Source organism: Gorilla gorilla, chromosome 19, assembly GCF_029281585.2.
Source record: "Gorilla gorilla gorilla isolate KB3781 chromosome 19, NHGRI_mGorGor1-v2.1_pri, whole genome shotgun sequence".
Classification (NCBI taxonomy): domain Eukaryota; kingdom Metazoa; phylum Chordata; class Mammalia; order Primates; family Hominidae; genus Gorilla; species Gorilla gorilla.
In genome coordinates this window covers 76,954,132-78,107,564 of record NC_073243.2, presented here as the reverse complement: position 1 = coordinate 78,107,564, position 1,153,433 = coordinate 76,954,132, and the positions used below count along the sequence as shown (strand labels likewise).

The window sequence follows — 1,153,433 nt, the reverse complement described above, 5'->3', positions numbered from 1 at the left end:
TCGGCCAATAAAAAGCTTATTAAGCTTCTTTTCTTCTCTTTATTCCTTGAAAAACTCATCAATCTAGTCCCTTCTTCCCCCAAAAGCACTAATTTTAAGGGTGTTCACCAAAATTAGGGATGTTCAGTGTATCAAACTGTGCAGGGAAAAACTCTCCTGAAACCATGTTTTTCCTCTACTCTCACACCACAACAATCATCAACACAGAAGATTTCTGTGACCAAATACATGGGGGTTTTTCCCCACACACCAGGCAACGGACACCAGGGAGGGTCTTCTAATTCAGTTCCAACCGTGTCAGCCCAGAGATGGTGTCAGATCCCACAAGCTGAGGACTCAGTCCCTAAGACTGCCTCCCGAACCCCCACTAACACACACCAGTTGCAAGGTCGGACCTCCAGAACCTCTTACTGACCAGCTTCAAGTTGGGGTTCCCATGACCCCCCTATATGGGTTCAATAAATTTGCTGGAGCGGCTTATAGAACTCAGGGAAGCACATTTACTGGTTTATTATTAAGGATATAGTAAAGGATACACGAGAAGAGATGCATAGGGTGAGGTGTTAGGGAAGCGGCGCAGAGTTTCCATGTCCTCCCTAAGCGCCACCCTCCAGGAACCTCCAGGAGCTCAGCTACCCGGAAGTTCACTGATCCATGTCCTCTTGGGTTTTTACAGAAGCTTCATGACATCAACATTCTTTCCCCCATGGTATAGGGTGGGAGCCCTCTCATGGGAGAGTCTTAAGATCCATCACCTGATCAGGCCGGGTGCAGTGGCTCATGCCTGTAATCCCAGCACTTTGTGAGGCAGAGGTGGGCAGGTCACTTGAGGTCAGGAGTTCGAGACCAGTGTGGCCAACATGGTGAAACCCCCGTCTCTACTAAAAGTAAAAAAATTAGCCTGGGCATGGTGGTGCATGCCTGTAATCCCAGCTACTTGGGAGGCTGAGGCAGGAGAATCACTTGAACCCGAGAAGCAGAGGTTGCAGTGAGCTGAGATCGCGCCACTGCACTCCAGAATGGGTGACAGTGAGACCTTGTCTCAAAAATAATAACAATAATGATGAAGGGGGAAGGGGTTAAATATCTGAAACAGTCTAACAGTGCCTGGTACATGGGGGAAATTCATTAAACATTGATCCAGCACATGAACAAGAGGAACAATGTTCTATTCAAGCTGGAAATCCTTGATACCCTTGTTTCTCTTATTCAATTCAACCTACTCCTATTGATTGTACATTTTCCCTCTCTCTTGAATCAGCCCTTTTCTATCTCCAAGGCTTCTTCCCCGTCCCAGTTGCCATTATTTCTCACTTGGACCATGCAGTAGCCCATGCCAGAATTTCTGTGGGCCTGACCTAAACAGCTTCCTCAACCCCTAGACTAAGGCGGAACAAAACTCAGAAGACAAAAAAAGGAGAGCCGGGGACCTATGGAGCAGCATATGAGTTCATTACAACTAACAAATTTAAAACAACAACAACAAAACCCTGTCTTCCACACTAACCATATTGCATGACTTCATCTAGCATGAAGTTAATCCAGGAAAGTGCCTGTTTCATGTCAAAAACAGGAAGACGGGCTCTGAGGCACGTTTGAGAGAGCTCTAATCTTGGATTTTCAGTGTCAGAAATCAGAGGGAGAATAAAATCTATGAAAGAAAGCCGACGGGAGAAACATAAGATCCAAGATGGAAACTTTGAGCTGGGACTAACAGATCCTCCAAAGAACCCTACAATTTACAAGGTATTGTCAATTCTCCAGAGCAGGAGTCCAGTAGGTTTCATGGGTGTGTGACCTGCACAGTTGCACATTTCTGTACAGAGAAGGGCCCTGCACTTAGTTAACATTTTACAGTCAATATCTTGAAATTCTTAATAATTTTTGAATAAGGACCCAAACCTTTTTATTTTGCACTGAGCCCTGAAAATTATGTAGCTAGTCCCGGCAAAGAACCTACTGTACGGAACCTGGAAAACAGAAGTTCTAGGTAGTTATTTTGTATTTTCACTTTATGTAAAGTGAATTTCTTTCTTGAAGGAGAGATTTTCTTCCCCTTCTCAAATCACATTGATTTTTTTTTTTTTTTTTTTTGAGACGGAGTCTCGCTCTGTAGCCCAGGCTGGATTGCAGAGGTGCCATCTTGACTCACTGCAACCTCAGCCTCCTGGTCCCCAGTTCAAGCAATTCTCTGGCCTCAGCCTCCCAAGTAGCTGGGATTACAGAACTGCACCACCATGCCCAGCTAATTTTTGTATTTTTAGTGGAGACGGGGTTTCACCATGTTGGCCAGGCTAGTCTTGAACTCCTGACCTCATGATCCACCCGCCTTGGCCTCCCAAAGTGCTGGGATTACAGGCGTGAGCCACCACGCCGGCCCTAATCACATTGATTTCACACTGGAGAATAAATTAGACGAGAACCGGCATGGATGAGTGCCCTGCCCAGATCCCCCTGACACTCGAGGCTACACTCTGAAGGCGGCTCACATGTGACACCCACAAATCCTCTTGAAGACTCTTTTCTGGCCACAGGAAGCTGCTTGGCCTGCAGCTGGGGCAATCCTGAAGTGCTGGAGGGTGAACGCCTGTAGAAGCAACCTTTGGCCAACAAAGTGTTGGTGGTTATGGATCTCAACGTCCTCGACCCTCAGGAAGGATGATGTTCGCGATCATTCCGACGCACGCCCTGCCCAATTCCCAGTGCTTTCCCCAGGAGTGAGCTCCAGCTGCCCATGGGAGAAAGGTGCTTGCTCACTCACCTGCACACTTTACTGGCTTCCCTTACCTCCCCATCTTATTCTCCATTCCCTATTGGGGTTTCCTGCAATTATCTCCTGAATCGGCGATTCATACTTGCACTCAAACCCTCATTTCAGGATACTTCAGCGGGAACCTAAATAAAGACAAGTCATTTCATCAAAGTCCAGGGCAGGGTCAAAGAGTGACATGAATGACAAGCTGTATACACCTCAGGACTACTTTCTCTTCAGTTGGCATCTGAGCCGGCAAACAGAGTGCCAAAGATATACACGAGGATTCAAGTCGGTGACGGGATGCATCCTTAGCTCCTCTCTGAGGTGTAGCCATAGAGGTGGGAACGTGCAGGGTGGTCGGGAGCTACAGATTCACTGCCTTTTATACCACTCAGTAAGGGAGTGGCCTCATCAGTGCTCAGGGATCTATCTCCTACCACGTGTGGAAATTCTTTTTTTTTTTTTTTTTTTTGAGACAGTCTCACTCTGTCGCCCTGGCTGGAGTGCAGCGGCACGATCTCAGCTCACTGCAACATCCACCTCCTGGGTTCAAGAGATTCTCGTGCCTCAGCCTCCTGAGTAGTTGGGATTACAGGTGCGCACCACCATGCCTGGCTAATTGTTTTTTTCTTTTTTTTTTTTTTTTGAGATGGAGTCTCGCTGTGTCACCCAGGCTGGAGTGCAGTGGCATGATCTCGGCTCACTGTAACCTCCACCTCCTGGATTCAAGACATTCTCCTGCCTCAGCCTCCCGAGTAGCTGGGACTACAGGTGTCCGCCACCACGCCCAGCTCATTTTTTTGTGTTTTTAGTAGAGACGGGGTTTCACCACATTGGCCAGGCTGGTCCTGAACTCCTTACTTTGTGATCCGCCCATCTCGGCCTCCCAAAGTGCTGGGATTACAGGCATGAGCCACGGCGCCCTGCCAACTTGTTGTATTTTTAGTAGAGACAGGGTTTCGACGTGTTGGCCAGGATGATCTCGAACTCCTGGCCTCAGGCAATCTACGCGCCTCCGCCTCCCAAAGTGCTAGGATTACAGGCATGAGCCACCGCGCTCAGCCAGGTACAGAAATTCTTGCTGTGCTATAATTACATTACATTCTGCAAGTGACAGAAAATCAAGCACGTGGCTTAAAAAAGTAGGAAGTAAATTTGCCTTTCACATGACAGATTGGTGATCGAGGGTTCCTATAGCACTCCTTCCAAGTTTTGCTTCACTATGTATGACCTCCATTCCCAAAGTCTCCTCATTCTCCAAAATGACTGCCCATAGTCCAGTCATCTCATCCATGCTCCAGACAGCAGGAAGAAGAAAATAAGGAAGAAAAGCCCACTCTCGGCCTTTAAGGCCCCATAATGGATGATTTTTATATATATATATTCTCCACCGCCTATATCCCAGTGACCAGACTCTAGACTCGTGACTCCACCAAGCTGCAAAGAAGTCTGGGAATTGTATTCATTATTCTGGATGTGTGCCCAGCTAAAAATTGAGTGTTCTGAGCCAGGCACAGTGGTGTATACCTGTAATCCAAGCTACTTGGAAGAATGAGGCAGGAGGATCCCTTGAGCCCAGGAGTTCGAGTCCAGCCTGGGCAACATAGCAAGATCCTGTCTCTAAAAAAGTAATAATAATATCTAGAGAAGAAGAGAACAGATATTGGGGGCAACTAGCAGTCTCCACCACCCCAACCTCGAATAATTTATTGTGTCCTAGGATGGCCCAGGAAGAACAGCATAATTCCTGCTTGTCCCAGAAAGGTGCTGATATACCCACAACAGCGGCTGGCTCTCATGGAGCCCTGTAAACTGAAATGGGGTAGGCAGACAACTGCAAACAGATGGATGTCTCAAGACATGCCAACCTGAATGGATAATGAACCAGGTCCAGGAATCATCTACTGCCATGGAATATGTGAGTCCTCCTACCACCTCCGTATATGGAACCCAGGGAAAGAAAGGGATGCCAAATTGACTCAGAATGTGCTTGCACTGCCTTAGTGAAATGAGGATTATGGTGGACATTAGGGCTGTTCACAAATGTTCTGACTCTTCTCCTTCTGGGTAGATGGTAGGATTTGCATTTCTCTGCCCCCTTGAAGTTAGATGTGGCCATGTGATATACTTTAGTCAATGACCCATGAGCAGAAGTCAGATGTGTCCTGTCCAGGTTGAAGATTAAGAGCCTGTGATAGTTAATTTTATGTGTCAACTTGGCAAGGCCATGGTACCTAGTTTTTGGTCAAACATCAGTCTAGATGTTGCTGTGAAGGTATTTTGTCCTTGTTCAATTTCTTTTGCTTTATTTCATATTTATTACCTTTGCCTCCCCAAATCAATGCTGTGAAGGCATTTGGATGCCTTCCTTAACATTTAAATCTGTAGACTTTGAGTAAAACAGATTACTCCCCATAATGTGGGTGAGCCTCATCCAGTCAGTTAAAAGCATTAAGAGAAAAAGACTGAGGTACCCTGCGGAAGAAATTCAGCCCCCAGACTGTCTTTGGACTATGGCTACATCAACTCTTCCCTGGGTTTCCAGCCTGTCATCCTGCCCTGCAGATTTCAGACTCGCCAGCCCTGACATTGGTGTGAGCCAATAAGGTCTCTGCCTCTGTCTCTGTCCCTCTCCCTTTGCGTCTCTGTTTCTCTCTGTATCTCTCTTCATGTCTCTCTCTGTTTCTGCAACTCTGTCTCTCTCTCATCATGTTCTTTTTTTTTTTTTTTTTTTTTTTGAGATAGGATTTTACTATATTCCCCAGGCTGGAGATATGTATGTGTAGGTAGGTAGATAGATAGTTAGATAGATAGATAGATAGATAGATAGATAGATAGATAGATAGATAGATAGATAGATGCAGAGACAGAGAGAGACATGAAGAGAGATACAGATAGAGACACAAAGTGAGCATGTGTACGATTCCAGTAAACACACTGTGCATGCAGCCCCTACCAAGTGCTGGCAGGCCACTGCACATGCGGACAGCCCACCCCAAAGGAAGAATCAGGGGAGAAGTAACGCAAGACCCCAGAAGTATGCCAACATATAAAACCCCAAGTCAAAAGGTCAAACCACGCATTTGATCCCTGAAGTCCCCTGCTTGACCCTCTTCCAAGTGTACTTTCCTTCCTTTCATTCCTGCTCTAAAGCTTTTTAATAAACTTTCACTCCTGCTCTAACACTTGCCTCAGTCTCTCCTTCTGCCTTATGCCCCTTGGTCAAATTTTTTCTTCTGGGGAGGCAAGAATTGAGGTTGCTGCAGACCCCCACCATTCGCCACTGTTAACAGGCTGAAGTGTTCCTCCTGTCTCGGCCTCCCAAAGTGCTGGGATTACAGGCATGAGCCACCACATCTGGCGTGGAATTAATATTCTATCCCCATTCTTCTACCCCTTAAGCTTCCCCGGGCTCTAAAATTACCTCTTTTTCTGAATTCAACAAAAATGTTTCATTTGCTTCTTAGGGTAAGAGATCACAACTATGTAATGAGAGGTAATAAGCAAATCTTCTCCAAGGTCTGAACAAGAGCTCCATTTTCCCAAGAGGATTTGCACTTAAAAAGATCTAAAAACAAAACAAAAATCCCACACGAATCAAGCTGTATTTGGTGAAACTCTAGGAAGTGCGACTAAGGAGTTTTCCCGCACTATGGAAAGTAATTTTTCAGAGGTGCTCTGCAGATAGAATCAACACTGTTGGGCATTGCACTTGGGGTTTCTGGGTGTTTCTAAGTGGCAGAGAGCAGGGAATCCTCAGATTCTCTTCCAGAGCTTCCATTTCTCCATCCAGATGGCTCCCAGCAGTGCTGAGTCCAGCTTCTGTAGCTCCCAGTGGGGCTGAGTCCAGCTTCTGTAGCTCCCAGTGGGGCTGAGTCCGGCTTCTGTAGCTCCCAGTGGGGCTGAGTCCGGCTTCTGTAGCTCCCAGTGGGACTGAGTCCGGCTTCCGTAGCTTCACAGCCTCTCCTGTCCATCCTCAGGCCCAGCTACTGGCTGCTTTGTTTTCCACAGGGCAGCTTCCTAGGCTATGTGACCTTTGTCTCAGGGTAAGGTCCTGAATCCTGGTGCAGAAATATTATCCCTGGGTGTCACATCTCCCCTCTTGCCTCGCCCCAGGAGGCTTACCTCTAATCTCAAATGTAATGTATAGCCATAAGAAATCAACTAGGGGGCCACGTGTGGTGGCTCATGTCTGTAATCCCAGCACTTTGGGAGGCCAAGGCAGGTGGTTCACTTGAGGCCAGGAGTTTGAGACCAGCCTGGGCAACAAGGTGAAACCCCGTCTCTACTAAAAATACAAAAATTAGCCGGGCATGGTGGTGCACACCTGTAATTTCAGCTACTGGGAGGCTGAGGTGGGAGGATCACTTGAGCCCAGGAGGCAGAGTTTAGCTGAGCTGGGATCATGCCACTGTACTCCAGCCTGGGCAACAGAGTGAGACCCTGCCTCAAAAAAGAAAAAAAAAAAAGAAGAAAGAAATCAGCTAGGGAACTTATTAAAAATGCAGATTCAGGATTCCAGATTCTGATTCCTTAGGTTGGGATGCAGGCCAGAAAGCTGCATTTTTACAAGCAGCTCAGATGCAGGCAGGAGGCAGTCTTTACTTGGAGAAATAGTGCAAAGGGAGATGGGGTGAGCTATTAGCATCACCCACTCTCTAAAATCTCCGCTCTTTTCTAGTAAGCTCTGACTCTGTTATTGATGCAGCTGGGCCATCTGCTCACAACCTCAAAACGAAACAAATGAAACCAACAAACAAAAGATGGAATGCTGCTTCTAGGAATTTCTGTGCCATTTTTCTCTTTTCTTTCTGTTTACAAAGGGATGGGCCTTTTTTGTGATGTAGTCTTTAGTGACAAAACTGAGGACAAATGATACCCCCCCTCCCACTCCGTTTTTGCCATATTTGCAGAAGGCTGATGATGTGGCCTGAAAGTAAACACATAAGAAAGAAGCGGCAGCCAGCTCAAAGAATTATCAAATGAAAGCTAGGACAATCAAGAGTTAAACGCAATTATTAACGCAGTGACTGTTATAAACTTGGGTTAGCCAGCAGCCGTAGGGCAGAATCAATAGTCAAAATGACATAATCCATTTGGCCAATTGAAGGGTTCATTTCTATGGCCTCTGGGAAGAGGCACAGAGCCCCCCACACCTGGAAGTAATTATCCCAGCCTGGCCTCCTGCCCAGGCCCAAGTCAGTTCTCTGACCGAAATCCATGCGCCCTCTCGTGGTGGAAGTAAAGGACGATAGAAAATTAAGAGTTTTTATATTCTTGTATTTCACCGCTCTTCCATTCGACACCCAGACAGAGCTTTTTTAAGGATCTGCAGGTGCAGAGTCATCCTCGAAGCTGCAGCAGGACCGTGTGAGGTAAAGAAGCTGCAGCAGGACTGTGTGACAGGTAATAGTGTCCTCGCTCTGGTGGCATCCCCAGATTTAGTCTATGCATGTCAAACATTAGTTGGGTACTTTGATACTTCACAAATGCAGACATTGAGCAGCTGTGCTTAAAAGCACAGTTCTTTCTGGCCCAATTCTATACATTAAACCCAGCCAACCCACCGGTGCATGTCACAGAAAGCAGTCAATAAAAATCAAGCCCCGGCCAGGCCCGGTGGCTCACGCCTGTAATCATAGCACTTTGGGAGGCCGAGGCAGGCGGATGGCCTGAGCTCAGGAGTTCAAGACCAGCCTCGGCAAAATGGTGAAACCCCGTCTCTACTAAAATACAAAAAAAAAAAAAAAAATCAAGTCCCAAATTCAGCGTGGGTCCTCTGGCTCCATCGGCACCCAAACTTCAATCCCAATCCTGCCTGCCCAGCTTCCCCAATCCTATGCGGGGTCTGCTTTTCTAGCCCAACACTCAGCCCTCATTATGGAGCCCAGAATCTGCTCCCAGGGGAGGAGCTTTCATTCACCCTGCAGCCCTGGGTTCCACGTGGCTGGCATATCCATCCCTCCTCTCCTACAATCCCAATCAGGGAAAATCTCACAACTCATAACCTGAAAATAACAGAAAAAGACCTCAGAACCTTCAAAAGCGGCTATCCATTAGTCAGACACTCTACTCACACACATGATTTTTTCATTTTTAACTGTAAATTACAGAGACATATCCTACTGTTTTAAAAATTCAAATCCAGCATACAGAAGCCATTGTTATTCCTGAACTTTCTATATGTTTTCACATACATAAATGTACTAGAGAAATATTGAGTTTTATTGTTTGTGGAGCTTTTTTTTTAGCATAAATAGGATGATATTATATCTGTCTTCTTTTTCTTTCACAGCTTGATTTTTTTCTTTATATATAAATATATATATATATTTTAAACAGGATCATGCTCTGTCATTCAGGCTAAAGTGCTGAGGCATGATCATGGTTCACTGCAGCCTTGACCTTCTGGGCTCAAGCAATCCTCCTGCCTCAGCCTCCTAAACTGCTGCAATTACAGGCAGGAGTCACCATGCCCAGCTTACAGCTTGACTTTTTAAATTAACAATAAGATATGTTTTATCAATAAACCTTTCCATGTACATTTCTCTGAAGCCATTTAGTTCTTTTTTTTTTTTTTTTTTTTTTTTCAGATGGAGTCTCACTCTGCTGCCAAGGCTGGAGTGCAATGGCATGATCTCGGCTCACTGAAACATCTGCCTCCCGGGTTCAAGCAATTCTCCTGCCTTAGCCTCCCGAGTAGCTGGGATCACAGGCACATGCCACCACGCTCTGCTAAATTTTTTGTATTTTTAGTAGAGATGAGGTTTCACCATGTTGGCCAGGCTGGTCTTGAACTCCTAACCTCAAGTGATCCACCCACCTCGGCCTACCAAAATGCTGGGATTATAGGAATGAGCCACAGCGCCTGGCCTACTTATTTCTCTTTAACTGCTGCATACTACTCCATAGTGCTTAGAAAGCCAAAATAATACTTTTTTCTGCCTTTCCTAAGTCTGGAATCAATGGAGGAATAAGAAAATGGAGGCAGACAGATATAAATCAAAAGCTGACAGTGTTGTTAACAAGCTGTCAGTGTTGTTAACAAGCTGATGGGAAAACATAGTTTAAGGGTGCATCTAGAAGGACTTGCCAATATTTTACCCCTGAACAAATACAGACTTACCTGTTGGGCCACAGGCATCCCTGGACATCCAACATGTGTGTGAAGCAGGCTTCAGAGCTTGCCATAGAGCAGGGCAAAGGCCAGAATGATCTCCAAGCAAACATCATGGAAGACGGCAGGGAAAGAACTGAGCAAAGGTGCCCAGGCCCTTGTACTTAAGTCACCAATCAAGCAAATTAGTCCTCTTCTCATAGAGATGGGTGAGAGGATAAGGAGTGGGAGAGAGAACAGGAGTGTTACTCTAGAATATAACTGAGGCCAGGGAAATAGAGATTCCCCTAAACATTTTCCAGATTTTCAGTCGTGCAACCCTTTCAGCTCAAAAATCTGCCAGAGCACAGCTAACTCCCCCTTCCTCCTGGGAGAAGAGATCAGGCATGTATCAGAACGTTCCTGGCTTCTACATTCACGAATCTATTCCCTCAATACCAGCCACTGCTCTTTTGTAGATCTGTCTCGCGGACAGTTTACATTTTGGCCTCAGCAGACTCTAATATGGGTTAGAGCAGCCCATTAACTTCCAGACCATGATATTACCTAAGCCAAAAATGTGCTCCATATTCTGTTTCCCATCAAAAACATGCCCGGTCATATTGTCCACTGTAACTCACTAAAGGTTATACAATTAAATAAAATGACCGCAAAAAGCCACTCCTTTCAAAAATGCAATACCTAACACAATATAGCCCATACATGAAAAACTCACACCTGGCATCATATTACATAGTGAAAGACTGAAAACTTTTCTTCTAAGATCAGGAACAAGACAAGGATGCATGTTTTCACCACTTCTGTTCAATAGAGTACTGGAAGTTCTACCGGACCAATTAGGCAGGAAAAAGAAATAAAAGCCATCCAAATTGGAAAGGATGAAGGCATCTGTTCACAGATGATATAATCTTACACTTAGAAAATGATAAACACTCCACAAAAAAACAGAACTAATAAAATCAGCAACATTGCAGGATACAAAATCGACATACAAAAATCAGTTGCATTCCTGTACATTAACAATAAACAATCCAAAAAAAATTAAAATAATTTCACTTACAATAGCATCACAAAGAATAAAATACTTAGGAAAAAACTTAACCAAAGAGATGAAGCACTCGTATATTGAAAACTACAGCTGGGCATGGTGGCTCATGCCTGTAAGCCACCAGTGAGCAAAGATGGTGTCACTGCACTCCAGCCAGACCTTGTCTCAAAAAAACAAAACAAGGCCCGTGCAGTGGCTCACTCCTGTAATCCCAGTACTATGGGAGGCTGAAGCGGGTGGATCACCTAAGGTCAGGAGTTCCAGACCAGCCTGACCAACATAGAGAAACCCCATCTCTACTAAAAAATACAAAATTAGCCAGGTATGGTGGCACATGCCTGTAATCCCAGCTACTCAGGAGGCTGAGGCACGAGAATTGCTGGAACATGGGAGGAGGAGGTTGCGGTAAGCTGAGATCACGCCATTGCACTCCAGCCTGGGCAATAAGAGCAAAAATCCATCCCAGAAAACAAAAACAAAAACAAACAAAAAAAACTACAAAATGTTGCTGAAAGATTTAGATTTAGACATAAATAAGTAGGAAGACATCTCGTGGATTGGAAGACTTAATATTGTTAAAATGTCAATATACCCAAAATGATCTACAGACTTGATGCAATCCTTATCAAAAGCCCAATACTGTTTGTTTCCTTGTTTGTTTATTTTTCAGGAAAAGAAAAATCCATCCTAAAATCCCTATGGACTCTCAGAAAACCCTGAATGGCCAAAACAACCTTAAAATAGAAGAATGAAGTTGGAGGTCTCAAACTTTCTGATTTTAAATGATAGTAATTGCTGCTACAGTAATCAAGACAGTGTGGTACTGGCACAAAGAGAGACGTATAGACCAACAGAATAGAATAGAGAGCACAGATATAAACTGTAAGCCCTGGCCGGGTGCGGTGGCTCACACCTGTAATCCCAGCACTTTGGGAGGCCAAGGTGGGCGGATCACTTGAGGTCAGGAGTTCAAGACCAGCCTGGCAAACATGATGAAACCTCATCTCTACTAAAAATACAAAAATTAGCTGGGTATGGCGGCGTGTGCTGGTAGTCTCAGCTATTCAGGAGGCTGAGATGGGAGAATCACTTGAACCTCGGAAACAGAGGTTGCAATGAGCTGAGATCATACAACTTTACTCCAGCCTGGGTGACAGAGTGAGACCCTGTCTCAAAAAAAAAAAAAAAAAAAAGAATTAAACTGTAAGCCCTTACATACATTAATATAATCAAATGGTTTACAACAAGGATGGGAAGACCATTCAATGGGAAAGGGACAGTCTTCTCAACAAATGGTGCTGGAAAACTGGATATCCATATGCAAAAGATTGAAGTTGGAGCCTTGCTAACACCATACACAAAAATTAACTCAAAATGGACCAAAGCTCTAAGTGTAACAGATAAAACTATACAGCTCTTAGTAGAAAACACAGGGGGAAAGCTTCATGACATTGAATTTGGCAATGATTTCTTGGATATGACATCAAAAGCACAGGGGCTGGGCGGGGTGGCTCATGCCTGTAATCCCAGCACTTTCCGGGGCTGAGACGGGTAGATCACCTAAAGTCAGGAGTTTGAGACCAGCCTGGCCAACATGGTGAAACCCCATCTCTACTAAAAATACAAAAATTAGCTGGGCATGGAGGCACGTGCCTGTAGTCCTAACTACTCAGGAGGCTGAGGTGGGAGGATCGCTTAAACCTGGGAGGTGGAGGTTGCAGTGAGCTGAGATCACACCATTGCACTCTAGCCTGGGCAACAAGAACAAAACTCTTTATCAAAAAAAAAAAAAAAAAAAAAGCACAGGTAATGAAAGGAAAAATCGACAAAAGGGAGTATATCAAACTTAAAAACTTCTGTACATCAAGGGTCTCAATTAACAAAGTGAAAAGGTAATATATGGGATGGGAGAAAATACTTGTAAATCATCTATCTGATAAGAGATTAATACCTACAATATATAAGGAACTCCTACAACTCAATGGCAAAAGAACAAACACCTGATTAAAAAATGGACCAAATCCCAGCACTTTGGGAGGCCGAGGCAGGAGGATCACAAGGTCAGGAGATCAAGACCATCCTGGTTAACACAGTGAAACCCTGCCTCTACTAAAAATACAAAACATTACCCAGGCGTGGTGGCGGGCACTTGTAGTCCCAGCTACTTGAGAGCCTGAGGCAGGAAAATGGCATGAACCTAGGAGGTGGAGCTTGCAGTGAGCCGAGATCATGCAAAAAATAAATAAATAAATGTAACACAGGAGGCCAGGTTCGGTGGCTCACACCTGTAATCCCAGCACTTTGGGAGGCCAAGGCAAGAGGATCACTTGAGCCCAGGAGTTTGAGATCATCCTGGGCAATGTGGTGAGACCCCGTTTCTACAAAAAAATAAAATATTAGCCAGGTGTGGTAACAGGCGCCTATAGGCCCAGCTACGTGGGAGGTTGAGGTAGGAGGATTTCTTGAGCCCAGGAGACCAGGAGATCGGGGCTGCAGTGAACCATGTTTGTGCCACTGCACTCCAGCTTGGGTAACAGAGCAAGACCCTGTCTCAAAAAAAAAAAAAAAAGACAAAGGACTTTAATAGACCTTTTTCTGAAGTGGATATACAGGGTTGGGCAAGGTGTCTCACAACTGTAATCCCAGCAATTTGGGAGGCCGAGCAGGTGGATCACTTGAGGCCAGGAGTTCAAGACCAGCCTGGCCAACCTAGCAAAACCTCATCTCTACTAACAATACAAAAATTAGCTGGGTGTGGTGACACACACCTATAATCCCAGCTACTCAGAAGGCTGAGGCATGATAATTGTTTGAACCCAGGAGGCAGAGGCTGCAGTAATCCTGCCACTGAACTCCAGCCTGGGAGATAGAGAGAGACTCGGTCTCCAACAAAAAAAAGAAGATATACAGAAGCCAACAAGGACATGAAAAAAATGCTTAACATCACTCACTAATCTTCAGGGAACTGCAAACCAAAATCTTGATGAGATAGCACCTCACACCCATTAGGATGGCTACTTAAAAAACAAACAACAATCAGAATATATATTGACAAGTATGTGGAGAAGTTGGAAACCTTGTGCATTTCCAACTTCTGGTAGGAATGTAAAATGGTGCAGCTAAAATGGAAAAGAGTCTGGGCTCCTCAAAAAATTAAAAATGGAATTACTGGCCAGGTGCGGTGGCTCGCACATGTAATCCTAGCACTTTGGGAGGCCGAGGCAGGTGGATTGCCTGAGCTCAGCAGTTCGAGACCAGCCTGGGCAACGTGGTGAAATCCTGTCTCTACTAAAATACAAAAAAAAAAAAAAATAGCTAGACGTGGCGGCTTGCGCCTGTAGTCCCAGCTACTCAGGAGGCTGAGGCAGGAGAATCACTTGAACTCAGGAGGTGGAGGTTGCAGTGAGCCGAGATTGCGCCACTGCACTCCAGCCTGATGACAGAGTGAGACTCTGTCTCAAAAAAAAAAAAAAATTAAAAATGGAATTACCACATGCTCTACCAATTTCACTTCCAGGTATATACTCAAAAGAATTAAAAGCATTGAGTCAAACAGATTTTTCTTTTTAGACAGAGTTTCATTCCTGTCGTGCAAACTAGAGTGCAGTGGCATGATCTTGGCTCACTCCAGTCTCAACTCTCTGAACTCAGGTGATCCTCCCACCTCAGCCTCGTGAGTAGCTGGGACTACAGGTGCATGCCACCACATTCAGCTAATTGTTTGTAGTTTTTGTACAGACATGTTTATGCCATGTTGCCCAAGCTGGTCTCTAACTCCTGAGCTCAAGTGATCCACCCACTGTGGCCTCTCAAAGCACTGGGATTACAGGCGTCAGTCACCATGTCTGGCCTTGTATGCACATGTTTATAGCAACATTATTTGCAATAGCCAAAAGGTGGAAACAATGCTAATGTTTATTGATAGATGAATGAATAAACAAAATGAAGTTTATGCATACAATGGAATATTATTCAGCCTTAAAAGGGATGGAAATTCTGACAAATTCTACTACATGGATGAGCTTTGAAGACATTATACTAAGTACTAATAAGCCAGATGCCAAAGGACAAATACTGTATGATTCCACTTACATGAGGCACCTAGGGTAGTCAAATTCATGGAGACAGTAAGTAGAGTGTTCACTGCCAAGGGCAGGCTGGGAAGAGGAGGAAGGAGAAGTTATCATTTAATGGTTATGGAATTTCAATTTGGAAAGAGGAAAAAAGTTCTGGAGATGGTTGTGATGGTTGCACGGTGTGATGGTTAATTTTACGTGTCAACTTGACTCTGCGCTAAAGGATGCCCAGATAACTGGGTAACATTATTTATGTCTGGGTCTGTGAGGGTGTTTCTGGAAGAGATTCCCAACTGGTGAGTTGGGAATGCAATTGGCTCTCCCAAGTGTGGGTGGGCATCATCCAATTTGTTGAGGGCCTGAAAAAAACAAAAAGCAAGAGGAAAGGTGAATTCATTTTTTCTGCTTAAGCTGAGACATTCATCTTCTGCCAACATCACTGCACCTGGTTCTCAGGCATTTGGACTCCCATGCATTCTCAGACCTTTGGACTTGGACTGAATTACACCACTCACTTTTCTCGTTCTCCAGCTTGCAGATAGCAGATCGTGGGACTTCTTGGCTCTATCTACCTATCTACCTATCTGTCTATCTAACTCTTTATCTATGATTGTGTTAGTCAGAGTTCTACAGGGAGACAGACCAATAGGAGATAAATATATACATGAGAGGGAACTTATTAGGGGGGTTGGCTTACATGCTTATGGAGGCTGGGAAGCACCACAACAGGCCATCTGCAAGCTGGGGACCCTGGGATGCTGGTAGAGTGGCCCAGAACCAGAGAAGCTAGTGGTGTAACTGGCAGAGGCCAAAGGCCTGAAAACAGTTGTTGTCCAAAGGCAGGAGAGGAAGGGTATATCCCAGCTCCAGGAGATAGTTCAACATATTTGTCTTTCTCTCTGTTTTTGTTCTCTCTGGGCCCCCAGCAGGTTGGATGGTGCCTGTTCACATTGAAGGCAGATCTTCCCCACCTTGTCCACTCAGACTCACATTGCTAATCTCCTCTTGAAACACCATCACAGACACACCCCAAAATATAATACTTTACCGGGCTTTTTTTTTTTTTTTTTTTTTTTTTTGAGATAGAGTGTTGCTGTGTCGCCAAGGCTGGAGTGCAAGGGAGTGATCTTGGCTCACTGAAACCTCTGCCTCTTGGGTTCAAGCAATTCTCATGCCTCAACCTTCCAAGTAGCTGGGATTACAGGCACACACCACCATGCCTGGCTAATTTTTGTGTTTTTAGTAGAAACAGGTTTCCCCATGTTGGCCAGGCTGGTCTCGAACTCCTGGCCTCAAGTGATCCAAACACCTCAGCCTCCCAAAGCGCTGGGATTACAGGCATGAGCCACCGCATCCAGTTCTTAGTATTCCTTAATCCAGTCAAGTTGACACCTCAAATTAAGCATCACAATGATACATGTCCTATTGGCTCTGTTTCTCTAGAGAATACTCACTAATACACACAGCAACATGAATGTACTTAATGCTGCTAAACTTGTATGCTTAAAATGATACATTTTATGTTACATATGTAACATATGTAACATATTTTACAATAAAAAATGCTAATATCTACAACATAAAGATCTGAGTATACTCCCCTTCCTATATGACTATCCCACAGAAAAATTATTAAGTCCAAAAATTGAATTCCCTTACCTTTATAAATTAAAATTTAAAGGGATTAAGTGTCAAAAATATTTAGATAAAATCCAAAACTCTTCCTCTCCAATTTCTTATTATGCTCAGCTTCCGCCTGAGGGTTCTCAGACTTGCATCTGATAGAGTCAACATATTTCAACAAAATGCTTTCTCGCTGATGTCCACTGGAATGAGTGTAGTTATTTTAAGACCTCAGACACTGAATTTGTTCAACAAGACTCTACGTTCCTCTCTTTTAAAGACTCCAAAGGGCCAGGCACAGCGGCTCACGCCTGTAATCCTAGCACTTTGGGAGGCCAAGGCAGGCAGATCACGAGGTCAGGAGATAGAGACCATCCTGGCTAACACGGTGAAATGCCGTCTCTACTAAAAATACAAAAAATTAGCTGGGCATGGTGGTGGGCACCTGTAGTCCCAGCTACTTGGGAGGCTGAGACAGGAGAATGGAATGAACCCGGGAGGCAGAGCTTGCAGTGAGCCAAGATCTCGCCACTGCACTCCAGCCTGGGCAACAGAGCGAGACTCTGTCTCAAATAAATAAATAAATAAATAAATAAATAAATAAATAAATAAACAAATAAATAAATAAATAAAAATTAAATTAAATTTTAAAAAAAGACTCCAAAATAAATAGGATTCACAAGATTGTCATAGCACCAGTCCCATACCTACCATATTTGGAAACTCAAGCAATCCCAAATCCTACCCCCACACACACACCATGATGTTTCTACATATATAAAACTTAATCTAGAAACGTATGATTACCAAAGATCAAGACCGTGGCATCTGAAAGAAGGAGACTAGGTAGAGAAATCCTTTTATTCCCAGCCCTACAAGAAAGTTGGTTATTCCTTGTCAGCTATCTGGAGATCATAACCTGAAAAACCACATTGGGAAGAACTCCCACCAACAGGTGAATTGGAGAACCAGACATGTAATATATCTAGAAGAAAAATGGCTTCTCCTTTGGAGGGTGGCATTTGAGACATTCCTGCCTTCTTGCAAAGTCACTATGTTTATTTAGGTCAGGCACAGTTGGTTCACACCTGTAATCTCAGCACTTTGGGAGGCCGAGGTGGGCAGATAGCTTGAGGTCAGGAGTTCAAGACCAACCTGGCCAACACGATGAAACCCTGTCACTATTAAAAATACAAAAAGTTAGCTTGGCATGGCGATATGTTCCTGTAGTCCCGGCTACTTGGGAAGCTGAGACAAGAGAATCGCTTGAACCTGGGAAGTGGAGGTTGCCATGAGCTAAAATTGCACCAGTGCACTTCAGCCCGGGTGACAGTGTGAGACACTGTCTCAAAAAAAAAAAAAAAAAGTCACTATGTTTATTTGATGTTACCTTCTTCGCCATCCAGTTGATTTCAAACTTTTTATTTTTTTCCTTTTTGAGACAGAGTCTCCCTCTGTTGCCCAGGCTGGAGAGCAGTGGTGCAATCTCGGCTTGCTGCAATCTCTGCCCCCCAAGTTGAAGTGACTCTCCTGCCTCAGCCTCCCGGGTAGCTGGGATTACAGGTGCCCACCACCACGCCAAGCTAATTTTTGTATTTTTAATAGAGACAGGGTTTCACCATGTTAGTCAGCCTGGTCTCAAACTCCTGACCTCAGGTGATCTGCCCGCCTTGGCCTCCCAAAGTGCTGGGATTACAGGTGTGAGCCACCACGCCTGGCCAAACTTCTTAATTTCAATTTCCCCTTGTGTTCCTGGTCACTCAGTTCTCTGTCTAGTGACATAGCCTCCACACGCTCTCCTAAGCAGACCCTTTTAGCCCTGAGCTCCTCTTGCAGTAGAATTGTTCAGGCCTGTGCAAGGCTGAGATTTCACAGAATGCCCCAGGAAAGCCATTCTCACCACCAATGTTCACTGGAAACCACCCTGGGCCTTTGAAATCTGCCTGTTTCCCCCACATTTGTTTCAGCTGGAATCACTCCCAGCCGACTGTGAACTGAAGCATCTCTCGTGATCCTAGAGCCCCACGGAAGGCCTGCATCTCTGCCATCTGTTCTTCCACAAATCCTAGGCTTTCTTCCCTTTTTCACATTTTTCAGTCCCCATATTTGAATTTCAGGTCTTGAATTACTTTCTTCTGCCATGTCTTCTTCTGCATAGTGGAATGATGTGCTTTTGGGGCTCCAAATCCTCCTGTGGCTCCCATGTCCCTCCGGGAAGATTTTAGGCAGTTTTGCCAGCTACTTATGTTGGTTCACTCTCTTCTCTAACTGGTTCACCGGGTCTGAGTGCTTTCACCTCCACCTACCTTTTGCTTTCTGGCCCAGATGTTTACTTTTCTAAAATAATCCTCTGCAATTTATTTTGGGGGGTCCCAGAGAGAGAGACACAAAATCAGTGAGTTCTGGTTTTCCGAAAGTGTTCATTTTCAAACAAACTACAAACAAATAAATTCTAATATGTTCCTGCATCAAGTAATTACATTCTAGGGGTAGGTATTCTCTATTCAAAATATTTAACAAAGCCTAACATGATTTATTATCGTTCTCTCTGGCTCACCTTTAACGTTTCATCTTCGCTAGGCCTCCTCTAAATTCTGTGTATATTTCAGGCATGTTCCCTCAGGGCCAGACCGTTTTCCACCTATAGCCAATAATATTCCCCCAGTAATGTTCTGGTTATGTGGAGGTTTATTTTTCTGATTTTTTTATTATGGTAAAATGCACATAAAAATTAATATTTTAACCATTTTTAAGTGTACAGTTCTGTGGCATTAAGTACATTCATATTGTTTTTGGTTTGTGCTTTTTGTTTTTGAGACAGGGTCTTGCTCTGTCCTCCAGGCTGGAGTGCAGTGCCACAATCATAGCTCATTGCAGCCTGGACCTCCTGGACCCAAGCAATCCTCCCACCAAAGCCCTCCTGAGTAGCTTGGGCTACAGTCACACCAGCAGGCTGGACTAAGTTTTGTATTTCTTTGTAGAAACAGGGTCTCACCATGTTGTCCAGGCTGGTCTCAAACTCCTGGGCTCAAGGAATCTTCCCTCTTGGTCTCCCAAAGTGCTGGGATTAGAGGTATGAGCCATCATGCCCGGCCCATTCATATTGCTGTGCAACCATCACCACCATCCATCTTCAAAACTTTTCAATCATCCCAAACAAACTCTGTGCACATTAAACAACAACTCCTCATCTCCCCTGCCCTCTGCTGCGGCATCTGTCAACCACCATGCTACTCTCTGTCTTTTTTTTTTTTTTTTTTTTTTTTTGAGATGGAGTTTTTGCTCTGTTGCCCAGGCTGGAGTGCAGTGGCATGATCTCGGCTCACTGTAACCTCTGCCTCCTGGGTTCAAGCGATTCTCCCACCTCAGCCTCCCAAGTAGCTGGGATTATAGGTACCCACCACCACACCGGCCTAGTTTTTGTATTTTTAATAGAGGCAGGGTTTCACCATGTTGGCTGGGCTGGTCTCGAACTCCTGACCTCAAGGGGTCTGCTCACCTCAGCCTCCCAAAATGCTGGGATTACTGTCGTGAGCCACTGCACCCGGCCTATTCTCTGTCTCTATGACTTTGACTACTCTAGGTACCACATATAGGTGGAATCATACAGTATCTGTCCTTTTGTGTCTGGCTTACTGTATTTAGCATAATGTCTTCAAAGCTCATCTATGTAGTAGCATGTGTCAGAATTTCCTTCCTTTTAAAGGCTTAATAATACTCCATCCTGGTTGTGGGTGGTGGCTTACGCCTGTAATCCCAGCATTTTGGGAGGCCAAGGCAGGAGGATTGCTTGAGCCCAGGAGTTCGAGACCAGCCTGAGCAACATAGTGAGACCCTGTTTCTAAAAAAAAAAACAAAAATCAGCTAGGTGTGGGGGCACATGCCTATAGTCTTAGCTACTGGGGAGGCTGAGGCAGGACGGTCACTTGAGCCCAGGAGTTTGAGGCTGCAGTGAGCTATGATTGTCCCACTGCACTCCACCCTGGGCAACAGAGACAGATCCTGTCTCTCTAAAAAAAAGAAAAAAAAAATACTCCATCCTGACCTTCTAAATCTATCCCAATGTTCATATGTGATTCCCCAGTTGTTCATTATGGATTCTCCATCTAAAGACTAAAGAGCACCATTCTCAATAGTTTCCTGGACCTGGCTCCTTCTGGGGAATCCCTTTAATCTGTTGAGATTGTATCTTTCTAAATCTGATTAGATTTCCCTGAGTCCAGGGTAATCTTCCTGATCTGGTAATAACAAGATAATTCCCTTTTCTAATCTCTTCCTTAAAGACTCTTTCTAAAGGACTGATAGCAAAGAGCACACATAAACAGGAAAGGAGAAACTATTGTGTTGCATAAGAGTAGACATAGACAAATATTCTGAGTCTTTTAGAAAAGATTAAATTACATCAAAGACCCTCTGAATTTTTTTTTTTTTTTTTTTTTTTTTTAGACAGACTCTCACTCTGTCACCCAGGCTGGAGCGCAGTGGCACAATCTCAGCTCACTGCAACCTCTGCCTCCGAGGTTCAAGTGATTCTCCAGCCTCAGCCTCCTGAGTAGCTGGGATTACAGGCACCTGCCACCATGCCCAGCTATTTATCTATTTTTAGTAGTGACCAGGTTTCACCATGTTGGCCAGGCTAGTCTGAACTCCTGACCTTAGGTGATCCTCCCGCCTTGGACTCCCAAAGTGCTGGGATTACAGGCGTGAGCCACCACACCCACTGACCCTTTGATTTTTAAGACGGGTGATAAATTATATATTTTAGAACAATTTTGTTTTTTTTTTTTGAGACAGAGCTTCGCTCTTGTTGCCCAGGCTGGAGTGGAATGGCGCGATCTCGGGTCAATGCAACCTCCGCCTCCTGGGTTCAAGTGATTCTCCTGCCTCAGCCTCCCAGGTACCTGGGATTACAGGCATATGCCACCCACTCGGCTAATTTTGTATTTTTTGTGGAGACCGGGTTTCACCATGTTGGTCAGGCTGGTCTCAAACTCCTGACCTCAAGTGATCCACCCACCTTGGCCTTCCAAAGTGCTGGGATTACAGGTGTGAGTCGCTGCACCCAGCCTAATTTTGATTTTTTTTTAAGTGCTTAAAATAAAAACACTGTGCTGTGCTACTTGAAGGGACAAATTTCCATTCAAAGGAAGTATCAGTTATGTGTAATCTTCATTCCCCACAATATTGGATAAACTAAGTGTTACCCAAATTCTTAGACATGAAAATAAGTCACCACAGAACCAAGCTCAAAAATGCAGAGCAAGGAAGATCTAATCTTATCTGTAATTTTTAAAAATAGAGACGGGGTCTCACCTGTTGCCCAGGCTGGTCTGGAACTCTTGGGTTCAAGTGATCCTCCTGCCTTGTACTCCCAAAGTTCTGGGATTACAGGCATGAACCACCATGCTAGGCCTCATCTTTAATTTTAAACAAACCTGAAAAAGACAGGTGCCTCCTATTCTCATGCCAGGCCCGGGTGCTGCATTTCACTGCACAGGTGTGTGGCCCTACAGGTTACAAGCTCTCTGCTCGAGTTCTCAGCCTTGTTGCTTCCTGCCAGGGAGAGATGTTCATGGTCCTGTAATTTGAGCTTCCAAAGGCTCAAATTTAGCCTGAAGGTAAAAATCAAGGAGGCTCAAAATTTTAGCCTGGAAGGTGCAAATCAAGGAATATGTATCAAAGTAATAGGAACAAAGGAACAATCTTCTGCTTCTTGCCCTTACCATTGAGTTTCTCCCTTCTCATTCAAGATGTCGCCATGGTAACTCATGTGTGCCTCCAAACAGCCGTGATGGGCCCCGTGGGAGACTGGATTACTACTCTCAATTTTTCACTCCCTCCCTGTAACAGAATTCAGCATCCACAGCCTTTGCCCCAGACTTTGCAGGGTCCCCCACTAGAGTCCACAGAGCACATTTTCATAACCCACTGATGCTAGTCTTAACTATGTGATATGTTTGCCAATGGAATTTTTTTTTTTTTTTTGGCAAAGTCTCATTTTGTCACCCAGGCTGTGGAATGATCTCAGCTCACTGCAACCTCTGACTCCTGGGTTCAAGCAATTATCCTGCCTCAGCATCCCAAGTAGCTGAGATTACAGGCACCCACCACCATGCCCAGCTAATTTTTGTATTTTTTAGTACAGATGAGTTTTCGCCATGTTGTCCAAGATGGTCTTGAACTCCTGACCTCAGGTGATCCGCCCTCCTCGGCCCCCCAAAGTGCTGGGATTACAGGTGTGAGCCACTGCGCTGGGTCTTGCCAATGAAATATTAAAGGATGTCACCCGAGCAGAGGTTTTCAATGAGTTTGCATGGTTTGGGCTGCCTTCTCAAACCTCTGCTAGCTGCCAAGAGAAGCTGCTGGTCCCAGTGTGAGAGCCATGTGGGGCAGCCGTGATCTGGATACACAGCCTGAAGCAAAACCACCACAGCTGACCTGAACACCTATAGGTGAGAGACATAAATGTGGTGTTGATGTTGTTGTAAGTCGCTGAAATTCAGTGTGTTTTTCAGGCAGAATCATTGCAGTAAAACCTGACTGACCCAGCCTCCTTCTTTGGCACGTCCCCAGTGCTTACCGTGCAGCTCCACGTCACTCCAATGGTCACTCCTCACCAGGCATTAACTGTGACTCTTGCTGCCCAAGTTTCCACCCTCCCTGCTGTGGCTGGTGCCCTGTTGGTCACCCCTGTGACATGTCCCGTTTCTCTGGAGTCAGAGGCAAGGTACAGCTCCCCTCTGTTGCTGCTGGAGTGAAATACCTTTTTCCAATCTGGGTTAAACTCTTTGAGGCCATAAAACACAGCTCCCTGTGCTGTTATCTACAGCTCTCAAGCTTGACTGATTCGTTTTTCACTTCAGTAAATGATCCTTCTCCCCAGGAGACTGACACAAGACAACTGGGCCAAAGATCATTTGAGACGCTCCTCAGGGCTACATTCAAACCATATCCCCTACCGACCCAGGAGAGAAAGCTCCCTTGCTGCAGTCAGTGAGGTATTCTAGAATACTGCCAGGAGGAGAAAGGTAAATGTGGGTTATATCCCTCCAGGCCAGCTGACCGGCCCATGCACCAGGCATCAGGCTCTTTTGAGAAAAGAATCCCAGATGGCCCAAGTGGAAATTCACATGAGCTCCATGGCATAAGCCTACACTCTGGGACTCTACCTAAGATAAGTGGCTGGTAAATGATACGTTTACCTTTCCATTCTCTAGAGAAGATAGTTCTGTATCAAGCGAGTCCTGGAATAGTCATTATCCATTCATTCAACAAATATTCAAATACGGAGCTAAGCACCAGAGACACAAAAGTGAAGGAGGCAAAGTCCTTGCCCTCATGAAGTTTATGTTCCTGGGAGGAGAGTAAGGAAACAGAACGTAAAGAGATAGACATATAAAGACATCATTTTCAGTAGTGGTAAGGGTTATTTTAAAATGTAAGGTAGCCAGATGCGGTGGCTCACACCTGTAATCCCAGCACTTTGAGAGGCCTAGGCGGGAGGATCACGAGGTCAGGAGGTTGAGACCATCCTGGCCAACATGGTGAAACCCTGTCTCTACTAAAAATACAAAAATCAGCCAGGCGTGGTGGCGGGCCCCTGTAGTCCCAGCTACTCGGGAGACTGAGGCAGGAGAATCATTGAAACTGGAAGGCGAAAGTTGCAGTGACCCCAGATTGTCCACTCCAGCCTGGACAAAAGAGCAAAACTCCACCTCAAATAAATAAATAAATAAATAACGTAAACCATGGAAAAAGGCCTCTTTTACATACAGCAGCAGGAGAATGTCTCTGAGAACCTACGTAGAAAACCCTAAGTAGACACCTGAATCCAAGGACCCCACCATCCCCCCGATTAAGGGACGGAACATACCTTAAGAAGTATGAAGAAAGAACAAACTACAATAGGAAGAACAAACACAAGGATCCTGAGACTGGAGTAAAAGTCACAGACCATCATGAATGCCAGTGACTGGAGGAGAAGGAGCCAAGAGGAGTCGGAAGCAGTGGGTGGCCAGGGGCCAGGTCACGTAGGGGCCTGTCCGCCACGTAAGGAATTTGAGTTTTGTTTTGTTTTTATTTTATTTTATGAGACAGAGTGTCACTCTGTTACCCAGGCTGGACTGCCGTGGTGTGATCTCGGCTCACTGCAACCTCTGCCTCCCAGGTTTAAACAATCCTCCTACCTCAGTCTCCTAGGTAGCTGGGATTACAGATGTGCGTCACCATGCCTGGCTAATTTTTGTATTTTTAATAGAGACAGGGTTTCGCCATGTTGGCCAGGCTGGTCTTGAATTCCTGGCCTCAAGCAATCCCCCAACCTTAACCTCCCAAAGTGCTGGGATTACAGATGTGAGCCACTGCTCCTGGCCTTGTTTTGTTTTTAATTTTTCTTTCTTTCTTTTTCTTTTTTTTTTAGAAATAGAGTCTTACTCTATCACACCCAGGCTAGAGTGCAGTGGTGCCATCATAACTCACTGCAGCCTCCAAATCCTGGGCTCAAGTAATTCTCTCACCCTGGCCTCCCAAGTAGCTGGGCTTACAGGTGTGTGCCACCACACCCAGATACTTTTTCTATCGAGACAAGGTCTCTCTTGTCACCCAGGCTGGAGTATAGTGGCATGATCAAGGATCAAGGCTCACTGCAGTCTCGACCTTCCAGGCTCAAGCAATCCTCCCATCTCAGCTTCCTCAGTAGCTGGGACTACAGGCACACACCACCACACCTGGATAATTTTTGTTTTTTTGTTTTCTGTTTTTAGAGACAGGGTTTCATTATGTTGCCTTGGCTGGTCTTGAACTCTTGGCTTCAAGCAATCCTCCTACCTCAGCCTCCCAAATAGCTAAGATTACAGGCAGGAGCCACTGTGCCTGGCAGGAATTTGAGTTTTCTTAGAAGCGGCTTGTGATCTGATGAATATATTTAAAATCTAATCTACACTGATACAGGGGATGAAGGAGGAGGCAGCAAGACCAGTTAGAAGGTTACTGCAATAGCTTAGATGGGAGATACCAGTGGTTTGGATGAAGTGGTGGTGGTAGAGGTGGTAAGACATAGTCAGATTTTGGGTATAGTTTGAAGGTAGAATCAACAGGACTTGCTGAGCAATTGGAGGTGATGGGTGAAGAAAAGAATCAAGAATAACCTCCTGGGATGGGCAGACTAAAGTGGGAGTGGCTCTGGCAATGATCCCCCCAGCCTGTTTCACATGGTAACACAGATTCCCCACTGTCATTTATGTAAGAATGTTGGGAGGACAGCTGGATATGCCAGTTGGTGGCAGTCAAGGGACAGTCCAGGCTGGCAGTATAAACCTGGGAATCATTAGCTTTTAGATAAATTTGAAACTGTGAGCCAGGATGAATTCTCAAGGAAGAAAGTGTAGCAAGAGAAGAGAAGGAGCTGAGAACAGATTCTGAGGCATTCCGGTGTGTTGAGAATCCTCCATCTAGAAGATGCCTTCAGACATTTGGGTGGTTCTCCCTTTGGATGTAACAGGGGACCCATGTTCTTGGGAGCAGAGGCCTCAAGGGTCTTGGTGACCCCCTCCAGTTTTTGCATGGGCCCTGGTGTCTGGCCCCTGTTTCTGTAGCAAGGAGTCTCAACTGAGGCTTCAGCTCTAAAGAAACACAGCCAAGTCAGGGCTGAGTTACAGGCAGAGACTCCAAGTAAACTGATAATTCGCTTTGTGTTGTACACGGTTTCACATAAGTTCTGTGGCCAGGATGTCACTTATGTTGTGTGGGAAGAGCAAAATTGGGATGAAGATTTGTTAGCATTTAAAATTTTCAACTTATCTTTTAAGCAAACTACTAAGTTTTTAAAATAATTCTTTCATGGTTGCTAGGGTAGATATGGTCACTTGCAATCAAACTGTGCTGCCATATCTTAGTTTTTAAAATCTTTCCAATTATGGAGAATGTATAACTTACACAAAAGTAGACCAAATGGTATGATAAGTGCCCCACCCCATATTCATTATCTAACCTCCAAAACTATCAATCCATCAATCCATGGGACAATCCTGCCCCAACCAAACCCTCACCCACTTCTTCTCCTCCCAAACTATTTCGAAGTAGATTTCAGACATGACATCATTTCATCCATGAATATGTGAGTATGTTTCTCTAAAAGACTAGGTATTTTTGGTTTTATTTGTTTGTTTTTAGAAGAAGATCTGGCTATATTGTCCTGGCAGGTCTTGAATTCCTGGGCTCAAACAATCCTCCTGCCTCAGCTCCCAAGTAGCTGGGACTACAGACATGTACCATCATGCCTGGCTAAGATTAGTTTTTAAAACGTAACCACATCCAGGCCTCCCCTGGCCTCAATTCCACCACTTTTAACCCTTGTTTTGAACAGTAAAGGGTACATACAGGCCGGGCACGGTGGCTCACGCCTGTAATCCCAGCATTTTGGGAGGCCGAGGTGGGTGGATCATTTGAGGTCAGGAGTTCGAGACCAGCCTGACCAACATGGCGAAAACCCGTCTCTACTAAAAATATAAAAATTAGCCTGGCATGGTGGCACACACCTGTAACCTCAGCTGCTTGGGAGGCTGAGGCGTGAGAATCACTTGAACCTGGGGGCAGAGGCTGCAGTGAGCAGCGAGCACGCCACTGCAGTCCAGCCTGGGCGACAGGGCAAGACTCTGTCTCAAAAAACAAGCAAACAAACAAACAAACATACAATGAATGATTATTTAGCCTTTAAAAAAAGGAGGAAATCCTGCAATATGTTACAACATGAATGAAACTTGAGGATATTATGCTAAGTGAAATTAAGTCAGTCACAGAAGGACAAATACTGCATGATTCCACTGCAGTGGTATTTTTAAATAGTCAAATTCATAGAATCAAAGAATGGAATGGTGGTTGCCAGGGGCTGGGAGAAGGGAAATAAGGAGTTGCTAATCAACAAACAGAAAGTTTCAGTTAAGCAAGGTGAGTAAGTTCTACAGAACCTGCCATACAATCTTTTCCTTATAGTTTACTGTATTGTACACTTAACAATTTGTTAAAGAGAGTAGATCTCATGTTGTGTTCTTACCACAATAAAATCAAATTTTTTTAAGAATGATTTGCTGGGCCGGGCGTGATGGCTCACACCTGTAATCCCAGCACTTTGGGAGGCTGAGACGGGTGGATCACCTGAGGTCAGGAGTTTGAGACCAGCCTGGCCAACATGGTGAAACCCCATCTCTACTAAAAATACAAAAATTAGCTGAGCACGGTGGCAGGTGCCTGTAATCCCAGCTACCTGGGAGGCTGAGGCAGGAGAATCACTTGAACCCAGGAGGCGGAGGTTGCAGTGTGCTGAGATCATGCCATTGCACTCCAGCCAGGGCAACAAGAGCAAGACTCTGTCTCAAAAAAGAAAAAAAAAAGAAGAAGAAGGATTTTCTGTGCAAGTTCATTGTGGGATTCTGAAGGAGTCTATGATTCTCACTATCAGCCTGATGTTAGAATTCCTACATGACACCTCCAAAAGGAAAGTTCAAGGTAAATGAAGGCTGTACAAAATCATGTCTCCACGTAATCATGTGCTCACACCCTGACTCTTTGACATGCCCTCCTGCTCTCCACCCATACAATGTGCCTGTATCTGTCTCTTTCACTTCTGTTGCCTTTTTGATTGTGAGCCCTTGCTCAAAGAGTCTGCTTCAGGGTCTGTGTTTATCTGTCTGGCTTATATGAGAGGTAATGCCAACATTTAAATCCCAGGTCTGTCTCTTTAAATAGCTGTGTTACCTTGGGCAAGTGCCTTAAACTTTCTGTGTGTTAGTTTCCTCATCTGTAAAATGGAGACAGTAATAGTAACTCCCATAATGGAGTTCTTACGAGGATTAAATAAGATGGCACGTGTACAGTGATTAGAACAGACTTGGCACAACAGTAGTTGTTGTTTTTTATTAAAATATATACAAAGCAAAAGTCTCTGTTTCCACTGCTCTATACCCTGTGGAGCTGTTGCGTCATCAGTGGCCCTGAATTGCAGCCTCTTGGTCTTGTGGCTGTGCATTGCACATTTTCAGGTAGCTTCCCTGGGAGCACTGGATTTCCACACTGCTAAGCCCCCAGGCTGGTTCCTTATCCATTACACCCAGTTAGTTGGGCACCTTCACTGGGAGAAGAGATGCATGAACCCTTGCCTGTTCCCTACTCAGCTGTGGGCCCTGAGGTCCTTCCTTGGCAGGCTGAACTGACCTTGAACAAGAAGGGAGGTGCAATAGGCACACCTGAGGCACCACAGTAGGGGTCTGGAATCAGTCAGGTTGCTGGGGGCGTAATGTCTGCTATGCTTGAGCTTCTCAAAACCCTAAGCCACAGGAACGTGCCACCCTCCAAACCTCTAGGTTCTACCTCTGTTTCCCATTCCTGGTCTCGGCCAGGAGTCCTCCGGTCCACAGGCCTGGCTTGTGTTTGACATCTTGCCCTGCTCTCTCTGGCCCAAATGGTCTCTGCTCAGTCTTCCTCTAAATGTTTTATTGATCTTCCTTTCACATTTAAATCTGCTGTCTACCTGAAATTGATCATGTCTCTAGTTTGAATATTCTGCAGAGAATTGAAGTGACAATGATTGGCATTCGTTCATTAGGCAATGGTGTCTGTCCAGACTGTTCCTCCAGGTCCTGCTTTCTCACCCTGAAGAGGTGGCTTTGTTCCTGACCAATTCCAAGCCTGATCTCCCAGCATTCCCACTGAGTCTAGGCTCTCTACGGTCTCCCCTAAAATCTCCTGTTTATCACATCAGCCAGAATTGGTTTCCATTCCTTGCAACCAAAGGTCCCTAATTTTTATACCCCCAGAAAAGTGGATGGCTCAGCTCTAGCTGTTTTGGGTGAAGGTGCTGGAAAGAAAGACCTATTGGGATATCAAAGGAGTAAGTACATAAATTACTATTGGTAAAACTTAATTCGTCATATTTACTTCCTTTGTGCAGAAGACTTGAAACACCCATCCTAAGGCTTTGCTTAGAAATTGGGCAACATGGGTAGCCATGAAGTCATTCATGCTGGAGACACTGGGCATAGGCAGACAAAGGTTGCATGCATGGGGTACTCAGGAGCCTGCCTATAGGCTCTAATATATCTTCACAGATTTTAGATTATTTGAAATAAACCAAGTCTTGTTATGACAGAAGCAATGCCCTACCCATACTCGGCCTGCCCCATAATGTCTGAGATGATCAAGGACACCTTTTGTGGACAGAGCCCATTAATCAGGAATCTCAAGCTCTGGAAATCTCTGAGGGAGAATGTGGGGGGAACTTCTGGCTGTCAGGTCTGGGTGACTAGTGACATGTGATTTCACCATTACTAAGATTATCGTAAGCATATCTTTTGCGTCCCTTGCAACCAACATAATTCCCAGGTTGCTACCCAAGCTGAGACTACCCAATCACCCCACAAATAAATGGCAGATGTTGTTTTATTGCCTATTTGGCAGCTGTTATGGACTGAATATTTGTGTCCACTACAAGTCATATGTTGAAGCCCTAATCCCAGATGTGATGATAATTGCAGATGGAGCCTTTTAGATGTAATTAGGGATCTAGAGCCTTAACCAAAAATTGAACCCCGTCAGGCCTTGATCTTGAACTTTTCAAGCTCTAGAACTGTGAGAAAATAAATGCCTGTTGTTTAAGCCACTCGGTCTATGGGGCTTTGTTATGGCAGCACAAGCTAAGACCATAGCCATCCCCTTTCTTTCCTAACAGCACCCTAATTTGGTAATGGTTGAAACCCCTGGCAACAGAACCCCAGGGATAAATAGTGATTTGTCTAAGGCAATCATCATATTACCTACCATTCCCGTTTTCCAACAACAGGTTTAGGAGTAGGCATGTCAATCAGTTATAGTCAATGAAACCCAAAAGAAAGTTGGCTAGGGATAAAAAGCCATTAAAAGTCCTTTTTCCTCTGCTCCTTGCTCCTTCCTTTCTCTTGTGCAATTGGAACTGCAGCAGCCATCTCATGGCAAAGAGGTAACACATGAGAAGAAGAAAAGCTAATATCCTGATGATTGTGAGGCTGAGAGTGCTTAACAATATTAGTGAGCCATTCAACCAACCTTGGGGCTTCACATTGAATAAGTAATAAATGTTCTTATTGTTCAGACTTACTAGTCAGCTTTCTATTACTATTTGAAGCTAAATGCAACTTCACTGATATAGGAATGCACCAGACTTCTCCTAGGCAGGCTGATTGCCAAAAGGTATTTATCCAACGTAAGGCTATACCATTTCTCTAGGCCCAAGATACAGCTTCTTGGCAAGTGTGTCCTCCTACACTGGAGGCAGAATGCCCTAAATGGTTAAAAACTCCAGTTTTAGAATCAGAGGCCTGGGTTCAAATCCTGGCTCTTTAGTTTATTAACTATGTGACCCTGAGAATGTTAGTTAACTGCTCTGTGCCTCAATTTCCTCATGAAAACCTCCCCCCCACGCCGCCATGAGACAGAGTTTGGCTCTTGTCGCCCAGGCTGGAATGCAGTGGTGCAATCTCGGCTCACTGCAACCTCCACATCCCGGGTTCAAGCGATTCTCCTGCCTCAGCCTCCCAAGTAGCTGGGATTACAGGAACCCACCACCATACCTAGCTAATTTTCTGTATTTTTAATAGAGATGGGGTTTCACCATGTTGACCAGGCTGGTCTCAAACTCCTGACCTCAGGTGATCCACCCACCTCGGCCTCCCAAAGTGCTGGGATTACAGGTGTAAGCCACAGCACCCAGCCAAAACCTTATAAACACCAAATGTGTGTTTATCATGGTCTGAGCCTAGAATCCAAGTCAGCATTGACAAACAAACACAAAGTCTATTTGCCACGTTTTAGGAATAATAATAGTACCTACCTTGTAAGGTTGTTCTGAGAATTAAATAACTCCTATAAAATGCATAGCACTGGGTTGGTATATAGCCTAGCATATAATAATCACTCAAATATTAGCTATATCCCATGACAGAAGATGAGGTACAAGGTCTCCAGTATTTAGTGGACAATAATGTCCAGGCATGGATTCCAACCCTTGATTGTACAAATTGAGAAATCAATGGAGCCCTCTGCTCTAGAACATCTTTTTTTCTTTATTTTTCTTTTTGAGACGGAGTTTCGCTCTTGTTGCCCAGGCTGGAGTGCAATGGCGCGATCTCAGCTCACCCCAATCTCCGCCTCCCAGGTTCAAGCGATTCTCCTGCCTTAGCCTCCCAAGTGCTGGGATTACAAGCGTGAGCCACCATGCCTGGCCCTTTTTTTTTTTTTTTTTTTTCAGATGGAATCTAACTCACCCAGGCTGGAGTGCAGTAGTGCAATCTCAGCTCACTGCAACCTCCACCTCCTGGGTTCATGTGATTCTCCTGCCTCAGCCTCCCCAGTCACTGAGATTACAGGCGCGCACCACCACGCCCAGCTAATTTTTGTATTTTTAGTAGAGATGGGGTTTCTCCAGGCTGGTCTTGAACTCCTGACCTCAGGAGATCCTCCCACCTTGGACTCCCAAAGTGCTGGGATTACAGGCATGAGCTACTGTGCCTGGCCCTGCTCTAGAACATCTGAGGAGTCTTATTTATAAAGGAAGTGAAATCTCAATGTAGAGATAGGAATATAGTTTGAAACATTCAGGCATAATTTCCACCTGTTTGTCCAGGAACATTACCCACATCTTCTGATAGACTCTTGAGGTCAGTCACCAACCACAGAACATCCAAATGTTCATTAAGCTGAGACTCCAGGGAGCCTAATTTGGAACAGATCTATAGTACAATGAGTAGAGAGGCCTTGAAGACGTGAGAGAGTTGGCTCAAATTATCAAGCCCATCAAATTACCTTGATGGCCATGGATCATCTAGGGTTTCATGAATGCAAACATAAATGGCTTACAGCCTGGAAGTTATCCTCTATATTGATGGTTCTTGATCAAAGTGACAGCACCTCCTAGAGGAATGTTGGAAATTTGTGGTGTTATTTTTGGTTGTCACAGAGAGACTACTAGCATTTGATGGTCAGGGGCCATGAGTGTTAGACATCCTACAATGCGCAGGACAGTCTTGTAAGACATTGGATTGTCCTACATCCACCACGACTTTATAATATCAAAATGGACATTCATGTATAAGTAAGATACATTTTTAACAATCTGAACCTAGAATCTAAGTCTGCTTTGACATATAAACACAAAATATTTTTACCTAGTTTTAACATACTCTAGATTTTAAAGGGATGTCATTATTGTATAAATGGAAGGGTGGTTGTACTGTGCTCTGTTTATCACTTTTAGCAGAGATTGTTTCACCACTTCAAAAAAATCGCATCATCACTAGGTAATTAAGAGCCTTCTTCAGCCGGGCGCAGTGGCTCACGCCTGTAATCCCAGCACTGTGGGAGGCCAAGGCAGGCAGATCACCTGAGGTTGGAAGTTTGAGACCAGCCTGACCAACATGCAGAAACCCCATGTGTTTTTTTTGAGATGGAGTCTCACTCTGTCTCTCTGTCTCCCAGGCTGGGGTGCAGTGGCGCAATCTCGGCTCACCATAACCTCCGCCTCCTGGGTTCAAGCAATTCTCTTGCCTCAGCCTCCCAAATAACTGGGATTACAGGTGCCTGCCATCATGCCTGGTTAATTTTTATATTTTTAGTAGAGATGGGGTTTCACCTTGTTGGCCAGGCTGGTCTTGAACTCCTGACCTCAGGTGATCCACCTGCCTCAGGCTCCCAAAGTGCTGGGATTACAGGCATAAGCCACCATGGCTGGCTGGGGCTATTTCTTTTTAAGTAAGCTTTAGGTTGAAGTAAACATACATACAGATAAATATACAAATCATGAGTAGCCATTTAATGAATTTCTATAAACTACCCATTTCTTACCCAATTTATACATTTATAAATTAAATGTTATACCGTCTCCTTGGTTGGACCCTAATACTATCATCCCCTTCCCAGCCACTTCCCACCCACTATCCTGACTTAAAACAATAGGGATTAATTTTGCTTAACTAGAACCTCATGTAAATAACCATACATAATCTTTCCTTATGTCTGGCTATTTTTTCTTTTTGGCCGAACATTATATTTGCAAGAATCATCCATGCTGTTGCATGTAACAGTAATTCATTCATTTTCGTTGCCAATAATATTCTACTTTATGAAGAGGATATAGCTTATTCATTTGACTATTGATAAATGTATTAAACTATTTTCACACTGCTATAAAGATACTACCTGAGGCCAGGCACAGTGGCTCACGCCTGTAATCTCAGGGAGACCAAGGCCAGCGGGTCACTTGAGGTCAGAAGTTCGAGACCAGCCTGGTCAACGTGGTGAAACCCTGTCTCTAACAAAAATACAAAAATTAGCTTGGTGTGGTGGTGCACGCCTGTAATCCCAGCTGCTCAGGAGGCTGAGACAGGAGAATTGCCTAAACCTGGGAGGCGGAGGTTGTAGTGAGCCGAGATCGCGCCACTGCACTCCAGCCTGGGCAAAGAGGCTCTGTCTTAAAAAAAAAAAAAAAAAAAAAGATGCTACCTGAGACTGGGTAATTTAAAAACAAAAGAGGTTTAATTGACTTACAATTCCACACGGTGGGGGAGGCCTCAGGAAACTTACAATTATGGCAGAAAGCAACAGGAAGCAAGCACCTTCTTTACAAGGTGGCAGGAGAGAGAGAGAGCTCAGAGGTAAACTGCCACTTTTAAAACCATCAGATCTGGTGAGAACTCCCTCACTATCACAAGAACAGCATGGGAGAAACCACCCCATGATCCAGTCACCTCCCACCAGGTCGCTCCCTCGATACATGGAGATTACAATTTGAGATGAGATTTGGTTGAGGACACAGAGCCAAACCATGTCAATGAACACTTTGGTAGTTTCCAATTTTGGACTAATAGGAATAGTTGCTCCCATGAATATTTGTGTACTCATCCTTTGGTAAACATATATACACATTTCTGAGATAGATCCAAGAATAGAATTGCTGGATTGTATAAGTATGCACTACGGAGCTTTAATAGACTCTGCCAAACAGTTTTCGAAAGTAGTTGAAACAATTGGCACTCCCACCCTAGTAATGACAGTTCCACTTGTTCCACACTTTTGTATTTAGATATTTAAATGTTTTTTTCTAACACCGTGTCATAAAGAAGCTTGTCTACATGACTTTGAGAAGTTGCTATGTGAAACTACAAAGGTGGGAGTATGGCCACCCCAGCACAGAATTCCTGTTCCACATCATGTCTGAATATACTCAAGGTTGGGTGCCACTTAGTGGAATTGGTGGCACCAAGGAGAAAGGCCTTGGCTGAGTCACAGCCTAGCCCAGCAGTCAGCTCTGGGGCTCTGTCTCATACAGAGGATGATTCACTTCATGCCCCTCCTGGTAGAAGAAGAGGTTCTTCAAGTGTTCCTTCCCTTCAGCCCAGTCAGGGCAGCTGGAGTAAAGCAGGACTGACTGTGCACAAGTGGAGGAGTCTGGAGTAGGCAGAGGAAAGGGAAATGAGGGGGCTGTCTGACAGCTAGAAAGCAGATTCAAGGTAGGTGGGAGTGGGGGAAGCTAGGGTACAATGACTATATTTCTAAGACGTATGCAAATCAGATGTACTCAGAACTAGGTTTTTATTGAAAAATTATTCATCATATGGGGAAAATGTTTCCCTAACCATCACAAAAGGGCATATAATGAAAAAATAAAGTCTTTTTTACCTCTTACATTCACAGTTCTCCAGGCTGTTTCCCCTAAGACAGGCACAGTCCCTCCAGAAGCAGTCTGTACTTACACAAGCGTAAACACAGGTATCTTCAATAAGTTATTCAACTTCTTTAGGTGTCTTAGTCTATTTTGTACTGTTATAATAGAATATCACAAACTGGCTAATTTATTATAATGAGCAGAAATTTATTGGCTCACAGTTCTGGATGCTGGGAAGTCCAAGATCAAGGTGCTGGCATCTGGTGAGGGGCTTCTTGCTGTGCCATCACATGGTGGAAGGCAGTGTACAAAGAGAAACTGTGTCCTCACAAGTGGCATTAATCTATTTATGAGGGTGGACCCCTCAGGGGGGCTTAAACACCTCCAATTAGGCCCTACATCCCTATACTGTTGCCTTGGGGATTAAGCTTCCAACACATGAGTTTTAGAGGGGACAAAAACTGGGCTTCAGCGTCCTCATCCTTAGAATTATGAGGCTGGGCAGAACGTTTCCCAAACTTACTTGCTGGTAAGACTCATTTGGGAGGACTTGTTTAACATATGATTTCTCCAACCAAAGGCCCTGGGATTCTGATTTAGTGAAAACGCAGTGGGATTTAGGAATTTGTGTAATTGGAGGAATCTCTAGGTGACTCTTATTATTAGGAATTTGGAGAATCACTGGATTTAGAGAGTCTCTAACAGTTAAAAATTTTCAAAAGCCTATAATATTCTGCCCTTTAGAAATCCTAATATGATCTTATGTTGTAGAAATCAGAACTAATGAAGAAAGAAGAAAGGTGCCTTTATGGGAGCATAGTAAAATGACTGAAAGCCACCATGTGGGCCCTTTTCCAGTAACAGTGGGGAATGTTGGCACCTCTCCTTGGTCTTGTTGCTTTTGCATGCATGGAAGCTTGTAATTGTGATTTAGTTTGCTCTGATGACATGGACTTAAGGAAAGGAGCATCTTTTCTGGGCAATTCAGTGAAGATTAGAGAGCCTGGATCAGTCGGGAGAGGAATGTATGCGACTTCTTCTGTAAAAGCTGGGAAGTAAATGGAGATGGCTACAGACAACAGAAGGCAGTTAAAGCCTTCCCCAGATGGGTATGACTGGGTTTTAATCCAGATCTCAGCTTGAATGGATAACATGACCCAAACACTTGGAACTTAGGACTAGAAATGTAGCCCCCTACAAAAGGACTTCTTACAGCTGAAGAATCTCTCAAGTAGTGCAAACAATCTCTCAAGAAGATGCGTTCGTTTCCCTACATGGACTGTACCTTTTGTAGGGCCTTCCCTGGCTTGAGTGTGTTTGTGAGCACAGGCACACACGTGTGCACGTGCACATGTGCGTGCCTGTGTATGCAGGCCATATTAGGCCATTCCTATGTTGCTATAAAGAAATACCTAAGCCTAGGTCATTTATAAAGAAAAGAGGTTTAATTGGCTGATGGTTCTGCAGGCTGCACAACAAGTGTGGTGCTGGCACTTGCTTCTGGTAAGGACATCAGGAAGCTTTCAATCATGGTGGAAGGCAAAGGGGGAGCAGGCACGTCACACAGCGAAAGCAGGAGCAAAAGAGAGAGCAGGGAGGTACCACACAGTTTTAAACAACCAGATTTTGTGATAACTCACCCTTGTGAGGACAGTACCAAGCCACTCATGAAGGATCTGTCCCCATGACCCAAACACCTCCCACCAGGCTCCACCTCTGATATGGTTTGGCTCGATGTCCCCACCCAAACCTCATCTTGAATTGTAATCCCAATGTGTCAGGGGGAACCTGGTGGGAGGTGATTACATCATGGGGCAGTTTCCCCTGCTCTTTCTCTCTGTCCTGCTACATGTAAGACGTGCCTTGCTTCCCCTTCACCTTCCGCCATGATTTTAAGTTTTCTGAGGCTTCTCTAGCCATGTGGAACTGTGAGTCAATTAAACCTCTTTCCTTTATAAATTACCCACTCTCAGACAGTTCTTTATAGCAGAACGAAAATGAACTAATACAGAAAATTGGTACCGGGATAGCAGGGTACTGCTATAAAGATAACCTGAAAATGTGGAAGCGACTTTGGAACTGGGTAAGAGGCAGAGGTTGGAACAGTTTGGAGGGCTTGGAAGAAGAGAAGAAGATGCGGGAAAGTTTGTAATGTCCTAGAGACTTGTTGAATGGTTTTGACCAAAATACTGATAGTGATATGGAAGTCCAGGCTGAGGTGGTCTCAGATGGAGACGAGAAACTTATTGGGAACTGGAGCAAAGGTCACTCTTCTTCTGCTTTAGCAAAGGGACTGGTGGCATTTTGCCCCTTCCCTAGAGATCTGTGGAACATTGTTTTGTTTTGTTTTGTTTCGAGACAGAGTCTTGCTCTGTCGCCCAGGCTGGAGCACAGTGGTGCAATCTCAGCTAACTACACACTCTGCTTCCCAGGTTCAAGCTATTCTCCTGCCTCAGCCTCCTGCGTAGCTGGGATTACAGGCGTGCACCACCACACTTGGCTAATTTTTTAAATTTTTAGTAGAGACAGTGTTTTGCCATGTATCAAACTCCTGGCCTCAAGTGATCCACCTGCCTCAGCCTCCCAAATTGCTGGGATTACAGGCATAAGCCACCATGCCCAGCCAAGATCTATGAAACTTTGAACTTAAGAGAGATGATTAGGGTATCTGGCAGAAGAAATTTCTTTTTTCTTTTTCTTTTTTTTTTTTTTTTGAGATGGGGTTTCACTCTTGCTGCCCAGGCTGCAGTGCAATGGTGTGATCTCAGCTCACTGCAACCTCTGACTCTCAGGTTCAAGCGATTCTCCTGTCTCAGCCTCCTGAGTAGCTGGAATTACAGGCACCCATCACTCCACCCTACTAATTTTTTGTATTTTTAGTAGAGATAGGGTTTCACCATGTTGGTCAGACTGGTCTTGAACTCCTGACCTCAAGTGATCCACCCACCTCAGCTTCCCAAAGTGCTGGGATTACAGGTGTGAGCCACCACTCCCTGCCAATTTAGGGTATCTGGCAGAAGAATTTCTAAGCATCAAAGCATTCAAGAGGTAACCTGGCTGATTCTGAAAGCATTCAGTCATGTGTGTTCACAAAGAGTTTATCTGAAACTGAAACTTATGTTTAAAAGGGAAGCAGAGTATAAATGTTTGGAAAATTTGCAGCATGACCATATGGTAGAAAAGAAAAACCCATTTTTCTGGGAAAAATTCAAGCCAGCTGCAGAAATTTGCATAAGCAAGGAGGAGCTGAATGTTAATAGCCAAGACAATGGGGAAAAAATGTCTCCAGGGCATGTCAGAGACCTTCATGACAGCCCCTCCCATCACATGCCTGGAAGCTTAGGAGGGAAAAATGGTTTCTTGGGCCAGAACTTGGCCCTGCTGCTCTGTGCAGACTCAGGACTTGGTGCCCTGTGTCCTAGCTGCTCCAGCTCTAGCTGTGGCTAAAAGGGATCAAGGTACAGCTTGGGCTATTGCTTCAGAGGGTACAAGCTCCAAGCCTTGGCAGCTTCCACATGGTATTGGGCCTGTGGGCCTGCAGAAATCAAGAGCTGAGGCTTGGTAGCCGCTGCCTAGATTTCAGAGGATTTATGGAAATGTCTGGATGTCCAGGCAGAAGTCTGCTGCAGGGGCAAAGCCTTCGTGGAGGACCTCTACTAGGGCAATGCAGAGGGAAAATGTGGGATTGGAGCCCCCACATAGAGTCCCCACTGGGGCACTGCCTACTGGAGCTGTGAGAAGAGAGCTACCATCCTGCAGACCCCAGAATGGTAGATCCACCAAAGCTTGCACTGTGCACCTGGAAAAGCTGCAGGCACACAATGCCAGCCCATGAAAGCAGCCGCATGGGCTATACCCTGCAGAGCTGCCCAAGGCTTTGGGAGCCTACCCCTTGCATCAGGGTGTCCTGGATGTGAGACATGAAGCCAAAGGAGATAATTTCAGAGCTTTAAGATTTTATGACTGCCCCATTGGGTTTTGGAATTGTATGGGGCCTGTGGCCCCTTTGTTTTGGCCAATTTCTCCCATTTGGAACAGGAACATTTACCCAATGCCTGTGCCCCCATTGTCTCTAGGAAGTAGCTAACTTGTTTTTTGTTTTACAGGCTCACAGGTGGAAAAGACTTGCCTTGTCTCAGATGAGACTTTGGACTTCGACTTTTGGGTTAATGCTGGAATGAGTTAAGACTTTGGGGGACTGTTGGGAAGGTATGACTGGTTTTGAAATGTGAAAAGGATATGAGATTTGAGAAGGACCAGAGGTGGAATGATATGGTTTGGCTCTGTGTCCCCAATCAAACCTCATCTTTAATTGTAATCCCCACATGTTGATGGAGGGACCTGGTGGGAGGTGATTGGATCATGGGGGTGGTTTCCCCCATGCCGTTCTCATGATAGTGAATGAGTTCTCAGAAAATCTGATGGTTTAAAAGTGGCAGTTTCTCCTGCTGTCTCTCTCCTGTCACCATGTAAGATGTGCCTTGCTTCCCCTTCGCCTCCCACCATGATTGTAAGTTTCCTGAAGCCTCCCCAGCCATGCAGAACTGTGAGTCAATTAAACCTCTTTCCTTTATAAATTACCCAATCTCAGGCAGTTCTTTATAGCAGTGTGAAAACAGACAAATACAACCTCCAACATTGGGGATTACATTTCCACATGAGATTTTGAGGGGACAAACATCCAAACTATTTCACAAGCTAATTTCCAAAGTCATTAATGAAAGGTCCTTATATTTTTACGTGGTTTTGGTGGTGTTGGGGGAAGGCAGGGTGCAGGCATTAAAGAACCAGCATCTATTTTTTCTGCTATTCCTGACATAAAGAGGAATAAGGGCACTCAATTTAAGTTTATTTTACCAATTTGGGAGTTGTTATTACTCACACTGATCATCAATAATAAACATATATGATGAAATGAAATGGCTTTGGACTGGAAATCAGGTATGTCTTGATGTGGCACTGCCACTAAGGAGCTATGTGACCTTAAGCAAGTTACTTACATCTCTAGACCTGATCCTTATGTAAATAACGAAAGTGTAGACTAGATGGTACCTGATTTTGCTTATTCTAAGGTGTGCTTTTTTCATATTTTAATATTTCTGAACTTGGGATGTATCTTATAATCAATGGGTGTCTCACGATTATTATTGGCAGAGTTTTCTTCATGGCTGCCTTTACAATCTACAGCATATTAGATTCAATTAAATACTGTACTTAGCTCTATGAGTAGCTACATAATAAAGCCTTATGTTTGCACATTAATATAATACTCCGCATCTTCCAATTATGTTCTAAATACTCATTCATGCATTTCTAGAGGACCCCAGGTTGGTGGTTTTCAACTTTGGCTTCCCAGAGAAGACGTGAGCTGACTCTTAAAAAGGAAGTGTCACTTACCTGCAGGCAGAAAGGAATGAACAGAAGAGACAAAAGGAGGAAATATGTGGGAAGTCACAAAGATGTAGAAAAACAAGACACATTTGGAAAATGTCAAGTGTCTTGTATGGCTGGACAACAGAGTACACATTGGTAATTTAGCAGATGAGGCTTTAGGAGGACATAGGAACCAGATTGCAAGGGTTCTGGGTAACATCCTAAGAAGCTTGGATTTTATCCTCAGGGTTAAGGGTGCTGAAGGTTTATCAGCAAAGAGGAGATCTATCCGGATTCACATCTGAAGTTCAGGAAAATCACTCTGGTGGTATGGGAGATTGTCATTTAAAAGGGTGAGGGAAGTAAGATGAGTTAAGAGGTTGTTGACATATTCAGACAAGAAACGATGACAGCTTTAACTGACAACTGGTAGGAAAATGAGGGAGAAGAAATGAAGCTGAAAGATATTTGTAGAATGTTGACCAAAGAGTTGCAGAATATGAGGGAGGGATCAAGGATGATTTCAAAGTCCAAGCATGGGGCTCACACCTGTAATCCCATCACTTTGGGAGGTCGAGGTAGGACGATCACTTGAGCCCAGGAGTTTGAGACCAGCCTGGACGACATAGGGAGACCCTGTCTCTACAAAAAAATTAAAAAATTAGCCGAGCATGGTGGTTGCACCTGTGGTCCCAGCTACTTGGGAGGCTGAGATGGGAGGATGGCTCGACTCTGGGAAGTCAAGGCTGAGGGGAGTCATGTTCACACCACTGCACTGCACTCCACTCCAGCCTGAGTGACAAAGACTGACCCTGTCTCCACAAAAAAAAAAAAAAAAGGGAAAAAAGAAGTATAATTCCCAGATTTTTGGACTAGCTGCCTAAATGAAAAATAGTGCCATATAAAGTTGGGGGCTTAAGAAGAGAAGAGGGTTTGAAAGGCCAGAGTAGTTATGTTTTGCTTATGTTGATTTTGGGGTGCCTGAGAGAAATATGCAATTGAAGATGTTCACAAAATAAGTGAAAAATGTCTAGTTCTCAAAACAAGTTTAACTCTTATGATATCTCTAGGTAAAAAAACTTCCATTTATTTGCTCCTCAAAATCCACTCTCCACCATTCTCCACCCTTCTCTGTGTCCTGGGAGGCTGAATTGTATGCATTACAGACGCTTCTTGTTAAGGTTGGCCAATTTGGAGCCCTGGCAGATCAGAGAGAGAGAGAGAGAGAGGATAGTCAGCTTGAGGTATTTGTTGTCTCCTATCTCCCTCCCTTCCAGGTCAACAGCTCCTGTCTGGTGGCCTTCTCCACACAGCTCTCTCAGAGTTCCTCAACTTATCCCTTCCCTTGATAGTTTAGGCCAAATTGCCCAATTTGAATATACCTCCTGTTACCTTTTGGGGTCCTGATTAGTACAGTATAATGTACCAGGAGTGGCTGAGGAAGAAGAAATGGAAAAATAAATTGGTTTGCACACATATTTAAGGAGTGCATGGCACTTCACCTTACCCAGGGGAACAGGAACATGAATAGTGCCAGGCATGCGATGGTATCACAGTTTCTCATATATGACTGGTGCGTGGCATGAGATGAAGCGAAGGGGTAGGACAAGGCATTGGGAAATCAACTGACTCCGACTGAGAAAATACGTGGTCATTCAGAAATCTTCAGTGGCAGTTTTGACGAAGTCCCCCATCTCCTATGAGGTCACAGGGAAAGAATGGCTGAAGACCAACTTTTTAGGGCCTAACGGTTAATGGTAAGAGCTGCAGAGTTTCAGCACTAATTAGAAGCTGAATGTTGATAGGTGTTTAAGTCTAGGACACCAGTGGGGAAAGGGTGGAACCTTGAGACATGGGATGGGATGGGATCTATGGGAAGAGATAATCAAGGCTAAGAACTCTGAACCCAAGTCCCCCACACCATTCTTGGTTGCAGAGCCAGCCTTCCCTGCACAAAAGCCCTTTAATGCTGCATTTTGGGACAGCTGCCTTATAAGCCAATGCCTCTTCTGAGGACCCACATCCGCACGCCTTATTGCCTCAAGGCACAGGGCTTGGTGGACATCTTTGGATTTTTAAAAAATCCTTCAGCTGGGCACAGTGGCTCATGCCTGTAATACCAGCAGTTTGGGAGGGTGAGGCTGGTGGATCACCTGAGGTCAGGAGTGCGAGACCAGCCTGTCAACATGGCGAAACTTCATCTCTACCAAAACTACAAAAATTAGCTGGGCATGGTGACGCATGCCTGTAATCCCAGCTACTTAGCTGGGCATGGTGACACATGCCTGTAATCCCAGCTACTTGGGAGGCTGAGGCTGAGGCAGGAGAATAGCTTGAACCTGGGAGATGGGGGCTGCAGTGAGCCGAAATTGCACCATCACACTCCAGCCTGGGCAACAAGAGCTAAACTCCATCTCAAAAAAAAAAAATTTCGTCTCTCCCCTCCCTCTGATCTTTGGATTTTTGAGGTAATATGGACCACATTTGGGCATGCTGCTCTAATCCACTTAGTGGGCAACTCATAAGGCTACTGATTTTGAGTGTAGTCAGTTAAGCAAAGACTCTGAAGCAAGTCCAGGCTGTTATCCCAGCTTCCCCGTCACTGGGCTTTATAACCCAAGGATACAGTGGTCCTGGAAATTTCTGTGTCAGCCGAAAATGCTATATGTAGCCCCAAGCAAGCCCCAACAGGAAAATCAAACACAAATCCCTAAGGTTTTGGAATCGGAGGACCATGTCTGCCAACGAGTATTCTTCTACTTGAAAAGTAGCTTTTAAGAGGCTCCTGAGCCCTTGTAGAGACTTAACACCTGAATCTGGGACCCCGTGTGCCTATGAAAACTGCCCATCATGAACTGAGTATTCATGAAGGGTAGTTAACTCATGATCCATCAAATCATAGAATTAAACATGCACAGTAGCATTCCAAACAGAAGCGATCATGTATGAGACCAGGCTGGAACAGCCCAGAAGGCACCATAAACTATCACAAGCAGGTGGCCCAGAAGCCCACAGTACCTGCTCCTGGTACCTTCCTCCAGCCATCCTTACACCCTCATAGGGAGTTCCCTGTGGCCAGTTCATGAAAGAGGCAGACAAGGAGGAATCAAGGACCTGCATCATTGACCAATCTGCATGGCATGTTGGTATGAGCTGAAATTAGAAAACTGCTGCCTTACTGCTCCACTCAAGGGGGCCCTGAAATATAGTGGTAAAGGACAAGGTTGGGGGAGGACACTTTATTATCTACTTCATGTGTAAATAAAGGTAGGCTGAGTATGGATCTGTACTTATAAATGGGGACTGGCTGGTGGGTTGTTAGCTGATCAGGACCTGGGAAAGAATTAGGCTAGAAAATTGTGACAATAAGATCTGGAGGGTGGAAAGTACATGAATGGACCTTTCAGAATGGTCACAGAATGCAGAGCTATCCCATTATCATATATCATAGGCCCTCAAACCTAAGAATATGTCATCTTACATGGCAGAAGGAACTTCGCAGATGTGATTAAGGATTTGAGACGGGAAGAGTATCCTAGATTATCCAGGTAGACCCAATGCAATCACAAGGATTCTTTCTTTTTCTTTTTTCTTTTTTTCCCAAGACACAGTCTCCCTCTGTCACCCAGGCAGGAGTGCAGTTGATGCAATCACAGCTCACTGCAGTCTCAAACTCCTAGGCTCAAGCAATCTTCCCACCTCAGTCTCCCACATAGCTGGGTCCACAGGCGCATGCCACCATGCCAGGCTAATTTTTTATTTTTTGTAGAGGCGAGATCTCGTTATGTTGCTCTGGCTGGTCTTGAACTCCTGGGTTTAAGTGATCCTCCCGCCTCAGCCTCCCAAAGTGCTAGGATTACAGGCATGAGCCACTGTGTCTGGCCATAAGGATCCTTATAAGAAGAAGACAGGAGTGTCAGAATCAGAGAGAGATTTGAAGATGCTATACTGCTAGCTTTAAAGAATAGCTCATGGCTGGGCACGGTGGCTCACACCTGTAATCCCAGCACTTTGGGAGGCCAAGGCGGGTGGATTACCTGAGGTCAGGAGTTCAAGACGAGCCTGACCAACATGGTGAAACCCTGTCTCTACCAAAAATACAAAAAATTAACCGGGCTTGGTGGCAGGCACCTGTAATCCCAGCTACTCAGGAGGCAGAGGTAGGAGAATCGCTTGAAGTTGCAGTGAGCAGAGATTGCGCCACTGCACTCCAGCCTGGGCAATAGAGCAATAGTCCATCTCAAAATAAAATAAAATAAAATAAAATATAAATAAATAAAAAAGAGTTCATGAGCCAAGGAATGTACGCAACCTCTATAAGCTGGAAAAAAACAGACAAACATGCATCCCTGGGGGCAATTTGTTTTGTTTGTTTGTTTTTTTGAGATGGAGTCACACTCTGTCGCCCAGGCTAGAATGCAGTGGCACAATCTCGGCTCACTGCAGCCTCACTTCTCGGCTCACTGCAGCCTCACTTCTCGGGTTCAAGCGATTCTCCTTGCCTCAGCCTCCTGAGTAGCTGGGATTACAGGCACCCACCACCATGCCTGGCTAATTTTTGTACTTTTAGTAGAGACGGGGTTTCTTCATGTTGGTCAGGGCTGGTCTTGAACTCCTGACCTCAAGTGATCCACCCCACCCACCTCAGCTTCCCAAAGTGCTGTGATTACAGTGAGTCACCATGCCTGGCCCCTGTTGCCAATTTGATTTTAACACAGTGAGGCTTCTAAACTACAGAATTGTAAGATAATAAACGTGTAGTTTTAAGCCAGGAATTCTGTGGTGATCTTTTGCAGCAGCGATAAGAAACTGATATACCATGTAAATGCCCATCAGAGAGTGTTCCCAGTGGAGGGGGCACTTCATCAATCAGGTGGGCCGATGACTTGTTTTATAGATGGCAGTCAGCCTTTATTTTTTTTCTCAATTAGCAATAATCGCACTTCAGATAAACCCCATTGTCTATGATATTGCCGCTGCATAAAGCTGGCCTTTTTTATTTTTTATTTTTATTTTTTTGAGACAGAGTCTCACTCTGTCGCCCAGGCTGGAGTGCAGTGGTGCAATCTCTGCTCACTGCAACCTCTGCCTTCTGGGTTCAAGCAATTCTCATGCCTCAGCCTCCCAAGTAGCTGGGATTACAGGCATGCGCCACCATGCCTGGCAAATTTTTAGTATTTTTTGTAGAGATGGGGTTTCACCATATTGGTCAGGCTGGTCTCCAACTCCTGGCCTCAAGTGATCTGCCCACCTTGGCCTCGCAAAGTCCTAGGAATACAGGCATGAGCCGCCATGCCTGGCCACGGTCAGCCTTTTAAAAACAATTTTATTTTAAATAGAGACAGGGTCTCACTCTGTTGCCCAGGCTGGTCTTGAACCCCTGGGCTCAAGTGATCCACCCTCCTCGGCCTCCCAAAGCGTTGGGATTACAGCTGACACGCCTAGCAACAGTCAGCCTTTTTCCCCAGCCACCTTAGTGCTAGCCTGATGGGTCATGTACAAAATATGTATTTAGTTTTTTAATCCTCATGTCAAATTATGAGGTTAGTACTATTATTATTTTTTCTGTTTTGTAGATGAGACCAGGGCATGAGAAGGTTAAGTAAATTCGCCAAAGTCATATTGTCAGTAAGTAGTAAAACCAGGATTTGAACATAGGTCATCTGACTCTGGTACTATACTATCCAATATAGTAGCCGCTAGCCACGTATGGGTTTTTAAAATTAAATTAAATTAAAATTTAGTTGCTGTCATACTAGCCCCATTTCAAGTGTTCAATAGCCACATGTGGCCAGTGGTTACCACATTGCACAGCGCAGAGAGAGAACATTTCTATCTTTGAAGAAAGTTCTATTGGACAGTGTTGATCTAGAGTGTGGGCTTTAAACCAATATGTCCTTCAGCATCTCCCATTGATAATCATATCAAGCTCTAAATCAGGTCACAGTGTGGCTGAGACTCTTCTCCAAGCTGCTAAACAGCTACTCCTATGGCTGCCTTGAGTCCTGTATGTTCTTCAGGTTCCTATGAATATGTTACTGACACAAAGAAACCCTTATAACATTGGTGTTGGGGGTTCAAGCTTGGCAGCAAATAGCATTTTCTAGAATGTCAAGGGAGCTGCAAGGACTAAAATAGGTTGGCATCTGCATTTGTGCCTGGTACCATGTCACATGGTACTTGGGGGAGGGGGAAGAAAGATATTAAAGACCTATATCATAAAACCATTACCCTCAAAAAATGGACACAAGACTAATTTCATTCATCCCCAAAATATTTATTAAGTGCATACTGTGTTCTTGGAATGGTTCTCTCTTTTTAATATTTTATTTTTTGAGACAGCATCTCACGCTGTCACTCAGGCTGGAGTGTAGTGGCATGATCTCGGCTCACTCCAACCTCCACCTCCCAGACTCAAGGGATCCTCTCACCTCAGCCTCCTGTAGCTGGGACTACAGGTGCATGCCACCATGACCAGCTAGTTTTTGTATTTTCTGTAGAGACAGGGTTTCACTATGTTGCCCAGGCTGGTCTCGAACTCCTGAGCTCAAGTGATCTGCCCGTCTCGGCTTCCCAAGGTGCTGGGATTACAGCATGAGCCACCATGCTCGGCCGGAATGGTTCTAGGCATTGGAAATTCATTGGCAGATAAAACAGACATGGTTCCTGACCCCGTGGAGTTCATGTTCTTTCCTGGGGGAAGAGACATATTGAGTAAGAAATGACCAGTCTGATGAGTGTTACAAAATGGGAACTATAGGATGCCTTGGAATGAAATAATTAAAGAGCCAATAATGTAAGTGCTCTAGGAGTTCATAAATGAAAAATAGCCATGGGCACTAAAACTGGAAACACAAAGGTGACTCTAGTGACCCACCAGTAATAGGACGTGTTCTTACTTTAGGCAAGTGTGAATCTTTACGAGATTTTTAGCAGGGTAATGACATGTTCAGATGTGTTTCAGGGAAGCAGTATGTCGCAGAGGTCAGGCATTCTGGAAACAGGTAGGTATAGTTTAAATCCTGCGTTTGCCACTTATTACCCTTATGAACTCACTTTTACTATCTCTAAATGGGATAATCATGATAGTACCTACCTTGTAGGTTTTTGTAAAGAATAAATGAGACAATGCATTATAATGTACACTGTTATTACTACTACTTTTTTTGTTGTTGTTGTTGTTACAGAGTCTCACTCTGTTGCCCAGGTTGGAGTGCAGTGGCGCAATCTTGGCTCACTGCAACCTCTGCCCCCTGGGTTGGAGCAATTCTCCTGCCTCAACCTCCCGAGTAGCTGGGATTACAGGTGTGTGCCACCATGCCAGGCTAATTTTAGTATTTTTAGTAGAGATGAGGTTTCACCATGTTGGCCATGCTGGTCTTGAACTCCTGACCTCAGGTGATCCACCCTCCTCAGCCTCCCAGAGCGCTGGGATTACAGGCATGAGCCACCACGCCCAGCCCTATTTATTTATTTTTTTAATCTTAGATCCTTGATCATTGTGTAGAGGACAGATTTGAGAGGATTAGATTATTGGGAAGAGAGACCAATTAGTGGGCTGTTGAAGTAGGCTTGGGCAAGAGATGAACTAGAGTAGTGGTTGTAGAGAGGAAAAGAATTTCAGATATTCAGAGACTTTGGGGGAAAAAAGGTATACCAGCAATTCCACTCCTAGGGATATACTCAGGAGAATTGAAAACATCTGTCCACACAAAAACTTGCATATCAGTGTTCATACTGACGTTATTCATAATAGCCCAATAATGGAAGCATCCCAAACATCCATCAACTTATGAATGAATAAATAAAATGTGGTATATCCAAACAATGGACGATGAAATTTGAAAACATGCTAAGTGAAAGAAGCCAGACACAAAAGGCCACATTATTGTATGATTCCATTTATATGTCCAGGATAGACAAATCCATAGAGACACAAAGTAATTTTGTGGTTGTTAGGCATTGGAAGGAGGTAGAAATGGGGAGTGACTGCTAATGGGTTCAGGATTTATTATGAGATGATGAAAATGTGCTTACAATGAGCCAGGCACTGATCTAAGAGCTTTACATCTAGGAAGTCTTTAACCCCTACCAACAATCCCCTGATGAAGATACTACTTTTACATCTCTATTTACAGAGGAGGAAGAAAAATGAAGGAGAGAGATTGTGGCTGAGGTCACAGAGCAGAAAGTGACAGAGCTGGGATTTGAAGCCAGGTGTGTCCAGCTTTAGAGTCCTTGCTCTTATTCACCTCACTATACTCCTCTTGGTATAGAGTAGCTAGTATGATATCCTTTCTGGCTAATTTATCCGTATTTTATCAAGGTCTTTCAGGATACCACACCTTGACTCAAAGGTGTGACGGAAGACAACTATTATAGATTTATTTTTGGTGAGTTTAGGGGCTGGCTTTCTCAGGCTAGCTCTACCTTGTGGCTAATTGACTGCCAATGACATTTCCTCGTTTACCTTCAGATCCTAATTGAGGTTCATAATTATGACCCTGAGGCACTACAGGTTTTTGAACTACCTTCTGAATCATGAAAGAAAGATTAAACTGTGCACAGCGTGGTTCATTCATTCCATAAGTACTTATTGGGTGCCTACCAACAGGCACCCAATACTGGCAACCTGCCCTCATGAAGCTTATAGTTTGATGAGAGAGAGAAATATATATTAATCATATAATCACACAATAAGTATAAGATTGCAACTGTGACAAGGGCAACTAAGAAGAGATGTCTGGTGCTCTGAGAGCATAGCAAGGGTTTGACCCATCAAGGTCACGAGGGGTTGAATGAGTTGCGATCCCCAAGCATGAGGGTAAACCAGGTAAAGGGAAGAAGGGAGAACATTCTAGGCAGGGAGAACATGCAAAGCCCCCTGGTGGGAGGGAGCATGGTGAACAGGAGGCCAAGATAGCTGGGATAGAGTGAATAAGGAGGAAGATGCTGAAAAGGCAGGTGGGCCAGGCCACAGAGTCTTGTGGGCCACATGGAAGAATTTGCTTTATCCTGAGAGATGAAAGCACAGAGGATTTGATCAGATTTGCATACCAAACCAGTTCTGGACATGAAGGATGACAATCCCTATTATAATTGGTTGCTTCTGGTCAAGTATTTCATCTTTAATTGTTGACCCAGAAGACTACGTACAGCCATGTTGCCTAGACCGGGTACTCTAGAACATAAACTCTTCCAGGGCAGAGCCACCTACTTTTGACTTGTAGGTGTGATTAGCACAATGCATTCACTTATTAGAAGGTTGATTTTAAAAGACTGACAGTCGGCCTGGCACAGCGGCACATGCCTGTAATCCCAGCACTTTGGGAGGCCAAGGTGGGTGGATCACTTGAGGTCAGGACTTTGAGAACAGCCTGGCCAACATGGTGAAACCCTTCTCTACTAAACATACAAAAATTAGCTGGGTGTGGTGGCGCATGCCTGTAGTCCCAGCTACTTGGGAGACTTAGGCAGGAGAATTCCTTGATCTTGAGAGGCAGAGTTTGTAGTGAGCTGAGATCGCGCCATTGCACTCCAGCCTGGGTGACAAAGTAAGACTTTGTCTCAAACAAATAAATAAAAATAAAGGACTGACGATCATCTAGCCTAGTATTTTTACATCAAAAAGCTAGGCGTTAGGCCAGGCATGGTGGCTCACTCTCACCAGTAATCCCAGCACTTTGGGAGGCCGAAGTGAGCAGATCGCCTGAGCTCAGGAATTGGAGACCAGCCTGGGCAATGTGGCAAAACTCCATCTCTACAAAAAAATACAAAAATTAGCTGGGCATGGTGGCATGTGCCTGTAGTCCCAGCTACTCAGGAGGCTGAGGTGGGAGGATTGCTTGAGCCCAGGAGGTTGAGGCTGCATTGAGCTGAGATCACAACACTGCACTTAGCCTGGGCGACAGAGTGAAACCCTATCTCAAAACAAAAAAAACTAGATGTCTTACATAAATGCTGCCTCATTTAAACCCCACCAGAGTCCCATCAGGAAGATGTTATTGTTATTCTTGCCGTATGGGTTCAGATAGGTTAAATAACATGTTCAGGTTACTCCACTACTAGATGCCCAGGAAAAATATTCAAGACCCTCCAAAACCCCTTCCTTAAAGAAGCCCAAGTCACGGGCAAGCAGGTGCAATACTGAAAGGCTGTTCCTACAGGCTGCATCTTTGAGAGTGCTGTTGTAAATAATTTTCACTAATGCCACACCTACTTTGACCCCTAAGAACCAGGGGAGAGGCCCCGTCTTCCTCTTTCTAGTTATGTGCTTGCTCATTGGGGTGTGCCAGCAGCACGCCGGCCTCCAAAGGCCTGCCAAGCAACCAAGCATAAAACTGGCCTACACAGACTCTTTTTAGGCAAGTAATTAACACCTGTCTTTTCTCCTCCAGTTTTATTCAAATAGCCTAGTAACTAATAGAGCCGGTTCATCAAAGCAGTTACAGTCAGTGTCTTGAAACTTGACTGCTCAATGAAGTTCAAGGCAAAGTACCTTTAAAATACAGTTCTAATGTCCTATGTGTAGGAGGTATTTCTTCCTAGCAACATCCTTGGGGCACAAATAACTTTTGCCTGGGAAAACATCAGTATTCTCAAAAATAATGACACTTAACTTTTCTCCAAGGTTCTACATTTTCTCTTTTTGAAATGAGTAACAGGACAAATCAGACAGGTTCTGAGAGCCTGTACTTTTGTAGGAGGCGTGGGGAGCAAGGTTGGCACAAAAAAGAATTGAGGCATTGTTTCTGCTCTGGCACAAGAAAGTAGGACAAAGCCCTGAATTTCATGGGTGGGTTCTGATTCACCCTTTGCATTTCTTTTTTTCCTTTTCTTTTTTTTTCTTTTTTTTTTTTTTAAGACGGAGTCTCGCTCTGTCGCTCAGGCTGGAGTCCAGTGGCGCGATCTCGGCTCACTGCAACCTCTGCTTCCAGGGTTCAAGCGATTCTCCTGCCTCAGCCTTCTGAGTAGCTGGGACTACAGGCGCCCGCCACCACGCCCGGCTTTTTTTTTTTTTTTTTTTTTGAGACGGGGTTTCACCATGTTGGCCACTGACCTCACCTCGTGATCCACCCGCCTCGGCCGCCCAAAGTGCTGGGATTACAGGCGTGAGCCACCACGCCCGGCCAGCATTACCTTTTAATGTTCATATCCAACAATGAGGAGACATGAGGAGCAGGGAGTCTGGGGGATGGGCATGGAGAAGGTAAGGAAGAGGTGAAATGCAGGCAGTACATATGCATTGATGGAAGACACGAAACATAAGGCCAGAGAAACTAGACCATCAGAAGAGGGACTGGAAGAGGAAAGAGAACGGTTGAAAACGAACTGAGAAACTAAAGGGAAAACAGCGAGGAAACAGAGGGAAAGAGGAAATGCTTACATGGGGGCAAGTACTGTTCTGTCCTTACCACTAAAGATCTGGCACGTGATCTGGTCTCCCTCTCACTTGACTCCAGCCAGACTGATCTGATCTTCTTGCTCTTGAACATTCCTTCATCTGGACCCTTCCACTGGCTGCTCTTCCTGCAGGCATCTCCCAGGCCTGTCCTTCTTTCCTTCAAGTGGTCTCCCTAACCACACTCTACATGAAATAGCACCTCCCTTACCCTTATTTTCCTTACTCTGCTTTATTTATGCTTGAAGCTCCAGTCACCATCAGACAGACTTTCTGTGTTTTGGCTACTGGCTGTTGTCTGACATATACCCGCTCCTAGAACGTAAACTCCACGGCAACAGGGACTTTGTTTTGTTCCCTGCTGTATCTCCAGCACCTACAACACTGCCTGACACCCTGCTGGGTGACCGATATACGCCGGATGGCTCAGGGAGTGGGTGCAGGTCGAGGAAAGGGTATAGCAAGAGCTATGTCCGGGAGGGATGTTTAGGGTGTGCTTTTAGTCCAACAGAAAAGCATTTTCCATCCTTTTTCTATTTCTCTCCTCTCCTTCTCCCTCCCTCCGCACTTCAGAGGTTGGGGAAAAGCTGCGGGAAAGCAGGAAATAAGGAAAAATCCTAAATTGCCCAGCTCGAATTCCAATGAAAAATTCATGAGCGAGGAAGACAGGGAGGCAGGGAATAAATGCACATGCAAAAGTGAAGGAAACCAGTGGAAAGCAAAGAAAAAGGCAAACAGACGTCACTCTCTCTGGTCACGCTCCCCGACTCCCCAGAGGACGGGCGAGGCGCTTCTGGCACGCGCCCCCGTCGCCCCGCGGCCGCGCGGCGTCACCACCACTTCGGAGAAGGCCAGGCCCGTCTTCCCCCGCGGGCTTCCCCGCGCCCGCACCGCCGAGGCCCCAGCACGCGCCCGGGGGAGCCGCGAAGACGGCGGGGACTACAGCTCCCAGGATGCCGAGCACAGGCGCGCCTGCGCAGTGCGGCCGGAGGCGGCGGTCTGTTCTCCGCTGAGGAGGAGCGGGGCAGAGGAGGGAGGCAGCGGGTGAGAGTTCAGAGTTCAGCAGCAGCAGCCCGAGCCCATGATTCCCATATGCCCTGTAGTTTCTTTCACCTATGGTGAGTCTAATGTGGCCCGCGAGGCCTCTGCCCGGCCCCCTCCCTGGCCCCGGGCAGCGGGGAGCCGCGGGGGTTGGGGCAGGCTCCGGGGAGGAGGCGGCGGCCGCCACCCGGGCGTGCGAGTGAGTGAGGGAGTGCGAGGCGGGAGGGGGAGGCGGCGCGGCCGCGGCCTGGGCCCCGCCAGGGCTGCTCTCACGGCGCCTCTCTCTTTCTCTCCCTGCCCTCCCTCGGCGTCTCGGCTCCTCTGTGTCTCTCGTCCCGCCATGGGACCCGACTCTTCGTGCCCGCCGCAGTGCCCAGCCGGCTGGGGGAAGATGCCAAAATGGCGACCGGCAACTACTTTGGATTCACCCACAGCGGGGCGGCGGCGGCGGCGGCTGCGGCCCAATATAGGTAACGGCATCATGCCTTCTCCCTGTTCGCCCCTTGCTCTCCCCTCGGCCCGGATCCTGTCGATGCGACGCCCCCGCGCCCGCCCCCAGCCATCCCAGAGCCCCGGCCCGCTGCTGGCCTGGCCCGGCCCAGCCCCGCGGCCTCTCCCGCCCCGCCCCGCCCCGCCTTGCCCGGCCCGGCCCGGCCCGGCCCGCGGCGGGGAGCGGCCCCCAGTAGGGGGGAGGTAGAGACGGCGGAGGTGTAGGGACGTGGAGGCCTCAGGGCCCTTCAGCGGCCCCTCAACTAAAATGGCCTCCTGCGGCCGCCGAGCGGAGCCGCCACCGCCGCCCGGCAGGCCCCCCAGTCCCCGCCTCCGCGCGTCCAGCCCCCACCTCCCATCTTCTTCCCACTTGGGGGATGGAGAGGGTGGCTGAAGGGACCTCACGGGGAGTGCCGTGTCGCAGGTCCACTGGCTTCTCCTGCGACGCCTCTCTGCGTCGTCGCCTGGTGCTTCAACCCCCGGAGCCCGGATAGCGTGTCGTTGTCTCGGGTACCTTTTCCTCCGCCTTGGGTCTTCTTCCCCAGACGCTCCATCGCTAGCGAGTCCTGCTGACAAACTGCGGGTGTCACTGTGTCCATCGGGTTCATTTAGTTTTTCCTGCAAGGAGAGAGGTTCACATACCAACCACCTGTAAATTGTGTAGTTCTTAGACTGGAAAAGATGTGCGAAGTTTCTAGTGCTGATAAATGAGTGCCCAGCCTTGTTTGAGCTATGGAGTTTAGGCCCCAGGTGGGCCTGTCATTCTCCTTGCGGGGGTCTTTCCCCTGCGGGGAATGGTGGGGAGGGAAGAAGATGCAAGTGAGATTGTACTGAGTCATTGTAATGCACCGGATGAAATCCCTACTTTAAGGGAAGCTCTTCATTTCTGAAGTCTGTAGTTCATTATACATCTTACCAAAGACAGACACAACAGTGGATTGTTAAATTGTTACTTTTGAGTCAATCTGAGACTTGATTCAGGCCATAAGCGCACACGGCTCCTGCGTGATATGCTTTTTATGTATGTTAGATGTTGGTTAAACCCAGGCAGTTTTTTTCATCTGATTTACTTCAGGAGGCACGGTGTTTAATGGAAAGGGCATCATTGGGAGCCAGAAGACCCGAGTTCAGTCTCTTTTGCTTTTGATTTTTTTTTTTAAATAAATAATTTTTCTTACAGAGAAAGGACCTATGTTGCCCAGGCTGATCTCGAACTCCTGGGCTCAAGTCCTGCCTCGGCCTCCCAAAGTGCTACGATTACGGGCATGAGCCACCACACCTGGCCTCTTTTGCTCTTGATATTATGACGTTGGGAACATCATATAGTTGGGTTTTCATGTTCATCATCTGTAAAATGAGATGCTGGGCAAACTATCTTTTTGGGCTGAAACTTGTGGTTTTGAGAAACCAAGTTACTGTATTCCATGGCATCCTAAGATGCCATTTGTTGTAAAAGGTACCATTATTGTATGTAGCACTAAAAAAAAATGCTGCCAGTTAAAATAAGACACTGCTTAAGACTCCATTAAGAGATGTCAAAATGTATAAATGTGCATCATATTGGTGAAACTAGATTTTACTAATTGTTGAATGCCATGTGGCATTTTACAAGTGTTTTTTCATGAGGCCTGCATTCCAGAAAAAGCACTGAAGATGACAAATTATTACAGCAAAATCTTGGGGCATTTCAAGTATTAGCAAATCGTTTGCTTATAATTTTTGATAATTAGACAACAAAAAAGTTTCAGCTACTTTGATAAAACTTTTTAGGACTTTTAAAAAATTCAACAGCTTTTTGGGGTACAAGTGGTTTTTGGTTACGTGGATTAATTATATAGTGAATTCTGAGATTTTAGTAGGGCTAATAATTTTCAAGGAGAGGAAAAAACCATCTTTTTCTCAGAAGAGATGGCTAATCAGCATCTGTGCCATAAATCTGCTGGCAGTTACTAGTATTCCGTCTAGAAAAGATTGTGTTTAACCATTAAAATTTTACTTGTTTTACTCAGGTTTTTTCTGTTTTCCTAATATGGGCTGAGTGATAAGATTTGCTGAATTACTAACTTTATTTACTGTAAAGTGGTGGGTTCTTTGTGGCACTTCTGAAATGTTTTTCCTAAATGCAGACCTACAGATAGAAATGAAGAAAGGAAATGCTGATTTAAAGATAATTAATAATTTTTTGATAAAATATTTATGTGATTGTTTTATCCCAGTGTAGGGAACTGTGACAGAATTTCTGTTTCTAATAATTTTTTTTTTTGGCCTTGAAACTCAAAAGTTTAAACTGTAACAGCAATCCAGGTTACTAAATTGATTAAGTGTACATCTGATGAGAAAACACTAGTCTTCTGACATTACTTATATTGCTAAAACTTAGGCACTCTTGTACGTAAGGCCTTGTATATAAACATAGTACATGAAAGTGTTTGCATTTAATGGCAAGAAATCAGGCCCAATAATACTGGGAATTTTGGCGAGGAAGATGAATGAATAACATTAATAACAAAAGCACATGCAAAAAGTGTGGTGGTGATGCTAATTTTTCTTCCTGGCTGGAAATAATTATAATGGAACTTTTAGAGATGGAAGACCAAGGTCTACTTTACTAATATTTTTTCAAATTTGAAGATCTCAGACTCAGGAAAATCTTAAGTACAGTTCACGCCTGAAAACATATGCAGTTTTTTTTTTCCCAATCAAATTTGGATAGAAAATAGAGTATTCATGGAGGGCCAACTTTTTGTATTCGCAAGTTCCACAGGGCCTACTGTGGGACTTTATGTATGGATTTTTGTATACGTAGTGGTCCTGGAACCAATCCCCTGTATATATGGAGGAATGACTGTATTTATGTGTGAATGATGTGATTGAATTGCTTCACCTATCATTGAATACAGATAAAGTAAACATCCTACACCTAAATGTAATTTCAGAGGCCAGGCGTGGTGGCTCACACCTGTAATCCCAGCACATTGGGAGGCTAAGGCGGGTGGATCACCTGAGGTCAGGGGTATGAGATCAGCCTGACCAACATGGCGAAACCCGGTCTCTACTACTAAAAATACAAAAGTTAGCTGGGCATGGTGGCGGGCACCTGTAATCCCAGCTACTCTGGAGGCTGAGGCAGGAGAATCGCTTGAACCGGGGAGGTGGAGGTTGCAGTGAGCCAAGATCGCGCCATTACACTCTGGCTGGGCGACAGAGACAGACTCCGTCTCAAAACAAAATACAGTAAAAGTAATTCCAGCTCTTAGTTTTCTTAATTACAGCTCTGTAAGATATTTGATTAAATTTATTTTAGATTTAGACTTTTTAGCTTGTTAATATTTGAGATTCATAATGGCACACTAAAGATCAGATTCTTTAAGATGTAAAGATTTGTAATGAATTTGTCAAGTATGGCTACTAGTAACTTGTAGATTAGTTACCATGTTTTTCATTTGTGTTCATGCATATTAGACAATTTTGTGGTAAGCGTTTCTCAGTCTTGTGTTCTAAGTCCCATAAACTATGGAATTTTTTTTTCCTGTTTTGTATTTTTTGTTTTTTTTTTTTTGTTTTTGAGACAGAGTCTCCTTCTGTCACCCAGGCTGGAGTGCAATGGCACGATCTTGGCTCACTGCAACCTCTGCCTCTCGGGTTGAAGTGATTCTCCTGCCTCAGCCTCCTGAGTAGCTGGGATTACAGGCGTGTGCCACCACGCCTGGCTAGTTTTTGTATTTTTAGTACAGACGAGTTTCACCATGTTGGCCAGGCTGGTCTCAAACTCCTGAACTCAGGTCCTCTGCCCGCCTCAGCCTCCAAAAGTGCTGGGATTACAGGCATGAGCCACCGCGCCCAACCTTGTTTTGCATTTTTTTAAGTCAAGTAAATAATGCCAGTTAAGTATTCGTTTGTATGTGTTTACATGTGTACGTTTCTGATAGCATGTTAATTTGAGGGTGCACAGGAGAAAGCAGATTTCAGACATGATGAAAATGTAAGGATGGCTTCATGGCCAAAAGGGAACTTGGTTAGGTAGATAACCTGTTAAGAGTAGAGTTCCTTTTTTGTTTGAGGAAATGCGCTTACATAAATCTAGTTTTATTTTTAAATAAATCTTGCGGAGAGAACTATTATGACAGTTCTAAGGACTTTAGGATAGCAAAGAATATGAGGAAAGGTAATTCTCAGTAGAAAAAACTTCCTAATAGTTTCATAGGATCAAGAATCATTTTTTTTAACTTCTTTATTGTCAAAGATAGAGAAGTTCTGATAGGAATTCTTCAGTTTTTGAGGAGAATTCGTGGCATATACATTTATAAAAGCATATGTAATAAACGTTATAAAATAATCCCATTATATCCCACAATTAATGAGACATAACCATTTCTTTGAGGCTTTTTTTTTTTTTTTTTTTTAAGACATGGTCTCGCTCTCTCACCCAGGCTGCAGTGTAGTGGTGATCATAGCTCACTGCAGCCTTGAACCCCTGAGCTCAAGTGATCCTCCTGCAATGGGCTTCCAAGGTGCTGGGATTACAGGTGTGAGCCACTATGCCCAGCCTCGTTGAGAGTTGTAAACAGCCACTTTTTCTTTATTTATACTTTAGAAAAACCTTGGACATAGCAGTAAGTGGATTTTGACTATTGCTGTACCTTAAGCATCGCCAGTCAAAAGAAGGCATCTAATGATTTTGAGATGTCTTAGGGACTTCCATTCCTAAAGGATGAGATAACTCGGGTAGGGTAACAGTAGCTTGGATAGGCTGATAAGCTAATGAGTTTTCCTTTTTTCCTTTCTCTTTTTTACTTTTTATTTGAATGTAGTGTTAAGAATATTGTGTCTTGAATTCAGGAAAGAATAAAAGTAACACTAGTAAGGTAGAAAAGGATTAAACACTGAGAAAGTAAAAAAACCAGGTGAACAGGTTTTTGAAACCAACCTTGGTGATGGAAATTTACTGGCTTTACAAAAAAAAGAAATATTGCAACGACTAATAACATCAATCCTTCCATTGTTGAATCAGAGACCTTAGGATGTACACTGCATGGATAAGCTTGAAATAAGATAATTTTCTTTCCAAAAGGATTGTTGCTATTACACTGATGATATAATGGCTATTAGTCTTAATAGAGTAGGGTGAGCCAGAATGTCCCTGTATAGAATAGGTATCTGCTTGAGTATGCTTTTGTAAACTGCCTTATAGTACACTATGAACAAAAGGACATAACTTTGGAACTACATAGAGTTTGAATCCCAGCTCCATCCCTTCAGGCACCCTGGCCAAGTATCAACTTCTCTAAGACTTGGTTTCCTCACCTGACTTGCCTTGAGGTGAAGTTTAAATATAAAATTTTCTAGCCTAGTGCCTGATTATCAATAGGCATTCTTATCAATGCTGTTTCCTGCAGAGATTTAAGTAATAATATTATAAGGGTTTTAGAAGGATTCCTTGGTTAATATCTATCATATATTTATATAGAGAGTTTCATAATCTCACAGTAAAATGTTTTAAAACATTTGGAGTCCTCATTACTAATAGAGAAAGAAGGAAAGTTTCTATTTACAGGTAACATGATTATTATGCTTGTCAGGCAAAAATATGAGAACTAATAAGAGTACAGCAAGTTTTCTGGATCTATGATCAGGCAAAGGCCGGGAGCGGTGGCTCACGCCTGTAATCGCTGCACTTTGGGAGGCCGAGGTGGGCAGATCACTTGAGGTTGGGAATTCGAGACCAGCCTGACCAACATGGAGAAACCCTGTCTCTACTAAAACTACAAAATTAGCCAGGCGTGGTGGTGCATGCCTGTAATCCCAGCTACTCGGGAGGCTGAGGCAGGAGAATAGCTTGAGTCCAGGAGGCGGAGGTTGTGGTGAGCCAAGATCGCGCCATTGCACTCCAGCCTGGGCGGCAAGAGTGAAACTCCGTCTAAAAAAAAATAAATAAATAAAAAATCAGATAAAATCAGTAGCATTCTTGTTTCATCAATATTGAATTAGATTATTAAATTTCAAATAAGTCCTGTTTATGTATAGCCACCAAATCTATTAAGTAAGCAGGAATAAAACAAATGAAGTATTCAAAACACTTTGAAGAGAAAATACAATAGGATAAAAAAGTCATAAAAGATGACAAAGATGGACTGTGTTCATGAGTGAAAAACCAGTGCCATCAAATTATTATCTCCTATATATATTTAGCATTACTCCAATAAAAATCTCATAGGATTTTTGGTATAACTTGATAAAGGGATTTTAATGTATATAGTGAGGAGAGTGTTCAGCTAAAAATATCGTGAAAGTCTTGCAGAAATGATAAGGACTTGTAATATCAGATACCAAAATATTATTAATAGAAAAATGTGGTATTGGTACAGGGATAGATAGATTATTGAGTTAAAATAGAGATCCCAGAGATAGACATGCTTATATAAGCAGTTGGATTAGAGTATATATCTAATATATGTCTGTTTAAATAGATGTATTTGTTAAAAAAAAAAAATCAGCTACATTTTTACTCAGAGACATAGATCATCAGGTTAATCAGAAGACCATTCAGGCTTATAAATGTTGTAATTGATGAAGTATGTTAGTATTATTTGGATGGATCTTTAGTCTACTTATTAAAGGTGCTTGACTATTAATTGTCCATGACACCACTCTGTCAGAATACAGGATTAGAGTGATTGTTCTGAGTATATCATTTCTTAGTATTTCATGAAAGCCATGTACAGTACAGCTTTTATTCATACAGAGATAAAATGAATGAAATAAACTTTGGGTTTTTTTGTTTTATTTGAATATTAGTCTTGTATACACTTTATATTAAAGTGCATTTGTAGGGAATAATTCACTTATTTAATATTTTATGAGCATCTACAATATGCATAGTCCCTGCTTTCAGGGAGTTTACACTTCTGGGGCATGAGGGTGGAGACAGATGAGTCTACAAATAACTATGCCATTATAATTAAGTTTTAATGAAATACTAAAATGGGAAATTGGAGGATTTTGACTATGGAGTTTGAGGTAGACTTCGTGTTCTTTCATTCTGAAAATCAAGGGGAGGTCATTTTAGACAAAGGAAAAGTATTGAGCCAAGACAAATATCTGGATTGCATGATAGAATAGAGACTGGGCTGGCTCTGAAGTCAGACTACCTGAGCTGAATCTGGCTCCTCCTATTACCTGCCATGTGACCTTGGGCAAACAGTCTCTTGTTAGTTTTTTAATCTATAAATTGAAGATAATATTTTCTTTGCCTCATAGGAAAACTGCACATGTAAGAGAATAGTTCAATGAAATGTCATAAACCGAGTGTACCTGTGTAACTTGCACTTAAATTAAAAACAAAAACAGAACGTTATCAGTATCCCAGGAGGTTTTTACATTCTCCATTGTGTTGTTTTGAGGATTCACTATTATTTGTAAAGTGGACCTGGCAGTGACTCACACCTGTAACCCTAGCACTTTGGTAGGCCTAGGCGGGAGGATTTTAATCCCAGGATTTTGAGACTAGCGTGAACAGCAAAGTGAGACTCTGTATTATTAATAAAATGAAGAACAGAAAACATTATTTGTGAAGTGTTCAGAACAGTATCTGGCATATATTATATCTCTATCAATGTTAGCCATTATTCAGTAGGTGGCTGGTGAATATGGATGAAACTAGAGAAAGTACAGTGCCTGGCATATATCAAGCATTCAGTAGACATGTTTTAAATTATTTATAGAAAAATAAAGAATACAACTATGGGGCCAGGCACGGTGGCTCACGCCTGTAATACCAGCACTTTGGGAGGCTGAGGCGGGCGGATCACAAGGTCAGGAGATCGAGACCATCCTGGCTAACACAGTGAAACCACGTCTCTACTAAAAATTAAAAAAAAAAATCAGCCGGGTGTGGTGGTGGGCGCCTGTAGTCCCAGCTACTCGGGAGGCCGAGGCAGGAGAATGGTGTGAACCCAGGAGGCGGAGCTTGCAGTGAGCCGAGATCATGCCACTGCACTCCAGCCTGGGCGACAGAGCGAGACTCCATCTCAAAAAAAAAAAAAAAAAAGAATACAACTGTGGTTACCAACTTTAAGGTAGGACCAGGGAAAGAAATAAATACTGTGTGAACAGAGAGCCAGGAGAATTTAGGGTCATGAAAACCAAAAGATGATAGCAAGGTCGTCAGCTTTAGAGTTGCTGGATTAGGGATTTAGTACAGTTATCAAATTACTGGTGTAATTTTAATGAGTAGCCTTTATAAGGAAACTAGAATCTGATCACTTGGAACTACAGAAAAAAATAGCATAAAATTTTGCTTAAAATAAGTTTGTAGTCTAGTGTTCACATAGATACTTAAGAGCTCCAGAGGTCACATGGGCTTAAAGTATTGGGAAGCACTGTGGTTGAAATCAATCAAATGAAAATAAATTTTTTGAATTCATATTTCTGGGAAAAGCTATAGTATAAAATACACTACTAGTATGGTAGTCAGCATTAAATGGACAAGGCATGTCTTTGAAAATAGGCTTGAAGAAATATGACCCTTTTTGATGGGAAAAACAATAAAACTGTTTAAACAATAACCATGTAGATGAGAGCAAAGAGTGCTGTGATTTATGAAAGTGGCTTTATAGCTTCTCTTACTTCCCCAATCCTGCCCATTCCCAAACCGTTTTATACTATAAGCATAATGGTCTCTATGAAATGTAAATTTAATCATAGCACTCTTCTGTTTAAGTTACTATCAGAATATCTGGTTATCCTAGTTTTATATTTAGAAGTCTGTAATGCTTCACCCACATTTACGAAATTCACACACTTCCAAAAATATTCGTAGTAAGCTTGTAAAAGCTTGACAGTAAAAACTGAATTGACAGAAGGTTAGCTTTTTTCCCATCTCACTCAGTGTGAATATTCATACCTTTCCTTGAAGAAGTGTTAATACATTTGAGAAATGATGAAGGATTTATTTTTCGTGAGTATAAAAAGTTACAGAGGTCGGGTGTGGTGGTTCATGCCTGTAATCCCAGCATTTTGGGAGGCTGATGTGGGTGGATTCCTTGAGCCCAGGAATTGAGGTCACCAGCCTGACCTCAAGCAATCCACTTGCCTCTACAAAAATTAACCCCCCATCATGGTATACACCTGTGGTCCCTGCTCCTCGAGAGGCTGAGTTGGGAGGATCACCGGAGCCTGGGGAGGTCAAGGCTGCAGTGAGCCTTGATCGAGCCACTGCACTCCAGCCTGGGTGACAGAGTGAAACCCTGTCTTTAAAAAAGAAAGAAAGAAAAAGTTACAGAGTACTTCATTTTAATTAATTTATGGTATCCTTCAGGGTTTATTGTACCCAACCAATAGTAAGTTTCTTTTTTGAGTAGTTCTAGTTCCAAGGATTGACATTCCATGACTTTTATTTCTTAGAGGCCTTCCAAAGAGCAAAGAAAACATTTCCCTTATTTTTCAAAATGGAATAAAATTCATCCTATCTAGCAAGATTTACATCATGGGATCTTAAACATTTTGTTGTTTTATCATTCTGTGAATTATTTCCTCTATCACGTATTCCCAACTATGTTAAAGACTAATATAATTGGAAAATGGAAGAATGTTGGAATCACCTACAAGGGTGGTACAGTAGTGAAATAACTGGATGATATTGCATTGCCCAAGTATCATATCTTCTTTCAAAAAGCTAGAAAAGAAAGTAGAGACACTAACTTCATAGTTGGCTTTTAGTTTTCCTTCAACACAGTTGAGAATGCAAAATTGTTCATTCTCTGCCCATACCAGCAAAGGAGAAGAAAGTTGACACAGGAAAATGTTTCCCAATTATCAGATATATCATAAGATGAATGCAAAAAGCACCACTCTGGACCAATGATAATGTTGAAATTTATAAGCAAAAAATCTCAGGCTACAAGTCTTCAGCTGATAATGTCCTACATGAATTTTTCAAACTCAAGAATCAATACGTAATACATTTCTAAGGATTAAAAAGGAAATATGCCATTCTCATTCAGTTAGTCATTCACTAGAAGGGACTTCGTTTTATAATATTCTGTGAGGAGAACCAGAACATCCTATTTTGCTAAGCAGATACTTGGCAGAATTCTTTCACCTTTTTGTTGTTGTTTTGAGGCAAGGGTCTCGAACTCTAGCCCACGCTGGAGTGCAGTGGCACAATCTTGGCTCACTGCAAACCTCTGCCTCCCAGGCACAGGTGATCCTCCCTCCTCAGCCTCCTGAGTAAGTGGGACTACAGGCATGTGCCACCATGCCCAGCTTATTTTTGTAGAGATGGGGTTTTTGCCATATTGCCCAGGTTGGTCTCAAGCTCCTGGATTCAAGCGATCCGCCTGCCTTGGCCTCCCAAAGTGCAGGGATTACAGGCCTGAGCCACCGTGCCTGGTGAATTCTTTCATCTTTTGTGAAGTTTGTGCGCTAAAATATACTTGATATGGTTCATTAGTGGACAAATGCTGAAAACAGATGCTTTATATAAAAGTGATTGGAAAAAGGTAGTTGGTGTAGAAATGAGTTATTAGATTAAACTTTCCAAATCTAAAATTGAAAATGTTTTGCAGGTAGGGAGTAAAGAAGATGGCCATCTCTTTAACAAAATAGGAGCCATCAGACATTTCAGAAAAAATTTTTATGGATTGTATTTTGACCCTGCAAGTGCAGGAAGAAGAACCAGAAGTAATGATGAACCAGATAGAACTTGTTAGAGATATATTTCAAATCTGGAGTCAGCATTTGTGAGGTGGGCATGTTCCAAGTTTGTGCATCAAAATTGAGCAGTTAGCTGTGTATAGAGAACATGGTCCATGTACCTTTGAAGTCAGGGCAATATGGAATAAAAATTCGGGTTTACTATAATTTTTTAAGTACTGTAATTCTTATTTATAGAAGTTTCTAATCGTTCTTTTTCATTATCCCTTATTTTAATGGAAATTATTTGTTAAATGACTAAAATTAAAATAATTTAAAAGATCCAGTGGACGCAGATGGGAAATGGTGATAGCTGTCTTTCCTGGTGAGTTAAAGATTACAAGAAAATTAACAATTTTCATACGACATTTAACCACCTCGCTCCCCTGTGGTCTACACCATTCTAGTGAGTTGGTAGGAATTATAGGATAAGCTGTCTTTTCTAGTGTTTAAGAAGAAATCAAGCGGCAGGGCACAGTGGTTCATGTCTATAATCCCAGCACTTTGGGAGGCTGAAGCGGGAGGATCACTTGAAGCTGAGTTTGAGACCAGCCTGGGTAGCATAGCAAGACCTCATCTCTGTTGAAAAAAAAAAAAAAAAAAAAAGAACGATTAGCCAGGCATGGTGGAGTACACCTGTGGTCCCAGCTACTTAGAAGACTGAGGTAGGAGGATCACGTGAGCTGGGGATGTTGAGGGTGCAGTGAGCTGTGATTGCACCACTGCACTCCTTCCTGGGTGACAGAGTGAAAAAAATAAAAAGAAATGGAACCTAAATTTAAATTTCTTCTAAAATCTATGGTAATAAAATTATTATTATAATAACATTGCAAAGATAATGGGAGCATGACATTACAACATCAAGAATAAGGAATAGCCAGGTGCTGTGGCTCACACCTGTAATCCCAACACTTTGGGAGGCTGAGGGGAGAGGATTACTTGACCTCAGGAGTTTGAGACCAGCTATATATAAAGAACTCTTAAAACTCAACAAAAGTCAAATAATCCAATTTAAAAATTGGCAAAAGACTTAAATAGAAACTTTACCAAAAATGACATACAAATGGCCAAAAAGCATATGAAAAGATGCTCGACATCACTGACTACCATAGAAATGCAAATCAAAACCACAATGGGCCATCACCTCACATTTAGTGAGCTATTACCTACATTATAGTAAACCCAATTTTTTATTCCGTATTGCCTTGAAAGGTATATGGACTGTGTTCTCTAAATAACAACTAACTGTTCAACTTTGATGCACAAACTTGCAGTGGCGCAATCAAAGTTCACTGTAACCTCAACATCCCCAGCTTAACATAGCGAGACCTCCATCTCTGCAAACAATTACCCGGGTTTGGTGGCAGGTTTCTGTGGTCCCAGCTACTCAGGAGGCTGAGGTGGGTGGATCGCTTGAACCTGGGAGGTTGAGGCTGCAGTGAGCCACGTTTATACCACTGCACTCCAGCCTGGGTGACAAAGTGAGACCCTGTGTCCAAAAAAAAAAAAAAAAATAGCTGGGCATGCTGGCACACATGCGTAGTCCCAGCTACTACTCAGGAGGCTGAGGTGGGAAGATCATCTGAGTCTAGTCTGCAGTGAGCCATGATCTTGCCACTGCACTTACTGGGAAACAGTAAACCCTCTTGGGTTAAAAAACAAAAACAAAACAAAAAGAATAAAGTTGCTTTGTCTTTGGGGTGATTCTGTGAGGAAGTTTGTCTTTTTTTTTTTTTTTCAATGTTATACCTAATTTAAAGACATTTAAATGTCAGTAGTTTCGTAGATACATAAAATGCCACAATTTGTCCTAGAAAAGTCCAACACTGTTGAGCATTAAACTTGGACTAAAGGGAAGGTCAGATTGTGTTTCGTGTGCTATGAAAGAGAAAGAAATGTTGTATCTATCAATTACTTTGCTGTTTTACCCAAAATTGAAACACACACAGTATGTTACCCAAAATGCACACACACAGTATGTTTTCTAAGGTACGAAAAGCACATTTAATGTGAATAACAGAAGCTGTCTATGTTTTCTTCAGATTTTTCCCACTTCATTCTTTATAACTGCAGAAATACAATATTCTGTTTCCACCTGGTAGTGGTTCCTCTAGAAATTTAACATGAATATTTCACTTAGTCTAAAGTTAGTCATTAGTTTTATTCCCCTAACCAATAGACTTAAAATATTTTAAACTTGATCAGTCCTCCTGATTTTGTGTTCTTGTTATATGATAGCTCAGATTTTTTTAACCCCGTGACCAATTACTGTTGGACACAATTACTTGTTTTATATTGTCAATGATTATTTAAGTTTACCTTCATATTTACCACTCTTTTTGCTCAACATTCATTCATTCTGAGATCATTTTTATTCTTTCTAAAGTAAATCTTTGAGAATTTCCATTAGCGTGGGTCTAAAAAAACAGGTTTTCCTCTTTCTTTCGTTTTTTGAGACAGGGTCTCACTGTGTTGCCCAGGCTGGAGTGCAATGGTGCAATTTCAGCTCACTGCAGCTTCAACCTCCCGGGCTCAAGCAGTCCTCCCACCTCAGCCCCCTGAGTAGCTAGGATTACAGGCACGCCACCATGCCTGGCTAATTTTTGTATTTTTTAGTAGAGACAGAGTTTCACTGTGATGCCCAGGCTGGTCTCAAACTGCTGGACTCAAGAGATCTGCCTGCAATAGCCTCCCAAAGTGCTGGGATTACAGGTGTGAGGCACCACAATCAGCCTGAGATTTTTGGGGTTTTTTTTTCTTCATCTTAAAATATCTTTGATTCTACCTCCTTGAGTAGTCATCACTTAATCTCTGTAGGCAGTTTTTCCCCTCTGGCTGCTCATAAGAGTTTTTCTTTATCTTTCATGTTTACAGTTTCACTTAGATATATCTTACTGTGAATTCTTGTTTACTAGGGTTTCTTGGGACTCCTGAATCTGAACATTGTTATCTTTCATTAATTTTAGGGAATCTCTTGACATTTTTTTTCTATATTCTTTCCTAGTCTTTCTCTCCATTTGTAATTCCAATTAGATGTAAGTTAACCACTTTTTATTTTATCTTCCAAGTATTTTAATCTCTTTAATGTTTTTCATCTCTTCCTCTCTCTCTGTGCATTCTGTGTAATTTTTACAGATAATTTTCTCATTCACCAGTTTATTGCCAGCCATGTTTAATTAGTTATGCAATAACCTTTCTGAGTTCCTGACTATAAATTTGTCAGATGATTTAGTTTTAAAAGTTCATTTGGTTGTTTTTGACCCATCTTGTTCCTTAGTCTTAGTTTTGACAATCTCTTTTACTTCAAGTGTGCTTAAACATTTTGTATCCAATAATTCTAATGCCTGTGGTCTCAAAAAATTTTTTTTCTTTTAATTCTGTTCACTTTTGCTTATAGTAGTGTATTTCCCTTGGGTTTTGTCGTGATTTTTTTTTTTTTTTTTTTTTTTTTGGAAATAGGGTCTCACTCTGTCACCCAGGCTACATCCCAGGCAACATCACCCAGGATTGCAGTGGTGCAGTTGTGGCTCACAGCAGCCTCAACCTCCTGGGTTCAAGCAGTCCTCCTGCCTCAGCCTTCAGGACCCCACCATACCTGGCTAATTAAAACAAAAAAAAAAAATTTTTTTTAAAGGCAGGGCCTCCCTTTATTACCCAGCCTAGTGTCAAACTCCTAGCCTCAAGTGATTCTCCCGCTTTGACCTCCCAAAATGCCAGGATTACAACAAGCATGAGCTACTGTGCCTGGCCTCTTAGGATTTTTTTGATTGAGGTTTCCTGTTTGTTGGAATGTTATTTGCAGCATTTACAGGAGAATATGTGTTTTGTGTGACCTGGAAGCACTGTCAGCCTAGAGTTACAGAGGTTAAGTATTTTCGGGTTAGGCTTGCTCAGCAGGTTAAGTGTAATGCAAATATTCCAAAATCGCAAACTTCTGGTCCCATGCATTTCAGATAATAGATAGTCAGTCTGAATTAAACTAACTTCTTGGTTGGGAATTTGCCTGGTCAGATAATGTGAATTCTAGAGTCCAAACCTAGGGGAAGACTGTCTTGTGCCTAAGAACTGTCAGGAAAGTATTTTCTCTTCTTTACCCACACCTGGCTAATTTTTGTATTTTTTAGTGGAGACAGGGTTTCACCATGTCTTGTGCCTAAGAACTGTCAGGAAAGTCTTTTCTCTTCTTTACCCAGAGCCAAGACTGATATAGGAAAAAGTTTCCTTACAGTTCTCCCTTAAAAGATGGAAGAAGAGGCCGGGCGCAGTGGCTCAAGCCTGTAATCCCAGCACTTTGGGAGGCCAAGCCGGGCGGATCACGAGGTCAGGAGATCGAGACCATCCTGGCTAACACGGTGAAACCCCGTCTCTACTAAAAATACAAAAAAATTAGCCGGGCGTGGTGGCGGGTGCCTGTAGTCCCAGCTACTCGGGAGGCTGAGGCAGGAGAATGGCGTGAACCCGGGAGGTGGAGCTTGCAGCGAGCCGAGATCACGCCACTGCACTCCAGCCTGGGCGACAGAGCAAGACTCCGTCTTAAAAAAAAAAAAAAAAAAAAAAAGATGTAAGAAGACTTTTTTCTAATTCACCTACTGTGGTGGTTCGTTTGGTAGCCCCAAAGTTGTAAGCTGTTGCTTTCCAATTCTTCCATGTCTCTGCTAACACGGAAAGTGATATTTGTGCAGTAGCTTGCTGTGTAAGCTGAGAGATTGGAGCCTTGAATAAGGGATATTGCAGCTGCAGGCAACAGAATCGGGGCCTCCCTCAGGCCACTCATGCACTGTGCATTCTCCCTGAGAACTAACACCAACATCTGGTGGGAAGCTCTGCTTTTATACTACTCAAAGTGTGGTAGGCAGACTGGTGCTGCTCTGTGACTTCTCTTGTTACTGCCTCATAAAAGGTATTTGTAGGATGATGTAAGTCAACCAACTGCTAAACGTACTATAATTGTTTGTTTTGAGACAGAGTCTTCCTCTTCACTCAGGTTGAAGTGTAGTGGTGCAGTCACAGCTCACTGAAGTCTCGAACTCCTCCTAGGCTCAAGTGATCCTCCTGTCTCAGCCTCTTGAGTAGCTGGGACTATAGGCATGTACCTACATGCTAGACTAATTTCTTTTTTTTTGAGACAGACTCTCTCTGTTGCCCAGGCTGGAGTGCGGTGGCATGATCTCGGCTCACTGCAACCTCCGCTTCCTTGGTTCAGGCGATTCTCCTGCCTCAGCCCCCTGAGTAGCTGGGACTACAGGCATGTGCCACCACGCCTGGCTAATTTTTGTATTTTTAGTAGAGACAGGGTTTCACCATGTTGGCCAGACTGGTCTCGAACTCCTGACTTCAGGTGATCTGCCCACCTCGGCCTCCCACAGTGCTGGGATTACAGGCATAAGTCGCTGCACTCAGCCACACAGAGGTTTTTAATTTTGGTGTAGTCTCATTTGTCTAATTTTTTGCCTGTGCTTTTGATGTCACATGCAATAAATCATTGCCAAATTTCATGTCATGAAGCTTTTTTCCTTTGTGTTTTCTACTAAGAGTTGTATAGTTTTAGCTGTTACATTTAGATCTTTCATCCATTTTGAGTTAATTTTTGTATATTTTGTAAGGTGAAGCTCCAGCTTTTTTTCTTTTCGTGTGGATATCCAGTTTTCCTAACACCATTTGTTGAGAAGACAACGCACTGAATGGTCTTGGCATCCTTGTCAAAAATTATTTGACTGTATATGCAAGGCTATATATCTGGGTCCTCTATTCTGTTTCATTGGTCTATATGTCTGTATGCCAGCACTATACTGTTTTGATTATCATAGTTTGAAATTAGCAAGTGTGAGACTTCCAACTTTGTTCTAATATTTTAAGGTTGTTTTGGCTATTAGGGGTCTCTTGAGATTCCACAGGAATTTTAGGATAGATTTCTTTTCTGGCAAAAAAAAAGCACTGGGATTTTTATAGGAATTTCACTGAATTTTTAGATCACTTTGGGTAGTATTAACATCTTAACAATAGTTTGCCTTCTAATCCGTGAACATGGGATGTCTTTCCATTTGTTTGTGTCTTTAAATCTTTCAGCAATGTTTTGTAGTTTTTAATACACACGTTTTTCACCTTCTTGGCTAGGTTTATTCGTAAGGTTGTTTCCTTTTCTTTTCCTTTTTTTTTTTTTATTTTGGAGACAGAGTCTTGCTGTGTTGCCCAGACTGGCACGATCACGGCCACCTGCAGCCCTGACCTCCTGGGCTCAGGTGATCCCAGCCACCCAAGTAGCTGGGACTACATGCACGTGTCATCATGCGCTACTAACTGTTTTTTGTATTTTTCGTACAGATGAGGTCTCACTATATTGTTCTCCCAGCTTAGCCTCTGAAAGTGCTAGGATTACAGGCGTGAGCCAGCCACAGTGCCTGGCCCGAGTTTTTTATTCTTTTTGACGCTATTGTAAGTGGAATTGTTTTCTTAATTGCCTGTTTATTGTTAACGTATAGGAATGCAGCTGATTTTTGTATCCTGTAACTTTGCTTATTTCCTTTATTAGTTCTAACAGTTTTTTGTGGAGTGTTTAGTGTTTTCCATGTATAAAATGATGTCATCTGTGAACAGATGGCTTGATCTTTTTCAATTAGGATGCTTTTTTTTTTTTTTAGAAAGAGTGTTTCTTTGTCATCCAGGCTGGAGTGCTGTGGCACAATCTCAGCTCACTGCAACCTCCGCCCCCTGGGTTTTCAAGCAATTCCCGTGCTTCAGCCTCCCAAGTAGCTGGGGCTACAGGCACGTGCAAGCATGTATGGCTAATTTATTGTATTTTTATTAGAGATGGGGTTTCACTGTGTTGGCCAGGCTGGTCTCCAACTCCTGGGCTGAAGTGATCCACCTGCCTTGGCCTCCCAAAGTGCTGTGATTACAGGTGTGAGCCACCAGCACCTGGCCTAATTTGGATGCCTTTTATTTTTCCTGCCATATTGCTTTGGCTGGAACTTAAGTACTATGTTGAATAGAAGCAGTAAAAGCATGCAGCTTTGTCTTCTTCCTGATCTTAGAGGAAAAGCTTTCAATGTGTCATCGAGTGTGAGGCTTTTCATAGTTTTTATTATATTGAGGTTATTTCCTTCAATTCCTAGTTGGTTGAGGTTTTTTTTTTTCTTTTTTTAATCATAAAAGGATGTTGACTCTTGTCAAATGCTATTGAGATGATCGCTTGGGTTTTGTCTTCCATTTTATTAATGTGTATTACATTGATTTATATGTGGAACTTGTCACCGTATTTTAAACTGTTAAAGAAAACACAAATGTTGTAGAGAGTAGATGTGATGGTTAGGAGCACATACACACTGGGGCCACACTGCTTAGGTTCTGGCTTTTACTCTGCCACTTACTAGTGATTTCATATCTTGGGTTTAGATTAAACAATTTTCTGCTAGGTTTCTATTAATTATAAACCTTATTTTACTGTAATTAGTAGTTTTTATTAATGAATTAAGCAATTTCATTTTCCTGTTTCATGATAGAAACTTTTTGCATAAAGGGATAATAAATAGAGACCAAGAAAATAAATGGTGAATAACCATTACAGACTCAAGTTAATGGTCTGCATCATGAAATGAAGATTCTCAAACTTTTGGGTTTCAGGATTCCTGTAGCGCTTCTAATTATTCAGAACCCCAGAGTTTTTGTTTATTTGGGTTATATTGGTATTTACTATATTAGAATTAGGCTGGGCATGGTGGCTCATGCCTGTAATCCCAGCACTTCGGGAGGCCAAGGCGGGTGGATCACCTGAGGTCAGGAGTTTGAGACCAGCCTGGCCAACATGGTGAAACCGTGTCTCTACTAAAAATACAAAAATTAGCCAGAAGGTGGCAGCTGCCTGTAATCCCAGCTGCTCGGGTGGCTGAGGCAGGGAAAACTGCTTGAACCTAGGAGGCGGAGGTTGCAGTGAGCCGAGATTGTGCCACTGCACTCCAGCCTGGGCAACAGAGTGAGACTCCAACTCAAAAAGAAAGAATAAAACTATTACACATTAACCAAAAATATGCTTATGAAAAATTAGTTTCAAAAACAGTGAGATGAGAGGCATTGTTTTACATTTTTACAAATCTTTTTAATGTCTTAAATTAAGAATATTCTAAAATTTGCTTTTGCATTCAGACTGTTGCAGTAAATTATTTGGATTAAAATATATGAAGGCAGCCTGGCCTCACACCAGTGTGTAATTAAAAAGAGAACAACCTTGTGTGGACCTCCTGAAAGGGTCTCAGGAACCCTTAGGGGAGTCCTTGGATCACATTGAGAACCACTGTTGTATACAAATTAAAAACTCCCCAGAGACCTTTAAAGCATTCTGGTTTTATTTCTTTTGGTGCTAACCTCCACATCACTGAATAGTATTCCTCTTTTGCTATTTTGTAACTTATCAACTTTATGCATATATTTTTATTTCCTACAATCACAGTTTAGGACTGCATTGCATATGCTCTCTTCTCATTTCTCCTCTTCCCAAATTCAGACTATTTCTGTTAATTTAGACAGTATACTCCATTTCTAGTTCCATCAAAGCTAGACAGTATATGAGTACTCTGTAGTTTTTAAAAATTCTTGAAGCTCTTGTGTTTCACTCCTTCTCTTTCCCTACTTCACTCCCCAAACTTAATGTATACTCTTATTTATGATAACGTTTACATTATATTCTGTAATCATAGTTTATCTTCTCTAATTTAGATTGATTCTAAAACTTTAAAGCAAAAACTGTTTTATCAATAGTATTTATTGTGGAGCCTAGTACCATTCTATGATTATGATTTCTAATGTGTTCCGTTTTACAATCCTGTACCGCTTATTAGAAAATCTTCCTAGGCTCAAGTTCAAATGGATTTTTTCCTCTTTTATACCATACTGATTGCTCACCTATAAAGTCTTTTATTGGGATCATGCCTTTCTTGAGCAGTTTACATTTCCTGAATTCATTCATTACCTTTTTTTCTTTTTTTTTTTTTTTTTTTTTTGAGACGGAGTCTCGCTCTTTCACCCAGGTGAGACTGCAGTGGCGCAATCTCGGCTCACTGCAAGCTCCGCCTTCTGGGCTCACGCCATTCTCCTGACTCAACCTCCTGAGTAGCTGGGACTACAGGTGCCCGCCACTGCGCCCAGCTAATGTTTTGTATTTTTAATAGAGACGGGCTTTCACCGTGGTCTCTATCTCCTGACCTCGTGATCCACCCACCTCGGCCTCCCAAAGTGCTGGGATTACAGGCGTGAGCCACCACGCCCAGCCTACCTTTTTTTCTTAATCATGTTGTCATTTCTTAAAATTTGTCTAGGTTCCCTGTCTACTGGCTCTGTGCCGAGTCCTCTGTTTTTCTGGATATCTTTCTCTGAGAGGCTTCTGTCCTTCCCCTAATTCCAATCTATACTCACTTCTCTCTGGGCCTGCTGCCACCACAGCTGCTGACCTAGGCTTTCTTCTGTTTGCAGGATCCCATGTTTTCTTGGTTTACTTTTTGTTTTAGCTGGAATATATCTTCATGTAGCTTCCTAAGAAAAGTTATAGTAGGTAAACTCCTTCCATCCTTGAATGGTTAAAAAATCTTTATTCTGCCTCCATAGTTTGGCTGGGTACAAAATTCTACATTAGTAATCATTTTCCCTTGAATTTTGAAGATAATACCTTATCTTCTTGCTTTAGTGTTACCAGTAAGAAGTCTAGTTTTCATTTAGTTGCAGGTGCCCAGTTTTTCCCTCTCTGGAGACAGGATCTTTTTATCTTGAAGAGTAAAATGCTATGTCTCTAGGTTTGTTTTGTTTTTTTCACTCTGTTTTGCTCTCTGTGAGCTTTTTGAATTTGAAAATGTGGTTCACGTCAGGAGTGGGAAATGTTATTTCTTAATTTTTTTGATCTTTTTTCTTTTTTGTCATTCCTTCAGGCAGGACATTGGGCCTTCTAGACTTATCCTTTCTTTTATATTTTTGATATATTTATCTTGTCTATTTCTCAACTTTATCTTCTCTTCTAGGTAGTATAAAGTTCTTGTTTTATAGATACAAATTAGAGTTTTTGAAAATTCTCATCTGTGGCCTTCATATGTTCATTTCACACATGGTCATTCTTACTTGTTTTGCAGTTTATAATAGGCTTTCTTCAGACATGTGGTGATTTGTGTTGTCTGTTCATTTTTTAAAACTTTTTTTAAATTTAAGAAAAATTTTTTTTGAGACAGGGGTCTCACTCTGTTGCCCAGGCTTGCAGTGGTATGATCTCAGCTCACTGCAACCTCTGCCTCCTGGGTTCAAGTGATCCTCCCGTCTCAGCCACCCAAATACCTGAGACTACAGATGCATGCCACGACACGCGGCTAATTTTTGTGTTTTTTGTAGTGATGGAGTCTCACTATGTTGCCAAGTCTGGTCTCAAACTCAAGATCCAGCCTTCTTGGCCTCCCAGAGTGCTGGGATTACAGGTATTCCATGCCCAGCTTGACTGTTATTTTTTTAAGCAGTAAGATTGCCTGGAAGTCTTGAAAGTCTTATTTTTTGTAGTGAGTCCCTGGCTCACTTTTTGTTGTTGTTGATAAGTAGGTAAGGAGCTGGCCATTTCTTGAGTAAGAATATAGTGTGTGTGTACTCTGTAATAATTGCTTACGTGCTTTCTTTTCCTGTTTCTCCTCAGGGAAAGTACTCTTCCATTTATGTCTGACGCTTGAAGTGTTTCTTGGCTTCCTTTTTTTTTTTTTTTTTTTTTTTTGAGACAGGTTTTACTCTGTCATCCAGGCTGGAGTGCAGTGGCACAATCATGGTTTATCGTAGCCTCAACCTCCTCTGCTCAAGCGATCCTCCCACCTCAGCCTCCTGACTAGCTGGGACTACAGGCACACACTACCATGTGTGGCTAATTTTTTAAAAATGTTCTGTAGAGATGTGGTCTTTCTACGTTGCCCAGGCTGGTCTCAAACTCCTGACTTCAAGCAGTCCTCCTGACTTGGCCTCCCAAAGTGCTGGGATTACTGGTGTGAGCCACCGTGCCCAGCCTTCCTCATGCTTTTGGTAGAAGATATGGTTCCAGTCCAGATGATGGGTAGAGACCTGGCTATACAGAGCAGAGTTAGACAGTGCCAGGGATGTGTAAATAGCAATTGCTAAATCTGCTGGCATCTTTTTCATATTTCATCTTTTCCTGGGACTGGTGACTGTATAGTTTATTGTTCAGACTGAGACATGTAGGAGAGTGAAAAGTACTAAAAGTAATAATTACACCAGCAGTAGGCATTAACCAGAACATATGATCATTCCTTCTTGAGTCTCATGGACATTTAGGGTGACGATCAGAGGCAGTATAAGTTAAATTGGCTTCCTGGTTGACTCAACATTCCCATCCTATTCCCGCCTGCTTTTTGTCTAATAGGACATGTTTTGGGGACAAATACTAGATAAGGAGCAGTGGGATGAATAGAAACAGTCTTTTATATAACCAAAATTACTCTTAGGTGGTACAGTCTGGATGTATTTAATCTTATCCTGTTAGTAAATGTTAAATACAAGTTTCACAGACCTGTTGTATTTGTATTTTAAATAGTATCTTTTTTTTCAGTTCTAGGAATTTTGGAAAAGTATGACATGTTACTGGCATTTTCTTACAGATATGGAGTTGTTCCTAGAAAATGTTATTCCCAAACAAGTTTTTCACTGTTTTAATGTAAACTTTTCCTGTCATATTGGCATATATGTAGAAAATGTTAGTTTTATATGAAAATATGGAAACCTCATCCAGATAGAAATTATATGAGTTTCTTTGGACTCTGTTCTAAGTTTTTTTTGTTTTTTGTTTTTTGTTTTCTTTTTCATATTGGACTGAAATCTGCCACCCTGTAACTTCCAACTATTGGTTCTAGTTCTGTTCTCTGGAGCAGCATGGAGTAAGTGTCTTCTATTAGAAGGCATCTGTCACCTTTTCTAGACTGAATTTCTCCAGGTGTCCTCCGCTTTTTATATGAAATTAAAACCCATGTCTCTGACCTTCACATTGATTCCCTTTGGAATCTTACAATCTAATATGAACTTCCTAGTTTATCAGTGTTTTCCCTAATACAGTTAAAATATGATAGCCCCAAATTTTAATTTAATTCTATACTATATTTCTATGTTACTATGCACACCAGTACAGAATACCTTGTACTATAGACCATTAATCAGAGACTGAGTTAATTAGTGCAGCTTCAACATTTTTTTTTTCTTTCTCTTAGCTATTCTTAGTTGTTGGCTCATACTAAAATGTGGTCAGCTAAAACCTATCAGCTAAATAACTGTTGGGGCTCTTATTTTTTTAGTAGGTGTTTCTGCCTTAGTAATGTAGCTTTACCTTGTGGAATTGAGTGTATTATTCAGAAAACCTAGAACAAGAAATACACTTTTATATGCTAACATCTGTAGGCCTTTGGTTTTAGTGATATAGGCTTTCAGTTTAAAAGTTAAAATAAACATATTGCTGTAAGAACTTTAGCTAGAAATTCATTTGATTGCTGTTTTGGAAAATGTTTTTGTCTCTTTGAGGTTTAAATGTTTTTAATTGCAAAGCATCTGATTTGTGTCTTCTTTTACAAAACATGCTATTATATATTTAAAAGTAACTTTGTATAATGAAATGCTCCCTGTAAGCTGGAAAATGTATCTAAAATAATAGATATTCCATTGTAGGTTTTGTACCCTGGAACAGAACTTCTCAACCCTCAGCACTATTGACATACTTTAAATAATTCTTTGTTACGCACGGCTGTCCTGTGCATTCTAGGATTTGTAACAGCATCCCTGGCCTCTATCCACTAGATGCCAGTAGCTCACATATCACCACCTCCTCTGCAGTTTGGTCATCAAAAATATATGCAGATATGGCCATATGTCCCCTGGGGGAAAAATTCCCCCAGTTGAATACCGACTGTCCTAAAGCAACAGAAGTATTTTTTAATCAGCTGGTCAGTAGTTTCTACCTTAAATTTCTTTCTGTAATTGGGCTAGAATAGAGTATTTTTCTTATGATTTCTTTGTAGAGATTTGTAAAACTGTACAACATAATAAAGAACTTTACATGTAACTAACACTAAAGTTCCTAATTTGGTCAGTTTTTTCTTTTCTTCCTAATACTGTTTTTTATCCTAGTTTTTAATTCCTGTTATGTGATACAATCTATGATCTGAAACGTGTGACTATATAATGTATTGAGATTAAAGAATGAAAATTACAGAACAGTAATAAATATGATATTGAATAGGAAGTTTATTGAGTTGAAGTACTTGACCTTTTGTGGTCCGTGATTAAATTACTTGAAAATGTGCTTTTTATTTCAGTTGAATAGCTTTTAATTGAAGTTGGTTAACTCCTGGATATTAAAATTGTATTATATTTATTCTTGTACTCCACAATGTAGCCAGCAGCCAGCTTCGGGTGTAGCCTATTCTCATCCAACTACAGTTGCTAGCTACACTGTCCATCAGGCTCCAGTAGCTGCTCACACAGTTACTGCTGCCTATGCACCAGCAGCCGCCACAGTTGCAGTTGCCAGGCCTGCTCCAGTAGCTGTTGCAGCTGCTGCAACAGCTGCTGCTTATGGAGGCTACCCCACTGCACACACAGCAACTGACTATGGTTATACTCAGAGGCAACAAGAAGCACCACCACCACCACCCCCAGCTACTACACAAAACTACCAGGTAAGAAAACTACTAGTTTTGGTAGCCTGAATGTACGGGTTTCTTTGTCCTCAGTGTATAATGTAATGCCCTAGCCATTGCTTCTCAAACTTGGGGCTTCCAAAATACACATGTACTGATAGAGAAAAGTAAATTAGTATTCCTTGGTAGTTTGGGGACATACCAACCATTAAGGTTCCTTGCCGGCTGGGCGCGGTGGCTCATGCCTGTAATCCCAGCACTTTGAGAGGCCGAGGTGGGTGGATCACCTGAGGTCAGGAGTTCAAGACCAGCGTGTCCAACATGGCAAAACCCCGTCTCTGCTAAAAATACAAAAATTAGCTGGGTGCAGTGGTGCGCACCTGTAGTCCCAGCTACTCAGGAGGCTGAGGCACGAGAATCACTTGAATCCAGGAGGCAGAGGCTGCAGTGAGCCAGGATTATGCCATTGCATTCCAGCCTGGGTGACAGAGCGAGACCCTGTCTCAAGAAAAAAAAATTCCTTGCAATGAGCTTTGTATTAATAATCCTTCCTCTCACCCCCCTGTCCATTTGACTCTATTATTTATAGCTGTCTGTTAAAAACTTTCACATTAATTGCTAGTTAAATATTTCATTGTTTACCCCAAGTTTGTTTGTTTGTTATTGTTTTAACTGAAGACATAGAAAAGACTTCCCTTGTTTGTACTAGAGCATTATTCATCTGGAACACAGGTATGTCTCCTATTTTGAGAATATTTTGAGAGCAGGACAAACATATTACATATTTTCTTCTTGAAACTTAGCAAAGGTGGAAATTCTGTCCCCTTTACATTTATCCTGTCAAGATGTTCTTTTTTAATACATATTATAACAAAAATTGATCATGCCCTTATTCATCCAGTTGCCTCTTACTCAGTCTTATAGGAATTCTACATTCTCTTTTTTATGTTTGAAAACAGTACTAGATTACTACTTGCTTATTTAAATTAAATTTGGTCCTAATTTCTTTAATCTGTTTTTTTGCTTATTTGCTTTTAGGATCTGTTTTTTAAACTTTGGTCCTTCTGAACTTTCCCTGGTTTTGCTATATTCTTTCTAAAGCATAGGAATTTATGCAGTAAAAAATTGAAATGTAAATCAACAATATTAGTATTTGCTATTAATTTTAGGCAGGTTACTAAATGAAATTCCTTTTGAGGTGTGATTATCTATGCCCAGAGACAGAATATAATAAATTTTGTTGTTTTTAATAGTGTCTGTGAAACCCAGTGTTTTCTGGGCCCTACCTGCTACTTCAGCCATTTCACCTACATACCTTTCTACCCCTCTTTACTTCATGGACTGCCAGAATTCACTCAGCTCACCTTGATCTTTCTTGAAAAAGAAATACTGAAAAGGAGCAATTACAAAGTTTAGTAACACAAGTGTTCTTTTGTAATATTGTAGGATCCATCTTTAAGGCAAAACTGCCGTGACTTTTTTAGTAAAATTAATTTTTACTTAAGTATTATTTAGAAATGTTTTGGTGATTGTTCTGATTGTAAAAGTTCAACATGCTGCTTGAAATGCTTTTGATTTTTTTTTTCTTTTTTTTTTTTGAGGCAGAATCTCTCTCTGTCGCCCAGGCTGGAGTGCAGTGGCGCAATCTTGGCTCACTGCAACCTCCGCCTCCCGGGTTCATGCCATTCTCCTGCCTCAGCCTCCCGAGTAGCTGGGACTACAGGTGCCCGCCACCATGCCCGGCTAATTTTTTGTATTTTTAATAGAGACGGGATCTCACCGTGTTAGCCAGGATGGTCTTTATCTGCTTACCTCGTGATCCGCCCGGCTTGGCCTCCCAAAGTGCTGGGATTACAGGCGTGAGCCACCACACCCAGACTTGATATTATTTTAATGAAGTACAAAATGAATCTTCTGTGTATTTAATTTGATTCTTTTATGTTTAGGTCTGTCATGAAACTATGTATTTAGTGTTTTGTTTTCCTTTATTGCACTTCTATACCGTAAGTATTTTTTTCCTTCCACTTGTCTCATAGCAAGATTTTCTTTCATTCCTTTTCTTTAGGATTCATACTCATATGTAAGGTCCACAGCTCCTGCTGTAGCTTATGATAGTAAGCAATACTACCAACAACCAACAGCAACTGCTGCTGCTGTAGCTGCCGCTGCCCAACCTCAGCCTTCTGTTGCTGAAACTTACTATCAGACAGGTGGGTTTTCTTAACCTACAGAGTTTCTTTGTAAACTATTGAAGTATATGACTTACTGTGTTTAATGAAGATAAGCTTTTGAGTCCATCTAAACTCATATCACATCATCTTAGGAGGCAGGTTCTAGACATGTACTACTAAATGCCTTGGAGTCACAATTCATAATCATGCCTTTCTCTCCTGGAAATGTACTCCATTTCTGGACTTTCAGCCCACAGTCCATTCCTGCTGAAATAAGCTGTGCAAAAGAACCTGTGATGATAACTTCTGAACACATTTTTATCTTTGCCAGAAATGCCCAGAACATATGATACTGCCAACAAACAGCCTTTGTAACCAGTGGAGACCCTTTAATGGGCCCATATTTTTAATTAATCTTTCTCTGATCGCTAATGACAGTTGGTTCTGTTATCAGCCACCAATCATGTTAAATACAGTATGTAGAATGGTTCAAATCTAGGAAGCGTTTCGTTTGCAAAGAAACCTGTATATTTACAGACTTTAAAAGATGGATTTTTTTTTTTTTAGTGAGAGACTTGATAATTTTTAAAACAAAGCTTTTGAAAAGTGGGCAGTTCTTGGGGTGGGGGGAGGGAAAGCACTAGGAGATATACTTAATGTAAATGACAAGTTAATGGGTGCAGCACACTAACATGGCACATGTATACATATGTAACAAACCTGCATGTTGTGCACATGTACCCTAGAACTTAAAGTATAATAAAAAAAAAAAAAAAGAAAAAAAATGGGCACTTCCTTTAATTATTTTTGAAGGGTGTGAGGGTGTGGGTAGAGCCTTGGATTGTAAGAGAGTAGAATTGGCTTCCAGTACTGGCTTTATTGCTAATGTGGGCAAGTGATTTTTTACCTCTCTTATCTCTGTTCTCTTACCTGTAAATGAGGTAGTTGACCCAAATTTCAGTAGGGCCCCTTCCAGTTCTAAGATTTTATGAGTCCCTTAAAAGTGGTTTTAACATGTTTTGAATTGTAGTGACTACCTGACTATTCCTGTGGTCTCTTCTCTTTTTTTTTTTTTTTTTTTTTGAGATGGAGTTTTACTCTTGTCGCCCAGGCTGGAGTGCAATGGTGCAATCTTGGCTCACCGCAACCTCCACCTCCTGGATTCAAGCGATTCTCCTGCCTCAGCCTCTCAAGTAGCTGGGATTACAGGCATGCGCCACCATGCCCAGCTAATTTTGTATTTTTAGTAGAGACAGGTTTCTCCATGTTGGTTGGGCTGGCCTTGAACTCCTAACCTCAAGTGATCTGCCCGCTTCGGCCTCCCAAAGTGCTGGGATTACAGGCGTGAGCCACCATGCACAGCCTTGTGGTCTCTTCTCTATTGATTTCTGTGTATAATAATTTATAGTAAACTTCCTGTTTAATTACCAAGCTTAGGTTGTGCTTGAGTGCTGAATTATCTAAGAGAAGATCTTGATTTAGTCTAACTCTGGTATTGCTGTGACTTGTGTAAGTTATTTAGCTCTTGGATATTAGTCTCATCTCTGTAAAGTATTATCTTTTTGTGTTACATGGATCAAATTTCATAGGCAGATAAGTTCTACTTGAGAGGCTGAGGTGGGAGGATCACTTGAGTCCAGGAGTTTGAGGTTGGCAGTGAGCCATGATCACACCATCATACTTCAGCCTGGGCAACAGAGTGGGACACTGTCTCAAAAAAAAAAAAAGATAAAAGTTCTAATGTACTTTTACTTAACTGAACATAAAATGAGCTTGGCCCCGTGATTTTGGGCCGTTTTCAGAAATAACATTTATGTGCTTTAGTGATCATTTACAAGTGATTATTAATTTAGTCATAAGGCTTCTAAGACTCTTTCAAAATATACATTGTTTTGAGTATGTCAGAGGCAGCAAAGAAATTGACAGGCATCAGTGGCAGCCATTTAAGAATAGCTGCATTCAAGTTATTGACATTTGAAAAATTATGTAGTACCTTGTTAGATTGTAGTTCACTATGGAAAAATCAGTTAAAATACAATGAATGGTATATGAACAAGTTTCATATGATTAAACATTGAAGTTTTTACTGTGAATTGAAATATGTACATTGTAACTCATTCTGTCCTGTTGCCAATATTAAGCCTAACTGAAGTAGACTGAGCAGTGTGTGCGCGCGCACACACACACACACACACACGCGCGCGCGCACACACACACACACTCCTTTTCAGAAAAGTTTGTTTACTGGTAGCACTGCTATTTCAGTTAGTTGTAAGTTTTGCCAAAATAATCATTTTGGAAATACATAGAAAGCATTTGGCAGAAGATAGTATATTTATTTGTATATTCTATTCATATTGGTAATAAGAGTTTCATGCCTTTTGCTAAGGAGAAATTGCTGGCATAAAATTTATAGTTAATGATGTTTGTACCTATTCTTTCCAGCTTTTAAGGATACTGGTACAGTAACTATAGTGGCTTACTCTTCTAATTTTCTGATGTCTCTTTCCTACTTCAGCCCCCAAAGCAGGTTACAGCCAAGGTGCAACTCAGTATACTCAAGCCCAGCAAACTCGACAGGTGACAGCCATAAAACCAGCCACACCAAGTCCAGCTACCACTACTTTCTCCATCTATCCTGTATCCTCCACCGTACAGCCAGTAGCAGCTGCGGCTACTGTGGTGCCATCCTATACTCAGAGTGCTACTTACAGTACCACAGCAGTTACATATTCTGGTAAGACTGATAAACTGTGTTTAAATGAGTAAACAAATTAGGAAGAGACTTAGTAGAAACTATCTTGATTGTCTTTGAAATTACCTTACTCCCAATAATAGGAAATAAATTAATTGATAGACATAAATATAGGTACATAATGTGACTGTTCTGTAAATTGTATGCTTTTTTGGGGGCGTGGGGAGGAGAAGATCTTAGAAGAATATAATATGTTCTTGGGGGTTTTAAAGCTCATTATGAGTCTTGGGCTTAGCATTGCAATTAAAGGAAGTAACACCCAGTTTTCTACAGGATTGTTTCCTTTCCTGCTTTTCCAAATGAAATTGAAAACTCAAGGTTAATACTCAGGGAATACCACAGACAAATTATTTCTGTTTATTTTGGCTCTCGAAGAGCTATTTATTATCAGAAATAGTTCATCATGGAAATGTTGTGTAGCCCTTTCTAAACATCCATAAGATGGTGGTTATGTAACACACCTTTTTTGGAAGAACAGAGTACCTTTATTTTCCTTAAATAATTATATATTTCTCCCAGAGAGGTACAATGGCTAAAACCTTTTTGTGTCCACTGCTGTTGCCAATTTCTAGCTGAGGAAGTTTGCATTTTCACAGTGATTAAGATCACACATTGCCTTTTTTGTAGAGACTCAGCTTTTGTATTCCTCCCAGAAGATATGCTGTGAATGACACTCTTTTATTTCTCAGAGATTTCTTATCTCTTACTCTAGGGTGCTAGGGATACAATGATGAATTAGGCATGCATGGAGTGTTTGAGAACTGCAGTTCATTGTGGCTGGAATACAGGATACATGGGGTAAATGTCAGTAGATGAGGCTAGAAGTGTCAGAGTATGTAAAGCCATGTGTGCTCTGCTATGGTGTGTGTCTTTATCTTGTGGGCAGAAAGGGAGCTGCAGAGGCTATATTAAGAAATGGAGTGGTGTGAGCAGATTTGTAAGTTAACCAGACAACCAGGGGGAAATGAATTGAATGAGGAGACATTATCGTCTGAGAACTCTGGCTGGAGTGGTGAATGGTGAGGACCTGCTCATCATTCACCAGTATGAATGATGGTAGAAAGACATTTTATAATCTATTAAAGGCATAGTACAGGAGATTCCTTATTTAGGAAAGAAATCTTTTGTTAAGATCTCAAGAAAATACTGAATTTATGATTCCTAGATCTGTCATTTAAGATAGATAGGACTTTACTGTCTCTCCGTATTTGGTTGACTAGCTATAATTGTAACTAGGATTATATTACAATGAAATCTGATTAGTCACATTTTTTTTAAATGTCCACATTAGCTTCAACAAAATAGGAAGTACCAGAGTAGCTTTTCCTGTTCATTGTTTCTCTCTTACATGTGCTTCCTTTCCTTTCTCTTTCTCTGGTTGTCTATACAGTTTGAAGATAATTTTTATTTACATGAGTAATATATTATCGTTTATAAATTAGAAACTATATTTTTTTAGAAAGAGAAAAAAAGTTAAACCACTAGATTTCTACTCCTAGACACTAATTGTCATTAACATTTTAGTGCGTGTCTCTGTCTACTTTTCTTCCATGGAATATACATGTGTAAATACGGTTTATAAAAATGCATTTGTCTTATACGTGCTATTCTGTAAACTGCTTTATTGTTACTGTGATTGCCTTTCGTGTCACTAAGTATAGATATATACCTCTGATTAATGTTTTTTCCCAACTTTTTATATCAGGTTTTTTTTGTTTTGTTTTGTTTTTTTGTTTTGTTTTGTTTTGTTTTGAGATTAAAAGAGCCTCACTCTGTCGCCTCGGCTGGAGTGCAATGGTACCAGCCTGGCTCACTGCAACCTCTGCCTCTTGGGTTTAAGCGATTCTCCTGCCTCAGCCTCCCAAGTAGCCGGGACTACAAGCGTGCACCACCACGCCTGGCTAATTTTTGTATTTTTAGTAGAGACAGGGTTTCGCCATGTTGGCCAGGCTGGTCTCGAACTCCTAACCTCAGGTGATCCACCCACCTTGGCCTCCCAGAGTGCTGGGATTACAGTACAGGCATGAGCCACCGTGCCCACCCCAGAAAATTTTAATTCTCCAGAAAAGTGGAAAAAAATAGTTCCAAGAACTATTTTTTATGCCATTCACCTAGGTTCACCAATTATTAATAATTTTTCAAATTTGCTTTATCTCTCCTTTCTCTTAAAGGCTATTTTCAAATGGCTCCGCAATATGTTTTATAAGCAATATGCTTTACAAGTTGTAGATGACATGGTACTTTGCCCTGAATTCTTCAGAAGGTATTTCCCAAGAATAAGGACATTCTTTTATGTAGCCACAATGGCAACATTATGACAAGGAATTGAACATGGATACTATACTATCTAATACATAAATTTGTCCAGTTGTCCAAAAATGTATTTAATGGCTGGGCTTTGTATGTATTTGGTGTATGTATGTTTGTGCTTGTGTTTGTTTTTGAAATTTAGAATCTAGTCAGGGATCATGGATTGTATTTGGTTGCCATTCTTTGTTAGTTTGCTTTAATGTAGAACAGTTCCTTATTTTTATCTTGTCTCTCATGATAGTGATATTTTTGAAGTGTTCAGGCCAGTTGTCTTGTAGAATGTCCCATATCTGGATTTATCTGATGATTTATGTTTAGATTCAGGTAACTTTTTAGACAAGAAAATTACTTGACCAGCCTTCCATTTCATCACATCAGAAGCATGTAATAAGTAATGTTTGTTTATTCCTATTGATGCTGGCTTTACTGGTTAAAGCTGTGCCTATCAGATCTCTCCATTATAAAGATACCTTTTTCCTTTATAATGAACAAGTACTCTGTGGGCCTGTTGCTCAACTGTCTTTGACCCTGTGGTGGTAGATCCTTTGAAAACTGAATGAATTTCTACAGTGGTAGTTGCAAAATCCTTTCACATTGATTCTTAGGCATTCTTCTCTAGAGTCCCCTCCTTCCACTTCTTTTTTTGTTATTACTATGAACTTACTCATTTTTATTCAATGTACAGTCATCCCTGCTATCCATGGGAGATTGGTTCCAGGGCCCCCATTGATACCAAAATTTGTGGATGCTCAAGTCCCATATATAAAATGACATAATATTTGCCTTTAACCTATGTACATCCTCTTAAATACGTTAAATTATCTCTAGATTACTTACAGTACCTAATACCATGTAAGTGCTATATATAAATGGTTGTTAAGCTGTGCTGAGTTTTGTATTATATTTTCTATTCCCCGCCCCCCCCCCCCCCCCATTTTTTTTTTTTTTTGAGACAGCATCTCACTCTGTTGACCAGGCTGGGGTGCAGTGGCGCAATCTCGACTCACTGCAACCTCTGCCTCCCAGGTTCAACCGATTCTTATACCTCAGCCTCCCAAGTAGCTGGGGTTACAGGCGTGTACCACCATACCTGGCTCATTTTTGTATTTTTAGTAGAGACGGGGTTTTACCATGGTGGCCAAGCTGGTCTGAGCCACCGCACCTGCCTCCGAATATTTTCAGTTCATGGTTGATTGAATCCATGGTTGCTGAACAGATGGATACAGAGAGCGACTATATTATAATCTGTTACTCTCGTTTCTCTCTTTGAGGCTCACACGGTTTTAAATTTGCCCAGTGAGATCCGCTCAAACCAGCTCCTGAGTCTTTTTGACATATTCTCATTCGTCTTTGAACACATCTTTCCTCTTTGCCACTGAAAGTTATTACAGATACACTTTGAGCTTTCCCTGCCCTAGGGTCACAGTCAGCCATGTCACACAGGAGCCATGATTTCTTATAAATGCCAGTGGTATTTAGAAACCATTCTAATGGCCACAAAGTATTTTATTGTATGGATGTACTATGTTTTAAAGTGTGTATTTGAGGACATTTAGTTGTATATGAGACAGAAACTGGAAACAGCACTAGGTAGAACATCCTTACATGTAAAGATTTGTACATTTGCCCACTTGTTTCCCTAGGATAAATTTCTAGTTCTGGAACAGTTATAAAGTATCTGTTTTTTAAAGACTATGTGATACACAGTCCAGAGTTGCCAAATCAGAGAAACCATTGTTAAGGCTTCTGAGTTCTTTATCTGCAATTTTTGGCAGCTACAATTTTGGTCAGCTATTCTCTTTATCTTAGTAAAATGAGTTCTAGAGTATTGCTACCTACCAAATGATGACTTGTAGCATGATGAATTTACTACTGAAATGTTAATTTTTTTGTTTCTGGTATCATACATTTAAAAGCTATATGCCAGCTCTTCTAATATCATAGCTTACTAATTGATTTTTTTTTTTTTTTTGAGACTAGGTCTCATTCCATCACCCAGGCTAGAGTGCAGTGGCACCATCTCAGCTCACTGCAACCTCCACCTCAAGAGATCCTCCCACCTCAGCCTCCCAGGTAGCTGGGACTACAGACGTGAGCCACCATGCCTGGCTAATTTTTTATTTTTGTATTTTTTGTATAGATGGGGTTTTGCCATGTTGCACAGGCTGGTCTCGAACTCCTGAGCTCAAGCAATCTGCCCACCTCCGCCTCTCAAAGTGTTGGGATTACAGGTGTGAGCCACCACGCCTGGCCTTGATAATGAAAGTACTTTTTTTTTTTTTTTTTTTTTTTTTGGAGACAGTGTCTTGCTATGTCACCCAGGCTTGAAGTAGAGTGGCACAATCCCAGCTCACTGCAACCTCCACCTCCTGCGCTCAAATGATCCGTCCTGCCTCGGTGCATGCCACCACACCGGGCTAATTTTTTGTATTTTTAGTTGAGATGGGGTTTCACCACACTGCCTAGGCTGGTCTTGAACTCCTGAGCTCAAGTGTTCCACGAACCTGACCTAGTAAAAGTACTTTTTAAGTGAAACTATTTTAGTTTTCAAAAACTGTGCTTTTACTTAATTTATACACACAGATTTCTTTTTTTCTTTTTCTTTGAAACAGGGTCTCATTCTGTCACCCAGGCTGGAGTGTAGTGGCACTATCATCATGGTTTACTGCAGCCTCAGCCTCCTGAGTAGCTGGGACTACAGGCGCGCCACCACGCTTGGCTAAGCTGGTTTGAGCGGATCCCATTGGGCAAATTGGGCAAATTTAAAACCATGTGAGCCACAGAGAGGAATGAGAGTAACAGATTATAATATAGTCGCTCTCTGTATCCATTGGTTCAGCAACCATGGATTCAATCACCCATGAACTGAAAATATTCGGAGGCAGGTGCGGTGGCTCATGCCTGTAATCCCAGCACTTGGAGAGGTCGAGGTAGGTGGGTAACCTGAAGTCAGGAGTTTCAGACCACCCTGGCCACGATGGTAAAACCCCGTCTCTACTAAAAATACAACAATGAGCCAGGTATGGTGGTACACGCCTGTAATCCCAGCTACTTGGGAGGCTGAGGTACAAGAATCGGTTGAACCTGGGAGGCAGAGGTTGCAGTGAGTCGAGATTGCGCCACTGCACCACAGCCTGGGCAAAAAAAAAAGGGGGGGGGCGGTGGGGAATAGAAAATATAATACAAAACTCAGTACAGTTTAACAACCATTTATATAGCACTTACATGGTATTAGGTATTGTAAGTAATCCAGAGATAATTTAATGTATTTAAGAGAACGTTTTAAATTTGAAAGCTGTGGATTTTACTTATAAGCCTACCTGAAAACTGGTAAACTGACCATTTCTAGACTAAGATCTCTGGAAATTTGGTAGACTGCCTGTTCACCATATTTCAGTTAAATTTCCTTATTCCTGTAAGTGGTAATGGATGGGCAAAGAGTGATATAAAGCTTGAGAGAGATTCCTAGTTGACAGAAAAGCACAGAAGAACTGCTTACAGAGAACTAAACTTTTTGGTCTCTCAAATGCAGACTGCAATACTGAAAGACTTAGGACCCCCTAACTCCAATATGTCTGTACACATAGGGAAGGAAAAATAAATTGGAATGGTGAGAGCTAAAATGCATGGAAAACCAGACATATCCAGGAGAAAAGTAGTCAGGCAACTTTTGAGAAAAGCCTTCTTAGACTTTTATGTCAGGCTACTATAGTATATAAAGTTTTAAGATAGAAAGTGTGATAATAGACAAGAAAACATCTGAAATGAAAACAGAAACAGGTAGCTGTGTATCAGTGATAAAGCATGTATATGATCAGATAAAATTGAGAAAACAGTTGACATAATTGCTTAAAACAAAATTTCTATCAACTAATAAACTCTACTGGGCAGTCCTACAAACGTCCTCTATTACTTACGAATGTGATAAAAGAACACAAGCTCACAGCCAAATGTTTTCAAGCTTACAGGCAAAAACATGTATAGTTTAAATTTTACTGTAGAGAAATACCATAAAATTGTCCAATTACAAATAATGAAGATGTTTTTAGATTTATTACCAAGTAGGATCATGATTTTTACATAAAATCTTTATAACAGATATTTTCCAAATGACTTCAGTTCTTCTATATAGAAACTATACAAATGCCACAGAAATGTAACTTTATGAATTATGTATTAAGAAAATATGAAGCAGAATAAGGACAACAGAGGCCAACAGTGCTGAAAGAATAGTTCTTCTAGTTTTGTTTTTTTTGTTTGTTTTTTTTTATCAAACGTTCACGATACAGGAAGCAGTATGCCAGACACAGTGTAGTTTTTAGAACAGATCTATAAGGCAAGTATCACTATCCTTAAATATGAGAAAAGTTAGGTTTAGAAATTGCAGTATCCTTTAAACACTGATCTAATTTAACCATAAAAATCACCAAGTTAAGCTTAATATTCATAAAATAATCTCTACTTGCACATAGGTAGTGTAAAACTAATAAAAGGCAAGTTTAGTTATAACTTACTACTTAGTTATAAAAATAAAGCATGCACTGAAAGGTGGGCTAAAGATTCTGGAACTCTGTTAAAGGGCATCTTAAATTCTCCTATAACTACTGGCAAACAAATGTACATTTCTTGTAAAAAGCATTGTAGGAAAACAGATACAAGGCTGTGTCTGTGTCTGGCCTAGGCAACATGGCGAAACTCCGTCTCCACGTTCACAGATTAAAAATCTGTAAATCACTGAACATAAGCAACATGTATATATTATATAAACAGCTTGCATAATGTACTTATTCAGTGGAGCCTCTGAACAATGGAAATGGGTGGAATTCATACATTTAACCAGAAAACACAGTGCTTTTTCATCTTTTGGAAGATGAGAACCAATGTATTGGTCCCTAATTCCTAAATCTTTAACAGTTGTTCTATATTTTCATCTGAACTTCAGTTCCACATCACAAACCTCTGCTAAACTTTATTTACCTTGCCTCCCCAGACTAGCGTCTGTCAGCTTCTTGATTCTAGCAGTTGCACAGCCCATCAGTTGATCACTGGGGCTCCAGATTTTAGTGTCACATTTGTATGTTTTCCTCTTCTTTTATCTCTTTTGTCCTCTTAGCTACCAAGCATGTCAAATCTTACTTTCATGAGTTTTTGTTTTTCCTATCTAGTATCCTACTTCAGATTCTTCCTCAAATCCAACACTTCCTAAATTTTGTTCACAGGATTTTATTTGGGGACATATTAGCAGATTCTATAAACAGACAAGTTTGTCAAACACACTATCACATCTCTCCAATTAAACTATAAGGCTCTTCAAGGCAGGGACCAAATTTTACACTGTCTTTATACCTCTATAACACCTGGCATATATTGAGTAAATACTAGTTGATGACTTTCTTAGAAGGAAAATAAGCTTTTTTCTGGTTCTGTGAGATATACGTTTGTAAATATGCACATGTAAATCTATCTTCATTGGCAGGATTAATTTAATTTAAATTTGTAAATTTTAACTTGTCCTTCTATAAGTATGTAACATAATTTTTGTTTGATTTTTATTTGTAAGGTACGTCTTATTCAGGTTATGAAGCAGCAGTGTATTCAGCTGCATCTTCCTACTATCAACAGCAGCAGCAGCAGCAGAAGCAGGCAGCAGCAGCAGCAGCTGCTGCTGCTGCAACAGCTGCCTGGACAGGGACCACCTTTACTAAAAAAGCACCATTCCAAAATAAACAACTGAAACCAAAACAGCCTCCCAAACCACCACAGATTCACTATTGTGATGTTTGTAAGATCAGCTGTGCTGGACCACAGGTACTTATGTTGTATGTTTTACCTTGAGTCTTCAGTGGTTATTAAGTGTAGTTGGTATTCTAACTCCTGAGCCTACTAAAAGAGGTTTACATTTTTTCCTGTTAGCTTTTAGCCAGTGCATTTTTTAAGTTACTTGTATTGTGGCATGAGAATTTTCAGGGAAAAAAAACTGTAAAGATGATTGTGAATGTAAATGATAAATAGGCAAATTGAGCTTTTTTTTCTGGAAAGAGACTTTGCTCTTTAAAACTTAAATTTAGTTTTAAAATTTTGTAGTCAAATTAATTGCGACTTGGGTAAGATTGAATTTTTATTTCGTTGTGTTTTTAGCATCTGTAACTTACTTGCCAAAGCCTTTATTCAAAATTCTTTAACTTAATATAGCAGGTTACTGATAATCTATAATTTTCAGGATTGCATTTCTAATGAGACTGACTTTGATATATACTTTATAGTATGTTACTTATTTTTGTAATCTCATAAGGGGAGTAGGAACTTCGGGAACAAGGAAGGTGTAAAGAAGTGTCTTTTTCAAAAATACCAATTAGTGAGGCATGTAAATGTAAAACCCTTATTCCTTTTTCGGTATTGTATTGTTTCTGGTTGCTAAACATTAAAACAGGTGATTATGGCATGATTCTATTTATTAAAATTAATGGATTCAACTCCCAGCCTTATTATTATGCTTAAGAGTGTCAACTTTTTATATTAAAATTTGATAAACAGCTTGGCAGATAAAGGGCATGTTATTTGGAAACAACCAATTTTGACTCTCTACTAGCTTCTCCAAGTTATATCCATCTCTCATTTGCCCTACTGTGTAACACGTTTACTTTACTGGATTAGTTTTCTCTACTTCTGAATTTTGGGGGGTATTTTCAGTTTCTAACATTCCCTGAGTTATACCAAATTACAGAACATTTTAATATATGTGGCTAGATATATAAAACCCTCTTTTCCCCTGTTTTGAGTATGGCAGGAAATAGTTTTGTTGTGGATTGCATGGTTGGCAGGAGGTGACGGGAGGCAGGTGTGGCACGGGTAGGAAATGTTTGCAGGGACCTGGAGTAAACATGAAAGGGAACAAGAATGATGGGCGGTCTTAGTATTTAAGGAGCATTTCCTACTCTATGTTGACTGTTCAAGGGGTTAGTGTCATGAGTGCCAGACTTGGACATAAGAAATTTATTGATTACCTGGCTTATATGAAAGTATACAGTGTGACGCTTGGGTGATAGGTTAACAGCAGCATGTGGAATGAGTGCATATAAGGCTGGCTATTTTTGCTGTGCTGGGTGGTTAACAAAAAGAACAGGCCACAGGTATTTCTGCAAGTCAGTGTCAGTGCCTTAAGGGGGTGGTTAATGAGCCTTAGCAAAAAATATCATTGAGATTGAGTTAGAGTTCTAGATGCGTACATAAGAAGGAAAAGAGTAAGTTGATTCAGCTTTTGGGGGCCAAGATTGCAGTCCTGGCTCTGCCACTAGCTATATAACCTTGGGCAATTTAGAGACCTTAACTTTGGGCTTTTATTTCCTCACTTTTCTATAACAGGACTTGCCCTAAATAATTGAGGCTCAGACTGCTTGGTGGAGCTATTTCAGGCCACTGCAGATAATGAAAGGAAAGTCCCATCCAGCTCTGAATTGTATGATGAACATATAATTGTATGCTAATTATTTGTCAGTTTACAACTGTCTTTTAAGAGGCAGTTTTTAAAAAGAGAGTTTGAGACCAGCCTGGGCAACATGGCCAAATCCCATCTTTACCAAAAATATGAAAAATGAGCTAGGCATGGTGGCAGGCACCTGTGGTCCCAGCTACTCAGGAGTCTAAGGTGGGAGGATCACATGAGCCTGGGAGGTGGAGATTGCGGTGACCCAAGATTGTGCCACCGCACTGAAGCCTGGGTAACAGAGTGAGACCCATCTCAAAAAAAAAGTAACAGAGGAACCATTTGGTCCTACTCACAAAACTGTCCAGTTGTTGTTACTAATATCCTCTTGTATTAATTAACAGCCTTCCTCAATCATGTGCATTCACAATGATTTTTAATATGTAATTTCACTATTTATTGGCTAATGTTACTATAATACTATTTTTGCTTGCAAATATATACCATATTGGCCCTCATGTATTTTAAATAAGCATTCATTTAAGGGCCATGGATTCTAATACAGATTCTATGTCAAAATGTATTCTGAATTAGAAAAGTCAGTTTTATAAACATAGCTGTTTGTAAAGAATCTTGTTCCACCATACAGTAACTTTTTCTTTCTTCTAATGGTATAGGCACATCTCCCCCGCCTCATCTTAACCGTGTAACTAAATATAATTTCTTTATGGAATGATCACTGTCTATTATTCTCTGTCCAACATTTATATAAGCAACAAAAGATAAAATTTTTAAAACTGAAAGCCATTGCCTTATATTATGGCTATATATGAAAGTACTTTGTAACTCAGCGTTAGATAATATTCTTGATAAACAAGATACAGAGAACCATAGATATGTCACATATGTAACGAATGCCACATGCCCTTTTTCAACTTAAAAAGTTTGTTTTGGTGTCATTTTTAAATGAGTATTAGAGATTTCTTGAGAATTGAATAATCTTAATGTGTAAAGAAAATTAGTGAAGCAAAATGTTTCCTTTTTATTTGAAACAGACTTATAAAGAACATTTAGAAGGACAGAAACATAAAAAAAAAGAAGCTGCATTGAAAGCCTCACAAAATACCAGCAGCAGCAACAGTTCTACTCGTGGGACTCAAAATCAGCTACGTTGTGAGCTCTGCGATGTGTCTTGTACAGGAGCAGATGCGTATGCTGCCCACATTCGTGGTGCTAAGCACCAGAAAGTAGGTGTTTTTTTCCCACACACCCTTATGCCTTGATTCTGTTATCTTTTACTTTTTCAAAGGGGGTTAGGTAAAGGTAACTTCAAATTTCGAAAACTTTTAAGTGCATTATAAGCCTTGCTTATGTGCTAATAATACATAAAGGTGACATCAAATAATCATTGCTAAAAGAGGGAAAGACTGGAGACCTGTCTTTAAATTGAACTAAACCATTTATTTCACTAAGTGGGAATTGTCAAGTGATTATTTTTAATGTAGCCAAGTCTGTTCATCTTTCTCTACCTCAGTTTCCTCACCTAATAGTAGATGGAATATGTATGCATATTTGCTTCACAGAGATTATCTTGAAAGTAATGAGTTTTGTGTATGTGTGTATATACAAAAACATATAGCAGAAAAAGTACAACAAAGAAAAGCATGGTTTAGATTTTCATGTTATAATGTTCCAGGCAGACTTTTCAAAATCTGTTTGAGTTTCCTGACAAATAAGTGTGCTTTTGTTTTATAGGTGGTTAAGTTACACACAAAACTTGGTAAACCCATTCCATCAACAGAACCAAACGTTGTTAGCCAAGCTACTTCTTCAACAGCTGTATCTGCTTCAAAGCCGACTGCCTCTCCTTCAAGCATTGCCGCAAACAATTGTACTGTGAATACGTCATCAATTGCAACGTCTTCAATGAAGGGTCTTACGACTACAGGAAACTCGTCTCTTAATAGCACATCTAACACTAAAGTATCAGCAGTGCCTACAAATATGGCTGCCAAGAAAACATCTACCCCCAAAATAAATTTTGTTGGCAAGTACTGATATTCTCTGTCCCTGCTGACTCTGTCAAAGTGTTGTTTCTTCTCCATTGCAGCACTAACCCTTCTCCCTGTGTTCTTGGACCTGTCTCCTCCCTTCTCTCTGGGACCGTGTTTCTTCACATATCTGCCTAGTATGTGTGTATTTTTAATTTTTATTCCATCGTCTACTGGTTTCTTCCCTTCAGCCATACAGATATATCTGTGTCTTCCTCTAGTCATTTAAAAAAAAAAGATCTGCACACACAAAGACCCTTTTCCCATTTCTCTAATCTTAAAGTAACCTGATTGGGTTTTTTTGTTTGTTTTTTTCATTTTTGAGACAGAGCCCCACTCTGTCACCGAGGCTGGAGTGCAGTAGCACGATCTTGGCTCACTGCAGCCTCAATCTCCAGGGCTCAAGCGATCCGCCCACCTCAGTCTCCTGAGTAGCTGGGACTATAGCTGTGCACCATCACACACAGCCAGTTTTTTTTTTTTTTTCTTTTTTTTGGTAGAGATGGGGTTTCACCACATTGCCCAGACCGATTCGAATTCTCCTGAGTTCAAGTGAGCTGCCTGCCTCAACTTCCAAAGTGCTTGGGTTATAAGCATGCACCACAACGCATGGCCCTGATTTTTTCTCTACGTCTGTACTTCCTACCCAATCCTCAGTCTGCTATAGTGTTTCTACTCTACCTTTTTCTGAAGCTGCTTTCAGTAGTCACCAAAGACCTAATTGCCAATCCAGCGGCCAGTTTTCAGTTTCATCCTATTGACTCTCCTAATACTTGACACAGTTGACTGCTATACCTTTAGGCTTAAGATACATCTCTGTCTCTCAATTATGTGTCCATCCACCCCTTTCTCAGTTTTCCTTATTGGTTCTCCTGCCTATGTGTTCATTAAATGGTAGTGTTACTAAGATTATAACCCTGGCCCTCGTCTCACTGTCCGCCACTATTAATGGGTGATCTCATTCATTCCCATGTGGGCAGTGACTTTTAAAATCTTTCTGGTAAATTCAAAACCCCCACCTGAGTTGGACAGCCACATTTTAAATATTCCCTGGACATCTTTTATATGGCTGTGTAGATGCCTCCCAATGTGTCTCATTCTAACCCATTAATTCATGAGAAGAGTACCATGAAATAATGTCATAAAATTGCAGATTTCTGAAGTGGAAAATCCACTAACATTATTTCTTTATTTTTATTGCCTCCTCCAGCTGTTTACCTAGTCTTCTTGTTTCTATCTCTATAATATTTCTACAAAAGTTTCTTCGTTGCCATTGCCCTTTTTTAGGCCTTAAAAGTCTCTTCCTTGGAGCTTTATTTCTTACTGTACCCAATCTCAACATATTCTCCACACTCTTATTTCATTAAAATACACATCTATTGTGTTAGTCTTCTGCTCAGCAGCCTTCCACTGCAATAGGATAAAATCTGTAGTCCTCATTTGTCATATAAGGCCCATCATTACCTGACCCATGCCTACCTTTCCAGCCTCATGACTCATCCATGCTACCTGTGTAGTAATTCATATTGAATTACTGGCTCTTCCTTGAGTTTACCATAGCCTTTTTCACACCATGTTGCTGTGCTTTTATGTACATGCTATTTTTTTCTTTTTAAACGTCATTCTTTTCTTTCTGACCAGTTCATATTCTTCTTTCAAATCCCAGTTCAAGTGTCACACCCTTTGTGAAACCTTTCCTTACTGGATCATGTTAAAGGGTGGTGGCTCCTTTCTTCTAAATTTCCGCAATATTCAGTCCATACTTCTTATAGTGCTTATCACATTGTATTATCGTTATTTGTATCTTCCCATAATTGGACACTTGAAAGGCAGCTACATTGTCTTCTCTTTACTGTATTACCAGAACTTAGCGCCGTATCCAGATTGTTGTAGATACTTAAGAATATTTTTGAAAGAAAAGTTTAAAAGTAGGAGATTCACAATTAACATGCTATTCTCTTGGACAGTTAGTTGAAGTGTTAAGTTTAATTGATGATAAAAATGAAAGCTATTATTTATAGTCACTTCTACATCAGTTTCTGAGGTTCTTCATACTTTCCAGTTTAGAACAATAATAGAAAATCTTTTGTAAATAAGTTAAAGGAAATAAACAGTGATAAAACGTAAATTGGTTCTGTTTCCTTCCCTGGTGGGAAACTTTGTTTGGACTAAGTTTGCAGAGAGACCTAATCATTGAACTTAACTTTTTTTAATTTTTCTAAATTGTAGGGCGTGACCTAGACGTTACCCCCAACTTTTTTTGGAGACAGGGTCTGACCAGGCCTGGAGTGCAGTGATGCGATCTCAGCTCACTGCAGCCTCTACAGAGCTGTTAGGCTCAAGCAGTCCTTCCACCTCAGCCCCACAAGTAGCTAAGACTACAGGCATGCACCATCACATCCAGCTAATTTTTGTAGTGACCAGATTTTGCCATGTTGCCCCGGCTGGTCTCAAACTTCTAGGCTCAAACTCCTGGGCTCAAGTGATCCTCCCACCTCTGCCTCCCACAGTGCTGGGATCATAGGGCATAAGCCACCACACCCAACTGGAAGTTAGCAGTTTTTAAGGAATAAATACTACTCATTTCAGTCACTTGCCAAGGAACTAGGGCTACAAACATCAATTAGGCTTAGTCCTTACCATTTCAGGTACTTTCTATTCACTTTGAGGGGGGATGAGGAGGGTGTTGGGTGTTCCAAGATGGAAAAGAGAAAAATTCAGAAACGTATTTCACTAATAGGGTAAAAAAGCCAAGTAGTTTATGTAGTTCTTCAAAATTCTCATCTGTTGTATGTCAGTTAGGAGTTTGACTATTAGCAGAAAAGAACTTTATCTGAAGTTTTCGTCTTATCAGGTATATATATTTATACAAAAATAAAATTTTTTTTAACTTTTTGATACTTTTCTAGGTGGTAATAAGCTGCAGTCAACAGGAAATAAAGCAGAAGACATAAAAGGAACCGAATGTGTTAAAAGTACTCCTGTCACTTCTGCTGTGCAGATTCCTGAAGTAAAGCAAGACACAGTGTCAGAACCAGTCACACCTGCATCTCTTGCTGCTTTACAGAGTGATGTGCAGCCAGTGGGCCATGATTATGTGGAAGAGGTAATTGATTTGAGAATACCATTGCTGTGAAATTGGATAAAGGGAAGAAGTGCGTTACAAGCATATGTTACATGTAAAATTAAATATACTTAATTGTATTTTAGATTTAGCTTACTTAAAGAATATTAAAGGAATCTTTGTTATAAGAAAGCATGTCCTTTAAGCCTGCCTAAGTGACATCACAATGATTTTTTTTTGCTAACTTTTATATTATTTTCCCTGTGTATTGCCACTGTGGTGTGCAAAGTAACTTTCTATTTACTAGCAAGCATTCTTGTAATACATCCTTCAACTATCATAAAAGTTTAAAAGTTCTGAGCAGCAAAAATGTTGATAAAGAGAACCAATATATTTATTTTTGAATAGTCAGTTTTGTGATAAAATTAAGTTTGCTGATTTAACAATATATTCATTTGGTTTCTCAAGTGTAGTAGAAGACTGTTGCTGTTTTACAGGTAAAGTAAACTCAGTAAAATAAAGGAGTGAAGGGATATCAGAGGGGACTGGATAAATACCTGCTGTTAGCAGAAAGACATACAGTGGCATATGACTCCATTTACTTTGACTTTAGAGCATATATGTTTTTGACCTTCAGTGTTGATATCTATGAAATTGGGATATTCCTTAACAAAGTTGTGAAGAGTAGATGAAATAAAGTACCTAGCATGGTGTCTAGCATCTAGGAGAGTTTTTGTTTTTGTTTTTGTTTCAGACAGAGTCTTATTCTGCCACCCAGGCTGGAGTGTAGTGACACAGTCTTGGCTCACTGCAACCTCTGCCTCCTGGGTTCAAGCAATTCTTCTGCCTCAGCCTCCCAAGTAGCTGGGATTACAGGTGCATGCCACCGCCCCCAGCTGATTTTTGTATTTTTTTTAGTAGGTGGGGTTTCACTATGTTGGCCAGGCTGGTCTCGAACTCCTGACCTCATGATCTGCCTGCCTCGGCCTTCCAAAGTGCTGTGATTACAGGCGTGAGACACTGCGCCCAGCCTAGTAGGTTTTAAATAAATATTTGTTGTTGCATCCTTTTTCCTGTCAAGAAAAATTATCTATTGATGGCCAGGCACAGTGGCTCACGCCTGTAATTGCAGCACTTTGGGAGGCCGAGGTGGGTGAATCACTTGAGGCCAGAAGTTCAAGGCCAGTAGTTGCGCACACTTGTAATCCCAGCTACTCGGGACACTGAGGCACAGTCACTTGAACCTGGGAGGTGGAGGTTGCAGTGAGCCGAGATCACACAACTGTACTCCAGCCTGGGCAACAGAGTGAGACTCTGTCTCACAAAAAAGAAAAGAAAACAAGAAAAAGAAAAATTGTGTATTGAATTCTTTGTTTACAAGGTGGATAGCTGGGTTATGGTTATAATTAGTTCAGAAATAATTCTGACTTTTAAGTTTCATCTCTTAAAGGAGTAAGATTTGATTATCTCAAAAAAAGCTCTCAACCAAAACACCCAATTTTTGATGATACTGTTTAATCCTAAACTTCAGAGAATTACATTCAGAACCGATCTTAAAGCTTGGACAATTTGAACTCAGTATTCATAATAGACTTCATAGTAAGACTCAAGTTTACTTGTCCTCCTATAACTCTTAAGTTAGAAAAAATTTCATCTTAATTTTCCATAAAGTTACATATTATAAAACCTTGAGCTTTGAGAAATTTTGTATACCAAAATAATGCTATTATTCTTCTTTATCTTCATTTTCAAGAACAATACTTGGCCAGCAGCAATTATTCAGTAACTATTAGAAAATTTAAGACATCTAGCTACATTTAAATCTAGATGCTTACATACAGACAGAAATATTAAATTGAAAGATAGTGGCCAGGCATGGTGGCTCACGCCTGTAATCCCAGCACTTTGGGAGGCCGAGGTGGGCGGATCACGAGGTCAGGAGATCAAGACCATCCTGGCTAACACGGTGAAACCCCCATCTCTATTAAAAATACAAAATTAGCCAGGCGTGGTGGCGGGCACCTGTAGTCCCAGCTACTCGGGAGGCTGAGGCAGGAGAATGGTGTGAACCCAGGAGGCGGAGCTGGCAGTGAGCCGAGATCGCACCACTGCACTCTAGCCTGGGCGACAGAGCAAGACTCCGTCTCAAAATAAAAAAAATAAAAAAAATAAAAAAAAAAAGATACAAGAGCAAACACATGCTATCACATCTTGCATGCTAAAATTCCAACTTTTCATTCCCATTTCTACAGTTTCTATCCTTTTAAAAAGTAATAGGCCAGGCGCAGTGGCTCATGCCTGTAATCCCAGCACTTTGGGAGGCCAAGGTGGGCGGATCACAAGGAGTTTGAGACCAGCCTGGCCAACATGGTGAAACCCTGTCTCTACTAAAAATACAAAAAACAAATTAGCCGGTCGTGGTGGTGCATACCTTTAATCCCAGCTACTTGGGTGGCTGAGGCGGGAGAATCGCTTGAACCCAGGAGGCTGAGGTTGCAGTGAGCTGAGTTCAAACCACTGCACTCCAGCATGGGTGACAGAGCAAGACTCTGTCCTGGGGAAAAAAAAAATGTAATAGACATTGCCACTTCTTTCTAACTGTGTACAACTTCATCACATAATATGTGGGGGTTTATGAATGATATAATCTTCAACTATGATGATTCTTGAATTTTTTTTCCACACCAAGGTACGAAATGATGAAGGAAAAGTAATTCGGTTCCATTGTAAATTATGCGAGTGCAGCTTTAATGATCCCAATGCTAAGGAGATGCACTTAAAAGGGCGAAGACACAGACTTCAATATAAAGTGAGTAAAATTTCAGCTATTACCTTCTTTAAAACAAAAAACAAAAACAAACAAACAAAAAAAACACCCAGAGCATTCTATATGTAAAACAAAGCATCTAAACACAGCTTGCCAAGTCCATGATGTCCCATTCTAAGATTAGCATGTCATGTTGGTAGACTCAGATGGATGTTTGGTTTTTATTTACCCATTTTTATACTTAAAGAAGAATAACATTCTCATCAGTTTTAGTAATTGTCGCAAAAACTGAAGCATTGCCTGGACCAAGCAATCATGTAAAGATAAGTAATTCACATAAAATGTTTGAAAAAAGTCTCAACTCTTTATCCACCTTCTTTATCTGGTAGAATTCCCACCAAAATGAACTTTGAGACGAGTTAATATGTTGGAAAATCCCTTCACTTATCTTAGCGTAGGAATTCTTCACTGAATACACTTCAAATGTTAAGATAAATCAGATATTGTATTTGAAGTTTTTTTTTTTAATGAGATGGAGTCTCGCTCTGTAGCCAAGGCTGGAGTGCAGTGGCATGATCTCGGCTCACTGCAGCCTGTGCTTCCTGGGTCCCTGTTCAGGCAATTCTCCTGTCTCTGCCTCCTGAGTAGCTGGGATTACAGGCATGCACCCCCATGCCCAGCTAATTTTTGTATTTTTAGTAGAGATGGGGTTTCACCATTTTGGCCAGGTTGCCCTGAACTCCTGACCTCATGATCCGCCCTCCTTGGCCTCCCAAAGTGCTGGGATTACATGCGTGAGCCACCGTGCCCGGCCTGTATTTGAAGTTTTTAACTAGGCTAGATTGATGTACTAGATCCATGTTTTCTGTTTTAAACACGGAGGAGGTGAAAATTAAAACAGTGTAAAAGGGTAGTACTTAAATATGGAAAGAAACTTTTTAACCCCAACACAGACATTTAGAGTCATCTGTTTATAAACAGTTACAGTTGACCCTTGAACAACATGGAGGTCAGGGGCCCCTCACGCAGTCAAAAATTTGCCTGCCTTTTTTTTTTTTTTTTTTTTTTTTTTTTTGAGATAGGGACTTGCTCTGTTGCCCAGGCTGGAGTACAATGACATGAACATGGCTCACTGCAACTTCCCAGGCTCCAGTGATCCTCCCACTGCAGCCTCCCAAGTAGCTGGGACTACAGGCATGTGCCACCATGCCTGGCTAGCTTTTGTATTTTTCTAGAGAACGTTTCACCATGTTGGCCGGGCTAGTCTGAAACTCCTGGCCTCAAGTGATCTGCCTGCTTTGGCCTCCCAAAGTGCTGGGACTCCAGGCTGCTTATAACTTTTGACTCCCTAAAAACTTCTAAAAGCCTACTGATGACCAGAAGCCTTACTGATGACATAAACAGTTATTTTTATGTTAACACATATTTGGTATGTCATGTGCATCTCATATATACTGTATTCTTAGAATAAAGTAAGCTAGAGAAGAGAAAATATTATTGAGAAAATATGAAAATCAGAAAATATTTACTATTCATTAAGTGGAAGTGGGTCATCATATAAAGGTCTTCATCCTCATCATCTTCAAGTTGAGTAGGCTGAGGAAGAAGAGGAGGGGTTGGTCTTACTCTCTCAGGGGTGGCAGAGGGAGAAGAAACTCAGCAGCATAGATGTAAGTGTATTCATACACTTCAAACCCCTGTTGTTCAAGGGTCAAATGTAAAGTAAAATTAAATATCCATTAGTTTTTCTAAGGATTTCATGACTTTTTGTTGGTCAGCACTAAGTTACATACTTTTTACATAATTTTTATTAATGTATTTTGAATCTTTTCTCTGATTTACCTTAATTATATTGATTTTACTCTCTAGTGGGAAACTTGCAACTAAAAGCTTCCATGATTAAAGAATACGTGTAATTGTATGATTAAAAATACATGTAGATTGTTTTGGGGCTGCTGTTTTTTAAATGTCTTATTTATATTAATAGAAAAAAGTAAATCCAGATTTGCAAGTAGAAGTAAAGCCTAGTATTCGAGCAAGAAAGATTCAAGAAGAGAAAATGAGGAAGCAAATGCAGAAGGAGGAGTACTGGCGAAGACGAGAAGAAGAGGAGCGTTGGAGAATGGAAATGAGGTAATATCTTTAACTTTTAATAGCCTGGTAAGTGGTTCAGCCTTTCTTAAAAACTTAGCCATTCTGAGCATGTGACTCCCATTCAAAGCAATCCAGATTTATTTACTTCCAATTTTCACTCTTGAGGAAGATCCTAGGTCTAGGAAAGACATGCATTAAAATTGTTACTGGCTATACTAATATTTTACTGTGGCCTTGGTATTAGAGTTATATGTTTAAGTGGCATCTTTTATAAATTAAACATATGAAGAAATAGTTTCATATTATAAATAAGTGCCTCGGTTTCAAACAAGCAAAATAGACATACATTACCTGATAGAAGTATAAGATTTGATAGATTCTACATGTTAATAATGTCCATAAAGAAACTTTAGTGGCTACAGGGAAGGAGAATTGAGAAAACATATTTCAAATATTTATTTATATATATATAAAGATATAAATGTTAAGTTTTATTGAAATATATCTTCTAAACTTTGACAGAGTTGTGTAACAATCACCACAATCAATTTAGAACAGTCATCACCCTCAAAAGAAATCACGTACCCATTAACAATAATTCCCCATGTGTCCCACATACCTAGTATCTCCCCCAGCCCCAGCCCTAGACAACCTCTAACCTTTCTGTCTCTATAGATTTGCCTATTCTAGAGATTTCATATAAATGGAGTCATATTAGGTTAATGCAAAAGTAATCGCGGTTTGTGCCAGATGACGATTTGAATTAATAAATTCATTTGGTATAAACCGCGATTATTTTTGCATCAACTTAATACAGTCTATGGTCTTTTGTGTCTGGCATCGTTCACTTAGCATAGTGTTTTCATGGTTCATCCAGATTGTAACATGTATCAGTATTCCATTGTCTTTCATGACTAAATAATACTGAATAATACATCCTTATGTACCACATTTTGTTTATTTGTTCATTAATTGATGGACATGCAACTTGTTTCCACATTTTGACTATTATGAATATTGCTGCTGTGAATATTTTTGTATAACTTTTAAAATACAGTTTTAGCAGAAACATACCATACACGTATTTTCATAATCCACTTTTTTCATTTACATATCTTCAACTTTAAAAACTAAATTTGGATTATTTTGTTTTTCATGAGGACATAGTAATTTTTGTGCATATGTAAAATTTTCTTCATAACCAATCCTTGTTGTTATTGTTTAGATATTTAGGTAGTTTCCAGTGTTTCCTTATTATAGTTATTAATATATTGACCCTCCTTGAGGCACTTTTTTGTTTCTTTCACCAAGTATGTGAACCTGTTGAGGTGATATTACCGCATACATTGCATACATTATTGTTAGTTGCTAATAATAGAATATGGGAAATGGAAATGTTTGAAGGATACTCACATGTCTGCCTATACTGGATAGCATAACTCAGTGGTTCTCAAACTTTTTGGTCTCAGGATCCTTTATCCTCAATTATCAAGGACTCCAAAGAGTCCTTATGTGGGTTATATCTGTCAAGACTTACTGTATTAAAAATTAAAACTGGCCAGGCGCAGTTGCTCATGCCTGTAATCCCAGCACTTTGGGAGGCTGAGGTGGGTGGATCACCTGAGGTCAGGAGTTCAAGACCAGCCTGACCAACATGGAGAAATTCCCATCTCTACTAAAAATACAAGGTTAGCCGGCGTGGTGGCGCATGCCTGTAATTCCGGCTACTCAGGAGGCTGAGGCAGGAGAATTGCTTGAACCCGGGAAGAGGAGGTTGCGGTGAGGCGAGATCACGCCATTATACTCCAGCCTGGGCAACAAGAGCAAAACTCCGTCTCAAAAAAAAAAAAAAATTTTAAACTAAGAAATTTAAATATTTGTTAATTCATTTTAAAATGACATTTTAATTATTTTTTGAAATATGGTTACATGTATATTTGTTAAAATATTACACGATATATTTAATAAAATACGGTAAAAAAAATTATTTCACAGAATAGTGGGAAAAGTTACGCTATTTTACATTTTTGTACATCTCTTTAATGTCTGGTTTTACAGAAGGCAGCAAGATTCTCATGTTTGCTTTTGTGTTCATATGTGGTGAATAACACATGTTGCCTCTGGATAATTTCACTGTACATTTAGAATGAAAGAGCAAATAAGTGTCTTTAGTATTTATTATGAAAATAATTTTTTTTTTTAAACAGAGTCTCACTGTGTTGCCCAGGCTGGAGTACAATGGCACGATCTTGACTCACTGCACTCTCCACCTCCTGGGTTTAAGTGATTCTCTTGCCTCAGCCTCCCAAGTAGTTGGGATTACAGGCACCTGCCATCACGCGTGGCTAATTTTTGCATTTTTAGTAGGGATGGGCTTTCACCGGGTTGACCAGGCTGGTCTCAAACTCCTGGCCTCAAGTGATCTGCCCGCCTTGGTCTCCCAAAGTGCTGGAATTACATGTATGAGCCACCACGACTGGCCTTATTGTGAAAATAATTTTGACCCCATGGATCTCCTGAAAGGGTCTCCGGGACCACTTGGAGTCCCTGAATTGCACCTGGAGAACCCCTGCTACAGCTTAATAAAATCTCTACCAATTAAATGTGATAGCCATTTTGTTTCAGTTTGAATTGTTTTCATGTTTGGCCATTTATACTTCTTTTGTGGTAAATTGCTTGTTTTTTCTTATGTGTTGATTTGTTACAGACGTTTCTTACGTTGTTATTATTAATAATTCTTTTTTATGGGTTACCTTTAGATAGTTTTTACTGTTATGTATGTGTTGGTTTTAATTTTTACACATTTATCAGTTATGTCCTTTATGAAGTTTCTGCCTTTGTAGCATATTGGGAATTCTCCTCTATAGCTAGATTATACAGTGCTTTCCTCTTTCACTGATAATACCAACTATTAAGCATCCACAGTGTGCCAGGAACTGTATTAGGTAGTGAGCACAAATTGGTAAACAATGGATAAAGGTCCCTGCCCTTATTTGACTTAAACGTTGTTAGCAACAACAGTAAACTATTAGAAACTGAAACGAACAGGATTTTCCAGAACGTTTAAGCTGTTTTTATTCATTTTTTCCTCAAAGCCTAAATAACATAGATAGAAGAATGGTTTCTATCAGTCCCTAGTTGGTTAATCCTAAAAAGCACTGCTGGCTGGGCATGGTGACACACTGCCTGTAATCCCAGCACTTTGGGAGGCCAAAGGCGGGCAATCAGTTGAGCCCAGGAGTTTGAGACCAGCCTAGGCAACATGACAAGACCCCGTCTCTACAAAAAATACGAAAATTAGCTGGGCGTGGTGGTGCACACCTGTATTCCCATCTGCTTGGGGTGCTGAGGTGGGAGGATCACCTGATCATGGGAGGTCAAGGCTGTAGAGACCGGTGATCACGCCACTGCAATGGGTGACAGAGTGGGACTCTGCCAATTTAAGGAAAAAAAAGCACTGCTTATTCCCAACCTGAGGAAATTGGTAGTTTCTATAATGGTAGTCAGGAAGCACACTTCTTTCTTATGTGTTAACAGATGACATTAGTAAAACCTTAACCTAATTGTTAACAGAATTTGCTGTAGACACATGGTTTCTCTTGGGAATTATTGGTATCCTAGTTTGAAGTTGAAAATGAGGAAAGAACTGGGAGGGCAGAGGGGAGGAGATGGTTAAAAAAAAAAAAAAAAGTAGATTTCGCAAATGTTGGTCAGTAAAGCAGAGGCTGTACACTAGCTGCCCACATTCTGAGTTCAGCTCAGAGGTGTTATATTTGGTATGCATAGTATTTTGTAATCTGAACCAGCAACCGTGAAGTTTCACAAAAATCCTGATGACCTCAGCAACACAGCCTGTGCAGTAGTCCCTCCTCATCCCAGGGGGTTACGTTACAAGACCACCAGTGGATACCTAAAATCGCAGGTTGTACCAAACCCTGTATATACTATATGTTTTCCATCTGATAACGGTGTTAGTTACTAAGCAACTAATAGGCTAGTAGGGTGTATACTGTGTGGACATGCTGGACAAAGGGATGATTCAAAGGTGGGATGGAGCTGGACAGCGTAAGATTCATCACACTACTCAAAATTGCACAAGATTTAAAACTTATGAATTGTTTCTTTCTGGAACGTTCTGTTCAATATTTGTATACTGTGGTTGACCATAGGTAACTGAAACCACAGCGATGAGAATGGTGGGGACTATTGTATTCCCTTATGGCAACAATTAATAGGAGCTGAGTTGCAGCAGCTGTTATCTCTAGCCAGGACAAGTTCTTTACCATAATTCCCAACACCCTTAATGTGTCCCCAACAGTAAGACTGACTATGACTTGCCATTTATCACTGCCTTGCACTGTTTTTCTTCATAGTAGAGACATAGGAAAGATCATGTTTCTTTGAGGACATGAAGAAAATTCCCAAATGTTGATCTGTGCACTTCAGGTCATTTACTCACAGTGTTGGCCTGCCTCCTTTAGGTGGCATTGGGTTTCTAATTCATACTTAAAGCAGGAGAGAGGTTGTAAGAAACTGAGGTTTCTGATGCCTGTTCTTTTTACTTTTTCCTCAGGCTGAAATTTTCTTCTGCTTTTCATGCTCTCTTTTCTCTTTCATTTACTTCTCAATGAAAGCAAACATGGAAAATCAGATACATTTGGGAAGAAATTTTAGCTAGGCTGATGTTGGTGGGGTTTTTTATTGCTTTTTATGTCACTATTGATGCAGGTTCTTGGGCTGTATTTTTCCTCATGTGCTTATAATGTCATTCTTTATGTTTCAGACGTTATGAAGAGGACATGTACTGGAGGAGAATGGAGGAAGAACAACATCATTGGGATGATCGCCGCCGAATGCCAGATGGAGGTTATCCTCATGGTCCTCCAGGCCCATTAGGCCTTCTGGGAGTCCGACCAGGCATGCCTCCTCAGCCTCAGGGGCCTGCAGTGAGTGTCCACGTTGGTGATACAAGGGGTGAAAGTTTGACTGGTTCAGCATTAGAAGAAAACAATTTTGGAGGGGCTAATGTTTAGACTTAATAATCTTGTAATCTTGGTAGTTTTTTTGAGACAGAGTCTTGCTCTGTCGCCCAGGCTGGAGTGCAGTGGCGTGATCTCGGCTCACTGCACGTAACGTGCGCTTCCCAGGTTCAAGCAATTCTCCTGCCTCGGCCTCCCAAGTAACTGGGATTACAGGCGCTCACCAACACACTTGGCTAATTTTTGTATTATTAGTAGAGATAGAGTTTCGCTACGTCGGCCAGGCTGGTCTTGAACTCCTGACCTCAGGAGATCCGTCCGCCTGGGCCTCCCAAAATGCTGGGATTATAGGCATGAGCCACGTCACCCAGCTTGATACAAGTTTTTAATCTGATTTAGAATCTTTCCTCCATTTTTTATAGGAAGGGAATATGTTTCCTGTGTCTTCTGTATAAGGACCTCATAGAATTTCTGGGAATCTTTCTTATTTTCGCTATATGCTAAACGGGAACAGAGCTTTTTATGCCAACTGTTCTTTCACATGAGACTCTTGCCTTTGGTTTTCCTTACATGAGCAGGAACAACTAATTTTTTTTCTTGTTTCTTTTCTTATTTTTCCTTTGGAGTGCAGTGGCATGATCATAGCTCACCGAAGCCTCAGCTTCCCGAGTAGCCGGTACACAGGCATGAGCCTCTATACCTGTCAGGAACAACTGATGTTGAAGGCAACTGCTTTGTATTTAGATTTGTTCTTACTGGTCTGGGTGCAGTGGCTCATGCCTATAATCCCAGTACTTTAGGAAGACCAAGGTGAAAGGATGGCTTGGTTGCTAGCCTGGGCAACATGGTGAGACCCAGTGTCTATAAAAATTTTTTTTTAATAAAAAGAAATTTATTCTTATTTTTCCATTACCAGTGGCTTAGAATCTTTTTTCCTTCTTCCAGTTTTGACCATCTAAAACCTACTACTTCTAAATTGAGTGAAAGATAAGGGGTAGATAAAATGGTTTTAAGATAAGCCCCAGAGTTGATGTGTTATTAAGACTATAGGAAAAATCTGCATCTTGAGAGATGCAGAAGCTGGGTAAAAGGGACATCTTGTGTAAGTTCAGTCTACCAAAAACAAGATTTGTTTCTCTGTAGAGCAGTTACAAGAAAAAAGTAGACTTCTCTTCTTTAACCTGTTCTCTCATGTATCTTTGCTCAGAGGGTTGGCAGTTGTAAGACTTGAATTACTGAAAGCAAAGAAAGTTTCAGAATCACTGGTTTTTAAGGTTGAGTAAAGAGCATTTTCATAGCTTTAGGTTTATATGTATTATAAATGTTACTTGTTTTGAGGCAAAGTGGGTGTACATGCATGCATGCATGCATACATACATATAGTCTTGATGGTATAACTTTCCATAGTTTGCATTTTCGTTTTTACTGAAATGGAAAAAAGAAGATAAAGCCTTTCTTATTGAAAAGATACAACAAATATGTATAGTTGAAAAATATAATTTGCTTTTGCTCAGGAAACTTTTTTTTTAATTGAGCAACTTTGTTTCTCCGTAGCCCTTACGTCGTCCTGACTCATCTGATGACCGTTATGTAATGACAAAACATGCCACCATTTATCCAACTGAAGAGGAGTTACAGGCAGTTCAGAAAATTGTTTCTATTACTGAACGTGCTTTAAAACTCGTTTCAGACAGTTTGTCTGAACATGAGAAGAACAAGAACAAAGAGGGAGATGATAAGAAAGAGGGAGGTAAAGACAGGTGTGTTTTGAAAGTTATTTAGCATGTGTAATTTTGGTTTTTCTTATGTGGACTTCTTACATTTGAAATATAGCTTATGACTGGTAACTCTGGTGTGAGTTCTGTGTGTTTTAACCATGCCTGTGTTAGATATTTCATGTATTCTGCAGCTGCTTGCAAAAATAGAAATACACAATTCCCACGGACACATGTAGTGTCTAACCTTGTAATTGTACTCATTTTAAGTTTATGTAAACTATTTTGAGTCTATTTCAAAGCAGCCATTATAGTTTTACAGTTGTACTCAGCTGCTGTTTTTCTGTTCTTATTTATTTGTTGCTTCTGCCGCACACTCAGTCTTTGTTTTAATAACTATTTCCTTAAAGCACTGACTGTAAAGCATGATTAAGCCTAAGCTTTAGCAATGTCTTTATGTCAAGTTTGCATATTAGCTGTAACTTTTTATTTTCCTTTTACCATTTGGAAATATTTTTGTATTACATTAAACATAACTCTTATTATTCTGACTTGTGAAATAAGAAACAGAAGTGTTAATGTCCATTGCTTTGCAGTTGTCTTTCTGTAAAGAACTTAGCTCTTTATTATTATTTTTTTTTAATCCACATTGCTTAAATGAAGTACAGTTCTAAAAATGCTGGATGTCTTTCTACTGTGGTTGATGGAAATTTTAATGGTACAAAAGTTATTTCACTTACTATTGTATGTTTACAGAATATCATGCTTCTGGTTAAGCAGAGAAATATCATAATATAATTTTATTTTACTGCAGAGCTTTGAAAGGAGTTTTGCGAGTGGGAGTATTGGCAAAAGGATTACTTCTCCGAGGAGATAGAAATGTCAACCTTGTTTTGCTGTGCTCAGAGAAACCTTCAAAGACATTATTAAGCCGTATTGCAGAAAACCTACCCAAACAGCTTGCTGTAAGTATTATGGAAATGTTCATTTTTACCCCTTGTCTGGTTCAGAAGTTTTTGGCGGGACTGACTGTGCTTCGGTTTAAACCTAAGCCAGCCTTTAAAATTTTGGCTTGGCTTTCTGTATTGAGTTTTTTTGTTTGATTGTGCGAACTGATGAAACTATTTTCTACTTCATCTTTTTTAGGTTTTATAGTGATTATATTTGGCATGAAGCCATCTTGCTGATTTATTTAAAAATGTAAAATTGCAGCATATGCCTTCCTTCTCTTGTTCTTTTTCCAAGGCTTGAATCATAAGAAGGCAGTTGTTAGGACAAAGTGATTTTTTTAAAAAAAATCCCATGTGTAGCAAGGTTAAATTTTTTTAATTCATGAATCTCTTGCCTATTTAGTTTAATGCTTTTAATAAAATATAGTAACTAAAGTAGTCTTTCTGATTTTAATTTCCCCAGTTTTATTGTGAATATTTTCAGTTTTCTACATGTTTATAATGGTAGGAAATACTTCTCGTCTCCATCCAGCAAAACACGGCAATGCAAAACTAATAGAGTATTTTATTTGGGTCCTACAAAAACAAACTTTTTTTAAGCTTAAATTTATAAAAATTTTATATATTAGCTTGTCAGAATGACTGAGATTTAAAATAGTGATTCCTTTAATAATTGAGGGTATAAAACTCGCAATTTAATAAAGCATTCTAAATTCAAGGAATCAGCTTTCATTGGTAACATGTATTCTACAGTAGTGAATTAGAACAGTACCTTACTGTAGCAGAGCAACTGATGACAAAAGGGACAATGAAGCACACTATTAAACTTAAAACTCTGACAACTCTGCACTTACTGTTGCTTGTTTTATATTACCATTATTCCAGATGGGAAATTTTTTATTGTAGATGAGTCTTTTTTTTTAATTATCAGAAGCCAGGAGAATTGGCTTTGTTGTGTGTTTACTTCTTACTCCTGTTGAGGCTGCTAGGGCAATGAAGGGGGAAAATAAAAGGTTTGGAAGCCTTGGAAGAATCATAGAATTTGCGAGAAACATCTTGATCCTAATTGTGGTGCTTAGTAAAACTGCAAACCAAGGAATATATCATAACTAACTAACTAACAACCAGTTAAGCTAAAAGTGGAATACTCTTCAAACCCACCTATATAAGTGGATAAGCAAGTGAAATAAAATTAATTTATAGTTAATTTATCCTATAGTAAGTGCTTTATATAGTTGATTCATTTAATCTTCCAGCCACCCTATAGGTTAGGTACAATTATTTTCTCCATCTTACAGAAATAGGTGCAGGATAGTTAAATAATTTGTCTATCATCGCATCACTGTAAAGTATCAGAGCTAGGATTTAAACCTAGATACTATACTGGAATACTGTATGTAGTTTCTGTAGAGTCTTCATTTGTTCTTATAAAGTGGAGCTTATTACGTGTCTACCAAATTACAGCAAATCCTGGTTTTTCTGGATATTGACTGAGACTTTCTGCTCCCTGATAAAATGTGGATTTCACAGAAAATGTACAATATGGGAATAAACTGTAGCTCCTATTAAGGTCAGGTAGCTATTTTAGCTTCATTCAAATTATACAAATATATGTTATAAATATGGCAGTGTTTCTTTTATCCAAGAATTTATTATCTAAGAGAGACATACCTATGTACAAATAACTCACAATACAAACAATGGTAAATATTAGTTCAACACAGAATTCTGAAAGTAGGGAGTAAGACTAATAATACTGGCATGTATGGCAGGGCTTCCTAGAAGGAGCAGTATATAATCTAGTCCTCATGTAGAATGGTTAGGGTAGTAAGAGAGTGAAAGAGCCATAATGAAAGTGCTTTTGTTTGTTAATACAACAGATCCAATCCAATTTGTTTCTTATCATCTTCGTTACACAGGTTATAAGCCCTGAGAAGTATGACATAAAATGTGCTGTATCTGAAGCGGCAATAATTTTGAATTCATGTGTGGAACCCAAAATGCAAGTCACTATCACACTGACATCTCCAATTATTCGAGAAGAGAACATGAGGGAAGGAGGTTGGAAAGCCATTAAACTTTCTACTTTCTATTAACTTTTTTTTTTCATTTATCTACTCTTTAAGATGGCATTAAGCCCTAGAAGGCAACATGCTGGCATTACACGTGAATTTGATAGATTTGACTTATTTAGCAACCGGTTTTGCCTAAGATAATTTCCCACAGAGTAAATGCTCTTTTTAGTGATGTATTTTTATATAAAACACTATGGTATGATTGATTTTCTTGATTTCTTTCTTTTCTTGCTAACCTCAGATTTCTGGAAAAAAACTTCAAAATTATTTTTACTGGCATAGTCAATGCATGAAAAAATGGTTTTAAAATGTTGCTAGTGACTAGGGGGACACAACTTTAAGTTGGATTAAGAAGTTTTTGCTCTTGCCTTGTCTTACAAAAAAGACAAGAGTTTTCACAAACAAAATTGGCTAAGTATTCGTAACACCTTTTTAAGAGGCATTTTTATATATGTAATAATGGATTTGGCTTGTCCTGTGGTAAATATTTCTAGTTCTCTGAGGTTGCTCTTTGGCTTGGAGCACTTTCATAAATGCAGAACATCCTAAAGCAGGAGGATTTGGACATTTGACCCTAATATCACACTTGAGATACTGAAAAATAAACTGTGTAAATGTAGATAGTGAGTCACAGCACAATTCAGGGTTTTTAAACTTAATTTACAACTATAGAATATGAAATCCTGCTGGTGCCAGCAATGTTGCTTTAGGGACTATTCTGTAACATTTTCAAAGCTTCAAAAGCTTTTAAGCTGAAAAGCATGATCAGTGTCTGCAGTATGTTGGTTCTGTTGTTTTATGGGTCAGATAAAATTTACTTTGTTTCCTTTCATGTTTTTATACATCTTGTTGAGTATGGAATAACAGTCTACACTAATATTTCTTTGTGATACAGGTTGAGGAGGAAGAGGGTACTACATACTTAATATTAAAATTCATTTGTATAAAATAGCATCAGTAGTCTCTCAATTACTGTTTCTTTAAATTCGTTTGCTTATAACAAAGCAATTTTTTAAGACGCTGGGCTTTTCACAACCCAGGGAAAGAACATTTTACCAAAAATGTCATTGGGAGCTATGTCTAATTTTACATACTTTGCATGTATACCATAATCAGATGATATTTATATCTTAAGCTTTGCATCTTAAATGAGTTTTGTGTAAAGGATTTTCTTACGTGAACGTGAGTTTCTACTCAAGGTCTGGCCATGGGTGTTGCTGGAGAAACAGTTCCTGAGTCAATCTGGTCAGGTCATATACAGCATATGGGATTTGATAAAACTAATATGATACATTATAAATGTTGCTATATTTAGTGTAAAATGATAACCATTTAACTTTATTTCAGAATACATTTTGTTCAGTTATATTTAGACTTAATTAAATTTGTACAGTATCAAGCCATTTTATTATGTTGTAAAAGTCTAAAGTGAATAGTATCATATTTGCAGTAAATTATTTGATAACCTATCCCTTCTAAAGGAAACAAAATTATATTTTTGTCTGACCCAGACTTGAGTTAGAATTATTGTTCTGAATTTCATAAATATTATGATGAGGAAAATGGTCAGTCCAAAATGGAAAGATTTTGCTTCAAGACACTGAGCTGAAAAGTTGGATGTGCCAAAGTGTAGAAACATTGATAGTGTTCCTTGCTGCAGATAACTGCAGTAAACCATGTCTTTAGCTTCATTATGAAGATTGCTTCTTTCTTGCTGCAGAATAACGGTATGTATTCTCTCTCACTGCAGCTCCCAGTGCTCTGTGTCTTAAAATCATTTAAAGCCTATAGCTTGCTTTGGGGAGTTAGTACAGGGGTTAAGGAAGGCTTTGCCGGAAGAACAATTGTAAATCATGAGAGTTACTACTTGCGCATTGTGTGGTAGTCTCTTTAATGCATAATGATCCTTTTTAATACCAAAAATTAATTAATAAAGGAAATGATTACATTGTCCAAATAACTGTTAAACGCATGACAGATCTGTTTTATGATACTGTGTTTGACAGTTAAACATTAAGTAAACATTTAATTGACTTTAAGCTTGAAATGTTCAGAATGCTCTAACCCTTGCTACAGAATCTTTTCTGCAGCAAGTTAAGTATTTTGTGTGTTTTTTCCCACCTGTAGCTTATCAGGCCCGGTCCAAAGCCTTCTAGCAGAGGGGATTGATCCTGTCAGGGGTTGCTGCCAAGACATCGGAAGGATTTTTGACCAAGGTTTTCAAAAGCTCAGTGTCACATCTGCCATTTGATAAAGGAGGGATTTTGGATGCAGAGCCTGGCATTTATTGTCCTTTGTGTGGCTGTTTTGTTTGTTTTGTCTTTGTCTCTTCTAGAATTGAGCAGTGTTCACACTAGTTTTTAAATGGTTGAGTGGGTTGTATATTTTACATGACCATGTTAATTTGAATTAATATATTCCCATTAACGTTTAATCTTAAAATAGTGTGGACACAGCATGTCTTCTAATTGGTGATTAACCCCTTAAAATCTATGAAATACATTCATGTAGAACAAGAATTAGCATTTTGTTTTTATAAATTAACTGATTTTTTTTTGCTTTGTTAACTGGGTGTTAGGCAACAAGTATGATTTTAGCAGAATATAAGGGGTTAATCTACTTGAAATAGAAAATGGGTACAAAAATCCACACTAAATTTAACAAAAATTTTCTACTTATAGCTGTAATTTGTTTTTAAATTGCGATAGGTATTAGCTGGGCGTGGTGGTGAGTGCCTATAATCCCAGCTACTTGGGAGGCTGAGGCAGGAGAATTGCTTGAACCCAGAAGGTGTAGGTTGCAGTGAGCCGAGATCATGCCATTGCACTCTGGCCTGGGCGACAAGAGTGAAACTCCATCTCAAAGAAAAAAAAAATTGCAATAGGTGTCTTGGCATCTTTGAATTTATATCATGAATTACAATTTCCAAAGTTATGAATGCTTATGTGCAAAACAAAATTTTCTTGCATATTGGAGGAAGTAAAATTGTGAATTAACATTAGAAATTTAGAAACATTTTAGAGATTGCACATTGTCACCTATTTGCATTCTAGCTTTAGCAAATGTAAGTAAGGGACATAGAAAGAAGTTCTTTAGCATGTTAGAATACTGCTTTGGGGAAGTCAGCTTTTTCTTTTTTGTGGGTGTGAGGGGTTTTGTTTTGTTTTGCTTTGTTTTTGAGACAGTCACTCTGTCACCCAGGCTGGAGTGCAGCAGCACAATCTCGGCTCACTGCAACCTCCACCTCCCAGGTTCAAGCAATTCTCATGCCTCAGCCTCCCAAGTAGCTGAGGAGCTGGGACCACAGGCATGTGCCACCACACCCAGCTAATTTTTGTATTTTTGAGTAGGAATGGAGTTTCACCATGTTGGCCGGGCTGGTCTCGAACTCCCTACCTCAGATGATCCACCTGCCTCAGCCTCCCAAAGTGCTAGGATTACAGGCATGAGCCACTGCACCTGGCCTTTTTTTCTTTTTTAAAACTTCATAGTTAGCTGTCTCTTGTGTCCCTTTTCTTTATCTATTCCTGACAGAATAGTTCATTTCTTATGTTCAGGTTATTTCTAGGTTCAGTAGTTGGTCTTATAAGTTTTGAGAGTACTAATATTTTTGTCTTGATAACTTCTTTTTAGCACCAAATTCCCCTTTCAGTATTTATTCTCAAAATGTCACACAGTTTTCCTTGATTATCTGTCTTTCCTCTAAATATGTCTTCTGAAGAATCTGTGTCCATCTGATTACTCGAGGAGTAAAAAACTAAGAAAAAGAAACCTTAGACAGAGAATAGAATTCTCTATTAGTTTCAAAATATGTTTTTTATATGTCATCTACTCAAAATAAGAACAAGTTATCCTTTAAGATATCTGAATGCTTATGAGATATGAGTAACTTGACCAGAAGTACAGCTAGTACTCTTAAGTAACTTTTTCATACTTTTATCATGTATTTTTTCTTTTGTCCATATTCATTTTATATACTCGATTATTAAACTGTATTCTAAATGCCCCATAATTTCCAAAGGACTATTATATTTAATAGATTATATAATTTTTCTATATTGAGAAAATATTCATACTATTTAAATCACTGAGAGCTGTGAATTAGATTGGAATAATTGCCATTTGCTTATTAATAGCTTGATTAGCAGATCTGCTGTTAATATACACATTTTACAGATGTTTAGATGGATATAAAGATAGCCCTTTGTCTACTTTTATGAATGATATATTAATGTAAAGTTAACTTCTTGTCCTGGTTTAGTTTCATATATTCTCAAGTTTTGTGTAGCTCATTTATGTTTTAATCAGCTTAAAGACCCTACACATCTATCATCACAGGATGCTGTTTGTTGCATCTTTTCCACTCTTAATTCTGTTTAACCATACTAGTTCCTATTCGCTGTTCTGCTTGCCTATTGTTTCTCTTTTATCATTTTTTGAAATACTTTATGGGAACTTTACATTTTAAAGGGCATTCATACTCTCTGATAACTAAAATTTTCATGCAGAAGGGAGAGCATTAAACTTTTAGAAATGCCTGTTTTGGGCCAGGCGCAGTGGCTCACGCCTGTAATCCTCACACTTTGGCAGGCCGAGGCGGGTGTATCACTTGAGGTCAGGCGTTAAAAACCAGCCTGGCCAACATGGTGAAACTTTGTCTCTACTAAAAATACAAAAAATTAGCCTGGTGTGGTGGTGCACACCTGTAATCCCAGCTACTTGGGAGGCTGAGACAGGAGAATCGCTTGAACCCAGGAGGCCGAGGTTGCAGTGATCTGAGATCGTGCACTCCAGCCTGGGGGACAGAGTGACACTCCGTCTCAAAAAAAAAAAAAAAACGAAATGCCTGTTTTGGGTTCTTCATTTTTGTTCTATAACTGTAACTATATTGAGCATTCTATATTTATCATCAGTTCTTTGTTATATTAGCTCCAGAATAACTTATGACCATTTAGAGTACTGAACAAACTCAGTAGTTTATTGTACATACTCATTTATTAAGGTGGATTTTTGTGTTCCCTCTTGTCTTGTTGTCTTTGTGCTAGTGCACTGTGTCCAGTAATCTTTCCTTCAGATTTCGTTTTGGTGGGTAGGGTTTATATTTCCAGAAATTGTTTATTATATTACTAAATTAATAAGTTAACCTTTTGTTCCTCATATTGGATTATGTAAATTTATTGAAAATAACTCCGTGGATATATTAAAGTGCCAACAAGCTCTCAAATGGCTCATGTGACACTGATGCTACCTTAAGGAAGTGTCTTGCTCACCTGGTCAAACACCCATTCCTCACTGCATTTTGCCAATTCAATCCATTTTAGATGTAACCTCGGGTATGGTGAAAGACCCACCGGACGTCTTGGACAGGCAAAAATGCCTTGACGCTCTGGCTGCTCTACGCCACGCTAAGTGGTTCCAGGTTCGGAACATCATTTTACTTTTTTCTTGTAGCCTTATGAGAGAGTAGTTCAGTACAACATGTTTAACTGTGCTTAAACATTTCAAAAGACTGCCCAAGCAATACTATTTTAAATTAAATATCAGAAAATATGTTAACATAGAAAGCTGGGTATGATGATCTGCATATTGCAGTTATTATTAATTTGACAATGAACTTAGGTTTGGGGAGTGTTTTGTAGTTGGGGTTTTTTTATTTTTTATTTTTAGTGGCTATATTTAAAGTTGACTTGTTTAGGAACATCACATGTTTGTGTATATATATTATATTCCATAAGGCTGCAGATTAACTTTGCTTTAAATAATGGAATATGTGTTTAAAGCTTTGTGTATAGTTTTAAGATTTTTTTCCCCCTCTTTCTCTAAGTTAATAAGTGTAGGGAGTGAAAGGTGAGGAAGCAGCTGTTTGGTTTAGTGACTTTGCAGTCATGCAAAGGCACAGAAGGGAAACCAAACAGATTTCCTTAACCTTTCAGTCCCTAGACAAACTTTTTAGCTCTTTACTTTTTCTTTTATTTCTAATGTAGGCAGACTTTTTTTTTTTAAGTTTACTGTTTTAAATGAACACAGGTCAAGGTTCACAGGGGATCAAGAAATATTATTCTTGTATAATCTGTTTACTTTGACCTAAATACCAGCTTTTAAATACTAACCCTGGCATAAAATACTGCTGTAAATGGCAGCTCATTGAATCCAATTTTAAGTGTGATTGTTTTTGTTTTTATCTGAGCTTCCATTGAACGGTGGTATTTTAACTTTTTTTCATCAAGGGATATATTCAGTATTTCTAAGATTAATTCAATTGGTTTTTGTGTTGCTCTCAAGGCTAGAGCTAATGGTCTGCAGTCCTGTGTGATTATCATACGCATTCTTCGAGACCTCTGTCAGCGAGTTCCAACTTGGTCTGATTTTCCAAGCTGGGTAAGTAGTAGGTAACTGTATGGTGTAAAAACATGTAGGAAATAATTCTGCAGTTTTTATCCTCTCAGTTTACATGTAATTATCAGCCTTATTTGCATTTACTAAATATAGTTTTTCTTTTCTGATGAAAAATCCTGGGGGAGTCTTAGAATGTTTAATTTTCTCAGATGTGACTAATTAAAGAATTTTCATTGATGTTTCTCTTTGTGTGTTTTTTTCTTTTTGCTGTTTTCACAGTGTTTTTTTTAATATTACAGCATTTATTAGTTGGCTTTTACATATAATATACAAATGTATAAAGAAGACTGAAGAATTGTTAATCTCCTTATGCAGGGACATTTTAAAAAATAATGTATGTGGTTGGGAACTGTAAAAATTCAGAAATATATATTATTCAAAAATAATACAAAAAAATAGGAGATTCAGTAACGCAGAAAGCTACAAAATAACCAAAAGCCTTCTTATTTAAAGGCAGATTATCTTAACAATCTGCTGTGATTTCTTCTAGGAGAAAAAAATTATACCTATATACAGTATATGTTTCTATCTTTATGTACATTACTGTTTGAAACTTTGATTCCTGAAGAGCAAGAATTCAGATAGACAGGGATTCATCAAAAAATAAAACAACCTATTGACTCCAGAGTTTAATTAATGAGAGTTAATAGGCAAGATTACCTTAGTTCTTTTTTTTAATCTTTTTTAACAAAAGCATGGCCTTGCTATCACAGTTTAAAACTGTACAATTTAAAACTTTCTTCACAAATCTCATCTTAGAGTTCTTTGAAAAGGCAGTCACATCTGCAGTCTTTGTGTGGACATGCCGTATTTTATTTAACTTACATTCATTTGATAGACATTTAGGTTTACAATCTTTTGCTATTAAATCCTTATTATACCTCATTGTATATATTGTCGTCAAGCTTTTGAGGGCGGAATAAATTGCTAGGGCTGAAATATCAAGGTTAAAGAACATGTACTAATTGTTCACCAGAAGGTTGGGTCATTGAAAACTTCAAAAAAACTATTAGACTAATTATATTCTTTACACTCTCATAGTTCTGGGATATTATCACACTTCTTAATAGTTAACAATATGATAGGCAAAATATAGTATTCGCCAAGCACAGTGGCTCATGCCTGTAATCCCAACACTTTGGGAGGCCGAGGCAGGCGGATCACTGAGGTCAGGAGTTCGAGACCAGCCTGGCCAACATAGTGAAACCTCGTCTCTACTAATAATACAACAATTAGCTGGGCATGGTGGCAGGCACCTGTAATCCAAGCTACTCGGGAGGCTGAGGCAGGAGAGGAGAATCACTTGAACTCAGGAGGCGGAGGTTGCAGTGAGCCGAGATTGTGCCACTATCTCTAGTCTGGGTGACAGAGTGAGACTTCATCTCAAAAATATATATATATGCTATCTAATTTTTTGTATTTCTTTAATTGCATAATGGTTGGCATTTGTAATTGTTTTTTTCTTAACTGCCAGTTTCTTATTCATCATTTTATTATAGTAATTCTTTTTACAATAATTAGCCTTTACCTGTGTTGAAAATTGTGTTCTCCAGTTTTTCATCTACTTTTCAGCTTTATGATGATTTTTACTATATGAAAGTTACCACATTTTGCTGGGCACAGTGGCTCACGCCTGTAATTCCAGCACTTTGGGAGGCCAAGGCGGGTGGATCACAAGGTCAGAAGATCAAGACCGCCCTGACCAACATGCACACCTGTAATCCCAGCTACTCAGGAGGCTGAGGCAGGAGAATCGCTTGAACCTGGGAGGCAGAGGTTGCAGTGAGCCGAGATCACGCCACTGCACTCCAGCCTGGCAACAGAGCAAGATTCTGTCTCGAAAGAAAGAGAGGAGAGGCGAGAGAGAGAGAAAGAAAGAGAAATAAAGAAAGAAAGAGAAGGAAAGTTACCACTTTTTTTTTTTTTTTTTTTTTTTTTCAGATGGAGTCTTGCTCTGTTGCCCAGGCTGGAGTGCAGTGGCATGATCTCGGCTCACTGCAAGCTCCACCTCCCAGGTTCTTGCCATTCTCCTTCCTCAGCCTCCCGAGTAGCTGGGACTACAGGCGCCTGCCACCACGCCCAGCTAAATTTTTTGTATTTTTAGTAGAGACGGGGTTTTACTGTGTTAGCCAGGATGGTCTCAGTCTCCTGACCTCGTGATCCGCCCGCCTCAGCCTCCCAAAGTGCTGGGATTACAGGCGTGAGCCACCGCACCTGGCCAAAAGTTGCCACATTTTTACATTTTTTTTTTTTTTTTCAGACAGCTTGTCGCCCAGGCTGGAGTGCAGTGGCATGATCTCAGCTCACTGCAGCCTTTGCCTCCCGGGTTCAAGTGATTCTCCTGCCTCCATTTTCCAAGTAGCTGGGATTACAGGCAGGGGCCACCACGCCTTGCTAATAATTTGTATTTTTAGTAGAGATGGGGTTTCATCATGTTGGTCTCAAACTGCTAACCTTGGGTGATCCGCCCTCCTTGGCCTCCCAAACTGCTGGGATTATAGGCCTGAGCCCCACTGTACCTGGCATTAAATTTTGATTCATTAATTTTTTTTATCATTTCTGGATTTTGTATTCTGACAAATTAGTTCACACCTGCTTTCTTTTTTTTTCTTTTTTTTTGACACAGAGTCTCGCTCTGTCGCCCAGGCTGGAGTGCAGTGGCAGCTGTAGTACAGTACGGCTATCTCAGCTCACTACACACTATAGGCATGTGCCACCACACCTGGCTAATTTTTGTGTATTTTAGTAGAAATGGGGTTTCACCATATTGGCCAAGCTGGTTTCAAACTCCTGACCTTGTGATCCACCCGCCTTGGCCTCCCAAAATGCTGGGATTATAGGCATGAGCCACTGTGCCTGGCACATCTCCTTTGTTTTAGAGCTTTTTTTCATCAAATTTTATTTTCTATAGATAGGTATATGTAAATTTAAATACATAGCAAAATTTTTGGTAGGATGTATTCTAATTTACAGTAGTGATTATTTCTGAGGAGTGGGAGGAAGAGATGACTAGTATAGAGACCTGTAATGTTTAATTTTTACCAGGATAAATTATACATGTGCATTACTTAAAAACTAATTTAAAACCGGGCATGGTGGCTCATGCCTGTAATCCCAGCACTTTAGTAGGCCGAGGTGGGTGGATCACAAGGTCAGGAGTTCAAGACCAGCCTGGCCAAGGTGGTGAAACCCCATCTCTACTAAAAACACAAAAAATTAGCCAGGCTCGGTGGCAGACGCCTGTAATCCCAGCTACTCGGGAGGCTGAGGCAGGAGAATCGCTTGAACTCAGAGGGCGGAGGTTGCAGTGAGCCGAGATGGTGCCACTGTACTCCAGCCTGGGCGACATAGTGAGACTCCGTCTCAAAAAAAAAAAAACTAATTTAAAAACTATAAATCTATAGATCAAAGATCAACCAGTCATGGTCTAGTGGCTCATGCCTGTAATCCCATTATTTGAGAGGCCCGAGGCAGGAGGATCGCTTGAGTCCCAGAGTTGGAGACCAGCTTGGGCAACATGGTGAAACCCTTTCTCTAGAAAAGATACAAAAATTAGCCTGGCATGGTGGCATGTGCTTGTGGTTTCAGCTACTGGAGAGACTGAAGTGGGAAGATCTATTGAGCCCAGGTCAAGTCTACAGTGAGCCATGATTGTGCCATGGCACTCCAGCCTGGGTGACAGAATGAGACCTTATCTCTTTTTTTTTCTTTGAGACATATCTACAAATGATATTTTGCCTTCTTTCCAATACTTTTTTTTCTATTTTAATTAAAAGATAATTCTAGAGTAACAAATACGGAATAAAAGAAATACTGCTTGACATGTATGATACGTTCCTGATTGTATTAAAAATGTTTCTGGTCTATAAACTGTATTAAGCATGACGGTATATAGCCTTTTATTTGAAATATTTACTTGTCATGTTGAATTATCAATCTTTTTCCAGTTTAAGTAATTTTTGAATCAGTAACGGAAGTTGAACTTTCATCAATTTTTTAAGTCTTATTAACATGAATGTATAGTTTTTCTCCTTCAACCTTTTAATACTGTGTAAATAGATTTCTTCATTTTGAGCTATCTTTGCATTCTGGGAATGATTCTTCATACATATGAGAACAGTGTTGTAATGAACTCTTAAGTTCTGCTTGCCAATAGTTTGTTTAAGAATTTCTCAGTGACATGAAACAAATTTTTTATGTTTTGTTTCTGTGCTCTTTGTCAAATTTAGAAGCAGTGATCACTAACTCTGTAAAAATAATTTGGAAGCTTTTCTTTCTTTAAACTCTGAAGCAGTTTTAGTAGCATCAAAACTTTGTTTCTTGTCAGTTTATAAAAATTTATGTGACATCACTTCCCAATTCCTTTTAAGGGAATAGTGTTTTCTCAATTTCTCCTATTGTAATTAGTCTCTCTCTGGTGGTTAATTTTGGCAATTTATATTTCCTTTAAAAAAATCAACCCATTCAATAGAGTTACGCTATTTTAGGATTTTTTTTTTTGCTTGTTTGTTTGTTTGTTTGCTTTTAATTCTTCCTTGTGTCATTGATTAGACTAGCCAGTAAAGTATTTGCCAGATGGGAGCAAAATAACAATGTGGGTGTTTCAGTATTTAGGTGTTTGGAATTTATTAGATTCTTAATAGATTTTAAATACAATAATTTGTAGGCATTGTATAGCTTCAAATTTTATTTATTTATTCATTTATTTATTTTTGAAATGGAGTCTCGCTCTGTACCCCAGCCTGGAGTGCAGCAGTGCTTTCTTGGCTCACTGCAACCTCCATCTCCCAGGTTCAAGCGATTCTCCTGCCTCAGCCTAGGAGTAGCTAGGATTACAGGCATGCACCACCACGCCTGGCTGATTGTATTTTTAGTAGAGACAGAGTTTCATCATGTTGGCCAGGGTAGTCTAGAACTCCTGACCTCAAGTGATCCGCCCACCTTGGCCTCCCAAGGTACTGGGATTACAGGCGTGAGCCACCGTGCCCGTCCCAAATTTTTAAAATGTATGGAAATACAAGCATTGTACATCATCATCCTGCTTCCTGCTTTCTTAAACTTTGGTCCCCTCTACCCACCCAGGGTGTCCTTGAAGCTATCTCTGTTGTAGTAAGTCCACGTTGTTACTTGTATGAATAGACTCTCAAGACCACTGCATCTGGGCCACTCTTGCAGTCTGGATTTTCAGCACTGCAGGTTGGTCCTACCCAGGCCTTCTTTGAGAGAGTCACCCATGCACTTCACAGGGTGTGTTCTTCTTTGAGGGTAGAGAGCCGTAAGAACTGAGAAGAAAACAGAATACACCGGTCAAAGGAATTGAAGGAGCATTGGCCATGGCAGGGAAAATGATTGTGAAGAAAGTCAAAAGTGAAAAAAGCTGCTGGCTGATCTTTGAAATCATTTACATGTAACAACAAATACATTAGTATTTTGGTACTTTAAAAAAAAACACCAAAATGTCAGTATTTTGACATTTAAAATTCGCTCCTAGTATTGTATTCTTTAGGCAGTGGTTTATGTTTTATTGCTTTTTTGTCTCTTCAAAATCAGCTCTATTGTAATCCTTATTAATAACTTATTACCTTATGATTTTACCTTTCTATATTTATTTTCCTTGGGGTTTTCTGTTACTATTTTACAAACTTCTTGAGTTAGATGCTTGATTCATTGATTTATTCTGTAGTTACAGAGATTTTAAAGCTGCAGTTTAAAGATGAACACAAGAGTTTTGGCTGCATAGGTAATGCTTTGTAATTTGTTTTCATACTATCTTTAAGCCAACAGTAGTTTTGAGGGAATTTTATTTCCCCACCCTTTCCCCAAGACAGAGTGTTGCTCTGTCACCCATGCTGGAGTGCAGTGGCTCAACCTGGGGTCATTGCAACCTCCACTTCCCAGGTTCAAGCAATTCTCCTGTGTTAGCGTCCTGAGTAGCTGGGATTACAGGCATGCACCACCACGCCTGACTAATTTTTGTATTTTTAGTAGAGATGGGTTTTCACCATGTTGGCCAGGCTGGTCTTGAACTCCTCATCTCATGATCCGCCTGCCTCAGCCTCCCAAAGTGCTGGGATTACAGGCGTGAGCCACGGCACCCAGGCAAGGGAATTTTTATATTCTGCACAGTTGAAGGAGGGTTACTTTTGTTTTGGTAAATAATAATTTAGTTTTTATGGCATCGTGATTCAAAAAATGTAGTCTGCTATTTGCAATTTTTGGAATTTAAAGGGTTTTTTTGTTGCCTAATATATGTTCAATTTTTATAAACTATGGTTACTTAAAAGAAGAGATCTGCTCTCAACAAGGTATAATGTATATATACCTCTTAATTTTTTAACTTCAGTCATTTTGTTCCTTTTTTTGTTTGTTTTGTTTGTTTGTTTTTTTGAGACCAAGTCTTGCTGTGTCGCCCAGACTAGAGTGCAGTGGTGTGATCTCAACTCACTGTAACCTCCACCTCCTGGGTTCAAGAGATATTCCTGCCTCAGCCTTTCAAGTAGTTGGGATTACAAGCACGCGCGCCACCATGTCTGGTTAATTTTTGTATTTTTAGTAGAGACGGAGTTTCACCATGTTGGCCAGGTTAGTCTCGAGCTCTTGGCCTCAAGTGATCTGCTTCCCTCGGCCTCCCAAAGTGCTTGGATTGTAGGTGTGAGCCACTGTGCCCAGCCCTCAACTTCTTATTGAATAGGCTAAGGGTGAGGAAGGAAGATTGATGTTGCTGTCTCTGGTAGCAGAGATGGAAGATAACTCCCATATAAGTGGATCTGTGCAGTTCAAACTCATGTTTTTCAAGGGTCAACCATATAGAGTTCCCACATATCCCCTGCCCTCACACATACACAGCCTCCCCGACACTAGAGTAGTATGTTTGTTACAATTAATGAACCTACATTGACCTGTGACTATCACCCAAAGTCCCTACAGAATATATTTTTATCACTAGTTTTCATACTATGTTCCACACAAGTATAAAGATGTCATGCAAATCTGTTCTCACCTTTTTTGATAACTCTTCTTTTCCTTCCCCTGTGAGATATGATTGGAGGATTGCTTATGAAAAGGAGTAGGATTTGGCTACCTGCAGCCTTGTTAGCATATGTAGGCTACACTCTCCTGTGTCTTCATCAAATATACTATGGCACTCCAAATGTGATGGATTTTATTGCCACCCCTTCAGTTTCAGGTTTCAATCCAAGAATGGACTCCTAGAGCTTTTGTCTTTGCAGGATTTGCTCCATTTGTTTCCTGAACCTATTTTACCATTTCCTTTCACTAACAATTTATATTCCCCTGAACCAAGAGAGCATTTGGGTATGTGAAGCTAATTTGGGGCTCTATGAAGTTTTTTTTTTTTTCCTACCTCTAATTCCTTTGGAAGATCTTACCTTTATTTTTTCTTTTATCTGCATTTTAGCCAAATGCATTTATTATTGGAAATAGTTAGATGTGAATGATTACCATTTTTCTGCTCTTTCCTGATTTCCTGATTGCTTCTGTTCTTTCCTGGTTTTCAAAGTCTTCAGGATAGCATATTCTAGTGTTTTTCTTTTCTCTGGTGAGATAGAAGATGGTCAGATGGAGTTTTTACGTTTAGGAAAATTTCTTCTGAAACTGCTTATAATGTGATTCATTTTACCTTTCTCCAAATTGAAAGTTATTGGTGAAGTTTTTGGGATTTGTTGAATCAGCTGTCATCCCCACCCTCATCTCTGGAGAGCCAAGCCTAAGCAGGGTAAACACTCTGTTCTTCAGGAATGTTCTCTGTCACTGGCCTTTTCCTCTGTTTGATTCAAGCTATTACATTTTTTCTTGAAAGGCAGTAGTGTGTATATTCTATCATTTGTTTTTGAGACAGGGTCCTGCTCTGTCATCTAAACTGGAGGGCGATGGAGCAGCCCTGGCTCACTGCAGCTTTGAACTCCTGGGCTCAAGCATTCCTTCTACCTGAACCTTCCTAGTGCCTGTGACGATAGGCACATGCCACCATACCTGACTAATGTCTTTATTTTTAGTAGAGATGAGATCTCACTATGTTGCCCCAGCTGGTCTCGAACTCCTGGGCTCAAGCGATCCTCTTGCCACGGTCTTCCAAAGTGCTGGGATTATAGGCATGAGCCAACATGCCTGGCCCTAATGTATTTCTTAATCATGTTTTGGAGGCAAGAGATCTTCAGTTTGTGTCTGTGCTATTGTCATAAACAGGAGTAACTTTTTCTTTTATCAAATAAATTTGAAATTCTTATGAACTGTATTATGTTTAATTTTATTTAGCATTCAGATTACTTTGAACAAATTCTTAAGTAACAATGCCTGCTTTTGTGGCCTTTCCTTTACCACTGCAATGAGGATTGAAAATGGTGTTCTGCCTTCAAATTAGTTGTTCTTTTGTCATGAATCCATGGTGATGAAATAAAATATAGGTAGAGTTCTGTTGTAATGTTGGTCTGATATCAGAATTGCTGTGTGCTATCTAAACCTTTAGAATAGTATAACTGCAGTAACTTACAAAAGGCATGTAATTTTTTTAATGTTTATTATAGACCTAGCACAATGGCTCCTACCTGTAATCCCAGCACTTCAGGAAGCCAAGGTGGGAAGGTCACTTGAGGCCAGGGGTTCAAAACCAGCCTTATTTGTATAGCAAGACCCTATGTCTACAAAAGACAAACTTAAAAATTAGCTGGATGAGATGGCGCACACCTGTAGTCCCAGCTACTCAGGAGGCTGAGGTCAGAGAATCACTTGAGCCCAGGAGGTTGAGGCTGCAGTGAGCTGTGATTGCACCACTGCACTTCACCCTGGGCGACAGGGCAAGACCATGTCTGTCTGTCTGTCTGTCTGTCTGTCTCTCTCTCTCTCTCCCCCCCCCACACACACACAATGTTATTATATATTTTATTTCTAGACAGTGTCCTATGATGAGTATTTCAGCAAAAAAATCTGTTATTGAGCTGGGCACAGTGGCCCATTCCTGTAGTCCCAGGTACTCAAGAGACTGAGGCAAGAGGATCTCTTGAGCCCAGGATTTTGAGGCCAGCCTGGGCACATCGTGAGACCCTATCTCAAAAAAAAAAAAAATCTGCCACTGTATTGATTAATGTTGAAAACAGTATGCTAAGTGCAAGAATCCAGGCTCAAAAGGTCACATGTTGTGTGATTCCGTTTATATGAAATATCAAGAATATATAAATCCATAGAGACAGAGTGCATGTCTCTATGGAAATAGGGATAAGTTGCTTAATGGGTAAGGGGGTTTACTTTGGGTAATGGAAATGTTTTGGAACTTGATATGGACAACATAGTATAATAATGCTGCTGAATCATTCGCTTTAAAATGTTTCATATTATCTTTTTTGAGACCGAGTTTCACTCTGTCACTAGGGCTGGAGTGCAGTGGCATGATCATGACTCACTGCAGCCTCAACTTCCCAGGCTTAAGCGATTCTCCTAACTCAGCCTCCCACATACATAGGAGTGTAGGTGCATGCTACCATGCCTGGTTACATTTTTTTTTTAATTTTTTGTAGAGATAAGGTCTCACTATCTTGCCCAGCCTGGTCTGAAACTCCTGGATCCAAGGGATCCTCCCAACTTGGCCTCCAGAAGTGCTGGGATTATAGGTGTGAGCCACCATTCCTCACCAGTTTTTTGTTTTGTTTTGTTTTGTTTTGTTTTGTTTTGTTTTAAAGAATGATATATCAAATGTAAAGGAATCATTCTCAAAGAAAGGTGAAGAAAACTGCTATAATTATTCTTCCTGCCCAAATAACAGTTGAAATACGTTAACATTTCTTTTCACGTGTTTTACTGGCTTTCAGAGGTATTTGTAAGTAATACAGATTTTAGTGGTGGTGGTTTGTACTAACAGTTCTCCCGGCTGTTGCTGATAGAACCAACAAAGAGTTCTAAAATGATAGGACACTGACATCTCAGGGCAAAGAACAAACAGTCTCAGCTTACAAAAAAATCAGCAAATGGTACATGAACTAACTCAACATTTAGATACCCCTTAACAAAAATCATACTGTATGCACACCCCTAAATCACTAAAAGCTGCAAGTAAATCTTTTCCCTGCAAGACATGACCATTTTTATTAAGACTTTCATACATTTCACCATATAAAATAAAGTGCTGTGAGTAAATATATTACAAAAATGCAACAACCTGCAAATGGGCTTACAAATCAAAGTCTGTTGTGCATGTATCAATAGTGATCCATGTCAACTGGACTATGTAAGTGGCTTTTGTATGTACAATTGCCCATTGTTGTGGTATTCATAAAATCCTATTTTAAGAGCATAAACATCTTAATTTGTAAAATGGGAATGATAGTGATATCTACTTTCAGAATGTGATTATAATGGTTAGAATTGGTTAATATATGTGAAGACTTAGAGCATCACTTTGCGAGGATAAGCACTCAGTAAGTGGTAGCTATAATGAAGAGGATAACTGCTACTACTATTATTTAGCCAGAACTCCTAGTGCTAGAGATCGTTTCCAGTCTGTTACAAATTAAGAGCTGGGCAGAATATTTTTTGTGCTTTTCTTATGTAGTAATAGCCCTGTTGTAAATCTTAGTACTGCCATTGCTGGGCTAATTAATGTGTGTCTTTTAAAAATTTGTGGCCAGGTGCAATGGCTCACACCTGTAATCTTAGCACTTTGGGAGGCTGAGGTGGGCAGATCACCTGAGGTCAAGAGTTCAAGACCAGCCTGACCGATATGGAGAAACTCCCATCTCTACTAAAAATACAAAATTAGCTGGGCGTGGTGGCTTATGCCCATAATCCCAGCTACTTGGGAGGCAAGAGAATCGCTTGAACCTGGGAGGTGGAGGTTGCGGTGAGCTGAGATCACGCCATTGCAGCCTGGACAACAAGAGTGAAACTCCATCTCGTTGGGGGGAAAAAAAAGGTTTTGATACAGTTTGCCATTTGTGCTTTAAAGGAAGATTTTACTGGTTTACATTCCCACCAGTGAAAGTGCCTGTGTTACTGAAATCTCATCAGGTGGCTTTGTTTTGTTTGTTTTACATAGGTCTTTATCTCTACCAGAGCTGGAAACGAATATTCACGGAAACTAGTTAATGTTTTCTCTCTGGATCACCCATTGATGAAAGATACTTATTGAAACATAGTAGGAAAGAAAACATAAGGGCAAGAAGAAAAAAAAAAGCATTATTTTGATTTCAGAAAGACCTGGGTTCAAATCTCAGCCTTATCACCTAGCTACATGACCTTGGACAAAACTATTTTTAGCTTCTTAAATTTATGGGATTTTTTTTTCCATCTTGAATTAAATTATGCATATAAGTGATCATTTAGCATGGTGCCTGCCACTTACTAAGAGTTACTCTTATTATAACTGGAGATGGGATGGGAAAAAATACACTTCATGAGTGTTTTTAAAAAGCAAATAAGGCTGGGTCCAGTGGCTCACGCCTGTAATCTCATCACTTTGGGACACGCCTGTAATCTCATCACTTTGGGACAGGAAGATGGAAAGATCGCTTGAGCCCAGGAGTTCAAGACCAGCTCAGGCAACATAGCAAGACCTCATCTCTACTAAAAATAAAAATTAGCCAAGCATGGTAGTGGGTTCTGTAGTGCCAGCTACTCAGGAGGCTGAGGTCAATCACTTGAGCCTGGGAGGTCAAGGCTACAGTGAGTTATTTATTTATTTATTTACTTTATTTATTTATTTATTTATTATTTTTGAGATGGAGTTTCACTCTTGTCGCCCAGGCTGGAGTGCAGTGGCGCGATCTCAGCTCACTGCAACCTCCACCTCCCAGGTTCAAGTGATTCTCCTGCCTCAGCCTCCTGAGTAGCTGAGATTACAGGCACCTGCCACCACACCCGGCTAATTTTTTGTGTTTTTGGTAGACACAGGATTTCGCCATGCTGGGCAGGCTGGTCTCAAACTCCTCATGTCGGGTGATCCACCCGCCTTGACCTCCCAAAGTGCTGGGATTACAGGCGTGAACCACCACACCCAGCCCGCTACAGTCAGTTATAATCACACCACTGCTTTCCAGTCTAGGAAACAGAGCAAGACCCTGTCTCTCAAAAAATAAATAAAAAGCAAATATTACAGTGGAGTGCAGTGGCATTCACTTGTAGTCTCAGCTACTGGGGAAACTGAGGTATGATTACTTGAGCCCAGGAGTTCAAGCTCGGCTGCAGTGTGCTATGATCGTGCCTGCGAATAACTACTGAACTCCATCCTGGCAACATAGCGAGAGCCTGTCTGTAAAAAAAAAAAAAAATTAAAAAATCTTTTAAAGCAAATATTACAATCCTTGATTTTTTTAATCATTTAATATGGGGAGCTTTTTCCATCTCCAGTTATAATAATTCTTAATAAGTTATTCTCTTATATAATTATAGCCTCCAAGACCCTTTACAACCTGAAGTGTTGTAATCCTTAATTTGATTCTATATATTTTTGATATTATCTTTTTACTTTTGAATTATATTCTTCTATTTTCATTGCTCTTTTAACTGTAGACATGTGCTTGGAGAATAGCTATGTTCTTTAGAAAATTAATATGTTTTAATTGCTTAGTTCACAGTAAATGGTGTCAGAGATAGGTAGTTGATTAGTTTTATTGTGTGTGTTTAAGTATATTGACTTTTTTGTGTTCCATAAATAATTTATTTCTTTCTTGACTTTTAATTAATTTCTGCTTTTACCTGCTGGTGTAAATCAGAAATGCCTGATTCTTAAAGCCAATCAATAAACAGATTTTGAAAAAGCTTTGAGTTACTTGAAACACATTTTTATGTCTTGACATACCTGAACTGTAGCTGATTACTTAATCCTCACTTTTCTCGTAACATTTGCTAAAAGTACTCAGTAAAAATTTGAGGCATTTATCGAAAGTTGCGTATTTTATGACTTCAATTTTGTGTTTTAATCACAACATCAATATTTTGCTAATTATTACTCTTGGTTTATTTTATCACTGAATTGTCAGGATTATTCTCACATTCTTTCCAAAATCATTCCATGTCATAATCATTTACTAAGTATTTACAAAATTCTGGCTACTTGTACTAGGCAAGTGGGTTCAAGATGAGTAACACTGACCTTATCCTCAAGGGTCTCAAGTCTTTTCGCATCTTAAAATATTCCATACACATGCATATTCCATACATATACATAGAGTTTTCTAGATGACTGAAGCTTGTCCCTTAACATATTAAAACTTAACTTTAAAATGAAAATCCATAAAAAATGAAAAATGTCTTGAGGGGCTGTTGCTGGGATGCCTGTAATCCCAAGGCTTTGGGAGGCCAAGGCCGTTGGTTTACGTGAGTCCAGGAGTTCAAAACCAGCCTGGACAGCATAGTGAGACCCCATCTCTACAAAAATTAGCCAGGCATGGTGGCTGCGCCTGTTGTCCTAGTCGTACAGTGGCACGACCACAGCTCACTGCAGCCTCAAGCTCTTGGGCTCAAGTGATCCTGAGCTGAGGTGGGAGGATCACTTGAGCCCAAGAGCTTGAGGCTGCAGTGAGCCATGGTCATGCCACTGCATTCTAGCCTGGGTGACAGAACAAGACCCTTTCTCAAAATAAAAAAGAACCGTGAACATCTTCCTGCATTCTTCAACGGAATAAATTGAGCTGTCTTAATTTTTTTAATTGTGACTTACATTTATCACTATTAATATTCATTATTTTCAGGTTTTTTCCAATCGTGCTGGAAGCTATCATTTATTTTTCATAGTTGTTAATGTGCACTATTTCTTTAAATTCTCATCTCTTAAAATGTAAAGAGATTCTGAGAAATGGCCTTGGAGTGAATAGGTTGACGTAGTTTTTACTTCTGATAAATAAGTCCATGAGCTTTTTTAGTGTATAGCCAAAAGTATGGATTCTCACTAATGTCTTTTCAGCTTTCATTATCATCTTAAGGATTGCATAGTGGTTCCAAACTAGTTTCTTTGAATTGCTGTTAGTAGTCTCATTTAAACTTTTAAGTAAAAGCTACAACATGGATAAGCCTTAAATATTATGCTAAGTGAGAGAAGTCAAACACAGAGCCACGTATTACGTGATTCCATTTGTGTAAAACGTCCATAGTAGGCAAATCTGTAGAAACTGGAAGTGATTTAGGGGTTGCCAAGGGCTAAAAGAAAGGGAGAATGGAGAATGACTACTAGTGGCTATGTGGTTTCTTTGGGAGATCATGAAAATGTTCTGGAATTAGGTAATGGTGATTATTGAACAACTTGTGAATATACTAAAAACTACTGAATTGTACAGTTTAAAAGGGTGAATCTTACATGTGAATTATATCTCAATTTTTAAAAATCTAAATACAAATTTTTATCATGAGACCCTTCAAAACACCACTCCCTGCATTGGGTTTTTGTTTTGTTTTTTTTGTTTTTTTGTTTGTGAAGAGAGATGGTCTCACTCCATCACTCAGGCTGCTAGAGTGCAATGGCGCGATCTCACCTTACTGCAGCCAGTAAAAGATCCCAGGCTCAAGCGATCCTCCGGCCTCAGTCCCCCAAGTAGCTGGGGCCACCAGCACATGCCACCACATCCAGCTAATTTTTGGTTTTTTGGGGTTTTTTTTGTAGAGACGGGGTTTTGCCATCTTGCCCGGGCTGGTCTTTAACTCCTGAACTCAGGCAATCTGCCTCCCAAAGTGTTGGGATTACAGACGTGAGCCACTGTGCCCGGCCTATTCCTTAATTTTGAATGTTTTTATATTATATGTAATATTTATTTTCTGTTTTTGTGACTTGTTCTATGTGGCTTTTTCAGTCTTTAAAATTTTAGTTTGTCATGCTAGCGTTTGAAAATGAGTAATTCCTTTGGTTAGCTGTTAAACACATTTTTATGTTGTATTTTTAGGCTATGGAGTTACTAGTAGAGAAAGCAATCAGCAGTGCTTCTAGCCCTCAGAGCCCTGGGGATGCACTGAGAAGAGTTTTTGAATGCATTTCTTCAGGGATTATTCTTAAAGGTAACTCTTACTTTGTTTTTAATGAAGTAAAATGAAGTTTACTCATTTGCTGGTTGAATAATTTTTTTTATAAGTGGACAATGCTAATGATTTCCTCTCCCTGTGGTGATTGCTGTAGGTAGTCCTGGACTTCTGGATCCTTGTGAAAAGGATCCCTTTGATACCTTGGCAACAATGACTGACCAGCAGCGTGAAGACATCACATCCAGTGCACAGGTACTGGTATTCCTAAATTCAGAGCCCTATTGGGTTACTCCATTAAGGTTTTATTTTTCTGTTATTGTCTTAAGGAATATTATAAGTGACTATATAATATTCATTCTTCTGCTTCTGTAGTAAGCAAGCCCCTAGAAAGGATATTAAAATAGCTTGCCCAAAACTAGATTTCACTAATAGAGTTTAAAATTTTATTATTTAATTATATGGGCATTTCTAAGTAAGTGTATTATATATTATAAAAATACAGCAATATTTTCAGTGTCTCATTAAATCTGGGTAATAGGTTATGTATCAAGATCAACAGAAATTCTTACGTCCTCTGGTTGTACAAAAGTAATTTGCTGTGGTGTTTATGGTCATTATTGTTATAATTTAACCTTTCCTGCCACTGTCTAATAAAGTAAATAAAAATGTGGGCTCTGGAGACAGACTCCCTGGATTTGACTACCAACTCTCCCATCTCATCTGTAATATGGATATAAATGCAGTATCTGTCTCAAACAGGATTGTTGAGAAGATTAAATGAGTTAATATGTGTAACCATCTTAACACCTGGTATATGGAAGGGTCTTAAATGTTAGCTAGTATTATCATCTTATTAACCCTATTGAATAATTATGAAAAAGAAAAAACATTGAACCTAATGAATGAATGGAAAAAAATCAACCTAAGATTGGTACAGCTTCCCTTTGTTGATTCCAGAAATGTGCTGAGTAGGGGAAAAAAGCATACTAGCTATGAACAGTAATCCACTCTAAGATGCTTGGGAGTTGTTGGATTTAAGATCTTGATTGGTTATCTTGAATAATTTGGAATTTGAAAGATGTCAGGATCAAAGTAAATTGTTAGGCCAGAAATGGTATTGGGGGAGAGAGAGTAGTAATAGAATATTATGGATATCTTACAGACTCAAAACATGACCAAATTCTTATGCATTCGCTGTTTTTATTTCTTTCATTTTATATTCTAGGGAAGAAGATAGTTGCCTTAAGTGTCTGTTCTTTCTCCCTTTAGTACTTAAAGGAATTAGTTATAAATTTAAGGGAAAAGAAATTCAAAAGGAAACACTTGAAAACTAACAAAATTCATCATTAAGAAGAATGCTTACTTTTCTAAAAATGTGACCTTAAAGAAAGTGGTCTGGTTTTAAGAGGACGTTTAGGAGAACATTTAGAAGTGTTCTTAATAAAAGTGAAGGAGTTACACAATATATAATGCATTTATGTAGCACTCATGACATAATACTTGGATGAGGAGGAAAACAGATTAGTGTTTCCTAGGAGTGTTTAAGGATAGGAAGAAGGAATGGCATGGCTCTAAAGGGGGTCTTGTGGCAACAGAACAGTAACCATCTTGATTGTGATGGTAGTTACATGACATAAGGCGGCATGTGTGATAAAATTGCATAGAGCTATACACACATGCACACATAAATTAGTGCATATATAACTGGTGAAATCTGAAGTACCAGTGTCAATTTCAGTTAGTTTTTCGGTGGCCTGTAGTGCCCATGTTAATGTCCCTCTTCCTTCGTCTCTGGAATGATTCCATATTTCCTTCCACAGTGTCTACCTTTATTCTTGTATGCCACTATATGTCTTTTCTCCAGTGATCCTTTTCAAGTTGCTTCTGCCAGATACAGCCTTTGTCATTTATTAAAATTCCTTCCTATAGGTAGGCGTACATAGTTTAACATACCTTTAAACAGGCAAAATTTATAGGGTTAATCATCCCTTCCCAAGAAGCAAATGGATTATGAAATAAACCTTTAATCCTCGATGATGATTAAAATTCCAAAATGTCTTTGGGAATGATTTGTATCAATCTTCAAATTTAGTTTGCTGCTAAATAATTGCCAGTAATATGGTAGAATTTTCTCTTCTTGTCAGACCTTAGAAGTACCTACAAACCACATGCAGAACAAGAGATTATAGGGTGCTCACTCAAACCTCAAATGCTATATTGGTTTTACTTACTGGAGTATTCCTTCATTTAGAAACTCATAAAATATTAGCATAGGCTGGGCCGGGTGCAGTGGCTTCCACCTGTAATCCCAGCACTTAAGGAGGTCAAGGCGGGCGGGCCACCTGAGGTCAGGAGTTTGAGACCAACGTGGCAAAACCCTGTGTCTACTAAAAATAAAAGAATTAGCCGGGCGTGGTGGCATGTTAGTGCCTGTAGTCCAAGCTACTTGGGAGACTTAAGGCACGAGAATCGCTTAAACCCAGGAGGCACAGGTTGCAGTGAGCCGAAATCGCACCATTGCACTCTAGCCTGGGCAACAGAGTGAGACTCCATCTCAAAAAAAAAAAAAAAAGAATAGGCTGATGCTTAGTAAGAATATCTCTGTGGTAAAAATGTATAAATATTCATTATTATATATGAGATATCTTTTGATATTTTCTGTTAATGTAGAAGAAAACACTATTATGTTATCTTTAGGAAGGACCTTTTATAAGTCTCTCTGAATAAAGAATTAGTATATTATGATGATAAATATTCCTAGTTCTCACCTGGGAAGTTAACAGTCTTATAACTTAAGTGAAGTAGAGAAACAGTACTGGCAAAAGTCCCTAATAACTGTAGACTAAGTAGAATGCTGTATCAAGTCCTGACTACAGATGACTTTGAGACTTTCAGGATTTTCAAAGCAGGTGTATGAGCCAAAATTCTTAGCAACTAGAATTATCTAACTTGGGGGAAAAGTTTTGGAGCAATAAATTCCCATGTGGATGACTAAACCAGTAACTGTCCTTTATCTCAAAATCAGAGCAGGGATTTAAAATAGTGTGAACAGCAGTCACTTTGAAAAACAGGTTAGGGCCAGGCACAGTGGCTCACGCCTGTAATCTCAAGACTTTGGGAGGCTGAGGCAAGAGGATTGGTTGAGCCCATGAGTTCAAGAACGACCTGGCAACATAGCATAACCTTATCTCTATAAAAAATTTTTTTAATTAGCTCTGGACATGGTGGCGTGCACCTGTAATCCCAGCTACTCAGGTGGCTTGAGGTGGGAGGATCACTTAAGCCCAGGAAGTTGAGGGTTCAGTGAGCAATGGCTCATGCCTGTAATCCGAACAGTTTGCGAGGCCAAGGTGGGAGGATCTCTTGAGCCCAGGAGTGCATTACCGGTCTGAGCAACATAGCAAGACCTCATCGCTTAAAAAAAGGAAAAGAGAAACAGGTTAGCAGCTCCTCAGTAAGTTAAACATGGATTGCTATATGCCTCAGCAACTCTTTGATATCTAGATATATACTCAAGAGAATTGAAAAAAATATGTCCCCACAAAAACTTGTACACAAATGTTCAAAACAGCATTATGTGTGATAGTCAAAAAGTAGCAACAACCTAAATGTCCATCAATTGATGAATGGGTGAATAAACAAATACAGTCATACGTTAGAATATTATTCAGCCAGACATTAAAAGAAATAAAGTACTGACACATGCTACGACGTGAATGAACCTTAAAAACTTTATCCTAATTATCTCGTTTATATGAAATATTCATAATAGGCAGTGGTAGTTCTCAGGGCCTAAGGATAGAGGGGTTGGGGAGTAACTGCTGTTGGGCTTGGGGTTTCCACTTAGGGTAATGAAAATGTTCTAGGATAAGATAATAGTGATAGTTGAGTAACTTTGTAAGTATTCTGAAAACTTCTGAATTTTACGTTTTAAAGGTGTACATTTTAAAGGTATGTGAATTTTACCAGAAAAAAAGAGTCCAGTTACATTGAAGGCTATAACTATGTAGAGAAAGTTGCTGTTTAATCAAGTGACTGTAAAATTTCCTTGAATTAGGTTAAGTGGGTATATCCCTAGAAATGGAGGGATAGATTAAATCATGTCTCTGAAATCCCCCTAGTTTGAAGATTTTAAGAAATCTTTTGAAATTGGTGCCAAAGATATTCTTACATAGACATGGTCATGTAGTGAAAGTTATTTTTATTCATGAAGTAACAAGGAATTTTTCTTTCTTTTTTTTTTTTTTTTTTTTTTCCTTAAGACGGAGTCTCGCTCTGTCACCCAGGCTGGAGTGCAAAGGCGCAATCTCAGCTCACCTCCGCCTCCTGAGTTCAAGCGATTTTCCTGCCTCAGCCTCCTGAGTAGCTGGGATTATAGGCATGCACCACCACCCCCCGGCTAATTTTTGTATTTTTAGTAGAGACGGGGTTTCACCATGTTGGCCAGGCTGGTGTCGAACTCCTGACCTCGTGGTCCACCCACCTTGGTCTCCCAAAGTGCTGGGATTACAGGCATGAGCCACCGCACCCGGTCAAGGATTTTCTTTCCTAATCATAGTGATTTCAGTCATAAACAATGTTTCTATACTGATGCACATTTTTTTGTGTTCTAAGGAAGGAATCTTTTGGCATTGGCTGCTGTTAGGGAGTAACTTAGACTCATTGAAAACCAGCTACAGTATCAGTACATTTTTAAGATTGCACAGTGAATGCCACATTCTTCTGGCTGAAAGTAAACAACCCATTAAATAGATATTAGCATATCTTTAAGCTTTAGGGCAGGGGTATCCAGTCTTTTGGCTTCCCTGGGCCACATTGAAAGAAGAATTGTGTTGGGCCATGCATAAAATACACTGAGACTAATGATAGCTGATGGGCTAAAAAGAAAAAAAATCGCAAAAAAATCTCATAATGTTTTAAGAAAGTTTATGAATTTGTATTGGGCCACATTCAACACTGAGGGCCACGGATTGGACAGACTTGCTTTAGGGATTTTTTGGTTTTGTTTTTGCTGTTTTTTTGAAGCGGTTTCACTCTGTCACACAGGCTGGAGTGCAGTGGCACCATCTGGGCCCACTGCAGCCTCAACCTTCCCGTCTCACACAATCCTCCCTTAGCCTTGCAAGTAGTTGGAACCACAGATGTGCGACACCATGCCCAGCTAATTTGTAGAGACAGGGGTCTCCCTATGTTTCCCAGGCTGGGCTCAAGTGATCTTCCCACCTCCACCTCCCAAAGTGCTTAGCCACCATGCCCGGCTAAGCTTTAGAATTTTAATAGATTTTAATAAATTTTAATAAAAGAAAAATGAAGTAAAAGCACAAGATAAGATGATATGATTCAGTGCCAAAGTTTGCCTTCCCTTCCCTTATCTTGGAAAACAGTAGGCTCTTTTTGGCTGTCAGTTCTGCTGATAGTTCAATATGCCCTTCAGCCAAGACGATTAATTAACATTTGGTCTGAGCTTCCCCCCTCCCCTTTTTTTTTAATTTAAAAAAAAAAGTTAATTAAAATTTCAGAGGGAGAAGAGGATAGAACTTTAAAAATTGATTTAAATTTTTTTTTTCCTTGAGACGGAGTCTCGCCGTGTCGCCCAGGCTGGAGTGCAGCCGCCTCCGGGGTTCATGCCATTCTGCTTCTGCCTCCCGAGTAGCTGGGACTATAGGCGCCCGCCACCAAGCCCGGCTAATTTTTTGTATTTTTAGTAGAGATGGGGTTTCACTGTGTTAGCCAGGATGGTCTGGATCTCCTGACCTCGTGATCCGCCGGTCTAGGCCTCCCAAAGTGCTAGGATTACAGGCTTGCGCCACCGTGCCCGGCCTTAAATTTTCTTTTTTTATTTTTTGAGACAGAGTCTCTCTCTGTCACCCAGGCTGGATTGCAATGGCACAATTTTGGCTCACTGCAACCTGTGCCTCCCGGGTTCAAGCGATACTCCTGCCTCAGCCTCCAAAGTAGCTGGGACTACAGGTGCATGCCACCACACCTGGCTAATTTTTCTATTTTTAGTAGAGATGGGGTTACACCATGTTGGCCAGGCTGGTCTCAAACTCCCGACTTAAGTGATCCTTCCACCTTGGCCTCCCAAAGTGCTGAGATTACAGGCATGAGCCACCACATTCAGCCGATTTTAATTTTCGTTTGGAATTGGAAATACAAGAGAATTGCTAAGAAAAGTTCAACTCGACCAGATATCAAAACATCCTATAAACCAACAGAAATTTAAACAGTGTAGTTATGGCACAGAAGTAGACAGATAAACTTTTGGAATGGAAGAACCTTGAAGTAGACCATTAGATATAAGGGAATTAATGTATGACAGACCTGATGCTTCAAATCAGTGGAAAAAGATGAATCATCAGCAAAGTGGTATTGAGATAACTGGCTAATCATCTAAGGAAAAAATTAAGCTATACATATATACAAGTAAATGCCAACTGACTTAAGGAGCCACACATAAATTATCAAAGTATTAAGAAAAATATAATTTTTACATAGGCAAGATCTTTTTAAGAAGGCTGTAAATACAGGAAGCCATGAAGGATATTATTGGAAATTTCATATGGTATCTTTAAACTTAAGGAAATGAGCCAGCAAAAATATGCTGCACCTCACTGATTGATTAAAAAATACAAGTTGGCTGGCCCCGGTGGCCCACACCTGTAATCCCAGCACTTTGGGAGGCCAAGGCAGGCAGATCTCCGGAGGTCAGGAGTTCAAGACCAGCCTGGCCAACATGGTGAAACCCCATCTCTACTAAAAATACAAAAGTTAGCCTGGCATGGTGGCACACACCTGTGATCCCAGCTGCTTTGGAGGCTGAGGCAGGAGAATCACTTGAACCCTAGAGGCGGAGGTTGCAGTAAGCCGAGATCGCGCCACTGCACTCCAACCTGGGCAACAGAGCAAGACTCTGTCTCAAAAAATAAATAAATAAATACAAGCTATAGCCAGTCATGATAGCTCAAGCCTGTAATCCTAGCAGGTGGGCAGAGTTCAAGACCAGCCTGGGCAACATGGCGAAAATACCCCGTCTCGACAGAAAATAGAAAAATGAGCCAGGTGTGTTGGTGTGAGCCTGTGTTCCTGGCTACTCGGGAGGCTGAGTGAGATCTGAGCCCAGGGAGGTCGAGGTTGCAGTGAGTTGTGATGGCACCACTGCACTCCAGCCTGGGCAACAGAGTAAGACCATGTCTCAAAAATGTTGTAAATAACAATTAGATACTGTTTTGCCCATCATACTTGTGAGAATATTTTTCTGTTTATAGTATCCAGAAGGGGGAAGCAGACTTGCATACATATTACTAGTGGATATATTAATCAGTATAAATTTTGGGGAGCTTCATTTGTTAGTACTCATCACTTTTATATGTTCAGCGGTCCCACTGATTAATAAAAGTTCTTTCTCCAGAACTTGTCACATAAGTGCACAGAAACATATTAAAACAAGCATTCATTGTAATACAGTAATAAAAATACTTGGAGGCTGGGCGCAGTGGCTCACGCCTGTAATCCCAGAACTTTGGGAGGCCGAGGCGGGCGGATCACGAGGTTAGGAGATCGAGACAATCCTGGCTAACACAGTGAAACCCCGTCTCTACTAAAAATACAAAAAAAAAAAAATTAGCCAGGCGTGGTGGTGGGCACCTGTAGTCCCAGCTACTTGGGAGGCTGAGGCAGGAGAATGGCGTGAACCCGGGAGGTGGAGCTTGCAGTGAGCCAAGCTCGCGCCACTGCACTCCAGCCTGGGCAACAGAGCAAGACTCTGTCTCAAAAAACAAAACAAAACAAAAATACTGAAACCAGCCTAGTGTTTACCAGTAAAAATTAGGTAAATAAGTTTGGTACATCCACATGAGTATAATTACGGTTCTTAAATTACATACTGTCTACCAAATGCCTAGGAAAGCCATCAGCAACCATTCTGTTAAAGCAGGTAGCTCCCATTTTTCTTTGTTTTCAACATCCTGCTTGTTTCTTTGATGTCACTTCTCATAATTTTTGTAATTTTGTGTGTGTGTTAAAGTTTTTTTTTTTTTTTTACTTAATGTTTAAGATAACAAAATGGCATGCACACAGAAAAGCTAGGAAATAAAAACATGAGAACATACAGATTATTTCAGTTGTGAAAGTAATTCCTTTAAATGTTTCTTTCATTACACATGCTTTTTTATGTTGCATTTGGAGGGAGGTAAATGTAGTTAAGTATTACTACTTGGGGTTTTTCAATTAACTCAAAATTCTGACTCTCTTTGTTGCAGTTTGCATTGAGACTCCTTGCATTCCGCCAGATACACAAAGTTCTAGGCATGGATCCATTACCGCAAATGAGCCAACGTTTTAACATCCACAACAACAGGAAACGAAGAAGAGATAGTGATGGAGTTGATGGATTTGAAGCTGAGGGGAAAAAAGACAAAAAAGATTATGATAACTTTTAAAAAGTGTCTGTAAATCTTCAGTGTTAAAAAACAGATGCCCATTTGTTGGCTGTTTTTCATTCATAATAATGTCTACATTGAAAAATTTATCAAGAATTTAAAGGATTTCATGGAAGAACCAAGTTTTTCTATGACATTAAAAAATGTACAGTGTTAGGTATTATTTGAATGGAAAGACACCCAAAAAAAAAAAAAATGTGCTCCGACTAGGGGGAAAACAGTAGTTCCCATTTTTTCCCATTATTTTTATTTTATTTTCTGGTTGCCCTAGCTTCCCCACCTATTTTTGTGTCTTTTATTAACTAGTGCATTGTCTTATTAAATCTTCACTGTATTTAATGCAGGATTTGTGCTTCAGTTGCTCTGTGTATTTTGATATTTTAATTTAGAGGTTTTGTTTGCTTTTTGACACTAGTTGTAAGTTGCTTTGTTATAGATGATATCCTTTACCCCTTCTTAATATTTTACAGCAGTACGTTTTTTTGTAACGTGAGACTGCAGAGTTTGTTTTTCTATATGTGAAGGATTACAACACAAAAAGTTATCCTGCCATTCGAGTGCTCAGAACTGAATGTTTCTGCAGATCTTGTGGCATTTGTCTCTAGTGTGATATATAAAGGTGTAATTAAGACAGAGTTCTGTTAATCTAATCAAGTTTGCTGTTAGTTGTGCATTAGCAGTATAAAAGCTAATATATACTATATGGTCTTGCAACAGTTTTAAAGCCTCTGCATAATTGATAATAAAAATGCATGACATTCTTGTTTTTAATAGACTTTTAAAATCATAATTTTAGGTTTAACACGTAGATCTTTGTACAGTTGACTTTTTGACATAGCAAGGCCAAAAATAACTTTCTGAATATTTTTTTCTTGTGTATAAGTGGAAAGGGCATTTTTCACATATAAGTGGGCTAACCAATATTTTCAAAAGAACTTCATCATTGTGCAACTAACAACAGTAACTAGCCCTTAATTATGGTGACAGTTCCTTATTGGTGTGTGTGAGATTACTCTAGCAACTATTACAGTATAACACAGATGATCTTCTCCACACACCCCATCACCCAGATAATTTACAGTTCTATTAACAGTGAGGTTGATAAAGTATTACTGATAAAAAATTAAGGAAAAAAACAGAAAATTATTTGGTGTGGCCATCTTACATGCTTATGTCTCCTACACAAAGCTAAATATTCTAGCAGTGATGTAATGAAAAATTACATCTTACTGTTGATATATGTATGCTCTGGTACACAGATGTCATTTTGTTGTCACAGCACTACAGTGAAATACACAAAAAATGAAATTCATATAATGACTTAAATGTATTATATGTTAGAATTGACAACATAAACTACTTTTGCTTTGAAATGATGTATGCTTCAGTAAAATCATATTCAAATTTATTGAGTACTGCATCTTGTTATTCCTGACAAATGTTTGTTGTCTAAGCACATAATTTTCAGAAAATTTTGTAATTCAATACTATATTGGCTTAATTTCTTTCTAGGGTCAGAATCTTCCCCCAAAGTCTTAGAGGGCCAGGAAACTATAGGAGACCACAGGGGGAATAGAACAGGAGACTCAGACTTTTCTCCCAGATTCATCACATACAGATTATCTATTCTAAAAATCTGAAAATTGTCAAAATCTGAAACTTCTTGAGGGCCTACATGACATTCAAAGGAAATGCTCATTGGACCATTTCAGATTTTCAGATTAGGGATACTCAACTGATAGAAATATTCCACAATCCAAAACACTTCTGGTCCCAAGCATTTCAGCTAAGATATACTCAACCTGTACTGTCTGTTTAACTTGGACAAGGCTTTTTTTCTGGGCCTCATTTTACTCTCCTTTAGAATTTCGTTCCTCACAATTCTCTTGGAAGAATGCTGGCCTGGCACAATGGCTCACGCCTGTAATCCTAACACTTTTGGAGCCCGAGGCAGGCAGATCTGCTTGAGCTTAGGAGTTTGAGACCAGCCTGGGCAACATGACAAAACCCCGTCTTTACTAAAAATACAAAAATATTGGCTGAGCATGGTAGAACGTGCCTGTAGTCTCAGCTACTCGGGAGGCTGAAGCAGGAGGATTGCTTGAGCCTGGGAGGTCAAGGCTGCAGTGAGATCACACCACTGCACTCCAGCCTGAGTGACAGAGTGAGAGCCTGTCTTAAAAAAAAAAAAGGGGGAACTGACCTTTACTACACGTTGATTCTGGGCACCATGCTAGGTCTTTTTATGTATTTTCCCATTTAAAACTATCGTAAGTGAATTGTAGGTAGTATACATCATATTTTTTCGATGAGGAAACGAGCCCAGAATGGCTAAATGAAGATTATACACCTTATGTCACTGTTTTTAAGTGACAGTTTCAAAGTTCATGGTCAGCACTTTGCCAGGCTGCTTCCTTCACCCTCCAATTATGTACTAAAGATGTTTTCAGCCCATCTGGGACCAAAATTTTGCATTTGGTTTGAGTGTCTTCATCCAAAAATGCAATTGGTACCATATAAGTGTTTACTAAAATAATTATTTCTGTATTTTCTACATAGCTTGTTTTCATAGCTGTGGCTAGACCCACATTAGTTATATGAAAGAGTAACTTGGATTGAATATTCCTTAGTATCCTCTGACAGTTCTTTGGTTTGGTTGTTTTGCTTTTTGAGACAGGGTCACGCTCTGTCCCCCAGGCTGGGGTGTAGTAGCACGATCATAGTCACAGCAGCCTCGAACACCTGAGCTCAAGCAATTCTCCCGCTTAAGCTTCTCAAGTAGCTAGGCCTAGAGGTGTGCGTCACTACACCCAGCTCTTTTTTTTGTAGAGATGGAGGCCTTGCTATATTGCCCAGGCTGGTCTCAAACTTGTGGTCTCAAGCAGTCCTTACCCACCTCGGCCTCCTAAAGCACTGGGTTTACAGGCATGAGCCACCACACCTGGCCTGATTTTTTTGTTGTTGTTTGAGACAGTCTCGCTCTTGTCACCCAGGCTGGAGTTCAGTGGCTCTATCTTGGCTCACTGCAACTTCTGCCTTTCAGGTTCAAGTAATTCTCGTGCTTCGGCCTCCCGAGTAGCTGGTATTACAGACGTGCACCACCACGCCCAGCTAATTTTTGTATTTTTAGTAGTGACAGGGTTTTGCCATGTTGGCCAGGCTGGCCTTGTGAACTCCTGGCCTCAAGTGATCCACCTGCCTTGTTCTTCCAAAGTGCTGGGATTACAGGCTGGCCTGATTTTTTTAAGTCAACAGTATTGTAAATAATTTTTCTGCTTACTGAAAAAAAGCAGAAGTCTTGTTTTTGCATGGTCATTACATTATTATGAATTTATAAGCAGTTCCTTTAGAGGAGCCACCATTTTTTGAATTTGACAGAGCCGTTTTATTTAAAAAAAAATTTCCCAGTAAAGGACAAATACTGGCCAGGCACAGTGGCTCACACCTGTAATCCCAGCACTCTAGGAGGCCGAGGCGGGCAGATCACCTGAGGTCAGAAGTTCAAGTCCAGCCTGGCCATGGTGCAACCCTGTCTCTACTGAAGATACAAAAAATTAGCCAGGCGTGGTGGTGCACACCTGTAATCCCAGCTACTCAGGAGGCTGAGGCAGGAGAATGGCTTAAACCCAAGAGGCGGAGGTTGCAGTGAGCTGAGATCATGCCATTGCACTCCAGCCTGGGCAACAAGAGCAAAACTCCGTCTCAAAAAAAACAAAAAACAAAAAAAAGGACAAATATAGGTCATACAAAGATGATAATGTTCATAGCAGTGGTCTGAAACTTGACTGTTCATGAGTCATCTGAGGAACATTCCAAAAGTTAAGATTTCCGGCCAGGCGTGGTGGCTCATGTCTGTAATCCTAACAGTTTGGGAGGCCAAGGCAGGCAGATTCCTTGAGCCCAGGAGTTCAAGACTAGCCTGGGCAACGTGGCAAAACCCTGTTCTAAAAAGTTAAGAGTTCTAAATCCTAACTGCAAAGATTCTTATTGAGATAGGCCAGAAAAGCCTGAGAATCTGCAATTTAAGATGACTTTATATTAGGTAATTTACTTGAATGGGTGGTTCATACACATAAAAAAAGTTGACAGGTATAAAGTGATACATAGCATAAAACAAGTATTCTCCTTTACCTTGCCTTCCAATTATGTTACTTCCCTTCCAAGAGGTAGTGTCAGCTCTTTGTATGTCCTTCCACAGATGATCACTGTATGTGTTAGCATGAATGGATGCATCGTGTTTGTTCTTTACAAAAATGATAGCATACCGTGTATGATCTACACCTTGCTGCTTTTTATTTCAGGTATCCTGGAGTCTTGGCGGTTATTATGTATCAGTACACATAGAGAAACTGCATTTTTAACAATCACTATAGGATCATTCCAAATTAGATTTTTTGTTTTTCTTGAATTTTATGTGGGAGACTATGCCATTGCACTCCAGCCTGGGTGACAAGCAAAAATCCATCTCAAAAAAAAAAAAAAAAAAAAAAGCTGGGCACGGTGGCTGATGCCTATAATCAGCACTTTGGGAAACTGAGGCAGGTGGGTCTCCTGAGGTCAGGAGTTTGAGACCAGTCTGGCCAACATGATGAGACCCCCTCTCTACTAAAAATACAAAAATTAGCCAGGCATGGTGGTGGGAGCCTATAATCCCAGCTACTCGGGAGGCTGAGGCAGGAGAACGGTGTGAACCCAGGAAGTGGAGTTTGCAGTAAGCCAAGATCGTGCCACTGCACTCCAGCCTGGGTGACAGAGCAAGACTCTGTCTCAAAAAAAAAAAAAAGCCAGGGAGCGGTGGCTCACGCTTGTAATCCCAACAGTTTGGGAGGCTGAGGCGGGCAGGTCATGAGGTCAGGAGTTCAAGACCAGCCTGACCAACATGGTGAAACCCCATCTCTACTAAAGATAGAAAAATTAGCCAGGCATGGTGGCGCACACCAGTAATGCCAGCTACTCGGAAAGCTGAGGCAGGAGAATCACTTGAACCCAGGAGGTGGAGGCTGCAGTGAGCCAAGATCGCACCACTGCACTCCAGCCTGGGCAACAGGGCGAGACTCCGTCTAAAACAAACAAAAAAAAAATGTACATGGTTCTGATACAAATTGTGGATCATGCTTTAATAAATGCTTTATAGCAGTGACCATAATGTACTATACAGTGCAAAACTAAACTATATTTTAAATTTAGTATTAAGTGTATTTTGTCATCAGCCAAATCATGTATATATAGTTATCAGTATGTTAATCGGAATATTAAGCAAATCGTAATATCCCCATTCCCTAAGGAATTTTTTTTTAATACTTCAAGTTTTAGGGTACATGTGCACAACATGCAGGCTTGTTACATATATATACATGTGCCATGTTGGTGTGCTGCACCCATTAACTCGTCATTTAACATTAGGTATATCTCCTAATGCTATCCCTCCTCCCTCCCCCCTCCCCCCTCCCCCCTCCCCCCACCCCACAACAGGCCCCTGTGAATTTTATTGATTACCTGTAGTCTCGGTAATTTTAGTCTTCCTTTATCTTGCTTAGTGTAATAATATTGGGTGTAAAATAAAATCTGGAAATATGAAACAGTTATATTACTAACTTAAAGCCTGAATTTTTTTTTTTTTTTTTTTTTTTTTGAGACAGAGTTTTGCTCTGTCCCCCAAGCTGGAGTGCAGTGGCACAATCATGGCTCACTGCAACCTCTACCTCCCAGGTTCAAGCCATTCTGCTTCAGCCTCCCGAGTAGCTGGAATTACAGGCAAGTGCCACCACACCTGGCTAATTTTTGTATTTTTAGTAGAGACAGAGTTTCACCATGTTGTCTAGGCTGCTCTCCATTTCCTGACCTCAAGTGATCTGCCGGCCTTGGCCTCCCAAAGTGCTGGGATTACAGGTGTGAACCACCGCGCCTGGCCTGAAAAATATTTTTTAACATTAATTAAGCTGATTCTATGTTAAATACAAAGCTAATATATTCACCTCATTCTAATATAATCCCAAGTGAGACATGCTATTTAATATTAAAGAAACTGGGTCTTTAGTTTGGAAAGGACTATTCAGTTTAGCAACAAACCTAATGTGAAAGCCTTTTTCTAAAAAAAGGAAGCAACCTATGGAATAAAAGTATGAAATTGATTAAATTTCATAAAATTTAATCAAATATGGAATAAAAGTATGAAAAGATTAAATTGATTGTAGGAACTGATTACTCTAAAAATACATGAAGATTAAGAGTTCAGGCTGAGTACAGTGGCTCACGCCTGTAATCCCAACACTTTGGGAGGCCCCAGTGGGCAGATCACCTGAGGTCAGGAGTTCGAGAACAGCCTGGCCAACATGGTGAAACCCTGTCTCTACTGAAAATACAAAAATTAGCCAGTGTGGTGGTGCACGCCTGTAGGCCCAGCTACTTGGGATGCTGAGGGAAGAGAATTTCTTGAACCTAGGAGGTGGAGGTTGCAGTGAGCCAAGATCATGCCACTGCACTCCAGCCTGGGCAACAGAGCAAGACTCCATCTCAAAAAAAGAAAAAGAAAAATGAGAAAACTTGATGACACAGGGCTTGTGTTTCTACATGGTAACAATTAGCTAAAGCTGAGAGTAGGGGCCACTCCCTTTAGAAGATAAATTTTAGACATAACCTGTTCTGAACAGTTTACCACAGCCTCCATCATTTCCTATTTGTCTACCAGGCTAGCCCTGTTGGCATTTGATTTTATTATATCTCAGACCCCAGACATTTTACCTAGGTATTCTTCCAACTTTAACATGGAACCGTATCTGTTAAGTTTGGGAACAATCTCTAGTTATTTTCCATTCTAAATTTTTAAATTCTGTAATCAGGTATTTCCTATACATTAGGATATTTAATGCTCCTCTACTTAATGTAACAGACAGCCACAGAGAAACACTTGCACTTTCTTCACTGATTTTTTTCAAAAGAAATATCAGGAAGAAGTCCTGAAATTTAAGCAAGCTACAGCCTTAAGAAAATCCATCCTTTCACTGGAGAGACCAAATCCATTTACCTTCTGAAAATCTCAGTCACATTGGAGTAGCCTGCCTGTCATCCTGTCTGCTCTCTGGACTAAGAGAAAGAGGTAGAAGAAAGGGCATTGGGAGTTGAAGAAGAAGAAAACATAGATGAGCTAAAAGGAAAATAATATATTTCTAGATGACAAAATTTCTAATTGTATTGTTACTGGAAAGGGGTCCCAATTTCTTGGATCTCACATGAGAAAGAATTCGGGGCAAGTCCATAGAGTAAGGTGAAAACAAGTTTATTAGGAAAGTAAAGGGATAAAGAATGGCTACTCCATAGGCAGAGCAGCAGCCTGGGCTGCTCAACTGCTTATACTTATTGTTACTTCTTGATTATATGCTAAACAAAGGGTGGATTATTCATGAGTTTTCTGGGAAAGGGGTGGGCGATTCCCGGAACTGAGGGTTTCTCCCATTTTTAGACCATGTAGGGCAACTTCCTGACATTGCCATGGCATTTGTAAACTGTCATGGTGCTGGTAGGAGTGTCTTTAAGCATGCTAATGCATTATAATTAATGTATAATGAGCAGTGAGGATGACCAAAGGTCACTTTCATTACCATCTTTGTTTTGGTAGGATTTGGCCAGCTTCTTTACTGCATGCTGTTTTATCAGCAAAGTCTTTGTTACCTGTATCTTGTGCCAACCTCCCATCTCTTCCTGTGACTACAAATACCTAACCTCCTGAAAATGCAGGCCCATAGGCCCATAGCCTTATTTTACCCAGCTTCTATTCAAGATGGAGTTGCTCTGGTTTGAATGCCTCTGACATATTTTCCCCCTGCCTTTTATAAGAAAACCCTTAATCCTGAGTTCTAGAGGGACAAAGATCCATATTCTGTAACTTCTTCAGGGTGAGTAAGGGCAATGATATTCCTGCCTAACAAATTAGGGTCTCTTGTATTTGTGGTAGAGAGGCACTCAGTAAGAAAGCATCAGTATGGTGAGGGCCATTCACAACTTTGAGTTCCAACAAAAGGTAATATCTAGAAGATTAATGTGTTCAATTTAAGAAAACATTCAGTAAGCTTATCCTGCATTCCTACACAAAGAGTACAACAGCAATATATTCCACAACAGTAAAGCAAAATAAGTAAAATTATCCCAAGTAAACTAAATAGAAGACTTTCCATGAACTGGGCAACTGTTGGAACCAAGCTGATACAGGGTTGCCAGCTGATTCCAATATGTGCCTAGAATTAGAATACTTATCCAGACTTTTTTCACAGTGCCCATCCATCTCTCTTGTTTCTTCTAAGCTGTAGCCAAAGATCACTGGTTGGTTCACAGGAATAAGCAGTCGGTCTAAATTGCAGAATAAAAAAAAACTTAAAAAATACTGATGAGACTAGAATCTAATCACAGGTGTACCATAGTTCTTGAAACCTGATTTTTTTCTCTTTCCAGTCTTCCATTTTTACTAAAGACAAATCATACTAAGACCGATTTGCTTGCAAAAATAAGCTTTTTTGAAAAGATAAATCAGGTAGAGAGAAAACAAATATACTCCAAATTTTGTTCACAGGAATATACTTTACTCAATTGTTAAAAGCTGTAAATAGCTCAAAAGAAAAGTTATCTTGACTCTGAAAAACAAAACAAAGGATTAGCAATATTTTAAGCAAAAGGTCAAAAAAGATTACTTCAGTCTTCCATTAGTTCAGTCCTTGCAGTTAACTCCTGTTGATATTCATGAACATTTCAACTCTCCATGAGAGTCCTGAAAGTTTTTTCCTCTATTCTAATGTCACAGTCTTCAAAGTTGTCAGAAACCTGCATTCAACAGCACTTGTCAAAGTCCTATAGCTAATTATACACCACCTTTTGAAGAGGATTAAAACAAAACAACAATAGTCTGTGGATGACAAAAACTCTTAGACCAGCCATTATTTAAGCCACAATGGATTAGGAATTTTGGTTACCTCTATGGTACACAATAATTTTACATAACAATTATAATTATTAATAACATACACTATGTCATATCAGAATTATAGGAGTTTCCCATAATTTTGGAACACATACCAATAATGTATTTATACAAATATAGTTCAAAGAAAGCCACCATTTCATATTTGGCAATGCTTCCTATATGATTTTTATACCAAATAAGCCAGTTTCACCTTTCCATTAATGTACTATTAATGTTAAACCCAATTCTTAATAAAGCCTTGGCTGGGTGCAGGGGCTCATGCCTGTAATCCCAGCACTTTGGGAGGCCGAGGCAGGCGGATCAACTGAAGTCAGGAGTTCGAGACTAGCTTGGCCAACATGGCAAAACCCCGTCTTTACTAAAAATAGAAAAAAATTAGCTGGGCGTGGCAGTGGGCACCTGTAATCCCAGCTACTCAGGAGGCTGAGACAGGAGAATCTCTTGAACCCGGGAGGCAGAGGTTGCGGTGAGCCAAGATCACGCCATTGTACTCCAGCCTGGGCAACAAGAGTGAAACTCTGTCTCAAAAAACAACAAAAAACAAAAAACAAAAAAAAACATTAATTTTTCACAAACCTTCAGATTTATCCTAACTTGAAACAATCATTTAACCCTTTAAGCAAAAAAAAAACCCCACATTCCCATGCCTTCTTAAAATATTTTACTTGGGGTGGGTGCAGTGGCTCATGCCTATAATCTCAGCACTTTGGGAGGCTGAAGCGGGCGGATCATGAGGTCAGGAGATCAAGATCATCCTGGCTAACACGGTGAAACCCCATCTCTACTAAAAATATAAAAAATTAGCCAGGCGTGGTACCTGTAGTCCCAGCTACTCGGGAGGCTGAGGCAGGAGAATGGCGTGAACCCGGGAGGCAGAGCTTGCAGTGAACAGAGATCACGCCACTGCACTCCAGCCTGGGCCTGGGTGACACAGCGAGACTCAGTCTCAAAAAATACATATATAGATAGATATAGATAGATGATTAGATAGATAGATAGATAGATAGATAGATGATAGATGATAGATAGATAGATAGATAGATATAGATAGATATTTTACCAAAAACACATTTCACTTTTCTTACACACCTTGCATGTAAAACTGTTTTTACTTCCCAAAAATTACTTAAGTCACATGAACTAAAAGAGATTGCACCTTTTACTTTTCTGATTGAATTAAGCTCTTCTTATTTTATAAGCCAATTAATCAGCTCTTTCATATATAAACATCACACACAGCACATATAAATAGGTAGAGAGAAGAAGATCCAGTAGTTGTAAGATTTTTTCATTTGCCAGTTTCTTTTTTTTCTTTTTTTTTTTTTGAGACGGAGTCTCGCTCTGTCACCAGGCTGGAGTGCAATGGCACGATCTTGGCTTACTGCAACCTCCACCTCCCAGGTTCAAGCGATTCTTCTGTCTCAGCCTCTTGAGTAGCTGGGATTACAGGCACGTGCCAACACGCCCAGCTAATTCTTGTATTTTTAGTAGAGACGGGTTTCACCATGTTGGCCAGGATGGTCTTGATCTTTTGACCTCACGATCTGCCCGCCTTGGCCACCCAAAGAGCTGGGATTACAGGTGTGAGCCACTGAGCTTGACTTTTTTTTTTTTTTTTTTTTTGAGACAGAGTCTTGCTCTGTCCCTAGGCTGGAGTGCAGTGGCACCATCTCAGCTCACTGCAACCTCCACCTCCCAACTTCAAGCAATTCTCATGCCTCAATCTCCCGAGCAGCCGGAATTACAGGCACTTGCCACCATGCCCGGCTAAATTTTTTTTTTTTTTTTTTTTGAGACAGAGTCCTGCTCTGTCGCCAGGCTGGAAAGCAGTAGTGCGATCTCAGCTCACTGCAACCTCCACCTCCTGGGTTCAAGCAATTCTCCTGCCTTAGCCTCCCAAGTAGCTGGGACTACAGGCATGCGCCACTACGCCCAGCTAATTTTTGTATTTTTAGTAGAGATGGGGTTTCACCATGTTGGCCAGGCTGGTCTCAATCTCCTGACCTCGTGACCTGCCCCCGCCTCAGCCTCCCAAAGTGCTAGGATTATAGGCATGAGCCACCGGGCCCAGCCAATTTTCTGTATTTTCAGTAGAGACAAGGTTTCACCACGTTGGCCAGGCTGGTCTCAAACTCCTGGCCTTAAATGATCCACCTGCCTTGGCCTCCCAAAGTGCTAGAATTACAGGTATAAACCACCTCACCCAGCCTCATTTGCCAGTTTCTTAATTGGATTATGGGCTTCAGGGTAGAGCCCTTGGAGGGAAAGGCCAGGAAAGCATACAGTTTCTATGACAGGCACGGCTGGAAGACAAAAACAGACCCCCAAAATGAAGGGTCCCATTTTTATACTGAATCCTGGATCCCCAAAAGAGAAATGCAACAGAACAAGACAATGCAAAGATTTTACCGTGCATTTCTTTGAGTCTCACTCTGTCGCCTAGGCTGGAGTGCAGTGGCACAACTTCGGCTCACTGCAACCTCCACCTCCCAGGTTCAAGCAATTCTCATGCCTTAGTAACTGAGATTACAGGAATGCACCACCATGCCTGGCTAATTTTTGTATTTTTAGTAGAGATGGCGTTTTACCATGTTGGCCAGGCTGGTCTCCAGCTCTTGACCTCAAGCAATCTGCCTGCCTTGGCTTCCCAAAGTGCTATAATTAACAGGCGTGAGCCACCATGCCTGGCAACTTACATTTCATTGCAAAACAATCTGAAGCCAGTTAGCCCATTCCCCATGGGAGTCTTATCTCTCAGTGTTGGGGTTGGGATATTGCCCTACCTTCCAGGTGGCCAACAGCATGCTTCTCTAATCCAAACGTACAAAGAGCTGAGTATCCTCCCACAACTGCCAATAGCCATCCCCAAAGTATATTTCCTACCTAGCTATTACACATCAAAGCACTCTCCTAATGTAAAATAATTTCTGATACCCCCCAAAATAAAAAACGACAGATAACGCAAAGCAAAACAGAACAGAACCTTAGATTTTGAAAAGGATCTATTCACTTCTAATTCCTGGGATTTCATGAGGAAAACAGATGTTTTTCCCAAAACAGGGTCTGTAGCACCTCCTCTGTTTTTCCCAAGGAGTCCCAGACTGTTACAGCTTGAATAAGCTGACTTTTATCCATAGAGCTCTTAAAAAAAAAAAAAATCCTCTTAAATCTCTTATTGCCTGACTTTAGCCAGGCTACACTGCCAATATTTCTGGCTTTTGAATTTTACCAAAAGTAACCTCACAGGTTACAGCATTGGGCAGTTGCCATTGCTCTTCCCAGAAGGGGCTTAGAGCAGCCAATTTTGAGCTTGCAATGACTTTTAACTGCTCAAGATAATCTTTAGAGCTTACTATGACATGAATTCCAAATTTGTGGTCCACTGAATGGCAGAGACCAAAAGAAAGTGCTGCCACATGGTTACAAATTCAAGCCACTCAGAGTGGGGTGGAATGATCTTCTGACCAGGAATTTCAGCATGTGGTCTCTGGGCAAGATCAAAGAGCAGACAATTGCCCTCAGTAATAGAAAAAATAGAGAAAGGGAAAAAAGCATTGCCTGCCGCTGGGTGGGGAAGGCAAGGTCAGAGAAACACCCACCCTCTGCAGCAACGCTGAATCAAAAGTCAGACAGCCACTTGTCACTAGCAAAGAGATCTTCTCCAGCATCCCATTAGCTCTCAAGTTTCCCCCTTTGGGAAGAAAAAGGTTCTCTATGTCCCATGAACCTGCACATGCCTAGTCCCATCACCCATAGGTGTCACTTCCCATTTTTGTCTATAAATCTTCTTCCACCACTTGGCTGTGCTGGAGTCTCTCTGAATCTGCTGTGATTCTGGGGGCTGCTCGATTCGTGAATCATTCATTGCTCAATTAAACTCCCTTAAATTTAATTTGGCTGAATTTTTTCTTTTAACAGATGGTACCAGAAGTGGATAATTACTTGGCTTGGATCCAGTGAGATGCCTCTTACAACTGACTGAATCAGAAAGAAACTGGTGGTAAATGGTAATATTACAGGGGGTGTAAGATTTGACTTTTAAAAATTCACGGGGATGTTTGTGTTCTACCCCTTTGTTTCATTTTTCTTATATGCTCAGGTATCAAAAAAAAAAAAAAAAAAAAATCATTGACTGAGTTAATCAAGGGCACCTGAGAGTAAAGCCAATATTTTAGGTAAAGGTGGGATCCTTAATTTCTGGAAAACTGAGCTCCTTCCAACTTACACATTAAACACAGAAAATAGCATAGTCTTACAGAAATGATGAAATCTTACTAAAGGGAACTTACAGTGGAACATTCTGAATGAACCACAACAGACTGAAGTACATTTGAAAATGAGGACTCCCAAAAATTAAAATCTGCTAACCTTTTAACTTAGTTACTATCCCCATCTAAAGGAAATAGACTACAGCACCAACTGACTGACTTTGAATAAGTAATGGGGTACATTTTACCTGAGTAAAGGATGGCACTGGGTTAGAGGCCCTCCCCTCAGTAAAGTCCCTCTTGGTTAAAAATGGGTTAAAGATGACAGAGCCTTGCCAGTTTAATATTTGGTGCCTCCATGCAGCCACTTGGGTGGCAACTTGCAAAATTGAGAGGCTTTTGCCTGTGGTTCCATGAGACAGAAAAATATTATTTTCCTTTGTGTTGCAGCTTGGCCCCCAGGGCTGTGGTGCAGCCAGCAGGTCACTGGGGCCACTTGGGGAAAGGGAACCCAGAAGCCTGACATGTCAGCAAAAGAGTAAAAATTTCTTACCAGTCAGACTTCTGCCTCTCTCTCCCTGTACAAACTGGTTGAATGAATGATAAAAATCATTATCTCCTGTGAAGTTTTGATTAATGAAAAAAGGATTTATGAGGCTACTCTTGAACTATAGCCAATCTGGTAAGCTTTATGTGTCTTCCTATATTGTTCTGTCATAAAAAGGAGTTCTTTTTTTTTTTTTCAAGATGGAGTCTCACTCTGTCACCCAGGCTGGAGTGCAGAGGCGCGATCTCAGCTCACTGCAACCTCCGCCCCCCAGGTTCAAGCGATTCTCCCGCCTCAGCCTCCCGAGTAGCTGGGATAACAGGTGCGCTGTAATTTTTGTATTTTTAGTAGAGACGGGGTTTCACCATCTTGGCCAGGCTGGTCTTGAACTCCTGACCTCATGATCCACCCACCTTGGCCTTCCAAAGTTCTGGGATTACAGGCATGAGCCACCCGCATCCAGCCAAGAGGAGTTGTTTAGGATAGAACATGGGCTTAAAACCCCATAAGCCCGCTGCTCAAGATGGCTCAACAAACTGGTTAATAACAAATTTTACTGAAATAAACAAACAAGAAAACTGGATGAGGTCTCCATCTTGTTTTATGTCCTTGGGAATTTGACTTTGTGAGAACATGGCGGTACTTTCTCTTGGTCTCCGCCTTCCAAGGAAGAAGAATTTTAAAGTTCATGTCATAGTTAACTCTAAAAATTACCTTAAGTAGTTAAAAGCCTTTACAAGCTCAAAATTAACTACTCTAGACTCCTTCCGGAAAGGGCAATATAAACCACCCAGTGCTGTAACTCAGTAACTAAGATTTTGTCCTTTCATAGTGACAGCCCAGGTTCAATTCCTGACTTAGAAAATAAGTCCTTTCTTGTTTAATATCTGCATAACCGTTACCATTTGTTGATTGTCTTCCCCTTCTGTAACCATCTTGAATTTTCCTTTCTCAGAACACCTGTAAGGTTACTTGGTAAAGTTTAAAAGCCAGAAATATTGGCCATTTGACCTGGCTAAAGTAGGGTAATTTAAAAGAAATTTAAAAGGATTTTTTAAAAAGAGCACTATTGTTAAAAGTCAGCTTAATTAAAAACAGATATTCAAGCCCTAACAGCCTGAGACCCTTTGGGAAAAACAGGAGATGCTAGAGATCCCGTTTTTGGAAAAACCTGTTTTCTTCATGAAATCCCCAAAATTGAAAGTGGATAGACTCCTTTCAAAATCTAAGTCTCTGGTCTGTTTTGTATTACATTATCTGACATTTTTTACTTTTGGGGTTATCAGAAATTACTTTACATTATAAAAGAGATTTGGTGTGTAATAACTAGGTAGCAAATATATTTTTAGGGGTGTCTAATGACAGTTATGGGGAAACACTCAGCTCTACACATTTGTATCATAGAAACATACTCTTGGCCACCTAAGAAGTATGGAGATGTCTCCACCCCCGTGAGAATGAGACTCTCATGGGAGATGGACTAATTACAAAATGGATTGATTGGCTTTAGGTTGCCATATAATGAAATACATAGTAGTAACATTACACTGTCTTCTCCAATAGCATTTCGCTTTGTAGGGGGGATCCAGGATACAATATGAAAATGAGACCCTTGGCTGGGCACAGTGGCTCACACCTGTAATACCAGCATGTTGGGAGGCTAAGGTGGGAGAATCATGAGGTCAGGAGTTCGAGACCAACTTGACCAACATGGTGAAACCCCATCTCTACTAAAAATACAAAACATTTATCTGGGTGTAGTCGTGGGCACCTGTAATCCCAGCTACTTGGGAGACTGAGGCAGGAGAAATGCTTGTACCCGGGAGGCAGAGGTTGCAGTGAGCTGAGATTGCGCCACTGCACGCTAGCCCAGGCGACAGAGTGAGACTCCATCTCAAAAAAAAAAAAGAGACCCTTAATTTTGGGGATTTGTTTTTGCCCTCCATCTGTGCCTACTTATTAGGCCATAGAAACTACATGCTTTCGTAGCTGTTTCTTCCAAGTACTCTACCCAAAAGCCAGTAATCCAATAAAGAAACTTAAAAATGTAAATGAAAAATATTACAGCTACTTAATCTTCTTCTGTCTGTGTAGTTATATATGTGTTGTGTGTATAATGTTTATATGAAAGAGCTCTAATTAATTGGCTTAAAGAAAAGTAAGTGCATAAATCAAATATTTTGAAAAAAATAAAAACTATAATGTCTTTTAGTTCACATAACTTTAGTGCTCTTTGGGAAATAAAAACAGCTTTAAAGATTATTGACAAAATAAAAACATTTGATCTAAATTATACAGATTGGATATTAGCTTTACTAAATTCTTTAAGGTCATAAACTGCTTCCTTGACTTTTAAAAATTGTTCAATTTATTTTGGAGTGTTAGATTCTACATAAGGCCTGCAAACATGTGGAATTAACAGTGCTCCCTAACTATACGAAGAAGGTTATAAAGAAAAGAGATTTTATATAAGAAAGACCTTGTATAATAAATTATTGTCCTAAAATAAAATAACTGGTCATTTAAAAACAGAGATGTTCAGGACAAGTCAAAGTCCAAACATGTCATAGATGGTCTGTGTAAGTCGTGAAAGTATTCATGAAAGGAAATTTATCCACCAAAAGTAAAAGTTGTTAAGAGTTACCAATAAAACATGTAATTGAGACTGGAGAAATAGGTTCATGTACAAGGTGTGAGAGGAAAGTAAAATATGTTTTTCATAAAAGATTATAAAAAGGCATGAGAATGTAAATTTTTGCCTGATTTAAAGGATGAAAAGATTTTTAAATTAGATAACATAAATCTAAAAGTTGAAGCAAATTGTGGAAAAATTAATCTTGTAAAAAAAAATTCTGTGTGCAGCCAGGCACGGTGGCTCACACCTGTAATCCCAGCAATTTGGGAGGCGGAGGTGGGTGGATCACAAGGTCAGGAGATTGAGATCATCCTGGCTAACATGGTGAAACCCCGTCTCTACTAAAAATACAAAAAATTAGCTGAGCATGGTGGCAGCTGCCAGTAGTCCCAGCTACTCAGGTGGCTGAGGCAGAAGAATGGCATGAATCCGGGAGGCAGAGCTTGCAGTGAGCTGTGATCACGCCACTGCACTCCAGCCTGGGCAACAGAGCAAGACTCCGTCTCAAAAAAAAAATGTGTGTGTGAACATACTGGCTAAATTTAAAGGGTTATTATTTGGTTTTCCATAAATTGAACATCGAAAAAAAAACACAACAGGGTTTTCTTAAAAACCTGATTTACTCAGCTGGGCGCGATGGCTCATTCCTGTAATCCCAGCACTTTGGGAGGCCAAGACAGGCAGATCACCTGAGGTTGGGAGTTCGAGACCAGCCTGACCAATGTGGAGAAACCCCATCTCTACTAAAAATACAAAATTAGCTGGGCGCAGTGGCACATGCCTGTAATCCCAGCTACTCGGGAGGCTGAGGCAGAAGAATCTCTTGAACCTGGGAGGCGGAGGTTGTTGTGAGCCCAGATTGCACCATTGCACTCCAGCCTGGGCAACAAAAGCAAAACTCCATCTCAAAAAAATCTTTCACAAACATTGTAAAGGGTTATAAAAGGTTTATAAAAATCTCACCTCATGGTCAAACTGGTTAAGCATAAAATAAAGTGTTTTAAACCTTTAACATCTTTAACAGACTCCCTCAAATCAAATTGCAGCTTCAAAATTGTCTTATCTAACCTCTAACTTTGGGATACTACAGAGGGCCCCAAGACATCCAAAAGAAAGGTAAACAGGATTATTTAACATACGAAGTTACATGGGAAACATTGTCAAAATAAAAATAATGTTTCACCTTCTTCAGGTTATGTTTTAATGAACGATATTAACATATGTTCCAAAATTGTATGTGATTTCTAAAATTCTAATGTGTCTGAGTATATGCTATCAATCATAATTAGTTATTATGTTAAGTCATCATAGACCACAGAAATAACCAAATTTCCTTGTCAATTGTGTCTTTTTTTTTTTTTTTTTTTTGAGACGGAGTCTCGCTCTGTCGCCCAGGCTGGAGTGCAGTGGCGCGATCTTGGCTCACTGCAAGCTCTGCCTCCTGGGTTCATGCCATTCTCCTGCCTCAGCCTCCTGAGTAGCTGGGACTACAGGTGCCTGCCACCACACCTGGCTAATTTTTTGTATTTTTTAGTAGAGATAGGGTTTCACCGTGTTAGCCAGGATGTTCTCGATCTCCTGACCTCATGATCTGCCCGCCTTGGCCTCCCAAAGTGCTGGGATTACAGGTTTGAGCCACCACACCCGGTCTCAATTGTGTCTTTAACTATGACTATCTAAAGTCATTTCCACAGTTAATTGCTTAATACTGATGCAGTTTCTGAAAACTTTACAAACACACAAAATCCCAGAATATGGTGTCTTTTAGGAGATTCAAGAAAAGGTAAAAAGGACCCTAAAAAACACTCTTAAGTACAGGTTTCTAATAACTTTAGAATCATATCATTTAAACTGGGTAAGAATTCCCGGTTTAATGAAAAGACTGACTGGTTTATAAAACTACTAACCTAAATAGACAAAAATTAATTGAATACCAAGAAAATACTTTACCAGATTTTCATGGTAAATCAACTGATACTGAAATCACTTAAATATGCAATTCAATAAACTCCATGGTCTAAGTCAAATTACCCATGATAATCCATCAGTTATCAGTACTATGCACCTAATTTAGAAAAACAACTGGTATTCAAGAAGACCTAAGTCTAATATTAATTAAACATGGACTTATAGAACCAAGAAGCCCACCTTGTCTTTCCTGAGTTCTTAAAACTTTTGTTACTAAAAGTTATGCATTCCATGACTCATCATGGAAAAGATGAAATAATCCAAATTAAATATATTGGTGTGGTAACTATAAATTGCTAAAATAGTTTCTAACCAATGTTTAGTTTGTCAAACTCATATTCCTGTGAAGACAATCAAAGCTTCAGGTACACTCAACTACCTGATGGGTCATTTAAACGTTTATAAAGAGATTTCATTAAATCATCATTTTCAATACATGTTTTCTGATTATATAAAACCTTTCCCATCCAAGAGGACTGATGTTATAACACTAAATTATTATGCCACAGTATATTTTCACCAGGTAAAGAAAACTTTTTATGATTCACTGAGGACAATCAACTCCTTCACAATCTAGAACCCAAAGATTGCAAGAAAGACCCTCCTTGCCATTGAAGACTAAGCTCTGATTTTTTTATCTTGCCCAAATTCTTATCCAAGGGGTCTGAGGAGTCATGCCCTACAAACCATAAATTCTCATCAGATGGGTTTTATTTAACCCTATATTCATGACTTACTTTCCAACCTGACTCTGGCATTACAAGACAAAGAAGAAAATCAAAATATTGTACCCCAAAACATGTTTCTTTGCCATATCTTGAAATGGCCCTGAAAAGCTGTCCTTTGTAGGGTAAAATTTGCATCTGTAAAGAATCTCTATTAATATAGCTAGATTTTTTTCTTCCAGGCTCTCCCAATCCTAAAGAGATTAACTGAAAGTCTAGCACCTTTTAAAGATCTGAATAGGCAACACTTGTCATCTATTGTCTCTAAGGGCAGCCACTATAAGACTTCAAAAGAACCTTGGTCTTCACAATCTTTTATCTTAACCTGAACTTTATTTTCTATTGATCCTAGGTCTTTAGACAAAGTCAACCAGTTGTTAACCAGAAAATGTTTAAATTTACCTATAGCCTGGAAGCCCCCCGCTTTGAGTTGTCCCACCTTTCTGGATCAAACCAATGTATTTCTTAAATGTATTTAACTGATGTCTCTATGCCTCCCTAAAATGTATGAAACCAAGCTGCTCCCCGACCACCTTGGGTACATGTTCTCAGGACCTCCTGAGGGCTGTGCACAGGCCATGGTCACTCATATTTGGCTCAGAATAAATCTTCTCAAATATTTTACAGAGTTAGACTCTTTTCATTGACACCATCCACACTGCAACAAAACTTCAAGACCCTGAACTTTGAGTTTATAATCTTACAACTGAGAAGAGTCCCTCCACACTCTTGGAACTGTACACCCATTAGAACCCTGAAGGTAAAACTAACCAGGGAAATTTATCCCCAGAAAAAGATGAAATCCTTGATGTGAACAACTTTTCCCAAGAACACAGATCAAGACTTCTACTATCATGAGACTCTTATCTTTGAATACTTTTTCCTTGTTTATGCCTCTATAAACAATAGAGATGAAAAGGGGATGTTATGCACACTTATGGGATATACATTTATTTGTAAATGATTTTACAGCCAGCCTTATACACAGATAACCTTATACCTTGATAGATAAAAGATAAAGACCCAAGGAAGGTGAAAAACTTTAATGGTACATATGTTGCCTCATAATCAGAAACAGAACATTGATTCACTCCTCTTAATCCACATCATGGGTTTGAGATAACATTGCCAAGAGGCCTTCACTCTCCTAAAAATACATCATTTGTTAGGTTCTTTTCCCATGGTTTGGAATAAAAGAAACAATGAATAGAAATCTATCCCTTATGATAGGCTCTATAACGAGTTCTACTGTAAAGACTATAGTTACCCAACAGACTTTAAACTCTCTTGTAAAAATTATGCTAAATTTTAGAATTGACTAAACAGAAAAGTATCTGTACGGCTACTGGCACTTGTGGCCTATAGAGAAATACATCAAATGTAAATTATCAAAATTCAGTTGTAGGGAATTAATGAAAAGACCACTTAGGCGAGTAGACTCTTCATGTAACTCATTCTTTGATCTATTTGATTTTAGCTGGTTTCATTTATAGAGACCCTGAATAAAGAACATACTCCAAACTCCTGGTATTATCCTCCCAATAGTCATAATAATAGTCTCCCTGGTACACTCTATTCTCTCAAAGGCTTTAAATGTTTACATACAGCCATCTCTAAAATGTCAAATGGTCTCTCTTCAACTGGAATGACAAAAACTGAAAGAAGTATATGGCCATGAGGACACTATAACCTATGAATGACATACTGAGATCAGAAATGCAAAATGGTAGTAACTGAGGCCCTAAATTGTGGTCACACGCTCACCGAAGTGAGAACCTGACCAAAAAGGGGGAATTTTTAAACAAAATTATGGGAGGCCATTGTTTTGGACTGAACTCATATACTAGACCCCAAACAGACCAAACTAAACAAAAGTGGAGTCACTCATGCTAAACGTGACATAATCAAACTAAAATTTTAAGGAAACACATAAACACTAAACCAGAACACACCAGGTTTTGTTTTTCTTCTAAAAATGGGACCTTCCAACATAGGTAGGTACCCTCTACTCAGTCCTTGCTCCTACCTTTGCAAAACTCACTGTTCTGTTTCCCAGTGGGTTTCAAAATCAAATAAATACATTTATGATGGTGACAGTGACATCAATGACTAAAGTTTTAGTCAATCTTTTAAAATTGAGAAAATGACCAAAAGGAGGGAATTGTTAAAGCAAACTAAATATGGCCCGAGAAGGACTCCATTCTTCTATATTTGAGTCCTTGCAGATGTACTGTAACCTAGCTTAATAGACAAGATTGGAAACCTAATTCAGGAGCATGAGCGCTTATAACAATAGCTGAGTCTTGGCCAATCCCAGTGGCCATACTTCAACCACTCATAGACTGCTGCATGTTCAGACTGTGTTCAAATAGGACAAACGCCAACCTGTAACCATTCCAGCTGTTTTTTTGTTTGTTTGTTTTTGGGTTTTTTTTTGTGTTTTTTTTTTTTTTTTGAGGCGGAGTCTCGCTCTGTCACCCAGGCTGGAGTGCAGTGGCGCGATCTCCGCTCACTGCAAGCTCCGTCTTCCGGGTTCACGCCATTCTCCTGCCTCAGCCTCCCAAGTAGCTGGGACTCCAGGTGCCCGCCACCACACCCCACTAATTTTTTGTATTTTTTAGTAGAGACGGGGTTTCACCGTGTTAGCCAGGATGGTCTCGATCTCCTGACCTTGTGATCCACCCGCCTCGGCCTCCCAAAGTGCTGGGATTACAGGCGTGAGCCACCGTGCCCGGCCCAGTCCAGCTGTTTCTATACTTCACTTCCCATTTCTGTGCGTCATTTCCCTTTTATTGTCTGTAAATCTTTTTCCACCATTTGGCTGTGCTGGAATCTCTCTGAATCCACTGTAATTCTGGGAGCTGTCCAATTCACAAATGGTTTTTTGCTCAATTAAACTCTTTTAAATTTAATTCTGCTGAAGTTTTTCTTTTAAAAGTGTACAGAATTATAAATTCATATGTGTGTGTGTATATATATATATACTGAAGCATTATTGGCAAGTGTGCAACATTAAAAACAATTGAAATTGTCCCATAAGGACTTTAATGAAATACAGCCCAATCATCTAAATTAATATATAGACCAGTAAGTCAAAAGGAGAGTGCTGGCTGGGTGTGGTGGCTCACACCTCTAATCCCAGCACTTTGGGAGACTAAGGCAGGAGGATTGCTTGAGCCCAGGAGTTCGAGACCAGCCTGGGGGCACAGTGAGATGTCATCTCTGCAAAAATTTTAAAAGTTATCTGAGCATGGGGTTATGAACATCTAGTCCTGGTTACTGGGGGACTGAGGTGTGAGGATCCCTTGAGCCCGAGAAGTCGGGGCTGCAGTGAGCCATGATTGTACCACTAAACTCCAGCCTGGATGACAGAGTGAGGCCCTGTATATATATTAATTCATTCATTCATTAAAGGGGAGTGCCTCATTTTAAAATATCATTGCTTTTTCAATCCCTGTTACTCATGAGAGGTGTCAACTCCTCAGGAATGTTAGGTCAGGAAAAGACGAAATAACTATGTAGGCGAATAACACATGAAGAAATCTACTTTATAATGTTTGATGAAAAAAAATCAGGTCATAAAACCAGGTGTAGGCTGGGCGCGGTGGCTCACGCCTGTAATCCCAACACTTTGGGAGGCCGAGGTGGGTGGATCGCTTGAGGTCAGGAGTTTAAGATCAGCCTGGCCAACATGGCGAAACCCCATCTCTATTAAAAATAAAAAAATTAGCCGGGCATGGTGGCACACACCCGTAATCCCAGCTACTCCGGAGGCTGAGGCAGGAGAATTGCTTGAACCTGGGAGGCAGAGGTTGCAGTGAGCCAAGCTCGCACCACTGCACTCCAGCCTGGATGACAGAGCCAGACTCCATCTCAAAACAAACAAACAAACAACCAAACAAAAAAACAGGTGTAAATCATTATTCTTTTTTGTTTGAATAGACATGAATATACGTATAGACCACTCTTCCCCAAAATGTTCTCGTGTTTACCCTGTGTAGTATGATTATGGCTTGTTTTCTTTGGGGTTTTGATTTCTATTTGATTAAAATTGCTAATATCTAGTTTCTAGTATTTCTGTAATTATTTTTCCTACTTAATAGTGAATTAATTAATAATTCTTAAATAATGATGACTTAATAATTCTCTTTTTTTTAAAGCTGTAAGCTGGGCACAGTAGTGCATGCCTGTAAGTCCCAGCCACTCGGAAGGTTGAGGCAGAAGGATGGCTTGAGGCCAGGAGTTCAAGACCAGCCTGGGCAACATAGTGAGACATTGTCTCAAAATAAAACATAACACAAAATTTAAATTTAAAAGGCGTAAAAATTATCCTAAGGATAAATTGCAACATGCTTAAGGATAAATTGCAAACTTTTTAGCATGGTATTCAAAGCCCCATCAACTGTGGCTCCAACCTGTCCTTCTCGTCTTGTCTTTGACTTCTCCCTGTGTTATAACCAACAGTAACCTCCAGAGCAAAGTCCTTGCTCTCACCTCCCCACATATATGCATGTCCTGCTTTCTTTCTGAGTTCAGCCTCACAGACCTTTGTGAGATGCTTCTTCACTGACCGAGTGTGACAGAGTCTTTCCTCTGGGATGGGGAAAGGTGTTGTCTTGGTGACATGAAGAGACCAGTAAAAAAGGAGAACAGAGCTTTCTAAAAATGAATGGATTACTTCTCTGCCCCTACGTGGTTCCAAACTGAGTTTCTCTTGTCATTTTCTTTTCAGTTGATGTCGTCTCACATGAAGTGAGAAAATAAATGGACTCCTCACGCTCCCCGCCCCCTTTCTGGCTCCCAGTTCAGCTAAGCCATAAAACTTCTTTTCAGACAGCTTAAACGTGTGTAAGATATTTGCAGCGTCTGAGGTTGCCTTGTTTGGTGCTGTACTTGGCTGCTCTCAGAACCCGTTCCAGAGGCCAGGTGAATGAATGGTGAATAGACTCCCGTGTTCTGGAGGGAGGTAGGGGGACAGGGAAATGGCTGATCATGAACAACGCCCAAGCAGAAAAGTTAGTCTGTAAAATACAGAGATGTTTCTTTGCAGCTTAACAATTTCTATTCCTTATGTTCTCTTTTTTACCTTTGGACAAAAAGGATTTTTAAAAAAATTGTTTGATTACATTTTAACCTTGAGACAGATGACCTTTACAAATGTTAAACAGTGGGCCTTTCACAACCTCCGGGTTCTTTTACAGCCAGCCACCTGACAATAAGCCCTTCAGCTCTTCAGTGAGTAGGAACGGTTAGCCAAGCCCAAAACAGGTCTAACTGCACTTTAAGCAAAGATCAAATATCCCAGCAGGGAGGCACGCCTGGCCTGTTTTTATTTGAGAAGGTTCTCCCAACCCCTAAGTCAGCAACAGCTTCCTTCTTTCTAAGATCATTAGGCTCCAAACACCAGCAGCCCTCCTCTGCGGAAAAGAGGTGTCTTCTCATTCTTCTTTCAGATTTTCAAACCCTATTCAGCCCTGAACAAAATTTGGAAGGAAGAGAAGATTGTCTCAGTGTCATCTTCCTTCAACTTGAAGAACAGACAGCCTGGTTGTTCTCACCCTACCCTGATCAGCTCAGCCCAGCCAGAAATTCTCAGATCTAAACTTCATGCTTTGATCTCAGATAAAATCCAGAAGAACATTATTTTTATTTGTGATGCGCAGCCTTTGTTTGATTGAATGACATGTAAAGCATTTAATTGTGTCAATCTTAATAATTTGAGACATCAACAAGCTTCTTCATTCCTCCCTCCTGGATGGAGATCATCCCTAAGTCAGATGCCTGAACTTGACCTCTATTATCCCGGAATGAGTCAAGAGAAATTTAAATGGGGAGCACAACAGGTTTTTCTAGCTGCTACTTCCCTCTCCTACACCCCAACTCTCCTTCCCTCCCAACATGACCACGCACACATACACATACACGCACCATGAGGGCTCTGAGCCAGGAGAGAGACAGGTCTGGAAAGAGCACAGGGAGAAGGAGGTAGTGTCATTCCACTTATCACCTCCCCACAGTTTGCCTGTCATTTGGGGGATATGAGAGAAGAATGGGCCTGAGTCCTGCACCTCTGTCTGCAAGTTTTGTAGCTGATGGACCTCCTGACCAACTCCCTCGACCCTGCCACACACGCACGCACACACATACTTGCATGCACACACACACACACATGCATACATGTGCACACATGCACACGCATGGTATGGAGCGGTTGAAATGGAGCCATGGTCTTTCCAGGTGCTGCAGAGCTTGTCTCTATGTCTCCCAAGTTTTCCACGGCCCTCAAGTGAGACACAGCAAGTAATTAGGAGAGAGAGCCAAGGTGCAACTGGGAGGCCGCCCAGCAGAGGAAATGAGCACACCGGTTCAAGGACATGGCATAAGCCAGCCAAAGGGTGAGAAAGGACTTAGCTGCATCTCTGAGGAAGCACCGAGCCAGCGAGCTGCACGGGAGCAGGAAGGAGTGACGGCAGGCCTGAGTTAGCACCCTCCAAGCCAAGCACCTTCCCTGCCAAGGAATGGACAAGCCCAGCCCTGGGACCCAAGTCAGGGAGATGGGCAACCCCACCCATCCCACCCCAGATAGAGGCTCTGCGCACTCCTAGAGCCTTCAATTCAGCCCAGAGGGGAGAGGGAGGAAAACAGAGAGAGGAGCTGGAAATGAACTGTGACTGGCTCATAAGGCCTGGATTGACAAAGAAAAAGCTCAGAAATAACCACATTCAGTTGCCTGCATCAGACCACTTGGCTTAGAATCAAGGTTCAGAAGTTACATGGTCGGAGTAAGTGTCAGGGTGGCACTGACCAGCACTGTGATCCTGGGCGAGTTGTTTTACTTCTCTGGGCCCTGTGACCCCACCTTCAAAATGAGTTTTCTCCCAGCCCTGGGAGTTACAGTTCTATAGCGCCCAGATGGCCTGTAGCTCAAGCCGAGCTTCTACTCCATGCCTGATGTGGTTGTGGGCCCAGTAAGTGTGCCCAGAGGAGGCCTGGTGACAGAGGGCAGGGAAGGACCAGGCCCAGCCTCCTTTGTCATTTTCCTTTATCCTGTGCAGCTACGTGGGAGAATTTCTCAGTCTGTGCTAATACCTTTCTTGTCACCACTTTTGAAATCGTCCTGTAGAGGGCACAGTGTCCTCGTCCCCGCAGCTCCCATGGTTCAGTCAAGTCCTGAAGGCTTTTCTGTCCATCTGCTGATCTACTCAAAGCACTGAGGACGGCACTTTGGGAACAGGGCATATTGGGGAGCGCAGGAGGGGCCTTTGACTGTGAGGAGCTCACAGTAGCTCTCAAGAAGAAAAGACACGGACCTACACCAGTCAATCCGAGACATATTCACGTGGACAGACTAAGATAGCAAACAGATTCTAGATGCTTAAGAATTCAGAAAGAGGCCGGGCATGGTGGCTCAGGCCTGTAATCCCAGCACTTTGGGAGGCCGAGCCAGGTGGATCACCTGAGGTCAGGAGTTCAAGATCAGCCTAGTCAAAATGGTAAAACCACATCTCTACAAAAATACAAAAATTAGTCAGGCATGATGGCAAGTGCCTGTAATCCCAGCTACTCGGGAGGCTGAGGCAGGAGAATCGCTTGAACCAGGGAGGCAGAGGTTGCAGTGAGCCGAGATCACGCCACTGCACTCCAGCCTGGGTGACAGAACAAGACTCCATCTCAAAAAAAAAAAAAAAAAAAAAGAAAGAATTCAGAAAGAGGGCAGGGCGCGGTGGCTCATGCCTGTAATCCCAGCACTTTGGGAGGCTGTGGCGGGTAGATAGCTTGAGGCCAGGAGTTCGAGACCAGCCTGGCCAACATGGCGAAACCCTGTGTCTACTAAAAATACAAAAATTAGCCAGGTATGGTGGTACACATCTGTAATCCCAGCTACCTGGGAGGCTGAGGTGGGAGGATCGCTTAAACCTGGGAGGCGGAGGTTGCAGTGAGCCGAGATCACGCCACTGCACTCTAACCTGGGCAACAGAGCAAGGCTCTGTCTCCAAAAAAAAAAGAATTCAGAAAGAGTCTAACTCTAGACCACTTCCAACAGTCTCTAAGGAAGATATTAAAAGAGCTGGTAGCACTGAGAGTAGACATTTGGATGGGATGACTTGGCGACCCACGCCAAGACAGGCAGAAACAGAAAATGGTAAAGTTCTTGGTAAAGGCTCATGTTTTAATGTTAAAATTTAGATTATTTTAATTCCTACTATAAAATGGCTAATATTATCTTATACAACTTTCACCTCAGTTAAAAAAAGCTACACTGAGACAGCAAAAAAAATTAATTTATTTATTGTTGGGGCTAGGAAATAATTCTCATGGCTCAAAATCCAAAAGTTTAAAAAGGGCATTTTTTTTTCCAATAATTTCTCCAAACACCCAGTTTCCTTTTGTTTGTTTGTTTGTTTATTTTGAGAGAGAGGCCTACTCCGTCACCCAGGCTGGAGTGCAGTAGTGTGATCTAAGCTCATTGCAACCTCCACCTCCTGGGCTCAAGCAATCCTCCTGCCCCAGCCTCCCAAGTAGCTAGGACTACAAGCAAGTGCCACCACGCCGGGCTAATTTTTGTATTTTTTGTAGAGATAGGGTTTCACAATGTTGCCCAGACTAGTCTTGAACTTCTGAGCTCAAGCGATCCACCCACCTCAGCCTCCCAAAGTGTTGGGACTACAGGCTTGAGCCGCCGTGGCTGGCCCAGTTTCCCGTTCTTTTTTTTTTTTTTTTTTTTGAGATGGAGTCTCACTCTGTCACCCAGACTGGAGTGCAGTGGCGCAATCTCGGCTCATTGCAAGCTCCGCCTCCTGGGTTCATACCATTCTCCTGCCTCAGCCTCCCGAGTAGCTGGGACTACAGGCGCCCGCCACCACGCCTGGCTAATTTTTTGTATTTGTAGTGAGACGGGGTTTCACTGTGTTAGCTGGGGTGGTCTCAATCTCCTGACCTCGTGATCTGCCCACCTCGGTCTCCCAAAGTGCTGGGATTACAGGTGTAAGCCACCACGCCCGGCCCCAATTTCCCTTTCTAAAAGCAATGAATGTTATAGTTCCCTTTGTATATATCCAAAGATGTTCTATGCAAATATAAAGAGATAGGTACCACTGTGGGAGGCCGAGGGGGGAGGATCACCTGAGGTCAGGAGTTCAAGACCAGCCTGGCCAACATGGTGAAACCCTGTCTCTACTGAAAAATACAAAAATTAGCTGGGCATGGTGGCATGTGCCTGTAATTCCAGCTACTCAGAAGCTGAAACAGGAGAATCATTTGAACCCGGGAGGTGGAGTTTGCAGTGAGCCAAGATCGTGCCATTGCACTCCAGCCTGGGCAACAGAGTTAGACTCTGTCTCAAAAAAAAAAAAAGAAAAAGAAGAAAAAGAAAAAAAGAGATACATGTAGTCTATAATCCACCCGTTTTTACAGACGCATACTACTTTGCACCTTGCTTTAATCACTCACTGTATCTTGGCTTTCATATAATATATGTCAACACTCTAAACACGTTATATTTATTAACTCATTCAATCCTGTGAGGTAGTTCCCATTATCATCCTCACAACCATCACTTTTATAGGTGAGAAAATTGAGGTCCAAGAAGATAAATGCATCATTAAGGGTCACATATTTAGTAACTGGCGGAGGCAGGACTTGAACCTAGGCAGTCTGAGTCCAGAATATCTGCCTCCAACCATGAAACTTTACAACCTTTACACATGTATATCTGTAGGCTAAACTTTTAGAAGTCAAAGCCCTGAGATGGTTTATTTATTTATTTATTTTGGAGACAGAGTCTTGCTCTGTCCCCCAAGCTGGAGTGCCGTGGCCCAATCTCAGCTCACTACAACCTCAGCCTCCTGGGTTCAAGCAATTCTCCTGCCTCAGCCTTCCAAGTACCTGGGATTACAGGCACACACCATCATACCTGGCTAATTTTTATGTTGTCCAGGCTGGTCTCAAACTCCTGACCTCAAGTGTTCCCCTCAACCTTGGCCTCCTGAATTGCTGGTATTACAGGCATGAGCCACCGCACCAGGCCGTGAGACAATTTTTGATGTACATTGCAAAATTACCTTTCCTCTTGTCCCATCAGTTGACACTCACACCCTAATGGATGAGAGTCCTCATTTCTGCAGTCCTCACTGAGGACTCACTTAATATTGTAGTGTCAGTGGTTGGTTAGGTGCTCGTGATAAAGGAGACCATCCCTGCTCTTGAGAACTTCCAGTCTTATTAGGAGAGGCTAAGAAGTGAGTCACAGTGACCACTGGTAACCCCTACTTGATGAATAAACCAACCAGGTCATTAACTTGTGCTTTGAAGAAGGCAGAATACAGATCACAAAGAGTAGGCTCCTCAAGTCTCCCACCATGCGACCAGCTTAGGTTGTGTATTTTGTGAAATAGCAAAACAATGAAAGCAAACAAACAAAAATCAATAAATCACCACAAAGTCTTCCCAGCAGGCCCTCACATTACGACACCACAAGATTAAGAACAATCCAAATGCTTTTTCATCCAGGTCTGCTCCTCACCATCTTCACAGGAGGGCTGAAAGACCCTTTGTTGCAGTAAGAGGCTAAGAAATTTTCTAGTTCCAGTGAAAGAAGAGAGAAGTCTGCAGACACCAGACCATTTGCTAAAGGTGAATTTTGGCAAGAGGCATTTTAGTCCTTGAATATATATACAAATTATATATACATAAAAACAGGTCCTAGTTTGTATCCACTTAAAAGTGCAGGCAGGAGGCCCGGTGCAGTGGCTCACGTCTGTGATCTCAACACTTTGGGAAGCCAAGGCCAACAGATTGCTTGAGCCTAGGAGTTTGAGACTAGCCTGGCCAACATGCTGAAACCCTCTCTCTATAAAAATTAAAAGAAAAGAAAACTGCAGGTCTAACCAGGGTGCTAGAGTTTTGGTTTCTGTTTTTTGTTTGTTTTTTTTTTTTTTTTTTTTTTTTTTTTTTTGAGATGGAGTTTCGCTCTTGTTGCCCAGGCTGGAGTGCAATGGCACAATCTCGGCTCACCACAACCTCCACCTCCCAAATCCAAGCGATTCTCCTGTCTCAGCCTCCCGACTAGCTGGGATTACAGGCATGAGCTATCACGCCCGGCTAATTTTTGTATTTTTAGTAGAGACAGGGTTTCTCCATATTGGTCAGGCTGGTCTTGAACTCCCGACCTCAGGTGATCCACCCGCCTCAGTCTCCCAAAGTGCTGGGATTACAGGTGTGAGCCACCACACCCACCTAGAGTTTTAATTCTTGCTTCTGTGCTGAGTCAGTCACTGGCCTCTCTGCTTTTCATCTAATGAATGCCATTACACTCACTCAGGTGAAAATATTTATTAAATTCCTGCTATGTGCTAAGCACCTGTTAGATACATATGAGTAAGACACACAAATAGGCTGCTTCAAGTGACTCCCAAGAGGAGGAAATGCAACTGGCTACGCTTCAACCATCTGCCACAGTAAAATGCTCCTCGCCACAGCTGGGAGTGTGCTGCTGCCTGTCAGTTTCAGTTGTCTGTGGGAAGAAATGGGGCTGCCTTTGGTCTGGCATACATTTCTACGTGAGCTAAGATTTGTTCCTATTTATAATTCTCCAAGAAAGCTTAGGGAAGCATTAAGAGAAAGAAATGTTCATGAAGTATTTTCTGTAAAGTAAAATATTTCAAAGTCCAGGGGCTTCCATCCGTGTTTATGAATAGATGGAAAATTATTTGACCTCAGCATACAGGAATTTGTCAATCAGTTGGGAGACTCTCCCAAGGAGATTTGACCTCACACCCTAAAGACCAAGTAAAAATATGCTGATAGCTGGAGAACCTTAAAAGCAAGATGGAAAATAAATAAATAAATAAATAAATAAATAAAAAGCAAGATGGAAGCAGATTTCAGTTTGTCCTCTGTACTCATTCCATTTCTGTTTTTCTTTCTCTCTTTTTTTTTTTTTTTTTTTTTTTTTTTTTTGTGAGACGGAGTCTTACTCTGTCGCCCAGGCTGGAGGGCAGTGGCACAATCTCGGCTCACTGCAAGCTCCGCTACGCGGGTTCACGCCATTCTCCTGCCTCAGCCTCCCGAGTAGCTGGGACTACGGGCACCCGCCACCACGCCCGGCTAATTTTTGGTATTTTTAGTAGAGACAGGGTTTCATCGTGTTAGCCAGGATGGTCTCGATCTCCTGACGTCGTGATCCGCCTGCGTCGGCCTCCCAAAGTGCTGGGATTACAGGCGTGAGCCACCGTGCCTGGCCCCCTTTCTGCTCTGTAAAGAAAGTGTGGGAGCCAGGCGCGGTGGTTCATGCCTGTAATTCCAGCACCTTGGAAGGCTGAAGCAGGTAGAACACTTGACGTCAGGAGTTCAAGACCAGCTTGGACAATGTAGTGAAACCTCGTCTCTACTAAAAATACAAAAATTAGGGGGGCGTGGTGGCGCCTGCCAGTAATCTCGGCTACTCAGGAGGCTGAGGCAGGGGAATGGCTTAAACCCGGGAAGCAGAGGTAGTAGTTAGCGGAGATTGAGATCGCGCTGCCACACTCCAGCCTGGGCGACAGAGCAAGACTCCCTCTCAAATAAAAAAGAAGAAGGAGAAAAAGAAAAAGAAAAAAGAAAGAAAAGCGTGGGTTTTCATCACTGCATCAAAATTGATTCTGGAAGTGAAATGGGAAAGTTCCCTTGTCTCCCTCGAAGGGCGTGCGATGGGGGTGTGGCTCGTCTCTTTGGTGCCCCACGGCTCAAACCCCTAGGGGGAGCATGCAGATGGGCAGGCTGTGGGGCTCCGACCCCACGACAGTGCCTAGGGCTGAATGCTTACAGCTCCTGAAGCCCTAGTGGGCATGTGTTACAGGGTGCTCCTTTAGTTTAGCCGTCCATAAGTGGCTTGTCTAGTCAGCTCAATTAGACCCCCTGCCTTACCGCGAAGACAGAGGGCTTTCTGTATCCTGGGGTTTCTTGCCTTGGTGTACCAGAAGAATCAGATCACACGTAGGCTTGGAGAATGAGCGCAAGGTTTTATTGAGTGGAAATAGCTCTCAGAAGATGGGGGACCCAGAAGGGGATGGAGTGGAAAGGTGGTTTTCCCTGGAGTCAGGCCACTCAGTGGCCTGGCCTCTCCTCTGACCGCCTCTGCCAAACTCCGCCTCATTCTGTTGGTTGATGGCTTGCTGGCTTGCCGGTGTCTGTCGGCGTGCTCTTGCGCCAATGCGTTCCTCTCAGCGTCCAGCCGCCTATGTCTTCTTCCGCTGGTGTGTTCCTCTCATATCCAGCACCTTTTTTTTTTTTTTTTTTTTTTCTTTTTTTGAGACAAGAGTCTCGCTCAGTGGCCCAGGCTGGAGTGCAGTGGCGTGATCTCGGCTCACTGCAACCTCCGCCTCCCGGGTTCAAGCTATTCTCCTGCCTCAGCCTCCCGAACAGCTGGGACTACAGGCGCCGGCCACCATGCCCGGCTAAATTTTTTTTGTATTTTTAGTAAAGTCGGGATTTCACCGCATTGGCCAGACTGGTCGGATCTCCTGACCTTGTGATCTGCCCGCCTGGGCCTCCGAGACCGCCACGCCCGGCCGATGTTCATCCACTTATGTGCATGCTCACTAGGGTCTTGGGGTTTTTATAGGCACAGGATGGGGGCGTGGTGGCCAGGGTGGTCTTGGGAAATGCAACATTTGGGCACAAAAACAGAAATGCCTCTCCTCACCTACGTCCATGGGCACAGGCCTGGAGTGGAGCCCTCACCAGCATGCCTTAGTTCATTCCTACTGCTCTACCAAAATGCCTTCGACTGGGAATTTATAAATATTAGATATATTAGAAATTTATTGGCCGGGCGCAGTGGCTCACGCCTGTAATCCCAACACTTTGGGAGGCTGAGGCGGGTGGATCACTTGAGGTCAGGAGTTTGAGACCATCCTGGCCAACATGGTGAAACCCTGTCTCTACTAAAAATACAAAAATTAGCCGGGCGTGGTGGCACGCGCCTGTAATCCCAGCTACTCCGAAGGCTGAGGCAGGAGAATCGCTTGAACCCTGGAGGTGGAGGTTGCAGTGAGCTGAGATGGTGCCACTGCACTCCAGCCTGGCGAGAGAGAGAGAGACTCCGTCTCAAAAAAAAAAAAAAAAACAAAAAGAAATGTATTTCCCATTGTTCTGGAAGCTGAAACTCCAAGATCAAGGCGCCAGCAGATTTGGTGTCTGGTAAGGGCTGCTCTGCTTCTGAAACTGGCCCAAATGTCCTATAAAACTGATGTTTACGGTTTCTTTGAATAAACATAGAAATTGATCTTCTCAGTCTGTTTTTTTTTTTTTTTTTTTTTGAGACATGGTATCTCTCTGTTGCCCAGGCTGAAGGCTGAAGTGCTGAAGTGCTGAAGTGCAGTGGCACGATCATGGCTCACTGCAGCCTTGATCTCTCAGGCTCAAGTGATCCTCCCACCTCAGCCTCCAGAGTAGCCAGGACTACAGGTGTGTGCCACCATGCCTGGCTATTTTTTGTATTTTTCTAGAGAAGGGGTTGTGCCACGTTGTTCGGGCTGGTCTCAAACTCCTGGGCTCAAGGGATCTGCCTGCCTCAGCCTCCCCAAGTGCTGGGATTACAGGCCTGAGCCACAGCATGGCCACATCCTCCCAGTCTCAAAACTTGAGAAAGTTATATTTGTCTTATCTGAGTTCCTTTCTCAGGAAACCAACCATCAGTCCTCCCAGAGAGTAACAAGGAACTGAAACTTACCAGATCACCATCTCTGGACAATGAGATGCCAAACTCCTCACCTGTCATGATTGCCTAACTGACCACTTGCTTCCTCTTAACCAACTTCTCTTTCTTACCCCTCCCTAATTCCTGTTTTCCCACACGTGGCCACATTTTCTTCCCCACTATATAAGCCCCTAATTTTAGTTGGTCGGGGACATGGATTTGGGACTGATCTCCCATCTCCTCGGCTGCAGCACCTGAAAAAGCCTTCTTCCCTGGCAATACTCACTGTCTTAGTGATTGACTTTCTGTGCTCCAAGCAACAGAACCTAGACCAAACCCCTGGCATTTTGGTAACACTTCAAGCTGGTGCCTTCTTGCTGTGTCCTCACATGACTGAAGGCAAGGCAACCCTCTGGGTCCTCTTCTATAATGGCATGAATCCCATCCCTGAGGGCTCTGCCATCATGATTTAATCACCTCCTAAAGGCCCAGCTCTTTTTTTTTTTTTTTTTTTTTTATTGAGACAGAGTTTCACTCTTGTCGCCCAGGCTGGAGTGCAGTGGTGCTATCTCAGCACACTGCAACCTCTGCCTCCCGGGTTCAAGCGATTCTCCTGCCTCAGCCTCCCTAGTAGCTGGGATTACAGGCGCCTGCCACCACGCCCAGCTAATTTTTGTATTTTTGGGTTGGCCAGGCTGGTCTCAAACTCCTGACCTCAGGTGATCCGCCTGCCTCGGCCTCCCAAAGTGCTGGGATTACAGGTGTGAGCCACTGTGCTGGGCCAGGCCCACCTCTTAATGCTATCATATTGGCAATTAAATTCCAACAAATCAATTTTGGGAAGGACACATTCAGACCATAGCAAAGCAGCTGGCCTTTCAGTCTTTAAAAACTTTCCTCACTTGTTAGCTATAGTTTTCTGGAAGTATATGGATCCAGTAGTAGTGTTGATGGCAGCAGCGGGCCATCTGGAGCAGCCACTGCCATCACACCGGCTGGGACTGGGGGCATTACAGGCAGTGGCGGCAGGAGTGGCTGTGAGAGTGGCAGGACCCCTGTGTCCCTGAGGCAGCCGACTGCACTCCCCCACCCTCAAACAGCCAGGCAGAACCCACTCCCAGGCTCGGAGCCTCCACTGCTCTGGCTCCTGGCCCCGTGTTGCCACTCTCACCTGCCACCACTGCGGCGACGGTGTGGGGAGGAGGCAGACGGTTCCCAGAGCCCACCCCTAGGAGCACCCACCTGTGCCACAGCCTGCTGCCCACTGGCTGGGGAGCAGCATGGTCAGGTACAGAGGGGCGGGCAGAGAGGGGCCCTAAGGCAGAGCTGGGCCTGGGGTGGTGCTGCACTTTAGGGAGCTAGCAGGAGCCAGAAGCAGGCAGGAGCCCCACCCTCCCAGGAGTGGCTGCAGCCGCCCAGGTTGCGGCTGCGGACCCAGGCATCTCTGCACTTTTGGCGGGCCCAAGAAGGCCCCCTTTTCCCGTGCAGGTGTCTGCTCCTGCTTCCTGGCCTCTTCCTGTTGTTGGCACACCCTCTGATCATGGGGTGGAGTTGAGGCTGAGCATGGGTGCTGTCACAGCCCCGTTGGGTGTGCACACTCTTGAAGCAGCACTGACACACCAGCCCTCTGCCACCTCGGCCCCCTCCAGACTTTGGGTACTGACAAGCATGGGAAAGAGGCCAAGGGAGTGCTGAGAACAGGCCTGGCACTGGCCTGCAGGTGCCCCTTGGCATGAATAGCCTGGGCGCCATGAACAGCAGCAGGAGGCAGGCAGGCTCCTGGGCAGAAGGGGGTGGTCCCTGGTGAAGTCCCACCTTCAAACCAGGGAGGGCCTGAAGTCTGGGGGCCAGGCCACCAGGCCCCTGGACCACAGGGGGAACTTGTGGTACTTTTTCCTGGGCCCGCCCATGGCCTACCATGGACCAGTCAGCATGCACTTCCTCTCCTTTGAGGCCCATAAAAACCCCCAGACTCAGCCAGACTCCAGCAGAGGATGGAGAAATGATGGAAAATGACAGGGTGACCAGCTGCAGAGAGAAGCTATTCTCTCTGCTGACAGCTGGACACTCATCAGGACGACCTGCACAGCAGAGAAGAGCTGCCCTGTCTGCTGAGAGCTAAACACTCATCGGGACGCCCTGACTATGGAGAGGAGCTGCCCACTGTGGATCTCCTCTGAGCTATTTTATTGCTCAATAAAGCTTCTCTTCGTCTTGCTCACCCTCCACTTGTCTGCATACCTCATTCTTCCCGGATGCAGGACAAGAACCTGGGACCTGCCAAATGGTGGCGCTAAAATAGCTGTAACACAAACAGGGCTGAACCATGCCCCTTACCATATTGTGGGCCACAAGGAGGAGAGAAGAGAGAAGGAGAGAAGAGCTGTGGCCCTGCAGGGAGCCTAGACCTGGGAGTTACCCGAGCCAGGGCTGTGACTCCTGCTTTGGGGCCAGTGGTTCCTGGAGCCTCCAAGCTTTCAGGCACTGCCGCATTCCCTGGTGCTAGCTATGGAAGCTGCTTGCAGTGCACCTGGTTCAGCTGCAGCCTCACAGTGAGCTGGCACCTGGAGCCACCTGCCCCACTGCAGCAGCCAGCATGCCTGACTGTGCACAGTGGCTGGATCCCGTGCTCACTCACTCACACACCCCTAGCCACTCCTCTCCAATCTTTTTGAAGGCAGGGGATCGAGGCTGGTAATGCAGGCCTTGAACAGCCTGCCAGGATGAGTGGGCCCAGGGGGCCTGAACCAAACTCAGGCAAAGGTGCTACCAGCCACAGAGGCTTCTGGCCAGAAAAGCAACACGCCCGAGGATCTCATAATAGTGTCAAGTTATCAGAATCATCACATTGCAAACTAACCTGACCACAAATAGATGTTGAAAGTCAGGATAAAGTAATTATATAACACAGGATGATTTGAAAGATGGGAAATTTGGTGTTGTGAACCAGAAATTTGAAATCTAGGGCTGGGCATGGTGGCTTACACCTGTAATCCCAGCACTTTGCAAGACAGAGGCAAGAGGATCACTTGAGTCCAGGAGTCTGAGACCAGCCTGGGCAACATAGTGAGACCTCATCTCTATAAAAAACAAAACAAAACAAAAAATTAGCTGGGCGTGGTGGCATATGCCTATAGTCCCAGCTACTTGAGAGACTGAGACGGGAGGATCTTTACCTGAGCCCAGGAGGCTGATGCTGCAGTGAGCCATGATCGTACCACTGCACTCTAGCTGGGGCAATAGAGTAAGACCTTGTCTCAAAAACAAAAACAGGCTGGGCATAGTGGCTCATGCCTGTAATTCCAGCACTTTGGGAGGCCGAGGCAGGTGGATCATGAGGTCAGGAGGTTGAGATCATCCTGGCTAACACGGTGAAACCGTCTCTACTAAAAATAGCAAAAATTAGCCGGTCATGGTGGTGGGCACCTGTAGTCCCAGCTACTCGGGAGGCTGAGGCAGGAGAATGGCGTGAAGCTGGGAGGCGGAGCTTGCAGTGAGCAGAGACTGTGCCACTGCACTCCAGCCTGGGCGACAGAGTGAGACTCCGTCTCAAAAAAAAAAAAAACCAAACAAACGAACAAAACTATGAAATTAGAAATCTAGTCCAAGGTTTGGGCCAGAAGTTAAAGACAAACAAACAATCAAACTTCTTTCTTTAACCAAGTCCCATAGTTAATTAGCAGGGAGGAGTCACTTTGCTTTTCCTTCTATAATCCCTGAAACTGAGTAAGTTACATTCTACTTGGTGAGATCATACAGAGGATAGCTATCACCTATTTAGTTCTTGCTGTGTACCAGACATCACCTGAATCAACTTGTTTAATCTTCCGAACAGTCCCTGTGATGGTTAACACTGAGTGTCAACTTGACTGGATTGAAGAATACAAAGTATTGATCCTGGGTGTGTCTTGGGGGTGTTACCAAAGGAGATAACATTTGAGTCAGTGGGCTGGGAAAGGCAGACCCACCCTTAATCTGGATGGGCGAAATCTAGTTAGCTGCCAGCGCAGCTAGCATATAAGCCGGCAGAAAAATGTGAAAAGAGAGACTGGCCTAACCTCCCAGCATACATCCTTCTCCCGTGCGGGATGCCTCCTGCCCTCAAACACCAGACTCCAAGTTCTTCAGTTTTGGAGCTCCGACTGGCTCTCCTTGCTCCTCAGCCTGCAAGACAGCCTATTGTGGGACCTTGTGATAGTGTGAATTAATACTTAATACATGCCCTTTATATATAATTATTAAGTATTAACTCACATGAGTTAATACTCGTGTATTGTATATATACACGTATATATATATATATATCAATCACATTAGTTCTGTCCCTCTAGAGAACCTAATACAGTCCCCTAACCACCGTGAAGTAGTTATTATTGTTGTTGTCACCCTCATTTTGAGGTGAGGAAATAGAGGCACAGAGAGAGGGAAGTACTTTGCCCAAAGACACAGAGATAAGACAGGGAATAGGCTGGGCTGGCTGCATCATTTGCAGGGCCAAGCACAAAATGAGAATGTGGGGCTCTGGCCAGGGGGTGGGGAAGTCAACTCCCCTTCTCATAGTGGATGGATGACCCCTAAGGGATGGCTGCCTCTGCCACCCAGGCCATATTTGGTACCTTGATGGCGGTGGGCGGAAGCCCCTGCCAGTCACTGAGGCACTGCCAACCTAGGGCAGAGATAGCTGCCGTCTTAACCCGGAGACACCAGAGAGGGTCAGGGAGCTGTGCCTCACCCTGATCCTCTGTGAGACAGTGCCCAGGCACCCACCGGGAGGATGGATGGTGACGGCAGCACAGGAAATTCCACCCGCCCACACCTCTGGGCAATGAGACCTGGTTGCTGCCCTGGGTAGAAGTGGGCAGCAGTGTGGAGTTGGCTAGGCAGAACCACAGCGCAATGGGGTAGCAGGCACCCAGGAGGATAGAGGAGGGGCTGGGAGGTGAGGCTGTGCATGAGCTGAGGCGCCAAGACCCCTTGTGTGTGCCCCATTGCTCATCAACCATTAGCCTTCACTTAAAACACAAACTCAAAGATAAAATTACTAAGAAGCTCAAGGCCGGCCAGGCGCAGTGGCTCACACCTGAAATCCCAGCACTTTGGGAGGCTGAGGTGGGTGGATCACGAGGTCAGAAGTTCAAGACCAGCCTGGCAGAGATGGTGCAATCCCGTCTCTACTAAAAATACAAAAATTAGCCAGGCACAGTGGCAGGCACCTGTAATCCCAGCTACTCAGGAGGCTGAGGCGGGAGAATCACTTGAACCCAGGTAGCAGAGGTTGCAGTGAGCTGAAATCAGGCCACTGCACTCCAGCCTGGGCAACCGAAACTACAAAGGATTAAACCCTAAGCCCCTCACCCCCTGTTCTTTTTTTTTTTTTTTTTTTTTTTTTTTTGAGACAGGGTCTTGCTCTGTCACCCAGGCTGGAGTGAGTGGCATAATCATGGGTCACTGCTGCCTCCAGGGCTCAACTGATCCTCCCACCTCAGCCATCCAAGTAGCTGAGATTGGGACTACAGGTGCACACCACCATGCCAGGCTAATTCTTTGTATATTTTGTAGAGACCGAGTCTCCCTATGTTGCCCAGTCTGGCTTCAAACTCTTGGACTCAAGTGATCTGCCTGCTTTGACCTCCCAAAGTGCTGAGATTACAGGTGTAATCCCACTGCACCCGGCCTCCAAGCCTTCTTAAGTATGAGATTCTGTGTGACTGCACTAGTTTCATGTCCAAAGAAGCCAGCCTTGGACATAGTCACATTTACTAACAACTATGGTGAAAGGTCATGGAAATTCAAAATACTTTGAAAAGTAAGAAAGGAAACATTTTCTCAGTGTCTAAAAATCTGCCCTGCCATTCTGCTTCGAAAAGTGAAGACTGCTGCAAAATATGATATTAGTCTTGACAAAGAAAAGTATTCTTTAACACTCCCATGAGGAACATCTTTTTTTATGAAGCCTTACTTTGTAACCATAATAGGTTTGTTGCCCAATGCACTGAACAAGTCAATACACCAAGGCACCAGGTTACAGCAGTGAAAGAGGTTTAATTGTAGGGCTGCTGGATGAGGAGACAGGAAGAAACCTCAAATTCATCTCCCTGAGGAGTCAAGGAGTTTGGGGCTAGGGTTTTTTTTGGGGGGGGATGGTTTTTGAGACAGGATTTTGCTTTGTCACCTAGGCTGGAGTGCAGTGACGTATCAGTTCACTGTAACCTCAAACTCCTGGGCTTAAGAAATCTTTCCACCTCAACCTCCTGAGTACCTTGTACTACAGGCTTGCACCACCATGCCTGACTAATTTTTTAATGTTTCGTAGAGACAGGGCCTCACTATGTTGTCTGGGCTGGTCTTGAACTCCTGAACTCAAGTGAGCCTCCTACTTTGGCCTTTGAAAGTGCTGGGATTACAGGTGTGAGCTACTGCACCCTGCCTGGGGCTAGGGTATTTAAGGGTGGACCTTAAATATTTAAGAGTATTTGAAGTGGACCAAAGTGTGGAGATCATCAATTGGTTGAAAAGTGCAGGGTAAAGTCATGAGACAGAGAGATGAAGAAATTGTATTCTCACACTGATTCGGTTCCTTTGTGTGTGTGTGTGTGTGTGTGTGTGTGTGTGTGTGTGTGTGTGTGTGTTGGGGCGGGGGCGGTCTTTAAACTGGTTGATGTCGGCTGTTCTGCTGGAACGTAGGATCTGCCTAAGCAATTCTTAAATAAAACCCTTATGATTCCAGAGCCAGAAATCCTACCTATTGAAACAACAGGGATGCAAATGGTCAGTACCTAGTGTTACCTGAAGTTATCAATACAAAGAAGCAGGCCGAACTGCAGCCTGATTAATGCTTAGTTATAACTCTATTTTTGTGCAGAATTCTTCTCAACCTTGTAAGGATGGCCTCAACTTGGACTCCCCAAATAGAATTGACCACACTTTCATTGTGCTCCTTTCTAATTTGTATAATTATAATGTTAAGAACTTGGGATTTCGAATGAGACAAACCTGGGTTGAAATCCCAGCTCTCTCAGTGACTAGTTGTGAGACCTGGGCAAATTACTTGCATCTCTGTTTTGTCACCTGGAAACAGGGATAAGGAAACTCAGAGGCGGCTGCAGCACAGCTATACCAAATATTGGCTTACAGGTGGCAAACTAGCTGGAAACGGAGCTGCAGGACTTCTGTTGAAACTGTTTGCAAAAGCAAGCACATTTGTTTTCACTAAGATTTTATATTTACTTGGAGTGTATTTGGGAAGGGGGAGCACATGGAGATTAAGAGCGTAAAAATCAAGGTCACCAATGAGAGTACTTAGCACAGTGCCTGACGCCTAAAAAATTAACTGCAAATATTTATCAGTTTTTTTCCACTAGATTGAATTTCTTAAGAGCTGGATTCTATCTTATTTATCTGCAACTAATAACGCTTGGCACCAAATGTAGAACTGAAATGAATTTTCTTTGCAATCTTGACTAAAAAATGAGGGTTTTATCAATAACTTCGGAGAGTAAATAGAAGTCTCTTAAGGGCTCTTGATATTCTTCCTGTTGGAAACACAAAGAAGGGAAAAGGTTTGGAAAAATGAAGACAAAGTCTTTTATTATCAAACACTCAAACTTATTCCTTACAGCCTTGTTAACACTTGATTTGACACTTTTTTTTTCTGTTTGAGACAGAGTCGTGCTCTGCCTGGGTGGCTGGAGTGCAGTGGCCCGATCCTGGCTCACTGCAACCTTGGTTCAAGCGATTCTCGTGCCTCAGCCTCCCGAGTAGCTGGGATTACAGGCGCCCGCCACCACACCAGGCTAATTTTTGTATTTTTAGTAGAGATAGGGTTTCTCCATGTTGGCCAGGCTGGTCTCGAACTCCTGGCCTCAAGAAATCCACCCGCCTCGGCCTCCCAAAGTGCTGGGATTAGAGGCGTGAGTCATCGTTTGTCTCATTTTTGTTTACATTTAAAATAATAAACCTTGAGGTCGGGCGCGGTGGCTCACGCCTGTAATCCCAGCACTTCGGGAGGCCGAAGCGGGTGGATCATCTGAAGTCAGGAGTTTGAGACCAGCCTGGCCAACATGGTGAAACCCCCGTCTCCATTAAAAATACAAAAATTAGCGGCATGGCGCGGTGGCTCATGCCTCTAATCCCAACACTCTGGGAGGCTGAGGCGGGAGGTTAGGGATTTTAGACTAGCTTGACCAACATGGTGAAACCCCGTCTCTACTAAAAACACAAAAATTAGCCGGGTGTGATGGCAGGCGCCTATAATCCCAGCTACTCGGGAGGCTGAAGGCAGGGAACCTGGGAGGCAGAGGTTGCAGTGAGCCTATACTACGCCATTGCACTGAAGCCTGGGCGACAGAACGACACACACACACACACACACACACACACACACACACATACAGCTGGATGTAGTGCCTGGGCGACAGAACGACACACACACACACACACACACACACACACACACACACACAGCTGGATGTAGTGCCTGGGCGACAGAACGACACACACACACACACACACACACACACAGCTCGATGTAGTGGCGGGCGCCTGTAATCCCAGCTACTCAGGAGGCTGAGGCAAGAGAATCGCTTGAACCTGGGAGACGGAGGTTGCAATGAGCAGAGATCGCGCCATTGCACTCCAGCCTGGGCGACAAGAGCAAAACTCCGTCTCAAAAGTAAATAATAATAAAATAAAAAACCTTGAACGTCATCGCTGTAAGTTGGGAACTCCTATAGCAAGATTCCATACATCCCATTTTTGGACGTTTTATTCCAAAGACACAAGCAAAGGGAAGAAAACGACTGCCGTGAACCACTGCTAACGACAACTTGATGACTGCAGGATCATTGGACGACGGTTTTATCCTTGCCATCCAATCGTTGGAAAGTCCGGAGAGAACGCTCTCTGGATTGGTTGGAGGAAACATCTCTCCAAGTGCACTAAAGAATGGGTTGGGAGCTGGTTTCGGCCGGCAGCGCCTCGGGCCAATCAGAGAAAGGATGAGGGCGGGCTCTGCCGCAGGAAAGTGGTGAATCTCGGCGGGTCAAACTCTCCTGACGTGATGGGGGGGCGTGGCCTCCAGTTGCGGTCTCCCGGCTCTCTGGGCCCGCGCGCGGGGTGGGCGGGGCCCACGGGCCTGGGCGGGGCGAGCGGTGTCAGCGGCGGAGCCGGATGCGGGCGGCATCGCGGCGGTCGCGGCCCTGGGGATGGGCGGAGCCCCAGCCGCTAGTGCTGGTGGCCGCCGCTGCTGCCCCAGCTGGAGCCCGAGCCGCCGCCTCTGCGTCCGCGCGTCGCTGCTTCCCAGGGCGGCGGTATGCTGGGGAAAGGAGTAGTCGGCGGTGGCGGCGGCACCAAGGCCCCCAAGCCCTCCTTCGTGTCGTACGTACGCCCTGAGGTGAGGGGGCGCCGCGCAGGCGGGGCGTCGGGCAGGGGCGGCCGGGGCGAGGGGCGCCGGGAGCCCCTTCCTTGCAGCGGGGAGCGCCGCGGAGCGCTTCCTGCCCTTGTGCCGGGCGACGGGGCAGCCAGGCGGGCTGAGGCCGCAGGAGCGCGCTGGGGCCTCCGCGCGGGCCGGAATGGGGACCCTGGCGCAGGCAGGCAGGTGCCTGAGCGCAGGGCCCGAGCCGAGAAGGGATTGCGGCCCGGAACGCCCCTGGGGATTCTGGAGAGGACCTGGGGTTGTGGGCACTGCTGGGAGGGGTAGGGCCGGGGGTCGGAGCCCCCAACGGGGCCTGCTCGGAGCCCGCGTGGGTCCGTCCTGCCTCTGGACTTTCTCAGTGAGCCCAGAAGCCCGCCGGCTTCCGCTGCCTGCGTCTGAGTGCCTCGGGTGCGGCTGGCGGGATGCCCTGCACCTACGTCCGCCTCCCGTCAGCGCTACGGGGAGAAAAGGGGATCGGCCTGGCCTCAGCCAGTCTCTGCTTGTCTCTCCCTTGGGAATTCTCCGCTGTCGCTTCTTTCTCCTCATCCCCTCGCCATCATCCTTTCCACCAACTTCTTACTCTTCTGAATCTTCAGGTCAAGAAATTTGTTCATTCATTCAGAAAATACTTCTCGAGCTCCTACTGTGTGTCAGGCACTAAGTGCTTGTGATAGACATCAGTGAACAGGACAGAGATCTCTTCATTCCTGGAGCTTATTTGAGGGGGAAAGGAGAAACGGGGTGAATTATAGATATTTAAGTAAATTATACGGTGTAGTAGGAGGTGATAAATATCATGGGAAAGAAAAGAAATCTTTTTCCTCCTCGCAAAGGTGGCATTTGAGCCGAGACTTGAAGATACGAGAGGTCTAAGAGAAGAGTCGTCCAGGTAGAGGGAACAGCCCCCGGGAAGGTCGTGAGGTGGGAGTGTGTCTGAAGGGTTGGCGGAGCGTCAAGGAAGCCAGCATGGCAGAGGCCCATGGACAAGGGGGACAGTCATAGGAGAGGAGGTTAGAGAGATCAGAACTTGTAGGCCTTGCTCAGGGCTTCTTGAGCAATAGTTCTGAATCCAAATGCCTAATGAGAAGCCTTCTCGTTTTGGATCTGTGAAGGTTTTTTTCTGCCCCTCTCTCCAGCAGAAGTGCAGAAGCACCGCCAAATTTGTTGCAGATGTCTTCCCACCTCTGTAATGCAGAAGCACGTGGGCTGTGGATGAGAGATCTGATCAGGGACTGCTTCTGTAAAGACTACCTGGGGCCTGAGGCATTTGCATATGTATCTTTAAATTCAAGATATGTGTGTTCTCTCCAGGGGAGAGTGTTCTTAAAATGGGTCTTATTTTTAGTCCTAGTTGTAAAATACAAACCATTTTCTCTGTTAGCACTTGATGTGGAGTCAGGGTCATCTTAAAGTTTCAGCAGGCTTCCCTTGTGGTATCACATTTAAGCAATATGGTCAATTTCTCTTTGTGTCTTTTTAAAACATTTAAAAATTTAAAAAATTTTTGTGGGTATAGTAGGTGTATATATTTAATGGGATACATGAAGTATTTGGGCTGGGCATGGTGGCTGACATCTGTAATCCCAGCACTTTGGGTGGGCTGAGGTGGGTGGATCACCTGAGGTCAGAAGTTGGAGACCAGCCTGGCCAACATGATGAAACCCTAAAATTAGCCAGGCATGGTGGTGCGCACCTGTAATCCCAGCTACTTGGGAGGCTGAGGCAGGAGAATCGCTTGAACTCAGGAGGCGGAGGCTGCAGTGAGCCGAGATCGCGCCACTGCACTACAGCTTGGGCGACGGAGCGAGACTCCATCTCAAAAAAAAAAAAAAAAGAAAGAAATCTTTGGATACAGGCATACAATGCATGAATGGGGTATCCATCACTGCAAGCATTTATCCTTCCTTTGTGTTACACACTATCCAATTATACTCTTTAAGTTATTATAAAATATACAATAAATTATTGTTGACTGTAGTCACCCTGTTGTGCTATCACTTACTAGATCTTATTCTAACTGTGTTTTTGTACCCATTAAACATCCCCACTTGCCTTTCCCCTGCTACCCTTCCCAGCTTTTGGTAACCATCATTCTGTCTCCATGAGTTCAAATGTTTTAATTTTTAGCTCCCACAAATAAGTGAGGACGTGCAAAGTTTGTCTTTCTACAACTGGCGTAGTTCACTTAACATAATGACCTCCAGTTCCGTTCATTGTTGCAAATGACAGGATCTTATTCTTTTTTATGGCTGAATAGTACTCGTGTGTATGTACCACATTTTCTTTATCTATTCAGTTGTTGATGATGGACACTTTGGTTGCTTCCAAATCTTGGCTATGGTGAATAGTGTTGTAATAAACATGGGAGTGCAGATTTCTCTTCCATGTACTGATTTCCTTTCTTTCTTCCTTTTTTAGAGACAGGATCTTGCTTTGTCGCTTAGGTTGAAGTACAGTGGCATGATCACAGCTCACTGTAGCCTCCACCTCCTGTACTCAAGCCATTTTCCCAAGTAGCTGGGACTACAGGTGCATGCCAGAGCACCTGGCTAATTTTAATTTTTAGTAGAGGCTAATTTTTAGTAGAGGTGATGTCTTGTTGTCTTGCCCAGGCTGCTCTCAAACTCCTGGGCTCAAGCAATCCTCCTGCCTCAGCCTCCCAAAGTGCTGGGATTGTAGGCGCAAGCCACCGTGCCTGGCCCTGATTTCCTTTCTTTTGGGTATATACCTAGCAGTGGGCTTGCCGGATCATATGGTGGCTCTATTTTTAGTTTTTGAGGAACCTCCGTACTGTTCTCCACAGTGGTTGTATTGATTTACGTTCCCACCAACAGCGTATGAAGGTTCCCTTCTGTCCACATCCTTACCAGCATTCGTTATTGCTTATCTTTTTTGGATATAAGCCATTTTAACTGGGATGAGATGATATCTCATACTTTTTTTTTTTGACATTTAAGGGTTTGTTAAAAATATGAAACCCTTCACGAATTTGCATGTCATCCTTGCGCAGGGGTCATGCTAATCTTCTCTGTGTCCTTCCAATTTTAGTATATGTGATGCTGAAGCGAGCACTCATTGTAGTTTTGATTTGTATTTCTCTGGTGATCAATGATGTTAAGCACGTTTTCATGTACCTTTTTTTGCCATTTGTATATCTTCTTTTGAGAAATGTCTTTCAGATCTTGTCTCCATTTTTAGGTGGATTATTAGATTTTTTCCTATTGAGTTGTTTGAGCTTCTTACATATTCTTGTTATCCCCTGTCAGATAGATGGTTTGTAAATATTTTCTCCCATTCAGTGGGTTATCTCTTCATTTTGTTGATAGTTTCCTTTGCTGTGAGGAAGCTTTTTAACTTGATGTGATCCCATTTGTCCATTTTTGCTTTGGTTGCCTATGCTTGTCGGGTATTCTTTATGTCTTTTTTTGATAGAGCCCTGGTTGAAGTGCAACTGATCTTTAAACTTTTCTCTTCAGTGAAATTAAATTACAAGTGGAAAGTCTTCTGAAATGTGGCCAGAGTTCAAGAATGTTCAAATTCTTCGTCCACCAAGTGCACATGTTGTAATTAGACATGTTTCCCTCTTTGCCCACAGTGCCTGATGTATTTCCTTTGAGGGATAATTAGGGAAGGGGAGTGGTTCAGTCTCAAAATAAGCCTGAAGTGGTCACATTTTTCAGATCCTTATAGTTGGCAGCTTTGTTTTCTTGCATTAAAATAATGCTGTGCAGACACTATGCCTCGTTGTTGTAGTCTGACTCTAAACATGTTTTGTAACAGAGGATAAGGCTCTGTCCTAAATTGTGGATGGTTTTTTAAAAGATAAGGATAAGGCCGGGCGTGGTGGCTCACGCCTGTAATCCCAGCACTTTGGGAGGCCAAGGTGGGTGGATCATGAGGCCAAGAGATCCAGACTATCCTGGCCAACATGGTGAAACCCCGTCTCTACTAAAAATACAAAAATTACCTGGGCGTGGTGGCGCGTGCCTGTAGTTAGTCCCAGTTACTCGGGAGGCTCAGGCAGGAGAATCCCTTGAACCCAGGAGGCAGAGGTTGCAGTGAGCCAAGATCGCGCCACTGCATTTCAGCCTGGCGACAGAGTGAGACTCCATCTCAAAAAAAAAAAAAGAAGATAAGGGTAGGAAGGGGTGAGAAGGCAATGTATTTTTAAGTATATAGGTTTTGCCAGGTAATCATATTACGGGAAATGCAGGTGAGCAACATCGAGGCATGGCTTATGTGCTTCTGAGAGCCCTGGGTCTGGTAACCTTCTCTTGGCTTACCCAGTGGGAGGAGTTCCTCAGGACACTCTTCTGAACTGTTCTCTCCTATTTCTACACTGCTTTCCCTCATGTTGCCTTTCTCTGAACTGCCTTGGTGTATGTCATGCTGTTGCTTCTTTCTTTTTTTTTTTGAGATGGAGCCTCGTTCTGTCATCCAGGCTAGAGTGCAGTGGCATGAACTTGGCTCACTGCAACCTCTGCCTCCCAGGTTCAGGTGATTCTCCTGCCTCAGCCTCCTGAGTAGCTGGGACTACAGGCGTGCACCAACACACCCAGCTAATGTTTGTATTTTTAGTAGAGATGGGGTTTCACCATATTGGCCAGGCTGGTCTCGAACTCCTGACCTTGTGACCCGCCCACCTTGGCCAACAAAGTGCTGGGATTACAGGCGTGAGCCACCCCACCCAGCCAACTGTTGCTTATTTCTTTGTATGGGTTTTGGTAGCTGGGCAATCTCAGTTTCTTAGACACCTGTTTGTTGGTAGATGACTGAGCTGCCAGAACAACCTTTATACCTTATGATGTAATGATACCTGTACCTGGTGATAAGCTTGTTCTTGGCTGATCAGATAGGTTCAGCAGTGGTGGCCTTCAGTATGCCAGAGAATCTGTCAAGAGTCAGCACTTTGTATTGGAAACAAGAGTGCTTAACTGGATAAAGTATTTTAAGATTATGCTTTTAAACATGGTGAGCTTATTTTTTTTTCCTCATGATCAGAAAGGACTGGCATCAGACAGCATAAAATGAGGACGAGTAGTTAACTCTGACTTTTAAAATTGGATTGCTGCCAGAGTAAAATGGATTCTTCTATCCTTGATTATTCTAAATCAGTGAATGTGACAGTTAAAACCATAATGTTGTATATAGGACCATAATTTAAGACCTTTGATTATGTTTTGAAAACTCTGCTCAGGGGATTTCATGTTGGTAAAGCTAGTTAAGTGGGCAGCTGATGGCTCTGAAAGTTGAGATGAATAGGAGGGAGGGATCTGGGGCCATCTTGATGGTACCTGATGGCTGGTACCTAAAAACATCGCAGCACCCCCACCCCAGCCCAGCCCCAGACACAGGGTGCAAAGGATGTCGGTGCCTCTGTGGGGGGACCTGCTGGGTGCTGAGCTCTGCTCTAGGGAGGGATATGGTTATAGTTTGGGTACCAAATCCATCTTTCTTGTTAAATAAAACACCTGTTTGAATTATTTCAGAAGCCATAAGCATTCTTTGTAGAAAAATAAGGTACAGATAAGCGAAAACATTTTTTAAAGAACGATTATAAACATAAGCAACTCAGAGTGTATTCTGTACACTTCAAGCAGATATATGTGTAGGTATATATATATATATATATATATATTAACCAAATTGGGATTAATATTGCTGATCATATTTTGTAATCTGCCTTTTTCACCAAAAATGTATATTGTAAACATCTTTCCATGTCAGTTGCTATGCAACAATGTCATTTAAAATTAGACCTTTGAAACTGGCCAGGAAAAATTTAGCTTTCAGAGGGTGGCTGTACTTGTACCCATTTTGTGGTTACAAGGGCTAAAATACACTTTCTAAGAGTTTAGGTCAGTGTTTGACCTGAATGAACTAATAATAGTTAACGGGCACTTATTTGTGGATTTTTGGCTTTGGAAGAGAATTTAAAGATAATATACTCTGCCTCCATTATACTCATCCTCCATCATACAGATGTGGAAACTGAGGCCCTGTAAAGTTTAATATCTTGCCCACGGACACAGTGTTATTGCAGAACAGAGATAAAAACTCTCTCCTACTAGCCAGCAGTGCCAGTGTTAAACCAGGGTCACATGAGCTCAGGAAAGGTTTTATTTAGATGTGGGAAGAAAAGTCAAGAGAGATGAAGATTGAGAAGAGTAAAAAAGATTGAGAAGAGTAAAAAAATATATATATGGTGTTAATAGCTATTTTTTTGTTTTTTCATTTATCCCTCAGGAAAAAATGCATTCTATTGCCTAGTTCTTATTTAAGGCCATTTCTTTTGGTCAGGAGAAGTGAATATATGGTCCTGTAGTCTTCCCAGAGATATGACTGTGGGTATATACAAAATGAAAATGAATAATTACTAGTATTTATTAGGCACTTCTGTGTTCCAGGAACTACGCATATCTCATTTTCCCCTTTCAACAAGTTTCATGAAGGGAATACTATTATTGCCCATCTTTTTTGTTTTTAGATATGGAAACTGAGACTCAGAAGTTGAGTACCTTGTTTAGGGTCATGGAGTTTGTGCCAGGGTTTAAACTAGAGCAGTCTGATCTCGGGGCCCATTCTCTTATTCTTACATTTATGAATATAAGGAATATTACTAGTGAAACATGCTTATATCATGATTAGCCTTTGTACACTAGAGTACTTCCTTAGTAGTGTTCTCTAGTAGCAGTTTCTTTTTTGGCTTTTGCTAGATTGTCAACCAGGTAACTGCTGAGCAGATACAGGGATCTCTTGGTTGTTTTCATCTCTAGAGCTGGTGTTTTCGAAAGATAGAATTAATTAGTTCAGCACATATTTACTCAGCACTTGCGGTATCCCAGATTTTTTTTTTTTTTTTGAGACGGAGTTTCACTCTTGTTGCCCAGGCTGGAGTGCAATGGCGCAATCTCGGCTCACCACAGCCTCCGCCTACCGGGTTCAAGCGATTCTCCTGCCTCAGCCTCCCGAGTAGCTGGGATTAGAGGCATGCGCCACCACACTCTGCTAATTTTGTATTTTTAGTAGAGACAGGATTTCTCCATGTTGGTCAGTCTGGTCTCGAACTCCCAACCTCAAGTGATCCACCTGCCTTGGCCTCCCAAAGTGCTGGGATTACAGGCGTGAGCCACCGCACCCGGCCGCGGTATCCCAGAATATTGTTCTAGGTATTGAGTGGGGATACATCAGTTTACAGAAAAGATGAAATTATTGGGATGATTTTTATTGGACCACTAACTTTGATGTCTTTGGCGGATAGATGATAACAAGAAGAGATTGGCTTGTCTTAAACAGACCTCCTGCCTTAGTCCTAGCGGTAAAAATAACTTTAAAAACAAAGTCTAGATCCTTTGCCTTCTTTTTTTAAGAATTCATAACCTGGCCAGGAGCGGTGGCTCACACGTAGTCTCATCACTTTGGGAGGCCGAGGTGGGTGGATCACAAGGTCAGGAGTTTGAGACCAGCCTGGCCAATATGGTGAAACCCCATCTCTACTAAAAATACAAAAATTAGCCGGGCGTGGTAGCGAACGCCGGTAATTCCAGCTACTCAGGAGACTGAGGCAGGAGAATCTCTTGAACCCAGGAGGCAGAGGTTGCAGTGAGCCGAGATCGCGCCACTGCATTCCAGCCTGGGCGACAGAGCAAGACCCCGTCTCAAAAAAAAAAAAGAAAGAATTCATAGCCTTTTCTCCATTCTCAACTAATTTTTTAAAATCTCCCAGAACTCACCCAGCTAATTTCTTAATTGCAGAATTTTCTCTTTGAGCGTGGAGGTCATTGGTAGGCCATCAGAAGACATTAAAGGTCTCTCCAGAGATGGTCACTTTCTTAGCTGTGGCTTTAGCCCGATGACCTGTCCAAAGCTTCCGCTTTTTCTCTCCTGCCTGTGCTTCCTGCAGCATCTCCCTGAGTCTTATCCAACACCACACAACTTCTGCAGATGGAGCCTCAGAAAGCATCATGAGGCTCTGTCAAGCAGCACTTCCTGCAGCCTGATCAAACAGCTGCCGCATGGACAGCCACTGTCTAAGAGCAGATACTTCTGCACCCTACTTCTAGCTCGAACGTTAAAATCAGGGCTACCATCAGAATTTTAGGCTGTGGGGACCCCACACTTAGAAGTTTAAAGTTCTGGATCTTTCTCTAAACATCTTAAACAGGATGTTGGGTGTTCTTCCACATTAAACCACCCTATGTGATGGTGTGCTTTGGAGAAAATTCCAGTATCATAAGGGCTAAAAAACTTCCTATTGCTACAAAAAAAATGTATACCTTATTATGATAAAGACAATATAGTAAAGTTGCAGAGTTTGGAAGTTAGAAAAATAAAAGTGCCAATGATGGTACCTTAACCAAAGCAATGATTCCATTTATAAGTATGTCTGTGTTTTGTTTGTGAGTGTGTATCTCATATGGCTGCATTTCTTTTCTTTTCTTTTTTTTTTTGGAGGCGGAGTCTCACTCTGTCTCCCAGGCTGAGGTGTAATGGCGCGATCTTGGCTCACTGCAACCTCTACCTCCTGGGTTCAAGCGATTCTCCTGCCTCAGCCTCCCGAGTAGCTGGGACTACAGGCACGTGCCACCACGCCTGGCTGATTTTTGCATTTTTAGTAGAGACTGGGTTTCACTGTGTTAGTCGGGATGGTCTTGATCTCCTGACCTTGTGATCTGCCCGCCTCGGCTCCCAAAGTGCTGGGATTACAGGCGTGAGCTACTGCGCCCGGCCTATGGTTGCATTTGTAATTGTGTAAAAATTTATAGCCTACATGTGGTTGTCATGTGTGAAGATATTATGCTTGATCCATATTGGTAGATTATATAGGTTAAGTTTTTCCAGTAAATACCCACTCTCAGTTTCTCATCAAGTTGTGCTTGTGACTTCTGACGTGTTGTGTTTTTTTTTTTTTTTTTTTTGAGATGACAAAGAGGGCAGTGAGTTTGTAGCCATTGACAAGAGAACATGCAGGTTCTGAAAAGGGCTCAAGCTGAGATCTTCGCTTTGTTAGGATGATGCCCACGGTAGCCACCTGTGGGAGCCTACATGAGGTTTATAAAAAAGCAGTGGTAGACATCCCTGGTAGATGGAGTTTTGATCAACTACAAATTCAGCAACATTGATAAGCCAAAGTTTTCTCAGCCTAGCACCATGAGTTTATTCTCACTGAATCAAGTTTATGATGGATGAGTGCTATGTAAAAATGTCTTCTAAGCTTTCAAAATGAATCATTTGAAATAAACCTCTTGAGATTGGGAGGCAGGATTGAACTGAAATAATTCTTTTAATCTCTAATCTCCTGTTGGCTTTGGGAGGAGGAATAGGGGAGGTAGAAATAGAGAGGGATTCTGGGAGGGAGTATAGTGCTGGGAGAGATGGAAAGGCCTCAGGGCCTCACCCTTCCTTTATTCCCCTTTGCTTACCTCCTGTATCACAACTCTAAGGAAAGCAAGAGCTTGTCGGTAGGTCTTCATACTAGCTGTAATGCCAGTTCCTTTAAGCTTCAGTTATATTTCCACCTCGAAAATGGGAATAATGATATGTCCATGTTATATAATAGACATGTATGAACATTTATTAATATCAAATGCCATTATGCATGTAAAGCCCTTAGCACAGGATACTTAGATGTAGTTAACCTTTAAGAGATGTGGGCCATTATTGCTGTTATTCAGAAGTTTCGTCAGAGCCACTTGGATGGTTTCAGAAAGTGCTTAATCATTAATCTTAAGAGTGCATAAATCTTTCCCAGCTAAGGTATTAATAAAAGGGGAGTATTTTGTTGCGATTGTTGCCATGTTGTCATGCCAGGAAAGTTCCCTGTGTGGTAACTCTTTCTTAGAAAATTTTTTGCTATCTCTAAAAGTTTCTTTTCCTTGTTCCTTTATACATTTGCGAATGATTTGGTTATATTTAAAATTCCAATGTAATGAGAACACTTAGTTATTGACTTTTTTCATTATTAACATTTGGCCTTTGACATTTTGCTAGTTTCATTGTGTGGACTTATTTTTCTTCCCTCTTCCCTAATTTTTTTTTTTTTTAATACGGAGTCTTGCTCTGTCGCCTGGGCTGGAGTGCATTGGCGTGATCTTGGCTCACTGCAACCTCCGCCTGCCGGGTTCAAGCGATTCTCCTGCCTCAGCCTCCCAAGTAGCTGGGATTACAGGCTCATGCCACCATGCCCGACTAATTTTTGTATTTTTAGTGGAGACGGGGTTTCACCATGTTGGTCAGGCTGATCTCAAACTCCTGACCTTGTGATCTACCCACGTCGGCTTCCCAAAGTGCTGGGATTACAGGCGTGAGCCACCGTACCCAGCCCCTCTTTCCTAATTTCTAATGGTCTCTCTTCAAAGGTTAAATTTTGTCCATTTATCACATCTCTTTAGTGGTTCATTTAAGATATGAGTAAATCAAATCAAGTAAAATCATAACTAGCATAAATAAAATCAAATTGTCTCTGAAACTAATACTCTATTTCAAAGGCAGTTGTAAAACCATGCTGTTTTGATTTCATATTTAAATGCTTTTCCTAAAATAATAGCCATCACTTTTCCCTCTCGTACCCTGTCCTTCATTTCCTATAGGCCTGGCTGGTGCACAGGCTTTCAGAGGTGGCATGCAAAACCTCAGTTGTTTTGGGAAGGGAGGGATTTCAGCCGTAAGATAGGGCTTATGTATAACTGGGGGCAAGGGAAGCCCTGGCCACAGTGATGAAATATGTTGAAGATGACCTTCCTCTTGTGACAGATTGCCAGCTCCTGTTTCAGACAATGTTTTTTGTTTTTTGTTTTTGTTTTTGTTTTTTTTGCTTTTGCTAAGTTTTTTTGTTGTTTTTTATTTTTTGTTTATTTTTATTTTTATTATTATTTTTTGAGATGGAGTACTCTCTGTCACCCAGGCTGGAGTGCTGTGGCACAATCTCTGCCTCCCAGTTTCAAGCGATTCTTGTGGTATCTCAGCCTCCTGAGTAGCTAGGGTTACAGGGGTGTGCCACCATGCCCGGCTAATTTTTGTGTTTTTAGTAGAGACAGGGTTTCGCCATGTTGGCCAGACTGGTCTCGAACTCCTACCCTCAGGTGATCTACCCACCTCGGCCCCCCAAAGTGCTGGGATTACAGGCATGAGCCACTGCGCCCAGCCTTTGCTAAGAGTATTGAAGTACTTGAGAATACTTGAAGTGAATGAGTCCTGTTTTTCAAATAAAAAAATCTGTGTTCCTCCAAACATAAAATCGAATCCCTTGAGATCAACTTCCCAATGTGTCCCTGTCCTTGGAAGAAGTAATGATTCTCTTTCACTCTTGGTCTCCCCGTGAATATTTGCCTCCTGTCTATGCAAACCACTGGGAATAGCACTTTCCCTAGGGGGTCAGTCAGTCTGTGGTATTGGGTATCTTGTTAGTTAAAGAAGGGAATCTGGGGCTCAGATCCCAGGGATGAGTTGTTTGGCATCAGCAAGTACCCCTGTTTTATCTCTGAGGGACTCCTGGGCTGGCCTCAGTGTTTATACTTTGTGCCTTCTCCTTTGATGCCCAAATGTATTCTCTTGGCCCCTCTTTTTTCACTCTTTACCTACCTACCTACCTGTCATCTGTCTGCAGCCCCCAGCCCCACCCCAGCTTGCCTAGTTTAGCTTCAAGTTAACTTGCCCTATAAATCTTTTTCTTTCTTTCTTTTTTTTTGAGATGGAGTCTTGCTCTGTTACCCAGCTGCAGTGCAGTGGCGAGATCTCGGCTCACTGCATCCTCCACCTCCCAGGCTCAAGCGATTCTCCTGCCTCAGCCTCCTGAGTAGTTGAGACTACAGGCGCATGCCGCCACACCCGGCTAATTTTTGTATTTTTAGTAGAGATGGGGTTTCACCATGTTGGCCAAGCTAATCTTGAACTTCTGACCTCAGGTGATTTACCCGTCTCGGCCTCCCAGAGTGCTGGGATTAGAGGTGTGAGCCACTGTGCCTGGCCCCTACGAATCTCTTTATGCAGCTTTACGTTCTGGAGAAGAGAAGTGGCTGTTTTTTCTCTTTTTGTTTTAATGATCACTTTCTGCTACCTGCTGAATAAAGGTGATCTATGCTAAAAGGGTGACAGGAAGAACCTGGTGTACCTATAAGTAGTACCTGAGGAGCGCAGTAAGTATGGCAGATGTAATCTGGGTGGCAGACAGAGAGGGGGTATGGGAGCTCTGGGGTGCATGAGAGAGGCCCTCAGTGTGGTGAGGGTGTGGCTGTCTCTGTGTCTGGTCCTGTTACAGAGGAGCAACTGAGGAATAAACCAACCACAGTAGGAGTTTGGGGATGGAAACAAGGTGCCGGCACATAGCATTGTGGAAGAGACTTTGATTTTGGAAAGTTCTGATCCAGGCTCAGCCACTTGGTGGTGACCTTAGACATGTAATTCACCTATCCGAGACTTCCTTTTCTTACCTGTAACGTGAATAGGTGTCTTCCCTGCAGGCTGATTTAGAGGATGAGAAGAAATAAACCATATAAACCCAGCTAAGGACTTGACACATGGCAGATACTCAACAACTGCTAGATGCTGTTATTATTAATAACTTGAACTGGAAGATTTGTTATTTAAGCAACATTTTTATGTATCTACCATTTGCTAAGCACTATTAAAATTAGGAATGCAAAGAAACAGTCTGTGCACTCAGGAGCTTCACATTCTCTTGGGGAGATGGCTGGTCACCAGAGTTCTCTGCACAGAGGTCGGAGCTGCCTACTTATGAGGGAGGCATGCCCAAGTGCTCTGGGGGCACAGAGCAAGACCCACTGCAGAACCCAAGGCAGCATCTGGTCTTATGCAAAAGCTGTGTAGGACTTGGAAAGGTCGACATTAAAGCGAGATTTGGTGTGGGGAGGAGGGGGATAATGTAGCAAGCAGGCAAGAGGGGTGTGAAAGGCTCATAGCTGTGTTAGGACTGGGTGACATCTTTCCCCATCTCTTATGTAAGGTGTGTGCACACGTGTGTGATGGTGAGAGAGAAGTCTTGAGGAATAGAATCCAAGGGTCGCTGCTAGGACCTGCAGGAGTATCTCCAAGATTCTATGAGGATTCCTTCTTTCTGTGACGTGCTGCTGTACCATAGATCAGTCTGGCCCTTAGTGAGCCTGTGGGCACCTCTCATCTGTCCCTGGTTCCTCTTGCCTTCTTCCTGCTCCAAGCCTTTTAACTTCTCCCAGCTCTTCCCCTAACTTAATGTTTATAGAGCAGTTTTGGAGGCAGTGGTAGAAGGGGAGGCACAGATGGCAATGCCATGTGTCTCTGCAGCTGCTGTCAGTCACATCCGTTAGCTTAAATCATAAAGCAGTGACAGCCCCATAACTGCCACCTGACACCTTTTTTCTGGCACTTGTACATATCCCAACACAACAATCTTTACTTTCAGTATAATGTGGTAGTTAAGAACATGGCTTTGGTGTCACACAGGGCTTCCTACTTGCTAATGGTGAATTTGGGCTGGGTGTTTAACTTCTCTGAGCCTCAGTTTTCTGATCTGTGAAATGGGAATAAAATAAAAGTAGCCTGTAAGGTTGCTGTTAGTCTTAAGTGATGCAATCTGTGGAAAGCTGTTTACACAGTACCTAGCATGTAGTGAACATTTATTAAATGTTATTTAGTTGCTATTATTCCTCACCACCCCAGAAGCTGCAGGTATGTGTGTGTGTGTGTGTATGTGTGTGTGTGAGTGCGTATTCATGTGTGTGTTCTTTGGGCCACCAGTGCAGGTCCTGATTGTGGCAAGACTTGACCTCATTTCCTTCCAGCATTGTTCTTTTTTTTTTTTTTTTTTTTGAGATGGAGTCACGCTCTGTCGCCTAGGCTGGAGTGCAGTGGCGCGATCTCGGCTCACTGCAAGCTCCGCCTCCCGGGTTCATGCCATTCTCCTGCCTCAGCCTCCAGAGTAGCTGGGACTACAGACGCCTGCCACCACGCCCAGCTAATTTTTTTTTTGTATTTTTAGTAGAGACGGGGTTTCACTGTGTTAGCCAGGATGATCTCGATCTCCTGACCTCATGATCCGCCCGCCTCTGCCTCCCAAAGTGCTGGGATTACAGGCGTGAGCCACTGCGCCTGGCCTCAGCATTGTTCTTCTCTGGCACTCTAAGTGTGTGTCTGGAGCCAGGCATGCTGTCCCTCTTATAGGACTGCCATACCCACCATGGGTACCTTTACAGTCTACCTGGAGGGCCTCCCTTCCTGCACAGTTTTCTTTTTCAGTGAGTCGTTTCATGGATTTCCTTTCTGTCCTGTAACAGTATCTTCATATGTCTCAAGGGCTTCTAGGAGGACTTGGGGTTTGGGCAGTATGTTAAGTCCAAAGCCTGATACCTGCAATTCAGCTTGGCTTCTCTCTCCTTTCAAGTGAGCCTTCCCAGCTTCTGCCAACAGCACCTTTCTTTCCCTAATCACTCATATGCCCAACCAATCACAACCCCCACTGTGCCCTTTGTGGGGCCCTCTGTGGTGATCCATCTGTGTTTCCATGGCCACCTTCTGTCTAGCATCTCCTGGTGCATGCAACCACCTACCACAAGAGCTTGACTGGCCTCTCCACTTCCCACTGCTCCCCGTCTGCACCACCCCCAGATGCCCACACACCACAGCCAGCCTTCTGCTGAACGCGGCCTTCATGTTGTCATCTTCCCATTTAAGAGCCCTCTACCCTTCTTGCCCCTTCCACTGATCCAAATCCTAACTAGCTTTCAAGGCACAGCCAAGATCCTGCCTGCTTCTGGTTCTGTTGAAGGAGCGTTAGCTTGGATTTGGGAGGGCTCTGGCTCTAGCCATTTCTTTTCTGTGTGACCTTTTGCTTCCTGAGGCAGGTCCTTATCCCATCAAGCTTGCCAACCGTCTTTGGGTGTGGTTCACCGATAATAAGAGAACCAAGCCAGTTAACTGTTTGGTGAGATCAGGTCTGTGGGATCTGAGGCTTATACTGGTATTTGGGTCCTAACATTTATTTTCTAATGTAAGTTTTATTTATTTCTTTCTTTATTAGGGACAGTTTAATGAGGTATTGGGATTGTTTAAAGGCCTAGTGAATGCCTGGTGAGAGTGATCCTTGCTAAGAATCATAAATGAGTAATGCTTTCGCTGCACTTCAAGAAATGATGAGCTGTGAAAACAGAGTGAGGAATTTAGTTTGCATCTTAATGAGCAGATACTCTCTTCCTTCAAAAAAAAAAAAAAAAACCTGAGGTCAGGAAAAAAGCAGGGTCTAAATGTGAAGAAAAGGATTTAGAATGGCCAAGTGAATAAGTATTGCTTAGCTGTTGGGGGTAATGAATTGTCCAAGGTCATTGCCTGTTCCCCTGCCCTGGAGACTTGTTACAACTGAAAGAACATTTGTAGGTATTACTTTGTAATAGGAAAAAAGTTGAAGATTTGTGGTTGCCTAGGGTTAGAGGTACAATGTAAACAGAGGGATTGAGTGGGGAATAACAGGTCAGCTTTGGTATGAGGTGCTTTGCCTTAGAATATTCCTTTTGGGATGATGAAAATGATCTAAAATTGATTGTGGTGATGATTGTACAACTATGAATATACTGAATACCATTTCAACACTTTATATTGTTAAACATTATATTAAATACTTTGGTGAATTACATGGTTGGTAAATTATATCTTTTTTTTTTTTTTTTTAGACGGAGTCTTGCTCTGTCACCCAGGCTGGAGTGCAGTGGCGCGATCTCGGCTCACTGCAAGCTCCGCCTCCCAGGTTCACACCATTCTCCTGCCTCAGCCTCCCAAGTAGCTGGGACTATAGGCGCCCGCCATCACGCCCAGCTAATTTTTTGTATTTTTTAGTAGAGACGGGGTTTCATCGAAGCCAGGATGGTTTCGATCTCCTGACCTTGTGATCCGCCCACCTTGGCCTCCCAAAGTGCTGGGATTACAGGCGTGAGCCACCGCGCCCGGCCACTTTTTTTTTTTTTTTTAAAGAGAATGTTTTCCTCTGTTACCCAGGCTGGAGTGCAGTAACGTGATCATAGCTCACTGCAACCTTCAGCTCCTGGGCTCAAGGGATCCTCCCACCTCAGCCTACTGAGTAGCTGAGACTACAGGCACGTGTTACTGTTCCTAAGTTTTTTTTTGGTAGGGACAGGTTTCACTGTGTTGCCCAGGCTAGTCTCAAACTCCTGGCCTCAAGCAATCCCCACTCCCCCACCACCTCACCCTTCCAAAGTACTGGGATTACAGGCAAAGTGTAAATCGCCATGCCCAGCCAATTATACCTTTTTTTTTCGTTTCTTTTTTTGGAGACAAGGTCTTGCTCTGTTGCCCAGACTGGAATGCATTGGTGTGATCTCAGCTCACTCCAGCCTCAACCTCCTGGGCTGAAGCAGTCTTCCTGCCTTAGCCTCCCAAGTAGCTGGGACTACAGGTACACACAACATGCCCAGGTAATTTTGTTCATTTTTTGTAAAAACAAGGTCTCACTATGTTACCCAGGCTGATCTCGAACTCCTGGGCTCAAGAGATCCTCCCGCCCTCGGCCTCCCAAAGTGTTGGGATTACAGACGTTAGCCACTGTGTCTGACCTCAATTATATCTTAATAAAGTGTTTTGTTTTTTTTTTTTTGAGACAGAGTCTTGCCTCATCGTTCAGGCTGGAATGCAATGGCGTGATCTCAGCTAACTGCAATCTCCACCTCCTGGGTTCAAGCAATTCTCCTGCCTCAGCCTCCCTAGTAGCTGGGATTTCAGGCGTGTGCCACCATGCCTGGCTAACTTTTTTTTTGTATTTTTAGTAGAGATGAGGTTTCACCATATTGGCCAGGCCGGTCTCGAACTCCTGACCTCAGGTGATCTGCCCGCTTTGGCCTCCCAAAATGCTGGGATTACAGGAATGAGCCACCATGCCCAGCCTTAATAAAGCTTTTACAAAGACAGAGTTTAAAGTTCAAAAGTATAAGCTTGGTGTCAGAATTGATACTGAGTTCTGGCTTTACCATCTATTTAGTTCTGTGAACCTGGGTTTATTATTTAAACCCTTAGTGCTTCATTGGCCTTATCTGTAAAGTGGGGATGAAAATACCATACAGATTGTTGTCAAGATAAGTGACATAGGACATTGAAAGTGGACATAGTAAACTCCTATGACATATTTTTATGTGTTTAATTTAGGCATATATCATTGTGGATAATAGATTCGTAGTCTGAAATGCTCTGTTGAGTTTCCAAGTAGCCCTCTGAAATGAATACAGGTTGAGTATTTCTAATCTGAAAATCCAAAATCCCTTGAGTGTCATGTTTGGATTAAGAATACTCAACTTGTCCATTTTAGGGCCGAGAACTGATTTGCATAACGCGTAAACAGCAGAATACTGAAAGACCAGGTACCAGGTTGGATTTGTGTATGTGGTTTGTTACCTTGAGACCAGACGTTGTCAGTTAGCCTCTTACTGCATGTCTGCCTCCCTGGCTTCAGATGCTGTTCTCTTGGTTTGTTGTCAGAGTAATTGTTGCTTGTAACTGCCGAAAGTATATAGCTAGTGGAATAGAGCTGTGGTCAGCAGCAAAGCTGCCTCCTGTCATGCTTTCAGAAGCATGGGGAATGAGCCTGCTAGTCAGGCCTGCTCGGAGGGAGCCAAGCCTTCTGGCCAGGAGTGGGGTACCAGCAGCCTTGGGAATCAGCTTCAGGAAACAAATCCTGTTTTGGTTTTTAGCTTCCTACAGCTGGATAGTAGATGGATTCATTCAGTCTTTAGTCTGTATTCTCAGTGAGAAAGCTCCAAATTAAAAGTCTGACCTTGGCTATGCCCCTACTCTGTTAGTGAGACCAGAATGTATTTCTGGAAGCCAGCTAAGGGAAGAATGTGACAATAGTTCGGTGATACTTGGCACTAATACACTTAGGTAGGAATTTTTAATAGAGCAATTTTTTTAATTTCACAAGAGCTATGCATAGGATTGAAGAATATTATCCGGATCAAGAATTATTGTCTCTATGTATGTTTTCATGTGTCCATTCTTTCAGCAGACTTACTGACAATTTACTGTCTTGTCAGGAATTATATGCTAGGAGTTGAGGCTAAAAATCCATAAAGGTACAGCCTCAGCCCTCAGTTTGTATCATTGGTTGGCAAGACAGACAAGGTAAGAGACTCTTGCAGTTCAGCGTGAAAAGTGCTATGCTTGGCCAGGTGTGGTGGCTCACACCTGTAATCCCAGCATTTTGGGAGGCCAAGGTGGGCAGATTACTGGAGGTAAGGAGTTCAAGACCAGCCTAGCCAACATGGTGAAACCCTGTCTCTACTAAAAAAAAAAATTAACCAGATGTGATGGTGGGCACCAGTAATCCCAGCTACTAAGGAGGCTGAGGAATGAGACTCTTTTGAACCTGGGAGGCAGAAGTTGCAGTGAGCCAAGATCGTGCCACCAAACTCCTGCATGGGGGACAGAGGGAGACTCTGTCTTTAAAAAAAAAAGGAAAAAAGGAAAAGTGCTGTTCTGGAGGCATATACAGAGTGTGGTTTGGGTATCTAGCAAAGGGGCATCTCAGTGTTCTGATGGAGAGAGTTTTGACCACAGAAAGCCTCACAGGACCTGAACTGTGTGGACAGTGGATTTGACAGTGAGTTGGATGGACAGGAGTGGAGACAGTGTGTTGGGTGGTCCCAGAGGATGCAGTAGGGGCCAGTTGGAGGCAGTGCGACTGGCAGTTGGGAACATGCAAGCTAGGAAATGATGGTGGCCCAAAGTCAGAGCGACAACAGGAATGGATAGACGTGGGCAATATGGAGCAGAGCACAGGGTGTGAGAGGCAGGGAGTAGGTAAGAGTGACTCTCAGGTTTCTGGTGTGGCCAGCTGGATGGCTGGTCCTGAACCAGAGCTCAGAGCAGCAGATTTGGCAAGGGGTGGTGATGAGCTGATTTTGAAATGTCAATTTGAAGGATATGAGGGACATTCTGGTGCAGGTGGCCAGGAGGCTGTTGAGGTGTCCAGGCCTGGAGCTCTGAAGGCAGATCTGGAGTGAAGTACCACTTGGGGATCATCAGCCTATACTGTTGAAACACCTTTGAGTGAGAGAGCTCATCCAGGGAACACAGGGTTTGTGAGGAAGTAAGAGGACCCTGCCCAGAAAGGAGACTTGACCAAGAAGAGCCCAAGAAAGTGAGTGTTAGTCTGTATTAGGATTCCCTAGAGGGATAGAACTAATAGGATATATATCTCCTATATATATCTGGAGTTTATTAAGTATTAACTTACATGATCACAAGGTCCCACGACAGGCTGTCTGCAAGTCTGAGGAGCAAGGAGAGCCAGTCAGAGTCTCAAAACTGAAGAACTTGGCGTCTGATGTTTCAGGGCACGAAGCATCCAGCATGGGAGAAAGATGTAGGCTGGGAGGATAGGTCAGCCTCACCTTTTCACCTTTTTTTTTGCCTGCTTTATATTCACTGGTAGCTGATTAGACTGTGCCCACCAGATTAAGAATGGGTCTGCCTTTCCCAGCCCACTGACTCAAATGTTAATTTCCTTTGGCAACACCCTCACAACCACACCCAGGATCAATACTTTGTATCCTTCAATTCAATCAAGTTGACAGTATTAACCATCACAAGTCCATCCCTTGTCAACTTGAACCCATACACATCTCCTGAGATCACACATAATCTTCAAATAAAGACAATAATAAGGTCATAATTACACCTAACATAATACACCTATCCTTCATACAACTGGAAACTCACCAATCCCCAACCCAAATACCATTACATAAAGTTAACAATACTTAAATGCTGATATGAAGTCAATAAATCTTATATGATAAAGGAAAAGGAAATAAAACATGTATATATGCACAAACATGTTTTTAACAAAAGGAGGAAATACTCATGACAATTACAGTTTTCATTTCTGCAGCTGGTCACGTGGTCGTAGCTGGTATTGATGGCTGCCTTCTTCTACTACTTATTCTGTATTCCCTTTGCCTTCAGCAAACACCTCAGCAGGTCGTGGTTTTTTCCCTAGTGGAGTGACCCAAACCTTTATTCCTGAGGGGTCTGGACCATTTGTAGTCCTGCCTGGATTGGGCTGTTGTCGTTTCCCATTGACCTTAATCACAGGGCATGGTAATACTAAGAGACGCCCTAATGGATCTCCTGTATTCCATGCATACTCTTCGTTACCTCCATTATGGAGAGTAGACTGTTCTCATTTTGATAGTCCGGGTCAGTCACCCCGGCCAACACTGTAACTCCCTTCTTAGCCTATTGACTTAAAGGTAGGAGGGGCCCAAAGTGTCCGGGTAGCAATCTTAACTTCCAGTTTAATGGAATTGTTGTGTCTCCTGGTGGCAGCGTTCCTCCCTCTGGAACTAAGACCTCTAGACCAGCAGAAGATAATGTTGCAGGAACAGGAAGCAAAAATTTTGCTAGTGGATCACTAGGGGTGATGGTGAGTGGTGCCACTTCCACTTCCACCCTTTAATTCCTGGACCTGTGAATCCTGGCTATGGGAGAAACAGTACCATGTATTGAACGCTGATTCAGAGCATACATGGCCTTCTAGAGAACTTTGCCCCAGCCCTGCAAATTATTGTCACCTAGCTGGCATTGTAATTGTGACTTCAAAAGGCTATTACACCATTCTGTCAATCCAGCTGCTTCAGGATGATAGGGAACATGGTAAGACCAGTGAATTCCATGAGTATGAACCCACTGCCGCACTTCTTTAGCCGCAAAGAGAGTGCCTTGGTCAGAGGCAATGCTGTGTGGAATACCATGATGGTGGATAAGGCATTCCGTGAGTCCATGGATGGTAGTCTTGGCAGAAGCATTGTGTGCAGGATAGGCAAACCCATATCCAGAGTGTGTATTGCAGTGAAGACAAACCTCTGCCCTTTCAATGATAGAAGAGGTCCAATATAATCAACCAGCCACCAGGTAGCTGGCTGATCGCCCTAAGGAATGGTGCTATATCGAGGGCTCAGTGTTGGTCACTGCTGCTGGCAAACTGGGCACTCAACAGTGGCCGTAGCCAGGTCAGCCTTGGTGAGTGGAAGTCCATGTTGCTGAGCTGATGCGTAACCTCCATCCCTGCCACCATGGCCATTTCATTTATGGGCCCATTGTGTGATGACAGAGGTGGCTGGGGAAAGAGTCTGAGTGGTGTCCACAGAACGGGTCACCCTATCTACTTGATTATTAAAATGCTCCTCTGCTGAGGTCACCCATTGCTGAGCACTCACATGAAGATACAAATATCTTCACAGTTTTTGACCACTCAGAGAGGACCATCCGTATAACTCTTCCCCAAATTTCTTTGTCACCAATTTTCCAATCATGCTTCTTTCAAGTCCCCGAACATCCAGCCAAACCATTGGCTACAGCCTATGAATCAGTGTATAATCGGACATCTGGCCATTTCTCTTTCCATGCAAAATGCACAACCAGGTGCACTGCTCAAAGTTCTGCCCACTGGGAAGGTTTCCCTTCACTGCTGTCCTTCAGGGATGTCCTAGAAAGGATCTGTAGTGCTACAGCTGTCCACTTTCGGTGGTGCCTGCATGTCTTGCAGAACCATCTGTGAACCAGGCCCTAGTTTTCTCTTCCTTTCATCTGATCATAGGGAACTCCCCATGAGGTCATCGGTGCAGGCTGGGGAACAGAAGGTACGGTGGCAGGTGTGGAGACCATGGGCATTTGAACCACTTCCTCATGTAACTTGTGCCTTCAAGACCTGCTGGAGCCCAATCGTGTGTATACCACTTCCATTTGATGATGGAATGCTGCTGTGCATGACCCACTTTATGGCTAGATGGTCAGAAAGTGCCCAATTCATGATGGGCAGTTCAGGTCGCATGGTGACTTGACCCATAGTCAAACATTCAGTTTCTACCAAAGCCCAGTAACGGGCCAAGAGCTGTCTTTCAAAAGGAGAGTCGTTATCTGCAGAAGATGGCAGGGCCTTGCTCCAAAATCCTGGAGGCCTCCACTGTGATTCACCTATGGGGGCCTGCCAAAGGCTCCAAACGGCATCCCTATCTGCCACTGACACCTCAAGCACGATTGGATCAGCTGGGTTTTGTGGCCCAAGTGGCAGAGCAGCTTGCAAAGCAGCCTGGACTTGTTACAGAGCCATCTCCTTTTCTGGACCCCACTCAATAAATGGGTCACTCAATAAATGGGCTGGAGTAACACACTCAAACGAAGAATATGTTGCCTCCAAAATCCAAATAGGCCCACTAGGCATTGTGCCTCTTTCTTGGTTGTAGGAGGGGCCAAATGTAGCAACTTATCCTTCATCTTAGAAGGAGTATCTCAACAGGCCGCACACCACTGAACCCCTAAAAATTTTACTGAGGTAGAAGTTCCCTAAATTTTAGTTGGATTTATTTCCCATCCTCTGGCATGAAAATGTCTCACCAATAAGTCCATTGTGTTTGTTACTTCTTGGATAATGTCATCAATGTAATGGACCAGTGTGATACCTTGTGGAAGCAAAAAGCGATCAAGGTCTCTTCGAATAAGATTATGACACAAAGCTAGAGAGTTGATATGTCCCTGAGGTAGGACAGTGAAGGTATATTGTTGGTCTTGCCAGCTGAAGGCAAATTGCTTCTGGTGGGCCTTATGGACAGGAATGGAGAAAAAGGCACTTGCCAAGTCAATGGCTGTATACCAGGTACCAGGAGATGTGTTAATTTGCTAAAGCAATGAAACCACATTTGGTACAGCAGCTGCAACTGGAGTCACCTCTTAGTTAGGCTTACGAGAATCCACTGTCATTCTGCAAGATCCATCTTCTGCACAGGCCAAATAGGAGAGTTGAACAGGGATGTGGGAATCACCACCCCTGCGTCTTTCAAGTCCTTGATGGTGGCATTAATCTCAGCAGTCCCTCCAGGGATGTGATATTGTTTTCGATTTACTATTTTTCTAGGTAGAGGCAGCTCTAATGGCTTCTGTTTAGCCTTTTCCACCATAATAGCCCTCACCCTACCAGTTAGGGAACCAATGTGGGGTTCTGCCAGTTGCTAAGTTTGTCTATGCCAATTATGCATTCTGCCACTGGGGAAATAACAGGATGAGTCTGGGGGCCCACTGGACCCACTGTAAGTCAGACCTGAGCTAAAACTGCATTAGTTACTTGACCTCCATAAGCCCCTACTTTAACTGGAGGACCACAGTGACACTTTGGGTACCCTGGAATCATCGTCAGCTCAGAACCAGTGTCCGTTTGTCCATATGTCTGATCATTTCCCTTTCCCTAGTGCACACTTACCCTGGTAGAATGTCAGAGGTCTCCTTGGGGAAGGATGAGAGAAAGATCCACTGTGTAAATTGTTGGTAATGTGGTGGGGTCCTTCCTCAAGGGGACCCGGCCTCCCCTTCCTTCAAGGGGTTCTGGGTCTGTAAACTGGCTCAAGTCTGGAAATTGATTGAGGGGCTGTGATTCTCTGTTTTTATAATTCAAACTAGTCTTTTGTGCATTCGACCTGGAAGTTTTCAGTTTATATAAATTAAGTAGGAATGCAGTAGGCTTCCTATCAGTTTCACTTCTAGGAACAGCATGATTAATTAGCCAATGCCAGAGCTCTACGTGAGTCAGACTATTCTGATTGCTGCTTTGTCTCTACCGTCCATTACAGTAGCTACGAACACCTTGTCTTTGACAGTTGAGTGCCGCCACTTGGCCCCTGCCACCTAGGGATCCAGTTATTCCCATTGTATTTAAATTTTGTAGTTGAGTGATTGCAGTTCCCACTGTTAGATCTGACATACAGAGACGAGCAATTACAGGGCTCTTCAAAGATGCAGATGCTGCCCTCACAAATCTGTTTTGCAAAGCATTGGTCAAGGATATATCTTCTGGACCCTCCCAGCTGGGATGAGTAGGTCTAAAGTGACTAATCCACTCCACCATCCCAATCTCCCTAAGCTTTTGGATCCCTTACTCTACATTAAACCAAGGGAGATCAGGCATTTCCAGCTCACTCATAGTGGGCCATCTTTTAATCCATATTTCAGCTAACCAAGCACATAAACTATTAGAACCTTTTTTAACTCCCCGAGCTGCAACATTAAAAGCAGAGTCCCTACTTAGTGGGCTCAAATCAATAAATTTAGCCTGATCCAACTCTGTGTTCCTTCTACCATTATCCCATACCCTTAATATCCATTCCCATGCCTATTCTCCAGATTTCTGTTTATATAAATTAGAGAACTCAAGCAGTTCTTTTCAAGTGTAGCGCACCTCATCACGTGTCACAGTCTCAACCTCACCTCACCTGCTGGGACTTTAGTCTAGTTATAGATCTAGAAGCAAACAGGGGTGTTGGGGGTGGCTCCTGAGGAGAATCAACATTATCTTGCCTGGCAGCTGCCTCAGGGGAGGCCATCAATGTTGCCTCAGGCAGTGCAGAGTTTATCTCAGACAAAGGGGAAAGGCTGATGGCAGTATGGGTCAGGGAGGGGATGTTGCCACTACTGGGGATGGGGAAGCTGTTCCTTCTGGCAAAAAAAGTTCGTCAGAGTTTACAAGCTCAGTGTCCCCAGCTTCATCAGGGTCCTCCCACACGTTCCCATTCCAAGTTGCGGGGTCCCATTCTTTTCCCATGAATGCCTTCACTTTAACAAAAGACACCTGGCGAGGCTGTGCATGCACCTTTCGTTGCAGGTCAGCCACTCACATGATAAGAGCTTGTATCTGTTTTTCCACAATTTCAGCTCTTTCTCTGCCAGAGATATGACTCTCACTCAGGACAGTCTTAGCAGATTTGAGGCTCGGTGTCTGCTTCTGAAGGGAGATTCTACCCAGGAGATAGAATCCCTGAGTTCGTCATTTTCATTCATCACTTTGTCCACTGAACTTAGGAGCAACCAACCAGCTTCATTATGTTCCTTGGTTCTCCACATATGGTCAAAAGTATTATGTATAGAGTCACTAAACTCCTTGCCTCTCATGAGCGATGAATCAGGAGTGTCAAATGTGTTTGTTTTGCATAACTTTCTAAACAGTTCATGCCAAGGACTATCAGTGTTCTCTACTTCCATTATCAGTGGAGGCCTTAGCATTTTTGGGTCTAATCATATTAAGCAGCCAACTCCAGAAACCCCACGACAAATGAAAGGATGCCATCCTTACTATTCTGTTCCTCTAGAACCACTCCTGGTACCAAAATCCGTATTAGAGTTCCTAGATGGACAGAACTAACAGGATATATGTATGTATGTGTATATATATATAGGGGAGTTTATTAAATATTAAATTACATGATCACAAGTTCCCACAATAGGCTGTCTGCAAGCTTGAGGAGCAAGGAGAGCCTGTCAAAGTCTCAAAACTGAAGAACTTGGAGTCTGATGTTTGAGGCCAGGAAACATCCAGCACAGGAGAAAGATGTAGGCTGCGAGGCTAGGCCAGTCTCACCTTTTCGTGTTTTTCTGCCTGCCTTATATTCACTGGTAGCTGATTAGATTGGTCCACCAGATTAAGGCCGGGTCTGCCTTTCCCAGCCCACTGACTCAAATGTTAATCTCCTTTGGCAACACTCACAGCCACACCCAAGATCAATATTTTGCATCCTTTAATCAAGTTTACACTCAGTATTAACCATCACGTGGCCATTCTGCCTGGAACTAATTTCTGCTCATTTTCAGGTCTCAGTATAAATAACACTTGCTGAGTGCAGCAGTCTTCTTTGACCCTTTCTGAATGTAGTTCAGTGTTTCTAAGTGTTCCCATTGTACCCTGTATTTCCTGTAACCATATAGCACATTTCTACCAAGGCTGTCAGACTCCTGTGTTCTCTGGGGACTTAGGTGCTGTGTGTTGTGTTCATTCCTGTGTTTGCTGTGTGTGGAAGAGAGCAGGTGCATAAGAGATGATCATTCAGTGAATAAAAGAGCATGTGAACTCAAGGAGAGGAGCAGTGCCCAGGAGGAGGAGGCATGGTCGGCCAGGGGAGGCAGGTTGGATTGTGGTTGAGAGTACAACCCTCGTCAGATAAACCCTTGTCAGGTAAAGCCTTTCAGGTAAAGGCTTGAGACCCATTTCTTTTAACCTGGCTTACTCTCATTTTCCTCATCTCTAAAATGAAACAATAATAGTAGTTAACTAAGCTCTGAATAATAAATGAGATGATGTGTAGAGACAGAATCTTTTATAGCCTTCTGGTACTTACAGCACTCATTACTTAGTATTCTAGTTATTTTTTGTCATCTGAATTTCGTGAGGGCAAAAGTCAATCCTTTTTTTTTGAGACAGGGTCTCACTTTGTCGCCCAGGCTGGAGTACAGTGGCACAGTCATGGCTCCCTGCAGCCTCAACTTTCAACCAATCCTCCCATGTCAGCCTCCTGAGTAGCTGGGATAAGTGCATGCCACCACGCCTGGCTAATAAAAGTCAATTCTTATTCATCATTTTATTATTTATTTTTTGGAGACAGAATCTTACTGTCACCCACACTGGAGTGCAGTGGCATAATCACAGCTCACTGCAGCCTCCACCTCCTCAGGTTCAAGGTGATCCACCTACCTCAGCCTCCTGAGTAGCTGGGACTACAGGTACATGCCACCATGCCCTGCTAATTTTTATATTTTTTATAGAAACAAGGCTTCGTCATGTTGCCCAAGCTGGTCTCGAACTTGGGCTCAAGTGAACCACTTGCCTCGGGCCTCCCAGAGTGCTGGGATTATAGACATGAGCCACTGTGCCTGGCCTTATTCATCATTTTATTCTTAGCGTTTGGTACTTAACATGTTCAGGAGCTATTTGTTGAAATGAATAGGTATATATTAGAGATGGGTCATTTTGCAACTCTGAGTAACCAGATACACAACTTAAATATTGACTCAGGCCCATTGGAGACCTGTGATTTTGGGCCACTCCTCAGAAACATAGTTCTGAGAAGCGATTAGGTTGGCAACTTTTTTGATGCTAGACCAGCTGTGTGATATGGGTTCCAGCAGGTGTGTCTCCTTTGGGCTATAAGCTTGCTAAAGAATGGGTGGCAGTTCTCAAATTCTCATCTCTTGTCTGGCCTAGACATTGCCAGAATGGGAGTGCTTCTGGCTCAGCATGGGTGAGGTTCTTAGATAATGCGGGGGTAGTTACAGCTGTGGGTTCTGGGAATTGCTGATACTCGCAGTGGGATCCAGAACAGATGTAGCCAGTTTCTTTTGATCTGTAGGGGAAAACTTGCGGAAACTGGAAGACTTATTTTTCATGTCTTCATCTTTTTTTAAAAAATAAAATAAACAAATAAAAAGTAGCCATAACATTGGAGTAAATGTTGAAGTAAGGAATTAACAGTTGGCGGGGCAGGGGGCTCACACCTATAATCCCAGCACTTTGGGAGGCCAAGGCAGAAGGATCACTTGAGGCTGTCATGCTTCTGTTCCCTCTTTTTTTTTTTTTTTTTGAAATGGAATCTCACTCTGTCACCCAGGCTGAAGTGCAGTGGCACATTCTTGGCTCACTGCAACCTCCATCTCCCAGGTTCAAGCAATTCTCCTGCCTCAGCCTCCCAAGCAGCTGGGATTACTGGCGTGTGCCACCACACCCGGCTAATTTTTGTATTTTTAGTAGAGACAGGGTTTCACCATGTTGGCCAGGCTGGTCTCAAACTCCTGACCTCAAGTGATCCACCTACCTCGGCCTCCCAAAGTGCTGGGATTACAGGCGTGAGCCACTGTGCCTGGCCCATGCTTCTGTTCTAATTGAATTTAAGCCCCACTGAGATATTCTAGTTTAGAAAACCTGGACATGCTGTGATCCTGGTGCCAGCAGTTTTTGCCTTTCCTTTGTGCCATAATGGCAAGCTTTGTTCAAATTCAAATGGAGCAGCAAGAGGTGGTATACAAAGCACAAAGACCATTTTTAACTGATGCATTTGTTGAAAGTTTCCATAATTTTCAGAGTTAGTTTTTTAAGAAAAGTCTGTCAGCCTAACCAGTAGAACCAGTTCTGCTTGAGTATTAAAGAACTATACCTTTTCTACCTTTTTGCTGCACATTGAACATGATAGTTAGTGGAATAAGTGAGGAATGTTACCTCATGTTTCACAGCTGCAGAAGTAAGGTTGTCAACATCTACTAACTAGGTAGTTGGTAGGGAGTGTCAGAGTTAAAGGCGCAGAGGCTTAAGGGCAACTCTAGACCCTTCTGTAAAACTAGTTTATGGTTTAAGAAGCTCCCGCCACCCCAAAGAATAGGGATAGTACACAGGCAGCTCTCACTGGATGCTGATTGAATTGGCTGTTAGATCCTGGGATGTGCTGGGCCTATCTACTGCTCTCTCTGAAAAGGCTTCACAAGTAATAGTCTTTCCATTAAGCTTTAGAGGAATCCTCCCTTTTCCAGTATATTGCAATATGAGTAGAGCATTTGGTGATGCCATCCATATTAGTGGCTAAGCCTAGCTATTGTTTCTTTTCTATTCTATTCTTTTTTTTTTTTTTTTTTTTTTTTTGAGACAGGGTCTTGTTCTGTCACCCAGGCTGGAGTACAGTGGTGCAATCATAGCTCACTGCAGCCTTGACCTCCCAGGCTGAGGTGATTCTCCCGCCCCAGCCTTCTGAGTAGCTGGGACTACAGGCACATGCCACCATGCCTGGCTAATTAAAAAAAAAAAAAAATTTTTTTTTTGTGGAAATGGGGTTTGGCCATGTTGCCCAGGCTAGTCTCGAATTCTTAAGCTCAAGTGATCCGGTCCATCCACCTTGGCCTCCAACAGTGCTGCGATTACAGGCATAAGCCACCGCGCCTGGCCAAGATTATATACTCTTGAAAGGAAGCAAGAATTGCTCAGGCATACATACCAGTGTTATTCATGGTTAGAGCCTTTCCTGGAGTCCCATTGAACTCTCGAGTCAGTTGGCTTGAAAATCAGAGACTCATGCCTCAGAGGACCCAGTGGAGTGAGTCATAAGAGGTAACACTTTCAGTAGGTGTTGAGGAGCCTCAAGGTTCTTCTCCATGCAGCTGGCCAGTGTCACTTAGGTTGAGTGTAGGTGTCTTTTGTTGTTGTTTTCCCTTTAGCTTCCTTTGGCCTCTCTATAACTCTCATTTGAGGCTTTCCCTGGTCACTTTGTGTTGCTCGCTTTTACCTGGTTTCAGGTGGATCTAGCAGGTACTTCACTGATCATTCTGCCTTGTTTTTCCTTTTTCCTTTCATTCCTTCTTTCCACATGACAGTGTGGCATTGAATAAGAATGCAGACTGGGCCAGGAACGCAGACTGTGCACAGGGTTTGACTTTCACCTGTGCCACATACTAGCAGGGTGTCTTCATCTGTAAAATGGAGACAATCATGGGTATAATAACTCTATTGCAAAGGTTTGCTGTGAGGATTAAATGAGTTAATAAATAAATACAAAGCTTTTTAGACAGTAGCTGGCACTTAGAGCCCAAGAAATGTTTGTTATTATTCACTTTTCAACCTCAGTAAGGGCTGGCCCTGTACCCACTTTGGAAAAAGGAACAGTAGACTTTGGCGTTCACAGATTGGACATCTGTGATGTCTACAGTCCACAAGTGACTCTTGGTCACAGTGTAGTAATTTGTAATGCCACTAAGAAAGAGATTATATTTACTCATTCAATTGTAAAGTTTGGACAGCCTTTAATCACTCACTCAACAAATTTGCTAATGAAAACAACAGCTTATACACATTCAGAATACAGCATGGTTAGGAGTAGGATGCACATAGGGGAATTTCAGGGGAACCCACTCCAAGATCCACATGTAGGACTCAGCACATCCAGATACGGGTGCTCTCGTACCTTGTTGGTATCCACCTCTGCTCTCCTTCATTCAGCTATGTTCATTCTCCTGTGATCAACAAGCAAAGAATGGTAAATCTGTTTTCTCTTAAGAATATTGAAATATATTAGCTCCATATTTGTCAGTTCTTTCTTTGTTTTTCTTGTGGAGTTCAAAAAGCGATTGTGAAATATAGGGATGAAGAGACTACAGACATTGCCAGTGAATGCTCTCCGTTCCGTCCTTCCTACCCACCCAAACAGGTAACTTGTGAAAATCAAATTCAAAGAAAAACTCCAATTAAACTTATTTTTGAGGCAAGGATTTCTTTATGATTCTTATTTGTATACCCTGATTTTTTGGAGTCCTATAGGTTATTTCTCTTCTTGGGACTGGTTTGGATTTTTGTTTGAAGGGGGAAGCAGTTGATAGTGGTGATGATGGTTATTTGTTTTTTACCTGAGTTGATTATCTGTAAGACTTGCATAGTGTATATTTATAGTTTTTTTGAAGTGTTAACCAGAAAGGATTGGATACTCATGATGATTTTTATTTTTTATTTTATTTATTTATTTATTTATTTATTTATTTTAGATGGAGTCTTGCTCTGTCGCCCAGTCTGGAGTGCAGTGGCACAATCTCCGCTCACTGTAAGCCCCGCCTCCCGGGTTCACGCCATTCTCCTGCCTCAGCCTCCAGAGTAGCTGGGCTACAGGCACCCGCCACCACACCTGGCTAATTTTTTGTATTGTTAGTAGAGACGGGGTTTCACCAGCTAATTTTTTGTATTTTTAGTAGAGACGGGGTTTCACCGTGTTAGCCAGGATGGTCTCGATCTTCTGACCTCATGATCCGTCCGCCTCGCCCCCCCAAAGTGCCGGGATTACAGGCATGAGCCACCGCACCTGGCCTGATACTCGTGATGATTGAGTACAGTGTGGCACCTTAAATTCCAGTGCTCCAGTGGTTATATAGGTTTCTATTCTCAATTTGTTACCACCTTTTAGCAACTTGATCTACTGTCAACAAAATTAGTAGCTGAGAAAGCTTTTTTGTGTGTGCATGCCCAAGCAGGTCCTTCCTCTCGGATGTGGTCTCTTTTTTTTTTTTTGAGACGGAGTCTCGCACTGTCTCCCAGGCTGGAGTGCAGTGGTATGATCTCAGCTCACTGCAGCCTCCACCTCCTGGGTTCAAGTGACTCTCCTGCCTCAGCCTCCTGAGTAGCTGGGATTATAGGCATGCATCACCATGCCTGGCTAATTTTTATATTTTCAGTAGAGACGGGGTTTCAGCATGTTGGTCAGGCTGGTCTCGAACTCCTGACCTTGTGATCCACCCGCCCCAGCCTCCCAGAGTGCTGGGATTACAGGCATGAGCCACCGCGCCCGGCCCAGATGTGGTTTCTTAAGAAAGCCATTGGTCTACTTTTTTGGTCTTGCAGAGGGTTCAAAGTGCTTTCTGTTGCAAAAGATAAGATGCATAATGACCAGACATAAATCATGGTGTGCTGCTAGAAGATAAATCCTATTAATAGAAAAATGCTATTTCGTTTACCCTGGCTTCAGATATTCCTAATGTAGTTAAAGTCTTACAGATTTAGGGCCAGCTTCAGTGTTGCTAATTTCAGGAATTCCTGATCTACAGAAAAAAGAATTGTGAGCCTGAGTAGAGTCAATTTAGTTTAATATGGGAAACAAGATTGGGAGAAAAGTAGAAGTTACTAGTCTCATGTAACAGATTTTTTTTTTTTTTTTTTTTTTTTTTTTTTTTTTAATGATAGAGTCTCCTTCTGTTGCCCAGGCTGGAGTGCAGTGGCACGATCTCAGCTCACTGCAACCTCCACCTCCCGGGTTCAAGCTATTTTCGTGCCTCAGCCTCCCGAGTAGCTGGGATTACAGGCACATGCTGCCACATCCTGCCAATTTTTGTATTTTCAGTAGAGACGTGGTTTTACCATGTTGGCCAGCCTGTTCTCAAACTCCTGGCCTCAAGTGATCCACCCACCTCAGCCTCCCAAAGTGCTGTGATTACTGGTGTGAGCCACCACACCCTGCCGAGAGATTCTTGAATAATTCCCCTGCTCTTTGTTTACTCATGAAAGGAAATCAAGCAGAAGCACCGATCCTGCTACCCCCAACAACTATAACAAATTACATGACCAAGTACCTGTGTCACCGAAGTTATGTATGTATCTCTTAAAGCTCTCATACTAGGTAGTATTGTTTCCATTTTAGTATATCGGAGGAAACTGAAACTGACACTCACTCAGTTTAAATGACATGACCAAAGTCATGTCTGTGGATGCCAGAGCCATATTTGGACTGTGGCCCCAGGTCGGTATTCTTTCTGTTTTTAGTACATGCACAGAGAAAATATTGGAGAAACATAGAGAAAGAGAAAAACTTAAATTATTAGTACTATGCTGTATAAAAAATACAACTTTCTACTTAAAAAAATTTTGTTTTAAGATATACATGGATACCTACCTAATATGTAGATGCAAATTCATTTTTCTCCCTCAGATTTTCTACTTAGCTGGAAAAAAATGAGTATTAAGTGTTCATTCTAGAAAAGTAGGGCAGCTTTTAGGAAATGAAATGTCTGTGTTATGTCCTTTTAGCACTTTGGTGTCAAATGCAATGGAAAGAAATTGTTTTGGAACCTTTAGAGATGTTGCTTCTTAGAGTTTGTCCCTCTGGCTGGATAAAATTAATCTGAGAACAACAATTTCAGTTTTTGATTTAAAGCTGATAGGAGCATTTATAAGCATTTTGACCTATGAGAGCTTCATTGTACCCCCACGCACCACACCCCAGTTCTTTTCAAGATCTTTCTGGCAGGGCCCTACAGGCCTTTTTCTACCTCTCCTAAGGTGCCCCAGGATCATCACACATTTGAGATGATGTGCACTCTGAATGTGAACTTGGTAAGAGTCCAAAGAATTGACTTTTCAAGAACCAGTGAAGTAAATACCACCAGGCTGCCTCTCAGCAAGTCCTCAAGAGTGGTAGTTGACTTTAACATCCATGTGCTTTTGTCCTGTATGTCCCCAACCCCTAGACTGCGGACTGGTACTAGTCTGTGCCAGCACTGCAGGAGTTGAATGTAGGAGTAGGGGGCAGCAAGGATTACCTCCTGAGTTCCGCCTCCTGTGAGATCAGTGGTGGCATTAGATTCTTATAGGAGCATGAACCCTATTGTGAACTGCACATGCAAGAGATCCAGGTTGCACGCTCCCTATGAGAATCTAAGTAATGTCTAATGACCTGAGGTAGAACAGTTTCATCCCCAAATCATCCCCTGCCTCCCTGCCAGGTCCGTGGAAAAATTGTCTTCCACGAAACCAACACCTAGCTCCAAAAGGTTGGGGAATGCTGCTGTGTGTGGCAGATCCTTGAATGTGAAGTAGTTCTCCTAATGGAATTTTTCTTATTTGTTCTGATCAGTTTCGTAGTAAGAGTTTCCTTTACAAGCAAGGGATGCTACATTGATTTTCTCTTTTGCAATGGGAAACTGGAGACCATGTTTGTTAGAATTGGTACTTAGCAGCGAAGAATGTAGGCTCTGAGTTCAATGGGGCTTGCAGATCCTTGGTTAGTAACTTTTTTTTTTGAGACACGGTTTTGCTCTGTTTCTCAGGCTGGAATGCAGTGGTGCAGTCATGGCTCACTGCAGCCTTGACCTCCTGGCCTCAAGTGATCTTTTCACCTCAGCCTCCCAGGTACCTGGGACTTCAGGTGTGTACTACCATACCTGGATGATTTTTTAATTTTTTTGTTTGTTTGTTTTGTAGAGATGAGTGTCACTCTGTTTCCTAAGCCCGTCTCAAATTCCTGGGCTCAAGCAGTCCTCCCACCTCGGCCTCCCAAAGTGTTGGGATTATAGGTGTGAGTTGCTGCGCCCAGCCATAACTTACTTTTCTTTTTTTTTGAGACAGAGTTTCGCTCTTGTTGCCCAGGCCGGAGTGCAAAGGCACAATCTCGGCTCACTGCAACCTCTGCCTCCCGGGTTCAAGCGATTCTCCTGCCTCAGCCTCCCGAGTAGCTGGGATTACAGGCATGCACCAACACCCCGACTAATTTTGTATTTTTAGTAGAGACGGGGTTTCTCCATGTTGGTCAGGCTGGTCTGGAACTCCCGACCTTAGGTGATCCGTCCACCTCGGCCTCCCAAAGTGCTGGGATTACAGGCGTGAGCCACCACACCTGGCCAAGAATTTTTAAATTACCAAAACACTCATAGCTTTTAACATGCAGGAATAGTTCCTCTTGCTTAAGCCCCAGACCAGTACATCAGAATCATCTGGGGAGCTTTTTACAAAATCAGAGAGCCAGCCTGCATCCCTGCACTATAAGTCCGCAGGCTTATGGGTGCCGGAGAGTGTTTAGATAACAAGCTTCCCACGTGATCTGACCACACTGCCTCAGAGAGACTTGGTTTATTGGCATCTTAGTCACCTCCAATTTATACCATGCTCAAAAATGGGTTCTCAGGAAAAGCCCTAACATTCTTCTTCAGCCTCAAGATAGGTTGTACCCAAGTTTCTTCTAATGCCATATTTCAGTCTGAATTAACAAATTCAGAAAATTTCCCACCCAGGGCCTTCTACCAAAAAAAAAAAAAATCTGATTTTATTTGTTGACAAAACTGGTTGTGTCTTGTAGAATTTTTCACAGTCAGAATTTGACTGATTATATCCCCACTGTATTATTTGACATGTTTCTCTGTCCCAGTGTTTCTGATACATTGGCTGATTGCTGTGGAAGTTCAAGGAGATTGAGGTTAGATATTTTGGCAAGAGCACTTCCTGGATGGTGTGGTACACTTTATTAGGAGGCCCATGGTGCCTCTCTTTGTTATGTTAACAGCCATATATGATCATTGCTTTGGTCTATTAATTCATTCATGTTTGTAATTAATTATCTTTGAATATCCCATAAATACTGAGCCCCAAGTAGAGGCATTTGAATATATTTTTACTGAGAAGCAGTGACCCAGAAACTGGCCTTGATTCTCTGTTAGAAATGACTGTATCCTTTGGCACTGTCTTGTGGTTTTAGGTAACTTTGAATGGACAAAGAATGTTCCAGCTCTCTTTACTGAGCCCTGGTGTGCTATAGATTAGCTGGATCAATACTGACTTGATACATTCATGTTTTCCTATTCTTACCTTTGGGCCTTATTTATGTGTCCATATTCTTTCAAGAACACATCATCTTTTGCTTTCAACCCTTGATCCTCACTGGAAGGAGAGGGGATCATGCTGTGGCGTGTTGTCTCTTTTCTTTCTTTCTTTTTCTTTTTCTTTTTTTTTTTTTTTTTGAGACGGAGTCCCACTGTTACCCAGGCCGGAGTGCAGTGGCATAATCTCGGCTCACTGCAACCTCTGCCTCCTGGATTAAAGTGTTTCTCCTGCCCTAGCCTCCCAAGTAGCTGGGATTACAGGCGCTTACTACCATGCCTGGCTAATTTTTGTATTTTTAGTAGAGACGGGGTTTTGCCATGTTGGCCAGGCTGGTTTCGAACTCCTGACCTCAAGTGATCTGCCCATCTCGGCCACCCAAAGTGCTGGAATTACAGGTGTGAGCCACCACGCCGGGCCATCTCTTTTATTTCAGATTCTGTGTTCGAGCAGCCTTGCTTTGCTGTGTGACACTTCAAGTTGTTCCTTAGATAAGGAGAGATAAGGAGTGCCCACCTCACCCCCTCTACTTGGGACAGCTACTAGTAATCAGTCCTAAATAGTTTAATACATTAAATATCCATAACTTGGAGTTTTCTGTCTTCCTTTAGTTAGAACACTTCCTGTTTTTAAAAAGTATCTAGCTTGAGCCAGGCACGGTGGCTCACGCCTGTAATTCCAGCACTTTGGGAGGCTGACGCGGGCGGATCACAAGGTCAAGAGATCAAGACTATCCTGACCAACAAGGTGAAACCCCATCTCTACTAAAAATACAAACAATTAGCTGGGCGTGGTGGCACACGCCTGTAGTCCCAGCTACTCGGGAGGCTCAGACAGGAGAATCACTTGAACCTGGGAGGCAGAGGTTGCAGTGAGCTGAGATCGTGCCACTGCACTCCACCCTGGCGACAGAGTGAGACTCCGTCTCAAAAAAAAAAAAAAAAAGTAGCTTGTAACATAAACGAAAAGCTCCTGAGGGTATGTGATATTTTAGTGTGTATTCTGAAAGCATGGCTTAATGTTATTCATTTTAAACCCTTAAACAAAGAAAAATATCCTTTGCTCTTCTCTTTTAGGAAATTCACACAAACGAAAAGGAAGTAACAGAGAAGGAAGTAACTCTTCACTTGTTGCCAGGTAACTGTCATGTTAGCATAGTAACTCCTATGCAAGGCAAAGCCAATGATAAATTACATCATCCCTAGCCTTGCTATATTTAAACTCCTTTGTTTTCATCCTCTCACATATAACAGTAATGAATTGAAAAAACATATCAAGGTTTTTAGTTCAATAACTACACACCTGGGTCTGAGTATTACAACATCTGCAAAGAATTTTTCTTGTTTCCTCTTCCCCCAAACTGATGAAAATAAACCTGGAATATTCTCACTGCTTTCACAAGCAAATGAGGACTTTTTCAGGCCATTCTAATGGCCTCTTCAAGTATGCTGATCCCCAATCTGTAGGGAATTGAGGAAAACAATTCAACTGCTATGGCCTCCCAAGGCAACCATTGGTGGGTGGCTTTACCTCTTGGTCCATACCCACTTGTGCATGTGAGCACGTGTACTGGGGATGCTGGGGTTTACCAGCCCTGGGGCTGCCAGCACTTCGCCCTGCAGTCATTGCGAAGGAGCCTGGATTGGTTAAATATTTTTAAGATAGAGGACAGTGACTTTAGCTTAAGTTAAGTTTTAATCATTTCCATGTTCAGGAATAGAAACTACTTGGTGGTGTATCCTCTCCATATATGGGATATTCTGTGATCCATGTATTTAATTCTTTTTCTACTTTCTTTTTCTTAATTCAAAATAGCTTTTTAAAAATAAGTTCTTTAAGGTACATTCCCCCAAAACAATACAGGCTTTATTCTGCTGCTTTTTATTTTATTCCAGTTTATTGAGGGGATATAAATCTGTGCAAGTTTCTGACTGATCCACGTTATTTGGTAAAAGAATTCTATAACTTTTTTTGATGTTTTTAAATGTCAAAGGCTTTTTTTCTATAGTGATGACTTAAATCTTATCTCCTCTTGTTTTTCTCTTCTTGGTGTTATAGATTCAGAAATTTTATTTTTAGCTTAGCATTATGCATATTCTCACCCCTCCTGAATTACTTCACAGTCTCATCTAGGTGTAGGTGTGCAGCGGTGAGTTCACAGTTAACTTCTCTGAGCCTAGTTTCACAAACTAGACAAAGATCATTTCTAGCTCCCAACTCTTGTGCTTCTAGACTCTGTGATCTGGTATAAACCAGCTGATTATGGCACAGCATGCCATGTTTGCAGAGGGCCTCACCAGGAATGTTGTATTAGCTAGTGCATGCTAGTTTCTGGTCGCTAGTACATGAGCATGGGACGGGGCTGGCCTGGTCTTGGGGAGAGCCTCACCATTAAAAGTATTTCACCATTAAAAGTATTGGGATGTGAAAGCACAGGAAGCCTTGCTTACATGTCTTCCCCCATGGACTTGGCAGAGACACTTTTTCTGGGACTATTTTAAACCCTAATGAGGCCCTGTCTTCATTATTTCCTTCAAACTGTGATCTCTCGAGAGGCTGACCTACTGACTGAGCCATCTTCCGGTATTTCCTTAGTGTTTCAGCCAGAGGTAATTAACCCCTTGAAAGATGAGAGAACAGCACCATAATATTTGTCCCTTCTGAGTGTCTGAAACTGTTCGTTTTCATATTGAAGGTAGACTAAATAAATTTTGAGCCAAAAAGTAAATTTAAAGACCTTGAAGGAGCTATCAAGTGGGAGGTTCCAAGGAGAAGATGGTTATCTGTTGCATGAGAAGAAAAATCCTTTGGGTTTTTTTTGTTGTTGCTGTAAAACATTTATACTTAGTTTTTCATTTCCCCCATAGTCTTCTCTTTTGCCTGCCCCCGTGAGCTCCTCTGCTTCCAGGTGGCAGAGAATACTGACCTATTCCCTAATCCTCATCTTTTTGACTGCAAGGAGGGATACTTTCTGTCTCCAGGGGCTGCAGCTTCTCACGTCGGCTGGGTGCTGCAGATGGAGGAGGAGAGGTGATGCATTGAAAGGAAATACGCTTAACTAAGAAAGAGAGGAAACACGTTTTTTCCCCACAAACCTCTGACCTCTGTTTTCCTCCCAGCGTGGAGCCAGAACGAGGGTGGTCATGCTGTGGAAGGCGGCAGCACCTCCTGGATCTATGGAAGCTGCCTGGAAGTCCCATGGCCAGGGAGGCACTGTCACTCTCTCTCAGCACTTCCAGTATTAGAAGCTGCCCCCTCTCACAGGAAAGTGGGCTTGGGATCTGCGGTTTTTTAGGGCAGACTGGGGCAAGCCCATCTGTGTTCACTTAGGGTATTGCTTCTGTGGAACATCTGCTTGGGTCAAAGTAATGAAAACACTAAGATTTCTGCGTGAAAGTGCAGCTCAGGTCATTAGTACCTATTTGGAAATTTCCATTATTCCCAGTGAGAAGATAGAGAAATGTCCTGCACAGAGGTGTATCTGAGCCATTTCAATTTCACTTCTTGGTGGTTTCCACTCTGCCTCATCTTCTCTCTTATGTTTTTGCAGCTCCTGCCATGCTGAAAAGTGTAAAGTTCTAAAGCCCCGTGTTGTATTGTACGTTTGTCCTTATGTAAATAGGGCTGGAAAGCCTTTAGTGTTTTCATATCGTATGTTCCCTGAGAACTCTAAGGAGGACCTGTTTTGGTTTCTACCAGGTGAACAGCTGCTTTGTGAAGCCAGCACAGTACTGAAGTATGTCCAGGAAGATTCCTGTCAGCATGGGGTCTATGGGAGGCTTGTCTGCACAGACTTCAAGATTGCCTTCTTGGGTGATGATGAATCTGCATTGGATAATGATGTATGTATGGGCTGCATTTGGCAGAGTTTGTGGGCAACAGTGTAGTTGTGGTTCCGTTGTCTTTTTTTCCCAGCTTCTCACTCACTCTACCCCCTAACACACCTAAACACAAAGGACAGAAATCCTGCATGTATGAACTGCATTTGGTGAAGTTTGGGGGGAATAGCACAGTTGTAGCTCTGTTGTCTTTTTTCCCCCAGCTACTCAGTTACTCCACTTCCCATCATCCCCACCCTCCCCACCACCCCACATAAATACACACAAAGGACGGAGTCCTTCTCATCACTGGCCTGCTCTCTGTCGTTCAGGGTCTCCTTTCCGTGGCAGGACCGTTAAGAAATTTCTCACCCGTGCCTCATGTCGTACTGGCTTGCTTTTGACCTCATGTGTCAACTTTTAATTTTCTTCTGTATTTCAGTGCAATATATATCACTCACTGGAATAACATCTTCCAAATATACTAGTTCTCCACGTTTTCTCTATACTAAGCTCTTCCATAAACCCAGGAACTGAGTTCAGTAATGAAACCGATGGTGAATGTAGCCTTTGAATTTGGATTCACTCTGTTTTTGTTTTGATTTTTATTTTTAATTGTTTTTGAGACAGAGTCTCACTCTGTCATTCAGGTTGGAGTGCCGTGGCGTAGTCATGGCTCCAATAATCCTCCCACCTCAGCCTCCTGAGTAGCTAGGACCATAGGTGTGTGACATTCACGCCTGGCTAATTTTGTTGTTTTTGGTAGAGGCAGGGTTTTGCCATGTTGCCCATGCTGGTCTCGAAGTTCTGAGCTCAAGAAATCCACCCGCTTTGGCCTCTCAAAGTGCTGGGATTACAGGCATGAGCCGCCTCACCCGGCTCACCTTATGTTTAATCTGAACCTAGTAGCAGATTTGTTTGTTCCTATTCGTGAAGAATGAGCAATCAGGTAAGGAGAGAACTGCCCATACCACTAGGAGAGCACCATATGTTAGTGGAAACCCAACCAAGGCACATCCTGGCCCCAATGTGCCAACTGTCCCAGATCACCGTTGTTTTTTAAAGAGCAGCACCAGTACTGCCTCTTCCATCTGGCCTTGGGCTTGGTTCATAGTCCTGTACAAAGAGAGCATTCACCAGAAACTTGAATCTCTTGTTCTTCCTGAAGCTGACTTCAGGTAGCTCTGTCAATCCCCTATTCACATTTGTGTGGAGAAATGTTAACCTGTACATAACTTCCCCACACTTCTCAAAGTGATTGTGTGTGGCATGGTGGGTTTGCCTAGGAGGGGCCCAGAAATGACATGTTCTGGACCAGGCGCGGTGGCTCTTACCTGTAATCTCAGCACTTTGGGAGGCTGAGGCAGGTGGATTGCTTGAGCTCAGGAGTTCAAAACCAGCCTGGGCAACATGCGGAAATCATGTCTCTAAAAAAACACAAAAATTAGCTAGGAGTGGTGGAGTGTGCCTGTAGTCCCAGCTACTCAGGAGGCTGAGGTGCAGAGTTAGCTTGAGCCTGAGAGGTGGAGGTTGCAGTGAGCCAAGATTGCCCCACTGCACTCCAGCCTAGCCTGAGTGACAGAACTAAACCCTGTCTCAGAATGAATCTCAGGAGCTTTTCTCACACACTTCATCGTCCCTTTTTTAGGAATGTCGCTGCATTTCCCCATTTATTTTTATTTATTTATTTATTTATTTTTGAGACAGAGTCTCGTTCTGTCACCCAGGCTGGAGTGCAGTGGTGTGATCTCGGCTGGCTGCAAGCTCCACCTCCTGGTTTCACGCCATTCTCCTGCCTCAGCCTCCCGAGTAGCTGGGACTACAGGCGCCCACCACCACGCCTGGCTAATTTTTTGTATTTTTAGTAGAGATGGGGTTTCACCGTGTTAGGCAAGATGGTCTCGATCTCCTGACCTCGTGATCCACCCGCGTCGGCCACCCAAAGTGCTGGGATTACAGGCGTGAGCCACTGCACCCGGCCCCCCATTTTTCTTAATATCCAAGTAGAGAATGGTGATTTACTCTGCCTATAAATGTCTAACAGTGTGCAGAGGAGTCACAGTTGTTTCCTTTTGAATCTTCTAGGAAACTCAATTTAAGAATAAGGTTATAGGAGAAAATGACATTACACTCCACTGTGTTGATCAGATTTATGGAGGTAAGTATCTGTTTTTCCCTAGGGTGTTGGCAACCTTTGAGAGTATAGGTGATAATGATAATAATATTTTTATGACCATTTATAATTTTTAAAAATTTTTTCACATATATCACCTTGTTTAAATCTGTTTTATAGATGCTAAAATTGAGATGTAAAGTGGTTTATATAAGGTCACTTAGCTAGAGGAGTTTGGACTTGAACTTGGAACCTGTTCTTTTTAATACTTCACACGACACCATTATATGCTAGATGTTGATCAGACTTTTTGATATCAGAGTTAGCTGTGTAGGTTTTACTTTATAGGCTGCTCTGATAAAAAGGTCTGTTGTATTGCATTAAGATGTCTTTTCTGCTGACTAAACAAGCCTCTCCTGCCAAGCCTCTCTCTGTTCCACTTCTCTATTTTTGTATTCGGGGCATCTTCAGAAATCATTCAGTGATCATTTATGATGTTCTCCAGACTACTAGGTGCTGAGTGGGTCCACATTCTGGGACAGTAGGGGGTCTCAGGAGGGGTCCTAGCTGTAAACCCAGGAGTTGACTGTCATGAAAGCATGTCTCTAGTCATTTCCCTTTCATCTTTTATAAGCTCAGCTTTCAGAGTGGGTTTTCTTTGGGCCACTGGAATCAGTTCTGCCAACAGTGGCCAGTCTGTTCTTGTGCTTACTCCAGAGGAGTGAAGCACGCTGACTGCTCTCAGAGAGCCAGGACCCCTGCTGGAAGAGACTGGGCTTCCTTTGGCAGTCACTTAAAAGTCAGGCAGCACCTTTCCTCTCATTCTTGGGAAGTATCCCTAGAAGTTGATCATCTACTTCATTTCTTTAGCATTCACTTATTGCTGTGTAACATAATTTCCCTTCCTGATTTCATTGCTGATCTGTAGTGTTTGATGAGAAAAAGAAAACTCTCTTTGGACAACTGAAGAAATACCCTGAGAAGCTCATCATCCACTGCAAAGACCTTCGAGTGTTCCAGTTTTGTCTGAGGTACACAAAGGAAGAGGAAGTCAAAAGGGTAACTAGTTGCATGTGTTTTTAGGTTTTATTTCCCATCAGGTTTTCCCCACTAGCTCTAGTTTTTGCTTACGTTGCATGAAGGTTGAGGGGAGGCTTTCACTCTGTGAACTTGAAATTGGTTGTAATCCCATATTCTTTGATTAGAATGTGAAAAGTAATTTGATAAAGCATGCCTGTGTGTCATCTTGGCACATGCTACCTTTAATACTTCAATTCATAATGTTTTTATTCCTGGAGCCACTAAATGGTGGGAGGTGGTAAACCAGGTCAGGAGGCGGTAGGGGAAAATGAAGAAAGGATGAGACAGCTAAAAGTTTATCCCTATTCTCCCACCTCTGACAGTCTTTCCAAAAGACAGTAGTGTTGGAGAATTCCAACTTCTATGAGTAAATGAGTTTACCTCTGGGAGGTAGTAGTTGTGCATGGAAAGGAGGAAGTATACAGGTCAGATGAGCAAAGCCAAATAATCAGACATGCTTTTAGAGACTAAGTAAACGTAATCTCCTGGTCGCCACAGCAAGTTGAGATATGCAACTAGGTGAACTCAGAAAGTGGTTGTATCAATTTGATGTTTGTTGTAATTTCCAAGATTTTTTTTTTTTTTGAGACCGAGTCTCACTCTGTCACCCCGGCTGAAGTCCAGTGGTATCCAAGATTTCTCTTACTAAGATATTGATCTCAGACTTTTCCCTCTGATGGTATAAATACATCAGGGGAAACCTATCAGGAGGCCTGTTCATGTATACTGTCTTGGCTGCAGTGAGTTTGCACACTTAGTGGTAACTCCTTAATTTCCTTTAAGTAGTGTGGTAGTTCAGTTAGAATAATAAACATAACTGATATCTATTCTGAGCAACAAAAGAGTATAGATATAGAAAATTTCCTGAGAAGGCAGAAACTTCAATTTGAACAATGGTTTTAGTCACTTAACCAAATATACTTTAGTTTCACACAAAACAGAAAGCATGATAGATTGATTTCTTTCCCTTATCTTCCATAAGAAGATCCTAAAGGCCTCAACAATGGATGAGAACAGCTGTGTCTTGGTTATCATCCAATATCAGCTGTAAGTCTTTGACATGTCAGAGTTTTGGAGTATCTGACTTAATGTGGCACTTAACGTTTTTTAGCACTTTGTTTTTGAGAAATTAGACTGTGTTTTAAAATTTTCCCTAGAAATTCAGAGTTCTTAGAAAACCTGACACACTGGGCTGGGCACGGTGGCCAATGCCTGCAATCTCAGCACTTTGGGAGGCCGAGGTGGGTGGATCACCTGAGGTCAGGAGTTCGAGACCAGCCTGACCAACATGGCGAAACCCTATCTCTACTAAAAATACAAAAAACTAGCCGGGCGTGGTGGCGCATGCCTATAATCGCAGCTACTCAGGAGGCTGAGGTAGGAGAATCACTTAAACCCAGGAGGTGGAGGTTGCAATGAGCAACAAGAGTGAAACTCTGTCTCAATAACAATAATAATAATAATAATAGGCTGGGCAGGATGGTTCATGCCTGTAATTCCAGCACTTTGGGAGGCTGAGGCAGGTAGATCACTTGAGGTCAGGAGTTCAAGACCAGCCTGGCCAACATAGCGAAACCCCGTCTCTACTAGAAATACAAAGATTAGTCAGGCGTGATGATGCAGGCCTGTAATCCCAGCTACTCTGGAGGCTGAGGCAGGAGAATCGCTTGAACCCAGGAGGCAAAGGTTGCAGTGAGCCAAGATCATGCCACTGCACTGCAGCCTGGGCAGCAGAGCGAGACTGTCTCAGAAAAAAAAAAAGTTAAAAATAATAAAAATTTTTAAAAAAGAAAGAAAACCTGACAAAATGGTTAGCATCCTGTTGATTTGCCATTATTCCAAAAAGCTAATGTCATAGATACAGATCTCAAATGAGAATTAATATGTTGTCCATTGGAACCCCTTTGGCATGACTGAGAACTTAGACACCTTGACTCTTGTCTCTGTTAGTGTTTACCTGTCAAAAGCCTAACTATATCCATTGTTCGATTCTTTTTTAGATTGTCAGTGGCATAATTCATCATACCCAGGCTCCTAAACTGCTTAAACGATTATTTCTGTTTTCCTATGCGACTGCTGCACAAAACAATACAGGTAAATATCTTCTGGGTTCTAATTTGAGGGTAAGCAGAAGCCTTCCAATTCCCACCTGAAGCCAGTGGGGGAGAACACATCTATGGGTTGTTTTGTTTTTTCCTGTCTCCTCTACCAATTGGTCACCCCTTGCTTGAGTGATTCATTTAGATATCTACATTTTCTTTCCAGTGATCTTTTTTTTTTTTTTTTAAAGATGGAATCTCGCTTTGTAGCCCAGGCTGAAGTGCAATGGCATGATTTTGGCCCACTGCAATTTCCGCCTCCCGGGTTCAAGCAATTCTCATGCCTCAGCCTCCTGAATAACTGGGATTACAGGTGCCCACCACCATGCCTGACTAATTTTTGCATTTTTTATAGAGATGAGGTTTCTCTATGTTGGTCAGGCTGGTTCCAAACTCCTGACCTCAAGTGATCCATCCACCTCGGCCTCCCAAAGTGCTGGGATTACAGGTGTGAGCCACTGGGCCAGGCTTCCTGTGATCTTTGTTTACCTTCTTTTAGGTTTGTTTGCTTGCTTTTTGCAAGGGATTGTTTGATTGGTTGCATTTTATGAAAGATAAGATCAAGGTCCAGATACAGTTGCTCATGCCTGTGATCCCAGCACTTCAGGAAGCCGAGGTGGGTGGATCACGAGGTCAGGCGATCAAGACCATCCTGGCAACCTGGTGAAACCCTGTCTCTACTAAAAATACAAAAATTAGCTGGGCATGGTGGCGCATGCTTGTAATCCCAGGTACTTGAGAGGCTGAGGCAGGAGAATCGCTTGAACCTGGGAGATGGAGGTTGCAGTGAGCCGAGATCGCACCACTGCACTCCAGCCTGGCAACAGAACGAGACTCCGTCTCAAAAAAAAAGAAAAGGAAAAATAAGATTAATATATTATAACTAGGAATGTGAGACTACAGGGAAACAAAATTGAGAAAAGTTTAAAATAACCATGTTTGTCCCTGGGTTTTTCTATTTAAATATGCTTGATTTTATTTCATAAGACCATAGAGAATTTCTTGCATTCTAGAAAGTTTTTAAACAACCAGAGCATACTTTATAGCAAATATTTTAGGGGAAATGGGACAGTTATACATAAGAAGAGCACATCCAGCAACTAATTTAGTAAGACAAAACTTAAAGTTCCAAATGTTTTTCATTCAGTTTGGTGAAAAAGAGAGCAATCTTTTAAGAACAAAACTGGTCATCTGAATTAGCCATTAACAATGCCTAGCATTGGACATGTTTTCACAGATGTCTGTTTTCTTCCTCTTGTTCTTTCACCTCAGTCTGTTCACTTGGTTCTGTCCATTACTCTTTTTTTTTTTTTCTTTTTTCTGAGATGGAGTCTCCCACTGTCGCCCAGGCTGGAGTGCAGTGGCACGATCTTGGCTCACTGCAACCTCCACCTTCCGGGTTCAAGCAGTTCTCCCACCTTAGCCTCCCGGGGAGCTGGGATTACAAGCACACACCACCATGCCCGGCTAATTTTTGTATTTTTAGTAGAGACGGGGTTTTACCATGTTGGCCAGGCTGCTCTTGAACTCCTTACCTCAGGTGATCCACAGCCTCGGCCTCCCAAAGTGATGGGATTACAGGTTCAAGGGCCCGTCCGTTACTCTTTTATTTTTCTTCAAGACAGGGTCTTGCTCTGTTGCCCAGGGTAGAGTGCGCTGGGGTGATCTTGGCTCACTGCAACTTCTGCCTCCCAGGTTCAAGCAATTCTCCTGCCTCAGCCTCCTGAGTAGCTGGGATTACAGGTGTGCGCCACCATGCCCAGCTAATTTTTTTGTATTTTTAGTAGAGATGGGGTTTCACCATCTTGGCCAGGCTGGTCTCTAACTCCTGATCTCGTGATCCTCCTGCCTTGGCCTCCCAAAGTGCTGGGATTACAGGTGTGAGCCACCTCACCCAGCTCCATCCATTACTCTTAACATGAAGCTGATGTTTAGTGATCCTGAGTCCTGTGTACTTTTTGTCAGGGAAGTGGCAGTTTTTTTTGTTGTTGTTGGTTGTTGTTTTTTTTTTTTTTTGAGACGACTCTCACACTGTTACCCAGACTGGAGTGCGGTGGCAGGATCTCGGCTCACTGCAACCTCCACCTCCTGGGTTCAAGTGATTCTCCTGCCTCAGCCTCCTGATTAGCTAGGATTACAGGGGCATGCCACCACATCTGGCTAATTTTTGTATTTTTGGTAGAGACAGGGTTTCACTATGTTGGCCAGGCTGGTTTCGAACTCCTGACCTGAAGTGATCTGCCCGCCTTGGCCTCCCAAAGTGCTGGGATTACAGGCATGAGCCACTGCGCCCAGCCTAGCAGTTTCTTTTAAAAAGCACACAAGGCTATGTCATAAGGCTTTCTGGAAGGCAGAGTTGCTTTGTCACTATCCATTCTTTTAGTAAATATGTATTGACTGCTTGCTGTAAGCCAGGTTCTGTGGGTATTTGGAGATAAACAGGACTAAATCCTTGCCCTCAAGAAGCGTAAAGTCAAAAAAAAAAAAAAAAAAACAAAGTCATATAGGAGAGGAAGCTGAGTGATGTGTCCTCTGTGGAGGCGCCCACCCTCTGGGGGAGGGTGGACTATTGAGGGGAGAAGTCTGGGCCTTAGCAGGTAGTGGAGCATCTGGTAGGCTTAAAGGAGTATTTTGGGCAGAGGGATTGGCGTGTACAGAGATGTGGCTATCTCAGAGAGCATGCTGCATTTTGGGAGCTATGGTGATTTCATAGAGAAGGTATAGATAGGTTTTGGTGTCCATCTGACCTGTGTTCAAATCCTGGCCTTGCTGTTTTGCAGCTGTGTGATCCTGGGGATGACACTTAACTCTGTTAAAATAAGAAAACCTCTGCTTTCTTATTTTAAAAATAGCAGCAATAAGTCTTGTGAGAATTATAAATTGTTAATGGATGGCACATAAGGTGCAGTCATTAATTGGGAGTTAATTAAGAGTAAAACTGCATATTATTGAGGACAGATTATGCTTAGAGAATTACACTGACATAAAATACACTTCCCAGTAATATTAGGTTGAACATAAAATTTATCCCGTAATTCATTCAGTTTATCTTTGTGAATGACAGATTTTTACTGCAGCTATATATACAAGTGCTGATTAACTGGGTGCTGTCTTAGAGTTTGTGGCAATATGACATATACAAATATGACTTGTTGATTGCTATAATTTGTATAAACATTTATTGAGTGCACATTTGCAAAATCATATCTATTTTCAGGAATTCTGATTTTCCTTGTATCCTGATTTTTGTTCTGTACCCAGCATAGGACACTTTCTCGGCCTGCCAACATATGTGGATTAGCATGCCAAAACCCTTACCTTGATCGACCTTGGCAGTTTCATTACCTTCTGGTGGCTTTTTGTGCCAGAGGCCCAGGATATGTATTAATAGCATCTTTTATTCTGATTTAATTCCACTCTTCTTCTACTTCCTTCCAGCCCTCATTTGTTTTGAGAAGTAAAGGTTATAACTCACAGATGCTAATTGACCAAATAGCTTTTTCATTGAGTAGGGGTTTGTAGAGGTGGGTGTTTTGCAATTTGAATACCTTTAATTATTCCCTGGCTTCATAATTCACAAATGTTTTTTGGTTGGAAGGTCCTAAATGTTTATGACATGGCATTTTAGGGAAGGACTTCCTTGTATTGCCTAGAAGATGGCCTACTGTGGTAAATGGGAATGTTGTTACTACCTTATATCCATGGGGATTTTTTTTTTTTTTTGTGGGGTTTGGAGGGGCAGGATTAGAACTTTACGGAAATTTCTTTTATAGTTTCCTGGGTTTGAATCCCAGTTCCATCATTGCCTAGCTTTGTGACGTAGGCAAGTTACTTGACCTTTCTGTGCTATATCTGTAAAATGGAGGAAATGATCTTACCTATTGTATTATCTATTCTATAGGGTTGTGAGGATTGAGTTAATAAAACGTAATATAGGCTGGGAGTGGTGTTGCATGCCTGTAATCCCAGCACTTTGGGAGGCCGAGGTGGGTGGATCATGAGGTCAGGAGTTCAAGACCAGCCTGGCCAAAATGGTGAAACCCCGTCTCTACTAAAAATACAAAAATTAGCCAGGCGTGTTGGTGGGTGCCTATAATCCCAGCTATTCAGAAGGCCGAGGCAGGAGAATCGCTTGAACCTGGGAGGCAGAGGTTGCAGTGAGCTGAGATCACGCCGCTGCACTCCAGCCTGGGCGAAAGAGCGAGACTCCGTCTCAAAAAAAAAAAAAAAAAAGTAATATGCTCAGAACAGTACCTGGTACCTAGTAAGTGCTATATAAGCACTATTACCATCATCATTATTCTTATTTTTGCTCTGATCTGGTTTTATGAAAAGGAGCTGGGGTAGTTTTTGTAAACCCTTCGTTTTTCCCAGAAGGCTTGGTTTTTTAGATGTGCAAAGACTTGAACTATTTGTGATAGAATTTGTGTATATACTCAAGGCTATTGTGGTACATGTGTAAATACCCGGCAAGCAGTGCTGTGGCTTGGGAGAAGACCAAGGGCACATCTGCTAGGCTGCAAGAGCGGTGCTCCAGGGCATTTTGTCCTAGCAGGTAGTGGCAGGGCCGGGTTGGGGATAGAAGTACGTATCCATAACCATGATTCAGCCTTGGCTAGCAGGCCCTGATCCTCACCATGGCCATCATCTGTTTATGGCCTTCAGGAACCGGTTGTCACACTAGACAAATCCTCTTACAAGCAGTGCATCTTCAAACTGAAGGAGGATTTACATTGAAGATCCTGAGATACTATTCAAATTAGTTGGCCATCTTATGCACACATTGGCAGGGCTAAAAATATTTTGTCACTTTAGCATCTGTGCCAAGCCTGTCTTTTAGTGCTTCACATGATCTTTTTGTGTTATATAAATTAACTCATGGTCAGATGACTAGAAATGGAGCTATAAATTACTTTTCCAAGGAATGGAACTCAATTCCTACAATGTAAAAAGACAGAGCTGGCCCGGCGCGATGGCTCACTCCTGTAATCCCAGCACTTTGGGCACCTGAGGCAGGTGGATCACTTGAGGTCAGGAGTTTGAGGCCAACCTGGCCAACATGGTGAAACCCCGTCTCTACTAAAAATACAAAAATTAGCCATATGTGGTGGTGCGTTCCTGTAGTCCCAGCTACTCAGGAGGCTAAGGCGGGAGAATCACTTTAACCTGGCAGGCGGAGGTTGCAGTAAGCCGAGATGGCACCACTGGCCACTGCACTCCAGCAGGGGCAATAGAGCAAGACTCCATCTCAAAAAAAAAAAGAGAGACTCAGTCATAATTTTGGATTAATGACAAAAAATGGAACAAGGTTAGGATTAAGCAATCAATTCATTCTGCTTGGATAAAAATGGGCTTAGTGGAGGAAACCAAAACCTAAGGAGGGACTTTCACATAATAAAAGCACCAGTGCTTCGTGGAAAGATTTTATTGTCTTTTACATTTTGTTCTCTTAGTCACCGATCCCAAGAACCATACCGTAATGTTTGACACACTTAAGGACTGGTGTTGGGAACTGGAACGGACCAAAGGCAACATGAAGTACAAAGCAGTGAGTGTCAACGAAGGCTATAAAGTCTGTGAGAGGTAAGCTTTCCATGCTGGGCACATGCTGTACAATTCACCCATTAAAAGTATACAGTGTTTTTTAGTATATTCACAGGGTTGTGCAGTTATCACCACAGTCAATTTAGAACATTTTCATCATCCCAAAAAGAAACTCCATACCCATTGGCTGTCACTCCCCATTTTCCCCGAATACCTCTCTTTCTTCCCCAGTCCTAGACAACCACTAATCTACTTTCTATCACTATAGACTTGCCTGTTGTGAACATTTCATATAAATGGAATCATATCATATGTGATCTTTTATGACTTGCTTCTTTCACTTAGCATGATGTTTTCAAAGTCTGTTTATTTTGCAGCTTGTATCAGAATCTCATTCTTTTTTATTGCCAAGTAATATTCCATAATGTGGATATAGCACATTTAATTTATCCATCTATTAGTTGATGGACTATTGGATTATTTTCACTTTTTGGCTCTTCGAATAATGTTTTTTGTTTTTTTGTTTTTGTTTTTGTTTTTGTTTGAGACAGGGTCTTGCTCTGACACCCATGCTGCACCATGCTGGAGTGCAGTGATGCCATCTCGGCTCACTGCAACCTCCGTCTCGGCTCAAGTGATTCTCCCACCTCAGCCTCCTGAGTAGCTGGGACCACAGGCGTGCACCACCATGCCTGTCTAATTTTTCTGCTTTTTGTAGAGATGGGGTTTCACCATGTTGCCCAGGCTGGTTTTGAACTCCTGGGCTCAAGCGATCCTCTCACCTCGGCCTTCCAAACTTCTAGGATTACAGGCATGAGCCATCATGCCTGGCCATGAATAATATTGATATGAACATTCAATTATAAATTTTTGTGTAGATGTATATTTTTATTTTTCTTGGGTATATTACCTAGAAGTGGACTGCCAGATCCTGTGGAAATTTGTGTTTACCCTTTTGAGGAACTCACAGACTTTTTCACAGAGACTGTTCCATTTTATATTCCTACCAACAGTGTATGAGAGTTTCTTTCTCCACATCAATACTAGCTTTTTATTATGTACTTATTTATTATTCATTTTAAGACAGGGTCTCTCTCTGTCCCCCAGGCTGGAGTGCAGTGGCGTGTTCTCAGTCCACTGTAAGCTCCGCCTCCTGGGTTCACGCCATTCTCCTGCCTCAGCCTCCTGAGTAGCTGGGACTACAGGCACCTGCCACCAAGCCTGGCTAATTTTTTGTGTTTTTAGTAGAGACAGGGTTTCACCCTGTTAGCCAGGATGGTCTCGATCTCCTGACCTCGTGATCTGCCCGCCTCGGCCTCCCAAAGTGCTGGGATTACAGGTGTGAGCCATTGCGCCTGGCCTTTTTCTTCCCTTTTATTGAGCACTTCTTTTATTCATTCACCAAAAATTTTTGAGTGCCTTCCATTTGCTTGGCAGTGTCCTAGCTATTAGAGATGGCAGCAGTCAACAGGGCACCTGAAAACCTCTGCCCTCTTGGAGCTATCATTCTGGAGGGAGGAAGATGGTGGTAGAATAAAGAAGTAAATTATAGCATGTTAAAAGATAAGTGCTATGGAGAAAAACAGATCCAGCACATGGTTAGGGAGTGCTAGAGGTGATGGTGGGAGGGTTGGTCAGGAAGGTTTTACGTGGTGGAAGTAAGGTTTTGCATGGTGGCTTGTGAGCGTAGTCGTAAAGGAAGTGAAAGCTTGAGTCAGAGGACACCCGAGGGAGGAGCATTCCAGGTAGAGGGAGGAGTAAGAGCAAAGGCCTGGGGGAGGAACAGCAAGGTGCCCAGGGATGGGGGAGGAGCAAGCTAGGGAGAGGAGTAGGAGATGATGGGCCCAGAGACTTTGATGGGAGGACAGTGAGAGGGAGGCTGAGCAGAAGCAGACATGATCTGACCTACATGTTTTTTTGAGACTGAGTCTCACTCTGTCACCCAGGCTGAAGTGCAGTAGTGCGATCTCGGCTCACCGCAACCTCTGCCTCCTGGGTTCAAGTGATTCTCCTGCCTCTGCCTCTTGAGTAGCTGGGATTACAGGCTCCTGCCACCACGCCCCACTAATTTTTGTATTTTTAGTAGAGATGGGGTTTCACAATGTTGGCCAGGCTGGTCTTGAACTCCTGACCTCAAGTGATCTGCCTGCCTCAGCCTCCCAAAGTGCTGGGATTACACGCGTGAGCCACTGCGCCTGGCTGACCTACATTTTTAAAGCATGACTGTATAATCTGTTTTCAGAAACTTGAATGTTATCATTTTGGAACATACTCCCTAACACCCTGCTAACAGATTCATACAACTGTATTTTTGTAGAGCTCTTTGTATCATGGTTCTAATAGGCCTCTTCAGTAATCAGTTTTGATTCTGATCACTCTCAGTATTTATCAGGTTGCTGCCACTGGCCCCCCTCCCCCCCACCCTGCAGTGCCTTCACAGTGTGAGCTGTGGTGGCAGTGGGGAAGGGCCTGCCAGGGTCCTGACCCCCACCAAGAACCTCATTGTCAGCCACACCCTGTTCTTTTCTCTTTCCTGGTTTTAAAGCTTGAAAGGATAAAGCTAGATCTTGCTCAGAAAGAAGTTAGAAACCCCTGCTCCTAGGAGATGATAGTTTGTAATAAGATGTTGATACTAACATAAGTTCCCAGAATTGTTTTTAAAAAAAATCCTGCCACATACTAATCAGTTGGCATTTGCATAGGTGTTAGCATGTCAGAAATATACAGGAAAAGCTGTGGTTTGTTTCACTCCAGACCACTGTAGTCGCTGCTCCGTGGTCTCCCCCATCCACTGGTGCCCCAGCATCCATTCTCCATGTCGCATGCCAAGCAGGCTACTCCACACGCATCTCATGGCACTTGTCCCTGGCTTCAGTGGCTTCCCGCTGTTCTTGGTATAGAACAGAGCCCTCAACAAGCACTCTCAAGGCCCTTCATGGTTTGACTGCAGCTTTGTGTCTCACCCCTCTGGCCATACTGACCTCCCTGCCACAGGTCTTACCCACAGGCTCCTGTCTGGAAGTCCTTTTTGCTTCTAGATGCATAAGTATAATTAACTCCACTTCATCAGTCGGCTCTTACCCCAGGTACCACTTTTTTTTTTTTTGAGACTGAGTCTCACTGTGTCACCCAGGCTGGAGTGCAGTGGTGTGATCTCGGCTCACTGCAACCTCCGCCTCCCAGGTTCAAGCGATTCTCCTGCCTCAGCCTCCCAAGTATCTGGGATTACAGGCATGCGCCACCACGCCCAGCTAATTTTTGTATTTTTGGTAGAGACGGGGTTTCACCATGTTGGCCAGGCTGGTCTTGAACTCCTGACCTCAAGTGATCCGCCTGCCTCAGCCTCCCAAAGTGCTGGGATTACAGGCTTGAGCCACTATGCCCAGCCCCAGGTACCACTTAAGTTGCAAGCTTTCCCAAGGCTAAGTCAGGTGTCCTTGTGAGTTTTCATTGCACTGTCTGCCCCTCTTCACAGCGCTTCCTGCAATGGCAAGTTTGTTGTTATTTTGTATCATCATTTGGTTAATGTGAGTTTCTGCAACCTACAGCTCTGTGAAGTTAAAGGATGCTGTTTTTGCCCATTGTTATGTCCTCAGTATAACACAGTGGCTGGCTTCTAAGAGGAGCTCAATAAACAGGAGAAAGAAGGAAAAGCCCCATTTGTATTTAGAGGGGGACCTGCGTCAGTTTGGGTAAGAACAAGGAACTGTCTACTTCACTTTCCCACAAGGTCAGAGCTGGCTATTCTGGTACCACAGGTCTCTTCCTTCTCTTTTTCATTCTCCTCCTAACAAACCTTTCTCCCATCCCACTTCCCTGTAAACGCATAGGATGGTATGTGGCCCTGTGGAGTGTGTACCACACAGAGGGACCTAGGAGCTGTTGCTGGCACAGGAAGACATTGCTGTTCTGGGAGGTTGTGCCTGAGTAGATACACAATTTTCCATGAGTAAAGTCATCTGGTATTTGCAGGAACTGTTTACTTTGTGTTCTAAGCTCATCTTAATGACTGAAAGGACTGCTTTCCAAGGAGGGAGGATTGATTGATTGTGTCCAATGGGAATGTCACAGTGGGGACTCCATGGAATCCACCTGGAATTAAGTGGTCAGGAGAGGACACCCTCCACACCTCTCACTGACTGCAGTGCTCTTCGTCTCTGTACAGCCTTCTCTGCTGGGTAATGGATGGGATATTTGCCAATACATTTGGTTCTGACTTTTTTTTTTTTTTTTTTTTTGTGAAAGACCATCTATAAGAAAACTCACTGATGAACTAACAGTGTAAAATATTCAACCTCACTAGTTGGGGAAGACTTGGAAATTTTTTAAAACCATGGGGCCCCAGTCCAGCTTTATAGCATGAGCCACTGAGGAAGGAGCTCAGGATCTGGTTTAAACAACTGCACAGATGACTGTCCTGAAAAGGTTGAGAAACAGTGGCCTGTTTGTAAGCTACCATCTAGAGCAGTGCGTCTCCATTTAATGTGTGTCTAATCGCTGGAGGCTCTTGTCTAATATTCAGAATCTGACTCAGTAGGTTGGGGGAGGCTAGAGCGTCTGCAGTCCTCATCAGCTTCCAGGTCATGCTGCTGAAACTGTGAGTAGCAGGATCTTCTGGAACAACAGTGTTCATCCCAACTGCTTACCTGGAGAGCTTTTAAGCTTCTGATTTAATAGTTCTTGGATGGAGCCTGGACATTGGTAATCTTTTAATCTTCCCACTTGATTTGAATGAGCAGCCTGAGTTTAAGAGCAGTTGATCTGTGGAGAGGTTTTTACTTCAGTGACTACACCTGAAAAAGGGATGCCTTACCAGTCACCCATTCAGGCAGACTTATAAGAAAATATTTCAAGTACTTCAGAACTTCAGAAGGCAAACATTCTTCACAGTTTTGATGGTTTGAAGTGTCTTAGTGACCATTAGTTTCCAAACCTGGTTTTCTATCACAATCTTATTGGAATTTTTTCTTCATTAATTACTTTTAAGATTTTTTGGTTTTGGATTTTTTTTTTTGAGACAGGGTCTCACTGTGTCACCCAGGCTGGAGTGCAGTGGCACGATCTCTGCTCACTGCAACCTCTACCCCCTGGGCTCAAGCGATTCTTCCACCTCAGTCTCCTGAGTAGCTGGGACCATAGGTGCCCGCCACTATGCTCGGCTCAATTTTTTATATTTTATATGACTACAAAAAACTTATATCTACATTTTATTTATATTTTTATTTTTATATTTTTAGTAGCGAGGGGGATTTTGCCATGTTGCCCAGGCTGGTCTTGAACTCCTGAACTCAGGTGATATTACAATGTGAGCTACCATGCCCAGTCCAAGTTTTTTGTTTGTTTGTTTGTTTGTTTGCTTTTTTTGAGACAGAGTTTTGCTCTGTTGCCCAGGCTAGAGTAGAGTGGCGCAATCTTGGCTCACTGCAAGATCCACCTCACAGGTTCAGCGATTCTTCTGCTTCAGCCTCTCGAGTAGCTGGGATTACAGGCGCCCGCCACCATGCCCAGCTAACTTTTGTATTTTTAGTAGAGACAAGGTTTCACCATCTTGGCCAGGCTGGTCTCAAACTCCTCACCTCATGATACACCCACCTCAGCCTCCCAAAGTGCTGGGATTATAGGCGTGAGCCACCATGCCCGGCTGATGATTTTTTAAATGCAAAATTTCAAGTAGTATAAAAGGAAAGAAGATATGATGAATTCCCATTTACCCTAAAATACCCAGACTCAACAGTTATCAACTGATGGCTAATTTTGTTTTCTCTATACCCCCACCTGCTTCACTCTCTCTTGGATTATCTTGTTTTAATTTTAATTTTTTAAAGACGGTCACCCAGGCTTAAGTGCAGTAGCACAGTGATGGCTCATTGCAGCCTTGAATTCCTGGAGGCTCAAGTGATCCTCCCAAGTAGCTGGGACTACAGGTGTGTGCCACTTCGTCCAGCTAATTTTTTTTAATTTTTTTGTGGAGATGGGGTCTCACTATGTTGCCAAGGCTAGTCTCAAGCTCCCGGCCTCAAGCAGCCCTCCCACCTTGGCCCCCCAAAGTGTTGGGATTATAGGCATGTGCCACCATGCCTCAGCCTCCCAAAGTGCTGGATTACAGGTGTGAGCCACCGCGTCCAGCCATGTCTTACAAATTTTTAAACCCTTTCTCTGTCATCTTTTTAATCTTTTTTTAAAAGTAATCAAGATTAAATGAGATTGGTAGGTTTGTTAAATTGCTTCATCTATAGATTTTCAAGCCATCATATTTTTCTTGCAATATGTTGAAGAAACTTGACTGATAGTTTTCCACAGCCTGGGTTTTGATGATCACATCCCCATGGTGATATTTATTTGTTGCTCCATCTCCTATGAACTGATCTACATCACACATGCAGCATGCATACAAACGCCATTGATTATTTTCCATTGTAACAACACCATAAGCACCTTATTTCTTGTGAGGCTTTATTTCAAGCTCTTTGAGGGAAAGATGCTTACAGATTCTTATAGATTCACAGTGATAGAAACTTAGGCAGTTTTCTTATTAACAGAAACCTACATCTGCTGCCTGAGAGATGATGTCCCCACGTAATTTTGATCTTTCATTCTACCATGTCCTACTACTTAACAAGTTTGTTCTTTTTAGAGACTAAATTTTCTCCTATAGAAGTTGAAGTCCCAATGCTTGGGTTCAGGTCCCAGCTGCACTGTGTGCTAACTAGTTGTGTAACCAGGGAAGAGTCTTAGCAGAATAGTGTCTCAGTTTCTTTATCTGTAAGATGGGAATAATATTACATATCTCATAGAATTGTTGGGAGGATTAAATCGATAAGTAATGTTCAGTACTTATTGGTAAGTATATTAGATAAGAGGTGTTAAGTAATTAGAACAGTGGTTGGTACACAGTAGCACTTAAATGTTCTTGTCAGAGCACTTGATAAAATGTCTGGGCAGCAAACCTCATAATTACTGTTTTTCCTATTAGTTTAACTGAAAACAACACAGGTGCTTATATGGCTACTATATGAGAACAATACTCCCAATTTCAGAATTCGATGCTTTTAGGTATCATATTTTCCTATCCCCTCATTTTTGAAAGAGGAAACAGACCCAGAGAGGTAGAATAACTTAACTGGGGTTGTACAGAATCGCAGGCAGAGCCACAGTTTGAACTTGGATTCCCCACTGATTTGTCCAGAGTACTTCACGCCACACCGAAAGCAGCAGTTCCTCTGAGCTGGTTCTGAACAGGGAAATATGGTCCCATCTGCTTAACACTCTGCTTGTATTCATCGTATTCATTGAAGTTGAGCTTTCATATTTTGTGAATTAAGTGTTGTACTAAAACTTGATGACATTTCTTTCTTCTAGATTGCCAGCATACTTTGTTGTCCCCACCCCTCTTCCTGAAGAGAATGTGCAGCGCTTTCAGGGTCATGGCATACCAGTAAGTGCATCTGGGAACCCTAAGAGGTGTGGGTCGTGCATTGGTCTATCCTGGCAAAATGATCCTACTGAAAGCCCTTGGCTTTTGTTCTAGAGTTTGTTTTCAGTCCAAGAACAATCCAAAAATATCTGAGGGACTCCCTAGAAGAGTCTCTTCAACGTCATTGGGACAGAGTTCTAAAGTTTTCACAAATGCACTTGAGTTTTTAGAAGAGACATTAACAGAGCTTTAAGAGGATCATAGATCTGTCTGGTGTTGAAAGCAAGCCCGGTTTAACACCTAAGTCATTTTGAACCTGAGCCAAAGCACGCCAAGGGTAGTAGGATTTAAGCTTCTTTTTGGCCCACACTGTTAATCTTTGTATGGGCATGGTGGTGTTTTCTCCCAGAGACAACATGGAGTGCTTCTTAGTTTTCACAGAATAGAGTGGGATTGGAGCCATATTTAATGTGTCACTGATCAAAGAAAGCAAGACTCTGGCAGTTACTCCGGTTTCTAATTGGTGGTTGGGAATTGCCAGGCCTGCAGGGTATTTAGTAAGGAATGAGAATTATAAATAAGTGCTGTGCTGTGTGCACAGCTGGTTCACCAAAAGGGTTACTCCCATATGGATGGAGGTATGGTTAAGCAGGGTCACGTGCCCAGAAGCCCATGGAGTCCAAGCAGGTAATGAGTATGACCTTGTGGTGAACCAGAGGCCCTCCGCCTGGTCTAGGGGGACATCTCTTCAGTGCTACGCAGTATATGCCACATGGGAATATGAGCCAAGTGTTGCCAGATGTCCTGATTTTTCAGGAGAAGCCATAGATACAGATTTTTGCTTTGTTTTGTTTTGTTTTTATTTTTGTTTTTTTTAGACGGAGTTTCGCTCTTGTTGCCCAGGCTGGAGTGCAATGGCCCAATCTCTGCTCACTGCAGCCTCCGCCTCCCAAGTTCAAGCAATTCTCCTGCCTCAGCCTCCCGAGTAACTGGGATTACAGGCACCCACCACCAGGCCCAGCTAATTTTTTGTGTTTTTAGTAGAGACGGGGTTTCGCCATGTTGACCAGGCTGGTCTCAAACTCCAGGCCTCAGGTGATCCACCCGCCTCAGGTGCCCAAAGTGTTGAGATTACAGGTGTGAGCCACCATGCCTGGCCTAGATACAGATTTTTATGTGAGTTTTCCTAATTTCTAAATATATGCCACTGATTCAGATGTTTAAAAGCATGTTTTGGGGACAGAGTTGGTCACAATGAATAAAATTCATAATTTTTATTTCTTTATTAAGGACATTCTGAAGGGAAACTTTATTTTCTGCTGGTGTGGCAGTGAAGAATACAGTGAGCATCAGTACAGTTGGGTGGCCCTGCCTTGATTGGTACTGTCACCAGCAATTTTACCACCACTGCTTTTGTACCAAAAGTCACCACGGTACATATGACAAATTATATCTTAGCGTTATTATGAAAATAGCTGTGGCCTCTCAGACCACCTGAAAGGATCTTGAGACCTCCCAGCGTAGTGTATACTACACTTCGAAAACGGATGCTTTAGAGGAATGAAAATGAGAGTCTCTATCTTTCAGTCTTTCATAGAGGGATCTAGAAAAGAGGATATGCTCTGTGGGAAGAAACAGAGATGAACTGTTCACATATGTAGGAATAGGCTGCTTCTCCATCCCTGCAGTATATGAAATGTAGATACTCTGCATTCTAGCCAGGCCTTGGGCCTGAGAAGTAGCAAATGTTCGGATAATATTCGAGTGAGGAGCCTGAGGCATTACTTTGATAGAAACTGTGGGAAATGCAGGGCGCAGTGGCTCACGCCTATAATCCCAGCACGTTGGGAGACCGAGGCAGGCAGATCGCTTGAACCCGGGAGTTTGAGATCAGCCTGGGTGACAAAGCGAGACTCCATCTCTACAAAAAATTTTTTAAAATTAGCCTGGTAAGGTGGCACATGCCCATAGTCCCAGCTACTCTGGAGTCTGAGGTGGGAGGATCCCTTGAGCCAGGAGTTCGAAGCTGCAGTGAACTGTGATCGTGCCACTGCACTGTAGCCTGGGCAACAGAGTAAGACTCTGTCTCAGAAAGAAGAAAAGAAAACTGTGAGAACGTGTTCTCACTTCATTAGTTCTTCCCATATTTATACGTCCTAAAAGTTACAGTGGAGTTTGTGTGAATGGACAGCAAAAAAGTATTACACAAGATGGAATTTATATATCTACCTGGGAAACATAGAGCCCTCAATCTCTCTCTCTGTTTCTCCCTCTCTTTTCTTTTAACATAAAATTTTCATTTGACTGGAACATTTAGATCACCAGAAATGGTCTTAAGCAAATTAAAAGGTAATTTATTTTATATTTGGAATCGGTGAAATTATGTACCTTAACCTAGAATACCCAATCCTTTTAAATGTACACAGTACCACTATAGCCTCTTGTTTTTCATTTTCTTTAAGACAGGCTTTCTTAACCTAGGCACTATTGACATTTTAGGCCAGATAATTCTTTGTTGTGGGGGGCTGTTATTGTAGAATATATAGCATCAGCACTGCCAGTAGCATTTTCTGAGGTGCCAGTAGCACCCCTATCCCGTGAGTTGTGACAACCAACAAATATGTCCAGATATTGCCAAATGTCCCCTCGTGGGTGGGGTGCGGGCACAAAATGCAGGTTGAAAACCCCTGCTTTAGGTGATCTGGACTGTTTTCTGTTTAGCATGTGTCTCGTCTGACTCGTAAGAGACTTACAGAAAATGTGACAACTAGGTGATGTGAGTGTCCGTAAGCCCCTCTCTGGCTTCGTCTTTACCTTGTTCTTCTTTCTCTCATTCCTATTGAACCTACTCATATTTACACTTATTCTCCGTGCTTATTTTTGTTGTTAAGAGATAAGAACATCAAACTGTTTTCTCTTAAACCAGATATTTAAGAGATTTGCAAAAACATAAAACAAAGCCATTTATCTTCCTATATTTTTTGGGTGGAAAATGTTATTTACAGTAACAGGTAATGGGTAATTACTGTTTTAAAATGAATTAGTATTTAAAAGTTTCTCAGTTTTAATTTCTAATGTGGTAAATGTCAATAGCTATAGCTTATGTAGACACAAGCTCTTCAGGGTCCTCAGTAATTTTTAAGAACATGAAGGGGTCTAAGATCAAAAAGTTTGAGAACCACTGATCTGCAAGATTGCATGTACATACATTTTCTCTAGGACCTGGCATATAAGCACTCAAATCAATAGTAACAGGTAATTTTCAGTAGGTGCATAGGAAGGTAAGATTGAAGAGATAGTTTGGGGCTAGATTATGAACAGTCGATCTTTCATTTCATTCACAGAATCTTTAAAAATTGTGGTAAAATACACATAACATAAAACTTCCCATAGTGACATTTAGTATATTCTCAGTGTTGTGCAAACATTACCACAGTCTGTTCCAGAACATTTCCACATCTCCATGCTGTCTACCCTGGCTTTTCACCCAGTCTGTTCTTCCCTGCCTTCACTTCTTTTCAAGGTAGACCTGTATAATTGGTCAGTTTATTCATGTCCTTGCTGCTATTCTAAAGGCTTTGGCCGCTGTTCTTCAACCCTGAGTATCTTTTTTTTCCTCTGGGACAAATGAACATTGTTATGGATTATTCAAACCAAACAGCAAACTGTGCTTAACGGACCGTGAAAACCACTGGTGATGCTTTGTCCCGCCCAGCAGTATGCTATTTAACTCTTTTTGGTTCCTATGTCATTGTTCTCTGCGTGAACAGGTTTTCATCCCTTTAAGTTTTTTGTATCATTCTTGACTCCCAGTGACGACCTTTTCCCTAGTCCAGTGGGATCCAGGACAGCGACAAGAACTCCCTCAGCTTCCTTCTACTCAGCCTCCTGTTGTTTCTCTCTGGGCTCCCGTTTCCTTCATACAGAATCTGGGTCTCTGGGCTCTTGATTGCCTTGTTTGGAGTCCCATTCCATGGGCCTTCCCTCTTCCATGGTTGCCTTTCCCAAGTCTGTTCTGCTATGTCTGTTCTTGAAGACATCCTTCTGTCTCCCTTAACCTGAGGCACTTCCTTAGTAGTCAAGCGGCTGTCTTGTTCTGCCTGTACTGCCAAGCATATTTAAAGAGTCTATACTTGTTTTCTCTACCATTTCTTCTTGTAACATGACTTCTACTCCCCACACACTGTGGACATTTCCCTCCCAGAAGTCCTTACGTCATGTGCAGCCCCAGTTCCCTACGTGACTGCAGTGTTTGACTCTGATGACATTGTCTTTTAAGTTCCTGTCCTGGCCTTGGAAACATTGTACTCCCTTGGCCTGCTGACCTCCTTCATGGTCCTTTCCTGCTTATGCTGCCTTCTGCCTCAGATTGTAGATGTTCTATTAAAGCTCTGTTTTTGACTCTATTAAGAGAGGGACCTTAAAATGTACCGAATAATGAGTAATCCTTTTTTTAAAAAAACAAATAAGATTAACAAACTGTGATTCTTGCCTATGAAGTCACTCATACTAAGAATTCTGGCCCTCACAGTTCCCAGAGAGAAATTGCAGCAACAGAAGACTTTTTGCTAAATTTCTGTGAGAAGCCTCTTTGACCAGGAACTTTGCTTTTTTCTATTTACTGTTTCACGCAGAGAATAGTAAGGGAGTTGGCCCTTCACACCTCAGATGAGATGAGACAGTTATGATTAGAAGTTATTACATGTGCCCCAGATGGAAAATGAGTTATAGTTGGATATCACCAAGGGACTATGCTTTCTGCCCTTCTGCTCCAGAAGAGGAGATAAAAAGGGTTAAGAACACTTAGTTTCTTAGAACTCACCATCCAGTCATGGCTAAGAGTATCTCCCCCTTTATCCAAGTGAGCTGCGCCAACTAAGGGGGGCACAATTGCCTGGGCACCAAAATTTCACCACCTTAGGCAGAGAGCTGAAAACTGTATGGTGGTTTCTGCACATCGCTTAGCATGGCATTGAGAAAGGGAATGCAAGAACAGCAAAGGGCCCTTTGATTATCTTACGTTCTAACACTTCCACCTCATCATGAATCTTACAGTGTGGCTTGGCCCCAAGAAAGGAATTGTTGCTGTTTACAGCAGTTCCTAAAGCAGTTCTGTGTCGCTCTGTCCTTGCTGTCTGGCTGGGCTTATCAGCTCCCCCACTGCAGCAGACCATCAGCTCCCATTTCTAGAGTGCCAGGCCTGTTTTCCTCTCATTTTAGGGGCCTCCTGAATATCTCCACATGGAGGTCCTGTTGATGCTAGACACCCAATATGTGCTGATTCCATCACCTTCCCCAGAAATCCCGAACCAGTTCCCCTTTGTGATTTTCTAAGTGTAGTGCACAATATCACCTGGATTGTCATGCCGATCTCTAACTCTCGGTCTACGCCACTGCTAGCATATCCAACACATGGTTTATACCTGGCAGATGAATGGCAAAAAGGTGCCCCCTCTGGGCAGCTGAATTATAAAAGGTCTTTCCTCCAGGTTTATCTTTGAGCCCGGGCCAATGGCTTGGTCAGCAAAGCAAGGGCTGGACCTTAGCCACTCTCAAGCACTTAGCCAGGCCTTTATGCAGGACTCAAAGTCCACAACTGTACTCATCCGTCCAACGAGTCTGTCTTTCTTCTCCATTCTAGCTTCCACTGGCAGATTACTTCGCCCCAAGATCAGTTGTAATCTCCTTTTGTTCCTGAAAAACAAACAAAACCCCCCACTGTAACCTGAAAAAAGCCTGAACACCTTAACCTGTTGCCAAAGCAGAAAAAAGCCTAAACAGCCTCACCTGCCACTGTTGGTCACTCGTGTGACTTCTTTCTCCTTGCCTTGTTTTTGTTGTTCCTTGAAATTTCTTTCTTCAGTTATATAATACATTCTACCTTATTTTATATTCCTAAGCTTATTTCCCTTTTGAAACTAAGCTCTGAAGGTAGACACAGTATCTTAGTATCTTTGTGCCCTCTCACACCCTAATGTGGTGCCTTGCATGTCACAAGTCTTGAATTCAGTTATGTCAAATAGCCAACATTCCATTCTTCCTAGTGTGGATTTTCTCTAATGAGAGTTGCCCCCTTTTTGCCGTCCATATACAACACAGCCTTTAGAGTCACACTGCAGCTACTTTTGTACAACTTGGGAAAGTCCTTCCATCTCTCCAAGCCTCAGTTTCTTGCTGTTAAGGGGGATAAATAATCATACCCATCACAGAGAGTTACCATAACAATTAAATGAGTTAATTCATGTAAAATACCTGACATGTAATAAGCTGCACTTGAATGATAGCTACTATCCTAATAATAATAATGTTGTTGTTGTCATCATCTGGGTTACCAGCTGATGATAAGTCAAAAGGTATATGTTAGACCATAAGTCTGTGTCTGACTACCTAGACCTGTTTTATTTTTTAAAACTAAATCATTCTTTTTCATTGTGACTAAATACTCCCAGGCTTAATAAAGTTAAGTATGTCCAGCCATTTCATACTGAAGTTACAGATTTCCCTGTATGCATTTAAATGCTAAGCTTATGTGTCCCCTGTTGAGTTGTGTTTATTGTATCTGGTAAAGCTTTATTTGTTTCTACAGATATGGTGTTGGTCCTGCCACAATGGAAGTGCCCTTTTGAAAATGTCAGCACTGCCCAAAGAACAGGATGACGGCATTTTACAAATCCAAAAGAGCTTCTTAGATGGGTCAGTACTAGTTCTACATTTTGTTCTTGTTCAGTTCTTGTTTTCCAAGAAGCAGGGAACAGCTCTTAGTAGTATGTCTATTTCTGTTTACCTACTGGTAGCTTAATGCTAGGGGAATACAACTTAACAGTGATCCTTTTGAGTTAATTTGAAAGGAGTCAGTATAACATAATAATTAAGAGTGTCACCTGCGTCGTTTTTAGAGGTGCACGCTAAAGTCTTCAGCGGGGAGGTGACATGATGTCTGTAATGTTAGCAGTTGTCAAATTTAGGTCATGGTACATGTCACAATACTATTCTACTTTATACATGTTTCAAATTAAAAAAAAAAAAAAGCAAAAAAAACCCCAAAGTAGATGAATTTAAAACAAAAAAGAAGGAATAGACTCAGAGTTACATTGCCTTGGTCCAAATCATGGTTCTATCAGTTTATAAATTGGATAATCTTGGGCCAGGCAGTTTTACTTTATGCACCTCCATTTCCACACCCATTGACTGGGAACAGGAGTCCTGCAGCAATTGCCTGGTAGGTGAAGATTAAATGGGAGAATGCCTACTGAGCCCTTAACACAGGTTGTGGCACGTAGTAAATCCTTAAGCAAAATTTGTGTTTGCTCTTCTAATCTCATATTCCTTTTTGATACCTAGAATTTACAAGACCATCCACAGGCCACCCTATGAAGTTGTTAAAACGGAAGACCTGTCAAGCAACTTCCTGTCCCTGCAGGAAATCCAGACTGCATACTCTAAATTTAAACAGCTATTTCTGATAGGTGAGAAGAATACTGAGCAAAAACTTTTGTGTTATATGGGGAAAGACATGCCATGCAGATCAGGTGAAAGTTGGTGCCTTTTCCCTGGGTTCCTTACGTTAGTACGCAGAGCCCAGGGCTGTGATGTCATGGAGCCAGGGGTCTGGCTGCCATTACCACACTTCCCTCTCCATCTCTCTCCAGGCTTTCCCTCCCCGCCTCCTTACTGTGGCAGTGATCACACGGCCACCCTCCTCTTCTCCCCTTCCTCAGCATACCAGTTGCCCAGTGGTGAGCATTTTGGTTTCTTCCTTTAAAAGTTTTTGAACTATGTAGTATTTATATTTGTTGACTTGCAGTAATTTATAAAGTGAATAATGTTCGTTTTCCTCTGTAGACTTTTTCCCAAAGTGGAAATACTTTAATTTTTTCCCCTGATTGGGAATATACAGTTTCTAACAATATTAAAAGTTCTACCAGAAATGTACAAAGTAGAAAATGAAATATGCCTGTCCCAGCTACCCCCATTTTCCTGCCCAGGCTGCCTACTGGTGCCTCATATTTAACACTGCTCAGTCACTCATTGATTCTCTTCATTCTGGAATGAGTCTTTATGCTCTGAGATTTGTCATGCCTATAGATGACTTTTCCTAACTTGGACATTGTTTTTTGAGACAGGGTGTCACCTCTGTCATCCAGACTGGAGTGCAGTGGCATGATCACAGCTCACTGCAACCTTAAAACTCCCAGGCTCAAGTGATCCTCCCACCTCTGCCTCCCAAGTAGCTGGGATTACAGGCACACACCTCCTCACCTGGCTAATTTTTGCATTTTTTGTAGAGACAGAGTCCCATAATGTTGCCCAGACTGATCTTGAACTCCGGGGCTCAAGCGATCCTCCCACTTTGGCCTTGCAAAGTGCTGGGATTATAGGCATGAGCCGCTGCCTGGACTAACTTGGACTTTTTAGCCTAGCAAATTCTTAACTGTTTTGGGATTCATGCAGTGACATTTATTGAGTTTCCATTGAACAAGGGGTCTTCAAAAAGTTCATGGAAAATGTATATTATGAAAAAACTATGCATGAATTCCAAAACTTTTTTACCCCAAAATAACTCATACTAATTTACTATAACATGCCTGAGCAGGATCTGGTTTGAGGAGCTAAGAAGGGTAAGAAATTAGTTTGAAAACAGGCACTATTAGAGCAATATGAATTCTGCTGAAATTGAAGCAAAAACAAATATTGAATTTATGGTGAAGCTTGGGTGGAAGAATGGTGAAATTATTGATGCTTTAGAAAAAGTTTACAGGGACAGTGCCCCAAAGAAATCAGCAGTTTACAAATGGACAACTCATTTTTAAGAAGGAGCAGATGATGTTGAAGGATAAAGCCTGCAGTGGCAAACTGTCCACGTTAATTTGCGAGGAAAAAATTAATCTTGTTTCTGCCCTAATTGAAGAGGACCGACAGCAGAAGAAACAATAGTCAACTCCATAGACATCTCAGTTGGTTCAGCCTACACAATTCTGACTGAAAGGATAAAGTTGAGCAAACCTACTCGCTGGGCGCAGTGGCTCACGCCTGTAATCCAGCACTTTGGGAGGCTGAGACGGGCGGATCACTTGAGTTCAGGAATTTGAGACCAGCCCGGCTAACATGGCGAAACCCATCTCTGCTAAAAATACAAAAATTAGCCGGACGTAGTGGTGGGTGCCTGTAATCCCAGCTACTTGGAGGGGCTGAGGCAGGAAAATGAACCCAGGAGGCGGAGGTTGCAGTGAGCCAAGATCACGCTACTGCTCTCCAGCTTGGGTGACAGAGCAAGACTCCATCTCAAAAAAAAAAAAAAAAAAAAAACTGTCTACTCAATAGGCGCCGAAACCATTGTGCCCAGATCAGCTTCAGATGAGAGCAGAGCTTTCAACAGAAATTTTAAATAAGTGGGATCAAAATCCTGAAGCATTTCTTTGAAGAATTGTAACAGGAGAAGTAACATGGCTTTACCAGTACAATCCTGAAGACAAAATACAATCAAAGCATTGGCTACCGAGAGGTGGAAGTGGTCCAGCCAGGGCAAAAGCAGATATGTCAAGAGCAAAGGTCATGGCAACAGTTTTTTGTGATGCTCCAGCCATTTTGCTTGTTGACTTTCTTACCAAAGCACAAAAACATCTGCTTATGAGAGGTTTTGTTTTTTCTGAGACAAATTCTCACTCTGTTGCCCAGGCTGGAGTACAGTGGTGTGATCTTGGCTCACTGCAACCTCCACCTCCTGGGTTCAAGTGATTCTTGTGCCTCAGCCTCCTGAGTAGCTGGAATTACAGGTGTGCACCACCACACCCGGCTAATATTTGTATTTTTAGTAGAGGCAAGGTTTCACCATGTTGGCCAGACTGGTCTTGAATGCCTTACCTCAAGTGATCTACCCTCCTCGGCCTCCCAAAGTGCTGGGATTATAGGCATGAGCCACCATGCCCAGCCATAAGAGTGTTTTAAGAAAGTTGGCCAACGCTTTTGTAGAAAAATGCCCGGGAAGACTTCATCAGAGGGTCCTTCTCTACTGCTCATTCCTCCTATCAAACAAGGGCAATTTTGCAAGAGTTTTGATGGGAACTCATTAGGCATCTACCTTAAAAGTCTGATTTGGCTCCTTCTGACTTCATTTTCTAATCTTAAAAAATCCTTAAAGGGGGCTGGGCGTAGTAGCTCACATGTATAATTGCAGCACTTTGGGAGGCCGAGGTGGGCGGATCACCAGAGGTCAGGAATTCAAGACCAGCCTAGCCAACATGGTGAAACCCCATCTCTACTAAAAATACAAAAATTAGCCAGGCAGGGTGGTGGGCACCTATAATGCCAGCTACTCCGGAGGCTGAGACAGAAGAATCGCTTGAACCCGGGAGGCAGAGGTTGCAGTGAGCTGAGATTGTGCCATTGCACATTGCACTCCAGCCTGGGTGACAAGAGCAAAACTCCATCTCAAAAAAAATACAAAAATCCTTGAAGGGAACACATTTTTTTTTCAGTTAATAATGTAAAATAGACTGCAATGACATGGTTAAATTCCCAGGACCCTCAGTTCTTTAGAGGGGGTTGAGAGTGTCTTAAACTTGATGGAGCTTATGTTGAGAAATAAAGTTTATATTTTTTATTTTCATCTTTTAATTCCATGTTTTCACATACTTTTTGAAGTCCCCTTGTATATACTAACTATGCTAGGCGTTGGTGATAAAGAGAAATATAACACCAGGAGCTTATATTCTTGCAGGGGAAACAGTAATGTATGACTCTAACTCAAACTAAAACATTACAATACATGTTTACTATTTAATCAAGGACACTCATTCTAGTTTTATTTCAGTCACTCAGGACTTTCAGGGATATCTGTCTTTTATTGATTTGAGTTTGCAACTTTTTTTTCCTTTTTTTCTTGAGATGGAGTTCTGTTCTTGTTGCCCAGGCTGGAGTGCAATGGTGCGATCTTAGCTCACTGTAACCTCCGCCACCCCGGTTCAAGCAATTCTCCTGCCTCAGCCTCCCAAGTAGCTGGGATTACAGGCATGGGCCACCACCCCCGGCTAATTTTTTTGTATTTTAGTAGAGACGGGGTTTCTCTGTGTTGGTCAGGCTGGTCTCAAACTTCTGACCTCAGGTGATCCGCCCACCTCTGCCTCCCAAAGTGCAGGGATTACAGGTGTGAGCCACCACATCTGGCCTTTTTTTTTTTTTTTTCTTTTCATTTTTTAGAAACAGGGTCTCACTCTGTTGCCAAGGCTAGGGTGCAGTGGCGCCACCATAGCTCACTGTAGCCTCAAACTCCTGGCCTCAAGTGATCTTCCTGCTTTGGGGATTATAGTGCTGGGATTATAGGCATGAGCCACAGCACCCAGCCTGAGTTTGCAGCTTTTAAATATATTGGATTTCTGTAAGATTTAAGGTTCTCTGTTTTATAAGGCATGTAGGAGGAGTCATGTCATGGTATGCTGGGTGGACGAACTTGTGCATTGAGATTCTAATGAAAGTTAAGCCTGACCCTTAGGCTTCCGTGGCATCAGGATGGATCCAGTTGCATTTTCCACTTCTAGAATTAACAGCCTGGATGTCAGCTATTTCTGCCTGAAGCATGTTACTCTCTGTCGACTTACAGGATGAACCATGGCTTTGTGTATGCATTGTAGGAATTTCTTATTTCAGCAATAAAGATCTCTTTTTGACCACCACAATCTTCTAGGGGCCTACAGCTCAGAAACCATTTCAGCTGAAGTTTTGAAATGACCCTTACTCAAAATAGGGTCCTGTGCCTGGATTCTGCAGTTTGAGTCAGGACTGTTAATCTGAATGACACAGTTGAGGAGCACAGGATTTTTGTGGCAAGTATGTCAGTGAACAAATGACCTGACGTCTTTACTCCTTTTTCTTTTTTCAGATAACAGTACTGAATTTTGGGACACAGATATAAAATGGTTTTCTCTGTTGGAAAGTAGCAGCTGGCTTGACATAATCAGGTATTTCAAACCATTGTTTTACTCATGAATTTTGTAATTGTCTAACTCAGGGTAGTAGATCAAACCGACAAATAATTTAACTGTTTGATATTTGACAGTTAAATATTCTTAGATCACATGTTCTACAGCTAGATTTTATATTTGCTACTTATTTCTGTGCACATTTGATAGGAATTTATGAACATGCCACCTGCTTACAAGGAGATGTACTCTACAGACAAGGCATTGAAAAAACACAGAAAGAGTGTGACAACCCAGAATTATTATTGAGGCAGCAGTGCTGGCCTCCAGGGAGGAAATTGAGGGTGAGAACAGGAGTGATACTGACTTTTCACTGAATACCTTTTTTAATCTTGTGTCTTATGCATATATTATCTGTGTTTTTAAAAACCATGATTAATGTCAGTTATTTTTGGTTTGGGAGTTAGGTTGAGAGTTCCAGAAAACAGTTATATTGCCTTTCCTACTTTCTATATTGAATAGCTCTTCTCTGTTGCCATTAAATAGAGGATATGGCAGAGAAAGGTGCAAAACAGAAATGATGATCAGGATGACAGAGTAGCTCTAATGCTAGGCTACATTTCAGGAGGGAGAGCAATGCTTCCTACTGCCTCACACACATTCTCCCTCCATTCTGAAGTGAGTACTGCGGAAAGGAGCCTTGGCCCTCCAGACACTGAACTGTGCTTCAGACATCCTGCTACACGTCTCATAATTTGAATATATAATGGCAGACAGGGATAAATGTTATGGAAGCAAAGAACCCTTCTTTGTGTGGGGTGGGCAGAGAAGGGTGAGCATCTCTAGCCAGATGAAGAATCGGGGTGTGGGAAGGGAAGGTGGCTGGGGGGTAGGAGAGGACACCTCTGCAAGCAGAAGACAACATATGTGAAGGCCCCCAGTTATACAAGTCAAAGCTGGGAATAGCGGCAACAGTCGCAAAGGGAATAACGTGTAGAGAGAGACAAAAAGGATTTCTGAGCATATTGGAGCTTTTTAGCCATTCTGATACATTCAGCAGGTCACCTTAAGTAAAGCAATCTGGACATGTCTCACATTCTCCAGGTATGGATTTTTATGAATCTTGCTCACCAGCAGACTCAGGCGTGAGTTTTTAATAAGAATGTCTAGTTTAGAAATTACCTAGGAGCATTTTCACATCAACTTTAGGATTCCCTTCTGAAAATTTTCAGTTTCTAATGGGCAGGAATATATCCCACTATCTAAATAATGTAAATGGAAGTTAGTTTCTTTTCTAGAGGATTTTAGCATGGAAAAAAAAATAAAAATAAAGAGAGAAGACTGAAGATCAAGTCAGACTCTCTCTAAACTACGTAATGTTTGTGTTACCAAGCTCATGAACTAATGCCCCTTTTTCTTGTCTCTTTCCTATTCAGACGTTGCCTGAAAAAAGCAATAGAGATTACAGAATGTATGGAAGCACAAAACATGAATGTTCTTCTTTTAGGTAATATATAGGAAGCACAAAGGATGATTTCCATTTTCCTTCACTTGAGATTCAATTTTTGTATATGTAGCTTTATGTATTTGGAAACAAAAGGAGTGAGTTAGTGTAGAAATCCTTCCTATTCCTTTCTTCCTAACCTTGGAATCCTTTGCCTTGGATTTCAGTGTTAGAGTTTAAAACAAAATTCTTTCACTTTGCACTTGGCAGACCTATTCATAGTCCACAAAGGAATTGTTGGTATCTTTACCAAAGCTCACATTTCTTAATGTTTTGGATTTTGTTTTATATTAACTGAGCTTGGTAAAATTTAAAATCTTTTTAGAATCCCTCTTATATAAAGAGATCCATGGATGACTTGGTTGTTATTTTTATATCTTTGTGGTTGACAACTTTATTAGTTACCATAGAAACTTGGTGGCCTGTGAGTTCCTTTTCCCCAGTGGGCTTAACTCGCTGTACATGATGCAAACATTCAGAATGTGCGAAAGCAAGTGTGAACCACCATGCAAGGAAGATTGGTGCTGTAACTAGTTACATATGAGCTAAAACATTACCTGCTGTTTAGAAATACTATGTTTCGTTTAGCCCCACACTATAAATTAAGTAGATTGTCTCATGCTTTATACCCCCAAGCTTTTATCATTCTCTGAAACTCTGTAACTGTTGGCCCTGGGTTCTAAGGGCAGCCTGGAAAATGTATCTTTCTGTTGCTTCTGTCCATCTGATATTGGCTGACCGACTTAGATTTGAATACATTTATTGAGCCTCTGCCATGTGCAGGGCTCTGTTCCGCCTTCAAGAAGTTTGCAACCTAATGAGAGAGTTGCCTTAAGTGTGCTATTGAAAAAGACCTAAGCAGCCGTGACAGAACAGAGCATTATTTGAGTACTGAGCAACTAGTGAAAAGGGGGAGGGATAAAGATTGGAGGTCTAAGAAACGGAAGGACTCAGAGCCAGAACACATTAATCATGGAGTTGCACAGAGTGAAATTTGAATCTTTGACTGATAGAACTGAGACGTCCTTCACTCCTGGATGGACTACTGAATTGTCTCACCTTGGAAATCTCTTTTAGTCCCTCATTCCATTACCCACAGGAGTATCATTAACACCCTTCAGATCCAAGAAGAAAGAGTTCCTTAAAAATGAAACTTGTGGCTGGACACGGTGGCTCACACCTGTAATCCCAGAATTTTGGGAGGCCAAGGCAGGCAGATCACTTGGGGCCAGGAGTTGGAGACCAGCCTGGCCAACATGACGAAACCCTGTCTCTACTAATGCAAAAATTAGTCGGGCTTAGTGCTGTATGCCTGTAGTCCTGGCTACTCGGGAGGCTGAGGCACAAGAATTGCTTTAATCTGGGAGGCAGAGGTTGCAGTGAGCCAAGATTGTGCCGCTGCACTCCAGCCTGGGTGACAGAGTGAGACTCTGTCTCCAAAAAAAAACTTGTTTTGAAAATTGATAGCACTAGAAGACAAAAATAAAAATCTGTTTCTCTGTAACCCATGTCATCCCATAGTTGAGGCTTGTTTCCTGGAGGGAGAAGTATAAGCTTGGACCCATAGTGCTCTGTGATTATAGGGGTCAGGATGAAAGAGTTATCACAATATGAGCACCTCCCTAGTTACAATTCATTCTTTTTTTGAGACGGAGTCTCCCTCTGTTGTCCAGGCTGGAGTGCAATGGTGTGATCTCAGCTCACGGCAACCTCTGTCTCCCTGGTTCAAGCGATTCTTCTGCCTCAGCCTCCTGAGTAGCTGGGATTACAGGCGTACACCACCATGCCCAGCTAATTTTTGTATTTTTAGTAGAGACGGGGTTTCACCATGTTGATCAGACTGGTCTCGAACTCCTGACATCGTGATCCACCCGCCTCGGCCTCCCAAAGTGCTGGGATGACAGGCATGAGCCACCGCGCCCGGCCTACAATTCATTCTTAAGTTTCTCTAACACCAATGATACTAGCACCGTCCTCCTCATGGACATTTTTTAAAAACAACTCGAGTTGCACCTATTTTTGTGAAAGGGAAACTATGGGGATGTAGACCCTGACTTTCAGGATCTTAAAACTCTTAAGACAAATGCACGGATAAAGATATGTGGTTCTTTTGCTCTAAGTCATGAATGTTAAACAAGTATGTGAGTGGACTTTTCATCAAATGAGTTTTGGAAAGTGCATGGCAGGTGGGCATGTAGAAGTAGACCAAGGAGAGTTTGTCTCCTAGGATAGGCAGGAGAAGCAGGCACCTCTGTGCCCCTCAAACAGAAAAGGACAGAGCCTTAGAGCTGAAAATAGAAATAATTTTGCTACAGTCAAGAAATATTAAACTTTCTCCAAAGTAGAGTTAGTGGAGGACTTAGGAGTGGAGGAAGGGATGTCTGAGGTGAGTTTGAGAAGCAGCTGAGCCATGAAATAGTGAGTTCAGTGATGGAGGCATCCACACCCCAGGAGGAGTTCAGTGACGGAGGCTTCCACACCCTAGCAGGGAAGAGCTTTAGTCTTGGCCTGCAGAGCCTGGCAGGTCATCATTATGTGGGTGATTCTGCTGTCTCTGTGTGGCACACCTAGACCCCCACATGCTGAAAGTAGCTTTGCAGTGCTGCATTTATTTATTCAGTATGCAAATCCACATTTAGTACCAGCGTATGCCAGAACCTGTACTAGACATGCTAGAGCAGTTCATGTCTCAGTCTGAAAACATAACCCTTTGTTATTGGCCCTTGCCTTTAGGGAATAAGAACATGACCGTTAATAGTAGACCTTGGTGTTGGGAATCCTACTTTTAACTGTGCAAGTGAGAGCATTCTGAAACTTTTTAACATTTTATGCCCTCCTTCCTCTTTGCACTGCTGCTGGGGCCTCTCCTAGAGGAGAATGCATCCGACCTCTGCTGTCTCATTTCCTCTCTGGTGCAACTGATGATGGACCCCCACTGCAGAACCAGAATTGGTTTCCAGAGCCTCATCCAAAAGGAGTGGGTCATGGGTGGCCACTGTTTCTTGGATCGCTGCAACCATCTCCGCCAGAACGACAAAGAGGAGGTGAGTTCCCTCACTGCAGACTGTTTCCATCATGGGGAGAACTACTGAATCTCTTATTTAATACCTGTCATCAGATGTAGTAGGATTGCTGCTTGCAAAGTGTAAGCTGAACAGATTTGTTAAGAAAACTAGGATCGTTTCATTGTGTGATGACTTTGGATACTTTAAATAATAGTGAAACCTTTCCCAGAGGAAAGAGATATTATATTAACAAGTATGTTCAGAGTTTTCTAAATTGTGTACACCAAGGGTGTATACATATTTCACAGTGGGAATAATATTTATTAATAAGACTTAAATATAAAGTAACTCAGTGAGGGAGACTCCTACCTTTTCTACAAAATTAGTCTTTGCAATAAAAAGATATTCAGGGTACAGGTTTTCTACAGAAAATATAGGTTGAGCATCCCTTATCTGAAAGCCATGGGACCAGAAGTGTTTCAGATTTCAGATTGTTTTGGATTTTGGAATATTTGCATTCCATTACTGGTTGAGCATCCTTAATCCAAAAATTGGAGGCCTGGCATGGTGGTTTGCACCTGTAATCCCAGCACTTTGGGAGAACAGGAGTTTGAAACCAGCCTGGGCAACATAGACAGACCTCATCTCTACCAAAAATAAAAATAAAATAAAATAAACTGGGCATGGTGATGCCTGACTACAGTCCCAGTTACCAGGGAAGGTAAGGTGAGAGGATTGCTTGAGCCTGGGAGGTCAAAGCTGCAGTGAGCCATGATTGTGCCACTGCACTCCAGCCTGAGTGACAGTGAGACCCTATCTCAAAATAAAGTTTTAGATTTTGGAACTGAATGATTTCAGATTTTCAGAGTCAATTTTTTTTTTTTTTTTGAGACGGAGTCTTGCTCTGTTGCACAGGCTAGAGTGCAGTGGTGCAGTCTCAGCTCACTGCAGCCTCTGCCTCCTGGGTTTAAGCTTATCTCCTGCCTCAGCCTCCCTAGTAATTGGCATTACAGGTGTGCGCTACCATGCCCGGCGAATTTTTTGTATTTTTAGTAGAGATGGGGTTTCGCCATGTTGGCCAGGCTGGTCTTGAACTCCTGACCTCAAGTGACCCACCTGCCTCAGCCTCCCAAAATGCTGGGATTACAGGCATGAGCTGCCACACCTGGCCATTCAGAGTCAGTTTTCCTTGCACATAAACCTTTTTGAAATAAAGCACAGGGGCCAGGCACGGTGGCTCCCACCTGTAATCCCAGGACTTTGGGAGGCCAAGGCAGGTGGGTCACAAGGTCAGGAGGTCGACACCATCCTGGCTAACACGGTGAAACCCCGTCTCTACTAAAAATACAAAAAATTAGCCGGGTGTGGTGGCACATGCCTGTAGTCCCAGCTACTTGGGAGGCTGAGGCAGGAGAATCACTTAAACCCAGGAGGCAGAGGTTGCAGTGAGCTGAGATTGTGCCACTGCATTCCAGCCTGGGTGACAGAATGAGACTCCATCTCAAAAGAAAAAAAGAAGAAAGCACAGGGTTATGTTAATGCCATCTGTTACCAGGGCCTTAGTGGTAACGTGGGTGGGAATGTCCCCATAGCCTCTTCTGCTTCTGTCTGGATTAATCGCTCCAGGCCTGGACCTCCAAGTTCAGGCACAGGAGAGTTGGCATTTTAGGTCACCTGGTGAAAATGAGTCCCCCAAATTGTGGTGTACATGTCTAGATGAGAGCTGTACACACTCCCTTGGCTGCCTTATTGATGATTGATGGAAGGAAAAATGAAAACACACAAACTTTCTTTAATCAACTCACCTGCAGCGCTGACGTATGCTAGCAGTGTTACTTGTGGTTTTTCATACTCCAGGTAGTCAGCATGTCTGTCTGTGGTACAGAACAGCTTGACACAGAATGCTGTGGGCACACAGAGCCATGGCTCCTGATCGTAAGGGCTTGGCAGGTTCCTTGGGTGATCCAGGTCTCTCTCACTGAGCAAGATGGTTTCTTTCAGGCCTGGCCTGTACTAATCTGTGTCCCATTGAGCTGAATAGAAATCACATCTTTCAGTCCTGGAAGGGACTTGAAGAAACTAATTTGAAAGGTTGATGGCATTTACATAACATGGGAGGCAGAGAGAGCTGATACTTTGTGGAGACGAGTATGGTTGTTTTTTTCTTTTTTTTTTTTTGGAGAAGGAGTTTCGCTCGTGTTGCCCAGGCTGGAGTGCAATGGCACGATCTTGGCTCATTGCAACCTCCTCTTCCCGGGTTCAAGTGATTCTCCTGCCTCAGCCTCTTAAGTAGCTGGGATTACAGGCATGCCCTTCCATTCCCGGCTAATTTTGTATTTTTAGTAGAGACAGGGTTTCACCATGTTGGTCAGGTATCGAACTCTTGACCTCAGGTGATTCACCCATGTCAGCCTCCCAAAATGCTGGGATTACGAGCGTGAGCCACAGCGCCCGGCCTTGTTTTGTTTTTGAGACATGGTCTCTCTCTGTTGCCCAGGCTGGAATACAGTTGCACAGTCATGGCTTACTGCAGTTTCAACCCCCTGGGCTCAAGCAATCCTCCTGCCTCAGCCTTCTGAGTAGCTGGGACTATAGGCGTACACTACCATGCCTAGCTAATTTTTGTATTTTTTGCAGAGATGGGTTTTGCCATGTTGCCCAGATTGGTCTCAAACTCCCAGGCTCAGGCGATCCATCTGCCTCAGCCTCTCAAAGTGCTGGAAATACACACATGAGCCACCGCGCCTACCCATATGTTTTTGTATATCTTGAGAAAAGGGGGAATGTCAGGCACCATGTTTAATGGGGAAAGAGTCTGAGGTCTAAGAAGAGACCTGATCTGCTGCTGTTCACCCAGCCCTTGGAGAAGTCACTTGTATTTTCTGAGCCTATTGCCCTGCCTATACATTGCAGTTCAAATATTTTCCACTCTATTTAATGATATTATGCATAAAATGAAGTGTGAAATAAAGTTGCTGTACAAATGTTTCTTAGCATCTCAACATGGACATATTGGAGTTTTGAAGGAAAATTGAAAAGAAACATGAGCCCTGTGTGAGACCCTGGGGACTGGCCTCCAGGCATCTCCAATCTTCCCTTTCCTCCTTTGTAAGGGAGAGACTAGCATAGCTTCTCTTAGCCCCCTGGCAGGATCACTGGTTAATCAGGGAGGATAAGCGCTTTCTAAATGATAAAGCACACTAGAAACTACTCTCCCTGCTCATCAAGGGCTCGCCTCTGGGAGCTAATAAATGAGGCTTGTGGATTTGTAAAGATACATTTTGAAAACATTTTGAAACTCACTTTCACTGCTTCTCCCTTCTCTCCCATCCCCGTTGTCTTCTGGGCCCTCACTGCCGGGTGGACAGGGGGCTTCTCCTTCCACGTTGGTCTCCAAGATCAAACCCTGTCAGTTAGTGTGTGGTCAGGTGGGGAATAGAAGTTCCCTCCCACCCCCCGTAACTTTTTATTGACAAAATTCAAAGTAGCACTCATAATTAAGTACATTGTTTGGTAATACAGTACTACTAATGGAAGAATGGAATTTTTTTGGAGGAGATAATATTTTGCTTAATTGGGGTTCTAAGTTAGTGTTTTCTATTATCAGAATCAATTGCAGATGCTCATCTGTAACACTGATCCATAATGAGGTTTTTACATATTTCGTCTTTGAAATGTCTTTGACACAGATAGGCATGTAAATCGCAAGCATGTGATTTCAGTTGAGCGTATTTCTCACTTGGGATGGTATGGAGTATTCTGTGTTTCCCAGAGAATGAAGTCCTCAGAAGTGCTTATTCCACAGCTGTTGAGGTGGCTGCCCCCTGAACTCAGGATGGCTTGCTCTGGGCTCTGCCCACCAAGTAACGTATCTTGTTTTCATGCAGGTTCCTGTGTTCCTGCTTTTCCTAGATTGTGTCTGGCAGCTGGTGCACCAGCATCCCCCGGCATTTGAATTCACAGAGACTTACCTGACTGTTTTGTCAGATAGCCTGTATATACCTATTTTTAGCACCTTCTTCTTCAATTCACCTCATCAAAAAGATACTAACATGGTAAGAGTCCCTCTTAGGAACCTGTGTATTAAAGAGGCTTCTTCTCACAAGTAGGATGCAGTAATACTGATGCTACAAATAAAATGGTGCTCACTTGGCAGCACATACACTAAACAAAGTTGGAATGATACAGAGAAGATTAGCATGGCCCCTGCGAGAGGATGACATGCAAACTCATGAGACGTTCCATATTTTAAAAAAGATATTGAACACTAACTATATACCAAGCATTGGTCTAAGAGCTTCTTAGGTATTAATATTTACTCCTTACAGCACCCTATGGCATATGCATTTTTATTATCCTGGAGGAAGCTGAGGCAAAAAAAGGATAAGTAACTCACTCGTGGTCACATGGTAGATATTGGAACTGGAAGCAAGTGTTGAAGCTGGGGAATTAAGCAAAATTAAAAGCTGTCCGTTTGAAAGACAGTTAGACCAGATGTCCTCTGATTTTGCCTGATGCCTGGAACTCCTCTGTGAAGAGAATGGGGACCAGCAAAGCAGGGAAGCTAGCCTTTTCCTTCCATCTTAACCCTTTTGGCCCTTCCTGGACTGTGCCCCCAGTTAGATAATCTCAGTGCTTCTGAGCAGCCTCCTGAGGGCTACAGGCTTTGCTTGAGCTGGGAGGATTACCAAATCCCCCAGTGAAGTAGGAGCAACAGCCCTGCTTTCAGAGCTCAGCCTTGTGACTCACCAGCTTTGTGACCTTGGGCAGTTCAGTTTTCTGAGCCTTGGTTTCCTCAAATGTAAAATTGGAAAAACAACAGTTGCCTCGCGAGGCTGTGGAAGCACCCAGCACAGCGGCTGGCGTGTAGACTGCTGGAAAGGAAGTGTCCTTGTTCTTGACCTCCTCCCACACCAAAAGCTTGTAGTGAATAACCACAGGTAGCCTCAGCCTTAAATGCCTATGATTATTCATTCTCAGGGCAGAGCAGGAGCATGCTTCCTGGTGCCTGTGTCCAGAAGTATGTGTTTGCCTTCCTCAGCCCTCCCTGGAAAACAGCATGACCTGTGCTTGTTTTGGCAGGGTAGAGAAGGCCAGGATACACAAAGCAAGCCTTTGAATCTGCTCACCGTGTGGGATTGGTCGGTGCAGTTTGAACCCAAAGCCCAGACATTGCTCAAAAACCCTCTTTATGTGGAAAAGCCAAAACTGGACAAAGGCCAACGGAAAGGAATGCGCTTCAAAGTAAGATGTCCACATGTCTAAACCCCCTTCAGCTGCCCAGACCCCATGCATGTAATGATAAAAGGTACTTATGGATTCTGTCTGCCAGCATTTTCTACCCCTCGAAGCAGTCTGCAGAGTTGAGACTTGTGATGGTCAAATTGTCAAGGGCCATTAGAATCCTTTGCTTTCAGCAAATCACCTTTGCCCTGGTACAACAGGGCCATTTGCCAGATGTCACTGTGGATGCTGCCTCCCTGGTCGTACTCCATGGAATCGTGCCTCTTGTCCTGCCTGTGTGTGTGTGTGTGTGTGTGTGTGTTAGTAGAGTAGAAGGAACATTGATTGTGTGGGTTTTACTTGGCCGATACCAGTTCATTTATTATAATAAATAGTAAGACTTTTCTTAATGAGCTGTGCCTGTAAACCACAGGTTGCAAAACTCTGTCAAGGGCTGCAAAGTCTCTGTCACAAGTACCCCTCTACTGTTGTAGTACAAAAGAAGCCTTAGTCTGCTCTGCCCTTGGAGTAGCCATTCTTTATTCCTTTACTTGAAAAAAAAAAAAGGAGCCTTAGTAGGTGAACAAGTAGGCATAGCTGTGTTCCAGTGTTTATGAGAACAGGCGCCAGGCCAGATTTGGCCTGAGGGGTGGCCAGTTTGCTGACCTATGCTATGAGCCACAAATGTCAGAAAGTCATTTTAGTTGATAATCCCAAAGTTCCCTAACTGATGAATTATTTAACTGACATTTCCTAGCTCTGTCTCCAGGCCCAGAATTTCTCCCCCACAGAGTCCACAAAGGAGAGAGCAGTGATGGTAAGTCTAAGTCGATGTGTGTCACTGCCTTCTCCATGCCATCCTTATCCTGCCTGATCTGGAGGGCTTCAGAAAGCCTGGCCCTTTCTGGTGTCAGAGTTGGTTCCATTCTAAAGAGGACTGGGGACCTGGGTGAGCCACAGCCAGCAGAGACGATGTTGGCTGCTGAACGACTCAGAACGGCCACTTTGCCCTTTTAGGGGCCGCAGGCCCAGGGTGGAGTTTCCCCTTTCTGGCTGAGCCTCTTCTGCCAGTTTGACCAGAATTGCCCTGAGCCCCAGAACAGCTTGGCCAGAAATTGGTTTTTCTTCAGTGTGGTGTGCCCCCTGGTGGCTGCATGCACATTCTCATGAGAGCTGGATTGGCACCACAGAAACTGCCCTTTGCCAGAGTGGCAGGGGACCTCAGAGACAGTGAGGACAACGTCCCTTGTTTTACGGGAGGAACCTAAGGCTCCCCCTTCCAATAATGGATTTCATTTCTCTCCTCAGACCTAGCTTTTCTAATCGTCTCTTTTCCTTGGGAGATAGGGACAGACAGCCTAAGCTCCAGGAGTTGGCAGGTGGGAAAGGACTGAGCTGAAGGGGTGGAGAATTTCAGGTTGCACTAGCTAAATCACAGTTGGGATGGGGGCGACAAGAAACCTTGAAGCCTTTGGGTAAGAAGACCAGATATCAGGTGGAGCGATGTGTTGAGCGGCCTGGTGGCCTGGGGGAAGTTCTGCAGAGACTCTGAGGAAGCAGGGGCTGAGCAGCATGGTGCTGCCGTGCGAATGCCACATGGTGGGGGGGACCCATTCCAGTGTGCAGCCTCGGTGTCAGCCGCAGGCCCGGGCCAGGCCTTGGCCTGCAGAGCCGCTGGCATGTCAGCTGGTCTTGAGTGCTCCCTTCGCTTAGGAGATAGAGAGAAGGGGGCTTCCAGGACCAAGGAGAGCTCAGTAGAGAGCCCAGGCTCTGGAGCCAGACTATTTGAACAACCTTTGGCACTGAGCAGCAGTGCCTTTGGCAGATTGCTCACCTCTGTGCCTTAGTTTCCTTGCTTGTAAAGTGGGGCAATAATAGTGACTTTGAGAATGAGGTGCTCAGTGAATGTGAGTACTGAGCACAGAACCGAGCAGGCAGGAAGCGCTGGGTGGTGGTTCAGTGTAGTCCCTGCCCTGCCTGGCACATCTTCACGATGGAGAAAAAGAGAGGCCACTGAATCCTGGCCTTCATCTTTCCTGACCCTGGATGGAAAGTCAAATCCTGGTCACCTCCGAGTTGTGGTCTTGTGGATGGTTTTGTTTTCTTTTTAATATTTTTATTGTTATTCCATATTTCATAATAAGGAAATAATTTTCTTTACAATAAAGAATATCTTTTTACAAGGAAGAACCATTGATGGAAATATGTTAGAGAGTTTTAGAGTGAACCTGAAAATTAAGTTGTTATCTCTTCTTACTTCAAATGAACAGTAGCAAAAGAGCTGGACAAACAGCTTCTCCCCACATGTTTTTACTTCTGCTTTGGGCACTGGGGAACGCTCATGACCTTCCGACCACATCCATCTTTTACAACCCTTTTTTTTTTTTTTTTTTTGCGAGCCAGAGTTTTGCTGTCATTGCCCAGGCTGGAGTGCAACGGCGTGATCTCGGCTCACTGCAGCCTCTGCCTCCTGGGTTCAAGCAATTCTCTTCCGTCAGCCTCAGGTGCCCACCACCACACCCTGCTAATTTTTTCTATTTTTAGTAGAGATGGGGTTTTGCCATTTTGGCCAGGTTGAGGTTGGTCTTGAACTCCTGGCCTCAGGTGATCTGCCCGCCTCGGTCTCCCAAAGTGCTAGGATTACAGGCATGAGCTACTGCGCCCAGCCTCACAACCCTTTCTCAGTGCACCCCCAAATATAATACTCTGCTCTGGCCACAGAGAGAATGACCAAGGGGGGAAATATGAAAATGTGAAAATGCACTCCCATTTTCTACTCCATGCAGGTTGCCAGACAAGTCTGGTCAGCTTAGCTGGCTCATCACATTTCTTTGCTCTCACCTGCCTGTTTTCTTTATCTAAAAGAATCTTTATGACTTAGGCTTAAACTCCCACTGGATGCCTGATAAGCTGCTATTTCACCCAGGTGATAGTATCTTCTGGTAGTTAGCAGTGCCTCCTTGCAGTTGTTCAGAAGATTGTAGTGGTTAACAGCCTTAAAGTTCTCAAAGAAGAAACATCTTTTTCCCTTTAGAACATGAATGGGCCTGACCCACAAGTTCCCCTAAATCATTAAACTATCTTAAGTTAAACAGCTTTTTCAGAAGTGCTTTGTGTCCTGTGGTGCCCCTGTGACAGAGGAGGAGGGCACCAAAAGCTCCTTTCTCTGTGTCCCAGCATGCCTTTCTGCACAGCTGCCACGTGCACCTGCTTTCCCATTTGTTTCTGGTATAGTGTGCACCATGGGAATACACAGGAATACCCCACCTCTGGATGTCACAGCGTGTTAATGAGTGTGCATTCACATGGCAACGCTGATGTCTCTTGGAACTTGTTAAAGCGGGGTTATGCTCTTTTTGTTATGGTAACAGCTGTTAACTGTGCCTGTTATGTTAACCAGTGATTTTTATTTGTGTTTTCTCTCAAAGCATCAACGACAACTTTCTTTGCCACTTACACAATCTAAGTCATCTCCCAAAAGAGGATTTTTCAGGGAAGAAACAGATCATTTAATTAAAAACCTTCTGGGCAAGAGAATTAGCAAACTTATTAATTCTTCTGATGAGCTCCAAGACAACTTTCGAGAGTTCTATGACAGCTGGCATAGCAAGTCCACTGACTACCATGGTTTGTTGTTACCGCATATCGAGGGGCCCGAAATCAAAGTCTGGGCCCAGCGCTACCTACGTTGGATTCCAGAAGCCCAAATCCTAGGTGGTGGCCAAGTGGCCACTATGAGCAAACTCTTGGAAATGATGGAGGAAGTCCAGAGTTTACAAGAGAAGATCGACGAGAGACACCACAGCCAGCAGGCCCCCCAGGCTGAGGGCCCCTGCCTGCTGAGGAACTCTGCCCGCCTCTCGTCTTTGTTTCCTTTCGCTCTGCTCCAGCGACATTCCTCTAAGCCCGTCTTACCCACCAGTGGCTGGAAAGCTTTGGGAGATGAAGACGATTTGGCCAAACGAGAAGATGAGTTCGTGGACCTAGGGGATGTGTGACCTGTTTGTTGAGTGATTGTGAAAGAGGAATGTGGGAGACTGGGACAGCTGATCCCTGGATTTGTGTCACGCTACAGCTAATGCTGGCTGGGTCCTTAGCCCGGCACTCCGTTAGAATAAACCTGGGCCTTCGGGAAAAGAGGTGGCTCTCATTATTTTTCATGATTCTAAAAGACTATGCAATTAAAACCGCATCTGTAGTATTATTAATTGGAAGGAATTATTACTTGACCCGTAATAGGGTTGTGGCTGTTTTCTGATGCCTAAGTATTATACAGAGCCCACAATGGCCAGTTTACTACCAGAAAGGGCTTCAGTAAGATATTCTTGGACTTGATACTTTCTTCAGATCCTCTTTGTGCCAAGATAATTTATCCAGTCATTGGGAATAGTAAGTTTCTGTGTAACCCATCTCAATTATAGAAGCAAGTTCAGCTTTATGTATTTGTATGGGGAGTTGAAGATTCAGATAGAGGTATTAAGATGTGTGGCATTTACTTAAACCATCACATTTTTTTCTTTCTACGCCCCCTTGCCTGTAAAACACCTGGGAAGTTCCGCTGGTGTCATCCATCCTGATGCTTCAGACCACCCTCCCTTCTTCACAGACCGTGTCACTTTGCCTGTGGGTGGGGGCTAGCCAGCCACCACCCTCTTTTCTGTGCTGCCAGCCCCAGGTCTTCCTCCGCCTGCTCCACGCCACTCGCCGCTGTCCCTCTGCACTCCCTGCCTTGGTGCGTGTAGTCCCAGTGTCTCACTGCCAAACCTCTTGGTTACGCTGCGGGGATCTGTTTCTTTGCCTGAGATCCTTCCTGAGGAGCTTCCGTTCCTCTGGAGTCTCTCCTTGTTTGGAACAAATCGCTTTGCCTTTTTCTACTTGCCTGCTGAAGCTTTGGAGCACTTGTGATTGCAGTTTTCTGCCGCAACCCCTGAGCCGAGTTCCTCACATTCTTTTACCTTTATGGACTGATGGGATTGGGTCACCTTTGAATGTGGCTTTCATAGGAAAGCAGCTTAAACATAAATATCAGAAGTGATGATTATCATATGATACCTCAGTGATTTTAAAAGCCATAGAAGAAACTTGACTATGCCTGGTCACCTTCTTGGATCTGCTGTCTAAATGATATATATATGAGATATATATATCATATATATCTCATATATCATATCTCATATATATGATACATATATGATATATTTTTTTTTAATGCAGGAAAGTATACTTTGTAAGGAGCAGATTTTTTTGTTCTCAGTGGAACCCTGTCAAATCGCATAAAAGAGGAAAAAAACAAAACTCATTAGAATGTTTTAAATTGAATGTTTGCCTTTTACGTATATTTGCTCTTCAGTATGGATCCCAATTTGAATGTTACATGTTCGGAAAAACTTTCAGTTGCTCAAGGGCAATAAGAAAATTTGAGGCCGGGTGTGGTGGCTCACGCCTGTAATCCCAGCACTTTGGGAGGCTCAGGTGGGCGAATTGCTTGAGCCCAGGAGTTCGAGACCACCCTGGGCAGCATGGCAAAACCCTGTCTCTACTAAAAATACAAAAATTAGCTGGGTGTGGTGGTGCATGCCTGTAGTCCCAGCTACTCGGGAGGCTGAGGTGTGAGGATCCCGTGAGCCCGGGAGGTGGAGTTTGCAGTGAGCTAAGATCGTGCCACTGCACTCCGGCCTGGGTGATGGAGCAAGACCTCATCTCAAAAAAAGACAATTGGAAACTATTGACTAAGAGAAGTTTCTAGGTTTGCACTGAATTGTCTTTTGTACATACGGTGAATTGTTTTGCTGTTCTCCCCACTCCATATTAATGCAGGAGCCAGGTTGGTCTGTTAGGATGAACAAAGGTTGAGGGGAGGGCAGGATTCGTGCATCTGGGGGCCAAACACATGTTCCGTCTTGATTGCCTTAAGAGTTACTAGCGAGGTCAGTGTTAGGCTTGCAATAGGGATTTTAAGAATACACTAACTAGTTCCTTAGCTACCTTCACATACATTCTATAGGCCTTCTTAAATTAGCACTAACCTCCACTTCCTTCTCTGCCCCATTGCCTCCCAAATATGCCATGGAGCTATTTTTGTTACCACATTATAACGTGAATATTTATACAGTAGCCTCTTCAGGCTTTGTAATTTTCATTCCAAAAATGCCCGGTGTGATGCTTTACACTCTACAAAGTATGGTTTAAAGGCACAAGGTCATGGCCTTTGTCATAGCAGTTGAATGTGCATTGAAATATTTTTCTATGATTTTTTAAAATTACAATAGAAAAATAAGCTGTTGTAACGTGTAAGGTCATGACAATTTTTGTATTTATATTTGAAATCAGATTTCTATAACTTGTATTCGTGTACAGAATTCTCAATGGATTTATATATTGTGAAATTTTTATCCGAGATTGGGATGTGGATTATGCTTAACAGTGAAAGCTGAAATGAGACCATTTACTTTGTTTAAAATGCTGTACTGTGCAAGTTTGGAAATGTAAATTAATTTACTGTATATAATATCTTGAGTTTGTTTATACCTCCAAGTTTTTACACTGAAGATAAACTAGCTTTAATTCAAAACTTTTTTTTTCTTTATAAGGGAATAAGCTGTTGAGCTAAACCTGTATACTTGTGCTTTTTATTTTCTGGATGCACAATGACAGTTTATACTTGTATCTCACTGCATCATATCTGATTGCAGAAATTAAAGCACAATTTACAAGCAATACTGTACTTGGTGTGGTTGGTATAACACATGGAGTAATCCCTTTCATTCTTTCAGGAAATATTGAGCATGTACTGGGTACTTGGCAGGGCCAATGGGGACAGCAGGGAAGAGTGCAGTTTGCGTTCTTGTGGGGCACAGGGAGGTTTGGTGGTGGGAACCAATAACCAAACAAATATTTACAATAGGCGATTTGCAGTTACATGTATATCACAGCACTATTCACAATAGCAAAGACATGGAATCAACCCAGGTGCCCATCAGTGATGGATTGGATCAGGAAAATGTGGTACATATACACCATGGGATACTATACAGCTATAAAAAAGAATGGAATCACGTCCTTTGCGGCAACATGGATGCAGCTGGAGTCCATTATCCTAAGTGAATTAATGCAGAAACAGAAAACCAAATACTGAATGTTCTCATAAGTGGGAGCTAAACATTGGGTATTGGACGTAAAGATAAGAACAACAGACATGGGACTCAGAATGGGGAGGGAGTCGGGGAAGGGTTGAAAAACTACCTTTTGGGTACTGTGTTCACCATTTGAGTGATGGGTTCAATTGAAGCCCAAACTTCAGCATCACGCAATATACCCATGTAATAAACCTGCACATGTACCCTCTGAATCTAAAGTAAAAATAATAAAAAATCTAGCTGACACTGTGGCTCACGCCTGTAATCCCAGCACTTTGGGAGGCCGAGGCGGGCGGATCACCTGAAGTGTTGGGAGTTCAAGACCAGCCTGGCAACGTGGTGAAACCCTGTCTCTACTAAAAATACAAAATTAGCTGGGTGTGGTGGCGCATGCCTGTGATCCCAGCTACTTGGGAGGATGAGGCAGGAGAATCGCTTGAACCTGAGAGGCGGAGGTTGCAGTGAGCCAAGATCGCACCACGGCACTCCAGCCTGGGCAACCAGAGGGCTCTGTCTGAAAAAAAAAAATCCTAGGTGATGATAAAATGCTGAAGAAAAAATAGGGTAGGGATAGGGTGATTAAAAGAAAAGAGTTTTTAACCCTGAAATTAAACATTATTACCTCTCTGCTTTTTGTGGGGATCTGTAAAATTAGAATTCTGTTACTCTGGAATAAAAATTGCTGGAAGAGATCTGAGTACATTTAAACCATGAAAGATAGAAAAAGGCTTTGTTTTTCTTCCAGAGAGGTTAAGTGAGCGAGCACAGGGTAAGATGGCTTATGAGAGTAGGATTTGTTTCTAATTCGTTTTGTTTAATACTTAACTAGATTGAGACATAGCACTTTGTATGTTCTGAGAAACAAGGCTCATATTTCTTTGACCTTTCCTACCTACAGAGGAGGCTTCCCACTCTGCTGCTTGTCCCCATCCCCCTTTCCTATCTGGCCAGCACACTATGTCCAGAAAGCTAGCTCTGAGACACCCCTGGAATTTAATAAGCTCTCATGGATCCCACGTGCTTTTCAGATGTTTTGCTTCTTTGGTGTTTGTATTAAATTCCCAAGTAGTAGTTGTGACCGTAGAGTTTAGCAGCTTCTCGTCTTATTTTCCACATTTGTTTAGCTCTTGTACTTTTGGTGGACTTAGCTGCCTCTCACTCTTGATTTTGCTTGTTCCTTGATGTCCAGGTGAGGGCATGGAGGGACTTGGGGAGTAAAGAGTGGAATGTTCTCCGTCCAGTGTGAAACAGGGTGGAGGGTCGGCTCCTGTTGGGAACTAGCCCCTGTGCCTTCATGTCCCCTATCATTAAGGGAGTTGGAGGCAGAGGGGGGCCTGTCTATAGCCTGTTTTCTGGCCAGGCGCGGTGGCTCACACCTGTAATCCAGCACTTTGGGAGGCTGATCACAAGGTCAGGATCGAGACCATCCTGGCTAACATGGTGAAACCCTGTCTACTAAAAATACAAAAAAATTAGCCATGCGTGGTGGCGGGCGCCTGAAATCCCAGCTACTTGGGAGGCTGAGGCAAGAGAATAGCATGAACCTGGGAGGCGGAGCTTGCAGTGAGCAGAGATCACACCACTGCACTCGAGCGTGGGTGACAGAGCGAGACTCTGTCTCAAAATAAATAAATAAATAAATAAAGCAAGCCCGTTTTCTGAGCCCTTCCTGTGGTCGTGTGCTGGGCTTGTGTCCCACTGTGGCTCTAGATTATTTATAAATGTGTCCCTGGGGCAGGACAATTTGGGGCTGAGCACGCAGGATGCCCCTGCCCTACTGCAGAGACAAGAGCTATAGAGATGCATGGCCTTACTGGGTCCACCTTCCATACACACATACAACACCCTGAAAAGTACTAGCATGAGGGTGGGAGAGGCAAGACCCTGTTTGTACCGTGGGTTCCAGTGTAACCAGGGATGTGTCCAAGTGCCTACACTTGAGTTTGTTGATAACCAGGCTAGCTGTGGGTAGTGCAAAATCAGTGTTTTAAATATCATGTATTGAAAAGTAATTTGAGTGGTTTTATGTCTGAAAACAGACATCTCAGCCTGTTTTGTGGTTCAGACCCAGGTTCTTTTCTTTTTAAATCCCCTGTTACACTGTCTGCCCTTAGCAATTAAAGGATATAAAGTGTGTTACTATATGAAAATATGCACAGTAAGCTTTTTTCAATATATAATCTGTAGGTTCACACACAGTAAGCTTTTTGGACTTGTTTTTTAAAAACTTCCATTTTGCTAGCCAGTTTCATAAAGGGCTGTCTGGCCCTGAATGTTTTTATGAAATCCTGAATGGAGGACTTTTCAAATTGTCTTCGCAGAAGTCTGGGGCCCAATGAATGTTGTGCTTACTCATCCCCAGCACTGAAAGGGCACAAGTGCATGCCATTCCTGGGAAGGAAAAGAATGCAGATGGATGGCATTTCATCCCTGGACTGACCCTGAGGACTCTGCTTGGAATGCTACTGCAGTAGCCTCCAGGAGAGGATGGAAAAGACCTCTCCTCTCTCCCCAGCTGATGGGGGGGGTGGGGGGAAACAGTAGAGATTGGTGGGGGTGGGGCAGGGGTGGACTGGGAAGGGGCACAAGGGAATGTTCTGGAGTGATGGTAGATGGTAGCATTGTATATCTTTTTTTTTTTTTTTTTGAGACAGAGTCTTGCTCTGTCGCCCAGGCTGGAGTGCAGTGGCGCGATCTTGGCTCACTGCAACCTCTGCCTCCCGGGTTCAAGCAATTCTTCCGCCTCAGCCTCCCAACTAACTGGGATTACAGGCGCCCACCACCAGGCCCAGCTAATTTTTTTTTTTTTTTTTTTGTATTTTTAGTAGAGACGGGGTTTCACCGTGTTAGCCAGGATGGTCTCGATCTCCTGACCTCGTGATCCGCCCACCTCGGCCTCCCAAAGTGCTGGGATTACAGGCGTGAGCCACCACGCCTGGCCAAAAAAAAAAAAAAATTTTTTTTTTTTGAGACAGGATCTCATTCTGTTGCCAAGGCTGGTGTGCAGTGGTGTGACCACAGCTCACTACAGCCTTGACCTCCATTTTGTAGAAATGGAATCTCACTATGTTGCCCAGGCCGGTCTTGAACTTCTGAGCTTGAGTGATCCTCCTGCCTTGTCCTCCAAGAGTGGTGGGTTTGGAGGTATGAGCCACCGTGCCTGGTTCTGGCTCTCTGAAGCCAGACTGCCTGAGTCTGAACCCCTGCTTTGCAGCTTACAAACTAGGATAACATCCCTCCATCTCTGTTTCCTCATCAGTAAAATGGCACCATGCCCAGAACCCACCTCACTGGAGAGTTGGAGGGTTAAGGATAAGTGTCTATTATAATGTAAATATTCAATACATGGAGCTATTATTATGTGTGTGATCATTTACGTACATCATGTAAACAGAGGGATGTGTGTGTGTGTCTGTGTGTGTTTAAACTTAATCTGCACCCCAGGAACAATTAACATTTGAAGTGTCCTAAACAGGAACCCAGGTTCCAAAGGTGGCTACATAAGCACTTCAAATGTTTTCAAAATCTATCCCAGAAGGTTTGTTGAACAGCACATGGAATGTTAAAAATCATCTTTCAAAGGTGCAATGAGTGGGTACTTGAGGTATGTGGTTGGCTAGAAATATCAAAGAGGCCTTACTCTCACACCTACAGGATATACAAATCCATCAGGCCCAGCAGTATAAACGCATCAGAGCAGAGAACAAGGCCTAAAAACCCTCCACATCACCAGACGGACTGCAGGGTTAGCTGGTCCTGCTGTCTCGTTGCATCTTTTTGTTTTTGTTTTGAAACAGGGTCTTACTCTGTCACCCAGGCTGGAGTGCAGTGGCGCAGTCATGGCTCACTGCAACCTCCGCCTCCCAGGCTCAAGTGATCCTCCCACCTCAGCCTCCCTGGTAGCTGGGACTACAGGGGCGTGCTACCGTGCCCAGCTAATTTTTGTTGTTTTTAGTAGAGACAGGGTTTTGCCATATTGCCCAGGCTGGTCTCTAACTGCTGAGCTCAAGTGATCCACCTGCCTCAGCCTTCCAAAGTGCTAGGATTACAGGTGTGAGCCACCACGCCCAGGCTGTATCTAACTTACGAGTAAAACTTTCATGCAAGGTACTGTGTGGAGGCCTGAGGACACAGAGTGGGAATCCTCCACAAAGTCTAAGAACAGGAAATATGACTATTTTTTTTTCTTTTGAATTTTTAGTGACCAAAACAAAGCATCTAAAACCGCAGCTTCTGGAAGAATGACTTGTTCTTGCCTGTCTTATATCTCTCTTCAAACTTGACCTTGGCTTCTCGTGGGGCCTTGCGTTTAAGAGCAGGGTCTCTAAAGACATCCTTATTGATGACAGTTTTGTCTAAGGGAATAAGATATCCACAGAATACCTTGTGGCCATTAGGTGATTGTAGTTATAAACTTTCACAAAAGACTTGATCTTTGACCTCTTGGAGATCTTCTTCTTGCCCATGGCAGCTGTCACTTTGAGGGGATAGCGGTCAATTCCAGCCACCAGAGCACGGCTGAAGGGGCTATCTGAGGTGCCATCATCATTGCTCTTCACAATGACGGCTTTGCGTCCAGCGTAGCCTCCAGCCAGGACAAGCACCACCTTCCCAGGTTTCATGAATTGGCCCATTTTGGCAGCAATCACTCGGGCCTACAGCAAAAAGGCAGAAATTTTGGGCTGTTAACAAAAGTCCAAGGCTCCCGCTGTCATTGTAAAACACCACTGCTGGGGAGGTGGTGGTGATGGAAGCAGGGAGCTATAGCCCTGCCTGCGTCTAACTGCCAGAAGCTACTGACACCAGAAGGACATCACCATTGCCGAATGGCCAAGTTGACTTAGGTCAATCTATGACATCCTACCAGATTTACTGGAAATTCTATCATAATTACATTATAGTTGATTTACTGGATATTCATGGTTATATCTGGGGGCCTCCTTGCTCATTCCTTAGAGCTGTGCGGGAGCCCAGGGCATATGAATTCTGCTGGTGGCCTTCTGTCCACCATGGCTGCTGCCTAGGAGCTCTTTGCCTGAGGTCTATATGTGTTAGTTTGGATTCCCCCAGAAGCAGGCTCTGGATCAAGGATTTGAGTGCAAGTGGTTTATCTGGGCAGTGTTCCCAGGTACCACTGTGAAATGATGGGGAACGGAGAAAGGGAAAACAAAGAATAACAGATACAGTAAGGAACGAGTGATTACTGTGGGCAACTGGGGCCAGCCCCCTGGGGACTCCCGAGAGACCATGTGGAGCATGTTTGGAATAGTCCCACAGAAGAGTGAGGAAGCTGGGGTACTGACAACAACTCCTCTCCCCACTAGTTGAGGGCGGGTTGCTCCTGGGAATCTGTTGGTGTGTGCAGGGACTGCCAGAGATGTGGGCAAGGGACCGCCTACTGCAGTCCATAGGGTCCGCTGGGAGATGGACAGCCTTCCTGCCACAGCAAGTTTGGGGACAGCATCTCTGACAAAGCCTCCAAGCCAGGCACCTGGCTGGCTTGGTCTAGCCTAGCCAAGCACACTGTGTAACAATCCCCCACCCAGGGGCCAGGCCTCTGCAACATGCAGTAATGCCCAAATATTTAGCTGCTCATTCAAGGGGGTGGTACATCAAAATAAGAAAACAGCCAGGCGCGGTGGCTCACACCTGTAATCCCAGCACTTTGGGAGGCTGAGGCAGGCAGATCACCTGAGGACAGGAGTTTGAGACCAACCTGGCCAACATGGTGAAACCCTGTATCCACAAAAAATACAAAAATTAGCCGGGCATGGTGGTGGGTACCTATAATCCTAGCTACTTGGGAGGCTGAGACAGGAGAATCACTTGAATCTGGGAGGCGGAGGTTGCAGTGAGCTAAGATCGTGCCACTGCACTCCAGCCTGGGCAATGAGCTGTCAAAAAAAAAAAAAAAAAATTCCATCTCAAAAAAAAAAAAAAAATAGTATCATGGCTAGTTCAGGGCCTTGTATTTTTAAAGCAATTGTGTCAACAGGCTATCATTTTTTCAGTCAAGGCAGAATTTTTAAAAGTGGGGCTGATAATTTTCGGTTTCCACAAATTCTAAGTAATAGTCTCCCTCTTCTTCTCTGAGGCAGCTACAGTTTCTTACCTGTTTATTTTGAAAGGGATTACAGTGGCTCATGCCTGTAATCCCAGCACTTTGGGAGGCCAAGACAGGTGGATCACTTGAGGTTGGCAGTTTGAGACCAACCTGGCCAACATGGCAAAACCCCACCTCTACTAAAAAATACAGGCCGTACACAGTGGCTCACGCCTATAATCCCAGCACTTTGGGAGGCCTAGGCGGGTGGATCACGAGGTCAGGAGATCGAGACCATCCTGCCTAATACGGTGAAACCCCGTCGCTACTAAAAAATACAAAAAAATTAGCCGGGTGTGGTGGCGGCCGCCTGTAGTCCCAGCTGAGGCTGAGGCAGGAGAATGGTGGCAGAGCTTGCGGTGAGCCGAGATTGCATCACTGCACTCCAGCCTGGGTGACAGAGTGAGACTTGTCTCAAAAAAAAAAAAAAAAAAAAAAATTAGGGGCCGCGCGCAATGGCTCTCGTCTGTAATCCCAGCACCTTGGGAGGCTGAGGCGGGTGGATAACCTGAAGTCAGGAGTTTGAGATCAGCCTGGCCAACATGGTGAAACCCCGTCTCTACTAAAAATATAAAAAAATTAGCCGGGCGTGGTGGTGGGTGTCTTTAATCCCAGCTACTCCGGAGGCTGAAGCAGGAGAATTGCTTGAACCCAGGAGACGGAGGTTGCAGTGAGCCAATATGGTGCCACTGCACTCCAGCCTGGGTGACAGAGTGAGACTCTGTCTCAAAAAAAAAAAAAAAAATTAGCCAGGCATGGTGGTGCATGCCTTCCTGCAGTCCCAGCTACTCAGTTGCAGTGAGCCAAGATTGCACCACTGCACTCCAGCCTGGGCAACACAGCGAGACTCCACTTCCAAAAAAAAAAAAAAAATATATATATATATATTAGATTCCCAACATTTAACCATTTTGAACCAATACGACACAGCCAACATTTGACCACTCTTTACTACAAAAATGACATTTTCATGTGGTTCAAATTAAACATATGAATTTGAGGTGGGACTGGGGTATTGTTTATACCACATCTCTTTATCTTGCTTTTCTCAGTCTGCATTGTCTCATGGAAATTGCTCTGAATTGAGGTGGAGTTCTAATACATTTATTTATTTATTTATTTATTTATTTATTTATTTATTTATTTTTATTTTTATTTATTTTTTTGCTCTGGCACCCAGGCTGGATTGCAGTGGTATAATCAGGGCTCATTGCAGCCTCAACTTCCCAGGCTCCAGCGATCCTCCTGCCTCGGCCTCCTGAATAGCTGGGACTACAGGCGTGCACCAGCACGCCTGGCTCGTTTTAGTATTTTTGGTAGAGACAGGGTTTCACCATGTTGCCCAGGCTGGTCTTGAACTCCTGAGGTCAAGCAATAGCCCCCTCCTCGGCCTCCCAAAGTGCTGGGATCACAGGCGTGAGCCCCTGCGCCCAGCCTCTAGTGCATTTTTCCACAGCTTCTCAAAGGGCACGTGCAGGGAATTGTGACAGTCTTGTCTCAAGCCCATTCCTCACTAATGCTTTCAGCTCCCTCCTACCTCAACAGAAACTGCCTGATTTCTCCCCAGTCCTGCTTGTGGGCTGCCTGTGCCTCCCCTTTATGAAGGGGAATCATTTTTAGATTCGCAAAGCCTGGGGGCCATGTCTAAATTGCCCTTCCTGTTTCTACCAGGGAATCGAGTTTCATCCTGTCTTGGGGCTTCTGGGTATGGGGCTGATTTTCCAGAACTCTTCAAGATTTGACCCACACCGCCCCTTGCTTCACAGGAAATGGCAAAACTAACTAGATGATTATGTGATTCAATCCTTAATGTGGAGTTTTTATAAAATTTAAAAAAAAACCCCACACAATGCCTTGAATATACAAAGCACCTCTACATTCATCTCAGTTCAAGAAGTCCTGCCAAGCCTTTGAAGTACAGTAACATTCTCAAATATGCACCCCCCACCCCAAATCGTTCACACTACAGAACACTATTCAGGAAAGAAATGTTTCGTGATTTTTTTAAAAAAAATGAGTGAAAAGCCAAGAAATTAAACAGCCTCTGTTTATGGTAGGTGGTAAGAAAAATGTAACGTGACACATACCATTCCCTGCCTTTTGCATAACCAGTTTGATGCATAGTTCTACTGTGCGAGCAGATTCAAAACTTGCTGGTTTTCTTCGTAATAACATAGCACATGCCAGGGAATAAGGGCTCAGTGTGTTCTAGGCACAAGGAGAACTTATTCTGGACTGACTCAAGCAGAAAGAAGCCAAATTGTCAAGACAAAGAGCAGCTTAGACGCGTGAATTCCAGCGCGACAGCCATGGCTGCTCCGTTCAGAGATGTAGTTCTGTGGTTAGGCCCCAACGGCTCGCATTTTTGGGTATTCCTCTACTTAAATCAGGTGGTTGAAGGTATTCGTGGCTCTCAGAAAGGACGGGCTGGGGAGAGGGAAGTTGTCCCGCAGCTGCAAGTTTCTTTGAGGCCTCTCTTTCCATTTTGGCTGCTGGCCAAATACTCATTTTAACTAGGGACCTACTGTAGGACACAGAAGTGATTGCCCCAGCATGGTAGCCCTGCTGTCTAATTTTCGCTCAGTAAATACACGCTGAAGAAGCTAATTCAGGAGGGTGAATTTAAACCATTAGGTTCGAGATTTGTTATATTATTATAAAAAAATCATATTTAATATTTGTGGATACAGCCATCACCAGAGATAAAAAGGGCAGTTTGGACCGGGCATGGTGGCTCATGCCTGTAATTCCAGCACTTTGAGAGGCTGAGGGGGGAGGATTGACTAAGGCCAGGAGTTCGAGACCAGCCTAGGCAACATAGCGGGACCCCATCGCTACAAAAACAAAAACAAAATTAGCTGGGTGTGGTGGTTCAGGCCTGTAGTCCCAGCTACTCCGGGAACTGTGAGGTGGGAGGACTGCTTGAGTCCAGGAGATCGAGGCTGCAGTGCACAGAGATCGCACCACTGCACTCCAGCCTGGGGGACAAAGCAAAACCCTGTCTCCCAAAATAAAAACCAATAAAAAATAGATAAAAGGGCAGTTTTATTAATAAAGAGGATAGGAAAGAAACTCCTCCCGAGCCCTGCGGATCTAACCGAGCGCTGTCAAGGGAGGCTGTGTCTCCTGCTCCTCTCTCCGCACCAGTCCAGGCTCCATGGCCCATGGCCCACCATTCTCCCGCAGTCCCACCTGTTCCAGGGGAAGTCTCGGCCTCCCTCTCCCCACACCCAGGCCCTATACCTGTGCCCCCCACCCTCCCCATCCCCCCCTCCATTATCCCTCAGGAGCCTTTTGCTTTCTATTATGTTCTGTCTCCCAGTCCTTTGGTCTCTACAGACCCCGCCCATTCAATGTGCCCTGGTCTAGCCTATCTCAAAACAAAATGAATGCCTGGATCCTACCTTCCTCTTCAAGCTACACTCCCCACCCCTATTCCCTGTCTTTAGCAGCCTGACAAACTTATTATTTATTTATTTATTTATTTATTTATTTATTTATTTATTTTAAGAATAATCTAGCCAGATGCAGTGCCTCATGCCTGTAATCCCAGCACTTTGGGAGGCTGAGGCTGGTGGATCACTTGAGGTCCGGAGTTCGAGACCAGCCTGGCCAACATGGTGAAACCCTGTCTCCACTAAAAATACAAAATTAGCAGGGTTTAGTGGTGCATGCCTGTAATCTCAGCTACGTGGGAGGCTGAGGCAGGAGAATTGCTTGAACCTAGTGGGTGGAGGTTACAGTGAGCCAAGATTGCGTCACTGCACTCAAGCCTGGGCAATGAGAGTGAAACTCCGTCTCAAAAAACTAATAATAATAATATTTTTTATGTGTTTATTTTTAGAGATGGGGTCTTGCTATGTTGCCCAGGCTGTACTTGAACTCTTGGGCTCAAGGGATCTTCCCAGCCTCCTGAGTAGGTGGGACTACAGACACGCACCATCGCGCCTGGCCAGCCAAACTCCTTAAAGCAGTGGTCCCCAACCTTTTTGGCACCACGGACTGATTTCTCAGAAGACAATATTTCCACAGACCAAGGAGGAGCAGGGGTTGGGTTGGATGGTTTCAGGATGAAACTGTTCCACCTCAGATCATCAGGCATTAGTTAAGATTTTCATAAGGAGCGTGCAACCTAGATCCCTCGCATGCACAGTTGACAATAGGGTTCCTGCTCCTAAGAGAATCTAATGCTGCTGCTGATCCGACAGGAGGCGGAGCTCAGGCAGTAATGCTCCATCACCCTCCCCTCACCTCCTGCTGTGCAGCCCAGTCCGTAATAGGCCACGGGCTGGGGATGCCTTAAAGAGTCACCTTCATTTGGGTTTTCACTGCCCCATGTCACACTCACTTGTCAGTCCATTCCAGGCCACCAAACCCAAAGGACAGTGTTCAGGACAAATTCTCAGCTTGTCTGTCAATTAGAACTGAGTGTGACAAACCAGGAAGAAGAGAATAGACACGGGAAGGCTCCTGTCAACGTCTGTCAGACCCAGCTTGGCTCCCTCTGTGGCCAGCTCTGTGGGCCACTGCCTTCTTGAATGCCTCTCTTCTCCTGATCTCCATGATCTTGTACTTCCTGGTTTCCTTTCCGTCCCTCTGGCTGCTCCTTCTCCGCCTCCCTGGGAGAATGGTCTTTCTCCTGCCCTCCATCGGTCTCTGTTCACTCTTTTTTTTTTTTTTTTTTTTTTTTTTTGAGACAGAGTTTCGCTCTTGTTGCTCAGGCTGGAGTGCAGTGGTGCCATGTCGGGTCACCGCAACCTCTGCCCCCGCAGGTTCAAGTGATTCTCCTGCCTCAGCCTCCCAAGTAGCTGGGATTACAGGGATGCACCACCACACCCAGCTAATTTTGTATTTTTAGTAGAGACAGGGTTTCTCCATGTTGGTCAGGCTGGTCTTGAACTCCCCCCAACCTCAGGTGATCCACCTGCCTCAGCCTCCCAAAGTGCTGGGATTACAGGCGTGAGCCACCCCGCCTGGCTGTGTTCACTCTTAACCCTCTTCCTGGGGGAGGTGGCCTTCATTACTTCGTGTGCACAAATGACCTCTAAATTCTTACCTCCTGCCTATACACAGATGACCAACAAATCTCATCTCCTGCTTCTACCCATATCACAAGACTCAAATGTCTAAAAGCACTGCAAACTCAACACATCCAAAATTAAACTCATTTTATTCTCTCCAAACTGGCTTCTCCTTCAGAACTCTGTGTCTTATAAAATGTGTGTGCCGTTTGCTCAGTTGTCTAAACTAGAGATCTGGGAACTATTCTAGATGTCTTGTTTCCCCTCACTCCCTAGCCCTAATTGACCCCCAAGGTCCACTGAGTCCACCTGCTGCCTGTCTTGAGTCCTTCCACTTCTCTCCATCCCACTGTCACCACCCTGCACCCTGCCATCCTGTGCTGTCACCTGGACTCCTCTATCAACTTCTCTGATCGCATCCTCCCTGTTTCTCTCCAATCTGAGCCCCACTTTGCAGCCAGAATCTTTCTAAAATGCCAACCAGATCATGCCACTTACATACAATTCTTTAAGGCCTCTAGTTGCCCTTAGGATAAATATGACTCCTCAGCCCCTCAGGTCCCAGCCTAATAGGACCCTTCATCACTAGGCGCCTGCCTGCTTCCACATAAGAAAAGCAATGATTAGAAAAAGCTTGAGAAAGGAACCCAAGGATAGAAGCTATGGTGCATTGTTCAGCATCAGTTTTCAGGGAAGTGAAGGGGGTCTCATGGTAAAGCAATGTAATCAGACCTTGGCTTTGACCTTGTACTTTATCTCAACTTTTATATTAACATAATACTAGTTTTATTATAAATATTTTATCTAGTTTATTGCAGCACTATTTATAATAGCAAAGACTTAGAACTAACCCAAATGCCTATCATGATAGACTGGATAAAGAAAATGTGGCACATATACACCATGGAATACTATGCAGCCATGAAAAAGAATGAGATCATCTCCTTTGCAGGGACTTGGATGAAGCTGGAAACCATAATTCTCGAAAAACTAACACAGGAACAGAAAACCAAATACCATGTCATGTTCTCACTCATAAGTGGATGTTGAACAATGAGAATACATGGACACAGGGAGGGGAACATCATACACTGGGGCCTGTTGGAGGTTGGGGGCAACGGGAGGAAGAGCATTAGGACAAATACCTAATACATGCAGGGCTTAAAACCTAGATGATGGGTTGTTAGGTGCAGCAAACCACCATGGCACATGTGTACCTATGTAACAAACTTGCACATTCTACACATATATCCCGGAACTTAAAGTAAAATAATAACAATAATAAACAAACAAAAGATTTGGGAACCAAAGAACTAACTGTTGGGACCTTCAAGATGCAGACATTTAATTTTATATGTGTCAATGAAGCGTGCATGAAAAAGACAAAGATGAAACAGTGTGTAGTATTAGGAAAAATTGTCGATATGACCCAGGAAAATTCACAAAAAGAAAAGAGAGAAACCGATTATTTGGTTTGTACTGAAGTGGACTAATTATGGGTTATTTATATAAACTGCCAGTCATGTCTGGTTACCCCATGGCAAAACAATGATTATCATTAAACATTAAACCATTAAAAATAAATAATAAATATTTTATCTATTGAGTACCCCTATTTTATTTATTTGTTTATTTATTCATTTTTAGAGATAGGGTCTTGTCATGTTGGCCAGGGTGGATTCAAAGTCCTGGGCTCAAGCAATCCTCCCACCTTGGCCTCCTGAGTAGCTAGGACTATAGGTATAGTCTAGCTATGCACCTGGCCAGCAAAACTTATATTGATGTCGTTTCTCTTGCAGTAAGTATCAAGAGGGGAATTTGAAATACCCATTTTTTGACTAGATATTACATATAATTACTTGAGTATTTTAAAAAGTAGTCCATGAAAGGTGCATAGTACAATGTTGGTCATAGGGAGTGCTAAGTAAATGTTGACTTTTTTTTCTAAAAACTATTTTTATTTCTAGAACTACTTCCTTGTGTTTGGGTAAATGGTAAAGGAGAAAGAAAGAGTGGCTTTTATCAATGATCAGTTTTCCAAGGAAATTATATTATGCAAATACTTTATTCTTTATCTTATTTAGTAGAAATCAATGTCGCCCCTCCATGTTAGCCATTTTTTCTTTCCTATTAATTCCATCACAGATCTTATTCTCAGAAATAGATCAAATCAAACTGAATTTTTCTTTGCACTCATACTACAAGAATACATTTACAAAAATCTCATAAACACAAATCATCATAATCATAATAATTATATTGTGGGCCAGGCGCAGTGGCTCACGCCTGTAATCCCAGCACTTTGGGAGGCCAAGGTGGGTGGATCACAAGGTCAGGAGTTCGAGACCAGCCTGGCCAACATAGTGAAACCCCATCTCTGCTAAAAAATACAAAAAATAAGCCAGGCGTAGTGGCAGGCACCTGTAATCCCAGCTACTTGGGAGGTTGAGGCAGGAGAATCGCTTGAACCCAGGAGGCAGAGGTTGCAGTGAGCTGAGATTGTGCCATTCCACTCCAGCCCAGGCAATAGTGTGAGACTGTAAAAAAAAAAAAAAAAAAATCATATTGTGAGGTATATTAACTGACATAAGAAAATGTCCATAATATTTTCTTTTTTTTACATTAAAAAATGTTTGTGGGTACACAGTAGGTATATATATTTGTGGAGTACATGAGATATTCTTTTTTTTCTTTTTTTTTTTTTGAGACGGAGTCTCACTCTGTTGCCCAGGCTGGAGTGCAGTGATGCGATCTCTGCTCACTGCAAGCTCCACCTCCCGAGTTCAAGTGATTCTCCTGCCTCAGCCTCCTGAGTAGCTGGGACTACAGGTGCCCACCACCACGCCCAACTAATTTTTTGTATTTTTAGTAGAGACAGGGTTTCACCGTGTTAGCCAGCATGGTCTCCATCTCCTGACCTCGTGATTCACCCACCTCGGCTTCCCAAAGTGCTGGGATTACAGGCATGAGCCACCGCACCCGGCTGAGATGTTCTGATACAGGCATGCAATGTGAAATAAGCACATCATGGAGAATGGGCTATCCATCCCCTCAAACAGTTATCCTTTGTGTTACAAACAATCCAATTAGACTCATTTAAAAATGTGCGATTAAGTTATTATTGGCTATAGTCACCCTGTTGTGCAATCAAATAGTATGTCTTGCCACAATATATTCAGTTAAAAAAGTATGAATTTAAAAATCATGGCCGGGTGCTGTGGCTCACACCTGCAATCCTAGCACTTTGGGAGGCCGAGGTGGGTGGATTGCCTGAGCTCAGGAGTTCAAGACCAGCCTGGGCAACACAGTGAAACCCTGTCTCTACTAAAAATACAAAAAATTAGCCAGGCCTGGTGGTGGGCACCTGTAGTCCCAGCTACTTGGGAGGCTGAGGGAGGAGAATTGCTTGAACTCGGGAGGTGGAGGTTGCAGTGAGCCAAGATCATGCCACTGCACTCCAGCACTCCAGCCCGGGCCACAGAGTGAGACTCTGTCTCCAAAAAAAAAAAAAAAAAGTCAAAATTCTAGTTTAATTTACATAAATGCATGGAAAAGTAGCAGGAAAACATTCCCAAATGTTAAGATAAGTTATCTCAAAGCAATGGATTTATTGGTCATTTTTTTCTCCTTTTTATATATTATTTTATTTTTATTGACACATTAGATGTTCATATATTTGGGGTTATATATATATATATATATATATATATATTTATTTATTTGAGTTGGAGTCTCGCTCTGTCACCCAGGCTGGAGTGCAGTGGCTTAATCTCAGCCCACTGCAACCTCTGACTCCCGGTTTCAAGCTATTCTTCTGTTGCAGCTTCCTGAGTAGCTGGGACTACAGGCACCTGCCACCACACCCAGCTAATTTTTGTATTTTTAGTAGAGATGGGGTTCTCCATGTTGGCCAGGCTGGTCTCAAACTCCTGACCTCAAGTGATCCACTCGCCTCAGCCTCCCAAAGTGCTGGGATTACTGGCATGTGCCACCACACTCGGCCTCTTTATATATTTTTTAATTGAACTTTTTCCCTACAATGAACTTGTGAGTTAGCTATTGATTTTTTTCCCTTTGGTTGCGAAAGAGAGAAACCCAAATTGATTATGCTTTAACCAAAGGGAGAAGTTGTCATAAGGATCCTGTTCTATCTCAGAAACTCAATGACAGGAAATAGCAGGACCTCCCCAGTTACTGGAACCAGAAATGCAAATGCTGCCTACGTTCTTTCTCCATCTCAGGGGCTTCTCTCAGTTTGTTTACTCTGTTTCCTCCCCACTTTCTCTCTGGATCAGTTTTCTCTGGTCCAAGTGAGGGAAAATGTGCATCCTAAAGCCCCTGACTTAAAAATTTATAACCCTGGGACTTTCAGATCTAAATCTCCAGAGTAAGGATTGAGAGTGTCTCAGCTGGGATAAGTACACAGCCCTGAGGCAGTCACCTGCAGATGGGCAGAATCATGGCGCACTGACATGGCGGCTTCCATGGTAATCATGTGTGGTGTGCATGTGCGTGTGTGTACTCTTCTGTACACACACATACATGTACTGTCCACACACACACACGTACCCCCCACACTATTTACAAAGCAATAGTCTTCACAACAACATGGAACTTTATCAAAATTAGAAAAAAAATCTTTAAAATCTCATAAATTTTGTATAACATTGTAAATCAGCATTTATTTCTACCTCTCATTTTTAAACACCTAAACTCATACTTTTTTTTTTTTTTTTTTTTTTTTTTGAGACGGAGTCTCTCCCTGTCACCCAGGCTGGAGTGCAGTGGCTTGATCTCAGCTCACTGCAACCTCCACCTCCTGGGTTCAAGTGATCCTCCTGCCTCAGCCTCCCGGGTAGCTGGGATTACAGTTGTGCACCACCATGCCTGGCTAATTTTTGTATTTTTAGTAGAGATAGGTTTCCACCATGTTGGCCAGGCTGGATAATACACTCATTCTTAATTAGTGGTCTCACAAATTCTCTCTACTAGTCACAAAATGTAGAGAGTATCTTCTTCAACCTTGTCATTTTAGAGAGGATAAACTCAAGCCCAGAGAGGTGAAATGACTTGCCAAGCCACCCCCCCAGGGGGTTCACGGAATGTCCTCTCAGCAGCTTTCGTGCCAAGTGCATTTCTTCTCCCCTGCCCAAACCACCCATCCTTCATTCACCCTCTCCACACCGAGCTTGGGCCCCAAGACTATTCAGAACGAAGTCTTGGAAGCACAGTGGACCTGGTGGTCCCACAGCACTGCTGCTCTATTCAGCTGCATTTCCTAGACCTGGACACCCACTGGGCCTCTTCAGTCTCTTTTCATGCATAATTAACTCTAACTCACAGATCATAGGCAGGGCAAAGGTATACCGGAGGGGGTAGGCATATTCCAAACAAAGGGAGCCTCCTACCTCCAAATGTTACAGATTGTTCATCTGGGAGTCCAAATACCTGAACACATACCTCCACGTATGTATTTTTAGTAGAGATGGGGTTTCTTTTTATTATAACATTTTATTACAACAGGATGGAGACCAGGCGTGGTGGCTCACACCTGTAATCCCAGAACTTTCAGAGGTCAAGGGAGGAGGATCACTTGACCCGGGAGTTTGAGACCAGTCTGGGCAACATAGGGAGATCTCATCTCTACAAAAAATTTAAAAAATAGCTGGGCAAAGTGGTACATGCCTACAGAACCAGCTACTCAGGAGGCTGAGGCAGGAGGATTGCTTGAGCCCGGGAGGTCAAGGCTGCAGTAAGCTGTGATCACGCCCCTGCACTCCAGCTGGGCAACAGAGCAAGACCCTGCATCAAAGAAAAAACAAACCAGGATGGCAAAAATGCTAATTAACAGGAAGAAAAAAATTACTCGGTAGGGCAGACAGCCTCTAACATGGCTCCCAGGGTTCATGGCTGTGTAATCTTCTCTATCTTCTCTCCTTGTGTATGGGTGAACCTAGTCACTTGCTTCTAACAAATAGGACATGGTGCAAGTGATTAGATCACAGAAGACTGTGATACCTCCTTCCCTTTTGTGAAGCCCTTGGTTTGAGAAAGGAAAGCTGTCATTTTGTAGAGCTGCCCTATGGAGAAGTCAATGTGGCATGAAAGTGATGTCTCCGGCTGACAGTCATTGAGGACCTGAGGCCTCCCAATGGCCGCATGAATGAGCTCAGAAATGGATCCTCCCCCATTTGAACAGTGAGCCAGAAACCTGGTCTACAGCCCCACACCAAACCTTGACTGCCGTTTCGTAAGAGATCTGGACCCAGAGGATCTGGTTAGGCCATCCCGCCTTACAAAAACCGTCCCACAGAAACTGTGAGATCATAAAAATTGTTTGGTTGTTTTAAACTACTAAATTTGGGGGGTAATTTGTTATGTAGAACAGTTGGCTAAAACACTTAGTCAGCAGCCGCCTCACGTTGAGAACACGTAAATTTCATGAAGGAAGGTTACTTCTTGCTGAGCTGGAGACTAAGCTGAAAGCGAAATTTAAAGTGGAAAGATCTAGCAGAGTTGTGCCTACACATCTGGTGGTAGGTAATTTTGCCACAGTCCTTAGTAGATCACCAAGGGTTTCCTAATACAGAATGTAATCTATTTTTATTTTATTTTTCATGATTCTTTTGGAAACAAGGTTCTTTTTAAGGAAATGGGTGTGCATTGAAAATTATTTTTGTTCTGTCAACAGAATTGTTAAATAAAATATGAGTCACTAGGCATGGTGGCTCACGCCTATAATCCCAGCATTTTGGGAGACTGAGGCGGGAGGATCATTGGAGTCTAGGAGTTCAAGATCATCCCGGCCAACATAGTGAGACCCGTCTGTACAAAAAATAAAATATTAGCTGGCCTGTAGTTATTTCCAGCTACGTGGGAGGCTTCAGCCCAGGGAGGTTGAGTTTGCAGTGGGGCATGATCACACCACTGCACTCGGCATGGGTGACAGAGTGAGATTCTGCCTTAAAAAAAAAAAAAAAAAAAAAAGATTCTGAGCCTATATCTGTAATTGTTTAGGAAAAATGGATTTCCTCCATTTTCAGCTAACACAGATGTTTTTGATCATAGTAGCATATTGTAGTTATCAATAGCATAAACTTGGACCCCAGACTACCTAGGTTCTAATCCTGGCTTTGTGACTTTCTAACTATAACTCTGGGAAATTAATTAATCTCTCTTTACCTCAGTTGCTCCATCTGGAGAATGGGGATAATAGTGGTATGTACCTCATAGGGATTTTATGAGGATAACATGAATTAATACATTTAAAGTTAGCCTGGGCAATGTGGCAAAACCTTGCCTCTACAAAAAATACAAAAAATTAGCTGGGCGTGGTGGCACACGCCTATAGTTCCAGCTACTCAGGAGGTTGAGGTGGGAGGATTGCTTGAACCCGGGAGGCAGAAGCTGCAGCGAGCTGTGATTGCACCCCTGCACTCCAGGCTGTGCAACAGAGTGAGACCCTGTGTCAAAAAAAAAAAAAAAAAGCTTCAAACAAAATAGTGTGCAGCATATAGTTAGTGCTATGAGGTTAGCTGCATGTTAGGAGAAGGTCAGAGAGGCACACTGGGTGAACCAGTTTGCAGAATCTACCCTAGGAACACTGCACCATGCAGTGAAAGTTCATGTAGCAAACACCCTCCCTTCCAAGTGCTGGACAGACTAACACCTTAAAGTTTACACAGAAGAGAACCCGTGCTTCCTCTGATTCCAACTTTGGAAAAACTCGGTCATGGGTATTTTAAATAGTTAATGTGGCCAGGGACAGTGGCTCATGCCTGTAATCCCAGCACTTTGGGAGGCCAAGCTGGGTAGGTCACCTGAGGTCAGGAGTTCAAGACCAGCCTGGCCAACATGGTAAAATCAGTCTTTACTAAATATACAAAAAAGTTTAGCAGGGCATGGTGGCAGGCAGCTGTAATCCTAGCTACTTCGGAGGCTGAGGCAGGAGAATTGCTTGAACCCAGGAGGCGGAGGTTGCAGTGAGTGGAGATCATGCCGTTGCACTCCAGCCTGGGCAACAAAGCAAGATTCTGTCTCAAAAAAAAAAAAAAAAAAAAAGTTAATGGATGTGATTTCTTTCCTGTGTAATGCTTTTAATTTGTACACCATCATAAAAGACACTACAAGTATTTTTTGTTTTGTTTTGCTTTGTTTTGTTTTTAAGATGGAGTCTCACTCTGTTGCCCAGGCTGGAGTGCAGTGGAGTGATCTCGGCTCCACTGCAACCTCCACCTCCTGGGTTCAAGCGATCCTCCTGCCTCAGCCTCCCAAGTAACTGGGAGTACAGGTGCCCACCATGCCTGGCTAATTTTTGTATTTTTAATAGAGATGGGATTTCTCCATGTTGGCTAGGCTGGTCTTGAACTCCTGACCTCAGGTGATCCACCCACCTCGGCCTCCCAAAGTGCTGAGATTACAGGCGTGAGCTCGGCATAAGACACTGCAAGTATTAAGAGCAGAGCAGGGCCCTGAAGGACTCCTTGTTCCCTTTCCCCCACCTCCCTTTACTGAAGCTCCTCTGGGAAGAAGAGTCTGTGGAGAGCAGGGCAGAGGCAGAGCCCCTTGCTCCCTGGGACTGCCCCTGAGTCCCCTGAATATGTGCAGAGGAATGTCAGCATTCCTGCCCTGCAACCCATAATGTTGACTTGGGAATCTGAGTAGAGGAGACCTATGTCTCACTCCCCATTGGTAGCCCCCAAAAGAGCACATTTCGTAGAATTCCCCACACACCATGGAAAGGGCTGGTAGGGTAGCTGCTGGGGTGGCAGGGCCGGGGGGCCTATCATAAGAGAAGTCTGAGGTGGTCTAGAGTGGCAGGGGAGAAGAGCAAGATGGTTTCCATACCCCCAAGAGTGGTCTGGAGGAGCGGAGAGAGGGTCAAGGAATCCGAAGGGTCTTGTGCAGGACGGGGACACGCAACCGCGAAGGCCAGGAGAGAGCCGCCTTCTACTTTTCTCTCATCTGGTCCTGAGGTCTTCCTCCAGAGAGTGGCTGTAAACTAGCCGAGCCCTGACAGGTCTTCAGGAGATTTGATCACGATGTTTATGATGTGCCTTTTAGGGAACTCCTCTCAATTTTAGCAGCTGACCTGTTGCCTGTGTCCAACTCTCTATCAGCTGTCCCTCTCACAGGATAGACTTGTTTATCCTGGCAGACACCCTTGCGGCTCTTGTCTGACCTCTGTCCAGTTTATTCCTGCCAAGACCACCACTCCCTAGGAGAGCCCTGGCCGGGAAAGAAGCTGGGTTCTGCGTGGCAGTTAGGTGAGATGTAAAAGCGACATCTCAATGAAACATATGAAATAACAGAAGTAGTTTATGACTTACAGATCCCAGAGGGAAGCAGGTGACCGCCTCACACACAGGGCTAATGGAAGGAGGGTGCTATCTTGGGACATGTGCGCTCCATCAACAAGTGGGGAGCAATAGACAGACAGGGAAACCTGTGGGTTTGGGCTCCAGGATGTTCCTCAGGTGAGTTTCCTGCAGGGAGTTCTACCTGGCAGGTTAACAGCAAGCAGGTGGCAGATCTCCGGAGTCACAATGGGACTGCAGCATGTGTACCAAGTGCAGTGCGGGGATCAGTGGGACCAATGAAGTGGGTTGTATCCTGTTGTCCCTGGGAGGGAGTGGTCACCAGGTAGTGGTTGCATAAGGCAGACATCTGGATCCATTGCATTGAGGAACTGGGCAGAGGCAGAAAATGGGAAACTGGCCGGGCGCAGTGGCTCACACCTGTAATCCCAGCACTTTGGGAGGCCGAGGCGGGCAGATCACGAGGTCAGGAGATCGAGGCCATCCTGGCTAACACGGTGAAAGCCCGTCTCTACTAAAAAATACAAAAAAAATTATCCGGGCGTGGTGGTGGGTGCCTGTAGTACCAGCTACTTGGGAGGCTGAGGCAGGAGAATGGCATGAACCCGGGAGGCGGAGCTTGTAGTGACCTGAGATCAGGCCACTGCACTCCAGCCTGGGTGACAGAGCGAGCCTCTGTCTCGAAAAAAAAAAAAGAAAATGGGAAACTGTGTCAAGGGTGACTAAACCTTGCCTCTGGTATGGGGAAGTCCACTTGTGTTCAAAATGAATGCAAAGTAAAATTATAGGAATTCACTACAAAGCTCCTTTCTCATGCCACGTCTTAGTATGGTTTAAGAGGATCTCCCCTTAAAGCCTATATGGGACTCTAGAAAGAAGTGGGAAAACCCAGAAATGACTGAAAACATCCTGAATTGACAGTTTCACCCAAATTGACTAAAATTAAGTTTTCATACAAAAGCAGAGTGAAGGCTTTAGATAGAAATTAAAGGCTGGGTGCGGTGGCTCATGCCTATAATCCCAGCACTTTAGGAGGCTGAGGCGGGTGGATCACTTGAGGTTGGGAGTTTGAGACCAGCCTGGCCAACATGGTGAAACCCCATCTCTACTAAAAATACAAAAATTAGCTGAGCGTGGTGTAGTGTGCCTGTAGTCTCAACTGCTCTGGAGGCTGAGGTGGGAGAATTGCTTGAACCCAGGAGGCGGAGGCTGCAAAGCCGAGATCTTGCCATTGCACTCCAGCCTGGGTGACAGAGCCAGACTCCACCTCAAAAAAAGAAAAATAAATAAATAAAGTCTAATTATAGACACACAAGATTATGTTTTTGCACACCTAACTTTGTATTCTGGATAATAAACTGGCAGGCTTTACTTAGTCATACAAGCTGAAATGTGGTTGGAAAAACCATAAATTATACCATGAAATGTTCATTATATAAGAGGTTAAAAAATTCAGATTAGGATTTCTTCCCTAGTTCTATTTGGACCATGTGTGGACTTGGTGCAATGCTGGGTGGATATTTCCCTAAAGTATCATCAGTATTTCTAAACACACATTTCCACCCAACAACTGATCTCATCTACTGGAATGATTTCTCTTGAACTAACATTGGTATTCATGAAATAAAACAAAAAGTCTTAGTCATAAGTGTAGCTGCTCTTTGGAGGGCAAAATCAAGTGGTTGGGAGCAAACAAAAATTAAATTTTAGGCCGGGCATGATTTTGAATAATTCCAAACGTAAAGAAAAGTTGCAAAAATAATAGAGAACTCTCATATAGCCATGATTCAGATTAACCACATTTTTTTTTTTTTTTGAGATGGAGTCTCGCTCTGTCGCCCAGGCTGGAGTGCAGTGGCACAATCTCCGCTCACTGCAAGCTCTGCCTCAAGGGTTCACACCACTCTCTCACCTCAGCCTCCCGAATAGCTGGGACTACAGGTGCTCGCCACCACGCCTGGCTAATTTTGTTTTTGTATTTTTAGTAGAGACGGGGTTTCACCGTGTTAGCCAGGATGGTCTCAATCTCCTGACCTCGTGATCCACCCGCATTGACCTCCTAAAGTGCTGGGATTACAGGCATGAGCCACCGCGCCCAGTCCAGATTAACCAACTTTTTTACATTTTGCCACATTTGTTTAATTATTCTCTCTTCTTCTCTCCCTCTGTATTTATTTTTTCCAAACCATTTGAGGTTATAAAGATCATGCCTTTATTATACTCTTAATACTTCAGTGTGTAGTTCCTAAGAACAAATATAGTTTCTTACATAATCCAAATACAATTATCAAATCAGAAAATTTAACCTTGATACGTACTTTCACCTACACTATAATCCATATTCCAATTTTGTCAATTATACCAATAAAGTTCTTTACAGCATCCCCCCAGTCCAAGTTTCAACCAAGGATCACATATGCCTGAAGGGGTCATGTTTCTCTAATCTTCTTTAATCTGGAATGGTTATTCAGAATTTCTTTCTCTTTCATGACATTGATATATTTAAAGAACACAAACTGGTTGCTTTATAGAATGTTCTTCAGTTGGGCTTGCCTGGTGTTTCCTCGTGACTTAATTCAGGTTTTTGGTCCCCTGCCAAACTATGAAAAAAGTGATGTTATATTCTTTTCAGGGTATCTGGAGGCACAGTGTGTCAATCTGTCCATGGGTTAATTTTAGTCACCTGATCCCAGTATTGTCCAGTTTCTTCACTGATAAGTTACTATTTTTCTTTTGCAACTAATAAGTAATCTGTGGAGAGCCACGTTAGGACTGACTAAATATCCTGTCTTTCATCAGACTTTATCTCCCTAGATTTAGCAATCAATGCTATTTCTTGCCCAATTTTTTGCTTTGATGATAGCAAAACAGTGATTTTTCAACTCCATCCCTCCCTCCACATGTATCAATCTAATGTACATCTCACTATAAGGAAAGCCCTCCCTTACTACCTCCATCTATTTATTTACCTACTTATCAGCTGCCTGAATTGATGATTAATTTTTTTTTTTTTTTTGAGACGGAGTCTCGCTCTGTTGCCAGGCTGGAGTGCAGTGGCACGTTCTCAGCTCAGTGCAACCTCTGCCTCCTGGGTTCAAGCGATTCTTCTGCCTCAGCCTCCGAAGTAGCTGGGATTACAGGCATGCGTCACCACGCCCGGCTAATTTTTTTGTATTTTTTTTAGTAGAGATGGGATTTCACGGTGCTGGTCAGGTTAGTCTTGAACTCCTGACCTCGTGATCCACCCGCCTCGGCCTCCCAAAGTGCTGGGATTACAGGCGTGAGTCACCGCGCCTGGCCTGATGATTAATGTTTTATTCAATAAGTTGTAATCCTTTACTGTCCTGATTTATTTTTAGCTCAAAATTATCCCAGACTTGGCCAGCGGGCTCTCCTTCTCCTTCAAACTAGCTCTTGTCCTTTTGAAATGTCCCGATATTTTCCTTCCCTTCCCCTTCCCTCCCCTCCCCTCCCCTCCCCTCCTCTTCCCTCCTTCCCCCCTGCCAACTCCACTCCCCTCCCCTCCCCTCCCTCCCTCCCTCCCTTCCTTGCTTCTTCCTTCCTTCCTTCTCACTTTCTTACTTTCTGGCATATCAGAATGTTCCTGTGTGCTTTTCCCGCCCCAGCCCCATATCCAGCCATTCTTCCAAGGAGTCCCAATTTTTTTTAAAGATAGAATAGGACTTAGAAAGACATGGGCACACCTCTTGCATTTTAAATGAGGAACTCATTGACCCCCAAAAAACATTGCTCATGATTGAATTGCTGGTATTCTGTCAGGTTAAGATTGTATTTTTTGTTTGTTCCAAAATAAAGTAGAAATATCCCTTGCCATTTCTTCTGAATATAAAAGCAATATATAATCACTATGAAAAATTCAGAAAATAAAAGCTAAGAACATATTAAAAATCACTTGTTGTTCTATCACTTAGAGTTAACCACCTTGAGATATTAATGGTGATGGTTATCATTAGGCAACTGTAATACTTCCCAGTATGAATGCACCAAAAATCATATATTTCACCAAAATACAATTGTTGGATATTCCCAGTTTCTGTGTGTGTGTGTGTGTGTGTGTGTGTGTGTGTGTGTGTGTGTGTGTATTTCTTCTGGGTAAAGTCCCAGAAATGGAATTGCTGGGTTAAAAATGTATGCATGTTTATAAGCAAAGAATATGTGCTCAACATTATTAATCATCAAGGAAATGAAAATTAAAACCACAATGAGACAGTGCCTTCATGTTTCCATGAAACATGCTCATAACACTCCACATATTTTATATATTTACACAAATATGTAAAACATGTTTAGCCAGCAATACCAGTTGTCGGCAAGAATGGAGAGCAACGGCTGGGTGCGGTGGCTCACGCCTGTAATCCCAGCACTTTGGGAGGCCAAGGTGGGCGGATCACCTGAGGTCAGGAGTTCGAGACCAGCCTGGCCTAGAATTGATTCTTGTTTGAACCTTTTATAAGAATGTGCTCACGTTACTTGAGTAACTTTTAAAATGTACTTCAGTCTCTGAGCTTGTATACTTGAGTAGCTTTTGAGAGATCGTTTGATGCATTCAATCCCTCTTGAAGACAAGAAGACTGAATTTATGATGATTTGCTGAACTCCTTGTGTGAATAGCTCTTTGGCATCTGACTCCATCCCATCCTCCTTCAAGAGCTAAGAAACCAAGAGATGATTTCCGTGACAAATCCTCAAATTCACACTTAGGTCACTTAACTAGTTTGACTTTTTTTCCCCTAACCTGACAGGAGGGGGGTTCTCTCCTGGCTCTTGAGAGCAGATATCCTGTCTCCTCTTCATTACTGCTGTGTTAACCTGAGTATTTTTCTTTTTCTTTTTCTTTTTTTTTTTTTTTTTGAGACGGAGTCTTGCTTTGTCACCCAGGCTGGAGTGCAGTGGCGCGATCTCGGCTCACTGCAAGCTCCGCCTCCTGGGTTCATGCCATACTCCTCCCTCAGCCTCCCGAGTAGCTGGGACTACAGGCGCCCGCCACCACGCCCCGCTAATTTTTTGTACTTTTTAGTAGAGATGGGGTTTCACTGTATTAGCCAGGATGGTCTCGATCTCCTGACCTCGCGATCCACTCACCTCAGCCTCCCAAAGTGCTAGGATTACAGGCGTGAGCCACCGCACCCGGCCTTGTCCATCAGATCTTCTATAGTTTGGTTGAAAATGAATTTTTCCGAAACCCAGAAATACTTGCCTTCAAAAGTAAATGCAAAAAACAGCAACAACACAATTTTTTAGCCTAACTAATCAAGAAGAAACTCTTCAAAAAACCAACCAAATTCAATGTCAAGTTAAGGTTATTTATTAGTTATTTGACATTTTGACTTATTTAAACCTTCTCTTCATAAGAGAGGGAAAGAGATAGTTAATTATGTCGCATGATCCTGTTTATTTATTAAGTGGTGCAAGGTAAAATTTTACTGGGATTTTGAGTAAAATAAGATATTGTAGTAATTACGATTGTTATGTACATAACTATGTCATCTATTAGAATAACTTTGCTGCATCCTCATCTTATCCTATTGGTAAGAAGAAAAAATTCAGTTGAAATCATATTTTACATTTTTAGTAAATTGTATTTTGGTAAAACCCTGCTGCTTTTTCTTATGATTTAAATATACTCTATTCAGAAGAGCTCTCACTATTCAGTTACAAATTCGTTTGGCACATGTATACATATGTAACTAACCTGCACATTGTGCACATGTACCCTAAAACTTAAAGTATAATAAAAAAAAAATTCGTTTGGAATACTTTCTGAATTTTCTTAGTGAATTGATGGGGAAAGGTGTTGGCACTGAGAAGGTGACAGAGTGGGAACAAGTGTGGAAGGAGGACTGTCGTGGCAACCCTCAGGAGAGTGTTTTAAAAAGTGCCATTGGGAGCTGAAGAGCTTCCAGAAAGGGGGCTATATAAATGCAAAGTAATAAAACGATCGTATCTTTTAAAGTTGAGCAGGAGATGAGGGGAGACCAGAAAGTCTGCTGTCCCAGTGATATACCTTGAGAGGCGCTCCTCCGCCCTGTGGCAGGTAAAGCAGAGGCACAGAGTGAGCCATGCTGGCTTCTTTAGGAGCAGAAAACTGCTTAGGAAATTCCACGGTGGATAGGGACAGTGGCCTTGGGCAGCTGGCAGAGAGCCACTCATTACTGACGTAGAGCATTTATGGGAACAAAGCTAAATAAAGTATGGTGACAGTTGGAGAGGGAGATGTTTGGATTGGCACCGGGCCACAGTGAGCAGAGGTGGCGGTAAGTGAGGAAATAGATTAAATGTGTGCATGGAGAAGAAAAGAGGAACCCACACCCACAGAGCAGGCAAACAGGCAAATCGACAGAGACAGAAAGTAGATTAATGTTTGCCTACTGCTGGAGGACCGAGGTGAGGGGCAATGGGAGATGAATGCCAGTGGGTAGGCATTTTTGTGGAGGGAATGATGAAAATGTTCTAAAATTGATATGGTGATGGTCGCACAAGTTTGTGAGTATACTAAAAACTATGTGTACAATTTAAATAGTGAATTAAATATCAACAGCTGATATTTTGAAAAAGTAAATTTAAGGCCGGGCGCAGTGGCTCACGCCTGTAATCCCAGCACTTTGGGAGGCCGAGGTGGGAGGATCACGAGGTCAAGAGATCCAGACCATCCTGGCTAACATGGCGAAACCCCATCTCTACTAAAAATACAAAAATTATCTGGACATGGTGGCATGCACCTGTAGTCCCAGCTACTCGGGAGGCTAAGGCAGAAGAATCGCTTGAACTCGGGAGGCGGAGGTTGCAGTGAGCTGAGATCACGCCACTGCACTCCAGCCTGGCAACAGAGCGAGACTCCGTCTAAAAAAACAAAAACCAAAAACCAAAAAACCAAACAACAAAAAAAGTAAATTTAAATTTGAATATAAATAAAAATATATAGATGTGTAGATTTTTAAAAATTCATGCTGCTTGGAACAAAGTAATACACTTTCTACATGTCCATTACTGCGTCCCTATTCTTACTCTCATATCTTGCAGTTCCTTTTGTTAGTTTCTTTTGTGTCTTTCCAAGATTATTAAAAATGTATATATAGGCCGGGCGCGGTGGCTTACGCCTGTAATCCCAGCACTTTGGGAGGTCAAGGTGGGTGGATCACAAGGTCAGGAGTTCGAGACCAGCCTGGCCAATATGGTGAAACCTCGTCTCTACTAAAAATACAAAAAAAATAGCCGGGTGTGGTGGCACATGCCTGTAATCCCAGCTACTTGGGAGACTGAGGCAGGAGAATTGCTTGAATCCGGGAGGCAGAGGTTGCAGTGAGCCGAGATCACACCACTGCACTCCAGCCTGGGTGACAGAGCAAGATTCCGTCTCAAAAAAAAAAGATATATATAAACAAATGTGAATATGTACTTTTTTGTTCCCCTCATTCTTACACAAAAGGCAGCATATTATAGAAACTGTTCTGCTTTTTGTCTTTTTCTATGCAATATATGCTAGAGATTGTTCCACATTAGCACAGAGAAAGCTTTCTCATTCATTTTCAGAGTTCATGGTCTTCCATTGTGTGGATGTTCTACAGTTTATTTAACCAGTCTTCTATTGATGAACCTTTGGGTTATTTTCAATCTTTTATGTCTATAAACAATGCTACAACAATCATGTTCATATGTCATCTCATACACTTTCAGATCAGTCTGGAAGATAAACTCACAGAAGTGAGATTGTTAGTTCAAAAGGTAAATGCATTCATAATTTTGGTAGATATTATCAAATTGCTCTCCATTTTGCACTTCTACCAGCAATATGTAACAGTTCTGTTTTATCCATACTTTTGTCTACACGGTGTAGTCAAAACTTGCAAAACATGCTGTGAGCCAAACTTGTCAATCTAATTGCAGAAATAGGCCAGTCGCAGTGGCTCACGCCTGTAATCCCAGCACTTTGGGAGGCTGAGGCAGGTGGATCACCTGAGGTCAGGAGTTAGAGATCAGCCTGGCCAACATGGCGAAACCCTGTCTCTACTAAAAACACAAAAATTAGCTGGGCATGGTGGTACATGCCTGTAATCCCAGCTGCTCAGGAGGCTGAGGCACGAGAATCACTTGAACCCAGGAGGTGGAAGTTGCAGTAAGCCGAGATCACAGCACTGCACTCCTGCTGGGGTGACAGAGCAACACTCTCTCCAAAAAAAAAAAAGCAAAAAAAGAATAAATCTAGCAATATTTAACACTAATATGCAAAGACATCCATAAATAACAGGTGACTGTACATAAGCAAAGATTAATGAACTACTTTTAACAATGATAAACATTAAATGCCATTATATTTCTAATCAGTTAATATATCATTTCGTATACGAGGAATAATACTTTGTGATAGTTATCGGGTAAATCAAAGTGCTCTCAGGTTTGAACTTTGCATAATTCTAGAAAGGAAAAGAGATGGCGTCTATTTGTCCACTCATTGAATCTGGGGGTAACTTGGGCTTACTTTGACCAATAGAATGTGGCACAAGTAATACTGTATCACTTCTGAACCCTGCATCTTCTCTTCCTCTTGGAAGCCAGATGCCATTTGAAAAAGACTGGGTCATCCTGCTGAAGACATGTGGCATAGATTGTAGCCAACACCAATTCCCATATCTGTGAGTGAGGCCACATCAAACCAACTAGCTCAAGTCAAGCTGCAGTTTGACTACAGTCATATGAGTGACCCCATGAGAGACCAGAGGAATAAGCGCAGCCAAATTGCTGAACCACAGCCTAAGAAGCAAATAAAATAGTTGCTGTTTTATTTGAGGGGATGGTTTGTTATACTGCAGTAAATAATTATAAAACTGTTTTGGGGAGGAGCTATGAATAGAGAAAAAGATAATATAAAATAATGAAGGCTGGGCTTGGTGGCTTACGCCTATAATCCCAGCACTTTGAGAGGCCAGGGTGGGCAGGTCATTTGAGGTCAGGAGTTCAAGACAGGCCTGGCCAACCTGGTGAAACCTGGTCTCTACTAAAAATACAAAAGTTAGCCAGGCGTGGTGGCACGTGCCTATAATCCCAGCTGCTCAGTGGGCTGAGGCAGGACAATCGCTTGAACCTGGGAGGCAGAGGTTGCAGTGAGCCGAGATCACACCACTGCATTCCAGCCTGGGTGACAGGGCGAGACTCTGTCTCAAAAAAAAAAAAAAACGTAAAATAAATAATGAAAGATAGGTTTGCTTTTGTTCATTAATATGTTTAATCACATACTCTCCATCTCCATGCAGAAAGGATTAAAGGCTGCTCTAGTGGGTGGACCCTAGGGTGACCCCTGTTAATGATGCCTGCCTTCTGGCGTTCACTCTTCTTGAGTATGGGATGACAGGTTTCTAACCCACAGAATACGGCAACAGTGATGAGATGTCATTCCTGTGATTTTATTGCGTTATCTGAAACTCCATTGTGCCAGCAGATTCACACACTAGGGATTCTCCTTGCCGGCTTGAGTCGGCGGCCATGTTGAAGAAGCCCACATGGCAAAACACTATGGGAAGCCTCTAGAAGCTGAGTGCAGCCTCCAGCCAATAGTCAACAAGAAACGCAACCCCTCTACAAGGAAATGAATTCTGCCAATCCAAAGCAAGCTCTGAAGCCAGCTCTCTCCCAGTGGAGCCTTCAAATGAGATGCAACTCAGCTGACATCTGGTTTGCAGCTCCTGACTTGCACGGCTGAGGGTCCAGCTACGCTGTGCCTGGACTCCTGGCCCACAGACATGGCGAGATCAGAAACATATGCTATTTGTTACATAACACAGAAAACTAATGTAGCTGCTCGGGATGCTTCAGCATTCAATCCTTTTAAAGGAAAGCAATCTTTATTCCCAGAAGAAAAATGTTTGCTTTGTGAAAAGACAAAGGCATTCTTTTTTTTTCTTTTTTTTCTTTTTTTCTTTTTTTTGAAACAGAGTCTTGCTCTGTCACCCAGGCTGGAGCGCGGTGGCCTGATCTCGACTCACCACAAGCTCCGCCTCCCGGGTTCACGGCATTCTCCTGCCTCAGCCTCCCAAGTAGCTGGGACTACAGGCGCCCGCCACCACGCCCGGCTAATTTTTAGTATTTTTAGTAGACATGTCGTTTCACCATGTTAGCCAGGATGATCTCCATCTCCTGACCTCGTGATCCGCCCACCTCGGCCTCGCAAAGTGCTGGGATTACAGGCGTGAGCCACCGCGCGGAAGACAAAGGCATTCTACAGCTTTAGAAGGTCATTTCTTTCTTATTACACTCTGATTTATTTAAAATCCAGGACAAGAGAGCATTTATTTTCGAAGCTGACTCAAGGAACTGAGGATAATTTACTTAGGGAACGTGAGGCAGAAAACGAATTAAATGTATATACAGGGCGTGGTGGCTCACGCCTGTAATCCCAGCATTTTGGGAGGCCGAGGCGGGTGGATCACCTGAGGTCAGGAGTTTGAAACCAGCCTGGCTAACGTGGTGAAACCCTGTCTCTACTAAAAATACAAAAAATTAGCCAGGTGTGGCAGTGCACGCCTATTATCCTAGCTACTCAGGAGGCTGAGGTGGGAGAATTGCTTGAACCTGGGAGGCAGAGGTTGCAATGAGCCAAGATAACGCCACTGCACTCCAGCCTGGGCAACAGAGCGAGACTTCGTTTCAAATAAAATAAAATAAATAAATAAAATGAAATAAAAGTGTATACATACGCTAGGAGATTTTTCCAGATAACAATGAATAAGCAATTCCATTTCCATTTCCACTGAGCTGAGAAAAAGGGGTTGTCAAGTACAACAGAAGGTAGAGGATCATACATAAACCTGAATTAAACTTCCAGAAGATAGCTTTGGCTAAAACTTCTGGATCACAGGAGAGACCCTTACTAATAAGTTGGGAGATCCCTGATCTTTCTTTGGGTCAATTGCACTCCATATTCTGTGTTATAGAAACTAATAATTAAGGATGTAGCTTAGAAGTTTATAAGACTTCTTTTTTTTTTTTTTGGAGATGGAGTCTTGCTCTGTGGCCCAGGCTGGAGTGCAATGGCACCGTCTCAGCTCACTGCAACCTCCGCCTTCCGGATTCAAGCGATTCTCCTGCCTCAGCCTCCCAAGTAGCTGGGATTACAGGTGCCCGCCACTATGCCTGGCTAATTTTTGTATTTGTGGTAGAGACAGGGTTTCACCATTTTGCCAGGCTGGTCTTGAACTGCTGACCTCTTGATCCACCCACCTCGGCCTCCCAAAGTGTTGGGATTACAGGCATGAGCCACTGTGCCCAGCCTAGAAGACTTCTTGATGATCATGGTAGAAAGACTTAAAATTTACCTAGTAAAATCATGAAATCTTGTCTCTAGATTTCTAGGAATAATAAATAGGCAGTTAGAAAAGTTTCAGAGTTGTGAGCTGTTTGATCTCTTGAGGGTTCCTTAAACTATATAATTCTGGAATTTGTGTGACAGACTGCTATGTAAACAAATAACTAAAATAATTTTTTTAGTTTGTCTAGTCTGTGTATTCCTTTGATATTCATTTCCTCTCTATAATGCTCAATGAAGGTAAATAAAAACATCATGTTCTGTATTTCTCTCAAATTTTAAATCATTGTACAAACTTATTGGCTAAAAATGTATAGTTTATTATCCTGAAAGTATGTTTGTTTCTTTCACCTCCCTATGAGCAAATCTTGTTCAAAACATTATAACCTAAAAATGAAAAGCACATATTACAGAAAATATATTTTTAGTCTAAATCTTTTTTCTCAATAATATATTATCTTGGGACATACTCCTAACCAAACCTAATCCAAAGATGCATAATTATTGTTAATAATAGATTAAAATGTAATTTACATACCATGTGATTAACCCCTATAAAGTACAGAATTCAGTTCCTAAGTCTTTAATTCATTTTGAGTTGATTTTTGTATATAGTGTGAGATAAAGGTCTAATTTAATTTTTTTCCATGTGGTTATCTAGTTTTTCCCAACAACATTTATTGAAAACACCATCCTATCTCTATTGTGTATTCTTGGCATCCTTGATAAAGATCAGTTGACCATAAATGCACAGATTTATTTTTGGACTCTCTTACTTTGTTATTGGTTTATGTCTGTTTTTATGTCAGTACCATACTGTTTTAATTACTGTAGCTTTGTAATATACTTGAAATCAGAAAGTGTGATACCTCCAGCTTTTTTCTTCATGTTCAGGGTTGCTTTGGCTATTTGGGGTTTTTTGAGAGGTACTTTTGGCTCCATATGAATTTTAGAATTGTTTTTTCCATTTCTATAAACAATTATGTTGGGAGTTGGATAAAGATTGTATTGAATCTGTAGATCACTTTGGGTATTATAGATATTTTAACAATATTAATTTTTCCAATCTGTAAACATCTAATGTCTTTCCATTTATCTGTGTCTTTAATTTCATTAACAGGGCCAGGCACAGTGGCTCAGGTATGTAATCCCAGAACTTTGGGAGGCCCAGGCTGGCGGATTGCTTGAGGCCAGAAGTTCGAGACTAGCCTGGCCAACATGGCAAAAAACCCCTCTCTCCTAAAAATACAAAAATTAGCCGGGTGTGGCAGTGCATGCCTGTAATCCCAGCTACTCAGGAGATTGAGGCAAAAGAATTGCTTGAACCTGGGAGGCGAAAGTTGCAGTGAGCCAAGATTGCGCCATAGCACTCCAACCTGGGCAAAAGAGCAAGACTCAAAAAAAAAAAAAAAAATTGGCTGGGCGTGGTGGCTCATACCTGTAATCCCAGAACTTTGGGAGGCTGAGGCAGGTGGATCACAAGGTCAGGAGTTTGAGACCAGCCTGGCCAATATGGTGAAACCCTGTCTTTACTAAAAATACAAAAATTAGCCAGGGGCATGGTGGTGCATGCCTGTAGTCCCAGCTACTCGGGAGGCTGAGGCAGAAGAATTGCTTGAACTCTGGAGGTGGAGTTTGCAGTGAGCCGAGATTGCGCCACTGCACTCCAGCCTGGGTGACAGAGTGAGACTCCATCTCAAAAATAAATAAATAAATAAATCATTCATTAATGCTTTATAACTTTCAGTGCCTACTTTTAAATTGAGTTGTGTTTATATTATTGAATCGTGGGAGTTCTCTCTTTTTTTTGAGACAGGGACTCAGTCTCATTCTGTTGCCCAGGCTGGAATGCAGTGGCATTTGCTCACTGCAACCTCCACCTCCTGGGCTCTGATGATCCTCCCACCTCAGCCTCCCAAGTAGCTGGGATTACAGGCACACACCACCATGTCCAGCTCATTTTTGTATTTTTTGTAGAGACGGGGTTTTGCCATGTTGCCCAGGCTGGTCTCGAACTCCTGGGCTCAAGTGATCCACCTGCCTCAGACTCCCAAAGTGCTAGGATTACAGGCATGAGCCACTGCACCCCACTTCACCCCCCCTTTTTGATGGCTCCCTGTTTTTAGGGGGAAGAGATGCTGCCTGACTTCAAGGCCAGGGTCTTCACTGAAAGTGGTAGGTCTGGGTCTCCTGGAGAAGGCAATAGCTCCCAATCCTTTCCTTTTTTATTGTATTTCATTGAAGTTTGTTTCCTCTTTGTATTTTTTGCAGAGATGGGGTTTCACTATGTTGCCTAGGCTGGTCTGGAATTCCTGAGCTTAAGCAATCCTTCCACCCCAGCCTCACAAAGTGTTGAGATTACAGGCACCTTATCCAGCCTGTGAGAGCTCGTTATATATTACAGATTCAAATCTGTATTAGGCCATTTTTTGCATTGCTATAAAGAAATACCTAAAATACAGGCTGGGCGTGGTGGCTCACGCCTGTAATCCCAGCTACTTGGGAGGCTAAGGTGGGAGGATAGGTTTAGCCTAGGAGGTAGAGGCTGCAGTGAGCTGAGATTGTGCCTCTGCACTCCAGCCTAGGCAACAAAGCAAGACCGTGTCTCAAAACAAAACAAAAGAAAAAGAAAAAAGGAAATACCTGAGGCTGGGTAATTTATAAAGAAAAGAGGTTTTACTGGCTCACAGTTCTGCAGGCTGTACAAGCATGGCACCAACATCTGCTGGACTTTTGGTGAGGACCTCAGGAAGCTTACAATCACGGTGGAAGGTGAAGGGGGTAGCCAAAGTATCACATGGTGCAAGTGGGAGCAGGAGAGGGAGAAGGGGGAGGTCCCAGACTTTTTTAAACAACATATATCTCATGAACTAACTGAGCAGGAACACACTTATCACCAAGGGAATGGTGCTAAACCATTTGTGAGGGATCAGCCCCCCGTGATCCAATGGCCTCCCACCAGACCCCACCTCCAACACTGGGAATCAAATTTTAACATGGGATTTGGAGTGGACAAACATGCAAACCATAACAAAGTCCTTTATCAAACATATGATTTATAAAGTTTTTGCCATTACATGGGCTGTCTTTTCATTTTCTTGAGGATATCCTTTGAAGTACATTTTCTTTCTTTCTTCTTTTTTTTTTTTTTTTTTTTTGAGACAGAGTCTTGCTCTGTCGCCCAGGCTGGAGTGCAATGGCACAGTCTTGGCTCACTGCAACCTCCACCTCCCAGGTTCAAGTGATTCTCCTGCCTCAGCCTCCTGAATAGGTGGGATTACAGTCATGTACCACCATGCCCAGCTACTTTTTGTATTTACAGTACAGACGGGGTTTCACCATTTTGGCCAGGCTGGTCTCAAACCCCTGACCTCGAGTGATCTGCCCACCTTGGCCTCCCAAAGTGCTGGGATTACAGGTGTGAGCCACCGCACCTGGCCCTAAAGTACATTTTCTTGATGGAGTTCTTTTTTTTTTTTTTTTTTTTTTGAAACGGAGTCTCACTCTGTTGCCCAGGCTAAAGTGCAGTGGCATGATCGCAGCTCGCTGCAACCTCCGCCTCCCGGGTTCAAGCAGTTCTCTACCTCAGCCTCCTGAGTAGCTGGGATTATAGGCTCCCGCCACCACACCCAGCTTATTTTTGTAGTTTTAGTAAAGACAGGGTTTCACCATCTTGGCCAGGCTGGTCTTGAACTCCTGACCTTGTGATCCACCCACCTCGGCCTCCCAAAGTGCTGGGATTACAGGCGTGAGCCACCACGTCCGGCCTTGATGGAGTTCTTTTAATGATGTCAGATTTATCTCTTTTTTTCTCCTGTTGCTTGTGTTTTTAGTGTCATATCTAAGAAACCATAGCTAGGCCAGGCGCAGTGGCTCATATCTGTAATCCCAACACTTTGGGAGGCCGAGATGGGTGGATCACTTGAGGTCAGGAGTTTGAGACCAGCCTGGTCAACACAGCGAAACCCTTATCTCTACTAAAAATACAAAAATTAGCCAGGTGTGGTGGCATGTGCCTGTAATCCTAGCTACTCAGGAGGCTGAGGCACGAGAATCACTTGAACCTGGGAGAAGGAGGTTGCAGCAAGCAGAGATCGCGTCACTGCACTCTAGCTTGGGTGGCAGAACGAGGCTCTATCTCAACAACAACAACAACAAAAAAAGAAAGAAAAGAAACCATAGCTAATTCAAGATCATGCAGATTTACACCTATGTTTTCTTCTGTGTGTTTTATATTTTTAACCCTTACATTTAGATCTTTGATCCATTTTGAGTCAATTTTTGTATATAGTATGAGGTAGGTATTCAACTTTATTCTTTTGTATGTGGATAAATAGTTCTCCCTGACCTTGTTTGTTGCAAAGACTATTATTTCCCCCATTCAATTGTCTTGGTACCTTTGTTCAAAACCAATTAACCATAATGTGAGGCCGGGCACGGTGTTTCACACCTGTAATCCTAGCACTTTGGGAGCCCGAGGTGGGCGGATCATTAGGTCAGGAGATCGAGACCATCCTGGCTAACACAGTGAAACCCTGTTTCTACTAAAAATACAAAAAATTAGCCGGGCGTGGTGGTGGGCGCCTGTAGTCCCAGCTACTCAGGAGGCTGAAGCAGGAGAATGGCATGAACCTGGGAGGCGTAGCTTGCAGTAAGCTGAGATCATGCTACTGCGCTCCAGCCTGGGCAACAGAGTGACTCCGTCTCAAAAAACAAACAAACAAACAAACAAAAAACCCATAATGTGAGCATGTATTTCTCTTAACTATTTTTTGTTGTTTTAAAGTCTACTTTGTTTGATATTAGTATAGTCACTCCAGGTATTTTGTGGCTGCTGTTTTTTACCATCTTTTTATTTTCGACTTATTTGTATTTGTGGCATAACAAATTGCTATAAGTTTAGTGGCTTAAAACAACATACGTTTATGATCTCACTTCCACAGGACAGAGTTTGGCATGGCTTATTGGGCCCTCTGCTTAGGGTCTCACGAGGTTGTAATCAAGGTGTTGGCTGGGTTACACTCTCATCTTGACCTAAGGGTTTTCTTCCAAGCTCATCACGTGGTTGGCAGATTTCGGATGCTTGTGATTATGAGACGAGACCATTAGCTCTTAGAGGCCACCTTTCTCCATAGGCAGTTCACACATGGCTGTTTTCTTCTTGAAGGCCATCAGAAGAGTATCTCAGCTGACTCAAGTCTCCCTTGTTAGGGAAGGGTTAGAGCCTCTTTTAAGGGTCCACCCAATTATGTCAGGCTCGTTATGTCAGGCTCATTTAATGTCTTAGCTCATTTTGTGTTGCTATAAGGGAACACCTGAGACTGGGTAATTTATAAAAAAAAGGTTTATTTGGCTCATGACTGATTCTGCTGGCAGGAAGACCACGCATCTGATGAAGTCCTCAGGCTGCTTCCATTCATAGTGGAAGGCAAAGGGGAGTTGGTGTCTGCAGAAATCACGTGGTGAGAGAGGAAGCAAGAGCGAGTGAGAGGGGAGGTGTCAGGCTGTTTTTAGCAACCAGGTCTCATAGGCACTAACAGAATGAGAACTCACTTGCTCTGCCCCCGACACAGAGGGCCTTAGGCCCCACCTCCAACACTGAGGATCAAATTTCAAATTTCTTTTCTTTTTTCTTTTTCTTTTTTTTTTTTTTTTTTGAGACAGGATCTCACTCTGTTGCCCAGGCTGGAGTGGACTGCAGTGGAATGATTATGGCTCACTGCAACCTTGATGTCCCTGAGCTCGGGTGATCCTCCCATCTCAGCCTCCCAAGTAGCTGGAACTACAGGCACACACCACCATGCCTCACTAATTTTTTGATTTTTTGGTAGAGAGAGGGTTTCACCGTGTTGCCCAGGCTGGTCTTGAGCTCCTGGGCTCAAGTGATCTGCCCACCTCAGCCTCCCAAAGTGCTGGGATTATAGGCATGAGCCACCGTGCCCAGCCAGAAATCAAATTTTCAACATGAGACTTGGAGGGGACAAACATTCAAACTATAGCACCCAGGAGAGTTTCTCTTTTGATGAACTCAATATGAATTTATTAGGGGCCTTTTTTTTTTGAGATGGAGTCTAGCTCTGTCACCCAGGCTGCAGTGCAGTGGTGCGATCTCAGCTCCCTGCAAGCTCTGCCTCCCAGGTTCACGCCATTCTCCTGCCTCAGCCTTCCTAGTAGCTGGGACTACAGGCACCTGCCACCACGCCCGGCTAATTTTTTGTATTTTTAGTAGAGATGAGGTTTCACCGTGTTACCCAGGATGGTCTCAATCTCCTGACCTCGTGATCCGCCAGGCTTGACCTCCCAAAGTGCTGGGATTACAGGCGAGAGCCACCATGCCCCACCTATTAGGGGACTTAATTACATCTGCAACATTCTTTCACCTTTTGCCACATTCTATTAGTTAAAAGCAAGACAGAAGTTCTGTCCACACTCAGGAAGAAGGGACTAGAGAAAAATGTAAATGCCGGGGATGAGAATCATGGGACTATCTTAAAATTATGGCTACAATCAACGGACATGGGCCAATGTAGAACTTCTCTGTACAGGCCTTTTATCTGTTTTGATTTTGAAGTACATGAATTTATTACTTACTCAAAAATAAAATAAAATTCAGTCTTTGTATTTGCCTCAGACTTTTATGTCTTTTACCACAAGGACCTCATTGTGTAGTTGTTTTGGCCCTAAAATCATTAAGTTATTATCAGGTCCTGGTTAAGAACATGGACTCCGGAGCCAGGCTGTGTAACCCTGGGCAAAATCTTGAATCTTTCCGTGCCTGTTTCTCTTTTCATAAAATGGGCTAATTACAGTACTCCTAGCTTAGGTCTCTCTTCCCCTTGTTACAAAGTCACCAGTCCCACTCCCATGATAACCCATTAATCCATTAATCTGTAAATGGATTAATCCATTCATGAGGGCAGAACCATCATGACACAATCACCTCTTAAAAGCTGTACCTCTCAATACTACTACATTGGGGCTTACATTTCAACATGAGTTTTGGAGGCACAAATATTCAAACCATAGCAACCTGAAAACATTTACAGCCTTCTCTGGAATATAGTACATGCTTAATAAATCTTTGCAGCAGATTTTTTTAAAAAAGAAGATTGTTGAAAGCCTCTGGAAGATTTGCTAGTTAGTTCAATAATGCTGCTGTGTTTCAGAATAAAGCTAGTGTGGAAATGTAAAATGATGCAGCCACTCTGGAAAACAATTTCCCAGTTTCCTTTTTTTTCTCTGTTTTAGATCCAGGGACAGACTGGATCTCAGTTTCTTAAAACAAACAAACAAATTAAACACATATACTTACCATATGATCCAATTGCACTCCTGGGTGTTCATCTCAGATAAATGAAAACTACATCCAAATAAAAACATAGGCCAGGCGCGGTGGCTCACGTCTGTAATCCCAGCACTTTGGGAGCCTGAGTAGGCGAATCACTTGAGGTCAGGAGTTCGAGACCAGCCTGGTCAACATGGTGAAACCCCATCTCCACTAAAAACACAAAAATTAGCTAGGCATGGTGGCACGTGCCTGTAATCCTAGCTGCTCGGCAGGCTGAGGCAAGAGAATTGCTTGAACCCGGGAAGCGGAGGGTGCGGTGAGCTGAGATCGTGCCACTGCACTCCGGCCTGAGTGACAGAGCAAGACTCAGTCTCAAAACAACAACAACAACAACAACAAACAAATAAAAACATGTACATGAACGTTCATAGCAGTTTTATTTGTGATAGCCCCAAATTGGAAACAACCGGAAAGTCCTTCAATGGATCCATGGTTAAACAAATATGGTACCTGAGTACCATGAATTACCACTCAGCAATAAAAAGGAACAAACTATTGGTGTATGCAATTTGGACAGATCTCAAGGGAATTATGCAGAGTGAAAAAAGCAAATCTCAAAAGGCTTCATAATGTATGATTCCATTTATATAACATTCTCAAATGACAAAATTATAGATGGAGAACAAAGTAGTGGTTGCCAGGAGTCGGAGATAGAGTCGGGGGAGGGGCTGGAGCTGCCATGACTGTAAAGGGGCAACATGAGGGATCTCTGTGATGATGGAGCAATTTTATATCTTTTTTTATTTGTTTATTAATTATGTTTTTTAGAGACAGGATATTACTCTGTGACCTAGGCTGGAGAGCAGTGGCACAGTCAGAGCTTACTGTAGCCTCAAATTCCTGGGCTCAAGTGATCCTCTTGCCTCAGCCTTCCAGGTAGCTGGGACTACAGGCATCGCCACCATGCCTGGCTAATTTTTTTTAAAAAGTCCGTAGGGACGGGGTCTCGCTATGTTGACCAGGCTGGTCTCCAACTCCTGGGCTCAAGCAATCCTCCTGCTTCAGCCTCCCAAAGTGCTGGAATTACAGTTGTGTGCCACCATGCCTGGCTTATTTTTATATGTTGATTGCGGTGGTATTTACACAAATCTACATGTGGTAAAATTGCATAGAATGACACACATAAATCAATGCACATAAAACCCATGAAATCTGAATAATGTCTGTGGATCATACCAATATTAATTTCCTGGTATTGATAGTGTGCTATAGTTACATGTTACTACTGGGGGAAACTAAGGGTACACAAGCTCTCTCTGCACTAATTTTGCAATTCCTGTGAATTTATTTCAAATTTTTAAAAATCAGATTTTGAGTCATGATAATAAAGGCTTCTTCTCTCCTTGATTATAAAAGAATTTAGCCATAGTTTTCTTCTGGTGCCTTTCATTTTCTAGGCATTTTGAAATTTTTATTGGGTTAAAACAGAAAGACTCTGGGCCGGGTGTGATGGCTCACACTTGTAATCCCAGCACTTTGAGAGGCCGAGGCAGGTGGATCACGAGGTCAAGAGATTGAGACCATCCTGGCCAACATGGTGAAATCCCATCTCTACTAAAAATACAAAAATTAGCTGGGCGTGGTGGCGCGTGCCTGTAGTCCCAGCTACTCAGGCGGCTGAGGCAGGAGAATCACTTGAACCCAGGAGGCAGAGGTTGCATCGAGCCAAGATCGTGCCACTGCACTCCAGCATGGTGACAGAGCAAGACTCCATCTCAAAGCAAAATCAAAACCAAAAAACAACAATAAAAAAACCCCAGAAAGACTCTGTACATAGAACTACCTACACAACAAATTCTCTTGGAAGTTTTATGTACTTCTTAAAAGCTCAACTGAGATAAACTCACGCAAACCTGGTCATTGCCCAGAGATCCCTATATCATCCTCTCCTACACAAGCCAGAAGTGGGAGTAATCCTCGACAACTCCGCTCCTTTATGCCCCAATACTCCATAGTCAGTCTTTCATTGAGTTGTGTCAGTTTAACTTACTATCTCTTGAATACATTCACTTACCACCCTCTCTTCTTCCACCATTGTGGTCGAACTTACCATCAGGTTCTGTAGGACTACTGCAAAAATGAGCTGCTTCTGTATCCTATATCCACGCCTTGGGTATATCCTGCAAGCTTTTCAAAATGCAAATCTGGTAACATCTCTCACCCACCCATCTCCTCTTCCCCCACAGAGGGCATTTAAAAGTACCCTTGATAGCTTCCCATTGAGTTTGGGTGGATAAAGACCAGATTTTGGCCAGGCACGATGGCTCACACCTGTAATCCCTGCACTTTGGGAGGTCAGGGGGGGCGGATTGCTTGAGCCCAGGAGTTCAAGACCTGGGCAACATGGTGAAACCCTGTCTCTACAAAAAAAAACACACATAAAAACAAAAATCAGCAGAGTGTGGTGGCATGCACTTGTAGTCTCAGCTACTTGGGAGGCTGAGGTGGGAGGATCACTTGAACCCAGGAGGCAGAGCCAAAATTGCGCCACTGCACTCCAGCCTGGGCAACAGAGCGAGACCCTGTCTAAAAAAAAAAGACCCAAATCTTAAAATGGCCTTAAAATGGACAGCACTGTATGATTTGGACCTTGTCTGTAACTATTGCTTTTGCCATCACTCCCTCCCTCAGCCCAGGTAAAAACTCTTCTACTTGGTTCTCCTCCATCCCATGATCTGTCTTCTGCTACAGGGCCTTTGCATATTTCCTCTCAGGAATGTCCTCTACCTCCAACTTGGTTAACTTCAGTTCATTCTTTGGCTTATGACTTCTTCAGAGCAGCTTTGAGTCCCAGATAAAAACTTAGGTTTCTCACATATATGACAGTACATGGTCTCATAGGACTGTATTCCTTCTTTCAAAGCATTTCTACATTTATACATTAATTAGCATCAGGATTTGCTTAATATCTGTGCCCTTCATTAAACTGTCAGTTTCATGAAAAGTATGGCTATGTCTCTTTTGGCTTAGTATTGTATCTTTATTGCTTATGACAATGCCTGGCATGCAGCAAACATGTAGAAATACACTTGTTTGATACTGAATTAAGGACCAGGGTTCTAATCCAGGTCTGTGATTTTCCAGAAGTGTTAAGTTGGGCAGATTACTTAACTTCTCTGAACTGTTTCTTCATAGGTAAAATGGGCATCTTAATCTGTGTTCCCTAGGAAGCAGGGCCTAAGACAAAGTCTTTTGTGCTTTATTAGGGAGTGCAACAGCTGGGAGCAGAAGCTAGTGGAGGGGAGTGAGGAGTGAAGGGGTCGTTGAGCTTGCTGGAGCTAAATGCTACTGAGAAGTTGTATAAACGATCTCAGGACAGTTCATGTGAGGAAAGAAAGGGGTCCTGTTATCCACCTGCTTGAAGTGCTTACTCTCCCACACTTGTAGGTAGGCATGGAGGTGCTGCCAGACCGCAGTGCATGAGATGGTTGCAGTCCATGTGGAGCTGGTCAGCACAGCAGCAGCACCTAACCTGCAGGGTCCTGGTGGGGGTTGCTGGAGACCACGCCTGGCACATCTCAGCAGGCAATAAACAAACAATCATGGCCAGGCGCGGTGGCTCATGCCTGTAATCCCGGCACTTTGGGAGGCCGAGGCTGGTGGATTGCCTGAGGTCAGGAGCTCGAGACCAGTCTGGCCAACATGGTGAAACCCCGTCTCTACTAAAAATACAAAAAAATTAGCTGGGCGTGCCAGGCGCAGTGGCTCATGCCTGTAATCCCAGCACTTTGGGAGGCCGAGGCGGGCAGATCACCTGAGGTCAGGAGTTCGAGACCAGCCTGACCAACATGGAGAAACCCCGTCTCTACTAAAAATACAAAATTAGCCAGGCGTGGTGACACATGCCTGTAATCCCAGTTACTCGGGAGGCTGAGGCAGGAGAAGCGCTTGAACCTGGGAGGCAGAGGTTGCGGTGAGCCAAGATTGCGCCATTGCACTCCAGCCTGGGCAACAAAACTCCATCTCAAAAAAAAAAATTAGCTGGGCGTGGTGGCACGTGCCTGTAATCCCAGCTACTCGGCAGGCTGAGGCAGGGGAATTGCTTAAACCAGGAGGTGGAGGTTGCAGTGAGCTGAGATCACGCCACTGCACTCCAGCCTGGGCGACAGAGTGAGACTCTGTCTCAAAAATAAATAAATAAATAAATAAATAAATAAAAATTAAAAAAAAAGAAACACTCATTGTTGTAATTAGGAATATTCTCATTCCTAAAATTCCTTCTTTTTTCCTTCCTAAAATATCCTTTCTTCCCCTTCCTGTTTTTAAAATATCTCCTTCCTTCCTCCCTCACTTCTTCCCCAGCTGCCCTCCACCCCCACCCATCATGATGGCTGGGGGTGGAGGGCAGCTGGGGAGGAAAAAAAGCTGCATAGACTTTCATGACCTGAGAAGTGCCACACAGTCATGTTGGCCACATTTTATTCATTTCAAGAGAGTCACTAAGTCTGGCCCACACTCAGGGGGAGGGAAATTAGGCTTCACATTTTGAGGGGAGGAGTATCAGAGGATTTGTTGGCATTAAAACCTTCAGGAGAGAGAGGAGAACAACTGGGTGAACAGGGGCAGAGCTGGGAGGGAGATTTTCACTACACATATCTTTGTACTCTTTGAACTACATACTTGACTGTATTAGTCAAGTAATTTTTTTTTTTTTTTGAGACGGAGTCTCGCTCTGTCACCCAGGCTGGAGTGCAGTGGCCTGATCTCTGCTCACTGCAAGCTCCGCCTCCGGGGTTCACGCCATTCTCCTGCCTCAGCCTCCCGAGTAGCTGGGACTACAGGCACCCGCCACTACGCCCGGCTAATTTTTTGTATTTTTAGTAGAGACGGGGTTTCACCGTGTTAGCCAGGATGGTCTCGATCTCCTGACCTCCTGATCCGTCCGCCTTGGCCTTCCAAAGTGCTAGGATTACAGGCGTGAGCCACAGCGCCCAGCCATTTTTTTTTTTTTTTTTTTTTTTTTTTTTTTTTGAGACAGGGTCTTGCTCTGTCTCCCAGGCTGGTGTGCAGTGGCACGATCACCCTCATGGCAGCCTCAAATTCTGGGCTCAAGCGGTTCTCCTGCGTCAGCCTCCCGAAGACCTGGGACTGCAGGTGTGGGCCACTACTCCTGATTAACTTTTTTCAAATAATAAATTAATTACATTTATTTTACAAAGAAACATTTCAAGCTACAACATTTGGTAAAATCAGAAAAGATGAAGAAAAAAAGTCCAAAGAGGGTGTGGGCTGGGCGCGGTGGCTCACGCCTGTAATCCCAGCACTTTGGGAGGCCAAGGCCGGCGGATCACGAGGTCAGGTGATCGAGACCATCCTGGCTAACACGGTGAAACCCCGTCTCCACTAAAAATACAAAAAATTAGCCAGGCGTGGTGGCGGGCGCCTGTAGTCCCAGCTACTCAGGAGGCTGAGGCAGGAGAATGGCGTGAACCCGGGAGGCAGAGCTTGCAGTGAGCCGAGATTGTGCCACTGCACCCCAGCCTGGGCAACAGAGCAAGACTCCGTCTCAAAAAAAAAAAAGAGGGTGTGAATGGGAGAAATTGGTTGAGGTGAAATCGACCTTCACCAAGACAGGTGGGAAAAGGGAAGGTCTACTTGGTGCGCCCCCTGGACCCTCTCTTCCCCTCATTTAGCACTGTCACTTTCCAGGGCATGGGATGGTAGGCAGCAGGAGTTCTGGATAATGGATTTGCGGAAAGAGAAGAATCCATCTAAAGCACTCTTTAGCCACAGCCCATGATCACTTTTTTAAAAAAATTTTTATTTTTTGCTTTGCTGTTGTTCCACTCTGTCCATACATTGTTTAATACAGGATGGCACACAATACCATTCCTGGTTAAATGTTTCACTTAACAAGCGCCACCCTCTACTCCTCCAACTCCTGTCTCAGGTTTGACAGCTATTTTTTTAACCTAATTTGCGCACGCCAAGAGGATTTCACCTAGTAACTACACGGAGAGACATCCGATGCGTACAAAGACGTGGCATGAAACGCTGCAGGTTTATTGTCTCTATAAAAAGATCGTTAAGGTCGAGCGTGCTAACGTGTGCGGTACTAACTGTAGTCACTACGCCCTGGTCACTTTATAGCACAAGTCCGAGGCAAGGAAAGAAGTTTTACAAACAAAACTGGTCAACTGTTCTATCTTCTTACTCCTGGAAAACAATAAAGGTCCACTTTCAAACCATTTGGACGCACTTGCTCCTTTTAAAGGGTTAGGGAGTCCGGGCAGACAGCGTACCCCTCCCCGCTCAGCAGCAGAGAGCAAAGTCCTTCCTGCCGATCCTGCAGACCCCGGAGTCCAAATGGGACCCCGTCCACACGACCGCGGAGTCGCCTCCGAAGACGGCGGTGTCTGGGGCGCGGAGGGCACGGCTGGAGGCTGAGTGGGGTCCACCTTCGCGTGGCCCAGGCTCTTCCAATTCACGGGGGACCCCGCCAGGTTCAGGCTCCAGCCCTGGGTAGTGAAGGGGAAACGGGGAACGGAAGGAGGGAGGGCACGTCACGGGAGCAGGACTGCAGGACCGCGGGTCAGGGGGCGCAGGAACGCCAAGGAAAAGACAAGCACCGAGGGCCGGGAAGGGTGTAGGCGGCAGTGGCAGCCGATTCCCGGCTGCCGCTTCCGGCGCCTCCCGGCCCAGCTCTCCCGCGCCGACTCTGCCACATCCTCCGGTGACGTCAGCCGGGGCCGCCATATTGGAAAGGCGCCGCCGCCGCCTCCGCCTTGGAGCTCGGGGTGTTTCGGGGGCTGCGGCCACAGGCAGGAAGGCGCTCCTCTCCTGCCCCGCCGACGCCCGGCCAGCCCGCTTCGCCTTGACCTGTTTCCTCATGACTGCCCCCGGCCCCGCTGCCGACGGACGTCGCCCCGGCGTCCGGATTTAACACGGAAACCCGGGTCGGAGGCCGCGCGGGGAGGAGGAGGGCGACCCGGTCGGTCCCGCGACCCTCTCGGCCCGGCTCGGCGCCTCGGCGGGAGCCATGACCTCGCTGACCCAGCGCAGCTCCGGTCTGGTGCAGCGGCGCACCGAGGCCTCCCGCAACGCCGCCGACAAGGAGCGGGCGGCGGGCGGTGGCGCCGGCAGCAGCGAGGACGACGCGCAGAGCCGCCGCGACGAGCAGGACGACGACGACAAGGGCGACTCCAAGGAAACGCGGCTGACCCTGATGGAGGAAGTGCTCCTGCTGGGCCTCAAGGACCGCGAGGTGCGGGCGCGGCGGGCTGGGCGGGGGGCGGCGGCGCGGGGCCCGGGCGCCAGGTGAGCTCCAGGTGAGCTCGAGGCTTCTGGCCCGCGCACCTACCCTCTCTCCGAAGTCCGCGCTTGGTGGCGCCCAGCTGACGCCGAGCGGTGTCGGAGTTGGTTGACCCCCTGGCGCGGCCGGTGCTTTCTAGATCCTCCCCGTAGAGATGGCTTGGATTTTTCTTTACCCCTTTCACAGTCGCTCCTTTCATTTCGACACCCTGGCAGTTTGTATTTTTTCGTCGCTTTTTTTCCGCGTTTTTAACCCGTGTAGACCCCAGGGTGCAAATCCAACCCGGAGACTGCCCGGGAAACAAACAGCTGGAGCCACCAGCGCCACGAACTCTTTGGGTTTTTGCAGGCTTTAGGATCTGGGAGGGGTGCCCGGATCTGCTTGGTGGGGATGTTTTTTTTTCTTCTTCAGTTAAAGCTTACTGTTGGGAATTACGAAAAACGTAGGCGAAGTGGTAATAGAGGGAAAAGCTCTTTTACTGAGTAAAGTTAAGTCAAATTTCTCATGAAACCTCCTGGTAAATGACTTTCTGGGTGAACTTGCATTAGGTGAGAGATTATTTTTAGTACCGCTTTTATATTTTAGTTGATGAATCTCAAAGTCTTGGCGTCTTAAGAAAGGGCTTTTTCATCGAGTGCTTGAAATGTAGGTTTGTGAGTTGATCAAAGGCCTCAAAGCTTCAGGTGGGTTGAAGTTGCAATAGATAATTCTTTGTATTCTGACTTTGAAAGCGTTTATTTTCACTTCAGTGTCCAAAATTTTCACACACAGAAAAGTTGAAAAAGTGATAGATACATATGCATATATACTCTTTCTAGATTCTATGACGTTTTGTTGTATTTGTTATATTTGCCTACAAAAATGATTATTTATTTATGTGGAGACGGAGTTTCGCTCTTGTTGCCCAGGCTGGAGTGCAATGCCGCGATCTCGGCTTACCGAAATCTCTGCCTCCCGGGTTCAAGCGATTCTCCTGCCTCAGCCTCCTGAGGCAGGCATGCGCCACCATGCCCGGCTAATTTTGTATTTTTGTTTTGTTTTGTTTTTGAGACGGAGCCTCACTTTGTCGCCCAGGCTGGAGTGCAGTGGCGCGATCTCCACTCACTGCAAACTCCGCCTCCCGGGTTCAAGCGATTCTCCTGCCTCAGCCTCCCGAGTAGCCGGGACTACAGACGTGCGCCGCCATGCCCAGCTAATTTTCATACCTTTAGTAGAGACGGGGTTTCACCATGTTGGGCAGGATGGTCTCGATCTCTTGACCTAGTGATCCGCCTGCCTCGGCCTCCCAAAGTGCTGAAATTACAGGCTTGAGCCACCGCGCCCGAGTCCTGATTTTAAGAAAGTTTTCCAAATTCAGGAAGGTGGGCAAAAAAAAAAAAAAAGTCTTACAAAACAACGTAATCTTTCTTGGTCACTGAAACTTACTAGATATAGGCGAGTTTTATATGGACTGTTTATGGACCTTTCTTATTTAGAAATCTAATGAACTAACGGTTAGCTTGATAGATACGTCTAGGGCATTTGCCATATCTTGGTTTCCCATTTCTCAGGTTTTAATAACAGTAACCTTGAAAAAAGTTGATGTTCCTCTGGCTGTGAAAGGGCTGCTGTACCTGTTTAATTATTGAGTTGTGATGATAAAGCAGGCTGTATGTGCAGTTCCTTGTTCTTTGGATGAAAAAGTAAACTAGGTGTATAGCGTCCTAGTAATGTAATTTTTAGAAAATATTCAACTTTAGGCTTCAAAATTGGAAATCTTGATTATAAACATTTGTCTTTTTTTTTTCTTTTTTTAGACGGAATCTCGCTCTGTCTCCCAGGCCTGGAGTGCAGTGGCGCCATCTGGGCTCACTGCAACATCCCCCTCCCGGGTTCAAGCGATTCTCCTGCCTCAGCCTCCCAAGTAGCTGGGATTACAGGCATGCACCACCACGCCCTGCTAATGTTTTTATTTTTAGTAGAGACGGGGTTTCACCATGTTTGTCAGGCTGCTTTTGAACTCCTGACCTCAAGTGATCCACTCGCCTCGGCCTCCCAAAGTGCTGAAATTACAGGTTTGAGCCACCACGCCCGGCCATAAACATTTTTCTTTTTGGACAAAAATAGCATTATTATAGACATTTTAGAAAATACAAAAAAAAAAGAAAAGCAAAATTAAAACATATTCCTGAGTGAACATTTTGGTTTATAGTTTTTGAGACTTTTCCGTGTGGATAAAACTCGGTGGAAAACAAAAACCTAAAAAAAAAGAAACTAAAAAATAAGCTTTTGGTGTTCTGAGTCACACTGAGAAATTATAGTGAGGAAATACCTATTTGTTTTTTCAAGTACATGTTACTCTAAATCAAGCTTGTCCAACCCGCGGGCCAAATGTGGCCCAGGATGGCTTTAAATGCGGCCCAACATAAATTGGTAAACTTTCTTAAAACATTATGAGATTTTTTTTGCAATTTTTTTTTTTAAAGCTCATCAGCTATTGCTAGTGTTAGTGTATTTTATGTATGGCCCAAGACAGTTCTTCCAGTGTGGCCCAGGGAAGCCAAAAGGTTGGACACCCTTGCTCTAAATGTTTAAGGTGAAGCGTATTAACATGCTGTTTTTCGGTGATTGGGTCTCAAGAAGATAATCTAAATAATTTGTTGAAGTTTAACCGTACTCACATAATTTAAACAATTTAAAGTTCTTTGGCAGGTAATTGAAACCATGTGTTCTGTTTATTTTGCATCAAGAGTCACTCATTATACTTTGCTAGTCATGGCTAAGGTCCAGATGCTTGCTAGCTTATTGTGAGCATTTCTTCCTGATTTCAGCAACCACATGGGGAAATTTTTTCTCTTTTTTTTTTAGGCAAGTCCAGCGAGTTGAGGGGTGGGGTTGAGACTACTGGGATTTTGTATTGCTTTAGGTTTTGGTTTTAGGGATTAGCCTATATATTTTTTCCTTTCATCACATCTTTAAAAATTTTTTTTTTTTAAGAGATGGAGGTCTCAAGATGTTGCCCAGGCTGCACTCAAACTCCTGGGCTCAAGTGATCCGCCCTGAGTAGCTGGGAATACAAGGTGCATGCCATCAAGCCAACTCATCATGTGTTTACACTCTAATAACCAGCCCTGTCAACTTATCTGTTCGTATGTTTTTCCCTTGGGAAGCTCGCCACCATGTTTTTAACTTATAGTACTCTTTTTAGGAGGCAGGAATTGCTGTCTTACCCTGAGCCCAGGCGTTTATGCTAACTCATTGCTTTAACTGATTTTTACTTTAGCATTTATCTTTTTAATGTCTGGATTCTCCTAAGAACTTTAAAAGCTAAACTTTACATTTAAGCAAATCATTAATGTTGGAAATATTTTATATATGTGAGCTAATAACCTTATGTGAATATACTTGTTAAACCAGTACCTAGAGCAAGAAACAGAAGCCCTAGCCCTCCACTTGAGTATCTTTCCAGTCACTACCCATTCCTCAGGGGTAACCACTGGCTTAATATTAGAATTCAGCATAGATTAATTTTGCCTAGTTTTTTGTACTTTGTGTCTGCTTTTTGTTCAATGTGAGATTCATCCATATCGTGTGAGGTTGTCCTTTGTTCTTATTGTCTTACCAATTTATTTTTAACATGTTTATAATCTATAATATTTAAAAAATTACTTCAACATATTCTGAGTCAAGTCTCCCTCTCTTTTTTGCTGAACAGAAGGTTCAGTTTTTGAATAAGCAGATGGTCTGGCTTCAGATTACCTGTTAGGAGTGAGTCTAAAGTCATTGTGGTTGATTTTTTTTTTTTCTTTACACATTTCAGATTTTTTTTTTTTTAACCAATGATATTTGTTTTTTGCTTTTATAAAACAGGGATGCCTAGGCCCCTCAGAAGATTTTCATGCTCACTTGGGCAGAGAATCAGTGCATAAGTATTTAAGTAACTCTTTAAAGACCACAGTAAGGATGGCAGATAGTTTACACCTAAATTCAACTGCCAAGTAATTAGCAGTATTTCTTTAATTGCCCCAGTGTTTGAGGGGGAGGGGCAGCAAAAGTGCCAGGTATTTTCCTTTCCCTGTGTGTGTTTATTCCATAGATGCTTTCCATAGAATATTTTCAGGATGCTTTATTGAGAATTACCACAAATAACTGGTGTCATATATGTTTGAATGTCTTCATTGGTGGCAAATCTTAGTCTTTTAAGGTTAGATTTAATTATTTTCAGTGGCCAAGTATAATTTGGAGTATGCCTATGGAACAGCAGAAGCAGAGAGAGGCTCTATAGTCCTGTCCAAAGTGTATTCTTTGGCTTTTACATATAATTTAAGCCTTCTGAGCTTCAGTGTTTTCATGTATAATGGAAAAATAGTCATCCCATATGATGGTTCTGATTGTACTGCTGTGGACGTTTATTAACTCCCCAGGTCTTCGCTTTATTTTGTATTACTTTAGGGTTTCCCCATAGTGTGTTGCCTTTTTTTGAGACAGGGTCTTTCTTTGTCACCCAGGCTGGAGTGCAGTGGTGTGATCTTGGCTCACTGCAGCCTCAACCTCTTGGGCTAAAGTGATCCTCCTGCCTCAGCTTCCCGAGGAGCTAGGACCACAGGCACACACCACCATGCCCAGCTAATTAAAAAAAAATTTTTTTTTATAAAGACAGGGATTTCACCACATGGCTCAGGCTGGTCTTGAACTCCTGGGATCAAGTGATCCTCCCGCTTCAGTCTCCCAAAGTGCCGGTGTTAGAGGCATGAGCCACCGCACCTGTTTTTTTTTTTGTTTTTTGTTTTGTTTTTTGTTTTAAGACAGATTGTGCTGTGTCGCCAGGCTAGAGTACAGTGGCGAGATCATAGCTCACTGCAGCCTCGAACCCCTGGCCTCAAGTGATCCTCCCGCCTCAGCCTCCCAAAGTGTTGGGATTACTGCGACCGGCTCTAGGATGCACTCTTGAAGCATATTATTCCCCTGCTGTTTTGTCATGCAGCCAGACTTGTCCAATCATATGTTTTCTTTCAGGGCTTTGGATCTTGAGAGAATAATGAGCTGTAGGGTTTTTTGGAGACCTTTCCAGAGTCATGTCAGCATGTGGATCAGACTGTTCTTTGGCATGGTTCTTTGAGCTGCTTTCTCTGGTCTGTTGGCACTGTTTTTTTCCAGTCTGATTTTCCAGTCATCTTTCAGTGTTGTGAGTTTCAACAGCCTTCCAGTAAAGTTGCTTTTTAAAGATAGCCAGAGTCAGTTACTAATGTTTCTAATGCTTGTAGACAAGAACTGTAATACAGTAACTTAACTCTATGTCTTGAAAAATAAGTAGGTACTTGAGGTAAATAATATGTAATGGGGTAAAACACTTAAGATTAACCAAAATGATAGAACTGACTTTTGTGTGGCTTTTACACAGGCTCCAAAGATGTTTTCCATTTTTGGAATAAGGTTCCCAAGGTCACTACTTTGAAGTATAATAGTGATGAAGATGTATAACTTAACAAAAATTGTTTTCCTTTCTGTACGTGTGGTGATGTCCACCATCTCTACATATCAAATCTGTAAATCAGAAATTCAGTCAACAAGTATTCAGAATTTCCAGATGTGCTGAGTTTTAGTAATTTAAAATATAATAAAGCCTTCTGAGTTTTTAATGAATTTTCGTTGTTTCTAATACAAAGGATATTTCCTTCATATTTTTTGAAGTTTTGAATTTTTATCTATTTTTTTCAGGTGTTTAAACACAGGTATGAGATATACAGGATCTCAGAAATTACTTTTGAAGTTCATTAAACTATTTGATTGTACTTTTTTTCTTTTGAGACAGGGCCTAGCTTTGTCTTCCAGACTGGAGTGTGGTGGTGTGATCATGGCTCATTGCAACCTCGACCTCCTGAACTCAAGCAATCCTCCCTCCTCAGTCTCCTGAATAGCTGGGACTATAGGCACACCCTATCATGCCCAGCTAATTAAAAAAAAAATTTTTTTTTGTAGAGACGTGGTCTCACTGTGTTGCCTAGTCTTGAACTCCTGGCCTCAAGCAATCTTCCCGCCTTGGCCTCCCAAAGTTCTGGGATTACAGGTGTGAGCCACCACACCTGGTCTGCTTATTATACCTTTTCAACAAGATTTTATACTGTTGAAATTACTTTTTAGTGCTTTGGGATTCTTTTACAATATGGTCAAAATATTCACTAACTCATCTCATAAGTTATACTAATATTTGATATTTGTTAATTTTGGACTACCTGAGAGTTCTTGTATGGAGCATTTGAATTACCTTTTAGAATTGTATTTTGAAGGCTGGGTGCGGTGGCTCACACCTGTAATCCCAGTACTTTGGGAAGCCGAGGTGGATGGATCACCTGAGGTCAGGAGTTCGAGATAAGCCTGGCCAACATGGTGAACCCCTGTCTCTATTAAAAATATAAAAATTAGCCAGACATGGTGGCGAGCACCTGTAATCCCAGCTACTCGGGAGGCTGAGGCAGGAGAATCACTTGAACCTGAGAGGTGGAGGTTGCAGTGAGCCAAGATTGCGCCACTGCACTCCAGCCTGGGCAACAAGAGTGAAACTCCGTCTCAAAAGACAAAACAAAACAAAAGAATTGTATTTTGAAGTTATTTTGATAGATTTTGAAATATTTGGGGGATTTTTCTGATATTTAAAGAAATACACTTTTATGATATCATCTTACATGTAAATCTTAAATACCCTGGAGGCATCAGGCATTATGCTTGTTCTGGTACATAATGTTAAGCTTTTGGCTGTACACTTTTGTATGTCTTTGCAAACTTCCCCCCCCCTTCTAACAGCATAAGTTTTCTACTGCCGTTAATCAGATTAAATAGTATAAAACTATGCTGTAGTCTTTGTTTAGAGGATTTATCTTCATGTTGTGAGTCTCCCTTTGAAGCAGCACAAAAAGACAGTGCTTGTCCTCCTCCTGCTTTTTTTTTTTTTTTTAAGATGGAGTCTTGCTTTTATCACTCAGGCTGAAGTGCAATGGCACCATCTTGGCCCACTGCAACTCCGCCTCCTGGGTTCAAGTGATTCTCCTGCCTCAGCCTCCCAAGTAGCTAGGATTACAGGCGCCTGCCACCATGCCCAGCTAATTTTTGTATTTTTAGTAGAGATGGGGTTTCACCATGTTGGCCAGGCTGGTCTCGAACTCTTGACCTCAAGTGATCCGCCCGCCTCGCCTTCCCAAAGGGCTGGGTGCGAGCCACTGTGCCCGGCCATGCTGCTGCTTTTTAATAAGTGTCCTGACAAGTGCCAAAAGTGGAAACCTGGCTTCATTTTGAAATTGATGTTTTTGGCTTCAGGTTTCTCTTATCAAAGCTGGGAAGACTGCAACCTGTTTTAATAGCATTGTACAGTATTACAATGTAATCTAGTACATTTTGAGGTTTTTGACTTAGGTATTACAAATATATTTAGAACATAGGCTATTTCTCTTCCCGTTTGGTAAACCTCTCATCTGCAAAAACACAACTAATATTAAAGTATAGTGTATTGCCAAAAAGGATGTTTCTGGTCACTTTTAAGAATAACATTTTAAACAACAACAAAAAAATTTACTTATTTTTAAACTTAATGCATTGTATTTGGTTTACATATTCCTTTAATGGAGAAGTTCTTAAATTGGAGTGAACAGAGCTGAGAAACTTTGTGAATACTCTGCAGTCGTATGTTTTCTTGGGGAAAGAGGACAGAGCTTTCATTAGATACTCAAAGCATTTAGTGAATCAGGAAGGTTAAAAATTACCAAACAGGAACTGTTTGTTTTAGCTTAAGGTTTTCGTCTTTTCTTTTTCCTTCCTGAAAATTAACTACAGAAAATTCCAGGTTTCCAGGGTTGTAGCGAGTTGAATTTTAAGTGATTTGAGATACGAAGTCCACATTTCTGTGGCCTGTCTAGAGGTTCTCATCTTGCTAAATGACATTTAGAAGCAGCATAACTGCTTCTAATCTAGGATTACCACACATCTAGGATTCTAACAGTTTTCATCCATTCATCAAATGTTTACTGACCACATGCTCTGTGAGAGGCCCTTTACTAAGTACAAACTCACTGAAGAACATGTCTGTCTTCAAGTTCATTCATTTTAGTTCTTTGTGTCAAAGCTCATATAGTAAACTACAAAACTAAATTATGTTGCTGTTCTAGAATTTTTTTTTTTTCTCTTCTGAGACAGAGTCTTGCTCTGTTACCCAGGCTGGAGTGCAGTGGTGCAATCTATGCTCACTTCAACCTCTGCCTCCTGGGTTCAAGCGATTCTCCTGCCTCAACCTTCTGAGTAGCTGGGATTACAGGCGCTCACCACCACACAGGGGTACTTTTTGTATTTTTAGTAGAGACAAGTTTTCGCCATGTTGGCCAGGCTGGTCTCAAACTCATGACCTCATGTGATCCACCCACGTTGGCCTCCCAAAGTGCTGGGATTACAGACATGAGCCACCCTGCCTGGCCTGTTCTATAATTTTTTGATGTCATATATTTCAGGCTGGCATTTGGCAGTCACTCAGTACAATGACATTACTCACATTAAGAATACATAATTTACCTAACCCTGGCAGATGTGGTGGCTCATGCCTATAATCCCAGCACTTTGGGAGGCTGAGGCAAGGGGATTACCTGAGGCAGGGAGTTAGCGACCAGCCTGGCCAACATGGTGAAACTCCATCTCTACTAAAAATACAAAAATTAGCCAGGCAGGGTGGTATGCACCTGAAATCCCAGCTACTCGGGAGGCTGAGGCAGGAGAATCACATGAACCCAGGAGGTGGAGGTTACAGTGAGCTAAGATCATGCCACTGCACTCCAGCCTGGGCAACAGAGCAAGACTATCTCAAAAAAAAAAAAAAACAAAAACATAATTTACTTTATTAAATAAGTTAATATTATTTATTAAAGTAAATTTACTTATTAAATAAATTTACTTAATACATTTACTTTATTAATTAAGTAGATTACTGGCTTTATTAAGTAAATTATGTATTCCCAGTGTGGTAATGTCATTGCCAAGGGAGTGAAACTTGGTTCTGGGCGTGGTAGTGAAAGAATCGTACTCTTGGCCGGGCGCGGTGGCTCACGCCTGTAATCCCAACACTTTGGGAGTTGAGGCGGGCGGATCACGAGGTCAGGAGATGGAGACCATCCTGGCTAACATGGTGAAAGCCTGTCTCTACTAAAAAAATACAAAGAAATTAGCTGGGCATGCTGGCGGGCTCCTGTAGACCCAGCTACTCGGGAGGCTGAGGCAGGAGAATGGCGTGAACCCGGGAGGCGGAGCTTGCAGTGAGCCCATATCGCGCCACTGCACTCCAGCCTGGGCAACAGAGCGAGACTCCGTCTCAAAAAAAAAAAAAAAAAAAGAATCTTACTCCTCTTATGTATAAAAAGGCACACTTACAGTGTACAAACAAATATGTATATTCCATCATATTAAAATTTCATGGGGGAGAAGATAATGAGGAAAAAATCTGGAAGTACTTCTTAAGGGAACAATGATGAAATAAAGGGTGAGAAACATTGAAATAAGTCAGTGTTGAAAATTATAAGCTTGTGCTTAGTTGAGGTTTAGAAATCTTTTTCTCTGATAGGAATTTTTATTGCAATAGAATTTGGCTTGTAGTTCAGTAGGAAGAGGAACAATTTTAGCATACTGAACTGCATGTAGGAACTTATGAGTTAAAGTTTTAAGGTAAAAGTTATTTTTATTGATGATATATAGGCAAACTTTGTATTCCACCACTACCTTCTGGGACAGATTAGAAATTAAGAAACTGTATGTAAAAGTTGCTAATGGTTATTTTTACTCTGGTTTCATTTTCTAGTTCCAGTTTCTTAAATGGAAATGCTAAACAGTTTATACCGTATTAACAAAATAACCTCAGAAATAACACTTAAGAACTTAAATTTCAGTTCAGTCACTGAATGGAGTATACCATTTAATTTTTGTCTATACCATGTTGTGTAGCTAAAGTGAAATCAGAGGTTATTTAGTATTTATATGTTCCGTTTAATCCAAGTATTGAACAGCTTCTCTGTGCCATTCATTCCCTTTGCCAGATGCTGGGGTTACAAAGAAAAAAAAAAAAAATATATATATATATATATATATTTTTTTTTTTTTTTTGAGACCAAGTCATGCTCTGTCGCCCAGACTGGAGTGCAGTGGCATGATCTTGGCTCATGCAACCTCCTCCTCCTGGGTTCAAGCAATTCTTGTGTCTCAGCCTCCCAAGTAGCTGGGATTACAGGCACATGCCACCATGCCCAGCTAATTTTTGTACTTTTAGTAAAGACGGGGTTTCACCATGTTGGCCAAGCTGGTCTTGAACTCCTGGCCTCCCAAAGTGCTGGGATCACAGATGTGAGCCGCTGTGCCCCCGGCCACAAAGAAAAATTTTTTGCATTTAAGGAGCATTCAGTCTGCATAGAAGACAGATTTGCGAATGATTTCAATAAAGTGAATTATCAACTTTATTTATCCTGCCTGCCTCTTCTGAGTTACTAACTTTTATGGGAGTATGTGTTAGGTGCAGTAAGGATGTACATAGGGAGGATGCTTTGGATCAGGACCTGCAAGACTGCTGTGTTCTTGACACCTAGCCTTGCCCTTGAGTAGTGGAAAGAATTAGAATAAATATTTTGAATTTTAGAACCTTAGTATTCTCCTGGGCAAAATGGGCCTACTTTTTTTTTTTTTTTTTTTTCCGAGACGGAGTCTCGCTCTGTCACCCAGGCTGGAGTGCAGTGGTGCAATCTTGGCTCACTGCAAGCTCCGCCTCCTGGGTTCACGCCATTCTCCTGCCTCAGCCTCCCGAGTAGCTGGGACTACAGGCACCCGCCACCACGCCCGGCTAGTTTTTTGTATTTTTAGTAGAGACGGGGTTTCACCGTGTTAGCCAGCATGATCTCGATCTCCTGACCTCGTGGTCCGCCTGCCTCGGCCTCCCAAAGTGCTGGGATTACAGGTGTGAGCTACCGCGCCCGGCCGATGGTACCCTATTTTTAGGTGGAAAGGTTGCTGCCTGACTTGAAGGCCAGGATCTTCACTGAAGGTGGTAGGACTCGGTCTCTTGGAGAAGGCAGTAGCTCGTAACCCTTTTTTTATTTCATTGAAGTTTTTTTCCTCTTGTCTGTCTTTTAATTTGATCGTTTTTCATTTCTGCCTCATTGTGAGGTTCTTTGACTACTAAGGCCTCATCCCCAAGGGGCTTGAGAATGGGGAAAGATGTGGGACCAATAATTAGCAAAATTGCACTGAACTGTAAGATTATACTTGGTGCAGAGCTTTTTGTTAAATGGGTTTAGAAATAAAAAGTAACATGAGAAGTCCTAGCCTCTTCAAGTGTACAGTCCAATAGCAGAGAGATGAGACTTGAGAATTAGAATTACAGCGTCCGGTAGTACTGTCTTAAGAGCTAGGTGGGGAGTAGAAACTAAATGTTCAGTTCAGGGGAAGTAGTAATTTAGGCTGAGGCTGTTCAGGGAGGGAAAGGAGCAGAGGGGAGTGGAGCTGGGCATTGCAAAATTTATTTAAGTGTGGGCATTCCATTCTGGGGGAGTAGGGGAGCCAGGGCTTGGAACAGAACCTGCTAGGGAATTCTAATCACAAAGCAGTTTTGAAGCTGACTGGAAATTAGTTTCAGAATTAACTTCTATTTGATTATCACAAATACTGTTTTAAGGTGGCTTCTATGAAATTTTGAATTAGAAAATTGTTTTCACATACATTTTAATGATTTTCACAAGATACGTGAAATATTTAGAAATTATTGTTTGTAAAATTTGGACTTACAATGTTCTATTTATCCATCCACCCACCTATCCATTAATCTCTTCTGCTTGTCCTCAAATAGTTGAGGGTCCTTTATGATCTGGGCAGTTTCAAAGTGCTGGGCTAGAAACATTATACAAGTAAAGTATGGTTCCCTTTCGCAGTCTCTGTAGTCTTAATCATGACTGGTACATATAAGAGAGTAGAAGGAAAGCTGTAAGTTTATTTTTATTTAATTTTTTTGAGACAGGGTCTCACTCTGTCACCCCAGGCTGGCGTGCAGCAGCGCGATCTTGACTCACTGCAGCCTCTGCTTTCCGGGCTCAAATGGTCCTCCCACGTCAGTCTCTGAGTAGTGGGACTACAGGCGTGCACAACCATGCTTGGCTAATTTTTGTATTTTATGTAGAGATGGGGCTTCGTCATGTTGCCCAAGCTAGTCTCAAACTCCTGGGCTCAAGCAGTCTGCCTGCCCTGGCCTCCCAAAGTGCTGGGATAACAGGCGTGAACCACTGTGCCCTGGCTAGAAGACTGTTTTGTGTTTAGGAAGGATTGGTAGATGGAAAAACTGGAGACAGGAAGATTGTTAGTAGGCTTGAGGTTATTAGAACTTGTGAAATTTGGTGCTCGGGTCTTGGATAGAGCAAACAGGATTGATCAGAAAGATTTTTTATAGAAGAATTCTTAGGATTTCACAATCATTAAAGCTTAGGAGAGAAGAATATTGGTTTGAGTTTGAGGAACCAGTAGGGTAGAAATACTGTCTTAATTATTAGCAAGCTGTCTATGCTAATTGTAGAAAAAGATTTAGAAAATATAGATTGCAAAAAATAAAACCCATAGTTCTCCTTGTGTTCGTTCAGAATTCTACTTTGATTTGTTGTCTGCTATATGCTAGGCACTGTGCTATGGAAGACAGATGCATGTATAAACAGATGTATGTATGTATTTGCATAATTACAAACTAATAGTTGTGAAGGAAAATTAGATACTGTGTGAGAATGGATGTGTGGGGGAGGGCACAGGGACAGTCTTTCTAAGGAAATGGTATTTAAGGCAGAGACCCACAGGATGAGTAGGAACCAAGTCCAGTGAAGACAGACCTACTAGTAAAATAGGTCTGAAGTACAGTAGGTCTTGAATACTCAAGGCCCTGAAGCGAGAGCTTGTTTTTGTTTGAGGAACAGAAAGCTGGTCTAGGTGGCTGGAGTGGGATGACCGGGAGAAAGGCATGAGATAGTGTCAGACAGGACCAGACCGCACAAGGCCTTACAAGTCAGGTTAAGGGTTTTGTATTTTCATACTGAGTGCCATTGGGAAACCATTGATGGATTTTTTGGGGAGTGATATGCCCAGTCTTCATTAAAAAAAAAAAAAAGTAGCCAGATGTAGTAGCTCACGCCTGTAATTCCAACACTTTGGGAGGCTGAGGAGAGAAGATGACTTCGAGACCAGCCTGGGTAACACAGTGAGACCCTGTCTTTACAAAAAATTAAAAAAAAAAAAAATGAGTGAAGTGTGGTGGTGCATCCCTTTAGTCCCAGCTACTTGGCAGGTTAAGGTGGGATGATCACTTGAGCCCAGGAGGTTGAGGTTGCAGTGAGCCATGATCACGCCACTGCACCCCAGCCTGGGTAACAGAGCGACAATCTGTCTCAAACAGCAACTCCTGAATGGATTGAAGAAAGGCAAGTGAAGGAAATTGGGAAGTAACATCTTGGTATATATTATTCTTCCAGTCTTGTTTTAAATGAGTTTGCCCTTGTTCCTTTTTACTTAAAAAAAAAAGGGATGGGGGAAGTATCTTAAGACTGCTTTGTAATGCTTTTTCTCTTAATTACATATAGTGAACATCTTCTCACGTTGATAAATGTTGGGGAAACCAGCCCCACACCACCCAGCGGGTACCCCAAGTCCCGCGAAGACAAAGGAGTTAGAAAGAGACAGAATAAGTGTCTAAAAGGCGGGTCCAGGGGACCAGAGCATCGGAGGCTTGCTCATGGCCCAGAGCTCTCGGGCTCCGCCTAATTTATTGGTTTGCAAGCTCTTTGTTCTTAGGACAGATGGGAGGGGGAGGAAGGGATGAAGAAAGGATTAATCAGTGAAGGAGAACTTGTGAGTCATTCAATAAGATGTATAGCAGTGGCGGTTTCTGAATTTCCCTGAGCAAAGGCGTGTGTCTAAACTACTTAAGATCTTTAGCTTATCTGGACTGAAACGGGTGGTAGGGGGTTCAGGAGGAGCCAAGATGTTTGATTATATTCCACTGCTTCAAGGGAGTGTTATCTCCCTGAGCAACCTGTGGAATACCACTGAGTGGTTATGCTCTTAGGGCATAAAGACATGAAGGCAATAAGGAGACTTTTCTCCTCAGAGGCTGCCCATGGCTCCCCATGGGTGTCTCACACAGGGGAGACCAACTCAACTGGCACCCCAGAAACTCTCTTTCCCACATGTCCCCCTTTTTTGTCTTTATTCATTTTTTTTTAAATTAATAACTGCCATTGCTATCATGGCTTGTTCATGGTGTCTGGCTTCTCTCCCAAGGCGCCATCTGCATCTGTAGACTAAAAACAAACAGCATAAACAGACACAAACTAAAATAAAATTTGGAATTGTTGATCCACCTATGATTTTAATCCACTTTAAAGGATTGGTATTAGAAGGGCCATCCAGCAAGAATATCAGCTCCAGGCAACAGGGTGAGATGAGCCTGAGATGCCTCAAAGACTTGTTTTTTCAGTTTAGCAATATCTAGTTTTAAATTAACTTCTTTTGCTTGTAGGTGACGTCTAATCGTCTCCCAATGGTGTTCAGTGGCATTATAAGAGCTAGGAGTAATACAAAAATCAGAAGTATTCCAATCACATTGCATTTGAATTCTATGCTCCAAGCTCATAATCTGATCTTCCATCCAAATTACTGTTTGACGGAGATTATTAATTTGATTTGCCAAGTTTTGATCTATTTGGCTTTGGGAATTCCAAAGCTTAGAAGAATTTTTCTGCCAACTATCCACAAAGCCTATGGTTTGAATAGAAGAGTGCGAAGCAACACCAGCAGCAGCAGCAGTAGCTGTGACAGCTATAAGGCCCATGATCACAGCTATTAAAGTAAACATGAATCTCTTCGATCTATTAAGTATTCCTTGTAGTACTTCAGTGATAATATGTATGGAGAGAGAGGCATCCCAAGGTCTATTGAGGGAAACAGATATCCAAACTCCTTCTCGGGCCCTAACCAGTAAAATGCTATTATCTTTATTAAAGGTAGAATTAATGCAGGTAAAAAGACGACAGTTGAGGCATGATATGGTTTGAGAGTCAGGTAGGATGTTAATTTTGCCCACTGCCAACATAAAAGGAGGTTTAACACAACTCTGCAATAGGACTGTCCAATTAGAGGTCATGTATACAACAAATCGAAGTGTTTTTTTTTTTTTTTTTTGAGACGGAGTCTCGTTGTGTCTCCCAGCTTGGAGTGCAGTGGCGGGATTTCGGCTCATTGCATGCTCCGCTTCCCAGGTTCATGCCATTCTCCTGCCTCAGTCTCAGCTGAGACTGCCACCATGCCTGGCTAATTTTTTTTTGTATTTTTAGTAGAGACGGGGTTTCACCGTGTTAGCCAGGATGGTCTCGATCTCTTGACCTACCAGGAAAGTAAATGTCTTTTAATATGAGCAACCACCTCACCTGTTTGGCAAGTTTCCCATACGAAAGGTATGTATAGTAACATGAACGTATTAAAGTTTCCCGAATGAAGGTACATGGGTTACGTCCATTTGCCACAACATATTGGGGGTTAATCCCCGTGGGTTAACACCAGTCCCTTCATGTGGCAGTTGTAGTACCTGGCATTGAGGACAATGTTGCACAATGTCCTTTGCCTGTCTCCAAGTAATTTGATATTTTTGTTTAAGTCCTGCTGCATTAACATGTGTTAGGGAGTGAAAATATTGGGCATTAGTAAGCACAATGGAAACTAGTAAATCAGCTTCATCGTTAACCCTTACAAGGGGCCCAGGAAGATTAGTGTGTGCTCGAATGTGCATAATACAGAAAGGAAAACAGCGATCACACACTGCCTTTTGTAAAGAGGGAAACAGCTGATAAGTTGTTCATCCACAAGTGATTTAATTAGTGCAGTTTCTATGTATTGAGTGGCTTGAACGTCATAAGCTGAATCGGAGACAATATTTACAGGTTGCTTAAAGTCTTCTAACAGCTATGACAGCCTGTAATTCAGCCTTTTGTGCCGATTGAAAGTCAGTTTGAATAATTCTGTTTTTAGGTCCTACATAAGCTGCTTTTCCATTGCTAGAGCCATCTGTAAATACAGTCACTGCTCCTTCCAATGGAGCACTACAGGTAATTTTTGGAAGGACCACTGTTGTTAGCTTTAAAAACTGAAAAATTTTGTTTTTTGGATAATGATTGTCAAGAACTCCAATGAAGCCAGCTAAATTTGTTTGCCAATTGACTGAATTAACAAAGGCTTGCCAAATCTGATTTTTGTTCATTGGAACTATAATCTTATCTGGATCTGAGCCACAAAGTTTAACAACTCTAAGGCGAGCTTGCCCAATCAAGATTGCGATCTGGTCCAAGTATACTGTGAGTGTTCTGACGGTATTGTAAGACAGAAAAGACCATTCAACTAAGTCCTCTGTCTGAACTATAACCCCTGTAGGAGAATGGAGAGTGGGGAACACAATGAACTGTAATGATAAACTTGAGTCTATTCTATTAACCTGGGACTGTCGTATTTTTTTCTTCAATCATTTGTAATTCTTTGGCAGCCTCAGGAGTCAGTTCTCATTTACTATTGAGAGCAGGGTCTCCTCTTAAGATAGAGTACAGATTAGATATAGCATAGGTAGGGATTCCCAAAGTAGGTCAAATCCAATTGATATCCCCTAGCAATTTTTGAAAATCCTTAAAAGTTTTCAGTCTTTTCAAATTTGAACCTGTTGGGGTTTAATTGCCCTTTCCTGAACCTGCATTCCCAAATATTGGAAAGGAGTGGCCGTTTGAATTTTATATGGTGCTATGAGCAATCCAGCATTGGCTACCACCTCCTGTAAATATGAATAACCCTGGATAAGTTGGTCTCGATTTTTGGCTGTACACAATATGTCATCCATATAATGAATGGTATAGGAATCTGGAAACTGATCTCTTGCAGGTTGAATAGCCTTCCCCACAAAAGTTTGACAAATAGTAGGACTATTCAACATACCCTGCGGCAGGGTAAAAGCAAATTTCTCAAAATCAGACTCTGCTAGAGGAATGGTAAGAAAGCAGTCCTTCAAATCTATAATTATTAATGGCCAGTCTCTAGGAATCATGGTAGGGGATGGAAGCCCCGGCTGCAGGGCCCCCATTGGCTGGATGACTGCATTGACTGCTCGTAAGTTGGTTAGCATACGCCATCTGCCAGATTTTTTCTTTATTACAAACACTGGCAAATTCCGTGGAGAAAATGTGGGCCCAGTGTTTCCTTTGTTTAATTGCTCTTTGACTGATTCCTGTAAGGCCCCTAATTTTTCCTGAGAAAGTGGCCACTACTCAACCCAAACAGGATTTTGGGTCTTCCATTTTAAGGGATTAGGATTTGGAGGCTCAACAGTGACCACCACTAAAAATGGTAACCTAATTCTTTTCGGTCATTTTTTATGGTAACCTGTATGAGTTCAATAATGCCCGTCTCCTGTTTTCCTGGGCCTTTTCCAGGAACATAGCCCATGTTTGACATTATTTTTTGACTAGCTTGACTGTACTGGGGAGAAGGGATTGAAATTTCTGTGCCCCATTGCTGAAGCAGATCTCTCCCCCATAAGTTAACAGGAGTGGGAGTAATTAGAGGTTGTATTGTGCCTTCCTGTTCTTCTGGACCAAGACACGGTAAGGTAAAAGTACTTTGGAAAACATCTGAAGCAGTTCTGACCCCAAAAAGACCCAATGGGGTCTTTTGTTTGGGCCAGTTTTTTGGCCATTGATAAAGAGCAGTGATCAACACATCTGCTCCTCTGTCGACCAGACCCTCAAATTGTTTTCTTTGAATAGTGACCATACAAATAGGTCTGTTGTCAACTTGATTTACCCAGTAGGCAGCCTTGTCTGCTGAATTTGTGCTTCCAAATCCTCGTGTTCTTTTTTCTGAGCCTTCTCCTAACTTAACATACGGTAAAAGCAACAGTTGAGCTATTCTGTCACCTGATTAGCACTCCAGGGAACAGTGGAGGAGATAATTTGAATTTCGCCCTGGCAATCAGAGTCCACTACTCCAGTATGTACTTGAATTCACTTTAAGTTTAAGCTGGACCTTCCCAGTATAAGTCCTACCATGCCGTTTGGCAATGGGCCGTAAACTCCTGTTTGGACCTTCCTAAGAGGCTCCCCAGGAAGGAGGGATACGGCTCTGGTACAGCATAAATCCACTGCCCCACTTTTAGCTGTGAAGGGGGACAATTGTTGTACATTTGTACAGGGATAGACTGGGCCGGGCACATTCCGTTTGGAGTTGGGGACGTCCCGTCCTGAATTGGGAATGCGCTGTTTTGAATCAGGGCCCGGGGCTGGCCCTTCTGTCCATTTCCCAGCAAGGGCTATCCGCTGTTATCAAACTTTGAATAACATTGATTAGCCCAGTGTTTTCCTTTTTTACATGTAGGACAGGTACCTGGTTCCCTGGTTTTTCCTCCTGAGTTTTGCCTTTTTTGGCTCTTTGTACACTCTATTTTTGTATGTCCTATCTGTCCACAATTATAGCAAAATCCAGGGAACGCTCATGTGTTTTTTGTTACTCTTAGTCCAGCCATTGCCTGAGCAAGGAAGCTGGCCCTATGTAAGTGCCCCACAATGACGTCGCAGGCTTTAATATATTCACTTAAAGTTTTTTCCTCATTTGGATCTGCCTTTCCCTTGATAAGTCTAATTGCTGCCCGACATTCTGTATTAGCATTTTCATAAGCAAGCAGCTGAACGATCACTTTTCTGGCATGAGAATCTGAAATAGTGTTTTGAGCCACGTCTTGCAAACGGGTGATAAAATCTGGATAAGGCTCCCTTGGACCCTGTCGAACTGAGTTAAAAGAAGGATAAGTAGTACCAGGGTCGTGAATTTTTTCCCAGGCTCTTAGGCATATAGTTCTGAGCTGATCAACAGCCTCATCACCCATTACCATCTGTTGATTTAGAGTATCCCATGCCTGTCTGATTCCAAGCAGTTGATCAGATGTGATGTTAACGGGAGGTTGGGCTTGAGCATTTCTGCGTGCCTGATTTGTTGCTTCATCTGTCCACCAGGTTTTAAATTGGAGAAATTCAGACGGGGACAGGGTGGATCGGGCTAATGACTCCCAATCCGTAGGTATTAAGTGCCGGTTATAAGCCACAGATTGTAACAAGGAATGAACATAAGGAGAATTTGGCCCATATTGTCCAATTGCTTGCTTTAAGTCTTTTAATATTTTATTTATTTTTTTTGAGACAGAGTCTCATTCTGTCACCCAGATTGGAGTGCAGTGGCATGATCTCTGCTCACTGCAAGCTGTGCTTCCCATGTTCAAGCAAGTCTCCTGCCTCAGCCTCCTGAGTAGCTGGGACTGCAGGCGCCCGCCATCTTTTGTATTTTTAGTAGAGACGGGGTTTCACCATGTTAGCCAGGATGGTCTCATGATCTGCCCGTCTCGGCCTCCCAAAGTGCTGGGATTACAGGCGTGAGCCACCGTGCCTGGCCATTTTTGTTGTAGATAGGATGGATATGTACACTTAAGTCTTTTAATATTTTAAAAGGAAATGGCTCCCAGCGTGCTTGAGCGTGTTCTCTGGGCTCCTCAGCTGGCGAGATAATTACCAGAAACTGCCAAGCATCCAAATCCCCTATTTCTCATGTTTGGCAAGTGGATGCCTGGATTGTCCCTGCGCTGTAATTTGTATTTGGGCCGGCTCACAGCATTCTTCTACCATAACTAACAGGTGGACAAGCCTGGATCATTCCCTCACCATAATCGGCTGTTGGGTGAGCCTGAAGCTTCCCTTCGCCATAGTTAATGGCAGGGCATGCAACAGTGGGAGCGTCAAGCCGCGTCTCAGGCTCCCATTCCAAAAATTCATAAGGCTGAGGCAGGGGTGGGCATTCTGGACCTTCCCATAAAGACGCAGTAGGTGGCACTGTTTCTGCAGTAGGTGGAACTGTAAGTTTTTGGAGGTTAGCATGTATAGCTTCCTGTTTCTCCCCCTTTTTTAAACTAGACTGTGATGGTTCACTTTGCTGGCCATCAGACTCCTGATTATTAAACTTTTCTATATCATCCTGAAACTCCTCATCCTCCTCCTCAGTGTGGAAGGGCTCCAGTGCTGTTTTAATTGCCGACCACACAGACCAAGTGGAGAAGGGAGTATCGCGGCCCTCTTGTTGAGCTCGTTTTAAGTCTGATGCAACCTTGTCCCAATCTTTTACATCCATGGTTCCATATTCCGGGAACCAAGGAGAATGCTTTCCTGTGAGATGGAACAAAGATGTGAGATTTTGGGTACTCACAATTACCCACCCATGGTGCAATAACTGCTGCACCAGGCTTAAGTAATTAGTAAACTTACTTTCAGCCTGATCCATATTTTCCCAGGGTTACCCTGGAATTCTCCAAATGCCCTACTTACCCGTAGAGCCTGAAGTGAAAACGTACTCGGGCGTCCTTCATCAGTCGTCCTCCACTTTCCATGCTGTGGCATTTCTTCACCGGATTATTTGTAGAGATTATGGGGAGCCCCGTGTTGGGTGCCAGATGTCGGGGAAACCAGCCCCATACCACCCAGTGGGTACCCAGAATCTGGCGGAGACAAAGGAGCTCTTTGTTCTTAGGGCAGATGGGGGGGGGAGGAAGGGATGAAGAAAGGATTAATCAGTGAAGGAGAACTTGTGAGTCATTCAATAAAATGTATAGCAGTGGCAGTTTCTGTGAATTTCCATGAGCAAAGGCGTGTGTCTAAACTACTTAAGATCTTTAGCTTATCTGGACTGAAACGGGTGGTAGCAGGTTCAGGAGGAGCCAAGATGTTTGATTATACTCCACTGCCTCAAGGGAGTGTTGTCTCCCTCAGCAACCTGTGGAATGCTGCTGAGCGGTTATGCTCTTAGGGCATAAAGACATGAAGGCACTAAGGAGACTTTTCTTCTCAGAGGCCACCTGTGGCTCCCCATGGATGTCTTACACAGGGGAGACCAACTCAACTGGCACCCCAGAAACTCTCTTTCCCACAGATAAATACAGATCTACATGGTATCTGCTCATGGAAAAAAATTCAAATGACACAATCAGAAGAATGATGTCTCATTATTTGTAGTGACTGCATTATAGAACACGTTATGTAATCTTATTAGACCTGTATGCATTACAAAATATGGTCATATTGTGGGTCTTTATTACTTTTTTCTTTAACGGTCTGGAAATCACATGATTAACTTTTTTTTTTGAGACGGAGTCTCCCTCTGTTGCCTAGGCTAAAGTGCAGTGGTGTGATCTTGGCTCACTGCAACCTCCGCCTCTCAGGTTCACACCATTCTTCTGCCTCAGCCTCCCGAGTAGCTGGGACTACAGATGCCCGCCACCACGCCTGGCTAATTTTTTGTATTTTTAGTAGGGACGGGGTTTCACCGTGTTAGCCAGGATGGTCTCGATCTCCTGACCTCGTGATCTGCCCACCTTGGCCTCCCAGAGTGCTGGGATTACAGGCGTGAGCCACTGCTCCCGGCCCATGATTACTTTTTTAGGTCTTCATGTTTGTGTTAGTGGATCCTTATATGTAAGGCTCTGCCTTTTTCTACCTAGCAGCCAATTCTTAGTTATTTCTTACTGCCCAGTGAGACTCTTCACCTTAATCTAACTTCTTAGTTGCTCTCACATCCTTTTTGCCTACCATTGTATCTCTAGCATCTAGCACAATGCCTAGTATTACACAAGTGTTTGTCTTTAGAATGAGTGAGGGGACACCATTTTATTTATATCAGTATTATGATAATCACATTGAAATTGTAATTATTATTCCTTTTCATTCTATGCCTTTGTATATTAGTCATCTTTATCACCTCTGTTTAGTAATGTCTTGGCACTCAGTAGAGTTTATTGAGTTAAAATTATTCTTGAAATATATTACTTCCAGCTGGGTATGATGGCTCATGCCTGTAATCCCAGCACTTTGGGAGACCAAGATAGGAGGATTGCCTGAGTCCAGGAGTTCGAGACCAGCCTGGGCAACACAGCAATACCCTATCTCTATTTTAATAATAAAAATGTATATTAAACAAATAGAAATTTATTACTTCCAATAATTTTTTTTTCCCCAGAGTCTCATTCTGTCACCCAGGCTAGAGTGCAGTTGTATAATCATAGCTTACTGCAGCCTTGAACGCCTGGGCTCAAGTGATCCTCCCACCTCAGTCTATTTTGAGAATTTAAATAATTACAGTTTTTGCTTGATGCAGCATTATGCCTCAGCCTCCCAAGTGGGAATGATTTTCTGCTTTTAGAAAATAATGCAGAGGCCAGTATCTAATAAATGTTATAGTGACTTGATATAAAACTTAGATAGGACTTGTCAAAATGTCCTCAACTTAAAATACTTACAGTATGATGCAGTAGTAAAAGTGCTGTATCTAGAGTCACAGCTCTGGGGCTCGAGGTATCGCTGCTCTAGAGTGTGAATGTAGTCATATTTCTTACTTTCTCTAAACCTCAGATTTTTCAAATGTAAAAAGGTGATGATATTTTACTAGGTAATTGTAGAACCTAGATGATAATTTATAAATGGCTTTGCAAACTGAAATGTTATTCTCTTGTATTAAAACCTTCGTGTTTCTTACAGAAGAATAAAGACTGTAGCTTATATTTAGGTCTTACTAACAAGATGCTGTTAAATATACTTTAAAAAACCACTAGTGAAAAACCCTTAAAAATTCATTTGCTTGAGAGGGAGTGTCTGTTCACACTTTGTTTTGTGCTCTCTGCTGTGAAGTGATCAGTGGCAGGTGTGGAAAGAAAAAAGTGATACCAGTCAAGCACCCCAGTCTGAAAATCTGAAATTTGAAATGGTTCCAAAATTTGAAACCTTTTCAGTGCTGACATGATATCACAAGTGGAAGATTCCATACCTGGCACACTTTGTTTCATGCTCAGAACTATTTAAAATATTGTGTAAAATTACATTTGGCTATGTGTATAAGGTATATGTGAAACACAAATGAATTTTGTATTTAGACTTAGGTCCCATCCGTAAGGTATCTCATTATGTATTTGCAAATATTCCAAATCTAGAATCTGAAACACTTCGGGTCCCAAGTACAGGGATACTCAACCTGTACCCTCTTCTGTTTTCAGGGGGCTGAAAGGAAGCACACCTAGATCATGCATTAAATAAACAGGTCTTGGAAGGCAAGACAGAAAAGGAGCCAGGGCTTTGGGGCCAGGCAGACCAATTTCATTCCCTGCTTTGCCACTTAGTGCGTGGCAGGTCCTCTGAGCCTCAGTTCCATTATCTTATGAAATTGGAAGAATAGCACCTACTTTACAAGGTTTCCTAAGAATTAGAAAGAATGTACACTGAATGCTTAGCACAGTTTTAACAGCGTAGATACTCAGTGTATGGCAGAGTATGACTGTGTGCACTTTAAAAAAGGATTTGGAAGGATACATTCCAAATGTTAATGGAGAGTATCTTGAAGAGGGAATGTGTGAGGGATGGAAGCGGAAGAGAAAGTAGAGACTTTTCATTTTCTGTCATGTATTTCTATTTGAATTTTTTTTGAAAATAAGTGAGAGTACCTGAGAAGTCTGTGTAAGTGGCCAAGAGCACTCCGTTGGAGGAATAGGCAGCAGAAGAGTAACCTGACAAAGAGCCCGAGCAGGAGCTGCCAGAGCAAAGCCAGGAGAGGGGGATTGTGGAGCCAGCAGGAGGAGGAGTGAAGAGTAGCGGAGATGGACTTGCTGACGATACCTTCGAGTCTGCTGTGAATGGAAAGGAGATAGGGCAGGGTTGGTCCGGGTCTGTCTCTTGTATGATGGTAAATGTGAGAATATTTGAAGGCCAGTAGGCAGGTGCTAGTATACATGTTAGAGATTTAAGGTATTTTAGGAGGGCAGGAGTTGTGAACAAAGGGAAGTAGGAGAGAATGGGTAGGATTAGCTTTAGGCAGACTGTACTGTAACCAGACAAAAGAGTGGGTATGTATGAAATTGAGTTTATTGAGTTGGTTTGTTTTTGTGAAGTAATCTGCTGAAAATGAGCTGAGCTTTAGAGGTTTGGGGAGAATGGGGTTTTGAAATATCTGATATGGAGAGTGGTAAGAGCTCTGAGTAGGGAAACGGATTTTGCCGTGTGTGTGTGTGTGTGTATTTTATTTATTTATTTATTTATTTAGAGACAGTTTAAAGCTGATTTTGCCGTGTGTGTGTGTGTATTTTATTTATTTATTTATTTATTTATTTATTTATTTATTTATTTATTTATTTATTTTGAGACAGAGTTTAGCTCTTGTTACCCAGGCTGGAGTACAATGGCGTGATCTCAGCTCACTGCAACCTCCTCCTCCTGGGTTCAAGCGATTCTTCTGCCTTAGCCTCCCAAGTAGCTGGGATTACAGGCATGCACCACCACGCCCGGCTAATTTTGTGTTTTTAGTAGCGATGGGGTTTCACTATATTGGTCAGGCTGGTCTCAAATCTCCTGACCTTAAGTGATCCACCCGCCTTAGCCTCCCAAAGTGCTGGGATTAGAGGCGTGAGCCACTATGCCCAACCCCAGTATCATTAAAGGTTTAGTTTAAGTTGGAGACAGTACATTTATATACTGAGATTTCAATATTTTTTTACATCAGCAGTTCAGAAACACAGGTACAGATACGGAAAAAGTGACAGTTGGATTGATCTGGGGCTGGAGTTTTGCTAGTTGAATGCAGTGGGAAACAATGGATGTGTTTAGGAAACTAGTAAGGGTGTAGTTGAAGGTAGTGTACTCTGGCGTTGTTTGCCCATCTTTGAATTGGGATTGATAATAATAGCACTTAGTTCAGAAGGTTGTTGCGAAGGTTGAAATGAGCTCCCACAGTACTTAGTACTCAGAACAGTGCTTTGCACATGGTATGTGCACAGTAATTTATCGTGCTGGGTGGGGATGAGGGAAAGAACGGAGGAGACTGGTGGGAAAAAGGGAGGAAGGCTGAGGATTGGAATCCCCATAAGGATGATGAAAAGTTACTTGTGGATTGAATTTCCGAGTTGGATTTGGTTCTCATCAAAAGGTTGTGGGTTTAAGGATGCTGATGTCCAAGTTCCCAGGGAGTGGCAGATAAGATCCCTGGTTTTGAGTGAAGATCATGAGAATAGAGGCCCTGAGGGCCCTGGCTGTTACTTCTGTGAAAAAATACATTCTGTGTTACAAATTGCTTAAAAGGGAACTTTTAAAACGTAATCATAACTTGATTACTACCAGTAACTTACACGTGTGGATGGCGCCCAAATCCAATAATTATTTAGTTACTTTACTGGTTTTGTTATCTGTCTTAGTTTATTTGGGCTGCTGTAAAATACCATAGACCAAGGATCTCTAATCTCCGGGCTGTGGACCGGTACTGGTCTGTGGCCTGTTAGGAACTAGGTTGCACAGCAGGAGGTGAGGGGCGGGCAAGCGAGCATTACTGCCTGAGCTCCACCTCCTGTCAGATCAGCAGCAGCCATTAGATTCTCATAGGAGTGTGAACCCTGTTATGAGCTGCGCATGTGATGAGGGATCTAAGGTAGGCGATCCTTATGAGAATCTAACTAATGCCCGATAGGATCTGAGGTGGAACAGGCTCATCCCGAAACCATCCCCCTCCCCGCTCCAGTCCGTGGAAAAAATTGTCTTCCCTGAAACCAGTCCCTGGCACCAAAAAGGTTGGGACTACCACAATAGACAGTGTGACTTATAAGCAACAGATTTTTTTTTTTTTTTTTGAGACAGAATCTCGCTCTGTCACCCAGGCTGGAGTGCAGTGGCGCAGTCTCCATTCACTGCAACCGCTGCCTCCCAGGTTCAAGTGATTCTCTTGCCTCAGCCTCCCAAGTAGCTGGGATTACAGGTGCACACTACCATACCTGGCTCATTTTGTATTTTTACTAGAGACAGGGTTTTATCATGGCTGAGACCACCAGGCTAGTCTCAAACTCCTGACCTCAGGCGATCTGCCCACCTCAGCCTCCCAAAGTGCTGGGATTACAGGCATGAGCTACTGTGCCCAGCTAACAACAGGAATTTATTTCTCACAGTTCTGGAGTCTGGGAAGTTCAAGAACAAGAAATTGGTGAGGGCCTGCTTCCTGGTTGTCTTCTCATTGCATCCTCACATGGCAGAAGGGCATAGGGACTCTCTGGGGCCTCTTTTATAAGGGCACTAATTGCATTCATGAGGCTTCTGCCTTCATGACTTAATCACCTTCCAGAGACCCTGTTGGGGGTTAGAATCTTTTTTTTTTTTTTTTTTTTTTTTTTTTTGAGACAGTGTTTCACTCTTGTTGCCCAGCTGGAGTGCAGTGGCTCAATGTTGGTTCACGGCAACCTCCGCCTCCTGGGTTCAAGCAATTCTCCTGCCTCAGCCTCCCAAGTAGCTGGGATTACAGGCATGCGCCACCATGCCCCACTAATTTTATATTTTTAGTAGAGACAGGGTTTCTCCATGTTGGTCAGGCTGGTCTCAAACTCCTGACCTCAGGTGATCTGCCTGCCTCGGCCTCCCAGAGTGCTGGGATTATAGGCGTGAGCAACCGCTTCCGGCTAGAATCTTAACATGAGAGTTTTGGGGGGACACAAACATGTAGTCTATAGCCTTACTCTTTTGCTAATTAAAAAAAAATCAGAAAGCTGAGGGCTTTCTTTAGTCATTTGAAATGCTTAAGGGGAGTTTTTGGCTTAGTTTTTTTGGTAACAGCTTTTTTGAGATTTAATTGACAATTCACTTATTTAAACAGTACAATCCAGGATTACATGCCTGTAATCCTAGCACTTTGGAGGAGACCAAGGCAGGAGGATTGCTTGAAGCTAGGAATTTGAGACTAGCCTGGACAATGTAGTGAGATCTCATTGCTAAAAAAATAAAAATAAAAAGCCTGGTGTGCTGGTGCCTGCTTATAGTCTCAGCTACTCAGGAGGCTGAGGTGGGCAGATCATTTCAGCCCAGCAGTTCAAGGTTGCAGTGAGCTATGATCAAGCCACTGCACTCTAGCCTGGATGACAGAATGAAACCCTGTCTTTAAAAAAACAAAAAAGTAAAAGGTAACAATGCAGTGACTTTTAGTGTATTTAGAGTTGTGTATCCGTCACCATAATACATTTTAGAACGTTGTTTTATTTATTTATTTTTTTTTGAGACACAGTCTTGCTCTGTCGCCCAGGCTGGATTGCAGTGGTGCGATCTTGGGTCACTGTAACCTCTGTCCACTGCAACCTTTGCCTCTTGGGTTCAAGTGATTCTTCTGTCTTGGCCTACCAAGTAGCTGGGATTACAGGCGCGTGCCACCACGCCTGGCTGATTTTTGTATTTTTAGTAGTGACGGGGTTTCATCCTGTTGGCCAGGCTGGTCTCGAACTCCTGACCTCGTGATCTGCCCGCCTTGGCCTCCCAAAGTACTGGGATTACAGGCGTGAGCCACTGCACCCAGCCAAGATGACTTCTTAGATAATCCTATGTGTTTTCATGTTCATTGCATCAGGAGTCATCCAGTGTCTGGTTTTAGAATTTGAAGACCAGTGAGTTCATTTGGTGACAGACCTATCTGCCTGTTGGAAATTTCCCCTACTTTTCATCTAATTTAGGGATTCTTAGCTTGGGGTCACTGTAGAATTCAGGAAACATTTGAGAGCGGAAAAATTAATTTATTTTTAGTGACCTATACCTGAAAGTTAACATCTATATCAACTATAATTGTAGGCCACAAGCCAAAGAAGTATTAACAGTATCTGTGAGTTTGTCACCACTAGAGAGACCAGAGATGCTTTCATATCACATTACAGTTATTGCAGATATCTCAGAATACTGTCTTTGCTCACTACTACGTTGGAATTATAATAGTTATTAGATCTGCCACTAGAACTTGTTTAATCTGCTAATAAAGCACATATATCACAAATTCATTTTTAATATTTTGATGGCTGATTTGGTTTCCTTTATAATCGTGTGCATTTTATGCACTTAAAAGGCAGGATAAACACTTAATTTCATTTTAATTACTAAGTTTTGGGTTAGGAGTTTGTGCCTTAGCTACTTCCAGTGGTATCTAGTGAGGTATGGGCTCTTTTCTTTTTTAAAATTATGACTTGCGGTTTTATATATATTCATTGTGTTTCATTCACTTATATTAATTACTCTTCTTGATGTTTAAATTGTCCCACTTTTAGCCTATGGGAGTTATTTTCGAAGTTGGTTTCAGTGTTCTTTGTGATACAGGTTATTAACCTTTGATAATTTCTTGCTTTTTGGCAAGGCCAACACAATGTCCTGGACTCAACTCGTACATTTCCTGTTTCAGACTTGTAATCAGTCATTCCTTCAAGGAATCCTGTTTTCCATCTGGTGGGGAATGGACCACACTCTGGTGTGAGTACACTGGGTGTACTCAGTGTTACCGAGTTGTTACTGCTTGTAGGACTCTTTCGTATACAGAGATAGGATATATTTTCCTCAAGGGACAGAGCTAGCAAACATTTTAGAGGAAAAAAAATCTGTTTACATGGTTTTTGGTTCAAGTTTAACATTATAGATTTTTATTTAACTTACTGGGTTTTATATTTATCTTTTTTCTTACTGAAAATTTTGGTTCTTCAAATATTTGCATTGGCTTACTGCTTGTATTAAAACAGTTTCAAAATAAAAATGTCAACATTACTACTAATTGACTTGAGTTTGGCTTACAATTTCTTTGTAGTATTTTTATTAAGAATGTGCAGTCAAAATACTGTATTCTAAAGTTAAAATAGCTTTTCTTTGTGGCTCTATCACTAAGTAGTATACGGTTGTTTTCATTCTTCAGGAGTTTTTTTTTTTTTTCTGTTTTCAGTGCATATAATTATATTGCAAGTTATATTCAAAAGTCTCATTTCCATCTTTCTTCTACCTCATTCTTTCCTTCCCCCATTAGTAGTTCTTGAAAAGTTAGAGTTTATCTTTCTGATATTTTGTTAGCAAAACTATACGTATATTCATATTCTTGCTTCTCTCCTTCTTATACAAGGTAATGGACTACGTACACTGTGTGCACCTTGCTTTTTACATGTTATATTCTAAAGATTGTTCTCTATCACTATTACTTAGAAATATTTTATGGTTCTGTAGTATTCCATTATGTGGTAGATATATCTTTGTATATTCATCCAGTCCCTTATTGATGGATTTATGGGTTGTTTCCAAACTTTTGCTCCTACAGATAATATCACAATAACCATATGCATATACTGTTGCATATTTATGGGGCTGTTTCTTCATAGTGGATTCCTTAGAAGTAGAATTGTCAAGTTAAAGGGTAAATCTATGTGTGATTTTTCTAGATCCCCAAATTTCCCTCAGTAAAAGTGGTGTCATTTTGACATTCCCATCATAGTTATGAGAATGCCTATTTCCCTCATTTTTGCCAACTATGCTGTCAAGCTTTTGTTTTTTGTGAGGGTTTTTTTTTTTTTGAGACTGAGTCTCACTCTCTTGCCCAGGCGGGAATGCAGTGGTGTGATCCTGGTTCACTGCAACCTTGGCTTCCTGAGTTCAAGCGATTCTCCTGCCTCAGCCTCCTTAATAGCTGGGATTACAGGCACATGCAACCACGCCCAGCTAATTTTTGTATTTTTAGTAGAGACAGCATTTTGCCATGTTGGCCAGGCTGGTCTCGAACTCCTGACCTCGAGTGATCTGCCCGCCTCGCCTCCCAAAGTGCTGGGATTACAGGTGTGAGCCACTGCACCCGGCCAAGCTTTTGGATTTTTGCCGGTCTGATAGGTAAGCATGATTTCATGTAGTTAAAAAAAAAAAAAAAGGCAGGGGGGCAGGCGCGGTGGCTCATGCCTGTAATCCCAGCACTTTGGGAGGCCGAGGTGGGCGGATCACGAGGTCAGGAGTTCGAGACCAGCTTGGCCAACGTAGTGAAACCCCATCTGTACTAAAAATAGAAAAATTAGCCGGGCATGGGGGCTCACGCCTGTAGTCCCAGCTACTTGGGAGGCTGAGGCAGGAGAATCACTTGAACCTGGGAGGTGGAGGTTGCAATGAGCTGAGATTGTGCCACTGCACTCCAGCCTGGGCAACAGAGTGAGACTCCGTCTCAAAAAAAAAAAAAAAAAGGTAAAATATGCATCACATCAAGTGTACCATTTAAAACATTTTTAAGTGGTACAGTTTAGTGGCATTAAGTAGATTCACACTGTGCTGTCATCACCACTATCCCTCTCCAGAACTTCTCTATCATTTCATACCGAAACTCTATCCATTGAACAGTAGCTACTATTTCCTTCTCTCCACAGTCCCTGGGAACCACTGTCTCTATGAATTTGACTATTCTAGGTACCTCATATATGTGGAACCATAGAGTATTTTGTCTTTTCATGACTGGCTAATTTCACTTAGCATAATGTCTTCAGAGTTCATCCATGTTTTGTAGCTATGTATCAGAATTTTACATAGATCTGTGTATCAGAATTTTAATTTTTAAGACTGAATACTGTTTTCTTGTATGCATATACTATATTTTATTTATCCAAATTCATGGTTTGTATATACATGTTTTGCCTTTTTTTGAATTAGGTGGGTTTCTTTTTGCTGTTAAGGTCTCATGTATTTTAAATGTGTATTTTTATTATGAATGACAGCATCTTTTGGTGTGTTTTAGCAATTTCCATTTCTTTTGTGAACTTCATCATCTGTTACCTTTTAAAAAATTGAATATTTCAAAATGTATATTTTTTTGAGACAGGATCTTGCTTTGTCGCCCAGGTTAGAGTGCATAAGTGCAATTATAGCTCATTGCAGCCTCAACCTCCCAGGCTCAAGTCCTCCCGAGTAGCTAGGTCTACAGGCATGTGCTATCGCACCCAGCTAATTTTAAAACATTTTTTGTAGAGACAGCTCTCGCTATGTTACCAGGCTGATCTGAAACTCCTGGCCTAGGTGATCCCCCTGCCTTAGCCTCCCAAAGTGCTGGGATTACAGGTGTAAGCCACTGTGTCTGGCCTCAAAATATTAAAAAAAAAAAAAAAGCAACTTTATTTTTAGGAACTAATTGTATACTAGAGATTTATCTGTGATATAAGTGACTTTGCTATGATTTTTACCCTGCAAACTTTACCAAAAAAATGGGTAGTCTCTTTTATTGCTCCTAGATTTTGAGAACAGCTGGGAAGTTTTTTCTTCCACTCCCAGATTATAAAGGTTTTCACTCTTATTTTGTCTTCTAGTACTTAACATTATTTCACTTTACATTTCAGCCTCTGATCCATCTGGAATTTATATTGATGTATAATAAGGAATTGATCCAATTATGTTTTTCCTAATGACTATCCGGTTGTCCCAACACGTTTGATTAAAATGTTCATCTTTCCATTTTATATCGATTTGTGATGACATTTTTATCGTGTACAGATTGAGAATCCCAAATTCAAAAATCTGAAATTGTAAATGCTCCAGTATCTAAAACTTTTTCAGCACCAGCGTGAGAATCAAAGAAAATGCTCATTGGAGCATTTTGGATTTCAGATTTTCGGATTTGGGTGTAATGCAAATATTCCAAAATGTGAAAAAAAATCTTAACTCCATAACATTTCCAGTCACAAGCATTTTGGATAAGGGATACTCAATCTGTATTTGATTTCAGTATGTTCTTGGGTCTGTTTCTGGAATTTATTCTGTTGGTCTGTCTATTCATGTGCCAGTGTGACATCATTTTAATTTTAGAGACTTTTAAATCTATTTTAGTATCTAGTAGGACAGCTTTCATTTCTGTTCCCTACATATGTTGCTATCTCCCCAAGTTTTCCTGGCTATTCTTTTTTTTTTTTTTCTTTAGGAACTTTTATTTTTAACTTGTATAGCTCCAGGGAAAATCTGTTGCTATTTTTATTGGGATATTACATTTATTAACTTAGGAAGAACTAATAATAATGCTGAGACTTTGTATATAAGAATGAAATATCTTTCTATTATTCAAGTCTATTTTTAAGTCTTTCAAGAGACTTTAAACTTTTCATATAGGTTTTGCCATGGTATTTTTTGTTCTTTTTGTTGCTGTTGTAAAGGTCTTTTCAATTATATTTTAACTTTTTAGTATTTCAACATGTGTATTTTGTTTGTATATGACAACTGATGTTTAATTTTATATAATCTGGCTACTTTACTAAACTCCTATCTATATTAATTTTTCCATTTACTCTCATGAGTTTTTCTAAATATCCAACAATATCACCAGCAAATGCAGTTTTACTACTACTTTTTTTTTTTTCTTCTTGAGACAGTTTCACTCTTTTGCCCAGGCTGAAGTGCAGTGGCTCACTGCAGCCTCTGCCTCCCGGGATCTAGCGATTCTCCTGCCTCAGCCTCCCAAGTAGCTGCTATTACAGGCATGAGCCACCACACCTGGCTAATTTTTGTATTTTTAGTAGAGATGGGGTTTTGCCGCCTTGGCCAGGCTGGTCTTGAACTCGTGACCTCAGGTGATCTGCCCGCCTCGGCCTCTTAAAGTGCTGAGATTACAGGCGTGAGCCACAGTGCCCAGCCTTACTACTTCTTTAACAGTTCTTATATCTGTAGATACCTTTTCTTGTCTAGTCTTTTTAATCTGCTTTTACCTGAAGTCTCCTTCATTCTCTTGATTAGTTATTTTTGTCAAGAACTTTTTGATTCTTAAATTTTTGACATAATCAAAATTTCATGTAAGATTTCAGAAGTGACTTTATAGAATGTTTTTTTGTAACAGCTCTGAGATATGATTCATATGCCATATAATTGTCATTTGAAGTGTACAATTCAAGGTTTTCAGATTTGTACAACCACCACCATAATCAATTTTAGAATATTTTTATCACTTCCAAAAGAAAGCTCATCCCCTTTAGCCATTACCTCTCCCTTTTCCCATTTTGCCAGCCCTGGCAAAATGTATTAATTGTCTTACTGCATAACAAAACATAGCAGGTTAAAACAACAAACATGCTATTCCGTGTATGTGCCTGTCTGCCTCTCTGTCTCTGTATGTCTTGGTTTGCCTCACATTGCATCCTCTCTCATTTCTACTCTGCATTTCTCTTCTGTTTTCCTTTCTGTTACCTTCATTCTCTGCATTTGTACCCAATGGCCAGTAGCTTCTGAATCCACACAACCAGTACAGCTCCAGTGCCATGCCCATATAACTGATTCAGTATGGCAAGTTCAGATACTCAAGAGGGAGACTTAATTTGTTCATCCTGGTCCATTTAGATTTGGCAAGTACAATCACCTTTCTTTTTTTCTTTTTTTTTTGAGATGGAGTTTCGCTCTTGTTGCCCAGGCTGGGGTGCAGTGGTGCGATCTCAGCTTACTGCAACCTCTGCCTCCCAGGTTCAAGCAGTTCTCCTGCCTCAGCCTCCTGAGTAGCTGGGATTACAGGCATGCGCCACCACGCCTGGGTAATTTTGTATTTTGTATTTTGTATTTTTTTTGAGACAGAGTCTTGCTCTCTTGCCCAGGCTGGAGTGCATTGGCACGATCTCGCCTCACTGCAAGCTTCGCCTCCTGGGGTCACGTCATTCTCCTGCCTCAGCCTCCCGAGTAGCTGGGACTACAGGTGCCCACCACCACGCCCAGCTAATTTTTTATATTTTTAGTAGAGATGGGGTTTCACCGTGTTAGCCAGGATGGTCTCGATCTCCTGACATCGTGATCCGCCTACCTTGGCCTCCCAAAGTGCTGGGATTACAGGCGTGAGCCACCATGTGGACCTGGCCTGTATTTCTATTAGAAAGCCATTTCCAAAACATTGGTCACACCAGAATTCAACCTTATATAGAAAATATAGTGTTTTTAGTGATTTCATTTTGAAATATTTTGTACATAAAAACAAAATGAAACTATTTTGAGTACTTTATGCCTATACAGACTACTAGTAACTGAACATTCATATAACGTAGTATGTTTTGTAAAATGTTTAGCGGTTGCAAACTGGTTTGCCAGATATGTTTTGTTTAGTAAAACTTGAGTTGTAATCCTTTCAAAGATGGAAGTAATATATAGAAACGGACGTTTCTGCCCTCTTGAAAAAGATGTGGCAAGAGCAGGCCCACATTTTACACATGGCAACAGTTGATAAGGGCTAAGCTGTCTTCCCCAGATAGATGGAAGAGGACATTGTCCAGCTTGCTGCAATCCACACCTGGGTCTCTTTATTCAGTCATGTTCTTTGTACTTTCCAAGTAACTGAGTTTGCAATCCTCCATCCCCATTCCATTCTAATTGTACATAATTAAGTAATTACTAATTGCCAGGAGTTGTGCTTTTTATATATATTATTTAATCTTCACGACTTGTTTTATATGAAGAAAACTAGTCTCAGAAATTTAACTATATAGTATGTGGTAGAGCTGGAGTTGATTTGAATCACCAGGTGTTTGTGCGGTCTGGGCTCTTGAGCACAGTTCTTTACTACTTCACAAATATGTTTTACTTTGTGGTTCATAGTTATTTTCATGGAGAGTTTTTAGTTCTTCTAGTGTTTTGCCTTTGTCAAATTACTGCCACTATCATAACTATTGCCTTTTAAGCTTGAACAACTATAACTATAGTTGATCAGTAAGGAAAACCTTACTTATCTCCTTGCCACGAGTTTTCCTTTACTATATACAGAAAAGCCTAAAGAAAATAAAGATCACCCTAATCACCAGACATTACTGCTGCTAAAACTTTTCTTCTAATCTCCCTAAAAAATGGGACTATTCTCTGTCTCTCTACATACACACACACGATTTCATAATAATTTTTCATGTTTTGTAATAACCTCTGCACCAGGATTTCTTTTCTTTTTTTTTTTTTTTTGAGATGAAGTCTCGCTCTGTCACCAGGCTGGAGTGCAGTGGTGCGATCTCGGCTCACTGCAGCCTCCGCCTCCTGCACCAGGATTTTTAAAACTGATTTTCATAGAATTGTAATATTCTGTAGGCTGTTAAAAGTATACTGTAAATTAAAATGCTTCAAGGTCAGGAAAGTTTGGGAAGCGCTGAGTTTATTCCCTTTTTTTTTGCTTTTAGATTGTTTTTGTGTTTTACTATGATGATGTGATCAATATATTTGTACATATATTTTTGTGCACAGTATTTTCTAACTAAAGGCCCATAAGAATTGTGTCAAAGGATGTGAACATTTATAAGTTTTTTTGTAAATACAAACCTATGATATACATATGTATTCATATTTATATAACTTCAAAATAAGATTACACTTTAGATCAAGCTTGTCCAACCCGCGGCCTGTGGGCCGCAGGTGGCCTACGGCTTTGAATCTGGTCCAGCACAAATTTGTAAACTTTGTTAAAACATGAGGTTTTTTTTTTGTTTTCTTTAGCTCATCAGCTGTCATTAGTGTTAGTATATTTTATGTGTGGGCCAAGATAATAATTCTTCCAGTATCCCCAGGGAAGCCAAAAGATTGGACACTCTGCTTTAGATAATATAATTTTTTATCTGTTTCTCATGTAGAATATACATTATGAGCATTTTCCCATGTTGTAAATGTTTTTAATAACATATAAGGAAAATCTTATACTTCTGGTTATATCCCTGTTATGATCTTTATACAAAATATTTTTATTACATTTCATTTTGGGTTACCAACCTTTTGAGTTCCTTAACAAAAAGCTTCTGGGTAAGTAGGCAGTTGAGAGCAGAACAGTAGCTCTTAACTGGAATGGTGAGAACTCTTCTCAGTGTTTGCAGTTTTAGGGGACTTAATAAACAATACCCTTTTCTACCATTCAAATTGAGCCACTTGAAAGAATAAAGGGAATCAGGCAGATGGAGATCTGGTAGTGTATGGCCCAGCCTACTTGGGATGTCTCTGTCCTCTCCCATCCTTATATTTTAGAACATAGGGACTAATTATGACTACAGTCATAAGCTGCTTGATACTGCCAGTTACTAACCTTCCCCACATATTTTATCTTTTTTTTTTTTTTTTTTTTTTTGGAGATAGGGTCTTACTCCTGTCATCCAGGCTGGAGTGCAGTGGCATGATCATGGCTCACTGCAGCCTCAGGTTCCTGAGTTCAGGTGATTCTCCCACCTCAGCCTTCCAAGTAGCTGGGACCACAGACGGGTGCCACCATGCCCGGCTAATTTTTGTATTTTTTGTAGAGATGGGGTTTCACCATGTTGCCCAGGGGTCTGGAATTCCTGGGCTCAAGCAATCTGCTTGCCTCTGCCTCCCGAAGTGCTGGGATTACAGGTGTATGTCACTGCGCCTGGCCACCCTATGGTTAATTTTTGATCCTGCTTTTATGACATGGATTTTAGCAGGAGGGTATCAACATACTGTACTTTTCTGTTGTTTGGTGTGTCTTTGTTGGCTTCATTTATCTTTGGAATATTGCTGACGGGTTCCAGAAGCTGTGGTACAGAACTGTCCATTCCCATTCATCTACTTTCCCATGCGAATCCAATTCTGTAAGCATGTGTCTTTCAGTGATGATGCCTAAAGCCATTCACTAAATTTAGATCTCTGAAGTCTGTTACTAAAGACCCCATTTTGCTAATATCTCTGGGTATGCCATTACTCTAGGAGCAATTGAGATTGAGACATATTTTAGTTCTCTGCTATCAAATGTAAGCCTCCAGGTATTGTTCAGCTGGAGTTTGCAGGCTGTAGGGCTGGCTGTTCACGTCCATTATTGCTTTATGAGGTGTTCTCTGTTGTTTACAGTTTGTAGAGGCTCATTTAGGAACCCTGTCTATATGTCCAGGCCAGTCAAAGCCAGATATCTGTAACTTTAATTTGATGTGGAATTCATTCTCAGGCTTCCTAGGGCTTTAATTTCATGGACACAGAAGCCATGCATTTTACCTAACCTCTATAAAGTACTGGTATTATTAGCCACTTTGCTAAATCTCTGGTAATCTTCATTTGATCAGGCCCCAACCCTAAGTTTAAAATGACTCCCTAAAATCCAGTCAGTGTCTGCTGCTTATACCTCACATTTAAATTGATCTCTTAACACTGATGTTTTTGTTTATCCCCTTGTGCCTCCTTTAAATTGTTATTTTCCCAAAGGTCACATTCTCAGAAGTGGTAGCTTGGTGAGGCGAATTTAACTCCTTGTATCAAAAATGAAGTTTGATGGACCTCAATGGTCAGTCATCTTCTGAAACACAAGCTCACTACTCTGGCCTGGCAAAGTGCCAGGATTGACCTTGGAAAAGTGCCAGAGGTGAGGGCCAGGCCTTCCTAATCCTGGGCCCTCCATTCTTTAGAGATTCAATTGGCCTGTTCTCCTACCAAAATTGTGTTACCCTGTTCTGAGCCTTAATGAGAGTTATTTATAGCTTCTGCTGTCTCATGAGAACTGTATCTTAAATTGATAGCCGGCAATCCTGCTGTCAAGATTTGTGGCTTTATAATTTGAACAACCCCAGTTGTTTGCTGTTACAGTGTCCTGACCTCATCTGGTGATGCCTGCTTGACCAGTATCCCAGATCTCTAGATGTCTATCAACCTCCTTATGTCTGGCTGTTCTTCCACTGTGGATGCTGCCCTTACATTCTCTCTTGGGGCCAATCTGATTGTTATACTGTTTATTATTGAGAATTTTAGGCCTATAGCCATCTGTTTGTTTGTGGGCGCATGTGTGTTTTTCTAATATCTTCTTATAAAATTAACAGTGTGTGTATTTAAGAGACAATGTCGCACTGTTTTGCCCAGGCTGCAATGTGTTGGTGTAATTATTGCACACTGTAGCCTTGAACTCTTGGACACAGTGGTCCTCCTGCCTTAGCTTTCTGGGTAGCTGGGACTACAGATGTGCAGCACCACACCTAGCTAATTATTTTTTTTTGGTAGAAACAGGATCTCACTATGTTGTCCAGGCTGGTCTCAAACTCCTGGGCTCAAGCCATCGTCTTGGCTCAGCCTCCCAAAGTGCTCGGATTAACCTTGTGGTTTTATCCTAAACAGCAATAAATGAATGGTATTCTAATTCTCTTTGAAGCTAACTTGGCTAGGTTGTCTTTCCCTGAGCTTCTTAACTTGTCCACATAAATAAATCACTATAATCTGGGGTTAACTGAGTATTCCTTGGAGTTTGCAGGGTTCTGAAAGAACCTAATAAACACACAGCTTGGTGAAATGTGAGTTATGTTTCTAAACTTACGACCTCTAAAGTTATTTGTTGTTTGTATGTAAGAATAAGTGGTGGAAAGATAAGCCCCCGAAAATTCTCGATTAGTAATTTATGTTAATTGTATTTTTTCAGTATATTATTATAGAAAGACAGGAAAGGTAAAAGGCACCAAATATGACTTTGGCTGATAATATTTCTGTTTTTTACTCTGAATTCAAGGTAAATTAGCTATTTTGTTTTATTTCTTCTTCTTTTTTTAATAGGGTTACACATCATTTTGGAATGACTGTATATCATCTGGATTACGTGGCTGTATGTTAATTGAATTAGCATTGAGAGGAAGGTTACAACTAGAGGCTTGTGGAATGAGACGTAAAAGTCTATTAACAAGAAAGGTAAGAGGAGTGCTGAGTAACATTCTTTTTAAAGAGGTTGTACTGCTTAAAATGTATGTTTTTACTAATAGCCTTCAAAAATTAAAGTGGAAGTTGATACTAAGGTTGTCTTTCTTCAATTGTATTTCCATATCTTTTTTGCATTCTTGGTTTCCTGGCTCTTTGTACCTACAATGAGTAATGTAATTGATTGTTAAGGTAACTGGCCACTGGATCTTACATCTTCAGAAAGATTCTAGACTTCGTTTGCAGCTTTTAAAAGCCATAATTTTGAAAGACTTGACATTAAAAACTCAAAAGTGTTACTGTGCAATTTACGCATAGGCTATTGATCTTTTCATCAGGTTATGAATACTTTTCAGATACCTGTCTGTTGAAGGTCTGTGTAGGTGCTTCTCTTAATAGAGGTAATATTAGCTAGTTTTTAGAAATTTAACTTCAACCTCAATCTCAAATATTTAAGACTGTTTTTCTTCCAGTTTGTCGTTGTGTTTCTTGAGCATGGTGTTTCAAAACTAGTTTTTTTCCTAAATCAGTGTCCTAATGAATCTAAAAGTTTTAGATCAGAGCGGAATGCTTCTTGATTAATAAGCTATAGAGAATAATAGTTCTGTAGGAAAGAACACCATTCATGCATCTTTTTTTTTTTTTTTTTTTTTTGAGACAGAGTCTCGCTCTGTCACCCAGGCTGGAGTGCAGTGGCATGATCTCGGCTCACTGCAACCTCTGCTTCCCTGGTTCAAGTGATTTACGTGCCTCAGCCTCCCAAGTAGCTGGGACTACAGGCGTGTGCTGCCACACTCAGCTAATTTTTGTATGTTTTGTAGAGATGGGGTTTTGCCATGTTGCTTGGGCTGCTCTCGAACTCCTGGGCTCAAGTGATCCGCTCGCCTTGGGCCTCCCAAAGTGCAAGGATTACAGGCGTGAGCTATCATGCCCAGCCCACTGTTTTCTAGTATACAGAGTTGCTGTTAAAGTCTGGTGCCCTTCTGATTTTCTTTTCCTTTTTTTTTTTTTGGGAGACAGAGTCTCACTCCATTGCCTGGGCAGGAGGGTGGTTGGTATGATCTTGGTTCACTGCAACCTCTGCTTTCCAAGTAGCTGGGACTACATAGGTATATGCCACCATGTCTGGCTAATTTTTTTTTTTTTTCTGAGACTGAGTGTCGCTCTATCACCCAGGCTGGAGTGCAGCTGGTGCCATCTCAGCTCACTGTAACCTCTGCCTCCCTATCAGCCTCAAGCGATTCTCCTGCCTCAGCCTCCCTAGTAGCTGGGACTACAGGCATGCACCACCACACCCGGCTAATTTTTTTTTTTTATATGTTTAGTAGAGATGGGGTTTCACCATATTGGTCAGGCTGGTCTTGAACTCCTGACCCCAAATGATCCACCTGCCTCCCAAAGTGCTGGGATTATAGGCGTAAGCCACCGTGCCCAGCCTCCTGGCTAATTTTTTTTGTTGTTTTATTTTTGTTAGAGATAAGGTCTTACTTTATTGCCCAGGCTGGTCTTGAACGCTTGGGTTCAAGTGATCCTCGTGCCTTGTCCTCCCAAAGAGCTGGGATTACAGACGTGAGCCACTGTGCCGGGCCTCCTCCTGTTTTTTCAATCTTATTATTTTTTTTTTCCTTTAGAAGCATTTGGGATCTTCTGTTATCCTTGTTGGTTTTCTGAAATTGTACAATATGCCTTAATGTGGGTCATTTTAAATTCATTATGCATTAATTTTTTCAGTCTAGAAATGTGTGTATTTTGGTTTTGAAAACTTGTATTTGTGGTATCTTTTCCCCTCTTTTTCTAGAACTCTGTAAATTGGATACGGACTTCTTGGCTACTCTTAAAGAGTTGTCTTCTAACCTTTCTGTTGAGATTTTATTGTGACTCTCCTGTTTTTGATTTCCATGAGCTTCCTTTTTAAAAATCGTAGTTTGTTTTATGGATGTAATACCTTCTTTTAGATTTCTGAGGGTATCACACCTCTTTTGAAAATTTCCTTTATCTGTATTATATCTGTTTCTTCAGAGTTCTTATTTTCTCTTTTTGATCTCTTCTGTGTTGGAAGCTTTCTTTCACGTTATCCGTGATTGTCTGTTTATATTTAGGAATGGTTCCCGTCCCCCCCAAAAAATAAGCTAAATAAAAATGATATGTTTGGATAGAACATATTTATTTGTGAACCACACTTACTACTGAATTTTTACAAGGAATTTAGAACTAACTCGAGTCATTGAAAAGTTGTAAGCAGAAGCAGTGGAATGCCATGGTAAGATTTGTCTGTTAGAAAGATCAGTGAGGAGAATGGATTGAAAAGGCTAAAACTTGTTTAGGGAAATCAGTTAAGAGGCTTAAATTAATCCAAGTGAAAAACAGCCAGATTAGGCAGACTAAAATATAGTTGTCCCTTAGTATCTGTGGGCGATTGGTTCTAGGACTCCCCTCAAATATCAAAATCTGTGGATGCTCAAGTTTCTTATATAAAATGTTGTAGTGTTTGCATATAACCTATGCACATCCTCTTCTATACTTTATATCACCCCCAGATTACTTACAGTACCTAATACAATGTAAATGCTGTATAAACAATTGTTATACTGCATTTTAAAATTTGTATTATTTTTCCTGAATATTTTTGATCCTCAATTGGTTGAATCTATAGATATGGAAGGCCGACTATATTGGCAAGATGATGGAGAAAAGTGAAACATTTGAGAAAGATTTAGAGGACAGAACTTCATAAGAAAAAGTGATTCACCTATACTCAGGCTCTGGTGTCCCTGACATAAGATCCGTTGCAAACGGATGTGCGTGGGCGAGCTTTGAGGCCAAATTGCGATAAATATAAAGAATGAGTGGGATGTAAGAAGTGGTGGCATGGCCACCATATTTAGATGTAACTTTTTCTCCTGAGGCTCTGCTTTCTTTATTTTCTTGTGCTCTCTCACCCTTCACTGAAAGCATGGTCTAGAATAGCACTGTTTGATGGAACTTTGATGATGAAAATGATCTGTATGTTCAATATGGTAGCTACTAGCTACATATGTCTATGAGCCAGACACTTAAGCACTTGAAGTTTGGCTACTGCACATTGACACATGGTGTTAGTAAAAACATACACTGGATACACTGGATTTTTGGTCTTAGTATGGAAAAATATATTAAGTACCTCAATTTAAAAATACTTATTACATGTTAATATTTTGGTTGTATTTGGTTAAATCAAAATATTAAAATTAATTTTGCCTTTTTTTCTTTTAAAATATAACTACTAGAAAATTTGAGAGCAGGGAGGGATAGCATTAGGAGATATATCTAATGCTAAATGACGAGTTAATGGGTGCAGCACACCAACATGGCTCATGTATACATACGTAACAAACCTGCACGTTGTACACATGTACCCTAAAACTTAAAGTATAATAATAATAAAAAAAATTGAAGAATAGATTTGTGACTTGTACTGTGGTTTTTATATTTCTACTGGTCATGATGTCACAGAGATAGATACTGTATGTATATATTTTTAATTTTTTATAAGATTGACAAAGTAAAGGACACTTTGAGGACAAGTTTGAGAGAGGACTCTCAACATTTTAAAAGTGATGTTAAATTGGTGGGGCACGGTGGCTCATGTTTGCAGTCCCAGCACTTTGGGAGGCCGAGGTGGGCAGATCACAAGGTCAGGAGTTCGAGACCAGCCTGCCCAACTTGATGAAACCCTGTCTCTACTAAAAATACAAAAATTACCCGGATGCGGTGGTGTGTGCCTGTAATCCCAGCTATTTGGGAGTCTGAGGCAGGAGAGTTGCTTAAACCCGGGAGGCGGAGGTTGCAGTGAGCTGAGATCGCGCCATTGCACTCTAGGCTGGGCAACAGAGTAAGACTCCATCTCAAAAAAAAAAAACATAATGTTAAATTTTATAACATTTAAATAGCTAACATTATAAAATAATACAATGGATTTAATTTTGATATTATGGAATTTTAACTAGAAATTTATAGCTTAGCCAACAACATGAATGAAGGCTATAGGGATCTAATACTTGTCTAAAGCGGTGTAACATTTTCCCTCCCATCCCTCCCTCTGGATTTTTCCACTTTTAAAATGGATTCTATATCTCAATGTAGCTTTCTGTTTGGAAACAGATTTTTGCTCTTGTCGCCCAGGCTGGAGCACAATGGTGCGATCTCAGCTCACTGCAGCCTCCACCTCCTGGGTTCAAGCGATTCTCCTGCCTCAGCCTCCCAAGTAGCTGGGTTTACAGGCATGCACCACCACACCTGGCTACTTTTTGTATTATTAGTAGAGACCGGGTTTCACCATGTTGGCCAGGCTGGTCTCAAACTCTTGACCTCAGGTGATCCACCCGCCTTGGCCTCCCAAAGTGCTGGGATTATAGGAGTGAGCCACTGCATCCAGCCTCAGTGTAGCTTTTTTAAAAAAAAGTTGCAGTATTTAAAAAATTTATGTAATCAAAGCTATTGATAATTTCTTTAAGCTTTCTGCTAGTCGGGACAATTTTAAAAGAAACCTTTCAGGGCCAGGTGCAGTGGATCATTCCTGTCATCCCAGCACTTGTGGGAGGCCGAGGTGGGTGGATTACCTGAGGTCGGGAGTTCGAGACCAGCCTGACCAACATGGAGAAACCCCATCTTTACTAAAAATACAAAATTAGCCAGGCTTGGTGGCACACACCTGTTATTCCAGCTACTTGGAAGGCTGAGGCAGGAGAATCGCTTGTACCAGGGAGGGCAGAGGTTTGCAGTGAGCCGAGATTGCGCCACTGCACTCCAGCCTGGGTGACGAGCAAAACTCCATTTCCAAAAAAAAAGAAAAAAAAGAAACCAAGAAACCTTTCTTACCTCTATAATTTGTTAGCAAGTTTTAATGACATTTGTTTAAAAATTTGTTTCTTCACTGATGTGAAATACCACCTTTATAATACAAGATTGAGTATCCTATATCTGAAATGCTTGGTAACAGAAATGTTTAAGATTTTGGAATTTTTTGGATTTTGGAATATTTGTATTATACTTAAGCATTCCTGACTTCAAAAATCCAGAGTGTTCCAATGGATGCATGTTGGTGCTCAAAAAGTTTCAGATTTTGAAGGAGTTCGGATTTTCGGATTAGGGATGTTCAGCCTGTACTGAATTCTTAAATATAATTTAGTCTTATTTCTGGAACTAATAATAATGCTTAAATGAATTTCTGGATCACATAGTCCAAGGTTCGCTGATGAGTCGGTGAGTATAAACTGTCCTAGTATGTTGCTTTACTAATTATTGCACAGTAGCTTTTTTTTTTTTTTTTTTTTTTAAGTCGGAGTTTTGCTCTTGTTGCCCAGGCTGGAATGCAGTGGCACAATCTCGGCCCACTGCAACCTCTGCCTCCTGGGTTCAAGCAATTCTCCTGCCTCAGCCTCCAGAGTAGCTGGGATTACAGGCACCTGCCACCATGCCCAGCTAATTTTTTGTATTTTTAGTAGAGATGGGGTTTCATCATTTTGGCGAAGCTGGTCTTGAACTCCTGACCTCAGGTGATCCACCCGCCTCGGCCTCCCAAGGTGCTGGGATTACAGGAGTGAGCCACCATGCCCGGCCAGTAGCTTTCTTTTCTTTTCTCTTTGAGATAGTCTCACTCTTTCGTCCAGGGTGGAGTGCAGCGGCGTGATCTTGGCTTCCTGCAGCCTCTGCCTCCTGGGTTCAAATGATTCTCCCACCTCAGCTACCCGAGTAGCTGGGATTACAGGTGTGCACCACCACACCTGGCTAATTTTTGTATTTTTAGTAGAGACAGGGTTTTGCCATGTGGGCCGGGCTGGTATCGAATTCCTGGCTTCAAGTGATCTGATTGCCTCAGCCTCCCCCTGGGATTCAGGCATGAGCTACCGAGTCTAGCCAATTTTCATTCATTATTATATCTAATCTGGTTAGGTTAAATATTGGATTTCCTTAACATAAAAGTAATTTAAAATCTGAACTTTGATACTACATGAAAGCTTGCGGCTTTAAGCATAATGAATTATTTATATAATTGTTTGTTTTTCATTTAATGAGATCAACTCAGAAAAGGCATTCGTGGATCCTTTCATTCTTTTTGCTTTCTTTTTAGGTAATCTGTAAGTCGGATGCTCCAACAGGGGATGTTCTTCTTGATGAAGCTCTGAAGCATGTTAAGGAAACTCAGCCTCCAGAAACGGTCCAGAACTGGATTGAATTACTCAGTGGTAAGCTGCTGTGAATAAACCAAAAACCAACTTCTGTTTAAAAGATTGCGAAGTTTAAATCCTTTTGAAAGGAACCTATACAAAATAGCCAGAAGCTTGTTTAGTTATTTAGGCAAACTTGAAAGTTATCAGTCATAGAGTGGGGAAGTAATGGTTTTTATAAAATTTCATTCTCTTTAACAATACTGAACAGATATAGAATAAGATAATACTCTTAGAGCTCCCATGTTCTTTATCAAAATTACCACATGCTACCTTAATCTGGATAGGCTAGATTAAGCTGTGATGGTAACAAACCCCAAAACCTCAGTTGCTTAAAACAACCATTTATTTCTCATTCAGGCTGTAAGTCAGTCACAGGCTACCTCATCCTCACTCTGGCAGCCAGGCAGATGGAGCCACTGCCACCTGGAGCAGTGTCAGTCACTATCATAAAAGGAGGAATACCATAGCACATCACTCTGGCTCTTAAGTTTCTGCTTAGAAATGACATGTGGTTCATGTTTCATTGATCAGAGCAAATCACACAATCTCCCCTAACTTCAAGGAGACAGGGAAGTGCAACCTTAGGGAGGAGAACGTGAAAAGTTTGGTTGATAGCATGGAGGACTGTGACGTTTATATTAAAGTTATTTGTGTATTAACATGATGTGAGTTTTCTTACAGATAAGCAGAATTTATAAAAGTCCTATTGGATTATTCTTCTGTCAGTAAAAGAGGTTTTTTTAGGGGTTGGGGGACTAGTCAAGTGAAACAGTGGGAGTGGGAGGGAACAAAAAAATCTAACTTGTGATCAGTTAGCTGTAAATAACTGCTGTACTTGGACCAGCTGATTTTATTTATATGTATACATAAATATTTTTCTTTTTAAGAGACAGGGTCTCACTCTGTTGCCCAGGCTGGAGTGCAGTGGCATGATCCTAACTCACTATAACCTTGAACTAAGTCCTGGACTCAAGTGATCCACAGCCTCTGCCTCAGCCTCTGGAGTAGCTAAGACTACAGGTGTGTGCCACCATGCCTCGCTGAGTTTTTTTTTTTAATTTTATTTTTTGGCCAGGCATGGTGGCTCATTCCTGTAATCCCAGTACTTTGGGAGGCTGAGGCGGGTGAATCTCCTGAGCTCAGGAGTTCAAGACCAGCCTGGGCAACCTGGTGAAACCCTGTTTCTACCAAAAAATACAAAAGAATTAGCCAGACATAGTGGCACATGCCTGTGGTCCCAGCTACTTGGGAAGCTGAGGTGGGAGGATCGCTTGAGCCTAGGAGACGGAGGTTGCAGTGAGCCAAGATCATGCCACTGCACTCCAACCTGGGTGACAGAGTGAGACCCCGTCTCAAGAAAAAAAATTATTTTTTGTAGAGATAGGACCTTGCTGTGTTGCTCAGGCTGGTCTTGAGCTCCTGGCCTCAAGTGGTGCTCCATCAAGGCTTCCTAAAGCCCTGGGACTATAAGCATGAATCACCATGCTCAACCTATATTTGTTTATTTAAAAATTAAGTACATACACTCCATTTTTAGCTAACGGCAATAATGGGCACTTTACACTTAAGGCAAGGTTCATTCTTTTTTCTTATTGGTAAGAACGTAAACGTATTCTTGATAAATTTGCATTTTTGTTGGATAACCCTCTTCTACCTCTGATAATTTTCCTTTTTATCTCATTGAGAGTAACTCTGACTTATACTTTCCCCCCTTTATGCTTATTAGAGTTGTCTTCAGTTGTAATTTCTTTTGCAAGAATCTTTTAAAATTACTTTGCCCATTTGATGAGGGCTTGTTTGGTTAAAACTAGATTATATTATCAGCAAATTCACTTAATCATCACAAATACCCATCACATTGTCAATGCTGTCTGAGTTAGCCTCCCATGTATGCCTGTCAGTGACATGCAGCCATCTAACAGAGACTCAGGGCATTAATGTCAACTCTATATGTTAAATATTAGCAAACATAATGTTTTAAGATAGAAATAGAACTGCTAATAACGTTTATATTGTGATGGATCATTTTGTACGTTGTCTTCAGAGCACTGGCTTAACCAGTCTTTGGATCTTTCTCATGTTGTGCTGCCAGTGTTGGCCCATGACTGCTTCTGGTGTTGCAAATTAGAATTTGTAATTTGGTTCCCAGCTGACCAAAAGAAGGGTTTCTCAAAGTTGTGGTGACTTTTTTTGGTAGATGTGTTACAGTGTTAAAGATTCTTTTTATGGAATGTAGAGTGGGCTTTGCCTTCACTTTCCTGTTACTGAAATGCATCTTACACTTAACCTGTTAAGTAACATTTTGTGAATGAAGCTTATCAATATACATGCTAACTGAACTTGGTTCTCACCTATGGCTGCTGTTGCACTGTCCCCACTTGATTAAGCAGTGAAAAGATGAGAAGTCTAAAAGCTTTTCTCACAAGTATGTAAACACAGTTAGGATTTTGTAAAGCACTGTCTGTTTGGATTAGAAATTTGGGTAAAATGTGAGACTAATACTTAGCAAGGTTTTTTAAAAAACAATGTCCTGTGAGTTTTAGATTGGCTATTGATGCCAGAACATTGCCTGTAGCACTTGAGTTGCTTGCTCTTGACATACATTGGGAATGCTGCCGCTTCAGAATAAATGAAGGGAATCCAGAGTGGGAGAAGGAGGAAAAAGGACTTTTTTTTAAAGTTAAAAAAATAAAAGTAAATATCCTGGCAAATAACATGTAAAAAGAAGAAAATAAAAAATATCTATTTCTCACCTAATTGAAAGTATCAAGATACCAGCTTGCTGATTTTTTAATTGTAGTAAAATATATATAATGTAACTTTTACCATTTTTACCATTTTTAAGCATACAGTTCTTTGGCTAGCTTGCTGATTTTTAGATTTTTAAAAATTTTCTGTTGCTTCAATATAATATGTGGTATCAAACACCAGTTATTGCACCAATAATGACATATGTGCTATGAAATTTAAAATGTGCTCTCAGACTGAAAGAATCTTAAAATCCATTTGGGGAACAGTTTTATACATCTAATAATTTGATAGAACAGATGAGAGTTTGACAGTATGATTCTCTGAAAGTTCAGTAGTTCAGAGAAAAGAAAAATCCTTGGGAACTTTAGTAGCTAACAAGAGGAAGTGGAGCTTAGATTAGGCCTTTGAAGGGCAAGAATGAGATGCAAAGAAAGAAATATACTTGTTCAGAGGGATTCCTTGCCGTGAAGCCAAGGAATGTTTTAATAAAGAACAGTTTCTTTACCTGGGGTGGAGGATACCCAGGGGCTCATTTTATTATTATTTATACTGTACATGTTTACATGTTAAAACTCTTGATAAATTTTAAACATTTTCTAATAATTTAAAATTAGTATACATAAGTTTGAGGCAAGTTGAGAGACTACGTATTTTGTTTTGTTTTGTTTTGTCTTTGGGACAAAGTCTCGCCATCACCCAGGCTGTAGTGCAGTGGTGCAGTCACAGCTCACTGCAGTCTTGACCTCCCAGGCTCAGTTGATCCTCCTGCCTTAGCCTCCCAAGTAGCTGGGACTACAGGCATGTGCCACCACGCCCAGCTAATTTTTGTATTTTTTTGTAGAGATGGGGTTTCATCATGTTGCCCAGGCTAAGACTACTGTTTAAGAATAGTTTTTAGCTTCTGAAATCTTAAGGCATGGTTGATCAGTTTGGTCACAAGGAATCACTACACTGCCAAATTTATGGCCAAAGCTGCTTTTAGTTTTGTAACATGATGTCAAGGAAGATAAGTGTTCTTTGCAGTGAAATGATTTAGGTACCTGTCAGCATGTCATTCTCCACCAAAGTGATTGTTGGGCAGTGGACATGAATAATCTTTGAAGAACTTTTCCTCTCCATATTTACTTCTCACAATTTCCTTTACCAAAAAAAGTAAACTATGAATAGATTCTTTACATTTTAAATTTGCTTGTATAACTTGTAAAGTCTTTTCACATATATGGTGAATAATTTAGGGACTGAGGACTAACAGCATGGATCACAGTAACGTCTTTTAATCTAGAATTCAAGAACTATTCATTTATCAAGCATTTATTTCAAAGTATTTAAAAAGTATTCACTTTTAAAAATTGAAGTAGCTAAATCTTTAGAAGCTAAACTTTTATTGCATCTTCTCCTCAGAAATCCATCTATTGTCTTCCCATCCCACTTATACTGATGTCTTACTTATGCTAAACTCAGGTGTGACTTTATTCTTTTGATTTAGCTTAATTCTTTGAAAATAAAAGGCAGAAATTCCAGAATACCAAGATACTTTGACCACTTGGTTATTACTTTGTGCCTTTTTTCTGTACCACAAATACTATTAAACAACATTTGGGATATTTCCTCACAGTTTTAGCCTTCTGCTCGTGAGATTTCTTTATTTTTCTCTAATACTTGAGGAGATCTGAATAACCATCTGTTTGTTGGAGTGAGCACACGGGGTTTACCCTCTTCCCAGGGAATTGCTACAAGAGAAGGTGATGGCTGGGTCCCTTTTTATTGCTTCCTTTGAGTCAGAAATGATTGCCAGTAGGAAGGGCCAGTCATAAGTGGAATACTTTATTTGAAGGTGGTCTGTGTTCAGGCTCTTCTCATTTTTAGTAGAAACATTAAACTGTAACTTAGTATACTTTGGAATTGGGAAATTTCCACAGGAACTTCTGTAAAATTTACTAAGCATGTATTTCCACTGGTTGCAATATGTAAAGTTTTAACTAAGGATAAGGTGAGGATAAACCTTAGCATAAGTTCAGTATAAGAGACAGTAGTCATAAACTATTAATCCCACTTACTTCCCATGAGAAAAAAAAAATATTGTAGAACAGCATTAGAGGGATGTGTGTATGGGGGAGGGGGTGTTTTTTTTGGGTGGGGAGTGGAAAGCTGCAAAGAGAAGTTTAACTGTAGATCTCTCAGAATAATTCGTTTCTTGATTTTTTTTTTCCCCTCTGTTGTTTGGCAGTAGATGTTGTTTGGCTAAGATGTCTCTGGAGTATAGAATTCCTTCCTATTTGACTTGGGAAGGTAAAATAAAAATGGATAGCTTGGGAGTCATTTGTTCTGCTATACTTAGGTTTTGTGACAACATAAACATATTAAGTCAGTGATACCAAATTAGAGTTGATAGGGGATACTTCTTTGATAACAAATTATTCTTTACATAATTAATTAATCTTAGGATTGAACTGTAGTTTTTTAAATAGGCTTTTATGTAAGTTTGGCTGTTTATTATTTTATGTTGCATTAGTTTAAATTTCCCTAAGTCGTTTAACACAATAGTTACCCAATTCCAGCCTAGTGTCTTAGGCTGCCTAACACCTGCCATTGACATTAGAAAAAGCAAAACTCATACTAGTGAAAGATGCAGCAGTTATTTATTGGTGGGACATTGGGTTTACAGAATTATAAAAAAATGGAAGTGGCTGGGTGCGGTGGCTCATGCCTGTAATCCCAGCATTTTGGGAGGCCCAGGTGGGTGGATCACGATGTCAGGAGATCGAGACCATCCTGGCTAACACGGTGAAACCCCATCTCTACTAAAAATACAAAAAATTAGCTGGGCATGGTGGCAGGTGCCTGTAGTCCCAGCTACTTGGGAGGGTGAGGCAGGAGAATGACGTGAACCCAGGAGGCGGAGCTTGCAGTGAGCCCTGATCACACCACCGCACTCCAGCCTGGGCGACAGAGTGAGACTCCGTCTCAAAAAAAAAAAAAAAGGGTGGAAGTTACACACTTTTGAAAGATGTGTGCCTCTACTCCAGGGCTTATTCTATTCTGCTGCCTATGTACTTTGTTGTTTCTTTTGCCTGGAATTCAGGCTTCTCTCCCTTTCATAGGATGTGGTGAATCCTGCTGGATTTTGAGATTTAGCTTAAAGATTATTTTTTTCTATAACTTTCCTATCAAATACCCCATAACATTAAACCAGAGTCATTTCTTACTCCTCTAGGCACTTTGTTCATTTTGTTCTTATGGCCCTATTCCCATTTTCTTCTGGCCAGTATAGTTAGTTCTAAAATGTAATATATTATGAATGTTATTTTCACTTGATTTTAAATTCCTACAAGGTTAGAAGTATATCCTAATATTTGTATTCTCAGTACCTAACAGGATTCTTAGAACATTATAAATACTATAAATTCTGCCAGAATGTTTATTCTGCACATGGGCAAATAATAGCTAACATTTACTGAGAGCTTACCATGTGTTAGGCTTCGTTCTAAGAACTTGATATTTAATCCTCGTAATAGCCCTATGAGCTTGATAAATTTGTTACTTTCACTTTATAGATGAGTAAATAGAGAAATAGATTAAGATGACTTGCACTAGGACACTAGGGTTTTTTTGGTTTTGTTTTTTGGGGGTTTTTGTTTTTGTTTTTGTTTTTGAGACAGTCTTGTGCTTGTCACCCAGGCTAGAGTGCAGTGGTGCAATCTCGGCTCACTGCAACCTCCGCCTCCCGGGTTCAAGCGATTCTTCTGCCTCAGCCTCCCGAGTAGCTGGGATTACAGCCACCTGCTGCCATGCCTGGCTAATTTTTGTATTTTTAGTAGAGACAGGGTTTCACCATCTTGGCCTCCCAAAGTGCTGGGATTACAAGCGTAACCCGCCATGCCTGGCCCCGGCTTACTTTTGTATTTTTTGTAGAGACGGGATTTCACCATGTTGCCCAGGCTGGGACTGTTTCTGTTGACTTCCCCCTTACCCCTAGTTTTAGGTCACTTTTTTGCTGCTTTGCAAGTTTAGTGATTTTTTTTTTTTTTTTAACTTTGATGCTGGACAGTGTGAATGTTAAGTGATGAATTTTATGGTCTTTCTTTAAAGAGTGTTGAATTTTGTCTTGGTAGGCAGCTAAGTTATTTGTGGATCAACTTGTTTTTAATTTTTTGTTTTTGTTTTTAAATTCTGAGATGGAGTTTCACTCTTGTTGCCCAGGCTGGAGAGCAATGGCACGATCTCGGCTCACTGCAACCTCTGCCCTCCCCCGGTTTAAATGATTCTCCTGCCTCAGCCGTCCGAGTAGCTGAGATTACAGGCACCTGCCACGATGCCCGGCTAATTTTTTGCAGTTGTAGAAGAGATGGGGTTTCACCATGTTGGCCAGGCTAGTCTCGAACTCCTGACCTCAGGTGATCCACCCGTCTGGGCCACCCACAGTGCTGGGATTACAGGTTTGAGCCACCGCGCCTGGCCGCTTTTAATCTTTATTAGGGCACATCTAGGGTGGTCTGTACTCTAGGACTGGTTTAGCCCTACTACTAAGATGTGAATTTTCTAGTATTCCTTCTGAATGTCCTGGTTTTTAGTGAGGCTTTTGCTCTCTGGCTAGTTGGCAATCACATTTTCCCCAGCTCTACTGAACTCTTAGAATCGTTCACTTTCTGGTAGTTGTTCTTTGCCTAGCTTTGTGGAATTTCTCACCCTAACACATGTAGCTTTAGCTTTCAGCCCAAGACTCAAGGAACACCTTGCAGATTTCTAGACCTCTTTATCTGCGTAGGTCCCCCTTCTCCAGTAGTCTGCTTTGCACATTGCAGCTGCCTTAGCTACCCTGAACTCTGATCTCTGCTGCCTTAACGTGATGGGACTGCTGTGCTCTGCTTGGGGTCTTCCTGCCTGCTCTGCTGCCTGGGACGTGCCTCTAGGTGGTAAGCTTAGGCAGTTGTCAGGCTCACATAGGCTGCACTCGTGTCACAGTTCTGGGCTGCTTTTGACTAGTGTCTGAAAACAGTTTTTTCGTATATTTTATGGAGATTTCTAATTACAATGAGAGGGCAGCTTTAGGAATGATTACTTCATCATAGGCCTGTGTTGTTTAGTATTAAGTATAGGAAAATAATTGTGTCTCTGTCCAGTTGAATGGTAATATATTTTAAGACAGCAACTTAAAATTTTAAGATAGTCCGCTAGAACTTTCTTTGATGATGAAAATGTTCTGTTCCTGTGGGGTATAGCCACTGGCCATACGTCACTATTGTATACGTGAAATGTGGCTAGTGCCACTGAAGAGGTGAATTTTTAAATTAATTTAAATAGCTCTATGTGGGTAATGGCTCCTGTAATGGACAGTGTGGCTGAAGGTTTTCTCTCAGTATTACAAAATCTCGACCTTACAACGTTTGCATTTAAAAAAGATGCCTGTGGTTGATCTTTAACATATTCTAATTTAGAAAAATATAGTTTTTTTAAGTATAAAAATAGTTGCATGTTCATTGGAGATCATTTGGAAAATGCAGAAAGCACAAAAAAAGTTTAGCACACATAATCCCAAAGATAAGTAAGATTAATATTTTGGTGTATTTCCTTCCAGTTTTCTATAAAGAAGAACCCACTTTAGTGAAAAATCGTTTGGTTTTATTTTAAATATTTCTCTCTCAAAAGGAAATATGTATAGATGGCAAGGTTAAAATTGTGAAAATTTGTATCCTTCCGAATTAGCTTTATATTGTTATCAAATAATAGCATGGCCTAAACAGGCTTTCCTACCTCTATAGGCTGTATACGCGTAGCAGTTTCAGGAATAACGTATTAATCAGGAAGCTTTTTTTTTTTAGTCTATTAGTTGTAGACTGGTGTTTAATAGAAAACTTCTTATTTGGCTATTGGCTGCTTTTTGACAGCAGCTGGAAGGAAGCTCAAACATAATATTTGGCTCATTTCCACATAAGACTAAGGGTTACTGACTCTGGTCTGAAGACTGCTTGCAGTTTAGTCATCTGAGTGACTCCTGTGGCTGAGGATGTGCCGGGTGCTTAGAATCCAAAAGTCTGGCTAGGCTTAAGGGGTTCATGGTCTAGTTAGGGAGAAAAACATGGCAGATTTTCTTCTGTTTTTCTTGGGGCAAAATCAGATTTTACTGTTTAATAGTACAAAATTTTTGCAAAATTAGCAGATAATACTCATCATTTCTAATTTCTGAAATCTTTTATTTAGGTGAGACATGGAATCCATTAAAATTACATTATCAGTTAAGAAATGTACGGGAACGATTAGCTAAAAACCTGGTGGAAAAGGGTGTATTGACAACAGAGAAACAGAACTTCCTACTTTTTGACATGACAACACATCCCCTCACCAACAACAACATTAAGCAGCGCCTCATCAAGAAAGTACAGGAAGCCGTTCTTGACAAATGGGTGAATGACCCTCACCGCATGGACAGGCGCTTGCTGGCCCTCATTTACCTGGCTCATGCCTCGGACGTCCTGGAGAATGCTTTTGCTCCTCTTCTGGACGAGCAGTATGATTTGGCTACCAAGAGAGTGCGGCAGCTTCTCGACTTAGACCCTGAAGTGGAATGTCTGAAGGCCAACACCAATGAGGTTCTGTGGGCGGTGGTGGCGGCGTTCACCAAGTAACTCTGCTCGGGGTGAACCATTCTCCTTTCTCTCAAGTAAACCAGTAGTTTTTCTTCTGTTGACTTCTGGTTTTCTGTAATTTGTACTTTCCCACACTATAATTGGCTTCTGTTTTACAAAATGGTGGGTGGCTTTTTTTTTGTATGTGTACAGGATTCTGCTGGTACGAGAGGCCTTCCTCTTTCTGTTTTTAAAAAAAGTTTTACTGCCATATTGGCATTCCATTCCCTGTTGCCATCCTCACTGTTACCTGTTTTGGGTTTCTGGTCTACTTTGACTTTCAAAGTACCTCCAGCCTCCTCATACGCACAGCTTTTGGATGACCTCAGCTTGAGTTTCTCCATATGTGCATGTACATCTAGCATTCTGCCTACAGTTCAGACAGAAGTCACAAAAAGGCCTTCAACTCACCAAAGGTAAATATCTGTATCTATTAAGACATTTTATACATAGACTTCAGTTGAGATGTGTACTTAGCAAAATTATTTTTAAATTGAAACAGCACAGTAAATACTTAATATAAAATGCCCCTTGGATTTTGCTTCCCATGTAAATCTATTGTATTATTACACTTGTTATAATTTTAACTATAAAGGTCCAATTGTTTCACAGAGCCAGTTTGGGATGGGCTGCATTCCATTTATGCTGTATATAGTTTGAATTATATATAAATTACCCCTTCTTCTGGCCACCCCTGCTCCCATCTTAGTATTTTGCAAGATCTAATTGGTTGTACACCTGGTGCCCCTCGCTTGCTTCAATCATGGTTATTTGATGGCAAAATCGACCTCTCATCGCTGAAGGAGAGAGAAAAGATGTGTGTCTGATTGGTCCTGGGATTTTTTGAGCTGTGCCATTTATGGTACTCTTTGCCTATGCATCCCCTTTTTAGATTTTTTTTAAATTTTATCTTACTGTTTTTATAATTTCTATTGGGAAGAGGCTTGTGACCAGTACCAATCTTGAGTTTCTTTTTCTGTCCACAAGTAAATGAATGTCTGCTCTGAAATGTCATTTATCTACTCACACATTCTTGGGGAAAAAATCAAATGTCAGTCCTAGCAGATGTTGCATGTAAATTGGTAGCAAGTAATGATTACAACCCAGAGGATTAAGAATTTTGTAACAGAAAGCTCTGCTATGTTTTAATTTTTTATATACAATTAGGATAATTAGCATTGTCAGACTATAAACCTTTGCTTTTTAAAGTTTATTTTTACTATTTCTTTATCACTTTATTGTATCATCACCATTGGTTTCATAATGTAAATACTATATATTGAACAAATTAAATGTCAAAATTTTTTATTACCATAGTCCATGTTAATAGTGGGGCTTTCAGGTGTTTAGAGATTTTTTTTGTTGTTGTTAACATTCATTGCAAAAGTACTAGATGGTGTATAACTCTAGAGTTGAATTTTAAGGGATTCCCTAATATGTATACTATCTTTTTATCTGAAGTAATAAATAAACAATGATCTTGAAAGTGCCTGAATCAGAGCAAGCATGTCATTTGTATTTTTGTATTCTCATTTAGTTTTCTTTCAAATGAAATGTTACTTACTATAGCATTGTAATATTTTAATACAGGGCTTGGGTTTCTTAAAGGGCCAGATAGTAGATATTTTAGGCTTTGTGAGCCACCAGCTGTGTCAGTTGCAACTACTGAACTTTACTGAATGAAAACTGTTATAGATAACACAAATAAATAGGTTAGACTGTGTTCCAATAAAACTTTATTTGCAAAAACAGGGCTGGTCAAGGCCCCAGTTTTAATGCATGGAAAAAAGACAGATTTTTCTATCCATTGGAGTAACCTTCTTTACATTCAAAAATGACACTGCTGGTGGTAACTACATGTAGGAACTATTTAAAGTGTCTTCCCATAAAGTAGATATTGGGAAACTGATACCAGTGTACTGGAATTTCTTATCGAGTGACAAGTTCCTGTTTTTCACTTGAGAAGATGTTAGAGGTGAGGTAATAGATTTCTGAGGTATTCACTTCATCAGCAGCATCAGTATTCCCAAGCAAGGGGGAAAAGGGCCTCGCCTGAACTTCTGTCAGTGTTTGCACTAGACCAGAGTGCACACTTAGCTCTACCTGTGTGCGGCCCCAGCTTCAGTGTGTTTCTATTTCCAGAGGAGAAGAAGTGTAGTAAAATCTTGGGGGGGGTGGTAGTGGTGTTATCAAGAACTCTTTGTCCTATGGAATATTGTTGCTTTCAGTCCTCTTGAAAGCAGGAATGATGTGACTCCATGGAAATAAGTATTGTCTGTGTTAAGAGCAGTACTTCCATGGGTTTATGCCACTTTGGTTAAAAGCCTTTACATAGGTATCTATTGTGCAGAGAATTAGTAGTTGCTGTTTCTTTTTTGGTGGCTTCATATGTTTTGTAATTGGTTGAGTGTTCCTTAAAATAACCTGATTGGTACAATGTACTAACAGAAGCTTACTAAGCGCATGCTATTTTATATCTCATTTTTACCTCCCCCAATTCCAGTTACTATCTTCACTTTGTGAAGAACAAGCTCAGAGAATTCGCTCAGTGTCACATTATCTACTAACTAGCTTTTAATGCTAAGGCGATTGAGGAATAGTGATGGCATTCAGCTACAATTGTTCCTTTCTTAATTGGGCACTTCCTTTCCCTGACAGACAGAATAGGCATGCAAAATACTCTCATGGCATTGCAAAATAAAAAGATTAAAGAACATCTCTATTCTAATATCTTGGTATAACTTGCATAAATTATCTTTTGGGGATGAAAAAGTTGACCAGTTCTGTGTGTTCTCAAAGCAGAATTGTCTAATGACCAGGAAAGTCCCTGGCCTCCTGAAGCAAGGTTGACCAATGATCTCTGACTTGTTCCACCACTCAGCCGTTCTTACTGTTTGTGAACAGATAGGTACAATACTCTTTCTAAGTGTAGTAAACCGTTGAATTTGGTCATCTCCCAAAAGAAAGAGAAAGGGGCTAGGGCCTGATTGGTTCAGTGACACATGGGACCAGTAAGTAGTGACACCTAGCCTGATACTGTCAAGGGCCCATGGCTGCCAGGTGTGGCTACTCCCACCCAGCAGTTGCAAGTTTATGTGAGGTATTTATGAAGTTTAATTTCCAACTCTGTGGCTTCTCTATCTTGTATTAACTTATATATTGTGAGATAATACTGCTCCATTTCACTTTTGTCCAGATTAAGATGACTGACAAACTGAGGTAGTTCCAATTCATCTCAGCCCATTGGGTCCCAGGATGATATGCTTGACTGTTGTAAATTCTGCACAAATGTCATATATTCTGTAACAGCATCAGTAAAGTGGTGATATTAATATTCATGACCTTGCGGGCTATCCTTCAAAGGGGTATGGACGTAACATGGTTTAGTTAAACCGGTAGTCATACTTTCTCAGCCCAGTGTTAGAATTATATAGATATTTACTCCTGATAGAACAGTTGGTGTAGTGTGGCTACCATTAGTATCATACACTGATGTGCATTTTACTTTTTGCACTTATGTTGTGGAGAGATTTCAGGGTAAGTACACATCATTCTTTTGAATGGCTTTGTTGTATAGCTTAGTTAAATCTCCCATTAATGGACATTTAGATGATTCTCATATTTTACATTATTACAGTATTGTAGCATACTTTTTTATGTCTTTATTTCTCATTTCTCTAGAAGGATTTAATAGAAATGGATTTGCTCAAATAATATACCTTGAAAATGTAAAAGATAAAACCAAATTTATTTCTAAGCTTTATGGTAACTTACACTTCTGACAATAAGGTGAATGCTGGTTTTCCTATACCCTAGCCAATACTGTAGAGCAGTGGTCGCCAACCTTTTTGGCACCAGGGACCAGTTTTGTGGCAGACAGTTTTTCCATGGACCTGGGGGTTGGGGGGTGGTTTCAGGATGAAACTGTTCCACCTCAGATCATCAAGCATTAGTTAGATTAGGTGCACAATAGGGTTCGAGTTCCTATGAGAATCTAATGTGGCTGCTGATCTGACAGGAGGTGGAGCTCAGGTGGTATTGCTCGCTTGCCTGCTGCTCACCTTCTGCTGTGTGGCTTGGTTCTTAACAGACCACCATTACTGGTCTGTGGCCTGGGGGTTGGGGACCCCTCTGTGGAGGATATCATCACTCCTAGTCTATGTTCATTATTGAGGGGTTATCATTTACTGCCTTTTGGTAATTTGTATTTTTCCTGTGAATTACCTGTTCGTGTTCTTTATTCATTTTTCTAAAGGGCATTACTCTTTTCATGTACTGATTCACGAGGACTTAAGCCTGTATCTATGATGCAGTTGTTTTCCCAGTCTTGGGAGCTGGCAGATGGTAAGTTTTGCTTTTGCTTTCTTTAACATTCAGAAAAGTGTAAGGTGCAGTGCTTGAGCATGCAATTTGTGGAGTTCCTTCTTCTAAAGAGATGTCTGGTGGTCAGATTTGATATATATTAACTTTGGGAGGGTATGATCAAATTTAAAAATGGAAAAAGTCAAAATGTCTAGGTTAATATGTATATAAGCATTTCATTAAAAGTTTTTATGATTAAAATATAAATGGAAAATCTCAAATATTTACATTAATTAATTTAAGGCACCCATGTTTACAGCCATTACCCAGGTCAGGAGATATAGAACCTTGCCAGCTATACCCTGAAGCTGTTCAAGTCTTTCTCCCAATTACAGTCTTCATAAGAGTACTGTCCTTACCCAGTGTGAATCTTTAATTGTATTGTTTTGTTTCATTTGATATGTCTTTTAAGTTTTTTTTGAATCTGTAGGTTCTTCCCCCATCTCTCTCGTTTTTCCTTTGCAAAATATTTGTTGATGAAATTGGATCATTTGTCCTGCAGAGTTTTCCAAAGTTTGGATTTTGTTGATGGTTTCCACATGGTGTGATTTAAGGTGTTTGACTTCTACACTGCATTTCCCGAGAATTGGTAATTGGCTCTAGAAGCTTAGATTCAGGTTTGTTTGTGTAGGCAACACTAATCAGTGGTGGTGTATGCTTCCACCAGGAGGCACATAATGTCTCATATTTTCCTTTTGTGATGTTAGCAGCCTTGCTTTTCAATTCTTATTTATTGGGGTTGCAATGTGATATTTTAATAATTCTTCTTTTTTTTTTTTTTGAGATAGAATCTCGCTCTGTTGCCCAGGCTGGAGTGCAGTCGCCCGATCTCAGCTCACTGCAAGCTCTGCCTCCCAGATTCACGCCATTCTCCTGCCTCAGCCTCCCGAGTAGCTGGGACTACAGGCCTGCCACCATGCCCGGCTAATTTTTTGGTATTTTTAGTAGAGATGGGGTTTCACCATGTTAGGATGGTCTCGATCTCCTGACCTTGTGATCTGCCCGCCTCGGCCTCCCAAAATGCTGGGATTACTGGGATTACAGGGGTGAGCCACCGCACCCGGCAATTATTTCTTTCTTTCTTTTTTTTTTTTTTTGAGTCAGAGTCTCACTGTGTCGCCCAGGTTGGAGTGCAGTGGCGTGATCTCTGGCTCAATACAACCTCCGCCTCCCGGGTTCGAGCAATACTTATGCCTCAGCCTCCCGAGTAGCTGGGATTACGGGCGCCTGCCACCATGCCCGGTTATTTTTCTATTTTTGTGTTTTTAGTAGAGACAGGGTTTCACCATATTGGCCAGGCTGGTCTCAAACTCCTGACCTCGTGATCCTCCCGCCTCGGCCTCCCAAAGTGCTGGGATTACAGGCTTGAGCCACTGCGCCTGGCCCTCATTATTTTTTTTTTATTAGCTAGAATATTTCTATAAAGAGACGTGTTATCTACATTACGTTTTACTATAATTCAAAGAGGGAAGGTAGAATAATTCTTACAGTTTATTTACCTATTTTCAAAATACAGCTGGTTCCATGGCACCCTCCAAAAATAACTTTAATTTTTAAAGTATTATGAACTTATGGAAACACATTCTATTTATAAACTGACAAATAATAATTGTGTATATTTATGGGTATAATGTAATGTTTTAGTCTTTGTACACATTGGAGATTCAGTCAAGCTTATTAAAATAACCATCACCTTACCAACTTATATTTTTGTGGTAAGAATACTAAAAATAGTCCTTTTTAGCAATTTTGAAACACAATACATTATTAACTGTTGTCACCATGCAATGCAGTAGATCACTAAAACTTGATTCCTCTAGTCTGAGACTTTGTATCCTTTGAACAACGTTTGTTTCCCTATCTCTCCCCTTCCCGTCAGTTTCTAGTAACCATTTTTCTACTCTTTTTCTATGAGATTGGCTTTTTTAGATTACACATATAAGCGAGATCTTTTTTTTTTTGTCTTTTTTGTGCCTTATTTCACTTAGTGTAATGGAATAATCATTCTTTTATGTGTTTTGGTCTACAGTTATTAGCCCTATTAATGCTCAAAATGCCCTATCTTTGGCCAGTGGAACTCTCTTCAAGGATCTGGAGTCCTTTTGATAGTTCTAGTAGTCTTTGATAACTTCCTGGTATGGCAAGATGTTTCAGGTTCATTTTGTATATTTCCTACCCTGTATCTGGAATCATCTATTTTTCCAACAAGCCATGTTTCTTTTAGCATGAAATGGTACTTCGAGACTGTAATTTGGGCTTTCAGAATACTTGTTACTACTGCCTTGGTCATTGCTTCTGGGGGAAAATCTTATGTGTGTTTGTGTGGTGTATGTATGTGTTTATGAAAAGTACCTCACAGAGTTTCAGTGCGGGAAGTTAAAGTGGCAGGGATGGGGCTGGGTGTGGTGGCTTACGCCTGTAATCCCAGCACTTTGGGAGGCCGAGGTGAGTGGATCACCTCAGGTCAGGAGTTCAAGACCAGCCTGACCAACGTGGTGAAACCCCATCTCTACTGAAAATACAAAAATTAGCCGGGTGTGGTGGTGGGTGCCTGTAATTCCAGCTACTTGGAAGGCTGAGGCAGGAGAATTGCTAGAACCCGGGAGGTGGAGGTTGCAGTGAGCTGACATTGCACCATTGCACTCTAGCCTGGGTGACAGGGCAAGACTCCGTCTCAAAAAACAAACAAAAAGTTGCAGGGATGGATGGTGGTGATTACACAATGTCAGTAGACTTAATGTCACTGAACTTGTACTTAAAAAAATGGTTAAGATGGGCCGTGCACAGTGGCTCATGCCTGTAATCCCAGCACTTTGAGAGGTTGAGGCGGGTGGATCACAAAGTCAGCAGTTCAAGACCAGCCTGGCCAAGATGGTGAAACCCCGTCTCTACTAAAAATACAAAAATTAGCTGGGCATGGTGGCGGGTGCCTGTAATCCCAGCTACTCGGGAGGCTGAGGCAGAGAATTGCTTGAACCTGGGAGGCAGAGGTTGCAGTGAGCCGAGATTGCGCCACTGCACTCCAGCCTGGGCGACAGAGCGAGACTCTGTCTTAAAAAAAAAAAAAGTTAAGATGGTAAACTTCATGTATATTTTGCCACAATAAAAAAATGAAAAATAAAGTGCCTTATGATTTTACATTGACAATTCAGATGGAAATGTATTTATTTATTTTTTTGAGAACAAGATCTCACTCTGTTGCCCAGGCTAGAGTGCAGTGGCCTGATCATGGCTCGTTGCAGTCTCAGACTCCTGGGCTCAAGTGATCCTCCTGCCTCAGCCTCCCAAGTAGCTAGGTCTACAAGCATGTGACACCATGCGTGGCTAATTTTTAAATTTTTTGTAGAGATTGAGTCTCACTATATTGCCCAGGCTGTTCTTGAACTCCTGGCCTCAAGTGATGCTCCTGTCTTAGCTTCCCAAAGTGCTGGGATTTTAGGTGTGAGCCACCCCACTCAACCCTCAGATTCAAATTTACAATTTATAGGGTTTTTCTGTCTTCTACTTTTCTATATCAAGAATGATGGAAATTACTGACAATAAAATATCACAGTTATTCATTTGCTTCCACATAACACATTCTCAAAATAATAGTATTAGCACTATACCAACAATTTGATTACTTAAAAATGAGTTTTTAATAAGACTTTTTTATATGCTTGCTCCGTTCACCTCCGCCACCACCCTTTTTATAGTTGGGCTACATCTACATTGTAAGAACATGTAGTCATTATATACTTTAATCTTTTCCTTTTAACCCTTCCTTTAGTCTCAGCTCTTCAGGTAAATACCTATTTAGTGCTCATCACCATTCCCAGTGTCACTGCCTGGCTATCATTTTGATTGCCTTGCTCATTTGTTGTTAGATTCTTCAGAAAGGGTTTGTGAGAATAATAGTCCTGAATTTTTGTATGCTGATGGCAGTTTATCTGTAGCCTTTTATTTGAAAGTCAGTATGTCTGGATAAAATTCTTTTTTTTTGAGTTGGGAGTCTCACTCTGTCGCCCAGGCTGGAGTGCAGTGGCGCGATCTCGGCTCACTGCAACCTCTGCCTCCCAGGTTCAAGCGATTCCCCCGCCTCAGCCTCTGAGTAGCTGGGATTACAGACATGTGCCACCACGCCCGGCTAATTTTTGTATTTTTAGTAGAGACCATGTTTTACCATGTTGGCCAGGCTGGTCTTGAATGCCTGACTTTGTGATCCGCCTGCCTCAGCCTCCCAAAATGCTGGGAATTACAGGTGTGAGCCACTATGCCCGGCCAATAAAATTCTTAAGTCACATTTTCTTTGGGTAACCAAAGTATGTTCTTAGCATAAAGCATTGCTGTCAAACAATACTAGGATTATAATATGATAATGATTTTCTTTCTCTCATAATTGCCTTGTTGTTTTTGCATGGATGCTCATGGGATATTTTCTCTCCGGTATTTTTCCAATGTTACTAGAGTGTGTTTTTGTCTTGGTTGTTCTGGATCAGTATTCCCAAGTACATGGTGTGATCTTTCAACATGTAGTGTTGACCATTTTTTAATTCTCAATTTCAGGAAAATTAAAATATTTAGTCTTCTGTTCACTTGTTCAGTTTTTCCTTTTGAGGGACTCATTTTCCATCTTCGTGTTTTGCTGGGGTTTTTCCCTCTATTTCTTACTGATCTTTAAACATCTGTCCCTTTTTTCTCTTCTCTTTCTCTGAAGGCATTATTGTGGTTTATTCACTGGAAATGATCTTTCCACATGACTCATCTTTTCCGAAATTATCTTAGATTTTTTTTCCTGAGTTTTAATACCTGATTTCTGAGTCTTTCTGGTTTCGGTTTGTATTATTCATATTCCAGGTCATTTTCTTATTTTATTTTATTTTATTTTATTTTTTATTGATCATTCTTGGGTGTTTCTCGCAGAGGGGGATTTGGCAGGGTCATAGGACAATAGTGGCGGGAAGGTCAGCAGATAAACAAGTGAACAAAGGTCTCTGGTTTTCCTAGGCAGAGGCCCCTGCAGCCTTCCGCAGTGTTTGTGTCCCTGAGTACTTGCGATTAGGGAGTGGTGATGACTCTTAACGACCATGCTGCCTTCAAGCATCTGTTTAACAAAGCACATCTTGCACCGCCCTTAATCCATTTAACCCTGAGTGGACACAGCACATGTTTCAGAGAGCACAGGGTTGGGGGTAAGGTCACAGATCAACAGGATCCCAAGGCAGAAGAATTTTTCTTAGTACAGAACAAAATGAAAAGTCTCCCATGTCTACTTCTTTCTACACAGACACGGCAACCATCCGATTTCTCAATCTTTTCCCCACCTTTCCCCCCCTCTCTATTCCACAAAACCGCCATTGTCATCCTGGCCCGTTCTCAATGAGCTGTTGGGTACACCTCCCAGACGGGGTGGTGGCCGGGCAGAGGGGCTCCTCACTTCCCAGTAGGGGCGGCTGGGCAGAGGCGCCCCTCACCTCCCGGACAGGGCGGCTGGCCGGGCGGGGGGCTGACCCCCCCACCTCCCTCCCGGACGGCGCGGCTGGCCGGGCGGGGGTCCGACCCCCCCACCTCCCTCCCGGACGGGGCGGCTGGCCAGGCAGAGGGGCTCCTCACTTCCCAGTAGGGGCAGCTGGGCAGAGGCGCCCCCCACCTCCCAGACGGGGCGGCTGGCTGGGCGGGGGGCTGACCCCCCCACCTCCCTCCCGGACTGGGCGGCTGGCCGGGCGGGGGGGCTGACCCCCCCACCTCCCTCCCGGACTGGGCGGCTGGCCGGGCGGGGGGGCTGACCCCCCCACCTCCCTCCCGGACGGGGCGGCTGGCCGGGCGGGGGGCTGACCCCCCCACCTCCCTCCCAGACGGGGTGGCTGGCCTGGCGGGGGCTGACCCCCATCTCCCTCCCAGACGGGGTGGCTGCCGGGCGGAGGGGCTCCTCACTTCTCAGATGGGGCGGTTGCCAGGCGGAGGGTCTCCTCACTTCTCAGATGGGGCAGCTGGGCAGAGACGCTCCTCACCTCCCAGACGGGGTCGCGGCCGGGCAGAGGCGCTCCTCACATCCCAGACGGGCGGCGGGGCAGAGGCGCTCCCCACATCTCAGACGATGGGCGGCAGGGCAGAGACGCTCCTCACTTCCTAGATGGGATGGCGGCCGGGAAGAGGCGCTCCTCACTTCCTAGATGGGATGGCGGCTGGGCAGAGACGCTCCTCACTTTCCAGACTGGGCAGCCAGGCAGAGGGGCTCCTCACGTCCCAGACGATGGGCAGGCAGGCAGAGACGCTCCTCACTTCCCAGACGGGGTGGCGGCCAGGCAGAGGCTGCAATCTCGGCACTTTGGGAGGCAAAGGCAGGCGGCTGGGATGTGGAGGTTGTAGCGAGCCGAGATCACGCCACTGCACTCCAGCCTGGGCACCATTGAGCACTGAGTGAACCAGACTCCGTCTGCAATCCCGACACCTCGGGAGGCCGAGGCTGGCAGATCACTCGCGGTTAGGAGCTGGAGACCAGCCCGGCCAACACAGCAAAACCCCGTCTCCACCAAAAAAGTACGAAAACCAGTCAGGCGTGGCGGCGCGCACCTGCAATCACAGGCATTCGGCAGGCTGAGGCAGGAGAATCAGGCAGGGAGGTTGCAGTGAGCCGATATGGCAGCAGTACAGTCCAGCTTCGGCTGGGCATGAGAGGGAGACCGTGGGGAGAGGGGGAGGGGGAGGGAGAGCCATTTTCTTGATATATTTTATTTTAGCTCATTCTGAGGTACTGAGTTATAGTTCTCACTGGTTTTGTGGGCATAGCTTTCTGGTGTGCTTTTGTTGTCTGTAGGGATTATATTTGTTCCTTATACTTTTTTTTTTTTTTTTTTTTGAGATGGAGTCTCACTCTGTTGCCCAGGCTGCAGTGTAGTAGTGTGGCACGATCATGGCCCACTGCAGGCTTGACTTCCTAGGTTCCAGCGATCCTCCCACCTCAGCCTCTTGAGTAGTTGGGACCATAGGCATGCACCACCAAGCCTGGCTAATTTTTTGGTATTTCTTGTAGAGAAGGGGTCTGGCCATGTTACCCAGGCTAGTCTTGAACTCCTGGGCTTAAGCAATCCACCTTCCTCAGCCTCGCAAAGTGCTGGGATTACAGGTGTGAGCCATTGCACTCGGCCTCTTTTTTCTTATAACTACTTTGTATGGGATCTAACCCAAGATTATCTTCTGTTACTCCTTTTTACATGAAATTGCCTTTCCTGTTCTTTTGGAAGAGAAAGACTTGAGTTGGAGTAGCTTAACTTTAGCCTCTCCCTCTTCTGTTTTGTGGAGTGAAAAGACCTGTATCTGCTCCCCTCATATACTTTTAACTGAATCTTATTTTTTATCCTTGCTCTTGTCCTGCTCAATTTGGATTCTGTTTCCCATAGTTTCTCCTTAGCATGGGGTTTTGAGAGTTCATAGCCCGCATCAGCCCTTTCCTCCTTCATCATGGACTTCACACACTTGCCCACTAGGAGAAGATGAAAACTCTTCCACGCCCAGCTGCTGCTGTCCTGCTGGTCCTCTGAGCTTTCCTGGTGATTTTGCGAGGTCATGGGGCCATCACATGCTGTGTTGCTTCCTTCTACTTCTCTTGTACAGATGGTGATTTCAAATTGGTCTTGGTGGTGGTGGTGGCATATTCCCACACACTTGTATATTTTGGAGTTTGTGGGGATACCTTTGTATCTAGTTTTATTGTGGATGTTTACTGTGTTTTTCTATATTAACTGTGTGTGTGTGTGTGTGTGTGTGTGTGTGTGTGTTTCCTGGGTGTGTTAGTGGGGATATGGGGAGAATAGAAAACTATGCCAGTGTTCCTGGCATCTTGCTTGAATCCACTGGGATAGCCCCCGGTAGTTTTTAGTTTGTATATAGTCTGGTTAAATTGTGAGTCTATTGCTTTGTAGATTCTGAATTTAGCTTCATGCTTAGAAGAGCTTATTCACTTTATGATTAAAGGAATATATTTAGGTTTTTTGGGATTGTTTTTGTTTTTGTTTCCTTTCTTGCTTTTAAATCTTTGACCCTTCTGGAATTTTATTTTGATGTCAGGGATTTTGTTGCAAATGGGCTAGCTTTTTCCTCTCTCCAAAATACCTAGCCAATTTTCTCAACACCAGTTATTGAATATATTGAATAATCGGTGTGTGTGGTATTTTGTTTTTGCTTTGTTGCTGCTGATTTAAAATGCCCCTTTTTTGTTGAATTTGGAATTACTATATATTTGGATCTGTGTTCTAGTGGTTTGCCTGTCTAGTTCTATAGTAGAGGAGCCAACATTTTAATTATTACAGCTTTCTGATAATATTTTAATACCAGTTCCCCTCTTACTCTGTCTTTTCAAATTTCTTGTGGCTATTTTTGTGTGTTTATCCTACCAGATGGACTTTAGGATAATTTTGTCAGGTTAAAGAATTTGAGATTATGATTGGACTTAGATTTATAAATTAGCTTGGGGAGAATTGAGATCTTTATAGTATTGAGTCATCCTGTCCAAGAAGCTATACATATATTTACCCCCCTTTTTTTAGTTATCTCTTACATCCCTTAATAGAGTTTTATAATATTTTTAGGTCTTGGCCAGTTCTTGCTAAGAATAAATTTATATTTTCAGTTGCTGGCATTCATAATAGAGTATTTCTCCCATGGTATATTCTAACTGGTTATTATTTATAGAAGAGCTGGTGGTGGCTCACGCCTGTAATCCCAGCACTTCTTTGGAAGGCCAAGGTGGGCGGATCACGAGGTCAGGAGATTGAGACCATCCTGGCCAACATGGTGAAACCCCGTCTCTACTAAAAATACAAAAATTAGCTGGGTGTGGTGGCATGTGCCTGTAGTCCCAGCTACTTGGGAGGCCGAGGCAGGAGAATGGCATGAACCCGTAAGGTGGAGGTTGCAGTGAGCTGAGATTGCGCCACTGCACTCCAGCCTGGGCAACAAGAGTGAGAGTCCGTCTCAAAAAAAAAAAAAAAAGAAGCTGGCCGGGCACGTTGGCTCACTCCTGTAATCCCAGCACTCTGGGAGGCCAAGCCAGTTGTATCACGAGGTCGGGAGATTGAGACCATCCTGGCTAACATGCTGAAACCCTGTCTCTACTAAAAATACAAAAAATTAGTAGGGTGTGGTGGCAGGCACTTGTAGTCCCAGCTACTCAGGAGGCTGAGACAGGAGAATGGTGTGAACCTGGGAGGCGGAGCTTGCAGTGAGCCGAGATGGCGCCACTGCACTCCAGCCTGGGTGACAGAGCGAGACTCCGTCTCAAAAGAAAAAAAAAAAAAAGCTGTTGTTTTGGTGAATGTTAATTTTTGTGGCCACCATACTGAATTTTACTATTTTAATGGTTTTTCAATTGGAACTTTTGTGTTTATATGTACCCAAGTTTTGTCATGTGCAAATCATAATACTTTTGCTTTTGTTATTTATAGCTGTTTTTTAGAATTTTACATAATTGGCCCTGGTACAGTGGCTCACACCTGTAATCCCAGCACTTTGGGAGGCTGAGGTGGGAAGATCACCTGAGAGGAGTTCAAGACCAGCAACATAGAGAGGCCCTGTCTCTACAAAAAATAAAATAAAATTTTACCTAATTATATTGGCTTATACCTCCAGAACATTGCTTTTCAACAATCATACTTTTGAGCATCCTGGGCATGTATATTCCTGACGAATGGGAATGTTTCTGGAGTTCCTCCATTAGAGCATGATGTAGGCTTCAGTGTCTGTTGACATCATCCATTCATTCAGACAGAGCCTTGCTGGTCACCCAGGCTGGAATGCAGTGGCACGATTTCGGCTCACTGCAACCTCCACTTCTCGGGTTCAAGCGATTCTCCTGCCTCAGCCTCCCGATTAGCTGGGATTACAGGCGCCTGCCACCACGCCCTGCTGATTTTTGTATTTTTAGTAGAGATGGGGGTTTCACCATGTTGGCCAGGCTGGTCTCAAACTCCTGACCTCAGGTGATCCACCCGCCTCGGCCTCTCAAAGTGCTGGGGTTACAGGTGTGAGCCACTGCACCTGGCCTGTGGACATCTTTCATGAAGATTCTTTTTCTCTTTTGTCCTGTTAATGTAATGTACTACATCTATAGATTCTTAATTTCAGACTGTTCACATATTCCTGGAATTAACATCAGTTGTGCATATTTTCTTTAATGTACTGCAGAATTCTGTTGGCTAACATTTAATCAGGATTTTTCAAGTTCATCTTCAATGTCACTTAGATGTCTACAATTTTATTTGACTTGTTGCTTCTAATGTGGCTTTGGTTTGGTAAGGTGATTGTTTTAGTTTTACTTCTACCAGATCTGTATTAATCTCATTAAGTTTTCTTACTGCTCTTTTGAACTTGTGCTGCTTAGAAGCCACGTTTACTTTTAAGTACATTGAGAGTACAAAACAGTTTATATTTAGAATTTTCTTTTCCCAAGTCATCTTCCAAATTATATATTTACTTCTTTTTTTTTTTTTTTTTTTTGAGACAGAGTCTTGCTCTGTCACCAGTCTGGAGTGCAGCGGCGCCATCTCAGCTCGCTGCAAGCTCCGCCTCCCAGGTTCAAGTGATTCTCCTGCCTCAGCCTCCTGAGTAGCTGGGACTACAGGTGCGTGCCACCATGCCCAGCTAATTTTTGTATTTTTAGTAGAGACGGGGTTTCACCATGTTGGCCAGGATGGTCTCGATCTCTTGACCTCGTGATCCACCTGCCTCGGCCTCCCAAAGTGCTGGGATTACAGGCGTGAGCCACCGCGCCTGGCCTCCAAATTATATTTTTTATCTGCCTTTTGCATAATTGTATTTCATTCCTTGTATTCTCCTCCCTTCTCTTCACCAGTTCTGAATTCATAAGTAGGACCCTTGCTGAATTTGATTGTTTAGTGGGGATAAGTGAATTCTACTAAGCCTGCCATTTGCCCAAGATTGATCAGTGGTGGATCCTTTATAGCTCTCTGTGTTTAAGCATTGTTCAAATTGTCTCTTAGGACAAAAGAAGGAAGTTGGGGACTAGCTGATTTTAATCTTTGAGATACCCAGCTGTTTTGAAGGGATCAGGAGGCTGTGTGGAGTGATGGTGGCCATGGCATTTATGGGGCGAGGGTGAGCTGGGGCAGCTAATCTCTTACTGAATCAGTTAACTGCAGGGTCCTGTTTGGTGGGGGCTCCCCTCAAATCTGGCCTGCCACCCCTGACCTCAAGTGATCCTCCTGCCTTGGCCTCCCAAACTACTGGGATTACAGGAGTGAGCCACTGTGCCCAGCCTGGTTTTAGATCTTACACATGGTATGTAGTTTTCCATTTCATATAATGGGTTTGTGGCTATTTCCATTTTAAAACTACCAGAGTTTCCCTCTGTATTTGTTCATTTCATTGGGTTTCGAGGAGGGGAATTACGCAAACAAGCACTCTGTCTCCTAGGAAAAAGCTCTACCCAAGTAGGGGCAGGGAACCAATCAGAATTTCGATTTTGGGAAGTATATAGAAAATCAGGCAGGCAACAGCTTGTTACGTCCAGAGAAACTCTGTGGTATTGAATGGGGCCAAAATGATGACAAATGGCTTTCATAGGAGATTTCTAGGTAAAGAACTGGTAAGGACTGGGGATTAGGATGCTGTGACCAGCAGAAACAGACCTGAAGTGGGGAGGGTGCTAGGTGAAGCAGAGTTCCTCCCGTCTGAGGCCAGGTCACATGCTGGGTCCTGTTCTGAGATTCCTGCAAGAGGCCATCTTGCCTTTCTCCTTGGGTTACTGTAGGTTGGTATCTCCATCTTAAAACCAGGGCACCTAAATAAAGTAGATGCTTTTTTTTTGAGATGGAGTCTCGCTGTGTCGCCTAGGCTGGAGTGCAGTGGCACGATCTCTGCTCGCTGCAAGCTCCGCCTCCAGGGTTCATGCCATTCTCCTGCCTCAGCCTCCCAAGTAGCTGGGACTACAGGTGCCCGCCATGACGCCCGGCTAATTTTTTTTTTTTTTTTTGTGTTTTTAGTAGAGACGGGGTTTCACCGTGTTAGCCAGGGTGGTCTCAATCTCCTGACCTCGTGATCCGCCTGTCTCAGCCTCCCAAAAAGTGCTGGGATTACAGGCGTGGGCCACCACGCCCGGCCAAGTAGATGCTTTTTATTGAGCTCTGTGAGGTAGGATCCCAGATCATCCAAGTAGGGGGGGAAGGTGAATGGGTAGGGTTTTTGAGAAAAAGAACATTATTGTGAAAAATGAGAGAAAAAAGTGACAAGGAAACAAATGCTGAGTGGCAGCGAGGGTCCAGTTAAGGCTGGAAACCGTGAATTTACAGCAGCAGCGTTCTGTCTAGTTGTGGGATTTTTCTCTAGGAATAGGGTTATAGGAACCAAGATGCTGGCTATTTGGAAGGGTCCAGAATCGCCTGGTAAGACAGAACAGTGGGGCAAGGGATCTAAGCCTGTGGGCTGGGCAGAGTTTGCTGTGCTACGCTAGGGTTCTGGTCTGAGAAGGGAATGGAAGGGTGGAGTTCTGATAGGGAGAAAACTGTCAAGGGCTTTTTGAAAGTGAAGACGTGGGAGGAAGTGACCAGGAGGCTGGGAGCATGTGGTAAAAGAGTAGGATGTTCAATTGTAAGAAAGATTTAGAAGAAGTGGAAAAGTTTTGGATTGTCAAGATTGTGAGTGTGGCCTGGAAAAGGGTGGCTAATTTGAGTTCTATTGCCTTTGTACCTCTGACGCATTTAGGTGACAATAAACATTTCTCATCTCAATATTACTCTATTAACAAACAGCCAAAAGAGAAAAAAAAATCAAGTAGTAAGCAGAGTGTTTATTTTTTTAAAATTACTTAAAAAAGGTTGTTTACAGAGATGTGGATTTATATAACTTGGTGACAACATTTTTAAAATGTACAGGCTATTTCATATTATTGCACTTACTCTTTAATATATAAGGCATTTTACTTTACATAAATAAAGGATAATGTATAATATCATACAAAGTTATGGTGCCAATTAAGTCAACCATCAAATTCAATGAGATGTGTGGGAAGATGGAAATGAAACCCAGCCTACTTTAATCTTCATGGTATATTCTTGCAACTACGATTTACTTGTTAATAACACATATTTACCCTCATAGCTTATTGTGAATGACTGACCAGTTAAAAAAAAAGAAACAATGACAGTTTTAGTAGGACAATACCATTAGTGTTCACTTCAGAAAGTGTGGGAATTTATTAGGCTAATTAGAAATACTAGTCATGCCTTGAACACTGAAGACAAATAAATAGCTTTCTATCTTAGGGTCAAAGACAGTTTAGCTTTTGCTTCTTCCCTTAAATTTCAACTGTTGGCGAGGGAAACCTTCTGGCAAGATGTAGTAGCAGTGGCTGATGACTTTAGCATAGTGTATGTGGTAAGCTAGAGGTCTACCCTTGTACTCCAGATATGAGGATTAAAGACTTGCGGAAGGAGACCATTCCATTTGCTCCACATTGCACAAGAAATTCCTGTCTGTTCACATAGGGCTGTGCGTTTATTAATTATTATTAGGCACAGCTGTAAGAGTGGAGGCGAAAAGCAGTTTTCAGTGTTGACTTGAAATAGTCTTTGATTTAGGCAAGAAAGCAGAAACCACAAAACTGACCCCAGAGACTGAAAAACAATCAAGCATGCACCTTGCACTGACTTCCTACAGTATCCTACCTGTAACTGTAGTGAAAAGTAGAAGTAAAATCAATAAGACCTTTCTAACTAACTCCTGTACTATATTTTCCTTTGTATTGCCGGTTGATGAGAAATCTGGACTCAGACAAGCCAGCTATTTCTCTCTCATCTGAAGGACCTCTCTAGGCCAACTTCAAAGATGTTTAGTGGGATTGGTCATTCAGAAAAATGATTGATGTACAAAGCTGATGGCTAAAGCCCCTCCATGAATCTGGGGGTCACAGCCATAGACCCAAGCTGTAGGTTATTTAAAGAAGTATCTCCAACATAAAATCTTAGTGTCATGCACACAGGTATGGCAAATGCACTCTCCACTCATGTTGTCAGGGCTCAACGGGTTGGTTTGTGCCGCTGAAGACCTGGCTTGTAACTACATTTCTGCTCCTTTACCTTGACTCACCCTGTTTCTCCTCCTCTTTATGACCCGATGAGAGTTTGGAATTTACCTAAGAAAATAAGGTACATCATGAGGAGAGAAAAGCCAGCTATGTGACGACAAACGGAATATCCAATCGGAATAGCTACTGGGAAGCAGCTCATGCCACCAGAGGAGGAGTGGCCAGAGTGAGTTTCCCAAGTAGCGTGAGTCACGACAGTCTTCTGTAGGAAAACATTTTTGGCAAAAGGAGGAAATTGCAAAGTGGGAAAACGAAAACAGCAAAAACTTAAGTCACTGCAGTTGTCATTATACTAGGTCAAGAAAAGAGATCCAATACTTAGAATGTTACATTTCTTAAACATGTTGGGAAAGAGGGGAAAAAAACCAACCAGTCTCCTAAAAGGATTCCATTAAGCTCCTCTATTTGGATTGTACATACATTGTCTATAAATCCAAGGACACTTAGATACTTGATTTCTAAAAATTTAGTTTAAATTCATGGTTGGAGTGCATAAAATTCAGAAATGGAAACCCAGTGACTGACTGACTGTGATATTTTTGTCTGCTCTTGTACTGACCAGTCTTGAATTCAAGCACTTATCAAGACAGGTTCAAAAACTAGTTGTAAGGTGCTTTTAGATGTTGACCTTTCTGCTCCCTCTAAGCAGTGAAGCTCATGGCTATTTAATACAGCTTATCAGAAGTGCTATTCTGTAAAACAGCCTTATGGCTTACACTTTTGAGATAGATAGAAAATGATCAGTACTTCACGGTGATCAATAACCTATTGAGTTGAACTTTGCATACGTACATTATACATTACACTCACTAAAAAATACTCTATTATTATTTTGCTTTTTCCTTTTTGGACAATTCCTGAGCTCAGCCTAACAGGTCATAATTCATTTCTTAAAGTCTTATTCTCTTTTCAGGTAACATATACAGACCTACATCTCCTCCTTCCATTGAATGTGCCTAAAAGCATTCTGTCATTTACTTACAAAATCATACAAAATGATTGATAGTCCTCTTAGGTGTGACATTTGTGTCCCCCTCAGACTTTTAGTTCCCTGATCACCAGGATTGGGTATGTTGGGAGAGCTGGCAAGAAGGAAGCAAAGGTCTAGCTAAGTGTTTGTTTCAAATAAAGAAGGGTGTGTCACATCTTGTATCCCCATCATCAGTAAACATAAAGGTAGGGGACAGGCACTGGAACGAAGGAACCCTCCCGGCCTGGGTGACGCAGGTGGAAGGCTTCTGGAGTTAATTTCATTGCTGTTGCACATACAGTTAAGTCAGGCTTCATGTGTAAGCACAAGCTTGGAGATTTTTGTAGTCCGTGTCTATACCAGTGTTGGCCATTTCAACAACCTGTGGTTTAAAGAAGTCACTCTGATTTGCTAAAGAAAGAAGAGAACTGAGAAAATGATTCTTGTTAAAATTCATGAAGAATTCCTATGCTTTCTAATTAATAACTGCACAGGTCCTTCTGGGACAGACTTCATAATATTCCAGGCATCAAAGTGCATGAGCCCAACCAGAGGTTTCCCATTAATAGCAAGAATTTCATCTCCAGCTTCTATTATTCCAGCTTGTTCAGCCGCACCACCTGCGAGAATAAACACATAATAGCTTGGCAGTTTCATAGTATTCAAAAATCCTAAGTAAACTAAAAACTTTTTTAAGTGATAAAAATATCTAAATAATATATTATTGAATAGAGAAATATTTCTTAGAACACAAAAAGCATATATCCATAAAAGTTAACTGGTCTACAGAAAACAGTGCAACTCTAGCCCTCCTGCTGCCCCTCCAAACATAATCTGTAAGACAAAAATAAACTGACAAGGGGAAGATATTCTCTATGTATTTAATCAACAAATGGTTAACATCCAGACTAAAGAGCTGCAAGTCAACAAGAATAACACAAAATAAAGTTGGGGTAAGGAAATCAACAGCTGAAATCCAAACAGCCAGTAAACACAGAAAAGCAGGTTCAACTTTTTTTGTTGTTGTTGAGACGGCCTCACACTGTCACCCAGGCTGGAGTGCAGTGGTACAGTTTTGGCTCGCTGCAGCCTCCGCCTCACTGGGCTCAAGCGATCCTCTCACCTCAGCCTTCAGAGTAGCTGCTACCACAGGCATACACCACCATGCACAGCTATTTTTTTATATTTTTGGTAGAGATGGGGTCTTGCCATGTTGCACAGGCTGTCAGCTTCTAATTGTTGTTAACAGATTCTGGCTGATATATGCAAGTTCTGAGAATCAGTGATTATGTGCTCATTAGTGACCATGGAGACTACTTACAGAGTTTAGCATGTTCCCATTATAGCTTTGTCTAGCTTTGTATGAGCTTTGAAAAAAATGCAAGTGTAAACCCTCCATTTACGTTCTCACACATATACTTCTAAAGGTACACCAGCTATGGAGGCATCTTATGGAAAAAAAATGGCATTGAAAGAAAAAGTCCCAAGTGTGAAAATAAAAATTTTCTCAGAAATTTTGATTAGACCTCAAAAGACTGAGCAGATGTATCGATTTCATCCTAAATTACTGAAAGTCGTTATTGAAATTATTGAAATAAATATTATGTGATAAAAATACAGCTTGGAAGAAATCCAACCCACACAAGGACAAAAACATTTTCTGTGGTAAATGATAGAGGCAGTTACATTAGAAGAGAGACCTCACCAATATCAGCCCTGTAGTGGGCCCCAGGAAAATGATTTGGTCCCTAGTCCTTGCTTTTCTTGAGATACATTTTTGGAAGGACCAAAGAACCAATTATATTTGTGTTAACTTAGTACCCAATGTCCTATTCTAGCATATTAACTGAAGGCCTTCAGGTTATGTGAAACAAAAGAATTCTGTGAGTGTTCACCTGGGCTTCAGGACATGGGAGGTTCCAGGCAACCAGAACAGCCTGACGCACACTGAAGGAGCAATCAGACTGGGTTTGGTCTCAAATCTGTGACTTCAGGCAAGTTACAGATTTCTCCAAACTCCAGTTTTCTCATCTGCAAAATGGTGATGATGATATCTGTCTTGTTATCTTACTAGGTTGTTAGAAGGACTGCATGAGATGAAGTAGAGGAAAGTCTTCTAGGACAGGGGTCCTAAACCTTTGGGCTGCAGACTGGTGGCAGGAGGGCTGCACAGCAGGTGAGCAGTGGGTGAGTGAGCAAAGCTTCCTCTGTTCACAGCCTCTCACCGTCACTCACATTACCACCTGAGCTCTGCCTCCTGTCAGATCAGCAGCAGCATTAGATTCTCACGTGAGTGTGAACCCTATTGTGAACTGCATATGCGAGGGATCTAGGTTGCGTGTTCCTTATGAGAATCTAATGCCTGATGATCTGTCATTGTCTCCCATCACCCCCAGATGGGATGCCTGGTTGCAAGAAAACAAACTCAGGGCTCCCACAGATTCTACATGATGGTGAGTTGTATAATTATTTCATTATATATTAAAATGTAATAACAGAAATAAAGTACACAATAAATGTAATGCACCTGAATCATCCTGAAACCATCCCCCACCCAAACCCTCACTGTGGAAAAATTGTCTTCCACAAAACCAGTCCCTGGTGCCAAAAAGCTTGGGGACTGCTCCTTTAGGAAACATTCAGTGTTGTACAAAGCAGAGGTTTGCCAGCTTTTGGACTTTTTACACAAGAGAGAAATAAATTCTCTCGTTTAAACCACTGCTATTTTGGATTTCCTATTACATGAGGCCAAACTGAATCTTAACAGATTTGAGCAGGATATGTCTCTCTCTCCATTTACTCATAGATTTTTTAAAAATGTCCTTTAGAAAGCTTTTATGCTTTTTCCCAAAAAGGTCTTGCGTAGCTTTTGTTGAACACATTCTTAGGTTCCTTATGCTTACCATGAATTGGTGTCACACAGTGCACAATCTGCATTTGGCTTTTTTTTCATTCAACACTGTTTTTGAGCCGGTCCCAGTTAATATATAGAGATGTAATTTATTTTTTCAACTGCTATTTAGCTTTCCTTTAGATGAATATATTTTATTCTGCTACAGATAGAAATGTAAATTGTTTCATAGCTTCCATTTTCGTAAGCACTGCTAAAATTTTCCTTAAAGATTAACCAGTAGATACTTGCATGAGAAAAAAAATGTGTTTTCCTTTCTCCACATGCTTGCCAACACATCATAGTATGAGATTTTTTATTTTTGGCCAACTTGATAGATTAAAAGAATGATTTATAATATTTCTAATTTTCATCCAATACATTTAAGTTTGAGCATCTTCCTGTGTTTCTTGGCCACCTAGGTTTTAACTTCTGTCCATTTGCTATTGCTTTCTTTACCCAAACTTTCTCTCTTGTATTTTTCTTACTGAATTATATAGTTCTTCATATATTCTGGATTTATTTATTGATTGATTGATTGATTTTTTTTTTTTGAGACAAGGTCTCCCTCTGTCACCCAGGCTGGAGTGCTGTGGCACAACCATGGCTCACCACAGCCTCGACCTCCTGGGCTCAAATGATTCTCCCACCTCAGCCTCCTGAGTAGCTGGGACTATAGGTGCGTGCCGCCACACCCGAGTAATTTCTGTATTTTTTGTAGAGGTGGAGTCTCGTCATGTGGCCCAGACCGGTCTTGAACTCCTGGGCTCAAGTGATCTGCCCACCTTGGTCTCCAAAGTGCTGGGATTACAGGTGTGAGCCACGGTACCCTGCCTATTCTGGATATCAACCCTTTGTTTATTAAATATATTGTAAATATCTTCTAATCACTTATTTTTGAATTTGCTTATAAATTTTGCCATATAATGAACACTTTATATGGTGTTTTTTTTTTTGTTTGTTTGTTTTGTTTTTTTTTAGATGGAGCCTTCTCTGACCCCAGGCTGGAGTGCAGTGGTGTGGTCCTGGCTCACTGCAACCTCCGCCTCCTGGGTTCAAGTGACTCTCCTGCCTCAGCCTCCTGAGTAGCTGGGATTACAGGCATGCGCCACAATGCCCAGCTAACATATTTTTAGTAGAGACGGGGTTTCACCATGTTGGCCAGGCTGGTCTCTAACTCCTGACCTCAGGTGATCCACCCACCTCGGGCTGCTTAGGAGGCTGAGACACCAGACTCACTTGAACCTGGGAGGCAGAGATTGCAGTGAGCAGAGATTGTGACACTGCACTCCAGCCTGGGTGACAGAGCTAGACCCTGTTAAAAAAAAAAAAAAATTCTTTACTATTCAAATGCTTGTTCTGTAATAACCTTACTCAAAGAAATCAGTCTTGCTATATTGTTTTCTAATGCTTGAGCTAAAAGACACAGGAAAACAAAATGAACAGAAAACCTGTACTCATGAAATTTGTAAATATGAAATACGAAATAAGGTGAATCCTGACCTCAAGTGATTCGCCTGCCTTAGCCTCCCAAAGTGCTGGGATTACAAGCATGGGCCACCATGCCCGGCCAGATAATGACATCTTTAGACTCACTAGTTTCCAAAGGTGGGATCTGCTGTATCATACTTAGAAATACTCGAATGGCTTTCCCCAAGAACAAAACCACAGGCTTGCACACGAGAGCATCTAAAGCGCTAGTCTGTGGGACTGACACTTTTCTTCTTCTCTATCCATTTCCATAGCAGTTTTCACAGATTTGTGGCCAGATGCGAGACACAAGGCTGAGAAGTTGTCCAGGACGTCATATTCTTGCTTTGCTGGAGGCAGATCTGAAGGATGTCATCTCTCCTGTGGCTTCTTCTAGTGTGGGGTCCCGAAGCCTGGCTTCCCCAGCCGATGTGCTGCTTTAGTCAGCGTCTGCCCTGGTCCTTCGGTTCGCAGGCTCACACGCTTTTTTGGGTTGTGTCCCTTTGGACTGCAGAGGCTACGTGTCCTGTGACCAACCACGGAGGCGGCCACTCCCGCTCCCCTCAGGAGTGTCTTAAAATACCTCCATTTTAGCTACCCTATTGAATGACAGGTTAGCTGGGTGCCGCGTTTTCAGGTGATGGACATTTTCCCTCAGTCCTCTGAAGGTGTTGCTGGCTTCAGGCATTGATGCCGCCACTCTGATTGTTGTATGCAGTGAGCAAACTAGAATTTTCTCTTGGCTTTCTAGATTTTCTTCTTTATATTCTGAAACTTTATTATATCAAGGTTTGAATTTTATTTTTTTTGGAGACAGGGTCCTACTCTTGTCATCCAGGCTGGAGTGCAATGGTGCAGTCCTGCTCACTGCAGCCTCCAAGTCCAGGGCTCAAGCGATCCTTCTGCCTCAGCCTCCTAAGTAGCTGGGATCACAGGTGTGCACCACTCTGCCTAACAAGGCTTGTTTTTTGTTTGTTTTTTTAAAATACATTCAGACTGTTTTTTGCCCCTTGATGAGTTTTTCAGTCTGCATAGTCCTGTCATTTTTTCACTTCTGGAAAATTCTTAGTCATGATTTCTGCAAATATTTCCTCTCATTCTATTTTTTCCTTCTGGAACTCTTTCATTACCTTTTTGTAGTCATCTCTTTATTTCCCTATACTGCATTTTTTAATGGTTTCTTCTGTTCTATTTTTACAAATTCTATCTTCACATGGATTTAGTCTATTTTTTACTTTTACTCATTAATTTAAAAATATATTTAACTCCATTTTCACTAATGAGGGTGTATGTGCATTTAGTTTTTACTTTTAAAGAGGCAGGGTCTTGCGCTGCTGTTCAGGCTGGTATTGAACTCCTGGGGCTCAAGCAGTCCAAGGAGCTGAGACTACAGGCATGCGCTACCACACCCAGCTTGCATTTTGTTTTTTTTACATATTTGCTTGCTCCTTCTGAATACCCTCTTCAGTCCTGTTTCATGGGTAACATTCCTGCCTCTGTCATAAATGGGGTGTCCTGTTTTTCGGGTCTGCTGGCAATGGATGTTGCCCTGTACCCTTCGTCTGAGAGCTTTCTGTTGTGAGGGCTCTTATAGTCGAGTTGCCACATGCTTGCCTGAGCCTACTTGTCCTCCTTCTGCTGCTCTGTCAACTTGAACAGTTAACTTGATGAGTCTGAGGTTTTCTCTTCACCCTGGTACCATAGGTTCACACATAACAGAGACCTAACTCCTGATTTATGCCTGTCTTCTGCTTGCTCCGGGCATTGGGAGCAGGCAGCCTATCCTGGCTGCCACTCGAGTAAAGCAGACCTGTTGTGACCACAGTTTACTGGCAAAAGAGCAGGTCCCAGGCCTCTGCATCACGAGATGCCTCGCTCCGGCTGCCCACAGGGGTGCTGAGCCCCTGCTCCTGGGTGGGCACTGAGTCTGCAGCGCCCCTGCTCCTGGGTGGGCCCCAGCCTGCAGTGCACATTTCTCTGTCATCCTCCGCTTCCTCTGGGCCCCAAGGATGCAGCGCTGCTTACCACAGAGGCTTCATTTCCACTTTTGATCCATAGAGGGTTTTTTTTTTTAAGTGTAACTATACATTTTTAAAAGTTTTTTTCCTATTAACACTATAGGTCAAGAGTGGAGAGAGGTTTTGGGATTACTATGCAATTGTAGAAATATCTCAAGGTCATTAACTAGATGGTCATTTAAAGAAACAACAATCCTTAGCTAAGAATTGACCTTGTTATTTGCTGACCTACTTATTCTGTTACATACTATAACTTTAAATGGGTTTCTGATCTATTTGCAAGTATAATTACATATCAATATTGTTCATACAATTATACTGTTAATATTATTAGTACAATTATGAGTTAATATAAGATTTTGAAAAACTGCCCAAGACCAAAAAATGAATTATGCAAGTTGATGAAGAGATGTATATTTACCAAGCATTTCAATAATATCTATCCCCCATCTTTTTTTTCCCACAAAGGCTATGCTTGGACTGTATTCCTTTCTTGCAGTCTAGCATTTACAAGTCTAGTATTTTAAGTCAATGAGATCTTGGCCAGTATTAAGTACTCCTGACTGGCAAGTCTAGTGGTGTTACTTAGTGTGGTGTGTTCACATCAGAGAGAGAGGGGCCCGGAGTAAGGAACTGCTGCAGTACAGGGGTCAGGGACAGACGCTCTGGGGCCAGACTGCCTGGGCTGGAGCCTGGTTCTGCCACTTACAGCTGTGTGACCCTACGTGCCTCAGTTTCTCCTTTTGTAAAATAGGGATAATGATGACACCCACCCGATAGAGTTGCCACATGGATGGCATGAGTTAATACATGTCCATACAGAATAAACCTTGTATGTCACAAAGCACTAAAAACAGTTTAGGTTTTTTGATTTCTAAATGGAAGGCATTTTTCTCATTGAGACATCCATGGAAAAATGACAGGTGAGAGAATGCTGACTGAGTTGTCTAGAACATTACCTTTGTACACTCTTTTAATGACCAAGGGCCCATCTCCCGTCACCGATGATTTTCCCCCATCCAGACTCAGTCCCAGCCCAGCCGAGGTCTTCAGCACTTCAACACACAGAGCATCGTGTACAGCCACACTTCTCCCTGCAGCGGCAGCATGCACCAAGATGAAAATGACAGGGTTGTTCATCATGCCACATGTCCAAGTCCCCCAGGATGCATCGCCTCCAGCCCCATGTACTTCTGGCACACTCAAGTCCCATCTACCCAGGGGCACTTACTTATAACAGCACTTGAGCCCAGTAGCACTGTTGGCCTCCCAATTCTGGGGCTGCCCTCCTGGCTGTGTTGCTGCTGTACTTTTGCATCCTTTGTTCTGTGTTTTCTGCAAGCATTGGCAAATGCTTTTATGCCCAAGCAGAAATCCCCAGAAAGCAAAGTGCTCTTGTTAAGCCCCCCACACCGGCTGTGCACTTCTTGGTGAGGACTGAAGTCACACTTGGGGACTCCAAATTTGATTTTCTGCCAACCCTGGCTGCTAATGGCAGCAGCAGATCATCCTCTGGTACCAAGACTTGGCAGCACCAAAATGCCCAGCCTCATGTGAGACTGTTAGAATGGACTCCAAAGCCCCCAGGAACCCAGAGAGCTTCCTGCCTCCCCGCTCCTGCCACTCCTGCTCCTGCAAAGGGAAACCCTGCCCCTGGCTATGGCTGTCTTCACAGACACACTCGCTGCCTCTACTGGCATCTTGCTCCACTGTGAGGAAATGCGTTTCCATGGTGATGCCGACTCTGTGTGCTGGTTTCGGGATAGTGGGCTGGTTTGAATCAGGATTGTAAACTTGCCTTGTACTTCCCTCCCTTGCCTGCCTATCAGCCAAGGACGTCAGAGTTGACTGCAAAGGCACACTTAGTTAATTGGGAGGCAGAGGAAGGACCACGGATGGATTAAACTGCCTGCTTCCTGTGTTCACTGTGTTCACTAGGGCTGAAGCCAAGCTAGCATTGTCTCCTTTGGACATAAAGGCCAGTCCATTGTCGTGGTTTAAAGAAGGCCACTCCACAGGGTCTGAAGGACATTTACTAACACTGGGGGGAGCATGATTTTTCAACAAGAAAATGGGTCTATTGCAGTGGCTCGAGTCTGGCTGCATACTGGAGTCACCTGGGAACGTGAAACAGTGTCTGGCCCCCACTGCGGCATTTCTGATTTAATTGAGCCGGGAATTTCCTGGGCATCAGGAATTTAAAAGCGTCCCAGCGTCTCTACTGTGCAGCTTACTGCACCAGGCCCCCAGCTGGACGCTGTCAGTGTATGGTAAGGAATATAACTGCATAGGACCAGGTAGACCTGGGTTAGGGAGACTGAAGAACAGGAAACTGAGCGAGGTTAAGCCCTCCAGGCGCTCAGCGTTTGATTGATTGCTCTGCAGGGTCTGCTTCAAGACCAGAGGCCCTGAAGTTGCTGCAGGAATACTGAGTGATTATAAATGACAGAAGGACCATCCAGATCTGAGCTCACGAGGCTTAAAAACTGGCAGCTGTGAGGATGAAGTGGTTTCCTTTGACAGTTTACAAGGATCCCACTGAAAGTCCACCAAGTGGTTGAGACAGTTCTGGGGCAAAGGCAAGCATGACAAGATCTGATGACCAAGGTGTTTCCCTGTATTGAGGAGGGCCTCAGCCCTCTGGAAGAGGGAAAGTGAAATGACACAGAAGGAAGACGGGACCATGGAGGCATCTGGACAAGAAGTGTTTCTCATTTGTTAAATGGAATCCGAGCCATTTTCACAAGGACTACAAACAGCTCAGGCCACAAGGAAGCCAAGTCGTAGAACGGAATCCAGCTACCTTTATCAGGGAGAGATGTGGAGAAGGAACAAAAGGCCCCTCCCAGAAGGCACTGCCTAACCCATACCCTCTGCTTTGCCCTCTCGAATAAAAAAAGACGTCACCCCTGAATGCCAAGATGCACGGCACTCCAGACATCTGCAGTACTTAACAGGGCATTAAACAGTTCGCACTGCAGAAACAGACGCTGCACGTGGTTCTGAGGCTCTGAATATGGACGGAACGTAGAAAATCTGTTTCTAAACCTCTTCCAGTGAGTTCTTGGTTGACTAAGGCTGCAATTTCTGTTTTCAGACACAAAATACTCTTGCCCCCTCATTTCCTTCTGCTCTTCTAAACCAGGAAAGAATACAACCTTGCTGTTTCCCAAGGATAAATCTTAGTTCTGGAATTTCTCCTTCAACACTGCTTGCCCCATCACGTAGTTTCCTGTTTTCCTTACCAGTCCTAACAAGAGGGTGTGAATATAAAAGAGATTCCTTCTTAGGACACTTAGGGAAACTGTTATGCTGTCATTTTAAATCTTCCACAGTATAGCTTGAACTACTGGGGGAATTTTTCTAATTTTCTAATTTTTTTCTAATTTATTTGTAACACTGCTTTTGTAAGAAGCATCCAAACACACTAGACTTCGCTACATTTAATTTTTCAGATCTAGAAGTTAGCTGTTATTTTCCTTCATGTTCAACCAGAATCTCCTCTTTCTGCAGTAGCTCACAGCCTGCTGGTTGTTGAAATGATCATCTTACCAATGCCAGGCTCCAGGGGGACGGTCTTTCTGGACAGCAAACCCTTCCCATTGGCTGTGGGAGGCTCCTGCCAGGCAGAGGGCCTGGGCTGATCCATCCCTTTCTTGATGACCACGAGGGCATCTTTGTGCAGCTGTGCCTGGTGCAGAACCTTCAGGACATTCCCGTGGGCTAAGCCAGCCAGTGAGGCGCCGTTGACTGACAGAAGGAAATCCCCTCGGTTCATAGTCCCTTCCTGAGAAGCCGCCCCCTGAGAAAACACCCTGTGGACCTGGGATGAGGAAAGGAAAAGGGAACAAAAACCAGATCCACTTACGATTTCCAGTAAAAGGGAGACAGTAACTAACTGCGTATCTGTAGTAAAGGAACCTTCCCATTTTTTTTTTTTATTTTTTGAGAGGGAGTCTCAGGTGGCTCTGTGGCGCAATGGATAGCGCATTGGACTTCTAGAGAGGGAGTCTCGCTGTGTCACCCAGGCTGGAGTACAGTGGTGCAATCTCAGCCTCCCGGGTTCAAGCGATTCTCCTGCCTCAGCCTCCTTGAGTAGCTGGGATTATAGGCACACACCACTATGCCAGGTTAATTTTTGTATTGTTAGGAGAGACGGACGGGGTTTCACCATGTTGGCCATGCTGGTCTCAAACTCCTGACCTCAGGTGATCCACCCGCCTCGACCTCCCAAAGTGCTGGGATTACAGGCGTGAGCCACCATACCGGGTCTTGTAGTAAAGGAACTTTCTAAGGTAGACACTTGCTTTATAAAAAAAAACATACATTCAGTGCGGGGGATGGATCACAAATGTCAATGCCAGTGTCTCCACACATTTTTTTTTTAACTCAACTTCTTTTTAGTGTCTGACATGGGCCTGGCATCCAGGAGGCAACGGGAATACGAAGATGAATGAGGCCTGGGCTCGTGCAGTGAAGGTGACCCTCTGGATGGTCCTGAAGGCTTTTGAATGATGTAAAATTTTGAGTGACTGTTTTTGAGAAAGGAGTAATTGTATAAACACAAGTTTGGCCAGTTGATTCTAATGTTTTCTACTGCTTAAAATATTTAGGTAAATTATAAGGCTATAGCGAATTGTGTTTATAGGAATTGGAAATGGCCTATACATGTCAGCTCTGTGTTAAAAATGCTTGTCTTTTGTCAACGAAAACCTTACGTACTACTTCTCCCACTTCTCCCTTTTTATGTTGGTAGCTGGGAATGAAATCCAGCAATCTCTGAACCCGCTGATTGGAATTTGTGCCCTGATCACATTCTGAGGCTGCTTAAGGGGGGATTTTCCTGAGAGCCTAATGACTCTGTCACTTACCGTGATTGATTTTGGCTCCACATCTGTCCCTCCTGCCACACTGAATCCCAGACCTGAGCCTTCTTTTCTATTCAAGACTATGAAGCAAACATCTTCTTTATTCTAGTGAAAACAAACAAAAATTATCCTTTGAGCTGGAGCTGCAAAAAATTAAGAAAGAAAAACATATCCCCTTGTGCCAGGAGTAAGGAAGCTCTGATGTCAATCCTCTTGGAAGGGCTTTTCACTGCAGACCCTAAAGGTTTTTTGGCTCTCAGCCAGGCATGGTGGCTCATGCCTGTAATCCCAACACTCTGGGAAGCCAAGGGGGGCAGATCTCTTGAGGCCAAGAGTTCGAGTCCAGCCTGGGCAATGTGGCAAAACCCTGTCTCTACAAAAATTAGCCAGGTGTGGTGGTGCACACTTGTAGTCCCAGCTACTCAAGAGGCTGAGGTGGGAGGATTACCTAAGCCCAGAAGGTCACGGCTGCAGTGAGCCATGATCACGCCACTGCACTTCAGCATGGTTGACAGAGTGAGTGAGACCTTGTCTCAAAAAAAAAAAAAAAAAATCATAGTACATAATTTGATCATGATGGGAATCCTTTATTCTATAATTCTTTAAGTCTACAATTTAGCAAAGCCAGTCCTGGCAACAGCAGAAAGATAAGTGTCAGTGGCAAGAGGCAGGATAAGAGCATATCAAGGCCATGTTTTCTACATCTCCCTCCCCATCATTGGATTTCAGGTGCAATTAATTAACTGATGCCACAAAATAGCATAGCTAGGCGCAGTGGCTCACGCCTGTAATCCCAGTGCTTTGGGAGGCCAAGGCGGGCGGATCACCGGAGGTCAGGAGTTCGAGACCAGCCTAGTCAACATGGCGAAACCCCGTCTCTACTGAAAAATACAAAAATTAGCCGGGCGTGGTGGCGGACACCTGTAATTCCAGCTACTTGGGAGGCTGAGGCAGGAGAATCACTTGAACCCAGCGGGCAGAGGTTGCAGTGAGTGGAGATCATGCCAGTGCACTCCAGCCTGGGTGATGGAGTGAGGCTCTGTCTCAAAAAACCCCCTAAGTTCACTCAAACCAAAACCTAGACTGTCTTGCAGAACTTTTGGGGGAGTTGGGAGGTTGACTTCATGGGCACCTTCAACCATATGTATGCTCACACACGGATCGATGGGGAGAAAGAGGTTGACTAAGCTTTCCAAACAAAAATGGTAATACGGGACCCAGTAAATGGTCTTTGTCCAGCTTCTAGGAGGTAATGTGGTGCTGAAAATAGGAACACTTCTCAGATATTTCAATGTCTTATGGGAGCAAAGAGACAATATTTGAAAATGAGGCCTTCTAGGCTGGGTGCGGTGGCTCACGCCTGTAATCCCAGCACTTTGGGAGGTGGCGGCAGGTGGTTCACATGGTCAGGAGATGGAGACCATCCTGGCTAACACGGTGAAACCCCGTCTCTACTAAAAATAAAAAAAAAAAAAAATAGCTGGGCGTGGTGGCGGGCACCTGTAGTCCCAGCTACTTGGGAGGCTGAGGCAGGAGAATGGCGTGAACCCAGGAGGTGGAGCTTGCAGTGAGCCGAGATCATGCCACTGCACTCCAGCCTGGGCAACAGAGCGAGACTCCATCTCAAAAAAAGAAAAAAAAAAAGGAGAGGGAAAAAAAAAAAAGAAAATGAGGCCCTCCTGCATTCCAGGACAAGTTAAATCACAAAAATTTCAATGTATTCACATTTTTTTCCAGTGGTGTTTAAGGACACAGATATGCTAGAAGCTGACTATTGGGCCAAATTTTGCCTCTGAGAGCCTCAGCACAGTCTCAGGGCGGCCAGATCAACCATCAAGAGCTCTCCAAGGTTTGGGTGTGTTGAAGTCAGGAGGCCAGGGTTTGTTTTCAGCATTGAAGCCTCGAATCTCTCACAGCACTGCCAAGGACACAGAAAATAGTTTTGTGCAGTTCTATTTTTAGTACCTGCAAGCCATACTCATTGGAAAAAGCAAGGTAGGAAGCTTCTAGACTGAGGATGGCAGAGTAAGGATAGCCCTGCTCAACGCTCCTCTCTGAAGACAGTGAGAAAATAAAGGGAAAAGAACGCCATGTTCTGATAAATAGGAATGATCTTCAAACCAAACCACAACCCTGCCTCGTGGTGAGCGTGAGTAGTAGGGGGTGAGGAAGGCCCTAGAATAAGCCACCCTCGGGCAGCACTGTGGCATGCTGGCCATACTTTGTTTGAGGTTCCCGAAGATGTACATCTTGCTTGTGGTTGGCTGGACAGTCTGGTCTTCTCCTCTGACATTTCATCTAACACTAAAATGTCTGGGGCAAAGGGGGCCTGGCAACGTGTGACCCCACCTGTGACCCCTTGACTGGTGGTCTCAGAATGAGACTTTCACACATGAAATCCTTCCTTATTGTAATAACAAGTGGGAGGAGGAAGAGAGATGAGGGGCTATTCCCTTTTACTGAAAGCGGAAGTGCTTAGCATCTCAAGACATTTTGTTTTTCTTTCAGAGACAGGGTCTTGCTCTGTCACCCAGGCTGGAGTGCGCTGGCACGATCATAGCTCACTGAGCCTCAAACTACTGGACCCAAGTGATTCTCCTGCTTCAGATTCCCATGTAGGTTGGCTAATTTTTTAAATTTAATCTTTTTTTTTTTTTTTTTTTTGAGAGATGAGGGGTCTCACTATGTTGATGAGGCTGGTCTCGAACTCCTGGCCCCAGATGATCCTCCTGTCAAGGCATGTCTTAACTGCACAGACCCAAATCGGCGGCTGAGAATCAGAAGGGAGTGGAACCTGAAGGGACTGGTCTCCTCTATTCCAACCTCTCTCCTCGCCTCCTGGCCAACTCCTTACTAGGTGCCAAGGCTGGCTGTTGGCTGAGAAACCACATAGCCCCTCTATATTTGAATTTCTGGAACAGCATTCTTAGATGACTTCAGTGACCCAGGTATACTACCACTAAAGAAACATTCATATTTATTTCTCTAAATAGAAAATATTCATTCATTAGGGTTCAAATCTCTACATATAGCCCCAAGAAATTGATCTTCAGATTAGTATCCTAGATGTGAACCTGTGGTTTCTTCTGTCAATGTTTATTGTCACAACTGATTTACTGAAAGATTTTATTTGTAATTCTTTGTACTCCAGGGTTCAGATGCTCTTCTACAGGTGACATTTGAACAACACAGGCGCAAACTGTACAGGTCCACTCACACTCAGGGTTTCTTCAGCCTCTTTATCCTTGAGACAGCAAGACCAACCCCTCCCTCCTTCTCAGGCTACTCAGTGTGAAGGCGACGAGGATGAAGCCCTTTATGATGAACCACTTCCACTTAATGAATAGTAAATACACTTTCTCTTATGACTTTTTTTTTTTTTAATTGAGATGAAGTCTTGCTCTGTCACCCAGGCTGGAATGCAGTGGTGCAATCTTAGCTCATGTCAACCTCTGCCTCCCAAGTTCAAGCAATCCTCTCGCCTCTGCCTCCTGAGTCGCTGAGACTACAGGCACCCACCACCATGTCCAGCTAATTTTTGTATTTTTAGTAGAGACAGGGTTTCACCATATTGGCCAGGCTGGTCTTGAACTCCTGACCTCAAGTGATCTGCCCGCCTTGGCCTCCCAAAGTTCTGAGATTACAGGTGTAAGCCACTGCACCTGGCCTCTTAGGATTTTCTTAATAACATTCTATTATCTCTAACTTACGTTGTTGTAAGAAGACAGTATATAATACATATAACTGAGAAAACTTGTGTTAATTGACTGTTTATGTTATCAGTAAGGTTTCCGGTCAACAGTAGGTTGTTAGTAGTTAAGTTTTTGGGGGAGTTAAAAGTTATATGTGGATTTTCCACTGCTCGAAGGTCAGTGCCCCAACCCTCATGTTGTTCAAGGGTCCACCGTATTTCAGGGCAAGGGCGGGACTACACCAATGTAACTCTTCTCTCACCAGCAGGTGGCTCCCTTGACTAGTTTATGTCCACAGTTAGGTGGCGAGAGGTATTTGAGGTCATTCTGCAATATTTCCGAGATGACTAGCTCTGCTTTGAGGACTCTCTGCAAACAAACTCCACACGTAGGAGTTGGGAGCATGGTAACTAGTTGCTACTTGGGGGATGAAAACAGCAGTGACACCCATCTGGCACCTGAACATTCAAGACAAGGTCTAGCTTCTGAAGCTGGCTAGCAGCACGTGAGGCCAAAGTCAGACTGAGCTGTGAAACTCCAACCCAAGGCAGTCCTCCCTCTCCAGGACTCGGGGCAGGCTCTCCTCGGCTGTCTGGGTGGGCGGCACTTACCTGGGCACTCACGCGGCCGCAATTCATGTTCCTGAGCTTTCTGTGTTTCACTCACCTCTGATTGTGCTTTCGCTTCCTGAATGAGAGTTAGGATGGTAGATTTCGACCCCACTGACGATAAAACAGACTGTAATCTTTGCTGGTCCCCCGCTGAGACTAGAAGTTGATCCAAACTAAATAATATAAATATATTTGAAGAACATTAAAGAAAAAAGCAATTTCTTCATTTTATAAGAATGCATTTAAAATGATCTTTCTACTATACTGCAGGTATTTTCTGCTCTCTTTTGGTCAAAACTTCCATTCCAAACTAATGGAAGAATAAATCCTGAGTGCTGAACAGAAATGTCATTCACTGCCAATGGCAAGGGGAACTGCTATGAATTCAGAGATCCCCTCAAGAAGTTATGGGACCAATGCTGGAGCTTAACAGGACACTTCTGACATGTTTTAAAATATTCAATACATAGGTTCAAGTGAAATATTTTTATTGTTTTTGAGATGGAGTCTAGCTCTGTCACCCAGGCTGGAGTGCAGTGGCACGATCTCAGCTCACTGCAACCTCTACCTCCTGGGTTCAAGCTATTCTCGTGCCTCAGCCTCCCGAGTAGCTGGGATTACAGGCACCTGCCACCACACCTGGCTAATTTTTTATTTTTAGTAGAGAAACGGTTTCACCATATTGGCCAGGCTGGTCTTGAACTCCTGACCTCAAGTGATCCGCCTGCCTTGGTCTCCCAAAGTGCTGGGATTATAGGCCTGAGCCACTGGGCCTGGCTTTTTTTTTTTTTTTTTTTTGAGATTGAGTCTTACTCTGTTGCCCAGGCTGGAGTGCAGTGACGCGACCTCAGCTCATTGCAACATCAGCCTCCCGGGTTCAAGCGATTCTCCTGCCTCAGCCTCCCGGGTAGGTGGGATTACAGGCGCCTGCCACCATCCCCAGCTAATTTTTGTATTTTTAGTAGAGATGGGGTTTCACCATGTTGGCCAGGCTGGTCTTGAACTCCTCACCTTAAGTGATCTGCCCGGCTCAGCCTCCTAAAGTGTTGGGATTACAGGTGTGAGCCACCACGGCTGGCCTCCAGTGAAATATTTTTAAATATGTTAGAAATTCTCCGTTTAACTCCAGCCACCTCCAAAGGTCCAAATTCCCCCCTGTGCTGCGCTCTCTCTTCCTCTGCACGCCCCTCTCATGTTGCTTTTGCTTAAGTGCCATGTCCTCTAGAAGCCTCTCCTCAGAGCGACACTTTGGTAAACATGTTTCCCTGCAGGCACTTTTATTTTTCCAGCAGTGATATTAAAAACCAAGGGCGCTAAAATGGAATGTAGTATCTGGATCCTGGGACAGAAAAACAATATTAGCAGAATTTATTCAGCAAAATCTGAATGAAGTCTGTAGTTAATGGTATTGTTCCAACATTAATTTCTTACTTTTGACGAATGGACCGTGGTTATGAGAGATGTGAACATTAGGAAGAGTGGGTAAGAAGTGGCCGGGTGCAGTGGCTCACGCCTGTAATCCCAGCACTTTGGGAGGCCGAGGCAGGCGGATCACAAGGTTAGGAGTTTGAGACCAGCCTGACCAACATGGTGAAACCTCGTCTCTATTAAAAATACAAAAATTAGCCAGGCGTGGTGGTGCACGCCTGTAATCCCAGCTACTCAGGAGGCTGAGGCAGAAGAATCGCTTGAACCCGGGAGGCAGAGGTTGCAGTGAGCCGAGATCGCGCCATTGCACTCCAGCCAGGGCGATAGAGCGATGCTCCATCTCAAAAAAAAAAAAAAAAAGTAAGTGGGAACTCTGCATTATCTTTGCAACTTTTCTATAAATCTAAAACTATTCCAAAATGAAACAAGTTTATCTGAAATAAAAGTAGGGGGCAGATACTTACTTAACTGACCAGCTTCTTCTAAAAGGCAGATCCTGGGCAGCTTCACCCGTATCACTGGCTGAACTGGGTGTCTCAGCAGCACTGGTTTTAGGGCCACTTCCTCCTGGACAGGCCCTGTTCCCGCCCTTCTCGGGACACGAAACGCCTCCAGCAGGAGGGCCGGGTGACCTCCGGGGGGTGATCTCTAGCTCAGTTTTGAAGAGCACGGCGCTCGGCCCTGCTGAGTAATCCTCGCTGCAGAGCTTGTCAAGGTCAGGCATGCTCAAGGCTCTCAGCTCCTGGAGCTTGGAGCGGGACACGGGCGAGGGCTGCGTGTGGCGTACCGAGGACTTGTTCCTCTTAACAGGAGAAGCCAGGGTCATCGTTGGGGTGGGAATTCCCAAAGGACCAAGTGATTTCTTTAGTTCCGAATCAGAGCCCTTGCTACTGGTCTCTGGTGGGTTCTGCCGAGAGATGGTCAGTGTCATGATTGAGGGAGACTTGGCCATCTGGGGCAGGAGGGTGCCGGCTTCGCTTTGGTTTTCGCTGCAGGAACTCAAGCTGCGTCTCAACAACCTTGCTGCTGCGTCACCTGGGTGGCCCAGGCTCCCGGAAACAATGCTGCCGGAAGACCGCCTCCCAATGGGAGGCTTGGAGCTCACCGACAAAAATGGGGAAGCCCCGGACTTGGCTACAGGCCGGTCAGCATTGGCCAGGTTCTCAAAAGACTTGATCCGCTGCTTCACAGAGAAAAATGAGGTAGATTCATGGGGCCAGTTCTGCTCATAGCAGTAGTGTCGTCTGGTGACTTTGATTTTGTCTGTGACTAGGCAGCTCGTCTCCTGGACTGAAATGATATCCCCTTCACCTGTGGCTGGAAGATTCCTCGATGTGTCCAGCAGCGGCTTTACACTATATATGCCCTGTCCATTAGCCAGGCTGGGAAGACCACCTCTGGATGCCTTTGCCTCGGGGACAACACTGCTTGTCACAGGGACCTGGCTGTCCCGAGAGCGACCCAGGCTGTGTGGGGGGTGACCCTCCCGTCCAAAATGGCTTGAGAACTGGGCTGGCATGGAGTAGGTCCTGGTCGCTGGCCTTGGGGTGAAGTAGAGATGGTCCTCCCCCGAGGGGCCCCCTGGGATGCTGTTTCTGGGCACCCCTAGGGAGTCTGACATCAGGCTTGATTTTCCCTGGGAGTATTCTACCTTTCTAATGGGTGTTTGAAGGGAGGAGGAGGAGGACGCCAGTTTTGCCATGCTGAATGATCGTGACATTTCCTGCTCTGCCTGGGAGGCATGAGATGGGAGTGAGGATGGATGACTTGTGGATGATTCTGCGACCTGGCGATAGAGCCTGATTTCACTCTTCTCCTGACAGCTGCCCTGGGCCAAGCACCCTCCCCGTCTGTCGCTTTCAGCTGGCTTGTTACCACATACAGTCTCTGACACTGTTTCAGCAGAAATCTCCACGATTTTCAGCTGGTTTGTTCTTTCGAGGCGATCGCTGGCCATTATGTTGCCTCCTTTTTCGCCAGTCGGCCTGGGTTGGGCTGTGTCTGCTGACACATGGCTGGCCAGGCGCGGCTCGCTGTGTCTGTTCCCTGCCACGGACATGCCGTTCCTAGATGCTGCCGGACTCACCGGCCCAGAGTCAGCACGGGGCGCCCTGCCCTCTGCTCTACACTTTGGAGATTTAGGGGTGGTTGGGCAACCTCTGTCGGGTTCAGAGAGGACAGTCATGTGGAACCTGCTCCACATGCCTTGCTCAGGAAGAGGCTTGGGAGAGGTCAGGGGCGAGACAAATGTCCTGATGCTCGTGTCAGACACTGAGGGTTTCAGTGGCCCAGAGGTGGCAAGAGGTGGCTTGCTTTCCAGCACACACTGGGGGGACTTGGGGGCAGCTGTGGTGTTTCTGTCAGGGTCCTCGTGGTCGGCTACATGGAGCCGCTGTGACACTGCCTTAGAAAGTGTTTTGTGGGAGGTCTGGGGTGAGATCAAGGGTTTCCTGTGGTCCGTCCCCCCAGCCTTCACAGCATTCGCAGCAGGGGCCTCAGAGTTGACTTTGGCCTTGCCCTTGAGGCTGAGCCTCTTCAGCTTCGGACCACACTTTGCCTTCTGACCATTAGTCAGAAGCATTTCTGCCGGACTCTTCTTAGACAGGTCCTTATTTTCCAGGTTTGTTTTCGGCTGAGGAGGGCTATGAGGCACAGTAACGCCCTTTTTTTGGCTTGAACTCACCATCTGAATCTTGGAGTCGGGACTTCTGGCAGGCATTAGAGGTTGTTCCTTCTCGGTTTTGCTCTTCAAATGTGTGCCTTGGTTATGTTTGTTTATTTCTTTAAACCAGGCCATGATGGGCCTCCTACCGATCATTTTTGGTTTCTGTAGCAAGTCATCCAGGTCTTGACTTTCAGAGATATGGAGGTTTTCCAAAACAGATTCTCCATTCTTAGGGACATCCACACTGAAGGACAGACTGGCAGCTGCATTAATGCTTGTTTCGTATTGATTCAGGGTTTCGTCATCTAGCAGGTCATGTTCCAAGCCATTTACCATGTTGGGGGAGCTGAGAATGATGGGCGGACTGTGAAAATGCCTGGCTACTTTAGACAGCGGACTGTTTTCCATGGCTGAGCTAGCGCTGGTGACTTCTGTGGTTTCTTCTGCACACAAGGGCCTGTGGTTCTGTGAAGTGCTTATGTCCGCATGAGTTTCATGCTCCTGAGAGCTCATCTCCAAGAGTGATGACGGCTGGGAAGAGTCTGGGCCTGAAGTGTATGAGCCTGGCAAGCAGGCGGCCTTCTCACGGGGACTGGCCACCGACTCTCTCGGAGTGCTGTATTTTAATGACAGAACTTTGGCTGAGGCAGGACAGATGGCAGCCTGGGTGGGAAGATGAGCAGGACTCGAGGGTGGATTGGGGCAGCCATGTGTGGAACAAATCTCAATCTGTTCCTCTTCTGACTCCGAAGGATCTTCCTTGTGCAAAGACACACGGGAACGAGGAGGGGACCAGCCGTCCCTGGCAGAAGCTCGTGGGGCTTCAGTGAGTGACTCAGGGTCAGAAGAAGAATCCTCAGCATCGCCATACATGGATGACAGAGACGGCTCCGTGCTGTCACCCAGGCCTGATAGGGAGGTGCTGTCTTCATGAAAACTGCTAAAATTTCTAGAGTAGTTGCTCAGAAAGTTTTTGTTCACAGTAAAATGTTTGTCGGGATTAATTGAATCTAAAACCGAAGGCTGGGAGGCCCATTGTGGGTGGGCGGGGGCACCAGCAGCCCAGGCCCTCCTCGGGGAGGAGGTCTGGCCCCCCGGGACTGGTTCGGCACGGCAGGAGCTCCCACCTCCAGCCTCGGCTGGTGGGTGGCCCTGAGCACTGCCCTCCTGAGAGCCACTGTCCCCCGTCTGGGAAGACGGAGACCTCGCTGCAGAAGCATCCAGCTCCTTGATGAAGCTGTCAATGTCCGTCACAGGGCTCTCTCTACTCCCCTCCGGGCAGCAGTGCCCCGAGACACGGCCACATGCTTCTTTGGTGTTGTCAGTGGATGGCAGCATGGAGAGGCTGGCCTGCGGTGCCCTTGAGGACACAGAATCTGCTCCCTCCAGCAGGGAAGGCTCCTGGGAACTTTCAGGTGCATGGATTCCTGTCATTTCCAGAGCCTTACTGCGGTTACCTGGAGCTCCCTGTCTCTGCTCCTGGGATGTGAGGGGGTCTCCTGGCAGGACAGCACCAGCTGGTGTCATTCCCTCTGCCCCAGGTCCCGCTCCCCTGAGGGCAGCCACCCTCCTGGTATTGTGGGGTGTGCTGGTTTCCGATGCTGATCGAGTCTTGCTGTAGTCAGGGGGAGCCGATGCTTTCTCCCCCGGGGAGGGGCTGCCCTCATGGGGGAGCCTGACTGGAGACCTGGCCTTGCACTTGGCGACCCTGGGCGATGCAGGCTGGCTGGGATTCTCTGGCCGACTGACTTGCCCTGTGTCTACAGAGGTCTTGCTGGGGTCAGGATGAGCGGCCCCCTTCTTCCCTGGGGAAGAGATGAGGTCTGAGGAGCTGTCCAGTTCTACGTGGAGAACGTAAACAGAAGGTACATACACAGGAGAGGTTGTAGGGGAGATAAAAGGGAAAATATAAGAAAGCAGCCCCTCAATTATTAAAAACTAGAAAATTATAAACAATCTCAAATATTTTTTTCTTTTTCAGAAAGCTGGGCGTGGTGGCGCATGCTTGTAATCCCAGCACTTTGGGAGGCTGAGGCGGGTGGATCACCTGAGGTCAGGAGTTCGAGACCAGCCTGGCCAACATGGTGAAACCCCATCTCTACTAAAAAAAAAAAAAAAAAAAAATTAGCTGGGCATGGTGGTGGGCACCTGTAATCCCAGCTACTTGGGAGGCTGAGGCAGGAGAATTGCTTGAACCTGGGAGGTGGAGGTTGCAGTGAGCCGAGAATGTGCCATTGCACTGCAGCCTGGGCAAAAAGAGCGAAACTCCGTCTCAGAAAACAACAACAACAACAACAAAAAAACGGCGTTCTGTGGCCTAAATGGAGGCCCTTCTTGTCTTTCTGGTTTTCTCTCTAAAATTATAGAGTACCCACATCTAACAAATACCACCCTGCTTTAGACGCTCTAAGAGAACTCAGATTAGCCGGCAGAAGAAACATTTACATCTGCCCATTTTTCTCTCTTTTGGTATTTCTATGATGGCGGATGTTCCTACCACAAAGAAATGATACATTTGATGTGATGGATATGCTGATTACCCTGATTTAATCATTGCACACTTGGCTCTCTTTATGCCATTCACCCTCTGATGGCAAAGTCGCAAGCGTCAGGCTCTTGTTCTATTTGGTTCCCTACTCCTGCGTGGATGCAGCAGGGCCCTCATGGCCCTCTCAGTCCCAGTATCTGGCCAGTGGTGTGTGGGTTTGGCTCACACTGGGGGATGTGAATGATGTACTTCAGTGTAAAACAGTCCAAGTGCCGAGCTCAAGAGGCTTCCTTTTTAGTGCAGGGGCTGAGGCTAACTAGGGAAAACATACAGAATACGAAAGCTGGGATACAGGTCTACACCGAGTTCTGGCTGTCTTGACGAATTCAGAGGAGTTGGGAGAGTAAGAAGCCAGATTATCCCAGGAAGCCTTGACAGAGGAGGTGGGGACATGAATGGGGCTGACAAGGGGAGTTTGGCCAGAGAGTGAGGAGGAGGAAGGTAAGGAAGACAATGGAAGAGTACCGTTAAAATGTCCATACTACCCAAAGTCATCTATAGATTCGGTACAATTCCTACCAAAATTCCAATGACATTTTTTACAGAAATAGAAAAAAAAAAAACAGTTGTAAAATGTGCATGGAACCACAAAGGACTCTGAATAGCCAAGGCAGTTTGAGTTTTAAAAAAACAAAAGACAAAACAAAACAACAACAACATAACAAAAACAGGGCTGGGCATGGTGGCTTACGCCTGTAATCCCAGCACTTTGGGAGGCCAAGGTGGGTGGATCACCTGAGGTCAAGAGTTCGAGACCAGCCTGGCCAACATGGTGAAATTCCTGTCTCTACTAAAAATACAAAAATTAGCTGAGTATGGTGGCACACGCCTGTAATCCCAGCTACTTGTGAGGCTGAGGCAGGAGAATTGCTTGAACCTGGGAGGTGGAGTTGCAGTGAGCCAAGATCATGCCATTGTATTCCAGCCTGAGCAACAGAGCAAGACTCCGTCTCAAAATAATAATAATAGTAATAATAAGGTATTGCATTTATTGAAATAGCTAGAAGAGAGAATTTGGGATGTTCCTACCACAAAGACATGATACATTTGATGTGATGGATATGCTAATTACCCTGATTTAATCATTGCACAATGTATATATGTACTGAAGTACCACTTTGTGCTCCATAAGTATGTACAATTATGTGTCAATTAAAAAAAAAAAGGGCAGCTGAGCGCGGTGGATCACGCCTGTAATCCCAGCACTTTGGGAGGCCAAGGCAGGCGGATCACTTGTCAGGAGTTTGAGACCAGCTTGGCCAACATGGTGAAACCCTATCTCTACGAAAAAATACAAAAATTAACCAGGCATGGTGGCATGCACCTGTAATCCCAGCTACTTGGGAGGCTGAGGCACGAGATTCGCTTGAACCCAGGAGGTAGAGGTCAGTGAGCTGAGATTGCACCACTGCCTTCAAGCCTGGGCAACAGAGCAAGACTCTGTCTCAAAAACAAAACAAAACAAAACAAAAAGCAACAGAATGAAAGCAGAGAAGCAAGAAAGAGCCTGAAATCTTGGAGGTGGCAGGGCAAGGGGATGTGTGCCAGTGGACAGTGGGAAGTCATCTAGGAGGTGGGTTCCAACAGCCACTCACTCCTGAAAGTGCCTGTTCATAAGGCCCTGCATAGTCTTGGGCTAATCTTCCACCTCAGACACACAGCATCTTGCAACAGGGAAAAAAAATCTGGCATCAGAAAGAACAAAGCTATTTTCTTAGGAACTATGGGTCTGAGGTTGGAGTGAAAAATGAAGTTCCATGAAAGCTCTTGGTTTGAGAATTAAGTCAAACCAACTCTTCCCCAAATATTATGTTCGTTCCACAGCTCTCACATAAAATCATCTTAATTGCATTTTTTTAACCTCCTGACCTTGCTATGTGAATAATTAAGAACTAATTATTAGGACTCAGCCCTGTGCTAAGAGGTTTTCCAATAATTAAGGAGTTAACACTGTGCTAAGAGTTTTGTATACATTTAATTTTCCTCCTAACACTGAGGTATGTCCTGTGACCATCTGCATTGGAAGGATGAGGACGGAGAAACAGCATGGTTAAGCAATGTGTCTGAGGTCAGAGTTCACAGGTGGCAGAGCCAGCGGTCGCCCCAGGAAGCTGGCGCCGCAGCCCATGCTACTGCCTAAACCCTGACTACGTGGCCTCTGCGTGGAGAGCCCTTGGCAATCACAAGGTTGGATCGTCGAGATCCCCATGGAGACCGTACTAGCTACTAGCTTTCCAGGCCCACTGTGGAAGGCCAGGGGCCTGCCAAGACTCAAAGCCACGTGCTCTTCTCCTTCTCTGCTCAACCTTTTTTGAGCTTCCCCTTAAGCATAATGTTCCTGCTTCTGGTGACAGCAAATATGGGCAGTAGTGCGGGTGGTGGGGGGGAGAAGCAATGACACAAAAGGAGGGGATTTAAACTCTGTTTTTAAATTTCATATTCAGGCCGTGGGCGGTGGCTCATGCCTGTAATCCCAGCACTTTGGGATGCTGAGGCCAGGCAGATCACTTGAGGTCAGGAGTTCGAAACCAGCCTGGCCAACATGGTGAAATCCCATCTCTACTAAAAATACAAAAATTAGCCAGGTGTGGTGGTGCACGTCTGTAATCCCAGCTGCTTGGGAGGCTGAGGCAGGAGAACTGCCTGAAACCTGGGAGGCGGAGGTTGCAGTGAGCCGAGATCGAGCCACTGTACTCCATCCAGCCTGAGCGACAGAGCAAGAATCCGTCTCAAAAATAAATAAATTTCATATTCGCTCACTGAATAAACCTAAACAGGCAATTCATGTTAGCAATTTGACTTTATTGCAAAGTCTGTAATTAAAAGGTCTTCATTTGAGGGAGACGAGGTTACACTGAGGCAGCCTTTGGTTGCCACCTTTCAAGACAACCTTCTCTCTGGAAACATTCGAAATGCCCAATCATGGGAGGAAGGTTGACTGGTTACAGCACATCCGTGGGGTGGAAGGCCCAGCAGCCTCTCCAAGTGATGTCAGGTATAGAAGAGCCTGCAGGATAGCAATGCGGTTTCCTAGAGTAGGCTATGGGTGTGCTGACACCAGAGTTGTCAGTGCGAGGGACAGCCTGCTAGGTCAGGCCCATGGGCTGAGGAGCAGTCTTACTGATGCCAGCAGGCTGCTCAAATATTATTTCGTGTGGATGTATGAGGTTTAAAAAGGTTGTTAGGTACTGGTGACTACCACAGTGGATTTTTTTTTTTTTTTTTTTGGCAAAAAGACAAAAAAAGCACAGGACTATATATTTATTCACACCCATATACGCACAAGACTTAAATGATACAGACCAAAATATTAACAGAGGTTTTTCACTTGGGCTTAGCTGATTTTTATGCTATCTTTCAAAACTTCCCTCTCAATTGTAATTTCTTAAGTTTCTAGAATAAACATGTATCCCGTTCATAACAGAGTTAAACATTTAGTGACAAACAAGGGGCCTGGATTCCCCACACTGCTTCAGTTTCTCACAACAGCTTTGACAGCTTTTCCAACAGCTACCACCTCCTCTCGTTCTGGTTTCCAAGAGCCACCATTTAACAGACAGAGTCAATTGCTGCCAGAAAGCTAAATGGCTCTAAAATCAGACCTCACAATCAACACATCTTGGTCGGCCATTTGCTCCTGTGTTTCTGAAGTTTCTAAAACTTTCTTAGGAAAATCATGTGTGTAGGTATACATACACACACGTATCTTACTGTGTATCATATACTAGGCAGATATATACACACATATATATTTCTCTTAGGAAAATCACATACACACACGTAATATAACTTATTCAACATATTAGGTACTAGATTGTGTTCCAAATGCTACACATGCAAATGTCATTGATTCTTCCTCAACAACCCCATGAGGTGTGTAACTTAGGACAACAGTGACTAATCCAAGGTCCCTTCCCTGGTCAAATGTTGGGGCTCAGATCTGAGCCCTGGCAACCTGCGTATGCCCCTGTGTGCTTAACCACCGTGCAGTGTACAGGTCATTTTGGATTTTTTTTTAATGATAAGGTATTCCTTCTTTGATCACTTATGCATTTTTGGATATTTCAGTTTTAAAAAAGATATGTTTTGGCTAGGCGCAACAGCTTATGCCTGTAATCCCAGCACTTTGGGAGGCTGAGGTGGGTGGATCACTTGAGGTCAGGAGTTCGAGACCAGCCTGGCCAACATAGTGAATCGCCGTCTCTACTAAAAACACAAAAATTGGCCGAGCGTGGTGGTGGGCGCCTGTAATCCAAGCTACTCAGGAGGCTGAAGCAGGAGAATTGCTCGAACTCTGGAGGCAGAGGTTGCAGTGAGCCAAGATCGCACCATTGCACTCCAGCCTGGGTGACAGAGGGAGACTCTGTCTCAAAAAAAAAAAAAAAACAAAGATATGCCAGGCGCGGTGGCTCACGCCTGTAATCCCAGAACTTTGGGAGGCCGAGGTGGGCAGATCACGAGGTCAGGAGATTGAGACCATCCTAACACGGTGAAACCCCATCTCTACTAAAAATACAAAAAAATTAGCTGGGTGTGGTGGCGGACGCCTGTAGTCCCAGCTACTCGGGAGGCTGAGGCAGGAGAATGGCGTGAACCTGGGAGGCAGAGCGTGCAGTGAGCCAAGATCACACCACTGCACTCCAGCCTGGGCGACAGAGCAAGATTCCGCCACAAAACAAAACAAAAAACAAAACAGAACAAAACAAAACAAAACCAAAGACATGTTTTGAAGAATATCCTTCTTACATACTGGAAAGCAGCTATTTGTAATAACACTGGAATAAGAACTGCTACGAGCACCCAAGTACTCAGCAGGACCAACTGGTCACAGATAGCCTTTTCATTGGGAAGGAGAGAGAAATACCTAAACAAAAGGAGACAGAAGCTCTAAAATCTTTTAGAGATCAGGTAATCGAGTATTTCAGATACACCCCAAAAGCCCTTGAGGGTGCCAGTGTGTCACTGCAACTCCATCAATCCTGACGAGGACCCTTAAAGAATTAAATGGTAACTAATATATTATGTTTCGACATGTTAACTAAATATAGCACATATATCATTGCCTGTTAAATATAATCAATTCCTGGTCTAGCATTCCTGGCTGCTCAGTGGGTGTAAGGGACACACAGCTGCACCTTTCTCAAGGCTCATTATCTATGGGAAATCCAGAGAGGGCAAGGCAGAAAAGCATCCAAACATCTGCACCCACCGGGGTCAGTACGGTCAAAGAGGTGCACAGAGCTCCAGGGAGTACGGGGCTGGGAGATGAAATTCTCTCTACACTATAACACAAGAGAACTTGACATGCAGCAACCCACTTACTTAAGGTACAAACCCGCAGTATTTTTTTTTTTTTTAAGTTCTGGGATACATGTGCAGGATGCGCAGGTTTGTTACACAGGGAAATGTGTGCCATGGTGGTTTGCTGCACCTATCAACCTGTGACCTAGGTATTAAGCCCTGCATGCATTAGCTATTGATCCTGATGCTCTCCCTCCCCCCACCACTCCATCTGCAACAGGCTCCAGTGTGTGATGTTCCCCTCCCTGTGTCCATGTGTTCTCATTGTTCAGCTCCCACTTATAAGTAAGAACATGTGGTGTTTGGTTTTCTGTTTCTGTGTTAGTTTGCTGAGGATAATGGCTTCCAGCTCCATTTTTGTCCCTGCAAAGGACATGATCTCATCACTTTTTATGGCTGCATAGTATTCCGTAGTGTATATGTACCACATTTTCTAACACTGATGAAAACCTCAGTATTGACAAAAACTGGCCTACCTAGAATAAGAAATTCCTCAGTGGCAAGAAAGGAAAGAATGTTCTGCATGAGGTTGCAAATAGGAAATGTTGGTTTAGTGAAAAAAACCAACCCTTTGCTGTCCCTCTTCTATTCCAAAGCAAATCTGGATTCCAAGAAAACTTCCAGAGGACCATTATGTGGAACATGCACTCTTAAAATGTATGAAGATACTGGCCTCAAATGAAGCCTTACTTTGAGGTGACACTGAAGGCTGCCTCAATGTAACTTCATCTCCCTCAAATAGAAACCCCCCCACCCCCCTACTTTTTTTTTTTTTTTTTTTTGAAATGAAGTCTTGCTCTGTCGCCCAGGCTGGAGTGCAGTGGCGTGATCTCAGCTCACTGCAAGCTCCACCTCCCGGGTTCACAGCATTCTCCTGCCTCAGGTTCCTGAGTAGTTGGGACTACAGGCGCCCACCACCACGTCTGGCTAATTTTTTGTATTTTTAGTAGAGATGGGGTTTCACTGTGTTAGCCAGGATGGTCTCGATCTCCTGACCTTGTGATCCATCCGCCTTGGCCTCCCAAAGTGCTGGGATTACAGGTGTGAGCCACTGCGCCCGGCCAAATAGAACCCTTTTTAACACTCTTTGCAGTAAAGTCAAATTGCTAACAAAAAAATGCCTGTTAGTGTTTGTCCAGCAAGTGAATGTGAACCCGAAAGAGAAACCAGAACCCACAGTAACAGCCTCATCACTAACAAAGGAACAAAGAGCCTCGGATCACAGAACAGAGACATCAGGGGCCTGTATTTTTTCTGTGAGTAGCCATCAGGGTATGGGATAGATATTCTGGGGTTTCACTTTTGTCTTTTTTTTTTTTTTTTTTTTTCCTGAGACGGAGTCTCGCTCTTTTTGCCCAGGCTGGAGTGCAATGGCTCGATCTCGGCTCACTGCAACCTCTGCCTCCTGGGTTTAAACGATTCTCCTGCCTCAGCCTCCCAAGTAGCTGGGATTACAGGCGCCCGCCAACATGCCCAGCTAATTTTGTTTTGTATTTTTAGTAGAGACTGGGTTTCACCATGTTGGCCAGGCTGGTCTCGAACTCCTGACCTTGGGGGATCCACCCGCCTCAGCCTCCTCCCAAAGTGCTAGGATTACAGGTGTGAGCCACGGCGCCCGGCCCACATTTTTATTTTGTAGGACAGCCCTAAAAAGTAAGGCTATCTTTTTTCTGTCTACCACCGTAGTTTGCTAACCAATCAGAAGGCAGGCGCTGAGACAGTAACAACCAACCGACAGTTGCGGAGGACTGCCGGGACTCCCACAGAGCTCAACAAGTGGGATCACAGTCATCACCAGCCACTGAGAAGAGTGTCCCCTACCCACAGAGTGCAAGTTTAGAATCCAGATTTCCTTTTTTTTTTTTTTTTGTTTTTTTTTTGAGACAGAGTCTCACTCTGTCCCCCAGGCTGGAGTGCAATGGCACAATCTCAGCTCACTGCAACCTCTGCCTCCTGGGTTCAAGCAATTCTCGTGTCTCAGCCTCCTGAGTAGCTAGGATTACAGGCATGCGCCACCACACCCGCTAATTTTTTTATGTTTAGTAGAGGCGAGGTTTCACTATGTTGGCCAGGCTGGTCTTGAACTCCTGACCTCAAGTGATCGGCCCCCCTTGGCATCCCAAAGTGCTGGGATTATAGGCATGATGAGCCACCGCGCCCCACCAGGATCCAAATTTTCAATAAAGGTCTCCACTAACAAGGAAGCAAAATCACTTAATTCAGTTGATTTTTAAAAATCATGTTTTACAATATTATTTTGTTCAACTACTAGATGATGGGTAGCCAAATTTTACACACACACATACACACCCCACACTTTTTTTTTTTTTCCCCAGAGATTGGGTCTAGTTCTGTCACCCAGGCTGGAGTGTAGTGGCGTGATCACAGCTCACTGCAGTCTCAAACTCCTAGGTTCAAGTAACCCTCCTGTCTTAGCCTCCCAAGTACAGCCACATGCCACCACATCTAACTAATTTCCTTTTTTTTTTTTTTTTTTTTTTTAATTTTGAGACACAGTTTCGCTGTATAGCCCAGGCTGGAGTGCAATGGCATGATCTCGGCTCACTGCAACCTCCACCTCCCGGGTTCAAGCAATTCTCCCGCCTCAGCCTCCTGAGTAGCTGGTATTATAAGCGTGCTCCACCATGCCCAGCTAATTTTTTTGTCTTTTTAGTAGAGATGGGGTTTCACCATGTTGGCCAGGCTGGTCTTGAACTCCTGACCTCATGATCTACTTGCCTCAGCTTCCCAAAGTGCTGGGATTACAGGCATGAACCACTGCACCTGGCACCTAAATAAATACTGAGATGACTTCTGCCTCCACGGTGTTACTTAATCTCTCATCAACACTTATGTGTGGTTTTTCAGTATCATTTCACTTGTCCTTTATGGAGGTTTTTGTTGCAATTTCTCAGTGCATTTGATTTCACGTAGGCAGAGTGCTGAGATTTTGACGGGTGGGAAGTCCTTTTGATTCATCTTATGTCTTTTGTTGGTGTCACAAAAGGGTAAAAAGGGTCAACTGACTGAAAATGGATGTGTTCAACATGGCATGAAAACGATGAGTTTAGGCACAATGATCTAGTAAAGGTGCTAAATGCAGAAAGTATTTAAATGTTAATTTGTGTAAAAGATTTTTCTCCTTAAAAATATCAATTTCCTTTCTTTCTTTCTTTTTTCTTTTCTTTTTTTTTGACAGAGTCTTGCTCTTGTTGCCCAGGCTGGAGTGCAATGGTGCCACCTTGGCTCACTGCAACCTCCGCCTACGCAGTTCAAGCGATTCTCCTGCCTCAGCCTCCCAAGCAGCTGGGATTACAGGTGCGTACCACCACGCCCGGCTAATTTTTGTATTTTTAGTAGAGATGGGGTTTCACCATGTTGGCCAGGCTGGTATCAAACTCCTGACCTCAAGTGGTCCGCCCACCTCGGCCTCCCAGAGTGCTGGGATTACAGCTGTAAGCCACTGCGGCCAGCCTGTATAATGCTTTCATTAGGGTATCTCCCCACCTACTTTAAGATTAACAAATGGGAAAATAATCTTACCAGTCATGGGTTGTTGCCCCAGCTCTGATGCAGCTTTGGGCAGGTTCTCTGTGAGGTGGCTGGCATCCGGATGGGACAGAGCACTGGCTAGTTCACAGCTGGTAGAGACACAAGCATCTCCAGTGGTCAGCTTTCCCAGAGATTCCTGGCACAATGACAACCACAAGCCACTTGAAATAACTTTCAGGCTTTCTGCACCGTAAGATGAGATCAATACATAGAGAGCAGAGCTAGTTTAGGAAAAGGCAAAGGGGCCCTGGACTAGGAGCCAGCAGATCCAGATTGTGGGTTTAAGGTCTGCTAGGAATTAAATGGTCTTATCATTCTTCCCCAAGCCTCCATTTTTTCAACTCTAAAATGGGCATAAAACATTCCCAGTCTTACTCATAGAGCTTAAAAGAAGACGATTAAATGAGAACAGTTATAAAAACAGCACATATAAGGCTAGACAGATGTAAGGTATTGTTATTATATTGCATAGAGATATCCAAGACTATAACACTAACTCCTTAGTTTGGTAGTGAGGGAATGAACGAATCTGGATAAACAAAATTGACATTTCATATTTCAAGACTTCACTTTGGCTAAGTGTCCATTACTTTCTCTTCTTCTACCTAACATTCAATGCAATGAAATTCTAAAACTAACAGTTAAATCAGATTCATGTGAAATTTATCCATTGTGAGTCATAAAGTGGCCCAAAGGTGGCAGCAGAGCACAGAGGTGAAAGGGATAATGTGTCTTTCAGCAGCTTTGGTAAGAAATCTTTTCATAAAATGTCAGTTACCAGCTGAGGGAAACCTAGATGGGGTTTAACTCAGTTAATTTTCTATTTATTAGTAACACAAATGTAACATAAAAACAGTAGAGGAGTTTCAGAACTAGACAGAGGTGGTGGGTCATATTGCATTGTGAATGTACTAAGTGCCATTGAATTGTACATTTCAAAATGGTTAATTTCATGTTATATGAATTTCACTTCAATTTAAATCAAGTAGTAAATAAAAACAGAATTTAACTCATGTACCAAAAGAGGAAGGTTTTTTCTTCCAATATTTGAGGATATATACTTTATAGCAATCCATTCTATTTTCTTTCTCAGATATAAATAAAATCAAATTTTGTAACTAAAATTTTTATGAGAAAAATTAGTCTTGTTGTATAAGTTTCAAATGCTGCTCAAAAGTTCATTCTGAGAGTATTGATTTAGAATTACAAAAACTCTTATTTTAATAGATTATTATGAATAAAAATCCTAATTTGCCTTTATACAGTTATCCAAAACTTGTGATTTTTTTTTTTTTTTTTTTTTGAGACCGAGTCTTGCTCTGTCACCCAGGCTGGAGTACAGTGGCACGATCTCAGCTCACTGCAACCTCCACCTCCCGAGTTCAAGAGATTCTCCTGCCTCAGACTCCCGAGTAGCTGGGATTACAGGTGCACACCACCACACCTGACTGATTTTTGTATTTTTAGTAGAGACGGGGTTTTGCCATGTTGGCCAGGCTGGTCTCGAATTCCTGACCTCAGGTGATCCACCTGCCTCAGCATCCCAAAGTGCTGAGATTACAGGCGTGAGCCACTGTGCCTGGCCGATGCTTTTTAAAAGAAGAAATTTACCCAATGGCCAAACATTATATTTTAAAACACAGGTAGTGGTTGGAGGTAAAATATGATATTTGAGGAGAAGGAAAAAAGATGTGCATGTCTATTAAAACAAAAATAAGGTTAAAAAAACGACTTTTGCCTGGTATAGTTTTTACGACTTAGCATTTTCCAGGTCTATTGACATATATGTTTATATAAACCACTTGAACACACATCTGTAATAATATGGCTTTATAAGTCATCTCAGATTCTTCGTTCAGCGAGAGAGAGAGAGAAGTTATTTATGTTAAGGAGATTATAAACAACATTGATTTCTCGTACTGTCTCCTTGATAAAGTAGAGGTATATTGAACATTTTTAAAAATGAACAATTTGATAATTCTAACATACTCGTAACCAAGTAGTAACATAACCAATATTAACTTGCATTTAATGTGGTACATTATCAATTTCTAAGTGAATGCATTCATTCCATATGATACCACAGCAAGGTTATGAGTGGCTATAATTATATATAACCAATGTAGAAATTTGGAACAATGTAAGGATCACTCATAACCTTATCAGCTGGAGGGAATCACTGTTAACATATATTTGATGGTCCCTCCAGCTCTGTGAGATGACCAAGGCAGAGAGCACCAGCCCAGAGAACTAAGCTCAGAAATGTTTAATAACTTGCCCAAGTTGTAACTCGACCAGTGCCAACTAGTCAGCGGTGGAGCTCATGCCAGGCCCATGGTTTTACTTTCCCTGTGCCACACTGCCTCTCCATCATCAGCCACAGGTGCTGTGTAAGACAGAGATTCTATAGTATCTTCTGGCCAAATGATCTCATGACTAACAACCTGCTGATACATTAATAAGCTCCCTAGGCTGGGTGCGGTGGCTCAGGCTTGTAATCCCAGCACTTCAGGAGGCCGAGGCAGGTGGATCACCTGAGGCCACGAGTTCGAGACCAGCCTGACCAATATGGTGAAACCCTGTTTCTACTAAAAAATACAAAAATTAGCCAGGCGTGGTGGTGTGCGCCTGTAGTCCCAGCTCCTCGGGAGGCTGAGACAGGACAATCGCTTGAACCTGGGAGGCGGAGGTTGCAGTGAGCTGAGATTGCGCCACTGCACTCCAGCCTGGGTGACAGAGCGAAACTCCATCTCCAAGAAAAAAAAAAAAGGCTTCCAAGCAGTCCAGGTATTTAAGTGACTGACTCTGTTGAAAGATAATTCTCCAGCCATCATCCTTTCCCACTGGCAGCTTACCCATGCTTTACAACAGACTCCATCTTCACTCACACATATTCATGCACTTCCATTCCAAGTAACTAAGAGAAAGTCAGTTACCTTCTCCACAGCTCCACCTGGCTGAAAGCCAGCGACAGTCACTTTGACAGAAGTGGCCTGGACTCTCGAGTCCAGATCGCATGGATCATTGGCTCTGCCAGTCAGGTTCACTGTCTGTGAGCCACTGGGCTTGGCCTCAGCCTCGGATCTCTTGCAGTGGGGGCTGACCCTGGCCACTGGTCTGTGCCTGGAGCCCAGGCCTTCACTTTTCTGCTGGGGGGACCTGGGGCTCCCAGTGTTCGTCAGACTCTGGGTGTCTGTATGGACTGTGTATTCCAATTTGGGTGCGCTACTTGATCCTGACAGTTCCTTCTTCCACCAGCTTCCAGGGCTCCCCTTGGGGGCCTCTGCAGAGTCCGTGAGGTTGGCTGCATAGGAAGCAGCGTCCACCATGCCCTCTGGGATACTCTCCTCTAAGTCCACTGAGCTACCAAGAAGAGGTGCCGAGATGGCCTTGCTCACCAGTGTTTTCCGGGGTCGTTCCTCTTGGTTGTGGACGTCCATGCCCTTGGAAGAGGAAATTGAGACACGCCTCCGGTCATCCTCTGACAGAGGCCTGATGGGACCCGGGAGGGCCCCTGGGAGTGAAATGCAGTCCCCTTCTCTGTCAAACTCTTCCTCATCACTGGCATCGTTGGCATCGTAGCAGCCTACCTTCCTCTGGCGGAGGAGAGGGTTTCGGAGGGCCTGTGGGCTTCCGGGGAGACTGGCTTGTCTGGCAACTGTCACCTGCTTGTGGAAGAGCCCAGAAGCCCGATGGCTCCCAAGAGTCACGAGGCTGTTGGCTCTGGGTTTTCCAGGCTCCTTGTGAGCTGGCGGAGGTGGGGACAGAAAAGTCAAGTGAAATTGAGCTTCCCGCTTGGCCCTGTCTTATCATCTGACCCCATCATTACACATAAGCATTTCCACATTCACTAACACCAGACACACAGCCTCAGCCACTGGACACAAGGCCTAGGCAACATGGCTTCCTGGAGGCTATATGGAGTAGATAGGCGGGCTGTCTTTCTCTTTTCCCTACTGACCTACCCCCACCCCCTTTTCTTAAACCCCAACCTCTGGATTAACTCAAACGTGTGCTGTTGGAAGACAGAAACTTAATTCTTCCGCCTCCATGATTATCTAACACATTGTTAGGGTTTAACCGAAATGCTGCTGAGAATTCCTCCATAGAAGGATGCCCGGGGACTGATGACATGTCCCACACACCTGGGCTGCCTTCTTGGCCCCTTGAGGTCCTTCCTTCATCTGCAGAAAGTGAGGCTTGATTGACAGGCACGTGAGTGCTTGCAGCCTGAACTGTCCTATGTCTTAAAGATACTCTAGAACAAGGCCAACCTGAATCTGCAACGATTTTTATATCTTGTTAAATGCAGTGAAAAATTACACGTTTGCACCTTGAAATGTTTCTATAAGAACAGAGCAAACTCATTGATAGCTCCGAATGAGTCAGAGTGGTCATCGCCTGCCTCTCCTAAAACAAGGGGATTTTCTTCTTCAGATGTTAGAAATTAAGAGGAAACCTCACCAGCAGAAAGAAGTCTGAGAAATCAGTATGGATCATATCAGATTATCATCTCATATTATCTCGAATTGATATATCAACGAGATTAAAAAAAACCTTTTGATAATATGTCTCTTATGAGTTCTTAATCTTTAATTTACAGCCTTCTACAAAGAATGAAGCTAGGGCCTGGTGAGGGAAGGGACCTGGAATCTGGCTGGATTCCCTAAAATGTAAGGGCATCAGGTTGCCCATCCTGATTTGATGCCATAAAATTCAAGACTACATTATATAAAGGGCATTGAAAGGAGGTCTGGTTTAGCCACCATCCACCCCTGACTATAGAATGTGTATCCAGCCCATTTACTGAGTAACTGAGTGGCCAGTCACTAACAGTGGCTGCATTTTCCAAGAGTAAACTCTCAGGGTACAGCATTGTCTAATGGTGCGATCTCAGCTCACTGCAACCTCTGTCTCCCAGGTTCAAGCAATTCTCCCCACCTCAGCCTCCCAAGTAGCTGGGATTACAGGCGTGTGCCACCACGCTTGGCTAATTTTTGTATTTTTAGTAGAGATTGGGTTTCACCATGTTAGCCAGGCTGGTCTTGAACTCCTAACCTCAAGTGATCCCCCCGCCTCGGCCTCCCCAAGTGCTAGGATTACAGGCGTGAGCCACTGCGCCCGGCCTGGTCTCCAGCTCTTTTCTCGTATTACAGCGCCAGGGTAGCTAAACCATTGTAGCCGCCAGCATAGAGGTGGAAACCAGTCACTGCTGACTGGAATGCAGAGCCCAGGCCCTCTGGGGCACCCCTGCTTACTGGAGGTGCTGGGAGGCAGGCTGCCCTCCTCCGACGTGCTGCAGCCACTTCCTGGGTGATCCTCATCCTCAGAACCGGCCACCATGAAGTCTGACAAGGGGCCAGGGACGTCGTGGGCAAAGTACTGGGAGAGTTCAGATTCAGAAATAAGGGAGTCCTGTTGAAGAAGAAAACATCCGATAACTAAGAAAACACAGCAGAAGCAGACTTCCAAGGGTTATTACGTCCTGTCTTTCTAAGAACACTTCGTTCTAATCCACGGTCACTTGAAATAGCTGTGATAGTAAACACCAACCTCCATTTACCTCAGAACGGCTAAATTGACAACTAATGAATAAAAAGGTGACTGCTGCCAGACAATGTTTTTAGAGACTTTTTGTTTTTGGCTAAATTTTTGGCAATGATCGGAAAAGCCACAGCAGCAACACATCAGCCATCCCAGGAAAAACACTGGGCGGATGCGATGGGAAAGACAAATGTGATTCAAGCCAACCAGTCTAGCCAAATGGTGAACAAAAACCAGGGGAGTTTGAATCCTGCACCCTGACGCACTGAGACTCAGCAAGAGCCTAGCTGAGGAAGATTGCATGGCCTACTTAAAGCCCCGAGTCCTGACTCACGCTGCTTTATTATGAAGCAGTTTGAAAACTTATTTTGCAAACTGTATTTCAGTTCTTTTATTTTGTTGCTCTATTCTTTTCCTGGATAAGTGTTTAGCAAAAGAAACACACATTTTTGCATCTATTCTCAAATGAGCATTGTTGCGATTTCCTGTATAAAGTGGCAAAAATGACTCATGGGCAGAAACAGGGACTGGGCCCTCCGGCTTGACTTGTGGGCTCCAGGAATTAGTTTGTGGTCCAGCTGAGGGAGGCAGGTAGCAGTTCACCTTGACTCACCTTTTTTGCAAGAGAGGGACTCTTCAAGGGGGTACCTGTTGGAGGGAAAATTCACCATATTGTCAAAACAATAAAGCTCAAGTCACAAATAGGCTCACATCCTTAACTAGAAAAGGAGGTGGCAAACACAGTAAACAAAACTCCCTTTGCTTGATGATGGGCTGCATGCACAGGGTTAGATGTGCATGCAGTCTACCTGGGTACCTGGTCCTCATCCCCATCCCATCTGCCATGATGCTTCAAGCCCTAACTCAGATGCTACTACCTGCATGATGATCCCAGTTAGAAGTAATTTCTTCTTAATTTCCAAAGTGTTTTATCCTACCCACACATCAACTTTCATGTACATCATATAATGTATGAGTGGATGTGTCTTGTCTCCCTTCTTCAATCTACCGAGCAGAAATGTTGACTGATCTGATCCCACGGAGCTGGATATTTATTTTCAGACGGAGTTGGACTCTTGTTGCCCAGGCTGGAGTGCAATGGCATGATCTCGGCTCACTGCAACCTCTGCCTCCCGGGTTCAAGCAATTCTCCTGTCTCAGCCTCCCAGGTAGCTGGGATTACAGGCATGCGCCACCACATCCGGCTACTTTTGTATTTTTAGCAGAGATGGGGTTTCTCCATGTTGGTCAGGCTGGTCTCGAACTCCAGACTTCAGGTGATCCGCCCGCCTTGGCCTCCCAAAGTGCCGGGATTATAGGCGTGAGCCATGGCGCCCGGCTCCATGGAGCTGGACATTGTACTTCATATCTACTAAGTGTTCAGTGATAATTGCTGAATGGATTGAAGTATGAATGAACAAATGAACATCACCCAAGAAACTCATGAAAGAACTGAGAAGACGACTGAATATCTATTTTAGTTTTTAACTGTAGGGTGAAAAGGCTCAGGATTTAAACTATATGCCACGAAGCAGAAGGGACTTTGGGCATGAGGATTACAGCTTAATAAACTCTTTATAAATGATCAAGTGGAGATGCTGGGATTATGAGAGCACAGCTTTCAGGCAGGTCGGGATGATGAACCGGTTGAATAGAAAGCCTATGATGGCTGTGTCCACTTCAAATATATTAATTATGAATGTAAATAATCAGGGTATTTCATGATTGCCAAAAAACCCCATGCTTTCCTTTTCCTCTGACAACTAATAACTTATGTCTCAGTTCCTTTTCCTCCCAGGTAGCAATCTGAACGTCAGTATAATCTCAAGCTCAGAAATGTGTGAAGAGTCCCCTTAGGCTTCCATGCTAAAGGAAACTTTATTTTTAAGACTTGATATAATGTTTCATATTTTAAATTCATAAGAAATTCCTACTATCTCAAGCCTTCTCTGCCTGAACTTTTCCACTTGAGCGAAATCATGATTTTTGCTACCTCTATTACCCTTTTGAATGGAAACTTTTTAATCCATGTAAAGAAATCTCAGGCCTTTTGGTAGATAATACTCTGCATCTACCAAACTACTGAAATTCTGGGTATCGTTTCCCTTTCATCTTTAGCATTTCGAATGTATCAAGCATAAATACATGCAATACTTCTAACTTACCTTTGCAAATTATTTGGAAGTAGTATAAGAAGCATGCATGATTAGATCTTTAATGAAGCACATTAAATAACTGCAGAAATCAAAACTAGCAGCCAAGAGAAAGCATAGACTGTCTTTGACAGCTACTTTTGCCAAACCTGATAATTACCAAGAATCCAATAATACTGCACTGGGGAGTGCCTGTGGGTGAACTTAATGAGAAACTCCTCTGAATGTTGAATGAAAATGTGAGATTACAGTACCTAAGCCAGGAGAGGAATTGGCCTCTTTGCTCTCCTGATAAGTGCTGCGTGCTATCACTTCATCCATTTCCTGCTCGGAAACCTGATTTTCAGCAGAAAGCAAAGATTAGATGGTTTTATTTATTTATTTCTCCCAATGAAAGTACCTAGGACCAGAGTCAGAGTCAAGTGCAGATAAAGAGGCAAACCACAGGGCCAAGGATTATGACCATCCTCTGAAGCTGTAACTCAGAGCATGTGAGAAGTCCAGCAACACACACACAACAAGACTTTTCAACTGGTGCCCAAGTTCATTAAGCAAAGCATTCAGTGCTATGATTACCAACAACACAGCTGATATCTGCCTCTCTGGAAAACTCACTTCAATTTTTTTTTTTTTTTTTTGAGACAGAGTCTCTCTGTTACCCAAGCTGGAGTGCAGTGGCTTGATCTTGGCTCGCTGCAACCTCCGCCTCCCAGGTTCAAGTGATTCTCCTGCCTCAGCCTCCCAAGTAGCTGGGACTATAGGCGCGCACCACCACGCCTGGCTAATTTTTGTATTTTTAGTAGAGACAGGGTTTCACTATATTGGTCAGGCTGGTCTTGAACTCCTGACCTTGTGGTCCACCCACCTCGGCCCCCCAAAGTGCTGGGATTACAGGTGTGAGCCACTGCGTCCGGCCTAATTCTTTTTAAGCAATTTTAAACCTACATAAAACATGTAAGAGTAGTGCAAGAGTAGTATACTTTTCACCTAGAATCACTAATTTTTAACATTTTGCCACATTTACATGCATGTCCTCCCTACACAGACACATACACACACACACACACACACACACACACACGCACACACAGAATTACAGCTTTTTGCTAAACCATTTGCAAGTAAGTTGCAGACATCGTGACCCTTTACCCGTAAATATTTCAGCATGGGTCTCTTAGAAACAAAGACATTCTTTTAAATAACCATGATACTATCATCAAATTCAGGAAATGCAACATTGATGACTGTGCAACATAGATTTCATATTCCAGTTTGACTAAATACTGCATACTGACAGTACTTTTCTAATAGTGTCCTTTGCAAGTACTACTCGAAGTGTGTCTGTAGTCTGGGACTAGCTCACAGAAAGTTTAATGCCAGCCTGTGATGAGATAAGAACTTAACTCCAGAATGCAAATTAGCATACGGCTTCATCAAAATCATCATGCTAAGGAAAAAATGTCAGCTGAACTATTAATAGCGTGCATGGTGACACAATGTTTACATTTTGGTGCAAGCACATCTTGCTGTGGACCTGTAGCAGGCTGCCATGGATCAACTTCTTTGCATAGTGATGTTTTATTACGAAAATTGTTTTTGGCAATCCAGGATCTAGTTGTTGTATGTCTTTAGTCTCCTTTAATCTGAAACAGCTCCCGAATCTTCCTTGGTCTTTCATGGCACTGATATCTTGGAAGAAACCAGGCCAATCCAAACCTTCAATTAGCATCTGTCTGATGGTTTCCTCATGCTTAGAGTCAGATTATGCATTTTTTTTTTGGCAGAAAAAGTACAAGAATGATTTCCTTCTCAGTGCATTCAGAGGCACTAAGGGTCAATGTGTCTTATAATCGGTGATAACTTTGATCTCTTGATTAGGGATGGAATTTGCCAGATTTCTCCACTGGAATTTTTTTCAGTCATTAATGAGTAATCTGTGAAGAAACAGTTTGAGACTATGTAAATATCCCGCTCTCCAATATATTTGTACCCCATGGTTTTAGCATCATTGACTATTATTGCTTAAATCAAGTATGACTATGAAGCTTTCAAAACAGTGCTTCTATAAGTTTTCTATTCCTTCTATATTTATTAGTATCACGGCAGATTCACGGATGTTTTTCTGTTATCCATAACTGTCATTATTCATGGGAAGATTTTTTTAAAAAGCCTGATATATACTGAAATATATTGATTAAAATAGTAAGAAAATGTGGAGTTTCTTTCTTAAAGGTAGGAGTATTTAAAACTTAGAATGGTAATTTTATGTACTAAAATAATATTTGGCATAAGCAATGTTTGGATAAGCATAGCAATTTGTCTTAATATTTCTATATAGAATTCAGCATTATATTTTATCATAACAGGTAAATTATGATGACATTGTGGCCTTTATGTAATGCTTTATGGTAGGCTTCACAGGAAATAAAATATGTACACATACATGCACTCAGGCATATATACTTACACACACACCCCCCTCCACATAGTAAAGAATAATTTTACATAAATGAGTCAGGGAAAATATCAGCTTAAAGAGTGGTTGCTGTTTTTCTTAATACTAGACTTTCAATATTTGCAATTGTTTTTTTTGACTAGGAGAAAAATGGACTTCTATTACTTTCTTCCACTTAACATAAGTTAGAAGCTGCTATCCCAGCAAGTCCAAATCTCAGCCTGACTAGACCTGGAAGGCTTAAGTAACCCAACTGGGCAGCAACCGCTCCAGACATTATGAGAAACAGAAGAAAAGAAATCCTTGTGGTATTTCTCTTGGAATAACAAGAAAACTAAGCAAGCACATACATTCAGTATCAAAATGTACCATTGGCATGAAATGCTGGGCTAAGTGGTACAAAAATACATTAAACATAAAATGGAATCTTAACCAAAAGAAAAATACAGCATGAGGTTACAACTAAGAACACCACGTTTACCTAGGAAGAAACGTGAAATCCGGTCAAACAAACACTGGCATTTGGTTTTGCCGGACATAGCTCCAACACTATCACAGACGACCATTTTATTGTGGCTAGAAACATGGATGAACCTGTATGGTCAATGGCATGGCGGCCACCAGATATGATGCTTTGCGCTGAAATGCCATTTGGATGTTTGATTGTATTGGCAAAATAGGCAGGAGTTTTGGAGCTGAGATGAACTAGACCTCTGAACAAATCGTGACCCACGTTATGCTGTTATTTTGAAGTCAGACATGCCTTGAAGCCAATGACTGCAAACCACTGAAAACTCAGTTTTCTGTAACATTGCTGACGGATGTATTAGGGCAGCCACAGGTTATTGGACTGCTTCCCGAGGTGAAAGGAGGTGATGTGGGTGGTAGACTCCAACGGGAGATTCTGGAGGAAGGAGCTGAGAACTGCTTTAGATGCAACCTTCAGGCAAAGAGAGCCAGCAGTGAAACAAAAGAGAACAGATTTTAAGTGAAGATGTCAGAACCACAGAATAGAAAGGAGAAAAATGAGAGGTGACAAGGAGGAAAAAAACAGAAAAAGGTGGAAGCAGGACTTGGTTGGTTTGATTGGATTGAGTGACTGACTGACTGACTTGAGACAGAGTCTCGCTCTGTTGCCCAGGCTGGAGTGCAGTGGCGTGATCTTAGCTTACTGCAACCTCTACCTCCCAGGTTCAAGCAATTCTCCTGCCTCAGCCTCCCGAGTAGCTGGGATTATAGGCATGTACCACCACACCTGACAATTTTTTTTGTATTTTTAGCAGAGATGGGGTTTCACCATGTTGGTCTGGGTGGTCTCGAATTCCTGACCTCAAATGATCCACCTGCCTTGGCCTCCCAAAGTGCTCGCATTACACATGTGAGCTACTGCGCCCAGCTGGTACTTGGATTGATTGATTGATTGATTGATTTAGACCAAGTCTTGCTTTTGTCCCCCAGGCTGGAGTGTGATGGTGCGATCTCAGCTCACTGCAACCTCCGCCTCCCAGGTTCAAGCGATTCTCCTGCCTCGGCCCCGAGTAGCTGGGATTACAGGTGCCTGCCACCACGCCCAGCTAATTTTTATATTTTTAGTAGAGACAGGGTTTTACCCATGTTGGCCAGACTGGTCTAGAACTCCTGATCGCAGGCGATCCACCCGCCTTGGCCTCTCAAAGTGCTGGGATTACAGGCGTGAGCCACAGAGCCCGGCCTGGTTTTATATTATTTATTCAAAAAACTCTGGAGGCAAGACCTTTCTGAGGATGCATATAGGGAACACAATCTGAAGAAAAGCAGAGTTGCCTTTGCATTAGTCTAACGGCAATTTTGTCCCAGCACTGTTGTTGACATCACATCCCCAGATCAAGACATAGAGCCATAGCTTGATAGCACTAATTTATCCTGGGGAGGACCAGGACCACAAATGAACATCACTGAGTGTCTAAATTGATGCCACCAAGAAATCTCAGATATGGCACACAGAGGGACCCACAGGGTCTCTTGGCATAGACTTCTTAAAGTGGTGTACCAGTCCATCAAGCACAGTAGTAGCCTGGGAACATTTAGGATGTAATTAAGCAACACTACAAGGAATACCAAGGTATGCCCATATGACAGGCATGGGTAAGAAGTATTTTTTTTGTTTGTTTTTTGAGACAAAGTCTCGCTGTGTTGCCCAGGCTGGAGTGCAGTGGCACAATCTTGGCTCACTGCAACCTCCACCTCGCAGGTACAAGTGATTCTCCTTCCTCAGCACTGGAGTAGCTAGGATTACAGGTATGCACCACTACACTGGCTAATTTTTGTATTATTGGTAGATACAGGGTTTTGCCATGTTGGCCAGGCTGGTCTCGAACTCCTGACCTCAAGTGATCTGCCCACCTCAGCCTCCTGAAGTGCTAGGATTACAGGCATGAGCCACTGCACCCAGCCAAGAGGTAATATTCTTAATGAACACTTTGATTTTATTTTTTTACTTTTTTGAGACAAAGTCTTGCTCTGTCACCCAGGCTGCTGTGCAGTGGCACGATCCTGGCTCACTGCAACCTCCACCTCCTGGGTTCAAGTGATTCTCGTGCCACAGCCTCCTGAGTACCTGGGATTACAGGCAGCTGCCAGCACACCCGGCTAATTTTTGTATTTTTAGTAGAGACGTGGTTTTGCTATGTTGGCCAGGCTGGTCTCAAACTCCTGACCTCAAGTGATCCACCCACCTTGGCCTCCCAAAGTGCTAGGACTACAGATGTGAGCCACCGCACCCGCCCTCAGTGAACATTTTGAGTTGCTGAAAGGAAAAGCTAAATTTTCTTAAATACAACTTAACCACAACATTAGACGTAAGCTAATTTAAAAAGACTTTTACAACAAGCGCTCAAAAGAATAAAAAATAGTGCTAAAAGTGGATTGAGGCCGGGCGTGGTGGCTCATGCTGGTAATCCCAGCACTTTGGGAGGCCAAGGCGGGTGGATCACTTGAGGTTAGGAGTTCGAGACCAGCCTAGCCAACATGGTGAAACCCCATCTCTACTAAAAATATAAAAGATTAGTCGAGCGTGGCAGCGCCCGCCTATAATCCCAGCTACTCGGGAGGCTGAGGCAGGAGAATCACTTGAACCTGGGAGGCAGAGGTTGCTGTGAGCTGAGATTGCACCACTGCACTCCAGCCTGGGCAACTGAGAGAGACTTTGTCTCAAAAAAGAAAAAAAAAAAAAGTGAATTGAATTGGTTCCTTCTTTTCCTGTGTGCGTCCAAAAACAAACAAAAAAAAATTGGGTTGAGTTGAACTTGCTGAAGTGTCCTATGGTTAGCTTCAAAAAGTTAAAGGCAACTGTACAAGTATAGAAGAGATATAACCAAATAACAGCCAAGTCCAACAATGTAGGGACCATGATTATCTGCAACTTCTGTATGGGTCAAGAGTGTGATGCTGATGCTGAGAAAAAAAATTAGTGGGCTCTTAGGCCTTAATTACAGAAGTACTCTGCTCAGGTCAAGGTTGGCTTAGACAGAGGAGGAGCCACTCTTTAAATTGGGTCTTGTCTTTCATCAGTCTAACAACAGTAACATCCTCACACTCTAACAAAATGCTTAACATTCTTGGGGTCATGAATGACTGAGAATTTGATAGAAGCTATTGATTCTGTCCACAATTGCAAATATATTCCCACATTTGTGTAGTTCGTAATGTCCTGGTAAAGGTCCCGTGAACTTCAGGTTCAGAGTAGGCTGCAAGTTTCTTGAGACACATTCTAATTAATTGTGTATCCCTGGTATGTTGGCACTGCCTGGCACCCAGTAGAAGCTCGATAAATGTTTAGGTAATGAATTTGATATGGGATGAGAATAGATGATCTGAATCGCCCTGGCTGGAGGGAGACAGGGAAGGATAGTCCGTCTGTTGATGCCTGGCAGCCTGCCTGCCTGCTTCACAATCTCCACACCCATCCCAATTCACCCCCAGGGCCTCCTTGGTGCCTCTGCCTCCTGTTCAATACCAGGTTCACATGGGCTGGTGGTACCCAGGCTAAGCAGCTAACATTAGACTTGAAGGATCTTCTCTCTTTCCTTCCAAGTAAAACTTGTAAGTAAGAAAGAGTCATTTAATAATTCATTCTCAGACCGGGCGTGGTGGCTCACATCTATAATCCCATCATCTAGTGGGAGGATCACTTGAGGTCAGGAGTTTGAGACCAGCCTGGCCAACATGGTGAAACCCCGTCTCTACTAAAAATGCAAAAATTAGCTGGGCATGGTGGCGCACGCCTGTAATCCCACCTACTCATAAGGCTGAGGTGGGAGAATCACTTGAACCCAGGAGGCAGAGGTTGCAGTGAGCCGAGATCACGAAATTGCACCCCAGCCTGGGCTATAGAGCTAGACTCCGTCTCAAATAATAATAATAATAATAATAATAATAATAATAATAATAATAATATTTCATTCTCAACAGAAGACTATATGGGTATCTTTACAATGACAAAATGTAAGGAGCTGCAGTGATATACTATGTCCGTTGGCTCAAGGCCCCATGTGGTTCCTCTGGTCTCCCGTGGGGCCATCTGTATTAGATAAACCAAAGAAAGAACTCCCACTTTCAGAATGTGTCGTTAGAGGAACAAGCAAAACCAGTACTGGAAAATGTGAATGCACGTTAAATGTCATGGTCAGGAGAATTTCAATACATATTTATGCTGCTTAGGTAGATTACAGAACAATTGTGTGAGTAGTTAATGAAAAGGATCCTGGCATGAATTTAAAAATTTAGTCTTGGCTGGGCACGGTGGCTCGTGCCTATAATTCCAGCACTTTGGGAGGCCAAGGTGTGTGGATGCCTTGAGCTCAGGAGTTCAAGACCAGCCTGGGCAACATGGTGAAACCCCATCTCTACCAAAAATGTAAAAATTAGCCAGGTGTATTGGCACGCACCCATGGTCCCAGCTACTCTGGAGGCTGAGGTGGGAGGATCGCTGGAACCCGGGAAGTCGAGGTTGCAGTGAACCATGATTGTGCCATTGCACTCCAGCCTGGGTGACAGAGGGAGACCCTGTCTCAAAAAAAAAAAAAAAAATTTAGTCTTGAGGACTTGATCTATCAGAAAAATAGTATCCTTCATAATTTTGCATAAACTTAACAAATAACTTTTCCATTATAGTTTATTTGAAATGCTGGGCTTTATTTTTTCCCCAACTTTGATGGAAGCAAAATCTACAAACTAACATTTGCAAACAAGCATTTGGTCTGCAAAGCCAGATTTCATCTTATTTTCATTTATTTAAATTTCAAGATAATCATTTGATAAGATAAACAGGTATTTTTCTGACTCAACAGTTAAATGAACATTAAGAAGCAAACATTCCTCCACAAATCTGAAGACATTTATTTGTCCTTTAAAAGTATCTAACGTGGGGCATGGTGGCTCACACCTTTAATCCAAGCCTGAAGTGGATTGATTGCTTGAGCCCAGGAGTTTGAGAACAGCCTGGGCAACACAGCAAGACCATCTCTATTTAAAAAAAAAATTTTTAGGTAAACTGAAAAACTTTCTACTCTAGAAATTCTATGGAAACACAGAAACAGTTTAAATTAATTAAGTATATTACCCAAGTTTAAGTTAAATTCTAAATAGTTTTCTTTCCAACTATTATGAACAATTTATTTTTATACTTATCTTGACACTTTCTCATTTCTTTTTATTTCTTATTTTAAAAAAATAAAGATGAAGTCTCACTATGTTGCCCAGGCTGGTTTCAAACTTCTGAGCTCAAGTGATCCTCCTGCTTCGGCCTCCTAAAGTGCTAGGATTACCAGTGTGAGTCATCAAGCCTGGACCTCATTTCTTAATTGAACAAAGTTTAAAATTCACTGAAACTGTTTTAAAAATAAATTAATTATTCAACATTAAACTTAAAGATGAGAGAATTCCCAACATATGGCCAAACAAAAGATGTGGTAAGAAAAGCCTTCTTATCTTGAAACTGACAGGGTCATAGAGATCGTCCAGTCCAAGGCTTGCAGATTCTGTTGTTGCAAAAACCCAAAGAGGTTAAGTATCTCACCAGAGCTCAAAAAGCCAGTACTCAGAACACAGCATTCTTACCTCCCACCAGAGAAGTTTCAAATTTACCAGATAACATTGTCAAAATGTTCTAGTAAGATTTTCTAAGACTGTGAAGACAAAGTCCAGGTTAGAGATTCATTTCCCACATGAACCACCCGTAGGTTGCCTGCCTATCCCCAGCTGGGAAAACCATCTCACCAAAGGGTATACGATATCCTAGGAAGGTGTTATCATCTTCCCACGTTCAGAAGAGGGTGGACCACCTCACCTTTGGATTAGGGTGCCGGCCGATGACAAGGCGAACGGGTCCTGGAGGACATTTGCTCAAGATGGCGTGGACTTTGCTTAAAGCAGCATGGCGGACGTTGACAGAGTTCACTTCCAGGATTTGATCCCCGCGGCTAGGGAGGGCAACAGAATCCACACTCTGTGTTAGCAGCCAGCTTCTTAAAGCTAAAATAGCCTTCTTGCTAGGAGAGGTTTATAATATGAAATCTTTTCTGAATACTTTAAAGAAGCACATGATATCTTTTCCCGTTGGCATACATGTAAAAATGCAACACATTCATAAAAACACATTCGATTTTAAGTGGGCAAAGGTCATTATGCATATTTATTGGCATTTTCAGAAATAGCAAAGTCAAATAAAATTGATAATAAGGACAATGATGAAATCTACCATATTTTGAGCATATACTATATGCCAGGCACTATACAAAGCATGCTGTATAACAAAGCTTTGAGTAAGTAAAATTATTCCCATTGTGCAGATAGGAACACAGGTTCAGAGGGGTCACCCAGATGTCACACACTGTTGAACTAACTTGGGTCCGTCTGACTGTCAACCATCACATGACAGAACCCCTCAACCACCAGCAGTTCTCTCTTCCTACCATCCTGAAATGATTATTATAATATAACTTAAGGAGGAAATAGCTGAGGCTCAAAGGTTACCCAAGAATTTGTAAAAACGTTTCAAATTTGAACAAATGAGAAATTGGGGACAAGTTGCCCATTTTGACTGGAAATTACAGGGAGAGAAGTCAGTAGGAGAGAACAAAGACTCTTTATATGGGATTTGAAGAATGTTCATTTGGCAGGCTCCAGACATATGGAATCATTCAAGAAAGAAACATCATCTTGGGATGTCATTAAAGGATTTTTTTCCTTGGGTTCTAAAAGTATATTTTCTTTAATGTACTTTGGATGATTTGCTAAATTTTTTTTCATATGGAAATTTACTCTAATGATTAACTAAAAACACAATATAAGCTATTAACAGGGCCCCAAAATGGCAACCTCAATGAATGCCATTTTGACAATCCCTTAACCACTAAAGGACTTGGAAGTTTACAGGGCGGAAAGATGAAACTGTTAGCACAGGGTGCTTTGTGCAATACACGTACATTCTTGTGACGTTTAGGTGGGCACTGACTCACTGCAATTTCTATATAATAGAACACCTAGATATTTCTTGTGTAAACAGAACACCCATGTTACAACTCAACTATCTGGATTAAGAAATCAGACACTCAGTGACTTCAGAAAGTAGACACCTAGACATGGCCATTCAACAAGGAATGAAAATGACAGGAAAAGTTTGAGAGAATACTTAATAAGAAATGCCTCCTATTCAAGGGCACAATTTCAGGACTGTTTGGCATCAAGTGATTCTGAACCATTTCAGCAGTTCCAGTATTTCATATGAATTTTACATATGTGAATATAAAATGAAAGAAAATATTGAGCTAATCATAGATATCTGTATAGAGTTGTATCTTGTCAAGTTTCTGAAACTGGACTTCTGAGACCAAATAGAACAAAATAAGTAGGGAAGCCAAGATCTAGAGTTCTCAAATTCAACCAAATTTCATTTATATTAACATTTACATTTTTGGAGATGCTATTAATTGTAGTCTTGGCTACGTTCTTGGAAAGAATTCAGAGCTTCAACATCCCTCAAAGGAAAGTAATAAAACAAATATCACACATGTATATTTCATATTTATGAACACTCCAGAACCTTACACTATCAGGCAAACAACAAACCTCAGGTTGCTCTCCATCTTGGCCACTGATCCTGGAGCAAGGCTGTGAATGTAGATGCCAGGAGGACTGTTTTCCAGAGCCAAGCAGCAGGCACCAATGCCTAATCCAACTCTTGGCTCTGTGAGAGGCACCATTCAAAGAAAATAAAAACAATAATTACACAATCACTAGAAAAAATGTGTAACTGATTTGAAACAGAATTAATATCTATTCAGACCAATAACCATTTATTTCTGGTCCAGACTCAGAATGTAAATCCAGCTTTTCCTTGTCAACACTGCCACTGCTGTTAATAGAATGAGCCCATGGCTAACCTGGGAGCTAGTTACGGACTGAATTATCCAACGGTCAACTCTCTGCTTAGTCTAACTAACCTCCTCATATCTGTTTTTAGAAACAGGCAGGCTATAAGTAACGTTTTTATTCTAGGTACACAAACTCAAGCTTTCTTTTGCTTTTCTTTTTAACAAATACTCTCTTGGTTGTTTAATCTTCCATCATTTTTCTAGAGTAGATGGGGAGGAAAAAGAAACAGGGATGAAAAGCAGTAAGATTTGGTGATCATGCATGAATTCTAGTTACTAGTGTTAACTGTACACTTAACTATAATCTTTTGTTCTTTCAAATTTTATATTAGCCCTAGACTTAAGCTCATCGGTGATTTTTTTTTTTTTGAGACGGAGTTTTGCTCTTGTTGCCCAGGCTAGAGTGCAGTGGCACGATCTCGGGTCACTGCAACCTCTGCCTCCCGGGTTCGAGCAATTCTCTTGCCTCAGCCTCCCGAGTAGCTGGGATTACAAGCGCTTGCCACCACGCCCAGCTAATTTTTTTTTATTTTTAGTAGAAACAGGGTTTCGCCATGTTGGGGAGGCTGGTCTCAAACTCCTGACCTCAGGTGATCTACCTGCCTCGGCTTCCCAAAGTGCTAGGATTACAGACATGAGCCACTGTGCCTGGCCAGTGACTTTTTTTTTTTTTTTTTTTTTTAAACACAAGCCTCTGACACACAGTGAGAGAGCTTAGAGAGCTCCATGCTACTGGTAACTTCCCTTCACTTTGACTAAAGTGACTAACATCTCTCTACCTGACCTCACTGTCCCATGTAGAGACCACCTGTTGTTGATAGAAGATTGTACCAAAGGAATAATTCATAGAACAACAGGGAAGAATTAAGCTAACAACAGATTCCAAAATGTTATTCAAGAAATGAGACAAAGGTAAGGAATAGCTGCTATCACCTTTGTTGAGTGTTACTTCCATGACGATCCTGTCCTTGGGCCCAGGGGTCTTCCGACCCAGGGATGAAGAACTGCCTTCATCGGAACCTCCCGCCGAGGCTCCCCCGCTGGTATTGAAGTTCGGGGAGGCGGATCTGCTCATGTGTGTGGGTGTCGAGCAGGGTGTGAGGCTGGGGCTCACCAACTTTGTGCGTACCGTTAAGACAAATAATCCACTCCGGATTTGCTGAGAAAACAGTGAGGAAAGGTGGGCTGAAACATTTGGAATGTCCTTATATCAAAGGGTTAAAAAAAAAAAAAAATCTCACCAAACCCAAGCCAGAAGGAAATAAAGGAAGGAAAATAGGATAAAGGAGATCAATAAGAATGTTGTTACCTTAAAGGTATGAATGGCTTCTTGAAACGTCAAGCCCTTTATTGGTATTCCATTTACATCTAGGATTTCATCCCCTAGTGATCAAATGTGAGAATTACATTCACATTAACCTTTAATTTCCTGGAATTTAACTGCTCAGTCAGACTTATTATGGGATACCATATGGTCCCTGATTTACTACCATATAAAATAACTTTTATTGTTTAGCTTAGCTCCCAGGAATGTCACAAAATGGGACAATTAATGACAACACATATTCTTTTGCAGTAATTCTGTATTTCAATCTTCAATTAAAATAACTATGGGAAGCATGAAAATCTTATTTTTTTAGCCATTGCCAAGTTTGACAACAGATGTCCTATGTTTCGAAATCAAACTGCAGAAATCTAGTTCAAAGGCGTTCCTCATAGTCATTGTTTAAAAACTTAAACCCACTGGCAATGAGGCATGAACACATATAACATTTGAGAAGTCACTCCTATATTTGTAGAAAGACAAGTTCCCCAAGCACAGAGAATCAGCATGGTGTATGGAAAATGGCTTTAATGATAACAAAAACTTGCTAAAATATTACTGAGCAACGGCAGCCCAGAAATAGTCTTTTTTTTACTAAAAAAAAAATTTTTTTTGAAACAGAGTATTGCTCTGGCTCAGTCACCCAGGCTAGAGTGCGGTGGCGTGACCTCAGCTCACTACAACCTCTGCCTCCCAGGTTCAAACTATTCTCATGCCTCAGCCTCCTGAATAGCTGGGAATACAGGTGCACGCCACCATATATGGCTAATTTTTTTTTTTTTGTATCTTTAGTAGAGACAGGGTTTCACCATGTTGGCCAGGCTGGTCTTGAACTCCTGGCCTTGAGTGATCTGCCCGCCTCGGCTTCCCAAAGTGCGGGGATTACAGGTGTGAGCTACTGCTCCCGGCCCAAAAATAATCTTACTGATGCAGTTCCAGGTTCTCTGTCAGTAAGCTGGCAAGTTTACTATAAGCTTCTATCTCAGAGATGACTGCAGGGTCATGTTAATTTGCCAGGCATGTGCAGGAATATGCTCGCACATGGCCCCCTGCCCCAGCTCTCCTATTATTTTTAACTCTAAGGCAGCACAGTCAGGTCATTTTTCAAGCTGTTGATGGCGTCTGCTAGGAATATAAAAGAACTGGGACATCCTGTTGACTTATCAGAGCTCGTTTCTGGTTTGCACTCTTGTGACATGGCCTGCTTTTTTGGAATAACAGTTCATCAAAAACACTACAAAGATGCCCCAGAGAGAAGAACAGATGAACTTTGCACAGCATTGCTGTAGAGAAGAGGGACTCTGTACGCCTATAAGAAAGTGCAAAGCAGCATAAGAACACACATTGTCACCTCTCACAGACAGCCAATCCCAGGAGCACACTGTGTGCGCAATTCAAGGAATCCTGTAGATGAGTTACAAAAATGTAGCTGTGCCCCATGCATTTGTTATGTGGCTTCCCCTTAATGAAATTACAGAAGCTATAAAATAAGTGAAGTAATCTCTGTTTAAAAATCTGGCATAACCAATTACTCAATTAGGTGAGGAGGTGGATGTTTTTAGGTTGTTTCCGTAGGGGAAAAGGAGCAAATATTAAAATGATTACTCGCACTCTTAAAATGTATGCAAAGTTTTTTAAAGAAGTATCACTCAACAGGTTGAAATCCATTCCAATGACTTACGTTTCTTGTAAATGAACACATATGAAAAAACAGTATTTGGGAGAATCAAGTGCTATTAACCTTTCTTAACTATTGATTTTTTTTTCCCCGTTTTGCTCCATTTTACCAGCCTTGCAGGATGAGTTTCAATTAAGTGAACACATGGCACATCCATTATAAAAATGCTCTGCTAGAATTTTATATTGTTCTAAAACTCAACACAAACACCACCTGGGAGTTAACCCTTCCTCTAAGAGACAGAAATAAATATTCTGCCGTGGGAGAATTAAGCCTGGTCATGTCTTATTGTTAGCATACAGGGTTCGATGGTTGCTCTGCCTAAAAAATAGGAGATTCCAATTCATTCTTATCAGTTCCAAAAAAAGAACCCATATAACACAAAAGCACCTGAAGTTTAGGTCAATTGAACTGAACAGTCACAGCATTTTTGAAGATAACTAAAAATATTCTACTTTAATTATTTCATGAAGGAAGTGTATTAATAAGTGAGAGGAAAAAATCGGGATTCATGCTCTGGTGAATGCTATTTAAAATATGTGCAGGCTAGGTGCTGTAGCTTAGGCCTGTAATCCTAGCACTTTGGGAGGCAGAGGTGGGACATTCACTTGAGGCCAGGAGTTCGAGATCAGCCTGGGTAACATAGTGAGACTCCATCTCTTAAAAAAAAATTTAGCTGGGCACGGTGGTGCACACCTGTGGTCCTGGCTACTTGGGAAGCTTAGGCAGGAGGATCCCTTGTGCCCAGGAGTTTGAGGCTGCAGTGAACTATGATCACACCACCGCACTCCAGCCTGGATGACAGAGCAAGACCCTGCCTCTTAAAGTACAATAAAATAAATATATATATGTATATACCTGTGTGTGTGTTCAGAACTTCTGGGCAATTCTTCTTTATAAAAAGTATATAATCTTAATCCAGATAAATATTTCACAGAAAATATAAAGATATGTATATCTATTCTAGATATTCTATCAAAAGCAGCTATTGTGTCTGTACAGAAAGGAAACTTTGGCCTATTTATATTTTATTTTCTCAAGTAAGGTGGGAAAGTGAATTGAACTTGGAATCACAAAGCTGGGTTTAAATTTCACTTCTGCTCTTTACTAAGGATGGGACAAGTTTCTAGTCACTTAACATTTCTGAGTGTTACTTTTCTGTTTCTAAGATGGTCACTCCAAAATGCCAATTTGACAGGTTTGCAAGGCAGTTAGTGAAATAATTGAATATGTGGAATTGCTTTTTAAGTGTTTAAAGCACTATAAAATGATATATTTAAACATTAAAAAAATTATTTGCAAGGTAGAACTTGGCACCTCAATATTACTTTAATTTGCATTCAGAAGCACTTGTCTAGTATATTCGCATATGGCAAAATGGCAGGTGCTATTGAGAATTAAAAGATGTTCATTTAGGGCCAGACACAGTGGCTCATGCCTGTAATCCTAGCACTTTGTGAGGTTAAGGTGGGTGGATCACTTGAACCCAGGTGTTTGAGACCAGCCTGGGCAACATGGTGGAACCTCGTCTCTACAAAAGTATACAAAAATTAGCCAGCCATGACGGTGTGCACCTATAGTCCCAGCTACTCGCGAAGCTGAGGTGGGAGGATCACCTGAGCCCAGGGGGTTGAGGCTGCAGTGAGCCATGATCATGCCACTGCACTCCAGCCTGGGTGATAGATTGAGACCCTGTCTCATTAAAAAAAAAAAAAAAAAAGATGTTCATTTAGGAACCAGACTATGTGGTAGTTGATTTCTGTAGCAAGATATTAAATATCCACTAATGACCAGGCACTCTGCTTCCACACCAGCCCTAAGGTAAGAATGGACCCCAAACTCTCAAAATTTTCAAGGAAAGGAACAAGATCAGACCAAGTTGACAAGATAGACACTAAAGACCCCAACAGAAATATTAAGCCACTTTCCACATATCATCTCGTGTAATCCTGACAACCACTCTTCAAGGCAGGTGTTAATATTCCAAGTTTACAACTAGGGAAAGTGAAGCTCAGGTTACACTGACTATGCCAGGCAGATTCCACCCAGGTCTACTAGGTACTGTGGCATTCACTCACATCTTGTGAAGAGGCAGATTCTCATGGTATCAAAGTCACTGTCACTGAGGATACAAGAGGCTTTCCCCTACCTTCTTTAAGTCTTCCGTCCTCTGCAGCTGATCCATTTGGGAAGATGGTCTTGACAAAAATCCCCATCTGTCCACGAATGCAGTCTCGACCTCCAGCAATACTAAAGCCAAGACCCTAGATCCGAAGCAGATGAGAGTCCAGGTTGACAGTGTAGTATTTAACTGAGGGCATCTTTCCCATTGTAGTATTTAACTGAAGGCATCTGTCCCATTGTAGTATTTAACTGAAGTGCCCTCCCTAACCAGGCCTGGAGTTAAACTAAGCAACTAGCTGCAAACTCAAGTTTATGTTCTCTTCCTTATTCCCCTCCTCAGATCTATTTATGTTGCACTAGCCACGCATTACATTAAGGGAAAAAGTTTTAGGCAGAAACATACCAAATTGCCAATATTTGACAATCTTTGACCTCCACAAATGGCAATTTCATATGGATCCACTAAATAGCTCTTAAGAGTCATTTCCCACTATATGCAGGTGCCACATTTGTTTTCTTTTGTTTTAGTCTTTCCATTTTGTACAATATCAAAATGAATATTTTGATTTTTGTGTAATGTCAAGTTATTCATATCATTTCCTTTATGATAATGGCAACGCCATGAAATTCATTCAAAAGGATAACCAAGGGTACTCCCTGAAGCTGCAGGCTCTGCTTTTCTTTCACTGGAGATAAAAGTTGAGGGTCATTCATTGCACCCTTGGTTCTGGCCTTAGCAGCCAAGTGCTGGGACTCCTTACATCGTAGGAGCAAAGAGGGCATGGCCATCTCACACTGAGACCTATAGCACAGAATGCCAGGGAATCCACTTGAATCCATACAGAGGCCACTTTAGCGGTCCTTGTTTATACCTGTTACTTTTCATTTCATGTAAAGACAAATAAAAAGTAACCATTTAAAGAACATGTGTGGCTGGGTGCAATGGCTCATGCCTATAATCTCAGTGCTTTGGGAAGTCGAGGTGGGAGCACTGCTTGAGCCCAGGAGTTTAAGACTGCAGTGAGCCATGATTGCACCACTGCACTCCGGCCTGGGCAACAGAGCAAGAACCTGTTTCTAAAAACAAAAACACAAAAACAAATAAAATAAAACAAAAAATGCGTGCTAAGATTCACCCAGAAGGCAGAACAGTCTGCAGAAAAGAGCTCACCTTGCCTTTTTCTTTGTACAACCCAATGATGGAGATGACGGATGGCCGAATGAGCCTCCAAGGAGATTCCACCTGAGTCGTGCTTAAGGAGCGGGTAGACTTCTTCACAACATGGTATTCCTAAAAGTCAGCACACGGCAAGGTCAGAGATTACTCTCATTTGTTCTATTGTGGTATCTGGCAGAAAAATACACTCAGACTTTGAAAATCTTAGATGTCTTCAGTACTAGACATTTCTCTCTGGTTCAGTGACTTAAAAAAGTTTCCTATAAATACTATCGCAGGTGCTGGGCACCGTGGCTCACGCCTGTAATCCCAGCACTTTGGGAGGCCAAGGCAGGCGGGTCACCTGAGGTCAGGAGTTTGAGACCAGCCTAGCCAACATGGTGAAACCCCGGCTCTAATAAAAATACAAAAATTAGCTGGGTGTGGTGGTGGATGCCTGCAGTCCCAGCTACTCAGGAGGCTGAGGCAGGACAATCGCTTGAACCTGGGAGGTGGAGGTTGCAGTGAGCAGAGGCTGTGCCACTGCACTCCAGCCTGGGCAACAGAGTGAGACTCCCATCTCAAAAAAACTATTGGAAGAATAGCCCCTACTACAATAGATGGCCATGACTTCTTCCCCCACATAAAGAACTGCTTGGGGATCTTAAGCACCTTGTGTTGCTCTTTCCTTGACCTCATTCCACAGATTCTACATCTGGAATGGAGTCAGGAAGCAGAAACAAGAGGCCTTAGTGATACAGGATGACCACCTGTGGTCGGGCTTTCCCTTGGTAGTCACCCCTGCCTCCATCCCAAGTTCACCATCATGGTTAGAAAGTATCTTGCCATTTTAAGCTTAATTCACTTGATCAAAAACTCAGCAAGCCCTTGTTTCTTATAAAACCCAAACCACAAACCCAGACAACTGTTATTCCACATAAAACATCCCGCTGAGAGACGGCAGCAGCTTCAGTTCTCATCTCTCACATTTGGAAAATAAAGTATTTTCCCATAATGAGCCACACTTTCCCTTCCTGACACGCAGCAGCTCCAATCTCACCCCTTTTTTGTGTCCATCACCCATAATATACACGCGTGTAAGCAGGCTGCGCTCCTTAGAACATAAAGAGATCAAGTGACTCTATCACCAAAGCACTTCTATAATCTTGCTCCTTGCTATTCTTCTTAGAATAATAAACTTCTTCACTGATGCAGATATTCTACCTAAGCCAAAAAAATCACTTTATGTTTAATATGAGAAAAGAGACATCGCAAAACAGTTTTATCCTGAATCTCTGTGTATACTACATTCAAACACAAAAATTAGATGTCCCCAGTGATATTTTTGTATTTTTGGCAGCTTAGAACAATTATATTTCTTTTTTGAAGTTTTACAAAATATCTGCCAACAATGTTGGCCTCCCAGACTTTCAATCATTAAAAAAAATGATGTGGGCTTGGCAAGGTTACCGCCCTTTTAATGAAACCATTGCAGTGATGGCCAAACATAGCCTGGGTTTTTCAGTCGTTGAATACAGAGGTTTGTGTGTGAACTCCTAAGGGAACTTTTTCTCTGGTCACCAATCTTCAGCAGTACTTCACTCCATCTCTCTCTTGGGAACCAGAAGGAACCAAAGGCCTGTAGGCTTCACCAATCTCTCAGAGAGTTTCCAGGATCTCCTTGGACTTTCTAGACCTGTGCTGTCTAACATGGTAGCCACTTGCCACCTGTAGGTATCTATATTTAAATTAAAATTAATTAAAATTAAAAATACACCCCCCACTAGCCACTTTTCATGTGCTCAGTAGACATATACGGCTACCATATTGGACAATACAAATAAAAAACATCTCCATCATTGCTGAAAGTTTTACTGGAGAGATCGAATCTAGATAATACTTATTTACTTATTTTATTTGTTTATTTAAGACAGGGTCTCTCACTCTATCACCTAGGCTGGAATGCAGTGGCGTGATCACAGCTCACTGCAGTCTTGACCTCCTGGGCTCAAGCAATCCTCCCGCCTCAGCCTCCCAAGTAACTGGGAACACAGGTATGCACGACCATACCCAGCTAATTAAAAAATTTTTTTCGTAAAGATAAGGTCTTGCCATGTTGCCCAGGCTGGTCTTGAACTTGGGCTCAGGCAATTCTCCCACCTTGGCCTCCCAAAGTGCTGGGATTACAGGCATGAGGCTGGTTCTAGATAATACTTTATAGTGGAGGGAGAGAGACAAAGAAAAAAGAAAGATGAATCCTGGGAGAAAAAGGGCAGAAAATAAAAAGAGGAGACAAGAGAAAGGACAGTTTTCTTGAAAAGAGAGGGAAAAACTCTCCTTTCAAACTTTCTACCCTGGCCTGGGCTTCCCGATCCCTGAAGTGTGGTTAGAAATGGATGTTTCTGGGCTACAAATGCTGTCGGGTTTCCTCAGCAGGTCAGTTAAGAAATTACCTCAACGCTCGATCTGTGGCCATGATGGCAGTAAACCCTCTCTCATCTTTCACACAGCCTGACAAGTCCAGGCACGGTGGCTCACGCCTGTAATCCCAGCACTTTGGGAGGCCGAGGCAGGTGGATCACTTGAGGTCAGGAGTTTGAGACCAGCCTGGCCAACATGATGAAACCCCGTTTCTACTAAAAATACAAAAATGAGCTGGGTGTGGTGGCACACACCTGTAATCCCAGGTACTTGGGAGGCTGAGGCAGAACTGCTTGATCCCGGGAAGCGGAGGTTGCAGTGAGCCAAGGTCGCACCACTGAACTCCAGCCTGGGCAACAGAGTGAGACTCAGTCTCAAAAAATAAAAAATAGAACGACTGACAGGCCATCTTCCAATGTTCTGATCTCCCCTGACTCTGTGGGTCCAACAGGACCATTCTGAGCAGGTCGCAGTCCTGGGCCTGGACAAGTTTGACTGGTCCCATGCCAGTTTTTTCTCTGCTTTTGCTCAATGCCCCAATGCCCCTCAAGTTGCCTTTGGGTGAATTCAACCCAAAATGGGCTGATGAGCAACTGTCCCTGAAACATGGGCACTTGTTATTCTCCTGGTCAGATAAAGGGCATCGGAAGCAACAGAAATACTTTATCCTGACACATAATTGACTGATTCGAGCACCTTTAAAGCTTTACAGAGGTTCTGGCATATCACCTTGGGCAAAATACTTAACCCCTTTGAGATTCAGTTGCTCCATCTGTAAATGGGTCATAACACACCAAAAGTAAGGGCCTGCCTCAGATGCCCTGACCCAGGTCCTTTAGAACTCTACCCTCTATAGCTTTCCAAGCACGTGTGGATGTCGTTGCTGCCACACCCGTCCTCTATCTCTGCTTCATCATAGGGCTGGGGACAAGCTGCTAATGGTTCCTCTTGAGCCCCTTGGTTAGTGGTGCCAGGACTCAAAGAATACCCCACAGGTTTCTCAGGGACTGAGCCTGCCTTAGCCTTGGTTAGGAGACCACCTGCCCAGTTTCTACCAGGTTGAGGATGCTGAGATGGAGGAGCGGCCCTCATGCAGGGCTGTGGAGTCCAGATCTCAGACGGGAGCAGGTTCTGTAACATTAACTTGAGCAGCTAGTGCAGCCCCCCTCTACAGCCCCCCATGACCTTGGCTGCTTGAGTCATTACTGTGTAACAGGTAGGACTCCAGGTGAGCCATGGATGCATGTACAGGCACACACGCACACTCCCTCTCTCATACATGTGCCCACACCCACCCACACAGTTGTTACACTGACACAGGCTGCTCCTATTAATCAAGCAATGCTGGTTCACCACAGACTATGAGACGCCATCGTCTCCTGGCAGTTGAAAGCACCTCTAGTTTCCAAAACACACAGTAGGAAGGAGATGAAGATTTTGAGATCCAATAAGGGATTTTCCCCCCACTATTTTCAAGTATTAGGCTGACTTCTTTGTAGCCTCTCTGGGTAGACCTCACTTTGTCTGCTGTCTCTCTCTATCCCACTTCTCTAGCCCCAGACACTCCTGGCCTGTATGGATGGGCAGTTCTTCTTAACATGTAAGCCCTTATGGTCTTTGAAAAGATCCACAGCCCTGGTCGGACCTGTGAGGCACTGGAAGAGTCCAGCAGCTGCGGGAGGGAGTGTTTCCGGCCATCTCGGGAGACCTCCAACATCCGGATCCGGGGGTCCCCATTCCGCACCATCAGCTCGTTATATTCTTCAACTGACTCAAGGCGGTGTACACCCCCTTGAGAAAACAGAGAAAACATAGTTTGATATGGGACAAAAAGAATCGTAAGCACATCCAGAGGCATAAACTCATTGTATTTACACCCACCTTCATGGTTTTGAGAAGCCTAGCGTCCAATACACTCAAAGCACAGAGCCTAGCACATCCTAATAGCAATCTCCGCATAAGCTAGTTACGTGCTGAAGCCATTAGTGTCAGGCTACGAAAAAACTGCCAGTTTTTGAAATGACCAGATTAGATGAGGGGCAATGTAAATGTGTGTTCCCAATAAGATGTAGCTCTGGTGGATAAGGGAATAGTGAGAAGGCTATTAGATGATTTCCTGATGATGGAGGAATATCATTTTGTGATTGGTATAGTTTCATTGTTGGTGCAGATGCTTTTTTCCAAGTATAGGCACGACTTTTAAAACAAACTTTTAATTAAAGTATAACAACTTATAGAAATGTGCACAAATCATAAATATACAGTTCAATGAAATTTCATATACCCATAACCAAAACCTAGATCAAGAAGCAGAATATTAACCAGAACCTCAAAAACACCGTTTGTGCTACTAACCATCCTTCACCCAAGGGTAACCATTATCCCAGCTTTTAACATTACAGATTACTTTCATCTGCTTTTTAATTTTACATCAATGAATACACACAACACATACTTTTTGTCTGGCTCCTGTTCTTAGCATTTGTTTATGAGATTCAACGACGGTATTGCATGCCAATAGCCTGTTCATCCCCATTCTGTAGGGTATTCCGTTGTCTAAACACATTCTGTTGTCTAAACATACCACAATTTACTTATCCATTCTATTGTTGGTGGACATTTGGCTTGTGTCTCCAGTTTTAGATCTAGAACAAGGGTCAGCAAAGATTTGGTATGTTCACTTTTTTTGGTAAAGAGTTGGCAAGCTTTTTGCCACGTTTTTAGGTTTTGTGGGCCACAAATGGCCTTTGTTGCATATTCTTTTTCTTCTTTTTCTTAACAACCCACTAAAAATGTAGAAAGCATTTCTAGCTTGTGAGCCCTACAAACAAAGCTGTGGACTATAGCTTGCTGAACCTTGATCTAGAATATCCCATTACTAAATATTCTCTCACATGTCATTAGATATCACCTAGGAGTGGAGTCTCTGGGCTACACTATGAGCATCTGTCCAGCTTTACCCATGCTGTTTCACCAGCATAGGGAAGTTCTAGAATCTCCACATCTTTGTCACACTGGGCAGTGTCAGTCTTTAATTTTGGCTATTCTGGAAAATATGACGGTATTCATTTGTTTTTTTTAAATTGCATTTCACTGATGACTAACGAGATCAAGATTCTTTTCATACATTCATTGGCTGTATTCCTTTCGTAAAGTTGTAAAGTGCCTGAACAAGTCTTTTGCCCATTTTAAAATAGGATGTCTTTCTTATTGATTTATAGGCATTTTTATTTATTTATTTATTGGTGTTTTCTTTTTATTTTTTTGAGATGGAGTCTCACTCTGTTGCCCAGGCTGGAGTGCAGTGGCGCAATTTGCTCACTGCAACCTCCACCTCCCAGGTTCAAGTGATTCTCCTGCCTCAGTTTCCCGAGTAGCTGGGATTACAGGTGCACGCCACCACGCCCAGCTAATTTTTGTATTTTTAGTAGAGATGGGGTTTCACCATGTTGGCCAGGCTGGTCTTGAACTCCTAACTTCAGGTGGTCTACCTGCCTTGGCCTCCCAAAATGCTGGGATTACAGGCATGAGCCACTGCGCCTGGCCCATTTTTTCAAATTTTTAATGTAATTTGAATAAGGGTCTTTTATGGGATCTATGGATTGTAAATATCTTCTCCGTGTCTACGCTTTGCCTTTTCACTGTCTTAATGTATATTTTGAAAAAACAGTTCAAAATTTTAATGTAGTATGGTACATCTTTTTAAAAACTTCATGGTTTAAAATTTTGTGTTCTTTTAAAGATACTTCTATAGTAACAATTTAGGCTGGGTGCGGTGGCTCATGCCTGTAATCCCAGCACTTTGAGAGGCCGAGGTGGGCGGATCGCCTGAGCTCAGGAGTTTGAGACTGCACTGGGCAACATGGTGAAACCCTATCTCTATTAAAATAAAAAAATTAGCTAGGTGTGGTGGGGCGCACCTGTAGTCCCAGCTACTCAGGTGGCTGAGGCCAGAGAATTGCTTGAACCCAGGAGGCTGAGGTTGCAGTGACCTGAGATCGCACCACTGCACTTCAGCTTGGGTTACACAGTGAGAGACTGTCTCAAAAAAACAAAAACAAAAACAAAACTTCTATAGTAACAATTTTAAAGACTTTATCAATACCTAGTCTATATTATGTTATTTTAAAATAATTTAAGGGACATTAATCTTAAATGATGTATCAACTACATATGAATATAGCTATAATCATATTACAATGTTTATATGATATACAATACCTATCTGCGTGTGTACATGTATATACATATGTGTTTGTGTGTATATACAGATTCTTCATATATCAAGTTCATCACCTAGACTAGGTAATGTTTCATCTGATTACCTAAAATTTCAATTTACCTAAATATTACTCTGAAAGTTTTGCACTGAATAAAACAAGATTATTGTTTTAAAAAGTACTGATGAGTTATTAAAAGTGATAGAAAGTGGGAAGAAAGCTGATACAGTCATATGGCAATGAATGCCATTAAAGGTTTGTTTTTTTTTAAAGTTAAATATTTATTTTGTGATACAGGTTTTTAAACATATGAAATTGCTTTGCAATCAAGACAAATTTTGTTCTTAAAAAGATCACAGGCTGGGCGCGGTGACTCACACCTATAATCCTAGCACTTTGGGAGGCTGAGGCAGGTGGATCACAAGGTCATGAGATCGAGACCATCCTGGCCAACATGGTGAAACCCTATCTCTACTAAAAATACAAAGAAAAAAAGACAGCTGGGCATGGTGGTATGTGCCTGTAGTCCCAGCTACACAGGAGGCTGAAGCATGAGAATCGCTTGAATCCAGAAGGGGAGGTTGCAGTGAGTTGAGATCACGCCACTGCACTCCAGCCTGGGCAACAGAGCAAGATTCCGTCTTGGAAAAAAAAAAAAAGAAAGATCACAAATCTAAGATATTAACATAGATAAACTGAAAGTACCAAAATTAAAAGGAAACTCTGCTGACAAAAAAGGGGTATGAAGTAAGGAAAACCCAGGTTAGAATATCAGAAAAATGTTCCATGAAATGAGAGATGATGTTGCTTTAGCCATTTTGGAGCCAGTCTGGGCAAAACCTTAGTGGAAAGAGTTGGAACCTCTACAGGAGCTCTTTAATAATTCATGACTTAATACTAACTCAGGACCAGATTAATCTCTCTTGGCGTGCTTACTCATCTGAAAAAGATTTATTAGTAGAAAATTCCTTTTGAGCTGACAGGGCGGCACTTGTCATCAACAGAAGAGAAACCACATACAGTAGCATCTATAGATAATATGCTGATATGTGGATACCAGAGTGATTCATTTTAAGAAAACATGAACTAAATATCCAAGTTTACAGGACAAATTAAGGCTGATCACATTAAAAATCTGCATGTAAATATCTTTAGAATGAACATATTTCACAGCACTGAATCAAAGCCCAATTCCTTAAGCCTCTTTAATGTGTCTCTAAATTACTTTTCCAGACTTATCTTCCACTATCCACTCTATTCGCTGATCTATCCTGATGCTTGTCAAAGGAGAGATCTGTCCTCTTCTTTCCAAAACTGCGGAGCATATAAATATCACGTGAAGTTTTACCCAACTTTCCCTGCACCATCATCTCCCACCCCAAAATTCTGCTATGTCCGTTTCCCTAATGACTCTGACAAACTCTGTTGGACTGAAGCATTGCGACTGTCAGATTCTCTTGGCTTTTTCAAGTGGCTGGGGAGGAAAAACAGCTGCCAAAAACTTATTGAATTAATTTTTTTCCCATTATCCCTAAATATCTCTCATTCATTTTGTCCTAAGTCTAGACCGCTGTCCCCTGCTTCCAGTCTACCAAATTCCCCCAGCATACTGCCTCTCCTTTATCTTGCATCCTTGAGACCCAGACTTCCACTCCCTGTACCTCTCGTGTGTGCCTCATGGTGCCCATCACTGTGTGTACGTGTGTACTATCCCACTGGGACTATAAGTTCTTTAGAAGGCCTTCTGTTTTTTTTTAAGACGGAGTTTTGCTCTTGTTGCCCGGGCTGCAGTGCAGTGGCACAATATCAGCTCACTGAAACCTCCGCTTCCTGGGTTCAAGCGATTCTCCTGTCTCAGCCTCCCGAGTAGCTGCAATTACAGGTACCTGCCGCCATGCCCAGCTAATTTTTGTATTTTTAGTAGAGATGAGGTTTCACCGTGTTGGCCAGGCTGGTCTTGAACTCCTGACCTCAGGTGATCCGCCCACCTCAGCCTCCCAAAGTGCTGGGATTATAGGCATGAGCCACCAAGCCCAGCCTAGAAGGCCTTCCTGTCTGAACCCATTCAAACCCATTCTTCTTCTCTTGAGATGGAAGGAGAACAATAAGAATGAAAATAAAAATGACAACGAACATAATATTAATGATGAGAGTGGTTAGGTCGTGCACGGTGGCTCACATCTGATATCCCAGCACTTTGGGAGGCCAAGGCAGGTGGATCACTTTAGGTCAGGAGTTTGAGACCAGCCTGGCCAACGCGGTGAAACCCCGTCTCTACTAAAAATACAAAATTAGCCAGGCGTGGTAGCCTGCGCGTGTAGTCTCAGCTACTCAAGAGGCTGAGGCGCGAGAATCACTTGTACCTGGGAGGCAGAGGTTGTGGTGAGCTGAGATCACACCACCGTGCTCCAGCCTGGGAGACAAGAACAAAATTCCATCTCAAAAAGAAAAAGAAAAAGAAAATGACAGTGATAATAACAGTGGCAGCCGCCTCATGGCGAGGGCTTTTTGCTGCCACGCCATGGAGTGGTAGTGCCATATGCATTCTTCCAAAGCAACCTTTCAACAAGGCACAGCACCTAGAAGGCACTCATGTTTATTGGCAAAATAAATATAAAACATAACCCTCATTTTACGGATAAAGAAACTGAGATCCAAGAAAGTCACCTGACCCAGGTCATGTAACCAGAGGTGGTGGATATGGGAACCGACCCTGTTCTGCTGGATTCCTGCATATGCGTCCTCCTCCATGCTACATTTCCTTGTTGTGGCCTTCAATGTCTGGGAAGGACACAGGAGGAGAGGGTGGCATCCATTTGTGGCGAACAGTGGCCAGCCCTGGAATAGCTACTCAGCCAAATATGCCACTTGTTCTGAATTAAGTAGTAGGAGCAGAGTCAGAGTATCACACATCTGGGAGGCCCTCCAGCGCCCCCTCCCCATATCTGTATTGATAAAGCCCCAGATCGGGGAACAGAATTCTTTTCAAGATTCCCTGGAATAGAATTCTTTTCAAGATTCCCCAGAAGCCAAAGGGCAGGGAAGGAGAATTCTGTCTGGGAGGCAAATCTTTTTCCCGGCATTGACTGAGTGACCTCTGGGATTCTCTGAACTTCTCTGGTCTCATCCATAAAATGAGGAATGTGACCTCGCTGGTTTCAGAGGCCCCTGTATTTCCTCAGAGTTCTGGGCACCTCCCTGGGAACCCTTTATAAGGTCCTGAACAACTCTGCCAAGATGGACAACAGGAAGGCCTCCTCTGTGCCCTCGTGACTCCCTCGCCCCAAACACAAAGGCCTTAAATGACTTTCTCTTTGTTCTTCCTCAGGGCTGGAAGGGGCTGGTCACCGGCTCCCTTCAGACTTCTCCTTTTCAGCCTCTGGTCATCACCACTCCTTTCGGTCCCCAATCCAAACACTGCCTAATTATTCTGAGTCATGAGCACAAAATAACTCATTCTGTCAATCACATTCTTTTTTTTCTTTTTCTTTTTAAGATGGAGTCTGGCTCTGTTGCCCAGCTGGAAAGCAGCGGCACAATCTTGGTTCACTGCAACCTCTGCCTCCTGGGTTCAAGTGATTCTCCTGCCTCAGGTTCCCGAGTAGCTGGGATTATAGGCGCATGCCACCACACCCAATTTTTTTTTTTTTTTTTTTTTTGTATTTTTAGTAGAGATGGGGTTTTGCCATGTTGACCAGGCTCGTCTCGAACTCCTGACCTCAGGTGATCCACCCGCCTCGGCCTCCCAAAGTGCTGGGATTACAGGCGTGAGCCACCATCATGCCTGGCCAGATTTTTTTTTTTTTTTTAGACAGAGTCTCGCTCTGTCACCCAGGCTGGAGTGCAGTGGTGCAATCTCGGCTCACTGCAAGCTCCGCCTCCCGGGTTCATGCCATTCTCCTGCCTCAGCCTCCCGAGTAGCTGGGATTATAGGCGCATGCCACCACACCCAACTAATTTTTTTTTTTTTTTGTATTTTTAGTAGACACAGGGTTTCACCGTGTTAGCCAGGATGGTCTCGATCTCCTGACCTCGTGATCCGCCCGCCTCTGCCTCCCAAAGTGCTGGGATTACAGGTGTGAGCCACTGAGCCCGGCAATGGATGTTTTCTTTTCTTTTTTTTTTTTTTTGCTTTCTTTTTCAAATTTATTTACCTACAGCTTTTTTTTTTCCTTTTTTTTTGTTGTTGTTTTTTTACTATTTATTGATCATTCTTGGGTGTTTCTCAGAGAGGGGGATGTGGCAGGGTCACAGGATAATAGTGGAGAGAAGGTCAGCAGATACACACGTGAACAAAGGTCTCTGGTTTTCCTAGGCAGAGGTCCCTGCGGCCTTCCGTAGTGTTTGTGTCCCTGGGTACTTGAGATTAGGGAATGGTGATGACTCTTAACGAGCATGCTGCCTTCAAGCATTTGTTTAACAGCAAAGCACATCTTGCACCGCCCTTAATCCATTTAACCCTGAGTTGACACAGCACATGTTTCAGAGAGCACGGGGTTGGGGGTAAGGTTAAAGATTAACAGCATCCCAAGGCAGAATTTTTCTTAGTACAGAACAAAATGGAGTCTCCTATGTATACTTCTTTCTACACAGACACAGTAAAAATCTGATCTCTCTTTCTTTTCCCCACGTTTCCCCCTTTTCTTTTCGACAAAACTGCCATCGTCATCATGGCCCGTTCTCGATGGTCGCTGTCTCTTCGGAGCTGTTGGGTACACCTCCCAGATGGGGCAGCCGGGCAGAGATGCTCCTCACTTCCCAGACGGGGCGGCCAGGCAGAGGTGCTCCTCACTTCCCAGACGATGGGTGGCCGGGCAGAGGCGCTCCCCACTTCCCAGACGGGGCGGCCGGGCAGAGGCGCTCCCCACTTCCCAGACGGGGCGGCCGGGCAGAGGCGCTCCCCACCTCCCAGATGGGGCGGCCGGGCAGAGGCACTCCCCATTTCCCAGATGGGGCGGCAGGGCAGAGGCGCTCCTCACATCGCAGACGATGGGCGGTCTGGCAGAGACGCTCCCCACTTCCCAGACGGGGCGGCTGCTGGGCAGAGGCGCCCCTCACCTCCCAGATGGGGCGGCTGGGCAGAGACGCCCCTCACCTCCCAGATGGGGCGGCCGGGCAGAGGCGCTCCCCATTTCCCAGATGGGGTGGCAGGGCAGAGGCGCTCCTCATCTCCCAGACGGGGCGGCTGGGCAGAGGCACTCCCCATTTCCCAGATGGGGCAGCAGGGCAGAGGCGCTCCTCACATCGCAGACGATGGGCGGTCCGGCAGAGATGCTCCTCACTTCCTAGACCGGGCGGCCGGGCAGAGGCGCTCCCCACTTCCCAGACGGGGTGGCGGCCGTGCAGAGGCGCTCCTCACATCCCAGACGGGGCGGCCGGGCAGAGGCGCTCCTCACTTCCCAGATGGGGCGGCAGGGCAGAGGCACTCCTCATCTCCCAGATGGGGCGGCCGGGCAGAGGCGCTCCCCATTTCCCAGATGGGGCGGCAGGGCAGGGGCGCTCCTCACTTCCTCCTAGACTGGGCGGCCAGGCAGAGGCGCTCCTCACATCCCAGATGGGGTGGCCCGGCAGAAGCGCTCCTCACTTCCTCCCAGACGGGGCGGCCGGGCAGAGGCGCTCCTCACTTCCCAGATGGGGTGGCCAGGCAGAGGCACTCCTCACATCCCAGACGATGGGCAGTCCGGCAGAGATGCTCCTCACTTCCCAGACAGGGTGGCTGGGCAGAGGCGCTCCTCACTTCCCAGACGGGGCGGCCGGGCAGAGGCGCTCCTCACTTCCCAGACGGGGCGGCCGGGCAGAGGCACTCCTCACTTCCCAGACAGGGTGGCCAGGCAGAGGCGCTCCTCACATCCCAGACGATGGGCGGCCAGGCAGAGGCTCCTCACTTCCTAGACAGGGTGGCGGCCAGGCAGAGGTGCTCCTCACTTCCCAGACAGGGTGGCCGGGCAGCGGGGCTCCTCACATCCCAGACGATGGGCGGCCAGGCAGAGACGCTGCTGACTTCTTAGACGGGGTGGCGGGCGGGCAGAGGCTGTAATCTTAGCACTTTGGGAGGCCAAGGCAGGCAGCTGGGAGGTGGCGGTTGTAGCGAGCCGAGATCACGCCACTGCATTCCAGCCTGGGCAACATTGAGCATTGAGTGAGCGAGACTCCGTCTGCAATCCCAGCACCTCGGGAGGCCGAGGCGGGCAGATCACCTGAGGCCAGGAGCTGGAGACCAGTCCGGTCAACACGGCGAAACCCCGTCTCCACCAAAAATACAAAAACCAATCAGGAGTGGGGGCGCAGTGCCTGGAATCCCAGGCACTCAGCAGGCCGAGGCAGGAGAATCACGGGAGCCCGAGGCAGGGAGGTTGCAGTGAGCCGAGATCATGGCAGTACAGTCCAGGCTCGGCAAGAGAGGGAGACCGTAGAAAGGAGAGAAGGAGAGAGGGAGAGAGGGAGAGAGGGAGAGGGGGAGAGGGGGAGAGGGGGAGAGGGGGAGAGGGAGGATGTTTTCTTAAAAACAGGTATTTCACCGTCTTAAACCTGCCATCTTTCTGAGAATAAACTTGGAGCAGTGCGGGCATGCCCTCTCCACCAATCTGGGTGGCCGAAGGGGACGTGAATGTTTTTTGAACGTTAACATACTACACATTGTGCTAAATGCTTTAATGTGCATTTCTTAAAAATCTGCTCAGCCTTTCAAAGTCAGGGTGTTCTCCTCTTTTTTCAGGTGAGGGAGTGGAAGTTCAGGGAGATTAAATCATTAGCCTACAGTCACAAGGTAACTCAGGAGCTGAGGGCTAAACCTAGTTCTGCCAGGCTTCAAAACTCTTGCTTTTCCTGCCATACCAGATGACTGTTGTAGGGGGAGCCACGGCTGACTTTCCCACTAAGCCAGCAGGCACAGTGCTGAGGGCCCATGCCACCTTCAGGGACCCACAAAAGTGTTTCCTTTTAAATATCTTTTTAAATAAGCAGAAAAAAAAATAAACATAATAGTAATGAATAGACACTAATGCATCCAGCTGTATCTTTTGTTTTTTTGTTTTTTGTTTTTTTGAGAGGAGTCTTGCTCTGTTGCCAGGCTGGAGTACAGTGGTGTGATCTGGCCTCACTGCAACCTCAGCCTCCTAGGTTCAAGTGATTCCCCTGCCTCAGTCTCCCAAGTAGCTGGGAATACAGGCGTACGCCACCACACCCAGCTAATTTTTGTGTGTGTGTGTATTTTAGTAGAGACGGGGTTTCACCATGTTGGCCAGGATAGTCTTGATCTCCTGACCTCGTGATCTGCCTGCCTCAGCCTCCCAAAGTGTTGAGATTACAGGTGTGAGCCACTGCGCCCGGCCTCCAGCTGTATCTTTATACCAACACAGCCATAAAATACAATTTTTACTTTTTTTTTTTTTAAATGGAGGAAAAGACCCATCATGTGCCTAAAAAATGCCTTTTGCCAGACACGGTGGCTCACGCCTATAATCCCAGCACTTTGGGAAGCCAAGGCGGGCGGATCACGAGGTCAGGAGTTCAAGACCAGCCTGGCCAACATGGTGAAACCTTGTCTCCACTGAAAATGCAAAAAAATTAGCCAGGCACGGTGGCGGGCACTTGTAATCCCAGCTACTCGGGAATTTGAGGCAGGAGAATTGCTTGAACCCGGGAGGCGGAGGTTGTAGTGAGCCGAGATCGTGCCACTGCACTCCAGCCTGGGTGACAGAGCAAGACTCCATCTCAGAAAAAAAAAAAAATGCCTTTCATAATGATACACAAAAGTTCTAAGGTGCCTCCTGCACAGAGCCATTGCTTTCAATGCTGACTTTCTCTCTCTGGGCCCAGGCCAGCTGCCGTAAGGAAATTCCCAGGAGATATAGAGTCTATTTGCTCCAAAAGCTGCAACTCCATCTCATCTTTTTCCTGCTTAGTTGAAATGCAGATTTGATATTAACGCCACATTGAAAGGATCATGTGAAATCTGATCGAAGTAAACGAACCAAACATAAGACAGTCATGTTTCAGGACACAGAGACACACAGGAATGTTGACATCCACTTTGTTATGACTCAAAAAAAATGAAATTCACACAGGCAGGGGGCTAAATGCAGTTGTTATGCCTGGGATATGCACCATCCAAGGAAAAAATGATTTTGAGGTTTTAAGGAAGACAGGAGCTCATCCCGGCAATGGCTTCATCTCCCTGCTCCTGAGGCTGAAAACTCATCCTAGATAGGCTGCACCAGGTAGAGCCCCCACCTACCTGAAAGGCGACTCTTGAGCTTGATTTTATTGCTGCCCTGTTTGGGACTTTCCAAGTTCCCCTTGGATTCCTCAGCACCGCACACATCTTGGGGTTCATCTGTCCCAGGCATCTGAAATGCAGAAAGCACAGAGCTGATGGGAGAGCCCAGCCCTGCGATGACTTATGCTGTCCCCCTCCATAATGTTATCTCAAGGCTCAAGGAGCAGCAATACAGGTGTTATGTGAGAAGAAGGATCACGGGATCAAAGCACAGCCCTTCAGATAAGCTGCATTCGCAACGCCTTGCATTGGCCAATTCCTCCTCAGCACGCGTCTCACCACCCAGCATGGAGCCAGGGCCCCCAGTCCTCCTCAGCACACGTCTCACTGCGCAGCATGGAACCAGGGCCCCCAGGGCCACTTCGTCTTCCATCCTACAGCTGAAGACACTAGTTGGTCAGTTACCCAGGTGGTCTCCCAGTGGTCAACTACAAAGCTACAATGTAAGCCCAGGTCTCTTGACCTGTAGGCCAGTGCTTTTTCCCACAATGCAAGTTGCAACAAATATTAAACCAGAAATTCAAACCCAGTTCTAAGGTTTCTAAAATACAGTAAAAATTTGATTTTGTGGCAGCTATACATTTTAGTCAACCAAATGTTCTGTGTGCTATGCTCCTGAGTGAGTATTGATCAGATGGCTCCTGGAATCAAGCCCAGCCCAGGCACCCTGGAGGCGTCGACATGAGGTCAGCCCACACATCTGGAAGTTGTGTGACCCCAGGAGGTGATGCACAAAGTCTGATCCCAAGGCTCACTGGGTCCTCCATCCTAGAGAAACCCAACATGCTAAAAACAAAACAAAACCCCCATTTACTAGAGAAGAAAATGAGACACATGCACTTCAGAGTGTTTATAAAAAATTGTGGGGTAAATTTACATGTACAAGACTTTTGAGATACATCAAACAATAAATCTTCCCATTTGAAATTTTATTTTCCTTTGAGGTTCTAGAGGAAAACAGTCTTGTATTAAAATAGGTAATATTCTCACTAAGTAAGATATACATACCTTAAAAAGGCATATAAGGTATCAAGTAAAGAAAGGTTGATGAGGCCGGGCGTGGTGGCTCATGCCTGGAGGCAGAGGTGGGCGGATCACGAGGTCAGGAGATTGAGACCATCCTGGCTAACACAGTGAAACCCCGTCTCTACTAAAAATACAAAAAATTAGCCAGGTGTGAAATTAGCCGGGCATGGTGGCGGGTGCCTGTAGTCCCAGCTACTCGAGAGGCTGAGGCAGGAGAACTGATTGAACTCGTGACGCAGAGGTTGCAGTGAGCCGAGATCACGCCACTGTACTCCAGCCTGGGCAACAGAGCGAGACTCTGTCTCAAAACAAACAAACAAAACAAAACAAAACAAAACAAAGGTTGATGATGAAAAGATTCCTGGCTTCTCTTAAAGATGCCATTCAGCCTGACAGTTGTCTGGAGTTCATGACTATGAAGTTAAACTCAACTGGCAGGAATCTTCCTCCCAGTTGGGGTTGGGAGAAATCAACCTGGTCCTACTTAAAGTTCTTTTTGTATGTATTCAAAAGCTTCTTGATTTGCATTTTCTCTTACCAGTTATCAAAAGGTGATGTAATTATAGTGTCACTTCTCACCCTCAAATTAACAGGTAATGAAAATTATATGTTGTATATTAAATTCAGTATATAGCTGGGTACAGTGGTGGGTGCCTGTAGTCCCAGCTATTCAGGAGGCTGAGACAGGAGGATCACTTGAGCCCAGGAGGTCAACATCAGCAGCCTGGGCAACATAGCAAGACCTTTTCTTTCTCTTAAAAAAAATTCACCTGAGGTCAGGAGTTCAAGACCAGCCTAGCCAACATGGTGAAACCCTGTCTTTACTAAAAATACAAAAACTAGCTGGGCGTGGTAGCACACACCTGTAATCCCAGCTACTTGGGAGGCTAAGGCTGGAGAATCACTTGAACCTGGGAGGCGCAGGTTGCAGTGAGCCGAGATCACACCACTGCACTCCATCCTAGGCGACAGAGCTAGAATCCATCTCAAAAAAGAAAAAAAAAATTCAATATATAAAAAGGTATAAAGTAAGCAGTTAAAGTAATTACGTAGGTAATCTCTTTTAAGAAATAATTGTTTATATACAAATTCTGTATACAATATGTAAAGTTTGGAAGATTCCCTCTTCCTCCTCAAGTTCAAGTATCTTTCTGGGTTAGAAAGAGGAATAAAAAGGTCTGAGAATGAGGAAACGTAGGCAAAATTGAGAAGGGGGCATTGAGAAAACAAATTAATTCTGACATACAGAACAAAGGTAATAAATCTGTTGCATTCATATTACCTTATCAGGAACTGGCAGGTGTTCAGGTTTAAATTGTGAAGAAAAAGCAGGAACAGAATCTTGAGGGTGATTTTAGAGATTCCCTGGAGGGATGTCTTTCCCAACCCCAAATCCTGACATCAATATGTACACAGAAAAGAAAGAGCCATCTCTGAGACATCCTGAGCTCTGGGCCACATACAAATGGAAGAATCCAGAGAAAAGCCTTAGAGCCTCCCCTTTACTTGACTTAAAAACTTTATGCAAAGAACCTGTCTCCTGGCTCTTTCCATACTGTCTCCAGACTGTGAACAGCAATTACCAGAGAGTGAGTTAAATTCCTGGTTCCAGCTGGGCGTGATGGCTCACGCCTGTAATCCCAGTACTTTGGGAAGCGGAGATGGGTGGATCACTTGAGGCCAGGAGTTCAAGACCAGCCCGGCCAACATGGTGAAACCCCACTTCTACAAAGAATACAAAAATTAGCTGTGCATGGTGGCACGTGCCTATATAATCCCAGCTACTCTGAAGGCTGAGGCACAAGAATCGCTTGAGCCTGGGAGGCAGAGGTTCCAGCGAGCTGAGATTGCGCCACTGCACTCCAGCCTGGGTGACAGAGCGAGACTCTGTGTCAAAAAAAAAAAAAAAAAAAAAATTCCTGGTTCCTTCTGATAATACCACCTGACCCAGGCTATCGACCTTCAGAGTAAGGGATTCCCTGGCTTGTAAGACATTACCGCCTTTGGTGCCTACTAAATGGGTAGCTTATTACACAGTGGCCAAGGTCCCAAATGTTGGAAAGTCTGTCTGAGATGCTCATGCCGAGCGAGGAAAACCATGCCAGCCTATTGTTTCTGGACTTAGGAAGTTTTCTCCATCTGTCTTCTCATTTTCCCAACACAGCCCCAGGTTTTCATAGGATCAGAGACATTTTGGAGACGATACAAGCACTTCTGAGCACCTGAGAAGGAAAGGAGCCTGCGTGAAAGGTTTCTGGTCACGATAGACAGATTCAGTTTCTATGATCTACAAAATGCCAGTAGGTTTTTTATGCCAAAGAAATCTTATGCTAAAGATGGTATATGTGAGCCAGACGTGGTGGTTCACACCTGTAATCCCAGCACTCCGGAAGGCCGAGGTGGGCAGAATTTCTTGAGGCCGGGAGTTCGAGACCAGCCTGGCCAACATGGCAAAACCCTCTCTCTACTAAAATACAAAAATTAGCCGGGTGTGGTGGTAAGCGCCTGTAGTCCAAGCTACTTGGGAGGCTGAGGAAGGAGGATTGCTTGAAACCAGGAGGCAGAGGTTGCAGTGAGCCGAGATCACGCCACTGCATTCCAGCCTGGGCAAAAGAGCGAGACTCTGTCTCAAAAAAAAAAGAGAGAGATGGTGTATGTGGCTACCTAATGCCTGTAGCAAGAGCCAGTAAGAATGGACCTAGAGATATCTGAAAGAGTTGCAAGCAGAGAGCTCTTGCTGTTGAGCAAGGAAGGAGTGACATCTTATTTCAGAACCCACTGAAAGGGTTAGCAGTGGGGAATGAATTTAAATGGAACTGTTTCCTCTTATAACAAAAAACTGTTTTTTCGTTGAGTTTGTTGTGATATTAGACGACTTGTAACTCACTGAACAGGAAGTGGGTTGCTTAGACACATTCATTCCAAATTATGTCAGGAAGTAGCAATATAAAATGCAATTTTGATTACACTTTGACTATTGTCTGAAAATGTCCACACTCTAAGAGAGTCCCTTTTCTGTGTGTGGTTTTGTTCCCAATGCACAGAGCAAACTGTTCTGGAAATGATGTCATTTTAGCTGTTCTGAAACGAAATTTGCAAAATGTTCTCCTGGAAGGCCTTCAGTTCAGCGAAACAGTTGATAAAATCTATTATTCATGAGCAGTTTCTAACTCATGTGTTACAAAACAATGCCATTATTGCTTCTCGGCCTCTTGGCTAACATCAAGTGTAGTACAAAACAATCCCATTATATTAATGGAGTCTCATAGAATTTGCCAATTTCCATGGTAGAGCCTTCCTGTTTGCATCATTTTCCACACCTGTAACATACACAGCACTCAATGAAGAAGCATCTTTAGCATCTGATTTTGTAGAGAGGTAGTGGGGCAGAGTGGTTGAGAATCCGGCCAGCTACCTGGGCACAAATCCTGATTATACCATTTTACTGCAATTTAGGCACATCAGTCAACCTCTTTGAACATCAGTGTCCTCATCTGAAAAATGGGCCTGCATTTGGGAATTCAATAACATAGGTTTCTGACTAAAGGTGGCAGATTTCTCCTGATTTCCCTTTGAAACCACACTAACATGACAGGGAAAATATTTTTTTAGGAAAAGACAGACATAATTCACAAGGATAAAGAAAACAGAAGACAAAAGCAACAAATTCTGGAAACCAGCAAGCTGACAACCATGTGGCAATGGATCTGACTTGAGAAAGCTGAATCCTAAGTGTGGACTGGAGAAGGCTGAACATTCACACAGAGAACTCCCCCAAAGCTCAGGAGTTGCCAGAAGAGGACCTCTGGAAGTGGGCATGAAGGCGGAAGCAGTGGCCCAAGGAACGACCGAGAGAGTGAAAGTGACCGACGTGGCCACCGATTTACACAGGTCTGATTCCGAGGCAGATTCTCAGGGGCTGAGAATGGCCTAGGGAAACTTTGAGGTGCATCAGAATCAACAGGAAAGCTAACAAAGAACACAGAGACCAGGCTCATGGAAGAGGAACGGGGCCTGGGCCTCTGGAATTCACCACTGCCCTGGGCCAACGGAACTAGCCTCCAGTGGAACTGGACATGGAACTAAGCTGCGACTTCCCAGTTCTTCCTGCTCTCCCCCACGTTTACTTCAGAAATGAAGAGAAGAAATGAAAGCTTCTCAGCTGTACCTGAGTAGCCCACCAGCCAACAAATAAGGGTGACTGTCATGTTGCTCCCTATTCAGAGCATACACATTTTAATCAGCGATTTATGGAAACTTGTTCTGCTCAATGTATAAACTATAAGCACGGGAGGTGTATGCAGAGTATAATGCAATTTACATGTGCCATAGGCAGCAGCACAGATTGTGCCTGTAACATATTGATCATTGATATCCAAGGCAGTTTTTTCATTATGTGAAATAGGAACAATCGTATTTATGTTTAAAGAGTTAAAATTACCTTGCAATTGTTTTATAGGGTTATCATGAGGGTTAAAAAGAAATTCACTGTGGAGTACCTAATGTATATCATAAGAATATAGGTAAGGTTTAGTTGAAATTAAAGAAATAAAAAGGCCCAAGCTTTCTCCCCCCAGGTCTCAGGGTGCCTCCAGATTTGATGGTTACATAGACTGTAGCTCTAGACTGCAGAGATATACATTTCAACTTCATACCTATGGAAAGTGGCAGATTTCATTAAAGAATAAAGAGAAACCAATGGAAAGCCAAAGACATGCCATCTTCTTTGAAGATGGGGAAAAAAGCCCTTTAATAAAATTACTGCAAAACTCACAGCTAAGAAGGCATTTTTAAAGGCATGTGCCTGAAATGCTCAGTTTTTAGAAATCAGGTTTGCACACAAGAACAAGGAGGATTTGAAAACATGCTCTGGTCGCTGATCAGAATAGGAGCAGTGGACAAGAGAAAATAAAGAAATACATGATGACTAACTAGAGAAAAAGGGATACTTCCTTAAAAGAGGAGATCTTAGACAACAGACTCCAGAGTCTGATGAGTAACTGGGATTGTGAAGTCCCAGAGCACAGTGATGTATGGAAAAGACTCTTGATGGTTCCTATCTTAAAGAGTCTGTCACAAAAGTAGGGAGATGCTATGTTATTCCTAAATTAGTGGGGGTGACTGGGACCTGAAGAAAGCTACCTGAGAGAGTCAAAACCACAGGGAAGAGAGTGGAATTCCAGGCCCAGAAAACATGAGAGAAATGATTTTAAGACTGCAGAGGAAGAACTTTGGAAGGATGATCTGGGACAGTTCTCCCAAGAGAGATCAGCATATGCGGACAGACTTAAAGGCAAAACTGCAAGGAAGACTGAGAAGAATGAAAAAAATCCTCAGTAAATTCTAACAGAACACAGTTATCGGTCATTGCTCTGATGAAAGTGGGCCAAGAAATGCATGAAATGAGGGACTCTAAAGCGAGTAAATATGAGAAATACCAAGGGGGCGGGGCCTGGCAGGAGGAGAATAGGCTAGAACTTGATGCTGGTCTGATAGGAGAACATTTCCTAGGTGGAATTAGCTAACGCAGAGCCAGTGGTGGTCAGCATGCATTTGAACAATGGATATTTCACTAAATAGAAGTCATTGATTTCATCTCTTTCACAGTGATGGACCCTGTATATTATCTAGATTAGTATGTTAGGAAAAAAGGTCTGAGTCAGAAAGCAAAGAAACAGTAGAAATACTTTTTAAAAAACACCCAAATTCAGCACGCAAACCTATAAAGAAGAAATTGAACTAATTTAAGCAGCAGGTAAAAAGGAAACTCAATTAAGTCTTTCCCAAAGGGGAAGGATATGAATCACTACAGACATATCCAATTACTGCCCCAAAATATGTAGGAGAAAGCAATGCCACGTGATCCCTGGGACACTCAAAACCTGAGAAAAAACTAATCCCAAGTAACAGGCGGCAGAGGTATTAGCCCTTACTAGCTCATTAGGGGCACAAGCTCTAGAATCATCAACAGAAGGTCTGGATCATGAATCTGCGGAGGGTGTTTTTCCAGCTCAACAAATGTGGAAGGAGAGATGAAGCTTTCTTCAGTCTAAGCACTTCCATGCCAAGAGGCAGTGGAAATGGAAAACGTGGCCCAGGACTGACTGAACATTCCTGTTTTTAAGAAGGTAGAGCTCCATCAGAGGCACCATCTACACCCAATGCAGCACGCCATGAAGCCCTTTACTTTTATGTCAAAGTGAAAATGCCAGTCAAGAAGCTACTGAATACACACAGAAAGCACTTGAAGTAGGACCGGGTTGATTTCCCTCCAACTCCGGCTGGGAGGAAGATTCCTGCCAATTGGCTTTAAGTTCATGGTCGTGAACTCCAGACAACTGTCAGACTGACTGGCATCTTTAAGAGAAGCCAAGAATCTTTTCCTCATCAACCTGCCTTTTCTTGATATTACTGAGTCTCTCTGGTCTGCCCTATTGGGAGGTAATTCTCCCTGGGTCTCTTGCATTTCTGCATGGCTTGCAAACAGAGACAGAGGCTGTTGTTACATGGAATTATCTGTCTTTCCAGGGATGTTTGTAGAGTGAACAGCCTTGAAAGTTAGATAGTGTCTCAGGAGGAAGGGACAGGTTCCTTCCTCTGGTGCAAAGGTTGGTCAGGTCTCTTCTAGCCCATCATAAAAGACTGAGGTTGCCTATGGTGAGGGATCCTCAGCTGTGATGCAAATCCACTGCATGTGCACACCCCCGAGCCTGTGTCATCGCCACAGGACTTGTGGTGGGAAGGGGAAATGATGTGAACATAAAGCCCTAAATAAACTGGGTTAAATCCTAAAAACTGGGATTAGGGAAGCTAAAATCTAGTTGCTGTGCCATGAGTAATAAAAAGTCATTTGTCTCTGACTCAGGAATCTCAAGTCTCCTGCCAGCATCCATGAAACTATAGTGGAAAAGCCATTTTTTTTTTTTTTTTTTTTTTACAGTTCTTGATACCACCTTTGGCAAATTTAAATAAGGTCCCAAGAACAAAATATTGCCTAGGACAACTGTCTAGGGACTGGGGTTTGAGTCGTCTTTCTAAATGTTAAGGGCGTGGGGACAATGTTTTGATACTATTGAGGGTCCGCTTACTTTTTTTTATTTGCATATCACTAAAAAGTAAAGCACATGAGAGACTTGCTGTTGAATGAATTCAGTCTTCTTGGAGCTCGAAAAAACTGTATTTATTCCTGTGGAAAACAGCCCAGGCTGCAGATGCTGAAAAACACAATCTTTTTCCAGCATCCAGCACCAAGGATCTCCTTAACTAAGAGCAAAATAATGGCTGGGCGCGGTGACTCACGCCTGCAATCCCAGCAGTTTGGGAGGCCAAGGCGGGCGGATCACTTGAGGTCAGGAGTTCCAGACCAGCCTGGCCAACCTGGTGAAACCCCGTCTCTACTAAAAATATAAAAATTAGCTGGGTGTGGTGGCACATGTCTATAATCCCAGCTACTCGGGAGGCTGAGGCAGGAGAATTCCTTGAATCCGGGAGGCAGAGGTTGCAGTGAGCCAAGGTTGTGCCACTGCACTACAGCCTGGGCAACAAGAGCGAGACTCTGTCTCAAAAAAAAAAAAAATAGAAGGAGCAAAATAAGAAATAGGAGAGATCAAAGGAGGCCATTAAGGGCTTTGGTTTTCTTTAAACACAAAAAGTCAAGGAAATTTAAGTTGAGATGTTAATTACTTTAGATTTTAACATCTTTGGATTATGACCTACAAGGGCATTTAATTTATTTGAACATTATTATGTTGACATTTTATATCATTGCAGAACCTCTGAAAAGTTGCACTAGACAATGTGGCTAGAAATAATTTTGGATGAGAAATACCACGGGGACTGAGTTTTAGTTTCTGGCAAATTTCGTCTTCTAGGGGTGGGGGGCAAACCATCACTGCCCATGAGACAGGCCTCTTAGGTCCAAGCTAAAAGTCTCATCCTTAGAAATATCCTGTAACTGTTTCAAAGCATTTGTGAGCTCTCCTGGAACACAGTGACTAACAGCATGTCGCAATCCTGAGTATCCTCTGTCTTTCTCAGCCAGCTCTTGCAGCCTTACAAACAAACCATGCAAAGCGTGGCTTTTATCTCCAGCTGTTTCCTTTGTGCAAGCATGCCTAGTCCCAAAGAAAACTTCAGGACTGGTTGCACCCAGTTCTCACCATGTTTTTATGATTCCCAAGACTTGAAAAAAAAAGAAAAAATCTGCAGATGTGACAGAAGACATCTAAGCTCCAAATCCCCAGGAAGCTCTGTTGGCTCATTCCCCTGGTCAGTGTCCATAGGACAGTGGAACGTGGTGATTTCCCTTTCAGGCTTCAGTCACACTAAGATTATTTTTAGGTTGCCAAAGGAAGCTCATTTTCCAAGTCTCTGGGGCAGATGTTTGAGTGACTGAAGGAGAACCAGATGGTCATCAGAGAGGCCTGGGCTGGGAATGAATAACCATTCAGAAAATGGGAATCAGGACAACAATAAATCAGCACAAAGTAGCAAGAAGCCTGCAAGTTATGTGTAGAAATTAAAACAGGAATCTACTGCTACACTCGACCCACTGCTTTCCAATCAAGAGAGTAACTCAGAACTAAAGAGGAAAACAGCAACACCACAAAGTCAAACTCGTCAACCCTGGGCGTGCTCTGGTACACGCCGGGCATGTGTGCATAGATCAGAGGTTGTCAGATGCAGCTGGGAGTCCGGGGAGCTGCAGCTGATGCCCACTGCGATGCTCAGGCTGTGGCTCTGCAAATGAATTAATACTGCCCTTGTTCTAGCTAAGCCCATTTCCAGTTTCCTCCCATTCATCACCCCCAAACAATTTGAATGGGCTTAACACACATTGAGAGTGATTATTTTTATGTGTTGAAATTTAAAGAGATCTCTTGGTTCCTTAGAAAGTTGAGGTAATCACCTTTAAGGGCACAGGAATGTAATCAGTCATTAGCTTGTAACTGACCCTCTTGCAGTGGGTTTGTATGTGTCATGTTCCCAAGAGAGGCTAGTGTCCTCTAGTAACTCTCAGCTCTTTGAAAATAACAGGGGGGCCAGGCATGGTGGCTCACGCCTGTAATTCCAGCACTTTGGGAGGCCGAGGCGGGTGGAGCACCTGAGGTCAGGAGTTCAAGACCAGCCTGGCCAACATGGCGAAACCCCGTCTCTACTAAAAGTACAAAAAATCAGCTGGGCGTGGTGGCACATGCCTGTAATCCCAGCTACTCAGGAGGCTGAGGCAGGAGAATTGCTTGAGCCCGGGAGGCAGAGACTGCAGTGAGAGGAGATTGTGCCACTGCACTCCAGCCTGGGCAACAGAGCGAGACTCTGTCTCAAAACAAAAACAAAAAACAAAAACAACAAAAAAAGGAAACAACAGGGGATGTGGATGTCAAGGAGGAGAATGCATATGTTCATCCTTAGTACAGATTTCAAATTGAGGTAAGGTAATAACAGGCATCCTCTGGGAAGTGGAACTCTCTCACTCTTGCCATGGTCCCATGACCTAGTGCGTGAGAAAACTATGGGGTCTGGAGCTATTCTTTGGATTTGGGGGCTGGCTACTCAAGGTAGACCCTTGGGTCATTTCTCAGCAGGGTTGGCTACCAGGTTCATTGCATTGGACGTATTTCTGGAAGTAGGACTATGATATGCTTTAAACACCAGAATGACAAAATCAGGTGTGTGTGTGTGTGTGTGTGTGTGTGTGCGCGCGTGCAGGCGCACGCATACACATGCATACAGGAAAATCTCAAGACATGTAAAAGGTAGAGGTGGGAAGCCTGTTAAAAAAAGAAAGGCATGTAAAAGAGCCCTAAGAAGTACACAGGGCTGGGCGCAGTCGCTCACACCTGTCATCTCAGCACTTTGGGAGGCGGAGGCGGGCGGATTGATTTGAGCCCAGGAGTTCAAGACCAGCCTGGGCAACATCACAAGACCCCGTCTCTACAAAAAATACAAAATCTAGCTGGGTGTGGTGACACATGCCTGTAGTCTCAGCTACTCGGGAGGCTGAGGTGGAAGAATAGCTTGAGCCCAGAAGATGGAGGTTGTAGTGAGCCAAGATTGTGCCACTGCACTCTAGGCTGGGTGACAGAGCCAGACACTGTTACCAAAAAAAAAAAAAAAAAAAAAAGTAGTCAACAGGACAATTAGCAGGAAAGGAAGCAAGAGGTGAATTGTCAGAAGGGGCCCTGATACAGCAGCGGAGTCAAATCCAATTCAGCAGCAACAGTAAACACACCAGGCTCTTTTTTAGACAAATCTTTCATAAAATGTGTCATACTCTTACATGGATTATTGTAACAGAAAAAGATTGTTTTAACTGGGCATGCCATTTAGGCAGGTTTTAGATGAAAAGTAAGACATTGTGGGCTGGGCTTGGTGGCTCACGCCTGCAATCCCAGCACTCTGGGAGACTGAGGCAGGTGGATCACTTGAGGTCAGGGGTTGAGACCAGCCTGGGCAACATAGTGAAATCTTGTGTCTACTAAAAACACAAAAATTAGCTGGGCGTTGTGGAGGGCACCTGTAATCCCAGCTACTAGGGAGGCTGAGGGAAGAGAATCACTTGAAACGGGAGGTGGAGGTTGTAGTGAGCCGAGATCATGCCACTGCCCTCCAGCCTGGGTGACAAGAGTGAGACTGTTTCAAAAAAAAAAAAAAAAAAAAAAGCATCATGGTTACATTTGGGCTCACTAGTTGTTTTTTTTTTTTTTTTTTGTGATGGAGTTTCACTCTTGTTGTCCAGGCTGGAGTGCAATGGCGCGATCTTGGCTCACCACAACCTCCACCTCCTGGGTTCAAGTGATTCTCCTGCCTCAGCCTCCCGTGTAGCTGGGATTACAGGCATGTGCCACCACGCCTGGCTAATTTTGTAAATTTAGACAGGGTTTCTCCATGTTGGTCAGGCTGTTCTTGAACTCCTGACCTCAGGTGATCCGCCCTCAGCCTCCCAAAGTGCTGGGATTACAGATGTGAGCCACCGCACCCGGCCAGGGCTCACTGTTAAGTTCCAGGCAGCACTCTCTGGCCTTCCGCTGCCTTCCCCAGATCAATATGAGCTCCTTGCTGCTTCTTTCCTTCCTTCTTTTTCCTTCCTTTCTTTCTAGGAATAGTGTTGAGTTCGTGGGCTTTGCTGACATATATTTCTAAGGGCAGGCGCTTCTTTAAGATAATCTGTTGGGAAAGCTGAGATGCTGGTGAGCCCACAGAAAGGAGCAAAAAGAGAGGCTGTTCCAGGCTCACAAATGATCACCTACAGCAGGGCTCAGCCAACATGCCTGGGGGCCAAATCCGGCCCAGCACTTGTTTTTGTCAAGTTTTACTGGAACACAGTCATGCCCATTTATTTATTGTTTATGGCTGCTTTCAAAGTACAAAGGCAGAGGTGAGCAGTTGAAACAAAGACTGTTTGGCTAGCAAAGCCTGAAATGCTTATTATCTGGCCCTTCAGTTGTAACTCCTCATCTACAAGAGCCCCCATCCATGGGGCATATGTGCCAAACCCCACGTTTCTTTCTTTCCTTTTCTTTTTTTTTTTTTTTTTTTTTTTTTTTGAGATGAAGTCTTGCCCTGTTGCCTAGGCTGGTGTTCAATAGCACAATCTTGGCTCACTGCAACCTCCACCTCCTGGATTCATGCGATTCTCCTGCCTCAGCCTCCTGAGTAGCTGGGATAACAGGAGTGCACCACCACACCCAGCTAATTTTTGTATTTTTAGTGGAGACGAGGTTTCGCCATATTGGCCATATTGGTCTCAAACTCCTGACCTCCAGGTAATCTGCCCGCCTCGGCCTCCCAAAGTACTGGGATTACAGGGATGAGCCACCACACCTGGCCCCGTTAATTGGAACATGTTTCTGTTCACGTCTTCCACCCACAAATCTAATGCCTTTTCCATCTTAGTTAAGCGCTTATGCACTGTGGCTGTAACTTTTGCGGCTTGAGGGGTGACGGCAAAACTAGCACAAAATTCTTTTTCCCTCTTCACAGTTTCAAGGATAGAAGATTCATTCTTACCATAGATCTTGCAACCTCAGCATATGACTTTTCCTTCCTTCCTCAAGAAACTTTCCACCAAAAGGAAGCCCCGTATGGCTTCTCTTTGGCATATCTGCATTGCCAGCATCATTGCTTGCACTACGGGGCAATCATGAAGCAGAATACAACTGCTTGATCACAAGAACCGTGATACCACAACAGTTGATCTGATCATGGAGCTGGCTACGTAGTGACTAACGGGCAGGTAGTGTAGATGGTGTAGATAAACTGGATGAAGGGGTGATTCACGTTCCAGGCGGGACAGAGCAGGACAGCATGAGATTTCACCACTCTCGTCAGAATGGCACACAATTTAAAACTTATGAATTGTTTGTTTCTGGAGTTATATTTTCTGATAGAGGTTTACTGTGGGTAAATGAAACTGCAGGAAGCAAAACTCTGGATAAGGGGGGCTACGGTCTAGGAATAGTTCATACTCTAGCCCTACCCATCTCCCCACTGCCATCTGTACCCAGAGTCATTATGAAGACTTGAGAATTTTCAGAAAATATGACTTAGTAAGTAGAAGGGAACGAAGTGACAGAGAGAGACATCTTAGGGAAGAAGCTAGCATGGTATTTCCTCTAAAAGCAACCTTGTCATCCAGGATTCTGTGTAATTTTATCTTAAATTTCATTTTTAAATGATACAGATAAGCTGTTTAAGAAGGATTTTCTGTTTAAAATGTACATACTTTGCTAAGTGTCCCAGAATCACTTGCCACTGTTTAAATAGGTTTTAAGTCAGATTGCTTTCCTAACAAACACACTGCTTGGAAAAATGGAAAAGGTTGGTTTGTTTTTTGGTCTTTTGGGTTGTTGGTGGTGGTGCAATGAAAGAACGTGGCTTGGAGAAGGAGGAAGAAGAGGCTGTCTGGGAGGGGAGACGGTGGGGACCTCAGCGGAGAGTTCAGACCAGGATGAAAGCTCTGGGCTCCGGGGCCTGTAAAGACAGCCGGCATCAAGTGAGCAGGAGGGGATGACACAAGGGTTCAAAGGCAAATAGAAACCCATTCAAAATATTGCATAGGGCCAGCCCTGCCTTCAGGAAAAAAGGGAAGGAAACTTTTCATCCTCTCCCTCCATGCCAAGGGGCCCTTGCTCCCAGAAGCCAGCACCCCGAATGGCAGGTGACCTCCCACTGCCTGTCACTCACACGGCTTTCCGCCTCTCCATCCTCATGACCATCACTCCTGCAGCACAGGCTCTGGTTACCTCTCAATGGGACTAGGTACAGCAAAGGCCTCCAAATCCATCTCTTCACCTCCATCCTGCCTTTCTTCAATCCCACTCCTCCTCTGCCCCGCTGCTTGAGTAATCTTAAAAACTCTGACCCTGTCACTCAACTGAAAAGCCATCAGTGAGTCACTTTCCTTGCAAAAGAAGTCAAAATTCCATAGTCTGAAACTAGAAGCATGGGCTGAACATTTTGCTCAATAGACTTTGTGGATCTCTGGACAAACTTCAAAATTTCCTATTTGAGGACCACTGTACATGTTATTTTTCTGTTCCAGAATGTCATCAGTTTCTGCAGGTGTTCCTGTGGAAGTCCTATGGAATAGTCAAATGCCCCCCATCCATTGAACCCCTGCTGATCCCTGGAAGGAATCAGACCTCTTCTCTAGGTCAGTATTGCACATGGCTCCTTGAGGATTCATTATGCTGAAAAGGGGAATATGAAAAGTACAGAAATGGCTGGGTGCGGGGGCTCATACCTATAATCCCAGCACTTTGGGAGGCCGAGGCAGGCAGATTGCCTGAGCTGAGGAGTTCGAGATCAGCCTGGGCAACATGGTGAAACCCCATCTCTACTAAAATAAAAAAAAAAAAAATTAGCTGGGAGTGGCGGTGTGCGCCTGTAGTCCCAGCTACTTGGGAGGCTGAGGCAGGAGAATTGCTTGAACCTGGGAGGTAGACGTTGCAGTGAGCAGAGATCATGCCACTGCACTCCAGCCTGGGCAACAGTGAGACTCCATCCCCCGACTCCAAAAAAAAAAAAAAAAAACGAAAAAAGAAAAAGTACAGAAAAAATCATAATTCATTATGGAATATAAAAAATGCCACAAGAGAAGAAACAAGACTGGGTCTGCCATCTCTGTATCCCCAAAGCACCCAGCACAGTGCTGAGTGTGGACGGAGATGTCAGGCTGGCCGTCATCCAGCATTGATTCGTACAATGCCTTGGTTGTGGGCACCTGCAGGGTCATGTTATGAACTACTGCGGTTGTATCTGGTATCAGCAGGAAGAGTGCTAGGAAGAATTCCAGATGTCTGCCCGAGGAGCTAAAGAGGAGGGGTAAGTGGGTGACACAAAGGCCACCTTTTTGCTACTCATAGCTTAAAAGATAATTCCACAGGTATTTACTAAGTAGATATATTTGTTTCAAGGGGAAATAAATTTGAATATCCAAACAAAAGCTTTACCAACAAATTTTGGAAAACACCTGCCCATTAACAAACTGGGAGCTGACGTTCTGATTTTAAGTGCTAAAATGTGAGAAACAGGTAAAACTGGCAATCAGAGAAAGGAGAGATGACTGAAGGCTTGGAGGAGTTAGAAAGTCTCTGTCAGGAGGCCAGATGCGGTGGCTCATGCCTATAATCCCAGCACTTTGGGGGGCTGAGGCAGGTGGATCACTTGAGGTCAGGAGTTCAAGACCGGCCTGGCCAACATGGTGAAACCCCATCTCTACTAAAAAATACAAAAATCACCCAGGCATGGTGGCAGGTGCCTGTAATCCCAGCTACTCGGGAGGCTGAGGCACGAGAATTGCTTGAAATCAGGAGGCTGAGACATGAGAATCGCTTAAACCCGGGAGGCAGAGGTTGCAGTGAGCCGAGATCATGCCACAGCACTCCAGCCTGGGTGACAGAGCGAGACTGTCTCAAAAACAACAACAATTAAAAAAAAAAAAAAATCAAGGCAAGCAAACAGTAACAGTAGGGGGTGGGGTGAGGAGTTTGTCCTAAATCGCTCCATTTCTTTGTGAAATTTCTGCCCTGGATTCCACAGGGGAACTTCTGACCTCTTGTATTTTGCTTTATTTCTCAGGCTGTGTGCTACCATGTTGCATAAGATGTGGCTAAAAAGAGGAAAATGTAAAAAAAAAAAAAAAAATCCAAATCTTCAATGCACATGAAGTCTTTATGTAAGGTGCGGGTTTTTTCCCCCCTGGCACCCAGTGCCCATTTATCTAACTCATCTATGCACCATCGAAGATCATTTGGTTGGCCAGGTGCAGTGGCTCACTCCTGTAATCCCAGCACTTTGGGAGGCTGAGGTGGGCAGATCACTTGAGGTTAGGAGTTCAAGACCAGCCTGGCCAACATGGTGAAACACTGTTTCTACTAAAAATACAAAAAATTAGCCGGGAATGGTGGTGTGCACCTATAGTCCCAGCTACTTGGGAGGCTGAGGCAGGAGAATCGCTTGAACCTGGGAGGCAGAGGTTGCAGTGAGCCGAGATCGCGCCACTGCACTCCAGCCTGGGTGACAGTGAGACTCTGTCTCAAAAAAAAAAAAAAAAAAAAAAAGATCATTTTGTCATTTGCCTATAATCCAGCACAATAACTGAAACTGAAACTAAGTGAGGATCTCCTGTTCCTCTTAAGAGTAAGATTCTGACAGTGCAGCAACATTATCTACATTACAGTCTCAGAAGACACATCTCAAGGATTTTTGTTACCTTAAAGGCTCAGCGAAGCTCATAAACAGAGTTATCCTGAGATACATGGTGCAAAAATGAGCCACGTTACCCTGTTCCCACTTCGTGTGGTTACTGCCATAATTTTGTCTATGGCAGAAGAAATTTTTATTTCAGTTTCATTTCTGAACAGCCATCTTCCTTTGAGTCTTAATATATTCTATTTTGGCTGGGCATGGTGGTGGCTCACGCCTGTAATCCCAGCACTTTGGGAGGTCAAGGCAGGTGGATCACAAGGTCAAGAGTTTGAGACCAGCTTGGTCAACATGGTGAAACCTTGTCTCCACTAAAAATACAAAAATTAGTTAGGCATGGAGGTGGAGGTTGCAGTGAGCTGAGATTGTGCCACTGTACTCCAGTCTGGGCAACAGAGGATGACTCTGTCTCAAAAAAAAAAATTAAATTAAAAAAATATATATATGTGTGTGTATGTGTGTGTGTGTGTGTATATATATATATATATATATTCTACTTTACATTTCAGCTTGTGGACCACAGACATAAACCCCTTAAGGACATATAAACTGAAATTAACCAAATAGGAGTGGTACAAATAAGAGGAAGATTTGGAACAGGGGTGAGAAGGCTTCTTGGAACACTAATGAAATGCGCAAAGACAGGAAGCAACTTACCTCCCGTGAGAAAGTCATTACATGATTTCTACATATTATGGTTCATAAAAGAAATTAACTTGAGGGCCAAGAAACTTTATTATATGCTGCAATGATTCATATTTTATTTTCATTGAAATCTGAAAGAATTTTTCAAATCCAAAGAACGATAATAAAGTTGATTGCATACTAAGGAAATTTTTTTAACTGTATTTCCTAATGCTCCATGCTATGATGTCAGTCTTTCTAGGCTGAGAAGCCATCAAGCACGCCTAACGTAGACATAAAACAAAACAATCTAAAACATGGTAAGACCTACATACATTCTACTATTTTCCTCCCACACCCCAAGGGATCATCTGGCTTCTCCTCTGGGTGTGCCTATTCTATTATGGAGACCACTGCTCTTTGAGGATCCACGTGAAATACAATATTTGCTTTTCTGGCTGGGAAACGTGGCTCACGCCTGCAATCCCAGTACTTTGGGAGGCTGAGACGGGAGGATTGCTTGAGCCCAGGAGTTTGAGACCAGCCTACAAAACATAGGGAGACCCCGTCTCTACAAAATATACAAAGAAATTAGCTGGGCATGGTGGCATGCAACTGTAATCCTAGCTACTCAGGAGGCTGAGGTGGGAGGATCTCTTGAGCCCAGGAAGTCAAGGCTGCAGTGAGCCATAATTGTGCCATTGCACTCCAGACTGGGCAACAGAGTCAGACCCTGTCTCAAAAAAAAAAAAAAAAAAAAAAAAAAAACGCTTTTCTATGCAAATGACATGAGCTGTTTACCTAGAGAACTGCAAACTCCTTAGATAAAAATGCAGCAAGGCCAGGTAGCCAGTTGGAACAGGCCCCTGAGAGTGTGCCACAGGATTCAAACTTCAGCAGTTTTCCAGGCAATTCATCTCGCCCAAGTAATTACTCTTATCTCCTTTCTTCCTCCACCCACTTAAAGAATCACTTCATCTTCTTAAATATAAAACCAAACCAAACAAAAACCACCCCCAAATGTAAATCTTATTTTCTCAGACCAGCAATCATTGCAGTCTTGTCTTTCCTATCTTGCTCTGGCAATCTGACATAAGGCATTGAGTTTCAAGCAACCTTTTATACGTCCTGTGCCAGCTGAAGTGTTGCTTAAGGAACGTCTACTAAGTGAACTGAGACCTACTTGGGAAGTCCCGGGCTGAGGTGGGGGAGAGAGAGAAGTTCAGTTTGGGGCAGTGGGGAGAAAATGCACAACTCAGGGAGCTGTGGATTGGCATGTGTGGCCGCCTGCTGCGGGTTGGTGCCGAGAATGAGGCAGTTTCTGCATCAGCAGCTCTGGTCTATATAACGGGAACTGGTGAAGGCAATGAGAACAATGATGTGCAAGCCAGTCTGTGCTCATGAGGATACGGAGCAGGTTGGGGGATCTGTGCTTCTAAGTTTCCCACGAGCACCACAAACACCTTGGCCTCACTCCCTCTGTCCCTGAACTGCAGAAAATAGGGAGACAGTTGGGGGCCTAAAACCTCCCCTTGTCTCAACGCCGTGCACACAGAGGTCCCTGGGCATCGCCCAGCCCCTAGCTGGGAGACTCTTAGAAGCCTTGCCACTTTCACTTTTTATAATCTCACTGAGCTTCAGAATCACCAGAAACACAGACTCCTGGGCCCTACTCCACTCAGACCTGCCAAGGAGGCCTCTCCAGAGCGCACATGAGCCGGATGCAGGAGTGTGGAAGCTCCCTGTGCCCATTCATGCTTTTGCATAAACAGTGATCCTTCTGCATTTCGGTACAGTCTGTGAACTCTTAGCACTGCATTCATCTCTTTGTCCTGGCTCTTTTTTTCCCCTCACAGCTGCCTTGAGCTATAATGTGACTTTTCCAGGGGAACAAGTTTGCTATCAGTGGAGCCCTGCGGTCTTCCCTCTCATTGTAGATCTCCAGCTTATAAAATGCGAGGTTGGGACCAGTTACTCCCCAAGGTTCCCTGCAGTTCTAACACTTTATGGTTGTTTACCACAACCCACATCTCTGACACTCACAGTTCTGGGCTCTTTGCCCTGGCGCCTTTTTGGTCTTTTCACTTATATCCCACTTATTTCTTCACCAACTCCCCCGGGATGTTTAATCCTTTGTTTTTGCTGCTGATTCATTAAAAAACCAAGTCCTAAATTCCCTCTAGCTGCTTGCAGGTTTCTAACCTTAACCAAACAAAAAGGAAGAAATCTACTTATCTGTTAATGAGATGCTACCACAAATATCCTATTTTAAGGGAAGGGACACTGTGTTCTCCCACTGTTACACTTCAAAAAATGATGTCTAAATCACTGATATTCTTATCCCAGAGAGAAATCCCCAGAAGGGCGTAGCAAAGAGACTTTCTCTCATTTGGGGACAGAAACAAATGTCCACTATGTGCCAAGGCCATTTTAAACTATTTTTTTCTTTTTTTTTTTTTTTTGAGACAGGGTCTGGCTCTGTCACTCAGGCTGGAGTGCAGTGGCACCCATCTCGGCTCACTGCCATGTCTGCCTCCGGGGTTCAAGCGATTCTTGTGCCTCAGTCTCCCTCGTAGATGGGATTACAGGCGTGAGCCACCATACCTGGCTAATTTTTTTGTATTTTTAGTAGAGATGGGGTTTTGCTGTATTGGCCAGGCTGATCTCAAACTCCTGACCTCAAGTGATCCGCCTGCCTAGGCCTTCCAAAGTGCTGGGGTTACAGGTGTGAGCCACTGTGCCCGGCCCAGGCCATTTTAAATTCATGGTATGCTGGGGAAGACAGTGGAAGGCAACCAAAGCTTATGACGAGAGGTATGCAGGGGGCATTGCGGGATGGTGAGAGGGTACACCAACCATCCCCCATCTGCACATCTGTCCAACCATCCATGTATCTCCATACACACACAGTGACAGTGAGGACCTGGGAGACGCAAGTGAGCAAACCTGACAGGGGCCCTGCCCCTGTGGAGCCTCCAACTCATGGAGGATGCCATTAAATGAGCTGTCACTTGAATAACAATGTCACTACGATCTGAGTTAAGGGCCAGGGAAGACAACATAGGGCACACTGCATGCTGGAGGCCCAGGCAGGTAGGATGTATGGCTCTGGGAAGACTTCCTGGAAGAGGTGAATCCTGAAGTTACATAAATAGCAAGTGGAAGTCCAAAGAGAAGGGCAGACTGTTCTTGACCCAGGGGCAGAGTGGGGAATCCATAAGCAGAGGCTGCTGTGATTGCCCTGGGCTCAGAGAGACCGTGAGCTCAGCCCACACTGCCCATAGAAGCAGCCTAAGTGGTAACCCTCTATCCTCAAGGCCTCAGGGGAAGAACATGCGCTCCCCATAGATGCAGAGCTCCATGCTGGTGTCTTTCAGGATTAACAGTACTACTCTGAAGATCTGCCTTCCAGTCAGACTCTGTGTCTTTCTGTTTTAATGCTAATCACAGGTTTACACCCTTGGTATTCACTGTTCTCTGTATTAGACTCTTTAAGTTCAATTTGCCAGAAAAAACCAGGTTAACCCGGAAACGAGAGAGTTTCCCATCTAGGACACCATGAATCAACCAAAAATGATACATTCAGGTGCTGTAACAGAAGTCCTTACTGCCCGGACACATTTGGAAACATTTAGAGCGGACATTTGATCAATTATTCAGTCCAAATAAAACACAAGAGGTCCTCTCCTTTCTTTCCACAGGCCTCATGTCTACACTCGAGGGTACTGGCTTTCAGGCTCCCATATACCCCTGGCAGTTCCACCAACGAAGAATCAAACACCCATATCAGACTCACAGAATTGGAAGGACCTGCTTTGCTCTTCTTTCCTTGTAAGAAACAGGTCCCTTATTCCTTCTAAAACCTGAATCGCCCAAAAGTTCTCCAAGATTTTTCCAAACTTGTGATTCCAAAAATGTTAGAACTGATTCGCTTGATGGCAAAGGAAGCCGGATACGGGTCTCCTGATTGATGTGCTAAACAAACTCTTCCGAGCTGAGCTTTACAATTGCAGATTTGGCAAAGACAACCATTACTTCCATTTTTTTTTTCTTTGTTAAAAATATAAAAAGGGAGACAGGCTCCAATCACTTAATAAGTATCACCCATTTCACACCCTATTATACTGAAACTCTTCCTCTTCTCTTCATTTTAAAGTTTCTCTCTCAGAAGGCTAGAAAATAGATTTTTCTCATGAAAAATCTCTTTCTTTTTCAAAGAAATTATTTACACTTGAGAAAGGACACATACCTTTTTTGAATAGCCAATAATCACAGTGCATGTGCCACTCATTTTATTGGAGATCGTAAACATTTAAGCGACATGCCAGATTCTCATGTAAAATATTGTCACTGCATGGCCAGGCGAGGTGGCTCACTTCTGTAATCCCAGCTATCTGGGAGGCCGAGGTGGGAGGATCGCTTGAGGCCAGGAGTTTGAAACTAGGCTGGGCAACATAGCGACGCCCCATCCCTACAAAAAAAGTACTTAAAAAATTAGCAGGATGTGGTGGCGTGCACCTGTACTCCCAGCTACTCAGGAGGCTAAGGTGGGAGGATTGCTTGAGCCCAGGAGTTTGAGGTTACAGTGAGCTATGATCACACCACTGCACTTCAGCCTGGGTACCACCAGAGCAAGACCCTGTCTCTAGAAAAGAAGAAATTGTCGGGCTAGGTGCGGTGGCTACCGACTGTAATCCCAGCACTTTGAGAGGCTGAGGCGGGCAGATCACCTGAGGTCAGGAGTTCAAGACCAGCGTGGCCAACATGGTGAAACCCTATCTCTACTAAAAATACAAAAATCAGCTGGGTGTGGCGGCGGGTGCCTGTAGTGCCAGCAACTCAGGAGGCTGAGGCAGGAGAATTGCTTGAACCCAGGAGGCGGAGGTTGCAGTGAACCGAGATTGCGCTACTACACTCCAGCCTAGGCGACAGAGTGAGACTCCGTCTCAAAAAAAAAAAAAAAGAGAGAGATTGAGACTATCCTGGCCAACATGGTGGAACCCCGTTCTCTACTAAAAATACAAAAATTAGGTGGGCATGGTGGCACATGCCTATAGTCCCCAGGAGACTGAGGCGGAAGAATCGCTTAAACCCTGGAGGTGGAGGTTGCAGTGAGCAGAGATTGCGCCACTGCACTCCAGCCTGGTGACAGAGTGAGACTCCATCTCAAAAAAAAAAAAAAGAAAGAAAAAGAAAGAGAAAAAAAGAAATTGTCATTGCAGAGCAGAAAATGAAGAGAGATTCGGAGAAGAACGGCCAATCAGGTAGAACAGGGCCATGGGTGGTATGTGGGAAGGGCTAGACTTTGATATTTCTGAGACCAAATTGGCAGTCTTTAATCTTGTGGTGGTGGTGACAGTGGGGGTGAGTCGTGGCAGACGGCGAGCCCTGTCACTGAAGCCAGACCCCACTGAGATGACTGACAATTATGCAAATGATTGTGGGGTTTCACCATCCTGTTCCCATTCTCTTTTTCACTGGCTTCTACTCCTTAAACTTGATATTCACCATATGGTTTTATTCTAAGCATGGATGGAGCTTTCTGAGAGGAAAATCTCATTGCTCTTTATTGTAGCCATTAAAAATAAATCATAAGGGGACGCATGGCAGATCCTCAGCATTTGTATTGCATTTGCTCAGCTTAAGTGCTCGGAGCACACCACGACATACAGGTGCAAAAATAGTCCATGTCTGGCTAGAATTTGGCGGCAGGTTTCATCATCATCTGTGAACTAAAAGGCTTTTTGTAACTCAGGTGATTAAAACAGTACCACATTTCTTTAAGTGGTCCTTTCATTTTTAAAAACGCTGAAACAAAGAATCATGGATTGTGAACATATAACTAAAAAAGAAAGAACATTTTTTCAGTAGTTCAGCACCTTTATAAGGCACAGCAGGGCCAACCCTGGTAGACTGTGAAGCCTGGAAAATGTCCTCTCCCGGCTGCCCACACTTCCTGCCCCCTGCAGGGCTCTGTCTCAGGCCTGGTTCCCCTGGGCTGCAACGAGAGCTCAAGAGAGGGCTGAGAAATGATGGGTGTTGAGGCTTTGGTGATGGCCAGGCATGAAGCCCCGTTCCACCTCCTCCGTGAGTGCCTTGTGATGGGGGTGGAGCAGAAGGGGAGGGAGGTGGAGGTGGTGTCCCGTCTGGCGCACAAGGGAAGGAGAATTGTCAAAGTAGGATCAGTGCTGGTTTCTCCACTGAAGATAATGGGCTTAGGATCAGTGTATTAAGAGCTTCTGGTGGCATGACAGAGAAACCCAGAAATAGAGCCAGGACAACAGGTACAACGGTGGCGAAATACTGCCGAGAGGCTTAGCTTCCCCTTAAAGGCAACACAAAGCTTCCCAAATCTAGTGTGTTATGACAAAATGCATTGAAATTCCCTTGAAAAAACTACAGTAATAAACTCATAAAACAATGTGTGATTAATTGGTAAACTTTTCTAAAGATAATGTTTTTGGTGATGGTGGGAACTGGCCTATCCTACAAGTGTAAATTACTATAATCTCCCCAGAAAAAAACCTTTGACTAAGCAATTTTACTGCTATAAGCCATGTAAGGAAATGTCAAAAAAAAAAAAAAAAAGATAACACAGAGAGATATAGGAGCAAAGATTTTCTATACGAAATTACATTAAAAAAATTTGAATACAAAATGTGAAGTACATTTGTGAAACAAATTATGGCACTTTCATGTTAAGGAATATTAGCCATTATAAATCATGTTTCAGAAGACCCTTTAATGACATAGGGATACATTCATGATTATGTCATTAAGACCATAGCGTTTCATAAGCATGTTAATTAAGGTCAATTAAAAATACAAGTATGCTTAAAGAAAAAAATTAGAAAGCCACAGCAAAATGTTATAGATGGCTATCTTTGAATATAGAATTGTTGGTGATTTATCCTGTCTTTAGGATTTTTTTGGTCAAAAACATTTACATAGTAAAACATTACTTTTATACTCGGAAAAACTCATATGAATTACGCATAATTTAAATTATATGTAGTCATTAGAATTATAATAAATTTATTTAAATTGTAAGTTTAAATAATAACAAGTAAAAATACATTATATAACATGTAATATATTTAATATATGTGATAGGTTATTTATTAGAGCTTCATATACTAGTATTTAGTATACGAAGTTCGAATTAAATAATTCCTTGCAGTTTTTTTGCAAGAGAGTATGACTGAAGAAATTTTTTTGGGCCAGGTGCGGTGGCTCACGCTTGTAATCCTAGCACTTTGGGAGGCTGAGGCAGGTGGATTGCCTGAGCTCAGGAGTTCGAGACCAGCCTGGGCAACACAGTGAAACCTCATCTCTACTAATGAAAATACAAAAAATTAGCCAAGCGCAGTGGCGTGCGTCTGTAGTCCCAGCTACTCAGGAGGCTGAGGCAGGAGAATTGCTAGAACCCGGGAGACAGAGGTTGCAGCAAGCCAAGATCACGCCACTGCACTACAGTCTGGGCGACAGAGCAAGGCTCCGTCTCTAAAAAACAACAAAAATAATTTTTTAAAAAATATGTGTGCTTGTAAGCTCTCTACAAAGAGCTGTTATGCTCCGTCAATGGCTTGGAGGCTCAGCAGAGGGGGTGCAGACGTGCTGCAGGGCTGTCCTCACCGCAGACCCAGGGCTTACTTAGCTTTCCACTGAAAGCTGGCTGAGATGTCTCCGGGCACAACTGCTGAGCAATGAGATCCTGCTCAGCAGGGATGAGCCCTCTAGACTGTGGGAACAGGAGGGGACGAGAGCAATGAGGAACCCCCTGGGCTGGAGAGTTGCTAGTGAAGGATATACAGTAAGGAAAGGTCAGAATGCTGGAGCTGTGCTGGAGCTGAAGTCTGCTGTTCTACCGCCACATCATTTCCCTTCTTGTAACCATGGAAAACAAGGAGCAGAGGGTAACTGCCGTGCCAGCACAGAGCACAGGGAGCCCCTATACTGCCATCCTTCAGAAAACGGTTATAATAAATCTAAAAGCTTATGATGTTTATGATGTGAATGGTACACCCTTACAAGTGACATCTTTGTGCAGTCCACAACCTGCACAACCATGCTTGGTAGCCCTAGGCTTCCAGGCACAAAAACGAAGACGAAAAGCAACTTTTCCCCCTTTAAATATAGCTTACTGTGGTAAATGAGATGCATCTTTCATCTTCTAAGGCCTTATTGTAAGCAAAGCTGATTTTCCAGTGCTTACCTATGCTGCCTAGGTTCAGGAGAGTGGGAAGGAGGAAGGGGCTCCAAGGGGCAGAGAGAGGGCGCCCACCCACCCCACAGCTGTTTAGATGGGGAACAAGGGCTAATAAGAGTTCACACTAAAAATGACACATCTTTCAGATTTGGGACGCAAAGAAGAGACCACAGAGCCTTATATTATTACTATTTTTTGAGACAGGGTCTTGCTCTGTAGCCCAGGTTGGAGAGCAGTGGCATGATCACAGCTCACTGCAGGCCTGACCTCTCAGGCTCAAGTGATCCTTCTGCCTCAGCCTCCTGAGTAGCTGGGACTACAGGCATGCCCCACCACACCTGGCTAATTTTTTTTTTTTTTTTTGTATTTTTTGTAAAGATGGGGTTTCGTCCTGTTGGCCAGGCTGGTCTCCGACTCCTGAGCTCAAGCAATCCACCCACCTTGGCCTCCCAAGGTGCTGGGATTACAGGCGTGAGCCACAGCACCTAGCCTTTTCGTGTTATTTTAACATTCCACTTTGAACCAGAAATCTCTCCGTCCAAGTTTAAATTCACTAATAGTAGTTGTCAAACACACTAGCAAGGCATAGCAGCAAAATCCTTGTATACATTATAAAGCATTCTAGAAATTAATATATGCACTGAACTCAATATCCAGTTGATTTTTTTTTTTTTTTTTTTTTTTTGAGAGGTTTTTGGAGAGGGAGTCTCGCTCTGTAGCCAAGGCTTGAGTGCAGTGGCGAGATCTCGGCTCACTGCAACCTCTGCCTCCTGGGCTCAAGACGATTCTCTTGCCTCAGCCTCCTGAGTAGCTGGAATTATAGGCATGCACCACCATGCCTGGCTAATTTTTGTATTTTTAGTAGAGACTAAGTTTCATCATGTTGGCCAGGCTGGTCTTGAACTCCTGACCTCAGGTGATCCACCTGCCTCAGCCTCCAAAAGTGCTGGCATTACAGGTGTAAGCCACTGTGCCCAGCCCCCTGGGTTGCTTATCTTGTTTACCATTTCATTTTTTTCCTTAAAGGAAAAATATCACCCTCACAGATTTTTCTCAGAGATTCCGAGAAAAACATAGAAAGAATGCACTGGTGTCTTTTCCCATCATGGTCTCTATCATACTATCTCAAGCATTTATCCCCTAATCCTGGCGCCCAGGACTTCAGAAAAAAGTAATTCCAACAGAAAGCCAGGAGCACAGAGCCACTTACTGCTCTCTGGACAGAAGAGCTGGTTCCTTCGTCCTCTTCCCCGTCTGCCTCCTGGTCTTCGTTATCAGTCCAGGAGGACACATCTTCTACCGAGCTGGTCAGATCTGGCAAGCTCTTAGATGTTAACCTGAGGAGGTCCTCTGCAGAGTTTTCCTATGGGGACACAATTAAAGGCCCATCCATGAATTACTCCCCAGAACCAAGCAGTTCTTGAAGGCAACCTGGCACAGTCAAGCTACATGCTCCCAAACGAAAGACTACATGGAGTAAATGTTCTGTGTCTGCAAGGTTACCTCAAAGGCCAGGGGTGTGGACCCAATTTAAACCCAAACCCATTTTTTCCCCACAGAGAATGTATGATTCTTAGCTGTTTCTTTTTTTTCTTGAGACAGTCTTGCTCTGTTGCCCAGGCTGGAGTGCAGTGGCGTGATCTCGGCTCATTGCAACCTCCGCCTCCCGGGTTCAAGTGATTCTCCTGCATCAGCCTCCCAAGTAGCTGGGAATACAGGCATGAGCCACCACACCTGGCATTGTATTTTTAATAGAGATGGGGTTTCACCGTGTTGGTCAGGCTGGTCTCGAACTGCTGACCTCAAGTGATCTACCTGCCTCAGCCTCCCAAAGTGCTGGGATTACAGGCATGAGCCACCACACCCGGCCTTTAGCTCAGTGTTTCTATGGGCAATCCAAGCTCTCTAAATTTAAGATCCCTTTATAAAACAATCATTTTTTTTTTAATAGACAAGGTCTCATTCTGTCACCCAGGCTGAGTGCAGTGGTGCAATCATAGCTCACTGCAACCTCAAACCTCTGGGCTCAAGTGGTCCTCCTGCCTCAGCCTCATGAGTAGCTGGAAGTACAGGGCATGCACCACCATGCCTGGCTAATTAAAATTTTTTATTTTGTAGACACAAGGTCTCACTATGTTGCCCAGGCTGGTTTCAAACTCTTGGGCTCAAGCCATTCTCCTGCCGTGGCTTCCCAAAGTGCTGGGATTACAGGAGTGAGTCACCACACCTGGCCCAAGATCCTCTGCTGGCCTCCCCTGGACTGCCTTCAGGATGCTGTCTAAAGAGGTCAGCATCTTTTTTTTATTGATTTTTAAATTTTAATTTTTATTTTTTTGAGACAGAGTCTCGCTCTGTTGCCCAGGCTGGAGTGCAGTGGCACAATCTCAGCTCACCACAACCTCTACCTCCCCAGTTCAAGTGATTCTCCCACCTCAACTCCCAAGTAGCTGAGACTACAGGCACACGCCACCATGCCTGGCTAATTTTTGTATTTTCAGTAGAGACGGGGTTTTCACTATGTTGGCCAGGCTGGTCTCGAACTCCTGACCTCGTGATCTGCCTGCCTTGGCCTCCCAAACTGCTGAGATTACAGGCATGAGCCACCGAGCCCGGCTAGATCAGCATCTTTTAGAGCTGCTTCTGCCCCACTCTCCAAACTCATCCCCCTCCTCCAGTCTCCCCACCAACCCACTCTGATGCCATACTGCCTTCCAAACCCTTTGGACTCTTCCTTGCCCACTGCCTTTTCCGCCATCAGCTCCCTCTGCTGGGACCACCCTTCCTTTCACGACTGAGGCCCACGCGGGCAAGGCTTAAACACCTCTCCTTCCGAAAGCCCACCTGGGTCATCTCAGGAGCCACTCCATTTGCCTCTCCTTTCTTCTCCAAAGTCTTTGACTACTGCTTTCATCCCCTTGCAGTATGTCTACTTGTATATCTCCCCTGCGTGTCTGAGAATTGCTCCCACCTAACACCATTTCCATTCACTGCTGTGTCCCCAGGCCTAGCCCAGAGCTCACATATCCATGATCTCCTCCTTCCTGCTCCTGTGCTCATTTCCCCACCATATGCTCATTAGAAAGAGATTCAACTGGCTGGGCGCAGTGGCTCATGCCTGTAATCCTAGCACTTGGGAGGCCCAGGCGGGTGGATCACCTGAGGTCAGGAGTTCAAGACAAGCCTGGCCAACATGGTGAAACCCCATCCGTCTCTACTAAAAATACAAAAATTAGCCAGGTGTGGTGGGCGGGCAACTGTAATCCCAGCTACTTGGGGGACTGAGGCACAAGAATCCCTTGAACCCGGAAGGCGGAGGTTGCAGTGAACTGAGACTGTAGCCTGGGCAACAACAGCGAAACTCCATCCAAAAAAAAGAAAAAAAAAAAAAGAAACAAAAGAGATTAGATTGTTGAATCAAAATGTCAGATAAGGTCTTTTTCAATGAAGGCAGTCCTTGAACAACTTTTAAAGGTCAACAAAAATACATGGAATAAGACTCCATTTATTTATTTATTTATTTATTTATTTATTTATTATTATTTTATAGAGATGGGGTCTTGCTATGTTGTTGTTATTATTATTATTATTTTATAGAGATAGGGTCTCGCTATGTTGACCAGGCTGGACTTGAACTCCTGGCCTCAAGTGGTCCTCCCATCTCAGCCTCCCGAAGTGTTGGGATTACAGGCATGAGGGACCGCGCCCGGCCCAGACTCCATTTGGATAAGATTCTGAAGGGGCATCGCCAACACACAGCCCTTTGATCTTATGTACAGGTAAGGCTAGAGTAGGCTGTGAGACGCAGGTGAGATTATGAAGGCCTTGCTGCAAATGCGGACCACACAGGAGCCAGAGCCCTCCGGGGAAATGCCGCAGCACATGAGGGCCAGAGGCCAGGGAGGGGGGGCTGGGGCTCTAGAGTGAATCCATGGCTCTAGAAAGAGAGCAAGAAGAGCTACCTGTTCTCTCAGTCCTTTGCGTTGGCCATTTCCACAAGGAAGGAAACACACAGAACGTCTTAATCATATTTAATCGCATTGCGTGAGGGTTAACAGAAAAGAGGACCAAAAAATAAATGAATGAAACCCATCTTAAACAATGGATGTTACTAAATATTAGCAAGCTGGCATCTAGCGACAGTGATGTTTGTTACTAGTTTCACGTTGGTTCCACCTTCAAAGTACCTGAAGATAATTTGGATCAGTAATTGTGAATACTATATTGTTAGGCCTTATCTAAGGGAAGGGAAAAAAAAAAGTGAGTTCAGTCCTCTTCTGTGATGTCAATTCTACTTCTGCTAGATTAACCGAAAAGAGTTGTTTTTTTTTTTTTTTTTTAAATCCCAACTGTGAAGTAAAGACATAGCAGATACAGGATAGACTACTCTGCGACCATTAAAAATGGTGCTGGGGCTGGGTGTGGTGGCTCATACCCGTAATCCCAGCACTTTGGGAGGCTGTGGCGGGTGGATCAGTTGAGGCCAAGAGGTTAAGACCAGCATGGCAGGCCGGGCGCGGTGGCTCAAGCCTGTAATCCCAGCACTTTGGGAGGCCAAAGCGGGCGGATCACGAGGTCAGGAGATCGAGACCATCCTAGCTAACACAGTGAAACCCCGTCTCTACTAAAAAATACACAAAAAATAGCCAGGCGTGGTGGCGGCCGCCTGTAGTCCCTGCTACTCGGGAGGCTGAGGCAGGAGAACGGCGTGAACCCGGGAGGCGGAGCTTGTAGTGAGCTGAGATGGCACCACTGCACTCCGGCCTGGGAGACAGAGCGAGACTCCGTCTCAAAAAAAAAAAAAAAAAAAAAAGACAAGCATGGCTAACATAGTGAAATCCCGTCTCTACTAAAAATATAAACATTAGCCAGACGCGGTGGCACGTGCCTATGGTCCCAGCTACTCAGGAGGCTGAGGCAGAAGAATAGCTTGAACCTAGGAGGCGGAGGTCGCAGTGAGCCAAGATTGTACCACCGCACTCCAGTCTGGGTGACAGAGCGAGACTCTGTCTCAGGAAAAAAAAAAAAAAAAAAAAGGTGTTGAGCCTGGCAGTGGTTCATGCCTGTAACCCCAGTACCTTGGGAGGCCTAGGTAGGCAGATCGCTTGAGGGCAGGAGTTTGAGGCCAGCCTGAGCAACACAGAGAGAGATTGCCTCTACAAAAAATTGTTTAAATCTGTCTCAAACAAACGAACAGTAGCCATGTATGGTGGCACGTGTCTGTAGTCCCAGTTACTTGGGATGCTAAGATGGGAAGATCACTTGAGCCTCAGGGTTTCAGGCTGCAGAGAGCTATATGATTACACCACTCAATTCTAGCCTGCGCAAAAATGCAAGTCCCTGTCTCAAAAAAAAAAAAATTGTACTTCCTAACATGGAAAGATTCTTACAGTATGCTACTCAGTGAAAAAGCAGGTTAAAGTAATGTGTAATAACTATATTAATAACGTATGTAATAATAAGCTAAAGGTAATAAACTGTGATAACCATAAGGCAAACATTTATCCAGTTGTTGCTATAATCAGCTACACTGCTCAGGGCCCTTGATATCTTTTTTTTTTTTTTTTGAAGTGGAGTCTCACTCTGTCACCCAGGCTGGAGTGCAGTGGCGCGATCTCAGCTCACTGCAACCTCTGCCTCCTGGGTTCAAGCGATTCTCCTGCCTCAGCCTCCCTAGTAGCTGGGATTACAGGTGCACGCCACCATGCCTGGCTAATTTTTGTGTTTTTAGTAGAGACAGGGTTTCACCATGTTGGGCAGGCTGGTCTCGAATCCTGACCTCAAGTGATCCGCCCACCTTGGCCTCCCAAATTGCTGGGATTACAGGTGTGAGCCACTGCACCTGCCCCCTTGATATCTCATTTAATTCTCCTAACATCATCCTCATGAGGTAGTTACTGATTCTCACTGTACAGGGAAGAAAACAGAGAATTAGGAGAGGTAACAACTTGGCCAGGACATGCAGCTTTTAAAGGGCTGTGCTCGATTTAAGTCCAGGTGGGACTGCCTCCAGGGTATATATGCCGTTTCCTTGTATTTGACTCCATTTTACAGAAAACATGTATGTACATGTTGCACACACATACAGATGTTCCCAGCTGGAAGGACACTCCAGTTAATGGATAGTAAGTACTATTGGTGGTATTATGAGAATTTCATCATCTTCTTCTTCTCTGTATTTTTTTGGGGTTATCTACATTTGATACAATACATATATATTACTTGTTAATAAAAACCAAGAGTGAAAAAAGCAAAAAAGCGAGCAAGAGATCTGTACTGATATATGTTGCTTCCAGGAATATCAAAACTAACTTGTATATTCTGAGTTTATTCATTCAATAAAAACTTCCTAAGCTCCTACTATAAGCAAACAATTTATTTGTGTGGAAACATAAGGCATCCTCTCCACAAGAAAGTAACTGCTGTATTTCCAAAACAATGCCTTAAAGTTTTGCAACAAGGTGACTATTATCCATAAGAACAATAGTTTACATTTTTGTTCCTCTTTATATTCAGCAAGTCAAAAGCTCTCCCCTCCCTCTTCAAGTGTGAAGACAGCAACGAAGCTTGTGGATTACTTGCTCTTGTTGGATAAAGAAGAGAAACATGTCAAGAGGCACATGAAGGCTGCTATCTTTTTTCTCCTATGTGGATGAGGACCGTGGATGGTGTAGATGAAGTTTAGGAGCAGCAGGCAGCTGCTGTAGCAGTTTAGTGCCTAATTGTAAAATGGAGTGTATTGGAAGAAGAGAAAGGCCTCACTCTTCTGAGGCCTGGGTCAGCTTTAGCACTTCAGCTCAGTACAGATGCCCAAGGGCCAGTGGATTGAGAACTTGGATGGACACCCATCCTTTGGTTCTGGAATGCTACTCAGCCCCATGAGGACCCAAGCAAGCGTCCCTAAAAGTCAAAGCCTCTAGCAGGAACACATTATCTTTTTCTAATACCATTGGCTCTAGTGTTCTTTATATTTTATTTGCATAAAGGCAGCTTGGTGCACGAGAAGCAGCTTGAACTCTGAAGTCTGGTGGACTCAGGCTAAAACCTGATTCTGGTTTCTACTGCTGTGTGACCTCAGGGCAAGTTAATTAACCACTGGGATTTGTTTGTTTTTGTTTTTTGAGACAGGGTCTTGCTCTGTCACCCAGGCTGGAGTGTAGTGGCATGGCCACGGCTCACTGCAGGCTTGACCTGCTAAACCCAAGCAATCTTCTTGCTTCAGCCTCCCAAGTAGCACGGATTACAGGTGTGTGCTACCATGCATGGCTAATTTTTTGTTTTTTATTTTTGTAGAGAAGAGGTCTCACTATTTTGCCCAGGGTGGTTTTGAACTCCTAGACTCAAGCAATCCTCCTCCTTAGCCTCCCAAATTGCTGGGATTACAGGCATGAGCCATCATGCCCAGTCCAGCCACTTGGAACTTAATACCATTCACTGAATAAAAAGAACTAAAAGCACCTGGCACCCTGTGGGCACCTGGTACATGCAGCGTGCTTTCTTCCTTTAAGTCGGTGTGTCTCACAGGGAGCAGGCATCATCGAGGAACCAGTTTTCCAAGTTTTCAAAGCCCCTTCATTATTTGCTTTACCCATAAGTGGCCCCCCACCTTTTTTTTTTTTAATCTTATGTTTTGTGTTTCTGGATAATGGCTTGACAAAGAAAAGCCATCCCCTTCCCCATTTTCCAAACTAGCAGGAGAGGCTGGATGCAGTGGCTCATGCCTGCAATTCCAGCACTTTGGGAGGCCAAGGTGGGTGGATCACCTGAGGTCAGGAGTTTCAGACCAGCCTGGCCAACATGGCGAAACCCCGTCTCTACTAAAAGTACAAAAATTAGCCAGACGTGGTGGTGGGCACCTGTAATCCCAGCTACTTGGGAGGCTGAGGCAGGAGAATCGCTTGAACTCGGGACGCAGAGGTTGCAGTAAGCCAGGATCACATCATTGCACTCCAGCCTGGGTGACAGGAGTGAGACTCCGTCTCAAAAAACAAAAACAAAACAAAACCAAAAACAAAAAAACTAACAAGAGAAGGAAGTCAGCACAAGAAATGCAGGTTTAGCAGTACATGGTAGAATGCTCGTGCAGAAACCCATGTTCTTCAGCACACGATTTTGAGGAGGTGGGCTGTGCAAATGAAACACGCGTTCTCTGCAGACACATGCCTCTGTGTGTGTGTGTGCATGTGTGTGTGTGTGTGTATATGTGTGGTGTTTATGATGTGGTGTGTGTGTAGTGAGGTGTGTGGGGGGTGTGTGTGTGTTGGGGGGAGTATGTGGGGGGAGTGTGTAGGGGGTGTGTGTGGGTGTGTGTGTGGAGGAGTGTGTGTATGGCATGTGTGGGTGTGTGTATGGTGTGGGTGTGTGTATGGTGTGGTGTGTGGTGGGTGTGTGTGTGGTGGGGGGTGTGTGTGGGGTGTGTGTGGTGTGGTGTTTGGTGTGGTGTGTGTGGTGTGTGTGGGGCATGTGTGTGGCGTGTGGTGTGTGTGGGGTGTGTGTGTGAGGTATATGTTGGTGTGTGGGTGTGTGATATATGTGTGTGTGGGTGTGTGATATATGTGTGTGTGGTGTGTGTAGTGTGTGGTGTGGTGTGTGGTATGTGGTGTGTGTGTGTTGGTGGTGTGTGGTGTGTGTGTCACGTGTGTGTGGCGTGTGGGGTGTGTGTGTGGAGTGTATGTTGGTGTGTGATGTGTGTGGTGTGTGTAGTGTGTGTGTGGTATGCGTGTGGTATGTGGTGTGTGTGTGTTGGTGTGTGTGGTGTGTGTGGCGTGTGGGGTGTGTGTGGGGTGTGTGTGTGGAGTGTATGTTGGTGTGTGGGTGTGTGATGTGTGTGTGTTGGTGTGTGTGGTGTGTGTGTGGTATGTGGTGTATGTAGTGTGTGTTGGTGTGTGTGGTGTGTGTGGTGTGTAGTGTGTTGTGTGTGGTATGTGGGGTGTGTGTGGTGTGTGTGTGTTGGGGTGTGTGTGGTGTGTGTTGGTGTGTGTGGTTGTGTGTTGGTGTGTGTTGGGGTGTGTGTGCTGTGTGGTGTGTAGTGTGTGTGGTGGGGGTGTGTGGGGTGTGTGTGTTGGTGTGTGTGGTGTGTAGTGTGTGGTGTGTGTGTATGTTGGTGTGTGGGGTGTGTGTGTTGGTGGTGTGTGGGGTGTGTGTGGTGTGTGTGGGGTATGTGGGGTGTGTGTTGGTGGTGTGTGTGGTGTGTAGTGTGTGTGTAGTGTGTGTGTGGTGTGTGTGTTGGTGTGTGGGGTGTGTGTTGGTGTGTGTGTGGTGTGTGTGTGTGGTGTGTGTGTGTGGTATGTGGGGTGTGTGTGTGTTGGTGGTGTGTGTGGTGTGTGTTGGTGTGTGTGTGTGGTATGTGTGCGGTGTGTGTGTGTGTGTGTGTATAAGACCCAAAGATGCTTTCAGGCTCCCACTTCATCTGGCAAAATAATGAACTAGTTTCTCCTTCTCCTGCAGCATTTCCCTCCTGGTGGAATTCACCAGCTGACAGAGAGAATCCTGGGGTTTGTTCTGCCGCCCCATTTCCAGCGAGGGGCTACAGACAGCCCACAGGCAGACGCTCTGGGTGAAGACATGCAGGGAGCGCGATGGACTTAAGAGACACCCCAAGGTGTCCCTTGGTACCTCTGGAAGAGGAGGAAAGGACCTATGAATGGACAGTGGTCTCAACGCCTACCTCCAGGGACTCAGACGCCCCCTCTTCCTGCCAAGTCTTCACCAGAACTCTGTAGATAGATTCTCTTTGGAAGTCTGAGAGTCTAGGTCAAGGGTTTGGGGTAAAAGGTGTAAAGAAAGGAAAGATTTTTTGGATAGCCCAAAATGTTCTTCTAATCTATTTGTTCAATACTCCGAAAATCAGCATCAATCTTGGAATTCAAGGGGGAAAATATAAAGAGACCTATGACGCCAGGTTTGAAATAACAACAGAGATAATGGAAAAAGGATTCCCCATATTAGCAAAAGCGTCATGCTGCACAGGGCTAAGAAGGTGTGGCCTCATCCCGTCCTTTCCAGCTGGAATTGGAACAAAGCCTCATGGCTCCACTTCACCAGCTCCTCGGTCACATAGACTCTGCCCTAGTCTCATCAACAGCACATCGGCCTACAGCTCAGACACACAAGAGGTCACTGCCTCCTCTTTCTCACCAGGCCACATAGACGCTGCCCTAGTCTCATCAACAGCACATCGGCTCACAGCTCAGACACACCAGAGGTCAACGCCTCCTCTTTCTTACCACAGTTGTGAAGTCCTGCAGACTAGCCAGTGCTTTAAGAAGGAGATGCTGAGGCTCAGAATTGGGCACTGTATTAACGCACTCTAGGGTGGGTGTGAAAGAAGCTCTGGCCTGCCTGAGGCGTCAGGACCTGTGGAGGACCCGTGGAGAAGAGGCGGCAGGGAGACAGGGGACAGACACTGGGCTGGGCATTAGGGCCCGGGTCCTGGCACTGCTGATGGCATCATGGCCTCTGCAAGACGGTAGTGGCCATGAAAGCTCTGCCTCACTGTCTCATTTGTAAATTGGCTGGGCAAACAGGATTCACAGCACCTCCTCCAGCTCCAACACTCAAGAGGCCACAAGTGAGAGCAGAAGCCACAGGCTGCCCTCGGCGGCCCCTCAGCCTCTCTTCCCTTTCCAGCTGCCCAGGCTTCCAAGTCTCCTCTTCAGCTCCTCCTGGAGGAGCTGCCGCTCTCTCTACATTGTCCTTCCTCACCATTCTTACCTTTTCTTTAGCTCTGTTCTTTCCTTTCCATCCCCTAACACTGCAGTCCCTGACCTTTTTGGCACCAGAGACCAGTTTCACGGAAAACCATTTTTCCAAGGATGGTAGGGGCAAGAGGGATGGTTTTGGTATGAAACTGTCCCACCTCAGATGATCAGGCATTAGATTCTCATAAGACGCGTGCAACCTAGATCTGTTGCATGTGCGGTTCACAATAGGGCTTGCATTCCTATGAGAGTCCAGTGCCGCCGCTGATCTGACAGGAGGCGGAGCTCTCAGGAGGTAACGCTGTCTCACAGGCCACTCACCTACTGCTGCGCAGCCCAGCTCCTAACAGGCCATGGACCAGTGCCCATCCACAGCCCAGGGGTTGGAGACACCTGCCCTAACATATACCTATAAAAACTCTTAAAGGGCCAGGCATGGTGGCTCACGCCTGTAATCCCAGCACTTTGGGAAGCTGAGGCAGGTGCATCACCTGAGGTCAGGAGTTTGAGACCAGCCTGACCAACATGGAGAAACCCCATCTCTATAAAAAATACAAAATTAGCCGGGTGTGATGGCATGCGGCTGAAATCCTAGCTACTTGGGAGGCTGAGGCAGGAGAACTGCTTGAATCCGGAAGGTGGAGGTTGCGGTGAGCCGAGATTGCGCCATTGCACTCCAGACTAGGCAACAAGAGTGAAACTCCATCTCAAAATAAAAACAAAAACAAAAACAAACTTCTTAAGGAAAGCCAAGTAACTAACTGCACTTCAGCTAAGGGTCTCCACATAGCGTTGCCCTGTGGAAGCAAGGCTGTTTCAATGGCCCAAGGCAAATGTACAAGTGCACACATGTCTTTGTGTGTGTGTGTGGCATGGGAGGTGGGGCTCAACCCCAACTCACCACTGCCACCATTACGAGTACCAAAAAACAAACACGACCTACCTTGCTGGCCACCACAAGCTGCACCATTCCCGTGGCGGAGCGAAGAATGGCCACTGCTTCCTCGTGGGAGAGCCCGACCAGTAAATGACCATTGATTACCAGCAGCTCATCTCCTAAGGACAGCCTGCCATCCCTGAGGAAAGGGAGATGGGAAAAAGATCCCTTGTCAAGACATTCTGGGCCTGAGAAGGGCCATTTTCTGGAGCTAGGGAGGGTTGTGAGGAGGGACGGTTAAGATTGGGCTAAAGAGGATACTGTGATGGCCAGAGGCAGTTGGGGATGCGATTGCTTTATTCATGTGTACAGATTCCCATTAGAGGATTCCCTCCATGATTTCAGGCAGTGGCTCAGCAATATGCACATTAAGGTCACTGGCCTACCTGGCATCAATGTCAGTGAAACTCCCATCCAGGTGGAGATGTTGATAGAGGAACCAAGACCCCAAGGTTTGAGGAGAGTCGAGTCATTCTTTTCTTAATCCTCCCTGCCATCCTGCCCTGATGACTGAGTCACTGAGCTAAGCTCAGAAACAGCAGAGGTATCCTAAGCCCACCTGCATTCCTTACCTAATGCACTGCACTCCTCTCTTCCCAGGTGACGTGACCCTGACCAGATGTCCTCTGGGGCACCTGTGATTCACACTACACTACACGTGTCTCTATCTCCCAACAGAATAACAGGTCCCAGACGGTAAAGTCTCTCACTCTCGGCACCTTGTTTTCTTTTTTTTTAAGTATGTTTTTTTGTGTGTGTTTGTTTTTGAGACAGAGTCTTGCTCTGTCAGCCAGGCCGGAGTGGAGTGGCACAATCCTGGCTCACTGCAGCCTGGAACTCCTGGGCTCAAGTGATCCTCCTGCCTCAGCCTCCTGAGTACCTAGGACTACAAGTGTGTGCCACCGGGCCTGGTTTCAGCTCCTTTTTCATCCTTGAGTCTCTCCAGCCAAGCTTCATGTACAGAAGGACGAATCAAAACAAACAAACAAAAAAAACAAACCCCGCCACCCCCCCACCCACCCCCCCCCCCAAAAAAAAGAAAGTAAGAAAGGAAAAGAACAAATAAACTGCCTAAACTGCTGTCACTGCAGGTATCAGACCTGGGCTACAAACACGGTGTACACAAACATTTTCTGTTTCTTTCCCTTAAATTAAATTATGCCTGACTCAACTTTCTTCCCACTGGGCTGGCAAGAGACTCAGCTGTCATGGGGACTGCCTCCCCTAGGGAGGATCAGGGCTCGGCATGGTGCACTGTGCCAGAGCACTGGACAGGCCCCTTCAATCGTGGTGAGTCAATAGTTCTGTGGATTCCACCAGAGCCTCCAGTGCTCTGATCTCCCAGGATCCCAAAGGAGCCAGACATGGCTGAATGTGGGATAGGAAAGCTGGTGAGGCAGAGGGACCTCGAGCCTCGGATCCCACCGCATCCTCTAGACCAAGCTTGGCCCACCTGTGGCCTGCAAGTGGCCCAGGATGGCTTTGAACGTGGCCCAACACAAATTGGTAAACTTTCTTAAAACATGATGAGATTTTTTGCTGATGTTTTTTAAGCTCATCAGCTATCGTTAGTGTTAATATAGTTTATGAGCAGCCCAAGACAATTCTTCCTCTTCCAATGTGGCCCAGGGAAGCCAAAAGATTGGACTTCCCTGTTCTAAAGGTTCACATCAGCACCTAGGGTGCTGCCATGAAACACATGCACGCCTCCGACACGCCCAGAAGCTCCGTTTGTCTCCAGTCTCTAGGCTCTCCCCTGGCTTTCTTTCAATGAATCAACTGACTTCTCTCTTTCCATCCTTCCCTCCCCTTTCCCTCCTTCAACAGCTTTTCTCTCACTTTCTGTCTCCTTCCTCTAGGGCATGTGCCATTGTCTTTTCTATGAATTTGGGCTTTAACAGGAGACCTGGAGGCACCAGAGAATTCTGATAGTCTCTGTTTCTGTCCTTCAAAAATTCCTGAAGCAGAGAAATGCTAAGGGCCCCACTAGTTGTTGGAATGGTGGGAGAAGGGGAATGGGAAGACCACAGAAGAAACAAGCTGGAATCTCAGGAGCTGTGTGGGTGGGCCACTCAGGAGCTGTTTCCTATGGGAGGAGAGGGATTGAGGAATCAAGAACACAATGGTTCAGACCAGTGTCCTGGGCTTACTTATTCAGAATGCCATCAAGACCATCTCCATCCCTTGGTAGGCTGAGATGGGTGGATCACGAGGTCAGGAGTTCAAGACCAGCCTGGCCAACACAGTGAAACCCTGTCTCTACTAAAAATACAAAAATTAGCCGGGTATGGTGGCAAGCGCCTGTAGTCCCAGCTACTTGGGAGGTGGAGGCAGAAGAATCACTTGAACCCGGGAGGTGGAGGTTGTGGTGAGCCGAGATCGTGCCACTGCACTTCAGCCTAGGCAACAGAGCGAGACTTCACCTCAAAAAAGAAAAAAAGACCATCCCCATCCCTTTTCCTATTTCCCTCTTTCATTTCTCTCATCTCCTGCTATTAACTAAAATGCCCCGCTTGTGAATCGCATACCCCAGAGGCTCAAAGAGACACACACACACAACTCCAGGCTAAGAATGAAAGGAAAAGGATGAGACCCAATAGAAATGGCTCAGATGGAAAATAGACAAGAACAGTTCTTTGTAAGTTTATCTCTGGGCACAGGAATTTCCTAATGGCCAACTTGTTAAAGGAAGACTAGAACTTAAGACCTGTGATTAATGGGAAACTGTCTACCTGACAGGAGCTCCTCAAAGCATATGTCATTTTGGAAGTTAAATAATGCTCTTTGGAGTAAAAACCACCTAAGGTCTTAATCCTTCAATAATTACTACCACCCAGACAACTAACAATTGCAGTTAATCTTATCTCTACTTTAGTGATTAGCATCCTATTCTGTAATAAAAGAACTGATGAGCATAAAAGACTTTGCTGGTTTGTGCCCTGGTCCTCTTCTTAGTTTTCCATTCTTCAGACTATCTCCAGCTCCTTCAACTGTACCTCATGTGATATCCTTCTCTGTCCCCTCTCAAGCTTGGGAAGGCCAGTACCAGTCTGATTTGCCACACCCCTCTTAGAATCAGGGTACCTGAGCTGAACACCAAGTTCCGGACTAGATAAAAGATGATCAACTCGCTTATCAACGAAACTCTCCTTTTATATGCCTACTGTATATGTGTGGGCATACAACATACGTACACGCCCCAGCAGGCCTTGCAAATAGTAGACACCCTATGTGCGTGGAAGCAATTAGCTAGCAGTCAAGAGCCTGCCTGACATTTTGGGACAGCTACATCCTTCTTACTCAAAATAAACTGTTTTGCACATGCTCTAGCTAAACACCACTCCTCTTCCTACTTCCAGATCATTGTCCAGATTAAAAAATAAGTTTTTGTTTGTTTTTTTGAGACAGAGTCTCTTGCTCTGTCACCCAGACTGGCGTACACTGGCACAGTGATGGCTCACTGCAGCTTCGATCTCCCGGGCTCAAGTGATCCTCCCACCTGAGTCTCCTGAGTAGCTAGGACTACAGGAGTGTGCCACCATGACCAGCTATTTTGTTCTATTTTATTTTTTAATCGAGATGAAGTCTCACTCTGTTGCCCAGGCTGGAGTGCAGTGATGCGATCTTGGCTCACTGCAATCTCCACAACCTAGGTTCAACCCATTCTTGTGCCTCAGCCTCCCAAGTACCTGGGACTACAGGCACACGCCATCACACCTGGCTCACTTCTTTGTAAGTTTAGTGGAGATGGGGTTTCACCTGTTGGCCAGGCTGGTCTCGAACTCCTGATCTCAGGTGATCCGCCTCAGCCTCCCAGAGCACCCACATTACAGGCGCACCCAGCTGCTATTTTTTAATTTTTATTTTTCGTAAACACCAGGTATCACCATGTTGCCCAGGCTGGTCTTAAAATCCTGGGCTCAAGCAATCCTCCTGCTTTGGCCTCCCAAAGTGTTGGGATTACAGGCGTGAGCTACTGCGCCTGGCCTACAAAAGAAGTTTTGAGGTATGAATTGTTTTCAGATCGCAAGGAGAAAAATTCACATTTACTTAATTTCCCTTCCACATCTGCATGACAGAGATACATATATCTAAGTATGCCTGAAATCCTGATAGACCTGACAAGTGGAGCCCCAGTGCGTGAACTGTGGTCGGACTGAAAACCAGTCACTTTCCGGGTCATTCGTCAAGTCTTACGGGAGTTAAGATCTTAGGAATGCGGTGTTCTACTCAGCAGCATATTTTCAATAAGCAGCCTCATATCATCTCAGCAAGTTAGGATACGTAACATTCACTTGAAACTAAAACTGGACTATAAAGAGATCCACTCTCTCCTTGTTTTAGAAGATTTTGCAATATCTTCTGCAGTTAGCCACTTCCTGTGCTCAGAGGTGTGTTCAATTTGAACCACTCTTGCCTGGTTTCCTCCTGTGCTCCAGCATAATCTTTATGAACTATAATCGCCAGGGATTTGAACAAGTGGAAGAGCACCTGCACCAGCGGGGAGGGAGAGGGAAGGAGAGGAGGCAGAGGGATGGGGGAGGGGGGAGAGTTATCTAGTCACCTGTGAGCGGCACCTCCTTCCTTCACTTGAGTGACAACGATAGCGTGAGGTGAGCGCTTTGATCCTCGGCCTCCACTAACCTGAATTCCCAGCCCATCCGATTCTTTGAGCAGCTCCATCTTCCATATTCGGCCAACTTCCTCCTTGGAAGAAAAAGTGAGCACACCATGAAGGAGGTTGACAGACACACGGCATTGACACAGGAGAACGGAGCTGTCACGTCTGGCCGAATATCCATCACTTGTCCACAGATATCACAGACTATCACAGGAGAAAAGAATTCTGCCGATTGGACCCAAGTCTCTGGCTGGCAGTGCTGTCCAATAGAACTTTCTGTGATCATGGAAATGTTCTACATTTGAGCCATCCAAGACAGAGCCACCAGCCACAGGTGGCTATTGAGTGCTTGCGATGTGGCTAGTGGCAACTGGGGAACTGAAATTTGTAACTGAATTGAATTCTAGTTAAATTTCAAGAGCCACCTGTGGCTAATCACTATGCTATGGGCAGCACAGCAAAGTGATTAAATTTCCTGAACAGGATCCTGTTAGGTGAAGCTGCTTCTGCCTGAAACCCGGATGCCACTGTGCACGTAAACACTGGCTATTTCTGGGGGCCTTTGACTTCTGCACAGCTACTAATTAACAAAGATGAAAGGAAGGCAAAGCTCAGGTCTTGATGCCAGGAGACTTCAACTAGTTGGAACCTAGCTCTGCCATTTATAACTTATGAAAGCCACCTAATGCTTAAAAGTCTCAGTTTCCTTGCCTCCAAATTGGGAATTTAATATTTCCAGGTTTGTTCTTAGAATTAAATGAGATATTTGTGCAAATAGGTGGCAGTACAACATCCAGTAAATAAATGTTGATAGGTAACTATATTACTTATATATACACATATAAGCATATTTATGTTAAAAACACCATATTGAGGGCCAGGTGCTTTGGCTCATGCCTGTAATCCCAGCACTTTGAGAGGCCGAGGCAGGTGGATCACCTGAGGTCAGGAGTTTGAGACCAGCCTGGCCAGCATGGTGAAACCCCGTCTCTACAAAAAATACAACAAATTAGCTGGGCATCATGGCAAGTGCCTGTAATCCCAGCTACTCGGGAGGCTGAGGGAGGAGAATCACTTGAACCTAGGAGGTGGAGGTTGTAGTGGGCCAAGATGGTGCCACTGCACTCCAGCCTGGGTGACAAAGCAAGACTCCATCACCAAAAAAACAAAAAACACCATATTGAATTGAATCTCAAACTTCCTTAAAACATATAAATGAGACGTTTGGTAGAGAAACCAAAACAAAAAATTAATTGATGAATTTGATACCCACTGCCACAGACACTGGGCTGCACGTTCCCTAAATACATTTAAGAAATGCTTCAACCCCTATAAAAATCTTTAAAAAACAGGCTGGGCGTGGTGGCTCATGCCTGTAATCCCAGCACTTTGGGGATGCCAAGGTGGGCGGATCACCAGAGGTCAGGAGTTCAAGACAAGCCTGTCCAACATCTCTACTAAAAATATAAAAAAATTAGCCAGGCGTGGTGGTGGGCACCTATAATCCCAGCTACTCAGGAGGCTGAGGCAGGAGAATCGCTTGAACCCAGAAGGTGGAGGTTGCAGTGAGCCGAGATCACACCACTGTGCTCCATCCTGGGTGACACAGTGAGACTCCATCCCCACAACAAACAAAAAAAACAAAAACAATAAATAAATAAATAAACTAATCAATGTCTCTAAGCCATCTGATTGCTGATAGCTTTTCCACCTTGGTTTATCCTCTGCTTGTCTCCTTACTTCACTCCAAGGACACACACATATGCTCACTGCAAAACTGTTGACTTCCCCCAAGTCCTTAGCTATTTAGAGAAATGAAAGCAAAACTTTCCAAAGTGATTTACTTTGGGGTCTCACTTCAGACTCACCCCTGTAGCTCTTTTTAGCCCTAGCTATATGGGCCTGAGTCACAAGACATATGAAACAAAAGCCATCTTCATATGAAACAAATGACATATGATATATGAAACAACATATGAAACAAAAGCCATCTGCTTTTAACATCCATCATGAAAAGTCCAATGGAACCGTTAAGGTACAACATGGACAAAGCCACCATACCCCTAGAAATAGGCAACCTGCCTGTTCAAGCTGCTTGCAAAGGAGAAAGAATGTGTGGCATTTAGAAAATCTGAAATACACAGTCAGAAACTGAAATGAAACTTTATGCAACAGTAAAAAAAACAGATGTTGAGCAGTCACTGATGTGCAGCAATAGGAATGTCTGGGGAAATTATTAGCAGACAGAGACCTGTTGGATCCCACACTCCTTCGGGTAGCGTGCTGTTCGGTGGGGCTCTGCTATCCCAGGAACAGACGCTGGTGCCAACTGTCTCCTCCATCCCCTGACCACAGTCAAATGAAGCCTGTCTGGCCAAATGTAACTTCAGAAGTCACTGGCTTACCACAGTAGTTCATGAACTTGTCAATGATCTCTATTTCATCCAATCACCTCATTTTGGACTCTATGGTTTTTGGTTTGCTGCCTCTGACCTCTGGAACACCTTTCCCTTCCCCATTCAGAAACATCCTCCCTGGCCTTCAAAGTCTCTCATGGCTCTACTACTTCCAAAAAGCCATCCTTGAGGAGCAGTGCAACCGCCAAGATGGCAACTTTCAACACTTCCAATGGGGCCCGATGGCCTAGTGGATACCATTGAAAAGAACAGAATCAGGGATGTGCTGACTGGATGTTGTCCTGGCTTTCTGGGCCTCCCACGCCAGCATAGGGAGCAGCCCTGTGGCTGCCTCACGGCACACGTGAGAGTAGGATGGTGGCTTTTTTTTTTTTTTCCATGGAAGAGGCACACTTGAGAGAAGGATGCTGGCTGTTTTTTTCCGTGGAAGATATGCTCTGGCTGCTGGGGTCTAGAAGATGAGTGTTTCTTCCTCCCCCAGGACAGAAAAGCTGTGAACCTCTTTCCCAAGAGCAACAGGGACCATTCTTAGAGTCCAGAAATAAGAAAATCTATTTGGATTTTAGCACAAATTAGTAAAAACCTATCCATCCCCCTTACTAGTTTACACCATCATTCTTTTCCCCTTCTCTTTGTTAAACAAAACATGTAAGTATGGTTAACAAAGGATGTGACAATACTAGGTACATTCCTTTCTAATTTTTAAATACTTTTAGAAGTAGGACATGTGACAAGAAACATGCAAAACGATGTTCATGGGAATACAATATCAGCTCAAATGTATATATATATATACTGACAGAAGAGTTCAAGACACTTTCCATCAAGAGCAACCACATTTCCACTCCACTTGCCTGCCCCCAGCCCCAAACCACAAAAATCGTTAAAAATAAAGTCATGCAAAACACTTAACAAATAAAATTGGCTTCAGAGGGCAGAAATCACTAATCTGTAATACAGCCCCCAACTACACTAGTCAAGAAACAGACCTTCTTTTTCACTTTTATCCAATAATTTTTTTTTAATTGAAAGTAGGAGATAGGAGGGGAGTGTCCAAAGAAATTAATGCAAGTTTCCTCACCTTGGAATTTCTGATCATCTAATGAAGGGAGTTCAGAGGACTACAAAGGAAGACACAAGCAACAAGAAGTAAATGTTAGCAGTTTTTTTTGTTGTCGTTTTGTTTTTTTCTTTTGAGACAGCGTCTCACTCTGTCACCTAGGCTGAAGTGCAATGGCACAATCTTGGCTCAGTGCAACCTCTGCCTCCTGGGTTCAAGCGATTCTCCTGCCTCAGCCTCCCAAGTAGCTGGGATTACAGGTGCACACCACCACATCAACTCAGCTAATTTTTGTATTATTAGCAGAGACAAGGTTTCACCATATTGGACAGGCTGGTCTTGAACTCCTGACCACTGGTGATCTGCCCACCTCGGCCTCCCAAAGTGCTGAGATTACAGGCGCTCGTGAGCCACCGTGCCAGGCCCACAATTGTCAGTTTTAAATGTATTTGCCTACAGCAACGTTCAATAAAAAATAAATCATTGTCTGATATTTACTAGGCTAAAACTTGTACTGGCCAAAATCTAACAGGCCAACTTAAATATAACGATATTAAGGATATTTCCAACTGCCTCCTTAACAATTCCACTTGGGTTATCTGATATACACCTTAGTACAATCAAAACTGGACTTTTTTCCTCTCTTACTCCTGGCTTTCCCATCTCAATGGAAACAGCATTATCCTCTACTCAGGCTAAAGATGATCCACAAGCCAAAAGTCCGTGAAGTATCTTTGATTCCTTCTGTTTAATCTCCCACATCTGAACCACGAGCACCATCTGTAGAGTCTACTTCCAAAATAGATGCCGCATCCACCGACTTTGGCCTTCTGCTCTCCCTAACCTCCCCCGTCAAAGTGACCAGCATCTTTAGCTTGGGTGACCACAACAACCTCCAGTTTGGTCTCCCTTTTAAATTTCACCTCCTACAATCCATTATCCTCCATCAAACATCCAAGGGGAAGGTTTAAAAAACATAGGCTGGGATGCACTCAGCATAAGCCCTCCAACAACTTCCCACAGGACCGAGAATGAGGTTCAAACTCCAAGGTGGCCTATGCAAACCTCTGTAACCAGCCCTGCCCACACCTCCTGAATCGTCTCTTGGTGCCCAGTGTCTTTCTCATGGAACACTCTGTCATTCCTGCCTGAGGGCAGATGCTTTTGCTGGTTCTTCCCTGGGAACATTCTGCCCCAGATTATGCAGGGCTGCCCTTTTCTGACACTCAATCCTCAGCTCAAACATCGCCTCTTTACTGAGATCTTCCTGCTCTGACACCCAGCACCAACCAGCCCCCTGCCCATGACACTGCCCGGCCAGCTTTCACTTCACCCTGTTTTATTTCATTGACTCATCAGCTTCTGACACTGTGATTTGTGGATTTACTTATTTATTGTTTGTGGTATGCTATAAATGCTGTGAGATAAGAACCTTGTCTGTCTTGTTTACCGACTAGTTCTCTAGCAATTAGAACAGTGTCTACCACATAATAATATCCCATAAATAGCACTGAATGAACAAATATAGAATGTTTATCCACTAATCTTACAGTTCCATGATGGTCCTTGTGACTGAGGTTAAGAAGCTCACACAGATGGGAGATCTGTCTGTTTGCCAGTGTTCATTGTGTGAACCCTGGTCCAGTTGGAGAGACCGAGTTCTGCAACAGACCCTGTCTAGACAGACGGTTTGGGCATTTGTTTTCTTTTACATTAGCTTAAAGGGCAACGAGACTTTGTCAGCCTATTGAGAAAAAGCCAAGCCCTGAAAAACTGGATGCTATGGACTTCTGGACTAATGTTGTTGGAGTGTTATCCTTTCCTGTAAACTGCCAATTACTGCATGAGTTCACACACGCATCCCTTCACTGAAGCCAACGAAGGGATTTATTTACCAAAACAGGAGCGGTACATTAAAGGGAGCTGTCTCACAGCATTTAAATGACCTCATTACTGCTGGAACCAAAAATAAAACTTTACAACAGCAACTCTGCCCCATATGTGAGAAGACACAATCCAACCAGAATCTTGCTGCCGTAAATACTCCGGCTCTAGTTGCAAACCTTTTCTGAAACCGTTTGCTTACCTCTTCTTATTCAGAATGATCAGTAAGAAATGGGTGAGCATAATGTCAGAGCTGGAAGTCCCTTAGTCATCAGACCAAAATGCTCAGTTTATAGGTGAGAAAACAGAAGGCCAGAGAAAGGCCGCAGCAACCTGAAGGCCACAGTGCTGGGGATGGCAAAACTGAGGCAGGAACTTCAGGGTCCCATCTCCCAGGACCAGTATTCTTGGGGCCTTGATTAATAAATATCTACACGGCACTGAGCTAAGACGGGAAACAAAGATAAAGAAGGCCCCGCCCTGCACTATTCACAATAGCAAAGATACAGAATCAACCTAAGTGTCTATCAATGGCTGACTGGATAAAGAAAATGTGGTATACACCAGGCCAGGTGTGGTGGCTCATGCCTGTAATCCCGGCACTTTGGGAGGCCGAGGCGGGCAGATCACTAGAGGTCAGGAGCTCAAGGCCAGCCTGGCCAACATGGTGAAACCCCCTCTCTACTAAAAATACAAAAAATTAGCTGGACATGGTGGCGTGTGCCTGTAGTCCCAGCTATTTGGGAGGCTGAGGCAGGAGAATTGCTTGAACCCAGGAGGCAGAGGTTGCAGCGAGCCAAGATCGCGCCACTGCACTCCAGCCTGGGTGACGGAGTGAGACTTCGTCTCAAAAAAAAAAAGAAAAGAAAATGTGGTATATACCACAGAATACTCCTCAGCCATAAAACAGAATTAAATCATGTCTTTTGCAGCAACATGGATGGAACCAAAGGCCATTACCTTCAGTGAAATAACTCAGGACACAAAGTCAAATACTCCATGTTCTCACTCATAAGTGGGAGGTGAACAATGGCTGTCCATGCAGAGTGGAATAACAGACACTGGAGACTGGAAAAGGGGGAAGCAGGGTGAGAGCTAAAAAATTATCTATCAAGTACAATGTTCACTATTCAGGTGATGGGCACGTTAAAGCCTGAACTTCATCACTACGTAATACATGTGTTGAAGAAATCTGCACCTCCATCCCCCAAATATATAAAACATTTTAAAAAAATCGAAGGCTTTGCTCTTAAAGTCTACTGGGGACACGATGAGCCAAATGGCAATTGGAATACGTGGGGCTCGGGCATGAATGAAGACCAGTAGAGGGTACCGCAGGAGACCGAAGAGGAGATGGCTAATGACAGAGCAGGCGGCAGGAATGTCACAGAGGCCTCCTACAGGAGGGTGTCTTGAGGCTTGGTCCCCTAGGAAAGGTAGAAGCTAAGCGACGCGGGAGAGGGGAGAAGAAACCAGGTAGTGAGCGGAGCACTCGCAAAGGCTCAGAGGTGACAGTAAGTATGGTCTTTGAAAAAGCTTGCAGTGAATTCACTCCAAATCAGGGAGTAAGAAACTGGATATCAGGGATAGCTTCCAGACGGGGGTTAGTTACCAGAAAGGACAGGCCATGAGAAGCTTGCAACTTTCTGCCCTACCCCCATCTTCTGGAGTCAGGGGAGAAATGCTGGATTTTGAGTTAACAAATGATCATGCCTTCAGGATGAAGCCTTCATACAAATCCCTAGAGTATGAGGTTTGGAGAGCTTCCAGGATGGTGAATACATCCACATGCCAGGAGAGTGATGCACCCCCCCACCCCCATCTCCACAGGGACAGAAGCTCCTGTGCTGGGAACCCTCTGGACCTCGCCTTATGTAATTCTTCATCTGTATTCTTTATTATATAATAAACTGGTAAAGGTAAAAAAGAAAAAAAGAAAGCAGTGAGAGATGGAGGCAGACAGTTAACCAGGAATCAGATAATAAAGGGCCTCAAATGACATCCCAATGAGTTTGGTAACAACCACGAAGGCAAAGTGGACCCACCAAACGGGTTTCAGCTACAGTGTGTGTGTGTGTGCATGCACATGTATATTGTGCACCTATGTGTGTGAGTAATGAGATGTGCTGTTTAGAAAGGTCCCTCTGGTGGCAGTTGGGACAGTGGATGAATGGGATAGGAGTGGGGCGATGTCCCGGGTAGGGGAGTACTGTGACAGCCCAGGGGGCAAAATGAAAGCAGCCTAGCCCTGACCTGAAGTTATGGGAGTAAAGAGAGAGGCAGGTTGAGCTGCAGGATTTCAAAAGGAGCTACAGTTGAGGGGACTTGGTGATTGACCAGACATTGCAGAAGGCAGTGGGCAGTGCTTCAGGTGACTCCAAGATGACCAGCTGTCCCACTCTCCCTAGGACGGAGGGTTTCCCAGGATTTTCAGTGAGAAACCAGGGGAAGTTCTGGACAAACCAGGATGGTTGGTCACCCCCAATGAATCTCATCAAACTTCCAGCTTGGGCAAACTTTGGGGATGGGGAGACCTGGAGCACTGGAGTGGGTTCAGCGGTATGGGAAACTGATGTGCTGAGTTTTAGGCATGATGTGAAATATATCTAAGATGGAGACATCCTGCAGGCAGTTGGCACAAAACTCAGGGGCTCAGGAGAGAGCTGAGGGCTCAGACACAGACTTGGGAGATGTTACCATGTAGGACAATGTGAGTTCACCCAGTGACCAAGGGGGCTTCCTGGAAAAGGACCATCCTCAGGCTGCCTCTGATGCAAACGTGAGGGCTCATCAGGGAGATGTTCTGAGTGTGACGCTCCTTCTGAGTTTTCTACCCGTTTCTGCAGATGCAGATCCAGGAAGCCTGCATGAGGTCTCTGCTGAACCACTTACAGAGGAGGCATAGGAAAAGGGTCTGGTAGTGTACATGGTAGATTACGATTCCTAGGGAAAGACCACAAATGTACCCATAGACATACCCATGCCAGTCATGAATAAACTCGTCTGCTTGGCAAGTGGTAGGATTCTTTTTTTGCTATGTGACTACATTTGGTTGTATTCATTTTCAACATGTAGCATTACAAAAATACATTACATTCTATATAAGCAGACTCGCAAAAACTCTCAGAGTAGTAAAGATCTTTGCTAAGAAGATAATAAGGAACTTTGAACTCATGCCTAAAATAGTTTGCCTATGTCCTAGGAGATTCTGTTTTAGAGGACAAACCCAACTTTGTCTTTTTAAATAGTCATCTGCTTATATATGTATTATTGTGAGTTAATGTTTTATAGAAAATACCATTTTTTAAAAAGAAAAATTTGTTTAAAGAAAATATATTTCCTGTTGCTCTGTTAAGAGGGAACTGGATGGAAAAGGAAAGACTGAGGGTTTATTTTAATGTAACATTTTCTTAGAACAACTAACAGTCTATGAAAAAGAAGTACCTGACAAACAAAAATGGTCTGAATGATTATGAGCTCTTTTGTCATTTATTAAGTTTTTGCAGCTATATTAAATCATTATAAAGGCAGAAATGGAAAAATACTGACATGTTTAATCTCCCATTATTCAAATGGAATGAAATTTCCCGCCCCCCAAAGGCTTAAGAGGTAAATAGGCATTTTCTGTTTTTCTGGAAATTCCATTTTAGCATGACCTTGATCTCTGTCCTGGACTAAAAATAAAAATCCCAAGAACTTAAACAATCTTGTATGAAGGTCTATTGGTTCCAATTTGGGTGCCATCAGAATGTGGGGGAAAGCTGTGAAAATCTACTTTTTGCCAACCGTATCAATCCTGGGCAAATGCACCTAATAAAGATAATTTTATGGTTGAAAAGGGTGCTAAAATATTCGAGCCTGAGAAAATATGTGGTCCATTCTGATTTACCAAGACAAAAAGTATGACCCGGGGCCAAAAATCAGAATATGAATTATAAACAGTTACAAAGAATGCAAATTCCAGATGGCAAGTCTCCCCTTTCTATAGGCATATGGCTTTTTTTTTAAATGCCCTAAAGGCAATGGATCACAGTTTGGTTGTTTTCACTCTTTCATTTACACCTCATAGGATGTTTGACCTTGAGCATGAAAACAACGCACAGGAACTCTGATATGTGTAGTCTTCGAATAGCGACTCCAGAAGTTCAATTTTTTTTTTTTTTTTTTTTTTTTTGAGACAAGAGTTTCGCTCTTGTTGCCCAGACTGGAGTGCAACGGTGCGATCTTGGCTCACCGCAACCTCCGCCTCCCAGGTTCAAGCAATTCTCCTACCTCAGCCTCCCGAGTAGCTGGGATTACAGGCATGCACCACCACGCCCGGCTAATTTTGCATTTTTAGTAGAGATGGGGTTTCCCCATGTTGAGGCTGGTCTCGAACTCCTGACCTCAGGTGATCCGCCCACCTCGGCCTCCCAAAGTGCTGGGATTACAGGCGTGAGCCACTGCGCCCGGCCAGAAGTTCAATTTTAATTAAATTTATTATTAATAGAATTATTACATTTAATTAAGGTAAGCAGAGGATGAGTAATCTCTTAAAAGTTTAGCTTTTGTTTGTTTTTGAGACAGTCTCACTCTGTTGACCAGGATGAAGGGTGGTGGTGCGATTCTTGGCTCACAGCAACCTCCACCTGCCAGGTTCAAGTGATTCTTGTGCCTCAGCCTCAGCCTCCTGAGTAGCTAGGATTACAGGCATGTGCAACCATGCCCAGCTAAGTTTTGTATTTTTAGTATTTTTGGTTTTGCCGTGCTGGCCAGGCTGGTCTTGAACTCCTGGCATTAAGTTATCTACTTGCCTGGGCCTCCCAAAGTGCTGGGATTACAGGCCTGAGCCCCTGCACCTGGCCCTTTGTTTTAAAATCATTCCAAATTATTTCCACTGTGTCCTAGGTCAAATGAAGGCCTATTCTTGGGACTATACGTGAGATTCAACCTTCTTTGGTGCCTTAAACCTTCAAATGATTAAGGGAGCCAATACCCACAACCTTATTTCGTTCACATTAGGCTTTTTGTGTATGCATAATCTAATCATTAGGGAAGAAATCCTATCAAGATAGGGTATGCACTGATAAGAAACACATTATAATATTTTCACTGCCCTTAATTTGGAAGAGGTGTATATTATAATCTTTTTTTTTTTTGTCCTTAATCCTTTTTGGGGGAACTCATAAAATTAGTAGCAAATCATTGATGGAGACATCAACTTTTTTCTTATTCACACATTCTATTTACAAATAATGCCTTCTCTGTGTCCAACTTTATGAAGATCACCCAGCTCCTCAAATGAAGGAACATAATCTCTTGAGAGAGGGGCTACTGTAATTCTTTTCAACCCATTGTACATTTGGCTATAATGGCAGAAATCACACTTACCCCCAGGGCACCATTTCTCAGCAGACAAAACTCAACTTGATACTTCTTTTCTTGTTTTGAGACAGGGTATTGCTCTGTCACCCAGGATGAAGAGCAGTGGTAGAATCTTGGCTCACTGTAACCTCTGCCTCCCAGACTCAAGCGATCCTCTCACTCAGGCCCCCAGCTAATTTTTTGTATTTTTGGTAGAGACAGGGTTCCACCATGTTGCCCAGGTTGGTCTCACACTCCTGAGCTCAAGCCATCTACCATCCTCAGCCTCCCAAGGTGCTGGGACTACAGTCACAAGCTGCCACGCCTGGCCTCAACTTGATACTCCTACGCCCATTTTGATCTTTATAACTTTCTCTTTCATCCCTAAGGGGCATCTCCTGAGTCAGAGAAGAAACCAGTCAGCATCCACGTAGGCAGTTTATCGTTTCAAATGGAGCCTGCAGGAATATCTAAGAAGATTCTTGGAATGAACATGTCTACCCTAAAGAAATGCAATTCTCATAGGACAGAATGTTGGTTATAATGAGGGAGACCATTTGAGGCTAGAAGCTTACCCCTTATCATTCAGAATACACCTAAAGGCAAAGCAGGTGTGGTAACCAACTTTGACCCTCACAGCTGGATTTCATAGTATCAGAGATTTCTGTCAAGCTTCCAAACTTCCCTAGAACTCAGCAATGTAATAACGCGATCCCATGAAAACATCACTAATTTTGAACTGCTAAAAATAAAAGCAGATGCTTCCCTGTGTATTGAATACCCTTCCTGTGTAATACTGAGGCTTAGATGTTTGTGGTGTCAGCTGCCATCAGGAATTCTTGGCCTTGCAGCAGCGATTCCACTGGTGACAGCAGCGATAAATAACGATGCAGCGAAGTACTTTATCTGGACCTCACATGACTCAAATTTTAACACAGAAGGCTTGAGTTTTCCACTTAGGATCACTAGACTAGCTCTTTATTTAAGTAGGATAAAATGACTGGAGCTTTTTTGTCATTCTCCTCTGATCACTTTTCTTAATGCATTTGTTGGCTTCTCAATGCGAGGTCATCTTAGGTATATTTTTTAAACCTTAAAAGCAACTTCAAACAATATTTCTTTCAAAATTCTGGTTCTGAGCCCAGCTTGTATTTCCCGCATGGGCTGGGCTGCAAAAACAAACAAACACACATGATAAATAAAATTCTGGTTCCATAATCAAACCAAACCTTACCCGTGCCAGGCAGTCACTCGATTGGAAGTCCGTCTTCCCACCTTTTGAGAAGCGGCGTTTGTCATTGCTTGTGGTCAGAGGAGCATCTGTCTTTGGAATTCTATGCTCTGTCCCTCTGTCCACTTCTGACCTCTCTAGATGGGGTCCAGCCACCTCCTTGAGAGAATCTGGGCCATCTTCTAGCTGAAAGACATGGCCGTTTCCAAGTTCAGGGTCAGGGCCGTTCTCCAGCTCAGTGCTGGGGTCACTGGACACCTCACAGCCAGCGGTGCCCTTGGATTCTTCAGGGGCCTTGTTGGCAGGAGGCCTAGAGATGACCCCAAACTTTCTGGTTCGTTTCCCCTTTTTCGCAGTTCGGTCACCCAGCTCCAAGGTAGGTGTTTCTCCTGGTTCAGAGCTGTTGCTACTGTTGCCATTATAAGTGGAGTGGGCTTTGTGCTTAAAGCGACGCAGCATGATCAGGTAGATAAAGCCGCCATTCCAGCACTGCTCAGCCAGGTAACTGCAACAGACAGAGAGGTGCCAGTTAGAACCCCACACACCCTTCCTAGACAGCACAGCAGACAGACGCGTTCAAGGGTCCACCCAAGTGACGACAAGTTGGCCGACGGACTGAGGTATTGAGCTTCCTAAAGAGATTCAACACCCAATTCATTCTTTTCATCTATGTAATAATTGATACAAACAATTACCCCCAAACTCCCAAAACAAACACAAAACCCCATGAACTAGAAATGACTAATTTAAGTACCGTAGGATCAGGAGTTGGAGAAGGATTTTTCTAGGAACAGAGCCAATGCTAACATATCATTAAAAAATAAAATTCTTCTTCACTCCAACCATTTCTTGCATCGGAATTATGCTAGGCTCCCATCCATATAGTTCCAATGGAATAAAACTATGAGTCCCCAGGGTAAAGAATGAATAGAGTGGATTAGGGGAAGTATAAAGTTCTGCTCTTAGGAGCAAATAATCAACAGCACAACAATGGGAGCCTATGCCTCACTGAGTAGGGGTAACAGGTAATGACTGGTATTAAAAGCCAACTGATGGCTGGGTGCAGTGGCTCACACCTGTAATCCAGCGCTTTGGGAGGCCAAGTGGGCAGACCGCTTGAGTCCAGGGGTTTGAGACCAGCTTGGGTAACATAGCAAAACCCCGTCTCTACTAAAAATACAAAAATTAGTCCGGTGTGATGGTCCCTGCCTGTAATCCCAGCTACTCGGGAGGCTGAGGTGGGAGGATCACTTGGGCCTGGGAGACAGAGGCTGCGGTGAACCGAGATCACACCACTGCATTCCAGCCTGGGTGACAGAGTGAGACCCTGTCTCCAAAAACACAAAACAAAACAAATAGGCAACTGACTAAGTAGGCACTGGTGGCAAGAGTACACTGTTGAATGAGGATCAGGCTCACGTCTTGGTAACAGTCCCGGTTTAGGCTGATCACAGCACACATGGAGTGTCATTTCCAGTCTGGACATCACATTAGGAGGAGCACTGACAATGTGGAAAACACACAGACAAAGAAGGACCAGGACAAAAGGCTGTTGGAGACTGTGTCAACCAGGAACAGTCGGAGGAATAAAGGACGCTCAGCATGGAGAAGGGTCAGGGTCAGTCGCTTTTTCATGTATGTGAGGGCTGGCAGGTATTTAGAAGCAGGAAGTAATACAAAGGAGATAAGGTATGTGAAGCATGACATGATAACTGCTCCAGATCTTAAAGAATGATAAGAAAATACAACATCAAATGAAATGAGTAATTAGGGGTATTCGGGACCGGATCATCAAAGCTTTGGCAAAGAAAACCCTTGCGCAAAGTCAGGAAACCAGGCTGGGCTGGACCCTCCACTCGTGCTACCTAAGATAAAGCAGCACAAATCCCCGATGAACCCAGGATCCAGGAGGAACCCAGGATCCCTGATGAACCCAGGATTCCAGTGGAGCCTTCTCCACTGGAATCTTGCCACATTCTACACATCACTCGTTCCTAAGCAAAAGTGTCAACAACCAAATCCTTCACAAATCAGATTCGCTTCTGGACTTCATACGCCCACGCAGTAAAAGCCTGGGGCTACATGCAATGCTGCCTCTGAAGAAATGATGACTGCAGGTAAACAGACATTAACATGCCTTCTGTGATCCTGTCAGCAGGGAAATCAGACCTGAGAGCTGGGGCAGTCATTACATTACATTGGAAGGAGGCCAGATCATCAAAGGCATCCTCTCATTTCATAGTGAGCTTTCACTTAGGTAGCAGGCAAGGGAGCGGGAAGGAGAGGTGACCAGATGTGCCTGAAATGCACTAAATTCTGGCTCAAAGGCATATATTCCCCATACCTAATGGTCACGTTAATGGAATGACAGTGACTGTCTAATTAAAGGGGAGAATAATTCTGAATTTTTGCCATGGAATAAAGTGAACAAAAAAAAAAAGGGGGGGGCACTCATGACTCAAACATCAACCAAACCTTCTTTGATCCCAGGCTAGAAACCATAGTAGTAAACTTACATGTACAAAAACAGGCAGATAAAAGATACTGTACAGACACCAGGTTACCCTGCAAAATACAGAGGGACAAAGAGGCATTAAGACCATCCACTAGGCCAGGTGCGATGGCTCATGCCTGTAATCCTTGCATTTTGGGAGGCCAAGGCAGGAGGATAACCTGAGGTCAGGAGTTCCAGAACAGCCTGGCCAACATGGTGAAACCCCGCCTCTACTAAAAATACAAAAGTTAACCAGGCATGGTGGTGTGCGGCTGTAGTCTCAGCTACTCAGAAAATTGAGGCACGAGAATCGCTTGAACCCGAAAGGCAGAGTTTGCAGTGAGCTGAGATCGTGCCACTGCACTCCAGCCTGGGCGACAGACCAAGGCTCCATCTCAAACAAACAAAGAAACAAACACCATCCACTAGTCTCAAAAATAAAAATTAAACTTGTCTCTCAGCACAATTTTTCTATAATGTATAGATTTCATTTCTTTGCATTGTAAACATTTTTTCCATACTGGAAAAATCCTTGGAGAGGTATAAAATCCTAAAAGTAGGTAGCCAGGTGTAAGATTTTCTTTCAGAAAAGCACTACTATTTAAAATACATGTGCTCAGATGTCAAGAAAAACAGTGTAGGGCATAAACCCAAGACTAGATTGAGAGTGGGATGCCCAAGTCCTCATTCTGGCTTTGACTTAACATTAAAACAATGGCAACAGTTTTCCATCACACCTGACAGCGGGGTCTTCCATTCCATCACTGATGAACAGAAAAACAACTGTTGATATATCCATATAATGGAATATTCTTTGTCAGTAAAAAAGGAATAAATTATATGCTACAACATGGGTGAAACCTGGAAACATTATGCAAAGTGAAAGAAGTCAGACCACAAAAAGCTACATGATTCCATTATATGACATGTCCAGAACAGGCAAATCCACAGAGACAGAAAGATTAGTGCTTGCCAGGAGCTGGGGGAGAGGGGAATTGGGACTCACTGCTAATAGATCCAGGGTTTTGTGCGGGTGAAGGAAATGTTCTGGAATTAGTGGTGATGGTTGCCCAACCCAGCACTAAAATTCACTGAAATGTACACTTTAAAATGGTGAATTTTCTGGTATGTGAATATGTCTCAATTTTTAAAAAACAGTGAACATAGTATTATTGGGCAAATTTTGTGTTCATAGTGAATACAGTATTATTATGGGCAAATTTTGAGTTCATTCTTTGAGTAGGTGCCTCATAGACACTATTTACCTAAGAACGGTCTTAACAGAAGATGAAACTGCAGCTTGGAAATATCAATCAGTTTGCCCAAGTTCACATCACTACTGAGCAGCAGATCCAAACCTGCCTGATTCCAAAGCCTATGCTCTGCCCACTGTGCAATTCTCTTTAAGTCACGGTCAACCCTGCACTTTAGTTTCCTCATCTGTAAAGTGAGGGTGTTAAAATGGATCATCTCATTTGTTTCACATTCTAATAATTGTGAACACTAGTTTCCCAGGAAGAATTCTGGGGATAAGAGGAGCAAGTCATCCCAACAGTATTGATCTGGTGCACAGCACAAAACATAAACCTGGAAAAAATGAAATTTTTTTTTTTTTGAGATGGAGTCTCACTCTGTTGCCCAGGCTGGAGTGCAGTGGCAGAATCTCAGCTCACTGCAACCTCCAACTCCTGGGTTCAAGGGGTTCTCCTGCCTCACCCTCCCGAGTAGCTAGAATTACAGGTGCCCACCACCATGCCCGGCTAATTTTTTTGTATCTTAGTAGAGATGGGGTTTCACCATGTTGTCCATGGTGGACAGGCTGGTCTGGAACTCCTGACCTCAGGTGATCCACCCACCTCAGGCTCCCAAAGTGCTGGGATTACAGGCGTGAGCTACCACTCTTGGCCAGAAATATTCATTTTATCTCCAAGTTGTCTTAGGCCTCTGAAACATTTACGATCATCCTGAAAAAGATTTAGCTTGGAGACAAAGTTCATTTAAAATTGCTTTTTGGGAATCTACTTTTTATTAAATATGTTAAATCTCTAAACAACACGATGAGTGGTATGCAGAGACCTTTTCAGTACCAAAAAGTCTGGCCTATTGATTCAGAGTATAAGAACTTAGATATCTTTCTCCCCTGTACTCTCATGGAAGTTCCAAGAACCTTGGAAGGTGCCTGTGACTGAGACAGTATTTTACTTCTTCTGCAGGGTCCATTCTTGGCAAAATGACAAAGCCAAGAGGAGTTTATATTGAGTTCAGCACCATCTCCCTGTCCTCTCCAGCTTCCTGGCAATAAATAAGACCCTGTCACCTTAAAGGAACTGTATGACAGGTTATTTTATTCCTTCCTGGACACTGAATTTTCTAAGGTCTTCCTGCAGACAAAGGGCAATGAATGAATTATGGATGCTGCAGCAAGCTGGTGAGAAAGAGACTTTAAATAGGGGGTATTTTCTTAGAATTCTTTTTTTTTTTTTTTTTTTTTTTTTTGAGATGGAGTCTCACTCTGTCGCCCAGGCTAGAGGGCAGCGGTGCGATCTTGGCTCACTGCCAACTCCGCCTCCTGGGTTCACACCATTCTCCTGCCTCAGCCTCCTGAATAGCTGGGACTACAGGCCCCTGCCACCACACCTGGCTAATTGTACTTTTAGTAGAGACGGGGTTTCACCATGTTAGCCAGGATGGTCTCGATCTCCTGACCTTGTGATCCGCCCACCTCGGCCTCCCAAAGTTCTAGGATTACAGGCGTGAGCCACCATGCCTGGCCATTCTTAGAATTCTTTAAACCACCTTCAACATGAGGACTCCGCATTCTCCATCCATGTGTATTTAAATGATTTATGTAACTTTTCCAACCCCTTCTGACTATTTCATACATTCAAGTCCCTTTTTCTGTTCAGTAGGATCCTTACCCAGCATTAGAATCATTACAGTAAACTCTGAAGTCAGTATTTGAGAAAGAAATGGAATACAATCATGTTCTCTAGAAAAACAGAAGGCTTCCTCTCCATAAACAGGTATGGTTAGTCTTTCAGACACTTCTCCATCACATATTTTTTTAATTTGCAATTTTCCTCTGGCATGCAAAATTATTAAATCAATTAAGATTTATTTGACTTTGACCTTTGCAAGATGACTTTAAGACAAATGGAAAGACCACAGTATCCAGAAACGAGGTTCTGAGTTTTAGCCTAGAACTTTCCCTCTGAAATCTACTGTAGTTCTCTTTAAGAGACACAGTCTCACTCTGTTGCCCAGGCTGGAGTGCAGTGGTGTGATCTCAGCTCACTGCAGCCTCCACCTCCCAGGTTCAAGTGATTCTCCTGCCTCAGCCTCCCAAGTAGCTGGGATTATGGGTGCACGCCACCATGCCTGCCTAATTTTTTGTATTTTCAGTAGAGACAGGGTTTTGCCATGTTGGCCAGGCTGGTCTCGAACTCCTGGCCTCAAGTGATCCGCCCGCCTCAGCCTCCCAAAGTGCTGGAATTACAGGAGCGAGCCACTGCATCTGGCCAGTTGTAGTTCTTTACCTCACCAGGCCTCTTCTGGACACATCACGTCCTCCTCCCTTTCCCGCAAAAGGTGCCTTATCTCAAAGAAAGTTTTGAGCAACTCCTCTGTTCCTTGATGCTCTATCATAATTCTGGAGTCTGGGCTCTCCAAGGGTGGGAGTCCCGGGAAGAGGTTGGCGGGTGAGGGTGGGGGCTTAGAAAAGCTGGAGGAATAAAGCTGCCTGGAGTTTAAAGACCAAGAAAGACAAGAAAATAGATAAGAGACGGCCAAATACAGGGAGACGTCAGAAGGCTGAAGACATACATAATTTATCTATGCCGGGATTCTATTAAAAGAGGGCTTGAGGCAGCTGTATAGTTTTGATATTTGACTGTTTTGCCAAAAACCTTTGGAAGAAACAATTTCCAGGTACCTCTGAAAATCATCTTGGGCATTCAGCCATCAATTATTAATGCCTGGCACATAGTGTGAACCCATGGCGGGTACTGCCAAGCTGAACCATGGGTGTCTATGTGTGCAATTCAGAGTAACTTGGGGCCAGACGCTGTGGCTGACACCTATAATCTCAGAGCTTTTGGAGGCCACGGTAGGAGGGTCGCTTGAGCCCAGGCGTTCAAGACCAGCCTGGGCAACATGGCAGGAAGCTGTCTCTACTTTAAAAAAAAAAAAAATTGGCCAGGCGTGTTGGCTCACGCATGTAATTCCAGCACTTCAGGAGGCCAAGGCGGGTGGATCATGGGGTCAGGAGTTCGAGACCAGCCTGACCAACATGCTGAAACCCCATCTCTACTAAAAATACAAAAATTAGCCAGGTGTGGTGGCACGTGCCTGTAATCCCAGCTACTCAGGAGGCTGAGGCAGGAGAATCGCTTGAACCCGGGAATCGGAGGTTGCAGTGAGCCGAGATGGCACCAGGGCACTCCAGCCTGGGCAACCGAGGGAGACTCTGTCACAAAAAAAAAAAAAGAAAGAAAGAAAAAGAAAGAAACAAAAAAAACAAAGTAACTTGTATCACCACCACTGGGCACTGGCTTGTACTACAATGCCATAAACACAAGAGAATTCTGAAGACTTTTCACTGAAGCAGGCACTCTTACTTCATCTGAGTATGTCAGGTCCCTACACAGACAACAGGAGAATAAACACCAACCACAAGGGGATGTTTACAGATGAGTTATTATGACAGGGTCTGAGTTTATAGGACAGTACTAGCTGCTAATAGTCACCTTGTTGGACACACAGGATGGACAGAGAGCAATTAATTGTTTGTGCCCAGGATTTTCCCTCCCCTAAGAAGTAATGGGAGGCTACAAAGCTGTTTGTGGTCTTTTGAAAACCTGCTAAGCCTAATTAACTCAGAGAACTGTCTGATGCTGTAAATCTACAGGTTTCCAGAGAACAACTGGTTGAGAGGAAGTGTTAAATCTATACAGATTAATTTCCCAGGGAAGTCCTAGCTGAGAAATGGGGGCAAGTTTGGACAGCTCCATAAGAGGATGGGACCCAGGTTGCCAAGGGCACTCTCTCTCAGGTATCGCCTCCCTACTACACTGAATTTCCTCACAGATTCCACAAGCTTCCCTAGACAGAGTCAAATTGTCCTTAGGGGACTCAAGGTGGAATTTTTTTGGCTGAATATTGTCTAGTAAGAGTGGCTGACATCCCAGCCTGAGCAGCATAGTGAGACTCCATCTCTACAAAAAATTAACAGGTGTGGTGGTGCACACCTGTAGTCCCAGCTACTTGGGAGCCTGAGGCGGGAAGATCGCTTGAGCCTAGGAGGTCGAGGCTGCAGTGAGCCATGACTGTGCCACCTCACTCCACCCTTGGTTACAGAGTAAGACCTTGTCTCAAAAAAAAAAAAAAAAAAAAAAAAAAAAAAGGGGCTGATACCTTCAGTGTGCTCATAATACCTTTCCTGAAGATAATCGATTTTCTTTGCTAATAAAGAAAGGGAGAGAGAGTGAGCCAGGGCTTAGGTATATGAGACTTTGAAAACAGGTCAGAGTCTAGGCCTAGGAGTAGATGTGACTACAACAGTGCATTCCAACTGTTCGCTGAAGGAAGAGACTGAGGAAGTCACTACCAACTACTTCTCACCTCCTCTACTCAGCATAAATGGCTGGGGCTGAGCACCGCCTCCCTCCTCTCCCTTATCTGGAATCTAGAGCAGGGAATATAATATGGTTTGGCTGGGTGCCCACCCAAATCTCATCTTTAATTGTAGCTCCCATAATTGCCACATGTCATGGGAGGGACCTGGTGGGAGGTAATTGAATCATAGCAGTGGGTGTTTCCCGTGCTGTTCTCGTGAGAGTGAGTAGGTCTCACGAGATCCGATGGTTTTATAAAGGGGAATCCCCCTGCACATGCTCTCTTGCCTGCTGCCATGTAAGATGTGACTTTGCTCCTCATTTGCCTTCTACCATGATTGTGAGGCCTCCCCAGCCACATGGAACTGTAAGCCCATTAAACTTCTTTCCTCTATAAATCACCCAGTCTTGGGTGTGTCTTTATTAGCAGCATGAAAAACTAATACAGAATACAAATAAACAAATATGTCTTCTTAATTACAAAATGTGTACATTTAATTATTGTTATCACAAAATTTAAATTGGGAGACACATGCTGAGTGAAGAAATAATTAAGGTAAATATTTATTCGAGATTTTTTTCTGACCAATGATACATTATTAGTCATTCATGCCCAATTCAAATTATCAACTACCAAATCTTGTTACCATTACATAGTTTATTGTTTGTTTCTGAGACAGGGTCTCACTATGTCCCTGGAATGCAGTAGCACGATCATGGCTCACTGCAGCCTCAACCTCCCAGGCTCAAGCAATCCTCCTGCCTTGGCCTCCCAAAGTGCTGGCATTACAGGTGTGAGCCACTGCACCCGGACACCACATAGTTTAGCAGTGGAATTTAAGTCACACTCATCTATACACCAAGACAGAGGTCCATACTGCCCTGAAGGAACTGGGGCTTAGGAAGCCAGTGCAAATATGCTGATACTCTGGATACTGCTATTTCTGTCAGTAATGAACGTTTTTCATCTTTGAGCCAGGAGTCTGTCTTCTGCTGACATCCATAAAACTCTGGTGCATTAGCTTGGCAGCTTACGAGTAAAATCATAGTTCTCGACGTATAATGGGAAAATACACAAAATAAGTCAGTTTATAATTGGTCTTTTCCCCAACATTAAACCTGTAAAAGGAGCTCAATGACATTTTATTCTTGATACCAATGATTAATATAAACCAATACACATCTTAAAACTCAAACCAATATGGAAAATAATTTTTTTTTTCTTTTTTCTTTTTTGTGAGACAAGATCTCACTCTGTCGCCCAGCCTGAAATGCAGTGCTGCAAGCATAACTCACTGCAGCCAGCTGGGTGCAGTGGCTCATGCCTGTAATCCCAGCACTTTTGGAGGCCGAGGTGGGCAGATCACCTGAGGTCGGGAGTTAGAGACCAGCCTGGCCGACATGGTGAAACCCCATCTCTACTAAAAATACAAAAATTAGCTGGGTGTGGTAGCGGGTGCCTGTAATCCCAGCTACTTGGGAGGCTGAAACAGGAGAATTGCTTGAGCCCTGGAAGTGGATGTTGCAGAGAGCCAAGATGGCGCCACTACATTCCAGCCTGGATGACGGAGTGAGACTCCGTCTCAAAACAAAATGAAACAAAACAAAACAAACCTCATTGCAGTCTTGAACTCCTGGGTTCAAGTGATCCTCCTGCCTCAGCCTCCCAAGTGGCTGTGACTATAGGCGCAGGCCACCACTCCCAGCTAGTTTATTTTTTGTATGATAGAAATGGGGTCTTGCTATGTTGCCCAGGCTGGTCTCAAACCCCTAGCCTCAAGTGATTCTCCTGCCTCAGCCTCCCAAAGTTCTGGGATTACAGGCATGAGTCACTGAGTCCAGCTGAAAATAAACTTCTCTTTAAGAGAGAACAGAGGTAGAATTATATTAAGAGGAGTAAGAAAGACATAGATATTTTACTCTATGATTGCATAACACTCTAACGAAATTCAGGATACCAGCTTCTAAGGCAGCAGCTACATTTGTGTCAATCAGCATTAAGTGTCCATCCTCCACCTTTCCCTGGTTAAATTCCACCTCTTGGCACTCACTGGACCATTAGCTGCAATATCCCTCTGTGCTGAAGCGGAGGTAGTTCTTTTTCTGTTTACTGCTAAGAGCTCCTAGATTTAAGGAGTACGAAGAGGGAGAACTACAGAAAACACCAGATAAAAAGCAGCTAAATGATATGATCAATGAAAAAAATTATTTTGATCTCCATGCAACAAAGTTTCACTTTCATATTGATCTTGAAAGTTCACATCTCGAACTATCATGAATGACTTAAATTTACACTCTTACAACAAAGTAACTCCACCAATATGATGCACTGCACATTTCAACTCCCATAAAGCATCACAGGAAGGGAATAACAGTATGGCCTTTCTATCATGTAAGCTTACATGAAGATTTGGTTTCCTCAAAGGTTTTCATGCACCTCCTTTCTTTATGAATCAATAAAAGCGTTTTACAGTACCCATACACCTGTTGGAAATAGGAACTCGGAAGCTAAATGAAGCAGAAAATTCTTGATCAACGATGAGAACTGATTTTATAAAACGTACTGCAGAGATACTGGCCCTAAAAAGAGAGAGAATCTCTAGGCTTCTATTTGCCAGTGATTGCATTTCTTTATTAAATTACTGTGAATGGATCAAGGTTCCTTATAATTCTCTAAGATTTACCTGCAGTCTATACACAATCAAATTAGAACTCTAGACACACAGCTCTACCACACAACTTATCTTGATGAGGTCTGCCACATTTTCCTGGAGGGGTGGTCAACAGGGAGTGGTGGGAGTCAGACTTTGCTGTACATGATTGAGTCAGTCTCACCTCATCAGGGAACTGAGGAGCATCAGAACACATATGTAGGAACTCATTTCACTTTTCTTCCTCTTAACATGATGCTATTTTTGTTCATAAAATTACTAGTTGTTCATTACAAATTCACTCACTCATTATTCATTCAAATAGTTATTGAATAACTACTACAAGCTAGGCACTGTTATAGGCATTTGAGGACACAGAAGTGAACCAAGATTCCTGTCTTTGTGGAGCTTACAATCTAGTGGGGCAAACAGACAAACGACACACCTATTAAAGTAAGCATCCATCTATAAGGTGTGTTAGAAAGTGAGATGGGCTACATGAAATAGAAAACACTGAAAAGGCTGGGTGCTGTGGCTCACATCTGTAATCCCAGCACTTGGGGAGACTGAGGCGGGTGGATGATTTGAACTCAGGAGTTCAAGATCAGCCTAGGCAACATGGTGAGATCCCATGTCTATAAAAAATACAAAAATTAGGCAGGTGCAGTTGTGCGCACCTCTGGTCCCAGCTACTTGGGAGGCTGAGGCTAGAGAATCGCTTGATCCTGGGAGGCAGAGGCTGTAGTGAACCAAGACTGCGCCATTGCACTCCAGCCTGGGCAATGGGAGTGAAACCCTAAACGAAACACTGAACAGGCTACAAAGGTTCCAGCATGCAAAGGGTTGGAAGTCAGGTTGAAATTTTAAATTCTGCGGTTAGAGTAGCCCCACTGGGAAGAATACATTGAATAAAGACTTGAAGAAGGCAAAGAGTTGGCCGTGCAGCTACCTGGGAGAAGAGTGTTCCAGACAGAGGGAACAGCCAGCGTAAAAGTGGTAAACTGGAATCATACCTGCTGTGTTGGAGAAACAGCAAGGAGGCCTTTGTGGCTGAAAAGTAGTGAGTGAGGAGTAATAGGAGTTAGGAGAGGTAACAGAGACCCATTTATGCAAAGACTTCTAGGCTGTTGTTAAAGACCTTTGTGCAAATTGGGGAGCTACTGAGTTTTCAGCAGAGGAGGAATGTGAAATGTATTATGTCTCAATATGACCCCTTTGTTTCTGTGTTGGGAATAGACTATGATTGGGCAAGGTTAGAAGCAGAGACCAGAGAGAATAACATCTACAGGAATTCCAGTGAGAGAAAAGGTGGCTCACTGTAGAATGGCAGTGAAAATGGTAAGAAATGGCCAAAATCATCATCAATTATGAAGCTAGAGACAACAGCTTTTGCTTTTTGATTGGATATGGGATGTGAGGAGTCGAGATGGTACTATGGTTTTAGTGTATGTGTCCCTCCAAAATCCCAGTGTTGGAACTTAAATCCCAATGTGATAGCATTAAGAGGTGAGGCATTTAGGATGTAATTATTTCATGGGGCCAGAGGCCTCGTGAATGGGATTAGCTATCTAATAAAAGGACTGGAAGAACTAGCAAGGCCTTTTCTGCTCTTCCATTCTTCCTGCTATAAAAGGACACAGTGTTTATCCCCTCTGGAGGATGCAGCAACAAGGTGCCATCTTGGAAGCAGAGCCCACACCCTTACTAGACACCAAGCTTGCTGGTGCCTTGATCTTGGGCTTCCCAGCCTCCAGAACTGTGAGAAGTAAGTTTCTGTTTTCATGAATCACCCAATATGTGGTATTTTTGTTATAGCAGCACAAATAGACTGAGACAGGTGGTGTCTAGGTATCTGAGCACCTGAAAGGATGGACTGAGCAGTCATCACCTGAGGGTGTAGAGCAGCTTTCTGGGGAAGGGTCTATCTGACCTATTCTGAATGCATAGATCTATTCAGAAGTTCTGGACACCTTGAGTTTGAGGTGCTCATGTGGTAGTTGTGAGGCAGCTGGATATCTGAATCTGGATTTGGGGGCAGCAGACTGGTCTAGAGATAAAAGTGTGCAAAGTGTCAGCATGTTGATGGTGAAGTCTCCTGAAGATAAATACCTTTAGGGGGATTTCCTAGGTCAAAGGTCTTATTGGATCATAAGCACATTCAAATTCTTTCATATGTACTGCCAATCTTTCCTTTAGCAAGAGGGTGACAATTTAGAATCCCATCAGTGGTGCCTTAGAGAACCCATGTGTTCCTGAATATTGTCACTCTTTTTTTTTTTATTTATTTATTTTTGAGGTGGAGTCTCGCTCTGTCACCCAGGCTGGAGTGCAGTGGCGTGATAACGGCTCACTGCATCCTCCACCTCCCAGGTTCAAGCAATTCTCCTGCCTCAGCCTTTGGAGTAGCTGGGATTACAGGCACCCACCATCATGCCCGGTTAATTTTTGTATTTTTAGTAGAGACAAGGTTTCTTCACGTTGGCCAGGCTGGTCTCGAATTCCTGACCTCAAGTAATCTGCTCACCTTAGCTTCCCTAAGTGCTGGGATTACCAGCGGGAGCCACTGTGCTCTTCTGACTCTTTACAATCTTGTCACTTTTGTCGCTCTTTATCATCCTTGCCAGTCTAATAACCAAAAGCTACCTCACTTTACTTCAAATCCACAAGTCAGTGATGACTACTGAGGTCAAAATTCTTAGTAGTCATTTGTCTTGAAAACTGCCTATTTTTGCCCTTTGTAAAACTATTTAGTCGGGCCGGGCGCGGTGGCTCACGCCTGTAATCCCAGCACTTTGGGAGGCCGAGGTGGGCGGATCACCTGAGGTCAGGAGTTCGAGGCCAGCCTCAACATGGAGAAACCCTGTCTCTACTAAAAATACAAAATTAGCCAGGGGTGGTAGTGCATGCCTATAATCCCAGCTACTCGGGAGGCTGAGGCAGGAGAACTGCTTGAACCTGGGAGGCGGAAGTTGCGGTGAGCCGAGATCGCGCCACTGCACTCCAGCCTGGGCAACAAGAGCAAAACTCCGTCTCAAAAAATAAATAAATAAATAAACTATTTAGTCTGTGCACCCTCGTGCACCAGCACAGTGGCGGCACCACAAAAAAATGCTGGTCCATGAAAAGATCCATTAAAAACAAAAAAAAAGACTCTTTAAAAGATGACTTTACTGAGGCATATCCAACATATATAATTCATCTGTTTCAAATGTATAATTCAATGATTTTTAGGAAATTTACCAAGTTGTGTGACCATCACCATAAATCAGTTTAGGACATTTTCATCACTCTAATAAGATCCCTCATGCCGCCCACTTTACAGTTAATGCCCATTCTAATCCCAGCCACCACTTTCTATCTCTAGAGCCATTTACCCCCTACAAAATCTCAATTTGTGAGAACATGTCCGTTTTTTGTTTTTTTTTTTTTTTGGAGAGGGGGCCTTGCTCTGTCACCCAGCCTGGAGTACAGTGGTGTAATCTCAGCTCACTGCAACCTCTGCCTCCTAGGCTCAAGCCATTCCCGCACCTCAGCCTCCTGAGTAGCTGGGACTACAGGTGTGCACCACTATGCCTAGCTAATTTTTTGTATTTTTGGTAGAGACAGGGTTTCACCATGTTGCCCAGGCTGGTCTCCAACTCCTGAGCTCAAGCGATCTGCCCACCTCAGCCTCTCAAAGTGCTGAGATTACAGGCATGAGCCATCGTGCCTGGCTGAACATGTCCTTTTGGTGGTATCTTTCTCACTTTCCTTCTCACTTTCCTAACATGCCCCATTACCCTGAAGAGACAGATCTCATAGTCCTGCTAGCATCTCACACATCCCTTCCCCTCACATCAGTCCAGTGAGTATCTACCATTCCATCTAGTTTAGGCCATGAATCCCCTGGTGGCCCCTTCCACCACCAAAGCTTGCTCATGTGACCCCACTTCAGTGGAGAAAGCATCCTCTCCACATTATTCCCACCATTCCGACGTCACAAATCAACTCCACTTTGTCATCATGCAACCAAGTCTTTCCTCATTAACAAAAGCTCCAAACACTGCTAAAGTAATAGTATATGATATGTTTTTGTTTTTATCTATCCAGGATGCTGTAACAAATTACTGTAGACTGGGTAGCTTATTCACAACGGAAATTTATTTCTCACAGTTCCGGAGGCTGAAAGTTCAAGATCAAGGTGCAGCAGACTTGATATCTGGTGAGGGCCACTTCCCATTTCACTGATGGCGCCTTCGTGTTTTGTCTTCATATAGTGGATGAAGTAAAGGAGCTCTCTGGAGTCTGGTTGTTGTTTTGTTTTGTTTTGTTTTTTGAGACAGAATTTCGCTCTTGTTGCCCAGGTCAGAGTGCAGTGGTGCAATCTCGGCTCACCCCAACCTCTCCGCCTCCTGGGTTCAAGCAATTTTCCTGCCTCAACCTCCCTAGTAGCTGGGATTACAGGCATGCGCCACCATGCCTAGCTAATTTTGTATTTTTAGTAGAGACAGGGTTTCTCCACATTGGTCAGGCTGGTCTCGAATTCCCAACCTCAGGAGATCCACCCACCTCAGCCTCCCAAAGTGCTGGGAATATAGGCGTGAGCCACCGCGCCCAGCTTGTTTTTTGTTTTTGAGACAGAGTCTCACTCTGTCGCCCAGGCTGGAGCACAGTGGTGCGATCTCGGCTCACTGCAATCTCTGCCTCCCGGGTTCAAGCCATTCTCCTATCTCAACCACCCGAGTAGATGGGATTACAGACATGCACCACCACGCCTGGCTAATTTTTGTATTTTTAGTAGAGATGGGATTCCCCCATGTTGGCCAGGCTGGTCACGAACTGAAGTCTCTTTTATAAGTGCGCTAATCCCATTCATGAAGGCACCACCCTCATGATCTAATCACCTCCCCAAGGCCTCACCTCCAAATACTTTTGCATTGGGGATTAGATTTCAATATGTCGATTCCGGGTGGAGAGACCATTCAGTCTATAGCAGTTGTATATGCTAATATATTCATGTTACCATGCAATCATATCAACTGCATTTTATTTTTTACTTTCTCTATGTATTTGTGTCCAAATCTCTCTACTTTCTTGGCCCAGCTCATGTGCTAATAAGCTTCCAAACCTCCCCTGTGCCCTGCTCCCTGGACCAGCCAAAAACATGTGTTTCCTATTACAGGGGGCTTTGCTATGACTTGTCCTTCAGAGCTGAAGATTGCCCAGGGCTGAAAAACAGAAAATCCAGGGCATCCTCCTCCCCAAGTCTTCAGCCCTGCCAGGTACATTGCCTGTGGCAATTCCTGTGCTTTCCTACACATAGCAGTGCCCTTAGCCTTGCCTTGGAAGAGGCTACTATCAACGCCCAGGGATAACTGAGGGCAGACCGTATCTCAGAGATTATGTCTGATGTATCTTCTAACCTCAAGGCCACCACACCCTGAAAAGTGTGTCAAAGATGATCTAAGGGCTGAGTTGCACACTGCCCCTGTCACATCTCCCATGTTCCTCCACTGTGAGAGCTGCTAGCACATTTGCCATTTCTGCCTGACTTTCTCCAAACCAGCCAAATCCAACAGGTCACAACGGGCCAGTAAGTAAGCCTCAAGCCCGCATAGTGCAGCATCCAAAAGGCGGCCACTCTCCTTACCTTCCTCAGAGGCGACTCTAAAAGAAGGGAGATTCCCATGGGTCCATGTATCTCAGAAGGCACTTGATGCTCCTCATACACAAATTCAAACATTGACGGCATGTCTGTACCCTCCAGTTCCCTTCCCTTTCAAGTGGATCCAGCTCCATCTTGAAACAATTTCCCCAGCTTGCCTCAATTCTTCCCAGCGTCCGCTCCATTCCCTGGGCCAGAGCCTGCTTCCACCTTGTGCCAAGCCTGGTTTCACTTATGTCAAAACAGCTTCCATCAAAATAGTGGGCTTCTTTTCTGAATTTACTTCACAATTTTGAAACCAGCAGAGAAAAGATATTCAAGAAATTGCAAAAATGACTATCCCCATCAACACGTTCTGGCTAAGGTCACGCACTGTTCTCCTGAATCTCTTCTCTACAGTGTACGGAGCATTTTTGAAGATCTGATTTTCTCTTTCTTTTCAGAGGCTCTGTGGCAGGCAGGCTGGTGGGGCCGGCAAGTCCCCTAATCTACGATGGCTCATGCAGACTGGCTTGCTAAGTTCTGTGACCTTCCTCCCCAAGCAAAGGATACTCCTTAGAAGCCAAGTTAGTTGGATATTTTCCCTGTTGTTCATCTGTCTTCACAATTCTTTCGAATTTTTCCTCTTGGTTTATAGGACTTTGATTACAAGAAAACTAAACCAACAGAACCCTGGCCTAGAAAAACGGATAAGCCATGTCTTTACAGATGTTGACAGAGCAACTTTTAAGTCTTGGATTCTGATCAGTGCACTCTTCATGGGTCCTGTTGACAACTGAAACTGTGATGGGTTCAATGTCTCTGCGACCCCTGGTTCTCAGTTATATTCAGACAGGAAAATGCAGAGGCATTTGAATTTATCTACTGGGATTTAATTTAAAAATAATGGTAAGTGAAGCATTAAGGAAACCCTAAATTGTTGGATACACAAACACAAATGTTGAAAATGCAAAGCTTGCTTTTAATGGTATGTTTATTTTAGGAGTTCCAAAAACTAACGTGGGTTTTATAAAAGACATGGGGGGAGGTACAATATTAACTACAGTACCTATAATCTGTGTACTGTGTTAACTGCACACACACATCAGCTCATTTCAATCTAAAACAACCCTACCAAGGTAGAATTCATAATCTGTCTTTTAAAGGTAAGAAAACTGAGGTTTAAAGAGATTAACTTGCCCAAGGTCAGAAAGCTGAAAACAGTAGAGCTGGGATTCAACTCTGCCTCTGTCTGATTCCCAAAAAACAAAACAAAACAAAACAAAAACCCTTACCATGACCTTGGGATTCCCTATGGCAAAGTCCCATCCTAATGCTGCTCATCATGACCGGGTTTGGATAAGGAGAAGGGCTGCAGCTTCAAACAACCCAAGGAGGACTTGCCCCACTTTAACTTGATAAAGGATTGCATTTTAAGTGTTCTGGTTGGTGTTTTTTTTTTTTATTTTTTTATTTTTGGAGACGGAGTTTCACTCTTGCCCAGGCTGGAGTGCAATGGTGCGATCCAGGCTCACCGCAACCTCTGCCTCTTGGGTTCAAGTGATTCTCCTGCCTCAGTCTCCCGAGTAGCTGGCATTATAGGTGTGTGTGCCACCATGCCTGGCTAATTTTTTGTATTTTTTAGTAGAGATGGGGTTTCGTCATGTTGGTCAGGCTGGTCTTGAACTCCTGACCTCAGGTGATCCACCTGCCCTGGCCTCCCAAAGTGCTAGGATTACAGGCGTGAACCACTGCGCCCAGCTGAAGTTTCCATTTTTAAAGCAGCTCCAGAAAGCAGTTTCTTGTAAAGCCCCAGCTCTTAGAGCCGGTAACCTTTGATATGCAAATACAGGCCATTAGAAACTGGGTCTACCCAAACATGGCGATTCTCACTGTTGTCTTCTTGCCCTTGCCCCACACGTGCCTGGCAACATATCCCCCCGTGTGTAGAACATCATGGTGCCCTGTATTTGCATATTAAAAGGCTAGGGTGGGAGGGCCAATGTTTTTGCAGGTTACATGAATGACATGTCTGGTCAAACCAATCCCCTGTGCCCTATGCAAATCAGACACTGCCTCCTCCAGCCTCTACACATACCTGGCTGGTTTCCACCCCACTTGGGGGTCTCTTCTTTTGGCTTTGGAGCTCTCCTCCGTCTCTGTATGGGAGAGCCTCTTCCTTCTGCTTTCTCTTTTCTTTCTTGCTTATTAAACTCTCTACCACTCCTTAAAACCACTCCACGTGTGTCCGTGTCGTTTTATCTAATTTGACTGGAGAGGAAGAACCTGGTGTTGCTCCACTCATCGGAGCCCTATCAGTATTAGGTTGGTGCCATTAAAATGGCAAAAAAACCGGCCGGGCGCTGTGGCTCATGCCTGTAATCCCAGCATTTTGGGAAGCGGAGGTGGGCGGATCATGAGGTCAGCAGATTGAGACCATCCTGGCTAACACGGTACGGTGTAAACCCCGTCTCTACTAAAAATACAAAAAAATTAGCCGGGCGTGGTGGCGGGTGCCTGTAGTCCCAGCTCCTTGGGAGGCTGAGGCAGGAGAATGGCGTGAACCTGGGAGGCGGAGCTTGCAGTGAGCCGAGATCGCGCCACTGCCCTCCAGCCTGGGCGACAGAGTGAGACTCCGCCTCAAAAAAAAAAAAAAATTTTAAAAAAGGCAAAAACCGCAATTAGTTTTGTACCAACCAAATATTTCCCAAAAAGGAGATGGTGGGAAATAACGGTCGTCAAAACAGGCTGGTCAGGAATGGACAGGACTTAGCTAATCTGGATGTAAAAGAAGATGGTGGAGGCATATTTGGGAAGCCAGGTTGGATGAAAGGCATCCACAAAGATTTCTGTTCAATCTGTGGGCTGGTAGTGGGAAAAAAAACAACAAAAAAAGGCCCCTTCCGATTGGGACTCTCTGTCCCTAATACCTAAAGAGCTTTATCCAAATTCATCTGAATATTAACTATCTGGTGCAAGATTATCCTTTGTTCAGGTCTCAGCACTGCCATTTGGGCCCTTGGAAAAGCCATAAAACTTCAGAGATGAGTCCCTCAGGCTCATCTACCTACAGGAGGCTTCAATGGGATAATGGACTCAGATGGTGGGATTCCCACCTGCCACACAGTAAATACCAATTACCGTTAGTTCCTTTCTCAGTCAGAAATGTTCTGAGTAATCAGAGGACAACTAGTTAAACTGGTCTGCTGTGACTGTCCAGGCTGGAAGCCCTGAAAAGTGAACTCACACAGGGTGGTGGGTCCAAACACGTTCTGTGGTAGGAGTGGGACAAAAGGAACTGTAGCCATGTCTGGAAAAATCAAGTTCACATGAACAGGCAGAGTCAGAAATGGACTCTAAAACTCAAGGGCTGGAAAGCTGGGGCAAATGTACCCTAGAGGCAGAGCCCCTGCTGGCCCCTTGAGGAGACGTATTGTGAGAGCTGGGTGGGCCTACGTCATGGCACTGAGAAGGATGGGTGTGTGTGTGAGCATGCCTGGGTGCTGGGCATTGGGGGATTGAGCTAGTGTAGACCCTCAGCACAGAGTGGGGCTAACTGCAAGCCACGCTCTTCTGCCAGAGAGAGATGAGACAGATGTTTTTCAAAATACAGACCAATGTTGGACTCTTGGGTTGCTTCCCGGTCCATCAGCTGGAGTCTGACTCTTAACTCCCAGGGCAACAGAACGCCTTTTGGCCTGACCTGAACTCCGAGGATGATCCCAGAGGTCCCGGAATTGCCCCAAGACTCAAGGTGGAGCCTGGGAGGCTGCCCATCCCAGCGAGGCTGCGGGATCAGCTGACCCCTGAATATTCTGTAAAACATGCAGGCTAGGCTGCTCCCACGGACACAAGCAACTACCACGAATAAATCAGATGCACGTGTGTGTGTGCGCACAGCCCCCGCCTCTCCCAGCACCCACCCTGTTCTGGCCTACCGGTCAGAAAAGCTGCTTTCTTATCTTCCCTCCATTTGTCACAAATATTTGGGCAAAAGCCCTTCCTTTTGGCTCATCTGCCTCCTTTAAAAGGAAAAAACCAAGTTTTTCCCTTTCCTGAGGCAGGAGTTTCAAAAGTTCTGTTGTGGTAATATTAAATGTTTAAACATATTACAATGCCATTAGTCAGTCAACATTGTGATGGTTTTTAAATGTCAAGAGAAGGTCTCTGCAGACATAAAACTCCAGCTCTGGGAGAAAATGCCCACAGCATGAATAGCTGGGGCCTCTGCTCTTGTCTGGCCTGACTTCAGAGGTATGAGCAGGTATGGGCTTTTGAGCCACAAACATGTTTTAGAGTACTAGGAACTCACTTCATTACCAAGTGTTCTCAGCAGGAAATAGCAGGCAGACAGCACACACTAGACTTGGAACCCTCCTATTTAGAGAAAACGGAAAGCATCCAAAAGCAAAATCAAAGCCAGGGCCTGCGTGGAAAAACAAACACCGAGAAAAATTATTTCTTGAACTTCACACCGGGAAGTGTGTGATCTGGAAGAATCTGGAAGGGGACAGAAACAAAAGCATTTGAACAGAGGAGTTCCTCAAATCTCTGAGTGGGGTAGGGAGGAAACCTTGATAAGAGAGTTTTCCCTTGTGGCACTGTTCCCTTGAGACTCACAAATACTCTTCACAGATACAGGGGCATCCCAACTTTCCCCAGGCTGGGGTGCAAACCACACTCCTTTTCCATGCAGATTGGAGCTTTATGAGGGTGGCAGCAGTCCCAGTTCAGGACTTGAGATACACAATTCACCAGATGCTTAACAGGCTCAAAATAGGTTCCAGGGGAGGCCCAGGACACTGCACTGCCAAGGGCAGAGCACCACTCAACCACGGGGTTCTTGCTGTTGTTAACACTTCACACCCTGACTCTCTGCAGACATTTACTCTTAAGAGACTCGTTGCAGCCCTCTGAGACAAGCTCTTCAGGCCTGCTGAGAGTGTCAGGTGAGATTTATTTATTTTCCCTTCCTGTCCAACTTCCCCAAAGGATTTACGTATTGGCACCACCTGTTCTCAAAAGGGACAGCCTCCAGGTACTTTGGGTTTGAGCAAAAGAAGAGGAGTTAAAGGAAAGACTGCTAAAAGTCAGAAATGACTTAAAGGAAAGAGAAGTTAAGATACACAAGCAGATCTGTGGAAAATGTCAACACTATTTCTTAAGAGAAGAGCTGAAAAAGGGGGTTCTTTAAATCATCAGGCACAAAGTTTATAAGGTCCAATTTCATTGGGAACATCTTCAAAAAACAAATGTGTGACTAAGTCTAAAGGACCCTTACAAGGCCCTTTCATATGGCTAAAGTTCCAAATCAGAGACTATTGATACCCTGTCTAAAGAAAATTTGTTTTTAAAATTTAGATGACCCAATTCTCTCTCTACCTGGAGCCAGGGTGGTGGACAGAAGGTGGGAGGGAAACGGTAAAAAAAAGCAACTGAGACTAGGCTTGGTGGTTCATGCCTGTAATCCCAGAATCTGGGAGGCCAAGGTGGGCGCAGCCTAGCCAACATAGTGAAACCTCGTCTCTACTAAAAATACAAAAATTAGCCAGGCGTGGTGGTGGATGCCTATAATCCCAGCTAGTTAGGAGGCTGAGGCAGGAGAATCCCTTGAAACCGGAGGGAGAGACTGCAGTGAGCCGAGATTGCGCCACCACACTCCAGCCTGGGCGACAGAGCAAGACACCGTCTCAAAAAAACAAACAAACAAAACAAAGCAACTGAGAGGAAGAACAAATAAGAAAAGTGAGCTTCCTTATGCTATTCTTTTCTTAAATCTCAATAGGATCAATGAATGAAGCTGTATTGTATTTTATTTTTTGAGACAGGATTTCACTCTGTTGCCCAGGTTGGAGTGTATGGTGTGATCACAGCTCACTGCAGCCTCGACCTCCTGAGCTCAAGGGATCCTCTCACTTCAGCTTCCCTAGTAGCTGAGACTACAGGTGCACACCATCATGCCTGGCTAATTTTTTTTTTTTTTTGTAGAGATGGAGTTTCGCCATGTTTCCCCAGCTGCCCTCAAACGCCTGGTCTCAAAGTGAACTGCCGGCCTCGGCCTCCCAAAGCGCTAGGATTACAGGCAAAGAAGCTGTATTTTAAATGCCCTGCCTCAGATTTCAAGGCAATGTAGACATCCCTCAGACAACACAAAATCCAACCGTAGATCTTTTCCCTGCTTTGTGGGACATGAAGGCTGAATAAAGAAAACACATAACTCCCCCAGCCTGCATCCCCAGAAGGGGAATTCCTGATGAGGCAGTCAATAGCAGACCTAGAAGGGGGTCAGTCTTGTGCTGAGGAGCAGATTTTCTCTGAAAAATTAAAGTGATGTTATAAAGAGAATATGGTTCAAAAATTGAGTGATGGCATTGGGGTCAGTGCTGGTACAAAGCAATGAATAAGTCAGTCGCTCCCTACACCCTCACAGAGTTTACAGTCAATATGTAATTCATGAAAAGAATTATACAAATTTGTTAACAAAATTATACTTTATATAAAATACATAGCATAAAATATTAAATAGAATGTACAAAATATATAATATAAATTTACATTACGTAAATTAAAAAAACAACACTAATTATATGAAGAATGCTTCAACAGAAGCACGGGTTACTTCAGAAGCTTATAAAAGGGGGACTGGCTTGCTTTGGGGGTAGATGTGTATAGCAAGGTTTTCCTTAGGAAGTGGCAGTGGTTCGTGGTCCAGCAGGAGTTAGCTAAGCTGGGAGGAGGTGAAGGCACAGGATCTAGGTGGAGGAGAGAGGAGAGTGGGTTAGGACTATGAATTCTAACTCTGCCTCCAACTGGAAATGGAGGAGTAGAAAGCATCTGGGTTGGCCGGGCGCCGTGGCTCATGCCTGTAATCCCAGCATTTTGGAAGGCCGAGGCAGCAGACCACCTGAGGTCAGGAGTTCGAGACCAGCCTGACCAACTGTGTCTACTGAAAATACAAAATTAGCCAGGCGTGGTGTAGTGGTGTAATCCTGTAATCCCAGCTACTCAGGAGGCTGAGGCAGAAGAATCTTCTTGAACCTGGGGGTGGAGGTTGTGGTGAGCCAAGACCGCGCCATGGCACTCCAGCCCGGGCACAAGAGCGAAACTTCGTCAAAACGAAAGAAAGAAGGAAAGAAGGAAGGAAAGGAAGGAAGGAAAGGAAGGAAAGAAAAGGAAGGAAGGAAAGAAAAGAAAGCAAGCAAGCATCTAGGTTGAAGAGCATCCCTCCTACAATTCCTGTCCACCTGAAACCTCAGAATGTGACCTTGTTTGGAAACAGGCTCTTTGAAGATATAATTAGTTAAGGATCAAGATGAGATCATCCTGGATTAGGGCAGCCCCTAAATCCAATGAGTATGTCTTGATAAGAGATAGAAAAGGACATGCAGAGATAGAAAAAGGTGATGTGAAGATGGAGGTAGAGACTGAGGGATGTGTCTACCAGCCGAGAAATGCCAGGAATGCCTCCAACCACTAGAAACTGAGAGAGAGGTATGGCCAAGTGGGTTTCTCCCTCAAAGCCTCCATAAGGAACCAACCTTGCTGACCACTTGACTTCAGACTTCAAGTCTCTAGAACTGTCAGAGAATACTTTGTATTGTTTTAAGCCACCCAATTTGTGGTGGTTTGCTATGGCTGTCCTAGAAAGGTAACATAGGCTTCTTCCCTCGCTTTAGATTTTCCCAAGCTTTATTGACTCTTGAACTTTCACAACAGGCCAGGTGCAGTGGCTCATGCCCGTAATCCCAGCACTTTGAGAGGTCAAGGTGGGAAGATCTCCTGAGGTCAGGAGTTCATGGCCAACATGGTGAAACCTTGTCTCTACTAAAAATACAAAAATTAACTGGGAGTGGTGGTGCATGCCTGTAATCCCAGGTACTTGGGAGGCTGAGGCAGAAAGAACCGCTTGAACCCAAGAGAAGGAGGTTGCAGTGAGCTGAGATCATGCCACTGCACTCCAGCCTGGACAACAGACTGAGACTCTGTCTCAAAAACAAACTTTTCACAATAAGTGGTCTTGTACAACCCTAAGACCTGTTAAAAATAACATATTGCATGATTATATAACAAAGTCATTTTAAGTAAATATATTATTTTATATATATATATAAATATATATATTAAAGTGCTTTGCCAGGCGCAGTGGCTCATGCCTGTAATCCCAGCACTTTGGGAGGCCGAGGAGGGCGGATCACAAGGTCAGTAGTTCAAGACCAGCCTGGCCAATATGGTGAAACCCTGTTGCTACTAAAACTACAAAAATTAGCCGGGCATGGTGGCACACGCTTGTAGTCCCAGCTACTTGGGAGGCTAAGGCAGAAGAATCTCTTCAACCTGGGAGGCGGAGGTTGCAGAGAGCCGAGATCACGCCACTGCACTCCAGCCTGAGTGACAGAGTGAGACTCCATCTCAATCAATCAATCAATCAATCAATCAATCAAGTGCTTTAAAGGCCGGGTGGCTCACGCCTGTAATCCCAGCATTTTGGGAGGCCAAGGCAGGAGGATCGCTTGAGGTCAGGAGTTTGAGAAGAGGCTGGGCTACAAAATGAGATCACCATCTATACAAAAGATATTATTTAAAAAATTAGCTGGGTGCTGTGGCATCCATCTGTAGCACCAGCTACTTGGAAGGCTGAGGTGGGAGGATTGCTTGAGCCTAGGAGGTCGAGGCTGCAGTGAGCTGTGATTGCACCACTGCTCTCCAGCCTGGGTGAAAGAGCAAGATCCTATGATGGGGGCGGGGTGGAGTACTTTAAAACTTGTCTTTAAGACTAATAATAAATAAAATGCAGTACAGTCCTTAACAATATCAAGATAAGCCAGGTGTGGTGGCTCACACCTGTAATCCCGGCACTTTGGGGAGGCTGAGGCAGGTGGATCACTTGAGGTCTGGAGTTCGACACCAGCCTGGCCAACATGATGAAACCCCATCTCTACTAAAAATACAAAAATTAGCTAGGCGCGGTGGTGGGCACCTGTAATCCCAGCTACTCAGGAGGCTGAGACAGGAGAATCGCTTGAACCCAGGAGGCAGAGGCTGCAGTGACCTGAGACTGCACCACTGCTCTCCAGCCTGGGCAAAAGAGTGAGACTCCGTCTCAAAAAAAAAAAAAAACAAAAAGCAAACAAAAATATCAAGATAATTTCCTCTATTTCACAAATGATGCCTGCCATTTCATTTACTTCAGATTAATACATAAGACCAAAGATGAGCTACTAAAATGTAAATATATATCACTTAAACATATTAAATGTGTACATTTTTAAAATTCTGAGAAAAATTACCTATGTGTTATGACATGAATAATACGGAAGCCCTGCTGCTTTAATTCTCGGACATTTGTAAATTTTGCATTTAAATGGTATAAAATTTCCGGGTTTGTTTTTAAAATTATGATGTTTGGTGTCTAGGTGGCAAGATGAAAGAGATTTCCAGCTGTGACTTGTAATCACACCGCCTCAATGTATATATTGCAAGGATGAATAGCCTTTACCTCAACAAACAGCAGTTACATTGGACAGAACAACAAGAGATTGCTCCTGTATAAATATTTTGATCGGATGACTCCAACTTGAAGGTCTGGTGGAAGTCATCTTGAGGAGAACACAGAGAATCATCACTGTTATGCTCATTAATTTGAATCATCAGTGTCCATGAAGCCTTTTGTCCTAACCAATGGTTCTCTTATGGGAATAATAAACCAAGATGTTATGATAGCAAGCTGGAGAAACCACTTAAGGCCATATAATGGGCAACCCCCTGGTCTCCAGAGACTAGAGTTGATCACCTGAGGGATGAACTGGATATCTGGGTCATAACATCCACTGTTCTCCCACTTAGTACCGGCTTCTGATTCTCAAACCTTTCTATTTCAGAGGGAAAATGTTTAAGCAATTATTTTCTGATTTTCGGTAATGCGTGTGAAGTTGACTCGTTCATGTATGAATGTTACCCTGGTCAGCCCCGTAACACCCCAGGCACTGGTCTGTGATGTGCAACCTCCTGCCCGAGCGTGGGCTCTTGTGCTAGATTAAATTCCTAGAGCTTGAACCACTGCGTGATTGGCGATGTCCTCCTGGGGCAAGGAGCCAATAGGCATTAAGTGTGCTGTCATTTCAGCTGGTCTCCTCACTAAACACATTGCAGAGATTATTTTTTAAAAAGGTAAACAGAGCCAAGCATGGTGGCTCATGCCCGTAGTTCCAACTACTCAGGAGGCTGAGGTGAAAGGAACCCCTTAGCCCAGGAGTTCCAGGCTGGTGAAGATCATTTTGAGAACACAGAGAATCAGAACTGTTTTGCGCCTCATTAATTTGACACATCAGTGTCCCTTATACCTTTTGTCTTAACCAGTGATCTCCTATAGGTACAGTAAACCAAGATGTTACAGGAGTTCGAGGCTATGGCGAGGTATGATCGTGTCACTGCACTTTAGCCTGGGTGACAGAGAAAGACCCCATCTCTAAAAAAAGAAATAAAAATAAAAGGCAAACAAACCTAATGGAGATGTCAAAGTCATCTATCCATGCTTCACGCAGGTTGCTTAAAGGAACCTAAGCTTTGGGAGGAAATCAGTTTCCTCTTTGTCCCTTTTTTTTTTTTTTTGAGACGGAGTCTTGCTCTGTTGCCCAGGCTGGAGTGCAGTGGCACAATCTTGGCTCACTGCCACCTCCACCTCCCTGGTTCAAGTGATTCTTCTGCCTCAGCCTCCCGAATAGCTGTGACTACAGGCATGTGCCACCACATCCGGCTAATTTTTGTATTTTTATTTTATTTATTTATATTTATTTATTTATTTTATTTTATTTTATTTTTTTTGAGACAGAGTCTCACTCTGTCGCCCAGGCTGGAGTGCAGTGGTGAGATCTCAGCTCGCTGCAAGCTCTGTCTCCCGGGTTCACGCCATTCTCCTGCCTCAGCCTCCCGAGTAGCTGGGACTAACATCTCCTCTTTCATTATAATTTTGAGTCTCCTCTCAATGTTTAGGTAGTCTAGCTAAACTTTATCTTTAAAAAAAAAAAAACAAAAAAACTCTTAGTTTCATTGATCTTTTCTGTTGTTTTTCACCCAACATTGGTGCACCGAAACATATAAAGCAAATATTAACGGAACGGAAGAAAGAAATAAGCAGCAGTATAGTAGGAGACTTCAATACCCCACTTTGAACAATGGATAGATCATTCTGACAAAATCAATAAGCAAACAGTGGACTTGAACAGTACTATAGAGCAATGGACCTAACAGACAAATATCTAGAACATTCCATCCAGCAGCAGCAGAATACAGTTTTTTCATGTGCACATGGGACATTCTCCAGGATAGATATGTTGGGCTACAAAGGAAGTCTTAACAATTTATGAAGACTGAAGTCACATCAAGTATCTCTTCCAACCACAATGGTATAAAACTACAAATAATAGGAAGAAAATGGAAAAACTCACAAATATGTGGAAATTAATACATTCCTGAACAATCAATGGGTCAAAGAATCAAAAAGGAAATTTTAAAAATATCTTGAGAAAAGTGAAAATGGAAACCCAACATACCCAAACTTCAACACAGCAAAAGCAGTTCTAAGAGGAAAGTTTATAGCAATAAATGCCTAAATTAAGAAAAAATTAAGATTGCAAATAACCTAACTTTTGATCTGAAAGAACTAGAGGAAAAAGAAAAAAAAAGAACAGAGCCCAAAGTTAGCAGAAGGAAGAAAATCATAAAGGTCAGGGAAAGATAAATGAGAGACTAGGAAACAACACAAAGGGCCGGGCATGGTGGCTGACGCCTGTAATCCCAGCACTTTGGGAGGCCAAGGTGGGGCAGATCACCTGAGGTCGGGAGTTCAAGACCAGCCTGGCCAACATGGTAAAACCCCGTCTCTACTAAAAATACAAAAATTAGCTGGGCATGGTGGTGCATACCTGTAATCCCAGCTACCCAGGAGGCTGAGGCAGGAGAATTGCTGTAATCTGGGAGGCAGAAGATGCAGTGAGCTGAGATCATGCCACTGCACTCCAGCCTGGGAGACAGAGCAAGACTTTGTCTCAAAAAAAAAAAAAAAAACCCCACCAAAGATGGAGGCCAACCAACATCCTTCTTTTCTTGCCAACCTTCTAATCTAGCATTCTAGAGGGTCACATGTGAATCATCCCAATGTCAGCGCATAGGCTCAGCTAGAAAGAAGCCTGTTCCAAAAAAGAAAGACGACAGGGAAAGTTCTCAGAAACATCTGTATCCCATTCTCAGCTCCTTGGTCCATTTCTTCCCAGCTCCTAGAGACAGGTCCTCTCTAGACGTTCCACAGGGTACGGGGCTTGGGGATGCTCCAGTGCTCAACCCCGGAGGGGATATGATTACACTCAATTTGGCACTTGAGTGAAAACTTTCTCAAATTGTTCCCTAGTGGTTTTTTTATTTTTGAGACAGAGTCTCTCTCTGTCCCCCAGGCTGGAGTGCAACGGCGCGATCTCGGCTCACTGCAACCTTCGCCTCCTGGGTTTCAAGCGATTCTCCTGCCTCAGCTTCCCGAGCAGCTAGGATTACAGGCATGCACCACCACGCCCGGCTAATTTTGTTTTTCTTTGTATTTTTAGTAGAGACGGGGTTTCACCATGTTAGCCAGGATGGTCTTGATCTCCTGACCTCGTGATCCACCCGCCTCGGTCTCCCAAAGTGGTGGGATTACAGGTGTGAGCCACTGCGCCCAGCCCCTCTTAGTGGTTTTTATGGGAACATAATGTCAAACAAGACTGTGTACACCTTGAAGAGGGTTCATGGTACTTTTGTAACCTCGTGTCCCTGACTCTTCCAAAGCCAATAGTCACAATGCATTTAATAATATAATTAAATCTTTTACCCTCTGCACTGAGCAGTAATGAGGAATGGTAGAAAAACGCAGGGTATCAACCACAACAACAAACTGGCAATGCTATTCAAACCATAAGAAAATTTTACAAAAACACATTTAGACATGGAGACACATTTTCTAAATATGAATCACTGTGAGGAAAGCAGTTTAAAAATAATAATAGCTTCTATAATTTATGAGTGTTAAACATGGTTTATGTACTATGGCAAGAACGTTGAGGAAATCATGCAATCATGCAATTTTGTAAACACATTCTTATAAAAAACAAAAAACAAAACTCATGTGGTGGAGAAGCAGACTGAGTAAAATGTCCAAGTTACTCCTTCACACCACTCGCAAAACCATTCCTGTCACTTTTCTTTTTTTTTTAAGAGACAGGGACAGTGTCTCACTCTGTTGCCCAGGCTGGAAGGCAGTGGCACGATCATATCACACTATAACCTTGAACTCCTGAACTCAAGTGATCCTTCTGTCTCCGCCTCCAGAGCAGCTAGGACTATAACCTAGAGACACCATGCCTGGCTAATTAAAAACAAATTTTTTTAGCCAGGTGCGATGGCTCACACCTGTAATCCCAGCACTTTGGGAGGCCGAGGTGGGTGGATGATGAGGTCAAGAGATCGAGACCACCCTGGCCAACATGGTGAAACCCGTCTCTACTAAAAATACAAAAATTAGCTGGGTATGGTGGCACGTGCCTGTAGTCCCAGCTACTCGGGAGGCTGAGGCAGAATTGCTTGAACCTGGGGGGCGGAGGTTGCGGTGAGCTGAGATTGTGCCACTGCACTCCAGTCTGGCAACAGATTGAGACTGTCTCAAAAAAAAAAAAAAAAAAATTTTCTTTTTTTTGTTTAAGAGACAGGGTCTTGGTATGTTGCCCACGCTGATCTTGAACTCCTGGGCTCAAGCAATCCTCCCATCTTGGTCTCCTAAAGTGTTGGGATTACAAGTGAGAGCCACCATGCCAGGTCTCAACTTTTATTTTTTGTGATGTATTAGCATACATCGGTTTAGTTTATCTTTTCCTTTATGACTTCCTGCACTGATAGTCTTAACTTCAGGAGGCTTAGCCACTCTAGATAATAAAAATATCCTATTTTCTTCTAATATTTTCACAGATTTTATGTTTAGCTATTTTTATCTCATCTGGAATTTTGTGTGTAGGATTTAACTTTATACTTTTTTCCCAAAGTTTTAGGCAATTATTTCAATACAATTTACTAAACAGACTGTCTTTTATCTTCTGCTTTTGAAATACTTCCTCTCCATATATAAAATTTCCTGTCCCATATGGGCCAATTTGGGATTCCCTATTCTGTTCCACTGATCTGTGTGTCAGTTCCTATGCCACACTCTTTTAATTACTAGAACTTTAAAGTACAGTTTGCTGTCTGGTGAGAACCCCTCTTTATTCTTATTTTTCTTTCTTTTTTTTTTTTTGAGATGGAGTCTCACTCTGTCTTGCCCATGCTGGAGTACAGTGGCACGATCATGACTCACTGCAGCCTCTGCCTCCCAGGTTCAAGCAATTCTCCTGTCTCTGCCTACCAAGTAGCTGGGACTACAGGTGTGCACCACCACACCTGGCTAATTTTGTATTTTTAGTAGAGACAGGGTTTCACCATGTTGGCCAGGTTAGTCTCTTAACTCCTGACCTCAGGTGATCCACCTGCCTTGGCCTCCCAAAGTGCTGGGATTACAGGCATGAGCCACTGTGCCTGGGCTATTCTTCTTATTTTTCAAATATTTCTTATTCACTCACTTTCCCCTCTTTTATATGAATTTTAGTTGATTTGTTCAAGTTCCAAATAAATTCTTTTCAGATTTGATGGAAACTGTATTTATTTATAGATAGGAAAGGAAGACAGTAGAATCTGGTGTCCTTAAAAGAATGTTTGCAGGGTCCATTTATTAGTTACAGGAACTATGGTTGTAGATACACAATCTGAGCTACTGTTCTTTACTTAAGAATACAATAAGTTAAGGTTGGCCCCATTAATAAGCAAACAAATAATTCACTTAGCCAGCCCTAGTGGTCACTTTTGAATCTTTAAAGTACATTTTTATGCCGTAATCAGAATCCCAAAAGTTTTCAATTGAGGTTCTGAAATCCAAGATTTTCTTCTAATGTTACTTTTACCAGTTCATAAATCAAAGGGATACAGAGATGACAAATTCAGACATTCCCATCACATAATTATTTCAAATCACTGTCTGCTATGATATCCCTTTCTCCACTCTAACCTGCATTTCAGAATGCAGTGTTTAAGATGTATCTCTTGGCATGGATATCTCAAAATTATGACCACAGACAGTGGAACAAGTCCAACTTTAAACTGAAAACAGTACTTAAAAAGAGTTTAATTCTGGCATCCCTATTTATGTAATAATTACAATTTAATAAAGACATAAAATAGTGACAGATTTTCTTTAGAGATACTGACCAGATTTTTCTTTAAATAGAACAAAACCCAAAAAGGTTTAAACCTGTTTCAAAGTGTAATGAGAGAGAGAAATAAGATCTGTATTCAAAATAGACAAAAATCTAAGACAAAAACAAAAAACAGACAAAAATCTAGTGCTGACGCTTGCGGGCAAAGAAAAAGAAAACATACATACTCTTTTTCAAATACTTTACTTTTCATACTTTTTTTCCAAAGCTTTAGGAGATGACAATCTAGCATGACTGGAATGCAGTGATCACATACAAGAGCAAAAGTTTCTTTGTCCAATTCACCATATTTGTCTGAGAGAAAGGGCACAAAACCTCTCTTTCATGAGACGCTATGCGAACTTCTACCTGATGTAACAGCACGTTCTAAGAGCAAACAGATAAACCAACTGTGGCACATGTATACAAAGGAATACTATTCAGCAATTAAAAGGAATGGATTACTGAAACATGAAACAACATGGATGACTCAATCCATTATGCTAAGTGAAAGAAGATTCAAATGGCTACAAACTGTATGATTCTGCTGTGGACTCAGTGTTTGTGTCTCCCCAAATTCTTATGTTGAAACTTAATCCCCAATGTGATAGTATTAAGAGGTCGAGCCTTTGAGAGGTCATTAGGCCATGAGATTAGAGAACCTGGTGAATGAGAGTAGAACCCTTACATAAGAAGCCTGAAGGCCAGGTGCAGTGGCTCAATCCTGTAGATCCAGTATTTTGAGAGGCTGAGGCAGGAGGATCACTGGAACCCAGGAGTTTGAGTTCACTCTGGGCAACAAAGTGAGACCCTGCTTCTTAAAAAAATTTAAAAATTAGCTGGGTGTGGTGCTGTACACGTGTAATCCTGGCTACCAGGGAGGCTATGGGTGGGAGGATCGCTTGAGCACGGGAGGTTGAGACTGCAGTGAGCTGTGATGGCGCCACTGCTCTCCAGTTTGGGAGACAGAGTGACACTGGATCTCAAAAAAGAAAAGAAAAGAAAGAAGAAGCCTGAGGGAGCTTATCTGCCCCTTCCACCATGTGCAGGTACAGCAAGAAGGTGCCATCTATGAGGAACAGGACCCACACCAGACACTGAATCTGCCGGTGCCTTGATCTTGGACTTTGCAGCCTCCAGAACTGTGAGCAATAAATTTCTATTGTTTATCAACAACCCAGTCTAAGGTATTTTTTAATAGACATCCAAGCAGACTAAGATTCCGTTTATATGACATCCTGAAAAAGGCAAAATAGGAAGAGAGTATATATCATGGTTGCCAGAGACTGGGGATTAGGAAAAAGATGACTATGGGGGATACTTTCAAGGGTGAGGAAATGGTTCTCTGTCTTGAGTGTGGTGGTAATTCACAAGACAGTGGCAATTGTGTTTGCCACAATTTACAGACTGGTACAACTAAAGAGGTCTTCCTTTAGCTTCTTACTTTAGTATAATATCTCAGTTTTGTACTGTGAATGTAACTCCATTTAATTTCTTCTGGAATTGGGGAAAATTTATTATGCTGAAGAGTAAACAAATTATATCTCAATAAACCTGACTTAATAATAATAAAAAAATACTCAACTCAAAATGCAAACCAATCCTCACCCTGTCTTCCCATACCATCTTCTATCCAACAAGAGCACGTCAGTTATTTGCTTAGGAATGAGGATCCACTTAATGAAAATAAAGTATATAAAACCCAGCCTTCCTCATTGGTTAGAGCTTTTCGTTTTTCCAGCAATCTACAACTCACCTTCTCAGTCCTTCCACAGGGCCATGGGGAGATTCTCTCAAGCAAACCAAGTTAACAGGGTAGAATGCTAGTGCCAGGATCATGGGCCCAGGCTCGTGGACCAGAATCTGATCCCACAGGATATTCTGAACAAGTCTACATAATTTCAGGCACAACCTATGGGGTCTCATAGATGGTCAACTTAAGTTCATGACAGAGCCAACTACAAAGGCACTGCAATCTTTGACTGCATTAAGAGAAGCCAACTGTCCACATCACTGGAGGAGGTAATAAGCCTCTTCTGGATAAGACTGCATATAGAGAATCTGATGCAGTTCTGGCATTAAAATTTAAAAATGGCAGCCGGGCATGGTGGCTCACACCTGTAATCCCAGCACTTTGGGAGGCCAAGGTGGGAGGATCACAAGGTCAGGAGTTTGAGACCAGCCTGGCCAACACGGTGAAACGCCATCTCTACTAAAAATTAAAAAAAAAAAAAAGTTAGCTGGTGTGGTAGCGCATGCCTGTAATCCCAGCTACTTGGGAGGCTGAGGCAGGATAATTGCTTGAACCCAGGAGGCAGAGGTTGCAGTGAGCTGAGATCGCACCACCACACTCCAGCCTGAGCGACAGAGCAAGATTCCGTCTTGGGAAAAAAAAAAAAAAAGCTAAAAACGGCAATGCTATCTTACGATGAGCAGCTGAAGAGACTAAGGTGCTTAACCCCGAAGAAGACAATCTGGGTGGAGGATGGGGTATGGGATAGGATATGATGGTTTCATACAAAAAATATATGAAGAGGAAGAATGGGGTAGACCACTTCAGGGTGCCACAGGTAAAAGAACTAGTACCAATGAGAAAAAGATTAAAGGGCAGAAGATATTTGGCTTCATGAAACAAAAACTTTTAAACACCTAGGGCTGTCCCTTGATGGAATGGCTGCTGAGGCATGGAGGCCACCAGGGATGGTGCAGTCGGGGTTTCTGACTTGGCTGGTGGAGGGGGCGCTGAGTGAAAGGACTAACAGGAAGAGAAATGACCAGACAGGCGTAGTGGCTCACGCCTGTAATTCTGGCACTCTGGGAGGCCGAGGCGGGTGGATCACAAGGTCAAGAGATCAAGATCATCCTGGCCAACATGGTGAAAACCCATCTCCACTAAAAACACAAAAATCATCTGGGTGTGGTGGTGCATGCCTGTAGTCCCAGCTACTAGGGAGGCTGAGGCAGGAGAATTGCTTGAACATGGGAGGCGGATGTTGCAGTGAGCTGAGATCGGCCACTGCACTCCAGCCTGGCAACAGAGCGAGACTGTCAAGAGGAGAGGAGAGGGGAGGAGAGGAGAGGAGAGGAGAGGAGAGGAGAGGAGAGGAGAGGAGAGGGGAGGGGAGGAGAGGGGAGGAGAGGAGAGGGGAGGGGAGGAGAGGGGAGGAGAGGAGAGGGGAGGGGAGGAGAGGAGAGGAGAGGGGAGGGGAGGAGAGGAGAGGAGAGGGGAGGGGAGGAGAGGAGAGGGGAGAGGGGAGAGGGAAGAGAAGAGAAGAGAAGAGCAAAGAGAAATGACCAACAGTGAGCCAATTACACTGAGCTTGGTGGTCTATCAGCTGTGCCAAGCCTGAGAGGGTGAGCATCTGGGACAGGCACAGAAGGAAAGCAAGGTCAGGAAAGAGAAAGATGTGGACCCAAGAAAAGATGGCAGATAAAGATGAGACACATCTCTCCAACTAATTTTGCCCACGTGGTGGGGAAGATGAACAGTTTTGTGGCTATCCAGCACCTATCTAATCACCCTTTGGAGTTGCGGGAAGTGCCTGTTATAAGAGACCTGATAGAGGAGAGATGTCTATTCTCTCTTCCCACTCCCAGGCATGAGTAACAGGCATATGATCTAGATTTAGCCCCCTGGGAGACCTTGCCTGGCATTCTGGATTATAAGGGAGGGACATGAAGACATAGACATGGGGACAGATGAAGACTGGTACAGGAGTCTAGTAATGGTGGTAGTGTCCTAAGCAGATGGCTCCCGTGCCATGACCTTGGACTCGCCCTTGGCCACCTAGTCCCCCTTGGTTTTTGCCCATTCTCTTAAGCCCAGACCTTCACATTTCCATTGGTATCTGTGAGCTTTCCAAAATTCTGTCACTAAATTTCTTTTCTGCTTAAATGAGCCAGAATTGTTTTCTGTTGCATATCTCAAACTCCAGTTGTTAGAATTGCATGAATTTGGGGAACTGGGGTTTGAAGTGCTATTTTACATTGTCCTTGGGTCACACATGAGGATGAAGTTCTTAGAAAGTTGCATACTTCCTAACGTTGGTTGCACGTGAAGAACTTAAAAAAAAAAAATGAGATTCTCTATCTTCCTTCTACTGCTTCCAAGATTCTGTAATAATAAATCTAGGGATGGGAGTGGGGGTGAGAAGAAGCCAGCCAGGAACACTATTTTTTTTTTTTTTTTTTTTTTGAGGCAGAGTCTCACTCTGTTACCCAGGCAGGAGGGCAGTGGCTCGATCTCAGCTCAGTGCAACCTCCGCCTCCTGGGTTCAAGCGATTCTCCTGCCTCAGCCTCCGAGTAGCTGGGATTACAGGCGCTTGCCACTACTCCCAGCTAATTTTTGTATTTTTCGTAAAGATGGGGTTTCACCATGTTGGCCAGGCTGGTCTTGAACTCCTGACCTCAGGTGATCCACCCTCCTTGGCCTCCCAAAGTGCTGGGATTACAGGCATGAGCCACCACACCCAGCCTAAAACAATTTATATATATAAGTGGTTCTCTCACCTACTCCACCCAACCATTCAAAGCTGGGACTGTTACAGAATCACATGACCTCAGAGCCAGAAGTACCCTCCAGGAAGCACAGGCCATTTACATCATATGGTTAAATCACATACTCCTTTTATTAGAATTTCTCATATTTTATTTTTCTCTTTTTATACCTTATGTCTGCAAATCTGTATGTTTTCTTTAAGTAACTCTATGGAGACCTCGTTGGTACTTAAGATCATTAAGGTTAATTATTATACCACAGACTGAGTTCTGTTGTTCTCAAGCTCTATCATTTCCAGGGGAGGAAAAGAAAGCTTTATCTGTTCTAGGGATATCTCTTTGCTGGAACAGTTGCAGAAACTCTTTACAGATATTAAAATCTGTCTGGTTCTTAATCTAGTCTGGAAAACAAGGTCGAAAAGCCTGCCATTCTCAAAATGACAAATCTTGGAGCATCTGCACCATCTATGGCAGCAGCAGAGGTATCAAAGACAGCCCTCGCCCCTGAGCAGACAAAAAAACATCCTCTGACTTACATGTCCCAGCTTGCTCGCCCAAACAACTCTGAACTCTGGAGCATAGCTGGAAAGCCGCCACAAAAAGGGCAGAGGGTGTGAAATGATTCACTAATGGGCCATTAGAGCTACTTCAGGAAATTCAGAAGTGATGTACTTCTATGGAAATCCTGACTCCTCCCAAGTAGACTTTCATTGGTTTATAATAAAGTATTTCTTCCACCTGTACTGATTCTGTTTGGAGCCACTCAGCAGACATGTAAAATCTCTGGAGATAATATATAATAGGGATGATGATAATGAGACCACCCTTAAAGTTTATATAATGCTTGGCACTTTCTTTCCCAAAGCCCTTCACATACATTGTTCGCTTGGCCTTCCTTCCCTCTCTCTCCCTCCCCTACTTCTCTCTCTTTCTCTCTCTCTCTCGCTGTCCCCATCCACCACCCCCACCAACAGACGCATAGACCAGGTCACACTCTATCCTCCAGGCTGGAATGCAGTGGTGCCAACTTGGCTCACTGCAACCTCCACCTCCCAGGTTTAAGCGATTCTCCAGCCTCAACCTCCTGAGTAGCTGGGACCACAGGCTTGTGCCACCATGTCCAGCTAATTTTTGCATTTTTAAAAAATTTTTAAGCTGGTCTTGAATTCCTGGGCTCAAGCAATCTAACTGCCTCAGCTTCCCAAACTGCTGGGATTACAGGAATGAGCCACCACACCTGGCTTATGTTTCATTTGATTTTCATATCAACTTTGTAAGGGAGGTAGCACAGATAGATTTATCTTTATTTTATAGACGGTGAAGTTGAGGCACTGAAGGATGAAATGGTTTACTGAAGAGGCGGGGCACCTGGGGCATTCCAGGGGCCTGTCAGCTGTGGAAGCATCAGGATGGTTGACGTCACTCAAGTTTTAGTCTAGAACTGAGAAATGATGCTCAGGTTAAATTTGTTTCTGTACCCTGCATACATGGGCATTTCATCATCGCCATTCTAACGCGACAGCCCAGAAACAAGGCCCCTGGGGCTTAGAATAGTGGATTTCATCAACAACCAGAGAGTACACATAGAACCTGGTCTTTGTAGACTCTGGTCTTTGTAGATCCAATGTACCTTTGTATATTGTCCCTCTAAACCGAGGGGCACCCTTGATACCAGTTAGCCCGTTCTTTCTTGAGGCCTTAGTTTCCTCATCCATAAAATCAGGGCTCTGAGTCTGGGATACCAGGTCTACAGTGGTGGTTTCCAAATTTGACTGATCAAAAGAACCATCCTAGCCGGACATGGTGGCCCATGCTTGTAATCCCAACACTTTGGGAGGGAGAAGTGAGAGGATCTCTTGAGGCCAGGAGTTCAAAACCAGCCTGGGCAATGTCGTTAAAACCCATGTCTCTACAAAAAATATTTTTAAAAACTAGCCAGTGGTGGTGTGTATCTGTACTCGCAGCTACTTGGGAAACAAATGAAAATAAGGTGGGAGGATTGCTTGAGCCCAGAAGTTTAAGGTTACAGTGAGCTATCATTGCACCAGTGCACTCCAACCTGGGCAACAGAGCGATACCGTTTCTTAACAAAAAACAAAACGAAACAAAAAGAATAATCTATGGAGCCTTTTCTTTGAAGAAAAAAAGGACTGCTTTGTAAAATGACAGTTGTTCGGTAAAGATTTAAGCAAACAAGTATAAATAAGGGACCTCCTAATCATCTATCACTCACTGGTGGTAGGACAGCAGTGCCATAAAAACATTCTGACATGGCGGCGGGGAGCACAATCCAAGGAATTCCTCTATTCCCAAGGAATGTTTTACAAATATGACTCTAGACCCCACCCAGACCCGCCGGAGGGCCCAACAATCTGTATTTCCTGAAATGCCTCACGAGATGCAGTCAGGTTCACACAACAGATTTTGGGAACCAAGAACACAGATAATTAATAGGGACTCTTCCTGCAGAGACTGGTATAAAATAGCATGTTTGGCCAGGCGCAGTGACTCACGCCTATAATCCCAGAACTTTGGGAGGCCGAGGCTGGCAGAGCACTTGAGATCAGGAGTTCAAGGCCAGTCTGGCCAACATGGTGAAACCCCATCTCTACTAAAAATGCAAGAATTAACCAGGTGCGGTGGCGCACGCCTGTAGTCCTAGCTACTCAAGAGGTTGAGGCAGGAGAATCCCTTGAACCTGAGAGGCAGAGGTTGCAGTGTGCTGGGATTGTGCCACTGCACTCCAGCCTGGGTGACAGAGGGAGACTCCATCTCAAAAAGAGAAACAAAAACAAATGAAAATAAAACAGCATGTTGGCCAGGGAGAATTCTTCCAGTCATGAGGTGCCACCTGTGCTTCCTCAAGGCTAAGATGAACACTCTTGGGGCTACAGAGAGTTTACCTGAAGAGTAGAAATAGAAAGAGGAAAAAAGGAAGAGTAGGAATAGCAGAAATAGTAAGGATCACCCTATAATGGCTGTGCACCTGTCCCCATCCTAATGCCCATCTCCTTAAAGACTCTTCCTGGGGGAGGAGACCCAGGAAGCACCTGGATCCAAGCCAGAGAAGACGATGTGGTCTCAGGCAGGTAGAGTCTGAAACTATGAAAGCTGCGGCAGAACACCCTAGGGGGTTCCCATAGGGAAGAGAACAAGGGGGAAAAACAGGGTTGGGGAGAGTTTCTCAAGGGAATCTAGTAAAGCCAAACAGAATTTTGGTGTGGTTCAGCCCTCTACATGAACGGGGATGCTGCATCTAGAATCCTAGAACATTCCTTAAGACATATTCCACATGATGTTCTCATAGTCAACCATCTCTCTCCCCAGAAGATAGGACCGAGACAGCAGAAACAAACAAGAGATGGCAATAGCATCTTTGGCCAGTGGAAGAATCCCTCCTTCACTAGGAATCAATAACCTGGCTTTGGACTGCTCAATGCCAGTCTCCTGGGAATTTGATTAGCATGAGTCAGTTTCCAGGCCGCTGACAACCTCTGATAAACACACAAAATTGGATTTCTGTTTATAAGCGCCACCCTGTGAAGCCACCAGTTGGCCTGTGACATAAGTGGTTTGACCAAGGCCAAAAGCACACCATTAGGGCATAGTCGGTCAGATCTCGGGGTTCTGGAGCTGCTTGGGCTGCAGAAGTACAGGGACATTTTTACTCCCTGATACTCTGCCAAAGGACCTTTCTGTAACTTGCAAACATCCATGAAAATCTTACAAAGATATACAACTTGCATCATCCAATGACACACTTAATAAATCTCCCTTCTGGAAAGAAGAAAGCCATATACACAATCCTCCTGAGCGCAGAGCATCTGGTCCGCACACATGTATGGGATCAGATGGTAATCTGCCCTCTTCTGCACCCAGCAGGGCTGAGGTAATTGGCTACAGGCAAGCAGCTGCTGCGCACGGCTCAGCTCACAGCTCACCTGGTGCACACGGGCCATGAGCCCAGGAAGCGGCCCCTCCAAGGCGCAGCTGCAGCTGCTTCCCAGGGAATGCACACCATGAGAGAGTCACCTGGGGACACACGTGCACACGCTGCCACCCCACCCTCCACCTTGGCAGCCTCTCCCAGAGCCTGAGCTTCCACCTAATTAACACCCCAACAGGGCAGTTACTCTGGGATCTAAAGGAGGCAACATACACACTTGGAAACAGGCGAAGTCTGTCTTCTGGGATTTTCCCACATTTCCTCTCCTGGAACATCTCTTCCTACAACCACGTGTTGGAATACTTAAGCTACCTACAACTAAGATTTATCAAAATTATAGGCAGTGAGTTTGGAAAACAGAGGTTCTTATCTGAATTGCTGTAGGCTACAGCCTGGCTATTCTGAATTTGTTTGAATTTGTTAGAAAAGCAGAGGTCTCAGGCCCCACTCCAGGCCTACAGCATTTTATCAAGATCCCCCAGTCACCTGGGGAGAGGCTAGAACATACCACGCTGTCCTGGGCTCTTATTTTTTCCCCAGTAAATGAAGATCTAAGTAAATATCAAATGGTAGCCCTTAAGACAGGGTTCCTTTTCTTCCTTTTCTCATTATTTTGTGCCATAGACTCTCTGGCTACCTGGTAAAGTTTCAAAAATTATATTTTAAATGTATAAAATGCATAGGATTACAAAGAAAACCAATTATCTGGAAAAACAATACCCTAAATATTTAAAGATTTGTAATGTAGTAACCTGCATGTGCTTGTTACACTGAATTCAAAGATCTAGCAACATAGTTGCTAAACAGACTAACTGACATATTCTCAAAGTAGTAATGACTGTAGATGATATTGGGATTTATCTGCTACAAATAATGAATATCATTTGTGCCGGTGATAAAGACATAAGGACTGCTAATACTACTGTCCTTTGTTGCCTACATCCATTATTGAAGGAAATACCAAATTTGAGCTACAGTTCAGTTTTCTTCCCTTCTAGGTTCACAGTCCCTCTGAAATCTACTAATAGAATCCAGGTTAAGACTGACAGATGTTTAAAGATCCTGTTCAAAAGGAATAAAGAGAGTGTTGTGCCCTATATCTGTGTGTCTGTCTGTCTGATTTAGTTTGAGGACAAGCTGGTCAAATCACTTCCTTCTCTGATAGCGACTGCATTTGCCTCGTCGGCTTCTTTGTGTCTTGTGGCTTCTACGTAGCTAAGCACGCAAGTGTTTAATACGTCCTTTGGATTAAACCCTCTAGGTTGGGTTCTAAATATTTCTGAAGCAGAGATATTACATTCCGAATGCACATTCCCATGTTACATTCTGAATACCATTACACAGGTTAACTAAAATAACCCCGCTTTTTAGGATGCGCCTTCTTCATCTGGGTGGGTCCTACCATACAAATGTGGATTTACTACAAACTACTGATGCTGAGTTCTGAACGGTTCCCCCAGCTCTGCCAGAGTGCCTAGGGCAGGCTTCTGTCTCCTGGATCATAAGCACCTTTTCAGGGTAGTTTTCTTGCCAAGAATAAGCAACACTTCCCACAGCCGTGTCAACTGTGGTCCTCAAAATAAGATCCATTTTCAGGAAAAGCCAAAATCGATTTTGTCTCTGATTTTTTTTTTTTTTTTTGGAGACACAGTCTTGCTCTGTTGCCCAGGCTGGAGTGCAGTGGCACAATCTCGACTCACTGCAACCACCGCCTCCCATGTTCAAGAGATTCTCCTGCCTCAGCCTCAGGAGTAGCTGGGATTACAGGCACGTGCCACCACGCCCAGCTGATTTTTGTATTTTTGGTAGAGACGGGATTTCACCATGTTGGCCAGGCTGGTCTCGAACTCCTGACCTCAGGTGATCCACCCACCTTGGGCTCCCAAAGTGCTGGGATTACAGGCGTGAGTCACCGTGCCTGGCCTTGTCTCTGAATTTCAAAACTACACATCCGAAGCATCTTAGACTGTTCTGTAGGCTATTTTCCCCTCACATCAACCCAAGTGCCATGAAAGCAAAATGGAACTGAGCACATCAACCTTGGGGAGTTCATCTGACACTGGTTTGAACTCTCACCGAAAAGTTGTCACGACACCATGAGGCATTTCTCTAACAAAAACAAACCATGTGAGTGTGTTTGGACCACATGTTTACAAAAGAGAAGGCAGACCTACAAACTGAGACGCAGTCTTACATAAAGAGTTTTGTTTGGCCGGGTGCAGTGGCTCACGCCTATAATCTCAGTACATTGGGAAGCTGAGGCGGGAGGAGTACTTGAGCCCAGGTGTTCAAGGTTACAGCAAGTTAGGATCGAACCACTGCATGCCAGTTTGGGCAATAGGGTGAAACTTTGTATCTTTAAAAAAAAGTTTTGCTCAAAAAAAGCCATGTCTCCAGGTCCATGTGAGTGTCATGAAATAATTACATTTCTCTCTCCCTGACACACACACACACACACACACACACATGCCCATACGCACACAAAGGATAGCACTCACACTTAGCTTCTCTTTATCTAGGTTTGGTCACCCGAAAAATACATCTCTAAACCTTGCAGTCTGAACATTCTAAGACTAGTCAGTTGCATTATCATCTTGACCTAGTTCTCCACCTATCCTGGTTCCAGGGCTAATCATGTTAAGATACGGCCATAAAAAAGAAAATAGGTTGAAAGCAGAGGAAACCTCACAGATCTCAGAGTCAATCTGTGGATAACAAGAGTCTATCATAGTAAATCACAGAGTAAAAACGATTTTAAAAATCAGTGCTATATCATTCACTGTGATGTGGCCTAGAATAGTGACTAACTTGCAAGGTTTGAGATCCTGGCTTCAAGACTGCTTAGGTTTTAGAGTGACCCAGAGGTTGTTTCTGGAGTAGATGAAGAACCCACAGAATTAAAAAACAAAACACATACTAAAACTGACAGCAGATTCTATCCCCATTTTGAAATCCCAGTGGCAACAAATGTAATGAATGAAGCCACCAGAGACTATAGCGAAGACTGATGTTTCTTCTACTGAAATGGCTGAATCCGTTCACTTTTAAGATGAGAAGTTAAATTTCTATTACCCTAACAAACTCGTTACAAATGTCTAATTAGACACAGGCATAAGAGCATCTAATGTCTCAGCAGTATGAAAACAGCAGGATTTTCATCACACAAAGTTTGGATGGGCCAATGGGACCCCAATAACATCCTCAAACACCAAGTTGTCCCCAACTACGTACATTTCACAGCTTCAGCATTTCATTCTAACATTCCTTGACTCACTTGAGGGATAAACTGAAGTCAAGCAAGTTCTAGCCTGTAAAACAGATTGTGCAAAGGACTTAGCTTTACAAATCCAAACTGCATCCTTTATTTTTGCCACCTTCTTTCCTGCAGCACTTAGATGTAATTTTCTGTTTCCCCTCCAGGTCTTTATTGCTCCCCTGCCAAAACTGTCTTGCATCTGTTACAATAAAATATCTGTGATGTTTTCCAAAGCCAGCAGCTTACTGCCAAAAGTCAAGCCTCTATCCCATGGGCAGTCGTCTGGGAACTGAAGTCAAAGTGTTGCAAACTCATGGCGAAGGTGGAATTTGGCAAGTCAAAGATGGGGCTCCTTGGAAAGCAGATCCTCCTCTTGCTGGTGGAAGTGGCCAGCAAGAGAAAATATGAACACTTTTGCCAAAGGGGCAGAAATGTTGGTGCAAAAGGCAAGAGCAAAAGGTTGCTATTCCATTAAGAGCACCATGATGAATTCTGGGATTCGTGCAAGACCAGCTCCGCTACCCTTGGTTCTCCTGCCACTCACCTCATGGCTTGTGGTCTTCTATTTTTGTTATGATTTGTGTGGAAATCTAAATTGTTCACTGCAGAACCACTTTTTTTGGGGGCGGGGGCATGGGGATGGGAAGGAGAGTTTGTAAGAATTTTAAGTTTTTGTTAAAAGGGCAAGCCTTGGAAAAACACAATACATAAACACAAGAACATTTATCTGCCCTTCACTGGGAGTCATCTGCACTGATGTTCTGCCCCTGCGGTCTCAGGTGTCTCACTGAAATAGAGACTTTCTACCAAACGGATTCTCAAGGGCCACTTCGTGCCTTCCTCAGATTCACCTTACTCTGCCAATTTCCAACTTGGTTTCCATCTTCTAATTTGGGAAGTGTTGAAATGAGAAAGGCAAAGAGATGGTCTGGGTGTATGTGGCTTTAGGCTACCTGACAACCTCCAAACCTCAAAATTACCAAAAATACAGACTATAGGGTGATCCTTCTCTTCTACCAATGAGTCATTTTTGGTCCCTTTAAGGACCAAGTTCCTCTGCTGCATGTAAAATATAGTTGGGTTGATTCTACAGGAAGAGATCCTGAAAGAAAGGGAAGGCACATCTAGAGTCCCAAGTCAACAACTGTCATGGCCTGACTCGTGGTACAGGGACCTCATGGTGCAGGGCTGACAATGTGCCCTGCTGAGGCCATCTGTGGAGTCACAGTGTGGCTATCCAGTGAGGCACCCCTGCGCTTAACAAAGGCAATCTGGGCAGATGGGCCTACAAGGGACAGCAAAGACAACAGAAGAAGTCACAAAGGGGTATGCCCTGCTGCAAGGAACAGTTGCCATGTCCATGGAGGGAGAATGTTGCTATCTTGTTCCCCCGTCACCAAGGAAAGGCAGGGCTCCAGTCGGGATCTCCATGGCATGAGGGACCTTGTGCTCCACCTCCAGTGCCACCGCAGGTAATGTGAAGAACTCATGTTTGGAAGTGAGAGACTATATCACCTACAAAAGCTCTTAAGAGGGGCATAGCTTGTATGTAAACACAAAGCCACAGAAAGGAATCCCCTGCTGACCACTGAGCCACGAAATTATTGATTCCCTTTTATAGACACGGTCACAAGTTTTCTTGAATTCAGAATCATAACTTCTATTTTGTCTGGCTGTTCCTCTCCTCTAGGTTTATACACTTTGTGCATATATGCAGACGTCTGGCTTGGTCTTTGATTCTATTCACCATAAGGAAAAAAAATGATAAATAGATGTCTGATTCCAGCCTTGTTTCCATAGCCAAAGGTAGATGACAGATGCTTCAGCTTTGGGCTGGACACTCAGCCCTCACAACACTGTATAGATGAGTTGGCTTGTTAAGGGCTGCTCATGGCTTGCACGCCAAAGTGATTAGACTTTGGTGGTTTCTGTCTCTTTAGAAGCCAGCTTGGTTGCATGGCTCAGAAGCGAAAAGGTCCCATGTGCTAACGTGTGGTACCAGGTAGTTTTAGAATTCTGACACACACTGCCTACCCATGCAGAGGAAGAGGTTACTCACCCTCCAGCCTGAGCCTTCTGGGAACCCAAAGCCAACCCTTCACCCCACAACCCGCCTCACTGCATCTGGCCACAAAGCACCACTCCTTCTTGGGCAAGCCTAATACACTTTCTCACGTGCTGATTCCTAACTGCCCCTTGGCCTGGGGAGTCCAGACCTCAGTCTGGTTGGTTTCCAGTTGAGTTTCAGCAGTTACGCAAATCAGGTTTCTGACTGTGTCTGAAATTCCAGTGCATACAGGAACAGCAGGTTGCTTAATCTCTAAATTCAGAGCCAACCCCTTTTCTAAATACGAAAGTGCTGCCCAGCTCCCATGGTAGATTAAAGGACCCACCCCTCCCAGCTCTGACAACCTGGCTCATCAAGCATACAGGCGCCATCTTGTTTTCCAGGCCCTACCTCCTGTGGGGCGCCATACTTTTCATATTTTCATCCTTCCTCACTTGTTTTGTCAAACTGGGCCCCACCCCCATTCTTCTCTACTGACAACATCCAATTTCCAAATATAGAAGGAAAGATGGTTGAAATGTCCCGGTAGTAAACAACAATCTCCTGTGAGATGCTTTCCTGTGTTTCTGCAATGGACAAAAAGCTACTTACACAAGATGGCTCCATACCGAGGCCTGAAGTTTCGACACAAGTTAAACATGAACAAGGTCACCAGATTTTCCTCTTCCTTTATTAGAAATGACATAACAATGAAATACTGTGCTTGGGTAGAGGGGCACTGCATGTTCAGAGGTAAGGTTGGAGGGCCTACAGTAAGCTTTCTTAGAGGGCAATAAAGAAACATTGTTCTAAATATGAGAAAACATGGTATTCAGCTGTCTTTTTTTTATAATTGCAAAAAACATCTTTTTTTTTCCAAAGTGGCAACACCAAATGCTCTCAGATTGTGGAAGTCTAGCCAGCATTCAGTATGCAAGAGAGAAAGAAGTGAATGACTTGTGTGAATTACCAGAGTTTTGGTCCCCACTGGGTTCTTCCAGTAGGGCACACAGTCAATACATGGCTGGACTCATAGGTGTCTTCTCCAGCAGGTTCATAAACCAGGAAAGAGGGTGAAAATCCAACCACAGGCACATAGTTCATCTAATATTTCTTTACTATTGTTGGGACCCTGCAGAAAAGCTTCAACTTCCTAACTCCTGAATCTACCCATTTGGAGGCGATAGCACCAATACAGACTAAGAAACTAAAATCAGTTTCCCAAACAAGAGCCCATTCAAATTGCTGAGGGCTTAACTTGCTGCATCAACCCACTGATCACATTATTCACCAATGATATTAAAAAATCAACAGGTCAAGGTGGGGTGCTGGGAGCAGTGGCTCACGCCTGTAATCCTAACACTTTGGGAGGCCGAGGTGGGCAGATCACTTGAGGTCAAAAGTTTGACACCAATCTGGCCAACATGGTGAAACTCTGTCTCTAAATGGGGGCAGAAATCAACAGACCAACCAGCAAACCAGCAAATGTTTTTTTCTAAAGATCAGATAGGCTTTGTGGGTCACTATCTCTGTCCTATATTCTTCTTTGTTTCTTCAACTCTTCAAAACATAAAACACATTCTTAGCTCCCAGGCCATATAAAAACAGGCTAGGGCAGTCTGGATTGCCTAAGGGCCATAGCTTGCCGAACACCGCTTCTAGCAGGAACCCTGGGAAGGAACCTGTCCCCAACACAGCTTCTAAGTCACTGCAGATAGCACCTGGGACAGATCAGTCTGAAGGATGGGAGACAAAGGGGACACACACAACAGGTGAACAGTAGGAAGAAAGGACAAGAGTTGGGGTGGCGATGGTAGGAACATGGGGTGAAAAAGTTTCCTAAAAGACCACAGGAGGTGCTGTTCCTCCTCCCATAGAAGGCTAGCTGTGTAATGCTGAGAAATCACACGGAAAGAGAGACTAGCAATGATGTGTGGGCTTGCTTGACTAAACACAGCCATCCCCCAGCCCTCCAGGACTAAAATGCAAAGCCACAAAACGTGGCCACCACGGCATGAGGATGACCACAGCATGAGGATGCCAGCCAGGCAGTAAGCAGTAACCCAAGCAGCTCCCAATTTTGCCTTTTCAGACACACCCCTGTGGCTATGGGGCATTCTCCAAACCTCCACGCAAAGAGTTTCAGGATTCAGGCTGGGCTATTCTACCGAAACAAAGTTCTCCACTTACCTCTGAAGTTCTTCTCAGGCTGACCACACGCACCATTTCTATCCAACCTACTCCACGTTAGCCCAATCCCCCAACACTCTGGCCACTTCATTAGTGAGGGAAAACATGTCAGATCATCCCAGTGCCCAGGAGAAGCAAGGCCTAGAAATGATTCAGAACCTGGGGCTGGAGATGATCTTTATTCTGTTCTACTTCTCTTATCACAAGCCCCAAACCTTGACAACGGAAGGAACACCCTGAGACTCGGCTACAATCATGGGAATCAAAAATCAGTTTTAAAATTATCCTTGCATGTGGCTGCCACCCATGGTCCTCCCCACTTATTTTCTACTTCTGAGTGTGAAACGTCACTGTGACAGTTTCCAACCCTCTGCACTCCCCCCACTCCATGACAAATATTCAGGATTCACACTTCACTTTCACACTGCTTTCCAATCCCTTGACTTAGAAGCCGAGCAGAGGCAGCCTGCCTTAATGGAGAAAACATTAGTGCATTCGGGCTTCACTCTGGATCCCAGTCAATTTCTGGATATTTCACAGCTGTTATACATCCACCTCCTTTCTTACAAAAGCCAGCAAAAATTAGTGAGCACCTCGTTGGCTCTGAAATATGAAAATAGAGCCACAGTCAAGCCTGAAAATCAGTTTCTGGTTGACTCCCTTCAAAGTATTTGTTCTAAAACACAGTGTCTGCAGTTCATTTATCATCTGCCAATTTTTAAATGAGTTTAAATTAAAAAAGCTTCAATGCTGCATGCTTTTTTTTTTTTTTTTTTTTTTTTTTAAAGCAACTCTCAGAATAAAACTGTCATTTGGTCATCACACTAGTAACTGAGAGAACTCTTGCTTGGGCAGATATCAGCACAATTCAAGCTGAGTCTTTTATGTTATTATTACCTGCTCATCTCTCATATAATTAAAAAATAATAAACCCTTGGAAGACCTGTAAGTTGTGTTCAGAGAGAAAATGTGATTCTCTTCACCGCTCAGATCTCCCGTCCTACCTGCTTTATGAGCTGGTCAGGTGAGCGTGCTCTGCTGTGCTTCAGCAGCCTCTGGAATTGGACAGACTCCAAAGTCGGTTGTGCTTCACTTCCCTTCTCCATTCAGGTCTTTAAAGTCCTGGGTTATTAACTATCAACAAAAATACAAGCTGCGCCATGCGTGCTCCAACTTCCTGCCAGCTCCCCATGCTCTGTGGAGCTGAGGAGCAGATTCTCTCTCTCTCCTCCCGGCTTCACCTCCTGAGCTCCAGAGCCCCACCCACCCACAGCACTCAGATCATTTTTCATTTATGAGTGCATCCAGCCACGCTGTGTTTGTAAGAGAACGAGCCAATCCTTGCCCTGTCAGTGTATTGGAACCAGGCTGCTATAAACGGTTCTAATTTTCCAGGAGTATGGGGGGAAATCATATCCCAGCAGACATCGTGCATGGCTTCCTCCTGCAGGTATCTGCAGATCAGCTCTTCCATCACCAAAGGACGCACACTTGGCCACGGACCACAGCTGCTTCATTCTACAGACTGCCAGGGAGGTGGACTGAAGATTTCAGGCAGGAGAAAACCAAAATACTATCAAAATGTGTACTTCACATAACTAAAAATGTGAAGCTAGGATGATCAGTGAAGAAACTTTCCACTCAGTGACCTGATATTTCACAATAAATTTAATCTGTCTTGCACTTATTAAAGGGCCAGATTTTTTTAAAATTGCATCCAAATGCAAACAAAAATCAAGGGGTTAAATTATTTTATAAAGAAGTCTGTTGGGAAATAAAAGCCATTTGTCTTGATGACACCAAATTTACAACTTTTCTACTCCGACTAAGCTTCCAACTTCCATTGTAGACAAGTACTAGCAAAACCAGAAATTATCAGTCAGCCCTTGAGTTGCTGAGAACATCCTCAACTTTTAAACACAATATGATTTTTCTAAGGTTTTATCAGGAAATAGAATGTTAAAAAATAGGCTTCCCTAAACCAACACACATATATAGTGGTTTCTATTATGTGTAAAATTTGCCTTGTTTTACAGCTGAAGCCAAAGGGGTCTTTCATGATCCAACAGCCAGAGACAAAGATTCCAAAAACCTTTGGTGTAGGTATAAAAATGTACATGTGCAACTTAAATGGGAATGACATTTTATTATTCCAATACTCACAAGGTCCTTTGTTAGCTATACTTGTAAGGAACAAAATAGGAGCAAACATCCTCTGTTTACTTCTTGCAGCCATTCTATTTTCTTTCTTTTTTTTTTTTTTTGAGACAGGGTCTGGCTCTGTTGCCCAGGTGGGAGTGCAGTGGAGTAATCTCGGCCCACTGCAACCTCCATCTTCCGGGTTCAAGAGATTCTCCTGCCTCAACCTCCTGGAGTAGCTGGGATTACAGGCGCCCGCCACCATGCCCAGATATTTTTTGTATTTTTAGTAGAGATGGGGTTTCACCATGTTGGTCAAGCTGGTCTCGAACTCCTGGTCTCAAGTGATCTGCCCATCTCGGCCTCCCAAAGTTCTGGGATTACAGGTGTGAGCCACCACTGCTGGCCAGATTTTTGGTGTTTTTTAGTATATTCATTTATTTTAGAGTTTTATCCAGTATAAATTTTTCCCCTAGGAGCCTTGTATTGACATAACCTAGTTCCAGTCACAGTGAGAAATTTTTGAAATTGCTTCTAAATTTTCCATGTATTAAAAAACTGGTGGTCTAGTATCTGGACTTAAGTCTTTTTTTTTTTTTTTTTAATTAGATGGTTAAAATGTCTCCTAAACAGAAAATGCTATACATTTTCTCACGTGCTCCAAATGGATTCTAGCCATCCCAATACCCTAACACATTCTTGAAAACAAAAACAGGATCCGCCTTTTACCGATGAGATAAAGAAGACAGAAAGTCACTAGTATATATGATGTTTCCCTGGTGCGGCAGAGAAAGAACTAATGGGAGGATTAGTTCCTAGTCTCCAAACACCAGCAGGAAGCCCCAGGCAAGTCCACATTTTTTGTGTGCACTCAAGAGGCCTGAAAGTTGATCGTGTGGGTAACTTCCTGGAACTCACCTTCCTAGTTCAGGAAAGCATGGACTGCTGCTCACAGTTCAAGCTAAGGAGAAGGAAGTCTGCTCTTTAGTTTTTTTTCTTTTAAAAGAAGTGAGGGAAAGATTAAAATTGCCTTGGCCTGTGACCAAACTGCAGTCCTAACAAGAGATAAAATTTGCCTATAAAATATTCTTGACAGTATTAGTTGGTGACATCTGCCAAAAATCTATGGTAAAACCAGTTATCCCACCTCTCTTTGTCACATTCTCTCAACAAAGGGTGGATAATATATAACATATAGTTTTGCTTTAAGGGGAATTACTGCTACATTTACTCACAAAACGAGCCACGTAGCATGTGCCAGAATTCAGCAAGTACACAAGCCACCTAACCGCCCCAAGTTTCTGGGAAGCTGAATTGCATTATCCATGACAGGCATCTGGGGCTCTGCCTTCTTCGTGTCCACCTTGGTTCCTTGGTCACTGGGCTTAGGAGACCACTGTGCACTCACTGTCCATCACCTGGGAGGGACCCTGAAGATCACTGAGTTCTACTTTCTCATTGCGTTCGTGTGGAAACAGAGGCCCGCAGGAACATGAGGAAGCTTTCCAACATCACAGGGCACATTAGTGGAAGTACTGAGGTTACAACATAAATCTTCCTGATTCAAACTCTAAGATGGTGCCAAGTGGACAAGGTGTGGATCTTTGTAGGCAGGGGCTCAGTAATGGCTGTCCAGCTGGTCACAAAGCCCAGCCTAGGGACACACCTAAGATTCTCCCAGAAGCTAAAACAGAAAGGTAACAAAGAGGGCAATCCCAGAAATCCCCAGCAGGAGTCAATCATACAGCAAAAGCCAAGGGACACCCCAGGTATAAACCCAAGAACGGAAAGCAGACACACGAATGGATATTCACACCCTCGATATTTGTAGCAGCACTGTTCACTCAATAACCAAAAGGTGGAAGCCATCTAAGCATCCACTGATGGATGAATGGATACAGAAAATGTGATACATATGTACAATGGAATACTATTCAGCCATAAAAAGGAAGGAAATTCTGACACATGCTACTACTTGGATGAGTTTTGAAAAGACACTATGCTGGCTGGGCGCGGTGGCTCACGCCTGTAATCCTAGCACTTTGGGAGACCGAGGTGGGTGGATCACTTGAGGTCAGGAGTTTGAGACCAGCCTGACCAACATGGTGAAACTCTGTCTCTACTAAAAATACAAAAACTGGCCAGGCGTGGTGGCACACACCTGTAATCCCAGCTACTCGGGAGGATGAGGCATGAGAATCGCTTGAACCCTGGAGGCAGAGGTTGCAGTGAGCTGAGATTGCACCATAGCACTCCAGCCTGGGCAACAAGAGCGAAACTCTGTCTTAAAAAAAAAAGAAAAAAAAAGACACTATGCTAAGTGAAATAAGCCAGTTATAAAAGGACAAACCCTATATGATTTTAATCGTATGAGGCACTCAGAATAGTAAAATTCACAGAGACAGAAAGTAGAATGGTGGTTGCCAGGGGCTGGGGAGAGGAGGAATGGGAAGTTACTGCTTAATGGATCCAGAGTTTCAGTTTTGCAAGAGGAAAAGCCTTCTGGAGATGGATAGTGGTGATGGTTACACAACAGTGTGAATGTACTTAATGCCACAAAACTATACATTTAAATTTATTAAAATGAGAACTTTTATATTAAGTGTGTGAAGTCAATGGAGCCTGGATTTTCTTTCTTTCTTTCTTTCTTTTTTTTTTTTTTTTGAGGCAGAGTCTTGCTCTGTCGCCCAGGCTGGAGTGCAGTGGTGCAATCTTGGCTCACTACAGCCTCCGCCTCCTGGGTTCCAGCGATTCTCCTGCCTCACCCTCCCGGGTAGCTGGGATTACAGGCACACGCCACCATGCCTAGCTAATTTTTGTATTTTTAGTAGAGACGGAGTTTCACCATGTTGGCCAGGCTGGTCTTGAACTCCTGACCTCAGGTGATCTGCCTGCCTCGGCCTCCTAAAGTACAAGGATTACAGGCATGAGCCACTGCACCCGGTTTGGTTTTCTTTACATTTTCTCATTGGCCAGTTCTATGGCTATCATACTTCATATGCTTGATATCACAAAATGAAAAGACCATAAAATGCAATTCATAAATGGTCTTAAAAACAACAGGAAGCACTAACATTTCCTTCTCCCCTTTTCCCATCCCCCAGTCAAAAATCACACACAGAAAGTTATGAAAGCAAACAAGGTTTGTTTTCCTGCCCCTTGATGGGAGATGATAATGTCAGCGCTGATGGGGAACACCCTGCCGATTGTGCAAGCGGGGAGGACCTTGGCCTGCAAATTTGGGGAAGCAGCTCCCTTCCAACTTCTGCCATTAATGGAGAGGGTTCAGAATCACACCCGAGAAAGCTCCGTGCGGCTGTGGCCCACCCCTCCCCTCCCATCCAGCCCTCCTGGAGTTCACACACCCTCAACTCACACAACGCTGGCAGCATACACTGACACCATCATGCTCTGGGGCCTTCATTGTATACAGATCTGTTTCTTAGCTGTCAAATCTGTCCCATGAGCCATAAGCCTCTAGTGGACAGAGCTGCCTCCAGCTCTCTGGCCCCCTTTTCAGTCTCATTCCTCCTGCCAGGCCAGGGTGGGCCTTGGAGGGGCACCAGCTTCTTCGTTCCTCCCTCCTGTCACCTGGATTATCCCATCTACTTCTGTAGCTACAGCAACCAAGTAAGAGCCACCAGCTCCTCAATCTCCATCTCTCTTCTGAGCTCAGACCTTCACCTCCTGCCCAGCTGCAGCTGGGTGTCCTGCAGCCACCTCAAACTCAGCCTGCCCTAAAAAACCCACTATGCGGCCAGGCGCAGCGCCTCACGCCTGTAATCCCAGTACTTTGGGAGGTCAAGGCAGGTGGATCACTTGATGTCAGGAGTTCGAAACCAGTCTGGCCAACATGGTGAAACCCCGTCTCTACTAAAAATACAAAAATTGGCCAGGCGTAGTGGTGTACGCCTGTCATCCCAGCTACTCAGGAGGCTGAGGCAGGTGGATCACTTGATGTCAGGCGTTCCAAACCAGCCTGGCCAACATGGTGAAACCCCATCTCTACTAAAAATACAAAAATTAGCCAGGTGTGGTGGTACGTGCCTGTAATCCCAGCTACTCAAGAGGCTGAGACAGGAGAATTGCTTGAACCCAGGAGGCAGAGGTTGCAGTGAGCTGAGATCGTGCCACTATACCCCAGCCTGGGCAAAAGAGTGAGACCCTGCCTCAAATAAGCAATCCCATTATGCTCTCCCTCAGACAGGTTCCCCCTCCTGTATCTCCTCTTCCAACTCATGCCAATTCCCTGTCACTGAAGCACAACTGAGTCGCCCTTGGCTCCTCTCTCCCCTCCACCCTTGCTGGTAGGTCCTGTCAACTCCACTTCTTCAGTCTCTCTCACTCCTGACCTCAAGTGATCCACTAGCCTTGGCCTCCCAAAGTACTGGGATTACAGGCCTGAGCCACCGTGTCTGGTCGCATAGTGGGTTTTTTAGGGCATGCCAAGTTTGAGGTCCCCTTCTGCTGTATTGAGTCACACCTTAGGGCCTTGATTCTAGACTACTCTCACCTCCTCAGTTGTTTACCCCTCCAGTATATCCTGCACACAGAGGTATCCAGTGGCAAATACATAACATCTGCTTGAAACACTCAAATAATTTCTCATTGTCTAAAGGATAACGCCTAAACACCTTGATGCGTATTTGAGACCATTCTTCATCTATTCCTGTGTTATTCAGGCTTTTGTGTCACTATAGGGAAATACCTGGCCGGATGCGGTGGCTCACGCCTGTAATCCCAGCACTTTGGGAGGCTAAGGTGGGTGGATCACGAGGCCAGGAGATCGAGACCATCCTGGCTAACATGGTGAAACCCCATGAAACTCTACTAAAAATACAAAAAAATTAGCCGGGCGTGGTGTAGTCCCAGCTACTTGGGAGACTGAGGCAGGAGAATGGCATGAACCTGGGAGGCGGAGCTTGCAGTGAGCGGAGATCATGCCACTGCACTCCAGCCTGGGCGACAGAGCGAGACTCTGTCTCAAAAAAAAAAAAAAAAAAAAAAAGAATACCTGAGACTGGGTAATGTACAAAGAAAAGAGGTTTAATTGGCACACTGTTCTGCAGGCTGTACAGGAAGCATGGTACCTGTACCTGCCTGGCTTCTGGGGAGGCCTCAGAATGCTTTTACTCGTGGCAGAAGGCAAAAAGGGAGCAGAAGCAGGCACTTCACATGGCACAAGAAGAGCTAGAGGGGAGAGGTCCCAGACCTTTGCACAACCTGATCTCACATTAACTAAGCAAGAACTCACTTATCACCAAGGGGTTGGTGCTCAGCCATTCATGGGGGATCCTCCCCCATGATCCAGTCACCTCCTACCAGGCCCCAGCCCCCAACGTTGGAAATCCCATTTCAACAGGAGACTTGGAGGGGACAAACATGCAAACTATATCAATGCCCGCATCAGGAAACCCACAGATAGTCATGCTAGCCGCTGCTTTTTTTTTTCAGCCTCCCGAGTAGCTGGGATTACACATGTCCAGCACCACACCCGGCTAATTTTTTTGTATTTTCTGTAGAGACGGGGTTTCACTATGTTGGCCAGGCTGGTTTCAAACTCCCGACCTCAGGTGATCCACCCTCCTCGGCCTCCCAAAGTGCTGGGATTACAGGCGTGAGCCACTGCGCCTGGCCTTCCACTGCTCTTTTTCATGTATCTGTGCTTTCACATATGCCAGTGGTTCTCAACTGGGGAAGATATTGCCCCACAGGAGACATTTAGCACTGTCCGCAGATATTTTAAACTGTCACAACTAGGATGGGTGGGGCATTGCTGCTGGCATCTAGTGGCAGAGGCCAGAGATGCAGCTAAACATTTGATGGTATGCAAGACAGTCCTCCCACAAAGAATGATCTGTAGCACACACCGTGACACAGGTTCTTAGAAGGTTATACTGCATTTATTATTACCGTGATTGCTTTCATTCTATGGGCTGCAAGCATAAATGCTGACAGGGTGCAGAAAATTAAATGAATCAGAGAAGCAGGTTAGACAAAAGCAACAGCAGACGCTGAGTCTGGAGCCAACATGCCCTTTCTAAAGCATTCAGATTCAAAACTCCACGACACTGAGCACAGCCATGCAGCAGGTGGATGGGTCACAGCTTCTACGAGGCTCCCAAGCAAGGGTGGGGGACAGTTTGTCTCTGGTACTTATTTCATTGCAAGTATGGATCAATATTTATTGAAAAGTTCCCTCTTAAATCTCCTTTCAGAGCCCAGCATACTCCTAAGTTCTAGTAAGTAAATGGAAAAATAGGGCAAAACTCTCAACTTAGATCCTTAATATTCCCTCTTACATCTCCTTTCAGAGTCCAGCATACTCCTAAGTTCTGGTAAGTAAATGGAAAAATAGGGCAAAACTCTCAACTCACATCCTTAATACAGTTTTCCTGTGCTTCTGAATTTTCTTTTCAAGGGTTCTTTTCTTGGCCCGGCATGGTGGCTCAGGCCTGTAATCCCAACACTTTGGGAAGTCGAGGTGGGTGGATCATCTGGGGTCAGGAGTTCAAGACCAGCTTGGCCAACATGGTGAAACCCCATCTCTACTAAAAATACAAAAATTAGCCAGGTGTGGTGGCACATGCCTGTAATCCCAGCTACTCAGGAGGCTGAGGCAGGAGAACCCCTTGAACCTGGGAGGCGGAGGTTGCAGTGAGCCAAGATCGAGCCATTGCACTCCAGCTTGGATGACAGAGCAAGACTCTGACTCAAAAAAAAAAAAAAAATTCTTTGTAATTTTTCTAATGACCTTAATCTAGTTTTTCCAAAAATACATTCTATATTTTGGGAAATGCTCTATGAAAGAAGGAGATGCTCTATGAAAGAATGCTCCTTAACTCTGTGGTCAAATGGGTTTGAGAAGTGTTTACCAGCACCTTGACCTTGAGAGGCTAAGGCAGGTGGATCACCTGAGCTCAGCAGAAGTGTTTACTAGCTATTCCTTTAACTGGTGTGACCAAATCTTACTTTATCAAATGGTTCCCACCCCATCTTTTTATAGTGAAATATTTTAATATTTAGGGAAGCAGTGCTTTGAAGACTTTGTGAAATACTCAAGCACTCTCCTTGGCTGTCTGATTTGCACTCCCCTTCAGCAGAGGGCCATCTCAGTTTAAACTTCCATTTGTGTGCAGAGAAGTCCCAGCTTATCCTAACTCAGTCCCCATCCCTCAGGCAGAGACCTGTTCTTTCCTCCTTACATATTCTCAGTGAGGGTAGGCATACTGAAATGGCCTGGTTTTCTTCAAGAAGGAGCCATCTTGGTGAAGATGGAGGAAGGCAATGAGTCACCCTGTGAAATGGGGGTATAGCTGGAGAGCAAGTGCACGTCGGTGTGGCCCAGTGACTTGGGTCCTAGACAAGGACACACATCTCTTAGGCCCACGGGTCACCTCTGGCTAGTTTTTAGAATCAAGGTCCATTAATGACTATTAGGTCCATTGAAAAAGATAAGCATAGATCTTCTGGAGCTAGATGGAAAAAAGGGCCAGTCACTTTGGGCAAGGAGAGTCTAACTTCAAAGTAGCAGGAGGCCAGGTGCGGTGGATCATGCTTGTAATCCCAGCACTTTGGGAGGCTGAGGCAGGTGGACCACCTGAGCTCAGGAGTTTAAGACCAGCCTGGCCAACATGGTGAAACCCCGTCTCTACTAAAAAATACAAAAATTAGCTGGGTGTGGTAGCAGGCACCTGTAATCCCAGCTACTCGGGAGGCTGAAGCAGGAGAATCACTTGAGCCTGGGAGGCGAAGGCTGCAGTGAGCGAGATTGTGCCACTGCACTCCAGCCTGGGTGACAGAGACCCTGTCTCAAACAAACAAACAAAAAACACCCAAAAAAGAAAGTAGCAGAAGGTTTTTATGACTACCAAACAATCAGACACATTCTACCAGAAAGAGCTGGACTAGCCCTGCCCTCACTTTTTTTCTCTCCCATGATGCAACATGGTACTATGTTTTATTATTTTACATTTAATTTTTTTAAATTTCTACTTTTGTTTTAGATCCAGGGGTATATATGCAGGTTGGTTACCTGGGTATATTGTATGACGCTGAGGTAGAGAGTACAACTGATCCTGTCACCCAGGTACTAAGCATGGTACCCAATAGTTAACGTTTTTCAACCCTAGGCCCTGACCCCCTCTAGTAGTCTCCAGCATCTATTGTTGCCATATTTATGTCTATGAATACCCAATGTTTAGCTCCCACTTGTGAGAATAATATGCGGTATTTAGTTTTCTGTTCCTGTGTTAATTTGCTTAGGATGATGGCCTCCAGCCGCGTCCATGTTGCTGCAAAAGACATGATTTCATTTTTTTTATGACTGTGTCATATTTCATGGTGTATATATACCACACTTTGTTTATCCAATCTAGCATTAATGGGCACATAGGTTCATTCCATGTCTTTGCCATTGTGACTAGTGCTGAGATGAACATACAAGTGCATGTGTCTTTTTGACAGGATGATTTGTTTTCTTTCAGGTATATACCTAGTATAGAATTGCTGGGTTGAATGGTAGTTCTGTTTTAAGTTCTTTGAGAAATCTCCAAACAGCTTTCCACAGTGGTCAAACTAACTTACATTCACACCAACAGTGTTTAAGCATTCGCTTTTCTCCAAAGCCTCCCCAGCATCTGTTATTTTTTAGCTTTTAATTTTTTTTCTTTTTTTTTTTTTTTTTTCAGATGCAGTTTCTACCTTGTTGCCCAGGCTGGAGTGCAGTGGTGCAGTCTCGGCTCACTGCAACCTCTGCCTCCCGGGTTCAAGCAATTCTCCTGCCTCAGCCTCTGGAGTAGCCGGGAGTACAGGCTCGCACCACCACGCCTGGCTAATTTTGTATTTTTAGTAGAGATGGGGTTTCACCATGTTGGCCGCTGGTCTTGAACTCCTGACCTCAGGTGATCCGCCTGCCTCAGCCTTCCAAAGTGCTGGGATTACAGGCGTGAGCCATCATGCCTGGCCTGGCTTTTAATTTTTTTTTTTTTTAAGTGACAGGGTCTTGCTCCATTGCCCAGGCTGGGGCACAATGGCACAACCATAGCTCTCTTCAGCCTCAAACTCCTGGCTCAAGGGATCCCCTGCCACAGCTTCCTAAGTAGCTGGATTATAGGAACATGCCACTATGCCTGGCTAATTTTTTTTACTTTCTGTCGAGACAGGCAGGGTCTTGCTATGCATTTCCTAGGCTGGTCTTGAACTCTTGGCCTCAAATGATCCTCCCACCTCAGCCTCCAAAAAATGCTAGGATTATAGGCATGAGGCACTTGACTTCATAAATAACTGCCATTGGTGTGAGATGGTATCTCATGGTGGTTTTAATTTGCACTTTTCTGGTGATAAGCAATGTTGAGCATTTTTTCATGATTGCTGGCCACTTGTATGTCTTCCTTGAGAAATGTCTTTTCCTGTCTTTGGCCCACTTTGTAAATGGGTTATCTTTTTTTTTTTGCTTGTTGGCTAGTTTAAGTTTCTTATAGATTCTAGTATTAGACCTTTGTTGGAAACAGAGTTTGCAAATATTTTATCCCATTCCATGGGTTGTCTGTTTACTCTGTGGATAATTTCTTTTGCTGTGCAGAAGCTCTTTACTTAGGTCTTACTTGTCAATTTTTGTTTTTGTTGTGTCTGCTTTTGAGGACTTAGCCATCAATTCTTTTCCAAGGCCGATGTCCAGAATGATGTTTCCTAGGTTTTCTTCTAGGATTCTTACTGTTTGAGGTCTTACATTTAAATCTTTAGTCCATGATGAGTTAATTTTTGAAGACGGTAAAAGGTAGGGGTCCAGTTTCATTCTTCGGCATATGGCTAACCAGATATCCCAGCACCATTTATTAAACAGACAGTCCTTTCCTCATTGTTTTTGTTAACTTTGTGGAAGATCAGATGGCTATAGATGTGTGGCTTTATTTCTGGGTTCTCTATTTTGTTCCATTGGTTTGTGTGCCTGTTTTCGTACCAGTACCGTGCTGTTTTAGTTATTATAGACTTATGTATAGTCTGAAGTCAGGTAATGTGATGCTTCTGATTTTGTTCTTTTTACTTAGGATGACTTTCCATGGCCTCACTTAAAGGCATTTGTGCCTCCTTAGCCCCTTAGACCCTCCTGCCGGTCATTGCAGGACATAGATACCTGTTCAGTCCCCATTTTCCAGCCTGGCTTGTCAGTCCAATCAATCCTTTGAGTTAGGGGTAGTTTCTTTCTTCACAGAAATGGAGACAATTTTGGTTTTGGAAACTCAATCCAGCTCCACCAGGACTTGAACTTATTCCCAGGAATCCTGCCACAGACATGAAGACCCTCAGGCACAGGCTCCAAGTGTTGGTGACAACACACACTCTACTGGGCAGAAGGAATAAGGAATTTTCTGGGCCAATATCACCAGCCAATTTCAGCTCAAGAATTCTGTCTAATGCCTCAAGGCTCTGGGAGCTCTAAGAAATCAATTTTGCTAAGAATCCCTAAGATATTTCTCTAAATCTTTGGGGTATGATCCTGCTGGTGTCCATGAGATTGGCTACGTCTCAAGACCAGAATCAGACAAATAATTAACAAGCGTCTAAGCACATGCACCACATAAACTTGCTGGGAAGATGAAGAGTATCCAGATGAAAAGATTCCCACCACTACGAGGCAACACACGCCAAACGTGAAGTGATGGATAAAGGCAGTGAGGACTCCAGCATTTCCACAGGGACCTATCACCATGGGCTGGGGGAATCAGGAGCGATTTTTCAGAAGAAGTGCATCTTCAGGAAAGCCTCAAAGCTGGTTTCTTGCTCTTGACATTGGCCCAAGTTCCAAGCTTCTCAAGCTTCTCCCCATCATGGACAAAAGGAAAGTGGGCTACTCCTCACAGCAGCTGTACCTGGAGACAATTACATTCTAGCTCAGTCCACCTAATTGGCACCGCACAGCAGGGAGAACAAGCCAAATGGCAGGCTTGTGGAACAGGCATTCTGGGAAGGACGGCAGCCAAGTGGGTTTGGGTTCAGACTGCAGCCCATGCTACTTGGAGCATATTAACTGGACCAGCAGACCAAAGGCCCATCACAATTCCACTAAGACTGTGGGGAGAGCTTGGAACTGTGGGGAGAGTTTGGAAGCTCCACCTCTTTGTATTTTATCTTTACTGCACTGAATTGTCATTGTCAGTGAAAGCACTGCCATTCATTTGGTTTTCAGAAACTCAAGGAGATGTGGCTGTTTCCTCCCTAATGACTCCCCTGAGTGTGGTGCATCTTAACGCCACCGAGTGTGGAGGTGCAGCCCAGGTGGGTCAGAAGCAGGAGACACGACTCTAGTGTTCTTCTTATTCAACAAGGGAATAAGCTTGAAGCTTGACTCTCGCCAGTGTGCCGAAGTGGTCAAGGGCAGTCACTGATGTTGTGCCTCTCCAGGCACCTGTACAGAGTGTGCATTCAACAAATACCCCATGCCACTGTGACTTATCTGCAAGTGTATTTTATTTTTATTTTTTAACATTGTTAAAAACATTTATTCTGATACATTCTGTCATAAGTTAGTACAAGTTCCACTCTGCTACAGGTTCATCTGTGAAGAGCCTTGTGCCATCCAACTAGTGACTGAATGATGTCCCATCTCTTATCCGAGCCAGAGCACACATCTTCCATGCTGTCCACTGATTGCCTCCAAATCCAGAAGACCAAATAATCCTTTATCCCCAAAGTAGGCTCAAAACAGTTGGTTCAGACATTCCAGGATCTGCACCCCTCTTAAATCCCAGGTAAATCACAAGAGGGATAAAGCCCCAGCGGATGGCAAACTGGCCCCCGTTGAAGAGCTGCTGCAGTCTCTGATTGGCCTCTTTGCTCAGCTTCACCATGGCGACGGCCGTGTGGCACAGGGAGGACCCCTTACAGCAACCACCGCATCGGGAATCCGAAAGGGAGAAGTTATTTTTATTTTTACTTATCTATTTATTGAGATGGAGTTTCACTCTTGTTGCCCTGGCTGGAGTGCAATGGCACGATCTCAGCTCATTGCAACCTCTGCCTCCTGAGTAGCTTGGATTACAGGTGCCCACCACCAAGCCTGGCTAATTTTTTGTATTTTTAGTATAAACGGGGGTTTCACCATGTTGGCCAGGCTGGTCTTGAACTCCTAACCTCAGGTGATCCACCTGCCTTGGCCTCCCAAAGTGCTGGGATTACAGGCATGAGCCACCACGCCCGGCCTGCAAGCGCATTTTTGAAGGGCTAGTGAAGAGCTGGGCGTGGTGGCTCAGGGGCTATAACGCCAGCACTTTGCAAGGTCAAGGTGGGTGGATCGCTAGAGGTCAGGAGTTCAAGACCAGCCTGGTCAACATGGTAAAATCCCATGTCTAACTAAAAATACGAAAATTGGCTGGGCCTGGAGGTGCATATGCCTGCGGTCCCAGCTACTCAGGAGGCTGAGGCAGGAGAGTCACTTGAGCCCGGGAGGCGGAGGTTACAGCAAACCCAGATCAAGCCACTGCCCTCCAGCCTGGTAGACAGAGTAAGACTCCATCTCAAAAAAACAAAACAAAACAAAAGGCTAGTGAAGCTTCTTTGAACTGGAAAGGTGTGTCTTTCAGAGTAGTTTCCGTGGCTAATCAACCCCTTCCTTCCTTGTCTCCCTCTGCTCTTCCGTAAGCTTAACAGTAGCAACGTTCAGTTCCCAGTGATGCTCAGTTTTAAAAATTTACTGCATTCAGGGTGTAATTTCCAGATCTCAAAATAATTGCTCTTAAAAACAAAACAAAAACAAAAAACAGACCCTTAAGCTTACTAAGTCTCCATTATGATTAAAAAAATATATACATATAAGTCTTTCTTATTCAAGTGGGGAAGATTAAGAGCGTAGCCTGTGGAGGAAGAAATCTATCAAAAACCACATTACGCTCAATGACATGTTTGGGCTCAGAGCTGTACTTTCAAGGTATTTCTCATCTTTACCATGAAGAATCCTCTCTTGGAATTACGTCCATTCTGTGGTAGTAGGAACTTGACTCACAAAACCACAGCTTTCCGAAACATTGGCAAGGAAGTTGGGTCATATATGGAAATTTCTTTCTATGAGCCTCTAAACAATCAGTTATTTGTTTCCCCCTTTTTTCCCACAAGAAGAATTTTCTCTAAATAATTGGAGGAGATTTCCCATGGGAATCAGGCAATGGTGACTTCCAGGTCTTAAACTCTATCTAAAACAGTTTGAAAACAAAAGACACAAGAATGTGCCTGGCTGGCCTGTAACAATGCAAATTCTGGCAGTAAGAACAACAGCCAAAGTGTGGAACTTCTAGTACTTCTAGTACCTCAGAGGAGGGCGGGCACTAGGGCAAAGCCTCTCTGGTTTGTATTTAACTAAGAAAGTGTAATCCTCCCAGCACTGACCAACTAAAGCTTAAATTTTCTATGACCTATGAAAAAAAGTTTGCAAAAAGCCTTCATAATCTAAGTAGCAAGAATATCAGACTCTGTAAGAAGAGATATTCGGCTCAAGAGCTTCAAAAAAAAAATTTTTCTTTTGAGATGTGGGTCTCACTCTGTCACCCAGGTGGGAGTGCAGTGGCACAATCTTGGTTCACTGCAACTTCTGCCTCACAAGCTCAAGCGATCCTCCTGCCTCAGCCTCCTGAGTACCCAGGACCGCAGGGGCAGACCAGCACACCCAGCTAATTTTTTTTTTTTGTATTTTTGGAAGAGACAGGGTTTCACTATGCTGCCTAGGCTGGTCTCGAACTCCTAAGCTCAAGTGATCCACTTGCCTTGGCCTCCCGAAGTGCTGGGATTACAGGCTTGAGCCACTGCACCCGGCCTTAAGAGCTTCAAATTTTTTTTTACCTGTACAACCATTTGAGCATAGTTCACACATGAATTTCAGCGTGCCCACAGAAGGCTAAATGCTTCATAGAGCACTGTACATTAATGGCAGAGAATATTGAGCATTTTAAATCACAGATGGAGGAGAGTTGGGATTCAAACTCCCAACCAAATCAGGTCTGCCTGATAACAAATCCTATGTTCTTTCTTCTCTGGCACCAGGCTTTGACCATGTCCCGTTTGTCACAGAGGATCTAAGCGAGTCCTCCATGAAACCTCTTAAGGAGGACAGAATGTTTTGTGAAAAGACAGTGAGCACACAGATGTTTACAGCAGCTTCATTCATAATTGCCAAAACTTGGAAATGACCAAGATGTCCTTGAGTAAGTGACTAGATAAACCGCGGCACACGCAGACAATGGAGTATTACATGACACTGAAAAGAAATGAGCTACCAAGGAACGAAGACATGAAGGAAACTTAAAGGCATGTTACTAAATGAAAGCAGCCAATCTAAAGGGGCCATCTGTGGTATGATTCCAACTATATGACATTCTGGAAATGGCAAAATTATGGAGACAGTAAAAAGATCCCTGGGTGCCAAGTGTTGGAGGGAAAAAGGGAAAAATGGGCACAGAGGATTTTTAGGGCAGTGAAACCTCTCTGTATGATAATGATGGATACATGTCATTATACATTTGGTGTGTCATTATACACACCACCACGCCTGGTTCGTTTAAAAAAAAATTTGTTTTTTAGAGACAGGTTTTACTATATTTCCCAGGCTGGTCTCAAATTCCTGGCCTCAAGTGATCTTCCTGTCTCAGTCTCCCCTATAGCCCAGATTACAGGTGTAAGCCAGCGTGCCTGGACTTTTTTTTTTTAAATATATAACACCAAGAGCAAACCCTAATGTACACTGTGGACATTGGGTGATTATAAGATGTCAATGGAGGTTCATCAATTTTAACAAATGCACCACTCCAGTGGGGGGGTGCTGATCATGGGGGAGGCTGTGTACATGTGTGGGAAAAGGAGATATATAGGAAATCTCTATCTTTTGCTCAGAAAAAATTATTTATTTATTTATTTTTATTTATTTTTGAAACCGGGTCTCACTCTGTTACCAAGGCTGGAGTGCAGTGGCGTGCTCACAGCTCACTATAGCCTCAACTTCCTGGGATCCAGCAATTCTTCCACCTTAGCCCCCCGAGTAGCTGGGATTATAGGTGCGTGCCACTATGCCTGGCTAACTTTTGTATTTCTGGTAGAGACGTGGTTTTGTCATGTTGCCCAGGCTGGTCTCGAACTCCTGAGCTCAAGAAGGCCACTTTAGCCTCCCAAAACCCCTGGCCAGAAAAAAACTTAAAAGGCTGGGTCTTGCTCTGTCACCCAGGCCAGAATGCAGTGGCACAGTCATAGCTCACTGCAGCCTCAAAGACCTTGGCTCAAGCAGTCCTCCTGCCTCATCCTCCCAGGCAGCCGAAACTACAGGCACACACCACCATGCCTGGTTCATAAAAAAAAAATTGTTTTTTAGAGACAGGTTTTACTATATTTCCCAGGTGGCTGGTCTCAAACTCCTGGCCTCAAGTGATCTTCCTGTCTCATTCTCCCCTATAACCCGGATTACAGGTGTGAGCCACTGTGCCTGGCCTTTTTTTTTTTTCCTTTTTTTTTTCTTTATCAATTTTGCTGTGAACTTAAAACTGCTCTAAAAAAATTAAGTCTTAAGAGAGAGACGGCCGGGCGCTGTGGCTCACACCTGAATCCCAGCACTCTGGGAGGCCGAGGCAGGCAGATCACCTGAGGTCAGGAATTTGAGACCAGCCTGGCCAACATGGGGAAACCCTGTCTCTACCAAAAATACAAAAATTAGCTGGGCGTGGTGGCGTGTGCCTGTAATCCCAGCTACTAGGGAGGCTGAGGCAGGAGAATCGCTTGAACCTGGGAGACAGAGGGTGCAGTGAGCCAAGATCATACCGCCGCACTCCAGCCTAGGCGAGACTCCGTCTCAAAAAAAAAAAAAAAAAAAGACAAGACAATGAGCTTCAGTTAAACAACTATGGGGCTAAACTTAGCATTCCTGCTCACTAGCCATATGAATAATAACTAAATCTTTCAATGCCTCAGTTTCCTCCTATGAAAATGTGCGATGTAGCTGCAGAGGTTTTGCTAAAATCAAGAGACAGTGCTTTAGATCATCTCAGTGCCGGCCACAGTGGGCATTTGTCAAGCTGTGGTTACAGTGACTCTCCAGTAAAACCTACTCACTCCTCCACCAGTTTCTTCACATTTCAATCTTTCTGCTGTTTTGGCTTATTTACATCGCTAACCAAATTATACATAGCTTGTCCTGGTGTAATTGAAAGTGACAAAGGGGAAAGTGGGAAATGAAAACAGAGAGCTCAGTGCACAGCCGTGGTGAAAGACTCAGAAGTCAGCACTCGGCGGTTCCCAAAGGGGCTGCCAGCTCCAATTAGGCCACTAGTTACTTGACAAGAGGAGGAAGCCGGGAACCACATGCCACCCAGGATTCCCCTGGAAAAGCTACACAAAACACCCACTCTTGGAGTAGCACAGAAAAGCCTCCTGGTCATCTTGCTGGCTAAGTGCCGGTGCCATCAATGAGATCTTGGGGGTCCACTCAGAAGGGAACTGCACTTCCCTCCTCAGGTGCACTGTAACCTTCATCTTTTTTATTTTCCAAATTATTTACTGGCTAGGGATGAGCCAAGTCTAATGGAAGACAAAAGAATTGTAATGATTAAGGCTACCCTAAAAATCAAAAGAGAAGCTTAAACCAGCATGATTAACCATACTATTTAAAAAGAAAGGTTATCCCTGAGACAGTCAGAACACCAGGCGTCTTTTTCTGTCCTTTCCATTTGCTGACTGTAATAAACCTCAAAGGAGAATTCTGAAATGCCCAAAATGATGCCCATGAATGATTTCCAGATGGTTCTTTCTCTATCTTCACTTTTCAATCCCAGGAACTCTGTTTACCCTAGTTGGTTCTGTGTCATATGTAAGGAATTGACATTTCCAATGGAACATGCCAGTGACCTTTCACCCAGCTCAGTGTCTTTCCTTTCCCCAAGGGACTCCTCTTCAGTCTTGATATGGTTTGGATTTGTGTCCCCGCCCAAATCTTATGTAAATTTTAATCCCCACTGTTGGAGGAGGGACCTAGTGGGAGGTGACAGGATCATGGGGGTGGATCTCCCCCTTGCTGTTCTCATGATAGTGACTTCTCATGAAATCTGGTTGTTTAAAAGCGTGAGGCACCTCTCCCTTTGCTCTCTGGCTCCTGTTCCGGCCATTTAAGATGTGCCTGCTTCCCCTTCACCTTCTGCCATGACTGTAAGTGTCCTGAGGCCTCCCCAGAAGCAGAAGCCTGGCCGGGCACGGTGGCTCACCTGAGGTCACGAGTTTGAGACCAGCCTGGCCAACTTGGTGAAACTCCATCTCTACTAAAAATACAAAATTAGCTGGGTGTAGGGGCACACGCCTGTAGTCCCATCTACTCAGGAGGCTGAGACAGAATTGATTGAACCTGGGAGGCAGAGGCTGCAGTGAGCCGAGATCATGCCATTGCACTCCAGCCTGGGTGACAGAGGAAGACTCTGTCTCTAAAAAATAAAAATAAAAAAACCAGAAGCCTGTACAGCCTACAGAACTGTGGGCCAATTAAACCTCTTTTCTTTATAAATTACCCAGCTTCAGGTATGTCTTTAGAGCAGTGTGAAAACAGACTAATACAAGTCTCAAAGGCACCTCTACTCTGAGCTCTTGGGAAATCCTTCCAGAATTTCTTTATTTCTATACATCCTTCAATGGAAAGGGATATTTAATGTTTATTTTTGAGAAAGGGTCTCACTCTGTCACCCAAGCTGGAGTGCAGTGGTGTGAACATGGCTCACTGCAGCCTCAACCTCCTGGGCTCAAGTGATGCTCCTGCCTCAGCCTCCTCAGTAGCTGGGACTGCAGGCACCCATGCCAGGAAGTTTTGTATTTTTTGTAGCAACACGGTTTTGCCATGTTGCCCAGGCTGGCCTCAAGCAATCCTCCCACCTTGGCCTCCCAAAGTGCTGGGATTATAGACGTGAGCCACTGCACCCATCCAGATCTCACTCTTTATTTCCTTCTTAACTCTCCTTGGCCACAAGTTTACAATATTCTCTACCTGACAAGTGTCAGATGCAATAATCGTCCCAATCCTGTGGCTCCCAAGGGTTTTCTGGATCCAGTGCAAACTCCTGAATGTGGCCACTAAACACTTCAAGTGGCTCACCCTGTTTTCCTTGCCAGCTCCATCTGGTTTCCTCCATCTTGTGTGGCAAGATACTGTGTCCCCACCCTTGTTTAAGAGGTAGTGCCTGTCCCTCATCAACCTCCTTCTACTCGCGCCAGCCTAAGTTCCCCACATTTGCACATGGTTTTATGGAGTTTATAAACAGTTTCACACAAACTGGGCCTGTCATGATGACAATTAGCACAGGGCTCTCACTAAAACCAGATGGATGCTGGTAGGAGGCTCACACTCACTCAAGTGAACTGTCCCATCAAGCCTGTAAGCCCCCTCCCTTCCCCAGGCATCTGGACACTAATTTTTACCTCTAGCTAGATGAAACGCCCTTGCCCAGGAACAGCTAAGCAAGGGGGTTTTGCACTGGCTCTATGCAGAGCACAAGGCCTCCAAAGAGAATCAGGGAACACCCAGGGATCCGTGAAGAAAACAGCTGAACACGTGCAAGGTTACAGTCTTGCAAAAGTGACACTCGAGCCAGGGCAAGCCCAATCTAAAAATAGATGCACCTGAATTGGGACATCAGAAGGTGCCAGAAGGCACAAGAACACCACACCTAACTCACCTGGCCTCACTTGCTGGGCTGGGACAGCCAGCGCTCCGGGTATGAGGCAACCAAAAGATGAACAGGCACTGTCATTCAACCCTTGCTCAAGGGCAATTGGGGACCCAGTGGGAGTAGAACCAGGCCTCTACACCTGACTGTGGGTACGCAAGGGCACCCTCCCCTGGAGGGGTTGAGCCTGCTCTACGCAAATGCAACTGAAGTAGGGAAGGCAACCCTTGGATATAGCCAACTGTCTCTGAATGACACCGAGGGAGATGAGCCTGCTCCCGGCAGGGCAACCAAAGCCACCAACACAGACACCAATGCCTTCTTCCGGGATGGACTAATGATGAAGGCTTTTTATTTTGTAAACCCAGTGTTCTGCAGCTGGAAAATGTCCGGGAGAAAAAACAAGATGGAAAAATAAATTCCAGCATTAAAAACAAAACAAAACAAAAAAAACAGAAAACAGTTGTTTACCCTCTACAGATTCAGTCTTTAGACTTTATGAGCACCTACAATCATCAGGAACACATATGGGGCCCCTATCCAACATTCTCTCTCCCACTGCCCCCCCAACACACATATAAGCTGACACTTGGAGTCCCTGCCAAGCCAATCTCCAATAAATTCTTAAAAACAAAAGGCTCCCAATAAAAGATTCCAGAACAAAGCTCCGCTCTGTAGGTACACTGTAAAAAGGAAGTTTTCCCCATGGACAGAATGAAATCAGGACTGGGCTCAGATAGAAAGGCCAAGTGGATATTAACCTGTCTACATACTACTGGTCCTTTCATCTGTTTTTCAAAAACAGACCTGAAAAGAGTAATATTTGTCTCTACAAAGAGTTAAGTGTTTGAAAAAAAAATTAACACACACACACACAAATCAGAATTCCCTTCTCTCACATCCTGGGCCCTGGGTCTTTGAAACTCTCTGGCCTGTATATAGAGCAAATGGTAAGCTTGCCCGCCTTCAGGGTGTTTTCTCCCAAACCCAGAAATGCCCTTCTCCTGGGGACACAGCAGGGCTTTCCCGGAGAGTTTGCCTGCTTCTAGACTGAAATGTCTGGACGCAAGACAAAGACGGTTCTTTTAGTCCAGAGCCCAGAGGACAAGTAGCAAGGAATAGAGGAGACTCCTGGCCTCAGGGTTTGCTGTCTCTGTGGAGAACACCCCCTAGCACAGAAGGTCCATAACTGGTTAACTGGGGAATCAGCAGAATCTGGGGGCCACGAAGCTGAATCTGACAGGAAGGGCCAAGTGTAGATGCCACGGGCTCATCATTTTTTTGCCTGGATGTCACAGCGGCAATCTAATAACATGGGGATTTCAAGTGAGGGATGCTTCTCCAATTGGAAAGAAGGCATCAGGAGGGTAGGTGGCATCTGGTCCCAGTATTCCTTTGCAGCATTGCACAGTTCTGGAAACACCCAACATACTCTCTGTTGTTTAGAAAGTAACGGTATCCAATGAAGACCCCCTACAGCTTCTAAAAGAAATAGGAATTCAACTCCAAAACTTTGCCTCTCTCACAGGGACAACTAGGTACACGTTTTCACCACTTCAGGCTTTCCCCACCCCCTACATTTTGCTGAACTTAACCTCTGTATACACTAGTCCCCGCCAGGCTCACTGTAAATATTTCATGCTACCTCCATTCCTGTATGAGCACATGTCAGAATTACTGAGGCTGCTAAGCCTGAATTTAGGTTTGCTTCACCAGCTTTCTATGTCAATTCTGTGTTAAGAAGTGGTCCTACACACAGCATAGCCTCAATTTCAATAGAACACCACCTGGAACAAAAACAGTCTTTGTCACTGAATTATTGTCTCCGTTTCACCATCTAAGAAAATGGCATTAGCAATGGCACCAGATTTCATTGGAGTACCCTTTCTCACATTGACATGTCTTCTGAAAGTTTCAAAGTTGTCCTCTGAGACATGTTCCATCTACTCCTAAATTTTTCCTTTTCAAAATGAGATCCCTGTGTTAGGATCATTATCTTTTTTTTCTTTTTTTGAGATGGAGTCTCATTCTGTCACCCAGGCTGGAGTGCAGTGGTGCAATCTCGGCTCACTGCAACCTCCACCTCCTGGGTTCAAGCAATTCTCTGCCTCAGCCTCCCAAGTAGCTGAGATTAAGGTGCCCACCACCATGCCTGGCTAATTTTTGTATTTTTAGTAGAGACGGTTTCACCGTCTTGGCCAGGCTGGTCTTGAACTCCTGACCTCGTGATCCACCCGCCTCAGCCCCCCCCAAAGTATCGGGATTACGGGCGTGAGCCACCGCGCCCGGCCAGGATCAGAATCTTGAGTATGACTTACTGGAATGACAATGCAATAAACTTTATTTAGTCATTTTAATTTTGAAAAAACCTCCAAGTTTTAATGTTTTGGAGCCGTGTAGGCATGTGCCACTTGAGCAGAGAATTTCATTAGCTGTTTAATTCTGGGATCACGTGGCACTGGAAAAGTTCATTGGGGCACACTGTGGTTGGGTTGGTAGCCACTGAAGAGTTACAGACACTGACATTCCTGTCACCCAGAGGCAGGGAGTGACATCCGGCTCTAGCTTTTAGCAGTAGAGAGTGTGTGCTGGGGGTAGGGGAGAGGTTGGAGAATGACACAATTAAAATGCAAATGTTCCTCCGCTTGCTGCTAAATGAACCTGAAGGAAAATTAATACCTAAATTGCAAGCCTCTGGCAAAATCAAGACTTCAAGATTACCAGAAAAATGCAAACTAAAATCCTTCACGACTCTACTTCTAATATTGTGTAAGCTCTAAACCCTGGCCATAGTGAACAATGGTGTTAAAGAAACAGATTTGGTTTTTCCCCCTTCAACTTTGACCTGCTTATTCACCTGATGATGTCAACTATCCATGTGATTACCAAACTAAGAAAGACAGAAACCCACACTGGCAGCAAGAGCCATGACGAACAGCCCCACCCAGTAGGTTCATGGCTTCTAGAAATGCCCAGAAGTTAACATTATAATAGTATGAATCAGACACTGCATCCAGAGTTTGTACATTTCATATAGTAACTCTTAGGGTCTTAGCCTTTGTATTTTTCAATTGTACAAACTAGATAATTAATCAGAGATATGAATTCAATTTGCCTGAAGTCCTCAGTAATGCAGACCATGGGCTAAATCTTAGCTTTGTGTTTCTTTCCCTTTGATACTATTCTTTTTTTTTTTTTCTCCAAGGAAGTTTCACTCTGTCGTCCAGGCTGGAGTGCAGGGGCATGATCTCAGCTCACTGCAACCTCTACCTCCCGGGTTCAAGCAATTGTTGTGCCTCAGCCTCCTGAGTGGCTGGGACTACAGGCATGTGCCACCATGCCCAGGGTTTTGCCATATTGGCCAGGCTGGTCTTGAACTCCTGACCTCAAGCAATCCACCCGCCTCAGCCTTCCAAAGTGCTGGTATCACAAGCATGAGCCACCACATCTGGCCTGATACTATTCTAATCAACAGTATTTTCTTCAAGTCTCCTTTATTTTCAGATCTTGGGCCTACATGTGATGCTTTTCTCAAAGGCAACTGAAAACCTGTACCCTAAAAGAAGGATGCAATGTTTTTCATATAAAAAAAGACGCTAAACTTTTGTTCACTGGGTACATTTGTTATCCTTGCACTCAGCATGTGGGACCCAGGAGATGAAAGCCCGAACTTCAGAGAGAAACGTGGGAATGGAAAGTTATGTTCTTCACCCTATGAACTCCAAATAGTATACCAGACTTCAGAAGAAAGCCTTCCTCCACTAAAACAAAACGTAATTTCAGAAAGATCATCACGCTAGAGAGACACCTCCATGGAGTGCGTTTCCTTTGAGTGGTTGAGCAGTTTTTTCACTTTGGACCCTCATGTTAGTCCCACTGTTAGCCATATCGGCTACAAGAGGAGAAACAGAACAAGGCGAACCTTCTCTAGCGTGTCAATTGCGGGCTTTGGTTACACTTAGACAAGCACAGAAATGTCAATCAATTCAGTCTGTATCCACCAAAGCACTAGAGAATGAGGCACAAATGGGATACCCATCTCCTATGGTCTGAATCTTTGTGTTCCTCCAAAATTGGAGGAACCCCCTTGGGGGTTAGGATTTTAGCATACAAATTTTGGGAGGCCCATCTCAGCCTCCAAGGTACGATATTAGGAGGTGGGGCCTTTGGGAAGCGATAAGGTCATGATAGTGGAGCGCTCATGAGTGGGATTAGTGTCCTTATGAAAGATACCCTAGAGAACTGCCTGGCCTCTTCCACCATATGAAGACCCAGCAAGAAGGCACCGTCTATGAACCAGAAAGCAGACCCTCACCAGACACTGAATCAGCTAATACCTGGATCTTGGACTTCCCAGCCTCTAGACTATGGGAAATAAGTTTGTTACTTATAAGCCATCTCATTTATGGTATTTGTTATAGTAGACCAAATGGACTAAGACACTGTCTAGTCTTTTGTGTAGTAGAGCCAAGGCTGGGGCTGGGGCTGGGGCTGGGGCTGGGGCCGGGACCAGGGTGGATTAAGTACGGCAGACACTGTAGACTGATTCACTCAATCTCCATTTAGCAGAAAATGTGAAACAACCATACCCCATTGCAGCCAGAGTTGCAGGCATGTGAGCTTATTTCTACCAATCAGAAGCATCCCAGTATAACCTGGATGCAGTGTGAGTGACAGAGGCGGCAAGGGTCACCCATTGTGATCCAGGCCTTCTGAGGAGCATGGCAGAAGAGAAGCGCAGTCCTGGCATTCATTCCCTCAGCTCCTGGGGACTCAGCAGCCAGCGGAGGCAGCATGATTTTTCTGCTAGAACAGACCCATGGTATGGTTTGACTCTTTTCCTGGCTCCATCACATCCAAGCCTGATTCTTGGTTCTTCCCAGAACTTCCGTGAACCACCTAACCAACAACCGTTAACACATCCCTTTCTGCTTAAACTAGCTACAGGAATTTCTGTTGTTTGCAGTCAAAAGTCCTGCCGGACTCGGCAAGAAAACAGAGAAACGAAAGGAAGCGGGAAGGACTGTAGGAGCCAGCTGACAGGGGCGATGCAGTGGCCACGTGCTCCAAGTCAGGGGCTTCTAAACCCAGTTCTGTATGCCCAGTGAAGCCACATGGTGGCATCCACAGAACAGAAGCTTTAGCGATGGCTCCACAAAGGGCGAGTCTCAACTCTACTGCCCCAGGCTCTGTATTGTGCTGGACAAGTTTCTCATATTATCTGAGCCTGAATTGATTCATTTACAAAATTAGAACAATGCTACTTTCCTTATAGAGTTTCAGAGAAAATAGGTAATATGTCAACAGCCTAGTACAGTGCCTAGTGACCAGCAGTTGTTTCAGAAATAGTGTAACTATCCCATCAAATCATCACAAATTGATTTGGCTTACATACCATATATGTCAAAATATAAGGTTATATTTTCTCTTCTCTAACATTATTATAAAAGAGGAAGTTGTTACATATTTGAGTCTGTACAAATTATATTATGAACCTCTTTCAATTATATTAATTTGGATGACAAATTACTATTGGGAGAAGACACAATTATCTCATATCAATGGGAATTTTAGATGCTTAAACAGAACTGGTTTAAAATAAAGGGGGGAAATCAATTTAATATTAAATTTAACAATTATGCCTAGGGGAGATAATCTCACCATTTTAAGTGCTATATTTTCTTGTAGCAGAGTAGCATGGCGGTTAAAAGCAGGAGCTGACTGGGCGTGGTGGCTCATGCCTGTAATCCCGGCACTTTGGGAACCTGAGGCAGATGGATAGCTTGAGGTCAGGAGTTCGAGACCAGCCTGGCCAACATGGTGAAACCCCGTCTCTACTAAAAATACAAAAAAAAAAGGCTGGGTGTGGTAGCTCATGCTTGTAATCCCAACACGTTGGGAGGCCGAGGTGGGTGAATTACAAGGTCAGGAGTCCAAGACTAGGCTGGCCAACATGGTGAAACCCCATCTCTACTAAAAATACAAAAAAATTAGTTTGGGGTAGTGGTGGGTGCCTGTAATCCCAGCTACTCAGGAGGCTGAGGCAAGAGAATCGCTTGAACCCAGGAGGCGGAGTTTGCACAACTGCACTCCAGCCCAGTTGACAGAGTGAGACTCTGTCTCAAAAAAAAAAAAGAAAGGAAAAGAAAAAATAAAAATTAGCCAGGCATGGTGGTGGGGCATCTGTAATCCCAGATGCTTTGGGAGGCTGAGTCATGAGAATCGCTTGAACCTAGGAGGCAGAGGTTGCAGTGAGGCCAGGTCGCACCATTGTACTCCAGCCTGGGCGACAGAGCAAGACTAAGTCTCCAAAAAAAAAAAAAAATGCAGGAACTCTGGAGCTCCACAGCTGGGTTTGAATCTTGGCTCTGCCTTTCATGAACTATGTGACTTTGAGCGCATAGGTAAGTTATTTGACCTTTCTGAACCTTAGTTCCCTGAATAAAGTGAGATAAGGTATCAATCTCACAGATTTCTCTGCACAAACGAGTTAATACATGTAAGGCACCGATGACAGTATTTGTCACGTAGTAAACGCATCCATAAACGTAAGCTATTTTCAATTATAGGATGAAGGGATGAAGGTATGGAGGAACTGTGGCAGGGTCATATGAATACTTGTGGTCTTGGATAAAATGTCCAGTGACAGCACCATACATGAATATAAATATTACAGTCTTTCAAATAATAAAGATGGAAAGCAATACACCCTTAAAACTGACTCAGCTGACTCAAAATTTGGCTCTGATTATTTGAATAAATTTGCTTCATAAACTGTATGAGTGGGAAAAGGAATATTCAAAATTAATGTCATTTAAATTTTAAATGTGATTTTAATTATATATGTGAATATTAGAGCTATACATGACTATTTCATGTATATCACTGTATTATTAGTAGTAAACTGAATTGTTATCCTTTTAGTATACTAAATATAGTATTTCGTGTATATTAATGTTGGCCAAAAACCTTTTTGTAGCTCTTGCTTATTATGTATGGGGTTTATATTCTACTGTATGGGGTAAAAGAAAATATTCTTCTCTTTTTTTAATCAGCATAGAAAATTCAAACTGTTATCAAAAAGCATCTTAACCACATGTCCCTGCTCCCCAAATTAATGCCCTTATGATCTCTTTTGCTTAGATTTTTTGCGTTTAAATGCATTTTATTTTTAGACAAACTACATGACGTGCTTTTCTTAAAACAATGCCTCCATTCCAAATAAAGCATGGTCAAAATAAATGAAGAGCTCAAGATGACATCATTCCCATTTTCTTAAGTCCTGTTGTTGTGTGGATGACAAGCTGCAGCCAGTTACGATGACAGGTGATACATCCAAAGCAATTACCAAATTTGTTAACATTTTCCCATTTCTAAATCATCCTCAAAGAAAATCACATATGGAGTCACACCATCCTCCCAGTAGTCCAGTAAAGCAACCATGCCACCTGGATTCATGCTTTCCCCAATACAGAAAGAACTGGTAGCTTTTTGTTTGTTTTGAGACAGAGTCTTGCTCTGTTACCCAGGCTGGAGTGCAGTAATCTCAGCTCATTGCAGCCTCCGCCTCCCGGGTTCAGCAATTCTCCCACCTCGGCCTCCCGAGTAGCTGGGATTACAGGTGTGCACCAACCACAGCCAGCTAATTTTCTGTATTTTTGGTAGGGACAGGGTCTCACTATGTTGCCAAGGCTGGTCTCAAACTCCTGAGCTCAAGTGATCCTCCCGCCTCAGCCTCCCAAAGTGCTGGGATTATAGGCGTGAGCCACCACGCCCGGCCAGAACTGGTCGTTTTAGAAATTACTAAGGATGTGCTTGACATGTTCTGCAGGTCCTCTCATAAAAGGTTTTACTCTTTCTGGTCTCTGTTCTTCAAGTTTGTCTTTGATTGATATCACGTAACCTTTGATGTATTTCTTGTAGGCTTCTCTGGTGAAGCTAGTTTCCTGAAAGTGACGGTTCATGACAGTATCAACACCAGCCATTACTGTGCTTTCCGTGCCCTCGCCCTCGGGGCCTTCAGCGGAGGCATTTCCACCAATGAGCGAGTCATCAGTGTTACCCTCTCTCCTACAGACCATCTTCGCCTCCACTTCCACGCACAGCCAGTCTGGGATCTCCCGGATCTCGTGAACACACCTGATCACGGCTGACGAGGTCCCAGTAGATAATCATGATGGCGGCTGATGGCAGCTAAAGGGAGACGACCAGTGGCGCTGCCTTGGAGGAGCCCGGAGCTTGGAGCTGCGCTCATGGGGAGCGGGGGCGGGGCCTTGCTTAAATTTCAAACAAAAAAAGGATCAAACCAAAATAAAAGAAAATAGAGGGAAATGTAGACTATCTTTGTGCATTTTAAACATACATAAAATCTCCAACATGGATAAAGATGTTATTCAATTCTATTTACTACCTGATCCTTTTTTTTTTTTTTTTTTGAGACGGAGTCTGGCTCTGTCGCCCAGGCTAGAGTGCAATGGCAGGATCTTGGCTCACTGAAGCCTCCGCCTCCCGGGTTCAAGCAATTCTCCTGCCTCAGCCTCCTGAGTAGCTGGGATTACAGGCATCCACCACCAAGCCTGGCTAATTTTTGTATTTTTAGTAGAGACGGGGTTTCACCATATTGGCCAGGCTGGTCTCGAACTCCTGATCTCGTAATCTGCCCGCCTTGGCCTCCCAAAGTGCTGGGATTACAGGCATGAGCCACCGGGCCCAGCCACCTGATCCTTTTCTTATGCCTTCATTTAATTGGGAGATCCTTTTCTTATGCCTTCACGTAATTGGGAGTGGGGGTGGGGATTAAGGAATAAAATCCAACTAAAATAGCAAGACTTTCTTCATAAGGCATGAAACATTAAACGTAGAAAATATTGTATTTCACAGTGTCCTCTCTCATCTGTATTTCATGGGAAATAGATGGATGAATTCGGCCTGATAATCCACTACATGTAGCTATTAGTGGGTCTCTTGAAGGAAAGGCACAATAACCCAGACGGGTGTATTAACCAGAGCTTTTATGTCATTTATGACTAATACTATGAACTGTGTCCCCTCTCAAAATACACATGTTAGAGCCCTAATCCCCAATGTGATAGTATTTGGAGATAAGATCTTTGACAGGTAATTAGGTTTCAGTGAGGTCAAGGAAGGGACCCCATGAAGGGATTAGTACCCTTATAAGAAGAGATGCCAGACAGCTTGCTTCCTTGCTTTCCCTGCCATGTGAAGACACAGTGAGAAGACAGCCATCTACAACCCAGGAAGAGAGCCCTCACCAGAAACCAACCATGCTGCTGGTACTTTCGTCTTTCCAGCCTCCAGAACTGCGAGAAAATAAATGTCTATCATTTCAGCCATGCAGTATTTTATTATGGCACCCTGCACAAAGACAGGTAAGGAGTACGGCCACTTAAAACATTAAGAAGTCATCATAACCAAACTGTCAACAAAACAATCATCCACTATAACAAGACAAATCCCTTTGTGTTGATCTTTTCTCAGTTCTCGATTATCAGCTTGGACTAACCAAGCATTCTACCCAGAATTAGATGGATAGTACAACTTTCAAAGTTTAGACATAACATTTAATCTAATTCTTATTGGATATGAGCCCATCCAAAGGTGGAAAATATGTTCAAATATTCTATTCTAGATATTGTAAGTAGTCTCTTTTGTTTTTTCTTTTTTTTGAGACAGAGTCTTGCTGGAGTGCAGTGGCACACTTTTGGCCCACTGGAACTTCCGCCTGCTGGGTTCAAGCTATTCTCCTGCCTTATCCTCCCAACCAGCTGGGACTACAGGCACGTGCCACCATGCCCGGCTAATTTTTGTATTTTTAGTAGAGATGGGGTTTCACCATGTTGGCCAGGCTGGTCTGGAACTCCTGACCTCAGATGATCTGCCCGCCTCAGCTTCCCAAAGTGCGAGGATTACAGGGGTGAGCCACTGCACCCGGCTATAAATAGTCTCTTAATAGATTTCCTACATCATTGATAAAAACCAAACTAAGGCCGTGCATGGTGGCTGACACCTGTAATCCTCACACTATGGGAGGTTGAGACGGGCTGATTGCTTGAGCCCAGGAGTTCAAGACTAGTCTGGGTAACATGGCGAAACCCCGTCTCTACCAAAAATACAAAAACTGAGGTGGGAGGATCACCTGAGCCTGGGGATGTCAGGGTTACCACTGCACTCCAGCCTCTGCAACAGGGTGAGACCCCATCTCAAAAAAACAACAACAACAACAACAAAAACCAACGAACATTTGGACATCGGTAACATGAAGTATATTTTACTTGTGCGGTATCTCAGTTAAAATTACTTCAATTTCAGGCCAGGTGTGGTGGCTCATGCCAGTAATCCCAGCACTTTGGGAGGCCAAGGCGGGTTGTCACTTGAGTTCAGGAGTTTGGACCAACTTGGCCAACATAGTAAAACCCCATCTCTACTAAAAATACAAAAATTAACTGGGCGTGATGGCATGTACCTGTAATCCCGGCTACTTGGGAGTCTGAGGCTGGAGAATAGCTTGAACCTTGGAGGCAGAAGTTGCAGTGAGCCCAGAACACACCACTCCACTCCAGCCTGGGTGACAGAGTGAGACTCCATCTCAAAAAAATAAAATAAGGCTGGGCGTGGTGGCTCACGCCTGTAATCCCTGTAATCAATGGAGATTGAGCCCATTCTGGCTAACATGGTGAAACCCCATCTCTACTAAAAATACAAAAAAAAAAAATTAGCCAGGCGTGGTGGCACGCACCTGTAGTCCCAGCTACTCGGGAGGCTGAGGCGGGAGAATGACATGAACCCGGGAGGCGGAGCTTGCAGTGAGCCGAGACGGTGCCACTGCACTCCAGCCTGGGCGACAGAGCGAGACTCTGTCTCAAAAAAATAATAATAAAAATAAAATAACCTCAATTTCACTCTTAGCAACACATACACACACTTAAAAACCAAGAACCACCACTGAAGTTAGGCAAGAATGGGGGAGGGGAGCTGATATAAAATAGTGATGTGTAAGTGCACTCTACCAAGGAAAGATGATAACAATAAGCAAACTTCCTACCCGTCCAAAGTCCAATAACAAAAGTTATCAGCTTCTAGCACATGAGCCATGGCCTCCAGGCTCTGAATGGGTTGTTTCAGGCCTTTCAAAATGAAAAGTTATAAATCAGTGTTGACAGAAATCCACATCCTCAGAAGGTACCCAATACCTGAATAAATCCACTCTTACTCTGGGAAGTTCTTAGCGGGAAGGTTAACTCTGTAGTGAGAAAATACTTTCCTGACCAAGAAGATACACAGAGCTAGCATGAAGCTATATTTAATGTTTGACCAGGGGTCTGCTGGGTTGGAAAATGCGAACATCTTCCAGTGGTAAACTGAACTCCACCCCAGAGGGGAAAAATGCAGGCCAAGAACATGGAGGAAGATTACACTAACTGGCTTAGAAGAGGAAGAAAAGCAACCCCAGCATCCTCGGGTTGCAGGTAGAGAAGGGGAAAAAGAGACTATCAAACCACTTCAGCTTAAACTAGAACACCTGCAAGGCAGTAGAAAGGTTTGCTATGCATTGCTTCAACCACTAAAAAAGAAGAAAGGGACACTGATCAAAACACAAATTTGGCCAGGTGCGGTGGCTCACGCCTGTAATCCCAGCACTTTGGGAGGCTGAGGAGGGCGGTGGATCACCTGAGGCCAGGAGTTTGAGACCAGCCTGGCCAACATGGTGAAACCTCCTCTCTACTAAGAAAGAAAAAAAAAAACAACAAAAAATTAGCCGGGCGTGGTGGCGAGTGCCTGTAATCCCAGCTACTCCAGAGGCTGAGGTAGGAGAATTGCTTGAACCCAGGAGAGGGAGGTTGCAGTGGGCTAAGATTGGGCCACTGCACTCCGGCCTGGGCGACAGAGCAAGACTCTGTCTCCAAAAAACAAAAGAACAAAACACACACACACACACACAAATTCACTCCTTCTGGTAAAAGCAGACTCACTTCCATAATTTTATAGGCGAATTTGAAACACAAGCAGCAACATTTAGATGTGCTACTTTTTTCCTAATGCTTAATTATAACCTCAGCCTTATTCGATGTAATTGTGCCCAGAATTCTGTATCTGTACCTTTCCAATAATATTCACCATCTACTACTAATTTTTAAAAAAGACATATTGGCCGGGCGCAGTGGCTCACGCCTGTAATCCCTACTAAAAATACAAAAAAATTAGCTGGGCACCTGTAGTCCCAGCTACTCGGGAGGCTGAGGCAGGAGAATGGCGTGAACCCAGGAGGCGGAGCTTGCAGTGAGCCGAGATCGTGCCACTGCACTCCAGCCTGGGCGACAGAGCGAGACTCCGTCTCAAAAAAATAAATAAATAAAAGACATATTAACAAGTATTGGTTTCCAGTGACTCAAGTTTTCACATCTCAGCATCTAAGTTATGATAATAGCAATATTAATTGTTTTCTCAGGCAATGTATTGGAATGTTTATAAATACTGGTTCATTTAAAAGGCCCTGGGAAGATAAGAGATCTCTTTTCTTGGCTCCATCCATGACCAGCCTCGCCCACAGCAAGTGCTCATTACATGTTTGTTTATTGAATGACTGTTGACTAAATAAACTTTTCCTTGATTTTTAACATTTGTGGCTGATTTCACTATGTTAACCTTCAGCAACTTGTAATTTGTAGATGTAGTAAGTTCTTATTAATTGAGCTTATAAGAAGTGGCATAACTTAATGTTGAATAAATCTCATGATAAAGACTTATTGGTTATTTTGCTGGTTTGGTTTTGTTTGTATTTTGGCTAATTGAAACACATACAGTTGAAAGAAATACACTGCTTTAAAATACTAAAAAAAAAAAAAAAAAAAAAACAAAACTGGCTGGGTGCAATGGCTCATGCCTGTAATCCCAGCACTTTGGCACTTTGGGAGGCTGAGACAGTCAGATCACCTGAGGTCAGGAGTTAGAGACCAGCCTGGCCAACACCATGAAACCCCGTCTCTACTAAAAATACAAAAATTTCCTGCGCATGGTGGCGGGCACCTGTAATCCCAGCTACTAGGGAGGCTGAGGCAGAAGAATTGCGTGAACCCAGGAGGCAGAGGTTGCAGTAAGCAGAGATCACGCCATTACACTCCAGCCTGGGCAACAAAAACAAAATTCCGTCTCAAAAAGAAAAAAACAAAAACAAAAAATGTTTTTCACTAATTTACAATGACTTTTCCTTTCTTTTGCTTTTCTTTTTCTTTTTTTTTTTTTTTTTTTTTTTGACACAGGGTCTCACTCTTATTGCCCAGGCTAGAGTACAGTGGCGTGATCTTGGCTCACTGCATCATCTCTCAGGCTCAGGTGATTCTCCCATCTCAGCTTCCTGGGTAGCTGGGGCTACAGGCATGTGCCACCCTGCCCAGCTAATTTTTGGTATTTTTAGTAGAGACAGGGTCTCACTATGTTGCCCAGGTCGGTCTCAAACTCCTGGGCTCAAGCAATCTTCCCACCATGGCCTCCCAAAGTGTTTGGATTATAGGTGTCAGCCACCATGCCCGGCCTTTCCTATTCTTTCTACCCCTAGATTACATAATAATTTTTTTTATTTTAATTTTAATTTTTTTTTTTTTTGAGATGGAGTCTCACTTTGTTGCCCAGGCTGGAGTGCAGTGGTGTGATCTCAGCTCACTGGAACCTCTGCCTCCTGGGTTCAAGCGATTTTCCCGCCTCAGCCTCCCAAGTAGACAGGATTACAGGCATGCAGTACCACGCCCGACTAATTTTTTGTATTTAGTAAAGACAGGGTTTCACCATGTTGGTCAGGCTGGTCTCGAACTCCTGACCTCAGGTGATCCACCCGCCTCGGCCTCCCAAAGTGTAATTTTTACTTTCAAGTTGTAGGACTTTTTTTTTTCCCTCCTGCATGCAAATCCCTTATCATATATATTATTTGCAGAAAATTTCTCCCATCTTTTTCATAAATGGTGCTGGAACAATGAGAAATTGACATGCAAAGAAATAAAGCCCTTAATAAAATTTTAAGTTTTTGTTTGTTTGTTTGAGATGGAGTCTCACTGTCATCCAGGCTGGAGTGCAGTGGCGTGATCTGGCTCACTGCAACCTCCGCCTCCTAGGTTCAAGTGATTCTCCTATGTCAGCCTCCCGAGTAGCTGGGATTACAGGCACGTGCCACTGCAACCGGCTAATTTTTTATTTATTTTTTTTTAGTAGAGACGGGGTTTCACCATGTTGGCCATGTACTAAAAATACAAAAATTAGCAGGCATGGTGGTGCATGCCTGTAATCCCAGCTACTCGGGAGGCTGAGGCTGGAGAATTGCTCGAACCTGGGAGGAGGAGGTTGCAGTGAGCTGAAATTGCACCCCTGCATTCCAGCCTGGGCGACAGAATGAGAATCTGTCTGAAAAAAAAAAAAAAAAAAAAGTATCCAAATCAAACCCTTTAACAATTCAATAATAAGCAGATAATCCAACTGAGTAACAGGCTAAAGATCTGAATAGATGTTTCTCCAAAGAAGATATACAAAAATGGACAACAAACCCAGGAAAAGATGTGCAACATCATTAGTCATCAGGGAAATGCAAACCAAAACCACAGTGAGATACCACTTGATACACACTAGATTGGCTATAATTTTTTAAAAGGACATAACAACAAGTGTTGGTGAGGATGTACAGAAACTGAAACCCTCATGCATTGTTGGTAGGAATGTAAAATTGTGCAGTAACGTTGGAAAAGTTTAGCAGTTCTTCAAAATGTTAAACATGGAATTACCATATGACCCAGCAATTCCACTCTTAGGTATATACCCAAGAGAAACGAAAACATTATGTCCACACAAATCTCGTACATGAATGTTCGTAGCAGTATTATTTACGATAGCGAAAATGTGAAAACAACCCCAATATCGATCACCTGGTGAACAGATAACATTGGACTACCATTTGGTGATAAAAAGAAACGAAGTAGTGACAGATGTCACATGTGTATGAACACTGAAAATATGCTAAGTGAAAGAAGCCAGTCACAAAAGACCACATAGATTTCATTTACATGAAGTGTCCAGAAAAGGAAATTTATAGAGATAGCAAATCGAAGAGTGGTTGACAGGGGCTGAGGAGTTTGTAGGGGAAGTGAGGAGTGACTGCTAATGGATGGAGGGTTTCTTTTAGGGGTGATTAAAATGTTCTAAAAGTAGATAATGTGATGTCTACAGATCTGCTTGAATTTACTTAAAAACTATTTATTGTAAATTTTAAATGCATGAAATGTGTAATAATGTAATCTCAATAAAACTGTTTTTTTAAAAAAAACCTCCTAGGAGGACAGATGTTAAGTGTGTGGACTCCCCAACAGTGTATGTCCCCTCACAAAGGTACTGAAAATTGATTGAGGGGAAGTATTCATTTCTCCAATTTGAAACAGACAAAAATCAAGATTCACAAAAGCTAACTTAAAGTCACCTTTCTTCTTTTTTTTTTTTTTTTTTTTTTTTTTTTCTTGAGACAGTCTCGCTCTGTCTCCCAGGCTGGAGTGCAGTGGCATGATCTTGGCTCACTGCAACCTCCACCTCCCAGGTTTAAGCGATTCTTGTGCCTCAGCCTCCTGGGTAGGTGGGATTACAGGCACATGCCACCACGCCTGGCTAATTTTTGTATTTTTAGTAGAGATGGAATTTCACCATGTTGTTCACGCTGGTCTCAAACTCCTGACCTTAAGTGAACCGCCCGCCTCAGCCTCCCAAAGTGCTGGGATTACAGGCATGAGCCACCATGCCCGGCCAAAGTCACCTGTTTTTATAGTTGTTAGCCTAAATGCGTATTTAAAATGCTTAGCAAGTATAATAGAAAGTTCTTAGAAAGGTCAGCTCTTGCCTCCAACTCCCCTTCCCCTTTTCTAAACTGGCAACACACTAGTGTTCAGAGAAAACCAGAAAAATTAAGTTATTTCTTAATGAGTTGTAATTATTTGTCCGGGAAGATTTAGGAAACTCACTTCTAGTAGAAAATTTATCAGCAAAATCCTTTAAGCATTTTCGATGGGGTTTTCCTCCTCCTCATCACACACACCCACAGAAACCTTGGGGCCTGGCAACAACTAACAAGCAAGTCTATTACACAGATAAACAAAAATTCAAGGAAGGAAAACTAGCTGTTCCTCGGGGTGATAATCTAGAGATGGCTTCAGGACTTCTGGAGGCTCGCATATTTTTCTATCTTCAGCCTCCCAAGAAATAACTGAAGAGCATTTTACATGAAATCACCTAATTATGGTCCCCAGGCTCATTGCCTCTCGGCAGGGCCTTGCTTCCTCAGGTCAAGGCAGACAGATGCTCAACAACAGGACCCAAGCAGAGTGTAGGAAGGACTGGCCAGATCCTGCAGGAGCCTTTGACATGACCCCTTTCCCTTCTTAAGAAAACCTAGCCTCGGGCAGCCTGGAGCTGATCCTCGTTCCAGGCCCGAAGTCCCTCACCTATCCCCTTCAGGTAAGGAAGGCTGGCTGACTTTCATCAGCCATCAACAGTGAGCTCTTTACAATTTGGTCAACATGTAAATGGCTTTCTATATAGTAAGGGTAAGAGTCAGCAAATCCATTAACAGATTCAGCCAAGATCACATCTATTTCCAAGTGTTTCTTGACTGCCTGACACAACCCCAGGACTACGGAAAGCTGGTACACAGCGCTACCTACACCTCCCTGGAATCTCCAACTGAGAGAAGGAACCAGAGGGGATACATGTGAGGATACACCACCATCCACCCCAATGCTCACCCTCTGCCATTCTCAAAATCCTGGTGACACCGTTCACTACGTCACTTGCTGTGTGCCACCTGCCAGGCATTATGTCAGTGCCTCTATATGCATTCTTCCATTCTAGTCCGGCAACAAATCTGAGTGTTATTCTTCTCAATTGACAGAAAAACACCACCTTAGTCTGTTCAAGCTGCCGTAACACTATAAACTAGGTGGCTTATAAATAACAGAAATTTATTCTGGAGGCTGGCAAGTCCAAGATCAAGGCCCCGGCGAGTTGAGTGTCAACAGTCACTTTCTGGTTCACAGATGGTGTCTTCTGACTGCGTCCTTACATGGTAGAAGGGGCAAATGAGCTCTCTTGGGCCTCTTTTATGAAGGCACTAATCCCATTCATGAGGGCTCTAATTTGATGATGACTTGATGACCTAATCACCTCCCAAAAGGCCCCACTTCCCAATACCACCACCTTGAGGGTTAGGATTTCAACATATGAATTAGGGGGCACATAAACATTCGACCATAGTAAACACATTCAGTGAAAATAAGTAACTCATCCAAGGCCACACAGCTAACACACATGGTAGAGCTGTGATGGGACACCACATCCTTGAAGCCAAATCACAGAAAACAGAAGGTGCCAATCCTGAGACTGTACTGTCAGCAGGAAGCTCACCTTCCAGGACAATGCTAGAAGTCCAGAGCTTTCCCTTGTGAAAAGAGAGGCTCCAGCCAGGTGCAGTGGCTCATGCCTGTAATCCCAGCAGTTTGGGAGGATGAGGTGGGCGGATCACTCGAGGTCAGGAGTTCGACACCAGCCTGGTCAACATGGTGAAACTCCATCTCTACTAAAAATACAAAAAAACTAGCTGGGCATGGTAACACGTGCCTGTAATCCCAGCTATGTGGGAGGCTGAGGTAGGAGAATCACTTGAACCCAGGAGGCGGATGTTGCTGTGATCATGCCAGGATCATGCCACTGCACTCCAGCCTGGGCGACAAAGCAAAACTCCATCTCAAAACAAACAAACAAACAAACAAAGAGGCCAGGCGCAGTGGTTCACACCTGTAATCCCAGCACTTTGGGAGGCCGAGGCAGGCAGATCATGAGGTCAGGAGATTGAGACCATCCTGGCTAACATGATGAAACCCCATCTCTACTAAAATACAAAAAAAAAATAGCTGGGGGTGGTGGCGGGCGCCTGTAGTCCCAGCTACTTGGGAGGCTGAGGCAGGAGAATGGCGTGTACCCAGGAGGTGGAGCTTGCAGTGAGCCAAGATCGCCACTGCACTCCAGCCTGGGCGACGGAGCGAGACTCCATCTCAAACAAACAAAGAAAAAAAACAAAAAAACAAAAAAAAAGAAGAAGAGAGGCTCCACCTATCCTTAAGAAGGATCCCAAAGCCATCCTGGATGACCTGTCTAGTGAGTTCCCACACATTTGAAGGAAACTGCCCCCCAGAGCTAGGAAAGGTTTGGCTGGAAAAGGGTTGGCTCAGGAAGCTCTCGGCATCCACACACTATGTGCAAGCATCACTTTGCCATGTGACAGGGGAGCACAGTTCACACCAAACAACGCACACCAGTGGTACTGCGCCTCTAAGGACAGCCAAGTCCAGAGCTTACAGACAATCGGGGGGGAAGGTGGGAAGCTGCCTTCACAGGAAAAGGCAGTAGAGCAGCTGTCAGAAAAGCGTTCTGCACCAAATCCCTGAAGCACTCACTTTCACTCAACAGCTTCAACAGGAGTACCCTGGGTGTGTCAGCATTTTATTTAAGCCATCTCTTGTCCTTTGTCCCTCCCTGGCACCTGGCTGAAGGAGCCTAATCTACCGGTGCTCCTTCCTACTGTCCTGAAGCCTAGCTTTACAGCTGTATATCCACTTTTATCACTGGCCATTTATTATGTGCAGTTACCTGATAAACTGGTAGAAGCAGATAATCCTACAGAGGCAAGAATGGTCTAACAGATTTGAAGCAAGCCAGCTCTGGATCCGACCATACTCTGTACTTTTGGTATAATTCATATGAGTTCATCACTAAACAAAATGCCTGTAATATAGTTGGCTCCAGGGAGGAGACAAATGATGAGTGTCCACCCTCTAGAGGGGGAGAGGAAAGATACACAAAACTGGCTGGGTGCGGTTGGCTCATGCCTGTAATCCCAGCACTTTGGGAGGCCAAGGTGGGCAGATCACCTGAGGTCAGGAGTTTGAGACCAGGCTGGCCAACATGGTGAAACCCGGCTGAAAAATAAAAATACAAAAAAATTAGCCAGATGTGGTGGCAGGCACCTGTAATCCCAGCTACTCAGGAGGCTGAGGCAGGAGAATTGCTTGAACCTGGGAGGTAGAGGTTGCAGTGAGCTGAGATTTCGCCACTGCACCCCAGCCTGGACAACAGAGCGAGACTCCGTCTCAAAAAAAAAAAAGCCAACAGTCAAGCAAAATGAGACCTTATATCATCTGCATGTTTCATGTTTCATATGCGTCTCTTCTGTACTTAACTAGACTGATTTGTTGGTTGTTGGAAACTTTCTGCATGCTACTTCTTTTTCTGCCCTATCCCCAGAAAAAGAGAATATTTTCACATCAATAGGAAGCACTCAGTGATGCTGGGGGACAGAGAGATTCAACTCCAGTGACAACTGGGATCTCAAGTGCAACTTCGGCCAGTGATTCTTCCGAACACACATCACTTGCGACTTATATTTGAACATCAGACAACACAGGGAATAACAGAGGTGTGTACAACACTCTGAGGGCTGAGAGGACAAAGGGATCATACTGGCTGGCTAGTTAAGTTCCACAGAGAAGATGAAAACCAGTCCAGGCTGTCCACAGACTCTAGGAGCAGAACACAATTTTCACACTGTGGTAAGAGATACTCGAGGTTTACTTTCTCAGGAATATCTTCCCCATCAGCCTGACATACTCCTGGTGCCCTAAATTTCAAGATTTGAGTTAGTTCACTGATTTAGGTGCTAATTCAAAAAGTATTTTTAAATATAAATATGTTTCTGCAGCAGGAAAAAAATAGTTTAACCTTTTATTTTTCACGAGTGATGTATAGACACATTTTAAAGAAAAAAAAAAAAACTCACCAGATCCCCACCCTACATCCAGAGATCTCATTTGAGTAACATTTAAGAAAATAAAATGATTTTATTGCTCTTTCAGCTGTAAAGTATTGCTATAAAAGAAGTTTTCTTTGTAACTGGTTTTTGAGACAGAGTCTGTCACCTAGGCTGGAGTGCAATGGCACAATCATGGCTCACTGCAGCCTTGACCTCCCAGGCTCAAGCAATCCTCCCACCTCAGCCTCCCAAGTAGCTGGAACCACAGGTGCATGCCACCATGCCTGGCTAATTTTTAAATTTTTTTGTAGAGACTGGGTCTCGCTATGTTGCCAGAGCTGGTCTCGAACTCCTGAACTCAAGCAATATGCCCACCTTGGCCTCTGGTGAAGTGCTGTGATTACAGCCATGAGCCACCGCACTCAGCCAGTAAAATAAGATTATTGTTCACAAACACAATTTTAAAAATTCGTATGTATCTCTAAAGACTCAGAAACTCTTGTTTGAGAAACAGAACTTTAACCTGTTTAACAGTCTCTCTGGATTTAATATCCAGCCCTTAGCACAGGGTTTGGCACATAGCAGCAGTTCACTAAACTTTTTCTGAGCGGATGAATTCTACCTGGGGAAAGGAGCTGGGTAAAGTCCAAGGTTTAAAACATTGCTGACGTGGGGGAGCCCAAGACCTAGGCACTAAACTGTGACCCTAGGTAGGTGGATATTTCCTACACACACACACACACACACACACACACACGAGAGTATCAAACAGGAATCTGATGAGGCAATAAAGTCACCTAGGAGGAGCTAACTCTGCCAGCAGTTACCCCCAAGAAACCAGCTGACATGGACTCTCAAGTCTCTACCCCACCTCACGGTTATATGCCTAGAGTAGTGTATTTATTTTTTACCTTTCCATCACAATACCTGGGAGGTGTCAGAGAGGGTCACGTGCAAGCATGGTCCAACGGAGAATGCCAGGATCTGAAGTCAGCCAGCTCTGGATCCTACTGTTCCCGAGTCTGTGTCCTTGGGCACAATTCTTAAATTCCAACCTGCAGCCTCCACATGGGCAAAGTGGAACAAATCGCTATTGCATAGTGTGGCTGGGGGGGTTACGGTGAGAATGTATGAAAAAGCCCTGGCACATCGCTGGAGCTTAGTAAAGCCAGTTCCCCAACAGAGGCTGAAACATGGCACCTATTATCTACAGCCACGAAGAAAGGACAGAGGCAGGGTGGGGAAAAGGCTACACTGCTCAGGCATCAACATAATAACACTGTCTTTTGGAAGGGGTGGGAGCAGACAGAGTGAGGAAGGGAAAAGGTAGAGGCGCCTTCATGAGGGAGGTATGTGTATTTTGTGGCTGAGTGAAAAAACGAGGAAGGGGATTTACAATATGTTCATGTAAGGCTCTGGGCAGAATTTAAAGTCACTCTATCAGCTCAGCCAAATGAGAAGATCCTCTTTCTGACAAATCCCAACAGAAGACATGTCAGTGAGCTAAAAGTATCTTGGTATCTTCTTCCATCTGGGCTGCTATCACAAAATATCATAGGCTGGGTAGCTTATGAACAGTAGAAATGTATTTCTCACAGTTCTGGGGCCAGGAAGGCCAAGATCAAGGTACTGGCAGTACCTGGTGAGAGGTCATTCATAAATGGCTGTCTTCCAGCTGTGTCCTCACATGACAGAGGAGATAAGGAGTCTTTCTCAGGCCTCATTCATAATGGCACTCATCCCATTCATGAGAGCTCTACCCTCCAACCTAAGTGCCTCCAAAAAGCCCCACCTCCTGATACCCTCAACCTTCAGGGTTAGGATTTCAACAAATGGACTGTAGGGGGACAAAAACATTCAGTCCATTGCACTTGGCAAAAGAAAGAAAGGGTGGCCAGGCACGGTGGCTCACGCCTGTAATCCTAGCACTTTGGGAGGCCGAGGAGGGCAGATCACGAGGTTAGGAGTTTGAGACCAGCCTGGCCAACATGGTGAAATCCCATCTCTACTAAAAATACAAAAATTAGGTGGGCGTGGTGGCGGATGCCTGCAATCCCAGCTACTTGGGAGGCTGAGGCAGAACAATCAGTTGAACCCGGGAGGCGGAGGTTGCGGTGAGCCGAGATCATGCTATGGCACTCCAGCCTGGGCCATGGGGTGAGACTCCATCAAGGGAAGGGAAGGGAAGGGAAAGGGAAGGGAGAGCAAGACTGGGACAAGATTGAGAAAATGAGGGGTAACGAACTCCAGAATAACTGTCTGGCACTTGAACAACCCTTTGGTTCCCCTTCTGGGGCATTTCCCTCATGCAGCATTGGGCTGAGGATACAGCCATACTTACGACATTATCTTTCAACCCTTCAGGTCACACCAGCTCACCCCAAACTTAATTTTAGACTATAGAAAAACCAGAATAAAATGAAGTCGGGACACACGCTAATTATAACCATGTTATAAGTGTACATGCAGACAGGGGTCTGGAAGCGCTTGGAAAAGCAAAATATACTTGATATGTACTGAGTGGTGGGATTGAAGAGAATTTTCCCTTTAAAGATTATTTTTTTAAAGTAATTCTGATCTTAAATTAGTGCAATACATAAAAGCTGGAAGGGAAAAAACATCAAGAACGGCCCTATCTCCTTGATGTCACTCAGCCCACAGCAGGAAAATCTGGACTGAGACCACTGTTGAAATCCTACACCCCACCGTGCCAGGCTTCCAGTCCATTCAAGAGTACGCCAGATGCAGCTGCAGCTGCAGCTGTGGCCAGAGCTTAGGGGAATGAAAGGCTGAAGACTAAACGTCTTTTGGTCAAAACTTCAGTGCAAATTCCACTAATATAGAGCACCCTTAAAATGCAATGTGCTGGCCGAGCACGGTGGCTCATGTCTGTAACCCCAGCACTTTGGGAGGCTGAGATGAGTGGATCACCTGTGGTCAGGAGTTCAAGACCAGCCTAGCCAACATGGTGAAACCCTGTCTCTAATAAAAATCCAAAAAAAAAAAAAAAGCTGGGCGTGGTGGCGCATGCCTGTAATCCCAGCTACTCGGGAAGGTGAGGCAGGAGAATCGCTTGAACCCGGGAGGTGGAGGTTGCAGTGAGCCAAGATTGCACCATTGCACTCCAGCCTGGGCTACAAGAGCGAAACTCCATCTCAAAATAAATAAATAAATAAATAAATAAATAAATAAATAAATAAATAAATAAATGTGCTGATTATCAGACTAAACCCAGGAATTTCTGTACAACTTCATGCGAACAAATGTCTAAGCCAATTTTTTCTAACTAGTCTGAAATTTTTAGTAACTGTAGCACACAGACACATACACACACAATCCCTGCTGAGAAACTAAACAGTCCCCAGTATAAGAAGAATAGAATAAGACCCTACACAAGGTGATTTATACTTTAAGACAGACTTAGACATAGCTGATCGCTACATTTGTTCCACTGGAAAATCTCTCTATACTCATGGAAATTCATTATCCACCTGTTTTTTTGTCTTTTTGTTTGTTTTGAGACAGAGTCTCGCTCTGTCACCCAGGCTGGAGTGCAGTGATGCAATCTCAGCTCACTGTAACCTCTGCCTCCCAGGTTCAAGTGATTCTCGTGCCTCAGCCCTCCTGAGTAGCTGGGACTACAAGTGTGGACCACCACGTGTGGCTAATTTTTGTTTTTTGTAGAGACGGGGTTTCACCATGTTGCCCAGGCTGGCCTTGAACTCCTGGGGTCAAGCAATCCGCCCACCTTGGTCTCCCAAAGTGCTGAGATTACAGGCACGAGCCACCGCGCCCAGCCAGGTTTTTGTTTTTAAATGCAAACCACAATCAATGGCAGGCTAAGCAGTAACGTGGGGACAGGATGGTCTCAAGGACTGCTGCTATCTATGGTCTTCACCAAGATGTGACTCTGCCAAGGCCTACACAAACAACCCTCACAAGGGCAAGGGCGAAAGGTCCTGGTCAGTGGGTACAAGTTTAATAGTTTCAAGATTATCCAAAAAAAATTCTTTCTTGGAGAAATAAGCCAAGACAGGAAAAAGCTTAGTTTTTGTCTGCTTCCCTCTAGGAAAACCCTCCCTTGCCCTCTCCATTGCTCCTCCCACGCCACACTTTGTTCACACCTGTTTCAGCACCCATGCTGTAGCACTGCGTGTGTCTACACACCTGTCTCCACCGTCAGGCTGTGAGCTCCATAAGAAACTAGGCCCAGCTGGGCACAGTGGCACACACCTGTAATCCCAGCACTTTAGGAGGCTGAGGCAGGAGGACTGCTGGAGCCCAGAAGTTCAAAACCAGCCTTAGCAACATAGTGAGACCCCCCCCCCCACCACAATACAAAAAATTAGCCGGGTGTGGTGGTGCACACCTGTTGACCTAGCTACTCGGGAGGATGAGGTGGGAGGATCACTTGTCCGGGATGTCGAGGCTGCAGTGAGCTGTGGTCTCGCCACTGCACTCCAGCCTGGGTGACAGGGCAAGACTCCCCTACACCACCCCCGCCACAGAAGAAACTAGGCCCACTACACCTGTGTACCCCAAACTCAGGCACAGCCTGGCACACAGTAGATGCCCAACCTACCCTGTGTTCTTGGATCATCCTGGTTTAAACTGGTTATTCCAGCCTAATTATCAGTGCTCTCCTTCACTCTCAGAAGTGCCCTGTGTGTGCAATAAATCCTATGATCACCCTGTCAGTAAACAGTAAATAAATCTCGCTCTTGGTTTATGAGTCTTATTTTTAAGATCATGTCCTTTGACCTGCTGTGGTTATTGCTGGTCAGCAGAGCAATAGGTACATTAGGGAGCTGGGTAGATAGACCTTGAGGAGAAGGTAATCCAGAAATTAGTTTTGTTAAGAGTTTGGGGCCAGGCACAGTGTCTCATGCCTGTAATCCCAGCACTTTGGGAGGCCGAGGCGGGAGAAATGCTTGAACCCCAGGAGTTCAAGGCCAGCCTGGGCAACATTATGAGACATCTCTACAAAAAATAAAAAAAATTAGCCAGGCATGGTGGTGCACACCTGTGGTCACAGCTACTCAGGAGGCTGAGGCAGAAGGATTGTCAGAGCCTGGGAGGTTGAAGCTGCAGTGAGCTATGATTGCACTACTGCAGTCCAGCCTGGGCAACAGGGTGAGACCCTGTCCCCCCAAAAAAAAAAAAAAAAAAAGAGGCATGACTGGTAGAGGTAGCTTGGATTTGTGACAGCAGATTTCCTAATTATCTCATTAACCCTTTGGTAACAGTATCAGTCTTCACTCTACTTGGCTCCACTGAGCACACTGGCACGATCTGGGCACAGGGTGAGGCTGGCAATGGCTAAAATGTATTGGGAGCAGTGGGGAAAGCTCTGCTGGGATTGACAGCATTGGTGAGCATTCACCATTCCACCCTGGACCTCCCTGCCTCGGTGGCTCAGTACCCTGCCCACAATGCCACCACTACTTCAGTGCCCTTAGAAATGGAAAAACTGGCCAGGCATGGTGGCTCATGCCTGTAATCCCAACACTTTGGGAGGCAGAGGCGGGCGGATCACCTGAGATCAGGAGTTCGAGATCAGCCTGACCAACATGGAGAAACCTCGTCTCTACTAAAAATACAAAATTAGCTGGGCGTGGTGGCACATGCCTATAATCCCAGCTGTAAGGGAGGCTGAGGGAGGAGAATCGCTTGAACCTGGGAGGCGAAGTTGCGGTGAGCCGAGACCATGCCACTGCATTCCAGCCTGGGCAACAAGAACGAAACTTTGTCTCAAAAAGTAAATAAAAATAAAACTACAAAAATTAGCCGGGCATGGTGGCACATGTCTATAGTCCCAGCTACTCAGGAGGCTGAGGCAGGAGAAATCACTTGAATCCAGGAGGCTGAGATGGCAGTGAGCCGAGATCGCGCCATTGCACTCCAGCCTGGGCCACAGAGGGAGACTCCGTCTCAATAAAAAAAAAAAAAAAAAAAAAAGGAAAAACCCCTGAGCTTTGCTTACAATCCTCCAGGATGAGAGGAAGCAGCGAGAATGAGAAGGTGAGGATGGAGCTGGAGCCAATTAAGGCACTCAGCTCAGGGTTCTGGTTGATATGGTGTGGCAAGGGCGTGTTAATACGGTTGCCAGACGCACTGACAGCATCGGAATTATCCAAGTGGATGCCATTTGTCCTGGGGTCTGGCCTTTTTACAGCGTATGAAGGATAGACTAGGACCACAAGTCTCCACAGGTCCTTCTCTGCTTCTAATTGCCACAGACAGGGCCATGCAAAGGCGGCCAAGAGGGAGGGGAGTTACTGTTACTCCACCTGTCTGGCCTGTTTCCTCTGGTTCCAGAGAAACTCCTCCTTGGATTTAGGGGCCCACAGGGACTTCCCAACTCTCGCCACTCATTAAGCCTGTTTGATTTAAAAGGAGAAGATTAAATACACAGCCCACAGCCAAGATTCCAGATGTTAAGCCAGCCTTCCCTTTGTGGTTGGGGTCCCCTGCTAAGTAGTACTAGCAATTAACATCTAAAGCTGGGTTCTGAGGGGCTGGAAGGGGTGAGAGTCAGGGAAGAAGGGGCCCTGGCTCTAGGCCCGGCTCGGCTGTTTTTATTAGTCCACGATCTGAACCATTCATTTGGTTTCTTCATTTTTCCCTACCGGGAATCGACCCTCTACCAAACCTCTGTCCCTTGTGAGCAGGCTGTGAAAATCAAAGGGGGTTAACAGAGTTATTTTGCAGAAGTATTAAAAAGCCACCACAGAACTGCGCTGTCCAATACCATACACACTCGCCACATGCTGCTATTTAAACCTAATTAAAATGAAAAATTCAATTCTTGGGTCATGTGCGTCACATTTCGCACGTGGCTAGTGGCTGCCGTATTGGCCACCTCACAGAAAGAACACTGCCATCCCCCATTAAGTTTGATTGGACAGTGCTGCTCCACAGCTTCTCTTGGATTTCTCTCCACAAAAAAAAAAAAAATCACAAGAACAACCCAGCCTTGTCAATGCTCAGGAGGGCAATGTTTCTTACGGTTTGTTTTGTTTGTTTGTTTTGGTGGGGGTGGGGGGGTGTTTGTTTTTGCTTTTGGAGGGGGGACAGTGTCTCACTCTGTCGCCCAGGCTGGAGTGCAGTGACACTATCTGGGCTCACTGCAACCTCTGCCCACACCCCCCACCCCGGGTTCAAGCAATTCTCCTGCCTCAACAAGGTGTGCACTACCACACCCGGCTAATTTTTGTATATTTAGTAGAGACGGGGGTTTCACCATGTTGGCCAAGCTGGTCTCGAACTCCTGACCTCAAAAGATCTGCCCACCTCAGCCTCCCAGAAGTATTGGGATTACAAGCGTGAGCCACTGCACCCGGCCCCCGTGTGTCTTAATGCCTCCAAGAAGAGGAGTCCCTTACTCGGACACAGTAAGGCCACCACCAGGCCCTCTTTCAAATTCTAGAAAGATGACACTTAAAGCAAGTGTTGGCGAGTAAAGGGCTTTTCCCCCTTGGCTCCCACTGCCTTTATACTCAGATGGCCCTTTCAGACCTAATCTATTATTTACACAGTCCTACTTTTAAGAGAATGCATTTCAAACATTTTCTCAACAGGAGTGTGAGGTCTGTGCAAAGCCAGGGTCCAGGACAACCAATCACTTCCCTCCTGTTGGCCTGACAGGCCTTTCTGAACAGCACCAGAAAATGGCCAACTTGAACTATTTAACAAAACAAAAGGACACAGTCCTCCCCCGGCCAAGTGTTAAAAGCATTCCAAAAGAAAAGGCCGAAACAGAAGCTCCTCCCCTCCAATCTGTTCCTCATCTGTCCAAGGATTTATTGGCTCTCGCACTAAATTAATCAATTGCCAAAAGAGAGCGAAAACCACGGCTCCAATGTAAATACTTCTTGGTAACAATCCCTCAGCGTGACACTTCAGATTTCAAGTGGCTGGGTGGCCTTCCAAACGCCTCATTAAATAGCAACTTTATAGCATTAAGAGGAAAAGGCTCTGGGATTTTCTGTACAAATGTATAAATCAATCTTTTCAAAGACAAACAACAGAACAACCCGCAAAACATACGTGATAGGGGAGGGGGCTCAGGGAGGAGCATCAAGAAACTGAGGAAGGAGAAACTGAAGCCGACGGAGGTTGGTCTAAGGTTTCTCCTGGCTCTGGGCATGAGGGTATTTTGACTGGGAACATTTCCATTCCATCCAACATGAGTTTTTCCCATTATCGAATGGGACCACTCTCCCGATGGTGAGATCCCACGCCCTGTATCATCCCAGACTGACTTCCTATCCCTCAGAGCATTTATCAAAGATTTCCAACTCACAGGCAGTTAAAATCAGTCAAGCTTACAGACTTCTCTCAGGGAATGATTTAGTGTTAAGAAAAACTACATCCTCAACAGTTGGTTATTGATTACCCTCTGTGTTTAGGACACAGTAAGGGTTAGAAAAACACATTCTCCTCTCTCCCTCAAATAATTTCACATGCCTTGTAGAGTATAAACCACCTCATTAACAGCCAAGCCTACAAAGACACCACTGCCTCACAAATCGGAGTACATAGCCCTGACCAATCCAATCCCATTTCCTTTTTAGAAAAGCTTCAGTGGGGCCGGGTGCAGTGGCTCACACCTGTAATCCCAGCACTTTGGGAGGCGGAGGCAGGCAGATCACCTGAGGTCAGGAGTTTGAGACCAGCCTGGCCAACATGGTGAAACCCCATCTCTACTACAAATACAAAAATTAAGCCAAGCATGGCGGCACGCCTGTAATCCCAGCTACTCAGGAGGCTGCGGCAGGAGAATTACTTGAACCCGGTAGGCGGAAGTTGCAGTGAGCTGAGATCATAGCACTGCACTCCAGCCTGGGTGACAGAGGGAGGGAAGGAAGGGAAGGAAGGAAGGAAAGAGAAGAGAGAAGAGAAGAAAAGAGGAAAGAAGAGACAATAAAAAAGAAAAAGAAAAGGAAACAAAACAAGGAAGGAAGGCAGGCAGGCAGGCAAAGCTTCTCTGGGCAATATCTGCGCCATCCAAATTCCACTGCTGTAAATGGCCCAAAACAGCTGCACCCCTGGAACCCAGGCTCGAAAAATAGGGTTGTATCCCTCTGATGTGCCCAAACGCCCATCGTGTGTTGGAAGTTAACAATGCTGAACAACTCCCACTCCCTCCCCGACTCTCGCCACTCTTCAGCTAAGCAGCCTTTCAAAGCTATGTGTAACTGTCCCCCCATAGACCAATCCATTTTATTTTTCCTTTAGAAAAAGTGCTGTTCCCCCACTCCCCCGCACATAAAACTGATGACTGAAAGCAAAGCGTAGGACAGTTTTGAGACACAGGGCATGCACAGGCAACCCTCAGCATTTGGGCCTGTGTCATTCTTGACACTGTCCCCCTAACTGACAGTTCTCTGTACAGCTATGCGAAATTTTGTCAGATTCCTACGGAAAAATCAGCCCCATTGTTCCAACAGAACAACGGACAATTGATAATCAGGACAGTGAGAGGAGAGAAGCAGACTCTGCAGATCTCAGGAATGGCACTTCTCTGCTGTAAAAATGGTTCCTATTGGAAAAGCTGCCAACCTCCTAGCCCTCCTCCATCCTCAACACTGCTTTCTCCATCTCAAAAAGCAAAATGAAACAAAATTAAGCCTGTGGATGAAAGTGCACACCGCTCTCAGGCTCCGAATGTGGTCTCTCCACTGACACCCAAAGTCCTTCCAGAGAGGGCGACCCAGGACACCAAAAGTGCTCCAAGCATTTCTGAAGCAAGAGTCACTTTCCTAACACAATTCCCACTCTGTCACTGCCTCTCCATTCACACTACATATCGATTTTGTGTGTGTATGTGTTTGTGTGTGCGTGTGTAAAATCTGTTTTTCCCCTAGAGCCTACCAAGTGTGTACTTAAAAATATCCGCTACGTTGTAGGATTTTCAGAACTCATTGAACTGGTCAACATACAGAAATCCACAGTAAGAATGAGCCCAGCCCATAGCAAACATCAAGCAAGCAAGCACAGAAGGAACAGGCCAGTCCAACTATGCATGGCACAGCCTGGCACTGGTTCTTGCACCCAGGCGGCATTCAAGAGATAAGTACAGAGACCAGGCGTGGTGGCTCACGCCTACAATTCCAGCACTTCAGGAGGCCGAGGCAGGCGGATCACCTGAGGTCAGGAGTTTAAGACCAGCCTGGTCAACATGGTGAAACCCCGTCTCTACTAAAAATACAAAAAATTAGCCAGGCGTGGTAGCGGGTGCCTGTAATCCCAGCTACTCAGGAGGCTGAGGCATGAACCCAGGAGGCAGAGGTTAGTGAGCCAAGATCCTGCCACCATATTCCACCCTGGGCGACAGAATAAGACTCGGTCTTGGCTGGGCATGGTAGCTCACGCCTATAATCCCAGCACTTAGGGAGGCCGAGGCGGGAGGATCACAAGGTCAGGAGATCAAGACCATCCTGGCTAACACAGTGAAACCCCATCTCTACTAAAAATACAAAAAAATAGCTGGGTGTGGTGGCAGGCGCCTGTAGTGCCAGCTACTCGGGAGGCTGAGGAAGGAGAATGGCGTGAACCCGGGAGGCGGAGTTTGCATGAGCCGAGATCGCACCACTGCACTCCAGCCTGAGCGACAGAGCAAGACTCCGTCTCAAAAAAAAAAAAAAAAAAAAAAGAGACAGAGACAAGTGCAGAATCTACCTGATGCAGAAGTGCCTCTGGGCTCTACCTGTAACAGTCACTGTAACAGACCTGTAACAGTCACTGGGTCCTCCCATAAGACCGCAATTCCACCCCGGGCTGTGGCTGAGGGCCCACACATCTCAGCATCCTTCACAAAAGCAGTTTCCGTCAGGGAGTTTCCTGGTCCCCTGCCAACCCACAGTTCTCAGAAGGGTGGAGGGGCAAAGGGAGGAATTTCTCCAGCGGGCAGAACCTCAGCAGAGAGGAGAGAGGAAGGGAGTCCGGGCAGCAAGCTCAGCAAGCTGGGAGGAAGAAGGAGTGGCAGGGAAGGAAGGGGCCAAGGGGAGGCACATAAACAACTTGGCACTAGCAAACTCAACCAAAGCTTGGAGTCGCTACCAGCCTGAGAGTTCACCCAATGCAGCAACATGCTCTAAACAAATGCATTGTTAATTGTGGAAGATATGCACTCATCTGTTTCTTCAGTGTGTTATTCAAACTGTATAGACAATGGCTGGGCACAGTGGCTCACGCCTGTAACCTCAGCACTTTGGGAGGCCAAGACGGGCGGATCACCTAAGGTCAGGAGTTACAGACCAGCCTGGCCAACATGGTGAAACCCCGTCTCTACTAAAAATACAAAATTAGCCAGGTGTGGTGGTGGGTGCCTGTAATCCCAGCTACTTGGGAGGCTGATGCAGGAGAATCACTTGAACCCAGGAGGCAGAGGCTGCAGTGAGCCACTGCACTCCAGCCTGGAGAAAAAGAGAAATTGAAAAAAAAACAAAAAAAACAAAAACTAACTCAAAAACAACAAACAAAAAAATCAAAACCAAACTATACGGATAATGCTTAATCTCCTCCTAATTCTACTCTCTTTTCCCAAGATAGTTGCTGTTTTCTGGTTTTCACGTCAACCTTCTGGACACAGCATTTATCTAATGCTATATTCGTATAGAAAAAAAATCGTCACTTGACTTCATGGCTACATAGTGTACTTATGCTATACTATGCTTCTCTTTCCTTAGTGATATGTTTTATTATTTTTCTTTTTTTACATTTGTGGCTGATTAGGGAGAGATGTTTTAGAGATCATTACATCCATATAAAAAAATGCACTTCCTTCTTTGAAATTGCCACATAGTATTCTGTAATGTGGACTTACATATTTTATTCATTCTTTTGATAAATGTTTAGTTTTCATTTGTCCCCATTTCAAACACTTCTGGAGTGAATATGTGTTCGGATGCAAGTATTTCTTTAGAACACAATTCTAGAAGTACAATTTCTGGGTCAAAGAATATGTACAATTTTAACAGATGACAAAATACCTGTGACGTGTCTCTCTCTGACAGTATACAAAGACTCGAACTCTACCCTGCTTGCTTCTATCATTCTTAATTTTTTACCTAAGCCTAACCTTAATTCTAACATTGTCTAAACTGGATAGTAAAGAGTAGTATTAAAAAAAAAAAATCCCACTGCTTTGATTGGCATTTCTCTGATTACCTAACAGCTCAAGCATTTTTTTCTTTTTCTTTTTTTTTTTTTTGCCGTTTGCACTTTTTCTTCTGGGAGTTGCCATTTCATACACTCCACCCGTTTTTCTTCTGGGTATTTTACTCATTAACTTACACATTTTTATGTATTCGCTTAATCCATCATCTATTCTGTTTTGTACGTTTCTCTTGGTCTATCACTTTAAAACTTTACTTATGGCATCGTCCCACAAACAATGTGGTAGCTTCCTATTAACAATACAGTGGCCGGCCAGGCACAGGGGCTCACACCTATAATCCCAACACTTTGGGAGGCTGAGGTGGGTGGATCATTTGAGGCCAAGAGTTTGAAACCAGCCTGGTCAACATGGCAAAACCCTATCTCTACTAAAAATAAAAAAATTAGCCGGGAGTGGTGGTGGATGGCAAAACCCCGTCTGTACTAAAAACACAAAAATTAGCCAGGAATGGTGGCGGGCACTTGTAGTCCCAGTACTCGAGAGCCTGAGGCAGGAGAATCGCCTAAACCTGGGAGATGGAGGTTGCAGTGAGCCGAGACCGCGGCATTGCACTCCAGCCTGGGTGACAGAGCAAGACTCTGCTTCAAAACAAAAAAAACACAATACAATGACGTCCAAATTGCTGTCAACAGTAGAATCCTTTCTGGAGTGCAGTGGAATCCCAAACAGCAGACAACAGCAGACCTGCCCTGGCTGAGGCTGAATGGGCATCCTAGGGTCTCACCAGTTCCTCTATCTTGATTCCAAAGTGTTTCTCAGAGCTTCTAAGCGCAGAATTTGAAACCACAGATTCAGTCCAACTCCCTCATGTAACAAATGAAGAAATCTAGGATAAAAGCCACCAGAGGGATAAGCCTAAGGCCTCCTAACAGAAACAAGATCGGCCAGACCTAAGGTCTCTGTTACGTGTCTGTGAACCCAACCCAGGATGTATGTATGTATGTATGTATGTATGTATGCAGTTATTTTTGAGATGGAGTCTCGCTCTGTTGCCCAAGCTGGAGTGCAATGGAGCAATCTCGGCTCACTGCAACCTCAGCCTCCTGGGTTCAAGCAATTCTCCGGCCTCAGCCTCCTGAGTAGTTGGGATTACAGGCACCTGCTACCACACCCGGCTAATTTTTGTATTTTTAGTACAGATGGGATTTCACCACATTGGCCAGGCTGGACTCAAGCTCCTGACCTCAGGTGATCTGTCCTCTTCGGCCTCCCAAAGTGCTGGGATAACATGCGTGAGCCACCGCGCCCGGCCTTAACACAGGATTTAAATTATAGAGAATAGGGCCAGGCACTGTGGCTCACGCCTGTAATCTCACCACTTTGGGAAGTGAGATAGGCAGATCGGTTGAAGCCAGGAGTTCCAGACCATCCTGGCCAACACAGCGAAACCTCGCCCCTACTAAAAATACAAAAATTAGCCCCGCATGGTGGCAGGCACCTGTAATCCCAGCTACTCAAAAGTCTGAGGCATGAGAGATGGAAGTTGCAATGAGCCGAGATTAAGCCACTGCACTCCAGCCTGGGTGACAGAGTGAGAATCTGCCTCAAAAAAAAAAAAAAAAAAAAAATTACAGAGGATTGGTTAATTCAAATTTGATCTGAAAACAAAACTCAGCAACTTAGCATCTGATTCATGTACTTTTCTTTCAAAGAAAAAGTAGCATGCTGGCCAGGCGCGGTGGCTCATGCCTGTAGTCCCAGCTCTCTGGGAGGTCGAGGTGGGCAGATTACCTGAGGTCAGGAGTTCGAGACCAGCCTGGCCAACTTGGCGAAACCCCATCTCTACTAAAAATACAAAAACTAAACCAGCCTGGTGGTACACACCTGTAATCCCAGCTACTCAGGAGGCTGAGGCAGGAGAATCGTTTGAACCCAGTAGGCAGAAGCTAAAGTGAGCTGAGATTGTGCCACTGCACTCCAGCCTGGGCGACGGAGTGAGACTCCATCTCAAAAAAAAAAAAAAAAAAAAAGGTAGCATGCTAATAAACTCATAATTTCACTCAAAACTCATTTTAATGAATATTTATCATCACTGTCCAGTTATTAATGCATTAACTTCCTGTCTCTCCCCATCACACTATAAGCTCCCAGAGAGCAGGGAATTCTTATCTGTCCTTCTTTCTTATGCCCCCTGGACCTTTTTTTTTTTTTTTTTGAGACAGAGTCTGTCACCCAGGATGGAATGCAGTGGCAGGATCTTGGCTCACTGCAACCTCTGCCTCCAGGGTTCAAGCGATTCTCATGCCTCAGCCTCCCATGTAGCTGGGATTACAGACACTCACCATCAGGCTCAGCTAACTTTTGTTATTTTTAGCGGAGACTGGTTTTCACCATGTTGGCTAGGCTGGTCTCCAACTCCTGGCCTCAAGTGATCCGCCCACCTCGGCCTCCCAAAGTGCTGGGATTTTAGATGTGAGCCACTGTACCTGGCCCAGACCTGGGCCTTTTAAATTGTAGGTTTCAATAAATATTTGCTAAATAACTTCAACCATTACCTCCAAAACTATTCACTACAGCTAAAAGCAAGCCTAAAATGATCCAATTTACTTATTTTTAAAAATTTCAACTGCATTTATTAATGTAACCTTTGCTAGAATAGCTGGTCCATTCGTGAATGGTCTGAAAAGTGGAAGGCAGGCAGAAATCTCAGGGTCTGTATAATAATCCACATGGAATAAGTGAGAGCAATACTGCTGAAAACACCCTGTCCTCCCTCTCCTTCTTTATGGAACTGTCCAGGCTTCTAATTATTATCCCTGTGTTTTACAGGAATTTGGTACTTGAGGGGCCCTTTATAAAAATCCCAGGAGAGATGGGGCAGCCTCGATCAATTGTGTTTTGGTCTGAGGTCCTTTTGTCTTGCCTGCTGTTCTTGTAACTCCAACTGTGGGAACTTAAGGAGGTGAGCCACTTATGGGATCTAAGTCTGAGCTTCCTCCTCTGTAAAGAGGACACAGCAATAGGCCTTATGCTTCATAACAGTGGAAAGGATTAGTGTCGATGTATGCACGTGGCTTAGCGTAATGCCACACAAACGGAATCACTAGAGTTCATCAGTTATGATGGTCCATTAAGCTGTCAACTTTTAGGATGGGTTTTTACACACCCAGAATAACGGGATGGAGTCAAACTAAGCACTATTAAATATAAGGAAATGAGGCTGGGCGCAATGGCTCTCACCTGTAATCCCAGCACTTTGGGAGGCCGAGGTGGGCGGATCACTTGAGGTCAGGAGTTCGAGACCAGCCTGGCCAACGTGGAGAAACCCCGTCTCTACTAAAAAGTACCAAAGGAATTAGCCAGGCATGGTGGTGCATGCGTGTAGTCCCAGCTACTCGGGAGGCTGAGGCAGGAGAATCACTTAAACCCAGGAGGCAGAGATGCAGTGAGCTGAGATCGTGCCACTGCACTCCAGCCTGAGTGACAGAGTGAGACACCATCTCAAAAAAAAAATGTGTGTATATATATATATATGTGTGTGTATTGTATGTATGTATATGCATGCCCCAGCACAGTGGCTCACGCCTGTAATTCCAGCACTCTGGGAAGCTGAGGTGGGTGGATCGCCTGAGGTCAGGAGTTTGAGACCAGTCTGGCCAACATGGTGAAACCCTGTCTCTACTAAATACAATAAAATTTGCCATGCATGGTAGCATGGGCCTGTAGTGCCAGCTACTTGGGAGGCTGAGGCAGGAGAATAGCTTAAATCTGGGAGGCAGAGGTTGCAGTGAGCTGAGATCGCACCATTGCACTCCAACTCCAGCCTGGGCAATAAGAGCAAAGCTCCATCTCAAAAAAAAATATATATATATATATTTATATATATATTTATATATATATATATTTATATATATATTTATATATATATTTATATATATATATATTTATATATATATTTATATATATATTTATATATATATATATTTATATATATATTTATATATATATTTATATATATATTTATATATATATTTATATATATATATTTATATATATATATTTATATATATATTTATATATATATTTATATATTTATATATATATATTTATATATATATACACACACACACACACACACACACACACATATATATGGAAATGGGATGAGACAAGTCAGTGTCATTAAAAACACATTCCTGGGAGACCAACCCTAATTTACAAAGCAAGTCAAATCCAATCATAATGGCAACTATTAGATGTAGGTCTTAGAACTCCTAGACCACAGAGAAAAAGATTTATGAAGAGCTTTCAGTTAAATGCCAACCTGCTGATCAGAGATCCCAGTTCTAAACCATAGCCAGAAAGCTACCTTTCAGCCAGGCGTGGTGGCATATGCCTGTAATCCCAGCATTTTGGGAGGCCTAGGCGGGCGTATCACAAGGTCAGGAGTTCGAGACCAGCCTGGCCAACGTGGTGAAACCCCGTCTCTACTAAAAATACAGAAATTAGCCGGGCATGGTGGTAGGCGCCTGTAATCCCAGCTACTCGGGAGGCTGAGGCAGGAGAATCGCTTGAACCTGGGAGGCGGAGGTTGCAGTGCGCCGAGATTGTGCCATTGCACTCCAGCCTGGGTGACAAGAGCGAGACTTCGTCTCAAAAAAAAAAAAAAAAAAAAAAAGAAAAAGAAAAAAGAAAAAGAAAAGAAAAAAAAAAGAAAGCTACCTTTCTACTCTTGTGTCTGAGGTTATAAGAGCTCATGTTTATCCGACTTGGCTGCCAGGATATTTACAGCTTCCATTTGGCCCCCTTGAAATCAAAAAGAATGTGTTCTGGCCCAGACCCACCACTCCAGGGAACAATAACTATTTCATACATTGGTATTTAGTACAGAGCTATGAATGCCCAACAGCCAATCAAAATAGGGTTCCTGCAGATCAGATTTTGATCTCTGCAAATGAGGATAAAAGCTAAAGCCAACTCTGGAAAAGCAAGAAAGAGAAAACATTCTGTTCATAGAATTTTGAAAGTGCTTACTTCTATCCATTCATACAGAGGACTACTGAAGCAGTGATGAAATGCCCTATATACAGCAGAATGTTGAGACATGGGCAATCCACGTGGCATGGAATCTTGATATGCCCTCAAGGATTTGAATAATAATTTAATCATCTGTGTCTTCAAATTAGCCAAATTTGAAAAATCTTAATGGAGTTTCATATAAAGCATAAAACAAAATGTCCATCATTGCTCTCGTCTTTTAAAGGCAGGTATTGGCCGGGCGCAGTGGCTCACGCCTGTAATCCCAAGCACTTTGGGAGGCCAAGGTGGGTGGATCACGAGGTCAGGAGTTCAAGGCCAGCTTGGCCAACATGGTGAAACCCCATCTCTACTAAAAAAAAATACAAAAAGTAGCCAGGCGTGGTGGTGGTGGTGGGCGCCTGTCATCCCAGCTACTTGGGAGGCTGAGGCAGGAGAATTGCTTGAACCTGGGAGGCGGAGGTTGTGGTGAGCTGAGATCGTGCCATTGCACTCCAGCCTGGGCAACAAGAGCAAGAATCCGTCTTAAAAAAAAAAAAGGCAGGTATTGCTAAGAAAACTGTAAGTAGTTTAGCAGAGCCAAAATCAGATCTAGTGATTAAATCACAGATCAGTTTGGTCAGTGAAGGTACTTTTTTTTTCAATTTCAGAAATAAACATTTTTTCCTCTATCTAACAAAGACCCTGAAGATAATGAGAAAAGCTAAGAAGAAAACGTTTTAAAATCTGCCTTGGAAGGGAAAAAATTCTCCAATCCTTATAAATCTCTGAAGGCTGCTGCACAGGAAAGAAAAAGGAAGGACAAGGCAATAGAAATGTAGGCACGAAACACCAACCAGCGGACAAACTGAGTTTGCCTCTTGCTGAAACCGATTTGACCATTCATAAGAATGCTAGATGCTCTGCAAATCCTGCTAAGTGGAGACTTAGCAAACAGCTATCAGAATAACTTACAGTTACTCTCAATCTTAGCCTTTATTCTCTAAAAAAAAATAGTATGTGTGACAACTTGCTGGGGTCATACCTGAAGAGAAACGTCCATTCTTTTTTTTTTTTTTTTTTTCTTTTTGAGACAGAGTCTCGCTCTGCCGCCCAGGCTGGAGTGCAATGGCGCAATCTATGCTCACTGCAAGCTCCGCCTCCCAGGTTCACGCCATTCTCCAGGCTCAGTCTCCCAAGTAGGTGGGACTACAGGCGCCCGCCACCCGGCTAATTTTTTCTATTTTTAGTAGAGACAGGGTTTCACCGTGTTAGCCAGGATGGTCTCGATCTCTTGACCTCGTGATCCACCCACCTCGGCCTCCCAAAGTGCTGGGATTACAGACGTGAGCCACCGTGCCCGGCCCGAGAAACGTCCATTCTTAACATCCATTTAAGCATTCCACCACTGACAGTAATTAGAATATAAACGGGTGGCCACCCCCAGTGAATGACCATATCAATGTCCTGGTCCAACTGCTGATCCACCTACATGGTTGGACAGTGCCGTGTCTATGCAGTTAGTTAGCTAATGGAGGAAGGGTAGACAATAACAGATATTTAAACACTGGGTTAGCCATTTTCTAACAAATTGCAAAATAAGCCGAGGTCGGCCGGGCGCGGTGGCTCACGCCTGTAATCCCAGCACTTTGGGAGGCCGAGGCAGGCGGATCATGAAGTCAGGAGATCGAGACCATCCTGACTAACACGGTGAAACCTCGTCTCTACTAAAAATACAAAAAAATTAGCTGGGCGAGGTGGCGGGCGCCTGTAGTCCCAGCTACTCAGAAGGCTGAGGCAGGAGAATGGCGTGAACCCCGGGGGGCGGAGCCTGCAGTGAGCCGAGATCATGCCACTGCACTCCAGCCTGGGCGACAGCGAGACTCCGTCTCAAAAAAAAAAAAAAAAAAAAAAGCCGAGGTCATCTGACCACCAAAGAAAAGGACCTGTACGTGTCCATGCTCTTCTCCAGGTATCCTTCATTTGTGGTCCCTCTAAGCAAGAGGCCCAGAAACTTCACAGCAAGCTATGCCATTCATGGTCTTGGGATTGTCTATGTTCTTCTGAAGTTCAGAAAAAGAGAACAGTGCTTTTAAAGGCACATTCTAGTAAAATAGGCTGGTTGATGGGAGCACTGGGAAGGGATGGATCCAGTTGTCAGGGACCAAGAAAAAAGCCCCTGGGGAAGGCATGGAGCAGAGGGCATCTCCAGTGGATGAAGTGGCCCAGGATAGCGCTCCCAGGCTTGCTCTGCTATCTGTCACACATTTCAGTTACCACCAACCATAAGCAATCTGAGCATGTGAGGTGCTAGGGTGCTTGTTGAGCTTATCAATTACAGTCATGGTATTTTTCTTCTTGTCTCAAAAAACGCAAACCACTTCAAATCTCTGCACTCTGATTTATCACTCTATGAAAATACTAGGACTAGACCTAATTAATACAGAGTTGTAAGATATCTTCATAAACAAAAATAGTCCAGGCGTGGTGGCTCACGCCTGTAATCCCAGCACTTTGGGAGGCCAAGGTGGGTGGATCACCTGAAGCAAGCAGTTCGACACCAGCCTGGCCAATATGGTGAAACCCCATCTCTACTAAAAATACAAAATTAGCCGGCTGCGATGGTGTGCACCTGTAATCCCAGCTGCTCGGGAGGGTGAGGTAGGACAATCACTTGAACCTGGGAGGCAGAGGTTGCAGTGAGCCAAGATCATGCCACTGCATTTCAGCCTGGGCAAAAAGAGCAAAACTCTGTCTCAAAATAAATAAATAAATAAATAAATAGACCTTTCAGCAAAGTTTCTCAAGCAAATTTCTGTGAAGCAATTTTCCTTTCGACCTGCATTAGGGATACCAGGCGTGACCTTACCAGAAGTGATATGACAATGAACAAAGCACAGCATTTTAAAACAAATTATGAAAGAGAAAAGACTGACTTTCTGGGCCAGGCATGGTGTCTCATGCCTGTAATCCTATCACTTTGAGAGGCCAAGGGAGACAGATAACTTGAGCTCAGGAGTTCAAGTCCAGCCTGGGCAATGCAGCAAGATCCCATCTCTACCAAAAATCCAAAAAATATTAGCTCGGCATGGTGGTATGCACCTGTGCTCCCAGCTACTTGGAAGGCTGAAGTGGGAGAATCACTTGAGCCCGAGAGACCAAGGTTGCAGTAAGCCGAGATTGCACCGCTGCACTCCAGCCTGGGTGACAGAGTGAGAACCCACCTCAAAACAAACAAACAAACAAACAAAAAAACAACTTTCTGATAAAGCACTAATGAATCTAAACTGTTAATAATCCTATGCTACGCAGAAGGTTTAACACAGCTGAAATTTTAAAATGCAGTAATGCTATTATAGAGTAACAATCATCATTTATCAGAAGCTTAAACCAGGCAGGACACATGCAGTAACTCACTGAATCATCACAACCTCCCATGAGTAGATATTTTAATATCCCCATTTTATAGATAAACCTGAGGCACAGATAGTTTCCAAGGCATGCAAATGTGAAAATGCTAGAACCTGGGCAGTCTCAGAACCCAGTGGTTTGAAAAGCTGCACAGACACTGAAATTTTTTAAGGAGTGAATTTGAGGCCATACCTGGTCACCACCCAGAACTGGGGCTCCATTGCTTTCATCTTTATGTCGCTTGGCACACAGCCTGACTCCAGAGTCAATGCCCTGTGTTATATTATACTCAGGGAAATTTATGTAATTGTGGATGACATTGTAATTACAGAGTTTATATTTCAAAATAGTATTGAAGACCTGCAGACAGTTGATTACATTTAATTATCAAGACCAACCTCCAAACAATTAGAATAGGAGGATGCTGCAAGATCACTGGAAACAAAAACCCAAATTCAGGCCAGGTACGGTGGTAATCTCAGCACTGGGGAAGCCGAGGTGGGTGGATCACTTGAAGTCAGGAGTTTGAGACCAGCCTGACCAACATGGTAAAACCCTGTCTCTACTAAAAACACAAAAATTAGCCAGGCATGAGGGCATGCACCTGTAACACCAGGTACTTGGGAGGCTGAGGCAGGAGAGTCGCTTGAACCCAAGAGGCAGAGGTTGCAATGAGCTGAAATCACACCACTGCACTCCAGCCTGGGCAATAGAGTGAGACTGTCTTCAAAAAAAAAAAAAAAAGAAAAAAATTCAAATTCAAAAATCAAGAGCATTCCTTTATACTAGCAATAACCAAATAGAGAATGCAATACTAAGAAAAAACACTGGCTGGTATAGTAACCAAAACTAGAAAGTACATAGACACAAGTCTAAAAGAAACTTTAATAAGAAATCATAAAACTTTATTGAAGGATACAAAAGAATATTTGGATTAATGAGGTGATAAACCTTATTTATGGAGAAGAGAAGACAACATTTTAAAGATGTCAACATTTCCCAATTAATAACTTCAGTGAAATTCCAGTAAGTCTCTCAACAAGAATTTTTAGGAAACTTGAAAAATATTTTAATGTTTATATGGGAAGAACTGAGAATAAGACAACTGTGAAAAAGGTCTTTTTGAGACCTTTTTCAAAAAGGATGGACTCATTCTATCAAATATTAAAACACATTAGATAACTATAGTAATTAGCATAACATTGATGCAGGAATAGACAAATTATCAGAAGAGAATAAAGAACCATAACACTGACCTATATATTTTTAGGGACTATATATGTGAGGCAAGACCATGTTAATCACTGCACTGGATTTTTAATTGATTTGGGGTGTGTGTATATATATATAATCCCAAATAGATTATATTTAAATATATGTTAAATTTATATGCTTATATTTTAAATATATATTAAATGTATATATATTTAAACATATATTTAAAATATATATATATATATTTTTTTTTTTTTTTTGAACAGGGTCTCACTCTGTCACCTAGGCTGGAGTGCAGTGGTGTGATCTCGGCTCACTGCAACCTCCACCTCCCAGGTTCAAGTGATTCTCCCATCTCAGCCTCCTGAGTAGCCAGGATTACAAGCATGAGCGACCACGCCCAGCTAATTTTTTTGTATTTTTAGTAGAGACAGGGTTTCACCATGTTGGCCAGGCTGGTCTCGAAATCCTGGCCTCAAGTGATCAGTCTGCCTCGGCCTCCCAAAGTGCTGGGATTACAGGCATAAGCCACCATGCCTGGCCTTGAAATATATTTTTAATTCATCTTAAATTTGTTTTTCCCTTCAGAGGGAAGATCTAATTATATATTTTCCACATGAAAGCCAAAAAAGCCCTAAATATGAAAAATTACTGGAAGAAAGATATAGAGGATGTAGAGAATTTTCTTAAAACAAAACAGCAAAGGCAGTTAAAATGAATTACTCCATGGACACGGCCAGATCTCAAAAGGAAAAAATAAGCAGCATAAAAAGCAAGACGTGATACATTAATACTATTTATGTCAACTAAAATACACATAAAAATGCACATGCTTATCTATAAACAGTACATAGCATTTAAACATCAAAACTTAGACTGGAAGGATATGCACTAAACTGGAATGGAATGGAGCTGGGGTTTCCCAGGGTTAAAGGGGACTTCTGTTATAATTTTGTTGTTGTTGTTGTTTAAACAAAGACTAAAAGCAAATATGGCAAAATATTAATGACCATTAAATCTGAGTGGCAGACATATAGATGTTTGCTAGATCCCGTTTTGCATTTTATCTTTTTTTTTTTTTTTTTTTTTAAGATAGAGTCGTGTTCTGCTGCCCAGACTGGAGTGTAGTGGCACGATTTCAGCTCACTGCAACCTCTGCCTTCTTGGTTCAAGCAATTCTCCTGCCTCAGCCTTCCAAGTAGCTGGGACTACAGGCATGTGCCACCACACCCGACTAATTTTTTTATTTTTAGTAGAGATGGGGTTTCACCATGTTGGCCAGGCTGGTCTTGAACTCCCAACCTCAGGTGATCCACCTGCCCTGGCCTCCCAAAGTGCTGGGATTACAGGTGTGAGCCACCACACCTGGCCGCATTTTCTCTTTTAAGTTTTGAAAAGAATTCTAAAAATGCATATGTTAAATCTAGTATTTCTTCATCAACTTATCAATTCAGTATTTTATTTATAATCCCATCCTTGCTTCAAAACATGTAACATAAACAGGGCAGACAAATAAATGGTTACTGATCTCACCTGTGATGATTGATTTTTACGTGCCAATGTGCCCAGGCTATAGTACCCAAGTTGTTTGGTCAAGCAGCAATCTAGATGTCACTGTGAAGGTATTTTTTAGCAGTGATTAATATTTAAACCTGTAAACTCTGAGTCCATAATGTGAGTGGGCTTCATCCAATTAGCTGAAGACCTTAACAGAAAAGATTGAGGTTTCTTGAAGCAGATGGAATTGTCCCCTCAAGACTACCATGTAGAAACCCTGCCTGAGTATCCAGCCTGCCTGGCGTACACCCAATTAAGACTCAAGACTGCGCCCAGGCACGGTGGCTCACGCCTGTAATCCCAGCACTTTGGGAGGCCAAAGTGGGCGGGTCACCTGAGGTTAGGAGTTCAACCAGTCTGACCAACACAGAGAAACCCCATCTCTACTAAAAATACAAAATTAGCTGGGCATGGTGATGCATGCCTGTACTCCCAGCTACTCAGGAGGCTAAGGCAGGAGAATGGCTTGAACCTGGGAGGTGGAGGTTGCCGTGAGCCGAGATCACACCATTGCACTCCAGCCTGGGCAACAAGAGCGGAACTCTGTCAAAAAAAAAAAAAAAAAAAAGACTCAAGACTGCAATGTCAGCTCTTACCAGAATTTCTGGCCGGGTGCAGTGGCTCATGCCTGTAATCCCAGCACTTTTGGAGGCCAAGGCAGGTGGATCGCTTTGAGCCCAGGAATTTGAAACCAGCCTGGGCAACATAGCAAGACCCTGGCTCTATTAAATAAATAAATAAATAAGAAGAATTTTCAATCTTCTAGCTGGCCCTGCAGATTTGGGACTTGTCATCCTCCACAATCATGTGAGCTGTGAACCCTTTTTTTTTTTTTTTTTTTTTTGGTGAGACAAGGCTTCACTCTGTCACCCAAACTGGAGTACAGCAGTGGCTCTATCATGACTCACTGCAGCCTTCACCTCCTGGGCTCAGGTAATCCTCCTACCTCAGCCTCCTGAGCAGCTGCGACTACAGGCACATGCTACCATGCCCAGCTAATTTTTAAATTTTTTGTAGAGATGGGGTCTCATTATGTTGCCCAGGCTGGTTCTCAAACTCCTGGCTCAAGCAATTCTCCTGCCTCAGTCTCCCAAAGTGCTAGGATATATGACCAAATTTCTTAAATCTCAATTGCTCTCAGGATCTCTCTATATACATATATATATATATGTACACACATATATACATATGTAGTCATGCATTGCTTAATGATAGGGATATGTTCTGAGAAATGTGTCGTTAGGTAATTGTCATTGCGTAAAAATCACACAGTGTACTTACACAAAACTAGATTATTTATATATTTTTTCATATGGAAAACCAAATGTCTCAGCACCATTACTATCAATCATCTCCCCTACTAGTCCTGCAACGCCAATATCAAGTGCCATTGGCAGGTTTTTTTGTATATGTTCCATTATAGTCATATGGGACCATCATCGTATATGCAATCCACTGGTTACTGAAATGTTATTATTCAGTGCATGACTGTACACACACACTCATACACACACGTATGTAGATATATGTATGTATGTGTGTGCATATATATCCTCTCAGTTCTGTTTCTCTGTAGAACCCTGACTAATATGCCGATGTTTCAAGTTTGGGGGCAGCCATGGTTTCTCCACAACTAAATGGCTACAATAAATACAATGTTTGTAACAATGAAAAGGGCAGAAAAGCCTGCCTTGGGGGAGGAAGGAGCAATGACAGGCCAGTTAACATAGACACAGTGGGTCTAAACATATATTGTGTTTGTTTTCAAGGAAAGTGTATCTCATGAAAAGATAAACTTCTTCAGCCATGTGGCCTCTTGTTGGATGTGTGTTTCCTAGTGGCAATCTCCCTGTCTGCCTGTGACTACTTATTGGCAAGATGCTTTCTAGGGAATGCATGTCCACACTCCCATGGAGGCAGATGAAGAAGAGCTAGAGAAGTGACCTGTGTCCTTCCTGTACCCATGATTTTTCCCCAGGGAAATTCTCCGTGTTTGTTTCACCAAAACCTCAAGTTGACCGACCCTGAGATGGAGCACTCTCTAGACTGCCCTACCACCTTCTATGGCTGGGCTCTCTGCTTTGCCCACAAGTTGTCAGCAGCCTCAGGTGAGCTGGTTACACACACACACACACACACACACACACACACACACACACAAAACACTCACCTTAATCTGCTCAACACAACTCCAAATACCACACATGCCCTGATATGAAGTGACTCCCAAAGATAAGTTGGTACCCCTTTTCCTAGTGTAGATCCCTTGATTTCAAAGAAAATATATTTGAGTCATTTTAATATTCTGCTTTTTTAGCCAGGCATGGTGGCTCACACCTGTAATCCCAACACTTTAGGAGACCGAGGAGGGTTGATAACTTGAGCCCAGGAGGTTGAGGCTGCCATGAGCTGTGTTCGCACCACTGCACTCCAGCCTGGGTGACAGAGCAAGACTCTGATTCAAAACAAAAACAAAAACAAATACAAACAAAAAAACCTGTATTTATTTTCATTTTATTTTGGCTTGACTGTTGCAAATCATGAAAGCTTAAGTACGGGCCAGGCACAGTGGCTCACACCTGTAATCCCAGCACTTTGGGAGGCTGAGGCAGGTGGATCACTTGAGGTCAGGAGTTCAAGACCAGCCTGGCCAACATGGCAAAACCCAGTCTACTAAAAATACAAAAATTAGCCGGGCATGGTGGCACACACCTGTAATCCCAGCTACTCAGGAGGCTGAGGCAGGAGAATTACTTGACCCAGGAGGCGGACGTTGCACTGAGCCGAGATCATGTCACCGCACTCCAGCCTGGATGACAGACAGAGACTGTCTCAACAACAAAAAAAGCTCAAACAAGAAACGAGAATGAAGGTATGGAAGCAATGACTCAAGATGACAATATATATTATTAAAATACTTCTTGACATGCACTTTCTATAAAATTGGGGCGAATTAAAGACTTCTCCATTAGATCAAAAGGCTATTCCAAATACAGGTGATCCTCTACTATCTCAATTAGGTGACAGCTGAAAACGTTTTGGGGGCAATTTGATTAGATAAATGTAAATGAAAGAATCTATATTATTAGATGCAAATATCCCATTTACAATATTAAAATATGATACACTTAAGATCTAAGGTATTAAGAGTAACGCATATACACTTGTATATTATATACATGAATATGTAAACATTATATAAATTAATGCTAACTTAGAAAGATTTCTGGTTTCTTCCCAACTCTCGCTCTCACACTTTAAGAAAACATTTATTTAAAGTCTACAGTGGCATTGGCATTTTTACACCACTTCCTGTGATTACAGCTACATTTTGAGTTTTCCAGAACATATCTTCTTCACTTTGATCTAAGTTATTTGAATAAGGTTCTTAACTTGTTCCTTTTTTTTTTTTTTTTTTTTTTTTTTTTTTGAGACAGAGTCTCGATCTGTCGCACAGGCTGGAGTGCAGTGGTGTGATTTCCACTCACTGCAACCTCCACCTCCTGGGTTCAAGCAATTCTCCTGCCTCAGCCTCCTGAGTAGCTGGGATTACAGGTGCCCACCACCATGCCCGGCTAATTTTTGTATTTTTAGTAGAAATGGGGGTTTCACCATGTTGGCCAGGCTGGTCTCGAACTCCTGACCTCAGGTGATCCACCCACCTCGCCCTCCCAAAGTGCTGGGATTATACGTGTGAGCCACCACGCCTGGCCAACTTGTTCCATTTTTAAATGATCTTTAAAAAAGCCTTGTTTACAAAGAAACCTGACACTTGCTACTGTGAGGTCAGATGCTCTGGGATATTACTAGATTTTTTAAACCACCCTCTTCCTTTTTAAAAATATCATTTCCTTAGCTGACCTCTAAAGCATCCAAACCAGCACTGACTGAGGTCATTTCAAGGTAATGTGTGTTCTCTAAATAATACTTCGTTCAAAACAAAATAATTGCAAGATGCTCCCACGGTGTGAGAGAATTTATAGAGACTTAAATATAAGGCAACTGTCTCATTTCTGATAACTTTTTGCAGGGGCCGGGGTGGACTCTCCACCTTATATGTGGGCATATGTGGTAAGCTATATAACTTATTTTCCACATTTTCTCTCAAATGCCCTTTTCCCTCAGCAGGTGGCTCAGACGGTATGGTACTAAGTCCTGAGTAGAATTCCCCAAGCTAGAGCTAGGGGACTCCGGAGGAATCCAAAGTGTTGGGTCCCAAGAACACAGAAACAGGTGCCTCTCCCACAGGACAGCATGGCCAACATGATGAGGTCAGCTGGCAGGGTCAGTGGCTTTCTGTCTTCCCTTTCTCTTCTTTTTTAAAAAATAATTTGCACACTTGCGGTATGATGCCTTTAAGGGTGGTGGGAGAGTATCGCCGGGGAGGCTCCTGAGCAGCTGTGAGGGCACGAATCCTCCCAGACGCCATCACCACCTTCTACAGGGGGTCAGACCCACCCCTCTCTCTGCCCTCAGATGCCCGAGCCGACAGCAGGAATTAAGACTGTGAGCTCGGCTGCAGCACTGCTAGAAGGCACTGCCAATAGCAACAAGAGCCAGAGAGGGCTGTAAGAGATGGAGAATTTTCTGGAACATCCTGAAGAAAGGCGTAATACCTTGGGATCTTCAAGGGAGTCCCCGTCATTACCTATCTCAGTGACTGAAGTGGAAAGGACAATGGACAATATTCCAAGCTATAAAAGGTGCTCATCGCAGTCAATACATTTCTTTTTTCTTTTGGTTTTTTTTTCTTTTGAGACAGAGTCTCGCTCTGTCGCCCAGGCTGGAGTGCAGTGGCGCGATCTTGGCTCACTGCAACCTCCGCCTCCCAGGTTCACGGCCATTCTCCTGCCTCAGCCTCCCAAGTAGCTGGGACTACAGGCGCCTGCCACCATGCCCGGCTAATTTTTGTATGCAGCCAATACATTTCTGTTCCTGTTCCAAGGGGTGGGGGAGGCAGAAAAATAGAGATGGACTGTGCTGATGAATATACGTCACAGGGACAGTGAGTCAGGAAGAAGAGGAAGCCCAAGTGGTGAGGGCTGAGGAGGGTGGCTGGAATTTACCTACAGACAGCACAGGTTCCTCCTGCACAACTGACCAAGTCCAGCCTCTCACCAGTAGAAGTAAATGGATTTGTCCTGAAGGAAGATACAGACAAAGCATGTCTGGAACTTTGATAGTTACAACATGAAAGATGGGGATTTGCCTCTTTCTCTTTGGGATTTTCTCCATTAAGAAAACTGATCTTTGGCTGGGTATGGTGGCTCATGTCTGTAATCCCAGAACTTTGGGAGGCTGAAGCAGGCAGATCATTTGAGGCCAGGAGTTCAAGACCAGCCTGTGCAACATGGCAAAGCCTCATCTCTGCTAAAAATAAAAAAATTAGCCAGGAGTGGTGGCGCACGCCTGTAGTTCCAGCTACTCTGGAGGCTGAGGCAGGAAAATCTGCTTGAACCCGGGAGGCGTTGGTTCCAGTGAGCTGACATCGTGCCACTGCACTCCAGCCTGGGTGAAAGAGCAAGACTCTGTCTCAAAACAAAAAAAAACTCACCTTTAACGCAAGCCTCATTTTATGAATGAGCAAAGTAATTCAAGAATGTTAACAATTGGCTCCAAAGTGACAAAACCCATTAGAAAAAGCAGCAGCAAACCCAGCACAAGGGGCCCGGGAGTTAAGTTTTATTAAGGGCATCCACGGTCGGCATAGTAATGAACACTACGTGCAGTCCCTCACCCACTCCATCCTCACCATGAACCTATGAGGGAGTGACAAACTTTATCCTTGCTTTATTGTTGAGAAAAGCAAGGCAGGGATGCTAACTAGCTTTTCCCAAACTCACGCGGGACAGCTGCATTTATTTATTTATTTATTTTGAGATGGAGTCTCGCTCTGTCGTCCAGGCTGGAGTGCAGGTGGTGCGATCTTGGCTCACTGCAACCTCCACCTCCCAGGCCCAAGCGATTTTCCTGCCTCAGCCTCCTGAGTAGCTGAGATTAAAGGCACATGCCAGCACACCCAGCTAATTTTTGTAGTTTTAGTAGAGACAGGGTTTCACCATGTTGGCCAGGCTGGTCTTGAACTGCTGACCCTCGTGATCCACCCACCTCAGCCTCCCAAAGTGCTGGGATTACAGGCGTGAGCCACCGTGCCCGGCCAACAGCTGCTTTTAGAACAATATTCCTTCACTGAGATGGTTTGTGTGTGGGGTCAGACAGAGGTGACCATGTGACATACCACTTACCTATGCAACACAGGGTATGTCAAGGCCCTTCTGAGCCTCAGGCCCAGATCTGCAAAATGATAACCCTCAGTTATCTAGGTGTGAGATGCCCCAGTTAAAACTCCCAGCACAAATCCTGACAAATAGCAGGCACTCAGTAAAGGTCACCAGCTCCTCCTGCCCTGCTCCACCCCGCCCCGCCCCACCCCACCCCACCCCACCCCACCCCTGCTGCCTTCCTTTCCCTAATCTTCCTAAACCTATGTCTGATAGTTACCGGTAGGGATTTATCAGGACTCTGGCTGACACACATATGTAGAAGAATATAACACGTGGAGGGCGGAACACTCAGTAACTAGGATTCACCTCATCACACACAGACCTCAGCTTGCTCTCAGGCAGTCTAATTTGCTTTGTGTCTCTTCATTAAGGAAAGGCTTTTTCTTGTCCATCTGAATCCAATTTGAAGCTGTAGATTTAGTGGAGCCAAAATATTTTGATTTTGTAGGGAACACCTGATACCCTGGTCCTTGAACTAAGTATAGACCCGTGAAGGGCCAAACCAGAAGCAGCACCGATCTCCGTGTAGCAGCAAAGGCCTCCCAGAGAAAGGCTCTGCCAGCAGCCCTCACCTGGCCTGAAGAAAACCACTTCTTCTGCAGATGAGGGCTGAGGCTCTGGCTCCAAAAACCACACAACTTATAACTAACTCACCCAACCCAACCCCAGCACCTCATATACCCACATAAAATACTGCTCGGAAGTTTAAAGGTGGAGAGATGCTCCAGAGCAGCAGTGGGCTGGTCTGGATAGTCCCCAACTGTATACACTGGGGCTGCATTGAAGTCTAGGTTGGAATCTGCTGTCTGCATCCCATTAGGTTTTTTTTATGAGCTCAGAGCATGACTTTCTGGTTTGCATTTGCAGCCAGAGGGAAACAATAAAGAGCAGCAGAGAAGCTTTTTAAAGGATACCTGGTGGAGGTTAGTTGCACCAGAAAGCACCCAGGAAATGACCAGGTGGTGTAACCAGAGCAAAATGAGGAAAGAACTCCAGGCAGAGTCAAGGCATGGAGGTCTGCTACCATCCACGGCATTTACTGTGCTCCAGACAAAGCCCTGAACCTTTTGGGCTGAACTTCACCTTCGAAGGATGAAGCTGGATTAGATATGCTCTGAGATCCCTTCTAGCTAGAAAATTCTATTATTTCAGTCCCTTAAGGAACCCCTGACTCTGAAAAACATGACAGCTAATTGCTAGCAGTGTGTTGCCTGTAAGTGGCACTCAGTAATTGCTTACTGCACGAATGAACTGACACTGATAAGGACACAAATCAAAGTTATGAAAATTCACTAATAGTCACAGATATGATACCCGCATGCAGACTAGAATCCAAAACGTTGGGTCCCAAGAACACAGAAACAGAAACAGGTGCCTCTCCCACAGGACAGCATGGCCAACATGAGGTCAGCTGCAGGGTCAGCGGCTGTCTTCCCTTTCTCTTCTTTTTTAAAAAATAATTTGCACACTTGTGGTATGATGCCTTTAAGGGTGGTGGGAGAGTATCGTCGGGGAGGCTCCTAAGCAGCTGTGAGGGCACTAATCCTCCCAGATGCCATCACCACCTTCTGCAGGGGGTCAGACCCACCCTCTCTCTGCCCTCAGATGCCTGGGCCGACAGCAGGAATTAAGAGTCTGAGCTCAGCTGCAGCACTGCTAGAAGGCACTGCCAACAGCACTAACAGGAAACACACACAGGGCTTTGATATGTATGTTATTATTGTACTTCAAGAGTTGCCATCCTGAGGCTGGGTGCGGTGGCTCACGCCTGTAATCCCAACAATTTCAGAGGCCGAGGCAGGCCGACTGCTTGAGTTCAGGAGTTCGAGACAAGCCTGGACAACATGGCAAAACCCCATCTTCATAAAAAAGACAAAAATTAGCCAGGTGTGACGGCGCCCGCCTGCAGTCCCAGCTCGTGAGGCTGAGGTGGGAGAACTGCTTGAGCCAGAGAGGCGGAGGTTGCAGTGAGCTCTGATTGTGCCACTGTACTCCAGCCTGGGCAACAGTGAGACCCTATCTCAAAAAAACCAAAATCAAGAAAACAACAAGACAAAAACAAAAACAAGAGTTGCCATCCTGGTAAACCCGGGGATTTAAAAAAAAAAAAAAAAAAGGGCAGGTGCCGTGGCTCACGCCTGTAATCCCAGCACTTTGGGAGGGCGAGGCAGGCAGATCACGAGGTCAGGAGATCGAGACCGTCCTGGCTAACACGGTGAAACCCAGCCTCTACTAAAAATACAAAAAATTAGCTGGGCGTGGTGGTGGGCGCCTGTAATCTCAGCTACTTGGGAGGCTGAGGCAGGAGAATGGGGCACCCGGGAGGCGGAGCTTGCAGTGAGACGAGATTGCGCCGCTGAACTCCAGCCTGGGCCACAGAGCAAGACTCCATCTCAAAAAAAAAAAAAAAAAAAAGTTGCCAATAGACACAGGTGGCTAACACCTGTAATCCCAGCACTTTGGGAACCTGAGGCAGGAGGATTGTTTGAGCCTAGGAGTTCACGACCAGCCTGGGCAACACAGGGAGACCCCATCTCTACAAAAAAATAAAAATGAGCTGAGTGAGGTGGTGTACACCTGTGGTCCCAACTACTTGGGAGGTTCAGGTGGCAGGATCACTTGGGCCTGAGAGGTCGAGGCTGCAGTGAGCTGTGATGGCGCCACCGCACACCAGCCTGGGAGAAAGAGCAAGACCTTGTCTCAAAAAAAGCCAAAAACAAAACAAAACAAAAACAACAACAAAAAAGAGTTGCCAATTGTTGTAACCTCTATGTTAAACAGTGTAAGACATTGGAGGGAGAAGGCTGAATCATTTTCCTCCTCCCCCAGGACTCATAATCTATTGGAAAAGGACAGAACAGACACAAGAATAAGATGACAAATCTCAGCTGGGCGTGGTGGCTCACGCCTGTAATCCCAGAACTTTGGGAAGCCGAGGCGGGCAGATCACGAGGTCAGGAGATCGAGACCATCCTGGCTAACAAGGTGAAACCCCGTCTCTACTAAAAATACAAAAATTAGCCAGGCGTGGTGGCGGGCACCTGTAGTCCCATCTACTCGGGAGGCTGAGGCAGGAGAACAGCATGAACCCGGGAGGCGGAGCTTGAAGTGAGCCGAGATTATGCCACTGCACTCTAGCCTGGGCAACAGAGCAAGACTCCGTCTCAAAAAAAGAAAAAAAAATGACAAATTTCACACAAGATACAATTCGACTGGGCACTGTGGCTCATGCCTATAATCCCAGCACTTTGGTAGTCTGAGGTGAGATCACCTGAGGTCAGGAGTTTGAGACCAGCCTGGCCAATATGGTGAAACCCTGTGTCCACTAATACAAAAATTAGCCAGGCGTGGTGGTTCATGCCTGTAATCCCAGCTACTCGGGAGGCTGATGCAGGAGAATCACTTGAACCTGGGAGGCAGAGGTTGCAGTGAGCTGAGATTGTGCCATTGCACTCCAGCCTGGGCGACAAGAGCAAAACTCCGTCTCCAAAAAAAAAAAAGGATGCAATTCAAATTCAGATGTAGTAAACGTAACTGGCATTTTAGAGCCAAGCATGACAATTAAGATTATATATGAGAAAGAAATGGACATAGACTATCAGTCAGAGTCCAGCAGGAAACAGAAGGCACACTAAAAAAGGTTTCGCTGGAGACTGTTTTAGGCAGGGACTGTTTACAGAGGTGCAGACCGGAGACAGGCAGAGTGCAGCACCCTGGGGCTAGCAACAACAGAAGGGAAACTGCTAGGACCTCTAGGTCTGAAGAGCACGGGAAGGAAGCAGTATTATCAGACTATGCAGGAGCTGGAGCTAGGAAAGCGCCTCAAGCACTTAGAAGAAATCAGCCATCGTCAGAAGCCCAGCAAGGTTAGCGGGACTGCTAGGGAGATAAATACCCAGATGCTCTTTCCTCCTCCTCTGATCCCCTGCCAGTGCCTCCCATTGGCTGAACCCAACCAGAAACAGAAAAAGCAAGGAGTCCAGATGCTGCAGTTCACAGACACAATCCTCTTAGTACAGAGGAAGAAAGAGAATGAATTGGGGGCGGGGGAAGGGATGACAACACATACACAACTGTAAGTTACGCTCACATGCATATATATATCTGTTACGTATTTGGGACAAATGTCTTTTGACTTTTTTTAAAAAATTATTTGTTCTACAAAAGGTCTTCACCATAGGATTAATCTAAATGGAAACATCAAGGTCTTCTAGCATATCTCAAATGTAAGTTACAAAAACAGAAATTTCTTTATGTGTAAACTTCCACGGAATGCTTATATTGTTTAAGGAATGGTATATTTACAGAGGGACTGACAAGTGAAACTGTTAAGACAACAGCCCACTAACCAGACAAAATTGTCTCTAACAGTTTTCCTTCATCCCCTATCCCCACAAGCTCACCAAGTTCCAGAGATAAAACCAACTCCAAACTTTGCACCCTAATGCATTTTTCCACTTACATGTTCTATCAGTTGGCAATTAAAACAAGCATCTCAGAGGTTAGCAGAAAGTCCTAACAAATGAAAGAGACAGGTATATAATCTCTAGATTCAAAAGTGTGATAAGACATGTGAGAAGAAACCACCTGGAAAACCACGCTAGGCAGGCACCACTTCAGGGATGCACATTTCAAGGGGCAATTCCCTGCCAACTAATGCTTAACAGGAACCCCTGGGAAAAGCTACAAAAATATCAGTGCTTCCAAAATGCCATCTACTTTTGTGCTGAATTCGGCTGCTGGCAATGGCAGTCTGGAACTGGGATGATTAGGGCCTCTCTGAAGGTTAGGGGGTCAGGAAGATGGAGAAGAAACAGAACAGTCAAAAAAAAGGTCTCATGGTCGGGCGCAGTGGCTCATGGCTGTAAGCCCAGCACTTTGGGAGGTCGAGGCAGGCAGAATCACTTGCAGTCAGGAGTTCGAGACCGGCCTGATCAACATGGTGAAACTCCGTCTCTACTAAAAAATAAAAATAAAAATTGGCTGGGCGCCATAGCTCACGCCTGTAATCCCAGCAGGCGTGGGATTGCCACGCCTTGGGAGGCCGAGGCGGGCAGATCACAAGGTCAGGAGTTTGAGACCAGCCTGGCCAACATGGTGAAACCCTGTCTCTATCAAAAATACAAAAAAATTAGCTGGGCGTAGTGGCGCGTGCCTGTAATCCCAGCTACTCAGGAGGCTGAGGCAGAGGTTGCAATGAGCCGAGATCAGGCCACTGCACTCCAGCCTGAGCGAAAGAGCAACACTCCGTCTCGGAAAAAAAATAGTAATAATAAAAATTAGCTGGGTCTGGTGGCACATGCCTGTAATCCCAGCTACTATGGAGGCTGAGGTAGGAGAATTGCTTGAACCCGGGAGGCAGAGGTTGCAGTGAGCCAAGATTGCACTACTGCACTCCAGCCTGGGGAACAGAGTGAAACTCCTTCTCAAAAAAAGAAAAAAGAAAAAAAAAAAGTCTCATGGTTGTCTCCCAATTAATGACCGCATGTCTCAGATATTCTAGCCCATACTACTTAAATGTCCAGTCCTGGGGATATAGGTGTGCAAATTATGGTCCTTCAACTCAATGGGAAAATATGCTGCCATTAAAATTAATGAGTCTGGGCCTGGCATGGTGGCTCACGCCTGTAATTCCAGCACTTTGGGAGGCCGAGACGGGTGGATCATCTGAGGTCAGGAGTTTGAGACCAGCCTGGCCAACATGGCAAAACCCGTCTCTACTAAAAATAAAAAAATCCGCCGGGTGTGGTGGAGCACACCTGTAGTCTCAGCTACTTGGGAGGCTGAGGCAGGAGAATCGTTGGAACCCTGGGGTGGATGTTGCGGTGAGCTGAGATTGTGCCACTGCACTCCAGCCTGGGCAACAGAGCGAGACTCCATCTCAAAAAAAAAAAACCCAACATTGAGTCTATTAACATGAGCAATCCTTGTGTTTTCATTCACAATCATGTTTGAATACCAATTGTATATATCACAGATGGTGTAGGGTGTTCAGGATATAATGATGAACTATATAGTATAAGGCATACATTTATACAGTATGGAACAGGCTCTGAAGGCCTTCCATTCATAAAAATAGAGTACATCATTGCCACTTGAGTCAGACCGGAAAATACAGGAACGAACAGGGTACTTTCTCCTGTATTCTGGTCTTCCTGACACCACCAAGCACTTCCGGAGCTTGTTTCATCTTCAAAACTTCCCAAAGTCTGGAGGCACAAAGGGTGGAAGACGGAAGAAACCATACCAAGTCTGCAGGCAGACCTTTCAGCCTCCACAGTCCTAGGAGGGAGTGAAAACTAGTGCTTGGCTTTTCACAAGCAGGAGCACGAAGTGTCTTCAGTGCTGTGTCATTTAAAAGCAGTCCTCATTTCAGTGACAGCCCAGGATGTTTGCTCCCTGGGTTCAGCCGGCAATCTCCAAAGCAAGGAACTCCCCCTTTTCCCCAAATGTCTCAATAGTTATTCCTTCCTTTGAAGTTGGAAGAAAGAATAAAATTACTTTCATCTGCCTAGAAAATAGAGTAGAGAGGAATTCTACTTGGAATCAGAACAAGAATCAGAAGAGGAGTCGGGCAGCTCAAATCTGAGTGAGCCCACGGTCTGCCTCAACTCTTTTTGGAGATGAGCGATGCATAAATAAATCTCCACCTGTATCACTTTGGCAGCAAATGATATCAAACCCTGACTCAAAGTGGCTTAAACAGGGAGAAAATTAATCATCTCACATGCCAGGAAGTGCAGAGGAAGGGTGGGGCTCTGAGCTGTGCTTCTCTGGGACCTGCTACTTACTCTCTCCTGCACAGTGGCTGCATCCTAAGGTTGGAGATAAGATGCCTATGCCAGTTTACACAGCAACACAAGGAGAAATCAAAAGGGCCATCTATTTTGCATCTTTTTCTTGGTAGTGGGCATACCTTCCCTAGAAACTCCACGACAGACTTTCCTTTACTCCTTATTGCTTAGCCTTTGATAGCGAGCTCTTTCCTATGCTTGTCTCTGGGGCATGGAATGGAGATATGTGACCTGAATGGGCTAATCATCTCAGAGAACAATGCTTCCATGTCCACCTGACCACACCACCACGCAATGGGCTGCTACTGAGGGCCAAAGAAGGAAATGGACATGAATATATTTCAAAGTTAATGTGCTGTACAGTTATCCACACAGACAAAACCCTGATAAGTCATAGCATCAAATATGTTCAGAAATGCCTTCTGCCCAATACTCCATACAGAAGCAGCAGCATAATGATCCAATGAAGAAGACGCTACCATGCCAACAGGAATGACTAATAGCCACCATTCTTCAGCGGCTGGTTTTTAATGACTACTGCTGAGATGAAAGTTCGATGTAGCCTACCTGAAATGTGGCCCCGAGTGGGCACCTGCAACAGAAGGAGAAACTGAGAGGAGGGTTCTGGGGCAAAGTTGGGGCATCAGGCAGGGAGACTCATTTGCCAGTAAACACAATGGTCTGACCTGAGTGAGGGTAAAGGGAGGATTGCTAGCCTCTCAAAGATACAGAGAACAGGAGAAACAATGATTGCAGCACAATTTTGGAAGCTGGAATGTAGACAAACTAGTGGTAACTCAGCAGGTGGGAGAAAGCGAAAACCTAGCACAGCAGTGTGGAAATCCAGTTTGGGATTTATGCCCTAGAACGCCTCTGGAACTGGGGGCAACATGCACTGAGGTGGAAGGGACCCTAAATCACCTTGGCCCTAGGTACCAAGTGAAGGCTGAAATTCTGCCATCTGTGTGCTCTGCTGTGTCTCGGCAACTCTGGACTCAGTGACACCAGGTGTAGCTGAGGGCAGGGGCGAAAAAACAGGTGAATGAGACAGTCATCATACCAAATGGTTAGACTTCAAGTCTCCTTCTCATCTGGTTCCCAGAACACTGCAGCCAACCAATTCCCCTCAGTGTAGGGGATTTCTCTTCACCCAGTTTACCCAGAGAACAAAGACTTTCCACTATCAGGTGTGAGTCCTCCAATGAAACCACCAATGAGCTAATCCTACAGCAGAGGTCCTCTGTGCTAGCTGCAGATTTCAATCACCTGAGAGCTTTTAACACTGGCAACTACCCGGGGCCCCAGCAAGAGTGTATGTCATTCAGTTACTCAGCAAATATTACATGTATGGAAAGGTTAGTGTGTGCCAGGTATTGTTCTAGATTCTGAGACATTGTTCTATGCCTCCTTCTTAGTAAGAAGGAACTATTCCTGGGTATATTTCATCTATGTAGACCTTCCAGTTAGCTTTTTAGTGAGTGATCAGTCAAGGATCATCAGACATTTGAAGAAAGCCTTTAATGTGGAAGTGATTAAAAACCAAAAGCAAACAAACAAACAAAAAACTAGGAATCAGAGGAAACAAAGAGTGCAGGGAGTAGAGAAATGCTTCAAAGAAGCTGTAATTGAGATCTACAGAGAATTGAGAAGCTTTTCATCCAAGAAACAGTAACAGGAGATTATAAAAAGAAAATTTCAGATATTTTTAAGGCTTTCTTGGGAATTACAAATATGATGACAGACATAAAAACTGAACATATGGGTTGGAAGACAAAAATGAGGAAATTTCCCAGGAAGTAGAAATGTTTTTTTTAAAAGCAGATAGAAAGTATAAGAAAAAGGGTAATGTAACCACCCAACAGGTTCATTTTGCCTGCTGCCCAGATAGAGCCAATTTATCAAGACAGGGGAATTGCGATAGAGAAAGTTTAATTGACACAGAGGCAGCCGAACAAGAGAATGGGGTTTTATGACTCAAATCAGTCTCTCTGAAAATTTGAAGGCTATGTTTTTTTAAGGATAGTTTGGGGGAGGGAGTGGCTAGGGAATGGGTGCTGCTGATTGGTTGGGGATTCAATCATAGCGGTGTGGAAAATGGTCCTCATGCTGAGTCCACTTCTGGGTGGGGCCACAGGACCACTTGGCAGGTCTAGGTGAAGCCACTAGTTGTCAGAAATGCAAAAACCTTGGCTGGGCTCGGGGGCTCACATCTGTAATCCCAGCACTTTGGGAGGCTGAGGCGGATCACTTCAGGCCAGCCTGGGCAACATGGTGAAACCCCGTCTCTACTAAAAATACAAAAATTAGCTGGGCAAGGTGATGCATGCCTGTGGTCCCAGCTACTTGGGAAGCTGAGGCACAAGAATCACTTGAACCCGGGAGGCAGAGGTTGCAGTGAGTTGAAATCATGCCACTACACTCCAGGCTGGGCAACAGAGGGAGACTCCATCTCATAAAGAGGAAGGGAGGGAGGGAGGGAGGGATGAAGGAAGGAAAAGAGAAATGCAAAAACCTGAAAAGACATCTCAAAAGGCCAACCTTAGGTTCTACAATAGTGATGTTATCAAGCTGCAAATCTTATGGCTAATTTGTTAGTCCTACAAAGGCAGTCTGGTCCCCAGGCAATAAGGAGATTTGTTTTGGGAAAGGGCTATAGTCATCTTTGCTTCAAAGTTAAACTATAAACTAAGTTCCTCCCAAAGTTAGTTTGGCCTACAGTCAGGAATGAATCAGGACAACCTGGAGGTTAGAAGCAAGATGGAGTCAGATCACATCTCTTTCACTATCATAGCTGTACTAATTTTTGCAAAGGAGGTTTAAGGAAGAAAATTCGAGAGTCAATCCATGCGGGTCTCCTTCCAATTAATTGGGTGTTCCAGAGGAGAAGGAAGGAATTTTTTTTTTTTCTTAAACTCTAGGAAACTGGCTGGGCACAGTGGCTAATGCCTATAATCCCAGCACTTTGGGAGGCCAAGATGGGCGGATCACCTGAAGTGAGGAGTTCGAGACCAGCCTGGCCAACATGGTGAAACTCCGCCTCTAATAAAAACACACAAAAAAAGGCCAGGTGCGGTGGCTCACACCTGTAATCCTAGCACTGTGGGAGGCCAAGGCGGGCAGATCACCTGAGTTCAGGAGTTCGAGACCAGCCTAGCCAACACACGGTGAAATCCCGTCTCTACTAAAAATACAAAAATTAGCTGGGTGTGGTGGTGCATGCCTGTAGTCCGAATTACTCGGGGTGTGAGGCAGGAGAATCACTTGAACCCGGGAGACAGGGGTTGCAGTGAGCTGAGATCGCACCACTGCACTCCAGCCTGGGTGACAACGAGACTCCATCTCCAAAATAAATAAATAAATAAAAATAAAAATACACACACACGAAACCAACAAAACTCTAGCAAACTGTTCAGAATGGAAGGGCAGAGTTTCTAGATTGAGAAAGCCCACCGGAAGCCTAGTAAAATGGATGGGAAAAGACTCACACCAAGTCTTACAATGAAACTTCATGACAACAGAGAGAATATTAGAGGATGACGAGGAAATCCTAAGAACTTTCAGGAGGGGATATCCATTCAAAGCATAAGCCTTTAGAATGACACCAGACATCTCAATGGCAATTCTGAAATCTAGAAAAGCAATGCTTTCTAACTTCTGAGAGAAAGGGATTTCCAACCTAGAGTTCCTACTCCATGCAACCTATGTCAACCTTGGAGGATCTCAAAAAACTTGCCTCCCATGTCCTCTTTCTCAGGAACTTCTGGAAGGTGTGTTTTACCAGCAAAACTATATATATATATAGTTTTGATAAGGAGGGAAGCTCACGCTGTAAGTCTGATTCCGGAATGAAAATCCAGTAAAATCAGGAAGCACCCACCCTCTGGAGGGCAGAGCAACAAGCACTTGGCCAAACCTCTGGGAAACAGAAGACGATGAAGAAGGCAAAAGGGGAGAGCAGGTAAGCGACCTTGATGTCCCAGGAAACAGTGCAATGGACTCACCATTCTCTTCAACGACACCATCCCTAAGTGTGACAGATTAGCAGGAACAGAGGCTCAAGGGAAGCGCTACTACGTGCCAGGTACGCTGCTGGGAAATTTAGGGACGTGAGGAGGCAGAAAGGCAGTTTGGTGACTTTGCTGCTCTTAGACCATCTTTCCTTCACTCTAGATAAGAGGGAGGCTGGCAATTACACCCAGCAATGCAGGCTCAGAGAGGGTGAGGGCCCAGATAAGCCTTAAATTCACTTCGATTCCGAACCCCATCACTTTCCCTTTCTTGTTTCTTTTGTTTGTGGCCTGCTCTGAGAACTCTTTTTCTTCCTTAAGACCTGACACAGGCCTCTTTCCCCAAAGGCCATCCTGTCTGTGAGTCCCGCAGCTGCACCCAGGGGCCTTGGGTTTGACTGAAGATCCTGGATTAACTGTGGGTGGGTCCCGTATCCTCTCAACTCCATTAACATCTCAGCAAAAGGAGCCACGGAGGCCTACAGGTTAGTATTCAATGGCCAGATTAGCAGCTGGGGACGAGATGAGGCCCTTGCAATTCACCTGCAAAGTTGAATTGAGAGTTACAAAACAGTGTAAGAGTGCAAAGTCTGAAAGTATTATTTTGTATGTATTTAAAGATATGTCTATATTACTTAGAGTTTATTATATCCCCTTATGATATCAAACTCAGCCTGGCCTATTTCTATGAAAAGCATTTGTTTACTGTTTACATTCACAGTCTTTTTCTCCCAGACATGGTTCCCAGGATGACAGCTGTAGTTACCGCCTTCTTTCCCTCCATCTCATGAGACAAGACTGACTTCATTTCACTTCTGGTGTTTATCAGCTACCTAGTAGAGAGGAGCTACAGGACAGAAAATGCCATTTTCTTTCCAAACATCCTGCATCTTTAAATATCTTTGATTTGTGGATCCTATAATCAAAACATTTTGGGAATCAGTGGTGGGGCTGTTGTCCAAGCAGGCTGTTTAGTAATTTGGGGGCAAAGATCTGTCTCCAAATGCCATCACGACCTCTTGTGAAATCATCCACAGTTCCCGCGGGTAGAGAAGGCAGCTTTGCTCCGTCTCAGTCATTCTGCTGCTAGCGAGGGATGGGGGACAGTATGACAGATTTCCCGGGCTGCTGCCATGCCCCCCGCCCCTACCGGGGCTTCAACGGCACAGCCCCCAAGGTTCTGAAACCGCCATGGCTCCGGAACCCCCTATTACCTGTCCCCTCTGGGCACCCCTTCCCTGCCCGTCACACACAGCCGGGGCGCCTCCTTCCGTCCAGCCACTGACAAACCAGCTCCAAGTCACTTACTCCTCCCGAAGAACACAAACCGTCTCTCAACACGCAAATCCCCCACTTTAAAAACAACACACCCCAGTGATCCGGCAGACGAGAAGGGCAGACGCTTAGGTGGCCGCTCCGCGCCTCCGAGGCTGTGGCTAAATCTCCACATTTGTGGATTCAGCCCCAGTCTGCACCCGACCTGGATCAGATCAGAAAACCTGAGGCTTTCGCCTGAGAAGCCGATTTCCTACCTCCAGTTCTGAAGTCACCTTCGGAGGGTTCCTCTCCGGAGCTCCTGGGAGTCTCCGCCGGCAGCAGCTGGGCGCCGGGTAATCCGCTCGCCAGGCCGGTCTCCGCGCCCCCCGGGCAGCTCATTAGCCTAATCACCTGCAGGCGGCCCGGGGGCCTGGGGCGGCTGCCAGCTGCCCTCCTGGAACGCGGCTCCTGCAGGACTTCCCGAAGGCTGCTCTCCGCCGGCTCCAGGTCTGTGGGAGGACCCCCCCTCCTCCCTCCGCGCCGCGGTGGAGGAGGTTAGGAAAAGCCTGTAATGCAATCCTTAACTCGGCTCGCCACTCCCCTGCTCACTTGTCAAAACCCCACGGCATTCCAAGATCCCCTCCCCGGTCACTCCCCTCGCCGGGAAAAGGAAACCGCCCTGGGGAGGATTTCAGGGAGTTTGGGGCTTCTCATCCAGACACCTTTGTTTACACCGAGGGCTCAGGAGCTTCCTGGGGCAAACCCGGAGCAGGTTAGAGGAAAAAGCGCCCTACCCTAGACCCTCGTTTGCACCAAAAGTTCTCCCTCCGAGCCATTGCAAGAAGCTCCACCTTCCCACATCAATTCACATCATGACCACTCCGTTTCATAATCCGCGGCAGCCTGAGTTCTTACAGGGGTGGAGCCCCCAGCTGAAATCACAACCATCGCATGGGGCAGGATGTCAGGGAAGTTTCCAGAAATCCCCGGTCAGAGCCTTTCTGCTGGAGTAACCAAAGTTAACACCGCTGAATTACAATCGCCGGTGACTGCACGACTGAAGCATTTCCTTTATACCTTCTCCCGCTCCCCTACCCCTCCCACCTTCTGTGGGGTTCAGTCAACAAGCCCTCCCCCAGGAGGCCTGAGTGGGCCTGGGCCCTGCAGCCATCGCTCCAGCTGCAAACTGATGAGGAAGCCCGACCCACGAGGCCGAATTGTTTACATCACACCCACTGAGGCTTCCTGTCTTAAATTAATGGGAACACAAATAAGACAGGAAAAGAGTGTTTGCTTTTCTTAAAGCAGGGGAGGGGGGCTGGCAGCGGGAGGGGGAGTCACCCCACATTTCATTGCTTTTCAAAACGTCAGCTGTATTCTCTTCCATTTTTCCACTCCTGACACTTGTTGAAAAGTAAAAGCGTCGCTGGTGCCAAACCTCAAGCCTTTATGGAACGTCTGCTCAAAACACATTTCACCTGGCTTCAAAAGGCATCCAGGGTGGAGCTCCCAGGAACCTGAGCTAGAGGAATGGAGAGCTCCTGAGGTTGATGGCACCAATCTCAGTGCAAACAAACTCACTCAAGCCCTGGGCCTCCCTCCCGGGACTTGCACAGGCAGGCACACACTCCACTCCTTGGGGTTCATGTTAGAGTCACACCCCAGTCCCACTCCACCCCTCTGGCTCTAAGCTCTGGTTGTGGGCATCCAGCAGCCCCTAAAAGTAAATGAGCTTTGCAACGGACAGATCTGGTGGAATTCGAAGCAATTAATTATAATGGAGGAGGCAAAAGAAAGCTTCAATTCCAGTACCATTACTGCCACCGGAATGGGTAATTAAAGCCCAGGAGGGGCCAACCCATGTCAAGCCTGGGCTGGAAATCTGCCCACTCTCAGAAGCAGCCCCAGAGCACATAGTAAATAATTATCATCATTACCAGTCCTGGAATTACCCCTAGTTGCTTCATTCAGGTCGGCACAACAGCCAACCCAGAAACAGGCAAGGAGTGTCAGGTCATGGTATTCCTCCTTCGGAAGAACCAAAAGGAAACAGAACCCCAGGATAAGATTTATTTCAAGAAGTTTTGGGTACTGCAACCAACAATACCTCATGGAGTTTAGGAGAACACTACATGTGCCCAGTGAGAACAAACTTTGTAGACCAGTCCTCCAAACATCGCAATTCCTGGGTCAAAGCAAATTAGGCTGATGATTTCAGAAAAAATCAAGGGTATTAGAACTCTCTAACACAAAGTGTCTGGCTTACACATATTATAAGGGTCTCAGTGAATGTTGGCTCCACCCCCTTCCCTTTTCCCACTCTTCTGCCAGGAAGTGGCAGTCTTTCATTAGCATCCTATACGTTTTATGGGAATTAAGTTCAAATTGAATAATTTTCTAATAATAATTAGAGAAGTACTCCTTTGCTTCCTTTCTGAGTGTTTTTTCCACAACAGTTTCCCAATGTTTTAGCTTCTTTCTCCACTCCTTCAATCCAGGTACATAATTAATGATGTGTACATCAATGCTGTTTAAAGTAAATGTATGGGCCAGGCGCAGTGGCTCACGCCTGTAATCCCAACACTTTGGGAGGTCGAGGTGGGTGGATCACTTTTGGTCAGGAGTTCGAGACCAGCCTGACCAACATGGTGAAACCCCATCTCTGCTAAAAATACAAAAATTAGCTGAGTGTGGTGGTGGGCACCTGTAATCCCAGCTACTCGGGAGGATGAGGCAGGAGAATTGCTTAAACCCGGAAGGCAGAGGTTGCAGTGAGCTGAGATCCCATCACTGCACTCCAGCCTGGGCTACAGAGTGAGACTCCAACTCAAAAACATAAAATAAATACATAATAAAGTCCAGGCACGCGGTGGCTCATGCCTGTAATCCTAGCACTTTGGGAGGCCGAGGTAGGTGGATCACTTGAGGTCAGGAGTTTGAGAGCAGCCTGGCCAACATGGTGAAACCCCATCTCTATTAAAAATACAAAAATCAGCCAGGCGTGATGGCACGCGCCTGTGGTCCCAGCTACTCTACTTGGGAGGCTGAGGAAAGAGAATAGCTTGAACCCAGGAGGTGGAGGTTGCAGTGAGCCGAGACTGCGCCACTGCACTCCAGCCTGGGCGACACAGCAATGCTCAGTCTCAAAAATAAATAAAATAAATAAATAATAAAAATAAATGTATGGTTTTAAGTATAATGCAAAGAAATATTCTGCCCCCATCCTCATCTTTGTTGCCTCAGCTCAGTCTGGGGCACATAAGTGCTGGGAATTGAAAATGGGACCACACGGCAGACACGGTGGCTCACGCCTGTGATTCCAGCACTTTGGGAGGCCGAGGCAGGCGGATCATGAGGTCAGGAGCTCAAGACCAGCCTGCCCAACATGGTGAAACCCCGTCTCTACTGAAAACATAAAAATTAGCCAGGCGTGGTGGTGGGTACTTGTAATCCCAGCTACTCGGGAGGCTGAGGCACGAGAATCACTTCAACCCAGGAGGCGGAGGTTGCAAGATCCCACCACTGCACTTCAGCCTGGGCAACAGAGCAAGACTCTATCTCAGGGAAAAAAAAAAAATGTGACTACATCTGCCTAATACCTTAATTTCAGGAAAGCTTTTGCATGCATATGCCATTCTCATCAGCAGGCCAGAAAGATATGATCTTGTGCGTCTTTTCCCTAACTGAGGTTTCACTGCTGACTGGAAAAGAGATCAATGGCCCAGTAAACAAAGGGGTGCTTAGCATGTGGTCTACGATTTTGTCTTGGGTCTGGTTTAAATAATACTTGAAATTGCTATATGCATACCCAGAGTCTACAAATAACATTAATTTGAGTGGGAACTGCTGATATGTTAACAGAATCCAAAGTAGCTTCCACACATTAAGGAAATGGTTCATTAAAAACAGTTTGAGTTCAGCATGATGGCTGATTTCAAAGTGGTATCCTCAGGGGTGATGATCAAAATGACAGGCACAAATGGGGCTTAATGTCTAGATTCAAGAAAAACTGACAAAGAGGTGAGGATCACAGCAGATCATGCATTTAATAGGAATCTGCATATTGCACTGATAAGAAATAGGCAATGCAGTGCTGGGGTGAATTCACGCTGGTGGGAGTTTGACAGGAAAGGGAAGTGCCCCCCTTCTCCCTACCCCATAATAAAGAATTTGACAGCAGACAGACTCTTACTGGTGGGTTGGGGCGGGTGGGGGTATGTCCAATCTGATGCCTCTTATTGTAAGGAAGATGTGGAGACACTGGAAAGGTTCCAAAGGAGAACCTAAATGATTAAAGAGACAGAAAATAGAACTTACAAGGGGAAGTTAAAGGATTTGGAGTTGTTTAGTCTAGAGTGAAAAAAAAGTGCCTAAAGGCAAACTTAACAGCCTTTTCCTACTTGAAGGGTTATTATAAAGAGGATACCGACCAGCTGTTCATCATCTCTACAGAGGACATAAGAGGTAAGAGACTCAAAATACAACTTTAGAATTTGGGAGGCCAGGCACAGTGGCTCACGCCTGTAATCCTAGCACTTTGGAAGACCAAGGCGGGTGGAACACGAGGTCAGGAGATCGAGACCATCCTGGCTAACACAGCGAAACTCCGTCTCTACTAAAAATATAAAAAATTAGCCAGGCATGGTGGCATGCGCCTGTAGTCCCAGCTACTCGGGAGGCTGAGGCAGAAGAATCGCTTGAACCCAGGAGGCAGAGGTTGCAGTGAGACGAGATGGCGCCACTGTACTCCAGCCTGGGTGAAAAAGCAAGACTCCGTCTCAAAAAAAAAAAAAAAAAAAAGAATTTGGGTACAATGTAAAGACGACTTGCTTAATGCTAATGGTAACTGACTTCACCTTAGGATAGTCTCATCTGATAACACTGTGCAATCTCCATCTATCAGACTCCATCCTAAGTGATAGTTTTGCATGTTTAAGCAGAAGTGAGGCTAGAAAACGCCTTCTATTCCCTTCTAGAACTATAGCGTTCCACTGTTATTCCATCATATGTGGGAGTAAAGATCCTGAACCTCTGTGTTCCCTAACTCACAAACAAGGTGCCATGAGAATGTAATGTTCTCTCAAAACATCGGACCTTTGTTTTCCTTATTGGGATGGGCATCGCTAAAAATATGCCCAACTGTGGACATTAACTAGATGATAAGTGTATATACTTATATATATATACACATACATATATATACTTATATATATACACATACATATATATACTTATATATATATACATACATATATATACTTATATATATACACATATATATACTTATATATATACACACACTTATATATATATACGAGAGAGAGAGAGAGAGATGGAGTCTCACTCTGTCACCCAAGTTGGAGTGCAATGGCGCAATCTCAGCTTACTGCAACCTCTGCCTCCCGGGTTCAAGCAATTCTCCTGCCTCAGCCTCCATAGTAGCTGGGATTACAGGCGCACGCCACCACACCTGGCTAATTTTTGTATTTTTAATAGAGACAGAGTTTCACCATGTTGGTCAGGCAGATCTCGAACTCCTGACCTCAAGTAATCCACCCACCTCCGCCTCCCAAAGTGCTAGGATTACAGGCGTGAGCCACCTCGCCCAGCCCGGTAAGTGTATTTCATAGCTTCGCTCCTGTTCTGTGTACAGGACGTATTGCTTTTTAGTGGGTTTAAATAATTAGTTGATGATGATAATGATAATAATAGCTATGACTTATTAAGCTCTTACTATAATTATATTGGGCACTGTGCTAAGTACTTTATTTAGATTATCTCATTTTTTTGCAGTAGCCCTGTGAAGTGGGTATAATTATTAGTCTTATTCTAACACAAGGAAACTGAGTCACAAAGAGGTTAAGTAACACGGCTAATAAATGCTGGAGTCCTAATTCAAACCCATTTGGTCTGACTCAAAAGGGTATGCTTAATCATTACACCACTGCCTCTTATCATTAGGTATTTTTAGCTATTCAGAGGGAGGAAACATTGCAAAAAGAAGCATTCATGCTTATTGGCCAAACTGATTGAAAAGCAAGCTTTACACAGGTTTACATTGCCTGGGGAAATAATCATCTTTTCCCAGCAAAACAGAGGAAAGGAAGGACCAAGTTCATTTTCTGAGACGGAGTCTCGCTCTGTCGCCCAGGCTGGAGTGCAGTGGCAAGATCTCAGGTCACTGCAAGCTCCACCTCCTGGGTTCACGCCATTCTCCTGCCTCAGCCTCCCTAGTAGCTGGGACTACAGGCGCCCACCATCACGCCTGGCTATTTTTTGTATTTTTAGTAGAGACGGGGTTTCACCGTGTTAGCCAGGATGGTCTCAATCTCCTGATCTCGTGATCTGCCCACCTAGACCTCCCAAAGTGCTGGGATTACAGGTGTGAGCCACCGTGCCCGGCCCATTTTCTTTTTTCTTTTTTTTGACAGAGTCTCACTCTGTTGCCCAGGCTGGAGTGCAATGGCACGATCTTGGCTCACTGCAACCTCTGCCTCCCGGGTTCAAGCAATTCTCCTGCCTCAGCCTCCTGAGTAGCTGGGATTACAGGTGCCCACCACCACACCTGGCTGGTTTTTGTATTTTTAGTAGAGACGGGGTTTCACCATGTTGGCCAGGCTGGTCTCAAACTCCTGACCTCAGGTGATCTGCCCACCTCAGCCTCTCAAAGTGCTGGGATTACAGGCGTGAGCCACGGCGCCAGGCCCCAAGTTCACTTTCTGATAGGGAGGGTGCATTGCTATCTCCCACAAAGCTGAAGAATTCAAATCAAGGTTCACCTTTATACATTTAATTATTCAGCTGTAATCTAACTTTGCATACAGTAGGTGTGACTGTGGAATGAATGAATACAAATGCTTCTTGACTGTGATGCCTTAAGACACATGAACCGAAATGAGGTTTTCCAGCACTGTGGTCAAGGCTCTGGTCGGTCATTTCCTGTTTCCTTTTCTTCAGCTGCTTAGTAAATAAGTTGATTGTCTTTATCTGAAAAATCTTCATAGAAAATTGTTTGGTTTAGGTCTTAGCAGCCCGCTCCTGAGCTCTGAGGAAGCTTGCCTACTTTTGAGCTACCTGATCTTTCTTCTGGGCAAGGGACATTTTGGGATAGTTCCACCTCTGCTTTTCAACTTCTTTCTTAGGCTTCTTCTCATAGATTGGATTCTCTTGCATAGCAGCATGAGCCTTCTTATACATCCCCATCATGTCTGGAGTTATGCTGTTCTTTATGTATTGAGAGAATGGTTTCTGGTAAGCATCTTCATCTTCCATTAGGTAACGCATGTAATCTGCAACATTCTGACACATGATGTGCTTCCAATGCATTAACTTCTGCATTAAGTTCCTTGCTTTCAGAATCGTAACCAGGGAATCGTCTGGTACTGCAAGGGATAGACAAGGCTCCATTCACAGCTTCCTTCAGGGCCTCCAAAACTGTATTGTCAGTGGTAGTTCTGGCAAGGCCTGCATCCAAATAGCAGGTAAAGGCACCTGGCTGGCCATCAATGCTTTCCACATTGTATTCATCTCCAGTCACCACCACTTGGCATTCCTAGATCTTGCCCATGCCAAACCTACTGAAAAGCCTCCGAGCCAGCAGCAGGCCAGTACAATATGCTGCAGCAGAATTTGTCAGCCAACCTTCACACCAAATTTTGGCAGTGTGTGCATAAGCTGTGCAGACTATCATATCCCCTTCTACATGGGCATACGCAATCTGACAAATGATATCTCTGTTACGCGAACTCTCATCCTGTATTTGGGTGTGTTGTACTTATTTTTATCCTCTATCACCAAGCGTTTCTTAGCATAGTAATCGGTTTTACCCTCTTGTCGTCTTCTAAATTTCATTTTGTATCTTTTAAAGTAGGCCTTATTCCTGACAACTTTAACAAACCCCACCCTACAGAACAAAGACTCATGTCACAGCTCAGCACAGACCTCTGGCTTGTCATTTCTGTGGGCTTCTTATCAGATGTCCCCAAAGAGCCTTACAATCCAGTGTTTCCTTCAATTCAGTATCTATGAGACAGCATATGGATGGGTCACATATTTCCCCAATGTCAACTACTTTTAGATCAAGACAAGATTTTTAACAAGGTTTATTGAGTGCTGTTGTATATCAACAATAGATGATTCATGAGTGAAACAGACAGCAAAATGATTTTTAGAAAGGCAAGTGAACCAGACACAAAAAATAAAAAGCCTTGATCCAAATTACTCTAAAGGACAGATATTTTCCCATTAGGACAATTTATCCTAAATCTGTAAACAGAGAGGGGCATAATTATACAAGTGTTTGCTAACAGATCTAAACCTTATGCAGCTGTAAAAAGCTGAAGAGAGGAAGAAAGCGGGAATTCCCAGGAGAAGATCCCCGACCACATCCAGGGCCACCAGCTCTCCACAAACACAAGGCCCAGCAGTGGCACCAAGCAAAGCATGAGAAGAAACCTCAGGATTCTGACACAATCCACAAATATAACTTTGAATTGTCTTGAAACTAAACAATGACAATTCTATCCAATCAACTTTCAGCTGACACACAGACGGGGTGGTGACTTATTGGTGTTCCAGATGTAGTTAATGGAAACATGATGCCCAGAATTAAAAAGGTATTCAGTAAATGTTGATTGAATGGATGGATGAGTGAATGACGTCTGAACAGATGCCCATGTCTCTTTCCCTCTTCGCAGCTCTGTTGGGAAGATGTCCTCAATGCTTCAAACCCGGCCAGGCGTGGTGGCTCACGCCTCTAATCTCAGCACTTTGGGAGGCCGAGGTGGGCAGATCACCTGAAGTCAGGAGTTCAAGACCAGCCTGGCCAACATGGTGAAACCTTGTCTCTACTAAAAATACAAAAAATTAGCTGGGTGCAGTGGTGCACGCCTGTAATCCCAGCTACTCGGGAGGCTGAGGCAGGAGAATCACTTGAACCCGGGAGGTGGAGGTTGCAGTGAGGCGAGATTGCGCCACTGCACTCCAGCCTGGGCAACAGAGTGAGACTCCGTCTCAAAGAAAAAAACCAACCAACCAAACAAACAAAATGCTTCAAACCCAAAGCCACCACAGAGGGGCTGAACCATTTGACATAGTTCCCTAGGAACTGAACAGTTCATGGAACCGGAGAATGGTTTCTGATCCAAAGATATATTAATTTGTGATCTTCCAGTGCACACAGGAAGGGGGATTGTGGTGCCTCTGGAACATCTTTGCAGGCCTTGATTCAAAAGCTGCCATTATTTACAATATAGATTCTAAACTCTATTTGAAGTCCAACAGAACCAAGTACTAAGTAGCTAGCGTGTATTGAACACATACAGGATGCCAAGACCTGTTCTAAGCCTTTTACGTATTAGGTCATTAAATCCCTATTACAATCTTAGAATATGTACTATTATTACAGCAACCCATTTTACAGGCAATGAAACTGGACAAGATTATCTAAGTAGCTCATGGTCACACAACTAATAAGTAGGGTCACACAACTAATAAGTAGAGGAGCTGGATCTGAGAGTCTACCTGGAACCAGTGCTTACTCTTAACTGCTACCCAATGCTATCTGTCCAGATCTTACTTCCTGCCACTTCTCTGCACAAACTCACTGTTTGCCCACAAATATGCAAAGAACATTCTAATCTGTGCAGGACACGTTCCCTGACTTCCCTCCCACTGTTGCCTCTCTCTTCTGAGTGCTCACATCACTCATTCTCCAGGGAACACACTGAAACTTACTTGGTTCACATCACACCTCTCCAGATAGCTCTGAAGTTCCTTTGGTGTTGGAACTGTGTGTTATATGGCAGTGTGGAGACGTAGTGGAATAAGAAAGACCTAGGTTTAAAGTTCAAATCCCATAATGATTATCCGTGAGATTCTGGGTAAGTCATTTGACATTTCCTGTCCTTATATTTAAACCGTCTACCTTAAAGGCTTGTTGAGGAGGAGAGGCTGAGTGTCTAGGATGATGCCTGATATTGTAAGCCAGTGATTCTCAATCAGGTATTTTACAGACCCTTCTCCTATCCCCGCAGGGACATTTGGCAATGTCTGGAAATGTTTGATAGTCTGATTGCTTACTGGCATCTGACGGAGAGAGAGAAAGAATTCTTCTCATCTCCCATTCTTCTGACGTGGTAACAATATCTTCTTCCATTTCTACCTTTCACAGTCTCGAAAACATGAATAATTTGTGCTCAGTTGTATATGATAAAAGAAACTTGTTTCTTGTTTAAAGAAACTTGTTCCCACTCACAGAGGTCTTCTGCTTTGACCTATCCCTGAGAACTGGGCATTGGGCAACGTAAACTCAGAAGCAGAAAATCAATTACAGCCATTGCTCACCTCTAGGCCGGGCCCACACCCAGCCCTGCCAGATGGTTTTATAATAGTGAGTGCTGTGTTACCATGAAGGGCCTTCTATAAAGGAGAGTTGAAGCTGGATAGTATCCCAGAGACTGTTCCTTTCCCCAGCAAACCTTCATCTAGCAGGGGCTGGTGCCTTTCCTTACACAGGTTTATACTAACACTGCCAGATAAAATATAGGAGACCCAGTTAAATTTGAATCACAGATGAAAAATGAGTAATTATTTTACTCTAAGTAGATCCCAAAAATCACATGGAATTTTTCATTTGCTAAATCTGACAATCTTATTTTAAAACAACCAAGTCCTTACCACTTGGTCTTGACAAAAATCATTTCTATACTCAGTAATACGTAAATATATGGAAAACAAAACATATGCACATTGTTAAAAATCGAGAAGCTTGAAGATATTCCTTTATGGTCTCTGTTTCTCACTCTGATGGACATCTGCTTCCAAGAATAGGTTTCTAATCATTTTCTTTATAGCTGACTTGAAGTCCTTCACCTTTGCCTAACATCTCTCACTCCGTTTATAATTCTCTTCTCATGATCATTCTTTTTGCATCATTAAGTTCAACCACTTTGACCCTTCTTCCCTTCCCAAGCAATTACCATTCAATTGAGCGTTTCACCTTGACTTGCTCTCTTACAATGATATATCAAAATGTCTCCTCTTTACAAGTCAATGAACCACATTCAGGAAACACTGAATTGAGGGTAGGTAGCTCCCTCAATTCTTCCAAATTGACCTCAAGGATCAGATGCCCCTTCCTAATTATTCCATGTTCTCCAACTCTAGGAAATCCTCCAGAAAAGCAACTTTAGGACTCCAGCCTCAGTTCTGATCTTATCTGGTCCACCACCGTTCTCCATCAGCTGAAAAACCTCCTAGTTGGGAAAAGCAAAGGACCAGATAGAACCTTGAATAATTTTCTCACAAATGAAAAACGTGGCTTCCTCTCCAGGCTTTAGGGGACACCTCAAAAGCCACGTTGTTTACATGTGGCGCTGTACAAAGGGCCCACCTCACTTTAACCCCAAGGAGGGTGGAGTTTAGCCCATTTATAAATGCAGTCTGCGGGGAAAGGGTATGAAGGGGAGCTGTGACCCTGTTAGGACTACTTTCCAGTTTACACATGGAGCACTGTGGGGGAGACTCGGAATCAGGGTAGCCAGCAAGATCTGGTGGAAACTCGGGCAGGCTGGTTAATGTGGAATGAAGGACATGATGAGATCAAGAAAAAGTTGTTAATGACTGGACGTGGTGGCTCATGCCTGTAATCCCAGCACTTAGGGAGGCTAAGGCAGGCGGACACTTGAGGTCAGGAATTTGAGACCAGCCTGGCCAACATGGTGAAACCCCATCTCTACTAAAAAATACAAAAATTAGCCGGGCATTGTGGCGGGAAACTGTAATCCCAGCTACTTGGGAGGCTGAGGCAGGAGAGCTGCTTGAACTCAGGAGGTGGAGGTTGCAGTAAGCCGAAATTGTGCCACTGCACTCCAGCCTGGGTGACACAGCAAGACTCTATCTAAAAAAAAAAAAAAAAGAAGGAAAGAGTTGTTGTTAATATGCCCAGGGTGGGAAAACACTTTGAATTACCAGAGTCATGAAGAATATCATTAAAAACAAGGGTGACAGGCCGGGCACAGTGGCTCACGCCTGTAATCCCAGCATTTTGGGAGGCCAAGGCGGGTGGATCACCTGAGGTCAGGAGTTCGAGACCAGCCTGACCAACGTGGTGAAACCCCGTTTCTACTAAAAATACAAAATTAGCCGGGTGTGGTGGTGCATGCCTGTAATCGCAGCTACTCGGGAGGCTGAGACAGGAGAATCACTTGAACCCAGGAGGCAGAGGTGGCAGTGAGCCAAGGTCGCACCATTGCACTCCAGCCTGGGCAACAAAAGCAAAACTCCATCTCAAAAAGAAAAAAGAAAAAACAAAACAACAACAACAAAAAACATGGGTGGTAAAAAAACAAAAACTTTCATTATTATTGGTTTATAGTAACTAGTAATGAAAGTATTAGTAATTAGTCATAAAAGTATCAGTACATAGTCACAAAAGACTTCCATAACTTCTTAAACTCCTGTCATATTGTTAGTATTATCATCACTTTTATCTGGCTATCACTTCATCCCACAAAGAAGGAATGATAGATATTATTTTACCCACTCCGCAAGTGATGAAACTGTGAAAAGGATATGGGAACTTCCAGGAACCCAGGTTTCTTGACTTCTGGTCCAGGGGCCTTCCCTGCCTAGCAGATAGCAGTTGCTCTGTTAGGAACCGGCCAGATTCGAGCCAGGAAACTGCTTTCAGACTTAACCCAGTGCCTTTGGAAGGCTGTGCGGTTGACTGGGGATGGGCTGTGTCAGAATGAGCCGCCGGGTGAGAAGAACAGAGCCGTGGAGCCAGGAGGCCTGGATTTAGATCTCAGCCCTCCTTTACCAGCCTGGATTCTCTCGTCTGTAACTGGGGATAATGACAATTACCTCGCAGAGGTGTTGTGAGCTAGAATGAACTGGCACATAACTGTAAGTGTGCATAAACATTATATTAACAATGACTGTAATTGTAGGTTCAGGATTCTAACTTGAAGAGTTCAAATATATGCAAATCCCCGCTAAGACAGGGATGAAATGGAGGAGAACTGGTAGTTTTTCAAAGCTACAAAAAGGCTTATCAAGCTATATGTGTTTTTAAAGTGACAAGAGAAAGTTACAAATTAACGGCTCACCTTCATTAAGTGTTCATGGGGTGTCAGTACCTGTGATAAGCCTTCACATGCAGATCCTCATTTAATCTTTCATCGCCTTAGGAGTTAGGTATTATTCTTTTTTTTTTTTTTTTTTTTTTTTTTTTTGAGATGGAGTCTTGCTCTGTTACCCAGGCTGGAGTGCAATGGCATGATCTCGGCTTACTGCAACCTCCACCTCCCAGGTTCAAGCGATTCTCCTGCCTCAGCCTCCCGAGTAGCTGGGACTACAGGCATGTGCCACCACACCTGGCTAATTTTTGTATTTTTAGTAGAGATGGGGTTTCACCATACTGGCTAGGCTGGTCTCGAACTCCTGACCTCATGATCCGCCTGCCTCAGCCTCCTAAAGTGCTGGGATTACAGGTGTGAGCCACTGCGCCCAGCCAGGTATTGTTCTTTTTTTTTTTCTTCTTTTTTTTTGAGACAAGTCTCACTCTGTTGCCAGGCTGGAGTGCAGAGGTGCAATTTTGGCTCACTGCAACCTCCGCCTCCTGGATTCAAGTGATTCTCCTGTCTCAAACTCCAGAGTAGCTGGGACTACAGGCGCCCGCCACCATGTCTGGCTAATTTTTGTATTTTTAGTTGAGACGGGGTTTCACCATGTTAGCCAGGATGGTCTCGATCTCTTGATCTCGTGATCTGCCCACCTGGGCCTCCCAAAGTGCTGGGATTACAAATGTGAGCCACCATGCCTGGCTGAGTATTGTACTTAATTCCATTTCACAGTTAGGGAAAGCCTGGCTTAGTGGAGTTAAGAAATAACCCAAGGTCACACATTTGGTAAGTGGTAGGATCAGGACTCATTAAGTTCATACTCACAGATGTGTGTAGCCCACGCATTCTTGTAGATGTGTGTGTTTATGTGTGTGTGTGTGTACACATGTGCACAGAGAAAGTTCAGGACAAAATAGACCAGATATTAGTAACATCCCACCACTGGATAATGGGATGACAAGTAATATTTACTTTCTTCTTTATGCCTTACTGAACTCAGTAGATAGTGCTTTTATAATTTAAATGTTTTTCCTTTTGATAACATACTTTAAAACGTAAACCAAAATGAGGCTTCAAAAATATAATGAGTGGAACCGCCATCCTCCAGTAATTCGCCAAAATGAGAAACACAAAGAGAAAGAGGAGAGACACCCAGTATGTTCTCCAGGCCTTTAAGAAAACATGGAGTTATTCCTTTGTCCATGTATATGTGAGTCTATAAGAAAGGTGACATTGTAGACATCAAGGGAATGGGTACTGTTCAAAAAGGAACGCCCCACAGGTGTTACCATGGCAAAACTGGAAGAGTCTACAATGTTCCCCAGCATGCTGTTGGCATTGTTGTAAACAAACAAGTTAAGGGCAAGATTCTTGCCAAGAGAATTAATGTGCATATTGAGCACATTAAGCACTCTAAGAGCCGAGATAGCTTCCCGAAACGCGTGAGGAAAATGATCAGAAAAAGAAAGAAGCCCAACAGATAGTACCTGGGTTCAACTGAAGTGCCAGCCTGCTCCACTCAGAGAAGCACATTTTGTGAGAACCAGTGGGAAGGAGCCTGAGCTGCTGGAACCCATTCCCTATGAATTCGTGGCAAAATAGCTATTGTTAAAAAAAAAAGACCTCTGGACTATAAATAAATAAATAAATAAATAAATAAATATATATATATATATATAATGAAAATGACTACTCTTTGAATGAGTGTGGGGGATAGGAGATATAAATAGCATTTGCAAGGCCCATTGTAATTAAACTTTCAGGCTCCCCCCCCCCCCCCCCCAGTCAAAGAAACCTTCAGAATAAAATGAGGTGGTTTTTTTGTTTTGTTTTGTTTTGAAACAGGGTCTCACCCAGGCTGGAGTGCATTGGCATGATCACGGCTCACTGCAGTCTCAAGCTGCCTGCTTCCCTGGGCTCAGGTGATCCTCACACCTCAGCATTCTGAGTAGCTGGGAGTACAGGTGCATGCCACCATGCCTGGCTAATTTCTGTATTTTTTGGTAGATACAGGGTTTACTAGTCCATTCTCTGCTGCTTTAAAGAACTGCCTGGGACTGCATAGTTTATAAAGGGAAGAGGTTTAATTGGCTTACAGTTCCACATGGCTGGGGAGGCCACAGGAAACTTAACAATCATGGCAGAAGGGGAAGCAAACGTGTCCTTCTTCACATGATGGCAGGAAGGAGCAGTGCTGAGCAAAGAGGGAAAAGCCCCTTGTAAAACCATCAGATCTTGTCAGAATTCACTGTCATGAGAACAGCAGCATGAGGTTAACTGCCCCCATTATTCAATTACCTCCAACCAGGTCCCTCCCACTCCGCATGGGGATTATAGGAACTGCAATTCAAGATGAGATTTGGGTGGGGACAGAGCCAAACCACATCATGGGGTTTTGCCATGTTGCTCAGGCTGGTCTTGAACCTGTAATGCTCAAGCGATCCGCCCACCTCAGCCTACCAAAGTGCTGGGATTACAGTCGTGGGCCACTATGTCCAGCCTAAGCTTCTTGAAAATAAAGATTATATTCCATCTCCCTTCTACCTAAAAGCTCAGGTTTCTGTCTCTTAGGCAGATCTCAGTTCTAAACCTTAAATGTGCTCATGAACCAAATATTTGCCAGTTATTTATTCTATAATAACACCAATGAGTTCTTAAAATCTGTTTTTTTTTTCTTTTACCACATTTTCCCTTGACATGATTATTTATAACTTATGTGCAAACTCCTTTCTCTTCTGTGGTCATTACAGAGGATAAAATGATAAAAGATCACTAAAGCAAACATTCTTCTTACTGTTTGCTTTGAACTCCAAAGTCTTCTTCAAGGAGCACTACAAAGATAAATTAAGATTTTGCACCCCCTGTCAACAAAACTCGCCTTCAAAGATGACCTCTGGAGGGGAGTAAAAGAATTGAAAGCAAACTGAAGGAACTCAAAAGCGATGACCTTTTCCTGTCTTTCTGCAGTTAACAACAATGCAGGGATGGCAGGAGAGGGCAACCTGTACGCAGAACAGGCACCCAAATCTCTTTCTGGTGAGAGCTTCTGGAGTCCCTGCAGGACAGATGATCTGGAGGGCAGGAGGGACACGTGCTGAGACGCCACATGGGAGAATGGGGGATGCAGAGGCTGAGCCCTCTCTCCCAACCCATTAGAGAGACTTCAGATGATGAAGATGAAGAAACTCTCACAACAGGATTGATGTGGAGGTCAGCTAAGCCAGGTGTCCAGAATGTGTTCACAGACCTGGCCTCTTGGGAATGCCCCAGACCTGGAATTCTCCGTGGCTTGCCTAGATGCCCTGACTGTGCTATAACGTGAGAGTGGCAGGGAGGTTTTAGAGTTACATTTATATGGATATCAGCCTACTCTACTAAGTCAATGAAAAACTACCACTGAAAACCATGGCCTTGTGAAGAAAATAACGATGACTTGTTTGCCTAGCCTTTGTTCTATTTAATTTATTTTCACAGAACAATGCCTCCAGATCAGCTTTTGAAAACTCACCTGCAAATTGACATGACTGTTTACCTGTTTGAATTTGGGTGAGTTTCTTTTTCAAAGTAGAAAACGAAGGTTAATTATCAAAATCTTTTAGACTGTGATTCCAGAGATGAGAGGCTGTTTGTGCTGCTGAGCCACGTGATTACATGGATCTCTTTGAGGAGCATTTCTAGCTCCATGGATTTCTGGGGATTAAAATATACCTCGGTGGGGTATGGTGGCTCATGCCTGTAATCCTAGCAATTTGAGAGGCTGTGGCAGGCAGATCACTTGAGGTCAGGACTTCAAGACCAGCCTGGCCAACAGGGCAAAACCCCATCTCTAATAAAAATACAAAAATTAGCTGGGTGTGATGGAGGGCACCTGTAATTCCAGCTACTTGGGAGGCTGAGGTGGAAGAATTGCTTGAACCCTGGAGGCGGAGGTTACAGTGAGCTGAGATCATGCCACTGCACTCCAACAGTGGACCCTGGGGTCCATAAAGTATAAAAACACAGGATATAATTTTTAATATAATTTTATTTTTTACAGATTGAAGATCTCACAGAATTTTGTGTATTTTACCTGTTTCCAAACTTTACAGATACCATGTGTATATACATTTTCTTGCTCTTTTTTAGCTGTTCATCTTAGTTTCTTTAGTCTTACTTCATTTACTTTTTGCTTTTTATTTTTGAGACAAGGTCTCACTGTGTCACTCACCCAGGCCAAAGTACAGTGGATTATAATTATAATTATAATTATAATTATAATCTCAGCTCACTGCAGCCTCTACCTATTGGGCTCAGGTGATCCTCACAACTCAGCCTCACAAGCAGCTGGGACTACAGGCACACACCATCATGCCCGGCTAATTTTTATTTTTTTGAGACGGAGTCTCACTCTGTCACCCAGGCTGGAGTACAGTGGCACAATCTCGGCTCACTGCAACCTCTGCCTCCCAAGTTCAAGTGATTCTCCTGCCTCAGCCTCCCGAGTAGCTCGGACTACAGGCATGGACCACCATGCCTGGGTAATTTTTTGTATTTTTAGTAGAAACAGGGTTTCACCAGGTTGGCCAGGCTGGTCTCAAACTCCTGACCTCAAATGATCTGCCCACCTCAGCCTCCCAAAGTGCTGGGACTACAGGCATGAGCCACTGTGCCTGGCCTCATATTCTTTATGATCGTTTAAAAATATAAAACCATTCTCAGCTGGCAGGTGGGAGTTTGCTGTTCCCTGGCAAGAAGGATCCAGCAAGTCCAGGGGCCTAGCTGCTTGTCGTGATTCTGCTCCCCCTGGTACCCAAAGGGAGTCTCTTCACCTACTGGGCTTGGAGCTTCTCGTCAGCAAAGTGTGCGTATGAGACTAGTTCACCTTCAAGAATGCACAGCACAGGTGTGGAGAGTCTGCATTTTGTGGGGAGGGATCCAGGCTGATGATATTCTCATTGAGAATTCAATATAGAATCTTATTACACAGCAGGAATTAACTCAAGTACACCTTTCCTCTTCTTCCAGAAGTGGATTAGTCTACATGATTTATTTATTTATTTTTAATTTCTTTCTTTCTTTCTTTCTTTTTTTTAAGACAGTCTCGCTCAGTTGCCCAGGCTAGAATGCAATGGCGTGATCTTGGCTCACTGCAACCTCCACCTCCTGGATTTAAACGATTCTCTCATCTCAGCCTCCAGAGTAGCTGGGATTACAGGCACCCTCCATCATGCCCAGCTAATTTTTGTATTTTTGTAGAGACTGGGTTTCATCATGTTGGCCAGGCTGGTCTTGAACCCCTGACCTCAGGTGATCCACCCACCTGGGCCTCCCAAAGTCCTGGGATTACAGGCATAAACCACCTCACCCAGCCTACATGATTTATTTTACTAATTCTGGACAGATGAGGTACCCTTTTCTAAACAAAATTTCTAGAGGGGATCATAAAAAACCTTTGCCTACCTCTCTGCTTTTGTCATTAGAGCATCATCTCTAGGAGAGGTTGAAAAAGAAAGGAGGATTTAGATCAAGTTGGGGACATTTGTAAAAATCATGGATTTTTCCCTCAAAAACAATAAAATTGGCAAGGCGCAGTGGCTCACACCTATAATCCTAGCACTTTGGGAGGCCGAGGCAGGTGGATCACTTGAGGTCAGGAGTTTGAAATCAGCCTGACCAACACAGCAAAACCCCGTCTTTACAATACAAAAATTAGCCAGGTGTGGTGGTGCACATCTGTAATCCCAGCTACTTGGGAGGCTGAGGCAAGAGAATTGCCTGAACCCTGGAGGTGGAGGTTGCAGTGAGCCAAGATCATGCCACTCCACTGCACTCCAGCCTGGGCCACAGATCAAGACTCTGTCTCAAAAAAAAAAAAAAAAAAAAAGCCAATAAAATTACTATTGGTTTATAGAGAAAACATTGAAACAAGCTTACACAAATACCATTACTGTGCTGTTTTTTAATAAAGACACATTTCACTCTATTTCAAAACATCTAAGTCAGACTGGTAAATTGGGAGCACCAACGCAGAATCCTTTTTGCAAACATAGCAGATTTAAAAAGCACTTAACACATAATACTTCTATTTATTTTTAGGTGGACAATCATGGACATTCCAAATTGAGACCCACAAGGGTTTATGACTACATTCTCAATGAGTGATGAGCCTGCTGGAAATAATAGGACTGATTCAGGACCAGTGAAAGAAGACACACAAACCCAAGACGTGCATTTTCAGAAGGAACGCTTATGTCACTCAACAAACATTTGTTGAGTTTTCACTAGGTGTTAGGTGCTGTGCTAGTTAGAGATGCTGACCCTACCCAAGACAATGAAGCTCTCGTTTTCTCAGTCCAATTGATGAAAAGTTAAACATCAGCTCTAGAAATTGAGACTGAGAAGATGAGTTCATGTAACTGTCCCTAGATGAATTCTTATCTTCTTGGTCAGTAAGGCAGGGTCCTTGAAGCTAAAAGATACATTTTTTTTTTTTTTTTTGAGATGGAGTGTCACTTTTGTTGCCCAGGCTGGAGTGCAGTGGTGTGATTTTGGCTCACTGCAATCTCCGCTTCCCAGGTTCAAGCGATTCTCCTGCCTCATCCTCCTAAGTAGCTGGAATTACAGGTGCCCGCCACCACGCCTGGCTAATTTTGTATTTTTAGTAAAAACAGGGTTTCACCATGTTGGCCAGGCTGGTCTCGAACTCCTGACCTCAAGTGATTCACCTGCATCGGCCTCCCAAGTGCTGAGATTACAGGTGTGAGCCACTGCTCCTGGCCCTAAAAGAAACACTTTTGAAAACATTAAATAGAACAGCACAGCACATAGAAGAAAGGTGTGGAAGATATTTGAGGGATAATAACTTGCAGTGATTTCATCTCAATGATGCCCACACATCAGTGACCACCTTTCGGCTCCACTACCTTTGGATTATGTACACAAGAAGAAGTCAGCACAGCAGTGATTTGAAGTGTCTTCCTCTAACACATAGAATGCTTTTTCTTTGCCTCAAAATCATCTAAGAGGTGAATCCACTTCACGAGGCTATCAAAGTTTTGAAACACTAGCACATATTTCTCAAAAGCAAATATTCCTGAAGAGTTCATGTTTCTTGCTTTTTGATCACTCCTTATTTAGACCAACTAAAGATCAAATGAGATAAATCTCTTTATATATATATATAAAGAGATTTTATATATATATCTAGTTATATATATACAAATATATATATTTTTATTATACTTTATGTTCTAGGGTACATGTGCACAACATGCAGGTTTGTTACGTATGTATACATGTGCCATGTTGGTGTGCTGCACCCATCAACTTGTCATTTGCATTAGGTATATCTCCCAATGCCATCCCTCCCCCTTCCCCCCACCCCACAACAGGCCCCGGTGTGCAATGCTCCAAATGAGATAAATCTCTTAAAGGTATGTTCCCTAATCACTGATTCTTTTTTTTTCCTCCACAAGCTGAGGTCATCTACCACCTGTGGGGCTTGAAATACCAAAATGAAAAAACTTCCCCAGGAATGAGCACCACACAAAATTTGCTGGGTAGCAGAAAGGTATGTGCAAAGACTTTCACTGTTAAGCAACAGTGTAGACCCTTTTCTCTATCTTCTATTTCTGTTGCATAGTTCAAATTTTGGGGGGAAGAGTGTTCATAAATTCAAGAAACTTTTTGCCACTTCATCTTTAAGCTGATGTCTAGTTGTCATGAAATCAACCATATTAATTTCCAGGAACCCTCTTCAGGCAGAAGCTCTTCACTAAAAGGGTTATTAGTTAAAAATGGAGAATATGGGCATATCCTGTTCCATATCTTCAAACCTGGAATTGGCGGTCAGCTAGCAGTGGAGGAGAGCAGGGCAGGTGCTCCAACTGGACACAGGCTTGTTGAGCTGTGGGGTCCCTTAAAGAAGGAGTCAGAGGGTAGGGGAACCCTTTTTGGTTGTTTCCTCCTCTTGGCAACAAAACCTGGCTTAGCTTCCAGTGCTTCTTGTTCTTGAAGTTCTTTTGTATTAAACAGAATTCATCATCCAAGAAAATGGCCTATAAATGTCCAGCCATTGCATCAAATTCTGCATCAGAGGAGGAAGAGTGGACACCCCATAGAACTTTCTCCTCTGAGGCATCCCTCATCTCTGGCATGGTGGCATCCTGGTGGCTAACCTGGCCTCTCACCACCCCGCACTGCCCAGCAGGCACAGGGTACAGGTTGATGGGCCAAGGAAGCCTCATGATGTCACCATGGCCATAGTCCCCACCAGGGGAGTCTGAGCCTAGGTCACTGCTGCTCTCAAGGTCCCAGTTGAGGTTGTCACCAGACTGTCTCAGCCTTCAGGATAAACGGTAGAAAGCTCTGCCCTAAAGGTTTTACAGAGGTCTCTAGAGGGCCCAGGTAATTGAAATGGATTCACATTTCCATCTCCACCTTTGTTTCTTTTTTCTTTTCTTTATTTTATTTTATTTTATTTTTTTGAGACAGGGTCTCACTTTGTTGCTCAGGCTGGAGTGCAATGGCGCAATCTCGGCTCACTGCAACTGGCTCATGCCTGTAATCCCAGCACTTTGGGAGGCCAAGGCGGGTGGATTACGAGGTCAGGAGATCAAGGCCATTCTTTTTTTTTTTTTTTTTTTTTTTTTGAGACAGGGTCTCACTCTGCTGCCCAGGCTACAGTGCAGTGGCACCATCTCAGTTCACTGCAACCTCTGCCTCCCAGACTCAAGTAATCCTCCTGCCTTAGCTTCCTCAGTAGCTGGGACTACAGGCATGTGCCACTACATCTGGCTAATTTTTGTATTTTTTGTAGAGACGTGGTTTTGCCATGTCTCCCAGGCTTTCTCAAACTCCTGGACTCAAGCAATCTGCCTACCTCAGCCTCCCAAAGCACTGGGATTATAGGCATGAGTCACCAGGCCCAGCCTCCACCTTTGTTTCTAGTGGCCACTTTTAAGCAACAAGTGTCTTAACCTTTTAATGACATTGTCTCATTTTTCCAGAGTTTTGGAAGGAAGCTAAGTACTTTCTTATTAATCAACCAGGCACAGACAGTGGCTACCCACTGTGCTAACAGTGTTAATGACACTGTGGCAGTGGGTTGGTCAGGCCTGCTCATGGGACTTGTGGAATGAAGGAAAACCTCCTTAAAGACACCAATGTGTTCCCCAAGGCCTTGGCCACCTGTGACCCCAAACTTTTCCTCACACACTAGGTTTGTACTTAACTGCACATCTTTTTACTGTGGTAAAATATACATAAAATAAAATTGACCATTTTAATTTTTTTTGAGACAGAGTCTCGCTCTGTCACCCAGGCTGGAGTGCAGTGGCGCGACCTCGGCTCACTGCAACCTCCGCCTCCTGGGCTCAAGTGATTCTCCGGCCTCAGCCTCCTGAGTAGCTGGGTTTACAGGCGCCCGCCACCGTGCCCAGCTTATTTTTGTATTTTCAGTAGAGACGGGGTTTCACCATGTTGGCCAGGCTGGTCTCAAATTCCTCACCTCAGGTGATCTGCCTGCCTGGGCCCCCCAAAAGTGTTGGGATTAATGGCATGAGCCACTGCACCCGACCCATTTTTATTATTTTTAAAAATCCCTGAGCAGGAGCCATGTTCATCTTCTCTGTATTGTTCCAATTTTAGTATAGGTGATGCCAAAGCCAGCACCCTTTTTAATTATTTTAAGCAAGCACCCTTTTGAATGATTTTCAAGTGTACAGTTGAGTGTCAGTAAATACATTCATGTTGTTGTGCAACCATCACCACTACCCGTCTCCAGGGCTTTTTCATCACACCAGGCTGAAACTTTACATCCACTAATAACTCTCCATTCATCCCTTCTCCCAACCTCTGGTAACTTCCATTCATTTTCTGTTTCTGTGAATTTGACCATTCTAGGACCCTTACATAAATGGAATCACGCCAGGCTCATGCCTGTAATCCAAGCACTTTGGGAGGCCAAGGTGGGAAGATCACTTGAGTCTAGAAGTTGGAGACCAGCGTGGGCAACATAGTGAGACCCCATCTCTAAAACAAACAAACAAAAAACAAAACAAAAACCCACTAAAAGTCAGAATTGATTTTTAATCATTTTATTAGTTACTTTGAGTCATTTATCTTTGCCCAAAATTTTCACTCCATTTATACTTTTCCCCACCCCATGGTTAGTCTTTTTTTTTTTAAACAGTCTCACTCTGTCACCCAGGCTGGAGTGCAGTGGGGCAATCTTGGCTCACTGCAACCTCCACCTCCCAGGTACAAGTGATTCTTCTGCCTTAGCCTCTTGAGTAGTTGGGACTACAGGTGAGCGCTACCACGCCCAGCTAATTTTTTTTTTTTTTTTCTGAGACGGAGTCTTGCTCTGTCGCCAAGCTGGAGTGCAGTGGCGCAATCTCGGCTCACTGCAACCTCCGCCTCCCGGGTTCAAGCAATTCTCCTGCCTCAGCCTCCCAAGTAGCTGGGACTACAGGCACACACCACCATGCCCAGCTAATTTTTGTATTTTTTAGTAGAGACGGGGTTTCACCATGTTAGCCAGGATGGTCTTGATATCTTGACCTTGTGATCCACCCGCCTCGGCCTCCCAAAGTACTGGGATTATAGGCGTGAGCCACCATGCCCGGCCAATTTTTGTATTTTTAGTGGAGACGGGGTTTCACCATGTTGGCCAGGATGGTCTTGATCTCTTGACCTCGTGATCCACCCGCCTTGGCCTCCCAAAGTGCTGGGATTACAGGCGTGAACCACCGCACCCGGCCAATTTTTGTATTTTTAGTAGAGATGGGGTTTCACCATGTTGGCCACGATGGTCTCGATCTCTTGACTTCGTGATCCACTGCCTCAGCCTCCCAAAGTGCTGGGATTACAGGCGTGAGCCACTGCACCTGGCCCCATGGTTATTCTTTGTACCATTAAGTTCAACCACTGTGACCTCTTTACATTTCCCAAGCAATTACTTTCAAATGTCCATATCACTGTGACTTACTATATCTAGCTTAATCCTCCATCAGAACATCTCCTTTTCTACCAGGTAATGATCTCTGATAAGGAAAAGCACTAACAGGGAACTGGGTCTCCACACTTCGTAAACTGCCCAAGAAGTCTTCCATCCTCCCTTGCTTTCCCACTGGGTGAATTCCTCAGAAGAAGCAACTTCAGAATGTCACTGCTTGCTGTCTGAGCTGTGCCACAATGCCTCTGAATTAGCCTGAGAAGCCTTGGTCAGGAAAAGCAAAGAAATCAGAATTGCAGGATAAGGCTTCTCCCAAAAGACTCTCAAGAAGTGTCCTTTCTATCTGTACAGATCAGAGTGTTTGGACACTGTGCAGAAGTCTCATGAAAAAACATGTAACTTTATCCTGAAGACATCTCAGCTTCCCTTTTTATGTGGATGATCAAGGGTGTCTGCAAGTCTGGGAAAAAGGGATAGAGGAGAATTAACAGCCAATACTCCAGGGCCTGGCTTACTGATAGGGAAATGGCTGTGATGACAGAGGAATCTGGGGAGGCAGGAGGAGCCTGACAGAAACAAATGGATGTCCCAAATAGGCTAGTTCATAATTTTTTAAAAGTTGAATATTAAAAAAAAAAACATACAAGTTAAAAATGCCATCAGAGCCAGGTGCAGTGGCTCACGCCTGTAATCCCAGCACTTTGGGAGGCCAAGACGGGCAGATCATGAGGTCAGGAGATCGAGACCATCCTGGCTAACACGGTGAAACCCCGTCTCTACTAAAAATACAACAACAACAAAAAAAATTAGCTGGGCGTGGTGGCGGGCACCTGTAGTCCCAGGTACTCGGGAGGCTGAGGCTGGAGAATGGCGTGAACCCAGGAGGCGGAGCTTGCAGTGAGCCGAGATCGCGCCACTGCACTCCAGCCTGGGTGGCAGAGTGAAACTTCGTCTCAAAAAAAAAAAAAAAGCCATTGGATTAAACGTATTAAGGGAGTGGTTTGGAGGGAAAATGTGAACAAGTAGAATGAAACAGTTGGAAAAAATCAGAATGGTACTAGACAAGAAAGTTTTTTGTTTTTTGTTTCTTTGAGATGGAGTCTCGCTCTGTCACCCAGGCTACAGTGCAGTGGCATGATCTTGGTTCACTGCAACCTCTGACTCCTAGGTTCAAGCGACCCTCTTGCCTCAGCCTCCAGAGCAGCTGGGATTACAGGCACCTACCACCACACTCGGCTAATTTTTTGTATTTTTAGTACAGACAGGGTTTCACCATGTTGGCCAGGTTGAACTCCTGACCTCAAGTGATCCACTCACCTTGGCTTCCGAAAGTGCTGGAATTACAGGCATGAGCCACCACACCCAGCCATAGATAGGAAAGTTCTTACAGCTATTGGGTACCACTTTACTTTGGTAAAGGGGGGTTAGTAACTGGTAAGAGGTAAGAAGGAGGGCTCTGACATACTAGTTAAGTTCTGTTTCTCAGTTTGGGTGATGTTTAATATAAAAATTCACTAAGCTGGGCTGGGTGTGGTGGTTCATGCCTGTAATCCTGGCACTTTGGGAGGCCGAGGCGGGTGGATCATCTGAGGTCAGGAGTTTGAGACCAGCCATGCCAACATGGTGAAACCCTGTTTTTACTAAAAATACAAAAATTAGCGAGGTGTGGTGCCTGCAATCCCATCTACTCTGCTGAGACAGGAGAATAGCTTGCACCTGGGAGGTAGAGGTTGCAGTGAGCTGAGATCATGCCACTGCACTCCAGCCTTGGCAACAGAGCAAGACTGTCTCAAAAAAAAAAAAATTCACTAAGCTGAATACTTTTGATATGTGCCTTTACGTATATCATATTTCAAAGATAAGTTTACTGGAAAAAGCCCTTCTGGAATGATAAAAATAAAGACCTCCAAAAATCCACACCTCTATAAGAGTAACAAAAACACTAGAAAAAATGACCAAAATCAACTTTTTCAGAACTCTGGAAGTTAGCCAAAAGCTTGAAACATCACTAGCAGCCACTGAGGCAGAACAAGTTTGGAGGCCCCCAAAAACTCTATCTTCACAGAATTGTTATTACTTGACCTGTCCAACAGCTCTCTGAAAGGCTCCATTTTCAAGGTTTCTCTTTACTTGACTTGATTCAGAGCTGATGCTGCAAAAGCAGCATTGCCCCTAGGTTATTTGTTGAAAACAATCAATGGCAATTGTTTAATATGTGCAGCTGCCTGAGAAAATATCTGCAAGTCATATATCTGCTAAGGAACTTGTATCTAGGCTATATAAAGAATTCTTACAACTCAATGTAAAAGTGGGTAAAGAATTTAAATAGATATTTCTAGCTGGGCATGGTGGCTCATGCTTATAATCCTAGTGCTTTGTAAGGCTGAGGCATGAAGATGGCTTGAGGCCAGGAGTTTGAGACCAGTATGGGAAACACAGCAAGACCCTGTCTCTACAAAAAAAATTTTTACAAAATTAGCCAGGTGTAGTGGCATATGCCTGTAGTCCTGGCTATTCAGGAGAATAAGGTGGGAGGATTGCTGGAGCCCAGGAGGTTGAGGCTACAGTGAGCCTCTGCACTGCACTCATGCCACTGCACTCCAGGCTGGGTGGCAGCGGAAGACCCTGTCTTAAAAAATAAAATAAATAGACATCTCTCCAAAGATATACAAAGGTTCAAAAACACATGAAAAGGTGTTCAACGTGATTAATCATTAGAGAATACAAATCAAAGTCACAGTGAGATACAGCTTCACACCCACTAGGATGGCTGGTCTCATAAAGACAGGTCACAAGTGTTGGCAGGAATGTGGAGAAATTAGGACCCTTATACACTGCTGGTGGGGATGTAAAATAGTCCTGAAAAACAATTTGGAGATTTCTCAAAAAGTTACACATAGAGTTACTATATCATCATCAATTCTATTCTTACATATATATCCAACAGAACTGAAAACATACTCACACAAAAGCTTGTACACCAATGTTCACAGCATGATTCATAATAGTCAAAAAGTGGAAATGACCCAAATGTCCACAAATGGATGGATGGTTAAACAAATGTGGTTAAACATATGGAATACTATTTGGCAATATAATGAAGTAAAGTTCTGAATCATACTGAAACACAGATGAGCACTGAAGTCATTACACTTTCAGTACAGAAGACCGTGTACTGAATGAAATAGGTAAATCTATAGGAACAGAAAGTAGGTTTCCAGGGGCTTGGAGAAGCGGAGTATGGAGAATGCCTGTAATAGGTATGTGTCTTCTTTTTGGAAGGATAAAAACGTCCTAAAATTAGATATTGGTGATATTCAATGCTGTGAATCCATAAAACCACTCAATTATACATTTTAAAGGATAAATTTTATAGTAGGTGAACATCTCAGTAAAGCCATTTTTAAATTACTTTTATTTTTTACTTTTTTTTTTTTTTTGAGACAGAGTCTTGCTCTATCACCCAGGCTGGAGTGCAGTGGCATGATCTCAGCTTACTGCAACCTCTGCCTCTCAGTTCAAGCAATTCTCCTGCCTCAGCCTCCTGAGTAGCTTAGATTACCGGCGCATGCCACCATACCCAGCTAATTTTTGTATTTTTAGTAGAGACGGGGTTTTACCATGTTGGCCAGGCTAGTCTCGAACTCCTGATCTCAAGTGATCCACCCACCTCAGCCTCCCAAGGTGTTGGGATTACAGGCATGAGCCACCATGCCCAGCCTCAGGAAAGCTATTATATAACAAGAAAGATTACTTTAAAAATTCCTTCATGTCATTATTAACCACAATTACGCCTACAAGGATAAGTCAGTTTTCCAAGGCATGGATAAAAGCCCCAGAAAACCAGGGACTTTATATGTTTTATAGAAGAGTATTTCCCCAATATGCAGTTCCAGAGCTGAAACAGTAGGTGGTCAGTAAATATCCTTAAATGAATAAATATAGATTAAGAAAGTGTTCAGAACCCAGATTTTCTGATTCCTGGTTCACCCCTCCATAGTGGAGAAGTGGCAAGACAGTGACCTCATGAATAAGGAGCAATAAGGAATGGACATGCTGTCTATAGGGACAGACACACTATTTGGCATACGGGTAGCAACTGACAGAGCAACCCAGCAAAAAAAGACTCAGGTCTTGGAGGCAGGTCACCCCGGCTCGATTCCAGGCTCTGTCTCTTAATAGATGGGTTTATCCAATCTTTCTCAGCCTATATTTCCTCATCTGTGAATGCGGGTAATTATACTTGCCTCTTACCTCATAGGGATGCTGTAAGAAGTAAATGAGAAGCATATACCTAATGCATGTGGCTCATTTGGGTAATATCTGATAAATGTTTTAATTTACATTGATAATATCGAATAAACAAACAGGTTTCATATATCTTTTTTTTTTTTATTTGAGACAGAGTCTTGTTCTGTCGCCCAGGCTGGAGTGCAGTGGCGTGATCTCGGCTCACTGCAACCTCTGCCTTCCGAGTTCAAGTGATTCTCCTGCCTCAGCCTCCCAGGTAGCTGGGAATACAGGTGTGTGCCACCACATTTGGCTAATTTTTTTTGTATTTTTAGTAGAGACAGGGTTTCACCATTTTGGTCAGGCTGGTCTCGAACTCCTGACCTCAAATGATCCGCCCGCCTCGGCTTCCCAAAGTGCTGAGATTACAGACATGAACCACCGTGGCTGGCCTCAAATATCTTGTAAAAAATAAAAGGGAGACAGGTCAGTGGTTGTTTTCAGACTTTGCAGGGAACTGTTACCTGAAAAGGTTTGGAGCCTCACTCCTACCCTCCCCACCACGGTGGCATTGAGCAAGGTAGAGAACAAAAACTCCTTCCCTGTGGAGCAGCTCCCACTCCCTAGCAGCCCACAGCCGGGCATGAAACCAACACGATTATCTTGGGGGCATGGATAAAAGGCAGGAGACAGGAAACATTTTGCCTCACCTTGAGAGAGAAGAGGGACCCAGATATTTATACCCCCGTACCAAATATCTTTTCCCCTCTGTGTTGCAATGGTGCTACATTTGTTGTTTTTCTAATTAAAAAGGAGTACATTGAGGGGCAACTGAACTTGAACTGGTTCGCATCAGGAGCTGTAAACTCAGCCTTCCTGTTCATTAAAAGAGAAAAAAAAAAGCTTTCCTTTTGTTTGACACCTGTTAATAGCATGCCTGTGGAAACAAGTAACCATGCTCGAAAACAATCTCCAATTGCTGGATGGAAACAGTTGTTGTGATTGTTTAAGATATAATATACGTAAATCAAGCAGCACCGTGGTTAGCATGTTGTTGGTACTCAGGAAATGGTAACTATTATTTCAAACACCTTTTCCTTAAATGCTCTGCTGGTGTAGTGCTCACTACCGTGGAATAAACTTAACTGAATAGTGCCCTCCAGAGGCCACTGGGAATTCAACTGTGCTGACAGTTGAAAAAAGGTCTGGAAAAAGACTACAAATACCATTTAATTGTCTTGTACATTGATGTGGAGTCAGCACCACAGCCCGGTGTCCCAGGATGTATTAGAACATGACCGACTGTCTGATTTGTCATCCACAGCAGCCTTTCTTTGGCCAGGGCTTATTTGTTTGCAAAGGACACTTATGAGGACATGGAGATCTTGGGGAAACAAGTCCAGCTAGGCACTGTGGGAACTGGTGCTGGAAACTGCCAGCCCCTGGAAGGTACTGTCCCATCCCTTTTTCTGGGGACACTGTCTTTCATCCCTGTCCTTTTCTGCATGTCCACTCCGTGTTCCTCTAAAGAAACCAGCTTCCTCTTGACGTCTGCCATTCTGTAACTGTAGTACAGGCATGTGGCTCTGGCTCTTTCTGGACATGAATCCAGATGTGGTTCCGTTTGGTGTTCCAGCTCATCTCACACAGCAAAGCAGCTTGGTCTCTCACTGGCTTGATTCCAGATTTTCAGGAGATTAAACTGGTTGTCAGTCAAGTCTAATGGCTGGGTTTAGTCTATCTATCCCTGGTGGGTGGCCAGGAGGTGGAGGTGGGGATGCGTACGCGTGTGCGTGTGTAGGGAGACAGGGCCAGTGTCATGTGATACTAAACAAATTTAGCACATATGGAACTGCAGGAAGCGCGAGCATGTCAAAGGGTCTGTTTTTCTACAAACACGGAGCTAGTATTAATAGAGCTTTACCATGTGCCATGCACTGTCCTAAGAACTTTCTAAGCATCATTTCATTTAATCCTAAAAACCTCCTATGATATTTGATCCTGCAATCGTTCCCTCTGAAGTAACTGCTGATAAAAATGTTTGTGTATCTTTCCATAATTTTCCTAACGCATTTTATTCCCATTTTAAAGATGAGGGAACTAAAGCTTAGAAAGTTTAAGCCAAGATTTAAGCCAAGACAGTCTGATTCTTTTTTTTTTCAGGTTAGACAGGTAATGCACTGACATTGTAACAAGGTTTGAGGGTGGCACATCTCACACACGGGCGTGAACACCCAGTCATCATACTCACGAACTACAAAAGGATCAAGGCAGACTGATTCTAAAGCCAGGATGTTAAACACTCACCCCACCTTCCTCCCAGTGTAGCCCCTATGGCATGGTAGATAATTTGGCTATGCAGAAAAAACATCAAATTTGGTCTGGTTCTCAGGGAGGTTATAATCTGGTTAAGGAGGGCAAGATTTATACATGCAAAACAATGAGTAAATGACAGGAGAGGGATCAAGTACTAAATTGCATGTTGCCATTATATTTGTTTTCTATTGCTATGTAACAAATTACCACAAATGTAGAAGCTTTGGAGCAATACCCATTTATTAGCTCACGGTTCTGTAGGTAAGAATACAGCTATGGCATGGCTGGGCTTGTGTTGACTGGAGCTGCCAACAATCTCATCTGGGGCTCAGGGACCTTTTTGAAGGAGTTAAAATATGCTATCCTGGAATACTGATTATTTAAGTTAAAGGCACTTGAAAAACAGCAGGTGCAAAAAGATCGCTTTGACCTTCATGCTGTTTCTTAAAAGCAGAAGATTAAATTCCCATGTGAAAGACGCCCTCCCTATACTAGTAAGATGCAACATCCTTGCCATCAAGGACGAGAAAGTTGAGGTCAAGGAAATTCTGTACAAACAAGCCTTTCTCTTCCTAGCTATTTTCCTACCCTATTTACTATCCTAGCGCAAACCCCTTCGCCTCACACATGTTCACAGTTTACTATTGTGTCCAATCCAGAATGGAAGAAACTGACAATCACTGCTTCTTTGGGTCTTCATTATTTTAGGAGGGCTCCTGTAAAACATCTGTAAAGAAATGTGTATGCTTTTTTCCTGTAATCTATCTTATCTCAATTCTCAGGACCGTAAGAGGATGGAGGTGGTTTTCCTGCTCCTATATCTTCCAAGCTCACCGCTTGATGGCAGAGTTCAATTCTTTGTGGTTGTAGGCCTGAGGTATCTTTTTCCTGTGAGTTGCCAATCAGGGACTGCTTTCAGTTCCTAGAGGTTGCACTTCTCCAGTTGCAGTTGACAGTGGAGGTTATTTGCTTTCCTCTAGGCCAGCTGGAGCATTTTTCTGAGTGTTACTTCTGTTACCAGCCAAACTCTCTGCTTTGTTTGTTTTGCTTGTTTGTGTTTTGAGACAGTCTCACTCTGTCCCCCAGGATGGAGTGCAGTGGCGCCATCTTAGCTCACTGCAACCTCCGCCTCCTGGGTCCAAATGATTCTTGTGCCTCAGCCTCCCAAGTAGTTGGGATTACAGGTGCACGCCACCATACCAAGCTAATTTTTTTCTATTTTTAGTAAAGACAGGTTTCACCATGCCTTGGCCCAGCTGATCTCGATCTCCTGACCTCGTGATCTACCTGCCTTGGCCTCCCAAAGTGCTGGGATTACAGGTGTAAGCCACAAAAGATGCTTGCTTTTTTTTTTTTTTTTTTTTGCCACGTCTACTGCGAGAATGAAGACCATTCTCAGCAATCAGACTGTCAACATTCCAGAAAATGTCAATATCACTCTAAAGGGATGCACAGTTATTGTGAAGGGCCCCAGAGGAACCCTGCGGAGGGACTTCAATCACATCAACGTAGAACTCAGTCTTCTCGGAAAGAAAAAAAAGAGGCCCCAGGTTGACAAATGGTGGGGTAACAGAAAGGAGCTGGCTACCGTTCAGACTATTTGCAGTTATGCACAGAACATGATCAAGGGTGTTACACTGGGCTTCCGTTACAAGATGAGGTCTGTGTATGTGCACTTCCCCATCAATATCATTATCCAGGAGAATTGGTCTTCTGTTGAAATCCGAAATTTCTTGGGTGAAAAATACATCTGCAGGGTTTGGATGAGGCCAGGTGTTCCTTGTTCAGTATCTCAAACTCAGAAAGATGAATTAATCCTTGAAGGAAATGACATTGAGCTTGTTTCAAATTCAGCGGCTTTGATTCAGCAAGCCACAAGGTTAAAAACAAGGATATCAGGAAATTTTTGGATGGTATCTATGTCTCTGAAAAAACAAACCGTTCAGGAGGCTGATTAATAAGATCTAAGAGTTGTCCAGCTACAGAAACAAGATGCCGGATGCTTCCTAAGACCTATATGTGATATTTAAATGATGCAATAAAAGACCTATTGATTTGGAAAAAAAAAAAAAAAACTACAAAAAAATTAGCCAGGTGTGGTGGTGTGCACCTGTAGTCCTAGCTACTTGGGGGGCTGAGGTGGGAGGATCACTTGAGCCCAAGACGTTGCAGTGAGCTGAGATCATGCCACTGCACTCCAGCCTGGGTGACAAAGTGAGACGCTCTCTCAAAAAAAAAAAAAAAAGATTGCGTGAAAAAAAGTTTGTGTATGTACACATATAAATCATAATAAATCATCCCATTACTGGGTATATACCCAAAGGATTATAAATCATTCTACTGTAAAGACACATGCACACATATGTTTATTGCAGCACTATTTACAATAGCAAAGACTTGGAACCAGCCCAAATGCCCATCAATGATAGACTGGATAAAGAAAATGTGGCACATATACACCACGGAATACTATGCAGCCATAAAAAACGATGAGTTCATGTCCTTTGCAGGGACATGGATGAAACTAGAAACCATCATTCTCAGCAAACTAACACAGGAACAGAAAACCAAACACTGCATGTTCTCACTCATAAGTGGGAGTTGAACAATGAGAACACATGGACACAGGGAGGAGAACAACACACACTGGGGCCTATTGGGGGATGGGGGATAAGGGGAGGGAGAGCATAGGACAAATAGCTATTGCATGTGGGGCTTAAAACCTAGATGACGGCTTGATGGGCGCAGCAAATCACAATGACACATGTATACCTATGTAACAAATCTGCACATTCTGCACTCATATCCCAGAACTTAAAGTGTAATAAAAAAAAAAATCATGGCCGGGTGCAGTGGCTCATGCCTGTAACCCCAGCACTTTGGGAGGCCGAGGCGGGTAGATCACGAGGTCAAAAAGATCGAGACCATCCTGGCCAACATGGTGAAACCCCGTCTCTACTAAAAATACAAAAATTAGCTGAGTGTGGTGGTGCACGCCTGTAGTCCCAGCTACTCAGGAGGCTGAGGCAGGAAAATCACTTGAACCTGGGAGACGGAGGTTGCAGTGAGCCAAGATCCCGCCATTGCACTCCAGCCTTGTGACAGAGTGAGACTCCATCTCAAAAAAAAAATAATAATAATAATAACTCAAACCTCACAAATTGAGAAAAATTAATGATTACATGGTATTTAGATAATCAGATAGTAATTTACAAAAAAATTAGATTTATAATTTCCATCAAAATAAATGCCCATTAAATTTAAATTTAAATTTTAAAGATAAATTTAAAAATGTAATCACTAAAATTGGTAGAAGAGAGTTGTGGGTCTTTGGGAAAATGATATCATCCTAAGATCTGAAGAAGTGAAAAGATGATTATAAAAGAAAAAAATCAGACTTGCCTACAGAGACAGTTAAAACTTCCATATAGTAATAACAACATTTAAAAGATTAAGGAGAATTTTAACCACATGGGGTAAAAAGATTAAGATCTATAATATTTAAATGCATATCCAATGCTGCAGATGAGGGCCTCAAGAGATAATGGACAAAGGACATGAATAGATTGTTTAGATGACAAGTAAAATAAAATAGAAAAAAAAAATTAGGGCAAAATGGCCAAACTTCCTGATCAAATAAGTGCAAATTAAAACTACAAAATGAGCCATATTTCAATTAAGAAAACATAAATTTAAATTATAATACCCAACCTGGAAATGCTTCTGGCACTCTGGCATTCATACATTATTGGTAGGGGTGTAATTTGGTAAAATAATTTGTATAAAACAATTTGGCAAAAATGTCCTTTGATTTAATACCTTCATTCCATGAAATTTGTCCTAAAAGGATGGTTCAAAAGGAAAAAAATAGTCATGATCACAAGCATTTTAAGCAGCACATATACTAAAATTGGAACGATACAGAGAAGATTAGCATGGCCCTTGCCCAAGGATGAAAAAATAAAAATTAAAAAAAAGTTAAAAAAAAATAAATGCCGTGTTAACACTGACAAACTGGCAAGGACAGAAAGAACATGCTTACCTAAATTATCAGTGATGATTATACCTATCAAGACCACTTAATAAGGAGGAACGTGTTCAAATGTGTTAAGTGAAAAAGCATAGCCACACCAGACCAATCTGGTTCCACTTTTATGTAAAAAGATGGAGAGCTGTTTTTCGTTTGCCATGGTCCCTCAAGTCATGTGACCTCAGCATGCCTAGATGAACCAAGCCTGCAACCACAGGAAGAACCTAAGTGCTTGGGCTGAGGAGTGGGATGAAATTAAGAAGGGGACACTGTATGGCAGGATCCAGAATCCAATCAGATTGAGCTCTGGCATTACCCCATGGCCACATCCAGTCATATCAAGTATCCCAGCATCACCTCATTGCAAGATCCAATCAGGTTACACCTCATTACCAGACCCAGCCCCCAGCTTGGGGAGGCACTGCATTGGGAGCTATCCCTGGTATTCTCCTTACTTGACTTGTTGCAAGGAATAAAATCCCTTGCCAAATCCTCCTTCATTGTCATCATCAGGCTGTCACCTGTCAAGTGACTGAACCCACCCATTGTGTGGGTAAGAAAAGGATAATAGAGAATGCTGCACGTAGTATGATTCAAAGTAATTCCTGTGGTGTTTGTGAAGCTGCGAGAAAAACAGCACTTTTGTATATTGTCACTGGGGATACATACTAGTATAATCTCTTGGGGAAAGCAATTTGCAATAGGAGTAACACATTTAAAATGTGATTCATTTGAGGATCCCACTTCTACGAATGTATCCATTACATATACTCATACATATACACAGACATATGAACATAAAATGTATTGCAGAATTCTTTTTTTTTTTTTTTTTGAGACAGAGTCTTGCTCTGTCCCCCAGGCTGGAGTGCAGTGGCATGATCTCGGCTCACTGCAACCTCAGCCTCCCAGGTTCGAACGACTCTCCTGTCTCAGCCTCCTGAGTAGCTGGGATTACAGGTGCACATCACCACTCGCAGCTAATTTTTGTATTTTTAGTAGAGATGGGGTTTTACCACATTGGTCAGGCTGGTCTTGAACTCCTGACCTCAGGTGATCCACCCACCTCAGCCTCACAAAGTGCTGGGATTACAGGTGTGGGCCACCGCACCCAGCCCAGAATTCTGGACACAGCAAAAAAGACTATACAATAAAAACACCCACCAGTTGGTGACTGATCAAATAAATCACATGAGGAACCTCCAGCGGGATACTATACAGCTGTTAAAAAGAACGAGAGACGAAGTGACATGTTCTGATTTGAAACAAGTGCTAAGATGGGTTTTTAAGATTTTTTAAAAAGATTAAGATTCAGAATAGTGTGGACCATGTGCCCCATTGTGTAAAAAAGACGTTAACAGAGTACTTGTAGATGCTTAGAGAATCCTTGGAAAGATACTGGTAACAGAGTGAGGCTCGGGGTATAGCTGGTTGTAGTGACAAGAGAATGGAGGTCTGAACTGAGTAAACTTTTCACTCACTGTCCTTCCATTCTATCTCATGCACATGGTAAAACAATCTTTTCCAATGAAAAGAATCAACAAAGGTAGTCTGAAAATATATATATTGCAAATGAACACAGATTAGAAGGAAACAGAAAAATTATACCTGTTGAGTTAGCATGATAGAGCTGTAGGCACATGGTCACAGATTAGATCTTAACATAGAAAAATTAAATTAATGGAGAATTAGTGTAGGCGAATCACAAGTTGTTCTTTTCTTTAAAATGCTGTTTTAATGTTGCCATTGAAATAAATAAAAATTAGTGTGGGAGGAGAGATGGGGTATCTGAGGAATTAAGTGATAGAATTATAAATATGTTGTTCTAAAATGAATAAACAGGAGAAGAACGAGCCACAGAGAGCTTGCAAATGGTCTAGGGAGCAAGCACTCAGCAAGAGGTGCCAGTGCATCTGTGCCTGGTAGGGTAGCTGGCCAGGACACACTGACTCCTCTCCTTGGGAACTCAAGGGTCAGACTTAGAGAACAAGAGAGGAGAAACTAGGGTGGAGAAGTTAGAAGGTCTGGTTTGCAGATCCCAAAGAAAACCAGTTCTCTGGGGAGGATGGGTGGCAGGCACAGGGTGGATGAGAGACATCTAGATCCTGTAGATCTCAAAAGAGACACCTTCCCTAGGAGGACAGGGCTAAACTCTCTACTTGTGAGATGACTACTTTCGAAATTTTGATTTTTCATGCCTGTCAGTAAAAAACGAAAATTGAGAGGCTGGGTGTGGTGGCTCACGCCTATAATCGCAACACTTTGGGAGGCTGAGGAAGGTGGATTGCTTGAGCCCAGGAGTTCAAGACCAGCCTTGGCAACATAGCGAAACCCCATCTCTAAAAAAAAACACAAAACATTAGCCAGTCCTGGTGACACACACCTGTAGTCCCAGCTACTCGTGAGGCTGAGGTGGGAGGATCACCTGAGTCCGGGAGGTTGAGGCTGCGGTGAGCCATGATTGTGCCATTGCACTCCAGCTTGGGTGACAGACACAGACCTTGTCTAAAAAAAAAAAAAAAAAAAAAAAAAAGGCCAGGTGCAGTGGCTCGCGCCTGTGATCCCAGTACTTCGGGAGGCCAAGGCAGGCGGATCACCTGAGGTCATGAATTAAAGGCCAGCCTTACGAACATGGTGAAATCCTGTCTCTACCAAAAATACAAAAATTAGCCAGACGTGGTGGTGTGTGCCAGTAGTCCCAGCTACCTGGGAGGCTGAGGCAGGATAATTGCTTGAACCCGGGAGGCAGAGGCTGCAGTGAGCCGAGATTGCACCACTGCATTCCAGCCTGGGTGAGACAGTGAGACTCTGTCTCAAAAAAAAAAAAAACTATCTATCTATCTATCTATCTATCTATCTATCTATCTATCTAGATAGATAGATATATTTAACCTGAAGTGCTTAATATTTTAAAAGCTATGTAGTTAAATATACTTCAAGATTTTCAAAAACTTGGTTTAACATTTTGGGATGTGATAATCCAGAAGTACAGCTTCAAGTAATTTCATAACAAATGGGTGCTTTTTTTTTTTTTTTTTTGAGATGGAGTCTTGCTCTGTTGCCCAGGCTGGAGTGCAGTGGTGCAGTCGCAGCTCACTGCAGCCTCTGCCTCTGGATTCAAGGGATCCTCCCACCTCAGCCTCCCAAGTAGCTGGGATTACAGGGATCCACCACCATGGCCGGCTAATTTTTGTATTTTTAGTAGAGACAGGGTTTCACCATGTTGGCCAGGCTGTTCTTGAACTCCTGACCTCAAGTAATCTGCCCACCTCAGCCTCCCAAAGTGCTGGGATTACAGGTGTGAGCCACCACACCAGGTTGGATGCTTTTTTTTTTTTTTCTTTTTGAGATGGAGTCTCACTCTGTCGCCCAGGCTGGAGTGCAGTGGCGCGATCTCGGCTCACTGCAAGCTCCGCCTCCTGGGTTCACGCCATTCTCCTGCCTCAGCCTCCCGAGTAGCTGGGACTACAGGCGCCTGCCACCACGCCCGGCTAATTTTTTGTATTTTTAGTAGACACGGGGTTTCACCCTGCTAGCCAGGATGGTCTCGATCTCCTAACCTCGTGATCCGTCTGCCTCAGCCTCCCAAAGTGCTGGGATTACAGGCGTGAGCCACGGCGCCCAGCCTGGATGCTGCTTTTAACAGCTGCCATAGCTGAAGATACCTCACAAGGATACATAGATTCAAATGGAAGAAATATGTTAGTGGCATTGATTATGATTTAATCAATCATAATAGTCATTTTCCAACCCTATCCACCACCTGTGCTTTGGTTTTGGTTGAAATTGTGCATTGACTTTGTCAAGTTTTTCTTGCAAACTCTGAAGCTACTGTACTTTTAATAGTTTTTAACATATAGCTCCTCTAAAATTCTTTGGAAGATTTAAAAATATAAAATTTTGCTCTCAAGATTTTAAAGATGCATCTGAAACTTTTTGTTGGCAAATGTTAATACTTTTGTAAAAAAAAAGAAAAGTCATATCACTATGGAAACATTTCCTAATATCCATCTTGAAAATGCCCTTTGCATAGCATGACTTTCTTTCGAAAAGTAGTTCTTATTTATTGTTACAACACCATCTTTACCTTGGAGAGACATGTGTTTGTCCTTGCAAAAATAGCCTCCAGGGAGGCCACTGGGAACTACTGTACTTGGCTTCAGAGATAAGGTCCTCAAATTTGAATCACCTGTCTTTTTCGTAGAAGAAAAATCCCAGTCATCTTTTTTTTTTTTTTTTGAGATGGAGTCTGGCTCTGTCCCCCAGGCTGGAGTGCAGTGCCGCGATCTCGGCTCACTGCAAGCTCCGCCTCCCGGGTTCATGCCATTCTCCTGCCTCAGCCTCCCAAGTAGCTGGGACTACAGGCGCCTGCCACCACGCCCAGCTAATTTTTTGTATTTTTAGTAGAGACAGGGTTTCACTGTGTTAGCCAGGATGGTCTCGATCTCCTGACCTCGTGATCCGCCTGCCTCAGCCTCCCAAAATGTTGGTATTACAGGCATGAGCCACTGCGCCTGGCCCAATCCCAGTCATGTTTAAGTTCTATTACTCTAATAAATGCTTTGTTTAGAAATAAACATCAAACCTCTATGTAGTAAGATATTTTCATCATCATTCCCTGAAATAGGCCAAGAGGATGAAATGGCTGAATCAATTTCATGCTCTTGGCCTATTTTTGTAACCTTACCTAAATTAAAAAAAAAATTTTATTTACACATTTAAGTTTTTACAAAATTTTCAGGGTTCATGTGATTATTTAATACATTCATATGTAAACCGAAAATAAAATTCTAAGCCCTCCAGCTGACTAAGTGGACCCTGCTTCTTGGCCAAGGGGATTCCAAAGTAAACCTGAGAAACTGGTTCAGGCCATGACAGGCAAAAAGGCGTAGGACATGCCTCATTATATTCTCTTCCCTTAGGAATTCAGGCACAACAGACCAGCGTTAACATTAAGATAGAGACTTCAAGACAGACAAAACAGACTCTTTGTAGCAGTAAGACACCAGATGCTGACCTGACTCTAGTATAGCATCATATGACAGACAGCAGGCGCTGAAAGAAATTGAAGCATTTTATTCCAAAATATATCTCTTTGACATATTTTGAAACAGCCCTGCAAAGCTGTCTCTTGTGGGGAAAATCTACATCCTATAAAGGATCCCCTTCCTTTCCCAGGTCTTTTGCTGATCCAGGAGAGATTTAACTAAGAGTCTAGCACCTTTTACAGTCTGATAAGAGACATCTGCCACCCATTCTTTTTCTTTTTTTCTTTTTTTTTTTTTTTTTTGAGACAGAGTTTTGCTCTTGTTGCCTAGGCTGGAGTGCAGTGGCGCGATCTTAGCTCACTGAAACCTCTGCCTCCTGGGTTCAAGTGATTCTCTCGCCTCGGCCTCCTGAGTAGCTGGGATTATAGGTGCCTGCCACCACATCCAGTTCATTTTCTTGTATTTTTAGTAGGGACGGGGTTTCATCATGTTGGCCAGGCTGGTCTCAAACTCCTGATCTCAGGTGATCCACCCACTTTAGCCTCCTGAAGTGTAGGGATTATAGGCATGAGCCACCGCCCCCGGCCTTGCCATCTAGTCTCTCCGAAGCCTGCTACCTGGAGGCTTCTTCTACATAGGAAGAACTTTGGCCTCCACAACCGCCTATCTTAACCCATACACTCCTTTCTATTGATTCCAGGTCTTTTTTTCTTTCCTTCCTTCTTTCTTTTTTTTTTAGATGGAGTCTCGCTGCCACCCAGGCAGGAGTGCAGTGGCACAATCTTGGCTCACTGCAACCTCTGACTCCCAGGTTCAAGCGATTCTTGTACCTCAGTCTCCCAAGTTGCTGGGATTACAGGCACCCACCACCTTGCTTGGCTCTTTTTTTTTAGTAGAGACGAGGTTTCACCATGTTGGCCTGGCTGGTCTCGAACTCCTGACCTCAGGTGATCCACCCGCCTTGGCCTCCCAAAGTGCTGGGATTACACGCGTAAGCCACGACACCAGGGCTAATTCCATGTCTTTAGATAATAACTCTTTCAACCAATTGTCAATCAGAAAATCTTTGAATCCACCTTTGACCTGGAAGGCTGTCCCCATGTTGATTGGTGTCTGTTTATAACTTCTGTCCCCTTAAAAGGTGTAAAATCAGGCTGTAACCTACCTACCTTGGGTACATGTTTTCAGGACCTTTTGAGATTATGTCTCAGGCCTTGGTCACTCATATTTGGCTCAGAATAAAACTCTAAATATTTTACAAAGTTTGACTCTTTTCATCAACATATAATTTGTAAAACTCAAATCAGTGTAATTGGGATATCCTGAATTCCTTTTTATTCTAGTTAAAGCTACTGTTACCTGATATAATTTTCCCATAAACCATTGTTTTAACTAACAAAGGCATTGAATTTTGAAAAATACATCTTTTCTGGTACCTCTTTCTTTTAGTGACCTCACAAATAAATAGGTCTATTTCATTATTGAAACAGACACAAGCAAATATTCTTTTTTAAAAATCTTTTTTATTTAAAAAAGTTTTTACAAAAATAGAGATGGGGTTTCACCACGCTGACTTGGCTGTTATCAAACTCTTGGGCTCAAGTGATCTGCCCACCTTGGCCTCCCAAAGTGCTCGGATTACAGGCATGAGCCACCGTGCCTGGCCAGAATCAAGCAAATACTCTTAATTGGAACATGTGTGAAACAGCAGTACTTAAGTCCAACTGCACAGCAGATCTCCCCCACTACACTCTTTCTTTGAAACTTCAGCAATATTTCTGTGCATCTTCCACATCTGTGGATCTGTGCATCGGAATTTGCTGACAAAACCGTGCGTTTTATTTTGCAGCTATATTGTTTTCCATGTATTATTTTAGCTATTTTGACCACATCAGGAAGGCTGTTTTTCTACTGGTATGTAGCTTTTTACCTTAAGCAATTATGTTTTTAAAAACCCTCAAAACAGGCTGTTAAATATTCAGTTTGCTAAAATCCTGGACTAGATTTAGTAATACGTAATTTTAAACACTGCTAAAACATTTTAAACTATTTGTATTCACGTTGTGAATATTTAGATTTTTTTTTTTTTTTTTTTTTTTTTTTTTTTGAGACGGAGTCTCGCTTTGTCGCCCAGGCTGGAGTACAGTGGTGCAATCTCCCCTCACTGCAAGCTCCACCTCCCGGGTTCACGCCATTCTCCTGCCTCAGCCTCCCGAGTAGCTGGGACTATAGACGCCTGCCACCATGCCCGGCTAATTTTTTGTATTTTTAGTAGAGACGGGGTTTCACCATGTTAGCCAGGATGGTCTCAATCTCCTGACCTCGTGATCCACCTGCCCTGGCCTCCCAAAGTGCTGGGATTACAGGAGTGAGCCACCGCACCCGGCCGTGAATACTTAGATTTTAAATATCTTGCTAATTATGATGGTCTCATATCGTCAAGTATTACCATAAGGCACAATCTATGCTTAGGATGAGGTTTTTCTTTAATGCTAGTGGTTGTAAGTTTATATTTCACATAGTCTCCTGATGAATTTTATGTTTTTGTCTGACTTCTCAGTCTACGTAGATTGTCACTGTTTTACTTCATAACTAGCACATGGTAGCAGGAAGAAAAGTGTTAACCCAGTCATTTCTTATTGTTTGCTTACACCTGCATTAATTGTAGTATTTTTAGGCCGGGAGCAGTGGCTCACTCCTGTAATACCAGCACTTCGGGAGGCTGGGATAGGAAGATCCCTTGAGGCCAAGAATTTGAGAACAGCCTGGACAACATAGTGAGACCCTCATCTCTGTATATTAAAAATAAAAATAAGAAATTTATTTAGTTTTTCTGCCCATTTGGTAAAGGTTAACTCAGTTAAAACAAAATAATTTAATCCATAAACCCGCTTCATCAGGTGAGCCTACATAAACTCCAGTCCCTTGACATAAGCCCAAAGTGGATTAAACAGGCCAGGCACCATGGTTCACACCTGTAGTCTCAGCTACTTGAGAGGCTGAGATAGGTGGATTGCTTGAGCCCAGGAGTTCAAGGCTGCAGTGAGCTTTGATTGTGTCACTGCACTTCAGCCTGGGGGACAGAAAAAAAAAGAGGGTTGTATATTAACCAGTGAGGGGGCCTTTGTGGACCTTCTCCCCTTCCCTCAGCATATGTCATGGACTACACAGAAAATGGGACTCTCTGACATTTGATTGAACAAGGAAGCCAGTGTCAATCCATATCTAAATTATTGGTCAAACTCAATTTTTTTAAAAGATAAAAAATTTCTTGGGATACTGATAATTTTTCCTCTTACCCATGGATCTTCTCAGGCTTCTCACCTTAGCAACCACCATTCTAGAGCATGAACCATTTTCTGGTGACTTCTATGTAAGTTCTTTCTGCCCATTACACTGGTTCAGATGAGGACTTCACAGGAGTGGATATCTGGACTAAATAAAACCCTTGAGTCAGGGAAAAACCCAGATTTGCCATGGAATTTAACAGAGACCTGTACTTAACAGAGCTTGAATTTTTATTTATTTATTTATTTATTTTTGAGACAGAGTCTCACTCTCTTGCCCAGACTGGAATGCAGTGGCACGATCTCAGCTCACTGCAACTTCCACCTCTTGGGTTCAAGCAATTTTCCTGCCTCAGCCTCCCAAGTAGCTGGGATTACAGGCATGCACCACCACGCCTGGCTAAATTTTGTATTTTTAGTAGAGATGGGGTTTCACCGTGTTGGCCAGGTTGGTCTCCAACTCCTGACCTCAAGTGATCCACCTGCCTTGGCCTCCAAAAGTGCTGAGACTACAGGCATGAGCCACCATGCCTGGCTAGAGCTTGAAATTTTAAGGCTATCCACTCCCCTCGACCCCATAATAGTTCAGGCCTCCTTTCAGGAATATTTGTGAGGATACATTTGTGATTCCCAAGGTCAAAAGTTTCTTAATAAATCCCAGCCCCATTTAAACTGATCAACCTTATAGTCCAGCCTAAGGGCTGGGGAGACATGCACTTCAGCTATGGAACTAGCCCAGCCTTCCTCCCCAAAAGGAAATGGCTAAATTTAAGTCAAAGAGACATTGCAAATGATAGAATCATCTTTCCTTTGGTGAACAAAGAGCCCTGAGGGATGAGTCAGCTATTATACCATCACTGCAGCCCTGGCATCCAAGTTTCTGTGACTCAAAAATAAGAGATCCATACAATTCAACATTGTTGCTCCATACAATTCAACATTGTTATTCCAAGTTATCAAAAAAGCCACTAGTAAGGCCAGGTCTGTAACACCAGCACTTTGGGAGGCCGAGGTGGGTGGATCACTTGAGGTCAGGAGTTCGAGACCAGCCTGGCCAACATGGTGAAGCCCTGTCTTTACTAAAAATACAAAAAATTAGCCGGGCATGGTGTGCACCTGTAGTCCCAGCTGCTTCGGAGCTGGAGGCAGAAGAATTGCTTGAACCCGGGAGGGGGAGGTTGCATTGAGCCAACCAAGATCGTGCCATTGTGCTCTGTCCAGCCTAGGCGACAGCGAGACTCTGTCTCAAAAAAATAAAAAATGAAAAGGCCACTAGTATCAGAGCTTCAGAACATTTTAAACAAACTCTCATCCTCAAAATCTTCGGAGAAAGATCACATCTCAAAGTAGAATCCCATGAAGAAATCTATATAACTGTTTAAAAGCTTTATTTCATTTTACATTGTACAAGAGTTATATATTTGGGTCCTTAAATAGCAGATATTGTTGTCCTCCAGCAAGAGGTCACCTTTTGATATTGGTGCCCTCCAACACCAGAAGATGCAAGCGCAAGTCTGTCCATTTCTGTACTTGGCAAACCCAGGTGGAATGCGAGTGAAGTTCATAGGAAGGGCTCACCTACTCATTGCAGTCGGTTACCTGCCTCTTCTTCCACAGTAACTAAGAAGGGGCCAAGGGCCAAAGCAGGTGCCAAAGCCTGAAGTTCAAAAATCTCTGGAGGCGGCCAGGCGTGGTGTCTCAAGCCTGTAATCCTAGCACTTTGGGAGGCCAAGGTGGGCGGATCACAAGGTCAGGAGATCGAGACCATCCTGGGTAACACAGTGAAACCCCGTCTCTACTAAAAAAAATACAAAAATTTAGCGAGGTGTGGTGGTGGGCACCTGTAGTCCCAGCTACTCGGGAGGCTGAGGCAGGAGAATTGCATGAACCCGGGAGGCGGAGCTTGCAGTGAGCGGAGATCGCGCCACTGCACTCCAGCCTGGGCGACAGAGTAAGACTCCATCTCAAAAAAAAAAAAAAAATCTCTGGAGAAGAAAAAAAAAGCCATTTTGAGGGCATTTGGTGCTTAAAACGAGAGAATAAAAATGTTCATAACGTATTTAGTACCTGGACACAAAAGATAAAGTAGAAGTCAGGATTGCTGAAAATGGCCCGGGGGTGCCTATAGAAGGGTATGAAGTTGGACCAGTAACACTATAACCACACTAAGATGCTTTTATCTTTCTTCTCTGTATGGTTTACAATTACCATTACAATTCCCGAAAGTAGTGCTAAGAGTTTAAAAGCGAGTGTCTTATGTAGGTATTTGGGTTTTCCATCTTCCATGGCTCAAGTTAATCACCCAGGGGCTGTGCTGCCCCCATTCAGAAAGGTTGTGACCAGGGTACCAGAGGAGGAGCAGGTCACTGGGATAAAATTAAAGAGCATCTCTGGACTCAATCCTCTTTAAATGATGGAAAGTCGCTCTTTTTATGGAATCTCTTCCCTCATAAAAACAAGTGGACCCTGAAAAGCAGCTGTGCATGTGGCTTTCAACAATGATCTGTGGGCTGCGACGGAGGGTGTGGCCAAGTTTGCCAGTTTTCTGAAAGAACTCACCCCACTGGCCATTGTAGTGCTGGAAATTGTCTTGCTGCTCACGCTTTCCTTAAAAGGCTTCTGATTCCAGAACAGAGTTAGAGAAACTGGGGATGAATAACTCCCCTCTGTCATCCATCACGAAGAGCTTAGCACAGGCGGATTTCTCAGATCAACTCCTCATTCATTAGTGCGATGCCTGAGGGCCGAGGCTGTGTGTGTGAAGGAACTCGAATGGGGCACCTACCAGGGCCACAGGAAAAAACACCAGTCACAGACGGGAGAGGATAGCTCAGATGTTGCCATTCAAGAGAGAGCTCTGAAGGCTGAAAACATCAGCCAAACAGCACGGCGGTGAAACACACACAGCCTGTGAATAATAAACTGGACTGGGGCTCCCAGCACTTTCTCTCACTGTGCTCGATTTCAACCACAAGATGGCAGGCGACAGCCCTCAGATCCTCACAGCTTGTCAGATGGCACTCCCAAGAGGTGAGGAAAGCAAGCTCCCACTGTCCTCTCCAATGGCCATCGCCACACTCTTAGGAGGCAGCTATAAGCTACACTCTTGTTGAGATGGAAGGTTCTAGATGTAACTATCCATTTTCAGAACAGGTAAAAACATAGATTTTCTATGTTTTTATGTAAATAATAAACTGTTAAAAAACCATCCTAATTTCATTAGTTATTTTTATTATTATTATTATTTTTTGAGACGGAGTCTTGCTCTGTTGCCCAGGCTGGAGTGCAGTGGCGTGATCTCGGCGCACTGCAAGCTCCGCCTCCCACTTCAAGCGATTCTCCTGCCTCAGCCTCCTGAATAGCAGGAACTACAGGTGAGTGTGCCACCATGCCCAGCTAATTTTTTGTATTTCTAGTAGAGATGGGGTTTCACTATGTTGGCCAGGCTGGTCTCAAACTCCTGACCTCAAGTGATCCACCCGCCTCAGCGTCCCGAAGTGCTGGCATTACAGGCATGAGCCACTATGCCCAGCCTCATTAGTTGTTATTTATGATGTTAAAGAAAACATTCTAGAATTTGAGTCAGAGGGCATGAATTCTAGGCGTCGCTCTTCTCTAAGATGATACTTGACCCCAGGAAACCACCTCCTGAAGCCTCAGTTTCCACCTTGGTAGAGTGAGAAAACAGGACTTGGATGAACCCTGGGATACCTTCCAGAAACCAAGTCCTGGAGTGAAACAGCACGTGGAGACAGCAGTCTGAAAGGAATGAAGCGGGTCACGAACAAACAGTCGGTAATGCTTCATTTACACTTCATCCTTGGGGAATGGGCTGTTCCACGTGGCAGGTTTTCCACATAATTGAATTTTAAATGCTGAAACTTGTTTTCGTTTTAACCAGTAAGGGAAATCTTTCTAAAGTGTATTACATGCTTCTCTGGCTTTTTAAACAGCAAGCTGAGTATAATTTCACCTTTCCTTAATGTCTCTAAGTCATGGTGATGACGACCTCTTACTATATATCCAGTCCTGCACAGAGCGGCAGGCACCTTTGAGCATATTCAGGTAGGCAGGACCCTTATGCTAAATGGCCCCAGAGACTGCAGTATCAAGCTACAATTGGCAATTCTTTCTCTCTACCATCTCCTACCTACATCACTACCTGCAGTCATTTTTCCAAGTAACACCTTCTAGCAGCCTCTTGACACCGTTTAAAATCTGCTATAATGCAGACAGAACTCAAGGTTGCCATGGGTAACCAGAGCCTAAGCTTGCAACAACCCTAAATTTAATTTTACATGCAAGTTCAAGGCAGCGGGTACTGTGCTGAAGGTGACTTCTGACCAGGGCTGACATTCCACTGGTCCTCACAGCATGTCATACTTCCGTACCAATTGGCCTGTCGCCCTGAGCCCCCCAGCCCCCTCCTGGCAGCCCAGCATCCTGGCCCCTCTTCTAGGACCACACAGACTTCTCACACTCCCAGAACTCAAAGGTGCTGTCAGGCCCTGCAGGCTCCGGGACCCGGTTCTTGCATCCGCCAGCATCCCTTCCAAATGGTGGGTCCCCATGCCACGCCACTCGCTCAATATTGGAATGGACCCCAGTGTCTGGACCAAAGATTATTCTTTGTCTTCCCTGTGGAGTGAACAGGCAGAGTTTGAGGCTCTTCTCTCTCCCTCAAACTCAAAGGGCTTTTCTCAGATGCACGCTGTGCTCTGGGTCCAGGTTGCCTGAGGCTGACTGGGTGGGGTGTTACAAGTTACCTCTGGCTGAACATCTACCATGTGCCAGATGCTGTATTCAGTACATTAGGTAAATCATCTGTCATCCACTCAACAACCCCTTTAGGGAAGTAGCAGCAACAGCCTGTGGCTGAGGTCACCTGCCCCCATCACACACCCAGTAAGTGGGTCCAAAAGCCAGACACACCTCTCTCCGAGGCCCGCATTCTTTGCACTGTACTCTGCTCGTGTTTATTAATGTACAAAGATGGCCGGGTGCAGTGGCTCATGCCTGTAATCCCAGCACTTTGGGAGGCTGAGATGGGTGGATCACCTGAGGTCAGAGGTTCAAGACCAGTCTGGCCAACATGGTGAAACCCCATCTCTACTAAAAATACAAAAAAATTAGCCAGGCATAATGGCAGGCACTTGTAATCCCAGCTACTTGGGAGGCTGAGGCAGCAGAATCACTTAAACCCGGGAGGCGGAGGTTGCAGTGAGTTGAGATCGCGCCGTTGCACTCCAGCCTGGGCAACAAGAGTGAAACTCCGTCTTAAAAAAAAAAAAAAAAAACAAAAAAACAAAGACGCCCAAAGTTTACATTCTGCAAAAATGCGTTTTAAGCGAAAAGACTTTTACTTTTCAGAAAAGACATTTGTTTCTGTTTTGGTGTGTGGGTTTTGTTTTAATTAATTCCATATTTTGCAACCAATTTGGAACAATCTGTCCTTAGGGAACAGATCTGGTTTACTTATAGAAAGCTAGGGAGTGACTGGCGTTACAAAGTATTCCTTTGTAGGAATGAATCTAGAAAACCTTCCCAGTTCTCCCTGCACCAAACAAGTAAGTAGAACGTTCCAGAAAGTCCCCAGAGTGGATGTGATGGAGCTCACAAACAAAAGCTTTCCTCCATGAGTTATCAGCTATGCCTTCAAGATGGGGCACGTGACATCAAACACCATGAATACCTCCCCTTCCCAGAAAGTTCTCTAGAAGTTCCCACCAGGACAAAGCTGCTAACACTCAAAAGAATGAAGGCTTCCCAGGATTACTAGGGATCAGGAGTGCCAGCCAGTGAAAAGGTAGGAATCAGGAACGGGGTCTGTAATTTGGAGGCAGTCACAGGTTTAGGCTCTAAACCAGGTCTGGGGTACAGAAGTTCCGTCAAACCCATGGCCTTGAATTTTTTGTTCTTTCTCAAAGGATGGACATTCCAAATCGACCCTAAACTAATTTTTGAAATAAGCAAATCATGACCTCATCTTCCACACATTGTAACTGCTCCTTTCACAGTTAACACACACGGTTCTCAGAGCGTCCTCATCAAAAAACATCCACAGTGCTCTAAAGTGTCCAGTGTCGGGGAGGAAATCATCCGAAAAATGGATCCTATAAGGTGACAGGGACAAAATGTCACCTGTACTAGTAGTTTTCTAGGGCGACCACAAACCAGGAGGCTTAAGCAACAGGGATTTACCGTGTCACAGTTTTAGAGGTGAGACGCTGGAGCTCAAGGTGTCAGCAGAGCCAAGCTCCCCTAGTTTGGAGAGGCTAGGAAAGGGTTTGTACCAAGCCTCTCTCCCAGCTTCTGGTCGTTCCTTGGCTTTCAGCAGCATAACTCCAATCACACATGGTGTTACTCCTGTGTTGAGTCTGTGTCCGAATTTGCCCTTTTTATAAAGACAACAGTTATCCTGGAATAGGGGCCAACCTACTCCGGTAGGACCTCATCTTAACTAATTATTCCTGCAATGACCCTATTTCTAAATAAGGTCATATTCTGGGGGCTAGGACTTCAACACATGAATTTTGGGGGGACATAATTCAACCCATAACATCATCTAAGGTAGTTTTGAATTCAAAATCAAACTCCTGACAGGGAGCAGAAGAGATTGCAAGAGAGCCCTTCATACGACAGCTGTATATGCTAGTGTGGACCATTTATCACGCTGGCAGGTAAGTTGGTGTGTTGACCCCTGAAACCCACTGCTTACAAGTAAGAGTGAACAGGCAACCACCAACTGAGGAACCATTTGCTGGGAGGCAGAGAGGTACACTGGGGTCTGTACAGAACTCTAATTTCTATTTACCACTTTTTAAGACAAAGCTCACATAGGTAGGTGGGAAAATTTAGCACTGAAGGAAACAGTCAGTCACAAAGAGTGAAAAGGAACACTTGAGAACATTCAAAACACTTTCAACTCCCCACTACCTAAATTGCAAAGTGCTTCTAGTCCCGAAGCTCTGGCTAGAGCTAAGTTTGCCAAAAGGAGTCTATATTACAATTGGGCTTCCTTTTATTTTATTTATTTTGAGACAGAGTCTTGCTCTGTTGCCCAGGCTGGAGTGCAGTGGCGGTACAATCTAGGCTCACTGCAACATCCACCTCCTGGGTTCAAGTGATTCTCCTGTCTAAGCCTCCCGAGTAGCTGGGATTACAGGCATGCACCACCACACCTGGCTAATTTTTTGTATTTTCAGTAGAGGCAGGGTTTCGCCATGTTGGCCAGGCTGGTCTCAAACTCCTGACTTCAGGTGACCAACCCGCCTCGGCCTCCCAAAGTGCTGGGATTATAGGCATGAGCCACCACGCCTGGCCGGGCTTCCTTGTACAAGATGAGGCAGGGGGCTTGTTTTCCTTGTCAGTTTGGGCAGGTAGAAAAGAAACCTTATAGTTTGTTCTTCATAAGTCATTTTCTTCCCTGGTGTCTGTGATTATACTGAGGAGGTATTTTGTGAAGATGTAAACCATCCATGAAATTATGCACCAGATCGCACAAGGACCAAAGTACAGATCTGGTGCAGAAGTTGAGGTAGTATCGCACAAGGACCAAAGTACAGATCTGGTGCAGAAGTTGAGGTCGTACGATGCAGTGGTTAGGAATACAGACAATGGAGCCAGAAGGACTTGGGTTCAAATCTAATTTTGCCTCTTACTTAGGTGACCATGGGGAAGTGATATTCAGCCAAGGTTTCTCATCAAAGGCTGTCCTTTATGGAACTGTGGTCGCTATTAAATGAGACAGTGGCCGGCAGACATCCTCTACGGTAGAAACTGCCCAATAAATGGTACTTCTTGTAATTATTCAAGAGAAGTAGGGAGTGAAAAATCAAGCTAGTCTGTCTTGTTAACTCCTTGATTGTTATAAGGCAATAGGAGCCCAGGACTTGAGGATTCCTTGCCTCATTACTTGATTCAATTTCAAGCTCTCTTTCATGAAGACCAAGTAATAGGTGTTGGCCTTCCCTTTCTCCTACCACTACATCTCAGTGGCTTCAGGATACATCCTTTCACCTGGCTTTTCATCGTCTAGCACACACACGGCTGCTTCAACACAGAAAGGAACTTCAAAGTCATGACTGCTGACCACTAAACGAGATTTTACTTCCTCAGCTGTGGAAGGTTTCCAGAAGCCCAGCGTTTTCATTATATGTTCTTATTTTCTGTATCTTTTTTTTTTTGGAGGCAGGGTCTTGCTGTGTTGCCCAGGCTAGAGTACAGTGGTGCAAACATGGCTCACTGCAGCCTCGATCGACCTCCTGGGCTTAAGCAATCCTCCCACCTCAGCCTCTCGAGTAGCTGGGACTACAGGTGTGCAGCACCATGCCCAGCTAATTAAAAAAAATTTTCTTATAGAGATGGAGACTTGCCATGTTGCCCAGGCTGGTCTTGAACCCCTGGGCTCAAGCAATCTTCCCATCTCGGCCTCCCAAAGTGCTGAAATTACAGGCATCAGCTACCTTGCCCCTATTTTCTGTATTCTTGATGCTCTGACATTTGGAGTCTTGAACATCGACAGGCTGCCCCTCCCAGGGGTGGCTGATTCCTAAAGATAGCAAAGGACTCCCTTGTGAGTAGAGCTTTAACATACAAACCAACCAACCCAGAGCCATACCCAATTATCTCCTTTATCAAACTCACGCACCAAGCCAATATTCTCCCTGCCTCAAATCACTCCAGGGCCAGACACCGGGACAACTAAGGACCATATAGTCCGGCGCCTACTGAAATTATTCAAACTATCCAATCCTAAGCACACTCAGCCACCTACCCTGCCTCCTCTGTTCCTTCCCATGAAAACCTCAATAAAGCCTATGGAGCTGGGTGCAGTGACTCACACCTGTAATCCTAACCCTTTTGGAGGATGAGGTGGGAGGATCACTTGAGGCCAGGAGTTTGAGACCAGCCTGGGCAACATAGTAAGATACCATCTCTACAAAAAAAAAAAAAAAAAAAAAAGCCAGATGCAGTGGTGCACACCTGCAGACACAGTTACTAGAGAAGCTAAGGTGGGAGGATCCTTTGAGCCCAGGAGTTCAAGGCTGCAGTGAGCTATGACTGTGGCTCTGCACTCCAGCCTGGGTGATAAGAGTAAGACGTTGTCTGCAACAAAAAAATAAAAAATAAAATAAAATAAAGGCTCTGGGCCATGCTCTCCTCTCTCTTCTCTGCCTCCTCACTGACCCCTGCACTTCCCTGTGTAGCCCTGTGTGGTGTGGCGTGCCTCCTGTTTCTACAGATCTGAGACTTCGTGACAGCCATTTCCATGTGTGCGTCTTTTTTTTTTTTTTTTTTTTTTTTTGAGACAGAGTCTTGCTCTGTTGCCCAGGCTGGAGTGCAGTGGCGCGATCTCGGCTCACTGCAAGCTCCGCCTCCTGGGTTCAAGCCATTCTCCTGCCTCAGCCTCCCAAGTAGCTGGGACTACAGGTGCCTGCCACCACGCCCGGCTAATTTTTTGTGTTTTTAGTAGACACGGGGTTTCACCGTGTTAGCCACGATGGTCCCGATCTCCTGACCTCGTGATCCGCCTGCCTCGGCCTCCCAAAGTGCTGGGATTACAGGCGTGAGCCACCGCGCCTGGCTCATATGTGCATCTCTTACCATATCTGATTAAAACAAATCTCAGGTATGTTATGGAACAGCCAGTTGTAACAATTAACGAATCCCACTGGTCTATTCCCTGACATTTTCTCCTATTCCTATTTCCTAAGCTCCTCAGCTTCAGCTATTTGAGTCCAGATACCAAGAGGTCACACCCATCCAAGCATTTCTTTCGGAGTGCCCATAAGTGGAGTGGTGCACCGAATAGGACATTTGGCTGGGAGTCAGAGACGGAGCCTGAGCCTCGGCTCTGCCAGTTATCACTGCGGCATCCCAGGAACACCACTAAACCTCTATGGGCTTCTGGAACAATAACACAAACTCAGATAGATAAAGAAGTGTCTCACAGATTCACCCCTAGTATTTTAGCATAGGCAGCTACAGCGAACCTCCCTCCCACCCCAATACCACCATCCCAACAAACTTACCTAGGGTCCCAAAGCTAGTTGCTAGAAGACCTTGGAGAGAACCTGGAATCCCAAACCCAGTCCACTGCTCCCTCCATCACACCACATGTGATCCTTTTTCAGAGCTTCAATAAATATTCTAGTTCTATGTTCCACCTTCTGTCATGACCCTGGCCCATCACCTTCTATTCCTCTTAATCTTTCTTTGCAAAACTGGGCATCATCCTATCACTCCCCCAACAAGTAAATGAAAACATCAAGGAATCCTCCATTGGTAGCTGGAAAGTCATCTCATCCCAGGGGTAGATAGGTTCTTAGAGGCTGGGAAAGAAAACTTTGCCTCCTAAAGACTCCAGCAACCTCCCAAACACTCTCCGTTATGGTAGTAATGATGATATTAATACATATAGACTACTACTTACTAGACATAGTGCTGAGCCCTTTATATGTACTATTTAATCATTTAGTTATTGGCATCAACAGTCTTATGATTCCCATTTCACACATGGGGAATCTGAGGCTAAGAGGTACAATTTTCCCAAGATCAACCAGCTAGTAAAGGGAACCCAAGGAGGCAGCCCCAGTTATCTGTTCTGGAGCTGGAGCTCCTGACTACTTCATCCTCCTGCTGGATGTCCCCTCCCTGATCTTCCTTCTACCTCTCTATCCAAATCAGCTTCTTTCCAACCAGATAGCTGCAAACGGTAGGGGCTCTTAGGGGCCACTTTCAAACAACTATCTCCAGCTCCATGGCAATCCCCACTTCTAACCCTGGACCCAGCCTCCAGGAAGCTGAGTCACTTTTTCAACTCCCTGCAGCATCTTGAGCCTGGTGGTGGTCAGCGTTGCTCCTTTTCTGAGAACAATCTCTAATCCCAAATAAAATCATTTCATCCCTCCTTGAAAATGAGTGGCTTTTCCCAGTAACGGCCAGTCAGGCACCTAGCCATTGGCTAAAAGCATCTCTGCAGCTGAAGGGGCAAACCAAAGGAAATACTGGTGAGAGTGTCTACTGCATAAGTCCTCACACCTGTGAGCCAGCTCTGTGCTACTTCCTTTCCATGTACTGGATCATTTGAATTTGGACCATGTTGTATGTGCCCAATGACTGCTTGTTGACCCTCCACATCCAATCTCCATTCTTCTCCACCCCGCACTTTGCACCAGGGCACTGACACATATAGACAAATCAATGGACTCCCCTGCCCCTGGCTGGTTTCCACTGATGGGAGGCTCTGACACTGGAGGGAGGATGAAGATTAAGGTCAAGGTATTTCTGCTCTGGTTCTCTCCTTGCAGAGTCTCCCTGGATGAGCTGTCTCCATCATCCAAAGGTCACTACGTTTCTCAAGGTGGCCTTCTCTCCATGAGTCTCTCCTTCTAGGACATAGGAGCCTTACTCCCAGGAGCCCCTGAAATCTTGACAAAATTCATGGATCTCACTCAGAATATCCTCAAATTCTCTTTCCCAGTCTCTTTCCTATATACCTATCATTAAAACCCTGATGTGTAGTGAAGGGTTAACTCACCAGGGGTGGGGTATTGAGACCATGTGCATTCCAAAGAAAAGACTGGCTCCTGGGAGATAAGATCTAACCCCTTAGAATATCCTGCTTGACAAGAGTGTCTTTGTATACCTGGGGGTGTTTGGCCTTGCCAGAGAGTTTATGCTAAGAATGTGACTTATGGTAGAAGACTTGGGTCATGTGGCGTTAGTTTGACCTCTGGAGGGACTGGAGAGGAGTAGCTAAGCTCAACCACACAGGTAGTCCATGCTTACATGACCCACCCCCAAGAAAAAACCTTGGACACCAAGATTTGAGTGAGTGTCCCTGGTTGGCGTCAAACATCATTGCTGGGAGAACTGAGCACCGTCTGCACAACTCCACTGGGAGAGACAACTGGAAGCTTGTGCCTGGTCTCCACGGACTCTACTCTCTGTGTCTTTTACATTTGCTGATGTTTATCTGTGTCCTTTCGGTGTAATGAACTGAAACTAGAAATATGACTGCTTTTCTGAGTTTGTGAGTCCTAGTTAATCACTGAACCTGAGAATGGTCTTGGGGCCCTTGGGGTCTTGTTCCCTGATTCACCTGGGAAACACCAAGACAGTCCAATAACTTAATATGGTGGTGGGTGGCCATGTGGGTAGAAAACAGAAATATGCTCGAGAGTATTCAATGCATTCAGATAAGATCAAAGTGGATCTTCCAGGGTGGGGCTTCTGGACTGTGAGTCTGGGAGCCTCATGGTTGCTGGGACTAAGGTGATATGGGATAGGCAGATGAAAACACATCCAAGACCCAACCTTTGGTGCTCCAGTTGAAGATGTGATGCTGCGCTGAATGGATGAGGGGTTTAAATGAGACATTTCTTATGCCATCAGCTTCTTATTGGCAGGATTCATAAACCTCTGCAGCTGCAGATCTGGGAACCACCGGGTTCCCGTGTCCAGCCCCTGTGCCAGCAGGCATTCCCCCTACTTACCTGGCCCCACTGACATCAACTCCAACCATCAGCTGCCCATTCAGTGAGAGGATCTCATCCCGCAGTCGGACCTTCCCACTCTTCCCTGCTGGGCTGTTCTTCCTCAGCTCTGTCACCCAGATGCAGCCCACATCCAGCACAGGACCCTGGTGGGTTTTCCTCTTCTTGCCCCCCCTGCGCTTTTCACCATAGTCCCCGAAAACAGGGATGTTCCCAAAACTCAGGCCCACAGTCTCTGTGTCCCCCAGCTCCTTGGTGAGGTACACAGTACAGATCTCCATTTCGGGGGGGCTGTGATCAGGTGGGACCATACTCTCATCCACAGCAAAGTTCAGCTGGATGTACTCCTGCAGCTTCTGGATGGCTGCCTGGCAGAGCCGCTGCTCCGGCCCGTCCCCACCTTCCTGCAGGCTGTTCTGCAGCCACTGGTAGAGGAGGGGCAGGTGCAGCACGGCATTGTCCTGGGTGATGGGCATGGTGCTCACTCCCAGACACCAGCATCATGAGAGGTCTTGCTCCTGGGGGCCAGACCCCACAGGGCCCCACGTCCCCTGGGGTCCCTGGCCATCATCAGCTTTGCCTGTGTTCATGTTCAGGCTGGCAGATGAGCCTAGGGACACCTACTCGAGACTATGCTGTTTGCCTTGGCAGGAGGAAGCTAGGACCCAATTAGAACAACTGTGGAACAGTGGCGCTGGAGTGCTCAATGAGGGAAGGAAGGAAGTGTCTAACAAGTCCCTGCCAGGTTCATTTCACAGCAGGACCCAGGCAAATGACACAGGAATGGAGGATCCCTCCAGCAGTGGCCGTGTGTCCTTCCCTGGGCTCATTCACACCTGGGAGAGGAAGAGGAAAACACAAAAAGCTCCAGTTACAACAGTGAGCCTTCTCACCTAGAAAACATAGCCTCCTGTGTTACAGAAGGACCATGTGTACTTTTCAGGCACCAAGCACAAACCCAGAACCTAACGCTTCCCCATTCCCCCGTGTGGCTACCTCCATGCTGTATGGACACTCCCTTCTCTCAGACAGACGCCTCTGGAACACTGGCCTTCTCCAGGAAGTTTCCTGGATCAGCAGAGAAACCAGATGACTTGTGCCAAGACAACCCTCACCAACATACTATCAAACTCACACCCAACCAGAAGGCTGTGTGACAAGACCCCGTGGAAGGCTGTGGAAGGATCTGCATATATTTAAAATCTTACACTCCTAGAAAAAGAAAATCTATGTTGATTTGCCTTGGTCAGCCCAGCTGTACACACAGGAAGGCTCTCCATTCCAGAAATCTGTTCTGACAACACTACCCAGAGAAGAAAGATCCGATCAACACCATGGAGAGATCCCGCCTCAGTCCCAGGGCAACACCATTCCTAAAGTTCGCCATCCTGTAGATTCAGAGGGAAGTCTGGCTCTTTGCAGCCCAGGTTTTAGTATCATCTCTACATTTCCTTTGGTAAATGGTTAAAACTGACTTATTTTCAGGCCAACCTAAAAGCCATCCCCTCCAGAGGAATGTTTCTCCAAATGCCTGTGCGAGAAGACAGGTGCCTTCTTTGCCTTGCTTTTAAACACATTGAATACAGTGGTGACACCAGTCAGCAGACAGCAGGGCCAGCGGCTCCCACCAGAGCTAAAGCCTCACACTCCCTCTGAATTCTGCATGGTGCCTGGTACATATTAAGTCCCCAGTGAAAGGTTAATTCAGTTCTACTGCCAACTCGCCTTCTCCACCAAAGAAAAATTTCACCTCCATTCTCCATAAACATAGAAAAGTGATCCCTTTCACGCTCTTCTCTGAACTTCACCTTCTCCCAGAGAAAGTCAATATAAACCGTGCCATCCAACGTGGAAAACATTCTCCAGCCTTCTCAGGAAGTGATTTAACAAGGAATAATAATGCATGGGAGAGGTGTCAGAAGCCATGTCAATAATAAATGACCTTATTACTCAGTAACCAAAAAGAAATTTCCAATATAGCGTGCTTTGCGTTTCCAAAGAACTTGAGTGCCAGCTATTAATTGCTTCCAAATAAATCAAAAGCTTAGCAAATATCATCTATATAATCACATCGTTGTTAAAAAGAAATGCAAGGCTGGGGGCGGTGGCTCACACCTGTAATACCAGCACTTTGGGAGGGTGAGGCGGGAGGATCGCAAGGTCAGGAGTTCGAGACCAGTCTGGCCAACATGGTGAAACCCCATCTCTACTAAAAATACAAAAATTAGCTCGGTGTGGTGGCAGGTGCCCATAATCCCAGGCGCCTGTAATCCCAGACAGGGTTTCACTATGTTGGCCAGGCTGGTCACTGTCTTATTCATCAATATATTCACTACTCCAGCACAGCACCTACCACATCATAGACTCCTAATAATTTATAAGACATTTTAAAAGATCCTTTACATTACAATTTTAACAGCCTGTGTGATTCAGGATGTTAGTCACAGTTGAAATGGCTCCATACATATAAAAACAGTAAATATCAGGCTGGGCGCAGTGGCTCACGCCTGTAATCCCAGGACTTTGGGAGGCCGAGGCGGGCGGATCACAAGGTCAAGAGATCAAGACCATCCTGGCTAACACAGTGAAACCCCGTCTCTACTAAAAAAAAAAAAAAAAAAAATTAGCCGGGTGTGGTGGTGGGCGCCTGTGGTGCCAGCTACTCGGGAGGCTGAGGCAGGAGAATGGCGTGAACCCGGGAAGCGGAGCTTGCAGTGAGCCGAGATCTCGCCACTGCACTCCAGCCTGGGCGACAGAGCCAGACTCCGTCTCAAAAAAACAAAACAAAAAACCTGTAAATATCTTGGTCAAGATGCTCTTTAAATAAGTCTGATTGAGGAAAACCAAACTGAAGAGTAGTAGGAAATGTTTTCCTGGTGTCAATTTGCACTCATTTGATTCATTCAGCAAGTATTTATCGAACATTTATCAAGTCCTTGAACTTGGCACTGGTTATATACCAGCAATAAGGCAAATTCCTTGCCCTGTAGGAATTCATAGTCTAGTGGGGAGATACATAAATAAATGGAAATTAGCGTGTAATAGGTCTACGATAACACCTCCCCCGCTCCCCTCCCGTTTCGTGGGGATGGTCCAGAGCTTGACATCTCACCCAAGCTGGGACAATCAGGGTTCTTCCCCGAGACCTCAGTACTGCGACTCTGAAAGAGTCCTAGTTTCTACCCTGTGGCAGGAGTCATAGCTTTTGAACTAACGAACTTTTGAACGATTCTATCTCCTGTGTGGATTGAGTAGCAAAGAAAGTCATCCTGCTAAGAAATAGAGAAGTTGATCGGTGGCGGGCAGAAGCGCAGGACCGGGAGAGAGCGCCCCTGGGTTCCCCACAGCTTTCCCGTCCTCACTTTCCGCCATCCTGGTCAGGGCTGCATTGCTGCCCTCGCCCTAACCAGAAAGACAGCATCGATCCTTACAATAAATTACACTGTAAAATTTTGACGACTTTAAAATGAAAGAAAAAAGGTAAAGCAAAATGAACCTAAACAAAACTTTAAATGAAAATAAACTTTACTTTGAGTTGTTTTCCACTCTTTGCAACTCGAGTTGTTAATTACTACTTTGGAAGTGAGTGAAGCTGATTGGCTCAGCTCGGATCTGATGTCCAATCACTGTTGGCCAAGAGGGTGGGGCCACAGGATAGCAACAGGGCCACTGAGGGCCCACCCTCAGGCCCTAGAAGAGGGTCGGAGGGATGGACAGGGAAGCAGTTTTCAGAAGAGGAAAAATTGTTGGAAATACACGGACACCCTCAAAGACACTTAGTCTTATTCTTAGGTGTCCATGGGCTACACAGCCTTTCAATCCCACACCTATAATTAAGGGCTTTCCAGTAATCCTTCCAGTCCTTTATTCTATCAACCCATTTTCCTGGGATTTTTCTATAAACAAGGGAAGTAGAAGCATCAATATCCACTCGCGATGATTTGAGATGATTCAGGGCGTAAGAAAAGACAGAGATGTTGCAATACTATGAAAAGTGTGGTTGTTCCACAAGATCCAATAAAACACTCCAGTGCGCAAAACATTGACTCAGGGAAGATACAGAACAGAAATCTGCAGTTAGAAATACTGACCTCCCTGGATGGCTGGTCTGTGCAAAGGCCTACAAACTTCCCATCTTGAAGATCAATCCATCTCAACAGTGAGCACAATTTTTGGACATGGAGGTTCACTGCAACAGCCCAGTCCATTTTTGTGTATCATAAATAATTCTCCAATTAGATTCCCATCTCAAGCAAATAGCTGTGATAATTTAAATTAATTTTGAATCGCTTGAAGCTGATAGCCTTAGCATTCAAAATAAATGCTTCTGTTACTGAGATAATTTACTGATAAGGTGTTAAAATCTACCAACTTTCTTGGATCCTGTCTCAGCTAAGCCACGCATTCTCAGTAGGTGACATTACTCACAAGGGGGTGAAAATTAGTTGAGGGAGGCAAAAAAAGTCTTAGATGCTCTAATGGTTAGCAGGCCCCTCCTCCTCCTACCAAAGCTCAATCCTACCCAACAAAATCTTATTCCTTAGTATTTATTTTCTCATGTTACAGAGAAGTTAAATTTAATTTTTCTCCAGGCAGGGATGTGAGGACAATAAAAGGGTTGAGAACCAATGAACTAACTGAAGCTAATCATCTTCTATAGGCCTAGGGTCACCTGAAATTCAGAGCCTAGATCCTTAACGTGGCTGGGGGTATAAAAGGACCCTCTGGTTTATCTAGACCTTGCCTTAAAATCAGATTCACACCGGGCTGTCATGTACTAGCTCTCCCTTCCAGATGTCCTGGATTCTAGACGTTCTCCTGTTCTGACCTCTGCTAAATTCCAAGTTCTTCGACCTTCACCTAATCTTCCTGTGCTCTTCTCACTTTTAGAAAATGCTATCATTTTAAAAGGAAACTAACTTTGTAAACACCTGCTATGTACCCACAAAAATTAAAAATAAAAAAAAAAAAATTTAAAAGAAACCAACTATGGGCCGGGCATGGTGGTTCACACCTGTAATCCCAGAACTTTGGGAGGCCCAGGCGGGCAGATCACCTGAGGTCAGGAGTTTGAGAGCAGCCTGTCCAACATGGTGAAATCCCTGATCTCTACTAAACAAAATACAAAAAATTAGCCGGGCGTGGTGGTGGGCGCCCATAGTCCCAGCTACTCGGGAGGCTGAGGCAGGAGAATGGTGTGAACCCAGGAGGCAGAGCTTGCAGTGAGCCGAGATCGCGCCACTGCACTCCAGCCTGGGCGACAGGGCAAGACACCTCCATCTCAAAAAAAAAAAAAAAAAGAAAGAAAGAAACCAGCTATGATTAAATATCTACTATTAATTCATTCAACAAATGTTGATTGTCTATCACGTGCTGGGTCCTGAACAAAACCATGTCCCAGAAAGCTTCTTGAAGCCTGTGTTCTGAAGATGGTGAATTATTAAACAAATGCAAAATACTATGACGTCAGATGGTGACAGTACTGTGATGGTAACTATGGTAATGTCAGAGGATAGCGAGAAGGTGACATTTGAGAGATTGAAATTGTGCCCCAAAGAATTAAAGAAACCAATAACAGAAATTTTTGTGTTGGTAGGATGACAGATTTTTTTTTAAAATTAGTAACTTGCTGAAAACTAAAACTCCCTGCACATGAGCTGTAAGAACTGGCTGAAATTGCTTCAAACTAATATGGCCACCTGGAGTCTGCACAGAATGAGCACGCTGAAATCACAGCCTGAATTTCCACCACATTTCATACTAACTCCGCCCAAATTTGCACACATGACCCGTGAGTTAGCAGGAAGAGACAACTGTGCGTGCCCAAGGGACTTTCCAGACCTCCCATTTCCTTCACTTTCAATATAAAGCTTTTTAAAAATTTTTTGAGACAGTTTCACTCTGTTGCCCATGCTGGAGTGCAATGGCGTGATCTCGGCTCACTGCAACCTCCGCCTCCGGGTTTCAAGCGATTCTCAGCCTCAGTCTCCCAAGTAGCTGCGCTTACAGGCGCAGGCCACCATGCCCAGCTAATTTTTTGTATTTTTAGTAGAGATGGGGTTTTGTCATGTTGGTCAGGCTGGTCTCGAACTCCTGATCTCAAGTGATTCGCCCGCCTCAGCCTCCCAAAGTGCTGGGATTACAGGTATGAGCCACTGCATGCAGCCATTATAAAGCTTTTCTAGTGCATGGGGCAGTCAGCCTCTCTTGCTCAATAACAAGTCCTGAATGAAGTGAGACACTGAGCCACAAGAATATCTGTGGGAAGGTTGTTCTAGGCAGAGGGAACTGCAGGTGCAAAGGCCCTGGGGTAAAGACTTGCCTGGCTGCCCGAGGATGAAAGAGGAAAGATGTAGCTACAGAACAAATGAGGGGGAAGTGCCCCCACTCTGCTAGGAGCTTCCTTGTTTTCTTCTTCTGTTCCCCCACCCCCCACCCCACAATCCTCACAACCACCTTATAAAACAAGGATGTCTGGCCCTATTTTATCAACATTGGCTAATGTTTTCTGAGCATAAATGTGTGTGAGACACTGTTCTAAATAAGCACCTTTGGCCGGGCCCCAGTGACTCACGCCTGTAATCCCAGCACTTTGGGAGGCCAAGGTGGGCGGATCACCTGAGGTCAGGAGTTCGAGAGCAGCCTGGCCAACATGGTGAAACGCCATCTCTACTAAAAATACAAAATTAGCTGGCTGTGGTGGCGCACACCTGTAATCCCAGCTACTAGGGAGGCTGAGGCAGGAGAACTGCTTGAACTGGGGAGGTGGAGGCTGCAGTGACCTGAGATCACACCACTGCACTCCAGCCTGGGCAAGACAGAATGAGAGTCTGTCTCAAATATAATAATAATAGTAAAATAAAATTAAATAAGCACCTTCCATGGATTACCTTATTTAACTGCTACAGTGGTGCTGCAGGGAGACACTGTTAGTATTCCCCCTTTTATAGGCCCAGATAAATAATGGAATCAAAGGTTGGGTGCAGTGGCTCATGCCTGTAATCCCAGCACTTTGGGAAGCTGAGGTAGGCGGATCATCTGAGGTCAGAAACTCGAGATCAGCCTGGGCAATACGGTGAAACCCCGTCTCCACTAAAATACAAAATTAGCTGGGCATGGTGGCATGCACCTGTAATCCCAGCTTCTTCGGGAGGCTGGGGCATGAGAATTGCTTGAACTCCGGAGGCAGAGGTTGCAGTGAGCTGAGACTGTGCCACTGCACTCCAGCCTGGGCCACAGAGTGAGACTCTGTCTAAAAAAACAAAACAAAACAAAACAAAGCAAACCAATAATAGAATCAAAGTGGCGAACTAATATACCCAAGGTCTCACAGTTCATAAGTAACAGAGCCAGAACTAGAACCCAGACCTATTGGACTTGGCCTTGCTCCTTGTACATCAGCCTGCTGCCTGCCTGCTTCTGATGACCTTGCCCCCCTGAACTATACCTGACTTAACCAGGCCAGCACCCAGCCTGGTGGTCCCTGCTCCTCAGCCATGGATGGGCCTTATATGATAAACATGTAGTTTGTGTCAGAAGCGTGTGGCTCTCTACCTGATATTCATTCTCTCTTCCTTTATTTTGTTGGGAGTGGCAATGAATTAAACTAAAATGCAGTCTCTCTTGCAGGTATGGATAGCTATACAACATAGTTCTGGCCAATGGGATGAAAGTGGAAATTGTTGGGTAGGGTTACACCAACATTCCTTTAGGGAAGAGCAGAAATTAGAGGAAAAATAAACCCCTGTGTCGTTAAGTCGCTGTTATGTGGATTGTTACCAATCCAACCAATTATCTGAATTACACCCCAAACACAGAATTCAGTGCCTGGAAGTTGGGGGAACTGAAAGTAACAGAACCTATAATGTGGAATTGGATGAGCAGGAGGGGTCAGGAAGCAGACGTTAAGGACTTGAAAGTTGCGGACTGGAAAGTGTTGACCCTAGCTGTTCAATGTGAAGTATCTGGTCAAATTGCCTACTGCTGGATGTTGCAAAGTCATTTACACGTTGACTGAGGTTGTGGAGCTAGGAAAAATGGTAAGAAAAATTTAGAATATTGGTAGGTGCTTTTTCTTTTTTAACCTTTTTTTTTTTTTTGAGACGGAGTTTCTCTCTTGTTGCCCAGGCTGGAGTGCAATGGCACGATCTCGGCTCACCTTAGCCTCCACCTCTCGGGTTCAAGCAATTCTCCTGCCTTAGCCTCCCGAGTAGCTGGGATTACAGGCATGCGCCACCACACTTGGCTAATTTTGTATTTTTAGTAGAGGCGGGGTTTCTCCATGTTGGTCAGGCTGGTCTCGAACTCCTGACCTCAGGTGATCTGCCCGCCTCGGCCTCCCAAAGTGCTGGGATTACAGGCGTGAGCCATTGCGCCTGGCCAATAGGTGCTTTTTCACTCTCAGCAAAGTCTACAGCTCCCCAACTCAGTAAGCAATCAGAGATAAAGAGAACTATCACTTTGCTTAGAAAGGCCCTCTTGACATTGAGTCTGCAATCTAAATTGCCTGGGAAGCCCACATTATGGACCCTTGCAGGGTTACAAAAATCAGCTTTATCAGAAGCAGACAAGTGGTGTCCTACTAGCCAGAGTTTGTAAGTCTGCCGGCAAAAATGTGATTACCCAGCAGAAACCACTGTTTCAACTGTTCTCAGCAGCATACATTAAGCAGCATACATTAAGTTAAAATTTAGGCTGGGCGCGGTGGCTTATGCCTGTAATCCCAGCACTTTGGGAGGCCGACACAGGCGGATCACGAGGTCAGGAGATCAAGACCATTTTGGCTAACATGGTGAAACCCCGTCTCTACTAAAAATACAAAAAATTAGCTGGGTGCGGTGGTGGGCGCCTGTAATCCCAGCTATTCAGGAGGCTGAGGCAGGAGAATGGCATGAACCCAGGAGGCGGAACTTGCGGTGAGCCGAGATCGTGCCACTGCAGTCCGGCCTGGGCGAAAGAGTGAGACTCTGTCCCAAAAAAAAAAAAAAAAAAAATTTTAGAGAGATAAGTGCGGATTCTAAGTTAAAAAGTAAAGGATTCAAATCATAAGGAATTGACCAGAAACACACAGACTAGATACCTTAAAAAAAACTCCAACCATGGTCCACAACAGCCTGGGATGCTTAAATCTCTACAGCAACCTTGCAACTCTTCCTCTCCCTCTTTCTCACCTGCAGCTGACATCAACAAGTAAGGCTTCAAAAAATGTTCAGCCCCCAGAAAAGGTGTCCTTCCTGTGCCCATCACAAAAGTGGCCATGGTGGACAGTGAATGAAGAATGACCTCCCGGGGCCAGGAGCGGTGGCTCACGCCTGTAATCCCAGCACTTTGGGAGGCCGAGGTGGGAGGATCACCTGAGGTCAAGAGACTGAGACCATCCTGGCCAACGTGGTGAAACCCTGTCTCTACTAAAAATACAAAAATTAGCCGGACATGGTGGCGGGGGCCTGTAGTCCTAGCTACTCGGGAGGCTGAGGCAGGAGACTCAGGAGGTGGAGGTTGCAGTGAGCCGAGATTGCACCACTGCACTCCAGCCTGGTGACAGAGCGAGACTCCATCTCAAACAAACAAACAAACAAACAAACAAACAAACAAAAAGACCTCCCAGTAAGAGGCAAGGGCCATGGAAGGCCATAAACAAGGAGTTCCTTCCACCAGAGCAAGGGGTGGCCAGAGTGAGGACCTTTGCTATTCTTGGCCGGAAGGATTTGGTCATCGCTATGGACAGTTACCACGATATTTTCCATCTCTTCTTTTATAAATGGAATTTTTTTTGTTGTTTGGAGAAGGAGTTTTGCTCTTGTTGCCCACGCTGGAATGCAGTGGTGCAATCTCAGCTCACTGCAACCTCCACCTTCCAGGTTCAAGTGATTTTCTTGCCTCAGCCTCCCAAGCAGCTGGGATTACAGGCGCCCGCCACCACACCCGGCTAGTTTTGTATTTTTAGTAGAGACGGGGTTTCACCACGTTGGCCAGGCTGGTCTCAAACTCCTGACTCAGATGCCTCGGCCTCCCAAAGTGCTGGCGTTATAGGCATGAGCCACCACGCCCAGCCTGGAAGTTTTTATTGTACTTATTTTATACCTTTTCCAGTATTGTATCTTGGGGGTACCAAAGATTGCTCACAAGGAGCCCTATCTAGCGCTGATGGAGAAGACCACATAACACCCAGAGGTCTGGGGCTCTAGTCTGGAAATGCTACCTGGATGAGGCTTGGGTGCCACCTCCCTTGGCCTACGCCTTGAATGGAAAGAAGGGTATGTCTCAGTAACCAAAGAAGGGGACTGTGGCAGAGAATTCTAGTTCCCTACAGAGTATCCTGCTCGCTTTTTCCTTACTAACAGAAACCCACCTGTGTTCGAGGAGCAAGTGCCCAGCCAAAAATCCATTTCTTAATGCACCTTCAGAGAGGAGTGGACATAAGATACAGTCCTGGCTCATGAAGTTTTTGGGAGAGGCATCCAGGGAGGCTCCTTTCATATAGGGTCTCTTTTTCCTTTTTCTTGCTTAGAATGCGTATGTGATGGCTGGAGCTTTAGCAACCATCCTGTGACCTTGAGCAGCTATACCAGCCCCAGACATTCTACCTCCAGACTTCTTATAACATGAGAGAAAAACAGGCACCTATCTTGTCTAAGCCCTGTTAATTAGATATTCTGTTACAGCTGAATAAAATCCTTAGTGAATATATTGCTTTCATTCACTTTTCACCCTCAGATTCAAGGCCCTGAACATAATCCTGAATCCTTCAACTTTAGTCCTGCTACTTTTCCAGTTAGCAGTTATTACTGAGTTCCTGCCTCGATTTGAGGGTTGCCAAAAAATACAGAGCATGTGTCTGCCCCTTAAAAAGGTGAAAGCACACATAAACTTAACCAGTGACACATTAGCATAATTGTGCAGTCCCAGGTGTCTCACACAAACATACAGCTGATTGAGAAACAGTGCAAATACAAACTACTGAGACTCCCTTAAGTCAGCTTAGGTTTTGGGAGAGCTAATTTTATTTTATTATTTATTTATTTATTTATTTATTTTGAGACAGAGTCTCACTTTGTCACCCAGGCTGGAGTGCAGTGGCACGATCTCGGCTCACTGCACTCTCCGCCTCCCGGGTTCACGCCATTCTCCTGCCTCAGCCTCCCAAGCAGCTGGGACTACAGGCGCCCGCCACCACGCCCGGCTAATTTTTTGTATTTTTAGTAGAGACGGGGTTTCACCATGTTAGCCAGGATGGTCTCGATCTCCTGACCTCGTGATCCGCCTGCCTTGGCCTCCCAAAGTGCTGGGATTACAGGTGTGAGCCACCGCGCCTGGCCTTTTTTATTTTTGAGATGAAGTTTTACTCTTGTTGCCCAGGCTGGAGTACAATGGCACGATATCAGCTCACTGCAACCTCCGCCTCCTGGGTTCAATCAATTCTCCTGCCTCAGCCTCCTGAGTAGCTGGGATTACAGGCACCCACTATCATGCCCAGCTAATTTTTGTATTTTTAGTAGAGAGAGGGTTTCACCATGTTGGCCGGGCTGGTCTGGAACTCCTGACCTCAGGTGATCCACCCGCCTTGGCCTCCCAAAGTGCTGGGATTATAGGCATGAACCACGGCGCCCGGCCTGGGAGAGCTAATTTGTATCTGCCTATATGGCTGACTCTACACTAGATGAAGGGCTGTGCGTATGAGGCAGAGAATTTGATCTAGCCTTTTATGCAACAAGGGTTGATTCTGCCAGGCACTGTGCTAGGCTGGAAAAGAAAAGATGAACAGCCTGTGGAGGCTGCAGTCCACTGGAGAAAGAGACCATAAAATAAACAGCAACAATAAAATGCGTAAAGACCCATGGAAGGTGCACTTGGGAGCATAGGATGGATTCTGAGAAGTGAGGCTTTCCAAGGTCAATGCTGAGGTTTTAGGGGATGAGAGAGGTGTTTCCATATATTAATAAATTATAGAAGGTAAGAACCTAGAAGGAACCTCAGGGATTACCTCCTCCAGCCTTCAATTTTATAGATGAGAGAAATGAACATCAAGGCAGGCCCAAGATCCTTCAATTTCTGGGTTTGATGACCTTTGAAGAACAGGAAAAAGAAAAAAAAAATGAATGAAATGGAAAAGGATAACCTGGCAGCTATTTTGAGACTCTATTACCTGAAGATATTATATGTCCTATGGACTATCTGTCCAAATAAAAATGGGAATGAGTAGAAATTGCAGGTAGACTCATGAATATTGAAGGCCAAAAAACCCTAATGAATATTAGAAGTTATTTCTGTTCCTTACCTACTTCTAAAATATATGTGCTGTGGCTTCAACTGTGAGCTCTGTGGTTTAAGACTGTTTACTCAGGATGTCAGGATTTGGCCAGTTCTGGGTTAATAATATTTCTAGAGTTTAGATATCTCAATTCTAAAAGAGCATACTAATTGAGGAAAGAGGGCATTTACGAGGCAATGTGCATATTTGTACAATGGCAGTTCAATGCTCTGAAACAGTTGCTATCTACTGAATAGGTAACTGACTGAGAACAGTCAGGGCTTCTGTGTTAGCAGCAAGAGAGCCATGAGGTCACTGTGACTGCCCATTACCTTCTGATCATCCTGTCCATGTGGTATGGATCGGGCAGCCATGATACTACCAACCCACTCATCCACAACCCAGTAGATCACATCATCCACATATAGCATTATCACATATCCTTTAATTACACCAGAGTGATTTTTTTTTAAAACAGGATAGATATTTTACAAATCCTTTCATACCAAGTGTGCTGTTAGATGCTTCTGGTGTTTAGACTTTTGAGTACATAATCTATTTACCGTATTTAAATTCTTAGCATGTAACTACTCAGGATCTGACCTCATCATTAATTAACAATGATTCAAATATTTATAAGAGCCAGTAATACACTCTGCCACTAGCTAGCTGTAAGGCCCCAGGCAAGTCATGTAAAATCTTTGAGCCTCAGTTTCCTTACCTGCCAAATGAGGTGGTTTTACTAAGTTTCTTTCCAGCTCTGGCATTCCCCCTACACCCCCCCAAATCTTGGAGCTAAGTTAGCGAGGCAGGGATGAAGTAGCTGGCCTCGTTAGGAAGCATATACACAACCATGGAAGTTTTGAACTGCAGAGGAGATAGGCCAAATTGCTTTATCAGACTTTGAGTATCTGCCAAGACAAAGGAGGAGGGGAGCCCCAGGGGTGGTTTTATATTTATGTGCTTATAACCCTATCCCAGCTTTTCCAGAATACAAGAAGAAATATATCCTACTGAATAAAAGCTCTTTGGAACAGCAATAGAACCAAGGTTTCAAGAAGTGGGGAAGAACTTGCCTGGGGGGTGGGGTACAATGGGAAATCTGGGGTTTCCACTGAGGCCCCACAGCCTCTTTAATTTGGCAAGAGCCTAAACTGTGCGGAGACTGACCTCCACCCTCTCCCTTCCCTGGACTGCTCGCCTGCTTGCTTGCAGGAGCTAGGGCTGGAGTGCCTGATGCAGAGAATAAATTCTCAGAGGAAACCAAAAGATCACGGAGCACAAAGGTTCAACCTTGTGTCAACTGAGAAGCTCCCCCATTTCCCAGGCCTTGCTGTGGGAAAGGCCTCAGACAATGAGAAGGGAAGTCAAAGTCCATGGGAGTGAGAGGAACAAGAATCCTCAGCTGACCTCTTTCAGTCAGGAACTCAGAATTCAGAAGGAAAGTTTTCGGAGGAGGTAGGAGAATATACTAACCCCGAGTCCCTCCATGACCGCTTTGCTACTCATGTGCCATCATGGCCCTTAATAGGGTGGGAGAGAAGTGATGTGGAGAGACTGTAAGAAGACGTGAGATAGCATAAATGGAGAGGAACTAGGCCGAAAACCACCGAACCTTGGGGCGAGGTCTGGGGAAATGATGAGGTTGGATCCACCATCACTCTAGATCCTGCTGTGGTAGGGGTACGTGCACAGTTAAAAGACAGGGCTGGGCAGGGTGCAGTAGCTCATGCCTGTAATCCTAGCACTTTGGGAGGCTGAGGCAGGAGGATCACTTGAGCCCAGGAATTCAAGAGCAGCCGGGGCAACATGGCAAGACCCTGTGTCTACAAAAGATTGAAAAATTAGCTGGGTCTGGTGCTGCACACCTGTGGTTCCAGCTACCCGAAGGCTGACATGGGAGGATCTCTTGAGCCCAGTAGTTTAAGGCTGCAGTGAGCTATGCTCATACCACCGCACTCCAGCCTGGGCGACAGAGTGAGACCCTGTCTCAATATATTTATATATGTATGTATATATATATAATATATATGACATATATATGGGAAATATATATTTATATATATAAATATATAATATATATGACATATATATATGGGCTGGGAAAGGTCACTGCCAGGGAGGTGCCACAAGGTGACCCTGATCTTGGTGAACTCCCTACCATCCATGTCTTCAGGTTGTAAGGCTCGGAAACATGAATTCTGTCAGCACATTGCAAGGGCATCTATTTCTCATGTGTAAACATACAGTTACCAGCAAGAAAGCTCATTCATTCATTTTCAATTGGAAAGACAATTACTAAGTGGGCAGGATGTTTGCATTCACATAATCAATGCATGCTTACCTTGAAGGCAGGATGCTGCAAAGGCAAACTTGGACTAAGGAGACCCAGGTGAGTACAAGAAGGGCTCTAGCTCAGGTAGCTTCAGGCACTCCCTCTCCCACACTGTAGTTGAGGCTTTGCAAAGGAAATTGTCTACTTAGCCAAGACTCCCCACTACTAGAAAACATTAGAAAAGTCATGACTACCTTTTTTTTTTTTGAGACGGCATCTCGCTGTGTCGCCCAAGCTGGAGTGCAGTGGTGCGATCTTGGCTCACTGCAACCTCCACCTCCCGGGTTCAAGCGATTCTTCTGCCTCAGCCTCCCGAGTAGCTGGGATTACAGGCATGTGCCACCACGCCTGGCTAATTTTTGTATTTTTAGTAGAGACAGGGTTTCACCATATTGGCCAGGCTGGTCTTGAACTCCTGACCTCGTGATCCACCTGCCTTGGTCTCCCAAAGTGCTGGGATTACAGGCGTGAGCCACCACGCCTAGCCTCAGGCATCACTAACTTCTTACTCTTAGAGTTTTTCTCCCTGTTTTGCACTGACCACCCCCCTTCTATTCATACCCACTTTCTCCAAAGTGCACATTATGACATCAATAAGTAACGATTTCTGTTCTCTGAATTACAAGCACAATCCCATTTCAGTCCATCCTCCACAAGATCACTGTGATTTGATGTTTGTTTTCTACATGCATTCAAGGACAATGTCTTACCTTGGAAACTTGGAGACTGGCTATCCAACCCTGTATGTTGTATTTACTAGTTTAATTCTCAAAATAAAAACTTGACTTCCTTATGTCTAAGTTCGGCGCTGCGAACAAGGGATCTCACTATTGCCCCAGGTCCCGAGGACACCTCTGGATTTAGTGTAACTACAGGAGCTAGCAAAGTGGCCATCTGGGGCACTCACAGGCAGTTTTGATGTGCTCAGAATGGTGTCTGTGAATGCCTGCAGGAGGTGAGGACGGGAGGGACAGAACTAAAGTCACAAGCAAAGCCGGGAATTCATGTTCTTTTTTCCACTCTTGACCTGGAGCCCTACCGAGGAGCCTTATGCTCTGAATTTCCAGACAGCTCCTGCATTTCCCAGAGTCCTGAGGCCCTGTGGCAGCATCCCAGTGCCACAGATGAGGGAACAGATTGAGAGGGGACCGGAGACTCAGTGACAGTCAGAGCACTATGTGTCCATGACGTCACTCGGCAAAAACTCCCTGCAGATTGGAAGGCAGGTTCTCATCCATTAAGCAAAGCCTTTCTCCAGGAAATTGGAAGTGGGAAAAAAATAAAACTTCTTTGTATTAGAGACAATATAGGCACAAGGGCACATCTCTACAGGGGAAGTGTAGGCGGTTGGGTACATTTAGGACAGGAGTCTAGTGTTTCCATTGCTGAGGCCTCAGAGGGAGGTGCTATAGGAAACAGACACTCTCAGGCACGCTGCCGATCTGGGGAATTACCAAGATTAGCAAAATGGCCATTACCTGCCACCCACCAGGTTCCACTGAAGCATTTCCAACATACTTTAAGCACCCTGGTTGGACGACTCCAAGTTCAGTATCAATCTCTTTGTGATGCTGAGCACGCAGACTGTGCCAAGTGAGACACTAAAGAAACTATGTGAAAATAACCGAAGACTTGTTCTCAACTTGAAATCTCAAGTCTTCTCGCCTGAGGAGGTGATTAAAAACTTGGCCTCCTTCCCCGATGCAGACGCTCTAGCCCCCTGCCTGGCAAGCCCAGGTGCTCTCCTGCCCAGTCCTGTCCTCATCCTTCCCTCCCGTGTTCTCCAAGGCTCTCTCCATGACACCTTCCACCCAAGTCCTTTCCCACGAGTCTCAAGACCAGAAAAAAAAAATGGAAAGAAAGACGCGTGCATGCTTCTGGTGTTCTCAAGTTCCACAAGATAAACACTGGTTAAGCCAGTGAGGAATGACTCCTCAGGCAGGAATCATTCATTCATCCAGCAAATATTTATTGAGTGCAGTAAATCAAGTTTAAACCAACTTTATCTAAAATAAAGTTTAAACCAACTTTAAATAAAAGTCCTCACCTTTGGGAACTTAAAATTTAAAGTGGTGGCCAGGCGCGGTGGCTCACGCCTGTAATCCCAGCACTTTGAGGGGCTGAGGCAGGCTGATCACTTGAGGTCAGGAGTTCAAAAGCAGCCTGGCCAACATGGTAAAACCCCGTCTCTACTAAAAATACAAAAATTACCCGGGTGTGGTGGTGGGCACCTGTAATCACAGCTACTCGGGAGGCTGAGGCAGGAGAGTTGCTTGAACCTGGGAGGCAGAGATTGTGGTAAGCCGAGATTGTGCCACTTCACTCCAGCCTGGGCGATAGCGCAACACTCTTTCTCAAAAAAAAAAAAAAAAAAAATCTAAAGTGGTCTTACCAAGCCAGCCTGAACCCCAGAATCATCTGGGCTTCTTAAAGATAGGCTAGATCCAGATCCAATCCTTAGAGATTCTGATTCCCAAGACCTGGGGGTGGTGGTAGCGAGCACATACCTGTACTTGTAATGAGTGTTTTGGGTAACTGGTATAACATGGTCCTGGAAACTATTGATCAATTAGAACAAGAGGTGCCAACTCCTGCATGACTGAGACTGGGACCACAGGAAGAAAGTTAATTTTAACATCCTAATGTCTCCGGAGACTCCTCATTTCCCACCCATGTAGGGTTGTAAGATTCAGCAAATAAGAATGTATAGCTCCCAGTTAAAAATGAATTTCTGAAAACAACAAATAATGTTTTAATATAAGTATGCTCCAAATATTGTAGTATATCTTAATGTAGGCATGTCCCATGTAATAGTTGGGACATATTTATACTAAAATATTATTCATTGTTTATCTGAAATTCAAATTTAACTGAGTGTCTGGTATTTTATGTGGCAACCCTACTCTATCCCACCCCAAAATGAAGCTCTCAGAGTCTGTGACCTGCATGTCTGTCTGCCTTTGTGACATATGGAATCCCAGCCGGCACCCCTACCCTGCCTCAACAGGCCTTTCACTTCTTCCTGAATGCAGATAGCACCCATGGGCCACGGCCACCCACACTGTGCCCGCATAGAGTGAATGAGTCAGACCTGGGATCACAGCTCATCACCTGACTTGGAGGAATTTCTCTTCCTGGCCCCCTGTTATCTCAGGCTCTGGTCTCATATGCCCAAATCTGCTCCTCACAGCCCAGCTGCCTTCCCTAAATGCCTCTATTTGCCCAAACCCTGTAAATAGTAGTCCCCTCTGGCCAACTGACCTCCTGAAATAGGCACTGACAAAATGAGACGTCTGTCTCACATTATACAACTGTGTTATAAGGATGAAAGAAGATCAGGAACAGAAAGAAAAGATCAGAAATAGAAAAATGTTTGAAGTAATTACAAGAAGTAATCCACCAGTGATTTTCAAATCATGATCCTAGGACTACGTACAGCATTTAAACACAGCTGCTCTGATTCTATTAGTTTCATTTGCTTATGCTTCTGGGTAAGATTTTATTTGAATGAATTTAAGCAGCTAACACATTGAAGTATAGAGTTGGCGACCAGTTCTAAGAGATGCTCACAATGGCCTGTGGAGAACACTGTGCACTGTATACCCACCACTTCCTCCCTTTTTACCCCCTAACAGAAGCCTGTGTTTTTGTTTGTTGTTGTTGTTGCTTTTTTGAGATGGAGTCTGGCTCTGTCACCCAGGCTGGAGTGCAGTGGCACAATCTCAGCTCACTGCAACCTCCAACTCCTGGGTTCAAGCGATTCTCCTGCCTCAGCTTCATGAGTAGCTGGGATTACAGACGTGCACCACCACACCCAGCTAATTTTTGTATTTTTAGTAGAGACAGGGTTTTACCACGTTGGCCAGGCTGGCCTTGAACTCCTGACCTCAAGTGATCTGCCCATCTCAGTCTCCCAAAGTGTTGGGATTACGGGCGTGAGCCACTGGGCTCAGCCTGAATCCCAGTTTTTGTGTAAGGATTCAACCATCCTCCTCCACCCATCAGGGGCCTCAGCTTTAAAGAAGGGCCTAACTGATCAGTGGTGTAAGTGACATCCTCCCCTTGCAGCAGGGTTTCAGGAATGAGCAGGTGACCCAACACTGGGAAATGAGACATGAGGTGACACCTTCTAGAATCTTCTGGAGAATGTTGCCTTGCTCCTAAGACAAAGTGCTGAGATGTGATAGTCTCTCTTCTTCCTCTGGATGTTATCAGCTCTCAGTGACACGCCTGGAACTGCTGCTGCTACCCTGCTCCAGCCTAAATGAAGCTTAATCCTGGGGATCACAGAGTGAGAGGGAAAATGAGATTGGGACCCTGAGGACACCGCGGAACCACTGAATATCCTTCCTGCTGACGCCGGTTTGGGGTGGGTTTTTGTAACCAGCCTCTTGAAAACATCCTGTTATATGTGTGCTTCTGTGCTTGGAGCTGTATATTAAAAGGAAATGTCTAACACAGACATGCAAATTTAAACTTCTGAGATTCGCAGCAATAAAAGTGGATCTACCTGTCTTTATTTCTATCCCAGAGGGCAGAAATGTGCTCATCATTACTTCTCTATAGACACTGGCTTTTGCTTTTCTTTGACTTTGAATAAAAATGCTCTACTTTAATGTTTGTTGATGAAATATCAAAAATAAACTTACTCCTCCTTCTGGCAAAACCTCCATATTTAAACATTCTCAGAACCACAAGAAAAAGCACAAGGTGTTTGAACTGCCTTGTGAACTTAACTTTGGAACACAAGCAAAGGCAGAGGCTGAAGCCCCCCGGCACCCTTAAGGCGCCGAATCCCACAGCCCGTGGATAGATTCCTGTGCCGACTCCACCCCCGACCCCACTCCCACATGCTTGACTTTTCCTGCCGCGTTCCCCTCCAGTGACTATTGAGCTCGTCCCCAGGCTCCAAGGGTAGAACTCCCACTCTGCAAACTTTCTACCAATGCTGCTTCTCCCATTTCATGCAGTTCCATAAACCCATTAAGTCAACTCTTCAGAAGAGGTCTGGAGGCTTGACTCTGGACTATTGACTCTGGAAAAGTGAGCTTGCTTCTCAGGGCTTCTAAGGGGTACAGTAAAGCCACCAGAAACTGGCGACATCTTCAATCCTCTAGCGAAGACACAACTAAAGCAGTGAATGGCTCCAGTTCAGGAGTGCTTATTCCAGCACAGCAAGACAGAAACACAGCCAAAGTGGGCAAGAAAATATAATACAGATTAATCATGGACACTAATAAAAACGAACACGTGAAGCTGCCAAGGAGATGAGAACAGGCAAACCAAACTGAGGCCAATTCATTCCCTAAATATTTACTGAGTACCCACTACCCTGTGCCAGGCATTACCACAAATTGCTAAAAATACAAACTGAACAGGTTCTGTTTTTGGCTTCAAGAGATTCCCAATTTTTGGCCGGGCGCGGTGGCTCACACCTGTAATCCCAGCACTTTGGGAGGCCGAGGCAGGCGGATCACGAAGTCAGGAGATCGAGACCATCCTGGCTAACACAGTGAAACCCCGTCTCTACTAAAAATACAAAAAGTTAGCCGGGCGTGGTGGCGGGCGCCTGTAATCCCAGCTACTCGGGAGGCTGAGGCAGGAGAATGGCGTGAACCCGGGAGGTGGAGCTTGCAGGGAGCCGAGATGGCGCCACTGCACTCCAGCCTGGGCGACCAGCAAGACTCCATCTCAAAAAAAAAAAAAGAGATTCACAATTTTCCTAGGGATAGCTACATAAATAACGTTAAAGGATGGCAGAATTCACTAGGTGGAATTGGGGGTGATAGAAGTCATTTACACAAGCCCAGTCCTGTGGAATCCGAAGGTAAACATGCAGGTGGTATGTTGATGCAACAGGCAAGGAGGGCTGGCATGGAGGGTGTGCACAGTGCAGGGTGTGTGCAGTGGTGGGGCTGGGAGTTAGTGTACAAGTGTAGTTTGGGGCAGAGTGCACATGGAGTTTGACTTCTGTCACATAGGTAATGGGTTTTGGTTATTGGTGGTTTAATTTTTTTTAAGCAAGAGAGAGAGATATAACCAGATTTGTGGTTTCATTTTAGAAAAGTATATGAGAAAATGTTTGCCATAATATGTGAGGAGAAAGTAGGTTACAAAGTAGTTTTGATTGTTTTCATTTTTAAAAATGAAATTGATATGCAAAGTCTTTGAAGGATATTCACTAAAATGACTGTTTTCATCTCAGGAAAGGAGATCTATGAGTGGTTTTCCACCTTTAAATATCTAGATCTTCTAAATGCTTATGAACATTTATTACTTTACTGATTTAAAAACACCATGTGGCTGGGTGCTGCGGCTCACACCTGTAATCCCAGTGTGTCCGGAATTGGTGGGTTCTTGGTCTCACTGACTTCAACAATGAAGCCACGGACCCTCGCGGTGAGTGTTAAAGTTCTTAAAGATGGTATGTCCGGAATTTGTTCCTTCTGACGTTTGGACGTGTTCGGAGTTTCTTCCTGCTGGTGGGTTCGTGGTCTCGCTGGCTTCAGAAGTGAAGCTGCAGACCTTCAAGGTGAGTGTTACAGCTCTTAAGGCGGCACATCTGGAGTTGTTCGTTCCTCCCGTCCAGAGTTGTTCATTCCTCCCAGTGGGTTCCTGGTCTCGCTGGCCTCAGGAGTGAAGCTGCAGACCTTCGCGGTGAGTGTTACAGCTCATAAAGGCAGTGCAGACCCAAAGAGTGAGCAGCAGCAAGATTTATTACAAAGAGCGAAAGAACAAAGCTTCCACACCGTGGAAGGGAACCCGAGCCTGTTGCCACTGCTGGCTGGGACAGCCTGCTTTTATTCCCTTACCTGGCCCCACCCACATCCTGCTGAATGGTCCATTTTACAGAGAGCTGATTGGTCCGTTTTGACAGGGTGCTCATTGGTGTGTTTACAATCCCTGAGCTAGACACAGAGTGCTGATTGGTGTATTTACAATCCTCCAGCTAGACGTAAAAGTTCTCCAAGTCCCCACTAGATTAGCTAGACACAGAGCACTGATTGGTGCATTTACAAACCTTTAGCTAGACACAGAATGCTGATTGGTGCGTTTACAATCCCTGAGCTAGACACAGAGTGCTCACTGGTGCATTTATAATCCTACAGCTAGACATAAAAGTTCTCCAAGTCCCCACCAGATTAGCTAGACACAGAGCACTGATTGGTGCGTTTATAAACCTTTAGCTAAACACAGAGTGTTGATTGGTGAATTTACAATCCTTTAGCTAGACATAAAAGTTTTCCAAGTCCCCACCAGATTAGCTAGATACAGAGTGCTGATTGGTGCATCCACAAACCCCAAGCTAGACACAGAGTGTTGATTGGTGCATTTACAATCCTTTAGCTAGACATAAAAGTTCTCCAAGTCCCCACCAGATTAGCTAGATACAGAGTGCTGATTGGTGCGTTTACAAACCTTGAGCTAGACACAGAGCACTGATTGGTGCATTTACAATCCTTTAGCTAGACACAAAAGTTCTCCAAGTCCCCATCAGATTAGCTAGATACAGAGTGCTGATTGGTGCATCCACAAACCCCCAGCTAGACACAGAGTGCTGATTGGTGCACATACAATCCTCTGGCTAGGCATAAAAGTTCTCCAAGTCCCCACCTGATTCAGGAGCCCAGCTGGCTTCATCTAGTGGATCCCACGTGGGGGCCATACGGGCAGAGCTGCCCGCCAGTCCCATGCCACGCACCTGCATCCCTCAGCCCTTGGATGGTCGATGGGCCCAGGTGCCACGGAGCAGGAGGCGGTGCCCGTTGGGGAGGCTCCGGCCACGTGGGAGCCCACAGGGTGGGGTGGGGTGGGGTGGGGCGAGGGGAGGGGGGCTCAGGCATGGCGGGCTGCAGGTCTGGAGCCCTGCCCCGCAGGGAGGCAGCTGAGGCCTGGCGAGAATTCAAGCACAGTGCGGGCGGGCCGGCAGTGCTGGGGGACCTGGCGCCCCCTCTGCAGCTGCTGGCCTGGGTGCTAAGCCCCTCACTGCCCGGGGCCAGTGGCACCTGCCAGCCACTCCGAGTGCGGGCCTGCCGAGCCCGTGCCCACCCGGAACTCGTGCTGCCCCGTGAGCGCCAGTGCACAGCCCCGGTTCCCGGCCGCACCTCTCCCTCCACACCTCCCAGCAAGCAGAGGGAGCCGGCTCCAGGCTCGGCCAGCCCAGAGAGGGGCTCCCACAGTGCAGCAGTGGGCTGAAGTTCTCCTCAAGTGTGGCCAGAGCGAACGCCTGAGGCCGAGGAGGTGCTGAGAGTGAGTGAGGGCCGCCAGCACGTTGTCATCTCTCACTAGCACTTTGGGAGGCCAAGGCAGGCAGATCACCTGAGACCAGGGATTCAAGACCAGCCTGGCCAACATGGTGAAACCCTGTCTCTACCAAGAATACAAAAAAAAAATTAACCAAGCAGGGTAGGGTGGCGTGCACCTGCAGTCCCAGCTACTCGGGAAGCTGAGGCAGGAGAATAGCTTGAACCTAGGAGGTGGAGGTTACAGTGAGCCAAGACTGCACTACTGCACTCCAGCCTGGGTGACAGAGCAAGACTCCGTCTCAAAATAAATAAATAAATAAATAAATAAATAAATAAATAAATAAATAAATAAAATAAAAAATAAGGCCAGGTGTGGTGGTTCATGCCTGTAATCTCAGCACTTTGGGAGGATGAAGCAGGCAGATCACGAGATCAGGAGTTCGAGACCAGCCTGGCCAACATAAGTAGCCTGTCTCTACTAAAAATAAATAAATAAATAAAATAAAAACGCAATGTATGGGGAGTAGGGTAGGGACCCGAAAGGATGTCTGTGCACTGAGTGAGACCACAGGGCAGGGAGGCAGTTGGAGGATTGTTCCTCATAGCTCAGATGGGATCCAGTGACTGCCTGGATAGGGGAGTGGCAATGGGATGGTGGGGGAAGGAGCTGGCATCTTGGACAATTTCAGAGGCACAGTTAACTAGTCTTGGTGACCACTTGGAATGAGGTTAGTGGGGAAGGGGATAGAGAAGAGGAGGAGTCCAAGATGACCTAGGGAACGGGAGAGACCTAGGGGCTCCGCCAATGAAGACCCCTTATTCACACAGGCCTTGTCCTTTGCCTCTTACACTCCAGGAATCTGAGCTTGGCACTCTTGTCAGGACTCCAAACCAGACTTCTTGCCTTTCTGTTCCATTGGCTAACTTCAGACCTAGTGGGAATGGCCAAGGCTTTCCTTCTTACTGTGACAGTGGACTGCCCCTCCCCCATGTCCACCTAACACATGCTGGCCACACTCATGAAGCCTTAGTCCAAAACTCCCCATCTAAATCCACAGGGCCCGGGAGAGCCAGGTTTGTTACCGGAAGCTCACAAAGCTCAGCCTCTTTTAAAGCAATTAAAAGCCCAGTGTGGGAGACCTTTGGCACCAAGTTTTTCCACCTACTAGGCTCTCAGCACAGATCTAACGGTCCACCAGCGTTGGAAGGCCAACGCGTTACCCTGGAGCCAAGTGGGAGATGACTACACGCACACACACACACACACACACACACAAACACACACACACACACACCCGCTCTGTGAGTGCAGCTCTCCACTCCTTCTTCCCGTTCCAATTTCCCAAAGCTCCCATTCAACAAGGAAAACATGGATCTGATTATGAGGTTTGACTTGGGCCAAACAGTTGCAGCCCTACTCTCATCAGGCAGACTGGAGTAGGGATAAATTTCCATCAGAAAGGCCAAGGGAAATGAGTGACAAGTATAGAACTGAGCTGGCTGGGCCAAGGAGAAGGAGCTGCAAAGGAGAAAATTGTCTCTATTACGTCAAATCCGTCCTCAGATAATGAACTGCCAGGCCGCCACATGCTTTTGCAGCATCACATTAATCTTTTTTTTTTTTTTTTCAATTACATCTCTATTCCAGCCACCTAATAAAAAGTGTGGATCCACTCCCCACTCAGACAAGGATCTATGGAACATGAGAAACAGGCAAATTCTAACTAGAGGACAGTATTTACAACCGGCTCCAGATTCCCAAAGGAAAACAATTTTGACTCAAATAAGTAATTTGAGAAAGACAACTTTTGAAAAGTTTAGGCATGAAGACGTTTGTACTATAGCGTGAGGAAGAAAGGCTAATTAGAAAACAAAATGTAGTTGGCAGCCTGCTGGAGTTGGCTCTCGATGTTTCCCAAGAGCTGATTGTTAAAATTTCAGGAAGTTTGCAAGCTGGTTGACATCATGTTGATACTTTGAAACCAGCCATGGTGGGAGTGTTTACACCACAGAAATTGGCAAATGCTACAAATCAGGATGGCCCCTCCCTGCCAGCCATTTGTTAAACATTTAACAGCACACTAAGGAGTATGATCCCTTTCCATTTTTAAAGTTCTATTTATATACACATTGGTGTATGTGTAAAAAGTCAGGAAGTAAAATAGCTAAAACATTAAAACACTAACTGTTTTCATTCTGGGTGGTGAGACTAACAAGCAGTTTTTTGGTTTTTTGTTTTGTTTTGTTTGAGACGGAGTTTTGCTCTTGTTTCACAGGCTGGAGTGCAAAGGTGGTGTGATCTTGGCTCACTGCAACCTCTGCCTCCCAGGTTCAAGCGATTCTCCTACCTCAGCCTCCCAAATAGCTGGGATTACAGGCGTGCACCACCACACCTGGCTAATTTTTTTGTATTTTTAGTCGAGATGGGGTTTCACCATGTTGGTCAGGCTGGTCTCGAACTCCTGACCTCACGTGATCCGCCTGCCTCAGTCTCCCAAAGTGCTGTGATTACAGGTATGAGCCACCACACCCAGGCACTAACAAGTAGTTTTTATCTTCTTTGACTTGTTTTCTTTTTTCTACAGTGAACCTGTATTCTCTGCACAATGATCAACTTTTTGGCAAAAGGGGCGGTTTCTTTCCCTTCTGAGCTCTGATTCACACCTTTCCTCGTCTTTCTTTTATCTACTCCTGCTCTGGCCTCCCAGGTTTTTACACTCTGTATAGGGTGGTGCTCAAATCTGAACTACCCACCCCCAGGTGAAGTGGAACTCCGGGAAATAAGAACGGGTGAGCAGATGCCAGGCTCCAGGAAGACACAGCCCCAGCTCAGCCCACACCAGGCTTAGGGCTGGGGTGAGCTGGCTTCTGGACCTCTGCTCTGGGCATAAAGCTGTTATTGGTGATTTAACAAAGGAGGGATGAACAGCTGGGGAGAACAGGAGTCACTGCCCAGGTCACCCTGGGACTCTGTGGCTGGAACACCATTCCTCTAGGTGTCGACATCGGTTTTCACCAGCTGCATGCTAGCTATTCCTGATGTCTGTAAAGCGGGTAGATCACTCTCAACACTCTTCCATCTATGATCTCACTGTATCCTTGCCATGATTGGGTGCTCTCCCAATTTAACAAATATGTAAACACGGGCCCAGAGAGCCCAACTGACTTGTCTAAAGTCACACAGCCAGGAGCTGAGCTGGGACAATAATCCAGGTATTAATACTGAATTTCAGGCTTTTTTTCCACTAGACTATCTCCCTCTCTCTGTCTCTCTCTCTTTCGAAGTAGATAAATCAATATATCTAAATAAATATTTTTTGAGACAGAGTCTTGCTCTGTCACCTAAGCTGCAGCACTGTGGCATGGCCTTAGTTCACTGTAACCTCTGCCTCTTGGATTCAAGCAATTCTCCTGCCTCGGCCTCCAAGTAGCTGGGACTATAGACATGCGCCACCATGCTTCACTAATTTTTTTTTTTTTCTTGTATTTTTAGTAGAGACAGGGTTTTGCCATGTTGGCCAGGCTGGTCTCGGCCTCCTGACCTCAAGTGTTCCACCGGCCTTGGCCTCCCAAAGGGCTGGGATTACAGGCATGAGCCACCGCGTCTGCCTTTCACTAGACTATATTGAATACATCATAAGACCCCAAATTTCTTGCTGAATAGTTAGAATGAAACTTGAGCTCCCATCGTCTCATGATTAAATAAGTCTAGGAGCTTTTTTGAGTAAAGGAAAGGGGCTACTAGCCCCAAGTTGACTTGGTTTTGGAACCAGTTTATGGTCTCTGCAGGAAAGTAAATAAAATTCCATCTTGTTTTTTCCTACTTCCTACATGCTCCCTGTACCAACGACTTTTGACTGTCGGGTGAATGTTGGTGTTACAGACATGTTGCTTCTCAATGGCTTTCACTTCCTAATCCCATAGACTGTGACTCTCAAGAACTACATGTTGCCTCCAAAGTCCTCTGTCTCACATGAACATGAGAAAGCCGGGACAGGAGGGGCTTTCTGACACTCCATGGAACCTTCTCAAGCAGACAGTGAGCAATACGTGTGTCCATACCATATAGTCCAGCTTCAATCAATGGTCTCCTTGCTCCAGTTACTCAGTTGGCCTGCAGAAACTTCTGGTTGGTCTGTGATTGATGGAAAGGCCTGATTCTGTGCAGATGTAATTCTTCTAAAAACAGGAGGTGCTCTCCAGGCACAAATGTCCAGGAAACCATGAAAATAAAAAGGCAGCACTGATTCCAAAGTCTTGTTGACCAAACTTTTAAGATAGAAATTTAAAATTTATCCATTCTAGTATATTCTAATGTTGCGTCTGGAAGGTCAAGGAACCACCTAGATCCGTAAGACACGGGCCAAGTCATTGGAGTTGAGGTGCCAGTTAGAAACAAATGCTTGTTCCTTGGTGCCAAAAAGGAGAACTAGCACTCAAAAGAATTTTCTCAGGAAGGCAATTTTACTTCCATAGAAGGGTGCAACTCGCTGATGGGGCAATGGCGAGAGCACACCTGAACAACGGAGGGGAAGGGGTTCTTATTCCTGATGCAGGTAGCCCCTACTGCTGTGTTGTTCTCCTGTTGGCTAGGGTTGGACCACACTGTCTAAGCTAATTCCTATTGGCTATTTTAAAGAGAGCAAGGGTATGACCCAGAGTGGCGGGGTGAGCAGTTTGGCAGGAAAGACGGTTATAGAACAGGTAACTAAAGGTGACTTAGGTCAGAGCAGGTGACCAGGATGAGTTAGGATGGAGCTGGTGACCCGGGGAACAGATGTGAACTACTGATTAAAACTGGTGGAAAAGGTTGTTTACTGAAACTACGAGGAAGTTAAACTTCAAAATGGAGGACAAAGAACTGAACATTCTGACATACTGATTCTTTGAAGAGAAATTTAGAACTCACCATATCCATCATGCCCAATCCTGCTCCTCTCCCCACCCCCACACCAACCAGATGGGGCATCTCCACCTTCATTGATTTACACATTGGGATTCCATATCGAAAATCTTGGTTTAAGAAAGGGTTCCAGTGCCTAAAAAGTAGTATATTTGAAAATCTCTCATCTAATCTAATTATCTCATTTAATAGGTTAAAAAAATTGAGGCCTAAGAAGGGAAAAGTCACCCAGGCAGTGAGTGAAGGAGCCAGGCCTGCCCACTAACTACATCCAATCACTCTTGCGTCAACTGTCCTTTACTAACCACACCCAATCACTCTTGCATCAACCGTCCTTTAACTTGCCAGGCAGTTAACCTTGGCCTCATGCAATCTTCCTGTCCTTCTGGTCTATCACACTGTTCTTGTTCTTGCTGATGAGTAAGTGATTGTTTTCAATTTGGGTCTGGGCTCCAGTACCTACACTGGCCTCCTTTTTGACTCAGACCTCCTGTTCCTGGACCCTGGCCAATCCAACAGCAGACCTGCCAGACCTCATCTTAACTCCATACCCTCTGTCTCTCCCAACCACACAAATCTACACAGTGCACACACAATGCAAATCTACATAGATCTTGGTGGCCCTGAAAACTTCGAAAACACTCCCATCAGCCCAGGATGTAATAGACTTTAATAAACCCAGTGCCCCATGCATAGTAGGCACTGACTCAGTGTTACTAATGGTGCTGATGATAAGCTTAGGGATGACAGGTAGCTATGCACAAGATAAATACCAAAATATACTGCAACATCCACACAGACTGAGATCTCCCCTAGCTCTGAATAGTTACATGAATATTAAAATAGTCACAGACAGTCCCTGTATCACTCTTGATTTCCTGTTTTGTCAAATAGAAAGTAGCAGAACTACATCTGTTGTCACAGAGGTTCCCAATTTATAAACAGCAAATACATTAGACTCAAAGCTCATCCTGGGGCAGTTTCATTAAATCATGCTTATTTGCACATCCAAAGGATTTTCCCTTCATAAATTGCATCACGGTAGTCTTTCCATAAAGAGCAAGCTTCCCTAATGATTCAACCATACATGCTTCTTTAGCAAAAAAAGCACACACATTTTCAAGACTACAACTCCTGCAAAACCTGAGGGGCACTTAAATGAAAAATAGAAGGAAAAAAAAAGTGAAAAGACAGAAGATAAGACCTAGAGCTGAGGCCATTCATGGCATCTTGATTTTTTTTTTTTTTTCTAAATTTGAGGCTCTAAGAGAGCTGGAGCCACAGCAGAGAAACTGCCCTGGTTTGGTGCTTTGCACATAAAGCATCCCTCTGAACCCCAGTGTGTAGAGCTCTCCCAGCCGATGGCTTCCATTTACATCAGGCTATTCTGGGGTGGCCATAGCTTGCTAGTAGCATCTCCTTCCAGGAATCTGGCCTGGACCAAGAAATCTCACAACCCTAAAGACCAACGGAATTAGAACATACTCTGGGTCCCCAGAGTATTGTAGTCCTGTTAATAATTCCTGACCCCACTGACAGCCAATGGCAGCCAATGAACTGGAAACTGGGGGTGACTCAGGGGTGATCTGGGATGGCAGCTACTCAGGATGAATTCTGCAACCTCAGACAAGCCCTCCAAATACTCTCTTCCAATCCAAAAGCCTGCCATTCAGCTGCAAATGAATTCTCTCTGAACCACATATGGGGAATCCTATTCAATTGGTTCCGTCAGTTCCCGTTGTCTGGCAGTATCTCTGAGCCCAGCCCTGGGAGATTTTCTTTAACCCTGTGGGAGACCTGACTGTGTGAGGATGGTGTCAGATCTCAAACCTCTGACACCATCGGTTTGGCTTAAGAAGCTGTGGTAGAACTAAATTATCTGACATTTTCTTCTTCATCCTCTTTTATTTTTCCTCCACAAACAGAACAAGCTCCAAATGTGACCTACTTTCCCTTTCTTTGTGATTATGCAGAACTCACAAAGCTTTTTCTTCAGCCTGACTAATATTTCCAGTGACATGCTTTTCATCTTTTGGAAAAGAAGAGTCTGCCTCAGGCTGCCAGAGAATCTAAGTGTTGGTGAGATGACCGAAGAGGACAGATGAGTTACAAAGACTTCACTTGGGGACTCATAAGACACTTTGACCTAGCACAAGAAAAAAACAAAACAAAACAATAACAAAATCCAGATTCCACCTCTTGAAAGTAATTAGCATTTAGTCTGAAAGTTTTCATCAACAAGAATACCATCAAGATGGTGTTGATGAGGTAAGTGACTCTGAAGTTCCTCACCACAACCTAAGTCCTGTAACTCTAGACTCTGTGGCCTCAGCCTGGAACCCTGCCACCCTCCAAAACCCACTCAGGCACTTCCAAATTCTGCATTTTGCATTAAAAATTAATTGACTTCTTCCAACTCTTCAGTGACTCAGAACGCAACAGCGTTTCAAAGTATCAGGAGAAACAATTTAAAAATAAAAGCCAAGCACCTAGCTTAGGAGGAAACCTGGCTCTTTTAGTCAAAATTCAGCTGGTCTTGACTTTCCTCCATTATTTTTACCTTGGAGGCTGTGCATTTTTAAAACGTCTGATCTGCTGTCCTTTTCCCGACATTGAAATCCCAAATTACAATTCGTAATCGGGAAACATTTGCTTGGTGACTTTAGAAATGTCCCTGCTGGCCAGAAATTCTAGCACTAGGATTTTGAGCCAAAGCTTCTCTTTTATCCTCAGTGAGGTGAAACAGGTCCTGCTAAATGTTTACCAGACAAATTGTTCAAAACAGAAACAGACTTGCAACCTTGGGATCCAACTGCATTTGCTTCGATCCAGGTTTGTTCAGCTTCATGCCACTTTCGGGCTGTCTGGTCAGTACGGACCTACACACAAGCCACACGGCTTGAAGGGTCTGGAAAAATCACTGTGTCCCAGTGGGGCTCTCCGGCTGCATCTGCCCTCGGCAATGCAGGGATGTGGATCTCCAGCGTCCTGAGCATCGTCTCCCCTGCAAACCGAATTCCATCCCCACTGCTGTTAAGTAGTTCAGTTCATTCACTCATTTATTCTGGACGAATTTACTGACACCTGGGGGCAGCATGGGCAACATGAAGGTGATGGAAACAGACATTGTCCCCACCTTTAGGAAATTTGTGAGGGTGATGAGAAAGACAAGGATTCCCAGTATTACCACAGCGAAGTTGGAGCGCTATTGGTTCTCAGCCTCTGCCTCTCCCTGTTCCTACATGTGATCCCCTTACCCCTCCACCGCTGTCCCTGCTCCAGTGCCGCTAGAAATCTCTGGTGCAATCACGACATGAGGCAGGGATCACTGAAGAGCTGCTCCGTGTCATACCCTTCGACCAGGCATCAGTTCAGCCTCATCACTGCTTAAGTCCTGATCTTGTGTCTCAGTTTTTTTTTTTTTTTTGAGACAGAGTCTCACTCTGTTGCCCAGGCTGGAGTGCAGTGGCACAATATTGGCTCACTGCAACCTCCGCCTCCTGGGTTCAAGCAATTCTCTTGCTTCAGCCTCCCAAGTAGCTGGGACTACAGGCACGTGCCACCATGCCCAGCTAATTTTTTGTATTTTTAGTAGAGACGGGGTTTCACTATGTTGGCCAGGCTAGTCTCAAACTCCTGACCTTGTGATCCACCCACCTCAGGCTCCCAAAGTGCTGGGATTACAGACATGAGCCACTGAGCCTGGCCTTGTGTCTCGGTTCTAATCCCTGAAGCCTCATCTATCTCTAGTTCCCATTGCAGCATCCAGAATATCGCCCTGTCCCTTGGGCTGATGGCTGGAGTGTGTTGCAAGCTGCCTGCTCGCCTGCCTTTCACAGAGTTCCCAGCCTTTGGAGACTCTGGTGCCAACTGTTTGCCTGAACCACAGTGTGCTATTGCTAAACCTCTTTGACGTGAGACTTTGCCTACCCCACCTCACTGGAGAGACCTAACTCCAGGTCCCAGTTCTGTGTAGTTGGTGCCTCTCATCCTCTTGCCATTGGCTGGGCCAAGCCTCTAGATGTGGTGACAATCCTGGAAGGAAGAGCTGACCTCACAGGTGGAAAGCCTGGCTGGTAAAAAAGACACTGTTCCAAAGGAATGATCTGGTTGTTCCCAATTTATCACTTTGCTTTCAAGTATGTTACCAAAAAATATTTGGCAAGGAATAGGCCAATTCAAAATTGGACAAAGTGAAAATGTCTAAATAGCAGTTGGCAGAAGAGGCCTGAATAAATCCTTTCAAGGAGTATGGATCAAGGAGAGACTAGGGACAGGCCAGGAACCTTGTTCTCAGGCTCAAAGGAGGCCACGCATGGCAACTGAGGGGCCTGGGCAATTGCTTCAAGTCTCCAGGCCCCATCAATATTGCAGAGGAGATGGCCATCTGAAAACTTTAAATAGTCTCCATCTTACGTTAAGTTGACGGACTGATCTTTTATAAAATGTGGTCAAAAATGGGTCAATTACCTCAAAAATCATCCTGTAAAGGAGAAATGACTACAAGATATGAGTCATCTGGTTTGAAACATCAACAGAAAAATGAAGGTCTTGGAAATGAGGAACAGGTATACAGCAGCAAAACATGTGACACTGAAAAACAGTTCCAAGAGCTGCCTTCCTGAAACGGGTGACCATTGGCAGACACATCTGAGAACTGCCGTCTACCACACGGTCTTCTTCAAGGCATCATTCCTGTTGAAGTCTCTGAGAAGTCCTGTATGGTTAAAAGCTGTTTAAGGGGTTGGGCGTGGTGGCTCACGCCTGTAATCCCAGCACTTTGGGAGGCCGAGGTGGGTGGATCACTTGAGGTCAGGAGTTGGAGCCCAGCCTGGCCAACAGGGTGAAACCCCGTCTCTATGAAAAATACAAAAATTAGCTGGGCATGGTGGCGGGCACCTGTAATCCCAGCTACTCGGGAGGCTACGGCAGGAGAATCGCTTGAACCCAGGGGGCAGAGGTTGCAGTGAGCCAAGATCTCGCCACTGCACTCCAGCCTCCACTGAGACACAGTGAGAGTCTGTCTCAAAAAAAAAAAAAAAAAAAAAGGCTGGGTGCAGTTGCTCACACCTGTAATCCCAGCACTTTGGGAGGCAGGTGGGTGGATCACCTGAGGTCAGGAGTTGGAGAACAGCCTGCCCAACATGATGAAACCCAGTCTCTACTAAAAATATAAAAATTAGCTGGGTGTGGTGGTGGGCACTTTAATTGCAGCTACTCAGGAGGCTGAGGCAGGAGAATCACTTGAACCTGGGAGGCCGAGGTTGCAGTGAGCTGAGATGCACCATTGCACTCCAGCCTGGGAGACAAGAGCGAAACTCTGTCTCAAAAAAAAAAAAAAATTCTGTTTAAGGTTTAAAAAAGAACTCATGAATCTTATGTAGGTTGGGTGCTGTGGCTCACACCTGTAATCCCAGCACTTTGGGAGGCTGAGGCGGGCAGATCTCTTAAGCCCAAGAGTTGGAGGCCAGCCTAGGCAACATGGTGAAACCCCGTCTCTACTAAAAATTCAAAAAAATTATCCAGGGATGGTGGCATACACTTGTAGTCTCACCTACTCGGGGATGATGGGGCTGAGGTGGGAGGATCATCTGAGGCTATAGAGGTCAAGGTTGTAGTGAGCCATGATCGCACCACTGCACTCCAGCCTGGGCGACAGAGTGAGACACCATCTCAAAAAATAAAATGAATACAATAATAAAAAAGAAACTTATTTGACCATGGACTTCTTTTTTTATATTAGCATCTTCAAATGTGGACATCTGAGTTTCACATTGTAGAAAACAATACTATAAAGGGAATACTTTTGTTTGTTTTTTCCTGACATAAAGCAGTGTCCAGCAAAAACCAATCAGGCAGAATTTTTGTTTGTTTGTTTGTTTTGAGACAGGGTCTCACTCTATTGCCTAGGCTGGAGTGCAATACCCTGATCACTGCTCACTGCAGCCTCAGCCTCCTGGGCTCAGGTAATTCTTCCACCCCAGCCCCCTGAGTAGCTGGGACTACAGGTGTGCACCACCATGCCCAGCTAATTTTTGTATTTTTTTTTGTAGAGATAGGGTTTTGCCATATTGCCCAGGCTGGTCTTGAACCCTTGAACCCTTGGTTCAAGTGATCCACCTGCCTCAGTCTCCCAAAGTGCTAGGATTACAAGCATGAGCCACCACACCTGGTCTCAGAATCTTAATTTACCATTTTAAAATCTAAGCAACAGCTCACGACTAGCCACATATTCAAAGATTCGTCTACCTTGGTCTTCTTTCTTACCCATTGACTCTTGAGGCCCTGCAAAGGTCCCATCCAGCTAGGGAAGTGGTGACCACTTTTCATGGGGCCCCAGGACACACAGCATGCTGTCAGCAAACTGACCAACACAGAACTAAATCACAGTGATGTCTTCCTGCCTCAGGGATGCGCCTCTGCTAGTTTGGAGATGGCTTGGGGACAACTAATTGCTTTTCAGCTCAGGCTACACAGCTTTCTCACTTCCATTATTCCCCAGAGCCATATTTTCCCGAGCTGCATTTTTCAGATAATAGAGCCAGAGGAAGACAGAAAGAGAGAGAGAACAGGGGCGGGCAGGAAATTGATTTTTATCTTCATTAGAAGTTAAGTTACCATCTTCAAAATCCTTCACTTAAAACAATAAGCAGTCCTTTCCCAATGGTAGCTTTTGGGCTTCAAGTTGAAGGTTGAGGCTGCAAACTAGAGGGAAGTGTGGCCACCGATGTTCTGGGAGGGAGGAAGAGCATCCTCCAGTGAGGAGTACATGTAGTTTCCTCTCCAGAGCTCTGACAATCTGGTTACCATTAGCAGTGGTGTTGAAGGAATGCCAGTGGTCCTCTGATGTGGCAGTGGATGAGGTCTGGGTTATAACTAGAGAGGGGGCTCCAGGACAGAGTGCCATCAGCAATGGGCCTGAGAACCCCAATTTAGTCTCTGTCCTCTTCCTTTGGGTAATTCTTTTTTTTTTCTTGAGACGCAGTCTTGCTCTGTGGCCCAGGCTGGAGTGCAGTAGCGCGATCTCGGCTCACTGCAAACTCCACGTCCCGGGTTCAAGCAATTCTCGTGCCTTAGCCTCCCGAGTAGCTGGGATTACAAGCATGCACCACCACGCCCAGATAGTTTTTGTATTTTTAGTAGATACAGGGTTTTTCTGTGTTGGCCAGGCTGGTCTCGAACTCCTGACCTCAAATGATCCGCCTATCTTGGCCTCCCAAAGTGCTGGGATAACAGGTGTGAGCCACTGTGCCCGGCCCCTTTGGGCAATTCTGAAGCAATGGTAACAACCTTGCCAAGGCGATTCAGGAAAACTGGGCATCAGGGCATTTGCCAAAGGAACACATGATAAAAACGGGAAGAGGAGGAAGACCCAGAACATGAGTCTGAGACAGCATGAAGTGGACATTGGAAAATACTGACATGGGAAAACTTTTTTTCAGGGAGGAGAGAATTCCTAGAAGAGGAAACAAAAGTCCTTTCTGCCATCAGATTTCCCGAATACTCCTAAAGAAGATGAAGAAAGTTTTGTTTGTTGTTCAAATCTTTAATGTGTACAGGAGGGCAGGAGGGGCTTTGACTCGAGGTTGCCCTCCTTCTTAGAGGCAAATATTCCAGAAGTTCCAGGAGAGTTTTTGGACATCTGATCTAGAGGCAAATCCTCTAAGGGTTTATTTTCTATCCCTGATTCCTGAAGGTTTGAGAGGAAAAGTAAAGATGAAGGGGCGTGAAGGACAAAAACAGGAAATTAGCACTCTGAATCCTTCTAGAAAAACTATCATCTGGAGCTTCCAAATTGTTTTCACATCTGAAGGAAGGAAAATTCCATCTCTTTTACTTTGAGGGGTCAGAAATGATGGGCTGATGCCATGAAGGGAATGAGTGTGGATGGAAGCGTGTAAAAGCTTCAGGTTCCCTGAGTCCACGAGTTCCTCCTGAGCAGGAGTGGGTGGACATCCGTGACGGGCAGCAGGTGCCCTCTCCTGCAGTTCTGCAGCTTGTCTTCCAGAGGAATTCCACGGCCAGGCCATCCCACTCGTATATAATAAATAACCTTCTGGGCTTAGCTATTTTGGTGCCTTCAGTCAAGTCAGAGCCCGAGCTCACTACTCTCAGAGATTAAAGGTCTATACTATGACTTTTTTTTTTTTTTTTTTTAAATCAGAGGGCTGCCTCCTCTCCTTTACTTTCAAATTCTTTGTATTTTCAGATCCCTTGAAGACTGCTTGCAGTTGGCCATTTCCAGCTTGATGTCAGATGACCAGCTTTGATGAGGCTGGTGAAGCGCTCACCTGAGGTATAGGAGCCTCTGGTTTCTGGATTTTTCACAAAGAGAACTGGTCTGCATGGTGCTGAGTCACTGTCTCCATGCCAGGAAAGAGGGTCTGGGGCTACCTCTTCTGCTTTCTTGATGACGTCACAACCTCTCAGTCTCTTCTTTTCAATGTTCCATGTTCTCAACTTCAAATTATATGTAAGAACACATACGCATCATTCAAATTCCAGTGATGAATTTGCCAAAGTGGTTCCTTCCTTCCACTGTGGCTCGTAAACATCATTCTGTCCTTGCAGTAGGTGGTTATTTTGTTGAGGTTCATGAGTTTCTCTATTTCTTTTGGGTCTGCTCTAAACAAGAAACTGCACACACACAAGGACAGAGGCTCATGGCTGAGGTAGACAGTGTGCCGCATGCTGGGGACTGGCTAGGGGAAAGGGTTTTCTTAGGATACTGTCTTCCTGACTGCCTGATACCGGAGGCCCTAGGGACTGTGGCCCCTGGCAGAGAGGTGCTCTGTGGGCAGGAGCTGGGGGCCTGCTGATGCTGGCAAGGTTCACTGATGCTAAGAGCTCCTGAGGGCTAGACTCAGAGCCCTGCAGCTTCCAAAAATACAGATAATGACATCTCAGTCACTGCCCTCACAAACCAGTAACTCTTAATCAAACGAAAAAGGCATTTCCGATTTCTAGTAACTCCCTAAAGTGCTTTAAAAAATCACATTCTTAATTAACCACTCTACTGAGCTCCACCTTGATTTCAAGTCTAGTGATTCCCAGTTTGCTCATTGCTGAGGGGAAGTGTGTGGTGGAGGGGTCGGGGGCAGAAGAGGGGGCCAAAAATGCCTATAAATGTCAGGCCAAGTTGAAACAGCGGAAGGCAGCACTCCACAGGGGAAGGACACTAGAGACAGCAGACTGGATTACCTCTCAAATCCAACTCCCAATTTACAATATCCTCCCTCCCCAGTCCTGAGATTACTTAATGGTTCCATCTAATGAGCTTTGATTTATGGCCAATTATTGCACTCAGCCCACTGTACTCAACAGCCGCCATGACACATGGCTTCCATCAAAGTTGATGCACAGCTGTGAACTGCTTCAAGTGTCAAACGGTCACACTGAAGGGAAGGCAAGGCCTGTGCTAGCATAAGAAGTGCCCATAGGAGCCAGGCGTGGTGACTCACGCCTGTAATCCCAGCACTTTGGGAGGCTGAGGCAGGCGGATCACCTGAGGTTAGGAGTTTGAGACTAGCCTGACCAACATGGTGAAACCCCATCTCTACCAAAAATACAAAAAGTAGGCGAGCGTGGTGGCTCATTGCCTGTAATCCCAGCTACTTGGGAGGCTGAGGAAGGAGAATCGCTTGAACCCAGGAGGTGGAGGTTGTAGTGGGCTGAAATCGTGCCATTGCACTCACTCCAGCGTGGGCTACAAGAGTGAAACTTGGTCTCAAAACAACAACAACAACAACAACAAACAAAAACAAGTGCCCATATCTCAGCTGTGGTTTCTGACCTTTTGGAAGGTAAACTGATGATATGGTTTGGATCTGTGTCCCAGCCCAAATCTCATGTTGAATTATAATCCCCAGTGTTGGAGGTGGAGCCTGGTAGGAGGGGATTAGACCAAGAGGGTGGAGTTCTCATGAATGGTTTAGCACCATTTCCTCCTTGGTACTGTAGAGTGAGTTCTCACCAGATCTGGTTGTTTAAAAGTGTGTGGCACCTTCCCCACCCTTCCTCCTGCATTAGCCATGTGAGGTGCTGGCTTCTCCTTCACCCTCTGCCATAATTGTAAGTTTTCTGTGGTCCCTCCCAGACACCAGCATTATGCTTCCTGTACAGCCTACAGAACTGTGAGCCAATTAACCCTCTTTTTTTTTTTTTTTTTTTTTTTGAGATGTAGTTTTGCTCTGTCACCCAGGCTGGAGTGCAGCAGTGTGATCTTGGCTCACTGCAACCTCCACCTTCTGGGTTCAAGCGATTCTCCTGTCTCAGCCTCTCAAGTAGCTGGGATTACAGGCACCCACTACCATGCCCAGCTACTTTTTGTATTTTTAGTAGACATGGGCTTTCACCATGTTGGCCAGGCTGGTCTTGAACTCCCAATCTCAGGTGATCCGCCCACCTTGGCCTCCCAAAGTGCTGGGGTTATAGGCATAAGCCACTGTGCCCGGCCTAACCTTCTTTTCTTTATAAATTACCCAGTCTCAGGTATTTCCTCATAGCAATGTGAGACTGAACTATAATACATTCTCATTTTTTTCCCCCGAGAATACCAACATTCTCCTAATTATTCAAATTCTTAGTGTTGTCTTTACTTTTAACTTTCTCCTTTTCCTTTATCCCCCAAGCCCTGTGTCTTTGCTTTGGAACATTTCCCACGTTATCTTTTTATTTCTCTACTCCCACAGCTACCACCCCATTTGGAAGAATCTGGATCCTCCCTTTCTCTCATCCTGCAGTCAGTCACCAAACTAATATTCCAGACTAAAACGCTGCTGCCATTGTTATTTTTCCGTTTGGGTGACTCTTCATTGTGGTTGCTTTCCCATGTTATCTCCCTAAATTAAGAACCTACAACATCGCATTTGAATTTTCCATCCTGATATTCAAGACTCTTTACAGTTCAACCCCCACCTTTCCAACCTACAGCTCTTACACACCACCACCCCTACTGTGTCCCCCTCCCCACACGGAGTGAACACATTCCCACCTAGAGCTTCGGCCTGACTGTTGACTTCTAGAATGCTCTTCCTCCCTCCTCTACTCTTCCACTCAACAAATGTTTATTTATTTATTTATTTATTTTTTTGAGACAGGGTCTCGCTCTCATCGCCCAGGCTGGACTGCAGTGGTGTGATCTCGGGTCACTGCAACCTCTGCCTCGTGGGCTCAAGCAGTTCTCCCACCTCAGCCTCCCAAGTAGCTGGGATTACAGGCATACACCACCACATCTGGCTAATTTTGTGTTTGTCATAGAGATGGGGGTTTCACCATGTTGGCTAGACTGGTCTTGAACTCCTGGTTTCAAGCGATCTGCCCGACTTGGCCTCTCAAAGTGCTGGGATTACAGGCATAAGCCACCATGCCTGGCCTCTCACTTAACAAATATTTATTGCAGTGACTCTGTGCTGGGGACTAAGTGCTTAGGATACATGAGTGGACAAAATAAAGATCTCTCCCTGAGGATGCTGCCTTTCTATTGCTCTACAATCCACACCCATCCCATTCTTTGAAATCTACCTCGAATCCCACGTTCTCCCAAAGATCTCCATGATAACCTAGGCATGTCTAATTTCTTCCTTATTTTTATAGTTCATGGTGCTTACTGTTGGCACTGTACACCTAGGCTCACAATTTTATACTGCCTTGAATTGTTTTCTGATTATTCCTCTAGGCTTGTTTCATGCAACTCCTGAAATTATTTCATGCCAGAAACTATGTTTGGTTCATTGTTGTTCAAGCACCTAGCATGCTGTCAGCACATTTCCTGAGAATCATGCTGAGTGCCCTGTAGATGCTCAGTAAATATGTGTTTTAATGCAATTGTGCCTGAGTTCAACATAAGAGCCACCAACGCAATGGCCACTTTATTAATTAAGGACAACTCTCCTCCCACTCTGGGTCTGCTTCCTTAAAGAGGTGCCAGCAAACACTCCCCACTCCTCCTCCCATCTGCTTTACCGGGAGCAGAACCTGAAGCTGCACCCCTGAGCTGCTCTGCAAATGCAGAGTCCTGAGGTTGGAAGATGCTGTGTAAACCATATCTCCTTTTGGAAATTCATAATACATGTATTCATTTTTGATGATCTTTTATCTGAAGGCATCAGAATGAATGACAAAGACACAGTCTTTGCTCTTACCAAACACACCCTATTAAGAGTTCTGAGGCCAGGCGCAGTGGCTCATGCCTGTAATCCCAACGCTTTGGGAGGCCGAGGTGAGAGGATCGCCTGAGGTCAGGAGTTTGAGACCAGCCTGGCCAACATGGTGAAACCCGTCTCTACTAAAAATACAAAAATTGGCCAGGAGTGGTGGCATGCATCTGTAATCCCAGCTACTCAGGAGGCTGATGCAGGAGAATCGCTTGAACCTGGGAGGCGGAGGTTGCAGTGAGCTGAGATCATACCACTGCACTCCAGCCTGGGCAACAGAGTGAGTCTCAAAAAAAAAAAAGAGTTCTGAGAAGTCCCTTGGCAAGGAGGTTTTGGGTATGTGTATCTGTGTTTTCCCAAACCATTCCCACCTCCCACTTTTGGAGAATCACCTAACAATGTTCCATGGGCCACATGTTGGCCTCTTACTACAGTGTCAGCAGATCAGGCTAAAGCAAAATTTAGGATGAAAGAGTAAAGAACTTATCTTTTAATTTCATACTAGGAAACTTCACTCCCCCCCAAGCCTCGAAGAGCCAGGTGTGTGTGCACTACCAGCTGTTCAAATGCATCCTTTTAAAAACACTCTGTGGTTCTGAGCAGGGTGGTCACAATACACTTCAATCCTGCAGTAGCTAGTTCACGCTGTTCCTCCCCAGCTCCCAGAAATAACAACAATGGGAGGAGGCGGAGGAGGGGGTGGGCACGGCAAGGGGAGGTGGGGGCTGATGATGAGAAGTGCTGGCGTGGGGGAGCTCACCACTCCTGGGTTCTAAGAGTCTTGCTCATGGGGTTAAAATTGGGGCAGAGCTAATGGCTCATCCAGTGTGAGGACCTGTTGGAAATGGAGGTGGAAGAGGAGGAGGGAGTGGGAAACACAGCCAAGCAGGACCAGGAACACAGTGTAGCCAGGGAACACGTGTGGAGGCGGGTGCGGAACAGCAGGATGCTTTCTCTAACACTTTTTTTGCTCTACCATTTTGCTTTCAAAGCAGAGGCCATACACTTTCCATACTTTGGGAGGAAATGGGTAGATTCTGAAATGGACACATCTACCCACCTGGGGTGCTTTCTCCACCCTTCAAACTCTGGAGAATGAAGATGGAAGGGGCCAGGTTAAGATGAGGATGGAGGAAAGGGAGGGAGGAGGACTCTTCCAAGGAACACATCTTGGGAAACTCAAAATCAGAGGCATTTCTAAGTCCCTTCCTGCTTGAAGGTAATGCGTGATTAAGGGTTTGTACCAGGCAGGCATGTGTAGGGCCCGAGCGTGAGAGTAGAATCTTCTGGGGCCCATCGGCCCACTCATGTCCCTCCTCCCCTCTTAGTGCTTTCAGCCTAGAACCTGCGCCCACACCACATGTGCTGTCTGTCCCCCAGGGTAGGGCCTGGACGTGCTCCTTTGTGGTCCATTTCCAGGCCCCACATGCATCTGCTGAGCTCTGGGGCGCCCTTCATGGAGGCACCTCTCTGGCCTGTAAGGCTGCCCAACCCTCATTCCATCTCCAGTGCCATCGGCACTCTTTCCAGCAGTCACTGGGCACGACTTCCAAGGTGCTTTGAAGCATTCATGGACTGAACAAGATTTGTTGAGCCCCTTGCTAAGTATCAGGCTCAGAGAAGACACAAAATACAAATGAGTTAAGGTCCAGGCTCTTGAAAAGTTTAGAATCCAGTGCGGTCCAGGGCAGGAGGAGGCATGCCCTGAGAGAGGCACCTGAAAACCCTGGGAGCTCTTGGATGGAGCTGCCAGCGCCTGTCAGGCGAGATGTACAAAACAGATGAGCCCCGGCCTGGGCAGGGACTGCTGTGGGCAGAAGGGACCAGACATGTGGAATGAATTAGGGAGACAGACAAGAGCTGGAATTAACAGTGCAATAAAAACAAGAGTTAATTCACCCTCAGAAGCCAGAGCACTTTATAGGGCATGAAGCTGGGCTGGGCCCACAGAAAAACAATAGCCCAGCACAGCTGGTGTGGGTGGCTTCGCGGGGAGGGAAGGGGATAGAGTTGGTGTTGACCTCACAGGTGGCAAATGACAGCCTGGACAGGGAAAGTGTCTCCAGTGTTTTGACTTGTCCTGAGCCCATAACAAAACCACCTGTGACCATTCTCTTTCACTTAAGACTCTTTAAGAATGTGCTGAGCTATTCAGGAGCGTCACCTCAGCCAATTAGCTGGCGTCACCTCAGCCAATTAGCCACACTAGCCACTGAGCACTTCCATTCACATATTCTTTTTTTTTTTGAGGCAGAGTCTCGCTCTGTCTCCCAGGCTGGAGTGCACTGGCGCAATCTCGGCTCACTGCAAGCTCCGCCTCTCAGGTTTATGCCATTCTCCTGCCTCAGCCTCTTGAGTAGCTGGGACTACAGGTGTCCGCCACCACGCCCGGCTAATTTTTTTGTATTTTTCTTAGAGGTGGGTTTTCACCGTGTTAGCCAGGATGGTCTTGATCTCCTGACCTCATGATCTGCTCGCCTCAGCCTCCCAAAGTGCTGGGATTACAGGCGTGAGCCACCGTGCCTGGCCTTTTATTTGTTTGTTTGTTTTAAATGAGAAGAGGACTCATCTGTCATCCAGTTTGGAGTGCAGTAGTGCGGTCATAGCTCACTGCAGCCTGGAGCTCCTGGGCTCAAGCAATCCTCCTGTCTCGGCCTCCTGAGTAGCTGTGATTATAGGCATGCATCACCATGCCCAGCTAATTTTTAAAAATGTTTTGTAGAGACAGGGTCTTGCTATGTTGCTTAGACTGGTCTCAAACTCCTGGCCTCACGTGATCCTCCCACTGCATCCTCCCAAAGTGCTGGGATTACAGGCATGAACCGCCCGACCCAGCCACGTATTCTTAATATGCTGTAACTACAGGCCCTGGCCAACTGTGGACACAAAATTAAATTCCAAAATGTATATAGTGGTGTTTTTACTTTGTTTCTTTATTCATATTTGCTTAATTAACTGGATTCCTCATAGCACTGTCTCTTCCAATGCCTGCCCTAGGGCATGTGTGTCTTTTGCATGGCGCCCAGCAGGGCCAACTTAGAAGAAATTGGGCCTTCCCCACATGTAAGGCAGTGCAGGTGTCCAGTGGTGCCTGGCAGGGCTGTGGATGGATACTGAGCCAGCACAGTGTCGCCCAGACCATCTCTGCCAGGGTCCCAGCTGTCACACTGCCACCACCTTTACCCAGCTCCTGTGTTCATCCCCCTGTTCACTCTGTGGGGTGCCCAGGATCCTATAATCCATTCTCTTTCTGCTCTGAGTATCCAGAGGAGGTCTGGTATCCACCAAGCACTAGAGTGTCCCCATAGCTCCCCCAGCCACAGGCCCGCAGTGGCCACAGGACTTCTTGTGGGCCCAAGGACATGGCTGATGAGTGCTGCTGGGAGGTCTTGCCAAGCTCCTCTATCCCTTCCTTTTATTTAATTACTCACAAATATGAATGAATAATAATACGCATTGGTAGTGCTGGGAATGTGGTGCTGAACAAACTAGAAATGGTCCTTATCCTCAGAGAGAAGACAGCTTCTAGATCTTTCTCTGAGTGCACACTGGCCTTTAGGAAAAGTCTGACGTTTTCTAAGCCACCTTCACTCCAGGCCGCATCTCAAGCATCTCTTACGTTAGAGGTGAGTGCATGACCTGGAGCCGGGCACAGGCACCCCCGGGTCCTGGAGGGGCCGGGGCTTCTGCGTTTCCCCGTTCCATCCTTTCTGAGTGCTGTCCTTGCCTTCCTCATCATGACTGACCTTTCGGGTGTCCCATTCCTCTACAGGCCAGGCATTTCTGGAGGTCTAAATTGCAGCCCTTCACACATCAGTGGTCAGCACATTTTCAAGCCTTTTAAAGACATCTGAAGGCAGTTTTCTGTAGCAAATACCGAGACCCAATAACACTAGGAGTTGGAGTCAATGAGGGCTGTTGTCTATTGCCAAGGCCACGTCTAACTCTTAAGAGCAGTAAATACATAGCCTTTTACTCCGCTGCTTGGCCCCGCTCCTCCTCTCTCCTGCCCACTCATGACATAGCCCAGCCAGGCCACGTTCATCAGCTGTTAATAGCTGCCATTTAGAAGCTTTTATTCCATTTCACAGAGAGATGAGCAAATTTTGTTTCAGGAAAAGAGGGGCATGTTTTCCCTTATCAATGAATCTACTACTTATGTTAGATTCAGTCCTTTTTAAAGATGTTTACTTTGAGAAAACAAAAGCTGCAAAAAAAAAAAAAAGACACACCACCTAAAGATTAAAAAAAAATTAAGTGATCTAGATAGCTAACGTTTACTGATGCGTAGAGTTGGAGCCTCCAGGAACAAAGCGTACTCATTCGAGGAGAGAGAGAAGCAGAATACAGCCATCTGATTAGCTTTGTTGTAGGTGACATTTGTACAAAATGGGATATCCTACACCGACTACCTTCAAACTGTGCAAGCGCCACCGCCCCCCACCCCGAAATGCCGGTTAAAATGGCCATTGCCGACTTCCAAGCCCAAAGAAACCTCTTCAGGCTTAATGTTTCCGTTTTTACCCCTACGCATTCTTCCTATGTTATAATTTGCTCCCATCCATAACAAAAACAAAAAAACATCCAGAAACAGGGGTCGAAGCAAAGGCAGCTCAGAAACCAGCACAAATAAGGAGCTGTTTGTCATCGGTGGGGAACCAGACCATGAGTTCTGAACATCTGCGGTTTGTCCAGAGGGTGGACCCTGGGAAGCCTACACAAGGCGGCCATCAGTCGGCCACGGGTTGCTGCTGCCCTGTCATTGCCTGTGCTGCCTGTAATTTTCAAGCACGATGCCCCACATCACACAACATCAACATCCTTCTCTGCGCTTTTTATAACATCAATGTTGAGTTTTTGCTGAACAAGCCCTCACTTGTCCAAGCCTCAGTTAGTCTGTTGTATAACATATGTAGATTGGTATTTTTATTGACTTTTGAAACACACCAAATGTTGTTCTAGGAGGAGTTTCATGTCATTTCACAGAAACACTTAGGTTATGCATTGCAAGCACCGGAAGGGACTTTCGTGGTCCTGTAATTTAACCTACTCATCTAGCCAGTGTGGAAATGAGGCCAGGAGAAGTGAGTGAGTATCTGATCTAAGTATACACAGATCTTTCCAGAAAGAGTCACAATCAAAATTCAGGCTCTCTGACTTCTGAACCAGAGCTTTTTTTACTCAAGGAGACCAAAGAAAAGACTTAATCTTTTAAAGGCATGCTCTACTGGCTATAAGAAAAAAGGAGAGAAAATTACTTAAAATACAGAAAGAAGCTGGAAGCCTGATGATAGCCAATTAAGTTAATACACCCTCCTAATTAAACCTTCTCCACAGAAACCAAATTGTGGAATTTGAGTTCCTTGCGTCTCTTCCAATAGAATCCCTAATGAGCCGTGGGGAGACCCAAAGGTGAAGGAGAGGAAGAAGACAACCGAGAGCCTCGAAAATTCAGCCTCAGACCCTTCATGCCTGGGACACAAAGGGATGCCCATCATCTGCCCTCTCCTCCAATGGCCCATGGCTACAGGGGGGCATCTGATCTCTCATCCCTGTGGTTCCATATCAGGATGGGGTGGGGGTGCACAGGTCCCTCAGCTGTCCCCTCCTGAAGAGGGCGTGAGGATCAATGAGTGACTGGTTGCCAAGGGCTGCAGGCAGAGGCTGCAAGGCACCACGTTGAGCCCAACATAATTATTATTAAACCTACAATTTAAACCCAATTATACTTTACAGAAGGCTGCAGCCTCCATTTAAACCACTCCTGGAGGAAAAGAAAAAGCCTGTGATACAGAGTTCAAGGCAAACTAGAGAAGCACTTATGCCACATGAAGCTGGGATTTGGGCTTACAATAATGATAGTAACCCTGGTGTTCTCACCCAGAGGGAAGCAGAACAATGGGATGCTAATGCTGGAGAATAAAAACAAGATGCAGACATCCTCCTTGTAGGAGAAGCATCTAGATGTCCTGGAGATTTTGAAATAAGTTTATTTATTTTCCTCAGCGGGAGAAGGCCTAACACCTCTGTGAGGTCTCAAACTGGTAACAGGGCTCTCCCAGTGATGCTGCCTGAAAAGAAAAGAATGGAATCACTTGCTAACATCTAGAAATCAGGATCGTCCATGCAAAAAGTCTTAATTTGCAGCCTCTCTTGAAAAATCTATTATCCAGCAATACTGTGGGTTATCTGGAGCCAAACTTGGCTATTTATTTATTTATTTATTTATTTATTTATTTATTTATTTATTTGAGACAGAGTCTCACTCTGTTGCCCAGGCTGGAATGCAGTAGTGCAATCTCAGCCCACTGCAACCTCCACCTCCCTGGATTCAAGCAATTCTCATGCCTCAGCCTCCTGAGTAGCTGAGAGTACAGGTGCGTGCCACTATGCCCAGCTAATTTTTGTATTTGTAGAGATAGGGTTTTGCCATGTTGGCTAGGCTGGTCTTGAACTCGTGACCTAAAGTGATCCACCCTGCTGTCAACTTTAGATGAATGAATGGGGCACAGGCTCTCTTATTTACCCCAGTCTCCACCACTCCCTATTGCCTCCTGGCATAGAAAACCTGCATCCGTGCCCCTCATCATGCACGTATGCTTTTGTCTTGTGCTTTTGCTTAAAGAGAGTTATGAAGAAAGTGAAATCTGTCTTATAATGGTACCTCTATAAAAATTTTTCTTATATTTATCTCACTTCATTTATTTATGTTATCCACCTGATACCTCACAGACATTTAATTGTTTGATTTCTAATAAAAATTTCCTTCAGGAGACAAGTGTCCTACAGCAGCTGCTGAAAATACCAATCATAAGGAAAGTCCATTTTAATTCAAATAATAATCATCAAGTGCCTACTAGGGTCAAGAGGCTGTGCTGGCCTTGGAGGAGGCGTTCAAGGATAACTAAGACCCATGGCTTTCACTGTGAGCATTTCAGCTCAGAAGACTGGGTATGACCGTTGAGAAGATGTTGGCATAAGAAAGGCACCAACCGGCCGGGCGCGGTGGCTCACGCCTGTAATCCCAGCACTTTGGGAGGCCGAGGTGGGCGGATCACGAGGTCAGGAGATCGAGACCACGGTGAAACCCCATCTCTACTAAAAATACAAAAAATTAGCCGGGCGCAGTGGCGGGCGCCTGTAGTCCCAGCTACTCGGGAGGCTGAGGCAGGAGAATGGCGTGAACCCGGGAGGTGGAGCTTGCAGTGAGCCGAGATTGCACCACTGCACTCCAGCCTGGGCGACAGAGCGAGACTCCGTCTCAAAAAAAAAAAAAAAAAAAAAAAAAAAGAAAGGCACCAACCACTATGGGGTTCAGAGGAGGAAGCAACCACATCTGGCTGAGACATCAGGAAAAACCATATCTAAGAAATAGTATTTGAAACAGGCTTCAAAGAAGGGGTGATATCTTGACAAGTAAATAAGAAAATCAAGAGAAACCTGCTCAAGGACAAGCATGGTGGCTCATGCCTATAATCCCAGCACTTTGGAAGGCTGAGGTATCAGCATCAGTTGAGCCCAGGAGTTCGAGACCAGCCTGAGCAACATAAGGAGACTCCATCTCTGGGGGAAAAAAAGAAACCGCCTATTTTATTTTATTTATTTATTTATTTTTGAGACAGAGTGACCCTGTGTTGCCCAGGCTGGAGTGCAGTGGCACTATCTCAGCTCACTGAAGCCTCTGCCTCCCAGGTTCAAGAGATTCTCCTGCCTCAGCCTCCCGAGTAGCTGCGACTACAGGTGTCCACCACCACGCCTGGCTAATTTTTGTATTTTTAGTAGAGATGGGATTTCACCATGTTGGCCGGCCTGGTCTTGAACTCTTGACCTCAGGTGATTCACCTGCCCTGGCCTCCCAAAGTGCCGGGATTACAGGCATGAGCCACCGTGCCCAGCCTCAACAAAAAAATTTTAAAAACTAGCCGGGCATGGTGGCACAAACCTGTACTCCTGGCTACTTGGGAGGTTGAGGTAGGAGGATCACTTGAGTCCAGGAGGTCGAGGTTGAAGTGAGCTATGACTACACCACTGCACTCCAGCCTAAGTGATTGATAAAGCAAGACCTTGTCTCAGAAAGAAAAAAAAAAAAACCAAAACAATAAAACAAACAAACAAAAAATACAAAGAGAGAGAGAGAAATCTGCTCGAGAGAAAATGAGGAGAGTATGTACAAAGGCAGAGAAGCATTGGGGTGCAGGGAACAGTGAGAAATCCTCCCTCAAAGATGGTTAAACTTGGAAAGGGAGGAGTTAGGCAGTTGAACTTCTGGATTCTGTTCCCACCTCCTCCCCCAGCCCAGCTTCAAAGAGGCAGAGGCGGCATCTTAACTACCTGATGACAGCTGAGTGATGCAGAAAGGCCACCCTCACAAAAATCTCATGCCTCAAGAGCACCCAAACCACCTCTCCCAGGATGCTGATGCCAAGGAACTGGGGGCAGGCTCAGTGTTACCGATCCACAGTCCTGGCTGCTCATGTCCCTGGTATTTAATGCAGCACCAGCTGGGACCCAGGTCCCTGCTAGGGGTATACCTCATTATGAGGCATGGATCCTACTTTCATCCAAAGGAAACTTACAAGCAGGAAATTAGCAAACACATGGACTTACCGTCATCTTTCCACACAATTCCTGATATAAAAGCCTTAGAGTTCAGACTTGGCTCCCCACCTTATCCATCCTCAAAACCCAGTCTCTCACCTTCAAAATGTATCGTGGGTCCAAAGTCTTTTCATTGGCTTCATTGCTGTCATCATAGCACAAGCCCCCATCATTTCCTACCTAGACCTCTTAATTGCAAGGCCCCCTGCAAGGGCCTCTTAACTGGTCTCCTTGCTCCTGCTCTAACCCCCATCACCTATTCTCCACACTGGAGAAACGGTCAATTTAATCATGCCACTCTCTTTTTTTTTTTTTGGAGATGTAGTTTCGCTCTTGTCACCCAGGCCGGAGTGCAATGGTGTGATCTTGGCTCACTGCAACCTCCGCCTCCCGGGTTCAAACGATTCTCCTGCTTCGGCCTCCGAGTAGCTGAGACTACAGGCGCGTGCCACCACGCCCAGGTAATTTTGTATTTTTAGTAGAGACAGGGTTTCACCACATTGGCCAGGCTGGTCTCGAACTCCTGACCTCAGGTGATCCACCTGCCTTGGCCTCCCAAAGTGCTAGGATTACAGGTATGAGCCACCGTGCCTGGCCCATGCCACTCTTACTCAAAACCACCAAATGGCATCCCTTCATACCTAGCATGAAATCTGAAGTCTTCACCGTGGCTTTCAAAGTGCTGCATAACATTACCCCTGACTACTTCTTCCCCACAACCCACCCTACTCACTCCACTCCAGCCACAGTCAATCAGGTATTTACTGAGCGCCTGCCAAGTGCCCGGCAGCCCCTCTCACTGGTGGGAATGCACCAGGAACAGTGGCCCCTTGCTCTGTCTTGAATACAGGAAAAGTGCTCCTGCCTCAGGCCCTTTGCAGTTGCTGTTCCCTCTGCCTGAAACTATCCGTGGATCTCCCCGTCACAGCACCCACTCGGACCTTCCCAAATATCCTCCCTGGAGCGGCGCCCCTCGGGACCGCGCTCCTCACCCTCCCGGCACCCATCCTTGGAGGACCCTCATGTTACACATGCACTTGCACATTGTGTTCATGCTTTGTCTCCTCTCCTCTAGAGGAGACGCTTTGTCTCCTCTACCTCCACGGGGACAGGGTTCCTGTTTGTTTTGTTCGCTGTAGTGTTCCTGCATCTGGTGAGTGTTCGGTACATGACAACTGCTTGCTATTTACTGCATGACTGAAATAAGAGCTAATCTGTAGGGCCCTGCCCAAAGGAGCTAACAGAACTCAGAAAGGAGGATGTACAGGGGAGCTGAAGCAGGCAAGAGGGAGCTGGGGGGCACAATGGGCTCCAAAGGCCACTGGTGGTGGAGATCAAGTCAGACAAGAGTGAGGACTTTCTCAAGTGGAGAAAAGCCATGACTGGAAGCCTAGGATTTGGCATGGCAGGCGCTAAAGATGGCAAACTGGCCCATGTGACCCTAAAGTCAGTTCCTGGGGATTCCTGGCAGATGATGATGAAGTTGGACAAGAAGGACAGGATAAGTTGCTGTGGGCTTCAAAGGGCTGATTGTTTAAAAAATCATTTGCATCTCCAGAAATCCTGATTCCGCAGTCCTGGATGGCCCCAGGTTTCGGAGCCACTGTACAGAGGACCCTGCAAGCCCAAAGATAAACAACATCATAGCGGGATGCCAGTTTTCTAAGGAACACTGTCTTTCTCCTTATCCCCACTGAGAGCCTCACCAGGAAGGGGAAGCCACGCGCGGCTCACCTGGGGGAAGGAGTGGTCCTGTGGGATGGGAAAAGCCTGTGGAGCAACCCAGGAACACTTGGGGAGAGCATAATGGAGTGCAGCTGAGCACCAGGAAGGTGAAGACAGTACAATCACACCATCACAGCCGGGTGCAGAGGCTCATGCCTGTAATCCCAGCACTTTGGGAGGCCAAGGCAGGCAGATCACAAGGTCAAGAGTTCGAGACCAGCCTGGCCAACATGGTGAAACGCTGTCTCTACTAAAAATACAAAAATTAGCCAGGCATGGTGGCGGGCACCCGTAATCCCAGCTACTCAGGAAGCTGAGGCAGGAGAATCACTTGAACCTGGAAGGCTGAGGTTGCAGTGAGCTGAGATCATGCCACTGCACTCCAGCCTGGGTGAAAGAGCAAAACTCCATCTCAAAAAAAAAAAAAAAAAAAATCACACAGTGACCTTCTGCACTCTTGAATCAGCTAGGCACAATGGAGACAGATGTCTACCCCAGATTTACTGCCATGCTAATCACTTAACCCCTCTGAGCTTCATTTTCTTGTTTACTCACCAATACAAGGCATGGAAAACAAACAGGTATCTGTGGGCCTATGCTGTGTCACTGATCTAAGGCAAAAGATGCACAGGTGAAATATCCTTCATGCCTCTCAAGGCATGTTCAATGCTACCAGGAGACAGATAAGCAGGGAAACAACTTTAAAACAATAAGCCCTACCTCACAGTATTGCAAAATGTAAGAAGTGAATACAAATTAAGGCCCCCCCTATGAAATAGAGAGTTAATGAAGTTCTTTGATCTTGCTAGCTTAGGGCTGCTCCTAATTTTATTGAGTGCTGACAAGGGACTGGAGAACTCCAAGGTCAGGGTTATTCCAGTGCTACTCCAGGCCTGAGAACCAGTGCTCTGGAGGACCAGTGCTAGGCAGAGACACAGAACAGGGCAATCCACCCACATCACACACTCCCGGGTGCAACAAGCCCAGCCCCACTGGAATTGCAATGCCCAGGTAACCTAAAATCTGTCATTGCAATGCGAAGATAACCTCACACCTGGAACTGCAAATGCACAGATAACCTAAAACCTTTTCCGAGTCTTTGGTTTCAAACTCCACCCCAACCAAGCGTGTGATCAGAGCTGCTGACAAGCAGCAAACTGGAGAGATTTAAATTTCATCTCCTTTTAATTTTCCCACCCACCCCTTGCCAGGAATGCCTACATGCAGGGAACAGCCTTTCCCAGAAGGATGGCCAGAAGGCAGGCAGCAGGAGAGAAACCCCACAGCTTCTGCTGCTGGGGGTGTCAGAAAGACCCATCCTGCCTTCTCTGAAGAGGAGCCTGAAGGTTCAACGAGAGCAGCTTGGGTTTGGGCTGTTGGAATTATGTGCTATGTTTTGAAAGGGGGATATGGTCTCTGAAACAGCTTGATGACCACTGATTTGGTTCCCCCAGCCACTTTACAGATGAAGAATGGGGAGTGGCTGGGGAAATGACATGTCCATAGTCATACAAATAATTTGTGAGCAAGTCGGGTCTAGAATCCAAGGCTTCTGACTCCAACGCTCTCATCTCCTGTTGGCAAATAGAGGCGACAACAACAGCAAAACAAAAAAATGAATATGTTGTGGTAGGTCAAGGATATTATTTGTCTGATCAAATATCTTGTTGCTCAGTCTGGGAAATGGAGCTAGCACTCTCGAGTGGCTTGTCTGAGCAAGGCCAACACATGAACCAGGAAGACAGACAACTAGACATTTCCAGAATGTACCTCTGCTGGCAAGGGCCAGCCACCCATGGTATCATTTTAAATTTGTGACTTCAGTCCCACATAGCCTGAACTTTTTCATGGTAATCTAAGGAATGAGGACCTTCTTGGGAATACAAGTAGATCCACAATTTTAACAGAGAAAAAACAATCACATACCTTGGGAATCCCAACTCTCATGCTCCGTCAACAGGTCTATGGGCCATGCTTGAGCACTCTGCCATGTGGTAGAGAATGCTGGCTGGCAGGTTCCTGGGGCAGGATTATGGGGCTGGAGTATTGGGGAGCTAGCTCTCTGAGGTCCAGTGGCACAGCCATTCACACCACAGGGAGTGGGAAGGCGACCTGGGCATTTGGAAAACAACTCCTTGAGCACGGTACAAGGATTGGATGGTTCTGCCACCAGGAGGAGCAGAAGTCAGTGTTGGACATGCCCGGGAAGCTGGCCAGAGCCCCCAAGCCATGGAACTCTTACTGTGAACTCCTTCACACAAACATGGAGGACAAAAGGAGGTGGATGCTTGGGTCACTCACTGTCAGATTGGCGAGTTGAGACTGATGGTATTCAGGACACACTACCCCAAAACACAGCACCTTGTCACCTGAAAAAACAGCAGAAGCAGGGAGGCCACTCTTAACTTCTCCTTGCTGTCCCTACATTCAGAGGAAGGGAGCATCCTATCACTGAAGACACAGGGACACAGAGAAGAATCTGAACAAATAGGCCTTGCTAGGTTCCCTCCGCTCCATTTTCTACCATTAGATCATACCCCCTTTGTCCAATTCTATTTCTCCATGACTATCCATGCTTCATGAAAGCCAAGGACAAAAAAACTTACACGTTTACTATTTCTTTGGGTCTTCATTTCCAAAGGCTCTCATGACCTGTAAAACTTTTTTAAAAATTATTTATTTTGAGATGGAGTCTTGCTCGTCACCCAGGCTGGAGTGCAATGGTGCCATCTTGGCTCACTGCAACCTCTGCCTCCCAGGTTCAAACGATTCTCCTGCCTCAGCCTCCCGAGTAGCTGGGATTACAGGCATCCGCCACCACACCCAGCTAATTTTTGTATTTTCAGTAGAGACGGGGTTTTACTATGTTGGTCAGGCTGGTCTCGAACTCCTGACCTCATGATCCCCAACGCCTCAGCCTCCCAAAGTGCTGAGATTACAGGCGTGAGCCACCAAGCCCAGCGCATGACCTACAAAACTTACATGAAATGAAACTGTATGCTTTTCTCTTGTTAACCTGTCTTTCGTTACAGGGACTCCTGCCACGAACCTAGTGATGGGTAAGGAAATAAATCTTTCCTCCTCTTTGGGAAGAAATCAAAGGGTTCCCTGGAAAGAGTGCAGAGCACAGTGGAAAAGCCTTGCCCAAGTGGCCTCTGAAACTCGGTGTGAGGACACACAGAACACCTTTCCATTTGAGGATTATTTGCAATGAACCAAGTGTCATAGGTACTTGTTTGCTCCTGTTGTCCTTGGATAATAGCACCCCTTTTACTCTCAAGTATCCTAATTTTATGAAAAATCACTGGTCACAGTGCCCTTTGTAACATATTTTTGCCAGGGTGATGATTTAAAATTCTATTTTTGAGCACAATCCCTTGTGTATACCAAGAATGACAAACAGTTGGCACACCAATCCACTCCCACTTCTGCACCCACGATGGACATTGTTAATGGATCACAGCTCTGTTTCCTGCTGATCCTAGACAAAGCCATAGAATCTTCTCAAAACAATTCAGACAGCCAAGAAAATGAGTCAATGCAAAAATTGACATTGATTTGCCCTCGCTGGTCTATACCTCATCTGTTCAGGAAGCTACTCAAAAGGACTTCAACTTCCTGAGGCCATGAAGGCAGAGCCATAAAAATGCTGCCCTGGTTGAACCTGGGCATTTGTCTTGGCCAAAGCCAAGATTATTCTCTCATTTGTTTAGGGATTGGCAGTGACTTCTGCCCAGGATGTCCAGAGTCCAACCAACAGTCTCTGACTTCCAATCAGACCAAACCAGCTAGAGCTCCACAGTTCTATTTAGAGCCCTATACTTGGTTGCTTCTGCTGCTCTCAGAAACAATCTATGCAGTGGCTTGCTATAATGCTAGGCCCTCCACTTGGCTCTATGGATCAAGTTTTGCTAGGTTATCTTGTGTCCCTCTCAGATTCTGGCTATAGTAGAAGGCACAATTCAAACCAATTCTGCTGAAATTTAACGTTCTGCTTCCTAGAACAGACCCATTATTTCTTAATATTAGCAAAAAAAAAAAAATCATTTACATGAGTTAGGAAACACCTTAACACAAAATTATAAGATGATCACTGAACGTTCACTAAGATAGGACACAGTGACCTAATACAACTAGAAATAGAAGAAATTTGACCTTACAAAGAAGTCTTCACCTCCAAAGAGGGGAAGATGCTAAAACAGGAAGGCTAAAAGGCTAATGGAATGCTTTTTGCAAAAATGGACGACTCTAATGAGCATGTTGGTATTGAAAGGTGAGAGGGAGCGTGAAAGCATGAGCGAAGGTGATTTGGGCTTCACAGTTAGTGAGACCTGGGCAAGGATGTCTCTCCAGGGCATGTGTGAGAGCTTCTTGGAGGACAAAGACTTCCCACATCCACTTGAATCCATTTATTTTTATCAAAAAATACTTATTGAGCACCTACTGTGTATCAGACACTATTCTAGATGCTGGGGATAAAACAATGTACAAAATAAGCAGAACTAAAACTCTCTACACACACGTACCCACACATACGAAGAGGTGTGACCAGTGTTTTTATCTGGATGGTGGTGTTATTGGTCTTTATACCCCTTTGGGTCCATCCACATAGTCTATTTTTTCTACAATAAACACAAATTTCTTTATTAATATGAAAAATATTGCTTAAAAACTAAACATTAAAAAGAAGGCACTGAGACACAAGAGAGAAGGCAGTGGGTATCTCAGGGACACTTGGTGTCTATTTTTTATTTTATTTATTTATTTATTTAATTTTTTTGAGACGGAGTCTCCCTCTGTCACCCAGGCTGGAGTGCAGTGGCGCGATCTCGGCTCACTGCAAGCTCCGCCTCCTGGGTTCACGCCATTCTCCTGCCTCAGCTTCCTGAGTAGCTGGGATTACAGGTGCCCACCACAACGCCCGGCTAATTTTTTTTTGTATTTTTAGTAGAGACGGGGTTTCACCATGTTAGCCAGGATGGTCTCAATCTCCTGACCTCATGATCCGCCCGCCTCAGCTTCCCAAAGTGCTAGGATTACAGGCGTCAGCCACCGCACCTGGCCACACAGAGCTTCTTATCCTAGCAGAGGGAAAATTTTTTTTAGCATGATTAAGCTATTCAGTTGTTCACTAAAACCCTCTGAAATAATTTGACTATATCCTTAGACTCAATAATTATGCATGCAAAAAAGGAGAAAGAGAATACAGTGTTTTTACAGTGAGATTCTTTCCTGTTCAACCATGAAGGGGAAAAAATCTTTCTTCTTTTTTTTTTTTTCCAGAATTCAAATCGAGCTAATATTGGAGAATACATGTCAAAAAAAGATTATATAATTCTTTCAAATGATATCAATATCAAAAGGCACTTTAAACAACTGGTTTTCTTTTTTCTTTTCCTTCTTTTTTTTGGAAGTGAATTAAGACCCTCTCTTGGACACCAGCTGTGAAAGAAGGGACTTTTTACCTAGTAAGGATGTGACAAGACCTGCTCCTGACCCTCCTTTGTTAGTGGCCAGTAAACATGCACAAGGCAAAGTCCCACCCTAGTTTTGAAAAAAGCCAAACTAACAACTCTGCCCAATTTCAAGGAACCGATATAATTTTCAGTACATGAGTGTGATTTAGAAATGGAAACAACATCAGAGCAGGGTTAAGTCAACAACCAAGCCATAGACCTCAAAAGGACCAGACTTCATGGTTCAATCATGCCAAGAAAAAGATTCCACCTATAAACTCTTTAGAAAGTAACCACCTCAGAAAGTTCCAGACAAACCAGTTCTGCTTTGCAGACCAGCCCTGTATAAAGCTCTTACCACATTAGTAAGAAGTTACTTGTGCTTTGGTTATCAAACAGGCACAATTAAAGGGAAGAAAAGGAAAGACTAGGACAGAAAACTCTATATTTGATGTTGCCTGAGCCAATTAGCTGAGTCTAGAATTCTTTATTTCATTTTCTCACCTACTAGCCTCTCAAAATGCACAGTCATTGTCTGGATTAGCAAACTACACATCATGCATACCTGGTCTTTCAGTTTCTTCCGTGGGGCATGTTTCTTCCATTTCTTTCATATCTGAGGCACCAGTATCCTAGCTGAGAATCTGACAGAGAGTGGCCACCCTCTCAGTGGTTGCTGGGGATAGATGGACGAATGAATGGATGAACTGAAGGATGAAGGAACAGGTGAAAGATTTGTCCTAAAAGAACCTGGATGCCATAGGCCTGCCTTCAAAAGAGCCATTCCCCTATTTCTAGCGATGATTTTAACTATTCATTCCATGAGCAATTTATTTATTATTTTCAATATGCTAGGCATCATGCAAGACACAATAGCATAAAAATATGACAGACTTCCACTGTAGCTGAAAAGAAAATACAAGCAATGACAATCAGTAGAATATAGGCCAGGCACAGTGGCTCACGTCTGTAGTCCCAGCACTTTGGGAGGCCGAGATGGGTGGATCGCTTGAGCCCTGGGCAACATGGCGAATACCTATCTCTACAAAAAAATACAAAGACTGGCTGGGCATGATGGTGCATGCCTGTAATCCCAGCCATTGGGGATGCTGAGGCTGGAGGATCACCTGAGCCCGGGAAGGTTGAGGCTTCAGTGAGCCATGATTGTGCCACTGCACTCCAGCCTGGGCAGCAGAGTAAGACCCTGTATCAAAAAAAAGAATATAACCTAATATGAAAATACATGACATACTCAACACTAAAGAGATTCAGCGTCGGTCAAAATCAATGTATGTATGGCAGAATTCAGCAGGGGAAAAGAGTACTAATGCTATTTATATAACATCCTCCAAAGGTGAAGATGGACTGGCTAATCAGAAAGAATATTTGGAAAAGTTTCTGAATTCACTTAGAAGCTCAATTTTCTATCTAGCACTACCAAATAACACATAGCAGAAAAGGTACTAGGTCAAAAAACAGAAGAAACAATAATCTTCATTTAATTCACATCTTCCAGCAGTAGTTGGTAAGCCAAATGCTTTTAGAGACCAAGCAGGTAACTGATCAAAGCCCTTTGTGTACCAGGGCTTGTTCTAAGTGTATCACAAGCATTTTTCCTAGTCCTTGCTACAGTCCTCTGGGAAGACACAAATATTATTCCACTTTATAGATGAAGACACAGAGGCCCTAGCAAGTTATGGCTCTGCAAGTTTACTAGGCTGGCCAAAGTCAAACAACCAGCAAATGCTAGAGCAGAGACTCAGGGCAGGAAGCTCTGAATCCACAGCCTCAGCTGTTCAAGACCACCATCCCCTGGGGTAGAAACAGTGGCGGGGGAATGAGGTGGGGAGGGGGGAGTTGGGGGAGGGGGTTGCTGAGGGTTGGGTTCCCCTAATAGTGATGGGCTACAACTGGGCTCCAACAGATTAGAGCCATGCCAGAATGTCAGGGCCCGGGGAAATGAAAAAAAAAATCACACTTTCAAACATAATATCTCTTAATTTTCAAATATTTACAACCATTTCAGTCTTTAATAAAAAAGTAACCACTGTGCAAACTCAACAAAACCATCTGCATCAAGCTCAGCCCACGTGCTTCCAAGAGGCAACCTTTACCTTACACTTTGCCAAGAATTATTTCACCTGTGTTGTTTCACTTTTCACAATAACCCCGTGAAGAAAGTAGGATGACTTCTTATGTGTGGCTACAGAATCCATGAAGGATTAGAAGACTAACGTAATAGAAGACTGCAATGACATGGTTAAGTCCCATTTAGAAAAGATAATTGACTTTCCTGTACCTATTCATAAGAAGAGGGCCTCAATTCAAAGTCCTGGCCCAAAGCGGGGAAGCAATCAAGGCTGGACTTGAGTTCCACCACATTGGTCAGAGACCTCCACTATGCAGTTTTCTGGAGGAAAGGCTGCCCTTTGATTTACAGGTTGTTTCCTTTTCCCTAGAAAATGAAGCCATCTCTAGGCAGGGTCCTGGGTTAAGATTTCACTAGTCAATGCACCTTGTACTTAATGAATATGTGTTTGAAGGAATGAACCAGATTCTTTCCAAAGAGCAGTTTTCAGTAGGAGAGAGTTGCAGGCAGCATGAGAGGATGCACTGAGGGGTTGGGGAGCCCTGTGCAGGGAGAACAAACACCAAGACAGAAGCAAAGGCACAAGTGTTTGGCTGCTTCACAGTTTTGCCTAGAACTGGCACTGGTGGGTCCATTCCTCTTCCAAGAGACTTGGCAATGAGAGGAACTCAGAGTACATAATGGTTTCCCCAAGGCTCTCAGCTAGTAAGAGAGGGAAGTTTGGATGAGAACTCTGGTATTCTGACTCCAAGTTCAGCTTTTACTTGTATTTTACTAGAGTCCAGTCCCTTGTTTATTGCACAGACTAGAACTCAGACCTGCTGTGATCTTGCAGGCTTCAGGTTCTAATTCACCATGGAGCTATGGATGCACATGTAACAAACTTCTAAAAAAAAAAATTCTGGGAGGAGACTTTTTTCTTTAAAAAAAAAAAAATCTTGGCTTTAAACTGAATCAATTTTCATTGCCAAAAATTGGGGGAAATAGAGAAATGCATAAAGAAAATAAAGTCACCCACAATCTCACCAACCAGAAACCACCACAATTTTGAGTTATTTCTTCAATCTTTTTCTGAAGTGTGTGTGTGTGTGTGTAGACTATTGTACAAGATCTGACTATAAGTGCAATTTTAAAGCTTGTACAAGGGGTCTTCAAAAAGTACATGGGAGATGTATATTATTAAAAATTATGCATGGATTTCAAACAATTTTTTGCCCCCAAATAGACTTCTACTAGCATGTTAAAACATGTCTGAACAGGACGTAGTTTGAGGCACTAAGAAGGATAAGACATCAGTTTGAAAAACCCTGTTAGAAACATGAGTTCTGCTAAAGTTGAAATAAGAACAAACATCTAATTCATGGTAAAGCTTGAGTGGAAGAATGGTGAAATCATTGATGCTTTACAAAAAGTTTACGAGGACAATGCCCCCAAAGAAATGAGCAGTTTACAAACAGATAACTCATTTTTAAGAAGGGATGAAACAATGCTGAAGATGAAGCCTGCAGTGGTGAACCATGCACACCAATTTGCAAGGGAAAAAATTCATCTTGTTCTTGCCCTAATTGAAGAGGACCAAGAGTTAACACCACAAACAATAGCCAAGATCATAGACTTCTCAATTGGTTCAGCTTATACAACTCTGACTGAAAAATTAAAGTTGAGCAAACTCTCCAGTCAGTGGGTACCAAAACCCTTATGCCCAGGTCAGCTGCAGACAACAGCAGAATTTTTTTTTTTTTTTTTTTTGAGACGGAGTCTTGCTCTGTCACCCAGGCTGGAGTGCAGTGGCAAGATCTCGGCTCACTGCAAGCTCCGCCTCCCGGGTTCACGCCATTCTCCTGCCTCAGCCTCCTGAGTAGCTGGGACTACAGGCGCCTGCCACCATGCCCAGCTAATTTTTTTTTTTTTTATTTTTAGTAGAGATGGGGTTTCACCATGTTAGCCAGGATGGTCTCGATCTCCTAACCTTGTGATCTGCCCGCCTTGGCCTCCCAAAGTGCTGGGATTACAGGCTTGAGCCACCGCACCCAGCCAACGGCAGAATTTTCAATGGAAATTTTACACATGTAGGATCAAGATCCTGAAGCATTTCTCTGAAGAATCGCAACAGGAGAAGAAACATGGCTTTACCAGTACAATCCGGAAGACAAAATACAATCAAAGCAATGGCTACCGAGAGGTGGAAGTGGTCCAGCCAAAGCAAAAGCAGATGGGTCAAGAGAAAAGATGATGGGAACAGATTTTTGGGATGTTCCAGGCATTTGTTTGTTAACTTTCTGGAAAGCCAAAGAACAATAACATCTGCTTACTATGACAGTATTTTGAGAAAGTTGGCCAAAGCTTTAGCACAAAACCACCCAGGAAAGCTTCATCAGAGTCCTTCATCACCACAATAATGCTCCTGTTCTTTCCTCTCATCAAAGAAGGGCAATTTTGTGAGAGTTTCAATGGAAAATCATTAGGCATCCACCCTACAGTTCTGATTTGGCTCCTTCTGACTTCTTGCTTCCTAATCTTAAAAATACCTTTAGAGGGCATCCATGTTTCTTCATTTGATAATGCACTGAAAAGCTGTGACATGGTTAAATATCCAAGACTTTCAGCTCTTTAGGGAGGAATTAAATGGCTGGTATCATGGCTTACAATAGTGTCTTGAACTTGATGGAGTTCCTGTTGGGAAATAAAGTTTATCTTTTTTTTATTTTTATCTTTTAATTCCATTTTCTGCTAACTTTTTGAAGTCTCCTCATATCTTCCCTTCTTTTATCTTAAACATTTTATCATATAATTATAATTCTTCAAAGACTGACATTTTAATAACTATATAATACTACAACAAATGGATCACCATAATTTATTCTGCTAATTCTATTGTTGAGAATTTAGGTTATGGCCCATTTTTTTTTTGCTACCATAAATGATGCTCTGATGAATAAAAAATTGTCTTTATTTCCTATTAGTTCTGCAGGATGTATTTAAAGACAACGAATCATGCGTTGACAGGGCATGCATTTTGAGACTCTTTGCACATATTGCACACATGCCTTCCAAAAATGCAGTAGCCACTTACATTAAAATTGTGCATATTTGGCCTGGTGTGGTGGCTCACGCCTGTAATCCCAGCACATTGGGAGGCCAAGGTGGGTGGATCACTTGAGGTCAGGAGTTCAAGACCAGCCTGGCCAACATGGTGAAACCCCATCACTACTAAAAATACAAAAATTAGTCAGGCATGGTGGCACACATCTGTAGTCCCAGCCACTCAGGAGGCTGAGGCAGGAGAATTGCTTCAACCCAGGAGGCAGAGGTTGCAGTGAGCGGAGATGGTGCCACTGCACTCCAGCCTGAGCGACAGAGCAAGACTGTGTCTGAAAAAAAAAAAATCTATATATATTTAAAAATCCTGTATTTGCCCCTTAGTCTTCCTTAACTTCAGAAACAACAACTTTTCTAAAGAGATGGGGCTCCCTCTCCTTGTGTATCACTAAACGATACTTAGGCAATAACTGCAGCTGTGTTCTTCCCAATGAAGCTTTTATTTCATTTCATTTCATTTCATTTATTTTTGACTAGAAATAAACATGCAACATTTTCTAAAAGAGGCAAAAATGCACTTGATTGTTTTCAAAGAGCCTCTGGTGAGTGGGCTGTTGTGAAGTCCCATGAAACGGATGAATCTATCCCCATCATATAAATCAAGATGAACAGGCTTGAAGGAGAAGCATTCCATTTGAAATGGCAGCAATAGTTTGGCAATAGAATGGCCAAAATGCCCATTAGCTGTTTGTCAGGAATATTTTTAGAAAGTGCAGAACAAGACTGTAAGAAGAACTGGTGCTATAGTGTCACCCTCTCCCCAGGAATCTGCCTGCAGCCTTCTGAAGCCAGCCTGGAACCAGCTGTGCTCTCTGCACCGACAAACCCAGCACCCATTCAAGCCAGACAACCCTAAAAGCACAACCAAGCAAAAACACACGGCTGGCCACCCAGAAGCCCCTCCAAGGATCATCAAGATTTCTACTCACTACAGGTGAAGAATTTCTGTTATCAGACTGGGCAGTTGTGAGAAAGTCTGAGGTTAAAGCTGAGGACTCCATGTGTGGTGAGGTGCGCTATCATTTTCTCAACTCTCTGGAACGAAACGATTCTGGGAAAAATTCCCATGATCTGAATACATTGTAGATTTCATATCTTGTGATCTCTCGAACATTCCAAAAATGTAATTTTCACTGCTACCCTTCAGGTCTGTTGTCTTCCATGGTGATTGAAGCTTGCACTTAGGCAGACCTGGGTGGCCCTGAGCAGGTTACTTCACATCTCTGAGCCTCAGTTTCCTCATCAGAAAAGTAGGGCTAGTAGCAATGTCTGTTTCATATGGTTCTTATGAGAATTAATGAAATAATCCACATAAGCACTTTGCAGGACACCTGCTCTATAAAGAGCCCTGAACAAGTGCTTATTTCATTCTAAGTGGTCATGATATAGTTTTAAAGCAGATTTATCCAGCTAGAAATTATTGGCACATTTTCCTTCTGGATACTACTGCTCTCCAGCCTCCCCACCAGAGGAAGGAGAAGAAAGGAGATGAAACCTCAAGAGGACATCTGCATTATTTTAGCCACTCCGATAAGCCACATACAGGAGGAGGAATTTGTAACAACAGCTAAAAGTGAAGTTATTGAATGACCTATGGCCATTCTGGTCCCCATTTAGCATCTCTTGAGGATATGTACATTAGTGTGAACGCTGTACAGTAGCAGGACTGGCCTCAGATCCTTTCCCTATAAGAAGTAGACTGCTCTGGCCGGGCGCGGTAGCTCACGCCTGTAATCCCAGCACTTTGGGAGGCCAAGGCGGGCGGATCACGAGGTCAGGAGATCAAGACCATCCTGGCTAACACGGTGAAACCCCATCTCTACTAAAAATACAACAAATTAGCTGGGCATGGTGGTGGGCGCCTGTAGTCCCAGCTACTCAGGAGGCTGAGGCAGGAGAATGGCGTGAACCCGAGAGGCGGAGTTTGCAGTGAGCCGAGACTGCGCCACTGCACTCCAGCCTGGGAGACAGCGAGACTCCATCTCAAAAAAAAAAAAAAAAAAAAAGTAGACTGCTCTGACATTCCATAAAATGGCTGCATCCACCCCATTGCTAAGGTGTAAGTGGGCATATTAGGTCATTCTTGCATTGCTATAAAGAAATACTTGAGTCTGGGTAATTCATAAAGAAAAGAGGTTTAATTGGCTCATGATTCTGCAGGCTGTATAGGAAGCATAGTGCTGGCATCTGCTTCTGGGGAGGCCTCAGGAAGCTTTTACTCATGGTGGAAGGCGAAGTGGGAGCAAGCACGTCCCACGGTGAAAATGGGAGTAAGAGAAAGAGAATTGGGGGGAGGTGCCACACACATTTAAACCACCAGATCTCAGATCCTGTGTGAACTCCGAGTGAGAGCTCACTTATCACCAAGGAGATGGCCCAAGTCATTCATGATAGATCTGCCCCCATGATCCAAACACCTCCCAGCAGGCCCCACCTCCAACATTGGGGATTTGGGCTGGGACAAATATCCACACTATCAGTGGCCATACCTTCAGGTTAGGCAGCACCATAGATCTGAGGTCTAACCTTATTCTGCCACTGATTTGGCAAGTCACTTCCCCTCACCAATAAAATAAGGCAATTAACCAGTGCTCATCTCTAAACTTTTCAGTATTATAAGAATATGTAGTTCTATCTGCATAAACAGTTTTAAGATCTAAAATATTTATTCCTGTAGATTTAGTGAAATATTTTCTTTGTTCACATTAGGATGGGCAAATGGGTCAAAGAAGGTAGAATGATAAATTGAAACAAGATTATGGGCTGTTGGTAGACTTGTGGATTCAGTGCAGAAAACCTGCATCAAACTAGGTCAAGCCAACAGGTCCTTATTGAGTGGCTTTCACAGCCGAGCCTGTAGCAGATCCTCATACACTGCCGTAGCACCCACGAGCCCTGTGCAGACTTCCAGGCAGAACGCGAGCAGTGACAGGAAGATAAGCCAAAAATAAGGAAGCCTATTGATTATTTTAATGATATTCTTTTTTATGTTTACTGACAAAGTTGCCTCAAATCATCAAATATTTTATTGAAGAATATTTTCCACCCAGTGAATAGCTGAAAACTGCAAAGCAAAACACAAGATACTGTTAGCATTACCTCCGTTTTAGATGATTTTTATTTACTGCATCCCTCTGCCCCCAGATAGGACCACCTTAACAGCTGTATTCTGAAAACTGTCACCTTAGAATTCCTTTGTGCTCTATATAATTTGGAGTTTTTTTTGTTTTGTTTTGTTTTTAAAGACAGATTCTCACTCTATCCCCCAGGCTGGAGTGCAGTGGTGTGATATTGGCTCACTGCAACCTCTGCCTTCTGGGTTCAAGCAATTCTCTTGCCTCAGCCTCCCGAGTAGCTGGGACTACAGGCGCATGCTACCATGCCCAGCTAATTTTTGTATTTTTAGTAGAGACGGGGTTTCACCATGTTGGCCAGGATGATCTCGATCTCTTGACCTCGTGATCTGCCCGCCTTGGCCTCCCAATGTGCTGGGATTACAGGGGTGAGCCACTGAGCCCGGGTGCATATCAGGCTAATTTTTGTATTTTTAGTAGAGATGGGGTTTCGCCATGTTTGCCAAGCTGGTCTCGAACTCCTGACCTCAGGTGATCCACCCCACCTTGGCCTCCCAAAGGGCTGGGATTACAGGCATAAGCCACTGCGCCCAGCCTGGATTATTTTAAAATACAGAGTTTACAAACGGGTCATGGAAGGTCATTATTGGGCTCTTCTTGGTTAGCTTCACCAGATGGTAAGCTCCCATCAAGCTACATACTCTCATCTCTTACACTTTTATCTTACAGATTTTAAAAAAGCATCGAGATCCAACTACCAGGAGAATAGGAGGCAGCAGTGACCCAGTGACAGCACGAAGTGCCCCCACCACACCATCCCAAATAAACACACTAGGCAAAAATAGTGCGTGAGCTGTGCCAACACAATTTCAGAACCAGCCCCTTCAGCTCATCCCTCCAACCCACCAGCTACTTCTGAAGCCCTCCCCTTCTCCTGCACTCTCCCACCAATCTTGAGCTGCCATCATATCCACGCTCCACGGCTCATGGAGAGGCTGAGAGGTGCAGTGGAGGGTTCAACACTGGACAAGTATATTAGCAGTTCCAACTGACCTGACCGAGAAATGAATCTCTTTATGTAGTCAGAACCTTGGAGCCAAGGGATAGCAACCATTCTGAAGGGCAGAGACAGACAAAGGAATTTACTGATGCATGTAAACGAAAAGTCCTCGAGGAATTGTGATATTGTCATTTACAATGAGAAATACGTATTTGCTCTTCGTTGCTGGCATAGCTCCTAAAACGCTTGAAGTCTCTGAAATGATAAATGTTTTTTCTTATGCTAATGAGATGACTGGTGGCTGAGGGCTCCTGGATAGCTGTAGGATGGGGGCTGGTTTTCAGGGAAACCAACCTCGTGATTGGGTACTTTCAGCCCCATTTCCCAAACTCTGGGGAGGGGAGAGGGGCTGAAGCTGGAGTTGGTCACCAATGGTCAGTGAAGCCAAAGGTCAATCAAGCCTCATAATGAGGCCTCTATAAAAACCCAAAATGGGGTAGGCATGGTGGTTCATGCCTGTAATCCCAGCACTTTGGGAGGCTGAGGCGGGTGGATCACCTGAGGTCACGAGTTCGAGACCAGCCTGGCCAACATGGTGAAACCCTGTCCCTACTAAAAATACAGAATTAGCTGGGTGTGGTGGCGGGTGCCTGTTATCCCAGCTACTCAAGGGGCTGAGGCAGGAGAATCGCTTGAACCCGGGAGGCAGAGGCTGCAGTAAGCTGAGATCACATCACTGCACTCCAGCCTGGGAGACAGAGCGAGACTCCATCTCAAAAAACAAAACAAAACAACAACAACAACAAAATGACAAGGTCTGGAGTACTTCCAGATTGCTGAACATTCAGAGGTTTTTTTAGGAGGGTGGAACACCCCGAGAGGGTATGGAAGTCCTGCACCCTTTCCCCCATACCTCGCCCTATGCATCTCTTCATCTGGCTGTTCATCTGTATCCTTTATCCTATCTTTCACTGGACAATAAACTGTAAACATAAGTATTTCCCTGAGTTCTGTGAGCCATTGCAGCAAATTATGGAACCCAAGAAGGGGGTTTTGGAAATTCTGATTTTACAGCTGGTCAGTCAGAAGTACTGGTGAAAACCTGGGACTTCATATTGGTATCTGAAATGGGAAAAGTCTTGGGAGACTGTGCGCTTAACCTGTGAGGTCTGATGGTAACTCCAGGTAGACAGTGTCAGAATTGAATTAAATTGCAAGACACCTAGTTGGTGCCCACTGGAGAATTCATGTGTATGAAGAAATCCCCATATCTGGTTACAGAAGTGTTCTGTGTTGTGTTGAGTGAGAGGATAGTAGGAGAAAACAGTTTGGATCTTCCTGCATTACAGGAACGGCGATAGCTCTCAACACAGCTGGATCTGCATATACTGTCACCAGGAATCGCGACTTTTCTGAATGTACTGGCTTCGTTCCGAGTTGGCACTCTGCACATGGGAGTAAAGACGGCCACCAGAAGGCAAAGCTTCTATCGTACCAGCTTGGAAACCCCAGCTGAGAGCATGTGCCTCTTTCACACTGGTTCCAGAAAAAGTCCCAGAATAGACTCATTGTCTGACTTGGATCATGTGCCTATCACTTAGCCAGTCCCTGAGTTTTCTACCTGCTCCTGGGACCAGAGTGTGGGTCAGACCACACGCAGCACGTGGATTGAGAGTGAGAAAGAATGAGCTCCAAAGCAAGAGAACGGGGGAAAGATGCCAGAAAGACAGAAACCAAAGATATCCCCAAAGCACAAGCCTTAGCTGTCAACCATTTGAACCCCCAGGATTTTTTCATCCTCAGTTTGATGCATGCTAAATACGGTTTGAAATTCTGTTAAATCACAAAGCGTTGTTCCCATCAAGAATTGGAACATCACCAGCACCCCAGGGCAGCCCCTGTACTCCCTTCCAGGCACTATCCACTGGAAGGTAACCCACCCTGTGCTGTTAGAACAGCACAGATAAGTTTGGCCTGTTCTGATACTTCACATAAATGCAATCACGGCTTGTACTATATTGTGATTGTGCCCTTTTCTGTGTGCATATTATAATTCAATAAAAAGTTTATTTAAAAAGCTGCTCCTGGCCAGGCGTGGTGGCTCATGCCTATAATCCTAGCACTTTGGGAGGCCGAGACAGGCGCATCACCTGAGGTCAGAAGTTCAAGATCAGTCTGGCCAACATGGCGAAACCCTGTCTCTACTAAAAATACAAAAATTAGCCGAGCGTGGTGGCTCATACCTGTAATCCCAGCTCCTCAGGAGGCTAAGGCAGGAGAATTGCTTGAACCTAGGAGGCAGAGATTGCAGTGAGCTGAGATCATACCACTCCACTCCAGTCTGGGTGACAGAGTAAGGCTCTGTCTCAAAAAATAAAATAAAAATAAAAAGCTGCTCCTGATATTTTCCCTACTCTATGAACATCATAAATTATGGAACTTTCAAAGACCTTCTCAGCTCTCTTAGAAATGGCCTTCTCCAAGGAAGCAATCTCTTAGATAGCAAATTCTTTCAAGCATCTGCAGTAAACCACAGGTGGCCAAGTTCATAGGCAGTGGGGCCCATGTGAGGGACCTGCCATGTTTTTTGGCCTCCCACCTCCTTCTGCTCAGCCTTCTGGCCTGGGCTCCATCCTCTTAGAGGTGGGCATTTGAGAAAACATCTCCCTGTGCCGGTCTTTGCATCTGAGGTCAAAGGTGAGCAGAGAACAACCATCAATCAGGCAACAGTTTGCTAGCAAACCTGCAAAAAGCTCATGGGTAGGACAAAGAGATGACATCATTGAGTCACCTCAAAATGTGGTCAGGGACCCCTCAATAATGAAAGTTACAAACTCTTACCCCACCTCTCCACACTGAAGCTCATCTGTGGATAAGCCCTAAGAGTCCATGGATTCCAGGTTTAAAAAAGCTTCTCTGTAGGGCAGAACTAGGGCAAGCCATCAGGTCAGGCTAGCTATAGACAGAATAGCCAGGCTTGGGAGGTAAGGCGCCCCTCCTCTGCTCCAGAATTACGCATGTAGAGCATGAGGGGCCTCTACAAGGTTTGTTCCAGACTTCCTGTGATGGGTGAGAAGACAGATTAAATGATTTTTAAGGTTCTTTCTAATGCTCAGATTTCATGATCCTAGCAAAGCTCCTCTAATGGCCCTAATGGCAGCCCAGGAGCTAAACCACTGAAACCAACGCTGAGCCCTCAAAAAGGTAAACACAGAATAACCATATGACTGAGCAATTCCACTCTTAAGTATATGCCCCAATGAACTGATAAGTTATTCAAACAAATACTCAACATGGATGTTCATAGTAACAAAACAGTGTTGACAGTAGTCAAAAGGTAGAAACAGCCCAAATGTTCATCAACAGATGAATGGATATACAAAATGTGGTGCATCCACATGATAGAATACCATTTGGCCATATAAAGAAATGAAGGTTGGGATACGTGCTACAACACAGACGACAACATTATGCTAAGCGAAAGAAGCCAGACAGAAGGTCACAGAATACATATAAGTGGAATAATACACAGAAGGTTGTATTATTTCACTTATATAAACCATCCCGAAGAGTTAAATCCATAGACACAGGGTTCAGCTTAGTGGTTGCCAAGAGCTGCAGAGGGGCCAATAGCGAGTGACCGCTTAATGGATACAGGGTCTCTTTTGAGGGATGATGAAAATGTTTTGGAATTACACAGACAGTTGCACAACATTGCAGACATACTAAATGCCACTGAATTGTACACTTTAAAATGGTTAATTTTACCTCAATTTAAAAAAATATAAATAAAACCAATCCTGAGTAAGCAGGCTCTGTGCTGCGCTGGGTACCATGGTTGCCTGGTAAATATGGGAGCCCTATCATTCTGGGCCTCTTAACCTCTTAACCACAGCCGTTTCCTGGATTTGGAAATGTAAAACAAAGCAAAACAACATCAACAAAAATACCAGCCACTCTGAAAAGGCTCTTTAGCCTCTGAATATCCAAACTGCAGGCTGGAAACAGGAGAGGTAGAAATAAATTAACCACTTGCAAGTCAAAAGGCCAAGCAATTTAGGCTTGCAAATACCTTGGGAGCTCAAACAGAGGCATGAGAAGTATTTTCGCTTTAACTAGAAATTAAGCAAAGAAATTCATTTTGGACCAATTATGACACACACAACCTTGAGAAGACACAATAATATTTAAAGGCCTCAAAATCAATTATTTCATTTAGGCAGATTCAGCAACTGGCTTGGCCAAGAGAACTATCACCCAAATATCCACCCTTTGATTCCTTGAATCAAAGCTTCTTTTTCCTCTTAAACCAATAATGTATCAAATGTTTTAAAATGTAAATAATTTCACCATCCATCTCATGATAAAGCTGGTGACTTTCTCATTTTGAGACTCATTCCAAGACCGTCCTGAAAATACTGATCCCCTAGGTCTGTTGTGTGGGAGGACTCTGTAGCTATTCACCTAGTAGAGATTTCTCCTCCACCCCAACTCCCTTACACACACACACACACACACACACACACACACACACACCACACACACACACACACACAAACCCCTGGTGGCTTGGTTTCCTGGAGTATTTATTTATTCCTTGGCTGACTTGTCCTTATGGCGGAGTGGAAGGTGGAGGGCCGACCCTCTCCTGTGGCCCATCTTAAGAGAGATACAATTCCTGGCAAAATCACATGTACTCTGCCTCTCATAGATAATACAGTTAGGTCCTGTGGAAATAGTAATTGATGTGTGCATGATGTGGCAATACTGACTCAAGTACTGTTTTAACAGCTGCTCCTCATGGGCTCTAAAATTAGAGGGCAACAAGAAATCATTCACTCCTGGAGCTAACCTACCTATAAGACAGAATTTCCACCCCTTAAGAAGCACGAAGAGTTTTTACTCCTCAAACACTAAATCTTGCTAGAAGTACATAGGAGTCAGGAAAATTAAACAGCAAATAGTTATTAATAACTAACTCTGGGCTGGGCACAGTGGCTCACACCTGTAATCCCAGCACTTTGGGAGGCTGAGTCAGGCAGATCACCTGAGGTCAGGAGTTCAAGACCAGCCTGGCCAACATGGCGAAACCCTGTCTCTACTAAAAAAACAAAAATTAGCTGGGCATGGTGGCGTGTGCCTGTAATCCCAGCTACTCAGAAGGCTGAGACAGGACAATTGCTTGAACCCAGGAGACAGAGGTTGCAGTTAGCCGAGATCACACCACTGCCCTCCAGCCTGGGTGACAAAGCAAGATTCAGTCTCAAAACAAAACAAAACAACAGAACTAACTCTAGGTATGACTCTTGAGATACAAAGAATCACAAGATACACTCTCTGTCCTCTTGGAGTCTGTCAGTTCTTTGGGTAGAAAAGCCATGTATATCATAAACAGATACACTTATTTTGTAGAAACAACCCTCAGGTAAAAAGATTGTTCTGAAGTTGGTGGATGGACGAAAAAAGCTAAGGACAGTCCTCTAACTCCTAACCTCACATTTCTTCCAGGGTAGTAGAAAAAAGGCAGGTCTAGAAAGTAGAACACTCTGAGTTCAAACACCATTCCCACCCTATACAGGCAGTGTGATCCGAGCAACATACTAAACCTTTCCAAATCTCACTTTTCCATCTGTAAAGTGGGCATGGTGCCACCTATTTTGCAGGGTGATTGTGAGGCTCATGTAAGATTTCTATCTCTCGGCCGGGCATGGTGGCTCATGCCTGTAATCCCAGCACTTTGGGGGGCCGAGGCGGGTGGATCACCTGAGGTCAGGAGTTTGAGACCAGCCTAACCAACATGGTGAAACCCCGTCGCTACTAAAAATACAAAAATTAGCCGGGTGTAGTGGCCGGCACCTGTAATCCCAGCTACTCGGGAGGCTAAGAACTGCCTGAATCCAGGAGGCGGAGGTTGCAGTTAGCCGAGATTGTGCCATTGCACTCCAGCCTGGGCAACAAGACTGAAACTCTGTCTCAAAAAAAAAAAAAAAAAGATTTCTATCACTCTCATGTAAGGCTATGTATCTCATTTGATTAATATATATACTAATAGACCATAGAAGATGCACATTGCGGCCGGGCGCGGTGGCTCAGCCTGTAATCCCAGCTACTCTGGCGGCTGAGGCACAAGAATCACTTGAACCCAGGAGGCACAGGTTGCAGTGAGTGGTGATTGTGCCACTGCACTCCGGCCTAGGTGACAGAGAGAGAGAGAGACTCTGTCTCAAATAAAATAAAATAAAATAAACAAGATGCACATTGCATAATAGGTATAATAAAAATACCACATGGAATAGAAATTAATCAATAATGATGCATAAAATAGCTATGAATAGGAGGCCAACTTTGTTGCATACATCATTTCAATCCTCCCAACAACTCTCTTAGTCATTTTATAAATGAAATATCATTTCATGGCCATTGCAACAAATGTCCATGGGTAAACAAATCTGTGCAACCAAGAAGCATGTAACTCTCTGAATTTTCCTAGGCTAGATCAAAGCTATAAAGAAGCATCAGATCAAATGTGGTCACTATCATCTTTGCCCCACCACCATTAGCACTCGCAAGGATCATCCAAAATCAAGTGCCCTTCAACATCCAGACAGCCAGATGACTTGCATAAGAGCATTTGTGTTTTACATTCAGCTTAAAATACGCCACTCCTTCTCCTTTTCTCCTCTTCCAAATTCTTTTTTTTTAACGTAACAAGGATTTATTCACAGGAATACATGTAAGTAGAGAAAAATAACAGAAAAGCTAAACAAATGAAATGAAGAGGATCCAAAATGTCCATCCTCTTTATTGGGTCATTACAGTACTCCTTAGGGTAGCATTTCTCAAGGGGTGTGTGTGTGATTTTGCTCCCAGGGGGACATTTGGCAATATCTGGAGACATACTCAGTGGTCATGTGTGTCTGTGTAATGGGGGCATGGGGGAGTGCTGTGCTATTGGCATCTAGTGCATAGAGGCCAGAAGATGCTGCCAAGTCCCTCACCCCAGCCAAACAAAGAATCACCCCACCCAAAACGTCAATAATGCTGAGAAATCATGCTTTAGAGTCAGAGAAGAAATTTTCGACTTCTTTGCAACTATAGCACATGCCCATAGGTGGTCAGCGACGGTCTTCTGCCTGATCTTTTTTTTTTTTTTTTTTTTTTGAGACAGAGTCTGGCTCTGTGGCCCATGCTGGAGTGCAGTGGCGCGATCTTGGCTCACTGCAAGCTCTGCCTCCTGGATTCACACCATTCTCCTGCCTCAGCCTCCTGAGTAGCTGGGACTACAGGCGCCCACACCACACCTGGCAAAATTTTTTGTATTTTTAGTAGAGACGGGGTTTCACCGTGTTAGCCAGGATGGTCTCGCATCTCCTGACCTCGTGATCCGCCCGCCTCGGCCTCCGGAAGTGTTGGGTTTACGCGTGTAAGCCATCGCGCCTGGCCTTTTTTTTTTTTGTTTTTGAGATTGAGCTTTGCTCTTGTTGCCCAGGTTGGAGTGCAATGGCACGATCTCGGCTCACTGCAACCTCTGCCTCCCGGGCTCAAACGATTCTCCTGCCTCAGCCTCCTGAGGACCTGGGATTACAGGTGCCCACCACCATGTCCGGCTAATTGTTTGTATTTTTAGTAGAGACATGGTTTCACCATGTTGACCATGGCTGGTCTCAACTCAGGTGATGCGCCCGCCTCGGCCTCCCAAAGTGCTGGGATTACAGGCGTGAGCCACGGTGCCCGGCCATGTGACCTTATAGCAAGAGCCCAGCTTCATTAAATGCAGGCTGTTATATTTGCAGTGGGAGGTAGTATTGGAGGAAAGAAGAATTTCAACCAACCCCACTCTCACAGTGGCCCAAAAGGCATCTCACCAAGATGAAGAAATACAGTCCAAGTCAAGCAGACATCAAGCTCATGCCTATTCTTGGCAAGGAATTTCTCACTTGGCTCTTCAGATAGCTTGGATATTTGTTCCTGCTGAAATCTCATATTAAAATGTAATCCCCAGCGCTGGAGGTGGGGCCTGGTGGGAGGTGTTTGGACGGTGGGGGTGGATCGCTCATGGCTTGGTGCTGTCTTCGTGATAGTGAGTGAGCTCTTCTTGCAAGATCTGGTCGTTTAAAATTGTGTGGCACCCCCACCCTTTCTCTCTCTCGCATGCTCCTGCCATGTGAAGTGCCTGCTTCCGCTTCACCTTCTGCCATGAGTAAAGGCCTCCCTGAGGCCCCCCAGAAGCTGAGCAGATGTTGGCACCATGCTTCCTGTAAAGCCTGCAGAACTACAAGGCAATTAAACCTCTTTTCTTTATAATTTACCCGGTCTTAGGTATTTCTTTATAGCAATGGGACAACGGCCTAATACAGCTCTTTACTATCTGAATGGTAGATAGCTTTCTGGGCCAAACTTGTGCTCTAGAACACAGTGGAGTGTACAGGTCAAAGCCTCAAATAGGATGGTCTTCCCCAGGTCTAAGCCCAGGCCGGCCCTGCCCACCCTCTGTCCTCCTGCAATCCTCCCAGATCTGCTGAGGGGTACAGAAACTTTGTCCAGGCAACCTTGATCTGGGTTGCTCATCTTCAAGTTGATCCTCCTCTTCCCAAATGAAACCTAGGCATGCTGGGTAATATACTTTTTTCTGGAGATGCAGTTTCGCTCTTGTCTCCCAGGCTGAAGTGCAATGGCACAATCTTGGCTCACTGCAACGTCCACCTCTTGGGTTCAAGTGATTCTCCTGCCTCAGCCTCCTGAGTAGCTGGGATTACAAGCATGCATCACCGCACCCAGCTAATTTTTGTATTTTTAGGAGAGACAGGGTTTCACCATGATGGCCAAGCTGGTCTCGAACTCCTGACCTCAGGTGATCCGCCTGCCTTGGCCTCCCAAAGTGGTGGGATTATAGGCGTGAGCCACCGCGCCCGGCCCATGCTGGGTAATATACTGCTACTGTACACTTAAAAAGGTGGCAACGGCATGTGCAAGCATCACTCCCTGGCCCTGGAAGATAACTCAGAGCAGGCACTTCTCCTCACAATCTACAGATAAGGAAAGGCAGGCTCAGGACAGAGCGAGTTTCCCCGAGTTACACAGCCAAGGGGAGGCAGTAGGGCTCCAGAGCTGTGCTCCTGCCTTCACGGTTCAGCACGCTTTCCACTCCATTATGCATCTGCAGGGAAGACCCAGGAGTATCCAAGACTGCCTATTTCATCATCTGTTACGCACGCGGCAGGGAGTGGAGACCCAGGCAGCTGGAGGAACGGCCCTGTGAGAAGAGATTGTATAGTCCTAGAAAAAGACCAACTGGAAGACCACGGCGTAGCAGAAGCCATTCCGGCAATGAGAGATTCAAACACCAAAGTGGATCTTTTTCAAGATCTAAATCCAATTCAAGATCACGGTCCAAGTCCCAGCCCAAGAAAGAAATGAAGGCTAAATCACGTTGCAGGCCTGCATCTCATACCAAAACTAGAGGCATCTCTAAAAACAGATTCCAAAGCACATTACAAGTCTGGCTCAAGATATGAAAAGGAATCAAGGAAAAAAGGACCACCTAGATCCAAATCTCAGTCAAGATCATAGTCTAGGTCTAGGTCAAAATCTAGATCAAGGTCTTGGACTAGTCCTAAGTCCAGTGGCCCCTGGTAGTATAAACCATGATCATTTTTAGACATGGATCATTCATTTACTCATAGTTTTATTTACTTAAATTATCAGGAATACAATGTTGCAATGATGCTTAAAAAACACTTGTTAGTTTTCCCTGTACCAGGCAATGGTTATAATTAAAACGATATGCTGTTGAGAAGCCACTCTTTTTTTTTTTTTTTTGAGATGGAGTTTTGCTCTTCTCCCCCAGGCTGGAGTGCAATGGCATGATCTCGGCTCACCACAACCTCCACCTCTCGGGTTCAAGTGATTCTCCTGCCTCAGCCTCCCAATTAGCTGGGATTACAGGCGTGCGCCACCACGCCCGGCTAATTTTTTTTTTGTTGTATTTTTAGTAGAGATGCGGTTTCTCCATGTTGGTCAGGCTGGTCTCGAACTCTTGACCACAGGTGATCCATCCGCCTTAGCCCCCCAAAATGCTGGGATTACAGATGTGAGCCACCGTGCCCAGCTGAGAAGCCACTCTTAGGAGTCCAGTTTGTTTAATGTCATGGACAGCTACCAATTTGTGGTGTCTCTGTATATTTCTATAAAAACTCTCATGTTTTATGCTTGAAGTATTTGGTGAAAAGATGTTAGTTGACCATAATTTGCAACACTGCCTTATTAAAAATAAACTTTCATATTCATATTTGGTAGAACTGCTAACCTAGAAATGTAGCTTGCTAATAAGACAGAATGATACAAAAGTGAGGTGGTAGCCACAGTACAACACTGACTGGCCAGATGCATTTAGGTTCAGGGTGGACCTTTATGTCTTGTCAAGATGTCTAGGCCCATGATCATTATTTATGATGCATTGTGGATTTGTTTTTTTTGTTAACCCCACTGTCTTGGGGAATGATGCCAATTGGGTTACACAGTATTTTCAGGGAGTTTTTTTTTTTTTTTTGAGACGGAATTTCACTCTTGTTGCCCAGGCTGGAGTGCAATGGCACGATCTCGGCTCACTGCAAACTCCGCCTCCCGGGTTCAAGCGATTCTCCTGCCTCAGTCTTCAGAGTAGCTGGGATTACAGGTATGCGCCACCATGGCCAGCCAATTTTTGTATTTTTAGTAGAGACAGGGTTTCTCCATGTTGGTCAGCTGGTCTCGAATTCCCAACCTCAGGTGATCCGCCCATCTCGGCCTCCCAAAGTGCTGGGATTACAGGCGTGAGCCACTGCGCCCGGCCTTTTAGGGAGATGGAGTCTTTGACGGGAACATGGAGACTTCATGACTTTTTTCTGGTTCCCATGAAGATTTGGAACACAGAAAACATCACAAAAGCTCACCTTAAAATTTGAGCAGGTTGATGATGGCCAAAAGAATTGTAAGGGGAAAATAATGTTCCTATGCAGTACGCTAAAGTTTAAGGAGTATTGTTGACCATAATATTGCTTAGTTTTCTTACAGCTGTTAGAAGCAAGTAAATTGTTTCAAAGTAGGTTCTGTGTGTGTGTGCATAGTGTAAAAGAATTGAAATTTTGATGCTTACAGCACTTGGCCTGTGCATTTATATCAAAATTTCCTGCCTCTTCATGAGAGAGGCTTGCCTTTCACACCTCAGTTTATTCAAAAAGAGGCAAGTTGAGGGCTGGACGCGGTGGCTAACACCTGTAATCCCAGCACTTTGGGAGGTCGAGATGGGCGGATCGCCTGAGATCAGGAGTTCGAGACCAGCCTGGCCAACATGGTGAAACCCCGTCTCTACTAAAAATACAAAAATTAGCCAGGTGTGGTGGTGGGCGCCTGTTATCCCAGCTGCTCGGGAGGCTGAGGCAGGAGAATCACTTGAACCGGGGAGGCGGAGGTTGCACTGAGCCAAGATCGCGCCATTGCACTCCAGCCTGGGTGACAAGAGCGAGACTTCGTCTCAAAAATAATAATAATAATAATAATAATAATAATAAAATAAGAGGCAAGTTGAAAGACAACACTCTCACTCTAGGTGATTCTGTGGTGCTATGAAATTTAAAATAATTTTGGAAAAAGGATCAGTCAGTTTTAAGCAAGAGTCACATCTTTTGAGTTTTTGGTTATCAGTGTAATACCTGACTAAAAATAAAGAAGTAATACCTTTAACCATTGATAATTTCTAGTATTTCTCTGAAAGACTGTTTTGGGGACAAAAGTGACTTGACATGTCCAATCTCATTCCAGAAAAAAAAACAAAACAAAAGACTAGCATCTTAAAAAATCTCAGATTGCTTGCTTACAGAAATAAGTAAGAATTATCATGGAGAAATGATTCTTTTTAAAGGATTATTTTTTTCAGTTTTGGTGTTAGTAATCTAGGCTTTGCCTGTAAAGAACAAAACAATGGTTTTTAAATACTGTTTGTGGAATGTGTTTAAAGGATTGACTCTAGAATCTTTGTATATTTGAGAGTATTTCTAACTTTCATTTCTTTACTGTTTTCAGTTAATGTTCATGTTCTGCTATGCAATCATTTATATGCACGTTTCTTTAGATTTTCCTGGATGTATAGTTTAAACAACAAAAAGTCTATTTAAAACTGTGGCAGTGGGCCAGGCACGGTGTCTCACGCCTGTAATCCCAGCACTTTGGGAGGTGAGGAGGGTGGATCACCTGAGGTCAGGAGTTCACGACCAGCCTGGACAACATGGTGAAACCCATCCCTACTAAAAATACAAGAATTAGCCAGGTGTGGTGGTGGGCACCTGTAATCCCAGCTACTTGGGCAGCTGAGCAGGAGAATCGCTTGAGCCCGGGAGGCAGAGGTTGCAGTGAGCTGAGATTGCGCCACTGCATTCCAGCCTGGGCAACAGAGTGAGATTCCGTCTCAAAAAAAAAAAAAAAAAAACAACCCACAAAAAACTGTAGCAGTAGTTTGCAGTTCTAGCAAAGAGGAAAGTTGTGGGGTTAAACTTTGTATTTTCTTTCTTACAGAAGCTTCTAAAAAGGCGCTTTTATACGTTCTTTTTAACAAATCTTGTGTACAACTTTTAAAACATCAATGTTTGGATCAAAACAAGACCCAGCTTATTTTCTGCTTGCTGTAAATTAAGAAAACATGCTGTAATAAAAACAAAATGAAGGGGAAAAACATAAAAGATAAGAAGAAATCAGCTGTACAGAGTGGAGAGGGTGGGAGGGTTCCAGGGGAGGGGGAAGGCTGTCCGTCCAGGCAGTGGGAGAGCTCCTGAGCCAGGAACCCAAGGGCGTGCTTGAGGAATGGCTTGAAGGTTAGTGTGGCCAGCCAGCCAAGGTGAGAGGGAGGAGCAGAGTGTGCCGTGTGGTGAGGGGCTGCCTCACGCAAGGCCTTGAATTTTGTCTAAGAGCAATGGGAAACCAACACTGGAAAGTTTTATGCAAAAGAGACATTTTTGTTGTGAAATATTTGGCTACAGTGAGAACGGTCTAGAGAAAAGCAATGTGAGGTTGTCTAGGCTGGAGGAAGCAGCCTTGCTTGGGGATGGAAGCAGTGCACCTGGGGAGAAGAAGACATTCAAGATGATGTTGAGCTCGAGCAGACAGGGCTTGCTGATGGATAGCTTGTGGGGTGAGAGAGGGAGGAATGAAGGCTGGGCTATGTGTCTGAGTTAAGCCAATTACTAAGGGATGCAATTTATGGAGATGAGGAAATCCAGAGGAGAAACAGATTTAGGGGGAAGTAGAGTCCCATATACCAGCTCTATAAACCGATCTCCGCCATTAAAATATCCTCATTCTTAGCCTCATTATTAATAAATATTTATTGACCGAACACAACTGCAAGGCACTGCTAAGACTCATTTTTTTTTTTTTTGAGACAGATAAGACTCATTTTTTAAAGAAATCTAAGATAGGGAAGGCAGAAAAAAATTGCAAAGCATTAGGCATAATTTAATTGCATTTGACGTTGGTCACTTTTTAAAAGATAGCCCATAAATATATACATGCTAGTTATGGAGCGACTTGTACGTTTCACTTTATCCTTTCCTTTCCTTATTAGTTTCCTAATACTTTTTCTAAAAAAAAAAAAAAAAAAAAAAAAAAAGAGGCAGTTATTTGGAGTCAGGCTTTGCATTTCTAAAAAGCCCCTCTGAAAAGGCACTGTATATTTCCTACTGGAAGCCCTAACCTGTTAGGACATCTGAAGAAAACAGAGTTGGGAGTGAGAAGGACACAAGCAAAGCCAACTATGTGGACAGCCCTATGAGGGGAGGGCCTGAGCACTTTCCAGGCAGTTCTCACACAGGTTCTCTCCAATCTGTCTTTTCTTCTGGCTTCATCTGTTTCCATTTTCCTAATCTGGCATACTCACTGTGGAGGCACCTTAAAGTCAGACGGTGAGGGTCCTTGTTCTTATTTAACTCTAAGCTGCTCCTCTCTTGCTTCATCCACCAGGATGTGCTCAGTCATCCATCACCTCCTCCAGGAAGCCTTCCCTGACCACGCCAGTCTGTTAACAACTCCCTTACTGGTCTTCACTGTTGGGGCTCAGAAAATAACCCAAAATGAAAGCATAGGAAGCAGCGCTCTCCAACCTCCTCCTGCCTTGTTGTCTCTGCCTCTCTCGTTTTCCCCACTAGCCCAAGGCTACCCACAGAAACTAGAATGCCTTTTCCCCAAGGTGGTTCATAGAAACCAGAACCCCTATTCTTCAAAGCCAGCCATAAAACCTAAAAATATTACCCTAACTCCCACCTTCTCCCCAACCTTTGTGTAAAAACTGTCCATAAAGAAACTATCTGACCTATCTTGTTTGATTGTAGGTCATAAGACTCCCCTTCCAGAGAGGGTCCTGCCCCATCCCCAGGAGGAAAGAACACTGCACAGAGAGGCCAAGTAGAAGTTACACAGATAGGACTTGCTAGGTTTCCCCACTCAGTCAATTCATGCTAGATCATATGCTTTGTGTCCAATCATATTTCTTCATGGCGGTCCAAACTTTGTTAAACCTAAGCATGAAAATGGACACTTTCCCCTGTATCTTTGGGTCTTCATTCTGAAGGCTCCCGTGTCACATAAAACTATGGTGAAATAAATTTGTATTCTTTTTCTCCTATTAATCTGCCCTTTGTCAGCTGATTTGCAGCGAATCTTCAGAGGCAAAGGGGAAGTTTCCCTATATCATCATGACATAAGCATACCTCGAGTATAGCATTTTTTTCACTATGTTGTGATGTTTCTGAATGTATGTCTGTTTATTCCATTAGACTGGGAGCTTAGAATGGATACCTGCTATGCTTTTTGGTTACTCATTGCCTTTCCACATTCTATTTGCAGAAGTTCCCTTCTTCTGATCTGCACATCTTTAAGGCACATGCCAGAAACTTGCTTTCCCAGCTGCCCTTGCAGCTAAGATGTAGACATGTGATCTGGACTCTGCCAATTAGAAGAGAGAGAGGTGGAGAAGCAATTGTCTTCTGGAAGCCATTTTGGCAAAGGCAGTTACAGACACCCAACTTCAGGAGACAACAGCTGAGGAGGTTAAAGTAGTGTCTTGTACTCAGCATCCAGCATTGGTGCCAGGGCACTGATATGAGTGAAAGATCTCCACTGGGGCAGTGCATTGCCTGGACTGGCTGCTTTGCTTCCAGGCCAATTCTGCCTCTGCTGGAGCTGCTTTAATAAATAACCTCTTTGCTTAAACCAACTAGAGTTGATTCTGTGTTTTGCAACTGAAATTCTTAACTGGTAACTGAGGTCCTCAAGGCAGAGATCGAGTTTCATTTACTTCTCTATCACTAGTCTCTAGCAAAATGTTATGCATATTCAAGGCCCTCAATCAATTATTGCTGATTAAATGACTAAATGAAAAAAAAAATGGATGGAGAAGCTAGACTGTAAATGATTAGCTTCTCAAGTCCTCTTTCTTTCAGTAATCATTGAAAAGTACTATTTGTTCCCTAAATCTTCTAATTAGAGAAAACACAGGGATTTTGCTTCCCTTAATGATTCTCCAACTATGTTCCTTTGGAATACTAGTGATGGTTCTATTGCTAAAACTGAATAATAGTGAGTTTTTCCAAATATATAGAAATATAGAAATAATTTATTTAGTACAAGGAGTTTTGTCTGTTTCAAGCTGTCACTCAGAAACTTTAAAACTCTGGCACCTGCTACTGTTTTGTCGGCAAGTTCAGTGGATGAAAAAATAATTGTGCAAGTAAGCAAGTATTATAGCAAAAACTCAAAACCTCTAGTCTGCTTAGTTCAACAGTTTTCCCCTTTTCTGTGCCCATTCTGTTTGCTGGAATTTTACCTAATAGATTGCACACTTCATACAGCATCCTATTTTCCGCTAGTAAAGTTGCTCCTAGATCATATAGTGGAATCCAATGACTCAACATTTTATTGAATAGACACCACTGACTCACAAATTATTGGCCACCTGAATATTTGTGAGAACACCAATTCAAAGGCCTTCCTAACACCGTGCTACCCTTTTGTTACAAGCTGAATTGTGACCCCTGCCACAATTTCATATGTTGAAACTAACTTCTAGTACCTCAGAATGTGACTGTATTTAGAGATAGTGTCTTTAAAGAGGTCACTGAGTTAACATGAGGCTGTTAGGCAGGGTGCTGTGGCTCACACCTGTAATCCCAGTACTGTGGGAGGCCGAGGCAGACGGATCACAAGGTCAGGAGATGGAGACCATCCTGGCCAACGTGGTGAAACCCTGTCTCTAACTAAAATACAAAAAATTACCTGGGTGTGGTGGTGTGCACCTGTAATTCCAGCTACTCGGGAGGCGAGGCAGGAGAATCACTTGAACCCAAGAGGTGGAGGTTGCAGTGAGCCGAGATCGTGTACTGCACTCCAGCCTGGAGACAGAGCAAGACTTCATCTCAAAAAAAAAAAAAAAAAAAAAAAAAAAAATGAGGCTGTTAAGAGTGGGCCCTAATCCAACCTAACTAGTGGCTTTATAAGAAGAGGAGATTAGGACACAGAGACACCAGGGATGCGTAAGCACAGAAGAAGACACAGCAAGAAGGTGGCCATCTGCAAGACAAGGAAACAGGCCTCAGAAGAAACCAAACCTGCCAACACCTTGATCTTGGACTTCCAACCTCCAGAACTGTGGGATAATAAATGTCTGTTGTTCAGCCACACGGCCTGTGGAACTTTGTTATGGCAGCCCAGGCAGACTAAGATGCCTTTCTTTCAGGCCTCCCAGCCTCAAATTGGAGCCTGCGACTGAGACCACGGAACCTGGACTGGAGCTTCTGGCTACCAAAACTTCTTCCCCCAGGCCCATCTGCCTCTTGCCTCAGTTTATTCTCCACACCCTGGGCTGGGAAGGTGGAAGATCAAATTACAGCCCTGCATTGGGAAACACACAGGGTTGTCCTCCATAAATCAGCAGATTCCCAACTCATCATCCCCACTGGGAAGTCACTCCTTGACACACGCATCCTGCCCTCCTTAGCATCTTAGCTTCCTTCCTCTGCTCTTTTACAGCACCAAAACCAGCGAAAAGAGTGACCTTTAAATTCCATTAATGCAAGAATGAGTTATAGGGAGGAGCTGACAGGACTGTCAAACCAGACCCCTTCAGAAGGCCCCAAGGGAAATTAGGAGAAGGAGAGGCGAGGAAAAGAGGCAAAGAGGAGCTGGGAGGGGCCGAGCCAAACTGTCTACCACAAATTTGTCCCTGGGACTTGTGCTGGCTCCAGGCTCCTTCCAGAGACAGTGGTTTCCAGGGACGACAGAGCATCTGAAGCAAGACTCCCTGGGTGGCAAAGCCCCCGGAAGGGCTCCCGCCTTCCCTCCTGCACTGTCCCCTCCCAGATGCCCACCAGCAGCTGGTGACAGCTGCTCTGAGTTAGTGCTCAGGCTCTGCGTGGCACAGAGGACAACGGAATGGGGACGTCCCACTCTAACCAGGCCTCTAGGAGGGGCTGGTGGAGGACAGCCATGTGGCATCTCTCATTACTGTCAGTGGAGATGGAGAAGAGACAAATTCAGGGACAGCTTCAGAAGGTAGAATGCACCAAACTTGAAGGCTGGCGAGGTTAACGGGAGGGAGGCAGGGACAAGCGAGGAGCTAAGATCACTCAAGTTCTGGCTTAAGCGGCCAGGTAAGCTACTGGCACCATTCTCTGGTAGCAAAGACCCTAGGAGAAGTAGGTTTGGACATGACTGTGGCTTTTAATAGGGCAATGATCGTGTTATAATAAATATATGTATGCATCTCTTTCCCAGGCTAGACTGCATTCTACTTGAGGGCAGAGACAGCGATTTAGGCACATCTATGTATTCCAGTCACAAGTTTGAAGCATTCATTCAGCACTTATGGAACAAACATTAACTGACGGCCTCCCACATGCCCAGGACTAGCTCCAATACCACACTGGGTCTAGACTCGCAAAGGCCAGACACAACCGGCACTCAATACACGCTGTCTCTTGGATAAATATTTTAAAGGATGATCTATTGACCCTTTTTTCTTATTTTCTTTATTCTTAATGTTTTGGCATCTGGGGCCTTGTTGACTGGGGAGAGACTTCCTCTTCTAGAGCTAGCCAATTCTTAGAGATAAAAAACCACTTACCTTCGTACACCTTTCATATGTTAACCGATCAATCAAGAGGCCTTCCTATCCCCTCTCAGCGCCACCCCACTCCAACGACCTCTTTGAACTCTCACACAGGGCCCCCTGCCCTAATCATCCAGGGCCAGGTATTAAACCACTAGGGACAGCCCCTGCACCCCAAAGGCCACTAAAATTATTCAAACTTGCCAATTCTATTTTTTATATTTTTCCGAGACTGAGTCACCCTCTGTCACCCAGCCTGGAGTGCAGTGGCACAATCTCAGCTCACTGCAACCTCTACCTCCTGGATTCAAGCAACTGTCCTGCCTCAGCCTCCCCAGTAGCTGGGACTACAGGTGCCCACCACCACACCTGGCTGATTTTTGTATTTTTAGTAGAGACAGGGTTTCACCATGTTGGCCAGGCTAGTCTCGAACTCCTGACCTCAAGTGATCCGCCCGCCTTGGCCTCCCAAAGTGCTGGCATTACAGGTGTGAACCACCGCGCCTGGCCTACAACAAACTGCCAATTCTAAACCTGCTTACCCTGCCTTGCCCATTCCTTGCCTCAAAAACCACAATAAAGACATTTCCCCGCACTTTCCCCTCAATCTCCTTCTGCCTCCTGACCCAGTGTGTCCAGGTGTGGCCCCATGTGGCATTCTGGGCCTGTTTCTAAGGATGTGTGAGTATAAGCTTCTTTCTTCATGACAGCCATTTCCATGTCTGTGTCTCTTACCATACCTGATTAAAACAAATCCCGGGTACATTTTAAAACAGATGGCTGAATGTGAATAAGCATTCAGTAACTGTAAATTAACAACTCATTCCTTCCAAGCAGTGCAAAGTACATCCTCTTCAAAAGAGAGAAAAGAGGCGTTGGTTCTATCTGTCATTATGTTGAAATTGAATGGAAGTGAGAGAGAAAGCTAGTTTTGGGAGAAGATGGGCCAAATTCACATATAGGCAGTCCCTAATCTACTGTGAGATCATGGATTTGGGGCAAGAATGAAGAGCAAAGAAATAGCAGAAGAGGGGCCTTCTCCATATACCCTGTAGAGCTTTGCACAGGCTGAGAGAATGCAGGAAGATTCAGTCAACGTTTGCTACATCAAAGTCAAGAATCAACCTTTTCAGGAATGACTTCACAAAAGCCATGTAAACAAACAGAGAGATGAAGGAATCAGCTCTTTTATGGTATTTATTTCTTAATGGTGGCATCAGAAACTTCCGTTAGTCCATAATGATGAAATGAGATCGTGGGTACACAAAGCATGTGGCACAGTGGCTGGTATCAACAAATTATACTTGAATGCTCAACAAAATTATACTTGTTACTGCTGTTGTTCTTAGCAATTGGTAAAATGGAGTCTGTGACTAAGTGGCTTTTCTAGTGAACAACTTTTAGGTGACCAGCTACCAAAAAGTCAATAAAATTAATTCATTTGACATTGTGGCTGAGCCACATACAATTTTATCTTCCTTTGATGATTCTGAATTTACTTTAAGATGTCATCCAGCTTCTAGTATGTCATAAATAACATTAATTGCCTCTGTATCTTAATGATCACAAAATAGATCCTGATTTATTTGGTTCCTGGATGTGCACAAGGAAACTCAGTGGGGATGTTGGATGACCCATAGAATCACTGGACCAGAAAGAAGCATGACTTTCCCATGGGGCATCCAAAAACCTATGAACCTTCCCAGGTATGTCAGCCGTGTGTGTTTGTCTCCAGGGAAGAACCAATCTAATCTTGAAGAATTAGTTTCTTCAAGAAACTTCTTCTATAAAGCGCTCTCTACTACAAAGCCCTCTCTACCAGAGACCAGAGAGGAACAGACAGAAATCAGATATCTAAGAGTCCTGCCCAAAATGAAGATGTTGACTTTTTCCACCTTGCCCTATCAACCCATGGACCAACCCAGGTTCCACAGAACCAGGCATTTTATTTCTTTTTTTTTTTTTTTTTTTTTAGACAGAGTGTCGCTCTGTTGCCCAGGCTGGAGTGCAGTGGCATGATCTCGGCTCACTGTAAGCTCCGCCTCTAGGGTTCACTCCATTCTCCTGCCTCAGCCTCCCGAGTAGCTGAGACTATAGGCGTCCACCACCACTCCTGGCTAATTTTTTTGTATTTTTAGTAGAGACAGGGTTTCACCGTGTTAACCAGGATGGTCTCAATCTCCTGACCTTGTAATCCGCCCGTCTCAGCCTCCCAAAGTACTAGGATTACAGGCGTGAGCAACTGCGCCTGGCCCCAGGCATTTTATTTCTTAGAAATAAAGTAACATAAATTATGTGTCTGTTTCTTCACATTTGTCTCTAGGGACTTTATATGCCCAAACAGATGAACTCAAATAGAGCAGTACATGACTCAAAGGAATTCTGCCAAATCCACTTTCTCAGTTTTCAGTTGCAGATATGGGATTATAAGCACCGGATAAACATTAGCTCTCCAGCAACAAAAAGAAACAAAACCTTTCCTTGGACGGTATGAGGTTGCATAACAGGGATGCTTGATCACCTGTTCCCATTCCCATAACACCTCCAAAAGTTTCTCCTACCTCCTCAATGACACTATTTCCCTTTCTGGAGTCTGTAAACATCCCCCATCCATCTACCAGAATATTGATGGAAGCATCTACATGATCATTCAAACAACAAGGACTGTGGAAGCCGAGACACAAGCGGAACCCACAGATACAGCATTAGGAATCACTCATGCATCAGCCCTGGTTGCCTGACAACCTCAATCGGAACCAGCCTCTGGGGGTACCTGACCCACAGTTCTGCTTCAGCCCTAGCTGGCCACCCTTATGTCCAATCCAGGCAAACTTTCCTGGAAAAACTTACTGAGCCAACCTAGTGGCTACAAACCTATTTCCATCACTGATGCCTGTTTGCAGGGAAAGACAGATTCAATAGGTTCAAATCTTCTCCTGATGCTTGTCTTTAGTCACTGCGATTAAAGAGAAATGCCAATGTACTTACTGAGTATCAGAAGGATGGATACCATCTTAGTCCATTTGTGTTGCTATAAAGGAATACCTGAGGCTGGGTGATTTATAAAGAAAAGATGTTTATTTGGCCCATGGTTCTGCAGGCTGTACAAGAAGCATGGTGCTGGCATCTGCATCTGGTGAGCATCTCAAGATGCTTCTGCTCATGGTAAAATGGAAAGTGGAGTGGCCATGCGTGGTGGCTCACACCTGTAATCCCAGTGCTTTGGGAGGCCAAGGCAGGTGGATCACCTGAGGTCAGGTGTTTGAGACCAGCCTAGCCAACATGGTGAAACCCTGTCTCTATTAAAAATACAAAATTAGCTGTGTGTGGTGGCACACGCCTGTAGTCCCAGCTACTTAGGAGGGGAGGGAGGTGCCAGGCTCTTTTTAACAATCAGCTCCCACAGGAACTAATAAAGGAAGAACTCACTCATTACCACAAGGACAGCACCAAGCCATTCATGACGGATGTACCTCCATGACCCCAACACCTCCAGTTAGGCCCAACGTTAGGGATCAAATTTCAACATGAGATTTGCAGGGCTCAAATATCCAAACCATAGCAGATACCAAGATGTATTCTTGATTTCAATGATCAAGCAGCCTAATTGGGAATAATTAGTATGCAGATGAAAAGATAATTAACAATGCACGGTAGTATCTCATGGTGGAAAATCACTTAGCCCAAGGTTATAGAAATCCAGAAGCTAGGGTCGTCCAGCAGAGCGTAGAGAAGGAGGCAGACCTCGAAGGCCAGGCAGGCTGCAGGCAGTCGCTGAGAAGGAAGCCAGCCCTGCAAACAGGGCATTTGGGAAAACACATGGCAAATGTTGAGACCAATGAATATACCTGTCTCCCTTCTGGTGAGACCAGAGCATGGTCAGACCCAGGTATGGAATAAATCTAAATGACACAAGGCCACTCTTCAATTCCATACCCAAGAGAAACATGACCAATCCATTATGGCACTGAAGCTTGACACGGTCTCAGAATCCTTCTCAACACTGTGGTCCAGGCAGCCACAGTCAGAGTTAGCAGATCACCGGGTCAGAATTATTTACTACAGAATGCAAGGAACAAAGAAGGCTCATGTTGGGTACATCTCACTCCTGCAGTCAGGAGTTTTGATCTTCTGGCACAGTTAGGCTGACACCCTTGCACACGCAAAGACCCTCTGGCGTCATTACCCTCCATTGCCCTTAACGCGACCCCAGGCTCCAAATCCTTTTCCAGCTTTACCCCTGAAGATAGCTGCCTTCAATTCCTGCGCTTTTCTGTGCACACATGTCACTTCCCTGTCGAGAGGTAAAGTGTATTCCTCCACTCCTTTCAATCCGAGCTCCTCTGTGACTGCTCGGCCAATGGAATATGGCAAAAATGCACTGTGCCATGTGGGTCCTAACCTTTAGAAGAATTAGCAGCTTTGCTTACTGTCTCTGGGGAGCCATGAGCTGCCATGTAAGAAATCTAGTGACCCCACTCAAGAGACCACCTGGAGAGACTGGATGGAAAAGGAGAGGCCCTGTGACTATAGGGAGAGGGAGAGAGAGAGAGAGAGAGAGGCAGGCCCAGCCATCCCAGTGCCCCAGCTGAACCCAGTCGTCCAGCTCTTCATTGCCAAGGTCTCTGACCCGAGAGCAAAACATTCCTAGGGCTTCTCGACCAGCCCAGACATGAGCTGAATCCGAGTCAATGCTGTGTGAGGCAGGGAACTGCCCCATCAAATTCTCCCCAAATTCCTGGCCCAAATAATCATAAGCAATAAAATAACTGTTCTCTTCAGCCGCTGAGTTTGGCATGGGTTCTACTGCAGCAACAGATAACCAGGATGATCTGTTCACGGGACCCACTCCAAGGCAACTACAAGTGCTCCTCAGGGCTCTGGGTTCTTACCCTGATCCCTGTAAGTGCCCTGGCCTTACCGTGTCCAACCCGAATCAGGGACCTGCATCCTGGACCGAGACGCCACACTTCTGATCACCCACAGCCTGGGCCTCAGCTCACCACCAATTTCCCTCCTTTAAGCTGACATGTACAATTTCTCAAGAACTCAAGTTAATTACTGACTTCCAGACTCAAAGGTTCCAAGTGTTGTCTATTTGTTATTCTATTTTTAAGGAATACAAAGGGCAAACTCCCCCTCCTTCTGAGGCTGGTGACTTTGAGAGCTGCAGCCAGTGACTGGTTCAGATTTACAAAGACAAGCCTGCAGGCCTGCTGCAGATAAACCTCACCCTGCTCCAGCCACGGGCAATCGTGGATCGGGGAGGGGCTTGTCCTGCTGAAGTTTGCCATGGCCCTACAGTTCACAGGTTCCATCTGGCTCATCTTATAGATGAGGACACTGAGGCTTGTCGATGAGGCGTGGCTAGTTCAGGGTCACAGAGGAAGTGGGTGGAGACTGCAGCAAACACCCACCCTGAGTCACAGTTCAGGAGTGACTGCTACCTCCCTCCACCTCTCTGCACTGACAGCTCCAGGGAAATGCTTCTTTTGCACACGCTCCAGCTTGTGCGTGTCCTTTAAAGTCCCCTTGGCTTAAGCCACATGTGCAGTCAAGCATAGACTTGCTTATGCTTTGGGGTCTTTATGCAGGAGTTCACTGAAAAGCTCACCCTAGGCAAGAGCAAAGAGACCCTCTCCTCTGTTTTTAACTTTCCTTCCCATCCCCTGTCACACATACACACAGTAGCTCAGGGCACAGTACATGTTCTGGTTTAGTAGTGTGCACATGGACCCTCTGCCCTTTAATTAGGTTGGACTGCAAATTCTGGTGCAAAGCCATTAGGAATGAGCCTTGCTGGTTTTGTTTTAGGAAAAAGGGCAGTCCAGATCCCTTGACCAATATCCATCCATGATGAACATCTGGCATGGACCCTGGTGTCTAGAAATGCCTTTAGCTGCTCTGACCCCAGCTTGAATGCTAAGGCTTGGAGGCATCCCAGAGAGACTCGGCAGCTGGGAAGAGGTCCTCAAACAACAGTTACTATCACAAGGCGTGAATGGAAATTGTTGCAACATGTACTTTTTTGTGTGTGTCTTTTTTCTTTTTACAACATGTACTTTTTATTTTAAATGAAGCCTTCCTCGCTGCCAGACACTGTCCTAGGTGCTTTGCAAATAGGTTACCTCCTTTAATTCCCATAACAGCCTAATGAGGTAGCCTCTCATATCTCTACTCTTTTTTTTTTTTTTCAAGACGGAGTTTTGCGCATCGCCCAGGCTGGAGTGCAATGGCGCGATCCCGGCTCACTGCAACCTCCACCTCCCAGGTTCAAGCGATTCTCCTGCCTCAGCCTCTGAGTAGCTAGGATTACAGGCATGTGCCACCACATCCAGCTAATTTTGTATTTTTAGCAGAGACAGGGTTTCACCATGTTGGCCAGGATGGTCTCGAACTCCTAACCTGAGGTGATCCACCCGCCTCGGCCTCCCGAAGTGCTGAGATTACAGGCATAAGCCACCACGCCTGGCCATATCTCTATTCCTTATAGATGAGGAAACTAGGGGTCAAAGAAGCCAGAAACAAGCTCAAGGTGACCAGTAAGCTGCAGAGCTGGAATTTGGATAGAAGTTCAGCCAACTCCAAAATCCACGTTCTGCATGGATTTTGCACTAATAATGACGCTGATTTATCGAAACTTTATTTAATACCACAAACCTGCACTAATTTACTTACACTTACCTCCACATCATTCACTAGTGTAATTCATGTCAAATACGCAAAACTGTCACCCATGTGACAGTCTCAGAGTGCTACTGGGATCACAGAAATACAGTCCAGCAACCAAAAAGGGAGTTCAAGTAGTTCATTCTCTTTACATGCATTTTTCAAACCAAATTTCGTGGACCAGTTATTTTTCTTTGAATTCCCTTTTACCTCTAAGCCACTTCCTTCACAGGTTCTTCACTTTTCAACATTTAGCCCCAAATCTCCTCCCCAACATAGGAACAGAGTTAGGGGCGAGCAGCCGCTCCCCTGTGCACACTCTCCAAAAGTGGCTCCTTTTCAACCAGTTTTTAGAGAAATGTGTTGATGTGACTTTCTTTTTTTTGAGATGGAGTCTCACTCTGTTGCCCAGGCTGAAGTGCAGTGGCGTGATCTTGGCTCACTGCAACCTCTGCCTCCCAGGTTCAAGCGATTTTCCTGCCTCAGCTTCCCGAGTAGCTGGGATTACAGGCGTGTGCCACCATGCCAGGTTAATGTTTGTATTTTTAGTAGAGACAGGGTTTCACCATGTTGGCCAGGTTGGTCTTGAACTCCTGGCCTCAGGTGACACACCTGCCTTGGCCTCCCAAAGTGTTGGGATTACAGGCGTGGGCCACCGCACCCAGCCGACATGACTTAATGGCCTTGGAAAAGATACTGAAGGAAGCTTGGTAAAGGCAAAGCCCTAGAGTTGTGGGGGAGGTGCTTCTTTTGAACCCACATTTCCCTATCATTTAAGTTGTGCTGAAGAGAAAATTGGCCCAGGACAAACCCTAGCTCTCACCTTTTCTCTCACCTTTTATTTTATTTTTTTTTCCTGAGACAGGGTCTTAGTCTGTCACCCAGGCTGCAGTGCAGTGCCATAAGGCTCACTGCAGCCTTGACCTCCTGGGCTCAAACTATCCTCCTGCCTCAGCCTCCATGTAGCTGGGATCACAGGCATGCACCACCATGCCCAGCTGATTTTTTGCTTTTCTGTAGAGATGGGGGTCTCATTTCGTTGCCCAAGCTGGTCTTGAACTCCTGAGCTCAAGCAATCCTCCCTCCTCAGCCTCCCGAAGTGCTAAGCCACAGCAACTGGCCTTATTATTATAATCTTTAAAAATAACTGCTGAAGGCCAGGTGTGGTGGCTTACGCCTGTAATCCCAGCACTTTGGAAGGCTGAGGTGGGCGGATCACGAGGACAGCAGTTCGAAACCAGCCTGGCCAACATGGTGAAACCCCGTCTCTACTAAAAATACAAAAATTAGCCAGGCGTGGTGGTGCGTGCCTGTAATCCCAGCTACTCGGGAGGCTGAGGCAGAAGAATCGCTTGAACCCGGGAGGCGGAGGTTGCAGTGAGCCGAGACTACACCACTGCTCGCCAGCCTGGGTGACAGAGTGAGACTCCATCTAAAAAAATTAAAAAAAAAACAACAAAACACAATTGCTGAGGACTACCCAGGCCATCAAGATCCAAGTTGCAAAGAAAAGACAACATACTGGGCTTCCCTTAATGAGTTATCAGAAAAGCACACAGTTAGTTCTGAGCTGAAGGTGACCCCAAATTGACTTTGGCCCAATACCATGTGAAAGTCTAGTCTCAGACCATCGTGTTGCACAATTCTAGAGGGCTCCATTCATGATGTAGACTGGGTGAATTTTACTTCCCTGAATTGGTCAGTGCATAATGTACATGGTGGCCCAACTTTACAAATAAATCATGATTTTCAGAAATAGCATTTCCTCTTAGGACAAAACAGAAGCATCAATTTCTCCTTGAAATAACTCTGAGACCTTTGGAGGATCTTCAGTGGATGCAAAGTGAAAAAAGAAAGAAAGAGCTTTGGGGGCTACAGAAGTCAGTTGAAAAAGAATAAGCATAATTTAAGCCCAGAAGACAGCTAAAGAAAAACAAACGGCCAGGCTCCTGCCACGTGGCCCCTCTTCTAGGACACTGGTTTCCCATGGGCCATTTATGGTTGGGACCAGATGCTGTAAATGAGGGGTATGCAGTGACCACTGCTGTCCCCCCACCATCTATTCCTGTGATGTACAATTTTAATTTATAATTGTGGGTGAGTCATATATGTGCTCAGAGGCGGGCAGGGAAGGGCCACAAAGGGCCAGGGACTTAGATAAATAGGCTGCAAAAGATACAGTGAAAAACGCCAGACCAAAATTGAAGAGACTGGACTTGATTGGTTCAACTACATGGGTATGCCCTTCCTGCCTCCCCCAACCTAGTATTGTTATGTATCTCTTGAGAATGAGGGCCCGGGAGCTGCTGTTACTATCAAGGTGGGAGTAAGACAGCTCTCATATATTTTGGGACAGAAAAGGAGCATCTCAGAATTGGTTGTTTCAAGTCTCTTCTAAAACTGAACATCCTGGCTGGGCATGGTGGCTCATGCTTGTAATCCCAGCATTTTGAGAGGCTGAGGCGGAAGGATCACTTGAGGCCAGGAGTTCGAGACCAGCCTGGGCAACATAGGGAAACTCTTGTCTGTAAAAATAATACAAAAATTACCTGGTCATGGTGGTGGGTGCCTGTAGTCTCAGCTACTCAGGAGGCTGAGACAGGAGGATCGCTTGAACACAGGAGTTGAGGCTACAGTGAAGTATGATTGCATCACTGTGCTGCAGCCTGGGCAACAGAGTGAGGCCCCGATAAAAAAAAGCAAGTTCACTTTTGCAGTAGCTCCACGTGGGTGTGGCTCTATCTTTCTATACAGACTGTATTACTCATATTAGCCATAATGAAATACTGCAGACTGGGTGACTTGTTGCAGAAATTTACTTCCTCCATAGTCCTGAAGGCTTAAAGTCCGAGATAAAGGTGCTGCCAGGGCTAGCTTCTGGTGAGGCCGCTCCTCCTGGCTTGTCACTTCCTGCTGTGCCTTTCTTCTGTGCGTGAGCAGAAAGAGAGCAAGCACTGGTTTCTCTACCTCTTCTTATAAGGACACCAGTCCTTTTTTATTTTTTATTTTTTAAATTAACTAATTTATTTATTTATTATACTTTAAGTTCTAGGGTACACGTGCACAACGTGCAGGTTTGTTACATATGTATACATGTGCCATGTTGGTGTGCTGCACCCATTAACTCATCATTTACATTAGGTATATCTCCTAATGCTATCCCTCCCCCCTCCCCCCACCCCATGACAGGCCCCGGTGAGTGATATCCCCCTTCCTGTGTCCAGGTGTTCTTATTGTTCAGTTCCCACCTAGGAGTGAGAACATGTGGTGTTTGTTTTCTTGAAGGACACCAGTCTTACTGGATGAGGGCCCCACCCTTAAGATCTCATTTAACTTTAATTACCTCCTTAAAAGCCCTACCTGCAAACATGGTCACACTGGGGGTTAAGGCTTCAACACATGGATTTGTGGAGGGGCAGGTATAATTGAGTTCAAAACAGAGGTTATAGGTCTAGGAAGGAAATGACAGGATTGCTTTTTTTTTTTTTTCTGAGATGGAATCTCGCTCTGTTGCCAGGCTGCAGTGCAGTGGCACGATCTCAGCTCACTGCAACCTCCACCTCCCAGGTTCAAGCGATTCTCCTGCCTCAGCCTCCCAAGTAGCTGGGATTATAGGCGCCTGCCATCACACCCAGCTAATTTTTGTATTTTTAATAGAGACGGGGTTTCACCATGTTGGCTAGGATGGTCTCGATCTCCTGACCTCGTGATCCACCCGCCTCAGCCTCCCAAAGTGCTGGGATAACAGGTGTGAGCCACTGCATCCGGCCTGCTTTTGCTTTTAAATAACTCTGCCCAGGCTCTCTCTGGTAGCTGCTCACTGTGCTCCTGGCCCCAGTCAAGAGGCTCCTCCCCACTCACCACATGCCTACCTGCTGAACTGTGCTTCTCTGCCTCCCCTGCGCACCAGCCCCTACTGCCCATACCAGTCCTGCCCCCTTCAATAGATCCCCATCTCTCCCAGATGTAACCTGGCCAAAACCTGTCCCCACTGCCTGCTAAACCTGTTCCTTATTCGTAAACTGAGGTCTTTGCTGAACCTATTACTCCATGTGCTTTGTCTACAAGGAAGCTCAGAGTCAAAACTACATCTGGCCACTAGCAATGTACACAGGACCATACAGCAAACATCTAGGCCACCTCATTCATTCATTCAACAAATATTTATTGAATACCTACTACGTTCAGCCGTTAATCCAGTTGTGTGGGATCCATCAGTGAATAAAACCAGCAAATAATCCTTCCCCTTATAGAGGATTTTTGGTGATGGTGGTGTTACTTTGAGATGGAATCTCGCTCTGTGGCCCAGGATGAAGTACAGTGAGTGGTGTAATCTTGGCTCACTGCAACCTCCGCCTCCCAGGTTCAAGCAGTTCTCCCTGCCTCAGCCTCCTGAGTACCTGGGATTACAGGCACCCGCCACCACGCCCAGGTAAATTTTGTATTTTTCAATAGAGATAGGGTTTCGCCATGTTGGCCAGGCTGGTCTTGAACTCCTCACCTCAGGTGATCCACCCAACTCAGCCTCCCAAAGTGCTGGGATTATAGGCGTGAGCCACTGTGCCTGGCCCCTCTTATAGAGTTTACATTCTTCCTATCCTATTCTTCCTGTTCATACTTTCCCTTTGCCCTGATTTCTTCCATTTCTAAAATATTTGTTGTCCTGTGTCTATTTCAGTCATATTGTATTTGACAGTATTTCCAATCTTATTTTATTATACAAATCTATAACTTATGGTACTGTATATTTTTTGTAAGGGTCTAATTGCCTTTAACAATAATTAGATGGAGTTACTGTAAGAAATAAATTAGATGATATGTATAAAATACCAAGCACATTGTAGGAGCTCAATACAAGGTAGTTTTCTGTCTTTTTAAATCCTAGATATTTAAGACCAACCTCAAATTCTATCTCTTTCTAGGAGTCTTTAATGGCACCAGAAAATGCAAAGATTTTCTCTTTGTTTTCTATCTTCTTAGTACAAATTCATCCAGCATGTTGACACCCTGTTATTGTCTTTCATAAATTATTCTCTAATTCTCTCCCGTGTGTGTATCAGGCTTCCTTGGGAGTAGACGGTAAACTTCTGGAGGGAACAGAGCCAGTGGAGTGAGTGAGTGAGTGAGTGTGTGTGTGTGTGTGTGTGTGTGTGTGTGTGTGTGTGTATACATGTATTTTTTGAGATGGAGTCTCATTCTGTCGCCCAGGCTGGAGTGCAGTGGCACAGTCTCAGCTCACTGCAACCTTCGCCTCCTGAGTTCCACTGATTCTCCTGCCTCAGCCTCCCAAGTAGCTGGGACTACGGGCATATGCCACCACACCTGGCTAATTTTTGTATTTTTAGTAGAGACGGGGTTTTACCACGTTGGCCAGGTTGGTCTCGAACTTCCGGCCTCAAATGACCCGCCCACCTAGGCCTTCCAAAGTGTTGGGATTATAAGCGTGAGCCACCGCGCCCAGCCAATATTCGTAATTTGCACAATATAATCCAGGTTTCTGTAAGAGCTGAAGTAATGTGCACTCTTTGATTCTCACTCTCTGTTTTATTTTTAAGATCTGGCCCTCTTTGCCAAACAATACCAGTTTTCTTAATTTAGGTGAGGGGAGTTCTGCATGTAAAAGGGAATTTGATTTCCATTGCTAGAACACATTCATCATTTAGCATGGGGAAAAAGGCAATGATAGTTCCAACAAAAGAAACATTTCATGTAATTCAGAGCAAAGGGCAAGAATATTACAGTATTTTCTACAATAGGAAAAATCTGCAGTCAAAATATTTGAGGAAAAGAGCACTAGTTAAGTCAACTGTGGCGTGTCCACTGGATGGATGCACTTATTATTTTAAAGAAACACATTTTGAAGGGTCCTTACTGAAATGAGAAGGTACACACAGTGTGCTGTTTGTTGTGGGAAAGGCAGTATATGAAATGTAGACTATGATTCCAGTGTTACAGACATTCTATTTACATATATACATACACACAGGAAAAAAAGATTTAGAAGAAATGTCTTAGAAATGAACAGTATTGGCCCGATGCAGTGGCTCATGTCTGTAATCTTGGCACTTTGGGAGGCTGAGGTTGGCAGATCGCTTGAGCCCAATAGTTTGAGACCAGCCTAGGCAACATGGTGAAACCCTGTCTCTACCAAAAATACAAAAATTAGCTGGACATGACAGTGCATTCCTGTAGTCCCAGCTAACAAGGAGGCTAAGGAGGGAGGACTGCTTGAGCCTAGAAGGTTGAGGCTGCAATGATCTATGATCGTGCCACTGCACTCCGGCCTGGGTGATACAGCAAGATCAAGAAAGAAAGAAAGGAAGGAAAGAAGGAAGGGAAGGAAGGGAAGGAAGGGAAGGAAGGGAAGAAAGGAAAGAAAGAGAGAGAGAGAGAGAAAGAGAGAGAGAGAGAGGAGAGAGAGAGAGAGAAAAAGGAAAGAAATGAGCAGTATCTATGGGGGTAAAATTATTTATGAAAATTTACTTTATGTTTATACAGTGATTTCTTTTACAATCAGGAAAAAAGAACACATATTGTGTTGAAAGCTGAAGTCAAATAAGGACCTCTAGGCATCACTTTGGGGACAGGCGCTGCATTGGGCAATGTGAGAATGACCAGTTATCCTGCTTGGGGTCTGGCTTTTACCCCAGGTCCTAGCGTGCAGAAAGTATTCCCTTAAGTCAGAGGGACGCATTTCTTTCTCTTTTTTAAATTAAAGTTCTGGGATACATGTGCAGAACGTGCAGGTTTATTACATCGGCATGCATGTGCCATGGGTTTGCTGCACCCATCAACCCGTCATCTAGGTTTAAGCCCCGCATGCGTTAGGTATTTGTCCTAATGCTCTCCCTCCCCTTCCCCCCGACCCCCCGACAGGTCCCGGTGTGTGATGTTCCCCTCCCTGTGTCCATGTGTTCTCATTGTTTAACTCCCACTTATTAGTGAGAACATGTGGTGTTTGGTTTTCTGTTCCTGTGTTAGTTTGCTGAGAATGATGGTTTCCAGCTTCATCCATGTCCCTGCCAAGGGCATGAACTCATTCTTTTTTATGGCTGCACAGTATTCTATGGTGTATATTTGCCACATTTTCTTTATTCAGTCTATCATCAATGGGCATTTGGGTTGGTTTCCCTAAAGCACTCTGTAATTCAGGCTTTCCACAAAATCTAATGGCTGCTCTTTACAATTAAGGCAAAAGCTTCTCTGAAAATAAAAACAAGTGTTTTGTTCTTCCCATTCAGAGAGCATGAAGCCCAGTGCTCTTCTATGTATGAGTGGAGCTGAGAAGACCAGCTGGTGACCAGTGGTCATTCCCAAGAGCAAACAGGGAGGGCCACAGGAAGGAAAGCAAATGTGAGGGCAGAGGCCATCCTCAGTCAGGCCCTCTCCCCTGCCCCAGCACACTGAAGATGGAATTCATAGCTCCCTGATTCCCCCAGCCAGCAGCCATGGCAGTATTTTTAACAAGGCATAAAACTTGCAATTCTATTAAAAACACATGTCTCTTGTTTCAAAGGACTGTTAGCAACAGCCACTGATAGTCAGTAAACATACTATCAACCAGGGAACACACTCATTCGACTCTGAGTCTCAAATGCTGAGTATTATATGTTTTACAAAGGAACACTGGGTCTTCTGGCTGGAAGAAATTTCGAGATAATCTCGGGCTATCTCTCCGACTTCTAGAGACTGTTGAACCTGCTTGAAAACAGTAACCTTTCCTATTCTTAACCATTTTGCAAAGAAAAGAGAGAAGATCAGTAGGGGAGACTTTTTAAAGGCAGGGTAGGGGGAAGGAACCGCAGAGTGGGCAAAGTGGAACCCGAGGTCTGGAAGGCCGACTTCTGCCCTTAGATCCATCATCATCAATGCGTGTCCTTGGGAATTGTATGGGCACCTTTAAAATAAAGGGAGAATCGGACTGGTTGAACTCTCAGGTCCAAGGCCTAAGGTAGGGAACTTGAGCCCTGCTATGTCAAACCCAGCTTTAAATCTCTTTCCCCGCTTAACAGCTATAGTAGTTTAACTTGTCTAAGACTTAGTTTTGCCATCTGCACAGCAAAGGAAAACAATGATGCCTCCCTCATGGGATGGCTTAAAGATTATATGAGACAAAGAAAAAAAATGCCACTAACAAAGGGCTTGGCACATAAAACTCCATAACTCTCATCCCCTCTCTACTCCCAAGAATGCTGCCATGAGCCCATGAGAAAGTAAATATGAAGAACAAATGAGCCAGGGTTGGGGGTGTTGGGGATGGAGAGACAGCCAGCAAATCACTGAGAACTGACTGTGTATCTACAAGCGGCAGTTTCTTCAGGAACACAGGCCATGTGGCTGCTTAGAAGCCAGTTCCATGCACACAGATTATCAGGCATTTAATTGTTTCCCCTCAAATCCTGATGTCTGAGGTGGAGGGGAAAGCAGGGAGGGAACCTCCAGATCAGATATTTTAGATTCCAGGAAAGGAAAGAGAGAGCTCTATTTATCTGGGCTCCCCAGCTTGCTAATTAACTTACGGACTGGAAACTATTCTCATGTGTCGGCGCCTGCACATCTTCTCGTTATTAGAGAAACATCTGCTCATTATCCCCACGGTTTCCGAATGTGAGAGAAAACCAGAGTTGCGTTCCCAGATGCAAATGTGTGGCATCAAAGCTGCCTCGGGGACTGGTCGCCCCATGCACAGTGTGGGGCTTCGGGAGATTAGAGGTAGTGGATTAGAACAGGCAGCGGGTTTTCTAAATAAGACAGGAAGAAGGCTTTCATGTCTGAGGATGTGGAAGGGATTGTGAGCAAAAAGACACCTGTGTGTATAGCTAGACGTCTCCCATTGAATAGGTCAGGAAAAAGGACTTCTCAGCCAGGCGCAGTGGCTCACACCTGTAATCCCAGCACTTTGGGAGGCCGAGGTGGGTAGATCAATTGAGTTCAGGAGTTCAAGACCAGCGTGGGCAACATGGCATGTCTTTACAAAAAATACAAAAAATTTAGCTGGGCATGGTGGCACATGCATGGAAGCCCGGCTATTTAGGGGGCTGAGGTGGGAGGACCACTTGAACCCAGGAGGTGGAGGTTGCAGTGGGCTGAGACTGCGCTACTGCACCCCAGCCTGGGTAACAGAGTGAGACTCTGTCTCAAAAATATATATATATATATTTTCCAGGCCTGCCCCCTTTCCATATAAAATTCAGGTTTTAGCCATGGAACAAATATTCATGGAGGATCCGCTGTGTGCTCAGCACTGGGTCTGTACAACAGCTCAACCCTGGAGAATGGAGACTCGATGGCAGATGGCAAGTGGCTCCAGTACTAGAAGCACACCTGTCCCCCCTTGGGCACAGCCAGAGGCAGCCTGTCCTTCAGCTGATGACTGTGTCCTATGGACAGAGGGACTGGGAAGAAGACAGCCCCCCAGGAGATGGGAGCCCAGGCTCAGAGACGTCTAGCTCCTGACATTTGGAAGAACTCCCTTCTTTTTCCCCTCCCAAGCTAAGGTCACCAAGTCTCCTGGTCTACCCAGGTCTGAAAGGTTTCCTGGGATGTGGCACCCTCCTATGCTAATGCCATGGCAGTCCTGACAAACTAGGATGAGCTGGTCACCTTAAAATGTCCTATCCTTCTTCCCTTTTCCTCCTCAGCCATGTAATGGCTTCGCCCTTCCCTCACCGGGAAACTATTATCAAACAGCTTAACATTTTTCCATGCCTCAGTTTCTGTATCTGCAAAAGGGAAAGGCTATAAGACTTTCTTTCACCGGGATGTTGGGGATCTTAGCAGGCAGGGCCTTGCAGGGAATGCGGCAACCCTGGCCTGAACAAACTGCACACAAGGATGAGACAGGGGCCACCTAAGCAGGACATGGGTGGAGGAGAAAGGAAGCAGGGATATAGGAAGGGAACAAACGGAGAGGGGATGAAAGCAAAGACCTCCACCTCCTCATCAACCACTGGAAACCATCTCTTTAACACAGGCGTCCCAAGCTCATCCTCCACCAACTGCTGGCCAGCCCTTTCCTCACCCCACCTCCTCCTCAGCCTCCACCTCTGTCTCTCCTCCCTCCTGCCTCCTGAAAGGCCCCACCATACACTCCTGGCCCCGAAATCAGGCATTATTTTCTTGGCTTTCTTCCTCTTCTATTCCCTCTAGGCCTAACTTGCCTTCTCATCATATGGTGTCCTCCTCCCAATCTCTCTCACATCTCGTGTCCCCCAGTCCATTCCCACGGCCTCTGCCTGGCTCTCATTCGAGCCAAATCACCTGTGCACTGCAACAGACTCCTGTCTCCATCTGTCCCACTCCAGGCTGGCCTCCACTCTTGAAGCCAAAGTGTGGTCCTTCTAACTCACAGAGCTGATCCTTAAGATTCTTCAAGGGTTCCCCAAGCTTTCAGGGTGGCATTCAGACTCTTTAGTTAAATCTCCCAACCTCCTTTCTTCTTTTCTTTTTAAATAAAATAGAGGGCCAAGTGCGGTGGCTCATGCCTGTAATCGCAGGAGTTTGAGACCAGCCTGGCCAACATGGTGAAACCCTATCTCTACTAAAATACCAAAAAAAAAAAAACAAAAAAAAACAAAAAACCAGCCAGGCGTGGTAGTACGCCTGGAATCCCAGCTACTCGGGAGGCTGAGGCATGAGAACTGCTTGAACCCGGGAGGTGGATATTGCAGTGAGCCAAGATCACACCACTACACTCCAGTCTGGGTGACAGAATGAGACTCTGTCTCAAAAAAATAATAATAATAAAACAAATAAATAAGTTAGAGATGGGGTTTTGCCATGTTGCCCAGGCTGATCTCGAACTCCTGGGCTCAAGTGATCCACCTGCTTCAGCCTCCCAAAGCGCTGGGATTACAGGCATGAGCCACCATGCCTGGCCTCAACCTCCTTTCTAATCTGGCACTTCTGAGCTCCCCAGACCATGTCTTTGCCTCTCACTCCTAGCCTCAATTTTAGCCATAATGAACCACAGGTACTTTCCTGAACAGTCCGTGCTGCTTCGTGCCTCTGCCTTCAACATTCAGCTCAAAAATTCCTTCCTCTGGGAAGCCATTCCTTAGCCCACCCCTCGCCCAGCACCTTCTTGAGATTTTTCTGATTTAGATGCTTCTCTTTTTCCCTGCCCCAGTACCCTGCACCACTGCACTTACCACAATGAACGGGATGGGTTGGGTACGTGTCTTTCTTCCCTATCAGATTATAAAATCAGTGAAGACAGGGTCTTCACAAATACTAGACTCCCTATCCCTAATGGCAGCCCAGGGCTTGCAGCGTATTACAAATATCTGTTTAACAAATGGAGGAAAACCAGCAGCCTTGTCCACACACAACAATACCAAACCCCAAAGCAGGTTCATGGCCAGGGTCAGATCTTCTCCACTGCTGAGGGAATAGAAAATACTCCAGGCAAAGACACATCCTCTGCCTGCCATTCCAGCCCTGCCACAAACCACAGCAGGAAGATGGATGGGGTCACAAACCAGGTGGCTCTGAAGGCAGATGACCTCAGGCTGCCGCCCGAATCTGCAGGTACTTCCTTGTGCAGGTACTTTCTCATGTAACCTTGGGGCCACCTACTTAATTCCTGGGCCTTGGCGTCCTCATTTATAATATAAGGAAAATAATAACACACATCACGATATTGTGATGAGGAGTAAATGGAATGATGTATGTAAAACATTTAGCACTTTGCGGACATTCAGCGCTGGTTCCACCCAGCCTTCTCTTTTTCTTTTTTTGTTTTTTTGAGACAGAGTCTCGCTCTGTTGCCCAGGCTGGAGTGCAGTGGCACAATCTCGGCTCACTACAAGCTCCGCCTCCTGGGTTCCCGCCATTCTCCTGCCTCAGCCTCCCGAGTAGCTGGGACTACAGGCGCCCGCCACCATGCCCGGCTAATTTTTATTGTATTTTTTAGTAGAGATGGGGTTTCACCGTGTTAACCAGGATGGTCTCGATCTCTTGACCTCATGATCCTGCCTCAGCCTCCCAAAGTGCTGAGATTACAGGCGTGAGCCACCGCACCCGGCCCCTTCCTTATTTCTTAGATTGAATCTCACCCAGCAGGAGCTGCATGAGTGCACTGTGAATACGAATTTTATTAGGTTTTGCCTCTGTTCTGGCAATATTGAAAAAGAGAAGGCCGGGTGCGGTGGCTCACGCCTGTAATCCCAGCACTTTGGGAGGCCGAGGTGGGCGGATCATGAGGTCAAGAGATCGAGACCATCCTGGCCAACATGGTGAAACCCCATCTCTACTAAAAAATACAAAAAAAATTAGCTGGGTGCGGTGGCACGCACCTGTAGTCCCAGCTACTTGGGAGGCTGAGGCAGGAGAATCGCTTGAACCTGGGAGATGAAGGTTGCAGTGAGCCAAGATCGCGCCACTGCACTCCAGCCTGGTGACAGAGAGAGACTCCGTCTCAAAAAAAATGATAAAAAATGATAATAATAATAATAATAATAAAGAAATAAGGAAGGAGGCAGAGACTTGCTTTCTGGACTGCAGCCCAGAGGCACTCAGCCACTGCCAGGGCATCCCAACCAGACCCAACGGTCTTGTGGCTTCTTGGCTTGAAGGGAGGTTGTATTATTGAGCACAGTAATCTCAGAGGTCTCCTGGTACCATGGAGCAGCTGGAGGGGCTTCGTGCCAATGTCCTCTGCCCCTGCCCTGCTGGTTCAGGGCCAGAGGAACAGATTGGGCAGTAGGCTCCTCCTCACTTTGGAAATCACTATTTTCTGCAAAGAGACACAGAAGAAAGTCTAAAAGAGAACATGAGGACATGTCAACAGTAAGTGGTTATCTCCGGGGGCAAGATTCCAGGTGATTTTTAAATCTTCTTTATGTTCTTTCCGATTTTCTTTTTCTTTTTCTTTTTTATTTGGAGATGGAGTCTCACTCTGTCACCCAGGCTAGAGTGCAGTGGCGTGATCTCAGCTGACTGCAACCTCTGCTTCCAGGGTTCAAGCGATTCTCATGCCTCAGCCTTCTGAGTAGCTGGAATTACAGGTGCCCGCCACCATGCCTGGCTAATTTTTGTATTTTTAGTAGAGACGGGGTTTCACCATGTTGGCCAGGCTGGTCTCAAACTCCTGACCTCTGGTGATCCACCCACCTTGGCCTCCCAAAGTCCTGGGATTACAGGTGTGAGCCACCATACCCAGCTGTGTTCTTTCCTATTTTCTAAACTTTCTACAGTGAATGCTTCTATGGTCTGAAAACAGGCATAAGGCCCATATTATACTTAATAAAGGACCAGTTTCTCTGGCCTTTCTCAGGCTGAGAGCAGGCTGGCCCCCAGGCGAGTTATGCCCCTATGAGCACAATCAAATTGTAACATCCCATCCTGTTCTGAAATCTCTGGCAGTGGAAACTCAGAACTCTGTGGCCTGGGATTCAAGGAGGCTGCAATGACCCTGGAACCTTCAGATGAACAAGCAGAACCACTAAAGCCTTTGAGAGGTGAACTGAACGATGACTGTCTCTCCAACATAGGATGGAGGCTCATTCAGGGTACCTAAAGCTGTCCCTATTGGTCAGTGCTTGTAGGGGAGAAGAGCCTAGAGTTGGAAATTGTAAAGAGGAGAAAGGGGTTGAGGCTAAGAGACTTCACTGTGTGGCCAAAGGACAGGTTTCTAGGGAAATGTATCCTTTTCGAAAGACAGCAAGGGAGAGAACCATTGCAACTTGCCAAAGCCCCTCAAGTCTCTTGTGAAGGGTATTTTCAGCTCAATTAAGGAGAGGTGGCCAGGCACAGTGGCTCACACCGTAATCCCAACACTTTGGGAGGCCAAGCCTTGTAGATCACTTGAGGCCAGGAGTTTGAGATCAGCCTGGCAATAGCGTGAGACCTCTACCTCCATCTCTACAAAACAAACAAACCATTAGCTGAGTGTGGTGGTGTGTGCCTGTAGTCCCAGCTGAAGAGGCTGAAGCAGGAGAATTGCTTGAGCCAGGAGTCTGAGGCTGCAGTAAGCTATGATTGTGCCACTGCACTACAACCTGAGGGACAGAGTGAGACCCTATCTCTCAAAACAAAAAAAGGTGTGGAAGAACTCCTCCCATAGTAAAACCCCCTTTCCTGCACCCAGACTTTGTTGTTTAATTCATTCGCTCACTCATTCATTCATTCATCAGTCACTGATTGAACCCCTCTAGGTGCAGATGTTACATCCCATCCACATGCTGTATGATTAACTGGGATCTTTCTCTCACTATTCCCATCACCACCAATGCTCGAGGAAATCTTAAGGAGTAATAGTGGTGGGGCATTTGTTTTGCTCAGTGGGTGTACAAGCTGAGGGGGGCACTGGAATGCTGGAAGTCTTAAAGAGGCTATGGAAATAGAGAAGGGTGAAAAAAAGATAAGACAGCTGGCAAAAGAGGAGAACTTTGGGGAAGAGAATCAAAAGATGCCTAAGGTAGAATTTTGAAGATGTTATGCACCTCTGTCTCCCTTGCCATGTCTTCAGAAAAACAGACACCCTTCCCCAAAGGCTTCTGAAGTTGAACTGGGTAGGAACCATGGAAGTGCTACATTCTGCTCTCAAGATAGAAGGCAGGTGAGAACAAAGGCTGACCAAGGAGACCCAATCAGATCTTTATTACACCCAAATAAAAAGAGGCTGCCCCTGCCTGGGGGTTCATGGTGCAGCGGAAGGACGCCCTATAAACAAGCCAGCCCCTAAGGTGGTGTGCACCAAGAAGGGAGCTGAGAGGGCCTTGGGCACAAAATTTCAGGAGCATCAGAAAACTCAGTCTTCAGGACAACTCATATTTCAATGCAGCTTTTGACAAAATCCAAGTTAGTACAAAAATGCATGATGAACAAACTGTCAATATTTTCAATAAAAACTGGATTTGAGAACAGGACTGGGATTACACTGAAGTAAGTGAAACTGAGCTGTACAAGTGTGAGGTCAGATTCTGTCTTGATTTCAAACGTAAATATTCAGTTCAACCTAGATTTTCTGGCATTAATTTTTATTTTTTGAAATGTGGCATCAAAATATCATTGACTTTGATGACTGAGGTTTTGGCAGCCCCCAAAATCTAGATCTCCTCAGCAGCCCTGAGCCAGGGGCACCCAGGAACGGGCAGACCAAAATGTTTCTCTGAAGACACAGTATTCCAGGTGGACTTGGAAGAATCAGCAGGATGGGCTGCTCTGCCTATGGAGTAGCCGTTCTTTATTCCTTTACTTTCTTTCTTTTTTTTTTTTCTTTTTTATTTGGAGACGGAGTCTCGCTCTGTCATCCAGGCTGGAGTGCAGTGGTGCGATCTCGGCTCACTGCAACCTCCGCCTCCTGGGTTCAAGCAATTCTCCTGCCGCAGCCTCCTGAGTAGCTGAGATTATAGGCACACGCCACCACGCCTGGCTAATTTTTGTATTTTCAGTAGAGACGAGGTGTCACCATATTGGTCAGGCTGGTCTCGAAGTCTTAATCTCAGGTGATCCACCCGCCTTGGCCTCACAAAGTGCTGGGATTACAGGCGTGAGCCACTGCACCCAGCCTATTCCTTTACTTTCTTAATAAACTTGCTTTCACAAAAAAAAAAATAAATAAATAAATTAAATAAAATAAAATCCAGGATGTAACATATGCAAAAAAAAAAAAAAAAAAAGGCATTTATTGTAAAGGCAATCTAGGCCAAGGCCCAGCCTGTATAGGGACTGGAAGGACAGAGTGTGTTTGGGGAAAGACGCAGCCACAGTGCATACCTGGAGTGCCCAGTCCCATTTCCTCTCCAAGGCCTCCTTCCTCACAGGTGCTGAGGCTTCAGCATCTCATGAAGCGTCTCCTACATACCAGGTAGTGTGGATTCAAAAACACGAGAAAATGTAGAGATGCAATCACTACCCACAAAGAGCTCATGTAAAGCCAAGACACCCTATGGCTGAAGACAGCCAAACCTGTGGTTGTTTCCAGCTTTTAACATTCTACAAGCATTGTTTTTTGTTTGTTTGTTTGTTTGTTTGTTTTTTGAGATGGAGTCTCACTCTGTTGCCCAGGCTACAGTGCAGTGACGCAATCTTGGCTCACTGCAACCTCCGCCTCTTGGGTTCAAATGATTCTCCCACCTCAGCCTCCCAAGTAGCTGGGATTACAGGCACTGGCCACCACGCCTGGCTAATTTTTGTATTTTTAGTAGAGATGGGGTTTCACCATGTTGGCCAGGCTGGTCTTGGAACTCCTGGCCTCAAGTGATCCGCCCACCACGGCCTCCCAAAGTGCTGGGATTGCCACCGCACCCGGCCTACAAGCACTGTTTTGTTCCTGACATTCTAAATGCTAACATGATTACGAAGCATTTTATTTAGGAGTGGTGTACATTCTACCATTTTCTTTAAAAACAATATTCAATCCTGGGCAGTTATGACACAGTTAATGATGATCCATTTCAAAAAGGGCTTTGACATATGAAATCCCTTTTGCTCCTCCTCAGCCTGGGAAGCAGGAAGGAGTTAGTTCTCTCATGTCTCATTTTCCAGGTGAGGAATCTGAAATTCAGCATTTAAGCAACTTCTTCAAAGTTTTCTGACCATAAGGGCAGAGCTGGCACTAGAATCCAAGTCTCCCAGCTCCTGAATAGAGACTGACGGTCCCTTCATTAACTACATATGGGGAATATGCCAGCGAACTGGAGAGCAATTTCCTCCCAGTTACATCTAAACTTTGCTAACAAAGTAACTCCTGGCTTCAAGCTGATCTCTGGAAGCCACTAGTGCACACAGACACTTTGGGCTTGACTCTGAGCTCCCTGCTGGGGATGACAGGAGACTGTACAGCCCCAAAGCTTCATCACTGAAGGAGACAGAAAAAAAAAAGTGCTTTTCGGCCAGGCGCGGTAGCTCACGCCTATAATCCCAGCACTTTGGGAGGCCGAGGTGGGCAGATCACGAGGTCAGGAGTTCTAGACCAGCCTGGCCAATATGATGACACCCCGTCTTTACTAAAAATACAGAAATTAGCCAGGCGTGGTGGTGCACACCTGTAGTCCCAGCTACTCGGGAGGCTAAGACTGAAGAATTGCTTAAATCCGGGAGGCGGAGGTTGCAGTGAGCCGAGATCGTACCACTGCACTTCAGCCTGGGCAACAGAGTGAGACTCCGTCTCAAAAAAAAAAAAAAAAGTGCTTTCCCACTATCCTCCTGCCCCCACCCCCAGACTGTCCTCTTTTCCCTGTCCTCCCGCCCCCACACCCAGACTCTTCACCACTCTTAGCTCCCAGCTTGCAGAGGCCCCAGAAACCTCACATCCAATCATGAGCAGCGCAGCAGGCCCCTGCCAGGCTGCGTCCTTCCAATCAGGGACTTCACTTTGCACACCAAGGTCCTTGCCAGATCCAAACGCTCCCTCTTCCCAGCCTGAAGTTAGAAAACAAACAAGCCGCTTAACCTAAGCCAAGCAGCAGCCATAACAACAGCAGCATTCACAGCTGAGCAGGAACGCCGGCCCTCATTGTGGTCTGGGAAAGACGCCGATTCCCCTGACCCGGACAGAGGCTGCGGGTCCTCCCGGAGGCCTGGACAGCAGCCGGCAGCCAGTTGGATGCGATCACTGGATCATGAGCTGCATCACAGCTCCTCTTAGGTGCTGGCAACGGGCGCTGGCCTGTCCTGCATGTACAAGAAGGCCTGTTGGAAATATCATCATGCTTGAGCCCTCACACTGTCCACATCCCTCAGCTGGTCTAGGAATGGCACAATGCCTCTGTGTCCTGGCTGCCGTGAGCTGGCCCAAGGGCCTGACAATGCTGGAGACAGAAGGTCATGAGATTGTCAGAGCTAGGGAAGCAGGGGACTGTCCAGAAGGCAAGGGAAGGGTTGGAAAATGAGTCAGGCTGAGAGGTGACAGCCTGCTGGCAGCCCTCACAGCCCTCGCTCGCTCTCGGCACCTCCTCTGCCTGGGCTCCCACTTTGGCGGCACTTGAGGAGCCCTTCAGCCCGCAGCTGCACTGTGGGAGCCCCTTTCTGGGCTGGCCAAGGCCGGAGCTGGCTCCCTCAGCTTTCAGGGAGGTTTGGAGGGAGAGGCGCGGGCGGGAACCGGGGCTGCGCCCGGTGCTTGCGGGCCAGCACGAGTTCCGGGTGGGTGTAGGCTCCGCGGACCCTGCACTCGCCCGGCAGGCCCCACCGGCCCCGGGCAGTGAGGGACTTAGCACCTGGGCCAACAGCTGCTGTGCTCAATTTCTCGCTGGGCCTTAGCTGCCTTCCCGCGAGCAGGGCTCGGGACCTGCAGCCCGGCGTGCCTGAGCCTTCCCTCCACTCCGTGGGCTCCTATGCCACCCGAGCCTCCCCGATGAGCGCCACCCCCTGCTCCACTGCGCCCAGTCCCATCGACCACCCAAGGGCTGAGGAATGCGGGCGCAGGGCACAGGACTGGCAGGCAGCTCCACCTGCAGCCCCGGTGTGGGATCCACTGGGTGAAGCCATCTGGGCTCCTGAGTCTGGTGGGGACGTGGAGAACCTTTATGTCTAGCTAAGGGATTGTAAATACACCAATCAGCACTCTGTATCTAGCTCAAGGTTTGTAAACACACCAATCAGCACCCTGTGTCTAGCTCAGGGTTTGTGAATGCACCAATCGACATTCCCTATCTAGTACTCTGGTGGGGCCTTGGAGAACCTTTGTGTCAACACTCTGTATCTAGCTAATCTGATGGGGACGTGGAGAACCTTTGTGTCTAGCTCAGGGATTGTAAATGCACCAATCAGCGCCCTGTCAAAACAGACCACCGGGCTCTACCAATCAGCAGGGGCCAGATAAGAGAATAAAAGCAGGTGGGGCCAGATAAGAGAATAAAAGCAGGCTGCCCCAGCCAGCAGTGGCAACCTGCTCGGGTCCCCTTCCACACTATGGGAGCTTTGTTCTTTCGCTCTTTGCAATGAATCTTGCTACTGCTCACTCTTTGGGTCCACACTGCCTTTATGAGCTGTAACACTCCCCGCCAAGGTCTGCAGCTTCACTCCTGAAGCCAGCGAGACCACAAGCCCACCGGGAGGAACGAACAACTCCAGACGCGCCGCCTTAAGAGCTGTTAACACTCACCGCGAAGGTCTGCAGCTTCACCCCTGAGCCAGCGAGACCACGAACCCACCAGAAGGAAGAAACTCCGAATGCATCCGAACGTCAGAAGGAACAAACTCCGGACACACCAACTTTAAGAACTGTAACACTCACCATGAGGGTCCACGGCTTCATTCGTGAAGTCAGTGAGACCAAGAACCCACCAATTCTGGACACAAGGCCAGAGCCTAGGCTCCTCTGTGGTGCCACTGCTGTCCATGCCCTACACTCCTGCTAGACTCGCCCGTACTTTTTACTGCTTTGTGTTGGTATTGGCACTGGCATCATGGTCATCATCATCATCATCATGGGTAGCATTCACTGAGTGTAGTGGGCTGGACAGTGGCCCCCCAAAAAGATATGTTTGCATCTTAATTCCCGGAACCTGTGAATGTTACATTATTTGGAAAAAGTTTTTGCAAATGTGCTTCAGAATCTTGAAAGGAGGTGCTTATCCTGGATTATCCAGGCGGGCCCTAAATGCAATGAATGACACGGATTCTTAGGAGACAGGCAGAGGGAGGATACATGGAGATACAAAGAGGAGAAGATACAGAGAAGAGGAGGTGCAACATGGCCGCAGAGGCAGACACTAGAGTGATCTGGCCACAGCTAAGGAACAGGTATGGCCACCAGAGCTGGAAGATGCAAAGACAGAGTCTCAGAGGCAGCGTGTCTCTGCCAAAGCTTTTATTTTGGACTTTGGGCCTCCAGAACTGGGAAACAGATGTCTGTTGGTTGAAGTCGCCCAGTTTATGGAAATTTGTCATTGCAGCTCCAGGACACAAATGCCCGGGACACCATCCTGACCATCATCCTCGTCATCTGCCATGGCCCTTCCTAAGCACATCCTGAGCATGCACAGCACATTCCAGGCACCAGACACTTGGCAAGGCTGTCCAACAACTCCACAAGTTGTTTTCACTTAACAGAGGAGCAAACCGAAGTTTAGTGAGGAATTGGCCAGGGTGGTTAGGACCCAGAAGAAATGCAACCCTCTATGGGTGCTATCTCCAAGTAGAAGACCAAAAAGCACTTTGACAGTGTCTCCCTTATTTGCAACCACCTTAGGGATTTGCACATAGGAGTTGATCTTGCTTTTGATCCCAAATGATCTTTTTACCAGACTTGTCTCTGAGACTTGGCTCTTTCTAAAAGTCAGGGAATGAGTAACTGTGGGGACAGGACACGCCGTTTCAAATGACCCAAGTAGCGGTTTTGATGAGTTTGCCAGCGCCAGATAGCTCACATGGGCCTATGGGAATTTCTCTTTCTCCTTCCTAAGGAAGGACTTTGAAGCCAAGACCCCACCCAGAGACCCTTCAGCATTGACTATCAAAGCAGAAAAATATCAGAGTACTTTTGCCTTCTTTTTGAACAGAAATTATGGGAAACTGGATTCACAAGGAGAACATCATAACCTTCCAGAAGTTTCCCTGGCCCAGAGGGCAGTGCACCAGAGAAGAGTCTTGAACCCTCTCTGGGAACAAAGAAGAGAATCTCAAAGGTCAGGGTTAGCTCCACCCAGGACTCTAAGGATACAATCAGCCATGACAAGCCTCAGTAGAATCCAGACCAAATGGCTGGAACTTCAGGGACTAAATCTAACACCAATATTCTTAACTTATTAGACATATCACATATATATGAAGGGCTAGCTGACTTAACACATAGTTTTGCTCGTACAGCAATACCTTGTGGGCAGGCTGGGCGTGGTGGCTCACACCTGTAATCTCAGCACTTTGGAGGCCAAGGCAGGCAGATCTCCTGAGGTCAGGAGTTTGAGACCAGCCTGGCCAATGTGGTGAAACCCCGTCTCGACTTAAAAAAAAAAAAAAAATATATATATATATATATATGTATATGTATATATGTGTGTATATGTATATATATGTGGATATGTATATATGTGGATATGTATATATATGTATATATATGTATGTATGTACACACACACACACATTAGCCAGGCATGCTGGCAAGTGCCTGTAATCCCAGCTACTCAGGAGGCTGAGGCAGGAGAACTGCCTGAACCCAGGAGGTGGAGGTTGTAGTGAGTCAAGATCACTCCACTGCCCTCCAGCCTGAGTGACAAGAGCGAAACTCTATCTAAATAAAACCCCGCCCAAAAAACAAAAAAACAAAAAACCTTGTGGATACATGTGGCTTCATCTGGAAATAGGGTCTGGACAAGTCCATCCTGAATCCCACAGATGCTAGGCCATTGAGCTCCCAGCTCTTGGCCAGCCTCCATATGCAGGGCAACATCCTTGATGCTGCTGCTTGGGAAATGCTAATTACCCCCAGGGGAGCCTGGAAAGGAAACAAAAACCAAAAGAGTCGTTTTGGCCTGTTGTGACCTGGCTGACTACCCCCTGCTTGGGGAAACCCAATGCTCTCAAGCAGAGCAAATAATAAGTCAACTCTGCAGTATATTCATTCACTCTTCATTGAGGAGAAAAGGAAGGGAGAGGACGCAGGAGGTAATCAGCACCTCCAAGGTGGTTCTCCTCAGCTTTCTGGAGTGAGAAGACAGCCTGGTGAGCAACCCCCTCAGCACCCCAGGACCTGGATGCGTGTGTGTGCACATGTGCGCACGTGTGTGTGCAGCCTGCACTACATCCGTCACCTACCCTGAGTCACCTCGTAGGACAATGGGTTGGAAGCTCAGCACCTGACCCCGTGGGTTTTGCCACAGAGGGGGAAAGAATGATAAGGAGCAATAAGAAGCCTAAGGTGCTGGTTTGCTCTTCGTACTTACAGCTGGAGACTGTAAAACCTGGGTCAACTAATTCAATGGAAGCCAATCCGAAAAGAAGTGGACCAGCCCTATTTATCTCTTTAAGACCTCCTCAGATGACTTGGTTAGTCTCACCAGGGCCTTTACTTTCATAGGTCCACAGTTTCTATCTGCAACTCCAGATCCAAAAAGCTTTGACAACTGAGTTTTTTTTTTTTTTCTTTTGTAAGGCATCTGACAGCAAAACTTTGCCTGATCTCAACCTCCCTGAGGCCATTTATCATCTTTATTTATCCTACTCTTGTAATAGTTCCACGTTTGGCTGCTGAGATATTAATTTATTTGCGAGGTGCTACACCAGACCCCACTGGATATGTTACGTAACACAGTATATATATTGCTTGACCTTTCTAAAGATTCAAAAAAAGCTGAGTTCTAAAACAGCTCAGGCCCTGAGGATTTCCAATAGGAAATTGTGTTCCAAGGTTAAATATTGCTATGGCCTGAACTGTGTCCCCTGGAATTCATATGCTTAAGCCCTAACCCACCATGTAACTGCACTGGAGGCAGGGACAAGAAGAAGGTGATTAAGGTTAAATGAGGTCATGACAGTGGGACCCTGATCCAATAGAACTAGTGCCCTCATAGGAAGAAGAAGAGACATCAGCGCGCTCTCTCTGCCACGTGAGGACACAGTGAGAAGAGAAGGTGGCAAGCCGAGAAGGCCCTCGCTAGAACCCGGCTGTGTTGGCACACTGATCTCAGATGTCCAGCCTCCAGAACTATGATAAAATACTTTTCTGTTATTTAAGACACCCAGTCTATGGTATTTTGTTATGGCATAACAAATCAATATAGATTTTGGTACCAAGAAGTGGGGTGCTGCTGTAACAGATACCAAAACATATGGAAGCAGTTTTGGAGCTGGGTAGTAATGGGCAGAGGCTAGAAGAGTTTGGAGGTGCATGCCAGAAAAAGCCTAGATCGACATAAACTGAATAACATCAATATGGATGTTAAATATCATTCTGGTGAGGTCTGAGACAGAAATCAGAACTATGTTACTGGAAACTGGAGGAAAGGCCATGTTTGTCATAACATGGCAAAGTGCATCTGTAATTTTTTAGGTACTATGGGTTTATTTTAAAAAAATAGATAATAAAGTGGCAGAGAACTTGGCAGAAATGTGTTTTGTTATGGAAACCTGAGTGGACTCATATACACTCTTGCATTTCTCTGCCAGACTTGGTCCATCAGCTCCTGGGAGCCTTTACCGATTAACCTGACTTTGGTATGAACACTCCCATACTCTGAAATTCTTTCTGGAAACTTGTTTATGTAGCTTGGATTTACGGATGAACTTTTTTACATCTATGAGTGTATCATTTTGCCTCTTTTTATGTCCCACCCCAGATGAATAAAATTCCCTCTGGTATCTCTAACAGCCTCGTTGGGGTCCTCCTTAGGCTCACAGCACCAACTCCACAGCCCTGCACGCATGGCAGGTGAGCAGAGATTCCGAGTGGTTAGGCACTTGCCAAACTTGTTCCAGAACCCTCCAAAGAGGTATGAAAAGCCTAGGAAAGTCTAGAAACAAAGACAATTCAATAAGGTAGCAGATTATGAAATTAACATATGAAAACAGTTCATTGTAATATATGCAAAAATAAGTTTGAAAAATGTAATGGAAAACCATATCCCTATTTTCAATAGAAACTAAAAAGATTGTAAAAGATTTGATACATAGATACAACAAAACTTTGATATATGGATATTCGGTAAAATATATATATATTGGCCAGGCACGGTGGCTCACGCCTGTAATCCCAGCACTTTGGGAGGCCGAGGCAGGCGGATGACTAGAGGTCAGGAGCTCAAGACTAGCCTGGCCAACATGGCGAAACCCTGTCTCTACTAAAAATACAAAAAAATTTAGCCAGGTGTGGTGGTGGGTGCCTTTAATCCCAGCTACCTGGAAGGCTGTGGCAGGAGAATCGCTTGAACCTGGAGGTGGAGGTTGCAGTGAGCCAAGATCACGCCATTGCACTCCAGCCTGGGCAACAGAGTAAGACTCCGTCTCAGAAAGAAAAAAAAAAGAAAACTTTTTTTATGTATTAAAATATGTATATAGCTATTCAATAAGAAACATGCCTAACCTATTAGAAAATAACTTAAAAACTATCAATGAAGAAATATGAAATTTTTGTATTATAAAGGTATTATGGCTATTTTTTTTTTTGAGACGGAGACTCACTCTGTCGCCCAGGCTAGAGTACAGTGGCACAATCTCGGCTCACTGCAACCTCTGCCTCCCAGGTTCAAGTGATTCTCCTGCCTCAGCCTGCCGAGTAGCTGGGACTACTACCTGGGTAGTAGGGTAGGGTAGTAGGGTAGCTGGGACCATACCTGGCTGATTTTTGTATTTTTATTAGAGACGGGGTTTCACCATGTTGGCCAGGCTGATCTCGAACTCCTGACCTGTGATCCGCCCACCTTGGCCTCCCAAAGTGCTGGGATTACAGGTGTGAGCCACTGCGCCTGACCTTATGGCTATTTTTTAAAAGTCTTCATCTTTCATAAATACATAGTAAAAACACTGACAGATAAATGACGATGTCTGGGATTTGTTTGAAAATAATATGGGCTAGGTGCGGTGACTCACACCTGTAATCCCACTGTGGGAAGCCAAGGCAGGTGGATTGCTTGATCCCAGGAGTTTGAGACCAGCCTTGGCAACATGGTGAAACCCCGTCTCTACAAAAAATACAAAAATTAGCCAGGCATGGTGGTGCACATCTGAAGTCCCAGCTACTCAGAAGGCTAAGGTCGGAGGAATGCTTCAGCCCAGGAGGCAGAGGTTGCAGTGAGCTGAGAAAACACCATTGCACTCCAGCCTGGGCGACAGAGTAAGACTTGTCTCAAAAAATAATAATAATAAAATAAATACGAAGGGTAGTGGGTATGCATGTGGACGAGGCAGCATGGGCTGATGGTGTAGAAGCTGTGTGATAGATACAAGAAGGTTCATTTTACTCTTTTCACAACTTTTGTGTATGTTCTCAGTTTTCCATATTACAAAGTTCTTTTAAAAAACCTGTTGATGAACTGGAAGAAAATGTTAAGAGAAAAGTCTAGCTTGCTTTTAAATAAAAAGGTTCGATGATTTTTTTTTACTTCAAATTAATCTATAAACTCAATGTAAACCCAATTAAAATACCAACAAGGAGTATTTTTAGAAAGCTCCTCTGGAAAAATAACCATAATAGCCAGCAAAATTAGGAAAGAGAAGGGGGTCAAGCGGGTAGGGCAGAGAACGCCTGCTCTTACAAGCATTGAAACTTATAAAGCTACAATAATGAAAGGAATTTAGTAATGGAGAACAAACAGAGAGGGCAATGGTGCAACATGAAATTCCAGAAATAGGCTCCAGTGCCTGCTAGGTGCCAGGCACTATTCAACGTGTTGAATAATTGGCACCAAGCAAAACAGACAAAGATTCTACCTTTAAATAAGTAAATAAATAAGAACATCTACATAGTGCTAAGTGTTTTAGAGAAAATAAAGCAAGACAATGAGATAAAGGGCAACGGGGGTGACATGAGTTGAGACCTAAAAACTAGCATAACACAGATGATCTAGGACAAGGGAAAAGCATTCTAGGCAAAGGAAGAGGCAAGAGCAAGACCCTAAGGTTGAAATGAGTTCACACATCATGAAACAAAAAGCAGGTTGTGGGTAACAGAGAAGAGGCCAGGAAGATAGGCAGGGGCTAGATTATATAAACCTTGCAGTGGCTGGTGAGGACTCTGAATTCTATTCTAATTGAGATGGAAAACACTTTAAAGGGTTTTAGTTTGCAGAGCGATGTATCTGTTTAGCATTTAAAAAAAAAAAAACTAGCTACTATGTAGACAGAGGGTTCTATACCAACAAGAATATTCTGGAAATGCACTTCCAGTTTGCAATGGTCTACCCAAGAGGTGATGTTGGGATAAAAGAGGTAGAAGTGACAGGAATGGTGACAAGTGGTCTGGTTTGAAATATGGCTTTAACACAGTGCCAGTATACTGATGGCTTAGAAGTGGAGAAAAAGAAAGGAATCCAGGATGACTCCCATTGCTTTGGTCAAAGTAACTGGGTAGATGATGGCACCATCAATCAAGAAAGAGAAGATGAGCAGGGGCCATGGGGCAGTAAATCAAGGACTCTACTGTCATATCCATCCATCACTTGAGACACCTATCAGACACCCAAGTAGGACTGTCAGTAGGCAGGTGGCTGCTACAGGAGGATGGAGCTCACCTGTAAATTTGTAGGGGGGCATCAGCAAAAGATACAATGAAGACAGCATTTCAGATCTACAGGGAAAATAGATCTGTAGGGATCCTTTGATAACTGGTGTTGAGGCAATTGCCTTTGCTTTTGGGGAAAAACACCCAAGTTCCAAAATAACTTCCAAATGGATCAAAAATTAAAAAAAAAAAAACTGGTGAGTCTATGTGGCAAATGGCTCTCCCACACTCTTGGTGGGAGTGTAAATTTGTGCAACCTTTCTTAGGGACAATATGGCACTGCGTATCAAATTTAAAATACATATTGACTTTGTTCCAGTAATCCTACTACTTGGATTAATTTATTCAACAGATATACATACGAGAATTTCCTGGGATGTAGGTACAAGGATGTCCGCTGCAGACTCTTTGCAGTAAAAAATTAGAAACAAGCAAAGCCTGCCTCAACAGCAGACTGGTTAAATAAATTATCAAATGTCCGTAAGACAGACTACTTTGCAGAGGATACAAAAAATGCAGGAAACCTTTATGAGCTGATATCAAACTATCTCCCAGGCACATTATGTGAAAAATTAGCCAACAGAACTTCTTGTGCTTTATTATCCTTCTATGTAAATGTATGAGTGTCCATGTACAAAGTCTTTTGATTTTCATCTTTTATCATTCCCAAAGTAGTTTGAATTTTGTAACCATGTACATATTTTCCATTTAAAAAAACCAGTAGGGACTATTTGAACGGTGAAATTATGGGTCACCTTTTTGTTTTCTTTATACTTCTTGGAATGTATTTTTTTAAAGCACCCTTACAAATATTACTAGAAAATAAAACTTCAAAGAATATGATCCCACATCCCCACTAAGACTGTGGACAAATCACTTTAAATCTACAGGACAATCTTATGACCTTCTTTTCTAATTCGTTTTCTTTTCTTTCTTTTTTTTTTTTTTTTTTTTTAACATTCTGATCTCACTGAGATTTTGTACCTTCAGGCTCTGTTGGAAGCAGCCTGTACCCAAAGCCAAGCTGTAAAAGTTGCAGGGGAGCCACAGAGCTGCCAAGGAGGGTGTTTAATGAGCAAAACTTAAGGGCCGAATGCAAATTACTAGCAAACACCAGATGGCAGGGGTCAGGGGGAGATGGCCTCAAAGAGATAAAGTCAGAGTACTGGTCAGGTCCAGAGAAAATGACTCCCATCTGACTTGGGGGCGGTGAGAGTGTCACGGGGTTCACACAGCTGGTGTGCACACTCCCCATGATCGGGAAAAGGGGTCTTTCTGCGTAAGCTTATGGCTGGAAAGTCAGGGGAAAGGGAGGGGTGGAGGATACAAAAGGTACAAGGTAGCTTGTGGTGGAAATGGAGCGTCTTGGTCTATGTGAAAATTCACCTGCAGGGCTTTTGAGGGTTAGCTGTCCTGAAATCCCAAAATGTGTAAACCATGTACACACACACACACACACACACACACACACACACACACACACACAGCCGAAGGACTAAGAATGCGCTAGTTCTATTTAATCTTGGAGGAGAAAATTAACAGAGTTCAATTAAACCATTATTAAGAACTTTAAATGGAGATTAGTGCTTATTTTCACATTTCTTTAACCTTTAAAATTACACTCTTATTTAAATACAAAGTTAATAGTATTGGATTGTGCTGGCCTTATTTGTTGTAATGAAGCCTTGTTCTTAATTGGAAAGCAAGAATGTACCATTCCACTTCTCCCAATTAAACACCTTTATTGGAAGCCAGGCTTCCGGAAACACAAAGCTATCAACTAAGGCACCGACATTCCCCCGGGGGACAGTTTGCCCTAACCACGGACTTGAAAGAAAGAAAACTGTTCATATTGGCCTTGCACACCCAAACTTAAAAGAGACCACAGACACGAGAGTGTCCAATTCAAACACTGACCCCTGCCTAAGCCCCTCTGCGAAGCTTGTGTAGTAGCTCTCCCCCTCCCCGTGGGTCCTCCAGGAAACGCACAGCAGCTGCTTCAGACCATCATTGCTACCCTCACTCTCGCCTCTAGTTTAACCAGCCCCAGTTCCTCTAAACTCGCCACTTGGGTCTAATTTTCCAATCATATAATTATATCTATCTATGCGTCTTAGGGAGAAGAAAGAATGCGATGTTCCAAAAAAAAATTATAGCCCTCTTTTGGTCCTATACTATGCATTTTCTGCTTCTGGTAAGGAATCTAAGCTATGCCACTACAATATATTTAGTTGGAGTAAACGCCTCTCCAGCATTCCTTCTTTTAAACGTATTATTCCTTTCTTAGGAGAAACTAGCTCAAGGGAGCTGGGGGTATTTAAATGGAGTCTCTATGGTCACCAAAAGCATCACATGCCCTGAGAGCAAAAACTGTTGCTAAAATCAGCTTGTCAGTATCTTCAAACTCTCATTTAACTTGTCTTAAGGTAAACTTTTTATTATAAGAACTAACTTTTGAGAAGTTTTATAGTTTCGAAAACTCTTCCACATAGCATTTTGTGATCCAATATGGTAGGAGAGGTGTTGACAGGAAGATAGACATAGACACATACACACATATTATATATATTATACATATATAATGTGTATATGTATATGAGGAACCTATACATATGTATAGGCTCACGCCTGTAATCCTAGCACTTTGAGAGGCCGAGGTTGGTGGATTACTTGAGGTCAGGAGTTCAAGACCAGCCAGACCAACATGGCGAAACCTCGTCTCTACTAAAAATACAAAGAATTAGCTGGGTATGGTGACACATGCCTGTAATCCCAGCTGCTCGGGAGGCTGAGGCATGAGAATTGCTTGAACCTGGGAGGCGGGAGTTGCAGTGAGCCGAGATTGTGCCACTGGACTCCAGCCAGGACAACAAGGTGAGACTCTGTCTCAACAAAACAAAGTAAAAACAAAAACAAATAAAACATGTTATAAGTATTGATGAATCAACAGTCATAAGCCTTTAATGTTCATTACATGTTGAAAGAAAAAAACAGTAATTTTCCATCCAAGTTGCAGCCCCATATTCAGAAGCATTTAGTGATATCTGGCAATGGTCTCCATTCATGGAAAAAGCAAAATTATTTGCATATATGGTGGGAATTATTTTACAGGTGTTGAGGACAAGAAAGTTGGGTGGGGGTAGGTGGGGGGATCTTGGGAAGGAATTCAGCTCTGGCCAGTCCCCAGAATGCATGTCCATAGTCAGCAATTGTCCGAGGGGCCAAGGCCGGCTAGGGAAGCACAAGCTAGATCTGCGGCCATCGCTGTGGGGCAGGCATCTCTCAGAGCTGCAGGGAACAAGCTGCTGGGCTGGGCAGAGGTTCCGTGCACCCACAACAGGAAGTATCTACAAATCCAGCAGGGCCTGGCGCCCGGTCAGGGATTTCAAGGACAAGCCGGCATCATTTCCAGAGGGCAGTGGAATAATTAAGCTCGCACGTCCTGACGAGAAGGCTGGCAGGTCTGGCTGCAGAGCCACAACAAGGCTGTTTCTGGCTGCCTGAAATGTGTTCACCACCAGGGTCTGGCCACAGAAACGGGAGCCACATGCAGGTCGATTCCAGCCCCTCAGGGCAGCAGAGGAAGACTTAGCTTCCTGAGGCTGGCATAAATGAAGAGTATTTTTTTTTTTTAATTGGCTTCCCAAGTGCGAAGTTCCTCCTCAAATCTTAGGAGGCTGAATCCCACAGCCAGCCATCCTCACCTCTCATTAGCAGTTGGTCTCGGAAATTTTATTTGAGCCCAGAACCCTTCTAATTTCCTCTCTGATCAGATAGATGGATGGAAGTCTTTCTTTTGCAACGTCTACCAAGCAAAAGTTTGCCATTTCCCCACCGGCTCCATCCTTCCATCTGACAAGAGCCTTTCTGTGAAGGGAAGCTTAGAGTCACCATCAGACTTGTCCCCTAGGACCCAGGCAGATCCTTGTGACAATCAGCCGAGGGCCTTGTCCTCCCCAAGCCCACCGTCCATTCAGTTTTCTGGTGACACCTACTCCATCCATGAATGAATTAAAGAGCAAATGAATGAGTGAGGACTTGACAAGACTTCTCAATCATTTCATGAATGCGAGGCATTATAAATATAAAATAATTCCATATCAGATATCCAAGAAAAATGCTCTAGAAGATGCATTTAAACCTTTTGGAGCTAAACATTTTGAGGATTGTGGTGTTCGAAGATTTGACAAAATTCTACAAACTGTGTGCTTTTATGTAAGTTTAGGCATTCCACAGACACTTGGAAGGTGAGTTTAATAACCCTAGGTTTACATAGTCTCAATACTACAGGATCTAAGAAACTTAACCTCCAGGGGGAACCTTCAAAAATCTGATATTCAGGCCAGGCATGGTGGCTCATGCCTGTAATCCCAGCACTTTTGGGAGGCTGAGGCTGGAAGATCACTTGAGGTCAGGAGTTTGGGACCAGCCTGGCCAGCATGGCAAAACCCTGTCTCTACTAAAAAAATACAAAACTTAGCCGGGTGTGGTGGTGCACATCCGTAATCCCAGCTACTAGGGAGGCTGAGGCAGGAGAATCACTTGAACTTGGGAGGTTGAGGTTGCAGTAAGCCAAGATGGCACCACTGCACTCCAGCCTGGGCAACAGCAAGACCCTGTCTCAAAAATAAATAAAAATAAAACAAAAATAAAAAATGCAACTCAACACAACACACCACAACACGGTACAACGAGAAGCGTCTTTTCAGATCACAATGCCCCACAAGATACCTGCAGCGAAACTCAGTGTCCTCCTCAGAGACCACGTCTTTCAACCCACTTTTTAAAATCCTCAGCTTTGGAGAGGGAACCTTTTGAAAACATAAGCTACTGGAAATATTTTTATGCAGAAGCTGCTTCGCAAAAGCGAAAGAATATTTTGCTTTCCATAAGAAAAACTGGAATCTGTGCCAATCCAGCATGGATCTTTCAGTCAAGGGCAGGGAAAAGAACAGGCACCTGTCAATTCATCTTACTATGAAGATAACACCCTGAGAAGTGTCTCCCACAAAACAGAGAGCCTTTCTCCTTGGTCAGTTCAGTGGAGGGGGGCTCTGTAGTCAGAGGCCACTATCCTGCCCATACCGCCCTTCCCCAAATAGTCTGGCAGGGAAAATTTTTTTGACATCACGAAGTGTCTAAAAGAAAAAAAGTAGTTTGGGCGGGGGGAGTTACCTAATGAGGTGGGACCCTAGCTATTTTTCCCTTTGACATAATTAAAAAGGGGGAAAAAAAAAGAAATATAGGCTGGGCATGGTGGCTCTTGTCAGTAATCCCAGCACTTTGGGAGGCCAAGGTGGGCAGACTGCTTGAGGCTAGGAGTTCGAGACCAGCCTGGCCAACATAGTGAAATCCTGTCTCTACAAAAAATACAAAAATTAGCCAGGTGTGGTGGCGAGCACCTGTAGTCCCAGACACTCGAGAGGCTGAGGTGGGAAGATGGCTTGGGCCCAGGAGGCAGTGAGCCGAGATTGTGCCACTGTACTCCAACCTGGGTGACAGAGCGAAACCCTGTCTCATAAATAAATAAATTAATTAAGAAATTCCACTGAAAACACCCAGGCTGTAGAGGGTGCTGTGATGAATCACCCTAGAGACTGACGTCCCCAGGCTCCAGACGTTCCCCCACCAGAACTGACTGTCCCCAGGCTCCAGCTGTCCCCAACGAGAACTGACTGTCCCCAGGCTCCAGACATCCCCTACCAGAACTGACTGTCCCCAGGCTCCAGAAGTATCACCACAAGGGTCTCAGGTGCCAGCTCTCTCAGGGAATTCCCCTCAGCAGCTGCTGCTTCCAACATAGGGACATAGAGCCTTGGATCCCGGATCACAACTCTCAAGGGCTGTGCTAGCCCAGAGCTCTGGGGTGAGTGGGAGTAGTCTGAGTCCTTGGCGGATGCACTGCAGCTGGTCTCATCACACGGGTACTGGCCAGGAGCTTCCTCCAGGGTATTCTCACTAGAAGCTGGCTTCCCCAGGAATCCAACCTGCAACACACAAGGCCTGCCCTAGGGAAATGCTCGCTGACCATCTGTCCCCCATGTCTGGAGTCCTTATAAAGACCTTTACTGATGTATAATTGACATGTAATAAACCACACATATTTAAAGCATACAGGTTTGATAACTTTTAACCTATGAAACCATCTTTACATATGGTTATATATAAAACCATCATTATCCATGAAACCATCTTTACAACTAAGATAACGGACATACTCATTAGCCCCCAAAGTCCCTCCCTTCCCTTGGTCCTCCCCCCTTCCTCCTCTGCTGCTGTCCTACCATCCCCATTCGACCCCCTAAACGTTGGTCTGCTTTCTACCCCTAAAGATCAGCGTGCCTTTTCTAGAATTTTATTATATATAAGTGCATTTATGCCGTATGTACTCTTTTTTGTCTTGCTTCTTTCACTCAGCATAATGATCCTGAGATTCATCCACATTGTTGCATGTGTCAATAGCTCATTTCTTTTTATCACTAAATAGTACTCCATCACATGGCTATACCTCCTTTTTAAACAAATAAAAAAAATTTTTAGAGACAGGGTCTCACTCTTGAATGGTTTTGTCCCAGAAGTTCCCCTGAAACCCAGTGAAAGGCTAGGGAGGGCAGGACACAATAATCCGCTGTCATTCCCCACCACCTCGGCTTGACAGTAATGCAACCCTTCCTGGCAACCGAAGCTTTCAAAGCTTTCAACTCTTATCAGCCATGAACCACTTTTCATTTTGGTTGTTTTTCCCCAAGCAGGGCCTTGCTCCTAGGTAGATTCATCCTTTTTTCATAGGGCTGACCCTATAGAGGGGACACAAAGGCCTAGAACAAGGGAGTGAGTTAAATCACCTGGCAGGGGAAGGAATAGGATCCGCCATGTCTCTGGCCTTGGGGAAAGCAGTCCTCAAAGCCAAACCCCCCTTTTTAAAAATTTCCTCTGGGGAAGCCGTATGCCTTAGACGAGTCACTTGAAATTGTTCTACAGGGCCGGCCGTGGTAGCTCACACCTGTAATCCCAGCACTTTGGGAGGCCGAGGCGGGCAGATCACCTGACATCAGGAGCTGGAGACCAGCCTGGCCAACATGGTGAAACCCTGTCTCTACTAAAAATACAAAAATTAGCAGGGCGTGGTGGTGGATGCCTGTAATCCCAGCTACTCGGGAGGGTGAGGGAGGGAGAATCGCTTGAACCCAGGAGGCGGAGGTTACAGTGAGCCAAGATCATGCCATGGGTGACAGAGCGAGACTCTGTCTCAAAAAAAAAAAAAAAAGAGAAAGCAAAGAAATTGTTCTACAAGTCCCTTTCTTTTGCTGTTATATTTCTGCTCATCTTCCTACAATGTCTCTTCCTGCCCTCTCCACAATCTCCATCATACCCCAATCTCTCTGGCCTTCAAGTCTATTTCAAGTGCATGCTGCCTCTCTCAGTCCCTCTTGTCCACTTGTCACTCCTTCTGACCTCTGAGGCCTTCGGTGTATATGTCAGAACAACGTGCTGTCCAATGAATCCTGTGCATTCTGTCTTTTCAAGTAGGTTAAGACCTATGAGTGCTTGAAATACAGGGATCATACTGTACACTTTTGTTTATTTCACCCTCTGCGCTGTGGATTTACACTGAGTGATTAATGAGCTCTTGTTAAATGAATAAATAATTACATGAATAAATGAATGAATGAATGAAAAAAGCTTAAGGCTAACTCATGGCCAGTCCAATGTTTGTTCAAAGGATAAACTTAAGAGTATAAAATAGGCATTTTCCTTTCCTGTGATGAATTGGGAACACATAGAGTGCTCAACTAAGTTTTTATGGGTAAGGAATTCAAAGTTCTTCAAGGAGGCTGGGCACGATGGCTCACGCCTGTAATCCCAACACTTTGGGAGGCCGAAGAGGGCAGATTGCTTGAGCCCAGGAGTTCGAGACTAGCCGGGGCCACATGGTAAAACAGTGTCTCTACCAAAAATAGAAAAATTAGCTGGGCATGGTGGTGCGTGCCCATAGTCCCATCCCAGCTACTTGCAAGGCCAAGGTTGGAGGATCACTTGAGCCCAGGAGGTGGACGTTGCTGTGAGCCAAGATCACTCCATTGCACTCCAGTCTGGGTGACAGAGTGGCAGCCTGTCTAAAAATAAAAAAATAAAAAAGTCCTTCAAGGGATAAGAATGCTGATAAGGACTGATAGAATGTAAGACATCGATTGGGCCACGTGATTCTGGAGTGCAAGGCCTTAGTGGAAAGGGCACCTATTCTGGAACAACTGCTTTTCTGGCTTGTTTCTTTCTTGGAGCATTTTTTCTATTCCATGCAAAGTGCTTAGTACAATGCCTAGATCAAAATCATTGCTACTATTATTATTATTATCCCTTTGATAGGATTGGGAGCCAACGCAGACAGGGCCTGAGCAGCCTTTCCACAGGCAAAGGCCTTTCCACAAGCTTTGCTTCCTGCTGGTGGGCATGGCCAGCACAGCCTTTCCTTCCTACTGTAAGATCCAGAACTCAGGGCAGACTTGGAAAATGGGTGGGAGCGGGGAGAAGGAGCCCACGAGCCCACCAGCTTTGGGGCTTCAGCCTACCTCCAACACTGACGCAAAGAGCTGCACGATGAGAGCAAAAGTGCCCAGAAATAAATGGTCCCACTTGCCAGCCAATGCCCTCTGTGGACCCTGTTCTCATCTTTTAGAGGACTGGCTGATAGGAGACAGGATCTGAGGGTTTCTGGGTCCCCCAGCCAAATATTTTCTTACTCTAAGCTCTGTTCTCACCCTTTCCATCCTCTCTCCTCAGATCCCATCCACTCCACAGCACCCGGTTCCCACATACAGGGTGGTTAACACAGAACAGGGATCTGGTGCCTTCTGGGGCTTCGTGATCCCACAGTCCCACACTTGAGTCCTCCACCCCCCGGGTCAGAGGACAACGTGCCTCTCCTTCTCTCTGCCCTCATTTGTAACACTGAGGCAACAACAGCCCCCACCTGGAAGGGCGGTCACATTGATTACATGAAATAATGGAAAATGGAGCTCACAGTACCATACCCGCCACAAAGAGCAGCCATTCATGTTTTATGACTCCCAAGTGTTTCATTTGTCCCCAGACTTGTTCCCTCTCCAACTTACACATTTCCATAAAAGGTTGCATCATCACTCTCAGTCGCCCAGATTCAGAGGCATCCAGTCAGCCACAAAATTCTATCTTGTCCTCCCTCCCCGGTTCCCCCCTCCTACAGCCACCACCCGAGACCAGACTGCTCTCATTTTGCGCCTTCACTGTTCTAATTGCCCAATTCAGTGGTTTCTAGACATCTGGCTTTCACAGGCCAATAAACATTTTACAAATTATTTTTGGAACCAAACGATTTCTAAGTGTTTTTGGTTTTGGCTAATAAAGATACTAAATAAATATCATTGAGAAACACCATACTCTCATTAATGACAAGACAGTTCAAGTTCCTCCAAAGGAGAAAGGCCATAAGTATAGCATAAAGCTCTGTTCTTTAAAGTGAGTAATTAGCTTACTCATTAGTCACTGTCTTGACTCTATTTTTCTCATTTCTCACTAGACTGAAACTTCACTGCTGACCAGTACCTGTCTTTTCACAGACTGTATTTGAAGCCTGTTGGTCTAAGCCATCTTCCTGACTGGCTTAGTCCACTTGGGCTGCTATCACAAAGTACTGTAGACTGGGTGGCTTATCAACAACCAAAATGTATTTCTCATGGTTCTGGAGGCTGGGAAGTCCAATATCAAGGCTCAGGCAGTTTCAGTTCTTGTTGAGGGCTCTCTTCCTGGTTATGACCTCAATGGTAGAGAGAGAGAGGAACCAAGCTCTCTGGTAACTCTTTTCTCTTTTTTTTGAGATGGAGTCTTGCTCTGTTGTCCAGGCTGGAGTACAGTGGCGTGATCTCAGCTCACTGCAAACTCTGCCTCCCGGGTTCAAGTGATTCTCCTGCCTCAGCCTCCCGAGTAGCTGGGATTACAGGTGTGCACCACCACACCCAGCTAATTTTTGTATTTTTAGTAGAGACAAGGTTTCACCATGTTGGCCAGGCTGGTCTTGAACTCCTGACCTCAGATGATCCACCTGCCTCTGCCTCCCAGAGTGCTGGGATTACAGGTGTGAGCCACTGCACCCTGCCTAGTATCTCTTCTTATAAGGGGAGTAATCCCATTGTGAGGGCTCTGTCTTCAAGACCTAATTACCTCCCAGAGTCCCCAGCTCGTAATACCATCCCATTGATGACTGAGGTTCCAACATATAAAGTTGGGGGACAAAAACATTCAGTTTGTAGCACTAACTAATCCCCATCTGCTCTATCACAGACCAATCTTTCCCCAACTCACCTCATGCACACACACCCTTCCTACGGGAAAACCAAGGAGCCATAACCTCTTGTTCTAGGTAGGACTTATCAAACATGGCATCCCAGGTCCAGGCAGGTGACTTGTCCCAAAGTAACAGCTGGCATTTTGGAGCTCGCAGTGCATTCCCCCATACAAACACGGAATGGGGAAGACTCCCTCACGTCAACACATACATACTCACTCTGTATTGTGCAGAGTACAGGACTGTCCTGTGCAGGGCGGGCCTGTCCTCACAGCCCCACAGAACCAGTGGTCAGAGGGAAGAGTGTCGCTCTTGAAAAGAGCCCACGTTCCCACCTGAGATGTCCCAGGGGAGCCCTGCCACTGACTTTTAGAGGTCAACTGCCCCTTCCCCTTTCCTCACACCTGAGTACCTTCCTTACAGGAGCTCTACAGGGCAGTAGCCACTTTTCTTTCCCCGTAGTATCTCAAACCTTCTCACTAAACCATGGAAAAAAGGTCTCCTAAGAATTTTTCCTATTCCCAATAAGGAAACAATGGCTAAAAATAACAATGGGCAAAGTGACAGCATTTCTAGAAGTCTACAAAGTGTTTCATTATCAGAATAATTCCTGGGGTTCAGTGTTATGTAAAGGGAGGCCCCTCTCTGTCCAACCCCATATGCCTTAGGCCCTTCATCTTCCATAATTGCTTCTTCTTTGTCTCTGAGAACCACCTGCTCACCCTACTGCACAGAGACAATTTCCTCTAAACCTCCTAGAATTTCAGGTTGGCAGACCTGTGCCTGTCACTGTCCATAAGGAAGGTGCCCTTCCTCCTATTTTCCTCTTTAGAAATTCTGAGTAAAGAAAAAATACTAGAGTCCAAAGTGGGTTCTTTGGGTACTGAGAGGGCCCGAGTGAGATCCTTATGCACCCTGAAGGAACACTGACTTCCTGTCACTTTCGAAAGGAATGCTAGCTTCTCCCTGGACAAGTGGGGCAGGAGGCCCTGGGCTGGAGGTGGGGTTGGCAGGGGAAGAGAAGCAGCAGCCATGGATTCCATTAGCCTGGGGGAATCAGAGGGAACTAGAAGGACTGGCCAAATCCCACACTGGCAGGTACCCCTTTGAGCCTTTGGGTCCAGCCAAAGCATGCCACTCACTGGAGTGTAGATTGCTGCTCCTCAGAGGGTGACCCACCAACTGGCTATCGCAGCTTTGGCGAGGAGGGCAACAGAAATGCAGACTCTCAGGCCCCTCCCCAGACCTACCGATAGGAATCTGCATTTTAACAAGACCCTCAGATGATTCCTACATACATTCAAGTCTGAGAAGCAGTATTCCAGAACATCTAGGACAGTCGTTCTCGAGGTGGAGTGATTTTGTCTCCTAGGGGATCCCTGGCAATGTCTGGAGACATTTTTGGTCATCACTATTGGGAGGTGCTAATGGCACCTAGTGGGTAGAGGTCAAGGATGCTGCTAAACCTCCTACTGTTCATGGGCAGCTCCCACAACAATTATCCATCCTCAGGCATCAGAATTGCTAATGCTGAGAATCCCCTGATCTAGGTGAAAACATCCAGGAGAGAACTGAGGAGAGGTCCTAGAGCTCCACCCCTCCAGGTGAGGACTGCAGACCAGCAGCTTCAGCAGAGAGGGGAGCCCTTTAAATGCAAAGCTTCAGACTTGACCGCATAACTACAGACTCAGAGCCTTTGCAGGGGTGGGCCCCAGGAATCAGTGTTGAACGAGCTCTCCATGTGATCTGCACGCAGGCTTTCTGGTTTCTCGAATTTTGCATTGAGAAGCATTAGTGGAGGCCGCGGGTGCCTGGCCTTGGCTAGCCATCAGGAAACTCAGGCTCAGCCAGGCTGGCCACTTGCCCAAGATTTCACAGCAGGAGCAACCATGATCTGAATGTGAAGGAGGGCCGCACTAGTAGATGTGGGGGGCCGTGGGACTGGCACCAGGCTCTTCGAGACACAACTTCAAGGACAATGGCTTAGAGGTTGTGCCGCTGCTATGAGCACAGCACGCCAGCTCCCGGTCCTGATGCTGACCACAGGAGTGTCCTGACATGACATTGCACACGAAAAGAAGCCTTCAAAGCTCTCAGACAACAAATGCCAGCAATCATGGACACAGTGTTACACACACTATGCCCTAGCAGTGAGAATAAGGAAGACGTTGGTGACAGGGAACTATTTTCAATCTGCTCTTACCCTTTCTATGTCACCTCCTCTGGAAAGCCCTCCTTAATGCCCCTGATGAAATCATCATCTCTTCTTGGTTGTACTCCATTCCTTGCGCTTATCTTCCCATTGTCTGACTGTACTGTGATTGACTTCTGTGAATCCTCCTGGCCCACAGGACTGAGAGTTCCTCGAGAGTAAGAATGGATTGTAGCAGACATCGTGGTCCTAGCTCCCAACCCACCCTGCCTGGATCACCTAAGGACAGTTCTGCCTCTCTCCCTGGGGGTGCTCTCAGGCCTGGGAGGTACCAAGGAATTGTGCCCCCAAAAGCAACCTGCACCCAATGAAGGAATAAGGGTGGGAGTTGATAGGTAACCCTGAGTCCAGGGGTCTTGGTGGGGCAATTCTGAGATGTGTTCCACACAGACTTTTAGCGATCCACAGAGGGCTTGAGCCCTGGTTGTCACCGCAGTTGCCTCATTAGCACACCCTTTGTCAGCTCTCTCCCTTTTCTGTCACCTCCCTCTTCCTCCTCATTTCTGTACCCAAGTAAACTTCCTGCCCCAAATCCTCATCTCAAGGTCTGCTTTAAAAGAAACGCAAACTGGCTGGGCGCGGTGGCTCACATCTGTAATCCCAGCACTTTGGGAGGCTGAGGCAGGCGGATCACGAGGTCAGGAATTCGACACCAGCATGACCAACATGGTGAAATCCCGTCTCTACTAAAAAATACATTTAAAAAATTAGCCAGGCGTGGTGGCGGGTGCCTGTAATCCCAGCTACTCAGGAGGCTGAGGCAGAAGCGTCGTTTGAACCCGGGAGGCGGAGGTTGCAGTGAGCTGAGATAGCGCCACTGCACTCCAGCCTGGGCGACAGGGCGAGACTCCATCTCAAAATAAAATAAAATAAAATAAACGCAAACTAAGAGAAGTATTTTGCTCAGTGCTGAACCCCCAATATTCAGCTACCTCCTGGGCACAGTAAATCTTCACCAAAAGTATTTGTGGAAGTCAAACTAAAGTCCTGATATGACTGACAAATCCAAAACCAGCAGCAACCAAAACACTGGCAAAAACCCCACTGATGGCCTGAGCAGTGTGAGCCAGAAGAATGTATGTACATTTCTTCTCCTTGAGTTTAGGTTCAAACACCCTGAAAACAGTGCCTCCTAACTATAGGAACAACTGAATTGCTAATCATCAGGGAGGAAAAGGGGTGAGCTTAGCAGTTAGGAGTGCCCGCTCTGCAATCCAGAAGAGCAAGGCTCAGATTCCTCACCCGCTGCTTCCTAAGCTCCTTGCGTTTCAGTTTTATCACCTGTAAAATGGGAACAATAATAGTGCCTGCTTGCAGGGTCATGGAGAGGATTTAATGAGATCCAGGATTTATTAAAAGGTTTAGTATAGTCCTGGCTCAGAGTAAACACTCAGCAAATGTTCTCAACATTATTATTACTATTATTATTATTTTACGGCCCATTTAAGACAGGCTTCATGTTTCTTCGGGTGATAGATGGTAGCAGAGCAGATAGATGGTAACAGACACTGAACAAACAGTCCTTGTATGCATCAGCAAAGTAAGCATCCAAGAGTAGAATGTAAAAAGCCCGTAAAGCCTCTTCTTTCACAAATGCTCCTAATAATTTTTCCTGTTGATTAATCCCACCTCTGTTACTTTGAACTTTGGAAAGCCATTCAATCTATGTGAAGTCCTGCAAGTCCTATCAGTAAAACTTAGTATTAGATAATGTTAAGGCCCCTTGCAGGCTTCACTTTGAGATGAAATAACTCCCAGGAAAGTGTGGCAAGAGCCAATCCACACGGGAGATGAGGCCAGGACAGGCGGCAGCCGGGAAGCAGAGTTTCTCCCTACCATTGACATTAGGGGCTGGATAAATCTTTTTTTTTTTTTTTTTTTTTGAGACAGGGCCTCACTGTGTCACCCAGGCTGGAGCGTAGAGGCACAATCATAGCTCACTGCAGCCTCAAACTCCTGGGCTCCAGTGATCCTCCTGCCTCAGCCTCCCAAGTGGCTGGGACTACAGATGCATGCAACTATCCCTGCCTAATTTTTAAAATTTTTTTGTAGAGGTGGTCTTGCTATGCTGCCCAGGCTGGTCCTGGCCTCAAGTGTTCCTCCCTCCTGGGTCTCCCAAAGAGGTGGGATTACAGGCATAAAGCAACACGCACGGCCTGGATAATTATTTGTTAAGAGAGGACGTCCTGTGTACTGTTAGATGTTTAGCACCCCCAGGGACACCAAAAATGTCTCCAGACATTGCCAGTGTCCCCTGGGGCAAAGTCACCCATTGCAGAGAACCCCAGTGGTAGAGGTTTGCTTTACCAGTGACCCACAGATAGGATCTGGCCCTGAGGTCCAGCCCCAGCCCCACTTGGGAGTGGAGGTCAATGCTACTCCCTTGCCTTGGTTTGTCTAATTTTAATTTTTATTAAAACAACAAAAACAACAACACCAAGAAACTCCTGGGATGCTGTTTCTACATTTTTTCCCCTCTTATTCTTCATTATTTACTGCACTTCATTAAAAAGCAGGCCCTTTGGAAATAACCAAGCATTCATTGCAGATTTTGAATTATTTTGTTTTCCCTAGTCTATCATTAGCCATATTTGCCCACAAATAAGATTAATGTTTTTAAAGCTCATCTACTTGCAACCCCAAAACATAATCCCCTCCTGGGTTATTACTATCCGTTTATGACGTTAGAAACAGCAGGAGAGCGCAACTCCAAAACCCAAATGATCCTGACATGCAAATATGTCATGAAAAACACAAGGCAAAAGATTTCAAAGGATTTATTAGCAACAGAGCTGCTGTTAACCAGCCAGATCCGAGGATTTATTTGGGCAATGGTCAAAGCTGCTCTATGGGACAATGAGACCTGAAGTTCTCTGCAGAAAAGTCAGAACACTCTCACGAGCCAGACACTTGCCTGGTGGTGGGCAGCCCCGTGGTTCTAAGGAACAGAAAGGAGTGGTTTGGTCTTCCACCAACTCCCATTGGCTTTCTCTGAATAGGGGCCACAAGGCTGTTTGTGTTCATCAATTCCTTCCTTTTCACCGAAAAGCAAATTCCTGTAAGATTGGAAAGCAGACCTCCATCTCTGCACGCATTCACCACCACAATGAAAAAAGGCAGTTTGGGCCAAGTGCAGCGGCCCACACCTGTAATCCCAGTACTTTGGAAAGCAGAGGTGGGCAGATCACAAAGTCAGGAGTTCAAGACCAGCCTGGCCAATATGGTGAAACCCCCGTCTCTACTAAAAATACAAAAAGTAGCCGGGCGTAGTGGTGGGCACCTGTAGTCCCAGCTACTTGGGAGGCTGAGGCAGGAGAATCGCTTGAACTCAGGAGATGGAGGTTGCAGTGAGCTGAAATCACTCCACTGCACTCCAGCCTGGGCAGAGATCGAGATTCCATCTCAAAAAAAAAAAAAGAAAAAAAAAAAGGAAAAAAAAAGGCAGTTTGTTCTCTGCAGACTTCCCCTCTACCTTCCTGAGCAGGGCCCAGCAACATTGCCCCACTGCCTCCTGCCTTCTGGTGAGCAGGGGTCAGGGAGCCCATGACTACGCCTTCAGGAGTGAGCCATTGAGGGGCAGGATCGCTGCAATGAAGGGGAGTCCAGGTAAAGGCACGTCCCATTCCATCACTGCGGGCACTGCTGCTTTCCCTGCTCAGGGCCCTTGCACTGGCTGTTCCTTCTTGGTGGCCCTCCTGCCCTGGAATCTGTGCCTGCCTGATTCATTCTTATGGCTCAGGCCTCTCCTCATTGTCACTTTCTCAGAGCAGCCTTCCCAGCCCCCACTATCCAGCAAGGTCCGCTCCATCCCTCCGTAGTCCCTTAACCTGCCTCATTTTTCTTCCAGAAGCACCTAGTTCCACCTGAAGTTTTATTGCACATTCTCTGGTTTCTGTTTCGTGTCTGTCCTCCCACCTCCTAGAATGTGGGTGCTAAGTAGGCTAGGCGTTTTGAGTGTCTCACTCACCCCTGTATCCCTAGCGTCTAGAGGAAGGGGACCAGGCACACAGCAGGCAGCAGGTACTTTTTTGTTTTTTTTTTTTTTGAGACAGAGTCTTGCTCTGTCGCTCAGGTTAGAGTGCAGTGGCGCGATCTCAGCTCACTGCAAACTCTGCCTCCTGGGTTCAAGCCATTCTCCTGCCTCAGCCTCCTGAGTAGCTGGGACTACAGGCGCCCACCACCATGCCCAGCTAGTTTTTTGTATTTTTAGTAGAGACGGGGTTTCACCGTGTTAGCCAGGATGGTCTCAATCTCCTGACCTCGTGATCCGCCCACCTCGGCCTCCCGAAGTGCTGGGATTACAGGCGTGAGCCACCGAGCCCGGCCGGCACACAGCAGGTACTCTATCAATATTTGGTGAATGAGTGAATGTTTGGGCTTGGGCTAAGAAGTCACAAGAAACAGAGGACCACCCACAGGCTGAGAGTCTGAGGGTTCCTGAATGGCTGCTAATCAAGAAATGCTCTATCTGATCTTAAAGATGGACCCCATATCTTGGATATTTTGCCTGCAGTTTCTGCATCTATCATTACGCTCACAGTGAAATTACTCTCTTATGGTATACAGGCCCAGCGCGTGGCCTCAGAAAACCATGCTTTCAGACTGGAGCGTAGAAAAAGAGAAACCGACTGTATTCTGTCCCAATGGGGTTAGCTCAGTCCCCTTCCTAAACCATTCTGTCAAGTTTGTTTCTGAGCACCCAGCTCATGGTTCTATTTTTAGGGAACTCTAATGGTAACCTAAACAGTAGAAGCAGCCATCGCCTTGTAAATGCAGGATCAGCAAGCCCCTTGCATGTATGAACTTGTCAAAATAATCGCAAAAGGCGCTTTCCCTTGAGATCATCAGAAATAATTAGTAAGAAAATATTTTTTTAATAAGGAGATAAGCTCGGCTGCAGGAGAAATATGCTCATTTCTCGTATTTAAAAATTAAAACCCCATGCTCCTTTACAAGATCCTGGGGCTGTTGGAACTGGAAGATGCATTCCATGATTGTTCTGACCCTAGAGGAGTCTACTTTCCCTCCACCTTCTGCTCCAAGACTGAGGCTGGCTGGATAACCATGTCCTTCTCCTCCCTGGTCAAAGAGGACGCTTTCCCTAGGAAGGGCCCTGCCTCGATCTCGGTGTCTCACTCCTCAACTGGCATTTGAAAATTTGTATCATTTATTCCCTAGAAATAAACCCTCAGAAACAACTCATAAAACCCACTTGTAGAAGTGTAGGTTCCTGAACTGATGTGATCTGGGAGCCCACGCTGCCTCTCCACCTCCAAAGGGCTGGAGTTCTCCCCTCTAAGCTATTAGAAAATTGAACGTGTGAATGAATGAGGTCCCGTCCTCACTTCCCTATCACCTTATGGCTCCCCTGCCTCTCTTTTCTCTAGAGGCTGAAGTTTATGTGTGTAAAACTTCCATTTGATTAGCAGACATGCCTTTTCATGGGCTCTTGGATTAGTCTTTTTTCACACTGATACAAAGAACTACCTGAGACTGGGTAATTTATAAAGAGAACAGCTTTAATTAGTTCACAGTTCCACGTGGCTGGGGAGGCCTCAGGAAACTTACAATCATGGCAGAAGGTGAAGAGGAAGCAGGAACCTTCTTCACAAGGCAGCAGGAAAGGGAGAGAGAGGGGGAGGGGAACTTCCAAACACTTTTAAACCATCGGATCTCATGAGAACTCCCTCACTATCACAAGAACAGCATGGGGGAAACCGCCCCCATGATCCAATCACCTGCCCCCAGGTACCTCCCTGGACACATAGGGATTACGATTTGAGATGAGATTTGGGTGGGGATACAGAGCCAAACCATATCAGCTTTCAAACTCCAATAAATAAAAATCGCCTTTCTTTGCCTCCATAAAAGGCCAGAACACAAGCTGAATTTGTGGGTCCAGGAAAGGCTTCTTGGGGGAATGCTTTCTGTGCTTGTCCCTGATGGAATACTGCACTAGCCACAGGAAGGGCAAGGTGAAGTGGGAGAAAAATTCCAGGGACAGGAAAGAGCAGGTGCAATGGTGTGAGAGATACACACGGGGGAAGAGGCAGGCTGGAGAGGTGAAATCAAGCTCAGGAGGAGAAGAGGGGAAATAAGGAACAATGTGTGATGACTCCCCGCACCAAATCCAGGTTAGGTGCCTCTCTTACCCGCCTGGGTGGTATCCCAAGTGCAACCCCTGCAGTAAAGTACTTATCAGACAGTAGCAGAAATAGCAGGCAAACACCACAATTCCATATATTCCCCCTTCATAGTGTAGACTCCTTGCGGGCTACCTTTTCCAGCTCTCTTTGCATCTGAGCAGGGCTATTTGGTTAGTTCTTGCTAATGAGATGTGAGAGGACGTGAGGTGTTTCACTTCCAACCCAAGGCACTTCAGAAGTAGATGCACCTTCTCGCCACCATCTCCTCCCTTCCACCAGTTGGGGGCAGAGTACTCGCAGCCCTAGGACATTGGTGGGGACACAAGATGGAGAGAATCTGAGTCCCTGAATCACCATGTGGAGGAGAGCCACCTGCTGACCAAGGATGAGTGAGATCATGAGAAATCTGGGCTATTTTTCTTGAGGACTTTTTCTTTCCTCTTCCAATTTTCTTTTGTGGTTTTTGGCTCTGTATGACACCCATGCTGGGGAACAGAACCTTGAAACGGTTGTTCCTAGGATGGTCTCTGCCGTCGTATGAATCACAAGACAGCCGGGGCAGGTTTGGCTGTGAACCATTTGTGGCTTTGGTGTAGAAATTTAGTGTGTGTGTGCATGTATTTCTGTGTGTGTGTGTGTGTGTGTGTGTACGCATGCATGCGCCTGTGTGTGTGTGTGTGTGTGTATGCATGCATGCGCATGTGTCTGTGTATGAGTGTGATGGCCCTGGCCTGTATAAGATTTCTGCTTCCTGGGATTTGAGCCCTGCACTAGGCTGTTTGTGAGAGAGAAATGATTTTTTGTTATGTTAAGCTGTTAAAACTTGGAGGTTTGAACTGGGTGCGGTGGTGCGTGTCGGTAATCCTGACTACTCAGGAGTCTGAGGTGGGAGGATTGCTTGAGACCAGGCGTTCAAGACCAGCCTAGGCAACACAGCAAGACCCCCATCTCAAAAAAAAAAAACAAACAAAAAAACAAAACAAAACTTGGAGGTTTAATTGTCACAGCAACAGCAACTATCATTATCCTAATACACAGGCTAGGTAATATTTACTTATTTACTTGTAGATAATGTTCTCTAGACAGTAAGAGACCCCTCTATATCATCACCGCCTAGTAAAAGCTGGATATTAAGTGAACATTTGTTGAATAAAAATAGTCCATTGGTTAGAAAAAGGGCTCAAATCCTAGTAAGCAGTAATCTTCTTACTTTGCCATATGCCATCACACTCACACACAGATACATGTGCAAGCACACACTTGTGCCCGCATACACACACACACACACACACACCCCCTAAACTTCCACACCAAAGCCACAAATGGTTCCGGGCCAAGCCTGCCCCAGCTGTCTTGTGATTCATACGACAGCAGTGACCATCCTAGGAACAACCCTTTCAAGGTTCTGTTCCCCAGCATGGGTATCACACGGAGCCAAATACCGCAAAAGAAAATTGGAAGAGGAAAGAAAAAGTCATCAAGAAAAATAGCCCAGATTTCTCATGATCTCACCCGTGAGTCAGATTTGCATTTGGGATAACAACTAACCAAGTAGACCAGAACAGTCTGTCTGCAAGATGTGGGCCTGCCAATTTCAACAGCACAGAGAAGGCACACTTCTTAAACTGGCTTAAAAGGACAAATCTAGTACACTTATTTTTTTTCTTAAAAAAAGGCCAAGGTAAAACAACCTCCTGTTTAAAAGTCGTTCTATAATTACCTTTTAAACACTGAATGCCAAGTACCTGTATCTTGCCATTTGGGGCAGTGGGGAAAAGTCCTACCAAACGGTCTTTGCTGTGTGACCCTTAGAAAGCCACCTCAGCTCTCTGGGTTGAGATTTGTTCATTTATAACATACAAGATTAGAATAGACAATCTCTAAAGTTGGAGGAAGGAATCATCATCAGTGGAAGGGAAACTGAATTTTTCATGCCTTGCAAGTCTTTTACTATTAATGGAACTTATTCCTAACAGAAACAGGATATTTTTTATGGGTAGCTTAATTTAGATCAATTTGTTCATCTAAGACAGAAAGTGAGGTCCAAGGCATTGTGGACGTGAATGGATCTTTAGTAGTGAGAGGCAGGAAAGGGATGATTGTTTTCATGTGAGAGGTGGTGCCGTGGTCTGAATGTCTGTGTCCCACCCTGCAACCCCAAATTCATATGCTGAAATCCTAACCTCCATAGTGATAGCATTAGAAGGTGGGGCCTTGGCCAGGTGAGGTGGCTCACACCTGTAATCCCAGCACTTTGGGAGGCCACAGCTGGTGGATCACAAGGTCAGGAGATCAAGACCATCCTGGCTAACACAGTGAAACCCTGTCTCTACTAAAAATGCAAAAAAAATTAGCCGGGCGTGGTGGTGGGCGCCTGTAGTCCCAGCTACCCAGGAGGCTGAGGCAGGAGAATGGCGTGAACCTGGAAGGCGGAGCATGCAGTGAGCTGAGATTGCGCCACTGCACTCTAGCCTGGGCTACAGAGCCAGACTCCGTCTCAAAAAAAGAAAGGGGATCCAAGAGAGCTGCCTTGCCCCTTGCCCCATGTGAGGATGCAGCTAGAAGGCACCATCCCTGCCTGGGAGCAAACCCATCCCAGACTCCAAATCTGCTGGTGCCTTGATCTCGGACTTCCCAGCCTCCGGAGCTGCAAGAAATAAATTTTATTTTGTATTTTATTTATAAGCCACTGAGTTTATGGAATTTTTGTTATAGTGGCCCAAAAGGACTAAGACAGGCAGCATGTGGATTCTGGAGCTCCAACTGTGTGTCAGGACGTTTTCTTCTTTTACAGATAAAAGAGGCTTTAGGAATTATTTATTTATTTATTTATTTGAGATGGAGTTTCATCCTTGTCGCCCAGGCTAGAGTGCAATGGCGTGATCTCAGCCCACTGCAACCTCTGCCTCCCGGGTTCAAGTGATTCTCCTTCCTCAGACTCCCAAATAGCCGGGATTATAGGCATGCACCACCACGCCCAGCTAATTTTTGTATTTTTAGTAGAGACAGGGTTTCACCATGTTGGCCAGGCTGGTCACGAACTCCTAACCTCAGGTGATCTGCCCACCTCAGACTCCTAAAGTGCTAGGATTATAGAGGTGAGCCACCACGCCCAGCCGACTTTAGGAATTATTAACTGCAACTGCTTCCTTCTAAGGGTGAGGAAACTAGGACCTCAAGAGGCCAGCTACCTCACCCAGGATGACGTGTCTGGACTACAGCTGAGAGTGTTGGTGTCTGGGCCACCCAGGAGTCTTTTCACTCTCCCATCATCTTCCCCTGCCTGCACCTTGTACAGTTACGACATTTACCTTTTTGCCCCTGAATATCTCTGATGAAAAAAAAAGGAAAAAAAAAAAAACCAAGGGAAGAACTACTTATTTCTATCTATCTTTAGCCTTGGGGATTATTGCTGGATTTTAATTACTCAAACTGTCCCTAATCCTCAAGCCCAAAGGCTAAGAAACTCTCTGAATAGCCACGTAACAAAGTTAGGATCAGGTGCAAGATGGAAAAGTGATCACATACTTTAGAGCGTGTAAGACGAGAAGAGAGGATAAGTTCTCCTTAGTGTTTCAAGAGTGTCAGCTAATGGGTGCTATAAAAATAACCACTCACAGGTTATCTGCAATTTGAGTCTCTACAGCTTGGGTTTCAGATTCTTGGCTCGGCTGTCCCCTTGGACTCCTTTCCTCCCACCTGGTGACTGTCCCAAGCTGATTCCTCCCTGTTTTGATGCATATCTGCTGTTTTAATCAGTCCTCTGCTTCCTACCGGGACAATGTGTTAGAGGCAAAAGTTAAAATAAGGTAAATATTTGCTTACATATTCTTCCTATACCTCAAGCCAATTCCCCTGTAATGTATGACATCTTTTCTGTTGAGTTTGTAAAATAAAACCCAGGACTGACCTCCTCAGCATGAGCCACACAACAGGCTGCTATTTTAGCAGCAGCCCAGAACCTCCGAAGCCAGGACCTGCATTTAATTAAAAGCCATACTAAGCAAATGGAAGAGCTAACCCTTTCTCATTTGTTTCTTTCCAAGCCTCTGCAAACTGGAGGTGGTGGCTTATGAAGAAAATTGCACTTGGATACAAGAATTACTTCTTATAGGCCCGTCACAGTGGCTCATGCCTGTTATCCCAGCACTTTGGGAGGTCAAGGTGGGACGATCATTTGAGGCCAGGAGTTCAAGACTAGGCTGGACAATATAGCAAGACCCCATCTCCACAAAACAAAACAAAACAAAAAATTCACTGGGCATAGTGACACATGCCTGTAGTTAGTCTAAGCTACTCAGGAGGCTGAGGGGGGAGGACTGCTTGAGCTCAAGAGTTTAAAGCTGTAGTGAGCTATAATCACACCATTGCACTCCAGCCTGGGCAGCAGAGACTCTGATATGGTTTAGCTTTGTCCCCACCCAAATCTCATCTTGAATTGTAGTTCCCATAATCCCCATGTGTCATGGGAGGGACTCAGTGGGAGGTAATTTAATCATGGCGGCAGTTACCCCCATGCTGCCGTTCTCATGATAGTGAGTGAGTTCTCTCAAGATCTGTTAGTTTTATAAGGGGCTTTCCCCTCTTCGCTCGGTACTTCTCTCTCCTGCCACCTTGTGAAGAAGGACATGTTTGCTTCCCCTTCTGCCTTGATTGTAAGTTTCCTGAGGCCTTCCCAGCCATGTGGAACTGAGAGTCAATTAAACCTCTTTCCTTTATAAATTACCCAATCTCAGGTATTTCTTCATAGCAGTGTGAGAATGGACTAATACAGACCGCATCTCTAAAAAATTTTTTTATAAAAAAATTTTTAAAAGAATTACTTGTTATAACAATAAAGTATCCATAGAAATGGAGAGGAAGAATAACATGCCAATAGATATGGGGACATATTTAAGGAGAACTTGGGCTCCAAATTTATTTAATCTATGAATCAAAGAATTGCTCCTTTCTATTATCCCTAAAGGTTGAATTGTGCCAATGAGGATATGCAGATGATTCCAATCTACTGAATTGAAATTTGTCTGTAACGCCAAGTGGAAAGCAGTGGCTTACCAAAAACAGTGGACTGTGGGGACACCAGGTCTCCTTTAAAAGTCTGACTACCCAGCTGGGTCACCTTAGGAAAATTACTTGATCCTCTGAGCTTTTGATTCTTCTCAGTTCAATAGGGCTAATAATCTATTAGGGAGCTTAAATGAAATGATGTCGACAAAGTATACAGGATGGGCTTATTAGCTGCTGAATTAAACCTCAAAGTTGGTATCAGCATTTGAAGTCACCCAGCCCAATCTTGTAACATCAGTCCTCCAACCTCTGCCGCAGGAAAAGGAAACTTACAACCTCCCAAGGCACTCCACACCAGTTGGAGACAGGTACAACAGATAGAAAAATTTGCCCAGCATGGGGCTGTATGTGTTTCCCTTAACTTCAATGCTTTGGCCCTTATTCTGGCTTCCAGAGCAGAAATGAGAATAAGTCTTAGCAGTCCTATACAAGAAAAGCCACTGAAATAGTTTATCCAATGGATAGTGGTTGCAAACTCCCCATGGACAAGTATACAGAGCCACAGAGAGGTGAGGGATGAGTCTGAGTGTCTTATCTCGGGGGCTAGTTGAGTGGGGGTGACACTGACCAAGCTGGGGAGCAGAGGAAGAGGTTTATATGGGGAAAATGGTGAGCTTGGCTTGGGACATTGTTACTCTGGAGTAGCTGAGGGTCAACCAGATGGAGATGGCGGGTAGACACTTGGATGTGTGAGTCAGTGCTCAGGAGGAGGGTTGGATCTAAAGGTACAGATCTGGAAGTGATCAGTACATAGGTGGTGACTGAAGTTGAAGATGTGGCTCAAATTGCCAGAGGGTGAGATGAGAACCTTTGTTTAAGAGGCAAAGTATGAAACCAATCAAAAAAGTAGAGGGGGAATAAAGGTTTTGCAAAAGTAAATTAAAGGGCTCCATGGAGAGGAGCTCAAAGAGATTAAGACTAAGTATTATTTAAAGAGGTAGGAGAAAAGCAGTGTCTGAGAAGTGGTGTCAGAGAAGCCAGGAGAATAGAGTTTCATAAAAGAGCAGTGCCAACCAAAGTCAGAATGGAAAAGATTCACTGGGAGGCAGGGGAAGAGGACCACTGGTGAACACGGCAAGGGCATTTCAAGGAAGAACTGGGAGCAAAATCAAACTGCACCATCCATTGTGGAATTAATGAGAGATTTAAGAAGTGAAAACAGGCCAGGCGTGGTGGCTCACGCCTGTAATCCCAGCACTTTGGGATGATGAGGCGGGCGGATCACGAGGTCAGGAATTCAAGACCAGCCTGGCCAACATGGTGAAACCCCGTCTCTACTAAAGATACAAAAACTTAGCTGGGCATGGTGGCGTGTGCCTGTAATCCCAGCTACTCGGGAGGCTGGGACAGGAGAATCGCTTGAACCCGGGAGGCAGATGTTGCAGTGAGACGAGACTGCGCCACTGCACTCCAGCCTGGGCGACAGAGTGAGACTCCGTCTCAAAAAAAAAAAAAAAGTGAAAACAGCCCATATAGACCACATTTTCAAATCATGGGGTTGTTAAGGATATAAAGACAAAGGGGTATTAGTTAAAGAAGGGGGAGGTTTAAACATGGTGGGGAGGAAACACAGACACAGAGAGGTTAACGGCAGAAAAGAAAGTATACTGATCAAATATGATCGTTACAGGCAAGAGAGGAGACACGCTCCTGAGCTCCTGGGGAAATCTTTGATAAAAGGAGGGAAATTTTCTCAGAAGCAGGAAGGAAAGAGCGCAGGCCGGAGGTGGAAATAGATCCTTTGTAAGTGAGGGAACAGGATGAACGGAGTTTCCACTGATCATCCTCTGTGAAGAAAATATGAAGATTCCTTGCTGAGAGGGAGGGAGGAGATAGGGAGGTCAAAGTTTGAAGGGGAGGGGAAGAGTTAGAATAGACCCTGGGGTGACTGGGGCCCTGAAGGCTGTCCGTCCACCTGTCTGCCAGCCTGTGGATCTGATGAGCTTAGAGACCATTATTCTGCGATTGCACCAATCCAAATAGCTGGGTGATTATTTTTTCTTTCATAGAAATGCTTAGCAGCTAGCACATAGGGGCAGAAAATGCCAGTTGTTGAACTTATTTTGTGTAGAGAATTTGTTGGGTGGGGGCAACTAAAGGAAAAAAGATAGGACGGTTAGAGTATTGGCAAAGAAGTAGATAAAGCGATGGTTCCTAGGGGTATGGGCTGGAAAGAGTAGGACTTGGAAGGCAGCTATTATCTTTCCTGTACATCTCTTCTACTAATGCCTCCTTTGCGGGTGTTGCTGGGAGCAGCACACAATAGTCAAGACGTGCAGGACTAGCACCGAGGTCAACACTCTGTCCCTGGCCCCCTCAAACCTAGAATTTGCTCTTATTTCAGAGTCACATCCCAGTGCTGATGCACATGGATCACACGGTCTCATGACCTGCCTCCATGTTTTACACAAAGGCTGCTGTTAAAACAGGCTCCTGACCATCCCATAAAAAATGCAGGTGGTTTTTTTCAGATTCAAGTGCAGGACCTTCACTTGAGCCCCTTGGCTGACTTTTGCAAGGCTTGGCCTTTCCTGTAAGCCTATTTAGATTCTGATTCTGGTGTGAAATGAGGTCACTGTGTTTCCCAGATCTGGGTCATAAGCAAATGGGATAAACATGTCATCCACGTCTGTATTCAAATCGTTGATAAAAATGTTGAACAGGAGCAGGATAAAGCCAACGGTAGAGCTGTGCAGGACTCACTCTGGAACTTTCTCTCTGGATGAACACCTGTCCGCCATCCACTGTCCAGGCATTCAAGGGTCAGCTGCAAATCACCACATGCTGCTACTGTCCAGTCCACATAGCACCATCTTGCCCTCAAAGACATTGCACAGGACCATCCAAACACCTTGCTGAAAAGGCCAGATAGGCTACATCAACAGCTTTCCCATGATATACAGGTCTAGTAACCTTATCCCCTTTGGATAAAACACAATGTGCTTTTCTTTGCTGTTTCTTGTACATCTACGACCAGATGGAGATCGGTTTATGACATTTTCCAGCTTTATGACATTTCCTGTCTCAGTATGACATCACTCCCTCCACCCCCGAGCTGAGGGCTACAAAGAGCCACAAAGATGTTAAGAACTTCATTTCTAAACCCTCCTCCTTCTCCAGTGTATCGGGTTGCCTGATCTCCCAGGCTGTTGAGGTGAAGAATGTTAACTTGATAATAAGACTACAATAGGAAAGCCACTACTTCTAATGGAGAGAGAGGGGCCCTATAAAGCAGCCCCTTTGCTCTGTCTTGGAGCTTCCTCTTAGAGCCCCTAAAAGGCAGGTAAAATTTTATTACTTTGAATCTGATTTAGAAAACAAAGCCAAAAGAGATTGTATCTGAGCTTTCTTGAATACATCATTTTCAAACATGGTACTGAAACCTTGGGATTTTAAATCTTAAAAGCTAAGTATTCAGTTGCTTTAAAAAATCATAAAATGAGAATGCTACAGATCAGCGATAAACCAGAGGGAACAATGCCGAGGTGTTTACGCTGAGTGACATCCCTTCCCCTTGGCAATGGTGCTTAGACGCTGCCAATACATTAAACAAGAATAGTCGAACCAATCCATCAACATCCCTTTACTGACTGCTGCTGGGGACACAGAGAGGTGAAAGAGATGGCTGAGTGCCCTTGGAGAGGTTCCAGTTGAGTCTGGGAGGGAAGGGAAAAAAGAAGACACCTCCATCAAAAGGTTCACCAACAAAGCAACATGTGCTAGGTAGCAAGTAAAAATGCCAGGTGTTCCGGGGGAGGCTGCCAGCCAGGGAAGGCGGGGAAGGCTTTTCAAAGGGAATGAGACTTTCCCTGGGCATTCAGAGATGGACAGAATTTAGGCAGTGGGCAGGTGGGCAGGTGAACATTCTGGGTGGGAGTATGGAATACATGCGCATAGCCCATTTGAGCAAATGAAGTTTATAATTAGCCAGATTCAAACCCCCTCCCTCTCTTTGAACGTAGAGACAAAAGTCGGATGCTCAACTGGGAAATTAACAAAGCACACACTCGACTCTGCAGCATGGGGTCTATGCCTCCGCATCGAAGTTCAGCCTAGGTTTCATAAATGGAAGAATGTCCACTCCAACTACTCTAATGAGATGATCCAATTTAAACCCTAATATGCTATCACACACAACACAAACTGCCTTTCTACCATCCACTGCAATTTAAGTTTTGAGACTAATGGATTTTCTAAGAATGCAACAACATATGCCACAGGGGCAAAGTCCTTAAAAGGAGAAAAACAACAGAGTTCAGATCTGGAAAGCAGTGGTTTGCAATGCTGGCTTCACTTTAGAATCACCTGGGGAGTCTTCAAAAAATACCAGTGCTTGGGCTATACCTCATACCAATTAAATCACCCTCCCTGGGGCATCAGTATTTAAATGAAAAATACCAATGATTCTGATTCACTTTCTCGACAAGTATTTTCTGAGTGCCTGCTATAAGCCAAGTATTGTTCTAAGGTTGATGATACATCAATGAACCAAATAGACACCACCTTCTAAAAAAAAAAATACCCTCATAGATTTTACATGGTAATGGCGAGAAGCAGGCAGAAAAGCAAATTAGGTCAGTAAAATATATGATATATTAAAAAACTAGGCCAGGCGCAGTGGTTCGTGCCTGTAATCCCCGCGCTTTGGGAGGCCAGGAGGGCAGATCATGAGGTCAGGAGTTCGAGACCAGCCTGACCAACATGGTGAAACCCTGTCTCTACTAAAAATACAGAAAATTAGCTGGGCGTGGTGGTGTGCATCTGTAATCTCAGCTACTCAGGAGGCTGAGGCAGGAGAATCGCTTGAACCCGGGAGGCAGAGGTTGCAGTGAGCTGAGATTGCGCCACTGCACTCCAGCCTGGGTGACAGAGTGAGACTCCGTCTCAAAACAAAAACAAAAACAAAACAAAAAACAAAACAAAACAAAAAACTGATAATGTGCAATGGAGAAAATAAAGCTGAGAAGAGGGATATGAAGCCATGGGCTAGTGTAGGGTAGCATGGAAGACTCCGCTGACGGTGACATTTGAATCACACCTGAAGGAAGTGAGGGAGAGTCTGCTACATGAAGGAAGAGCATTCCAGGCAGAGGGAATAGCAGGTGCAATGGCCCTGGGGCAGATGCAAGAGATGAAATCAGAACAGGAAGGGCAAGGGGAGGGGAGAACCCACCAAGGGGCTGGTGGGCTATGTAATGAGTTTTACTTTTCCTCTGAGTGAGATGGGAAGCTCCTGGGAAGGTTTGGGCAGAGAACTGATAGGAAATGATTTCCATGTTACTAGAATCTTTCTGCCTGCTCTGTTGAGAATAGACTATGAGGAGGAAAGGGAACAACAGCAACTGGGAGATTCCTAAAATAGCCCAATTGAGAGATGAGTGTAGCTTCCATGAGGGGAGAAGTGAGGAGCAATGCTTGTATTCTGAAGAATGATTTTTAAAGAGCGAACAAGAGATGAAGCATCTGGAATGGGCAGGGTGGGAATCAGAATTCAGCTTCAGATGTTAAAGTTTGAGATGACCCTTCAGCAGGAGGGTCAAGTAGATAATTATACATGCAAGGAGTACAGGATGGAGATAGATCGGTGGGAGTTCTCGGCTTACGGATAACATTTAAAGCCATCAGGATGACAGACATCGCAGACAGGAATCACACAGAGAAAAGACAGGAAGTGCAACCATTGAGTCCTGGGCCCTCCAGCATTATTAAGAGGTCAGGAGGAAGAGGAGGCAGCCTAGAAACCTAGGAAGGAATGCTCCTGCGGCACCAGGAGAAACACCTGAAGAGTGTGGTATCCAGAGAGCCAAGGTAAGGAGTGTTTCAACGATAAGGGAGGGATGACCTATGTGTGTTTCAAATGCTTTGAGGGATCAAGTAAAAGGCTCAGAATTGATCCTTGGCATGGATGTCATTCACAACAACGATAGGAGCAGTTTCTAATGTGCATTGGCGTGGAGAACCACTTCTCTATGGGGTCATGTTCTGGACTCAGCTTAAAACATATATTGGGGCCGGGCGCGGTTGCTCACGCCTGTAATCCCAGCACTTTGGGAGGCCACGTGGGCGTATCACAAGGTCAGGAGATCGAGACCATACTGGCTAACACGGTGAAACCCCGTCTCTACTAAAAATATAAAAAATTAGCTGAGCGTGGTGGCGGGCGCCTGTAATCCCAGCTACTTGGGAGCCTGAGGCAGGAGAATCGCTTGAACCTGGGAGGTGGAGGTTGCAGTGAGCTGAGATCGCGCCTCTGCACTCCAGCCTGAGTGACAGAGTGAGACTTTGTCTCAAACAAACAAACTAAAAACATATACTGAATGTCTGTCTTCCCTACTAGAGTCTAAGGGGGTACCACATAGTAGGTGTCAAATAAAGATCTGATTTACTGAATGAATGAATTGGGCTGCATGTGTGATAGTTTATGAAATCATCTAAAATGATCAGTGTGTAAAGTGAAATCTTTCCATTTGAAAAGAAAACTGGTGATGTTAGGATAATTCTTAAGATGCTTTTATCAGAAGATTCATCTTCCCATACATCCTAAGTCATAACTAGCGCTGCCTCAGAGGTCCTCCCTCTCACATTAGATTATATGTTTTTGAAGGACAGGACTATTTCAGACTATGGGGATCTTCATGGATTCCTTATAAGTAGGACCGGACGTATAGCCCAGGTTCTTCTCTCCCACCCAGACGTGCCAATCTGATGCTAATCTCACTCATTAAAAAACCTTCATGAAGGGCCTATTATAGTACAGGCACTGCACTAGGTACTTGAGTCACAGCATCAAACAGGATATAGTCTATGCCTGGAAGAACCTTCCAGTCTAGTGTTTCTGCCCCACAGCTGATATCAACTGATAAAAGAACTGCAGCTTCACTTTGGACTCGTTTGCATCCTCAACCAAACTCACAGGTGATGGAGTACAGTGTTACATGGCTCCAGATTCACTCGGTCCTAGATATACATATCTATCAGCAAATATGCCACGGGAGATCCCAGCCAGTTCCAAGTCACCAGCAAAAGTGAGGTTCAGGAGGCTCACCGTGTTTTTTTGTTTGTTTTTTGGTCTTTTTTTTGAGACGAAGTCTCACTCTGTCACCCAGGGTGGCATTCAATGGCACGATCTCGGCTCACTGAAACCTCCGCCTCCCAGGTTCAAGCGATTCTCCCACCTCAGCCTCCCAAGCAGCTGAGACTACAGGCGTGTACCACCATGCCCAGCTACTTTTCTGTATTTTTAGCAGAAGTGGGGTTTCACCATGTCGGCCAGGCTGGTCTCGAACTCCTGACCTCAAGTGATCCGCCTGCCTCGGCCTCCCAAAGTGCTGGGATTACAGGCGTGAGCCACTGCGCCTGGCCACTATGTTCTTGAAGCAGTTTTCACCATTTTTCCTCCCTCTGGTCCGGAAGACAGCCAAACAATTTGATGCAATTGATAATTCAAGGCAAACTGAATTTTATTTTTATTCCCTGTACTGAGAATATGAAGTATATATATCTTTTCTCTACGTGGCATGTGCTAAATAAACATTAGTTGGATGAAAAAAGGAAAAAAGTTGATTTGGGGGCAGTGAGGACAAAGTATAAGCACTCGGAAATAAATGAGTGTCATGTTGAGAAGATAATACTACCTCCTTCAAACGTTTGCTGAGCTTTCATAGTTTCCAGTGGCTTTACGGAAAGCACCCACCTCCTATCTGCAGGATCGCCATTGTTGGCAAACCTTACATGCTATGCCAAGATGAAGATGGGAAGGAGCAGATGAGAAAGAGTTATTTAAAATATCAAGTCCAGGCCCAGGGCGGTGGCTCACACCTGTAATCCTGTCACTTTGGGAAGCCAAGGCGGACAGATCACTTGAGCTCAGGAGTTCAAGACCAGCCTGGGTAACATGGCAAGACATTGTCTCTAAAACAAACAAACAAACAAACAAACAAACAAACAAACACAAACAAAAAAAAACCAGGCCAGACGCAGTGGCTCATACCTATTATCCTAACATCTTGGGAGGCCAAGGCGAGCGGATCACAAGGTCGGGAGTTCGAGACCAGCCTGGCCAACATGGTGAAACCCTGTCTCTACTAAAAAAAAAAAAAAAATACAAAAATTAGCCGGGCATGGTGGTGCACACCTATAATCCCAGCTATTCAGGAGGCTGAGACAGGAAAATTGCTTGAACCCAGGAGGTGGAAGTTCCAGTGAGCCAAGATTGCATCACTACACTCCAGCCTGGGTGACAGAGCAAGACACCATCTCAAAACAAACAAACAAAAACAAACAAACAAAAAAATTAGCCAGGCATGGTGGTGCAAACTATAGTCCCAGCTACTCAGGAGGCTGAGGTAGGAGAATCACTTCAGCCTGGGAGGTTGAGGCTGCAGTGAGCCGAGATCATGCCACTGCACTCCAGCCTGGGCAACAGAGGGAGATCTTATCTCAAATAAATAAATAAATAAATAAATAAAGCAAGTCCAACTATCCTAGTGCACAACTTTCAGCACAGATTTTAACCAATGGAAATCCAGAAGCACATCTTGCTCCAACAAATGAGAACTGTGGTGGGTGGTGACATTCCCCATGAGAACAGCACATACAATTCTTCCCAGGCTCCACTGTGACTACCCACCTGCATGTTAGCAGGAACAATGAGCAGCTCCTTTTTGGTTTATGCTAAAAATAAAGAGTACTACCAATGAGTGACACCTTACATGCACAATCCTCGGGCAAAGTTCTGGTTACCATAGCAAATCCCACTCATGACAGCAGAGGTGAAGTGCATGATATATCAAATGGCCAGAGTTCTACCTTTCTGCAGGAGAGCAGCTATATTTGCCAGATACACTAAACATTAGCCACTATAGACCTTTCTAGGAATAAAAGCCCAACCTACAGTTACGGGTCTTGGACATCCTCACAATTACTATTTGCCCAAAATAGTAGTATTTTGTCCAATGTTTACTTACGGGATGCTGATGTAATTCTCAAGATGGAAGTTATTTTTAAAAGGAGGTCCAACAACAGGGAAAGAGATGAATAGGTGATTTCTCATTCTCCCTAGTCTGCAAACTTTGAGCCCTACACCTGGCAAGAACCTGTCCTTTGTCTTCTTTCATGACTGGCTCAAAGCTAGTGACCAAGAAATGGACCAGTCTTTTAGCAAGACTCAATGGAGAGGTTCTCGCTAATAGCCAATCTGAAAATGGAGTCCATGCTCTCACCCTAGGGCTCTTATCAGCTAGGAAGAAACGCGGAGGCTGAAAAGACCAAACTACATAAAAGTCTTCATGTGTAAGGAACATCAGGAGGAGGAAGACCTCAGAACTTTTTCTGATTACAGAAAAATTCTACCTTTGCATATAAGGACTCAACCTGGTCATCTCTGCCTTCCCTTTAAGGGTTCAAAGAAGAGGGTTTAAACCATCAAGTTGCAAGAAAGATCAGAAAAAGTCTTGAGCCTGAAACTCCTAAAGTGGAGAAAAAGAGAAATGAACTTCTTAGCTTCTCAAGATTAAGTCCCAGGCCAACTTTTCAGAGAAGTAGTACACTGGGAATCTGGGTGAGTATATTTCTTCTCTGTGTGTTAACAATCTGTGTCCTGGGTTTATGAGCGGGAAAATGAATTAGTAAACTCAGGGCTCTGTAGAGACTTTAGGGATCCCAGGCAGTTCCTGCTTCTCAGAGATTCTGTATGGAATCGTGGGTTGGGAATAGGAGCTTAGTAGACAGAGAGATCTGGATTCAAATTCTTGCTCCAACTCTTAATGGATATGTAACCTCAGTCAAGTCACTTAGCCTTTCCAAGCCTCTGTTTCCTCATCTGAAAAATAAGGATAATTGGGAACAGTGCCTGAAATGCTTTAAGTGCTTGACTTGTTCAACAGACATTTATTGAGTGTCTATTGGATAATTCATTTTCCTGCTCATAAACCCAGGACACAGATTGTTAACACAGGGAAGAAATATACTCACTCAGATTATTAACAGAGGGAAGAAATATACTCACTCAGATTCCCAATGTACTATTTCTCTAGCTGGCCTGGGACTTAATCTTGAGACACTAAGAATATCATTTCTTTTTCTCTACTTTGAGGCTCAAGATTTTTTCCGATTTGCCCTGAGACTTAATTTTTTTTTTGAGACGGAGTCTCACTCTGTCGCCCAGGCTGGAGTGCAGTGGTGTGATCTCGGCTTACTGCAACCTCCGCCTCCCCGGTTCAAGCGATTCTCCTGCCTCAGCCTCCTGAGTAGCTGGGACTATAGGCGCGCGCCACCATGCCTGGCTAATTTTTATATTTTTAGTAGAGACGCGGTTTCACCATATTGACCAGGCTGGTCTGGTCTTGGACTCCTGACCTCGTGATCTGCCTGCCTTGGCCTCCCAGAGTGCTGGGATTACAGGCATGCGCTGTCGCGCCCAGCCGAGACTTGATATTTTAAACCCTCTTCCTTGAACCCTTAAAGGAAAGGCAGAAATAGGAACTATTTTCAGCATGTGAGATACACAAACTAGTTCTTTGCTTTAATGGAGCGTATGATCCAACAGCTAAGACAGATAATAAATGAATAAATCAAAGATTTTATTTCAAACAGGAGTCATGTGATAGAGTACCTGGGGGTGGTCCTGTTTCCTGTTAGATCATATGTTCTTGTGAAGATCTGGGGGAAGATGTTTCCAAGCAGAAGAAGAGCCCTGATATGGGACAGAACTTGGTGTGTTCCAAAACTGAAAGAAGTACAGCATGTCAGGCATAGAGTGAGGGCAATGAGTGCTAAGAGAAGGAGTCATAGGAGAGGTGGACTGGGGCAAGGAGCCTGAATCACACTGAAATGGCAACGAGAAATGTCCAGTTTTAAGCCAGGGAGTGATACGACTTGTGTTTTTAAAAGACCCCTCTGGCCGGGCACAGTGGCTCATGTCTGTAATCCCAGAACTCTGGGAGGCCAAAGCGGGTGGACCACTTGGGCCCAGGAGTTTGAGACCAGCCTGCACGACACAGTGAGACCCCATCTCTTAAAAAAACAAAGAAAAAAACCCCTCTGGGTTAGCAGGGCAGGAGGGATGAATAGGAGTCAGAGCACAGAAGATTTTTAGGCCAGTGAAACTACTCATATAATATAATGGTGGATACATGACATTACACATTATCCAAACCCATGACATTATACATTTATCCAAACCCATAGAATGTAAGAATGAACCCTAAGGTAAACTATGGACTCGAGGGATAACGATGTTCCAACACAGGTTCATCGACTGTAACAAATGAACTATGCGGTGAAGGATGTTGATGAGAGTGGAGGCTCTGCATGTGTAGGGGCAAGAGGTACACAGGAAATCTCTGTAATTTCTTCTCAATTTGGCTGTGAACCTAAAATTGCTATATTAAAAAAAAAAAGTCTTAAAAAATAAAAGACCCCTCTGGCTGCTCGGAGGAAAAGGACTGGGGTCAAGAGTGTCCTCAGGTGGCCCGGTTAGAAGATGACTGCAGCATGGGTCCAGGGGTGAGATGGCAGTGATTTTAACAAGGGCGGCTGCTGTGGAGGCGGGAGAACAAGGTGGAGGCTGGAGGTGGGGCCAACAGGACTTATTCCTGGATTTGGATACAGAGTGTCGGGAAAAGAGAATGAAGAGTGGTTTCTAGTTTTGGGAATGAGCCTTTGGGTGGATGGTGGTGCCATTTACTGAGATGGGAGGAGGAGAAGGAAAGAACTAGCTTGAAAGAGACATATCAAGGATTGCATTTTGTTGTGTTAGGTTAGAGATCCCTATAACGCCCCCACTGGAATGGTAAGGGGGCAGTGGGGCACATGAGTCTGGAACACAGCAGAGAAATCAAGGCTACGGACATAAATTTGGAAGGCAGAAGCGCATAAATGGTAGCCAATGCCTTGAGATAGTTGAGCTCTCCCTAGAATAGCCAAAAAAGAGGATCCAAGGACGAGTCCCGGGTCAAGAGCATAAAACAATGAATATCAGTTGTTGTTACTATTTTCAATACATTGAGAAGGAGAATGTTGGCCAACTACTGTTATCAGTATCTTTTTATCCATCTATTTCCCCACCCGTGCTGCCCTCCATTCATACTGTGAACAATCACGGAGCACATTTACTAAAAGGCAAGAGAGAGTAGTGGTCCATATGCAAGCTCTACAGCCAGGCTGCTGTGTGTAAATTCCAATTCTACCAGCTCCTGGCTGTGTAACCTCAGAGAATTCCGTAACCACAATGTATCACCATTTTTCCATCACAAAAGGGGTTGTACTGTGTTGAAGAGTAGCTCCCCAAAAGATATACCCACATCCCAAAACCTGCAAATGTGTCCTTATTTGGCAAAAGTGTCTCTGCGGATGTAATTAAATTAAAAATCTCAAGTTGGAATCATCCTGAATTATTTGGGTAGCCCTAACTCCAATGACAAATGTCCTTATAAATGAGACACACAAAGTAGAGACATGCAGACAAGAGAGAAGACACAGACACACAGACAAAGCAACGTGAAGACAAAGGCATAGACTGGGCTGAAGCAGTGCAAGGAATGTCCACAGCTCCCAGAAGCTGCAAGAGGCAGGGAAGGATTCTCCCCTAGAGCTTCCAGAAGGAGCACGGCCCTGTCAACACCTTGATTTCAGACTTTGGACCTGTGAAGAGGACACTGTGAGAGGATAAATTTCAGTTGTTTTAAGACAACAAGTTTGTGCTAATTTCTGACGGCAGCCCCAGGAAATGAACATGGGGTAATAACAGTATGTACCTCATCAGATTATGAGAACTGAATGAGCTGTATGTGGCAAGTGTCTAGAACAGTGCCTGCCAAATAGTGGACATTCCAATAATTTTAATTTTTACCCATGTACTAGGCATTGTACTGGATCCTGAAGAGTACAGGGGAAGAGGCAGTCTTCAGAGATCCTCAAGATAAAGACGGAGCCTGGGAAGCTGAGCAGGTGAGGGATCAGAAGGTGGGAAGTGTGCTCAGGGGCCGTGTGCATCTCCCAGGTGCCAAAAATAGTGGACTGCAGCTCCACAGCTGCCACCAATAAAGAAATCAATAAGCCTGACATCTGCTTAGGTTTTTAAAGACGAGCAGTAAGTCCAGAGAGGAGTTAATGCAATTCTTTCCAGTACCTTCCTCTCCTTGTGCCATCTCACTGCCTGCTCTCTCTTGGGAATCCACGCTGATGGGGACACTCGGAGCACATTTTCTGGAGACAGCTGTCCCTTCTTTCAGCCTAATGATACTGGGAATTAAGGTGGCCAGGGCGGGGTAGGAGTGGAGAGCGGGCAGTGGCAAACTGTGGAGGAAAGCTATGCCAATTTTGTATGCTGAGTGGTTTTGTAATAATATTTGCATGGCTGCTTTAGCCTTGGAAGTGAATTCTCTTCATCGGGAGACCCATATAGCACAATCTAGTTTTACCCAAATCTCCATAAAACACACTGTGCCAGAAAGAGGGTGTTGGGCGGGTGGTGGGGGGTGTTCAACTGAAAACACAGCTGAAATCAGACATTTTATAAGTGTCCATTGGCCAACACACAAAAATGTGGAGTTTATTGACATCTTGCTTTATTAAACAGAAAAAGAAAAAGAAACCTTCGTGCTCTTGGAGAGAGTGTATGATTCCATTTGATCACCTGCATGCAAACATAAGCAGTGTCAGGAGCTACTTAGTGTTCATGACATGGAAGGGTCAGGTTCCTGAAGACATTTGTGGTGGCTCAGTCCCTGGAATTCCTCAGGGGTAAGGGGCATTACTAGGTGTTCAAACTTGTACCCACCAACCCAAGATATTATGGCTACCCCAAAATACACTTGCCTCTCCAGTCTCCAGAAACAGAGTCTTCCGGAATACTGGAATTACAGTAACATCCCAGGACGTGTAAACAGGACAAGCCAGGTTCACCTTAGACAGGCATCGGAAACATGCTGGCCTTTGGTGAAAGGGACAAAAGAGTTGGTGTTTATTTTGTTCCCCCTAGGTATCCTGAGATCTCCCTAGGAGTGACAGTAGTGAGAAGGCCCCCCACAGTGCAAAGCTCCCTGACACCCTCTCTCCTCCCACCAGCTGCCTGGGGACGCCCGGAGGCCTCCCATGTAAGGCAGCCCAGTTCCCCACCCCCTTCCCCCTACTGAGTACACTGAGATCCAAACTTACCATCTCTCCCACCCTCCTCCCAGTACAACTCCCACTGCCTGAGCTGGCAGGTCCCAGCCAGGGAATTGACTTTGGGGTAGCCACAGCACAAAGCGTGCCCCTGCTCATGGTAGGAATACTAATTCTACACTATATGAGTGCTGTCTTTATTTTTAGCCAAGCAGGATGATGGCTGTCCTGAGGCCAGGACAACAGGGTCTGTTGTGTTAACTTGGATGATAAAGTCTAGGGCTTGCAAAGCCAAGTACTAGAGGTGTCCAAGTGTTGATAAAAATGAGACCAGCCGGGCACAGCGGCTCACGCCTGTAATCTCAGCACTTCGGGAGGCCAAGGCAGGCGGATCACAAGATCAAGAGATCAAGACCATCCTGGCCAACATGGTGAAACCACGTCTCTACTAAAAATACAAAAATTAGCTGGGTGTGGTGGCATGCACCTGTAGTCCCAGCTACTCAGGAGGCTGAGGGAGGAGAATCACTTGACCCTGGGAGGCGGAGGTTGCAGTGAGCCAAGATCGCGCCACTGCACTCCAGGCAGGGCGACAGAGCAAGACTCCGTCTCAAAAAAAAAAAAAAGAGAGACCAAGAGTAACCCCTCTGAAATCCATTTCGACTCCTGCTAAAACACCTCAAAGAACCAGTCTGGGGCATCACTGTGTTAAGGGCCAAATATGCCATGGATGCCCCTTCCTCAGGAAGCTGTTAAAACCATAGATCCTTAACTGGAATGAGCTAAGTTTATTCCTCCCTGAAGGCAAGAGATTGGATAATGCCCTTTCAAGGACTTGCAGATCCTTAAGAATTTGTGATTTTTTAAAATCCTCCTGTGGATATCTAGGCATTTCAGGCTGCTTCTTAGACTTAAAAGACAACAAAACTTCCCCCATCTCCTTGCTATTATTTCATTCAGAGCTCGCAACAATTGTGTGTGCAAAATTAATCCTCTGTGCTGTGAAGTCGGTTCCCCCAACACTGCTTCTCCAAAACCTCTTCAGGCCTCCTAGAGGGCTTGATGAGCCCCAGAAACACTGTATATAAAAACATATAATCCAAGAATAACTTTGCCAGCCAGGTGTTCAATGCTATCTGGTTTCATTCAATGGCTTCATAAAGAGAGTTCAGAATCTTAAGTTTCTGATTTTCTGGAAGTTCATAGACCACTCATTATTCACTCAGAACGCATTCTGGTAGGGAATGCATGCATGGAGCAGCCAGAACTTTCAGAATGGAGACTGTTTGCTGGCCCCATCAAGAGTGTGGGGTGAATACACTACTGGCATTGGAGAGAGGCCACGGCCAGGGGTAGGCCTCTTCCCGGAGCTGGAGAGGCTTAAAAGACAAATGTGTCTTCTCCACATGCTTAGTGTCTTAACAAACCATCTCTCGGCTCAGCCGCCTTATCGGACCACAAAAGGCCTCTTCAACTATTAAGTTTTCAAATTGTAAATGCTCCCAGTGTCTTCTTGAACACATTTGTAAATAGAACACAGAACTCTTTAGCTCTCAGACAATCAGACTGAATCAGATGACCTACCTGGCTTCAAACACTCCCCGCTAGAACCCATGGGAAATGTATTCTTTTCCAATTCCATCTTTTCTCTGTTTCTAAAGTATGGATAATAGGAGATCAAGATTGTCAAATTTCTAGATACCATAAAAAGATCTATCCTTTTATATGCAACCGATGCATAGGTCCAAATCTAGACATAGACCATCCGGTTGGAAAATAAGGAATAATTTCAGAAAATTTTCCAGATAATTCTATACTTCAATTTCCTTAAAAAACATTCTTCAATGCCTATAATCCCAGCACTTTGGCAGGCTGAGGTGGGTGGATCGCTTGAGCCCAGAGTTTGATACCAGCCTGGGCAACATGGTAAAACCCCATCTCTACAAAAAAATTTTAAAAAATAATAAATTAGCCAGGTGCGGTGGTGTCTGTAGTCCCAGCTTCCCAGCTACTTGGGAGGCTGAGGTGGAAGGATCACTGGAGCCGGGGAGGTCAAGGCTGCTGTGAGCCGTGGTCATGCCACTGCAGCCTGGGTGACAGAGTGAGACCCTGTCTCAAAAAAAAAAAAAAAAAATTATTCACATTTTCCCCAATTTCATTTAATTTGGCACATATCTACTTAGTGTTTAGTAAGTCAAATGCTCCTTTTCTTTCCCTCTTCGCTAATAAGTGAGACTATTTTTTCATCTTTTCAACTATAATCAAAGACCCATTAATAAAACCAAGGGGGATTGCAGATTTTTAATTCTTCCTCAGCCACCTGCATCTTGGCCAACACCATGGCTATTGAAAGACAAGAGTTCCCCAGATCAAGCAACTGTGTTTTGTGACTCTAGTTCTGGTTGTCTAATGGGGCAAGTTCTCTGTTTTTCTGGGCCTTAGCTTCCTCAAATGCAGGCGTTACCAAGTGTGAGTGCATGATGCCCTTCCAAACCATGGAGGACAGAGGAGCCTGTCCAGCCTCTTCCTGCCTTGCACCTGGTAACTGGATCTTTGCAAAAGAGAGGGACATTAAATTTAGATGCAGCACTGCAACAAGCCAATGGATTAAAAGGCAGAAATCTTGAAGGATTTGTCAAGGTGCAAACAGGGAGACCCAACTGCTCAGAGTAGTCCAAAACTTTTCATCCACAGCTGAAAGAAAGCTTCAGGCAAGTCTGCTAAAAACTCCTGCCTTCTGCATTCCACTGGGCTCTCACTGACTTTGGTGAGAGGTTTATGCATTTCTGGACACACTATTCAAAAGGACCCCTTATACAGCAGATGCGGTCATGGAGGGCCTTCCAAACACACCTTAATACCTCTTTCGATTCCTCCTAAGAACAACCCTGTGAAGTAGCGACTGCATCAATTTTATACATGAGCAAATGGAGGCTTCAAAGTTGCTAATCATCTGGCCCAGCAGGAAGTTCTCTGCACTGCTAGGATTCCAGCCAAAGCCTCTGACCCCAACTCAGGAGTCCTTCCTTTCCCTCCTGGCTGCCTCTACTGGTGCCAGGTGCCGGGTTTGCTTCCCCTGGCAGGCAGCAGTACTGCAGCCCTTTCCTCCAGCCCCCAGCTTCACGAAGTGACCCCAGGGCTCAGCAAATGCCTCCCCTGTTTTCCTCATTCTTTCCAGGGCCTCACCAACCTCTGCTTCCCTCTGGCCTTCCAGGGAAGGCAGATGCCAGGATTGTTCTTTCCCTGCACTTGCTCACCTCTTCCAGCCCAAACACCCCTGATCTAGCTTCTCTACTCTCTCCCAGATCTCTTTTGTTTACCAAACATGCCTGGGAGGGAGAATGGAGGGACTCTCATGAACAAACCCTCCTTTAATGCTACAACCTCCTCAAAATACTCTGTGGATTATTTTCAAACAGCATACTTCTGGATCCAGTGTCTATACCTGCAGTTTCACTGTCTTGGCAATCATTGTCTCCTTCTTCCCTTGCAGCCTGGCTTCATGAACACCCCTTGCAGACACTGTTCTATCAGTGGCCTTTTCCCATCATCCTTCTGGGGATGAGCGCCTCTGAGACATCCCTGCCTCTCCACTTGTCTGCTAACCTCTCTCATGGGCTTGCCTGCATAGCTCTTCCTGTCCTTGAAACTCAACTCTGACCTCAGCATCCTCCCTGGTGCTGCGGGGATGTGTCTGAGGGCAGAAGAAAGAGGCTGAAAACTTGAGTCTCTAAGTCTGTCTTCTTAAAGAGATTCAGCCTCTCTTTGGATTTGCTCCTGACCTTTTGTGGGTTCATCTTTGGAATTTGTCCCCTTGTGGATGGTGCAGTAGGAGAGACCTGGAGCCACCTTCCAACAGAGATGCCCCCACCACCATGGTCTGAGTCACTTAGGCCCACATGATCAAAGGCAAGGGAGTATCCACAGCTCTGTGTTATCTTGTTCAGCTCACCAGGCCTGGAGCCTCTGGGAGAGGGTTTCCACAACACCCTACAGTATGATCAGCCGGGGGTAGTGGGGTCTGGGGTGTTCCCTCTGCCTCTTTTCCTGTCTAACCTGAGGAAGTTGATTAGCAACTGTTCCAGGCCTTATCTGGGTATGAAAAAAATAAGGCCCTAAAGAAACACACCCAGGGCAGCATGGTGAGTGTGCTAAAGGGTTGTGTAGGAGCAGAACGAGGGGCCAGGTTGGGCGCAGTGACTCATGCCTGTAATTCCAGCACGTTGGGAGACCAAGACACCAGGATCACTTGAGCCCAGGAGTTCGAGACCAGCATAAGCAACATGGTGAAACCCATCTCCACAAAAAACACAAAAATTATCTGGGTGTGGTAACACACACCTGTGATCCCAGTTACTCGGGAGGCTGAGGTGGGAGGATTGCTTGAGTCTGGGCAACAATGAGACCCAGTCTCAAAAAAAAAAAAAAAAAAAAAATCCCACACATCTCCCTACTATCTGGAGAACTAAGTTCCTCTGAGTCCTTAGTTCCTCTGAGTCCTTAGCACTGAGTCCTAACTGAGGATCAACCTCTCGACTTCTACCTAAGAGCTCCTCCACAAAGCCTTTCAGATCCTCTCTGGCAAAAGTGACTTCTTTTTCCTCCATACTCCCAAAATGTTTTATTTGGACCACTCTTCAGGTACTTTACTCACTTAATTATCTCTTCACTCCTTCATCCAATAAACACATGGCGTCTACTACATGCAGCATGTGCACTGGTCTGCACCATAGTGCTTAGCAGGCTTCTCTCCCTTCTCCTGCTGGACAGAAACTGACAAACTGACAGCACAGACGGAGCATCTTTCATCTAAGCATATCCTGGAACCTCGAAGCCTCCTCAGCCTCCAGCACAGCAAACCACAGGTATTCCAAAAATAAAATGATTGAAATGAACAGAGAAATTATCATAAGTTTCCTTAAATAGTAAACTGCCATAAAGTGCATGCAAAATCAATTTCAGCAATAGATTTAAAGTATAATTCAATATTTTTCCAGGAGCATATTAACTATGTCAAGGTAGGTGCATTTATATACTTTACATGGTTCTGATTTTTCCTCTCCTAGCACCTGCCACCCCCGTACTCCTACACCTAACCCCCGCAACACACACACTCACTCACACAACTAGGTGGTTATTATAGGAGCAGCAGCTCTGGGCCCATCCTAATGGAAGAAGGAATTCATGAAGCCAGAACCACCACCTACAGCCAGGGGTGTGTTATGAGACATTCTCTTCTGCCCCCACAAGCAGCACTCCCACTTCACACCTGCCAACCTGTACCTATCTGGCCACCACCCAGAAGTCACAACCCACAAAAGCTGGCCCAGTAGAGATGCCAGGCCCCTAAAGCCCTCCAGTGTTGAGACCCCACTGGAGAACAGGCCCTGAAGGTCCAGGGGGTCTCTCTGCAAGGACAGATCAGGACATCACTTACTGCAGCCACTCAGCAACCACTTCCAGTAGTTTCATTGCGATTTGTCAAGGCAAACATATCCACCTACCCTACCTTTGGTGGAGGCAAGAGGTTAGGCCAGCTGCAGGGGACAGACTCAGACTCAGCTCTATCCCCCAACACTGCCCAACTGCCCTCCCAGGGCAGGTCTGGAGCTCTGGAATGCCCTCGTGCCTGCCATTAAAGTCTCTGCGACCAGCCCATGCCAGACCTTGTCCTCTTCCCACTCCAGTGTCCCTTATCAAGGTCTCTGCATAGATTTGGGCTGCCAAGGACAGCTTCTGGCAAACTCCTGCCAGGGGTCCTGGACCCTCCTGCTGCTGAATTCAGCCTTGAGCTTTAATGGATTTTCCAAATAGCGGGGACCACAGGCAGCTCAAAGACTTAAAACACAAACGCAAACCCGAGGGAGGGAGAGAGGAACAGAGGGAGGGGGAAACCAGATTTTAGGAGAAACTCGACTTCAGAGAGAGAGCAGGATTTCCCTATCACTATGTTCCCCATCTCCCCGGCAGACGCCAATAACTGGCCCTAAGATGCCCTTGATCTTTGCGCGCCCCCTGCATTCCCTCGCCCCGCGTCTAACGTCTCATCTGGGCAAAGAGGCGGGGGTTGAGAGATGAAACAAGCCCGAGGGAGGATGGTCCCCAAGACATTACCTGAGGCCGGAGTACCTGAGTACCTCCGCTCCTGTCGGAGGAAGGGACCAGAAGACGGCCCAGGGATGGGGACCCGGGATGTGCGCCCGGGCAGGAGGTCCCGGCCCTGTCTTGAGTACCCCCGGCAGTGCGTCTCCGGCTGTCCCGCTGTCTCGGTCCCGCTCTGTCTAGCCCCCTCCCCTGGGCTGCGCCCTCCCGGTCCCCGGCCGGATGGTAGAGGAGTTTGCGCCGCCCAACGTGGGACCCCGGTTCGGCGTCCTCACTCCCCGCCCTGCCAGGGCTGGGATTCCCGCACCCGGATTTGTCGCTAAACTTTCCTGGGCACACACGGTCTCGGGGGTGCCGGGCCTCCCCCATCCCCTGCCCACCCGGAGCCGCGCGTCCCGGCTGCAGCGGGACGGTCGCTTCACCTGCTCGCGGCTTGGCCGAGGCTCCCGCGGCTTCCTCGCGCGTCCAGACCCAGGCGCCGCCCGGCGGGTCCCCGCGCAGCTGCCGCCGCCGCGCCTGCCCCGAGCCGCAGAGCCGCGGTTCGCCGGCAGCCGCGGGAGGCGCAATCCCGGTGCCTTGGGCTCGGCCTGCGGCCCCTCGGCTGCCTGCAGCCGCCGCCCCGCCGCGTCCCGCTGCCCGGGGCCGGCACGCACCGGCGCTGGGGTCCGCTCCTCGCCTCGCTGCGCAGGGGATCCGCCGAGCCTCCAGGATGGGCGGGGATTCCCTCCCCCTGGTTGATTCGAGGGGCGGGAACTCCCTTCCCCGAGTGACAGGGACGGGGGGCGGGGATTCCCCTGCAGGAATAACAAGGTGGGCGGGGATTTCCCCGAGCGAGCCCCGCCGCGGGCAAGGCGTCTCTCTGGGTGAGCCAGGAGTCCTGGTGCGCCCGCTTCAGAAACCTGGGGATCGTGGGAGGAAGGCATCCAGGGAGATGGCTGCTCCGAATCTCCATACAGGCGGGGCTTAGGGCGCCATCTAGGTGGAACAGAGCGAGCTAGGGGACGTGAAGTTGCCTCTGCATAGCACTTTACATAGCAAAGAGAAAAATGTCAGTTGCCTTATCAAAGAATGGGGCGGAGGGGCCAGAGGAGATGGGGGAAGAGCTAACCACTCACCCCAAGCTACCCTTAGCCTCTGGTCCTTGGGATACCAAAGGTAATTTAGCACTGGTACGAGGATTTCGGGGAGAGGGGACCTCTTGGCACCTCAGAGCTGCTTAATCCCCCAGTTAAGCCCCTGGGGGAAATCCCATGGCCCTGGGGTGGTGGTTTGGGTCCCATGAGCACTAGCCACGAGCTCCTGCCGAGTGGACTGTGAGAGCTAATGCCAGCCGCCCTTGGCTCCCTTCCAGGTCACTCGAGGAACGGAGCCTCAGGCTTTTGGGATCCTTCATTCCGGTGGATTTTCAGGAAGGCCTTCAAATATTTTTGGTTCTTTTTTTGTCATCCTTGTCATTCTGCCTACCACAGGGAGAGGATGATAAGAACATAATAGGAAGACTGCACAGCTCTGCAAATTAAGCTCTCTTAAGAGGAAAAAGCTGGTCTTTTTCAAGTGCTGGCAGATAAGAGTAAAAACATATGAAAAATTGCAAAACCTGGGATAATGAATAGTTGAATAATGCTTTTGACATTTTCTACAGAACAGTAATTGGAAATCTTTGCTTTCGGGGGGATGGGGATGGGACAGGGCAGGCCCCAGCTGCAGTTCTGCCCAGCAAGGCAATAAACTCTGGCCTCTCCGAAAAGCAGGCAGACATAAATCACCTGCGCAGACCGGACAGCGCTGTCCCACCACACCAGAGACCAGAGTGGGCCCAAGGCATTTGGAGGTGGTATTGTCCTCAGGGGTTGGGGTGGAGAAGTTCTTGATTTCAGCTGTTCTTCAGCTTTTATAATTACCAGGCCATTGAGATCAATGCTTGCACAAATCCAAGCATCGTATATGACAAGCTGGGCACTCAGGCACTCAGAGCTTCTCTTCCTATGTGTAAATAGAGAAAACACCTACCATGCAGGATTGCTGGAACTAGCAGTAACACAGCTATTTAGCACAGCACTTAGGAGGTGCTCAATGAAATGGTAACCATTATCAATGAAAGGTATCATTGGGACACCACAAAAAAATCCTTCTAGAAGGATCAAACAGGGCTGGTGCTTTCTGTTTTTTTTCACAATCCCAGGCCCATCTTCCACCACTCTGTCCCATGTTTTCTCAGCCTCTGTACCCAGCACATACCTTGGGCCTACCTCCCTCAGCACCAATGAAAAGTTTGCTCAATCAATGAATATGCAAATAAATGTATCACTCAAACTGTAGTCACTGCTATTTCTTATCCACTCCATCCCCAACTCTTTCATTCCAGCCATGTACTCCTAATCTGTAAATTCTGTTTCCTCTGCCAGAGTGACATTCTCACTCTCCTGTGTCTGCTGAAATCCCAAGGAGGTAAATGTCATCTCTACTGGAAAGGCTTCTCTGATCATCAGAACAAACATCACGTTTCCTCTGCCTTGTTAATTGCTGCAATGGTAGCACTTTATGCAAATTGCTCATCTAACCCTTGTCAGGTGTATTATGTTGTAGGAATTATGGCGTTTTGTCTCACATATTTCTAGCTTGTGAGTTCCTGGAGGTAAGAGAACTTAAAGCTTATTGTTTGCGTTCCCAAAGCCTAGGGTGGCATGGTGTCCGACCCAATAGCCACTCGATAAATATTTGCTGAATTAAAATGAATTGTTAGGTATATATATGTATGTTATATGTGGCATATATTATGTATAAATACAATATATGCAGATGTATTTTATAATCTGTCTCCTTCAGACATGGCCCTGCTGACCTGCTTTAAATACTTCGTTTCAATCACTTTTCAGCTGATATTTTCCAGATATTTTTGGCAAGTTCTCATCTGCTAATAATAGCTCAATTCACAGAGGTCAATCAAATGCATGGAAATTTTGTTTTGCCCTTGCAGTCTTGTCAATTTGGAAAGCTGACAACTGAGGGCATTTATTTTCCAATGTTTGAAGATCAAAATGTAAATCCTTTTTGCCCCCTTGTTAAACATTTAGTCACAGATTAGTATTTCTATCAAAGTTGCCATTTTAATTTAGTGCTCATAATATATGTGACATGGAGGAGGAGGAGGCTGTATATAGAATATCTAAGACTTCAGAGCAAAGGAAGAGTAAAATGATAAACAAAGAGAAAATGTGTGATCCCAAGCTATATCGGTGACAGAATGTAGCGTGGTTTAGGTGAGTCCAAGTAGATTCTCATGGATTGCAGTGCCATGTGGTTTACTTCTGAGCTTTCTCCCTCTATGAAGAAAAATCTACAGACCAGGCAGCTGAAACTAAAACTGGAGGTTTGCTTACCAACTCTTGAAAAGACTGCTTTCCATCTTTCCGCCTCAGCTGCTCTTCCAAGTAAATTTCAAGGGAGGAGAAGTAGCCTTAGTCAACAACTGGCTCAATTCCCTTTCTCCTCCCAGCCTCTGTGGGTTCATTTTATCTCCAAAACAGATTCTAGCTTCCTGTTTACCTAGCGAATTACCCTTTTTTCTTTCTTCCACAAATTCCTGGCCACTAACTCTTCCATTCATGACCTCACGCTAGAACGAGCCATCCCCTGGCCAAGAAAGGGGCTTAAAAAGAACAAATGAGGCCAAGTGCCCTGGCTCATGCCTGTAATCCCAGCACTTTGGAAGGCCGAGAGGGGCGGATCACTTGAGGTCAGGAGTTTGAGACCAGCCTGGCCAACAGGGTGAAACCCAGCTTCTGCTAAAAATGCAAAAGTTAGCTGGGCATGATAGTGGGCGCCTGTAATCCCAGCTACTGGGGAGGCTGAGGCAGGAGAATTGCTTGAGCCTGGGAGGTGAAGTTTGCAGTAAGCCAAGATCACGCCACTGTACTCCCGTCTGGGAGTCAGAGCAAGACTCCGTCTCAAAAAAAAAAAAAAAAAAAAAAAAAGAACAAATGGGTGACGATGGTAGTAAAACATTAAGTCAGTGGATCTCAGTCTGGACTGCGCTTAAGGATTCCCAGAAGATTTGAAAATTTAAAAAACTCCATGCTCACCCCCTGAGATCACTATATACTTGGTCTTTGGGGAGCCCCTGGATGCCCCTTAACCAGAACCCCAGTGATTGTAATTTGGGTGGCCCACACAGGATAACTTGGAGAAACACTGAAGTAGAGTGACATGACAGCTGAGAGGGTGCCCAAGGTCACATTCCAGTATTTGGTCATAGTACTGTAGAGATAAGACTTTATTTGAAACATTGATAAAAATGTCATAATATTTATCCTGTCTCAGATGAAATATTTTATTTAGCCAAAACACAAAAAAGGACCTGCATTTGATGCATACTGTTTTTTTTCTTTTTCTTTCTTTCTTTCTTTTTTTTATTTGAGATGAAGTGTCGCTCTTTTTGTCCAGGCTGGAGTGCAATGGCGCGATCTTGGCTCACTGCAACCTCTGCCTCCTGGGTTCAAGTGATTCTCCTGCCTCAGCCTCCTGAGTACTTGGGATTACAGATGCCCACCACCACACCCAGCTAATTTTTGTATTTTTTAGTAGAGACAGGGTTCCACCATGTTGGCCAGGCTGTTCTCAAACTCCTGACCTCAGGTGATCCACCTGCCTCGGCCTCCCAAAGTGCTGGGATTACAGGCGTGAGCCACTGCACCCAGTCCATACTGTCTTAAAATATATATTTAGGGGAAAGGTTTAAGTAAGCACTTTTCATCCATGTACATTGAAAATGAGTTTCACTGTATCCATGAGCGTGACGTTGGATTTTATGCAGATGTGTTTTATTGTTTCCAGTGTGGTCTAGTAATACTGCACATGAAGAATTTGTAATTTTCTCCTGGGCTCTCCCTTACAAGCCAACCCATTATTTTATATCTTTGTCTCTCAGCCTTCCATTTGTACTATTGAAGCATTGGTTGCCAGGGTAATTTTTTTATACAATTTTTGGCAGAAAAAACTGAATTACAAACTAGTAACTACAGACCACGTATTACTTTCACAATTTATATAGATGATTCAATCATTTTGCAATAGGGTAGACTGTAGTGTTTATCCAAGTAGATTCTTTTGGACTGTGGTGGGATTTGATTTACCTTTGAGTTTACTCACTTAACACACATTAAGACACCAGCAAGACAGGCCTGGCGTGGTGGCTCACGCCTGTAATCCCAGCACTTTGAGAGGCCGAGGTGAGTGGATCACCTGAGGTCAGGAGTTCAAGACCAGCCTGGCCAACATGGCGAAACCTCATCTCTACTAAAAATATAAAAATTAGCTGGGTGTGGTGGCAGGTGCCTGTAATCCCAGCTACTCAGGAGACTGAGGTAGGAGAATCGCTTGAACCTGGGAGGCAGAGGTTGCAGTGAGCCAAGATCGCACCACTGCCCTCCAGCCTGGGAGACACAGGAAGACTCCATCTCAAAAAAAAAAGACACTAGCAAAACAAACCTACTAAAAAAAAAAGATAGAAAGACAGAGGTTCAGTTTTGATTAGCATAACCAGTACTCTGCTATCAGTATATCTAAAGAGAGCTGTTTTAGTTATACACACACATAGGTTTTGTTTTATACTTGGCCTTTGTCTTTATTTTGGTTTACACAAGAGACAGGACATGGCACTGAGTCTTCTTGGGGCTTGCAGCTTCTGTCACCCAGGCACAGTAGTGCCCCCCGCAAAGTTGGGAAGCTTGGGTTCTCCCCCATTCCCTGTTCCCTGGATGTTAGAATTCAGTCAAATCACCGTGTATCCAAATTTGTAGACCACAGGATTTAGGTAAGCTATTTGCACAACACATTCTCATCCCTAATTCCTATCTCCCCTGCTGATCATTCTTGTTCTGTTCTGCATTACTTACTTATGGAAAGGGATTATTTTAAGTCAATCACATGCTATTTTTACTCCTTCATCAGATACTTCTACTTCCAGATATTTTCCACTGAATAATCTCAAAAAAAGTAATTATAAAAATAAATTATATTTCTTATGTATCTATTCCATTTTCTTTGGGTTTTTTTTTTTGTTGGTTTGTTTGTTTTTTGAGACAGGTTCTTACTCTGTCACCCAGGCTGGAGTGCAGTGGCATGATCATGGCTCACTGAAGCCTCAACCTCCCAGGCTCAAGCGATCCTCCCACCTCAGCCGCCCAAGTAGTTGGGACTGCAGGTGCATCCCACCACTCTTAGCTAATTTTTTATTATTTGTAGAGAAGGGATCTCACTATGTTGCCAAGGCTGGTCTTGAACTCTTGGACTCAAGCAATCCTCCTGCCTTGGCTTTCCAAAGTGCTGGGACTACAGATATGAGCCACCACACCCTGCCATTTTTTAAACTTTTTAAAAATTGTACTTCTTCACTCCTCTTTGTATTTTTTTGCCTCTCTTAGCACCTGCCTTTATTGGTAGAGCTAACATGAACATGGAACTAAAAGTCAGCTTAATGATACCCAGCCCAAAAAGCAACAGAGACCCAGTGCTGTGTTCTGTGACCAATCACAATAACACAGTAAAATTTGAGTAACATTGGGCACCTTTCTGTAAAATGGGAATAATAATACCTATCTCTAAAAGTCTATTAGGATCTTGGGTCCACAGCAAGGTCATAAATGGGAAAGTACTTTGGAAAAATTTAAAGGTCTCTTCAAATGAGAGAATGTGAGAGCAACAGCTCTTGGAATAACAATTTGTCCTAAAATGTACATGAATAAGGTGGTTTACATTTCATCTCAATGTACAGCAAGAATTACCAAGTGCGGTTGATGAGGCCATTGATAAATCATCATTCACAAGTTATTTGCATGATATATGAATTAGTGAGCCAAACAAGAAATGCATTTTACATCTCTGCTGTACCCAAGAGCACCAGTCAATGAAATCCACAGAAAGTGCAACCTTGGGGAAAATGCTAGAGCAGACTTGAAAAAGCCAGATTTGGTAAAAGCAAAGTCTTTGTCCATTTGAAGATATATAGGAATGTTTATTATTATTTTGGTTTTAGCAAATGCTGACAACCACCTCCTCTCTAATTGCCCATTGGAATGGTCTCCCAATTGAGCTATTTCTTGAAAAAACCTAGCCAATAGTGCTCTTGGTTGGCCTTTATTTAAGTCACAGGGTCACTCTCATTTCTAGTTAGCAGAATGCCACAAAAAATGTTGCAATGCCCATTTTCTCTATTTGTTGATTTTTTGTGTGAATCATCTTTTCTGCTTTACTGTGTACTTATCAACCAGGCAAATAGCCCAAACTGCTTGTAAATAATTTGCTATTGTAATTTACCTAATCAGACCACCTGGAAATAAAGAAAGAAGAAAACAGAGAATGAAGGCCACTCCGAAGATGACAAGATCCCAGAATTCTAGAGCCCAAAGGAGACATCGTAGGAATCACGTTGCCCAGGTTGGTTCTGTGGCTTGCCTAGGAAGCACTCTTAATGGGGACACAGCATGTATTTTAGAAAGGTGGCGAAGAAAGACCCTGTGGGATCAGGTGACCTTTCTTTCTGCCCATCATTTTGGCCATGCTAATTCTATCTCTTGCATAATATCCAATGCCTGGTTTTCACAGTCAAGATGCCACGTCTCAGGACAGTGGGCTCTGAAGATGGAGACTGACTTCAAGGACTAATGTCATTCCTGTTCCCTGTCATTGAAGGGTGCACATGTATCTCTGCTTTATGCCCTGGTAGAGGAAATATTCTCCAATAAAGGTAGCAGACTTATAAATTAATTCCTTATGATAAATTCCAAATGCTCCTCAAAGAATGATGTTTTTCTTATTAAAGTCTTATGTGATGTGTACTATCAGTCAGGATGTCATGGGGCTTATCAATATTGTATCTCTGCATGAATCTGCAAGATAGTGCTTTTAGAGATCAAAAGAGTCCACAGAAAATGCAGTTATGTGGAATGGCATATAGCTAAGTTTGAGAATTATTCTAGACACATAATTTTTTTTTTCTAACAAGGGCTCACAATCTACTAAAAAAAAGGTACTTTTTTTCCTGGAATTGTTAATTGACAAACCTTTATGTAAAATCAAAGTGAATAGTCCCATAGACACCACTTCATATTACAGTTCTTTGCTGGGTCAGAACCAGGGCAAGGCAAGAGAGGTGCTAGGGCACAAAATTTAAGGAGGCACCCACTTTCAGAGTCAGCCCTGAGAGTGGGTGCACAACACTGAGAATGAATGCCTTCTTAACATTTTTTAAAATTGATATATCATAGTTGTACATACTTGGGGGGTACACGTCATATTTTCATACCTGTATGCAATGTGTAATGATCAAATCAGGGTAAATGGGATATCGATTACTGCAAACATTTCTCTTTTATGTTGAGAACAACATAATTATTGTAGCTATTTTGAAATACACAATAAATTATTGTTAACTATAATTTCTCTACCCTGCTGTCAAATACTGGAACTTATTCCTTCCATCTCACTGTCCTTCAAATTTTCCCTAGCTTCCTCTCTTGCATAACCCTATCCGTGGTCCTGGTTCTCTGACAGAGCACTTAGAATGCAGAAGACATCCTGAAAGGTCTGGGCGCTGATCAGCAGAGGGGAGCGTAGCAATAGTGACTGACAGCACAGAGATCAGCCTGGGCTTTGCCAGTGACTGTGGGCTTGACCTTGGGCAGGCTGGATCCAGACACAGAACCCCATGATGCCATGCTGCGGCTGCCTGCCCTGCCCACCTCCCTCCTTCCCTCGTGAATGACCACATACAGGCCACCGAGCAACACACAGCTATCAACACTGCACAGATGATTCGCAGAGGCAGGTCTGGCAGCACTGTACACATGCTTTCTAATTTCTACACCTCAATGGAGTGCTGGTAGGCGGAGTGCTCAGCAGCCTCCGAGAGACATTGAAAATGTTTTCATTGGTCCATGCCTGCTGTACGCCTTGCTTCTGCACCGTCTGCCTTGTTCTCATCCCCATAATGCTCTGTCTCGACCTTGATGCAGTTTCCTCTCCCTCACTGCCTCCCAAACCCCTGCACCAACTAGCACTCCCTCGCTGTAATTAACACGTATCCCATTTCCTCTTCCTTCCCATCTCTAGATCTTCATCCTTCAATGAAGACATGGCCTCCCCTGCAGCTCTCTCTAGTTAGTCTGTTTATTTGATCACAATACACATTACCTTATAACTCAAGGTCAGGAGTGGTGTGAGGGACTCCCATGCCCATATATTCCATGGCCTCTCATTTCCATCACTTTCTTATCTAAATTCTCTTGTGCTTTGGTTGCATCTACTTGGAGAACTGCAATCCAGGATGAAACCTGCCCTCCCTGGGCTTGTACCTTGAAGTTAAAGCACTGATGGAAAAAAAATATGTACCTGGGTAAATGGTGAATTCCTGGTTGCCCATCTCAACTGGTTCTCAACAATGTCCAGGAACCATTTCTCTAATCAACCCATTCCCCTATGTATGCAATAAGTATTTCAAACCTTCTGCATAGTGTAAAATTTCTGACTCCTCTTGTATTACCTTTTTCTTACCCTCTTCTTAACTGAAGATGACCTTATTTTAAAATGCCCAGATAAAAGTTATCAGATAGGAACCCCTTAACTTTCTACCTCCAGGTTAGTAGGTATTCCCTGAATAAGCACCCACCTCCCTTGTTTTTTTGTTTGTTTTTGGTTTTTTTGTTTGTTTGTTTTTGAGATGGAGTCTCACTCTGTCACCTAGGCTGGCGTGCAACAACGTGATCTTGGCTCACTGCAACCTCTGCCTCCTGGGCTCAAGCGACCACCTCCCTATTCCTTCCTGGAGGTGGCATCTCTCCACTTAGATATTCCACAGATGCTTCAAACTACTGAAGTACAAACTGAATTCATGAACTTCCCCCCCCCAAAATCTATCCCTTATTGTTAGCCATTCCAGTAAAGAGGGTCCTAATACTCCGAGCTGTCCAAACCAAAAGTCTCAGTGTCCCTCACGTATCATATCCAAAAAGTGCATCCTATCAGTTCTTTCTCAAGTACTTGCTGGTTAAACCTCTCTGGTCCAAGCTACCTTCATCTTTTATTTACAGCAGAGGTTGGTGAACTTCTGCTATAAATGGAAGTTTTTTCTTTAATTTTTGTTTCAAAACAAAGCTTTTTTTTTTCCAGCAAACAAGTTTTTTTTTTTGTTTTTTTGTTTTTTTTTTTTTGAGATGGGGTCTCGTTTTGTCACCCAGGCTGGAGTACAGTGGCGCTATCTCGGCTCACTGCAGCCTCCGCCTCCCAGGTTCCAGTGATTCTCCTCCCTCAGCCTCCCAGGTAGCTGGGATTACAGGCCTGCATCACCATGCCCAGCTAATTTTTGTATTTTTAGTAGAGACGGGGTTTCACCATGTTGGCCAGGCTGGTCTCAGACCCCTGACCTCAGGTGATCTGCCTGCCTCGGCCTCCCAAAGTGCTATGATAACAGGAGCGAGCCACCGCGCTGGGTCAGCAAACAAGTTTTATTGGAATGTAGCTGTGCCCATTCATTTATGGACTGTCTATGGCTGCATGCACTCTAAGAGCAGAGTTGAGTAGTTGCAACAGAGTCCATGAGGCCCATAAAGCTGAAAATATTTACTAGCTTTTCCTTTACAGGAGAAGTTGCAAGAACGTCCTGAATGCATCGTGCACCAAACCTTGTACTCTGTTCTCACACATCTTTTTAAAACGTCTTATCACCATCCTCGGAAACTCATCAGAGCACAAACATCACGCTCGGGATAAAATGCAGTGTCCCTAGTCCAGCCTGCAAGGCTCCACATGAGTAGCCCTGTGTCTACTTCTCCACCCTCACCTTGTATGTATACTCCTTGCTCGCCTAGTCCAACAATGCTAGAGTGCTGTCTGCCTTTCCATCCCTCCAGTGCACTGTGCTCTTCCACACCACAGAACTGGGAATACTTTGTTTCTTTTGCCTTGGAGGCTCTTTTTTCTTTCTCACTTGTCCCTCATCCAATTCCTACTTTAGGACCCTGATTAAACCTCACTTCCTCCAGGAAGCCTTCTATTTCCCTCAGATTAGGTTAGGTGCCCTGTTTCAGAGCACTATGTACTTTTATTTCATTTTTATTTATTTATCTATTTTGAGACGGAGTTTCACTCTTGTTGCCCAGGCTGGAGTGCAATGGCACGATCTCGGCTCACCGCAACCTCTGCCTCCCGGGTTTAAGCAATTCTCCTGCCTCAGCCTCCCGAGTAGCTGGGATTACAGGTGTGCGCCACCACGCCTGGCTAATTTTGTATTTTTAGTAGAGATGGGGTTTCTCCATGTTGGTCAGGCTGGTCTCGAACTCCCGACCTCAGGTGATCCTACTGCCTTGGCCTCCCAAAGTGCTGGGATTACAGGTGTGAGCCACCGCGCCCCGCCTATTTGTTTATTTATTTTACAGGCAGGGTCTTAGGCTGGAGTGCAGTGGCACAGTCATAGCTCACTGCAGCCTTGAACTCCTAGGCTCAAGGGATTCCCCTGACTCATTATCCCAAGTAGCTAGAACTACAGGCACACATCACCACACCCAGTTAATTTCTTTTAAAATTTTTTTTATAGAGACTGGGTCTCACTATGTCATCCAGGCTGGTCTTGAGCTCTTGGGCTCAAGCAATCCTCATATTGGCCTCCCAAAGTACTGGGATTACAGGTGTGAGCCACTGCCTTGGGCGTGAACTTTTATTATTTATTTATTTAGAGATAGGGGTCTCTGTTGTCTAGGCTGGAGTGCAGTGGCATGATCATGGCTCACTGCAATCTTGACTGGCTGGGCTCAAGTGATCCTCCCACCTCAGCCTCCCAAGTTGCTGGGACTACAGGCACATGCCACCACGCCCGGCTAATTTTTGTGTTTTTTGTAGAGACAGGGTTTTCACCATGTTGCCCAGGCTGGTCACGAACTCCTGGGCTCAAGTGATCCGCCACCTTGGCCACCGAAAGTGCTGGGATTATAGATGAGAGTCACCATCCCTGGCTTGCACTTTTATTTTAAAGCTCTTATCTCAAATGCTCTTAATTTTTTGAAATGATTTGTTTAATACTTGCTTGTGTGGTTAGACTGAAGACTTCATGATAGAAAAATCTTTGTTTATCTGATTCAGAAAAGTAATCTTCAGTACCTGACACACAGCCTGGCACATGACAGATACTCAGAAAATATTTATTGAATAAATGGATGATTGGCAATAACATTATAGGGTTGTGGTGAGGACAATGGGAGGAAATATACACATTCAATTTAGTTAATTGCTTAGTCCTGGCAAAAGTAGAGAACATTTATATTTTTAATGACGATGATGATGATGCCCTGACTTTGAATTACTTCTGGATTTCTTGATTTGGCAAAAAACTGAGGACCAATAATGCATTTTATTCTTGTAACACGGAGTGTGAGTTGTTCTTCAATTGATTTCTTCTCTTTGGCCATCTATAACAGGCATAATTGGCTTTTCATAGTGTGAGACCTTAAAAAAAAAAGTATCCAAGCCCAGGAGCCTAAAATCGTAATAACGCGTGGCTCTTCTGTGGAGTGGTTTCTGCTAGCCCTCTATTCTCTACCCTGCTGTATGTCCTAGGAGGCTGACATCCTGTTATGTTCCGTTGACATCTGCCTTCTGGTTGGGTTTGACCAATGGGTACCACCGGCAAGAGATTGGAGGAAGAAGGAGAGCAAGGAGAAAATATTAATCTTCTCCCACCTCTCCCCTACCCTGGGCTGCAGGTTGACAGTAACTGCCCCACTACCTAAGGTCATAGCTCCTACCAGGAGGCTCCTTAACCTGCCACTCTCATGGGCCCTCCCTCTGCAGGTACTCCTTCCTCTTGCTTGTGCTAGCCTGTGGTAGTTACAGCTCCCTGCCCTCGCTAGATGTGGCAGGCTCCATTATCACTTTAATTTCTCTTAATTTGTCCACACCTTTGCCAATTAAACTCTCTTCAATTATCCCTGCTTGAGTGTGCATTCTGTTCTCAGATAGAACCCTGACTCATACAATTCCATCACCTAAATAAATATAATGAAAATATTTCAAGAGGTGCTTGCTGCTTCTGTAGATCTCTTTGGTAGTCTGAGTACATCTGCAAGCTTAGTTAATGTCACATGAGTTTAGGTGCCATTATTCCCATTTCTCAGTAGGCCAAAGGAGTCTGGAAGCAATCTGAGGCATGTACCCATGCTTCCAGAGGCTGGCAGTGGCAAAGTCAGAGCTGCTCCTCCTCTCCGAACCCTACCCACTGAGCTCAGAGCTACATCATGGCTACTTCCCTCTAAGAGGACCACCTACCAAAAGCTGGAGAGCTGGGACCCCAGATAAATCATCCTTGATGATAAACCCCTCTGCAGTGAGTCTAATCCAGGTGAACTCCAAAGCTCAGGAGTGTGCAGCTGGCTCTGTGCCCCAATTTAGAGCAGGTCTGGGAAGCATTCCCAGATGGCTCCTGGATGTCATTGCTTTTTCTGGCTGCGTTCCTGGGGGAAGTGGGAAAACACACCTAGGTCTCCTAGCTGCAAACCCAAGCAAAGAGCACATTGTCATATCTTTAGCAAATGATAACACACAAAACACAGACAGCCAAAGAACTAGAGAGAGACATATCCACCCAGCTGAACCGATTCACTCTTTAGAGCCAAGAGACAGCCAGTGTGGAAGGTCCTCTATCCTCCCAACGAATCAATTCTCTGTCTTAAAAGCAACTGTCCAAGGCTTCAGGCAAATCACAGACAACCCATCACTGTATTGTGTATTTCAATTTCCCTCTCTGAAAAAATGGAGTTCTACCCATTGGCAGAAAGGTGAGCAATCACCCATTAAGGTGAGCAAAAATCTCCACAAGCCTCAATTCAAGAACCTCAAATGCAAAACTAATGTTGTTATATCTCCTTTATTAGGCAGGGGGTAGGTCCCATACAGAGGCACTATGAGTTGTAATTAAGGGCATGGACTCTAAAGCCAGACTGCCTGTATTTGAATTCTAAGTCGGCTAGCAACTAGCTGTGTGATCTTGGAAAAGTAATGTAACCTCTCTGTGCCTCTGTTTTCTTATCTGTAAAATAGGAATGATGATCATGTCTACCTCATAGGGTTGACATGAAGATTAAATGATTTATTATAAGGAAAGCGCTTTGAACATGCCTAGTATGTGGTAAAGACTGTGTAAGTCATTCAGTAACATAGTGATTTTAGTAATTATTCATGTATCTTTAGATAGACTTATCTGGAATGTTGATCAGTTTTTTTTTTTTTTTAACATTTTTTGGCTGTAGCCCAAATAACTTCTGGGATGAAATAACAGATCCTCTGTGCTAGCACTGCCAATTGTTAGATCAAGGGAATTTGGCTTGTGTCTTCGCTGTCATCAGGAAAAGAATATAACTGGATGCCGATAATTGGAAAAGCACATTCTGGTCCATGGCCTCAGCCTGGCAGCTAATCAGTTATGCCCAAAGAATAAGGTGAAGCACCAGGTGGCCTTACCTACAGGCCTGATGCAGTGAAGAGAGGCCTTTTAAGCAGACATCCATCACTGCTGACTGAAGGCCTAGTGTGATTCCCCATTCATCATACACAAAGGTCTTTTCACTTAGGCATCCGTCCCACGAGCAAATGCATCTTTGCACTCCTAACAGGCTGAATTACTGTGTGCTCTTCCCTCTGTCCTCTTCTTCAATTTCCCATTTCAAATTGATGACCCACCCAGCTTTCTATAAGCAAGTTTTGGTTTTTCTCTACTGGCTTTCTTTCTCTCTTTCTTTTCTTTTTCTTTTTCCTTTTTTTTTTTTTTTTTGAGATAGAGTCTCACTCTGTTGCCCAGGCTGGAGTGCAGTGGTGCCATCTTGGCTCACTGCAACCTCTGCCTCCTGGGTTCAAGTGATTCTCCTGCCTCAGCCTCAGCTGGGATTACAGGTGTGGGCCACCACACCCAGCTAATTTTTGTGTTTTCAGTAGAGACAGGGTTTTGCCATGATGGCCAGATTGGTCTCAAACTCCTGGCCTCAAGTGATCCGCAAACCTCGGCCTCGCAAAGTGCTGGGATTACAGGTGTGAGCCACTGTGCCCAGCCACTCACTGGCTTTCAACTACAACACAAGGCCTCCAGGTCTGAGGAGGAGCTCAGTGTCTTCAGCAATCCTCCTCTTAGGGTAGTCCTGATCATCTGATATTCTTAATGAAAACACTTTGGTTCCCCAGAGAACAGTCAAGAGTCCTTAAGAGTGGCTGTCCTTTCATATCTTAGTACTAATTGCTAATTTTTATTGAGCATTTATTATGTTCTAGGCACTATGCCAAATACTTTATATAAAATTCACATTTAATTCTCACAATATGCCTATGAAATAGGCACAAGAGTTCACTATCTAAGTCCTCAGAACAGTGCTGTCCTATAGAAATATAATGCGAGCCACAAATTTGGGCTACAGATGCAATTCTGAGTTTTCTAGTAGCCACATTATAGACAGTAAAAAGAAACAAGGAAAGCTAATTTAATTGTTTTAGAGACAGGGTCTGGCTCCATTGCCCAGGCTAGAGTGCAGTGGCATGACCATTAATTTTAGTAATATATTTTGCTTAACCAAATACACCTTAAAAACTGGCATTTAAATATGCAATCAATATAAAATTATTAATAAGCTATTTTACATTCATTTTTTATACTAAGTCTTCAAAATCCAAATTTCAATGAACATAATGTAGAAGGCTGGGCACAGTGGCTCAGTCCTATAATCCCAGCAGGCCTCTTGCCTTGGGAGGCCAAGGCAGGAGGATTGTTTGAGCCCAGTTCAGTACTAGCCTGAACAACATAGCCTGTCTCTACAAAAAAATGAAAAATTAGCCAGGGTGGTGACACACACCTGTAGTCTTAGCTACTTGGGAGGCTAAGGTGGGAGGCTCACTTAAGCCCAGGAGTTTGAGACTGCAGTAAGCTATGATTATGCCACTGCACTCCAGCCTGAGTGACAGAGTGACACCCTGTCTCTAAACAAACGAAAACAAAACAAACAACAACAACAAAACAATGTAGAAGGAATGAGGGAAATGGATAGAAAACCACCATTTGTCAAACACCATGGTAATAACTGTTGCATCCAAGGTCCACCCATGCATCACAAGCAACAATTATTACTGTGGTGTCTGGCATGTTCTATTTCCCTCATTACCTTTACATTTATTAATTAGAGAATGAAAATTTAAGGAAAAATAGGATACTTACCTACTTTACACTCTCAAAGTATCTTTCTCAAGATATTCATTAATTACAAAGAGAAAAACAGTAACTTTACAGTGGTGAAACCCAGCAGACAGTTAACCTCATCAATGGTAAAACATAGCAACACCACGTGCCTCCAGACAGGATGCACAGAGAAGGACACATCACTTCTGTGGTCTTACAAAAAATCTGTCACCTCAATCTAGTCATAGGAACATTTCAGAAATACCCACATGGAGAGACAGTGTACAAAACAACTGGCCCGTAGTCTTCCAAAATGCCAAAGTCAGGAAGGATAAGGAAGGCCTGGGGAGCTGTCACAGATTGAGAGAGACAAGGAGACACAACAACTCAACACAATGTGGGATCCTGGATTGGATCTTGAAACAGAAAAAGCATGTTAGTGTCACAACGGGTGTGATTCAAATAAGGCCTGTAGTTCAGATAAAAATTATGTACCAGTGGCCAGGCGCAATGGCTCATGCTTACATCCTAGCAGGTTGGGAGGCTAAGGCGGGAGGATTGCTTGAGTCCAGGAGTTCGAGACCAGCCTGTGCAATATAGTGAGAATTCATCTCTACAAAAAATTAGCCAGGCATGGTAACATGCGGCTGGCATGGGGACATTGCTTGCGCCTGGGAGGTGGTGAGCCGAGATTGTGCTACTGCACTTCAGCCTGGGCAATGGAGTGAGACTCTGTTTCAAAAAAAAAAAAAAAATTATGTGCCAGTGTTGATGTCCTGGGCTTGATCATTGTTCTCTGGTTATGAAAATTGTTACCATTTAGGGCATCTGGGAAAAGAGTATACAGGAACTGTACTGTTTTTGCAGGTTTCTGTAAGTCTAAAAGTACTTCAAAATAAAAAGTAGAAAAACAATGCAATGCAAATAAAATGCAAATTGATTACAAAGTATCTTTGCAATTACTTCAAAAGATGTGGAAGTCTAGGAAGTTGATAAAAGCATTGAAGTATTGCTAGAAATGCATGAAAAAAACCATTAACAAACTAGGTAAAACAGTTCACTTTTAGAGAAGAGAAATCAACAAGGATGGTAACAGGCTGTGGGTTTCCAAAAAAACAATGATTTAAATGTCGAAAAATTATGAGAGATCCTTGGAAAAATGAATGATGCTCTCTAATGTTTGCCAAGAACTTTCTGCTAGAAAATCATAGACAAAGTGAAGGCTGTTGTATCATGCTATCGTATAATTTTAGTTTAAAAATTATGCCAAAAAATCCACGTGAGATTTATTTTTATTCATTCTAAGAATGAGCACATAGTTGCAATTATAATCTATGTTCTACTGGATGAGATGAAATGTTATTTTTATAATTTATAGCTTCATTTTTCATTAAAAGAAAAAAGCCTCACTTGAAATTTTAATCCATCTTAAATGGCTTGACTTTAATTGCTCTATTCCAGCCTCAGAAACCTGACCCTCAAGTCCATGCTCTTAACCACTGCACTATTTCTGTCCCAAAGAAGGACTTCCCTTTGTTTCCATTACCTCTAAGTCACCCAAAACAAGTTACATGCCCTTTGTGATGTAAGTTACATGCCAAGGCACCCTGGAATGTCTTTTGTTGTTGTTGTTGTTGTTGAGGAGACAGAGTTGTACTCTTGTTGCCCAGGCTGGAGTGCAGTGGTGCAATCTCGGCTCACTGCAAACTCTGCCTCCCGGGTTCAAGCGATTCTCCTGCCTCAGTCTCCCAAGTAGCTGGGATTACAGGTGCGCGCCACCACACGCAGCTGATTTTTGTAGTTTTAGTAGAGATGGGGTTTCACCATGTTGGTCAGGCTGCTCTCGAACTCCTAACTTCAGGTGATCCACCTGCTTTGGCCTCCCAAAGTACTGAGATTACAGGCGTGAGCCACGGTACCCAGCCGAATATCTTTTTTTCTATCACACTTTATAAATAAATGGGCAACTCTATAAATAAATGGAAGACAAGGCAGAGGACAGAAGGGAATATGCACATGAGTGTCATCGGCCGTGTGTGTGTGGAACCTGTGAAATATCCACCCTTTGTCTGGCTCTCCAAGACCCATCGAGCTTATAGATGACATTCAGTTTCATATAAACTGACTGAATCCTAGCTCAGAAATCAATAAAATCATTCAAAAATGCTTCAAGTGTTCAAAATGATGATTTGTGATTTTTTAAAAGCGAGTCATGAAGAGGCTAGAAAGACTGAAGAAAGGAAACATCCATCATCAGAAGGGAGCTCCTTACATTTGAAACTATCAGTAGCAAATGATATGGACAGAGACTACTACGTTACAGTGAGGGGTGGGAGGACACAAGTGCAGAATGGTGGAAGAAACCTGGAGGAGCCAGATGACAGAACATTCTCAAATGTGTCCCTGTCGGGGAGTTCGAGACCAGCCTGGGCAACATAGGGAGACTTTGTCTCTAGAAAAAATAAAATTAATCAGGCTTAGTGGTGCACACCTGCGGTCCCAGCTACTCAGGAGACTGAGGTGGGAGGATAGCTTGAGCCCAGAAGGTGGAGGCAGGCTGCAGTGAGCTGTGATGATGCCACTATCCTCAAGCCTGGGCGACAAAGCAAGACCTTGTCTCAAAAAAAAAAAAAAAAAAAAATGTGTTTGGGAAGTATCTGGTAAGTAGATAAAAGTTTTAAAGTATTGCTGGAAATGCAGAGAAAAAACATTGACAAACTGGGTAAAATAGTTCACTTTCAGAGAAGAAAAATCAACAAGGATGGTTACAGAATGTGGGTTTCAAAAAACAATGATTTAAATGTCAAAAAAATATAAGATCCTTGGAAAAATGAATGATGCTGTCTAATATGTTTGCAAAGAACTTTCCGCTAGAAAATCATACACAAAATGAAGGCTGTGGCATTGCTTGTGATGGACGAGCATTGCTTTAGACACTCACACAATTGAAACATAGGTGATATCAATTGTTATTATTATTATTATTTCGAGACGGAGTTTCACTCTGTTGCCCAGGCTGGAGTGCAGTGGCGCGATCTTGGCTCACTGCAACCTCTGCCTGCTGGGTTCAAGCAATTCTCTGCCTCAGCCTCCTGAGTAGCTGGGATTACAGGCACCCACCACCACACCCGGCTAATTTCTGTATTTTTAGTAGAGACGGGGTTTCACCATCTTGGCCAGGCTGGTCTTGAACTCCTGACCTCCTGATCCACCCGCCTCAGCCTCCCATAGTGCTAGGATTACAGGCATGAGCCACCACGCCCAGCCCTGTGATATAAATTATTAAAGTGCACTATGAAAAGTTACCAGTCCAGCCCTGATCCTGATCACAGGTGATGTTGGGAGGTTACTTTGGAGACAGACGGAGAGATGAAACAGGGCATTTTCTTCAGATGCACATCCTGGCACATGGAAGCTGGGTGGTAAAAGAATTCATTCAGACTCATCTTTATCCCAAAATGGCCCTCTAAACAATAGAAAACTGGCAATCTTCTAGTAACCTGTGGTATTGACAGTTTGAGAGTTGTCATACAAAGATGTCATACAAGAAAACCCAATGTCAGGAACCTGGACATCAGGGAGTGACTCCCTGCATATTATGAAGTCAAAAACTGTCTGTTGATCCCAGGCAAGCTAAAATCCTGGCAGGCCACTCTCCTCCTAACCATATTGCCATTGCTTCCATTACCAAGGAAAACAAGACACAGAGAGACAGGGTGGGGAAGACCTTTCTGGCCCCCACGGTTCTCTAAACTCTCTTATTTGTTTGTTTTTGTGACGGAATCTTGCTCTGTTGCCCAGGTCACAGTGCAGTGGCATGATCTCAGCTCACTCACACTGCAGCTGCTGCCTCTTGGGTTCAAGCAATTCTCATGCCTCAGCCTCCTGAGTAGCTGGGATTACAAGTGGGTGCACCACCACGCCCAGCTAATTTTTGTTTTTATTTTTATTTTTTTGAGATGGAGTTTCACTCTTGTTGCCTAGGCTGGAGTGCAATGGCACGATCTTGGCTCACTGCAACCTCTGCCTCCCTGGTTCAAGTCTTCTGAGTAGCTGGGATTACAGGTGCCCACCATCACGCCTGGCTAATTTTTGTATTTTTAGTAGAGATGGGGTTTCGCCATGTTGGCCACGCTGGTCTCGAACTCCTGACCTCAGGTGATCCACCCACCTCGGCCTCCCAAAGTGCTGAGATTACAAGTGTGAGCCACCGCACCCGGGCTAATTTTTGTATTTTTAGTGGAGCCAGGGTTTCACCACATTGGCCAGGCTGGTCTCAAACTCCTGACCTTAAGTGATCTGCCTGCCTCAGCCTCCCAAAGTGCTGGGATTACAGGCGTGAGACACCGCGCCTGGCCTCTTTGTTAATTCTTTACAGTGCTTCTAGAGAGTTCCTTTTTCTGAGTGTCCTGGCCGCTAGTCCTCAGGTTCCACAGTGCAGTGAATACTGCCATGCACTGCTTTCTGTGATCTCGCTTTTCAGGGATAACGCTCAGGTGTCAGTCCTCTGTGGGAATTGCCTTAGCTAAAAAGAGCTGCCTTGCCCAAGGGCACACCCCGCTTCCTAAGGCACAATAGAGATCCAGGCCCCTGCCTGCCCCAGCTCAGGAAGAGTTGTCCCAGAGTTATCCCAGCTTCTGAGTTCCCCGGAAGGTTAGCTGAGACCTCTGCTGAGACCGCATCACAGACCAACTCCTCCCTCTGCCCAGTTCTGCTTCCTTCCCCACCTTCCGCGGGTGTTGATCCCAGCAGCTCTCCCTGATCAACTTACCACATGCAAATCTCCATCTCAGAGTCCACTTCTTAGAGGGCTCAGCTCAGGACACACTCCCTTCTCCATTTACCATCTCTACCACCTGCCATGAAGGCCCACTTTTTCCCAGCTGCTCTTGGTGTTTTCTCTCTACGTGGACTTCCTGGCCTCACTGACACTGGGTCCTTGGTCATTTTGATCTTCAGTTCCCAATTAAAAGTTCCCCTCCCTCTATGTGTGATTAGCCACCTCATTCTGCCAAAGGGAAGAAAGATCCAGCCTGGCATCACTATGTCCCACCTCCACCTGAAGCTTCCCAGCGGCCTGGCAGAGTTGGGCTGTGGGCTGGGAAGGAATAACGCCAAGGTGAACGTCTATCTCTCTAGTAGCTGAATCCATCCCAGAACTCCCAGCTTACTAGGAGGGGATTTCCCATCTTTAATCATTCCTGAGCCAAAGGTTATACACAGGCCGGGTGCGGTGGCTCACACCTATAATCCCAGCACTTTGGGAAGCCAAGGCAGGTGGATCATTTGAGGTCAGGATTCGAGACCAGCCTGGCCAACATGGTAAAACCCCGTCTCTACTAAAAATACAAAAATCAGCCAGGCATGGTGGTGCACGCCTGTAATCCCAGCTACTCGGGAGGCTGAGGCAGGACTATCGCATGAAGCCAGGAGGCAGAGGTTGCAGTGAGCCAAGATGGCACCACTGCGCTCCAGCCTGGGCAACAGAACAAGACTCTGTCTGAAAACAAAGCAAAACAAAACAAAACAAAAAAACAAAGGTTATGCACAGCCTTAGGCAGCTTCCATTGTATATCTTTGGCCAAGACCTGTTGCTACCTACCTGGGCAGCCATGTTAGGTTGGCACAGGAAGCCAAGTGGCACAAATCCTCTGTACTTGCCCACATGTGAAAAAAGCAGTTTCTAGCACCTAGAGAGGCATCCGAGTAGAATCAAGTGACAATTGTGCTGACTTTGTAAGAATCAACTTTTTATTTATTTATTTTTTTTGAGATGGATCTCGGCTCGCTGCAACCTCCGCCTCCCGGGTTCAAGTGATTCTCCTGCCTCAGCCTCCTGAGTAGCTGGGATTATAGGCACCCACCACCATGCCTGGCTAATTTTTTGCATTTTTAGTAGAGACGGGGTTTCACTATGTTGGCCAGGCTGGTCTCAAACTCCTGATCTCAAGTGACCCGCCTGCCTTGGCCTCCCAAAGTGCTGGGATTACAGGCATGAGCCACCGTGCCCGGCAGAGAATCAACTTTTAATAAGAATAGAAGAGCGCAAACAGGGGCCAGAGAGAGGCAGGACCCAGAGGCTCTTCACAGGGTGTGAAAACTCTGAGAAAAGAAATGACTGCATGAAAGCGGGGCGGGGGCGGGGTGGTGCTGAGGTCAAACAACAGGAGGAGATAGGCTGCCATGAGCAGAGAAGGGAGGGGAGGGCAGCCTCTGAGCAAGGAGGTGGGGAAGCAAATGCTGTAGCTGGATCGCCCAGGGGGACAGGGGATTGAAGTTGGGAGGAAGATCAAGTGTGAGCTAGGTCAGGTGGTTCAGTAAACCAAAGCCACAGACCCTGGGCACAGAACAGAGTTCCTTTTTCTCTCCCGAGCCTCTGAGGAATTCTGCTAGGTGTGGGCAACTCCTCAGAGGCACCCAAAAAACAAAGAGCTCCACAGCTCTTCCGAACTCAGAACAAGGTGCTGCTGTGAACAGCCTAAGCCCTGCGCCAGCTCCCTGTGGCTCCCGACTGGAGGAGGCATCAAGAGTTGACAACACAAGGTGCCCTGCCTGTCACTCTGGTTTCCCATGGCTGGAAACGAGGGCATCTCACACTCCTTGCTGGGATGAGAGGACCCCTGTGTATTTTTCCTGTGAGATATTCAAAGATGAGTCCAGCCCCTTTGCCAGCCTCATGCCTGGGAACAGCTTGTTATCATATGAGTATCTTCCCCACAACTACCGACCAAGACCAATAGGTAAAGCCCAGCCTGTCACAATAATCCCAGTTTTTCATTGTTTTGTTTTGTTTTCAAGAAATAACCTTGAGTTTTCCTTGCTCCTACTCTCTGGTATAGCTGCCTAGAGAGAGGAATACTGGAAGCAGCCTAGGCTAATGGCCTTTTAGTGCAATTACAGATGTAGACAGCCAGCCAGTTTCACTAATGTTGTAGGGGCTGCGCGACCCAGGGGCACACGCTAACGCCACATCTCACTCTGTCCACATCACAAGGCAGGGCTTCCTGGCTTTCACAACGCACTGGGGTTTGTTGTTGTGTTTTTGTGGCTAGGTGCCTTACAATGTTCAAATGACAGTGATTTTCACAGGATCTTCCCACAGTGGTTTATATGTGCACCTGGGGTCTTGACCAAGGCTCATGCTTTTGCTATTAATTAAAAATCAAAGCTCCCTGAAGGAAATCTACTGACCCAGAAATTAAGATGAGCACAGTGAGATTTTTTTTTTTTTTTTTTGAGATGGAGTCTCGCTCTGTTGCCTAGGCTGGAGTGCAGTGGCACGATCTCCACTCACTGCAAGCTCCGCCTCCCGGGTTCACGCCATTCTCCTGCCTCAGCCTCCTGAGTAGCTGGGACTACAGGCTCCCGCCACCATGCCCGGCTAATTTTTTGTATTTTTAGTAGAGACGGGGTTTCACCATGTTCGCCAGGATGGTCTCAAACTCCCGACCTCAGGTGATCCGCCCGCCTCGGCCTCCCAAAGTGCTGAGATTACAGGCGTGAGCCACCGCGCCCAGCCTGAGATTTTTTTTTAAGCATAATTTCTCCTTCCACTTATCTATTTTCTAGCAGTCCTTCAAAAGGCTTTCCACGCCCATAGAATCCACTGAAGAGTTCCAGTGGGGATTTGAGAGGAAAAGAAGAGGAAAAACAATGACTCGTGCTAGAATGCTCAAGCCAATCATTGTGAGCTGCTAGTAGTTGCTAAGAACTGTTGTAGTTTGAAGATACAAATGGTAATGCTGCAACAACAAAAACAATTTTTTATTATTAAAAAATTAGGAAGTCAAATTGTCTCTATTTGCAGATGACATGATTGTACATTTAGAAAACCCCATCGTCTCAGTCCAAAATCTCCTTAAGCTGATAGGCAACTTCAGCAAAGTCTCAGGATACAAAATCTATGTGCAAAAATCACAAGCATTCCTATACACCATTAACAGACAAACAGAGAGCCAAATCATGAGTGAACTCCCATTCACAACTGCTACAAGGAGAATAAAATACCTAGGAATCCAACTTACAAGGGATGTGAAGGACCTCTTCAAGGAGAACTACAAACCACTGCTTGAGGAAATAAAAGAGGACACAAACAAGTGGAAGAACATTCCATGCTCATGGATAGGAGTAATCAATATTGTGAAAATGACCATACTATAAAATACCAAAGTAATTTATAGATTCAATGCTAACCCCATCAAGCTACCACTGAATTTCTTCACAGAATTGGAAAAAACTACTTTAAACTTCATATGGAACCAAAAAAGAACCTGCATAGCCAAGATAATCCTAAGCAAAAAGAACAAAGCTGGAGGCATCACGCTACCTGACTTCAAACTATACTACAAGGCTACAGTAACCAAAACAGCATGGTACTGGTACCAAAACAGATATATAGACCAATGGAACAGAACAGAGGCCTCAGAAATAACACTACACATCTACAACCATCTGATCTTTCAACAAACCTGACAAAAACGAGCAATGGGGAAAGGATCCCCTATTTAATAAATGGTGTTGGGAAAACTGACTAGCCATATGCAGAAAGCTGAAACTGGATCCCTTCCTTACACCTTATACAAAAATTAACTCAAGATGGATTAAAGACTTATATGTTAGACCTAAAACTATAAAAACCTTAGAAGAAAACCTAGGCAATACCATTCAGGACATAGGGATGGGCAAAGACTTCATGACTAAAACACCAAAAGCAATGGCAACAAAAGCCAAAATAGACAAATGGGATCTAATTAAACTAAAGAGCTTCTGCACAGTGAAAGAAACCATCATTAGAGTTAACAGGCAACCTACAGAATGGGAGAAAATTTTTGCAATCTATCCATCTGACAAAGGGCTAATATCCAGAATCTACAAAGAACTTAAACAAATTTACAAGAAAAAACAAAACAAACAACCCCATCAAAAAAATGGGTGAAGGATATGAACAGACACTTCTCAAAAGAAGACATTTATGCAGCCAACAGACACATGAAAAAATGCTCATCATCACTGGTCATTAGAGCAATGCAAATCAAAACCACAATGAGATACCATCTCACACCAGTTAGAATGGTGATCATTAAAAAGTCAGGAAACAACAGATGCTGGAGAGGACGTGGAGAAATAGGAACACTTTTACACTGTTGGTGGGAGTGTAAACTAGTTCAACCACTGTGGAAGACAGTGATTCTTCAAGGATCTAGAACTAGAAATACCATTTGACCCAGCAATCCCATTACTGGGTATATACCCAAAGGATTAGAAATCATTCTACTATAAAGACACATGCACACACACATATGTTTACTGCAGCACTGTTCACAATAGCAAAGTCTTGGAACCAACCCAAATGCCCATCAATGATAGACTGGATAAAGAAAATGTGGCACATATACACCATGGAATACTATGCAGCCATAAAAAGGATGAGGTCCTGTCCTTTGCAGGGACATGGATGAAACTGGAAACCATCATTCTCAGCAAAGTAACACAAGAAGAAAAAACCTAACACCACATGTTCTCACTCATAAGTGGGAGTTGAACAATGAGAACACATGGACACAGGGCCAGGAACATCACACACCGAGGCCTGTTGGGGGGTGGGGGGCTAGCAGAGGAATGGAATTAGGAGAAATACCTAATGTAAATGATGAGTTGATGGGTATAGCATACCAACATGGCACATGTATACCTATGTGACAAACCTGCACGTTGTGCACATGTACCCCAGAACTTAAAGTATAATAAAAAAATAAAAAACACAAAATAAAATAAAATAAACATTTAGCCCTGAAAAAAAAAACTGGGTGGTTGCAATGGCTCACGCCTATAATCCCAGCACTTTGGGAGACCACTTTGGAAAGGATTGCTTGAGGCCAGGAGTTTGAGACCAGCCTGAGCAACATGGAGAGACCCTGTCTCAAAAAAAAAAAAAAAAAAAAATGCTGGGTGGGGTGGTGCACACCTAGTCCCAGCTACTTGGGAGGCTGAGGCAGAAGCGCTTGAACCCAAAAGTTGGAGGGTGCAGTGAGCTTTGATTGCCTACAGGCACACATTACCACAGCAGACTTAAAACAGTTTTTAAAAAGAATTATCGATGTCACGTAAAAGGTGTGTGTGTCAGAGATACCATCTTGAAGCTAGAGACTGTCTAAGCACTCTTAGCAACTTGGAATTTGGCCCATGTTTCATCTTTTCTCCCAGAGTAACTTCCGGCTTATACAGGGCAAAACTGGGTTAATGGTACAGGCATATTTTATTGCGACAGCTTGGCAGTTAGTGGTCTAGGACTAGGTAGCAATGTAGAGCAGCAAATTAAAAAGTGAAGTTTGATGTGACATAGAATGGGGAATTCTCCCTGCTTCTGCGAGCTCTTTCCGCGGTATCCCTCGCTGAATTCATTTGGCAGAGCTGGTGTTGCAGACACTCCCACAGCCTCCAGGGTGGGCTCTCCCAAAAGACAGAGGGGGATGTCTGACTCCCAGGCCCATCCATAAACGCACACACAAGCAGCCCACTGTAAATGGAGGAACTTCTGGAGACCTTGCTCTCTCATCTTACATTTACAGTAAGGCCCTTGGGACTGAGTAAACAAAGCCAAATTTCCAAATGAATGAAAACTTACTCAGTGGACTTCCTTCATTTCCCGCGTGGCTGCCAGTACTTGGGCAGTGATGAGACCAGTCACAATTACTCTCCTCTGGTTAAAAAGGAAAGCAACTCTGCTTCCTGCCCCAATGTCCAAGGAAGGAGACATCTTGAGCTGGCAAAATGTGGGTCAACCCATAGAGTGCTAACAGCTGAGGCCTGGATTGTGTGAGCTCAGTAGCAAGGCCAGCTCTCTCTTTTATGCCCTGGCAACATTTCAAGGTCTTTATTCAAACACCTGTCAGGTGCCTCGTATGTGCCAGGCACTGTGCTAGGAACTAGGGGGCATATACTAAGACAGTGTAAGTCCTGACTCTGCAAGAGGGCAGAGAATAGCCTGAGATGCAAGCATGAAACTCTTCCATACCAAAGGGTAGCTCAGTTGGCTGCCATGGCAGTAGCCACAGATCCAGTACAGAACCAGCCATGTTACCTAATGGACCTTGGGGTTGGACTTCCTTATTGCTCACTTCCATGGAACATTGTAGAACTATGGAGAGCTGGGGTCCTGGGTCTGTCCTCAGCTGCACATTGAATGCGTGGCCATGAGTAAAATCCCTCAGCCTCCATGAGTCATAGGTTCCTTATCTATAAAAAGAGGGTAAAGGGCTGGGCACGGTGGCTCATACCTGTAATCCCAGCACTTTGGCGGGGCCACCACACTCAGCTAATTTTTTAATTTCTTGTAGAGATGAAGTCTCACTATATTGCCCAGGGTGGTCCCAAATGCCTAAGCTTAAGTACTCCTCCCACTTCAGCCTCAAAAATTGCTGGGAATTTGGAGCCACCACACCCGTGCCAAATTATCTCTCTTCTTGCCCCTCTCGTAATGGGAATTCATGCTTACTTCCTCAGATAGCAAGCATGAGGAGTACAGATCCTCATGGTAGATTTTCACCTGAGTTAGCAGAGAGCTGAACTTACAGACTGAATAAGGGTAGCTTCTTACATTTTCTCTCAGCCACAAATATGTCTGCCCCAGCATAAAGATGAAAAATTACACATTTTTAGCTCTTTCAGTGTTGTTTTGTTTTAGTGCTTATATTTAGGGGCGACTTAACACTGTCACAGTGTGTGATCTATTTTCCATCTCTGGGGCATAGGGTGCAGCTCAAAAGAAAGGTGTTTGCAGTTCCTAACAACATGATCCGACCATGATCTAACAACATGAGATTTAAAACAAGTACAACTTTATTTTTTTTTTTTTGAGACGGAGTTTCACTCTTGTCATCCAGACTGGAGTGCGATGGCGCAATCTCGGCTCACCGCAACCTCCACCCACTGGGTTCAAGCGATTCTCCTGTCTCAGCCTCCTGAGTAGCTGGGATTACAGGTGTGCACCACCATGCCCGGCTAATTTTGTATTTTTTAGTAGAGACGGGGTTTCTCCATGTTGGTCAGCCTGGTCTCAAACTCCCAACCTCAGGTGATCCACCCGCCTCGGCCTCCCAAAGTGCTGGGATTACAGGCATGAGCCACCGTACCCGGCCTTACAACTTTAAATACTATAAATCATTTCTTCTTAACCATCAGGCCACAACTTATCCAAATGAATCTTTTCCTTCCAGAAATATCTGAAGGAAAAAAATTTAAAGTTGTTTTTAAAATATTCTGAAAAGGACTCATCCAAGAAAATTATTTTAAAGTTTGTCAAGTTGAAAGTACAAATTTAAGTGTATCTGTTAAAAGCAGTTGCTGGCCGGGCATGGTGGCTCACGCCTGTAATCCCAGCACTTTGGGAGGCCAAGACAGGCAGATCATTTGGGGTAAGGAGTTTGAGACCAGTCTGGCCAACACGGTGAAACCCCATCTGTACAAAAAATACAAAAAATTACCCAGGAATGGTAGTGCACGGCTATAATTCCAGCTACTTGGGAGGCTGAGGCAGGAGAATCGCTTGAACCCAGGAAGCAGAGGTTGCAGAGAGCTGAGATCGTGCCACTGCACTCCAGCCTGGGTGACACAGTGAGACTCTGTCTCAAAAAAAAAAAAAAAAAAAAAAAACGCAAAACAAAACAGTAGTTGCCTTATTTTATTCTTCCATATCATATACATCCCTACCTATTCTTAATACAGTGAGGTGAATACAGCAGGTCCTCAAATAATGTTATTTCATTCAACGTTGTTTCATTATAATGTCCATAAGAAGAAAAATGGATTCCTGGTTGCGGCCACTGTCTGTCTGGAGTTTGCACGTTCTCCCCATGTCTGTGTGACTTTTCTCCGGGTACTCCAGTTTCCCCCACATCTGAAAGTTGTGAAAGTGAGTGAACTGGCATGTCTAGATGGTCCCAGTCAGGATGTAGGTGTGAGTGAGCCCTGTGATGGGATGGCGTCCTATCCAGGCTGGAGCTCCTCTTGGACCCTGAGCTGCCGGGAGATGCTCCAGCCACCTGTGACCCCAAACTGGAATAAGCGATGATCTTACTTGTTTTTATCATCTTTCTTAAATGTATGTATAGCTCACATTTATTTCAGTATTTAAAATTAGAAGTATTTTGGTCTTTTTTTAGACGTTTGGGCCTGGTGCAGTGGCTTACTCTTGTAATCCCAATACTTTGGGAGGCAGAGGAGAGAGGATCGCTTGAGGGCAGGAGTTTGAGACCAACCTGGGCAGCACAGTGAGAGCCTATCTCTACAAAAAACTAAAAAATTAGCCAGATGTGGTTGTGTGAGCCTGTAGTCCTATCTACCCTGGAGGCTGAAATGGGAGAATCACCTGAGCCCAGAAGGTTGAGGCTGCAGTGAGCCGTGATCATGCCACTGCACTCCAGCCTGGGCAACAGAATGAGACGCCGTCTTAAAAAAAGAAATTTGGTAATGTTTTTGTTACCAGAAATATGTCGTAGCAACTTAATTCTTGTTTATATCAATTAGCCTAGGGTAAAATTAGTTTCATTATTCACCATTTCACTTAAAGTTGCAGTTTCTAAGAACCTAGCAACTACATTATATGAGGACTTACTATATTCAAAATATTCAACAATTGGTACAGCGAGTACACCCAGCCATCAAAACACACCTAGCCTAAATGTGGTGCCAGGGCATGCTGGTTGAATACTGGGCAGAAAAACAGATAACAGGATTCACATGCCTTGTCTGGGGATATTTAAAGCTTAGTGCTACATGTGAAAGACAAGTTCTACCTTTGAGAACTCTCAATCCTAGACAACGTGATAACACTATATGAACTGTGGCAGGGACAAGACCACTCAGGGAACAAACAGTTCCTAGCAAGAGTTCTTGCTGTCCAGCTGAGAAAAAGTAAAGGACTTAGGATATTCTCAGTTAGTAAAGATTTGTTTAAGGCCGGGTGCAGTGGCTCACACCTGTAATCCCAGCTCTTTGGGAGGCTGAGGTAGGCGGATCACCTGAGGTCAGGAATTGGAGACCAGCCTCTCTAACATGGCAAAACCCTGTCTCTATTAAAAATTAAAAAATTAGCCAGGGGTGGTGGTGGGTGCCTGTAATCCCAGCTCCTCGGGAGTCCGAGGCAGAAGAATTGCTTGAACCCTGGAAGCAGAGGTTACAGTGAGCCGAGGTCGCACTACTCCACTCCAGCCTGGGCGACAGAGAAAGATTCCATCTCAAAAAAAAAAAAAAGATGTATTTAAGCTTCTTACCTCACCCATATTTTATAATTACAGCTGATAGCACTGGTTTTATGTTTTGCTTATTGTTTATTTGTTTGTTTCTGAGAGGGAGTCTCGACTTATCACCCAGGCTGGAGTGCAGTGGTGTGATCTCAGCTCACTGCAACTTCCGCCTCCCGGGTTCAAGCAGTTCTCTGCCTCAGCCTCCCGAGTAGCTGGGATTACAGGCGCCGGCCACCACACCCTGCTAATTTTTTTTGTATTTTTAGTAGAGATGGGGTTTCACCATCTTGGCCAGCCTGGTCATGAACTCCTGACCTTGTGATCTGCCCGCCTTGGCCTCCCAAAGTGTTGGGATTACAGGTGTGAGCTACCGTGCCCGGCCAATAGCACTGGTTTTCATACTATGGATACAAACATGACTATTCACCCATGGCCAAGTTTACCTAACATGAATAATGTCACCTAGCAATTTAGCCAAAACCCAGGGTTTTGCTTCTGTTTCTTGAATTATATTTGTGTAAACTTGCTCAATGGATCTAGCTGCATTTTGTGCCATTCCATGTCACTGCTCCTCACAATAAACCAGTCAGCTCCCCACTTGCTATTTTGAAAGACAAGTCCATGGAACTGCTCCTGACAGTATTTCTTCACCATGTGTCACTCCACATTGCCAGTATCACCCTCTCTTGTCCGGCCAAAATAATAGGCTCACCTATTTGGTGTTTTATATCTCTGACATTTCCGGGTTTTAAGACTTTAGTTCCCATTCACTACTTAGTTCTCTCTTGGCTTCATTTCAGGTTCTGCCTTCAGCTGGTTTCAGTCTATGGGCAGGAGGTTTAAGGGCCATTTCAATCCAGGATGATGACCAAGATTTAAACCAGGATTGTGCAGCCTTAGACTGAACATACACCAAAATACCCCCTATTCTTGTTGCTCTTTATCTCTGTTGCAAACTCAACATCAAGTCAAAGAGGACTTACTTTCCACAATTTCCACCTATGTGTATTTATGTCATCCCCTCAATGTTGTACCTCCTCATATTGTAATTATTTGTTCACACATAGGATTCCCCTTTAAGAATATGAAATTCTCAAGAGAGGGTCTGTACTTTGTGGATATTTTCCCCCATCACCTAACACCAAGCCTGGTGCGTCATATAAATTATAAATATGGATAGATGTAAGCGCATGTGTTTATGAGAGAGATGCAAGTGATGATGGTACTTATTTTGTGCAAGTCATTCATTGATGATGGTGAACCCATAGATCTGGCTGACATTACCAAAAAAAAAAAAAAAAAAAAAAAAAAGCCAGGCATAGTAGCTCACGCCTGTGATCCTAGCACTTGAGGTGGGTGGATTGCCTGAGCTCAGGAGTTTGAGATCAGTCTGGGCAACACGGTGAAACCCCGTCTCTACTAAAATACAAAAAATTAGCTAGACGTGGTGGCACACACCTGTAATTCCAGCTACTCAGGAGGCTGAGACAGGAGAATCACTTGAACCTGGGAGGCGGAAGTTGCAGTGAGCTGAGATCGCGTCACTGCACTCCAGTCTGGGCGATAGAGCGAGACTCCGTTACAAAAAAAAAAAAAAAAAAAAGTAGCTCATACTTCAAATAACATTAGATAGCCAAAGTTTCTAACATAAAAAGAGACTAGCAGCAAAACTCCAGAATTAAGTTTCTTAGTAATGACACCTTGACACTATCAGAGACACATAACCATGACAGACATAAGGACTCCAGTATTAACTGCATCCTAGAAGCAGCCTCGGCCTTTATCATGATCCTAAGAGCCACATAGAGACTATAAAATATTCAATGAAATTTATACCACTGACAAAAAATACATTAACTTGTTAGGCCATTTTAAAATTTAGTCCATATGTCCCTGAGGAATTTATTAATGGTTCATGACTAGAGAAGACTCCCAGGCACCAAGCCATTCCATTTTCTTTTTTTTTTTTTTGCTTTGAGACAGAGTCTCTCTCTGTACCCCAGGCTGGAGTACAGTGGCGCGATCTCAGCTCACTGCAATCCCCACCTCCCAGGTTCAAGCGATTCTCCTGCCTCAGCCTCCTGAGTAGCTGGGATTACAGGCACACGCCACCACGCCCGGCTAATTTTTGTATTTTTAGTAGAGACGAGGTTTTGCTATGTTGCCTAGGCTGCTCTCGAACTCCTGGCCTCATGTGATCTGCCTGCTTTGGCCTCCCAAAGTGCTGGGATTACAGGTGTGAGCCACCGTGCAGCATCACCCTTACTCCTATCCTGTGCCCTGCAGCTATTTCTCACTCACCTTGGTCTTACCTTAATCAGGATCTCCATAAAGATGTATTATATTAAGCAGTTCTTATTATCCAATGGTGTTTTCTCCTATATCATTTTATGATTTCTTTTTGTACTTTAAAGTCTGCTTTTAAATTTAAGATGCTCTGCTTCCCAAGAATCCAGATTTTTGTACAAATTTAAAAGTGTACACTTAACCCCAAGGCCTGAAGCCCTTAACTTTAGGGCTCTACCGGTCTTGTCTATCTTTATAGATTGTTATCCTCCAGAATATAGTTTGAATAGGAGTCAGATATATGCATTGGCTGTGACTAATGGCTATGTGGAATGCTACTCTAGTTAGATGGTGTTAGAAGGTCACTGCTGGGTAGAGGAGAGTCACATCTACATCTAGCCATGGTCAGATCAAAACTCATCACTAGGAAAGGTGCACTTTTTGACGAAGAGAACACTTCTTTGCTTTTAGCCATTGCTGCTTTTCTCACCTTCCTTTTAACCATTAGGTTACTTTACATACACCAAACAACATGTTTTAACCTAATTATAGCTATTGTATTAAGGGAAATTCCACGTAATTAAAGGGGAAATGTAGATCAAAAACTAGGGTAATATGCATACCTGGAAATATCCCTTGGAAGCCGCCCAAGCCAATTTTTAACCTTGATTCCATGAATCAAAATACAAAAAGCAGAGTGATTGGCATTTAGAAAGCACTGGGTAAATATTTATCCAGTGATTGCACAAATCCTTTTTTTACTTTAAAAATATCTCCACATTTACTAATTAATTTGCATTAAATGAGGCATTCTTCTTCTTTTTTTTTTTTTTTAAACACAGGGTCTCCCTCTGTTGCTGATGCTGGAGTGCAGTGGCGCAATCATAGCTCACCGCAGCCCAGAACTCCTGGGCCCAAGCGATCCTCCTGCCTCAGCCTCCGCAAGTTCTGGGATTATAGATGTGAGCCACTGTGCCCAGCCAGCATTACTGCTTCTAAGGGGAAAAATCCTTGTGAGCTTTAGAAATGTTGTATTCTGTATTAATAATTACCAGTTCTTGGCCAAGTGCAGTTGTTCACGCCTGTAATCCCAGCACTTTTGGAGGCTGAGACAGGTAGATTGCTTGAGGCCAGGAGTTTGAGACCAACCTGGCCAACACAGTGAAACCCTATCTCTACTGAAAAAAAATACAAAAATTAGCCAGGTGTAGTGGTGCACACCTGTAATCCCAGCTACTAGACACTAGAGTGGCTGAGGCACAATAATCGCTTGAACCCAGAAGGCAGAGGTTGCAGTGAGCTGAGATGGCACCACTGCAGTGCGGCTTGGACAACAGAACAAGACCCTGTCTCAGACAAAAAAAAAAAAAACCACAAAAAACAAAAAGCAAAAAAACAAAAAAAATTAGCAGATCTTGAAATATCAGAGTCCCACAAGAATGGCTTAAAAGGTCTGTAAAGTTCTCTCGATATTCATATATAATCTCTATACCTGTGTCCAATACAGGAGCCACTAGCCACATGTGGCTACTTAGCACTTGAAATGTGGCTAGTGCAACTAAGGACTGAACTTTAAATTGTATTTAAATTGAAGTAGCCAAATGTGGCTAGTGCCTTCCAATATTGGAAAGCATAGCTCTATAAAAATAGGATGAGAAAAACAAAATTTGAAACAGGAAAACGTTTAAAGGCATTCCTATAGTCCTTTACCGTTTTTTCTCTTCCATGGGACAGTTTGTTCACTTGTCTTCCGACTTGCCTTACTGAGATCTTTTTTTTTTTTTTTTGAGACAGAGTTTCGCTCTTGTTGCCCGGGCTACAGTGCAATGGCATGATCTCGGCTCACCACAACCTCTGCCTCCTGGGTTCAAGCAATTCTCCTGCCTCACCCTCCCAAGTAGCTGGGATTACAGGCATGCACCACCATGCCCGGTTAATTTTGTATTTTTAGTAGAGATGGAGTTTCTCCATGTTGGTCAGGCTGGTCTCAAACTCCCGACCTCAGGTGATCCGCCTGCCTCAGCCTCCCGAAGTGCTGGGATTACAGGCGTGAGCCACCGCGCCTGGCCTTACTGAGATCATTTTTAAGTTTTATAGTTTTAATGATGGTAAATGCTGTTTCATCCACCGGTTCTTTGCTTTTGTGAGTCTTAATCTTGGCTGTGCCTCAGCCTCACCCCCAGAGATTCTATTCAGCAAGTCTGGGGAGGGGACTGGGCATCTGTGTTTTTTAAGCTCCACAGATGATTCTGATCTGCAGCCAGGCTTGGGAACAACTACTTTACACCAGAGACCCAAACCAGCAGCCCTTGGGCCAAACACACCCTCAAAACATATGTTCATCCCACACAGTGTTGTAAAATGTTTTGAATTAGATGCCAACTTCTGCACATTGTAATTTTTTATCCCCCCCAAAAAAATGGTGTTGAGTAAAGGCTGCCCCCTTCAGATGCAGCATAAATTCTTTAATTCAATACTACTTGCCTACCTCATAAGGGCCCCGCTTCCCAATAGGCATTTGAGTTTGAGATCCCTTTCTTATTCCATGTCTATATAATACCTGCCAAAGCAGAAAGCAATTGCTTTATATCAGTGCACTATTCCTAGGTATACGAACTGTTTCATCAATGGGACTGCCTAGAGTTATCTCATCAGGGTGAGGAATATCACCCAACCATCATGTAAAACCCCTGAATAAATATGATGGAAGTCTCAAAAGGAGAATGGGTTATAATCCAGAATCATGAGACTACTCCTGTTCAGGGACAAATCATTATTTTCAGCAAAAATATTGTCTCACTTTTTATTTTATTTATTTAGAGATGGAATTTTGCTCTTGTTGCCAAGGAGTGCAGTGGCATGATTTCTGCTCACTGCAACCTCCACCTCCCAGGTTCAAGCAATTCTCCTGCCTCGCCCTCCCAAGTAGCTGGGATTACAGGCATGCACCACCACACCTGGTTAATTTTGTATTTTTAGTAGAGACGGAGTTTCTCCATGTTGGCCAGACTGGTCTCGAACTCTTGACCTCAAGTGATCTGCCCACCTCAGCCTCCCAAAGTCCTGGGATTACAGGCGTGAGCCACCACACCTGGCTATTTTCTTATACTCCAAACTCTCTTACATAAAGTACTGTAAGGCCAGCCAATAAGACGGTCAGGAAGGGTATCTTTGTTACATATTTTATTCCCATTTTGCAGAAAAAAAAAAAAAAAAGCTTTTTCTAGTTTCTCATCCTTCACCCATGTTTTCCTTTCAATATATTTATACTCAGCCATGGTTCTTAACATTAAAAAGAATTGATCACATTTGTGTATCTTTCCTCTCTCTTGAGATTCCTCTGTAATGACAGCTAATGAATGAAAAGTATATAAGCCAAAATAATGAAATAAAAGGTACACAGGTCATCGGTTGATGAAAACTTGATAGAGGAGTGCTCATTGATTTAGAAGCAGAGGAAGGCATAGTGTTTGAGTATTTATGGGAACAATAGCTTTTTTCCCAGAAAAACTGCATGCATGCCAAACATTTTGCAATCAATTTTTGGAGTTTCCCAGCCTCTGTGTCCCATCTATTGATTCCTGGTTAAAAAACAAAAACAAAACACTACTAGCTTGAAAGAGGACACACTGTTTGACAGATAGTTTTACTGGATACAATGCACCAAAATGTTAGCCACAGCTTTTTAAAGCAGGGCATACTTTTTAGATAAAATATTATAATAGATCTTTTGTGTCAATAAAGGGAAAAGCAGCCTGGCATACCATTAGGCTTTAAGTAAAATGCAAGGAATAAATTGTCTCACTTCCAGGAGCATGTTAAACTAAGCATCATCTAGAATTTATGACTGAAGGCACAGTGGATTTCTCAGCATACAATAGATAAATCAACGGCATTTGAATTTTTAAACAAATCCTTAGAGACATCCACGACAGGGCTGAGACATTTCCTGAAATTGCACTCATAGAAACAGTTGCTTGACACCTTAACCTGGTCTGTTCCACTAAGGCAGAGCTGACTCCTTTGCTCTTGAGTTTTTTTCCCTGAGTGGCAGTTGGCTCCCTCACTGAGGTGATAAATTAGGAGTCACCTTAAGGCATGAAACACGCCATATGAAACAATATTATTTGCTAAATGGAAATTCCTGCATTTCTGTTCTAATCTATTTCTACATATGACAGGCATCAAAGGTAAAGTGAATAATTTTTTTTTCATAAGATGGCTTAACGTTTTCTATTTCAACCACTTTATATTACTGAGAATGTTTAGGCTTTTCACACATCTTGATTCCCCCCCCCAAGTAAAGCAACAGATATTTTTTAGAATCTTCGTATACTGATATTCTCCTTTTGTCCCCTGCAGAGGCTCTCTCAGCTCTGCTCAGGGCCCTGGGAGGATATCTCCCAGGCTTTCTTTTCTTTCTTTCTTTTTTTTTTTTTTTTTGAGACAGAGTCTCGCTCCTGTCACCCTGGCTGGAGTGCAGTGGTATGATCTCAGCTCACTGCAACCTCCGCCTGCCAGATTCAAGTGATTCTCTTGCCTCAGCCTCCCGAGTAGCTGGGATTACAGGTGCCCGCCACCACACCTGGCTAATTTTTGTATTTTTAATTGAGACAGGGTTTCACCATGTTGTCCAGGCTAGTCTTGAACTCCTGACCTCAGGTGATCCGCCCACCTCAGCCTCCCAAAGTACTGAGATTACAGGCGTGAGCCACTGTGCCCAGCATCTCAGGCTTTCTTGACAACTGGCTTCCAGTAGCCAATGGGATACCCTAGCAGGAGATCAGAAGGTGGGAGAAGAGAAATATATGGGTTATTTGTTCCCCTCTTCCTCTCTGTTTTGGTGTTAGGCCTCTGATAGTAGTGACACCTCTCCACAACTATCGATTCTGCTGGATGGCACCTTCCCATTTCCAGCTCTCACCAGACTCCAGGAATTCTATTTCCTCCCCGCTGTCTCCTTTGCCCTTCATGTGGTCATGGCTACCCTTGCTTGCTAGCCTCTGGGTGTCTCCATAACCTTTGTTGGTTCCTTTATCCATATCTCTGAAAAAAATTCCCTTACTAAAGTCCTGTCTTTGGAACTAGTTGAAGTGAAGCCTGCTTTCTGCTGGGATCATGGCTGACACACTTCATCTCTCTTTATTTCAAACAAGTAAGACTAGTGAAGCAGAAAAAAGAAGGGAGAAAATGGCTTGAGGAAGAGAAAGGAACAGTGTGGTTTTAAAAGGCAACACTTAACAAGAAAACAACTGAGTAAAACCCATCAAACAGAAAATGCTCTTTTCTTTGCAATGGACCCCCTAGTAAGATGTCACTAAGTAAAGTGGTCATCAACCTACTCTTTTGAGCTTTGCTTTTACCAAAGAAGTCCAGTCTTGATGAGCTTTATCAGTCCTTGTCATCTTTTACTTGTTCATTTCAAAGCAAAAAGGGAACTTATATTGACTGAACACATTATATGTGCTCATAACTCTTGACAATACTTGAGGTATTACGAGTTGCGTTATAAAGTGGAGGAAACTGAGGCTCTTGAGAGATCCAATAATTTGCTCCAAATCATATAACTAGCAGGTAGTAAAGCCAGAATGAATAACTTAGCATATATGCTTTCATATAGAATATTGCTTTTGTTAAAGTATTTCTCTTTGACTGCAATCTTAAGACACTATGGGCGTAAGACACATAAGACACTTAAGACACTACGGGCGTGGTGGCTCATGCTTATAATCCCAGCACTTTGGGAGGCCAAGGTGGGCAGATCATTTGAGGTCAGGAGTCTGAGACGAGCCTGACCAACATGGTGAAACCACGTCTCTACTAAAAATACAAAAAAAATTAGCCAGGCGTGGTGGCACATGACTGTAGTCCCAGCTACTCGGGAGGATGAGGCAGGAGAATTGCTTGAACCCAGGAGACAGAGGTGGCAGTGAGCCAAGATTTTGCCACTGCACTCCAGCCTGGGAGACAGAGTGAGACTCTGTCTCAAAAAACAAAAACAAAAAACACGCTATGACCCTCTGCAAAAAGATCTTATTGTTTCTAAATATTTTTGATGAAAAATAGTTGATCCACTTGTTTATTTTTTGTCTCTTTTGAGACTCCTCTGTAATGACAGCTAATGAAAGGAAAATATGTAAGCCCAAATGATGATATAAAGGATAGAAGGGCTATCAGTTGATGAACACCAGACAAAGGAGTGGTTGTTGATGTAGAGTGAGAGGTAGGCATATCTTAAAGGGTTTCCAGAGGAAATTATGGGCAAAAAGGAAGATTATTTGACTGATAGAACCCTGAAGAACTTTGGGAGCAAAGAGTGGACATACATTGGCGGACAAGAGTAAGAAGTGGGGCTGAAAACAGAACTGATGTAAAAACAGATATCTAGTGTCCCTGATTATCTGTACAAATGTACATATTTTTTAAAGCGAGGTATTGAACAGATAATTGGGAAGTCTAGGTTTGTTGTGGCTTGTCACTTTTTCTTCTTTGCTGTAGGATGATCAAGAAGAAACATGACTATTATTCTTCCCATCTCTACCCCAACTCTCTCTTTCTCTCTCAGAAGGCCAGCAGCAAGGTTATCTACCAGGTAGGCAAGAAATTACAGGTTCCTCCTCTAGAGAAATTAAATAGTCATAGAGAAAAGACCTCCACATTTTGGCCTTTGGGAGTTCCCTGAGATAATGGTCATTGCCCACACCTGATCACTCTCGACACACTTGTTCACAAACACAGCTCTCAGCTTTTTTTTTTTTTTTTTTTTTTTGAGACAGAGTCTTGCTCTGTCGCCCAGGCTGGAGTGCAGTGGCGCGATCTCGGCTCCACTTCCCGGGTTCACGCCACTCTCCCGCCTCAGCCTCCCGAGTAGCCGGGACCACAGGTGCCCGCCACCAAGCCCAGCCAATTCTTCTGTATTTTTAGCAGAGACGGGGCTTCACCATGTTAGCCAGGATGGTCTTGATCTCCTAACCTCGTGATCCGCCCGCCTCGGCCTCCCAAAGTGCTGGGATTACAGGCGTGAGCCACCGCGCCCGGCCAGCTCTCAGCTTTTCTGTGTCCCATTCTCAAATATAAATGGACTTAAGAATATTCAGAGAACAACAACAAAAACATCAGGAAAATAAAAATTAGACGGCAGAAATGAAAATCTCAATGGTAAAGTAGAGGGTATAGTTAGGGAATCCAAAACCAGAGCAAAGTGGCAAATAATTGGACAATAAGAGAGAAAACATAAGAAATTAGATGCTCAATCCAGGAAGCCTGACAGCTAATTAATAGGAGTGCCAGAAAGAGAACAGAAAAGACTGGTGGAGAAAAGTATTAATAAAATAATGTAAGAGAATTTTTCAGAGCTGAAGAACATGAGCCTTTTCTCAAAAATACCTTTTTGGTATCTAGCCCAATGAGTAAAAGACAAATGAACAAACAAACAAATATCCCACAAGGCCAGGCACGATGGCTCACGCCTGTAAACCCAGCACTTTGGGAAGCCAAGGCAGGAGGATTGCTTGAGCACAGGAGTTCGAGACCAGCCTGGGCAACATAGTGAAACCCTGTTTCTACAAAAAATACAAAAACTTAGCTAGGCGTGGTGGCACATACCTGTAGTCCCAGCTACCCGGGAGGCTGAGGTAGTAGAATCACCTGAGCCCAAGAGATCGAAGCTGCAATGGGCCATCCTCATGCCACTGCACTCCAGCCTTGGTGACAGAGTGAGATGTCGTCTCAAAAAAAAAAAAAAAAAAAAAATTACCATCAAATAACATAAACCAGTGACAACAAAGGACTTATTATTACAAAATTTCAAACCCTAGGGATAAACAGAAGTCTCTAAAAGATCTGGTAGGAGTGGAGAAATAGGGTGGAGACAGAAAATTAATGAATAGAAGATTGTGAATAAGAATGGCATCAAACTTCTCATGGAAATGGAAGGTAGAAGATAATGGAGCTATACCTTCAAATTTCCAAGGGAGAGTTATTTTTTGTTTAACCAAGAATTACATATTTAGCCAAATTTGCTATCAAGTAAAAGGGTAGAAAAGAGACATTTTTACACATACAAGTCTTCAAAAAATGTACCTCCTGTGAAATTAAATAATTCAAACGTAAAGCTGTTGGACATTTGAATTATTCTGAGCTTCAAGTGGAGGGTGGCTATGTAGTCTGAGTCACGCAGCATGCAGCTGCAACTTCTGCCTTGTTTTCTTGTAAATGATTAAGAAGACCAAATGGCCTCAGACATGAGACCCCCTCAGATCACTACCTCCCTCATGGAGCAATAGAGTAATCTTCCTTGGGATGTAGCAATCTGTAACCAATCAAATTGCTCTCATATAGGGAATGGTCTTGTAAGGAAAATGCTGTAATCTGCTAAAATTTCTCTGTTTCTGCCTATATAAGTGAAACCTTAACTTTTTTCTTTTTTTTTTTTTTTGAGACAGAGTCTTGCTCTGTCGCCAGGCTGGAGTTCAGTGGCGCGATCTTAGCTCACTGCAACCTCCACCTCCCAGGTTCAAGTGATTCTCCTGCCTCAGCCTCCCAAGTAGCTGGGACTACTAGTGCATGCCACCACGCTAGGCTAACTTTTGTATTTTTAGTAGAGACGGGCTTTCACCATGTTGGACAGGATGGTCTCGATCTCTTGACCTCGTGATCCACCTGCCTCGGCGTCCCAAAGTGCTGGGATTACAGGCGTGAGCCACCGCGCCTGGCCTGAAACCTTAACTTCTCCACTTTGGAATTCTGACCTTGTTTGTTTGTAGTCACTGGTTCCCGTGCGGCCATCCTCAAGGCTTGTGTTTGAATAGACTCTGTACAAATTTATATTTTCTGTATCTCATTACTTAAGGTTGACATTTTGGCGACCATGATGGGACTTGAAGCAGAACTTCAGCAATCCTCATCACTTTGTCAACAACTTGAGCCTTGGTACCAGCACAAATGATTTTCATTTTCCTGACTTCACAGGCTATGCAAATCTCTGGTAAGGCCCCTTTCAAGTTTGAGTTCTCCTGGATTGGTTGAGGATGCAGACTTTATTTGCATTACACACATTCCTAACTCAATGGGGTTGGAACTGAAGTTCTACAACAAGGTAGGAGTTTGGTTTGTTATTCTCTAGAGATTCTGATAATTGCAGATTTGTGATTTTCACTTTTCTCTGAGCTTAAGGTTTTATTTGGAACTACTGCTTGGAGTTTTTCAACCTTTTCTCTTGTATCAAATTTTGGTTAGGGAGAAAACAGTTTCTCTCTGAAAAGAGGAAGTGAATCTCTGTGGCTTAAGCGAAAATTTTATAAACTTTAGAGCTGGTCAGATTCTGAAGCTTGGTTCAATTGACAAATCTAAGCTTTTTTTTTTTTTTTTTTTTTTTTGAGTGACAATATTACAAAAGGCTCTCTATGAGGACAAGATAAGTCCTGAAGATAAGAGACACTGTCTTTCCCAGCCAAAAGGCACCTTTAGTGAGTAAGGTCTTGAGGGAGTGTTGGAGCTTATCGCTCATGACATAAACTGTTCTAAAGGGAATCCCTTCAGAAGAATATATGGGGAACTTTGCTTAATCCTGTGAGCACACATACAAGTTGATCACCTAGTGCCTTAAGCACTCAAGTCTCTTGGGACCACCAAGACACATAAACGAGAAGAACTGACTCCAGGGTGATACTTTGAAGAGCTATTCCCACAATCAGCACACTCAATCCAAAACACCTCCCACTAGGTCTTTTTGGTCATTCAAAAGTAAAGTCTAAATTCTGAGCAATCATACTTCTAAAACTGAGTCTTCTTCCTTATGGAGAGATCCACCCTTAGAAACATCAGCTAGATTCATTTTTAATATTTATGGCACTTTTATATGCAAATATTTAGAAAAATGGCCTCACATAACTCACAATGACCAAATTATAATGGCCAAATGGGGGTAACTTTTAAGTACCTAACCTAGTTTGCACACTCAATTAGAAAAAGCTGGCACTAAAATAAAATAAAGCAACTGGCAGATTTATTTTCAGTGGTACTTGGAAGCTTCAAAAGAGGTTCTGATAAAATCATTTCTTTGCAAGAAGAAAACAAAAGTGCCTAAAACAATTTTTTTTTTTTTTGAGACGGAGTCTCGCTCTGTCGCCCAGACTGGAGTGCAGTGGCGCGATCACAGCTCAATGCAAACAAACTCTGCCTCCCGGGTTCCCGTCATTCTCCTGCCTCAGCCTCCCAAGTAGCTGGGACTACGGGTGCCCGCCACCACGCCCGGCTAAATTTTTTGTATTTTTTAGTAGAGATTGGGTTTCACTGTGTTAGCCAGGATAGTCTTGATCTCCTGACCTTGTGATCTGCCCGCCTTGGCCTCCCAAAGTGCTGGGATTATAGGCGTGAGCCACCGCACCTGGCCCTAAAACGATTTTTAAATTGAAAAAGACTGCTGAAATTTCTCCTTCTTCAGCTCTTCTTTCTCTTTTGTCAAAACTTCTTTGTTTGGACTTACCTTCCCTCTCTCCTCACCCCTCCCTCCTTCCTTCCCTCTTCCTTTCCTCCTTTCCTCCTTTCCTCCCTTCCTCCCTTCCTTCCTTCCTTCACCTCTGCCTCCTCCTTCTGCTGTTCTGACTCCATTTTGGAAATACCCTACATCTAGCAGAGGAGAATCTGCCTTGGTTTAAAGAATTCCTGGATCCTCTTCAGGACCCTACTGGATTTGCTAGAGAATTTGTTTTGTTTTTGAGACAGGGTCTTGCTGTGTCACTCAGGCTGGAGTGCAGTGGTGTAATCTCGCTTCACTGCAACCTCCACCTCCTGGGCTCAAATGATCCTCTCACCTCAACCTACCAAGTAGCTGGGATTACAGGCATGCATCACGATGCCTGGTTAATTTGCTAGAGAATTTGTATATGTGTTGCCGAAGTGAGCACAATTTGCTAGAGAATTTGAATTAAACATTCACACTTATGATCCTACATTTTCTGATTTATTTCAGTTGGTTCACATTTAGTGTTACAAAGTAAAGCCAGGCTGGGCATGTGGCTCACGCCTGTAATCCCAGCCCTTTGGGAGGCTGAGGCAGGTGGTTCAGGAGGTCAGGAGATCGAGACCATCCTGGCTAACATGATGAAACCCTGTCTCTACTAAAAATACAAAAAATTAGCCGGGTGTGGTCGTGGACGCCTGTAGTCTCAGCTACTCGGGAGGCTAAGGCAGGAGAATGGTGTGAACCTGGGAGGCAGAGCTTCCAGTGAGCCGAGATCGCTCCACTGCACTCCAGCCTGGGTGACAAAGCAAGACTCCGTCTCAAAAAAAAAAAAAAAAAAAAAAAAAAAGAAATTAAAGCCAAAGATTAGATAGCAAAGGCAAGTTGGAGAAATCCTTTAGAGGATCATGAATGGGTCTGCAATACCACCAAAGTTTTACTAGCCACTATTCCCTTTGGTTTCTGAAGATTGGAACAAAATACAACAATGCAAATAAAATATTGATAAGGCCGTAATGTCATACTATGAAAAATTTGAAAAACATTTAAATAATATTCAGGCTTATCAGAAGAAAGTTATACTAATCACCAAAATGATATTCTCCTTAACTCAAGCTTTGTAAGTGGATTAGGTGAAGAATTGGCAGTTATAACAAAAATTCAATGCCCTATTTGGGGTACCTCTCAAACTCATGATCTAGTTAATTTTGCTGATCAAATGTCCTGTACCCTAACCCGAAATAAAAGGAAAGGGAAGTTAAGCAGGGAGGAAAAGCAAATAAGATCACGAATTTACAATTAAAACAATTGTCCAACCAATTTGTAACCCCTAAACAGCCTAAAAAGTTCCCAAACTGACGCAATCCCCTGCTTTGCAATTACTGCAAAAAGCCTGAATATTTCAAAATGGATTGTAGAAAACTAAAATGGAAATGACAGCAACAGGTCAAAGAAAAAGAATAAGGATGCTCTGAGGAAACCAAATGGACCTTTTCTTACCTCCTTATAAATACCTTAGGGAAGGTTAGAATTAATTTAAATGGAGACCAAATACAAACTCTTAATGACACTGGGGCTACATTATCAGTGATATATCTCACCTTATTATGAGGTTACATTCCTCAGAGTAAAAAACCAATACAAATCATGGGTGAAACAAATACTCCTGTATCACTATATCAATTTCAACCTATAGTTTTTCAGTTAGCTCCCCTAGAGGGAACCTAACATGTCTTCCTCTTTGCCCCCTCAGCCTCCAACCATCTGATAGGGAGAGATTTCCTAGAGTTATCTAATACTCACATATCTTTCTTTCAAAAGGGGGAAGGCCGGGTCCGGTGACTCATGCCTGTAATCCCAGCACTTTGGGAGGCTGAGGCTGGCAGATCATGAGGTCAGGAGATTGAGACAATCCTGGACAACGTGGTGAAACCCTGTCTCTACTAAAAATACAAAAATTAGCCAGACATGGTGGCATGCGCCTGTAATCCCAGCTACTCAGGAGGCTGAGGCAGAAAAATCGCTTGAACCTGGGAAGGGGAGGTTGCAGTGAGCTGAGATTGTGCCACTGCACTCCAGCCTGGTGACAGAGCAAGATTCCATCTCAAACGAAAAGGAGGTGGGGATGTGTTTAGAATTAGAAGATAAAATAGAATTATTAGGTCCAAAATTTTCTCAAATTCTGATGCTTTTAAATCACAACTAGCAATTAATATTGTCATGAAGGAAAGTAGATTGTTAAATAATGAAGAATTATGTAACAAGAGCTGTTAAAAATAGTACTTGAGTGCTTCCTTCAGCAGCACATATAATAAAATTGGGATGACAGCGAAGATTAGCATGGCCTCTGCATGAAGATGATATGCAAATTCATGAAATGTTCCATATTTTATATTAGTAAAAGTTTTTTTTTAAAGATTAAAACTAGTACTTGATCCATTGTGGTCAAAATTCTCCACCAATATTGGAAAAATTATCTTAGCTGCCCCAATTAAAATTCAAATAAATCCATCAAAACCTTTTCCAAACCTTAAACAATATTCTCTAAGATCAGAGGCATAGGAAGGGATAAGACCTATTGGATTATATGAAAAGAGGCTTGATTATTTTTTATAGAAGCTCATACTCCAAACAGTAGAGGGTGGAGATTTGCACAGAATCTGAGGGCAATTAATAACATCGTCATTCTTCACATCCAATGGTTACCAAACCTGCATACGTGTTGACTGCCATCTCAACTGAAGGTGTGTTCTTTACTGTAAGAGACCTATGTAGCTCATTCTTCAGCATTCCTGTGGATAAAGATAATCAATTTCTCTTTACCTTCACTTGGGAAGATAGACAATACACATGAACAGTTATGCCTCAGGGATATACTGAGAGTACAACTTATTTTTCACAAATATTAATAGCAGACCTTTCAGATGTTGACTTCCTTAAGAAATACACCTTGATACAGTATGGAGACAATTTACTTCTCTGCTCAGGAGATAAATAAACCTCCATAGAGGATGGAATTTATTTATTACAATGATTAGTTTCAAAGGAACACAAAGCCTCAAAGAAAAAACTTCAATTCTGTCAAAAACAAGTAAGATATTTAAGTTACCTAATATCAAAGGAAAGCCTCTTTATCAATTCAGCTAGAATAAAAGGAATATTGGGCTGGGTGCGGTGGCTCACACCTGTAATTCCAGCACTTTGGGAGGCCGAGGCAGGTGGATCACGAGGTCAGGAGTTCAAGACTCAGCCTGGCCAAGATGGTGATACCCTGTCTCTACTAAAAATACAAAAATTAGCTGAGCGTGGTGGCAGGCACCTGTAATCCCAGCTACTCGGGAGGCTGAGGCTTGCACCCAGGGGGCGGAGGTTGCAGTGAGCTGAGATTGCGCCACTGCACTCCAGCCTGGGTGACAGAGTGAGACTCCTTCTCAAAAAAAAAAAAAAAGAATAAAAGGAATATTGGCCTTCCTTACCCCCAAAACTAAGAAACAACTGAGAGAATTTTGGGAGTTAACAGGATACTGAGGAAACTGAATTCCAAACTTCTCCTTAAAAACTCAACCTTTATATACTCTTTTTAAATAAGGTAAACTAGACCCCCTGGAATGAACAGAGGAAAATCAGTTAACATTGGAAATTTTTGTTTTTTTTTGAGACAGAGTCTTGCTGTTGCCCAGGCTGGAGGGCAGCGGTGTGATCTCAGCTCACTGCAGCCTTCACCTCCTGGATTCAGGTGATTCTCCTGCTTCAGCCTCCCAAGTAGTTGGGATTACAAGTGCATGCCACCACACCTGGCTAATTTTTGTATTTTTAGTACAGATGGGGTTTCACCATGTTGGCCAGGCTGGTCTCAAACTCCTGACCTCGGGTGCTGGGATTACAGGGGTGAGCCACCACCCCTGGCTAACACTGGAAGAAATTTAAGAGTCTTATAGATACCCCAGTGTTAGGTTATCTGAATTGTAACATTTCATTTTCATTGTTTGTTCATGAACTGCCTTAGGCATTCTGACTCAAAAACATGGAGATCAAAATAGACTTGTAGGATACTATACTCAACAACTGGACCCCGCAGCTAAAGAACTGCAACCTTGCATGACAGCAATAACCGCTACTGTCCCTACAGCGACCAAACAAACAGTGATAGGATCTCCCCTCAGTCTTCATTCCACATTCTGTGGAAGCACTTCTCAACTTGCACCACATTTAACACTATTCAGTTAGTAGACTGGCTTCTCATAAAAAGTTCTTCTTTCTGCTCCCCAATCAATCTCCAGATGTAAAAGTCTAAATTTTTCTAAATTCAACTGCCCCTGCCTTCAGATGAAACACCACATGATTGCACAATCTTAACCAACCAGCTCCTCTCCTAGGATGGACCTGCAAGAAACCCTCCTTACTAATGCTGATGTTATTTGGTTTGCAGATGGATCTTACTTAAAGGGTAGATCTGAAATTTACCATGCAGGTGATGCTATAGTATCCTTGACTGAGGAAATAGAAAATGCTTATCTTCCAGGAGAGACCTCAGCCCAAAAAGCAAAGTTAATAGCATTAATTAAAACCTGTCAATTGGCAAAAGGAACAACTGCTAATATATATATACAAATAGCTGATAGGCTTTTAGAGTAGCTCATTACTTTGGAATGCTATGGAAATAAAGATGATTTTTAACCTCTTCTGGTCAGTCCACAAAAAATAGACACCTTATTTCAGAATTATTGGAAGCTATATTATTGCCCAAATCATTACCCTGTATCAAGGTTCCATGCCATTCAAAGTCAAATATTTCATAAAGCAAAGGAAATCAATTAGCAGACAGTACAGCAAAAAGGGCTGTACTAAGCGCATCTGAACAAGAAAACCCATTTTAGCTTTTAAGAAACCACTTGATTTTGATATAAAATTAGCTCAATCCAAAGCTCCAAAAACAGAACAAGAAAATTGGGAAAGTAAAGGGGGAATGTACTTCTCTGAGACTGGGCTATGATATGGACCAAATGGTCTACTTATGCTTCCAACCAAATTACAGTTATCTTTCTTAACTCATGTGCATGATTTAACTCATTGGAGCCCTGATAAGATGATTGCTTGAGAAAAACAAGATTATTAGAAATCTCCAACTGTTGCTCATAAGATATATAATTGCTGCCACATCTGTCCAAAACTTAATCCAGGGAAACCTTTACATAGTTCTCCGGGTCATTTTCCTTTACCAGAAAGCCTAATTGAGGTATGGCAACTAGATTTTATTCAGCTACCACCATTACAAGAATATAAGTAGGTTCTAGTAACAGTTTGTATGTTTTGTCATAGGGTGGAAGTATTTCTATGCAGAAGAGCAACAGCCTTAGTGATAAGTAAAATTCTTTTAGAAAAAAATTATTGCAACATGGGTAGTCCCTTTACAACTTCACAGTGACAGTGGACAGACGTGCTCATTTTACTGACAAATAATCCAGTCAGCATGTAAAATCTTGCTCATTCTCCAATGTTTCCATTGTGCCTGTCACCCCCAGTCACCTGGGACAGGGAAATGCACAAACAGAATCACCAAAACTCAACTGGCAAAAATTAACCGAGGTTTTAAAAATTCCTTTGGTCAAGGCCGGGTGCAGTGGTTCATGCCTGTAATCCCAGCACTTTGGGAGGCCGAGGTGAGCGGATCACCTGAGGTCGGGAGTTCGAGACCAGCCTGATCAACATGGAGAAACCCCATCTCTACTAAAAATACAAAATTAGCTGGGCGTGGGAGCGCATACCTGTAATCCCAGCTACTTGGCAGGCTGAGGCAGGAGAATTGCTTGAACTTTGGAGGCAGAGGTTGCGGTGAGCCGAGTTCACGCCACTGCACTCCAGCCTGGGCAACAAGAGCGAAACTCCATCTAAAAAAAAAAAAAAAACAGAGAAATTCCTTTGGCCAAAAGCTCTTCCATTGGCTTTGCTTAACCTAAGATTGACCCTTTTTGGTAAATGTCAGTTGTCTCCATTTGAAATTATTATAGTCACACCTATTAAATTGTCTCTAGGAAACCGTGAATCTATGATATTAAAAGGGGATATGTTCTATTATTGCAGTAGCCTTATAAGGCAGCTAACTAAAAACTCTAAGTTAGTAAAAGACTCTTTCCACACTGAGCTCCCAGGAGACAAAAAAACTCAAGGACCATGGACTTCAACCAGGAGATTTTGTTGATTGGAAACGCTACTTTTAAAGGACTCTTACCAATCGAGGTGGAAGGAATCTTATCAGGTGCCCCAAAAATTCTTGTGCCAACCAATGATTCCTGGATATACATCACCATGTAAAGAAAGCCATTTTGCCAATTTGGGCTTCATCTCAAACCAGTGAGCTAAAATGGAAATTCTCCAGAACCAACAAGAACAAGAAAAAGATGACATCTGCGGTAGTCAGCTTTCCCGACACTGGACGAGGCCTGTATCTCTAAATGAATATTTAATTTTATTAAACTCATTTGCTGCCGGAAAATGTTTAATGTTAATGATGACTAATAGATGGAGAAGGTGTTCACTTGCAAGTTCTCACCAAATTTCTTTCTTTCTTTCTTTCTTTTTTTTTTTTTTGAGATGGAGTCTCACTCTGTCACCCAGGCTGGAGTTGGTGGCACGATCTCGGCTCACTGCAACCTCTGCCTCCCAGGTTCAAGCAATTCTTCTGCCTCAGTCTCCTGAGTACCTGGGACTACAGGCACCCACCACCATGCCCAGCTAATTTTTGTATTATTATTAGAGACAGGGTTTCGCCATGTTGGCCAGGCTGGTCTCGAACTCCTGACCTCGTAATCTGCCTGTCTTGGCCTCCCAAAGTGCTAGGATTACAGGTGTGAGCCACTGTGCCCCACCTATCAAATTTCTTTCTTTTCATTCCTAGTTCTTATGTTTTGCTGCTACTGTCATAAGCTATTGTCCATGAAGCAAACCTCTTCTTGGAGTAGGCTCAGGACAATGAAAATGGATTACAGAAAACACTTGTTGGGTGTGTGGTCTTATGCCCTTTTCTGGTGGTTTTGGCTTAACATGGTGGATATCTCCTTTCCAAGAACAAAATTGGATAGAATGTCAGAAATATATCCACAAAAATTAGCTGGGCATGGTGGCAGGTGCCTATAATCCCCACTACACAGGTGGCTGAGGCAGGAGAATTTCTTGAATCTGGGAACCAGAGGTTGCAGGCAGGAGAATTTCTTGAATCTGGGAACCAGAGGTTGCAGTCAGCCAAGATCATGCCACTGCACTCCAGCCTGGGCAACAGAGCAAGAAAAAGAAAGAAAGAAATATATCTGTATTTCTCAAGAATACTCATTGGTGCTTAACACTAGCATGACTAGAAATGATAAGTATCACTGGCCTTTTAATACATTTTTTTTTTTTTTTTTGAGACAGAGTTTTGTTCTTGTCGCCCAGGCTGGAGTGCAATGGCGCGATCTTGTCTCACTGCAACTTCTGCCTCCCGGGCTCAAGCGATTCTTGTGCCTCAGCCTCCTGAGTAGCTGGGATTACAGGCATGTTCCACCACACCTGGCTAATTTTTGTATTTTTAGTAGAGAGAGGGTTTCACCAGGTTGGCCAGGCTGGTCTCAAACTCCTGACCTCAGGTGATCTGCCTGCCTCAGCCTCCCAAAGTGCTGGGATTACAGGTGTGAGCCACTGTGCCCGGCCAATACTTTTTTTTTTTTTTTTTGAGAAGTAGTCTCACTCCGTCGCCCAGGCTGGAGTGCAGTGGCATGATCTTGGCTCACTGAAACCTCCATCTCCCGGGCTCAGTCTACAGGCGGCCACCAGCACACTCGGCTAATTTTTGTATTTTTAGTAGAGACAGGGTTTCACCATGTTGGCCAGGCTGGTCTCAAACTCCTGACCTCAAGTGATCGCCCGCCTTGGCCTCCCAAAGTGCTGGGATTACAGGCATGAGCCACTATGTCCAGGCCTTTTTAATAATATTTTATAGGAGGCTGAGGCAGGCACATCACTTGAAGTCAGGAGTTCGGGACTAGCCTGGCCAACATGGTGAAACCCCATCTCCACTGAAAATATAGAAAGAAAAAAAAATTAGCCAGGTGTGGTCGTGCATGCCTGTAATCCCAGCTACTCCAGAGGCTGAGGTAGGAGAATTGCTTGAACCCAGGAGGTGGAGGTTGCAGTGAGAGGAGATTACACCACTGCACTCCAGCCTGGGTGACAGAGCCAGACTCTGTCTTAAAACAAAACAAAACAAAACAAAACATTAAAAGCAAAGGAGCAAAGGACATAGGGACATAGGAAGGCTTTTCAGAAAAAGAGGCCAGTTCATTAGCTTTATTGCTGGTACTGCTCAAAATGAGAGGTAAGACAACTCAGTTTCAAGATAGTATAACGTAAATTTGGGATGGTTTTATCTGGCTTACTCCCTATTCAGTCAGCTCAGTCAGCTTGCCCCTAAATGTTGAGAATGAAAGAATTACACCAAGGATACACAGCCCAGTAGTACAAGAGATATGGGATGGATACTCAAGGAACAGTGCATCCACACCATTATATTACACAGTATTGATTGACATGCCACTGAAGGGGCACAGGTATTTACTGGTGTTAGGTACAGTAAGTTCCTCTTCAAAGAGTCAGCTTGTTCAGCTTCCTTGCTCCTTGTTCTCTATTTTCAAGCCTAATTTCCTCATTCTTTGTACCTCTCGTTGCCCCTAGTTATGGTAAATAACCTTCCCGCCAGCCCTAATCTGTAAGTCACATCTATCCCCTCAACTACCCATTCTGCAATTGTCCTTCCCACCAAAACATCCTTCCACCTTTACTGTGCCCTAACATGACCAAACATGCCTTTTACTGTAACAAACAGCCTCTCCCTTCCCACCTAATTAGCCCTGTTCAATTTTAAACAGTAGCCAACCGGGTCAGCTTAGATAGTGTGGTCTGACTCCAGTCAGTGGGGAAAGGACACAGCTACAGGAGCTGCTGCGTTAGAGATAAAAACCCCTGCCCTATCCCACTCAGTGTGCTCTTGTGACCATGCCAGACGCAAGTGACACCTTTCTGCGGAGGTAAATTCACTTGCTGAGAAAGCTTTTTGCCGGAGGGCTGATTCTTTGCAGCACTGAGCATTTATTTCCAACACTGGCTAGCTCCAAACTGGACATCTTGACTATGTGGCATCAAACTATGGCCATGGTTACTCCCAGGATGGTTAGAGCAGTGTTCTTTGCATTATGCCTGGGCACAAGATTGCATAATTTACAATCTTGTAAATTACAAAGCCTGCAAATCTTCTTCATTTATAATCTTATTGGGTTTGTTCTGTATTTCATTGGTATGATCAATTAGCTTCCATCTTTCTGCCACAATGGGGTATTGAAGAGGTCCTTTGGCATGTAAAGGCCTTAACCAATCACACAAAAAAGACATTAAATGATAGTTTCATGATTATCTTGTTATTAAACAATAAAGTTTCTCTTATGAGAAAGGCTGCATTGTTTAGGTGCAGTGGCTCATGCCTGTAACCCTGAAACAGGAGGTAGAAAGAAATTATTTAGATAGTAAGGGCAACAGAGTTCTTGGTGGAATTTCCCTTTTAACAAAAAGCAGCCACAAAATTATTTCTTTTCTAACAAAGAGCAGCCTGAAAAAATCAAGCTGCAGACACAGATAAGCAAGCTAGAAGCTTGCACAGGTGAATGCCGGCCAGCTGTGCCAACAGAAAAGGGCTACCTGGAAGCCAGGTATGTTCAACATGGAGGCGCCATCTTTCCTTTTCTTTGTCACCACGTGTATAGTAAAAAGGTAGGCAACAAAGCGTGGCGCGGTGGCTCATGCCTGTAATCCCAGCACTTTGGAAGGCTGAGGTGGGTGGATCACGAGGTCAGGAGATCAAGACCATTCTGGCTAACATGGTGAAACCCCGTCCCTACTAAAAATGCAAAAAATTAGCCAGGCGTGGTGGCAGGCGCCTGTAGTCCCAGCTACTTGGGAGGCTGAGGCAGGAGAATGGCATGAACCCGGGAGGTGGAGCTTACAGTGAGCCGAGATCATGCCACTGCTCACCAGCCTGGGTGACAGAGCCAGACTCTGTCTCAAAAAAAAAAAAAAAAAAAAAGAGGAAAAAAAAAAGGTAGGCAACATGGCAATGGCTGGGTAGAGAACCCGTCTGCATCATAAAAGATCAGGGTGGGGCGGCCAGCTTCATCAGGGTGCTATGCAAACATCATACCTAGTCCTAACCAGTTCTTTGTGTGCCATGCAAATGGCGTAATGGCCTGGCCTATCTTTCGTGCCCTATGTAAATCAGACTCCACCTCCTCAAACCCATCTATAAATCCTTCTGCATTTCATGGTGGTAGCAGAAACCCATTCGGGACCCCTCTGTCTGCAGAAGAGAGAGCTATTCTCTCTTTTGCCTATTGAACCTTCACTCTTAACTTCACTCTTTGTGTGTGTGCGTCCTAGTTTTCCATGGTCATCGGACAATAAACCTCCCGTATTACCCCAGGAAAACAACACCACTTCAAATCCCAGCACTTTGGGAGACTGAGGTGGGCGAGTCACTTGAGGCCAGGAGTTCCAGACCAGCCTGGCCAACATGGTGAAACCCCGTCTCTACTAAAAATACAAAAATTAGTTGGGCATGCATCTCTACTAAAAATAAAAAAATTAGCTGGGTGTGGTGGCGTGCGCCTGTAGTCCCAGCTACTCAGGAGGCTGAGGCAGGAGAATTGTTTGAGCCTGGGAGGTGGAGGTTGCAGTGAGCTGAAATTGCACCACTGTACTCCAGCCTGGGCAAGAGAATGAGACTGTTTCAAAAAAAAAAAAAGAGAGAAAGGCTGCATTACAGAACCATATGGCTTTAAACACACTCACTGTATCCCCTGTGATAATACACAGGGAACCCATGTTATCATAAAGACGAAGTGTTGTGTTTCTGTTCTGGAAGAATCAGATAACATCACTAAATTAATGGCTGATATGAAAACCTAAATAACTAAACTTTAAGATCTTACACCCACTCTAAATGATTGGCTAAGAAGCAGGTTTAGATCTTGGGGAACTTTGCCACAGAAGCTCTTATGCGTTCTTGGAATTATAAGCATTTGTTGTATTTTGTCCTGTTTTTGTCTGTATTACTTCCGTGGCATTTGTTTGCAATGGAGTCAACATACAACTGAAAAAACTAAAATAATGGTTGCTCAAAGAATTGCATTAATTGAAGATGCAACTATGTAGCCTGACTCAGGTCACAAAATCACTTCCTTCATGTTGCTTTAAATTCAGCCTACACCCCAACAGTTTTGTTGTTGTTGTTGTTTTTGAGATGGAGTCTCACTCTGTCTCCCGGGCTGGACTGCAGTGGCGCAATCTCGGCTCACTGCAATCTCTGCCTCCCCAGTTCAAGTGATTCTCCTGCTTCAGACTCCTGAGTACCTGGGATTACAGGCACATGCCACCACACCTGGCTAATTTTTATATTTTTAGTAGAGACGAGGTTTTGCCATGTTGGCCAGGCCAGTCTCGAACTCCTGACCTCAGGTGATCTCCCCACCTCAGCCTCCCACAGTGCTGGGATTACAGGCATGAGCCACTGCCCCGCCACCCCAACAGTTTTATTGCCTGACAAATTCCTCCTGCCATGGGATATGACACTCTAGGAATGAGCCCACCCAGCAACACAGGACTAAGCTCCTGAACTTAAAAGGAACCAAAACTATTTGAGTTCATCTATGATGGTTTCTTCAAAAGATCGATGAAAAGAGGGAAATGTGAAATTAAACAATTCAAACTTAAAGCTGTTGGAACTTTAAATTATTCTGAGCCTTGAGAGGAATGTGGCTATGTGGCCTGAGTCATGCCGCATGCAGCTGCAACTTCTGCCTTTTTTCTTCTGTAAATAATTAGGAAGATTAAATATCACCAGAGACTTTTCTCACTCCTCACACCAGAGACCCTCTCACTACTCCTTCTCACAGAGTATAAACTAATCTGCCTTGGAATGTAACAATCCATAACCAATCAAATCACTGTAATGCATGCACTGGTCTTTTAAGGAAAATTTAATCTGCTAAAATTTCTCTGTCTCTGCATGTATTAGTGAAACCTTAACTTCTCCACTCCGGAATGCCGATCCTGTTAGTTTGGAGTCAGTGTTCCCGGGTGGTCATCCTTAAGCCTTGCATTCAAACAAACTCTGTTCTTCATCATATTTTCTGAATCTCATTATTTAAGGTTGACACTCCCAATCGCCTTTCTTAGAAAGCTGTTTAAGGATGTGTCCAAGCATTCACATATATGCACATACACTCACACACACACACACTCTCTCACACATAAAAAAACTAAAGAGGAAGATATTGGGATTTTGGAATACATGGGATTGAAGAAACAGAGGATCCAAGAGAGGCAAAAAGAATTTCCTGGGTGATGGGAAATGGAAGTTCCAATACAACAATTAAGCAACAAGCCCACAGTGGAACCATCCAGATTGGAATAGGAACATGGGGGCACTAGGAAGAGTCTGGAACTGAAGCAGGGCAGACAGTGATGTAATTCTTTAATTATCTGACATGTTTTGTATAAAGTTTAATTGAAAATCATTTTACAGAGCTGTTGAGGGTGTGGAAATAGTCAGCTGTCCAGAGAAAATTAAGAAACTGTCTTTAAATTAGGCAATCATTAACCCCAGAAAAAACCAAGTTGCATAAGGAAGGATATATAATCATGCTACTAGGCTCAGAAGTAAACTGCATACTACATATACATAGACAAAATTATAAAAACACTGAATATAAATTTTACAGATATTTGAGATTTTGGCCAGGCGCAATGTCTTATGCTTGTAATCCCAGCACTTTGGGAGGCTGAGGCAGGTGCATCACTTGAGGTCAGGAGTTCAAGACCAACCTGACCATTATGGCAAAACCCTGTCTTTACTAAAAATACAAAAATTAGCTGGGCATGGTGGCACATGTCTGTAATCCCAGCTACTCAGGAGGCTGAAGCATAAGAATCACTTGAACCTGGGAGGCAGAGGTTGCAGTGAGCCGAGATTGTGCCACTGCACTCCAGCCTGGGTGACAGAGCAAGACTCTGTCTCAAAAAATAAGTAAATAAAATACAAATAAATAAATAAATAAATAGATATTTGAGATTTTATTTTTTGGGGAAGGTGGTGAAAGGAAAAGAAAAGATATAAGTAAGCTAAAATCCTTATTACTCCTAACTGTAAATCAATGGATATGTCTACTGAGATGAACCAAGAGACAACAACAGTATGTACACATTACTTAGAAATAAAAAAGTAAAATCAGTGAAAACAACTTACAAAAATTGAAATTAGTTACTGGTGAATGGTGGCAGTAGGATAGTGAAGAGAAGGGGCTATTTTGTAAAAATCAATTTTCGTAATCTTTGATTTTTTTTTTGAGACAGAGTCTCACTCTGTCACCCAGGCTGGAGTGCAGTGGCACAATCTCGGCTCACTGCAACCTCCGCCTCCTGGCTTCAAGCGATTCTTCTGCCTCAGCCTCCAGAGTAGCTGGGATTACAGGTGCACGCCACCACGCCTGGCTAATTTTTGTATTTTTAGTAGAGATGGGGTTTTGCCATATTGGCCAGGCTGGTCTCGAACTCCTGACTTCAGGTGATCTGCCCACCTTGGCCTCCCAAAGTGCTGGGATTACAGGCGTGAGCCACTGCACTGATCAATCTTTGATTTTTCATACTATTCAAGTATAGCACTTTGATAAAAAATAAAAGTTGATTAAAAATAATAATTAGTTATTTTATATGATGCAAAACTTTATAGTTGAAATTATACAATATCACAAAATCAGAATTTTGAATTTTAGCATTAATGTTCAGTTTAACACATGTAAAATTTTATTTAATCATATGAGTTATTACCACAAAGAAGACATGATTTGGCAAAGCCATTTTGCACTTTGTGATATGCTTTGTAAAACTGGAATTTTTAAATTGTGATAATTAATTCATGAAGGGTTAAGGATTTTATTTCTGCTTTCTGAGGTTTATTAATATTTAAAGCCTGGATATGTATTTGAAGCATAAAGAACTTTATCAAATTAAAGAGTGGCAAATCATTCCCCTTTGAAGAAAAATATTACAATTTGCATTCAAATTCCTTCCTTATCTTTTTTAAAGAGGAAATACAGCATTAATTTTAGGTCTCATTATGTTTACCATCCAAGAGTTTGCAAATGGAAATTATATCGAAATGATAAATGTAATTCTGTTTATGCTTTTCCTGGATTAAACATATATGCACATACACATATATATATATTTTATTTCTTTGAGATGGACTCTCGCTCTGGTGCCCAGGCTGGAGTGCAGTGGCGCGATCTTGGCTCACTGCAACCTCCACCTCCTGGGTTCAAGCAATTCTTGTGCCTCAGCCTCCTGAGAAGCTGGGATTACAGGCACCGTGCCTGGCTAATTTTTGTATTTTTAGTAGAGACGGGGCTTCTCCACATTGGCCAGGCTGGCCTTGAACTCCTGACTTCAGGTGGTCTGCCTGCCTCAGCCTCCCAAAGTGCTGGGATTTCAGGTGTGAGCCATCGCACCTGGCCACACACCCATATTTAAATGTTAAGAAATCAGCAGCAGTTATTTTACCCATCTGCAGTCTGAGCCTGATGATAGGACAGCCTTCTCTCCCTCCCCTTTCCCTTTCCCTTCCTTTCCTTTCCTTTCCTTCCTCCTTTCCTTTTTCCTTTTTCCTTTCTCCTCTCCTCTCTTTTCCTCCTATTTACTCCCAATATTGGCTTGGTACTGGGAATATAAAAAAGGATAAAGTATTACCCTTTATCTACAGAAATTATAATCTGGTGCCACTGTACACAACTAAATATAAAACAATTTGAACACAGCGAGAACAAAGTACTATGAAGGAATCAGAATTTACAAGATATCTGGAGACAGAGTACATTGTGTTGGGGCTCAGAACATACCACACCAAATATGACTGTAAGAGACCAGAATATGCCACCCCAAAATATGCCTCCTTGGCATGTTGCTTATTTTGAGCTGGTTATTTTGAGAAAGTTCAGACACAGGAGTATTTCTGAAAAGTTACCCTTTAAAAAAGAAATTTACATCTTTAAAGGCAGTCTCCATTTGTAACAGTGTCTCTCTCTGCACCAGGGAAAAAGGAAGAGTAAATCAGTAGAGACTCATAACCAATGGAGAAGGCTTACATTTAAATCTGCACAAAAAACCTTACCTTTGTTTTATGGTGTTTCCAGACCTTTCCTCAAACCCTTCTTTCTTTTTTTCCCGGAATGATGATATTTAAGCTTGAAGTTTAAATGCTTCTTTTGAGATCCACTCTAAATATTGACACATTTCTCAGTTTCCTCCCAAATATACATGAGGCATATACGGTAATAAACTGTTTGTTTTTCTCATGTTAATCTCTCTTTTGTTAGAGGTAGTCCCAATTAAGACCTATTAAGGGTAGAGAGAAAATTATTTTTCCATCCCTGCAACTGGGAAGAAGTCTCTGAAGCGGACACTTTTTCACTTTGACTTGGAGGGCGTGACAGGCAACAGGAGAGGGCTTAATGCAGAGGGGCACAAAGTACCCAAGGGCACAGGTAGGTACTGTGCAAGCCCCTGCATCCAGGGAGGTGGGTGACTTCTGGTCCACTGTGGACCTGACCACACTCTCCCCCAAGATCACTCACAGACACTGGGAGGAGAGTAGGAAGCCTAGGGGTGTTGGGTTAGAACTGGAAACACCTGGGTCGGGGGCAGGGCGGACTGCACGTAATCATGTAATGAGGAATGGCTGTTCATTTCTAGCATAAAGGAGAATGCATTGCAAGCACATTTAAAGAAATGAGTGCTCTATGAATAGTGCTAAATTAAAAATTATTGGACAAAAGGATTTTCTTTAAGTTCCAGATTATTCAGAAACAAATTTATATGTGCAAACTGGACATGAGCTATTCTTTCATTCAACTGTTATTTATCGGGTGCCGGCTATGGGATGCTGTCAGTATTCAAGGCACTGGGAACCAAAAAAGTTCTTACCCTTGTGTCATATTCTAGTGACACCTATTCAGTTTTAGTTCATCTTTCTAGATTAAAAAAACACACACACACACAATTGTCAGAAACCAACTTAAAGATTTGTCAAGACTAATTTAAGTGACTGACCAACAATAGTCAAAAAACTTAGATGCAAATGTAATGGGATGTTTTTTAACATTCTTCTTATTAAAAGAAAAATGCAACATTGCCTTTACAGTAATATGTTAAGATCATAAAACTGAAAAGCGCTCCTTTGATAAATCTGGTAGTCTAGGGCCACCTGGTGTCCAAACTATTTAATTACGTTATTTAGCAAAGAAAAAAGGATACTTTTTTTTTTCTGGTATGATTCCACTTATGGGATGTACAGACAGGCAAATCCATAGAAACAGAAAGCAGGACAGTGCTTTACTCTTTTAAACTTGAAATTCCCTAATTAAAAGAAGATATTCCCACAATTAAAGATTAAAACTTAAAATACATTAGCCAGGTGTGGCATGCACCTGTTAATGAACAAAGATTCTGTATTAGTTTCCTTTTGCTGCTGTAAAAAATTATCACTAACTTGGTGGTTTAATGCAATACAAGTTTATTATTTTATAATTCTAGGGTCATATGTTCATAATGGGTCTCTAAAATCAAGGTGTCAGCAGGGCTCTGTTCCTTCTAAAGGCCCTAGAGAAGGATCCATGTCTTTCCCCTTTCTACCATCTAGAGGCTGCCTGAATTCTTTGGCGGGCAGTCCCCTACTGTCTTCAGAGCCAGTGATGACTGCTGAGTCTTTTCCATGATGCACCCCTCTGACGCTACCTCTGGGCCCACCTGGATGATCCAGGCTACTCTCCCCATCTCAAAGTCAGTGGATTTTTTTTCTTTTAACAGAGATGGGGGTCTTGCTGTGTTGCCAGGTTGGTCTCGAACTCCTGAGCTCAAGCAATCCTCCCTCCTTGGCCTCCCAGAGTGCTGGGATTATAGGCATAAGCCACTGCACCTGGTCGTCAGTGGATTTCTTAGTTGCATCTGCAAACTTAATTCTCCCTTGCCCTATAACATAACCTATTCACAGGTTTTGGAGATTTGGATGAGGCCCTCTTTGGGGAAAAGACATTTTTTGCCTATCATAGAGTCCATTAGTTTTTTCTGGAGGCAAATATGCTACTTTTTAAGTTTCAGTTAAATGGGAAAGACATTAAACTGTTTCTCTGTCCCTGTTTGTAACTTGGAATCGATGAACAGGAAGAGAAACATTGCTTCTGCCAATGCCTGTAAAATTAACCAAGGGTTTAAAAATCCCCACAGTGAATTTTTGTTTCTGCTTTCTTTACTAATCTTAGCTAGAAAAACCCAAACTAAATATTTAAAAATGTTGATCTTAAATTAATTCAAGTTGACAAAGACAGGTGTAAGCCCAAATACTGCTTGATAGTACACGAAACATACAAATAGAAGGTTTCGTTTGTTTGTTTGTTTACTGGGCAAAATGGTTTTATCTGCAAACTAGTTAGAATGAAGCTCACAAAAATGGAAAAATAGGGACCTCTGAAAGGAATAAAGAAGGAGAAAAGAGGAAGATAACGGGGGTCTGTTTTTTACCTGTACCTCTTCATCACAGTAGCAGGTGAACACCCTGCATATATTGGTCATTGGCCAGCAAGAGCAAGAGTGACCCTCCATACCCAGGAGATTTGAATGGGTTGCTCCTGAAGTGGCCTTCAGAGTGAGGAAGATAAACACCGTCCTTCTCTTTTCTGTGAATGTAGGCAGTGTATGCTCATCTAACTTCAATGGAAAATCAGCCAGAAAAAGTGCTTGGATTTTCAATAGTGCTGCCCTGCCTTTTCTGGAATGTCATATATAAGGGGCTATGGTAAGGGGACATCAGTATTATCTAGGTAGAATGAGAAAAAAGAGAATTGAATTATTCAAAGTAATTGAATCATTTTAGAATATTCAACTATTAATAATAATTGAGTATTCAATTATTTCTGTTAAAAAATGCTTTAGCAACTGTTAATAGTGCTGATAGTAGTAAAGAGAGTCTTTCCAGGACCTATGTAAGGCTTTTCTCCAGTTTCAGGAAGCCTTCATGAAAACATTACCTCCAAGAACCTTCTTAAAGTTATGTATTAATTAAAATTTAATAATTTTAATTAATAAATTTAGTAATTAACAATAAGTATAACAATAATTATTTAAAATAATTTAATTAAATATTTAATAATTAAAATTATTAAAGCATTTTAATAAATAGTCATTAAATTGCTAGCATGAGTCTTGGCAGTATGTGTTATATAGTTTTCATTGTACAGGTTTTACATGTCTTTTGTTAAAGTTGTTCCTAATTATTTTGTAAATTTTAATGCTTTTAAAAATGGTAATGCCGGCTGGGCGTGGTGGCTTACACCTATAATCCCAGCACTTTGGGAGGCTGAAGCGGGTGGATCACAAGCTCAGGAGATCGAGACCATCCTGGCAAACACGGTGAAACCCCGTCTCTACTAAAAAATACAAAAAAATTAGCCAGGCGTGGTGGCGGGCGCCTGTAGTCCCAGCTACTCCGGAGGCTGAGGCAGGAGAATGCGTGAACCCGGGAGGCGGAGCTTGCAGTGAGCCGAGATCGCGCCATTGCACTCCAGCCTGGGCGAGAGAACGAAACTCTGTCTCAAAAAAAAAAAAAAAAAAAAAAAAAAGGTAATGCCTACCTAGCCCTTTGGAAAATTAAAAAAAGAAAAGAAAAAAATGGTAATGGTTTTATTTATTCCTTTCCAATATGTATGACTTTATTTTTCTTACCTTTTTACACTGGTAAGACCTCCAGTATAATATTGAATAACGGTGGGGAAAGTGAACATTCTTGCTTTGTCCGCAGCCATAAGGGAAAGGTAGTCAATATTTCACCATTAAGTATGCTATTATCTTTAGGTTTTTTCCTAGATGACTTTTATCAAGAAGTTCCCTTCTGGTCTTAGTTTACTAAGAGATTTTCATTTTTAAATCATGATGGCTATTATTGAATTTTGTCACAGGCATTTTGTTGCATTTATTGAGATGATCATATGATCATTTTTCTCCTTTATTCTGTTAGTGTGACAAATAGCAACAATTGATTTTCAAGTGTTAAAGCAACTTTGCATCCCTAAAGTAAACCCCACCTAGTCACAATGTATTATCCTTCCTTTTCATGTATTGCTCCTTTCAACACTCTATTTTCCCTTCCCTTCCCCTCCCTCCGTCCCTTCCTGCCTCCCTCCCACCCTTTTTTCTTTCTCTTTTTCTTTTTCTTTCTTTCTTTCTTTCTTTCTTTCTTTCTTTCTTTCTTTCTTTCTTTCTTTCTTTCTTTCTTTCTTTCTTTCTTTCTTCCTTCCTTCCTTCCTTTTCTTTCTTTTCTTTCTTTCCTTCTTTCTCTCTTTCTCTCCTTCTTTCTCTCTTTCTCTCTCTCTCTTCCTTTCTCCTTCCTTCCTTCCTTTCTCTCTTTCTCTCTCCTTCTTCTCCTTCTCCTCCTCCTTCTCCTTCTCCTTCTTCTTCTTCTTCCTCTCTCTCTCTCTCTCTCTGTTTTCAGACAGGGTCTCACTCTGTTGCCCAGGCTGGAGTGCAGTAGCGTGATCATGGCTCACTGCAGCCTTGACCTCCTGGGCTCAAGCAATCCTCCCACTTCAGCTTCCCAAACTGCTGGGATTACAGGTGTGAGCCACTGGGCCTGGCCAAGAAACTGTTTTCTAAAGGAGCTTGTGGCCGGGAGCGTGGCTTACGCCTGTAAGGAGACTGAGGCAGGAGAATTGCTTGAACCTGGGAAGCGGAGGTTGCAGCGAGCCAAGATTGCGCCACTGCATTCCAGCCTGGGTGACAGAAGGAGACTGTCTCAAAAAAAAAAAAAAAAGGAGTTTGTGTAAGATTAGTATTATTTCTTCCTTAAATGTTTGGGAGAATTCCCAAGGGAAACCATCTGGGTCTTCAGTTTTCTTTGAGGGATGGCTTTCAATTCTCAATTCAACTTTTAAAATTAATATATTCAGATTTTCAATTTTTTTTTTTTTGCATCAGTTTGGTAAGTTGTGTTTTTCAAGAAACTCCTTTCATCTGATTTGTCACGTTTATCAGCATAAAGTTACTGCTGCAGGCTTTGTGGTGATCTCCCCTCCTTCTGTTTGAGGTTGGGAATGTGTGCTTTCCCTCTTTTCTGGAGCATTCTCAAAGTCTCCCATGGTAGTGTCCTTTTTCCTAGGCAGGGCAAAAAGGATGATCTTCTTTCAGTTATGGAGAGGCCAGCACCCTCTTCCCCTTTCTTCTACTTGTCATCATCCACAAACCCCTGCACGCTCGTAGATAAGACGGACACTATCTGGGAGATCCCTCATTTTCCCCATAATAGGTTCCCCAAAATGTTTTTTGGACACGAGAATGTATAGATTTTGGGGGATGTGGACAAAACAGACAAATACCAACTTATAATTACTATTACTATGATTATACATATGCACTTTAAATCAAATTATAGTGTTACTATATAAAAACACACACATATTTATACTCTGTATAAACACAACACGTACCATTTTAGCCATTTTTAAGTGTACAATTCAGTGGCATTAAGTACATTCACAATGCCATGCAACCATCGCCACTCCCCATTTCTAGAACTTGTTTTTTTTTCTTTGAGACAGAGTCTTGCTTTGTCACTCAGGCTGGAGTGCAGTGGTGTGATCTCTGCTCGCTGCAGCCTCTGCCTCCCGGGTTCAAGTGATTCTCCTGTCTCAGCCTCCGGAATAGCTGGGATTACAGTCGTGCGCCACCACACCTGGCTAATTTTTGTGTTTTCAGTAGAGACGGGGTTATACCATGTTGGCCAGGCTGATCTCGAACTCCTGATCTCAGGTGATCCACCCATCTCTGCCTTCCAAAGTGCCAGGATTACAGGCATGGGCCACTGTGCCTGGCATATTTCTGGAACTTTTAAATCATTCCAAACAGAAATTCTATACTCATTAAACAATAACTTCCCATTGCTCCCTCCCCACAGCCCCTGCTAGGCTTTATCTACTTTCTGACTCTATCAATTTGCCTACTATAGGTACCTCATTAGTGTTTTCATGCTGCTAATAAAGACATATCCGAGACTGGGTAATTTATAAAGGAAAGAGGTTTAATCGGCTTGCAGTTCCACATGGCTGGGGAGGCCTCACAATCATGGCGGAAGGCAAAGGAGGAGCAAAGACATGTCTGCAAAGACATGGCAGCAGGTGAGAGAGAGTGTGCTTGGGAACTCCCATTTATAAAACCATCAGATTTCATAAGACTTACTAATTATCATGAGAACAGCAGTAAAAACCCACCCCCATGATTCCATTACCTTCCATTGGGTCCCTCCCATGATACGTGGGAATTATGGGAGCTACAATTCAAGATCAGATTTGGGTGGGGACACAGCCAAACCATATCATATACCTATTATAGGTACCTCATATTATAGGTACTTCATACAATATTTGTCCTTTTGTGTTTGGCTTATTTCACTTAGCATATGCTTTTAAAGTTCATCCATGTTGTAGCCTATCAGAATTTAATTCCTTCTTGTGGCTGAATAATATCCCATCATATATTTATATATATATACACACACCACATTTTATTCATTCATTCATCTGTGATGGACGCTTGGTTTGTTTCCACATTCTGAATATTGTGAATAATGCTTCAATTCTTTCGGGTATATATGTAAGAGTAGAATTGCTGGACCATATGGTAATTCCATGTTTAACTTTTTGAGAAGCTGCCAGACTTTTTTGCACAGAAGCTGTACCATTTTACATTCCCATCAGTAATTCATGAAAGTTCCAGTTTCTTCATATTCTTGCCAACACTCGTTATTTTCTGCTTTTTTGATAATAGCCATCCTAATGTGTTTGAAGTTATACCTCATTGTAGTTTTGATTTGCATTTCCCTAATGATTTATGAGGCTGAGCATATTTTCATGTATTTATTGGCCAGTTATATAGAGACATCTATTCAAGACATTTGCCCATTTTTGAATTGTTTCTTTTTTGTTGTTGAGTTGTAAGAGCTATTTATATATTCTTTATTTATTTATTTATTTTTGAGACAGAGTCTTGCTCTGTCACCCATCCTGGAGTGCAGTGGTGCGATCTCAGCTCACTGCAACCTCTGCCTCCCGGGTTCATGCCATTCTCCCGCCTCAGCCTCCTGAGTACCTGGGACTACAGGCACCCGCCACCACGCCCAGCTAACTTTTTTGTATTTTTAGTAGAGATGGGGTTTCACCATGTTAGCCAGGATGGTCTCGATCTCCTGACCTCGTGATCTGCCCACATTGGCCTCCCAAAGTGCTCGGATTACAGGTGTGAGCCACTGAACCGGCCCTATTTATATATTCTTGATATTAATCCTTTATCAGATATATCATTTGTAAATATTTTCTTCCATTCTATGGATTCTCTTTCCACTCTCTTGATTGCATATGTGTCAACCTGACTGGGTCACAGGGTGTCCAGATAGTTCTTGGTGTGTCTGTGAGGGTGTTTCTGGAGGAGATTAGCACTTGAATGGATAGACTGAGTTAAACAGAATGCTCTGCCCAATGTGGGTGGGCATAATGTAATCTGTTGAGGGACTGAATAGAACAAAAAGGTGGAGAAAGGGAGAATTTGCTCTCTTTGTCTGAGTGCTTGAGTTGGGATATTGCTCTTTTCCTGTCCTTGGGACTTACACCATGGGTTCTTCTGGTTCTCAGGCCTTCAGACTTGGACTAGAACTACACCACTGGATCTCTAGTTTGCAGGTAGTGCATTGTGGGACTTCTCAGCCTCCATAACCATATGAGCCAATTCCTTACCGTCTCTCACCCTCTCTCTGCGCATGAGTGTGTGTGTTTGTGAATCTCTCTCCTATTGGTTCTGGTTCTCTGGAGAACCCTAATGCAGATGTCCTTTGACGCATGAAAGTTTTTGATGAAGTCCAATTTTTTCTTTGTTGGTCATGCTTTTGTTGTCATATTCAAGAATTATTAGCAAATGCTAATGCCATGAAGATTTTCCCCTATATTTTCTTCTAAGAGTTTTATAGTTTTAACTCTTAAGTCTTTGATCTATCTTGAGTTAATTTTTGCATATGGTGTAAGGTAAGGATTCCATGTCATTTTTTTCCATATGTATATACAGTTTTCTCAGCACTTTTTGTTAAAAAAAAAACTATTCCTTCCTCATCGAATGATCTTGGCACCCACCTACATATGGTCAGTTTTCATCAATTGACCAATATGTGAGAGTTTATTTCTGAGCTTTCTAGTCTATTCCTTTGGTCTGCACGTCTGCCCTCATGCCAGTACCACACTGTTAGGATTACTTTAGTTTTGTAGCAAGTTTTGAAATTAGGAAGTGTGAGTCCTCCAAATTTGTTCTTCTTTTCAAGATTGTTTTGGCTATTTGTGCTCATATATTAACTTTAAAATACTGATTTCCCTCCACTTATTCTTCATGATGTCATTTTATTTTTATTAATTAATTAATTAATTAATTTATTAATTTATTTATGTATTTGAGACACAGTTTCACTCTGTTACCCAGGCTGGAGCGCAGTGGCATGATCTCAGCTCACTGCAACCTCTGCCTGCTGAGTTCAAGTGATTCTCATGCCTCAGCCTCCTGAGTAGCTGGGATCACAGGCGCATGCCACCATGCCTGGCTTATTTTTGTATTTTTTTTAGTAGAGACGGGGTTTCACCATGTTGTCCAGTCTGGTCTCTAACTCCTGGCCTCAAGTGATCCACCTGCCTCAGCCTCCCAAAGTGCTAGGATGTGCCCGGCCAATGATGCCATTTTAAACATATCACATGCAATTTTAATATGGTTTATTCTGCTACAGTTATTTAAGGTGGATTAGCTCCTACGAGATTGAAAGTAGAGAAATTAGGTCAGTATGCTGTGGAAACTATATTGGTTCATCTGCAAAATTGCCCAGCATGTAATATTTTGTGCTGCCAAGAAAGAGCAGCAGGATGCAAGCACATGAGCACAGCTGAATACCCCAAATACAAAGGAGTACAGTATTGAAACCAGTGCACTTTCTCTCCATGCCCTCCTTTTTCCTTTTGAAATAATTTTCCGAATTATTGCAAAAATAGCACAAAGAGTTCACATATGCCTTTCTCCCAGCTTCTTCCAATTTTAACTTACACAATTATCAAAACCAGAAAATAACATTGGTACCATACTATTAACCAAACTACAGACTTTACATATCACCAGTTTCCTCCCTTAAAGCCCCTTGTCTGTTTCAGGATCCAATCCAGGATCCCATGTTGCTAAATCATGTGTCTCCTTAGTCTCCTCCAATTGGTGAGAGTTCCTCAGTCTTTCCTTGTCTTTCATGACCTAATGATTACTTTGCAGAATGTCTCAATTTGGATTCCTCTGACGATTTCTCATGATTAGATTGAGATTATGCATTTTTGGTAAGATTACCCCAGAAGTGATGTTGTGTCCATGTCAGCACATAATGACATCAATGAGACTCATTACTGCTGATGCTAACCTTGATAATTTGGTTACTGTGGTTTCTCAATAACGTTCTGCACGAAATGTCTTCTGTAAATGATAAATATCTCAGAGAGATACTTTGATACTGTGAAATATCCTGTTTCTCCTCCAATATTCATGACCGATTTTAGCATCCATCAGATGAATCATGCCTGCGACAATTATGGTGGTGTTTGCCTAGTAATTTTGTATTTCTATTATTCCTTCTATGTTTTTAAATTAGAATTATTTGTAAGGAATAAATACCCTGTTTCTCCCATTTATTTATTTATTCAATCACTTATTTGTATCAGTGTGGACTCATGGAAATTTATTTTATTCTGAGCTAAAATCCAATACTATTTGAATTTGGTTGCGCCAGTTGTTCCAGCTTTGTCCATTGAGAGCTCTCCTTCACATTAGTTCCTGTGTCTTCTCAACATGCTTCCACCCTTTCAAGCACCTCCTTATTTTCTAGTGCAATAGCCTATTCCAGGCTCATTTTGCATTTTGCAAAGGAGACTTGGTTCCTTTCACAGGAGAATGGTGTTTGGAGCTCATGACCTAGGATCTAGGTATGCTTATAGCCATTGGAGTACCATTGCCTTTAGGCACTCTTAGCAGACAGAGCTAGGACATTTATGTATGTATACTAACTCATACATATACACACATCTAAATGTAAAGGTATGTGTATGTGTATATTTGATATATTAAAAACAATTATTTTGGACTGGGCATAATGATTCTTGCCTATAATCCCAGCATTTTAGGAGGCCGAAGTGGTGTTGATAGCTGATGTGATAACTTGGTTCTTGTCTTCTTCGTTTAAAAGAATTTAAGCAAGAGACACACAGCAAAAGAAGTGCAGCATAGAGTCATTTATTGCAAAAGAAAAAGAATATTTTGAAAGTTAGGTACAGAATAGACAGTACACCGAGAGAGAGGATTCAGGGCGGGCTGCTCATAAGGATGAGACAGCAGGGACTGGCGCTAGGGAGACTCTTTTATGGGAGTCTGCCATGATTATTCATAAGGAGTTGGAAAGAGGTGTTGCTAGTAAGCATGTACTAGGGGGTCCTCTGGGTGCACATGCGCAGTAACTGTACATGCTTGTTCATATGTTGCATGTCTCATTAGCATCTTAAATCTCCATCCGGGGTGTGTTTTTTACTGTTATAATGAGCAAAGGGTCAGTTTGAGGATGGGTAAAATCCAAATATGCATGCGCTCTAGAAGGGAAAGTCCCTGCTGAAGACAGCTTTGCTTGAGTGAACCCAGTGCAAATGCTGAGGCTTACTGTGTTGACTGTATGCTCACCATGGTTGTTTGTCCCGAGAACATGGTCAATTCCTTGACTACCAGTCCTGCCTCAGTGGGAGGATGGCTTGAGGCCAGGAGTTCGAGACCAGCTTGGGCCACATAGCAAGATCCCATCTTTATAAAAATAATAAATACAAAATGTAAAAAAAAAAGATCGTAATACTGATATATCTGATTCCAGTTTAACACAAGGCTCTTTCTAGCCATCTCCCTTTCCCTCCTTGTAACTTATTTGTTTGAGAGACACATGGCTCTTATATATAATGTTCATTTATTTATTCAATGCTAGTATATACACAAAGTATTTATTGAATTGCTAATCCATAGCCCTATGATAAATTAATTTACTAACTAGTGTACAGTATTTGTGGTTTTTTTTTTTTTTTTATACGGAGTCTTGCTCTGTCGCCCAGGCTGGAGTGCAGTGGCACAATCTCGGCTCACTGCAACCTTCACCTCCCGGATTCAAGCAATTCTCCTGCCTCAGCCTCCCAAATAACTGGGACTATAGCCGTGTGCCACCACACCCGGCTAATTTTTGTGTTTTTAGTAGAGACAGGGTTTCACTATGTTGGCCAGGCTGGTCTCGAACTCCTGACCTCAGGTGATCCACCCACTTCGGCCTCCCAAAGTGCTGGGATTACAGGTGTAAGCCACCACGGCCAGCCGAGTACAGTATTTGTAAATAGTTCATTTTGCCATTAGCTTTTCAGTATCCAGGCAAAATACTGTTTTTCAAAGTTACTTAATTATTTTCTTCCCCATCCCCTTCTGTATGGTCATGAGTCACTTGTAGTATATTTAATTTGTTCAGTCATTACTACTTCCTTCCCTTCTCTGTAACTCCTTTCGAATTTCTCCATTTTTCACCCCTTTGCTACCCATACCCTGTAGGTAAACAGTCTCTTTAGTTTCTTGTTTATCTTTCTGTATATTTTTTGCACAAATAAGAAATCTGTTCTCTTATACTCCCTTCTTAATTTTTGTTTCCTTTTTTTTTTTTTAGAGATGGGGTCTTACTACATTGCCCAGGTTGGCGTTGAACTCCCGGGCTCAAGCAATCCTCCTGCCTGGGCTCCCAAATCTCTAGGATTACAGGCCTGAGCCACCGTGCCTGGCTCCTCCCACCCCCACCCCCACTTCTTTTTTACATGAAGGGTAGCATGCTATAGTGACTCTTTTTTTCTTTCTTTCTTTTTTTTTTTTTTTTTTTTTGAGACTGAGTTCACTTTTGTTGCCCAGGCTGTAGTGCAATGGCACGATCTTGGTTCACCACAGCCTCCGCCTCCTGGGTTCAAGCGATTCTCCTGCATCAGCCTCCCGAGTAGCTGGGATTACAGGCACCCGCTATCACGCCCAGCTAATTTTTTGTATTTTAGTAGAGACGGGGGTTTCACCATGTTGCCTAGGCTGGTCGCGAACTCCTGAGCTCAGGCAATCCGCCCGCCTCAGCCTCCCAAAGTGCCTGGGATTACAGGCGTGAGACACCGCGCCCGGCATAGTTAACTCTTTCATACTTTGCATTTTTTCACACTCTCTTCTTCCTGTTTGCTCATTTCAGTCACATGCTCTGTCTCGGCTGTGCAAAATACTGTTTCCACCATCTTTGTGCATTTTGTTTTTGTTGTACATCCCAGAAGCCCCAATTCCTTACTACACATTCTTCCATCAAGCTACTTTCAGCTCTTTTTTTTAAAGGTAAGATTCTATACTTACTGTAGTATTTTTCTATTAAGAGTTTACTGTGTTGCTTATTATTATGCTAGTATTTCTTACAGGGTTCTGCTTTTAAAGAATTCTCATTATAAAACTGTATAGGCTTTGAGTGGCCTGCTTCAACACTTTTCCCCCATAAGCCCTGTTATTTTTAGTGTGCAAGTTTGCAGAAGATAAGTCTTTTATAGAAAGCTGTTTAGTAGCAGAAATGCCTGTTATCAGTAGTTTCATCATCACTTTTTGAGTCTTTTAACACATTTCAAGAGGCCATCATCTTCAAGTCCATCTAAATTTTCAAGAGAGTACAAATTTGTATGTGATGATATTGCTGGAAATTTTGTTCTGAGCCAAGTACTCATATATTGCTCATTATCTACAAAACAACCACTTACTGTATCTCTTTTCAGCGATCTCTGTGAATGGCTTATTTATAATATCTTGCAATTGTGAAGCCATCTTCTAGGAATAATTAGTAAATCTGTGTGAATTTCTTTACCTCCTTTTTATCAATTCCATCCTACAAAGCATGCAAAGTTGTTCAAACTCACATAATTGAGCAAATTCAAACCAGGATGCGACTGCTTGATAAGCAGTGGGTGATGGCCAGATTCTTTGTCTCTGGAAAGCCTTCGCCAGGTGCAAAAGAGGATCGACTGCTAAAGGAGCTTCTCAAAGCTCATGAGGATGATGCTAGTGCAGTGCTTTTAAACCTTAATATGCCTACAGATTACCCAAGGATCTTGTTGAAATGTAGACTTTGGTTTTAGTAAGTTTGGGAGGGGCTTGCAATTCTGTCTTTCTAACCAGTGCTCAGGTGATGCTGATGCTCCAGGTTTATGGAGCCCTCTTTGATAAGGAAGATTACAGATTTTTACTAAGAGTTGAGATCAGCATTCAATACAATATTCTGAAATACTGGAAGGGCTTTATGACTGTGCTGCCCAATACAGTGGTCACAGGCCATGTGTGGATACTGAGCACTTGAATTATGGCTAGTGAGACCAGGAGGTGAATTTTAAATTAAATTTAAATTAATTTGAGTGTGAATGAAAATAGCTACATACAATTAGTGGCTATCACCCTAAACAGTGAATATCCTTTAAAATAAAAATATATATATATACATGTATATAAGATGGGTGCCGTGGCTCATGCCTGTAACCCCAGCACTTTCAGAGACTGAGGTGGGCAGATGCTTGAGCCCGAGATTTCAAGACCAGCCTGGCAACATGGTGAAACCCCGTCTCTACAAAATACAGAAATAAAAAATTAGCCAGGGATGGGGGCCTGCCCCTGCAGTCCCAGCAATCTGGGAGGCTGAGGTGGGAGGATCACCTGAGCCCAGAGAGGTTGAGGCTGTAGGTTGTGCCACTGCTCTCCAGCCTGGGTGATAGAGTAAGACCCTATCTCAAAAAATAAAATAAAATAAAGTTAAATTAAATAAAATAATATGTGTGTGTGTCTGTGTGTTTGTGCATATGTATATATATATATATATATATAAAATTATGTTCAGGGGCAAAGGGAACTTTATTTCCACCCTCTGAAGGTTTGAGAATTTTAGTCTCTGGAATAAATTGGACAGTAGACAGATCAACAGGAGAAAAGGCGTACAGATTGATTATGTGCATATGCATGGGAGTCCCACAAACTATGAGACTCAAAGAAGGACCAGATGGCTGAAGCTTAAATAGCATTTTAGGCTACAGAAAGAAATAGTAGTTTGGGGTTTCCAGGGGCAGGGAGGTGGCATCAAATTATGGAAGGCTAAGGTTGAAAATGTCTGGCAGAGGTTTTCTTGTAATGCAGATAGTCTTCCAGGTAGCAGTCTTCAAAAGAATACTTTAGGTCTGTGTTTAGGCTCCTTTCCTGTGAGTTAATCTTCCCTGTTCAATGAGATTATAGGGAGGGACTCACAATTGTATTCCTTCTAGAGCAACTTCAGAGAAAGCCATACTCTGGCGCTTCGGGAGGGAAGGAGGGGAGACAGACCTTGATTTTCCTTTAGTGAAAAGCACTCAGCATGCCAAAGCACCATACTTTGGGGCATCAATTTCTGAGCCCCAACACTTGTGTATGTAAGTACCTGTACAAACATATAATATAGTTTTTGAGGTCTTTATATTTTCATAAATGCAATGCTATTGAACACATTCTAAACTTTGCTATATTATGTATTGGTAAATGTTCAGGTTATTGTCCACTTTTTTTCAACTACAAACTATACAGAAAAAAATCTTTGTGCATGCCACCTCAAATACATATTTGTGTATTTCCATAGGATAGATACTGAGAAATGGAATCACTGGGTCACTGAGAATAGTTACTATTTTGAGTTACTGCCAAGTTGCTTTTCAGAGAAGCTGAAGAAATTTATTCCAGTTTTAGTAGGAAAGTACCATTTCTCCACATTCTTGATTAGTATTACCAACATTTTTTAATGCTTTGCCAGTTATATGGTAAGAAGTTACATCTTACTTTAATTTACATGTCTGTACATGACTAGGGAGAATGAAATTTATTTCTTTGTTTACTGATCATTTATATTTTCTCTTCTGTGACTTGACAGTTCACATTGTCTGTTCATTTTTCTGCTGAGTTGTCTTATTCTTATATATATCCAAATTAAAATTTTTTGTTATATGTTATATTTATTTCTAGTTTGCACTTTTTTTAATACTTATATTTTAAGTTTGCTTATGCCTTTAGGTTTTTACAGAAGGTTTAAATTTAGACATGGTTATGCAAATCTCTTCCCTTGCAACTTTCCTTAATTCAGGCTTTTCTGCCCCAGAGTCATAAACACAGTCTCCTATGTTTTTATATAATACTTTTATAATCTTACTGAGATATATAATCCATATGCAACTGATTTTTATTAAGTGTGAGTTAGAGACCAACCTTTTTTTCTCTAAATGCATGGCCAATTCTCCCAATACTATTTCTTGAGTAGTCCAGCCTTTCACCACTGATAAATTTCAACCTTTAATAGATATTAAATTCCTATGTACGTGGAACCTTTTTCTGAAGTCTTCATCGTGTTTCATTAATTTTGTCTGTTTATTCATGCATCAATATGACATTTTAAACAATATTAAACACATGCTTTGATATCTGCCAGGGCAAGTTTCTCCCATTTTTTCCTCCTAAAATTGTCTAAGCTATGCATACACTTCTAGCCTTACTTATGAATTCTTGAATTAGCTAGCCAAATTGTATGCTAAAGACTGTTGGGTTATTTTGGGGATTACATTTTACATATCAACTTGCAGAGAGCTGGCTTTTAAAAAAGTTTTTTTTGGACAGTCTCGCTCTTTTGCGTAGGCTGGAGTACAGTGGCATGATCTCTGCTCACTGCAACTTCCACCTCCCAGGTTCAAGTGATCCTCCCACCTCAAGCTCTCCAGTAGCTGGGACTACAAGCATGCACCACCACACCCAGCTAATTTTTTTTTTTTTTTTTGAGATGGAGTTTCACTCTTGTTGCCCAGGCTGGAGTGCAATGGCATGATCTTGGCTCACTGCAACCTCTGCCTCCCAGTTTCAAATGATTCTCTTGCCTCAGCCTCCTGAGTAGCTGGGATTACAGGTGTGTGCCACCATGCCCAGCTAATTTTGTATTTTTATTAGAGATGGGGTTTCACCATGTTGGCCAGGCTGGTATTGAACTCCTGACCTCAAAGTGATCCACCTGCCTTGGCCTCCCAAAGTGCTGGGATCACAGGCGTGAGCCACCACACCCGGCCTAATTTTTGTATTTTTTGTAGAGAAAGGGTCTCACCATGTTACCCAAGCTGGTCTCAAACTCCTGGGCGCAAGTAATCCTTCTGCCTTGGCCTCCCAAAGTGCTGGGATTATAGGCATGAGCCCCTGCACCCAGCTTGGCGTGTTAAAATACTGAAATTTATCGTCTATAACCAATAATGTTCTCAATTTTGGATTTCTTCTACATCTCATAAAGTTTACATTTTTCCTTGTAAAGATCTTCTATATTTATTATTTAGGTTCTGTTGTGAATTCTTTTCCATTACATTTTCCATCTATTGCTATTTGTATTAGTCTGTTTTCACACTGCCATGGAGAAATACCTGAGACTGGGTATTTTATAAAAGAAAGAGGTTTAATTGACTCACGGTCTCACATTGTTGGGGAGGCCTTGGGAAACTTACAATCATGGCAGAAAGCAAAGGAGAAGCAGGCACCTTCTTTACAGGATGACAGGACAGAGTGAGTGCTGAGCGAAGGGCACTCTTAAGCCCCTTACCATCAGATCTCATGAGAACTCACTATCATAAGAACAGCATGAGGATAACCACCCCCATGATTCAATTACCTCCTATGACAACTACCTGGGTCCCTCCTATGACACACGGGGATTATGGGAACTACAATTCAAGATGCGATTTGGGTGGGGACACAGCCAAACCATATCACTGGTGTATCACAAAACTACTAATTTATGAATGTCCATCTGCTATCTAAGCCACCTTGTTGAACTTTGTTGTTATTTGTAAGTTTTCATCATATTAGTTTCATAATCTATCATGTGGTAGATTAATCATACCCTGGAGCCTCCCCCTCTTATCTCAAATCCCTAGGAATGACAGAAAAGTTATAAGAAAAATAAAATACATCTTTGCCTCCTAGAACACACAAAAAAGAAAAAAAAAGAAAAAGAAAATACATAGTGGCATCCTGTATATACTATTAATCATTTTATATTTTCTCTTCCTCCTAGTGGAATTTTCAATATCAGTACACAGACAGGAGCCCCCTTCTATGGTGGTAAGGGTACCACCATATGGATGTCTGATAACTTAACTAGTCCCTGTTGAAAGACCTTCCTCCCCATTCTTTTACTGTAACAATGAAAATCCCTGTATAAAAGTCTTGCAATTGCCTGATGGGTTCTTCCTGCCTGCTGCACAGACAAATGCAATTCACTGAGACTGTGGTACTGCAGTAAAGAAAGTTTAATGCAAGGCCAATGATATGGTTTGCCTGTGTCTCCACCCAAATCTCATCTTGAATTGTAGTTCCCATAATCCCCACATATCATGGGAGGGACCCAGTGGGAGGTATTGAAACATGGAGGTGATTACCCCCATGCTGTTCTCATGATAGTGAGTGAGTTCTCATGAAATCTGATGGTTTTATAAGGGGCTTTTCCCCTTTTGCTCAGCACTTCTCCATCCTGCTGCCCTGTGAAGAAGGTGCCTTCTCCTCTATCGCCTTCCACCATGGTTGTAAGTTTCCTGGCTTTCCTGGGAAGCCAGCCATGCGGAACTGTGAGCCAATTAAACTTTTCTTTATAAATTACGCAGTCTCAAGTATTTCTCCATAGCAGTGTGAGAATGGACTAATACAGCAGAGAGTAGGGTGCTGCTATAAAGATACTCAAAAATGGGGAAGTGACTTTGGAACTGGGTAACAGGCAGAGGTTGGAACAGTTTGGAGGGCTCAGAAGAAGACAGGAAAATGTGGGTAAGTTTGGAACTTCCTAGACTTGTTGAATGGTTTTGACCAAAATGTTGATAGTGATATGGACAATGAAGTCCAGGCTGAGCTGGTCTCAGATAGAGATGATGAACTTATTGGGAACTGGAGCAAAGGTGACTCTTGCTATGCTTTGGCAAAGAGACTGGTGGCATTTTGCCCCTGCCCTAGAGATCTGTGGAACTTTGAACTTGAGAGAGACAATTTAGGGTATCTGATAGAAGAAATTTCTAAGCAGCAAAACATTCAAGAGGAAACAGAGCATAAAAGTTTGGAAAGTTTGCAGCCTGAAGATGCGATAGAAAAGAAAAACATATTTTCTGGGGAGAAATTCAAGCAGGCTGCAGAAATTTGCATAAGTAATGAGGAGCTGAATGTTAATAGCAAAGACAATGCAGGAAATGTCTCCAGGGCATGTCAGAGATCTTTGTGGCAGCCCCTCTCATCACAGGCCCAGCGGCCTAGGAGGGAAAAATTGTTTTGTAGACCTGGGCCAGGGCCCCCCTGCTCTATGTAGCCTCAGGACATGGTGCCCTGCATCCCAGCTGCTTTAGCTCCAGCTGTGGCTAAAAGGGGCCAATGTACAGCTCATGCCATTGCTTTGGAGGGTGCAAGCCCCAAGCCTTGGTGGCTTACATGCGGTGTTGGGCCTGCGGGTGCACAGAAGTCAAAAATTGAGGTTTAGGAACCTCTGCCTAGATTTCAGAGGATGTATGGAAATGCCTGGATATCCAGGCAGAAGTTTGCTGCAGGGATGGAGCCTCCATGGAGAACCTCTGCTAGGGCAGTGCAGAAAGGAAATGTGGGGTTGGCTCCCCAACACAGAGTCCCCACTGGAGCACTGCCTACTGGAGCTGAGAGAAGAGGGCCACTGTCTTCCAGACCCCAGAGTGGTAGATCCACCAACAGCTTGTACTGAGCACCTGGAAAAGCCACAGATAATCAATGCCAGCCGATGAAAGCAGCCAGGAGGGGAGCTGTACCCTGCAAAGCCACAGGGACAGAGCTGCCCAAGGCCATGGGAGCCCACCTCTTGCATCAGCATGACCTGGATAGGAGACATGGAGTCAAAGGAGATTTTTTCAGAGCTTTAATTACTGCCTCGTTGGATTTCAGACTTGCATGGGGCCTGTAGCCCCTTTGTTTTAGACAATTTATCCCATTTGGAACGGGTATATTTACCTAATGCCTGTACCCCCATTGTATCTAGGAAGTAATTAACTTGTTTTCAATTTTACAGGCTCAAAGGTGGAAGGGACTTGCCTTGTCTTGGGTGAGACTTTGAACTTGGATTTTTGGGTTAATGCTAGAATGAGCTAGGACTTTGGGGGACTGTTGGAAAGGCATAATTGTGTGTGTGTGTGTGTGTGTATGTGTGTGTGTGTGTGTGTTTGAGACAGAGTTTCCCTCTGTCACCCAGGCTGGAGTGCAGTGGTGCAGTCTTGGCTCACTGCAAACTCCACCTCTTGGGTTCAAGCGATGCTCCTGCCTCAGCCTCCTGAGTAGCTGGGATTACAGGCATGTGCCACCACACCCAGCTGATTTTTGTATTTTTAGTAGAAATGGGGTTTCACCATTTAGCCAGGCTGGTCTTGAACTCCTGACCTCAGGTGATCCACCCGCCTTGGCCTCCCAAAGTGCTGGGATTACAGATATGAGCCACCGTGCCCGGCTGCATAATTGTGTTTTGAAATGTGAGGAGATGAGATTTAGGAGGGGCCAGGGGCAGAATGACATGGCTTGGCTGTGTCCCCACCCAAATCTCATCTTGAATTGTAGTTCCCATCATCCCCACGTGTTGTGGGAGGGACCCAGTGGGAGGTAATTGAATCATGGGGGCTGTTACCCCCATGCTGTTCTTGTGATAGTGAGTGAATTCTCACAAGGCTGATGGTTTTATAAGGGGCTTCCGCCCCTTTTCTTGGTACTTCTTCCTGCCGCCCTTTGAAAAAGGTGACTTTCTTCCCCTTTGTCTTCCACTATGATTGTAAGTTTACTGAGGCCTTCCCAGTCATGCAGAACTGTGAGTCAATTAAACCTCTTTTCTTTATAAACTACCCAGTCTTGGGTATTTCTTCATAGCAATGTGAGACCAGACTAATACAGCTAAGCAGAAGAACTGGAGTTATCACTCAAATCGGTCTCCTCAAAGGCTTGAAGATTAGGGTTTTTCAGAGATACTTTGATGGGCAGGGAACTAGGGAATGGATGCTACTGATTGGTTGGGGATGCAATCATAGGGGTGTGGAAAATGGTCCTTTTGCACTGAGGCTTCTTCTGGGTATGGGGCCACAGGACTGGTTGAGTCATAGGTCACGAGTCTGGATGGGGTCAGTCAGTTGCCAGAATGCAAAAGTCTGAAAAGCATCTCAAAAGACCAGTCTTGGGGCTGGGCACAGTGGCTCACACCTGTAATCCTAGTACTTTGGGAGGCTGAGGCAGGTGGATCACCTGAGGTCAGGAGTTCGAGACCAGCCTGGCCAATATGGTGAAACTCCATTTCTACTAAAAATATAAAAATTAGTTGGGTGTGGTAGCAGGTACCTGTAATCCCAGCTACTTGGGAGGCTAAGGCAGGAGAATCGCTTGAACCTGGGAGGTGGAGGTTGCAGTGAGCTGAGATTGTGCTACTGTACTTCAGCCTAGGCAACAGAGCTCGCTCCATCTCAAAAAAAAAAAAAAAAAAAAAAAAAAAAAAGCCAGTCTTGGGTTCTACAATAGTGTTGTTATCTGTAGGAGCAATTGAGGAAGTCACAAACCTTGTGACCTCTGGCCACACGACTCCTGAGCAGTAGGGGATTATAAAAACTATGCCCACATTTTAGCAGAATTCCGTCCCCTCCCATAATGCTAATTTCGTGGCCTTTCATTAGTTTTTGGTCCCTGAGCAAGGAGGAGGTTAGTTGTAGGGAGGGACTATTATCATCCTTGCTTCCAAGTTAAGCTGTAAACTAAATTCCTCTCATGGTTAGCTTGGCCTACACTCAGGAATGAGCAAAAACAGCCTGTGAGGCTAGAAGCAAGACGGAGCCAGCCATGTCATGTTTCTCTCATTGTCAGAATCTTTGCAAAGGTGGTGTCAGTCTTTGCACAAGTATCTGCAGGATAAATTCCTGGAAGTGAAATTCCTAAAATCTGAATTTAAAAGTGTACGCAGTATACTTCAATGTTAATAGCTACCACCAAAGTGCCCTCCGGAGGCTGTACCAATATGTATTTTTAACAATAATATATCAGCATGCTTGTTTTCCCACACCTTCAGGAACACACTCAGTTTAAAACTGCCAGAAAGGAATACAGAAATGGCCTCTCAATTCTTGCTACAGCAGATGCTGCAGATGTCCCATCCAGTATTTCCATCTCCCTTCCAAGTTTACCTGCAGAGGATGATTACTGCCCATCCTGACAGCATCCAACGTGTATCTGTATCTTTCTGCTTCTTTTCCTGAGTCATTTTGAGGTGTCACAGGAACTTGCTTAGCCCATCCAAGGGTGGGCTTCCCAGGGTGGCTGGGAATTAACAACCTATCAGCTTCTCAGAGACAACCCTCAACCAAAGAGGAAAGAGAACCAACGGATAAATGTGCAAAATTCCCATGTCTCAGCAGGCAATTCTGAAGCATGTTCCTGCCAGTTCTTCTGGGGATCCTAGTGAAATTGAGCTCTTGTTGGCTAAAGCAGTAATCTCGTTAGTACATCCTTTAATCACTTTGCTACCTTCCTTATCTCATTTCCCCACTCCCTCACTTCTTGCTATCACCTCTCAAATAAACTACCTTCACCCAGATCCTTGCCTTAATGTCTGCTTTTGGGGAAACCTAAACTAAGACGGATGGTACTAGAGCTGGTCCTATAAAGGAGACCCTCAGAATGGGATATGAGAATTTGCTCATGCCCCGGTCAGGAGCAACAAGAACCTCACTGCTGGTCTAAGTGGGGGAAGTGATAGCCCATGGCTTAGCATGTTTACTAAGAATTTCACCAATGATTGTTTAGGATGAGGTACAGGCAGAAGGGGAAGCACTCGGCTAGGGAAGGATTATGGAGGTGGCTGACTTTTGTAAACTTTTCTGGAGTCCTTTAAGAGAATAGCACAGAGAACAGCAGGTAAGCCAATTATCAACTCAGGGCATGCTATGAAAGCCAAAGGCTTTCATGGCCAACTTTAATTAGATCCTCATCTCTCGTTGCAGGAGTGCAGAGTATGCTGCATATTAGACTCAGAATATAATCATAAAAATGTCAGCACTGCAACGGATGCCAAATTCACAGCCAGGGCAGATGTCCTATGTTAACTTCAGGGCCCAGAAAGGGAAGCAGTAGGACTGTGAAACCTGGAATGGTCATGCTACACAATCTTGAATCCCATATTCATTTGAATCTTCAAAAAACAAAAGAAAAAAAAAGAAAAGAAAAAAACATGCTGGCTCTGGTGGTTAATGCCTGTAATCCCAGCATTTTAGGAGGCTAAAGTGGGAGGTTCAGTTGAGCCCAGGAGTTAGAGACCAGCTTGGGGAACACAGTGAGACCCCATCTCTACAAAAAAAAAAAAAAAAAAAAAAAAAAAATTAGCTGGGTGTGGTGGCACGCACCTGCGATCCCAGCTACTTGGGAGGCCGAAATGCAAGGATTGCTTGAGCCTGGGAGGTGGAGGCTGCAGTGAGCTGTGATCATGACACCACTCCAGCCTGGGTGACAGAGTGAAATCTTGTCTCAAGCAAACAAAAAAACAAGCATGCTTATTTATTAAGAATCTTTCCTTTTCTCCTGTGATCTAGAAAGTTTCCTTCCTTCTTTTCTTTTTCACTTTATTAAAATTTGATTCAATTGTAATTAATTTGTTGTAAGGAGTAAATTGGGAATGCAACTTCCTAACTCATCTTTCCCCACTGATATAAAATTCCACCTGGATTGTATACCAAATTCCGTATGTACTTGGGTCTTGTGGGAGAGAAAGCTAGGTGTTCTCCAAACCTGCTCTTTCTTCTATCTGGGCATACAACCGGTTACGTTTCCCAGGTTTCCTGCAGTTAGGAACTGATAGGCCTGGCAGATAAAAGCCTCCCAAAAGATGCCCCATCCTCTTTGCCTTCTTGCTAGGTGGATTAGAGATATTCTCTAAGAAAACCTTGAAAACCACATGTTAAGGATGGGAAAGCCAAAGATGCAAAGAGCCTGAGTCCAGAATCCTTGTGAAGAGGAAAGTCTGCTGAGCAGAAACACATTCTGGACTTTATGAAAATGAGAAATAAACTTGCACTTTGTATGAGACATTAGTTACTTTTTATTAAATCAGATGTCCTTACTCTAATATAGGTCTATTTCTGGACCTTATTCTGTTTCATTCGTCAGTTTCTCTGCTCATATGCCCATACTATGCTGTTTTAATTTACATAGTTTCATAATGTATTTTAGTACTTAGTAGGAGTTAATAACTTCATTCGTTTTTCACAATTTTTTTGGGTTCTCCTTGCATGATCATTTTTCCGTATGAATGTTAGAATCAGCTTCACTAGTTAAAATAAAACCTCCTTTGGTATGTTTATGGAAATTATAAACATTAGAATTTGATATAAGAAGCAGTGACACCTTTATAATATTGAATCATCTTATATAAGCACTATTATTCTCTTCATAGATGGTCATGTCTTCATTTTTATTCTTTAGTAATATTATAAAGTTTTATTTGTATAGGTGGTAATAATTTTTTATTTTGTTTACTAATAGTTTTTTTTGAAGTTATGGTATTATAAATAGGATCTTTTTTCTATAACATTTTATAACTGGCTGTTGCTTATACAGGAAGCCTACAAGGATGCTGTGTTTCCTGTTTTAGCATGATGTCAAATAAAAATGAAATGACCAGTCGGACATCCAAGAAAAACGTCTAAAAGCAAAACAAATCTTAAGTTTAAAAATGTTTACACTGTATAGCAGAAAAACAGACTGCATTCAGAGAAGGCATGTTGTTCTAGGTTAATTCACAATGGTCAGAGTTGCCCTCCTTTTTGATTAGAATTCCAAAGAGCTGCTATTTTATAAACTGTCCATACTATTTAACGAGCAAGCACTGTTGAGCTGGGGTTTGAGGAAGCACAAGAAACATCACCATTCTCTCCTGTTTCTACTAACTCAGAAATAGGTGCAGGCCTTCAGGCAGATGGATATATCACTATTACTGATGAAACATATTAGAGAACATGGCTTATGTCTGTGGCAACAGCTAGCTTCTTAATACTGCATTGAGACAGACTTTGTCATCCACTGGCAGCATAGGACAACTGTAAGCCTCTCCCATGGAGCCCGTCCTTACAAACCAAAGGCATGGAAAGGCAAAACAGAACATATATTTCTATAAGAAGGCATCTTGTAATTCTCTTCTTTCATTTTTCCTTACTCAGGAAGGAGTAAAAGGGCAGAGCAAGGCAGGACTGTAACAGAAGTTACCTCGAAATGGAAGTATCAGAAGTGAGAATAATTGTCACTCCTTTAATGGCAAAACAATATATTTTTAGGGATCAAAAGTTCATATAATTTTTGGATATATCAAATGTTAGATTTTGAATGTTAGGCAGGAATTTAAACTATACGTATTTTTAGGTCATGCTTACACATGCATTGTGGAACATGGTTCTTATCAGGCCTTACCGTAAGAACACAAAACAGATCACAAAACTACTGGGAAAATAACACAATTTGCCTTGGCCTTCTTTTGTTTATAACACAGTTGTTCTATGGACACAATCATTATATTACAAGTATTTTTCTTTTAGCTGTTCTGGATTCTTGTATTCAATACACTTAATCCTTGGTAAGTGTTCATCCTTGCATTAATGCATTTGTTTAATGTGCTCTCAAAGACAGCATGTTCATAATAGGATGTATAATATAGGGCAGATAATAAGGCTTATCACCACCGAGCCTCCAGTGACCATCACAATTTTTCAGTATTTATTAATTCATTATACATGTTTAGAGGCCTTATGGTGTGACAGGGACCATGCCAGAGACTGGAGCAACAAAAATGTATAAGGATGCACTCAAGGAGCTCATGGACAGATGGGGAGGGCAGAAACAGCTCACTGAAGTGCATTGACAGAGCATAGTTGTCCTGTAGGAACGCAAGCTGGGCCTTGAATCGTGCCTAAATCAAGGGACTCTGACACTTTAAGTTGTCCAACTTTATACAACTTGTAACTGGCAGAGGAAATACTTGGACTTAGACTGATTCCAAAGCCACCAATACTTTAGGTGCCACTTTGTGATGATGCTGCCCCTCATTATACCTGCTCCAGATGGGGCAAAGCTGCAGAGGGCAGACGGTGTGGCTGTGCAGTTCTCAGAGCAATTTGCCCAAAAAGCTGGCCTTTGAGCCTAGCGCTAACCCCGACTTCAGCCTCCCTCCTTGAGTCATCAGGGTCAGCTGATGGGTTGTGATCTTATTAAGCCAAGCTGACAAAGGCATTCCCCCTTTCTCTAATGATCCCATTTTCCTTACCCCTCAACAAGCTGAGGTTCATCTTTGGTCAGGCTGAGGCCCAGGTGAAGGAAATGCTTGGGAGTGGTTTGGGAAATACTGGTGAACTGGGTGGAGGTACCCACTTTACCCCACCTCCCTGTCACGCTTCGGCTGATTCATGAGGGATTTGTTGTTGTTATTTCAAGTTGCCTATAAATCAGCTGTACCAAAAATGGTGAGGATAACCCTAGATTCTATGAAGGCAATTCGTAAGTCCAGGGGTAGCAACTTCCAAACACTGTCTACATCAAAAATTTGGCATCACAAATCTGAGTTTTATCTGCAAGCATGCAGAAGGGAAAGTATAAAGAAGCTGGAGCAAGCTTTGACTTCTTTGACCCTCTGTAATTGCACGAGAGTATAAGATTTAAAATTGTGAATAAATGAATGCTTGCACCAATTGAAAGACAAAAGTTTTAAATTATCAGTAACTGCCTAAAGTGATCTCTTACTTCTTTCCTTATGGGCAAGAACCTACCTTTTTTGAATAGACCTCTAACCTTGAAATTCTGTTATTCACAGATATATGATGGGGGCTGATAGGCGGTTGAAAATAATCAGTATTTGGAGAATTATGAGAAGAGCAGCTGAGACTGGAGCAGCCACCACAGGATATTCTCATTTGGGCTGAGTTTGGAAACAACAGCCAATGTTTACTAAATGATTCCAGTGCTGAGGGCTTTATATGTATTTTTCTTCATAATGTCCTGAGGAGTTAAGTTCTTTTTTTTTTTTTTTTTGAGACGGAGTCTCGCTCTGTCACCCAGGCCAGAGTGCAATGGCGCGATCTCGGCTCGCTGCAACCTTTGCCTCCTGGGTTCAAACGATTCTCCTGCCTCAGCCTCCTGAGTAGCTAGGATTACAGGTGCCCGCTACCATGCCCGGCCAATTTTTTGTATTTTTAGTAGAGATGGGGTTTCACTATGTTGGCCAGGCTGTTCTCGAACTCCTGACCTCGTGATCTGCCCGCCTCAGCCTCCCAAAGTGCTGGGATTACAGGCGTGAGACACCGCGCCTGGCTGAATTAAGTTCTCTTCTTGTAAAAGGGGAGCTGAGGCTTAAGAGAGGTCACAGAGCTCACACATGGGGAAGGGAACACTGGAGTCAGGTGGTTGGCCCCTGGAGCCCACATTCTTACCACGTTCTCCTGCATTCAGTCATGGAACTTCTCACTCAGCTCAATTTTGGCATGAGTCACCTCAAATGGGGTGCAGGGGCTTTTTTTTTTTTTTTTGAGATGGAGTCTCGCTCTGTCGCCCAGGCTGGAGTGCAGTGGCGCGATCTCGACTCACTGCAAGCTCCGCCTCCCGGGTTCGCGCCATTCTCCTGCCTCAGCCTCCTGAGTAGCTGGGACTACACGCACCCGCCACCACGCCCAGCTAATTTTTTTTGTATTTTTAGTAGAGACGGGGTTTCACCATGTTAGCCTGGATGGTCTGGATCTCCTGACCTCGTGATCCGCCTGCCTCGGTCTGCCAAAGTGCTGGGATTACAGGCGTGAGCCACCGCGCCCGGCCACAGGGCCTTCTAAATAGTGCTAATAGCTGACTGACAGGCTTCAGAGATCTGCTTGCTGTCAAGGAACGTTTGAAGTTAGCAAAATGGTAGGGATGCTGTAGTTGGAGGTTGGCTGACTATTCAATGAAGGCCCTCCAAGAAAGTAAAAATGTGCCATCTCAGCCTTGTTTTAGCCTCCATCACAGAACTCCTGTTTCTGAATTACAGGAATCAAACTGACAAGATATTAATGTATAGAATGCCAATTTACTAATTTGCAATGTTAAGATAGACCCTCCTAGTGAGTGACCAGAATGTTCGCTGTTCAGAGAACTCTATTGTAAGAACCAAGGTTTGTGGGAATCTCCTCAGTTATTATAACTTCATTTGTGAATGCAAATGAGAATAAAGGGAAAGGATGGTGCTGATGTCTGGAATCCCAGGGTGCAGCTAGAACTCCAAAGCAAGAGGCAGCCCAAGACCAATTAGTGCAGAAACAAGCACTGCAACTGCAACAAAAGTGCTGCCACTGAAGTCGACACAGCAGAGCAGGACAATGAGTGTTTATAAAACTGACCCTCACTTTCATGTGAAGCCTAAAAAAAGAGTCAAACGTACAGAGATAGAGAATAAAACAGTGGTTCCAACAGGCAGTGGAGAGGAGGAAACGGGTAATGTAGGTCAAAGAATGCAAAGTGGCTGACATACAGGATGAGCAAGCTTAGAGGACTACAGTTAATAATGCTGCATTTCACTCAGGATTTTACTAAGAGATTTTAGGTGCTCTTGTCACACATAAACATACACACAAAGGGCAACTATGTGAGAAGTGGATATGTTGATTTACTTGACTATAGTAACCTTTTTACTATGTATATCAAAACATCATGTCGTACATCTTAAATGTTTACAACAGGCCGGGCACAGTGGCTGACGCCTGTAATCCTAGCACTTTGGGAGGCTGAGGCGGGTGGATCACGAAGTCAAGAGATCGAGACCATCCTGGCCAACATGGTGAAACCCCGTCTCTACTAAAAATCCAAAAATTAGCCGGGCATGGTGGCATGCACCTGTAGTCCCAGCTACTTGGGAGGCTGAGGCAGAATTGCATGAACCCGGGAGGCGGAGCTTGCGCTGAGCCGAGATCGCACCACTTCACTCCAGCCTGGCGACAGTGAGACTCCGTCTCAAAAAAAAAAAAAAAAAAAAAAAAAAAAAAATTACAATAAAAAATGCTGATTCTCAGCAAAGTATCACTATACTTTGAGAAGGCAAGACTGTATGTCAAGCATTTCTGAAAGATGTCAAACAAAAACTCCTGAAGTTTCACTAAAGTGCTCTCTCTTGAGATGTACGGTGAATGAGAGAATCTTGTACTGAGAAACACACCACTGACTATAAACTACTGGCAGTATGATGAATTTACTACCAGCAAGCCAGGGCCACTGCTGCGAAAACAGTCAAGACTAGGAGAGATTATCATAAAAAGAGTGAAGGAGGCCAGGCATGGTGGCTCACGCCTGTTATCCCAGCACTTCGGGAGGCTGAGGCAGGAGGATTGCTTGAGCCCAAGAGTTTGAGACCAGCCTGAGCAACATAGTGAGACTTCATGTCTACAAAATAATAATAATAATAAAAAGCTTAGCATGGTGGCACACACCTGTAGTCCCAGCTACTTGGGAGGCTGAGGTAGGAGGATCGCTTGAGCCCAGGAGGTTCAAGCTGCACTGAGCCAAGATCACACTACTGCATTCCAGCCTGGGCAACAGAGCGAGACCCTACCTCAAAAAAAAAAAAAAAAAAAAGTGTGAAGGACATTGACTAAGAGCTCCCTGAGAAGCTAGAACACATAAACACCCATGCCTATAGGAAATATTTCTTTTTTTTTTTTTTTGAGACAGAGTCTGTCTCCGTCGCCCAGGCTGGAGTGCAGTGGTACGATCTTGGCTTACTGCAAGCTCCGCCTCCTGGACTTCCGCCATTCTCCTGCCTCAGCCTCCGGAGTACCTGGGACTACAGGCGCCTGCCGACACGCCTGGAGAATTTTTTTTTCGTATTTTTGGTGGAGACGGGGTTTCACCGTGTTAACCAGGATGGTCTCGATCTCCTAACCTCGTGATCTGCCCACCTTGGTCTCCCAAAGTGCTGGGATTACAGGCGTGAGCCACCGCGCCTGGCCAACTATAGGAAATGTTTCTAAAGAGATCTAAAATTGACAGTCAAAAGGTTATTATGAAAGGCTGGACTTAAATTTTTTCCCCGTAGATACTAGGAAATACACAACTTATTAAGTTAAAGTCTACGCTTACACTTAAGTCACATTTTTAAAAAAGCCACTAAAATCCCATGCTTTAATGATATTAGTACACAATTCAAAACACTGTACCACGGTATCCCCTCACTGGTACTTAGAACACAAATGAAACACATCTTGATAAAGTAAATACCTTCCTGTTTGGAATGTGCAAGACATAATTTACTAAGTTGATTCTTTTCAACTATTAGGGACTGAATTTTATTCTCAAAGAGTTGATCACAGAACATGAGAATTAAACAAACCTTCCTATAAAAGAAATGGATGCTTTTATTCAACCTGAGTTAAAACCACAATGAATCATATCAGAGTTCATGGGAATCATAATAAATGACTAGTAAACCACTCACAAAATCAAAGCTATCAACATACTAAGATCACACATTAATTAGTGCTATAGTTCAAAACATACCCTTTAACTTATTTAGCACGCAAAATAATCATAAAAGTAATGTCTATAAGCTCTAACCAAAAATTTTAAAAATTAAAAATAGCACAATTCTACAATTCTGATTTTACCAAGAAAATAAACCTTTTTTGGCACATATTATCCTATGAAAATGGAAAGCTGAGTCAGGCTGCTCTGCTTTTCACAGCACAAATAAGCATTCATGCTATCAGACTTGGGAAATTAACTCGGTGACAAAAATTCACTGGAAAATAGAATCCTTGGAAAAATGGGGTCAGGTGCCATCCACTGAGAGGCAATGATAATGTGTGTCCTTGGTTATTAGCACAAAGTTAGGCAGCACACTATAATTTTAGCTACATGCAACTCTATAGGAACACATGTGGGTAAGGCCTGAAAGTTACAAGCAAGAGTGAAAAGAACTGCTGTGTTGGGACTGAGGAATGATGGGTGTTTGTTTTTCTTTAAACGTCATTTCACCTTTTAAAGGAAAATAAATCAAGTAGGTAGGTAAAAATTACTGAAATAAAGAGATACTAAAGATCAGAAGACTGGCCAATTGAGAAAATCAAGTTTCATGATTAAGAGTGACTCAGGAAGGATGTCTTAGTTATGAAGGGGGTGGTGGAAAACAGTTTATATCTTTGGGTATTTATGGCAGGTCAGAATTAAAGATTTAACTTTTTCCCTTACTCTTTACATAAAAAGCTGGTTTATCTGAAAAAAGTATCAATCTAGACTTGCCAATAAAGTGGCACTTAGGCACTATATTACTGATATCTACAACGACCTCCTGGAGGCACAAAAGACCCTGAAGGGCTTTTTTGATCAGCAAAACAAAAACAGAAAAGCAAAAAACAGTTAATTTTTGTTTGGTCAAGTTTACTCAACCAGACCACCTTGATACCAACAATGCTGGAGAGCATTTGGCAAGAGCAGGGCCACAATGCCAAATTCCTTGGAAAGGTAGACTTCTTATGATACTTTCATGGATTGGCAAATTTGTGGGGTTTTTTTGGTAGTAGCTTTTGAGAATGTTAGTTTCTGGCTGGGGCAGTGACTCACACCTGTAATCCCAGCACTTCGGGAGGCGAAGGCAGGTGGATTGCTTGTGCCTAGGAGTTTGAGACCAGCCTGGGTAACATGGTGAGACCCCATCTCTATTTTTATAAAATTAAAAAAAAAAAAAAGAGAGAGAATGTTACTTTCCTATAAAGCCATGATACCCTAAGTACTAAGACATGTATGTTGTTATCCTTTCCTTCATAACATTTCTCATAACCTGTAATTTACTTCTCATCTGTCTCCCCTAAAAGGGCAGGGGCCTTGTCTATTCCGTTCATTACCATATACCCAGCACTTAATAATGTCTGGTACATGTAAGTGTTCAATAAATATTAGTTGAATGAATAAATGAAGTATGAATGAATCTCATACAGCCCAATAGACCTGGAGGAAAAGTGAAAACAAACAAACAAACAAACAAACAAACAAAACCCTAAAAAATACTTAAGGAAGACAGATAAGCAACAGTTCTATCAGTTGGGGTTATTAGACTTGATGCCAAAAAATTTACCATCATTCCACAACTGACAATGGTTGTTTAGAGATTCAAAATATCTGAAGGATTTCAACTGAAAGTTAATATAAAACAGTGTTCTCTGGAAGACTCATTTACAAATAAGTTAATTAAAGGCCTGTTACTAAACCAAGGTACAACAGGAGCCTAATGTTTTGTTTGTTTCAAGATGGAGGAGACTCTGCTGCATACACTTGGAGGTCTAGATTTCCATAGAGGGCACGTAGCATATTGAGGACCTTTTCTTGAATAGTGTCAACTTGGTCAGAAGGACAGTAATCATCCAGACTTGACCTAGAACCAAGAGAAAGAGAAAGAAGAAAAATACACATAGGATAAAATCATACTGTGAGGAAAAGCTGCATGTGTTCATTTCAATGTAAAACAGAAATTAAGGTGTGCTGAATTTTGGATTAATATCAATTGAAAGCTAGTAAAGGTTTACCCCATGTTAGGCACCTTACATAAATTATGTTCTTTAATTTTCACAGCAACTCTATGAAATAGGCACAATTATTATCCCTTTAAAGAAATCTGAAAGAGATTAACCTGTGCAAGGTGACATGCGGTGTGCGCCTTAATGCTTGATTGCTAGACCACTGTTTGCCTGAAAGTGAGATGTTGCTTGGGATTACAGGGGCTTATTATCTTAGCGATGGGACATCTTTTATTATGTGTGTGCTAGGGCTAGAAATGATGAGGGTCGAGGTTTTCCAACTGATAAAAGGATCCTATTTCTAAAAATGATTTGTTAACTACAAAATTATAAAGGATCCATGGCTTGGTCCAAAATGAAATGTGGCGATGTGCTGGTGTTGGATTTACTTTCCTAGGCAGTAGGAAGCAGAAAAGAGCAAAGAAGGTTGGGGGCAGATATCTGTATTTTGGGAGTCTTTCCAGAACTTACCAACTGCAACCTGAGTTGCACTGGGCAGTTACAATGCTGCTGCCAGTTACAACTGGATTAACCAGTGTCTCCTGGTTCCGGATAAGGGTGAATAAAGCCTTCTAGAGGACAGAGTGAGAAGAGCAACACAGAAATCTTTATAGAAGGAACTGGAATTAGTTATCTGGCCTACTCCTTAGTACAAGTATTTCAAACCTAAAGAGATAATCCGTAAGACCACTGATAAACTCATTTTATGCTCTAGTGACCAGGTTATTTTTGTGGCTTGATGCGAAAATTTAAGACACAATAAATAATAAAGAGAAACTTTATTTTTTATTTTATTTTTTGAGACAGAGTCTCGCTTTGTTGCCCAGGCTGGAGTGCAGTGGCGCAATCTCGGCTCACTGCAATCTCCGCCTTCTGGGTTCAAGCAATTCTTCTGCCTCAGCCTCCTAGGTAGCTGGGATTACAGATGCCTGCCACCATGCCGGCTAATTTATATATTTTTAGTAGAGATGGGGTTTCACCATGTTAGCCAAGCTGGTCTTGAACTCCTGAACTCAGGTAATCCGCCCACCTTGGCCTCCCAAAATGCTGGGATTATAGGGGTAAGCCACCACGTCTAGCTTGAGAAACTTTATTAAATAGTAACATATACATATGGAAAAAGGCCTATTTTATTTTTTGAGACAAGAGCTTCCTGTTGTTCAGTGGCATGATCATGGCTGATTGCAGCCTCAACCTCCTGGGCTCAAGCAGTCCACCCACCTTGGCATCCCAAAGTGCTGGGGTTACAGGTGTAAGCCACTATGCTCAGCAAGACCTACTTTAAAGTGTCATATGTAAAAACTCAATTTATAAGTCTTAACAAATAAAGGGTATTGCAATACTTTTGGAAAGATTTTTGACTTTTTTTTTTTGAGACAGGGTCTCATTTTGTCACTCAGGCTGGAGTGCAGTGGTGTGATCTTGGCTCACTGCAGCCTCAGCTCCACAAGTAGCTGGGACTATAGGCACATGCCATCATCCCTAGGCTAATGTTTTGTGTTCTTTTGTAGAGACACGGTTTTGCCATGTTGCCCAGGCTGGTCTCAAACTCCTGAGCTCAAGCGATCCACCCACCTCCAACTCCCAAAATGCCAGGATTACAGGTGTAAGGCCACTGCACCTGGCCAATTTTTGACTTCTTTAAACACTATTAGAGTGGTTCTTGATGGGAGCTACTCCCATGAGGGTGTTTTGAAAATCTCTTAGTACATTTTTGATTGACGCAATGAATAGGGGATGCTATTGACATTTAGGGGACTGGGATAAGAGGGCTGGGCTGCTACAGGGCTTGCAACAGGCAGGATCATCCTGCAATATGAATAGTTGTCCTGTGTCTTGAATATTTTCAAAGTCTATTGAGTACTCATGTAAGTGAAAAAGTGATTTTTAATGTTTTGAGCCTATGATATAGTTTGGCTGTGTCCCCACCCAAATCTCATCTTGAATTGTATCTCCCATAATTCCCATTGCAGTGGGAGGGACCTGGTGGGAGATAATTGAATCATGGCAGTGGTTTCCCCCATACTGTTCTTGAGGTAGTGAGTAAGTCTCATGAGATCTGAGGGTTTTATAAGGAGAACCTCTTTTGCTTGGTTCTCATTGTCTTTGCCTGCTGCCATCCATGTAAGACATGACTTGCTCCTTGTCTTCCGCCATGATTGTGAGGCTTCCCCAGCCACGTGGAACTATAAGTCCAATGAAACCTCTTTCTTTTGTATATTGCCCAGTCTCAGGTATGTCTTTATCAGCAGTGTGAAAACAGACTAATACAGCCTAGAACTGGACACTTGTTTATATATAAAAGTATTTTTAAAAAATGCTTAAATATGAACTAAATTTTCCAGGAATGCAACTACTCTGTCAATTGGGGAAAGACTGGACTTTAACTGCAGATCCTTATGAAGAGGCTGTTCAATGACTGAAAAAATGTCATCATGGCAGTGCTGTTCATGGCATCTGGTCAACACATGGTATCTGTTTGCATGTGTAACTGCTACATTTACATCACGTAGTATAACTGCTACAGTACATTTTTAACTGCATCTCTTAAATATGTGAGTCTAGTTTGGCATTTTAATATATTCTATTACCAATTACTTTAATTCCTCCTATGTGTATAGGTATTATGTGTATAGTAGGCTACATTACCTATATATAATGTATATTATGAATATTATCTATATATATTTAAATTATATATAGGTAGGTTACATTATATGAGATTTCAGAATGATAAAAGGATATTACAAAATGTTTGTCATGAATTACATATTATTAGCCTGAGTACTTAAAGTACTTACTTTAGATTCTCATACTTCCATACAAAACCAGCCCAAAAATTAACACAGGAAAGCATTATTAAATTGTTATAACTATTCAGCAATTATATTCAAATTTAAAACATGGCAGCAGCTAAATAATTGGTAGACACAGAAATGAGAATTCTTGTGTTCATCTGAATATTACCAATGTCAAAGACAAGATAACAATAACTACGTTGTTTGCACATCATCACTAACAGGGAAGAGAAAGGGCCAGGCACAGTGGCTCACGCCTGTAAGCTCAGCATTTTGGGAGGCTGAGGCGAGCGCATCACCTGAGGTCGGGAGTTCGAGACCAGCCTGACCAACATGGAGAAACCCCGTCTCTCTGAAAAATACAAAATTAGCCAGGCGTGGTGGCACATCCTGGTAATCCCAGCTACTCTGGAGACTGAGGCAGGAGAACTGCTTGAACCTGGGAGGCAGAGGTTGCGGTGAGCCGAGATTGTGCCATTGTACTCCAACCTGGGCAACAAGAGCGAAACTCCATCTCAAAAAAAAAAAAGAAGAAAAAAAAAAAGAAAAAAAAAACATGGAAGAGAAAATACAACATCTAAATTTTGAGCTGAGTAGGTAAAAAAATTTTGTATTATTTTATTAGTAATCATATTTACCTAGAGATTGTATTAGTTTCCTACTGCTGCTATAAAAAATCACCACAAACTTAGTAGCTTAAAGCAACACTAATTTATTATATAGTTTTGGAGGTCAGAAGTCCTAAAATAAAGGTGCTCACAGGGCTGCATTCTTTTTGTAAGATCCCAGGGATAATCTGTCCCCTGGCCTTTTCTAGCTTCTAAAGGCTGCCTGTGTTCCTTAGCTTGTGGCCTCCACCTTCAAAGCCCGAAGTGTAGAATTTTCGAATCACTCTCTGATTCTGACCCTCCTGCCTTTCTCTTCTAATGACCCTTGTAATTACATTGGGCCCACCTGATAAATCCAGGATAATCTCATCTCAAAATCCTTGAGTTAATCACACTGCGAATTTCCTTTTGCCATATAATGTAACATATTCACAGGTTCCAGAGATTAGGATGTGCACATCTCTGATTTGCCATTATTCTGCCGAACACACTTACCTTGCAATTGTCACAAGAGTAGGATTTGGTAAATTTTTCAGTAAATAATGCACAGATTGAATAAGACACTCTATTTCTTGTTCTGTGCTGATATGGTGAGGAAGTTCTGAATAATCGCAGGTTAAACCAGCCTGGTGAACCTGAAAATAAGACAATTAAAAATTACACTGTATGACAGTTGTTTTTATAAGCTTCTTTAATCATTAATGGCCTTATTGACAAATCTTTACTTTTATTGATACATAAGAGATGTGCATATTTTCAGGGTACATGTGACAATTTAATACATTCATAATAGCATATAAAGATCAAATCAGGGTAACTGGGATATCCAACACCTTAAATATGAAAAACTTTTAATTTTTAATATTTTTATGCATTGGGATTATTTTTTCCCTAACAGTTTCTATGTCATAAAAGTTATTTGCTCTCTGAAGTGTTGGTAGAACTCGCCTATATGCCTGTCTGGGCCAGATGCCTCTTTTTAGAATAATTCTTTAACTACTTCTTTATTTTATGATTATTAGGCTTGGGTCAATTTTGGTAATTCACATTTTCTATCAAATTATCCATTTCATCTAGATTCTAAAAAGTTGAGGCCAGGCGTGGTAGCTCATGCCTGTAATCCCAGCACTTTGGGAGGCTGAGACAGGCGGATCACCTGAGGTCGGGAGTTGGAGACCAGCCTGGAGAAACCCCGTCTCTACTAAAAATACAAAATCAGCCGGGCGTGGTGGCACATACCTATAATCCCAGCTTCTCCTGCTAAGGCAGGAGAATCACTTGAACACGGGAGGCAGAGGTTACAGTGAGCCAAGATCGTGCCATTGCACTCCAGCCTGGGCAACAAGAGCGAAACTCCATCTCAAAAAAAAAAAAAAAATTGTACATATTCTTATCTCATTTTTAACACATTATTTTACTTACTTTTTAAATATTTATATGTGCACCTAGTACTACATTCAAAGCTTTGAGAGGATACAAGAGAAAATATTTATCCTACCTTATTTAACCAAACTGTTTTCTTGTGTATCCTTTATGTATAACCATAAGCTACTGCTATCTACCTATGTGTTTTAAATTTGAATGGAATATGTTCTAGTCTTAGCACTAAACTAAACTTGCCTGAAAGTTAGAAGTGGCTCACATGCTACCATTTTGCAACCTTAACTTTAATGTTTTGAAAACTGGAACTTAACTACGTCATAGTTTTGCCTAGAGTACACAAGTGCAAAGTATGAAAAAACACACTAATCAAATATTTTATTGGAGGCTTTGGATACACATCAACAATTTAACTGGCAATGATCAGTCAGTGTGATAAAAGGATGAATTCTGGATGTTCATTTTGCCAAAATGATAAAACTATTTAGCGTTCTATCTCTGCAGCTGTAGGGCATATCATAATGGATTACATAATCTGTGACTGAGCCCTAGCCATTCCCTGCCCCCCAAAAAACATCAAACCCACCCAACGAAAAAAACCCAGATGCAATGTAATGATTAAAGCAGACCTGCCTGCAGACATATTTGATAATATTGTATGAATTCAAAGCATTTTCTTTCTCTTTTTAAATTTGACACAAAGTCTCACTCTGTTGCCCAGGCTGGAGTCCAATGGCAGGATCTCAACTCATTGTAACCACCCAGGCTCAAGCAATCCTCCTGCCTCAGCCTCTCAAGTAGCTGGGACTACAGGTGTGCACCACCACACCTGGCTAATTTTTGTATTTTTTGTAGAGATGGGGTTTTGCCATGTTGCCCAGGCTGGTCTCAAATTCCTGGGCTCAAGCGATTTACCTGCCTTGGCCTCCCAAAGTGCTGGGATTATAGGTATGAGCCACTGCTCCTGGCCTCAAAACATTTTCAAACCTTAAGTATCTTATAACGATCTTCTTAATTACCATTTTTAAAAAGTGTAAGTCTTGGAAGTGTTTATTCAGGGCAATTTGAATGTATGCTCCCAGGGAAAAAAAAAAAAAAGTTAAACAAAAAAGTTTAAGTCTTGGATTTGCTTAGGTTTCACCAAAATATTCTTTTGCTTTGCTCATTATATGGTTTGGCTGTATCTCCACCCAAATCTCACCTTGAATTGTAACTCCCACAATTTCCACATGTCATGGGAGAAACCTGGTGGGAGGTGATTGTGGGGGTGGGTCTTTCCTGCACTGTTCTCATGATAGCGAATGAGTATCAGGAGATCTGATGGTTTTATTTATTTACTTTTTTTGAGACAGAGTTTCACTCTTTTTGCCCAGGCTGGAGTACAGTGGCATGATCTTGGCTCACCGCAAACTCCACCTCCTGGGTTCAAGCGATTCTCCTGCCTCAGCCTCCCGAGTAGCTGGGATTACAGGGATGCGCCACCACGCCCGGCTAATTTTGTGTTGTTCATAGAGATGGGGTTTCTCCATGCTGGTCAGGCTGGTCTCGAACTCCCGATCTCAGGTGATCTGCTCACTTTGGCCTCCCAAAATGCTGGGATTACAGATGTGAGCCACTATGCCTGGCTGGAGATCTGATGGTTTTAAAAATACAAGTCTCGCTGCACAAGCTCTCTCTTCTTGTCTGCTGCCATGTGAGATGTGCCTTTCACCTTCTGTCATGATTGTGAGGCCTCTCCAGCCATGTGGAACACTAAGTCCATTAAATCTCTTTCTTTTGTAAATTGCCCAGTCTTGGGTATGTCTTTATCAGCAGCGTGAAAACAGACTAATACAGTAAATTGGTACCAGTAGAGTGGAGCACTGTTGAAAAGATACCTGAAAATGTGGAAGCAACTTTGGAACTGGCAGAGGTTCGAACAGTTTGGAGGGCTCAGAAGAAGGCAGGGAAATGTTGGACAGTTTGGAACTTCCTAGAGACTTGTTGAATGGCTTGGACCAAAATGCTGATAATGACATGGACAATGAAATCCAGGCTGAGGTGGTCTCAGATGGAGATGAAGAACTTGCTGGGAACTGGAACAAAGGTGACTCTTGTGATATTTTAGCAAAGAGACTGGTGGCATTTTGCCCCTGCCCTAGAGATGTGTGGAACTTTGAAGTTGAGAGATGATTTAGCATATCTGGTGGAAGAAACTGCCAAGCAGCAAAGCATTCAAGAGGTGACTTGGGTGCTGTTAAAGGCATCCAGTTTTTTTTTTTTTTTGAAATGGAGTCTCGCTCTGTCACCCAAGCTGGAGTGCAGTGGTACCATCTCGGCTCACTGCAGCCTTTGCCTCTCAGGTTCAAGCGATTCTCTGCCTTATCCTCCTGAGTAGCTAGGATTACAGGTGTGCACTGCCACACCCAGCTAAGTTTTGTATTTTTAGTAGAGACGGGGTTTCAACATGTTGGCCAGGTTGGTCTTGAACTCCTGGCCTCAAATGATCCGCCAGCCTTGGCCTCCCAAAGTGCTGGGATTATAGGCGTGAACCACTGTGCCTGGCCAAGGCATTCAGTTTTAAGAGAGAAACAGGGCATAAAAGTTTGGAAAATTTGCAGCCTGACAATGTTAAAGAAAAGAAAATTCCATTTTTTGAGGAGAAATTCAAGCTGGCTGCAGAAATTTGCATAAGTAACGAGGAGCCAAATGTTAATCCCCAAGACAATAGGGAAAATGTATCTGGGGCATGTCAGAGACCTTTGCGGTAGCCCCTCCCATCATAGGCCTGAAGATTTAGGAGGAAAAAATTGTTCCATGGGCAGGGCCCAGGGTCCCAGTGCTGTGCACAGCCTAGGGACTTGGTGTCCTGTGTCTCAGCCATTCCAGCCATGGCTAAAAGGGGCCAACATAGAGCTCGGGCTGTGGTTTCAGAGGATGGCCTTGGCAGCTTCCGTGTGGTGTTGATCAAGCCTGCGAGTGCACAGAAGTCAAGAATTGAGGTTTGGGAACCTCTGCCCAGATTTCAGAAGATGTATGGAAACACCTGGATGCCCAGGCAGAAGTTTGCTGCAGGGGCAGGGCCCTCATGGAGAACCCCTGCTAGGGCAGTGTGGAAAGGAAATGTGGGGTCGGATCCCCACTGAAAGTCCCTAGGGGCACTGCCTAGTGGAGCTGTGAGAAGAGGGCCACTGTCCATCCTCCAGATCCCAGAATGGTAGATCCACTGACAGCTTGTACCGTGTGCCTGGAAAAGCTGCAGACACTCAACACCAGCTCATGAAAGCAGCCAGGAGGGGGGTTGTATCCCGCAAAGCCACAGGGGCAGAACCGCCCAAGACAATGTGAACCCACCTCTTGCATCAGCGTGACCTGGATGTGAGACATGGAGTCAAAGACGATCGTTTTGGAGCTTTAAGATTTGACTGCCCCGATGGACTTCAGACTTGCATTGCCCCTTTGGGCCAATTCCTCCCATTTAGAATGGCTGTATTTACCCAATTCTTGTACACCCATTGTATCTAGGAAGTAACTAACTTGCTTTTGATTTTACAGGCTCATAGGTGGAAGGGACTTGCCTTGTCTCAGATGAGATGTTGGACTGTGGACTTTTGAGTTAATGCTGAAATGAGTTAAGACTTTGAGGGACTGTTAGGAAGGCAGGATTGGTTTTGAAATTCGAGAACAGGAGATTTGGGAGGGGCTAAGGGTGGAATGATATGGTGTGGCTGTGTCCCCATCCAAATCTCATCTTGAATTGTAACCCCCACAATTCCCACATGTCGTGGGAGGAAGCCGATGGGAGGTGATTGAATTGTAGGGGTGGGTCTTTCCTGTGCTGTTCTCATGATAGTGAATGAGTCTCACGAGATCTCACGGTTTTAAAAACAAAAGTCTCCCTGCACAAGCTCTCTCTCTTGTCTGCCACCATGTGAGACATGGCTTTCACCTTCCGCCATGACTATGAGGTCTCCCCAATCATATGGAACTGTAAGTCCATTAAATCTCTTTTGTAAATTGCCCAGTCTCAGGTATGTCTTTATCAGCAGTGTGAAAATAGACATCTCTTATTTTAAAGAGTATCAGCAAATTCTTATAAATTCAATCAATACTTAAATCAATACTTCAACTTTAGTCAAACACAGTGGTCTGACTGTATTCCATAAGTAAATAAAATATGCAAACCCAGCTTACTGAAGTAAGAGAAAGACCACACTAAGAGGAAGGAGACTTGGAAGTCTTAGCCCTGGCATCAAATCTGAGAAAAGTCACTTGAACATTTTAAGCTATAACTTTCTCATCTCAAGTACCAGGTCAAATGGGAAAATATATGCTTCAAAGACTGCAAAATGATATACAAATAAATTATGACTAAAAGTATCTTTGGCCATAGCATTCAGATCCCTGTTGACAAACAGCTAACACATTTAAAATGTGCTAGTCACAGCTCTCTCTTTTTTCTTTGTCTTGTGGTTTTTACAAACGGAAAAGTTTTTAAATAGGGAGGAAAAGAAGGAAGGCAGAAGGCAGTATAAATACTCATCAATAGAAAATGGACCATTTTAGAAATTGTGTACTTTTCTTTTGTCTGGTGAAGAGAGATCCGACCACAGACAAAATTACAAAAAACACACAGGACTTTTGCTTCATACATAAAATTGAGAAAAAAATGTTTTTCCTGGAAGACATTTTCAGGAAAACAGTATTCTGTTTCAATGTATGTATTTTTTTCACTCATTTCTTTTCTTAATAATTGTTTCAGACTTCACAGGAACACAAACAAAAATGAACCACTTTAACAAAAAGCAAATTCTTCTACCCAGAAAATTGTCTTTACAAAGGGTCAGTTTTACATGTTAATATAAAATATTTACCATTTCATAGTCTGGTACTTCCATCCGTTTTTTCAAACTCTGTACAAGGGGAACTAGTGATTCCATTCTGGAAAAAAGCCATCCCACTCAATTAAACATCACAACCACTACAACTAATATGACAATAGCAAATGATACATTATACTAACATTTACCATAATAACATGCTTCATATGGCACTTGGGAAATAAAAGATAAAGCTGTTCAAATATCTTAAAATATTAAGAAATAAATGTTTCCTGTTTTCTTACCCAAAAGATTACATATTGTGTTAAAGACTAAAAGTGAGCATTCAAGAAAATGAGATTTCTTCTTCAAAAATGGGAAGTTCTACTGACTTTAAAAATTATTTTGAGGCCAGGTGCGGTGGCTCATGCCTATAATCCCAGCACTTTGGGAGGCCGAGGCCGGCGGATCACTTGAAGTCAGGAGTTCGAGACCAGCCTGGCCAACGTGGTGAAACCCTGTCTCGACTAAAAATACAAAATTAGCCAGGTGTGGTGGTGCATGCCTGTAATCCCAGCTATTCAGGAGGCTGAGGCAGGAGAATTGCTTGAACCCAGGAGGCGGAGGTTGCAGTGAGCTGAGGCCGCACCATTGCACTCCAGCCGGGGTGACAAGAGTGAAACTGTCTCAAAAAAAAAAAAAAATTATTTTGATTAGCAAGAAAACTAAGTGTTTTTAGCATGCTGTGATGAAAAAAGGCTGTTTCCTGAAAGCTAAAAAAAAAAAAAAAAAAAAAAAAAATTAAGGACACGTTTATTTGTATATACAATTATTATTACTATTGAGACAGGATCTCGCTACCACCCATGCTACAGGGCAGTGGTGTGATCATGGCTCACTGCAGCCTCGAACTCCTGGGCTTAAGGAATCTCCCACTTCAGCCTCCCGAGTAGCTGGGACTATAAGTGAACACCACCACACCCAACTAATTTTAAAATCTTTTTGTAGAGATAGGGTCTTGCTATGTTGCCCAGACTGGTCTTAAACTCTTGGCCTCAAGTAATCCTTCCACCTTAGCCTCCCAAGTGTTGGGATTTTACAGGTGTGAACCCAGGCCTAGCCAGTAAATACAATTATAATTGGAAAAATCCTACATCATCTGATATAACATTGATGCATTTTTTTTTTTTTTTGAGACAGAGTCTCACTCTGTTGCCCAGGCTGGAGTGCAGTGGCACGATCTCGGCTCACTGCAAGCTCCGCCTTCCAGGTTCACGCCATTCTCCTGCCTCAGCCTCCCAAGTAGCTGGGACTACAGGTGCCCGCCACCACGCCCGGCTAATTTTTTGTATTTTTTAGTAGAGACGGGGTTTCACCATGTTAGCCAGGATGGTTTCGATCTCCTGACCTCATGATCCGCCCGCCTTGGCCTCCCAAAGTGCTGGGATTACAGGCGTGAGCCATTGCGCCCGGCCACATTGATGCTTTTAAGGTATTAAGTTTAGGTGGACCTTTTGGAAGCTCTGATTGGCTAATGCTTCTAGTGTTTTAATTCCTCCTCCACAAATATTCACGAATTTGCTGGGAGTAAAAAAAGAAAGAAAAAAGGAGGCATGGAGGCCTGCCTGCTTGCCCACTTGTCCTGTTACTTTTTCCTTTTAATTAATGACATTTTCTAGGCTTCTGGACCCTAACACCCACCTCACTTGCCTAGACATAGTGAAGCCTCCATGCCGAGGGTCTGGCTCTTTAGGGTCATGGTTGGTTTGGGGAGGCTTTTCTTTCAGTGTCATCTACTTTTCCTTTATGCTATTTTTTTCTCCCTTCAATACCAAGCACAGTCTAAACTCACTACTGTTGCAGTCTCATCATATCTTCAAGTCTGTGATAGAACTCTCTCCTGGTGATGAGGAGCTAACTCAGCATGCTCAGTAGGCAGAGTGGGTTTCAGCGGAAGTCTGTGGGCTGGACTTAGGATTCCAAGGTTTCCAGGCCTATTTTGTTGATGTTGAAGTTTTAAACTTAGCTTGAGACTTCATGAAATAACAAAATAATAGGTATTTTTCAGTATTTCTAGGAAGACTCCTGTCCTGTGACTTATTTTTCTATCTCCCTCTTCTATCATTTCAAAAAACAGGGAATCATTTTAGAACCCTATACTGAAGAGGAAAAAGCATTAACTGATTTTTTTTTTCTTTCTTTTTTTGAGACAGGGTCTCCCTCTGTCACCCAGGCTGGAGAGCAGTGGTGCGATCTCAACTCACTGCAGCCTTGACCTCCCAGGCTCAAGTGATCCTCCCACGCTCAAGTGATCCTCCCACCTCAGCCTCCCAAGTAGCTGGGGCTGCAGGTGCATGCCACCATGCCTGGCTAATTTTTTGTATTTTTTTGTAGAGACAGGATTTCACCATGTCACCCAGGCTGGTCTCGAACTCCTGAGCTCAGGCGATCTGCCCATCTTGGCCTCCCAAAGTGCTCAGATTACAGAGGTGAGCCACCACGCCCGGCCATTAACTGATGTTAAAGTGCCTAATCAATACTTACTGATGTGATTAATATTACTGTGAATTATTCTTCCACATCACTGCTTTGTTAGTGTCAATAATTAAAGCTTTATGATGTTTACATTTTAGGGATGTTTCTGAATATTTTAAGTAAAAATTACAATGAGTATTTTGAATAGATAATACGTGCACATAGCAAAAGAAGTAATTTCTCACTCATACTTCATCATTTAGCCATAGAATTCCTCTCCCCAGAGGCAACCACTGTTTCAGCTTTTTCCATATTCTTCTAGAGATCTGCTGAATTATTTTTAATAACCAAAACATGACAAATCTTAGTGGCTGTTCATGTTCTGGACTAAAGTACTATTGATTCTAATTTCCCATTTTATCTTGCTACCTTACAAGTGATTTTCTTTTGTTTACACCAGAGAGAATAATATGACAGTTGGTGGGAGATTAGTTTCAAAATAAGCTAGTTCTGGTTTTCCTATGCTCATGGGGACAAAAAGTTTGTCTGATGGTTTTATTTTAGTTTTCTGGCTGTTTGAGATTACATGATTTAAGAATTATTTTAGAGAAAAATCACTGTAATATTTATGTCAATATTCTTTCACTCCAGCTTCAATACCAAAGGCTTTCACTCAAAAAGAACTTCTCTCTCCATTCTTTCAAGGTAATATGAACAGTCAGTCAAATAAATGACCTGATGGAGAATCTAGCCTTCAAATACTGCTCCTTCACGTCAAGAGATTGAAAATACCCTTCCACTTGTGTTTGGGTTTTCCTTAAAAGAAGCTAAGTTTTCGCTTTTTTTTTTTTTTTTTTTTTTTGAGACGGAGTCTCAAAAAAAGTCCAGTCTCCACAGGCTGGAGTGCAGTGATGCAATCTCAGCTCACTGCAAGCTCCGCCTCCTGGATTCACGCCATTCTCCTGCCTCAGTCTTCCGAGTAGCTGGGACTACAGGCACCCACCACCATGCCCGGCTAATTTTTTTTTTTTTTTTGTATTTTTAGTAGAGACTGGGTTTCTCCGTGTTGGCCAGGATGGTCTCGATCTCCTAACCTCGTGATCTGCCTGCCTCAGCCTCCCAAAGTGCTGGGATTACAGGCGTGAGCCACCACGCCCAGCCAAGTTTTCGCATTATAATTTACTTGTCAAGTAATTTACTTTTCTGTTGTTAGGTTAGTATTTTTTTCTTATTCTACTCAGAACAGGGAATGCCTATGTACTACTCATCTTTAATTCTCTTTAAGACCTTGTATAGTATCTCATATTTAGGGGCAGCTACCATACAAAGACTAAAAACATGCCCACTTACTATGTGACTTGGGGCAATTTACTTAACCTTGGTTTCCTCATCTATAAAATTGACATAATAATAATAAAACCATAAGACTGTTGTAAGGAGTACATGAGATAAGGCAAGGAAAAATCTTAGATAAAGGGTACACAGAAAACACTCTACTGTTGAAATTTAATACTAATTCTTTTTTTTCTCTCTTTTTTGAGACAAGTCTCTGTCACCCAGGGTAGAGTGCAGTGGCATGATCACGGCCCACTACAGCCTCAAACTCCTTGGCCCAAGCAATCCTCCCACTTCAGCCTCCCAAGTAGCTGGGAGCAGTGGCTGTAGTGGCTACAGGTAGGTGCCACCATATCTGGCTAATTAAAAAACCTTTTTTTAGAGACAGGGTCTTGTTACATTACCCAGGCTGGTCTGGAACTCCTGGACTCAAGTGATCCTCTCCTGCCTCAGTGTCCCAAGTAGCTGAATACTACTTTTTTAAAAGCAATGTATCTTGCAAATTTAGGAACATATCTAGGACTGAAAGTTAGTAGAGTTGGGGGAAAAATGTTTGAGAGTCTTACCCAGGGTTTGAAGCCCATCTCTGTACCGTTTCTTCATCATCACCATCACACAAATCAGCGAAAGTGGCTTCTAAATCCTCTAATTGATGAATTCGAGTATCAACAATATCTACCAAATCTTCCTTTAAATACATCGAAAAGCTGAGATTATATAGTTATTCTTTCAAAAAATAAGCAACATCCCATTACAAAAAAAAACTTGGCTCTATTAGTTAAAACATAATTTTCAAGTACTAACCATGGGCTTCACCAATACATACACACACACACACACACACCCACACACACACACACATACTTTGAGCAGTCTTTGAGATCACTGTGGTAATTTGCAAGATATTATTAGTTATATGATAAATGAATAAAACCCCAAAGAAACAAATGGAGGATACCTCTGTTAGGTTGGTGCCAGGTTTCTTAAATTGGTACAGCTCTTGTAAGATTTTGTACTCTTCCTGGAAAACAAAACAAAAAATCCACATACCAGAAAAAAAAAAATGAAAATTTTTTAATGATATGCTTTAAGGAAGAGACAACCTTCCTTGTGATACAAGAACATCTTAGATAATTATTTAAAGGTATGTATGGGAGAATCAGGCAAAATGTATACTTCAGATTTTTATTGTAATAATTTTATTGTAAATATTGTAAAATTTTGTTTTATTGTAAATATCACTTCTTCAAGGCAACTCTATCCAGCTGGGCATGGTAATACTATGTAAAAATTACCTAAGGAAGCATACTTGGTGGCTAATGGGTCACGAGATGAAAATATTTTAAATAATATTCTGCTATATAAATGCCATATCCTAGGATCTAAAGAGCCTTAGCTGTTTACAGGAAATATACATACCTTTAATAACAACAACAAAGAACTCCCTATGTTCACTTTGCAGCCATTTCTCTAACAACAGAAGAGAACTCTGAAGTACAAAGGCAATACTGGAGGTAGAATGTCAAAGACATAGAACCTCGGTCAGGAGGCACCACACAAGGGGAGAAAGAGGCTTGCTATACAAACTTTGTAGGATAATGTTTCCCCTTGTTTAGCACAGCTACATGGATCCATGATATAGGTGGGTACACCTGGCCCCAGTAATCCTATTTAGGAGTATTCTCAGGAAGAGGTTATACCCAAGGGCTAAAATTCATTAAGCACAATGTTGTGGCTTATCTTCAGTGCTTTATTCATTATAACAATCCTGAGTTGGGTATGATTATTATTCTGATTTGATACTTGAAGAAACTATGGGTTGGAAAGGTTAAGTAATTTTCCTAAGATCATATAGCTAATAAGCAGTAGAGGTAACAACAGAACTTAACTCCCCTAACTTTTGAACATGCTTCTTTTTTATGAGATGGGGTCTCGCTGTCACCCAGGCTGGAGTGCAGGGGTGCGATCACGACTCACTGCAGCCTTGACCTCCCAGGCTCAAGTGATCCTCCCATCTCAGCCTCCTGAGTAGCTGGACCACAGGCACGTGCCACTATGCCTGGCTAGATTGAAAAAAAATTTTTTTTTTTTTAATAGAGATGGGGTCTTGCTACGTTGCCTACACTGTTCTCAAACTCCTTGGCTGAAGTGGTCCTCCTGCTTTGGCCTCCCAAAGTGCTGGGGTTATACGCATGAGCCACCATGCCCAGCCTGAACATGCTCTTAAAAAAAAAAAAAAAGATGAACATCTGTCTCTCCTAATGATATTTAAAAAATTGCTACTAAATAATAAAGTGTAATATATGCTTTTTAAAAAGTCCATTGTACCAAAGGGTATTTAGGCTATACAAATCCTTGTGTTCCCAGGTTTCCTGATAGCACTCTAAAAGGAATAACTGCCACTGAATTTCTTATGTAACCTTCTAGAAACTTTCATTACAAATATTTATTACAAATATTTAGGTGAGTAATCAGGCACATCACTGTTTAAGGAATAATCTGTTACACAGGATTTATATATAGAATATCGCTGGAAAGATACACAAGAAACTGATCACCTTATTTGTTTCTGAAGCAAAGAACTGAGGGAATGGGGATAAGAGAGTGCTGTTTTTCAATGTACACTTGTCCCTTGGTATCCGTGGGGGATTGGTTCTGGGACCTCCTGTGGATACCAAAATCTGTGGATGCTCAAGTCCCTGACATAAAATAGTATAGTATTTGCATATAACATATGCATACCCTCTCATATACTTTAAGTCATCTCTAAATTACTTGTGGTATCTAATACAGTGTAAATCCTATGTAAATAGTTATACTGTATTGTTTTTTATTTGTATTATTTTTTACTCTTGTATTGTTATTTCTAGTTGTTTTTTATTTTTTCTGAATATTTCCTATCTGTGGCTGGTTAAATCCAGGGATACAGAACCCACGGATACAGAGGGCTGACTGTACATACCTGTACTGTATGACTTAATTTTTATCCATCACCCATGTATACATTACCCCAATTAATAAACGCAAAATAATGAATACTATCTAGAGCAGGAGTTGGCAATCCACAGCCTATAGCCTGTTTGTGTATGGCCCTCAAGTTAAGAATGGTATATACAACTTTAAAAGGTTTAGAAAACAACAGAAAAGGGTATTAGTAGAGAATGTGAACCCCAAAGCCTAAAATAATTGCTAGCTGGCTGTTTAAAGAGTTTGCTGGTTCCTCATCTAGAGAAAAGCCATACAATTCTCAAGATCTATGTGTTAAAAATACAATTATTTACCTGAGTGAACATTTCTTTGAAGGGATTTTTGACTGAAAAAAAATCCAAGTCAATATCTAAAACAAATGCCTTCCCTTTCTTCAAAATTTCCAGAATTTCCCCAGTGCTGGCAGCAGTCTGGCATTCCTGATTTTCAGAAGAACATGAACATGATGGTTCTAGGCAAGTCTGGTCACTTCTCTGTGTTGCTGTGTCCTTTTCCAGTCCTTCTGAAGAAGAGTCACAGTTAGTAGAGGCAGTGTTTTCCGAATCTTCCAGGGCTAGCTTTGGTTTCTTAGCAGAAGACACTGCATCGTTTTCTTCTTGATTGTTACAGAGTTTATAAGGTTTTACCATAATTACATCCAACTGTAAAGGTTTTTGGTTCTCTAGCTGGTCTTCAGGTACATACAGACCATCACTTAGGAAGTAATGATCTGCACTTGTAACCCTGAATCAGAGGAAAAAACGATTTTTAAGAAGAATGGGCAAATCAGTTGACATTTCACTATGGTATGGCAGAAATATAAGAACGGACCTATTTGACAAAAACTGAGAGCAGTCTCTAGTATTTATACTTCCTGTTCTTCTGTAGAAATAGCATTCCTCAAATTCTTAGCTGGACACACAGCTGCCCCATATAAAGACTACATTTCAGTCTGCCTTGCAGCCTGGTGTGGCCATGTGATTAAATTAAGGCCAGTGGTTGTGAATGGAAGAAAAGCATACAGAGCTTTGCTCTCCTGTTCCCTGCTGACTGGCATATGAACACAGAGGTGGCAAGCTACCCTAGACTATAAGGACAAGGGCAATATTCTAGAGACGGTGGTGCAAAAAGGTAGAAGGAACTAGGGTTCCCCAAACTCTAGAACTGCCACATAGGCCTGGACTGTGTACACTGAATTCTAATATAAGAATAAACTCTCTTGTTTAAGCCAGTGTTCCTTTGTTCTCTCTCATAACAGCTGAATCTTTATCCAAAAAATCATGGAAGAGAAAAATTTCATCTGGAAATAATTTCTCTTAATAGAAACTCCCCCTGACATATTTTAGAGCTTTGTTAATTTCTACATAACCATAATATTTTCAATATGAAAGGTGACTTGGTAAATACTTCAAACAGTGAAGCCAAATACTTCTTCTAGAGGCATGCCTTACCCACCTAAAATCATGGTTAATATTTATTTCCCACTTGACCTCTCCCAGCATACACAGCTATAAACTGTAAAAGCTATTTTCCAAAAATAGATTAATGACATAGTAAAACTAATGTCCAAGCTTATTAAAACTGTACAACCCTAAGATGAAGCTGTATCCCCCAACCTAAATTAATATTCTTTTTAATAACAGCAGTTCTCCCATGTTCCTATCATACAAACATGCAAGTATTTGTCAAACTGCACACCAACATGTATATGTGTCTCTTCCATACATTTTTACTTGCAGGATTAACCAAAGTCATGAATCAAAATCTTCCAAAATTGTTAATCACACATGGAGTTTCAAATGTGTGTCAGATTGCTGAAAATCATTTGATTTTGTAGGTTAAATCAGGCCTACTCACTGAAGTACTCAATAAAAACCCTACTACTATTTCACATATACCAGTAGTAATATGTACAATATTTATATGCTGAGTCTTAATTATTTCTTTTGAATTATATCTGAAATAAATACAATTTTCATATATCACAACAAAGCTATTTGTGCAAACGACAAGAATATATACTACAAAAGTTAATTGTATCATTAAGAATAAATTAGAAACAAAGTATCATTTTCAATGAGGAAGACTATCTGATTTTCAACGTATTACCATTTCACTCCATTATCCTTAAGGTTCTAGAAAGTTATGGCTATACTGTTTAAAATATTTATCCCATCACAAGAGAATTTTAAAGTCAAGAACATGTTGATATTTCTAAAAGTATTATAGTATCACAAGATACACAAAACACTGTTAAATAGCTTATACAATAAAAACAGTTGCACATTTATCTCAAGTCAGAGGATACTGTAATTTACTTTAGACTAAGTACTTATCTGAAACTATATTATAAACAAAATTAAAGCCCCAAATCTACTTATTCAGCAGTTGGATTTATAAAAAAATCAAAGTGAGATAATTTTGCCCTTTCACTGCTAATTATTGTTTTTTTGTTTGTTTGTTTTTTGTTTTGTTTTTGAGACAGAGTCTCGCTCTGTTGCCCAGGCTGGAGTACAGTGGCATGATCTCAGCTCACCGCAAGCTCCGTCTCCTGGGTTCACGCCATTCTCCTGCCTCAGCCTCCTGAGTAGCTGGGACTACAGGCGCCCGCCACCACGCCCGGCTAATTTGTTTTTGTATTTTTAGTAGAGACGGGGTTTCACCGTGTTAGCCAGGATGATCTCGATCTCTTGACTTCGTCTTCTGCCCACCTCGGCCTCCCAAAGTGCTGGGATTACAGGCATGAGCCATTGCGGCAAATTCAGCAGACAACAGTTATATTGACAGGAAACAGTAAAATGTACTACTGAATATATACATCTATAAGACACCTCAATGGCTTAAGGAGTTAATCACCAATGAAGCCCAAATTCCAGAGGATAATGATCACATTCAAAATCTAATTTGACCAGCAACTAAATATAAATGGTACATGAAGAATATCAAGAGACTTAAAAGTTTGTTCTTCGTGTTTTGAGAACTCTTTGGAGAAGTCGAGGCTTAATCTGACCCTATTTGTGTGCAGAGACTTATGAAATTATAGGAATCCAAAATAAGATAGAAACATTCAATCACTTCCATATTCACAAATATGAGGAAATTACCTGATTGTTGTGGTAGAAGTGTCTTTGCCTACTAAAAAGTGGTGTCTGCCCTCTCTGATTTGCTGAGCCCATGTGGGATGAAACCATATTACATGTGAAAAATGGCCAGCATAAACTGCAGGCATAATCCAATTTTCAATACTTAATTCTCTGGAAAAGAAACATAGAGACAACATTAAAACTTTTATTTTTATTTTTTCCCAAGTGTAATTTTATCCACAACATTTTAAGACCACAGGTCTCAAAGTGTGGTCCCTAGAGTGGTTCCTGAGACTTTTTCAGGGACATCACTATTACAAAACTATTTTCATGAAAATACTAAGGTATTATTTCCTGTTTTCATTTACTGACATTTGCAAAGATGGTGCAAAGGCACTGGTGGGTTGATGTTCCAACATTAATTAAGGCAGCAGCACCAAACTGTTAGTAGTTACTATATTCTTCATTACCAACCACTGCCAAAATAAATAAATAAATAAATATAAAAGTCTCATTCGAGAACATCTTGATTTTATTAAATTTCCATCCTGAGTATACATTTTTAAATATTATGTGTGGCAAAATGAGAAATGCACAGAAAGCTCTCCTGCTACATAGTTTGAAGCATAACAGTTGTCTCAAGGAAAAGCACTTGTGATTGAACTTCGAGGTGAACACCATTTATCTTGAAAGGAGTGGTCAAGAAACTATGGTTATTCACACTTGATACTGAATTGCTGAATTCTACATTTCAAATAAGCTTTAATAAACTACTACTTTTCAAGTTTTGGCGCACTATCAAAGAATATTCACAATTATCTGAAAAGGCTATCAAAATATTCTTTCCTTTTCCAATTACATGCCCGTGAAAGCCTGAATCTTCATCATATATTTCAACCAAAACAACATATGGCAATGGACTAAATGCAGAAATAGACGTGAGAATCCAATGGTCTCTGTAAAGGCAAATATTAAAAGGATTGAACATTGGCTAGACTGTTTTTGTAAACAAAGTTTTTTTGGTTTGTTTCTTTTAAGAGATGGGGTCTGGTTATGTTGCCCAGTCTGGAGTGCAGCAGCTATCCACAGGCTTTGATCACAGCCTGGAACTGCTGGCCTCAAGTGATCTTCCCACCTTAGCTTCCTGAGTAGCTGGGACTACAGGCTCATCCACCATGCCCAGATTGTAAATAAAGCTTTATTGGAACACAGCTACTGTCATTTGTTTACACAGTGCCTGTGATTGCTTTCACACTACAAAGGCAAAGATTAATAGTTGCAACAGAGACCATATAGCCAGCAAACCTAAAATATTTGCTAATCTGGCTCTTTAAGAAAGTTGTCAACACTTGTTCTAAATAAAATGAAAAAGACAAACAAAAAACCCCCAAACCCATGAGTTTAGCAAAGTCTATTTCCTATAATTGCTTGTTATCTACTGCAAATTGTACTTCAAACACAAAAGACCATGAATAAAATCACATATTACCCAAAGAGTGTTTCCTTATCAAACACGGTGTCCGCTGGCATATTCACAGGAATAAGGAGGTCTGGATGTGAGTCGAAATGTAAAAAACTTACATTACTGGCAGGAAGATGCTTTGAGCCTATGGCCCGGTATATAAAGGGTAGAACCTGTAAAAGACACAGGCACACAATAAGAATTAACACTGAAACCATGAGCACACTCTCAACTGCAGACTGAAAAACAATGCTAAATAATGCACATAATTGAAAGCATACTATGTTGCTGTAAAGTGGAAAAACATAAAATTTGTTTACTGTAGATGGTGCAGATGATAATCTCAAGCATTACTTTGTCCTGAGAACTTCCAACCTGCATCTCCAGCTGCCTTCCTGCTGCCCCCTTGAACTCAACAGGTCATGTGGGGAAACAGACCAGGACTGGGGCTCAGGAACAAACTACGGCTTAATGCCTGTTCTAACATTAACTAGGTGTTCAAGGTACCCTAGGTCTCAAAGTATTTTTTTTTTTACTTTAAAAAGGGATAGGGTCTTATCAGTTGCCCAGCCTGGAAAGCAGTGGTGTGATCATGGCTCACTGCAGCCTTGGACTCCTGGGTTCACGCGATCTTCCCACCTCAGTCTCCTGAGTAGCTAGGATTACAGGCACGCACCACTACGCCCAGCTAATTTTTTCACTTCTATTTTTGTAGAGATGGGATTTCGCTCTGCTGTCCAGGCTGGTTAGGGTCTTTTTGGTACCTTTAGAATGGCGGGGTTGGGCTAGGCGGTCTGTAAAGGCCATTTCTCCTCTTACCTCTTCTCTAATTCTAGGTTTAATATCTAATTTGAAAGCACCGTCTAACCTAGGCTTTCTCATTCTCTCAAGGTCATAGACACTATATCCAGGTCCTGAGAAACCTATCTTCCTCTCCTATTAGCTGTCACCATCAGTAAATCCCTCTTCTTTTTTAACATCCAGAGAACTGCCTCCCATCTCAAGCCTACTGATGCTACTTTAAAACATATTTATTAGATCCATGGGCCTCCTTTGTTGACTTGGAAAAGTCTAGATTAAGACACCAATTCGGTTACTGTAAATCAGCACGGCCATAAACATGGAAACCCCTTTTAGTGTTTATTTATGCAGGGCACCGTGTTAAATTTTTTTTTTTTTTTTTTTTTTTTTTTACGCAATATGGGCTGTGCGCAGTAGCTCACGCCCGCAATCCCAGCACTTTGGGAGGCCGGCGGGGGCCGATTACGTGAGGTCAGACGTTCAGACCATCCTGGCTAATGTGGCGAAGCCCCGTCTCTACTAAAAATACAAAAATTAGCTGGGTACGGTGATGCGTGCCTGTGGTCCCAGCTACTCGGGAGGCTGAGGCAGAAGAATCGCTCGAACCCAGGAGGCGGAGGTTGCAGTGAGCCGAGATCGCGCCACTGCACTCCAGTCTGGGTAACAGAGAGAGACTCCGTCTCAAAAAAGAAAAAAAAAATTTTTTTTAAACAGTATGCACACAATAATACTCCTAAGAGCCCTGTGAGTCCTACGATTACTGTCCCCATTTCAGATCAGAGCCCACGTTCCAAGCATAAAGCCTCCCATCTAAACAGCAGGGCTGTGGTGGCGATTCCAGGAGACACCTGGAAGCCAGAGTTAACTGCAGGTTAAGGACACAGGGCTCTGCAGCCAGACTGTCCGGTTTCGAATCCCGATGCCACCTTTTGTTTGGTTCTGGGATTTGGGGGCAAACCGAGGTAAATAAGTTGCCCCGACTCGTAGGAAGCGCCCATAAATGTCAGTTCTCATTCTTCCTAGTTAGCTGTTTTGGGGTCCTCTCCACAGCAACGGAATAGGGCAGTTTAACTCTGGTTAACTCTCTGGCCTCCGATGCTAAGGTTGCGCCCTCTGCTTGGCCCTCTGAGCGTCAGGGCTTCCGCTGATTCTGCCCCAGAGCCCTGTTGCCGTCCGCTCACCTCCTGATGATCCTCCACCACCCACACTGGGAGCTTGGGGTAACGCCGGAGACCAGCGCGCCCTCCCGCGGAGTCACTCATGTTTTTGCGCCCGTCAGTTTTGCAGTAAAGCGGTGGCAGCTGGAGAAGACCCGGGGAAGCCGGCGCCTCAACCCGGCCAGCTCTCTCCGAGCGGAAGCGCTCCCTCACCCGGTTGCGTTTTCGGATTGGAGGATGTAGGGGGAGGGGGCGCGAGCTCCAAAGAGTCTTTGGCTGACGATTGGTGTAGACGTCCATCGCTTTCGTTGACGCGCCAATCACCGCGCACAAGGCCCTGCGGTGGGCTGAAGAGTTTTCCCTCCCTTGGCCCAGCTTTCTCAGGTTTGCTTTTTAATTCCCTCGGTTTCCTGTTCCGGAGGCGCGGGCGGTGCCACTGTCTTGGTACCTGCAGTAGTAGCCTGGCTTTGCTCTGACGGCAATCTCGCGGCCCGAGAGCCTTTTATAGGTAAAAGGGGTACTTTGCAAGTGTTAGAAGAGAGTTTCCGAGTGTCAGGATTTAAACGGGGCTGGAGTCTCCGGGGCTGGGGTGAAAAGCGTCCGGGAATTGGGGTCGGGCAGCCCCACTTCAGATCTGCAGCTAAGGGCAAAAGAGCGACCCTAGGCCTGGATCCCGCAAATAAGTGGAAGTGAAAAAGGAGACCTTTCATTCATTTGTGGAGCACACACTATGGTCCAGGCCTGGGGCCGCCCGGCTCTCGGAGGGGAGTGAGATCCTGAGCTCAGCGCCTGCCTCGTGGGGCGTACCATCTGGCGGGAGATGCAAACAGTAAATGTGCAGTTATGGATCAGGATGAAGGTGACTGCCCTGCAGATCCACCTGGGGAAAGAGGGAGTTCTCAATAAAAATGTAGTCACACTTTAAAATTCTTTTTACATGCACTGACGTTCTGGCCGTGTTAACTATTCAAGACAGCTCCTTCAGTGTCTCTGCTTCCAAACCGCAACCGAAAGAGACGGACGGAGAAAAGAGAGTTACTTTTCCAGGTGCAGTGAATTCCTTGACTTTTGAATTAAAGTCTGCATCCACAACACAGCCGGACTATGCCTTCAATAGGTCAATTTCATGATTAGTATTTTTAGATTTTCTAACTACTGAAACATCCATGAGGATCTGGCAGTGAATGTTCAGCTCTTGTTACACACTGTACAAGAGTGTTCATGACCCTGACTTTTGCCCACCTCTAGGTGCGGCACACACCTTTGTGTTCCCCTAAGCCCGGCACATACCTCTTTTTTGTGTGTTTATTGCATTATTTTGTATTTTTAAAACACTTACTTGTATGTGGGTTCTGAGTTCCTTGAATCCTACAGGCTGTGTGTCTTATTATCTCTGAGTCTACAGGGCCTGGGACAGTGCTTCCCATGTATGGGCTCATTAAATATTGCATGACTCAGTGAAAAGGTCTGCTTTCTGTTGCGGAGGTACATGGAAGGGAAATGTACAGTAGCAACATGGAAACATATACTATTGGTGAGACAGTAAACATTTATTGACCACCTACTGTGTGTAGGTTGCTTTTCCCGGGGATGTGAAGGATACAGAAATGACTGTGAATCAACCCATATCATCAAGGAGCTGATAATCTAGTGGAGGAGTTAGACATGTGCATACTTCACTATGATATGAGGCAGTCTCTGGTAAGTGCTGTAAAAGGATTAAGTATTAGACTAAGTCTAGAGGGAATGGCATTACCTAAGGGAATCAGGAAGGGCTTCATAGAGGAGGTGGCATTTAAGATTGGTAGATGGATAGAAAATCACTGGGCGGATTCATACGTTGGGAGATTTTTTAAAAAAATTTTTTTTTTGAGATGGAGTTTCGCTCTTGTTGCCCAAGCTGGAGTGCAATGGCGCGATCTGAACTCACTGCAACCTCTGCCTAGGGTGGGAGATTTTAGAGAGGAGAACAGGAGCAAAGAACTAGCTGGTTCTTTGTACTCGAATGGTAATCCGTCGGGAAAACATGGGGTAGTAGGGTCTTTCTGGAGAAGGTACTGGAGAACAAGCCTGGGTCCAGAGTCAATAGGGCCTTAAATGCCAAGCACAGAGTTTGAACTTGATTCTGTTGGCAGTGAGCAGCCTATGGTGGCAGGAGCACCTGTCTGGGCCCCAGGTTTATCATGAGGGTACTGGACTGGGTAATAGTAATAAGGAGTCAGGCACAGTGACTCACGCCTGTAGTTCCAGCTATTTTGGAGGCTGAGGTGGGAGGATTGCTTGAGCCCAGGAGTAAGAGACAGCAGTGAGCTATGATTGCACCACTGCACTCCAGCTTAGGGACAGAGTAGACTTTGTGTCTTAAAAAAAAAAAAAATCAGATATTATTTGGTGCCTATTATTTATTAAGCACACTGACTGCTAGCATAATCTGAAATTATTTTCATGAGCCATTTGAAAGTCTACATAGTAAAGTTCTATTGATGAGACTTTTAGAAAGATTTTAGGAAAATGTTTCTATGTTACAGCTTTTTGTACTCAATATTTATGTGAGTTTTTAAAAAATGTTTTGCTGAAGTTCAAGTATTTGGAAAATCATTCATGTTTACAGTGTTTTTCTGTGGGAGGAACTGAGAATGAAAATTAAGAATCATTAACTGGTGTGTTAACAAGATTCTGGTTATGTTTGAATTTGAATGCTGGTCTCACTGTGATTTTTGTGTTTGGTCTATGCCTACATGGTTTTTTTTTATTTTTATTTTTTATTTTTATTTTTTTTTATTTTGGAGACTGTTGCCCAGGCTGGAATGCAGTGGCGCCATCTTGGCTCACTGCAAGCTCCGCCTCCCGGGTTCATGTCATTCTCCTGCCTCAGCCTCCCGAGTAGCTGGGACTACAGGTGCCCACCACCATGCCCGGCTAAGTTTTTGTATTTTTAGTAGAGACAGGATTTCACTGTGTTAGCCAGGATGGTCTCCACCTCCTGCCCTCGTGATCCACCTGCCTCGGCCTCCCAAAGTGCTGGGATTACAGGCGTGAACTACCATGCCCGGCCTATGCCTACATGTTTTTACCATGAAGGAAACGAGAGTATGAAGGGGGAGAGGGGAAATGATATTTTTCCTACGTCTTTTAACAAGTTAGAGATGATCTATGCCTATAAGTCTTTTTAGCTGCTGATAGTTTTGAGTTGGCAAAACTAATAATAATGACATTTTAAAATTTAAGGACATTAAAAATTTAGTTGGAAACTTTAACACAGTTCAACATGGTTTTAATTTTGTTAGTAGGCTAAGTGTATTGGAAACTGCAAAATCAGTGTTATGGTAATTGCAGACATATTTTGTAGCATTGGCAGTTTGGGAAACATGTTTATGTTTATGTCTATTTTATTCTTTCTGTTTTTTAGAGCTTATATTCTCTGTGGAAGATGTGACATATCCAGGCGGTACATCATGATGCAGGGCAACACATGGTGAGTGCCATGATGGGAATGGCAATAGTTTGGGAGAACCGAGAGAGGAGCAGACATTGGTGCTGGGCTGTAGAGGGTGGAAAGGATTTAGATACATGGGGAGAGGGGATAATGTGCCCATTCTTTCAACAGTGGGCACGATACAATAGAGGGCCATGCCCAGGGCTGGGAAGCCAGACCAGAACAGTTAATAGAAATCCCAGAGCGCTGCCCTGACAGCGCTTGTAGTTCCGAGGTGCAGGCAGACATTAAAGGTGGAATTAGGTCCTTAGAAGGTGGATTGTAATTATTGTAGGACCTGCTAAGAAGCAGCACAGAGTGTTGTGAGAGCAAGGAACCTAACAAAGCCCTGGGGTCAGTGACAGTGGTTGTAGAAAGGCCAGCAAGGATATTATTGTTATTGTAATAGCCATGTAAGAGGTGATGGTGTGAAGTAGATGAATTCAGGAAATATTTATGAAGCAGAAACAATTGGATTTTTTGTTTATTTTTTATTAAGGGATAGTTGCCATATAAGTGACAGCAATTTTAAAGTAAATTTTTAGCTAAGGATGGGGGGTGAGGGAGGACAAGTCAGATGATTCCCTGTTATATGTCTTAAGGACCATTAATGGTGTCATTTATTGAGATAGGAAATACTAGGAAAAGAGCAAATGTTTGTCTTGGAGGGGAAGGTCATTAATTCCTTTTAGCATATGTTATGTTGAATTTGTTGGTCCAGGTCAGTGAGACACTCAAGGAGAGAGATGGGGTTGGTAATTGGCAGTGTGGGTCTGGAGCTCAGAAGTTGTGGGCTAAAGGTGTAACTTGGGAGTTTCTGACAGATTGATGTCAATTGAAGCAGTGCAGGTGGGTAGCATCACTTTGGAAGACAGAGTGAGCAGAGTGCCTGGGCTAGACCCCTGAGGAATACCAGACGGTTAAAGGCCCCCTAGCAGAGAAGAAGCTGGTATGGGAGACTGCCAGGAGGAACAGCCAGAGAAGTAGGAAGGCCACAGTGAAGGCGTCATGTCAGGAAGCTAAGAAACGCATCCATGGGGGTGGGGGCTGGGGAGGCAACTGGACTGATTGCTGCACAGAGATCAAGCAAGGTGATTGAAAATGACCTTTGGTTTTCAAGACAAGGTGGGCACTGATCATGTCACTTATTGGAGAGGTGGTGGAAGCTGAAGTCGGATTAGAGTGAGTTAGAAGTATATACACTTTTGTCTTAGCTTGGGCTGCCATGACTAAATGCTATAGACTGGGTAACTTAAACAGTAAACATTTATTTCTCACAGTTCTGGAGGCTGGCAGTCTGAGATCAGGGTGCCAGCACAGCCAGGTTTCTGATGCATGCCCTCCTCCTGCCTTGCAGGTGGCTGCCTTCTTGTTGTAGTCTCACCTGGTAAGGGGTGGGTGGCAGGGATTTCTTTTCTCTTTCTCTCTTTATAAGGGTACTAATCCCATCATAATTACCTCTCAGAGTCCCCACTTCCATATAGCATCACATCGGCATTATGGTTTCATCAGCATGAATTTTGGGATGGACACAAACATTCAATCTGTAGCAACTTTTTCAGGTCATTTGACTGTAAAGGGGAGGACAAAGAAGGGGCAAAGTCAAGGGAGACCTGGAGGCCAAGGAAAGTACTTTATGTTGGAATAGACCTGAGCACTTTCAAATGCTGATGTGAAGGGTCTGGTATCAGGGAGAGGTGGAGGATTGCAGAGGTGGGGGTGGTAATCCCAAATCTGCATTTGGAGTTGGAAGTGGGGGCTGGGGAGGCAAGCCCCCTTGATCTTGTGAGGTCAAGATCAGAGGGGAACTTGAGCAAAGGCATGACAGCAAATGGTGAACAATGGGATGTTGAATTGGTCATTTTGGAAGTGGAGCAGCTTTAAGGAATGGTCGGTCCAGGGACGAAACATGGCAGTGGGCTGGGTGGCCAAGAAAGGGGAAGAGGAGTTTATTGAGCATGAGGGTTTCAGATGTTAGCAGGAACCCAGTATTAAATGGGTGGCCTATTCCAGTGGCTTGACTAGGGGGTCTTTGAGTTGCTCATCAAGATGGTCAGGCATTTATGAAACCCTGTTTACATAGTGAGGATTTTTTTTAAAAACACTTTTCCCTTTTTCTTTTCTGCCATGAAGTCACAGAATGTCGTTCCACCCGGGACGAGGGTGTCCCCGAGGACGAGGAGGACATGGAGCCAGACCCTCAGCACCATCCTTTAGGCCCCAGAATCTGAGGCTGCTTCACCCTCAGCAGCCTCCTGTGCAATATCAATATGAACCTCCAAGTGCCCCTTCCACCACTTTCTCAAACTCTCCAGCCCCCAATTTTCTCCCTCCACGACCAGACTTTGTACCCTTCCCCCCACCCATGCCTCCGTCAGCGCAAGGCCCTCTTCCCCCTTGCCCAATCAGGCCGCCTTTCCCCAACCACCAGATGAGGCATCCCTTCCCAGTTCCTCCTTGTTTTCCTCCCATGCCACCACCAATGCCTTGTCCTAATAACCCCCCAGTCCCTGGGGCACCTCCTGGACAGGGCACTTTCCCCTTCATGATGCCCCCTCCCTCCATGCCTCATCCCCCGCCCCCTCCAGTCATGCCGCAGCAGGTTAATTATCAGTACCCTCCGGGCTATTCTCACCACAACTTCCCACCTCCCAGTTTTAATAGTTTCCAGAACAACGCTAGTTCTTTCCTGCCCAGTGCTAATAACAGCAGTAGTCCTCATTTCAGACATCTCCCTCCATACCCACTCCCAAAGGCTCCCAGTGAGAGAAGGTCCCCAGAAAGGCTGAAACACTATGATGACCACAGGCATCGAGATCACAGTCATGGGCGAGGTGAGAGGCATCGGTCCCTGGATCGGCGGGAGCGAGGCCGCAGTCCCGACAGGAGAAGACAAGACAGCCGGTACAGATCTGATTATGACCGAGGGAGAACACCATCTCGCCACCGCAGCTACGAACGGAGCAGGTAAACCACTTGTGTGTAGTTCTTTAATGAACTGCAGAGGCCCAGGCACGGTCATTCTCCATTTATGACAACCAAACCAAAAGGATCCAGTGGGGCATCTTGATTTATATAAGGAAAGGAAGCACATTTTGGACTCTGTTTTCAAGAGGAAGAAACAATTGACAAATAAGTTGATGTCAGAAAAAAATTGCTTTTAAAAAGCATTCCAAATATATCAGTGTAGATTTATTTCAGTGAATATAAGACTTTTACTCTGCATAATACAGTTGACATTTTAATGATGATCCCATGAGATGAAAGATCTTGTATTTTTTGTGTTATCATAGATTAAATTATGTTCAATGTGATCATCATATCAGGTTATAGCATTTGAGTTTTTTTGGAACTGGCGATCTGCATGTTAATAATCAAATTAGTTAACAGGAAGGACTTTCTGAGTTTTAGGATAAGTAGAAATTTATTGTACATTGTTGCCTTCTTGGTTGGTTTCTTTGTAAAACGAAGTAAGATTATTCACACATTATGAAAGTTAGTTTTCAAAATATCTTTTTTTTTTTTTGTGACAGAATCTCGCTATGTTGCCCAGGCGGGAGTGCAATGGCGAGATCTCAGCTCACTGCAACCTCCACCTCCTGGGTTCAAGCAATTCTCTCACCTCAGCCTCCCAAGTAGCTGGGATTACAGGTGCACGTGACCACACTTGGCTAATTTTTTTTTTTTTTTTTTTTTTTTTTTTTTTTTGAGATGGAGTCTTGCTTTGTCGCCTATGCTGGAGTGCAGTGGCGCAATCTCGGCTCACTGCAACCTCTGCCTCTGGGTTCAAGTGATTCTCCTGCGTCAGCCTCCTGAGTAGCTGGGATTACAGGCGTGCACCACCACGCCCAGCTACTTTTTGTATTTTTAGTAGAGACGGGGTTTTGCCATGTTAGGCAGGCTAGTCTCGAACTCCTGACCTCAGGTGATCAGCCCCCCTCGGCCTCCCAAAGTGCTGGGATTACAGGTGTGAGCCACTGCGCTTGGCCTAATTTTTGTATTTTTAGTAGAGACGGGGTTTTACCATGTTGGCCAGGCTGGTCTTGACCTCCTGAACTCAAGTGATCCACTCACCTCGGCCTCCTTAAGTGTTGGGATTACAGATGTGAGCCACCATGCCTGGCCTAAAATTGCTTTTAATCTGATTTTGTTGCATTGAAATGGATTCTTACTGAAGAAAGTTGTATTTTAAAAATACTGTTTCATTCTATATTACATTTCTTTTTTCAAAAGATCAAATATGTGTAAATATGAGAGAAATAATGTTTCAAGGAGGCATTTCTAAAACTGGGATTCTAGCTGGGCTTACAGAAATACTCTGAAGTTATATGCAACTTTTTTGTGTGTGTGTTTTTCTAGAAGGAAACTTACATCAGGTTCTCAAAGAGGACGGTGTGAGTCTGTTATCCCAAAAGCCTGAGAACCATTGGTTTATATGGAAAAATAAAAGACACATATCAATTGTGCTAATGTTTATTTATGCCTCAGTGAACCCTTACACTGATGAAGATTTGAGATCTTCTGTTGTCAAGCTAATAACGGTGCTTCTCTTTCTTTCCCCAGTAGTGTACTTACCTTCATTGTCTTGTGGAACTTTTGTGCTAAAAGTGTTTGAGCTCCCCAGACCAAGTCACTTCACTCTGGGTTTGCAGAGAGCTGGTCTTGGCTCTTGTTGCTCTGCAGCTGATTTAGGAACCAGTTCACATCTGTTTCCACATTTTTCTCATGGCTCTATCAATTTGGTTCTGACTGAACATTTTGCCAGTAAATTAAATGATAGTAGTCATTCTCTGCCCTGAAAAGAGGGATTAGTGCTCAGAAGGTTCAGAAGGAAAATGCTTTGTTGCCTCTCCCTGGTGGCCTGGTAGAAGATAGAAGGGAATGTGTTACTTGTAGGGATGACTGATTTCTGGTGGGCCAAAGCTGAGTGAGAGTTGGTAGACTTTAAAAATCTTTTCAGCATGAACTACTGTTTCTGGTCAATATTCTGTGATGGACTAGTTGGCAAAGGCATAGGCATGTGATAGTTTTTTGTTTTTTGTTTTTTTTTTTTTGGAGACAAAGTCTTGCTTTTGTCCCCCAGGCTGGAGTGTGATGGCGCAATCTCGGCTCACTGCAACCTCTGCCTCCCGGGTTCAAGCGATTCTCCTGTCTCAGCCTCCTGAATAGCTGGGATTACAGGCACCTGCCACCACGCCCGGCTAATTTTTGTATTTTTAGTAGAGATGGGGTTTCACCATGTTGGTCAGGCTGGTCTCGAACTCCTGACCTCAGGTGATCTGCCTGCCTCAGCCTCCTAAAGTGCTGGGATTACATGTGTGAGCCACCGCTCCTGGCTGGCATGTGATAGTTAATGTTACAGTTTTATAGTGCTAATGTTAACTGGAAAGAGTAAATAGTTTGTAAATAGTTTTCTTCAGCCTCTAAAGTAATTGTTAATAATCTTGTTTCTGGGAAAACAATTTGCAGCAAACATTCTAGATAGTGTTGTATTTCCGCCTCTGTTTTGAGATGCTATAATTAGAGGAGTTGTCAGGGCTCTACTATAAATCCTAAATTTTTCCATCAAGGCTTCAACTTGGAGTTATGTATTTGTTTGAAGAAACTCAGATGTCCTGTGAATTGCGGATCTCAGTAAAATCAAGTGTCATAAGAATTACTTCTAACCTGATTTATCCTAAACCACACTCCTTTACTATGAGGATCTATATCTTTCTAAAACGGTCTTTATTTATATTCGAGTTGTTTTATAATGTACTTGGGGCATTTGCTCTGGAGCTGCCTAGTGGCATAGCTACATTATAATTGGCTCCCTTTGGGATATTAATTAGGTGGAATGTCAGTCATCTGTCTTATATGGCATGCTTCTGTGAAACAAACATGGAGCACATGAAGTCCTAATATAACTTCTAGAAGTATATTTGGAAAACTGAAACTTCATAAATTTGGATTGTGTTAAGTTTATGCAAATTCTATAGTCTGTTCTCTTGTTGCCCCTCCCCTGCTTCTTGGGGTAAGTGAATCTATCCTTTTACAAATTCTGTCTTCCCTATTTCTCTCTGCCTCCAAAATGTGGTTGAATAACAATTGTAAGATTGTCTTAGGGTGGACTGTTTTTAGAAAAGATCTGTGAAAAAGTGGACATATGTATTTGTTGTCATGAAAAATGAAAGTTACTCCAGGGATAAGGAAAGAAATTGCTACAGGCAGATGTAGTGCACCAAGCACACTGTTGAGCAGAGTGGTAAGGATGTGTGCCCTGGGCTTCACCTAGCTAGGGAGTGCTACCACGCAAGAATTCTCATGGCTGACCTTGTGATAGTAAATGTGTAGCTATTGGAGAACTACCCTAATGTACCTAAGGAATATCTTAATGTTTGCAAACAAGGAAGAATCTTGGGAAAAGTAACACAAACATAGCTTTCCTTGCTTTAAAAGAATTTGTCTTAATAGTGTTACTAATGTGATTTATATCCAAATTGGTCTTTTCAAGTCCTACCCACTCAGAGGTACCAGTCATCATTAGAAGTGTTATCCTTAAATGCAAAATTCTATTGGCTATATGGTAAAAAAAAAAAAAATATTAGAAATATCTTCTAATTAGAGTTTTTATTTGGAAATGTAGGCAATTATTTTTTCAACAGCCGTGCCATTACAAATTACATATATCTTTGACATGTGGCATGGTTCACTAATTTCTATACAATAACTAAGATTTACTGCCCAAATGTAAACTGTGATTTTAGAAGTGTATGAGATGAAGAATGTAGAATCCAAATCTCTGGCTGCTTTATTTGGGATAGCTGGTATATATCTGAGGATTGTATATATATCAGAAACATTATTCAAAGGAGTCTTCCTTTAGAACAGGGGAATCTTTAAGTGGAAAGCAATTTCTATTTTAATACCTAAGCACTCACCGATCTCTGTCAGTTTTGTAAGTTCTATTTTCAATGTATTGACATTTCTGTTTGGTGATAGGTTGGGGGATATTTTTGAGTTCAAACATTTTAATGGTCTTCTTTCTGGACTCAGGTTAATATAGCATTTTATTTTTCCTATTCTAAGATTGGAAGGTTATTTCCTTTAGGCTTGTAGTTCTGATTCAGACACACTAGAGTTCAGGTTTCTCTTCTAGGTCCTCATTGTTAAATAGGCTCAAAAGCTATTAATATTATTAAACCCCAGTTTTACATTGGAAGGTTTTAAAAATTGCTCATCTATTTTTTTTTACATTAAGTAAGCCCAACATCTCTATTTAGTTTTTTTTCCAGATGAAAAATAGCATTCAAGTGACTTAGTCATGGCCTCATGGCAGGTTAGTGATAGCTAGATCTACAACTCAAGCCTATAAGCCATAAGCATTAAGAGCTCTTTCATTATAGAACCTTGTCCTAATTTTCACTATAAAAGCTTTATAATTTACATTTATTTGATAGGTGAAATAGAGCATTTTTTAGAAATCAATAGGATGTGGAGTTCTTTAGAGTTTTCCCTCTAGGTTAAATAACCAAGGATTGGCTGATTGCAAGGTTTTAAGGGAAGATTAGGATAAAATTCCCATTATTGCATAGCATCATGTATGACTTCTTTCTTTAAAGAAAACTGCAAAAATTCTCCAAGTTAGTTAACTTCTGTAAAGTGAAAAGCTCCTTTGTCCTCTAATAAATTAAGAAGGCATAAAAATGTCCCCCAGTGAACAGTGCCTGAAAAATTCCTAGATGTGGTCCATTTATTTACAAGATGAATTCAGTGAAAAGAGATGGTGTTTTTGAGTCTTTCTGTTGAAAACAGCTCTGTGTATTAATTCCTTTAAGAGAGCGAGAACGGGAGAGACACAGGCATCGAGACAACCGAAGATCACCATCTCTGGAAAGGTCCTACAAAAAAGAGTATAAGAGATCTGGAAGGTAAGCAAGGAGTTGACACTGAAAGAAGTCATAGGATTATCTCCTTGAATTCAGATTTTGTGCTTGTATGGAGCAACAGCCAAGTCTTCATAATGGCCTCAGAGTCTGTCCAAGATGACCTGTGAAAAGCTAAAGCAGACTGGAATTTAAAAGACTTTACTTTCAAGATGCATTGATTATGCACAAGGAAAATCTTGATAAATTTCCAAAAATTAGAAATTATACAGACCACTTTTTCTGACCACAGTGCTGTAAAACTATACATTAATCATTTTAAAAAACCTTGGAAATTCATAATTATGCTCTTAAATTTACATGTTTCAGAAAAAAAGAGCAAAACTGCAGTCATATTTTCATTAGAAAATGACATTGAGATTGCTATCACCCAAAACTTAAAGGGTGTAATCAATTCTATATCCCGAAGTAAAATTTTGTGGTCTTACATTAATATAATGGTAATGAAGAACAGCACTCTAGAATCTGACAGATTCGGGTCAGTTATTAGCTCTCCCAATTTTATTACTGGGCAAAATTATCAGTGTCTTCGTTTGTAAAATAAGGACAGTTATATATACCTTCTTGAGTGATAAGGGGTCATTGAGATAATGCATGTCAAACACTTAGAACTGGGCCTGAAGTAAGTGCCAAATAAATGGTAACTGTGTATATAATTATTATCTGAGCACTTGGCTATAGAAATTGGTGGAGCTTAAGAAAAGCAGAAAAAGGGATTTAAAGATAAATTAATGAAATGGAAATAGAACTACAGTGATATAACTATATTGTAAGTAAATGCAAATACAATTTTTAAAGTGGGAAATAAAGAAAAGAAAAATCTACATAACATTAGGTTTGAGAAAGTGTATTATTACAGGAATGAAAAGAAATTTAGAAATTTAAAACCGGATAAAAAATTAACTTGAATGTGATGGGTTGATTTCTAAGAAAACAAAAATAATTTCACACAAGAAGCAGAAAACTTTAATAGGTCAATAACTCTGGAAAAATGGAAAAAGCTTACTTTGCACCACCTCTAAAAAAAGCTTTAAAGTGGTCTTGAACACTAAAAAAAGATGGAAGGAAAGCTCAGCTCATTCTGTAGCAGCAGGAAAAACCAGATGGCAAAACCTAACCAAGGGAAAAAAAATGACACAAAAACGACACAACAATCTCTCTTACAAATATGGATATAAAAACACGAATTAGGATATTAGCAAATGTTTTCAGTAGTTTGTTAAAATAACGGATAGAGTTTATTCCAAGACTGCATGGATAGAAAAGTTGATATTAGAAAATCTGTATTGTATGCGTCAAAATCTGTAGGGTTATCTCAGTACTTGCCTTTTAGGTATTTAAACTAAAACCAGCATCCATATGTGAGTAAAAACTAGTAAACTAGAAATATTAACAGTTGTCTTTAACATGATGAAGAATGCTAGCTCACGATGAACCTGATGGATACCATCACCAAAGAGTCAAATGTGGTGTTGAAACCTGCAGGCCTTTCCCATACAAATTTGAAAAAAGGCAAGGAGGCCCCATTGCTTATCATTGTTACTGAATATCCTTATGATACAATCAACATGGTAATTAAAAACATGGTGTTTTTTTGTGTCCCGGGTATTTTACTGGTATGGGTGATATAGTCATTAACAAAGGCCCCCACTTAATAGGAAAAGGAAATTAAGTGCTGTAAGTGCGTTTGATAGGACACTTACATGTTGCTCTGGATTAGATGAGATTAATTAGGAAGGATGAAATGCCATGGGTTAGATGGGATTAATTAGGAAAGATGAAAAGAGGGCCTGAGGAGGAGAGGAGACAGGAGAAAAGCCAGGGTATTGTGTCAGTGGACATCATTGAGGACCTATTTGAGGTGGATGATTTTTAATGTATAAGTGCTGGAAATAGCCTCGGTTTAATGGTTTCTTCTCTAATGCCTGGTAGCTTGCAGAGAAGGTAGACTTGAATTCTGTAAGTTCTGACTAACACAGCAGAAAATAAAAATTAGAGATGGAAATACTGTGAGGGGGAAAATTTACCAGTTTGCACTGTGGCATATTGGTAAGAAGAAACACTGGGAGTTTGGATTTTGAATTTTGGAGTGCCTGAGACACTTACCTAAAAAGGATCTTTTGTTTCTGTGTTGAAATGCCCTTCTCAAAGTGTTAAAAAAAATATTAACTGATGTTCACAACAACTGACCCTGACCATTCATTACATCATGCACAACGCCTGCTTAAAAGGATGGGTGAGGATGTCTTTTGCCTGTGTTTCTTGGCAATAAAACATTTGGTGGAATTTCTTTTTAGAACATGCTGAAATGTCTGTATCAACCATATTAGCATTTAACTACCACTTTTAGCTTTATCGTATTAGGCAAGTGACTGATTTTCAAAGCTGTTTCCTCCTTTGTAGGGGATGTTAATATCTGCCTCCTAGGCTTGCTGTCAGGATTAAATGTGAAATGTCAGTAAAGTGCTTAGCAGGGTGCCAGCCTCAGAGTAAGCACCAAAACAAACCAAAAAGAGTCCCTAGGAGCTAAGAGTTGCCATTATTACCTGACAGTATTTTAACAGCCTTTTAAATAAAAAGGACTACCTGGTTAGAAAATGTAATGCAAAGACAAATTAAAATTCACTGTGGAAAGTTATTAATAAATGATTTAAGCATCTTGTAATGCATAGGACCAATGGGAAGAGAACTATAAAATGTAGCTGATGACGAAGAAGGTGATGTAATAAAAGGAAGGTATGTCCTTTTCCCATAGTGGATGACCATGTCGTAAAAATACCAGTTTTCTTCACAATATAGTCACGTACCACATGGCATTTCAGTGACAGACTGTATACAATGTTGGTCTCAAAGATTATAATACCTTATTTTTTTACTGGACCTTTTCTATGTTCAAATATGTCTAGTTACATAAATATTTACCACTGTGTTACAGTTGCCTGCAGCATTCAGCGCAGTCACATGCTGTACAGGTTTGTAGCCTAGTAGCAACAGGCTATACCGCCTGTCCTAGGCGTGTAGTAGGCTATACCATCTAAGTTTGTGTAGGCACACTGTGATGTTTGTACAGTGATGAAATCACCTAAGGACTCATTTCTTAGAATATATCTCTGTTGTTGTTAGTGACATATGACTGTAATCTATAATTTTAATGTAACTTCAGTTAAAGTACTTTTTCTTTTTTTTTTAGTTTTTAAAAATGTAAAAAGAGATGGGGATCTCGCTATGTTGCCCAGGTTCGTCTTTGAACGACTGGCCTCAAGTGATCCTCCTACCCCGGCCTCCCAAAGTGCTAGGATTACAGGCATGAGCTACCATACCTGACCCTAGGTACTGGCTTTAGGACTTCATAATGACTCTTTAATTTTTCCTTGGGATAGAAGTTAGGATAATGAAGAAAAATAGTAATGCAAGGATACTTACTCTGGAAGTATTAAAGGTTCTGGAAATATATAATAATTTTAAAAATTTGATATGGGTTAAATAGATCATTGAAACAACTACAGAGCAACATTCAAGAATATATATTACGTACATCTAATAAATATGTAAAGTTACATGTGATAAAGAATATGTTTTTTTCAAATCAGAGGAGAAACTGGCAATTGGTGAGCCATTTGGAGGAAAAATTGAGATTAGATTTCTGCCTTACACCTTGGAGAGAGAGAATTAAAAATTGTGTTAAAAGTAACTGATGAAAATATAAAATCTTTTTTTAACCTTGGGATAGGAAATGGCTTCCAAGCATACTAAGGCAGGAAGCATAAAAAGATCTCTAGATTTGACTTTATAAAAGTTGTATGTAGCAACAAACAAACAGATTTCAAAGTAAGAAACTGGAAACGGTTACAATGCATATGACAGAGGGAGAACAGTTATCTTAATGAAAACTGTTTCAACAAATTAAAGACTCTAATCATAATTTTAAAAAATTTGCATAGCCTGTGACCAGAATGTTCACAAAAGACTTAAGCATGAAACATATTCATTTCAATATTGATAAAATACTTCAAATTAAATTATATGAAAATACTGTTTCATCAGAATGGCAAAGATTAAAAATAACCATAGTGACAGGATGTGTGGAAATGGGAACTCTTATGTGGTTTTGATGGTAGTCTAAACGAGTACTGCCTAACTAGAGAGAAGCCTTAAAAAGTATGCATTTGGGAAAGAATCTGACAAGTGTGCAAAGAACACAAATGTGTTCATGATAGCATTGTTTATGGTGGAAGAGAAGTAAATGTTAACCTAAATGACTATTATTAGTTTTGTTAAATTATGGTATATACATATAAAAGAATAATAATGTACCTATTAAAAATGCTCCAAATATATAATTATTGAAATAGGTGTTCCTGATTTACTACTGAATGAGAAGGTCAGGCTATAACATTAAAACATGTATGAAATATAGTGATTTTCTCTGAGTGGTGTTATGTGTGGTTTTTATGTTTGTGCTTTATTTTTTTCTACAGCGAACATACATTGACAGTAATTTTTCTGGTAACAAAACTAATGATGCGTATTGTAATGTTTAGAAGTTATATAAATAATATGTATAATCTTTCTAATCCTCCCAAAGTATACATACCTACACACATATATATACATACAGACTTTCCCTGTTAGAAAATTACAAGTTAGTGGTAGAGTTAATGAGAATACTTATTACTTTGATCTGGATGTAAACTTACATGGATAGTAGTAACTTTGTTAGTGGAGCTGTGAAGGCTACCAGCTGATCTTACAAAGCAGTTTTTCTACTTAGCTGGATTCTCAAGGTCTCTCTGTTCTACCTAAATTTCTTGGGCTTAAATTAAAATCTACCCTGTAGGTTTTGTTGTTATTGTTGTTTTGAGACAGGGTTTTGCTCTGTTGCCCCGGCTGGAGTGCGTGGTGCGATCATAGCTCACTGCAGCCTCAGCCTTCCAGGCTCACGTGATCCTCCCACCTCAGCCTCCTGAGTAGCTGGGACTACAGGTGTGCACCAACATGCCTGGCTAATTTTTGTATTTCTTGTAGAGACAGGGTTTCACCATGTTACCCAGGCTGGTCTGGAACCCCTGGGCTTAAGTGATCCTCCCGCCTCGGCCTTCCAAAGTGCTGGGATTACAGATGTGAGCCACCACGCCCAGCTGACCCTATAGGTTTTTCCCTCCAAGTACATCCATAGGATGGGTCTTTGCAGATTTCAAGCCCCAGGAAGTCAGGGAGATGGAGTTGTTTTTTCATCTTTCTTTACTGACTGAGTTAATATTAATATCTGTGAGGACCAACATTAGGCAAAGTGTTGGTTCACCAAGTAGTAATGCCCAAGACTGGGGTTCCAGAGACAGTTAGGGATGACATAACTGGTTCATTCTTGGATTATAATTATAGTCCTCAGGCCAAATTTATGGCCATATTGAGACTCTGTTTTGTGAAGTCTTAAAATCTTTTTTTCCTGGCAAAGACAGATGTGTAGGATTCAAAACTGGTATTCTCATTGCTGAAATTGTCCATATGTGGACATTTCCAAACATTTTGCAAATATCTTTTTCTTTTAGGAGTTACGGTTTATCGGTTGTTCCTGAACCTGCTGGATGCACACCAGAATTACCTGGGGAGATTATTAAAAATACAGATTCTTGGGCCCCACCCCTGGAGATTGTGAATCAGTAAGTAGATCTGGGGTGGGGCCTGGGAATTTGTATTTTTAAACAAGTAAACTTCAGGTGATTCTGATGCTACCAGACTGGTATTTGGGAGTCACTGGTTTAACAAAAGTACACACGGTGATTTGGCATGGTATTCATATTTTAGGTGAAAAATGCACCAAATAGGTGAAATAGAATAGTTTTTACAATGGAAGAGTATTTTTAATAATTAACCTCCTTTGCCCTCTTTTGAAGTCGCTCCCCAAGTAGGGAGAAGAAGAGAGCTCGTTGGGAGGAAGAAAAAGACCGATGGAGTGACAACCAGAGTTCTGGCAAAGACAAGAACTATACCTCAATCAAGGAAAAAGAGCCCGAGGAGACCATGCCTGACAAGAATGAGGAGGAAGAAGAAGAACTTCTTAAGCCTGTGTGGATTCGATGCACTCATTCAGAAAACTACTACTCCAGTGACCCCATGGATCAGGTGGTAGGTCTGAAGTAGCAGACAAGCTGTAGACCAGGGTTTCTCGGCGTTGTCACTATTGGCCTTTGGGGCTGGACAAATTCTTGATTGTGGGGACTGCCCTATGCATTGTAGGATGTTTAGCGGCATCTCTGGGCTCTACCTGTTAGATGCCAGTAGTACCCCTCCCCAGTTGTGATTACCGAAAATGTCTTCAAATATTGCCAAATGTCCCCTGGAGGGAAAAGATCACCCCCAGTTGAGAATCACTGTTACAGACAAAAGCCGTTTTAAAAAGCTAAAAGCCAAGAGTGCAGTAGGTTAATTAAAATATCTTTTTATAATGCATTTTTATTTATTTATTTTTGAGACAGGGTCTCGCTCTGTCATCCAGGCTGGAGTGCAGTGGCACCATCGTGGCTCACTGCAGCCTTGATCTTCCAGGCTCAAGTGATTCTCCCACTTCAGCCTCCTGAGTAGCTGGAACCGCGGGGCACGGGCCACCATGACTGGCTACTTTTTTTTTATTTTTTAGTAGAGATGAGGTCATACTATGTTGCCCACTCTGGTCTCGAACTCCTGAGCTCAAGCAATCCTCCTGCCTTGGCCTCCCAAAGTGCTGGGATTACAGGTGTGAGCCACTGTGCCCAGCCTATTCTACATTTTTAATGATACTGGTAGTCTCAGTACTGGTGGTTTCATAAGCTTTCATGTGTAACTAGTTTGTGCAGTTTGTGGTGTGTATGTGTATATGTGTGTGTGTGTGTGTGTTTTATCCAAAATGAAAAATAAGGAAGAATTTGAGTTTGTCTCTTCGAAGTGTATCCTTGACCAAAAGAGCACCAACCCTACAAAGTTGCCCATGCATATTGGCCAGTTTTGCAGAAAGGGAGAGCCATTGTCACCATTAATGAATGGGCTGGAGGGAGGACTCCTAGAGCACATGCTGCCAGGGCCGGGGCGCCTGTGGTGCTACAGCCGGCGCGCTCATTGCCATGGCAGACTCCACCACTATTTCTACATGCTCACTTCTCTTTTCTTTCTTCCATCTCCATTTTATTTTCTGTCACTGTCACCTTTTTGCTCTCTCTTCCCCTCTTCCCCCTAGGCGTTATGCCTCCATCCTGTTAGGCATATTTGCCACAGAGTAGGCATGTTGTAATGTTCATTGATTAAATGAATGAGTGGGCATCTCATTCATTTAATTAATGAACTCGTGCAGATTTAGGGCATGAAAAGTTGCAGATGTTAGATTTAGTGCATGGGATTAGATAAGAGATAAGAGAGGGTTGTGTTATTTGGAATTTTGTGAAAATAGCTTCTATTTGGACTTGTATCTGTGGGGAGCTTGAAAGGAGATTTCTGTGTTTTTGGAAACAAAGGATTTGAGAAGTCTCTCATAGTGGTGTGATATTTTATTTGATAAATTAGAGCAGGCTTTTAAGTCATAGTTGATGTGGTAGAGGGAAGGGAAAGCTCACATACTGTCCACTTTCACGGTGCCCGAATGTTACTCCATGCTTCTCATGTTGTCTTAGTTGACCCTGAAAACACCCCTGGCAAGAAGGTGGTTCTGTCCGTTAGAAATGCTGCTAGGAGTAATAACACCTGACTAAGTGGGACTTAAACAAGCTGGGTTTGTTCTTCTCATAATAAGGTACCTGGAGGGAGGCCATGGCTGGTGTTCACTGAGTGGCTCAGTGATGGCAGGCCCTGCTGTCTTCCTGAGCATCTTCCACAGTTGCAGGATGATGCAGGACTAGCAGGCCTCAGGTCCTTACACACCCGCGTCCCCACACGCAGGATGCAGAGGGCACGTTGGGTGAGCATTCTTCTAGTGTCTTGCCCGAGCTCTCCTTTCATCCCTTGACTCCGCTTCCATCCCTTTACCAGAGCCATGTGACATGCCTACCCCAGGGATTCGTTTTTCCTTACTGCCATGACAGAGTTCCACAAATGGCATGGCTTGAAACCACACACATTTGTCATCTCACAGCTTGGGAGGTCAGAAATCCAGCGTGGGCCTCTGGCTCCATCAGGGTGTCAGCAGGTCTGTGCTCCTTTATGGAGGCTCTGGAGAAAATCTGTTTTCTTGCTCATTCAGGTTGCTGGCAGAGTTCAGTTGCTTGTGTCTGGAGGACAGAGGACCTTGTGTCCTTGTTGGCTGTCAGGTGTGGGCACTTCTTGGTTCCTCCAGGCCATGTGCATTCCTTGACTTGTGGATCCCTTCCTCTGTCTTCAAAGCCAGCAATGGTGGTCGAGTCCTTCTCATGTTTTGAATATCTCTTGCCTCTTTTTCTGTTGTATCTCTGACCCCTGTTGGCAAAGGTTCCTAGATTTTAAGGATTCCTGTACTAAGATTGGGTCCACCCAGCTGCAGATCTTTTTTGCCATGTAAGTTAACATATATATTTAATTTCTGGGGATTAGGACATGGACATCTTTGGGAGGGGCTGGTGGCTCAGCCTACCTTCCCAGAGATCAGGAGTTCTCTTCTCCAAATCTTACAGAATCCTGCTTCTATTAGGAAGAAGGGAAGAATGGCTGCCATAGGTGTTATTATTCTTAAAACAATAAAGATGAAGACACTGAAGTTCAGGGAGTTTAAACAGGCAGGGTTGGTTGTTTTTTATTACATCGTTATGAGTATATTAAAACTCCAGTGTAGGAGGAAGACTGATAAACTCAAAAGGCAGACATTTGCCTTTGAGTTTTGTCGTCTGTGGTGCAGAGAAGGTGGTGAGAATGTCAAAGCTATACCGGCATCGCCACTCCCAACAATGAGATGGGGCCTGAATTATCCCCTCTTCTGGGTACCAGATTTTATGATTTGCCTTAATTTTACATTTGACAGGTCTGGTTTTTACATTTTAAGGCTACTAAGTCAGAGTGTGGACATGTAAAGTGATTTTCAACCTGGAAATTGAGTGAGGAAAAGTGGAAAATTTTCTCTAGGAATCTGTTGCAGAGTCCTGTGTTTGTGGTATGTGTTTGTGTGTGTGTGGGAGAGAGTGTGTGCGTGTTTATGTCCTCGTGTTTAAGGCATGAGAGTGTGTGTGTGTGTGTGCGTGTGTGTGTGAGAGAGAGAGAGAGAGAGAGGGGATATATAGGATATTTCTTATTGCTTGATGGATTGATACAGGAGAAGATAGGTTATCAGTGATTTTCAGTAGGAAGTGTACATTCCCTACGAGGGTATTTGATGTCAGTTGTCATGATTCTCTGAGGGTCATGATTTTTTAAAAAATGTCATATTAATAGGGCATAGATGAACTGTTCTAATGTTTCTTTTCTGTTTTTTTTTTTTTAGATGAGGTCTCTCTATGTCACCCAGGCTAGAGTATAGTGGCACAGTCATAGTCATAGCTCACTGCATCCTCCAACTCTTGGGCTCAAACAGTTCTCCTGCCTTAGCCTCCCAGGTAGCACAGGCACACACGACCTGGCTAATTTTTTTCTTTTTCATAGAGGTGGGGTCTTGCTATGTTGCCCAGGCTGGTCTTGAACTCCTGGCCTGGAGCAATCCTCCTGCCTCTGCCTCCCAAAGTTGCTAGGATTACAGGCGTGAACAAGCACGCCTGGCCTGTTCTAATGTTTCTGAATGTTGGCAAGGCACATTTACCTGAAGACTGTGTCAGCGATAAGTGTGTGTTTGATTCAGAGTATGCCAGTACTTGAGCATTTTGTTTTTAAATGTTTGTTAAATTGAGGGTTGAAAAATAGCATCTTGCTGTTAAAAATGCTTTGATTACCTGTGAGATCTTACATATCTTTGATATGATCGTTATTGATATAGTTCCTAATATTGATCCTTTATTTTTAAAAGGGAGATTCTACAGTGGTTGGAACGAGTAGGCTTCGTGACTTATATGACAAATTTGAGGAGGAGTTGGGGAGCAGGCAAGAAAAGGCCAAAGCTGCTCGGCCTCCGTGGGAACCTCCGAAGACGAAGCTCGATGAAGATTTAGGTGAGTCAGAGTCACTAACTAGCCTGAGACCCTTGCGATTATAGCTTCATTCCTAAATTTTGGGGAAATACCCTTGAGAGTCCCACATTGAGATTTCTTCTTTTTTATTTTATTTTTCTTAATTACAGTCAGTAAGATACATAGCAGTAGAACTTCCTTCTTTTTGATTGTATTTTTCCTTAGTTAATTTGGCAGAATACAGCAGCGATCTCATTTGCAAGGCATGGTAACAAGGGTGCCCCTTGGAGAGTTGTCCATTCGGAAGAGTTCAGCATCTTTCTGAGAGCAGGAGCCCATGCCCCCTGCCTCTCATGAGGACAGGTGTCCTTCCTTGGCCCTCTCCTTTGCCAGGTGCGCCTGGTTTGATGAGGGAAACAGCGACTATAGCCCAGCTCTGTTTGAAGGTTTCTCTCCACTTGTGTAGACAGTTTGCATAGCTTTTTCATAAGGTGGTCTATTTTTTCATGTGTATGTTCTGAGGTTCCAAGTAGGTTGTGAGATCTTTGAGAATGGAAATTGCTTTTTATCACTTTGTATCCTTAGCCCCTAACAGAATGCCATGCACTGATGAGACATTCAGTGTGCATTTAGCTACATGTTCTCTCTGGCTCTCATCTGCCCACCTCCATTACATCCCACACGCTGAGAGGCAGTTATCCATACTGGGCAAAGACACCTGAGTTGGGAGTTGGATGGCCTGGGTTTGAATCCCTGCTCCACCACCTACTTGATATGTGACCTTGGGCCACAGGTTCATCTCCTTCTTAGATTTTTCCCATTTGTAAAATAGGGATGACAGTAGACAGTAGCATCTATCTCATGCAGTACATGTAAATACAACTCCATGTTGGATTTTATTATGCTACTACTATGTTAATCTCATATAGGATTAATTTATTTTAAAAATTAATTATTTTTCTTTTTGTAGAGATGGAATCTCACTATGTAGGATTAATCTAACTTCTAGGCCTTTTTTTTTTTTTTTCAAATTGTGGTAAAATATAAGTAATACAAAATTTACCATCTTAACTATTTTTAAGCATACAGTTCAATAGGGTTCAACATGACCTTGTTTGCAACCAGTCTCCAGAACTGTTTTCCTTTTATAAAATGAAACTCTGGACCTGTTAAGGAATAACTCCCCAGACCCCAATTCCCCCGTTCCCTTATTACTACTATGCTACTTTCTTCCTCTATGAATTTGACTCTCAGGTATCTCATATATGTGGAATCATGTAGTATTTGTCTTTTTGTGACTGGCTTATTTCAGTTAGCATAAGTCTGTGTCTGTTTTTACTCAGTCACTTTAAGGACTAACATCTTCTCTTGCTGTTATTGAGGGAAAAGAAATGTCAAGTCTTTGGTCTTGCATTCCCAGCCTTCACTGTGGCATTCCCAGCACTCCCAGCCCCTAACCTCCCAGTGTTTTTCTGTGTGGCCCGCGCTCTAGCTAGTCCACTGTGTTCTTAGCTCCACGCTTTTGCCTACGATGCTCTCTCTTCATTCCTTTCTTTTCTTCTCCTTATCATGCTTCTCCCATCCCGTCGCAGTGCCTGGGTCACATGTGCTCCTTCTTTGAAATTATCACCAGCCTTTCACCAGCCTTTCTGGATCCCAGTGAAACTGCCCTTTTATGGATCATTATATAGCTTAAGTGTTAAACTACGTACTACTACTATGGTTTTTCATTTTATCTGACATTGCTCATCAAGTCTTACTTTCTCTCTAAAGATCTTTATTTTCTTTGCTTCCCCAACTAGATTGTGACTTAGCATTATGGGCTATATTTTTTTTTATGGTGTTGCTTAGTAGAGTATTTGGTGTAGAGCAGGCCTTTAAGTATTTTCTAGAAGAAAAGAACTCTTCTTACCTTTAGAGGTTTAGGTCATTTGGAAGCCTCCACAAAAACCAGTTTGTCAGCCGGGTGCGGTGGCTCATGCCTATAATCCCAGCACTTTAGGAGGCCAAGACGGGTGTTTCACCTGAGGTCAGGAGTTCGAGACCAGCCTGGTCAACATGGCAAAATCCTGTCTCTACTAAAAACACAAAAATTAGCTGGGTGTAGTGGCAGGCGCCTGTAATCCCAGCTACTCGGGAGGCTAAGGCAGGAGAATCACTTGAACTCGGGAGGCGGAGTTTGCAGTGAGCTGAGATCACGCACTGCACTCCAGCCTGGGTGACAGAGCGAGACTCCAACTCAGGAAAAAAAAAAAAAACCAGTTTGTTAATTCCATCAATTTCTGTATTTTTCTCCCAACCCGTTAGAGAGTTCCAGTGAATCCGAGTGTGAGTCTGATGAGGACAGCACCTGTTCTAGCAGCTCAGACTCTGAAGTTTTTGATGTTATTGCAGAAATCAAACGCAAAAAGGCCCACCCTGACCGACTTCATGATGAACTTTGGTACAACGATCCAGGCCAGGTGCGTGTTTTTATGCCCTTGCTGTGAAGGTTGCAAACCCAGACATAACGGTTATTGCTCTGGGCTCAGAAGATACATGTTGCCTAGTATTGAAACTGAATTTTACTCTCAGGGTTTTGTCCTTCAGAGCTATTTCTTTTCAGCTTCAGTTTATTTCCAAAGCATAAGCACCAGAGCAGCTGTCCCTTGAATCATTTTTGATGATGTTTGTAAATTCCATGTTGGGGAGAGGAGTAATGGCCCTGCCTCATTAAATTGCAGTAGATGGAAGGAGACACATGGTAGGATGAGGAGAGAGAACTTGGTGGTCTTTTTAGAAGTAGTTCACCTGGAAGGTATCTTGCTGCAAAATAGTAAATAAGTCCTATAAGATTTCTTTTTTTTAGTTGGTAACAGTCACAAGTTCTCTTCCTTGTTAAGCATGTTGGAGCTAAAAACATAATAAGTGGACATAATTATTTTTATTTTTAATTACTGTCTTAATATGAAGTAATACATAATAAAATTAGCATTGTTAAAAAAGATTTGTGTCACACAGATATACATACAAAAATTATATCTTTAATGCATGTAAAGTTAGGAAGCTAAGGCATATCTATAAAAAGATAATTTAAAATTTATATTTTGTGAGTAAATTTATAACATTCTATATTAATTAAAATGCTTTTCTCCTGGTTCTTGTTAGATGACAGCTATCCATCTTTTTTTTATAGAACGTCTGGCAGAAATGTATTTTGTGTGTTCCTTTTACTCTCTTGGAATTGAGCAGAAATGTTTGCAGAACTGCCAATGCATTTTAAAACTTGGTTTTCTTTTTAAACAGCTTTGTTGAGTTATAATTTACATATGATACAATTGTACTTCAAATTTATCATCCAGCATTTTTTAGTATATTCATGGGGCTGCACAACTATCCCTACAATTGAATTTTAGAACATTTTTGTCCCCCTTAAAATAAACTGCCTCCATATATGGGTTTTTTTGTTTTTTTGTTTTTTTTTGAGACGTGGTCTCACACTGTTGACCCGGCTGGAGTGCACTGGCGCAATAATGGCTCACTGGAACCTTGACTTCCCAGGCCAAACCTGCTTCAGCCTCCCAAGTCTCTAGGACTATAGGGGCGTCCCACTATGCCTGGCTAGTTTTTTTTTTTTTTTTTTTTTTTGAGACAGAGTTTTGCTCTTATTGCCTAGGCTTGAGTGCAATGGCGTGATCTTGGCTTACCGCAACCTCTGCCTCCCGGGTTCAAGTGATTCTCCTGCCTCAGCCTCCTGAGTAGCTGGGATTATAGGCATGCGCCTCCACGCCTGGCCAATTTTGTATTTTTAGTAGAGATAGGGTTTCTCCATGTTGATCAGGCTGGTCTCGAACTCCCGACCTCAGGTGATCCACCTGGCTCAGCCTGGCAAAGTGCTGGGATTACAGGCGTGAGCCACTGCGCCTGGCCTGCCTAGCTAGTTTTAAAAAATTATTTGTAGAGATGAGGTCTCGCTATGTTGCCCAGGCTGGTCTCAAACTCCTAGGCTCAAGCAGTCCTCCTGCCTCAGCCTCCCAAAGTGTTGGGATTACGGGCATGAGCCACTGCGCCTGGCCCTCTGGTCTTTTTACTTGACTGTTGTTTCCTGTTTCACAAGAAGCCTCTACACTGATTTCCGTGGATACCTGTTTCTATCAGAAATTCAACAGTGCTTTGTAAACAGTCTTTCTAATGCTGCTTAGTGTTATTGGTTTTGTGTCCTCTGTATAGTTGAGCCTTGTGAAGGGCTGAATATGTAGGATCCCAGACCTTGGTAAAAGGCAAGCATGTAGGATGTCTCTGCTTCCCTGGAGATCCGTGAGCACTAAGTTAATTTTTTATATTTTTCATCACAACAAGTCATGACTGGCATTAAGAGTGTGTTATAACTTTTTTTTTGTCTTTTTTTTTTTGAGACGGAGTCTCAAAAAAACTCCTGCTCTGTTGCCCAGGCTGGAGTTGGAGTGCAGTGGTGTAATCTCAGCTCACTGTAACTTCCACCTCCCAGGTTCAAGCGATTCTCCTGCCTTAGCCTCCCCAGTGGCTGTGACTACAGGCTTGCACCACCACGCCCAGCTAATTTTTGTATTTTTAGTAGAGATGAGGTTTCACCCTGTTGGCTAGGCTGGTCTCGAACTCCTGACCTCAAGTGATCTGCCTGCCTCGGCCTCCCAAAGTGCTGGGATTACAGGCATGAGCTATTGCACCCGGCCTTGGGAGTGTGTTATAAGTTTTTTTTTTGTTTTGAGACGGGGTCTCGCTCTGTCGCCCAGGCTGGAGTGCAGTGGCACAATCTCAGCTCGCTGCAAGCTCTGCATACCTGGTTCAAGCAATTCTCCCTGCCTCAGCCTCATGAGTAGCTGGGATTACAGGCGCCCACCAGCACGCCCAGTTAATTTTTGTATTTTTTAGTAGAGATGGGGTTTTGCCATGTTGGCCAGGCTGGTCTCGAACTCTTGACCTCAGGTGATCCGTCCGCCTCAGCCTCCCAAAGTGCTGGGATTACAGGCGTGTGCCACTGCGCACAGCTGTGTTATAACTTTTGATGACATCCTGTTACATCTCTTATTTGCCAGCTGTTACTTTAGATAATATCTTAACATAATATTTCTTTTTGGTAGCGATATTATTCCTCTGCTGTACCACCTGGATCTTTAGATTTCCCAAGAGGCTAAAGAAAGGTATAGCTTTTTACTTTAATACTTTTTTTTTCAAAAAGTCTTATTGACTTTTATATTTTAATTGGACATAATGAGTTATAAATCTCAATAACTTTAAAGAAATATGTGTGTGTATATATGTATATGTATATTTTTTCTTTTAAGGCTAGTCAAGTGAAGAAGCAGTGGGAGTGGAGAAGAAACGAAGAAATCTGTAACTGGCTGTGATCAATTACTTGTAAAAACCATTACACTCTGACCAGCCTATATTTTTAAATTATTACAAAAAAAGGGAAATGGAAATTCATTTTCCCTATCTGAGCTCTGGTCTTGTTTTTGATTCAGTATTACCATCTATACCAGAGGAACTCATGAACCTGGCTTGTGAGGCCCTTCAGATTTTGATCTTAGTTCTGCTTCTTTTGATCTTCTCCCCCACATAAATGGTCCATTTTATTTAGATGGGTCTTGTGGCCCAGAGCATGATGTGGACTTTCTGCCTTCTCTCCTTTTCTCATGCGTGCTGGTGCCTCTTGTGGAGCAGCCATTTTGTTTTCTTGTCCATCTCATCTGTTTGACGCCCCAGCATTACCTACTTTTGAGTGATTTTTTTTTCTTTTAAATTATGAAGCACATCATATATATGTTGTTCTCCTGTCTAGAACAGATATTCATTGAGCACACGGACCCGGTGCTCTTTATCATCCCCATGCTTGGCACTCATCCGTTCCAGAGGTTTTGAAGAATTGCTTGCCTATGGAGCCTTGTGGGCGGAGTTCGTGGCACTAAAACAAATTCAGGGAAAGAGATGTAATCTAACCTGAGCAGTGTGGGAAGTTTTTCTGGCTTTAGTAGCATTTTCTTCTCTCTGCTAGTGAGGTACCTTACAGTTTCTCTTTTTGAAACATTGAATCCGCAGGTCACCTTCAAAACACTCTATGTGTTCCTCCAGGATATAAAATTTGCTTTTGTGAAAGAGTCATTTTTCTTGAGATAAGAAATAGGGAAACAAAAGTGTCCTGGGAATTGGTAGAAGAAGATGGGGGCAAACAGTGTGCTGACATTGATATTTTCTGCTTGGCTGCACAAATAACTCAGGAATGCAGTGTCGTCACATGGTTTCCCTTTATCAGACAATATAGACAGTTTGCAGCTTTATTGGTTTTGGAACATCCGTTTAATCTTCTAACCGTGACAGCCTCTCAGAGTTTCAGCGCTCATGACATTAAAACCCACACATTTTCGGAGGCATCACTGTGCATGGTGTGGATTTTTCCCTCCAATAAAAACGAATTACATTGTGTTTCTGACAGATGAATGATGGACCACTCTGCAAATGCAGCGCAAAGGCAAGACGCACAGGAATTAGGCACAGCATTTATCCTGGAGAAGAGGTAACTGGTTTGGGTTATTATGTTTGTAAATGCCGAGAAGCCAGAAGTAGACAGATGTTGTTGCTGTTCTTTCCCCCATAAATGAAATAATACCATTAAAATTCTCTTCATATTCCCTAATAGTCTCTGTTACTGATAATTGCAGAGGAAAGCACTTGGGTTTTGGGGGCGCAGTGGGGAATGTTCTCAAGGAAACTTTAACAAAAGTTTTAGTCGTTTTATTATTTAAAATAGGCATGGTGTGTTTGATATGTGTTTCCCATTTTAAGTATTCTTCAGCTGTACATATTATAGTTTTATGTTTCATCATAAGTGGCTATGAATGGCCCTGGAGCGACGCTCTTAGTAAAGTGCTTTGAAGTGCATGTCTTCTCTCTCTGTTAGTCTGTCCTTTCCACCAAACTGAATATATATTGACTATTTTACCTGCGTCTCCGCCCTTGGTTTATCAGGGACCCTCTAAATAAGTTTAACTGAATAGGTAGAACACTTTTACATTGCAGAGTCATCTATAACTATCCCTTTCAATTATTGTCCCTCATTTGTTCCCTTTATCTTTTATTTTTATAAGCTATTTTTATTAATCACAAGCTCCTCACTTTATAATTCAGCACATTATATTTAAACATAGTATACGTAAAACCTTAATTTCTATTTAAAACTTGTTTGAGGGCTCAACAATAATGGGAATAAAGACTATGAGATGGTGCCTGATAATTTGAGATACTTGCATCACTTCTGCTCATTTGTCTTTGAAAGTTGGCAAGTGTAGCGAGGAATTGTGGGACAAGGTGGCATCTTGTGAGCGTTTGTGCACATGCCTCAGGTTGGGAGCTCTGAGATGTTGACGAGGGACCAACACCTGTGACAGGAAAAGAGCAGAGGTGGGAACTATTCACCTGTGATGTGGGTCTGATCAGGCCTGGCTTGTCAGAATTTTTGTGTGTTGTGCTGGAATGGCTGTCATACCCCCACCTCTCTCAGTCCCCAGAGCAAAGTACCCCAGGAAGGGCACAACCTTGGGAGAGGGGGCTCTGCAGCTGAGGTTGACCCTGAAGGAGTCAATAGCTACAGGCTGTGTGCTGACTACACAGTGCACATTTGGACAGCAGGCCCTTCCTTGAAGGGAGACTAGATGGGCAGTGGTGCCAGCTAGGGACCTGTAGGCAGGAAAGGCAGGTGACAGTTTGGTCTCCTGGAGGAATGGTCCCATTTTGGGGGCTCAGCATGAGTCATTGTATCTGGCTAGTTGGATGTTTGGCAGTGGAAGTTAGCTTAATTATATAGCTTAGCCTTGATAAGTGGGGTCCATGCTGTTGGGCTCATGTGAAGCCTCCTCTCTGCTACTGTGGTCACTTCATTCATGTGCCCCTCCTGTTGCTCTGGGGTGGCTAAGGACAGAGGGCGGCTGACACCAACTGCCCCAGTCATTTTGTCTGCTTGGTACCTTGGTACCTCTTCCATGGTGGCTGCTGTCTGATGGACCTCCATGTGTGAGATAGAGCTCGTCATGCTCCCTTCCATTTGTCCACCTTCAAGTCTCTACCCCAAGACCTTCTCATCCATCATCTTCCAATCTTTTTTCTTCTAGGCCCCTGACCAGCAAGCATGGTCACTTGCTTCTGATCAGGAGTCCATCTATATTCTAACTTCAGGCCACTTCTCTTTCCACACAAAGTGGATGACCAGGTACACTGCCTGAAACTCCACCCACTGGGAGAGATTTCCCCACAGCGCTATCTCTCAGAGCCATCCCAGAGTGAGGCTGTAGTGCCGTCTGTTTTCGGCTCACCCACTCTTGCCAACTGACCCATTTGTAAACCAAGCTTGGGCTTTTTCCTCTGCTTTCATCCATACATCCTTAGTCATCAGCTGAGGGAGGGGAGCTGGTGCAACAGTGGTGGAGCTGTGGGGATCCGGGCCATCTGCCCAGGCAGCTTGTTTGTGCTCTTGGCTCCTGGGTATGCTTGACTCTGGCAGTACCACTCCTGCCTTATGATGGATTGTTGCTGATGCTGTATTGCCTGGTGGGATTGACAGAATTTAGCCTATGATGGGTGGTTCTGGCCACATGGGTATCTGGTATCTCTTGGCCAGGCCTTACATATCTATCAGGGCCCAGTAGCACATCTGGAGTATTTTTTCAAAGGCACATAATTCTTCACTATAGATGGCAGGTCTTGCTCCAGAACGTCAGGGACCAGCATTGTGATTCTCCCAATGTGGCCTGCAACGGATTCCTTTTGGCAACTTTTCCCACCAACATTATAGGATCTGCCGAAACATATGGCCCCAGCAGCAGGGCTGCTTGTACTCTAGCCTGGAACAGCTGAGGCCGTTTCTCACATGGGCTGTCCTCAGTGTGGGCAGCTGTTGATGCTGTTTGCGCCACTCTGTAAGCAGGTTGGAACAGTGTTTCTAAATGTGCATTCTTTTGCCTCCTGAGCCTGAAAAGGCCCACTAGGTGTTGTGCTTTCTTCATTGTAGGAGGTGGAAGATACAATAATTGTCTTTTACTTTGGAGGGGATGTCTTGGCATTCCCCAGACCACTGGACTCCTAAAAATTGTGTGGCTGCGGCAGGCCCCTGAATCTTTGTAGGGTTTATCTCACATCCACTGCGGTGCATGCATTTTACCAAGGTCTCTAGCCTGATCATCATAATGTCAGAGGTGTAATGGAGCAGTGTGAGGTTCTGCCTCATGCCCCGACCGTCGGGAGCTCTTTGGTATTATGAGTGGGTGGGAGCACTGGGGCAAAACTATAACTATAAATGTCTGTGAACCATTCTGATCCTCATTTCTGATTGGGATAGAAAATAACCCATTCACCAAATCAGTTGCCATGTACTTTATATCTGCTCTAGCTAAACTACAACACCTGGCCCGGCAGCTACAGTCAGAGCTCCTGCTTGGTTGAGTTTGTGGTAGTTTGCAGTCATCCTTCAGGTCTTCAGGGGCCAGACAGGTGAATTAATCGGAGATAGGACCGGTACCATCTCTCCTATATCCTTCAGATCCTTAAGGGTGGCACTGACCTCTTCCATCCCCGCAGTGCAATATTGGTTTTGATGCCTGGGTTGACGGGGCTGGTGGTAATTTCGTTTCTGCTTGGCTTTCCCATTAGGATAGCTCTTATTCCACATGTCAAGGACCCAGTGTCGAGTAGCACGTTGGGTCTGCCAAGAATGTCAATTCTAGTGGTACATTCAAGGACCAGGGAAAGGACCACTGGGTAGATCTGTGATTCAGTAGACCCACTGTGAGTCAGACCTTGACCAAGATCCATTTATTACCTTGGCCTCATATTCTCTACTCTAACTGGGGCACCACAGTGATGTATCCAGTCTCCAAGTATCAATGATGATTCAGATACTGCATCTAACATGGCTTGAACTGTCTGCTATTCCTCTTTTCCCAGTGTACAGCTCCCCAGGTAAATGGCCATAAGCCCCTTTAGGGAATGACAGGGCTGTTATTTTGTTACAGGATCCTTCCTCCTGGGATCTGGCCACCTCTTCAGTCGGTGGATTTCAGTCCAAAAAACATGATCACGTCTGGAACTGGGCAAGGAATAGTGTGACTATTTATTGGAATGACCTGCCTTCAGTGTCTTGGTTATCCATTCTTGGTTTCTTATGTTCGTACAACCTAAGTAGTACTCTTATTGGTTACCCACTTATTTTGTACCGAAGGACACCATGTTCTATTAACTATTTCCATGACTCTTTGTGGGTCAGACCCCCTTGGCTGCCACTTTGGCCTGGCTTCCAGCACTTAGTCCTATCACCTGGCATCTCTTGTTTCAGGATTCTGTCATCCCTATTACTGCTGGCGAGCTCTGCTCTCTGACCACTTTTGTAGTCAGCCCTGGCCTGCAGAGGAGGCTACCACTGATCTTCCTGATGATGTTTGTGCTCCTGTCACCTGCACATTTGTTTTGGTGTGTCCTCTGGGGCTTCCCATGCAACATGATTATTTGGCATATTTTCCAGCTGTAGATACTTTATCCATTCTAACTTCCTTGAGTCCTTGAATTCCTTCCTCCACTGTCTACCACGGCAATTCTGGTATTTCAGCTTTGCTCAGCGTGGGCCGTTGCTTCTTCATGCTTTTAGGAGCCATGCTAGTAGGGAGTTCTCAACATACCCTGGTGGTGTTGTATTCTGAGTGCTCCCAAGTCAATCTACTCTTCCCTAAACAATTTTATGTTCTGGCCCTGTTGATCAAGCGCTCTCATCATCAGGTCCTCTGCAGACATCTCTGGCTGTTGCCACATGCTAGTTAGTTCCTGCAATTCTTTTGAAATATAATCTGTTTCCTTCCAGCACCTCCCCAGGTGGGGCCCTGAAATGACCCCAATTATAGGTATTGGCCAGGAGGGGAGACTGGTTGAGGGGTGTGTGAAGGGGGATAGTGTTGCCTTGCAGGTTCTTCCATTGTCTTCTGGCACAAGTGAGTGGTTGCTCTTAATTGGGAGGGATGTGCCATGTCTGCAGTCAGATGATTTAGAGGAATCTGGGGAGTCAAAACATAAATGTCCCCTTTTCAGGTTTCCTGGGCCCTGACTGTGGCTAATTTTCTTTGAGTCTTGGCCACTCTCACAGGTAAGCCTTAGGCTTGGTCCTGCCTTGCTGTGACCTCCCACTGTAGGTAGTGAGAGTTTCTTCTGGCTTTCACATCTGGTTTCTAATTGTCTTTTCTCCTCCTCTGCTATTATACTTCTGTAGTGTAGTGGTTCTCTAAGTGAAGGCTCCCAACTGAGACTCATACAAGCTTCACCTGGGAACTTGTTAGAAAGGCAGATTCTCAGCCCATCCCAGCCACTGAATCAGAAACTGGGAGTGGGGAACAAGCAGTCTGAGATTTAACCAGCCCTCCAGGTGATTTCTGGGCAAACTAAGGTTTGGGGACTATGGTGGAGCATCACTGGTGCTTAGCGACAGCCATCCATCCCTGAAGGATCATAGCCATTGTTCTTATAGCTACCATTTTCTCCACAGTCTTAAACACCTGGGTGTTTGGCTTGCTTCCAGTGTACAGCTTCTAATTCACCATCTTTAAAGTTTAGTTGCCCTGCCATCTGGTGCCAGGGGCTGTCTGTGTTCCACTTACCACCAGTGATGGCGTCTTCATTGCTTGTTGGGAGGTGATTGAGCTTCAAAACACCATCTTATTTGCTGTTTTATTGGGTCACTCCTAGTACCAACAGCCTCATCTAGGGTTCTCTAGAAGCGGATGCTAAGATGGAGTTTTGGGTGCATGATGTTTATTAGGAATCAACACCTGTGAAAGGAAGAGGGTGGAAGCAGGATTGGACAGAAGGATTGGCTGAACTGTGAGTGAGGCCCACCAAAGCTGCATTCAGCCTGGGGGTGATCTGTGGAATGCATATTGCCCGTTTGAGTTGGGCTGAAATGGCTGGGCCTTTATACCTCTGCCTTGCTCAGTACCTGATGTGGACCGTGCCTGAGGTCAGAGGACGGAGATCTGCAGTGGAGAGAGATCCTGAAGGAGCTTATAGCTGGAAGCTCCCTGCTGTCTGTGCCCTCCACAGCCAGGCAGCAAGTCCCTCCTTGAACTTGGGTCTGCGTGGCACAGCCCCATGTCTATCACAGGTGCACCCAATGATGCCATCACAACTGATGCTGTCACAGCACACTTCTTGTGCTGGCTTTGTTTGCCTTTTCCCGTCTTTTTTTTTTGATACAGAGTTTTGTCTTGTTGCCTGGGCTGGAGTGAAATGGTGTGATTTCGGCTCACCGCAATCTCCACCTCCCGGGTTCAAGTGATTCTCCTGCCTCAGCCTCCCAAGTAGCTGGGATTGCAGGCATGCATCACCACGCCTGGCTAATTTTGTATTTTTAGTAGAGATGGGGTTTCTCCATGTTGGTCAGGCTGGTCTTGAACTCCCGACCTCAGGCGATCTGCCCACCTTGGCCTCCCAAAGTGCTGGGATTACAGGCATGAGCCACCGTGCCTGGCCAGCCTTTTCCCGTCTTAAGATCCATGCATATACTGTTCCACCACCTCTCATGCTTTCTTCATTTCTGACCTTTTCGATTTTTACTCAGCATATTTATTCCTTCTAGCTTTTTAAATTTCCTATTAACACTCACTGCTGTTAGTTCTCAGATTAATTTCCCCAGTTTTTTTTTTCAGTTTATTCATAAGTATAACCAAAGGTCAGTTATTGTGTTATTTTACAAGTAAAAGGAAGATGGTCATAGGATTCTAGATCTAGAAAGATCCTTAAATCTTGTAGTCTGAACCCCCTCTGGAGTATACTGTAAGTGGCATATTGTGGCTGTAAGATTAAGGGTAGCCATAACTTCATTCAGGTGTCTCACAGGGCTGATACTCCATGTCAGCAGTGTTGTCCGTGTCAGACTGTGTCAGCAGTCTACAACCTAGCCTGGAGATTTCCAGGAGACAAGGCCACCTAGTCACAGATGCAGCTTTCATAAGTCTTAAAACAAAGTTTCCCCTTACAAGAATAGTTTAAACTCCTTTTAGAAAAGAGACACCTGGTAACTGACCTGGACTGAATACAGGTATAAGCAAAGGAGAAGGATCCTCCAAACTTGAGAATGGTCTCCGGATGAAGACCCTCCTGGTGACTTGGTCATCTAAGTCCCTGGCTATATCTGGCTTGCGTCTGCTGTCCGTCTTGTAAGAGAATAAGCAGAATAAACTGCTTGAGCATCGGTTGGTGACTAAGACTTATCTTTGAGGAGAATCAGATGGAAAGGGAGAAGTCCCTCCTGAAAGAGCTGGTTAATTAGGTCCACTCAAAACACCCCAGCCACCACCACGACAGCTGGGGATGGTGATGGGATTTGCATAAGCAGGTGAGTAATGGCACTCATTTCTATGAGAGACTCATGAGAGAGTGAATGGGAGCTATCTCTGATCCAGCTATTGGGTGAGCCCTATGGACTGTTCCACAGTAGGACTGGCAGTTTTTATTCTGCTTTCTGGCCAATTGCTACCTTCTGTGTGCACTTTGTACCTCTGTTATGGAAATTGCCACCAGGCACATGCCAAAATTATTCTTAAGATCCTTCCAGGCCCATAGTAAGGGGGGACAGGCTCCCAAGTGGAGGAGGACTGTCTGGATGTCAGGGATGCCCTTGGCTTCAAGAGCTGACTGCCGGCTGGCGTGTCTCCAGCCCTTGCTGTGCCAGAGGAGCACCTCGGCCTGAAGGATCCTGGGATTGTGACACCATAGGCCAGGAAGTCTTAGGTCAGGTTTATCTGCAGAAAGCCTCTCTGTTGTTGTCTGCCAGTGGGGGAATTAGAAGATGATCCCCTGCAAGTCTGTACAATCACTGAAGGGCACATTATCCTCTCTGCACTCCTGATGGGACTGCGCAGCTTCTCCAGGGATGTGCTCTACCCTCAGATGCCTGCTGGGTGCCACGTACCCCAGTCACATGGGCTCAGCTCAGAGTCGCATCACTTGGCCTGGCTGATCCGTAGGCCTTCAAGCTGTGGAATGATGATCCCGAGTGCACAGGGTTACCATTGGTTGCACTACAGGCATTACCAGTCACCACCTGGGTCATGGTTAGGACAGTGGCTGTCACCTCCACAACCTGCTGAGATGAGGAGGCATGCCTCAGACACCATGGAAGTCTGCAAAGAGGTTCACCCTTTGTCAAGGACAGAAATTTAGAGCCTTCTCAAAGACCTGATGCAGGGACTCAGTGAGAAAGTTGTCACTGGCTGTACTGTGTGTATCACACAGGAACTGGACTGTAACTCACAGACTGAAAAATGTAACAGTCGGTAGCTATCTCCAAAGATGGTAAGATCTCTCATGACTTCAACACCCAGTCAAGGTTATCCAGGGAGCACAACTTGATGGGGCTGTGGGCATAGAGCAGGCAGCCAGCCATAAGCTGTCCCTGTCCTCTGCTGCAGTGGCTGTTTATGGCTTGGAGAATAGCACACCTCAGCATGAACGTCCCCATCAGGGGCTGAAAGTAGCTGGTGTAAAGTTCAGGAAGGAACATTTAAGCATGTTTCAGTGGGTTTATGCAGCTGCCACCTCCATGGGACTGGGGCACCGCTGGGAGAGCCCTGTATAGGCCACCTTGCAGCCAGATGTTTATGGTTTTCTTTTTGTTTTTGTTTTGAGACAAGGTTTCCCTCTGTCACCCAGGCTGGAGTGCAGTTGTGCAATCTTGGCTCACTGCAACTTCTGCCTCCTGGGCTCAAGTGATCTCCTGCCTCAACCTCCTGAGTAGCTGGGACCACAGGCATGCACCACCACACCAGGCTAATTTTTGTAAAGACAGGGTTTTGCCTTCTTGCCCAGGCTGGTCTTGAACTCCTGGGCTTAAGCAATCCTCCCACCTTGGCCTCCTAAAGTGCTATGATTACAGGTATGAACCACTGTGCCTGGCCCTACTTTACAGTTGTTTTTAAGGTGAGTCCCATCACAGGCCAAACGAGCTCTCTTGGTCTCCGAAGTTAATCAGGCTTTGTGGGCCCTTGCCATGCTGGAAAATGCCAAGACACAACCTCCCAACCAAGTGTTTCCAGCTGCATGCAGCTCACACCTCTCCCGGCCCCAACTTGGCACCTTGTAGCCAGAGGTTCAGACACCTGGCATCGCTCTCCTTGGCCTCCCCAGGCCCATCACCCACAGGACAAGACCCTGTCCAGCTGTCTGCAACAAGGGCAGAGCTACTTCTACTGGCAGCTGCAATAAAGGGGACTCCCAAATGGGCCCATCTCTGGCAAGCCTCATGAGTTCCTTCAGACCCTCCTTACAACTGACGTGGCCTGCTCACCCACCGACCCAGATGGAAGAACACCAAGTCTTCATCAAGGCCACCTATGTGTACTAGCAGTCCAGTGGGTGTCCCCCTGGTACCCTCATGGATGAGAATTGCTCATTTACCAAGTTCATGGTATTTTGGAGGCCCCAAAACCTCAGACATTTGCAGCCTTGTTGGTCATCCTTGCTTCACCAGCACCTGAGGAAGCGGCTGAGAGCTGGAGACTGGCCAGCCCTTTTTTATTGGTCTAGGTATGGCAAAGCCAATACTGTTCTTTCCTACCAGTCTGTGAAGGAACAGACATAAAACCTCTTTTGTTAGATGTGAATCTAGGAAATACAATATATTTTTAAGTAAAAGTACTCTTGCTTTACTTGTAAACTGATTTTCGTTTTTTTCCCCTCAGGCCATCAAGCCCTGTCGTCCTATGACCAACAATGCTGGCAGACTTTTCCACTACCGGATCACAGTCTCCCCGCCTACGAACTTTTTAGTAAGTTTCTAAAGAATCACATGCATATCGTTTAAAATGTAGATAGAGTAAAATGTGAATAGGCTAAAGTTATTGATTCTGTTCTCAAATGTTCTTACTTTGAAAAATATTTTATTTTTATGTTGAGAAATTGGCCTTTTTCACGATGACGTTTCTTTCAGCTTCCTCTTCACTATACTGCTATATCTTTTTTTCATTAAATATTGTTGGCATCACTTAATAGCCAAATTCATAATAGCCAACAATGTTGGAGCTATGGAGTGGGAAGAAAATATAGAACACCTCCACATTTCTTGAAAATTAGTGAATGGTGGCCGGGCGTGGTGGCTCACGCCTGTAATACCAGCACTTTGGGAGGCCGAGGTGGGCGGATCACAGGTCAGGAGATCGAGACCGTCCTGGCTAACACGGTGAAACCCCGTCTCTACTAAAAATACAAAAAATTAGCCAGGCGTGGTGGCGGGTGCCACGGTGAAACTCCGTCTCTACTAAAAATACAAAAAATTAGCCGGGCATGGTGGCGGGCACCTGTAGTCCCAGCTACTCGGGAGGCTGAGGCAGGAGAATGGCATGAACCCAGGAGGCAGAGCCGAGATCGCACCACTTTACTCCAGCCTGGGCGACAGTGTGAGACTGTCTCGAAAAAAAAAATATTTTTTGAAGAAATGCCAAACTGTTTCCAAAGTGGCTGTACCATTTTTGCTCATTATTTTTTTCTTTTTTCAGAGGTGAGATCTCACTTTGTTGCCCAGGCTGAATTTGAACTCCGGTCTCAAGTGATCCTCTTGCCTCACCCTCCCAAGTAGCTGGGATTACAGGCATGTGCCACTGTGCCTGGCTTTCTTTTCCTTTTATTTAATTTAGACCATCTTTGTGAAGTTTTTCAAATATAAATTAACAATAATATTGGCAAAACAAATAATAGATATTTCGATATTCTTTTGCTCCCCCTCTTTCCAAGTTGTTCTTAATAGATAATGTTTAAACGAATGAAATCTAATATCTGTGTTAGAAATATGTCTTATAGGTCATCAGTCTTAATAATTACTGCCATGTTTAGCATTTAAGGTTAAAAATGGCTGGGCCTGGTGGCTCATGCTTGTAATCCCAGCACTTTGGGAGGCTGAGGCGAGTGGATCACCTGAAGTCAGGAGTTTGAGACCAGCCTAGTAGGGATGGTGAAACCCCATCTCTACTAAAATACAAAAATTAGCCTGGCATAGTGGTGCACGCCTGTAATCCCAGCAGCTACTTAGGAGGCTGAGGCATGATAATTGTTGGAAGCTGGGAGGCAGTCTGTAGTGAGCCAAGATCATGCCACTGCACTCCAGCCTGGGGAAGAGAGTGAGACTTCATCTCAAACACACACACACACACGCACACGCACGCACACACACACACACACACACACACACACACACAAAATGTTGGGTTATAAGAATGGCATAAGGAATAGAGGCCTTCATGCTTAGATTGATATATGTATTATTTAGTTACAAATCCAATTTTCAGGGAATTAAGGCCTTGGAACTTGTGTGGGAATTGATTTGTTGCAGTGTTTGGTTGGTTGACTTCTTGGAGAGGCTGGGAATAGAGCTATGAGGGGTTGACCTTCTGGCACCCAGAGGCCTTTGAGAGACTTCTAGGCTGTTGCTAGTCTCCACTTTATGATGCTGAGTCTTTTTCCACTTTGCATTTGAGTCAGCTGTGTTATTAACTTGCTCCTGTTAGGACTTCTGTTAGTTCAGAAACATAGTTCATTAAGAACAGAACTGGTAGTATTGTGAGATTAAATAAACAAGTTCCCAGAAAATGAAGCTTAATATAGCCTTTTGTTTATTAATGAACCCATAATATTACATCATTCATTGTCTAAGTACATAAATATACTTACTATCTGAAGCCAGATAATTTCATGTAAAATTAAACTTTGTATAAAGTTGTCCCTGGTGTCTGAAAGGAAGTCCTTATGTTCTGTTGGTTACTTTGTGTCCTGATGGATTTATGCATATGCAACTCATGTCATTTATTTAATTTGGGGTTCGTGTTTCTGTTTGCTTTTAGACTGACAGGCCAACTGTTATAGAATACGATGATCACGAGTATATCTTTGAAGGATTTTCTATGTTTGCACATGCCCCCCTGACCAATGTAAGTATGTGCCAGGTGGCTGCTTTTCTCTTTCCTTGTACCTCCTTCATCCCTTCTTTCCAAAAGTCAAAACATTTCCTGTCATCTGCCTCCTAAGAAACATTTCCTCTGCATCCCTCTGTATTGTAAATGAGCTGCAGGAAGTCTGCAGCAGTGCATCAGGTGGCATTGTGACATCTGTGCTAATGAGTCACGGGTTCGGTCTGCATTAAATGGTGTAAGTAAACATGTGTCAGAGTAACATTTTGAGAGTGTGAAAGATTGGAAAAGGAGGATAAACTGTGGAGTAATGTGTTAAAGCTATTTTGGGTTGGTTGTCCTTCAAAAGAAACTTTTAAGGAGAAGCCATTGTTTAGTCTCTGAGCAAAAGAAACAGAGCTTATTCAGAACGTTTGGAGCCTGAATTCGTGAAATACATTTTCTGCTTTTGAATCCCAGGAATATGTCTTCAAGAGACTTTGACATATGGATTCATGATATTTTTATACAGGTATTAAGTCTGCTTTGTTGGTAATTGGTTCAAATGGAAGTTCCTGATCCATGAGTCAAAATCTTTCCATCTCCATGCTCACAGTCCCAGGAATTGTCTTTCTTACTTCATATTGCAGTTGGATGTAGAGTGAATTGGCTGGCAGTGGCACAGGAACAGATGTGTGGCAGTGTACTTGACCCAGTACAGATGCTGTTGTAGAACTTACTGAATTGTAGCTATTGTATATCCACATCAAATAGAATGTTCTTTAACCTCTTCTGGTTTGGTTATGTGAAATTACATCTGCAATTTGAAAAATTATTTTAGTACTGTTTACTTCGCAGATGAAATTCTGTTCCATTGGAGAGTACAGTTAAGACTCAAATCTTTGCCTTACCTTAGCCCTTTTTGTCATTCTTTTTTTCTATGTAAGTAGATATGATTCCATACAGCGATGCTAATTTAAGACAAATTGTTTTCCTAATGACATTTTCTTTATTTCACAGTATTTTTTATCCTAGAGAATTTTCTTTGAGACGATGATTACATTGTAATGTAAAAATAAAATCATTTCATAATATGTATTACGTTTTTCTTCGGGGGGACCATCTGTTCACTAATGTAGAAAAGCAATAATATGGGCTGGGTGTGGTGGCTCACGCCTGTAATCCCAGCACTTTGGGAGGTCGAGGTAGGCAGATCACTTGAGGTCAGGAGTTCAAGACCAGCTTGGCCAACATGGCGAAACCCCGTCTCTACTAAAAATACAAAATTAGCTGGGCGTGGTGGTGTGCGTCTGTAAACCCAGCTACTTGAGAGGTTGAGGCACAAGAATCATTTGAACCTGGGAGGCAGAAGTTTCAGTGAGCCGAGATCATGCTGCTGCACTCCAGCCTGGGCAGAAGAGTGAAACTATGTCTCAAATAAATAAATAAATATAGAAAAGCAATAGTATTAGGCCATTCTTAAATAATCTTTATGGAAAGGTACTAAGAGGTTTCTGAATTTTCATGATTTCTTTGCTTTTTTTTTTTCAAGTGTCACAAACTTTGAAACCCTTTGTTACACCAAATCTCATAGCCTTAGAGTTGATTAATCTCCACCCCCTACCATCTACTGCCTGTCTCTTTTTTCCCCACAGAGGGCTTATAAATACACAGAATTTAGTTAGCATGCAAATACTTAAAACTATTCTTCATCTTATTTCTTGATTCCCTAGAAGTAATATAGATCTTATTTTGACTTTTAGGATCACCTTAAACAAAGAAGGATAGCAGTGTGGCTTTAGAGAGACCAGGGTTTAAAATTAGTGATAGCTCTGTGATTTGACATTTCAATCTTTATAAGCTTTGGCTTTCTCATCTGTAGGATTAGGGTATTAGTGGGAACAACCTCATTGTCTTTTGTGAAAAATAAATAAGATGGCACATGAAAAGTGTTTACCATGGTGTTTGGCACATAATAAATACTGGCACCTCTCTCTTTGGAAAGGATTTCAGACAGAGCTAGGTTTGAATCTTTCTTCAAATCCTTTTTTTTTTTTTTTAACCTTGGACAAGTGAATTCTTTGAACTTCATTAATGATAGCAATGTTTGAGGTTTTAGTGAGAATTGGACATAATTTTTTTAAAATGTGGACTTTTAAAAAAATAGTAGTTTTAGCTTTGCAGCGAAAGTGAGTAGAAAACATCATTTTTTTTTTTTTTGCTCTTTCAGCCATTTCTTTTTATTTACAGTTTGTGTTCAATGCAAATCAATTCCATAAGAAGTTACTATGAATCAAAGCGTAAATACACAAACACAATATACAATCCAAAATAGATGTACAGCATTCTGGAATAAAGCAAAAGAGTGTTCATTCACACACACAGTAGCTTCAGAACTGTTCGATCTGTTTGTTCCCATGTAGTTTTCTAAAGATGGAAAAAAAGGACTTTGGTCATCAAGACTACTGTGGCCATATTAGATTACTGGCACATCTAAGCATCAGTGTGTGACCACGCGAACAAAGGACTTCGGGGAGTGTCTATTTTTAAAAAGGTTTCTGTGTGTCGAGGCAGTTGTAAAAGATTTACTGCAGAATCAAGCCCACTTTTAGGCTTAGGACCAGGTTCTAACTATCTAAAAATATTGACTGATAACAAAAAGTGTTCCAAATGTGGCTATTCTGATCCATAGTTGTTTTTTAAAGAAAAAAAATGTATATACAGAAAGAGTATAAAAGTTTGTGAATTTAATGCAAATTAGCTTCCAGTCTTCACTTCCCAAATACTGGATTTATAGTTTTGACTCCTTTACATTTTTGCCTTCTTAATTTCAAGATTTGCAATTTTGCCTTCAAAACAGATCATTTTTTTAAATTGTAAAAAGTATTCAACATATGCAGAAATAAAAAGCATTTTGATGGCTGGGCGCGGGGGCTCAAGCCTGTAATCCCAGCACTTTGGGAGGCCGAGGCAGGCGGATCACCTGAGGTCAGGAGTTCGAAACCAGCCTGGGCAACATGGTGAAACCCTGTCTCTACTAAAATTACAAAAATTAGCCGGGCATGGTGGCAGGTGCCTGTAATCCCAGCTACTTGGGAGGCTGAGGCAGGAGAATCGCTTGAGCCCAGGAGGCAAATGGTACACTGATCTGAGATCGCACCACTGCACTCCGGCCTGGGCGACAAAGTGAGACTGTCTAAAAAATAATAATAATAAAAAGCATTTTGAAATTAGTCATGGTCAATGCAGTTCTACTCTTTGGAATCCGTTTAGCTAAATGAATGTAGTGCTCTTGTTGAATGGAAATAGGTGATAGGAAATGCCTACCATTTGACTCAATATGGATAATCAAGAGTTGCTCAGGATGCTTGGATCTGGGGGTAGATTCTCATTCATCATTGCCCTGGCACATGTCAATTACTACATAAAAGGTCAAATGCAATGTCAAATCCAAAGCCTCAGGAGGAAAGTGAGTTCAGTTCCCAAGAGAACAGCAATAGCTCAACAATGTAAAACTTCATCTAGAGTATATTGGCATTAAATTAGTGCTGTCGAAACAATATGTTGAGGAATTACAGTAACACCTGGAAGTTCCTTCTCATGTACATATAAATAGAATCATGGAAGCTTTTTATATTACCTGTTTTATGGCCTTATAGAATTAATGAACCAAATGAAAACTGAATTTCCATTCCACAATCACATCCTTTATTTCTATTCTTATTTTCAAGGTAGTATTAAGTGTCCATATTTCTCAAGCCACATTCAAGGAAATCATGTCTTAACTATTTTGGATGTTGCCTCTCCTTCATCTTGTACATGAAACTCCAGCAGATTTAATATTGGCATCCATCATCTAGTCAAACCTCTCACATGTTCTTCAAATCAATCAAATTTGGGATTCTCAATATTTTCTGTGTCAATAAAAGGTGTGGAATTAGTAGATTCGATGAAGACCTGTTTTTCCTTGCCGCATTGGACTTCCAGAAGCCATTTGGATTGGGTTTAGAAGATGGGGAAGTTTAGAAGACGTTTCTTGGCCTGAGTCTCTTAAGAGTAGAGATGCAGAAGAGAAAGTGAGACCACGAAGAGACTGGCTGTTGACTGCAGGGCACCACCAGCCGCCTTGGTGGTGGCATTAGTTGGATTTGGGGCAAACCCAGAGTTGGAAGTACTCTGGGAGGAGTTACTTGAAGTTCCAGTTGTTGTTTCACTGGAATAAATCTGCGTGGGTAGGAGCAGTGCCAGCAGCAGCAGCCCCAGCCCAAGCCTGGCCACTATTGCTCTGCCCATGTCCCCTCCGTCGGTGCGCGGCGCGTCTAGCAGGATGCTGGGTGCTTGGAGAACCGCTGGCTCTGGGCGGGCGCAGGCAAGGTCAGAAAACACCATTTTTAAAAACATCCCCGAGCACAGGGTTTGGCCTGAGAGGCCACTGATGCTAAATTAGTCACAGTCCTTACTGTCATTATAAAACAAAAGGACAGAAAAAATTCCTGGCTTCAGCATATATTTTATGTAAATGTTCAAGTTCTCGGTGAGAACTTTATTCTATGACAAACCCTATTATTTATATTAGAGATGTTGATAAAAATGGAGTTTTAAGCTGACTGTTGTGCAGTTCATAGGAATTAGATCCATCAAAGGCCTCTTGAATTTGAAATAGCCTCCTAAGGAAAAGAATTGTTAAATTGCTTTACCAATCTGATTCCTTTTCTTGCTAGAGAGAGAATGTCAGTAAGCATGTCATGCAAAAGATGGTAATGACAGAATCTCCACCAAATCTAGTTTTATAAGTTCTCTTAAGGTCTTGAATTGAAGTGGATTGAAAGCCTTGTTGGCTGAGTATAGAGCATTCTGGGAGAATTTTACCTTTTTATGTAGTACATTTGTTATTATAATACCTGATGTTAAGAGCTCTGACAACTTATCTGAAGTTTTAAAGATATGTGTATTTGCCAGGTGCAGTGGCTCACACCTGTAATCCTGGCACTAAGGCAAGGGAATCGCTTGAGGCCAGGAGTTCAAGACGGCCTGGGCAACTTAGGAGGACCTCATCTCTACAAAAAAATAAAAATATTAGCTGGGCGTGGTAATGCCTGTCTGTAGTCCCAGCTACTCTGGAAGCTAACGCGGGAGGATAACTTCAGCCCAGGAATTTGAAGCTGCAGTGAGCTGATTGCCCCACTGAACTCCAGCTTGGTTGACAGAGCTAGACCCTGTCTCTTAAAAAAAAAAAAAAAAGAAAAGGGCCAGGTGCAGTGGCTTACACCTGTAATCCCAGCACTTTGGGAGGCTGAGGTGGGCAGATCACCTGAGGTCAGGAGTTTGAGACCAGCCTGGCCAACATAGTGAAACCCTGTCTCTACCCAAAATACACAAATTAGCTGGGTGTGGTGGCAGGCACCTGTAATCCCAGCTACTCGGGAGGCTGAGGCAGGAGAACTGCTTGAACCCAGGAGGTGGAGTTTGCAGTGAGTCAAGATCGCGTCACCGCACTCCAGCCTGGGCGACAAGAGCGAAACTCCGCGTCAAAAAAAGAAAAAGGAAAAGAAAAAAAATGTAAGGTATATGTATGAGTTACACTGTATTTTGTCGTATTCTCAAAAGCACAGGAGAACCCCTGGATCATTTCCCTCCCACTTTAGTTGGCTTCCCGTTTGCAGTGGACTCGCTGACCCCTGGATTTGGTCAATCAGTATGTGGAAGTAGTAGAGTTAGAAGATGGAGGTTTGGAGAGTTTTTTAGTTTTTTGAGTTTTTTGCTAGGGTGAGATAGGAGTATAAGTCAGCATAGGATGTTCTTTTAAGCATTCAAACATGATGGTAGTCATTTATATTATTTGATGGCATTTGTTGGGAGGTATTTTGGTGATCTTTGAAGTTACACAGTTTCTTGGTTGACCATTGTGTAGCAAAATAACAAGCTCTTCTTGATACTTGAGAGAGATTACAGTTTGAATAGATGAGGAGATCCTGCCTTTCCAAATTTGTGTGTCTGAGAAGGGCTCTGGTGGTATGGATGGAAGCCCAAGGGAAAATAAAGTATATACAAAGAGAAGAGGTCAGAGAAGGAATTCCAAGAAGTGATTTTACTTAAAATGAAATGGAGAAAGGACTGTACATGCATAAGTCATCTAGCAGAGTGCTTTTTCCTATGATAGCAAGGAAGAAAGTTTGCACATTTGCTTTCCGCCTATCTCTTGAGAATTCCCAACAGCTCTGGTTGTTTTCTCTCCTATTTACTCTCTGAGTAGTTAATTTCCACCCATGCATATTCTGATCCCCACCAGATCAATATTAATAGCTGTGACATGTACCTCTGTATTAATACTCCACTCTCACATTTTAGATTGCCTTTTGAAATGAACCTCCTCGATGTTTCCTCAGATACTTTACCCTCAACCTGTGTGAAACTAGACTCGTCATCTTCCCTGCATATTGAATTTGAGGTACTAAGGGGACACCCTCCTGAATTAAGTGACCTAGTTGGTCACTTATGCCAGAAACCCAGAAATGATCCTCGATTCTTTCTTCACTCTTCCTCCCACATCAGAATGGTCACTGTATATTTCAGTAATATCTCCTGTGTTTAAAATTTTTCTCTTCCTTTCCAGTCTTCCCTTCATTTGGCTCCTGGACTATTGCATTAGACTTCAGTCTGGTCTTCTTTGTTCCCTTACAAGTCATTCCCACACTGTTTCCACAGTGTCTCATCTGAAATGTAAATGATGATAATCTGTAACTTAAAGTACTTGAATGATTTCTCGTTGCCATATAGCCATAAGCCCTGACCTTAACATGGTTTGTAAGGGCTACATAATAGAGTTCATATTTTCTTCTCTAGATCATCTGGCATCTCTCTCTCTCCACGCACTTCTCTCTGAACTGTGAAATTACTACTTCTTTCCTCAGCTCCCTTTCCTCCATTTTTCTAGAAGCTAAACACCTGCTCTGCCTCAACTTTTTCTGGATGACCTGGAAAATTCCTCCCCATCTTTTTATTTATTTATTTTTTTTTTGTGATGGAGTTTTGCTCTTTTGCCCAGGCTGGAGTGAAGTGGCATGATCTTGGTTCACTGCAACCTCCAACTCCCGGGTTCAAGTGATTCTTCTGCCTCAGCCTCCCAAGTAGCTGGGATTATAGACGCCACCACGCCCAGCTAATTTTTGTATTTTTAGTAGAGACGGGGTTTCACCATGTTGGCCAGGCTGTTCTTGAACTCCTGAACTCAGTTGATCGACGCCGCCCAGCCTCCCAAAGTGCTAGGATTACAGGCGTAAGCCACCGTGCCCGGCCCCTCCTCATCTTTGAAGACAACTCATATGTTACCTCCTCTTTGGTTCTTTTGTACTTTATACTTTTTTTGTTGCTTGTTTGTTTTTTAATTGAACTTAGAAGTTACATTGCATTGTATTCTGTTTGTATTTGCTTACATGCCTTTCTTCTTACACATCTTTACCTCTTAAGATAGGACCCGTAGCTTATTTTAGAGTACCTATGAACCTAATATAGTTGTTAGCAAAGAATAGGTATTTTAAAAATACATCGAATCATGCAAAATTTTGTAACTCTTAAATATTTTAAATGATTATAAGAACAAAGTAGAACTTAAAAATGATAATGGCTATTATTAATTTCACTCAAATTAACCACTATTCTTTAGAATAAAAAGGAAAAGCCCCCAAGAACTAAACTTTGTATCTGAGAAAAGGATTTCCAGTAGATGGCATTATAAGACTATTTTTCTGTTTTTCTTACCATCCCTTTCACTGATAGAATTAAAATTTGTTTCTTTCTGATTGCTGTGGTTTATGAAAATGATTACATCTGTATAAAATCATCTTATGGACAGATTAAGCAGCCAGAAAAACTCAGTTAACGCATCTCTGGGACTTCTGGGTCTGTTATTTTCCCCAGCTAGCCAGCCAATTCTCTGCAGTAATCTCCCTCCCTTTTTCATTCTTTAATTCATTCAAAAATATATTTACGGAAAACCTGTTATGTGTAGGCAGTAGGCAATTGTCTGATGATACATTGGTAAAATAAGATAGATGTGGATTTATTTTATGCTGAGCCTTCCTTCATTTTCACATGTATCTTGAGTATTAGAACAGGTAATGAGAGGGGTATACTCTAGTGGCTAAGAGCTGGAGTCTAGAGGAAGACTTCGCAGTTCACCAAGCTACATGTTATCTTAGGCATGGTACCTGATGACTCTTCTGCCTTAGCTTCCTGCACTGTTCAGTGGACATGGTAGCCAAACCCATGTTATAGGGATGTTGTGATGGTTACATGAATGAATATTGTGAAGCATTTGGGACACTGCCTGGCTCAAAAAATGTTAGCTATTATTATTTTTATTATCATTTGTTATTATTATATTTATTACTACAATTGCCTTTGCTCAAGAGCCAGATGGGCAGCATGAATTGGGTGTTTTCAGTGACCTATGAATCCATAATTGATGGGTTATCACCCTACTATCCCTGATCTGCCTAAGGAGCCAGAGATTCTAAAATACTTTAAAAACTTGAGAAACAGAAATGTTTATGGTTATGGTTTTATTAATTCTTTAGAGGTGATGTTTGTGGTTTTAATGGGTTCTTGTCATGTTTGTGTTGCTGCTGCTAATACGGTTAATTAAGCACCACATTATGCAGGTTTCTTGGCGAGGCCAGGCCAGCTGGGTTCTTGTCATTAAAATCCAGCAGTTGTGGTCAAGCTTCATGTGCAGTGCTGTTAGCCGCTGAGATGAAGGTGAAGCCTTCTCATTTGGTTCATGGCCTTTTGGGTCAGGTAACAAACGTGTATAATATGAGCCTGCAGGGAGACGTTGGGGAACTGAACCTCACTTCTTTTTATTGCAGATTCCACTGTGTAAAGTAATTAGATTCAACATAGACTACACGATTCATTTCATTGAAGAGATGATGCCGGAGGTAAGGGAAAAGATTGTGTAGTGGTTTGATGTAGTTTGCTCTTTTGCTTGTTCCATACTACTATTTTAAAGCATTGAACTTGGCCAGATCTGGCTTTTGCCAGGAATATCTCTAAAGTATCATATTCACTGTTGAAAGAGTCAGTGAAATGTAGCTCTAGTATCAAGGTTAAAATTCAGGCCAATTTTCAACTTGTTGACCTGTTTTTGTACCCCTTTCTCCTTGTGTTATGTCTGCTGATATTAACTTTACATCTGTTTCTAGTTTCTTTTACGTAGGGGACAGATTTTGGTTACTGGCCATTATCAGAGGGGAAATTGGAATAGTGAAACAATCTGATAGCTGTTGTAATAATCTTATTCGTTATCTCCAATGACAAGATCAATGCTTGGTTCATTTTTCTTCCCATGTATTTACATATTTTTCCTAATTGTTTTTCATTGCGAGTGCTCAACAGCAGATTTATCTCAATATATGCAAGAGATTTAAAATTCCAAAGGAAGATTAATGTGAATCTCAGAATGATTCATAGTCTGATCTTGAATTTAGTGGTGTCAACAAATCATGCTAAGAAATAACAACTAGACAGCAAACAAGCTTGTGCACTTAACATTGTGTTGGAGTCAGGGTCAATTTCCGGAGCCCCTGGCTCTGCTTGCAAACCTTGTTTAATGGGACAGCTCTGTCATGGGCAGGGAGCGTGGAGGGGGAAATTGATCGGCATCACATGTGTGCCTAGTTGGCACCTGTTTCATTCTGAGCAAGTGTTGTTTATTGTACCTTCCTTTCAAAAAGAATTAAAGAAAAAGAACCACCCCTTCATTCTCCTGCTTTAGAAGGGTTTTTTTTTTTTTTTTTTAACTTCCTTTTGGTTTTTAAGGTCATATGCCTTCATTTGCTATTGTAAAAGTTTATGACTTCTGGCGTGATCTCACGCAGGGTGATTTATGAACTCCGAGCAAAACAAGTAGGAGGAAAAATTATGAGATAAGTCTCACTTGCAAATATATCATCTGTTTAGCTTGTTTACAGGAGAAATTTTGGTGCAGAGTTGTATAATTTTCTTAGCCCTTTATTTGCATTCATTACTTATTTGAACTTTTTGGGTACACAGGACCTCTGTTTTTTGGTAACTCCATGACAGTTATGCTGGATGTATGGGGCGGGGGTGGGGGACAAGCCTATCAGGTGCATATGTACAATCTGAATTAACAAAACATCCTCAGAAGATTCTGACACAGTTTATAATTGAATTAGAAAAATATATTAATATAAGTGAGACTTTACTTTTTGAATTTCTTATTTTATTTGTATACTGAGAAGGGCTAAGTTGACATTAAGGAATCCTAATGGCATTATTGTCTATTTCATTTCCGTCTGAAACTAGTGATCAGTGGCCAAACTCTTCAGGAAACTATATGGTCTTAGTATAGTTTTAACAGACACTTTTAAAGACACTTGACAAGAACAAGTTGAACCTTCAGTTAATGTATATTTTGCCAAACTACAGTAATTTAATTTTGGTTTATTTTTCAGAATTTTTGTGTGAAAGGGCTTGAACTCTTTTCACTGTTCCTATTCAGAGATATTTTGGAATTATATGACTGGAATCTTAAAGGTAAGTAATAGGATTTAAAGAAGAGAGTAATGTTTATGGAAGAACATTATGGTATATGTGAAAACTCTTATAAAAGTTGTAGGGAGATAGTTGAAAGTTCTCTTATTTTTTAAATACCCAGAGAAAAGTGTTATTCACAGGAATGCTTGTTATCATTTGACATGAATAAGTTTCTATGGATTTTACTTTATACAGTTTGACAGGGCTTATTATTAGCTGGTAGCAGCTTGAAGATGGTACCAGTTATTATGTGTAACTACCTTGATATATGTGTACCTGGGAAATTACCATTAGTTAATATTTTAAATCTAGTAAACTTTGCTGTAATAAATCTTCTAAGATGGAAGTTTATTTAAATGCAAAACTTTGGTTAGTCATTAAAACACACACACACACATGCACACACGCAGACACTTAGAGTGAACTAGATAGATTCAAAGACTTGATGCTTGGTTCTTGAATAGTAGCTTACTTTTTTGGAAGTATCCGTATTCTTTTTTTTTTTTTTTTTTTGAGACGAAGGCTTGCTCTGTCGCCCAGGCTGGAGTGCAGTGGGGCAATCTCGGCTCACTGCAAGCTCCACCTCCCGGGTTCACGCCATTCTCCTGCCTCAGCCTCCCAGGTAGCTGGGACTACAGACACCCACCACTACGCCCGGCTAATTTTTTTTGTATTTTTAGTAGAGATGGGGTTTCTCTGTGTTAGCCAGGATGGTCTCGATATCCTGACCTCGTGATCTGCCCGCCTCGGCCTCCCAAAGTGCTGGGATTACAGGCGTGAGCCACTGCGCCCGGCGGTTGGAAGTATCCGTATTCTAGCAAACAGTTACTTATTTATTGATGAATGGCTTTTCAAACTGATAGCATTTCTCAACATTTTTTTTTTAGTGTAGTGATTAAAATGGGAAAGAATGAACACATAGTCACATTATATCATGCAATAATTCAATTATAATAAGTCTTGATAGTTTTGAATTTTAAAAATAATTTTACTGTATGTATTTGCTACTTGGGGCTTTCATCCTCTTCTTGCCTTCCTGTAGTCTCCTCATTGCAGTCTTCCTTGGGTGCTTGTGGCAGTTACCAACGATTGATTTAGCCACTGAGGAGGAGTGGCAGGAGGTGGTGGTATTTTTTATGCCTCTACTTCTGGTGGTAGTTATCATAAATCTTAGAAATTAAGTTGCAGTGCTTGTTTTTTAAGACTGAGTTTTCTTTTTTTTTTTTTTTTCTCATTTGTTTGCTTCAGGTCCTTTGTTTGAAGACAGTCCTCCCTGCTGCCCAAGATTTCATTTCATGCCACGTTTTGTAAGATTTCTTCCAGGTAAATCTTCTGGCTTGTCAGTGACCTGGTGAGATAGTGCATCTGAAAATAAGCTTGCCATTTTACTTTCAGTCTTCAGGGACAACTTTCCCACCTTCGATACTGTTAATTATCTACTTCTCAGGTTAGGCACGGAAATGTAAAATTATACATGTGGATTTATATCCCTGCATAAATTATGGTAGTCCAAATTAGATGAACAATGGAAGAAAAGACTTATAAATTTTAGAAATCTACTTGACAAAATATCATGCAGGTGTGTTAATGTGGAGAAATGATTGTGGCTTAAAAAATGCATATGGCTAATTGGAAAACAATAAAAAAATTTTAAATGCAATATGACTATAACTGCTGAAAAAATTACTGTAATAATAGTTACATTAAGGTAATAGGATTATAGTGATTTTTTTCTTATCTTTTGACATGTGCTTGAATTCATTTTACAGTGAAAAAAGGTATAAAATAATTTTTTCTCCCAATAAAATATAGGGAAATATATGACAGTTTTTTAAAGCAATATTTTAACTGTTTTCTAATTTTTTTAAAAGAATCCAACTGTAATATTTGGCATTATATTTAGTGTTTTTAAAAATGCTTGGAGTCAGTTTAGTGACATGTACCTATAGTCTCAGCTATTTGGGAGGCTGAGAAGGAAGGATCGCTTGAGCCCAGTGAGGGTTTGAGACCAGCTTGAGCAACATGGCAAGGCCCTATCTCTAAAAATTAAAAAAAAAAAAAAAGTATTTTTAATGAAATCTTTTGGTTGCCTTTTTGTTTGCAAAATCTTTCTCCTTGAGGCTTCTGGCACCCTATTCCCACTCTTTCTTTATTTATTTCCTAGTCAATTACCTGCTTTATCAAATGCTGTGAAACCTGGCTTACAGTTTCCTCTCTCCACAAGGTTCTGTTACCAGCCTGGTGAACTTCACTTACCATTCTACCCTGAGCTATATAATTATTTGACTTTTTCTACTGTAAGGATTGTCACCACTCAGCCGCTTAATCTTAAGATAAAACATTGGACCATGCCACCAACCTACATTAATTTCTCCCTAGAATTTTACTCCATTATCTCACTTTCTGGTGACATCCTTCAGTCTAGCCTCTCATGTCCCTATTGCCTTTGCATCTACTTGGATCTTCCCTCTTCTCCTTATGTATGGCTACTTTCCTTTGCCTTCCCCACCAGGTCCTGTGCTCTGACGTTTACCCTGTCAGTTCTAGCTGTCTCAGCTGCTTGTATGGCCACCATCTCCGAGTTAATGTCATCAATCCAACTGCTTGCCTTTTCTTCTATATGTGGGCCGCTCAGTAATACTGAAGAGTAAAACATAGCTGCTACTATAAATCTGAGGTCTATAATCTTGGTTGGGGAGCTTTTCTTCATGTAGCCTTTCCACCCAATATCAGCAGTTAAACAATTTCAGTGCTGTGTTTGTGCTGTCCTTCTTATGCCTCCTGTCTTCCCATGCGAAGAAGCCCCTGTCTCCCTTGGGCAGGAGCCCTTGTCTCCCTCATGCCTGAGAGCCCTGCAGTGAGCCTGTCGGAGTCTGGCTTCCTCCAGTGCCCTTGTCCATTCACAGCCAAGTTTTTCTTCAGTGCCAGACCCTCTCTAACTGTCCCTAGCCCACTGCAGCTGCCGATGCCAGAGGCAGCCTCCTACAGACCAAGTGCAGAGGATGTGCCTCAGTGTTAGTCTCTTCCCTGCTCTGGTGCCTGGGCGCTCCTTACTTTCCTCCTGTCTCTTTGACTCCTCTTGTGTGGCTTTAGTTTCTTGTCTACTCTGTCTGGTTTAGATTTTTCTCAAGATTTTTTCCTGATACTCTTTCCTCAGTCCAGGCAGTCAAAATGGCTTAGTTTATTTTAGGTTAGCATTACTCAGATTTTTAGTATTACTGTTCATGTTTATTTTGTTTAGAAATGCATTCAAAGGCTTTTCTCCTTTTTATATCTGGTTTTGTTTTATTGAGATGCCGTTTTATTGAGATGCCGTTTCTTCTCTTCTGGTGAATGAATCTTTTGATTTTAGAATGGAGCTTCAGCAGTAAACTTGTTAGAAAATGGTGTTAGAGTGAATTTGCTGAAAAGCCTTTTCCTTTCTATATCTACTTTCCTGTAGGCGTTTTATGACCAAACAGATGTCTGAGAGAAAGTGGGCAGTTTTAAAATCACCTTAAAGAAAAATCTGATGTTGGATATTTACTTTGTGAGATTTCAACTCTCACATAACTATGTGGGGATAACATTTAGGTTGTCATGAAGAAAAAGGTCTATTGATTTGTTTTTAAACAGGGTTTACCTTTTCATTAGACTCCCCTTTGAAAATATACATACTAAGAAGACCCCGAAGGATACAGAAAAATACCTGATGTATAAAATGCATTTTGGTATTAGATAGGAAATTATGGTTGATTTGTTGTTCATAATGTGACTTTGTTAAAGACCTTTTAGAAAATGGTGAATTAAAAAAAAACATTTTGATATATATTTTCATTTTTTCTGTGCAGAAGGGTTTTTTTTACGTAGTTGTCATCTACTAGTATATGATTTGCATCTATTTTTTAATAATTCATTGAGCAGATGGATATTTTTAAAATTGTGATATATAGTGCCAAATTTCTTGTCAAAAGAATAACATCAGTTTGTGCTGCCATGAAAAATGCATTATTATTCATTTTTAGCATTTTGCCTTTCCCATCTTCCTTCTCTCCTTTCTTTCTTCCTTTTAAAAAATTTCAGTGGTGAGTTCCATGAGGCTGAAGAGTAAACATTTGTCTGTCTTGTATCACCAGTGCTAACATACTTCATGGCACATAGCAGGGACTCAGTAAATGCTTGTTTACTGATTTTATTTAATTGGTCATAATAATGCCTTATCTAAGTATTCATGTTTTTGGTTACTAGTGAGTGTGCTTTTCAAATAGTCTTTGGTATTATCTCTCATTTTTATAAAGTAAACTTTTGGTTGAACTATAACATAAATACTGAAAAGTGCATGGATCATGAATATAGGACCTTAGTGAGTTTTTACAAAGTGAATATGACCATCCACCCAGCACCCAGATCAAGATTAGTAGCTTCCAAGAACCCCCTTCGGACCCCTTTCCAGTCGCTGCTGAGACCCTCAAGGGTAACCACTGTTCTGACTTGAAACACCATGTATTAGTTTTACCTGTTTTTGAACTATAAAAACTAGAATTTTATATTCTCTTTTGCTTCTGTCTTTTGTTTAATGTATTTCAGAATCATATCCTGTTGCACTTAACTGTAGTTGGCTCATTCTCACTACTATATAGTATTATATGGGATGACTAAATTAAAATAAACCTATCTATGATTAATGGACATTTGAGTATTTTCAGTATATATATATATATATATATATATATATATATATACTGACATTGCCAATAGAAAAACGGGCAAAAGACTTGAATGAGCACTTTAAAAAAAACACTATCTAGGTACCTAATAAATATATGAAATGGTGCTCCATTTTATTAGTCATTAGGAGAATGCAAATTAAAATCACAATGTGATACTTCTGAACACACATCAGAATGGCTAAATTGACAAAGAAAAAATAAATGCCAAGTGGTGAGAATGTGAAATAACTTGAATTTTCATACACTGTTAATGAGAAGGTAAAACAGTACAGTCACTTTGGAGAACTGAAAGTGTCTACAAAGCTTAATATACACACACCCAGAATTCCACCTGGTATGGTATATATGTAACAGAAAAATATATATATATGCTCACTAAACAACACGTACATGTCTTTGGTGAATGTACATAATGCTATTCAAATATACAGATACAGATATATAGTGAATATATGTTATATATAGTGAATATAGAACATGAATATAAATGTCATGAATATATATATGTCTAATACCTTCTCTGTAGATTGCTTTTTGATCTTCTTGATGATTTTTGTTGAATAGAAATTCTTAATTTTTATGTAGTCCAATTTATAGATATATATTCCTTTATGATTAGAGCTTTTTGTATCATATTTATGAAATTTTCGCCTACCCTAAAGTCAAGATACTCACTTATATTTTCTTCACTTTTAGAGCTGTAATCAGTCTTGAATTTGTTTTCACAATTCGTATGAGATATGGGTCAAAACTCAGTATTTTCAATGTGGGTATCCAATTGACCCAGCACCATTTATCGAAAAGAACAATTTCTTTCTTTAGAAAATTGAAGTGTTGCTTTTGCTTTTGATTGAGTTGACTCTGTGTGTATGTGTGTGTATACAAACAATACAAAAGTATGTAAAGTAAAAACAGTGAACACTTCCTGCTGAACATGTGAAAATGGGTAAATGCTGTAAATGGCTTGATTTGTATTGTTTTAACTGCTTTAAGGAGAATTATGCTTTTTTTCTTCAAGTGGAATAACACTAAATATGTTACACAACTTCCTTTTTTTTAAAACTCAGATACTTCAGGCATTCTCTGTACTGTAAATGCTTTGCTTCATTCTTTGATGCATACTTAGCATTTTATAGTATGGATGGACATTAATTTGTTTATAATTCCTATGGTGACAAATATTCTGGAGTTCTCCATTTTTTCCCCATTTTGTATAAATGCTTCAGAAATAGTCTGTGTCTATCCTGTTGCATTTGTTTGTTTCTGTAAGGTAGAGTTCTAGTAGTGAAATTATGTGTTAAGATAGTATGTACATTTTAAATTCAGAATGATGTTGGCCAAGTTTTCTCTAGAAAGGACATACCAATTTGTAGTTCTGACCAACAGTGCTCTTTCTGACCAACAGAAAGTACTCTTTTTCTATACACCTGCCAATACTGGATGTTACTAGTCTTTTTTTTGAGACAGAGTCTCACTCTTCTCACCCAGGGTGGAGTGCAGTGGTGCCATCTCGGCTCACTGCAACCTCTGCCTCCCGGGTTCAAGCGATTCTCTTGCCTCAGCCTCCCAAGTTGCTGAGATTACAGGGACCTGCCACCATGCCTGGCTAATTTTTGTATTTTTAGTAGAGACAGGGGTTTGCCATGTTGGTCAGGCTGGTCTCGAACTCCTGACCTCAGGTCTGCCCGCCTCAGCCTCCTAAAGTGCTAGGATTAAAGGCGTGAGCCATCACACCTGGCCAGGATGTTACTAGTCTTTTACAGTTTAGTCCAAGCTTGTCCAACCCACAGCCCATGGGCCACATATGGCCCAGGACGGCTTTGAATGTGGCCCATCACAAATTCGTAAACTTTCTTAAAACATTTTGAGTTTTTTTTGGATTTTTCTTTTTAATCTCATCAGCTGTCGTTAGTGTCAGTGTATTTTATGTGTGGCCCAAGACAATTCTTCCATTGTGGCCCAGGGAAGCTGAAAGATTGGACATTCCTGGTTTAGTCCATCTGATAAGCGAAAAGTCTGATGTTACTATTTGCATGTTTCTTGAACTTCTTTGAGAATGAGTAGCTTTCCGCATTTTTCAGGTATTTTATGGTTTTCTCATTCTTACTTGCTTTTTGTTTATGTCAGTTTATTATAATATCTAACTGAAAATTCAAGTTTTATAAGTCATCATCATATTTCTCTAATTCTTCAGTTTATCCCTTTTGAAGATAGCTGTCCCATTTGCTTTATACAACTTTACCCAAAAGTAAGCTTGATAGTTTAAACCAAGGATTATTCAATGTTGACCAGTTTATCAGAAACCAAATCATAGAGCAATCAGTTTATTGAGATTTAAAATTTTTTCTCAAATTTTTGTTTCTTTCCTATCCCACTCTCTACCTTTGGTTGCAAAATAGTTGATATGAACTAGACTGAGTATAAGGTTTTATTCTGAGTGTAACTGGGGCAAAGGTAGGTCGTGATTCAAGATAGTGAGATCACACTTAGGGGAAAGCCTACTCATTGCTTATATTACTGCCCTAGTAAAGCATTGCAAATCCTGAATCAGTTTTGCAAATTGACTGTCTAGAAAATTGATTCTTTGAAATTGCCCCATCTGGAGCAGTAGTTCTCAGGTGTGGCTGGCAGGGGGCCAGGAGGTGGGAGAGTATTGCAAAATTTCCAGGAGGCAAGTGTAGTTGCAAAACCATCTATTAGTACCACAACTTAATATACATTTGGAAAACTTAGAAAAGACTTGTTAATACGTATTTTAGAAAATAAGATTATTAGGATGTCTCAGCAGGAATATCCAGAAGACACAGAAACGCAGTCATACAGTTACTGTCAGTGTAGAGAAAGGGGATAATATTTTTGTATTTCTTAAAGTTGAGTACTAACAGTTGAGAAATACTCTTATAAGCAGCCATATTCTTAATACAGATTCTCTAACAAATTACCCCCTCCCCAAATAACCATATAAATAATCAAGCAATATAAACTGAGAGAATTGGGTCTCTAAGAAACAGTTTATAAAGTCTGTCAGTTCATTAATGACTGTTCAGATTCATTCCCTGAAACACAAACTCCAGTTCTTCCCGAATAATGAGCTGTTGTCACAGTTCCAGTCCCAGAGTTGGCGGAATTCCTGCTAACCTTAGCTTACCCGCTCTCATTTCTCATTTATATCATGTCCTATTTATTTCAGCCAACAAGATAAAAATTACTTCCTAGCCCTCAGTGACATGGCTCCATAAATCCCCAACATAAACAAGTGGCAAGGCAGACAAACCAAAAGAGCCAATTCATTAACATTAGTGAATTCATGGCAGCCTGAGTGCGAGTGGCCAAGTTATTAGTCTGCTTTAGAAAGTCATTCCACAAATGTTTATGGAGTGTCTTTTTGCCAGGCTGAGTGTGAGAGATATAGCCCATGCCCTGTGGGCTCTGGCAGGAGTCTCTAATTTATGGATCTCCTCTTACCTTTCCATGGAAATCGAACCCCAAAACCAGACAGGGAGCAGAGTCTCAATCCCCCTTCCTTGAGATACCTTTCACCTCAGGTTATCTGCCCTGAGTTTTTACTTTTTTACAGTGGTAAATAAAATCTCTTTAAGGTTTAGTTGCCATTTAAAATATTTAGCAGATTTCAACATGGATTTGTGGTTTCTCCTTCAGTGTTGTTAACTTTGCACCTGATGTGTGTATATGTATATTTTTAATTATGTCTAGTTTCTATGCTGCTATGTGACTCGCTTCTGCCTCATCATTAGCGTTGTACCTAAATAAGAAGGTGGATAACTGGCATTCTTATAAGCACCTTGTGATGTTCTTTCTTTCTTTCTTTTTTTGATAGAGAGTCTCACCCTGTCACCCAGGCTGGAGTGCAGTGGCACAGTCTCGGCTTACAGCAATCCCTGCCTCCCAGATTCAAGCGATTCTCCTGCCTCAGCCTCCTGAGTAGCTGGGATTACAGGAGTCTGCCACCATGACTGGCTGATTTTTGTATTTTTAGTAGAGACAGGGTTTTGCCACGTTGGCCAGGGTGGTCTCGAACTCCTGACCTCAGGTGATCCACCCACCTTGGCCTCCCAAAGTGCTGGGATTACAGGCGTGAGCTACCCCACCCGGCCAATGGCCTTATTTCTTAATCTAGTTGTGCCTTTCCTAAATTGGACAGTATCTATACTAATCATTTTCTACAGAAATGAAGCCTTTAAGGGAGTCTTGGTTTGTAGTCTTAAGTATTCCTCTCTCCCACTAGCTCTTTTAAAAGTCTTTTCACATTAAATTCGCTGTCCCCAGTCCATTTCCCTTTTATCTGAAGTGCCATGGAGTCAGGCAGCTGTAAATGTATGTGTGGAGATTGTAGTGCTGTTTTATATACCTGGACCTGTGTATATTTACTCCCTCCGTCATCCTCCTCTCCCTCCATGAAAATATGAATCTTTTTTCTAATTCTTACACAAAGCAACATTCTGCTCCTTCTTACGGTATTTTAGACCCCTATTGTGTCCTTAAAGTCCCTGGTACTCTTAAGTAATCTCACCAAGTATGGGCATTATAAGCCAAAAACTATTTTCTTCTTTCTTTAGTTCCTAGTGAACCTAGTTAGTGTGGCAGTTCTTTCCAAGGTTCTCTAGGTTTCCTTTATTCCTGCTGTTCTGTGTGTATGCATGTGAAGTGTATAGACAACGTATTCTGGCATTAGAATCTTCTCATCCACCTGTTCACCTCAGTCCCCTTAGAAAATTGGTGATTATCATGGACTCAGACTGAGAGACAGGTATTGTGGGTTTGCTGGGCTCCTTAGCAAAGAGAGGAACATTACTGATTGAGGAACACATGTCACAAGCAGGTGGATTGGAATGTGTTTTTATTATTTTATTTTATTTTTTGAGACAGGGTCTTACTTTGTTCTCCAGGTTGGAGTGAAGTGGCACAGTTACGGCTCACTGCAGCCTCAACCTTCAGGGCTCAGGTGATCCTCCCACCTCAGCCTCCTGAGCAGCTGGGACCAACAGCGTGTACCACCACGCCTGGCTAATTTTTGTATTTTTTTGTAGAGAGGGGTTTTGCCATGCTGCCCAGGCTAGCCTTGAACTCCTGAGCTCAAGCAATCTGCTCACCTTGGCCCCTCAAAGTGCTGGGATTACAGGCGTGAGCCACCATGCCCAGGTGGAAATGTGTTTTGAGACTGACTTGGAGAAATATGCCCCTAGCTATGTGTCTTCGATTGAACTGTACTAACAAAAACATTATAGATTGGTGGCTTAGACAACAAACACTTATTTCTCACAGTCCTGGAGGCTGGTAGTCTGAGATCAGGGCATCATCGTGGTTGGGTTGTTGATGAAGGTCCTCTTACTGTTTCACAGCCAGCCATCTTCTTATATCCTCACCTGGTGGATAAAAGAGAGAGGAAGCAAGCTCTTTCATGTTTCTTATAAGGGCACTAATCCCATTTATGAGGGCTCTACCTTCATGACCTTATTACCTCTGAAGGCCCCACCTCCTAATATCATCATACTGGGGGTTAAGATTTTAATTTATGGCTGGGTGCCGTGGCTCACACTGTAATCCCAGCACTTTGGGAGGCTAAGGTGGGAGGGCCATTTGATCCCAGGAACTGGAGAACAGCCTGGGCAACATAATTAGACCCTGTCTCTACAAAAAAATTATAAAAGTAGCCAGGCCTGGTGGCACAAGCCTGTAGTCCCAGCTACTTGGGATGCTGAGATGGGAGGATTGCCTGAGCCCAGGAGGTTGAGGCTGCGATGAGCCGTGATGGCATCACTGCACTCCAGCCTGGATGACAGAGACCCTGAATCAAAAAGAAAAAAGAAAAAAAAAGGATTTTAATATATGAAATTTGGGGGAACACAAACATTGAGTCCATAACACTATGGAAGTTAGCTTATTAATGATGACTTTTGCATTTAAGGCAGTTGCTTTGTAATGAGGCATTAAAAAAAAAGTCACTGCTATGAATTAGTAGCTATAACATATCTTAATGTGGGTTGATGTATTTTGTGACTTTGTCACTTCTTGGACAATCATTATTTTTTAGAAGCACAGTGTCTTTAGAACTTTGATTAAAAGAACTTTATTTTCTGAGTGTTATCTACAAAGATTCATTTAGGAACCACTGTGATCAATCATTATTAGCCTATGTGCTTCTTGAGCGCCTAGAGCTTGTGGCATTTTTTTCCCTAGTGATACTGACATGGGACCACTCACAGTGCATGGCACATATGGTGAAAAACATGCTCCCATCTCAGAGTCAACTCCAGAGCTCTTAATGAGCAGTAAAGCTTTGTAAGATCTGACTTCCCTGCTGCCTCTCTCACATTCTTCTCACTTCACACCATCCACAGGGGCCTCTTTGCAGTTCCTAGGCACAACAGTTCCACTCCACCTTAGGGCATTTGCTCTTTCTTCTCCTCTTCCAGACTGCTGCATGGTAGCCTCCCTTGCTCCTTTCAAGTTTTGCCTATGTGAAACCTCTTAGAAGATTCCTTTCTTATCCATCCTTTTAGATACAACTCTAGTTCCTTGTCCTGTTTGATTCTTCTTTGTACCACTCACCTCAACCTGATCTTTTATGTAGCTCTTTTATATTGTCTCTTTCTACTGCAGTAGAAGCTTCAGGAAGGCAAGGCTTTGGCTGTTTCCATCATTGCTGTGTTCTCAGGGCCTAGAACAGTGGCTGTTACATAAAAGGCACTCAATAAATATTTGTTGAATGAATGAATATTTGGATGAATGAGTGAATGCATGCCTACATATATATTGGCTGTAGAACAGCAATGTGGTCTAGTTCCAGAGTAACATCTCAGATGGAGGAACACAGCTCACACAGAAATGTTGATATTTTCTCTCTTTTCTCTCAGACATGCAGTCTTGTTTAAGTTCTTAGCCCACAGCAATTCACATTAAACTTGTTTAGTGCCCCAGACTCAAACTGGGTGCCACTAATTCCTCTGACCAAGGAGGACACTCTCTTTTGTGCCATCCCATTGCTGCCATCTTGTGCTCTTGGTCCCTTTCTTTCTCCCTGAAGTGTTTGGTCCTGTACTACTGTTCATAGCCTATCTCATAACCTGGGAGAGGGTAATGATTGTCCTCTTCAGGGCTCTTGTCCTTTGTTTGGTTGGGTGTAGGCAAAGAAAAGAGATATAAAATGGTTGCCCATGTTGGTCCAGAAGTTAAGTCCAAAGAGAAGGCAGAAGCCCGTGGACCCCAAATTAATGCCCAAATGAAGTGGATGTCTTTAGTTCATCAAATACTAGATTAATTGGCTTTTTCCAAGGTACTTGAATGATGCCCTTTGTTATTTTTATCCCCTGTACTTGGTGTTATATGCTTCTGTAGGCCTCAGAGCACTTGGTATTTTTTCCATGTACTAACTCCATAATGATCTTCCATGATATTAGCACAGGCTCTTTAGCTCTGTTCATCATGGCAGGTGCAGCACATTAGCACCAAAAAATTAGACCATAATGCAACAACAGCTTATTGAAGACATCCATAAATATCTCACAAAAGCTTAGAATTTCCTTAAGACAGTAACATCACTTTTTTTTTTAATTTTTTTGTACTTTTTATTTATTTTATTTAATTAATTAATTTATTTTTTTTGAGACGGAGTCTTGCTCTGTCGCCCAGGCTGGAGTGCAGTGGCGTGATCTCGGCTCACTGCAAGCTCCGCCTCCCGGGTTCATGCCATTCTCCTGCCTCAGCTTCCCGAGTAGCTGGGACTACAGGCGCCCGCCACCATGCCCGGCTAATTTTTTTTTTTTAATTGATCATTCTTGGGTGTTTCTCACAGAGGGGGATTTGGCAGGGTCATAGGACAATAGTGGAGGGAAGGTCAGCAGATAAACAAGTGAACAAAGGTCTCTGGTTTTCCTAGGCAGAGGACCCTGTGGCCTTCCGCAGTGTTTGTGTCCCTGGGTACTTGAGATTAGGGAGTGATGATGACTCTTAACGAGCATGCTGCCTTCAAGCATCTGTTTAACAAAGCACATCTTGCACCGCCCTTAATCCATTTAACCCTGAGTGGACACAGCACATGTTTCAGAGAGCACAGGGTTGGGGGTAAGGTCACAGATCAACGATCCCAAGGCCGAAGAATTTTTCTTAGTACAGAACAAAATGAAAAGTTTCCCATGTCTACTTTCTACACAGACACGGCAACCATCCGATTTCTCAATCTTTTCCCCACCTTTCCCCCCTTTCTATTCCACAAAACTGCCATTGTCATCATGGCCCGTTCTCAATGAGCTGCTGCCTACACCTCCCAGACGGGGTGGCGGCCGGGCAGAGGGGCTCCTCACTTTCCAGTAGGGGCGGCTGGGCAGAGGCGCCCCTCACCTCCCGGACGGGGTGGCTGGCCGGGCGGGGGGCTGACCCCCCCACCTCCCTCCCGGACAGGGCGGCTGGCCGGGCACGGGGCTGACCCCCCCACCTCCCTCCCGGACGGGGCAGCTGGCCGGGTGGGGGGCTGACCCCCCCACCTCCCTCCCGGACAGGGCGGCTGGCCTGGCGGGGGGCTGACCCCCCCACCTCCCTCCCAGACGGGGCGGCTGGCCTGGCGGGGGCTGACCCCCACCTCCCTCCCGGATGGGGTGGCTGCCGGGCGGAGACGCTCCTCACTTCCCAGATGGGGCGGTTGCCGGGCGGAGGGGCTCCTCACTTCTCAGACGGGGCGGCTGCCGGGCGGAGGGGCTCCTCACTTCTCAGATGGGGCGGTTGCCAGGCGGAGGGTCTCCTCACTTCTCAGATGGGGCGGCCGGGCAGAGACGCTCCTCACCTCCCAGACGGGGGTCGCGGCCGGGCAGAGGCGCTCCTCACATCCCAGACGGGGCGGTGGGGCAGAGGCGCTCCCCACATCTCAGATGATGGGCGGGGGGGCAGAGACATTCCTCACTTCCAAGATGGGATGGTGGCCGGGAAGAGGCGCTCCTCACTTCCTAGATGGGATGGCGGCCGGGCAGAGACGCTCCTCACTTTCCAGACTGGGCAGCCAGGCAGAGGGGCTCCTCACGTCCCAGACGATGGGTGGCCAGGCAGAGACGCTCCTCACTTCCCAGACGGGGTGGCGGCCGGGCAGAGGCTGCAATCTCGGCACTTTGGGAGGCCAAGGCAGGCGGCTGGGATGTGGAGGTTGTAGCGAGCCGAGATCACGCCACTGCACTCCAGCCTGGGCACCATTGAGCACTGAGTGAACCAGACTCCGTCTGCAATCCCGGCACCTCGGGAGGCCGAGGCTGGCAGATCACTCGCGGTCAGGAGCTGGAGACCAGCCCGGCCAACACAGCGAAACCCCATCTCCACCAAAAAAACACGAAAACCAGTCAGGCGTGGCGGGGCGCACCTGCAATGGCAGGCACTCGGCAGGCTGAGGCAGGAGAATCAGGCAGAGAGGTTGCAGTGAGCCGATATGGCAGCAGTACAGTCCAGCTTTGGCTCGGCATGAGAGGGAGACCGTGGAAAGACAGGGAGAGGGAGACCGTGGGGAGAGGGAGGGGGGGGTGGAGAGGGAGAGGACATCACTTCTAAAGAGCTTTCATCTGTTACCTCAGAAAGAATGATAAAATATTTAAGACCTAACATGGTTCTGTATATTATAAACTATGGTTATTTATGCTAGGTGGCTTTAAATTTATTTAGATAGGCACGTTTTTTATATTCATACCTCACAAATGGAGCCTTTTATCATTTATGTTGTTGTTGCCAATTTAGTAAATGAGATGGTTTATGAGCACTGTTCATCAATGAAACAAATGGCTTTCATATTATTTGGCACCTGGTTAAACAGTGTAAATTTTACATTACCTTCTCATATGTGCTCTTTTTCCTCCGTTGTCTTGTTTTTTTTCCTTATTCAGTTGTTGATTTGCTGTAAGTTGAGTAGCCTTATTTTTCCCCTTCTCTCCACGCCCATTCCCACCCAAGATGGAGGAAAGGAAGTGCTGTCCATGCACCAGATTCTCTTGTACTTGCTAAGGTGCAGCAAAGCCCTGGTGCCCGAGGAGGAGATTGCCAATATGCTTCAGTGGGAGGAGCTGGAGTGGCAGAAATATGCAGAAGAATGCAAAGGCATGATTGTTACCAACCCTGGGACGGTATGTTCTGGTGTCTGTATATTCAGAGGCTGGAGGACCTTCTTTTCCAGATCTGAATGTTTCATGAAAACAGTAACAGCACATTTTAAAAGTTTTAGGTACTCACTGCTCTTGTCCTTGGATAATTTTTCCTTTAAATATTTAGTAAATAAGAAAATATTACAATTTAGGCATATTTGGTAGTAAATTCACCTGATTTAGTAAATTTATTCTACCTGAAGATAGGTACATTTTTAAGGCTTTTGATGCATGTTGCAGATTGCTTTCCAGAAGGGCTGTAAAATTTGTACTCCGGGAGCATATGAGAGCAACCATATCTTCATGCTGGTTGTACTAAGGGAATTTGATGAGAGTTGGGGGGCGGGAAATGACTTAGTTCAGTTTTGTATTTATTTTGATTTCTAAATGTTTATTGCCCATTCATGTTTTCTTTTGTTAATTGCTTGTTAATATCCTTTGATCTTTTTTGTAGCCTTCTTTTTTATTGATCCTCCACCATAATTATTGTAAATATTTTCCATTTCTTTGGGTGCTACTTAAGTTTTTTGTTTTAAAATTAGCTTTTAATATTCAATTTTAGAAGTAAAAAATGCAAACATTAAAAGGATATAATTAAAAGAAAACTAGTTCTTATATAAAGACATAACATTTTCTTTATATCAATTTTTTTCTTCTAAATCAGTGTTACTGTTTCATAAAATAGTTGTATATTGGCATCTTATAAGGATAAAATTTTATAGAAATGAAGAATTAAAATATTTCCATGAAAATAAATGGAATAATCTACTTAACAAAGCTGTTGTTTTCTAAAAAGCTGCCAATTGCTTAATAGCTTTGATTCATAAACTAAAAACTCTGGATCTACTTTTTGTAGCATGACAGTAACATCTGCACAAACAAAATGTTGCTATTTGCAAATAAAACATTCTGGCTAGTATGGATTCTTTTAAACAAATCCAGAAAGTAAAATTGTTTAATAAAAATATGTTTAAACATAAAACTTGTTTAAAACCAGAAAATCGTATAATTTTTACTGTTATACTGTTAAGCCACATAATTATTAAAGTAACTTTAAAAGACATATGTAAGTAATAACACTCTCAGAGTAAGACTGTGAATTCTATTTTTATTCTTAAAACAGTTGCATATATTGATATTCCCTCTGTCACTTTTCATGCTGAGTCAGAGGATGGGGCGGTGGTGGTGGGAGATGACCAGTTTCAGCTGGGTGGTTCCACTTGGAGAGTTCCATGTTCTGTGGTAGACATGGGGGGAGCACGTTCACCCTGGACTTCCTTCCATGGTATAGTTACGTTTTCCTGAAATCTAGAATCAGCTGGAGAGTTTAAAAAAAAACTTAAGGATACCCTGGCTTAAGGATATAGCTACCTTATATACTCCAGGCAGTGAGGCCCAGTTTTCTGTAGTTAAAAAAAAAATCCTCAAACGTTTGATTTTCTCACTGCTTGTTTTTGAGCCAGTGGCATAGATGAAGTTTATGATCACCATGATCATCATTCAACTAATTTGTCAAGGGACTACTATATGAGCCAGGTGCTAGTGAAGTTATATGTTAGGTTGGCACAAAAGTAGTTGCGGGTTCTGCCATACCGCAACTACTTTTGCACCAAACTAATGTATGCTGCTTGCCCAGGTGAAAACCCAAAGACCACTAACATATGAAAGGAGTCTGATGAATGGTTGAGTCAATGGACGCATCAGGAAAGCCTCTCATTTTAGGAGATATCACTGGGATAGGCTTGCCAGGGGTGCTTCCTAAACAGTAAGATCTCTGAGGAATTGAGAAATTGTAGAAATTATTGGCATGATTAACTGTGCATCCTTGAGATGCTGTAAAGCCAGTATTAACAACATGAAGTCAGACCTAGTCAGTATGAAAGATTTTTATTGGAAGTTTCAGTGTCAGGCTTAGGAATGTGTTGAAGTTAATTCTTTTATACTATTTATCTGAAGATATGCTTAAAGGAGGAAAAAAATCTTGAGAATTCAGTATTATGAAAACATCCTACTGAGAAGTGTGCAAGTTACTCATACGACAAGGTAGACACCACACTACATTTCATCCTCTGTAGGACTTGCTTTGAAAGATTGCAAAATGGCAAGAATATTGGGAAATTTATTAAAATTTCAAGCCATTATGGTCACTTTAAATACTTTATTGCTGCAGAACTTAAAAGAATTAATCTTCCAAGGAATACTTTTGTCATTAGTGACTTTTGTCATTTTTTATTCTTAAACAAAGATGGCATAATAAATGTTATAGGGTGTGGCCAAAGTCTAGAATATATTTCATTTCCTGCTCCCTCAACCCCTGCCATAAATTTAGAGATACTATAGCTATTTTAAATCACTGTTTCCTCTGTTGGTACCATGGCATGGTGTTTAAAATCACAGAAACATGAATAATTCAATAGCATTCTATTCCACAGTTCCCTTTCTAAAAATGTATCCTGCTGTTTTGTTGTACAAAATAAGGAAAGTAATTCTTTGACCTTAAATAGCATGTTGCTACTGTTGATGGGCATTTAAATAATTTTATATTAGATTACATGTGAACAAAATATTTTCCATTTTCAAATTTTGAGAGCAGAGACCAACTTTTCAAGAAGCTAGTGAAATTTTGTTTGTTAAATGACACTTGAAAAGTTTGAGGGTTTTTTTTTTGTTTTGTGTTGTTTTTTGAGACAGAGTCTCACTCTGTTGCCCAGGCTGGAGCACAGTGGTGCAATCTCAGCTCACTACAATCTCCGCCTCCCGGGTTCAAGTGATTCTCCTGCCTCAGCCCCCTGAGTAGCTGGGACTACAGGTGTGTGCCACCACGCCCGGCTAATTTTTGTATTTTTAGTAGAGATGGGGTTTCACTATGTTGGCCAGGCTGGTCTCGAACTCCTGACCTCGTGATCCACCTGCCTTGGCCTCCCAAAGGTTTGAGTGTTTTAAGTAATGTGGGTGAATTCACCCAAGTTTATCCCCTTTGTCACCTCATTGAATATTTGTCACATGGCTGGCTGGTATCCCAGTTGTAGGTAGAGTGACCAGTTTGTCCCAGTTGCTGAGAGATTTCCTGGTTTTAGCATTGAGATTCCTCTGTCCCAGGGAAACCAGGCAGCCAACCAGACTCTAATTGTTGGGCATTGTCGTGGGACAGAATGAAGATTATTGGCCTCTGTGTGAATCAGTTTTAACAGCCTTAGCCTCCAAAGCAACTGAGCCGCAGACTCTACAGTGTGCTAGTAAAAACTGAATCTCTAATTGAGACTGTCCTGAGAGATGATTATAAGGAAGGAGGTTGCTGAAACCTATTCTCTGTGATTTTACCATCTTTTCATAAATTTAAGCTTTCAAGATGAAAGCCATTTCACAAATGATCCAGAAGGAATGAGCCATTCACTTCTTCCTTTATTAGACATGAAGAAAAAAATATGAGGCTCTCTGTTAAAATACACAAATGTCCTACATGGACATAATAAGAGAAGCTTAACTATTTGGCCTTTGCACCACTATACTTTCTAACTTAAAGATGTAGAATTAAAGGAATACATAAGATCCACTGAGAACAAGTGAGGGAAAAAACTTAAATAGAGGCATCTGTCTGTGCATTCTGAAATGTGAAATTAAAGCAGAACAGGCTCTGCCTGTGGAATCCTTCCCCTGTGCCTTCGGAGAGGTTAAGGAAAAGTTATATCTGACTAGGTGTCCTTTTAAAAGTTTAATTTTTAAAGGTTTCTATGTGGACTGCAAAAAAGGACAAAATCATTGTTCATTATGCCAAATGGCATAGGCTCATTTACAAGGATGATATTATAGTTTTTAGATAGTATAGCTGCTGTAATTAAAGGGTTTTAAGTGACCTTTTCCCTTTGGGGACAAGGCTTTCCTGGAAAAAAGTCCTATTTATTCCTTCCCTACTTAGGTTAAAGTCAATACATAAAGACTTCTTATGGGAATAAATGGCTTTGATTTTTCTCTCTAGAAACCAAGCTCTGTCCGTATCGATCAACTGGATCGTGAACAGTTCAACCCTGATGTGATTACTTTTCCGATTATCGTCCACTTTGGGATACGCCCTGCACAGTTGAGTTATGCAGGAGACCCACAGTAAGATATTTCTCAGTGTTTGTCTTAGCCAATTTCACCTTCTACTAACAGCCAAATTAGCAGAGAAATACCCTTTAGTGGATGTTTCCTTTTTAAAAATTAAGACCTGAAATGAGCCATGCTTCCAATTTAGATTACCCAAACGAAACAATTGTGGTAGCTCTTGAAGAATTATTTTCTCTACATATTTGAGTGCAAGAAACTATTATTCAATAGAATATTTTTGGCAAACTTGGTCAACATAAGTCCTTGTATGTTTTTAAACTTTAAGGAACTTTTTCTTTATTCATCCTTATAATAATAATAATTATTTTTTATTTTTTCAGTGCCCTCTAGAGGAAAGTAGCACATATTGGTTCCTAGCACTGCCGAATTTATGCAGAGTTCTCTTTTTGGGGGCATCTTAAGAGTTCAAGATCACATGCAAAGTCAAGGTTGTGTTGGAAGTAGGAGCCGTGACTTCTGACTCTTAGGATTGATGTAACTTTCCACGTTTTGATTTTTCCAACTGGCATGTTAGTGTTTTCTGGGAGAAGATTTAGGATGTGTGGGAATGGAGACAGTACCATTAGATTCTTCGGGACTGTTTGGATTTCCTACCTTGCTAAACACACAAACAGCTTCCTGACTTAATTTTTTTTTTTTTAAAAAAAGGATTCATAGTGGGAGAAAAGGGCATGGGAGATTTTCAATTCATAAATACAGTTCTGGCTGACATATATTAGAAGAGGCTAAAGGGTTTTGTTCTTTTTTTTCCCCCTTTGGATAAAAGTATGAAGCAGTGAACCAGGCACTGTGTAAGTACTTCTTTCTTTCCTCCATTCTCTTAAAAAAAAAAAAAAAGTTTTCAAAAAAGGAGAGGCCCAGCTAAGGCCAAGAAAGGAACAGTTTTAATGTGACAGAAAATCTTTGGAAAATCCCTTCTTGTCAGAAAAATGTTAGTAGAATGTGATGAGGCTCTCGTGGACTCTCAGATGGCAGGACTGTGAATTGATAAAGGACTGCATATTCGCTTCATTTCCAGGACGCTTTGACAGTATCCTTTAGACTGGTCTAGGTTATCACTTATTTGGCTGCAACAAATATGCTTATATTGTCATGGTAAATACAAATTGGTATCCACCATTAGTCTTTTACCCTCTCCAGTGGACAAATGGATACAGCTATGTAGCTTGGGTTTTGGCACAAATGGGGTTCTCTATTCTAATACTCTTCAAGTTATATTTGGTATAAGTAGTTCAGCAACTGACAGTCTCCCTAAGGAAGGGGTCTTTCTTTCAACAAATATCAGAAAGTGTATATTTAAATAAAATCTGTTATTTTCAAGAGGTAACAGTGAGAAACAGGGTGATTCCTTTGGTTGAGGTGTTTTTGTGTCTTTGGAATTCTTTCCAGAGATTCATTCATATAGTCACACCTCATTTCCAACCGAAATAAGCAATAATCAACTTAATCACCAGGTTCCAGTTGACTCTTGTCCATCCTGACTCTCAGCCTCAAAGTCATAGCCTTCCTTAGAATGATGGCTTTCTGCCATTAAGAATAATCAAAAGAATGTAATGTATGATTTGAAGAGGCCTCTTAAAATAACTCATTTTGTTGCACTTTAGGTTTACCTTCTCTTTACCTGAGATGTTTGCCTGTCCTTTTCCTTAGGTACCAAAAACTGTGGAAGAGTTATGTGAAACTTCGCCACCTCCTAGCAAATAGTCCCAAAGTCAAACAAACTGACAAACAGAAGCTGGCACAGAGGGAGGTCTGTATCAAACTCCATTCCTTGGTGATTAACAATGATGTGCTTCAGGTTTATTTCGTGATTGTTGTATCACACTATACTTCTGGTACAAGATGGAAAAATATTTTTTTAAAAAAATCGTATTTTACCCTCCTCCCCACATTATTATATGAATTGATTTTTAAAAATCTTTTAGTATTTAAGAGAGCCTTTTTATCCCTGTATTAGTCTGTTTTGCATTCCTCTAAAGGAATACCTGAGACTGGGTAATTTATAAAGAAAAGAGGTTTATTTGGTGCACGTTTCTGCAGGCTGTACAAGAAGCATGGCACCAGCACCTGCTTGGCTTCTGGGGAGGCCTCAGGATGCTTTTAGTCATGGTAGAAGGTGGATGGGGAGCAGGCACGTCATATGACAGAAGAGGGAGGAAGGGAGGGAGGAGGGAGGTCCCAGACTCTCTTTAACAAGCAGATCTCACATGAACTCATTACTGTGGGGAAGGCACCAAGCTATTCTTGAGGGATCCACCCATGACCCAAAAACCTCCCACCAGGCCCCATCTCTCACATTGGGTATCATATTTCAATGTGAAATTTGGAGGGGCCAAAACATCCTAACTGTATCAATCCCTAAAATGCCAGTTTCTTAATGGATTATTACCACTGGGAATCAAACATATCTTTTACAGATATTAAAGCTTAAATTTGTTGGATCAGCCTTTTATCTTTAATTTGGTTGCACATTATACAACATTGGGCCTTACTCAGATTTCTTGGTCTTAAAGTTGGAAAAGATTGTCTTCCATTGGTCTGCCAGTTTAGTATGGTAAACTTATTTTGTAAGGTTTCATATCCCAAATTCCATATTTCCTTACTAATGGGTAGTATTATTCCTGTAATCCAGGATAACTTACGTTTTAGTTTTAATTATAACAATAAACGGTTTCAGTATCAACATAGATTATTGTCTCAGGGAGGTTTTATTCTGCTGGGGTTGTGTAAGAGCAAGGCTTTGAAGCTGGAAAAAGTGTTTGAATTCTGGCTTTGTCACTTACTGTGACTTAGGCCAATCAGCCTGTTTATAAAGGAGGGAACTAAGGTTGAGAGGCTGACTGAAGTGTTCCTCCGTTGGTGCACTCAAGGAAAAAGGTAGTTCCATGAATTTCTGAAATACGCCATTTAATGGGCCTCTTGTGCTATTTGGCCTGTAAAAGGAACTTAATCGATAGTGGGGGTGGGGGTGGTTCCTGTTATTATGAATTCCTATGAGATTTTGATTCAATTGCATGCATGCAAATGTACAATTATTTTTACAATTATTTGAAGGGCCGTGAAAGGGAAGAGTTAGTTCCTAATCATGTGTCACAGGTGATATTTTGGATCATAGTCTTTTTTTATATAAAGTATGCCATTGTAGCAAGAGTTTTTATAAGGGTTTGTAAGTTAGAAGGCAACTGTTAGAATTCTGTGGGTCGCAGGTTAATTTGCTTTCTTTCTTAGAGGTAAATACTTAACATGAGGCTTGATAAAAATTTTACATGCTCATTTCAAATCCCAAACCACATTTTGCTTCCTTTATCAATGAAAGGGCATGTTTTGTTCAAAAATACCAGAATGGTAGATTTGGTTTAGAGTTTTTCTTATCTAGTTTCCAAGAAAGGCTGGGCTGCGTTATACCCAAGCTTTGAGCATTCCAGCCTCCATTTTAAAGAAAATATTGTAATTTTGTGTGAAGAGGTTTGAGTATCTGAATGTAAGGGTAATATTAAATGAATCCAACTTATTTTCTAACGCTTGATGTTTGGCTTACTATTGCTTTATAGCAGTCGTGTTACTCATCATAACGAATTCTTTTCTAGGAAGCCCTCCAAAAAATACGGCAGAAGAATACAATGAGACGAGAAGTAACGGTGGAGCTAAGTAGCCAAGGATTCTGGAAAACTGGCATCCGTTCTGATGTCTGTCAGGTGGGGACACTTCTGAGGACACAGTTATGCCCATACTTTTCTTCCTTTAAAACAAATCTGGTACTGAGGGTTTCTTAATTGAGAATGTTCTTTAGAAAATACTACCTTGAGACTAAATGGAATATCAACTATAAATTGTTTTCTATTATTTGGATTTTGTTTTTGTTGTCTGTTTTGATGCTGGTGTGTGTGTGTATGTTGTACTTGTGGGTGTTGGGGCAGGGAGAAGCTTACTTAGTAGTGTTCAGTTCAGTGTCTTCTCTTTGGATAAAGGTAAGTTTGTCCTCATGCATCTGCTCATGCATCTGCCTATTTGCAGCACATGTATAGGTGCTTATACAGAAGAGATAATCCAGCAGCCATACAAGCAGACTCCTAAAGTGTATGTTTTCTAGACTGATGACTCAAATTTACATTGCAATTTATATTGCAGAGAACTGAAGGCATTAATGAACAGAATCAGTATATACTTCATATTTGAACCAAATGATAATATATTTTCCCTGGGTGAATGCAATAGAGTAACATTTCTGCTATATGTAACTGACTGACTAATAAGCATTTTTGTTTTTCCTATGGGTGGAATTTATATGTGATTAAAGATCCCCTAAACCAACATATTCTGTTTTTTCACTTGATTCTTTTGTCACAATTGATATTGGATGAAGTCCATGAGAATTACAGTAAAGGAAAGGGGTACACAGGCCATGGTTTGGTAATGCAGTTTGCTGTGTTCAGCCTTTTGGAAGAATACTTCCAGGCTTCCATTTATCTGTTTCAATGGTAGCATGTGTTGCAGTAAGTTCAAGCAGCTTACTCTTAGCTCTTCTTAGTGTTCATTTCATCATAATGAATTTTTAAAAAAATCAGTGTTGGCATTTAATTATTATATTGACTAGCAGGGTTTAAAAGTATTGCTACACAATTTATTTACTAAGTGATGTCCAAAGCTAACTATTTTTGCATTAAGATGAACTGCTATTGGTGTAATATTGCCATATTTTCAGGGTAATCATCTACAGTGGTAGCCAGCTATTTTCACCAAGTCTACAGTTATTTTACCAATTGACAAATATCTTATGACTGTCAGTACTTTCAGATGAATATTTTACTTCCATTGATTCTCTCTCAGGGCCATTTGAAGCCGTATCACCTGGTTTTTCTGTTTGTCAGTGTTTCCCCAAAACCAACGTAATGTCATCCAAAGGTGGACATCATCAGACCAGTGAGCAGAATCCTAGACAGTTTGCTCCAAATCTGATGATCTCAGTGATAAGTCAGAGTTGATTGTCTAAGAGATCATAAAATTGTTGAGCATTAAGAACTAGAAGGCGCCTTCCAGACCTTCTAGTTCGTAGTTTTGAACTTGTGTTTTTGGTTAACTTCAAAGTATTTTTTTTTTCATACAAAACCCTTCTAGAGCCATTATTTGTAAAAAGATAAAGAATAACTGCCTGATTGACTAGTGGGAGATGGGAGTGGAGACAGTATCCTGTTTTACTTAATTTCTCCCCCACCTCCTGCAGCAGTCCCTAAGGCCACTGAATACAGTATCTTTTTTTTTTTTTCTGAAGCATTGAGCCTTTTTTTTTCTTTTTGTGAAGCAAATAAGAGTGCTGAATTATCTGTTCCAGTACAGTTTTGTATTCTTCAGCTATATCACAAATGTCCTTCCTCTACCCTCAGCTAGTTGAGAAGCAGCTGGAGGAGTAAGTGATCTTGTCTCTTGCTGTGTGATATGCTATATTCTGTTTCGAGGTTGGTAGGCAAAAGGACTCACTCAGTTTCCTTGCCTAACTGGTGGAAGAAAAGGGATCCTGATTAAACTCCTGCAAAGGTGAATGCTTTATGATCTAATAACCGTTCCTCCCTCTGTAGAACTCTCACTCTTCCAGAGAGAACTGCCATCTGTTTAGAAGCCATGCTTCCATTCTCTGGTCCTCTGAATGGAAGTCTTTTTAAGATTTTGATAAAATTACTCATATGTAAATGACTTGATGAAGCATGTAAATTGTTGCCTATGAGTTCATATACTGAATACAGAAGGAATTGCTTTATGGTTTGTAAAGAAATGTCTGCATATAAATGAATGAAAATGAGCCAGCAAGCTACCTGAGAAGTCCATAGAAGCGGAAGAGAAGGAAATGCCACTTACACAGTGGCAACATGGGGGCTGAGAGTGAACTATTAAAACCAAAAAACCCTGTACTTTGGTGAAATAGTACCTTACACACCAAAATCAAATTATCCTGGATGCATTCTGTAGCTGTCAAGGTTAGATGAACAGATGAAGTATCTGTTTATTTTGACATATTAAATATTATTTCACCATCAGTGAATATTCTTGGGGTTGTGAAAGTAAATTGTCAACCTTCATTGAACTTAAAACATCAACATATGGAAATTTGGAGGTGTTCAACTCATTCATGACACAGGAGCAACCTAGTTCAAACTTTAAATAAAAAAAGAAAAAAAACCCTACAGTAAGATTTAGGGGAAAATGATTTAGGGGAAAATGGCAAAAGTAAACTAGTGTAGTTGACTTTGGGCTCAAAATAAGTATTTTTGCAACAAATATTTTCATTATGTTTATGTATACCTTTCCTTGTGCCAGAATGAACTGGAACTGGTAACTGTTTGAAGTGGTAACTGTTTTTATGAATGTGGGAATAAATAAACCACTGACTGCAAGCCATGGGCTAGTCATTTGAAACTCCCTTGACTCTCCTCACTGAACTTTCTCTTAGTCTGTCCTATTGCATATTAATGGTCAGAAAGTCTTCCTTTCTACAGATACATCTTACAGAAAATCTTTGACAAGTAGAGAACTTCTGGGTACATTTTAACTAAGAGTTTTTGCCGCAGATGATACGTTAGCTTTTCCTGGAATTTTTATGTTTTAAAATTCTCAGGTATTTTACATGCATCACACAAAGGTTCTGAACAGTTGTCCTTAAATTATCGATGTTTGCCATATATTTTGTTTGAATTTTTTTAACCTTGAAATTCCTTCAGTGAACAATGAAGGCAGCAAAGCCATTCTCTCTAGTTTTGTTGTAAAGAAATCAGATAAAATGTTTTATCATGTAGCATTAATGACCAAACATCTATGAATATATTTTGGAAGCTGTTTTGGTTGTATTTTTAGGATAGGGTAGTCTTTTTACGTCCTTATTAAATGTTTAGTCCAGTGCAGGTTTGTCTAGTCACAAGTCATATATGCTAACATTTTTTATTGTTTATTTGGCCTTTACTTTGTTCTTAACGTAAAGATTTTAATGAATGTTTAATAAAACCTGTAATTTTTTGAGAAAGGGACCAACAGTGTTTTTGTTGTTGTTTTTTGCCAGTAGAATTGGCTGTGGCTTACAATGATATTTAATTTCTTGTATTAGAATAAATGTTTTCTTTTGTGTTTTCCTCACATAAGCTGGTGGCATATCATAATGCAGTTTAAAACCTCCAAAATGAAAGCATTTAGTATTTTTGGTAATGAAGAATAAAAATCTAATTGACTGGGAAATAGCAGTTAAGTGAATTTATACACTGAATACTTTGAATAATTTTATGATTATTCAAAGTCTTTGAACAGATAGGCTCATAATTTTTACAAGAAAGGATTTATTTAAAATCCTTGGTAGTTTTTCCTCTGTGTTTGGTAGTTCACTGATATAGAACCTACTGTTTTTTAGTAATAATTGCTAGTAGGTTGCTAGTGAAAGCCTTGAGATGCTATCTGGTTTCTGCAGGAGATGAAACCATTGTGTTAAATCTGAGATGGAGTGACCTCAGTACCAGCATCTCCCTCTGGAAGTACATTTTCCCCAACCAGAGAAGTTACCAAGGATTGTTAGGAGATTAGAAAATTCTACCTGGTGCCCCAGCCAATGTTAAGAGGATTGAAAACCTAGGGGTGGGTGCTATAACTTGTAATTATATGTGAACCGAATGTGGACCTGTCACTATGTTTGTAGATAAATTGTTGAAGAATTTTTTCTGTGTTGCTGCTTGTTAGAGTGAATTCTGGGTAATGTGGAAGAAAAAGGAATCAAAACCTGAATCTGAGTCTAAAAAATTCAGCATAATGACTCAGAAGAGGAAGAAAAGCAACATGCTGCAGTAAGACCTGTATTTTTTAAGAATAGGGTTTCACACACTGAGGTTAAATTGGTATCTTCTGTAGAGGGAGGCACCTGGACCCTATGCTATACTGAGAAGGTGGTCCATGGAAATCAATAAACTGACTCAGAAGACATGAAAAAAGGAGCAAAGAATTTGCACCATCACAGTCACATCACCAGTAGGAGACTCATGCCAAACTGGAGACTCATGCCAAATGCGGAGACATTGTAACTTCTTAAGGAAAAAAAAAGGAAGCACAGGTGCCTGGAGAACTGTTGGTCTTTGAGGAAAGCTGAGTTGTGGTGGTTGGTATTTGTATTGAGTGGACAGAGAGCTGTATTTGGACTAATTAATGAATATGCTGTCTTCCTAGAGTGGCCATCTGGAATGGGATGGAAGGCTGCCATGCATTATCAAACTATCTGATTCTCTTCCTCAATGATTTGTCAAGGAATGACCCAACAGTGAAAAGTAACATCTCTAGGGATTCAGAGACTTTGGACAGCAAGTTGAAGGATGTATTTTCTAAATTAGATCTTGTAGCAGGGGGAAGGAGGAATGTCTGGGAGGGCAATGGCTTCATAGTTATTGTTAACAAAGGAATTTTGATTTTTAGTCTGTATGAGATACTTGATTTTTTAATTGGAGTGTAGTGCTGCTTGTGAAGAAAGGAAAGATTTGTTTAAAGGCTAACTGGCCTGAGAGAGTTTTTTTTTTTTTTTTTCTTTTTAGACGTGGGAGTCTTGCTGTGTTGCCCAGGCTGGAATCCAGTGGCTATTCGCAGGTGCAATAATAGTGCACTCTGGCCTTGTTGCCTTGGACTCCTGGGCTCAAGCAACCCTCTTGCTTCAGCCTCCTATAGCTGGAACTACAGGTGCATGTCACCTCATCTGGCTAGTATTATATTTTATTAGGAATAATTTAAAACATACAAGATGCAAGAGAAAAGTATAATGAACTCTGTGAACTATCACTTAGCTTCGACTGTTTTCAAAAGCATTTCTGTAATATCATCAAATACCTAGTCAATGTTTACATTTTTCTCATTGTCTGTTAAATTTATTTTAGTCTGTTTGAATTTGGATCCATGTGAGATCTATACATTGTGATTAGTTGATGTTGTTTAAGTCTCTTTAATCTGTAGGTTCTCACTCCATTTCTCCTCTTTTTCCCTTGCAAACATTTGTTGTTGAAGAAATTGGATTATGTGTCCTGTAGAGTTCCTACAGTGTAGTCTGAGTTTTGCTGATTGCAACTTTCTGGTGTCATTTACCAGGTACTTCTGCCCCTTGTGTTTCCTATAAATTGGTAGTTAGATCTAAAACTGCACTGCCCAGTATCACTGGTTGCATGTGGCTATTTAAATTTAAATTAATTAAATGAAATTAAAAATTCTGCCTCTCAGTTGCCCTCACCACACTTTGAGTGCTCAGTAGACACATGTGGCTACTGCCCATTACAACAGCACAGATAATAGGATATTTCCATCATCATAGAGTGTTCTGTTGAATAGCACTGACCAGATTTAAGTTCAGTTTTTTTGCAAGATATTTTCATAGCTGGTGGTGAGGACTCTCTTTATTTGTATGTGACATTATCGGTCACTGATGGATCGTTATGTAGACCCAGGGTCTGCCAAAATGATATTCAAATTCTGTCTTTCTTCATTGATTACTTAAAATACTTTTGAAAAAGGATCTTTTCCTCATCAACTATTTGATTACCCTGAGATGAAGATCCTGTGGGACAGCACCAAAAATTACTCATTTGATTTATTCCATAACATACAACAAGTAGTCCCAGATTAGCAATTTAACAGCACCACCACCAATATGGTGATGGAAAATAGTTGCTTGTTTGTTTGGGAGTACAGATGGTCTTTGACTTACAATGGGGTTACATCCCAGTAAACCCGTAAACCCAGAGTAGGTTGAAAATATCATAAGATCATAAGTTGAATTTTCAGTTTATGATAGGTTTATTGGGACATAGCATATCATCAGTCAAGAAGCATACTGAATTAACATTGTTTACATGTCATTGTAAAGTCAAAAAATCGTAAGTCTTACCATTGTAAGTTGGGGACTGTCTGTGTTCATTTTTGTCTTTGATTATCTATAGCTGTATCTCACTGGGGATTTACACTCAATTTTCTGTATCCCGTGGTTATGCCACAAACTGGATACACAGAATTCATTTGTTTCATTTTACTTTTGATTTTAAGAATTCCATTGACTGACTGACAGATTGATTGAGTCACGGTCTTGCTGTGTCACCTAGGCTGGAGTACAGTGACACTGCGATCATGGCTCACTACAGCCTTGAACTTCTAGGCCCAACACATTCTCCCACCTCAGCCTCCCAAGTAGCTGGGACCACAGGCATGTGCCACCATGCCTGGCTAATTTTTCAGTTTTTTGTAGAGACGGGGTCTTGCTTTGTTGCCCAGGCCGGTCTCAAACTCCTAGGTTCAAGTGATCCTCTTGCCTCAGCCTCCCAGAGTGCTGGGATTACAGACATGAGCCACTGTGCCTGGCCTAGGTTCCTTTTAAAAATGAAAGATTGTTTTATAATTATGTAAAATGTTTACATGACTCTGCAGTCAGATTTACGGGGTCAAGTGTACTTTTTTTAAGTCTAACTTCTATCTCTGTTGCTTGTATCCTTTTCTTGCCACCCACCCAGGACAGGTAACTATCTTTTAAAAATGGCTTGACCTGGCTATGCACGTAGTGGCTCACGCCTGTAATCCCAGCATTTTGGGAGGCCGAGGCGGGCAGATCACCTGAGGTCAGTAGTTCGAGACCAGCCTGGCCAACATGGTGAAACGCTGTCTCTACTAAAAATACAAAAAATTAGCCGGGAGTGGTGGTGTGTGCCTGTAGTCCCAGCTACCTGGGAGGCTGAGGCAGGAGAATAGCTTGAACCCAGGAGGCAGAGGTTGCAATGAGCCGAGATCACACCACTGAACTCCAGCTTGGGAAACAGAGTAAGACTGCATCAAAAAAAAAGGCTTAATTTCCTATGTTTATGAAAGCAAATATATATGTATTTTTCTTTGTTTTCCTCTTTCTTGTATGAATGGTGGTATCTTACACTTTTCTCTGCTGAGATTTTGTTCACTTAACAATGTGTCTGGACCAGGTGTGATGGCTCAGGCCTTAAATTCCAGTGCTTTGGAAGGTCAAGGCAAGAGGATTGCAAACTTAGCCAGGTGGTGCACACCTGTTGTCCTAGCCACTAAGGAGGCTGATGTGGAAGGATCACTTGAGCCCAGGAGTTTGGGGCTGCAGTGAGCTATGATTGTACCACTGTACTCCAGCATGGGCGACAGAGTGAAACCCTGTCTCTAAAAAACAAAACAAAACAACAACAACAACAAAACCATGTGTCTGGGAGATCACTCTGTAGTAATATATAGAGCTTATTGATATGTTTGGCTTTCTGTCTGTCAAACAGTTTTATGTTAGTGGTTACTATGAAATCCATTATATTGGCTTTGTTTTTTCCTCTTCATATCCTTTGTATTCGGGAAGGCTTGTATTTTTATTCTAATGGTTACCTTTATACTGACAACTTTATAGTATAATTACATTTCTCCCTTACTTCTCTTCCTCTCTCTCTGTGTGTGTGTGTGTGTGTGTGTGTGTGTGTGTGTGTATCTTGTTGTCTTTTAGTAAAAATAGCTTCTCTCTGCTTCTTCCCATAATCCTCTCTCTCACCTGGCACCTAATTTGAAGTGATATCCTTTTGTTGCAAGTTAATAAGGCAGACAGCAACCTCATCCTACTCTTTATATATTTCTTATTCTCCCCTTGTTTTCTGATGGTTGTACTAATCAATGTTAGAATGTTTAATTATTTCTTATATTGACTCACTTGTGATTATCTACCAATAAAAATATATTTGCAAGTAATCATCAGATCATGTCATTATCAATCTCCCACCTCCCCTTTTTTGTTTGTCTGAAGCTCATTTTCTAAAACATTCCTCAAGAAGGGCTTATAGAAACAGTGGTCCTTGAGTTTCTGCATGTTCCTCACAGTTTGCCTGTGGCCTTTGTTTTAACGGTCAGTTTGGCTGGATATAAAATCTGTGGATCCCATTTTCTTTCTTTAATATTTTAAATACATTCTCATTGTTTTCTGGCATAAAACATTGCTGTCAAAAGTATAACAATATGGTCAGGTACAGGTACTCACAACTGTAATCCCAGCACTTTGGGAGGCCAAGGCAAGTGCATCACCTGAGCTCAGGAGTTCGAGACCAGCCTGGGCAACATGGCGAAACCCTGTCTCTACAAAAAATACAAAAAATTAGCTGAGTGTGGTGGTGCACACCTGTGGTCCCAGCTACTTGGGAGGCTGAGGTGGGAGGATCACTTGAGCCTGGGAGATGGAGGTTGCAGTGAGCCGAGATCGTGCCACTGCACTCCAAACTGGGTAACAGAGTGAGACCCCGTCTCAAAAAAAAAAAAAAAAAGAAGTGTGATAACAATATGAGTTTAAGTGACTTGGTCCTTTTATCTGAGTGCCCAAAGGATTTTTTCTTTTTCTTTAGAAACCAATAGTTTACTAGAATATGTCTCAGCTCTTTTCAGTTAATTTTTTCAGGTATGTTGTATATACTTTCAGTATATACTTTCAAGTTGTCTTTTATCTCAGGAAAGTTTTCTTTTTCTTGTATTACACGTTTCATTATTTTCTATTATTTTGATTTTTAAAGTACTCCACTTATATGCATCTTGTATTTTCTTTGCTTCTCTTCTGGATCTATCATGTTCTCTTGAATTCTTCATTCAAGAAGTAGTAGTTACTTCTTGCATCTTACATCTTCTTATAAGATATATGCATCTTATATCTTCTTATAAGATATATGCATCTTATATCTTTTTTGCTTCTCTTCTGGATCTGTCATTTTCTCTTGAAGTCTTCATTTCTATTTTTCAAAAGCACTATTCATTGGGCTGATCTGATTTTGTGTTCCTTCTTGTTTAATCTTGAAATGCTTATCTCCTTTTATGTTTCTTTTTCCTGAGTTTTGTCACTTCTTTTCAGATCTTCCTTTCCTCTAATCTCATTTCTGAATTTATGTAATATTTATTTGTAATTTTTGTTAATCCTCCTATTGTTTTAGTAATTTCTTTTCTTATTTCGAAGGTTATTGGTATGTTTCTCTGGAATTTTTTTTTTTTTTTTTTTTTTTTGAGACAGAGTCTTGCTCTGTCGCCCAGGCTGGAGTGCAGTGGCACGATCTCGGCTCACTGCAAGCTCCGCCTCCTGGGTTCACGCCATTCTCCTGCCTCAGCCTCCTGAGTAGCAGGGACTACAGGCGCCCATCACCACACCCGGCTAATTTTTTGTGTTTTTAGTAGAAACGGGGTCTCACCATGTTAGCCAGGATGATCTCGATCTCCTGACCTCGTGATCCGCCTGTCTCGGCCTCCCACAGTGCTGGGATTACAGGTGTGAACCACTGTGCCGGGCCTCTGGAATGTTTTTATTATCAGCAAGGATGTTATTTTACTCCTCTTCTTAGAAAAATCTTTGAATGGGATTTGATCATGATTCTTTTCTGTTGCTGTTTAAGAAACTTAAAAATTAAGTAAACCAAATGAAATAGTTTCCTGTACTTTTAGAAAGGAGGTATAAGCCAGGATAGTTTTTCATGGTTCTGGAGCTCCTCCTCCTGTTGTTTTTGCAGTGATAAAAGAAATAATATGGCTTCACACTAAAATCTGCCCCCTCTGCTTTTGTCTGGACCTCCTCTCTTTTGCCTTTCGTTTCCCTCTCTTGCGAAATGTGGCTTTCACTCCCAACACTTTCTCCTGGTTGTAGGGCTTCTACCTTGCAGGGAGCTTCAGTTTTTGTTTTTTTGTGTTTTGAGTGTTTGTAGGTCCCAGGTGTCTTAAGCATAGTTAAACTGTCCTCCCGTATTCACTCAGTGAATTAGATTTGGCAGAGCTCTCTCCAGTTTGGGTTATTTCCGGTGAACATGTGTTGTTAATTTTGAGTTTCTTCCATTATCAGGGCCTGTGCCTCTCTTCTCTCACATAGATGCTGAGACATAGCTCTTTCTCCTCATACACTCTTATTTAGGGACTCAAGAGGGTACCTTGTCATTTAGTTTTTATGTAGATAATATTCATTGGTCTTTCATTTTGCTAGTCTAGTTGCTCTATTTTTATGGGAGAATTTGAGGGTTTTTTTTTTTTTAATTAAAGCAGTTGGCAGACATAAAGATGCCAGACATAAAGATGATTGTATTTTTATATTGCAAAGATTCATACTTTTAAAAACTGAGTTAGAAATTTAAAGTCTTGTAGGTAACATTGAGACTTGATGTCTGGGATTCAGGATGGACACGGGTCATCTATACCCTTCCATGGTACTCACAAAAGGTTTATTTGGAAGGAGAAACAGGCTTTGTTTGGAGCAGGTTTAGGGGAAGTGGTTAAGGGATTCAAAGCTGTTTTACATGAGAAAAGGTTAAAGGAAGTAAGGAAGTAAAGTATAGGTTAGCTAAAACAAGATGTGGAAAGCCTGCCATTAAATGCATTTTGTTTCTGAGTAGAACTAGGATTGAAGGGATAAAACTTCCAAAGATACAGATTTGGGCTTAAAGTTAATAGTAATTTTCGGGCCTGGCGCAGTGGCTCACACCTATGTAATCTTAGTGCTTTGGGAAGCCGAGACAGGCTGATCCCTTGAACCCAGGAGTTTAAGACCAACCTGGGCAACATGGCGAAACCTCATTTTTACAAAAAAACACAGAAATTAGCAGAGTGTGGTGCTGCACGCCTGTAGTCCCAGCTACTGGGGTTTGGTGGCTGAGGTGGGAGGATCTCTTGAGCCTGGAAGGTCGAGGCTGCAGTGAGTTGTGATTGTGTCACTGCACTCTAGCCTGGGTAACAGAGTGAGACCCTGTCTCAAAAATAAAGGTAATTTTTTAATAATCAGCAAACTCTAAAGAGGGTTTTATTTTCCTGACAGGCAGCGATTCATCTCTTATAGGAAATATTAAAAAAGTAAACAATTCACCAGGTTGAGTTCATGCTTTAGAAAGGCAGTTGCACTGAATAGTCTTCATGTCCTAACCCATGTCCTGTCCACCTTGAGTTTTTAGCATCAACTCTTGAGCTTCCTGCAGTTTAAATGGCGGGAAAACTATTAGACTTTGGTTGTGCATGTTGTTTCCATATTGTTGTGTTTATCAGCACAGCACTTACAAAAACAAAGTGGATAAAGTGCTGATAATTCAAATCCTAATGGCATATTTCTAGCTTTACTGGCAAAAACAATGTCTTTACCTTTTCTATCTTCCACACATATTGTAAGGCCTTACACGTGGAGGTGCTCAATTATATACTTACTGAATTGAACTGGCAAGAAAGATTTTTTTGTTGATTAGAGATCCTATTTGGTAGAATGAATCTTTCTTTATAAGTTAATAACATAACTAATTTCTGTAGTTTCAAGCAAATCCATTTTCATGTATTTTTAAACAATACCAGCTTAAAATACTTCAAAGACTGAAATAATATAAAGCATATGTCAATCATTCTGTGGGCTGGGTCCATCCTCCAGGTTCTGATGAATAAGAACGACTCCTTACATTCTCTTGTGTTCTTGGGAAATAGTATCAAGGAAAAGAAAAAGATATGCCTTCCATGAAATTATCTCCCAATAAGGAATTTATAGCCAAATGAAAAGGGATTGAAGGAAAAATTTAAATTCTGTGTCCTTGGGTACCTTAACTATACTGGTGGCTTTATAAAAATTGTCTTCAGAATGTTAGATCATTAAATGTCAAACTTAGGGTGGCATATCTGGTTGAGAAGCTCTTCAAGGATAGTCGTGAGCTTTAGGGGTTTGTGAACCCATTAAAATTGTGTACAACTTTTGCATGTTTGTGCACAGGGACATTTTTCTGGGGAAAGAGTCATTTTCCTTGGATTCCCAAAAATATCTTGAGCCTGAAAAAGTTTCAGAATGAATGAATCCTAATCCATTCCCTTTTATTAAAGATAGACAAGGAGGCACGGAAATGCATGTGACTTACTCGAAGCTACCCTGCTGAATACTGATAGAACCAGGGCTATTCCTAATGGAATGAGGGCTAACAGGCCTTGTTCTAAGAAGATTTTCGTATTTCCTCTTTTAATCCTTTTAGCTATCCTCGGAAGTAGGTATATTTATTATTCTCATTGTGCGGGTGAGGAAACTGACACAGAGAGGTAAGATAACTTGCCCCAGGTCACACAGTGAATGAGTGGCAGAGCAGGATTTGGACCCAGGCATTCTGATTCTAGAGACTATATACTCTTAACAGCTACAGTCTCTCACAGAGGATTCTCCAGAATGCCATGCAGCCAATAAGCTGTTTCAGGACTTAGTGAGATGGAATTTGCAATGTGAAAATGGTTCTGGCTTGTTGTAAAATAAATGAAGTGACTTTATAAGTTTTTATAAAGTTAAACATATTGAATCTTTTTTTTCCTAGCATGCAATGATGCTACCTGTTCTGACCCATCACATCCGCTACCACCAATGCCTAATGCATTTGGACAAGTTGATAGGATATACTTTCCAAGATCGTTGTCTGTTGCAGGTAAGAATTATTCTCCTGTAAACTCACATAATAACAAGATAGGAGTAATTCATCTTGCAGGTCACAAATGGTACATTGGGTTCTCTATCCTGGGAAGTGACAAGGATTGTTAGAAACATAGTTCTCTCCATTGCTCTACCCTGGTTGCCTCTGCTGCTTTCCAGCCCATTCTCTTACATTTATGTGAGACTGTCCCTAAAGAAATTGACTAAAACTAAAATTTGTCAACTCTGAGTACCTTATTCTGACTTTTCCTCCTTTATGGCTCTCCTTTCCAGGTGCTGAGTATTCTAACTTCTCTGAAAGATGTAGATTTTTTTTTTTTTTCTTTTCTGGTACAGAGTTTCGCTCGTTTCCCAGACTGGAGTGCAATGGCGTGATCTCGGCCCACTGCAACCTCCGCCTCCCGGGTTCAAGCAATTCTCCTGCCTCAGGCTCCTGAGTAGCTGGAATTACAGGCGCCCGCCACCATGCCTGGCTAATTTTGGTATTTTTAGTAGAGACAGGCTTTTGCCATGTTGGCCAGGCTGGTCTCGAACTTCTGACCTCAGGTGATGTGCCTGCCTTGGCCTCCCAAAATGCTGGGATTACAGGTGTGAGCCACCACGCCCAACCTAAAGATGTGGATTTTTATGTTTGTTTGCAGAAGAGGGCTTGCATCAGAGATCTGGAAATTTGTTTTTTGTTTGTTTTGGCCACTTTAAAATTTTTTTCGATAGATTTAGGGGTACAAGTGGTTTTTGGCTACATGGATGAATTGTATAGTGGTGAAGTCTGGGCTTACCTGTCACCTGAATAGTGTACATTACACCTAATAGGTAGTTTTTCATCCCTCACCCCCCTCCCAACACTCCCCATCTGAGTCTCCAGTGTCCGTTATACCACTCTGTATGCCCCTGGGTACCCATAGCTTAGCTTCCACTTGTGAGTGAGAATATGTGGTATTTGGTTTTCTGTTTCTGAGTTAATTAACTTAGGATAATGGCCTGTAGTTCCAACTGAGTTGCTGCAAAATACATTATTTCATTCTTTTTATTGCTGGGTAGTATTCCATGGTATATGTATACCACGTTTTCTTTATTCACTCATCCGTTGATAGGCACTTAGGTTGATTCCATATCTTTGCAATTGTGAATTGTGCTGCAATAAGCATAGAAGTGCAGGTGTCTTTTTGATATAATGACTTCTTTTTCTTTGGGTAGATACACAGTAGTGGGAGGACCAAATCAAGTGTTAGATCCACTTTTAGTTTCCTGAGAAATCTCCATACTGTTTTTCGTAGAGGTTATACTAATTTATGTAGTTTATGTAAAGTTCAGTGTATTATAAGCCTTCCCTTTTCACTGCATCACACCAACACCTGCTGTTTTTTGATTTTTTAATAATGACCATTCTGACTGGGGTAAAGTGGTAAGTGGTATCTCCTTGTGGTTTTAATTTGCATTTCCCTAATGATTAGTGATGTTGAACATTCTTTCATGTTAGTTGGCCATTTGTATATCTTCTTTTGAAAAATGTTTGTTCATGTCATTTGCCCTCTTTTTAATGGGATTATTATTGTTATTATTATTATTTTTTCTTGCTGATTTGTTTTAGTTCCTTGTAGATTCTGGATATTAGTCCTTTGTTGGATATATAGTATGCAAGTATTTTCTGCCATTCTGTAGGTTGTCTGTTTACAGATACTTGGGGAGATAAGATGGAAAGATCAGGGCTTAGAATTCAACTGGATAGACAGCTCCCTTTCCTGCTTAATTTGGGATGATACAAAGATGGTGCTCCCATGCTGAGTTTTTGTTTTGTTTTTGTTTTTTGAGACAGGGTCTCCCTCTGTCATCCAGGCTAGAGTGCAGTGGCATGATCATAGCTCACTGCAGCCTCGACCTCCTGGGCTCAAGTGAGCCTCCCACCTCAGCCTCTTGAGTAGCTGGGACTCCAGTCAGGTGCCACCACACCAGGCTAATTTTTTATTTTTTGTAGAGATGGCGTCTCACTGTGTTGCCCAGGCTAGTCTTGATCTCCTGGGCTAAAGTGGTCCCTCTAAGGATTAGAGGCGTGAGCCACTGCACCCAGTTTATGCTGTTTTAAAGACTGAACTTATTTCATTGAAATTTTAGCTGGCCATGACTCATCCAAGTCATCATTTAAATTTTGGAATGAATCCTGATCATGCCAGGAATTCGTTGTCTAACTGTGGAATTCGGCAGCCCAAATACGGAGACAGAAAAGTTCATCACATGCACATGCGGAAGAAAGGTATGTCTGGATGATTTTAAGATGTGAATCTCCTATTTTGGCCTGTGTTTTCTGTTGTAAATTATTTCGCCTCTAGGAATGGTTCCCTGGGTGACTCTTTCACCATCTCATATTCTAGTGCTTACTGACTCTTTTTTTTTTTTTTTTTTTGAGACAGGGTCTCACTCTGTCACCCAGGCTGGAGTGCAGTGGCACGATCTCAGCTCACTGCAAACTTTGCCTCCTGGGTTCAAGCGATTCTCCTGCGTTAGCCTCCCAAATAGCTGGGATTACAGGCATGTGCCACCATACTTGGCTAGTTTTTTTGTATTTTTATTAGAGGCAGGGTTTTGCCATGTTGGCCAGGCTGGTCTTGAACTCCTGACCTCAAGTGATCTATCCGCCTCTGCCTCCCAAAGTGCTGAAGTTACAGACCTGAGCCACCGTGCCTGGCCCCACGGACTCTTTTATAGTACTTACTTTGAGCAAGAACTATAATAAGGGTTGATGAGTTTTTTAGAGAAATTTCTTTTTCCTATCCAGTGTTTTAAATAATTGTTTATCACACTTTTAGACAGGTAGATTCCAAACCTTTTAAAATCACATTGAGATGAGATAATTTTTTTCTACTGTAATATGATGGTCCTATAATTCTTCTATCTGTATTTACTTGTGTATTTGTTTTTTATTTTAAATAGGGATTAACACCTTGATAAATATCATGTCACGCCTTGGCCAAGATGACCCAACTCCCTCGAGGTAAAGTTGATTTTTAAAAAACAACTTGATGGATATATAATTCACGTACTATACAGTTTACTCATTTAAAGCATACAATTCAGTGGTTTTTAGTATGTTCACAAAGTTGTGTATCCATGGCCATCATCTAATTTTGCAACATTGACATTACCCCAAAGAGAAACCCTGTACTCATTAGTAATCTCTCCCCATGTTCCTTAGCCTGCCCAATCCTAGGCAACCACCAATTTATTTTCAACCTCTATGGATTTGTCTCTTCTGAACATTTTATATGAAAGGCATCATGTAAGTCAGTTCTTTGTGATTGTCTTCTTTTACTTAGCATGTTTTCAGGATTTGTCCATAGTATAGTATGTGTCAATACTTCATTGTTTTTATTGCTAAATAATATTCCATGATATGGGCATATCGTATTTTATGTATCTGTTCATCAGTTAATGGGCACATGGATTGTTTCCACTTTTTGGCTGGTGAATAATGCTGCTTTGAATATTTGTGTACAGATTTTGTTTGGACATATATTTTGATTTCCCTTGGGTATATACTTAGGAGTAGAATTGCTGGGTCATATGGTGACTCTGTTTAACCTTTTAAGGAACTGCCAGACTGTTTTCTGAAGTGGCTGTACCATTTTATATTCCCAGCAGCAATATAGCAGGGATCCAATGTCTTCACATTTTTGAAAACACTTGTTATTGTCTGTCTTTTTTATTCTAGCCCTTCTATTCTAGTGAATATGAAGTATTATCTCATTGTGGTTTTGATTTGCATTTCCCTCAGGGCTCATGAAATTGAGCATCTTTTCATGTGCTTATTGACTATTTGTTCATCTTCTTCGGAGAAATATCTATTCAGATCCTTTTCCCATTTTTAATTGGGTTTTTCTAAATTATTGAGTTATAATAGTTTTTAAATATATTCTCAGATACAAATTCCTTATCAGATTTGCAAAAATTTTTTTCATTCTGTGAATTGTCTTTTCTCTCTCTTGATGACGTCCTTTGCAGTACTAAACTTTTGATGAAGTTTTAGCTATTCTGAGTTTATTGCATTTCCACACGAATTTTTGGATTAGCTTGTCAATTTCTGCAAAGAAGTCAGTGGGGATTTTGATAGGCTTTATGTTGATTCTGTAGATCAATTTGGGAATCATTACCATCTTTTTAAAAAATGTTTATTTAAAGTGCAGTTTGTTACATAGGTAAACTTGTGTCATGGGGGTTTGTTGTACAGATTTTTTATCACCCAGGTATTAAGCCTAATAGCTATTAGTTATTATTCCTTATCCTCTCCCTCCTTTTGTTCTCCACCTTCCGAAAGGCCCTAGTGTGTGTTGTTCTCCTCTATGTGTCCATGTAACCTGTGGTATTTGTTTTTTTCTGTTCCTGTGTTAGTTTGCTAAGGATAATGGCCTCTAGCTCTATCCATGTCCCTGCAAAGGACATGATCTCATTCGCTTTTATGGCTGCATAGTATTCCATGGTGTGTAAGTACCACATTTTTTTTCCTTTTTTTTTTTTTTTGAGACAGTATCTCATTCTGCTGCCCAGACTGCGGTGCAGTGGCATGATCTCAGCTCACTGCAAACTCCGCCTCCTGGGTTCAAGCGATTCTCACGCCTCAGACACCTGAGTAGCTGGGATTACAGGTGTGTGCCAGCATGCCTGGCTAATTTTTATATTTTTGGTAGAGATGAGGTTTCGCCATGTTGGCCAGGCTGGTCTCCAACTCCTGGCCTCAAGTTATCCATCTGCCTTGGGCTCCCAAAGTGCTGGGATTACAGGCCTGAGTCATCGTGCCTGGCCCCACATTTTCTTTATGTAGTCTATCACTGAAGGGCATTTAGGTTGATGATTACCATCTTAACCTTTTTTTTTTTTTTTTTTTTAAATAGAGACAGGGCTCTTGCTATGTTGCCCAGGCTTACCATCTTAATCTTAAGTTTTCTGATTCATGAACTTGGATGTCTTTCCATTTATCTGTCTTTTTAAATTTTTTCAATAATGTTTTATAGTTTTCAGAGTACACATCTTTTGCAAAATTTATTCTGAAGTATGTTATTCTTTTTTGTGCTGTTATAAATGGAATCTTTTTTTTTTTTTTTTGAGATGGAGTCTTGCTCTGTCACCCAGGCTGGAGTGCAGTGGTACGATCTCGGCTCACTGCAAGCTCCACCTCCCGGGTTCACGCCATTCTCCTGCCTCAGCCTACCGATTAGCTGGGACTACAGGCGCCCACCACCACACCCGGCTAATTTTTTTGTATTTTTAGTAGAGACAGAGTCTCACTGTGTTAACCAGGGTGGTCTTGATGTCCTGACCTTGTGATCCGCCCACCTTGGCCTCCCAAAGTGCTGGGATTACAGGCGTGAGCCACCACGCCCGGCCTGGAATTATTTTCTGAATTTCATTTTCAGGTTGTTCATTGCAAGTGTTTGGAAACACAGTCAATTTTTGTGTATTGGTTTTATGACCTCCAACCTTGTTGCTCCTGTTCATTAGGTCTAATAGTCTTTTAGTGGATTCCTTAGGATTTTGTTATTTTTGAAATAATATCATCTACAAATAGCAGTAGTTTTACTTCTTCCCGTGTAATCCTTTTAATTTCATTTTCTTAACTTAGTTGCCCTGGCTAGAGCCTCTAGTACAATACTGAATAGAAGTATTGAGAGCAGATCTTTGTCTTCCTAATCTCAGTAGGAAGCAGTCTTTCACTATTAAGGATGATGTTAGCTGTTGGGTTTTTATAGATGCTTTTTATCAGAGTAAAGAAGGTCTCTTCTATTCTTAGTTTGCTGAGTGTTTTTATCATGAAATGGTGTTGAATTTTGTCACATGCTTTTTCTGTAGCTATTAACATAATCATGTCATTTTATTCTTTTATTCTAATTGATTTGGGGTGTTAAGCCAACCTGGCTTTCCTGGGATGCCTCCCACTTGATTGTGGTGTCTCATTCTTCTCATGTGCTGCTGTATTCAGTTTGGTAGTATTTTGCTTGAGATTTGTGTGTCTGTATTCACAAGAGATACTTGTTTGTAGTTTTCTTTTCCCGTGATGTTTTGTCTAGTTTCATTATAATGGTAATACTGGCCTCATATAACGAGTTGGAAAGTTTTGTACGTTAGCTTTTCTTATTGAATTTCCTGGTTTTATGAGATACCTTCCCATATTGATATTCTCATTTATGTGTGGTCTTGAGGCCTTTGAAGAATCTGGGAATGGAATGGCCTAGGTCTGTATAAACTCATTAACACAGTTTGACAACTGAATGGAAGCAAATGCTTAATGGCTGATGAGGCTCTGGGGTTGCTTGCAAGGAGGATTATCTTTGTGTGTGAGGTACAGCAGGTTCTATTTGGAAAGCCAGTAGAGGAAACTGCTTGAGGGTGGCTTTGTTTTTAAGATGGGGAGTTGGAAAGTGGAATAGCTGTGCTTATCATTCTGGGGATCCAGACCGAGATGGATTAAAGGTGGGCAGAGTAGGGTTGGAAGTGACAGGAAATCGAGGCAATTACTTCAGCTGCCCACTGGCCTCCACAAAAATTGCCAGCAATGGCTGACACAGCTTCCTTTTCCAATATCTCCTTCATATATCAGGTTTTTTAAAAATTGACTTGCCTTGAGTTGTTCTCTTTTGAGGTTATCAGAAACCAAACCTCTTCAATCAAGAGGTAAAAAGAAAAGCAGGACAGAGCTTTAAAATTCTTGTTTGAAAATGATCATATGCCCATATACCTCACTATGATGTTCTGTGAGAGTCTAAGATCAGAAAAGAATGAATTAAAACAGCCCTTAATCACACCCTCGGGGATGGTGTGACCATGGTTTTATTTTACCCTGCTACATTGTAAAGTCTGTATTTTAATAAGTAGAATTCTATATACCCATAGCCCTCTAACATGGCTGCATGAACACCATAGACATGTACTTTTCAATGATGAAAATCTGGGTTTAAATCATCTTTGTCTCATCTTCCCCTACCACAGTCGTTGGTATGTAAATTGTCTTTTGATAATGTCATTCGAACGCCATGATTTATGTTTTCTTTTGCTCTGTTACAAAGTAGTGGCTTTCTTACCGTGGCAGAAGGGATGATACCTGAGAAACTGTGTGATGTTTGAATTTACCATTTTGAAAATGATATTATTGACAGAGAATAAACAAATAATCTCTCTTGTCCTTTGACATTTGGCCTTTGCTGCTTGTGTTGAGAGCCTCTTGCCCTGAATATGATCTTTTTGCTGATGCAGAGTTGACCCCAAGTGTCTGTTCAGAAAGAGCCTCTTGGCCTTGGCTGCCAGGATCTGCTGCTAGTTGACTGCTATCAGCTAGCAGTCCACAGCTGGGCACAGCTTCTCACAGGGACTGACCCAAGTAAGACAGAACTACTTACCTGGGTTGTCAAGCATACCCTGTCCCTTCCCCGTGTGCTGATCGTCATTGTAAAACTTCCTCTGTCGTGCCCATGTAACCTTGTAATATCCTGCTCAAATCCTGCTGGTATTTGTTTTATGGAACATATTCTTGTTCTTCTGTGCACCCATAATTGTGTTATGGGGCTATTTTTCTTTACTGGACTGTAAGATTTTGAAGGGCTATGGTCCTACCCATGTTTTTTCTCCCTGTTCTTTGTAACTAGTGCCTTTCACAGAACAGGTACTCAGTAAATAAGTATTAAAGGAAGGAATGCCATTCGTCACGCTACTTTTATCCCAGGCTATTTACTTATTGACTAGAAATAGGGCAGCGGGGGGATCAAGAAGGGTTACGGTCAGCAGTTTAAATGGCTGGGTAGTATCTTTCTTAATCTCAGTTGGGATGGGCTGGGGTTTACAAAAAAGGCATGAAGCCTTAAAATTAATAAATAATTCTTGATAGCCTGGCTGCCCATGAAAACTACAAAATAATTAACTTTTATGATGCTGTTATCTCAAGCAAATATGCCACCCATAATTTTTAAAATGTCACTGTTTAACCACCTAAATCTGAGCTGAATAGTTATATTTAATTCATTCATGCAAGTTGTGATGAACTGTTAGCACAAAAAGGGTGTCTGAAGGATTAGGCATTTGGTGGATTCAAGTAATCGATGTATTATCAGTAAGACCCTTGGGAAGGAGGGACCAGAAGAGTGGCAATGGAACAAAGGGGAAAACCAAGCTGCCTTGGTTTGATTTGATTTTTTTTTTCTTTTGGAGAGTCATTGCTACATATAATGCATAAAAATCTCAGCCAGGCGTGGTGGCTCACACCTGTAATCCCAGTACTTTGGGAGGCCGAGGTGGGTGGATCACCTGAGGTCAGGAGTTCAAGTCCAGCCTGGCCAACATGATGAAACCCTCTCTACTAAAAACACAAAAATCAGTGAGACGTGGTGGTGGCCTCCTGTAATCCCAGCTACTCGGGTGGCTGAGGCAGGAGAATCACTTGAACCCAGGAGGTAGAGGTTGCAGTGAGCCAAGATCATGCGACAGAGTGAGACTCTGTCTCAAAAAAAAAAAAAAAAAAAAAAAAATCGGACCAACAGAGATACATATGGGCTATTTGTTAATGTCTCTATATTTAAGGAAATGGCAGTTGCAAGTACATTTTGCATTAAAAGCACAATAATATATATTAAATATATGTAAATTCCCTAAATGCTTCAAGTTGAATTCCCAAGTCCAGTAGATCTGAGATCTACTGGATCTCAGATCTCCTGGGTCTGTGGCCTGTCCTCCCTACAAGTGTCCAGGCAGATGCAGTGAGGTGAAGGAATCCTAAGTTGGGTAGAAGTTCCCACTGACCTCCAAGGCACCCTCTAGCTCTACTCTGCGAGTCACTGCTTGAGGCTTGGGATGCCGGAGTGCGAAAGATTCTGTGTACCCTCACTGGATTTGGCCTATCCCAAGATGGCTTTCCTTGGAGTGAATGGCACCTTACAGTACTTACTGTTACAGGGAGATGGTTGTGTTTTATAAAGTGCATTGAATTCCTCAGACAAAATGTGCTGTATAAATGTTACAGTTAATCTAGATTTCATAATGCCTCTGTTGATTCACTTCTTAAAAACAAATGGAGTGTTTACTGCTCAGTAAACATCTCATCTTGGAACCTGCTAGTATTTATAAAGAGGGTGATTAAAGAAAGTCTAAACAATGAAAGAAGGAACAAAAGATTTGCTACTGCTGTGAGGACTAGCAGCCCACTCTTCCCATTTTTCCAGATAAACCGTTGGCTTAGGAATTGTAGAGTATAATAAACTAAAGTGGTATTTAATCCCCATTCTTATTTATGGCTTATTGCCAGAGTTTAGTCATAATGTAGATACAGAAAAACATATGTTGGATTTGGGCAAATTATTTAATAAATGGCAGACTCTCTGTTGAATAAATCTGTTTAGAACCATGACCTTGTATTTCAACAAAATGAATAATAATCCGACTTTGTGGTTATTAAATCCTTAGATGTAGTTTTTGTCTCCATGAAAGTTTATAAAAGAAATTAAGGTAAAACTTATGCCAGTATGACTTCAGTTAAAATAATATATGACTTCAAGCATATACTAAATATGACTTATTGTCATATTTGACTAAATGTCTTATTATTCTTTAAAAATGCATTAAACATCCAAATATGGTTTGTCCTCAGCTCCTTTGTCCCCAGTTTCTTGCTTTCCATGTGAAGATTTTTCTGTATAGTACTTTGCACTATTAGGAAGAAGATAAAGCCTGTGCCACAGAAAATGCATTTTTATTTTACTGGCTCATGAAAAAGAATTTATTTTTTAAAATTCACTATTTCTTTCTTATTTCTATCCTTACCCAGGATAGCAGCTTAATAGGTTTCTTGAAATTGCAGGAGGACTTAGGAGTTAACATTGTCTTACCATTAAATCATGCCTCTATTCCTTGATGCTTTCTCCAAGAATGATGGCAGATGCTTTTGAAGTTCTGGTGTATTTGACAGAAAGCAAAATCTCAGTATTGAAAAGTTTTGAAAATTTTTTTGTTAATATAATGTGTCATACTCCACTGTGGAACTTTTGAGTCACTCTTGGCTACTGGAGTAGCGACAAAAAAAAGTCCTTTAAAGTCTAGCATATATTTGGTAAAAATAAGAAAAGTTTGTCTTAGGACCTACTGCTTTTTTTTTTTGAGACATGGTCTCCCACTGTCACCCAGGCTGGAGTGCAATGGTACAATCATAACTCACCGCAGCTTTGACCTCCCAGGCTCAAGTGATCCTCCTACCTCAGCCTCCAGAGTAGCTGAGACTACAGGCACGTGCCACCACACCCGGCTAATTTTTAAAATTTTTTGTACAGGCAAGGTCTTACTTTGTTGCCTAGGCTGGTCTTGAACGTCTGGCCTAAGCTGTCTCCCACCTCAGTCTCCCAAAGGATTACAGGCATGAGCCACACCTGGCCTGCCCTTTTTTTTTTTTTTTAAACTAAATTATGAGATTATGAATTTGTCAGCTAGACATGAATGTATTTTCTCTTTCTCTCTCTCTTTTTTTCATTTCCCATTATTGGCTATTACAGTTGAGTATCCTTTATCCGAAATGCTTGGGACCAGCAGTGTTTCAGATTATTTTTGGATTTTGGAATATTTGCATATAGTGAGATATCTTGGGGATAGGACCCAATTCTAACTGAAATTCATTTATATTTCATATATATCTCATATATAAGAAATATATATAAGATGGCCTTGAAATGGCCTTGAAAACCAGATGGGTTTAGACTCATAGCCTGAAGGTAATTTTATACAATATTATTAATACTTTTGTATTAATTAATCATAACAAAGTTATGATTGCAAGCTGTCACATAAGGTCAGGTGTGGAACTTTCCACTTGTGCCATCATATTGACACTGAAGAGTTTCAAATTTTGGAACACTTTGGATTTTGGGTTATGGATGCTTAACCTGTAATTGCTTTCCAGAGTGATGTTTTCACATAAATTAAAGGCCATAAATTGAAAGGAGGGTTCAGAATCACTTATTCATTGTTCACAACCTAGCAGATTTTTCCTGTTACCTTTTATTTCCTGTAAAATTCCAAAATGTGGAGGAATAGTAGGGTAGAAGAATAAACTTACTAATGCGATAAGTGAAATGATAGCAGTTGTGCTTAAATTTCTAAGTAGATGATTTTGTAGCTAAGAATAATTTACAAATATTTTAAATTTTCTACTATATATGGAAACTATAGGGATACTTTAAATATGGAAATTAAACTGGCACACATGAAACAGAATAATACAGATATGATCTAATTTTGTTGTAAATGAAGTGATAAGTGTTGAAGTTTTGTGGGAATGAGGGTGGGATGGTGGGAGTTAGCCCGCACCCCTGGCAGCTCCAGTACTTAGGGTCAGCCTCCCAGTTGACTGTAGGAATGAGAGGTAGCAGGGAAGGGAGAGGGGATGGTGTGTGCATGGTACAGTTGTGCAGGTTGATCAACATGGACTTGAAAGTTGCTAGTTGATAAAAGAGGTGGGTATGATGAAACTAGATAAAGAATAGCCTTGAAAGCCAGATGGGTTGAGACTCGACAGGCAGCTGTTGAATTATTTGGGGAGATGTGGGTTGGTGTCAGAGAGATTTAAGAAAGCACCTGTAGTTAGTGAGGCCAGCTTCTGCTCATGCCCAAGCCTGTCCTTTGCTGTCTTTGCTCAGGCCCCATGGGCTCTGCGTGTCCTCCTTCCCTCCTCAGTGCATCCCTTTGGTTTTTCTCCCCTTGTACATCCCCAAACTCATATTTTCTCTTTCAGCAGCCAGCCTTGAAATAGACATTAAGGTTCTTTTCATATTTAGTCATCCCTCCCCATCCTTCCAACACCTCTAGTGAGCGCATAAAACCAAAGATAGTACATAACCCTTTATGTACTATGTTTTTTCCTACACATACATACCTATTATGAAGTTTGTTATAAGTTACACACAGTAAGAGATTAACAGCAACAATAATAGAATAGTTATAACAACATGCTGTCTGTACACCAAACCCCATGATATGCAGCTTACCTATGTAACAAACCTGCACAGGTACCCCTGAACCTAAAATAAAAGTAAAAAGTAAATAAATAACAGTATGCCAGCATCATGACTCTTGTGCTTTGCGACCATTATTAAGTAAAATAAGGATGACTTGAACATAGGCACTGAGATACTATGACAATCGATCTGGTAGCCCACATGGCTACTAAGTGACAGCATAGAGATACTAGAAAAAGGGATTATCCCAGGTGGAATAGGGTGGGACAGCACAGGATTTTACCATATGTTGAAGAACAGCATGCAATTTAAAACTTATGACTTGTTTATTTCTGAAATTTTCCACTTAATATTTTTAGACTGTGGTTGGCCAGGGGTAACTGAAACAGTCGAAGGTGAAACCATGGGTATGGGAGGGCTGTTGTACAATTCCATACAACTTATCATTTCTCCAGCCTACTGTACTCCCATGCAGGTTTGTCTCCACCACTTCACAGATAGCCTATCAAGGGCCTCAGTGACTTCACAGGACTGAATTAGTGGTCTGTTCTCATCTGACTTGAATCTAAGCAACATTGGGCATGGCTTACCACTTCTCTCTTGAAACACATTCTTCCCTATGGCTGGAGGATACCATGCTGTCCTTGAGGACAGCATACTGGCTTCGTTTTCCTCCTACCTCCCTGGCCAGGTCTTCTTTTCTGGCTTCCCTCCTGCTTGACTTCTCAACTTCGGCACTCCCTGGGTTCGTTCCTGGGACCTTTTTTTCCCTCTGGCTGCATCCTCTCAAGTGGTGTCATATAATTCATCACCTGAAATTCTGTCTAACATTGACCAACCCTAAAGATTCATTAGCAACTGTGTCCTAGCCCATGAGCAGTAGGTTAATATGTAGCACTCTACTGGATCTCTCCATTTGGATATTTGATGGGCACTTTGAACTTAACATGTCCAAAATGCACCTCTTGCTTTTCCCAAAAACCTGCTTTCCTTTTGGTCCTCCCCTCCACAGTAAATGGCACCACTCCTCACAAGCTACTTAAGCTAAAGCCTAGCCATTGACCTTCATTCTTTTCTTTCACTTAGCTTCCAAATCCCAGCTCCAGCTATCAATACTTATTTTCAGCTGTGTCTCCAAAATGCATCCCAAATGTGACTGTTTCCCTCCTCTCCACTGTGACCTCCCCAGCCTAAGCCTCCCATGCAGGAAAGTCTCCTTGCATCTGCTGCAGCCTCTCCTCAGTGCTTCTCTGTCCTGCACTCAGTGTCTACACAGCAGCCAGTGTGGCCTGTTGAAAACCTAAATCACTTCATGTCATGTCTGTGCTCAACCAACGGGGCAGTGAGAGAAGCACATTAGTACTGAGAGAGGGTGCTCCATTGGCTTCACTGAGACACAGGAGGAGGTTTTCCATGGGCCACCTTCTTGGTCATTTCAGCCTTGTATGTGAACATGAGAAAATAACAGCCTGTGGGATATGACTTCATCATATAATTAAAGTCTAAATAAAGTGTGATCTGTGCACTGAGGGAGAAGTATTAATTTTGATGAGGGGCATCGAGCAGGGCTTCATAAAGAAGATAACATTTTTGCTGGGCCTTGAGGGGTGAGTAGATTTTCAGTGTGGCTCATTGTATGGGAGAGAGTGGAAGGCTCTAGGGTGGCAGGGAGCTTGGCCTGAAGAGGCACACTGAGTGTCTTAAGTGATGCCTCTTTCAGAGAGTGCCAGGCAGTTTTGGAGCAGGGCCCAATGAGTAGCTAGGATAGGGTAGGAGTGGGTAATGAGACTGAAAACGTAGATTACACTTATTTTGAAGGACTTCAGATGCTGGGTTGAGTTTAGAGTTGGAGTGATGGGGAACTGTCTTTAGGACATTGTATCAAAATGGATTTTTCAGTGGTCAGAAAATCCACTGAAGGCATTCTTCTTTCTGTCTTCTACCTGATAGTAGTATGGAAATACTCACGATTGTTAGTGAGATATCACCTTGAAGGCTGTGGTTCCCAGGGGAAGGAAGCCCCTGGTAGAAAGCCTGACCCACGTGATATGAAGGAATGCACCCCTCCTTCCCATTAGGCAGGTGCCAGATGCCTCTAGGCTAAGATGGTGGTCTGTGCTCTTAATTATGAGGAATAGGGAAGGTGGTTTGATTACTAAAGGAGCTAACCCTCATGTGTTCTTTTCTTGTGGGGGTGGGTGGGTGAGGGGGAGTGTTAGTATGCTGTATTAAGTAACCTTTTTAATTCCCGTTGTAGGATTAACCACAATGAACGGTTGGAATTCCTGGGTGATGCTGTTGTTGAATTTCTGACCAGGTAATTAGGCTTTTTTGTTTTTTACAATTCCTCAATAATTACATTTTATAGGTAACATACTTATTACATTGCTTTCTTTTTAATTAGCCAAATAAGGCATTGATACACCGTGTATTTTATCTCTCTTGTAGAGCTCAGAAGCCACATGTCTGTGGCTCTTGCCCTGACAACTCGCACTCACTGATGCTGTAATGAGTGAGGTTACAAGATGAAAGGCTGGTGTCTCTGTCTTGTCAAGTATATGTTAAAGTTGCTTACAGCCACAAGAGATCAGCTTGTCTTGGTCTAGATGCTTCAGAGCTTATATTCAATTTGTAAAGAAAGGGATGATATTTTAAAATGTCATTTCATCTTCTAGGATTTGTCTTTGATCCCTTTCTTACTCTTTCTGATCTCAAGGGAAGTAAAGCTTACAAGTAATTTTAATGACCAGATTTTCTAGTGTGTGTGTGTGTGTGTGTGTGTGTTTCTCTCCAGAAGTGTTTTAGGATCCTTAATTTGAAAGTAGGGGTAGGACGCTAGGCGCGGTGGCTCACGCCTGGAATCCCAGCACTTTGGGAGGCCAAGGCGGGTGGATCACCTGAGGTCAGGAGTTCAAGACCAGCCTGGCCAACATGGCGAAACCCCATCTCTACTAAAAATTCAAAAATTAGCCAGGTGTGATGGTGCATGCCTGTAGTCCCAGCTACCTGGGAGTCTGAGGCAGGAGAATCACTTGAACCTGGGAGGTGGAGGTTGCATTGAGCTGAGATTATGCCACAACACTTTAGCCTGGGTGACAGAGTGAGACTCTGTCTCAAAAAAACAAAAAAAAGGAATAGGGGCAGGAAAGTGTGTTTTGCTTTTCTATACTGACACAATTTCTCTTTTAAAGGGAGACAATACATGCTTCTCTTGGAACTCTCTTGAGCTGTTTTTATTCTCTTTAGGTTATTTCTTTTCACAAGATGGACATAATCAGGAGAAGGGACTCCTCTCTCCAGGGGCCACACGTAACACAGCCCAAGGAAAAGCATTTGTTTCACTCCCAATTTTTAGTATTAATGTGTTTGCTCTTAGAGTGTGTAACTGATTATTCTGCTCTTTGTTGTCATCAGATTTCAGAGAAATCTTTTAACAGAAATAAATGTGAAAATACAAGTGAATGGTGCTGTCTGGGTTTTAGCACATTCAGATATACTGTTCTTACCATTTAACTTTCAAAGACTTTAATCAGATCCTTTAGTTTGATTCACCTGATATCCATTGCACAGCTACTGTGTGCCAGCCCTGTTTCTGTGACTCAGAGCCACAGACAGAATGTCGTGATGCATATTTATTCATGTACTTCTTTTTTTCTTTTGTAGCGTCCATTTGTACTATTTGTTTCCTAGTCTGGAAGAAGGAGGATTAGCAACCTATCGGACTGCCATTGTTCAGAATCAGCACCTTGCCATGCTAGCAAAGGTATAGAAGACATCTGCAGCATTTGTAGTTACGTCTGACATGCTCTTCTGCGGTCCATGCATAATTTTGCATTTGAATAAGTAACTCTTTCGGATATATTAGGAGTGTTAATATTTTACAGACCAGGAAGTATTTTTTGTTGGGTTTTAAGGATCCAGTCTTATTAGTTCTGTTACCTTTGTGAGTTTCACCAGCAGCTAATGAACTCCACAGTGAGGTAACTTGAGAACAGATGAAGAAAAATTTGACAGATGTGCATGAACAGAGTTAAACATTTGGGGAAAAGGAACATGGGAACAAAGCAAAAGAAATGAAATATACTGTATTTTCCCTTTGTGTAGTATTTCTGTAGTACATTTGTTTTTAATTTACATTAACAAGCCAAATGATAGCTTTGAACAGAATATTACAGACCATTTTTTATCCACTAGGGGTACTTTCTACACCTTTAAGAATCCCCCAAATCACAAATCCTATTAAGATTTAGGGTTTAGGCTGTTCCCCTAGCCTCATTGACTTAGCTCAGTGACTAACAGAACCTTTTCATAATTCAGATAAATGTGATCTGATTTGATGTTTCCATCTCCATATTATGTCTTATTATAATAAATCATGGCTGATAAGAACATTCCAGTCCACACTCCTCCTCTTACAAACAGGTGGCCATGGACAAATTGACAAATTGTTGTTCTCTTCTCCAAGCCTCTGCTTTCTCGTCTGTAAAATGGAAATGACATTAGCCCTTGGCACACAGCCTGGTTGTGAGAATTAAATGAGATTATGAGTTTTAATGATGTCATTTATAAAGTGCTACGCATAATACTTGTTTATAGTAATTACACAAAGATGTTAATAATTTTGTAGGGGCTGTTTTTATCGATGCTACCCATGTTCTTGTGATAAATCCTTACATTTTTATAGACTTCTGGGTTTATTTAATAGTAGGCAGAATGGTGGCTCTTAAATCCCCAAGCACTGAGGATCCACTGGAAAAACTTTTGTGGGTTTTGCCTAAAGTAATTTGTATCTTTTCTTCATTTTGATATGAAAGTTTGATTTTGATAGAAAGAGTAGATAAAGCCCATCCTAGCTTTATGACTGGTTTCTTAATTTGATCTTGCCAAGGCATTAATTATATTCAAAATGTGGTTAATTTTAGCTTATGTGTTAGCAATAACACATTGGTTTATTTTATGTGATAACATCATCATTGTAGCTACAGTGGTAGGCTTTGAACTGGTTTTAGTGGCATTTGAGAAAGTAAATATTGATGTCTTAATGAAAACCTGTAAGCAACCAGGTAAGCTAACTTGGTTTTAGCAGGCTCACAATGAATGAAATTTCACAACTCTATGTAAAACTGCTTAAGTGTTTGGTTGATTTATTGTCACAATGCTTCCTGATCATTCACATAAATGCCACTGGAAATACATATTAATAAGTAGGTAGTCACTCCATTCCTTATTGTTTTTAGTTTAGGATGTAATGGAATGGCACAATTATTTTTCAAACACTTGTAGGGAGGATATTTACAAAGTGTGGGGAATTGCCGTAGCATGAAAACAGAAGCTATTATATAACCCATTGGGTGCTGTACAAAGCCATGACTAATGACAGAGGTGGCTAGTTTCTCCCTTCAGGGATTTCCATGTGGTCTTCTTCCACCAAGCCCAAGGCTTGCCATTCTCATAGTACTCAACACCCATTGGCTGCAGCAGAAGGCTGTGGCAGTCCCACCTTTCTTCTGTCTAGACCAGTAGTCCTTAACCATTTGGAAGGGAAGGGAATTGATGGATAATTGTTGACCCCTTTGAGAATCTAATGAAAGCTCTAGGTCACCTTCCAGACTAATGAACATTTTAAAACATAAACAGTAGCACACCACTCTATCCTTTTTAAAAGTTGTACTAATGCCGGGCATGGTGGCTTATGCCTGTAATCCCAGCATGATTACAGGAGGTAAGCCGAGGCAGGCGGATCATGAGGTCAGGAGATCAAGACCATCCTGGCTAACATGGTGAAACCGCATCTCTACTAAAAAATACAAAAAAATTAGCCAGGCGTGGTGGCAGGTGCCTGTAGTCCCAGCTACTCGGGAGGCTGAGGCAGGAGAATAGCGTGAACCCTGGAGGCAGAGCTTGCAGTGAGCCTAGATTGTGCCACTGCACTCCAGCCTGGGCAACAGAGCAAGACTCCTTCTCAAAGAAAAAAAAAAAGTTGTACTAGTGCGTGCATGGAAAAATAAGAATATAGAGTAGAGACTAGAAGAAGTCAGGAAATTCACATCACAGCACTCCAGAATACAGTAGATGTTTCTAAGATAAAATATGGCTCGCAGTCTGCTCGCAAGCAGGGCTCCAGAGATAGCAAACAATTAAATTTTCCCAGTGAAGTTGTGAAACAGATGAAATTTACATATTCTAGTATAAACTCTTGCACTTTGGGATCAATTTTTAAAAAGAGATATTTTCTGCTATTGCATTTGCAGTAGTCAAAACTCATTTGAGTATATTTTATAATCACGAATTTCAAACAGTATAAAATACTACAGCATATATGTCTTATTTTTATTGTCTTTGTCTTTTTCCAATATGAATAAATATGGATATTTAAGATACATACTGAGACACACAGAATCTATGTCTTTTGTCTGAGGACTGGTGGAACTCATATTGTCCTAGGCTGTTCATTGACTTGTGATTTGTTCCATGTTATGTGGCATGTTATTGCTTAGTATTTATTGAATTGAATTACATGGTAATGGAAATGGATTTATTGCATATTTATGCAATGTTTGTAGCTTTCTTTTTTATGGAAAGAATTATGATTTCCATTTATTCAATCTCAGGAGTTGTATAAAAAATATTCTTTCATATTGTGTCTAGTTCTAAAAGGCTGGAATTGATTTGTATGTTGTAATGCCATGGGATAAGAAATAAGCAGCCACAGAGATCAAAGTAAAGGAAAACTATGAGTAAGACAGTGAAATGAATCCAGAGGTAAAGTTAGTATACACTGACGTATTCATCAGCCCTACACCTACAACTGGGCTACAAATTTGGCTCTAAACTCTTCTGAGGCCAAATCAGAAAAGGAAACACAATTCACTACAAATGCTATTTTCAGAGCCCTTAAGATCAATCCAATTCATTGCTCAGAAGGTCTCAGTGAACCCACAGAGAGATGAGTATGGAAACCTCATAAGGGGGACACAAGTGCAGAGAGGTCCCCAAATCCTCACAACAAATAAAAATAAAGATTTAGAAGTGTAAGACATTTTGAAGTCTTCTGAGGGTCCTCACTTACTCTACCACATAAAAATCTATTTTGGGCCAGGCGTGGTGGCTCACACCTGTAATCCCAGCACTTTGGGAGGCTGAGGTGGCTGGATCACCTAAGGTCAGGAGTTTGAGACCAGCCTGGCCAACATGGTGAAACCCCGTCTCTACTAAAAATACAAAAATTAGCTGGGCGTGGTGACGGGTGCCTGTAGTCCCATCTACTCGGGTGGGTGAGGCAGGAGAATCGCTTGAACCCAAGAGGTGGAGGTTGCAGTAAGCCAAGATCATACCACTGCACTCCAGCCTGGGCGACAGAGCCAGATTCCGTCTCAAAAAAAAAAAAAAATCTGTTTTGTATGGTGCTGACATTGTCAGTACCACATGACTTGAGTCAAAGACGTAAAATTGACTTTCAGAAGTTTGTGTTAGGTTTGTAATTATCTCCCTAGGCATTTTGGATGAACCCAGGGGCTTGTAGCAGAGTCTTATTCCAGCCTGGGCTAGTGCTTTATCTGAACTTGGAATTGGAAAGTTCAGATCTGATCAATTCTGAACCCTACTTGAACTATTGGAGTTTGTAGAAGCCTGTTTGGGAAAGAATTGAGTTAGTGAAAACTGAGCTGTATGTATAGGACTTCTAATGAATGTTAAACTAAACTCTCTCTTAATATATTCATGGATTTGTAACCATTACGCTGCCCCCATCTCGTCTCCGCACCAACTCTCTGCAAGAGATGCTGAGTTACTATAGTTAAGATTTTGGCAAACTCTTTCTTACGTTTTGTCATTGTGAATTTTGTAGAAACTTGAACTGGATCGATTTATGCTGTATGCTCACGGGCCTGACCTTTGTAGAGAATCGGACCTTCGACATGCAATGGCCAATTGTTTTGAAGCATTAATAGGTAATTTCTCTCTTCTTCAAGAAGTCTACTTTCTTGCATGTCTAAACAGTCTGGAGAGCACATAAAATTTAGTGTGGAAACTTGGGACAGAATTACTTGTTCCCAAAGCACATGAGGTTCCTAGGACGACACCTACCACCTTATATTATAGTTATTTCAGTTCCTTCAGAGCAGTGAACATGCCTCTTTTTTTTTTTTTTTTTTTTTTTTTCTTCATTCTACTGCCTAAATTGGTGTCTGGTGTCTGACGTCATGTAGATGCTTAGTATTTAATGAATTGAAATGAGGTGAGTTAACATGGAGATGGATTACTTTCCAGATTTGATTCAGGATCACATACATAAACAAACAGATTAGGTTGCTGAGAGACTCCAGTGTTGCTTTTGATTAAACTATTTGTAAGATTTCTGTTTTGAACATCTTGAGAACACCACATTTTTTAAGCCCCACCCAGGGTTTGAGTCTGTATAACTGTTATTGATTCACTTGAAGCAAGACTGATGTTGACATTTCACTCCTCACTCAGGCACTTTACTTCCTTGGCTTCTTTTTGACTGTAACCAGAATACAATTAGCCATTGGTACAGGAAAGTTATGAAGAGTTAATTAGCTGGCGACTGCAAGTTTGTATGCTTTACAATGAAATATTACAGTAGATTGACAACTTGATTTTTTTTTAAAGTAAATGATCAAGTACATTTTAGCTTTCAAAGGGCTTTGTTCTTACCATTTTTGCCCTCTTCCTTTGAAAATGAATATCAAAGTTTCCCATTGTAGTTTCATGCTGATGATAGTGGGAAGAGAATGTTTAATAATTATCCACAGTCTTTTCACAGCTATGTCTGTTTTTCACAAATATGTCTATTTTCAAAGAATTTGTCGCATGGAATTACTTTGCTCTGTACACATAATATTTTTGACAGTTGGTGTTACCATTGTCTCCATAACCAGCCAGACATGATTCAATTTCCTGTTCCATCATTTATCAGATCTGTGTCTTTGGCAAGCTACCTAATCTCTTTGATCCTCAGTTTCCCCATCTGTGAGCCTGTGAGATGGAGATAGTATCACTTACCTTGCAGAGTTGTCATAATGATCTTAATATCTGATTCTGGCAGCATCCAATCCAGAGCAAAGCTCTACTTCCTTAAGCTGTCCCCCCAAATCAACTAATATGAGCCTAAATCCTGTAAGTCTTTTCTAACATCCTCCTACTGAGGTACCTCATGAAAGTGAAGATAAGAATGTGGAAATGCTTTACATGGTACCCAGGACATAAGTGTTTCCCAAACCACAACAGCTGCTACCACTGTTACTCTGACTATCATTGTTACAATTATCAATAAATAATGAATGTCTTTAGTTGTCAAAAGCCCTGGTAACTAAGTGCCTTAACATTTTACATGGAAAAGTAGCCTTTCTGAAGACAAGTGTAAACATTTGATTTCAAGAAAATATGAGTACTCCATTGTAATTGATACCCAGTTAAAATGTTACCATAGTACTTCCTGGTTATGATTCATGAGTGTGTTTGCCTAATGCTCAATTATTCCAAATTAAAGGTAAAGCTTCCCCTGATATTTTGTTTGCAGATGCTTTCATTGATCTAGACTCGGGTTTTTTCTATCAGGTTTTTTTTTTCCTTAGGTATCTATATACATTTGATCTGAAACATATATATAAATGCATAAAATAAAACAGAACATTTGCTTTACTAAAGTCAAGTATTTGTGCATTGCTCCCTTAGTAAGGTTTATACCTTTACCCTTCATAATAGTTGATATTTGGCCTCTTTTACTTACAATATTAGATTTAGATTTTAGTAAATTGAATTTCGTATTATTTCAGTCTAATTTGTAATGCAAAGGATAGCAAAAAGGGGAAATGTCATCTTTAAGACAATTGCTTCTGAACATGTTGATTTGTTTTCTGTGAGTAGTTTTTGGCTTGCATTTTTGCTTTATTATAGAGATATGTCATTTTCTTTGACTGTTGATGGAGACTCTCTTTTGGCATTCTCTGTTTTTCATCTAGGAGCTGTTTACTTGGAGGGAAGCCTGGAGGAAGCCAAGCAGTTATTTGGACGCTTGCTCTTTAATGATCCGGTATTTCTATGGAATCATTTGATTTTTTTTTGTTATATATTATTACAGAAGATTTTATTTCAGCTGGTCTTTGTAATTTGAAGAGAATATAGGAGAAACAAAATAGTCAGATCTACCATAGATGGGACATTTCAATACACCAAAATGGCTTATTCAACTCTTGCAGATGGAAAGTTCCATGGACCTTTACACAAGGAGTTTTTCTTTGGCCTGAACCTGTCTTTCCTCATGGTCACTTATAAATTAAATATGAATACAAATGTAATAGGACTTCGCTTCATTTTGAAGTGTCTTGAAGCTAATTATGATTTTATATTTTAGAATCATTGGGTATCTACCCCATGCAGGCTTAGTTGAAGTGATAGCCTTTTGGCTTTTCTGTGTATGATTTGTTTTTATGTAAATTATGTAGAATAGATAAATGTTTATTTATTTTTATGTCAGTTCATAGGGAGTTTCTGATAGGGCTATGGATAAAGAGTATGAAAGTACTTTTTTAAAAAGCGAATTGTAGTTTAAGAAAAAATGATAGATTCTAAAATAGTTTCTGTTGTTACTTAAATATTAAGCTATTAATATAGCCAGAGATACCTTTTTAATCCTGCATGTAATAGAGCACACTGGATGCTTTCTGCACCAAAACAAGTCAATTTAACATTTAAAGGGAGAAGCAACTCTGTATTCCAAATTGAAATGTCATTATAATTGAATGAAATAGCCCTCATGGAGCAATAAAGAACACGGGAAGCCAGTTTTAAGCCTCTGTGAAACCTTCAGCTTAAATGGCTGTCAGATGTTATTACTGTATTACTTTGGGTAGTTTTTTTAAAAAAGGATCAATAGTTTTGGAAAATATGACCTGGACAATGTTCATATCTGAGAATTTGATTTTTGTATTTGTTTTTCTAGAGATATGTGATGATTTTTATGTGTGAATTTCCTCCTTATGGGAAGATTATCTACAGATGTTCTGTGTCCCCCATTTTTGTCCTGCACATATAAACACATGTGCATCTTGATTAGCATCTGTATCAGATGGTGTGTGTTTTAAGACCTTTTCTCAAATCTTAAATTTTCTTTATTCTGGCCTTCACCTTTTGTGGGTCATTTCAGCAACCTCTTTGCTCTCTTTCCTTCCTGCAGTCTTGTCTGTGTGTCCCCCGGCACCCTTTAGACTCCTTCCCCCACCCCCACCTCCTCCCTGTCCCCTTCTCCCATCTTACCTGCATCCCCCAATCCACTGTGTTCTGTTCTGTTTTGCTGCAGTTTTCTACTTGTCTTCTTTAATTGCATCAGTCTGTGTTTAGATTCTTTTCTCTTTAAACTGCCTCTCTCCCAGTTGTCTACTTAGTGAGCTTATCTTGTGTTTCCAGTACCTAGTGCAATGCTGGCATGTGCAGCGTTTAATACAGATTTGTTAGAAGAGCGAAGTGAATAAATGACTGGATTAAAAGCAGAGTCTGAACATTATCTTACAAACAGGGTGGTTGAGATTCAGAATTTGTTTTAGTGTGTCTTTCGTGAAACTGTATAAGGCTCACAATGTATGGGTTTTCCTCTTTAGCATTTTGAAGTACACAAACTTGGACACTGACTCATTTGACATCTCCATATTGGTTTCCACCTATTAGTTGTAGCATGTGAGAGATGTTAGTGAACCAATGTACTTCTTTTTTGAATAAGGCATCATGAAAGCCTAATTAGCCAAAGACAGCCAGGGACAAACCTGTAGGCAACAAAGTCAGGTTGATTGGCTGTGTTGTGGGGGTGGAGAGAGATATCCTTTGTGAGGCCTGGGCTGGTGCTGAATAATTCTTAGGAGGTTCTTGGCTGTGGCCAGTTTAGGAGCAGCAAGAGATTACTTTGGGATTGGGTGCCGTCCCAAGGCAAGGGCAGCTTGGCGATTGAGTATCTGCAGTGATCCTTAGTCAGAGGGTCATAATGGCATTTTACAGCAGCTGCAAGACCTTGAGGGAAACATTGTTTCCTGTTCACTTTGCTGCTGGCTTTATCTATGTCTGTCTTCTCAGCCCTGTAAACAGCAGGGCTGCTTTTTTCTTTTTCACCCTCAACTGAGTTTTACTCTTTCAGCCCCAGTTTTGCTGGTTTTGTATTTTGGTCTTTGTGTAACCCTTCATGTTTGACCCAGTACATTCAGATCCATTGTTTCATTTTGATTATGTTAATGGCCTGCTTAGAAAGATAGAGTGGTGTTAATGTGACTTTTCCTATGCCCCTGCTTTCCACACCTTTTCTCTTTACACATCTGTCCCAGTACCTCTGACTCAGGCCTTTTCTCTGGAGCTGCAGAAATTGGAAAAAGTACCTTTTCAGGTTGCCTCTGGGCACCTCACAGGTGTTTCACAGATACCTCATTTCAACATGTGTAATATTGAACCCATCACTTTTAACCCCCAAATGTGTTCCTCCTTCCTTATTTTTATCTTCTAAACCAGAAACCTTAGGATTTATTTTTGTCCCTAAGCTTTCTTCTCCTCTTATCTGATCAATTGCAAGAGTCTATCAATTCTGACCCTAATATTTCTTGAATTGCTACCCTATTGCTTTCATTTTTGTCCTCCTCATTTCTCACTTGAACTCTAACCGGCTGCCATCCCCCACCACTCCAGTCCATCATTCGTACCACATTTCTTCTTTTCAATATGCAGATTTGGTTAGGGCCTTTCTTGCTTAAAATCTTTGGTTACAGCCTCCCAAGCTCTATATACTACATAACATAGCATTTAATAGTTTTCATAATCTGACTGTCAGCTGTTTTTTTAATCCCTCTTTGTGCCATTCACTAGGAATCACCTTTTCGTGCCTATGTACTTTAAGACTTATTATTTGTATGTTTCTGGTGCCCCGTTTTTGATTCTCACTCTCTACTGATTTGCCAAAATCTTCATATTCTCAGGACACATCTGAAGAATCATCTCCTCTTTGAAGCTTTATCTGACACCTCCAGGCAGTTTTCCTAACACTTATATGTATATATCTCATTATTATGAGACTTACCACAATGTATTAAATTGCACTTATTTACCTTCATTCTTTCTCACTAGGCCTCTTTAGGACAGAGTTAGGTATTCAGTAAAAACATGTTGCATGAACAAATGACCTGATCAGAATATTTTCCAGAAGAGCCAGCTAAAGGTAGAGACCTTGCCTAAGGTCCTTGAGCTAATAAATGGTAGCACTGGGGTTCCAGTCTAGATCTTTTCAGTATATTTCCCCTGACACCAAGGTGCAGCAGAACCCTATCTTGGTGTCTGTGGGGTAGATGAAAGGAAATGGACAGGTGCATTAGTCTGGTCATGGGGTGTTATGCTATTACACCAAGATGGGTGGCAGCAGACATGAAAGGAGGAATCACAGTCTTGTTTCGGTATAAGACATGAAGGTGATAGAGGAAAGGTGAATCAAGATCCCTGGGAATTTTGAGCCTTGGAGACTGGGGTTGGTTGGAAGAAATAGCTCTTTATCATTGTTGTTGTTGTCATCATTATTAATAGTAGTATCTTCTATGGGCCAGCTCTGGGTTTAATACTTTGAGTGCATTGCTCAGGGTGTTTGTCAGAGAACAGCTTGAGTAGGTCCTACAATTATCTTTGTCTTAAGCTTGAGGACATGGAAGCTTAGGTTAAGTCACTTGCCAAGATGGAATCAGGATTGGACCCAGGCAGCCTGACTCCTAAGCCTGCCGTCTTCTGTAACAGATGCTCTAGTTTAAGGAGAAAGGTGAAAAGTTATCATTTGATCATGTTCCATATGGGGTAATAGGTGCCCATGTAATATTTAGAGTTATGGACTGGGAGCTTAGGTAAGAGGTCAGTGCTGCAGCAGAAGTGAATGAGTAATCCAAACTGAAGTAGTAAAGCATTGGAAATAGTGGAATTCTCCAGTGGAAATGGTAATGAATAGGTCAGGCAAGGGGCCGAAGTTTGATAAATGTCCACTTAGGGTGAAAGGAGGAAGAAAAAAAGCATTGAGAGAAAGTTGTAAGAAGGTAAGAACAATCAATATAATTTGCACTACAGAGATTTCAAAGGAAAGATTTCTGAATTGGTTAAGAGAAGTCCTTTAAAGTGCCCCAAAGAAAGTTTGATGTTTAAATGCTTTTAAAAAATATTATTTAAAAAACCCTGAGTGTATTTTATTAAGATATCAGTTGTGCAAGAAATATTAGGTATTTTACTTTTATCACCCTGTGCGTTACAAGTGGTACTAAATTTTCCTATACTTCTTCACCTCTAAAAAAAAACTTAAATATTTTTTCCTCTTAAGGAGTTTTTTTTGTTATTTATTTCAGAAATCTAACATCAAGGTTGGGAAGTAAATTCAGTCAGAGGCTCCCTAGAGTCTGAAACTAAAGGAAAAACACTTTAATCCTGAGGAAGTTCTCATTATAACCTCTAGATTTAACTCAGTGGATAAAGTAATATACTAGGGGTTTCCATAAAATTCACTCATTCCAGTAGTTCAAGTGAGCATTTGTAATGACCCACTGTAAAAGCATGATCTCATAAACGTAAGATCTTATGAAGACGACATGGGGCGTTTTCCACTCCATCTTAAAATAGCTCATATGATAATGAATTAGTGCCTAAAATGAAGGACATTTGAAATGAGTTTTAATTACAAAAGGCACAGCTGATGCACATTTCTGGACAATGGTAAGAAAAAAATATGATTAAAAGAGCAGCTTAGTGCAGTGTATTAAGTTAACCAAATGTGTAACTTAGTTTTAAAAGGTGTCTGACTTCTGGGACTAGAGGAGGCTCTTTTCCCCCCTAGCTTAATAGGCTAATTAGAGTCACTACAGGTGGTTTGAGTGGTGAATACACTTAAAAAAAAAAATTAGTTTGCCAGCACTATTGAATTTGCCATAAGTGGAGTCAGTGTCTGAAATAGTTCAGTATTTCAAATAATGACATTTTATTTAGTACTCTAGAGTGCGTTAAATGGCTCCCTTGAGCATTAAAGGCATCACTCCATTTTCCAGGACCTGCGCGAAGTCTGGCTCAATTATCCTCTCCACCCACTCCAAGTAAGTATGACCTCCCTGTCTGCAGTGAGCTTTAAACTCCAGCTATTCATGTTACTTTCCTTTGCCTTTTTTTCCTTTCCCACTTTTATTTTTTGATTCTCTTCAGTGGCATTGTGCCTTTAAGCTGAGGTGTCAGACCTGGAAAACTTTGGAACAATAGGAGAATGAACCCATGCGTTGTGTTTATGTGGTCTGGAATAGGGTAGGGGGAGCATTGGGAGTCATCTTCCCTCAGTGAGGAAGGAAGAGCTACTGTGTAGTTATGGATGCCCCACCACCACCAAAAGGTGATATTGAAAGCGTAAAATGTTGACTCCAGTATATCTACACACTTGCTTTTGCAGGGAAAGTGTTAATAGTATGGAAGCGAGTCTGAGCATACTAAAAAAGTAGAACAAATACTAAATTAACATTGTTAACGTATAATCTAATCTGGATCTTAGAAATTGAAAGCTTCAATTCAGTGTATAAAACCTACTGTAAATTAAAAAATTAGTATAGTGTGATAGCTTTTCACTCAAGATTTTGGAATTTAAAAGCTCTACATATGGTGGTGGCACCTATTTCCCCAGATGGTTTAAGAATTTTTACTATTCTTTGCTTTTATTTCTGTTTTACTTTGGGATATATGCATATATGTAAACATGCATATGTATCCTCATATACTTATTTTTATATATGTATATAAAATAAATGTAAGAAGTGGTTGAACTCTCATAAGAGGCTTTACAGTAAGAAATGACATTAATTCAGAGTACTTTAAAAATATTTTATTAATACATGAGTGCCCAAAGTTGTTGCAAATGTTCATTTTAATCACACTTTTCATATTTGCTCTCTGCCAGTTGTTAAAGGCTCATTGTTGGAGCACCACCTGTCTAGTGGTATAATAATCTCCAATGTACATTGAACTCTGTTTTAATGATGCTCATTGCCAAAATAAGTTGGTCCCTAGAAAACACAGTAGTAAATTACTTTAATGCAGTAGTTTTTAAAGGGCAGACCCAGACCAGCAGCATCTGCATCACCTGGGAACATGTCAGGAAGACGGATTCCCAGTCTTGATTCCAGACATAGGAAATCAGTAATCTTGGGGGCAGGACCCAGCTGACTGCTGCGTTTAACATGCATGCTGGAGTTTGAGAACCATGGTGTTACTAGATATATATATTTTCTACCAGCTGTTCTTCAGCTCGAATCTCCTTGGAGAGTTAGTATAATACTTGGGATTTTGAACTATCTGTGTACAGTACTTGGCCTTGAAATTTGATAGAAGATTGGAAAATATTATTTGAACCTTCTTTAAATATTAGATTTGTTTGCCATTCAAAGAAATGAGAAACGAGCTTCCATGCTTTATTGGCATTTCAGAAATTTCTGCTCATGGGAGAAGGAATTTTACAAAACACCGTCCTAGAATTGATCATTGCACTTATAACCAAAAATGAAAAAATGATTTTTATTTATTTCTATTTTCCTGTAGCTACAAGAGCCAAATACTGATCGACAACTTATTGAAACTTCTCCGGTTCTACAAAAACTTACTGAGTTTGAAGAAGCAATTGGAGTAATTTTTACTCATGTTCGACTTCTGGCAAGGGCATTCACATTGAGAACTGTGGGATTTAACCATCTTACCCTGTGAGTTGAAAGTTCTCATGTAGTCCCAATGTGACCCTTTAGACGAGGCAGTCCCAGACCTTTGGAGCATGCCCTTTGAAGGAATTGGGATTTCAAATATATTTCCAGGAAAGTCACATTGTGAGATGGGTGAGCAGACAGACCTCAGTGTGGACCTGGGGTTATGCTCCAATCCAATGTTGTTGGTTCCATTGTCATGCATCTTGGTTTCTCTGTGAAGTTTTAGGAGAAGTGTGAAGGAAGTATAAACTTTTTCCCAGCAGGACAGATACTAAATATTTTAGGTTTTGTGGGCCATGTGGCCTGTGTGCAGTGATTCGACTCTGCCATAGTAGCATCAAAGCAGCCATCGATGAAATGCAAATGAGTGAACATGGCTGTGTTCCAGTAAAACTTTATTCTTAGAAACAGTCCGTGGGCTGGATTTGGCTCTCTGACCTCTGCTCTAGATGAATGATTTGAAGGTGAGCTAATGAAACAATTAAGAAAATAAGCAAAATTTTACTTCTTTGGGGTTGTTTTTTGTTCATTTTTTTACTCCCCTCTTCCAAACCAAATATTTCCAACTCTCTTTAAACTGTAAAGATGAAAGATTCTTATCATAGATTTTTTTTGTTTTTAAATTTGGATTCCAGCTTTGAATAATGGAGTATGTTATTTCTTTTTCTTTTTCTTTCTTTCTTTCTTTTTTTTTTTCTGACAGATCTCACTCTGTTGTGAAGGCTGGAATGCAGTGGCATGATTACGGCTCACTGCAGCCCTTGACCTTCAGGGCTCAAGCACTCTTCCTGCCTCAGCCTCCTGAGTAGCTGGGGACTATAGGCGTGTGCTACCATGCCTGGCTAATTTATATATATATATATATATATATATATATATATACACACACACACACACACATATACACACACACATATATGGCTAATTTTTATATATATGGCATATATATATATATATATATATATTTTTTTTTTTTTTTTTTTTGTAGAGATGGGGTTTCTTCATGTTGCCAGGCTGGTCTCAAACTCCTGGGCTCAAGTGATCCACCTGCCTCAGCCTCACAAAGCACTGGGATTAGAGGCATGAGCCACTGCACCCGGCCAGAGTATATATTTCAATAAATTTAGCAAAGAAAATTCTTGGACCTGTTTGCTTTCTTTCAAGATTGTTGTTTGTATTATGCTTGATTTTTCAATTTATGCTCTTCAGCTTCTGACCAGGCAGTGTTTACCAGTCTTTATTTTGGCAGTCGTTTAATCCTTAGATAATATTCACTTTATTCTTCTTTAAAACTCAGCCTATATTAACTCAGATCTCTTCTCAATCGAGGGGCCTTAGGGAATTGTATTTGGTTTTGTGCTTTAAAACAAAATGAACACATTGTCTTTTTAAGTCATTCCTTTTTTAAAATTCTGGGTGTTTTTTTTGGAAATCCATAAATGGTTATTGATTTCTTTACTTTGATGTTTCTTTTTCCAGAGGCCACAATCAGAGAATGGAATTCCTAGGTGACTCCATAATGCAACTGGTAGCCACAGAGTACTTATTCATTCATTTCCCAGATCATCATGAAGGACACTTAACTGTGAGTTGGTTAAATCACTTCCTCCAATAAGATTGCTGTAAAGCAGAGTGAAGATTAGAGGGGTCAAATATATATCTATGTAATTAATTTCTTACTCTTAGTGACTTCTTAGCTTATCATATGGCTTTGTTCATTTCATTGTGCAAATTGTATACAACGCACATATGCAATGAGAGCTCATTTTATACTCTTTTATTTACTGACTGCCTACTCTGTGCAAAATATTGAGCTAGGCCTCATGGAAGGAACAAAGATAAGTTGACACCAAGTCTGTTTACAAGGAACTTAAAAATTATTAGAGGAGATTAAAGCTTAAATAAATAACCACAAAATAAACACTGTATATATATCATGAGTTTATACATGTAGATACACACTATAGAAAGCATAAGTTACTATAACTAAATGCAAGGTAGAACATGTTAAATATTATAAAGAAGCCTAGGTAAATTGCTGTACTTGTGCAGTTTAGGAAAATACGAGGTTTCTTATATCTGTGGAGTTCAAAGAAGGCTTCATGGGTATAATGATGTTTGAGCCTGTAAAGATGGTTAGGATTTGGCCATTGGGATTTGGTGGGAAGAAATGTCTATGCAAGGGCAGTACACACACTGGGACTGCAGAACGAAAAGGCATGGCATAAAAAAAATGAGAAGACTGAGAGGCAGTAGGGACTTAGTTTGGTTAGACCATGGCAGAGTTGAAAGGGAGTTACAGAGACAGGTTTGATTTATAAACAAAGTGAAATTGTCCCTATGCCTCTTATTTTGGTTTCATTTTATAAAACTTTTGTGGGCTTTTTTATTTGCTGCGTACTGTTTTTACTCTGTGAAACCAATCAATAATATCCTGAAATGGTGAACAAAACATCCAGAAGGAGGTCATGATGATCTCTTAAGGCACAATGAGTAACCTTTGAGAAGTCCCTCGAGGACTGGACATTGAGAAAGCAAATACTTTATTGGGCAAAGAAAAATACTGGTACACTGCAAGATACTTAGTGCAGTCTGTCTTTATTATGTTGAAGCAAATAACAAGTCTTTCAAACTTTGCATCTCTACAGTTTTTATGTGTGTTCTGCTTTGAATAGAATTGGATTTTATCTTTGTAACCGTGAGCCCTGGAAATAGTTTATGTGAGACATAAATATTGGAACTAGAGAGAATATGGTGACTTGGCTGTTTAGATGTCATTTTTCAGTGGAATTTCTAAGCCTAGCATTCATTCACTCGATGAGTATCTCTTGAGTTCCATCATAAGTGCTGAGGAATCAGCAGTACTCTTTTTTTATATTAACAGTTTGATTACCATTTAAAGTTAACAGTTTTTAGGTGGACAAGAAAGTGTCTTTTTCATGACTTAATATTAAATTCATAAACTATAAACATTTTTGAGAAATGAACTATAGTATCTTACTGTTCATTAGAGAAACAATAAATTGCATGTTCAATATCCTCTGACACTTCATACGTGTCAGAGTATCTGGTTGGCCTGAGAAATGGCCAAACCAACTAAATAGTTTGAAATAGTAATTCATCTTAGGGCCCTATAGAGGCCACTTTTGAAAATGTTTGCTTTAAATACACACATTTCCCCTGGTATTCCTACAAAATTAATTGTGAACGCTAGGATCTTATAGAGATGGGAAGTTTATTGTTTCCCACCTGCTCACCGTGTACATTTCCCCTCCCACCCCACTCCCCCACCCCCAGCATTGAACAGTACGGAAACCAAAACTCAGAAAGGCATGAGTCCTGTCCATGATCTAGAGAAAGGTAAAACTAGGACTAGATGAGAGACTCTAGTTCTGTGTTCTTTCCAAAGTAACTTCAATGCCAGAAGTGTAGTTTTATCCAAAATGTATTTAACAGCCCTGCTGTCTTAATATTAGAAAGTTTTTGACTACCTTATTACAGTGATGTTGACAAATGATAAAATTATGTGAAGGCTTTTTGAATTATATTCACAGAATGCTTTGGTAGAAATTAGCAGGACCAGCAGATCTGCGGGCAAGACAAAGACAAAGAATAAGCTAAATGCAGATTCTAACAGATACCAACTCCCATTAGCATTAACATGGCTGCTCCCTCCTCCTTGAAACACAAGCTTTGTTGGCTTCTGTCACGGTGCACTTTCCTGGGTTTCCTCTTACCTCTTTAGCTACTCTTTCTCAGCCTGCTTTGCAGACACATCTTAGTCTCACAGCTAATAAACAGTCCATGTCTAAAATGCTCACTCTTAGGCCATGTTCTCTTTTTAATAGAGTCTCTTCTACCAGTCTTTTCAATGTGTGTCATCAGTTTCATCTTACCGGCAGATGACTTCTAAACTGATCCCTTCAGTCCTGTCTCCCTTCTGAGTTCCAGCCCTAGCTGCCTTCTCAACATCTCAACATGTGTAAGACTGAATTTGTAGTCTCCTGCCTGGGTCCTCGTCCAGTATTCCCTGAGTAATTGAATGGCGGCACCACCCATTCAGTGTTGCATGTCAGAAACCTAGGAGACATCTTGAATGCCTCTCTCTATCTCCCTTTTCTATATCCCAGTCCATTCACAAGCCCTGACAGTGTTACTCCTCGAGTATTTCTTGAATTTATCCTCTTCCTTATGAGCTTTTTTCTGTCACCCACATCCTCCCTACCTGCCTTACTCACCTGGACCACTGCAGTTTAATTTCTGCATAACTATCGATACATTACAAGGGCCAGGTATGGTGGTTCATGCCTGTAATCCCAGCACTTTGGGAGGCCAACCTGGGAGGATTGCTTGAGCCCAGGAGTTTAAGACCAGCCTGTGCAACATAATGAGACTCCATATCTACAATAAAATAAAAAACTAGCTTGGTAGAGTGGCATGCATTTGTAGCCCCAGTTACTTGGGAGGCTGAAGTGGGAGGATCATTTGAGCCCAGGAGCTATGATTGCACCACTGCACTCCAGGCTGGGCAACAGAGCAAAACTCTCCTCTCTCTGTCTCTCTCTCTCTCTCTGTGTCTCTCTCTCTCTGTGTCTCTCTCTGTCTCCCTCTCTCTCTCTCTCTCTCTGTGACACACACACACACACACACCACACACACAGAGTTACAGTGTGATTGATAGAGACCCAGTTGAAAGAAGTGACGTTTATTAAATTGCAAAGGATAGGAATCTGAAGGTTGTGTTCATGCAAAACATAAGGCAATGCAGCATCTTCCCGTGAGAGGAGTGGGCTCCTGGAGTCCCCAGGTGTCTCCTGGATGTATCCTAATATTTGAAAAGCCTGCCTTTGCTGTTCTTACAGGCATTTTTGAACTCTGAGAGATGGACAGCCTCTCAGGCAGAAATCCTTCAAGAGGCCCAGATCTCAGGCCTTTGTGAAGTCATTTTTGCAGCTTCCTACCCTGGTCTTCCTATGTCAACTCATGCCCCTGCCCAATCCATTTTACATGCTGTAGTCAAAGGAGTCTCTTCACAACAAATCTACGCTGGCCTTTCATCTACAGTGACTACACTGTGACGACACCAGCCATTCATCTTTAGTCCCATTTGGTTGTTTCTCTTCCTCTCTCCACCTCTTAACATTGGAGTGGCCCAGTTCTCAGTCGTCAGACCTCCTCTCTGTCAACTTCTGCTCCGTAAGTGATCTCATTCTGTCTCATGGCTTTGAATACATCTTTACACTACTTCCTAATTTGTGTCTTTGGCCTTTTCCCTTTCCTTTTTCTTGTACATTTGTTTAAGTTCTGTGTAGATTCTGACCACTTTTATGGTTATCACCCGGTCTGAGCCACTGTAGTCCAGATTATTAGCCATAACCTCCCAAGTGATTCATACCCCGCGCCCCAGTCAATTTTCAGCACATCTAGAGGGATCATTTTTAAAGAGAAGCCGGATTACATTCCTCTTCTGCACAAAACCTCCCAAACCTTCCCATCTCAAGAGTAAAAGACAATGTTGTTACAGTCACCTTATATGAACTGGCTCCCTGTCTCTGACTGTTTTTCATAAGACTCTTCACATTGGCCTGTATGCCAGTTCCTGCAGGACACTAAGCAAGCCCTTGCCTCAGGGCCTTTGCAGTGCATTTTATCTGGCTGCAGTATTGTTCTCCTGGTAATCTATACGGCCAAATCGCTCACCTCCTTCAGGTCTCTGTTCAGATGTCATCTTATCAATAAGGCCTTCCTTAACCTACCCTGAATAAATAGGCAACCACTTCCCCTTGTCCCTAGCACACCTCCTCACCTGGAACCTCTCATGCCTTTCTCCTCTTTAGCATATAGTATGTAATGTACTTGTTTACTATCTGTCTTCTCCAATCACAGTGTAAACTCCATGAAGGCCAGGGTTTTTGTTTGTTTTCTCCATTCCTGATTCCTTGGTCCCTGGGAAGTACCTGGCATATCAGTGCTCAGCAAGTATGCTTTGACTGAATGATCATCCTATCCCAGCTTAACTCTCTACAGTTGCTCTTCAGATAGTTTCTAAAGAACAGGCAAAGCTCTGGGTGGTCTGGCCTTGCCCGCCTGCCCAGCCTCATACCACAGGCTCTTGTTCTCGCTCTGCACCTCTGCACTGAGCTGCTATTTGCATTTCTCCAGGCCTCCTCCTGCCAGCAGGCCTTTGTGTATGCTCTTCCTCTCCCTGGAAGCTGTTCTGTTCTAGCCCTTACTTTTATGTGCCTGGTATCTTCTACTCTTCCTTTAGATGTCCTTTCTGGTGTGACTTCTGGATGCAGGAAACTTTCCCTGACCACCCTTACCCATCCCGCCCCCCCATCAAAATTCTGTGTTGTTTTCCTTCCTGGCCTTTACCTCAGTTTGCCTACCCCAATGGACTAGAAGTTCTTTGAGAGCATGTTTTTGTTCATTACTGTATGCTCAGCAGTGCCTGGCATATGATAGGTCCTCAGTACATCTTTGCTAAATAAATAGAAGAGTGACAATTGTGCAGTCAGCTGAGTCAAGAGGGAAGAGGCAGTGGCACTGGAGGGAAGTGGACTGTTGCTTTATATATAAGGGAAGAAGCAGAAGGCTTACTTATGAGTGTCTAAGGATTAAAATTAATTTAAAATTTGGAGAGGATTACTTATTGCAGTTGCATTGGTTGGGGGATGGCAAATGATTCATTATTGTGATTAAAGAGCACACAGCTACAGTAATTCACATTGGGAGGCATTAATTAGCTTTGAGCCATTCCCTTGCACACTTAAAGGGAATAAGGACAATTGAGCAAATGTAATATGGCTTTCAAGTTTTGAATGATGATGGGGAAAAACATTCTGTTCTGTAAGTTGGCTATTCAAAAGGCCTACTCGAGAAGGAGTGTTAGGCTTATCCAATTGTTCTAGGATAACGAGTTTGCATTGGGCTATAGAGGGAAGAAGTTCTGTTTCATATGCTGAAGTTTTTAGTTTTTAGGTTGGTGTATGCAGTAGGGTCAAGGTATAAATTGTGAGAACACCTTAAATTAAGTGTTTACACAGGCCAGGATGCCTGTAATGTAACCCTTGGAAATCTTAAGCCATAGGAATTTTCTCCTCTGTATCATTCTTCTTTCTTAGCCTTTACTCTTTGCTAAAAATAGTTGCTAATCTCCATGCCTGCTGTGTTCAAGGCACTGTACCTAATGGTGGCATGCACTATAGTGGTGATGAACCTACAGTTTTTGTTTGTTTTTAATGATTTGGGATAATGGGAAAGAGAGCAAGGATTACAGATAAAAAGCTCAAGAACCAGTGATCTAATCCTGCCCTGATGCTTCCACACAGCACTGAGCATAAATCATTCAGACAAACAGGTATTTTATCTAAAAGATCTCGTTGAGAAGATAGATTCCACAGCCTCCTGTTTGAGGATTTCTGTCACTGACATAATTTGGCTCTTTGTATCTGACCTGTATTTGCCTGCTAGCATTTATGTACCTTTTCTTTAGTTATCATGGGAAATGGAGACCATCTGGCGACCACTCTTGGTATAATAGAGCTGTGTGGCATATCACTGTCACTCTCAATAGTGTATTCTGCTTTCACCCCGTGTTCTTATATTAAGCCCTCAAAATAATAAATCACAGTCTGCTTATTTTACACTAGGTGGCCCTCTTTGGTAGCTCATCCCCCAGCTGTGGTTTTTCCCTTTAGATTCAAGAGTGAAATTGGGAACTTGAAGGAAGATTGTCAATATGTATGTTTTATTTAAACAAATAAATCTTTTTCTTATGAAAGTTTAAAGTAATGATGAAAGACTGCTATGCTGGCATAATAGAAAACATCCTGGATTCTCAATACCAGAGTTTGAGATCTGGGATATTTACACTGGTCTCTGACATTGCACCAGGAATTCAGCAGTCGTTTCCTCAGGTTTACAGAGAGCTTTAATTATAGTCTTCTTAGTCATTTCTGGTGATTTCAAATTAAACTTTGTCTTTTTGGAAGTATTTTTTTTAAAGTTGTTGATGACAGGTTAGCACCTGGTAAAAAGGGGAATTTTGAGGACAGTGAGTGGACAGGACGGGTATCCAAAACATTTTACATTGAAAACAAATTCAGAGGAATTCTTAGAATTTTCTAGAACCTTTTCCCATAACTGAAGAGCAAACATATTTTGTCGAATTATGATGATGCTGTTGTGAATAACACAGCAACAGCTAACATTTCTGTTGTGTTTATCATATGCCAGTCATTGTAGTTAGATTATATGTCATCCACTCTAATTCTCAAAACAATCGTGAGAGCTAGGTACTACATTCTCCATTTTATAGATGAGGAAACTGAGGCTCAGAGAGGTTTAATAACTTAGACAGGGTCACTTAACTAGGAAGTGCCAGAGCCACAATTTGAACCCAGGTAACTTGGTGCGAAATCTTTTGCTTTTTGCTATCTCTAACGCGAGGCATTGTTTGCAAAACAGTCTGATAACTGTCTTCTGCTCAATTGGGTGCTTAATGTTTATTTTCTAGATTTCCACTAAAATATATAAATAGATATTTCCTCTTTGTAAAATAGTAATTTATAACATCACCATCTACAGTTTTTTCAACTTCATGTCTTGCCCTCATTTAAATCCTTCCGCCAAAACAATCTTTCTAAAATAAAAAAAAAAATTACCTCACAACTGCCCCCATTTGATACCTTTTAGGATTCCCCTTCCCCTACAGGAAAGTGCAGGCTTCTTTATATCACCTGCCAGCCTCACTGCATCAGCTCTCCTCCCTTGGCTCTGATTTCCCCTCCAGGTCCACCCAGTGGTCACCTTGCTGCGTAATGGCCCCTTGCATTTGCCATAGCTGCTCTCTCTTCCTTGGAAACCCTTTCCCACACTTCTCTCACTGGCTGACTCAGTCTTTTTCAGTTCTGATTCTGTGTTCATCAGAATCCACCTACATCAATCTTTTCAAAAGTTAGATCTCTATTAATGTTGATTCGTTGGTTCTTGAAAGAAGCCTGGGCACCAGCTTTTCAGAAGCACCTTATGATTCTGGTGTTACAGCCAGGTAAATGAGGCCCTGAAATGCTTTTACTCAAATGTCAGCCCTCCTCCAGGAGGCCTTCCTGGAAGGCTGAGGTCTAGAGGAGCACCTGCGTATATCTGCAGTCTCTGTGCTGGCACTGCAGCCACCACAGTGCATTGCAACAGCCGGTCTGCACGTGGCTTCCGAGGAGGGTGTCAGTTCCTGAGGGCAGCAGCAGCACGTTGCTCCTCTCAGGATCTTCAGCTGTCAGCACAGGGCCTGGCATGTAATTGGTCTGCACCCAGTGGTGCACTGAACTGCCGTAACCTCAGGTTTTCTTTCTTGCTGATACCCCTGGGTCGTGTTCTTTGGCAAATAACATGATTCATTATGAAGTAGAGTTCAGCAAAGGACAAGGATGAAAGTTGTCATTTAGAGAACTGCCATTCAGACTTTCTTGTCTAGGTAAAGAGCAAGGTCTTCTCTCTTTTCAACTCATTTTCTAAATTTAAACTGACGATGAGAATATGGATGATGTATAGCTTCCTTCTCCCCCACTGATTTTTGGTTCAGGCTCTGGGTTTTTGGCAAGAACTTACAGATCTCACTTATTATTGGCCACCCTTCTGCTTTAAGACCTGTCAGGGCTTGTCTGAAATAAAACTGGAAGCACTTCTGATTCCATCCTCACTGCTTTCCTCCTTCACCGTCAGACAGCATTACTGTATAGCACTGAGTGAGGGGCCCTGACACTGGAAGGTGGCAGGTGGGGCCTGGCCCAGTGAGGTATCATCATTTGTGTGTGCTCATGTGTGCGTCGGGCTTGTTGTATCTGAGGCATGAACATTCCATATACACGGCTTAAAGAGTTTTCTTCCCATACCGAAAGCATATATTCGGAGAGGACCCAACTTATTCAGCATAGCCTTGTTCCCATAGTAGCCATCCTATTCCCCCACAGCCTCTACTTTAGGAAAGCTCCCCGTCCCCATTTGAAATCCAAACCAAAAAAGATATATCACTTTCAGCTCAATTATTCCATAATTACAAGATATTAGGCTAGTGGGCTCTTTAGTGGTTGGGTCTTATATTAATGTTATATGCTAGCCTTGTAATTTTGAGCTCCTCTATGGATGTTAATTTTAGTGAAACTCTATATTGAAGAAAAGATGGGGCTAAGGGGGAGACAGGAGGAGGAAAGAAAGCAGAGACAGGCAAAGAATCATAGTCTGAAATTCAACAGCAAGCATGGCTTATGAAGATCAAGTTATATTTTTGCTTCATGAATCATTGTCAGACAAATTAAGAACATATTGTTTCTTATTTATCTATTGTCAAGGATTCACTATCAGACACTAAGAATAAATCTTGATTTTCATAAGCTCTGTTGACACCATGGAGCCACAGAGCATAAAACTTGCATCTAATAAAGAAAGTGCAACATGGAACAGCAGGGAGTGGAATACCAGCACAACTCACAGCTGCTTCCTGCTCCTCGTCCCTGTTTTCAGGAATGTTTCTTAGCAGGAAGTTTTTTAATAGACCGAGAATTTGTTATATGTATTCTAAGAAAAGTTGTAGTTGTAGATGCATTACTCTCCCAAATCTTAGAGATCAGGGATGATTATGTTCCGTTTTTGTTTGGTGAGTTCCCATCTTTGTATGTACCTACTTGCTCCCGGCTGTCCTCCTCTCCTCTTCCCTAGTGAGTGGTTAATGAGTGTTAATGCCTAAACCATACTTGTTTTATGGACACTTCTATAATGGATTCGTTGCATAATTTTCATGCAGTGTATAGTGTTACTAATTGGAAATTCTTGGAGGACTCTTAGCTGTCTGATGAAATTCCTAGTAGAAATTTTTGTTTTGAATTCCTAAAGTTGAAATATGAAAATTGTATTTTAATTTGATTAGAGACAAAGGATACCAGTATGGGCTGGGCGCAGTGGCTCATGCCTGTAATCCCAACACTTTGAAAGGTCAAGGTGGGTGGATCACTTGAGCTCTGGAGTTCGAGACCAGCCTAGGCAACATGGTGAAACCCTGTCTCTACAAAAAATACAAAAATTAGCTGGGCATGATGGCAGGCGCCTATAGTCACAGCTACTCGGGAGGCTGAGGTGGGAGGATAGCTTGAGTCCAGAAGGTGGAGGTTGCAGTGAGCCAAGATGGTGCACCACTGCACTCCAGCCTAGGCAACAGAGCAAGAGCCTGTCTCAAAAAAAAGGATATCAGTATGAAAAACTGAGACTCAAGCTAGATACCATACATCTTTAAAATAATAATAAAAGAAAAATGTAAATAAATAATTTAAATCTTTTCATAGTATTTACTTAAACCTCACTTAAGTCCTATAATATCAAAATTAGCATCAGTGCCATGAAACCTGAAGCTTATTTTAGACTTAAAAAAAAAAATCCTTTAAAATTAATGTACAGTGACAAAAAGCAGGCCGTTTGCCTGGTCAGGGGTTGGGAAGGATTCACTGCATGGAGATGCTGGGAATTTGTTTGGAGTGATAAAAATGTACATGTTTTTCAAAACTCATCTAACTGTGCACTGAAAATGGGTGCATTTTATTGAATGTAAGTTACACTTTAATAAAATTGATTTTTAACACTCTTAATGCTTCCTTATTTAGTAGCATTAAACTTATTAGAAACTATGACCTTAAATCATATTATACATCCCCCCTCCCCCACCACAGCCCTGCCCCAATGCTCCTAAAGAAGTAAATGAGCCATTTATGTCACTAAGGTAAAAATCCAGGATAGTAGAGTGGAGTACGTTATTAAGGAGAAGGTAGATGGGCATGGAGCATATCACTGTCATCTGGGTGATGGTTGAGGCCATAGACCTCACTTATTTTGGTGTCCCTGTCAGTGAGAGCCTCTCAGGCTAGTTGGGTCCAACCCAGGAATAAGAGAGGTCAAAAGTGAAATGTGTTCTCAATGTACCCCCATTCCTTTTGGGCAGTTGTTGCGAAGCTCTTTGGTGAATAATAGAACTCAGGCCAAGGTAGCGGAGGAGCTGGGCATGCAGGAGTACGCCATAACCAACGACAAGACCAAGAGGCCCGTGGCGCTTCGCACCAAGACCTTGGCGGACCTTTTGGAATGTGAGTGCCACACACTTTTCTCTCAACCTTCAGGTTCAGAGTTTAAGTCCAAGTAACCGTATTTGTCCTCCTCCTCATTATTATTATGTTCTGGCTAAAGAAACCTTGTTTGCTATTTTAATTTTTTATTTATGCTTTTTACCAAAGCTTTTCTGAAGGAAAATAATTTGAAACTAAGACATGTGAATAATGAATTTTTATGTTCAATCTATGTTCAGTGGTACCCCCAACACATACCCCTCCATCCTAACACTCAGCTACCACATCCCTTTGTGTGAAACAGTAATAGAATATGAAGATCAGTTGTTGTAAATCAGAGCCTTTTTGCCACCCAGCAGCCTTCATATAGGGGCACAGAGGAAAGAAGGGTAATTTATTCACTAAATACTGAAACTATTATTCATTGTTTTGAATGAGTGCAAAGCTCTGCGGACAAATGTCATCTTTTGCAGTTTCCGATATGGTCTGGCAGCATTGTAAATAATCCTATTATAGTTAATGAAAGGATTATACACATAGTTGTATTGTTTGTATTACTTCAAAATAAGTGGGCCATTCACTGAGCCTCAGAACTTTTTTTTTAATGTTACGGTATTTTTGACAATGGGAATTATATTCAAGTATCAAAGTCTACCATGCAAAACTAGCTTATTTACAAAGTGCAAAGGCATTCTGACTAAGGAACTTAAAAGAACTTCTTTTTCAATGAAAGAAAAGTAATTTAAAGATGAAAATCACATAAAAATTAAACAGAGATCATTCTTTTTTTTTAGCTCAATGAAAGCTATTTTTATTCCTTCTTTTGAAAATGCACCATTTGTTTGCTTTGTCAAGGTACCTTTAAATGAAGTCATCCTAGGGGGTCACCATTTATTAATGCAAAATTTGACATATTGTTGTCATTAAGATCAGTATTAAGTTTTTCTCTTTTTGGGCAGATTGAATCTATAAATTACCCCATTTCTGTTCATTAAATTTAACATAGAATCCTTAAAAACAGGGGATCTCAGGATTGGTGTTGAAAATGGCAAGACCCAAGAATGTGCGTATTCTGGCATCATATCTAATCTTCAAGTAATATTTTGACTTATTTGATGTGAACAGGGTTGGGTGCTCAGATAGCATTTTTTCCCTGATATACGGCGGCATTCTGTGTACCTTTTAAGCTATTCGTTTAGCCCTTAGCTCAATGCAGTTTGGTGTTTGTACTCTATGATTTGCATCTTACACATCTCTTGCTGCTTCTGATATTAATGATAAAAAGTGGGGGAAGATGAAATGGTAGCACTAAAAAACAAAGAGGGCCTGGAAGTTGAAACTATTACTAAAATTTTGCTTAAAAGTCTAGGTCTCTTACTCTTTCTGATAGATGGCAGTGATTGTGGTTTATTTTAAAGTATTCTTTTTTCCCCAGCATTTATTGCAGCGCTGTACATTGATAAGGATTTGGAATATGTTCATACTTTCATGAATGTCTGCTTCTTTCCACGATTGAAAGTAAGCTCATATAAAGTTTGAATTAGTGGTCTGCTTTATGTTTGGTGATTCCAGAACCCATTTCTAAATAGTTTTTGGGGACTTCCACAGGAGTTCATTTTGAATCAGGATTGGAATGACCCCAAATCCCAGCTTCAGCAGTGTTGCTTGACACTTAGGACAGAAGGAAAAGAGCCAGACATTCCTCTGTACAAGTAAGTACTTGCTGCCTGCAGGCCATTGGTTGGATCCAGCATGCCTAGAATTGACTTTCCATGTGCCTTGAAGAATGAGTCATTGTGGGGTGATCATGACAGGAGCCCAGGATTGAGACTTCTTGGCTGTTAGTGTGACTTTGGGCCCCACAGGGAAACTCACTGGGGCTCTCACTCTTAGCTGTAATAAGTGGGTCCCACTCCATTATCTCAATGTTCTCTCCCATTTCTAAAAATCTCTGTGAACTACTGCCTGGGAGGGAGACAAACTAAGATTATGAGATTAAAAAGAAAATTTGGATTCAGTGGTTTTTATATACATTTTTATATTTGTCTTCTTGCTTGTAACTTCTGCTGGGCTGTGCCCCCAGATGAGAAGATCATGTATGATTATTTGTAGCAATATTTGGGTACCTCTCTGCACTTTCCCTGAACCCCTATTGGCTTCAACTTGGAACTTTTCTTCTCAGAATGTGTGTCAAAAGCCATCATGTACTTTGAATATCTTTATCCTTTGAGTGGTAGCCAAAAGTCATTAAAAAGGAATGTAGGTGAGTAATGGGTCACTACACCACTTAATACCCGTTTTGATGAAAACAGGAGGTTCAGCTCTGAAGTAGAGTAATTATCTTGAGACACACATAGGTTGATTAAGAAGATGCTTTCAAAGTGGAATTACAAAATGAAAGGATTATTGAAATAGGTGGGTTGCATCTCAAGGTATTGTCTGGGTACATGATTTTAAGGATGTTTAAAGATTATTTCAAAACTGTTTCACCCTATGTGGATGCATACACGGTTGCAAGCACACACATCTGTGTGTGTGTTCTGTATGGAGTAAAAGCTCCCCTTTGGACTTTCTCAAATTTCAAAATACACAAGGAAAAGCATTAGACTGGCAGTTGGGAATTTTCAATCCTTTCGCGTGTTTTTATTTAACAGTCACAACACTTTATAGGCCTTTTTGCTGAAGAGAAACTAAGGCCAGAAGAAGAGGTTGAGTCACCCCACAGCAAGCTACTATAAATTACACCAAGAAGCTGTCACTGCTAAACAATATTTCCTTTATTTATTGGGGGAAAAAAGCCCCAAATGTTTAGAAATAGCACTTTATTATGTGCCTAATAAGCATAATGAATATCCAAACTGTATTCTATGAAAGGCTCATAGCATTTCCTCATCAGAGTGATAATTAAGGTTCAATAAATAAAATGAGGATGCTAAACTTTCCATAGCACAGGCATGATTACTGTAATAAGTACTACCTTCAAGAAGCCACTCGTGCACATTCATCCCATGGAGCGTACGAACACAAAGGAAATTGCTATGCTCCTTTCTCATAAATCCCCCAAATGAAAGTACAAGATGAGTTTGCTCATTTTATCAAGATCATGGGGTTGTTTTACATGGTTTTTTTTAAGATTACTATGTTCATTCCATTATCTTTGTTGGCTACTTTTAATTTCCCTTTTCCATGAAGTTATCAGTTTTACTGCATTTGAAATCTGCACCATGTCATTAAAATCCCAAGTACCTGGAGCTTTGTTTTTTTGGCGATTGTGTTGTGTACTTGGCATTATAGCGTACCTTTGAAGTGATCTCAGATGTTTCAGAAATTAAATACATTTTCTGATCTTTTAGATAAGATACAGACATTAGAAAGAATCCATAAAGGATGTGAAAGCATTCAGATGTGGCTTGAAGTGTATTACCCCAATATTTATTGTTTTAGGCTGTGATTAGCACTGAAAACCAATAGACAGGAGCTCTTAACTTTTCATGATAAAAGTTTGTGAATATGCACACTTAGAAATTCTTTGAAAATATTTTACACTTCACTGTTAGCCTTTTGATGTTATTTATATTACTTTGGGAAGAAATATTAAAATGCAATGCAGAATTTTTAAAAATTTCTATTTCAAATGCTCTCGATATTTGTTGGATTAGCAAATCAAAAACTTAACTCTTTTTACCTTTCTGCCATTTTCACATTTCCTGTTATTTTACTTCACTCTGTCTAGGCAGTAAGTACATGGTTTTCCTCATAGTTACATAGTAACCATGACAAATAACACTTTACCATAATAAATGTTCTTTCCTTTCCCTTTCAGGACTCTGCAGACAGTGGGCCCATCCCATGCCCGAACCTACACTGTGGCTGTTTATTTCAAGGGAGAAAGAATAGGCTGTGGGAAAGGACCAAGGTATGAGAAGAGAATACCTGGAATTGCTTTGAATGAACTTCCTGTGTGTCTAATTCCCTAGCTGGTATCTCCAAACTCAGTCATCTGTCTTTTTTAACTCAGAGAATAAAATGTTCAAAAGTAGTAGCAAAGTGAATTCCAGGGATTAATGTCCCCACATTAATTGTCTCAAAGCCAAGCCCTGAATCAGCCCTGGACCATGGGAATACCATTGTGTAAGGGGGCTTTAGCTATCTTGAGAAAACCATATTACCTGGTAAGAAGGTCTGCCTAGTTTTAGTTACCCAGAGCACACTTTGATGCAAGCTGTGCGTGTAAGATGTGTCATGTCGCACATGACACGACCATTAGACTTTTTTTTTTTTTTTTTGGAGATAGAGTCTCACTTTGTCACCTAGTCTGGGGTACAGTGACATGATCTCCATTCACTGCAACCTCTAATTGTGCCTTGGCTACTCGAGAAGCTAGGTTTACAGGCACGTGCCATCATGCCTGCTAATTTTTGTGTTTTTAGTAGAGACAGGGTTTTACCATGTTGGCCAAGCTGGTCTCGAACTTTTGACCTCAAGTGGTCCCAACCCCCCCTCAGCCTCCCAAAGTGCTGGGATTTTAGGTATGAGTTCACTGTGTCCAGCTCTGTTAGACATTTGATTTACTACTACTCACCTGAGCTGTATGGAAACGCTAGCATCTTTAGGTGAAAAGAATTATCTATATTATCACCTTTCTTTGAACTCTCTGGTCTGTATCTTAAACTGAGAAATGATTTGAAACCTGTCCGTATATTTTTTTTATTCTTTTCCTCTTTAAACTTTACAGTGAGGGTATTCAAACTTAAGTATGAAATACTTCAGACCTAACATAAATGGAAGGCATTTTATTGCAGTATTAAAGTGTGGAGTGAATAACTTAAGGAGGCTTTGTGCAAATCAATGACATTTCTGCATGCTCTTGTGTATATTCCTATCTGTGCAATTCAGTGTGTGACAGTGTAAGTAATCAGAGGAGATTTTATGCACTGAACGTGAAAATCAGCCTGAAAAATTTGTAGCCATACCTTGCATTTTTGAAAAAAAAAAAAGAATCTTGAAATTAAAGTATGTCTTACTTTTATTTTATTTAATAGTATTCAGCAAGCGGAAATGGGAGCAGCAATGGATGCGCTTGAAAAATGTAAGCCTATTTTTTTTTCTATAATTATGTTCATAATGTAATGAGTGTTTTATGGAAAGGAAATGAGGAAGGAGAAAAATGGTAAGTACTGATAAAATGTGATCTTGTTTTCTTCAGAATTATTCTCTACACAGAGAATATAGTAGAATGTGAGACATTCTAAAATGGGTTTATATTTAAAAATAAAAGTATTCCTGAGTGCTTTTTGATTTGCAGTTTCCTTTTTTGCTTAGAGTTCTAATCTCAGCGCGGGTGACCTGTGTGAACTGCCTACTGTGTTTTCTTTCTTTTTTTTTTTTTTTTTTTGAGATGGAGTTTTGCTCTTGTTGCCCAGGCTGGGGTGCAGTGGCACGATCTCGGCTCACTGCAACCTCTGCCTCCCCGGTCCAGGTGTCAGGTGATTCTCCTGCCTCAGCCTCCCCAGTAGCTGGGATTACAGGTGCCTCCTACCACACTCAGCTAATTTTTTTGTATTTTTAGTAGAGATGGGGTTTCACCATATTGGCCAGGCTGGTCTGGAACTCCTAACCTCAGATGATCCACCCACCTCGGCCTCCCAAAGTGCTGGGATTACAGGCATGAGCCACTGCACCCGGCCTGTGTTTTCTTTCATACATTTCTCTATTCTCTAAAATCTTGTAACAGAAAAGTATACGTGTGAAGGTTTTCTCTTTTTTGTTTTGGCCATTGTTTTATTAAATGGGCTGTTATTACCTACTTCTCTGCACCTTTTTTTGCTCAATAATGTATCATGAGCAGCCCTGCAGATTATAGAAAACAGCTCCAATTCATTCTTAGTGGCTGCATAATATTTCCTGCTATAGGTGTGCAATATTTTATTCAGCCTTTTTATTATTGGTGGACATTTTTTTTTAAATCATTATCACCAATAAATGTTATATATTGGTGCTTTTTAGTTCTGTGGAATAGGTTCCCAGGAGTGGGATGCATGGGTTGAAGAAACTTCAATTACATGATTGACCTTGTAGGAAACTGCATAGTCTTTTGTAAACTGAAGGCTTAAGTGCAAGGGATTTTTCTTCTGAGGTCTATTGTGCTGCACAGCAGAACCTGTGGGCACAACATGACAGTGCAATTCTATTATGCTTCAAGTACCCTGCTAAATGAGGTAGGAGACAGCAAAATGCGGGAAGCTAAAAGTGAAGAGGCCCAGAATCCTCAGGCATGGGAGAGATTCCAGGAAAGGCAAGCAGGCCAAGAGCCAAGTGGAAATCAGCAAAGTTTCCTGTTCAGGGGCAGGGAGTTTAGTGGGAGCAGACGCTGATACTGCTAGGGTCCAGCATCCATGGATTCTTCACTGAGAGTTTTAAGCTGGCTATTAGGAACTTCATCCATTGTACATATAAATTTGCAATCAGAGTGAAATAAAAGTGAGAGTCCATTTTTTGTTTGTTTTCAACTATAAAACAGTACTGGAGAGATCACCTATTCTGAGACAGGCCTGCATATCCATACTGGTATGAGTGAGTTGTTTAAACTATTGGAAAGCAATTTGGCAGTATGTAGCAGTTCCTTAAAGAAGTTCATACCCTTGGTAGGCCAAAGTGGAAGACAAAAAATTAAAAAAAAAAAAAATTAGCCAGGCTTGGTGGCATGCACTTATAGTGCTAGCTACTTGGAAGGCTGAGGCCAGAGGATCACTTGAGGCCAGGGGTTCGAGGCTGCAGTGAGCTATGGTCATGCCACTGCACTCCAGCCTGGGCAACTGAATGAGACCCTGTCTCTTCCCCTCCCCGCCAAAAAAAGTTTATACCATGAGAATCATGACAACTTGATTTATAGTAGCAGATAAAAAAAAAACCTATGTGTTTTAGAGTAGGAAAATGTTTAATAAATTGTGTATCCCAGGGGTTAGGAAACATTTTCTGTAAAGGGCCGGATAGTAGGCATTTTAGACTTCCCAGACCATACAATCTCTGTCGCAATTCTCCAACTCTGCCATTGCAGCCCACTGGCCTGGATAGTGTGCAAACTAATGGATGTGTCTATTTAATGGGTGTGTCTGTCTGCCAATAAAATTTTATTTATAAAAACAGATGGATAGCTGTATTTGGCCTGTGGATAGTAGTTTACCAACCCTTGCTATACCCAAATGTTGTATGCATTACAGTAATGGTTTTAAAAACTAATGATATGGGAAAATGCTTATACTAGAATAAGTGAAAAAAAGTATACCCATGAATACATACCTATATTGCACTTTCCCAATAAGTAATGATTTTAAATGTTCAAGTGTCTAGGTGTATGCGTGTGTGTGTATATATAGGTATATATGTATGTATATACACATTTACATTGCATATATATGTAGTACAACTTCATAGGAAAAGGGCTATAAGGATATATTTTTAAAGTTTTATCAATAGTTAAATGTGAATTTTGTTTTTCAAATGCAAATTTGATTTTACAGTAGAGTTTATTCCGGAAATAGAGTTCATTTTGTAGAAACTTGCTTTACAGCTTAGTGGGATTTGTTTATCTTTGAAAAAAGTAGTTATATTTGAAACCTACATAAGGAATCAATTTGATTAGTTCAGGAATAGGATTTTATTACTGTTTTATTTCCAAAATACAGATGTCATGTTCTTTTTTTGTTTAAAATCAATCTCTGGGCCGGGCACGGTGGCTCATGCCTTTAATCCCAGCACTTTGGGAGGCCGAGGCAGGAAGCCAGGAGTTTGAGACCAGCCTGGCCAGCATGGCGAAACCCCATCTCGACTAAAAATACAAAAATTAGCCGGTTGTGGTGGCACACGCCTGTAATCCCAGCTACTTGGGAGGCAGAGGCAGAGAATTGCTTGAACCTGGGAGGTGGAGGCTGCAGTGAGCTGAGAGACTGCGCTCCAGCGAGATTCCATCTCTAAATAAATAAATAAATAATAAATAAATAAAATCAATCTCTGACCCCCAGACATACCAGGTCTTTGCTGATTCCCCACCTGTCTTTCAGATGCTTTTCCTACCACCCTGTCCCTTCTTCAACCTGGTGGAAGGATGGTATACTATATAATTAAGAGGGAAAAAAGAATTTAGGATCTATTATACGGTCATCTCCGCTTATCCATGGGGGTACCTGATCCCAGTGGATGCCTAAAGCTGCAGATAAAACTGAACATTATATAGACTATATTTTTTCCTACACATGCAAAATTTAATTGAAAGAGGAAATTTAATTTACAAATCAGGCACAGAGATTAACAATAATTAAATAAAATTGAACAATAATATACTGTAATGAAAGTTGTGTGAATGTACACTTGATTGTATGCTGTGCCTTCTCTCTCTCTCTCTTTCAGAATATGTTATTGTACATTACTCGCCTATTTTTGGCCCATGGTTGATGATGTGTAAATGAAACCATGGAGAGCGAGATCACTGATGAGGGGCCTGCTGTATATGTAGATCCACTTCACTACGCATTGTCCTTAAAGCAAATAAATGAACTTGCCCCCAAGCATGCCATGCTCGCCCACATCTTGGATTCTTCATGTGTTTGAAACATGAGGTTATGTGTCCGCTTTAACCCAATAAGTTTTCTACTTGAGTTACTTTGCAAATACAGCTTTGGGCCTGTCATCATAAACCTAAAAATTAATTATCAGACATAATGACTTGGAACGTGGTCCCTTTTTGTCCACCTGATCTTTCTTTGCTCTTTTCTGAATCTTTAATTCTTGGTAAATAATAGTGTGATAATATCATTTGTTTGAAGTTTTTAGTTTGAGCTTTTCAAAAACTGTGACTCCATTTTACTGTATCCTTTCATCTGTCCCAGAAAGTCACCTGTTGCCAGGAGAGTGATGCTAAAGCACCTGCTTGGTAACATTCCCAAGCCACACGTCTGTGTTTTGGCATTTCTGTATGTTTGGTGCCTGCTATACCCAAGTTCACATCAGATGCTGAAATTTACAATCAGGGGCACTCATCCAGACTTCCAATATGTTTTTGAGTGATGAAAGAATAAGGGAAGAAAACAGTTTTCTATCTTGTGCCTTATAAAATACAATTATACACATTTCATATGCACATATATTTGTATGTGTATATGTTTAGTTCCATTATTCTTTGCACTAGATTAAATATAATTTTATTAAATATAAAATATATTTCCTTGTGTCAGATAATTTTCCCCAAATGGCCCATCAGAAGCGGTTCATCGAACGGAAGTACAGACAAGAGTTAAAAGAAATGAGGTGGGAAAGAGAGCATCAAGAGAGAGAGCCAGATGAGACTGAAGACATCAAGAAATAAAGGAGGGCATGCAAGTGTGGAGTATTTACTTGCTCAGTAACTGTGACTGTTGTCTATTGAGACCTAGCCTAGTTTTCCTGCAGACAGTGAATGAAGTGTGCTCATTGAAATAAAATACAGAGTCAAATCGCTATTGTTGTTTTAATGATCTGTTTTTAGCTGGATGGTCTTTATTACAAAGTATTAGATTTTTCTTCTATTTAATGGAAAACTTGACTTTGGTGAATGTGCATTACTTCCTTTTATTTTGCTCTTTAAATAATAAAATTCAAGAAGCATATTCTATGTGGAATAGATCTTGTTTTTCCATCTGTGTCCCAGATTGTGACCCTAGACTTTCAATTGACAAGTAAAAAATTGACTTTACTAGACATTTTGACTATGCTCTAGTAACATCTGTCCTTTTTCAAATCTCTGGATTTTTAAGTAGATTGTTCAGCTTTCATCTGGTGGCTGTTCATCAAGTTATCAGCTGCAAATATTGAACTTACCTCTCTCTAAGCAGTGAGTGTTTTGTAGAGGAATCCGTTTAACAATTAATTGGCTAATGGGAGAAGGGGAAAGACTGATATTCAAGTCACATAGATTCTTTGAATCATTAGAATAGGAGAGAAATCATGATTCTAAGCCAGGCCACACTTTAAACCAAGTGCTCTCACCCTGGGGTTAGTGGAACCTTTAAGAAGTTAATGAACAGACTTCAGGGAAGTCAAAAACCTCCCAATACTATATTCAATTTTCTGTGTGTGTTTGAGATTTGAGAGGGCATGGGGAGCAGGAAGGAGGAGGGTTTATCGCTTTTATCAGCCTCTCTAAGTGGGCCCTGCAGTAAAAGGCTAACATGACATTAAAAGACATAACATTTTTAAAAAAGTTATTCCAAACTAAACATCACTGGTTTCTTATTAATAAAGGCAAAACTTCTTTGTAAAACAAATCTGTTTCATTCATCATTTCAGCAAATATATAGTGAGTGCTTCCTATGTATCAGACACTGTTCTAGCCTTTGGGGCTATAGCAGTGAACAGAACAAACAAAACCCCTGGTCCTTGAGGAGCTTGGGTGCTAGTGCAGGTATACCCACAACAGACCAAGAGCCCAATGGCAAGAAATAAAGCAGGAACTTGTGGGTGCAGTTTTCAATGAGGTGTTTGAGGAGTTCTCCCTAAAAGGGTATTATTTAAGATGGGAAAGAGGAGAGGAAGTGAACGCTTCAGGTATCTGGGAGTGTTTCTTATATAAGTAACTATTAAATATTACATATGTATTATCAAAAATTTGAAAAATGGGCCCGGCACAGTGGCTCATGCCTGTAATCCCAGCCCTTTGGGAGGCTGAGGCAGGCAGATCACTTTAGGTCAGGAGTTCGAGACCAGCCTGGCCAGCATGGTGGAACCCCATCTCTACTAAAAGTATAAAAATTACCCAGGCATGGTGGCAGGCGACTGTAATCCCAGCTACTCTGGGGGCTGAGGCATGAGAATTGCTTGAACCCGGGAGGCAGAGGTTGCAGTGAGCCAAGATTGCGCCACTGCACTCCAGCCTGGGTGATAGAGCAAAAGACTTAGTCTCAAAAAAATAAAAATTAAAATAAAAATTGAAAAATACATTTATTAGCAGGAGAAAGAAACAAATGTTGCTTAGAAACTATTATGGAAAAAGTAGAAAGCATAAGCAGAAAGATAAATAAATCACTCATGATTCCATCACCCAGATAATTTTTATGTCCTGTTGGACTGTCTTTGTACTTAAATACACACATGCATTCATGTGTTTTAACAACAGGATACCATACATATGGTTTCCATAGCCTAACTTTTTAAAATATGAATATCTTTGAGCGTCGAATTCACATTTACATAATATAGTTGTTGATGGCTACATAGTAATGCACATCTTATATGCCAATGGTAGATATATATATATTAACCAATCTCATCAAAGATGTGTAGGTTGTAAGCAATTTATTGTCATAGTGCTGCCACATACTTTTTTGAGGGTGTGTATACACACACACACACATGCACATTGGAGAGAGATACCTCTCCAGGATGTCTTCATTTGCTAATCATAAAAATGTAAGGTGGTGCCTTTAAAAAAAACTTGTCCTGATGCCCTTCCTCCCCACCAGTGATGCCAGGAGACAAGTAAGGAGGGAGAAGAGAGCTCATTTCTTTTTGTTTTGTTTTTTTTTTGAGATGGAGTCTTGGTTTGTCACCCAGTCTGGAGTGCAGTGGCGTGATCTCAGCTCACTGCAACGTTCACCCTCCTGGGTTCAAGCGATTCTTCTGCCTCAGCCTCCCAAGTAGCTGGGATTACAGGTGTGCACCACCACGGCTGGCTAATTTTTGTATTTTTAGTGGAGATGGGGTTTCACCATGTTGGCCAGGCTGGTCTCAAACTGTTGGAAAAAAGCTGACTGTTGGGAGGGAAACTGAGGCAGGGCTTGCATAATGTCCTCTGGAATGTGTCTAGACTTGCTGGCTCCTTGCTTCTAGCCCTCCTAGGCTCCTATTCCCATTATCTCAAGTAGCAGAACATATTCTATATAAATGCTAAACCATCACAGCTGTAAATCATATGCTTAATGCAACGTGTCCTTTTGACCGCCACATTCTCACCACCTGTTTCTTTGTTTGATTACCAATAAATACCGTGGGCTCCCAAAACTCAGGGTCTTCGCAGCCTCCACAATAGCGATGGCCTGTCTGCTATCCCACCTTTCTCTCTTAAACTTTTTCTCAATCCTTTGACTCTGCCGAACTTCATCGCCCCCACAACCTGGTGTTGGGTCTGATCACCCCAATATTCCTGGCTGCTCAGCGTGGGGCGACAAAGACCCCGGGTGAAGGAACAAATGCCAGAACGTGTGAAAGTAGAGAACGTCTAAAAGAAGCTCGGCAGGAAAGCTGAGAACTCAGAAGAACCAGGGTAACAATGGGACAAAGTGAAAGCAGACATTCTGCTTATTTAAATTTCTTAAGGCATTTATTACGAAGAGGGGGAGTGAAAGTTAGTACTCAGAATTTATCACTCACTCCTTAGTGCAGTAAAGCGGTTTTGCCTGTGGTTCCCGGAACAAGGGACTATGCAGTTGGAGGAATGGAAGAGAATTGGCAGAGATTTAGAAAAACGTATAAAGATGGAGCAAAAATTCCAGTCTCGGTTTGGTCAATGTGGGCGCCAATAAAAGCAGCTCTTGAGCCATTTCAAACAGATGAGGCAGATTCAGATGAGGAAGAGGACGAGTGTAAAAAACTACAGATGCTGAATGTGAGGAACAGGAAACAGGAAATTAAAGGGAAACTGGAAAAAGTATGTTTTACTAGCCCGTCGGCTCCACCTGCTGAATTAAGTGAAGGCCACCTCCTCTCTCGCCCCTTAATGGGCGAGAAGATGAATTAGCTACAAAACTTACTGCTCCTGTAGTTGCAACACTAAAACCTGGAGCAATTGGTGGTGCTATACATAATTCTATTCAAAAGGCTAGAGCCGAGGGAGACCCTGAAGCATGGCAATTTCCCGTAACTATAAGCCAGCAAGGGAGGACAGCAAACGTCCCTCCGCTGTGTTTCTAAAATCCATCTACAAAGGAGAAAGACAGACATATACAAGTAGTTAAAGAAAAAACAGTGTACCCTATTCCTTTAAAAGCCAGGGTAAATTTAAAACGTATAATTGAAGGTCTTCTCCCTGACCCTGTAACACTGCAATACTACCTTGTCAGTGTAAACAAGAGCATAACCCAAAAGCACTGAGACCACTGACAACCCATAGCCTTCCTATCAAAAATCCTTAACCCAGTAACCTGCGGATGGCCCAAATGCATTCCATTGGTAGCGGCAACTGCTTGGCTAGCAGAAGATAGAAAAATAACCTTTAGAGGAAACCTCATTGTGAGCACACCTCACCAGTTCAGAGCTATACTAAATATATATATATATATATATATATATATATATATATATATATATATGTATAAAAGCAAAAAGATAGCTTACTCAAAAATCTTAAATTTTTGAGTAATTTGGGGCTATTCTGTTAGAAAAAGGTGATTTAACATTAACCACTGAAAATTCCCTTAACCCAGCAGGTTTCCTACCGAGGGATTTAAATCTTAATTACCATACAAAGGTCCGACCAGACCTAGGAGGAACTCCCTTCAGGACAGGACGATAGATGGTTCCTCCTGGGTGATTGAAAAAACAAAAAACCCACAATGGGTATTCAGTAATTGATAGGGAAGCTCTTGTAGAAGCAGAGTTAGGAAAATTGCCTAATAATTGGTCCGCTCAAACATGCGAGCTGTTTGCACTCAGCCAAGCCTTAAAGTACTTACAGAATCAAAAAACTATCTCAATCCTGACTCAAAAGGTTACTTACACCCTCTGAAACGAATTTGCGTAAGAACTGTTGTTTATGGGAATGCATCTTGATGGGGCAGCCGGGTTGTTATGAAATACTCAGGAACCCAGCCCAGCTGTAGAACTCACCTCTGAGCACAAAGGCAATGTTGGGCACGCTGGTAAAGGACCACTAGAATCCAGCAGCCTGGACCCCTTTCTTTGTGGTCAAGAAAGGTGGGAAAACAGGTGCAGGACTGCTACAGTGGTGAGCGTAACTAATCCAATAAGCAGAGGTCCATGGGTGGTTATACACCCTGGAAAGGAAAAAGCATTAGGACCATAGAGGATGCTCTAGGACTAATGCTCATCGGAAAATGACTAGGGGTGCTGGCGTCCCTGTGTTCTTTTTTTCAGATGGGAAACGTCCCCCCCAAGGCAAAAACACCCCTAAGATGTATTCTGGAGAATTCGGCCCAGTCAGAGTGCATGTACCTTTTTCCCTCTCAGACCTGAAGCAAATTAAAATAGACCTAGGTAAATTCTCAGATAACCCTGATGGTTATATTGATGTTTTACAAGGGTTAGGACAATCCTTTGATCTGACATGGAGATATAATGTTACTGCTAAATCAGACACTAACCCCAAATGAGAGAAGTGCTACCATAACTGCAGCCTGAGAGTTTGGCGATCTCTGGTATCTCAGTCAGGTCAATGATAGGATGACAACAGAAGAAAGAGAACAATTCCCCACAGGCCAGCAGGCAGTTCCCAGTGTAGACCCCCATTGAGACGTAGAATCAGAACATGGAGATTGGTGCCACAGACATTTGCTAACTTGCATGCTAGAAGGACTAAGGAAAACTAGGAAGACTATAAATTATTCAATGATGTCCGCTATAACATAGGGAAGGGAAGAAAATCCTACTGCCTTTCTGGAGAGACTAAGGGAGGCACTGAGGAAGCATACCTCTCTGTCACCTGACTCTATTGAAGGCCAACTAATCTTAAAGGATAAGTTTATCACTCAGTCAGCTGCAGACATTAGAAAAAACTTCAAAAGTCCGACTTAGGCCCAGAGCAAAACTTAGAAACCCTACTGAACTTGGCAACCTCGGTTTTTTATAATAGAGATCAGGAGGAGCAGGTGGAACGGGACAAATGGGATGAAAAAAAAAAAGCCACCTCTTTAGTCATGGCCCTCAGGCAAGCAGACTTTGGAGGCTCTGGAAAAGAGAAAGGCTGGGCAAACTGAATACCTAATAGGGCTTGCTTCCAGTGCGGTCTACAACGACACTTTAAAAAAAGATTGTCCAAATAGAAACAAGCCACCCCCTCCTCCATGCCCCTTATGTCAAGGGAATCACTGGAAGGCCCACTGCCCCAGGGAACGAAGGTCCTCTGAGTCAGAAGCCACTAACCAGATGATCCAGCAGCAGGACTGAGGGTGCTGGGGGCAAGCGCCAGCCCGTGCCATCACCCTCACAGAGCCCCGGGTATGCTTGAACATTGAGGGCCAGGAGGTTAGCCATCTCCTGGACACTGGCGCAGCCTTCTCAGTCTTACTCTTCTGTCCCGGAAAACTGTCCTCCAGATCTGTCACTATCCAATGGGTCCTAGGACAGCCAGTCACTGGATACTTCTCCCAGCCACTAAGTTGTGACTGGGGAAGTTTACTCTTTTCACATGCCTTTCCAACTATGCCTGAAAGCCCCACTCCTTTGTTAGGGAGAGACATCCTAACAAAAGCAGGGGCCATTATACACTAGAATTGGGAGAAGGAAAAAGGGTAAATATATATACAGACCCTAAGTATGCTTACCTAGTCCTCCATGCCCACGCAGCAATATGGAGAGAAAGGGAATTCCTAACTTCCGAGGGAACACCTATCAAACAACAGGAAGCCATTAGGCCCCAAAATTCTCCTTATCTCTGAGTCTACTTCCTCTGATCCCTGCCTAAAGATAATTTTATGGGGAAGAAGATTTGCTTGTGTCTCTCCAGGTGATGATCAGGTGCCTATGTGCCCACCAAACATCTGAAGATCTATTGTGAGCCACCGCATCTAGTGGACTCACCTGTACGGTGCAAATTGAAGGTTTAAGGATTGCTTTTAAGCCTCAATTTGCTTTCCCTGTGACTTCTGTTAGAAGGGGCCTGTTTCTCATTATCAGTGACCTCCCAGCTACAGCCACAAAAGTTTTTGCTTCTGTTTCAGTAGATTTACTAACGGGGGTGGGGGTGTGTGTGAGGGTATACTTGTGTTTTTGCAGGAGATGAATGAACCTTGTGGATGCCCTCAAGATGTGTACGACCTATTAAAAAAAAAAAAAAAAAAGATGTGTACGACCATGGAACAGGAGACTGGAGGGACCCATGAATCCCAATCATGGACCGGGTTCCCCAGTACAAGCCATGAGCCCGTTGAATCTGAATGCGAAGATGGAACGAAGACCGACCAGAGTCACGATGCTTAACGGACCAATGCTTTCTGACTCAGCTCCTCTCTACCCTGAATACAAGAGACCCTAATAGTTAGGCAGGAATATCATCGCCCCTATTCAGCATGAAGAAGTTACAGAAGATGGACCTTCATCCTTCTGCAACCCCTAGGATTAAGGGTCCTCTTGTAACAGGGAAAGGGGAGATATGTGGGAAGCACTCAAGCCAGAGCAAGTCCAGTTTGAATAAGGGCTAAGAAAAATGAAGCTGGATCACCAACCGGCAATTAAGGGCTGCACAGCCTGCAATTGCCTTGCTCAATTAAGAGGCCACCTCTTATGCTAGTAATAATGATAGCTACTAATGATAGTAATAATGATACCTTCTCTTTTACAAAAAAGAGAAGGGGGGCATGTTGGGAAAAAGCCAAGTGTTGGGAGGGAAACTGAGGCAGGGCTTGCATAATGTCCTCTGGAATGTGTCTAGACTTGCTGGCTCCATGCTTCTAGCCCTCCTAGGCTCGTAGGCTCCTATTCCCATTATCTCAAGTAGCAGAACATGTTCCATATAAATGCTAAACCATCACAGCTGTAAATCATGTGCTTAATGCAACGTGTCCTTTTGACCGCCACATTCTCACCACCTGTTTGCTGGATTACCAATAAATACCGTGGGCTCCCAGAGCTCGGGGCCTTCACAGCCTCCACAATAGCGATGGTCCCCTGGTGTCCCACCTTTCTCTTTTAAACTCTCTTTTTCTCAATCCTTTGACTCTGCTGGACTTCGTCGCCCCCACAACCTGGTGTTGGGTCTGATCACCCCGACATCGAACTCCTGGCCTCAAGTGATCCACCCTCCTCAGCCTCCCACGGTGCTGGGATTACAGGCATGAGCCACTGCGCATGGCCAAGAGAGCTCATTTCTGAGCTACACTGGTTTCGGTACATCTACCACCCTATTTGGTGTGCTCTTTCTGAGCATTTTATTTAAGTTACATGAGCAGCAGACAGCAGGACTGGAAGGAAAAGAATGCTGATGGCCTTGAAAATGTTATGAGCAAAAGCAAAAAAGCAGGGGAAATAGTTGAATTTTTAAAAAAATAAGCACTTTTACTACTCTCGAATTGCATAAAAATAATGTCAAAGCCGACAGGCTTTTCAGGAATTTGTTGGACCTTGACTTTTACTCTCTGTAGCACTTTGGCCCTTTTCAAGTTCTCTGTCCATATTAATGGCTCTTGAAACCTGGAGAAGTCAAGTCCATAAAACACTAGAGCACCTCTTGTAGTGGAACCTGCCACACACATCAGTGCAGCTTAGCTCTCAGGGTTCTATAGAGCAACGGTGAGGCCGACACTAAATTCTGTAACTAGCTAGCCACATAGGCCGACTCAGGAGGCCCCTATGACCACAGATTCCAGCCCCGCCTCCTACCCAACCCAATGTTCTCACATGTTCCAGTTTGATTAGAAGAGTCAGCAAGAGGATGTTCAAATATTCACTCAGCTGAGTGTTAAGTGCTATTGGTCACAGAGGCTGAATACGTAGGTTTCTTCTCACAAGTCACTTAGGGTCTGGGTGGGGAGACAAATGATGGTGTGTGTGCAGACAAAGGGCTTCTAAATGGGGAAGGAAAGAAGGGAAAGTAGCCCAGGCAGGGAAGGCTTCACAGAGGAGTTAATATTTGAGGAATTCACTGAAGCTTGATGAGAGGGAGTTTGCAAGGTGGGGGAAGATATGCCTTTCCAGGGAAGCAACAGGATTGAGAGGCAAGAAAATGGGTTAGGAGCCTTAGTCCATTCGTGCTGCTGTAACTAAATACTAGCACCATAAACTTGGTGACTTATAAATGGGAAATGTATTTCCCACAGTTCTAGAGGCTGAGAAGTCCAAGATCAAAGTCCCTGCAGATGTGTTGTCTGGTGAAGCCTCACTTTTTGCAGTGTCCTCACCTGGTGGAAGAGGCAAGGTCGCCCTCGGGGCCTTTTATAAAGGCATTACTCTCTGTAAGGGCTCTGTCCTCTTGACCTAATCACATACCAAAAGGCCTCACCTGATGCCACATTGGTGATTAAGTTTCTGACATGAATTTGGAGTGTGGAGGGATACCAACATTCAGATTGTAGCAAACATATTATTATGTTTCATGAAAGATGTGATGAAGGTCTGAAACAAGGCATTGGGAATATGGATGCTGGAATGGAACAGATTTGAGACACGTAAGAGAGAAAAATCTACCGGTCATGGGGTATGGCAAGGTATCTCAATTTTAATACTGTTGACATTTGGGGCCCAATAATTCTTTGTTGGGGCAGGGGACTCTCTTGTGCATTGTAAGGGGTTTAGCTGAACCCCTGGTGTCTGCCCACAAGGTGCTAGTAACACCCCTTCCCCTAGTTGTGACAACTGAAAATGTCTTTCTACATTGCCAAATATCCCCTGGGGGCAAAATCACCCCTGGTCAAGAACCACTAGGGTAGGAGAAAGGAAGCGAGAGAGGACCAGGCCAGTTTTTGTGCAATCAAGATGCAAACTATTTTTAGAAAAGCAGGATTAGGCTGGGCACTGCGATTACATGCCTGTAATCCCAGCACTTTGGGAGGCCAAAGCAGGTGGATTACCAGAGGTCACAAGTTTGAGACCAGCCTGGCTAACATGGTGAAACTCTGTCTCTACTAAAAATATAAAATTAGCCGGGCATGGTGGTGCATGCCTGTAATCCAGCTACTCGGGAGGCTGAGGCAGGAGAATTGCTTGAACACGGGAGGCGGAAGTTGCAGTTAGCTGAGATTGCGCCATTGCACTCCAGCCTGGGCAACAAGAGCGAAACTCCGTCTCAAAGAAGCAGGATTAGAAAGTAGGTGTTTAGTTGTCTCTGTTGAACTTGAGGGGACTGTAGAATGCCTCTGTGGAGATGTTTAATAAGCAGTTACATATATGGTTTTGTAGCCCAACAAAGATGCTTGGACTGAAGTACAGATTAGAAACAGACATAGAAAAATCAGTGGCATATGTACTTCTACAAAGGGGGGCATTGTTTTTCCAGGCTGAAGACAGAAAACCATTTCAATGATGTATTGCTTTGAAACTAGGTTTAATACATTTGATAAATTTATAATGGCGAAGGAACTCAACTCTCCTTTGAATTATTTCATCACTAGATGAGATTTTCTTAAACCAGCAGGCTTTTAAAGAATTATTTCCGTCTTCTTTCATAAGTTTGTGAAGTTTTTGTGAAATTTCTCTACAACTACCTTGTACAAAATGAAGACCCCTTGTGAATTCCCCAGGTAATTGTTCTGAACTGGGAGTAAAGACATATTTACAGAAGCCTTGCAGAAATATTCCTTATAGGTACCAGCCCAAAAATTTTTCACCAGACTTATTACTTGTTTATTCTCATGAAAGGTGAAATAAAGATAAGCATATTAGAGATTATCATATTACTTATAAATACCAGAACATTTAAGAGAACAACCTAGGCTGAGTGCAGTGGCTCACGCCTGTAATGCCAGCACTTTGGGAGGCCGAGGTGGGCGGATCACCTGAGGTTGGGAGTTCAAGACCAGCCTGACCAACATGGAGAAACCCCATCTCTACTAAAAATACAAAATTAGGCATGGTGGCACATCCCTGTAATCCCAGCTACTTGGGAGGCTGAGGCAGGAGATCGCTTGAACTGGGGAGGTGAAGGTTGCAGTGAGCCAAGATAGCGCCATTGCACTCCAGCCTGAGCAACAAGAGCGAAACTCTGTCTCAAAAAAAACAAAAACCAAAAAAAAATACATGAGATGGTTACTTGATCCCCAAAGATTTCTCTTCCTCTTGTAGAATTATTGTCAGAACATGACTGCCCAAATGGAGGCCACATTTCAGTATCTTTGCATTTCATTGAGGCTGCATGGCTAGCTCTTACCTAAGGAATGTAAAGAACTAAGGCTGCGGTGTTAGGAAGCAGGTTTGCTATTTCTTCCTCCTCTTGTCCTGATTTGCTGGCTAGATCTCGATACCCAGGGAGGGTGACCTTTACAGCCACCATCAGCGAGCACACGAATGGCTGCATGGAGCAGTCTCTCACTCATACCCCACCCCACCCCTTCCCCTCTGTTGATAGGGGGATCCTGCTTAGACTATGTAAGTGAGAAACAAGTACCTATATGTTAAGCCACTTCAGTCTGGGGATTTCTCTGTTCTAGTAGCTAGTGTTACCTCAACTGATACCACCATTTGAGGCAGGTACTTAACAACACTATTTAAATATTTTTTCAGTTCTGTGCTGAACTGTGTTGATGTCAAGTTGGACATCACCATGCGAGACGCCTCACTTCCTCTTTGCCTTCCACCGTGATTGTAAGTTTTCCTGAGGCCTTCCCGGAAGCCAAGCAGATGCCAGCATCATGCTTCCCGTACAGCCCATGGAACTGTGAGTCAATTAAACCTCTTTTTTTTAAAATAAATTACTCAGTCTCAGGTATTTCTTTATAATAGTGCAAGAACACCCTAATAAAATTGGTACCAGATGTGGGGTATTGCTGTAAAAACACCTGAAAATGTGGAAGCGACTACGGAACTAGGTAACAGGCAGAGGTTGGAAGAGTTTGGAGAGTTCAGAAAAAGATAGGAAGATGAGGGAAAGTTTGGAACTTCCTAGAGACTAGTTGAATGGTTGTGACCAAAATGCTGATAGTGATATGGGACAGTGAAGGCCAGGCTGAGGAGGTCTCAGATGAAAATCAGGAACTTATTGGGAACCAGAGCAAAGGTCACTTTTGTTATGCCCTAGGAAAGAATTTTGCTGCATTGTGCCCCTACCCTAGGGACCTGTGGAACTTTGAACTTGAGAGTGATGATTTAGGGAATCTGGTGGAAGAAATTTCTTTCTTTCTTTCTTTTCTTTCTTTCTTTCCTTTCTTTCTTTCTTTCTTTCTCTTTCCCTCCCTCCCTCCCTTCCTCTCTCTCTTTCTTTCTTTCTTTCCCTCCCTCCCTCCCTCCCTCTCTCTCTTTCTTTCTTTTTTAGATGGAGTCTCGCTCTTGTCACCCAGGCTGGAGTGCAGTGGCGTGATCTCAGCTCACTGCAACCTCCGCCTCCTGGGTTCAAGCTTCTCCTGCCTCAGCCTCATGAGTAGCTGGGATTATAGGTGCCCACCACCATGCCCAGCTAATTTTTGTACTTTTAGCAGAGATGGGGTTTCGCCATGTTGGCCAGGCTGGTCTCGAACTCCTGACCTCAGGTGATCTGCCTATGTTGGCCTCCCAAAGTGCTGGGATTACAGGCGTGAGCCACCACACCCAGCCAGGAAGAAATTTCTAAGCAGCAAAGCATTCAAAATGTGGCCTGGCTACTTCTGATGGCTTATGCTCATATACATGAGCAAAGAAATGACCTGAAGTTGGAACTTACACTTAAAAGGGAGCAGAGTGTAAAAGTTTGGAAAATGTGACAGCCTGACTATGTGGTAGAAAAGAAAAGCCCATTATCAGGGGAGCGATTCAGGCAGGCTGCAGAAATTTGCATAAGTAAAAAAGAGCCAAGTGCTAATAGGCAAGACAATGGGGAAAAGGCCTCAAAGGCATTTCAGAGAACTTCCTGGCAGCCTCTCCCATCACAGCCCAGAAGTCTAGGAGGGAAAAATGGTTTCATGTGCCAGGCCCAGGGCCCTACTGCCCTGCACAGCTTTGGGACACTGCTTTCCCCAGCCCAATTGCTCCAGCTCCACTGGTGGCTAAAAGGGGCCCAGGTATGCCTTGGGCTGCTGCTTCAGAGGGTGCAAGCTGTAAGCCTTGGCAGTTTCCATGTGGTGTTAAGCCTGCAGATGCACAGAGTGCAAGAGTTGAGTGTTGAGAACTTCCACCCAGATTTTAGAGGATGGATAGAAAAGGCTGGATGTCTAGGCAGAAGCCTGTTCCAAGGGCAGAGCCATGATGGAGAACCTCTACTATGGCAGTGTGGAGGGGAAATGTAGGGTTGGAGCCCCCACACACAGTCCTCGCTGGAGAACTGCCTAGTGGAGCCATGAGAAGAGGGCCACCATCCTCCAGACCCCAGTATGGTAGAGCCACCAGCAGCTTGCATCCTGCACATAGAAAAGCTAAAGGCACTCAACTACAATCTGTGAGAGCAGCTGCAGGGGCTGAACACTGAGAAGCCACAGGGACGGAGCTGCCTAAGGCCTTGGGACCCCATCCCTTGCCCTTGCATCAGTGTACCCTGGATGTGAGACATAGAATCAAAGGAGATTACTTTGGAGCTTTAAGATTTAATGACTGCCCTGCTGCCTTGCATGGGGCCTTAGACCCTTCTTTTGGCCAACTTCTGCCTTTTGGAATGGGAGTATTTACCCAATGGCTATACCCCCATTGTATCATGGAGTAACTAACTTGTTTTTTATTTTACAGGGTCATAGGTGGAAAAGACTAGCTTTGTCTCAGATGAGACTTTGGACTTCGGACTTTTTAGTTAATGCTGAAATGATTTAAGACTTTGGGGGACTGTTGAGAAGCGATGATTGTATTTTGCAATTTGAGAAGGACATGGGATTTGAAGGTCCAGGGTGGAATTGTATGGTTGGATCTGTGTCCCCAGTGTTGGAGATGGGGCCTGTTGGGAAGTGGTTGGATCATGGGGTTGTGATATGGTTTGGATCTGTGTCTCCCATCAAATCTCATGTTGAATTGTAATCCTCAGTGTTAGAGGTGGGGCCTGATGGGAGGTGATTGAATCATGAGGGTGGAGTTCTCATGAATGGTTTAGCACCATGCTCTTGGTACTGTTCTCGTGATAGTGAGTTCTTTCTACATTTGGTTGAAAGTGTGTAGCACCTCCCCGCCCTCTCTTCCTCCTGCTCCCACTGTGTGAAGCTCTGGCTTCTGCTTTGCCTTCTACCATGAGGAAAAGCTCCTTGAGGCCTTTCTGGAAGTGGATGCTGCCATGCTTCCTGTACAGCCTGCAGACTGTGAGCTGATTGAAACTCTTTTCTTGATAAATTACCCAGTCTCTGGTATTTGTTTATAGCAGTGCAAGAATGGATTAATACAGGGTGGATTTCTCATGAATGCTGTAACACCATCCTCTTGGTGCTATTCTCATGATAGTGAGTTCTCATGAGATATCATTTATGCAGCACCTCCTCCATCCTCCTGTTTTCTCCGTGTGAGAAACCTCGCTCCCCGTTTGCCTTCTACCATGATTGTAAGTTTTCCTGAGGCCTCCCCAGCAGCTGAGCAGATGCCAGCATTATGCTTCCTGTACAGCCTGAGGAACTGTGAGCCAATTAAACCTCTTTTTGTTATAAATTACCCAGTTACAGGTATTTCTCTATAGCAGCGTGAGAATGGGCTAATACAGTTCCTTAATGTTGACTCGTTCACCTGTGGTTCAGAAATGCCCCTACTCTTAGATTAAAAGAAAATTTAAAATATAACAACTGTGATATAAAATAAATTCTTATGAATTAGGGGTTTTGAGGATGTGTTGCATTCTGAGATTGATTTTATCAGTATTTGTAACATCTAATATATCCTGGGTGTGGAAGGTTAAAAGCAGAGTCCTTGTCCTCAAGGAGCTCTCTAGTTAGAAGAGGAAACACATACATCCATGAATCTAAGGTGCCATATAGAGGATCAGAGAAGAGAGAGTGACTCATTCTTTCTGGAAGATTAGAGATCAGTTTAATCTTCAGGGGTGACTTTAGTCTGCCATGCTGTTGACTCTACCTTACCATACTCCCCAGGACACAAAGCTTGTTTTCAGGACAAACATTTTATATATTTATTTTTAATTACATTCCCATTATGACACCTAACAAAATTATCAAAAACTCCTTAATAACTTAAAATGACCGGTCTATGCTGGGTGCAGTGGTTCATGCCCATAATCCTAGCACTTTAATCCCAGCTACTCCGGAGGCTGAGACAGAAGAATCACTTGAACCCAGGAGGCGGATATTGCGGTGAGCCGAGATTGCCATTGCACTTCAGCCTGGGCAACAAGAGCGAAACTCTGTCTCAAAAAACAAAACAAAACAAAAAAACCACCACCACCACCACCAACAAAAAACTGTCCATATTCACATGTACAGCTAGTTTGTTCCAGTAATGACTCACCGACTCCCGTGATCTACAGGAGCGACTTCCTCTCCGGTGTTCTTTGCTATGGACAAATGATCTTTATTCACTCTTACATAGTTGAGCCGTGTAAACACATCTCCAGGTTGATTTCCCAGTAGATTGTTGTTGCTGTGCTGTTCTCATGTAGATATTTGGGAACTGCCCCGAGGAGGTAAATAAGGGCAGAAATTCCAGTTTTTCTTTGAGACCACCCTAACTAGATTCTTGATCTCTGTCTTGCACTTTGCAAAACAGAGAAATCCACACATTGCATTTGGTTTTTGTCTCTTAGGTCATTTAAATCTAGAACAGTTCTCCACTCCCTTTCTTTTTCATGACTAGTTGAAGAAACTGGGTCAGTTGTCCCACAGTCTTTCCCACACTCTGCATTTGATGCATTGCTTTCTTGTGGTGTCATTTACTTTTTCTTCCCTTTATCATCTGTATTTGATATAAAGGCTTGATTTTAAGGCTTAGGTTCAAAATTTGTGGCAAATGTGTATTTCATGATTCTCTCCCCCTCCACGCCCCCCAAAATAATTATTTCAATAGTCCTAGCTCTCAAATTCTTTGGGGTAATAGATGATTGTGATGGTTAATTTTATATGTCAGCTTGGCCAGGCTAGAGATGTTGCTTTAAGCACCTAAGTTTGAGGAAATTTGTTACACAGTAATAGAAAACTAATGCATTCCAGCCAGGCACGGTGGCTCATGCTTAGCAGGTAGATTGCTTGAGCCCAGGAGTTCGAGACCAGCCTGGGCAACAGGGTGAAACCCTGTCTCTATAAAAAAATACTAAAGTTAGTGGGGTGTGGTGGCATGTGCCTGTAGTCCCCGCTACTGGGGAAATTGAGATGGGAGGATTGCTTGAGGCTGGGAGGTCGAGGCTGCAGTGAGCCATGATAGCACCACTGCCCTCCAGCCTGGGCAACAGAGCAAGACCTTGTCTCAAAACTCCCCCCAAAACACCTAATACACTCCAGTTCTCTTTTTAAACAGCTAATCTCTTCATGTTACTATTGTGTTTAAAATATTTTATCAGCTGGGCATGGTGGCTCACGCCTGTTATCCCAGCATTTTGGGAGGCTGAGGCTGGTGGATCGCTTGAGCTCAGGAGTTTGAGACTAGCCTGCGCAACAAAGTGAGACCCCTTCTCTATTAATTTTTTTTTTAAAAAATTAGCCGTGTGTGGTGGCACATAACTGTAGTCCCAGCTACTTGGGAGGCTGAAGCAAGAGGATTACTTGAGCTCTGGAGGTTGAGGCTGCAGTGAGCCATACTCTTATCACCGCACTCCAGCCTGGGCAATAGGGCAAGACCCTGTCTCCAAAAAAACAAAAACAAACAAACAAGCAAAAAACAAAACAACTACCACCCAGAGTTTCCCATAGCCTGTAGAATAAAGCCCAAATTCCTTGTGATGGCGGTCTTACTCTGTCGCCCAGGCTGGAGTGCATTGGCATGATCACGGCTCACTGCAGCCTTGACCTCTTGGGCTCAGGTGATCCTCCCACGTCAGCCTCCCGAGTAGCTGAAACCACAGGTGTGTGTTACCACACCCAGCTAATTATTCTATTTCTTGTACAGACAGGATCTTATCATGTTGTCCAGGGTGGTCTCGAACTCCTGGGCTCAAGTGATCCTCCCATCTTGGCCTCTCGAAGTGCTGGGATTACAGACATGAGCCACCACACCTGGCCAGTTGCAGACATTTAAATACATTCTGCATCTCTCCCCTACAGGACTTTGCCGTGCCTGAAATAAGCGACCTCGTTGCTGATTAGTTTTTACTTGTCTTTTGGGCCTCAGCTCAGGCACTGTCTTCTGCAAACCTTCCCCTGGACCTTAAAGCCAGCTTCAGTGTACATTCACGGGCTCTTTCCTGAATCACGTTTTTCACACTGAGTTGTCGCCGTCTCTTGACTTACCCATATTCCCCAACTATGCCACAAGCCACTGGCAGACAAGATCATCACTGACCTGCCTTGGAACCATGGGCTCCAACACAGTGCCTGGCTCTTCATGAGCCCTGCATTACTGTTTGCTGAGTAAAAATAGCCAAGCATTCCTTGCCATTCGTCCTCAAGCCTCAATTGCCCTACAGCAGAACTCCCGCTACCTGGATGCAACCCTCCTGCAGGGACTCGGGCTAAGGCAGAGAATGACTCCCTGGAGACAGGAGCAGGTTCACCCTCTCTGGATTTCTGCACTTGGATTTGGCTGTGAGCTAAATGCTAAAACAGACCTCACCAGCCCGGTGGAATCTGGCAGGAAGCAGGGGAGCTTATCTTCTCTTGTCTTCTGGCTTTTCCACTTCTTCGAGGCAGGGAGCTCATATAAAATGGACAAAGCAGCTGAATAACAGCTGCCGTAGCATTATTTTAGATGATAAGATAGAGCTCCAGAAACCCAAGGAAAGGCTTAGCCATCAGCGACAGCACTATCGGGTGGCTTGGGATAGGCTTCAGTCACCGACTCCCATAATCTCCAGGAAGAACTCCCTCTCTAATATTCTTTGCTATGGACAAATGATCTCTATTCAATCTTATATAATGGAACTATATAAACACATCTCCAGTTTTCATTTCCAGCTAGATTGTTGTCACTGTGCTGTTCCTATGTGGGTATTTGGGAGCTGCTCTGAGTAAGCAAATGAGGGCAGAACTCCCAGTTTTTCCTCAAGACTGCCCCAGCTAGATTCTCAGTCCCTCTCTTGCACCGTCAGTGGCCCCAGAGACATCCCTTTGAAGAGACCCCAGCCTCATCTCTGCCAGGAACTCAGCAGTGAATGGGCACTGCTGTCCCATCACCCAGTAGCTGCTTCTGCAAGTTTTCTTTCACTTCAGCTGAAATATTTGTCAGGTAAAAGAAGAAATTTTAAATGAAGTTATAAAAAAAAAAAAGAAAACCAGACCTGCGCTAGCTAATCATTTGTATGCTGAATATTAGCCCATCATGATTTGAAACTCCCGGATAAAACAACTTATAATGAAAATGCAGGGAGACTCTCAACTGTAGCGATTTTAATGCTCACCTTTATTATTACAATAATAGGGGTCTCAAATGGGGCTGTGGAGAACAGTGGCTGCCCCTGACTAGAATTCAACCAGAAAGATCAAGAGAGAGCCCTAATTGCCTTTCTTCTCAGATCAAACAATTGACTTAATTCTCTGGGCCTACACACGGAAATGTGTTTGAGGAGATTCAAATAGGTTACTATAGAGGATTAAGGTTTTCTCTGCAGATTATACTTTTATGCCCTGTAGTTCATTGCTTGAAGTGTTAAGTAGTTTTGTCAAAATAAGCAGGGCTGGAAGGATTTTTAGAAACTTACAAATCACATACTCTTGCTGAGTAACACAAGGGACCTCTGTTTTTTTTTTTTTTTCTCTCCCTTTAAAAAAAAATTAATGGTTGAGGTGTGAAGGTGGGGAGAAATTAACCATGTTCAAGATTAGTTGGAAATTTCAAGAGGCATCTCAGATAAGAGAAATACAAGTGTGGTGCTTTATTGTGTTTCCTCTCTTGAAAATTGTTTCATGAATGATGCGGCTGAAGAAGCCACATAAAGAGAAGGGATTTTCTTGTGAATGCTTAACTGCCTGAAGAGAAGTCCGAAGGGGATGTGAAATCCGACCCTTGAGGCTTCTCTGCAGTGCCGTGCTAATCAGTGTTACTTTACTCACTAAGACTTCATTTCTGCTTAAAGGAGTTGGTGGCAGAATAAGCTTTCATTCTCTCACAATAGATTATTCCCAGGAAAGGGCACTTGTCGGGAAGTCATCAGTGACATTCTGTCCTTGGTGCCACAGGTGGCCGTTGCTCAGCCAACTTGCTCTGTTGTTCTCTCCGTTCCCTTGGGAATGCGTCCTTCCTCATCAAAAAGTTGCTCGGTGAATTTACCCACTGCACGGAACAGTGGCGATCTGTACACCTCCCTCCACTTTTTCAGCCCTCCTGGGTCCATCGCTCTTAGTAAAGCTACATGAAGAAGCTTAATTGATGTTGCAGTATTGCACAACACACAGAGCACATGTAGACTGCAGACTCCATAAAGGCCTGAGAGTGACAGGACAGCCTCGGTGTGCACGCACCCCCTGGAGCCATGGCACTTTTGTTTTTGTCCTGGCCTGGCACAATCACAGTTGCATCTAGGGTCACCTTTCTAGTTTTTTCAGAATTCAACTCTGTGCCCTGGGTCTTGGCGGGTGCCAGGGAAATTATTCTTTTTGCTTTGGTCTCTCCTCTCCTCTAGCATGGGGCCGTCTCCATTTCTCTCAGCCACACTCTTTGTCTTCAGCAGCCCTTGCCAATGCTGCCCAACTGCCACCAGAGGTGCCCACAAACACCACCTCACCCCTCAGTGCCCGCTGGGTCTGGGAAACCTCATGGGTCATTTATAGCCCACTCCCCAGGGAGACAAATTGCTGGTAAACCTCAAGGCAGAGTTAAGCAATGAAGGTAGGGAACATAGGATTGCTTTTGGGAGGACAACGCTAAATGGCACAGGAGGGAAAAGAGAAACCAAAAGCCTGGGGGGGAAGGCGTGAGAACAAGAGAGTGAGAATGTGCCCGCTGGTTCTCAGAGGCTGGGAGCCAGATAATGAGAGTGCCATCCAGGCAGAGGAGGGATGGGGTAGGGGCAGGGCAGAGAAAAGTCTAGGCAGCGATGGCAGGGGCACGAAATGCTACATGTTTACATGGCAGACCCCCCTCTGTCTCCTCAGAGAGAGCATCAGTAAAACACCTATTGCTCAATCATGGAAGTGAGCAATAGAATAAAGAGGCATTGAGTCCAACATCCAGACTGACCAAATGACCTGAGAGCACACACATGGTCTAGCCATATCTCAGTCACATCGCCAAGGGGGCTGGGGAGCTGGTTTCTTCCCCTGCTAGCTTTTTCCATCTCTCTTCTCCTCTCTGTCACATTTCCCTTTTTGGTCATTTCCATCCTGATTGGGTCCCAAATGGACCGCTCTGTTCAGTCCCCAAGTCGCAGCCTTCTCTGAATAGATCTCATCTCCCTGTTACAGTCTCAGCACATTAAGTCCCTCAAGAGGCACGGCGACACTCAAATAGACGAGGATTTTGAATCCCTTGGATTCAGAGTACCGAATGAATGCTTTAAGACAGTGGCCACAAATGGTTTGTATAAAGGACTGAATAGTATCATTTATTTATTTATTTTTGAGGTAGAGTCTTGCTCTGTCACCCAGGCTGGAGTGCAGTGGCGAGATCTCGGCTCACTGCAAGCTCCACCTCCCGAGTTCACTCCATTCTTCTGCCTCAGCCTCCCCAGTAGGTGGGACTACAGGTGCCCACCACCACACCTGGCTAATGTTTTTGTATTTTTAGTAGAGACGGGGTTTCACCGTGTTAGCCAGGATCGTCTCGATCTCCTGACCTTGTGATCTGCCTATCTCGGCCTCCCAAAGTGTGGGGATTACAGGCGTGAGCCACTGCACCCGGCCTGAATGGTACTTATTTTAGCCTTTGTGGGCCAACAGGCAAAATCGAGACTATTATGTAGGCACTTATAAGAAGACAGCAAATCTTCACCAATTTTTATTGATAACATTCAGAATTTTATACACATTGGCATTTGAATTCCATTTCATTTTTACATGCCATAAAATATCCTTCTGATTTTTTTTTCAACTATTTAAAAATGTAAAAGCAATTCTTAGCTTGCGGAATATATAAAAACAGATGGCGGGCTGGCTTTGGCCCAGGGGCTATAGTTGCTGACACCTGCTCTGAGAAGATTGAAAACTGCCACCATAAAGGAAACTGCACTGAAACACTGTGTTCTGCCCGTTGTCTCTGCAGACTTGATCATGATGATCTGGATTAAAATGCTGGTCATCAAAACCTCAGTTCCACAATCAATGCCTGTGATTCATGATGGGTAGTCAACACGATAGAGTTATAGAATTTTCTGCTTTTCTTCCAGGTAATTAGGCTGCAGGCCCAGGTGCCTTCATAACTAATGTTGGCATGTTCCTTAAGCACATGCTCTTTATCAGAAGTTTGCACCAGGGACCATGTGGCGATCTTACCTTTTTATGGCAATGTGTGGTTCCAAAGCACTTTAACATACAATATCTCACTTTAGCCTCATAACAACCTGAGAGGTAGAAAGAGTCATTGTTATCCTCATTTCATGATTGAAAAAACAAACAAACAAAAAGAACTAAACAAAACCAAGGCTTCAAGAAGTTGTGGAGCAGCCTAAGATGAGACATCTGGGAATGGGTAGAGACGGGACCACGGGTGCTGCTAGGAACTGTGGATACAGCCAGAAAGAAGGCAGATCCGGAGCTTCGGTTGAGAGGGTAGACAGCCAACCAAGAAAACAAAATAATCCTATTAACATTAAAAGAAGTGGCACACATATCAAGATGAAAAAGAAACGCGTCATTCTTTGAATATTTCCAGAAATATTTAGCCTTGTTTATCGTAACCTAAAAGCATATCTTAAGGTAGAAGACTCTAAAAGCCGAATAAATCCAAAAGATAAAAAGAATAGACTTCAAGGTAACAATTAGACTTCCAAAACCAGTCCCAGGATGCTTCTAAGGGCCAGTACCTTGTATGAGTGTTTTATTATTATCATATATGTCAAGGTCTTAAAACAGGCGGCAAAGGAAAACTTCAACAAAGCTTGAGATTGTGACCCTTTTGCACAGATCCAAAGGAGATCATGGAGGCCTAAGGCTTTAATGAGCCGCGGCAGGTTAGTGGCAAAGGTGATCCCGCTGCCCACTGGGTAGAGGTCAGGGAAGCGGGGACAGCCTGCTGCTGCTGTCTGCTTCTATCACAGCCATGCGGTGACATCACACAGGCCCAGCGTTCTTTGAACACTACCCCCAGGAAGTGTCACTCAGTGACAGAACTGATGCCCTTGGAGGGTAGTGGGTAACAGCAAGGCCTCTGGAATTGAGCTAACCTGGGTTCAAGTCTCCCGTCCTCCCCTTCTGGGCGTGTGACCTTGGGGAGCCTCCTTTTGGATGGCCCATGGTTTATAAAGGAGGATAATACAGCAGCTATGCCACTGGCTTGTGGGGAGCACTAAATACAATAATGCATGTAAAATGTCCACCGCATAGCAGGCGCGTGATACATGTGTGCTATTGTTATCAGTGTTATTTATGAGGCCCAGTAGCAAACCTGAGTGGGTTATGACCACAGAGAGTCAGTTCGGTAGCAGAAGAAAAGGCTTTGGGTTGGGATTCAAAAGACCTGGGTTGCACGTCAAATTCTGACCCTTGGGAGAGTTTAGTGATCTGAGGAAAGCGACTCACAGAGGCTGAGTTGCCTCATCTCAGCCCTGGAGTTCATTGGGAGGATTAAGAAAGACCGGGTGTGAGCTTGCTTTACAGATTAGATTATCATGTAGTGCCACAAAAATGTTCACAGCAACACCTCTAAATGTACGTATTTATATATACTACATCTCATCCTGGAAAAGATTCCAGACATTTGTCAAGCCCCAGGCAAAGCTCAAAACTCACATAAAAAAGCCACACAAAATAATGAACCATAAAAAAATGATTTAAAAATGAGCATCCAGGAATAGGTGAAAGCAGGAACAAAAGATCCAGGAGAAATAAACATTTAAAATTACAGGTCAGAAGACTCTGTCTACTTTACTGTTCAAATCGAATATCAGATTTATCTGTAAGTTTCCTGAGAGTCAAAAGAATAATGGGGAGATGTGGTTTTTCATTCTTATTGAAAATAAATGCATACATATCTATCTTCTGCACCTCACCTCCCCTTCTCCCCTCCCTTTCTCCCCTCCACCCCTATCTTTATCTTCTCCCCTTTCCTTTGTTCTAGAGAAGCAGTAATTTGCAATCATTACTAAAACTTTGCCAAGGTAAGTACTATTTGTAGATGAAGAAACCAAGGCTCAGAGAGGTTACTTAGCCTGCTTGAGATCACACAGCAGTAGGAGGCAAGGCCAGGATTCAGAGCCAAGTCTGAAGGCACCAAAGCCCTCACTTCTCTCCCACCACACTGAGTAAAATTGCTCAGCCAGGGCCTTCCTGAACTGTGCCAGCCAGGGAGGCTGTTCACCAGAGAGTTAGCCAGGGACTTAGTACCCCCAAATTCTGCCCAGAGTGTGAATCAGCAGAACATCACTTTTCAAGGCAAAAGAAGCAGAATAAAACCTTCCCATTATCTCAGTGTTGCCCAAGCAGAACAATCCTTAATGGAGGGCACGGACTGGGGACACCAAGGGAAGAAAGGGATGGTTCGCTGTTCCTGGGCTTGTAAAGGAACTTAGCAGAAGGCACGTGCAGAGGTGCCTCCTGGCCAACAATTGCCAAAGGCTGCGGGTGAAGTAAACTGGACCAAAAGCAAACAGAATATCAGGGAAAGGTGCTCTGAAACCAGAAAGAAAATTCCAACTCAGACATGGTGGAGCCAGAATGGTGTGGAAAGAACACACACTTCAGCGAGAGTGAAACAAAGCAAGAGGAAGAAGAAAATACAGCCCCAACCAGCCTTTCATTCAGGTCTGGTAACTGATACCACAACTCTGTTGTGCAGAATTACAAGTCATCATAACTGAGGTTCCAGTTAACTATATCGTATAAAGTATACAGTCCCCACTGGTCTTTTTAATAGATCCATAAAGTCCTGAGTTAAGGAGCTCCTCCAGGCACCATCGTATTGATATCTAGACTGGAAGAATCTACCCATTATTGCAAACCGGAGTAAGTGACACCTATGATTTTTAACAAGGCTTATATCTCTCTGGGTGGCTATAGATTATGTTAGCATGGATTCCAAAGTTCATTTCACAGTAGGGTCATAAAGGAGGCACTGAGTGACCGAGAAGACAATGTCTTCAAGCAATATTCCTATAATAAACATAGCATTTAGTATCATAAGAGTGTCTCTTGATTAATGCCAGGGCCTTAGCACCTACAATACAGCTCAGAGAAGGGAATTCTGCAGAGGGCTTGGTTCAGTTCTGTGCTGAACTGTGTTGATGTCAAATTGGATCAAGGGATAGACTATATGGCATTGGCATCGGGTCATTTTTTTTTTAAAATAGAGGCAGGATTTCACTATGTTTCCTAGGCTGGTCTTAAACTCCTAGGCCCCCAAGTGCTGGGATTACAGGCATAAGCCACCACACTCAACCTATCTTATGTATTTTAAATAATTGTTCATTGACATCATTTTTCCTAACCTGTGGTTTTGATAAGAATTGGCCAGTTGATAGTTTGGCTCTATTTTCAGACACTGTTTTATATTTTAGAGAGACAGTGTGTCCGTTGAGGATGGAACTATATCCTTTGGAAATAAAAAGAAAACATGGAAATTTGATACTTTTTAATGAAATGTGAGTAGGCAAAGTATGGCATCTACTTGGATTGATAGCTGTTTGACCACTTCATGGAGACAAGATGCAGAAAGCTAGAATTGTTGTTGGGAAATAGTTCTGGGGCTTTTCTGGTGATTGAAAAAATGATTAATGAAGCCCTGAAAATTTTACTCTATAGAGCATGAGAAGAAGCTTTGGGCCCGTAAACTGTTAGAGCAGTTGGTACTAGTTCTCCTCAATGACCATATAAAACCTGGATAATGTTCCCAAAGATAACATAGTTTTGATCAAAGCAGTTTGATACTGCCAGGATGCATTAATTGAACGATGTCCTTATTTTAGTTTGTAAATAAATGTACCTGTTTTATGTAATTGGATATGTACCAGTTACTTTTCGTACAACATCTGCCAAAAATGATTTTAGCTGGGTCCTATAATTAATTAACTGGAGGGCCTCTGAATCAGAAGGGTTTACTTGTTATCGAATGTAATTTGGAGGGATTTGGGCCATAAATGGCTGGCTGTGAGGATTATTCAACTCTAGTCATGGTATTTTAGAATGGAAGCCACAGTGTTTGGAAGAGGACTCTGAATGGAATCTTCGCCTTTAGTTTGAATACAAGGCATCTGTGGACAGGACTAGCAAAAGAAAGTCAAGATACGAGAGATGATTGACACAAAAGAAATATGAAGGAACATCTCCTAGGTCCAACGTTACCCAAATGAATTGGAATGCTACATTAGCAGATGTGTCTGGGTTGCACAGATAAGTCATTTACACTCTGCTGACTGAAATGTAGTTTCGGGAGTACAGTTGTAACGGCTGTATATTATATCTCTGTCCTTTTTGTTCACATATTTTTTGCTCAGCTAAAGTACCACCAGCATAACTAGAAAGGTGAGGTCTTTTCAAGGAAAGACCTCAAGTAGATGGTGGCTTTTAGGAGTCCAAGTTGGTTGTCAATAAACAAAAGGTCACCTCTGTTCCTTTGGGATGCTGTGGGATTACCTAAAGAGGGGAGACTCTCACTTACCAGCTTTACATCTTCAACTCTCCAAAATACAGCCCTGCCAAAGAAGTGAGTTTTAAAGTGCCTCACTTGAGAAACCCTGCCTCAGGCCAGGCGTGGTGGCTCATGCCTGTAATCCCAGCAGTTTGGGAGGCCGAGGCGGGCAGATCACGAGATCAGGAGATTGAAGCCATCCTGGCTAACACAGTGAAACCCCGTCTCTACTAAAAATACAAAAAATTAGCCAGGCGTGGTGGCGGGCACCTGTAGTCCCAGCTACTCCGGAGGCTGAGGCAGGAGAATGGCGTGAACCCGGGAGGCGGAGTTTGCAGTGAGCCGAGATCGCACCACTGCACTCCAGCCTGCCTGGGTGACAGAGCGAGACTCCGTCTCAAAAAAACAAAAACAAAAACCAAACCCCCCCCCCCCAAAAAAAAACTCCTACCTCAAATAAAGCCAGGTATGTAATTCCTTAGTTTCTCTCTCAGACTTACTAACTCTTCTTGTCCAGGCTTTTCAATAAGTGTGCGAGTCTCAGTTCTCCTGCTCTTCAGATGGGAAACAGTGTATGTACTAAGACAGAAAAAGAAAAGGAATGTCTCAGAATAGCTAGAGACATAGCTGGAGCCAGTGACATGTTAGGTCCAGAGTTATAACAATAAAAAAAATTCTAGACCTAGAACCATATTTTTATTAAAAAACCAAATACTGTGTATTCACGATAAGAACTCTGAATCAAGGCCTGGCTAAATGCTGTTTTCTAGGGCATGCATGATACGCATTAAAATTGATCAGAAATTTATTTGTAAGCTCAAGATTAAATAATGTTTTAAGCTGGGTGCGGTGGCTCCCGCCTGTAATCCCAGCATTTTGGGAGGCCGAGGCAGGTGGATCACCTGAGGTCAGGAGTTCAAGACCAGCCTGGCCAACATGGCAAAACCCCGTCTCTACTAAAAATACAAAAATTAGCCAGGCGTGGCGGCACACGCCTATAGTTCCAGCTACTCAGGAGGCTGAAGCATGAAAATCACTTGAACTGGGGTGATGGAGGTGGCAGTGAGCCGAGATTGTGCTACTGCACTCCAGTCTGGGTGACAGAGTGAGACTCTGTCTCCAAAAAAAAAAAGAAAAAAAGAAAGCAGTGCAGGCCGACTGAGTCCTCCATCTCCTCATCTTCACCTGTCATCAAGGCCTGCAGGACAGAGGGGTGCATTTTTGAAGCTTAGTGACTTAAATTGGGATTACACCAAAACAGCGGCTGCTGGAAGGAAACTGCTGTTTTTGTTCAGTGGCTAGGGAATAGGAATGAGGGGGCGTCAATATCTTCAGTGTTTTCTATTTTCAGATCTATGGAAATAAGGCTCCATTTCTGAAAGATTCCCATTAAAATAGATTTAAGGCAATAAAAAGAAAAAAATTTCTTTGACCTTTACAAGATAATGTAGAGTGGTTATGTGCCTGACAAACCAAGCTCAAGACCTGGCTTTGCCTCTTACTAGCTGTTTGACTCCAGGCAAGTTTTTAATACTGTGTCTTTTTTAATGAAAAAATGGACAGACCATTTAAAAACCATTGACAGAGATGTAGTTGAGAATATCTTTGCCCCATCTGAGGGGCATCACTGGGGACCCCATTGTCTGCCAGCTTCTCCAGTCCTAAAGCCTCATGTTTGGTGGCAGTCAAGTTCCCCTCAAAGCTCACTGATTTGTGGAGAGAAGAGGGTAGAGGATCAGTCCCCAAATAAGATCTCAGCCAGGGCCCTGCCTGGCCGGCTAGAACTTGTAGAAGTGACTGGAGCAGCTCTTCTCCCATGGGAGGAGAACCCCTTCAAAAGGCAGTGAGCTTCTTTGCTGGCTGTTGTCTCAGAAGTCTCTTTCGGTCTCTGTTTCTTTGCCTAAGCAAAAGGCCTGGAAGTGCAATAATGACATCTGGGGAATTGGCCCACGGCTGCATAATAAATAAGTGCCATTTCCCTTGATTTCCTGTTGGTTCAGCCATGACTGAACCAAAAGTTTCAGAGCTGTTCAGAGAGTAAACTTGGTTAAGAGTGTGTCCTGGGGTAAGGCTGAAGTCGATAAGCTCCCACTCGGTTTCTTGTTCTCCATGATGGGGTCTGCAGAGCCTCTACTTTCCCCTCTGCCTCCGTCTTCCATGAGTTCACCTGTCTTCCTGTCTTCTGCTTTCCCATACTCTTGCTTGTAGCTGCCAGACTCAACAGAAGCAGGAGGAGGCAGGATGCAGTTGGGCCTTTGAGAGCTAGTCATGCACAGCTGTCAGCTCCTGCCAGTGGGTGGACATGTGAGAATCAGGGCTGCCCTGGGCCTCTCCTAGTCCTGCATGGCCGGGTACCTGTTCCTGGAGAGCACCTGTGATGCACTTCATGTCCTGGAACCTTCGCCTGATGATTGATCATCCCTGGCCTGAACCCCATGGGCTTGGCCTTGGAGAATCCCTGCTGTCATAGCACTTAGCCAGAGACCTCTGGTGCTAGCCAAGGTGTTGATCACACAGCTGCCAGAATTCAGGATCCACAAATCCACCCCTGCAGAGGCAACAGAGTTGGAAACCTTGTCCTGATGAGAAGACTAAGTAACTTCTTGCTACTTGGAAGGGACAATTGTTATGCTTCTGGGATCTCCAGTGGTGATTTCCTCTCAGCTAGGGTTGGGGAGGGAGGGTGGGGAATAGTTACTTCACGGGCAGCACATTCAGCAAGAACACAGTTTTTTAGGGGGTAGAGGCACAGGTGGGGTGGAAGATGGGGAGCCTGGGGTTACAGTTCCCAGGCTGGAGGCCAGAGTGCTCAACAGAGCTGGTTGGGGGCAGGAAATAGATTGCTTCCAAGGTAATAAGAAAGAGTAAAGGGTGGGGGCAAGACAGAAGCTGGGGGACAGGAGGCAGGGGGTGGGGCCAGTAAAGTTTAAGCCTAGACTTTGGCAGAAGGGCACATAGTGAGTGGGAAGAATGACAGGGTTGGAGTGGGGCTTAGCCATGAGGAATCTTCTAGGAGGAACAACATCATGATGGCAGAGGGCTCCAGGAAGGGGATACTGGGAAAGGCATTCTCTGTCTCTGCAAGTGCATGATGGCTCTCTGAATGGTGACTTTATAAGGCAATATCCATGTTTTTAAACAGTTTATGATTTAGCTGATGGTGCATTATATTCACTCAATAGAGGGTTAAATAAAAGCTCTGGCAGCACAGGGTAAAATGACCAATACATGGCATTCAGTACGTATGGACCTTCTACGAAGGGAGGATTTGCAAATGGGATGGAATAATTGGAGGGAGCAGATGAAGGAACTGCAGTGTGACCTGATTCTTGAAGTACGGGGCAGGCTTTGGAGAGCTAGAGGGGGAGGGAAGTGGGGTCCAGGTAAGAAGAATGTACTACAGCAGAGTCGAGTGAGGTGTGTTTTCAGAACAAATCTAGCAGGCTGGCTGGGATGAAAACTCCATGAAGCAGACAAGTGGAGGATAGCAAGGAGGATAGCAAGGAGGCCACAGTGATGCACTCCCCCAAGAACTGGAGGTAAGAAGCCTGCCAGTGCATAATCTGTCAGAGCATAGATACACAAGGCCACCCTAAAATAAACGCCGTTCCCTGGCCCAGGGGATTGCAGTGTAACAAGATACAATCTATAAAATTAACACATAGCAAAAAAACAATTAGAAGAAGAAGGGTTAGTCAGTCTAAGGAGCCTAGCAAATGAAATTTGGCTGTCCCCATCCAACTCTGTCAGGGAAGAGGGAGTTTTTCAAAATTTTATTTATTTTTTATTTTACTTTAAGTTCTGGGATACATGTGCTGAATGCAGGTTTGTTACATAGGTATACATGTGCTACGGTGGTTTGCTGCACCTATAAACCTGTCATCCGGGTTTTAAGTCTCACATGCATTAGGTATTTGTCCTAATGCCCTCCAAGAGGGAGTTTTAACCAAATGATTTCTAATTTTTTGGTTTCATTGGCAAGAAGAGCATGGCATCAGGAGAGGCAGCATCAGAGAGCCTGAGTAGATGCTCAATTAGATGAACAAAGGAGCGAATAAATGATGTTATTAAATACTCTGTTAATCCAATTCTTCTTCTCTTTTTATACTCATCATGCATTCTTTTGATTGTAACTTAGCCTTCCTTCTAGATTTGCTTATGGAGAGAGAAGTGCTGATCAGAGACAGTTCAAGTATTCTAGTCTCCTCAACAGGAATTGCTTAGTATGACATGGTAAACTGTCTTTCTGGTTTTCTACATCATACCAATGAGTTTGGCTAATGGGAAAGATCAATTTTTGGTTTCTGAGATTGAGTATCAGACACTGGATGGTGGTCAATTTGCCAGCACAAAAATCATCGTGTGAGGCTTCTTGAGGACAGCCTTGCCATGGGTCGGGAGGGTGCTATGTGGAACAGGATTGTGGAAAGTCTTATACATCCGTGTGATGGGCCTTGAGTTTATTCTCCATGCATTTGGGTGGAGGTCAGGTCAATGAATACTTACTGAGCACTTGCTCTGGGAAAGGCACTGTTCTGTGTGGGAGGAAATGATGACTAAATCGTCTGTGGAATCTACAGCGTACTGGGGAAGGCAGCTTCTCATGGAACCATTTGTGATGAGCGTTGAGAGAAAGGTAGAAAATAGACTTCAGGGAAGAGGTAGCAGTCAAATTGGGTCTAAAAGAAAGAGAAGAATTTTTAATTGGTAAAACCGTGGGAAAGTCCATTTTAGGGCATGGGAGCAACCTAATGGGTGAGAAGAATCTCCTTGTGGCTGTAGAGGGGTGTTGGTAGGGAAAGGAGAAGGTTGGATGAAGCAGAGACAACCTTGTTTGAGGGCCGTCTTGTAAGTAATGACAAGCAGTTGGTGGTTGGTGAACAGAAGTGTAATGAAAATGATTTTGTTTCTCTTTAGAAAAAAAGTTCTGGAAAGATCATGATGAATGGATTGGAAAGGAGACATGTTGGAGGTGAAAGATAAATCTAAGACTGTGCTAAGTACCAAGTGAAAGCCTGAGCTAGAAGTGTAGGGGAGAGGTGGTGCAGGTGGAAAGAAAAGGGCAGATTCCAGCACAAGGTTCTCTCTTTCTCTCTCTTTTTTTTTTCTTGAAACAGAGTTTCACTCCTTTTGCCCAGGCTGGAGTGCAATGGCACGATCTCGGCTCACTGCAACTGCCATCTCCCAGGTTCAAGTGATTCTCGTGCCTCAGCCTCCCGAGTAGCCGGGATTACAGGCACGCACCAACATGGCTGGCTAATTTTGTATTTAGTGGAGATGGGATTTTACCTTGTTGGCCAGGCTGGTGTCGAACTCCTGTGCTCAGGTGATCTGCCCACCTCAGCTTCCCGAAGTGCTGAGATTACAGGTGGGAGCCACCATGCTCAGTCCCAGCACAAGGCTCTTAACACGTTGGCTCGGTGATCCCGACAAGGCCCATGGGTGGACTGAGGGGCTGCACAGATCTCAAAGGTTATGTGTCAGATTTTGTGGGAGTCACATATGAATGTAACTGGGGAGAGGATTCTGCTAGCTAGCATCCCCCAGCGAAGATGCCAAGATGGGATTAAACATTCAAGACATTTCACAGGAGAAATGCCTGTGGGAGAAAACAGAGGGGATGCTGGGAGGGGCTGAGAGAGCTCTCAGAGAGAGAAGGAAGGAAGCAGGGTTAAGGGGGAATCCTCCAGCCAAATTACCCATCGCAGGAGCCTCTACTCTTCCAGGAATGGCTGTGCTTAGTATTCCTGCCATGTTTAGTAATTGGGAACGGGCTGTCAGAAGCAGAGGCTAGGTGCCAATGCAGCTGCTCTATGTCTCAGCACAGCAGCCGGGAGAGCAGAGAGGCTCCTGTTCATGATCACCACAAGGACACATGGCTTTTATTGGATTCTCAAAGAGGTCCATGGCCAAAAGGGGTTAAAACCTTTCTAGAAACTGTTGAGGCAAAACTAACAACGTGTAAATAACTTATCTGCATATCTAGGAGAATGGTGATGATGCTACCTGTTCTATGACATGTAGCATGAGGCACTGTGCCAGGGAGTGTGTTTTGTTTCTGCCATGTTGTGTTTGAGATGCCAGAAGCTCAGATGACACAGTTCGAGTTGCAGCTCTGTGAAAGAGTGTTTTCATAGAGAAATTGAGGCGACAATGGAAACAATAGGAATGAATAAGTTTTCCTCAAAAGAGTTTAGATTGAGCAGAGCAGAGGGTCAGATGACGTTGTTTTAGATGGGGGCACTGGGGCATAACAGTCCAGGTATATTGTTGAGAGAAACCAGGATAAGAGTGAGAGGCATGGTCCAAAAGAGCAGCAGATAATCACTAGAGCACTTGCATCTTAAAAGCAATGAGGACAGAGGCTAAAAAAGAGCGGGGTTGTCAAAAAGGCCAAATGCTTGCAGAAAGTCAAGTAGGGAGAGGTCTGAGAAAAGTAGTCATGTTTTAAGAAGAAAAGAACCAGGAAACAGACTTTTCCAGGTATGCCCAAAGACCTCATCTTATCGTGTTATTACATTTGTATTATAGTATTTTCTTGCATTTTTGGAAGAATTGTTCACTACATTCTATCCCTTCTCAATTCCAAATTAGGAAAAAGTAGGTAGGGTCTTGTTGGAGGTTGGAAGAATCATTTCTATTGCAAAGAAATGAATGGTGCTCTTTATAAATGTCTGAGGCATTTTTTCCCCTTTTTCTGTATCTTGGATTGTCGCTCAAACCCCATGAAGCAAAATCTAAACAATCCCTAATGCTTGTGCTTTATGTCGAATATTTTAGAAGTAACGCATATCTGGCTTTTGATAGCATACCATAGCATTTAAAAAATAGATGATTGGTATCATCGTTTACTGAATTCACTTTTGAAAAAACAAATTTGTGGGGGGAAGATCCTTTTCCCTTGTAATGTGGGGATTGAAAGCTTGTACTGTTGTCTGATGGTTCAGAAATGCTTCTCTGTGCCAGTTATTGATCCATGTTGTTTGATGACCAAGAGTTTAATTCTTATAAACCGTAAATGTATGGAGGATCGATTTAAGAACTATCTATTTGGACAGCATGCCTTGTCCTTTTCAAAATGGCAGTTTTGGTTTTATCCACTGGGTTACTCAGTGTCCCTTCTATAAAAATCCATATGACTAATTTACTTGATTTTTATTCTGGGAATCATTTATTTCTTATGTGAAATTTATTTATTTTTTTTTTTGAGACAGTGTGTCATGCAGGCTGGAGTGCAGTGGCATGATCACAGTTCACTGCAACCTTGACTTCCCGGGCTCAAGTGATCCTCCCACCTCAGCCCCCTGAGTAGCTGGAACTATAGGTGCATGTGACCATGCCTGGCTTTTTTTTTTTTTTTTTTTTGTATTTTTGGTAGAGACTGGGTTTTGCCATGTTGCCCAGGCTGGTCTTGAACTCTTGAGCTCAAGCAATCTGTCTGCCTCAGTCTACCAAAGTTCTGGGATTACAGATGTGAGCCACCACACCAGACCTCCATACTAATATCCATTCTAATAAGTTTTAACTTATTAGAATATGCAAATTTTGTAATATATCATATTTCCCTCTCCCCTTTGTTACCAGGATATTACTGCATACTTAGGTATACTAATAGGTTAATCTTGGTCCTGGTAAGATGACTCCCAGAGAAGTGCTTAGTTAATATATATTTGTTGAATGACTGACTGACTGAATGAATTAGTTCCTTTTGACCAGCTAAGTTCTATTTATGATGTAAATGTAATATGGCGCGTTAGTTTGTCGATTATTTTGGGTTACCTTGGAAGTAGACTGAGCATTAATCCTGAATTCAATCTATAAAACAAAGAAGCAAGCTGCACCCACAAAAAATAAAACAAAGAATACAACGAGTTTCTCTGATCTTTCATGGCTTAATGTAATATAATGTAATCTACAAGAGTAAAACGAATGGTGTTTTCATGTTTCAGGTGGTTCAAGAAGAAAAATTACCACTTTATTTTTAGATAATAGTTTTGAGTTGGTTGAAGGAAAAAGATCATGGGAGAAGTATGGTCTTCTCAGAAAGTTTAGACAAAACTTACCAATGTTGTGACTTTAGAGAGCTAAATTTGTAAATAAAATTAAAGTAATAATGCCAAATATCTCCTAGAGCAGTGTATGAATTAAATGTGATAAAGTGTGTGAAGCCCAGGACACATGATCAGATCTTGCTAATTGTTCAGAAAACTTCCATTCCCTTCCTTCCTTCCTTTCCTGTGAGCATCAGCACACTCAGAAATTTAATTACGGGAGATGAAGGGCGTTCAAAAAACACTCAATTTTCCTCACTCTTATAAATCAATAACACATTTATGAGTTATATTTTAGTGTCCTTACCAGAGAAAACAAGATCAACAAACTCAAAAACTGGGTACCAAGTCTCACTGTTCTCTTGTATTAGAATGACTGTAAAAGGTCTGTGGGCATTCTTAGTTAGCACTTTAAAATCAGGCGTTCCTGAGTCCTATGAGGAAGCCCGCAAACCACTCACTCTGCTTCAGGGTATGGATATCCTGGTGAAGAACTGATATTTTCTATAAGATTATTACTCATCATGACTGAAGCTCAATAGATAAATTAAAAGCACAGCTACTCCTCAGCCCTGGAAATGACTCACTTCTCAAGTAATGCTCTCACTTCACTTGAAGATGGGCTTCAAGATGCCCTGAATCAGAAATGCTCATTGTCAAAGGGGTCTCTGGCCCGTTCCCAGAAGAATTTGTGGGTTGTCTAATAGAACTGCGGAGTCATTTGGCTGAGTGCTTTCTGGAGCTTGTCCTGCCGATTCCTGGAATTTGCACCAGGTCACTTGTTATCCATTTTAGCTGACTGAACAGTTTAAATCACGGGTGTGAAAAGGCAACCAAAGCAATAGTTGGCAAAGCCCTTCCAGGAATGTGCTATTGCCATCTTGACCATGTGTAAGCGGGGTCATGAACTACAACTGGCTCTTTCTTCCCTTTGCAGAAAACACAAACACACACTCATTATTTGTTTAAGAATAAGTATTAGTCTCTGTGAAATGGACTTACAATGAACATCTGCAAAAAGACAAGAAATCTAAGCCTGAGCAGAAAATACTCCAACTCACTGAAAGCAAACCCTCTGCTAACTCAAACAGGTCTCCAGCCTTGCTTTGAATAGTTTGGGTGTTCTTTTTTAGATTGATTAGAGCTTAAACGTTCTGTGCCACTCTCTATCTCTGTTACAGTGCAAATGTGGTGTTCAGGTACTTATTTTCCAGTTTAGCATTTCATAATAGTCTGTTATTTTCCGCCTAGGTTGCTTTGTGACAGTCTCATGCAGAATTTCCTCCCGTGTGGTCTTTTCTCTTTTGGATACATCTCATTATCCATTTAAGTGTAATGAGATAAATATGTGCCATGAAGTGACTGTAGGGGAATAAGTGCCCAGCACCACCTTGCAAATAAGTAGTTGCTCTCTCACCTGGAGAGCTTTAAAATATGTCCACACTGGAAACATTTTAAGGGATAGGTTAAAAAATTTTTTTTACCTAGTATTGCATCTATGCAGTTCTTACAGGAGTTTTGGTAAAACTCTACTTATCATGAGTACATGTGGGTGTTTATGGAATCAAGAAAGTGGACATGAACTGGTTTTCCCATTGGGCATGTTTCGTGCAGGGTACAAAGTATAGCAGTGATCAGAAATGCTTGATTTCTGTGGAAAAGGCAGCCACTAAGGTCAGAGCCTTGGGGAAAGGCGGTGGATGGTAGAGGTAGTATGACCAGAATAGCTGGCGGCTGCTGCCAGAAAGGGCAACAGTTAATTCTGGACTTTCATTGCAAGCAAAGAGGGACCGTAAGTCCGCACCTGAGGGCCTGGCTCCCCAGGGCAAGAGGAATGACTCTGAGGCTCACCGTGCAGTGTTTAGTATGAGGAAGGAGGCTACTTGCCCTCTGGGCCTTCACTATCCTCTCCTGTTGCTAGGTACTTCATTAGAGCAGGAGGTTAAACAATTCACCTACAAAACAAGACCCCACCCTTTGTTTCTCTGCTCAAGTGTCCTATGGAGTTTTGCCACATAGTTTGTGGCATTCTCTGTTGCACCAGGATTTGTGTCAAACCCTTAGACTCTGTCCTACTTTAATTTGTGAAATGGAGGTTGGAAGCTGGGACAATAAGCAGATGATAGTTCTGTAATCTTAAAAATAATTATTCAGAAAATCTCTTCTATCTCCTCTCTCCATCTGAGTATCATGGGAATTCAAATTTAGAGATTAGTTTCTCCTAAAATCAGGAGTGCTGTTCATGTTGCTGTAGTAACATTGGTAATGAAAGAAAGAGTTTCCAGGAGACCCATTTGTCAAACTCTATTCCAATCACAAGGGCTGGATTTATAAATTCCATAGACTACTTCAACTTCATTTTTCCTCTACAGAGTCATGTATTATTTTACAGTTAGGCATTAAAACTATGTAACTGGATTAAAAAGTAATGAAATACTTACTATGACTGGTAGGTTCGCTATTTGAGATAAATTTAAAAGATCACAGTCATCATTGTACATAGCCATTGCTTTTGTTCTTGAGTTCATAGACGCTTTAGTGGTAAAACTTTTTCCAAGTCCTGCCCATGGCCATGATATAAAGACATGCCATCAAACTTCCTGCAAACCAGAAAAAAATGATACACTCAAACTTTTGGAGCTGTGGAAAACTGGATTCCAATCTCAGATATTGACTTTGACTCCACAGATATTTGACTTTGATATTGATATCATTATTAGTGTGTGATGCATTCTTTCAGAAAGGTTCTGCAGGAGTGTAACACGATATACTCTAAAATATGTGCTTTGGTTAGAAGACGGCAGGTTGAGCACATGTTTGCCTTTTGAGTCACCAAAGCCCACTGGGGACAAAAAAGGATAGAAGTTGCTAACCCATAGTGAGAAGGCCAGGATAAGGACAAGGAGACTTGGGCAGCCAATAGATAAGAAAGCTTAATCAGTTAAATAAATTTCTGGGAGACAGAAAGAGAACAGAAATGTGTTGAATGACGGAAGCCCAGAACATGCTATGGGAGGTAGTAGAGCAAGTAAGAGCCAAGAACCTTGAAGAGACTTTAGGTTCTACATCAAACCATAGGATAGGACAGGAGTAAGGGGCACTAATTAAAGAACAACTTATGGAACAACTACATGGGTGGGTGTAATTCTCATAGGAATTATGTTAAAACCCTACTTACTATGAATACATGTGGGTGTTTATGGAATCAAGAAAGTGAACATGAACTGGTTTTCCCATTGGGCATATTTCATGCAGGGTACAAAGTACAGCTCTCTCTCACAGCTCTGTATTCAGAATGGCAAAATGCCTGAGACTTATCTGTAAACCAACCAACCAGGCAACCAACCAACCCACCAACCAACCAAGCAACCAACCAACTCACCAACCAACCAACCAACCAACAAACCAACCCACCCACCAACCAACCAACCAACCAACCCACCAACCAACCAAGCAACCAACCAACTCACCAAACAACCAATCAACCCACCAACCAACCAATCCATCAACCAACCCACCAAGCAACCCACCAACCAGCCAACCCACCAACCCACCAACCAACCCACCAACCCACCAACCAACCCACCAACCAACCAACCAACTCACCAACCAACAAACCCACCAACAAACCAACCAACCAACCAACCAACCAACCAACCAACCAACCAACCAACCAACTCACCAACCAACCAACCCACCAACCAACCAACCCACCAACCAACCAACCCACCAACCAACCAACCCACCAACCAACCAACCCACCAATCCACCAACCTACCATCCAAACAATCAGCAAAAACAGAGGGGGTATTTTGTAAAACAAAAATGAATTCAAAGGAAAATTTAAGGTCCTAGCTGTGTGCTATTGCCTGTGGTAGACCTACCGCCTAACAGAGGCTGGCCCTTCATTTATTCTAAAGCAGGCTAAAGCAAAACTGTCACTGATATGCGTCAGTCATTTGAATAGACTTCCCAGTCAGAATTCCCTCAAAGAGAGAGCCTTTTGGAATATAGATCTACTTACACAATGGCAGAAGAAAGCTACACAAATCACCCAGGTTTTTGTTGTTAAATATGAATGAACATCATCAGTCATGGGAAAAAATAGGAAGAATCTTCAGTTGTAGGCAAAAACCAGCCACATGGAAAAGAAAGTCCAAGGTAATCTGTATCAGCCAAGATGCCTTGGGGCTGCTCTGTCTATGGAGTAGACATTCTTTTATTCCTTTACTTTTCTAATAAACTTGCTTTCACTTTTCTCTATGGACTCACCCTGAATTCTTTCTTGCGTGAGAGCCAAGAGCCCTCTCTTGGGGTCTGGATTGGGACCCCTTTTCTGTAATTTGTGGACTTCAAGCTTGATGCAGCAACTGAATGAGACTGTGATTGTCTCCCTTGGTGGTGGGGTAAGGAATGTTCTATGAGTATACATGAATATTGAGGAGCCAAAGGGAGGACTTTGGCAGACACTATAAATTGGATTACTCAACACCTGCTTGCAACCTCCTTTGCTGTTATTTGCTTTTATAGTAGAGGGGGTAACTATAAATACTCACCCAGTCACCTACACAGCTAGTGGTAGCAATACAACACAATTCTGGCCAGTAAGACACAAATTTATGGAGGAAACTGCTCTAGGAAAAATATTTACTTGGTTGATAAAGGTAACGGATGCAGCTGCCCCTGGCCCTCTCTTCCCTTTTCCACTTCCTGCTGCCCGGATTACAGATGTAATTCCTAGAACTGCAGTCATCTTGCAACCATGGGACAACAAGCCAATGTGCGAAGAAGGTATAGTGAGAAAGAGAGTCTAGGTTTCTCATGACATCATTAGCCACTGTATCAGTTCTGGATTGCCTGAACTTATTGATATTTGAGTAAATTAAACCATATCTATTTAGGACATTATAAATTAAATATTCCGTTACTTGAGACTGAACAGCAACTGGCTAATAACATAAAAGAAGGAAGTGGAGTGAGGAGGAAGGAAGGAATGAAGGACAGTGATGCTAATAGCCTTGTCTTACATGGGGTAGGATTGAGAAACTGACTTCTGTCATTGGAATCTTGCCTGTTTTAATGTTTAATCATTGCTCATCTACCTCCACATTTTTTTTTGTTTTTTAATCCTGAGATCTTCTCCCTATTTAATAAAATATTTTAGGCTGAGGCATTCTAGGCATTCCAGAGGAGGGCCGACAAGGCTACATGCATTGATCAAGTTCTTGGCTTTTGAAATTCTAAGTGTGCTTTTGAAATTTATTTTCTTGAAATCCAAAGGCTTTTGCTTTGCAAGAGAAAGAAATATGTCATTGAATTCCAAAAGCTTGGTTTTAAGTAGCCAAGGAAAAATCTCTGAAGGAATTAGGGCATAAAGGTTAGTTTGCCCGAAGTGAGGAAGGAGGATAGAGGTTTAGAGAGTCAGGGGGAAAGCAAGTGCTTGGGGCTTGCTTGTGTCCTGGCCACCCTCGGCCCCCAACCGCAATCCTGGAGTGGGAGTGTCAGAGGTGTTTGAACCAGAGTGACTCCATCTTGAATAGTCCCTAAGTAACATAAGGCTGAGACCTACTGGGCTGCATTCCCAGGAGGTTAGGCATTCTTAGTCACAGGATGAGATTGGAGGTCAGCACAAGATACAGGTCGCAAAGACCCTGCTGATAAAACAGGATGTGGTAAAGAAGCCGGCCAAAACCCACCACAACCAAGATGGGGATGAAAGTGACCTCTGGTTGTCCTCACTGCTCATTATATGCTAATTATAATGTATTAGCTTGCTAAAAGACTTCCACCAGTGCCATGACGGTTTACGAATGCCATGGCGATGTCAGGAAGTTACCCTATAAGGTCTAAAAAGGGGAGGAATCCTCAGTTCTGGTAATTGCTTGCCCCTTTCCCAGAAAACTCATGAATAATCTACCCCTTGTTTTGCATATAATCAAGAAATAACTCTAAGTATACTCAGCTGAGCAGCTGTATATACCACTGCTCTGCCTATGGAGTAGCCATTATTTATTCCTTTACTTTCTTAATAAACTTGCTTTTGCTTTACTCTACGGACTTGCCCTGAATTCTTTCTTGTGAGAGGTCCAAGAATCCTCTCTTGGGGTCTGAATAGGGACCGCTTTCCAGTAATGGGAGGGGGTAGTTTGGAAAAGAGTAAGAGAAGAAAGGAGCAGTAGACCCCTTTCTGAGAGGCAGCAAGCTAAACACAAGACTCCCAGAAGTGCCTCCACCTCCTAACAGAGTGTGCCATAGCTGTACAATGGGAATTGTAGTGGGTAGGGCCAAGGCTCAGGGGAGGGCCTGAGACAGCCCTGCTGAGATTCCTGTGTCCCCATAGTCACAGAAGACAGTTGGAGAACTGTTCACTTCCCTTAAAGGGTCACAGAAGGGTTAAGATGGTGAGTGGATCTGAAGGAAATCTTTTATGAGAACATGGATGATTCAAACCATGTGAACTGATAACCAGAGTTCATGGTGGTGCCTGGAACAGCTCAGCAGATGTCAACAGAGATGTTAATGACCAAACATCAGGAGATGCCAAGTAGGACAGAGGTCAGCCATATCTATTTAGGGCATACCTACCTAGGATACCTCCCCAAAGTGCTTTGGCACCACATAAATGCCCAAGAAAAGACCTGCCCTCCCAGGAAAGTGGGAGGTAAGGGAGGAATTCAGTTGGACTGTATAGAGTTTAAACGTAAAATGACTGTGCTTGCTTGGAATCGACAATGATTAAGGTTTATGTCAGCTGGTAAAATGTGGTCTTTTAGTTACAGAAAATAAAGTTAATCTTTTTTTTTTTTTTTTAAGTGCCCAAGAACATGGCTGGAGAAAATTGAACCTTGCTACAAAAGAAATTGAGGCATAAGTATATTATTTAAAGTAATTAAAGATAAACAAGCAAAGAAGTAAAAATGATAATACATCAAATATTAGAAGGAGGAAAAGGTGGGAGAAGAGAGGATGGTTGTATAAGTTAATTAAATCCTCATCTTTCATTTCTGGGAGACAATAGGCTAAATATAAATTTGATACATTCAGAAATCTCATATGCACATTATTTAGTATTTTGAAAGTAACAAGTATAAGAATTAAAGAACTGAAACAGTTAAGATGTTGTTTCTTGGGAGAGGAACTGGGGGGAAGGTAGGAGACTATTTCTTTCCATCAAAAATTGTTTTTTCCTATTTGATTTTTTCTTACAATATATCCATGTTACCTTTATATTAATTAAACTAGAAAAAAAAAATCATGAGCCTGTGTGTGATTTGTTTGTGCTATATGCTGCAGTGGTCTATGCTAATAGAATATACATACTAAAGATAAAAATACCTCTGATAAGTGTTCTAAGAATATGAAATACTGTGCATCACAAAGAGGCTTTGCAGAGCTCTGTGAGAATTCCCAGACTCTACGGGCAAAGACGGCAACCACCAGAACAATAGGAAATAGACATGATGGACAAGAGATAGGAGAAGGACAAACAACATGCAAAGCTTAGATAGGCAGGCTTTTCAAAAATAGTTATGGGGATTGTATCAAAAGTTGTGCCATGGCAATTGGAGCCTTGGGATGATACATTTGGAATTGGATTGTCTTCTGTGAAATGTAGTGGGAGTGGTTCTCAAGGCTTACACACACACACACACACACACACACACACACCACCCTAGATTTAGCTTGAGCTGTAGCCCATCAATCACTATCTTTTTCTCACTCAACCCTTGGCTTTTGGAAGCACAGTTAGAGGACTCGAAAGTCATGGTCTGTGACAAACCCATGTCCTCTCAGAGGCAGGAGACTGACAGAGTATAGGAAGTTATGAGTGAAACCTGAAGTCATGTGATCCATGCTTAAACAAATGATGGCCCTGGAATGAAGAACTGTGAATTATGCAGGTCAAGGAGACAGCTCAGCAAACCCTTGTAGTGTTGTCAAGCAAAAGCCCCTTTGTGCACTGAGATCACTTCTTTGTCTGGGTGTTCTTTGTACCTACAACTCTGGCCAGCATCCTTCATTATTTTCTTGGGCGAATGGAACCAAACAGTAGAGACACTTTCTGGGACAGGTGAATGAGTGATATGCATGACATCCCCCAATCAGTGCTTCAGGCAGTACATGCAGTACCACTTTCAACATGCTGCTGAGCTCATTCTTAGAGGCTAGAGAGGTGAGTAAGGGCTATGTATATATCCCACATTGGTTTAGGACTGGTAGGAACAATTAGTGTGATTAAACATTTCAGCCTGACGTCCCTTGAAAGTATTTATGGAACTCAAAAAAGTCACAGAATGAGCTGAGATTTATTTTCTAAAAATGTCTTCAACCCATGGCACTACAGTTATAATCATGCGGTTCCACAAGGATATCATGGTTCTACCAAAGAAAAATTCTCATCATGTGGCTAGGAAGAGGAAGAGGTGAATAGGAGCTTCTGACCTCTACAGTGCAATTTTGCTTTCCCAATGACAGCACCCTGGAAGCACTGGGGGTAGATTGCTTTGCTAGAATGTAATATGTGAAAACCACCTTTGCTTTCTGGCCATTCATCTGGCCACCCAGGAGCAAGCTTCTTCAGAGCCAACCTTATGGAATGAGGATTAATCAAAATCAAATTCCATACACATATTTATACCTCTAACAGGTGCTGTGGTTGAAATTCAGCCCTAGGGTTTTCGAAGTCTGGGAAGGAGTTGGAAAACCTGCCATTTAAAAACTGCCAGCAGTTGTCTACTTCAATGGAGGCCTCAGAGTTCCTTTCTAAAGAAGACAGTTCAACTGGGTGGGGTGGCTCACACCTGTAATCCCAACACTTTGGAAGGTCGAGGTGGGTGGATCGCCTGAGGTCAGGAGTTCGAGACCAGCCTGGCCAACACGGTGAAACCCCCTCTCTACTAAAAATATAAAAATTAGCCGTGTGGTGGCGCATGCCTGTAATTCCAGCTACTTGGGCGGCTGAGGCAGGAGAATTGCTTGAACCCAGGAGGCAGAGGTTGCAGTGCACCAAGATCGTGCTATTACCCTCCAGCCTGGGTGACAGAGCAAGACTCTGTCAAGAAAGGAAGGAAGGAAGAAAGGAAAGAAGGGAGGGAGGGAGGGAGGGAGGTAGGAAGGAAGGAAAGAAAGGAAGGAGAAAAGAAAGAAAACAAGGAAGGAAGAAAGAGAAAGAAGATAGTTCTTTTGTTCTGGGTGAACCGCTTCAAAGCAAATACCCTTAACACCCTCCTGTCGCTTAAATTCTTTCCAGGCATTAAGTGAAAAGCTATTACATGAAAAATATTTCCATTAATTGTAATTAATTCTGTCCTCACCTGAAATTCTCACAACCAATTTTCTCGGAGAGATAAATACATCATTTGGATAATGAAAACAAGATTAAACAGTTAATAAACAACAATTGTAAAGCACATAGAATTTGCACATAAAATGTAATGTAATGGAGGTTTAGTATACATATTTTTTCCCTGCACCACTTTCTTCACCAGTTTTTCAACCATTTTGGGACTTGTGTTTATGTTGCATTCAAACTGCATTTGAAATTAAGTTTAAGCACAAATATCTTCAGGGCAAAATAGAGCTAAACATGACAGCACTTTGGAAGATGTGGAAATAGTGCAAGAGTGCAATAGACTGAAGATAGTGGAAGAGGCCACTTTTTCATTTCTTTTTCTCTGTGTATATATACAGAAAGCTAAACATTTAAATGTGCACAATTCAGATTTTTTCCAGTTGATATTCTCTAACTAGAAACCATTGGACTGAGTAAATTGGTGAATGTGGCTTTGCCTGAACATATAGTTTCAGAATATGATTTCGTATATCTTATTTATTTAGTATGTCTTGGGATACAAAAGTCATTATACTGAAACAAGGCACGTGATAGGCAGAATAATGGCCTCCGCCCAACGATGTCCATGTCAAAATTCTCGTAACTCATGAATATGTTACCTTATGTGGCAAAGGAGACTTTGCAGATGTGATTATGTTAAAGATCTTGGGGTGGAGGGATTATTGTGGATTATCCAGGTGGGCCATTGTCATTGCTAGTGTCCTTATGAGTAGGGGAAGGGCAGGGGATCAGAGAAAGCAAAGTGACGGCGGAAGCAGTTGCAAGCAAGGAACCGCTAGATGAGGATACAGACAGGGGGTCTCTAGAAGCTGGAAGAGGCAAGGAAATGGATTCCCCCTGGAGATTCCAGAAGGAATGTAGTGTTTGCCTTTCTATTTTAGACTTTTCATCCTGGAAATTGGAAGATAATATGTTGTTTTTAAGGCACTAAATTTGTGGATATGTGTGACAGCAGAAATAGGAAACTAATGCAAAGAATCATTGTTTGCAAAGCAGTGTAATTTTCAAGAGCCATTATGGTAAACTTATTACTTTGACAGTCTGTATGAGATGTAAATCTGTGCCCACCCTTCATTCTATAGCAGGGGTCCCCAGCTCTCCACCTGCAGAGTGGTACTGGTCCATGCATGGCCTGTTAGGAACTGGGCTGCACAGCAGGAGGTGAACAGCAGGTGAGTGACCATTACTGCCTGAGCTTTGCCTCCTGTTGGATCAGCCAAGGGAGTTAGATTCTCATAGGAGCATGAACCCTAGTGCGAATTGCGCATGTGAGGGATCTATGTTGTGCACTCCTTATGAGAAGCTAACTAATGCCTGATGATCGGAGGTGGAACAGTTTCATCTGGAAACCATCCTCCACCTTCAGTCCACAGCAAAATTGTCTTCCATGAAACTGGTTCCTGGTGCCAAAACGTTTGGGGACCACTGTTCTCGAGGACTAGGCTGAAGTCAACTCTAACCTGGATGTAGATGTTTGAGACTGAAGTGTTACAAGCCTATTTTAGGAGCATAGATTTCTGAATCCAGCTTAGATAGAAATGTGTCTCCAGACACATTTTGCTGTTGCTGTTTGCAGGGAATAGCGTGGAGTGGGAGAACAGGCTGGAAGAAGTGGTAGGAAAAAAATATTTTTTTTGTTCTGTATGGTTTGGGATGTCCTTGTACTCAAAGTGTTCATTATCTCTGGTGCGATGAGTGAAATTTTTATTTTGGTACTGCTATGTATTGAATTTTGTCCCCCCAAAATTCATATGTTGCAGCTCTAACCTCCAATGTGATGGTGTTTGGAGATGGGACCTTTGAAAGGTAATCAGGTTAAAATGAGGTCATGAGGGTGGGGCCTT

The 1,153,433-nt window shown here is 43.4% G+C and overlaps 7 protein-coding genes, 2 long non-coding RNA genes, 4 other non-coding genes and 7 pseudogenes across 57 annotated transcripts; 9 read left to right on the top strand and 11 right to left on the bottom strand.

Moving 5' to 3' along the window:
* The first annotated feature begins 52,881 nt into the window (after positions 1-52,881).
* Positions 52,882-143,500, top strand: ZFR (zinc finger RNA binding protein). 3 transcript variants are annotated; one of them, XM_063700807.1, is made up of 21 exons: positions 52,922-53,196; positions 53,490-53,589; positions 76,174-76,197; positions 77,703-77,985; positions 80,012-80,156; positions 82,636-82,854; positions 90,743-90,990; positions 93,661-93,852; positions 94,361-94,652; positions 97,566-97,762; positions 100,410-100,529; positions 102,475-102,620; positions 107,365-107,527; positions 109,115-109,320; positions 110,090-110,240; positions 112,145-112,286; positions 117,622-117,719; positions 118,583-118,678; positions 133,576-133,687; positions 133,806-133,903; positions 141,913-143,500. In XM_063700807.1, the coding sequence occupies exons 1-21, from the start codon at positions 53,160-53,162 to the stop codon at positions 142,090-142,092; spliced, it is 3,249 nt and encodes a 1,082-aa protein (XP_063556877.1). In that variant the 5' UTR covers positions 52,922-53,159; the 3' UTR covers positions 142,093-143,500. The 3 variants fall into 3 exon arrangements, with proteins under 3 accessions (XP_004059041.2, XP_063556877.1, XP_063556878.1); XM_004058993.5 differs by lacking the exon at positions 76,174-76,197 and having other exon boundaries at positions 52,882-53,196; XM_063700808.1 differs by lacking the exons at positions 117,622-117,719; positions 133,576-133,687; positions 133,806-133,903; positions 141,913-143,500.
* A 41,447-nt stretch (positions 143,501-184,947) lies between these two features.
* On the top strand, positions 184,948-270,576 carry MTMR12 (myotubularin related protein 12). 23 transcript variants are annotated; one of them, XM_063700791.1, is made up of 19 exons: positions 184,965-185,198; positions 221,221-221,281; positions 223,844-223,986; positions 226,048-226,120; positions 227,004-227,134; positions 229,156-229,249; positions 234,708-234,837; positions 238,395-238,490; positions 242,158-242,233; positions 248,799-248,905; positions 249,554-249,678; positions 249,862-249,948; positions 254,088-254,166; positions 255,564-255,634; positions 258,503-258,675; positions 262,524-262,691; positions 263,719-263,880; positions 264,617-264,676; positions 267,288-270,576. In XM_063700791.1, exons 1-19 carry the CDS (start codon positions 184,992-184,994, stop codon positions 267,855-267,857), a joined length of 2,613 nt encoding a protein of 870 aa, XP_063556861.1. In that variant the 5' UTR covers positions 184,965-184,991; the 3' UTR covers positions 267,858-270,576. The 23 variants fall into 23 exon arrangements, with proteins under 23 accessions (XP_018869128.1, XP_004059039.1, XP_055223582.1 ...); XM_063700790.1 differs by having other exon boundaries at positions 238,347-238,490; XM_063700794.1 differs by having other exon boundaries at positions 184,969-185,214; positions 238,347-238,490.
* LOC115931378 (U6 spliceosomal RNA) lies at positions 188,201-188,307 on the bottom strand. Its single transcript, XR_004067878.2, has one exon. It is a non-coding gene; the product is annotated as a U6 spliceosomal RNA (small nuclear RNA).
* On the bottom strand, positions 205,106-220,224 carry LOC134757650 (uncharacterized; annotated as a pseudogene).
* On the top strand, positions 262,778-262,887 carry LOC115931386 (U6 spliceosomal RNA). The gene has a single exon (XR_004067885.1). It is a non-coding gene; the product is annotated as a U6 spliceosomal RNA (small nuclear RNA).
* A 4,632-nt stretch (positions 270,577-275,208) lies between the features above and the next one.
* On the bottom strand, positions 275,209-291,160 carry LOC101123734 (large ribosomal subunit protein eL27-like; annotated as a pseudogene).
* Positions 291,161-316,767: 25,607 nt separating this feature from the next.
* GOLPH3 (golgi phosphoprotein 3) lies at positions 316,768-372,944 on the top strand. The gene is made up of 4 exons (XM_019013350.4): positions 316,768-317,305; positions 355,729-355,860; positions 361,976-362,090; positions 371,025-372,944. The coding sequence occupies exons 1-4, from the start codon at positions 317,081-317,083 to the stop codon at positions 371,447-371,449; spliced, it is 897 nt and encodes a 298-aa protein (XP_018868895.2). The 5' UTR covers positions 316,768-317,080; the 3' UTR covers positions 371,450-372,944.
* A 15,628-nt stretch (positions 372,945-388,572) lies between these two features.
* PDZD2 (PDZ domain containing 2) lies at positions 388,573-861,085 on the bottom strand. Of its 6 annotated transcripts, none has more exons than XM_019013353.4 (25): positions 860,974-861,085; positions 700,771-701,606; positions 515,426-515,927; positions 503,431-503,573; positions 498,873-499,005; positions 488,443-488,595; positions 461,624-461,735; positions 450,813-450,958; positions 446,762-446,881; positions 445,616-445,730; positions 441,774-441,847; positions 441,398-441,623; positions 440,160-440,277; positions 438,379-438,511; positions 429,853-429,934; positions 428,059-428,093; positions 427,160-427,316; positions 424,838-425,649; positions 421,893-422,037; positions 408,300-412,341; positions 406,463-406,580; positions 402,108-402,209; positions 400,789-401,059; positions 398,196-398,330; positions 388,573-391,478 (listed from the first exon to the last, which is right to left on the bottom strand). In XM_019013353.4, the coding sequence occupies exons 2-25, from the start codon at positions 701,244-701,246 to the stop codon at positions 391,312-391,314; spliced, it is 8,517 nt and encodes a 2,838-aa protein (XP_018868898.4). In that variant the 5' UTR covers positions 701,247-701,606; positions 860,974-861,085; the 3' UTR covers positions 388,573-391,311. The 6 variants fall into 6 exon arrangements, with proteins under 6 accessions (XP_018868898.4, XP_055223575.2, XP_018868896.4 ...); XM_055367600.2 differs by having other exon boundaries at positions 408,300-412,305; XM_019013351.4 differs by lacking the exon at positions 860,974-861,085 and adding an exon at positions 712,754-712,841.
* On the bottom strand, positions 576,644-577,059 carry LOC101129414 (mitochondrial import receptor subunit TOM7 homolog). The gene has a single exon (XM_055367605.2). The coding sequence runs from the start codon at positions 577,024-577,026 to the stop codon at positions 576,859-576,861; it is 168 nt and encodes a 55-aa protein (XP_055223580.1). The 5' UTR covers positions 577,027-577,059; the 3' UTR covers positions 576,644-576,858.
* LOC101129777 (translationally-controlled tumor protein-like) lies at positions 590,019-593,567 on the bottom strand (annotated as a pseudogene).
* Positions 645,766-647,777, top strand: LOC134757603 (uncharacterized). Its single transcript, XR_010131778.1, has 2 exons — positions 645,766-645,866; positions 646,105-647,777. It is a non-coding gene; the product is annotated as an uncharacterized lncRNA (long non-coding RNA).
* Positions 650,974-653,282, bottom strand: LOC109023783 (large ribosomal subunit protein uL18-like; annotated as a pseudogene).
* On the bottom strand, positions 668,038-668,134 carry LOC115931315 (uncharacterized; annotated as a pseudogene).
* On the bottom strand, positions 675,812-675,915 carry LOC115931348 (small nucleolar RNA U13). The gene has a single exon (XR_004067854.1). It is a non-coding gene; the product is annotated as a small nucleolar RNA U13 (small nucleolar RNA).
* On the top strand, positions 677,348-677,958 carry LOC101129042 (large ribosomal subunit protein uL6-like; annotated as a pseudogene).
* On the top strand, positions 679,849-679,945 carry LOC115931400 (uncharacterized; annotated as a pseudogene).
* An 11,683-nt stretch (positions 861,086-872,768) lies between the features above and the next one.
* LOC129528065 (uncharacterized) lies at positions 872,769-880,481 on the bottom strand. 2 transcript variants are annotated; one of them, XR_008673248.2, is made up of 4 exons: positions 880,250-880,481; positions 880,056-880,164; positions 873,863-874,083; positions 872,769-873,193 (listed from the first exon to the last, which is right to left on the bottom strand). It is a non-coding gene; the product is annotated as an uncharacterized lncRNA (long non-coding RNA). The 2 variants fall into 2 exon arrangements; XR_008673247.2 differs by having other exon boundaries at positions 880,056-880,481.
* Positions 880,482-906,027: 25,546 nt separating this feature from the next.
* LOC115931398 (U6 spliceosomal RNA) lies at positions 906,028-906,132 on the top strand. The gene has a single exon (XR_004067897.1). It is a non-coding gene; the product is annotated as a U6 spliceosomal RNA (small nuclear RNA).
* A 42,307-nt stretch (positions 906,133-948,439) lies between these two features.
* Positions 948,440-973,702, bottom strand: C19H5orf22 (chromosome 19 C5orf22 homolog). Its single transcript, XM_004059000.5, has 9 exons — positions 973,501-973,702; positions 971,546-971,691; positions 970,078-970,227; positions 967,288-967,717; positions 964,965-965,027; positions 964,573-964,694; positions 960,251-960,317; positions 954,513-954,652; positions 948,440-950,469 (listed from the first exon to the last, which is right to left on the bottom strand). Exons 1-9 carry the CDS (start codon positions 973,579-973,581, stop codon positions 950,340-950,342), a joined length of 1,329 nt encoding a protein of 442 aa, XP_004059048.1. The 5' UTR covers positions 973,582-973,702; the 3' UTR covers positions 948,440-950,339.
* Positions 973,703-973,798: 96 nt separating this feature from the next.
* Positions 973,799-1,109,225, top strand: DROSHA (drosha ribonuclease III). Of its 15 annotated transcripts, none has more exons than XM_019013345.4 (36): positions 973,799-973,984; positions 974,449-974,523; positions 975,051-975,177; positions 976,886-976,951; positions 979,085-979,918; positions 984,769-984,861; positions 990,426-990,536; positions 990,771-991,002; positions 994,805-994,946; positions 997,212-997,366; positions 1,001,356-1,001,436; positions 1,010,630-1,010,716; positions 1,012,781-1,012,867; positions 1,021,693-1,021,764; positions 1,023,301-1,023,382; positions 1,024,631-1,024,705; positions 1,038,034-1,038,203; positions 1,042,198-1,042,322; positions 1,043,979-1,044,078; positions 1,045,916-1,046,023; positions 1,058,648-1,058,755; positions 1,060,873-1,061,011; positions 1,061,689-1,061,749; positions 1,072,990-1,073,049; positions 1,074,396-1,074,495; positions 1,078,579-1,078,681; positions 1,080,716-1,080,786; positions 1,085,792-1,085,836; positions 1,087,320-1,087,477; positions 1,088,957-1,089,062; positions 1,099,464-1,099,605; positions 1,101,020-1,101,102; positions 1,101,193-1,101,296; positions 1,103,408-1,103,500; positions 1,104,627-1,104,673; positions 1,108,815-1,109,225. In XM_019013345.4, the coding sequence occupies exons 4-36, from the start codon at positions 976,932-976,934 to the stop codon at positions 1,108,943-1,108,945; spliced, it is 4,125 nt and encodes a 1,374-aa protein (XP_018868890.3). In that variant the 5' UTR covers positions 973,799-973,984; positions 974,449-974,523; positions 975,051-975,177; positions 976,886-976,931; the 3' UTR covers positions 1,108,946-1,109,225. The 15 variants fall into 15 exon arrangements, with proteins under 15 accessions (XP_018868890.3, XP_018868892.3, XP_018868893.3 ...); XM_019013347.4 differs by having other exon boundaries at positions 973,804-973,984; positions 1,042,198-1,042,298; XM_019013348.4 differs by lacking the exon at positions 984,769-984,861 and having other exon boundaries at positions 973,804-973,984.
* Positions 1,109,226-1,153,433: the final 44,208 nt, after the last annotated feature.

Excerpts from the sequence above, each read along its gene's own strand:
- C19H5orf22 (XM_004059000.5), bottom strand. The coding sequence starts at position 973,581 with ATGAGTGACTCCGCGGGAGGGCGCGCTGGTCTCCGGCGTTACCCCAAG. Across the intron at positions 960,318-964,572 it reads AGATGGGCTTCAAACCCTGG|AATGGAATCACTAGTTCCCC; the intron begins GTAAGACTCTCA and ends GCTTTTTTCCAG. Across the intron at positions 954,653-960,250 it reads AAGTACCAGACTATGAAATG|GTTCACCAGGCTGGTTTAAC; the intron begins GTAAATATTTTA and ends TCTTATTTTCAG.
- MTMR12 (XM_063700790.1), top strand. The coding sequence starts at position 184,992 with ATGCGGGCGGCATCGCGGCGGTCGCGGCCCTGGGGATGGGCGGAGCCC. Across the intron at positions 249,679-249,861 it reads TAAACAGCTATTTCTGATAG|GCTTTCCCTCCCCGCCTCCT; the intron begins GTGAGAAGAATA and ends ATCTCTCTCCAG. Across the intron at positions 262,692-263,718 it reads ATCAAAAAGATACTAACATG|GGTAGAGAAGGCCAGGATAC; the intron begins GTAAGAGTCCCT and ends TTGTTTTGGCAG.
- LOC101129414 (XM_055367605.2), bottom strand. The coding sequence starts at position 577,026 with ATGGTGAAGCTGAGCAAAGAGGCCAATCAGAGACTGCAGCAGCTCTTC.
- GOLPH3 (XM_019013350.4), top strand. The coding sequence starts at position 317,081 with ATGACCTCGCTGACCCAGCGCAGCTCCGGTCTGGTGCAGCGGCGCACC. Across the intron at positions 355,861-361,975 it reads AAAGTCTATTAACAAGAAAG|GTAATCTGTAAGTCGGATGC; the intron begins GTAAGAGGAGTG and ends CTTTCTTTTTAG. Across the intron at positions 362,091-371,024 it reads CTGGATTGAATTACTCAGTG|GTGAGACATGGAATCCATTA; the intron begins GTAAGCTGCTGT and ends TCTTTTATTTAG.
- DROSHA (XM_019013345.4), top strand. The coding sequence starts at position 976,932 with ATGATGCAGGGCAACACATG. Across the intron at positions 1,042,323-1,043,978 it reads AGTTATGCAGGAGACCCACA|GTACCAAAAACTGTGGAAGA; the intron begins GTAAGATATTTC and ends CCTTTTCCTTAG. Across the intron at positions 1,046,024-1,058,647 it reads TCCGTTCTGATGTCTGTCAG|CATGCAATGATGCTACCTGT; the intron begins GTGGGGACACTT and ends TTTTTTTCCTAG.
- ZFR (XM_063700807.1), top strand. The coding sequence starts at position 53,160 with ATGATTCCCATATGCCCTGTAGTTTCTTTCACCTATG. Across the intron at positions 77,986-80,011 it reads CTACTACACAAAACTACCAG|GATTCATACTCATATGTAAG; the intron begins GTAAGAAAACTA and ends CCTTTTCTTTAG. Across the intron at positions 97,763-100,409 it reads GCCATGATTATGTGGAAGAG|GTACGAAATGATGAAGGAAA; the intron begins GTAATTGATTTG and ends TTCCACACCAAG.
- PDZD2 (XM_019013353.4), bottom strand. The coding sequence starts at position 701,246 with ATGCCCATCACCCAGGACAATGCCGTGCTGCACCTGCCCCTCCTCTAC. Across the intron at positions 488,596-498,872 it reads AGCTTGTGGTGGCCAGCAAG|GAAAACTCTGCAGAGGACCT; the intron begins GTAGGTCGTGTT and ends GTGTCCCCATAG. Across the intron at positions 446,882-450,812 it reads ACTCTTCCAGTGCCTCACAG|GAATACCATGTTGTGAAGAA; the intron begins GTCCGACCAGGG and ends GCTGACTTTTAG.